Raw genomic sequence first — 1,063,498 nt, 5'->3', positions numbered from 1 at the left:
CAGCTTTCCCCAGGAATCTCCTACATCTTCCTTCTCTCTGGTCCTTTACAGACTCATGTGCTGTCCTGGCCAAATTGGGAGCACCTGTTCTGGAACAGGGGTTTTGGTCCAGATTCATTTAAAGGGGTCAGCCACCGTGTGACAGGTACTTAAATACAAAAACTAACATTAATCCAATATTACGATCGAGAAATCAAGCACACAGAGAAGGAAGTTTGAAAGCAAAGATATTCACCATGTTGTGCATGTGTAATACTTTCTCATCCTATTTTACTTTGTTGAGAGGCAATCTTAATCTCCACAAAGGATGCTGAAAAATTGCAGATGGTTCAGACAAGAAGCACCAGTTATGTGAGACCTTACAATGGGAGACTTAAGGAACTCAATTTATTTAGCATAATAAAGAGAAGGACAAGAGGGATCTTGATCATGGTTTAAGTATCTTTCTGGTGAGAAGATTCCTGACACTAGGGGGCCTTTTAATCTAGCAGACAAAGGCCTGAAAAGATCCAACGGCTGGAAGCTGAGGTTAGATAAATTCAAATTGAAATATTAGACATAGATTCTTAACTGTGAGTGTAATTAATCACTGGAACAGCTTATCAAGGAAATTGGTAAATTCATCATTGCTTGAAGCCTTTAAGTGGAGATTGGATATATTTCTAAAAAATATGTTCTAATTCATAGACAGGATATTGCACTTAAGTAGTAGGGAAGAATAATTTCTTCCAGTGCAGAAATTATTGGGTGAAATTTGATAGCCTGTGTTATGCAGGAGGTCAGACTAGATAATGGTCTCTCTGGCCTTAAGCTCTGATTCTCTGTTGATATTTTAAAATAAATTTAATGAAATATACAGGGTGTTTAACAAGGACAAGTTTTATGCTGCAGGATAAGTTTTAAACTGAATTTCTTTCCTGTGTCTACTCCCTTTCTCAGCCTCCACACTGTATTAATGAATATATACATTTTACTTATATAATACACACAAAAAGTAGGTTAAAAGAACAGGTTGCAAAGTCAAGCACTCAGAAGTTAGTCTGAATTCTGGCATTTCCTATCTGTACAACCTAAATTCATCCCCCTGATGCATATGCACTAGGGTACGATACAATCTTTAATTACATGATCACATACAATTCCCCCCCCCCCCCCGGGCTCCCATTCCCAGTCTCTTCCCCCCTCACCCCACATACACGTTCACATTCCCATGCTCCTTGCCCAGCCAGTACCACTTCCCCATCCTGGCTCCTCATCCAACCTGTCTCCCCTCCCCCTGGCATCCAGTCATTCTCCCCACATCCCCAGCTCCTAGTCTCCCTCTGTTAGGTACAAGAAATAAAAAAAAATGGAATGGCAGCAGGGAGCCCCCTAACAATATATGAGCTCACAGTCCTCTATTGCAACACCAGCATCTGTCAGCTGGTTGGCAGCCACCCTCTATTATGTAACCTCCCTTCCTACCTTATGATGGAATAATGCACATGGAAGCAGACGTATATAAACCAAACAAGGTGTGTTTATTTAGGGGAAACTGAGGTACATAAATGGGAATGGAAAGATGCATAAACATTAACTAAAACTTATTTGCTTTACAGGTACAGTAACTCAGTGAATGTGTGGCCTGAAGCCAAGGCCCAAACTAGTCCCACGTGGAGTATAAGGTAAGTATAACATAAAATATCACCCTTCTGATGGTTACTCAGGACCTCTATCCTTTGGCTTGTACAGAGCCTCAGGAGAGGAACACTGAGGTGATCCTTCGCTGACTTGTCCTCACCGGCTCCTGATGACACAGAGGCAGGTTCCCAAAATGGCAGCTGGGCGCTCACAGGCGGATAACAATGACGGATGGTGACTGTTGTAGATGGTAATGGCTGTGGATGAGCACTGTCCAGAGTCTCGACGCCCTGTGGAAGCAAAACCTGCACACCTGCCTCTCGGATGAGCAGCCCCTAACTGAGGTAACTGCCGGCCTTATATAGATTCTATGGCACCAAACCGCTTAGGGAAGCCCCGTAGAACCCCCGGTTAAATCCAGTCCAGACTGGTACTTGTTTACCGCTTGCGCCGCTACTGACCGTTAAAAAGGGCGGGAAACACTCCAACTGCCCTTCTAATCACATGACCAAATTCTCCATGTTGGGTCACAAAATGGATTTCATAATGGTATGAACAATACAAACACAAACTTTAGGAATTTGCCCCTAACACCTCCTCGGGCTGTTCATCCAATCTCATTCTCCTACCTCTACCCCTACACTGACCTTGGCGCCCATTCTCCTTGCTCAACCAGTCACTGTGTGTATAATGTATGTGCAGTCTGGTCAGCGGTAAGAGCTGTGAGGGGATGCAGCATGCTCAGTGAGGATGGAATCTTTGGAGATTTTTAACTGCTAAATTCTAAATTACTACTGAGCATGTGTGAGCTGAGATTTTTCAAAGGTTTATAGCTTGGCCAAGTTTGGGCAGATTTTCACAGGGGCAGCAAAAGGCACGTCCCTGAACAAACACCGTCCTTCTGCCAAATTCCAAGTCATGGATCCAAACATGAGTGTGCTACAGCTTTCCAAAGAAAAAGTTTCCAGAATTTTTTTAAATGGCAAAACAACATAAATTTCCCTAGTCTTGTTCTTGGAAATGGGTGAAACTTTCCAGAAACCTTCAGCTTGAGGCAAACAGCTGGCATAGAAAATTTCAACCCAAACTGTTAGCATTTCGCAAAGTTATAAGCAACTTACAACAGGGCCTTATAATGGAAAGTGTTGGGCAGTCTTAGCAATAGGCGGTGCTACCATCCCTGCCTATAATATATTTACCTCTCTATAGGGAAAAGGGTATATTCATGGGTGAACAGGATGCTTTGCAATTCATTGTCTAATGGCTAGTTTTTCAGGTCAGACCTGCAGGATTCCTGTGCAATATTCTTTTCAAACCATTCTGGGGACTCACTGTGTTTTAGTGCAGAGAGAAGGCAACTGTCGGAAAGAAACTTCCACCTCCTTTGTGCCTCTGCACAAGTGTCAGGGACAATCACAATTCCTGTGGTTGGGAAGCATGGGGACTGCGCACACACCATGCTTGCCCAGAGATACACATCACCCCAAAGTGGGAAGGACGGAGGCAAGGCCTTGGCCCTGTTGTCTCTACACCAACCCATGGTGTGCCAGGGGAATAGACTGAACCATCCAATATAATGGTGCAAAATGCACAAGTCATTTGCCCTAGGGAGCTTTAGGGATGGATTCCTGGCAGGGGATGATTCAGCAGAGCTCCTTGAGGAACAATCCTTCGCTGAGCCCCTCCGGGATGGCATGGTTGTGCATGGCTCCCTATTTAAGGCAGTGCTAAATGGCACAATCCTGTGTATTAATGTACTTCCTAACAAAGTATCTTTTCTTATGACTACAACACCAGCAAGAACAGTTTTGCACCTTTGTGCTTTGAAATGAAAGAAAGACTTTGTACCTTTTCATTCAGAGCAGCTAGTGGGAGTGCTGAGTAAAGACAGCTCCAGATTCATTTAAAAACCCCTAATGATCTCTAGCTTTTGGAGGTCTCCAAATGTAATATTACCTTCTTTTAGTGCAGCACAGGCACATACAAAAAGAAAGCATTGGCACAAAATGTAGATGTCAGAAGATCTCTGATGATTAATATTAAAATAGCACAACCAAAGTGAAGAGCTTCATTTTGTCTGCAAGATAGGAGCTTGTTAAGAGAGTGATTGATAATTAGAGCAAAATTGCTTTGTAACTTTTGACCAGTTGCTTATTTGTTATCTGTCTATATCTGTTTGTGTTGCCTTTCAAATTGTAAAGCTTCAGGGCAGGAAACTGTCTTCCACTCTGTACAGTGTCTAGCACAATGGGCCCTGATCTTGGTTGGAGTCCTGAGACACTACTGTGATAAACATAATATTAATATCATTTTATAAAAAGATGAGGGCAGAAAATGTCTTTAAGCTCTGGATCCATTTTCACTGACAGATGTGTAAATCTGGAGAAACTACTTTGAAGTCAATGGAGTTACAAAGGTTTGACCCAGAGAAGAATTTGGCTCTGCACCTTCACATGGGGAATGGTGAGCATTTAAGAAACATATAAGGTTAAGTGTCTACAGTCACCTTCTAAAATCAGAGCACATTCCACAAGACAGAGAGACCAGCTTCATGGACAGAGAATTGAAATAATTTACTACATCTTTGGAAGGCATTCTGGCAGATGACAGAGTGGGTAGAGCTAAGTCACATGAGCCAGTGATTGCTGATTCTTCCGATCTGCCTACTGCCTAATAGAGAAATAGAAGAGGCCATTTGAAGGTAGTTGGACTTAGTAAAATTCAAAGAAAATAAATGATCAGATAAGAAGATATTTTTATTTTTCTCACAAGGACGTGAATTGTAGCACAGATGTTTACAATGAGATTTCTGTTTGTCGGATCCTTAATATTACTTAAATAGCATTTTTATAAATTTCATTGTAGGAACTCCCTAAGCATGTCTTTACTTACCCAACAATCTGTAACAGCTTCTTAGGTAAATATGTAATTCAGAAATAAACAGTGACAACTGCTTCATGCAGGTTCTGTTAACACAATATTATTTCAAGCCCCACATGGAAAATTTTAATTTGCTGGTCATTGCTCCAGTAGCCTTGCGATGGTCTGTTGGGTCAGTGCTCCGCCAACTAGAATCATCTGTCCCTGGTGACATTTTGGATTAAATAATCATGCTAATAACTCATTCCCAAATGAAAATAGCTCCTGTTGCTTTATATACATACTCTTCATATGGCAAAGTTAATTTAATTTCTGAACTGACAATATGCCATTGTGGAAATTAAGTGAAAAGTGCCCAGTGCTGTTTGTTGTTTTAATTCCAGTGTTCCTTCCTCAAAAGGAACTCCTGCTGAAGTCAATGGGGATTTATGTGTGGCAGGACTGCAACAATGGGCCACGTTGATTCTTTTTCTGGTTTTCCAGTATGTGTGTTAAAAACAATTGTTTCTGAGCTAACAATTGTTTCTGTGTCAAGTTTCAGCCAAGAGCAAAGTTTTACTGCTGAGTTATAAGACCCAGTAAACAAGGCAATACCATGTGAAGTCAGAAAGACCCTTCATTTTTAAGGTTTAAATTGCCTTCCTATTCTGTATTTGTGTATACATACGAAGAAACAAAGAGGGTTTGCTTGGCCTCTAATGAAAGCCCTTTCCTGTAAAACAAAATTGATTGGTAATTGTGAGAAATAAAATAGATGTATATTGAAGGGCTCATGAAAGCTGCCAGATTGAAAACTGAGGTTCAAGTCTTCTTTCTACAGAACCAATGGTCATAGAAACTACCCCATATGCTGCCCAGACATTTCTGGCACTATATCTCAGACTTGCCCTGCGCAAGGATCCCGTATCACAGTAAGAAGTGTATTCAGTTTCCTTGCTCTTCAGAAGGACTCATTTCCCCATTTTCTTAGGGTAGATTGTGCTGTAGGCACTGTTGGGTGCATTGGAGGGGTACAGAGCAGCTGGAACCAGACAGAATTCCTCCTATAGATTCCCAGGCAGTACACAACCACTACACCACCCTTGGAGATGGTGTAGCATGCTCCCAATCCTTAGCATGCCCTTTGATTTCCCTTTTTAATCATTTAGCATGCCCAGGGACCTCCAGAGGGAGCATTCCTGTGCTCTCCAGTGGAATCTGACAAGACCGAATGCTCTTTTTGCTCTACCCCCAAGACTCTGGCCCTTCGTCATTTTGTTGTCATTTAAGAGTATCCAATTATAGTAGAATCACATCTTGGCAACTGGAAGGAAGCCAGTTCATGGGAGAGTGAAGGGAAGGGGGATGCTGGCATCAGGGGATGGGATGGAAGGAGGGATCTAGCCACTGGGAGGAGGAATCTGCCACCAGTAGGAGGGAAGGTGGCAGAGAAATGCACAGCGGGAAGGAGCTTCAAAAGGGACATAGCAAACCTAAACTGGTCAGCCCCCACCACAAATGGAACTGGCCACTGTGGGTTTTCCTAATTCGTACTGTTTGTTGCCAAACCAAAAACAAATGAAAGTAGCTCATTTCAACTCTGCTCTGGAGAGTCTTTGAGCTAAGTTAGTGTCCTGGCTTCAGAATGAGAGAACAGAAAGATTGGAGAGCTTGGGGAATTGGTAACAAGATCTGACGTCTTTTACCTTTATTTTAGGTTACTGGTTCAAATCTGGCTGCTGTCGCTAGAGAATCATGTATGTGGCTGTTGGCTGAACTGCTCACTGGTTTGTGAAGTGACTTGTAAGTTTCACGCTGGTACCTAGCTGTGCATATAAAAGAAAACAAAATCAGCAATATCAACATAGTGGCTTTCAGCACAGACCCCAAGTAGCCTGGAGAATTAATTATATTCATTCCCCAAGAGGTGATCCCTCCAGGGCAGTTCTGCAGTGCACTGGCAGACCTCTACAGAGTAGATTTCATTGCCAGCACTGTGCTGGACATGCTCTATAGTGAGGGGATTTGCACTTCAGTTTTATCAGTTTGGCACATTTCACAAGCACTTAAATTTACTTTAAATGAAAATATATAAAAATCCATTTTAAGTAAATCTTTAAAAAATAAAATAGTTGGCTTTTTCCTCATCTGATCAATGACACTGTGTCCTCAGTCAATTTCTTGCCATCTTTTCCCATCCCTTTTAATTCTATTCTTGCTGATTTCAAACATAGGTATCATAAAAATCTCGACCCAACTGTAGCCAAGAGAAGTTTCGCAACTGACTTCTATGGGACCAGAATTTTCCCTACTAAGCATTCTGTATTGTCTGAATTCCCTTTATGAGTTGTGCATTAATATCTATATGTCTAATCTATAACTTAATTGTATTTATTGTGTGACAAAGTTTTCTAACTGCCATTGCCAGTTCTTATCTTCATCAGATAAAGGTTACATCATTCAGACTTTGAACTGGAGGACTGATTGATGGATTTTGAATGGAAAGGTTTCCTAGAAGGCAATGTGGGTTTGTTTTCCCTGTGACAAGCATAATTTAACTAAAAGAATATATATCCCACTTAGCCTGTTCATGCCTGACCACTCTAAGTGCCATAATGTCATTTATTACAGGCTCATCCATTAAGAGAACATCTTAAAGAACTGATTTTGTCAAATAAAAACAGAAATGGGTCTTCTTTACCTCAACTGGAAATCACTTTAACGGGGCTCTCTCAAATATCCTAGACCTTACCCTTTCATGTAATTTATCATTGTTATAATCTGATGAGGAAAATTCTCCATGCTCTAAATATCTTCTTGTTTTAAAATCTATAAGCCCAAAAGTAGAAAAAGTCACACCACCTTCAGTAATGCTCGTTACTGTACAGGCAACAAATAAACCCAGTGTTTTCCCCTATAGAAAAAGCCAACAAATATTCTTAATGAGAGTTTTATTCACACAGGGTCAGTACCTCAGGGCTGCTCTAAATTGGGTGCAACTGCAGCAGCTCTCAAGTGATTGCTGGAGCACAGTAGTACTCTGCCTAAACTTCTCCTCAGCTAGGTTCCTAGCCATGGCTTCTGTGCTGGGGCCTGTGAGGTGGGTTGTATCGGGCTTTTGCCAGTTCTGGGGACACAAGTGCTGACTTTTATTTTTGCCAGTCAGTGCTCCACTGTCGCTCCATTCCAAGGCCAATCTAAATTTTCTTGCTCCTAATCACTATGACCACAATAATGAGCAATATTTTACTTATAAAAAAAAAGTACTTGTCCAAGGTGACTGGGAAAGTAGAACCATACAAGTCTGTCAACAAACAAGCACGTAAAAAATAGCAATCGCCTACAAAAATCCTAAATACAAGTTCTTGACAAGTTCTTGGGCTGGGGCCGGCTCTGGCCTCTGGAAGGGGCAGGGCCTCAGGCGGAAGGGGCGGGGCTGGGGGAGGTCAGAGCCAGCCCTGGCCCACCCTGTACCGGCAAGTGCCTCCTTCCCCCTCCCCGGGGTAACAGTGGCAGCCAGGGGCTCTGGCAGCGGTTTAAAGGGCCCTGGGCGGTAGCGGCGGCCGGAGCCCTGGGCCCTTTAAATCATCCCCGGAGCCCCGCCGCCGCTTCCCCAGAGCTCTGGCAGCAGGGCTCCGGGGATGGAGCTCTGGCCGTCACTACCACCCCGGGCCCTTTAAATCATCCCCGGAGCCTGCTGGAGCCCTGGGGAAGCGGCGGCGGGGCTCCAGGGACGATTTAAAGGGCCCAGGGCTCAGCCACCGCTACCGCCCCTGGCCCTTTAAATCGCCACCCCAGCCCCGCCGCTGCTACCCCAGGGCTCCGGCAGCAGGGCTCTGGCAGCAATTTAAAGGGCCGGGGGCTCCAGCCGCTGCTGGGAGCCGCAGACCCTTTAAATTGCGCCTGGGGAAGCCGATCCACCCCAGTACGGCGCACCGGCTCTTGCCAGTACTCCATACCGGCTTACTTTCACCTCTGACTAATAGCTACCCATATGCAGTACTAATAATGGGGGGAAGGCAATATGTATGGTCCTGAAAGAGCTCTTGTGATTGGAAGAGCTGGCAATTTTAACCAATCATTTTTTATTTATTTAAAGATCTTCTAAAAAATATGATTGCTCAACATTATGATACCAAGACATGAGTTTAGCAAGATGACCAACACGATTTGGAGTGCTAGCAGCATGGGAGTTTATTGTTGTAGTTAAGAGGCCATTGATAAACATTTAAAAGTTCTAGCTTTGGGGGCCAGGATAAGAGGGATTTCAGATTCCTGATCAGCTGTCTGAAATGTTCAGGTCCTTTTCAGAGAGACCCTAAGAGAATGCAAGGAGCTCATTTCCAAATACATCAAATGTGAGAGCTTTTATTAGGAGTTATAAGGAATACAGAGATGGCAGTGACCTTGAGGGAGTTTCGCCTTGCTCTGCAGCATGGAATGTGGGTCATTTGCTGGGATTGTCCATGTATGTCTCACTGAATTAGTTCCCTGTCATTGCCGGGCATTGGACATTGGTGCACCTTGGTCCCTTCCATTCTCTGCCTGTGACACACAATAGTTTAGTCTCCTGTGAGCTGTAATACTTTAGTCCAATGTGGGTTGCTGGGTTTAGTGTGCAGGTGGTGTTGGTGGTAGATTAGATGATCTGGTGGTCCCTTCTGGCCTTAAACTCTATGACTTTATAAAATTAAATCAGAGATAAATGCACTAATTAAGGCTGCAATCCTGCTTCAGGATCCACTGGCACAGACCCCCTGTAGCCATGTACAGAAACACCACACAGGCACAAAGGGTCTGTGGTAGTGGATTCTAGGGCAGAATTGGGTCTCATTGATGTGATGCTTTTGTGGTGTTGAGTGACACCTGAAAGCTGCTCAGAACTCCAAAGTCCCCCAGACATGAATGGGAATTTAAGGTATTCAGCACCTCCCTGGATGAGAGCCATAGCTATAAAATGAAAGATACATTGGCAGCTGGAATGTAATAACAAGCGCCTTCAGGCTGCACTGCTCCACTCACCTTTTCTCCCTTGTCCATGACAAGACCAGGGATAGGTAGTGGTGGCATGGGGCTCTGGAGTTTGTGTGTGCTGGGATCAACTAATTTCAGGTGCATCGATGATGTTGCTGTGGATTTGCGTTCAACTTGGGGAACTGACTGGTCTGCTTATTTTAGTATATTTGTAAAAAGTTGTCAAGGGTGCCCCCTTCTAAAAGTTGGTATAAATAAAAATAAATAAATGCAGGCCCTGCTTGACAGAATGGATATATTTTAGTAAATTTTACATATATTATATTACAAGATGGCAAATGGTCTTTCACTGGAAAATCAAATGGAAAAAGAAAAGGGAAACTAAATGAATTAGATGATGTTCAAGTCCCAGAGTGAGGTCTCAAATAAAAATTGAAAGCAGAAGTCTGAGAGAATTCCACAGGGATCCAGGCTATTGCAAATTTAGCTGAAAATAACTGTTGGTGACAGTTTTCTCTAATTTATATGTGGTGGGCAGCAGATTAATCCATTGATTAACAGATAATTGAGGGTTATCTCTCCAGCTTTGCATTAAAAGTTTCACAGAAATTGTGAGAAGTATGTCAATGAGTTTCTTAATACACTAATCAGTGGAATAATCAGACCTATATGAATTACTAAAGATAAATTTAATGTGTAATCATAGTAATCATTGTAACAGCCTGCCAATAACTGAGCTGAAAAGGTTAGACTTAAGGAGGCCAAAGGAGAATGACAGGCCTTCAAATGGTTGAGCTTCTTTTGCTAAAACTCATTTGGACTGTATGGAGGACAGCATATAGTGGAGCCCAGGCTGGAGACTGGAAAGGTTTTACCGTCTCACCACTTTCTGTTTGTATTTTAAGATGCAGCTTTAATTATTGCGAAGTGCTCAGGTGCTGCAGTGTTTGATCTCCAGGGACATCCTATACATGAATAAATACAATCTGCTTTCTAAATATGGAACAGAAAATCAGGCATCTGAGAGGGATATTGGTAAATAATTTGTCAGTTTGGGTTGCTGTATGGCTAGTACCAGCAAAGGAAATTATAATGTAGGAGCTATTTCCGTAGGAGTATCAGAGTCTTTCCAAGGAAGGAAAGTACGACATTCCCAAGCAGGAGGAGATCCCACACTGAAGTTCTATGTATGAAAAAATGTAGGTAGCTGGGTGATTTTTTTCTTAACTCTGTGACCATAATTACTATGTTTTGTGTATTATGTCATGTAAAGTATTGATTATAATGGGCTCACCAAGTATCCCAGGTCTATCATTTATTTTAATTGATTTTAAATTGTAGGTTCAATCCTGGAACTGTTGGAGAAGAGATTGTGGAGTCAACCTTGAGCTTCACTCCTCTCACTCTGCTCCACTCTTACAATGTGAAGGGAGCAGAAGCAGTCATATTTCTCTTACTGAGGATTTCTCCAGCCCTGGGGAGTCCCAGCCAGCAGAGAGACAGCATAGCCAGCTCCTGTGTCTTCTCCCATGCCTACCTCCAGTGAAGGGTGCCTCTTGGGATTAGGAAGGGATTTTCTGGAATGATGTGCTCCAGCAATCCCCAACTGGAAGATGGACTGGAAGATGGACCAGCCCCAGAACCAGCCCCACAATCAAGAAGCTGCAGCTAGTTCCCTTCTGGCTTCCCTTCCCAGCTTCACTCTTGGAAGTTGGCCACTGCTAAGAATTTGGGCTAGAGTCTGTTCAGCATCTAATAAGAGACCGAGGTAATTAGTACCCCAAGCTCAATATAGTTTCTTAAGCTGTTTCCCAACACCCCCATCCCCAAATAGCATCAGTGCTACAAATGGACACGCAACCAAATTCACAGCATGGACAAACAGCAAAAGGAAGCGGCCATTTCAGAGGCTGAAAGGGACAATATCCAGCTGGTTAAATGGAACAAAATATCCTTCCATTTTTGGAACTAAATTCATAACTACATTTCCAGCCATCATTGCCACAACCTTGATTATTATCATGAGTTGTGATGGTCACAGTGGCAAAGTGCAAAATAGTAGGAGGCCAGAAAAGCATTGTGATTGGGTAATCATGTAATCTCTTTATGTCTCCAATTACATTGGAAAATGCCAATTATCTTTGATTTCCTATCTTCTGTCAAATATGTATGCCCTAGCTGGTTGTTTAAAGGTTATGTTACTACGTGGAAGTGAGAGATGTTCCAAGTCTGAGACACTGTCATTATAGCAACCCTTTGTACGGTGGCTATGACTGCACACTCACATTAAAGTAGAACCAATAACTGGACTCTTGGGAAGTTCAGACTTAATAGGTGCAAAAAACACATAAAAATGCTTTCTCTTGTCTGGCTCAATCCAGCAATGTACCAACGAGTCTGGGCCCTATTCAGCAAAGCACTTAAGCACATGCTTAACTTTGACATCATTGGCATGTGTTTAAGTGCTTGTGGTTTGGGGTCAGAGTGCACAGCACTTCGCAGGACCAAAGCCCTAAGCATTTCTAATGCATACATCACCATAAAACCCAAGTATCTAGGTGTCTTCTTATAAGAAAAAAATACCATATCAATTTGATCCATGAAGGAGTCTGGCCTTTGAATCTCCTAGGTTCCACTGCAATTATGGGAGGTTTTATTTTCCTTTTGGGGGGGGAAAAAGCAAGTCTTTCAACAAGTACTCTTATTGCAAAGAGGTCAAACTATTGGCAAATATAGGACAAGGTGATAGCTTCATAGGGCTGAATGTTAAAAAGATAAGAGAAACACTGAAGGAAGAATAAAGCTCTTTGCTCTATCCCAGATCCAGTGACTCATTTCCCAACTCTCCTGGGACCCATAATGTCCTCTATAGATGTATTGTAGGGGTGTAAGAGTTCAAGGGAGGTTTCCTGTCAGAAAACAGTGGCCTTCAGGATATACCCCTTTTTTTGATACCTAAGAGCTTTAGTTTCCTTTCAGATTATATTTGTATATTGTATTTAGGAACATCAGAATTGCCAGACTGGAACAGACCTGTGCAGCGCATCTAGTCCAGTATCCTGTCTGCCAGTACATGATTGGCCAGTACATGATGCTTCAGAGGAAAATGCAAGAAACACTGCAGAAGGCAGTGCTTTAAAACGAAGATCACAGCCTTGGATTGTGGCCAGGTATGAAAGACAAGCCACTGGTGCTCAGTATAATATTTTTTATATCTATTATGCTTTTCTTTAGTGCTCAGCTCAAGTAGGTCTTTTGGCATTCCATTGATAAAGCTGGGTATTCCAGACTGCATTCTGCTCTGTTACACCAGTGATACTTTTTCCTCTAGAGATTTCTGCGTAAGCACCATATTTAAAGGTAGGTGTTTGTATTGGGAGAAGCTGAGAAGAAAGGCTGAAGCCACTTTAAATGATCTCTTGGGTAATTGAGCCACTCTCTGAATCAAGAAAAGGAGTACTTGTGGCACCTTAGAGACTAACAAATTTATTTGAGCATAAGCTTTCGTGAGCTTCAGCTCACTTCATCGGTTCCTTCCCCACTCTGAACTCTAGGGTACAGATGTGGGGACCTGCATGAAAACCTACTAAACTTACTTTTACCAGCTTAGGTTAAAACTTCCCCAAGGTACAAACTATTTTACCTTTTGCCCTTGGACTTTCGCTGCCACCACGAAACGTCTGACTAGTATTATTATTAGGAAAGAGTCCATTTGGAAACGTCTTTCCCCCCCCCCCCAAATCCTCCCAAACGTTACCCCCCCACCCCTTTCTGGGAAGGTTTGGTAAAAATCCTCACCAATTTGCACAGGTGACCACAGACCCAAACCCTTGGATCTTAAGAACAATGAAAAAACATTCAGTTTCTTAAAAGAAGAATTTTAATAGAAGAAAAAGTAAAAAGAATCACCTCTGTAAAATCAGGATGGTAAATACCTTACAGGGTAATTAGATTCAAAACATAGAGAATCCCTCTAGGCAAAACCTTAAGTTACAAAAAGACTCAAAAACAGGAATATCCATATCTCTGAATCAGAAGCATGAGACCTATTGACACGTGGCCTTTATTTTATTTATTTATTTATTTATTTTTTAAAAAACTTAAAAGTTTTTTGGAAGCTAATTGTCTTGATTTGGGAAGTATTCACATTTGCCCTTAATTGAGATGAGATTTAGAAATCTCTCCTCTAAATACAGGTCCCTTAAATCTTATTTTAGACTGATAATAAGTTGACCTGTGTTGTGTACTTACAATCATTCATTTGTGCATCAGAGGGATATTATAGGAAAATGCATGCCTGAGAAAACTGTTGGACACATAGAAAATACCTGAGGTAATACAGGTGAGCAATGTAAAGAGGAAGTAACAGAGATATTGGGCCCAGTGCCTTAAAGATGTTCGGATGTTGCTTCGGTCAGCATAGCAACACCTAACCCCAGGTGTTCTGCTGCCAACTAGAGAAATTTTGTGCCCTATGCTCGGCCCCCAGGCTTCCAGTACAATCAGTGCTTGGGGAGAGTTGAACACCTTAGAAAGGGATGTTCAGATGCCAGCCGGCTGAGCAGAGAGCCACCTAAACTAGCTAGGAGTGAAATGCTGAGGAGAGGGGATCAAGCATCTGGGGATATGTCTATACTGCAATTAAACACCTGCAGCTGGTCCGGACCAGCTGACTTGGACTCGGGCTGCAGGGCTGTTTAATTGCATCATAAACTTCTGGGCTTGGGCTGGACTCCAGGCTCTAGGAAGCTGTGAGGTGGGAGGGTCCCAGAGATCAGACTGCACTGCAGTCTGAGCCTAGAAGTCTACCCTTCCCTTAAACAGCAGCGCAGCCTGAACCCCACAAGCCCAACTCAGCTGGCAGTTTTTAAATGCAGTGTAGACATACCCTAAGTGACTGACCTAGTGTGCCTGGCTGACAGGCCAAAGAAAGGTGTCTTCCTTCGCTCCGCAGCCTCATCTACATACCCCCTCCTGGAGTTAGACACTTATGCCAGCCCTTGCCCTAGCTGCCAAAATCATCTCTCTTTCTTTCACTTGATCATGCCTGCTAGCGTTCTCGCTCTCACTCTCCATTCCCTTGTGTGTATTTTGCATGGGTGCTCTGCTGCACCTCCATCTGGCGATAGCCTGCCTCCAGCCCTCCAAGCAATTTGCTGGCTGTGGGGTGGCATCAGGGCTTAGGTAGCTTTGCAACTGCAGGCCAACTGGAACTTAGGTGCCTTGGGGATCAGGTAGCAGCTGTGAAAAGGTTAGTGATGGTGGATTTAGGTGCCAAGTGGGGTTTTCAAAAACACCTAAGCTGGACATGCACCTAACTCCCATTGGTTTCAATGAGAGTTAATGACCGAGGCATTGAAAAATCTTACTAGGCACCTATCTGCATCTTCAGGAACCTAAATAGCTTTGAAAAATCTGTGTGATTAAGCATCCAGTGCTACACTGAGCATGTGGTTTGGTGCAGTGTCAATTTGCAAATATGCAGCAGCCAGACACACACTGCAGTTGTGGTTAAAGTACTTTTCAGGTGATGTTGTAGTTGTGGGATGTTCTAGAAACGATGTGTTCAGTGACCTGTCTGCTCACAGCTCCTTCAGCAGTGATTTGAAAAGGGGAGGGCAGATTAATTAACAATAACAAGTGAGTTGGAGAAATTTGTGATTATTTTCCTTTGGAAACTTTAATGTATGGTGTGGAGCTGGTGAGCTGATCCATTCAGAACATATCCTAATATTGGACTATGGAACTTTGGCATTTTAGTTCCTGTTTGGGTCCATATTCTGTGTCTCATCTGTTTCTTCCCCATTTAGGACTGCAGAATGTCTGGCCTTTAGTTCTTGTTTATTTCAGTCTTCTTAATTTAGTCTCTAATCCTGACATCAGTAGGAGTGTATTTTCCCATCTGAAACTGGTGTGAAATGTCACAGCTGGAGAGTTTTATGAAAATCTAGCCTCTGGTTTGTAAATGTTGGGTGGTTTGTTCAAGTGATAGCAGGTCTCTGACTCACCCGGACCAATTTATTCAGATTAATCTATTCTGCTACCATCTGTTTGTGGCATCAGGAAAGCGCCTGGAAATTAAATCTGGGATAATGAACTGTATTTATTGGGATAAGGCAGTTGTGATGGCTGTTCTTTTAAAACCCATATAGTGTTTAGAAAGTGTATTTTCAGCTCTTTCATGTCTGTAACAGACATTGATTTCAGAGGTAGAGTGGAGAGCGCTGACTGCTTTCTTCACAACCACACAGTGTGTGTGGTATGAAAACTAGTCTTAGATCTTTTAGTTAGACAGCCTCCTACTATTTTTGTGAAGTTTGTGACTGCCAGTCTCTTGGCTGCTTTGCTAGGCTGCTGAAGATTCTATTGTATTCTGCAACATTTTCTTCCCCATATAAATCTGACAATGTGAGAGTCAAGAGTGAAACATGCTTCTGAACAGTAAAAAGATTTCACTGAAAGAGAACTGAAATGTGTTAATTTTTACTCATTCCCTTAGCATGCCACAGGTGAAAGCAAGTCCTGGAAAGAATAACAGCTGTGGCTAGTGATGAGTCATGTTGAACCTGATGAAATGTTAAGTATCAGTGGGCTGGCCTAATCTGTTGTATTTTTAAGTAATAACAAATGATAGCGGTGACTGCATGCGGTTATAAATGACTCTCCTCATTCAGCATGGAAAAGCAGTTGGGGGAGGGGTAACAATTCCAAACACCTGTAAGTAAGCTTTTCTAGAGTTAGGCTTAGCACTTCCTCTATTACAGCCTCCTTGTCACCTTTCCTCTCTGCATTCTCCTCCTGCTTCTCAGAACTAGTTTATTTAGTTAAAAGGAGAAAACAAAATAAGGGCTAAATTTTCAAACTCAGGCACTTTAAAACTGAGCCCACAAAACTGGTGAGTACACCCATTGCAGCTGCAGATTCTGCAACTGTGCACAGAGAGATCGTTTTATATGCACATTTACCCAATTTGCACAGCAAATGCTGCTTTTGGGGGGTGCACTATTTTTATGTGCATAGGCAATTGTAGAGTAGCTAACTGTTCACCCTTACCCATATCATTTCCCATTAATTAGTGGCACATTATATTTGAATACAGTGGCCTACATTAAAGAGGAATCATCGTTCTTATCACAGTATTGGTCTTTTTGTAATTAGTTGCAACACTGTTTTAATCCTGAGTCAGTGAACGCAATCAGACACGCTTTCTTTTTACTGTAAAAAAGTGTATATTCAATAGTTGTAGTCACAGCCTCCACCTGCCCCCCATCCCCTTCCCTTTGCAGGTTCCTAAACGATACATCCAGTGTATGAGGAGGAAGGCTGTGACTATGAATACTGAATTTACAGTAGTTTACATTAAAAAGGAAGTTTTTGTCATATTGTGCAAACCAATACAGCCTAAAAACAACATTGCAACTAATCACCACGAGATATTTCCTTTTAATGTCAGCCACTGTATTCAAATGCAATGCATAACTAATTAACAGATTCTGCAACACTTGCTCATGTTAAGTAGCATCTCACTCTTCAACTAATCCCATCAAAATCACTGCATTTCAGTAGCTCCAAGTGGATTAGGAAACCTCACATTCCAGGCTTTTTCAATTCCCAGTCTCCAAGAGGCTGACCAAGTCCTAGTTTTCCCTGCCCTTCCAGTGACTTATGTGCATGAGGCAATATAGAAGTTTATACCAGTGGTTCTCAACCAGGGGTCCGGGGCCCACTAGGGGTCTGTGAGCAGGCTTCAGAGGGTCTGCCAAGCAGGACTGGCATTTGACTTGCTATGGCCTGGGGTGCCAAGCCCTGCCGCCTGAGGCTGAAGCTGAAACCTGAGCAATTTAGCTTTGCTGGAACCGCTGTGGTGTGGGGTCCCAGGCAATTGCCCTGTTTGCTACCCCCTAATGCTGGCACAGTTTTTGTGGCACAGGTGGGCTGTGAAGTTTTTATAGTATGCGGGGGAGTGAGGGGGGAAGAAAAAGGTTGAGAACCCTGGTTTATACCACTCTGCCCTGGCTGTGCTTTGAAGTTTCCCAATGGCACTTCTAAGGGAAAATCACACACCCTGACTCACTACCTGTGATGAGCGAGCAGGAACCCAACCTATTACATTGATTTGTCTCTGGTCAGGGACAGTATTAACATAAGAACGGCCATGTTGGGTTAGAGCAATGGTGTACCTAGCCCAATATACTGTCTTCCCACAGTTGCTAATGCCAGATACTGCCAGATACTTCCAGATACTTGGAATACTGGAATACTTGGAATACTCTGGATACTTCCAGATGAGTATCTGTCATAATGACAGATTTCTCTAGACCCAAGATAGAACCAAGACTGGGTTTAATTTCTTGAAACAAGGACAAATTAAACATGCTTTACTCCTTCTATCCCTGCTGCTGTTTTAATACATCATCTATTCTTTCCCTGCAAAAATCTAATCCAGTGGTTAGAAGGAACGCATTGTGCAAAAATAAGGAAAGCTGGATGTATTGGTTAACCAGAGTTGGATGGTTGTGGAAGATCAAGGAAATAATCAGTGTCAAAGAGAAATCGCTGAGTAGCAAACTGCTGGGCAAGAATTTACCATGAAGGTCTTAAAATTAGCCGATAAGTAGCTTTAGGAGCAGTAGGGGAAGCTGGTATTGTTTGTCAAGTCATAGATAAAGATTTTGACTGCATAACATCCAAACCAACAAGGTATTTTACAGAGGAAGTTAAAATTCTGCTTTGATGCCTTGTTGTTAAGGTCTTAATAGGGATAAAAGCATAGCTAGCTCTGTATGCGTTGTTTGGAGGGCACTGCCCGGTAAGCAATGAATAAGTTGAATTTTCTGTGTCTCTTTCAAAGAAAAAGTGGTGTGGGAGTAAAGATAGCAGATGGAGATTGTAATGATGAGTAGTTGAGGTGATTTAAAGAAAATCTACTGAAAGGTAAAGATATTTGAAAAGTTTCCATAGGTTCTATAAAATGTCAAAGCATTTCTTGAGTCTGCCTTTTCTCTATAGTTGTAAACAGGTCACAGTACCCCAGTTTGATAACCCATTAGTTATTAACTACAGTACTAAATTTGCCTTTGTACCAAATGACCCCACAGAGAAAAGCTGTCTGTTTGATTACAATAATAACAAGTCTCTAACAATTGGATTTACTTAGCTAGATGTTAATTGATGCACTTAGAACTTTCCACAAAAGAGTCTGTGAATGTTGCATAAGATTGCAGGGAGCTGGCGGCAAAAATTAGAAGACATTTGCTGAATCAAGGGTTATGAACTGTCAAGCTCTATTGAAGGAAAACTAATTTTTTAAAAATATCTGAGTGGAGCAGAGCATTAAAAGGAATTATGCAAATTTTAATTAGAGATAGAGGCTTGTGAACCATTTTGTTATAGTGTAATCTTAATTTTCACTTGAGAGGAATAATAGTGATCCTTTAATGAATTGAGATTTGGGTTATAAATAAAAGGCAAGGAGATCCGTCATTATTGCTCACTGTATTACATTTCCCTTGGTCAGAGATGTCTGAAATTTTGCAGTGTAAAATCCATAGCCTGGATAGCTAAAAGGCAATTGTTAGCTCCTACACCAGTAACTCTTCCAAGAGAAGGAAACATCTGATGATTTGGATTATGAAGATTAGGGCTTCCGCCAATCCTGACCTGAGGTGATGTTGACCATTTTCTAATGGATAATTTTAAACAACTGAGCAAGGGCTCTCCTTTAACAGAACCAGATTCTGACCAGGAGATTAACCAGATTTTTGAGTTTCCCCTCTCCCATTTCATTATAGAATGCCTGTACTCCATTCACTTTCAGCCATCTTTGCGTTGTCCTACCTCCATTTTAGAGGAAAGACACAACATGTGGCACGACCATTCCATGTATCAGCTAGTAGGGATGCTAAAAGAATGACACAACTCTTTAGGGATTCAGATACTGCAGTGATGGCAAAATATAGAAACCAAAGGAGACAGACAATTAACACCCTCTCTACAGTGTGTGAACCCATTTTCTCTACATGTCTAAAGCCCACAAGCCCAGTGAGTAGGAGTCTAAATATCACTCCCAAAACCTAAGCACGTGCATTGCCATTAAATAACCACAGAGGACTAAAGTAGAAATATCACACTGAATTTGTAACTTTTCATACAGAGACCTAAATCACACACAAAAAAACCTCCATAAAAAGTTACATGCAAAGGGGGTATTTCATCATGCCCCTTTGTTAATTTCACAGATACATAGGACAACTTGAGTGGGTAGATTTTAATGTACAGTAGAATGACATGACCATGTCATGTACACATTACAACCTGTCTACTATTTAACTTCCATATCATGGCGCTATAGTTATGGCTAGAGAATTACATAAACAGTTGATTATCTGTGCTGCATTTCTATATTCATAGCTATTACAGGCCAGCAGTGATAAAATAAATTAAGAGGGGGAGCTCAGAAAGTGGGAATATAAACAGCCCATTTCAGTGCAAATATGCAAGATGTTTCACATCTATTATTTATCTCAGGTCTATCCTTGGTTGGTCCCGTGAAAACAGCTCATAACAGTGGTTTTTGTGTAAAGAACACTTAGTGCTATATATCAGGTACTACAGGTCTGATGCTTAATGTGCCGAGGGCCCTCAACTTTCACTGAATTAAATGGGAATTGATAATGCTTAGCACCTTGCCCACTTGGGTCTAATTTACTATAGCAGTGGTTCTCAAACTTTAGCAACCTGAGGACCCCCCTTTTGATTTAAAATTTTTTGCTGAGCCCCCCGCTCAGTCCCTGCCCCCATTCCATCCCTTCCCCCAAAGCTCCACCCCACCCTACCACCTTTTCCCACTCCCTCTTCACCCGTGGCCCTCCTCTTCCCTGCCTCTTTCCGCCCTCTCCCCCGAGCATGCCCCATCCCGCTCCTCTGAGCACCTCCTGCACGCGGCTGAACAGCTGTTTCCAGGCATGCAGGAGGCACTGGGAAGGAGTGGGAGGAGTTGAGGGACGGGGTGAGTAGTTGATCAGTAGGGCCAATGGACCCCCTCTTTGAGAAACGCTGTACTATAGCATTTCAGTACATTGATTGATGTTCCAACAATGAAACAAGTTTTCAATTACTTTAAATATGCTTATTTTTAAACAGATTTAATCACTGTCAGATTGACGCTGTGCTCTACTCCTACCTCAACACAAGAACATGAATATTCTGGTATGTCAATTAAAGTTACAAATACTACCTGTGCATTAAATCTTCTACACGGCAGGAGATTATTATGCACAATTTCTAGCAGCCACAGTAAAAACTTCCTTTTAGTTTTATCTACTTACCTGCTAGCCTCTTTGAAATAAGAAACAAAATCAATGTGCAAAGCCTTGGATAATACCCCTAAAAAGGGATTGGCCCTTGGTCACAAGCTTTAAATACTATTTTTGCTGACTCTTGGTCCACAACATTGCTTAACTTCAGAAATTACAATCTCTCTTCTATTACAACAGTTCAGGTGAAATCCTGCTCCACTGAAGACAATAGCAAAACTGCCATTGACTTCAGTGGAGTCAGGACTTCAATCTTTGGGTTTTTTTTAAAACAACAAAATACTTTGGATCTGATCCACATTTACACGAATGGCCCTTTACAATCTCCAGCACTGAAAAGGGAGCTGTCAAAGAGAGACTCCCCAGCTAGAGTGACCCTTTGTGGCAGGATGTGGTGTGGTAGGCACTTCTCCTGTGCCGTCCTCTGCCAGTTGTCCCTCTGCCCCTGCAGTGGTCTACATCTTCTCGTTACTCAGTCCTCTTGCCAGGTCACTTTAAAGTCTCACCCTTTCTCGGGTATGAATGTCCCACACAACTCTAATTATCAACATGGCGTCTTCCATCTGTCCTGGGCTCCTCTGTAGTCCCATTCTTTTTTTCCAGGGCTGGGGGTGGGGTTCCAGACTTCTTCCCAACAGAACTCAGGAAGCCCCAACCACTGCTAAAGCAACCTTCATCTATCTGGGTTTGAGCTTTCAATCTTTCCAGATTCTCTGCAGCTCCATTCCTGTTGTGGAAAACTGACCCCCACGGCTACTTCTCTAGAATGTAGACCCTTTCCCAGGGCCTACCCCTGAGGCTAGTTTCCCTGTGGTTTCTTCCCTCTGCCTTCCGGGCCTTTCTGTCCTGGGTCTCTCTCCTGGACCTTCTCCCCAGTAATTTTCACTTCCTTCCATCAGAAGACCACCCAGCTCCTCCCCAAGCCTGAGACACCCTCCAGTTACAGCCAGGTGGACTAATTTGAGGTCTGACTCTTGCTAACCCCTTTGTTTATCTATGTGGTTTACACCCCACCACAAGATCTTACAAAGAAAGTCCACCTTAAGGATGCTTCACATGACTACTGCAATGTAAAGTGGCATTAGTGTAAATGAGAAACAGCAATAACAATACTTTAAAACCCTCAAACTCACTTATATTAAACTACTTTAGACTTAGATCTACCATAAAGTAAGGCACACACAGTGATTTATGATTTTCAGTATCTTTAATTAGCATTTCTAAAAATGATTGTGTTTAGTTAGAATGATTTCTTTAAAAAAATCCTTTTTGCAAAGACAGCACTACACAGTTCTAATTTCATGTGCACAGATGTTCACGGGGGTCTGCTCGCTAGATGTTAAGGATATACTTGGGCACTAAGAGCAGGTGGCGCTTTGGTAGCAAGTCCATACATTCTATTCTGTTCTTCTTCATCTCTGTATCAGCAATGGGCAGGTTAGGTTCACTGTACCTTCTTAAAGACTTGTTTACATTTGACACCGCCTACTCTGATTTCCTGAAAGGAAAATATGAGTCATAAGTGTGACTTACACACATGGATGTACTGTGTAAATGTCAGTTTCTAAAACACCTACTTATATGGTTAAGTCAAATATTAGATGGACAATTACAGTGGATTCAAATTAAGGAACAAGTGTTAGAGTAATTCGATAATAGGAATGTATGATGATGCAGCAACAATAACTGAAATTGGATAGAACTGTGGAAAAAAGCTAATAATTAGTACAAGGGCCAAATATCCAGCCTAGGATTCCACTGTTGTAAGGATTCTCACTTTTGCACGTTACTTTTTGCACACATCAAAATGGACATTTATCCATTGTGGGCATACAAGCAGCATATCTGCATATGCAAATTGAATAGTACCCAAGCTACATGTGCAAAAATAAATTTTTGCATCTGCATAAGGACTGTGTCCTCACTGATGCATGGGTAACCAGTTGCAAGTGCCAAAAACAGAAGGCCGCTGAAAAATTGCCTCAGACTCAGACAAATTAGATGGAAGAAGTATATTGAACAGTGAATGGACCTGGTACTTTTCTGTTTCATTACACATTATGTAAAAGAGGGAACCAAGAAGGGTGCAATCCCTAATTTATGTTTGGATAGCTCCATGAAGATAATTGGTAATGGAGAACTGACAGGGCAGAGAAGAAGCAATTTAGAAGTGATCCAGTGCATTTTGCAGTGCTCTGTAGGACAGAGGATTTTACCCAAAGGCTGGATTTGAGTGGAGCATGCTTGGTTGGATATCCAGCACTTTTGTCTGGTGGCTGCCATGTTGCGTTTCATAATCTAAGACTTTTTAAAAAATAATTCAGTTGCTAGTAGAGGCTGCAGAGATAAACTTCACAGTGTGAACTGCAGCATGTAAACAGATGCAGTGATATCTACTTCAGGTTGTACCCATCTTGAGAGAACAGCTCTGAGAGAAGTATGGAACACTGTTTATCTTAACGAATGTTCATGCTGAAGCCAAATAAGATCACAACAACACTTTTGTTGCTCATCAAAGCACCCAAAAAAGAACAACCATTTTATGAAAATCTGCACAATATGCTGCAAGTAGCTCCTCATTTTGGGGTCACAAATGGGCAGAGATTAGGAAACAGCCACCACTTACTTTTTCAGATCTGCTCATTGATTTTACTTGAGCAAACTTAGAAAGAACGCAAGAAATTAAATCAATATGATAAAACAAAAGAAGAGGAAATGAAATGTGTTCAAAAATAAATTAATAAATGCCCATGATCTAGCAATGGATATTGCTGGAATACAAAAGACCAATGAGGGTGAAGGAAAGAGAGCAGAATATGATCAAGAAAGAAAGGCATGTACAAAATAGGACTGCAGTTAAAAGGAAGGTATATAGAAATCGTATAAAATGATTAGACAAACAAACGAAGGAAAAGGAAGCTTCTATCTAACTCAACAATTATTTAAATACTGTAGATAGAGGAAAAGAGAAACAGATAAAAAAGCCTTCAAGTACACAAGGAACATAAAGTAAAATAAAAGAGACACTGGTGCCTCTGAAAGATGGGGATGATAACTGGTTTGGCTCAAGTGTTCGCAAAGGAACATTGGTTAGGAAGGAAACCACTACTGAAGAAAATCAAGATAAAGTCTGAACAGATAATTAAGACATTAAACATCTGGAGCGAAATCCTGACTCCACTGAAGAGAATGGGAGTTTTGTTACTGACTTCAACAGGACCAGGATTTCACCCCAAAGACTAAGGTTCCAATCCTGCAAGCTGCTCTGCATAGGTAGACTCTTATTCCCGCACAGAGCTCTACCCAGGCACAACAGCTTGCAAGACTGGGACCTAAGACACAGAACAAGCAAAGAGGATCTGTTCCAGAATCATCAAGGATGTAGCAAGAGAGATGGAGAGGATATCATTAAAAACTGGACATCTCCCATAAGCAGTAGTTACATTTACTATGCTATTTGCAGTATTTTCCACATTAAATATAGGAAATACGGCAATAAAGATAAATACCACAAGGTGGTACATGGTCATTGAAAAATGAGAGCCACTGTAGGTGGTGTTCTGGAGAAGAAACAGCCAATTACAGCTTCACAAACATTACTTCAGCGGTGGAGACAGTATTGAGAAAACCTCCTGAGGGATAGGAAAGGGCTGAACTTAGACATTTCTGACTTGACTTAACTTAGAGACCTAACTTGGAGAAAATTTTTGAAAATGTCTTACTGAACGTTTTCAGGGCGTGAGACAAAACTGACAGGGAAGCCATGAACATAGTTTGCTAGGACTAAAGGAAAAATTTTGATATAGTATCACACAAAAGACTAATCTAGGACAGTAAGTATATTACTGGGCAGAGCTACTTGAATGGATGGCTGGATTTCAAAGGTACTAGTAAGAGGACACAGTTCAGGATGAATGGAAACAACTAGTAGAGTTCTACAAGGATTGGTATTAGAACCAATTTTGTTCACTCTGATATATCAATCTGGAAGAAGGAACATGCAGTAAAGTTATGAAACCTACTGATTAAAAAAACACCACAAATTGTGAGAGGCAGTCAATACAAAAGAAAAAGGCTATAAAATTCAGAAGGAACTGGAGAATGGCCAGATAAGTGCCTGTTTTAAGTCACTGTAGTGAAACAGAATTTGAGGAAGGAAGGGGGGAAAAAAAAAAGAAAAAGAAGACCATCATACTACAAAATTCAGACCAGGAGAACTAGCAGGGTGCAAGCATCTGGTGGGAAACTACTAAACTCCAAGGCATAACACTCAATATATTATAAAACTGTGCAAATGTTTAAATAAATATTTGGATCATTGTGTAAAGTTCAATAGGATCATAAAATAATTATTGAAGTATCATAAAATATGTTTATGGTAATTTGCCTTGGCACCAAAGGGCTCTCAGAATGACAGAGACCTGAAGATCTCAATTATTTAAAAGTTTCACAAGTTTTAAATAAGGTCAAAGGAGAGGAGACCACAATGAGGATTCCAATGGGACTGAAGATGCCTTTTTGAGTTAGTGAAACATACAAGAAGTGACAAAATGTACATCAGAAAAGGCTGGGCATTAAAGCAATTTAGAGACTTTCTCCATCCAGAGTATTTTATATACAGCAGTGTCAGTACTTGGCTGGTACAAAAGAGTGTGATTTGGTACATGTCATGCTGAGCTGGAAATGGCAATGTTGGTTATGTGTCTGCTTGAATAGGAACCCTCCCAGTGGCCCAGAGAGCCCTTGAAGCAGCAGGTCTGGATGCTGAAAAGTCAATGGCACTTAAGCACGTATGTAATTGCTTTGCTGAAAAGGGATGGAGAAATACATGTCCTTAAAGTTAAACATAGCGGGACTCCACATCTGTGCTGCCATTGTGACAAGGATTACTTTCTCCATGGCTCCTAGCAGACTTCCCCTGCCTGGAGCCTGAATATGCCAGACATATGTAGGAATGGGGACCGGGACAGCAACAACAACACATGTAAAGATATGTGTTACAGATAGACGTGAAAAATCGGGACGGGGTGGGGGGCAATATGAGCCTATATAAGAAAAAGACCCCAAAAGCGGGACTGTCCCTATAAATTGGGACATCTGGTCACCCTAGTTACAGAACAAACTAGCAAAGGCTACAGAGCAATTAGAAGAAATGGTTTTTAAAAAGAACTGGCTGCTTTTCCCTGTGATAAGTGCTCTGCAATGTCAGTGGGAGATCCAGCTTTGACTTTTGACCCCCCTCATTAACTTCTCTCCTCAGCAAGGTTTGGGAGCATTATTGAAACAGCACGCGTTCAGCTCCACAGAGGGAACGAATGAACGAAGGAGCTGTCACGCAGATTGATTCAGAAGCAGGATTAGCAGGCTCAAAGGGGATTCCTATCCATTATTTCTTGATGCAATGATGGTAGCTCAAGGCCAGTGTGCCAAGTGATTTAAAACTGGGGACAATGAGGCTATACTGACTGTGAAAAATACATGTGTGGGTGAAATCTTGACCCCACTGAAGTCAGTGGGAGTTTTACCATTGGCTTCAATGGGGCCATAGTATCATCCATGGAGGTCACACACAAAGGCATTAGGCAGTGTGTGGAAAAAAAAAATTGATTACATGGGACAGACCTAAAATGTGTTTCTGGGCCTCCTTCCCTCCTAACCTTTCGCAGACCCTTCTATGCAGTAAAGTGGCATTCACTTGGCTCTGGGTGCTGTTGCAGAGATCTCTGATGGCATTGTGCTACTGATCTGGAGACAGGGATTCAGCATTCTAAACAGAAAACTCCTAGGTGCTGCGTGAATTGAACAGTGAGTGGGACTAAAGATCTGATTTTCTTCCTTCAGTGGGAAAAGAACATTTTACCACATCAGGTAAGCCTCAAAGAGGATGTTATGAACCTCTATCTAGAAAAAAATGTTATAAACTTATGTTAATTGCTGTTAACTAGGAAATATAGAGACAACAGTCAGAAAGAGCATGGCGTTTTACAAACAAAACTGCTCTCTTTATTTTCTAAGCCAGAATTCATTCTGGCCCATATTTAAAAAGTATTTTTTTCTCCCTCTGGCTTATGCAGCTAGATACAGAATTTCTTCAGTCCCCATACTGTTTATATCACTGAGTGCATGAAGGATATTTCTATGACATGTCTTCCTCTGTGCACACAATTTAAATGGATAGATCTGGGAACAAACAGTTAACACAAAGATTGCGTGAATTTAGAACATTGCTCTTTGCAGAAGGGGCATGAGAGAATAATGGCCCGGCATGAAATTATTGCTTTACAAGCAAGTCAAATGCAACACCAATGTTTAATTACTCCACAGTAAGCCAAGATAATGTGCGGCAAGCTGTGTGCTGTTACTTTCACCATTTGAATAAATAAGAGAAAAAATTATGGCATCTAAAACATGTTACATGACCATACCAGGTGCATTTCATCTCCTTCGATCCACTGGGTCCAACCACGGCCTTCTTTTTCTCCTTTCTGTACGCAAAGAAGTTTATCTCCATCCCAACTCACGTTAGTCTAGCAAAATATATACATGTTATTCAGCATTATTATGGCATTCAGTTGCATCTATTACACTTAGGTGGAGTCAATTTCCTTAAAGGAAAGCTTCAGTGTAATACAATAGCTATTTTAAACACACTATCGCATTACTAAGAAGAGAAGAGTATATCTCACACACACTTTTTTTTAAACTTCTTGAAGTCATTAAAAAGAACAATTAAATGTAGTTTGATGGCAAAGTCTGAGCCGCAGGAAATGAAGCTGGGTGTCTCAATACACCAGAAAAGCAGGAGACTCTTAAAGCTGTTGTAAGAATCCATGTGGTATAGTCAGATCTATGATTTTTTGGTAATGATTTCTTCACAAATGCTGACCCTCAAGGTCAGGAGAAAAAGCTGCCTTAATTCACATGTATGACCGCTCTCCCTTTTTTATACACATATGCACTCTTTCCATTGTTGCTCAGACTAGTAGTATGTTTCCAAAAGGGCCTGAAATTTTGACCTTCTAAAAGTTACGTTTCCCATCATTAGGTAGCCTCCCCAATCCTTCCTTCAGATCCTACACATGCCTGGGGCCAACTACACCCTGCTTTAAAATAATAATTGGCTGTACCTCACAATAACTGTCTAGGCCTTTCCTGTGCATCCAAATGCTGAGCTGCAGTTCATGTCCCAGGCTGTCCGACATCATCAATCAGGACTTTCTGTGGAAGTAGCATCTCTGCCTGGGAGACCCTTCTTTAGTTATGGAGATGCTGAAACTATGACAGATTTCCTTCATTACGTTTTTGGTTTTATTAAATACCCTTTTAGGCCCTGGCTCAACAACCCTTTCTTATTTAGCAAAGCACTCAAACATGCCCTTAACTTTAAGAAAGGGTGTAAGTCCCAGTGGCTGTGCTGGGTTGGGCATAATTCTGTAAACATTTATACATGACTACCTGAGTAGTTCAATGGGACTTCTCCCATGAGTAAAACAACTCACACGTGTAAGCATTTGCAGGATCAGGCCCTAAGGCAGTACAGCTTATTTATCTTTAAAAGCAACGACTAGATTTTTTTCTTGTAACAATGTACGATGGATTGAAATGAAATATTGTTTTGTGATATAAAAACAAAAAGGTGATTTTTGGCTCCATTACACTAGTTTTACTCCAGTGTTACCCTGAGCACTGGTAGAATAATACTGGTTTTAAACCAGTGTAACAGAGTGGAGAACTGAGTCCAAGGAATAAAAAAAGTAAGGAATTACTGTGCAGATCTTGAAAGCCTTGAAGACATTGCCTCTGTGAGCAGTCAAAAATGGAGAAAAGGTTTAATTCTACAGACATTATGGAAATTCACTTGTCTCCACCTTGCTTTTTTTTAAAAAGAAGTCAGCCTACATTTGTCATGCTCAGGAGTTGAACACTGAATAGGGCTTAAGTACTACTCATCCCTATTCTTTTTTGAGGATGTGTATGTTACAAACAATTAATTCTCAAATGATAACCATGATAGCCACCATCTATAAATCCCAGGGGAAGCTTCCGACTAAACAAGCATAGAAAATGAATCATGAGAAAGATTGCCAGGGTAAATAATTGTAAGCGAGGCACTGTCAGTCATATGGAGTCTCTGAAGACAAACTATTCAACTGTCCTTGCTAAAAGTCTCTCCACTTTTTACAATGCATTCAGAAATGTTTTGGTCTTTCCCTCTAAAATAAACTCAGCAGCAAATCACGTTCATAAAGAACCACCTACATTTTACTGTCTTAATACCTTACTACATGAAGGACTACTGATTACGACATGTTCAGCATATTCATCTGACAGGAGAAGATATGCATAAAAATTATTGTGAAATAAGTCACAAAGGGTTAAAATGGCCAGTTAGAAAATTCGAACTTCTAAGATGTAGATGTTCTAGCCATTCATGAGATTCACAAGCGTAACACTAGTTTTCATTTGTCTCTTTTTGCAATGTCTATTTTAAAACCAATTTCCATTAAAGATTAAGTTGGCTTCCTTTACTGGTGGGTTCCTCATGGCCTGAACCCTTCCATTAAGAATTAATGATAGCTGCAGATATGCACAATGCTGCCATGGCAATCAGCAATATTGTTCTATCCACCCCCATACGCACTAGTAAATGAAGAGTAGGAAGGCTATGCGGGCTCATGAAATATACTAATGGAAATGATTAAAGCAAGATGTTTAAGAAATGTTGGTGAATATACAGGACATACTCAAGGGACACTTATTAAGGAAAAAGCATCAACAACCTCCCATTATTATTTTTAACTACGTACCTTGACTTTTGCAGATTTTCAGGAGTCTTTGTACCATAGAAGAAAGTAATCAAATTGTATTGGAACTAATCAAAAGCAGTTTGTGATAAACAAGATTAAGTGACAAAGGGGGAGGACAATGGGGCTGCATAAACTGAGGGCAAGATCTGCACCTTAATTATCTACATAAATATAAAGGCCATAAATATTCTATAAAAAAGAAAAATTAGAGAAGGTCAATATCAAGGCATTCAAAGAGTGTGTGTGGGGAGGAGAGGGGGGTAATTTCAAAACAGAAGAAATATTCATTCACATTACCGAGCTCGACTCTGAAGCTACACTGGTTTACACTGGCTGAGGATCTGGCCCACTCACCTTCCTAGAGAACTGAGCGAAATGCATTCTTCCCATTGCATAGTGGGTAGCGGGGAACGGAACTGACCCGATAACTGTGTTTTGCCAAGCACAGCCACAGTGAAACTTAAAGCCTGTTTGGCCTGTAATGCTGAATACAGCATAGAAAAATCACTTCAGTGAAAGAAACATTTACAAATAAAAGGCTCAGTCCTTCCCCAATGAAGTCAAGTGGAGCATTTTCTACTGACTGCAAGTGGAACGGGAGTGGTCCCAATGAAAGCTAATTGTAGAACAAGTACCTATGAATATTAGTTAAAACTGGACAAATATGGCAAAAAATAAGTTTCCAAATATTTGTTCTAATAAAGCCTGTAAATTCACTTTTGTGGCATTCACAATACTTTATTTCATTCCTATGAATATTGAACCATTGATTTGTTTTTGGTTTTTATTCACAAATTAGGTAAGTCTCAAACATACTTGTGAAAAATGCGTTTGGTGCCATGGTTTTTGCCAGGAGGGTGAATATATCCATCTTAAAATTTGATTCCTTTTTATCTGTTTATAAATTCTTCAGTCATCCAATCCCAGAGTGTAAACAACAGTTGGTGACTCAGGCAACCAATAGCAACTAATCAAAGTGAATAATGTATCAACAATTCATAGTCTGAAATAAATTCATATAAAGCTGTCAAACAATTCTGAATCATGAAAAAATCTGTAAAAATGGACCCCCCCCCCATGTGAAGATAACTTATGGACAGAAAAAAAAACTAAATGTATGTAGTAAATAATTCACCACATATAGTTTGCCCAGATAATGTAAATCATAAGACACAAAGCAGCAACACACTGGGCCTGATTCTATTCTGATCTTACACTGACGTTTACCAGGAATAACTCCATTTAAATCAGTTGCATTACGTAGGTGTAAAGCCAGTGTGAGATCAGAATCGGGTTATGTTCATCCAATGCTCATATCAACAATAATAAACTTTATGCATCTTTGTCTAACTTGTAAGAGGTCTGATAACTCCTCTCTAGTCTAGTTCAGCTGGGGAAAATAAAGAAATCTTTCTAGCAGCACAGGGAGACAACTTTATTCCCCCCCTCAGCTTTCTAAGGTGATTAAAATGCTGTCTGAGCACAGAAAAATGCAATGTTTTTATGTTCCTTTTTACCAATCAAGGTTAGACATTCCTTTAAGTGATTTAGCATGACCCCCCAGAGGCACAAGGCAAGAGATTGCATTAATTCTGCAGTTTTATTACCTAGAATTCCCAATAGTCTTTTTTGCCTTCTCTTTGGATGCATGGATATACATACACACTTGAATGGTGCAAGCAAATCAAATCTTTTCTGACCTTATGTTGTGCTCATTTTCCTACAGGATTCAAAGAGAACAGAACCTATTAGAGAAGAACACAGTGTTCTCCTCATCTTTGTTCCAGAGGTAGCAGAAATTGGTATGTCAGGAGAATTAATCTTAATCAGTAGTATTTTATCATTGGGGGTTTTCCCTTTAGCTGAAACTCTAATGGCTGATAAAAAAAAAAAGCAACTGAGAAAATACTACTGAGAGCTAGTGGAAATAGGGCAATATTTTTGGAACAGAAGAGATCTATTTCTATTTTCCATGAGATGTGACCAGCTTAGCTACAAAAACCATGAGGAGTCCAGTGGCACCTTAAAGACTAACATTTATTTGGGCATAAGCTGTTGTGGGTAAAAAACCCCACTTCTTCAGCTGCATGGAGTGAAAATTACAGATACGGGCATAAATATATATTGGCACATGAAGAGAAGTGAGTTACCTTACAGGTGGAGAACCAATGCTGAAGGCCAATTTAGTCAGGGTGGATGTGATCCGCTCCCAGTAATTGAGGGGGAGGTTTCAATACCAAGAGATGCACTTTAGAAATCTCTCTTCTATAGAGCACATTACCCACCATATGGACAAGCAGGAAGAAAGCTTGCAGCGCTGCTGCCTGTTGCATAATGCCATCTGCTGGACACCACATACATCTAACAGACAGCTAAGACTCAAGAGGAAATAGGTGAGAGAGATGTGGAGATAGAGTTTGGGTCTCTGAATGAAAAATTTTAATCCGGGTTCATCTCTTAAAATCTTGATGTCATAAATTAATAACAATTCACTGAAGCCTGGGATTCCTTGCTTCCTTGAAAATCTTACACTGCCTGGAGGATAAAGTGAATATTTCAGTTTCCATTTCTGCCAGTTTGACATCCTTCCCATGAATAGGGCATATTATAGGGAAATAATATAGGAGACATTAAAAAAAAACATCCAAAGGGTATAAACAGTTTTACTTCAGCACAAACACGGCACTTTAATCACCATAATATTACTATATTATTGGAGTGCATTACACAACTTCTAAAACATTTAAATCTTAGATTAAACATGCTGGGGAAAGGCTCTATGTCTATGATTCAGACATTCAGAAGGAAGCTATGGAAGTACCCTGCTGGGGTTTACATTGGAAGATAAAACAGTTCTTTTCCACTATAAACTAATTAGTTATACAAAGAAGAAGAGTATTTTAGAGAGACAAGGTGGGTGAGGTAATATCTTTTATTGGACCAACTTCTGTTGGTGAGAGAGACAAGCTTTTGAACCACACAGAGCTCTTCTTCAGGTCCGGGGAAGGAACTCCAAGCATCACAGCAATACTTAGAATATTTCAGTGACTCTTGGCTGGGAGACACCCAGTTATTTCAAAAATGTAATGTAGATTTTTGGATTCATAACTGCTTGTGCTGCTGCTTCTACTTCAAACAGTAAACGAACCCTTTAAACCTTCCTTAAACTTTTCATTCTCTTAAAAGAAAAGACCCCCTTAAATTATTGTAAACATTAACTAAGGCACAGAATACAGTGCTGAAGTGGAATATTTGTGTAGTCTGTAATGACTTTAGTTTGAGGCAGAAAACACATGACAGTGGCAGGCAGGCATTTGGCATGATGATTGTGTCTCACTGTGTGCCTGTTAGGATTACTTACTGGCTCGCTGTAACTCCTGTTCCCGACAAATACAAAACACACTGACATCTTTAAAAAAAAAAAAGGACAAGACCTATAGATCTATGCGCTGCAGACCTACAGAATTCCCTAGCAAGCAACATGTGCTTACCTGGGGGATACCACCGGTCCTGAAAATTGCACAACACTTCTGATTGTTAAACTTTAGTTAAACTCCATTTTTGCAGGTCACAAAAAAGGGTAGACTGGACAAAAGAGCTTGTTAAGGGGCTTAAAGTTATTTCAGTGTATCCATTAACAATCAGTTAGGATGCATGAAATTAAGTGGTATTGTGATGGGAGCTGGGCACTGAGCCAGGACTTCTTGCTTATATTTCTGACTCTGCCACTTAGCTGCAATGTGACCTTGGACTAGTCACTTAAACCTCTGTGGGTCAAATGCAGCTTAAAGCGGGTACAATATCCACAGAAATTTTAGAAGGAAACCAGTAGTGATGTCCTCCTGATAGTACTGTGTCTGTGCACAATCACATAGCTCCTTCTCCACACACAAGCCACAACCTTCAATAGCTGCTTGTATTTTAGGCCTCTATTTGACACTGGGATCTTTAAAGTCACCCCCAACAACTTATTCACCTGTAATAGTTCTGTTTTGCCCCCATTTCCTTTTACCTTTTTGTGCTAAAGCCTCTCTGGGTTTTCTATTTCCAAGTTACAAGAAGGTGGTTGTAAATACTATTAATTTACTTACAATGTTTTTAATTCTAACTGTACAGTACTTGAGTGCTTTAGTTAGCAGGTCTGAGGTGACTCTACAAAATAGATTGTACTGTATTCACTGCCCCAAATAGGTATCCTGGAGAAGTCTGAGAAAGCACAAGCTTTTAAACACTCAGACGGCAAATAAATCTTTCTTCTTCTATCTCTGAGGTTTGTTTTATCATTTTTTGCCTTATATTATACATATTCTTGATGAGCTGAGCTGTATGGTCTCAATTAAACTGCTTTTCTTCAGATGTCTTTATTTTGCTTGGGTGTTTAATTCACTAAAAAAAATTGATTGCCTCATCTGTTTGTGTGTTATGAACATTGTAATTTAAATATGCATCCAAAGCAGCAGCATCTTCCTGAAAAGGAAAGCCCAGAATACACATTACACATGCCCATTTCAGCAGTAACACTATTGTCTTCAAGTGTGGGCCAACGAAAATTTATGAATGGAACATTCAGTGAAACCAAACAAACCTATTGACTATCCTTTTGCATTTCCCCCAGTGGCAACCACACTAGTGTAGTCTTCATGGAAGTAAGGTCAGTCACAATTCCTACATTTAGTGATAAATCATATTGACACGGGGTCACAAATATCGACTTCTAAGATTTACTCCAGTATTCATCAGAACTGTTTTATCAGAAAACGGTATTTTTCCCTTTGTGGCCCAAATGCAAAAGCCTTTGATGCTGGCTTTCCAGAATGTTTCCTGCTGTACTATCCCTAATGTGCTCACATGCACAGTGCAGCATATAATCTAAACCTGCTGGCATATCTTATTGGTGAATAAAAGACAATAACATGAATTGTTCAAAGATTAAAGAACTATTTTTTTTACTGATCAAGAACAACAATGGACGTTTAAGAAGAATCCCACCTTGTAGCATCTAAAGATGTGAATTGTAGCTACTGCCTTTCATCAAAAATGTGTTATTGATTTCCCTTCCTTTAGGGGACTACAGCATAGGCATTTCTGTTTTTCTTCCTAATACCACTCAGAGAGGTGTCTTTATATTGCCATGCAGCAAATGGCTGCAGTGACCCAAGACTGTATGCCACATTCCCGAACATAGTCCTTCTCAATCCAGTGATTCTGTTGGTATCTTACTCAATGAAGCCAATAATAGTTGAGGGTGTTTAGTACTTTGCAGGATGAGCCCCTTTTGTGTCATTTAAAGCAAGCCAAGAACACTGCAAGGAAAAACTGCGCAAACTTCCAGGGCACTACAGAGAGATGCAGAGTTATTGTTGCTGACTCACCAGACCAGACCCCAAGAGTAGAAAAAGGGTATGTGTCTGAAGCTGAGAAAACTAGGGGCAAAGGCCCTGCAGTGACAAACACAGGTAATATGCCTTGATCAGGAAAAAAAACTTAGATTGAGGTTCTGTGTTTTGTTAGTTAAGGTAACAAAAGTTTGCAGCACCTCTGTCCTTTCACTCTTCTCTACAGAGCTTTAGAGCAGACCCAGTACCAGGAATCCCACAGTTTATTGCTGAAATGAACAAAATTATGGTCATCATCTGATGTGATCAAACATGGAGCAGAAAATTCATCTTTCCCTTTTGACCTATGTCAGAATTTGAATTTACGTCTCCAGCAACGACAGGTTAGCTGAAACAATCCATTAATCTACCTTCTTGTACAATATTTTAACAATATTTCAACTACTACGCAGAAATTGTGAACACAGTGGGACTGAAGCAGTCATTAAAATAGTCGTTCTTTACATCTACAAGTTGTTTGAGAAAAATGCAAGTTACAGGAGATGGAAGACTGACTCAGGTGAGGAGAAGAAATGGTAGGCCTCCTCTGAACCCATGACATGGCTCCTCTGCAAATAAAAGACAACATGGGTGATATAGTCATCACCGGACTAGCGACACAAAGACAAGCTAATAAAAACAGAGTACAATTAAAGTGACATAGTATGAGTTAGTGTCACATGGACATTCTTCTGACACTTCTCTAGTCATACAACAGGAATCATCGGATGAGATTTAGTTGATGGCAAAGTCTGATACAGTAATATCGAGTACAGGTGGACAATCAAAAATCCAGGAGATCCAGGATATCTCAATAAATATACAAAAGCTCACTGAACATCAAACTCATAATAAGTGTTGCCCAAACTGTGACTCAGAACCATAAGCAGGAATAGGACAATGTCAGCAAAAAGACAGCCTAGAGCTGAACAAGTGAACTAAGCTCAACAAGACATTCTATCTACTTTGTAACAAAGAGTTTCATCTGGTAGTGCATGAAGCAACCCGCTCTCCTGAAAATGCAGTTTCTTTCAGTGGACCTTCTGAATCAAAAATGTGTGCACTTTTTATCTTCCAGCTGCAGTTGGGATTTGCACATGAAATCCAGGAAGCTGAATCCGCTATGGAAATGCTGAGAAAACAAAGCTATTAGGTTCCCAAACTGTTGAAGTGCTACAGGCTCTGAAACGCAGCAAAAGAAGAAGATGACCTGAAGAACATGATGCCTGAACCATGTGTAAGGAAATCAGTTCCTTCATGTTTCCTATTTGCCTGTCTGTGTGTGTGGTTTTTTTGTTTGTTTGTTTTTACAATCATGAACCTTGACAAGCCAGAGACAAATAAAATTTCTTGAACAGCACCAGTGTTCTGCTGGAGAAAGTATGCAAAACTGGCTTCCAACAAGGTTCTCAAAATGCAAGTGATCTACAGTAGTAAGACAATGTTGTATCCTAAGAGATGCTCTTACTACATGTTCAATGAGTTTCATGACAGACTTGCCAGAAGTCCAAGAAAAATTGAAGTTTGATGCAGGGAAATACATTTCTTCCGCAAATGACTCATCCCAAGTATACAAAGCTTTTCAGCATCTACAAAGAATTTTAAAATGTTTGGTTTCTCCTTTCAGCTTGGAAATGATCCAGGTGGGCAGGAACTGTAGCTAAAGAAGTGGTGCCAAGAGCTTGGCTGTCTGTGAACAGAAGGACCACGCACAGCCTATAGAAACATTTGTGTCATTTAGTCTATGGATCTGAATGTATTGTGTTTTGACCTGACTATAGAAATTAAATGCACTTGAAAATTGTCTTCCACTCCACTGGAGACTCTTCCACTGGGTTTGGAAAAGTGGACCATTGCGCTGGAATGTGGCTTAGAGATGGAGCCTGTGCTGGAAGGGCTGCAAAGTTGCTTCCTACTGAAAGTGAATCCTCAGGATTCTTCAGACAGATTTCTTCCTGGGGTGTACGTGGCAGTCGCACCTCTGCCACCCTGTCAAAGGATGCAACAAATATTCCCAGGAGCGGAGGGGAGAATGGGGCCAGGATTAAGGTATCCCTCTAGTGGCATTATCGATGTGTTGAGCCTGTGCTTCCTAGCCACATTGGGTAGATCTACACAGCAGCTGGGAGGGGCTTCCCAGCATGGATAGACACACATGTTCGAGCTAGCATGCTCAATATAGGATGGTGGCTGTGGTGGCATGGGTGGCAGCTTGGGCTAGCCTCCCATGTGTATACGCAGGAGTTAGTCAGGACTGTACTCGTGAGGCTGCACTGCTATTTTTAGCACACTAGATAGAGCAGGGTGAGCATCTACATACATTGTGTATGTACACAATGGAGCTGTTTATTTCATCCTTTCCCCCACACTCACACTTGTACTCTCGCTACCATGATCCGGCCCCCGGTGTCCTGTCTTCTGCTTCACTTTGCAGCACCAAAAGTTAATTCAAAGCAAATAGGTTGGTAGGGTGTACCACAATGTCCCTCTCTTGCTGTGGGTGCTCCTCTGAGTTCTGGCACCTGGCAACAGAAATCTGCCACTATAGGACTCTGGAACATGTTTGTTCAACTAGGGTATGTTTGCACAGCAACTAGATGTCCACAGCTGGCCCATGCCAGCCAACTCGGGTGCTCAGGGCTCTGGCCGTGGGGCTGTTTCATTGCTGTGTAGACTTCAATGCTTAGGCTGGAGCCTGGGCTCTAGGACCCTCCGAGGAGGGAGGGTTCCAGAGTTGGGCTGCAGCCAGGGCCCAGAAGTCTATACAGGAATGAAACAGCCCTACAGCCCGAGCCTGAGTCAGCTGGCACGGGCCAGCCGTGGGTTTTTCTTTGCTGCATAGACATACCCTTATAGGCCTGCTCAAATCTGTACTGAAAGACAAACTCGCCAGAATTTGTGGGCTCCGCAGCAGAGGGCTGTAAATTCTAGCATGCACTAGCATGTCCCACACTAACTGGCCTGTATGGACACTGTGGGTATGCATCAAAAGTTCCTTAGTGTACCTCAATGTAGTACTGTTTGAAACAAGCCCAGAGGATAGAATGGTAGAGAGACGACAGGGACTGAGGGATGTTTTATCCTCAAGATGGGGGATGTAAGGGCATACTTGAAAGCACAGAGCTGTTAGAGGAAGTAGAACTGTTACAGGAGGACAGAATCAGAAAAGGAGGCAGGAACACAAGACACATGAATCAACCTGTGGGTCAAGTGGAAGGGCTGCGGATTTAGAGGCAGGTTGTTCAACACATCTCATTAAAATGGCACAATTGATAATGGGCCTCAGACTTGTGCTGAGTACTACTTTTCTCTCTGAGCGGTCCCATGGAAATCCCTGTGATTATAATTACAGGGTGCCTGCTCTTCTGGTAGACATGGTCTTAATTATGATTCCTGATATAAAATAGATTAGCAACAGTTCATTCCTCTCGTAGAATCCAGTAATACCGTGGACTAGACCCTCCCTAAATACTTGTTAATTAACTTCACATCTTATGTAATGTTATAATGGGCCCAATTCTGACCTCACACTTGTGTAAAGCAGAAGTGACTTGAAAGAAGCAGGTAGCCTTGTACCTGGTGGGAGAGAGATCAGAACCAGTCCTATCAAGTCTACTTATTCCATTATTGAATGTAATGGAATAAGGTTAAATTTATTTGTAACAGTCAAATAATTACTTTAAACTATTGTAATGTACATGCAGAATAGACACATCCTTTCACAAATTTAAGGCTCGGATAATTAGTAAAGGTAAAGAATTTTTCTATGGCTAATACAGTTAAAGTCAAATCCAAGTAATAAAACTCAACAGCAGAGGGAAAATACTGTGAAAATATACATTACTGCTGTGGACTGATATGAATGAAGGCATCCTGCTTGCATTTCTCAAAAAGATAAAATTACATGTTATAACACAGCTCTTTCTAAGCAAGCACTCTATTCTTAAGGTGAACGCATTGCAGAGAAAACCTATTAAAAACAATAAAAGAAACACTTTCTAAAAAGCTTACCAGAGATCAACCAACTCCAACAAGGACTCGGGCAGGTGTCAATCCTTCCAACCCTTTCTCAAGGATTGGGGCCCTTCTTTGAACAGAAGGTCCTGTCCATTTGCTGGATCAGTTTAAACTCAGACTATTTATCCCTGAGTCATTTATTTGGCTCTTGGTCCCTGGAGAATCAGTATATGTGAGCCTTTCCAGGAGGTGGTATCTTTGTGGTGGGGTTACAACTGGGCTGATTTGCCTTAATCTCCACATGCTGTTTTTAGTTCTTGGAGGAGGGGTAGTAGCCCTCCCCCGTGGTGGGAACACATCATACATAAACCATTCTCTTAAAACAATGGACCTGAAAGATACTTAAACTTAATTCAGCAAAGGTCCAACAAGCCCTGTCTGGCCTCTAGCAGTGATCAGTATTGATGCTTTAGCAGAGTATAAGGACAAAAACCCTGACAAAGCACCTAGCTCAATAATACCAACCCCACTCGTGACATTCTGTACCTTCTTTAAGCCACATCAAAGTCTTTGTTCTCTGATAAGAATCAGCTCAATTTCTTTAGTCTTTCCTCATCACAGGTGCTTTTGATATTTGGAATTATTCTAACTATCCCACAACCTGTCAAGGTTACATTTTCCCTATAGAAATATGACCAAAATGTAAACTAAGTGTACACAATGAAGAGTCACCAATTTTTTATCTTGTATCGATATAACTTACTGTTTGTATTATCTATTAATTCATCTGCTTTTTAAAAATAATCTACACACAGTGGACTAGTGGCATCACAGGGGATTCTGATATAAGCCTATGATTCCAGGAGCTGGTGCTTTAAAAAAACCACGAAATATTGTGAGGTAAAATTGCAAGAGTTGGCAACACTGCTGAGAAGTCAGGGAATGAGCAAGCAGATAGGATCTAGGAAAATAATAGTTGTTAGTTAAAAGGAGAGCTGCTGTACAGATGTTATTCACAACCTCTGCAACTACGTAGTTATTTATACCGGTATCATCAAAACATTGAGGTCTTACATTAGATGCTTACGTCCAACACAGTTATGTATATTGCCAACAAGAATTTTCTCAAAACTGAACTTCCTGATACCTCATAGGCAATATCTCTGTAGTATGCTTCTAGTACATCAACTCAGTGTAGGATTTACTTGAACCACTTTTCTATCAAAACAATATTTACTTCTACACTGTGACTCAGAGGATGGGCTTCGGCCTAGTTTCACAGATGTGAAAAGGCAGCACTTTCCTGATTTTACTTCATTTGGAAGCACTCATACAAGGCCAGGTTGTGCTTCTATTATCATTTACTAACAGTACTAACATAACGCCAAAAGGCCCCAGCAAATGTCTCATAGTAACAGTGTCTGCCCTGAAGAACTTCCACTCCTTGCCTTGTCTATTTAGATTGTGAGAAAAAGAGGTATTATCCCCAGCCTACAGATGGGAAACTGAGGCACAGAACGATTCAGTGACAAGCCCAAGGTCCTACATGAAGTCTGTTCTCTCAAGTCCCAGTTCAGTTTCATAACCACTGAACCATCCTTCCTCTCAGGATACTCAAATCACACTTCCGCCCACAGAGGGGAAGTGTGCAAGATGCAACATCTATTTGGAAGATGAAGCCATTCTCACCTTCCCAGCTCATGCCAGTGTGGAAGAGAGGAGGAATCAAGGCCAAATTCCACCTTCTCCCTGCTTCTTTCAGAGTGACTTGCCCCCAGGAACACTAGGCAAGAACAGTCCCTGTGCTTCTTGTGCCATCCCTTATTTGTGCCAGGGTCAGAAACTAGTGATTAGTCACTCAAAGGCTATGGGCACCTGTAGCGGGGTGGTCACCCTGCTCTGGCCCTGAATGGGTTAAAGCAGCCCTGGAGAGGGCTGTGGCGGGGAACAGCGAGGCTGATTGGGGGAAGCAGCCACAGCTGGGGCCATGCCCCAATCAGGCCACAGCTGGCCTTTATAAGAGGGTGGTGGGCCAGAAGGTGAAAGAGTCTCACTCTAGCCTGAGAGCTGGAAGGGTTAGTTGCCTGGGAGCAAGGTACCTGAAGCTGAGCAGCGCTGGGAAAGGGCAAAGGGAGCTTGGGGAGCTCCAGCCTGATTAAACCCCCAGGCTGCAGGCCTTGGTGAAGGCCTACACAGGTACTGGGGCTGCAGAGGGGCAGCCCAAGACTAGGCAAAGGCAGCAGGTCCAAACCCTTTGCCAATGATGAGTGGTCATTACAGACTGCAGTCTGCCCCAATGAGCAGGGGCTAGATGATGACTGGCAGTAGCCACTGGGGCAAGGTGGGTTTAGAGGGTTGGGGGTTCCCCTGGGAGGGGAGACCCAGAGCGTGGGGGTACTGCTGGGGCAGAACCCCAGGGTAAAGGGCACCGGGGTCCAGGAGGGACATGGGGCCAGCGGCAAGCGAGACATTGGCCTGCAGAGAGTGCTCCAAAGCTGGAAAAGAGCTAATTCCCAGGACAACCAGCAGGAGGTGCTGCGCCAGTAAGTCATCGCACTGGTACAGCACCACATTGCATATTGTTCCCAGGGTCTGGAGAGCAAAATAACCTGAGACAGTTCCAGTGTGCAACCCTCCTATGATGTAGGAGAGCTGGGATCTCATTCTTAAAAAAATAATCCATTTATAATTCCATAGGAAGCACTAAACTATAAATTACACTATTACCCAAGGCAATTCTGGTAGATATAATGAGGCTAACATTACTAATGTATTTATTTAGTTGCAGAGCTGCAGCTCTAGATTGTTTATAGCATTGGTGGCCAAGATGTCAGATCAGATTTGGTGAAAGTGTCATATCTCAGGTATATTCCCCCAGATTCCTGACTGGAATTTCAGAACAATTGCAGCAGATGATGCCACCCAGGTAATCCATCCTGGGTTTTACAGCAAGCCCAGTGAATTCTGGGACAAGTCTTTGAGAATTCAGTCAGTATTGTGACTCATGCAAACCACACAGGGTCAATAAAGCTTAAATAGTTGTATACCTCTCTATTGAGCCTCTATGCCCTGATTTAAGGAGCTGCCAGTAACTAGAAATGCTGTACTATACTATACCACCTTTTGGGGGGAAAGAGAAGAGGGAAGGAGGGGAAAAAATGCCTTTTTTTCCCCTCCTGGTGTCTGGGCTCTGAAGCAAAGAGTACTGAAGGTTTAGCCCATGCAGTGGCTTGACACGTATCTAGCCATTCCCTTTCACCGGATCTCATAAACCTTCCTTTTCCTGCCATTGCTAGATCAAAAGTAAACTTCTACATCCTGATGTCAGAGAAAAATATTGATCAGTCATAGAGATGGCCAGGTTTTTTTAAGAATGGGAGCCTATTATTTCATTTCTGCTTTGTTTCCCTGCTACAATGGCTGGTAAAATAATTTTCTTTAGCTCGTCAGCAATTCCTGCGCTTTAGGAGATTGCAGAGATGGCATGCCCTAGGACTAATGGGAGAGATAATATCCAGTCTCAGACTTATCTAAGTAGCTTGATAGTCTTGAGCCTTTTCTGCTAATTGGTATTATTGGTCATGAGATACCTCTTGCCAGAGACAATATTTTGTAAAAGCTCACAAGGGAGAGCACTTGGAGCCACTTACTTACTGTAAGATTTGCTCTGGTTTTGTCTTGTTAAATGGATGTGCTAAGCCTGCTGTCTGTAGTGTAGCAAAACTCTCCACTGTTGACCAGTATATACTGGCTACTTGCATATATATTATATTGATAACATGTATTATCCACACCATATATATTAAGCACAAATATTACTAAACATAAATATAGCAGTTAAATAGCCTAAATTGGCCTATATCTTTATTATACTCCTGTTCACTTATGCTCAGTATTCCATAACACTTTGCATACCTGAAGTAAGCTATGGCTTAAGTAGATAGGAAAGCTGTCAGGATCAGGACATGTGATTATTTTATTATAGCAACAGAACAGGAGTTCCCCTCACAAGCTATCTACCCTAGGACAAACCTAGGAGGTGTCTTCACGTTCTTTAATACCTCCAACACATGTGTTCAGAACAAAAATAAGGGGTACACCACGCTACCAGAAAAACAAGGTAGAAAGCTGATCAGTTAAATCTACAAAAAGAAAAGGAGTACTTGTGGCACCTTAGAGACTAACCAATTTATTTGAGCATAAGCTTTCGTGAGCTACAGCTCACTTCATCGGATACATTCAGTGGAAAATACAGTGGGGAGATTTATAGTGAAATCTAGTTTCACATGACATACACAGTACCTTTCGTTGGTAAACAGGTAGGGGATAAAAAGGGTGTAACTTTGGGAGCACGCCTTCTGCGCAAGGTGAATGTAACAATGCTGCATGAGACAGCTTCATGGAAAATGGTATCATCCATATAGATCCTTTTTCCTGTACTATATTATTATTGGCCTAGATCAATAAACCTGACTGGCATTGGTTATGGCCTCTTGTATATATTTCATAACAAACCAGAGTGTGGTCAAGCAATTGACTATACAACTTCTCAACACCACAGAAGTGAGGGAAGGTAGAGAGAGAGAGAAAGAGGAAAAGCACCAGTTCCTAAACATTAGGGGCCTCCGTCCTGTCACCCTTGCTCATATTAAGTAGTAAACTACCCCACCGAAATCAACAGGCTTGCTTCTGTGGTGAAGCACTACTCAATATAAGGGTGGCACAATTTGGCTGTAAATGACTTTTTGAATAGCAAATGTCACTCTACAATGACATTATACTGGAGACAATTTAAACCTAGTGCCTGTTCTTTAATAAAAGAAATAACTTCACATTCAAGTTTAACATTAACATTCCTTTATTGTAAAGACAAGCTAAAACCAGTTTGCAGCCCTGTCTAAATGAAGCTGTCAAATACAAAAATAAAAATTCTAAGAACAACCACATGAAAATGTCTTGCCTCCGCATCCTGCTGCAAGACCTAGGATTATTACTAATTATTTCTAATCTTTTTTTGTCATGCAATAGTAACAGTTCTAATTCTTACCATGCATTTGCGATCATCCACCCCTGCTAAATCCTCCTCAAACTCTTTTCCTACATCAAATTCCATGATGTAGTTTCTAAAAGTGCTTAGCGTTTTAATGATCATATGATCTCCATTCTGAATGATTTCTTTGTCAGGTTTTAGCAAGTTGGCAATTTTTCTCACAGCAATGTTTACATCTGAAAGCAAAACAGAAAAAAAGATTTGCAGTAAAGCCACAAATCTTCAACAATACAAGACTTGTACAACTTGAGAGGATTGGGATGGACCAAAACACAAGTAAATAGTTCCCTGGCTGTTTTACTAAAGTTAATTACAAGTGAATTAATTTGCTTACTTGGAAAAAACCTTGTACCCTTTACATTTATTACCACAACAAACGTGTTTCTAAACAAACAGATGAAAGGAAACATGACATTACTAATTCCTACTGAGATATTTGACACAAATTCATTCTGATTACTTAAAAATGCTACTTCTATAGAAATAAGCATTTTACATACCTCCCTGCCAACTGCATACACACAAACTTTTACATCAAGCACATTTTGTTTTCTTTCCACCTACATGTATGTTGAGAGAATAATTTTTGCTTGCCCTTTAAAGTTCTGTAGCTGAATCTCTGCATAGATTAGTGGTAGTAAGGTAAAAAGCAAACAGGTCGCTTAAAGCAAATCAAACAAAACTTTGCATAACACAGAGTAATCATATTTTTTGAAGAAAGCATTTTTTAAAGACTGCATTAAAATTGTGGTTGTGACTATCCCAGAAGAAATCAAATCCAACCTGACTAAGATAGGTGGCATTTTATTGATTATGTGCTAAAGAAACATGAAAGGAATCTTACCCAGTGCTTTCAGATACTCCTCAAAATTGTCATTGCTAAGCATTTTCCAGTAACCATTGAAATTTGCAGGCATTTCTGGGGTATATGATAGCCAAAACCAAAGCCTCAGAACAGCGAGTTGATTCTGCACCACACAGCTCAATGCCTGTCCTCTGTGGCGAGTTTGAACTCTGGTTTCTTTTATCTGTTCTTCAGACCATGCAGTTATATGAGCCCCTCTAATCCGATTACTGCTGAAGGGTTACCATTAAATCCTTCCACAAAGCTGAACCTTTTAGATTTATAATGACAGCAGGATGGCTTCATTTAAATGGAATGGAACATTCACCTTCAATACAATGGCTGTAAGGCCACTGATTATCCGGGTGTCCATTTTATCCACATTACTCCTCCCCTTCTATGCTGCTTAGAAAATAAGATGGCTGATTTAGGCATATGGATGGATATTACAATAGGTGGCTGGCTGTAGTGGACACATTGGGTGGCTTCTGCAGACAATTGAAATCCTGTTTGTTTGGAGTATTTGAGAATATTTTCAGTGGTTTTTTTTATCTCTTCCCCTCAGAAGAGGATCACACAAGCTCTACCAGTGAAGGTAATTGTGTGTTCTGTTTCAGAGTTTAGTAATAAGCCATGATTATACAGTCATCTTCAAGTGAGGGGTGATGCCAGCAGATATCGACTGGTTGGTGAATTGATGGCTCAGGAAAAGCCAGTCATTATTCAGCAGAGGTTATTATTAGGGAGTAATGGCCAATTCCAGTTATCTTATGTCTTCATCAGTGCTGCATGTCTTTATTAATCAGAGCGTGCTGTTAGTTAAGGGAATGCAAACCATGTTCAGACACTGGAACAAGAAGCATTTCAGGAGACATTAAATACTGCTGAAATGAGCAAGTGAAAAGTTGGTGCTACAGTACCAGATTATTCAAACAATAATATATCATTGCTTGAGGGAAGTAGCCTGAGATTGTAAAATCTTCCTACACTTAGGGATAGGTCATGGCTGTCAATTTAAAAGCAAATAAAACACTTCACACAAGCTGTAACCTGCCTGTGGCATCCACTAATGTAAGAGTTCATAAAGTTAAACTGCGTAGCTAGATTTGAAAAGGGGCTGGAGAATTTGATGACCAAGTATACCAGTGATAGTTGTGCAAGCTGAGATACAGATAATCAAATCTCATGCTTTTGGACAGAAGCTAAATCACCACAGGGCCAGTAAGAAATGTTTCCCCTACATATCCAGCATTGCATGATAAGCTCAGTGGGTTATGTACAGTGGGAGAAGGTGGAATGTCACCTGGAAAGCATCATGTAAAAGTAGCTACTTGACATTACAATGTACCAATGTGACATGACGCAGTATTGCAAATACTATATTCGTATGTTCCTAATGCAACAGTGGGCGGGGCAACCAGGTTGACATCATTCTTGATCCATCAGGCATTGGAAGTTCACTGATAACTGACGAATATCCTCTTGGATCTTCAGAAAAGATGTATGTGGAGTAAATAAAATGTAACTGTGCATGACATACTGATGCAACAGGAAAAGGAGTACTTGTGGCACCTTAGAGACTAACCAATTTAATTGAGCATAAGCTTTCGTGAGCTACAGCTCACTTCATCGGATGCACCAGGGTGACATGTGTGCTCCAGCTCCAATCTTCCAAGTCAGAGACAAAGGGTGTGTAGTCAATCTGATTTTGGAGTGGGAAAACGGCATCTGAAATCAGATGCAAGTAACACGACAAATGTCTTCCTTGACCCTTTATCTTGACTCGTTGCAAAGGGTATCCTGCTGCAAAGAGCTGAACTAATGAAGAGCTACATGACCTATCCAGACAGATCTCCATAGTACATACCAAGCTTTATTGTAAGTATAAAATGCATGTCAACACCCAAAGGTCATTTTAATTTATAACGTTGAAATTTCAGATTATGTAAATATGGAAATTAAACAGCTACACGTCTCTATCAGTGCTACATCATATAGTAGCGACCACTCCCTGAGCTTTGGGGCATATCCTGAGGTAACATATTGCTTCTGAAGGAAGTGCAGTGAAAATGTGCAGCCATGGACAACAATCAAGACATGATGATCCTCCAGTACCTTCCCATTAGCCTTGTGACTGGAAGTGGATTATCACTCTGCTCAGCTCCCGCTCAGTGTCCTACTTGCAGTTTGCCTTGCAGTTTCTCCATCTTCACATGTCTGGTGTCTGATATAGGAAAAAAATGCCTACTAACATGCCCATGTATCAGCATGCAGTCACCAGAGAGGGCAGACAAGTTGTCCCACAACACCTGCCAATGTGAGCATAGATTGGCACAGTAAATTGTGTATATGAATCTTGCAGTATGTGCCCAGATAGCTGTAATGCTTGTCACAGGATACAACACCAGTGCTGATATGGGATACGACAAAATAGAGATGTGGTTGCACTATTGCAGGTTAGGCTACCACAAGTTAAATTACCCCGTGACTACCTACCCCATGCTTAACATGCATTGAAACACAGCCAAAGCCACAGTGCTCCAGAGTCCACTCTTGAGGCAAAAAGAAAAGGAGTACTTGTGGCACCGTAGAGACTAACAAATTTATCTGAACATAAGCTTTCATGAGCTACAGCCCACTTCATCGGATGCATGCATCTTACACAATGCCTCCCTCCCTCCCTTTCTTTTGTGGAGTCTTCTACATCAAAATTGAATTTGACAGGATCCGTAAGATGTTAGCCCAGCATTTGAATGGTTTACCATGTCCGTTGTGACATGTAAGGAACAGCTACTCAGTAGGCATCTTAACTACTTTCACTGCATTATTCATTACAGAAACACTACAGTTCAAGTTGCACACAGGTATACTAGCAATAATCCACTGTCTTAGGTACAAATCATATCCCTTTCAAATTACATCAGACTTTCTTATTATTAGTAAACAGGATGCCCATTAACATAGTATCTAGCTCAGGGGTGGGCAAAATTTTTGGCTCTAGGGCTACATCTGGGTATAGAAATTGTATGGTGGGCCATGAATGCTCACAAAATTGGGATTGGGGTGCGGGACGGGGAGTGGCCTCTGGTTGGGGGTCCTGGGTGGGGCCAGAAATGAGGGGTACAGGAGGGGGCTCCAGGCTAGGGAGTAGGGTGTGGGGGGGGTGGGGGAGGGCTCCAGTTGAGGGTGCAGGCTCTGGGTGGGACTGGGAATGAAGGATTTGGTGTGCAGGAGGGTGCTCTGGGCTGGGATCAAGGGGTTCAGAGAGCAGAAGGGGGATCAGGGCTGGGGCAGGCAGTTGGTGCACGGGGAGAGGCTCGGGGTGCAGACTCCGGGCAGCTCTTACCTCAAGCGGCTCCCGGAAACAGCATGTCCCTTCTCCGGCTTCTACGCGGAAGCGCAGTCAGGCGGCTCTGCACGCTGCCCCATCCGCAGGCACCACCCCTGAAGCTCCCATTGGCTGCGGTTCCCAGCCAATGGGAGCTGCGGGGGCATTGCTTGGGGCGGGGGCAGCATGCAGAGAGAGAGCCCCTGGCTGCCCCTATGCATAGGAGCCGGAGAGGGCCATGCCGCTGCTTCCAGGAGCCGCGTGGAGTGGCCCCCGACCCTGCTCCCGGGCTGGAGCTCCGGAGCGGGGCAAGCCCCAGACCCCGCTCCCCAGCGGGGGCTCGAGGACCAGATTAAAATGGCTGGCGGGCCAGATTTGGCCCGCGGGCTGTAGTTTGCCCACCCTGATCTAGCTACTATATGAATTATATAATTGTGTCTGGAACCAAAATGTTGCTACCATTGAAAATATATATAGCCACCTGACTATCCAAACACGTTATAACCAACAATATCTGATCATATCACCAGTTAATGCTGCATTTGTTATTTCTTTTATTCTTTTTCCTTAAAAGTATTTTCTCAACTATCAGCTGTCCAGTAATCCAGAGGACACAGCTGAATTAGGCCTTCCCATATCAGGCCCAGAGGAAACAGGCTTTTGGAAAATATCCTCTTTTATTGCAACTTCTAAGCATTATACACAAAGTAGAATGCAGCATGTGTGTGCTATGAAAGCCAAAGCAAAACACAATCTCATTGTTGAAATGAATCCCATGACACCAAAAGAGCATATGGTGTGAACAATAATTGTATTGAATTTGTATGATTTTATACAGGACATCCACAGACTGCTGAGTTGGGAAAACTCAAAGATTACTTAAGGGAAAGCAGCAGATAAATTTCACCACTTCCCATAAATTATTAACAAAATCTTTCAAAACTTTGGCTGGCATTACTAGGCTTCAGAACTGCTGAGACATCTCTAGGGGCTATTCATGCAAGAAGGAAAGGGAACAAGAACAGTAGAATCAACTGAGTTGTTCAGATAATTCTCACCTGAATGCAAGGAAAGAGAGTGTAGAATCTCCAGTGCTGCTCACTCTTCTTGATGTTGACATAGGGGGCATGGCTGGGGCTCCCTTATAGCTGGGCTGCCATATCAACAGCTTCAAGGTTTTGACAGCTAGTTGCTCTAAACTACGCCAGGGGACTGGACTAGCATATAGGACTCAAGAGCAAAGCAAAGAACCCCCTTTAAAGGTCTCATTATGAGCTGGATTGAAAATAATGGGATTTAAGCACATGCCTAAGTGCTTTCCTGAATCAGGGCTTTATTTCTGATCTGCCAACATATATACGCACAAAACTGAACGGTATTAAGTAATACAGTGAAATAATTTTTTTCAGGATCCTATAAAGTAGAAATGTGGCAATAACTATGTACATTTTAGCAGTTTATTGAAAATATTCCTGAGAAGGAAAATGACAATAATTTTACTCTCACTATCTGCGAATGGCCAAGACCACTGAAACAGTTCCTGGTATTAGAAGATTATAATACAGGAAAGCACTAACTACAGCCCTTGAGGTCATTTAAGTCATCACAAGAATCCCTCAACAATTACTAAAGATTTTAATATTTGTGTTAAAAACAGAAGAAATGTAATGTAAATTAACTATTAATGGAGATCTTAAAACCGATAGCCCTTTGCACATAAAAGCTTAGGAAAGCATGACCTCAGTAGTAATATAATACAAAAACTTTTCTGAATTACTCTACAAATGTTCAGAAGTATAGCTAGTTGCAGCTCCCCACAACCTACTTCACTTTCCTCCATACACAAAGATTGTGCCTTTGCAGGGATTTTCCAAAAATAAATGCCATTGTGTTCTCCCCATTTGGTGGAATAAAGACGTCAATCATTTAGTGTGTTTATCATTGTGTTGTGTAGTTTAAGAGGCTGAAGTTAAATCCCCTTTATTTTTCCCTCTCACTCTCTTCTGTGTAGATATTATAGTGCTTAATATAGGAAATGACAGAATCTGGAATGAGGTACTTCACACTTAGTCCTTTGCATAAAGCATGTCGTATATGCGTGGCACTGATTTCATTCTGAATCCATTCTGTGACCAGGTGGATATTGTGCTGGAATCGAGTCAGAAGTTCTGATTCACTGATGTACTGAACAGGGTCAGAGCCAGCACGGCTAATACACACCAAACCAAACTTTTCTACTATTTCTTTAATATGCTCCTCCTTCCAGAGATTAGGTGTACTAAACGTCTTCAGAATGTCAGCTCCGCAAAGCAGCTTTAACTCTGGGGAAACTGGAAAAGCAAAAACAAATGGAAGTTTTATGAAGATCCTTATTAAACATGAAAAAAAGTTGATGAGATGACATTAAGTTTTTCACTTATTTCTGGTATTTTACCCAAATTTCTTTTGAAAAGTTACATGAAATATTCTGCTTGGAAAAAGAGTAAGGAATTTGAGACAGAGGTCCACTGTCTAATCACCAGTCAGATCCCAAAAGAACCCAAACTCCATTGGCCAACTATATCTTGGCCCATAGGATTTAAAAGGTGATCTGTATGATTGTAAAGGACAGTTACTGCAGTATTTTTTATAAGCAACAAAGATGAAATACAATCAAGGGGTATTTAAGGGCATGAATTTGGCTCATAGGGTATTAGGCTGGATAATAGGCCATACATTGAGAAACTAGTAGTCCACCCATTGAGGTTCTATTCACTACTCAATATAGGCTTGATCTTATATTCAAGTTAATGGAAAAACTCCCGTTGACTTCCACAATGAAGGATCAGGCAGCTGGGGTGCATACAGCTCCCACGAGCATTTTAGCCGTTTCATCTATGCACTGGGGAGTGATGATATCTCTCAGCTGTGAAGTCATTCTGTTTTTTCCAGAGTACTTCTGACCGAGCCGAGGCAGCTTCCAGCATTTTCCCAGAGCAACCAAACTTAATATTACTGTTGTGTACTGGTAAAGTAAGGCTATTAGAGACCTTTCTTCTATCTCAGCATCATCTCCTAAATATAGGTTAGGAGTAATAAAATCTAGTAATATTAAATCAACCTTTTTTAAAAAGTGAAAAATAATGGACAAAAACCCAGAGACCAGGAAATGCAGCATTAAGGCTGCTACTGCCCTTAATTCACCCTGTTCCATGGGAGTACATCAGTCCTCGCAGTAGGCAAGATCACATATTTTTCCAGTACCTAGTAACCATACAAGCAAGAGGTGGTGAATTCAGGACAAACCAGAATTACTGTAATGTGGATGTTCTTCTTTTAGTGGTTTATCTCAGAACCTCCTTACAATTATTCTCAAAGTAAGTGTTTATGGTTTACATTTCTGCTATGTTTTGTTAGGTTTAGATCACAATTACACACACAAGAACTATGTTAAAAGGACATTATTAAGGTTGCAAAGTCAAGCACTCAAAAATTAGGAAATGCCTGAATTAAGGTTGCCTGTGAACCTTAGTGTAGCCCCTCTGTGCACATGCTTTATGACACAGTCTTTAATTACATGTTCATACACACTTTTTTCCCACAGGACAGTCTCATTCAGTACACAGAGTGGACAGGGCTCATCTAATCATCAGCTTTTCATTCCCCCCCACCCAGTTGTTCAATGTGTGGCCCCATACTTTATTTACTGCACTCTATTCAAACCCTGCTCCAAAGACAGTGGTAAATTATGACAGTGATTTACCAACATTAATTTTTTTCACAATAAATTATTTCACAGTACCCCTGTAAGCTGAGGAGACATTATCCCCATTTTACAGTTGGAGAACTAAGGCACAGAGAGATTAAGTTAAAAAGTATCTACTAATTTTGGGTTTCCAATTTGAGATGCCTAGGACCATATGTAGCATTATATAGTGTTTCATATGTTCAAAGCATAGCTTCCATTGACTTCAGTTGCAACAGTGAGTGCTCAGCAATTCTGTAAACCTGACACCATTCCCTCAAATCAGGTACTCAGAAAATGAGGAACACACAATTAGTGATTACCTAGTTTCAGTGACTAGCCTACCATCACTTAGGAACTTTGTGGCAGAGGTAGGGATAGAATTTAATTCTCCAGAATAGCATTCAACTGCCTTAACCATGAGATCATCCTTTCTCTTCCTACAATCTTCTATCTCATTCACTACACACCTTCCAACTTTCGCAACAAATGAAGCAGGGGTCGGTAGTCTCCTTCACTACACAATTTTGACTTATTCCCAAAGCAAGCCCACTATATGCACAGAATGAGGCCATTGTCCTGTGGAAGAAGTATGATTGTCTAATTAAACACTGTATCAAATTTAGGTTGCACCAGGAACATTAACTATGGCATTTCTTAACTTCTAAATGATTGACTTTGCAAACTTAATAATGTTCTTTTAACTTGGTTTATTTTCTGCATAATTTTTTAGCTCTTTTTAAAAAAGCAAACTGAAAAACCAGAAATTCCATCATGTTGCATTATACTGACACCCAACTGGGTCATCAACGAGGTTGGAACCTTTAGATCCACCACACAGACTTCTGCCACTTAAGCCACCTGAGTAAATGATAGCAGTAGTAGGTTGCCATCTTCCATGTGAACCAGCACTACAGGGGGATGGCATGCTTTTTGCCTGTGGATTTCACAGACATTAGCTGACAGCAGAGGAATGGTGAGACTTAGAATTTTGGATTCCATTTCAAGCCCTTCAGAGGAGTATGCTCTAGGATGCCAAACACTGACCCCTGCAGCTCCATCTCCTCCAATCTGTCCGGGCCCAATCTTATCTTTCCTACCCCTCATCCCGGACCCAGTTTTCCCGTCTGGACTCCCTCTCCTGCTCTCAGTCCCAATCTCCTTGCTCAGCCATTCCCAGTTATCTTCCACCAGCACCTTGTCCCGATATCTCTTTGCCCAAGCAGTCTCTGCTCCCTGCTCCTCATCTGATTTGTCTCTCCCCTCCCCACCCCACTGGCATCCAGTGACCCCCAACCTCACATTTACCAAACCCACAGTCTTCCTCCATGGGCTCCTTGTCAAATATCAGTTTCAGCCTCTTACCTTCTCCACCCTCACCACCCATTTCCTTCTCTCTTTGCTCAGCAACTCCCAGTTCTTCTCCTGATTTCTGGCCCCTCATCAGATCTGTCTCTCTTCCCCTTGACCTACTGGTTCCCAGTCCCACTCTCTTTGTTCAACCAGTCCCCGCCACTTTGTTTCCCTCCCTGGCTCCCAGTCCTAGTCACTTTGAGCAACCAGTCCCAGTCTCCTACCCCATTCCCAGTTTTCCTCTTTCATCCCTTACCAACTTCCATGCCAGTTCCCTCACCCCAGACTTCTTGTCCCAGTCTACTCTCCCTGCCCCTCGTCCCCGCCCCTCGATGCTAGGTCTGGCTCTTGTCCCTCTGCATTTGAAACAGGCAATTTCCTCCTTGGGCACCCTGGGCAGGGCCGGATTAACTTTTTGTGGGACTGGCGCCAAACACATTTGTGGTCCCCCATGGGGCAAGGTGCAGGGGGGCAGGATGGTCAGTCCTCCCACCACAACTGCACAGCACCCTGCACACCACACTGCTCGCTCAGTGCCCCCCACCCATAGACCTCCCTACTGCCCACCACCTTCCTCACAGTCCCACCATCACAGCTGCACAGCACCCCATATTCCTGAGGGGGTTCTGCACCAAAAAATAAAAAATTCTGTGCACAATATTTTAAAGTTCTGCACATTTTATTTGTCAATAAATAAATGTGGAGGCGTCAATACGGCAGTGGGGAGCACAGACCACTGGTGGCATGGAGGTGGGAGATTACCCTGCGGGGTGGGGGTGGGGCTGGGGCGGAGCAGAGGCAGGGGCTTTGGAGAAGAAGAAGGGCGGGGGCGGAGCAGGGGCAGCTTTCCTGGCCAGCTCAGCCAGCCGGGGGATTGGGCTGGCTGGGGCCCCTTCTGATTGTGGGCTCGGCGCCATGGTAAACCTGGTACTGACCCCGGGGCACGCTGAGAGGACAGGAGAAACAGACTCCCTGCTCTCAATTCAGGTGCCCAACCTGGCGCTGTCTGCGATCATAGGGAGCAGCAATTACAGGGAAAGACCTGCTCATCTCTCAGCTGGATAAAATCTTTGGGAAACAGAACGGAAAAGCTCCAACAAGTCTCTACTGAGTACTTGTGAACTGCAATTTTTCAGAGCCTTATAACTTAGCCAAATTTAGGCAGATATCCATGGGGGTGGCAAAAGGAACATCCATGATATAAAGGTCACCTCCCTGCCAAATATCAAGTCACTGCTCCAAAGCATGGAGGCACTAGAGTGTCTCAAAGAAAAGGTCACCAGAATTTTTTAAAACTGGGTTAAATGCGGTTTGAAATGACTGGGTTCTTTTTTCCTGTAATTTTCCAGCAAAGTTCAGCCTGAAACAGGTACCTGGCATGGCAAATTTCATCCTGAAAGCTTAAAGCTTGGCAAAGTTAAAAGCAACCAAAAACTTTTAATGGGAAGTGTCAGACAACCTTAATAATATGAGGCAAGGTGGCACAAAGCCCAGATAGACTAAGCATAGGATTGGGAAACTGAAATTCATAAGTTCTAACCCAGACGCTCAGTGAGCGTTTGGGAAAGTCTCAACCTGTGTCTGTCTCAGACTTTGCCTGCAGTAGGGATTTGACCCAATTACAGCCATTGCTGGCCAGGCTCCATACACCCTATATAGGCAAGGCTGCTATTTGCATGGGTGAAATTTAACTTACTTTCAAAGAGAACTTTACACAGAGGTCTGCTGTATCACTCTTACATCGAGCTGATGCACATCATTCTTAAGATGAAAAAAGATATAAGTACTAATTAATAATACTTTTAGGGCCAGATCTGCCAATAGAGCAAAATATGTGGGCCCCTCACAGTGTTAAGTCCAAAAGGATCAGAGATTCACCAGCACAATCCCCCTGGAACACCTGCTCCTCCAAGGAACCTGGAGACAATAGATGCAGACCAAAAAGTGAGCATTGGCAGCATAGGAGGGAGCAGGGCCAGGCAAAGCAAGAGATAAGTTGATTCAGCACATCTCCAAGGAGCCTTCATTGATAGGCTTCTATGAAGCCCCAGACAGAACTTCAAGTGACTTTCCCCCTGGCAACACCCTTAGGAGAATGGGGGCAGTACCACTGCCAGCCCCCCTTGAGGATTTCGGGGTGTCAATGTCTCTATGTGCTACAGCTGGTCAAAAAAAGTCAGAAAATTCTTGCCATTTGTCAGTTAAATTTCTAAAATCAAAAATTCTTGACCAGCTTTATCACAGTAAGAGGGTGGGCTGGCAACTTTCAACCCCTGCACATTCGCCGGGTAAAATGGGCCCATTTAAAAGGGGCTCTGCAATATTACAAAGGAAAACAGCAGCAGCAGCAAAACTCCACACATGCATGGTGCAGGTATTGGACAGAATCGGAGCTAGAATCTGCCCACAAAGATAAAAGAGGGATGGGCAATCACGTTTAGCTCAATGCAACCAGTAGCCACGCTCATCTTTAATGTGGAAGTATGGCCTGCAGAGATTGCAATACCCAGCATGCAATGCACCATCTTGATTCTGGCAGCCAGGAAACTTGCTCCATTTTAGGTGATTTAGGTGCAGCCCTTAGAGTCTTGGCATGTTTTCCATGCAGTTAAGAAAAGTCTGAACATCTCTCAGCATTATAAGAAAGGATATTTTTTAATATGGTACTGTGCAGTTCTCAAAGGTAGTTAATACTCAAAGTATTTAATATTAAACAGGAATTGTGCCATACTAGAAAACTACAGTATCACCTTGTCTCCTTCTCCAGAACTGTTGTGATGTCACCAGCACTGTACACATGGAACAGAAAGCTGATGCTTGCTGAGAAGCTCCATTGCTTATTTAAAAAGACAACCAAAAGGTCATGTTATCGGTAGACCTACTGGGTCTCACAGCTGCCTTTCATTACAGGATAAATGTAAAAAGCAACTGAGGTCCTTTATGGAATAGATAGCTGAAACAACAGGGGCCTCAACCCAAAACAAAGCCACACACAAGTCTGGAGAAGGAGAGAGATTAATGTGGCACAAGAGGCGGTGGTATGACTATGATCATTCAGAGGCAAGGAACTGATTGGATTGGAGAGGTGTATCTGTGTGTGAGAGAGATGAATTGAAGAAACCCCTCAGAAGCACACAAAGAAAGGAGCAAAGTGCCAAGGAGATACCAGAACAAGCACTGGGAACACAGTCCTGAGTAAAAACCTAGAGAGTGTTTTTTGGGCTGAGTGCTGGTTGACAGAGGCTTGGAACTGTGAGCAATGAAACTATCTCCTGTTGTTTAATTCCTCTGTGTTCAAGGAAACAGGACTTTGTCATTTCTTCTTGTGATGTTGTCTAATTAAAATATGACCATGCAAATCATTGTTGCTCCCACTGTTATATAATTGCAACAAATCTTATACAAAGTGTGATGTATGGCCAGAAAGGGTTAAGCAGCTTGCAGGCTAATTGACCCAGAGTCAATCATTAGAGACAAGTTAGAAAAATATGTGAATGGTAATTAGGGCCACTCCATGCTAGATAGGCTAGAACTTTGAAATGCAAACCTGTATTGTTAGAAAATTGGAGGTGATACTAATTGTATGTGTATACTTACATCTTGTCAAACATTAGGAACTGACTGTTTACATGGCTATCTGTCACTATAGCTATTGATTCAGAGATAAAAATGGAATATTAACATTTAAATTAACTGTAAACAGGATATTGCTGTGTTCGTCTCTCTTTGAAATGTATAGCAAATCACCTGAGAATGATGGAAAATGGGCAATTGCCTTATGTTAACCTGTGTGGATAATTACCGGCAATGCTTAGGAAGTAGATCTACTTCAAAAGTACCCATAATTGCCTATTGTTTGCCGAAGGACTCTGAGCTGTCACAAGAAGGCCTGAAACTGTATAAAGATGCCATGGGTCCCAATCCTTTTAATCTCAGATCTGCTTGATGCTTCATGCAGGGGAAGCTTCAGCTACAAGGCTGGACCACCCTGAATATAAACATTTGGACTATAACCTATGAACTAATTCTGAAAGAACTCTTTGCAACTAGAAAGCTCACCATCTCTGCTATGAATCTGAATTTCAGAAATTGTAGTCATGTCTGTATGTATACTGATCTTTTAACCAATACACTCTCTCTCTCTTTTCTTTTTAAATAAATTTTAGTTTAGTTAATAAGAATTGGCTGTAAGCGTGTATTTGGCTAAGATCTGGAAGATTCATTAACCTGGGAGGTAATGTTTCTGATCCTTTGGGATTCGTAGAACTTTCTTATATGATGAATAAGATTTTCAGTAATCCTCATCATCTTTGACTTGGATGTCTGAGTGGAGGCCTGAGGCTGAGCTTCTTTTAGGGAACTGTGTTGTTGGCTTCTGGGTAACCAGTGAGGAGTTATAGATGCTGTTTAGTGCTGGCTTGGTAAATCTAAGTATTGGAATATCCACCAGCTTTGGGGATTGCCTGACCCATTCTTTGCAGTTCACCCTAATTGAGTGATCTCATTTGGCTCCCCTGGGACGCCAGTCACACTTGTAAATAAACAGGACTCATCAAAGAAATATCCAACTCCATCATCAATTTCTCCACCTGTCTGAAAGTCTCTGAATTTTGGCTAACAGCACAATTGAAAAAGGAATAACAGTGCAATGAGACAATAAAGCTTCCATGAAGAGTCTCTAGTTGGTGTGTGGCTCATTAGAAGGTAGCAACATTTTCTGTTTAAAATGAGGTAGATGGCTTTTTCATTATAAAAGGCCAAAATAAAATAGTTTTTTTAAAAAATCCTGAAGTAGACTCTGGCCTGTGTCCCAGATACTACATCACACTACATCACAAAATGCTTTATAGCTTTAGCTGGTTTGTGCATAGCATTCTCTCTCTGAAGGTACATGCACTGCCCTTTGATAGATTACTTTAAACAACCAAGCTTGCCATAAGTTCAAACTACAGACAACACACTATCCATCCTCACAGAAAATATCCAAACAGAATAAGAAATCCTTTGAAAGAGGAAGCAAATCTTGGACTATTGTCCAAATTTAACAAATGGCTAGTTTTACAAAAGGCTGCCAATATAACCAGCACATTTTTCCCCCTAAGGCAATACAGTGAGGAAAAAAATAATGTCCTTAGACTTTCAAGGACATCCTGCAAAATAATGATCTGCACCTTTCACAATTGATAATAGATCTAAAGCCCAAATGCCCACAGACCACTGCTCCAATTTTTGATGAGTACAACAGCCTTTATTTCAGGCCATGTCTCTATAAATCCAAAAAGAAGAAAGACTGGGAAAATTTTTGCAAGTTTTTGATTGGTGTGACTGAATCAATAATGGACAGAAATGAACTACCGTACTCTGCAATGTCATTCAGGGAACAAGGACAGGGTTAGCCAAAGGAGAAACAATCATTAACACAAAGAAAGGAGCTGGTTTAAGATCCAGCAAGCTTTAATTAAGAAAGACTGCTGTTGGACTAAGCCATGTAAAAGCATTTGAAAGGTGCCAAATTTATTCATGTAAGGCAACTTGGAGACTTGAAATGCAAGGAATTCAATTTCAAATAAAACGAAGATCAAGTGTCTCATAAGCAGAAAAAGAAATACTGTATGTGAAGCTTAATTCAGTGAATCTATCAAGAATGTGAAACCCTGCCAGAATATCATACAAGGGACTGAGGGAAGAATTAACGTGGAATCAGCCACCATAAATCATTTCTAAGTCCTTTCAAAGCAAATTATTAGCAAACAAATTACAAATTATTAGCAAACAATACTGTTATAGTATTTACTGTAGTTTTTGAAAAGAATACTATCATCATTAAATAAATAATTAAAGTACAGCAAAAAGTTCCAGTCCCATCAGGAAAAATAATTTGGAGATTCTCAACGAGTTAACTTTTCAGCAGCTATTATCTTCATTTTACATCATCACAACCCTGAGAAAAAGGGCTGGAGGTGAAATAAGTCTGAGGCATCCTATGAGGCTAGAGGGTTTTCCAGATCATCATAGGTTACATACCTTGAGAATAATGCAGGTTCTGATAAGGCCTTGTTTTCAGGTGGCTGTAAAGTCCTGTGATTGGGATGCTCAGGGGGAAGGCAGATGACATAAGGAACATCGATGGCCTTCCTCCTTTCCATTGCTGCCAGGATGGGTTGCACCGAGTAGCAATACCATTGTAGAATTAATAAAACTGCAGTCATTTGGTCTAAAATCCAGATGTCTGTATCTGTCCTCATTGGCCCCTTTTATTTACAATGTACATTAAGTACAGAAGAATTCAGTGAGGGACAAAATTATGACAACTAGGCTGTACAAAAAACCCTAGGTGTTATTTTGGGTACATTTTGCAAAAAAACAAAGTATTTGTTGGAATTTTGCTTCAACTTTTTTGTATGCAAAATTAAACTTAATTTCATCACGCTTCACAAACCTGCCATTAGATTCTGATGGGGTCCCTTCCAACCCTGATATTCTATGATTCTATGATTCTATGATTATTAAGCCTTTTTGCAAAGATGATGAAAAGCTCAAATTCACCCATTTCCACTTTTTCATACGGCTCTGAGAATTCTATAGTTGCACTGGCTTGCCACTAAAAAGTCAGCATTTACTAACCTCTCTCTCAGGAGTACTGAGACACTGCAGCGACTTCCTGGTCTAGGTTGTATAGCAAATCTTGGCAAATGCTGACAATGGCCCAGATTCTTTGTCATGTGGCACAAAAGGAGCAGAAACTTCCTGCATCTTCCTAGAGAGTGTAGAGACGACACAGGCAACAAATATGCCATCCTCCACAGCAGCCCAGTGTAGAGGGAAGGGAGGGTGAGTGACCAGATCACACTGTGCTCCCACTATCTCCAGATAGGTCCAGCTGGCATAGATTAGAGCAATCCTTAGCTACTCTAACTCGTGTCTGGGGATGGGCAGAGAATCGTGACGCTCCCTGACGGTATGTCTGCACTGCAGCTGGGAGCAAGCCTACCAACCTGAGTAGACAGATGCACACTACCCTGAGCCCAGCTAGTCTGAGTCTGTCTACCTAGGCTGGGAGGCTCATTTCTAGCTGTAATTTAGACATACCCTCACTGCCCCACTCAGTCTGTGCCGCATTGAGTGGATCTTGGTTGCAGGTGTAAATTTGGCCTGTCGACTGTAAATCACCTACAAACTGAGAAAGACTTTATGGGAAACTAAATAATCAGTTTGAAAATTAGTGTTTTCCTTTTACTGTTACATAAAGTGCTACCCAGATCATTATTCAATTCACAATGGCTACAGAGAATAGTCTTACAGTTGTCAAAAGACAGTTGCGTTCAGCAGTCTATTAACCCATTTACACCAGTGGCAGTTACCGATGTGAATCCGTCACACATCAGTGGTTAATTAAACCTTCTTAGACTATGTAAGGATGTTACAGTCAGTGGATGCAATAACCAGAAGTTTGCAGTCTCTCCTTGTAGGGTTCACGGCTGCCTTAGCAAGTGACAATGACAAGATTCAAGTGGAAAGTCAGATGCAGCACAAAAAACTGCTTTCCAGAGGTTTCTTGGCAGCAAGAAATATCATTTGGAAGTGCCAAGTTATAATATCTTCATAGTCATAGATACGAGTGATGAATTCATCCAACTACAGTGTATGGTTTGAGAGGGAAGCAACTTCTTCCTACTCTGTGCATAATCAAGATGAGGAAAAACAGATCCACTGTGACTCTCTTCTGGGCAATCTGTCAACATGTAACTTAACCTTCCTCTAGGCAGCGCTCATTGGAAGAGCGGGAGCTTTTAAAGTCCTTATGTCATCATGAGAAACTTTAATGTAAGAGAAGAGAGATTATCTATGCCTAAAAACGTTTCAAGTACTGTGGGGGCAAAAGTAAATGCCCTCAGAAATCTAGTAGTGTCTCAACAAACCACAGACCCAGGGAGTAGAATGATGAAATAGAAAATCCCCAAGTAGAGCATTTCTTTTGTTTTTAATTCAGTATTTTTAGAGTTTTCCTACCCAAAATTGTAGTAATAAAATAAATAAATAATAAATTAACATACTACTGGGGCACTATGTATGCACTTTTTGAACCATTCTTGCACATAGTCCAATGTTAGCATTACAATGAGAAGTAATTTTATATTTTTCAATATGTTTTTTGAACCTTTTCCTCATTTTTTGGCTCATTCCCTCTATGTAAGATCAGCATGATAGCAACTCATATTCTCACAGTTACAGCTTCAAGAGAAAATATTTCAGATTTTTAAAAGATTGATCAGGGATTAGAAACCCAAAACCTGAAAATACCAACCCAAAATGGAGTACAATTTTATCTCAATATGGCAATCACTACAATCAAAGGTGAAGCTGCAGTTCTGAAGGCATTTGGATTTGTTTATTTTTGGCATAAAGCTCCAACCATCAGAAGAATGAGCTACTATGTCCAACTTTCCCACCGCAGTTAGGTTAATCTGGTAAAGGTGAATAGGTTTCACTTCTAAAACAACGATCACTGTTTACCATAACAAACAAACCTGGGTCCAATGAAGAAAGGAAATCCTCAGTAGCTCTTTCTATAGGCCAATTGTTTCTCATGAGTTCCTTCCTGAACTGGAGCGATCTGAGCGACTCATTATAATGGTGCCTGTGTTAAAATAAAGGCTTTGGTGTGAGGTAATCCTCTCAGAGATACACAAAGCAATTACCTGGCACTTTCAGCTTCCAGAACACAGTCTGCTTCTATGCACTTTAGACTTTAATGAGATGTGTGAAGAATTCACCATATTCATTCTCTACGTCACAAGATTAGTATCAATGGTAGTTAACATTCATGCACAATACACAAAAGTTCCATGTACTGGTTACAGTCCCCAGTCCCTTTTAAAGCCCTCTACTTATTACGGCAGCTATGGTAGCAACTCCACATTTAAAGCATCATTGAGATTTTTGCTTAAAGCAGAATTAAAATCCCTCCATTTTTCATTTTAATTGTTACATTTAGTTTCCATATTAAACACAGACTTTCCATTATTATTATTTTATTAAAATATTCAATCTTGGAGAGGAGATTTTAAAAATGATACTTTTTTCCAAAGCTTATTCCCCAAGAGTCTACCTTTTTATTTATTTATTTTCCTCGTTCCTTTAGTTAAAGAGCCACAGTTCCCAGAAACTCCAAACACATAATTCTCATGAGATTCCAGATATGGCTACTTTTCAAATTTAAATGCAAAGGGAGTTATTGCCTTATGTGTCATAACTGAGTTTAACCCTACAAAGACAGGCTGACGTAGCTGCCCAGATCCACCAGCAACTTACATTTGCCCTCACTGCCTCGCCAGCCCTCCTGCTCTGTCTCCAGGCAATAGCCCTTACCACTCCTACTTGTCTCTGTGCTTCCTTGACACCAGTCTCCTTGCAACTTGACTATCTTCAGTAGTGAGAGTCCCAATCCAACAGACCAGCTATGGTCTGTTAGAATGGGACTCCCATCTATGGGAGGTATGCCAGACTGAGAGATTGCCTTTATAGAGCTGCAAACTCGACTCCTCAATATACTTGGCCTACAAGAATCCTCCTCCGACCATGTTCTAGTCCAGAGGTGGGCAAACTATGACCCGTGGGTCACATCCGGCCCACGGGACCGTCCTGCCTGGCCCTTGAGCTCCTGGCCGTAAGGTTAGTCCCCGGCCCCTTCCCCTGCTGTCCCCCCTCCCCTGCAGCCACACTGCTGCGCGGGCAGAACGGCTTGTGCCCACCCACCTCCCAGGCTTTCCAATAAGCCAGTCCTGCCGCTCTGAGCAGCATGGTAAGGGGGCAGGGAGTGGGAGGGATTAGATAAGGGGCAGGAGGTCCCGGGGGGCAGTCAGGGGACAGGGAGTAGGGGGTGGTTGGATAGGGCAGAGGTTCTGGGGGTTGGGGAGCAGGGGGCAGTTTGACAGGCATGGGAGTCCCGGGGGGCAGTCAGGAGACAGGGGGCAGTTGGATGGGGCAGAGGTTCTGGGGGGGGGCAGTTAACGGACAGGGAGCAGGGGGCGGGTTGGATGGGGTGGAGGTTCTTGGGGGTGGTCGGGGATGAGGGTTGGATAGGCGTGGGAGTCCCAAGGGGCCTGTCAGGGGGCGAGGGTGTGGATAGGGGGCGGGGCAGTCAGGGGACGGGGGGGGGGGTTGGATAAGGGGTGGGGTCTCAGGGGGTGGTTGGGGTGGGGGGGTCCTGGGAGGGGGCAGTCAGGGGACAAGGAGCAGGAGGGGTTGGATGGGTCAGGGGTTCTGAGGTGGGCAGTCAGGGGGCAGGATGTGGGAGGGGGTGGATAGGGGGCAGGGGCCAAGCTGTTTGGGGAGCTTACCCAGCCCTCTGTACAGTTTCGCAACCCTGATGTGGCCCTTGGGCCAAAAAGTTTGCCCACCCCAGTGTTAGTCCCCATTACCAACTGGTAGCACTGAGAGAGTAAGGAGAGGGTAAGAAATTTAGCCAAAGTTGCCTGAGAAGACAGATTCTCCACTGAATGAAATCTCTTAATGAACATTAGAGGTAAGACCCTTTTCGATGGACATTAGCAGGACTACTGGAATGGGATTCCTGATGCAGGGGTTTAAGATATTAGAGGGAAGATGAGGGCCTGGATAAATGGGTCATCAGTGGCTTTCTGCTGGCTCTGTAAATCCCAACGCACAGGGTTCCCAATCCCCAGCTTGCCAAGTCCAGTTCCCTGATGGCCAATAGAATTTTTTTTTCCAGTTCACAATATATTAGTGAGGCCACAAGTAAATATTTCTACATTCTTCTCCTTTACTACTTTGTTTTTGTCAGTCTTTTACTTCTTTGCATTCTCTTTTGGGTTTTGCTCCTTCTCACCTGTCCTGTTTCTCCCTTGCTTCACTCTCCACTCCTAATTCCTGGTTTTATCCAGCTCCAGCTCCCCACTCTGCCTCCAGCCCTACTACCCCACTCCATCTGTGAGCACAGAAGATCTAAAAGCACCACTGTGAGGCCAGAAAGACTAAAGGGTAACACTTCTTCCTTAACTCAGGCTATATGTTATGTATAAATTCACTGGTGATCCCCGACATCTCTCCTGGTGGTATTCCGAGAGGTGACTTAAGTTTCCCCCCTTCAAACAATATAAAACACAGTTGTAATGGTTTCTGCTGTTATTTTACAATGTAAATTTTTTTAAAAAATCAAACCCTTTTTTATAAACATATAAGAGTTGAAGAAATATATAATGCAAGGCATCAATCTACAGTATGAAACTCTTACTATAACACAATCTTCAATGCATTAATCAATGCAATGCAATCCAGAATCCTTCAATAACCCATTGCACAAAGTTAATTGCGGACCGGGGTTTTGTATAGGACAAAAACTGAACAGCGACTCTGTACAGTGTACATTGTAAAGGCTGTTAGCTTTTCATTTAAACAATGCCACAATGTACCTACTAATCTACAAATTCCCAGGCTTCTGAATTTATATATACAACTTTATTTAGATACATATGTATCATGTTTTATAGAGAAACACACAATATTATATTATAAACACTACAGTAAAACATGGGGGATAAAAGGCAGCAATTTTAAATTTATCTATTCTCTTTCTTCCAGAGAATGCTTCCTACATTACTGGTGGAATTAAAATATTGCTATGTCTGATCATTAATATCAATACAAACCTAATTTCTCTGTTCTAAATTAATCCCTGGTGTAAATACACTGCAATCAGGCCTCAGTCACAACAGGGGTACAACATTTAGTTCATTGTGTTTATTAACAATACTGTTTTATACTCAGAAATATACACAATATGCCGTAACTGACTGGAATTAGATCCAGAGAGTCCCTTCCTCCCCAGCTCATGGTGCATGAGGAACATATTGCACTGCCATGCAAAACCTGAAACTCACAAAGAACAATTCTCATTTCCCCTCTGCATTGCAGGACCTGCTACTCATGTTAGAATTTATTTCACAACCAGAGGAGATTTTAGCAATCCACCAAAAATGCCTTTACTGTGACCCACAGTGAGAAAAGCTCACAGAACGTAATTCAGGAGTCGGGTGAGGGGGATAAAATCTATTAATCTTTCTCCCTATATAAGGCAATGCAAAGCTGTGGAAGCCTTCGATTGGCACAGCAGCCAGGGTGAAATTTTGTCAAATCATACCCATAATGAGGAACGAAAATTCCTTAAACAGATACTTTTTATCTTCACTGTGCCTCTCGATCCCTCAACAAATTTCAGGGACACATTCCCCAAAACATCAGGCAAAATAATCTACATTGCCTGCATAAAATCAGCATATGTAAATCATGTTTATGCAAATTAGAATTTTGCTTTGCTACCACATTTTTAATCATAAAAAAAAACCCACCCAGAACTGTAAGTTATTCCCATGCCCCCTAACAGGACACAATATACCAACACAGTAAAGTGTGTGATTCAAATTGCTGATGAGAAGGGAGAGCTATGTACAATAATGCTTGATTTTTACCCCTTTTTTCTGGTATCAGAATATCTTTCAGCTTGCTACTAAAATTATAGAGAAACACACAGTGAGGAAAGCAATCAGTCCTTAATTTAGTAAGCAGGATAAGAGTATATTGTATGGACCTGATTCTCAACCAGTATAAATTGGCATAGCTCTACAATGAAGATATGCCAATTTATGCTAGCTGAGGCTCCATCCCTATTATTTCTTTAACAAAAATGGAAGTGACAATTAAGATTGCTTGGCACGCCATTTTACCAAAACACTGAATTTATATTTAAGGGACTGGATTAAGCACAAGGCATCAGGTATTAGTGCTTATTTCAGCTAGAAAGCAGAGAGCTCAGTCACTGCTTTGAGGCAAACTGTTACTCTTATTCTTGCTAAAATGCTTGTTTCACTTTTTCTTTTCTATTACCTGCTTTAATTTTAGCGTTTAGGTAACAATTGATTAATAAAAGAAAGCATGAGAAATTGTCACAATAAAACTTGGTTATTAGTGCGCTCTAAACTCTTTGATGGGTAAAAAGCTACAAAGAAATCAGAATTAACACAGTTTATCACATTAATAAGTGAACTCTCCACCTGAACTGTTAGTGCACAAATTCTTGGTGCCTCAAATCTCTTCATAGTTCTCTTCAGGTACCCTCTCTGTACAGATTGTGCACTTGGTTGCTCACATGAGACTGTGGTTATAATCACTGACAAAATACATACATATATAGTTTACATTTATACAGCACCTATTCTCCCAAAGGACTCCAAAGTATCTTACAAACCAAATGCTTACAAGCAGCATGTCTATTGACTTCAAAGGGAGCTGTGAGTACAGAAGGCTTGTAGGATCAAGGCCTGGATAACCACAGGGCTCACTTCACCTTGAAAAACTGCAGCTGCTTCTCTGGTGGAAAGCAGCAGTTGTTTAGGAATGATGCAACATGATTGTTTAGGAAAACAAGAGAAGAATAACATGCCTAATTGACACTACTTTCCGGACAATCCTGGAAGGTTTTTGTCTGAGCCTCTAAGCTTTGTGCAACAGGTCTAGAAACTGGCTCTAATCAGAGGGAGAAAAAGCACATCCCATAGTGAGGACAGATGGCTGTGGCTGAGAATGCTGAATCAACAACATAGCTATAGCACACTCATGTTCCTTGGAGGTCTCTCATAAAATACAGGCTAAACCTTCTATAATTTCTATGTTCTGAAATAGAAATAGGACAAGAAGTAAAACGTTGTGATACACCCACCATAATGTATTTATTTATATGTATGTGTGCGTGTGTATAGCTGAAGTTGTAAGGTTTCAGACAAAAGGACACAGCAAGTTCAGGTGGTTTTAAAAAAACGGCAGCTGCCATGGAGTTGGGTTTTACTAGTTGCAAGTTTCAGTAAGAAATCCTTCAAAGCACTGGTTTGAACGGATAAACATGCAGAAAAAATGGTACTGAGGGCAAAAATATCTCAACTAATTTAGTGGAAGTTCAAGAAAGTAGACCGGTTTGCAAGTTATATTAGCCTCCTGTTTCTTTGTACTAATCCATCCAGAAGGGCCTTGGCGAGGAGAGTTTTTGGTTCCTAACCTATTTAGACCATGTGACCTAAGAACAATGTCTGTTTAATATTACTTAATTTCTTAAACTTACCTGGTGAAATTAAGGACAATTTTCTAGAGTGACTAGTGATTTGGTGTGCCTCAATTTTGGGGTGCCCAATTTGAGTCCTGTGCACTTAATTGAAAACCAGTCCCCTTTAATGGGTCTCAAGTCAGACATCTAAAAAGTAGGGCATCCAAAATTACTGTTCGCTTTTGAAAATTTAAGACTAAGAGGCAGAATATGTGTAGGTCATTCAGAATCAACACTTTGGTTATCAGACCATTCAAGCTCTGGTTTTGGAGGGCTGATATTGGTTTCATCTTTAGGGGACACACACTGCATGTGAGAACAGTGACATCATAGGTAAAGGTGTGTTTCATTTATAGGTACTGTACGTAAATATTAGTAGTAGATGTTGGGCCTATAACACGATAGCATTCCTTTTTAAAAGTGATGATCAGGACCACAATCAAAAGGTTTTAGTGCTTTCATAGTCTTAATCTCTATCCTCCTGGGTGGATAAGATCTTTAAGTAATGAAAATTATAAATATTCTTAAACTCATGTAGGTATGTCATTACAGAAACATGTAGACTAAACATGTACAGGTACTTTAATTTTCAGACAACTCACTCAATTTTTCACCTGTGAACATATGCATACAAGACGCTTGCATACACATATTTTGCCCATGAAAATTCAGAGACCATGGCTGAAAACTTGTTCCTTAATCAGCTGTATGCACCAAAATCAACTGTTTAAAAATCCAATAAAAATCCTCTCAAAAGATATTTCTAGATTAACTGTTGGCTTCTTTCTTGTTTCTCTCCCTCCCCCCTACTAGAATCCAGAGATATGCATTTCCAGCATGCCAGGCAGACTTTAGAACTGTCATCAAGGCCAACATGGAAGAATTACTTACCTAGTAGTTTGGCTTCTCTGAAAGCATTATTCTGGTCAGAGTCTCACAGCTGGCTCTTGTGCTCCCTAATGTGAGAGGGGAAACTCCCCAAGATCTCAAGTTCTAAATCCCCAATGTCAGCAGAAGTACACTGAGGCACATGTCATATTACTACTGGTGGTCTCACACCACACACACTCCACCCACCCCCAGCTTCTCTTGGAACTGTCCAGTCAGTTCCTGGTTAAGTAGAAAACGATATCTCCCACCGCCACCCTGAAGAAATCCTGCCAAAAAGATATCTTTAGAGAAGCAAAATTACACAGTAATCTTCTCTTACTATAGCACCTGGAAAGAATTCTCCCTCTCAGAGATTGAAGAAAGATCAAAAGTGAAACCATAAATAACTGCAACAGGAAGCAAGAACAAGGCTGAGGCCAAGAAATGAGAAGAATATAAAAGAGAGGTAAGATACACACCAAAACCCGTCACCTTTTGACAGCTTTCAAGATGCATGCTAACAAAACTCTAGCAGGTGGGAGAGTTTGGGCTCCCCTACATCCCTGCAGTACTGAACGACCAGAGTAGGATTCTTCCCCACAGACTGAATTCAAGCAACAGTGCTTTGCAAGCTTATGAAGTGAGGACTACATAACTGCTTTGTGTAAGATGGAAACAGCCCTGAGGCAGATAGAGGAAACCACCCTACCTTGGATCAAATGAGCCTCGACATCATTCTTGAGTTCAGGCCAGCCACACCATAACAGCAAAAAGAACTGGACCTGACTGGAAGGCAGGGGAGGAACACAGCAGAAAAGGACCCCAAAGCAAGATCAGTGCTGAGTGTATTGAAGAACTGGAGCAATACGTGAAGAGACATGGACTTTGGCATGGAGCTTCTTCAGTGACTCTAATCAAGAAGGAACTCACTGAAAGGTTCCCATGGTGGCAGGTAATGTCCTGGATGGTTGTGACCACTAGCGTAAGGGTGTGCGTAGTGGAACCTGTGCTACAACCCAATACTACTACTCTTATAGACTAAAAAGCCTGAGAGTTTGGGGAGTTCCACCCACCTTGCACTAGGGAACACTAGACTCCAGAGTGAGAATCCTGCTCAGAGAAAAAAATTTAGTTCATGAGTGTTCGTAGCCCACAGACCTAGCATCCTTATCACAAAGCAGATGATTCATGAACAATCCGTAAGAGAAGTGAGCTGTAGCTCACGAAAGCTCATGCTCAAATAAACTGGTTAGTCTCTAAGGGGCCACAAGTACTCCTTTTCTTTTTTCTTTTTACGAATACAGACTAACACGGCTGTTACTCTGAAATCCGTAAGAGGCTTTTCATCTCTGGGCAAAGATGAATCACATCCCTTTGTTTCTGTTTAAGTGAATGGTCTAAAAGGCCTACCCAACTAGTACTTTGTCCTAGTGAGCATACTTTGCCCTTTCCATTGCATTGTAGCCCTGTTAAAATGCAGACATGACAAATGCTGCTCCTTGTGAGCTGTTGAGGCCTCTGGCAACTCCATGAATAAAAATAAACACAATTACCTCAGCACCTTTACAGTCTCAGTCCATTTCTCCTGTTCACTCTCCCATGGATCCACTCTAATCCAGTCCGATGTCTCCAGTGCAAGTTGAGCCATTGCTATCCGGTGCCTCGCTGAAACCAAGCCTCTCTTTCCATAGTTATCACTGACTGGAGAAATGATACCTTCAATCACCCGGTACCTTCCTTTGGAAGACAAGAAAGAAAATCAGCATTTTAGATCTTTTTTTAAAAATGGTGATAAAAAGGAATTTATGTAAACACTGAAAAGTAATGTTCCTGTTCTTCTGTGATCTAAGTTCTATTATTGATATGTTAACTCCATTGGACAATATTAAAAGGAAAGCTGGATGAGTATATAACTTCCTGCAAATAGAAATGTTTGTCAAGCTCACTGAAGAGAAGGTTAATGAATTTTTAGTTCAAGTAACTGTACCACTGCAGCTTTCAGACAGCCTAGATGATGAATGTTTTAATTGACCAAAGTTTGTTTCCAAGCATCTCACGCGTACCATTTAACAAAATTATCGTGCTTCCTCATCAGGCTAAAACAAGAATTACACTATGTAAAATCAGAGCAGTTTTCTGCTGTATTGTTTAATAGCACAAACCAGTCAAATCAGTAGATTCAAAAATTCTATTTTTTGTATAGCACAGGATGGGTGATGAAGGTGTTTTAAAACAAAACTAAAACACTGTGGAAAAACATCCTTGCCGAGTTTATCTGCCATGAAACCTGCTTTCCATCTGGTTGATCATGTTAATTAAATGTGAAAATATGGCCGTATTTTCCAACTACAGTAATGTAATGAAATCATTAATGCTATAAGCTGTCATAGTCAGATTCTGCAGCCCCAAATTCAAGTCAGGAAACAAAAGCAGATAAAATCTTCCCACAAAAGCTATAGCATTCATCCAAATAGAAACAGCAGAGAAAGGCAGCTCCAACATGAGCTTCACGTCCTTAGAATGGATAAGAACAGAGTGCAGAATAGAGATGTTTCAATAAATACAAATGATCACGCTAAGATCTTTATGAATCTAACAAAGGTATTCTAAGGTATATGGGGAAAAATAAAATAAAAACAGATCTCTTTATAACTTACTTATTACTGAATAAAGAAAAAAAATCAAATCACCCTGCTGCGGCCAATCTCTATTATTCTACAAAGAGGGCTATCCTGAGAGCCTCATAATTCATTTCTGATACTTGAACATGACACTGTAATCTAATAGCTTGCAATTTCATTTTATACATTGGGGTGAGATTTTCAAGGGAGTCTAAGGGAGTTAGGCACACAAATCCCATTACAATTCAACAGGATTTGCATGCCTGTTTGCTTTGAAAAACCCAGCTTAAAGTATCTTCTCTTTTAAACCATCCTCATATAAGCAATGCAGCCTGTGGAGCTGGAAAGTAAGTGTCATTAAATCCACCTCAGTCTGAAAGTGAAAACATTTTCACTTACATATGGTGAAGGTTCATCTAAAGTGTTGAACAATATATGACAGGTACATAAAATATTTTAATTGTTGTGTAAACTTACAGTGCTACCTATGAGATTTTTATTAATAACACTGATAAATAAATCAACTGCTTTGATAATATAGTGCTATAATAGATCCCCAGTTAGGGAGGGAGTTGCAATACAGTATGGATTCATATATTGTATTTACATTATATAAGGTACTTTGCTTATAACATACTATTCAACAATTTTCATTTTTGGGCTTCAGTTAATTAGTTTTCAATATTTCTATAAAAATAAGGCGGAATATATTTGTTCTTTTATAACTATATACCACAGCAAATATATTTAATAAAAGAACTAAAAGCTCAAGTTGGAGTGTGGTCACATTATCCAAGTAAGGGGAAATTACTTTTAATTGCAGTACCTTAAAGTACTGTGTCTTTGTTAGATGTACACACCTGGATCTTTAGTCTGAACTAGATTTGCATCTTTCCAGTGGGGTAAGCAATGATGAAAATCAGAATCTTCTGCTCTAAAAACCACAGAGGTAAAGAAGAATCTCCATTAGCTGTAACAGAATTAGGTCTTATGTCCTCTGAAGTAACTTACACATCTTAGCAGGTCTGACCTTCCACTGCATGATATACACACACATTGGTACTTTAAAAAGGGGAACAAAGAGGACCCAGGGAATTATAGACCAGTCAGATTAACTTTGATCCCGGGAAAGATACTGGAACAAATTATTAATCAATTTGTACCCTGGAGGATAATAAGGTTTACAGGAATAGCTAGCATGGATCTGTGAAGAACAAATCATGCCAAACCAACTTAATTTCATTTTTTGACAGTGTTACTGCCCTAGTGGATAGGGGAAGCAGCACATTTGATATATCTTGATTTTAGTAAGGCTTTTGACACAGTCCCACATGACAATCTCAAAAGCGAACTAAGGAAATGTGGTCTAGATGAAATTACTATAAAGTGGATGCAAGCCCATACTCAAAGAGAAGTTATCAATGGTTTAGTGTAAAACTGGGAGTATCTTGTCCCACAGGGGTCAAGTCTGAGGTCCGGTATTATGTTCAATATTTTCATTGATTACTTGGATAATGGAGTGGAGGATATGCTTATCAAATTTGCAGATAACACCAGCCTGGGAGAGGTTGCAAGGTCTTTGGAGGATGGGATTAGAATTCAAAACAACCTTGACAAATTGGAGAATTTGTCTGAATTCAACAAGATGAAATTCAATAAAGACAAGTGCAAAGGTACTTCACTTAGAAAGGAAAAAAAAATCAAATGTACATCTACAAAATGGGGAATAACTGGGTTGGCAGTTGTACTGCTGAAAAGGACCTGGGGCTATAGTGGATCATAAACTGAATATGAGTCAACAATGTGAGGCAACTGCAACGAAGTCTAATATCGCTCTGGGGTGTATTAACAGGACTGTCATATATAAGACATGGGAGGCAATTGGTGAGGCCCCAGCTGGAGTATTGTATCCAATTCTGGGCACCACACTTCAGGAAAGATGTGGACAAATTGGAAACAATCCAGAGGAGAGCAACAAAAATGATAACAGGCTTGGAAAACTTGACCTATGAAGGAAGGTTAAAAAAAACTGGGCATATTTAATCTTAAGAGAAGAAGTCTGAGGAGGGATGTGATAACAGTTTTCAAATATATTAAGGGCGATTTTAAAGGGGACAATGATCAATTGTTCTCCATGCCCACTGAAGACAGGACAAGAAATAATGTGCTTAATGTGCAGTAAGGGAGATATAGGTTAGATATTAGGTAAAACTTTCTAACTGTAAAGGTAATTAAGCTCTGGAATAGGTTCCCAAGGGAAATCATGGAGTCCCCATCCGTGGAGGTTTTTAAACAAACCTGACAAACACCTGTCACGGATGGTCTAGGTTTACTTGGTCCAGCTGCAGTGCTGGGGGTTGGACTTCATGACTTCTTGAGCCCTACATTTCTAAGATTTACAAGCATTTATTCAACATTGGCACTTATATTTTCTACTTGAATTCTTGTTTCTTTCCCAAACCTCCACCAGAAGACTTCAGTTCCATTTTAGTACATTGATGCCAAATATTCTTGACACTCCAACTATCACTTACAATTCTCCTGAAACTGAGCTTACAATAAGATACCTATCACCCATAATAATTATCCTTAAAATAACCAGAATTCAGTTTTCTCCAGGTTTTCCTCCCTCAAATGAGCACTCAAACTTTGTCTTTAGTAATCAATTTCTTTTGGGTGCCATCTGTGGTCACCCTAAATCTTTACAATTACTGTTTGTCGTGGTGTTTGTATTTAACATGGGCTTTTAAAAATCAATTTTTACTTTAAACTAACAAAGTTTAGTTGACTACAAAATAACAAAGACTTCTGAGGTGGGATTTTTTTTTCTTGAGCATGAGAATCCTACTTTTTCTAGTGCCAGTATCTTCATACTACTTTTTTTTTTTTTGGTAAAGTTTTTTTAAACAGAAATCTTCAAAGATTCCAGATATTTCTTTTGTTTGGTGTTGTAGACTCCCCTTCTGATCTCGGATATAAAGGATTTCTGCTCTCTTTCCACCCTCAGATATGAGTCATTCATTTGCTTTGTCTCCTTACCCACAGCAGTTTTGCTCTAGCCTATTAAAGTCTCTGGTTTTTTCAGACAGAATCGTGTCTAGCTGGCCTCTTAGGATTGCAGGTTTCCTCAGGATTTTTATTCGAATGTTCTCTTTTGTTCTCCTTAGTTCTTTTAGCTTCTCTGCCTTTTCCTCCACCCTTCCTGATATTATAACGTACAGTTTATCATTTCAGAGCCTGTGGCCCACTTGCATCATGATTTGAAAATATCTTCCTAACTTATCTGAGTTCAAAAACACATCATGTCTTAATCAGTGGTTGTTGATTGGGAGTTGTGCCCCTGAAGTCTGACCAATATTTATCTTTACTATTACTTGGGCATCACCTGGCCCTACAATCTGGTTCATCTCTGCCTACATTACGGAATGCATTGCAAGCAAGAATGCATACTATTATGTACTCTCAGATGTGGTATAGCTGATATGAATGAGGGAGTAAAGGTGTTCATGGTTGCTCTTAATTCCACCCAACTCTTTAATAATCTTACTGATTTTTTTTTGTCATTTTTTATTTGCATTAGGTATTATCCTGTCTTTTTATCCTCTCTCCAGCTGCAATCTGACCTGTCTAGTTTAGGATATATTGTAAAATTGAGATCTCCTGTTATAATGTACTGAGTTGTAAATTCTTCCAGTATATGGGAGATGGTCTCAAAGAAAGGCTGTTGTCCCCCTGTTGGGAATATGTACTAAGCCCAATGAGATTTCTTTCCTTTTAAAAATAATGTAACAGATCTCCCCAGCTGTCTTCATGCCAGCAGATTCAAACTGTGTGGCTTTCATGACTTAAAGGTACACTGTAAAAATGGCCATATTTATTTTCTGGTGATATTGCTCAGTTTACAAATACAAAGAGCTTTTCCTTACTGCCAGCCGTATAAACTCAACCTGGGATATGAAAGCTAAACTGGGTTATTTCCTTCCTTCCTTGGCTTTGTCACCAGTAAAACCTGACCAGTAATAAAGGTCCTGAAGGCAAATTTCTGCTTTCGCATTGAGTAGAAGTCTAGCTGCAGTAGCAAGGATTGCACAGCGAAGCCACGGCTGAGCTGTGGCAAGTACAAATCTGCCTGAAATTGGTGGGTAATACTTAACCTGACTCAGCTGTGTCTCCACTCGCCACTACGTGGGCTGCTATGGCCACACTGCAATTTATATTCATGCTAGCTCGATAAGAGGCGGTGTGAGTATGAGTACACGAGCAGGTGATCACACCCCTAGCTCAGAGTGTAGAGGTTGCCCTTAGCTATATTGGCGCTGCAGAGATAAGAGGTAGAACAAGTAGTTAAAAACTAATGTCAGGCAATAAAGTAAACATATGACTCTGAATACATACATTGAAATGGAGAAAGGATGGTCTTCTGGTTAAAGAGCTCAACTGAAACCCAAGCCACCTGGGTTCAATTCCTGGCTCTCCCATACAGTTCCTGTGTGACTGTAAGCAACTCACTTAATTTTTCTCTGCCTCAGCTACAGGTAAAATAAGGCTTCCTTTGTCTGTGTTGTCTACTTAAACTGCAACCTCTTTGGGAGAGCACCTAATACAATGGGCCCCAGATTTCAGTTGGGGCCTTTATGCACTACTATAATATAAATAAGAATTAGGTAAGAACATGCTAATTTTATGTTGTCACTTTTCAGAATGGAACGGTACCTTTGAGATTACTACTCTCTGTCTTCTGACTCCTGGCAAATAGAGAATTTCTGATTGAAAATACCCCTATGGCAATTTCCCTTTCTTGGCCTGCTCAGAAGTCTCTTTTGTATAAACAATCTACATGGGTAATCTCTGAAATTTAGTTACCACTTTTTTTGTCTCAGCTAGATGGGTTAATCCCTTTGCGTTAAATGGACATTGGCCAATGTTTTTGAAGTCGGGTGCCTAATGTTTTGCACCAAAACCTTTTTGACACCTAAATAAATGGCTTGATTTTCAAAGGTACCTTGAATGTGAAGTTCCTGCTGATCCAAAATGAAACTGTTGCTTGTTATTTACTTGTGTTCTCTAAGAGCTACTTATAATCAACAAATAGTTGTAATAATTACTTAGCATATTTTAATTATTTAAAGTAATTAAAAGCTAAAAGAACACCCAAACATCATAAAGAATATATATAATTTGGGAAATGGATAATGGTCATTAGAATCACAGGACTGGAAGGGATCTCGAGAGGTCATCAAGTCCAGTCCCCTGCACTCATGCCAGGACCAAGCACCATCTAGACCATCCCTGACAAGCGTTTATCTAACCTGCTCTTAAAAATCTCCAACGATGGAGATTCCACAACCTTCCTAGGCAATTTATTCCAGTGGTTAACCCCCCTGACAGTTAGGAAGATTTTCCTAATGTCCGACCTAAACCTCCCTTACTGCAATTTAAGCCCATTGCTTCTTTTTCTATCATCAGAGGTTAAGGATAATTTTTAAGAAAAAGAATAATTTTTCTCACTCCTCCTTGTTACAACCATTTAGGTACTTGAAAACTGTTATCATGTCCCCTCTCAGTCTTCTCTTTTCCAGACTAAACAAATCCAATTATTTCAATCTTCCCTCATAGGTCATGTTTTCTAGACCTTTAATCATTTTTGTTGCTCTTTTCTGGACTTCCTCCAATTTGTCCACATCTTTCCAGAAATGTGGCACCCAGAACTGGACACAATACTCCAGTTGAGGCCTAATCAGCGTGGCGTAGAGTGGAAGAATTACTTCTTGTGGTCTGCTTACAATACTCCTGCTAATACATCTCAGAATGATGTTTGCTTTTTTGCAAGTGTTACAGTGTTTGACTCATATTTAGATTGTGATCTACTATGACCCCTAGATCCCTTTCCGCAGTACTCCTTCCTAGACAGTCATTTCTGATTTTGTATGTGTGCAACTGATTGTTCCTTCTGAAGTGGAGTACTTTGCATTTGTCTTAACTGAATTTCATCCTATTTACCTCAGACCATTTATCCAGTTCTTCCAGATCATTCTGAATTTTAATCCTAACCTCCAAATCACTTGCAACCCCTCCGAGCGTGGTATCATCCACAAACTTTATAAGCGTACTCAGTATGCCATTATCTAAATCATTGATGAAGATACTGAAAAGAACCAGATCCAGAACTGATCCCTACGGAACCCCACTCATTATGCCCTTCCAGCATGACTGTGAAACATTAAGGACTGCTCTCTGGGAATGGTTTGCCAACCAGTTATGCACCCACCTTATAGTAGCTCCATCTAGGTTGTAGTTCCCTAGTTTCGAGTAGATCATGTGAGTTAATGAGTAGGTCATGCAAGACTGTATCAAAAGCCTTACTAAAGTCTAGATATACCACATTTACCACTTCTCTCCTATCCTCAAGGCTTGTTACCCTGTCAAAGAAAGCTATCAAGTTGGTTTGACATGATTTGTTCTTGACAAATCCATGCTGACTATTACTTATCACCTTATTATCTTCTAGATGTTTGCAATTTGATTCCTTAATTATTTGCTCCATTATCTCTCCGGGCACAGAAGTTAAGCTGACTGGTCTGTAATTCCCAGGGTTGTCCTTATTTCCCTTTTTATAGATGGGCACTATATTTGCCCTTTTTCCAGTCTTCTGGAATCTCTCCCATCTTCCATGACTTTTCAAAGATAATCACTAATGGCTCAGATATCTCCTCAGTCAGCTCCTTGAGTATTCTAGGACGCATTTCATCAAGCCCTGGTGATTTGAAGACATTTAACTTGTCTAAGTAATTTTTAACTTGTTCTTTCCCTATTTTAACTTCTGAACCTACCCCATTTTCACTGGCATTCACTATGTTAGGTGTCCAATCACCACCAACCTTTTTGGTGAAAACCGACACAAAGAAGTCATTATGCACCTCTGCCATTTCCACATTTTCTGTTATTGTTGTTCCCTCTTCATTGAGTAACGGGCCTGCTCTGTCCCTGGTCTTCCTCTTGCTTCTAATGTATCTGTAGAATGTTTTCTTGTTACCCTTTATGTCTCTAGCTAGTTTGATCTCATTTTTGCCTTGGCCTTTCTAATTTTGCCCCTACATACTTGTGTTATTTTTTTATATTCACCCTTTGTAATTTGACCTAGTTTCCACTTTTTCTAGGACTCTTTTTTGATTTTTAGATCATTCAAGATCTCCTGGTTAAGCCAGTGTGGTCTCTTGCCATTCCTCCTATCTTTCCTATGCAGTGGGATAGTTTGCTCTTGTGCCCTTAATAATGTCTCTTTGAAAAACTGCCAACTGTCTTCAATTGTTTTTCCTCTTAGACTTGCTTCCCATGGAATCTTACCTACCAACTCCCTGAGTTTGCTAAAGTCTGCCATCTTGAAATCCATTATCTTTATTTTGCTGTTCTCCCTCCTACCATTCCTTAGAATCCTGATCACTTTCACCCAAGCTGCCTTCCACTTTCAAATTCTCAACCAGTTCCTCCCTATTTGTCAAAATCAAATCTAGAACGGCCTCTCCCCTAGTAGCTTTCTCCACATTCTAGAATAAAAAATTGTCTCCAATACATTCCAAGAACTTGTTGGATAATCTGTGCCCTGCTATGTTATTTTCCCAGGAGATGTCTGGGTAGTTGAAGTCCCCCATCACCACCAAGTCCTGTGCTTTGGATGATTTGGTTGGTTGTTTAAAAAAAGCCTCATCCACCTCTTCTTCCTGGTTTGGTGGTCTGTAGTAGACCCCTACCATAACATCACCCTTGTTTTTTACCCCTTTTATCCTTACCTAGAGACTTTCAACTAGTCTGTCTCCTATTTCCATCTCAACCTCAGTCCAAGTGTATACATTTTTAATATATAAGGCAACACCTCCTCCCTTTTTCCCCTGCCTGTCCTTCCTGAGCAAGCTGTACCCTTCTATACCAATATTCCAGTCATACATATTATCCCACCAAGTCTCTGTGATACCAACTATGTCATAGTTGTGTTTATTTACTAGCATTACGAGTTCTTCCTTCTTATTTCCCATAGTTCTTGCATTAGTATACAGACATCTAAGATACTGATTTGAGCCCCCCGTTCTGTCTTGTTTTGTGCCTTGGCTTAGTATTCATTTATTATAAGTAGCTATAAATTATTGTCAATTAATAAACATTACTACAAATTACTTGTAAAATGTTCTAATGTAATTATTTCAAGTACCAATTTTATGGAAACTGTAAATATTTTTCCTTCTGGCACCATAATAAAGGCAATTTAAGGTTAGGTTCACAACTCTTTTGTTTAGTTTATGGATGTCAAGTCCCATTAATCACTTAGTATTCATTTGCAGCCTGGTTATTGCTTAAGTCAATAGCCAAGTCCCAAGGGGTCAGCGTAAGGGCCTTTGTCAGTGAATCTTTAGTCACATTTTACTGCTTACCCCAATTACTACCTCAGGGTGTGCATGTGTGTTTTAATAGCCCCTTTTTTTAACCTGTGACCTTGCCTTAGTTTGGCTAACTGCCACCATTCAGAGGTCATTTCTCCATGGCCTCTCTTGCGTCACCAAGCTGATACTTTCTCCCTCACAGTTTCTTATGGTAAATTTCTGGCTTTGGGGACAGGCTGAGAGCTACAAACGTAAGTGCACGATTCCACACTCTTAGGTTCCTTATTGTCAGAATGTACCTGTCATAAATATAAAGGGAAGGGCAAACACCTTTAAAATCCCTCCTGGCCAGAGGAAAAACCCTTTCACCTGTAAAGGGTTAAGAAGTTAGGATAACCTCGCTGGCACCTGACCAAAATGACCAATGAGGAGACAAGATACTTTCAAAGCTGGAAGGGGGGCGAAACAAAGGTTCGCTCTGTCTGTGTGATGCTTTTGCTGGGAACAGAAAAGGAATGGAGTCTTAGAACTTAGTAAGTAATCTAGCTAGATACGCGTTAGATTCTGTTTTGTTTAAATGGCTGATAAAATAAGCTGTGCTGAATGGAATGTAGATTCCTGTTTTTGTGTCTTTTTGTAACTTAAGGTTTTGCCTACAGGGATTCTCTATGTTTTGAATCTGATTACCCTGTAAGGTATTTACCATCCTGATTTTACAGAGGTGATTCTTTTACTTCAATTAAAATTCTTCCTTTAAGAACCTGATTGCTTTTTCCTTGTTCTTAAGATCCAAGGGTTTGGGTCTGTGTTCACCTATGCAAATTGGTGAGGAGTTTTATCAAGCTTTCCCCAGGAAAGGGGGTGTAGGGTTTGGGGAGGATTTTGGAGGGGGAAAGACGTTTCCAAGCGGGCTCTTTCCTTGTTATATATTTGTTAGACGCTTGGTGGTGGCAGCAATAAAGTCCAAGGGCAAAAGGTAAAATAGTTTGTACCTTGGGGAAGTTTTAACCTAAGCTGGTAAAAATAAGCTTAGGGGGGTTTCATGCAGATCCCCACATCTGTATCCTAGAGTTCAGAGTGGGGAAGGAACCTTGACATGGTGGCAGAGTGGTGGGATTAACTTGAAATCATTTTGAGATCAATTTGAGATTTTTTTGAACAAGACGCACAGATTTTAGAAAGGAATTTTTTTTTCCTTTGGGATGCTGGAAAGCAGGTTTTCAGCTGAAAGCAGTTAAAGTTTTTTTTGTCTCTGCTTGGGAGCCAGAGCAGAGACAAAAGGAAATTGTCTTTTGTGAGCTGGAGTTTTCTCTACCTAAAGGCAGGGTAGTTAACCTCCTGCAGGGAATTCACAAGTCTTCACAGACCTGAAGAAGTTTGTTTTTGTTTTTTTTTTTACCTATCTATTTGCCTGGAGACAAAGGTGTTAGGGTTTTTTTAAGGATTTTTCTGTAGGCTGACAATCACTATCAGAAAACATAGAGAATCCCTCTAGGCTAAACCTTAAGTTACAAAAAGACACAAAAACAAGAATATACATTCCATTCAGCACAACTTATTTTATCAGCCATTTAAACAAAACAGAATCTAACACATATCTAGCTAGATTACTTACTAAGTTCTAAGACTCCATTCCTTTTCTGTTCCAGGCAAAAGCATCACACAGACAGAGCGAACCTTTGTTTCTCCCCCCTCCAGCTTTGAAAGTATCTTGTCTCCTCATTGGTCATTTTGGTCACGTGCCAGTGAGGTTATCCTAACTTCTTAACCCTTTACAGGTGAAAGGGTTTTTCCTCTGGCTAGGAGGGATTTTAAAGGTGTTTACCCTTCCCTTTATATTTATGACAGTACCCACGACTGAATGACCCTCTTCTTCATCCCCCAAAGGGCCTCTGTGATGTCCATCTGTGAGCTTCCTCTTGCCTCACCCATATGAAAGCCCTGTTTCAAAGCCCACTGAGGCCAATAGGAATCTCTCTGACTTCAATTGTCTTTGGATTAAGTAACTAGAGCCTGGATTCTCAACCTGGGAGTTAGGACCCCCAGGGCATTTGAAAACAAGCATTACAGGGTCAAAATGATCCTGCCCTTCCCATTTCTAAATGGAAGTAGGGTTTGAGCTAGATGGAAGGGACCTGGGTGTCCAGGTAAGGTAAAGATCAAGAACCACTTTTCTAAAGAGCTCATGCTACTTTTTAGGCTGAGTTGTTGGGTCACTTTGAATCTTGACTGTCTGTGTGGCAGAAAGGGGTCAGCAGAGCTCCATCGGGTGAGATAATAGGCAGGTAGGAGTCAGGGAGCATGGGCTAGAATTCCGCCACTCTGCAAAATCTGCTGGCTGGTACTTGAGACACACAGTCTCAAGGGGAATTCCCATCATCTGAGATTGTTGCTTAACAGAGTGTTACAGTTATTCTCCACTCCTTTGTTTAACAGTTAGTAGGGTAAGTCTTTGAAAATTTGAAATTTGTGTGCCTTTGAGGGAGTTAACCTTTTCATTAGCTAGTCTTACTGTAATAGTGTAGGGCAGGGGTGTCAAATATACAGCTTATGGGCCAGATCCATCCCACAGGATGAATTATGTGGCCCATCTGACATGTTCAGATTTTATGAAATCTAAGATTTTGCACAAAAAATAAAAGAGATAAGAGGGAGTAAAGACTGCAAGCAGTGGGAATTGGGAGTCACTGCAGGGAAGGAAATGCAGACAGAAGGTCAAACGATACATGCGCACGCACACACACAGATGAAGAGGGACAGAAAGGAGGATGGGGAATGAAAAGAAACAAAGGACAGACATAGAAGGTGGCAAATTTGCTCACCAAATGGGACAATAAGGCAAACAACAACATGTAAGTACTTTGGGGTATCGCCAATCTTTATACGTTTGTACAGCACCTGGAACAACAGGGTTTTGGTCCTGGATTGGGGACCTGTAGGCAGTACTGAAACACAATTAACAACAAAAGTTTAGTTACTCCATAAATACGGCATTCTACTTTGATCTTTGTGCAATTTGGGCCATTTTTTCCTCCTTCCAGGATTTTGCTAACTCCCATGTGAATGTCATGTGATTCCCTTTCTTCCTTCTATCTGCTACTCCTGTTCTGCCTCTCTCTGTTCTCTAACTCATCAAATCTAAGATTCAATTATTTTCTTGCTTCAGTGTTTTTTCATTCTGTTGTGCATGTTTGTTACTTCTTCAGTCTTATTCCTCTGCCCTCCTTCTGTGTTTGTTCTGCTCAGTCTTCTAATTTGTTTAATTGCAACCAGCATTTTTGTTCCCACATATTTTAGTCCACTTCCTGCAGTATTTCTTTGAAAGCCAGGTGTTCCTTGCTCTCCTCTCTTCCCCCCCCCCTCGTGCTACATCACTTTAAGTTTACCGAGCACTTTGATCCTCACAACAGCCCTGCAAGGTAGGTAATTGTAAGTATTATTATCCTCACGTTACATAGGCCAAGGCAGAGAGAAAAGGTGATTTCCCCAAGGCTACACAGCAAGTCCATACCAGAGCCAGATTAGAACTCAGGAGTTTCTACTCCTGACTCCGCGCCTGGTGCTCAATCCTGCAGACCATGCATGCCTATTCCCCTGGCAATATTAGTGTCACTAATTCATATGGCGCTTGACACTTTATAAATACTCTGTAAGACAGCTCCCTGCCCAAAAGGATTTACAATCTAAGTAGACAGCTCATCAGGATTGGGGAGGCATTTTTGGAGGCTGGAAAGAGGGTATTTCCATCCACTCATACTTTCCTATTCTTAAAAAAAAAAAAAAAAAAAAACAACAACTAACTTTCATTTGCCTTGTTTGTTTCTTAACCCTAGACTATGAACATATTTATTGTTAATTATTTGGATTACAGTGCTGGTCATGTCCAATCTTCACGCTCAAAGCCAACTTAGAAACTCTTGCCTCTTCCTGTTGCTTTCAAAAGTGTTTCTGGTGTTTTTTTTCTTTATTATCATAGGTATGCTTATTTCTATGGTCCTTGGGATCATCTCCACTTCCCATAAGGATCAGAACGGTATTAGAAAGGCAGAGTGCCATGTTTAGAGAGGTGTGTTAGTTCATGATGTCACCAGGTCCATTCCAATTAGTCTGTTAAAAGTCACTTTAATGGTACAAGACTTCATTAGGATGGGCACAAAGGCAGGGAAAGCAATGGCACACTAGTCTAATTAACACTGAATTTAGACAGCAGCTCTGCAAGGAATTTTGTATGGGTCTGTAAAACTACCTTTTAGAGCCCTGTAGTGGGAATGGCGTCCCAGAGAGCCCGATAACATAATAGCAAGAGTAGATAAAATGTACTTTGTTGCAGGGAGGATTGCAGGCAAAACATACTGCAGTAATTTGCAGAAAAACAAAATGCAAGTTTAAGTACACTGGCTGTTTAAGTTGACCTTATTACTGATCACTTAGTTTGAGCCTCTTTTTAAAATTTATTTCTATCAAAAAACCTAGTGTTGTGAGCACTTTTTCCATTAAATGTTTTTCAAAAAGCAATAATAATCCTGACATATAAATAACTTGAATGGTATGTTTCAAAGTTCTACAACTATATTTCCATTTTTAAAAACAACTTACTTTTTATAATCATTAAAAAAAATCTGCACCTTTAAGGCAAAATTGTGGTGAAATTTGTTTTGACATTCTGTGATATACACGACAGTAGTTTGTCAAATAGAATTTCAGCAATATTGTTCTTTTTTATTAAAGGTTTCAGTACTTACATTTAAACGAGGGAAAGAAAGATTTGATGTCTATTAGAACAGGAGGCAAGTATTTTTACATGGTTTAAGCAAGATTTGTTTTATCCTTCTAGTGGTAAAAATTGTGTCTGAATTCCGTTTATATAATATTAATCAACCATGTTGTGAGTCTGTGTGGGTTTTTTATTATTTTTTTAAGTAGCAGGATGGAGAGAATCTGCCTCTCTTTCAGCATTTGTGGGATCTAAGGTTTCTGCAGGTGGGAGTGGGATAAAAATGCAAGAAACAATGCCAGAGTGGGAACTGCAGTGTGGGATGGAAGCGGGATTAAAAAAAAAAAAAAGTCCCACACAGGGCTCTACCACCTTTATCTCGATAAAAAACTTGTTTAATTAGATTAGAGTAAATCAGTTAATCTTTGTACAGTACTTTGAAAATATAAAAGTGCTAAATGCTGGTATTCATTTAGCATCATCTAGATTAGTCTCTAGGAATCAGATTCACTGCTGACAAAATTAATGAAATTCCTATTAATTTCATGCAGTTACACCTGCGTATGCCTGTAGAGGATTAGGCCTCACAGTTTAAATCTAACCAATTATTTTTCCACATTAATTGACAAAAATAGAACCTTCCCAATAACACAGGAGAGTTTAAATTAGCAGTATGTCAGGATAGATGCAAAATGGAAATGCATACTATATTAGCTATTACCAGTTCCAAGGGTTCTGTGTCCTACTTCTAGCTCACCATGTGGAAAATTTACTTCTCTCTACTGAAATGGTTTCATTTGATTAATAAATCTTCTAAATTAAACCAAGATTAAAAACATAACAAAGTTTATATATTTGTTTTATGTTGCTTGGCACCTCTCTAAACTCCAGAGTTTTGAAGATCGCACTGCTGCAGGCTTAAACAGAATTACTACAGATTACACTTCAACCTCACCTCTAGATTTGACTGAAATACTTTATCATGCAGTATTTAATTCTCCCAACTTAAATTTTGTAATGGAAAATCAAAGTTAAACTCATAGCAGTAACTGCTGTGACATTAATTAAACCTGACACTGACCCGACAGCTGGGAGCAGACATTTTCCTTTACTGCATTACGGCTGCTGGTTTAAATACATTACAACTCCCAGACAAAAAAACAAACCTTTCTCAGGCAACATGTACTCTTTCACCCTAGACCTGATGTGGGCGATTTCCACTAAATATCCAGAGTTGCTCAGTGTCAATTAAGGGAAATTCCTTGTGCACTGGGATACAGGTTTAGTACAGGAAAGGACCCGTAAATTTATTAGTAAGCAATGGACAGCTGGTGACTGATGTCCAGAGGCCTTTTGCAAGTGCAGCAGGCAGGACCTAACCTGAACGGGTGAAGGAACAGATTTAGTGAGTGCTCCTCATTCCCTTGGTCACTTGGTGGCAGAGCAGGCGGAAGAGAGACAGGACAAGTGAGATGCTGGAAAGTTGCATGCTGCCTAAACCACAAGGAGCTACACAGAAGAGCCTAGCACTCTAACATGTGACGGATCTAAGAGTGGTCCCTGAGGTGCATGCGTACGCACCCAGCCTACTGTTCTTTTCACTAGCTCGGCTAGCTGGCAACTCCTTGAGGTGGCCAGTCTGCTGGGGTTTACAGCATCAGGACAAAACAAGAATTCCTGTAAATCCCTCTAGGAGCAGCCCAAGGACATTCCTGGTTTTGGAGGGATGCCCTATTCATTTAAAATCCACCTGAGATTACTTTGTCCATTCACATTAATGCAGCATAGTGCATGATCATGGCAGACAGGAGCTGGGTTTGGGAGGATTTGGGTGATTTTGGGAAGAGGGAGAGCACAGAGTCAATTTTTTTTTTCTTCACTTCAATGAGGCTACTCACAGTGCGTAGAGTTAATCACATGTAAATCTTTGCACAAACAGCCTATATCAAAATTTTACAATTTTTTTTTTATTACACACAGACACACAAACACCCTTTGTTCACAACTGAAATGCAGGTTTCAGAGTAGCAGCCATGTTAGTCTGTCTCCGCAAAAAGAACAGGAGTACTTGTGGCACCTTAGAGACTAGCAATTTTATTAAAGCATAAGCTTTCGTGGGCTACAGCCCACTTCATCAGATACATAAATGGAAGATATAGGAATCATAACATCCAAAAACCGGTGAGAGAACACTTCAACCTCTCTGGCCACTCAGTAAAAGATTTAAGGGTGGCAATTTTGCAACAGAAAAGCTTCAAAAACAGACTCCAATGAGAAACTGCTGAGCTTGAATTAATATACAAACTAGATACCATTAACTTGGATTTGAATAGAGACTGGGAGTGGCTGGGTCATTACACATATTGAATCTATTTCCCTATATTAAGTATCCTCACACCTTCTTGTCAACTGTCTAAATAAGCCATCTTAATTATCACTAAAAAGTTTTTTTCTCCTGCTGATAATAGCGCAACTTAATTAATTAGCCTCTTACAGTTTGTATGGCAACTTCCACCTTCTCTCTGTGTGTGTGTGTGTGTGTGTGTATATGTGTGTGTGTGTGTGTGTGTGTGTGTGTGTGTGTGTGTGTGTGTGTGTTCTTACTATATGCTCCATTCTATGCCTCCGATGAAGTGGGCTATAGCCCATGAAAGCTCATGCTCTAATAAATTTGTTCGTCTCTAAGGTGCCACAAGTACTCCTGTTTTTTTAACTGAAATGCAATCACCTTCTGGGGGGCAGCTGCTCAACACCTCATAGTGAAGAATACTCATGTCCATTTGCAATAATAAAGAGGTAATCTTGTATTTTAATGATCAAAGTATAGATGCACAGCACACTTTAGTGAATATTTATAAAAATATTTTTATTTCTTCATTAAAAAAAAAACAACTATTAAGACACTTGCTTGGTTTTCAGAACCCAGTTACTTAATTGGATTATTTAATTTTTCTAACTATTCTTTGTCTGTGTATGACTATGCATACATTAAATCACAAAATAAAAGATTTACATTAAAGTAATGTTTATAGTTTGCTGCTCTTTTGTGGATTAAAGGCAATGTTCCTTGGAGACCTTTTAGCATATTAATGTCATTGAAATGAAAACAGTATTTTTTCAACATTCTATTTAAACCAAATTCTTTTCTTATGTAGAGATTATATTTAACTGCGTCAAGCAGTATTAGATGTCCAGTGTTTTGGCCCTACGGCCATTTGCAAAAGTTCAGATATTAGTCACCCAATACTCTTTACAAATTAAAAAGTGTTATAAAGGGATATCATTCCAGATTTATACTCATAAAACCAAAAAGGAAGAGATTGTCAAGCACAAAAAAAGACAGTGGGAGGAAGAAAAAAATTAACAGGCAAGACAACATTTTTCACTTTTGTTTCAGATAATCCTTTGGGAGGAAATAAGAAACAGCAATCCATGAGAAGAAAAACATTGAGATAGCTGTGTCATCTACACATTTAGAAAAGGAAGTAAACTACTGAGTCACTGATAAAAATGGTAGTGGAAGACCCTACACTGCAACCTTGCAAATCTCTTCACAGGTTGGGTGGGAACTCCTTAACTACCACAGATGGGTGTTAGAATAAATTCATTAACATACATGAGGTTTAAAGTTCTACATGGTGCCCATCACCATACTGAGTCTAGTCAGACATGAATCCTCCAGGCACTATATGGCTTAATCCATCTGGCTATTGTGGCCTTCAAAGCCTCTTTACCTTTAACTGGTTAGTAGCTGAGGATGAACAAGATCAAGATCTTCTTAAGGGGACAGTCCTTAGATAAACAGAGTGCTTTTCACACATCAAGTTTATAATAAAATAAAAATTATTTTCCATTCACATCGCAATTTTCACACCACATTTTCTCAAAACACCACCCCACTTATATAGGGTCTTTTGGATTTGGACAGAAGAAAGGAAAAGCAGCATCTTGTGATCTGTGAAAAATAGTGTTTTGTTTGGGAATGAAGCATGAAACCTCCATCCTAAAAATAACTGTGAATAATAAGGTATTGTGGTTCCATTTATGAACCACTGAATGCAGCCAGTGGCAGGAAAGCGACAGGCAGAAAAAGAAAAGAAAAATAAGGCCTACAGTAGGGTTGCAATAGAGAGGATGATAAAAGTTTTGGAGCGGCAAACCGACATGCTACAGTACCTCATAATGCTGCAGACTGAGCACATGTGTGCAAGCCCTCCCCTTCAACACATTCAGAACTCTTTCCCATGCCCTCCCCAAACTCTACCCGTGCATTCCTTTCTGTATTCTGGGACTTCTCACTTTCCCAGGCACTCCACCCCGCAGACATCTTCACAAACAATAGTTGGACTTATGCTCAGCTCTGAAAGTCGGCCCTCCCCTAGTACCTCCTCTCCCCTGAGAATGTGCATTTTTCTGTATGTGTGTGCTGTTGTGGTTTTTTTGTTTTGCAATAAACGCAAAGTTATTTGAAAGATAAGCACTCTTTATTTGTTTCCACGCAAGTTATGCTAGCAAAAGGCATCAGCAAATACACAAGCACTGTAATCTTTTGCTTACATTGAATCCTTGGCCTGAACAATTGCAAGTGCTTCTTGGCCTAGCAAAAAACTCAACTTCATTAAGCATTGCAGTCCCAAGCATAGCAAAAAATGTTACTGGTTCTCATCTTCCAAGTGTTGCCTCGAAGCCTCCCTGATTTGAACTGCCCCCTGTTGTGCCCCTCTAATAGCTCTGGTATCTGGCTGCTCAAAAGCAGCAGCCAAGCATTCTGCCTCAGCAGTCCATCCCTTAGCAAACTTTTCGCCCTTCCCCTCACAAATATTATGCAACATGCAGCAATGACGATGGGAATATTTTCCTCACTGAGGTCTAACCTCCCATAAAGGCATCACCTGCGGGCCTTTAATCTACCAAATGCACATTCCATGGTCATCCTGCACCTACTCAGCCTATTGTTAAATCGCTCCTTACTGCTATCTAGGTTTTCCCGTGTACGGCTTCATGAGCCATGGCATTAAGGGGTACGCCAGGTCTCCCAAGATCACTGTGGGCATTTTGACATCCCCTATGGTGATCTTCTGGTCTGGAAAGAAAGCCCCTGCTTTCTGTAAAGGCTGGTGTTCCTGAAGATACGTGCGTTATGCACCTTAACGGATCACCCCATATTGATGTCAGTGAAACGGCTGTGGTGATGGACAAGCACCTGCAACACCATGGAGAAGTACCCCTTCCTTTTGATGTATTCCATCGCAAGGTGATCCAGAGCCAAAATTGGAATATGCATGCCATCTATCACTCTTCTGCAGTTACGGAAACCCATTTCTGCAAAGCTCTCCACTATTTCATGCACGTTGCCAAGAGTCATGGTCTCTCGCTGCAGGATGCGATTAATGGCCCTGCACGCTTGCATTAACGCAGCCCCAACCGTTGACTTCCCCATTCCAAACTGATTCATGACCAAACGGTAGCAGTCTGGAGTAGCCAGCTTCCACACTGCAATCGCCATGCGCTTCTCCACCGTGAGGGCAACTCTCATTTGGGTGTCCCTGAACCGCAGGGCTGGGGCGAGCTCAGCACACAGTTCCAGGAAGGTGGCTTTCTGCATCCAAAAGTTCTGCAGCCACGGCTCATCATCCCAGACCTGCATAACTATGTGATTCCACCACTCAGTGCTAGTTTCCCGAGCCCGAAACTGACATTCCACCATGTTCACTTGTTGCATGAATGTCAAAAGCAATCTAATTTTGCTCCTATCCATGTCGGACAGCACCTCAGACAACCGTGATTCCTGTTGACTTTGCAGCTTCAACACTAACTCCATTACCATTCGCCACAGGCGCTGACTCCATGGGTGCTCTGGGGCTGGAGCACCCACGGGGAAAAACTGGTGGGTGCTTTGCACCCACTGGCAGCCAAGCTCCCTGCCCCACCCCAGCTCACCTCACCTCCGCCTCCTCCCGTGAGCGCGCCGCATCCCTGCTTCTCCTCCCAGCACTTGCTGCCGAAAACAGCTTTTTCGCGGTGTAACAAGCTGTGGGAGGGAGGGGGGAGAAGCAGGAACACGGCGCGCTCAGGGGAGGAGGCGGGGCCAGGGCGGGGATTTGGGAAAGGAGTCCAATAGGGGCAGGGAGGGGGCGGAGTTGGGGCAGGGAAGGGGTTGGAATGGGGATGGGGCAGGGGTGGAGTCGAGGCGGGGCCAGGGGTGGGGAGGGGAAGAACTGAAGACATGAACCGAAGACAGAAATTTATGGATTGCTGGGACAAAAAGCAATGCATCGTGGGACACTGAGCCCGGACCCATGATGCACTGCGATCCTCTCTGCCTTCCCACAACACCTACTGGCAGAAAGTGGAGAGATGAACTGTGGGATAGCTACCCACCGTGTATTGCTCTCACTATCGATGTGACTGCCCCAAGTGTGGATGTGCAATGCGGACAGCGTATGACAGTGTGAACATGCAACAATGATTTTCTTTACATGCTTTTGATCATTGACCAAACTCTCGGTGACAAAACTCTGCCAGTGTAGACATAACCTTAGAGAGCATTTCTCTTTTAAAACAGTCTCTGACGCCTTTCCTCTTCTTGTGCTTCCACTTGGAAATTTCTAGGCTCCAGTGCCCATCAGCTTCTGGGCAGAGTCATTCAAAGACACTGACCCTGCTAGCTGCAAACCCATTGTTCAGCTGGGGTAGAGCAATTCAGTGTTGATGGCCCTTAATGACTCTGTCACTGCTTCCTAGACACAGACTGTCCATTAGGTGTCAAGAATGAACACTGAAAGCCACAAAACAGGTTTCATTCAGACTGGAGACTGACATGTAACAAGACATTCACTAACCCAAAATAGAACTCATAAGATGACAGACATGTTCCACAATCTGTCATAGTTACTGTCTCATCACCCAACAGTAGGTAACAATAAAGTGGCACAAGGTAGATGAGGGAGTAATGAGAACAGAAGGGGCAGTGAGTTTGAAGTCTCCAAACTTTGAGTTCAGTGCGTGATGAGATGCTGTTTTTGGAACAGAGCTAGGAATGGAGAGAACTAGATGAGAGAAGGCGTCACATTCTGGGGTGCAATCCAGACCAGTGTGGGGCTGTGTCACCAGCTGCCCTGTAACTCTGGGCGCCACACAATGTTTTGCTTCTGTAGCTCCCGACCTGTGCTGCTCATAACCAGTCTATTAAGATGCAGGTCACACCCTGGGTGTCTGTGTATAGCTGCAGCCCTGATCCTGCAGTTTGCAAACAACACACCAGTCACACTCTAGCTTCCACAAGCCTTGGTTACCAGGGTAACCCCAACACACTCCCAGTCTTGGATTTTCCCCAAAACGTGTGTTCTGCAAAGCCGAGCCCTCTTCTGGACAATTCAGATATTACGAGTCATTGCCCCACGTAAAGAGTCAATATTCAACAGTTTGTTGCCTTAACTGAAGTTACCAAACAGTTTAGTTTATGCACAGCACTGGACTGGTTTGGATTAAAAAAAACAAACAATCAAGTTTATTATCAAAAGATGATATATTGAATGAACTTCAAAGCCTAAGAGATAAAGTTAGAAATGGTTACGAGCAACTAAAAGTGAAAATACATATAAGAGCCTAAAACTTAATCTATCAAGTTTTGGTTCAAGGCCTTGTTTATGATGGCCTTTTTCACTCCCAGTCTTCCAGCAAGATGGAGACTGACCCTTTTCTTTGCCAGGATCTCTTCCACAGACCCAAAGGCGCTGGTGCCTTTGTCTTCTTAGGTGAGAGAGATGACTTGGAGTTCTCCTCTTTCTTTTATAGTCCAGTGAATCTTTGAAGTGGATTTTTCTGAGGGTTTCCCTTGAAAGTAAAGTATATTTAAGCAGAGACTGCCCTCCTTTTCACCCCGTTGTGTTTGCTAAAATGAAAATTGTTCTGTTTCATGCGATCTCCTCCCCCTGCTATCTTGAAGATCCCATTTATTACTTATATGTAAGTTGAAGCAAGCAGACATTCCTTGGACCTGTCTAACAATATTTGCATAGGCAGGGCTGTCTGGTTTTGAACATTTGCTAATAATATCGTACAGGGGGAATTCATAACTTTACATATCACCATATCGACCACTGAATTATTAGTTCTCAAACGATACCCTCACAAGCCATATTTTGTACAAAGATTATTACAATGGTGTTGTGGCAGGACCAGCTCGCTCTTGCCTCTGCTCAAGCCCACAAACAGCGTAGAGCCCTTTTTGCTGGTAAAACACCCCATGCACTTTATTAACAATATTTGTTTCCACCACCCTTACACACCAAACAGCCTTAACCCCTACAGTCCTAGGGAGTCTAAGGCACCCTGGAGAGAGAGATCTCTCTCCCCTCCTTATCTTTTTGCAACACCCTTTCCCATATGGCCTTTTAGTTCTCAGCCCATCAATTAGGCACAGCTCTTCTTAATAAGGTCTGCTCTAGTAATCAGTTAAGAGTTGTTGTGGCTCAGCTGCTGTTGCCCAGCACTCTGTCACAGGTGTGTAGTGTGTGAATACAAGGGTGCTTTCGGTCACAGAAGGACAGAGCAACGTTATGATATTATAGTCCTCTATTGATGGATTATTAGCTACTAGTAATAAATGTAAGAAGGGCCTCTATAACCAACATATTGCACCAGAATATATCGAAGAAACCAGGATATATCGGAGACACAAAGAGGAAAAAAAAATCTCTAATATCATCTGATAAACATGAAGAGCTAGGAGACAGGTTGATTTGACTCCTGTGTGTCATGGACATGCTTTTTGTAAGTTTTTGAGGCATCATGCATGGAGTACATCTGAATATGGGGACAAGGCAGCAATCATACTTTGCCAAGAAGAAGCAGCAAGGTGTGAATAGTAAGTAATACTGGTTACAATAAAGCCTTTGCACACGTGTACAAGTTGGTAACTCTAGTGGTTCCCAACTGGTATTGCTGGCACTCTCTCTTGGGTGTCACCTCCCTCTTGAACAATGTCCTAACACAACAGCAACCATCTCATCTTCTTTCAGTCCATTTTCTCTCATTCCCCCCGGCCCCTTCTTTCTTTCCTTCCTTCCTCCTTATTTTTTTCTGCTGACTCTTCTCCTCTCAATACCTTCTCTGTTAACTCCAATCCTCCTCCTCAATCCTCCATTCTCCTGAAGACTATATGCTTCGGGGTGAGAGGGGAATCCACAGGAAAGTCACAGGTGAAGAAATGAGAGGCCATCAAAGCCTGCAGTCTTTTACATGCCAGCTACTCCTGCAGCCAGTTACCCTAGGGGCCACAATGGGAGCTTTACCATGCAACAACATGTTTACGGCATGTGCTGGGTGAATGGATCTGGGGTCCCTGCAGCTTCACTGATCTTCACTGTTCTTCTCTTTGGTCCTCCACTCCTCTTGAGCTTGTCTGGAGCACCCAGCTAGGAGACACCAACCAAGAGAAGATATACAAACCAGAATACTATCAAAAATATTTCAAAACACCAAATGTCAGGCAGCTTCTAGAATTGGCTTTTCTCACTGTCTACTGAAACCGCGTGAATTCATACAAACTATAAAGATGGCAGGGGAACATGAGCATCTGACAGAATTAGCATTAACAGATTGTGCCAAAACCCTTTTTCACAATCAGCACAAGTTCCAAAAAACACTTGCAGAACAAGGAGCTGTATCACATATGGAAAAAATCTATGTGTGAGGATTCATGACAAGTCAAATATGGTTTCACATGAGAAAAGATAAAATGCAGACTAAGAGATGCATTATTCTCATAGCTATTCAGTGGTGTATAGACACATCTACTGCATTTATGAAGTGATTTCATAAGACTTGTCTCCTGATATTAACGAAAGGATGAATCTCTTGACATCTGCTGATAAGAATGCAGTTATCACTGAAGATCTAAAGGAACTCAATAAAATGCCATTCCTAAAGTGGGAAAGTATACGAAATAGGAATATAGAGACTGCATTTGAAACTGAAGAGGTGTGCAAAAAGATGGGAAAAAATTACCAGAGATGATGTCAGTTATGTTACATAGTGATTACATAATTACACGGGTGATTCATGCCATTCATAACAGTGAAGCGGGACTGTGAAGAGAAACTGAACCATACTATTGCATAACTGCGATATAGCTCGTCTGACTCATCATTGAGCATACACAGCCAGGTAGCATCATTAACCAAAAATCTTTCTTCTACCTTCAGCTTGCTAACAACTTCACACCTTCTGAAGAAGGACCATGCTACAGAGTCCTTAACATTTGTTACTCAGAGAGAGCATTATTACAACTCCTGTATCCGTGTCTGAAGATGGAAGCAATGCAAAATACAGCAGACCATGGTCCCCCTTTAGTGAAACAGGCCTCTGTGGCACAGCATCACTGAGCTCCGACCCCGCCATAGGTTTCCAGTCTGGTTCTAGGTCATGGTCCTCATCTTCCAAGCCATCAATCGATCAGGACTCAGTTACCTCAGCAAGCACATCTCTATGCACATCCTGCCCAGATATCTTCACTCCTCTGGAACAATGCAGCAGACAAAGTGAAGGACAAAGCGTTTAAGCTTTCTGGGTAGAGGGATTCTACTGTGAAATGAGCTTCTGGAGGAAACTAACTCAGACTGTGACAAATGTCTAGGGCATGCTGCCAGACCCTTCTCTTAGAGAGTTCCCCACCACAGCCGGAATGATTTAAAAATGTCTATCTATCTGTCTGGTTACCTCAAGTAAAACTTGCCATAGCCCTGGGAGAAGATTCCACAAAGCTATTGGTATGCAGATCTAATTTACCTGGGAAGCACTTAGAAAGCACAGTCATGGTGCTACAGAAAACCATGACAGAGATAAAAATTACCCCCTTATTGCTTAGACTATTTATATTAGAAAATCTGTATGCATTAACAGGAGATACACTTAGATGGTCACCATCATAATAGTAAATTAAATAAGTGAACAACTGGTCTATTTGCTTTAACAGAAAGATGTACTATACAATGTGCATTACTCAATTACCTGTGCTGGCACTTGTCATAAATATAAAGGGAAGGCTAACCACCTTTAAATCCCTCCTGGCCAGAGGAAAAACCCTTTCACCTGTAAAGAGTTAAGAAGCTAAGATAACCTCGCTGGCACCTGACCAAAATGACCAATGAGGAGACAAGATACTTTCAAAGCTGGAGGGGGGGAAAAAACAAAGGGTCCTGTCTGTGTGTGTGATGCTTTTGCTGGGACCAGAGCAGGAATGCAGGTCAGAACTCCTGTAAAGAGTTAGTAAGCAATCTAGTTAGATATGTGTTAGATTCTGTTTTGTTTGAATGGCTGATAAAATAAGTTTTGCTGAATGGAATGTATATTCCTGTTTTTGTGTCTTTTTGTAACTTAAGGTTTTGCTTAGAGGGATTCTCTATGTTTTGAATCTGATTACCCTGTAAGGTATTTAAGGTATTTTACAGAGGTGATTCTTTTACTTTTTCTTTAATTAAAATTCTTCTTTTAAGAACCTGATTGCTTTTTCATTGTCTTAAGATCCAAGGATTTGGGTCTGTGTTCACCTATGCAAAAAGGTGAGGATTTTTATCAAGCCTTCCCCAGGAATGGAGGTGTAGGGTTTGGGGGGGATTTTGGGGGGAAAGACGTTTCCAAGTGGGCTCTTTCCCTTTTCTTTGTGTAACACTTTGGTGGTGGCAGCTTTTAACCTAAGCTGGCAAGAATAAGCTTAGGGGGTCTTTCATGAAGGTCCCCACATCTGTACCCTAGAATTCAGAGTGGGGAAGGAACCTTGACAGCACTGATTAAATGAAAAAGTAAAAAAAACCAAGTTACATCCCTCACAATACCAATCACCAAACATTAGCCCACTAACCCCACAACTTATCACACTGACACAACAACAGCCTAACTCATTCAATTTCAATTCAACAACACTATCACACATCAAAGAACTGAATGTCACACTGCAAAGCAAAACTTTCATTTCAATCTACCAAAGGTACATTTCTAATAAAATTTGGGCTAAACTGTGATTTAACAATCTGCCAGAGAAGACCAGGGAATGAACTGTGATTCAGACAGTCATAATTCATTTCCATGTTCAGTCCTAGCTTCAGGGAAAGCAATCAGCCACTGGCCTGTTCCAGTATCAGATTGTTTCCCACTTCACAGCACCTCAGCTGTGCTGCCTGCCATATTGGAGCAGATGACCCACTCCTACCCCTGCCCAACCTCTCTCTGTCCAACTGTACAGCAGGGGCAGCAGTAACCCAAAAGAAGGGAAGCCCACTTCAAACCTCCTTTAACTATTTAGTTCTGGTGCTCCTAGATGATTGAAACCCTTTAGTAAAACAAAGGCAGCTTAGCAATTCTCCATCCAGAAAACCACTCAGTTTCCTCTTAAAGCATGCTATTAGCATGCAATTGCTGCTCTCTAACCAATGCAGGTTAGCAGCATTTCTGGATCCCCATGTTTGACCAAACAATTCCTGCTACTGCTATTCTCCAACCACTTTCAAATGCGTTATCTCCCTACCCATTCTTCCCTCCCGCACACTTCTTTCCAATCAATTACTTATCCCCACTCCCTGACAATTTCTGGGAGAAAGCACTCAGGAATTAAGAATTAATCAATTTTAGGATTCTTTCCTTCCTAGCAGCACTGTGCTGCTTCAGATTCTTGCTTTCTTTTAGACTGCTGATTCTCTAGGCCACTATCCACTCCCGCTTAGCTGCTGAGACTTCCTAGCTTGCTGAAATTTTGACCTCCTGTCCCTCATGTAGACTGTTTTGCTAGAGGAGGAAAGTTCTACCCTTTAACGAATATGGGTAATGAGTAATTAAACTCACTTTTTTCCCCTTCCCACTTTTGCCTAGTAGTCAAAACTGCAAACTATACCATTTCTTCATATAAAATTACATCATCATAAAACTGCGAAATTTCAACATAAATGCTTCTTCTCCATTCCAAAGAAGGGTGCACTTTCACTGGAGCAAGCCTGCAGCAAATTTCCAAATTTCCAAATCTGCAAATGAGATCTTAAAACTGTTTACAAAACTATCTGCAGTTGTGCGAACACCTTGTTATGAAATCTCCACAGTGGGTAACTAGACTCAACAGGAGGAGGTAACAACATTAGGATTTCTTTATTTAACATTCCATCAAGTGTGTTATCAAAGACTCATGCTTAATTAGCAAAAAATAATACCATGAAAATGAGAAAATGTTAAAATGACAGCCAATCAGCCCTTAGTTCCGAGACTGGAAAATCCAACCTTCCTTTCATTTCAAATACTCCATGTTCCCCAAGAGGGCTGCACAAACTCCATCCTACTGACCTGTTTGATGAAGGTGATCTCTAGCCAGCTCAAATAAACGCATGTGCATGTTTGTGATGGGGTTAAAGGAGCCGCACGCAAGGAGAACAAGAGGTAGCCGGCTCTTCATCATGACCGATACTGCACACCGAGATCTTGACCGGCATTTCACCCTAAAGGAAAAATAACTATTAAAATAACTCTTGCCTCAGAGAGGTATTCCACAGCTGTTTCTCACAATAATAAATAATGAATTACCATTTTCAGAACTGTCCATCATTGGAACATTACTAAAATGTCAAGAGATCAGCAGACAGCACTATCAGAATATATGCCAGGTGAGTATTAAATCAAAAAACCCTATATTGGTACAGAAATTAAATCTATGGACACACCCCTAATAATGTTCTGGAAACAGAAAAGTTAGGAAAGTAATGCTACCAGAAAATAAAATGGTCTTCTGAACAAGATAATTGCTCTTGAGAGCTATCACCAAAACCTTCATGATCTTAATGTTTTTTACAAAACATACATTTTTGCATCATGACAGGTTTCAGAGTAGCAGCCGTGTTAGTCTGTATTCGCAAAAAGAACAGGAGTACTTGTGGCACCTTGGAGACTAACAAATGTATTTGAGCGTAAGCTTTCGTGAGCTCACACACACCCAGCCCTCTGACCTGACCCCTGCACTCCCCACACACCCCAGCCTCCTGCCCTGACCCCTGCACCCCCCACAACCCCAGCCCTGACTCCTGCACCCCCCACATACCCAGCCCCCTCACGCCCCATGTCCTAACTCTTGCACCCTCCACATTCCCATCCCCACCCCTTGCACCAAATGGGAGCTTCCCAGGTAAGCACTCCACACCCAAACCTCTTGCCCCAACCCTGAGCCCCCTCCCTCATTCTAGCTCCTGGCTAGACCTTGCACCCCAACCCCCAGCCCTGTGCTCAGTGCACTCCCACCCTCAGCTCAGTGCAGAGAGAGAGGAAGAGAATGGGCTAGAACCAGGGAAAAGATAGGTACCCACTCTATGTGGGTAGGGCCGGGATCCCAGACCGGCAGTGGGCTAAGCGGGGCTGGCAGCCAGAACCCTGGCTGGCAGGAGCCGGTGGACTGAACCCCAGACCAGCAGCGGGTTGAATGGCAGCAGGCTGAGCCGCTCAGCCCCTTGCCAGCCAGGGTCCCAGCCGCCGGCCCCTTGCCAGCCAGGGTCCCGGCCGCCGGCCCCGCTCAGCCTGCTGCCAGCCTAGGTGAACGGAACCCCAGGCTGGCAGCGGGCTGAGTGGGCCAGCAGCATAAGATCAGCATTTAAATTTAATTTTAAATGAAGCTTCTTAAATATTTTGAAACTCTTTTTTACTTTACATATGACAATAGTTTAGTTATAGAATATATAGACTTATAGAGAGACCTTCTAAAAACATTAAAATGTATTAATGGCACACGAAACCTTAAATTAAAGTGAATAAATGAAGACTCGGCACACCTCAAAGGTTGCCAACCCCTGATCTAGACCATCCCTGACAGGAATTTATCTACCCTGTTCTTAAAAATATCCAATGATGGAGATTTCACAACCTCCCTACACAATTTATTCCAGTGCTTAACCACTCTGACAGTTAGGAAGTTTTTTCTAATGTCCAACCTAAACAGCCCTTATTGCAATTTAAGGCTTCTTGTCCTATCCTCAGAGGTTAACACGAACAATTTACTCCCTCCTCCTTTTATGTACTTAAAAACTGTTATGTCCCCGTTCAGTCTTCTCTTCTCTAGACTAAACAAACCCGCAGACTAGAACGGGAGAATTACTTCCTGTGCCTTACTTACAAAACTCCTGCTAATACAAAAAAATCAATCATCATTCTGGGATATACGAATGTTACAGAGTTAAATATGAGTCAGCAGTGTAAGTGTACTCCCTATGCCATTATCTAAATCACTGATGAAGACACTGAACAGAATCGGATCCAGAACTGAGCCCTGAGGGACCCCACTTGATATGCCATTCCAGCTTGACTGTGAACCACTGACCACTACTCTCTGGGAAGAGTTTTCCAGCCAGTTATGCATGCACCTTATTGTAGCTTCATCTAGGTTGTATTTCCCTATTTCAGCGGTTCTCAAACTAGAGCCGCCGCTTGTTCAGGGAAAGCCCCTGGTGAGCTGGACAGGTTTGTTTACGTGCCACGTCCACAGGTTCGGCCGACTGCGGCTCCCACTGGCCGCGGTTTGCCGCTCCAGGCAAATGGGGGCTGCAGGAAGGGCAGCAGCACATCCCTTGGCCCATGCCACTTCCTGCAGCCCCCATTGGCCTGAAGCGACAAATCGTGGCCAGAGGGAGCCACGATTGGGCGAACCTGCATACACGGCAGGTAAAAAAAAAACGGCCCAGCCAGCAGGGGCTTTCCCCGAACAAGCGGCGGCCCTAGTTTGAGAACCACTGCCTTAGTTTGTTTATAAGAAGGTCATGTGAGACAGTATCAAAAGCCTTACTAAATTCAAGATATACCACATATACCGCTTCCCCCTATCCACAAGGCTTGTTACCCTGTCAAAGAAAGCTATTAGATTGGTTTGACGTGTTTGTCAACAAGGGTTGTAGCATGATTCAGGGATATGGTTACAGCACAGCTAGATCCATCTACACAGCAAGTCAAACCTGTGTTCAGGTTCTCCAACATGATTATTGTCGTAGTGTAGGTGACCCTTAATGATCCATAATGAGGAAGCCTCTTCTCCCCTTCACCGCCTGTTTTTACTCAGAACAGCTTAAATGTAATGATATGGCAATAAATATATTAAGCAGTACACATTTGCTGCCAATTTTTAAAGAAAGCCAAATTGCTGAAGTCACTGGCTAAGCACCTGGAACCAGAGTTTGTCGAAGTGCTAAACCACCTTCTGACAATAGTAGCCTCTTCTGCAGTGCAGAGAGGGAGTATTTTTTTTCATTTCAGTTTATTCAACTACTTCAGTCCAGTGACTAGTTCATTCAAAGTCAAGAAACTGAGTGGCAATTGAAAAAGCAGAAAAGCTTGTTTTCCTCTCCCAATCTATGAATAAAAACTAGGCGTGAGATGATGAGATTTACTAGTTCTAAAATCTTGAATGACATGGTGACCAAAAACAATCAGTTCAGTTCACAAACTACAGATAATACAGTACTTCCCTTGTTTAATGAATAGGTTAGTTTTAAATGCAAACCACGTTTTGATAAAATATTTTTCTTATGTATCCAGACCAATTAAGGTGGCTCTATTTACCTAATTAAAAAATCTGGTTTTGTGTATTTTTAATTGAATTTTAATTTCCATCCAAATAGAACTTGGAAAAAAATATTCATCTAGTAAATAAGATATAAGATTCACCATTTTCTAGCATAATAAAAAAGTAAAAATCTGAATACACATAAATCAAGCTATATATTTGCGTAAAAGAGTATAGACATAGCACAAAGAAGCACCATATTTAGTGTAAAGACTATATTTAGTTGCAAATCAACATGTCAGTGGTTCCTGACCAATAAGAATCAACCTTTCTTTAGGAAAATAACTAAAAAGTACAAATGCAAAACACATTTAAAATTCATGATTTAAATGATTAAAATCGTCGATCTCAATCAATCCACCCTATTGCCAGCCTGTCTAAGCATTCACCAAAGGCCCCAAATTTTTGCTGGATGAACTCTGCTGCCCTCCCTATATTGGCAGCAAATCAATCAACGCTTCTCCCCCCCACCCCCCGACCCCCGGCCAATAAATCAGTTCAAGCCAGGCCAAGTTGTCGTTACTGGGGATCACCTGGCCTCAATAACTCAATTTATGCTGTTCCTCCCCAGCCCAAGCCTCCACGGTGCCCTGTGCGCAGACGGCAGATGATGTAAGCACTACAAACACACAGAGCCCTCCTCTGGAGTGGTTGTGTCCCCCACTCCTCCTGGGGCTCCCTATTCCTAGGAACAACCGCGGCAGCCACACTCCCTTCTGCCAGCAGAGGCAGTGACACCAGAGCTGTTTCTTTGCAGACTTAGGAAGACATTACTGCATTGGTTATACTTGGTTTATGCTTCACAGCTTTCTTTTGCCCCCACGAAGGTTATAAATGGAATTTATTTTTAATGAAAGTGTATTTATATTCCACAGAAGTGGATGGTTCCTTCCCACCTGGGAAAGATTTCTACATTCCCTGGAAAGCTCAGTCCCTGGTTTTACATATTTATACTTCACGGACTCTAAAGGTGGACTCAAAAAGTACATTTTTATTGGTAATAACCAGACAGCACTGCTAGTACAAACCAAGTATTTATTTTCATTTTGACTTAAAAGTGCCACACAAAATAACACCCATGCAGAGCTCTAAGCTCCACTGACATCAATTTAAATGCACAATAATGAGGAGTTACAAAGCAACTCCTCCTACAACCCAACACATTGCATCCTTGCACAGCCATGAAGCTAAGGGTAGCCTAGAATTCCTCCTTACCTGTAAGGGGTTAAGAAGCTCAAATAACCTGGTTGGCACCTGACCAAAAGGACCAATGGGGAAAGAAGATACTTTCAAATCGGGGGAGGAGGGGAAGAGTGGGAAGGCTTTGTTGTGTGTATTCTCTTGGGAAGCAGAGAAGCATCAGGTCAGAAAACTCCTTTTCCTATAAACCATCCTAAAAGTCTCTCATATTACAAAAATTGTAAGTAAAAGCCAAGCAAGGCGTGTTAGATTATCTTTTGTTTTGCTTGTGAATTTTTCCTTTGCTGGAGGGAGGTTTATTCCTGTTTTTTGTAACTTTGAAACTAAGCCTAGAGGAAGTTCTGCTGTGGTTTTGAATCTTTTATTACCCTGTAAAGTTATTTTACATCCTGATTTTACAGAGATGATTTTTACCCTTTTTTTTTTTTTAAATAAAATCCTTCTTTTTAAGAACCTGACTGATTTCTCTATTGTCCTAAGACCCAGGGTTTTGGTCTGCGATCACTTTGTAACCAATTGGTTAGGATATTATTCTCAAGCCTGCCCAGGAAAGGGGGTGTAAGGGCTTGGGGGGGCATTTTGGGGAAATAGGAACTCCAAGTGGTCCATTCCCTGATTCTTTGTTAAATCACTTGGTGGTGGCAGCATACCCTCCAAGGGCAAAGAATTGGTGCCTTGGGGAAGTTTTAACCTAAGCTGGTAGAAATAAACTTAGGGGGTCTTTCATGCGGGTCCCCACATCTATACCCTAGAGTTCAGAGTGGGGAGAGAACCCTGACAATCCTAATCAACACTCAGCAGGCCCCACATGAATTAAACCTCCCAGCCCATCTTGTCCCCAAACAGAAAACCCACCCCCAAGGGCTTTAGCCCTTCTTGACAGCCCACTCAAATAGATGGGCTTTGCAGTGTGCTTGGAAGGCAAGCAGGCTTAGGTTATTTCAGACCAAGGGAGGGAAGGGAGATGCATTCCAAACGGGAGGTGCCCTCATGCTGTCAGCACCTTCTCTTTTAAACCAAGGGGGGGAGGGGGGACAGCACAAGAGTCCCTGCTGGTCTAATTGCACCAATATCATCTTCCCTTCATCTCTAATCTGGCAAATTTTGCTGGACATAAAGGTTCCAATCCCCTGAGCAGCTTTAGATAGCTGTCATTAAAAACAAAACAAAAAAAACTTCCCAAAATGAAGGACACCCCCCCTTTCCACTTATTGCACCCCAATTCAAGCAAAATTAAATCCTAGGGCACATAACAGTTTTCCTGCAATGTTAAATCATGACCACTTAAACCCCAATATTTTGTAGCACCACATGGCTAGGAGCTGAAGCTTTATGCCACTGGAAAGAGGAGATTTCTAGCTTCCTAGTGTGACATAGCGTTTGTATCTACCCCAGATTAAGTATCTAAAGAAGACGTGTGCCAGGAGAGGAAAACACTCAAAATGAACTTAAGACTCAGGCCTGGTCTACACTACAATGTAAGTCACCTTGTATAGAACTATTTGTGCTCATGTCTACATTCAACTTTTTCTTTGGCTGACACAAGCACCTCACTACAGCGATGCAATAAAACCCCTCCTCAAATTGCATAGAGCCATGGTTGACCTACCGAGGTCAACAGTGTAAGTGAGGATACTTACTGCTGGGGAAATTCTGCGCCACTGTGCATGCACAGAATTTATGTCCCTCACAGATTTCTTTGTTCCCCTGCAGAAAGATGACTTTCTGATGGGGAAGCCACAACAGTCATGCAACCCTCCCCAGCAGTATGATTTGGGTGCCCAGGGCAGCCAGCAGAGAGGTAAATCACTGTGAGGCAGTAGGCAGGACTGGGGAAGACCCAGCTGGTGGCTCCTACCTTGCACCGGGCTCAGCTGCTAGTCCTTCATGGGGGAGGATGGGACTTCCTCTTCCCCTGCATGGCATCCGGGTCCGGGTCAGACCAACCCCCAGATTTCTCCCCCAGCTGCAGGAAGCTCTTCAAACTCCCCCCACACCAGCTTCCAGCATCCATAGCTCCTCAGCTGCAGGGGAAGGGATCCCTCTATAACCCCGCCCAACTCCCATGCATCCAGAACCCCTCATACCCAGACCCTCCCACCAAGCCTCATGCCCCCACACTCAGAACCCCCCCCAAAAAGCCCCACTCCCTCTGCACCTGAACCACCCCCACAAGCCACCTGCACCTGGATCCCAACCCCACTGAGACCCACTCCGCCAGCATCAGGACCCCCAACTAGGCCCCCCACATCCAGACCCTCCCGCTGAGCCCCAATCACCTTCACCTGGACCCCGCTGCAGAATCCCATTACCATTGCACCCAGAAGCCCCCAACAAGCCCCTGTGGATCCAAATCCCCCCCTCCCCCCCAATCTGGATCCTCCACTGAGCTGCCCACACCCAGATAGCCTCCACATCTATTTGACAAATAAAATTTGTAGAATTTTAAAATATTCTGCGCATAATTTTTACTTTTTTTTTTTCCCACAGAATACCCTCAGGAGTAGATACTATATAACTTGTGTTGACCCTAAAGGTCCTCCAGCAGCTGTCCCACAATGCCCCATTCCTTGCGACAGCGATCGCTCTGGACTGGTCGCAAAACTTTAAACTTCACTGCCCTGAGGTCACAGAGGACAGATGTAATCCCTGCCCCCCATCCCCCCGCATGTTTTTGAAATGCCTTTTCCTAATCACTCCTCAGCGAGTACACCTAGCAGCTCGCCCTTGTTGCATGCAACTGCCTAACAGTGACAAGCGCCTACCTGGAGTAAACAGGAAGTACTGGATCTCCTGGGCCTGTGTAGAGAAAGGATTGTGCAAGCACAGCTACAGACCAGCCATAGAAACGTGAACATCTACAACTAGATTGCATGGGGGATGCAGGCAAAGGGGTACAACAGGGATCAGTAGCAGTGCCGCGTCACAGCAAAGAAACTTCGCCAGGCATACAACAAGGCCGAGGAGGCCAACAACAGATTTCATGCTATGAAGCAGACCTGCCGCTTCTACAAGGAACTGCATGCCATACAGAGGTAGAGCCGACATCTGCCTTTTAGTCCCCTATTGGATTAGGCAGGGGGGCAGGGGAAATAGAAGGAAGAGGACTAGGGAGGACATGTTCTGCAAGATTCTCAAGCCACTGCTGCACTGGACCGTGACCAAAGGGCTTGGAAGGCCAATGTGTCTGACAACATGGAAAAAGGGAGGACAAGAAAAAGACCCAGAAGTCTCAGCAGGACAAGAAGAGGGAAATGCATCAGGACATGGGTCTTCTGAGGCAGCAAATCCAAATGCTGTAGACCCAGGTTGACCTACAGGCTTAAAAAATCCGAGTTTTCACCCTTTGCAGGCTTTAGAGAACACCATGGTCGCTGCTCCCTACACTCCTCTAACATACCACGTGGTATCTCAGTGCACATCATTACCCCTCCACTCTATGCTAGGGAACAGCAAGAAAAAACACAGTTTACATACACTGACCTGTGAGAAGCACGGTTGGCGTATGCGTACAATGGACTATAAGCATGGTTGGCGTATGTATACTCAAATGTACTAATGTTTATTTCCTTTCTAATTTTATATTTTCACCCACTAAATTATGTTAAAAATTTGTATAACATTGCCTGGGGGTTTGCACACTGGTTTTCCATATTGTTTTTTCCCCACTCAATAAAGTTCTATTTTTGGAGAATCAAATTATCTTTATTACTTCACAACCAATACTGCAATAATGCATAGCGGTAGTCAAAGCAAACAGTACTTGTAAACATATAGCAAGCACCACATAATGCATAGCTTCAGGAAAACACCTAGTCACATTTACAAACCCGTACAACAAGCATTACACAGTTCTTAGCAGCACCCATAAAACACCAGCACAGAACACTATCGTAGCTGACCACTGAAGTGCTCTTTCCAACCTTCTTCAACCACACAACTCCAAGTTGGGCTCTTGTAATAGTCCTTGTGTCTCGCTGTTCAAAGTCAGGAATCAGCTGCTCTATCTCTACCCTGGTGGCAGCTTTCCCCCTCCATAATACCTATGAAGCAACAAGACACAAGAAGCAGTGTAACTGGTCTACAAACCCCACACTGAGCAGAGGCAGAAGGGAGAGGAGAGCCTCTTCTGCTTACAGGCAAGCACCCTGACCCCACCCTCATGCAGCTGCCACAACTGACTATCATGGAGGCTGGCACTCACAACTGCAACCAATATAGGTCTGCTAGAAAAGGAGGGAGCTCAAAGAAGGTAGGAAGGCATAAAGGCCTGGGATAGCAAAGGGAACCGCAGCCAACGGGAGCGGTGGGGGCAGTGCCTGCAGGTGGAAGCAGCGTGCAGAGCTGCCTGGCCACACCTCCGCCTAGCAGCTGAGCAAGGGGGATGTTGCTGCTTTGGGAAGCCCCCAGGTAAGCACTGCCCAGAGCCCGCCTCACTCTATCCCAACCCCCTCCCACACCCAAATTCTTCTGCTGGGGTGGGAGGAAGGTGCGTAGCCAGGTAGGGAAACTGCTGGCCTGCCAACCCCTCCCCCCAGCAGCTGCAGGGGTCCCGGGCTGCACGATGCCACTCCCCTGACCCCCAAGCACCCAGGCTTCCCTCCCCAGATACCCCCGTCCCCAAGTTTTAGTCAAGGGTAAACAGTAAAAGTCATGGACAGGTCACAGGCTGTGAATTTTTCTTTTCTGCCCATGACTTTTACTAAAAATACCAGTGACTAAAACGTAGCCTTAATTACTCAAAGTTTTATATTAATAAGCAATCTATTTGTCATAAAACATTTCCTGAATCTTTTTTGTTATCTGTATTGTTACAGACATACTTGCTGACAGATATTTGAAATAAATTACCAAAATAATTGAAACTGGCATGATTACATTGTGTTGTTTTGACAAATAAAATATGCAGAATTTTAAAATATTGTGCACAGCATTTTTAATTTTTTGGAACAGAATTCCTCAAGGAATAAAATGCCAATCCCTTCTCCACTGTCAGTGCAGCTCTCATTTTGGTGTCCCTGCCCTGGAGGGCTGGGGCAAGCCCGGCACACAGATCTAGGAATGTGGCTTTTTACATCTGAAAGTTCTGCAGCCATTGCTCGTTGACCCAAATCTACACTATGATACAATCCCACCAATCAGTGCTCATTTCTCAGGCCCAAAAGCAGCACTCCGCCATCTGCAGCTCCAAGACCACCACCAACAACCTTAAATTGTTTTTCGCTGTCCCTCAGTAAACTGACCCCCAAAGACATTCTAGGGGGGTTGTGAAATCCCCATCACTGGAGATTTTTAAGGGCAGGTTAAACACACGCCTGTCAGGAATAGTCTAGATAATACTTAGTTCTGCCATGAGTGCAGGGGACTGGAATAGATGACCTCTCAAGGTCCCTTCCAGCACAGGCGCCAGCTTCTAATTTTTCCCAGTGGTGCTCAACCCCCACTCAGCCCCAGGCCCGCTCCCACTCCACCCATTCCCCCAAGTCCCCACCCTGCCTCTTCCCACCCCTGCTCCACTCCCTCCCCCTAACACACCCTGTCCCCACTCCTCCCCCTTCCTCCCTCCCAGTGCCTCCCCCACACCACAGCGGCGGGAGGCACTGGGAGGGAGGAAGGGGGAGGAGTTGATTGGCAAGGCCATCAGCAGGCAGGAGTGGGGGGAGGGAGGGAGGAAGGGAAGGTTGGCTGCTGGTGGGTGCTAAGCACCACTTAATTTTTTTCCATGGGTGCTCCAGCCATGCACAAGCCCTCAGGATAAGCATGCACAGTGCCGGTGCAAGTAGTCAAGTATGCACATGCCCGAGTGACTTACAAACTTCAGCAGATGTATGCTGACATAATGTGAGCTGACCAAAGTTTGTAGTGTAGATATGGCCACAGGAATAGCCCTGATTCAGCAGTCAGGGTACCTGACCCAGTGCCAACCCCTAAACACAGAACAAGGCAGGTTAGGATTTGCACTAATTGAGATAGTGTTATCCTTTCTTGAAGCTGTCTACGCATAGAGATATGCACTAATACAGGGGGTCCCTTGTATACACTTGGGTTGCGCTCTTGGAAAGGGCGATGGATACTGAAACGACATATACCAGGGAATTTTTCCCCATAAGAAATAATGGAATAAGGGGGGGGATGCATTCACAACTTCACCACACCCACCTATGACAATGCTCTTTTCGCCTAAACAGTGTAGCATTTTACAATGACAGGTTCTACAGTACACATTTTACACATAAAACATTGAAGAAAATAATGTAGAACCCTACTAATGCCGTTCAAACACATAGAACATTTTATTATAGTAATACAATACAGTAATACAGTATAAAACAGTGTCAATTACACTAAACTTAGGTAGGGTAGCTAAGTTTTCTTGGGCTGGCTTTTCCGTGGCTGCCTTTTGGTTGCAGAAGTCTTAAAAAAGGATTTTATTGATATTTGCTCTCCTGCATGAATCTTTGAACGATAGATCTCCCTGTAGCAAGCCACTGCATCATTGAGAGCCCTTCAGACTTTGGCAGACCATTCACGGAAAGGATTTCCATCATCTCATCCAGCAATCCAAAGAAACGGGAGAATTTCTTTGTTGTCAGACTCCTGGCTTCCTGCCCTACGTCATCATCATTCTTGCTTTTTTCGGATATCCATTATTGGTCCAGCTCAATCAGTTCCTCATTTGCTCACCATGAGACTCCAACAACTCCTGTACACCCTCCTCCTCCACCTTCTCGAAGCCGACATTCTTCGCCAACTTGACAATTTCTTGCTCGAGAGCAGGAATGACATCAAATCCCACAAAGCTGCAGACAGCGTCTGGCCATGCACAGCGCCAAATGCCATATATACATTGGGAAGTGACCTCTTCCCATGACGCGGCAACGTTTTCCATGACATTCAAGATGTTGTAGGACTTCCAAAACTCCTTTACACTGGGCTTTCCTTCACCGGCTGTCTCCTTAATCAGCATGGAGAACGTTCTCCGTAGGTAATAAGCCTTGACCGTGGCCGGTGGATGCAAGTACAGTACTGTACTATACAAGAGGGGAACATGTTCTAATTTATATCAGTCCCGATCCGTGAAAACGACAGATATGCAAATCAGGACCAACATAAATCGGAACATGTTCCCCTATAGATGAGCGATGGATATCAGAAACAACGGATAAGTGAGAGATGTATACCAGGGACCCCCTGTATAGCTACACTGACTGCTGGATGAGGTTATTCTCAGGTGTAGACAAAGCACACATTTGCACAACTTTCTGTATGACATTAATTAACTAAAGGCTTAAAATCAAGCAGAGTTATAGCAAAGAGAACAGGATGAAGAGTGTTAACTGCCTTTTCATCTAAGCTCCTGAGAGAAATCAAATGCAAGGGAAATGTTAACTTTAACTACTATTATAAAAAGGAAGGATTTGACCTCCCAGATTCGAGGCAAGATTGGGCACTTTACCTTTTCCCCAACGGGGAGTATGTCAGCTGTACTGATGGAGCTAAAGAACTGAAAAACAAATGTGCTTGTTTTAGAAAACTACTGAGAAGGCTCTAGGCCTGAATGGAAATAGATCATAAGTTCTACAAAAGCTGTTCAAGCTAGAGTGCAACTGACTAGACACTCTTTCTCCTGAAAAAAACCCAAGCTCTCACTCTTTACATCAACAGAAAAAATCTTCCAGTACCAAGACGAGGAAAAAGAACTTTAAACACCACAAATTTCTCTTGAGCAATGAGCCTTATGTCTACCCCAATGTAGACACATGTTCTTTTAGAATTTACTGAGTTCTGTTGTTGATATGGCTTCAAATACCTTTAAACTTTCAATAAATATAAAACATCTCGTTTACTTACATGCATATACAGTAGAACTGCCTTAACCAGTCACACAGAGTAGAAATAAACTTGTCAATTAAATGACTATCTCAACTGTCAAATCCTTACACTTTGTGCCAGGAGGCTGATATTTATTTCATCTGTTACATAAAAATAAGCATTGTATAAACCATTAAAACAGTTCTGAATAGAACATTGTTTCACTTGTTTAATCGCAGGGATGTAGCATTTAGTAAAAGCCTGCACCAATTTAACTATATGTCAACAAACACCAATTTGCACCTGTTAGTTAATGTAAATAAGTGTGCAAACATCACCAGGTGCAACATCTATATAGTGCTTAGTCAGTGAAATCAACTATGCTGAATTTATTCCCCAGCAACTGCTCTGATTAAATGGGTGTGCCGTTAACGGTTTTCAGAAAAAGATACAATTTGCACCCCCTCTCCTACATACTCTATCTTAGAATTGAAAGAGAGAGAGGAATACGTCCTTTTGAGGGAAGTTGTGCACAAGTAATTCAACAATTTTAACTGCAGATACATGTTTGTTTTGTTTTGCAGGCATCTAAGAGGAGATACATACCAGCCAGTCACAAATACATTGCAGTCTGAGAGAGTTCTATAGGAAATAAAACAAATAGTTGGGGAGGATAACCTTGTGGCTAAAACTGAGTGCTGTCAGGAGTTCTGGGTTCTATCACTAGTTATGTTACAGAGTACCTATGCGACCATGATCCTTACAATAATTTATGGGCTTATTTTCAGAGGTTCTGAGGTTGCAATACTCCCACTGACTTTAATGGAAACATCAGTCATTCACCACTTCAGAAATTCACATCCTTATCCATCTCTTTATCTATAAAATGGGGATAATATTTAGCTACCGTCCAGAGGTGATGTTAGGCTTACGCAATACATAGCCTCAAAGCTGTCCAAGATGTGATTTCTAAGATAATGATTTTATTTCTTAAGTCCCATACTATACCCTTCTTCCAGATTTAAAACTACTACACTTATTTATGGTTTAAACTAAAGCTTTAATATGTAAGAATACAGTTCCTTTCATCCAGGGATCTCTAAACACATTCATTATCTATGTGCTCATCCAAACATCCCTGTAAGGGAACTTAGGAGAATGCTTTACTCCATACTTAAATGCAACCAGCTCTGCAGTAGCTACTTAATGTACAGTAGCCCTACACAGAAATTTAAGACAAGAAATGAAGAAAAATACTCTATTCAACTGAAACTGCAGGGGAGATGCACGTAGGTAGAATTAAATTACCTTGGAGAAATCTGAACTCAGGAAACACCCCTACTTTTACAAAAAGTAATATGTGAATTTTAATGGAAACAAAGGCTTAGAACTTGTGTTTTATGTCTCATACAACAGTCCAGTGCCCCTTAACAATATACCAGGGCACTGATTCAGTACTGACAGAGTGAAGAGTCCCACCTGCTGAACTGCCAAACAGTTTCCATGATACTTAGGGCATGGCTACACTTGCAGCTGTAGAGCACTGTGAGTTAAACCAGCCCCCGGAGAGCGCAGTAGGGAAAGTGCTGCAGCGTGTTCACACAGTCAGCTGCAAGCGCACTGGCGTGGCCACATTTGCAGCGGAACTGGGAGCTGTGTATTATGGGCAGCTATTCCACAGAGCACCTCTTCCCATTTTGGTGCTGTGGCTTGTGGGAAAGGGTCAGCGGGGTGTGAGGCATTCTGGGTCTCGTTCCAACCCCCCGTGATGCATCGCTTCGCATCGCAGCAATCCCTGTGCTTCTATCCACATTTGGCACCATCTTTCAATGTTTTTTGTACCGTGCGCTCTGTCTTCCCTTTAGGTCTGCGGGAATGGAGCCCGAAGTGCTGAGGAATATGCTGATGGGTCTCGCCAGCATGTCACGTTTGGCAGTTGAGTTACTCCTTAAGCTACAAACTGACAGTGAGGAGTCTGACGATGATGTCAACTCGCGTAATGCATCCGACACAAGATTGCTTGTGGCATTCACGGACATGCTCACCACCATGGAATGCCGCTTTTAGCTCGGGAAACAAGCACTGAGTGGTGGGATCACATTGTCATGTAAGTCTGGGATGATGAGCAGTGGCTGCAGAACTTTCAGATGAGAAAAGCCACTTTCATGGGACTAAAAAGAAAAGGAGTACTTGTGGCACCTTAGAGACTAACCAATTTATTTGAACATAAGCTTTCATGAGCTACAGCTCACTTCATCGGAGTCTCTAAGGTGCCACAAGTACTCCTTTTCTTTTTGCGAATACAGACTAACACGGCTGTTACTCTGAAACCTTTCATGGGACTGTGTGATGAGCTCACCCCAGCCCTGCAGGGCAAGGACATGAGATTGAGAGTTGCCCTGCCAGTGGAGAAGCAGGTGGCTATTGCAATCTGAAAGCTGGCTACTCAAGACAACTACTGATCAGTCGCTATCCAGTTTGGAGTGGGAAAGTCTACCGTTGGAATAGTGTTGATACAAGTTTCCAGGGCCATTAATTACATCCTGCTCAGAACCACCATGACTCTGGGCAACGTGCATGACATTGTGGCTGGCTTTGCACAAATGGGTTTCCCTAACTGTGGAGGGGCGACAGATGGGACGCATATTCTGGCACCAGCCCACCTAGCCTCCAAGCACGTTAATCGGAAGGGGTATTTCTCTATGGTTCTCCAGGCACTTGTGGATCACCGTGGGCATTTCACTGACATTAACGCAGGCTGGCCCGGAAAGGTGCATGATGCATGCACCTTTCGAACCACTGGTCTGTTCGGGAAACTGCAAGCTGGGACTTTCTTTCCAGACCAGAAGATCACCGTAGGGGAAGTTCAAATGACCATTGTGTTCCTTGGAGACCCTGCTTACCCATCCATGTCGTGGCTCATGAAACCCTGAACAGGGAGCCTTGACAGCAGCCAGGAGTGGTTCAACAACAGGCTGAGTCAGTGCAGAATGAGTGCTACAGTGGCACAACTGCATCCCTGCATCTGTGCTGCTGCAGGACTGTATGTGTAGCTTGTTATCTACCCATTTTCTATGTAGTGAGATTTCTGCTGTTATGAACTTATGACGATAGAAGTTTAAACGGCCGCTGGCACTGTCCGTATGGGAAGTTGGACCTGGCTGATGACAACATCCCCATGGTTATATCCGCGTGCTGTACACTCCATAACATTTGTGAAGGGAAGGGTGAAAGACTCATCCAGACATGGAACTCGGAAGTTCAACACCTGGAGGCTGAATTTGAACAGCCAGAGAGTAGGACTATTAGAAGGGCCCAGCACGGGACTGCAAGGATTAGGAATGCGTTTGATAGAACAATTTGAGGCTGAAAGCCACCAGTAATGTTTGGTGCCCTTCATGGGAGTGAGGAGCGGTGGTTCCAATGTTAGTAGGAATCTACTACACTTGCTACACTGACTTGCAGTGCCTGTTGCTTTCCTGGGCTATGGTATCTTTTACTTAATGCAATAATAAAGAATGTTTTCAAAGCCAAAAAATCCATTTATTGGAAAGAAACATAACTGCTTGGGAACAGAAAGGGCAAGGGGGTGGGGTGGGAGACGGTTCAATCACAGATTTGCACATGTCTTGTTCTCATACTCAGCCTTCCTGTCTGGAGTGCTGTGCAATGAGTGCTGCACTTCAGGCTGGCTAAAATGCATGGTGATAGGGGTTCAGTGCAGTGGGTAAGGGTCGTAGTTTGCAGGGCTGGGTGATGAAGCTACAGGTGTCGGAGGCAATAAGATCCTGGATGTGGGGGAAAGTGGGTTGGAGGTGACATGGGGGCACAAAGGAAAGAGTTTTGGGACAAGGGCTGCATGTGGGGGGGAGGGGGGAAGGACGCGGTAGTGCTCTGCCTGCATTGCTACGAGTGCCTGTATCGCTACGAGTGCCTGTATCGAGTCCGCTTGGCGCTCCATAATGCTTAGCAGCCGCTCCATGCTTTGGTGCCGGCAATCCGCATTCTGATGGCTGACCCTCCTTTCACTCTCCTGCCACTCCTGCACTTTTTGATTTTCATTAAGGGACTACTGCATTACTTCATGCAGCATGCCCTCTTTGCTTCTACGTGGCCTCTTCCTAATTCTTTGGAGTCTTTCAGCCGGTAATAACAAGGATGGCCGAGATCTAAAGGTTGCATCTGTAAACCCAAAATGCAACACTTAACAGACGCAGCATTGTTCACACCAAACAGAGCAATGATTCGCCCATACCCAAAGACAAGCACAGTCTACCCAAAAGCAGAATTTGTCTATCCCAAAGCGAGCCCACATAACCCACAGGAGCCCCAAATGGTGAGTAAGAACACAGGGTCAAGGGGGACTGATTGTTTCACTGCCATACTGTCCTCTGGGGCTCTGTGCCTTGGGGAGAGCTAACAGCTGCAGGGGTCCGCTGAACTGAACACTGTACCCACGTTTTCCACAGGAGTTCGTCCTGGAAGATATCTCGCTGCTGAGGGTGACCTGGGAAGCAAGGGAGGGTCTTCTACTACAATGCGGCTTCAGCCCTGGCCCATATGCAGCTTGCCTGTGTGCAGCAATGGTCCCCCCGCCCCACACGGCACAGTGGTGTGGACTGTTAAGCTTGACTGGGACAAGGAGCACAGTAGCACTCCCAAGGAACCTGCGCAAGTACATTGCCCAGCTTCTGCATGAGACCTTTGAAGAGATCACTGAGACCGATTACCGCGATGTGAGAGAGCACATCAACGCTCTATTCCACATCCAGCCCTAACCCTCCTCGCCCCAAGAGCCTGCACCGAACAACTTCCTTCCCAAAATAAAAGCCGCTTACCGGGCACCTCCTCTGGTGTTTATCCTTCCCCAGGCACCAGCTGCTGTGACTGGCTACCTTCCTTCTGGCTTGAGAACAGCTCCTGGCTGCATGCATCTAGGGATGCCGGGGTGTCTCCCCCCTCCTCAGCACCCTCACTCCCGCTTTCCTCCTCCTCCTCCTGCCTTGTTGAACTGGGCTCTGAAGTGTCCATGGTGGAGGTGGGGTCGCCCCCAAGTATTGCGTCCAGCTCTTTGCAGAAACAGCAGGTCACAGGGGCAGCACCGGAGCTGCGGTTTGCCTTGCGGGCTTTGTGGTAGACATTCCGCAGCTCCTTCACTTTAACCCTGCACTGTTGTGCATCCCGGTCATGGCCCCTTTCCATCTTGACCCTTGATATCTGCCCGAAGGTATCATAATTCCTACGGCTGAAGCGCAGCTGGGACTGGACAGCTTCCTCCCCCCAAACACTGATGAGGTCCAGCACCTTGCTATTGCTCCATACTGGGATTATCTGGCGCCTGGAGGCATGGTCACCTGGAAATATTTGCTGAGAATCTTGCTCAGCAAACAGGAAGGGGATTTTCAAAATTCCCAGAGAATTTAAAGGGCAGGTCTGATGGTTGGTCACCTGACGGCAGGGCAAAAGAGTTCAAAGTGATAACCAGAGTGGCTAGAACAGGCATTGTGGGACACTTCTGGAGGTCGATAAGAGTGCATTAACAGAGCAGGGTGTCCACACTGGTGCTGTGGCTCTCCAGCGGGGGTGCAGCAAGCATTATGCTTCTCATCGAGGTGGATTACCAGGAGCGCTCCAGCCGTGGAGACCGGGCGCTCTAGGTGCCTTGCCAGCGTGGACGCGTCATGAGTTAGGGTGCCCAGGGCTGCTTCAATGCACTCTAACTCACAAGTGTAGCCATGCCCTTAGTTTCCCATCCAAATACTCACCCAGGCATGGCCCTGATTAGTTGGTTAAAACATATAGGACCAGAGCACAGGGTGGTATGACTACAGAATTGCAATATATAGTGTCGATTCACTCTACTATTTTTCTACAGTAAATTTGGGAAACAGAACTATTCAAATGTGTCCTAAAAAAACTCTAGCTGTTATACTCTATTATGCATCCATCATTTTTTAAATTATGGCTTGTCACTGGAAAAACTTTTCTTTTAAACTGTTGGTGCTAAAAGGTGAGAGGCAACGCAAACAACAAAGCCTGGCATTTGCAGCTCAGCTAGCCAGACCATTTTATTCAGCAAGAAACAAAAATATTAAGTTGCATGGTAGCATTTTATGATTGTGCAATTACCGCACAGCAAACCAGATTCAATTCTGCTCTGCTGCATGACAAAAATGGCAATCATTTAAGATAAGGTTACATTCCCATGTAGTTCTTTTTCCAAATAACTGCTGGGCTTCAAAACCATCTTGATATGCTTAAAGTTATTTGCTGCTACATTGCTTAAAAACTGCAAGACAGCAGAGCACAAGCCCATTCAGCTGCTTACTGCCCAGGTATCATATATAGGAGATATGTGTGCCTCAAAGCACCACAAGGTCTAGGAGCCTGAAATCCCATTAGTAAAAAAATAAAATAAAAAAAAGTGCCTTGGGAATGCTAGAAAAAAATATTTCTACTGCATTTGTGAAATAAGGGTAATTAAAGCAACAGATCAGAGGAAGAGATATGCATGTCATGTTTGAGGTTTAAAAGGATTTTTTAAAGTACTTTATTGTCTATGATATTATAGCTTTGATAATTTGGCTCTGATGGCTCTGTAGTATGAAAACACCTTTATATTTTACTACTGAGAAAAATAAGGATGCAAGCTTGAGAGTAACAATATTGCTAAGAGATCATTATTATATACAGGCTCAAGTATCACCACAGTAAACGGTTTCGTATACTCATTCAAAAATGTGCTTTTCAGGGTATTCCAATTCAGATGTTCAAAAAATCACTTCACAAAAAGTTACGATTCGTTACAATTAACATTTATCGGTAACTCTTTTGGACTACTTTGCAGGTAAGGCAGCCTTGCAAAACCATCCTGAAAATTTACCAGCCCAGGCACAAAATCTACTTGCCCAATTAGACCATGATGGTGTGCATAAGAAAAAAAACTGAAATAAAAAATAGTTATTCAGCATGAGCAAGTCAAATTTTGTAAGGAGGAATGGAAAAAATTTTGGGGGTATAAACCACTTCAGAGATTAGCGCACACTCTCCACATTTTTAGCTGTTAATTTTTTCATTTTTTCACTTAGCTCTAGCTTGGTTTTAACAAAAAGAATGTAAAAATGTCTTTAGACATTTTATATTTAAAATTTCCCCATCAATTTAGGTGGGTGGGAGGGCACTGACTTTGGCTGTGGTTCTAATCAGATAAAGCCAACATATCTTTCCGGTTCTGTGTTATCGGTCTTCAAGGATCATGAATCGGAGTAAGTGCAGTGATCTGGTCAGAGATTTTGTTAGCTTGCTGCTGCAGAACAAACAGCTGAAGTTTAGGTGTTGTTTTTAATGACAGAGGAGATGACTTAGTGCTCTAAGGCCATGTCTACACTACGAAAGTACTCCGATTTTACAGAAGTCGATTTTTGGGAACAGACTGTATAAAGTCGAGTGCATGCGTCCACACTAAGCACATTAATTCGGCTGTGTGTATCCACAGTACCATGGCAAGCGTCGACATTCCGATCGGTGCACTGTGGGTAGCTATCCCACAGTTCCCGCAGTCCCCGCTGCCCATTGGAATTCTGGGCTGAGCTCCCAATGCCTGACGGGGCCAAAAAATCTGTCGCGAGTAGTTATAGGTAAATGTCCTCAGTCAACCCTCCCTCCCTCCGTGAAAGCAACAGCAGACAATAAATTCACGGCTTTTCCCTGGATTGCCCGAGCAGATGCCATAGCACAGCAAGCATGGAGCCCGTTTAGCTCACCGCAGCAGTTAACTTTCATGACGGAGGAGATAACTTAGTGCTCTAAGGCCATGTCTACACTACGAAAGTTAACTTTCATTGCAGTTTATGCAGAACCAGCACCTGAAAAACCAGGCGAGGAGGCGACGGAAGCGCGGTGATGAGGACATGAACACAGATTTCTCTAAAACCGCGGTCTCCAGCAATTTGGAGATCATGGTGTTACTGGGGCAGGCTCATGTCGTGGAACTGTGTTGCATCCCTGCTGTAGCCTCTGTCCCTCATGGCCTCAGGAGATTTTTTGAAATGTTTTGGCATAGCATATCTTCTTGATAGCACAGATTCCTCTCCCTATACAGCGATCAGATCCAGTACCTCCTGTTCAGTCCATGCTGGAACTCTTTTTCGATTCTAGGACTGCATGGTCACCTGTGTAGATGAGCTCGCCTGGCCAAACAGGAAATGAGATTCAAAAGTTCCCGGGGCTTTTCCTGTACACCTGGCCAGTGCATCAGAGTTCAGAGTGCTGTCCAGAGCGGTCACAATGGTGCACTGTGGGACAGCTCCCGGAGGCCAATACCTTTGAATTGCATCCACACTAACCCTAATTCAAAATGGCGACGTCCATTTCAGCGCTAATCCCCTCGTTGGGGAGGAGTACAGAAATCGGTTTTAAAAGCCCTTTATGTCGAAAAAAATGGCTTCGTTGTGTGGACGGGTGCAGGTTTAATTCGATTTAACGCTGCTAAATCCGACAAACTCGTAGTGTAGACCAGGCTTAAGAATCAAGCTTGAAATACCTAAACTGTCTTGAACAACAGGTTCACACCTTACTAGACTATAGCAGATAGATTAAGTTCCATCCCATAGTTCTTTAGAATGAGTCCTTGCCAATTAGGTCCTGTTTGCCAATAAAAATCCCATGGCACTTAACATAGGGGGTTTTCCCTGATGTTTTCTGCCAAAATTTCCTATTCTCTATCACTGTGTGCCAGTTGTCCCCAAATGCCACCTTACACTCAAAAAGTGGCTACACTATAGGCAAGGTTGTACGTTCATAAAGCACATCAGGATCCTTCAAGAGATGTGGTACAGCAGGTCAAATTTACGCATGAACAAGTTGAGAGGGTCACTTTGAGAAATCTGGTAAAGCATGTGGCTGCACAAACAAGATATGCTGACATCTTTAGAAATGTGGAGGACACACTTTCTCCATATCAAATAGCTTTTAAGATAAAACAACGATTATAACATTCATTAGGGAATCCATGTGAGTTCTTCTTGTATTGCTTATATTCCTGCAATACATCAATAATAGATGATGTTACAGATGATCACAGTAAATTCTGCTGAAACGATCAGTAACTCAACTCATTTCTTATTAATTATTGGAATGTACAATACAGTGCTGAGCAAGTGCAGTTTAATATATGAACCTTCAAGTATGCAGTAAAGTTAGTAAACTGAAGGACAAGACATTGATGCTTGCACAGTAAGGACCAGTTTGACCCTTACATTACATTAAATTTTCTGGACAAGCCAGAAAAAATTGAATTCTAGAAACATAGGACAGGATTCAGATCATATTGCACCGGGCGAATCTGGAGTAACTTCACTAAAATTAGATTTGTACAGGTGTGAGATCACAACCTACCTCATGAACTTAAAGGGCCAAATCTTTAGATGGTGTAGATCAGTGCAGCTTCACTGAAGCCAGCTCAGTTACACTGATTTACACCAGCAGGTAATATGTCCCCAAACTACATTTTTAGGCAATAAAGTTGGCTAAAGAATATAAAATCTCATTGATCCTCCCACAACCTCACAGGAAAATTTGGCTAAAAATCCTGATATACACAACCCCCTTAAAAATACTGCCAATTGGTGATCAACCCATCCTCATACCATAAAATTATGGGACAATCTCCACAACAAAAAATATTCAAGCTAATATATTCCTGCCAGCGTGTGCTTTTGTCCAAAGCAGTACTGCATAACTGTTATGAAAATTTACCAGTGCATCCACACCTAGATACCTTGGTGATTAGCATAATATAAATAATTATACAGATTAGGTATATTTGTTTATTTCAGTGGTACAGAATATTCTATTTGCCTATCAACAAAATACTGACCCTGGCCAAGCAGAATTTTGCAAGGCTGGTATAAATATTAGACACAGACACTCTCAAGATACCATACATATAACCACTTCAGGGCCACGTAACTGACCATGCTTCTGTGAAATGCCAGTGACTTAAGTGCACCTCATTTCATTTGCCAGTTTCATTTGCCCTCTATTTAAAAATGACACTGCAGGTGAGGATATAATAATCAATCATCAGTCCTAGCCTATTAAAATACAAAGCAGACCCCACCTCCTGCGCGTATAGTCAAGGCATATAACAGTCCATTTGTAGTTTTTATAAGTTGCAGATAAAACTCTGGTCCTCTTATTCTGACAGATCCTAGTCTTCTCCAAAGCAGTGACCATATAAGAACACAAGGGATCATCTGGGCTTTTTCACATTCAACTGTGGAGAGTTAACTCTGGCATTTAAATGCAGAGACTGACAGAGACAGGTATGCAGATTTTGTCATCTTGAAAATAAATCTGTTATGTAAATACGGTAGCTTTCTTGCTCAGCACACAAGATGGGGTGGAGCTTTATGGGGGGGGGAGGTCCCTCCATTTTTCTTGGCTTTAAGCTTTAAAATATCCTTTCTTGGTCTAAGCAGTAATTTTCTGAGCAAACGGAAGCTGGCAGCAGCATATCAATGGGTATGGTGCCTTACAGATAAACTGCAATAGGTCTCCCTACCATGAATTTCAAATGCCTGAGGTGTTAACAGAGGGAGCTAGCCACTTTGGAATTGCCTGCTCCTCCCTTCAAGCTGGCGCCCCTTCAAGTCACATTGTTATACTTTGCTCTTCAGCTGACTCCATTAGAAGCTATATCAAAGGCAGATTCCCTGCCACAGATGCATCAATGTGCCTTCTCTGCATCATTTCAATTCAGTTTGGCATCATTATTTTCTTTTAATTTAAAAATACCAGACTAGCTAAACTCTAAAACAAGGAAAAAATATATTAATTTCTTGAATTAAGTTTGAAAATTTAAATCTTGGAGAAGTGTTCATTGTTATTACATTTCTGAAATAAACATTTAAAAATGTCACTTACATTTGTTTTGTCCTTTTATCAAAAACTTTTCTCCTCTGAAATGCAAGCCACACCTGGATTTTTAATAAAATTAAGTTCTTTATCCTCTTTATGCCATTGCAAAGAACTGACATCAAAGTCACCAAACTGGCAACTTTTGATTGACATTACACAGCGACAAAGCAACTCATAACAGCCAATGTGGTTCGTAAAATCATTACATGTATGTACTAAAACTAATCCATGTTAGTTATATTGTATTCGCTCACAAAAATTCACATGTTAAATAATTCATCAAAAATTAACTAACTACCAAATCCACAGTGGGATATTCCAGCACAGACCCCTGCATCCCATTAATGGGACTGCACAGGTGCACTCAGTTGAGGGTGCTGCAGTTGCAAGTATCTGAATTTCCTGATTTCAGGCCTGATCCTGCAAAATCTTATGCCGGTGGGCAGCTTTATTTACAAGAGAAGCCCCACTGAATTCAAGGAACTTATGTGCATAGCACTAAATATGTTTCAAAGCGTATGCAATGTCAGGGCCTTTGTCAAGATCATATTTCCCTTATCTCAATTCATTTATATTATTTATGTTTTCAGTGTTAAAAAGGAACTCCTCAAGGTCTTTCTGCTTTTTCTTCAGTAAAGATATGGAACACTTCACACATTTGCTCTAATAAATTGTTACCTTTTAAAATTATGCCTTTTATTGTAATTATATACAATATAAAAAATGCAATATAATTTGAGTATGTCATGTATTACTGTATACTTACACAATTTCACTTCTTTATCTACTTAACAAAACTAGAGGAAATTCACTAACCCATAATTACCTACGAAAGGAGTCAAACGAGGCTAGCCACAAGGGCCTTTCCATGATCTACACATTTGGTGGCAACGTAAGCAGTTTGGTTACTCCTGGATCCCACTACGCATTGCCCATAGGCAGACCCTGTGCTGTTCTTGAAGCCTCACAAAAATCAAACAATCAAACAAACCGTGCTAGGAGTCTGTGCACAAGTTGCAGCTTACGCAACAATTCCTGATATTCCCACCCACTTAAACCAAAGCTGCTTCCATTCTTCTCACTTAGGTCCCTATCCTGCAGTATTAGAGTTTTGCCTGCACAAGGACTAGAGAACAAAGCCCACAGAGGGTACTGAATGAGAGATCTATCTTGACTCCTAAACATAAGTTTGTTCATTGCACACAACTGAACAGTGCCCTGCAATTAGCGATCATTAATGTTGAGGAAAAGGTTACATGCATGACTAATCTGCGATGCCAGTATTCCCAGGCCAAGTGATCAGCCAATTTAGCCAAAGTAGCATCTCCATTTTCAAACCACTAGAAGCTCAATTTTAAAAACCTCCACAATTCCACTAGAATGGTCAGTTCAGAAATAAAACAGTTCTATTACCTAACTTGTAATTCTTTTAGAGTTAGAAAAATTCATTTATTAGGGGTGAAAGCAGGAGCGGCGGAAACTCCCTAAAAGTGGGGGGAGTGCCAGCACCCAAACCATGCCCCCCCCGTGCGGCCCTTCTCCCCGCACCCGCTCTTCCGCTCAAGACCCTGCTCCCCATTCACTCCTCTACGCCCCCTTCTCCCATTGCTTGCCCTTATGGCCAGTAAAAACTGATGGGGCCATGTGCCCCCTCACCCCTTCCAGCACCCCTGGATGAAAGCCAGTACTTAAAGTGGTCTGAAAAAAGTGGAGGGGTTATCCCAATCTGGAAGCAGCATTTTTGTTAAAACAGAGAGTAAAGTGTATCTTTCAGTAACAGGCTTGAGTTTATTTATTCACTTTGCTAGATCTGTGATGCTTTGTGCCTCTTCCTTTCTCCCTGCCCCCATTTTAAGCACTAGTAAAGCCAAAATTAGTTATGAAAGCACAAACTACTTACAAATAATGCCTTAAAAAATGGTAAAGCAGCACAACAGCTAACCCAAACCAGCTTTGCCTGTGAATCTAGCTACAACATGGAGCAACCTAATGCAAGCAGCAAGAATTTCTACTGAAGAAACTCAACAAGGAAACCATATGCAAACGTTCCACATCCTATCAGCACACACACAAAAATCCCACAGTAACACACAGGATTTCCAACAGATTTTCGTAGGGGACGCTATACTCCAAAACTTTTTAAAAACCCAATGCTTTCTTCACTCACTTTCCAGTTTCAAAATGTGATAAGTGTTTGCTCACATTTTACATTTCAGGTTTTTTATTAGCATGATGTCATTTTAATTGCTAATTTCTTCCTTAGAAAGAACATAGGTAACTAGCTCTGCATTGCCAGTAGTAACCAAACACTTGTATAGGAAAAGAAAGCATTACATTAATATATTATGCAAAGTATTAGTAATATGAGGGGCACTGAAAAAACAGGCCAACTGCATTAGCGTCTGAATATTTTGTGGTAAATCAAGTCTTATACCTATTATTATTATTATTATTATTTATTGCTTCTATTACTGAAGTGTCTGGAAGCCCCTGTCATGGACCAGTACCTCTCTGTGCTATGTGCTGCCCCAAACAATTTACAATCTAAGAATACGACAAGAAACAACAACTGGATAAAAGAATAAGAATATAAGAATGGCCATACTGGGTCAGACCAAAGGTCCATCCAGCCCAGTATCCTGTCTACCAACAGTGGCCAATGCCAGGTGCCCCAGAGGAAGTGAACTTAACAGGTAATGCTCTCGTGAACTCTCTTCTGTCATCCATCTCCACCCTTTGACAAACACAGGCTAGGGACACCATTCCTTACCCAACCTGGCTAATAGCCATTCATGGACTTAACCTCCATGAATTTATCCAGTTCTCTTTTAGACCCTGTTATAGTCCTAGCCTTCACAACCTCCTCAGGCAAGGAGTTCCACAGGTTGACGTGCACTGAGTGAAGAACTTCCTTTTATTTGTTTTTAATGTGCTACCCATTAATTTAATTTGGTGGCCCCTAGTTCTTATATTATGGGAACAAGTAAATAACTTGTCCTTATTCACTTTCTCCACATCACTCATGATTTTATATACCTCTATCATATCCCCCCTTAAGTCTCCTCTTTTCCAAGATGAAAAGTCCTAGCTTCTTTAATCTCTCCTCATATGGGACCCATTCCAAACCCCAATCATTTAGTTGCTCTTTTTTGAACCTTTTCTAATGCCAATATATCTTTTTTGAGATGAGGAGACCACATCTCTATGCAGTATTCACGATGTGGGCATACCATGGATTTATATAAGGGCAATAAGATATTCTCTGTCTTATTCTCAATCCCTTTCTTAAGGGTTCCTAACACACCGTTTGCTTTTTTGACTGCCGCTGCGCACTGCGTGGACATCTTCAGAGAACTATCCACGATGACTCCAAGATCTTTCTCCTGATTAGTTGTAGCTAAATTAGCCCCCATCATATTGTATGTATAGTTGGGGTTATTTTTTCCAATGTGCATTACTTTACATTTATCCACATTAAATTTTACTTGTCATTTTGTTGCCCAATCACTTAGTTTTGTGAGATCTTTTTGAAGTTCTTCACAGTCTGCTTTGGTCTTAACTATCTTGAGCAGTTTAGTATCATCTGCAAACTTTGCCACCTCACTGTTTACCCCTTTCTCCAGATCATTTATGAATAAGTTGAATACGATGACCAAAAGGGGAATAAAAGGAAAAAAAGGGATGATAATAGATGCTAGGAACACAGTGGACCCACAGAAGAGAGATCAATTCATCTAACAACTCAGCCTTTAAAAATCAGATAATGCTCAGGCACCTGTTCTGCTGGGAGAAACTACGTCTTGCCAATTTACTGTATAGTCATTAAAAAAAAGTCTCCCAGTCAAATAATTGGTGTCTTCTACTGAAATAAAGAATTCAAACAGAATGGAAAAAAGATAATCTAAGAAAGGTTATCATTCTAGTGCTCCATGGTGTAAACTGACCACCACTAGCGACCAAGGAGGAATTATTCTCCCATATACAGAACTGTACAATTTGCTAAGTGCATTATGGGTTTTCTCATCACTCTCTAAAGTTTCAAGTATTGGCTGCTGCCAGAGGCAGGATACCAGACTTGAGAGTCTGAGCTAATATTGTACATATTATTGATGCTATTTTAAACAAAATTACAAAATTCAATAACACCTAGGTGACCCTGAAAGTAACATATCACAATTAATAGGAAATTTGTGATTAAGACTTTGGGTAATCAGAGCACCATGCAAAAACATAAAACACGCAAAAGTTTTCCCACTAGGGCTAGGTATTTTGTAAATCAAGCCTGCTGTTCAAATCAATAGTTTAAATTGTTTCCCCCACCTCATGCACACAAGTCTATATGTTTAGAATTTCAATTAGTAAATAATAATCAAAGTGATCAAAGATTTCAAAACAATTTGGGCATTAAAAAAAATTCCCTTTGGTGGCATATCTATGTTCTAACATATTTTGCTTGCCTGTCCGGTGTGCTCATTTGCACACAGACTGCTGATTAAGATAATTAAGGTTGGGATTTTCAAAAGAGCCTAAGGAATTTAGGTTCCCAACTCTCATTGTATTTTAAAATTCCCTTAGCTTCTTTTAAAATACCAGCCTAAATATTTAAAACTTTTTCAATTAATTGGGATACATATTAATAACTATAAAAATGCAATACTGTTTGAATATATCGTCTCATCTAGCACTTTTCATCAGTAGATCTCAAAGCATTTTACAAAGGAGTCCTTATCACCATTTTACAGATGGGGAAACTGAGCCGCGGAGTGGTCACCTAGCACTCCAGAGGCCAAGTCAGGAACAGAACCCAAGTTTTCCGAGTCCCAGTCCATTCTCTATCCACTGCGTGCTATGTAGTTATGTCATGCAACCTTCAATTCCCACCCCCCACTACTATTTTGACTGTTTCCTCAGCGAGACCAAGGTAGGTGAGGTGATGTCTTTTATTGGACCAACTTATATTGGTGGAATGGGCAACACTGCAAGTTACACAGAGCTCTTCCTTAGGTCTGGAAAAGGTAACCGAAGTGTCCAAACTAAATAGAAGGTGGGACAGATTCTTAAGCATAAGGGGATCTACACATGCTGTAGGTAGGAGACCACTTAAAATGAAGTGGACAATTAAGGGTTAGCAGGTGGTAGGGCGTGTTATACAGTGTTGTAATGAGCTATAAAACCCATCTCTGTCAAGTCCATGGTTTTTAATGTCCAGGAGCATAATGAATTTAAGTTCCAGGCTCATCATCTGAAGGCATTGTGCAGCTTTCCTTTGAAGGTGAGAACTGAGAGGTTAGATATGAAGTGATCACTTCATGAAAAGGATTTGCTCACAGGCGATAGGATGTATTTTTTTCCATGAGTTCATTTGAGAGCACAGTGATTGTCTAGCTTCACCCACAAAGTTGTTGTGGCTTTTGATGTTCTGGATGAGATATACCACATGTTCTGATAGACAAGTGTAGGACTCATGGATCTTGAAAGGTGTGTTGGGGAGAGTGGCGATGGTACTGATCGTCATAGCAGTATTGCTATGTCTGCATGTTTTGCATCTGTTGTTCTGGCACCACTTTGAGTCATGTGTCCTGATCTATGGAGAGCTTGCTTCTGATGATGACCTTGGCAAAGCTAGGGGAGGGAGGTTGTTTGAAGGCAGAAATGGGGGTAGGGGAAGAAGGCTGAGAAAGATTTCTTTCAGGATGTGGTCACCCTCAAGTATGGGTTGTTGTAATTGCATAATGATACCCTGAAAGCATTCTAGTATGAGGTGGAAGGAGACAACTAGGGGAGTGCGATCAATTGGGTTATTTTTTCTGTATGGAAGCCGGTTCTCGCAGGGGTGTTTGGGTGATCCATTCCATGATGAGATCTACTTCCCTAGTGGAATACCCTTGTTTAAAGAAAGAAGCTTTAAGACTTTCTCTTCACTTTCCCAGTTCTGATTCTTGGTTGTGTTTGCTTTCACTTACTGTTAGAAAAGTAAAGAAGAAAGAAAAAACAAAGATTGCAGGGAAAACAGTGCTTAGTAATCATTTACTTTCATTTTTCAAACTACCCTTGCTCCCCAAAAATAGGATCCAGAATGAGGTTCTACTATCTGTTCTACCTGCCACCTAGACAACTGTCTAACAAAAAGTTAAAAACACTCCTAACTATAGATAAGCAATAGTTACATTGCAAGCTCTTTGGGGCAGGAACTGTCTTTTTGTCCTGTGTCTGTACAGCATCTAGAACAACAAGGTCCTGGTCCAGTGAGGCTCCCAGCTGCTATCACAATACAAATAATAATAAAATAATTAGAAGTAAAAACTGCTAACAGGTTCATTTCTGAAGTAGTAACAATTATATTAACACCTTTCATCCTGAAGGATCCCAGAGCATTTTACAGTCTGTGTGTGTCAAGGTTCCTCCCCCACTCTGAACGCCAGGGTACAGATGTGGGGACCTGCATGAAAACCTCCTAAGCTTATCTTTACTAGCTCAGGTCAAAAAGTTCCCCAAGGTACAAAATATTCCATCCTTTGTCCTTGGATTGGCCGCTACCACCACCAAACAAATGCTGGTTACTGGGGAAGAGCTGTTTGGAAACGTCTTTCCCCCCAAATACTTCCCAAAACCTTGCACCCCACTTCCTGGACAAGGTTTGGTAAAAAGCCTCACCAATTTGCATAGGTGACCACAGACCCAAACCCTTGGATCTGAGAACAATGAAAAAGCATTCAGTTTTCTTACAAGAAGACTTTTAATAGAAATAGGAGTAAATAGAAGTAAAGAAATCCCCTCTGTAAAATCAGGATAGTAGATACCTTACAGGGTAATTAGATTCAAAACATAGAGATCCCCTCTAGGCAACAACTTAAGTTACAAAAAAGATACACAGACAGAAATAGTTATTCTATTCAGCACAATTCTTTTCTCAGCCATTTAAAGAAATCATAATCTAACACGTACTTAGCTAGATTACTTACTAAAAGTTCTAAGATTCCATTCCTGGTCTATCCCCGGCAAAGGCAGCATAAAGACAGACACACAGACCCTTTGTTTCTCTCCCTCCTCCCAGCTTTTGAAAGTATCTTGTCTCCTCATTGGTCATTTTGGTCAGGTGCCAGCGAGGTTACCTTTAGCTTCTTAACCCTTTACAGGTGAGAGGAGTTTTCCTCTGGCCAGGAGGGATTTTAAAGGGGTTTACCCTTCCCTTTACATTTATGACAATGTGTATAAGGCTCACTTTACTCACCCTTTGGGTTGAATGCAGTAGTCATTTACCAGCACATAGTAAAGACACAAAACCACATAGGACACTAAGCAAAAATTGATTATCCAGTGGTAACTACAGGGGAAATTTGAGTGTGAAGAACGTCATTACCCAAGTTGGAGTTCGGTCCAAACACTAAGGTCGTCATCTCTACTCTTATAAAAAGTTCCATGTGATCTGTAGGTTCCGATCCTGTAAACACTTGGGCATGTCAATAACTTTAATCATATGCATGTTTGGAGAATTGAGGACTTAGTGACCACAAGCAATCAGGGTCTCTGTTTTGTCTCTTATTGAATCACTAAAGGACAGAACCCCAAACAATTCAATGTTCTTCTACAATTGAGCACTGGATCAGTACTGGTGGTAAAAGTAGGCAGAAATCGTTGTACTTCACAGAACAGACATTCTTAAAGCTGAAGGCAAGGAGGCACAGCCAAACATTGCAAGAAAATGCTCAACTTTTCTGTTTTGAATCTGTTTTGGTTTTTTCCCCCCCTTTTCTTCACAGGCACTCTCTTGTGGACAGCTACCAAGCCCTACTTTTTTGACATTGTATCTAGCCATCCTCAGCTATCCAGGCCAGTCCATGATTTTAATTTTAGGTGCCTTTTTAAAGAAAATGTTTTGGCTGCATTTTGCAGCTCCATATAATATACTCTACACTCGTTTAATTTAAAGGCCTGTGTTCATTTATCTTGGTATGGAGATAAATTGATACTACAACCAAAAATGATAGTAAACGTTGCCTTTTACAGTGCCTAGAATTCAATTAATCTTCCTTCATTTAAAAATCCAAAACAGATTTAAACAGCAACACAGACCAAACACCTACTCCTTCATCAGACATACATCCTTACTTTCTCTTAGGTTTCAGAGTAACAGCCGTGTTAGTCTGTATTCACAAAAAGAAAAGGAGTATTTGTGGCACTTTAGAGACTAACCAATTTATTTGAGCATAAGCTTTCGCATCCGATGAAGTGAGCTGTAGCTCACGAAAGCTTATGCTCAAATAAATTGGTTAGTCTTTAAGGTGCCACAAGTACTCCTTTTCTTTTTACCTTCTCTTACACATACATCTCCCCCCCTCCCCCCCAAGAACTAGTCTCCTTTTCCTTCTCCTCTGGCTTAAGCACAGATCGGACAGGTAGAGAAAGATCAACTGACACCATCCATATCCAACAATGCTACATGTTATCCCTGCCTATTCTCTGTAAAAATAAAACACAGGCCCATACAGCACACAAAGACAGTTAAAGGAAGCATCTCTTATTTTTTCATATGGAAATTTGAAAAGCAACATTAAAGGTAGATAATCAGATTTGTCATCCACTCTTCTGGTGACAAGGAATGAATCAAAACACCAAAGAAGGATCTTACATAGACAGTGGATTCACTAGATGTTCTGTGATTTGGAGGTCAAACCCAGTCTTGCATGACTATGAAAGGTTTCAGAGTAGCAGCCGTGTTAGTCTGTATCCACAAAAAGAAAAGGAGTACTTGTAGCACCTTAGAGACTAACTAATTTATTTGAGCATAAGCTTTTGTGAGCTACAGTTCACTTGATCGGATGCATGTACTATGAAAGTCTCCAATTACCCCCTCTCCCACCGAGATGCCACCTTAATTTCAGGAATCCCATTTAGTTAGGGACCAAAGCTCTCAAAACCGTCACCAAAACACAAGTGGCAGAGACTGCAAGAAAAGCAGCAGGGTCAACAATCAAAACCTGATCACCAGGCAGCCCACCAGGCTTCGCCATGCCCGGTAACCTATGGATTACAGCCAACCGCATCATAGGCGCTGCAATTACCTACTTTACAAAGGACAACGGACAGCACAGACAGGCACTGTGGAGGAAGCATGTGAAGGGTGGGGATAACACCCATGAATAACCCCCCCCCCCCCCCAGCGTGGGGATGTTTCCAGTTTCCCAATTTGTGCGCACGCAGATTTCCAGGAAGATGCTGTGCCGGCCCGAGCAGCCTGGCGTTCACATGGCCGGGGCGGCGGAGTCCCGCTGGCCGGGAACGGAGCCTGGCCTGGGCGGGAAGTTACTTTGAACGGACGTTGACCAGCCCCCCGCCTAGGCAGGGCCTCGCTGAGGCCGCAGGCGCTCGGACCCTGTCAGCGCGGAGATAGGCCCATCCCCGCCGCCAGCACATACAGGGGCTGGGCGGGTGGGTGCAGCCCGCAGCAAGCGCGGGCAGGCGGGTCACCCGGGACCTGGCGCGCATGGGAGCCCGGCCTGGGCCTAGCAGGCCCCAGGGGCTGCCTCCATCCCTTTCCTCCCTTACCCGCTGCGGGGGGAATCGGGGTCAGCGTTAGCCGCGTTGGACGAGCCCGCCCCCAGCCACCGCCTCTTTCCTCCGGCCCAGCCGCTGAGAGGCGGGGCTCGGGGCGGGCCCGGAGCCGGGGAGGAGGGGGCAACGCTGAGAGCGGCGTAACCTCCCTCGGGGCGCTCTGCCCTCCTCAAAACCGCGTCGTGACCTGCCTCACACGCGTACACATCTCACCCCCCGGCGACCCCCCCTACCCCTAGGAGCCCTTCCTCCTGTACAACTCCCCCCGTGACCCCATTTCCCCCAGGAGCCCTCCCCTCCATACACATCCAGTGAACCCCCTCATACACTCAGCTATGGAGGGAGCCATCCCTACAGGGAACACCCACTGCTACAGCAAGATATGCAGCCAGAGGGGTTACCTGCCCCCCCACCCCCACCACATACCAAAAGAGCTCTCATGCCAGAGGATCACAGCCAAGCCCTGGGGAGATTCCCCCACATACAAGCCAAGGGAGACCCCCAACACCAGGGAATGCCCCACACCCTCATCAAGGAATGAGAGCTGACACTTTTACTTGGCTACTCTACTTATCCCATATATGACCTGAGCGATTTGACTCCTCTGAATGAGCTACCAGCCCTTTAAGTTCCCTCAAAAGGTCACCTTTGAAAGGGGCAGGACTCTTCCCTGAAGTTCTCTGCTCCTTGTAATTGAGCTGGCTATACGTTTGAAGTACTACAGGAAGGGAGCCACTTGCTACTAGTCTAGTTTAACCTCCCTCACCCTTCCACACCCTCTGCCTTTATATGGCGTAGATTGAATATGACATGGGTGGGGAGAAAAAGGCAATGCCTCCCATCTCTCCTGGGGTGCTCCAAAAGGCCAGAGAAGCCAATGTCTCAAAATGTAGCAAGAGTCAGTGGGGAAGATCAGAGTCCAGGTAGAGAGTTTGGTAGCAGCTCTGGCTGCTTCACAGATCCCACATCAGCAGCACTGTAGCATTTGCTGGGTGTGGAGAGTTTTTGCCCGAAGGCCCCCTAACAAAGCCGTACAGGTCTTTTTGCGTATGTGAATGTGGGGAAGGGGGGAATGGAGTCCTGGTTCCTCTTACGTTTCTCTCTGGGGGAAGGTGTTCACCTCCCTCCCTTCCTAGTCAGCAGGATCAGGGTTACAGCAACATTTACACTTCATAAATGTTCGTAAGGGTGGTCTAGTGCAGGCCTGCGCAACATGTGGCCCCAGGGCTGCATGCGGCCCCCGTGGGCTCACTGTGCGGCCCGCGGGGGATGTAGGCAAGCGGTGGGATGGGGCAAGCCAATGGCTGGCTGGTGGGTGGGCGGGGTGGTGAAGAGGCCAGTGGCTGGGGGTCAGGTGAGCTGACGGCGGGGGAGGGAGGCCGAGGAGGCGAGCCAGCAGTGGGAGGCGAGTAGGCGAGCTGAGGGGATGGCGAGCCAAGCAGGCGGGCGGGCAGTGGCAGCAATACCGGATTTACCATGGCGCCACTGGCGCCTGGTCCAAAGGGGCCCCGGCCTGGCCCGCTCTTCTCTGTCCCCCTGCTCTCTCCTGTGGGGGCAGAAGCTTGATGCTGCTGGCAGCTGGGGCTCCTCCCCCGCCTCTTCCCCCAGCATGCTACATTCCCTCCCCTCCCCCTCTCCCTGCTGCCTCTTGAGGGAGGGGGAAGAGCAGAGCCTCAGCATGCTCGCTGCTCCAGGGAGGAGGAGGAGAAGAGGAGGGAGCGTGGCCTTGGGGAAGGGGCTAGAATTAGGGCATACCCCTTCCAGCCTCTGCCATGAGCACCCCCATGACCCCAGCCCACACCCCCAGTCCTCTGTCCACCCTGACCCCTGCGCCCCCTGCCCTGCACCCCCTCACACCTCCCCAGCCCCCTGCCCTGACTCCTGAACCCCCCCAGCTCCTTGCACCCCCCACACCTCCCCAGCCCCCTGCCCTGACTCCTGCACCCCCCCACATCCCCACCCCAATCCTGAGCACCAAACATGAGCTTCCCCAGGTAAGCACTCCACACCCAGCCGGCGGGCGGGGTGGTGAAGAGGCCAGTGGCTGGGGGCAGGTGAGCTGGCGGCGGGGGAAGGGGGCTGAGGGGCAAGCGGCAACTTGGTGGCTGGAGGGGGGGCATCCATTTTCAGTATTTTAATTTTTGTTACCTTGTTGTACTTAAAGTACTGTACAGGATCTTTTCAGGGTTAATAAGGCAAAACGCCACATTTAGCAGTACTACATGTAATAATCAACCCTATCATATGCATATGATATGTATCACACTCATGCACTCACATACAAACACACTCCGTCTTGCTATTGTTACCAACGAGTTGCTTCCCTTAACTTCACTGGCCAGATGAGTTAGATGGGGGAGCGGTGGAGCCGGGCTTCTGTAGATCCGGATCAATGCTCCGATGTTGACAAGACAAAACCCAGGGTTCTCCGCAAGACACCTCACTTTTATAGCAGCTTCCCTCTTATGCAGATCTCCCAGATTCAAAATCTGGGACTGTGTCCGTTGGTCCTTTTTGCTGCTTTTCTCTGGACTGGGGGTTGTCCCAATGCTGCAAAGAGGGTGTTCCCAAAGGAAGGTGTTCTGCTCTTCTCTAGTCAGCCCACTTGACAAGTTTGATTGTCCTTGGTCTGGCTCACATCACCTCTCTAAGGGTTGCAGCTGTCTGGAGGTGCCTGCCTTCCACACCTTCCTCATTCACACCTCATTCATTCAACAGGGCAATTGATTACAAAGTGGGGGGAAGATCTTATTCTACTTCTAGCAAAAAGACATTTTACTTTTACCTTAATTATACTACCTTAGGGGCCTGGTATAACATATTACCAAGGTTCAATACAAAGTCATATAAAAGTTATACAAAAATGCATAATGCAGAGATTTATCTACAACTGCATTGATTGACTGCTGTGTGCAGTAATATAGTGACCCCTGGGTCTTTGAATGAGGCTCTATATTTGGGGGGGCGAGAGAGCAAGCAGCGAGTCGGGGGCGAGCGGGTGGGCAAGCGGCGGGTGGGCAAAGAGGTGAGCAGTGAGCCAGCAGGGGCTCTAGGGGCGGGCATGTGGGATTATGGCAGGGAAGGGAGGAGGTGAAAGGAGGTGAGTGGTGGGTGGGGGACTGACTAGGAGGGATGCAGGAAGCCAGCGGGGGGCTAGGGGGTGAAGAGGGATGTGATGGTGGGGTCGAATGGGGAGGGGGCGGGTCCTATTTTACTGCTGTGATCTGGTCACCGTATGCATGCCATTTCTTTCCCCCTCTACAGGCTTCCACACACCATCAGTGCCTTGTTAGTGTGCCATGCGCCGTGAGTTATCTCTTCTCTTTGTGTGTGTCTGTGAATGGACGAATAAATACTTATGTACTCACAAAAAGAAAAGGAGTACTTGTGGCACAAACCCACTCTTCTGCTGGTAATAGCTTATCTAAAGTGACCACTCTCCTTACAATGTGTATGATAATCAAGGTGGGCCATTTCCAGCACAAATCCAGGGTTTAACAAGAACGTCGGGGGGGGGGGGGGGCGTGCGTGCTGGAGATGGCCCAACTTTATTATCATACACATTGTAACCTGGATTTGTGCTGGAAATGGCCGAACTTGATTATCATACACATTGTACCTGGATTTGTGCTGGAAATGGCCCAACTTGATTATCATACACATTGTACACTTTAGATAAGCTCTTACCAGCAGGAGAGTGGGTTTGTGTGTTGGGGGGCGGGGGGGAGAAAACCTGGATTTGTGCTGGAAATGGCCCAACTTGATTATCATACACATTGTAAGGAGAGTGATCACTTTAGATAAGCTATTACCAGCAGGAGTGTGGGGTGGGGGGAGGTATTTTTTCATGCTTTGTGTGTATAAAAAGATCTTCTACACTTTCCACAGTATGCATCCGATGAAGTGAGCTGTAGCTCACAAAAGCTTATGCGCAAATAAATTGGTTAGTCTCTAAGGTGCCACATGTACTCCTTTTCTTTTTGCGAATACAGACTAACACGGCTGTTACTCTGAAACCTGTACTTATGTACTGTTTCCAAAGACAAAATACTGTGCCTCATGTGTCGCGAAATGTTAGCTGTTCCAAAAGAATACAACCTTCGGCAGCACTTTGAAACTAAATATCCCAATCTCGCCAAATTGAACCAAAATGAAAAAATAATTAAAGCAGCCAGTTTAGCAAACAACCTTAGTGGAGAACAGCAAATTTTCAAGAAAGTGAGTGCTGAGAACGATACGGTTACTAAAGTAAGCTTTCAAATTTCTAAGGAAATTGCTGCTGCTGGGAAATGCTTCACAGAAGGCGAGTTTTTAAAAAAGTGTATGTTGATTGCTGTATCTGAGTTATGTCCAGAAAAGAGGGGAATATCTGAGAATGTCAGTCTATCACGCATGACTGTACAGAGAAGAATAGCTGACTTTTCTACCAATCTAAGTGATCAGTTAAGCAGAGAATCAGTGAATTCTGCTTTTACTCCCTAGCTATGGATGAAAGCACCGATTTAAAAGACACCGCCCAACTTCTTATTTTTATTAGAGGTATTGATAAAAACTTGGAAATTACAAAAGAACATGTGCTCCATGACAGGTCGCACAACCTGAAAAGAAATCTCCAGTTAAGTGATAAAGTGCATGAATGATAAATCAGGATTAGATTTCACAAACTTGGTGGCCATTTGTACTGATGGTGCTTCAGCTATGTGCGGAAAAAATGTTGGAGCAGTTACTCTTCTTGAAGAATTTATCGGGAGACAAATAACCAAACATCACTGCAATATACATCAGCAGGTTATGTGTAGCAAAGTCTTAAAATTTGAGCATGTAATGTCAGTGGTAGTTTCCATTGTAAACTACATCTGTTCTAGAGGACTAAAACATAGGACATTTCGAGACTTTCTTGAAGGGGTAGACGCCGAGTGCAGCGACTTAATCTACCATACGGAAGTGAGGTGGTTGAGTCGAGGAAGAGTGCTCCAGTGTTTCATTGCTTTGAAAGAGGAGGTAGCAAAATTCCTAGAAAATGGGCCAATAAAATTCCCAGAGCTTGAAAATGAGTCCTGGAATCAAGATCTCTTTTTCTTTTGTGATATTACAGCACACCTGAATGATCTCAACATTCAACTTGAGGGAAAAAAATCAACTTATTTTTCAAATGTGTGCAGCAGTGAAAGCTTTCAAAATGAAATTGAAACTTTTCAGAAGTCAGCTGTCAAAAGGCGAAATGTGTCACTTTCCCACTTGTGCACAGCTTATCCCTCAGCACAAACACGCTGAGTTAGAAGAAAAATACGCAAAGCACATTAATCTTTTGATTGAAGAATTTGACAGAAGACTTACTTTGTCTAAGAAGAAGATGTACAGTTGAAGCTAATTGAAGATCCCTTTTCTGTGGATCCAGAGGAAGTGCCACTAGATTTGCAGTTGGAGGTTCAACTTCAGTGTTCAGCAGTTTACCAAAATAAGCACAGAGAAAGCAGCCTGCGGGACTTCTACAAAAGTCTGGACAATGAAAAATACAAGAATGTTATCGAAGTTGCACTGAAAATGTTCAGCATTTTTGGAAGCACTTACATATGTGAACAAACATTTTCCATCATGAACATGAATAAAAACAAGCAACGTTCTTCTCTGACTGACAACCATTTGGAAGACATTATGAAAATATCCACTTCAAATATGACCCCCGAATACAACAAGCTTGTTGCCAAAAAGAGATGTACTATCTCTCATTAAATTTGCAAGGTAATTATGAAAAGTACAAATGTTTTCTTTCAACGGAACAGGTGTTTTTCATTTTTCCATGATTCATAAAAAAAATTAAAATTAAAAAAATTGTTACTTTATTAAGAATTTTTCAATTAAAGCAATCACCCCCCCACACCTTCCTTTTCAAACTACAGCTGTTTCGGCTGGGTGGCGCTGGGGAAGGAGGGTTTGTTTCTGCGGGGTGGGCGGTGCTGGTGGGGGGTGTTGTTTCTGTGGGGCCTGGCGGCACTGGGCGGGGGGGGGGGCGCGTTGTCGGGGCCAGTGGGTTTCGGACCTCAGCTGTTTTCTTTGGAGTAATATGGCCCTCGCCACTTTACGAGTTGTGCAGGCCTGGTCTAGTGTCTTCCCAAAACAACAGCAACTTCCCTTTTGGGATCTAAATTCAACATCCCTTTTTGTATGAGGTCATTGTCATTGAATACATTTACCATTGAGATGGCCTTTCATCCCAGAATGTCTCTTGGTTTCCCTAGCTGAACGGTGATTTTTCAGAATAACTTATTGCACACACACAGTCACATTCCTTGTCATTTATCTATATCAAATATAATTCATCATGGGCAGCAACTCAGACAATAACACTTTTGAAGAATAGGAAAGAGCAAAAGTTTAACTTTTATACAGTACTTTGCTGTCCTTTGCACAAGTGCTAAGATTTCCAGTACAAAGCATATAGTCATGCAACCTGTAACATACAATGTGAACATTTCAGAATTGCATTGTCCTGTCTCCTGTTTAATACCTTTTATAAAAAAAGTGGATAATATGTACTTCTAGTGATCAGATCTCAATATTTATAAAAAATAACACATGAAAATAATAGCTATAGAAATTTGAGTTTTACGTGTACTAAAATTTAGTGTTTAGCATTTAAAACTATTTTCTTCTTTATTTCCTTTAGAATGTTTACTAACAGGGCAATTTATTTGGTTTAAATTTAAAAATAAAAAATATTTACCCATTCTGCCTTTCTATTTCATCCCACTCTACCTGTCAACTGCCTCTTACTCTACATTAAAATTTGCCTCTCTCCAATAACAATCTGGAGATATCTCTATTTCATTAATATAAATAACAATTTAGTCATGAAGCTGAAGTTATAAATATTATTTTGTAATTTATGCAAAGGGATTAATTTCACATTGTTTAAAGGAGACCTACATAGAAAAAATTGGGTTGTGCCTTTTTTTTTCACTTTTTTAGGATATATAAAATCTGAAAGGTTTTTTTGGATTTTATTTCTTTTTTAGGGTTTTTCCCCCACTTGTCTTTATACATTAGAAATATTAGCTCTTGACTTCCTGATTTTGATGGATAACATACCTTGAGGAGTGAATCATGCAGATAAGGGTAGATCATAATGCCCTGGGACCATAGGTGGGTCTCCACCACAGAGAGAACCTTGGAGAATACTCTGGGGACCAATGAGAGTCCAAAAGGGAGTGCCTGTACTGGTAGTGGTCCTGGCCTCATGTGAATCTGAGGTATCTTCTGTGACCCGGTATGATCGAAATGTGGAAGTAAGCATCTTGGAGTTCAAGGGCCGTGAACCAGTCTCCTTTTTCTAACTCTGGAATGATAATCACCAAAGTTACCATCTTGAAACTCTGAGCCTTGACAAATTTGTTGAACGCTCTGAGGTCTAGTATGGGTCTCCAACCTCCCTTTTTCTTGGGTATCAGGAATAGCGAGAGTAAAAGCCTTTGCCTCTTAGATGTGGGGGCACTGGTTCTATGGCTCCTACGTTGAGGAGACGGTCTATCCCTTGTCATAATAGAGTCTCATGAGACAAGTTCCTGGAGAGGGACAGTGAAGGGTGTTTGGTTGGGGGAGGGAGGTGAAATGGATGGAGCACATGTGATGGGTTCCCCCCAGGGAACTGGAACTGGAGTACCACTGAGCCCTCTGACTCACCAGCCTGGGCTCCCTTTCTCACTGTGCTGCTGTGACAAGCTGGAGACCACTCCTGGTCCTACACTCCCACCAGCATTCACATAGGCAGGAACATACCCAACTGCAATTACATGCAGGCTCTCTGACCAGCCACTGCATGAACCAACAATAGAGAGGCTACAGCCAAGATAACCCCTCGCTCCCCAGGCATGTACCCCCTGCCCCGCACTGGAGTTTAAACCCAAAATTGTACCGTCTTACACTGCACAGAGATCTGTACAAAGTAAGCTCATAAAGTTCACCCTCCTCTCAATGGGGGAAAGATATGCACATACACTTGTGTTAACCAAGCTGAGATTTGTCCCCAGGCACTTTGCTCAAAGGAACACTGGTTTAAATAAAGCAAAAACAAGTTTATTAAGTACAAAAGATAGATTTTAAGTGATTATAAGTGATAGCAAACAGATCAAAGCAGATTACCTAGCAAATAAACAAAATCTCAAACTAAGCCTAACATACTAGATAGATTGTTTATGAATTAGCAGTTTCTCACCCTGACTGATGATACAAGCAGGTTTGCAGAGTCTCAAGGCACAAGCTGCACTTCCTTTGCAGCTTGGGCTCCCCACCCCTGTTCCAAGTCCTTTTTCTTCCAGAGCTTCTCTTAGATATTCAGTTGTGGGGGCGTGAAGAACAGCAGATGATGTCACTCTCCATCTTATATAGCCTTTCCATGTGGTGGGAACCCTTTGTTTCAAATTTAGTTCCCACACCAATTTGTGGAAAAATACAGGTACCCAAAATGGAGTTCAGTGTCATATGGTCTGGTCATATGCTCTTGCATGGCTTGATGAGTCATAGCAGCCATTATCCATAGGCTGTCTGGAGCATTCTCAGGAAGGCTCACCAGGTGGGGGATAAGCTTCTCCTCAGGCCTATTGTTTTCCCTAATGGCCAATTACCTTGAATAGGCCCTTCATAACCAGCTATCTAGACTGGAAGCATCTTGCCTAGTGGGTGTCACTCAGGTGTAGCTACATTTGAAATACAGATACATAGTCAATATTCATAACTTTAGATGTAAAAATGATACATGCATACACATAGGATAATCATATTCAGTAAATCATAACTTTTCCAATGACACCCAACAAGACATATCTTGTACAAGATGCAGCATAATCATATCATAACCATACCACTCTGAAGAATACAGAGTGCAGTGTCACAGTACCCCTCTCAAATAATTTCCTGTACCCATTTGTTGGAAATCATCTGTTCCCACATGCTTGGCAATGGGATGAGAAGGCATCCATAGGGATGTTATGGGATTTTCAGCGTTTGATGGTATTGAAGAGAGTGGTCTGACAGCACCCCGACCAAGCCGTCAAAACTATTGTTTTGAGGTGGATGGCTGCGAAGAAGCAGGTTGAGGGCCCAAAGGTTTCCATTTGGAGAAACTGGACTTCTTTCTTTGGGGTTCATCTGAGCATTGGGATGACTATTGTGACAAGCCTGAATGAAGGCTCAGGACTATACTTTCTCTTCTGCCCAGGTGAATAGATTCTGAGCAATCAAAGAGTAGCCCTGGAATCTTTTAAAGTGTGGAGGGAAGCGTCCGTCTTTTCCACAAAGAGCTTTGTACCTTCAAAGGGAAGGTCCTCCATGATTGTTCACACCTGTTTGGGGAAACCAGATAAGTGCAGCCAAGAGGCTCATGTCATCACAACAACAGAGGAGATAGAACATGCTGCCATGTCAGCTGTGTTGAGTGCAGACTGGAGTGATGTTTTCCCCACTAGTTGGCCTTTGTTAATGATGGCTTTGAATTGGTCCTTGTGAGAATCTGTGAGCTGCTCAATAAAGGAATTCAATTTTGAGAAGTTGATGTAATCATATATTGCTATTAAGGCTTGATAGTTTGCAATATGTAACTGTAGAGTGGCTGATGAGTATATTTTTCTCTCAAAAGAAAAGATCAAGGCACTTCCAGTCCCAGTCTTAGGGGGTGGATTTCAGATGACGCTGATGGCCTCTTGAGTTCACTGCGTCCACAATGATCAAAATGGGCGGGGGGGGGGGGGGGGAGGGCGCCAGGTGGGAGATGAAAAATTCTGTGTCCTTTGCTGACGTGTAATATTTTTTATTGTCCCGCTTGCATGTTAGCAGGACCGATGCCGGGGTCTGCCATATGAGTTTGGCAGAATCCAAGAGGGCCTTATTCTGGATGATGCAGAGGCATGTAGAATGTCCAATAGTTTATGGTGTGACTCGGTCACCTCTTGTAATGGTAGTTGTATTGCATCTGCCACCCTCTGAACTAGCTCCTGGAGAAGCTTGAAGTGATCTGTCAATGACGGAGGAGGGGGCATCGCTGTCTCATCTGGTAATGAGGCCATTGAGAGGGTGGGAAGGGCCCTGGAGATGGGTTCCATGGCTGCCCATATCAAAGAGGCTGGGGATCAGAGGGGTGGTACGGTTGAGGTCATACTAGAAATGGGTACCGTAGGATAGATGACAGGAGCAGCGGGAGACTATGTCCTCTTGCTCACTGCCTGACTCAGCACTCGGAAATGGGGGTGCATGACATGATATCACCAGTGGAGGATTGCCAAACAGGGGAGGGAGGGGGGAGCAAAGAAAAACAAAATTAAAAGTAAAGTTGTTTGGGGTTTTTTTTTAAATAAATAAATAAAAGATAAAGGAGAGAAAAAAGAAAAGGGAGCTCTAAAAGATGAGAGAAACAATTAGCAATTCTATAAAAGGTAATGATCTGTTAACGGACAGCTAAAATTCCATCTCAAGCCAGGAAGGAGAAGGAATTGAGGAGGGTTCACCTGCTCAGTGCTGGTTAACCTTTGGCAGACCACAAGGAGGGGCAGGGCATGCGCAGGCCAAACAGACACTTCTACCAAAATTCTTGGATCAGCAGTGCTGGGATGCAGATATACCTAGAGTGGAGCATCCGTTGGGACACAACTTGAAGAAACAGCACTGTGCTTCACTTGCAAAAAATGATACAAACGTTAAATCTTTTGGACTAAGTTTAGACTGAGGGCCAGATCCTCACCTGACATAAATTAGTATAGCTCCACTGATGTCAAGGGACCTAGATTGATATACACCAGCTGAGGATCTGACCTTGATGGTTTTGTTCTCACTCTAAACAAAATGCTATTGCAGCACAGTAAACATTTCATAGTCATTGCCTTTAAACAGAAACATTCAATTTCCAATTAGAGTTTAGGTATCACTGGATAAAAAAATGCTTTCACAAATGAGCCACACACAATGTAATTTGATGATATCATAAGAAGATTGTGTGTACAGTATGTCTACTTCTGATTTCCCTTTCACCATTTTAACTCCTCTGAAATAAATGGAGCTACACCTGATTTACAATGGCATTAAAGAGATTAGAATCAAGTCCAGTGTACAAGGAATAGCATGGGGTCACCCAATGAAATTAATAGGCAGCATGTTTAAAACAAACAAAAGGAAGTATTTTTTACACAGCACGCAGTCAACCTGTGGAACTCTTTGCCAGAGGATGTTGTGAAGGCCAAGTCTATAACAGGGTTCAAAAAAGAACTAGATAAATTTGTGGAGAATAGGTCTATCAATGGCAATTAGCCAGGATGGGCAGGGATGGTGTCCCTAGCCTCTGTTTGCCGGATGCTGGGAATGGGTGACAGGGGATGGATCACTTGATGATTACCTGTTCTGTTCATTCCCTTTGTGGCACCTGGCATTGGCCACTGTTGGAAGACAGGATACTGGACTAGATGGGCCTTTGGTGTGACCCAGTATGGCCATTCTTATGTTCTTGTGAATACAGTAACATTAAGCATGCAGGTAGGGATGCAAAGGAGGAGTGGTAGTGCATTAAAAGTTTTCAGTTGACTAAGGGAGATGAACTAATAGATGCCAGCCTGTCTTTCTGTAAATAATTAAGATAAACAGTTGCTGCTACAAAATGATGGGATGTCTTGACAAACTGACCAGAGCTGTATCACTGAAGTCAAAGTGTACTTAATTACACCAGTGTAATTTAATTGGCTTCAGTGGAGTTATTCTGGATTTCTCTCCGTGTAACTAAGAGCAGGATTTGACCCATTGGGAGTTTTGACATTGACTTCAATGGAGGGCAGGAGAAGACCAGAGGATGCTGTTCATGTCCTAAGCTAAGTAATGTGTAATTTGGAGCATTCAGATATCTATGCCAAGGAAGTGAAAGTAAGAGTATGGAATTTTAAGCAAAAGTTGTTAGTTAAACATTCCCTGTGGATGGTATGATTGCCAGCTTTGTCCCAAACTTGGCATTACCTGCAGCCCTTCACATGCAACACTCTCATGAACTTCAGTGTCTGTGATGCATACATAAAAGCTGTAGAATTGGGCCTTGTAGTTGTAAGACCTGCCAAAACAGCAGCAGCACTAGTTAGTACAATCTTTCAGTTCCTGGCATCTGGCCCTTACCAATCTGTATTTCTGGTCTGAAAAAAAATATCTACAGGGAAGTGATGAGGGGGAAAATGAGATAAATGTTTATTAACCTCTACCCACCTTAGCAGTATTGGTGATAGTCAGGATTGTTAGCATGAACTATGTGGCTATCATTCTCTCTTCCTAACCTATAAATACAAATACACATGATTTTATTTTTAGATAATTTAAGTGTTATGGTTAGTGTTTGAAACATTACACAGAAATAGTGCTATAGAGATAAGCGGACAAGAAAATGTTAACTTTCAATTAATGAATATCATCCAGTTGCCTGATTGCCATTAAGATTAAAGAGAAACATTAACTAATCCATTGTTACTGATGCAGCCAAAAGTGGCAATCAGAGGACTAAAATGCTTCAGCAAAACAAAGCAAAACAAGCTACAGTGGACTGTATTTCTCTGAAGTTGCAAAGATTAATGAGCATAGGTAGAGACAGGGCAGGACACAAAGCTTTATCTGAAAGGTATGGGTGAAAAACTCTACTTAAAAGGGCTCAAATAACAACCACAAAACTTTTTAACTTGGCTGCGTGGAAGATTTATCTGGAAGATAAAATATAAAAACTGAAAGGCACATAAATAAAAATTTCTCACTTTTTTTTAAGCTTCATGAAGGATTAAAGCAGCTTTTTGTCAGAGAAGAACAGAATGGAGAGTTCTTGTTTGCTTCATTTCTTTCTATTCTCTATTATATTAAAGACCCTGTCAAACACTTTTACAATACTTTTTCTTTTCTAATCGTCCATTGTTCATAGTATCACCTTGAAAGGCTGGTAAGAATTGTCTTCCATTCTATTTTATCCTTTGTGTGTACTCATTGCTTTTTATTCCCCTTTGTTTTGAATGGAGCTGAAATTAACATACCTGGGTTTGTTTACACAGTGTATCATATATCATGGTGTCATTCCAAACTATTTTTTTGGTTTAACAGTATTATTGATTGATATAATCTCAGCTCTTGGAATTGTGTTTGTTAATTTAATATAATGCTACTTCAAATGGAACATAAAGGTCCTCACAAAAATTGTGTGTTTTTAAAACTGTCTTGTAAAAGAAGTTTAGATCTGAAAGAAAATGAAGTACTTAGAATCCAAAGGACTTGTATCAGGTCATGTAAAATAGCTCAGATTTTGGATCTAAAAAACTTGACAGTGTTTCTTTAAATTGGATTTTTATGACAGTACTGGAGAGGTTTTCTGTAAATTCTTAGCCAGTGTGGAAAACTTGTTAGTAGAGTGAAATGATGCCTTGTTATCAAGGCCCTGTCTACTTTGCAGCACAATGGACCCACATTTTGCAGCAGGTAGTCTTCAGAACTTGATTCTGCAGCAATGGTGATTAGGTTTAGCTGTTTTTTTTTTTATAATGTATTGCTGAGTTCAAGCATAAGACCCAGTTCCTGGAGTCATCTCATTACATCAGATTCTAAGCTTTAATTAAAAAAAAAAAAAAATACGAGCCCTCATTGTGGCGGAGTTTGGAAATGTAATGTGAGCATCACCAAAGTGGCGATATCAAGACAGCTTGAAGCAGTAACTCTGAGCGGGATGAACTGACCTATTCATCTCTCAGTGAGTTGTTAACTCCAAAACCCATTGCTCTGGGGATCTCCACCAACCCACCCCCTGCACGTAACATGAGGAGAAGAGTGCAACAGAGCATACCCGGCACACACACACACACAAATATACCCCACCTTCTGGTAAAGTACTGGAGGGAGCCCTGCTGCCTTCCCTGTCTTACTGGTAGGGAGAGAAAACCCCTATTGCCTTCCCTGCTGTTCCTGCCCCATTGCACTGTCTTTGCTTCTCTGGGTGGGTGGGGCTTTGGTGCTGGGACAGGGTCGTGGAAGCAGGTCTTCAGGGAGCCCTGTGCTGTTATGTGCCTAGGGTCCCAAATTATTTTAATCCAGGCCTGCACACCTCACAACCCAGGCAGATGGAGTTCTGCTCAGTGCTGGAAGCTCATTGGTTTGACCCCAGCTGCCACGTTTTTCCCCCAAGGCACTCCTCCCCCTGAGACAGGTGAGGCAGTCTGAGGGACCTGGGTGGGAAAGAGCTGAAGCCAAGTCAGCAGGGCAGGGAGAACAAAACATCTGGTACCTGGCTGCAGCGAACTGGCAGATTGTGTGGCCAAAACATGGGATTTCAAAGAAGCTTTACAAGATGCCAAATTCTACTGAAAATTCAAGGAATGTGGATTCACAGAATACACAAGACCCAGCATGTTATCAGTGTGACAGACTGGTCACATAGGATGCCTAGAGGCAGACAGAGAGGGACAGCAAAGGCCGAGATTAGCTTTACTAGGGCTATGTCTACACTACAGTCTATCTCAGCATAATTTGTCATTCAGGGGTGTGAAAAACCACCCTCCTGAGTGACATAAGTTACACCGACATAAGCGCTCATGGACAGTGCTATGTCAGCGGGAGAGCTCTCCCGTCAGCAAAAAGGGTCTTCACCAGACGTGCTGCAGCATGGCCTCTGTCTCACTCACACATCTATCTTTAAATTGTGGCTGCTGCTGACATGCACTTGAGTGCTTTCCTCTTCTAAACACGAGATGCGGTTCGATTATTCGGTTGCTAGATGACGCTATGCGGAATGTACATGGACTGTAGTAAAATGCACTATAAATCCTTCCATCCATTTTAAGAAGTGAGTTGTTTTTGAAATAAGGGCATGACTCAGAAATATCAGCAAGAAAGGATCGTATATTTCCAAGCCCAATCACTTAACATGGGCCTGAGCTTCAAATGTTTACACCCATGTCACATAGATATGGTACACAGACTCCAGCTGTTACTGTGGCATTGCTATTGGGATGAAATACACTCATGTCGTCATTGGGACCTCGAGTGTCCTGGATGGGGACTGAACTTTTAAGTGACCTGGCCAGAGGACGAGGCCACAGAAGATTCAGATGGTGGCAACCAACAGAGTCCAGCAACACCACACACAGTTATAAGTGGAGTGCCGGCCAGTGAGCTGCTTCTGTACATATGGTCCTGGCTCTGGGGTGGGGGACTTATACCACTGTGAAAACCTGATAAAGGTATTGCTCATGTTTGATGGTATCACTACTTTACTCCTCTTGAACTTCTTCCAGCAGTCCAACCATGAAGCAATTTAAGACAGCTGCCATTTAAAAAAAAAAAATCAAGCCACCAAAGTAGTACATTATCCTTTTCCCCATAAATACAGAATTGCCCTCCGCACCCAACCCCCAAAATTATACTAGCCCAATGCAGGCCAATTATCTTCTAGGACATTGACACCTTTTCTCTACCTAAAAATTGTTGCAATTTGTATTTTAAATTCTAATAAACCTGCAGGGCTAGAAAAGGGAGTGTTATATTGGAAAGAAGAGATTGCCAGCTTCCCAATGAGACTTCCATCTTGCCCTAGAAGGGCCTGAGATAAAGCACATTGCAACTGTTAACATTTTTATGTAGGGCAAAGTTATTTTAGTTCATCTTTGAAGCGTTTACTAGCTTAATTTTTCATTTCCTCTTTTTCCTGTGAAGTTGGACTCATGATACCTGGCTTTGAAGATAAAGGGATATTGAAAATAGCCCCAATATTTTTAGAAACATTATAAAACAAGGTGGCAGGGCTCTTCTGTTGACACACCCTGTTAGCATGTGTTGGAATCCTTCAAGGAGCTGTTGGCTTAATCCTGTTGACTCATTTTAACAGATGTGGCTCATTAATTCTACAGTGATATCAGGGAAGTAGGAGCAGCTCTATGGGCAGAGGAAAGGGGCGGGAGGGGTGTCTAAAAGAGGGAAGTGTATGTAACAAATTCCTCGGGGTAGCTTATCATGGAAAAATCTTTGGCTGAGGTTTATGGTTTTTGTTTTTAAACTGATGTTGCCAATAAAGCTAAGTCACAGGAAATGTATACATTTGCACTACACACCGAGGAGTACTCACACTTGAGTACATCTACCCCAAACCTTGTTGGCTTCAGTAGAGTTTCTTTGTCTTTGCACTGAGGAAAGTGAGAGAAGTAGAAAGCCCAGGGCGTTAAGATTCTGTTCAGAGCAGTAGGGAACTGTACCTGATTTCAATTTTTTGGTGCTGGTTGGAACACTTGACAAAATGAAATTGTCAAAATATGCCATTTAATTGAAGAACATCTTGATTTCAATTACATTTTTGTCAGGAAGGTTTTTTAGTCCAGCATTCTCTCTGGTCACATCTGACCAGGGAGAGGAGACAAGTCCTAAATCAAAGATATCGGGTTTTCAATCAAAAAATGGATGTTTTGACACATCCCTTTCACAGAAATATTCAAACGTGTTTTTTTAAGTGCAGAACAAGAAGAAATTTTGAAATCTCAAAAATTGCAATGAAACAATTATTGATAAGTTGTTTAAGTTAATTGCACAACCATACTTTGGTTTGTTAAAAAGTATATTCAACACACCAAATAGCCAATATCAGTCAGATTTATTGCTATAAGCCAATAATAATATAGTACAGGAAAAAGGTTTAACACAATTACAGTCTCTGGGAAGCAATCTCGTGCAGCATTGTTACATTCACTTTATGCAGAAGGTTTGCTTCCAAAGTTATACCCCTAAAGACATCTTTTTATACCCTACATATTTACTGTGTACATCATCTGAACCTAGATTTCACCAATCAGCTTTCTACCTTGTTTTTCTGGTACCATGGTGTATCCCTTATCTTTGTTCTGAACACATGCGTTTCAGGTACCAAGGGGCGTGAGGGCACTTCCTAGGTTTATATAAGGGTAGAACAATCATATGTCTTGTCCTCTTCCTTTGGGACATTCCAACACTGGCCTGTAAGAATAACTCCCTACTTGTTGCTATGGAAAAATAATTGTATATCCTGATCCTGTCAGCTTTCCTATCTACATAGGCCAAAGCTTGCATCAGCTAATGCAAGGTGTTATGAGCTACTTAGTATAATTTAACAGGATTATAGTAAAGGTGTTGGCCAATTTAGTCTATATAACTACTATACTATTTGTACTTAATGCATATATATGTGCGGATAATGCATATTTTTAATATTACATGTATATATATATGCTAGACAGCATATATTGGTCAACATGATTGTCATCCTTTGTACAGCTCTACACCTTATAGTTTCTCTATAATACAGGTGATATATACAGAATACATGGTGGGGTGTGGTACATGGGTTTCATCAGCATTTGTTTGAGAGGATTTTTATACGTCACCTCATTTCACTAGTTTAAGTGAACTTACGCTGCTGCAGACTTAATACACCACTCTGTCATATATTCTACACATCGTACCCAGATTGCTGCACTTTTGGATAGAAAACTAAAGCTGCAGCATTCTTTTTTGTGGCCTGCCTCTTCTTACACTCCCCTCCCCAACTAACATCAATGGAAAGCAGAGGGAGTCGTGCCTGTTCAGGATTAAGCTCCTGATTTACAGGACAATATTTTTAGGAGGAGGAACAAGGGAAGCACTGTGGTCTGCCAGTTGTGGGCACTGCAGCATGACATATTCACTAGTACATTTCCTCCAACAAATTCCGTCTGTGTAGGGAATCTGATAGCCTTGCACTCAGAAAGTCATTAACCGAGTCTCCCGCAAATTGCAATGCAGTAGCATCTTATTCTATCACTTTGTCAACTGCAGTGCTTTAATGTAAATCAGATGTCTGTCTTTCCAACATAGCAATACTTAGAATCTTCCTCCTGGATTACTGACCCACCACACAACTGTAATTAAATACCTGATTGAGTCTGAAATTTCATTCTGATGTGTCCACTACATTTGATTAAGTGTGCAAAATTGTTGGTGACAGAAACATTTCAAGATCATAAATGCTAAAGGCAATGGTAATATGACCTTTCTTTCTCTCATATCTTTACTTAATAAGAGAAACCTATAAAGTGAACTAAGTTATTTATGCTGTTCAGCTGGATTTTTGCCCCTGCCTTGGCTAGAGTATGTCTTAAACTGTTTTAGACAAACTTTAAAATGATGTGATGGAACACCTGTGCATAGAACCCTTGAATCGCTGGTTTTAACATCATTTAATACACAAGAACTTACACAAAGCATAAAGTCTTTCATCCATCTTTATTGTTTTGCATTTAGGCCCAGATCCATGCTTATATGCCAGATGGCAACTGCAGCAGAGTTTCAAGTTATAGCTGCAATAGATGAGAAGATAAGAGCCGCTTGAGAAAGGGAAGACCAGACTGCATATTCCCTGCAATTGTATCTGATGACTTATTGCCACTCATTAATTGACTTGTCCATACATAGGTAATTCAAAATCTGACATTTGTGACTAGCTTATCTGCAGCCTGTTCCTACTGCAGAGATCAACAGTGAAATAGAACCCTGGAAAGAAGAATATTTTATATGAATTGAAAAAAGCAGAATTAGGGCTTTTTCATGTCCTCATTGCAATATCAAGAATTTTTGTTTGAGAAGAGCCATAACATTTTGTGCAACTGTCATTGCTAGTTACCACTGCAAACCAGACTAACTGAATATGATTGAAACCTATGATATAACCTCATTTTTCTCTTTTAGCAGATAGACAGTTTTCCTCTTGGGATTCACAGTCTTTATGTCCAGTAGTGATCTTCCCTTCCCCCACAGTTTCAAAGTGCACTTTCACTTTGGCAATGGATGGTAAATAACAGTGCTTGCAGAAAAACAAAAGTCAATTACAGAGAGAATAAAATAACTCATGAGTGAGTAATTGTTGCTTTACTTTCACTACTTAAGAGCCATCAACAACTGCAATAGTTCTGCAGCTCTGACACAATTTTGTTGTTTGCCATTGTTAATGAAAAAATGAAAGTTTACCATACAGTACATTGGGTAGTCAACACTGTAATTAGCCCTTTGAAAGATGAAGTATCCACTTGAAAAAAGAAAAAAAGCTTCACTCACACAATGAAATGTCTAAAATTTTCTAGCTAATGCAGAACCTGCAATTTTCATTTAATTATCTCCCTAAAGTCTTAAATTCAGAGATTTCTCTTTTTTTGGTTTCCCCACAGATAAACTTCAAGTGCAGTGAAAGCTAAAACAGAATTATTTGAAAAGAGAAGAAAAACACATTGCTGCATTATAAATAAATATAGTTTACACTGAAGAGAAAGCAATCTGCATAATTAAGGTCTTAACATACAATATTTGAACCATCCATGTATAATAAGATCACAGTCAAAATGAAAACACTACCTACCAGAGTAGGTGTGAAAGTACAGCAGATCAGGAGTTGCAATGATATACACATAAATAAATGAAGTTTCCTGTTCAGCAACCATTAAGTCCAGTAAATCATCAGACCCACACTGTATTTCGCTAAGGCCTGGTGTATACCTAAAACTTAGGTCGACCTAGCTATGTTGCTAAGGGTTGTGAAAAATTCACACCCCTGAAACACACTGTTAGGCCGACCTAAACCCTGGTATAGGCACTGCTAGGTCAATGGAGGAATTCTTCCTGAGGAGCTGGATTTACTACAGTAATGGAGAAACCTCTTCCATCACTATAGCAAATGTTTGTGCTACAAGCAATCCAGTTGTGTGGCCACAGCTGTGCCGCTATAGTGTGGACATAGGCTATATCACCTCTCCAAGATGCAGTAGCTAGGTCGACTGGCGAATCCTTCTGTCCACCTAGCTGCCTTTCGACAGGGGAGGGTAGGTCAACCTAAGTATAGTGCTCAGGGTGTGCAATCTTTGTGAATGTGAAAGAGCAGAGATACCAAATGAAGAAGTATAGTAAGGGCCTGTCTGAAACCAATGGGAAACTTTCCATTGTCTTCCATGAATTGGGTTTTGGATTAGGTTCCACCTCTTTAAATTGAATCAGATGTCACTGAAGATTGGAAAATTGTTAATGTCCTGTCTTTTTTACTAAAGGAGTCCAGGAAGATCCCACAAATTATAGACCAGAAAACCTCACTGAGAATCCTTCAACAAAGAATAAAATAGTAGAACACTAGGATATGCATTGTGGAAGGCCAGCAGGGCTTTGGAAATGAAAGTCAGGCTTTTCTTATCTGTTGTAATTATTTTAAAAAATGTAATGAATTTCTATTTAAAATCTTGACTTTCCTCCAGAATTTCCCCAACAGATTTACAAAATAATGGAGGCTCTGATAGCAACTTTGTTCTTAAAGCTGAGCCAGTATTTTGCCTTTGACAAAACCTTAAATCCCTTCCAGAGCTGAAACATATGTATAGGAATTACTTTGCTGATTGGTGAACTGCAGCAGCCACAGTTGGGTGATATACAGCAGCTGCTTAACAGAACATAGCTGCTCTGCATGGTAGGTTGAGTATGAGAGCTGAAGAATCCCTCCTCCAACTGAAAGCACAGGGTGTCTTTAGATAAGCCCATGTTAGAATTTGGCAAAGACACCAAAGTTGTCATTACCATGGTTTTTCAAATGAGTTCCATTCATGGAACTCCCTTAACTGCATGCAGATACTTTCGAAAAACCTTTAAACCAGAAACCTGGTCAATTCTATATCAGCATTAAAAAGCACATGCTCAGAGATGGAGTTTGACATGCTTTCCTTTAATAGACATTTATGCAATCCAATGACTGGTGGGTGCTTCCGTCCACCCAAGTTGAGGCTACACTTACAGGTATTTGTAAAGTACTCTGCTCTGCTCTTTCAGGATAAGGAGTGCTATACACATGCAAAATATGAAACACTGAAGTAGAATAAATAATCAAATGGTAAGGAGGAAAGTCTTGCTGTGGATTAAAAACTGGTTAAAGGACAAGAAGCAAAGTGTCTTACTGAATTTCTGGAGAGAGACTAATATTAAGGCAAGTCTGCCAACGAGCGTTTGAATCAGGAGTGTCCTCTCCAGTCAACCTCTTCTGATTTCCCTATGCTCAGAGAACTCTCTACTTCTCTCACTTAGCCAGAGGTGGAGACGGGGAATGCTCCCTTGAGTAGAGCTTGGTTATATTCTAGCTACACGTTGTGGACTGAGCAGGGAGTAGTACAAAAGAAGGAAGATAGGGAGGTTTTAGGTATGCAGTAAACCCCACACTGCCAATAGGAATAAAGGACAAGGTGGGTGAAGTAAATTCTTTTATTGGATTAACTTCTGTTAATGAAAGAGAAAAGATTTTGAGTTTATACAGATAGAGTTCTTTAAGTCTGAGAAAGGTACTCAGTGTCACAGCTCAATACCAAGGTGGAACAGATAAGGAGTTAACAAGGCACAAAACAAGATTAAAGTAGCAAGAGACATAAAGGGTAACAAGAAAACGTTCTACATATACATAAGTAGCAAGAAGAAGATCAAGGACAGGGTAGGCCCATTACTCAACAAGGGGGAGGAAAAACATAAACAGAAAATGTGGAAATGGTAGAAGAGCTAAATGGTTCTTTTGTTTCAGTTTTCACCAAAAAGTTAAGTAGCGATTGGACATCTAATGTAGTGAATGCCAGTGAAAATGGGGAGGATCAGAGGCTAAAATAGGGAAATAACAAGTTAAAAATTACTTAGACAAATTAGATGTCTTCAAGACACCAGGGCGTGATTAAATACATCCTAGAATATTCAAGGAGCTGACTGATAACATATCTGAGCCATTAGCGATTATCTTCTAAAAGTCATGGAAGACAGGTATGAGTCCAGAGGACTGGAAAAGGGCAAATATAGTGCCAATCTATAAAAAGTGGAATAAGGACAAGCCGGGGAATTACAGACCAGTCATCTTAACTTCAGTACCCAGAAAGATAATGGAGCAAATAATTAAGCAATCAGTTTGCAACCACCTAAAAGATAATAAGGTGATAAGTAACAGTCAGCATGGATTTGTCAAGAACAAATTGTGTCAAACTAAGCTAATAGCTTTCTTTGACAGAGTAACAAGCCTTGTGAATGGGGGGAAGCAGTATATGTGGTATAACTTGACCTTATTAAAGCTTTTGATACTGTCTTGCATGACCTTCTCATAAACAAACTAGGGAAATACAACCTAGTGAAGCTACTTTAAGGTGAGTGCATAAGTGGTTGGAAAACTGTTCCCAGAGAGTAGTCATCAATGGTTCATAGTCATGCTGGAAGGGCATAACAAGTGGGGGTTCCACAGGGATCAGTTCTCGGTCCAGTTCTGCTCAATATCTTCATCAATGATTTAGATAATGGCATAGAGTACACTTACAAAGTTTGTAGATGATACCAAGATAGGAGGGATTGCAAGTGCTTTGGAGGATAGGATTATAATTCAAAATGACCTGGACAAACCGGATAAATGGTCTGAGGTAAATAGGATGAAATTCAATGAAGACAAATGCAAAGTACTCCACTGAGGAAGGAACAATCAGTTGCACACATACAAATGGGAAATGATTGCCTAGGAAGGAGCACTGCGGAAAGGGATCTAGGTGTCACAGTGGCTAAATATGAGTCAACAGTGTAACATGGTTGCAAAAAAAGCAAAATCATTCTGGGATGTATTAGCACATTGGTTCCCAAACTGGGGGGCACGCCCCTCGGGGGTGTGTGAAGAAATTCCAAGGGGGGTGCTAGGCTGCCTGGCCCTTGAGCTCCCAGCCGGGGAGGCTAGCCCCCAGCCCCTCCCCTCCTGTCCCACCCTCCCCTGCAGCCACGCCGCCGCACGGGCAGTGCGGCTTGCGCCCACTCACCTCCCAGGCTTTCCAATAAGCCAGTCCTGCTGCTCTGAGTGGCTTGGTAAGGGGGCAGGGAGCGTGGGGTAGAGGGGTTGGATAAGGGTCAGGAGGTCCCGTGGGGGGAGTCAGGAGACAGGGAGTGGTTGGATGGGACAGAGGTTCTGGGGTGGTGGTCAGGAGACAGGGAGAAGGGGGGATGGATAGGCGTGGGAGTGCCGGGGGGCTTGTCACAGGGTGGGGGTGTGAATAGGGGTCGGGGCAGTCAGGAGACAGGGAGCAGGGGGCGTTGGATAGGGGGTGGGGTCTCAGAGGGGCAGGGGGTCCCAGGAGGGGGCGGTTAGGGGACAAGGAGGTGGGGGGCATGAGGGTTTCTCAAAAATTAAAAAGGGGGCATGATGCCGAAAAGTTTGGGAACCACTGTATTAGCAGGAGTGTTGTAAGCAGAACACATGATGTAATTCTTCCACTCTATCCCACGCTGATTAGGCCTCAACTGGAGTATTGTGTCCAGTTCTGGGCGCCACATTTCAGGAAAGATGTGGACAAATTGGCAAAAGTCTTGAGAAGAGCAACAAAAATGATTTAAGGTCTAGAAAACATGACCTATGAGGGAAGATTGAAAACATTGGGTTTGTTTAGTCTGGAGAAAAGAAGACTGAGAGGGGACATGATAACAGTTTTCAAGCACATAAAAGGTTGTTACAAGGAGAAGGGAGAAAAATTGTTCTCCTTAACCTCTGAGGATAGGACAAGAAGCAATGGGCTTAAATTGCAGCAAGAACAGTTTAGGTTAAACATTAGGAAAAACTTCCTTACTGTCAGGGTAGTTAAGCACTGGAATAAATTGTGTAGCGAGGTTGTGGAATCTCTGTCATTGGAGATTTTTAAGGGCAGGTTAGACAAAGACCTGTCAGGGATGGTCTAGATAATACTTAGCCCTGTCTCGTGTGCCGGGGACTGGACTACTGGACTCTCAAGGTCCCTTCCAGTCCTATATGATTCTATATGTTGCAAAAGACTATTCAAGGTGAAGGGCAGTTAGCACCTCAAAAATCAGACGACAAAGCAAGGTTAGTGGGTTAGATTGTTGTAATGAGCTGACTCCGCCTCAAAGAATTCTTTCACAACAAAGATGACTCTATCCACACTACCACATCCCTACTGACAGTCATAAGAGAAAAAGAATCATCTGACTGGATACCCCATGGTGGACTAACCTACAAATTGATCATTACATTGATTGCTTCAGGATTTTTTAAAAAAGGCTGAAATCCTTACAGATATCACATCCACCAAAATTTTTCCACCGTCAAGAGGACAGCTATTCAGTCCCTGAACTTCATCCACCAGATAGTGATCAAACCAGCAAACAAAAAGTGCACTATTTTAGTCCTCAATCATGATGAATACATCAACAAGGACAATTGACAACTCTCTAACACAGGGGTGGGCAAACTTTTTGGCTCAAGGGCCACATCTGGATGGGGAAATTGCATGCAGGCTATGAATGTAGGGCTGGGGAAGGGGATTGGGGTGCAGGAGGGAGTGCAAGGTGTGGGAGGGGATGCAGTGTGCAGGAAGGGGCTCTGGACAGGGGTTAGGGTGCAGGAGGGAGCTCAGGGCGGGGGTGCAGGGAAGAGTGCGGGAGAGAGCTCAGGGCAGGGAGCTGGGGTGCAGGAGGGGTGCAGGAGGGGGCTCAGGGCAGGCGGTTGGGGTGCAAGGAGGGGTGCAGAGTGCAGGAGGGGGCTCAGGACAGGAGGTTAGGGCTCAGGGAAGGGGATTGCGCTGCAGGAGGGGGTGTGGAGTGCGGTAGGGGGCTCAGGGCAAGGGGTTGGGGTTCAGGAGGGGTGCAGGGTGTGGCAGGGGGTTGGGGTGTCGGAGGGGTGTGGCAGGGGGCTCAGGGCAGGGAGTTGGGGTGCAGGGTGCAGGAGGGGTTTGGGGTGTGAGCTCCGGCCCAGTGCCGCTTGCCTGAAGTGACTCCGGGGTGGCAGTGGCACGCACCGGGGCCAGAGCAGCCTCTCTGCCTGCCTGCCCTGGCCCCGCGATGTTCCTGGAAGTGGCCGGCACCATGTCCCTGCAGCCCCTGGGGGAGGAGGGGAAGAGGCCTCCGCGTGCTGCCCTCGCCTGCAGGCACAGCCCCCCGCAGCTCCCATTGGCCGGGAACAGGAAACCACAGCCAATGGGAGCTTCAGGGGAGGTACCCACAGGCGAGGGCAGCATGTGGAGCCCTCTGCCCCTCCTTCTCCAGGGACCACAGGGACGTGGTGCTGTTCGCTTCCGGGAACAGCACAGGGCCCGCGGCGCCACGGGCATAGCAATCCCACAGGCCGGATCCAAAGCCCTGACAGGCTGGATCTGGCCTGTGGGCCATAGTTTGCCCACTCCTGCTCTAACACCATCTACTATACAGAACCCCAAAAAAACCATACAACATAATTCACACAGGAATTTAAGGAAGTAGATAGCAGGTTGCTAGTGATTGGTGATGATGATGATAGGATGATATCAAATGGTTTGGGTTAGGAAAAACTATTGAGGAAAGTCTAGATGGATGTTTATGCAGGGAATAGTACTCTTAAGAATGACGGATTGGGGAAATAGGCAGAATGGACACATGGGAAAATTATCTTGGATGAGAGGTGAGGCATTCTGGCAAAAAGAATTTAAACTTCTTGCATACACTGATGGGCTCTCAATATGTAGGAATAACATGAGGAGAATGACAAGAAATCTTGACAGATGGCTTAGAGAAGACAGCTGATCGTTATACAATAGCAGCTAAAACCAAACAGGATACTTGTGTCCTCTCACCTTAAGACAGATATAGCTGAGAATGAATGGGTCCAAAGAATAATATACAATTTATAAATCTCAAAGTGCTCTACCAAGTTGGATAAGTATTATTCCTAACTTACAGATTGAGAATCTAAGGTACATGAAGCAACTTGCACAGGGTCACTTGGGTATGTCTACACTGTAATTAGCCACCCATGGCTGGCTCATGCCAGCTGACTCGAGCTCACGGAGCTCCTCCTGGGTAATATGAGAATGACAGGTGACAATGAAATTAGAGACTAGTTAACTTGCAATAAAAAAAATGACAAAAAGTACAACGTCCTACAGTTTATAGCGGGGTGGGCAAACATTTTGGCTTGAGAGCCAAATCGGGGTTGCAAAACTGTATGGAGGGCTGGGTAGGGAAGGCTGTGTGTGCCTCCCCAAACAGCCTGGCCTCTGCCCCTTATCTGCCCCCTCCCACTTCCTGCCCCATGACTGCCCCCCTCAGAACTCCCGCCCCATCCAACCTGCCCCTGCTCCTTGTCCTCTGACCGCCCTCTCCTGGAACCTCCCGCCCCTAACCGCCCCCCCCATGACCCCACCCCCTCTCCAACCCCCTCTGCTCCCTGTCCCCTGACTGTCCCGCCCCCTATCCACACTCCTGCCCCCTGACAGGCTCCCCGGGACTCCCATGCCTATCCACGCCCCCCGTTCCCTGTCCCCTGACTGCCCCCCCAGAACCTCTGCCCCATCCAACTGCCCCTACTCCCTGTCCCTTGACTGTCCCCTGGGAACCCCTGTCCCTTATCCAACCCCGCTGCTCTCCGCCCCCTTACCATGCTGCTCAGAGAAGCAGGAGCTCACAGCTGCGCAGCCTGGCCGGAACCAGTCGTGCTGCCCGTGCAGCGGCTTGGCTGGGGGGGAGGGGGGACAAGAGGGGAGGGGCCGGGGCCTAGCCTCCCCGGCTGGGAGCTCAAGGGCCAGGCAGGATGGTCCCGCGTGCTGGATGTGGCCCGTGGGCCGTAGTTTGCCCACCTCTGGTTTATAGGATTCAGTGCCCGAGGATGTTGTTAAGCCAAGTAGTGTGCATGGATTTATTTTTTAAGAGGGATGGATAATTTGTGGATATTTCTGGTGTTTTTAAGACAAGAGAAAGATAATCAGGGCATAAGTGATTGTCTGCAGGGGTCAGGAAAGAATTTCCTCTCATTATACAATGCACTATTTTACAGTTAACTCAGTTTTATGTGGGGATTTTGCTTCACTCAGCCGCATCAAATATTGGCCATCGCTGAAGGTAATACTGGTCTTTGATGGATCATTAGCCTAATCTAGTATGGCAAACACACATTAAACATTTTCAGTGAATTTTAGTGCTCATAAAAGGTATTGGGAAGGGAAATATGGTCTAGATGAAATTATATAAAATGGGTGCAAAACTGGTTGAAAGACCATACTCAGAGTAGTTATCAATGCGGGGGATGTATCTAGTGAGGTCCATCAGGGGTCTGTCCTGGGTCTGGGACAATTCCATATTTCATTATGGACTTGGGTAATAGAGTGCAGAGTATACTTATAAAATTTTCAGATGACACAAAGCTGGGTGGGATTGCTAGCACTTTGGACGAGATAATTAGAATTCAGAATCTCCTTGATAAATTGGAGAATTGATCTGAAATCAATGAACACAAATGCAAAATCTTTCACTTTAAAAAAATCAAATGCACAACTACAAAATGGGGAATAACTGGCTAGGCAATAATACTGCTGAAAAGGATCTGAGGGTTATAGTGAATCACAAATTCATATGAACCCACAATGTAATGCAGTTGCTAAAAAGGCTAATATTCTGTTGTGGATGAAGAGAAGTGTCATATGTAAGACATGGGAGATAGTTGTCCTGCTGTATTCAGCACTGGTGAGGTCTGAGCTGGAGTACTTTGTCCAATTCTGCGTGCCACACTTTAGGGATGATGTGGACAAATTGGAGAGAGTCCAGCGGAGAGCAACAAAAACAACAAAAGATTTAGAAAACCTGATCTATGAGGAAAGATTAAAAAAACAATGCTTGTTTAGTCTTGAGAAAAGATGACTGAGGGAAAGACCTGATAACACAACCTTCAAATATGTTAAGGGCTGTTATAAAGAGGATGATGATGAATTGTTTTCCATGTCTACTGAAGTAAGAAATAGTTGTCTTAAGCTGAAGCAAGGGAGTCTTAGATTAGATGTCAGGAAAAAAAACTTTTATTTAACTAAGGATAATTTAGCACTGCAATGGTCTTCCAGGGATGTTGTGGAATCCCCATCACTGGACGTTTTTAGGAATGGATTGGGCAAACACGTAGCGGGAATAGTCTAGGTATACTTGGTCCTACCTCAGCACAGAGGGCTGGACTAGATAACCTCTCAAGGTCCCCTCTAGCCCTGCATTTCTATGATTCTATAAGTCTTCTATTTAGCCACAGAACAGAGTATATGCCATGTTAGTGCAAACTTCCCACATTGTTCTGCAAGTGCACTTCAACTTTATGTTGGAGAAACAACCTCTAGGGTGAAAGATTAGTTTGATCTCCATGCCTAACTACAATTTAAGGACAAGTTTTCTTGAGGGAGGAATAGATCTTTTTGCCCCTTTGTCAGTAAAATTAATTGGGTGAAAAATCCATTAGATGTGCCTGTCATCCTACATTCCTTAATCCGACAACACTCCCATTAAATTGATTAAGACTGTGATCTAAACAAGTAAATAGTACTCATTTAGGGTGTAATCCAAAGCCTACTGAAGTCCTTCCATTGATTTCAGTGAGCTTTGGATCAGTGTATAAAAAGGTGGCAAACATGCTGTTCTGTTATGAGACAAATCATCATATACTTGTAAGTGACCTCTTTATTATGCACCATTTTTTGCTGAGTTTGCAGCACCTCCACAATTCATAAATTTTGATCAATAAAAGTGGGACAACAGGTCTACATAAGACAATGGAAACTTTCCTGTACTTTTCTGCTACAGAGAGATTAATATGTATGAACAACATAAAGTTTACTGCAAAGTTTGCTTCAGTTTACAGTTGCAAGTAGTTTATTTGTCATGTTAATCTGTGATGTATAGCCCTGGATAATTCACTAGCTGATTTGAAGAGCATAATGTGAGGTACAACTTTCTCAGTAAAGATTCGAGGTGTATTCTGATGAACCATCTACTTTAATAAATCATTGTTTCAGTATAGTAGTTTACGTGTGTTAGGATATTTTCCAAGCTGCGCCTGGCATGGATATAACTTTTAACAGACCTGGATTGAATAACAAATGTGGCCCTTGCAGCACTTGTGAGATCACATCTGTAATTGACTGTACATTCAGGCTGATGTAAAGGCGAATTAGTTCCAGACAAAAATGCATGAATGGTCTATGGAATAGTCAATTATTAAACACATAATGGGATCTATGGCTAGCAAGGCACGCTGAAGAGGTCTACAGTCTCTACAAATCATACCAGACAAGGATGGTATTGGAATAAAAAAACAGACAAAGTGATATTAACATGGATTTTAGAAATATGTTTCTGTTTATGGTGAACGTCTCTATTTCATTTCTTTGGGAGTGTAAGCATACAGCTAACCTGGGTATTTATTACATCCACAAACCCAGCAAAATTATGGTAGCAACATCATTTTTCTTCTGCTAAAGAAAATCTGTCCAATTTTCAACCTTCTGTTGTATGGGAAAACAGTTTCTTTGTGAGTCACAAAGTTGGTAAATTCAACAAGAAAAATAATCTGGCACCAGTTCAAAGACCTGTTTGAACAGCAGAAGTGTACAAATTATTTGCCAGTTCATGGGGAAAATCACAAATAATGTATTTGATGAATTTGAGCTATGTGGAGTTCTGAATATTGTTCAGCTGCATAAATCCATGATGGAATATTAAGAGAAACTTCATTCACTAATGTATCTGACAACAGATACGCAGAACCATGTCAAACTATTTGTGAATAGCATTCAACCAGTTCTACTGCTTATTTTATTCTGGTGATATCTTCATTAATGTGTGTGTTGAAACATTACCCCCGTGCATATTTCTGATTAAGATTATAAAACTTTCAGATCTATCACAGTGGGTTACTATATTAAGATAAAATGCTTCATTATATCAAAGGGATATTTTATTCTGCCTACATTCTTTTAAGATATGCTTGAATGGAATGCTATTATCAGATATAGTACATGCACTATATACAAAGGTATAGCTAAATATTATATAGTAGAACCTCAGAGTTACGAACACCTCGAGAATGGAGGTTGTTCATAACTCTGAAACGTTCGTAACTCTGAGCAAAATGTTATGGTTGTTCTTTCAAAAGTTTACAACTGAACATTGACATAATACAGCTTTGAAACTTTACTATGTAGAAGAAAAGTGCCGCTTTCCCTTTTTTTTAGTAGTTTACGCTTAACATAGTACTGTACTGTATTTGCTTTTTTTGGTCTCTGCTGCTGCCTGATTGTATACTTCCAGTTCCAAATGAGGTGTGTGGTTGACTGGTCAGTTCGTAACTCTGGTGTTCATGACTCTGAGGTTCTTTTGTATAGATATAGTTTTTTTCATGATTTGTAATGAATTTTAAAGTCTTACTGACATATCTGGCTTTCAAAATACTTTATGCTAGCATTTTCCTGCTGCATAAATAATTAGTTTATTTGCATTCTCAAGTGGAATATCTGCAACAACTCCTGTTTGCATGACTTAAAACTTCACTGTTCTATTTGTAATATTGAAAACTGGAGACGATATGAACCAATGTTGTCTATTCATAGGAGATGTGTATTCCTAATGGATGTACCTGTTGATACCGCATACTTCCATTACACAACTAGGATTTGTGTAACTGTTCAGGGGATGTCATATGTTTCTGCCCAGGCAAGACTGCAGTTGTAAATGGATTTGTCTAGCTGAAAATAAAGGGACTTACAGATGGAAGTTCAGAAGTGGGAATTAGAGGTTTTTACTTGATGTAGCCAACAGGTTGTATGCTAGAATGTTTAGCATAAAATTAGGCCCCAACCCTGCAACCTACAATGCATGGGCAGACTAGCACTGGGGTTCGCAGGACAATTTTTTTGGTGGCCTTAGAGTGAGGCCACCAACTCTTGCTGGTGGCCACTCTCACATTTTTTCCTAAAATACTTAATTAGCTTTAGGAAAACCAAATAAATATGGATATCTAAACGTCCAAATTATTGTAATTTATTTATAGCTAGCTAGTAAGTTTTTTGTGAAAAGTGATATTAACAAACATACAAGTATCACTTTTCATAGAAGACTTATTCAGCCCTGGCAAGCCTGGGGACAAATTAAGTCCTGGATGCATAGGTGCCAACTTTCCCCAGCTCCGGGAGGTGCTTGCGCCCTGCCACCTCTGGCCCCACCCTGACTCCACCCTTTCTCCACCCCTGTCCCACCCCCATTCAACCCCTTCCCCAAAGTCCCCGCCCCAACTCCGCCCCCTCCCTGCCCCTATTGGACCCCTTCCCCAAATCCCTGCCCCAGCCCTGCCTCTTCCCCCAGTGAGCAGTGTTCCCCCTCCTCCCCGCTGCGCGGAACAGCTGTTTTGCAGCACAAGTGCTGGGAGGGAGGGGCAAAAGCAGGCATGCAGCGTGCTCATGGAGGAGGCGGAGGCGGAGCAGAGGTGAGCTGGAACAGGGCGGCGGAGCAGGGTTGGGAACTGCCGGTGGCTGCAGAGCACCCACCAATTTTTATCCATGGGTGCTCCAGCCCCAGAGCACCCATGGAGTCAGTGTCTGGATGGAGTGTTGGGGGAGGCAGCAGGGGCCAGAGGCGATGGGAGTGGGTGGGGAAAACAGCGGGGGACTGGAGTCTGAAACCTCACGGTCAGAGCCCAAAGCCCTGCAGCCAGAGGATGGGGCCCAGGGACAGAGCCTGAAGCCATGTGGCTGGAGCCTTGGGCTGAAGCCCAAAGCCTGAGTCCCACCACCCCTGGGAAGGTGAGGAACTCACCAGCTGCCTGTTCCTCCAGTGTCGTGCCCCAGGTGTCTCCAGAAGGCAGCAGGGCTCAACCCCTGCTGGCAGCTCCAGCAACCAACACCAAGGTGGGGCACCCAGGAGCACCAGGGAGGGGGAGGGATGGATACTTTGCACACACACACCCCAATCACCACCCAGGAGGCTGTGGTCACAAGAAAAGCCCCTGGTGGCCGCTTGTGGCCATGGTGGCCATATTTGAGAAACACTGTCTGTAGAGAGTCCCAGTCTGCCCATGCCTTGTAAATGGCAGGGTTGGGTCTCTACATTGCACATGTAAGACCAAAATGGAAACAAGCTCATGTACAAATATGGTTTTAGTTTGGCTACTGGACATTGAAGCACATGCATCAGAAGGAAAGTCCACAAATATGATGCAACATTCTTTCACTCCTCCACAAATCTTTAAAAAGCTATTACCAGCTGTGAAGACTCAGTAAAAGCTGGCAATTTATCCTTATACAGAACTAGAGCACAAAAGAAACACGCAATAGTGGTATAAGCTAGCTGCTGATTTTCCTCATGATATCACACATGATATGAGATGTGACAAAGTCACTTCCCTGAGTAGACTGGAGCTACTCTGTGAAATGCCATGGTATCTTGTAATGTATCATAATCATATGGTAACTTCTGGGATTTAACTCATGTGGAGCCAACTTGATACAAAAAAAAATTGAAACATTTCCGTAGAAAATGAAAGAGACAAGGTAGATAATGTAAATCTTGTACTGGCTCAACTTCTGTTGGCAGAAGGGACAAGCTTTCAAGCTGCAGAGCTCTTCTTTAGATCTGGAGAAAGTAATCAGAGTGTCTGAGCTAAACACAAGGTGGGACAGATTGTCAAGCATAAGGATTTCACACATGCCATAGGAGACCATGAAAACAAATGTTAAAATTACGACTCCAAATCCTCAACATACAATAAACTATTACATCCTAACCCCCAAAACCTTGATGGAATGGTGCATTATATGGGGAAGATTTGGACTGCTAATTTTAACTACATTTGTTTTCATGGTCTCCTATGGCACGTGAGAAATCCTTATGCAAACCCCCCAAAACCAACAGTGCACTGGTAGGAAATATCCTTTTCACTATCCATAAATTGTATTGGGGATTCCTTAACTGAAACCTTGGAGCAGGGCCCTCCCACTATTATCAATAAGCTGTAGGCACTTGTAGCCACGGTATTTCCTATAATTGTCAGTTGGCCAGAGACTCTCCTGAGCTCATTTATCATTTGGGTGCATTCTTTGATCTAGCACCCTGTGATTTTTGTTTGAGGGCGTGGGGTATCTTGTTGATACTCTAGCCAGTCTTATTGCCTGCCATTTTAATTCATGCTGTTACTTCCATTGACCTTTCAGCATTGTTTTGCTCTTCCCCAAGGAGGATATTTTTGTTGACCATGGGACATTATAATTAATGATATGATAGCTGCATGGTGAGACCTGAATGGAATGTATAAACACCTTAAAATGAAGGGTAGACTCCCTTTTGTGGGAAAAATTTCTGCCCCTAGTTTTGCACTTCCAACTAAATTGCAGAAACAAACCTGAGTACGGTATTTTGTTGCACTTACCTAACAGATGAGATAATCAGCTTCAGTGTTAAAAGCCATGGAAGGGACTTTCAGGGAGGAAACCAGGGTTTCCTCAGGGAGATTCCTCCACATCATCTCCTGGGGGGAAGGTATAGGTTGTCTACAGAAAAGAGTTTGATTTCTGCCCACAAACCTAGCAGATCCTGGGGGATTCAGACATAGGTGCTGGAACAAAGGGTGCTGGGAGTGCTGCCACACCCCCTGACCTGAAATGGTTTCCATTATATACAGTGTCTACAGTTTGGTTCAATGGCTCTCAGCACCCCCACTATACAAATTGTCCCAGCACCCCTGGATTCAGGTGGGGCAAGAGCCATCTGCAGAGAGATCATGGCCCAGATCCTCAAAGTTATTTAGGTGCTCCAATACCTTTGAGGATCTGGGTCCGTGTGCCTCCACACCAGCTCTAGACGCTGGTAGCCCTCTCCTCATCCAACTCCCTGGCAGTGCAGCCACATTGGAGTTGCACTAACAGTGACACCCTGCTGGTCACAGCAGGCCTCAGAACTCCAGCGTGTGTGTGTAAAAGGTAATACATCTTAGTGCTCTACTGTATTACCTTTTACTGTTCATTCCCTCTGGGGCACCTGGCACTGGCCACTGTTGGAAGACAGGATACTGGGCTAGATGGACCTTTGGTCTGATCCAGTATGGCCATTCTTATGTACCTTTTTTCAAATAAATTCAGTGAGACTAGATAGGGGACAACGTCCACCCTCTCAAACATCACCTCAGCCTTCCCAGTCACTTCCCTTTCACCCAGCATGGACCCTGTATGTACTGAGAGGGCTCAGGTGGGTCTTGGGGGAAGAAAGGGATAGTACCTAGGAGCCAATACAACTGTGAACAATGTGTGTGTGTGTGGGTGGGTGCATATCAGAGTTGGAGACAAAGGTACTGAGAATGTACCCCAGTGTACCATTATCCCCCTATTAACAAGTTCAAATATTCCACAGTAGTGGCCCTAATCACTGAGTAACATTGTTTTTCCTGCTTACAATTCAGGTCTCATTTCTTCCAACCTGACCCCCCTCAGTGCCTTTGCTTAACCCATTTCTTATGCCTAGCCAATTCTCTCTCCTAGGCTGCCCCTCTCTTTCTCATCTGGTACAGTGAGCAACCATCCTTTTGCTAGTCAGAGCCTTTCTTAAAACATACATCTGAAGACTGTTTGTTAATCTGTGAAGCAAAGAAACATTTCTATTTGAAGGAAAAAGCTGCTCCTGCTGACAAATCCTGCTCCCAGCCAGCTGGTGCTTACTGGGCTTTTTGAGTGAGTATTTACTCTGCCACATATTGGAGGCTAAGAGCCCTGCAAACTGGTGGCTGTTTCACCAGCTAGGGAAGGGAATCCATGTCCATGCCAAAGTCCTTTTAAAGTCCCTTTCTTAGGGATTTGTTTACTGTTCACTGGGTCACACAATACAAACAACTCAGTTGAAAATGCTAGTTAGAAGTAATCCCCAGCAGCTTTCCCTGCTTCAACTACCCCAGGAAAGCAGATGCTGCTGGTTTCCTCTTTCTTATATGTGCTCCCTTGACACAGGCAGGGAGCTGTTTAACTCTTTACTGGCTGCAGCACCTTCACATTGTCACAGCCACAGTCTTGCACTTGGTTCCACCTGAGCAGGCCTTTGTGCCCACATGGAGTCCCACAGACTTCCATCACTCCCGAAGGTCTGCCTGTTTGCAGCCAATTGATTTTACGCTGTATATTGCAGTGTGGTGGAACATTACTATAGAATACTGTAGAGTTGTACAATTGACTTGTTACTTTGCTATTGGTGCCACAATAAAGGAGAAGAGGAGATTAGCTTGGCATTTTTCTTGTGTGTCTTTCACCCAATCCAGAGTTTTCTGCAAACAGCTTTTAGAAAACCTCAATTGTCTGGCACATACAAGTGTAACAAACAGATGTTGATTTTTGTTAAAGATGACAAAACATTTTGCTCCCCTCATTTTCTGCAGGGATTTTTATCCAATTCCTCCTTGCATTTAGCATCCCTATGCTCATCCCCATAGCAGTATGCGTTAAAGTGCACAGCTCCTTTGAAACCTGCAAAACAAATCTTTATTCCTATAACTTGTGGGCCACCTCGAGTGTGATTAGTCTTCTTGCATCTAATACTGCAAATCCCAGTGGAAACAATGACAGCTTTCTACTTAAGCTATAAGCTACAAAGCTCCAGGGTACTGCATGGCAGTGAATAAAAAACTGGTTAAAAAGATTATTTGTGATAGGAACAGTATCTAATTGGGTGTAGCATTACTTGCATATGCAACAGGGTTAGCACATTTGGATCTCGAGCATTCCTATTTATGTAGAGATGATAAAGACAGAAAGAACTGCAGAATGGTCAAGCCTTTTCAGAACGGAAAGGGAATCACAGGGCAAGATAGCAGTAACTAGGGAAAAGAAAAAAAGAACTTTGCTGTGTCTCCAGACTGAGAAGTGGTGAGTGAAATTGAATAATGCCATATTTAGAACAACTCCATTTGTTTGCAATTTGCAAGAAATGGCAGCATGAAGTGAAAAGGATTGAACAAGAGTAGCGAGAACTGCACCGTGTTCTTAGAACGATCATGGAAATCTAAAACAAGAGGCAGGCATTTTAAAAAATGAGAAGTATTGCTAGGGTGTATAATATCTAATCCAAATAACTCACCTCCAAAGAAGGCAACTTAACAGACGAATAGTTCAGCCACCCAGATATGCTGTCCATCAAAACAGCTGCAATAGAAAAGTGTCACGTTCAGAGACAACAGTCAGGAGTCACGTTACTCCCTTCGTAAGTTTGATGAATCCACACATAGGAACTCCAGCTGTGCGGCAAGGATTGGAGGACCAGTCCTGCAAGCAGGTGCTCATCGCCTCTGAAAAAAACTAGGTTATGCAACTGAGTTTGCTTCCCCCACCCCCAAATTCGGTTTATTTTAAATGTGAATAATTTGCATCAAAGTTAGTATGAGCAGTGCTCTTTTTTCTATCAAGACTCTCAATAGTCATAGAAGTTAATGGCAGTTCTGAATGTATATCAGGACAGAATTTGTCCCTATGACAGAAGAGGTATTTTTAGAAACCCTCAGAACCCACCCCCCCAAAAACAAACAAACAAACAAACTGTGCCTTTCCTCTATGTTTGTCACTTATTACTGTATCTGAACACCTCACAATCTTTAATATATTTATCTTCATAACACCTCTGTGAGGTTGGGAGGTGTTAATATCCTTATTTTACAGATGAGGAATTAAGGCATTGAGTGACTTAGGGTACATCTTACACTGTAGTCAGAGGTGTGACAGCAGCATGTATAGACATTTCCAAGCAAGCTTTAATCTAGCTAGCTCGAACAAGAAATGCAGGCCATACTTACAGGAAGTGCAATCTCTTTATTGTGAAAGTGTAACTTACAAATGTAGAATTTTTTTTATTACATAAATGCACTCAAAAACAAAACAATGTAAAACTTTAGAACCTACAAGTCCACTCAGTCCTACTTCAGCCAATCGCTCAAACAAGTTTGGTTACAATTTGCAGGAGATAATGCTGCCCATGTCTTGTTTACGTCACCTGAAAGTGAGAACAGGCATTCGCATGGCACTGTTTTAGCCGGCGATGCAAGATATTTATGTTCTAGATGTGCTAAAGATTCATATGTCCCTTTATGCTTCAACCACTACTCCAGAAGACATGTGTCCATGCTGATGACAGGTTCTGCTCGATAACAATTCAAAGCAGAGCAGACCAACGCATGTTCATTTTCATCATCTGAGTCAGATGCCACCAGCAGAAGGTTGATTTTCTTTTTTGGTGGTTCGGATTCTGTAGTTCCGTATCAGAGTGTTACTCTCTTAAGACATCTGAAAGCACACTCCACACCTCTTCCCTCTCAGATTTTGGAAGGCACTTCAGATTCCTAAACTGTGCTGTATCTATCCTTAGAAATCTCACATTCTTACTTTTTTTGCGTTTTGTCAGATCTGCTATGAAAGTGTTCTTCAAATGAATATGTGCTGGGTTATCATCAGAGACTGCTATAACATGAAATATATGGCAGAATGTGGGTAAAACAGAACAGGAGATATACAATTCTTCCCAAAGGTGTTCAGTCACAAATTTAATTAATGCATTATTTTTTTAATGAGCATCATCAGCATGGAAGCATGTCCTCTGGAATGGTGGCCAAAGCATGAAGGGGCATATGAATGTTTAGCATATCTGGCATGTAAATATCTTGCAACGCTGGCTATAAAAGTGCCATGCGAATGCCTGTTCTCACTTTCAGGTAACATTGTAAATAAGAAGCAGGCAGCAGTATCTCCCATAAATGTAAACAAACTTGTTTGTCTTAGCAATTGGCTGAACAAGAAGTAGGACTGAGTGGACTTGTAGGCTCTAAAGTTTTACATTGTTTTGTTTTTGAGTGCAGTTATGTAACAAAAAAAATCTACATTTGTAAGTTACACTTTCACAATAAAGCGATTGCACTACAGTACTTGTATGAGGTGAATTGAAAAATACTATTTCTTTGGTTATCATTTTTACAGTGCAAATATTTGTAACAACAATAATAATATAAAGTGAGCAGTGTACACTTCGTATTCTGTGTTGTAATAGAAATCAATATATTTGAAAATGTAGAAAAACATCCAAAAATATTTAATAAATTTCAATTGGTATTCTATTGTTTAACAGTGAGATTAATTGTAATTAAGTTTTTTAATCACAGTTAATTTTTTTGAGTTAATCAAGTGAGTTAACTGTGATTAATCGACAGCCCTAATATATATATAAACTTTGGACCAAAGGAATGACCATGATTCCTCCAGGTAAAGTTTTGGACACAACTTTAAGTACATCTGTAAACTGTAAATACTCTAAGAAACAGTGTTAGTATAGATCAGAAACAGCTCCAGCAAGAGAGGATCTAGCTACTCTGAACATAGCATTATCCTTGCTTTACCCAGGTTATGAGAAGAGCATTTTTGAATAGCAGTTACTGAGAGGTAAGTATGCAACAAAAGGCAAAAAAATTTAGTCATATAATTCCCTTTAAAACGAATGACTTATGCATTGAAGTCCCCGCTCATCTCACTTGAATACTCATCCTTTAGCTGTGCTCTCTGTGGCACTCAATACAATAAAAGAGTCTTAAAAGTAAACCAATTTATGTCACAGCTAGTATGTTACATTTGGAGGAAATAACATTTAAAACATGTGCCTCTCTGCACCTTTGTATACTGCCAACCAGACAGAATCGTCTGAGGAAACTTAATTCAGCTCACATATCTGCAAGCTGGACTGACTCAGAAACCACACACACAAGAGCACTGTGAATAAATCTTTGTAGCATCTATAATGGACTATGTGTCTAACTGCTTGTTAAAGTTTAAAAATAAAATAAAACTCTAGTTACCATTGAAATTGTGCCAGAAGTGCATCCCATACAGAAAAGGCTGAGTGATTATTTCCTCTTCAGATAATATCATTGGAGTAGCATAGGAGGGAACTACACAGTTTGATCTTGGTATGTTTAGAATAGAATTTAATGATACTTTAAATGAAACATCAGCACCACTAATAAGAAATCCTTACAATCATCATTAAAAAGTCCTGGCTTTAAAGAAAATATGAAGGGTGGGAAAAAGCCAAATTTCTCAAACTGTACAACAGAACAATAATAATTTGCTCTGGAGAGAAGCAAGAATGAATGAGAAACATAAGTCTGAAAAATGCATTTGCCCTTGTAACAGGGTGGTCTGCTCTAAGGGCCAGAATCCTGGCCAATCCAGCCTGTTCAATATCAGACCCTGCTGGGAAGGGGACAGACGATGCCTATAAAGGGCTGAGAGAACTTATTTGGAAGGAGAGCTGTTGGAAGGAGGTTGGCTCCTGTGACTGGAGAAAAGTGTACAGTGAAAGGCTTCTGGGCCCCTACAGCCTTGTGAGAGGAAATACTTCTGTGTTGTGATACTCTGCAAGTGTTTTATATGAATTAAAACCCTGCCCTGAGGGAAGGGCCTGACAGAGACTTTGGTGTGTATTAGCCCTTCCTGGACTTGGAGGATGGCCCAGCAAGCCTTCACCCCTATGAGCAGCTGATTCTTTCAGATTGTGCTTAGGCCCCAATTCTAACTTTCAGCATATGAATTGTTTCAATGGGAGTACTCACACATTTGGCCTTAGCCTATTGGTGTGACTTCAGGGAAAGATCATACACTACTCATTCATAAATCCCTGCCTTTGGGTGGGAGGGGAGGTGCATATTTAAAAGGGGTCAAAGAATTGAAGAAGGGGGATGCTGCTGTCTAAAGTGCAAGTCAATTGAAGAAGGGGGATACTGCTGTCCAAAGTACAAGTCAAACATATTGAGTCTGATTCTGTGGCTGGTTCAGCTATACATCTCTGGCAGACATGATTGTAGTTCTGGGAAAGCTACAGAGCTGAGCTATTCTCTACCACATATTATTTCTACTATTGTATAAAGCATGAGGGCTACTTAAATTTGCACTGTTGATAGCCCTGCAGCTAGTGATCTTGGCAAAATTGTCATTTTTAATTTGAATTGTTCTTTGCCATTTCCACCCCAACCCCAAGTCTAGTAGTCACAAGCAGGATTTTTTTCCAGCTATGAAATTATTCTCCACCCCCTTCAAACTTGAACAGGCAAATGTAATATTCCACTCCCAACAAAGAGTGTGGCCATTCTGCTTACAATTTCACTTAGTTAGTACCAGAATTTCCCCAATAGGTCCCTCTTTTAATATCTATATATGGTAGTGAGCATGCAGACTCCTGTTTTAGGGGGTCAGCTTTCAGTGTTCCAGAGCTGTCTGACACATCTTGCTCTCCTTCCTTTTTGAGAGGATTAATGTTAATTTTTCCATCTAGGAATGTGGAGAGCTGGAATATGCTTCTTGTGTTGTCTCCTTCCTAATACATTCACACTAATGTCACAGGTAGGTGTAGCCTCCAGGTTGCTGCACATCTGAAACAATAGCACCAGAATAGAACAAGTAGCAAGGGTAGATTGTGCTGAAGTAGTTCATCCTCCTTTTTCCCCCATACATCCAGTCATTTCAGCTTGGAAATATTCCTTTTCTCCTCCCCATATTAGATTATTACACATGCTCTACTTCTGGCTGACCACGAAAGCCATGTGAAAGTAACAGCTAGTACAACATGCTGTGATCAGCTGATGAATTAGGCTAATTGATCACAATAGAGTTCCCTGCACTAGGCTAGCATGCTGTCTGATCCTGGATCCATTTCAAGGTTCTGGAGTTCATTTTTAAAGCTAGGTAAGAGACAAGCTGTTTCACTGACTGACTCTCTGCAATCTGTTATGGCAGTTATGATAAACAGGGACAAGGAACTTTGGATGGAGACTAACTACTACAAGAGATTAGAAGGACACGGTCTTGTCACTATTAAAGTGCAGTGACAGATTCCTATCTTTAAACACATCTTTCCCCACAGAATAGTAGGATAGCAATTTTTTTCCATGAGAAATATTCTTTTCCACAACTAATCCAAACTGAGAAGGCAGTTTGAAGTCCATGTAGAAAGGAGATCTAGGGCCATATTCTGACATATGCCTTCTAATTTTGAATATGGCACTAAATTATTAGAAACACTAGAAAGGTTAGATACATACAATAAGCACATTGAAAAAGTTCACACTAGCTCTAGCAATACTACCAATTGCGTATGTGTTCCTGAATTTAAGCAGAGGGGATTGGTAGTACCACTTCTCATTCTAAAATGGGAATCTCCTTCCTCCACTACTCCAGGATCTTCTTCTCAGTTACAACAATGAGCACTGGTCCCTCAGAACCACTCTTACTGAAGTCTCTGCTCTCTTGTAGACTCTTGTTCAGGTCTTTCACAGGAGTTTGTCCTTCCAGACTGAATTCTCTCCCCCTTTTATGGGCACCAGGTGTCCATTACATTATCAGCTGATGTCTCCCAGTCCCACCCCTCTGGCTAAGAAGCAACTAATTAGGTCCGTCTATTACACCTGTGCCATAATTAATTGCCTATTAACTAGGGTGACCAGACAGCAAGTGTGAAAAATCAGGACAGGGGGTGGGGAGTAATAGGCACTTATATAAGACAAAGCCCCAAAAAATCAGAACTGTCCCTATAAAATTGGGACATCTGGTCACCCTACTATTAACTCCTTTCGAGCCCATGACATCACCACAACTATCCACTGACATGGCAGAGGGAAAGAACTTCCTTATTGTGGGGAAATGTTGTTCTGTGCCGTGCTGCTAAAAAGCGTATCACAGTTTATGGGGTCCTGTTAACAAATTCCCTGTGCCCGTATTTCGAAAATCTACATCTTTCTCAATCTCTCCCGCACATCATTATGCACACTGGTCTCTCCCTCACAGCTGTGTGCTGAGAATAAATCCCTCCTGCTATGGAAAGGATACACGGAAAGAAAACAGTATACAATCTCACAACCACAAAACTCAATAGAGAGCCCAAATAAGAAAATATAAGAAATGTTCCAGTTATAGATCCCAAATAATCAAACAAGAGAAAAGTTCTGGTTATGAAGGTCACAGCCCCCGCTCTGTGTGTTTTCAATTGTATTCTATAGCTGTGGGACTTTAGATTAGAGGCTAGATGCACCAGCATGCTCTATAGCTGCTTTGCAGTTTGCACCACTCCAGACACAAAGCAGCCATAAAGCTGGTTTAACTAGCCAGTTAACTGGGGTTTATGGCTGCTTTGCATTGCCAGAGTAGTACAAATTGTCAGTGTATCAGTGAAGCTGGTATTGTGAGTCCTGTGGGAGAAAGAACTTGGGGCCAAATTCTGATCTCATTTACACCAGTGTAAACCTGGTGTAATTCCACAAATGTCAATTTACACAGGTATGACTGAGATGAGTCTGTTATTTGGGTGGCACATTTTACCCATTGTATAAAGGCATGTGCATCTGCAGGTTTATTGAAAAATAAATTAATGACAGACAACGATGAGGTATGTAGTAATAGAAGAGTGTGATTTACATATCTCTTAGGGACTAAGATGCTGTTATAAACAAAACTGTATTGTCGAGTCAATTGAAAACCCAAGTAATGGGCTCTATGTGGGCACAAGGCGAGAAGGTGAAATTCACCCTCACTTCAGGGATCAGAGTGCAGCAGTGTGGCACAGAGCCCTCCTTGCAGCTACTACTTCAGCCGCTTGTGTGGTGTCATGGTCACTGGATCCTGGTGCATCCAAATCCTGTGCTCCCTATCCTAGCCTATCCCCTTCCCTCCCTCCTGTCTAGGGGTGGTGCGAAGACCACTTACCTAGGCCTGTACAGCTGCTCTGTCCGCAGTCCTGCACAGCACAAGCACAGGCCACCAGTGGCACTGAGGACCGTGTGCCGTTCTGCCATACCAGGGAGAACGTTCCCTTTACAGCACATTCTGAAAAACAAAACTGCGGTGGAAAACACTGTCCCAATTAATGTGAGATTCCCACATTAAATCAGTTATTTTTCCTGGATTGTATCACCATACTTTTAATTAAACAGATCCTGATGAATAAGATAGCGTCCACATTCAGGGACCAGTGAAATCCAACTCTGGACATATGCCGCTTAGTTGTGTAGCACTTCCTAAATACTACACTGAGTGGGGTGTGTTAGAAATAGATGAGATATATAAGAGGAGTGCCATCTGGGATGGAAGAGGGGGGACTTTGCTGTGGCAGATTACTGGTACATCAGTGTTTAAGACCTGACACTGAGATTATGTTAAGAAATTCCCTATGCCAACATTTTGAAATCCTGCATCGTTCTTAATCTCTCTTGCACATCAGTATGCACATTGGTAACTCCCTGACAATTGTGTTTTTTCTAAATTGTAACTGTACAGCTTCACTTTGTCTAATGTTATTCAATCTTTCCCATAAAGATGAGACGGGAAACATTTCTAAAAGGATAGCAGTGCTGTGCTATAACAGTGCTGCATATAATACAGCTCAGCTGGGGCTGAGAACAGGAGACGGAGGAACAGAACATGGCACAAACCAAAGAGACTGGGCCCAACCATGGGGGTCTTATACCTCCTGTCAGATTTGAGGAGCTCCCATTGATTTGATTGGGAGTTACTCATATAGTCAGGCAGGGAGACAGGATACCAGTTGTCACTCAGTCTTAACACAGCCAAACCACCCCCTCAACTCAATGGGAACTTTCCTTTGCACAAGATCAGAGGGAGAGAAAAATGTTAAGTCCTGAGACAAAACAAAAACAACCAACCCAAAAATTAGGTTGGACACAAACCATTGCACACAGTTAGAAATGGGGATGGAGCTTCCTAGCCTTGGAGTAATCTCTAGAGCTGTAACAAGAAATAGAGGCATTTATTTTTAAATAGTCAAGTAACTCACGCCTTACAGGCCATGTATTTCTCCTGATAATTGTCTGTGTTTTCCATAGCTCCTACCCTCTCCTGTCTGACAGGAAATGGTTTGAAGAGTGGGTCAGACTGTCTCCTACCTTCTTCCAAATCACACAGGATAATTTGGCAATGAGTGCTAAGAGATTATACCCTAGCCCAGGGGTGGCCAACGTGAGCCTGAGAAGGAGCCAGAATTTACCAATGTACATTGCCAGAGAGCCACAGTAATAAGTCAGCAGCCCCACATCAGCTCCCCCACCGCTCCCAGCACCTTCCACGCACCGGCAGCCCTGCCGATGAGCGCCTCCCACTCCCGCCCCGCACCTCCCAATCAGCTGTTTCATGGCATGCAGGAGGCTCAGGAGGGCACTATTCTAAATCATTTTGGCTAGAGTGATCCTAAAGGGATCTGGCCAGAGGATACTGGAACACCATACAGTTCATCTTCTCCACAGCCTGGCCACATTTAGAAACTCTCCCTATGCCTGCAGGGCAGCACATCTTTACCCTACCTGAGAGTGCCCCTTACATCAGTAGACTCCCCAGTTCTCATGGACTTTAAGGCCAGAAGGGACCATCAGGATTATGTAGTCTGATCTCCTGTACATCATAGGCCATAGAACCTAACCCACCCAATCCTGTAATGGGCCTTTTTCCTCTGGCTGAGCTACTTAAGTACTCAAATCTATTAGGGCAGCTCTTTAGAGCAGCACAAACAGAAAAAGGCTGGGGTCCAGGATCCAGCCCCTAATGTCTATCATAATTTAAGGTGCACAAAAAGAAAATAAAATCTTCTACAAATATTACCTTTAAAGGGATGGACTATCCATTGACCAGAAGAGGGAAGGTACTCCATGGATCTGGCTGCCTAAATTTACATAGCTGGAAATTCAGCCAGAAGTTCAGATTAGCCAAACAATTGAGACTGGTTAAAGCCTGGGAACTGTTTTGTTTGTATCGGCAGAGGGAGCCTTTTAAGTAGAGCCAATGGTAACCTGTAATCAGAGGACTATAACATTAGCAATTCTGATTTCCATCTGTTTCAGCAGCATTATGGCATGAACTAGATAACAAATTGTTCCTTTTTGCAGTTTTGTATGGATTTATGGTCGTATGCTGAGCTGAAGGTGATTTTTCTCCTTTTTGATGTTGACTTCCCACAGAGACCCAAGACAACAGTTCATAAAAAGACAATCTGTTTATCTGTTTTAATGCTGTGAAGCCTGTACAAGGAAAAGATTCTCCTCACATGAGATCTGGGACTCCCTCTGACATAACAATGTTGTGGTGTTTTGATCAAGCCAACATTGTGCACAGTACGTGTATGGCAGAATTTTAAATCTGAAAATAAGACAGGCAGTGACTGTCGCTGGTGTATTCATTGCTGTCACTTCCTTCTCATTACAGGGAAATACCAGTGTTCAAAACTCCTCATTATTTTACTGGAAAAGACAGCTTATTTTATCTCCTGTCACAGTTGCAATAGTTGGGTCTGCTTGGTAGTGAGCATACCAACTAATTCTTCTCTCTCTCATCAGAAGTGCAATCAATTAGGTGAGCTTTAATTTAGAAGCATTCTCAGTCGTTGCTTGTTTATTCAGCTAGGTACATGGAACAGTTCCTCCATAACAGCCTAGAAAACTTAGTACATTTTAAATATGGTCTAACTTGAGCAACCCTAATTTTACCATTGCTTAATAATTATTGTTACCATCTACATATTATTAATATGAAATACTGTATAGTAATTATTACATTTTATGGACTTTTAAAAAATCAGGCTATCAGTTGGATATCATATTAATCAGATTTGATATTCCTTCTCTCTCCTCAGCCCTAATAGTCACTAACTGTCCATAACTGTTCTCAGCATTCTGGGAATTGTAGTTCAGATGACCTCAGTTAAAACATGGGCAGCTAGAGTGACTAAATTCCCTTTGCTTTTCCTTTCATTGTAAGTGTTTTAAAGATGAGCTTTTACTGAACCAAACTGCACAAAGCATTTTAAATGCCATGGAAGCTTTTAATATTTTCACTTACTCAGTACAAGTTATCGGATTCAAATTAACAGTTGTAAAAACCGAATCCCCATAATGCACCTTCTCAGGAAACTGCTGAAGCAGGCCCATCAGCAATGGCTAGAGCAGTAAAGTAAGAAGAGATTTCAACTTTCATGCAAAAGCTTTCAGGTTCTAAAAATCTTTAGTTAATATTACTTCTCCATGGGTGGGGATCACAAAAGGATTTACATGCCTAACTCCCATTGATTTCAATGGGAGTTAGGTGACCAAATACCTTTGTGAATCCCACTCTGTGTGCTTTTGAGCTGCCTAGTTCCTTGATTGTTGGGTCCAGAAGCCAAACTTCACAACATTCACCAGCTGAAATAGATAATTATTAAGGGCTCAGCCTTGCCATTTAGGCATATGCATTGTGGCTGGTCCAGAGGGAGTGGGGTTGCTGCTATACATCTTTAGATGATGTAGAATACCTCACACCCAGACACCAGAGGGTTGATAAACGTTGATGATTGTCCATTCAAATGGAGCAGCCTTGGATAAAGAGATGTCTGCTGCCCGTGGAAAACCAGGTTTCAGAGTAACAGCCGTGTTAGTCTGTATTCGCAAAAAGAAAAGGAGTACCAGTTTTTCAAATCTGAACTCTAAGGGGGTGGTAACTAAGCCACAGATCACTTCGTAATCACCTGGGAGGGGATTTTGATCACCTACTGAGGCTAATCAGGGAGTCATCTGACAAAGGGGACAGACGGTTATAAAAGAAAGGAAATTTCCCTACCCCCTTTGAAGGGAAAGGGTAACAAAAAGAGTTAAACTGGTTGACTGTAAGGCCCTGGATGAGAAGCTCTGGGCAGGAGGGTAAGGAATAGAGAAAGGATCCTGAATACCCCAGAGGAGCCTGTCCTAAGCCCAAAGAACTCTCCTGAACAGTAAGGAAACTGAGGTAGGGTAATGCATATAGTTGTTTGTTTTTTTGTCTAGATCTGTGTATCTTTTGCGCTATCTAAGTAGAATAATTTGTTTTAGAATCTTCTGTGGGGTCTATCTGTGTGTCTGTTTGTTTCCCCATCTTGTGCCCCTAGAGGGCTGAATTGAAAACACAGAGTACTCCAACTCCTTGAGTTCTAGGGGAGGATGTGCTTAAGCTACAGGGCTTTCTCGGGTTCCTCTGTTGAAGCAGTTTCACTTTGTAGAAATATTCCTCAGAATAGGGACCAGAACCTGGGTGCCCCCCTTCCAGGGAAGTGCCTGAACCACCAGATTATAGAGTCACTCACTCTCTTGTCCAAGGAATATTTAATTATTGACACAAAGTGGAACTGATTCAATAGGAGAGATTATGATAGCTCCACCTCAGCGTAGCCTATTTCTGGGTGGTTAAGGCACTCATATGGGATGGGGGGAGTTGAGTTTCACACCTTGTTCCAGAGTGGGGATTCAAATCTGGGGCTCCCATATCCCAGATGGGTGCCCTAATCACCATGTTACTGGGTATAAGGGCACCATCTCCTCCTTCTCTATTTTGTGAATGGTGCCTAGGCCCCTTGTGAATATAACACTTTACTTCTATTGTTTGTACATCTCTGCCACAGATGAAACCTTTGAAGGGCCCTCTGTCATGGGGTGAATTTCACTCCTAAGGAATAGTCTTTTATTTTAGACTTCAGTCTCAGTCAATAATTTAAGTATAAGTGTTTAATATGAAATTTAAACAAAAGGTTTTGGGTTTTGGTTTTGCTATAACTGGCTGTTAATTTATTTTGTTTTTTTTACCTGTGTCACCAAGGGAAAAAAGTAATTTATATTACTTTGATCTCCACACAATATTTTAGGAGATTTTTTTTCTTAAAAGGAAGTTGCTAGTTATCTTGAAAGGGCATTGCTCATCTTCCTAGCACAATGTTAGAAATTCTTGATAGAAATGTGTCTTTTACAAATAAGATGCTGTAATCCGCACACAATCATCTGGATAAGGCATCTGTAGTTCTCTGTGGAAGGATTTGTGATTTCTGTTTTCTAAATGCAATTCTGAGACAAGTCATCTCACGTGTTCAAAAATGCCAAGTCAGGAAAAATAAGAGTAGCTATCTATATGAAGCCATGCTAGATGAGTGTTGTTGGAGGAACTAAGCAAAGCAGAATTAGGATTAACGTCTTCTTCTAGGGCCAGATTCTGCCTTTTACTGTATGAAATTGCAAAGCTATAATTGATAGCACAATCTAGCTCCTTGAACCACATCCAAAGCACATTAAAGCCAAAGGGAGTCTTTCCCTCAATGGGCTTTGAACCAGGACCCTAGAGAATATTACTCACACACAATAGCTCTGAACTGGTTATAGGGACCAGCATGGTCCTGTGTGTGTCATACTTAGCCTGGGCTTTTAAATGGTTAATCTTTTGCTAACGAGGGTCCTGCATCTGCTCCCACTGAAGTCAATGACCATGAAGTAGCTGTGTTTCCTTTCTGCAGCCTGCGACGGATTAATTTCCCTATCTCCCACAGAGCTTCCCCACCCATTGCCCATATGCCAAACTTAAATATTCATGCTGACCGTGTCAAGAGGCAGGAAGATTTTTGTCCCCATATGCAGAGTGAAGCTTCAGTCTAAGAGTGGTGAAAGTCTATGCAAACAGTTCAGGATCCCCCTTAACTGTATTTATCCAAACTTCATCTAAGATAGTCCCACTGTATATTAGTAATGTTAGTGTTCGTGGGGTTTTTTTGGTTTTTTTTTTTTTTACCTTGGTGTTGAAACATTAACAACACATCAAGCTCTTGGGCTAGGCTATGACAAGGTCAGTTATTCTTAGACAAATGCTGTCCTGATCTTATGGAAATTTTCAAGTTTTCAGAGGGCACGTGGTTTTTATACGGACTGTATTTCCCCATGTAGCACAGGACATTTCTATGCCTCTGCATGGAGAAAGTGAGTGTCATTTTACATTAGTGCAGAACTGCATGTAGTTTTTTTTCTTTTATGTCACTTTAGCACAGACCTTTTTCCGCTGCTGTGGAAGAAAAGCAAGGTCATAATTCCATTATTGAGAGCTTTGTAGAAGTTTCGTTTAGTGCTGACTGAAAATGCTGGGGGGGAAAAAGGCAGAAATATTAGAAACTAACGCTATTCAAGTTACATCAAGTAGGGCTATGAGAATGTTGCCATCAGGTGAGACAGAAAAGGGATTTTGGGAGTAAAACTTCATCTCAATAAGTGCAAATAGAGTTGATTTTTAGCAAATGAAATAAAACATGTCAGCTGATTTTAAAATCTTTCATGGACTTTCTGTAATTCCCATGTTACCAATAAGGTGATTCCTTATTCCTAATAAGGGGCAAATTTAGTGATGGTGAGTATAAATTGCAAGGCAGTTTTCATGAAAATATGGCACCTAATTCAACACTGAATTACCCCTACTGTAACTTCATTGATTTCATGGTATTGGAATACTTAATTTACTAAAAATGAGAGCCACTCAAGGCAAAATAACAAATTATTGTTCCACAATAGACTATAAAATTCAAAAACTTTAAACATTTTTGTCTGGGTAGGACAGTAATTGTAGACAGTTTGTCTAGAGAGTGCCTCTTTGAATACTTTAAGCCCAGCAGTTCACCCTTAACAGTTGCAATCTGATTTTAGAGTCTTGAATCTTAAGGGGGAAGAAACCCCATAAATGAGTTGCAGTGAGTTGTATGGAACTAGCTCAAACTCATAGTTCCTGTTATGTCATATGCTACTTGAAATTCTCCTTTCGTGACTTATGATATCACTGGTATCCCTCAACATCTATGCATCTTTTTACATATTGAGCCAGTAAATCATAGCCATTTCGTGACAGCGGTTACCTCCACAACTGTGAGGTCAACAGAAGATTTTACTGGGGTGGGGGGAACCAGAGGGGAAAATCCTTTTTCAAAAGTGAAACCTCTGCTTAGCAGCAGATTCCCATAGTGATTACCTATGGCAGGGCTGCCTATACCCTTTTTTTTTTTAAAGCTCAATCAGGATTTGTAATTGTTTTTGCAATCTTGCTCCACACAGACAAGGAAAAAGTCCTCTTTTTTTAAAAAGGTGAACTTTCCTCCAACCACAGTTTCATGGTGTTATCCATGGCTGTGTTGGCTTTGTCTTAAAGAAGCTGAATACAAAGATTGCTTGGCTCATCATTACACTTATTAATAAAAGCTACAGATTGCCAAGAGTGAGCACTAGCAAAATATGCATCTTGCCCCACATCCAGGTGCTCTGAAAAGAAATGCAATATAAAGTGATAGAATTGTGGTGAGATAAATATCAATAATGTGTATTCTAACTCTTTTAAAGCTTGTTTTAGTGAATTTCAGGGCTGAGTCAATGTCCACAGAAGTCAATGGAAACCTTTACTTCAGTGAGCTTTGGATCAAGCCCTTGATATTCATGAAAAGTCCTGGGTGGACCTCTTTATAGACTGACACCCTCTATTTATCAATGGAACTGGTAAAACACAAGCTGTCAGTTCAAGCTTCAAAGCCCTGAGACTAAGGGTATGTCTACAAGCAGAAGCTGTGTATGGCCTAGCCAACCTGAGCTAGCTTGAATCCAGCTTCTGAAGGGAACCACAGTAGTGAATACAGAGCAACGAGGGCTTCAGATCAGGCTAATGAGCCGAGTACATACCAAGGGCATGTGCTGGTCTTGCGCTACCTGTTTTGAAGCCCATGCCGCACTGTCTGTGCGGCCATTACCTGTGCTAGCTGGATTCAAGCTAGCTCTGGTGGGTCGGCCCATGCACCGCTTTTGGCTGTGAGACGCGCCCTGAGAGGAATCCCACCTATAGTGATGGGAGAGTAGTTCATTCTCTATGCTTATTCATTCCTTGGTCTCTGCGATGAGACTGCTAGCAAGGGAAACAGTAGAGCCAGCTGTGATGGTGAGTTTGTGGAGACATCCATGGGGAACTGAACCCATCAGCTCCCTCCTATCCCCTTTAATATAGGGCCTTAGAGCCGTCAGATGGTAATAGATTTTGATCACTCGCAACCTAATGTATTGGATTGTCTTAGACAACACACTACAGACATTTAAAGCATATTTGGATTCTAAAACCTTTGCTGTTAGGAAAATGTCAGTGCCTGTAATACAGTATATATGTTGTTTGCACCCTGAGCACTCTGTAAATGTCATACTAGTAAGAAAGAGAGATCAGCTGCTTATAAATGATAGAGGGAGCAGGAAGAAGGGGATTGGTTTTGTTTTAAGTACAGAATCAATAGCAGGCATGAAAATCTTCTCCAGAATATAGATAAAAAGAGAACCTGGGGTAAATGAGAAGTCTCCCTTCTTTCAGAATACACTGTGGCTAGGCAGTAGTGGGTTTATCATTGTGGAGTCCTCTGGATTATTCCATCAAAATGCTTCACAGGAGGTAAAGCTGCTACTGACTTGCACTTTCCAAGCTCTAATGAATGTGACCTTATGAAATCTCTGTAGGATAGTGCAACTTTCCCATTTTACAGATGGGGAGACTGGAGTGCACACACAGATGAAATAACTTGAAGTATTTGGCAGATCCTGGAATGGAAAACAGGTCTCTTGAGTCTCAAGCATGGGCCTCAGCCACAAGATGTCCCTTTCCTCTCACTAACTAGACCTCACTCTGTGAGTTCATCACACTGGCTAGGCCAAATAGGGAAGCATTCATTGTTTTGAAGCTAAAAATGCCAGCCTTATCTGGATGTGTTATTTCTATGTTGCAACACATCACATGTGATTATCAAAACCATTTTAAAAACTAGGGCTCATTGATCAAAATTCATCTCAGCCTTTGTGGTCAAAAACTTGATAAACTAAAATTTATCACTGTTGGAGACAGTGATCTTTTCTTCCAAAATCTAATTCAGGTAGTTCACTGAAGCTATAAAAACTATTGATCGGAGGGTGTGAATTTCTTGCACATCACCAATGATGTAGAATGAATTTATGAACTGAAGCACATGGTGAATCAATCACAAATTCATTGTTTCTCAGATCTTAATGTTCACAATATTGCTTTGAATAGCTTAGAAATTACTAATGTGAGGATGATTTGGTCTGTCTTTTATATTTTGAAAGATGTCTGGGAAGCCCATTAGCTATAACCTATTAAAAGTTTTCTGGTAATACTCACTGTTCAGTTTTGGTGTTACAAAGTTTGCTCTGTACTTAGAGGAAGCTCAGTTGTCTAATTTTCATTCTACCAGAGGCTGACCCATTCCAAGCTGAAGTCCAGGTGGCCAGTGGGTGTTCCATTACAAATATCTATAGATATAAGTGGATTGTTTCTGTAGGATCAAGACATGTATTTTGGAACACATTGATCCTCCACGCTTTCCTTATAAAAAGCCCACTGTATTCTGCAATGACATTTAAACTACATTAAAAGAACACAGTTGTGAAGTCGAGCATTCACAATTTCAGAAACACCACATTTAAGGTCACCAATGTCGAACAAGTCTCTATTGCCCATGTGTGAAGTGAGGTTTTTTTAAGGCTCATTACTTGACACTTTTACAGAAGGTTTATAGAGCTGAGGTTGAAGGAAGCAGAGCATGAGACTAGCCATGACTGAGGTTGGAAGATACAATTTTGAGGGATTTAAGGAGGCTAAATCCTCTCATCCTGACTGTTGACTAAGGAAACACAGTTGCAAAGGACCTTTCAAGATGGAAATCCATTGTGCATGCCACTATGACAACAACAAAGCCATATGAAGCTGCTGCTGCTGTTGCGTAACTTGACTGATTAAGGCAGTTTTTCATGGGAACAGTAAAAGGCACATCCTTGAGAGCACCCCTTTTCCAAATTTTAAGTCCTGGCTCTGAAGTATATAGGTGTAAGAGCTTCTTAAAACGAACAAAACCCCAAAGCTTTACAACCAATTTTACATAAGCCAAACATAATTTTCCTTAATCTTGTTTCCAGAAATGGCTGAACAATTTTTGCTGAAAATTTCCAAACATCAAACAACTGAGCATCTGGCAAACATCCAATTTGGAAAATTTCAGCCTGAATGGTTAGAATCTGACTTAGTTATAAGCAACTAAAAACTGGGTCTTACAATGGGAAGTGCCAGGCAACCTTAATTAAAGGTATCACTACCTGTCTTGCCAAAAATAGTGGTCCAATGCACTGTACTAACACTATTATAAGCAATGTGTTTTGAACCATTACAGTATATAATCTTTTATAAAGGGTCTGATCAGGCTCTGAATTACAACATTCTCTGTAATTAGTTGCCAAGAGATGGTGTTAGACAAAGGGGGTAATGTGTTCCCATATCATAAGTTAGCCATTTTTTTTCTCATGCAATGTGTTAACAAATCTAAATATTTTTGCAAGGATTTTTTCAGAAAATTTAGAGTCAGATTATACCCTCTTAGTCCCAGTGGGGAGCAATTATTCACATAAATAGTTCCATTGACTTGAATAGTGCTATGTAAGTGGGAAAGTGCTCAGCAGCATGAGTAAAGGGTTCACAATCTCTCCTATAGACTATAAGGAGTTTGAACAGCTAAGACAATTGAGAACAGTTAGTTAAGATTAAACATGCAAATTCTAACAGGCCATACTTGGACCTTGACAATTGTGGAGTAGATTCTGGGTTTTTCAATCCGTTTTATGTAGAAGCACAGATGTGGAATGACCATTCCATTTCACAGTGGTACCAACCAGTTCTTTACTCATGAGGCTAGCGCAGGATGCAAACTATTTCCGATGAAAACTGATGACCAGTCCGACAATTAAGGAAGCTTCTGAAACTCTGCAATTACGTAACAGCCCCAAATGTCCTATATCACAGCCTGACATTTTCCAGCCAGAGCTGGAAGGGTTCTCTAAACCTAAGCCTGCCTTTGGGATCTGGAAATATTTGTCAGTCCCTACCACATAAACGCTCCGAAGGATTTTCAGCACCGGGGATAGTTCCCCTGCTTAGTGACAGTGAAGCTTTCCCTTTGTGCAACTGCCAAACCACTAATCTTTCCCACATAGGTTAGGGAAGCAGTAACAGCAAACCTTGACAGCATATTTTGTAGCTTGTAGCTAGCAGAGGAAATTCACAACCCTTCTTCCAGTATTCAGCTACCTCTAACTGTTGAATTCCTAATGGACCATAGGATTTACAAAGTGGCACAATGTTAATATCTACACAATACAAATCCACTGTGTGTTTTTGTACACTATAAATTATTGGAAAGATTCTCTATTTGTAATTTCTATCCTCTATCCACCACACTCCTAGATTAAATTATCAAATTTAATTTGCTACATTTCTTCTTGAGTAAGTGCAAACCTGTAGGATCAACACTTTCAATACAGTTGCAATATGCTTCGCTTATGGGTGCATCCTGAGTTTGTTAAACTGAACATCTGGAATATGCACACAGATGCACGTTCTATAGCAGTGGTTCTCGGCCTTTTAACTAAAATCTTGGCAATAGCAACCTGTTCCCCCACCTCCACTAAATCCCTCATGCCTCTTCTCCTTTAGTCAGTGATCTCCTCGCAATGTTACTTTAATGATGAATTCAGTCCTACCTATGTTGATCTCCAGTGCTATTTGGTCACTTATCTATCCTGCAACTTATAACTGTAATATCCACATACCACTTCCTGTTTCAAATTCAAATGTGTGTGCTCCAATGTGCAACATAACTTATACAGTTTTATAACTTCAATTATCTGCCATGCTCAAAGATTCTCAGTGCTGAACTAGAATACATACAATTGAATGTCTTTTGGGTCTAAGTATCGCCAGTAAAGGGTTAATGATTTTGAAATTTAAGGAGTCATAATTAGCCTTCAGATTTGACTCTCCATTACAGTGATTAGCAGGGAGTTGACAAGTCCTATAAATCTAATGTTTCAGACTGCAGCATCACAAAGGCAACAGCTTTACCTTGTCAAGGCTATCTTCACAACTAAAGAGGTCTCAAACTTCATTTGTTTTAAGTGAAAGATTAGATTCTGGACAACACCGCAAAATCTGAAGGAAATCCCTAAATCTTCAGAATTTACAGTTGTAGGGGAAGAGGTGTGCGGTTTTTTCCAGGTTTCATGGGTTTCCATTAGGCTATGTCTACACTGGCACTTTGGTCAGTACAAAATATGTCCCTTAGGGGTGTGAAAAACACACTTACACCTACAGAAGCCATGGGGTGGACAGCACTATGTTGGTGGGAGACAGCTCTCTTGCTGACATAGCTACTGCTGCTATGGGGGTGGTTTAATTATGTTGATGGGAGAGCTCTCTCCCGTTGGCATAGAGCAGCTACATGAGAGATCTTACAGTTGCACAGCTGCATCAGTATAGCTATGCTGCTGTAAGCGCACTAGTGTAGCCATCTTAGAACATGACTCAGATAATGCATAAAAAATTAAAATAAGAGCCCTTTTTTTGTAATCTGATACCTGATGTCATATAGGGCAGTGACTCAAGTGCCCATTTCAAATTTTATTGCAGCTGGAAGATGCATTATAGGGCATTGCTTATATAATATATATATATCTGTGTATGAAGCTGCAAATAAACTTCCTTGCAAATCTCTAGATGATGCTACTTTATGACAGTTTGGAATACCTCATAAATGCTTTTTATTAAGTGTGCTTAATTTTAAAAAAAATCTCTAAATTGTAGAACATGTAAACATGTTTGAATATTTATACCTTCTGCTTTCTAAATACTGAACTGGAGGCAGAAATGGCCAAGAAAAGACATTCCCTGATGATATTCATGCTCAAAGAGGGGAGATATGACAGAGTGCTAGAAGCTAACAGGTGAGCCAGCACACTGATCACATGGGCACCAATCAGTTCCCCTGGAGAAGGCAGAGGGGATATGCAGCTAATTAGCTGATGAGGCTCAGAGGGCAAATGAACCAATTAGCCATCAACTGAGGGTTATAAAAGAAGACACAGGAAGGCTGTGAGTGAGGAGGATCTGGGCTAACTGAGTCTAGTGTGCTCTGAGATCTCTGGCCCTGTGCTAAAGGGTAAGAAACACTGTAAATACTTTGCACAAGACTGTTGGTGATGGGAATGTAAAAGTCAAATGACATTGCCACTTACTGGACAGAGACTGAAAGGTGTCTGGGGTAGCAAAGGATGAGGATGTAGTGCACCCCATTACAAGTGATTTTAAAGATCCCAAAAAACCTGGGGTGGACTGCTCCCTCTGGGAACAGGACAACTTTATGCAATGCACTATCTGTTTACTGATGTAATTTATGCAAAGATACAATTAGTGTGTGGGTAAGACTTGGTTCTGCAGTTATAACTCTCTTGACCCCTCTGGGCTACCTTCAGAAGAATGATGATTAAATTCATTCCTACTATCCTGCAGTTTTACAGGTACCATAGGCAGTTCTATAAAGAAGCAATAATACACAACAGTGTATTGTTATACCAGATATGTGCATGTAATGCCTGGTTCAACTCTTATTTAAATCAATGGGAGCCTTTCCACTGACTTCATTGGGATTAGAATCAAATCCAGACTGCACTGCATGATTAGATTATAGCTAGTTATATGGACCATAGCACCTTCCAAATATTTATGGATTTATCCTCACAACATTCCTGTGAGTTAGCTGGATTTAAATCTGACTTTACGGCAGACTCCTTGTGTAACACTGGTAAAGTCAGTTAATCTTTTTTATGATTTTATTTATTTGGATGCTGAGGCAAAGAGTAATTAACCAACTTGTTCCAGGACACACTGGAAACTTGTGGCGGAACTAGGAACGAAACCCACATATCCTGAGTCCTAGGCCAGCACCTTTGGACCACATGTTCATCCTTCCTCCCAAATAACTATGAATATAAGGCTTATTAAGCAATAACCATGAAGTGTGTGTATAATAACACCCATCATAAAGTGGGTTATTGCTTATAGTTAACCACTGTAACACTTAAAGGGCTTTTAATTTAAAAAAGAATAAAGTTTCCCCATTGAAAAACTACTAGTTGAAGCCTTATTAAAAATAAGGTGTTCCACATTGCTACATCAAAGCAATTAGATGAAAAAGATTTTCTAAAAATTGCTGATTTTTTTTTTAAATTGGCTCTTGTGGATCTCAGCATATGCTCAGCACTTACTTTTTCAAACAATGACCTCATTTTTACATCCACAGTTATTGACAGGTGCAATTTAGGTAACCTCAGATGGCTACAGTAGCAATCAGATACTTGGACATCAGCATATTGATTGTCTACCAAAATGGAGACCTGGTGAGGGTAGGGTTCAGAATTTAATCCTAAATCTAAACAAGTATCTGTTCTAGGATCCCTTCTATTATGTTCTACAGCCATGTTTTACCCCTCTCCCATCCAACTGGTCTTATAGATAGGTTTAAAATAGATATGTAGAGGAGGAAACAAACCCTTCTAGAACTCTCCTAGCAGCTACAAGCCACATTTATTCTTGGTGTAATTACATTGACTCAGTAGAATTGCAATGGGGGAAATTGGCCCAGTGTGTTTAAATACAGTGATATCTAGGAAACTATTATCCCAATGTGGCCTACTAGTATCTAGTAGCTCTTGGCTGCTACTTGGGGCCTTTCCAATCATGTTGCTGTGGATCTTATTTGGCAATGTAAAAAACCCTACAACAAAAATACCTATTTAAAAATTACAATATTTCTAGTAAGGAGAAGGTTATTGGTACTAATGGAATAAATGAAGAGGGCAAGAGAATACAGTACTATGATTATATGGAGATCAAAAGAAACAATGGATCTAGAAATTGTAAGTTCTGAAGAACATAACACTAGCAACAATAAGCATAACCCCAAAATTTGCAAGTGGATTAATGGCAACATAATAGTTATATTTTCATTTAAACTAATTGGATGGTATTTAAGATAAGCTGTGTGTGTGTTTGTGCATATACCCTCACCCCCAGCATATGTGGCAGTCGGTCACATATATACTAGTATTTGGCAGAATGAATGATAAATTCAGAATTTTTTTACTTCAGTGATAGTGAGGGAGGCAGATGTTTGGAGGCTGCATTGTAAGGTCTGAAAAATGCTGATTCTACTGTATCTGATTCCTGGAAATGGTCTTCTAATTGTTTTGTTATGCTAAAGAATAACTTTCCATCTCATGCTGGGTTATTTCTAATCCTGTAAGAATAATTTAAAAGTTTGCAAACTAACAGCAAACTTCTATAAAGGTTAGAAAAATTATACGTTTTGAAAGTTTGAAAAAGCTGATGTGCATACTCAATTGATATCTCTATCACATGTAATAATGCTTGAAATTCATCCTCTGAAGCTTGAATGTGTAGACATTGTTCATTACCCATGAACTATATATACTGGCTGTCTATGGTTCATTGAAAATCCTTTTCCACAGGCATTGGGGGGGGGGGAAAGAGGATATATCAGTCAATCAAAGGAAAAAAAAGAGAAGTTTTCTGTTGAATAATATGTAATTTCAACATATAGGTAAATAAGTATACTTGTGTGAGAAATAGATTTTTAGATAATGGGTTAGATCTTCAGCTGGTATAATTTGGTATAGCTCCAACAGATTCAACAAATTTATCAGGAAGAAATGAGAAGGAAATATGTCTCCGTGGATAAATGGACAGCTTTTTATTTTTGAAAAATCTCGGTTTGAAATTGGGCAATATTGCTTTGTTGGGGGTCTAAAACCTGATGTCCAGGGGATGTTTATCCTCATCACACAAATCAGCATAGCTGTTAACTTTTGATCGGGAGGAATGCTGAGCGTCAACAATGAGTTACATGTCATATACAGTGGTGCGTCCACAGTATCTGTATGTGCTATGACTTGCTCTGTGTTACTTGTCCCTGTTTTATGTGGTCAAAGATTCAAATAAACTGTATAGAAATCATTTTTGTCATTAAAAGGTGGAAAACTGAATCTCTCTTCCTTCCCCTCACCAAGCGTAACTCACTAACCATACAATTACATAAGTGTGTGGCCTATGAAGACTTCAATGTATTTTATACTATTGATTAAACACTCCCCATGATGTATGGTAGTCCTCATAATCGTGTTTAAAATGCAGTGGCGTGGCACGGCTTGTGCTAAGCCATCCACTGTGGATATGTACTGTAGCAGGCTTGCACCATAGACTGGAGATCTTGTTTCTAGTCCTACCTCTGCAACTGAGGTCTGGTGTAATATTGGGTGAGCCACTTGAGCCCTCATTAATAACATGTGGAATTAATACTTATCTATCTTTGTACAGGGCTTTAAGCTCCATTGATCAGCAGTGCTCTGTAATACAAAGTGTAAGTACTGGCATATTAAAGGTTTTACTTTGTCTATTTTTTACTTTAATGAAATCTATGGAGTAAATTCCAATCTTGATGTATGATTGCACATGTAAATCACTACCCAAGTTAAGCATACACATTTTAGGCCTATGTTTAGTTTTCTAGTTCATAGCTTGTGATAGATGCCGGATTAACACTGGAGACTGAAGTCTTATTTATGCTTCAAGCAAGAATAGTAATGGCAGTGGCAATATAAACAACCCCATACTGCCAATATGCCTCAATCCTGACTCTGAGGGACTATCTCTAATTCATTCTCAATGCCCAGTTAATGCTTGGCTTCCATAATGAGACTGACAACAAGGGTGCCCACTGTGATGATGATTTTTGTATTGCAGACACCTGTCTATGAACCGACCTAGACACCAACTCATTTCACATAGACAATCAAATGGCAATGAATGACTATCAGTCATTACTATCTTGGCCCCCTTTTGAATCAGTCACCTAGGTGCTTTCTTGTAATGAAGCAAACAGCCTTGCACACGCACTGTACATCATATTCCTTTCTGTCCCTGCTGTTAGTGATGCTGTTTAATTTATCCCAGCAATTTTTTAAGTTATGATTTAAAATAAATTGAGTTTCTCGCTTTTAAGGATTAAGCGTTTAACAGGACATTTTAAGTCAAACTGGGATCAGGCCAGGAGTGTCACTTCATGTAGATATGTAAAACCCAACCAGTCAGATATTGCAAAATCTGTTCAGTGAGAACTAAACATTTGTAAATCTGTCCCTCAAAATCTAAAAGCCTGTAATGTCCTATTTTATCCAGTAAGAACATGAAAGTCTACATACAATGGAAACCATCTTTTAGCACTCATAATATAATAAATTGGACAATGATCACACATGAAACAGAATAGATAGTACCCTGGGAGTATATCTAACAGATTGTAAAAGGTGATGCTGTTTACTGATTTTTCCAAAGAAATTCCATTTTGGAAGTGACAGATGCAGCCTCTGCAGGGGAGGGTGCTGGCTTCTCAGTCAAATGCTGGCTCTGGTTCCCGAAGAGGATTAGAATGAAACCACAACAATCCCACGTTTAAGTGCAAGATGCTAAGAAATATTAGACCTTGGATAGTATTCATCTTAGATCCTTTTGCAGTGTTTGTTAATTCTCTTTTAGTTCTCAGATATACTCAATCCACTTCATTATTTAAAATGATCTTTGGAATAATGCCCTACGTATTGTTACAGGCAAGTCTGCATGCATTTTATCTCTCATTTATCAAACTTTTATGAAATAGCAATTATGTATATGTTTCATGCAGAGGGAACACACTTAAATTGCTGGGTTATAAATTTTCCAAATATTTCACTTTCTCTCCGAATGACAGACTAGGAAACTGATAGTGTGGGCATAGCTAAACTTTGAAAGGAAATTAGAGAACAGCTTACTAAAGCTTTTTCCCCCCGGCAGATTAAATTTTCATTGAGGTTATTTTCTAGGTGAGGAGAACCTAAAAATGTAGAATTCATAAACCCTAAGGGATGACCTGCTTCATTTGTAAAGCCACTCCATTTAAAATGATTAAACGCCTACCAAAGTACTAGCGGCTTCAACATTACATTTCCCAGCTTGTACTTAGACTTTATATTTTTTTCTCCCCATCTTCTTTAATAATTAGCAAGAGATTTTATGGGTCTTTTCTTAAAAATATATTTGGGTTACTATGATGGGAATGTGACATTCCTGCTGCTGAAGAATACCAAATGTACTATGCCATATCAATAACACATTAATCCTCCTCCCTTATAAAAGTGGGTGCCTGACTGGAAAAGCAGGTTGGACTATAGAAGGATGCCGAGCCACTTGATAAAATGTGAGCTTAACTCTGACATACATTTGGATTTGGTTACAGAGAAAGGCAGTCATTTTTCATAAAATTAGTTCCCAATATGATTGCAACTTGTCAACGGTAATAATTGTTGGCTCGTACTAACAAGTTTTATTCCACTGTTTAAAAAAAAATATGCAATTATCTTGTATATTGTCGCATGTCGGCTCCATTACTACCACGTGATGAAGAGTCTATATGTCCAACAGGATATACAACAAGGTGAACTCCTGTATATTTTACTGTATTTAAAGGAAAAAAATATTATAGGAAATTGATAGATTATGGGGGAAAAAATGAAGATTCAGTAGGCTGACCTGAATGTCAAAACAGACATGGTGGGTGAGGTAATATCTTTTATTGGACCAACTTCTGTTGGTGGAAGAGACAAGCTTATGAGCTTCACAGAGCTCTTATTCAGGTCTGGACAGATTAAGCATGAGAGGCTAATACATGTTGCAGGAGACCACTTAAAATGAAGTGGGCAATTGACACCTCTGCTGTCATAGGACAAAGGAGGATTAGTAGGTTATAAAATGTTGTAATAAGACATAAAACTAGTGTCTCTGAGCCTGTGATTTTTAGTGTCTAGCAGAGTTATGAATTCAGTTTCCCAGGTTCATCTCTTGAAAATGTTGTGCATCAGTTTCCTTTGAGGCTGAAGACTGAGGTCCGATAAGGAGTGATTCCTTGAGGGAAGTGTTCATCCAGAGGTGATAGGTTTTTGTCTTTATTTTTGTGACTTCAGTCAAGAGTGTAGTGCTTGTCTGGCTTCACCATTTGTTGCACTGGATGCAGTACATGGTATTTTGTGATAGGCATGCATAGGCTCCATGAATCTTGGGAGGTATGTCTGTGGGTGTAGGGGCTAACTTCTCCTCCTTTCCCGTGGGTGCTCGACCCCCACCCCCCATCTGCTATTGGCCCTGCCCCCACTCCACCCTTTCTATGAGGCCCTGCCCCGCCTCTTCCCACCCCCATTCCAACCCCTTCCCCAAAGTCCCCACCCCAACTCCACCCCTCCCTTCCAATATTCCAGCTCCTTCCCCAAATCCCTGGCCCAGCCCTGCCTCTTCCGCACCTCCTCCCCGAGTGCACCATGTTCCCACTCCTCCCCCTCCCCCTGGAGCATGCAAACACTGTCAAACAGCTGTTTGGCAGCAGCTGGGCGGGAAACGCTGGGAGGTAGGCAGAGGAGCAGGGATGCAGTGCCCTCAGGGGAGGGGGAGGAGGAGGTGGTGGTGGGGTGGGGGGTGAGGCGAGCTTGGCTGCCAGTGGGTGCAGAGCACCCACTAATTTTTCCCTGTGGGTGCTCCAGCCCCGGAGCACCCATGGAGTCAGCACCTATGTCTGTGGGAGGAATATTGATCATTGTACTAGTGGATATACATATTCAGAGTCTCATGACTCTTTGAGCTGTTGTGTCCTGGTTTGTGTGGAGCTTGGTTCTGATGAGCTTAGCAAGGTCTGGGGGTTGTTGGTCCAAGAAAAAACATTGCCTCACTCAGCTTGTCTCTTATCCAGGGCCCAACACAGCTACAACAATACTGCAAAACAACTGCATGTCAAAGACCGCTTTAATCTGCGCCTGTTGACCTGACCTAGGTTGATGAGATGAAGGACACCACGTTCCAGTTATCAGTGCTTTGTAAATTTGCTTGTCTTGAGTCTGCTCCTAAAGAAACTACAAAACAGAGAGGTCTGATTTCCCTCCTGGAAGGCAGTTATTACTTGTATGACAGTAACACCTAGACAATGTACATACACACAGTCCTTGGCCTGAGGCACTTTCTGTCAAAAGACAATCCAGACTGTGTAAGAAACAGAGCATTCCTATGTAACAGATGGGGAACTGAGTGATTAAGGGCCAGATTTTTTTAAAGGTATTTAGGCATTGATTTCAATGGGCGTCAAGCACCCAAATACCTTTAAAAATCTCTCTCAATGTCTTGCTGTACATAATACAGGATGTTTGTGGTAGAGGCAGGAATTTAACCCACCTCTCTTGCTTGCCAATCTACTACTTCAACCACTCATCTCTCCCTCCCATTGTAGTAATCAGTTAGTTTTAAGCCACATCCACCTTGAAACTTTACAATGAACCAAATAAAAACTTGTCTATCACATGCTGAAAGATCTTTTAATGGATTATATTTGATGCTTTTATAATTTCTTCCACTTGATGCCCATTGGGGAGATGCAGCAAAAGATCAGTATTTTATTAGTGTTAATACTCACATTTTTCCTGTTACAACTGCTGTCAGCATTATAGGCTTCAGTTTGCAAGGGTTTATAACCTAGATATAAAAATTCAACTTCACTGAAACTTTGCACAGAAGCTTTCACACCAGGAATGAATTTTAGAAATCTGAATATTTCACTTTGTCAATTTACCCAAAAAAACCCTCAAACAAAAGAAGGGAGGAGTTTGAGTGTATTCTCCTGTTCCTCAAATGAGATAGACAGTCATTGTATAACCCTCTTTTTTTTGAGGGTTTTCATGCAATTATCTCAAGTCTGTGAATCTTCCTGAAACTGGTGCAATTTCACAACACTTCAAAAATTTTCATGGACAATTTTTGTGATTTTTTTTTCTCAATGATCTGCATGTGGGGGAGAAGAAAAATCAAAAAGCTACCTTCACTCAAAGTCCCACTCCAGATTTTGTAAAAAGCTCCCTAAATAGGAGTTGTTGTTGTCACCCAAAAACCTAGTCTAAGGGCTAGGAGGAGCCAGGAGATCCCCACTTCTATTCCTGTCTCAGCCAGGGATTGACCTTAAAACTGCTTTTCAGTTATGTAGTATTAAATATTTAGTAGTCAGGTAGGTCAATAATCATTTTGTAGCTGGAGAAATGGAGGGCTGGTGCTAAATTATTTGCCTAAGGGCAAACAACTGCTAGAGCCAAGGTTAGGAGGAACCATCTGTCCTATTGCTTGGCCTATACCTAATCCACTAGACCACAATGCCTCCTATGTAAGCCACTTAACCTTTCTGAGTATTAGGATTGTTATTTATCGATCTACTTCCAGTTGTGGACATCTTATATCCAGTATATTTTCACATTTTCTTTCGAATAACTATAATCACTCTCCTGTTACAACAAGGCAGAGAAATTGAGACAGAGAAAGGTTAATTGACTTGCCTAGAAAGCACTTCATTTTACAATCTGATAAATAGGATAATGATTTACCTTCTTAATATAACCAGATAAGGGCCCTGTGTGAAGGGGTTTCTATCCTGTTAAGGGACAGTCTGGACCTAACAGTCTGGGTGCAGTCAAAGATTCATGCTAAGCTCTGGGGCTGGACTATATAAACACAAAAAGGAAATTGAACAGAGGGAAAGATTAGAAGTCATACATGTAGGATTCAGGTCACTAGTCTGATCTGGATTCTAATATATATTTGTAGCTTAGGCCTCAGACCAAGAGCTACATAACCCAGTTCAACCAAACTCAGCATAAAAGCTTTATATAAAATTTTTAACTATAAATCAACAGGAATCAATGTAATGTTAAATAGTATTTGGGCAGGGCTAGGTGAAACTGCTGAGAAAAGATTGAGAATTTACTTAAATGTTTCCACTATTTGATTTAATGCAATTCCACACTTCCCCCTCCACTCCCCCATTATTTGTGTGTAGAATTTTACTATAAATTTGGTTGCTCTGACTCAAGGCTGAGGTAAGGGCCTTTTGAACTGTTAAATGGCTCTTGGCCTGATGCTTAAGGTAAAGGGAGAAAGCCAGCCATCCTGTAAATCTCCTCCTTCCTAGAATATTAAGGAAACTTGGAGTTCTGACTGGTGTTGGAGTCCTTAAAGGGGGATATGTGGTTGTGTGTTTTGGCCCTCCTCTTGGATTCTGTACGCCTTCCTTCTGGAACTGCATCTGCACACATGCACCTCTACTCCTGCATGGAGTTACACTGAAGCTATGGGATCAGAGCCAGTGTGTGTAGAAATGTGTATAAATAAAAAGTATTGTTGGAGACAACAGAAGGAGTAGAGCTTAGAACCTCTCTATCACAGTGTCTTTGCAGAGCACCTCTTCCAGAAGCTTTCATAATTCACAAGTGCAACTTTTCAAGAAAAGGTGGCTTTCCCAGATTGCCAGGAAAAGAATTGGGGGTTTGATCTCACAAGGTGTCGAGCACCACATTCCCAATCTGTCATAAACTGTGCTGGATCAGGGTGAGAATGCTCAACCCAATGTAGGACTGAGCTTGTAGCGTGTGGAAAACATAACTCTGAGTCCGAGCATCAAGTAGTAACATTTATCTGTGGCATCTAGAACTGATACCACTGGCCCTTTGCAGAGCCAGTTGGGATCCTCTGTAAGGGGCACTTGTGAATCAGTTTCTCTTTGTACTAAAAGGAAAGTTCCCAGATTTTCAGCTGTTCAACAAACATGTGATTTCCACTTTAGACACAAGGGCTTAGTCCTGCCTTTAGGTTCACAGATACTACTCCCATAGAATCAATGAGTTACAGCCATGTATCTTGAGGAGAAACTGGCTAGCATTCTACTATACACTGTGTATGTAAATTAAATAACTTCTCTATTTCATCTAACAGAGCAAAAAGGAACTAGTTTACATAGTAGATGAATGCACGATGGCTCTTGAAGTCCAAGATCAGATTTGGATTAGGCTACAAGTGAAATCTGGAAGATTAACAGCCTGGGGAGAAACTTTGCTGTTTTCTGGATGGGATGATGGACAACACCATGAGGGTGTTGCCATCTTTTTGAAGAAGGGAGTGGAGCATTCCCTGTTTGAACGGAAATCCAGCAGCAGCAGACTTGAGTGCCAGGCTGAAAGGGAAACATCATAATATCACCCTGATTCAGTGCTATGCTCTGACAAATGACAGTGATGAAGAAGTAAAGGACACATTCTACCTTACATTACAGGCGGAGTTAGAGTATCACGCCACAACCTAACTATCACCGTGGGACACCTGAATGCCAAGGTTGGTAAGGACAACACAAACAATGACAGAGCAATGGGAAGACATGGGTGTGGTACCATGAACGAAAACTGAGAGGCTTGTTGATTTCTGTAATTTGAATGACCTAGTCGTCAGCGGAACCCTATTTGAACATTGTAAAATTCACAAGCTCACATGGTGTTCTCCAAATGGCAGAGATAAGAACCAGATTGACCATATCATGATCAATTGCAAATGGCAACACTCTGACAGATGTGAAAGTGAGAAGGGGTGCAGATGTTGGCAGCGACCACCACCTTGTGACAGCATCCAGCAAGCTAAAACTGAGAAGTGTGGGCCCACCAAACAAGGGACATAGACGTTATGATATTGGCAAGCTAAATTCCCTTGAAATACAGAAACCCTTCGTTCTGCAGTTAAAGAACTGGTTTCAAGCACTTGCAGACCTTGATGAAGAGATGGGGAATGCAGATGAGATCAACAAGAAGTGGGACAAAGTAACAGCAATTTATAAACAGAGCAGTGAAGCTTGTCTAGGCTACAGGCAGAAGAGAAGGAAGGAGTGGATTACACCCAGCATCTGGAATGCCATAGAAACCAGATGAGCCTTGAAGAAAAAAGTTTTAGACCCTAAATCCCAGAAGCTAAAGGACAAATACCAGGAGCAGTACAGCAAGACACACCGGGAGGTCAAATGCCTTGTGAGAGCAGACAAATGGCATTACATTGATGATCTGGCAACACAAGCAGAGGATGCAGCTGCTCATGGAACAGTCTACAAAATGACACGGCAGATACCAACAAACACTCTCATCAGGAACAAACAAGAATACCTACTAACAACTGAAAAAGAACAAGGAATGCACTGGACAGAGTATTTCAAAGAATTGCTGAACAGGGAGCCACCTAAAGAGGAAGCAAACATCCAGGAGGCAGAAGACTATCTTGATATCAACACAGACACCTCAACTAAGGAAGAGATCATTCAAGCCATCAAATCCTTAAATGGGAAAGTTCCTGGCAAGGATAACTTGAATGTAGAATTGTTCAAGGTAAATCCAAAATTAGCAGCATCTATCCTGGCCCCTCTATTTATATCAGTCTGGGAAAGGAAAAAAGTGCCAGATAAGTGGATCAATGGGGTTATAGTGAAGATACCAAAGAAAGGAACTCTGCGATTGATTGTAATAACTGGTGTGGTATCACACTTTTATCTGCGCCAAGCAAAGCACTGTGTAAGATTTTTAGTCCAGCATATATCAGAGGCAGTTGATAGCATTCTTAGAAAAGAGCAAGCTGGTTTTCGGAAAGGGCATGGATGTACAGACCAGATCTTCATTCTATGAAACATAATAGAACAGTGCTTAGAATGGCAATGGCAAGTCTACATAAATTTCATAGACTTTGAGAAGGCTTTTGATAGCATTCACAGGATGGCACATTCTGGGCATATGGAATTCCTTTCCATATAAGCAAGGTCATCAAAAGCTTCTATTTCAACTTTACATGCAGTGTTGATCACAGTGAGCTCAGTTTCAACGTCCAAACAGGAGTACGTCAGGGGTATGTCATGTCTGCAGTCCTCTTCAACATTGCCATCAACTGGCTAATGTTGGCATGTCTTCTGTTGTATGCCAGACACATTAAATGGACACTCTTCTCATCCCTTGAAGACCTGGACTTCGCAGCTGATGTCGCTCTCCTATCACATACCCAACACCATAAACAACTCGACTCAAGGCATTCAGCCAGCAAATTGGACTGAAAATAAATCGCAATAAGACAGATATCATGACCTTTTTAATATTGCCTCACCATCACCGGTATGGACAGAAGATTGGTGAGAACATAATGTAGAAACATTCACATACTTGGGCAGCAACGGATGGTGGAACAAGCCAAGACATCCAGAACAAAATCAATAAAGCCAGGAACACCTTCAGGAGCTTAAATATAGTCTGGAAATCCTCAAAATACAACACCAAAGCCAAACTCAAGATTTATCAGAGCTGCATACTTTCAACACTACTTCAGCACAGAATGCTGGGGAATGAGAAAGTATGACATGGCCAAACTGTTTTCATTCCATAAAACCTGCCTCAGAAAAATCCTCCATATCTTTTGGCCCAGAACAATTTCAAACCAAGATCTATTGACACAGTGCAGTCAAGAGGATATGAGCACCATCATTGCCAGCAGGCATTGGAGATGGATTGGCCATGTGCTTCAGATAGAAACTGATTCCATCACCAGAGTAGCAATAAGATGGATACCTGAATGCTAGTGAAAACAAAGCTGTCCAAAGATAACATGGTGAAGAGCTGTGGAAGCAGAGCTGAAAAACCTGGGGCACAGCCGGAGAACCATTGAAAGACTTGCCAGAAACAGACAAGAGTGGAGGAGCTTCATTACTGCCCTAAATGCCAGAAGTGTAATAGGAACATGATGCTGCTAATTGCCAAATTTACTTCACTGATCATCTCACACAGCATCAGGTGGACATTATCCCTAAACAAGGCAGTGTTGTATCAGCAGAGACAATCCCAGGGTCCAATCATATCACTGTGATGCCCTCCACTCCCATGGGAGTGGAGGGGACCCCTGCATAAGACCACCTCAGGGAGCTCAGTCATCTCTGACATCATGTACAGACACTGCAGAGTGTCCCCCATAGGTCTGGAAATCTGTGCAGGGGAGGTGGTGGGAAATGGGCAGACCACAAGTGAGGCATTGGGATACAGTGTGTTGTTGTCCATGGCATCACCCTCCACTGTGGTCTTTTAAACAGGCCCCTTGGGCAGCTGCAGCCAGAGTTCCTGGTAGAAGAGCTGACAAGAATAAGTGCCAGAGCTACAGGGACCGAGCACTTCTGTATAGGCACTAAGCTTGTGCATAGGAATCCTTTGCCATGCATGGGAATCCTGGACTCTAGCCTGCAAATCCTATGGATCTTCTAGGAAAGTCCAGCAGCCTGTTCCATGGGGAGTTGGTAGGGAAGGTGTGTGACAACTGAACACTTTGAGAGCAATCTCTGGGAGGAGAACTGCAAGAGATCCCCTCCTTTATGCCCATAGATCCTTTGTTCCTGCAACAGGCTGACATTCTATCACAGAAATGACTTTCAGACTCCAAGGAAGCAGGAGTGAGGAATTATGCATCACTCTTTAGTACCAGCTAATGACCAGTTCAGTCATGGCACTGCAAACTCAGAAATGGTCTTGGCTATACCAGTGAGAAGAGAATCTTCAGCACTAGTGAAACTTGAAAAAAATTCCCCAAAGTAATTTTTCCACTTCAGCTTTTTTGCTAGTTTGAAGTGAAATGTCATATACCTAAGAAGAAAACTGCTGTTTAAGTGCAGAAAGTTTTTTTTCTAGGAAAAGGGCAAAATTATCTGTAAAAACGCAAAATTTTAACCTAGGGTAAAACTTTAAGAATGTCATATGCTTGTTCAAATCAAAACTTCACTCTTTGGTGACCTGCAATGGAAATGCCATGTTCTTTCCTACCTGAAAACACAAGGGATTTCCTGTGCATGAAGTGCAAGTTGGTAGTTGTGGCACAGGGGGAAAAAAAATTGGATTGGATGGGCAAAGAAAGAGAAGCTGAAGAGTTCCTAGAGAATAGGTTCAGGAAATGCCAGTACTCCCGGTTGAAGGAAAAATGGAGCTGCCCACAAAGGAATCAGTGAGACAGGAAATCAGAGAAGAGGCCTAGCAATTTGTAACCACCAGATGCAAGAGGTCATAGCAGCATTTTACATGGTTGGAGACAGAAGAGGATGAGCATACTGGCCATCAGAAAGAAGAGAAGCAGGAAGAATTCAACAGCCAGAAGTTTCAAATAGAAGTTTCAGGTACTCAGCATGGAAATTATAGAAGATACATATCAAGCTCCAACAGCCCCAGTGGAAAGGAGAGATGTATGGAACATGTGTGGATGGCAGCTTGGCCCAACATGTAGGAAAATCAAGCTTACCCAAGAGTTCTCCAACTGTCCAAGATACAGACTATCCTTGTTGAATGTTCAATACTCAGAAGAATCAAAAGAACATTCTGCAAGGGATGGGTGGACAACAGGTCAGTATGCTGCCTTTCCAGAGCCAAGACAAGAGACAGCCATCTAAGACTGGATAGGCTTCTGAAGCGTACAGGCAAGGATCCATTGGTGATGGTTCATATCGGCACTGACACTGCATCACAGCATCTCTCTGACAAATAGTAAATGACTTCTGGGAACTCAGAGTGCTGAAGAATATCCAAACAATCTTCTGAGATCCTTCCTATCCCATGAGCAAAAGCAGGCAGAAGATTCTGGAAGTAAATCACTGGCTAGGTAAGTGGTGTAGTGTAGAGGGCTTTGGTTTTGTGGAACATTGGTACACCTTCTATGGGGAGAAAAGGGTTCTATAGGTTGGGTGACCACCACCACAGTAGAAGATGGGTGGCAATCTCCATGGGGACAGGCTGGCTAGAGTAGTCAGAGGGTTAAACTAATAGGAAAAAAAAGGAGGGTAAAAAGAGGGAAGAGATGAATACTCAGTTAACACAAAATTGAGATGTTAAGAACAAAATTAATCAAGGAACCAAAGGCCATGGAGGAGAAATTTCTTGAGTTGCCTATACACTGTTAGGAGGCTGGGTAACAAACAAGAGATATTGGAATTGTTCATTTATAAGCATAAATTCAACCTCATTGGTATTACTGAAATCTGGTGGGATGATTCACACAACTGGAATGTTAAAAATCAATGGTTACAACCTATTTAGGAAGGATTGAGTGGGCAAAAAGGGAAATGGCACTGTCAAAAATGGCATTACCTGTTCCTGAATTGATAACTTGGAAGAAAACAGCAATCTCCTAGCAGATAAAGCACATGATGGGGTATTAGCTGGTGTCTGCTACAAACTACCAAATGGTACTAGGGAACAGAGTGACTGATTCCTTAGATATTACAATGTGTAAGGAAAAATATTCAGTGGTCATGGGGAGCTTCAATCTGAGTGACGCATGCTTGGCCGGTGAGCTGAATGATCTCACACTGCAGGGCTAAAACATCTTTGGAATTTTTAAATATTAGATGACAATTTTCTAACTCAAAGTTTTGTTGCTAACATAGGGCAATTCTATACTGGATTCTGTCCTAACTGACAGAGGAACTGATCACACAGCTAAGTTAATTGTAGCTTAGGTACAAGTGATCGTGACTTGATCACATTTATAATGTGCAATCAGAATGAAGTCCTGACCATTACTATATATACCTGGTGCTTTACTAGAGCCAATTTCACAAAACTGAAAACAGTTACATGGCAAATCAGCTGGGGGAAGAATTTAATCAGAAATTGTGTATGATAATTGGGAATAATTTAAGAACACCTTACTAGATGCTTCAAAAGTCACACTTGGGGAAGAAGGCTATGCTAGTTTAAAAAAACCATGTGATTTAGAGGGCAAATAAAGGTATCTGTCAATTTTCTACAATTCCTAATGATTTATGTCCATAGCTATCAACTTCCCCTTTCATTTATTTACAAAGGGACACCAGGAGAAATTTATGTCCAATAGAGTTAGGACTATAAGAAGGAGTTTTAAAAATATATTAGGAGCAAAAAGAATCCTGACAATGGTATTGGCCCATTACTAGATGGAAAGGGTAGAACTATCAATAATGCAGAAACGGCAGAGGTATTCAATAAATATTTCTATTCTGTATTTGGGGAAAATACTGATGAAGCCATCTCAACTCTTTCCATTCCACTAGTATCTCTGGAGGATGTTAAACAGAAGTTACTAAAATTAAACATTTATAAATCAGCAAGTCTTGCATCCAAGAGTTTTTAAAGAGCTGCCCGAGGAGCCTGCTGGGCCATTCATGTTGATTTTCAATGAGTCCGGTAGCATTGGGGAAAGTTTTTTGAAGACTGTAAAAAAGCTAATGTGCCACTTTTTTAAAAAGGGAAAACAGGATGATCCTGATAATTATAGAGCTGTCCGCCTGACATTGATCCTGGGCAAGATCATGGAGTGACTGATACAGAATTTGGTTATGTTACATTCCTCTAGTTCATGATTAATGCAAATCAGTGTGGGTTTATGGAAAATACATCCTGTCAAACTTACTTTTTAATGAGATTTCAAGCTTGGTTGATAAAGATAATAGTGTTGATGCAATATAAGGGCTTCTGTAAGGCATTTGACTTGATGCTGCGCCTCATTTTGATTAATTTTATATCATTCTAGGTTTTTTTAATGAGCACACTTTAAATACATTTTGAGACCTGTCAGTTTTTAATCTAACTGTCAATGCAGGATCATCAGTCTATAAGTATCTATACAAGGAAAACATATTTAATAATGAGCTCTTCAGCCTAATAAAGGTCTAACATGATCCTATGGCTGGAAATTGAAGCTAGACAAATTCAGACTGGAAATAAAGTATGCATTTTTAACTGAGAGTAGCTAACCATTGGAACAACTTACCAAGGTCATGGTGGATTCTTCATCAACTGACTATTTTAAAATCAAGATTAGTTCTTTTTTTTTAAAGATATGCTCTACAAATGATCCTGGCTAAGATCTATAGCACACATTTTACAGGAGGTCAAACTAGTTGATCAGAATGGTCTCTTCTGGCCTTAAAATCTGAGCTTTTGCTGACGACTAGTGAAACAGATGAAATTTCATCCTGGATTTGATTTGGGGGGAGAGGGGAATAGAAGTTCTGGATGTACATAAACAAAGTGAAACTTGGCATCTTTGCAGAGCCCTAAGCATTTATAATGTGAAGGAGAAAAGGGGACTACAAAGAATGATATTGATAATGCTGGATGGTGAGAGAAGTTTGGGGACAGCTAAACCTTGTGGCTTTGGCCTGTCAACACTACTTGGTGTGGTCTTTCTAGGGGTCCCTGCTTCTCCAAAGTGACCCTCTTCAGTTTTTCAATCAGATCAGTTCATGAACCCTCCCCTTAAATTGAGTCTATCTTCCCTTCAACTCCAAGGCTTGCAGCCTTTCTGTCTCCTGGTTGCTTTTCCAGAGGTAGTCTGGTGCAGAGCTATTATTCCTCTGCTGTCTCAGGCCATTCTGTCTCCTCCCTCTCTGTTCTCTCCCCTTGACAGCAGGTCTTGTTTTCTCTATTGACCACAGCTGTGGGTGCCTGTCTCTATGACTGGCAGTTCTGGCAACTGTGCAGGGGTGGGATCGCATTGCTTGCCTGTAACCAGGAAACATTCTTCTTCCCCTTCTGCCTATGCTCAGTATGGAGTTTGTTACATGGCTACGAGAGCAATTATTGCTGGACAGGATTTGGGGGGCAATACAAAGAACTATGGTGAAAATTTTCAAACTTGCGGGCTTAGAGTTAAGCATCTAAAGCCAGAATTTGGCATCTAAATATGTGGGGAGTTTCAAGGGTTTTGAGAACCTCTATCTCCTGGTGATGTCAGTTGGAACCAGGAGTGCTCAGCGTCTCTGAAAAAAATAAACCCACTTACTTATTTAGGTGTCTTGCTTTATTCACCTGTGTTTCAATGGAAAATAAATGTTAGCAGTGATTATCTACCTGCAAAATTAGAGTAACTGCTTATTTTCACATGTATCTCTTCCACTTTCCCCTTTCATAAATTCCCTGAGTGTTGTAGCAGGTACTTAATTCCAAACCAAGACGAAATATTCCCTCCCCATGAAACTGCTGCAGACTGATGGTGATTTACATACACTGAATCACTTCATGATGTGACACAAGACAGAACATGATATGCTGAGAAAATGACAGTTTTTTAAGTAGGGCACAGAGATGGGGGATGCATCTGATGAAGTGAGCTGTAGCTCACGAAAGCTTATGCTCAGATAAATTGGTTAGTCTCTAAGGTGCCACAAGTACTCCTTTTCTTTTTTCATTTACAGTGTGCATCTCCACTGTGCAACCAGCAGTGTTGCATGGGGGGAATCCAGGTTGAGCCCTAAGGTAGAAACAGAATTTCCAGACCCCCATCGTCAATACAGTGATTTGTTCAGCCACTGGGGGTAGGAGAAACTGGCCCTGCTATTAAGTAGTAATCCTGATTACTACTACTTAGCTCAAAGGAATTGGCTGTGGAGGAGCTGGTTCTTTCAAATGCAGAGCTACTACACGAGGCCGTTTGGCCTCCTCCCTGTGCTTGTGGAGTTGGAAGTACTGCATGTAGCCATTGAGCCATGTAACTCCATTAAAGTCAATCAGTGATGAGTCTAGCCCACAGTGATTAATATATCAGAGCCTGAAAAGGTCCATGGACTGGCAGAGAAAATTGTTTAAGGCATAGGCGGTCTCTCATATGAAGAGAGACTACAAGGACTGGGACTTTACTGAGGCATAACAAAGGGGATAATAAACCACTCACTGGAAATCCCCATTTCATGATCAAAAAGATGCTCAAACTTGCAAAGCTGTGAAAGGTAAAGGGATGAAAGGAACTGCTCTTTGTATACTCAATGTAGTCCATCAGTCTACATTACAACAATGTAGAGGACAGGTTCGCTGCATGGTGTGTAAAGAAGTGTTTCCTTTCCTGACAAATAACTTAGCTGGATGTTGGAAAGGATTTAAAAATCCCATGGACAGTAATAACATTTGCAGTCACGCAAGATTAAACAGTGAAAATCAAGCCCCACTCTTCAGGGCATAAACTGATCTCATGCTGCAGTCTGGGGAGAGAGTCTCCCCCTGAAGAGATGCAATTTAGTAGGTGGATTAAGGAGGAGGGGTATATCTCCCTCTGAAACACTTGGTGCTGCCTGCTGCTAGAGAAATTACCGGACTAGCTAGAATAATGGCTATAGCTCACTACCAGATAGGCTAATTTTACTGGGCTGGCTTTGAATGTATGGAGCAGTCTTGCCTTCTGGCTGGATGCCGGAATGTGAAACATTTGTTCTCCTATATCATCTGGCTTCAGATGGAAGACAATGAAGCAGAATTCATTTTTTGCAGCTGGAGAGGTGGAAAAATCCCTCCCATCCAACAAGAGCTCCTTCTTCCCTTTGGTGATGTTGTCTTTCAGGTAGACACTCCTACTGTACAATGCAAATATCTCCATGAGACACTCTCAAGTAATGACAGATACCTCGAGGCCTCCTAGGGAGAAGGCTTCATATGGCTTTGTGCTCATTTACCCTTTGTGCATGTTTTAGGGAGCCTGGAGGTAGCTAGTAATTGCTGTGCTGTACCTACTAGTAGAGAGAAAGCAAAGAATGGCTAAAGAATATCTATAACTAAAGAATACAACATGTAAACTATTATTTGTTCCCTATAAAACAGTATCAGTTTGAGGTATCTTTACAAAAAAGTATAGTTCATGCTTCTGTTGTATTTAGTGCTGAGGTTTTACTGGGTGAAATATGGAATTATTTTCTCAAGGCTACAGGGGTTGGGGAAGAAGAGTGATTGCTTCCTTTCTGAAGCAGTTCCTTGGTTGCAGAGACAGACTGACTGTAATAATACTGACTAGCTCTTATATAGTGTTTTTCATCTGTAGATTTCAAAGTCCTTTACAAAGGAAGTTAGCATCATTATCTCCAGTTTACAGACAGAACACAACCCATGTCTCCTGAGCCCCCTTCAGAACTACCAGGCCATGACTAGCCCCATCTTCACCTCTTGTGAGCTAATTATATCCTATTTAAAATAAGATGTAAAAGTGCAGCTGAATGGAAAAGTCCCCTCTGCTCCACAACAGTCCCATCTTGTCTGCCCATTTCTCAGCTTCTTGCACAGTCACCTCTCTGCATTTTTCCAAGCACCCATCCAGGTGCTGTATAAACTACCTGAGCTCATCTGAAAGATCACTACCCTGACCACACATAAATCCTTCACTGCCCCATTTCTGCCATGTTGCTTAGTGACTTGTATATAAATTGACTATTGTTTTCCTTTCCCTCTGACTCATGTCTGTGACCCCCTAGGAACAGGCATTATCTCTTGAAGTTTGGAAAGCACCCACCACATCATGAGCAGTACCATAAACAAACAAATACCTGACACACAGGTTGCTACATAATCTGAGCCAATAATGAACATCAAATTTATTGTGCAAATTTAGTCTCTTTCAACTCTCTCACGGAGTCCAAGAGCAGATTATGCTTACTTTAAACGTCTTAGATATTTGAATAATTTAACACTTTGGTTTCTTTGGGTTGTTTATTTCCTCTATGAATTGATCATGATCAGTTTTTTACAGTTTAAGTTTACTTATAAATTGTTGTCTACATTGGAGTATCTGTCTTGTCTTAGACTGTGAACTCTTTAGGGCAGAAACTGCCTTCGATCTTGTGGCTGTGCAATGCCTCATACACAAAGGACTCAGCCTTGGCTGGAGCTTGTAGGCACTACCAGAATACAGTACAAATAACAAAACTCTTCACAGAGTTCATATAAGCAGAGGAGAATCATTAAAGGAGGGGCAATCAAATGGCAGCAAATAAAATCTTGAAGAAAAGTAGGTGCAATAATTCGTACAGATAGCATCCATTTACACTCGACATTGACAATAATATCCTATGGCCAGCATGCACCCAAGCAAAATTACTTAAATTGCAACCTATTTAGGGCAGGGATGGACCATCTTTTTGTTCTGTGTTTGTAGAATACCTAGTATAATGTGGTCCTGGTCCATGACTGGGGCTCCTAGTTGCTACCACAATACAGATAAGTAAATATATAATAAGGCCCATTTTAGGGTGGGGTGAATTAGTGTAGCCAGCGACTGGGAAACCTATTTTTGGAAGTTGCAAGAAGAATGTTAAGGATGGGGAAAGTCAGAAGCTGACTGAATAGGATTTAATTACTTTTATCACATTTACTAGTGCTGTCACACTCCAGAAAAGCAATCTCTTCACCTCCCTCTGATGTCCCCTAGTTATGGAGAAGATTAAAATATGGTTATGGTTCAGTGGCAGAGGCAGAAAGAGGGAGAGGTGACTCTGGCTCCAGCAATGAGCCCGTGAAGGGGAAATATATCATTCATTATATCAGTGGCCTTTCTCTCTGTCTTTCTAAATATCAATAGTGGGCAATTCTCAACATGATGAATCCAGCTAGTTCTTAAGCAAAAAAATCAGATATTCTTCTGTTTGTTAGACAGAGAAAGAGGAGAAAGAGGCTGCATGTTGCTCCATCTACTGAACTGGCCACTTGCCAGGCCCTTTTCAAAGGGTGGGTAACAGAAAGACGGGAATTATTACAGAACAATTAAGTCCTTTTTCTTATTAATATTGTGCTGCTATCTTCTGTTCTTTCCATCCAGTAGCTGCTGCTGCAGAAGCAGATGCTGATCTAGTCTATTAATTCTGATTAGTATTCTTGTTAGTTGTGTGCAGATGGTGAGCTTGGTGTTTGAAAACGTAGTCCCTACCCTGAGAAATGTACAACTGAAACAACTTATGATGCTGGATAGCACACTTGGGGTGTGAGTACCATTATCCCCATTTTACAGAGGGGAAAACTGAGACACACAAGTGACATGACTTGCCCAACGTCACGCAGCAGACCCGAGGCAGATGAAAATAGAATATACATCTCCTGAATTCCCCTCCACTACTCTAGCCATGAGGCAACACTGCTTCCCATTGCCTGGAGAGCGGCAAAGGTGAAACACACTAAGACAGGAAGAGGCGCTTTTGAGCATGTTGGTCAGTAACTGTAAGTGACAATGCACAAGCAAGCTGCATCCTTTTTTTTTTTTTGTTCTGCTGTGAAAGTGGAGATAATGGACCTGTTTTCCTGTTTCTGTCTAGAATTCCCCATTGTGGGTTGGCATTCCCTTTCCTTGTTGTTATTCAGTGGCTGGCATGAAGCCTTACTGACTTCTAGACTGACCTAGTGGGTTTTATGTATTATTGATGCCCAATATTTTTCTTGACTTTAAAATCCTCTATTTAATTACTTGAACCTGGGTTCACAAGTGTGGTGACCTTTTAACTGGTTTAGCAAGCCTCCTGAGAGTGTCTCTGTGATCATCTGCAAAGCACAAAACATAGCCTAGGTGGAACACAGGGTTTTTTGTATAAGCCTTTCTGATCCTGAATATCTAATGAATGAAACCTTGGAAAAAAATTAGTTTCTCTCCTGAGTATCCCAACAATAAATCCAGGATGGGATTTTCATACGAGTGAATTATCCAATCATCCTGCTCTCTGTGGTGCTTGGAGATCACACTGCTTGGATTTTATATATTCATAGTCCTGTCTCTTCACAACCATGGCAGAGGGAAAATGTGGGGTGTGGACAAACCTGCTCACCAAAGGGTAGCTAGTACCACAGATTGTAGGCCTATCAGCCTTAGAGTTCTATTAATCGCCAGGTGGCGTTTTCCAAGTCTGAGCACTTTAAATGACACTGTACATGAAATTAACAGCCTATTTTCAAAAACAAAACAAAACCCCAAACACCCTAAACTGTGAGCCTTGCATTTTTGCCAATGATATGGAAAATATAGATTAATGCCCTGAGATCTCCTAGTAATTTAACACTTAAAATTGAGGTACAAATCTCTTGAGCCATTATGGAAATATGGTGTCTCAAACTAGACACAAATAAAAGCTTGTAATCAAAAGCTCAGAATAATTACTGATATGTAGAATTTAAAATATTAAAGATTTACTTAGTGAATATTTAAAGATATTGATGCCTTTGGTATAGAAGAGATGGCAAAAGTTATTCCAGCATTGGTATCTGAATTTCTGGTCATAGTCTGACTCAAGGCTAGGTTAATTTGTACTCTGGGCAATTGCTTCCGCTCCATTCCCTAGTGATAGCAATACTTCAGTGACCACCTGTGAGCTCCTTGATTCTGTTTGGTTAGCTCAGTTATGGATTTGTTCAGATCTTAACGATATAAAACAGCTATAATGAAAAAAGGCAGCTAATTACAAGCAAAAGGTCCAGCTGAGTGAGTGTAAGATGCAGAGAGATTCCCAGCTGAGACCAATTTAGCACAGCCCCTATTGACTAGGCTAGAGGGAGATGCCCTTCTGGCACACTTGGTAGAGGAGCTTCAAATGAGTCACCAGTGCACATCAGGTCTGATAATGTGAGTATCACAGCTAAGGCTCTCTAGTATTCTTTGATCCTGCAACAGTTCTCACCTGTCGGCCTGGTTTGTGTAAACCATGACAGTATGTTCGCACACAATATTCCCTCCAGCCTCTGTGGCACTTGGGCACTAAAGAACCTAACCCTTAGGCTACATCAATGCTACCAGCTAGGAGGGTGATTCACTGCTCACATGCACACTAGCTCTCATTGAGCTAGTGAGAGTATAAATATTGTAGCCTTGGTAGTGTGACAGTGACAGCACAGGTTAGCCACTCCAAGTACATACCCATGGGGCTCAGGCAGGTTTGTGCTCAGCTAATCTGTGCCCCTGCTACTGCTGCCCCTGCTACCAGGGCTACATTATTATTTGTACTGGTGCTAGCTCTCATTGAGTACGTACCAGTATGTGTGCTGGAAATCAAACCCTTTGCTTGCAGTATAGATGTAGCTTTACTTGGCTGCAGAGCTGCCCCAGAATCAGTGCATAGCATCAATGCGTGGATGTAATGCATATATCATGTCTGTATATATTTATCCAGTGTAATGCATTATATGTCAATTTTATGTTACTTCCACCCAGAAATCTCTGTTAACATTGCCAAACAGCCTAGCCCACAGGAGTCATTGAAGTTTGCTAGTGTAAATGGGACATGAGAATCCAGTTCACAGATCAGAGACAGGCAGTTCAGATCAATCTAATGTCCGGTTGTAAGACTGAGTAACTGGTACAATCACAGAGGTTGCAAGTTCCTAGCTATTTTTGTTTACTGTCTAAGATGCTGTTAGTCTTTTGACCTGAGCATTTAGCCAACATTCAGGGTTTTGAAGATTGTTTCCTTATGAGGAAAAATTGATATTGGAATTGGGTATTTCTTTGATGCAGTCCTATTTATTTACAAATAATGTACAAAGTTTTGTTTACCTGAATGCAGTAGGAATCAAACTGAAGGCAATTTCTTTGCTCGCAGGTCCAAGCCTCTCTCCAGCCAGTGCTCTGCCCAAGAAGCTCACATGCTTGGCTTTCTCCCAAAGTCATGCTGCAAGTGCTTCTCTGGCTATCTGCTTAGCTTTTTGACTGCTTCTCTCTCTGTTCTCTGCTGCTTCTGCTCACAGATATGCACAACACCCAGTGACGTTCCCTGCACACATAGCTCAGTTTCTAAATGACCTTACACATGGCCTGTTTTAGAAGGTGGCTCCTATTGTTTCAGCTGTCTTACTCCAACCTCCCCCCACCCACCTCCAAAAAAACCCTTAGCTGCTTCTGACATTTATCATGAAGGTAGTTGTTACACCCCCCCAGATTCTAACAGGTTTCACCCAGCCACCACCATAACAGGGGCAATAAATAGAAAGGACACGTCTTTGAGATATTTTCTTTAATTTAAGTTAAAGTGCTATAGTCCATAGAATCCTGAGCCTATGGACCATGTTTCGCCCTGAGTTACATCCCTGGTAACTTGTTTTTTAAGGTAATGGGTTTGCACAGGGCATAAGTCAGAGTGGGATATGGTCCAATGGGTGTTGTGTGTTAAATAGTATTTTCAGTTCTCAGCTTTTGTCCAGAGCTGAAATTAAACAGGGGATCTAACGTCCCTGCTCCTGCCTGGTGGATGTACTCCATGCCTGTTACCATGGCAACAGGTTCAGCCTGCTGAAAACAGAGCAAGTGAAAGTTGGGAAAGAATGATTATTTTAAAGCACTTAGTTTTTGTAACTCTGACAACTGATCCTGTATCTAGTGTTTGCAGCCATGTTGGCCCCAGGATATCAGAGAAACTAAGTGGAATGAGGAAATATCTTTTATTGAACTGACTTCTGTTGGTGAGAGAGACAAGTTTTTGAGTGGGGGAGTTCGAAATTCCCCTTGTTAGGCTCAGCACTGGCTATTAAGTGACAGCTGAAACGCCAATTTTTGCAAACAGCACCTCCATGCTTTAGGGTCTGAAACACTGAAAGTAAAAAGAAAGTTTAAATTGTAAACAAAAATGCAATGAAATTCCCATTTTTTCATATGAAATGGGAATGTTTTTGTTGTGTTCGGCATAGGGGAATGTTAAGTTGTCAATTTCAAACTTTCATTTTAACAAATTAAGGCAAAAGTTTTCACATCTTTGAAACCTGGGTCTGAAAATGAAGGGCTACGTAGCCCTTCTTGTTGCAAAGATAGATTCCAAATATGAACCAAATCTTTCTGTGTCTGCAGACAGACGCTTCCATTAGCTTGGTTATGCTCTGAGCAGCAAAGGAGGTAACAAGACTTGTCAGTTTCCCTTGCTTCTAATCAGAGCCTGGTGGGATAGTAGTGAAACTAAAAAGCATCATGTCAATTTCACTCTATTGCTGCTTGGCAAATTCTTGAGCAGCAGCAAGGGCTTCTTGCATTGAAGCTATGCAATGGGGAAGAGGACACAAAAACTAGAACTGGTAGAGCACTATTAGTGACCCCAACATACACACTCACAGCAGCTAGGAGGCTGAGGAAAGGCTACAGTAATAGATTTTCCCCGGCAGCCAGAAAGCTTCTTATAAGGGGAGCAGAGGAGGGGAGAAACTAGTAAAGCCGCTTCCCCTTTCCAGCAACCAGACAATGGGAAGGAGCAGATGGCTTCATATTTGAGACACCTACTACCTACAGACCAATAAAAAGATGGAAGAGCTGGATCCAAGGACTGCATCCTCCCGCTTCTAAGTAGCTATGGGTGCAAGATGGATCTGGCTGATCTCTCCCCACACAAATTTTGCATCCATGTCTGGCACAATAGGCTTGATCCTCTTGCTTATAGCTCTCTGCTAAATATTTCAAGCCCTAAACAAAATGACGGCAGAGGTTTAATATCCTTTTGCTGTGATTAATTTTCAATAAACATCAAATAAATAATGACTAGCCACTTCATATTTATATTAATGATGAAACGCCTCAAAACGAAATATATACAAATTGAAGCATTAATTCTAGAAATTAGAGCTTTCTAATTACATGCCTGAATGGTGCAAAAACAGATGTTGACATTTAGCAATTATAATATGCCTTTTAAAAAAAAGAAGGGGCTGGATTGCTTAAAAAATAGCACTGGGTTTATTTTAGTTTGGAACGTAAATTCCAGTGAAAGCCCATGGGAATTGGATTCCTAAGTCACTTACGTGCTATAGGATCAATGCTTCTATTTTTATTTTTATTTATTTTATGGCTAGCTCTCACCTTGCAAATCTACTTTCTAATCTTTGCACTTCAGTCACTCTTGCCATTTCTTTGGCCTCTTCTCTGATCTTTTCAACCTAGGAGGCTTGCATTCTGCTACATAATGTGCAGTGCAGCGTGCGCTCTTGGGAGATAAGCAGTGTTGTTTTTGTGGGTCCCAGCAGGCCTCAGTGGTATGCCTGCTGACTTCACTCGGGAAGCACCACGCCTTGGGTTTTTTGCAAGTCATCGGATTCCCCTTCATTTTAGGTTCCTCATCCCTCACACTCAGGGTGATAAAATCTATACAGATGGAAGTACAGTGGAGAAAATGAAAGTCAGTAAATTCCTATTCTCTCCACACACGGTGAGAAGCAACTGTAGTTCAATTAAGCTCCACAGCTCACAGAAGGGTACTTGCACTCAATCTACCCTAACAAATCCACTATCTTAAAGCTCTTAGGATTTAAACACAAAGGCACTCAAGTACTTCACACATTTGTTTAGAAGTTGTGTTTTTTAAAATAAGCTGTAGCTGTCTAGGTTATAACTAATAGCGATGGGCTAGCTTCAAAAGGCTGACATTCATTTGAGCAACATCCAATAAGTCTGGATGCATACCAGACACATTGCCAGATCTCAGGTCCCCAATCACAATAGGCCTGGCTCTTTCCCTCCCCACATAATCTACCAGAGACCATGGGAAATGTGGGTGAGTGCGTTTATGATCCAGCTTGCTCCATTGCATGTGGAAACTCAAGGGGTAGAGCTCTTCTTAAAGGATTAATTCAAAGATGTGTTAATGGCACTAAACCCCCTTACTGAGTTGTGTGGGAAGTGTTAGTGGGAAGACAAGGAAAGTGGAATCCAACTGCAGAATGCACACCTCAGAGCCGACTTCTTCCTTTGTTCAATTACCCTTATCTCAGAAGGGGGAGACTTGGACATTCAGACCTTTGGGAAATAGATTGTGGAAAAGCCACACAACTTGCTGGTTAAGGTCCATTTTAGATCATGGAATTGGGCTTGTAAGTGCTGCTGTTGATAATTTTGGTGTTAACCATCTCGTGTTAGGAATGCAGTATTAGCAGGCAGGCAGCACTTCAGCTTCCGACTGATGCCTGGGACATGGCTAAATATTAGCCAATTTGTTCTTCTGATTGTTGTCCATGGCTCCTTACTTCCTCCTAGCCATATCAAGAAAGGATGGAAACTCCTTTTAACAGTGGGGAGGGAGAAATACATACACACAAAATGGATTTGAAGGGTGGGGAATAAAACAGCATGATAGAGAGGGCTAATTGGATAAAGCCAATGAAGGGTGTAGCTAAGGGACTATAAAACTGGTCTCCAGCCCTAGCCTTCTCCCATTCCCATGATATTACCATATTTCATGGGAATGGGGAGGAAAGATCCCAACTAGGGCAGCAAACAGAGCTTGGGAATTTGTATTCCATACTAATGGAGACATTCAGGCTTCCTGAGCAGTGGCTGTAGGAGAGGAGAGATAGCAAGTACTGTATTGCACTTCCAACAAGCAAGGAGATCATGTGCAGAACTGCCTCTGGAGCTAGGGTGTGGCAGGAGTGGGTTTGAGGCAGCTGGCCCTGGGTCAGAACTATGGTGTGATGCTGCCTCCTCCCTCCCACCCACAAAGTTCTGGCATTAGGGATGACCTATTATCCATCTGAGTCCCATGAAGCCCATGGACATTAGGCTTTGGATTCACCTGGACTACCCCATCCCAACCTTCTGTCTCCCTGTTGACTAATATAGTCCAGGGGTATGGAGAACCTGCTTCAGGGCTCAGTAGTGTCTCGCTCCCATCTGCTTGGTAGAAAAATAGAAGCAAGCAAGGATGTGGTAGAGCAAGGAGAAGTTAGGCTCAAGAGAAAAATTAATGCAGTTTTTCCTGCCTCTAAATTAGAGGGGTACACTCTTATTTAAATCTGAACTAGCACTGTATCCTGGGTTAATTTTAGCTGCAGTTTGTTACATGCCACTTGGAAAGATGTAGTTAGTTTCCTCTGTTTGGGTGTAGGTTGCTCGTATTTCCAGGGAAGGAGAAATCATACAGCCCTACAGAAATTAAACTGACACTGTAGTATATTGCTGTGAGTCTGAGTTAGCATGTCAGTGATGTGATGTCACTGGCTCCCCCCCCCCAAGATATTTATTGCACCAGGACCAATAATCAGTTAATATTTGAATGTATTTAGAATACATCTATGCTTTATAACCTGCAGTGAGTAAATGAGGAAAGTACACAGAGAGCAGTTCTAATATGCAGCCTCACTTATGGAAAATGCTAATTTTTAAATGCTTATTTTAAATTGGTCTCAACTACTGAGCATAACATACCACACAGAGGCCACAAAATCCCACAGACTCAAAGCATTGAAGATAAGTTAGTGCTCCAGGGCCAAATATCCATGTGTGTGTAATTGCACAAGCAAAAGGGAACGCAACTTGTATACAATCTGCAAACTCATGATTCTCACATGCGCCTGTGTCTAGTCTGGCACAAAACTAGACATCTGCACACACAATTATTGTGACTATGTGTATATGTACAGTAAATGCATTCACAAAAATTAAATTTTGTCCTATAATAACCCTTTGTCAGAGTTGGGTCAACTGCACCTGTATTTCTCCTTAGTGGTTCAGCCAGGGCGCCTACTGCCAGGTTTCTGGCTCTCTAGCTGTTGCCTTTCTTGGGTGAAGACCTATATCTCTCTCACTCCTGACCGAGGTATTTCTAGGCTCAACAGTTCCATGGCCTTTACTGTGTCATTCACAGCCAAAGACAGTCTGCCTGAACAGCTCTGCTCCTCAGAGATGATAGTGTCAGTGCTACAGTTATAAATGACCACACAGCACTTATGCAAGCATATTGTATTCTTAATAGGACTGTCAATTAATCGCAGTTAACTCACGTGATTAACTAAAAAAAATTTAATCACGATTAATCGCACTGTTAAACAATAGAATACTGAACCAATTGAAATTTTATTAAATATTTTGGCTGTTTTCTACATTGTCATATATATTGTTGCGGAGATGAAGGAAGAAGGAGATTCACCCAGAGCTTAATTAGGGCCCTGATGTGTTCGCTACTTCCCACCACCCAACACAGATGTCATGAGGTTGAGTGGTGCCCATACAAGAGAAATTAAAACTACTAATTATTCCTCAACAAAAAGGTTTTTATTAATTTTCAGCTATAAAGGCAATATAGACAAAATAAGAAAAGAAAGATTAAAGACCAGCACTGAATAAGGATTAATATAAATAGCAAGTTATACTGAAGACAAGCACAAGTACATTCAAAGCTACTATTCATCAAGGAGCTAATGAATGACAACCTCACATGCACTCGCACAGGCAAATTAAGACAAGCATGTAAAGCTATCACACACCAGTCACTTACCACTGGTTTTATGCTACAATATCAATACAACTAAGATCAAATCAGCTCGAGCAACCAGACTTCTTTACTCCATAATCTTACCCTGCATTTGTCCAAAAATACGTTACCCTTCAGTCAGTCGTTTTTCTGCACTGGCCAGGTACAGACAGTCGAGAAGTGCACGTCCCTTCTGTTCAGGGGATGTGAGTTGGGTTTTTCCAATACCAACTCACACACACTAGTTCTGTGCCTTTGTATTTTTTATCCAATCTGTCAGCCATGTTTTAAAACAGACCAACCAATCAGGATGGACCACATTGTTAATGTGGTTAGTGTGGTTGCCCTAACCTTATAATTGATGCATACTTATCTCCTTGTAGCCAATTGTCAGTTAACCATATAAGTTAGGCTTATTTATCTCCTGTAGCCAATTGGGTCTTAAATGTGGTTAATGTGGGTTTGATAAGTACATAGGAGTCAACACAAAGTGTTATCTGGTTGCAGCGCATCCTGACCACAAGTTTCAGTTTAATTCTGCAAAGCTTGTTTTCTTGAAGCATCCAGAAGTTTGAGGCTTAACATTGCTTAAAACCTTGTACAATACTTGCTTGACAATACTCTTGTTCAAATTAATCACAATTGTATTCTGTGTTGCAACTTTGAAATCGAAATGTATATTTTTGATTACAAGTATTTGTGCTGTAAAAATGAAAAGGAAAAGAAATAGTATTTTTCAATTCACCTCATACAAGTACTTAGTGCAATCTCTTTATCGTGAAAGTGCAACTTACAAATGTATATTTTTTTTGTTACATAACTGCACTCAAAAACAAAACAATGTAATACTTCAGAGCCTACAAGTCCACTCAGTCCTACTTCTTGTTCAGCCAATCACTAAGACAAACAAGTTTGTTTACATTTACAGGAGATAATGCCACCCTCTTCTTATTTACAATGTTGCCAGAAAGTGAGAACAGGCATTTGCATGGCACTTGTGTAGTCGGCATTGCAAGGTATTTATGTGCCAGATATGCTAAACATTCGTATGCCCATTCATGCTTCGGCCACCATTCCAGAGGACATGCTTCCATACTGATGATTTTCATTTAAAAAAAAATGTTAGTTAATTTTGTGACTGAACTCCTTGGAGAATTGTATGTCCCTGGCTCTGTTTTACCCGCATTCTGCCATATATTTCATGTTATAGCAGTCTCTGATGATGATCTAGCACATGTTGTTCATTTTAAGAACACTTTCACTGCAGATTTGACAAAAAGCAGAGAAGGTACCAATGTGAGATTTCTAAAAATAGCTACAGCACTTGACCCAAGGTTTAAGAATCTGAAGTGCCTTCCAAAATCTGAGAGGGATGAGGTGTGGAGCATGCTTTCAGAAGTCTTAAAAGAGCAACACTCAGATGCAAAAACTACAGAACCTGAACAACTAGAAAAGAAAATCAGCCTTCTGCTGGTGGTATCTGACTCAGATAACAAAAATGAACATGAGTCGGTCCCCACTGCTTTGGATTGTTATTGAGTAGAACCCGTCATAAGCATGGACACATGTCCCCTGGAATGGTGGTTGAAGCATGAAGGGCATATGAATCTTTAGTGCATCTGGCACATAAATATCTTGCAATGCCAACTACAACAATGCCATTAGAATGCCTGTTGTCACTTTCCAGGTGACGTTGTAAGCAAGTAGAGGGCAGCATTAGCTCCTGCAAACGTAAACAAACTTGTTTGTCTCAGCAATTGGCTGAACAAGAAGTAGGACTGAGTGGACTTGTGGGCTCTAAAGTTTTACATTTTTATTTTTAAATGCAGTATGTAACAAAAAAAACCTACATTCGTAAATTCAACTTTCATGATAAAGAGATTGCACTACAGTAATTGTACTTGTAAAAAGTTACATTTTTTTCCACAGTGCAAATATTTGTAATAAAAAATAAATATAAAGTGAGCACTGTGCACTTTGTATTCTGTGTTGTAATTGAAATCAATATATCTGAAAATGTAGAAAACATCCAAAAAGATTTACATAAATGGTTTTCTATTATTGTTTAACAGTGTGATTAATCGCAATTAATTTTTTTAATCACTTGACAGCCCTAATTCTTAAGGTTTAAAAATAAGCATTACAAGGAAAACAATAACAATAAAAGAGTGAACATGCATTCTAATAAGCTTACTAGAGATCCCTCACCCTCCCCAGCTGTCTCCAATATCGATTCTGGCAAATGAGTCCTTCAACCCACCTGAAAGAATCTCTTTTGTGGTCACAAGTTCCTAATAGTCTCAGCTTAGAGCTAGCGCACATGAAAAGTTAGCCCCCCCCCCCCCCCCATACAGTATGGAGGTTTTGAATGGGTATTGTCAGGAGCAGGTAATCAGTGGAAAATTGGCTTCTTTCCCCAGGGTTTAGCTTCAAAATAATGGATTTGAAGTGGGTCATTTGCATTCCCCTTACCCCCATGTATTTCCTGGGAAATTCACTTCACATGTATTGTCTCAAAAAGTCCTTTGAAATATCTTCTAGAGATTGCATTGATGCTGTCATCGGGCTAAAGAAATTCCATAAAATCCCACAATAGTACATATCCATATGTATTTTTAATGCAATGGACTTCACAGATGTTAAGCTTAATTCAATAAAGTTCCATTTAATTCCGTAAGCCTTGCCCAGGGTATTGTTATCTGTCACACCCTCATCTAATATTTATTCTCCCAAATTATTTATTTATTCCTTATTTCAGCAGTGACTGGTACTGTTGGGTGTCTCATGTTTTTGATGCCCAATTTGAGATGACTTAAAGGGGCTAGATTTTCTGAATGGGCCAAGCACCTGCCCTGTTAAAATCAGCCCCCTTTAAAGTGTCACATTTGGCCTTCAAAATCAGTAGCCTCTTCTGCAAATCTTGACCATGGGCTCCACAGCAAAAAAGCACTAATTGTGGAAATTGAAGTGGAACCTATGGGCAAAATCCTGGGCTTTCCTACCCAGTTTTACACTGGGGTATAGAGGGAAGCTCTTATATCACCACACACAGTGCATGCATAAAGGAGCAGACCATGAGCTGGAACAGCAATGCTTCACAGTCCCAAAATGTTGTTGTCAGCCAGCATGGGGGCGTGACCCCACCTTTGGTGGAGATGGTGCTATTGCCAATAGGACCTGGAGGTAACAGAGACACAGCTCCATTCTGGAGTTGCATTGCTCCCCCAGCCCCTATTTCATCCTGCCCAGATGGGCTCAGAGACTTTCTAAGTACCCCAGAAGAATAAGTGGCAAGAATTGCTCTAACTTGTACAGTACACTTGACTGAGTTTTGTGGGTGTTTTGGGCACACCAGTAATCTGACAAGAGCCTGACAGACTCTGGCTAAGCAAAATTTATTGAATACATAAGCAAGCAAATATTAACTGTTAACAGTCTAGCTTTAGCTTAGACAGTCCTAGTACTGAAGTCCCATAACAGTGCTGGTCAGGCACCAGAACAAATCCTCTGGGTCTGCATTGAAAGATCTTGAAGGCTGCTTGGCACAGTCTCTGTGGTCCTGCAGAGTCCAAAACTTCTCAGTCTCTCCTATATACTCTTCTGTGCAGGCTGTGTTGTCTTGGCAACCACACTGTTATGCATGCTTTTCCCCACAGTTTCTGGAACCTTCTCTATCTTGTTTGTTACATTCTCCCCCTTTCCCCTCTGGCTGGCTTTAAACAGTCTCGGGCAGTTTTACCATGACCTTCTGTAACCTGGGAGGCCCTGGGTGATTTAGTCAGGCTAACTCCCTTTCAATCTACAACACAATGTACAGTGGCAGCTTTGTGCCTTGGTACAAAAGGAATGCAGGTTTGTGCCCTTTCTTGCAGAAAAGGAAGCAAAACCACAACAAATAAATACTTACTGAAGCTGGAGAGAACCCAATGGAAGAAATTCCCACGAACTAAGTAAAGATTGCAGGGTTTGGTGGATAGGTGTTATACCGCCACATGCTATTAACTATATGTTAAATAACCCAAGTTATGACTTGATACCAAGACCTCAAGCCCCAGTAAAGGCCTCAGAAGGTCCTGATCTCAGTGGAACAGCCATAGATTTGCCAGGTATGGATGGGAGAGGGAGTAGGTTGCAGACCTACTCCTCATGGAGCAGGTCCTCAAGGAATCAATTCTGAAGGACTTAGAGGAGAGGAAAGTGATCAGGAACAGTCAGCATGGATTCACCAAGGGCAAGTTATGCCTGACTAACCTAATTGCCTTCTATGACGAAATAACTGGCTCTGTGGATGAGGGGAAAGCAGTAGACGTGTTATTCCTTGACTTTAGCAAAGCTTTTGATATGGTCTCCCACAGTATTCTTGCCAACAAGTTAAAGAATTATAGGCTTGATGAATGGACTATAAGGTGGATAGAAAGATGGCTAGATTGTCAGGCTCAACAGATAGTGATCAATGGCTCCATGTCTAGTTGGCAATCGGTATCAAGCGGAGTGCCCCAAGGGTCAGTCCTGGGGCCAGATTTGTTCAGTATCTTCATTAATGATCTGGACTCCAGATTCTGGAGGATGTCATGGATTGTACCCTCAGCAAGTTTGCAGATGACACTAAACTGGGAGGAGTGGTAGAAATGCTGGAGGGTAGGGATAGGATACAGAAGATAGACAACTTAGAGGATTGGACCAAAAGAAATCTGTTGAGGTTCAACAAGGTCAAGTGGAGAGTTCCGCACTTAGGACGGAAGAATCCCATGCATAGCTACAGCCTAGGGACCAAGTGGCTAGGCAGCAGTTCTGCAGAGAAGGACCTAGGGGTTACAGTGGATGAGAAGCTGGATATGAGTCAACAGTGTGCCTTGTTGCCAAGAAGGCTAAAGGCATTTTGGGCTGTATAAGTAGGAGCATTGCCAGTAGATCAAGGGACATGATCATTCCCCTCTATTCGGCATTGGTGAGGCCTCATCTGGAGTACTGTGTCCAGTTTTGGGCCCCCCACTACAAGAAGGATGTGGAAAAATTGGAAAGCGTCCAGCGGAGGGCAACAAAAATGATTGGAACACATGACTTATGAGGAGAGGCTGAGGGATCTGGGATTATTTAGCCTGCAGAAGAGAAGAATGAGGGGGGATTTGATATCTGCTTTCAATTACCTGAAAGGGGGTTCCAAAGAGGATGGATCTAGACTGTTCTCAGGGGTAGCAGATGACAGAACGAGGAGTAATGGTCTCAAGTTGCAGTGGGGGAGGTTTAGGTTGGATATTAGGAAAAACTTTTTCACTATGAGGGTGGTGAAGCACTGGAATGGGTTACCTAGGGAGGTGGTGGAATCTCCTTCCTTAGAGGTTTTTAAGGTCAGGCTTTATAAAGCTCTGGCTGGGATGATTTAGTTGGGGATTGGTCCTGCATTGAGCAGGGGGTTGGACTAGATGACCTCCTGAGGTCCTTTCCAACCTGGAGATTCTATGATTCTATGACTTTTGGTATGCCACAGAACATGAGTTCCACCCATCTGTGGGTGGGTGGGTGGGTGCAGAAAAGGATTTGGAGTGGATCTGTGACTATGTGGAAGTATTGGCTGACACCTCCCCACATCTTGCTGTCCCAAAATCCTCCTCCCACCCCATGTATTGGAGCACAGCAACCATGTAAGAGTGCAATGGCTTCACAAGTGGGCTGAATGATTCCAGTGGCCATAGCTGCCATGGGGTGTCCCAGCACACAGTCCGTTTGGATACATTTTGCACAGGGAGAAGTTTTAACCCATTATGACAAAGGTACATGGTTCTGCGGTCTGTAGTAAATATCATAGTACTGTAGACCATGGGAAATGTTGCATTATATTTGTAAATACTGTAGTGAATTTGCACAGTGAATAGAGCACCACTACATTCTGTAAAAATAGAGATAATGCCACAAATTTTATATTTGTATTACAGCAAACTTACACTAAAATAAATAAAACTATAAAAACACTATAGCATGCTAGCCTTGTACTATAAATTTTGCTGTAGTAAATGTTTCCTGACTAGTTAAATGCTCATATTGGCAAACTGAAGTAGACTGGCTCATTCTACTGATAGTGTGCTGTTTCCATCCCAATTCGTTATTCCTTCTTGCTCCAGCCTCATTTCTTGTTCCCCAAGTATACCAGGCAATTTCTATAGAAAGCCCTGTGTGATGGATGCACTAGTCATTGCTAAATCCGTTTCTGTTGCATGTGTTCTAATGCCCCAGTAAATTCATGATGCAAATGTGTAGCCAATCAGGCTGTGGGCAGTCAGGCCTTGTGATGAAAGAGTTCAGCCTACCAGTTAGAGCTAGATCCCAAGGTATGCAGAGTCCAAGACATGAGCCAAGGGACAGTACCAGCAGGACAAATGCCAAATGCCACATCGGGAGGGTGATCATAAGAGTGGCCATACCGGGTCAAACCAATGGTCCATCTAGCTCAGTATCCTGTCTTCTGAGTGGTCAATGCCAGGAACTTCAGAGGGAATGAACAGAACAGGTAATCATCAAGTGATCCATCCCCTGTTGCCCATTCCCAGCTTCTGGCAAAACAAGGCCAGGGACACTTCAGAGCATGGTTTTGCACCCCTACCCAGCCTGGCAAATAGCCATTGATGGACCTATCTTCCAAAACTAGAACGTATCTAGTTTTTTTTTAACCCTGTTACAGTCTTGGCCTTCACAATATCCTCTGGCAAAGAGTTCCACAGGTTGACTATGCATTGCATGAAGAAATACTTCCTTTTGTTTGTTTTAAATCTGCTGGCTATTAATTTCATTTGGTTACCCCTAGTTCTTGTGTTATGAGAAGGAGTAAATAACACTTTCTTATTTACTTTCTCCTCGCCAGTCATGATTTTATAGATCTTGATCATATTCCCCTTAGTTGTCTTTTTTCCAAGCTGAAAATTCCCAGTCTTATTATCTCCTCAAATGGAAGCTGTTCCATACCCCTAATCATTTTTGTTGCCCTTTTCTGAACTTTTTCCAATTCTAGTATATCTTTTCTTAGATGGGGCGACCACATCTGCATGCAGTATTCAAGATGTGGGCATACCATGGATTTATATAGAGACAATATGATATTATCCTTTTCTAATGATTCCCAACATTCTGTTAGGGTTTTTTTGACTGCCACTGCACGAGTGGATGTTTGCAAAGAACTATCCACAATGGCTCCAAGATCTCTTTCTTGAGTGGTAATAGCTAACATCATTTTATATGTATAGTTAGGATTATGTTTTCTAATGTGCATTAATTTGCATTTATCAACATTGAATTTCATCTGCCATCTTGTTGTGCAGTCACCCAGTTTTGTGAGATCCCTTTGTAACTCTTCATAATCTGCTTTGGACTTAACTATCTTGAGTAGTTTTGTATCATCTGCAAATTTTGCCACCTCCCTTTTTACTCCTTTTTCCAGATCACTGATGAATATGTTGAACAGTACTGGTCCCACTACAGACCCTTGGGGGACACCACTATTTACCCCTGTCCATTCTGAAAACTGATCATTTATTCCTATGCTTTGTTTCCTATCTTTTAACCAGTTTTGATCCATGAGAGGACCGTCCCTCTTGTCCCTTGACAGCTGACTTTGCTTAAGAGCCTTTGGTAAGGGACTTTGCCAAAGGCTTTCTGAAAATCTAAGTACACTACATCCACTGGATCACCCTTGTCCACAAGCTTGTTGACCCCCTCAAAGAATGTTAGTAGATTGGTGAGGCATGATTTCTCTTTACAAAAACCATGTTGACTCTTCCCCAACAAATTGTGTTCATCTACGTGTCTTGTGACAAAGTTCCTCCTCTACCTTGGTGGGTCTTGCACTTATTGGTGGATTTGCTCGCCTTGGAGCTTCACAGCAGCCCTCAGTTTGGCCATTTTCATGAACCCACAGTCCAGGTCAACTCCTCCTGTGTCTGACCAGGAGTTGGGAGGTTTGGGGGGAACCCAGGCCCACCCTTTACTTCAGGTTCCAGCCCAGGGCCCTGTGGAATGCAGCTGTCTAAGTGCCTCCTGGAACAGCTGTGTGACAGCTACAACTCCCTGAGCTACTTCCTCATGGCCTCCTCCCAACCCCTTCTTTATTCTCACCATAGGACCTTCATTCTGGTATCTGATAATGCTTGTACTCCTCAGTCCTCCAACAGTACACGTTCTCACTCTCAGCTCCTAGTGCCTCTTGCGCCCAGCTCCTCACACACACACCACAAACTGAAGTGAGCTTTTTAAACCCAGGTGCCCTGATTAGCCTGCCTTAATTAATTCTAGCAGCTTCTTGATTGGCTGCAGGTGTTCTAATCAGCCTGTCTGTCTTAATGGTCTCCAGAAGGTTCCTCATTGTTCTGGAACCTTCCCTGTTACGGGAAACGGGACCTCCCTCGCTTGCTCCTCAGCTATCTGCTTTCTATTCTTTCCTAAAGCCCCCTGGCCTGGATTTTTCTTACTTTTGACCCTGCCTTAGTTCCCCTCCCCCCCGACCGGGCCAGACGCTTTTTTGTTTTGTTTTGATTTTTTGCCGTTTTTCTTTGCTGCCGTTTGAGTGCTGGTCGGCCTCCAGCTTGCCGCCAGCACCCCCCCACACACACGCCTGCTCTCAGGCGCAGCTATTTGCCTCAGCTGAAACCCCCCGGAGGAGGGGGGGAAGATTGCCGATTTTGCTACCCGGAGGGGGGAGTGGAAGCCCCCAGACCCAGCCATTTTGCTGTCTGTTTGGAATTTCTTTCTTATCTCTACAACATTCTCGGCGTGCCGGAAGCCTTGGTACACAGCCAACAAGCTGGAGAAGAAATCACCCAGGGAAACTACAAATCATCGTGGAGGGGGCCGTAAGACTGAGTAATTTTTTTGAATTATACTCTCTTGGGTGGGAGTTTGACTGTGGGGGGTTTAATTGCATTTGTGGCGGCACAGGGGGTGTGGCACGGAGCTGCCCCCTGATCCATCGGTGCCCCCCCCAACATTACTACAACTGTCACGCCCCCTCCCCCGCCGTCTGTCCCTGCTGGCAACCTGCATCTGCCTTCGGATCCAGCTGTTTGCTTTGAACTTTGCCTTTCGGTCCGGACATAACAGCCGACCAAACGAGACTCTTTGGACAAACGTGCGTGGGTCCACACCCCCCCCCCCGGACTGTTTATCCCACAGCTTGCCCCTATCACCGGACCCCGATTTTTGTCTTTCCCCCCTTCCAGTCCAACCCATTTGGCACCCCCCCTCGCCTGCAGCCCAGCAGGGAGGAGCGGTTAATCTGCTTCCCCCTCCCCCCTCCTCCTTCCAGTGTCTCCCGGTCTCTCCCTGCTCACAATGGCGGGGAATGAGAGGGGCGAGGCCCCTCTAACAATATCAGTTGTCCCTCCCCCACCTACCCCCCTGCCCAACCCCCAAGCCCCACCACCACCACTGTTAGAACACCTGCCACCGCCCCCGCTGGGGCACCGGCAGCAGGAGGCACCGGGGCAATTACTGCCGCTGCTACGTCCACCGCCCCCCCAGATTCTAGGAACCCACCCCCCCAGTTGGCCGGAAAGGCCAGGGCGGGAAGAAAGGAAAGGGCCCCGCTAAAACCACTAGGCCCTCCATGGCAGGGGCTGCCCCCACCCCTGTGGCCTCATCATCGACCATGGCGTCCCTCCCTGCTGGTCCCTCTACCAGCTCTGCGAACGTCCCTCCCCAGGCCCCCAGGACGTATGCCCGACCGGTGGCAGGCTCCCCCATGCCTGCCGCCTCGTCTTCTCGCCCACCCACTGCCTCCGCTACCATCACCAGCGGCCGGGGCCCCTTCCCCACCTTGACCAGGAGGCACGGTGTCTGTTGCCTCCTGGTGCCCGCCTCGCCCCACATGGAGACATACGTGCAGGCGTTGATGAAGGTGGTAGGACCCACGGCTATTGTGGCAGCCTCCAAAATGTATGGGAAGGTCGTTCTTTTCTTGGCTTCAGAGGCTGCTGCCCAGGAGGCGGTGGAGAGGGGCCTGGCGGTGGGGGGGGTGTTTGTCCCCCTAGAGACGCTAGAAGACCTGGGCATTCGCCTTGTCCTCACCTCCGTTCCTCTCTTTTTACCCAATGCTGCCCTGTTACCCGCTCTCTCCACCCTGGGGAAACTTGTCTCTGTCATCAGCCCTCTCCCGTTGGGCTGCAAGGACCCCACCCTCCGTCACGTCCTTTCGTTCCGCTGGCAAGTGCAGCTCTCCGCGTGACGGAGAGGCGCTCGAGGGGTCCTTCCTAGTCCCTTACCAAGGAGCCCGCTATCAGGTCTTCTACTCCACCTGAGAGGCCCGGTGCTACCTCTGCTGCTCAGAGGGGCATGTCCGCAGAGACTGCCCTTTGGCCCAGGGGGGAGGGGCACCTGAGACCCCCGAGACCCGGCAGGACATCGGCCCTGTCGTTGCCGATGCCCCTGGCCACCTGGCACCTGAAACCAACCCTCCTCCTACTCGACCCGCCGCTGCTCCCATCCGGGCCCAAGAAACACCTTCCCTACAACGCCCAGGCGAGCAAGGGAGTCCCACCCTTGCTATTACCAATCCAGCAGAGCCTATGGAGGAGGGTGTGGCAAAGATATTACCGGGTATAGGAGAGGGCCCACCCCAAGGAGAACCCCCCGCCCCTCATGCTGCCTCACCGTTACCCCCCCCCGAACCCCTGAACCATCACCTCCGCCCCCCGACACGACCCCTGCTAACCAACCCCCAGACGATGCTATGGAGGGCTGGACCCTAGTCCAGGGGAAGCGAGGCAAGCGGAAGGCTCGAGCTCCGCTGCACCCATCCGATGCGGAAGCCCCCCAGAAGACCAGGAAGGGAGGCACTGATATTGAGCCTTCCGCTACGGCCACGAGTGAGATCCACCTGCTGGTGTCGGGAGGGGAAGACAGACTGGCATTGGAGGGCAGAATCCCCCCTCCATGGGAGACCCTCCCCTCCGAGACCCCTGAGGAAGCTCCTCCTGCCCGGATACCACCCGAACCCCCCGCGAACCCCGAAGCGACCGTTGAGGCGGGCCCTAGAGGGGAGGCCCTCAGGGTAGCAGGAGTTGGCCTCTCCTCCGTGTATGCGGAGATTGAGGCCCTAGATTTGACCCCGGTCACCCAGGGAGAGGATGATCTACTGCCGGCTGGCCTCGATCTGGGCAACCTCACCCCAGCCCCCCTTTCCCCATGCTCCCTCCCCCTAATTGCCTTCCCGGGCGAGCACCCTGCAGAAGGTGGTCCACCACCTGATGCCATGGCCGCCAAGACCACGACGGAGCCAGCGCCTAGCACCACTGGGAGCCCCCTCCCTTACCCCTTAACCCTCGACCCTGCTCAGGAGGCACCTTCTTTTAGCTGCTCGTCTCCTGAAGCCCAGAGCCTTACCTCTGCCCCTGCCCCCACCCCTGTCCCTGCCCAATTTACCTCCTCCTGTAATGCTATTGCTGCCCCAGGGTTATTTCTTTCCCGCCTTTCTTAGATTCCCCCCAGGGAGCAGTCTTTGCACTTTCTAGTCACGCCCCGCCATCCCCTTCCACCCCAAGGCGTGAAATGGATTTAATAACCCCAGCCTGTCAGACGCCCCATCGGTGGTCCGCATCCTGCCTACCCGCCTTAGCGGACCACGAGGCTGCATTAAGAGCCCCACCAGGGAATACCCTGGAAATTGTAACCCCACCCCCCCATGAGCTGCGGCATGCACTACGGAAGTTCCTAGAACACACCCGTGGTGCCCGCAATAGGGTACAGCTGGCTTTTCAGCTATGGGAGGACTTTGATCAAATTCTTCAGGCCACAAGGGCCCTTATACAGGAGGGCAGGGGGCAAGGAAAGCGCGGTGCTGCGGCCTACGAGTGGGCCCGCAGCTTCCGAAAAGATCTACTCATCCACGGGATGGGTCACGGGTTGCGGCGCAACCTGCCGGGGGCCACGAACATCCCCACCAATAAGAAACCCCCAGCCCTCCGCATGACAACTCTCATTATTGCAACCTTGAACACCAGGGGCTGTAGGATGGCTCTCCGCAGGTCCCAGGTGCTCTCTTACCTTCGGGAAGGGGGGAACTCTGTAGCTTTCTTGCAGGAGACCCATACGGACCCGACCGTCAAGGACAGGTGGCGGCTGGAGTGGGGGGACGGGGTATACTTTAGCCACTTCACGACTTGGCAAGCTGGAGTGGCGACCCTGTTCTCCCCCACCCTATGGCCCGAGGTGCTAGGGGTCACTGAGGCCGTGCCGGGCCGCCTGCTGCACCTTCGAGTCCGTATGGAGGGGCTCGTGGTTAACCTTGTTAACATCTATGCCCCGCAAACGAGCCCAAAGCGGCCGCAATTCTATCAGCGGGTGTCCGACTTTCTCGGCACCCTGGATTCGCACGAGTGCCTGGTCCTGGGAGGGGACTTTAACACCACCCTCGAGGAACAGGACCGCTCAGGGGCCGAGCCGAGCCCAGCCGCCGTGAACATTCTCCAAGGAATAGTCGAACATCACTCCCTAGTGGACGTCTGGCGTGACTATCACCCAGATGACACTTCCACGTTCACTTTTGTCCGGGTGGAGGCCCATCGGTCACACCACTCTCGGTTGGACCGTATTTACTTATCCCGTTTCCATCTCTCACAGGCCCACTCCTCCACCATTCGGCCAGCCCCATTCTCCGACCGTCATTTAGTCACCATAACGGTCTCCCTCTATGCAGAGAGACCGGGGCCGGCCTATTGGCACTTTAACAACAGCCTGTTGGAGGACGAGAGCTTCGTGACGTCCTTCCGGGAGTTTTGGCTGGCCTGGCGAGAGCAGTGGCGTGCCTTTCCCTCGGTGCGGCGATGGTGGGATCTAGGGAAGGTGCGCGCCAAGCTCTTCTGCCGTGACTACACTCGGGGCACCAGCCGACGGAGAAATGAGGCGATAGAGCAGTTGGAACGGGAGGTCTTAGAGATGGAGAGGCGCCTGGCCGCCAACCCTGAGGACCCGTCCCTCTGCGGAGCGTGCCGGGAGAAGCGGGAGGAGCTCTGGGCCCTCCAGGACCACCGGGCCCGAGGTGCCTTCGTTCGGTCCCGCATCCGCCTCCTTCGGGAGATGGACCGCGGCTCCCGCTTCTTCTATGCCCTGGAGAAAATGAGGGGGGCCAAGAAACACGTCACCTGCCTTCTAGCGGAAGATGGCACCCCCCTCATGGATCCGGAGGAGATGTGTGGGAGGGCCCGTGACTTCTACACAAGCCTTTTCTCCCCGGATCCGACCGATCCTGGCGCTTGCGGGGTGCTCTGGGAGGAACTCCCAACAGTCAGCGTGGGCAACTGAGACCGGCTAGAGCTGCCTCTCACCCTGGCCGAGTTCTCGGAAGCCCTCCGTCGCATGCCCACCAATAAATCTCCGGTCATGGACGGGCTGACCGTGGAGTTTTACCACGCGTTCTGGGACATCCTCGGCCCAGACCTAGTCACTGTCTGGGCTGAGTCCTTGCAGAGCGGGGTCCCCCCTCTGTCGTGCAGGCGAGCGGTGCTCGCCTTGTTGCCGAAGAAGGGGGACCTCCGCGATTTACGAAACTGGCGTCCCGTCTCACTCCTTAGCACGGATTACAAAATCGTAGCGAAAGCAATCTCGCTGCGGCTAGGGTCCGTGATGGCGGACGTGATCCACCCAGACCAGACCTATACTGTCCCGGGTCATAGCATTTTTGACAACCTATTTCTAGTCCGAGACCTTTTGGAACTCGGGCGGAGAGATGGTCTGTTGTTCGCCCTCCTGTCTCTTGATCAGGAGAAGGCGTTCGATAGAGTAGACCATGGGTACCTCCTGAGCACTCTGCAGGCGTTTGGATTCGGACCTCAGTTTGTGAGCTTTCTCCGGGTGCTGTATGCCTCCGCGGAGTGTTTGGTTAGGCTCAACTGGACCCTGACCGAACCGGTCAGCTTCAGGCGAGGAGTGCTGCAGGAGTGCCCCCTCTCGGGCCAGCTGTACACTCTGGCAATCGAGCCTTTCCTCTGTCTCCTCCGCAGAAGGTTGACAGAGTTGGTGCTGCAGGAGCCGGAGCTGCGGCTGGTCCTGTCGGCGTACGCCGATGACATGCTCCTTGTGGTCCAGGACCCGGGCGACTTGGCGCGGGTGGAGGCTTGCCAGGCCATCTATTCGGCAGCCTCCTCCGCCCAAGTCAACTGGGTCAAGAGCTCTGGCTTGGCGGTGGGGGACTGGCGGCAGGTAAGCTCCCTCCCACCTGCACTTCAGACCATCCGGTGGAGTGCGGGTCCACTGCTCTATCTCGGCGTTTACTTTTCCGCCACGCACCCTTCCCCACCGGAGAACTGGCAAAATTTAGAGGGCGTGGTGATAGAGCGGCTCCGGAAATGGACGAGGCTACTCCAATGTCTCTCCCTCCAAGGGAGAGCCCTGGTGCTTAACCAACTAGTCCTGTCCACGCTCTGGTACCGGCTCAACACCCTGGCCCCGGCCCCGGGTTTCCTGACCCACCTCCAGAGATTGATTCTAGAGTTCTTTTGGTCAGGAATGCACTGGGCCCCTGTTGGAGTTCTTCATTTACCCCTGAAGGAAGGAGGGCAGGGCCTGAAGTGTCTGTACACTCAGGTCCGCATTTTCCGCCTCCAGGCCCTACAGAGGCTCTTTTATAGTGCAGGTAGTTCAACATGGAGCATATTGGCGCACGCCTTCCTGCGCCATTTCCAAGGCCTCCGATACGACCGGCAGCTCTTTTATCTTTGTTCGAGAGGTTTTCCGCGAGACCTCTCCAGGCTGCCGGTCTTCTACCAGGACCTCCTCCGGACCTGGAAACTGTTTCTTACGACCAGGTCCGTGGCAGCCACCGTGGGAGCAGATCTCCTCACGGAGCCCCTGCTACACAATCCCCAACTCTGTGTGCAGGTGGCGGAGTCCCGCTCGGTGCGCCAGAGGTTGGTCCTGGTGGAAGTCACGAGGGTCGGAGACCTCCTGGACTACGACTGGAGAGACTGGCTTGATCCCCTGACGCTCGCTCGGCGCATGGGGCTCTCCAGACCTCGTACCTCCCGGCGCGTACTTCAGGAGGTGAAGGCCGCCTTGACCCCTGCTGCTCGGGCTTATGTCAACCGAGCCTTGCGCGAGGGCGCACCCCGCCCATCCTCTACCCCAGGCCCGCCGGACCTTTCCATTGGGCCCCTACCCTACCAATCCCAACAAACCCCTCACCCTTTCACTGCAAGCTGGCTGCACGAACTGCAGCCGGTCAGTTTTCAAATCGCACCACGGAAATATTTATACACACTCACGCTTCACACCCTTCACGCCCACACCCTGGTGTCCCGCCCCGATACAAAGTGGCGGGACCTCCTGCCACCTTTGGAGGGTGAGCAACCTCGGTGGGCCAGCCTGTATTCCACCTTGGTCCCGAGGCCCGTCGGGGACATCAGTTGGCGGCTCCTTCATGGAGCTGTGAGCACGGGCGTGTTTCTGACACGGTTTACCCCCATCCCGGATACTTGCCTTTTTTGTAATGTGAAGGAAACCCTGGAGCACGTATATTTAGAGTGTGCCAGATTGCAGTCCCTTTTCCGGCTCCTCACAAATATTCTATTGCGCTTTTGGCTTCATTTCTCCCCTCACCTTTTTATTTATACACTCCCCATCCGTGGCCCCACAAAATTGCGGGATCTCCTGGTTAACCTCTTCCTAGCCTTGGCTAAAACAGCCATTTATAAAACCAGAGAGAGGAGGTTGGCCCATGAAGCGTCCTGCGATTGTAGGGCCTTTTTCCGATCCTCAGTACATTCACGTATCCGGGCGGAGTTCCTCTGGGCGGCGTCCACCGACTCCCTTGACGCCTTTGAGGAGCGGTGGGCGCTGTCCGCAATTCTCTGCTTGGTGACCCCGTCCGGTTCCCTCCGTCTGACCCTTTGATTGAGGGGAAGAGCAAGAGACACCAGCCCCGGCCGTTGCTGCTGTGGATACCATCATTACTGTCATCTAGGAGGGGTCCTATAATACATGGGTGTCTACTCCCCCCATCCCCAAACTGCCCACCCCGCAGCCGTGCCCATCTTGCCGGGCACTCTCAGGAGAGGGATAATCGGTGAGACTGGGCGCGGCACTAGGTAACTCGAGGGGGTGGAAGACCACGAGTGTCGAGGAAGCCCCCCCGCTCTAGGCCACCAGGTAACTCAGGAGGGTGGAAGACCACGAGTGTCGAGGAAGCCCCCCCGCTCTGGGCCCAGGCTAGCCTGAACACTTCTCCCTCCTGAAAGCTGCTGTGTTATACCTTCTGTTTGCGTAGTTTTGTTGCATAGTTTGTTTTGTTTTCTTGGTAACTCTTTGCAAGTGTTACACAATAAAATTCTTTTCTGTTTCAAAAAAAAAAAACCTTCCCTGTTACCTTACCCAGGGAAAAGGGACCTACTTAGCCTGCTCTGCTGCTGCTGCTGCCCTCTGGCCTGGGCTTTCCTTGCTTTTTGCCCCTGCTTTCGGCTTCTCCCCCGACCGGGCCAGACACTCTCCCCCCTTTCTTTTCTTTTTGTTGTTTTTTTTTATTTCTCTGCTGTTGCTAGAGTGCTGGCCGGCTGCCGGCCGGCTGTTATCCCCCTCCCCCCCGCCCACCCTCAGACGCTGCTGCTGCTCCAGCTGAAACCCCCTCCCCGAGAGGGGGGGCCTGCCAGCCCGCTTCCCCAGAGGGGGGGAGTGGAAGGACCCAGCCCCCGGACCCAGCCGCTTGCTGTTTGTCTGCGGACCCGTCTCCAGTCGAGAGGATTCTTATCACTTGCTCCGGCATTTCTGGAATGCAAAAAAGAAAGCCCGGAACAGACAGAGAAAAAGCCGTCCACCGGAGGAACACCGCCCGGGGAATCTACAAATCGCCGTGGAGGGGGCTTTAAGACTGAGTAACTTTCGAACTGTGCTCTCGGGTGGGGGGAGGCCTTGACTGTGTCTTGACTGTGTTTGTAGGGACACAGGGGGTGTGGCACGGAGCTGCCCCCAATCCATCTGTGTCCTCCCAACCCCCACACTACGATCTTCACCACTGGCCCCTCCACCGTCTTTGCTGGCTGTTTAACATCTGCCTCTGGACTCAGCTGCTCACCCTGATTTCACTGCGTGGGCCAGAAGCACCAGCCAACCAAACAGGACTCTCTGGACAAGCATACGGTGGTTCATGTGCCCCCCCCCCGAATTGTCCACCCCACAGCTTGTCCCTTTCTACCTGACCCCAACTCCTGTTAACCCCCTGCCACCGCCCCCGCTGGGGCATCGGCAATGGAAGGCACCGGGGTGACCTCCGCCGCTGCCATGCCCATTGCCTCCCCAGACTCTAGGGAAGCCCCCCCAGCCAGCGGGAAAGGCCAGGGCAAGAAGAAGGGGAAGGGCCCCGCTAAAACCACCAGGCCCTCCATGGCAGGGGCCACCCCGACTGCTGCAGCCCTGCCACCGACCACGGCGTGCTCCCCGGCTGTCCCCTCCACCAGCTCTGCGGATGTCCCTCCCTCAGCCCCCAGGATGTATGCCCGGGAGGCGACAGCCCCCCCATCTGCCGCCTCGTCATCTCTCCCGCCCACCGCCTCCGCCACCATCAATAGTGGCCGGGGCCCCTTTCCCACCACGACAAGGAAGCACGGTGTCCGATGCCTCCTGGTGCCCACCTCGCCCCACGTGGAGACCTACGTGCAGGCGTTGGCAAGGGTGGTGGGGCCCTCGCCCATTGTGGCGGCCTCCAAAATGTACGGGAAGGTCATTTTCTTCTTAGTATTGGAGGCTGCCACCCAGGAAGCGGTGGAGAGGGGCCTGGCAGTGGGGGGGTGTTTGTTCCCCTAGAGCAGCTAGAGGACCTGGGCGTCCGCCTGGTCCTGACCTCTGTCCTTCCTTTTCTCCCCAATGCTGCCCTGTTACCCACCCTGGGAAAACCTGTTTCTGTTATCAGCCCACTCCCATTGGGCTGCAAGGACCCCACCCTCCGTCACATTTTTTCCTTCCACCGGCAAGTGCAACTTTTACTGCTGTCGGCGGCGCATGACGGAGTGGCGCTCGAAGGGTCCTTCCTAGTCCCCCACCAGGGGGCCTGTTACCGGGTGTACTTTTCCACAGGGGAAGCCCAGTGCTACCTCTGCCGAGCGCCAGGGCATGTCCGGAGAGACTGCCCCTTAGCCCAGCAAGGAGGGGCACCTGGGATCCCCGAGACCCGGCAGGACTTCGGCCCCGTCATTGCCGATGCCCCGGCCACCCGGTACCCGAACCCGCCCACCCCTCCTCTTCAGACCACCGCTACTCCTGCTCAGGCCCAAGGGGCACCTCCCCTACAACGCCCAGATGAGCGGGAGAGCCCCGCCCTCGCTGCTGACAATCTAGCGGGGCCTATGGAGGAGGGTGTGGCAGAGATACCACTAGGCATAGGAGAGAGCCTGCTCCAGGGAGAATCCTCCCTCCCTTATGCCGCCCCACCGTTCCCGCCCCAAGTCCCTGAGCCATCGCCTTTACCCCCTGACACGACCCCTGCTAACCAGCCCCCAGATGATGCCATGGAGGGCTGGGCCCTAGTCCAGGGGAAGCGAGGCAAGTGGAAGGCTCGAGCTCCGCCTCATCTACCTGAGGCAGAGGCCCCCCGGAAGACCAGGAAAGGGGGCACCGATGCCGAATCTTCCGCTTTGCCCATGAGTGCGTCCCCTCCACCGGTGTCAGCCGGGAAAGACGTGGCAGCACCGGAGGGTAGTGTCTCCCGTCCATGGGAGACCCTCCCCTCTGAGACCCTCGAGGAAACCCCTTCTGTACTGACGCTACCCGAAACCCCCATGAACCCCGAGGCAACCGTCGTGGCGGGTGCCGGTGGGGAGAACCCCGGGGCGGCGGAAAGTGTCCTCTCCTCCATGTTCGAGGAGATCGAGGCCTTAGATCTGACCCCGGTTGCCCAGGGGGAGGACGACCTTTTGCCAGCAAATCTCGATCTGGGTGACCTCACTCCACCCCTCTTTTCCACATGCTCCCTCCCCTTAACTGCTGCTCCCGCTCCCACCTCCGAGGAGCCCCTGGACTCCTCCACCGACTGGGCTGCTGATGGCACCCCGCTGACGACCACCGAGCCTGCTCAGGTGACAGCCAGCGCCACGTGGCCGGGGCACGAGTCGCCAGGGGCACCCCCCGTTGGTGCGGAGCAATCAACTTCCTTCCCGGGCAGGGGCCCTACAGAAGATAATCCACCTCCTGATGCTGTGGCTGCTAAATCCACCACAGAGCGTGTGCCCAGTGTCACTGAGAGCTCCCTCCCCACCCCCTTAACCCTTGAGCCTGATCGGGAGGTGCCACCATCTAGCTGCTTGCCTCCCGAAACCCAGAACCTCACCTCTGCCCCTGCCCCTACCCCTATCCAATTTACCTCCTGCAATGTCATTGCCACCCCCGGGGCTGTCTCCTTCCCTTTCCCAATTGATGACCCCCAGGAAGCGGCCTTTGTGTTCTCCTGCCCCGACCCATTAGGAGCTGCTATTTTCCCTCCTCCACCCCCTATTGCCCCAGAGCTTGAGGCGGGCTGAGAAGCTCCAGCCCATCAGGCACCGCGTCGGGGGTCCGCACCGTGCTTGTCCGTTTTAGTGGACCACAGGGCTGCACCAAGGGCCCCGCCGGGGAACAACCGGGAAACCGTAACCCCACCCCCTCATGAGCTGCGAGTAGAGCTGGGGAAGTTTTCAGAGGATGTCTGTGGCTCCCGCAACAAGCTACAACTTGCTCTCCAGCGATGGGGGGACTTTTTTCAAATCCTCCGGGCCACAAGGGCCCTCATGGGGGAAGGTAAAGGGACGGGGAAGCAGGATGCCGCGGCCTACTGGTGGGTCCGCGTCTTCCGTGAACAATTACTCACCTACGGGATGGGTCACGGACTGCTGCGCGGCCCGATGGAAGATGCGAGCGTCCCTGCCAGTGAGGACCCCCCCGACCCTCCCCATGACACCTCTCACCATCGCAACGTTGAACACCCGGGGTTGTAGGATGGCTCTCCGCAGGTCCCAGGTGCTCTCCTTCCTTCGGGAGGGAGGGTACTCTGTGGTTTTCCTGCAGGAGACCAATACAGACCCGACCGCCAAAGACAGTTGACGGCTGGAGTGGGGGGACAGGGTCTACTTTAGCCATGCCACGGTTCGACAGGCTGGAGTGGCGACCCTGTTCTCCCCCGACCTACGGCCCGAGGCGCTAGGGGTCGCCGAGGCCGTGCCGGGTCACCTGCTGCATCTCCGGGTGCGTATGGAGGGGCTCGTGGTTAACCTCGTTAACATCTATGCCCCGACATCGGGCCCGGAGCGCCTGCAATTCTACCAGCGGGCATCTGCCTTCCTCGGCACCTTAGATTCTCACGAGTTCCTGGTTCTGGGAGGGGACTTTAATACCACCCTCGAGGAACAGGACCGCTCGGGGACCGAGCAGAGCCCGGCTGCCATGGACACCCTCCGGGAGACAGTTGAACATCACTCCCTAGTGGACATCTGGCGCGACCACCACCCAGATGACACTTCCACGTTCACCTTTGTCCGGGTGGAAGCCCATCGGTCGAGCCACTCCCGGTTGGACCGCATTTATTTATCACGCTTCCATCTCTCACGAGCCCACTCCTCCAGCAATCGGCTGGCCCCATTTCCTGACCATCATCTAGCCACCGTGACAGCCTCCCTCTGTGCGGAGAGGCCGGGGCCGGCCTACTGGCATTTTAACAACAGCTTGTTGGAGGATGAGGGCTTCGTGACGTCCTTCCAGGAATTCTGGCTGGCCTGGCAAGGGCAGCGGCATGCCTTTCCCTCGGCACGGCGATGGTGGGACCTGGGGAAGGTGCGCGCCCGGCTTTTCTGCCGCGACTACACCCAGGGCACCAGCCGACGGAGAAATGCGGCGATAGAGCAGTTGGAACGGGAGGTCTTAGAGCTGGAGAGGCATCTGGCCGCCAGCCCCGAGGACCCACTCCTCTGCGAAGCGTGCCAGGAGAAGCGGGAGGAGCTCTGGGCCCTCGAGGACCATCGGGCCCGGGGCGCCTTTGTTCAATCCCGCATCTGCCTCCTTTGGGAGATGGATCGCGGCTCCCGCTTTTTCTATGCCCTGGAGAAAATGAGGGGGCCAAGAAACACGTCACCTGCCTCCTGGCAGAAGACGGCATCCCCCTCACGGAACCAGTGGAGATGTGCGGGAGGGCCCGTGCCTTCTACGCAAGTCTTTTCTCCCCGGATCCGACCAACCCTGGTGCTTGCAGAATGCTCTGGGAGGAGCTCCCTATGGTCAGCGCAAGCAACCAAGACCGGCTAGAGTTGCCTCTCACTCTGGCCGAGTTCTCGGAAGCCCTCTGTCGTATGCCCACTAATAAGTCTCCAGGCATGGACGGGCTGACCGTGGAGTTCTACCGAGTGTTTTGGGACATCCTCCACCCAGACCTAGTCACCGTCTGGGCCGAGTCTCTGCAGAGCGGGGTCCTCCCTCTTTCGTGCAGGCGAGCTGTGTTCGCCTTACTGCCGAAGAAGGGGGACCTCCATGATTTACGAAATTGGCCTCCTGTCTCGCTCCTCAGCACGGACTACAAAATCGTAGCAAAAGCAATCTCGCTGCGGCTAGGTTCTGTGCTGGCGGACATGATCCACCCAGACCAGACCTACACCGTCCCGGATTGCAGTATCTTTGATAACCTATTTCTGGTTCGGGACCTTTTGGAACTCGGGTGTAGAGATGGTCTGTCATTCGCCCTCCTGTCCCTAGATCAGGAGAAGGCGTTCGATAGGGTGGACCACGGGTACCTCCTGAACACTCTGCGAGCGTTTGGCTTCGGACCCCAGTTTGTGGGTTTTCTCTGGGTGCTGTACGCCTCCGCAGAGTGTCTGGTTAAGCTCAACTGGACCCTGACTGAACTGGTCAGCTTCAGGCGAGGAGTACGGAAGGGGTGCCCCCTCTCGGGCCAGCTGTACACTCTGGCGATCGAGCCCTTCCTCTGCCTCCTCCGCAGGAGGTTGACAGGGTTGGTGCTGCAGGAGCCGGAGCTGCAGCTGGTCCTGTCGGCGTACGCTGATGACGTGCTCCTTGTGGTCCAGGACTCGGGCAACTTGGCGCGGGTGGAGGCTTGCCAGGCCATCTATTCGGCAGTCTCCTCTGCCCGAGTCAACTGGGTCAAGAGCTCTGGCTTGGCAGTAGGAGACTGGCAGCAGGCGAGCTCCCTCCCACCTGCGCTTCAGACCATCCGGTGGAGCGTGGGTCCGCTGCTCTACCTCAGCGTTTACCTTTCTGCCACGCATCCCTCTCCGCCGGAGAACTGGGAAAATTTAGAGGGTGGGGTGATAGAGCGGCTCCGGAAATGGACGGGACTACTCTGATGTCTCTCCCCCCGAGGGAGAGCGCTGGTGCTTAATCAACTAGTCCTTTCCAAGCTCTGGTACCAGCTCAACACCCTGGTCCCGGCCCCGGGTTTCCTGACCAACCTCCAGACATCGATTCTGGGGTTCTTTTGGTCAGGAATGCACTGGGCCCCTGTAGGGGTTCTTCATCTAACCCTGAAGGAAGGAGGACAGTGCCTGAAGTGTCTGCACACTCAGGTCTGCGTCTTCCGCCTCAAGGCCTACAGAGGCTCCTTTATAGTGCAGGCAGTTCGGCATGGAGCATACTGGCACACGCCATCCTGCGTCGTATCCGAGGGCTCCGATATGACCGGCAGATCTTTTATCTCTGTCCAGGAGGTCTTCCGCGAGACCTCTCTGGGCTGCCGGTCTTCTACCAGGACCTCCTCCGGACTTGGAAACTGTTTTTAACGACCAGGTCTGTGGCGGCCACCGAGGGGGCAGATCTCCTTGCGGAGCCCCTGCTACACAACCCGCAGCTCCGTGTGCAGGTGGCAGAGTCCCACTTAGTGCGCCAGAGCTTGATCCTGGCAGAAGTCACGAGAGTCGGAGATCTCCTGGACTACGACCGGGGAGACTGGCTGGATCTCCTGACGCTCGCTCGGCGCATGGGGCTCTCCAGACCTCGTACCCCCCGGCACGTACTCAGGAGGTGAAGGCCGCTTTGCCGCCCGCTGCTAGAGCTTACCTCGATTAGGTCCTGCTCGAGGAAACACTCTGCCCACCCTCTACCCCAGGCCCACCAGACCTTTTAATTGGACCCCTGCCCCGTAGACCCAATCGACCCACTCACCCCTTTACGGCGAGCCAGCTGCATGAACTGCAGCCAGTATGCTTCCGAACCACGCTAAGGAAACATCTATACACGCTCTTGCTCCACACCCTTCACGCCCTCACCCTAGTGTCCCGCCCCGACACAAAGTGGCGAGACCTTCTGCCACCTTTGGAGGGTGAGCAGCCCCGGTGGGCCAGCCTATATTCCACCTTGGTTCCGAGGCCCATCGGGGACATCAGTTGGCGGCTCCTTCACGGATTTGTGAACACGGGCACGTACTTGGCACGGTTCACCCCCATCCCAGATACTTGTCCCTTTTGCGGTGTGAGGGAAACCCTGGCGCACGTGTATTTGGAGTGCGCCAGGCTGCAGCCCCTGTTCCGGCTCCTCACAAATCTTTTATTACATTTTTGGTTGCATTTTTCCCCTCACCTTTTTATTTATGCACTCCCCATCCGTGGCCTCACAAAGTCGCGGGATCTCCTAGTTAACCTCCTCCTGGCCCTGGCTAAAACGGCCATCTATAAAACCAGAGAGAGGAGTTTGGCCGATGGCGTTTCCTGTGACTGTGGGGCCGTTTTCCGATCCTCGGTCCGTTCACGTATCCGGGCGGAGTTCCTCTGGGTGGCGTCCACCGACTCCCTTGATGCTTTTGAGGAGCGGTGGGCGCTGTCCAAGGCTCTCTGCTTGGTGTCCCCGTCTGGCTCCCTTTGTTTTGACCCTTTGATTTGGGGGAGAGATTAAGGGAGCCCAGCCCCAGCCATTGCTGCTGCGGACACCACCACCTTAGAGGGGTCCTTTCACACGTGGGTGCACGTGCCCCCCCCCCCGGGTTGTCCACCCCACAGCCTGCCCCTTTTGTTCGGTGCTTTCAGAGGAGGGAATTGTTGGTGACACTCGGGCATGGCGCCAGGTAACTCAAGGGGGTGGCAGACCTTGAGAGTCGATGAAGCCCCCTCGCTCTGGACCACCAGGTAACTTGGAAGGGTGGAAGACCACGAGAGTCGAGGAAGCCCCCCGCTCTGGGCCCAAGCAAGCTTGAACACTTTCCTCCCCTGAAGCTAATGAGAAAACAATTGTGATTGGTTGCTGTGTTACACATTGCATATGCTGTTGTTTTGTAAGTGTGTTATGCAAATAAAAAAAATACCTTTTTTTGCTTAAAAAAAAATTACTCTCCTATAGCCATCTGGCCCGACCCTGTCACAGTCTGATAATTCTGTTCTTTAGTATTGTTTCAACCAATTTGTCTGGTATTGAAAGTAGGCTTACTGGCCTATAATTGGCAGGATCACCTCTGGAGTCTTTCAAAAAAAATTGGCATTATATTAGCTATCCTCCAGTCATCTGGTACAAAAACTGATTTAAATGATACATTACATACCACAGTTAGTAATTCTGCAATTTCACATTTGAGTTCCTTCAGAACTCTTGAGTGAATACCATCTGGTCCTGGTGAATATTACTGTTTAATTTATCAATTTGTTCCAAAACCACCTTTAATGACACCTCTATTTTGGACAGTTCCTCAGATCTGTCACCTAAAAAGAATGGTTCGGGGTTGGGAATCTCCCTCATCCTGAGCCATGAAGACTGATGCAAAGAATTCATTTAGTTTCTCCACAATGGCCTTATCTTCCTTGAGTGCTCCTTTAGCATCTTGATTGTCCAGTGGCCCCACTGGTTGTTTAGCAGGCTTCCTGTTTCTGATGTACTTAAATGTTTTTGCTCTTACTTTTTGAGTCTTTGGGCTAGCTGTTCTTCAAATTCTTTTTTGGCCTTCCTAATTATATTTTTACAATTCACTTGCCAGAGTTTATGCTCCTTTCTATTTCCACAATAGGATTTAACTTTTACTTTTTAAAGGATGCCCTTTTGCCTCTAACTGCTTCTTTTACTTTGTTGTTCAGCCACGGTGACACTTTTTTGGTCCTTTTTCATTTGAGTCATAAGGCAGAGGCAGGAATCAAAGCCAGAAGTTTGAAGCTGAAGGGGATCAAGGACTGGAAGCAGGCTAGAGCAGAGCTGGGACAAGGGCAAAGGTAGCTACAGGCATGATACATATTGAGTGGGGCCATGCTTATAAGCAGGACTGCAAAATCAGCAGGTAGCCAGGGGCTATGGCCACTCTGTCAGTTCCAAGGTGGTACAGCTGGGCACATTGGTTGCCTAGCAGCGAAGTTAGTTAGGGAGCAAGCCAGTAGCTGGTCTGGTCTCCGACAGCACTGATATGTAATTGCATGCATAAGTCATCATGCAGAACAAGACTTTGTTCTGTTGGAGGCTGGGGTTCAGGTTTATTTTGAGGGGCAGTGTGTGTGTGTGGCGGGGGGGTGGCTGGTTATACCTTATCCCTAAATCAGTTTTATTTTGGAAAAAGTGGTTGTGTTATCCTGGTTTAATCCAGGACTTGATCACTGATTAACATTCAGTGACTTGAATTCATCTTGTGATAATAATCCACCTCCTGGAGTTGCCTTATTGCTTATATAAAGTAACTTTGTGCCATAAAAATGTATTTTTGTGCTGGAAGGAGATGAGTCTGGCAGTTTAGAATGTTGAACAGATGGCAGTTTAGAAACCTGGACTGCAAATTCAGCTGTGCTTTGGGGTTCACACAGATTAGGCGACCCCTTTGGAATGTTGAAGAGCCAATCAGGCTCCAATCAGGGCACTTTTACAATAGCTGGTGTTGCACCTTCATTGAACCACGAAAATAGCAGTTATTTTCATTTTCACATAATCAGTGCCATATAAACTGTTGGATCTACTTTCTCAATATGAACCTGGGTAATCAGATGCTATCTAGCAGCTGTGCTTCTGTGGGATGGTACTGTAAATATCTCCGATAATTAAGTATTCTTTTGGTCTTTAAAAAGTAGTGTTTGCAGGATAATGCTAAAAAAATACTATTGCCTCATGGCATTAAACTGGGAAAGAGCACTCTCATACTTTATTCATTAATTAAATGCAAAAAAAAATTATGTTCATGTTAATGCAGCATTATGGTTGGTATTAAATGAATTAATGTATTTAGCTTTTCTGCACCTAATGTAGGGGCTAATCATTTATGCAACTTAAAATCCATACAATCCGTAAAGTATAATAACAAACAGCAACCCATAACCAAGTTGGCTCATAGATTCATGTAGTTTTATAGCCAGAAGGGACCACCAGATCAGCCAGTCTCATCTCCTGCATATCACAGACCACCAAAACCACTCAGCACCCACACACTAAATCCAAAATTTAAACCCAAGTGTTACAGCTCATAGGAGTCTAGACTAGTACGTGCAGAGAATAGGAGGGATCAAGGTGCACCAATGCCCAAGCCCCTGTAATGGCAGGGAATTGATTAAGTGAGAGAGGCCCGGATAATCCAGGCAAGTGACCTATACCCTATGTTGCAGAGGAATGCGAAATCCCCACAAGGTCATTGCCAAACTGACCTAGGGGAAAATCCCTTCCCCACCCTACATATGGTGATTAGTTAGACCCTGACCTTACTGAAATAACCATTCAGCCAAGCACCTGAGAGACAGAATGTTCAATGGCACCTCGGAGCACACACGGGCTCATCCTGTCCAGTGTTCCACCTCCAACCATGGTCATCCCTGATGCTTCAGAGAACACCCCTCCCCACCAGCCACACATGCACACATAGAATACATCGTGTGGTGGAATCCCTTCCTGACCATTGCAGATGGCTGGATGAAGCCCTGAAACATGAGCTGTTAGGAACAAAACACAAATTGGAAGTGAGCCCCAGAGTTCCTGAGCCCCCTGCTCCCTACCACCACAAGTATCTGGTCATGCAATCACATTAATAAATTCATTCATCTCTTGTAAACCCAACTAAGTTGTTTGCTCCCATGAATTCTATGGGGAGTCTGTTCCAAAACCTCACCCCTCTGATGGTTAGAAAGCATCTTCTAATTTCCAGCCTGAATTTGTTCATGGCCACTTTATAGCCATTTGTTCTTATGCCAACATTGTCCTTAAGCTTAAAGAGCTCTTCATCTTCCCTGGTATTTAGCCCCCTAATGTATTTATAGAGAACAATCATATCCCTTCATAACCTTCTTTTTGCTAAACTAAACAAGCCAGACTCTTCGTAGGATAGGCCCTCCATTCCCTTGATTACCCTAGTTGCTCTTCTCTGTACTTGTTCCGGTGTGAATTAATCTTTCTTGAACATAGGTGATTAGAATTGTACACAGTATTCCAAATGAGGTCTTACCAGTGCCATTTACAATGGCAATAATACTTCTCTATCTCTACTGGAAATACCTAGCCTAATACATCCTAAGACTGCTGTCATAAATATAAAGGGAAAGGTAAACACCTTTAAATCCCTCCTGGCCAGAGGAAAAACCCTTTCACCTGTAAAGGGTTAAGAAGCTAAGACAACCTCGCTGGCACCTGACCAAAATGACCAATGAGGAGACAAGATACTTTCAAAGCTGGAGGGGGGGGGGAACAAAGGGTTCTCTCAGTCTGTGTGTGTTTTGTTTTGTTTTGTTTTTTTGCCGGGACCAGAGCAGGAATGCAGGTCAGAACTCCCTGTAAAAAGTCAGAAAGCAATCTAGTTAAATATGTGTTAGATTCTGTTTTGTTTAAATGGCTGATAAAATAAGTTGTGCTGAATGGAATGTATATTCCTGTTTTTGTGTCTTTTTGTAACTTAAGGTTTAGCCTAGAGGGATTCTCTATGTTTTGAATCTGATTACCCTGTAAGATATTTACCATCCTGATTTTACAAAGGTGATTCTTTTACTTTTTCTTTAATTAAAATTCTTCTTTTAAGAACCTGATTGCTTTTTCATTGTTCTTAAGATCCAAGGGTTTGGGTCTGTGTTCACCTATGCAAATTGGTGAGGATTTTTATCAAGCCTTCCCCAGGAAAGGTGGTGTAGTGCTTGGAGGGATTTTGAGGGGAAAGATGTTTCCAAGCGGGCTCTTTCCCTGTTATATTTGTTAGACGCTTGGTGGTGGCAGCAAAAAAGTCCAGGGACAAAAGGTAAAATAGTTTGTACCTTGGGGAAGTTTTAACCTAAGCTGGTAAAAATAAGCTTAGGGGGTTTTTCATGCAGGTCCCCACATCTGTACCCTAGAGTTCAGAGTGGGGAAGGAACCTTGACAACTGTATTTGCCATTTTCACAGCTGCATCACATTGATGGCTCATAGTCATCCTATGATCGACCCATACACCCAGGTGTTTCTCCCCCACCATCTCTTCTAACTGACGAGCCTCTAGTTTAAAGCATAAATTCTTATTAGATCCTAAGTGCATGGCCTTGTACTTTGTACAATTGAATTTCACCCCATTGCCGTCTATATATACCATTGAGGTTTAGATTGTATTCCCCCTCAGAATAAATCTTCCCCAAAAGCCTGTGTGTGTAAGTTATGGACTTTGCAGCATGTTTTGAACTTTAACAAATCTGGGTTATTTCAGACCAAGGATGGAACAAATTCCAGGCGAAGAGCCATCATGAAAAATGTCTTTCCAGCAGCTCACTCTCAGCTGAACTGAAAAGGCTTCAGCTCAGTTGCTCCTTCTGACTGGAAATGCAGTAAGACGGGGAGAAGGGCAGTCTCTGATATATCGAGGTTCCAAATCGCTTAAAGCTTGTTAGGTTAAAATGAGCATCTTCAAATTCCAGCTTTGATCTGAGAGGCAGATCACAGAGCTCCTGATGTCATGATATGAACCTTAATGAAAGGATTGTGCTTGTGTCTTTATTGCAAATCTCCGCTACAGAGATTCTCCTCAATAAATGGGCTGTCGCATTCTGTGCCACCTCCAATTTCTGACTGGCCCCTGTGGAATATAGGAAGTTTTAAAACACATGTCAGGAAATTCAAAGTTAGAGCTCTCCCAGCACTGGTGTCTCCATCCTCACTTCATGCCTTGTGAAGCACTTTGTACTGAAGCATAATACCTTTCAGGGACAGGCATTTCCTGGCAATTCCTCACTTGCTGGAGGAGTTGAGGACCTGTGGTTTTGCCTCAGGTGTTTAACCTAGCCAGTCATTAAATGACAGGAAATGTCTGACCTGGAAGTCATTATTGCTATTATAACCCTTTAAAGTATTTTAAAGGGAAAGAAAGAATATATGAATATTTGTGTGCGTGTAGAGAACTTCAAGGATGAATTACATGTTGCCATAGACATGGGTTTCTGTTTATATATTGGTCTTTCCCTAGCAGTTAGAGAGCAACACAGGAACTAACAGGAGTGGGAGTACCTGCTCTAGATTCAATTAAGTTTATAATACTGTATATGTTAACTTTTTAATAGCCTAAGGTATAGTTATAGTCAGAAAATGACTGTAAAAATGGGAACTACTTTCTCAACAGATCTGTTTGCTGTGAATATCATTACCAGAGTCACATCTTTTTAATGTAAGAATAGCCATACTGGGTCAGACTAATGATCCATCTAGCCAAGTATCCTGTCTTCCAACAGTGGCCAATGCCAGATGCTTCAGAGGGAATGAACAGGGGAATTATCAAGTGATCCATCCCCTGTCGTCCATTCCCAGCTTATGGCGGTTAGAGACTTAGGATGCCCAAAGCATGATGTTCCCTTGCCACCTTGGCTAATAGCGAATTTCCAGGAATTTATCTAATCCTTTTTTGAACCTAGTTATCGTTTTGGCCTTCACAATATCCCCTAACAATGAGTCCCACAGGTTGACTGTAATGACAAATATTTTCTTTTTTGTTCTTTTTATTCCTTTTTGATCTATAAGACCAAAACTGCTAAGGGAGAATGAAGTTAGTTCTGTTGTGGTTTAGGAATCATAAACAGAATTATTAACTGAGTTCTAGCTGCAGAATATTTATTACTAGTGGTGCAATGTTAGCCAAGAAAAAAGCATTCCTTGAGTTTTGAATCTCAGTTGGAGTTTACTGGGTCAGCAAGTAGGGAGAGTGGCAAAGAGTCCTGTGGCACCTTATAGACTAACAGACGTATTGGAGCATTAGCTTTCGTGGGTGAATACCCACTTCGTTGGATCATGCCTCCGACGAAGTGGGTATTCACCAACGAAAGCTTATGCTCCAATACGTCTGTTAGTCTATAAGGTGCCGCAGGTCTCTTTGCTGCTTTTACAGATCCAGACTAACATGGCTACCCCCCGATACAGGTAGGGAGAAAAGATCTTAATACTTGAAAAGAAAGCAAATTTGATCTGGAATTGTTGATACAATAAATATGGAACAGCACAATGGCATGATTAGAGTCATTTTTCCAAAGTGTAGCTGCACTTTTAATCTTAACTCTAATACAAAATAATCCAAAATCTCAGCCCTGAGCACCACTGAGTTTTGAGACAACAAGGGATCAGGATCCAAATCTTGCAGCTTGGATTTCTACTTCTATGTTTTTCCACTGACTGCCATGAGCTTTAGATCAGCGTCATGTCAGTAATGTAGCCAATTTACAGTTGGAATAATACATTCAAATTTCCTGTGTTTTGTGTTTCATATATTGGGGGGGGGGTGTAGCAGTTAACATGCAGCCTTGTATTTATTAGGATTTTACCTTGAGTTAGCTAACTCAAGCGAAGAAGTAGAACACACATCTTTTTTCCTAGTGAAGAGAAGGCCACCGATTAAAGGCCACGAGAGAGCTGTGATTGACCAGACATTCAAATAGATGCAGTGTGTGATTCCAATAAATACAAAAGGACACATTTCTATAAATGGAGGCTAAATATCCCTTGCAAAACCTGAGCATGTGCAAATTGCCTATATTCTAGATTGTAAACTCTTTGGTGCAGAGACTCTTTTTGTTCTGTTTGTTCAGCCTCTAGCACAGTGGGGTCCTCGTCCATGACTAAGTATTTATGGTAATTATAACTAATAACACAGGAGTAAAATGTGCATGCAAATTTGCAAATATTTGGTCCAGAGTTCTTTTATCTGAATAACTGCAATATCATATATTCATCACCTGTGTTCATGAGCTGAAACGTTTTTAAGAATAAGTAATCAGTGCGCTTGTATCTCAATATATCTGGGGCATCTCACACTGGTGTGAGGGGTTTTTGTTTTGTTTTGTTTTAATTATAGAGAGAGAGCTGGTCAGAACTCAGAATTTCCATTGTCAGGAAATTGACATTTTTAGTTTATTTTTTATTCTGAATTGGAATTAAAGTCAAAATTTCTCCCATGGAATGAAACTTTTGATAAAAAAATTTTGGGGGGTGAATCACACCTTTCCTTGTTCCAAAAATTGAAACCTTTAATTTTATATTTATTAAATTTTGATATCAAAATAATTTGATCTTTATTTTTTTTAAATGAAGTTTCTGCAAAATGAACACATTTCTGTAGAACATTTTGATTTTGATTTTGACTCAAGGGGAGTTGTGAGCACTTTGCTGGATTGAGCTCTATGTCCATGGCAGATTTGATACTGTAGGAAATTACAGAGTTACCGAAGTGCAAAAAAATACATTACAGCACTCATACAGTGAAAAGTACCATTTATTGTAGTTTCTGATGTCTCATTTCTCAGATTTTAAATAGATAAGCAATATAATATATCTATCAATTTAGATACCATGATGATGGGCAAAGTGCTCAGATACTAAAGTGATATACGTGATATAGGAACTTATATAAACTAAAATAGAATGTTAGATGAGTAAAATGGGCCAGATCTCAGTTGGCGTAAACTGTTACAACTTCAATGGAGCTTTGTTGATTTACACCAACTGAGGACCTGGCCCAATAGATTTTGATTTAAATTATTAATACTTTTCTATTATAGCAAATCTCTTGTTTTATAGTGCCATGATGATTTTTTTTTAAATATAATCATATTTGGTTCAAATTCTTTTACTATTGGTGGCCATATTACATCTGTCTGTACTGTGTTTGTACTGCATATTTAGAGGAGCATATAATCTGATTTAGAGCTAAACTTAGTTGCTTGTCAAATACAGTTAAAAAGAAACGTCATATGCAAATTTTACATCTCAATATGAAATATTTGCTGACATCTTTCCTTTGAGTTGATGGCAGTTGATGAAACTTGCAGCTTACCTCTTACAGAAGCTGATGTTCCTGCTTGCTATTAGCAGAAGTAAAAGGGCTACCAAAGGTGGTATCACGTTGTTCATTTCTGTAACCTGCGGATAGAACTCTCACTGTTGGAGTGAATTATAGATGGAGAAAACTGAACCCGTTCTAAAATTGCCTGCCTTAACATAAATTAATTTATCTCAGAAGACTACAGGGAGTTACATCACATTAAACACAGGAGAGAACGAAAAGGGATGATGCAAACATAGCTCAAGCATGCCACATTAATACAGGGGTCATTGGTAAGGAGTTATTTGTGTGGCCAGGGGCCAATTCAAGGATATTAAGAGATGAAGTGACAAGACTGACTCCAGAGTTTGGTGCTTTCATTGTAGGGGTAAGAAGGCTCTAAGATAAGTGGGCAAATTCAAAATCCTTGCTTTAAGCTTAATATGATTCTCCAGAACAGGATTTCATCACTTTTACTTTCCTAGTTACAATGCCTTACTGTTTTATTTTGTCCTCCAAATAGAACAGTTTTATTTCGTTTAGTATAAATGGAAAAAGCATTGGCCTTCTGCAACATTTCACAAATAAATCTAGTGTATCTGAATCTAAACAGAGGCTGTGGTATTCTGGACTTTTTCCAAAGCATTTTATAATAATCAAATTTGACAGGAATTACTTACAAGAGCAAGGTACTTATAAATAGGAAAGACCAAGAACAATTTTTCTTGTCTTAATTCATTCACAGAAATATATTTTGATGTTGTTATTATTATAATAACTAAGCAGGTGTTGATGTCACTCTGAAAGCAACACAATCTAATCTTTGTTTTCAATGGGAATTGTCCTGCTAAGTCACTGAGGCTGAGATCATTAAAGGCATTTAGGCTCCTAACATCTATGGAAATAAGTGAAAGTTAGGAGCCTAAATACCTTTAAGAAACTGGGCCTGGTATGCTTTTGAAAATTTCATCCTCAATTTCTGTCTGCTTGTTTTGAACAGGGGCTCATTTCCACCATCCTCATTCATGTCCAGGGGGTTACTCATAAGAGTGAGGAACTCGTGTGAGTTAACGATTAGAAAATCAGCCTCTAAGTTTATACTCATTTCTCGGGGCTAGATTCTTCCTGGCCCTTACACAGTATGGAGAAACGAGTATTAATGTCCCCCTTTCTGTGAGAGCTGCATAGGTCCTGACAGAATTGCAGACTTTGCAGTCTGCGGAATATGGGGTCTGCCCCATCCCTATTTCTCTGGTGGCTCATTCATTTTTTTGTGGCTGGCAGCTCCAGGAGGCATTTTGCCTCTCTCAGGGTTGCTGCTGCTCAGCACTGCCCCTGTGAAGAATGGTACAATTGAATCCCCATAGTACCTTCTTATCCTTAACACCAAGCGCACGCCCTTTTACTCTCCCTTCGTATACACCTCAAGATGTTTGTCTTTGGTGTGAAGCTGCGGTGGTATCATAACAAAATGGGTTAGAAAGAGCCATAAGTCTAAATTCCTGCAGCACATATTTCTCCTATCTATAGGTAACCATTAAAAATTAAGCTATATTAAGGAAGCAAAAAGTTTGGTTTGGATCTGAATGATTCTTATCTGCAAAGTAACTTGAAAACTCCTCAGCACAAGAAAAACAATACTGTAACCAGGTGGTGGCAGCCTGGGTTAACCAAGCTTTCAATCATCCACTAGAGATCTATTGTGCATAGCTTTCCCTACACTCTGCAATGCACCCTTTATTTGCCACATACACTGCTGAGGAATAAAACGGAGAATTCATTATGTTGTAATGGGTTGGATTCAGCACATGATGTGAGCGAGTAGCACTCTAGCCATCTTTATTCTTGCTTCATCTGTCGCAGGTCATCTGTAAACAACGGTGTCCTATAAAGGTGAAGTAGCAGACAGAATATCTATGGACCACTGTACTAAAGGGTGTGAACAAAAAATCATGAGGTATGGACAGAGATCTGTTGCTGTCACTTTATGTGCACTCGGAGCCACCTTAAGCCCACTCTACTCTCCTGAGGAGGATAATCTAAAACAGGTCCCTCACGCCAAAGGGATAAGAATGCTCCAACCTCAAATAGCAGTAGTCAGCCATGACAACAGTGTAAACATTACCTTTACCTTCATTCCATTCTAAATATTAGGTCCAGAGCACAATAAGCTCTATAGGTAGAACCAGAAAGCACCTGGGACAATCCCAAGATCGTCCAGGCAGCTACAAATTCCTGAGTCAATGGGGAAAATCATCATTTGCATTGACAGAGAAGGTAGTGAGCCCGACTAGCCTTGCTGTCTATGATGCTACTACAGACAGGAACCAGAGAAATGCAGTCAGGACCTGTGTAGTATAGTAGGGTAATCTGTACACTATTAGTAGACATACTCTACCCCCAGCCCAGGACTAACCTGTCTTCCTAGAAGACACACTCAAGTAGATCTAGTTTTGGAGCTGGTAGCCTTTGAGATTAGCTGCAAAAAGCACAGCCACTCCTGTTCCTGCTCGTGCCTCTCTTGGTGCCTGATGAATACAGTACTGTGATGGATCTGCAAATCACGGGACTATAGCGCCCATCTATGCCATCCCCTCCTCACTGCACTCAGGGCTGGATTAACCTTTTGTGGGCCTTGGTACCTGGACCATAGGCCAGCCCCTCACTCTGCCCATGCTCCACCCTGAGGCCCCACCCCTGCTTGGCCTCTTCACCTCGAGGCCCCACCTGCCACTTGCACTGGGGGGTGAGCGGGGGGGGGGGGTGGAGAGGAGCGAGTGGTGGAGTGAGGTGGGGAGGGGCAAAGAGGAATACATGATAGGCAGGGCCTTGGGTGGAAGAGGCTGAGAGGGGCAGGGCCTTGGGGTGGAGCAGAAGTGTAGGGCCATGGTCCAGGTGCCTGGACCTCTTCTGAGTGTGGGCTTGGTGCCATTGTAAATTCTGTACTGACTGTACTTCTCTTTCCCCTGGCCAGATAAGGAGAGAGGTCCTGAACCAGGAAGTAAATGAGCTCTGTTTGGGAGCCACAGGCTTCATGGGAGCCAGGAGCTGCAGGGAAATTGAAGCAGTGGCTGCATGGCCAGCAGGGAGCTGGAAGTAGGAGTGGGTAGAGAGCTTTGTTTGGGACAGGCTGTGGTGGCTGGACGTTACAGCTGGGTGCTGGGCTTTGTGGGACTTATGGTGGAGCAGGTGGGCAGGGAGCCAGTGCAGAGAGGCTTCAATGAGAGAGACTTACTGAGCCTAGCTTGGAAATCTGCGAGCTTCTATTTGCTTGAATAGAGACTGGACTGGAGAGGGCACCGCAGGCAATAGGCCTGACGAATCATGACTCTTGAGAGGACTGCCCCAGAGACCCAAACATTATATTACCGCTCTTGCTCACTTTGAAATGTAACTGTTTGAACCTCTGCCTAGGATATCTGCAACCTTTTCGTTTCCTGTCCGCCCTAGTAAAATACCCTTCCCCTTAGCCATTTGTCTGAGTGGTTATAGGGACTCACCAGGGCTAGCACCTACAAGGCCGCACTGCTAAGGCACCTACAGTGCTTGCCTCTGAATTGCAATACAGCTGGCATGCTACTGGCACCCAAGGTGTTTGGTGTACGCTAGCACTGAGCAGCAGCAATAATTGTAGTACCAGACCAGAACAAGGTGTGCCAACTGCACCTAGGAACATAGAAATGACATGCCAGATGATGCATCTAGTCTGATGACCTGCATGACAGCTGTAATCACTGGAAAGTACAGGAAACTCTAGTAGACAGTTATGGAATAACCCAATTTAACAAAATGTGCTGGCCCTTTAAGGCCAGCACAGTCATGTTACTGTTTTTAAACTCAGAATGGAGACATTCTGGAAGTTGTTGTCCTGAGGGATGCCAGGGTGTTGGAATCTAGGGTAGCAAGGGAGAAGGGGCAGGTACAGAAGTAGCTAGCTACCCTTTACATACAGCATGAGACCTTCAGAAGTGAGTCTTCCTATGGTGCTCTCTGATACAAAGAAGTGACTAAGGCTACCAATAGGTTTCTCTAGTAAGGAGATGAGAGGATGGGGAAGGTCAAAGATCTGTTGTGGAGCTCTCTACTGGGGATCGACCTGGAAATCAACAGGAGCTCTACATCTTTCTAATGCAAGGACCTGAGAAAGCTTGGGTGGGGGGTAGCTTTTGAAGAAGAAGCTGGTGGAAATAGTCCAGGAAAAGTCCGACAAAGACAGCCCGATGACTGAGTGAGATATACTGAGGGTTTGGAAAACCAGAAATAGCCAATACTTAGAGGGGAAATAAGTGACTGGTGGGAGGAAGAATAGCCATCAGCTGGCAAGCAGACCTGATGCCTGCTTCATTATTGCAGGTTCAAGGCTGGTGCTTATGATAGAGGGAGGGCATATATTACACTCAGAGGGCATGTCTACATTGCAATGTAAGCCCAGGTTTAGTGGGATTCAAGTCAGCTGATCCATGTTAGGGAACCCTGGTCTTGAGCATCTACATTGCATTTTAATGCTATATTAAGACTTTTCTGACCCATGCTCAGAACTAGGGCTCTGGCATCCACACTGCAATGCGCAGACCCAAGTCAAAGTAACCATATCAAGAGTCCCTAATGCCTCCCCCTACCGCTATATGTGGTCACTCTGGCCCTAGAACCATGCTGCATCATGGAAAACTTTACTATAGACCCTGCCTATTACCAGAAAGCAGCTTGCTTTGCAAAAGGCTTAATTAGTTTGCTCTCCATTGCAAACCCGGGAGGCTCTCTGACCGGGTGCTTGCAGATAGGTGATCAGAAAAGAATGGGTTAGCACTGACCTGAGCTGCTGCCATTTGCAAAGGGCTGTGGCTTCTTTTTTCAGTGGAGTGGATTGCAGATTGTTGGGATAAAGCAAACTAAGGAAGTTGTCCTATGGAACTGTGGGATACTTCTGGCCAACCCCTGGGACCTGAGTCAAGCAGGGCTGCATCTACACTGCAAAGCAATAGGGTTGGCTTAACCCGTTAACTGGGTCCTGACTTAACTCGAGCTTGGACCCTCCAGCCCTGCAGGGTCCTGGGACCCTGCATATGAGCCGTAAATTAGCACAACTGCAGTGTAGACACACAAGGGGTGTTAGGCTTGAGCCTGGGCTCAAGTGCAGGCTTATGTTGCAGTGCAGACATACCCTCATGGGCCATTATTATTCCTGGACAGGGGAGAAAAGTGAGAACTGATCGATCCCTGGGGAAGAGCTGTGATCTGGAGAAAGAGACTTGGTGAAGATTCTGGACTCTCACTTGGACTCTTGTTTGGATTACCATTACCTTAATAGGTGAAGTTTTCATTAAGCAAGATGACTAAGCTATCAACCAACAAGGAGAAGCTGAGACAGCAGCATATGTTACATAGATGTAAAACCCTTTGTTGTAGCTAACTGGGTGAAGTGTCTTTCTAATCCCACTAGTGAGTCACTAGCTGGTTGAGGCTCTGGAGTGTGAGCATTGATGGCCTTTCTACAGTTTTTTTTTAATTCTACTTGTTTCCGTTCTGAAGTTCTCATTACTCACATAAATGTCAAATCCTCTTGATTCCTACTAAGCTCTTGGCCCCATTTAGTTTTGAATGCCACAGATTAATTAGGTATTGTGTAATATATCAATTTTGCTTTGGTCAATCTTAAAATTTTGCCTCTTCCATTGTAACAGATAAATGGGAGAGCCTGATTTACCTTCTCTGTCATTCAGTACTTTACCATGTCCCATCTTGGCCATCTTCTTTGAAGTAATAGGCTTAATGTTTTCAGTCATTCATATGGAAGCATTCCTAAGTCTCTAGTTACACTTGGTGACACTGACTGGCATTGGGGAGGCATATCCCTTTGTTAGAGCCACAAAGAAAAGGGTCCAAGATGTGACTGATAGTCCTGCAGCCACTTTGGTCAACCTTGCTTTAGGAGCCATACAAAGGGGTTTTTTTTGTGGATTTTGTATCTTAAGACCATACCTTCTAAGAATTTGCCTGGTCACACTCCATCCCTGTTGAGCATTTTGAATTATCAACATTTCAGTAAGAGTCCGCATGAGTTGGAGCATACCACCAATCAAGGCAAATGAGTTCTAATATGTGAAATGCATGTATTTAACATTTGCAATACCAATAATGATACATATTTGAATAATAGGGGAATGTAAGGAGGAGGGTTGGAGGGCTAGCACAGACCTCAATTTTCATTTGATACACTGACTACTCTTTAATGTGAAAAATGTTAATCATATATAAAGAAACAAAATTACAATTTTAACTATTTTAACCAAATACTTCATTTTGGAATCATTATCAATGATTATTAGTGTTGTATCTCACTCAAACTACAGTCAAGTGTCCTAATATGAGTAACACAGGTCCTTACATGTCATTGCCATTTTCATCAGCAAATGTTAAAGCTGATGTCAGGTCATTAGAACAAAACACACCTCCTTGGCATGCATGGAATATGGCACATGGTAGTGTGACACTGTTACATCTATGTCTCAGATTTACAAAGGGCATCACAGGAGCACTTGATTATCTTCAGAATATCTGGAGGAGCAAGCACAACATTGTCTGGTACAGTTTTTAGAAATGGAGAGTTGGAACTGTCATCATTTACCCATTCATACTGCACTGGATCAAGTGGTGGTGCATCTGGATCCAATGTACTTTTTCTCACACACATGCCTGAAGTTGTGCTTGTTCTACATTTTCTATAAATGCTTCAGTTGGTGGTGGTAAGGAGCTGAGCTTTGGCATTCACATAGTATCTTTGCCAATTTTTGCTGCCCATGAGTTCTGCCGTCTTCTGACATGGTGGCACAATTTCATTGTCCATGGGATGCAGCCATGAATTCGGTTGCCAGTTCAATGATATCAGGCCCTGCTGCACTGATGTCACCCAGCAGACAGAGGGAGTATCCAGCTTTCAGAATATTCAAGGCAGTGCCTTTGCCGAGGCAAAAATAGGAAGCTACTGTATTACAGCCCTACAGAGCATGGGCAGCTGACAGTCCTAGTACAATGTTTCGGTGATGCTCAGCAGCAGCATGGATGTCACAGCTTTCTCTTGGACTGGAGATTCCATAACCACTAAAGATATTAGACTCTGTTTAAGGTAATGGTGCAAGAATAAGACAAATATATTGGTCATCTGATAATACTGATATTCCATCTGGTTTCTGGTTTGCAGCTGTCACCATTTGTTGTACAAGGATGTTATTGGCTTCCTCAAATGAGGTGGCCATATCTTGTCTGTTGATCACCATACCTCCTTGTTTTAATTCAACTGGGGTTTTGTCTCTGCCTGTGATGACTAGCTTGTGCTTTACTACATGTTAGTGAAACTTCTTGTCTTGAATGAATGCCGTACATGTGGTGTCAATCAACTGTTTCTTTGAGTAACTATCAAAACGACATTCTGTGGAGGTAGTTGTGTACTTGTTCTCAATGGATGCACTCTGCTTGCCTCCTTAGCCCTGCTAGATCTTCTGTCCCTGTTAGTGCTGAAGTCTCTTTGTATCTGTCAGAGAGGGTATACATTACCCACTGCTAGCTTATCATAGAATCATAGAATCATAGAATATCAGGGTTGGAAGGGACCTCAGGAGGTCATCTAGTCCAACCCCCTGCTCAAAGCAGGACCAATCCCAATCAAATCATCCCAGCCAAGGCTTTGTCAAGCCTGACCTTAAAAACTTCCAAGGAAGGAGATTCTACCACCTCCCTAGGTAACGCATTCCAGTGTTTCACCACCCTCTTAGTGAAAAAGTTTTTCCTAATATCCAACCTAAACCTCCCCCACTGCAATTTGAGACCATTACTCCTTGTCCTGTCCTCTTCTACCACTGAGAATAGCCTAGAACCATCCTCTCTGGAACCACCTCTCAGGTAGTTGAAAGCAGCTATCAAATCCCCCCTCATTCTTCTCTTCTGCAGACTAAACAATCCCAGTTCCCTCAGCCTCTCCTCATAAGTCATGTGTTCCAGACCCCTAACCATTTTTGTTGCCCTTCGCTGGACTCTCTCCAATTTATCCACATCCTTCTTGTAGTGTGGGGCCCAAAACTGGACACAGTACTCCAGATGAGGCCTCACCAATGTCGAATAGAGGGGAACGATCACGTCCCTCGATCTGCTTGCTATGCCCCTACTTATACATCCCAAAATGCCATTGGCCTTCTTGGCAACAAGGGCACACTGCTGACTCATATCCAGCTTCTCGTCCACTGTAACCCCTAGGTCCTTTTCCGCAGAACTGCTGCCGAGCCATTCGGTCCCTAGTCTGTAGCTGTGCATTGGGTTCTTCCGTCCTAAGTGCAGGACCCTGCACTTATCCTTATTGAACCTCATCAGGTTTCTTTTGGCTCAATCCTCCAATTTGTCTAGGTCCCTCTGTATCCTATCTCTGCCCTCCAGCATATCTACCACTCCTCCCAGTTTAGTATCATCCGCAAATTTGCTGAGAGTGCAATCCACACCATCCTCCAGATCATTTATGAAGATATTGAACAAAACCGGCCCCAGGACCGACCCCTGGGGCACTCCACTTGACACCGGCTGCCAACTAGACATGGAGCCATTGATCACTACCCGTTGAGCCCGACAATCTAGCCAACTTTCTACCCACCTTATAGTACATTCATCCAGCCCATACTTCTTTAACTTGCTGACAAGAATACTGTGGGAAACCATGTCAAAAGCTTTGCTAAAGTCAAGAAACAATACATCCACTGCTTTCCCTTCATCCACAGAATCAGTAATCTCATCATAGAAGGCGATTAGATTAGTCAGGCATGACCTTCCCTTGGTGAATCCATGCTGACTGTTCCTGATCACTTTCCTCTCGTGTAAGTGCTTCAGGATTGATTCCTTGAGGACCTGCTCCATGATTTTTCCGGGGACTGAGGTGAGGCTGACTGGCCTGTAGTTCCCAGGATCCTCCTTCTTCCCTTTTTTAAAGATTGGCACTACATTAGCCTTTTTCCAGTCATCTGGGACTTTATGTTTGGTATAGACTTTGAAACTGGTCACAAAGTCCTTCATGGTACCATTTGATGGATAGTGTACTATCCAAAGAACTGTAGAACCATCAATAACTGTGCAGGGACTTCTTGTGATGTATGTATAGTTGATACCTCTGTTTGCAGCTACTTCTTTAGGTCAGACTTAGCCTGGGCAATCCTCAGGTCACCAGAGTCAGTGAACAAAATATTCTTGACCTCAGCCTCTTGTGAACTTGCTTGTAGACCTATCACTCAGGAATAGACAAGGTTAGTGAAAAGTACCTTTGTGGGACCAACCTGTGCATGCTTTTTTGTCACTGTCCGTGTCTCTACTATCCTTGCTGTTGTCAGAGAACCCTGAGGGACAGCTACATTTTATATTGACTGCTGGGGGTACCACTCTACCCTTGACAGTATTTACTTTTGCCACTGGGGTGCTTAGTGGGGTATAAGGGGTTGATACACAGGTCTAGATTCTTATTAACAGCTTCTCTGCCCATTGCACCTGCCACAATTCTTGACTTCATTTCTTCTTTGTGGCTCTCTTGAATCTGTGCCTCATTAGTGTCATTTCTGTTTGCAATATCTTCTACCAGCTGCATATGTAGAGGCTAAGACCCCAAGTCTTGATAGTCTCTGGTGTCAAAGTGATCCCGAAGATGCCACCATGGTCATGGACATACCGTATGAAGGTGGTTTCTATGTATGTTTCACTCCATATATTATTCCATATTCCTGCAACATAGAGCATGATATGCTCGCCTTTCATGAATGGCTCTAAGATGTTACCTGAATAGATTCCAGGTAATACAATGATAAAACAGATTAAACGTGTCCATATTAGTCTAACCAAATTATTTTAAAAGATAAGACATACCCAGTGAAGAGTACTGTGAACAGACCTACTAGGTAGTGCAACTAGGTAGTGGTAGCTAGTATGGAAACTAAACAATGAGACGCATAAAAGAAAGCAAAAGGTGAATAAAGAAAACGGGTGATTGTGTGTTTGGTTTATAATCTGTTAGTGTCTGTAATTGTCCAGTATTTGAAAATTAATTCTCATGAGTGAATATGTAACAATTTAAGTGTGCCTGCTCTGAGAGTATAAAAATATGCCTTGTGTCTTGTTTCGGGGGCTGGGGCAGAAAAGGGCATAATAGCAAGGTATATGGCTAATGCAGACACTGATACAGACATAACATATGTACCTCCTATCTAATTATGTTCCATAACACAATATTAGTGGGAAGTTTTTATTTAAAAAAATGAATTTCAGTGAAAGTGGTTTCACTGTCACCTGGCTAGTGAATCAGGAGAGGGGTTGTAATAAGTGGTCATATTTCATAATGCTCAACAGTGACAAGATGTTATCATCCAGTTTGCTCCCTGTGGTACACTCAACCCAAACTGTAGATTTATATTGAGCTCTGGGCCACGGGCCTGTTGCCTTCTTGCTTTTTGTGGTGTCTTGGGCCTTTGGAGGATGCCTGAAGGACAAGGACTAACTATGGTTACCCTTACTCAGACTGCTACAGGGTAGGGAAAGTTCCAAACACCTGCATCAGGATAAGGCTAGCATGCTATTCAACCTAAATGCATTACAATAGGAGTAGGAGAGGGAACTGCACGGTCTATATGACTATACCTTGCTAAATTGCTGACCCAGAGCCTCTTTAAAGAACCTCCTAGGCACTCCATTTCTCATGTTCTGTTTACCTTTTCATAGGGATGGTTATTTAAGGCACATGGGGGAAATGGCTTGTTTCAGGCTGGCTTTTTCTGGGTGGTAATGTTGTGTGCCGTTGTACTGATAAAATCATGCCAACACGTGATTTTATTTTGATTCTTATGAGGTTTTTTTTTCCTTCCAGTCCTTCCGGGAGTTATGTGATTACTTGAGAATCTTGGCTTTCACTTTTAAAATAGTGAGCTTCTAGACCTCATGGTGGCAGAGAAAAGCCAGAAAACGTAAACCTCCTTTCCCCCCTTCCCCTCCACGCTTAGAAACCAGAAGCCAAATGAAAAAAAACCCTCTTTTTTCAAATGTTATGACTTTAGTGGGGGGAATGTGGCTGACTCTTTGTTTTGTTTTGTTTTTTTGGTGGTGTTTTTGAATGCTTGGAACTGGTAACATTGCATACTCTGGCATTTGCCATAATTACTCTTTTGATCAACCACATTGCTCTGCTGCCCATCCGTTCATTATGTTCTTACCCACACTTTGCTTTTTATTCAACACTTCACTGTATCCCTTTATTCTCCAGGAAAAGCCATTTCTCTCTTGTTGATCCCTTACTAGCCTTTACCATTGACAAAGGCATAGACTTGCATGTACTGTTGCCATCCTAAGCGATGAGTCAGAAAATGGGTCATCTATTTTTTATGAACCTGGGGATGTTTCCCTGGATATTTTCCCCACTTACTGGTCCTGCATTTAAAAACAAACAAAATGCTAGCTTTCTGGTAGGCATTTTCCACCTTTTCTCCTTCAAGCAGGCCTGCATTGCAATTTCACTCCTCAGCTGGGAGAACACAATATGGCTTTCCCTAGAAGCCTGTCAATGCAAATCATTTAATTAGGCCAGAGGGGGATCACTCTAGCGGAAGTGCAAAGCTCTTCCTCCTCTTGCAACTGGCAATGCTGCCTTCCCAGTGCTCAGTCTTGTAGCTCATGGAGTGAAAGTCTTGGAGATATGCATCCCCTCTTCTGGCTGTACATATACTCTTTTTTTCAGTTTTATATTTAAAATATTAATCTCTAATTTTTTGCTTTCTCACCACGAACAAAGAAGTTCAGTGTTTTCCTTCACTTAGTGATGGTACGAGAATGTTGCCATTATTCAGCGAGTTTCAATATTTATTCCCAAATAAAATTAGATTAATAGAGAGTTATGATCCAGTACATATCAGTAACTTAAGGCTAACATTACAGGGGTGTTGTAATTATCCTTAGACGAAGATTATAAACCTAGGAAATTTAGAGTTTACTACAAACTTCTTGAGGTTAGGAATACAAAGTTAGGGCACCATTCACTCTGCCCTGTAGTGACATCATGCAATAACCAAATGATCATGATGAAAGAATTTTAATATCTGTGGTCCCAGATTAGATTAAGTTAATTCTTAAGGACATTAGGTATTTTCTTATTCTTCCTGTTATCACTACATGGCAGAGTTAAGGTAGTTTGGGTGCCTAACCTGTGCATTTCTTACCTTCAACGCATCTGACACCAAGAAAACTGACACAAATCATGAATTTCTTAAAGGTAACAGGTTTCTAATAAATGTAAACTCATAAACTAACTGATTTATTTGTAAATTCCTAGAAAACTCATTCTGTATTCAATGAGTAAGTGCTGTAAGTTTCAGGAGGACACACTGTATTTTTTACAAAGCAGAAGTTTAATTTCTGCTGTACATACAAATGTAACTGAATCCTTCCTATGGAGGTCCTAGTTATGACTCCATAGCTTTTTATTTGCTGCCTTGAGAGTTAAACTTTCACATGCAAAGCTAATAGGCCAACCATGTCTCATTGTCAGCACAAGAGTCAGGCTAATGTCTTTCTTCTGCACACACCCTTCATGTGTCATAATCTGATTTTTTAAAGTAACTTTTAAGTCTTTGTGGAAACTGCCAGACTAACAGTGTGATAAACTGAGGGCTGATCCAGCCACCTGTGCAATTTCTGAATGCTAAGCAAGAGTGGTAGATTCAAGCTCTAGAATGGGTCCACTGCATCATGGGCAGTAGCAATGCATGCCTCTCCACTCTACTGCACTGATGTGCTGAAACCTTGACAAGGAATATTCACTCCTACTAGTGAGGTTCAGCGTCCATGCGCAAAGAGTCTCAGTTGATATTGTTAACAAGCACATGGATTAATACCATCTGTGATGTTGGGGCTGGTCATGTGGACACTAATCCTCTAAGGGCATAGACTGAGGCCATAAGTAAATCTGACCAAACTGCCCAAACTCCTGACATGAGTAGGATTCAGTTCAGTGACCTAGAGCTAAAAGGCTATGTACCATATCCCACTGCCAGTCCCCTGAGCTACCCAGTTCTTTGTAGTGGAAACTGATTCAGTTGCTTCCTGGGCAGCATTAACTTTGTCTTTTTTTAACCTTAGTTCAGGATCAAATGAAATTCAGTCACTCTCATTACAAAGCCTTAAGCATGCCAAAGGAGAACAGCCTCTGCATTTTCCAGATTGAATGCCATCATTTAATCCACTAAGATCATTTAGATGATTTTTTATATTTAACCACGCATTTTTTAAAATTCCACTTGCTGCTTTCTGGGTGTAACAGTGATAGCAAACAGAAGGAAAAGCTCACATTCATGGAGTAGGCTAGCTAGAGAGGAAGGATACTCTCATGGTTAGGGTCCTAACCTGGGACTCAAGAGGCCAGCGTTCATTTCCAGGGACTTCTGGTATGTTCATGGGCTAGTCACTTAATCTGTGCCTCAGTTTCACTGTCTGTAAAATGTTACATGTTTTGTAAAATGGTCAATAGCACTTCCCTACCTCTCAAGGGTGTGTGAAGATAAACAAAGATTGTGAGGTGCTCAAATACTACTACGATTGGGAGGGGGTTAGGGTGTATAAGTAGTTTTAAATAGAGATCTCTGTGCAAAATGTGGGACAAATTCTCCTTATTGGGACAAAACCTCATTATATGGTTGTACTCTCCTCTGTGATCTTGAGACTAACAGAAAGTCTGGCGTTCTGTTGCATGCCATTAGTGGCTATGTTGCTTTTTATTGTTTATTGGGCCAAATGATGTCAAACAATGCTCAAGAACACTTTCTACCTTCCCAGCGTGTGTTATCTTAGTATCCGTTTGTCTTAAACTTGTTCAACTCAATTGTAAGAGCTTCTTAGACCTTGCACAAAACCCATTTCATTCTGTGACAGGCACTTTAGTCTGGTCTCTGTAGACATCTAGCCAGAGAGGATGTAGTGTCCAGTTCTGTACCTTACTACCGAATCTTGGTGTACTGTTTACAGACTCTCAAATCTGATGGAAGAGGGCAGTTGGGAGCATAGCCCCCACATCTAGAAACAAAATGGCAAAGACTAAAGCTATTTGTTCTTAATCAGTCCTGACAAGAATTTACTGAATTTAGCTTCTTTCTCTGCTTGCAGAATGTCTGGGGAACAAGCTATAATTTCTGTTTAATTACTGAATAAATGTTACTTAACTCATTTCTGGAAGAATTCTAAGCCTTTAGATTAGTCTCATAGTTTCCTTGAAGTAGCTGATATGTGGTATTCACCTGAGCTATCTTAGTTCCAATTCATCACAAATCACATGGCATGGTTTCAGTTCCTTGATGGATGACAATGACTAATAGTCAGTCAGGGGAAGAGTTTGACTGAAAAACAATGGGGGCCTAGAACGTGTCAGGGAAAGAGCAGATAAAGCAGGATTAGGGAATGTTAGCACACTTTAAATCTTTTCTTTCTAGGCCATGCAGCCTTGCTGTAGGCGTAATTCTTACAAAAGTAGGCCAAATAAGATTAATACACAATTTTCTCTCCTTGCATTGACACGAGTCTTGAAGGATGCACTCAGATGGGCATCTCAAAGGACCTAACCCTGCATGGTACGATGTACTGCTTGCACAGGGATAAGCACCCACCTCTGACTGAAATCAGTGGGAATTATGTGTGTTCCCTCACCTATTAGCACCTCAAGAGCCTCAGCCAAAATGTCTCTAAAACAACTGTCTTAATGTACAGAAGAAAGTGACATAACCACTTCAGCACATAGTGAACATGGCAATGGAAAGGCACAACTTTTGTGGCAGGAAACATTAACAGCCATAAAGTGAGCTCTGGTACTTTGGCAGGTGGATCTAAGATGAGTCACTTCAGTGCTTTGAAGCATATCCATCTATGTAACTTACAGTGGAACATGTTCCATTGAACTCCAACTAACACTGTAGACAGCTTTCTTTACAAAGATTCTGCACCGTATAAAACCCCACAAAGTCTGGAAATGAACAGTTAAAGGATTCCCTCTGCCCTATAATCCCTCATGACTCTTTTACCCATCTGATTGATACTGTGTAGTACATAGGAAATGCATAGTAGTCTCTTAAATAACCTTAGGCCCTCTAGTGGGACCTCCCTGTGTTCTATTGCAGAAGACACTAAATCCTGACAGAGAAACAGCATACGTACATAGCTATGCCTTTTATGCTTGTATATAGTTAATAAACAGAGCTATTTGGAACTGTTGACTAATGTATACTGGCTACCTCATAAATATATATTCTACTAACAATTATGTATTATCTACTAATATATATATATAATTAGTGTGCATTAAGAACCACTAGCATTAGCACAAAAATTGTAACAGTGATATAGCCAAACTGACCATAATCCTGTTCACTTATGCTCAAAATCCCATAACTCCTTGCATTTGCTGAAGTAAGCATTGGCATAAGCAAATAAGAAACTTGTCAAAATCAAGATACATTTGCTCTATGTCGTAGTACAAGGTAGCGATACTAGCATTGCATGGACCAGTACCTGCAATGCTAGTATCTAAAACAAAGACAAGGAAGGAACAGAGCACTAGTTAACCAACTGGGACAAACTGATGGGTTGGATGTTAGTGACGTGTAAAGAGATGAGTAAATTCTAAAATCATCGTATACATAACGCCAGCTGAAATGTGTAGCTTGGGGGAGCACACATTCTGCGTACGGTGGATGTACCATTGCTGCATGGGATGGCTCCTTGGAGACTGTACCCTATTAATAAACCTAACTGTCATTGGTTATTTGGTCTCTTGAGTATATTGCATAACGAACCAAAGTGTGGTCAAACAATTAACTATAAAATTTATCGACAGAACCCCACCATATATATGATGTTTCCTCATGTTCTTAATGTTGTATAGAGAACAAAAACAAAATACACTGGCTATGCAAATTAACCTCCACCCACCTAAAATTTGCCAAGAATACATGCCAAGTGCCAAACCACAAATTACTAGGGGGTTCAAAAATCCCATTTGCTATTCAAAGAATCCTTTCCCAAAAGCCTTATATTGTTTTGATCTTAGAGAATATTTTTGTAGCTAAATTTGGACAGGCAGTATAAATCAGCTAGGTGATAGTGAGGGATGAAGGATAATAGGGCAATGGGGAAGATTTGCAGGCATTCTAATCTTCAGGTTATTTGAAAAGGTGCAGAATATTTGCAAAGGAAGTATCATGCTGGCTCTGTATGTGAGCCGGGCTCTCCTGAAACACACTTCCTACCTTAACCTTAATGAAGCTTTTTTGTGGGGAGCTGCAAATACAGCTCCAGTCGCTGTAGTACCTAGGTGCTGAAATCAGTTGCCTTTTAAAAAATAAAAATCCCAGGACTTCAGAATAATAGAACATGCACAGTTCTGCCACAGTTCTGTGATGGGAAATAGTAGGAGGCACAATACCTTTCAGAGCTACTTTGCACCCACCACTGCACTCCTTCATGGGATACAATTTGCTCCCCTGTGCCCAGTCTGGACTGCCTCTTGCCACTGCAGACTGGGGAGGAAGCAGTCACTGCATTTTTTGAGAGTACAGGGTTTGCAGATGTAGCTGGATCTTGCATGGACCTCACAAGCTGGGAAGGCTTCTTGCATGCTCCTCCTTCCCCATGCTTGCAAACCTCTAGAAAGTCCAAGAACAATCTGCCCCCCAAAAGAGACAGGAAACACCTATAGGCTCATCTTGCTTTTTCTTATACCAGCAAGGGATTATTCCCTAAAGCAGGTAAGAGCTAGTCCATTCAAACCCACCACAAAATTTAGCTCTTTCTTTTTTACATACAAGTACGAGGCGCAAACAGTTAATGCAGTGGAATTTTATCCAGCTACGAAGTAAAAGAAGATGTGGTGAATGTGATGAAGTGCTACCTTTCCAGGAACTGCAATCAGGTGTATCATCAAGGAGGCTCCCCGTTCTAGTGGAGGGCTTCCCTAATTAAAACTGCCAGAGGAAGTTGAGTGGGTGCGGACCAGAACAACTAGCAAGTGATGGTGGTTTCTGGCTCAGCCCCCTGAGGATTGGGGAGACACTTATGTTAATTAGAGGATCTGTCTTCTCCTTGCCTGGGCTGTTAAAGTGAACCCATTGCTGGCCCACTGAAGGAGGAAACTGAGGCAGGCCTTAGCAGAGCCATACTTGGCCAGAAGGTGGTGCAACAGGGCAGGCCCACCCTTTTACAGTGAGGACATAGGGATCTGTGACCTACTAGTTGAGGAGTTTTTCTTCTGCTGTGAGTGTGGTTACTGTGTGTGATCCCCAGATTTTAATGACTTTTATATGAAGCATGGGTCAGCTACACAGCTCTTACTTAAATTGCTTTAATTTGTTAAAATATATAAAATACCTACATTACTGGATCTGGACTGTAATATTGGACTCTATGCCTAATCTTTCATTAAATGGATTAGTTATTTAAGACGAGAGTTGAATAATATGAGTGCAGTAGAAATGCCAAGAGATGGATTCAATGTTCAATTTAAGAGAGAATCAGTTATTTCAATTTCCTGGAACATGTGTTGGTTCTGTTTGGAACAAATCCTTTCCAAGATGACTCTGGACTGCCCTACATAGAAAGAATTGAATTGCTTGGACAAAACACTTTTTTTGTTGTTGTTGGGTTTTTTTGGCTTGGTAATTGGACTTTGAGAAACTTGTTTTGAATTCAATATGTACAAAATTTGATTACAAAAGATGAACCAAGCATACACATACATAGTTGAGAATAACCTTGACTACCAATATTTAAAACAGGTAGATATGAATGCTTTGGGGCATTGTTCTGACTCTGTCATAGTGCCATAAGAATAATAAAATGCATTTAAGATTTTTGCCTAATGGCTTCCACAGTAAAATGAATTTAATAAAGACCATTGAGCATCATCTGTAAAACTTCAATGAACCTGCATTGCAAACTTCCATTTGCAAAAAATACAGAAAGCAAATAGGAAGAGAACCCAACATTTATTTTAAACAATTTCAATTTTGGGTGGGGAGGATGCTAACGCATGATTTCTGAATGGCTGGGGTTGTCAACATGATAAGGTTATGCGCTTTATGACACCTTCTGGACTAAATGCTTTGCAAAATTAATAAATGAATCCTGATCAAACAGCTTTGGTGTAGAGATATTATCCCTGTTTTATAGGCTGGGGAATTCATGCACAGCTGAGAGACAGTCACAAAGTCTGTCAGTTGGTAGCAGAGCCAGAAGCAGCAGCATCTTCTTCCCAGTCCTGAACTGTATCCTTAGAAAATGCTTTGTGTTTTTATCCATAGGGCCAAATCATACTCCCCTTGACTTCAATATCAAATGTTTCACTTATGTAGGGTGACCAGATGACAAGGACAAAATATCAGGACATATGGGGGGGGAGGGGGGGCAGCCACAGTCTCGCCCCCCCCCCCAAAGCCGGAGTGCCACCGGAGCAAGAAAAAAAAAAAAGCTGGAGTGGCGCTGAAGCAAAATATCAGGACAAATGGCATCCCGACCGTACATCAGTCGGGACGTGGGACAAACAACTAAATATCGGGACAGTCCCGATTTTATCGGGACATCTGGTCACCCTACACTTATGCCAAATCTAATAGACAGCATTATTTCAGAGACAGTTCAAAAAAATCATTGGCACACATTCTATTTTTCATGTTGTTTATAACGTGATTAATTCATACATTAAAAATATACTGTAATGCATGCACAAGCTACCCAGGGTCTGTCGATACTGCAGTAGCAGGGTGCATTCTCATTTTGATGTATTTGTTAGGGCTGACAATTCATCACAGTTAACTCACGCGATTAACTCAAAAAAATGAATCACGATTAAAAAAAATTAATCCCGATTAATCATACTTAAAACAATAGAATAGAAAAACATCCAAAATATTTAATAAATTTCAATTGGTATTCTATTGTTATAAGTGCGATTAATCACGATTAATTTTTTTTGAGTTAATCGCGTGAGTTAACTGCGATTAATTGGCAGCCTCGTTTTTATTTATTTGTATTACAATGGTGCCATGAGGTCCCAACAGAGATTGGAGCCCCATTGTGCTATGTATTGTACAGACACAGAGCACAGCCTTTGTCCATAAGAGCTTTCAAAAAGTAGGAGGAGAAACAGAGGCAAAGAGCTGAAGTGCCTTGCCCTAGGTCACACAACAGGGCTGGTCACCACTTTAGGACTAGAACACTGCTCTCCTGAGTCCTAGTGCAGTGCTCTATTCATTGGACCACACTGTTTCACTGTAAAGACTAGCAGATTTCAGCAGCAAGGATGAGGAGCAAGCACCTAACTTCATTAGGGGAGATGCAAGGATGGCAAGAGAAATAAACAAACATTAAGGACATTCCAGTGAGGTCCATGACTGTAGTGAAGATGCAGAACTCAAGGAGTCTGGGGGAAAGTGTCCAATGTGGAAGATAGAGATGCTAGAGACAGGCCTAAAAAGGAGTGAATTTTTAAAAGCTTTTTATTTATTGGTATATGTTGTTTTAACTCAGAAATTGTATTGAAAGAATAATGCGAGTAGAATGTATTCTGGCCATAATCAACTGCTTACTTGAGTGGCGTCGAACTTGGGATTTTAGTCTGTATGAGGGTGTCATGTGAACAGGAGGTGGGTATGAGCTACAAAACTTGTATCTGGTCTCTATTTCTGTGCTGCCAGGCCCAACACCCATTGAAGTTTGGTTGTCAGCCTCATCATATTAAAGCTCTTCACAGCCTTTTGCGCCTCATGCCTGCATATGCTGGGGCTCCTGTGAGAGTAGCATACTTGATCTGCAAGGCTGGTGAGTGGGCGGTAGCTGGTAGGCAATACTTATAGGTTTCAAAATGAATTCTAGATGGCTCTTAGCTATAAAGATAAGGAGAGGATTTAAAAAGGGGGAAGAAACGTACAATGAACTTACTATGACATGGAAGAGAACCAATGTTAAATTTTGCAGCCAAACACAGAATAAAGAGCTCTTTTTCCAATATCACGTTTCAGTATTTTTCTTTAGTAACTTAGTGTTTTGGGGTTTGTCTTAAATCTTTATTGCATTTTACTATATAAAGGTGCACTGCTGAATAGGCCTCTAAAAATACACTGGCAAATCGTCCTTGCGCACCTATTTGCATGAGCAGTGGGACACTTGCCCACACAATTCAGATAACTACATCTAGTTTGCATTTTCATATGCAATGTACCATTGTGTTAACAAATTGCAAATGGAAAATGCCTAGAAGAAGACCCATTTAAAGGCCCATTTAGAAAAAAAAATTGGGAAAAATTGGTCTAAGTCCTATGTGTGAATAACTGCCTTCCACAATGGTTGGAGATAGGATGAATGCCACATCCATGTTCTTCATGGTTTAACACATCTCTAAAATAATGAACATAAATTTGGAGCCGGTGTGAAGCTCACCTTTATTCTGCTCAGTGTCCACATACCTAGACCAGAACCATTCAAACACCACTGTAAATAGCTAAGTGACTGTAAATGGCAGTTCATTTGCCTATGGAGCTGTGAAATGATAGACACGGCACATGCAGGGGAAGCTGCCTGTGAAAACAGGAACAGATCCTAAAATTTTTATAAAAGATTTCACTTTTCATTAGTGACACTACTGTTGAGTTTTCTGTGTCTGAAATTTTTCTCTCTCTGTTACTTTTTCTGTAGTCTGTCTGTACCTCCTCATTCATCTAAGAAAAACATTTTCAAGGAGCAAAGCACTCTGGTCCTCTTTTACTCTGTTGCTAACATTCACTAGCCACAAGTAACAGCAGTTGACTATTCTGATGGTATTATGAGCAGAATTTCTTATGAGGGTGGGTAGACAGAACAAAATCTGGTCCCAAAATACTATGATAGATCTTCATTCCAAGAAGGGCCACTTATAGACAGACATACTTAGCATCTGGGCCAACAGGGAGAAGGTCACTGGTTTCTGGAATCAGACCTGTCCGCTGAAGAAGGAAGCTGGAGTAGAGATCAAGACAGAAATTGCATTCCTAGCTATCTTTTGATATATTGCAGGGTATCAGGATGTGCTTCACAGTAAGTCTGCTCAACACAGTACTGTGTAATATACATGTGAGGGAACTCCCAAGTCTGCTTGGATTGTATGCCTGGCATCTGACCAGTCTTGTTCCAAATACTAATTCAAATTAAATCAGATTCCAGAATACTTCTATCTCCCCTGAGCAAAACATTACTGACATGGGCAAAAATAGACTATAACATCCTGCAAGCAGGATAGGAACAGTTCCAGAAGGAAGGGAGTAGGGAGGGCTCTGGTTATGTGTAAATAAAATGCCTGAGCTGTAAATAACAGCAGAGATCAGAGCCTGAAGCTCACGCTTTCTGGATAGCATTTGACAAGACCTTAAAAACCCATTGAAACTAAGTTTTAAAAAATGGACTTCCTTATCTCCTCTTGCATGAAGGGAAACTGTCAAACAGGATGCTAAATCGAGATCAGCTAGCTGTTCAGTCCTATCTTTAATTGTGCGCTATCATTTGTAGATAGCTCTGGGATTTACTCACACCGAACTAGCTGTCCTTGGCTTTCTCCATGCTTTGCATTTCTGTATCACCAGGAAATTGAACCGACTCCAGACAGACCCACCTGGCCTCTGATTCATAACCACACATCAACTAAATGCTCTTCTTGCCAGGATTGCAAGATTTTAATGATAAAAATCTAGCAGTTGCCATCCACACCAGGCTTCAGAAAATGTTGTAACCTAGCTATGGTTTGAGGTTGTAGGAAACAATATCCTTTCTCAAGTTAAGTAATCATACTGGCCCAAGGAACAGTGATACAGGAGGGGCCGGGAGAAGAAGCCGGGGTGGACGGGGACTTTCAAATGTACAGAGGGCAGTTAGGAGCCCACCTCTCACCAAAAGGGAGTTAGCGCCTTGTGTGCTACTGAAAATCCTCTCTCCCTCACCAAAGGCAGGCTTGCTAAGATTTCCTAGAAAAGGATACAATGCTATTCAGAATGTGGACAGCGACTTTTGTAACTCATCTTATGAAAGCCTAACACATGAAATGTACAAGATTGGTTGTAAGAACTGGATTTATGCAAAACAATTAGAATGTCACTTGTCTCTCATAAGTGAGACTATGCACAAATTTAAGAAATTATGGTAACATTTCATTGACCTGGATTTGAAAGGAACTCAGTAGGTGGAAGAAATAATGGGGGTGGGGGTATTAGCATCTGCACTAATTGCATATGCTGTTAGATGTTATAATTATCTTAAAGGCCCTGAATTGTCTGTGCCCCTGCTGAAAGGCTACCTCTTGCCTTCTGCCTCATTCTTCTTGTTATTGTTCATCTTTCGTGTGGTGGTGCTAAGAGCATTGAGAGAATAACTGATTTTTCAGTTCACTGGCAAGTCTCAACATCAAACAAAAAAATCGGTTTGTGTCCAACCAAAACCAAATGTTCTGGAAAATTTGGGGGAAACAAAAAGTTGACAAATTTGTTTTGGATTAAATGAAGTGTTTTACTTGACCTGAAATGTTTTGTTTCTGGGAACTTTTAAAAATAAGAGCAAAGGAAATAAAGGCATAGATTTTCAGAAGGGCTGAAAGAGAGGTGCTGCCATCTCCCTTTATAATCTTTATCTCAGTGGTTAGGGCACTCACGCAGGATGTGGGAGACCCAGGTAAACTATTCGCCCAAAATCTCAGCTCTAGTTGCCAGTGCATATAGCACTCTTCAAAATGTAGCCTAAGAAATGTTCCCTGCCTGCTACAAGATTTTGCAGTCTCAGATGAGACTAGCCAAGATAGGACCCAGGACAATTAGGGAGAGGAGAGTGTAGGAATATTACCGGTGGGAAATACAGAACTGAGATGCTTGCTGGAAGAAATTGTTTCTAAGGTGGGATCCACAGAGTATTGTTTCGGTAGACAAAAACTGGGAAGCTGTTTTGAGTTGAGGGAGGATGTGACAGAATGTGGAGAATCATGAGTAAGATGTGGATGGGACAAGTAAGGAATAAATTTAACAGAGAAAAGGGAGTAAGAGGATGGGAATGAGAGCAGAGATATGTAAGAGATATGTTGAATATGAGGACAAGGAGCCTGAATTTGAGATAGCAAGACAAGAAGTCAGTGAAAGGATATAGGGAATGTGTGATCAAATGGCCAGTGGTTGCAGTAATCAACTCAGTGGTTGCAGTAATCAAGGACGGGTGACTAGGGGGTGGATGTGAAGATTTTTAGTAGTGGGTACAAAGAGGAAAGGGTAGATCTGGGTCTCTTCTTCAGGGAGAAACAATAGGATTTCATGAAGATCTGGAGAGTAAGGAGTTGAATGTGGCACTGAAGCTGAGACTGGAAGGAGAGTGGAAGGTATCTGTGGTTATACTGACAGGAGGGAGTACCGAGGAGTTAGAGGGAATCATGAATAGGACTGGTTTGAGATGGTGGCAGCAGGACGATATGGGAGATGTTAGAAACAGCTGCAGCTGTAAGACTGGACTGAGAGAGATTCCACCCCGGACTGAATCTGTTTAGAAAAATAGTGATTGAAATTATGGAATTACTCTCTTTGGATGACATGCTGTACAGAGGAGGAAACTCAGGGCAAAATCTTGAGGGATTCCAGCAATTAAGCCATAGGTGGAGTTAAATCAGTTAAGATCTTGTTGCTGGTTCCGGGAAGTGAACTTTGCAGAACAGGAGAAGAGCTGTCTCAAAGTAGAGCTTCAACCTTTGGAATTCATTCCCCCCTCAGAGTTTAGTGATCTTCAGAGAACGATGAAACAAGGCATATTTCTTTGGTTTAGTTCTTGTGTAGGTTTCCTTTTCCCCTGATGATTTCTGATACGCTTCTGGTGGCAGCTGGCAGTGACAGTTGTTTGATACAGCAGTAGCTCTTTAAACTACACACTGGGTAGCTTTGAATAATTTATATCTATAACTTTTGTAAACTGCTATGGTAATCACTTTTGTAAAGGAATCATTAAATAAACTTGTACAATTCCCTTCTACAGCGTATTCCAGCCTTCCTACTTTTGAACACTTGACCTGGGGCCATTGGAAGGCTAAAAATGTATCATTATAGATGACAGTGTGGAAAAAGCAACTGTGTTTGAATACTGAAGTGACTTGATATAGCACATGAAAACAATTTAAATAAAAATAAAACTTGGCAACATGAAACAAGCCAAGCCTGTAGATTGGGAGTTGATTCTAGACTCCCTGATACTGCAGAGGAAATCTACCAACATTCCAGCCAAGCAACATCATTCCCACTGCCTCCCATAATCGAACTGGGATGTCCTTTGTTACATAACTAGTTTGAAGGTATATACTCATTTTGACTAAATCTACTCTGCCTCTCAGACTTGGAGTAGATATCTTAGGCCTTCATTACCCTTCCTATGCGTAGAATATAGACCAATACAAGAAATCATAAAATTACTTGAAGGATAAATCATAGTGATTCTGGCACCTGAGCTGTTGTGAATTAACATACGGGGCAGGCTCTTCATTTAATTTTAAATAGCGTAGCAGGGGTCTGCTTGCAGGTAGTTGGTGCCAAAGTCATACCCCGGGCCTTGGGGTGAGAATCCTCTTACAGCTTCTTGTCACTGTGAGCAGAGGGGTGATTTCCAGTTCATGCAGACATACTTGTGCTCGCTCTTATCTGAGCTAGCACACGAAAAATAGTAGTGTAGCCGCGATAGCATGGGCAATGACAGCACCTTGCTAACAGCCCTGAGTACAAACCCACCTGAACCCCAGGGGTACATACTCAGGGCTACTAGCATGTGCTGTGCCATTGCTGCCCATGCTGCCATGGCTATGCTACTGTTTTTAGTGTGCTAGCTCACATGAGAGCTAGCCCAAGCATGTCTATGCAAGCTGGGAATCACACCCCTTGCTTGTAGTGTAGACATAGCCAAAGGAGACAGAGATTCATCCAGAAGTCACTCCTACACGTTTATCAGCAACGCTACAGTTTTTGGGGGCCCCAGCATCACTCCTCCTCGTCAGTCACTGATCCGAGGTCTCCTTCTCCGTGGATTCTTGCTGCCTAACACATGATGTGCAAGTTCACAATAGCCATACAGAGGGGCTCCTCCTTGACCTCAGACTCAGCCTGCTGTGTCCCAGAAGCAGCACGTGACATGCCTCTTTAACGGCTCATGTACATCTTTCTCAAATGGCGATCCAATCAGAAGAGAGCTAGCAACAGGAAGTTGGGGTGAGATTTCCTTCCAGCTCTCTAGTCAACCAGAGCTCTGGAAAGGGGTTGAGGAGAGATGAGCTTCTTGTGTTTCCCTTGCTCTGGCCAATCTGGGCTCCAGCTTCAGGGCCAGCCTTCACAGCACTGCTGCTGATGTGTGCACATGCTCCACAATAGTTTGGTCAGTTGAGAGTTCCAAGTTATGTCAGCACCACAGGGGCGTACCACTATGAAATGAAGACAACTTGTTCCTGGAGCAATTGTAATTAATATACCTTTCGTTTATGATAAATTAGGTTAATTCTGAGTGTTTTGGTATAGACTTAAATAGGAAATGATGAAAGTTCTTTGGCCTTAAAAATACACAGTGTAGCAGATGTAATCCATCAACAACTTTGTTTGTTTCCCACCTCCCATCCTCTGAAATACTGAAGCATTAAATAGCAATAGCATTGCAGCTAACTATGACCAGAGGCACAATGACCAATGTGAAGAGCAAGAGGGGGTAATAGGTTAGCAAGCAGAGGTGTCCTAGTGTTGCATAAAATCATGGTTGGTGATGACTGTATTTCTGGAGTAGAATAGAACTAGCTTTATTATTTAAAATCATCCCTCCCACTCAATTTCTCCCAGATTATGAACTCAAGGGCACAGACAATAAATTTCTAACCCACACTTTTGAATCATTTTTCTACATCCATTGAAATAAAGACAAGAGAAGTTCACAGTTTATGGGGAAGTTCATGAGGGTGACCAAATGTCCCGATTTTATATGGACAATCCCATATTTGGGGCTTTGTCTTACATATGCGCCTATTACCCCCCCACCCCGATTTTTCACACTTGCTGTCTGGTCACCCTACATGAGAGCAAGCAGATGTGTTGTTTTGTTATAGAAATTTCTACCCTTGGCAAGATTGGCTACTCCGTATGGATCAAGTGACAAATCACTTTTTACAGTCTATTTGCCAGTATTTTCACATCTATATTTAGTACAGAAATGAGCTGTAAGGTTTTATGTGTCAGTTTCATTCTACTTATAGTTAAAATAATTTTAGCAGCTAGTGAATACAATGGTGTTTAATCTGTAGTTTTCCAATCACAGAACAAATTCAGTATGTGAATTAAAACATGGGATGTAAATGAACAGAAACCTGATAAATGGATAGCTGTGCTACACCAAAAATATTTTAATATACAGTGCTGTTTGGGTCTCAAAGAGCTTTACAAACTGACAATGGAACTTACTGCCAGCAAAAATAAGACTAAGTACTCCCTGTATTCAGAACAAAATGTAAACCCCATCTCCCTGTCCTACCTTTCCTGGGAAAGCTCTCTTGAACACATCTTTGTACACTATGTATAAATATATAAATTCCAACAATAATTAAAAGTTTGCTCTGGCCAGGAAGGCTGGGAAAATAAATTTTTGCTTTTATTTCTCATGGAAAGCGCTCAGGTCACGGTGTACCTAGCTAGAGGAGTACAAAATCAGGGTAGATACTATCACCACTTCACAGATGGAGAAATTGAGGTGAGAGGTTTAACAATTTAATCAAAGCCATAGGGTATCTCAGTGTTTGAGTTGGCAGTAGAAGTCCCAGTCCTGTCCCCAGACTGCACCAATCTCTCTCTGAAGAAGTTTATTCTCTTTTAACTGTTATTCATGTAGGAGGACTCCTCCAGATTCCAAATTGGCTAGGGGTAGTATATACTGATCTCATTGTGCATCTGCACCTATTGCTCAACACTGTACATGATCACAGGATGTAAACCTATACATATTTATCAAGAAATATCAGTACACTAAAAAAGACCTCCTAGCTGAACATCCTCTACTGCAAATGACTTCAATGTTGCCTCAGCCTCAGAGGGGAGAGTATCCGTGCAGGAAAGTAGAGCCATTGCTCTTAGAATCAGAGAAATGTCAGGCTGGTAGGGAACTCAAGAGGTTAAGTCCAGCTACCTTTGTTGAGGTAGGAGAAGTGAACTAGATCATTCATAATGGGGAGTTTGTCCAATCCATTCTTAAAAGCCTCCAATAGTGCAGATTCCACAACCTCCTTTCCAGACCTTAACTACCCTTATAGTTAGAAAGTTTTTCCAAATATCTAACCTAAATCTCCCTTGCTGCAGATTAAGCCCATTACTTCAGTGGACAGGGAGAACATTGATCATGTCCTTTTTATAACAGCCCTTTACATATATATGAGGCCCCCCTTCAGTTGTCTTTCCTTAAGACTAAACATGCCCAGTTTTTTGAACCCTGCCTCACAGGTCAGGTTTTACTAAATCTTTTATCGATTTTGTTGCTCGACTCTGGAATCTCTCCAATTTGTCCATATCTTTCCTGACGTGTGGTGCCCAGAACTGGACACAGTACTTCAGATGAAGCCTCACCAGTGCCAAGTAGAGCTGGACAATTACCTCTTGTGTTTTATGTACGATGCTCTTGTTAATATCACCCAGAATGATATTGGTCTTTTTTTGCAGACTTTTCTGATTCATAGTCAACCTGTGATTCACTGTACCCCCAGATCCTTTTCAGCACTGCTACAACCTGGCCAGTTATTCTCTCCTTTGCAATTGTGCCATGACCCCAAGGGTCTCGACCCGGGTCCACAGAGCTTCCAGTTGACTGACGTTTCCCTGCTCACACCCAGTGGCTTGCGACTGACTGATCAAGCAGAGAGACCATGAAACCAGAAGCTACTTTATGGATGTCTCCCTCAGGCCATGACTGGAGGAACACCAGGACCACCGACTGGTCATGGCTTCCTAAGGACTGGAGGAAGATGGTGCCAGAAAAAGCACCCTAGTACAATAGGAGTCTGATCTGATTGGGGCTCTTGACATGACTGCAATATAAATATTTAATAATGTGAATTCCCTCTTGCCCTCCTCACATGCTCAGCTCCATCCTTGCCTAGAATGAACCAGGAACCGGAGGTTAACTTTAATCTTTGTCAAGTTATGTGTATAGTACAGAATTTGGTGGCCTGCAAATCCTAGGGATGCTCTGGCAGTTCTGGAATTTACAGAAAGTCCTTGTAAACTCTCCTTCAGGGCCAGAGGCATGAAGGATTCGTGGAACTCCAAGGATCTACTGTGGGGTTTAAGATGTTGCAGCTAGCCCTGAGGTCCAGCGGGCAGAAAGCATCTGACACAAATTAGAAATCTTATCCTCAGGGTGCAGGGGGAATCTGTTTTGCTGGATAAAGGTGATACATCTAACTGAGCATAATCCCTTGGTTTAGGGGAGGGCTGCCTACATGTTGATACACTGAGGGAGAGCCCTTGGTACAAATACCAACACAGCCATGATCACTACCATAAAAGATGCTCACATGCTACAACAGTGGGAGCTACGGAAGTGTATTTATGGAATATGCATTTTAAGCAGTACATGTATATTCCCTTCTAAGAGCAGTCAATGTGCAATATGTATGGGAATGTTTACATAGACCATGACCCTCTTGGCTAATGTAGGCAGAACCGTGGCTTATGCCTGCACCATCAGCTAAAGCTCCGTACTATGGGCCATGACATCATTTATAAACTACAATCTTTGCTGGAAGAAGAGAGCCCAGCTATTTAAAAAACAAATATTTGGCACCTCCAGTCTCAGTACTGCTCATCTACAACCATGCCAGATTTTAACCCTCTCTTTTTATTAAACTATCAAATTGGGAGCTTTTATTGCTCCCAATTTAGCATTTCTAATAAAAACTTGATGTTAAAAGCCTCTATGGGTATTGAAACTTGCAGCTGTGCTTGCTCTTGATTGAAGGGGGAGAAAACTCAGCTTTCAAAACCAGCATCTGCAATTTCAGATCAGTAGGAGATGAGAGGGGAAGAAGCTGGGAGAGAACTGCAACAGCAAACAGGGATAGTAAGAATGGGGAAGGAGTGGAAGAGAAATATTTGTGGAATAGTAATAGTTATAAGATGAAAACCCCTCAAGATTTGGAAGTTTTCACGAACCACACGAGCCTTAGCCTTGATGATCGATTTTAAAATTACTGCAATAATTAGAAGTGATGATTATGAGCCTCATAGCTACACTGGAGCTGTTTTTGTCTATTACTGTAAAATTCTGTAATGTATAATTCTCCAGGCCTCAAGGAGCTTCAGTTTTCCCATAATTAGTCTGGCTGGGAAATGATCTTTTGCCTATGAAAAATTCCTACAAAAACTTTTTTTCAAAAAGATTTCTTAGAAACCTTTCTTTCTTTTCAGGTTCTGTCAAAATTTATGTTTTTGTTTTCAGCAACACCAAACCATTGATTAGTATTGAAAGTTTTTGGATTTTTTATGAAAACTCACAAAAATTCTGTTTTCATCAAAAATTCTGTGTGAACAAAAAGGCCATTTTCTGTTAAATACTTTAATGGAAAATTCCTGACCAGCTCTATACCTAGTGCACATTATTCAATTAAAACTTTTTTATAGGTCCTTTTCATAAGTGTATATATTATATGTGTCAGGGTAAATAAGTCTAGACTTGTCCATGTATTGTTATAGCTTTACTTTATTTTTAAAAAGTAACATTAGCAGGCTAGGTTTCAGGAGTTTCCGGTGAGATGAAAGAGGTATGGCAAACATGAACCCTTCTTTCTGAAGAGCCATGGGAATCTACAGGATCTTGCTCTTCTCTTGCTAGCAGCTTCTGCAGCTGCCTGGGAAATAAAGGCTGCTGGCCCGATGAGAGATTGTACACCAATCTGCGTTTTGTTTAAAAAACAAACTGAAAACAGATATTTTTAATAAAAATGATGGTTAATAATTTAAGAGTACCTGATCTGTGATTGCGGATCTCATAGGCAATTCTGGGGAAGCAGAGCAGTCAAGCTGATGTCTCATAGAATCATAGAATATCAGGGTTGGAAGGGACCCCAGAAGGTCATCTAGTCCAACCCCCTGCTCGAAGCAGGACCAATTCCCAGTTAAATCATCCCAGCCAGGGCTTTGTCAAGCCTGACCTTAAAAACCTCTAAGGAAGGAGATTCTACCACCTCCCTAGGTAACGCATTCCAGTGTTTCACCACCCTCTTAGTGAAAAAGTTTTTCCTAATATCCAATCTAAACCTCCCCCATTGCAACTTGAGACCATTACTCCTCGTTCTGTCATCTGCTACCATTGAGAACAGTCTAGAGCCATCCTCTTTGGAACCCCCTTTCAGGTAGTTGAAAGCAGCTATCAAATCCCCCCTCATTCTTCTCTTCTGCAGACTAAACAATCCCAGCTCCCTCAGCCTCTCTTCATAAGTCATGTGCTCTAGACCCCTAATCATTTTTGTTGCCCTTCGCTGGACTCTCTCCAATTTATCCACATCCTTCTTGTAGTGTGGGGCCCAAAACTGGACACAGTACTCCAGATGAGGCCTCACCAGTGTCGAATAGAGGGGAACGATCACGTCCCTCGATCTGCTCGCTATGCCCCTACTTATACATCCCAAAATGCCATTGGCCTTCTTGGCAACAAGGGCACACTGTTGACTCATATCCAGCTTCTCGTCCACTGTCACCCCTAGGTCCTTTTCCGCAGAACTGCTGCCTAGCCGTTCGGTCCCTAGTCTGTAGCGGTGCATTGGATTCTTCCATCCTAAGTGCAGGACCCTGCACTTATCCTTATTGAACCTCATCAGATTTCTTTTGGCCCAATCCTCCAATTTGTCTAGGTCCTTCTGTATCCTATCCCTCCCCTCCAGCGTATCTACCACTCCTCCCAGTTTAGTATCATCTGCAAATTTGCTGAGAGTGCAATCCACACCATCCTCCAGATCATTTATGAAGATATTGAACAAAACCGGCCCCAGGACCGACCCCTGGGGCACTCCACTTGACACCGGCTGCCAACTAGACATGGAGCCATTGATCACTACCCGTTGAGCCCGACAATCTAGCCAGCTTTCTACCCACCTTATAGTGCATTCATCCAGCCCATACTTCCTTAACTTGCTGACAAGAATACTGTGGGAGACCGTGTCAAAAGCTTTGCTAAAGTCAAGAAACAATACATCCACTGCTTTCCCTTCATCCACAGAACCAGTAATCTCATCATAAAAGGCGATTAGATTAGTCAGGCATGACCTTCCCTTGGTGAATCCATGCTGACTGTTCCTGATCACTTTCCTCTCATGTAAGTGCTTCAGGATTGATTCTTTGAGGACCTGCTCCATGATTTTTCCAGGGACTGAGGTGAGGCTGACTGGCCTGTAGTTCCCAGGATCCTCCTTCTTCCCTTTTTTAAAGATTGGCACTACATTAGCCTTTTTCCAGTCATCCGGGACTTCCCCCGTTCGCCACGAGTTTTCAAAGATAATGGCCAAGGGCTCTGCAATCACAGCCGCCAATTCCTTCAGCACTCCCGGATGTAACTCGTCCGGCCCCATGGACTTGTGCACGTCCAGCTTTTCTAAATAGTCCCTAACCACCTCTATCTCCACAGAGGGCTGGCCATCTCTTCCCCATTCTGTGATGCCCAGCGCAGCAGTCTGGGAGCTGACCTTGTTCGTGAAGACAGAGGCAAAAAAAGCATTGAGTACATTAGCTTTTTCCACATCCTCTGTCACTAGGTTGCCTCCCTCACTCATAGATATTCACTCATAGATTACAAAAGCATTGCACAACGCTTAAGGTGAAATCTTACTTCCATTGACTTCCCTGACAGAACTCCCTTTGACTTCAATAGAGGCAAGACTTCATGCTTCAGTTCTGAGGACAAATTCAGATCTGTGTGGACAGAATTGTCAGCCTGTGCTGGATCTGTTTGAGGCATGAGGGCCTTAAATGGCAACACTTCAAATGTTGTGACTGGATGACATTTAGCCCTGGTTTAGTTCCATTAACTTCATTGGAATTTTGTCTGACTGTACCAGTTATGAAATTAGATGACAGACTGTAGGAGCTTTCTGGGAAATGGCTTGTTCTGGGGAATTTCTGTTCTAAAATTAATCATTTAAAAATCTCTAGACAGGGTTTTTTGTAAATAATGTAAAGTCTATTCATTTTTAAAATGTAGGAATTATTTTGAGGATCTTTGGCCTGTGCTGTACAGCAGATCAGACTAGATGATCACAATGGTCTCTTCTGGCCCTGGAATCTGTGAATCTATAAATTCAAGAATGTAGATTCTTCTGGATACCTGCAGTTTGTGATTAGCTGAATGAGTAGTTTGTGTTTGTGCCATGACAACACACACATCTGTATATGTTCAGTATAAATGCTTGTGAATGCCTACATGTGTCCTTATATAGAAATATTCAGGTTTCTCCATATATACTTACACTCTAAACTCTTTCATTTGCAATAAGCTAGTCTGTGATGCACTGTCCCACCCTTGATTGCAGTGGGACTACTACTTGTGTGAGTGTGGACTTCATCAGGTACTATTCAGTGTGAATTTCAACCTGGCCCTGTGTATTTTTACAGTGCCAGACAAATTGGGGTCCCAATTGCGGTTGGAACCTCTGGGTGCTACCACAAGACAAATAAAGTATCTTACATGTGGATGTAATAGTGATAAATTGCAGATCCATGTAATAAACATAACATCCACCTAACCTGCCCTCTGTCTACGAATCCATCTCCCTGGAACTTATTCTAACATTTCAAACCTTTGAGCAATTTGAAACAGATGCCTTTTCTAAAAGCTAACCTACCCAGGTTGGATTCTTTTTGATCAGCCATTTAACTTGTATTTAATGTTGTTTGTATTGAGATAGTGGCTAGAAAACCCAGTCTTTGATCAGGAACCATTGTGCTAGGGACTAGACATATGTAATTAAATGACTTGCCTTGTTCCAATCCCTAGTCAAGATCTATAAACATGATCACGTAAATTTAGTCATAAAGGTAATCTCAGTCCTTGCAGTGGAACCATTTTTTTTGTAGCTACTCCAAACTGGAGTCCACTGACTGTGCAAAAACCACAGCCAAAGCCATAATCAACCAGTAAATACACTAAATATATGGCTAAAGAGACTGTCAAGGGGACACAGCATTTTACCTTTAGTTGCTGGTTGAAGACTGACAGAGGCCAAAAGTCATAATTATCAGCTAATGGTTTGTTCAGTGATTTTATTTTTTGAAGTGTTGGTCTTGGTTTTGTTCCTAAAGAATTGATGTCCACACAGAACTCCCTCTACCCTTGCAGTGTCACAATTCAGTTCTAATTAGTGGTGTCCTTCTTGGCAACCTCTCTAAAAGAGTTCAAGTTATGAATGAGAATAGAGACCAGTTATTGACAAACATTGGAGGGAAAGCATGCACTGTTACTGCCCATGGTGTTCTTATCTCATGGGCTTAAGGGCTTGATTTTCCTCTCACTGATGTAAATCAAAAGAAACTTCATTGAAGTCAATGGTTTATTACCAGTGTACAAGTGGTGTATGGTTGACGAGAATCAGGCCCGTAGTCTACAGGCTGTCAATCTGGAACCCTTCAAATGTACTAAATTCATATAAGTATAATGTTTTGACACCATGCCATATTTTTGTTTCTTTTGAGTCTCTCAGGTGGTGAGCAGACTCTGTTGGTGAATGCACCATAATTATCAAACAGCACTTCTCAAGATCCAACTTTCTATGGATTCAGTTAAGCAGCACATGTACGTCTATCTGTAATAATGCCATTGATTGTCTACTATTAATACTATACTAAATCTTATAATATGTCAATGTATTGGGCGTTCATCTCTGGAGAACTGGTTTCAGATCCTTCTCTGGATACAAGTGAAAATAATACTACTTAAATTTTTTATAGTGCTTTTTGTAGTAGATCTCCAAGTGTTTTACAAAGAAAGTCAGTGTCACTATCCCCATTTTACAGATGGGAAAACTGAGGCACAGGGCGGTGAAATGACATGCTGAAATTTACTCAGTGGGCCAAACTGGGGAATAGACCCCTGGTCTCCTGAGTTCAGGCCAGTGCTCTTGCCAACATTACTTCCTGGAGTTTTGTATTCTCATTCTAGTCTCCTGAGGATGGCTGTACAAGTTGAAATAGTATTTGGAACACCCATCCATATCAGTTGGTGATTAGGGAGCACTTACCATACTTTGGTACTACTATTGACTGCTACAACCCACAACACAAAACAAACAACTTTTCAAAAAGCAGCAGAGTTTTCTTATATTGCCAGGGATAGTAGTTAGATCCTGAGACTATTACAGCTTGCACAGCTCACGAATGAAATGCTTAAAAAAACTCAACCTAGTGTAATAATGACCAAATATTTTGGTCTGACCCAGTGAAAAGTTAAACAAAATAATTCTGGTGCTAGTAGTGCGGGGAGAGGGGAATGCATGTACAATTACACTTAATCAACTTCATTGGCTGTTTCTTTATATTTCCCCAGAGTTAGAGTCATGGGCAAAAATTATCCTTGTGAAAATATATATATGAGGTTTAATTAACTCATGAATTAAGGAAAGTTGCACTGAACAGATAAGGTATTAGACTCTGGAGTGAAGACAAGCATTTAAATTCAGAAAACATCATGAATAGATTGCGCAACTGGAGTCCAAGAACCCTTGATCTAGAGATTTAATGAATGCAAGAGAAGACAAGAAGGAATACATAAAAAGATACCATTAGTGCCCTGGGGTTATAGGAAGGAAACAGTGTGAGAATTTCATTTGAAAATGTTTACATTTCCTGCAAAATATTCATGATGGAACGCTATGGCAAAATGCTGAAAGAATAGGACACTAAAAAGAAATTAGAGATACTTTTCCATGATTTTCTGCACAGCTCCATACAGTATAGCATCCTGCCTCTTGTAGGTGGAGATCAAAGCCACGGGAAAGCAAAATCTAATGAAAGGCATCTGGGCCTTAGGATAAAAGGAGGGAGTGTATGAAAGAGTATGACAAGTGTGTAACTATCCCTCCACATCAAATCTGACACAGAGACAGAGAAACAAGAACACAGCCTGTGACAATCCACCTATCTTGTGCCATCAAAAAGCGAGAAGCTGAAGGAGTACGAGCATGCCCACAAATATCTTGTTAACCTCGTAGGTAAATAAAAATAGTGCTGATGCTGCTGTGTTGATAGAAAACGGCCACAATTTTTAATGCATAGGCTATTGGAAAAATGAGAAGGATCGGATTTTTGACGACAGAGGAACTGAAAAGCAATCAGAGGCTATGTACGTGCTTCATGGAAGAAGCTTAACTTTTGTGCCTTATGTAACATAAATGTTGAGGATTAATATGGATTTCCAAGATTCTCTAATCAATCAGAACTTGAAGAATGTGCAGAGTTCACAGTCTACTGATCAGATAATGAAAGGCCATTTCCATAAACTCTGGGTTGTTTCTTCTGTACTGTATTTTAAAATAGACCCACTGATTTTAATGGGAATTGGCTACCAAATGTTGAGACTGTAGTAGCTACAGGAAACTTTAACATTAATTTTATTCTGCACCAGAAGGTCCACAAACACGGAATATAGGAATAACCAGATCAGATCAGATCACTGCTCCATCTGGTCCAATATTCTGCCTTTGACAGTGGCATGCACCAATTGTTTCAGAAGGTGCAAGTGCCGTTGTCAGGTCTGGGGAAGGTTCTTCCTAATGCCAAGCAGATTTGTTTGGGTCCTGAAGCATGAGAGTTCAATCCTTTACATTAGATGGGATAAACTCCTTCCTTCACTGTGACTGGTCTCATGACTCATATAAAAGTCTAACCATTTTTTAAAATCATAGTCTCAAAGATATCTTCTGGCAGTGAGTTCCACAGGTTAATTAGGTCCTGTAGGAAAATACTTCCCTGTGTCAATTTTACTCTTGTCACTTTTTGGTTTTATCGGATGGCTCCTTGTTTTATAACAAAAGGTAAATGGAAGAGCCTGTTTTACCTTTTCTAATCTATTCTTTATTATATATTCTGCTGTCCATGTACTCTTGTCTTTTCTCTATACCTGGCAGTCTTTTCAAGCTCTCTTTGTATGTTTGTCCTTCCATGACTAATAGCTTTTTCATCCATCTTTGAAACTTTTCTGTTCTTTTGTGTGGTAGGTAACCAAAACTGAACATAACACTCAAGGTAAGGGTGTACCAGTGGTTTGTAGAATTATATTTTTGCATTTCAGTACAACTTCCTAATATTATATTAATTTTAACCACTGCTGCACACTGAGTAGATTTTCTCACTGAGTTGTCTGCAGTGGCTGAATTTCCTGAGTGGTTACACTGTAACTTAGAACACATCAATGCGTATGAATAGCTTAAGGTATTCCTTGTGTTTTACCTTGTATTTGTTAACAAAGGATTTCATCTGGTATTATGTTGCCCCGTTTCCTGGCTCTAAGATGCTCTGGAGTTCCTTGCAACTTCACTAACCTAACCTACATTTGTGTTGTCTGTAATTTTTGCCACCTTACTGTTTACCCCCTTTGACAGTTCATTAAAAATATAGTCAATAGTTAATATGCTGAATAAATATATTAAAAATTTCATGATCCAGTCTTAACAGTTTGCAGTGTTAAAAATTGGTTCTATATTCCTTCTTTGTTTGCTGTCTCTTAAACTGGCCTTAAACCAGACAGAGATTCCCCTGCCATGGGGGAATTCCTAGCTGGTGCAGTGGTAGCACTGGCAGCCTCCTACACCAGCAGCTCCCTGGCATAAGGAGGAGAGGCAATGTTAAGTGTGAGTTGGGGGTATATTGGGAATGGGAGGGGATGTAACAGAGCTGAGCTTTGCTATGCTTATTCCTCTGCTAGTTTAAAGGACCTTGAATTGCTTGAATGTGCTCTTGAATCATTCAATAAATTCATGTTGACTGTGTCATGCTCCTTTTTATGTTTGCTTTCCACAAATATTCTAGGGAATGAGTTTAGCAGAAGGGATGTTTGCTGAAACTTTATGATAATATTTTCAGAAGCAAATATTCTGAATCCAAATTCATGCATATTCATACTGGAAAACTATTACTGAAAGATGAGCTAATCAGATCTTTAAAAGAAAACGGGCTGTGTTACCTGTTTGTCCAATCCAGTTTCAAATATTGAACACTCGCAACAAAATGCTACTAGTGAATGAACTACAGACCAAGAAATTACTTGGCAAATCATTATGAAAAACAAACACAGGTGAGGGGAAATTTTTTCATAGACCATTTGTAAACAGAATTTGATGGCATTCAGTGAATAATTTTTTATGAAATAATTGCACAAACATCTCCCTGAAAATCAGGTACTCATCGTGGCTGGGCAGACAGCACAAAGGCTTGCACCATTCTATTGCATGGATAGACTTGTACATGAAAGATCTGCAATGCATGAACTTGGATATCCTTAAGAAAATGCTTAACTTCCCTTAAGGAAAGATTGCCAGAGAGGTTAAAACAGCAATCTTATTACAATCAGCTTCCAGACTGGTCTCTGTTATCCTTGTGCAGCTCTCTCAAGACTACTTAGACACAATGGTGCAGTTAGACTTTAAGAGCTAAACTGCAGGGGCTTGTGCACTCGAGGCTATCTCTGTGGCAAGTACCATGTCCCCCAGTGCTGCTCCCCCTGCATATGGGGGTTGCACAGTTCTCTCCATTCATTAGGGAGAAGCAGATTGCTCCCCTTAGGGCACCGACCCTGATCTAGAGCGTGTGATGAGGTCAGCCGTTAGGTAAAAATGTTTTGTTTTGACTTAAGAATTTCAACTCTATTAAAACATTAACTTATAAATAATATTTGATATTGTTTCAGCATTATTGAAACAAACTGTTTCTGAATAAACATTCTTCAGAACTTCCATTCCATGAAAAATTGTGAAATTTTAATTTTTCAACATTTGTTTTGTTTTGGATTGGAAAGAAAAGCCGCAATTTCCCATGGAACAGAAATTCAATCTTCTGATCATCACTGTGCAGAGCAGTAGTAACAAGCTGTCACTGTACTACTCAGCACAGAGGAACTGCAGTAGTGAGAGGCTTTAGCACTACTGGGCAAGCAGGGGGAGACTTCTGGCTCATCTCTCTCCAGCCAGCCAAGGACCCCTAAAAGCCTGGCTCTAAAGACAAGCTTGCAACAATCTGTAGTCTATTCTCAAACCCTTTTGTACAGTAGAAACACACCAACTCACAGCTTAGCCCATACAATTTTATTTGGGCAGCATTTGCATAAAAGCATCTGTATTCATTGCAGAACATAATAGAGGCACCATGCCTGGATTAATCAGTTGAGCAATTGTCCAGTTATATCCCCAATGTAATAGAGATGCAAAGAGCTTTCCTCAGAAGTTTCTATAACAGATAATGTGTCCAAATGTTAAGAGTGTAATACTGTTTTTGCCATTGTGGACTAACTCTTTTGTTGTACAGCTCTATCATAATACTGTCCATTCACAATCACAAATCTATTACTGAACGATGTCCCTTTTCTATTGCACATTTATTTTGCTTTCTCATCTCCCCTTTGGTGTAATCTCTGTCTAACACCTGCTCTTTAGGAGTTGAAACCTTTATTCTTATTGCTTTCACATTTTTCTATTTGTCCTGTACTTCATGCCATTGCTTTGCTCATTGTGATTTTAAAAGAGAAGATTTGCTGCTAAGAGGCTGTTTCAAAAACAACGTGGCTGTTCGGGTCTGAAAGATAGCAGAGTAAGGCAACAGTGAAAGATCTGCTCCATGGTTCCTCTAGGATGTATTCCTTTCTCTCACACACCAGCACAAAGTCTATGTAAATAGGCTGTGTGCAAAGAACTTCTCAGTAGTTAGAGGGATTGCAGGGGCAGAATCTATAACCCAACTCAAGCCAGGCCTCCAGTACAGACTCTACAGCAGCACTGCTTTGGAGCTGCAGCTGTGCTGCTGAAGTGCTGTAGAGTAGATGTTTCCTACATCAACGGAAGGAGTTTTCCCATTGAAGTTGCTAATCCATCTCTCCAAGCAGTGGTAGCTAGGTCAATGGAAGAATTCTTCCCATCGATCTAAGCGTATCTACCCTGGGGGTTAGGTTGATCTAACTATGGCACTCGGTGGTAAATTTTTCAGAGCCCTGAGCAACATAACTAGGTCAATCTAATTTTAAGTGTAGACCAGGCTTCATAGGCAGGGCATTGGGCAGTCCCACAGGCCTTTTGTAGAATTGTGCTGGAATGTGAAGCAGAACCTGCACTGAAATAGCAGACCCTGCCCTTCTGTTTTGTAATGTGAGGAATCTTAATTGCTAAATACAGTAACTACTTCTTTAGTTCACCCTCTTGACCTCTCCCATGGCCCCCTTGCATAGTGACATTTTCAGAGAGGCTACTGAATCCACCTGCTCAGTGGATGCCACTGGTGGGGGCATCTCTGCATGGAGATTGCAGGGGCAACTTTCCAAAGAGAGGGATAGCGGGCAGTACAAAAGGCTTTGTGCAGTCCCTCAGCTGAGAGCGTAAATCTGGGAGACATTTTCATTTGAAACTTTTTCTCCCAATGGAAAATTTTTAACTTCTTTCTAAACTGAAAACTTCCATGGAAAAAACTTGGGTTTTGGGGGGTTTTTTTGTTTTGTGAAGAAGAAGAGTTTTTTCTTTTACTTTTTTCTCCACCTTTCTTTCCTTTTCCCCCATTGGATGCAACAGAAAAAAACAACTAGAGGTTTTCATTTTTCTTCTTTTTCCACTTACGGTAACTTTTTGAAACTTCAACTTTTTAAGAGTTAAAGTGTCAAAAGGAAAAGAAGAAAATTGGAAATGTGGGTGTGGGGAAACTCCTACTTATCATTAATTCTATTGTGTGCAGTAGGGAAAAAAGGGCGGAACCGTGGGAAAAAACCCATGAAGTTTTGAAATAGTGAAGAAATGCTGCATTTTGTTCCCTGCATAATGGAAACTTCAGAATTTTGAAATGTCTCATGAACTTTTTCCCCAGTTTTTTGACCAGCTCTGTCAGAGGAGAACTTGGCCCACTGACTTTCTTTCTTCCACCCACCTTGTGAGAGATGCTCAAGAGAGGAACTGGAAACACCATTTCTAGACTGAGTAAGATTATTTTGTCAAAAAGGGAAAATATAAATTATTCCTTTTGGGATATGTTGGGGCATATTCTCACCTGGGGTAAATTGTCCCGTAGATTCTGAGAAAATTCAATTAAGAAACACTGAGCTAGGACAATTTACACCAACCGAGAATCTGCTCCATACTGTATTGTCAGCCCCTGTAGTTTATGTATCCTTGGAGGCTGAAATAGGACACATGCTCATGGGGATAATGTCTACTTCCATTTATACATGAGCAAGTCTATAAAACTCAGTGGAATTATATTAATGTAAATGGGAGAAGAATGTGGCCCCCAGTCTAGAAAATAAATTCCTTGTTCTGCAGTAACATGTTTATGACTACTTCGCTAGGGAGAGGATATTTTGCATGTTAATGTTGCATTAGCCTTTTATGAATGAGCTTGTGAAGATAGTTTGAAGAAGAAAAGGAGGACTTGTGGCACCTTAGAGACTAACCAATTTATTTGAGCATAGTCTCTAAGGTGCCACAAGTACTCCTTTTCTTTTTGCGAATACAGACTAACACGGCTGTTACTCTGAAACCAGTTTTAAGAAGGAAGCTAGAGTCTGAGGTGCAAACTTTACCTGGATTTCTCCCTTCTTTTAACTGAGGTGACCCACTGTGTAAATTGGAGTAGAATATGCCTGTGGATGTTTATAGCTTATGGGTCAAAATTTAACCTAATTTATCCTGGCATAAAACTGGAAGAATGCAGTGGTGGATCAGGGCCTCTGAGAAATACTTTGTTAATAAAACAATAACTGTTGCTGGAATCCTCCTGTGCCTGTGTCTCTTGAGTCTGAATTCTTTCAACATGGGTCAGACTGAAGATTATCCTCAGATTCCAGTTTAGCTCTATAAAGGCTGCACTGGAATGTCCTGGTCATCTGGTTGAGATAAACGTTCTTTGACATAAGAGGAAAATGGCTGGTAGTGATGCAAAATGTCAGGGTGCTTCAACTGAAAAGGAAAACAATTTAGCATATTCAACTGACCAACTGATGCCATTTTATAATAAAATTCCATTTGATTTTACACTGCATCCTCCATACTAACAGAAACATCTAAAACAAGCCAGACATTAATAAAACAATTCAGGTTTAGCTCTCTACAGATATCACATGGGCTCTGCTCCTGACATACGCAGGGATTTCTTTGATTAGGAATGTTGACTCTAGTTTGTAGTGATGTTTGTCACATAGAGGTTATTGGTTAGTCTCAGATGCTGACACTGACCATTATACTCTCTCTGTGCTAAATCCACTCTGACAAGTCAAGTTGCCTCCCGGATATGGCATTGTTTCTCTGATTGATGTATGACCCCACTAGAAACAGCTAGGATGTTGCAGTACTGCCTACTTTGCTATATTACAGCATTGTTAAACTTTGTTTTATAATTTATTCTCAGTTGTACTCTAATCTTTATCTTGTTATCTTTATCTCATACTCCCATCAATGATCCCAAAGACTGATTGCTGTAAGAAGTCAGGGTGGGTTGATTAATTTAAATCACCCATTTTAGTTCTGATTTAAACTTGCAAGCAGGAAGCCTTGATTAAAACTTATTATTTAAATCTTGTTTTGCATTTGTACTTTTTAAGTATTTTCCTAAAGAAAAGTTGATTCTCATTGGCTAGAGACCATTAAAACATATTTAATTGCAACGAAATGTAGACTTTACACAAATTTTTGCTATTCAGGTGAGATACTAAAATATATACATATTTATTTAAGCAAATATATAGCTTAACATACATGTATTCAGATTCCTATTTTTTTACCTTTTTGTATTATGTTAGAAAATGGGGAATGACTCATTTCCTATTTACTAGATGATGATTAATTGTTTATTTGTGATTTGTGTCCAGTTGTATTTGGATGGAAATTGGAATCCAGTTAAAAATCCACACAAATAGTATTTCTTAAATGTGCTGGATACCTAAGAAAAAACAGTAAGTTTCTCAAAATGTGTTTTGCATTTAAAACTAATGGATTTATTTAAAAAGGAAATATCTGTAGTTAATGAATAAAACTTATTGTTTTTGGAAACTATATCCTTCAAGACTTAGAACTAGTAGATCACATTCTTGTTTTTATTCATTGATTGGGAGCGAAAAACAATCTTTACTGTTTGTTTCTTTTAATTTTCAATTGGTTTCTCAACTTTGAATGACTGGTCATTGAACTGAACTTGTTGAATAAACTGAGATGAACAAAATATTCTCTCTGCTGCTATCAAAAATTGGTTTTGCTCTTCAACAAACACTGATTCCAGGTGCTTAGCCAGTGACTTCCCCCAGTTCAGTGGTTTGACTCTCTTTACATTTTCAGCAGCAAACGTACTGATGGAATACTATTTTAAATTTAATAGCTTATACTAAATTTATGCCTTAACATAGGTAGCTCTAATTTTAAATAGGTTTATTTTTAAAAAGAAATGTATTAGATTTTTTTTAAAAAAAATTTAAATTAAACAAATAAAAAAATCTTCCATGACTTTTTAAAATTGCCAATTAAAAAATGTCTGAGAGAAGTGTCTTACACAGATATTATTAAAAACAATACACTGGCTCTTCTGGAAATGTATTGAAGCATGGGATTTAATTCACAGAGGGACAAAAATCTATCCTCAGTTGTGCAGATATTCATTGCAATCAGTGGAGCAGTGTGCCTGTATCTGATGACATATTGCTTTTAGAGCTCCAAAAAGATGGAGATGTCTTTTGCAGTATAAGGACTAGTCAAAAGCTACTGAAGTCAATGGAAAGACAACCATTGACTTCAATGGACTTTGGATTGGATTCATATTTTGCATCTTTGACTTTGCATCTGTTTCTCTGAATATTTAGTGCTTTATAAATCATTGTTACAAACATATGAGAGCTGTCTTTGAAGCAGCGCATGGAGTCTGTCCCTTGCTTGTGACCACTGTTCAGCCTTTCACTCTTTCCTACTGCTGCTTTCATCTTTGGCTGCTTGATCACTTTTCATTTAGCAGAACTCTGTCGGACCCTGCTTAAGTGATTTAAAATAACTGTTGCCCCTTTTCGAGCGGAGCGGGAATGTTCCAGTTGGGAGGAGAAATTGGTGATAGTCAGGTATTTGTTTGATGCAATCTTGTTTATTTCCAAGGAATGTATAAAGTCCTGCTTCTTCAACAGAGGAGGAACCGGAAAACAGGGGATATCATCTTTGCTTATAGCCCCAAGCCCCTTTAGCCAGTATCAGATCCAGAACCTTCCTCAAACCTTCTCCAGGGTCACATGGTGCTTACAGACTGCTGCTTGGCCATCTCCCACTCTTTCCCCCTCCACACCCCTGTCCCCCCACTCAATCTCTCCCAGGTGGTCAGTTCTGTCCTCTCCTCTGCCCCCCACCCCAGCCCCACCCTGCCCCGCCCATGTTTACCCAGACAATACTCAGCCAAGCCAAAACTCCTGAGCTGGTCCACAACCCTTTTTGTCATAGGTGAGGGACTTGTGATTGACTTATCCTGACAGTTACATTAATTGCAGGGTAGGTTTATATCCAGTCTCAAAGAGGTTTGTGATCAGTCACCAGCACTGTTCCCTCTAAGCTATGCGCGTGTGCACACACACACAGATCCTAAACCCTGTGCACACGGCAAAACACCGCGTACACAAAAATTTGCACAGAAGCACAACAATTTGCCCAGAAGAAATTTTTTGTGCACACGGCCTGTCAAAAATTAGAGGGAGCATTGGTCACCGGTACCTCTCAGTGTAGCCTAGCCCCAGAAAGAAAGTGTATTTTTTAATCTTTCAGTCTGATGTGCTGTTTGGCTCTCTCTCACTAGCTCTCTGATTTTTGTTTGTATAAATTTAGAAGCAGAACTTAAATGCTGAAAAGTTCGAGAAAAACTAAAAAAAGACAAAACCGGAACAAAAGCGGATTGTCATGCAGGGAAGGTATGATTTTATGCAACACTATTTAGCTAAGGCCCATTCAAGGAGAAACTCCAGCAGATTTTCAGGGGCAATCTCCATAATATGTGGTTGCTGCTGGAGCCTGCTGTAAATATTCTGCTGTTTTGCAACTGGCAATGGTTAAACTTGGCACAAATATATATAAAATACTTAGGTGTAAAATAAATATTTCTTTTCTTCCCCTTCAGAGATAACCACATTAATATAATAAATACCAGGGACAAATAACGAACTCAGTGGCAGGGATTCTTTAGTAAATATTGCTATCTTGTTCATTTCATTCATAAACCAGGCTTGAAAACTGGTAAGTGTACAGTTCTGAACAGCAATTCACTGTCCTAAACTACAATGGGCCATCTTTATGGCACACCTTTGTTTCCATCAGATGAAATAAAGAGGTTGTCTGGGTCATTTTGAGCAGAAGGTCTCGGTTCTCAAGCTCTGCCGAAGTACACTTGCAATTAATGCCCTGGATATAGAATTTGTGTAAGGTGAATTTGTAAATAAAATGTGTACTGAAGATTATCAAAGCTGGTGCCAGCCTTCTTGAACAATAACTGAAGGATTTTTACATCTTGAAATGATCGGCAAACATTTGCACATAGACATAAGATTCTGCTCTTACAAATATTTATGACTAATGAGTTTCTTACAACAATAAAATCTTTGGCAACATTGTTTGAATTCATTTTAAATGCATTTAAAAACCATTAAGTAGGAAGGTATCTGTTTAGAAAGGATCAGATGCTACCACCTTACTAAATAAAACTAGTCAAGGAATATGGTAGTGTACAATGAGATAAAATGGAGTAGAATCTGGTCCTTTCCTTTTGTCTTTACCTTTTGGCACCTCTTTGTGCTCATTACTGTAATTCTGATGCAGCAGTAGCAGCCCTGGCCCACTTCTTTACTTGTAGTAAAAATGGAATTGGTTCATTACTGCTAAAGAAGGGTGATCAAGGCCATCCATCCATCTAATTCTTAAAACTGTTTCTGTTCAACATAGTTTTCAGTGGCTGAAAGCTACAATCCACTCTGTTCTGTCTGGCACATGAATATTTGGATGTGAGTATCCTGACATAACATTGTAACATTCCAGCCCTTTGGCCCAATCTCTCCCTCTCCCTCTCTCTGCAGTCTCTGTTATGCCCCGTGAGTTTCAGAATGGAATAAGATATGATCTGTCTGGCTCCAGGGGGAGGCAGTATGGTCCTAGTGGGCATATCACTGGACTGCGACTCAGGACACCTGTATTCTACTCCTAACAGTGCCGTAAAGCTTCTGTGTAACCTAAGTCAAGTCAGTTCATTTCTCTGTGGCACTGGTTACCTTTCCACCCAATTTCTGTCTTGGTTGTGTAAATCATAGAACTGGAAGGGACCTCGAGAGGTCATCTAGTCCAGCCCCCTGCACTCAAGGCAGGACTAAGTATCTAGACCATTCCTGACAGGTACTTTGTCTAACCTGCTCTTAAAAATCTACAAAGATGGAAATTCCCTAAGCAATTTATTCCAGTGCTTAACCACCCTGACAATTAGGAATTTTTTCCTAATGTCCAGCCTAAACCGCCCTTGCTGCAATTTAAGTCCACTGCTTCTTATCCTATCCTCAGAGGTTAAGAGAAACAATGTTTCTTCTTCCTCCTTGTAACAACCTTTTACATAACAGTTTTCAAGTATCATGTCCCCTCTCAGTCTTCTCTTTTCCAGACTAAACAAACCCACTTTTTTAAATCTTCCCTCATAGGTTGTGTTTTCTAGACCTTTAATCACTTTTGTTGCTCTTGTCTGGACTCTCTCCAATTTGTCCACATCCTTCCTGAAATGTGGTGCCCAGAACTGGACACAATACTCCAGTTGAGGCCTAATCAGAGCAGAGTAGAGCAGAAGAATTACTTGTTATGTCTTGCTTACAACACTCTTGCTAACACATCCCAGAATGACGTTTGCTTTTTTTGCAATAGTGTTACACTGTTGACTCATATTTAGCTTGTGGTTGACTATGACCCCCAGATCCCTTTCCGCAGTACTCCTTCCTAGGCAGTCGTTTTGTATGTGTGCAACTGATTGTTCCTTCCTAAATGGAGTACTTTACATTTGTCCTTATTTTGAATTTCATCCTATTTACTTCAGACCATTTCTCCAGATCATTTTGAATTTTAATCCTAGTTTATTTATAAGACGGTCATGCAGGACAGTATCAAAAGCTTTATTAAAATCAAGATATCATATGAGATATTTGTGCATTTGTGCTAGTTTCTACAAAAGTAATGCTGTAAAATTACCATTTTACCATAATTAATTCTTAGTATGTCCAAGTTTTGTGCCATGGAACATTTAATTGAAAACTTGAACTTATGAAGAAGCACAAAATGGAATTTACAGAGATTGCTGAAACTACACATGACCTTACCCCATCCCCAGTTGTAAGTATGTGTGTACAATATGCTGATATAGTCATTTTATGTAGGAATAAACTGCTTTCCATTTTCAGCTTTTATGATTTTGCATTCAGTATCTCCAAACAATTCATAAGAAACACACTTGTAAGCATCATTACTATAAACATGGTTGAACTGGGTGTAAACATTTTACAAGCCACATGTTCAGATTTTTTTTTAAACTGAAACGTTATTTCACACCTGTCTGCTTACTGGGTCACCAGTTAATAATGTCTCTTCTTAGGAATGAAATTGGGCTGCTGATAGCTGTTTCATCATGAATTAGGCTACTGTGAATCTTCCATCTCTTATGGTTGCATCTGTAAATGCTGTGTCATCATGATGGTTATTTCTCTTTACCTTATCTTGTAGCATCTAGTATATTCAAAACACCAGCTGTCTCTGTTTTCTCAGGGAGATTCCAGATATAACAGTCTCATTTACAAATCTCTATTAAGTACACAGTAAATCTTGTAAAAACCTGAAACTTTCATGAAGAGTGACAGCATTCATAGGTATCAATTAAATATCATACTGTGCCTTGAAAGGGAGAGATTTTTCAAAAAGGAGGAACAAAATTCCTAAACTAATTTCTGTTCTGACTAGCGCTTCCCGGAATCCCATTAGCATCAATGGAAAACATTACATCATACGGTCTTGATAATGTTTTAAAGAAAGATGCGAGGGGATTATCACAGTGGTCTACAGGCTCTATGATTTCAGAGGCTTGTGGCTACAGTAAGAGAGATGTTTGGGTTCTATAGCTGCCTTTTGGATGCTGTGGAAATGGAGAACAAAACCCTGTATGCTTCCTCACTGCAAAGAAACCCAAGTGGGTGGGGCCAAGTGGAAGGTGGGCAAGGTTGAGATGCCTACTAGGAGCCACAGAGCTTTCCTGGAGAGAAGCATAGAAAGAAACAAGACTCAAGAGAATGCAGATGAGACAAGCATTTACTAGTTGGGCAAGGCCTCCAAATCCCTGCAAGCTCTCAGTGAGGAGGGTTGCTGGTAATTGTGCACAGATATTGGAGGGATCGGCACCATTCAGAAGTGTCCTCAGAAAGTCATGGCAGGTAAGTGATACACCCAGTGGTAGAGCTGGGTGAATTTTTTTTCAGTGAATCATTTTATTTGCCAAAAAATACAGTTTCAGTTGATCTGAAGCTAGTCACGTATTGTGTCAAGTTTGCCAAATAGTTTCAACTGAACCAAAAAATGGTTTGGAAATTAAATGTTTTGTTTTGACCTTTGTGATGGGGTGTTACTCTTTCTGAGCAAATGTAGAGTGACAAGGGGAATAATTAACTGACAGGCCACAGCTGAAGAGAATCAGGCGGCTAAGTAATCCCCTGAATGAGTGAGGGAGTCCAGCTGAGGACGAACCAGATGGGCTGGACTTATAAAGGCAGGAAATTGGCTGTAGAGGGGGCTGCTGGGAATGTCTGCAGTCATTCCCTGGGACAAGGGAAGAGTGCTTGGAGGTGAGCAAAAGAGGTAGCCTACATTTACTTCCTGGGAGGAGGGAGTTAGGAGGCAGGAGGCAGGCAAACCCAGAGAGGGGGGAGTGCTGGATAGTAAGGAAAGCAGTAACGTCTAGAAGGTAACAAACCTTGGCTGCTGACGAAAGGGTCCCTGAGCTGGAACCCAGAGTAGAGGGCAAAGCTGGGTTCCCCTGCTAGCCACTGATGAAGTGGCAATAGGGCAGCGAATGGGAAGCCTGCTTAAGATTCCTCAAGAAAGACTTTGATACCCTGGCAGGGGAAAATGTATATAGGGACATGGCCGGAGGGCTAAGTCACAAAGAGGCAGTAGGAGCTTTTGGAGCAGGAGTGGGGGAGCTCCAGACCCAGTGAGAGAGGCGGACAGATGGCACGTAACCATGGGAAGGGGCATCGACCTCCTGAAGCTAGTCCCCAGAGTGGCCAGGAGAAGGCCCTGTCCAGAGGTGAGTAGAGCAGCTCATCACAACCTTGCTTGTATTTTAGGCTTCTTGATTCCCTGATATTTTTAAAAAATGGTTTTAAGTTCAAACAAAATAAAACTTATTTGTTTTTTTATTTATTTATTTTGGAATTGCCAGTGAACCAAAAAACCTATTATTCACCCCACTCAACTCAGTGGCTTTGGCTTTCCTATAGTACCTCTCTGCATGGACTCCTAATTCTGTGGTAGCAGAGTCTGTTGTTTTACAGTGGGTGTCTATCAGATCTGACCTCTCATTGTGACACAGGCAGTAAATTATACCTGGCAATAGAATTGGCTGGAGGGTTGTTTCTTTAGTGCTAATAGTACTTGGCATTAAAAAGGCACTTCCCATCAGAGACTCTATCAAGGCATTTTACAAACAATAAGTTGAGCCTCACAATATCCCTGCGGAGCCGTGAGTGCAGTATTCCCATTATATAGACAGAGGTAAATTTTTAGTTAACCTCAGGGGATGCTAGATTTGATCATCATACGCTGCAGCTAAACTTGTAGCTGAGTGGGCCTCTTGTACCCTCTCACCAAGGATGGGATGAAATTCTAGTGTGATGTGTATTACTTGTGCTCCACTAGCATGAGGGTGTGAAACATGAGATGCTCTTTGCTGACTGGAAGCTCCATAGTGATCCCAGGGGCTTGAGACATCTTCCCTTTTGTCTGATCTCTGGCTGGGGCACATTGCAGGGTTTCCCATCCTCCTTTTTTTAACAAGACACCTCAGTTTACTATTCCCCTAACACCTTCCACAAATACACAGCAAATTGGGTCCCATTTTCCCTACCCATATTGGGGCTGAATTCCTTGATCCAAACTGGCCTGGCGTAAGAGGATGGAACAGACTGAAATTTGTTTTTTCCAGCGATGGGGGGAGGAGAGGTGGGTTATCTATATTTGAACCAATCCTGAGATGAGTCAAATAAATGTGGTGTTATCTCCTATATGATCTTAGGAAGCATATGGGGCAAGATATGAAACTGCACAGCATTTTGGACAAGGGACCTGTGATTGGATGTTTATCCCACACTCATCCCAAAAGAGTTAATGAAGGCCAACTAACTTATTAGGCTGCACATTGGGAGAATTAAGGCTGAGAGGAAAGCCCTAAATAGGGGAAGCTCACCTGTGAAGAAATGGGCAGGGCTTCTATAAAGCAGGGGAGGGTTTATTGGAAAAAGGTTGGGGAAGTGGAGGAGCTGCTCTATCTGGTTGTGTTGGGGACTGACCGGAGCCCCTTTCCAATAGTGAAACAAGGTGAGGTAAGAAATCCCAGGTTGGGGAAAAGGAAACCAGAGCGGGGAGAAAAGAATAAGCCCGTTGGTGCAGAAAGATTTTGAGACCCTGGAAGGGGGAAATGCATAGTAACCTGGCCAAAGGGCCAAGTCCTGAAGAGGAAGCGCAGAGAGTGGCAGCAGGGCATGCAGAGAGCAGCAGAAGGGGGCCTCAGACCTGGAAAGAGCTAATCCCCAGAGCAGCCAGGAGGAGGTGTCACCTGTGGTGAGTGGACCCCATGACCGGATTTTTGTAAAAATATCCTTAGTGTCTAATAATCACACTTGAGGTATCCAGCCACTTAATGTCCTGTGAAATTCCAGTGGGCCAGATCCTGAGCTGGCGTAAGATGGCACAGCAGCATTAATTTTGATGAAGCTATACTGATTTACATCTGGTGCTGGCACAATAGGTGGATCAAATCCTGTGGTTCTTTTCCAGATTTTGACTTAGGCAAACTCCCACTGAGGTCCATCAGGTTTTGGACCACAATCTTTTTTTTTTATATATATATAGCACTTATTGTAGACTTGAGATTGCAGAACGTTGCCTTGGTTTCCAACAGGGGCACTGAAATTACAGCTGTGTTTCAGGTTTCATTTTATCTAGTTGGAATGTTCCATTTCAGAGTTTTTTTTACTAGACTATTTGAGGGTATTGTAAATATCACAGAGAAGCAATTACCCTTAAACTCAATGTTCTTTTTGCTTAGCTGCCCCCTGTCTTAGTATATCACAGCTCTATGTCCAAACTATTTAAACAGCTAGTGTTGGTGGAAAGATAAATATAGCTGTTAAAGCCTGCAAGATATGCTTTTAATACTGATTGGCAAAAGAAGGGTTTCCGTAATTTGATAGTTATTCAAAAGTAAATGGTGGGCTTCTAATGGGAGCAATGGTCTATTATCTTGAAGAAAGAGCTAACGGCTAATTTTTCTTTCATTGCAAAAAAATAAAGCTCCTGATAATGAGGCTGACATTTGCCAGTTGTTAGCCTCTATTTTTTACGCAGAAAGAATTCAAACTAGCCTTATGGCTAAGGTCACTTCTATTTCGCTCTCTTTTGGTCTACAGTAACCATGCTGTCACTGACATGCCGTTTTATTTTAACAGTTGCTACTTGCTCTACATAAAGATGGCTATATCTTCCTGGAAAACAGAGAAGGGTTATATTTGACTTTAAGCAAACAAAGCTGTATGTCTTTGGAAGGATAGGAGTGGGAAGGTGAGAAAAATGAGACTGTTTATATGGGATGAGTTATGCTTATATAGGGCCAGATTACTCACATTGAATAGTAACTTACTCCACCAGTAGTCACATACTATTCAGAGTGAGTATGGGTGTCACAATATGGCCCATAATTTGGTTACCAATGTATATATGCCAATATATAGTCTAATTTTGCAAGATGCTGATCCTGAAGTGTATAGGGGTAGAGGCTTCTCAGCACCACACAGAGGAGAACCCCAAGATCCTCCAGTATTTTTGAATGCAGAACTTTCATTGACCTGGATGACAATGCTACAGTGTGTGCGCAACTTAATCTGTGGCACTATATGATAAATAATAACTGGGATCAGGACGAGTATATCAGAGCCTACACTGAACATTGGGCTTTCTCCTGTCTCTGGCCTGGACACTTGCAGGATACCTCTGCTCAACACCTCCAGCAGCCATTGGATATCTCGCCTTCCTGAGGCTCTGACCCCCTTTTGTGGCTAGATCCTCAAAGGGAATGGGAGCTAATTGTCTGAGGGGAGTTGCAATGAGGATTCGTGAAGCAAAGCTCAGGATTACTGTGGTTTAAAAGCAATGAGAAAACAGGAAATGGAGTGAGGAGGAAGGTTTTGCATTGGGTGAGAACATGTTAGTTGAAAACTGGGTACAGCTATGGGTGTCACAGTTAAAAGGACATTTTAATGACATGCCTGACTCCAGTGGGAGCTGGAATAAGCCCCCACTTTTCTCTATTTTTAATTTTTATAAAATATCCCAGATAACATGGCTTCTAGATACATATGCAAATTTTAAAAGCACTTCACAAATTGTATTGGCAAAAAAAGACTCAGTGCACTATAGTAAGCACCAAATTTGGATTGTCCCAGCCCGCATTTAGCTGAGGAAGTGGGCAAAGCTAGTGGCTTTACCCCAGGGCTGACAGGATAACAGACCTGTGCTCTGTCAGGTCAACGAGGATGTGAATTCCAGGATGAAAGGCCCTGCAGAGAGAACCTTTCCTCTACCATCAGATGTTCAAATCCAGGGACTATTAGCACAAGGGCCTCAACTATCACTTGCAGCAATTCTCAGAGAAAGAAGCAGCATTGCATAGTCTTTCTAATCAATGTAACTGCACCCAGAGCAAACAGAAAGCCAACGCAGTTTTCAGAGAATTAGTTTATGCTCCTTGTAGCTAACATAGCTAAGTAGCTGAGTAAGTGATTCTTTATTGGTTGATGCTTCTGAGAGCAATGGAAAAGGCTGAAGATGTTTACATGACACTTGGAGTTAATTGGAAATTTCCCTCTAGTTCTACCACTTCCCAAAGTTTTTAATGTAATGTGTACCGGCACTGAGCAATAGAGGGTTTGGTAATTGGTTGTGTGTGAATAAAATCTGATTGGAAGTGTTTAATTATAAATGTGATCATGTGTATGAGAGAGAACAGAAGACATCTTCTAAAGGAAGCATGATACACACACAGGGGATATGAAATAAAAAGACGGTGCTTAGAGAGAAAAGCCATCAACTGTTGGAGGCATTTTTGTGATTTGTCACTTCTGCATTAACCACTGACTCCAAGTATTAATGATGAAAGCAGATAATTATAATGGCATCCTCTAACAAAGGAGCCATTATAATTTGGGTAAATAATAGACTTTATAACGTTTTTTAAACTTGTATTTTCACAGCAGATAGAATTTGATCTCATGTAAACTCCACACATTTATGAAAGGGAATTTTTTCCATCTGTTTATATTTTATTCTATCATAACACAGAAACAAAGGATAACTCATGGGATTGATGCAGATCTCCTCCACCCCTAGGTCACTGGTTCAGATCCAGACTAGTCTAGCCAAAAGTGAAGATGTGATGCTTTTTGGCAGCCTGGATCATATTATTAGTATTCATTGTTGGTGATAAACAATGTACTGATCTCAACACAACACACAAAGACAAGGCCTGCTATGGGAGAACTTCCTTGTGAATAAGCATCTGTGTCATCAGACCATCACACCTAGCCTATCCTGCCAAGGGATGAATAGGAGACTTACTGACTGATTTCTCCCTCTAAAAGTTGTACCAGTGGGAAAGGATTGGTGCATATTGGTGAGGAAGCTTATGCTATTGCTGACCTGCTGCATTCCTGAGTTCAGGCTCTGAGTTCAGGCTCTTACGCATCTTCCACTAGTATGATATTATTATTAAAACAAAACCACAGATGGGTAGACTTTACACAGAGCCCTGGGCAAGGGTTGCCATAGATGCTGCATCAGCCCCAAATTAACTGGTGCTTTAGAGACACATCCACAATTTTTCTCCACGTACTCCTTGTATTGGAGGGGAAATAACTGGCTGCTACCATATTATCTGACACCCCTCTGCCAGCTCAGCGTTTACGCTCATGTACAGGTGTGCAGGACCAGTCATAATTTTGGCTTCTGAGTTCTTACAGAGGAAACTGTGCTTTGCTCACCCCGTTGTGCCTGGCGGGGGGAGAGGTGGATTAAATAGTGAGCTGATCTTCTTTACTGCATGTGCTGCTGCTTTCCCTCGGCACTGTGAGGTAAGTTTTATATGGAGAGAAATCCAGCCTGGACTCTGAGTTACTGACTTGTCTGCATGGTAGTTACCCCTTAACTTTATCTGAACATAGTTTTTATGTGCATTTTTTAAAGGATAGTGCCACCTCTAAAATAGATCTGAAAGAAACTGCCTGTGATGAATGGACAGCAAAGAGAAGATGAAACCTATATCCAGTGTCTCTCTGCTTTCTTCTATTCCTAATTAACACTTCTGACTGGAAAAAGAAATGGTGAGTGTAAAATACAGTTGAAAGGGAAAAAATGCCAGGACAATGGAAGTCATCAGTTCAAATAATAAAAAGGCACTTATAGGTAAGAAACCAGAATCAGGAATGATGGTTATTTAATGGTGCTTTTTCCTAGTGAAATATTTAACATTTGCTGCTTTATTGGTGTGTAGGTATAATAAATATGAAGTGTTATCAGCTGAGCAGAACTAGCTGCCGCTAAAAGCTTCTGTCCCCTTCAGCCAAGTCTGAATATGTTAGTAAAAAGTGATGCACTTGCTAAGAATCCAACACAATTTGGAGAAAAGAGTAGAAATAAAATTGCTCTTAGCCTTGATTAATGTTGAAAAATATTGATTACATTGCTTATCTTCCAAGCATGAAAGGCTTGAGAATGTTCTTTGAAGATGGGGCATCAATGTACTAGTAAGACTTTTAATGTGTGTTCCAAGCCCACTGAAATCAATGGGAATCATTTTATTGATCCCAAATGGATCAGACCCCTATTGAACAAGGAAAAAGCTGTGTTTTCAAAAATCTGTTTTTCTCATGGTCTAGGTTTTTCTAGGTTCTCAGCTGTGCCCTATATGTCCTGGGCAGAGCTGTTGCAGTGAGGTTAATAAGGAGTCCCAAGAAGCCTTTTGTGGTTCCCCAATGCTGCCGTTTTTTGTATATTGAGCCAGTCTTTGAAATAATGTAAAGCGGCCTCAGGGCTGATATCGTGTATGCTAGATAGTCCTCAGAGGGCTGTTGCATCAATTAAGGATCGCTGGAGTGCAGCAGTGCTCTAGCCACACCCCATATCAAGGACCAGGAATGAGCTTGATATGCAGAGACTATGCCATGCAGGACTGCCCAATTAGCTGAATCCACCAGCTTTACACCCCTTTTGCACAACTACAAAAGCACCGTATTATGGTAGAGAATCTGGTATACACAGCGAGTGTGTGTGTGCACATGCATACATAAAGGTCCTGATTCGCGACTGCTCTACCCCAATTTTATACCCCTTTTTTACACTAATATACAACTGGAGTAACATAAGGGACAGTCAGGCTGCGTACATTTGTGACAGAGAAAATATATGATCTTCTTAGTGTATGTGCAATGTGCCTCAGGTGGCACGTGACCAGGATTCATCACTGAATTTGATCTGTTGGTTGGATCATGAGCTACCCCAGCCCCAGCCAGGTACTGATGGGGAGTATGATGTGAACATGGATCCATGCCCCTCAACGTATGATAAGACCTAACTCTTATATTGCACTTTTCAAGCCTTTACTCAACCGACCTTTAATATTTTATAAACTTAATATTTAAATGCCTTCTAGAAATGAGCTCCAGAAACATCTTCTTTTCTCTTGTCTTCTTAACTTGAATGATTGCTCCTTTCTTCTCTACTCATCTTATTTCTGACCTCCCTTTGTCCACACTGTTTACCCTTCCCTTCTCTGCTACCATCTCTCCAACCCTCTCCACTTTCTCCTGGTGATATTACTGTGTATCTCCTTTTCCGCTGTGCTGATTCCATTTACTCTCCTTGTGCTTACTGGCCTTTCCTGCATTAACCACAACACATGTAATTTCTTTGTTGACATATGTGGGATGAGATATAGCAATACATTATTTTACTGAAAACTTTCCTCCAGGGATTTATCTTTCCTGGGTGAAATGATTGCTTTCCCCCTGTTTCAGATTAAGCACCCCAGGAAGGAAATATTTAATGTTTCATTATTACCATTAATCTTCCAAGGCACTCCTTAGAATGAAAATCCATTGTTTAGCTTAACAGATAGGGACACCAATTCATATGTCTATCTAATTATTCTCCTAACAGAAGTATATGTCATGTTGTTTAGTGTTACTTTGGTAGCAGAACATCCCTGAAAGTTGCATAATATTATAGAATATATTTTCAACATAGTATGCGGACATGCACCTTTCCTATTAACTCTGACAAAACGTAACAGTATTTATTCAGCTGTTGTGCACAAGAAGGCATATTTATCTTTGTAAATCAGAGAAGACATCATACTATGTGCTAATGCAGCAAAACTTAATGTGGACGAGGAGTGAGTGACAAAAAGAGGGTGCAATACTGTATACATTGAAATCAAAAGTGAAACTCCCATTTGACTTCAGTGGATGTAGACATGTTGTGAGTGGTGATGATCAGAATGCGTCAAAACACTGAGGTGCCTTTCCATATGGGGGTAGCCTAGGAGACAACATCCTGCATGTTCTGTATGTTGCACTGCCATTTCTGGAATCATCACCTCTGGAAAGCAGCACGTTTGGTTATACAGAGGAGCAAAGGACATTCATTTTCAAGGGCTGCAAGTTCATTTCTTCAGGTACCACCTTTTGTAAGTAGCTCCCTAAGATCTTTGTGTGAATCAACATGTAAGATGTCATAGAACTCTCCATCTATGACCTGTAGCCTCAGCTTTCTTTTTTTCAATCAAAAATAGTCAGGTGAAAAGGAAGATGTACAACACAGCAGAATAGAGAAGCTCGGGAGGCAAGCAGCCAGGACATTTGTGCTTATAAAGGTGTAGGTGTGAGGAGTGTTCAGTCAAATGTTCAGGGCCTTTAGTTTGGTAGACATGGCTCTAACCCTTTGCTGTTTTATTGTAATACGGGATTAATGTATAGGCATGTACAAATTATTCACTGATATAATTACAACAGCGTGCATGAAATTAGGAGAGAGGCACTGTGGATAAGTGGAAAGAGCACTGCATGAGGATTCCGGAGAAGTGGATTCTGTTCCCAGCTCTGCCACTGAGATCTTGTGTGGCCTTCCCCTCTTTGTGCCTCTGTTTCCCATGTCCCTTTAGATGATAAGGTTTTGTGGACAGGGACCATTTCTCCTTACATGTTTCTGTAGTGCTTAGTACAATGGAGCTCCAATAATTAATGTTTGGCAAAGTTATAAGCAACTGAAACCAGGGTCTTATGGCAGATAGTCTCAGGCAACCTTATCTGAAAGAGTCACTACTTGCACCACCTATAATGAGAAAGAAGGAAGGTTTGGATTCATATTCACTGCTATGCTTAATATTTGCAAAAATCTTTGTTTGTTTTTACTCTTTCAGGGATCTGCAATTTACATGTTTGTAGTTTTGTCCAAATGTCTGCACTCAGCTATGATGACTATAAATAATGAAAAAAAATTAAGACTCTAAAATTAGTCCTATTGATAGTGAAATTGACTGGATTCCTAGTGTTCAGGAATGCTTGCTTTTACAAATTTTTGTGACAGAGAACTTATGAATCCCTAGATTCATATGGAAGCACTTTTTAATATTAAATCTCCACTGGTGTCTGAAAAGCACATTAGTCATTTCCATGAGTCAGGAATTGAAGAAGACCCATCAAAAAGATCTTTATTCTCATAGACAGGTCTGTTTCCTTTCCCTTATTTTAAAATCTATTCCTCTTTCCAAATCTTCCCAGACAGGCTGGCATTAGTTATTGTGAGAAGCCAAAAAGGTCTGATGACTTAATTTTATTTTTCAATATATTTAACTCTTACTCCCAAGCAGGGTTTCATATTGGTAAAGGAAGTCTTAAGTGTTTTGAATGGAGAAGACGATTTCTAATAATAACCACAAGAGTGATGGTCTCAGCTGGGGTTTTAACAGAGGCTAATGCAGTTAAAAGAGAGGAGGCAAATTAAGGTGAGAGATGAAGTAAATCTATATGTTTATAGGATGACATTAGGGGAAATGGTGAATTCTGTAATATCAGCTTAACATCTAGCAATTGGCAACCCAGGTTAAGGTTATACCATCTTAGTGTCTTGGGGCCTGATTCCTTGCCCCTTTTGTAAGCAAAGAATGGAACTATGGACTATTGCACAAGAGATTCTTTGGATGTGAAGAGTTTAGATGTGGAGGTCCCAGGACGCAGTGGAAAGAGAAGGCTTTAAATGGGTCAGGCATCTACAGTGACGGAAAGGAGTGTGGTTGTATGGGTTATTGTCAAACCTACCCTGGGCTCACTAAGAGGCACAGCACTTCACTGGGGAAAATGGATAGCACTAGGAGACATTTTGCCTGGTGGAGGCAGATCGTGAATCACCTGGGAGGTGTAGAAGTAGTTTACCAGCTGTTACAACCTTTATTCCACCCCATGCCAACCAGCTCTGCAGACATGTGGATGGGGTGGTGAAGCCATGGACTTGCCTCCTTCCCATGTCTCCTAGGGGAGGACATAGAGGTAGGTCCTTGCACTCCTATGAGCAAAGGAACTCTAATTGTGGCTGGCCTTCTTACATGCTGCTTGTTTGCTTTTCCTCCTGTGTAAAGGCTGGGTACAGTATGGTCTGGATGATAAAATCACTTGGGCAAGATCCATGTCTTCTGTGCTTGTGCTTAACAAACAATAAATGAAGGTAATTCACACACACTGATGAGGCTATTTTTGGCCTCATCTAGTGCCTCCTAATAATATTTTCAGAATACAGATGCACACTATGTTGGTGTTTCAAAAATAGGTAAGCGCAACATTGTGTCCTGGCCTGAAGCAGAAGCCAAAACAACTATTGGGTTTTTATTATTTATTCATAGTACCCACACTTGTGCTAGGTACCCACAGAATATGTACCAATAGACATGTTCTGTACCCTGTAAAGCTCCCAATCTAATGGAAACTGAGTTGCTCTTGCATTGACCACCCAAACTGAAGTGCACTTTGTTGTTTGAAAGAGCTGTGGAAGGGAATAGGTAAGGAACTAAAAGAATTAAAACCTCAGCTTTGTTACTCCAAAAAACAGTCTTCAGATCTTGTCCCAATTACAGAAAACATTGCCTGGAGATGTATATAAAGAGGAAAGTCCCAGCACTCTTGCAAAGACTAATATAAGTCATTGCCTTTGGTGCAGAACACTGCTGTGTATGACAGAAATACTTCAAACATTTCCCTTTTGTTTTCAGTTATTTATTTCAGATTAATGTCCTTCTTAATGAAAAATTAGGGACTGGGAATACCAGAAAATAAAGTCCTCTGAGTTTCTAGACACTCTGGTTTACATTTTTGTGGAGTGGCCTCTTTTGTGATTCTTCTCCTTCCCGCCATTTGAGCAACACACTCAGTTTATCTTTGAATGCTGAGCAGTGGGTGCTGACACATCACATAGCAAGCACATGGTGGACACTCAGTTCTTAAGTAATTTGGGATGAAATTCTCTCCTGCGCACAGGTGCAGCCCAAGACCTGAGCACCACTTAAACCCTGTGTTGAGGGCTTTGCATAGGCTTTGTTCTGGCCCCCTGAGCAATGGTGAATTTCACCCGTAGAGAACTGCTTATCTTATAAAACCTGAAAGTGTTTTGGCCTTTACCTTCACAAATAAACGCAACATATGGTTTATATATAAAGAGAGCATATATGACATCTGTATTTATGCCAGTTTATATGATGGCATTATGGCAATATATTGCTTCAATTTGGCTGCTTCATTTTTCCTTTTTAATTGCTGAAAAATGGGTGACTGAGCTCCCTCCCTCCCTGCTGGCACTTCAGCCATATGGGGGAAGAGAGAGCTGCCAGAAGATGCTGGCAGTGACTGTAGATGGCAGAGACTGGCCATGTGTGCCTTCTGCCTCCTCCCACAAGAGACCTCACTGACACCTGCCACTCTTTCTTCCCCCACAACAAAGGGTGGGTGGAGAGAGCAGCTTCCTTTTATTTTTAATTTTCAAACACTGAAGAACAGCTTTTCTTCATTTTTTGAGGGGTTTATTGAGGAATGATAGGCTGGCATGAGGCCATTTAAATGTTCCTTCCATCCAGTAGGCAAGGATTCTCCTTTGACTGGGGAATGGACTCAGTACAATTTTCAAAAACATCTAAATGAGCTAGGAGCCTAAGGTCTTTTACAAAAGTGACTCAGGACCAGATTTCTAACTGTATGAGGCATCTGCCTGTATCTTTAGGTGCCTAGATATATTTGTAAAACTTGCCCTGGGCTCCTATGTCACTTAGGTGCTTTTGAAAATTTTACTCTAGGCCTTTTCATCTCTCTTTTTCTGAAAGAAACCCAATAATTTGCTTAACTCTTGCATCTACCCAGAAGCCACTTCTGCATTTGGCAACTTTGTTGCTGTTGCCATACCCTGAATAGAGCTTCTGCCAATTTAAGTGCAGAAAAACAAAACAATCCTGCTAATTGTCCTCTAAAGGACAGTGGTGTTTGTATCATGAACACAAGTTCATAAAGACTCAAGGTGAAACCTTACATTACAATTGGGAGCTGTAAAGTCCTCAACACTTCATTTTCTGGGCAGTGTCACCTGTACACTGTCTATTTGTCCTGAATACAAAAGAATTGGAATAATGACAACTATTCCTGCTTCCCAAGAACATTTCTAAATAGATTAGTTCAGCAATAGGGAACAGGAAAAGAGCTGTGTCAATTATTTTACATAGCAGTGAGTGATTTGGGATTTCTTCTAGTAATCATGTTAAATTTGTAACATCTATATTTTATTATAAAGAAAATTGACTTGTGGATTATGTTAACTAAAATAAAAGAGCTGCAAGTAAAAATGAGTAAATTACTATTGCGTATGCATGAGAACCCTGCAGTATGAAAGTCTGATATTGTCACAAGAACAAGATAATGTTAAATTGGAATCTGAATGCAGCTTTTCATCATAGCCCAGCATAGAGTGACTCTTTAATTATCAACACTTCAGGCATAGCAGATTTAGAGAGCCCAAAATAGCACAAACTTAAAACTAGTTTTGTTAAATAATCTCTATGCTATTTTTATCTTTTTGTGGGTCAGATCTTTTAGTAAGGGAGACTGTGATTTCATAAAAAATACTGCAGTGTGTTACTCACCGTGTCTCTCTCTATCTGTCCCACTCTTTATTTTCTGCTTTCTATTACATTTCTTGGTGAGTACAGTCCTTGTGGGGGCCACTCAGTACTTGACTGGGTACCCAGGAGAGTTCTTGGTATGGGCAAGACCATAGGTTTCACTTTCTATAGACTGTTGGAGACTACCATAAATATAACATTTAGACTTATAGGAGAATTTTTGCTAGAAATGAACGTAAATATAGAGACTTGCTGTTGGGTTTCATTTCTGTTTTATTGTCTAAAAACCTTATCCATCTTCCACTGATGTCAATGGCAAGACTTCTGTTGGGTTCAGTGGGAGCTGGATCAGGCTCCACAGAAGGAAAATGGACCAAACTTTGCTGTAAATTTAAAGAAAGAAGCAACAGTAATAAAAATCTGAGTGAGAGAATCCTTCTATCAGTCGACTTCTCAGTGCAAAATTATTTAGTGTTGTACATGGTGTAGTTATAAAACAGCAACCTCAATCCCCACATCAAATAGTGACCCTTCCCCATATGCTATGGGTTAGAGCAGGGGTCGGCAACCTGCCACACACGTGCCAAAGGTGGCACGCGAGCCGATTTTTACTGGCATGCTGCTGCCAGCCGGGGTTCCGGTCACTGGCCCCACTCAGCCCACTGCCTGCCTGGGTGAACAGAACCCCAGGCCGCCAACGGGCTGAGCAGGGCCGGCGGCCGGGACCCCGGCTGGCAGGAGCCAGCAAATAGAACTCCAGATCGGCGGCAGGCTGAGTGGCTCAGTTAGGGTGACCAGATGTCCCGATTTTATAGGGACAGTCCTGATTTTTGGGTCTTTTTTTCTTATATAGGCTCCTATTACCTCCCCTCTCCTGTCCCGATTTTTCACATTTGCTGTCTGGTTGCCCTAGACTCAGCCCGCTGCCGGTCTGGGGTTCCGTCCGCCGGCTCCTGCCAGCCAGAGTCCTGACCATCGGCCCTGCTCAGCCTGCTGGTGGCCTGGGGTTCTGTTCACCTCGCTGCTGGTCTGGGGTTCCAGCCGTCTGGCATCCTGCCAGCCAGGGTCCTGGCCACCGGCCCCACTCAGCCCGCTGCCAGTCTGGGGTTCCGTTGGGGGCCCCTGTAAATGTAAAATTTATTACTGACACACGAACCTTAAATTAATGAAGTCTTGGCACGCCACTTCTCAAAGGTTGCCGACCCCTGGGTTAGAATATGAACCCCTTTGCTTGGTAAGTAGTTACACACCCAAGAAATTCTGCTCACTCCAGTGGGAATTACTCATATGAATAATGGCTCACTAGTGAGACTAAGGGATTCACAATCTCACCCTGAGTGTGCAAGGAATTTGGAACCCTATGAGGAGAGAAACATGTCAAGAAACTCCATGTGGAGTTTCTGAGTAGGAATGGACTGAATTTTGAAAAAGCAGGCGACCCCCAAGGAACCATGGACCACTGAGATCTATGTGGGTTGGAGCCATCCATACAGATGCTATGTACTCCATTCTAGGTCATAGATTTTTTTTTTTTTTAAAAGTCCAGAAGGGACCACTGTTATCATCTAGTCTGTTCTCCTGTATAGCATAGGCCATAGAATTTCACCCAGTGATTTCTGCATCTAGCTAATAACTTGTGGTTGCACTAGAACACCTCTTTATGAAACATAGCCAGTCTTGATTTAAAGACTTTAAGTGATGAGGAATTTGTCACTTCCCTTGGTAATCTGTGCCACTCACTCAATTAACAGCATTTTAAAAATTGTCTTATTTCAAATTCAAATATTTCTAGCTTAAGTTTCCAGCTTTTGGATCTTATTATTGATTAAAGAGCTTTAGATATCTTCTCCCTTCATAAGTGCTTTCAGACCTACCACTTAGCCTTCTGCTTGAGTAAATAAATAAACTCAGCTCCTTAAGTCTCTCATTGTAAGGCATATTTTTCAGACCCCTAATAATTCTTGTAACTCTTCTCTGAATCCTTCCAATTTTCAACGTCCTTTTTTATATTGTGAACACCAGAACAGGACATGGTATTCCAGGGGTGGTCTCACTAATGCCATACACAGAGGTAATATTTCCTTCACTCCAATTTGACTTTCATATGTTTATACAGCCACAAATCGTGTTAGCCCTTTCGCCCACAGCATCACACTAGGAGCTCATGTTTAGATGATTACAGTATACTTCTTGTAAGCCAGTCCCCTATTCTTTCTTTCTAGATGTATGACCTTGTATAGTATATCGGCCAAATTGTGCTCTAACAGGGTACATCCATGGTAATTGCCTACTGATTCAGGGACAATGGTTGGTAGGAGAGACATGGTCTCCTGTTTTTCCTGCCAGTCACTCTTCTGGGTCCCATGGGAATTTGATGACTTATTGTGTGATCTTGCATAGGCCATTTAATCTTTTAGTGCCTTAAGAATCATCTGTACAATGAGGCTAATGATACCTATGGTTGTTCTGAGACTTAATCTTTACAAAATGCTTTGAGATCTTTCAATGAAAGATGCTATAGAAGAGCAAAGAATTATTGAACAGTGATATCCCCTGATAACCTCCTTCCATCAACTTTCAGTGGAGGGAAAATCGGTAAGATTCTCTTAATAAAATGTCCCCAGTTTCATCTCATGGGAATGGGACGGGGTGTGTGTCACATGGTACACTGTACTACTCATATCAAAATTCTGTGGCTGGGCCCGTGGAGTACAGTTCCACCAGGCCCTCCCTTCATGCAGCTGCCCTGGGCTTCCCCATTAAAGGAGGATCCACAGGAATGCAGGGGCTGTGTTAACATGTGTAACCTCTGCTGGACACAGTGGGAATGATGCATATCTCCTCTGAGCCCCACCCTCACTTATTATCATCCCTCCACATCCTTCCACACCAAGCCTGGAACAGCAGAGAGACCTCCACAAGGTACAAGTGGGAAGAGCACCATGGAAGCATTGGAGCCGCCTCTTCCATACAGGATCCGGGGGGGGATCTGTATAGGAGGGTTCATGTATCTGAGAAAACAGTTTGTCCCAAAATTAATTCTCTGCAGAGGTTGTGGGGAGGAAGGAGAGAGAAGTTAAGGGTAGTAGCTGCTATGCCATATATTTCCCTTTTTATGTAATAAAATCACTCCTACTCTGACATCTCTGCCTTGCAACAATTATTAGGAGAAACAGAAAACCAGATAAAAAGAAACATCTACACGATCACCTTATCACCCTGACATTTAAAACAAAATAATTATCCTTCCCCCTCACCTACCTCTTCTAGTTTTCTCCTCGTGCTCTCTTTTTTAAGAGGCATTTTTTAAATGGGAAGTCTGGGAAGCCACCTTGGATGCCACATCAAAGAGGGTACTCAGCAGGAGCTGGCTTCAGAAAGAAACTAGCATCCCAGTCAGTCAGTTCTGCATCCTTAGGCATAGTGTGTGTAAAGGTAGAAAGAAACTAGAAGCTTAGACAATTCTGAATCCCTCCTCAGAGCATCACTGCAACTGCAACTGTAACTGCATAGGGCAATATTAAAAGAAGGAAAATTGCGCAACAAAGCACTCCATCCTGGATGCTGCTGAGAACTTTCTCTGAAGCCCAGTGCTGCAAGGCACTGATTACCTCTTGGGAGGTGCTGAGTTCCCTCCTCCCCATCCAGGTCTTTGGAGGCCTGGCACTTTGCATGGTTGGCTCTGGAGGAAAAGTGGGCTGATTTTAGGACTCTTGGCACTTCGTGAAGTGCTCAGAACCTTGCTGGCTTGTGCCCAAAATGAGCAAACAAAAGAAATTTACAGAAAAAAATGAGAGGAAGGAGGCACAGAAACAAAGAGAAGGAAGAGCGAGACAATATCTAGAAAAATCAAGGGCCAGAGAAAGATACTCCTTGCACCAGAGAAAGCTGATGTCACTTTTTGCAGCAACTGTACTGCCACTGGAGAAGATTTGAGGGGGTGGTTGGGAAGGACTAATGGCAGTGGAATTCCAAACTTTGTCTGCCCTTGGCTGACACTCTGAGCTTTTTTTTCATCTGGTTTTACCTTAAAAGACATTCTTTACAGTCTCCACTTGCCAAAGTGACTTATTTGTCCTATAGCCAATTTCTAGCCTTTCTCTCCCCACTTCCCCAGCCCAGCTACCTAATATTATAATTAATTCCTAGCAGAGTTTGAAATCTTACCTTTTGTTCCACTAAATGGCATTAAAAAGTAGTCTTTTATTGAAGAAATAAAATATGGATCAATTTTTCTGCTGCTTTCAGTGGGTACAGCTCCACTGAATTCAATGATGTTTCATCGTCTGCGGGTGCAGACAATGTGGCACCACAAACTGATCTGTAACCATCACCACCCTAAATTTCCCCAGTTCAACTTTTCCTCTTCACTCTTCCCTTCCCAATTTCCCTTTTTTCTATTTTTCTATGAACTAAGGGTCAAATTTTGGTCTTATTTACACCAGTGAAATCAGGAGTAACTCCACTGGATCAGTGGAGTTACTCCCCGGTTAAGAACATAAGCACGGCCATACTGGCTCAGACCATGGTCCATCTAGCCCAATAGGCTGTCTCTGACAGTGGCTAGTACCACGGCTTCAGGGGAGAGTGTGGAACAGGGTAGTTGGAATGATCCACTCCTACCTTCCTTTCTTGGCTTCTGGTTGCACCAATGTAACAATCAGAATCTGGCCTAAAGAAATCCTCACGTCTGTAAGATTTGGCTTGATTTTCCTCTCACACTGGAGTAAAGTAGCAGTATCTTCACTCGCAAAAAGAAAAGGAGTACTTGTGGCACCTTAAATTGGTTAGTCTCTAAGGTGCCACAAGTACTCCTTTTCTTTTTGCGAGTATCTTCACTGACTCAGCTGGGTGATATTGATAAGGTTTGTGTAGCTCCCAGATCCTAGAGCCAGCCAGAGGATGATTCAGTGTCTGGCATAGATCAGCGCAGCCCTGGGATTTCTCTGTAATATGCATGGCTGACTGTAACCCCGAAAGGGATGTCTGCCATCTACAGCTTGCTGCAGCACCAAGCACTCCTAACTGACCCTTTCCCTACCCCCAAGAATGCCCCCTAGCACAGATAGGTGTTGGTGTAGGAATTGGTAACCCTAGTTCTACACCAGCTGGAAAATCTCTCATGCAAGGGGAATTCCCAGATGCAGAGATCTAGCTGCTCAAAGGTCCCTTTGCGTCATGGGATTGATGTGGGGCTCAGGATGGAGCTCAATGGATTTATACCTGTGTAAAAATTATACAGATGAGGAGAGGCCCATTGATTCCAATATGACATTCCACTATATTTTTTTTTTTTTATTATTCAGCAGCTTACATGCTGGTACATTGACTGTTTTGCCTCAAAAGAATGAAATAGCACATGTAAGTTTTCCTATATTTTCTTTCTATCTTACTTTCTCCATTCCCATTATGTAGTGTGAAATAATTAACTTATTCTGTATACAGTAATTAGCCTTCCAAACACTGATATTCAGTGACTGATCATTGGTGAATTGCATTTTTTTAAAAAGAAAATATAATTTTACAAATTACAGTATAAGCTTCCTTACACGGAAAAAGAGGATTCCAAACAACTGTTGAAAGGAAAACAGAGAGAGACTGCTTTGTTCTAGCTGTAACAGAAGTAGCTGCCATGCAGTAATCTAGGTGATCTTGATTTCTTCAAACCCAGAGGTGCTCACAGCTAAGATAGAACTTCTATGAGGCTCCAAACCTGATCTATGCAGCCAGGGCAAGAAATAATGAATATACTATCTCTCGTTATATGAAAGCATCCAACCAAGAAATTCAGTGATGGGAGAAGACATAATTATTACTGAAATATCTACGTAGCTTCCTTAGTGAGTTTCATTTTTTGATAGCACAGAGCATATACTGGGCCATACTTTACATCATGAAATGTTATGAGGAATGGGCAAATAGCATTTGCTGTGATAAATGATACATGTTGTAGAATTAACTATAATATGATTAGTATAATATGTGTTCACACATGCATATACTATATGTATTTATAATAGACTGTGTATGTGCGTGTACATGCAACTATGTGCTCGAGCATTTTTATTCATTGGAAATAAATAAGCAGAAACACATTAAAGACAGAATTACACACAAGTAGAATCTTGAGTTATACCTCTTTTCTTGTGGTACATATTTCTTTGAGAGTGATTCCCTGAAAGCTGTCATGTAAGTATTAGGTAAACCAATCATTTGTTTTATTGCTTGAACCATTCAAAGCTAGCTTTCCATCTGTCAGCTGTTCTTACCTCTGTTGAGATCTCCCTAATCAATTTTTTTTAAAACTCAAAATGTGCTTGGTTTCATTAGATATGATTTGTATAGATATTTCTTTGGAGTTACCTTATTAATTTTAGATCTGCAGCAAACTAGACAGTAATATTATTTCCAAACAAAAAATTATTAAAAGAGAGCTAAGAGGAGAAGTGAAATTTAATGGAGTCTAGCTAACCCCACACTCCCTTTTTGACACCCTCTTTACAAAAATAGGTACCTTTTGCAAAGAGCCAACTGTTAAAAGGCTTGAAAATGATCAATTAAGAGATCCAGAAAGTTCACTCTGTCATGTAATCCTTCCTCCTATACTTTAAAACCCCAGACATGCCCTTGCCTTAGGCATCATCACTAGAAAAAAAATTGCAACATTCACTGGATGGATTCAGATATTACATTTATTTTTCTCTCATCACATACATGCAAAATAAGTGTGTGTTTATTCATGGTCATAGCTGTAACTGGTACAGTCCAATCTTTGTCTGGTTTGGGTAACTGCCTCTGTGCCAGATCTGTCCCTTGCAGAGGGGTTTGATAGTCTTGTCCCCTTGCTGTGTGAAGCATTATCACATCCATTCCATACAAAATACACCCCTAATACTTACCTGCGTGTGTAAGTTTAAAGCTCACATTCTGTGAGCTTTTGCGTGAGCAAAACTCAGTCACCAGAATGTTCACATAAATTAAAAATGCAAGGGGCACACACTAAGCCCAAGTGAATTGACTTTTCAATTCAAGGGAAGAATGGTGGGAATATTTTTGAGGTAGGAGTCCAGCTCTCCCCATTATGCCTCTGTGAGACATAAACAGAGCAACATCTGAACAAGTTATACTGTTGCCAATTCATTTTGTTTTGTGTATTCACTATTCTAGATTAATGCAGATGGAGGGATTTGTATTGTGTGTCTGTAAGAACACTTGCTGAAGAGATGAATCCATAGAGAGGGGCTAAAAGCTCCTGTATTTATTATCTAGGAATAAAAGATTCCCTATGTATAAAACAAGGAGAGTGTGATCGGGTGTATCAACCCTGCACTGGGCAAGTGGAGTCTCACCAATCATTGTGAACCCAAATGACCACACCCCCCTCGCCCCTGCTGTGCATGCTCCATAGGGAGTGAACAGAAAAAAGGAGGCAGCTCAGCTCAGTTGGGGCTGGCTGAGGAAAATGAAGGATGTGTGCTGCAGGCTCCTCCAGAAGAACTGTCGATGCTCCAGACTGCTGAGGCTGTGGACCCTGACTAAGCTGCAGAAGACTGGCTGGCCTCGGAGACTGAGGGGGATGCCTGAGATGGGCTTTATGGTAGGAAGTGACCAAGGGAACATGCTAGGAGCCGATGCTTGAACCCTTAATAGGGAGTTAACCAGCTTCATAGGGCCATGGTTCTGAACCCAGTGGAGTAGGGTTGGTCTGGGTTCCCCTACCCCCGCCTTGCACTTTCCACTAGGTGTGGCTTCTGGGGATTCTTGATATAGACTGCTTGTCTCACGCAGGAGAGTTCAGTGCCCCCAGATGGCTATTGTTTGCCCCAGCCAGGAGGCTGAGGGGCTATAGATTGATTGTTTGCTCTGCCCCGCCCGGGGTCCAGAGTTCCTGATTGTGATCGCTTGACTCAGCAGGTAATCTCGACAACTGTGCGATGGGGTGTATCAACCCCGCACTGAGCAAATGGGGGTGTCCCCCGCTGGCCATGCCGAGCTCCGTGACAGAGGGTTACTATATTTTGAGCAGTACAGGGGCTTGGTTTGGGAATTATATGCAAGACACTGTGTTGCTTATACCAGTAAATTGCACAAATTAGCTCTGTACCATGTAGCAGATAAATCACAAAAAATGCTTATATAGAATTACTACTTCTGCTTCATTAATCTGAAATATCAGTATATTTCTGTGAGAAGGGAAGCAGTTTAGTGGGATCCATCAGCTGATAGGATCTGTTCTATAGGCCCTATATAGGTTATTGTGTAGTTTTGTAACTACAATGAAAAAAACAAGGCTATGGGCCAGATGGTGACTTTTCAGTCACTGGCCATGCTAGTAGCAGAACTGCACTGCTTCAGTGGGACCCCCTATGGGCAAAATGCCTCCTACAGCACAGGAAGAGCATGATTGCTGCAACATACTTTGAACGGGTACAGCAGGTGTGCGCTCTCATGTGGGTCCCATGCAGTGAAGAAAGCAAGGCAATACCTTGCCTACTCCCTGTTCCTTTCCAGTCTTCTAGGCGTGCTGGGCTTGCAAGTATCGTGCTTGTGCCCAGTTCCTAGGTAAGGAAGACTAATTTACGCTTTCCCCCCTTGCACATGATGGGCGAAATCTAGCCATTAGAGATAGCTGGGTTTCTGATACCCAGTATCTTCAGATTATTCCTTAAACAAGTAGAGTATTTAGATAGTGGAATTATGTATAAACCCTCATTCACAATTAGGTCTAAAAGTCAGGTAATTACAGACTTGGAAAATACTGCTGACACAGCATCCTAGAGATGTACCATATGGCATAGAGTACACCTTAAAAGCTTTGATAAACCAATTCAATTTCTGTGTTAATTCATCAGCTTGGGAATGACAAAATGCATAAAGATTCAGGAGAAAAAAAAAGAGGGAAAAACAAGAAACTAAATGAGGAAATTGCAGAGGTAAAGAGCAGGGGTGGCGAGTTGTATGGGCCTGTGGTGCCCGGGCTCCAGCAAATTCAGGGCCGGGGCGGGGCCTAGCTCCACCAATGTTCGGGGCCGGGTCTCTCCCCCGGCCCCACGTGCCACTCCCGCGCACCTCCCCCGGAGCGTCCCCCGGCCCCACTTGCCACCCCCGCGTGCCTTCCCCGAGTGTCCCGTCCCCCTCCCCCGCAGCTCCGCGCTGCGCTCCCTCGCTGGCCGCTGCCGGCTACAAGGGAGTGGCGCTGGGGGCAGGCTGAGGCGGCTACTACACCTGCGGAGGAAGGAGGAGGAGCATGGCAGCTCGTCCGTCCCCTCCCGCAGGTGATTCCGAGTCGACGTGGGGGTTGGGGGCTTATCCTGGCTGGACCTCCTGAGCAGCAGCCTAGGGCGTCTTGGGTGAGTGTCGTGCCGGGGTGGGGGAGGGACCCCCTTCCCCCAGAGCTCGCTGCTGCTGGTGGGGAGAGGGCTGGGGGAGTCCTCCTCTCTGGCCCCCGCTCCAGGGCAGCCTGCCTGCTGTGCCCCAAACGCTTCATCCCCAGCCCAACCCCATGCCGCACACCCCCTCCAGCACCCCGTCCCAGCCCAGAGCCTGCACCCCTCTCACACCCAAACTCTCTCCCAGAGCCTGTACCCCAAACCCCCTCCTATGCCCAAACTCCCTCCCAGAGCCCACACACCCTTCTGCACCCCAACCCTCTGCCCCAGCCCCACCCAGCACCCAAACTCTGTCCCAGAGGCCACACCCCTCCTGCACCCAAACTTCCTCACAGAGCTTGCACCCGAAACCCCCTCTTGCACCCAGACTTCCTCCCAGAGCCTTAGGCAGGTGTGTGTGGGGGCGGGGGAGACTTGGACCACCAAAAATTATACAAACCTGCTGCCCCGGTCAAGAGATTTTCAGATTTTCTGCAATTCTCGTAGATCAAAGGGAGTTCTGAGAGAGATCTGGCCTTGAGGAGGTAAATTTATAGATTAGGTAGAAAAGAAAAGACCAAGATGTAATGCTGAATGTGGCCAAGTCTTCAAACAGTATTTCATCTTTTTATGCCAAAGGAGTTGTGTTTCTTTTGTTCAACTGAGCTCCAAAGCCAGTAGCTCTTTTGTGATGATAGCCCTGGGCACGAGTCAACAGGAAAACTACTTGAAAATGCTCAGATTCTGATGCAAAATGATCAATTATAGACTCATGGTTATTCTCATTAGACCATAATAATTAGAGTTTTATGGGGAACCTAATACTAAAGAGGTCTGGGCTATTCTCAGAATGATGAGGACTTACTGCTAAAAGCACATGCAAATTTCAGCCTCTGTGAAATGCTTGCACTTGTCCATGGTATTGTTGGAAGACTCAATTTCACAAAGCATTACAGCATGTGTAATAATTAAACTCAGAGGTGGCTGAGAAAAGGAAGAAGTGGAATGAAGTGGTAGGGGCATAGTACTGAGAGATGAAAGCAAAGATAGATAAATATGTATAATCGGTTTTGTGTTTATATAAGATATAGTATGTATAATTAAATATTGATTATTTAAGGTTTCTGAGAGGAAACTATTACCCAGATTGTTTTTGCTGAGAGAATTACATTAACATTTTAGATTTTGCTTTCCCATGATGCCTTTATAATAACAGGAACAAAAGAAGAGAAAAGTTAAATAGTGCAATCCCCCAGAAAAGACCTGTTCCAATTAAAATTCTGCTTTTGTCATCCAGCAGTTAATATAACTGGGAACTTCGACATTTAATCCTAGATTGTGAGCTAATTTGCTGTCCTGATCAAATGCATTTTTTGCTATAATGGTTTTATTTAATCTGAAGAAAAAATTACTATGGGGCTGTGAAGAGTAAGTAACAAGAGAGGATCCAAAACCCAGTGAAGTCCAGGAAAAGACCCACTCATTGACCTAAGTAGAATTTGCTTTGGGTCTTTTAGTGCGCTAGCCTTTCACATTTAGAATCCTGGGCTGAAATCCCAACCTCATTGAAGTCAGTGGCAAAATTCCCATTTTCAGGGAGGCCAGGATTTCACTTCTGGACTCTAATCTATTTTGGGTTTCATATGAAATAAAGGAGATTTCAACCCAATCCCCTGTTTTCCACATAACCAAACCTTCTGACCTTTTTTTTGCGTGTTTCAACTAACAGTCAGGATATGGTCCAGTGCTTAGATTGCTAACCTGAAGGTACATCTACACTGCACACCCTTTTTGTAGGCATGTGGAGTAGGTACACTACATGTCCTCCCCTAACCCCCAAGCATGGGTCTAAAAAGCAGTGTAGACGGTGAGGCACTGCTTAGGTGAGTAAAGGCAGTCCTGAACCTTGTGAGTATGTATCTGGGAATGTGCCCTACAGGGCTCTGTACTTGCCCAAGAAGTGACTTCGCCATCTATGCTGCTATTTTTAGCAGTGGAGTGTTCTGGTGCAGGAGTCTTTCTGCGCAGCGGAAAAGCTACAGCAGCAGGGAGCTGCCGGATCATTTCCCCGTTGCCTCCCTACTCCCCCCATTCCCAGCCATGAGTAGCTATACACTGCAGTGTGGACACAGCTTGTTTTTCACTGTGTAGCTATACATACCCTACACACTGCTGCAAGACATGTGCAGTGTGGATGTAGTCTTAGAAAACCTGGGTACAATTCTCTGGTCTGCAACAGACTCCTCTGTGACCATGCACGAGTCACTTGGACCCAGATTTTTAAAGATATTAGACTGAGTGGAGCAGCACCTCGTGCTTAAGGCTACATCTATACTGTAACTGGAGTTTGTATAGAGAGTAACTGTACTCTCTCTAATCAAGTTACTACTAAAATAGCCATGAGAATGGATTAGCATGGGCTGTACAAGTGTGCCCACGCTCCTGTGCCCACACTCACAGCCTAGCCTAAGTTGCTCCCTCTGCTGTGGTAGAACTGCATTAGAGCTGCAGGATTTGATCTTTTGCGGCTTAGTTGGAAGCATTGCCATTGCCATTATAAACCTCCATCTAAAGTTAAGAAGAATAATGATGTACTTATTAAAAAACAATTTTGAAAAATCAATCATTTTCAGAGATTAACCAGCAATTTTCACCCAGTCAAGGTACAGGATTCTCGCTCATTGACTTATGAACATCTGAAATAACTTCAAACCGCTTCAGTGCTTTAGTCTTTTAATTGTGTCTTTTGCTTTATCTGGGTTTGACTGAAATCTAGAAGCTTACGGATGGTAAGACTTTTTTTGAATGATCAAAGCCAAATAGCTGCCTTTTAAAACTTTAAATTGACTAAAACATACAAGCCATATAATGATTGATATTGACAGATGAAATGTGTGTGTCAATCGTGGTGTTGGACTACCGTGCTAAGCAGCGCTTGCCCATTGTTTACTGGCGGTGAGAAACCACACTGAAAAATTGAGAGCCCCCAAATAAAGAAACTCTAACAAGGGAGGTAGAAAATGCAGCTCTCTGAACAACACCCTGCTTCTTTGTCCTTTTTATTTAGCTGGTCCATTGACTCTAGCACTTCAGTCACTGGCAGGCTAATGCACTCATTCTGCATTCAGCATACATCATGAGTTCAGTAGAAGTTAAAAATCCTCAAAATAGGAAATGTTCAATAACCCACAAGACCAACCAATGCTCAAAAAAACTTTAGCAAAATATAATTTTCTAATCCAGAGCTCTTTCACTAGTGATATGCTACTGGGAAAATGAAAAGTATAGAGTCCAATACCCTACCCTGTGCTGCCAAGGTGTGTGAGGAAGAAAAGGACACAGTGAGCTATTTAATCTTGTTCAAGCAGCAAGACATAATCTTTCCTTAGAATGCTAGGAAATGGGACTGATGAGCTCTGCAGAACACTACATCCCAGAATCGCATGGTCTACAGTAAAGGACTGTTATGAGCCTCGTAGCAGTTAGCACATATCAACAGCACAAAGTGGCCTGTGATGAACTCTACTAGTCTCAAAGTACACCTGGCAGAATCCCTCTTGCCGTGTGACTGCAGGATGTCTCATGTTGAAGCATCGTTTCTCTCCAACGCCTTCCTTTGGGCAGATAGGAATAGGCTAAGACAAGACTGGGCTTCAGGATAAAGTTAGGATTTTTCCTCTAACACTTCATTTCTACATTAGTACCTATAATCTTGGGGGGATGTTATAATAATTACAGTAATTGTGTCTTTAAAGGATTAGGGCAAATTGTAAGCTTTGGTCAAAGCCCAGGGATGATACCAGGAAGTGGAATGTGAGAACAGTGTCCGTGATCAAGCAAAAATATAAGCAATGTGTGTTTGAGGTTACCCTCTGACTAAATTATGAGCAAGTTTGTCTTTGTGCTGTCTCAGTTGAGAGTGACTAGATTACCACTTCAGCTAAATCTATGCAGCAGGGTATAATATCATATTGAAATGTCCACTGTATGGTGGTTTTATTTTCTTTAGTGCAGAAAACCAGATGAAGAAGAGTATTTTATTGAGACCTCATCTTGCCACCCTAAGTGTGGAATCCACCACCTCTGCCTTATTTGTGATGCCTCTCTGACGTATTTCACTCTGGACCTATCAAACATTTCTTCTAGGAACCTGATTTGTTCAATTTTATTTGATTTTTATTAGAGGTGACAGTTCACAGATGCATCTACATAGCTGAGCACCTGCAGTCCAGAAGTCCATTTATCTGTGATGCAATTTTTCTAGTATTTCTAATCTTTCAAAATGCATGTGTTTTGGTATGAGCTTTCCTTGCTATGCATTGCTATCTGTCCTCTTGCTAACTCATGCAATGTAGCTGCAGTATCTATAGCTACAAAAATTACCATAATTTCTAATGTATACACAAAGGTGTAACTACCGCTAAGGCAATCAGTGCAATTGGAACAGTGGAACTTATGAAGTACACAATTCCAGTTACTGTTGGAAAACAAAACCACACAAAAATAAAGTATTTTGATCCCCAGTGATTCAGACACACTACCTTTTTAAAACACATACATCTCCCAAGTTGCACCACATCCATCCTCAAAGGTTTACCATGTTGCAGAAAAATCCACAATTGCTATTAGTCACAACACCAGTGGTCTTCTCCACTCTTACTATGCCTGGAACTCCTTATGTCTCTGGATGGAACTTTTTACCTAGGTGCTTACTCAACTGATTATCAGCTAGTGCAACTTTCAGGAGTTGCTAGCTAATCAACCAGAGTAAAATCTTAGAAGCTTAACATCAAGAAACTTGCATGAATAAAAAACGAAATAACAAAAGTATAAAGTAAAATATGCCGGAGAAATCCAGCACAGAGGAAAAAAGAGAGTTATGAAAAATGAAATTCAAAACAGGAATAATGGAGAACCAGTTGGTTTAGAGGATTGATAATATGATATAATTTACAATCTGTCATATTCAAGTCTCTGGTTCAAATCTGGATCAAATACCATACTTATGTTGCTAGTGATCAGAAGTCATTGTACCTGTGATAGTTGTTTGATGGTCTCAGTACATTTCCAATTGAACTGTTATCTGTTATAGAAATGTTGCAATTACAACTCTTGTTGGCAGTGACTATACAGATGCCAAGATTTGATTATACATGTGGACTAAACTATTCTCTTCCTCAAAAGGTGTCCCCTTCAACTCAGAGTTGAGTTGTACTTGTGAAGAGATGAGGAGAAGTGTCACTTCCGTGTACAGGTTTAGTGAATAAGTGGATGACTTATGTTTGCACAGGTGTGAGTCTAGCAACTTCTACGAATGCTATAAATTCAGCGCCAGATTCTCAGCTGGTATAAATCTGTATACCTCCATTTATTTCAATGGTATAATGCTGGTTTGTACCAGCTGAAAATCTGGCACTTTATTTTAAAAGTGCAGTGAGTATCACTGGGAAAAGACACTGAATTGAGAAAAGAAGAGGGTAAATATAATGAGTATTGAGGATGGAAAGTTTTGAGGTTCAAAGATAAAATAGAAAACTAAATCTCAAACACAGCATTTAAAAGTAGAATTATTGGAAGAGGTAAAAGAAACCATGAACCAGGAGGGGCCCGGGACAAAGACAACATAGATCCCAAGGGAACCATGCTATGAAATGTGAGCGAGGCCTGGAGTATAGCACACAATGGCCAGCTTCATGGATGGTGTGCTCCTCTGCAAATTCCCCAAGCCTGACAGAATTTCTCTGCAAATATTACTCCTGTCCTTTTAAGGATCTGGCAAGCTACATTCCTTTCTAACATGCACCAAAGGACCATGGTGGACAACTATTTCTTCACCCCTAAAGATCTAACATCCATATTCCCAAAAGGAATACTGCTCTTGTTTAACATCCATGTACAATTATTAGGGGAACATCACAAGCTTACGTGGGCCTGAGGTCAGCAACCCGGTGGCAATATTTTTCCATGCGATGAAGAAAGTGAGGCCTCCTGGCAAATGGAACTTGGCTAATGAGTTGATTCAAACTGAACCCAGCAAAGTCCGATCTGACATTACTTGGACGAGGGAAATACTTTGAGGAACTGGAGAACTCCACCACCTTGCCCTCAGACAATGACCTCTGCCTTCCAGTAGCTAAGACAGTTTGCAACCTTAGGTGTCATGCTGGAATTACTAATCTCCCTAGACACTCAAGCAGTGGCAGTCACCAAAAGTGTCACCTTCTAATTTCAGCTGGCAAGAAGCTTCTGCTTATCCTTTAAAGTGATGACATGGCCAGAGAAGTCCATGTATCTGTCACCTTCTGGCCAACCGTTGTAACTAATTCTACCAAAGTCTAGACAAAATGTTAACAAAGATGCTACTGGTATCGCACAGCTAAAAGTAAAAGAGTGGTCCATCTCATAATTGGATGAGCAGAAGAGAGCGTAATATACTGGTACTCAGTAACCTACACTGGCGTTTCATTCCCTGTCTGATCCAATTCAAGGTTCTGGTGCTGATCTACACACTTTTTAAAGATGTAGGACCACAATATCTCAAGGATTGACTCATGCCTGAGGATGCACTATCACAGCTCTACAGGCATCCAACACCCTACAATTAACCTAAGTGTAAAGAGAGATACTGCTATTGAGGCCAAGTTGTAAACACAAGGGAGTTGGAAGAAGAGCCTTATTCCAGAGCTGTGCCTTCTGTGAACACACTCAGTCAGGAAGAATCTCACCCTTGACATCTTTGCATTATGCTGAAAAACTCATATCTTCAGTGAAGCATTCCCCAAAGGAAAAAAAAAACAGAAGAAAATTCAGCAATGTGCTCCAAAACAGAAGCCAACTATTAAACCAAAGAGCAAGGTAGAGAATTGCTGGTTCCTTCCAGATAGCTGCTAATGTTTTTTTTTAACAACCTATACACAGTTCCTCGATGTCATAACAGGCATTTTGGAAATTTCAAATTTTTGAAAATGGAAACATTGGGTCACAGGCAGAAAAGATTAGTCAGTGCCCCATGTATTTATTCCTATTCTTTTATATCATGCCCATGAAATTTAGATCCAGTGTTAAAATGAAAATTCTTTGCTTCATTCATTAAAATTTAGTGATTCATTTGCTAGTTTCCTTGTGCTAGACTGACAATCTCATCATTGTCATGAAAAAAAAGATTTCCAATTAAATTATGTGCAAATGATGACTTAATGAAAGACCCAACACAGATGACATCTTCAAATGTAAGGGGACTGTTGCCCCCTTACTAACATTCAGTGGGGGTGTTTTAGTTGCTAGCTCCCAGTACTCAAAGGGAGAAGGGTCGATGGGTAATCAGGACCCTGAGACTGACAGTCCCCAGGAACAATGGGGAGAGGCCAATGCTCCAGGTCAGCCTGAATGACAGGGCGAGCAGGCTAATCAGGGAGTCAGGAGGCCAAGGAGGTCCCGTCCTCTGTGTGAGCTGGAATTGCCTGGGTCAGACAGAGTGGGGCTGAGCTAAGGAGAAAGCAGGGGCCCAAGCTAAGCTGGGGAGCAGAGTTGTGCCAGATCCAGAGGGACCAGAAAAGTAGGCCAGAGAGAGCAGACCCTGTCCTGGGAGCAGAGCTGCAGCCCCAAAGCCAGAGGCACAGCCCAGAGAGAGCAGACTTGCCCTGGGAGCAGAGCTGCAGCAACCAGAGCCAGAGGGTCCAGAAAAGCAGCCCAGGAAGCAGGTCAGTGCTGGGAGCAGAGTCACGGGAGCAGCCTGCAGAGCAGACCTGTCCTGGGAGCAGAGCTGTAGCAACCAGAGCCAGAGGGGCCAAAGAAGCAGCCCAGGGAGCTGGAGGCAGAGCAGCAGCAGTGCTGAGACAGAGTGGTGGAGGTGGGGCCGGAGCAGTCCGGCGCTGGGTGCGGTGAGCAGCTGGAGAGAGCGGGGGGGGGGCCCTGGGCAGCGGGCCCAGCAAAGGGAGACGCCTCAGCTAAGAGGCTCTGCAGGCCAGGCTTGGATCGTAACCCAGACAGGGCGGGGGTGACACTGGGAAGAAGGGTCCTACCACTTAGAGCCTGAGAGCGTGTGACCACCACCAGAGCAAGTGTCCAACCACCAGCATCTCTGCAGCACAGCCAGGGCCTGAGAAGGTGGCCTGGGACTTAAAAGGAACAGACTGTGAACTGCCCTGACATTCCAGAGACACTGTTTGTGATGTTCCCTGCCACAGAGCGGGTTGATGTGTTTCCTTTAACCTTTCCCATTTTCCCTTATTCTTTTTAAAAAGAATTGTTGATTGATTAACTTGCATTTGCTTTAACTTGTATGTAATGGTCAGTGGGTCAGAGAAGTGCCCAGGGCAGAGAGAGTACCCCGGAGTGGGGAAACCCTAGCCCCCCGTCCTAGGTGACCACAGCAGTGTTGGGGGTTGAGTCCCCCAGGAATCCTGGGCCCAGCCTTGTTGGGGTTACGAGGACTCTGCCAGACAGGAGAGTGGAAGGGGAGTCCTCAAGGGCAGGGAGGCCACTGGGTAAAGGAAGTGGGAGTGAGGACTCAGATCCTTTCCTGACTTCTGCACTACCCCGGTGAAGTGGGCTAGCGAAAGTTCCCCACAATAGCAGGACTATTCCCCGCTTACACAAAGATAATCAGCTCTTTGTCATTTTCAAGGCATCTCACCACTGAAAATGAAAAGGCAAGTAATGTAACAAGTGATACCTCATTAGTGAACATTGAAATCCATACTGAGAATGTTTTTATTTTATTCATAATTAAAAAATAAAAATCACTGAATAGTGTTCAGTAGACCATTTGGAAATGCTTTCACTGCGTTTTTGGGTGAAACAAATGAACTCTTCGGCGATTAATGGCACCACTACATAACTCCACAGGGAAGAGTACTTTCCACAGCTAAATTTTCAGGGGAATTTAGGTAGGTAGAATGTAATTATGCAAACAGATATTTGGCCAGAACATTGCTATTCTTGTAGAACATGCCATAGGATCTTTAATTAACACTAGTTGTCAGGACTTCAGTGTCATTATTCATACAAAAGAGGCACTTCTAGCCTCGCAACTATAGTGGGTCATTAGTGACTCATACCTTCTACTGAATCACCATCTCCACTTCCTGCAGTGCACACAGGTCTTCCTTGAAGGGCTCCATCAAAGGAGAACAGACCTGACTCTCTTTTTATGTGATTAAGTGAGATTAAAATACAGCTGGGATCATTTTATTCAGTGATCTCATTTCTAGAAAACAAGGATCATAATGAATAAAGACCCACACTTCTCTTGAAATAAAAAATATAGCTACTTTAGGGGCACCCTTTGAAATTTCTTCTGCTCCGGCATCTGATGTCCTTGGCACAAGATGTCACCTCTACCTAGCAAAGAGAGAAGGTATCAGCTTTGACCTGGAAGATCTGCTGACCTGGGAAAAATAGTTGAAGCTGCTCACTGATAAACCACGTATGTGGGACTCAGTGCAAAGCACCTCGGTCTCCTGTGTTAAGATCCTGCAACTGGGGAAATAAGGACAAGCACCCCATCCCCACTCTCAAGACATGACCCAACTTGGAGGTTGATAGAAACAAGTGCCTGTCTCCTCAGGAAATCCCACAACTTGGGGTTTTGGGCAGAAGTTCCTTCAACAACCTAAACTAGGAGTTGGAGTGGTAGCCGTGTTAGTCTGTATCAGCAAAAAGAATGAGGAGTACTCTCACCTTCTTGTCAACTGTTGGAAATGGGCCATCCTGATTATCACTACAAAAGGTTTTTTTTCTCCTGCTGATAATAGCTCACCTTAATTGATCACTGTCATTATACTGTGTATGGCAACACCCATTTTTTCATGTTCTCTGTGGGTATCTCTCTCTCTCTTTCCACTGTATTTTCCACTGCATTCATCCGATGAAGTGGGTTTTAGCCCACGAAAGCTTATGCTCAAATAAATGTGTTAGTCTCTAAGGTGCCACAAGTACTCCTCATTCTTTAAACTAGGAGTACATGTCAGGTAGAAGCCCCCTCAAATACCCTCTCCCTCTCATCCTAACCATCCCCGCAAAATGTTCCCAGTCTGGTGGACAGAGGAGAAATAACCCTGTTTGCGCACATGCACGTATATGTGCGCACACACTCACATTCCTCGCACTTGATGAATAGGGGGAAAGCACTAGTGGCCTTCTAAAGAGATACACTGATGAGGAACCAGGGAGGAAAATCACAGAAAAAAATCACTGCCCAATCGTCTTCAAGAGGCCTGGAAATGTGGGCTGGCTTCAAGAAGGAATAAACAGCAGATTTCAGTTTAAAAGCTCCCAAACCTCCTCTCTTTCCCATCAAGTGCCCCTGCTGCTATGGGAGTAGAGAGGAAACAGTGCTAGGTCTGACCCTCAGGATCTGGGATCTCGTTCCGAGCAGGGTACCTCTTCCAGCAAACAGGAAATTTGGAGTGGGTGGGGGAGCTTATACCTGGATATCCCAAGCAGGAAACCTCTACAGGTGTTACCCTCTGCCCTCCCACCCCCACACACCTTCCCCACTGGCACTGTTTAAAGCTCAGATTTAGGAAAGTACATAAGATAATGCTTACACCTATCCCTAGTTAAGAAAACACCTAAGCATATGCTTAATTTTAAGCACATGCTTAAATATAAAGATGTGCTTTTCTGAATAGGGATGTTTCCTGAGCTAGGGCCTAAAGCAGCAGCAGTCTGTTTTCTGTTTTCATCAACAAGTTGCCTAGGTGCTTTTTGTTTGGAAATTGATATAATTAATTAATTGGTGCTGCCTCCTCCTGCTGATGATATCAGAAGCAAGAACAGTAATGGAAGAGGGTCTTCTTTCTAGATCCAGGAAGAAAAAAATGGATTGGGGAGGAAACAAAATGAGAGCACAAAAGATAAAATTAATAACCAAAATAATGGCTGTTCTTCATCCCCAAGATTAATCTTGAAGTGGATCACAAGATGTGATCAACAATACCTGTTAAAATGAATGAGACCGTCAAAAGCAAAGAAACTCAACGTTAAAGCTATGTTTGAAAATTTCAAAGTCAGGGACTTAGCCATCTTTCATTAATTTTAATAGAAGAGGTGTGATTAAATCCCCTGGTACATCTTCAGAAATTTCCTTAACTTAGAAGGTCCTTAACTCACACCATAAAATAAAGAACAAGTCCATGAAATATTGGCAGCCTTAACTTCAAATGTTTCAGCTATTTTGGTGTAAATTAGAGGCTTAATGCTCTTTAAGCAGATACAGATTCTCCCTATCCCCAGTAGAGGTTCGTCTTTTGTTTTAAAAATGTTTCCGGAAGATTATAAAATGTGTGTATATTCAGGTAGTTCATTAAATAATTGATCTTAAATAAAATAAGTTTTTTTTCTTGTATTTAATAACACGTTAGGAATTGCAAAATATATAGGAAGAAAAGTTTATATTTATGCTCATTGCTCAAGCCAGTGTCTGTCAGATTCCTATTCGATAGCCACGTTATTTATTTATTAAAATCTATTGACCTGGATAAATCTCTTGAGTCATTTATGCTCTACTACATGTAGCTGTGTTCCTGGTGGTACACTGGCAGAGCACTACATCATTCTGTTCAGTTCCTCTAATATCCATTGCATATTTAAAAAGCATAGAGTGAAAGAGAAAATAATTTGTAAGATATTGGGCCTAATGCAGCCTGGTTGGAAGTAAGTATAAATGAAGTCAATGCCATTGCATCTGCTTATAGCAGAGGTGAATTGGGCTCACAGATAAAAAGCAAATGACTACATATGACTGGCAGGTACACTTTCTACCATATTGCTTGGGGGGAGGAGGGAAAGAGAGAAAATGACATTTCAATTTCTTCTAGAGGTGGATAATGATTGGTGCTATAATATGATTATTATAATAGATGTCAAATATTAAAATGAATACATCATAATGCTATATTTTTAAGCCTGTTTTCTTCCTTATAGGAACAGCTACACTATCCAAAATCTATTCTACTTTCTTTAGCAGTGGTGGGCAACCTGCGGCCCGTTGTCTGGGAACGGCGAACCATGGCCACTGGAAGCTGCGGGCGGCCATGCCTGTGGACGGTCAATGTAAACAAAGTGTCTCATGGCCTGCCAGTGGATTACCCTGATGGGCCGCAGGTTGCCCACCACTGTTTTATAGGCTCTTATACTGCCCTCTTCACTGGAGAATCTGAGCACCTTCCCATAGCGCATTAAGCAATGTTGTCTAACATCTGTCATGTGTGGATCATTCTGTCTCTTGTCTTCTCCCCAGGGGAAACATTTTGCCATATGCTTTGATAATAAATGAACAATAAACATGGCATTCAAACTTCTCATAAAGATGGTCACATTTAGCTTGCTATGTTGCTTTTTTATTTTAAATTACATGCTGTTATTATTTAGTATTTATGTGTATTGTGCCTAAAAGCACCAGTCAGATCATGGTCCCCTTGAGCTACATCCTGTATAAACACACAGCAATAGCCAGTCCACCCAAGTAGTCAAAGACCCAGATTCTGCCATGAGCACTACTTGGGTGCATCTCGATGGATCTCGCACCTGAGACAAAGGATCAAGCTCGCACCTGAGACAAAGGCATACAAGTTTATTTATTGAAATATTGTATATTAAGGATGAAGTGGTTTTTTAAAATGTTGAGTTAGGGTTCTTTCTCACCGTTCCTTGTATTTTTAATGTTCACATCCTTAACTCCGTGCTGACAATATTTTGTGCTTGAATATATATATACTATATATAAAGCCTGTTTAAATTTGTCACTTATGGAAGTCTGTTGTTGACTTTATTTAGGAAAAATGATAATCATAACATCTCAAACCTATAAATATATAAGAGGATGGTAATAAAGTAGAGTTGATCTTGACCTTGGAGCCACCTAAATCTATATAGCAGACTCTCTATACCTAAGGGCAAATCCCTTCCTCCAACATCTATCCTGAATCCACTACTGGGGAAATTATGATAAAAATAAGCTTTAGATCTCCTGGCACAAATGGAGCTTTGCGACTGTCTGTCACTGATGTCAGACCTGTGTCAGTAATTCCCAGTAAATGCAAGACTATGACCTTTTCCCCCTTATTTTATAATTTCCATTTCACCAGAGCAATACTATATGTTAGGCCAAAGTTTTGGCGGTTTTTTTTTAGTTCTCTGTGTGGGGGCTATTGCTCTTCTCAGGTGGTAGAAGGTATGTTGACTGCAGGAGCCTCAAATGGGAAATAATCCCTAAGAAATGACCTGCCTGGGAGCAAATACATTTACATAATATGATGGTTGTGACACAAACCAATAAAAGGAAAAAAAATTCAGAGTGCCAGTGGACAATCCCTAAATCATGCCATTATTAGATATAAGCATGCAGGTGTGAGTAAAAGACTTGTGGCACAATTCTTTGCTGACTTACACCCTAGGAGAGCCTGTGGAAATTAATGAGGATGCTGTGCTGCTGATCAGCACAAAATCTGGCTCCTAATGACAGTTTTAACTTTCAATTTCCATATTGGTGCCACCTCATTAACATTATTTAAATATATTTTTTTCATCAGGAAACACCTTGGCTTGCTATGCATGGAAGTAACGTATATGAGAGCTGTCACAACAGATCATTAGCATCAGGGAAATGGGAAGGACAGTCTTGGGGCTAAGGCACCAGATGTGGGTTCAGTTCCTAGGGCTGCCACAGACTTCTTTATGTAGTCTTGGACAAGTTACTTAATCTGTACTTCAGATCCCCATCTGTAGAAAGGGGATAATAGCACTTCCTTTCTCCTATCTTTTGTCTGCCTTGTCTATTTAAATGTTAAGTTTGTTTGAATAGGGGCTGTGTCCTACCGTGCATTTGTGTAGGGCTTACTATAATGAGGCCCAACTCTTGGTTAGGGTCTCTATATACTACTATAACATAAACAACAACCAAGGTAAATACACATTAAGGCTCTTGTTTAAAATAGGATTTTTTCAATGATGCTTTCCTCACAGTCTATCTGATTCATCAGGTGAAACAAAACAAAGGGTATTTAGATATATATTCATTTTGTGTGTTGGTTATTGTGATACAGCGAGGGCAGCAGGAGGGTGTTTTTTTTTTATTTTGAAGCAAAAAAGGTGTTTTTATTTGCATAACACACTTACAAAACAACAGCATATGCAATGTGTAACACAGCAACCAATCACAATTGTTTTCTCATTAGTTTCAGGGGAGGGAAGTGTTCAAGTTTGCCTGGGACCAGGGCAGGGGGCTTCCTCGATTCACGTGGTCTTCCACCCTTCCGAGTTACCTGGTGGCCCAGAGCAAGGTGGCTTCATCGACTCTCAAGGTCTGCCACCCCCTCGAGTTACCTGGCGCCACATCCAGTGTCGCCAACAATTCCCTCCTTTGAAAGCACCCAACAAGAGGGGCAGGCTGTGGGGTGGACATCCCGGGGGGTGGCAAGTGCACTTAGGACCCCTCTAAGGTGGTGGTGTCTGCAGCAGCAATGGCTGGGGCTGGGGTCCCTTACTCTCTCCCCCAAATCAAAGGGTCAAAACAAAGGGAACCGGATGGGGACACCGAGCAGAGAACCTCGGACAGCGCCCACCGCTCCTCAAAAACATCAAGGGAGTCGGTGGACGCCACCCAGAGGAACTCCGCCTGGATACGTGAACAGACCGAGGATCGGAAAACAGCCCCACAGTCACAGGAAACTCCATCGGCCAACCTCCTCTCTCTGGTTTTATAGATGGCCATTTTAGCCAGGGCCAGGAGGAGGTTAACGAGGAAATCCCGTGACTTTGTGAGGCCACGGATGGGGAGTGCATAAATAAAAAGGTGAGGAGAAAAATGCAACCAAAAACGTAATAGAAGATTTATGAGGAGCCGGAACAGGGGCTGCAGCCTGGCGCACTCCAAATATACGTGCGCCAGGGTTTCCCTCACATCGCAAAAGGGACAAGTATCTGGGATGGGGGTGAACCGCACCAAGTACGTGCCCGTGTTCACAGCTCCGTGAAGGAGCCGCCAACTGATGTCCCCAACAGGCCTCGGAACCAAGGTGGAATATAGGCTGGCCCACCGGGGCTGCTCACCCTCCAAAGGTGGCAGAAGGTCTCGCCACTTTGTGTCGGGGTGGGACACCAGGGTGAGGGCATGAAGGGTGTGGAGCACGAGTGTGTATAGATGTTTCCTTGGTGCAGTTTGGAAGCATACCGACTGCAGTTCATGTAGCCGGCTCGCAGTAAAGGGGTGTGGGGGTTGATTGGGTCTATGGGGCAGGGGTCCAATTAATAGGTCTGGCGGGCCTGGGGTAGAGGGTGGGCGGGGCGTGCTCTCGAGCAGGACCCGGTCGAGGTAAGCTCGGGCAGCGGGTGGCAAAGCGGCCTTCACCTTCTGAAGTATGCGCCGGAGGGTACGAGGTTTGGAGAGCCCCATGCGCCGAGCGAGCGTCAGGAGATCCAGCCAGTCTCCCCGGTCGTAGTCCAGGAGGTCTCCGACTCTCGTGACTTCTGCCAGGATCAAGCTCTGGCGCACCAAGCGGGACTCTGCCACCTGCACACGGAGCTGGGGGTTGTGTAGCAGGGGCTCTGCGAGGAGATCTGCCCCCTCGGTGGCCGCCACAGACCTGGTCGTTAAAAACAGTTTCCAAGTCCGGAGGAGGTCCTCGTAGAAGACCGGCAGCCCGGAGAGGTCTCACGGAAGACCTCCCGGATGGAGATAAAAGAGCTGCTGGTCATGTCGGAGCCCTCGGATGCGGCCCAGGATGGCATGCGCCAGTATGCTTCACGCCAAACTGCCTGTACCATAGAGGAGCCTCTGTAGGGCCTAGAGGCAGAAGACGCGGACCTGAGTGTGCAGACACTTCAGGCCCTGTCCTCCTTCCTTCAGGGGTAGATGAAGAACCCCTACAGGGGCCCAGTGCATTCCTGACCAAAAGAACCCCAGAATCGATGTCCAGAGGTTGGTCAGGAAACCCGGGGCCGGGACCAGGGTGTTGAGCCGGTACCAGAGCATGGGCAGGACTAGTTGATTAAGCACCCGCGCTCTCCCTCGGAGGGAGAGACATCGGAGTAGTCCCATCCATTTCTGGAACCGCTCTATCACCCCGCCCTCTGAATTTTCCCAGTTCTCTGGCAGAGAGGGATGCGTGGCAGAAAGATAAACGCCGAGGTAGAGCAGCGGACCTGCGCTCTACTGGATGGTCTGAAGCGCCAGTGGGAGGGAGCTCGCCTGCTGCCAGTCTCCTACTGCCAAGCCAGAGCTCTTGACCCAGTTGACCCGGGCGGAGGAGGCTGCTGAATAGATGGCCTGGCAAGCCTCCACCCGCGCCAAGTCGCCCGGGTCCTGGACCACGAGGAGCACGTCATCAGCGTACACCGACAGGACCAGCTGCAGCTCCGGCTCCCGCAGCACCAACCCCGTCAACCTCCTGCGGAGGAGAGAGAGGAAGGGCTCGATTGCCAGAGCGTACAGCTGGCCCGAGAGGGGGCACCCCTGCCGTACTCCTCGCCCGAAGCTGACCGGTTCGGTCAGGGTCTAGTTGAGCTTAACCAGACACTCCGCAGAAGCGTACAGCACCCGGAGAAAACCCACAAACTGGGGTCTGAAGCCAAACGCCTGCAGAGTGCTCAGGAGGTACATGTGGTCCACCCTATCGAACACCTTCTCCTGATCTAGGAACAGGAGGGCGAATGACAGACCATCTCTACACCCGAGTTCCAAAAGGTCCCGAACCAGAAATAGGTTATTAAAGATACTGCGGTCCAGGACGGTGTAGGTCGGGTCTGGGTGGATCACGTCCACCATCACGGACCCTAGCCACAGCGAGATTGCTTTCGCTACGATTTTGTAGTCCGTGCTGAGGAGCGAGACGGGACGCCAATTTCGTAAATCGCGGAGGTCCCCCTTCTTCGGCAATAAGGCGAGCACAGCTCGCCTGCACGAAAGAGGGAGGACCCCGCTCTGCAGAGACTCGGCCCAGACGGTGACTAGGTCTGGGCAGAGGACGTCCCAAAACACGAGGTAGAACTCCACGGTCAGCCTGTCCATGCCTGGAGACTTATTAGTGGGCATACGACAGAGGGCTTCCGAGAACTCGGCCAGAGTGAGAGGCAGCTCTAGCCGGTCTCGGTCGCTCGTGCTGACCGTAGGGAGCTCCTCCCAGAGCACTTTGCAAGCGCTAGGGTCGGTCAGATCCGGGGAGAAAAGACTTGCATAGAAGGCTTGGGCCCTCCCGCACATCTCCACCGGTTCCGTGAGGGGGGTGCCGTCTTCTGTTAGGAGGCAGGTGACGTGTTTCTTGGCCCCCCTCGTTTTCTCCAGGGCATAGAAGTGGGAGCCGCGATCCATCTCCTGAAGGAGGCAGATGCGGGATCGAACAAAGGTGCCCCGGGCCTGATGATCCAGGAGGGCCCGGAGCTCCTCCCGTTTCTCCCGGCACGTTCCGCAGAGGAGCGGGTCCTCGGGGCTGGCGGCCAGACACCTCTCCAGTCTAAGACCTCCCGTTCCAACTGCTCTATCACTGCCTTTCTCCGTTGGCTGGTGCCCCGGGTGTAGTCGCGGCAGAAAAGCCGGGCGCGCACCTTCCCCAGGTCCGACCATCGTCGGGCCGAGGGAAAGGCACGCCGCTGCCCTCGCCAGGGCAGCCAGAATTCCCGGAGGGACGTCACGAAGCCCTCATCCTCCAACAGGCTGTTGTTAAAATGCCAGTAGGCCGGCCCCGGCCTTTCCGCACAGAGGGAGGCTGTCACGGTGGCTAGGTGATGGTCAGAAAATGGGGCTAGGCGAATGCTGGAGGAGTGGGCTCGTGAGAGATGGAAGCGTGATAAATAAATGCGTTCCAACCGGGAGTTGCGCGACCGATGGGCCTCCACCCGGACAAAGGTGAATGTGGAAGTGTCATCCGGGTGGTGGTCATGCCAGATGTCCACTAGGGAGTGATGTTCGACTATCTCCCGGAGGGTGTTTGCGGCGGCCGGGCTCTGCTCGGTCCCCGAGTGGTCCCGCTCCTCGAGGGTGGTATTAAAATCCCCTCCCAGGACCAGGCACTCCTGAGAATCTAAGGTGCCGAGGAAGGCGGACGCCTGCTGATAGAATTGCAGCTGCTCCGGGCCCGATGTTGGGGCATAGACGTTAACGAGGTTAACCACGAGCCCCTCCATACGGACCCAGAGATGCAGCAGGTGACCCGGCACGGCCTTGGCGACCCCTAACACCTCGGGCCGTAGGTCGGGGGAGAACAGGGTCTCCACTCCAGCCTGTCGAACCATGGAATGGCTAAAGTAGACCCTGTCCCCCCACTCCAGCCGCCAACTGTCTTCAGCGGTCGGATTCATATGGGTCTCCTGTAGGACAACCACAGAGTACCCTCCCTCCCGAAGGAAGGAGAGCACCTGGGACCTGCGGAGAGCCATCCTATAACCCTGGGTGTTCAATGTTGCGATGGTGAGAGGTGTCATGGGTGGGGCCGGTGGAGATCCTCACTGGCAGGGATGCTCGCATCCCCCAGCGGGCCACGCAACAGTCCTTGACCCATCCCGTAGGTGAGTAATTGTTCACGGAAGACGCGGATCCGCCAGTAGGCCGCGACATCCCACTTCCCCATCCCTTTACCTTCCCCCATGAGGGTCCTTGTGGCCCGAAGGATTTGAGAAAAGTCCCCCCCATCGCTGGAGAGCAAGCTGTACCTTGTTGTGGGAGACACGGGCATCTTCTAAAAACTTCCGCAGCGCTCCTCGTAGCTCATGGAGGGGTGGGGTTACGGTTTCCCGATTGTTCCCCGGCGGGGCCCTTGGTGCAGCCCTGTGGCCCACTAAAATGGGCAAGCAGGGTGCGGACCCCCGACAGGGTGCCTGATGGGCGGGAGCTTCTAGGCCCGCCTCAAGCCCTGGGGCAATAGGGGGTGGTGGAGGGAAAATAGCCCCTAATGGGGCGGGGCAGGAGAACACAAAGGCCACTCCCTGGGGGTCATCAGTTGGAAAAGGGAAGGAGACAGCCCCGGGGGCAGCGATAACATTGCAGGAGGTAAACTGGGTAGGGGAAGGGGCAGAGGCGAGGTTCTGGGTTTCGGGAGGCAAGCAGCTGGATGGTGGCGCCTCCCGATCAGGCTCGAGGGTTAAGGGGGTGGGGAGGGGAGTCTCACTGATACCAGGCGCGGGCTCTATGGTGGATTTAGCGGCCACAGCATCCGGAGGTGGATTATCTTCTGGAGGGCCCCCGCCCGGGAAGGAAGTCGATTGCTCTGCACCAACGGGGGCTGCCCCTGGCGACTCGTGTCCCGGCCGCGTGGCGCCGGCTGTCACCTGAGCAGGCTCGGTGGTTGTCAGCGGGGTGCCATCAGCGGCCGGGTCGATGGAGGAGTCCAGGGGCTCCTCGGAGGTGGGAGCAGAAGCAGCAGTTAGGGGGAGGGAGCATGGGGAAAAGAGGGGTGGAGTGAGGTCGCCCAGATTGAGGTTTGCTGGCAAAAGGTCGTCCTCCCCCTGGGCGACCGGGGTCAGATCTAGGGTCTCGATCTGCTCGAACATGGAGGAGAGGACACTTTCCGCCACCCCGGGGTTCTTCCCGCTGGCACCTGTCACGACGGTTGCCTCGGGGTTCCCGGGGGCTTCGGGTAATGTCAGGACAGAAGGGGCTTTCTCGAGGGTCTCAGAGGGGAAGGTCTCCCATGGAGGAGAGACACTACCTTCCGGTCCTGCCACGTCTTTCCTGGCTGACACTGGTGGATGGGACGCAGTCATGGGCAAAGCGGAAGGCTTGGCATCGGTGCCCCCCTTCCTGGTCTTCCAGGGGGCCTCCGCTTCGGGTGGATGAGGCGGAGCTCGAGCCTTCCGCTTGCCTCGCTTCCCCTGGACTAGGGCCCGGCCCTCCATGGCATCATCTGGGGGCTGGTTAGCAGGGGTCGTGTCAGGGGGTAGAGGTGATGGCTCAGGGACTTGGGGGGGGGGAACGGTGGGGCAGCATAAGGGAGGGAGGATTCTCCCTGGGGCAGGCTCTCTCCCATGCCTGGTGGTATCTCTGCCACACCCTCCTCCATAGACCCCGCCAGATTGTCAGCAGCGAGGGTGGGGCTTTCTCGCTTGTCTGGGTGTTGTAGGGGAGGTGCCCCTTGGGCCTGAGCGGGAGTATTGGTGGTCCGAAGGGGGGGGGCAGGTTTGGGTACCGGGCGGCCAGGGGCATCGGCACTGATGGGGTCGATGTCCTGCCGGGTCTTGGGGATCCCAGGTACCCCTCCTTGCTGGGCTAAGGGGCAGTCCCTCCGGACATGCCCCGACGCCCAGCAGAGGTAGCACCCGGCTTCCCCGGTGGAGAAGTACACCTGGTAACGGGCCCCCCCCGGGGGACTAGGACAGACCCCTCGAGCGCCTCTCCGTGACACGCCGCCGACGGCAGTAGAAGCTGCACTTGCCGGCGGAAGGGAAAGATGTCTCGGAGGGTGGGGTCCTTGCAGCCCAACGGGAGAGGGCTGATAACAGAAACAGGTTTCCCCAGGGTGGAAAGGGCGGGTAACAGGGCAGCATTGGGGAGAAAAGGAGGGACAGAGGTCAGGACCAGGTCCTCTAGCGGCTCTAGAGGGAGAAACGCCCCACCGCCAGGCCCCTCTCCACTGCTTCCTGGGCGGCAGCCTCCGATGCTAAGAAGAAGACGACCTTCCCGTACATTTTGGAGGCCGCCACAATGGCCGCGGGCCCCACCACCCTTGCCAATGCTCGCACGTAGGTCTCTACGTGGGGCGAGGCGGGCACCAGGAGGCATCTGACACCGTGCTTCCTTGTCATGGTGGGAAAGGGGCCCCGGCCGCTATCGATGGTGGCGGAGGCGGTGGGCGGGAGAAATGACGAGGCGGCAGACCGGGGGGCTGCCGCCGCCCAGGCATACGTCCTGGGGGCTGAGGAAGGGAGACCCGCAGAGCTGGTGGAGGAGGCAGCGGGGAAGGACGCTGTGGTCGGTGGCGGGGCCGCAGCAGTGGGGGTGGCCCCTGCCATGGAGGGCCTGGTGGTTTTAGCGGGCCCCTTCCCCTTCTTCTTGCCCTGGCCTTTCCCGCCGGCTGGGGGGGCTCCCCTGGAGTTGGGGGAGGCGGTGGGCACGGCAGCGGCGGAGGTCACCCCGGTGCCCTCCATTGCCGATGCCCCAGCAGGGGTGGTGGCAGGTGGTTAATAGGAGTTGGGGGTCAGGTAAAAAGGGAAGAGCTGTGGGGTGGACAATTTGGGGGTGGGGGAGGCACATGAACCACCGTACGCTTGTACAGAGAGTCTTGTTTGGTTGGCTGGTGCTTCTGGCCCACACGGTGGAATCAGGGCGAGCAGCTGAGTCCAGAGGCAGATGTTAAACAGCCAGAAAAGATGGTGGAGGGGGGCAGTGGTGAAGATAGTAGTGTGGGGGTTGGGAGGACACAGATGGATTGGGGGGCAGCTCCGTGCCACACCCCCTGTGTCCCTACAAACACAGTCAAGACACAGTCAAGGCCTTCCCCCACACGAGAGCACAGTTCGAAATTTACTCAGTCTTAAGGCCCCCTCCATGGCGATTTGTAGATTCCCCGGGCGGTGTTCCTCCAGTAGATGGCTTTTTCCCTTTCTTTTCTGGGCTTTCTTTGCAGCTGTAGCATTCCAGGGATGCCGGAACAGATGATAAGAGTCTCTCTCGGCCGGATACGGGTCCACAAACAAACAGCAAGCGGCTGGGTCTGGGAGCTGGGTCCCTCCACTCCCCGCCTCTGAGGAGCAGGTCATCAGCTCCCCCCACCCCGGGGGTTTCACCTGGAGCGGTAGCAGCGTCCGAGGGCGGGGGGCTGACAGCCGGCAGCTGACCAGCGCTCAAGCAGCAGCAGAAAAACAAAAAAAAGGGGGGGGATAAGGTGGGAGAGCGTCTGGCCCGGTCGGGGGAAAGCTGAAAGCAGGGGCAAAAAGTAAGGAAAGCCCAGGCCAGAGGGCCGCAGGAGAGTGTGAGAAGGGAGCCTTATTCCTTGTAGAGGGAAGACAGTTTGCTATAGATTAATTAAAGTGTGAGAAGGGAGCCTTATTCCTTGTAGAGGGAAGACAGTTTGCTATAGATTAATTAAAGCACCTGAAGCCAGTCACCTGATAAAACCCCCATGCTTCAATCAGAGAAGGGAAGGAGTTGAAGCAGAGAGGAGAGTTCGGAGAAGTGCTGTGGTGGGCTAAGAAGACCAAGACCCTAGGTAAAGGGACATCTGTTTTGTGCAGAGGGAGGGCAGGAGAGGGAAGTAGCCCAGAGGAAGGAACTGCTAGTTCAAGTGGTTTATGGCTATCCCTCGGGCCCCTGGGCTTGGACCCACAGTAGAGGGTGGGCCTGGGTCTCTCCCTCTCCACTCCCCTCCTCTAGGACACTAGTGGGGCAGTTAATACCCCAGTTCAGGGGTTCAAAACAGCCCTCCCCAAGAAGAGAGAGTGCGAGACCCATCAAAGTACTGCTGGCAATTTGCCACATTATCCAAAAATCATCTTAATATTTTCTGGAAAAAAGTGGAATGTTTACATTACAGACTTCTTGTGATGCTCCTTGTAGCATAAATCTTTTTTTTTTTTTATTTTGTAGGTCATTGACCCTGTATATTTTATCTGTTCCTTCTGTGCCTTTGTAGTCTGAGTCAGTTTGACTACTGAAAATGCACATATGTGGGGACATTTTCAGGAAGATACAGAGATTTGCCATGTGATTCCCATTAATATTAACAGGTATCATGCAGGCAAACCTCTCTGCACCACACTTACATTTACTTCTAAGGGATGGCTGGATGGGTGATAAGCATTACAGTGCATCTTTTAAAAATCAGCTGTAGTGTATTTGGCTGATTTTACAAGATAGGGATTGATGTGCTCCCAGTTGGATATCAGAAAGCATTATCAAGTCTTATAGCATGTACTAAAAGCCCTTATGACATGTTTGCAGGAAAATCTTACTGTGCATACAGAACAGTCTATTTTGAAACAGTTAACAATTCAGGGACTAAGGGGTTTCCTCCAACCTAATAGTAGTAGAGTTGCTTACCACAGCCTAATTCCCTGTCATAGTTCATTTTTTCAATAAAAGATGAGAGACAAATATTGGTAAAAATGAATTTTCCCTAGATCCAGGTCTTTCCTGTCAAATGACTTTACTGCTGGGTTTTTTTCTTACACCATCTCTCTCCTTTTTCTACCCCCACGATGGAGATTAGAAGGGAATAGCTGCCCTAACTTTCACTAGCTATAGTAGCCAAAGCAGCAGTAGAATAACCGTTCATCCCAGCTCTGTAGTGGAAGGTTTCAACCAAGGATGCGGAACCCTGCTGTACTGTGTTTCATCTGTCTTCTTGGGTGTGCAGGAAGGGGAGGAGGAAGGGGAAAAGGGTTTGGAATCCTGTCTTCTACCTAGTGAAGGAATCAAGTTGTCATAGAGGATTGGTGGGGTTTTTTGGAGGGGTGAAAGAAGGGACAAAGAACCTCCCCCTGTAGCATGAGAACCCTCCACCTACTATCTAGCTCCCCTCTCTCCTCTCCTCTTTCCCCCCAAACACTCCTCTTTCTGACCAGGCCCATTCCCATTTTATCTCATTCTTCCCTCCTCTGTAACTCCATTCTCCCTCTCTTCCCTGAAAGCAGCCCAGAGGCTGATTCTACAGCCCAGTTGTGGTGGAGCTGTTGGGAGTCTTAGGTTCAAGTATCAGAGTAACAGCCGTGTTGGTCTGTATTCGCAAGAAGAAAAGGAGGACTTGTGGCACCTTAGAGACAAACCAATTTATTTGAGCATGAGCTTTCGTGAGCTGCATCCGATGAAGTGAGCTGTAGCTCACGAAAGCTTATGCTCAAATAAATTGGTTAGGTTCAAGTAGCTTCCCAGCTATTCTCCCCCCTTCCAACCGTGTACCTTGGCTATCCTAGAGCACGTCTCATTCCCTGAAAGCAGCCCAGTTATCCCACCCCAAAATCTGTTTTATTTACTGTCTCTCTTATATGGCGCTAGCCCCAAGGTCTCAGAAACCTTCATCCATTGTTCTGTGCCATGAAATCCCTTTTATGTTTCTCAATCCCCTACCAGATACTCTCTGGGTCCTGCTCTTCCCTGAGGGGAGTAGGGGTAGGAAGGGAAGGGCTGGGAATGCTTCTATAGCCTTTGTTGGGAGGGAGGAGAGTGGGACAGGTTTGGAATCCTCCCACGCTCCAGTCTATCCTCCATCCCATCTTTGTACCGGTGTCTGGGGGTAGGAGAGGGGCTTGGACTGGAGCCCTGGTCTATCCGTTTTACCCCCTACTCTGCTTCTCCTGCGTGCGTGGAGGTGGGTGTGTGTGGGAAGGGCACAGGTGCGAAGGGCTCTGTCTCTGCTGCACCCTCTATTCCATTCCCCAGGTGTGTCTGCTCTGCCTTTGGAACCCTACTGCTCTCTCTGCTCCAGCCCCAAGCTGCTTAAGGTGGGGGCTGGTGGTGGAAGTGGCAGGGGGAGTTTGGGGAACCCTACTGCTGCTCTCTCTGCTTCAGCCCCAGGCCCGTTCTCCTGGCGGCTGGTGGTGGAAATGGCAGGGGGGAGCCTGGAACCCTGCCTCTCTCTCTGCTCCAGCTCCCGGGGTGGGTGAGCGCGCGGAAGGGTGGACCCCGGCTGTCTCGGCGCTTCAGCTCCCACTCGCCCCTCCTCTCTGTCTGTGTGTGGGGGGGGGAGGGGGCTCCGGGCTGGAACGTGGCCCCCTCACCCCGTGCTGTTCTCGCTCGCTCTGCTCATGAATATTCATGAATCTCCTCCCTGTGACGTCGCAGCAGTCCCGGGGTGAAAGCTGGCGCTGCTCTGGTCCTGCCAGTGAGGCTGTGAATGACTGAGCAGCAAGCGAGGAAGCCGCCGCCGCCACAGCAGCAGCCCAGCACCGCTCGCACCTGCAGGCTGTCCGCGGGAGAGGCGGGCGGAGGGAGCCGAGCGGCGCGCCCAGCAGCCCGCCCAGCAGCCCCCTGCGGGCCAGCGTTTGGTGGCGCTCACGTCTTGGCAGGAGCCGAGAGTCCCCACCTGCCTGGAGCAGCCCGGAGATGCTGAGGCTGCGCTGGGAGTCGATGGTGCTCCTGCTGGGGGTCGGGACCCTCCTGGCCGCTAAAGGTAGGTGGCGCGGCGAAGTTTCCCGGCAGCCTGCCGGGCCTGGGGGGAGCCCTGCCGGCCGCGCGGGGGGACGGTGACACTTGGCTGCCCTGAGCTCCGAGCCTGCGGCGTGGGGAGCGCCCAGGCTCCGGCAAAGAGCGGACACAAGTTTGGGGGCTCGCGGCGGCAGCCAGGCGTGCCGGGAGAGAGAGCCCGGTGCAGCTGGGCGGGTCCCGCTCCTGCTCGAAGGAGCTCGGGTCGCTGGGGTGGCTCGGAGGGAGCCAGCCGGGCTAATCATGCCGCGCACATGGCTTCCCCCGCCAACTCCTCACGTTGCTTGTGCATGGTGTGAAGTCAGTGCCGGCGTGGGGAGCAGCCCATCGCCAAGGGGACGCTGCGGAAAGTTGGAGGCACAAGGAGCCGGTGGGGCGCTGGGCTTGGCTTGGGGGGGGGGGGGGTGTCACCAGCATGTGGGGTTGAGGGGCTCTGGCTCTCCAGGAAGAGTCTGCCGGCTTCGGGTCGTTTACTCCAAGGGGAGAGGTCGGAGACCAAGCCGTTAGCTCGGGAGCCAGACCGGATCAAAAAGCTTACTCGTGTGACTGAGACACCCACCGCCTGCCTTACAGTGAATCCCAAGGGAGTGAGTGGGCAATAGCCGCCTCGTGGGGCTGGTGTTGCACGGCACTGGGGGAGGACAGCTTGCTGGGTACTCGGGAGAGCTGGGACAACGTTTGAATAACTTGTTGACTCCAACTTTCTTTTTTGTTGTTGTTGTTTTTGGACAAGATAAACATCCATGGGCGGCGGGGGAGGGTGTGTGTGTGGAGGAGGTGTAAAATGAAAGGATGTAAGGCTGATTTCTGCTGAGATTTACCGCGACTTTCCGATTACCGTTCCGGTTTGGAGATCACGATTGCATCTATTAGCTAAAAAGACACAGTCGTATTTAGGCATCTCAAATAGGTTGGGATGTCTCCTGGTTCAAAGTAAACAAATTGTCAGGGCTGACTGGGACACTGAAAGGAAAGTGTGTGTTTTGGGGTGTGTGTGGAGAAGGTAGTAACAATTACTTCTTCTGGGAGGCTGTCTAGCATCAAACCGCTGGGACCATCCCAAATTAACTGGGTCTGCTCCCTCTTTTTATCCTGTTGTTGTAATTAAATATAGATTGTTGGAGGCTTATTTAGATTTATCCTTCAATAACCTCTGCTTTTATGTAGGTCTGGCAACCCTTTGCTGCTGCTCATGTTGACACTTATGGATTGTTTTGGCCCATTAAAAAATAATCTGATTTTCCTTCTGACATTGTTCTCTTGCAGTTCTGCTTCTTTTCACTCTTACAAAGAGATTCAGAACAGAAGTTTTGAGGTCTTTAGCTTTAGTTTATTTTCAGATCAATTTAAAGTGATCTAATTACTGTGTTCATGTAAGAAATCCTGTCATTTGTATTATTTTTGTGGGGGGCTCTTTGGTGGCTAAATTACAACTGGACTCATGTAAAATCCAAGGAACATTGTATTCAATATGGAACCAATTTTTCTGGAAAAAGATTCCGATTACTTGAAAAAAAATGTAAACGATTCTCTCAATAGACAGAAATAGAGGAGCCTGAAGGAACTTAGTTCATATAAAGGGACTTGCTTTTTCTGTTTCATATTCAGTATATGTATTTGGAGCACTATAATATGCAATATTTGCAGGACAAATGTACTGTAAAGTTTGATAACCAATAAGGGGATGTATTTTAATGCAAGGATATATCTCCCTTCTTCTCTTTACCTACTTAGCATAAACTTTAAGATAACCACCTCTTGTTTTAGATATTTTCTTCTAGCAAATATGCTATCTTTTGTTTCTTCTTAGGCATCTTTTACAATGTTGTAGCCAGTTCAACAGACGGGCACATCTGAATTCTATATTTTTGTCAAGAGTTCTACTTTCCACTTAACCACTGGAGGGCTGCAAAGAGCACTTTTGGACTGCAATAATTTAAAAAATAAATGATTAATGCTTGATTAAAAATACTAATGACACTTTTGTTGTTTTACATGGCCTGCATTGTCCTCTACTACTTTGAATCCATATTTGTATTTAAAATGTGGTCTAATCTGTGGGTAAAATATCACAGTAAAGTGTCATATAATCACATGTAATGTATCTAGTATCTAATATACTTCTCTCTTTAGACTCTGGTTTTCATTTCCATCAATAAAGAGGGGAAAGATAAAGGTTGTGTAGATTTAAAAAAAAATTCATGGTGCTTTCTTCTTTCTCAATATATTTCTATATATGAGGAGGATTTGGAGTCAAAAGGCAGTTATGTACACATAGTTGAAAGGCTTGTTAGTGCTTCAAACTTAAAGCTATTTGGTAGCTTGAAGCTGAATGCTTTCTTGTTTGAGGCACTAGTAAGATGTCATGTACTTTGTACACAGCTTGTATGCCTTTTGTGATTGTGCATCTTGCTGTAGGGGGTAGCACAGACAATCCAGGACAATTATTCAGAGTTTCTCCATCACTCAACTATTCTAGTGGCACATTTTTAGATTAAAACACAGAAGGTTTTGGAGTGAGAGAGGAGATCATTGAAATCAGCAGTCCCTCTCCTGTTCATTCAGTAAGACTAATAGATGCCACTTTTAGGATTATTTGGAGTTACATGCATACAGTTGAGTTGTTGCTAAGTTCCCTGCAGGGTCTGTTTCCTAATCTGTGCAGCCTTCAAATGTTATCACTGAGCGCCTAGGAAGGGTTTTTCAGTACATTTTAACACACATGGCCACAAGTAGGAACAAATAAAAATGTAATGCCATTTCACTTCCTCCCTGTGGCCCCCACAAATCTGTGCATAAGGCAGATCATTAAAATTATTTCTCATTTTAATATTTGGTTGTTTAAATGTTCAGTTAAGCTTAATAAAAGATCCAGAACATCTTGTGGGATCTCACTCGTTGCACTGTTGAAATTCAACTCTTATTTGGAATCTGTGAGTAACATAAACACCACTTTAATCCTAATTTTAAGTACAGCAGGAAGCATCTCAATGATCTAAATAAGTAGGGGAACATTTTATACAAAATTAAATCATTTATATGTGCAAAACTTGTAGCCTTAGTCATTCAGAACACTTCCAAATCAATGGAACATTGAGTCCCACTTGGCAAATGCATTATGTGGCATCAGATATGACTGCCAGCAACATGAAAACAGCAAACCCAAAGGGACAGATACTTCATATTTTGCTTCCAACAAACGTATAAGCCTGAACTCTTCCCCCTGCATCTCCCCTAGCAAAAATGTTTGAGAATTTCATAGGAAGATATCTTAAATACTAAGATGAATGAACTTGAGTTCCTGGTATTAAATGAGGATATTCATATAATAGGCACCACAGAAACTTGGTGAAATGATGATGATAAATGGGACATGGTACACAATATAGAAATGCCAGAGTACGCTCATGCTGGGGGCGGGCGTAGCACTAAATGTGAAAGAAAGCACAGGGTCAAATATCATAAAAATCTTAAATGAATCAGATTGTACTCTAGAATCTCTATGGGTAGACATTCCATGCTTGAATATTAAGAATATAAGAGTAGGAATATACTACCGACCACCTGATCAAGATAGTGATTGTGTAATGCTCAGGGATATTAGCAAGGTTACCAAAACAGACAACCTAATAATGGGGATTTCAACTATCTCCCTATTAACTGGGAACGTCACCTCAAGATGGGATGCAGAGATAAAATATATAGACACCATAAATGACTTCATCTTGGATCAGCTAGTGCTGGAACTCACGAGGGGAGAGGCAATTCTTGATTTAATCCTAAGTGGCGCACAGGATCTGGTCCAAGAGCTGAATATAGTTGAACTGCTCAGTAATAGTGACCATAACATAATTAAATTTAACATCCTCATAGAGAGGAAAATACCAAAGAAATCCACCACAGGAGCATTAACTTCAAAAAGGAGGACTACACAAAAATGAAGAAGCTAGTTATACAGAAATTAAAAGGAACAGTCCCAGGAGTGAAATGCCTGCAAGCTGTATGGAAACTATTTAAAAACACAGTAATAGAGGCTCAAACTAAATGTATACCTCAATTAAAAAAACAGTAAGAGGACCAAAAAACCACCACTATGGCTAAACAACAGAGTAGAAGAAGCGGTTAGAGGCAAAATGACATCCTTTAAAAATTGGAAGTCCAATCCTACAGAGGAAAATAGAAAGGCACATAAACTCTGGCAAGTAAAGTGTAAAGGCAGGCCAAAATAGAATTTGAAGAGCAACTAGAAACTAACAGCAAAAATAATTTTAAGTACATCAGAAGCAGGAAGCCTGCCAAACAATCATTGAAACCACTGGATAATCGAGGTACTAATGGAGCACTCGAGGAAGACAAGGCTGTTTCAGAGAAGCTAAATGAATTCTTTGCATCAGTCTTCACTGCAGAGGATGTGAGGGAGTTTCCCACACCTGAGCCATTCTTTTTAGCTGACAAATATGAGTAACTGTCCCAGGTTGAGGGGTCAGTGGAGGAGGTTTTGGAACAAATTGATAAATTAAGCAGTAATAAGTCACCAGGACCAGATGGTATTCACCCAAGAGTTCTGAAGGAATTCAAATATGAAATTGAAGAACAAGTAACTGTGGTGTGTAACCTATTGCTTAAATCAGCCTCTGTAGCAGATGACTGGAGGATAGCAAATGTGATGCTGATTTTTAAAAATGGGCTCTGAGGCGATCTTGGCAATTACAGGCTGGTAAGCCTAACTTCAGTACCAGACAAATTAGTTGAAATGACAGTAAAGAGTAGAATTATCAGACCCATATAGATGAACATGATATTTTGGGGAAGAGTCCACATGGGAAAGGGAAATTATGCTTCACCAATCTACTAGAATCCTTTTGAGGTGGGTCAACAAGCATGTGGACAAAAGTGAGCCAGTGGATATAAGGTGCTGGACTTTTTGAAAGCCTTTGACCAGGTCCTACTCCAAAGGCTCTTAAGCAAAGTAAGCTGTCATGGGATAGGAGGGAAGATCCTCTCATGGATCAGTAACTGGTTAAATTATAGGAAACAAAGGGTAGGAATAAGTTGTCTGTTTTCCTAGTCAAGAGAGGTAAACAGCAGTGTCCTCCAGAGGTCTGTACTGGGACCTGTCTTGTTCAATGTATTCATAAATGATCTGGAAAAGGGGGCAAATAGTGAGGTGGTGAAGTTTGCAGATGATACGAAACTACTCAAGATAGGTAAGTTCAAAGCAGACTTTGAAGAGTTACAAAGGGATCTCACGAAATTGGGTCAATGGGCAACAGAATGGTAGATGAAATTCCAAGTTGATAAGTGCAAAGTAATGCACATAGCAAAATATAATCCCAGCTATACATATTAAGTATTGGTGTCTAAAGTAACTGTTTCCACTCAAAAAAGAATTTTGGAGTCATTGTGGATAGTTCTCTGAAAACAATTGCTCAATGTGCAGCAGCAGTCAAGGATGCAACTTCATGCTCTGGGTGTCCCATGACTTCTGACTGCCAGAAACTGAGACTGGATGACAGGGGTTGGATCACTTGATAATTTTCATGTTCTCTTTGAAGTATCTGGCACTGGCCACTGCTGGTAGATAGGATACTGGGCTCGATGGACCGTTGGTCTGACCCGATATGGCTGTTCTTGTGTTCTTATCCTAATTTCTGAATGAGTCAATATTTGTACAGTGCTATGAATATGTTGAAGTGATTATTCAGAAACTGTGGGTTTTACACAACTCTAGATGTTATTGTACTAGGTCATGGTGAAACTTTCTCTTATCATACAAATTCAAAGTACAAATGCATATGCAAAACAGAAACATCCTTTCTTTTCCTCCATCCAGAATACATTAGAAGCAGCAGTGGTACAGCGATTAACTCTGAGGCCTAGGAGCCAACCAAGATTGGTTCTATTCCTGATGCTGCCAGCTTATGACTTGGGGCAAGTAATGTAAAGGCTCCTTGCCTCAGTTTCCCCATCAGTAAAATGGGGATAAGAATATTTTATAAAGCACACTGAGATCTCTGGAGGAAAAGGTGGCTATAAAAGCAAATTTATTTGTCAAAGGTTAAAAGATTTGTATAATGACATACCGTGTATGTTAGGATATTGAAATGATTGAGAATTCTCAGAAAACAAATCAGAGTATTTGATGCTACTTCCATTGTTTAGGTATTTCAATAGAAGTGACTCTTATGACAGCATTTAATTCCATATGATATAGAGGGAGTTAATTTCTCTGAGTCTGACTCGATTTGATGCTGCTTAGCCTGTTTCAGTTTACATGATACCCATTTCATACGTATATCATCCCTATTGCATACACTGGAAGATAATCACAGCCAAGAACCAGTACTTTCAAAGCACTTTACAATCATATACTAGGAATGAACTATTGCTGTACTTGGTCAAGTGTGCTCTCCTTCCTGTCATCAGCCATTGTTGGTTGGTGTTGAATGCAGTGTGGGATCACAGCCTTGCCTTTCTTGTAATGGCATTACTCATGGGAGTACAAGGAAAATATTTATAGCCTGGAGGACAGCTCCTTGTCACCTATCTCTAAATTACACACTTGAACCTTGGTAAACTGGTTTCAGTCTTGCTTTCATCACTTTTTAAAGATCAGCTACTTGCCCCTTTGCAGAAAAGCATGGAAGTTGCATAGCAGTTGTCAGAGACAATGTCCGCTTGTTTTGGCTGTTTACTGTCAGAGAAACACTTAGCTGGAAAAAATGTATCAATGGTTACATCCTCCCTCACAACCATTAGACGCTGGAATCAAAGCAGAGTGGGGAAACTAGCTCTATGCACGTATAGTTGGTGAAGAGTAAAAACACTTCACCCTATGTTAGGAATACATCTAATTGCCTGCTTCGTAGTTTCTGCAAAAAAATAAGATTCATAGTTGGTGTTACTGAACACCAGAGAAAATATCTGATAAGAAATATTAGAGAAATCTATCCTTTAATTTGTCAACTGCATTATCTTGTAGACTTTTTCTGTATCATAGGGTGAAGACATTTTTGGAATGATGCTTAAAAAAGCCTGGTTCTAGCTTTCAAAAGCCTTTCCCTTGCCCTTTTCATTATGCTGTGTATTCTTTGTTTCCTGGATTCTAACCTCCAACTCACCTTATTTTCCTCAAAGTGGTTCTTTACTGCTTTAACTATATCCAAGAGGGTTATACTGAGAAAATGGCAAAGTATAGCTTGCCCAGCACATGCAGAGTGGCTCCGTGGAATGGCTAACACTTAATTAAATGGAAAAACTTCCCCACTGTGGTATAAAAATGGAGACTAAAACGTGTTTCTATATTAAACTATTTCCCCCTCTCCTCCCTCCCTGGCAAGTATAGCTAATAATTGACTACTAACCTCCAAAATATGTTTAATGCAATTTTAAAGCTGCACAATTACAATTTAAAATAGAAAAGGAGTACTTGTGGCACCTCGGAGACTAACAAATTTGTTAGTCTCTAAGGCGCCACAAGTACTCCTTTTCTTTTTGCGAATACAGACTAACACAGCTGCTACTCTGAAACCAATTTAAAATAGACTAATTCTAAAGTCTCAATTACAGTGAGATTTGGCTTGAGTCAAATTCACCACTGTTGTCTGTCTCTGGAGGATTGTGAATTATGTTTAGTTTTTAAAAATGAGACGTTTACAATTTCCTTCATGCAAATTGTCCAACAGCAGCCTGAGCACAGCAGCCCTTGGGTCACGCCAAACAGAGAGACTGTGAATTGTGATGTGACAAATAGGGATGAGCTTTATGTGGCATTGCTAAAAATGTCAGTGGATGTTACTGAGTATGCTCAGAAGTGACACTTCAGTCACTTAACTGAGTTACCCTTTTCATACAATGATGTTTAAGAGTTTTGTTTGTTTTTGTTTTGAAATAAAACAAACTCAAACACAAAACAGCAACTCCAACAGAATACTTTGGGGACAGGTAACAGTAAGTAAGAAGCTGCATCTGGAAGATATGATAAAGTTTCCCAGCGTTCCTGCTCAGACTAAATATCTGACAGCTGTAAAAAGGGATCTAGGTAGCACATATGGCGTGGGAGAGAGGTCAGCAATAACTATGGTTGCAGATTATCAGTATGTGACTGTGGCAGTGTTGGAAATGAAGTAGCCTCTTCTCTTCTTCTGTATACTGGAGCAGTTTACTGAAGATTGTAAACATTGCCTAATAGTGGATACAACAACAAATTGAACAGATCGGTGATCTTTGACACTAGCCAAGCATCCTTGTTCCGTTAATTGGAAAGCCTCTTGCAGTGTGGGAGTTGTGGCCTATGAGAGCAAAGGCAGTTCGTTTGTTGAATGCAAATTGGAGGGTCCCTAGCAAAGATTTTAATTCCACTCTGAGTTTAAAGAAGTCCAGCTCATTTGAGAGCTTGCAGAATGCTTCCTTTCCACACACCCGAAGCTCATGTGGCATATTGGCAAGACTGTAATAAGTACTATACGGATCCATTGACAATCTAATGATGAATGTGATCTTGGAGAAGACGACGATCTTTCTAGTTACTTTAAGAATCTGTGAATTATGAATCAACCCTTCAGGAGAAATCTGAGCCAGAGGATGTGGAAAGTGCAAGTCAAGTAAGACAAAAATAATAAACACAAAAGGGTTGAACTCCCCCCATCACCCCACCCCAAACCAAACCCACAGACCTAGGGAGAGAAAGACCAAGACTAACATCAAATAGGAAAAAGCTGTTCCTGCGACCAAAAGGAAAGGAAATGTTTTTCCGTAGACGTTTATGGTTGGATCTCATTGGGCTTTTCTATTTCAATATGTTAGCTGTGATTCTTTAAAAATAAAAAAATATGTAAGTGGTTGTGATTTGAGGGGGAGGGGAGTGTCTCTAAAGTTAATAGAGGGGAGCTGTGTTGGAAGACATTTAATGCCTGATTCAAAATCCATTGAAGTAAATGAGAATCAAGCTGTTAATTTGTATAGGCAGCCCTACTTCTGGGTAGAGTGACATATCTGTCACTTGTACGATGTTGTTACAAATAAACCACTTACTTCTGTAACCACATATGCAACTCTGTGCTTCTTGCACCACAATACTATATGTATACATATAGTGTACGCACACACAAATAACGTATAGGTGTATAAGAAATGGCCCAAATCCAAAAGAAGAGTTCAATATCTGTGGTGCATTCAAACGTTTCATTGATTTAAGTGCTAGTCTTGGCTGTTCAAAGAATATTTGATTGGGAACATATCAGGGGACTTATTGCTTAGATGTGTGATATTTCTTCAGAATAGTCTCTCCTACTGAAGGTATGATGCTCTATGCCTGCTTTTCAGTATTCTTTGTAAATTCTAGTTAGGTAATCCAGTTTCCTCTGAATCACTATGAAATTGCAATCTGAGGACTCGTGCTTTATATTCAGTTTTATGTTGTGGATTTTCTTTAAATATGCTAATAGTTATGCTGGACAGATAGTAGCACAGTTCATTGCTTGGCATCAAGCTTTGTTTGTGTAGAGGTCTAACACTTGAAAGAATTGATTTTTTTTTCTTTCTTTGAATTGTGCATTTGCTAGATAGAAGTTGAATTAAGGAATAATAAGGGAGTGGGAGATAGCTACTTGATTTTAAATATTTAAAAGGTGTATGTAAAAATGAATTCCTTATACTTAGTTCAGGGGGAATTTGCTTTAAGTAGTTTATTTGTTGCATCACAAGTATGCCACGTGTGGTTACATGTTGACTGCAGTAGTTGGTTTGGGGGAAAGTTGCAGAAAATGTATAAACCATTAAAACATTATTGCTAGAATAGAATCAAAACTATGGACAATCTCATAGTGAGGTTAAAATCAATAAGAAATCAATAAAATGTAAAAACAACTAACCTCCCCCCCCCCCCCCCCGAAAATAACTGTTAATCTCCTGTAATTCTCAATAGCTGAGGTTTTCAAAAGAGCCAAAGGGAGTTGGATCCCAAATCTCATTGATCTTTAATGGGAATTGGGATCCTCGCTAACATCAGCTTCCTTGAAAATCCGACCCAGTGTGACTGAGATATGATAAAGTCTGTCTTTGTGTGTTTATATTTGTGTATTTAATAATATTTCTTTTAGTTCACCCCTTTTGTATGGCCAGATCTCAAACCCTGTAGCTTCTGGGGAGGAGAAACCTGCAGGACTAGGTGACATGCCCAAGTTCTGTAGCCATGGAAGCAATTATGGCTTCTAAGGGAGGATGATTAACTCCCCACCTGGGGTGGCTTCTTTCTGGTTGCAGATGTTGTGAATCAGCCCCTGACTGCCATATATGCCATTGCGGGTGCTGACGGGTGTTGCTGAAGAGACACCACATTTCTCATTCCAGACTTGGGAGCAGAGTCAAACTCCTTTCCAGTTTAATGACAGCCAGACTTTGAATGATTTGCTGATGGACACAAGAGCAGTCTGGCTACCCCACTTTGGTCTCAGTGCAGGAAAACAGAAGCTTGGGATCAGTGGAGGACTGTAATTGCATGGAGTGGGGAGAATATTTGCATTGGTTCTCTCCCTAAACACCTACATCTAACTTGCCTGCAGAATGGGTTCAGATTCCCTCTGTCCTTCTCATGCTTTGGGCCTGAACATCCTCAGCATCATTCAGACTGGTGAACAGCTGGCATACATGGCCTGTTGGGCTAGTACATCCTCAGTATCTATAGAGCCCTGGATCAGGAGCCAGCCTGTAATTCTGTGGGAGTAAACTCTAAGGCACTTTTATGAGTTGGGTATAATACAAGATGTTTTGAATTTCAACTCATTTTAATGGCTATAATGACTGCCAAGGATGGCCAGGCAGAATGGCAGGAATTAATTCTATTATTTATATCGGTTCTTGATGTTTGGCATTCATGGACAAAATCCTGGCCCCATTGAAATTAATGGGCATTTTGCCAGATTTCAAGGGGGCCAGGATTTCACCCTAGATGTGTAGTTTATGCTTCTCTGTGTAAACATGAACAGTTCTTCCTTCATTGCAAAGCTTTCCATGCTATCCAAGTAGCTTCAGTAATGCCAACAAGTAGAGAACCTGCCCTTTGCAACTGATCTCCCTGTGCCTCTAGCTGGTGTAACTGCTTTCAGTAAGCCAGTGGGAGAAGTTCTTGTTTTACTCTTTTCTTCCAAAAGTAGTTTTAATCCAATTTGAGAACATTAAATGAAGTGTTGACCTAGGTAGCTCGACTTACAGAATAAAGTATAGTTGTCATTAGAAGCATGTTTACAAGTTAACACAGCCTTCCTGCTGTTGCTACTTTTGCACCTGTTGTTTCCCCCAGTTCCTTTCTGTTGCTAACTGAATATTCTAAGAATGGTTATAAAAAAAGCAACAGTGTCATTTAATGACATCTCATTTGTAAGTACCTGTATATTGTCCATCTGACTTTTTTTTTTAAAACAGACTACTGACCTGAGGTCATGAATTTTTAGAATGTTTGTCTCTACAACACACTGTTAGTGGATTTTGATTTTTAAGTAATCAGTATGAATGACATTTCATATGTGTAAATGTTGGTATTGTAGAGTTATCTTTGTATACAGTATGGTTTTAGGATAATTAAATAAAAGTGGGACACCTCTATCAAGAATGAAAGAGCCTCATTCTTTTGCCAGCATCCCACCCCGCAACAATACCTTAATTTACAAAATTAAGTTCTCCTCAGTTTGGGCTTGATCTGGAGTCAATAAGACTCTTTCCACTGATTCAGTGGCCTTTCAAACTGACCCATATGTGGCAAATGTACTTTCCAATGACCAAATTCTTAAGTTTTGCATATGGCTATGCAAGGGCCATAATCAACTTAAAAGGGACTGCAAGATGGTTAGCGGAAAAAGGTGCTATCATCTTCTGTTGAGCTTTATTTGTCCCAGGATACTGCCAGAGTTAAATGTAGGACAGAATGCACCAGAGCCACAGGCAGTGATATTTATGTGGCAGCTGCCTGGCAATCTTATTTAGAATAGTTTTTTAAAGGACGGAGTTAAAATATCCCAACAACTGAAGTTGAATAGCAACATACTCACTACTGTTAGCCAATCTCAGGAAGAAGAAATAAACTTTTAAGATCGTGGTTAATACAACCTAGATCTCTTTTATTGTGAACTGAAGTACAGAGACTCTAAAACTAGCCTGATTTATGCTGAGCTGTTTTAGGAAGTCTGCATTATCCAAGTGGAGCATAAATCCTAGCTAAGATAGGAGACCCTCACATTGTACATTTGGTGTCAGAAATAGAAAAGAGCACATGGTAATGTAGTTAGGCTTTTTCAGTGATTTTCTTCTTTAAAATCAATTTAAACAGAACAGCTGTGTATATAAAAATGCAAAGGTCACAGTGTAACTGTTTCATTGTTTTACTGCTTTTAAAGGCATAGGCAGTTGTAGGCAGACAAATTGTTTCTGGGACTGTAAATAGTCTGAGGGGTAACAGTTCAAGGCTTATTCTGGACAACATCACAGTTGTGAAAAGTTCTTCTCTCTAGTTTAACAGGCTGATATCTTTTGGGGGTGAGACTGTTTGTTTCTGCTGAAAGATTTCAGATATTGCTGACTTTTTTTACCAACTGAATATTTACTGCTTCAGATATTAAAAGAAGTTATGTCCTGGCACAGAGCAGTTCTATTGTGTCAAAATTTAAAAATAACCTTTAGCTTTGGATATAAGGAGTTCTTAGTGTATGTAACTGGACACTCAGTGAATACTAATACAGTTATACCAATATCGTGTACTAGTTTGGAATTCCAAGATTAGTTGTGACCCTTTTTATAGAGGTTTGTAAATGCTTCTTTTCAGTTCTGTTTTCTGAGGTTTATTTTAAATCAAGAAGTTAGTATTTTATCAATAATCAGATATGAAAATGTGCATTTTAAACAATGGGTTAGATCATCAGTTGGCATAAATTGGCTTTGCCCCATGGACTTCAATGGAGCCATGCCAGTTTATTATACCAGCTGAAGCTCTGGCCCTGTATTCAGGGCTCTGCTGATCAGAAAGATAAAGTACTCTTGTAAGAAGCTTCCAAGAATGGTTCCTCCTGCTTTCACCCTTTTCAGCAGAAATGTAACAATCTCACAGAACGGCTCCTTAGGTAATTCCATGGTGTGTGTTTGTTTGTGTGATAAGCCTAAAGAAGGGGAGACTTACTTTAATATCAGTCTTTATTCCTTTCTTTAGAGACTGACCTTGATTCAAAAGATACAACAACTCACCTTAAACTGTCCAATTGTGGGCTAAACTAGTGGTGGCATGTCCCCTTAAGCAATAGGCACAGGAAGCACTGCTGCCATTTCCAGATTGTAAATCCTACCCTTAACGCACATGATTGATGCACAGACTTGGCTGGTTACATTTGTGCCTGCTCATAAGGTGGCATGTAAGATTCATTAGGACACAGGTGACGACAAAATATGGCTTTAGATGGTCAGTCTTCATAACATTGCAATGCCAAGGACAACTTCCCTCTTTTGCCCCAGTGCACGCTCCTGGCAACAGTGTCACATTGATGCCACTTTCCCTTTCACAGTGGAGCATATCTGTTGACCCCAAAATACTGCGCTTGAATAGGCAAGCAGCAAGATATGGGGGTCCACATGTGTCTGGAGAACTTTTTTAACAATTCATGGGGTGTCAAAACATGTATAGTATGCCCACAAGCACTCTGTGAGAATGAATTTGTGTGATGGACATAGTCAGGGGACAGTCTCAAGGAAAAAGTGAGTCAGAGAAAATGCACAACTTGTGCTTTGGGCTATCCTGAGAAATGAACTAACAGCTTAAGAACACACAACTAGGATCTGGTCTGTTCAAAACGCTTTTGCATGGGATGAAAGGCACTTGGACACAACTCTTACCTTTTTCAATGCCAAGATTGTCTAAATATACAAAGTAAAAGGTGGGATCAGTTATTTCTTAGTCTGTCAGAAAATGCATATTAGATGGGTATCTATATTAGGGAGATAAAATGGTATGGCACATCACTCACGATCCCATATTTCTATAATATCTCAGAATAGCAGGATAGCTCTGCTACAATGATCAGGTGGGAAATAGTTATCAATTTTTACATTTAAATCCTAATCACTGGGCTTCAGAGTCAGTACTCTTTTGTTTATAAAGGGCGTAAGTTCTCACCTTTCTCAGAGCTAATAATCCTGACTCTGATCTCATTTGCAAATACTGAGTAAGTCTAGCAAAGCCAATGGAGTCACCACAATGTGAAGCTGGTGAGAATGAGATCAGAATCAGGTCTTATTTGTACTTGCTGATTCACAGTTGTCGCTATATTGATTCACATTCAGAAAATTTTCTGTACAGTATGGAATTCACCTTTGTTTTTAAATGCATTTGGCCACCAGAGAAATGATGATATCATGTATTGTCAGTCCAACCTTTGTACTGAAGTAGTTTTGTGATGATGGAAGATGTATTATGATTGATGGCCTAGAAAAGTCTTGACTCCAATCAGGTATTTACAAACACAATAGATTATATTCCTTTAACAACAATCAACTAGTCACTGCTCTCTGAGTTGATGCTTACTATTTTGCTGTTCATCCACGAGTACCTCTTTATATATATCATTATGAGATAATAGGTGTATTACCCACAATATTCCATACAGTGAATCCAAAGACAGAAATCTGAGCCCTCTGAGCAAGAAAATAAAACAGCTGAGTTTCAGAATTAGGATTACCAGAGCCACAGAACTCCTTGACTTTGTTTAGTATTACCCAGTATAGTTAGTCATTCCTTGAACATAAGAACATAACATAAGAATGGCCATACTGGGTCAGATCAAAGGTCCACCAGCCCAGTGTCCTGTGTACCGACAGTGGCCAATGCCAACTGCCCCAGAGGGAATGAACCTAACAGGTAATGATCAAGTGATCTCTCTCCTGCCATCCATCTGCACCCTCTGACAAACAGAGGCTAGGGACACCATCTCTCCTCATATGGGACCTGTTCCAAATCCCTAATCATTTTAGTTGCCCTTTTTTGAACCTTTTCTAATGCCAGTATATCTTTTTTGAGATGAGGAGACCACATCTGTACGCAGTATTCAAGATGTGGGCATACCATGGATTTATATAAGGGCAATAAAGTATTCTCCGTTTTATTCTCTATCCCTTTTTTAATGATTCCTAACATCCTGTTTGCTTGTTTGACTGCTGCTGCACACTGCGTGGACGTCTTCAGAGGACTATCCACGATGACTCCAAGATCTTTCTCCTGATTAGTTGTAGCTAAATTAGCCCCCCATCATATTGTATGTATAGTTGAGATTATTTTTTTCCAACATGCACTACTTTACATTTATCCACATGAAATTTCATTTGCCATTTTGTTGCCCAATCACTTAGTTTTGTGAGATCTTTTTGTGAGATCTTTTTGATCTTCACAGTCTGCTTTGGTCTTAACTATCTTGAGCAGTTTAGTATCATCTGCAAACTTTGCCACCTCACTGTTTACCTTTTTCTCCAGATCATTTATGAATAAGTTGAATAGGATTGGTCCTAGGACTGACCTTTGGGGAACACCACTTGAAACTACACTAAAACACATTGAATGTCCCAAATTACCACAGCATGTATCAGGCCAAAGCCGTTTTAACATGTAATTCATGGTGTTATGACTATAGGGCTACGTATTGTGTTTCTCTCCTCACTTGGTTATAGGAAGGAGTGATGGTCTTAAAAGCTATGCCTTGAAATAGAATCCTAGCTGCAGGGTGGATTTGGTTTAAATCAAATTGATTTAAATCCATGATATAAATCACTAGTCAGGAAGACTCTATTTAATCATGGATTTCTACATAAAAGTGCATTCTTGTTGGTTGTTATAACCGTAATACATATTCTTCACAACTCAGAGATATATGTAGGTTTCATTTTTAGAAGGTACACACTATACATTTTTAAATTGATTTGTTTTGAAAACTTTTCAGATTAGTTTTACAGTTATATCAGAAAATGAATGATTGTTTGGTTATTTCATTTACCAAAGGTAATTGAAGCAGATATTTATAAAGTCACTGCTGGTGGACTATCTCCAATTCAGCAGGTTAATCATTAATATTTGGAGGATTTTCTTCCCATGCTGTATTAGGAGGAGAACATCACCAGACAGACATTTAACTTGTTTTAGTTAAATAAAACAACAATGTTATGTATTCAACAGCAAACATATAATATTTTAACAAAACAAGCATATGGATTTTTAAATTTAAACATTCAAGTTTTTTAAAATTAGGTTTGTTTTTGTTAAAATTGTTTTTAACTAAAATAGTTAAATGAAATATCAAAAAAACAAAAATTAAATCGACTTTGTCAGCCAGGTCAACATGAGAACTTAAAATATTGGCTTCTGCAGCTAACTCTGTCATCTTCACCTTCATTTTCCTGTTTGTTCATAATCTGGAAAAGAAAAACAAGCTTTCCTGCTTTTTCAGGTCCCAAACCATTTCTCAATTTGGAATGAATTAGTCCAAAGGAAGAAAATATTCTTTCTACACTGGCAGAAGAAGCTACTGCTCTTAAAAGTGAGATTATCACTTCAACAGTGTCTGAATCCAAGTGCTTAAGTGACTTCCACCAGTTCACTGGTGTGACTTTCTTTAAAACATCAACCGCAAACCTATATTTCTTGAATGGTTCATCCTTAGCTCTGAAGTTTATTATAGTTGGCATTATGGATGGATGATTGTTGGATGGCCATGTCATAGCCAACTCCTCTTCTCCAACAGTTAAGGTTTGACCCTGGTACTGAGTATTGAGAATATTTGCATGAAAATGAGCTGGAGATAGTGCTTGCCCCAATTGTTTTTTTTAATGCTTGTAATTTAACTCTGTCATTGCATATTTCTCTTTTTAAGCTCTCACTCAGTTCCTTCCAAATTTCAACAGCATCAGCAATAAAACAGCAATTCCCTGCATTTTGTTCAAGGCTACAGAAATAGGCTTCAGGGTACTCGGCATGTGTTCAACATGTCTCGTAAGCCCAATGCTGAGAACTTTGGCTGTGACAGTGCCATCTGTTTTTTCACTGTTTTGTTCACAAAGGTCCATCAGATTAGGCCAGTTCTTGATCTAGTGCTCAGAACAGTCCACCACTGAGTTCCATCGCACGTCTTGTGGGAGAGTTAGCTTGATTACTCCCACTTTTTTCAGAGGAGCTCCAGCAAAGTAGTTGTTATGGAAATATTTTGCAATTTCAATCACATTAGCCTATATTTCTGGAACACTGAAGTCTTTGGCTAGGAGATGCATCAAATGAGCACTGCAACCGTATGTTCTTAGCTTGGGACTGTCTTCACTCTCTTCTAAATAATTTCTTCTCATCTTGGATACATTTGCAGCATCGTCTGTGACCAAAAATTTGATTTTTTTTTTCACGGTTTGTTATAGCTTTTACTGCTGCTACTTGTAAATATTCTGCTGTGTGTGCATTTCCTGATGTATCAATAGTTTCTGTAAGGAAGACATTCCAACTTCTGTTGTCGCACAAGTACATACAACAGGATCATCTTGGACATTGCTCTACCCATCAAGACTCAGGTTAACAATTTCACCCTCTAGACCTTTTGTACACTGCTCAATTTCTTTTTCATACACTTTATCCAGCAATTTGCCTGAGACATCTGCTCTGTTGGGTGGACTGTATCCTGGTCTTCATGACTGAACCATGTTAATGAAGTGTGGGTTCTCAGTCATACGGAAAGGAGAGTTTGTTGTGTAAATAATCCGGGCAACTTTTTCATCAATTACCTCTTTTTGTAATCTGCTGAATCTTATCACAGACTTATCTATGTTTTGTTTCTGGATGAAGGAGATTTTTTTTTTCTTTTTGCTACAGGTGATATACTGTGGCTATGTGACACATTATGTGACTGAAACACTATCATTGGCAGATAACTCTGAAACTACAGAAAATGATGGTGATCTTGAAGGTGGATAGTCTTCAGAATCCTGTATGTTGAGGATGAATTCTCCTAAACAAAATAAGTCAGTGCAGTTATTTAATTATTATTACCATGCTGCTCATTTAGTATTACTCATTGCATTCATTGACACTCAGTACTACTTTAAAGGTGAAATTGTAAAAGGAAGATCTGTCTATTTCAGCTATTTATTTTTTATCACAACTGCATCTAAAATGATAGTACCATAGAGTAACAACTATATTTTTTGCTCAAACATGAGAATTCAAGAATAGTCCAGAAGGAAGACAGGCAGTCCTGAAGAAAGAAGTGTGAAATAAAAAAAAAAAGAAAAGGAGTACTTGTGGCACCTTAGAGACTAACCAGTTTATTTGAGCATGAGCTTTCGTGAGCTACAGCTCACTTCATCGGATGCATAGCATATCGTGGAAACTGCAGAAGACATTATATACACACAGAGACCATGAAACAAAACTTCCTCCCACCCCACTGTCCTGCTGGTAACAGCTTATCTAAAGTGATCATCAAGTAGGGCCATTTCCAGCACAAATCCAGGTTTTCTCACCCTTCCCCCCCCCCCCCCCAGACACACATACAAACTCACTCTCCTGCTGGTAATAGCCCATCCCTCTTTGAAACCTCTCTTTATAATGCGCATGATAATCAAGGTGGGTCATTTCCAGCACTAATCCAGGTTTTCTCACCACCCCCCCCCCACACACCCCCCTCCAAAAACACTTCAATCTCTCTGGTCACGCAATCACAGACATGAGGGTCGCTATCTTAAAGCAAAAAAACTTCAAATCCAGACTCCAGCGAGAAACTGCTGAATTGGAATTCATTTGCAAATTGGATACTATTAATTTGGGCTTGAATAGAGACTGGGAGTGGCTAAGTCATTATGCAAGGTAGCCTATCTCCCCTTGTTTTTTTCCTACAAACCCCCCCGCAAGACGTTCTGGTTAAACTTGGATTATTGCTGTGCACATTGTAAGATGAGCTATTGCCAGCAGGAGAGTGAGTTTGTGTGTGTGGTTTTTGGAGGGGGGTGTGTGTGTGGGGGGGTGGTGGTGGTGGTGAGAAAACCTGGATTAGTGCTGGAAATGACCCACCTTGATTATCATGCGCATTATAAAGAGAGGTTTCAAAGAGGGATGGGCTATTACCAGCAGGAGAGTGAGTTTGTATGTGTGTCTGTGGGGGGGGGGGGGGAAGGGTGAGAAAACCTGGATTTGTGCTGGAAATGGCCCTCCTTGATGATCACTTTAGATAAGCTGTTACCAGCAGGACAGTGGGGTGGGAGGAAGTTTTGTTTCATGGTCTCTGTGTGTATATAATGTCTTCTGCAGTTTCCACGATATGCTATGCATCCGATGAAGTGAGCTGTAGCTCACGAAAGCTCATGCTCAAATAAACTGGTTAGTCTCTAAGGTGCCACAAGTACTCCTTTTCTTTTTTCTTTTTACGAATACAGACTAACACGGCTGTTACTCTGAAACCTGAAATAAAAAAGTTTACCAACCTGAAGGTCTTGCATGTTCAGACATGTTCCTTTCATCATTTTCAATGCAGCTTCCTCCTGAGAAGGAACACTTCTCATGATGTTTCAATCGGGCAACCAGGCCTTGCATTTAGTTGTTGCACTATTTGCATTTTGCAATCGTGCCTGTCTTACCCACAGGTAGAGGAACTTCATTAAAATATTCCCAAACTGGGTCTCTTTGATGGCCTGCTGCCATTATAGGTTTTCCCTTCTAGTGAGAGAATGGTATGGTAGATCTCAAATCAATGAAGGCTACACTCAGAAAGACATCAAGACTTCTGGAATATGCTGCTCAAACAGTTTCACTTTTGTTTCTACTGCCTGTCCTTCCCTTCTCACATTTATCTCCAGACTTCTTCTTCTCCTTGTCCAGATCTATTCTGCCCCCAACAATCTTGTATTTATTGAACTTTTTGAAACTTTGCACTTTTAGAGAGAGGTAAGGGATTGACTCCGTGTACTCAAATTTGCAGAGGGACAATAGGGTTGAGGTCTGTTATTTCTCACCTCTATGTATTATATTTATATTTTCTATTATTATTTATTTTAAAACCATTTTTGCTGTTAACAGTTATGTTATTTCTGGAGACACAAATCCACAGTTTGAGAACAGCAAAACTAAGCATCTCTGATGGTATCTTCTAGACTGAGCCCTGAGTCCCATTGGGTAGATATAGATTATTTAGGTTAATCTTTCTATAGAAGCCCCTGGAATCCGAAAAGATTGGGTCCCTAATCCATGAACTAGTGGAACTCCTTTACAAAACTTTTCTTAAACATTACATGAATATATTGTCTCATACTATAGAATTCAAATTTATAATCCCTATTCCATGATGAGATATCTTTGAGCTATAATGTATCTTAATAGTTTTTTCCTCAAAAAGTATTTTATCAAAAAAATCTGATTTAAATTAATAATGTGATTTTTATTTTATTTTTTTAAAATCATTGATTTTTTAACCATTCTGCCTAGCTGTAAACATGCCCAAATTTTAGAAAACTTTAAATCTGAGTCTGAACTTTCAATGTGGCCACTCTAAAATGGATTAAATGGAGAAAAAAAACTTGGTCTCTGAGCACCCCTTACTTTGGTTCCAAACTTTGAAGCTGTTGCTCATCTCTAATTTTCAGCAATGTAAAATGGATTTGTCTCCCACTGCCGGTTTTGCTTGTACTTCTACAAAACCACAGGGTGAATTTCAGCCTATATGTTTAAAGTCAATTTGTCAGTTCACTTATTTCTGTTCTAAGGTACTCTCTGTGGGGTACTGACTGTAGCATCATTGTGGATGGCTTTTTGAGACTCAGTGTATTTGTTCCTTTTCAGAAGTTTTTGAGACTTTCTTTCCAAGATCTTGTTTAATCTGATTCCTATAGCCTCCCTCCAGATTAATCAATTTTCACTCATGCCCCCGTACAAAGATTAGCCTGGCTGCAAATGCTAGCCATCACAGAATATATTTTTTGACTTTCTATTTTCATATGTTTGTTTATGCTCAGCAAAGGAGGAGATTGAACCCCAAATGTTGCCTGGTACCAAGGGAAGCCAAATTTAGGGGGATTCACAGAAAGTAGGTTAGGAGCTAGATGAAGAAGAGTTGGGGGGGATGTGCGGTATATTCTCTTCCTCTTAATGCGTAGCTGCCTTTATTCATGGATAGCTACTCATGTAACAGGAGGATGTGGCCACATGAAAGGGAGATGAGTCAAGGAAACAGCTACTTAGTTTGCATGCCCTCTCAGCGCAATGTAATTTACAATGCACTATACATCATATGTTGTGTGCCGGTCTGATGAGCAATAATTACTTCTCTCAGAATTTACCCACAATAGAGGGAATATGAGAATTCAGTAAGTGGAGGCCTAGCCAATGGCAGCAAAGCACTACCTGTACTAGCCATGTTGCCATAGCTAGGATGCAGCTCAGGAAAAAACTGAGGACTCCATCTGGATCTGTAGACTGTGCAAATATTTCCAGCAGTCTCCAGCTTACAAGAGAAATTGTTGGCTCTACTGCCTTCTCTGCTTCTAGTCCTAAGACTGTTATCAGTCTTCTTTTCTCAAGACTAAACCTACGCAGTTTTTAACCTTTTCTTCATAGGTCAGGTTTTCTAAACTTTTGTGTGTGTGTGTGCACGTGTGTGTGTGTGTGTGTGCACACGCTCTCCTCTGGACTTTCCATTTTATTCACGTTTCCTAATGTGTGGTACCCAGAACTGGACACAGTACTCCTGCTGAGGTCTTGCTAGTGCTGAGGAGAGCAGGACGATTACCTCTTGTGCCTTACATACAACACTCCTGTCGGTATACCCAAAATGATATTAGGCATTTTTTGCAACAGCATCATATTGTTGACTCTAATTCAGTGGGAAGAATTACCACACAGTCCTTGTAAAATGAGTTGGCACAATTCCATTAGAGCTCTAAGATGAGACATTCAAATAGTATTTTCTCCTAAAAATGTGTGTGTTATAGAGTGAACGTGATCGCTGAATTATAGAAAGGGAGCAGAGATGTCAATGTCAGCCTACATATCCAAATGATCTCTAGGAAAATAGTGACCCTGAAAATTTGCTGCTCTGTTGATTGCTGTTATTTAACATAAGACATGTTCCCTTCAGGGAAATTTCAAGGCAGTATTTATTTTAAACATTAATGGAAAAAATAGGTTTTTTGATTGATTTTATTTTTGCTAGAAGGGTGAAATATTACATGAATGGTACATTGAGCGTGATCCAAGTCCCACTGAGCTCAACTTTCCATTGACTTTGGTAGAGCTAGATCAGGCCCTAATTACAAAAATCTATGAATCTCAAAAGTGCACAGTAAAACCATAATGAAAATTCAGTTTTTGTTTTAATTGACAACAGTGAAATTAACTTTGCTCTGTTTAGACTTAAACAATGGTTTATGTTTTTACAACACAAAACAGTAATACGTTTCATTATGCATTCAACCAGAAAAAACAGAAATGGGGAATGCTGCATATGTTCAACATGGTTGCATTAATGGACACTTTTTTACAACCTTAACCTGATCAGGTACTAACCAGGTAGCCTCTATAATACTCAATTAGGCAAACAGTGGACCAAATTTTCACCTATACAAGCAATTTCCATAGAAAACTGAGAACTTGCAGAGTTTCTTTGTAGTCTTTGACTGGGTTGGGGTGGGGTGGGGGGACGACAACAGAAGAATAGGGAATGTGTCTCTGGGTCTTCTGGGTTCTACTAGGCAGGGGCTCTTTACTGCTTCCCAACTGTGCTGGCTTCCTGTTGCCTCTGTACACCCTGCTCTTGCAACCTCTTCTGGGGAAAACAGAGATTCCACACTGAAGCTGGCACTTCCCCAGTCAGGATCTGCGGGCTCAGAGTGTTTGGACCGATGATACTGCACTTGCAACATTATACTTTTAGTTTTGTATGTAACAAAGTTAAAACATTTTATGCAACCATTAAAACAGCTGACCTCTGGGCCAGCCCACAACATTTTGACACCTCAGGCGGGGAGCTCAGATGACGCCCCCATGCCACCTCACTTGGGCCAAAACTTTGAAAGGTCTCAATTCTGCCTTCTTCCTGTTCCACTCCTCTCATTGTACTGCTCTGTTACCTACCCCAGTAAAGGAGAACTAACAACTTTAAAATGCCTTGTTCAAAAATTTTAAGTAACACTTACATTTGCTGTTCAGGCGTTTGAAAGTTAACTTTTCTTGTCTTCATTGTAAACACTGGCATTTTTATCTGTTTGAATAATCAAAGTGGTGCTTTCTGTGCCTTCTTGGTTGCAGAGATTTGAACTGTTTCCTGAAAGTCCACAGTCTGAGCCAGCTAATGCTCTATTGAGATGGTTGCAAGGCCGACCAGCCTCTCCTGTGTCATTGTGGAGTGTAGATGTGTTTTTATTAACTTCAGCTTGGAGAAGCTGCAACTGTTACAGAAAGTGTTAGAAGTATGCACAGAGCAACAAAAGCATTTGGAAAGAGGGTGGTCATCTTATTTGTGCACATATATTCCAGAACAGCCTTTGGAGTTGATCCAACTGAAATGTATCTTGAAAGGGCTTTCAGTTCATCACCTAAATCACTCGCATCAATATTGCGCATGTCATCATGTGTCAACGCTGTCTCTAGTGCCCTGCATTGCTGGTGTAGGCCTTCTTCAGGTATAGTGAGGAGTTTTGGAATATGATGAACATCCCAAATATACTGCTGTGTTCCTTGAGCTGCATGAAACGTTCTTCAGCTGACTGTATTGCACAATCTAGCACCTGGTTAAAGAATTCAACTTTGAATTGTTGTTTGGGGTCTCTCATGGGATTATCCCATGCCTCATAATCAAAATGTCGTCTTCTTCGGTGACTCTTGTATTCTTGAATGGGTGGGAAAATAGCTTCAGTGTGAAGTTCCTCTGCCAACTTCTGTGCACTCTTCAGAACGTTTTGAAATCGCTCATCTGACCGGTAAGACTGTAGGTATGACTTTGCTTTGTCCAGTTGTTCCCTTGCTCCAGATATATCAAGGTCAACACCTTGGAGTCTCTTGCTTACAACATTTATTTCAAACAGTGTGTCATGCCACAACACTAAGCCACACAGAAATTTGAAGTTATGTATGTTTCTGGTGATTCCATTTCCCTCTGCCACTGTTCTCCCACAAACAGTTCCTGTCATAGCATTATCCTCCATAAGGGCAACTGTGGCATCATCTATCTTCCCAATTTGGTGTTGGATAGGCTTTATGGCCTCCACTCGACTTTCCCACTCAGTGATTTCAGTGTCAGAGAGGATGTTCCCAGATGTTGCTTCAAAATTTGCCATTAATGAGTTGATGCAGAGAAAAAAACATAGATGCTTTGCATTATATTAAAAAATTCAGCAGCCTCACTAGAAACTGATGCTGCATCACTGACTACCAAGTTCAATGAATGAGAACTGCATGGGACAAAAAAAATCGAGGGTTTAGCTCTCGGATCCGTGTCTGCACTCCTCTGTTCTTTCCTCTCATGTCAGCACCATTATCGTAGCTGACATGAGAGGTCAGGGCTATCTCAATTCCCATATCTTCCAGCTTTTTAAGAAGCACATTTGTCATACCAGCTCCTGTAGTATCATCAATGTCAATAAATTCTAGAAAATGCTCTCTGACAGTCACCATTGCAGGGAGATTTTCACTAGATTCTGTTGTTACAAAATGCACCATTAAAGTAATTTGTTCCTTATGGCTGATGTCAGGTGTGCAGTCCAGAATAACAGAGTAATATCTTGCTGACTTCAAATCTGCCACAATCTTCTGTTTGACTTTTGTTGCCAGTAATTGTATGATCTCATTTTGAATTGTTTTTCCAAGGTAGTGGTGTGTGTCCATTTCTTGGGTGGTGGCTCTTCTTAGATGCTCCTGGAATACAGCATCAAACTCAGCCATCAGCTCCACAATTTTAAGGAAGTTTCCATTGTTTGGCAGATACAACTGATCTGAAGTGCCACGCTGTCAAGGTTCCTTCCCCACTCTGAAGTCTAGGGTACAGATGTGGGGACCTGCATGAAAGACCCCCTAAGCTTATTCTTACCAGCTTAGGTTAAAAACTTCCCCAAGGTATAAACTTTGCCTTTTCCTTGAACCCTATGCTGCCACCACCAAGCGTGTTAAACAAAACAGGGAAAGAGACCACTTGGAGACGTCTTCCCCGAAAATATCCCCTCAAGCCCTACACCCCCTTTCCTGGGGAAGGCTTGATAAGAATATCCTCACCAATTGGTACAGGTGAACACAGACCCAAACCCTTGGATCTTAAGAACAATGAAAAACCAATCAGATTCTTAAAAGAAGAATTTTATTTAAAGAAAAGGTAAAAGAATCACCTCTGTAAAATCAGGATGGTAAATACTTTACAGGGTAATCAGATTCAAAACGTAGAGAATCCCTCTAGGTAAAACCTTAAGTTACAAAAAGACACAAAAACAGGAATACACATTCCCTCCAGCACAGCGAATTTTATAAGCCAAAAAACAAAAGAAAATCTAACGCATTTTCTAGCTAGGTTACTTACTAACTTTACAGGAGTTGGAAGGCTTGCATCCTTGATCTGTTCCCGGCAAAGGTATCACACAGACAGACAAAACCCTTTGTTCCCTGCTCCAGATTTGAAAGTATCTTGTCCCCTTATTGATCATTTTGGGTCAGGTGCCAGTGAGGTTACCTTATCTTCTTAACCCTTTACAGGTGAAAGGATTTTGCCTCTGGCCAGGAAGGATTTTATAGCACTGTATACAGAAAGGTGGTTACCCTTCCCTTTATATTTCTGACACACACAGTGCTAGGTGTTGGGTAGGAAGCATTCTCACAATGGCAATGAGCCTTTTCAGAACACTTTGCCAGTAAAGAGACTCTGATGCAATCTTCTCTTGATGCTGATCATCTATGGTGGCCTTTAACCTTAGTCTCATCTCAAGCTCTTTCTGCCTATGGAATGCTCTCTGGTGATTTGCTGCCTTCTCATGGCATGCCAGATTTCTAGCCTTTGTTCCTGTAGAACCCAATGTGGCTGGAACATTAGTCTGGAAGAGTTTGCAAGAAAAACAGTTTGCAGCATTCTGGGTTTTTGAGTACATAAGCCATGGCCTCTCCACTTTGTCACCATTGGGGATTTCACGCCAGTAATGTGTTGGATGGAAACTTCTATTTTCATTGTCTTTGGGGAACATGAAGTTTTTCACTTGCTGTGGCCCATGCAGTACAAGGAAGTCCCTCAGGCTACTGCTCAAGTGGGTCCACAGTCCTGGATCATCTAGACTTAAGGAGCTAAACTCAGCAGCAGCTGTTCCTTGCGCCTCCACCACACTCTTCTCTGAGCTACACTTTTCTTCAGGAATGTGCATGGTTACAGCCATTTCAGATGGAGATATGAATGCTGCAGTAGCTGCCAGGTCACCTGCACTCTGGCTAACTGGACGATCAGGCATCTGCTAACCACTCACATCTTCGCTGGGGCCGGAAGGCTCACCGTGAACATTTGTGTCTGTGCATCTCAGGAGCGCTCCTTCCTGCTTAGATAGAAAAGCTTCCTTTGCTTGCTTTGTTTTTCTGAATGCTGTCCCATGTTTTCTTCTTTCACTCATGACTGCTGTTCTGTGCCAGCTATAGTGGCTCTCAACACTAAATTGAAGGGGACAAATAAGCAGGCTGGTAGCAGGGCCTGAGTGAGGGAAGCTATCTGCGTCTTAAGGGCCTAACTGGCTCCTAGTACTTCAGTTGACTGCCAGTTCCCCTCAAGTGGGTTCAGGGAAGCAGCTGGAAACAGGAAGCTCCCTGAGAAGCTGGTGTTAATCAGTCCAGGCTCCTGGGGGTGCTAGAGAGGTACATAAGAGGCTCCTCCTCCTCTCTCTCCCTGCAGCTCCTGCTGCTTTCTGTTATTCCCTCTCACCTTTTCGCCTGCCTGCCTGTTATGTCTCTTGTGCCGTCCTTCCTTCACCACAGCACTCCACCATCTCTGTGCATCTAGAGCAGAGAGAATACATATGCACCAGCCGCGGACACAATTTTCTACACTCTGGGTCCTAGTGATGCCCCGCCCCCCCCACCCCCCCAGTCTGGCACCTGAGGCGGCCGCCTCAGTTCACCTCACAGTAAGGCCAGCCCTGGCTGACCTGTACTGTCACTTCTCTTTTGCCACTGAACGTGAATGCATTTAACACCATTAACTTCAGTCCAGCAGCAACAACAACAAAATTGTGTTGGCATTACATTAGTTTAAAATGAAGATGTATTTATACATGAAGCTAAAATTAAGCTGTTACTGAGATTATGTTGTCAGTATTGTCTATGAACTGACAGATGAATTTAGTAAATCTATATATAACTGAGTAATGTCTTCATGAGTCACTGGGAATTGCAGGCACATATTCAAAGGTCCAATTTGGCTCTTTTACACATACATCTGCATGTTTAGGGTGGGATTTAAACCAATGCTGAGTCCTGCTGCGAATCCGACCCTAACTGCTCATGGAAGGTTCAGGCTGACAGCACTGAAAATGAATTTTCTCTATGCATAGAACAAGTTTGAAACGGCTATAGGGCCAAGTTTCCCAAATTATCTTACCATAGGTATTGGCAGGAATAGAGGAGAACTGTCCATTCTGCCTTTGACTTCTGCATTCAGATTGGTCTCCAATAAATGTCAGTTATATTTGGGGTTTTAAAATGTTGACACCTTTATCCTTGGAACTGTACAGAGACAACCAACTCGTTTCACATAAGCTACCAAACAGACTGATGTTTGCTGTAATTCTGAGACAGATTAATACCAGTAACCTGTAAATTAAAGGTTCTATAGCAAATTAGCATATCCCTGGGATACCCTGGTCCCCAAATTTGCATTTTTAAAGAGCTAGGAAACATGCTTGCATTTTGTGAATGAAGTCACAAGGTTGGATAATAGAGGTATATTGTATTAAGTGTATTTCTGTTCCCCATACCTGCCCTTTCTTTGGTAATGACAAACTGATGTGTTTTAAACCTCAGAAGAATATTAAATTTTGTTTGGATGGGATAAAATTGCTGAAGAAATGTTTTATTTGCATAGCATATAACTTGAGCACAATATTCATTGTTGTTCATGAGTGATAATATTCACTGAAAAGATGGGAATGCTAATTTTAAAAAAATACATAATTGATTTTCCCTGGTTAATGTTTCCTTTCCCTGCCAAATTCCAAAATTAGATCTTGTTTTGAGGTTTTAAAACAACAAGCCTTGTGTGCTTTCAGCAAAACCCTGCAAGCTGTACTTGCTTAACTGGAGACTCAGGACAGGTGAACTAGGAAACCCACAGGGCTTTTGTTCAAATGCTCCTTGTAATTCAGGTAGGCAGAGAGGAAGATCATTTGAGTATGTTTCTGAGGCCCCTCAAGATTACAGAATAAAATTTGGTTTGATAATATAAAAAGAATTAAATTGGATTTAAATACTGAAAATGCAGGTTGATATAGACGAACCAACGTCTCAGTCCTGTAGGAACTCATAAAGGCATCATGGGTCATTGATATCAGAGAAGCTATGCCCAGTATTGAGCACTACTCCTAGTAGTAAGTGCTTGCATGATATGGGCCCCATGAAACTATCTAATTTGTAGCTTGTGTCCAGGTTGAGGGCCATATTTTCATTTCTGTAAGTAAGAAAACTAGATGGGAGGCTGTGATGATTAGAATAGTCACCTCAACAAGACAAAAGGAATGATGTGGAGAAACTGCACAGCACCCTATCCCCCCTTGCCCTCCCTAGTCAGTCTAATATCATCCTTGATTCTTCATTGATTGTGTTAAATGAAACCAGGCATTATGGCATGTTGCACAGCTCCATAGGCCATTACCACCACTGCTTGAAATGCTTGGGGTTTGCCTGATGGTCAAGGTAAGTTTTTGGCACACAAAAAGAGCCCAAACAAATATTTCCTAGCTATTATTTGTATTCAATATGTTGCACACAGATGGTGTATATATTCAACAATGTGCAGATGGAGCTTCATGAAATATTACAAATTTGTGCAAATAGACTATGTATTATGTATAACATGCAGTAGTATGAAACCAAATGTATTTAAGATATGTACACTCTGCTTTTATGAGGTAATATATGTGCATATATTACATCTATTTGTTTTCATCTGATAATATGAAAGTACATGAGTATTAATATAGACCTGGGTTGGCCAAACCCCCGCTCATGAGCTGCATGTGGCTCTTTTATAACTAAAGTGAAGCTCGTGAAGCTCCTCATGCCCCCTCCTGTTCTCCATCTACCAGGCTGAGGAGGGGGAGCATCCCGGGGCTCCTGCCAGAGACAACTGGTGCCTTCTCAGAGAGGGCGGCATAATTTAAAGGTTCGTCCCCTCCCCCCAACAGCTTGAGTCATGCCCCCCCAGGTATGCCCCCCCTTTTACCCTCAGTGGCCCCTCCCTGCAGCTTCTGGGTGTTAGTTCCACCTGGAGAGGCAGCAGCAAAAGCAGCGGCTCTCCCTGCACCTCCCAGCTGTTTGCCACTGTCTTTCCCCGACAGCCACAGCTCCCAGCTTGCTGGCTCCAGCAGCTGCCATGCAGGGAGGGGGTCCAACGGCACCATGTGACTGAGCAGGGCCAGCAAACCCTGGCAAAAATCTGGGGGGGCACGTGACCCCCCCATGCATCACCTCTGGCTTCTGCCCAGTGGGGAGCGGGGTCTCAGGGCTTCAGTTCTGCAGGGCATGCCTGCCAGATGGGGCCGATGCCCTGAGACCTCCCCACTCTTCAGGGCAGGAGCCCCGGCGGGCACACCCGGCTCTTAAGTGTCTCAAAATTGTATTATGTGGCTTGGAGGCTCAGTAAGTTTGGCTACCCCGATATAGTCAAAGAATTAATTTGATATAGAAACCTGAAGAAAAGTTAATTATGTATAGATAGATTTGTTGTCAATACTTGTGATTTTATTGCATGTGTCGTGATATTTTGTGTGTTTTTTTTTTCTTAAAGCTTCTGCTTCTGGAATCATTTTATTTTGTGAGAATGTAAGCTTTCATTATTTGGGGCTGTGGGGAGGAAAGGAGGAGAAGGAATTTTCTAGTCTCATAGTTTCAGATTAAATTATGAAAATATGAATTCTAAATGTTAATAAATCCAAAAGCAAATAAAAAGAATCCAACACTTAGGCTTAAAAATAATGAGATTTTTAAAAATATTTCATGATTATTTGGGGGTCTGACTCATAATTTTTGAAAACTATGGGTTGGCAATACTGATTCTTAACACAAAATTGTGGTTACCTTTTGTTGTCTGAGGTTTACTTCCTGCATGGAACAAGTGGCACATTTTAGTATACTTTTTAGCAAGCATAGAAAAGAGTGCGTGTGTTCGTGCTAGTAATGGAAAGCCATCAAGTGGCTCCCAAATCTTTCCCTGAGGCAGGAGAATTATAGAAATGTTACTCTGATGGTTATGTATGTCTGGATATATGAGTTATCATTATGTGTGTTGCCAGCTTCTGATTTGTTTGTGAGTCTTCTGATGTTATGCATTTTTTTCCCTTAAAGTCCTAATTCTTAGAGACATGGGATTATTTGAGAATCTGTTACATTTTTTAAAAAATAGGTTTTTGGCCTCCATAGTTGAAAATGCAACTCAGGTGAACGGTAAAGGCTCAGAAGCCAGAAGGCATATAAAAGGAACCTACCATTTATTTTTAAAATAATTTTTAACCCAATCTCATGATTGTTCAGGCTTGGTTTTTTTTTGTGTGTGTGTGTGTGTGTGTGTGTGTGTGTGTGTGTGTGAATACTTGGGGTTGGACATACTGTGGTATTTGTGATGAATGATATTTGCTTATAAGGTGACTTTAAGGAGAAACTGCAACTATTCTGTACAGAAAGACTCCCAAAGGTTGAAGAGCACAAAGAAGCCCAAACATGCTCTGTGCGGTGCCTAGGCAATCCTCCTATTACAGTTATTGAAATTGGACTTGGAAACTAGCTAGTGAGAAAAATGCGTGACTCAGAAGATCAAAGGACAGAGCACTTTGCTAAGATGTCAAGAGAAGCAGCCCAGGATCTAAAGGAACAACTGTGGACTTATTGGAGAGAAGATGACTTTTCATTCTAGCCCACACTCTTTCTAATTGTCCTAGTTTCTTCTGAAAACCAAGTGTGGCCTTTGGCAGACTATGTCCAAATGTGTGGGAGCTCAGAGGCATTAGTGAGCAAACAAAACTGAAGGTCTACCAAGTCATTGTGTTGCCAACTTTGATGCGTTCATGTGAAACCTAGACAGTGCCATGTCATGAAGCTGAATCACTTTCACATGGGCTGCCTGAGGAAATGGCTGAGGATAAGATGGCAAGACAGGGTTCCAGATACTGAGATTTTCATATGGGCAGGTATTCTAAGCATCCATACTCTGATGAAATCACAGATGGAGATGGGCTGGACTGGGCAGGCCATGCCACCAGCACGTCAGATGAGTGACTGCCAAAGAAGATCTTTTAAGGTGAGCTAAAGGAGGGAAAGCGCTCTCAGGGAGGCCAGAAGAAACATTTCAAAGACTCCCTCAAGATATCCTTGAGGTATTTCAACATTGACCCAGAGTTTTGGGAAGATCTCACTCCTAATCATTCTACTTGATGAAGTCTCAGCCATACTGGAGCTACAGTCTATGAGCAGAGGAGAACTGCTGAGGCAGAGCAGAAGCGGCAGAGGCATAAATTTCACAACAGCAGGGTATTCTCTGTTTATCAAGTAACCCATAGCAACATCTCTCGTTCAGTGTGCCACAGACAGTTCAAAGCTCAAATTGACCTGATCAGCCACTCATGTTTTCACAGAAACCAAAGCAATCAGTGATGTCATGGTCATCTTTGAACTCGAAGGACAAACAACAACACAGTTTCTTCTGAACACAGCCATGCTAGTCTGCTTTCTTTTTTCAAATCAATAACAGTATGTTGTTCAAATAGTTAAATGCAGCCAAAATGTGCAGTTGATTGTTACCTGTAGGGAAGAAGTGGTGTTATGCATCCTGGGAAATCTTTACTCTCAAAAGAGGAAGAGCAAAGGTGAAAAAAGTACCACTACACCAAGCCCTGGTCTACACTAGGAGTTGAGGTCGAATTTAGCAGTGTTAAATCGATTTTAACCTTGCACCTGTCCACATGACGAAGCCCTTTTTTCTGACTTAAAGGGCTCTTAAAATCGATTTCTTTACTCCACCCCCGACAAGGGGATTAGCGCTGAAATCGGCCTTGCTGGGTCGAATTTGGGGTACTGTGGACACAATTAGATGGTATTGGCCTTCGGGAGCTATCCCAGAGTGCTCCATTGTGACCGCTCTGGACAGCACTCTCAACTCAGATGCACTGGCCAGGTAGACAAGAAAAGGCCCACGAACTTTTGAATTTCAGTTTCCTGTTTGGCCAGCGTGGCAAGCTGCAGGTGACCATGCAGAGCTCATCAGCAGAGGTGACCATGATGGGAGTCCCAGAATCGCAAAAGAGCTCCAGCATGGACCGAACGGGAGGTACGGGATCTGATTGCTATATGGGGAGAGGAATCCGTGCTATCAGAACTCCGTTCCAGTTTTCGAAATGCCAAAACATTTGTCAAAATCTCCCAGGGCATGAAGGACAGAGGCCATAACAGGGACCCGAAGCAGTGCCACGAGAAACTTAAGGAGCTGAGGCAAGCCTACCAGAAAACCAGAGAGGCGAACTGCCGCTCCGGGTCAGAGCCCCAAACATGCCGCTTCTGTGATGAGCTGCATGCCATTTTAAGGGGTTCAGCCACCACTACCCCAGTCGTGTTGTTTGACTCCTTCAATGGAGATGGAGGCAACACGGAAGCAGGTTTTGGGGACGAGGAAGATAGCTCACAGCAAGCAAGCGGAGAAACCGGTTTTCCCGACAGCCAGGAACTGTTTCTCACCCTGGACCTGGAGCCAGTACCCCCCAAACCCACCCAAGGGTGCCTTCCGGATCCACCAGGCGGAGAAGGGACCTCTGGTGAGTGTACCTTTTAAAATAGTATACATGGTTTAAAAGCAAGCATGTTTAATGATTAATTTGCCCTATCATTTGTGGCTCTCCTGGATGTACTCCCAAAGCCTTTTCAAAAGGTTTCTGGGGAGGGGAGCCTTATTCCACCCACCATGGTAGGACACTTTACCACACCAGGCCAGTAGCACGTACTCAGGAATCACTGTAGAACAAAACATTGCAGTGTATGTTTGCTGGCATTCAAACAACATCCGTTCTTTATCTCTCTGTGTTATCCTCAGGAGAGTGATATCATTCATGGTCACCTGGTTGAAATAGGGTGCTTTTCTTCAGGGGACATTCAGAGGTGCCCGTTCCTGCTGGGCTGTTTGCCTGTGGCTGAACAGAAATGTTCCCCGCTGTTAGCCACGCGGAGGGGTGAGGGGCTAGCCACGCGGTGGGGGGAGGCAAAATGTGACCTTGTAACGAAAGCACATGTGCTATGTATGTAATGTTAACAGCAAGGTTTACCATGAAAGAGTGTACCCATTGTTCTATAAAATGTGTCTTTTTAAACACCGCTGTCCCTTTTTTTTTTCTCCACCAGCTGCATGTGTTTCAAGGATCACAGGATCTTATCCTTCCCAGAGGCTAGTGAAGATTAGAAGGCAAAAAAAACGCACTCGCGATGAAATGTTCTCTGAGCTCATGCTGTCCTCCCACACTGACAGAGCACAGACGAATGCGTGGAGGCAGATTATGTCAGAGTGCAGGAAAGCACAAAATGATCGGGAGGAGAGGTGGCGGGCTGAAGAGAGGGCTGAAGCTGAAAGGTGGTGGCAGCGTGATGAGAGGAGGCAGGATTCAATGCTGAGGCTGCTGGAGGATCAAACCAGTGTGCTCCAGTGTATGGTTGAGCTGCAGGAAAGGCAGCTGGAGCACAGACCACCGCTACAGCCCCTGTGTAACCAACTGCCCTCATTCCCAAGTTCCATAGCCTCCTCACCGAGATGCCCAAGAACGTGGTGGTGGGGCCTCAAGCCACTCCACCCCAGAGGATTGCCCAAGCAGCAGAAGGCTGGCATTCAATAATTTTTAAAGCTTTAAACTTCTAAAGTGCTGTGTGGCCTTGTCCTTCCCTCCTCCACCACCGCTCCCGGTGCTTCTCTCCGCCACCACCCCTCCCGGGCTACCTTGGCAGTTATCCCCCTATTTGTGTGATGAATGAATAAAGAATGCATGACTGTGAAGCAACAATGACTTTATTGCCTCTGCAATTAGTGATCAAAGGGAGGAGGGGAGGGTGGTTAGCTTACAGGGAAGTAGAGTGAACCAAGGGGCGGGGGGTTTCATCAAGGAGAAACAAACAGAACTTTCACACCGTAGCCTGTCCAGTCATGAAACTGGTTTTCAAAGCTTCTCTGATGCTCACCGCGCCCTCCTGTGCTCTTCTAACCACCCTGGTGTCCGGCTGCGCGTAACCAGCGGCCAGGCGATTTGCCTCAACCTCCCACCCCGCCATAAACGTCTCCCCCTTACTCTCACAGATATTGTGGAGTGCACAGCAAGCAGTAATAACAGTGGGAATATTGGTTTCGCTGAGGCCTAACCGAGTCAGTAAACTGTGCCAGCGCACTTTTAAATGTCCAAATGCACATTCTACCACCATTCTGCACTTGCTCAGCCTGTAGTTGAACAGCTCCTGACTACTGTCCAGGCTGCTTGTGTATGGCTTCATGAGCCATGGCATTAAGGGGTAGGCTGGGTCCCCAAGGATAAGTATAGGCATTTCAGCTTCCCCAGTGGTTATTTTCTGGTCTGGGAATAAAGTCCCTTCCTGCAGCTTTTGAAACAGACCAGAGTTCCTGAAGATGCAAGCGTCATGTACCTTTCCCGGCCATCCCATGTTGATGTTGGTGAAACGTCCCTTGTGATCCACCAGAGCTTGCATTGAAAAGTACCCCTTGCGGTTTATGTACTTGCCAGCTTGGTGCTCTGGTGCCAAGATAGGGATATGGGTTCCGTCTATGGCCCCACCACAGTTAGGGAATCCCACGTTAGCAAAGCCATCCACTATGACCGGCACATTTCCCAGGGTCACTACCCTTGATATCAGCAGATCTTTGATTGCGTAGGCTACTTGCATCACAGCAGCCCCCACAGTAGATTTGCCCACTCCAAATTGATTCCTGACTGACCGGTAGCTGTCTGGCATTGCAAGCTTCCACAGGGCTATTGCCACTCGCTTCTCAACTGTGAGGGCTGCTCTCATCTTGGTATTCATGTGCTTCAGGGCAGGGGAAAGCAAATCACAAAGTTCCATGAAAGTGCCCTTATGCATGCGAAAGTTTTGCAGCCACTGGGAATTGTCCCAGACCTGCAACACTATGCAGTCCCACCAGTCTGTGCTTGTTTCCCAGGCCCAGAATTGGCATTCCACTGCATGAACCTGCCCATTAGCACCATGATGATCACATTGCCAGGGCCCATGCTTTGAGAGAAGTCTGCATCCATGTCCTCATCACTGTCATCACTGCGCTAACATCGCGTACTCGCCTGGTTTCGCTTTGCCAGGTTCTGGTGCTGCAAATACTGCTGGATAATGCTTGTGGTGTTTAATGTGCTCCTAATTGCCAAAATGATCTGAGCGGGCTCCATGCTTGCCGTGGTATGGCGTCTGCGCAGAAAAAAGGCACGGAATGATTGTCTGCCGTTGCTCTGATGGAGGGAAGGGCGACTGACGACATGGCTTACAGGGAATTAAAATCAAGGAGAAACAAAAACAACTGTCAAACATAATGGCCCCCTCTAGGATTGAACTCAAAACCCTGGGTTTAGCAGGCCAATGCTCAACCCACTAAGCTATCCCTCCCTTTGGTATTTCAGGCAGGACTGAATCTCCATTAAAGTTTTCAAGGTGCCCCTGACAGACCTCACCAAAACGATTGTCGACCGTTGATTTCACGGAGGGATGGGGGAGCAAATGAATACAAAACAAATCTGATCTATTTCTTGTTTTGATCCACTCCATCTGTCTTTTACATCTTTGGCTGGCAGTAGACGGTGCAGTTGGACTGCAAGCCATCCACATCTCCTGGCTGCTTGGCAGAAGATGGTGCCGTAAGACTGCTAACCATCCTCATCTCCTGCCTGCTTACCATAAGATGGTATAATAGGACTGCCTGCAGAACTAAAGAGAATGACGTGGTCGAGTCACTCCTAATTTAGTCCCTGCGCCCATGTCTGCCCAGGTGCTCCTGACCAACCTTACCGAGGCGGCCAGGAGCACCTCAGACATGATGACGATGATTTTCAGGCCTATTGCACCGTCTGCAGCCACAAGGCAACGGGTTGCTGCTGCTGTGTAGCAATGCAGTACCGCGTCTGCCAGCACCCAGGAGACATACGGTGACAGTGAGCTGAGCGGGCTCCATGCCTGCTGTGGTATGGCGTCTGCACAGGTAACTCAGGAAAAAAGGCACAAAACGATTGTCTGCCGTTGCTTTCATGGAGGGAGGGAGGGCCTGACGACATGTACCCGGAACCAACCGCGACAATGTCTTTTGCCCCATCAGGCATTGGGATCTCAACCCAGAATTCCAATGGGCGGCGGCAACTGTGGGAACTGTGGGATAGCTACCCACAGTGCAACACTCCGGAAGTCAAAACTAGCCTCGGTACTGTGGAAGCACTCTGCCAAGTTAATGCACTTAGAGCATTTTGTGTGGGGACACACACAATCGACTATATAAAAACGATTTCTAAAAAACTGACTTCTATAAATTTGACCTAATTTCATAGTGTAGACGTACCCCAAGAGACACAAAAATGGAGTTCACAAGGTGTGTGTGTGTGTTGGGGGAAGTTCATGATCCTTATCCTAAGAACTGCCAGGGACAGCAGATAGGCATCAATGGTGGCATAAAATAAACTCTCAGCCCTTAGGGGTTCCAAACATAGTCACCGCCTGTTACACTTGCACATAGTTTAATTTGAGTTTGGTATTATCTTAGACTCTGTGAGGTCCCATGTCAGCTATCACAGTTACCATGTTTAACTTGTCTCTGAGCTAAAGCATGTTTTTAAACATGTTCACAAGATGATTTGGTTCTGTCCATTCTGGCTGACCAAATCACATGATATCTTGTGTCAGCCACGGCTGTCTTTAAACCACTCTAAAGGAAGATTGTCAAATAGAATTGCTTTGATGGTGAAAAAAGACTATGTTAAAGGAATGGCTGTGTTTGGGAAAAGTTTTCAGGGAAGGAATGTATGGAGGGAAGTAGAGATTAAAAACATTTTAAAAAGCCATTCTTCCAACCTTTTTTGCGGGGTGGGGGGGAGAAGGGGAGAGGAAACACTTCTTTTTTTGTACATTCTTGTTGTCTTCAAGTTTACTAAATACGCCACACTTCTTGTAAAGGTCTTGCTCATCACAGCATGTACTCTAGCTTCTTCCTTATTGCTCATTTACATACAGTATGTGGCATATAGAAGTTAAGGTAGGCTCTCTAGTGTATGGTAAATATGAAAAAAATAGATACAAGCATTACTCATGAAAAATAATTAAAATTTGTCCAGAATTGTACTAATTCACTTCTAGGAAGCTACATAATTAAAACTGTGTGCTCTTTGAACTCCAATTCAAAGTCGGTATTACTTGGGACATTTAAAACTAGGCTAGACAAAGCAATAGAATCTCTAGTGTAAGGAGCAATCTTGCACAAACAGGGCAGGAGCTAGAGATAACCTAATAGTCTTTTCTAACTTCTGTGGCCATTAGTGATGAAACCATGATGTTTGAAAATGAAAATTCTTGATGGATTGAGTACAGTAGAGTCTCATTTACAAGTCAATATTATTTCATGTTATGGTAAGAAATCCCCAAAATTTTGAAATCTAAAATATAATGTGGCTAAGTGAGGCTTTTTTTATTTCTTAGGGCCAGATTCTGACATCTTTACTCCAGTATGTAGCACCTTATTCAAAAAGTAGTCCTGTTGATTTCAGAATTACCATTTGGGGGGCATCAGAATCTGGCCTATAGTAATTTCCCCCTTAAAACTGAGTGCTTTGTTTTTGTTTTGGAAAGTGTGAGCCTTTCATGTCTTTTTTGCCTTTTTAGTCTACTTCTAATCAATAGGAAAGTGCTTTGAGCTTTAAAAAAATGACGTACAATGCCAAGAAATAGATCTCCCTGTTGAGAGCCCTGAAGGGAAAATGTGTTTAAAAAAATATGAATAGTCTCCTTTTATCAGCAACAAATCTGAGTGCAGATGATATATTTGGACAGGGCTAAACGCAGTTCATGTGTATCCAGCTATTTTTGTGACAGAAGTCATGACAACATTTCCAAGCATCTCTTATGGACACACAACATATACCTATGTGTTGTAGGAAATTTCTAGTGACGGCGCCAGTTCTGGGTTTACTTATGTGCATGCATGTTTGAAAGAATGGGCTCAAACTTGTGCATTCAGATTTCTATAGGGGGGGAGGTTTTCATAATTAATGTTTTAAAAACAACTTTGTGAAATAGTCTGTGTGGAAATATTCTGATGTTTGAGCTAACTTAAAGTAAAGGGGTGTTTGTTTTGGGTAACTGAACAAGAATTTTATTTTTAGATGGAAAATATTGCAGGCTATCATTCCATAGTATGTGTGGATTATTTACTTCGTGTATTTTTGGGAAAATGCAAGACACTAGATTTGAAATCGGTTACCCTTAATACACAGTAAGCAATGTTTCAAACAGGCAGACTTGCTGTACTTATATAGCACCAGACTGATATGCCTGACTGGCACATCTCCCAGACCTCATTTGTTAAACAGAAATGTGTGGACTTTCACAGGCTGTAACAATTTTGAATGTGAAAATCTTATCAGCAAAAAGTGTGTGAATATGCATACATTTAAATAGTGTTTGTTCCAAATGTCAGATATGAAACTCTCACAATTTAGTCAGAAATTGGCTCTTCAAACACACATAATATGCATCTATTTTATTTAAAGTTCTTTTTTTAATCCGCTGGGCTTTGTAATTTAATATGTGCCAGGTTCTGATCACCTTAGTCATGTTGACTAGTACCTTTCTCCATAACTGGTCTAATTGAAACCAGTAGGATCTTTTGTGCAGTCAGGTGTTACTAAAGCGGATTAAAGGTATCAAAATCTAGCCTAGAGGTGTTAAGCAGCAACACTGTGTGTGTATTGTACAAGACACAGGTCTAAGTTTCTACAAGACAGTATGTTTCAGTTTGGGGATGACTCCTGTGTAGGAGGAAATAAGGCCTATGTAAGCCCCATGCTACCATGTAAACTAACTGCACTAAGGTCAACTGATCCTCAGCAGGTCAGTTCTGGTAAAAAAAAAAAAAAGGGACCCAAAGCAGCTTTATCTCTCTGTGGGTGATAGCTGAGGAAATGTTCATGAGGGAGAGAGATTATCCCCACCCCCCACATCCAAGTGGGTCTCGGCACTTCCTGCTCTTCATTCTTACCCTTCCCAACATGCAGTAACTCCTGCAAAGTGTCATAAGTAAAAGAGAAGAGCAGGAGACAAGACCAGTATTGATTCTAGCCAAATTCAAACTTGGGCAATTATGTTGCAGTGACCTAAATTTCTCTGTGTAGTTTAAATTGGTGACATTATTTTCTGCTTCCATTACTAGCTGGCCTGCACCTGGTGGTTCTGATCCGTTTGCTCTACCTGTCGCTCACACTTTCTCTTCCTGCCTCTCACTATAGAATCATAGAATATCAGGGTTGGCAGGGACCTCAGGAGGTCATCTAGTCCAACCCCCTGCTCAAGGCAACTATTCCCAACTAAATCATCCCAGCCAGGGCTTTGTCAAGCCTGACCGTAAAAACTTCTAAGGAAGGAGATTCCACTACCTCCCTAGGTAACACATTCCAGTGTTTCACCACCCTCCTAGTGAAAAAGTTTTTCCTAATATCCAACCTAAACCTCTCCCACTGCAACTTGAGACCATTACTCCTTGTTCTGTCATCTGCTACCCCTGAGAACAGTCTAGATCCATCCTCTTTGGAACCCCCTTTCAGGTAGTTGGAAGCAGCTATCAAATCCCCCCTCATTCTTCTCTTCTGCAGACTAAACAATCCCAGTTCCCTCAGCCTCTCCTCATAAGTCATGTGTTCCAGTCCCCTAATCATTTTTGTTGCCCTCCGCTGCACGTTTTCCAATTTTTCCACACCCTCCTTGTAGTGTGGGGGCCCAAAACTGGACATAGGACTCCAGATGAGGCCTCACCAATGTCGAATAGAGGGGAACGATCAATCTGCTGGCAATGCCCCTACTTATACATCCGAAAATGCCATTGGCCTTCTTGGCAACAAGGGCAAACTGTTGACTCATATCCAGCTTCTCATCCACTGTAACCCCTAGGTCCTTCTCTGCAGAACTGCTGCCTAGCCACTAGGTTCCTAGTCTGTAGCAGTGCATGGGATTCTTCCGTCCTAAGTGCAGGACTCTGCACTTGTCCTTGTTGAACCTCATCAGATTTCTTTTGGCCCAACCCTCTAATTTGTCCAGGGCCCTCTGTATCCTATCCCTACCCTCCAGCGTATCTACCTCTCCTCCCAGTTTAGTGTCATCTGCAAACTTGCTGAGGGTCCAATCCACACCATCCTCCAGATCATTAATGAAGATATTGAACAAAACCGGCCCGAGGACAAACCCCTGGGGCAATCCGCTTGATACCAGCTGCCAACTAGACATGGAGCCATTGATCACTACCCGTTGAGCCTGACAATCTAGCCAGCTTTCTATCCACCTTATAGTCCATTCATCCAGCTCATACTTCTTTAACTTGCTGACAAGAATACTGTGGGAGACTGTGTCAAAAGCTTTGCTAAAGTCAACGAATAACACGTCCACTGCTTTCCCCTCATCCACAGAGCCAGTTATCTTGTCATAGAAGGCAGTTAGATTAGTCAGGCATGACTTGCCCTTGGTGAATCCATGCTGACTGTTCCTGATCACTTTCCTCTCGTCTAAGTGCTTCAGAATTGATTCCTTGAGGACCTGCTCCATGATTTTTCCAGGGACCGAGGTGAGGCTGACTGGCCTGTAGTTCCCAGGATACTCCTTCTTCCCTTTTTTAAAGATGGGCACTACATTAGCCTTTTTCCAGTCATCTGGGACCTCCCTCGATTTGCCATGAGTTTTCAAAGATAATGGCCAATGGCTCTGCAATCACATCCGCCAACTCCTTTAGCACTCTCAGATGCAGCGCATCCGGCCCCATGGACTTGTGCTCGTCCAGCTTTTCTAAATAGTCCCAAACCACTTCTTTCTCCACCGAGGGCTGGTCACCTCCTCCCCATGCTGTGCTGCCCAGTGTAGTAGTCTGGGAGATGACCTAGTTCGTGAAGACAGAGGCAAAAAAAGCATTGAGTACATTAGCTTTTTCCACATCCTCTGTCACTAGGTTGCCTCCCTCATTCAGTAAGGGGCCCACACTTTCCTTGACTTTCTTCTTGTTGCTAACATAGCTGAAGAAACCCTTCTTGTTACTCTTAACATCTCTTGCTAGCTGCAACTCCAGGTGTGATTTGGCCTTCCTGATTTCACTCCTGCATGCCCGAGCAATATCTTTATACTCTTCCCTGGTCATTTGTCCAATCTTCCACTTCTTGTAAGCTTCTTTTTTGTGTTTAAGATCAGCAAGGATTTCACTGTTAAGCCAAGCTGGTCGCCTGCCATATTTACTATTCTTTCTACACATTGGGATGGTTTGTCCCTGTAACCTCAATAAGGATTCTTTAAAACACAGCCAGCTCTCCTGGACTCCTTTCCCCCTCATGTTATTCTCCCGGGGATCCTGCCCATCAGTTCCCTGAGGTTGTCAAAGTCTGCTTTTCTGAAGTCCAGGGTCCATATTCTGCTGCTCTCCTTTCTTCCTTGTGTCAGGATCCTGAACTATGTTCCACAGTAGCAGGAAAACCAATCAAACTCTTCTGTAGTTTAGTTTGCTCCCAGGCCCTCTTTCTGAAAGATGTGCCACTATTTTAATCTGCTCAGAAATCCCTTCACTTCATAAAGAGGGAAACCACATTCTTTGAATATTTACTTGTGAGATATTTTATGCTACCAGGCCATTTATATGGATGCTTTTACTTTGTGCATCCTGTTTGAAAACCAACCAGGTAGCACACACTTGCTGATATTGAACCAGAGCATGTGATTAATCTAACTGCTTTCTCAGGGGTATGTTGGTGGGGGAAAAACTTAAACATAATTTAATTAGCTGTATTGATACATTAATCTAACTGCCTTAGCTCTTGTGAATGGCCAGAGTAATGTTTAAATCCTCCTGCACCACCACGTGACTGGCAAGATTCAAGTGAATACATTTATATTAACTGTTCATGATCCTGGTGCTTTATTAAAGCAAACATGATGGAGGTGTCTTGATGTATCGACTAGTGTGAGGCACATTTGTTTATCTTGTACTATATCCTGTAAGGGAAGTAGCTTCCACAACCTAACAGCTTGTCCCAAAGGGTTTAGTTATGGTTTTCAGGGACTCCAGCTGGTAGATACTTCTCTGTTTTGTTTTTATTTCTCCCCTCATGCTCTCTTATTATCTGGAGGATTCTTCCTTAAAGTCATACCTTGGAGAGTTTCACTGTCACAGAAACGAAATCAAATAGCTTTTTCTGAACAGTGATGTGGATACTGTAATGTGGCTGCTGGCACTGCAGTTTCATTGTAGTTTTCTTGCAGCCTGTGGACGGCTACAGATGTTTTTCTCCCCCCCGCCCCCCCGACTATTTTTCATTGAAATTGGATGCTTGACTACAACTGTTGGATATCCTGGAAATGCTCATTTTCTGGAAATGTAACAGAAACACAAATGCTTTCTTTCCACCCTACTTGAGAAATATGAGGGTGGAAGAACCTGTTAGACAAAAAATGCTTTCTGACTGGCATGTGGGTTCATACCCTGGGTTATAGATTACGGCCAGACTTGTATACTTTCTGCAAGAGGAGAAGAGTGCATAAATAGCCTTCTCCTAGCACTTGTGCCTCTGAAGAGGGGGCAGACACCATTCTAGTCCTTGCAATCATGATGTGCTCGAGGCTATTAATGGTAGTTCTAGCCTGTCCAAAAGGGGCTTCATCTTGTCCTCTCCTCCGCAGCATCTAGCAAAACTGGCTCATTTCAATGTGGAGGTGCACATGCTGCACCTGTAAAAGGGTTTAACAGGAGTAGCACTAGCTTGTGCTCTTTCAGAGCCCCTGAGGAATTGTCTGTCTCAGGCTGTGACTTGTGGGGACGTACATTTCTGTGCCTGCTCTAGGGCTGTAGCCTAAAGGGACAGTCTAGCTCCATGTTCAGCAAAGGAGAGCTGTGTGGACTTGCTTATATGGCATCATAACAATCCACTGATGATGCAACTCCTTACAAATTATGGCCCTGTAATGTGAGCTGAGGAAGTGGGTGCAGGAGGAGTGGTAATTAAACTGCTACATTTGTTTCTTTCCCTAACTTGTGTATGAAGTTCCCTGTAGTGTATTCAACCCAAGATTTCCCCGCGGACTTTCATTTTTTCCCTGTGTCCAAATTGCATTGTTCTGGGAGTTTTATTTGTTTGCTCCCTATTACAAACATTCTAACATCATCAAAGAAATGTGTTCATTTATTCTCTTAGCTCTGATGCAATATTTGACTAAATTTCATTATCAGTGCACATTGCAAGTGTCACTTAAAAACGAACTCTATGATACAAATTAAGTACTCGTGCCTTGTTCATATATATTGACACAATCTTTCGTTTCTGTTTTATAGTATGTCTCTACAATTTGGTACAGTACAGTAGGCTACAGAGTCTAGTACAACTGGGCCCTAATCAGTAATTGGTGCCTTTTAGGCATTGCTGTAATTCAAATAATGACATAAAATTGCAAATATGATTTTTGATAGTATCCTAGAATCCTTGAATTCAACTAAAAAACCCTGGACTTCCCTCTATTCAGCAGTGACTTCTGAGGAGGGAGAGAACCCAGTCTTTAGACCAGTCCTAGTTAATTGCATCATTCGTCTTATTTTTTCAGTGGAACAAAATAAGTTTAGTATGTATTGTATGTTATGCTTAATGGAACAGGTTTCTTAGGGCTGAAAGCTTTTATGGTTACCAGGGCCGGCTCTAGGCACCAGCAAAACAAGCAGGTGCTTGGGGCGGCACATTTCTAGGGGCAGCGTTCCGGCGCCGGCCATGCCGCCCCAAGAAATGTGCCCCCGCTGCCCCAGCTCGCCTCCGTTCCGCCTCCTCCTGCTCCCCTGAGTGTGCCGCTCCGCTTCTCCCCCATCCCTCCCAGGCTTGCTGTGGGGCGAAACAGCTGTTTTGTGCAGCAAGCCTGGGAGGGAGGGAGGAGAAGCCGAGCGGTGGTGCGCAGGGGAGGCGGCGGTGGTGGAGCGGAGGTGAGCTGGGGCGGGGAGAGGTTCCTCTACCCCACCCTGTTACTTCCTGCGCTCCCCCGCACCCTCACTCACCTCTGCTCCGCCTGCTCCCCTGAACGCGCTGCTTCTCCCTCGCCTGAGAGGGAGGGGGGAGAAGCGGAGCGGCGGCATGTTCAGGGGAGCAGGTGGAGTGGAGTTGAGATAGGTCGGAGGGTTGCAAGGGGGGGGGGGGGGGCGAACCGCAGGAAGCAATAGGGGGGGAATGCGGCACGCCCGGGGGAGGAGGCGCGGCCAGGGATTTGGGGACGGGGCAGAGTTGGGGCGGAGCTGACGGGGAGACCCGAAAAAAAAAAAAGCGGGGGCGGCCAAAAAGTTTTTTGCTTGGGGCGGCAAAAATCCTAGAGCCGGCCCTGATGATTACATTAATTCTCTCTGAAGAATTTCAGCTTTTCAGGGGCATTTTCTTAAAGGGACACTGTCAACTGGAAAATCACATTTGTCTGACATTTTTGCACCATGTATTTTTACAAGTAGTAGTTAAAATAGCTGAAAGAAATTAATGAGGAATTCTTTTCTCTATTCTTCCAGGTTGTTTATTGTGTATATTCAATAACTATTTGTGCATAGCCAATTACACTAGCTGGTTAATTGTCACTTTCACTTCCTGTCTCATCTACTAGCATGATTATATTGCAATGTAGGCTGCTCAGAGAGGTGTTTGCATGCAGGCTCTTCCTAGGCCCTGTAAGATGTAACAAAGTGGCAGACCAGCTGTCATTTTACTGAATTTGGAAAGATTGCCAACCATGACCTCCCTTGCTTGGAACTGAAAAGCAACAAGAGCCAAGGCAAGGGGGAATCTTTAAGCTGATTAGTGCTAGGGGGTCGGGAGAATTTTGGGGGTGATCATGGCCCAGAAATGGGCCAGAGCAACACTCTTCCCTACCCACCCAATCCAACCACTGACATCCAGTCTTTTAATAAATGCTTTTATTCACATAGGGCAGACTGGGAAAGAGTACATAGCTTTAAGCCCATGACAAAGTGCAGAAGCACTGTGGAGCTGGGGGATGAAATATTCAGTTACACCATGCGGTTGTCACTCTGCAGTTAGAAAATGGGGTAGGGAGCTTTACAAAAATTGTAGCTGTAGTTTTTTTGATCAGTTGTCCTACCATTTCCAGTGTGTGGCTGAGATGCATCTGGGTAAAGGATGTGCAGTGGATGGATGCCGCTCATTGCTTCCCTTCTCCCACTGGATCTGCGTCGTGCAGATATTTGCTACCCAGAGATGGCCTACCCACATTTCTTCTGCATTCTTCTTGCAATCTCAGTGTAGAGGGAACAGTTTTAGATCATAAGCTCTGGGGGGCATTACATGTTTGTACAGTGCCTTGTGCAGTGGGCCTCAACGTAGGTCCTTTAGGTGATATTGCAATAAAAATGTTAAATAATAATAAATTATTTCCCATGCATGGATTTTCTGTTGCCTAGCTCTTCCATACAGCAGAAGTGCAGCATGTAACTGCAGTTTAGGTGCTGTGTGATTATGGAAGCCATTCAGAGATTTTCCCCATAACACTCATCCCACTATATGGGTGCTATACAGAAGGCCCAGACACAGCCACTCTTACAACAGAAGCAAATGGGTAAAAGAAAACAGAGCGGAAAAGTGAACAAGAAATTTTAAAAAAAATTCAGTATAGACTGATTGGCTCTTGTCCCCTCTTTTTCTGTTTGCTTAGCTTTCCTGAGCTTAGCCTTTCTGATTAATCTAGGTAAAATAGAGTATATTATGCCTAATACCCACGAGCTTAGTCATAAAGGTTTAAAACCAAAACCACGCCACATGGTATTTTTATGTATATTTCATGTGTTCATGCATAGGAAGCATATAAAGTAATTCATGTAGAATTTGGTCCTGATTGCAAATGGAATGTAAGAACTGACATTAAGAGAAATTTTATATTATTTTAAGGTTTAGAAAGGGGTTTGTTTGTTTGTTTTGGTTTTGGTCTATTCCTTTCATTTTGGATTAAGACTGTCTGTTTTATAAAAAAGAAATTCTCAGCTTTTATCTGTTATTGATTTTTCTCACTAATGGAATGGATATTTCTCTCTCTGTCTCTTCTCAGCTGTTCTCTTGAGATTCCCCTGGTCACATGGGTAACTTAATAAAATCAAACAAACATACAGGTTATTTGTTAAATTACACACCATGAATAGAGAATAAGGCTAGAAATGACTCTTAGGCTTTTTTTTTTTCCCAAAAACAAATACTGCTGACTGTGTTCTTGTTTTTGATGTTTAAACATAATAAAATTGTGATGTGGAAAAAGCAATAAGCAAGCAGAAGCTGTGGCTAATATGAAATGACCACACTGCTTTCTCAGGGCTACGTTGGTGGGGGAAAAACTTAAACATAATTTAATTAGCTGTACTGATACATTAATGTAAGTGCCAAAATTTCCCTATCTTTTTTATCTCTCTGATTATGTCCCTTTGTGAAAGGAAGCATTGTAGGTAATATCCCAGCGAGAAAGAAAGGAGCCTATAGCTGGTATGTGAACTGTTCTAAAAATAATGTATTTCAATTAAAAAAACTCATAAAAAGAGAGTGGGAGCAATACAGCCATGAGGCAAAGGATAGGGTTCCTTAGTTATAAGAGCTGTCATGCAGCATAAGAAAAAGCTTTGCTTTTATTTTATTTTATTTTATTTTATTTTATTTTTTAAAATCTTAATAGGTGCAGAATTGTCAATCTTAGTCAATTTTAATAATGTAATGCACTTTTTTATTCTGATTTTTCTTTGAAAATATGCCTTATATAACACACACATTTTACTTGAAAAAGAATAATATTTTTTAATGTGGTATTATCTATCCTACCAGGGTTCAACCAATGAAATAGAGAGCAGGTTTCAAACAAAAGGTAGTATTTCTTCACACAACACACAGTCAGCCTGTGGAACTTGTTGCCAGGAGAAGTTGTGAAGGTCAAAAGTGTAACCTCTCTTAAAAGAGAATTAGATAAGTCCATGGAGGATAGATCCATCAATGGGTATTAGCCAAGATGGTCAGATTGCAACCTAACAGTCTGGGTGTCCCTAAATCTCTGACTGCTAGAAGCTAGGACTGGAGGACAGGGGATGGAACAGTTGATAAATTGCCCTGTTTTATTCATTCCCTCTGAAGCATCTGACATTGGCCAATGTCGGAAGACAGGATCCTGGGCTAGATGAACCATTGGTCTGACCTTGTGTGGCCGTTCTTATGTTCTTATCTTTTTAGTGCCACAAATGATGGGTTTTTTTCCCCCTGAAAGATTCCATTTTAAAAGGACTTTCAGTGTAATTCAACATGAACAGGATGTTTCAGTCTTAAATTATAACCCGTTACCTGTCTCTTACCCTGTTCTTGTCAGCCCTGTCCTCCTCTACCCTCCTTCCTTTTCTTTTCTGTTTTCTTTTCTCTTCTTTTCCTATTTACCTTCCTTCCGTCCCTGTCCCGCCCCAGGTTTGGAACTAACCATGGTGTTTGCTGGCATCATATAGTTTGCTCTGCTTGTGTGTTTTATCCCTTCCCCTCACCCTGTGTCTGTCTAGACTGTAATGTCTTCAGGGCAGGGACTGTCTGTTACTTTCTTTGTATAGCTCTTAGCACAATGAGGCTCATTCTTGGTTGATTCCTAGGAACTATTGTAATAAACATGATTAACAATAATATTCCCTGTTTGTTCTCTTCACAGTTCATTTCTTAGGTGTGTACAGAAGCAGTGTAGTAAGTTATGCACAACATGGAAATGTAGAATGCAATCAATAAATTAATGTCCTTATTCTGCAAAGACTTAAGCCTTGTCTAGTTGGGAAAGTGTTTTTTCTCCCCCTCCCCCCCCGCCCCCCCGGCATATCCAAAGGTGTGAATTTAAACTGATGTAATTATATGGGTACTAACCTCCCCCTCTTTCCAAATGAGGACACTCTTATTCCAGTAGAAGAGTGGCTTTTTTTGGTTTAATTTATGTGCATTGGGAAGAGGTTGAAGCTAAACCAAAAAGAGCCATTCTTATAATGGAATAAAAGTGCTCACATTGAGGAGGTAATGCTGGTATAACTATACCTGTATAATTATGGCCTGGTTTACACTTAAAGGTTTAAAACAACATGGTTATGGTGCTCAGGGATGAGAAAAATTCACATAGAACGTAGCTATGCAGACCTAACCCCTGGTGCAGACATGGCTGGGCTGATGGAAAAAGCTATGGTGGGGAGGTGCATTAATTACAGTGATTGGAAGAAAACCCTTCCAGAGCTGCAAGAAGCATTTATGCTATGGCGTAACAGCAATGTAGCTATGGCGTCTTATAAAAACATTTTTCTAGGAAATAAGAAAACGCTAAAGCAGTGGTCCCCCAAAGTTTTTAGGGTCGTGCCTCTTACCCCAGCCCCCCCCGGCCCGGGGCTCAGAGTGGGGCTGTGGCTCTGGAGGTGGGGGACAGGAGAAAGGGGGCAAAGGCTGGGGCCACAGCTCGGGGCAGAGGCACGGCTGGAAGTGGAGCCCTGGCTGGGGGTCGAGGCCAGGGACCACTGCAGTTTGGGGACCTCTGCAGTAAAATAATCAAAACTAAACACTGAAAATGAATAAAAATAGGAAAATAGCATCTCTAATTATAATAACCTGCCTGTAACCTTTTCTTCTCATCAGAAGTCCTGCCAGATATGGCCTTTTGAATAATTATGTTTAAGTCCGACGTTTTAAAGACGTTTTTACCATTGGATAGCTTACAGTATTAGTTGCATGTGAGTGAAAATAGAACATTCAGTCAGTGAAGATCTTCAGATTGAATATTTGACTGGAATTGATTCATTCTCTGACCTTGTCTGCACTACAATTTACTTCAGTATAACTTATGTCACTCAGGGTTGTGAATAATCCACACCCTTGAGTGTTGTAAGTTATACCAACCTAACCCCCTGTGTAGACAGCACTACGTTGATGGAAGAATTGTTCCATTCACCTAGCTACCACCTCTCTGGGAGGTGGGTTACCTGCGCCAGAGGGATAATCCCAGCCATCAATGTAGGTAGTTTTCAGAGTAACAGCCGTGTTAGTCTGTATTCGTAAAAAGAAAAAAGAAAAGGAGTACTTGTGGCACCTTAGAGACTAACCAGTTTATTTGAGCATGAGCTTTCGTGAGCTACAGCTCACTTCATCGGATGCATAGCATATCGTGGAAACTGCAGAAGACATTATATACACACAGAGACCATGAAACAAAACTTCCTCCCACCCCACTGTCCTGCTGCTAACAGCTTATCTAAAGTGATCATCAAGTGATCATCAAGGAAGGCCATTTCCAGCACAAATCAAGGTTTTCTCACTCTTCCCCCCCCCCCCCCCCACACACACAGACACACATACAAACTCACTCTCCTGCTGGTAATAGCCCATCCCTCTTTGAAACCTCTCTTTATAATGCGCATGATAATCAAGGTGGGTCATTTCCAGCACTAATCCAGGTTTTCTCACCACCCCCCCCCCCCCACACACACACCCCCTCCAAAAACCACACACACAAACTCACTCTCCTGCTGGCAATAGCTCATCTTACAATGTGCACAGCAATAATCCAAGTTTAACCAGAACGTCTTGGGGGGGGGGGGGGTTTGTAGGAAAAAAACAAGGGGAGATAGGCTACCTTGCATAATGACTTAGCCACTCCCAGTCTCTATTCAAGCCCAAATTAATAGTATCCAATTTGCAAATGAATTCCAATTCAGCAGTTTCTCGCTGGAGTCTGGATTTGAAGTTTTTTTGCTTTAAGATAGCGACCCTCATGTCTGTGATTGCGTGACCAGAGAGATTGAAGTGTTCTCCGACTGGTTTATGAATGTTATAATTCTTAACATCTGATTTGTGTCCATTTATTCTTTTACGTAGAGACTGTCCAGTTTGACCAATGTACATGGCAGAGGGGCATTGCTGGCACATGATGGCATATATCACATTGGTGGATGTGCAGGTGAACGAGCCTCTGATAGTGTAGGTAGTGTCTACTGAAGTGCTACAGCTGCAGCCTTTCAAGTGCAGAAAAGCCATTATTTTAAGTGCCTAGTTTCTGTGCCGTATATTAAGTATATATGCCAGCCATACTTATGTAAAAGATCATATACGGGATATACAAATATGTCTCTACTGTGTAGGATTTGGAGATATGAATGAAATACTGTGGGGTGTTGTCTCTTAAAAACATTCTCAATCCATGTTCAGACTTTTAAATTCCATTTTTAATAATACAAAAAAATCCTGCTGCTCATCATCAAAATCCCTGTGTAAATGGTTCAGATACCTTTTCAATATGAAGCTGTGTATTTTATATGTTCCTTTTTGATTAACAGAATGCAGACAACAAACCCATTATTCCTGTAGCAGAGAACTTCTTTGAGAAAACAAAATAGATATGCAGTTCAGTTTCCCGAAATAGAACCTTTAGGGCTAAATATTCAGTGCAGTGCACAGAGATTTAGCTGTACAGCTCCCACAAGGCGCTCTGCTAACTTCTTTTGCTGAATATTTACTCTTCAATTGTAAAATGAAGATCAGTGTTAATAGTATTAAACTTTTAGCATCTCTGTTCATTTGACGAGATAATGTACATGCCCAGCTGTTGGTGGTGGTTCTACATCAAAGTGAAAAAAATTATTCTTCTTTGAGTTCTGCGTTGCAATGATCAAGGAGGTATTATGTGTGTTGCAATATGTTATTTAATATAAGAGGTTGCTTTCAGTTGTTTTCAGGCAAAACTTCCCTTGCCTTGCGTGAGAGTTTAGCTCAGGGGTGGGCAAACTTTTTGGCCCGCGGGCCACTTCAGGGTTGCGAAACTTTATGGAGGGCTGGGTAGGGAAGGCTGTGATTATCACTTCAACAATGTCTGAATCCAAGTGCTTAAGTGACTTCCACCAGTTCACTGGTGTGACTTTCTTTAAAACATCATCAGCAAACATCTATTTCTTGAATGGTTCTTATTCCCAAACTGGGTCTCTTTTACAGCCTGCTGCCAGTACAGGTTTTCCCTTCAAGTGAGAGAATGGTATGGTAGATCTAAAATCAATGAAGGCTACACTCAGAAAGACCTCAGGACTCCTGGAATATGCTGCTCAAACAATTTCACTTTTGTTTCTACTGCCTGTCCCTCCCTTCTCACATTTATCTCCAGACTTCTTCTCCTTGTCCAGATCTATTCCGCCCCCAACAATCTTGTATTCATTGGACTTTTTGAAACTTTGCACTTTTAGAGAGAGGTAAGAGATTGACTCTGTGTACTCAAATTTGCAGAGGGACAATAGGGTAGAGGTCTGTTATTTCTCACCTCTATATATTTATTTATTTATTTTAAAACGTGATTTTTGCTGTTAACAAGCATGTTATCTCTGGAGAGACAAATCCACAGTTTGAGAACTGCAAAACTAAGCATCTCTGATGGTATCTTCTAGACTGAGTCCTGAGTCCCATTGGGTAGATAAGAAAGATTAACCTAAATAATCTATATAGAAGCCCCTGGAACTCCATAAGATTGGGTCCCTAATCAATAAACTATTGGAACTCATTTACAAAACTTTTCTTAAACATGACATGACATGAATATATTGTCTCATACTATAGAATTAGAATTTATAATCCCTATTCCATGGTCTTTGAGCTATAATGTATCTTAATTAAAACTATCTTTAGATAGGTTTTTTCCTCAAAAAGCATTTTATCAAAATAATTTGATTTTTTTAAATTTTTTAAAAAAATCATTGATTTTTATCCACCCTGATTATCCCATCCCCCAGGTTTATGTGGTTTATCTTTTGTTCACATGGTCAAAGAGTCTGCTGTTCTTCTGTAAGGCTAGAAGAGAAAAGGACTGGAAATCTTCAGAAAAGTTTTCAGAGGAGTTACAGTGAAAGCTCTGTCTATGTAGTTGTCCTCTGCTTGTCAGTGTAGCATCTGACTGATTATCTATGTGGAGATACTGTCAAAGTAGTTTAGATTCAAAATATATCATCTCTTCAAAATGATGGAAGCTGGTGGGAAATGTCCTTAGGATTCTAAAGAGCTTTTTTTTAAATCCTCTAACTTGTTCAAAGCATTCTTAGGACTCAATCTTTAAAGGCATGGAGCACTTTAGCTCAATCCTGCAAACCAATTAAGCATGTTCTTAACTTTAAGTAGTATCATTGACTGTAATTGGACTACATATACTTAGGCCTGGTCTACACTGGGGGTGGGGATCGATCTAAGATACTCAACTTCAGCTACGAGAATAGCATAGCTGAAGTCGACGTATCTTAGATCGACTTAGAATCACTTACTTCATGTCCTCGTGGCGCAGGATCGGTGGCCACTGCTCCCCCGTTGACTCCGCTTCCGCCTCTTGCAGTGGTGGAGTGCCGGAGACGACGACGGAGCGATCGGGGATCGATTTATCGCTTCTACACTAGACGAGATAAATTGATCCCCAATAGATCGACCACTACCCGCCGATCCGGTGGGTAGTGTAGATGTGGCCTACATGTGCTTAAGTGCTTCACTGGACTGGTCCAGAGTGCATAGCACCTTGTATGATTGAGCCCTTACTCCCCATCCCACTGTCCAGAAGATATTTTTGTGTGGAAGTTACATTAAAAGAATATTTTGAGCTCACACTTCTGGCTCTGCATCTATCTGGCAATCAATATTCCAAAACACCGCCAATGCCAGTGATGGTGCTGGTAGAAGTGAACAGCCATAGATCATGCTAATTTCAGCTCACTAGAAACATGGTTGTGGTGGTGGAGAAATGTTCTTAAATGGAAAACAGCAAAATGGTTAAGAAAGAATTGGCATCGCTGGTTGAATTATTAAGGACCCAATTTTGCTTCCATTGAAGTCAAAATTCCTGTTGGGAGAATATAAATCAAAATTTTACGACATTGACATGGCTTGATCTGTGGTGCACAGGTGATCTAAAACTTATTACCATAATCTCCACTGAAATGTAAATGTAAATAAAGCTAAAGAAATAAATGACTCTCTCTCTCATAAACATCAAGGAATACCAACAGGAACTAAAACCTAACAGTTGATGTTTTTGTGTTTTTAATTGAGATTTGTTTCAGGTCAGGTTTGCTCATCTGATCTAGACAATCTTACATTAGGTAATTTAGTGCTTGTCCTGTTGTTTTTTCAAAAATAACAAACTTTTCAATGCACAAATGATTAATTCCTATGTTGAAATGGAGAGCCTGGAGAAATTCATTTTGTTAGTTGGAAAAAATGTAATATAATTTTTTTTTATAGCTCTTGAAAGTAATGACCGAATTAAGCTTCTGGGGATGTATTATAGGATGCTGTCTTACACCTGCAATTTTTGACAAAATCAAAAGCCTTGCTTAATATCATGGTGCTTCACTGACATTTTAAAAAACTTGGATAACAACTGCTGTCTTAAATAGCATTGGTTATAGACATAACAAAAGCTTGTAAAAGTTAAGACTCCAATTTGGATTTTTCAGGATTTCTCATTCTAATTCATTTTTCTCCTCTTCTTTTCACTGAGCTGATGGAGCTCACTCACTTCCTCCTCCCCACTTACTCCCGCCCTGCAATACAGTCATTTGCAAGTGTGGCTATTAGCATTCCTCCCTGAAACAAGATCATGAGGCGACCATGAAAGACTAAATTTTATCACTGCTGAATGAAATGCTCATAAAAATAAATAGTATTTCAAATCATGTGAAATAGTGTAGATTGTCAGTGCTCAACTGTGGTAGGAGAAAAATAATTGGTAGGCAGCATAAAGGAACAATTAATTATATTAAGGACGAATTGATACATTTTAATTTTGACCTGGATAATGCAATATTATCTCTGCTGTGCCAGTAGCACAGCAGGCTTCTCTTATTGCTCCCAAAGGGTGGTTAATACAATCTGATATGCCTAAATAACCCTGTGCTTTGAGTTCTTTTGACCTCTTGGATCATGTATTGATCAAAGAATGACTTTTCATGACATGATCAAAGGAAGTGGAAGAACAGAACACAAGAAGTGAAAAATCCCCCAGCGTATCTGTATTGCTTGTAAAGACAGCAAAACTTCAATCAGTTTTTAAGACACACACAAAGAAAAATATTTTTCCTACCAGGATTGAAAGGATTGCCAAGTTTAGACTAACACGAAGATTTTAGATAATATTCATGTACAAGAAGTTCACTTTAATAACACCATGATAACTCAGAAAAGCAAGGAAAGACACAGTTTGGAAACAACAACATATCTTCAGCAAAATATCATAAAACAAGATTTTAAAGTGGAGATCTGTTATGGTCAAATTTTCATTGGGTCTGTGGTGTGTGCATGCATCTATATGTGCATTGAACGTGAGTAGCTGCTCAAACACAACCAATGCAGAGCTACTAATTCTGGTAGTAGTGCTAGCTGTCTCCTTCCCCAGATTCTATCTAGTCCTGTAGTTTAATTATAGCTGTCCTTAAGTGGGTGCATTGAAGGAGGGATGGGATGAAGTGCTCTGTGCCCTTCCCTTTCCTAGCATAGCTGTGCTGCCATAATTTGGCCCTAAGTGTCAACTGCTCAGTCAATCACTTTAAAATATCAAAAGCAGTCCAAAATACTGACAAACTTACTGGCAAATTTGGAGGATGTTTTGTAGAAGATCTGTATTTTAATTTTTCCTGAGAAGTGAGGGGGGAAAATCATCTGAACCTACTAAATGCCTTCATCCTCTCATCTAAGTATGTAGCCCTTTGTAATTTAGGAACCTAAATCTATTGACTTTCACTGAGACTTAGAGTCCTAAGACACTTGGGTGTTTTTGAAACTGCTACTCAATATCTTTAATCAGTGCTGACACAAAAGCCTAGTGCAGTTTCAACCTGGAACAGTTTTCTTTCTGGAGGTAAAAACATCTGAATGTATGCTACATAATGGTTGCACTGGGACAACTTACCGTATAATGTTATAAACACAATGTGTCAATCAAAGTTGTGAAGTTGAATCTTCTCAAACACAACTCAGTCTTATTTATCCTGCCTGTTCTGGGATCACACAATTGAACATAGATGGGCACAGCAGAAGTATCAGATAGATGCCTCCAAGCAAATAAGTCTTTTCCCTGCAGAAGCTAAATATAAATTATTGCTGTTTTATAGTGTGTGTAACATTAAGTAAATTGAAATTGGACAGAAAGCTTTTTAACCAATTCGTCAGTGGAAGTAACTTATTTTTAAGAGCTAGAAACGAGGTTCTTGCAGTGATAATAGCTATAGTAGGAGAAAAGTTCAATAATAATCTTCTGCTTCCAAATGTAAAATCAGTTACTGACTTGCCTCTATTAAATCTAATGTATTCTGCTATAATTTATGCTACATGGTCAAGTCAGTATTGTTATTGGCAGTCTTTTTTTCTCCTCAACACAGTCTATTATGTATCTGTCCCAGGAAAGAGGGTTAGAATGTTAGTTTAAATCATGCTTTTTTTTTTTTTTTTTTTTTTTAAAGAACATAGTGTCTTGTGTACAAAACTCGAGTCTACATTGTCTGGCCCTGATGCTGCAATCTGATTCTCATGGGCAGACCCCTGCATCTGTGTGAAGCCACACACAGTTCAGTGGAGTTCAGTGGGCATAAGGTCCTGTCTGTGCTGATCGGATTGTAGAATAAGGGCCTGTATATATACCAGACTAGAGTCTATATTTTCAGAACTAGCATTTAGTATCTATTTCCTTGAACTCAGAACTGGGGAGACCACCTTGTGAAAAGCAAGGATCATCTGTTTCCAGTGCTCATTCATTTTAAAGGTTCTTAAAAGGATGGTCTATCAAGTGTGTCAAATGTTGGTAGTTTGTAATAGATTGGAACCTAGCCAACATCAACAAATCTGGGTAATTTTAGACCTTGTAAAGTAATTCAGCTTGAACTTAAAACATAAGAATAACAGCTGGGTGATGAATCCACTGATATTCCAAGCCCTTAAACCAAACCTTTAGTTCTCTCTTCCAAAAGATTGTGATGATTATTGTTCAGCTGTTGCTAGGATAGTTCCTTGGTTTGCTTATGGAATATACTTATACAGTTTGTGGAATACGTTTGCCTTGTTGAACACTGTAGTGCAGTGGTTCTCAAACTTTTGTATTGGTGTCCCTTTTCACACAGCAAGCCTCTGAGTGCGAACCCCCCCCCCCTTATAAATTAAAAAAATGTCTTTATCTATTTAACACCATTATAAATGCTGGATGAAAAGCGGGGTTTGGGGTAGAGGCTGACAGCTTGTGACCCCCAATGTAATAAACTCGCAACCCCCTAAGGGGTCCCTACCCCCAGTTTGAGAACCCCTGCTGTAGTGCTTCATCATGGTGTTATCTACAGCCTTTGTTAGCTAACTTGAACTAACCATGCATTTCAGTTTTGGACCTGTAGACCATATAGTAAAATTTTCCTCTTCTCCTCCTGAGTTTTCCTTTTGGGTGTAATTTTGCAAATTTATTTTATGTAAGCAATAATACATGAAATGGTTTGTGGTAACTAAGTTTAGACTATCCTGTCACTCACAGAACTGTGAGTCTGAGAAACCTGGAGCTTTCTTATTGTATTATAATTAAAGAAGCCTGTAATAAGTTTAACATAACTGATCAGCATAATTTATGATTAACTCATTAGCCCTTCAAGATTCTAATATATTCTCTTTTATGGGTGGGACTAATCATTTCATTTTACATTATGGAGACTGCTCTTAAATATTTTTATACTGTTCACTGTAAATTTATAAAATCTTGGAATTGTTTTCAGTCCTTCCCCCCCCCCCCTTCTAAAACTATAAGTTCTGTTCATTTAAGTGTGAAGAAACAAATTTTAGATGCGATTGATAGAAGAGCAAATAGAAAGCCTTATAGAGATGATGCACAACTCAAAGAATTTCACATACAAAATCAAAAACTAGCTTTGAACATTGGAGCCAACTGTATATCCTTATCCTGGCCCTTTTTTATATCCCCCCAGCTGGTGCAATACATTTGTTTGATTTGTCCAATAACTTGAACATAGCATTGCACTTCATTGCACAGGGGCAATGAATAAAGCAAGTAGAGTATGTTATTTTAGATATTAGAATTCCTGAATTACTGTTTTAGCATGTCGTTAGAATATTTCTGTGCAATGAAATGGACAGTGAAGAGGGACTTATTAAAGTGAGGAACTTTATAGGCTTATAAATGACTAGGGCCCTCTTTTGAAAGTTATCAATTCATTCAGTTTCTTATATTCCCATTAAAATAATAGCCTGTTGCTTTTGAATGTAGTTTGTGTATATATAAGCAATTGGATCATGCCTTTCCATAGAAAAAGTCCAAAGTGGACATAGGAGGGAGAGAAAGGCAGTTTCCTCAGAATTCCAGATCACACTGCTTCTCAACTAATATCTGTGTGAATGCTTTGAATTTTATTTTTTTATGAAGTGAGAGTGTATAAGGCAGACATAGTTAATGCTTTGATAAGCTCTGCTAGCACATCCGTCTCCTGTCTTGCAAGACTGCTGTTTTTTCAGCCCTGGACCTTTCTAGAGAATAGCCTGTTTGTGTTACTGATTTCTGGTTTTGTTGTGATATCCTATTCTCCATTGGAGTAGGCTTAGAATTGCGCAATCCTTTCACTTGTGTCCAGTGCAAGCCTATTGTCTTATGCACCATTTATGAAGATATTAGTTTTCATTCAGTGTGCTGATGTACACTTAATTCAACTTTTGCTGTGTGCTTAAAATGGGCTTTGTGGGCATGAGGCTGGTAAACAGGGCCTCAGGTAGAGTGTGGAGGTCATTATGATTCAGGGAAGTGAGTTAGGCAAGAGCAGTGCCGGGGCAACAACACAATAATAGCCTGATAAGAGACCTTGGGGTGGGTATCCCAGCTGGTGATAGAGAAATCAGTGGTTATAGTGCTGATGTCCAGAGTCTCACCTGAGCTGTCTAAAAAGTCCAGTAGAGCTGAAAGGAAATGGAAAACAGCTATACCAGTAATGTCGCCTCTTTCTAATGTGTATAAAAGGAGAACAGCTTGTGTGTCTAAATGAGCTGCCCTTCAGTACCACAGCCTGTCATACTGACCAATATTGTCTCATTATTTCCTTATGCTCCCCTATCAGTCTGTATCCATCTCTTCTCTCTTGTTTTGTACCCGTAAACTCTTAGGACGGTGACTGTCTTTTTTGTTCTGTGTTTGAATGGTGCTTAGCACAATGGGCTCCTGGTCCATGATTAATGCTCCTAGGTTACGGTGATACAAATAATAATAATAATACAGGTGTTCTTTAAACTTTAGCCTATTATGTACGATACCATATGTTAGATTTTGATAATCTAAAATACTTGTTTCTCACGTCTCTGTTTAAATGTCTGCTACAGAAGTATATGAAGAGTCTCTACTATTTGCCTATTTAATTTAAACAAATTTAAGAACACTGCTGTGCACGCTCACAAAGGGTATTAATGTCTTATTGCTTGGTTTTTAATGTGTTATAAACACTTTGGTTATTCATTCTATTTTCTGTTGCCAAAGGTAAAATGTGCATCTTCTGCTTAAAAAAATAAGCATTAAAATACTTTGCATATGACAGGGATAAAAGATGTTTCCTTTTTTGTAAGTAAGTAAAATATCTACGTCTGTTTGAACATGCAGTGGCACCAGCATGGAGAGATTTGTCATGAGAAATGAGTGTAGTAATAGAATAAATTGACATTTTCCTAGGTTTTCTTTGTCATGCTTAGCAGTAGAAAGGGGTTAGTGATTTCTGGATATTAAGGTTGAATGACAAAGGTGGTTGTCTTGCTGCAAAGGAATGTTAAATATGGCATACTGTACCCTATTTTGCTAACTTTAGCATGTGTGTTATTTCTGTTAGTTGTGAAGTTAACTCTTTCCTGTTTTCTCTCGAAGAGGAAATGAAGTATACTGACCCAGACTTACATGCACAAAATAAACAGGATGCCTGCAGCAGGAGAGGCAAGGTTTTTGACCTCTAAAGCTATCTGAAGAGACTTGTCAGAACTATGGCTTCACTAGCTGAGCAGCATGAACCTCACTTCAGACAGAAAGGCTACAACTAGTTCTGTGATCCCCAGAGAGGAAGGGCAGGGAGAACATGTAGAAACAGTAGGATGTAGATAACTCTGATCACTCTATCAAAAAGTTAAAGTTCAACTTTCCTTTGGGCAAGGCTTAAAGAGCTTTGCAACCCAGATAACCCATTCTGAAATTTTGCACAGACGTGCTTATTTTTCAAGAAGTAGTTAGTGAATAACGTTGCTTAATTAAGCAAGCTCAATATTCTTTAGCATAGTAAGAATCCTACATTGTGTCTTCAGTGTGTTCACAGTCTTGGTAGCAAAACTGTCAATCATTGGCCAGGATATACCCTTCCTGCTGCAGAGCCTGCTGACTGAAATGACTTCCAGGGCTCTCATGAACACTATATCTCCCTAAACAAATAATTTCTTATGATTACATTGTTAACTTAAACTATGAAAATACCTGCTAGAATGGACTGAGTACAGGAGAAGCCCAACTCTTTACCTTATACTGCATCTCTCTCTCTCTCTCTCTCTCCACACACACCCCCTCTGATCAATCTAAATATCAAAGGATTTTTAGACTTTTTATCCCTTACATAGAGAACAAATAATGAGCTTGATCTCCTGAATTCTTTTATATTTGGCTAGACATAGTTGACATTTGGACAGACAGACAAGGTGCGCCATAGCTTTTGTGTGGGGCTTGATGGTTTGGGACAGAAGGAGCATATGACCCTTTTTTATGATTTAGTGGATATGAGAGCAACTTCACGGATGACTCCTGAATTGGTCATGGAAGCTACTTTGTCAGCATAAAAAACATTGTACTGAGCTCAATGGACAGAGCTCCTAATTGCATTATTCACCATTATACTGAATCTAATTATCAGGACATAATTAGCTACAATATAGTTTTATAGAGTTTATGCATGTCCCTTTCACCTTACTGATGACACAAAAGCAAGACCCCAATTAGTTTCTTTGATACTATGAACTAAGTGCAGCTACTTAGTGTCTTATAGTTAGTGATCACTTACTTAAATTCTTTAATTTTTAAAAAAATAGTCGTTATGAACCATTTAAGTGTTACCTACTTGATATAATTTTCAGTGGCAGTGGTAATACCAAAAAAAAAACAACTGAATTCCCAACTCATTATATATAGGACAACAGATATCCTAAATGAGTGCAAGTTGGTAATTCATATTAGTGGCTTTTCCATGTTCTTGCATTTCATATACAGCAGCACAGCCTAGCCAGGGAAATCATCCTTGTATTCACTCAAGGGGCCATATATTTTCACAGGACATATTTTTAACTTGAATGTTTCAGCTTTTTAAAATTGAAAACTGTTTCCATGGAATGGAAACTTTAAAACTGTAACTTTTAAACCATTAGTAATTTAAGTCTTTTCTGTCGAAAATGTCAAGACAAGGATATGTTGCCCCTCAAAGTGAAGTCAGTGAAAGAACATCACCAATTCCTTGTCTGCAGCAGTAACCTAAAGAGAAATAAAACCAAAAGCAATTTTTTTCATGGTGAATTTAATTCTCGGGAAAGGTGGTAGATTAACAGCGCTAGACATTGAACTCTGTTTAGCCATATAAAAAAATGCAGTGGCAGCAGTGCAGACTCTCTCCTTTCACTGTCACTATGTTTCATGCTTCTTCAGGAGAGTCCATCTGCAGATGCTGATTCAGTTCTTAGCCTTTCTGCCAAAACTGCTAACTAGGTAACAAACGAATAAATGGTGACCTGTCACTGGCAAGATTATTAACTCATTTCACGGAGGCTGCTGAACAGCCATCAGCTGATAATGACTTTCTGCCACTACTGAGCTGTGTCAGATTTGAATCAGTTACCTAGAGGTCAAGGTCTTTTATCCTATTACCTGCCTCTTGAGCCTTTCTCCTAAAAGCATTTCAGTAATATTTTTTATGTACAATTACCAAGTTATTATGAGAGTTCACCTTGATTTTTGTCTGTGCTAGCATCTAGTGTTTATATTTCTCATTCAAGACGTCTAATAGGGTTGTGGTACATATTGCAGTGCTGTCTAAGAAACATGAAGTGGGTTACACCACAGCCATTTGGCATACAAAAGAAAGGGGATAGGATTCTTCCTGTCTCAGTAAAGGATTAGAGAACATGCCTTATAGTGATAAACTCAAGAAGCTCAATCTATTTAGTTTAACAAAGAGAAGGTTAAGGGCCGGGGTGCTAGAACAGTTTGTATAGTGGGGGTGCTGAGAGCCATTGAACCAAACTGTAAACCCTGTATATGATAGAAGCCACTTCAAGACAGGGGGTGCAGCAGCACCCCTAGTTCCAGCACCTATGATTAAGGGGTGACTTGATTACAGTGTAAAGTGCCTACATGGGGAAATGTTTGTTAATGGGCTTTTCAATCTAGCAGAGAAAGGTATAATGCAATCCAATGGCTGGAAGCTGAAGCTAGACAATTCAGACTGGAAATAAGGCAGAAATTTTTAAGTGAGGGTAATTAACCATTGGAACAAGTTACCCAGGGTGTGGTGGATTCTTAATCACTGGGGATTTTTAAATCAAAACTGGATGTTTTTTTTTCCCTAAAAGATCTGCTCTAGGAGTTTTTTCAGGGAAGTTTTATGGCCTGTGTTGTACTGGAGGTCAGACCAGATGATCACAGTGGTCCCTTCTGGCCTTGGAATTGAGGAACACCTCATGCCTGGTGATCCGTTAGATAGTATAGGAAGTAACAGCTTGCCTGAATAATTAAGGGGCATATACTTCTCTCCCTGTCTTCATCTCACTCTATGTCTGCAGCTCTTATTGACCTCCTTAGGAGATGCATATGTAGATCGAGGACTGTACAAGGACTGTACCGCATGTTAATAGTGCTTTGGGGGAAGGATACAAAATATTGGGTATATGAAGGGAATACTCTTGGCATGGCTGCCTGATCAATACTGTGCATACTGCAAGGAACTACCGGTACAACAAAAGAAAAGTAGTTACTTCAAAAGGAGGAAAAATGGTTTTGTTTTTATAAGCACATTTTTTGTTTTTGTATTAGTTCTGCCACTGGGATTTCAGACAGAAGCATCCACCTCAAGAAAAATGTTGCTTTAGTTTATAATGTTTTGCCATCCTATAACACTTTGCATCTGAGAATCTTAAAGCTCTTTTCAAATGTCGGCGAACTATGCTTTGCGGTATCTGTGGAAAGAAATTGCTTTTAACTTTTTACAGCAGGGGAAACGGAGACACAAAGAATTCAGTTAGGGTCTGGTTTTTACAAGTATTTAGCACCCAGATCTCTAGGGCCTTGTCTTGAGTAGAATTTAAAGCTGTAATATTAGCTGGTTGAATTCATACCTGGGCTTTAACCTGACTATGTTTAGCACATGTTAAAAGCAGTGGGCCTTATCTGTACTAGACTATCACAATGTCTTAGCCAGCATGTGATGACATTACACCTTTAAATGCTACACTAGACCAGGCCCAACTGAAGTCAGTGGCAGCTCTGGGGGCTCAGTACTTTTGAAAATTAGGCCCATAGTAACACCCTCAAGATTCCACAGAGGGTTTGTCTCAATTAGGGAAAGAGTTGACTAACCCTGCCCTAGCTGTTATCTATTTTCCTAATTTAGACAGGTTAATACCTTTTGCTTCAATTTAGCTAATTGAGGTAGAACCTAATGGGAGACCAGGGTCAAGCTTGACTAGCTAAATTGAAGTACAGCGTGTTCACCTGCATCTACATTAGGGAAATGATTGTGATGTGGTTAGAGTTAGTTAATCCAAACTCTTTTCCTGGTGTAGGCAAACCCAGAATGCACTCTCTTCACCTCCTTTGCAACAGGCAGAGCAAACTACATTCCCTTGCACCACCAGGATATAATGAGGCACACCTAGGGGTAGGGGTTGGCCAGGAAGTTTTTGCACTGCTGCCCTTTCCTAGGGGTTTCACTGTACATTGCCACAGAAACCTTGCCAGCAAACGCTCCCCCTGGGAATGTGCTATAAGAAAACTTGTATCCCAATGTGGGAATCCCAGATAGCAAATTGCCTCTTTTTAAAATGTCAGATGAGTGATATTTAACACTGTTATAAGAGTGTGTGACTATAGAGCCTCAGTTAAGCCTAAAATTAAAGAAAAAATGATCTCTTAAATTTAACTGATGATTTTGATGCTTCATTAATCAGCTCAGCCTACCTACCTATCTAAATGATTTTTAAAAAAAAAAAAAAATTCTATGCATTTTGCTTCAGTACATCAAGGTTTTTAACTTCTAGGACGTATTACTTCTACATAATCAAAGACTTAACAGAGGCAAAAAGATTAATGTTCTCTGCAAAAAATTTTTTTTAACAATCGTATGATGGAAAAAATTGTCTCTTCATTATGTTATCCATGCCTAAGGAGTTTAGTTAATGTTGAGTGTCCACTCATTAGGAATTTTTTTTTAAATTGTTGTGAAAGTGGGTATTAAATATAATCATTTGATATTCCTGTGAGTGTGCTGTGAAGAAGCATAGCACTTCCATCGTAATTCACCATTAAACATGCATTAGCTAATGGACACTGAGACCCCTATTTGTGAAGGACTTACTACATGCCCTGTGTGTCCTGCAAAAGGTCATTTTTCCTGCATTCAAATAATTCATCAGCCTTCCTGTAAAACTCTTGCCAGCCTGGGATTCTTTCCAATCATGAGGAAAATGGTTGGAAGGCAGGAGAAATATGGAAACTAGAAAGTAGGGTGAAGAACGGGTCATAGTACAACAATAAAAATCTTAGCGTCAAACCCAGATGTCTGAGAAGCTTCCCTACTCTGTCCTGGTAAAAGAAGCTTCACACCAACCTGCCCAATCCTGAATATGGTGGCATGTATGTTGCAAAGGTCTCTGTGGGTGTTCGGTTGCCCTATGGTCAGGTCCTACAGAGACCTAGAGGAGGATAGCTCATCTCTTTTCCCCACTGAGGGAACTAATCCCTGAAGAAAAACCCACATGGGGCAGAGAAATGGGACATTGTGATACAGGGGACTCATGGTTAGGGTGTTAAGAGTGTGACAATATGTTCCAAACTCAGATTCCACATTGACATTTGCCAGCATGGCTCCTGTGCTCCACAGATCACTTTGGCACATATCCAGGATTACCTTCACCATTTTTTAAAATGCTAATACTGTTTTTTGTGTACAGACCTAGAGTGTATCCTGTATTACTTTGCCAGATTTTGATAGCCTTACGCACATGGAATAGCATCTTGCGTAGTGAATAGCCTCACTGAAATTATTAGGAGTAAAGGCACTTCACATTGTGAGCAAGGGTATCAGAATCAGACCCTAAATAATCAGAGTATGTGCAGTGATACCAACAGCAATGGTTATGAGAACAACTTCTAAAGATGCCTTCAAAACCATGGGGAGCCGGTGCTGAATGAATAGACTATTCAGGTCCCATGGCCAATGAGCCAATCCTATTGCCATAGAAATCAATGGGAATCTTTCCATTGACTTCAGTAGGAGTTGCATGCTGAACTGCATGCTGATGGATGGTATTTTGGTACTGATGTGCTATCTCAACTGTTTCCAATCTTTGTTTGAGATTTGTTCAGTTAAAAAACTCAGAAGATAAGGGAACAATTGTGGACACAGGATCTTTCAAATCTCTACAAAAGTAAATTAAACAATTCCGTAGGCAATATGTTGCTATATACTTGGGATGAGTTCATTGATTATAAACAGTCAACACATCAATTCCGCAATATGGAAAACTGCACTGATTTAATAAATGCAAGTAGCTAAATGAAACATTTGTGAATAGAGCAGATTCACATTGTTGTTTTTTTTATTTTATCCATAGAATTGCCCTCTTTTGAGAAGTCTTTTAAACTTTTTTAATGGTTAGTTTTAAATGCTAAAGGAATGTATAGCCTAGGTTCCTATTACTTTGGCTTTCTTTTTCTGCTAATGGAACACCAGACATTAATGAAATGTCAATGACTGTTCCTGCCAGTTCAATTCTCTGGCTCTATCTAATTAGAATTAAATGGTTAGAGTGGTTAGAGAGACTAAATAAAAGGAACGAAAATAGTTCATTCTTCCAAACTGTGTTCTTGCATTTGCCAAATCAATTTTAATTAGCTTCATAAAGATGTCCTGAGTCTTCTCTGAAGTACAGTTTTGAGTCTTTTGCAGCACAGCAAGAAGCTATGCAATTCTGCTAGACTTTATTTCAGCACTATTCAGGAATAGCCAAATGATACCTACTTCTGTAATTAACTACTTCAGACTTTTTCAAATACAAAAATAGCCTTTGTATGGATAATTCAATGGACAGAAATATGCAGATTTGTTGTTGTGCTGTAAAATGTTCAGACTTTTTTGGTAGTCCCCTAGATTGTAATTAACTAGATTGCTTTCAGATTGTTCAGTTTTTTTTTCTGGATCTGGTTAATTGTTATGTAGAATAATTAGCTAGTTCTAAAATATTAAAGTTTAAAATATTTGGATTTTTAAGTTACTAAAGGTTAAAATTATTGCTGGCTGCTAACCTTAATTAAAAACCCTGCTATTAAAAAGCTGTTTCTTGTTGTCAGTGAACTGGATCCATGAAGTGATTAATAGAAAAAGTCAGGAAGGCTTAAAGGAGTAGGTTTGTAGTGAGCCTGTGATGGAGTTTGTGTGCAGCCATAGAATTTTCTAACCTATGTGTTGTTCCAAAAAGCTGCAACATCAGGATGTTGTTTGAATCGTTTGGAGTCAGTTTGGGAAATATTTGGCTAATTTATAGTTCAAGAGATCAACGTGAAATTGCCTTTTTGGATCTGGAGCTCAATGGGTCTGTCTTATGTCTGACCTATTGGTACATATAGGCGAAACAGCAGCTACATAGAGCCCTTCAGAGAACGTCTCCACAATAGGAAGCCTTCTGTGGGATCTGAAGAACCGGCTTCGCTAGCTCTTTGCCCCCACTTCATGCAAGAGCCCCTGGTGCAGGGGGAAATACAGAGTGGGCCTTGAGCATATTGGCGGCACGCAGGGCTGGCAGGAGATTTGGTCACAGCATCTCTGTTCCTGATGTTGCAAGGCCCACGGGGGCCATGGTCAAGTTAAGACAGCATTCTGATTTGTCCTAATCTGCCACATGATTGAGGGTGAGGAATGCAAACTTGTCATTCTCCCACATCCTTGAGCTGGTATTGAGGTCAGTGCAGGAATGAATTTGTTCCAGAGGGCGCCTCTTGGAAAGAGCGGAGTTCTAAAAACACGATGAAGACCCAGAGATAGTAGAATTGGGAAATTCTCTTCAAAACAAAGACTGGAAGGGAAGGCCTGAGTGAATGATCAGGGCTCAAAGAACCAGGCTTCACTGAGACAGTGTTTTGTAAGCATTGAGGAAATGAAGGGAATGAGTTCACTTCCTCCTTGAGTTGTTAGATAGGGTTAGGGGTCTGTGTGTTTGCATGGCTGTTGCTGATTTTCATGATTCTCCTTTATATATGTTCTTTGTTTTGTCACGTGAATAGTGTTTGCTTTCTTTTAACATCTTTCCTCTCACTCGGTCGACATTGTTAGTGTGTATATACTGTAAATATCCATCTGTGCAATAGACATTATTACAATTGCCTTCAAAAGGTCTGCCTGGTTTATGGGCAATTCAGTTACTGAGCAGAATGTACTCACGCACAACGTCAGACATTTATCCCTTCATCATTTCAAAATATAGCATTACATTCACCCCTATTGTAAGATATTCCTCCTTCCCCCTTTTTTTTTCTTTGGATGGGCCCTGTCATGGTTCCCTCCCCACTCTGAACTCTGGGGTACAGTTGTGGGGACCCACATTAAAGACCCCCTAAGCTTACAGTCCACCAGCTTAGGTTTAAAAACTTCCCCATGGCACAGATTCCTTTCTTTGTCCTTTGGATGGTATTGCTGCCACCAGCAAGTGATTTAACAAACATTCAGGGAGGGACCACTTGGAGCTCTGTCCTCTTTCCCCCTCCCCCCCAAAAAAAAATATCCCCCCAAGTCCCTTCACCCCCTTTTCTGGGGAGGCTTGAGAATAATATACCAACCAATAGGTTAACAAGGTGAGCACAGACCAGACCTTTGGGTTTTTAGGACACTAAAAACCAATCAGGTTCTTAAAAGAAGAACTTTATTTTTTATATATATATATATATATATAAATATAATATTTAAAACATAGAGGATTCTCCTCTAGGCTCAACTTCAAAGTTACAAAACAGGAATAAACCTCCCCTTTAGCATAGGGAAAATTCACAAGCTCAAACAAAAGATACTCTAACGCATTTCCTTGCTATTACTTACAATTTCTGTAATTTAAGATGTATCAGTTCAGGATCTTTTTAGGAGATGTTTTTTCCTGCCCTGGTCCCTCTCTCTGTACAAGAAGGTGCACACACAAAAAGCATGAACAAAACCTTCCCTCTCCTTCCCCCCCAGATTTGAAAGTATCTTCTTTCCTCATTGGTCCTTCTGGTCAGGTGCCAAATAGGTTAGTGGAACTGATTAACCCCTTACAGGTAAGTGATTCTGTACCTCTGGCCAGGAGGGATTTGATGTTACTGCATACATAAAGGTTGTTACCCATCCCTTTATATTTATGACAGGTCCAAACAGTACTAGCCAAAAATGTGCCATAAGTCTTATATTTCCAGCCAACTGCTTCTGTGGCTCTCAAAGGTGTCTTGTTATATAGACCCTATAAAAGCTGACACTTTTTTGATTACCATGTTTCCATGACCTCCAAGGTTCACTGTCTGTTTCCAACTGTAGGACATAAAACTTCATGAACTGAAAAAAAGACCTCATCAATATCATTAGGTTTTCCTCAGGACATGTTTCACCCTGACATGTGGTTGGGTCTCAATCAAAAAAAGATTGGGGGTAATGCACTAGCTTCATTACTTCATTTGGATTTAGCAGTCTGCTTGTTGGCTCCCCGCTGTTTTGTTACCTGAACGAATAAAGGCATTTCTTTATGCTTTCACAGATTCCACAGATTTCAAGGCCAAAAGAGACCATTGTGTTCATCTTGTTTGACTTCCCATATCACACAGGCCATAGAACTCCCCTCCACCCCCAAAATTCCTAGGGTAAACTTGTTCGAAAAACCTCTCATCTTGATTGTAAATGTGTAAGTGATGGAGAATCCATGATGACCCTTGGTAAATTGTTCCAATGGCTAATATTCTTACCATAAAAAATTTACGCCTTCTTCACCGAGCCTGTCTTTCAATATAGTCCAGTGGTGCCATCAAGTAGGGAAAATCTGTCTGTTTTGTCCCTAACTCATCCTACCTGAACCCCAGTAAGAGGCTATGTTTGGCATTCTGATGGTTCTTTGAAAACGCACTCCTTTTTCTCAAGTCCCCTGCTGTTTTAGAAAACAGCTCAGAAGTGGGCATCTAGACCCTTGTTAAATGCTTCATTGGAATTCTATTATGATTTAAGAGGCCTCAAATCCTGTTTCATTTCACTCGTGACCATAATATAATGATGTGGTTGTTTTAGTCCAGCTGTGGTTCTTGCCAATCTCTTACTGAATATGATGTCTAGGGACGCTCAAAAAATCAAATTTGATTATTTCTATAGTGGCATCAGCTTCTGTATTATTTGTCCTAGTAGTTTAACTACACAGCAACTAGATTAAAGGTAACCCAACTGAATATCTAATTTTTTGTCCTCTCTCAATACTTCACTGAATACCTTAAAATATACAATAATCTTCTCATGCGATCACACTCACAAACAATTTCCCATCTGATTAATAAATTGAGGGAGTGACTCCCATATTCCCCTGTATTGCCTGTTGAGTCAAAGTGCAAAAAACTTTCAACTGGTATTCCTGTTAGAGAACAATCTAAATTAAAAACTGTTAACCCTTCCATCCCAAATACAAAAGGGTTGCTTGCCTATTGATTTATAAATCATTGGAGTGGAAAAATGAAAAATGAATATCTTGCCCTCATGAGCTCATCTAGTTGTGGAAGGGATAAAGAACCCATGCGAGGCACGCTGGTTAATTTGTACTCACCCAATGAGGCTGTTACATATTTTTATGCTGGCCTTCTTCATAAAATTGTCACCCAAAACAGGATGATGTGTACCAGTGATCTGAGTTGCTATGTCAATGGAATAAATGCTTATTAGCCATCCAAAGAACCATGCTTTGCCACCCCCTGTCCCTCCCTTTCTGTGCTAGGAAGCTCTGTTATAACACAGAAAAAGGCAATACAAACACCACAGTAGTATCTTGGCCTGGCTGTAGAGAGAAAACAAGGGAGTGAAAGTTAATAGAAAGTCACTTAGGAAAACCCCACCTGTCTCCTGTGTGCTCACCAAATTACCATCCAAAATAATACCTTGGTACTGTGAGAATCGTTCAAGTCAATGATGAGGAGCTAAATAGTATTCTACACTACTACTCACAAAGGAAAAGAGGCTATAGTAAAAAAACAAAACAAAAACCCAGAGGAACTAGTGAAAGAAAACTGCATTATTGAGAAGGAATTAATTAATACTAGTAGTAAAAAAAAAAAATTCAAGGCATTCCTAAAGGCTACGGCATCTTAAAAATCCTCCTCATGGGCAGGTCTTTATTAACTCTCCTATGTACAAGCTGTCAAGTTGCTAACTCAGTTAAGACTTGAATGCCAATTGCCCACGTATCAAGCATCGCAAGGGAATCTGCTCACCAAGGAAAGGAAGGTGCTGGAGAGAATGAGAGATCACATGTTCTTTGGTAAGGTGTATAGGAGTCATGCCTTACTGAGCAAGCACTGTTAAACCCATTCATATAATCTAATGGGCTATATAAATGAATATCTTCTAAAAACAAAAATATCCACATTCTGGGTAAAATCATCCCGCACACGATGGTGATTATAATTATATTGCAACCCCCACTAGCTGGATTAGTCATGGAATAAAGACCATCAGGAAATCTCTTTTAAAAACCACTTAACATAACCAACACATTATACACATTTATAATGGGCAATTACCCTTGGCAAACAAATTCCCTTTCTTATACAGTGGGGGCTTTATTTTTCTACAGTTTCATTACTTTATGGCATTAAACCAAATATATGTGAAGGACATCACGTCTTGAAAGCATACCATTCTGGAATATGTGTAGTCTGTCCTGATTGGGATTTGGATTGAAGACTTTTAAGGAAAACGCAAGATGCCATAGGAAGTAGTATTGGTGATTCAGTAGATGTACTCTAATGTCTGAGTCTGTACAGTGCTGTGGAAAATGCTGTCCTTTACATGAGACCAAAAATTAGTATCTCATTACAGAATTCACAGCCCCTTTAACAAGAGTAGAGAAGTTAATCTGATGGGAAAAATTCAAATGAAGTGTGCCTTCCTGGAAAATCCCCCTCTAAGCTTAAGTAGTGAAGTTATTCTTCATTTCTCAAAAACTGTTTGATACTGTTGTTAATGTGGAACGGTTATAATCACCTGTAGGGTAGAACATAGCATTGCTATGAGAGATTGCTATACTAGTAATAAGCTTTTATATCTTTTCCAAGCACAAAATGGCTTAGGAGCTACCTACCTTAGGGGTTGCTTCTCTCCCTGTGCCATACTGCCAAAGGTGAGATCAGCAGTGGCACTCCAACTGGAGTCCTGTTGGTACATACAAGAGAGGGGCTGCCAGCTGAGTACTTTTTGTGAGTGAGGGGCCCCATGGCATGAATCTGATGACCTTCAGGCTCCCTGCCCCTCCCCCCCCCGCGCCCCCAGTCATTTCCAAATGTAGGATAGGGTGAGGAATTATTCAAGTGGAAGGGGGACTTGTGGTAGAATATTTTAAATTGTTGCACCAAGGTGTATTTGTTATATCGCCTGAAACATGTGAATAATTGCCCTTTTTAGCATTTTTTATAACTCCAAATCGCCAATCACAGCACTACATAAACATATACAATTGATTACTATACCCCAAACCATTTCTTGGGGGTGGCTGTAGGGGCAAAGGAGGAATGGAAAAAACCAAGACTGGATTTTAACTCCTTAAGCAAGAATAAAACAAACAGCTTCCTACCTCACCCTGTTTTGAATTATGAAGCTGTGCCCTCTAAGAGTCTGTGTAACTTAAAAAGGAATTTGTATGTTTGCTTCGATTAGAGATGGATCCACTCTAGACTAGTTCTCAGTTTCAGTGTTATAGAAATGTCTCAAATGGTAGAAATCTTATGATAACAGTTCTACTCACAAGATTTTCACTTTCTTGTGCCAATATTTCATGAGAACACCTGTTTTCGCAAGATTGAACTCTTTTGTAACTGGAAAATAGGCCTTTTCCAGTTTTGAATATGATTCAGACCCCAAACTGTATGGCCTAGGTCAGACTCAGTGATGAGGAGGCAACAGACATAAATGCTTAACTTCTGAAAGGCATTTGAACTTGAGGATCTAGTTTAAGTCCAGTTCCAGTTTCAGTATGCCAGTCAAAGGGCTTGTCTTCACAGAGACACCCTGAGATTTACTGCACAGCAAGATGAGGTCAGTCTACAGCCCAGTACCCTGCCATGTACTAACTGGTCATGTGTGTTTCATCCACAAAGTGTGAAGCTGAATGCAATTTAACTTACAACTGGTGTCAACCATCAACAATGTTATCTCCCCTGACTCCAGTTCTACTGATCGTAATGCATTGTGGACCCTGCTGTTGTTCACTACAAGCTTGGTAGTGTGCTTTGATGAGCTGTTGTTTGGAACACTGGAATTTTTAATGTGTGGTATCAAGGTAGATTTACACCCCAGTACACTAAGTCAGTGTAGACAAGCCTTAATTTATACCAGTACATTAAAAAGAAACTTTTAAAAAAGGAACCAAACACAAACACCTTCACCTCTTTAACCTCCCCATTGAAAAAAATTTAAACAAGATCAATGCAGTGCTATTGTAATTGAATCTCAAAGATTAGAATTTATATTTCCTCAGGGCACAGGACAAAGCCCCTATTCTCCCTATCCAATACCTCCAGAATTGAGGAAACTTGCTTAGATATTTCATTTGAGATTTCCTTAGGTGACTATCAGTACCAGAAACTGAATTGCCATCTTTGAAAGCAATAGGTAGTATATTCTAACCTCCTAGAAAGTTCAATCACTGAGCTAGCTTTAGCTGAAATAATATAATTTTGGCTGCTTTTGATGTGTCCCTGTAAAGTTAACACCATCTTTACCACATTTGCAGTGTTTTCCATTAAAGTGTTCCGGCTATACACATGACAAGAAGATTGTCACACAGAATGAGAGATGTTAATCTGGATTTCCAGAGACAATATACCAGTAAAAGCCCTTTATTTAATGTGTGCTACGTCCCTCTTTTTTCTGCTTAATTAACTTTGTTAATATTAAAGGCAGACTACAAAACTGGCACTTCCTTAATTCAGGGGATCTTAACTCTAACACTTCTCTTGGGACCCAGAGGAAATGTACGTTATCGTGAATGTTCTGGCCTAAGTGAGGCAAGGGAGCTGATGTACTATATTTTTCTCCTCCAAAGTAACTCTTAAGAAAAACAAAACAAACTGATCTAAACCACAAACCAGACACAAAAGGAAAATCTGACCTTAGATCTGTTTCTTGTGAAATGGAAATGACTAGATGAGAGGGAAAAGAGCTGTATTTAGCTCTGTCTACTTTTTCTGGCTGAGCAAGGCAGCTGCACTCTTTCCCAAAGGCTCTGCTGACCCCCTCTCTGATCTTACAGGTGGGGCCCAAGGAGAAGCTGATGCCAATTTGCCAACTTGTGGAAGATATTCTTCTTTACAGGAGCATCTGGCTCACTCCATGGGCAGGTGTGTTGCCTCTGGGTTTAGACTCAATGTCTTGTGTAGCAGAGTACCATTTTTGTGTAAATCTCTCTTTAAATAAGTGAGAATTCACACAGTAAGCAAGGTCTGGTACTTTTACCAGGCATTTCTGGGGAGCCATGGTTTCACTGCTATTAGAACCCTGGCTAACTAGATTGACACTAGCTTAGGAATGCCTTCATCTTTGACAGTCACATCCCGTGACTGTGGTATAGACACTCTCAGATTCTTCATATTGTTTTAAATCAATTTCCATAACAAGATCAAATAAAGATCTTATAGATAGATATGTTACTATATATCAGTCCTCCATGGAATCTAATAGAATTTTTGACCATATTGAACCCAAATTCCGTGTGTACCCATTGTTTTTCTGTCACTGAAAAATGTGTACCCAATATTTCACACCCAGTTGGAGTAACTCTGTACACTAATGCAATTCTAAAACTTTTAGTTACTTCCTTACAGGAATTTTGGGAGTTAGCAAAGATCAAAATAATAGAGCATAGACTCTGGTTTCACTTGATTATGTGCTGCGCCTATTCCTTTAACATTTTTATTGCAATGGATTATTTGGGTGAATGGTTCCATGTCCAATGCAAAAAGCTTCAGGGACAGAGGACATCCCTGTCATATGCCTCTAGAGAGAGTGAAAACAGAGTGTATCCTTTAAACCTGATCTCCTGTTATGAAAGTGCTTTTATCCATCTAAGACTGTTACACCCCTCTTCTGTATTGTTCTAAGACTTCCATGAAATAATTCTACTCTACTTGATCAAAGGTTTTCTCTGTATCTAATGGTAATAACATACATGGGTCTTCCTCTGATCAGGCAGAATGAATAATCCCCCAACACTCGTCATGTTTTCACTGTCTGTCATGAAAGAAACCTGTATCATCTTAAGAGGGCAGTATTTTTTTTTTATCTGTTAGCCAAAACCTTTGCCAATATTTGTACATTGTGGTTTCATAAGCAAAATGGGTTGGTAGGAGGAGCATATTAGAAAACTTTCTTTTACTCTGATTTAGAAAACCTCATAAGTGTAACATTGAACATTTTTCTCAGTGGGCACATCCTTGAGATGCTTCATGAAATTTTGCAGGAAGCCTGTCTAAACTGAGGCCTTCACCTGACTATTTAAATCTGCAATAGCCTCTACCTTTTCTTCCATGATGGCTTCTTCAAGGTTTTCTAATCTGAGTCTATATTGAAAGATGAACAGTCTGTATAGTTATAGATTTTTTGGTGGGATTTTCAAAAGTGCTCAGTAATCATCAAACTGTGCTCCTATTGCAGCCAACTGCCACTGACGCCAATGGGAGCAGAGTCTAGTCAATGCTAACACTTTTGAAAATTCCACTTTTTGGCTACTTATGGATAAGGCTATGTATAGTAATGGGTATTTTTAGTAAAAGTCATGGACGGTTCGCGGGCAATAAACAAAAATTCAGAGCTCTGTGACCAGTCCATGACTTGTACTAAATACCCCGACTAAATCTTGGGTGGGGCATCGTGTGTGCACGGAGCCGTCTGGCCGCACCTCTGCCTAGGGTGGAGCCAGGTAGAGAGCCTGCCAGCCCTGCCAACCCCTCCCCCCAGAGCACCCACGGCACCCCCGGGCCTCGCCCCCCCGAGCACACACGATGCCCCACCCAAGATTTAGTCGGGGTATTTAGTACAAGTCATGGACTGGTCAACTAGGCAGAGGTGCGGCCAGACGGCTCCGTGCGCTGCATCTGCCCTAAGCGCCAGCTCCGCAGCTCCCATTAGGCAGGAACCCATGGCCAATGGGAGCTGTGGGGCAGTGCATGGAGCCATCTACTAGGAGCTGAGGGAGGGACATGTCGCTGCTTCCAGGGAGCCGACAAAGGTAAGCGCCCCAACCCCCAGCCCTGAGCTTCCTCCCACACCCAAACTCCTGCTGCTGCTGAGGGGAGGGGTGGGCGGTGGCCCGAGACTGCCCCAGCAGCGGCTGGTGTGGCTGGCCCCGAGGCCAGCTGCATCGGCCACTGCAGAAGTCCCAGAGGTCCCAGAAAGTCACAGAATCCGTTACATCTATGACCTCCGTGACAAACTCGTAGCCTTACTTATGGCTGGTCAGACTTGTACACATTGTGATAGTACTACAAATATATAGTACTTGCTTCTTTTGGGTGCATGATATCTGATGCTAGTCACTTGCTATGTGGGAAGAGTATTTTTTTTCCTCAGGAAACATTTAATTTCTGGGCCAGATGTTTGTCCCATTTATTTCCTTTCTCATATCATTTCTGCTCCCTATATCTAAGTAGTTTTCCAGTTTGATTTTTTTGAGCTATTTAATTTTCCTCTTGCATTTTGCAATTGTTGAAAAATATTCTTTGATACTATTTTATAACCGTTTTAGCCTATTTGTTTCCTCCTTAAGAACTATTCTGTTTTCCTTCTCTCTCTCTCTCTTTTTTTGAATTGGAAAGCTCTGCTAATTTTTAACTGATCTTTTATTACAATTTTGCCTGCATTCCACAGTAGGCCTCATTCAATGTTAGCTTGATTGTTATGTTTAAAGTACTTAAGGTTGTCTCTTTATTGACTAACGTCTTCTTTTAGGAGATTCTGTAAAAGGGCAAAGTGTGATTGCCATGAATAAATGGTGAGTGGTTGAAGCCAGTTTGTTAGGTAAGATGGGAACGGTATGAGATCTGACAATTTTTTGTTTCCAGAGGTGCTACTCTCAACTAACTGTAAGAGAATATGTGATGAAAACATGTCATTGCACATTTATTTATTTGCAGGCAGGAGAAAAGTGTATTTTTTTTTTTATCATTAGGACTCTAGCCATCTTTCTAAGACTGTTGATTAATATATTTGACTGAAATAGCACTTATTCCTTTGCCCTCAGAAATGTTGTCATCAAACCTATGACATTTTTGTTTCAGTGTAGGAGTATAACAAGTTCATCTCATCGAGAAGAAGCTGTAGGAGAATTTTTTTCTACACTGGGTTATGAACATGTATGGATAATATGGCAAACATTTTTGCCACTAAGGTTCTTTTTAAAAGCATTCAGGAGCCTTCCTTGTGTTTTCATTGCTCTTTTATTTAAACTCCTATCTGTGACGGGGAAAAGTGTCCCAACACCTCTTTTCTTTTTTGACATTTTTTGCAAGAGGATAATATGTCATTGCATTTTCTTAATTGTATGTAAGGCCTTCTGTCATTGTACATTATTAACTATAATTGAATTTAACAATTCAGTTTTTATATTGCTACTATTTTGGTTAAACAATCAAGACATTTGCCATATAATATCCATGAATGGGAGACACTGTTGTATTTTGTTCGTGAGTGTTACTGAACATAAGAAATCTTACAGACTATGATTTGTTTTCTTGACACAACTAGTTTTTATATTACTTGCTGTTTTCAATTCTGGTGTATTCCTCAATACCAAGCTTGTTTTAAATTCTGATTCATCTTGATCCAATACAACAAGACGAAAAAAGAAACACCCCTTCTTCACCTCCCAGCTTCCCACCCAGGATTTTTATGAGGGGGTATGCTCACCCAAATCCATTGAATCTGTCATAGTGCCACAGGTCATGGAAGGCATTAACCACTACTAGGGACACTGAACCCACAGCCATTAAAAGCAGGTCTGTTATCTTTCTGTGGACCAGAGGTGAGGGATTTTACAGTTCCCCATAGCTACCCTATCCAACTAAACTGGTTAACTGCCCCTCGCCCCCCCACCTTTTAGGAGGGTGCTCTCCTATATGCTTTCCTACCTGCCCCGCCCCCCCCAACTTTACTGTTTAACATTTAATTGATTCATGGTTGTTTACAATAGATAATCTAGTATCCTTTACATTAATATTTTAATTTTCTCTTGATTTGAACAATTAAGGTTCATGTGATTCATATGCCCAGTGATTACAGCCAACCCATTCCTAATCCTCATTCCTTTCAGCGTTCTAAAGTGACACTAAAGTTCTTTGTTCTTCCTTTTCTTGGCAGCCTTCCATGTATTTTTCTTTTGCTTCTCCTCTGTATTGTCCCACTGACACTCAATTTGTCTTTCCAGAAACAGCCCCAGGGATTTTAAGAACTTTTTTCCTTTATTTCAGACCCTTAGTAACAAAAACTTTATTGAGATAGAAGTATATAAATTTAAATGGGAAGCCAAATCTGTATCATTTTGCTTTTTCTTAGGTTACCTCTCCCATTTTTCTGCACAACCTCAGGGTTGTAGCTTATAAACCTTGAAATATCTGGGTTTCGTAGCTTGGCAGCAGATCTTTTGCTCTCTCGGTTTTTTTATCAGGTGATAATGTTGGTGATAATGATGTGATTTTAGTTATACCCCTGGAGTGATTTTCGTGTGTGTGTGTGTGTGTGTGTGTGTGTGTGAGAGAGAGAGAGAATAAGGGCTCTGACATGCCTATCTATAACTACCTTATCTGCTCTCTTCAGATTTAAAATCGCCTTAATGATATTCTGCTCTAATAGTCAAATTATCTTTCTCCAAGTTCTCAGAGTGTCATGTTATTCTCACCTTTATTCCTGCTTATTTCCTGTTCTCCATATCAACTTTAAAGATCCTATCTTGCTTCTGTTTCTTCAAACTTGATTCTGGCCTGCAGATTTAATACCCCATCTGCATTCTGTCCTATTCCAGTTCCAGTGGTGCTGACCCTCTCATCTAGGTTAGCCATGTCTGTTTGTTATAGTTAGTAGCCTGGAATGGCGATCTATCCTGAGTGCCTTAGAGCTCTTTTTTGTATCAGCTTTGGATCAAGAAGAAGGAAACCTATTCCCTTTCTCTGCTTTAGATGCTTGGCTCCGATCTTGTCTACTTCAAGGAGGTGACACGAATCCCTGTGAGCTGTCAGAATGCCATTTTTCTTTATTTCCTTTTGGAAATAGGTCCTGGCTATGGCTCTTTTTTAAATTTTAAATTTCAAGTTTTAACATATCCATCCATACATATTCAAATAAAATAACAAAGAAAACACAGCAGAAACACAGTTTAACAATAACGTTGTATGATATATTCGTAGTTAAATACTCCTATGTGTTCTAAGATAGATAATTCCCTAACAATCCTCTCTCGCATTCTTTAAAAAAAAAAAAAAGAGGAGGAAGGAGAGAGAAGCATCAGAAGCCCAGTCTACCTGGAGTTGGTCTTTCCTGAGGGCATTGGAAACTAAGTGTCTTCAAATAGGAACTTGTGGATAGATTAATGTCCGTTTTTTCATGAAGGTGATGTTGGTTAGTTCAGTTAGCCAGTCAAGGAAGGGGGGTGAGGAGGAATAGCAGATTTCCATTTTCGTAAAGTGACTCTTCTGGCATCCGTTTCTTGGCATTACTTGAACAGGGTAGATCTTGTAGAACTCTATTTATACTTCTGAAAGTTGAAGGAGGAAATTTAAGTGGAATAAAGCTAAACATATACAGTAATCTTGGTCCAACATTCATTTTAATAGCTTTTACCTTTCCAAAATAAGATGTTGGTAGGGACCGCCCTTTCTCCATGTCTTTTGTCACTTCTCTGAGTATGACCTCCATGTTTACAGATACTATCTTTAATAAATCGGAGCATATCCGGATGCCTAAATAAATTATCTCTTTGATTGAATGATTGTATTTATGATGGATTTGGTCTGTAAGAAACAACCATCTCTTGAGACTTTGACAGAACATACCCCTGTATTCACACCCTATGCATTATTGTAATAATCTTTGTTCAAATTATGCCATGTAAGGTGTCATTTGAAAAGTCCTAATTTGCTGATCAGTGTCGTCCTGATAAAATATGTGTGGAGACGTATGTGAAGTTACAAGATTCCACTTCATGGTGGTGGTAACACATATTCCAAACTGAAGTTGGCAAACAGGTCTGTCTTAAACAAAGGAACGTATGCTGTGCTTAAATTATATTTAAATAGTAAACAGAGTCATCAAGCAGGAAGGGAAACAAAGGAAGCTCAAACAGATAAGGAAAAAGCAGCAGGGAACATCCTTTCACCTAGACTTTTTGTCTCCTGGTACCCAGATGGAAATGTTTTTCAAGAAGGGGACTGAGACTATAAAAAGGGACAAATTAGGCCTGAATAAAGACTGGGGGTGGTTGGGTCATTACAAAACCTAAACCTAATTTGCCCCTACTGTTACTCACACCTTCTTGTCAACTGTTTGAAATGGGCCACTCTCATTACCACTACAAAAGTGATTTTTCCTCCCTTGGTATCCTACTGTTAATTGAATTGTCTCATTAGACTGACCTCCCACTTGGTAAGGCAACTCCCATCCTTTCATGTGCTGGGTATTTATACCTGCTACTGTATTTTCTACTCCATGCATCTGATGAAGTGGGTTCTAGCCCACGAAAGCTTATGCCCAAATAAATTTGTTAGTCTCTAACGTGCCACAAGGACTCCTCGTTGTTTTTGCTGATACAGGCTAACACGGCTACCACTCTGAAACCTATAAAAAGGGACAAACACCTCAAGGCAGCCTTCTCTCTCTGCCCATCAATTCACTGCATCTGAAGGAAGCAGCCATTGGACTGGGGGAGAGGTCCTGACCTAAGAAGTTTACTCACTTGGACTGCTTTGCTTTGAATTTAACATAAATTTGTAAAGTTAGGCACCAGTCGCGTTTTATCATTATTTTTCTTGTAACCATTTCTGACTTTTATGACTCATTACTTGTACTCACTTGAAATGTATCCCTTTGTAGTTAATAAATTTATTTAATTGTTTACCTAAAACAGCGTGTTTAAATTGATGTGAAACTCCATTTGGGGTGGCAAGTTGTATGCATACTGTTCCTTTTAAAGAAAAAAACTGACCTAATATAGCTTGTATTGTCCAGGAGTGGGCTGGGCAGTACAGGACATACATTCTGGGGGGAAATCTAGGACTGGAGGTGTTTTGGGGTCACCCTGCAATATAACCAAGTCTGGTGAGAGCCAGAGTATAACCCAAGTGGGGCTGGCAGGTTGCAGTTACACCCAAACACCTCAGGGTGTGGCTTGCATGTTGGAAGACTCTTTGTGAGTGGCCTAGGTGGGAACTCCTTCAGCAAAGCATTGCATGGCACCCAAGATTGCAGGGCAGGGTAGACGCAGTCTGGATTGTACGCTAGTGTGTCACAGAGACTTGTTCCAATTTATCCAAAATCCTGTTATCTCACTGGGAATGTTGGGAATGGGTGACAGGGGATGGATGACAGGGGATGGATCACTTGTTGATAATCTGTTCTGTTCATTCCCTCTGAAGCATCTGGCATTGGCCACTGTCGGAAGACCTTATACTGGGCTAGATGGACCTTTGGTGTGACCCAGTATGGCTGTTCTTACGTAAGTGGTTTACTGCAGTGAGTGGTGGTGTAATCAAAAAGAAGGGATTTTTTTAGAGTGAACAGAATATTATTTGCATATGTCAAGGTTCCTCCCCCACTCTGAACTCTAGGGTACAGATGTGGGGACCTGCATGAAAAACCTGCTAAGCTTATCTTTACCAGCTTAGGTCAAAACTTCCCCAAGGTACAAAATATTCCACCCTTTGTCCTTGGATTGGCCGCTACCACCACCAAACAAATACTGGTTACTGGGGAAGAGCTGTTTGGACACGTCTTTCCCCCCAAAATACTTCCCAAAACCTTGCACCCCACTTTCTGGACAAGGTTTGGTAAAAAGCCTCACCAATTTGCCTAGGTGACTACAGACCCAGACCCTTGGATCTTAAGAACAATGAACAATCCTCCCAACACTTGCACCCCCCCCCCTTTCCTGGGAAATGTTGGATAAAAAGCCTCACCAATTTGCATAGGTGACCACAGACCCAAACCCTAGCGGATCTTAAACATAAAAAAGAAGCTTACAAGAAGCGGAAGGTTGGACATATGACCAGGGAAGAGTATAAAAATATTGCTCGGGCATGTAGGAAAGATATCAGGAGGGCCAAATCGCACCTGGAGCTGCAGCTAGCAAGAGATGTCAAGAGTAACAAGAAGGGTTTCTTCAGGTATGTTGGCAACAAGAAGAAAGCCAAGGAAAGTGTGGGCCCCTTACTGAATGAGGGAGGCAACCTAGTGACAGAGGATGTGGAAAAAGCTAATGTACTCAATGCTTTTTTTGCCTCTGTTTTCACTAACAAGGTCAGCTCCCAGACTGCTGCGCTGGGCATCACAAAATGGGGAAGAGATGGCCAGTCCTCTGTGGAGATAGAGGTGGTTAGGGACTATTTAGAAAAGCTGGACGTGCACAAGTCCATGGGGCCGGACGAGTTGCATCCGAGAGTGCTGAAGGAATTGGCGGCTGTGATTGCAGAGCCCTTGGCCATTATCTTTGAAAACTCGTGGCGAACGGGGGAAGTCCCGGATGACTGGAAAAAGGCTAATGTAGTGCCAATCTTTTAAAAAAGGGAAGAAGGAGGATCCTGGGAACTACAGGCCAGTCAGCCTCACCTCAGTCCCTGGAAAAATCATGGAGCAGGTCCTCAAAGAATCAATCCTGAAGCACTTACATGAGAGGAAAGTGATCAGGAACAGTCAGCATGGATTCACCAAGGGCAAGTCATGCCTGACTAATCTAATCGCCTTTTATGATGAGATTACTGGTTCTGTGGATGAAGGGAAAGCAGTGGATGTATTGTTTCTTGACTTTAGCAAAGCTTTTGACACGGTCTCGCACAGTATTCTTGTCAGCAAGTTAAGGAAGTATGGGCTGGATGAATGCACTATAAGGTGGGTAGAAAGCTGGCTAGATTGTCGGGCTCAACGGGTAGTGATCAATGGATCCATGTCTAGTTGGCAGCCGGTGTCAAGTGGAGTGCCCCAGGGGTCGGTCCTGGGGCCGGTTTTGTTCAATATCTTCATAAATGATCTGGAGGATGGTGTGGATTGCACTCTCAGCAAATTTGCGGATGATACTAAACTGGGAGGAGTGGTAGATACGCTGGAGGGGAGGGATAGGATACAGAAGGACCTAGACAAATTGGAGGATTGGGCCAAAAGAAATCTGATGAGGTTCAATAAGGATAAGTGCAGGGTCCTACACTTAGGACAGAAGAATCCAATGCACCGCTACAGACTAGGGACCGAATGGCTAGGCAGCAGTTCTGCGGAAAAAGACCTAGGGGTGACAGTGGACGAGAAGCTGGATATGAGTCAGCAGTGTGCCCTTGTTGCCAAGAAGGCCAATGGCATTTTGGGATGTATAACTAGGGGCATAGCGAGCAGATCGAGGGACGTGATCGTTCCCCTCTATTCGACACTGGTGAGGCCTCATCTGGAGTACTGTGTCCAGTTTTGGGCCCCACACTACAAGAAGGATGTGGATAAATTTGGAGAGAGTTCAGCGAAGGGCAACAAAAATGATTAGGGGTCTAGAGCACATGACTTATGAGGAGAGGCTGAGGGAGCTGGGATTGTTTAGTCTGCAGAAGAGAAGAATGAGGGGGGATTTGATAGCTGCTTCCAACTACCTGAAAGGGGGTTCCAAAGAGGATGGATCTAGACTGTTCTCAGGGGTAGCAGATGACAGAACAAGGAGTAATGGTCTCAAGTTGCAGTGGGAGAGGTTTAGGTTGGATATTAGGAAAAACTTTTTCACTAAGAGGGTGGTGAAACACTGGAATGCGTTACCTAGGGAGGTAGTGGAATCTCCTTCCTTAGAAGTTTTTACGGTCAGGCTTGACAAAGCCCTGGCTGGGATGATTTAGTTGGGAATAGTTGCCTTGAGCAGGGGGTTGGACTAGATGACCTCCTGAGGTCCCTGCCAACCCTGATATTCTATGATTCTATAGTGAGAGGCAGGAAGAGAAAGTGTGAGCGACAGGTAGAGCAAACGGATCAGAACCACCAGGTGCAGGCCATCCTCTTTGGAACCCCCTTTCAGGTAGTTGAAAGCAGCTATCAAATCCCCCCTCATTCTTCTCTTCTGCAGACTAAACAATCCCAGCTCCCTCAGCCTCTCTTCATAAGTCATGTGCTCTAGACCCCTAATCATTTTTGTTGCCCTTCGCTGGACTCTCTCCAATTTATCCACATCCTTCTTGTAGTGTGGGGCCCAAAACTGGACACAGTACTCCAGATGAGGCCTCACCAGTGTCGAATAGAGGGGAACAATCACGTCCCTCGATCTGCTCGCTATGCCCCTGCTTATACACAGTACTCCAGATGAGGCCTCACCAGTGTCGAATAGGGCCTCACCAGTGTCGAATAGGTTCCAAAGAGGATGGCTCTAGACTGTTCTCAATGGTAGCAGATGACAGAACGAGGAGTAATGGTCTCAAGTTGCAATGGGGGAGGTTTAGATTGGATATTAGGAAAAACTTTTTCACTAAGAGGGTGGTGAAACACTGGAATGCGTTACCTAGGGAGGTGGTAGAATCTCCTTCCTTAGAGGTTTTTAAGGTCAGGCTTGACAAAGCCCTGGCTGGGATGATTTAACTGGGAATTGGTCCTGCTTCGAGCAGGGGGTTGGACTAGATGACCTTCTGGGGTCCCTTCCAACCCTGATATTCTATGATTCTATGATCTGAGAACAATGAAAAAGCATTCAGTTTTCTTACAAGAAGACTTTTAATAAAAATAGAAGTAAATAGAGATAAAGAAATCCCTCCTGTAAAATCAGGATGGTAGATACCTTACAGGGTAATTAGATTCAAAACATAGAGAACCCCTCTAGGCAAAACCTTAAGTTACAAAAAAGATACACAGACAGAAATAGTTATTCTATTCAGCACAATTCTTTTCTCAGCCATTTAAAGAAATCATAATCTAACACGTACCTAGCTAGATTACTTACTAAAAGTTCTAAGATTCCATTCCTGGCCTATCCCTGGCAAAGACAGAATATAGACAGACACGCAGACCCTTTGTTTCTCTCCCTCCTCCCAGCTTTTGAAAGTATCTTGTCTCCTCATTGGTCATTTTGGTCAGGTGCCAGCGAGGTTACCTTTAGCTTCTTAACCCTTTACAGGTAAGAGGAGATTTCCTCTGGCCAGGAGGGATTTTAAAGGGGTTTACCCTTCCCTTTATATTTATGACAGCATATAAACTAATCTTGTGCACATCATTCCGGATAATAATTCCTTCAATGGAGGATGTCTGTCTGCTATATGCTGCTAGCAGTTCCATGTCTGTATCAAATAGTAGAAGGGATAGAAGGTACCCTAATGCATTCCTTGATTTAAGAGAAAAGTAGGGGAGAAAATACCATTAGTCAGAACAGAGGTAAGAGGTGATATGTAAATAATATAAATTGAAGTCAGAAATTTAGGTCCAAATCCTAATTTTCCCAGGATCGCTTGAAGGCATTCCACTCAACTGAAGGCCTTTTTAGCATCTAATGATAGGATAACAGCTGGAACATAAGTTGTTTGTGCCTGATGGCTTAGTAGGGCCCTATCAAATTCACGGTCCATTTTGGTCAATTTCATGGTCAAATGATTTAAAAAATCCTAAATGTCGTGATTTCAGATATTTAAATCTACAATTTCACAGTGTTGTAACTGAGGGGTCCTGACCCCAAAAGGAGTTGTGGGGGGGGTCACAAGATTATTGTAGGGGGGTGATGCGGTATTGCTAACCTTATTTCTGCGCTGCTGCTGGTGGCGGCGCTGCCTTCAGAGCTGGGCAGCTGGAGAGCAGCAACTGCTGGCTGGGAGCCCAGCTCTGAAGGCGGAGTCGCTGCCAGCAGCAGCAGAGAAGTAAGGATGGCCTGGTATGGTATTGCCACCCTTACTTCTGCGCTGCTGCCCTCCACAGCTGGGCCCTCAGTCAGCAGCCGCCACCCTCCAACCACCCAGCTGTGAAGGCAGCAGCAGAGAAGTAAGGGTGGCATGGTATGGTATTGCCACCCTTACTTCTGCGCTGCTGCTGGTGGGGCGCTGCCTTCAGAGCTGGGTGCTTGGCCACCAGCTGCTGCTCTCTGGCCACCCAGCTCTGAAGGCAGCGCAGCGGTAAGGTGACAATACTGCAGCCCCCTAAAATAACCTTGCAATCCCCCCCCCGCAACTCCCTTTTGGATCAGGACCTCCAATTTGAGAAACGCTGGTCCCCCCTGAGAAATCTGCATACCATAGGGCAGTGGTAGGTAACCTGCGGCCCACAGGCAGTTTGTGGCCCATTAAGGTAATCTGATTGCGGGCTGCAAGACATTTTGCTGACGTTGACCGTCTGCAGGCACGGCTCCTGCAGCTCCCAGTGGCTGGGGTTCACCATTCCCAGCCAATGGGAGCTGCAGGAAGTGGCAGCCAGCACGTCCCTGCGGCCCACTGCTTCCCGCAGCTCCTGTTTGCCAGGAATGGTGAATAGTGGCCACTGGGAGCTGTAGGGGGCCATGCCAACAGACGGTCAACATCAGCAAAATGTCTCGTGGCCCGCAGTCAGATTACCCTGATGGACTGCATGAAGCCTGTGGGCTGCAAGTTGCCCACTACTGGTACAGGGTAAAAGCACACAAAAGATCAGATTTCATGGTGGGAGGCCAGATTTCACAGTCCGTGATGTTTTTCACGGCCATGAATTGGTAGGGCCCTAAGGATTCGGTAGAATGTCTTCTGAGTATTGTCTGCTGCTAATCTGCTTCAAATAAAATTTACCTGGTTTGTGGGAATTATTGGTGGATCAATGTTGTTTAACCATGAACTGAGAACCTTTGTCAGAATTCTGTCATCTGTATTGAAAAGAAATATGGAGCAGTAATCCCTACAATGAAGAATGTTCTTGCCTTTTTGAAGAATGCGGATAATCATCACTATCTTCATGTCCCATGAGATTATTTCCTTTGTAAATATTTCATAGACTTCAGACAGTATCCGTGCTAGAGGGACAGCTTAGTGGTTTGAGCATTGGCCTGCTAAACCCAGGGTTGTGAGTTCAATCCTTGAGGGGGCCATTTAGGGATCAGGGGCAAAAATTGGGGATTGGTCCTGCTTTGAGCAGGGGGTGGGACTAGATGACCTCCTGAGGTCCCTTCCAACCCTGATATTCTGTGATTGATAAATGTCTTATAAAATTCTGCTGGAAAGCCATCACATCCAAGTGCTTTGCCAGAATTGAGCAAGCCAATTTCCTGCTTAATTTATAGAGATATATCTTCCTTCATATATTCAGTTGGCGTTATCAACAATATAATTAGGGTAGTCCTTCCCCAAATTGGTCCAATAGACTGAAATTGAACTCACAATGTGATGTGTAAAGGGATTCATAGAAGTCTTTAAATTGCCTCTTAATTTTATCAGGTTCTTGTACAAAATGACCATTGTCCTGCAGTAAAGAGGATAGTGTTATTGGATGAAGCCATTTTAATTCTCCTCACTAGGAGTTTGCCCACTTATCCCTCCATTCATAATGCCTTTGTTAAGTTATGTATGTATTAATTAAATCTGGGTGGACATACATTCATTGTATATGTATTTTGTGGTAATGAGAGAGTGCAACAGCTCATTATTGTGAGGGTCTTTATGTCCTCCCCCCCCAATTTAGCAGCTGCTTCTGCCAAAGAATTATGTAATTTGTTCCTTTCTTCTTTTCAGATGCAATTTTTATACATTCTCCCCTTAGGGCAGCCTTCAGTGTGTCCCATATAGTTATATTAGAGGAGACAGTATTTGTATTTTCCTTCAAGAAGTTGGTAATGGATGTTTCAGCCATCTGAAGAAATTTAGAGTCTCTAAGTAGAAGTGTATTTAACTTCTATTTCGAGGATCTTGTAGCACTATGACCATGATGAGAAATGATGATATTACTCCAAGTGCCTCTCCATACCAGTGGTGCAAGTAGAAATCATTTCTTGCTGGTATGCTACACTCATGTGAGGGACACAAAGGGGGGGCACGTGACCCCCCCATGTGACTCCTCCTACCCTGCCCCCAGCCCGGGGCCCCCACACTCTCCCCATCCCCTCCCCATGATCCACATCCATTCCACGTTACCTGGCGGGGAGGGGAGACACTGTCCTCTTTCCGCTGCGCTGGAGACTTCTGATGTACAGACCCCAGGCAGGAGGACTCAGGAGATGCAGCTGTGTGGAAGGGCTGGGGGCCAGGCTGGGGGGCAGTACAGCAGTGCTGGAGGAGATGCCAGTGTGGGGCCACCAGGTGGCCACACATTCTGCTCCTTTCACTGCTGTGGTTCCCAGGAGATCAGGGCCTCCCCGAGCCCTTCCACACAGCCCCGTTTCCTGAGTCTTTCTGCCTGGACTCTGTACAGGAGCCCCACCGGAGGACACCGGAGGCTGGGGGGTGGTACAGAAGCCGTGCTGGAGGAGCTGTCAGCGTTCTGCTCCTTTACCCGCTGCCGTTCCCACCGGCAGCTCCTCTGACAGCTGTACCACCCACAACCCTGCCCCCCCACCCCCAGCCCTATCCTCCAGTGGGGTTGCTGTACAGACAGAGGAGAGACAGCTCCATGGAAGGTCAGGGGACGGGGCTGGGGGCAGGCTCCTCGGTCTTTCCGGTATGCCGTACCAGCTATAAATAGCTTACTGGTACAGCATACCGTACCAGCGTACTTGCACCATTGCTCCATAGAAAATAAAACAACCTGCTGCCCATTAAACAAAGAAACAACCTCCCACTGCCCCCATACATCACCCACCTTACCCTTCATTTCCTAAACTTTCAGTTTGGGCATATTCCAATCCTGAATGGTGTATGCCTTCATCCTCCTCCTTCCCACGCACAATATGAATTAATTAGGAATTTGCCGGAAATATACCTATATTTACCAAAATACCTACATGTGCCAAGGTATATAAATGAATTAAATCTATTGCTTCAGAGATCTGAATGCAAAAGTATATGGTGGTATATAAACACTAATATTGTATATACATATCCATACTCACAGACTAATAAAGAAAGGTAAACATGAAGTGACACAAATGACGTGTCCAAATAAATGAATATGAATATATTACCATATGCTTATTATAAATAGATAAGGTTTAAGTATGGGTAGAAATGTAAAAATAAATATACAAGTTCACACATATAGTTTATATAGGGAGTCACAAATAACATGCAAGAAAATATTTATGAATATATAAGCATCATGAATATAATATATACATATAAATATAGGTAAAAATAAGGAGAGAAGAGTAATATAGTTGTGTTGAATATATATATATACTCATGCTGGCTATCAATATATTGAAAATATTGATTATCAAACTATATTAAATATCTTGTCTAACAGTACTAATTATATCCTCTAACTATTAAATATATCCTATATTTCAAATATATGTATGTGAGTTGCCTGGTTTTTCCAATCATAATTGCTTTTCTTCAGGGGTTATAATCTTCATTCCTGTAGTGTATGCCAAGCATTTGATGGGGTATTGTAGTATTTCAGAGTCTGTAAGCTTCATTATGAAGATCACAGGATATATGAAGCTATATTTAATGTCTAATCCCCTGAGAGTTTGTTTGATGCCATTAAATGCTGTTCTCTTCTTGCTTAAATTTACAGAGAAGTCTGGATACAAAGAGAGTTTAAAATCCATATACTTAAGAGTTCCTTTTTGCCTAGCAGCACACATCAGCTTAACTTTGTCATTAAATCCTGGCAATTGAAATTTAGAGTTGTTGTTCTCTCTCCTTTTGGCCCCTGCTACTTGATGAGCCCTTTCAGTTTCCGGGGAGGCAAACCAGACCCAATCCCGGGACCTCAGAGAATATGTTCTGGAGAAGGCTAATCATGTTTTTTTCCTTCCAGTACTTCAGGGACCCCCAGTAGCTACAAATTATTCCTGTGTGATCTGTTCTGAAGATCTTTTTGTTTCTCCTCAAGAGTAAGTTAGTCTTTGCCTTAAGGACTGTAGTTGTAGCCCTGCCAGTCACAGGATATTAGAGACACAAGGTGGGTGAGGTAATCTCGTTTATTTAAGGAGCATTCTCCATTTTAATCACCTTCAGTTAGAAAGTCCTTGGTAGTTAGAAAGTCCTTCATAGCTGTGAAGTCCTGTGTGAGAGACTTCTGGGTTTCCTCAGCCTCGTTTTTCTTTGGAAAGTTGAGCTTGGGTCATTTGGCATTTCTATTTTTCCCAGCAGGATCCACAGGAAAAAAAAAAGTCTCCCTTGTCTAATTAATACATTTTTGACAGAAGGTCATGGTTTAATTATATGGGAGCCCTTAATTGATGAGGACTAGTGTGTGGGCATTGAAGAAATTAGAAGTTAGTTTGCCATCTTCTGTACAGGTTGTGTGACACCTCCAGGTGACTCTTCAACTTAGATAGCAAGATAGGGGTTCTGATGGAAGTAGATATTTCAGCTGCCAACTCAGATATGAGAGATAAAGTTGCCATCTCAAGCAAGTGCCCTCCTAATCAAGTTTTTCTTTTGTATTTTGAACCTATACATCCCAGATGCACATGAAAGCCGTGAACATTTTTCACAGAGGTGCATGAAACTTCTTCTCAAAGGGAGAAGAGAGCCACAAATCCTTGTAATATAAGGAACAGCAACCCCCCCCCCCCAAAAAAAAACTAAAAAAAAAAAAACACCTTTGTGTGTTGTGTGTGAGGGAAAGAGAGAGAGAAAGAAAGGGACCCTGCCAGCTTCTTCAGGAGTCTAAATAAAATAATGGATTTCATATTGAACAATAATCTCAGATTTCATCAAAAACATTAATGAGAGGTTGGCTTTCTGGAGGGCTAGGACTCTTGTATATGCTTCTCTATTGTCAAGCTCTTTTCCTTCTATACATAATGACCTGGTTCTTGCCTTTGGAGAATAATTACACTTCTTCATGGCTCTTGATACTTATGGACCCGTTTTGGTATCCTGATGGTCTGTCCTGCTTGAATCAGATGCCTTTTATCTGCAAGAAAAATTTCAGCTCTGTTGGCTCACACTTCTTCTCACTCTTATTCACATATTCAATCAGATTTTTCAAAATCATTTTTAACATTCTTTGGAATAAACTGGCATTTTAGAGTGACAGAATGCTTGAAGTCAGCACCATGAGAATAAAAACATCAGCAGATTTAGAGTGCCACTCTTGAAATGACTCTGAAATGGGATACATTGTGTATTGTTCTCAGTGATTTCCAGAACAAATTTTCTCAACTTACAAGTAAAAAGATTGTGTTTTTTCTGTCAACCTGACAAACTCAACCTGAGATATATAGACATGACACTGCATTCTTCCTAGCTTGCTCATCATCATTACTCTAATGACAGATAGTAAAGACTTTGCAAGTCATACTCTGACCTGTTCTGTTCTATTACCTTCAAATATTCTGCCTTCAATTTGTACCTTTGCAACTGCATATTCAGTAGATTTGAATAGGTATAAAATAAGAACAGAATTTGGCCCTGTAATTGGAACTTGGCTAACAACTCTGTCTGCACATGAGGCAGAATGGAATCCAGGTCATTTTCCCAGAGTGAAGTTGATACTACAAAACTGATAAAAGGCGTGAAAAATAGTAAGTAAACTATCTTTGTCACTATATCATATCAGATAAGACTTTAAATAAGCACAGGGAGTAGGAAGGTGCAATGTAAACAGTAACTGTTCAGAGTAGAAGTGCATTTTAAAGATTTGTTTGGTTAATAATCAGGCTGTGGACTTCCTTCATCTAGTCCAATGGTTCTCAAAGCCAGTCCGCTGCTTGTTCAGGGAAAGCCCCTGGCGGGCTGGGCCGCTTTGTTTACCTGCCGCGTCCGCAGGTTTGGCCAAACGCGGCTCCCACTGGCTGTGGTTCGCCGCTCCAGGCCAATGTGGACTGCGGGAAGGGCGGCCAGCACATCCCTCAGCCCGTGCCACTTCCCCGCAGCCCCCATTGGCCTGGAGCAGCAAACTGCAGCTGTATAATATAAAAACTAAAAATGCTCTGTAAAAAATGCAAATGCCGCATTTTTCTGTGGCAAATGTATTTCTAGGATCTTTGGTGATCACCCCTAGGTAATGAATTGTTAGAAGAGTCAAAGAAAATGGTGCTAAAGCAGAAATTCCTTCTGATTGTTAGAAACAGAAGCAAGAAATAAAACAGTATTAGTAATGGAAAAGTTCCATTGACTGAGACACCCTTACAGTGTATGGCAGAGCTTGTCTACTTCTGTATTTTTATTAAGATTTATGAGACCAGGCCCAAATTTTCAAATTCAGGCACCTAAACCAGATACCTAAAGCAATTTAGATTGCTACAAGCTCTTTGGAGCAGGAGACTGTCTTTTTTTGTTCTGTGTTTGAATGATGCCTAGCACAATGGGGTAATATGACTAACACAGGGGTGTGCAAACTTTTTGGCCCGAGGACCACATTGGGGTGCGAAACTGTATGGAGGGCTGGGTAGGGAAGTCTGTGCCTCACCAAACAGCCTGGCTCCCACCCCCTATCCAATCCCTCCCACTTCCCAACCCTTGACTGCCCCCCTCAGAACTCCCCACCCATCCAACCCACCCCTGCTCCTTGTCCCCTGACCGCCCCCTCCCAGGACCCCGCCCCTGTCTAAACCCCCTCTGCTCCCTGTTCCCTGACTGCCCCGCCCCCTATCCACACCTCCACCCCCAACTGCCCCCGGGACCCCACCCCCTATCCAGCCACCCCCTGTTTCCCGTCCCCTGACTGCCCCTCCCCAAACCTCTGTCCCATCTAACCGCCCCCTGTCCCCTGACTGCCCCCTGGAACTCCTTGCCCCTTATCCAACCCCCTGGCCCCAGCCCTCTTACCATGCTGCTCAGAGCAGCATGTCTGGCAGCTGTGCTGCCTGGCCAGAGCCAGACATGCTGCCCTGCATGAGCGTGCAGCCCTGACGCCAAGAACGCTGCCCACGAGGCGGCATGGCTATGGGGGGGCTAGCCTCCTGGGCCAGGAGCTCAGGGGCTGGGCAGGACGGTCCCGCGGGCTGGATGTGGCCCACGGGCCGTAGTTTGCCCACCTCTGGACTAACACATAGTATATAGGCATCTGGATAAGTGTCTGGATTTCCAGAGGTGCTCACCACCTGTATCTTCTATTGACCTGCTGTTGATGTGTAGCCCTACTTACCTCCAGAGTAATTTTGACTGAATTAGTATATGCCTCATTGTATCAGTAATTCAGTCCTTGTGGCTTTTCTTATTTTTTCCTTTGCTGTATGTTGAATTTATTGTAGTCAAAGAACACTGAAAAGGCCATTTATGCTACAAGGACGATGGAAACATATGACGTTTGGTTCCTTTTCCTCTGTTGGAATAAATGCCAATAAGATTTTAAGGATAAAAGCAGATATTTTTGAACTGTGCTTTACAAATAAGAAAACAACATATTCTAACGGTTGCAGATATTATTTCATAAACTATTTATACAGCCCACATTTGAAATGAGAAAAGGATTTATTAGCCCAAACAAGGGTTTAGAAAGCACTAATACTCGTTAAAGATAACGTTCTTCATTTTTTTGTTTTTTGTGCCCCAGTGACCACAACATTCAACCTTCATCCAGATGGAGATTTTACAACTCAGTATTGCAGCCTGATGAGAGCCAGACCTTAAATGCACAGGCAACCTGCTTCTTTAGTATGAAATATGGATTTATTGAGGAGAAGCCCAATTTTGAGTTGTTGCATTAAAGGTTTGAGCTTTTACTACTAATAAAAATGGCTCTGGTAGCTGCATGAGAAACATGTATATATTTCTGTTTTTGCCTCAATTCACGGTATGCTGAAATGTAGTAAAATAATAGTATTTATAATCTTTACTACTGCTTGAAAAACCAAGCAGTAGTTTAAAAATTGCAGGCAACACACTCAAGACATATCATATTTCTTCATACGTAAAACAAACAAACACAAAATTGGAAAGAGTAATATAACCTACTGATTGTTGTTTTATTTTGTTAGTATATTTAGGCCTTGAAAAATATGGCTGGTTGATGGCTTTAGAGACAGAATCGTCTATTTCCCCAGGTGCATCATGGACAGGGGCTATGCAACCTTTCCAAAATTCTCCCATGAAAGGGGTTTGAGAGGTCAAGGAAACCAGATCTTACTTGGGTAGGACACACAAGAGTGAAGCATGCCTGTGACTTGGATAAAGGGAGAGGAAAGGAAGTATTTGTGGGGGGAAAAGTTTTCCAGATTTTCAGTGTGGAAAAAACAAGCACAGTGGAGGGGTTCATACAGGATGATGGGCAAGGAAGTATGTATGGGAGGGTTTTGGCAGTTGTTGGAGAACAGCAAAAAGGGTTTCCACTCCTCCCTTTAACTCAGTTCCTCATATAGTCATTCTTTCTCCATCATATCTGCTGTCAGTTTCTGGTCTGAATTTATATTCTGCACTCAGCAGCATGGCTTCTAAGTTTTTGCTCCCTTTTGTTTACCCCAGTCCCATGCCTTGCCAGAATCCAGTGCTTGCTTGTGGTACAGGAGAGATTGAGCACAGATAAAGGCACATGCTGGGTCAGGTCAGTAGCTGCTTGCATATGGTGGTAGTGTAGCTGACCTCTCTATAGCACATCACTTGAAGCAATGCTATGTATGGGGCAAGGTTGCTCTGTTTCTATGTTCCATAGAAGACATATAAATTTCAAACCTATACTGTCCATGGAAAACATCAACAAAACTGGTTTGTTTGTTTTTTACATTGTTAATGAAATCTTCTACAGAAAAAAATACATTTTCCAACCAGATCTATTTCAAACCCGTTTCCACAGCCCTGGCCTCCCACCCCCTATCCGACCCTTTCCATAGAAGGCAAGGTGTAACAGGTGACAGACCTGATGGTGGGAAGTAGTCCTTGTTGAATTGGAGATAGTTCACCTCCCAATGACTTCATAAATATCTGCTTCAATTACCTTTGGTAAATGAAATAACCAAACAATCATTCATTTTCTGATGTAGCTGTAAAACGAATCTGAAAAGTTTTCAGAATAAATCACTTAAAAATGTATAGTGTGTGCCTTCTAAAAATAAAACCTACATCTATCTCTGAGTTATGAAGAATATGTATTAAGGTTATAACAACCAACAAAAAGGCACTTGTATGTAGAAATCCATGATTAAATCGAGTCTTCCTGACTAGTGATTTAAATCAAATCCACCCTGCAGTCCAGTAATATAAAAGTGAGAATGACGATACGTGAATATCTCTGTGAGATAAAGAAAGCATGACGGTAACAAGATGGTATTAAAATAGTTAATTTTTAAAAGTTATGTTAAAATACATCTACATTTTAAAATAGTTGTATACAAATATAGAAACCACGAATGCTTCTCACCTAATTAAATCCAATAAAGTAGCATTGTTTAATGTTCTTTTAAGAACAGAAAAATACTTTCTGGTTTTCATGAACACAATGCAAAACTCACTCTGCCTCAGCAATTAGCAGATGATTGTATTATGTCTCCTGTTGTTTATTGGGGAGAAAATGACAACATGAGTAAACACAACTTCACCATACGTTTATCATAATGTGAACAAAAGATACAGAAAAGTAGCTAAAAGACACCTGTAAGGCCAGAAACGTGGTGTTTTTCCAACAAGCCATTATTTTATGAGAAGCAACATAAGTACAAAGTCAAGAAACTTCGGCAGAATAATGCCGCCTCCCCTCCCCCCCCCCCCGTTAAAAAACAAACAAACCCCCAATGCATTTATTTTCTAGAGTTCTAAATTTCAGTAAGGAAAATACTATATATAAAGAGGGGAACATTACTTTTCTTTTATTCGGCTTGTCTGAAGATATCTTGCAGGATTCTCACTTTTGGCTCCAAGCCGTTTAGCTTAAAACTGTGTAATAAGGTATTTTGATCTTTGATGACCGTGGCAATGGGTTTGTGGGTGAGTAAGGCTGTCTGCTGACTAGCAGGAGGGCTCCTCGTCTGTATATATGTAAATTTTTGAGGAACCAGTAGATGGCATTCAAGAATATCTCACATAATTCTTGGGTTTTGTCAGATCAATAAAATGTGTTGTTGCGCACTGCTGATGACTTCCTGTGTGCACTTCTTCAGATGGATCTTCTTCTGTTGTCCACTGCCTCCGACTGCAGTCTCAGCATCCCACTCAGTAACTGCGCTGGATGCAAATCTCCCAGAAGTAAAAGCCAATTCTAGGTGATCAACATATGACTTTTTTTTTAAAAAGTGCCTCAGTTAAAAAAAAATGGAAAACGAAGTGCAGGAGAGACAGCTAAGAAAAGGTAGCCTGCAGACTTTGAGAGGAGTTGAGTGAGTGGCAGTTGTGCAAAATGATATCTTCAGTAATGAAGAATTGCAAGTAATTCCTCCCCTTTCCTAAAAATATCACTTGTGCAGCATTCTCACTCTCCGAGAGTCAGACTCTCAAGGGATTTCCCCAAAATAAAACTACCATCAAGTTGCAATGAGAATCAACAAACTTAATGCCAAGTGTGAACAGTGAGGTGCGAAGATCAAACAAAGACTCTAACAAACGTTGGTGCCAGACCATCTAGATTGTCCTCAGCACACCAGTACACAAATGTTGTAAGAATGCTGAAGTGTTCGCCAAAAGAGAAATGGGGGTAGGAGTGCCAAAATCAAGCCAAAGACTACTGGTGCCTGAGCACTGAGGAGTATGTCAAAAAACTAGGAAGAAACAGGTGTGAAAACACTGCAACAGTGTGCCAAAGTGACTGAGGCAAAGGTTTCAATTATTTAAGATAACTGACTGGAAGACAGGCACCCAGCAAGGCACTGATGGGATCCAGGGAAAACTCCAGGTCTGCAGCAATAGTCAATGAAAGTGTGATCCACAGGCAAGAAGAAACTGATTGATTGGAATGTTCAAACAGCAGCATTTATGTTTGGCAGGGAGTAGCAGAGAGTGACAAATGGTAGACCTGGCTCATGCGCTTCCCCTAGTCTGGAAACCTACAGAGCTAGAGGTGTGCACAAGTGTTAAGACCCAAAAGAGTGAGTATTCTGCACAGGCAGTATTTTTGGAGAAAAATATTTTATAATCCTTGGATAAATACAGTACAATACAAGATATGATGGGATATAAAATATTTACTAATATGCTTTGACGCAAACTAGATGGAGTCTGTCACTGATGCAAACATGACATTCAAAGAAATGTAGTTACCTCTAACTTGGGGTTCAATCATTTGATTTTTATGTGCCGTTTTTTCATGGAGATCAATCATACTTTCCTTTTGTTATCCTTCAGTATTTGCTGCTAGTTTCATTAATGGTACAGGCAGAGCAGTGACATCTTATGTTTCACAGCAGCACCAGGCTTATGCTTGTGATGACTTGCAAGTCCAGAATCAGTCTGATGATACTGAGATGATGTAAAGTGAACTTTTATTAAACTTGCACACTAGTTTCATAAACTATCACACGAGCTCTCATAACTCTAAACTTCATTTAGTAGACTGACTTCCTTGCTCTGACATTCATGGCTCTCCTAGCTGTGAACAAATATATCAACTTCCACTATCGAGTTTAAGTCTTGTACAAAAAATGTAGACCTGTTTTACAAGTTGCTGCTATTTCACTCAGAGGACATTGACATAACCCACTGGGGTTGCATATTACATTTCTGATGTATCCAATAAATATTTCTGGAAATGCAGTTCTTGATCAAATCGTCAGATGGCAAATGCAGCTTTCTCAAAGCTTCATTGTATAAATGATATATCAAATAAAAAGACATTTAAGAAAAAAACTTTTTAATACATTAATTAAATTAATTTAATCAATTAATTTTTGTTCAGAATACAAACTTGAGGATAAACTTGAGCAAACAGCAAATCTGTCATTTTTCATTGTGTGTATATATAGAATAGATGGAGAATGATAAAGAATAACTTGGGGTGAAATTTATATCACCTACCTGGTATTGGTGGGGGTGGAAATTTAGACCAACATGGCAGAGCTCAAACCCGGTCAGAGTAGCAGGCAGCAGATGTTTGACTCTTGGAAGCAGCATTTGGAGCCAGTGGATGTACATTGTGGGAGGATTCTTGCCACTTGCTCAACTCTATGACATGTAGAGGATTGCAGAAAATCCTTCATGGAACTTCCAGGGTCTAGTACAGAGAGGCTATTCATTGTGGTTCAGACCCTGCATGTCCATGGATGGAGGTGGAAAGTTTTCATCCTTAGAGGTCAATAGATCAAGGTCACTATGTTCAGTTTTCAAATCCTGTATTTAAAAATTCCTTGAAAATTTTGAGCAGGAAGCTACATAGCATTTTATTTCTGGTCAGCATTTTGTACATGAAATATACGACACCGACTAGAATGCTACGATTCCAGGCCAAATTCATCCTTGGGGAAATCTTTGGAGTTACACCAGGAAGATTGTGGTTCAGTTTGTCCACCACTTAGCTTTGTGATTTGCAAGAAAGTAAACCTCATAGTGTTTTCCCAAAGGTTATTAATGGGTTGACAAAACTGTAGCCTGTCTGTATGTGTAGTAGGTAGCACTGTATGTGTCCAAAAGCAGCAAAGCAGTTCTCTTTGTATCTGATATGAAATAGTACACCTGACACCAATTAGAGTAATTGAACATGTACCTTAATTAACTCCTGATCCTCCTGTTTATTCACAGAAAAAGGTCATTAATCAGCAGGAATTTGGATCTCCTAATTTAAACAGATGTCTGATAAGACCCTTGGTGTCAACGTATGACAGTTCCCATCCAAGAAACGTACTGCTGTTAACAGTACAGACAGTGATTGGAATGGGCTGTGCTTATTGAGAATGTCATTGAATCATAACAAATTGGTCCCTCTAACCATCTGGACCCTGACAGAAAAATGGGAAGAAATCAGACGCAGAAATCAAGGACAGCAGATAAAGCTAGCTTGACAGAACCGTTGCTGCAAAGAAGTTCTGAAAGTCCTTCATTAATGATAACTTTATTGCACAAGAAAAGACTAATTATTTAGCAGTGACAGACGAAAATTATAGGTAATTATTTCTTGACAGACTATTTTTAACTGTTGTTTATGTTCTATTTTTTTCTGGAATAGAATTCGAATGCTTTTGTTCTACGCCGGTCTCTTCAGCTCCAAATTAAAATGACTATTCTGATGGTGCTAATAGAAGAAGCCTTGTGGAACTATTTTAAAAATTGAATTTGCAGATGTGCAGTATAGGTTTGAAATTCATATGAACTGTGATCCTGGCAGAATCCTTATCAAAATGCTGTCTACATGCCATTTTACTTATTTCACATTATCCTGTCGTCTTTTCCCTCTCTGAATAAAATACAACTTCATTTTCCTTCCTGTGGTCCAGCTTTTGTGTGTGTATGTGTGTGAGAGAGAGAGAGAGAAATCATGTTAAAGGTGCTGTGCTGTAATTATTATTCAGCATCATTTTCCAAGTCACAATAATTAGCTTTTCTTCAGATTACTTCTCCTTCTGTGGCACACACACACCGCTTAATTATGGGCAAATTTGATCATTTTGTTCATGCACACTAGAAGTACTAATAGGTGGAACAGTTGTTTTCTTCAGAATTCTATTTGGAACAGGGAATTCAGACTTGCTGGTTACCTTGATACTGCAATATTCACTATGGGCTACATTGTGACTTGGACTACATACCCATGCAAAGAAGCAAGGGGAGTAAGAATTCCCCTTTGCAGCCTTATGTGGATACCCAGATCTTGGGTCTAGACATGCAGGAATAAGTTGGGCTACTTGTCTGGTTATACCCTCCCTGGAGTGAGTGAACAAGAAGGAATGGGTGGAGCCTTGTCTCTATCCCTATTTTTCATTGGCCAGACCCACTACGCCACTGTGGGACTGGCAGCTCTGTTAATACAGAGCAGCGATAACTCACTACCTCCCACGAGCCAGGAGGAAGTGGGAGGAATTGTAACCCTGAGGTGTGTCTGATTCCCAGTGCCTCTGTACTCAACTCCTGTGATGGTGCAATCAGGGATCTAAGGTCACACTGCAGCCTCATTAACATACCCTATGGGAAGATGCAGAAGCACTAATTTGTGCCTGGCAAATGGTGGACTGGGGTAATAACAATCCAGGAAGACATGAATTGTAAAAGCAGCTGCTGAAGGAAAAGGTGGGACTTTGTAATCAGGGCTGTGGAAGCGGGTTTGAAATATGGAAATGTATTTTTTTTCCATAGAAAATTTCATTAACAATGTAAAAAACAAACAAACCAGTTTTGTTGATGTTTTCCATGAACAATTTAGACAACTTTGTGCAAAACTAAAAAGTCTTCAGCTAAAATCCAAAACTTTTTTGGTTTTGGCTTTTTCAATTAAAAAGTACGTTTTCTGTGCAAAGCAACTAATTTCTGTGAAATTTTTCATTTAATCAAAAACCCAATTCTCCATCCAAAAAACAATGTTGATGAAAAATTTTCAAGCAGTCCTGGTTAAAAACTGGGGAAGATAGTTTGTCATATTTCTGAGATTTTGCAAACTGTTGTGCTTTGCCTAATGTACCTAAATGTTTCTTTGAGAGAATAGCAGTTGAACCATTCGGGCCTCTATAAAGACATGTAGGGTGAAATCTCGTCACCTGCATAAAGAATTATTATTATTTATTATTAAGCTGCTATTTGGGTGAAGCTCTCGGGTTTTGGGGAGACACAATTCACCTTCAGATATGCATTTCAATAAGCATGGAGTTTCACTGCAAGCCCTCCCACTCCTCTTTCTCTGCCTGAGACGAATTGCCTCTTAGCCCCAGTGCATCGTGGCTAAGGCATTGACTGCCTCCATTGCCACCCTCTGTGCTGGTCTGTGCAGGACCACTACAATGTGGGAACCATGTCAGTGTCTCCACTGCACCACACACATTCATGGCACTTAGAGCCCTGATACTGCAGACACCCACACTGCAGCACATGCTTAGTTTTATAGAGATGAAAAGTCTGATTGAAGTCAATGGGAATACTTGCATGCATAAAGTAGAAGACATTCAGATGTGTGTGCAGGATTGGGGCCTTAGCTGGGCCCTGCACTAAAGTTTCAATCATTTTATTTCAATCACTCTATCATAAGTTTCAATCATTATGTGTAATAAACAGAATTACTCATCAAAATACTTTCCTGTTTTTTTTTAATGGCCCATCATTTGTCCAATCTTGCCTCCATTGTCTACCATGGGACTTCTGAGTGTCTGGGAAATACAGCCATCGAACCTGTGAGAAGAAATTTGAGATTCCAGTCTTTATATCTTGGAATTCCTGGAGTTCATACATCGGTGACAATATAACAGCTACTTTGTATGTCACTAATGTCAATGTAGGCATAAAGCATCTTCGAAAAAATATGCTACTCCAGTATTTTCAGCAAAATGTGAAACACCTTTCCAAGTATTCTCATACTTTTCATTTATTGTTTACAGCTTAACAAGTAAAGTTAAAGGAGCATCATACTATAGAAACAATTCTAAACAAAACCCAGTCTTTGAACTGAGACAAAGCAAAAACTTAAATCAATTAAAAAAAATCTGTGCTGTGATAATGTATAGCTATTAAAAATTAGAAGAAAACTAAGAATAATGCATTTCTAAACCACATAAAATGTTTACACAGTTTAAAAAGCCTTTTAAATCGTGATTCCAACCCCAGACTTATTTGGGACTTATTTGCGGTGCACGCTGTTTCCTGCAGCTCCCATTGGCCGGGAATGGCGAACCGAGGCCACTGGGAGCTGCGGGTGGCCGTGCCAATGTAAACAAACTGTCTGGCGGGCCACCAATGGATTACCCTGTCTGCCCACGTGTGGGCCTCAGGTTGCACACCTCTGGTCTATGATGTGCTTAAGTGTTGCATTATTAGACTTATGGGGCAGGCTGCATATGCTAGGCCCAGAGGTGTCTGATAAATTTATTTTGGGGAAATATCACCAGAGAGAAGTCTTACCTTGTGGAAGTTGGACACGTTTGGAGGCAAATGAGAATTTTTGTTTGGTGTCAGAGGGACTGAATGAAAGGAACTACAGTAAAGTCTACTGGGAGCACACTTATATCACTTACTTCAGTATCTTTTTCAGGAACTATTTCTAAACCCTCTAAATGTCTACTAGTGTCAGAAGAAGATATTTTTAAAGCTTTACCTAAAATTCTTATTTGGGAGAATCTGTGGCATCCCTCTCTCTCTCTCTTTTTCTGAACTGGAGTCAGTTCTCCCCCACCATCTCTTCAGCTGACTGATGGATTTGGAGGATTTGTGGAATTAATCACAGTGTGGGGTTTTTTTTTCTTTATCACAGAGAATTAATTATCCTCCTGAGCTCATTTGTCTGGGGCTGAAAAAAAGTAAAGTTTCCTTAGCGCGCTTTAACAAAACATTATTTCAAACAGCGCTATGTGCACCTGAAGTGCACCAGCCCAGTCTACACAGACTAATTAATAGGCAACATGTTAGTGCACTTTAGAAATCACACTCTAGAATGCATTAGACATGCCCTAAATCTCACTGGGGATTTGGGCTCTTTAGTCATTTTGAAAATAGAACTTAGGTTCCTAAGTCACTGAGGCACTTTGGTCAATTTCACCCAGAACTTAAAAAACCCCCAGAGCTCTTGTCTGCTCTGTGGGAAACTAAGGATTCTATATGCTTATGTAAGAGTGGGAGTTGCCCAGATGACCTTAGGCAAAATTACTTCTTGCTCCCAAATATTGTGCTATGTACCACGTATAATTGGTGGTTGTCCTCCAGAAATAACTGTATTTCAGTAGCGTTGTATGTGTGTATTGTTTATAAAGCACCTTAGGGTCCTTTTGGGATGAAAAGGTATTATCTGTGATTTGTTGATATAATTCTTATATGTATATATTCTGATTTATTCTCTATATATTGTACTATTTCAGCGTATTTGTATTTTTAGGATATTGCTTCCTAGCAAACAGCTTATGTGAAACCAGGAATATGAATACAGAAATATTGCGAAAAGGGTATAGTTTCCTGTCTGAAATTTGGCTGCTGAAAATACTTTCTATAAATCTGATGATCCAATTTCCCTACCACCATCATTGTATATAAATTGGCAATTAATAAATTTAGACTTGAAATTAGATAATAGTTTCTACCATCAGAGGAGTGAAGTTCTGGGCCAGCTTTCCTAGACGAGTAGTGGGAGGCAAAAACCAGAACTTGTTTTAAGACTGAGCTCAGTATGTTTATGGAGGGGATGGTATGATGAGATTGCCTACAATGGCATGGGGACCATCTGAGACTCCTTTCAGCAAATCTGCAATGGCTAGAGATGGGACCCTAGAGGAGGAAAGGTCTACATTACTACAGAGAATTCTTTCCCGGGTCCCTGTCTGGTGGGTCTTTCCCCATGCTCAGAGTTTAACTGATTGCCATATTTGGGTTGGGAAGACATTTTCTCCCAGGTCCAATTGGGGTTTTAAGACTTTGGGGTTTTTTGTGTTCCTCTGCAATGTGGGATATTGGTCACTTGCTGGTTTGAACTAGAGTAAACGGTGGATTTTCTATAACTCAAAGTCTTTTTAAATCAAGATTTGTGGACTTCGGTAACTCAGCCAGAAGTTAGGGGTCTATTTCAGGAGTGGGTGGATGAAGTTCTGTGGCCTGCAATTTGCAGGAGGTCAGACTAGATAATCATGATGGTCTCTTTTGGCGTTAAAGTCTGAGTCTGAGTAATAAAAATCCTCAGATGAATTTATAATGGAGGAAACAGCACTGTAAAGTGTATGTCATGTACTGATGTTTCTGACAATGACATCACTGCTTGCAGTGAGAAGACTGGAAAAATGTTCCAAGCTTAGGTGGATTGTTGTAGAAAATATTTCTAGAAACAAAATTTCAGGTAAGAAATTACCCCTTTTCATGATTCTGTCAGTTATTTAAAAAAAATGTTTTTCAAGCAATTGCCTTTATTTGTTCTCTCTCACTTTCTCTGCCATTCAAGCGAACATTTCCCTGGTTCCTAAAATGGCACTTTAGAGAGATGTCAGCCTCTTGACTGAGAGCTGTTATTCATCTGGATCATTATTTGAAAGTAGTTTTGCCGCAGTGTGGCTATCGGAATGATTCCTCCTATATAACTGCAGGGTCATTAGTGTGAAACGTGAGAAAAGTCCAGTTATACATCAGCCATGAAGATTTAAAACTTGGTTGAAAGTGCTAATTTCATTTAAAAAAAAAAAAAAAAAAAAAAAAAAAAGTGGAAAGCGGCCAGGAAATGGTATAAAAATATGACTTGACTTTAAAAATTGGAGATGAACCAAAACTAAATATGAGATCCAGATATGATCTAGGAAAATGATCTTTGCAGCAGCATTGTGAATGTATATGAGCGGGGAAAGATTGCATTTATCAAGGCCATAGAAAAGGATGTTGCAGTATTAATTGAGATGTACGAAGATGAGAGCCTGGATGAGAGTTTTAGCTGTGTGGATAGGTAGGAAAGGGTACTGTATCTTAGAGATGTTATGCAGAAAGAATTTGCAAGACTTAGAAACAATGAGTAAATTTTAATATGGTGCAAAACAAAGTTATCTTACTCTTTTGTACACTTCCAGTCCACTTGAGATGGTACCATGTAATCGAAAAAGTCTAAGAACTGTTTATATCTACAATAGCATTCACCTAGAGTTATAACAAGATTGTGATCCTTTAAGTCCTTAGTGTGCAGACCTCCTATTGATTTATATGCGAGCCACAATACATAGAGAGCTTGCAGGATTAGGCTCCTGTTCTATAATTATTTGTAGAGATGCCTGGGTAACTACAATCAAGATTTGTCAGACTGTGCAATTATTTCTTATGCTGAAGTGTATGCATGTGCTCATTACTGCATACTTTTATGTTAAAAAAAAAAAAAAAAGTCTTGTTCCCAGAGCCAGCAGGGGGCTGGGAGCATGGCAGAGGTTTCAGAGAATAAGGTATGAACGTTCCTTAATGGAGGAATTTATTGATTTATATGGTATGAAAGTGTTGAAGGTGAGAGCATGTGCAAATTTTCTCCTAGAAGAGATGCCCAAACATTGTTCCTTCTACTTAACTGAAAATAAAAACGGTCTAATATGCATTTTGGTGAAGAGGTTGTAACTTGGTATTTTAGTCCAGCATTACATTTTGCACAGTGTAAAATGTAATATTGGACCACACTCATCTTCTCTCCAGAACTAGAACATTTTGAAAGACAACGAACATCCCAATTCTAACATGGCCAGCCTTGGCCCAGAATATGTTGAAAATGTGCATGAAACCTAAAGAAAACCTGCAAACTGCTCTATGTGCATAGATGCCTGTTGGCACTCCTTCTTAGTGTATGCACAATGTACCTCAGGTGGCACATGACCAGGATTCATCACCGGATTTGGTCTGCTAGTTGGATCATTAGCTTCCACAGTGCAGGCCGGGTACTGATGAGGAGCATGACATGAACGCTGATCCGTGCCCCCCTGTAGGCACTGTATCCACACAGAGCTTCACATTGACTTCATTGTCTACACTGAAGTCAGTGAAGCTCTTTGTGGATACAGGAGTCCACTCATGTGGATTCATTTGCAGGATTAGAGTCCTAATCTAGTTAACTTTCACTGTTTCTGGTAGACAGAAGGTCAAAATGTAGTATCATGCTGCTTCTGTTTAGGACTACTAGAGAGGGAAAGAAAAATATTTGGAGCAAGCTCTCATTCATTCCATGACAATACATAGAAGAGATCTTGATTTTTAATGAAGAAAATAAATAAGACTGAAACAATAACTCAGAGTATCTCATACTAACTTATCCATTCTTCAAGAAAGACCTTTTTGGTTAATCTTTTTCTTTTTTGTGTCTGTTCAGCACAAGTTCCAAATCCCCACCACTAATTCAACCCCTGCCTCTGATGTTGCATAGAGAATTTAAAGACAAATAGACCTATGCATGTGCATTTTGGAGTACTTTGAAAAATCAGCTCTTAAACAGTAAGTTCTGCTGAACCTTAATCAAGGAAGTTGCTGTTCCTCCTCCATAATATGGGCCAGACCCTCAGCTGGTGTAAATCAGTGTAAATATAGCAGTTTACACTCAACTGATGGTCTGGCCCACCGTTGTCAGCTAGCTAAACTTGTTCATAATATCACAGGCACGGAGGGCTTCTTCAGCTACCCAGTGAGTAGCACAGCCTAGCCTGGTTTTGTGGTCTTTCAGTCACAAACACAAATTTTTCGAACAGGACAGGACATAATGTAGGAACACAGCACCTCTCCTACACCCCGCTCACCTTCTAAGCTTTTCCCTGGTTCCTGTTCCTTCAAAATATGGATCTTCCCAGTTACTGAGCCAATGACCTCATTAGCCCAACAATTACCATGAAGTGTCCTCAATTCCCATGACAAAGAGGTTAACTGGCTACAGGTAACCCTGCAGCCTTCTCTGGGTGCTACAGCTCACACTCTGTCACATACTTCTGTCCTCACCCCCTTATTTCAACTGAGGTCTTCTCTGGCCTCCTGGGGAAGCCTTCTTCCCAGTCCGAGCCCTGCCTTTTTAATAGGGTTGGGGTTCTATTGGGGTTTCCTGGGCTCTTTCAGACTGGCCTGGCCTGACATGGGCCACCGATGAGGGTCTCCTGCCTTCTAGTGACAAAAAGTACACTCAGAGTGTGGAGGTTTTCCTACAATTTCATCTTGGCCCATACATCATCACATCTTATCCCCTGGACTTTTTCTCTTTTGTCCCTGGCTTGTATCTACTTGAGTAAGTTGTCCCTCCAAAGCTTCAATATCTGGATCCCTTTCTTGCCCTGGGCTTAGGACTATCTGGGTAACTTCCCCTGCCCTAGTCTCATTATCGGGAACATTCTCTCCCTCCTCGGTATGTCTTTCATCTTGGACTTTGCCCAGGGTTTGCTCTTCCTGGGAGTTGATGGAGCCTCTGTCCCTCTTCTCTGATAGGTGTCTCTGATCTATCACTCCCAGATCCATTGCCCCCTTCTTGAATTTTACTTTCCTTCCCAAGTCCTTTAGCATGTCAGTTCTTTCCAAGCTTGTTATTAAACACTGCAGCCAGAGGGCTACCTGGAGGGCCTACCCCTGAGATTTCTTTACGCGGACCCAACTGTTGTGGTCTCTCTCTCTGTCTTCTGCACTTTTAATGTAAGGGTAATGGAGTCCAGTCAGCTTCCGTCATCACTACATGGGGCAATGACTTCATCACACCCACCCTCTATCACTTAAATTTTCTTCCTGCGTCCGATGGGACAACAGCCACGTGGTAAGTGTTTTTTTTCCCCACGTACACAGTCAGTTGTTATCATCACCCCTTTCTGTTCTCACTGCAGTCTAACCAAAGTGCTCCATGCAAGGACATACATGGCTGCTGAATCTACCATACCCCTGGTGGTTCTCCAGCCTACTTTGACAGGAACAGTCTTTATCCCATTCCCTCCTTTATGCCGGCCACTCACAGAACTCTACAAGCCCATAGTCTGTGCATGGGCTGTCTTTTTTTTATATGTCCTTTGCTACCGCATTGGTAACTAACCACCAAACAGGTCCTGAGGCACCCTTGTGTGCCTCTTGCATCCCCTTCCAGGGATTTGATAAAATCTGTTCCTTAATCTTCCTTCCCTCTGCCCTCATTGTAGAGCGATGGAAGTCCTTCTGTGGCATGTCCGCTTCCACATACTCCTCTGGTTTTACAATGGCCTCCAGTGATTCTGGCCAATGCTTCTGGACCCAGACTCTCGCAGCCTCAAGGAGGCTCAGCGAAAACTCCTGTAGAATAATTGAGTCCATAATAGCCTCTCTCTCCTGTCTGTCTGGTCTCAAGAACTGAGTGGCACAGTCTGACAGTTTCTGTGCAAATGCCCTAGGACGTATCCCAACATTTCATCTGGTTGTTCTAAATTTTTGATGGTATTTCTCTGTTGACAGGCTCCAATTAGCAGCCTTCAGGGTATCTTAGTCTTGGTGCTTGCTCAAGACCATATAAACCACCTGAGCTGTGCCTGTTAGGTGAGGGGCTAGCTCTCATCTGGCACGATAACCATCCACTCAAAAATCAGCAAAAAAGGCATCAGGGTTATCTTTTGGGGTCATCTTACAAACACCCAGACCCACTGCCAGATTTCAGTTCCCAAGCTGGAACTCACCAACCTCTGCAGGATTGTTGCTGTACCTGAGACTGTTCCTTAATAAACTCCTGCAATGCCTGCTGGTACTCCTCCTGCCATCCCAGAAATGCTTATCTTTCCACCTGCTGCATCTTCTGCATGTTTGTCTGTTGCTTGATGGTCCTGCGCAGCATCTCATCCATTGCATTTGGATACTCTGGCCTCATGCAGGTCACCTCTCTAGTCACCTTCTCACAACCAAGAGGGTTAAAATCCCAGAAAAGCCTCCACATGTCACAGGACACTTCTTCAGCTACCTGATGAGCAGTGCTGCCTAGCCCGTTTTTGTGGTTTCTCAGTCCACAAACACACACCGTTTCTTTTCTACCACCTGCACCTTTAATCCTCTGTTTCCAAACAGGACAGGATATGACACAGGTATAGAGCAGGAAGTTCCTCTCAAGTATGTAGCCTCCCAGTTACTGAGCCAATGATGTCATTTTTCAGAGTAACAGCCGTGTTAGTCTGTATTCGCAAAAAGAAAAGGAGTACTTGTGGCACCTTAGAGACTAACCAATTTATTTGAGCATGAGCTTTCGTGAGCTACAGCTCACTTCATCGGATGCATACTGTGGAAACTGCAGAAGACATTATATACACAGACCATGAAACAATACCTCCTCCCACCCCACTCTCCTGCTGGTAATAGCTTATCTAAAGTGATCATCAAGTTGGGCCATTTCCAGCACAAATCCAGGTTTTCTCACGCTCCGCCCCCCTCCCCCCACAAACTCACTCTCCTGCTGGTAATAGCCCATCCAAAGTGACCACTCTCTTCACAATGTGTATGATAATCAAGGTGGGCCATTTCCTGCACAAATCCAGGTTCTCTCACCCCCCTCCAAAAACCACACACACAAGCTCACTCTCCTGCTGGTAATAGCCTATCCAAAGTGACCACTCTCCTTACAACGTGCATGAAAATCAAGGGGGCCATTTCCAGCACAAATACAGGTTTTCTCACCCCCCCGCCCTTTTTTTTCCCCCAAAAAACACACACACACACAAACTCACTCTCCTGCTGGTAATAGCTTATCCAAAGTGACCACTCTCCCTACAATGTCCATGATAATCAAGGTGGGCTATTTCCAGCACAAATCCAGGTTTTCTCACCCCCCGCCCCTTTTTTTTTTTCCCAAAAAACACACACACACAAACTCACTCTCCTGCTGGTAATAGCTTATCCAAAGTGACCACTCTCCCTACAATGTCCATGATAACCAAGGTGGGCTATTTCCAGCACAAATCCAGGTTTTCTCACCCCCCCACCCCCATACACACACAAACTCACTCATTAGCCCATGATGTCATTAGCACAACAATTACTACAAAGTGTCAGCAATCTCCACTAGAAACAGGTTAATGGGCTCCATTTAAGCCTGCAACTTTCTCTGTGCTGCAGCAACCTCAGTGACCAGGGTGCTACAGCTAGCCCTCTGTCACAATCGAATTCTAAAGCTTAGGAAAGATGCATCACTGGTTTTGAATGCAGTTAGAGATTTTTGTTAATTCTACCAGTGAGAAAGAGGTGAATTAGTTTCTGGATCTTCATAGCCTTAAGAGAACAGAAATAATACATGTCCTTCATAAAGCATGCAATAGCAAGCAGATATTTTATAACAGAAAATTTATATCTTCCCTATTAGTCAATGCTTCCCATAAGATTGTACTGGTTCTTCAATAACATATATGCTTGCAAGAGTAATGAGACTATAAAATTACTTCTAAACCTGTGCTATCATCCTTAAAAATGACAAGCTTTTAGCTTATTCAACTCTACTGGCCTCCATGTTCATATGAATTTCTTATTATAATTAAACAAACACACTTGAAAACTGAGAGCACTCTCTCTGTTATGATTGCAGTAAAAACTGCTATTCCCTGGATTTGTAAAACTGAAATACCTAGCTGTACAAGTGACAAGCACAGCTATGGTACTGAGAGAGCCTTTTCAATTGATTAGATAAATATAAAAAATAATTGACTAGATTAAATGCTCTCTTTTGAATGCTTGTTTGGAAAGGATGTATCAATCACCTGAAATTGGAAATTCTAACTTTTTTTATACTTTCAGCCAAAAAAAGAGAGTGCCCAAAAGACAAAAATTATGGATTCAAATCTGTCCGCTTCAAAAGAGCAAACATACTGTACAGGTGTTTAGAAAGACAAGGTGGATGAGGTAATATCTTTTATTGGACCAACCTCTGCTGGTGAGAGATACAAGCTTTCGAGCCACAACTTACACTGCATATAAATGGTTGCCACAGAAGTATAAAAATATTCACGCTGACTTTCCTGCAGCGATACGGCAATAATCATCTTCATATGTTGCATTAACATATTAGACAAATGATAGTATAATAGTCTATAGCAGTATAAATAATCAGTGATCTGACGATAATGTTATTTTCCTTGCATCCTGACATATCTCCATATTGGCAGATAGTTTTTCATATCGTATAAGCTGTAAACTTACTTGGGGGTTTACAGGACTGTGAGTCATCATGTCCCCGTCCCCCCCATCTCAGTCAGAGAGAGAGACTTACTGGTGCTTAACTGGGTGTCAGCTCCCTGACACCCACCCCAAATAATATCCTCAAGACTGCCAGCCCTTTCTTTGCCTTACATGTTGTACCCCAATCCCTGAGCTCCTCTGAAATGTCTCCCTGTAGTATCTAGCCTCTGTCACTGGACTCTCACAGTAACTACCAGATTCACTATTATCAAGGGAACAGTATGCACACAGCTTGATTGCTGCAACTCAGGATCAAGTCCTTCATAACACCACAGCACGGAGATATGGTTATAGTGAAACAATCATAAGTTTATTATCAAAAATTAAGATTTAAGAGATGCTGAGTAAATATGATGGAAGCAGAAATGGATACAAATAAAACAAAAGGTATAACATGCTTCTTAGAATTTAAACTTAACTTTAACAGGCTAAAATCCTTGTCTAAAGTAGTGTCTCCCCTACAGCTTTCTTCCAATGTCAGCAACCAACATGGGTAGGATCCACTGTTCACAGATGTAAAAAATGCTGTCAAATTTTCCCCCTTTGGGATGGACACCAGGGTTCTGTCTCTGTCCCCTAGTTATGGTCCAATAAACCTTTGCAGTGCATCCCCAAACAAGGCTCTTTCCCCCCTCCTGTTCTTCTCTGCCTGTTAAATCTTACAGTTCTCCATCCACATTTAGCTCAGACTGATGATTGCGAATGAGACAATACTCAACTTACATTTCAACAGATAAACATCTCTACTCTGGCAGGAAGCTGGTTTTTCACCTCTGCTGGTGTACAAACTATACAAACACCGTGATACTACCTATACAAACTTATTTTCAATATATAGACATAACTTTTAAAATAACATCAGTATGTACGTTTCATAGCAATATTAATGACCAGCATGATTCTGGCTTTCATTTAAGAGCTCACACAACATTCTTTATAGATAAATACTATGACATCAGTGTGCTGGGTGTAATGCGTTTGTCAGGCCTGCTAGGAGTTGCTGATGCAGAGTAGTGAGCCTTTTGCCAGCTGGCACCAATGGGCCTCTGTGTCACATAAACATAAAAAGTGAAAGCATCTGTCATATTAATAACAAGTACTTCAATAGTAGCTTAAGAAAAAAGAAAGAAAAAATTGGTTTTCCAGTATTTCCTTAGTGCCAGAGCTGGCTTATATGGTTACCTTTCTAATCAACTGCTGGAGGGAAGAGTAAAAGTGTGGGGTGCGAGCCAAAGCCCAGTGAAGTCAATGGAAGTTCCTTTGATTTGCCAGATGTACAAAGGTATTTAGGCACCTAAAGCTGCAGATGGCACTTAGTGGGATTTTCAAACCTGCCTATGCAGTTAGGTGCCTAACTCCCATTGAAATCAATGGGCAATAGGCACTTAATTCACTTAAGACTTTTGAAAATCCCATTAGGCATCTATCTGCATCTTTGTACATCTGGCACTCAGAACCTGAGCGTAGATTGATTTCTGACACCCTTCCTTTGGTCTGAAAGCTTTTCTGGAGGTAAGATGGATTTAAATGTTAGGCAGAATATTAACATTCCCTATGACTAATCATCCATCATCATCTATCATTTATATTGCCATAGTACATAAAGACCTCCGTCAGATTAGGTCCTATTGTGCTAAGCACTGTACAAACAAAATAAATTATAATCAGTGCCCCAAAGAGCTTACAATCAGAAATGGACTGTGTAGGGAAACCATCTACTAAAAATAAAAATACTTAGGTCAGAAAATCCCCCTATTTCTTTTGGTAGAGTCCTGTGCACTTGAAGTAACTAAAGGTAGTTCAGGAATGGGCTGGAGCCTGAACTCTGGGACCCCACAAGTCAGCCAAGTCAGCAGACATGGGCCAGCTGGGGGTTTAATTCCTGTGTAGACATATCCACAAGGCCTCAGTTTGTTTAATACCCTGGATAACACCATTACATTTTTAAAAAATCTTTTATTAAAGATACAGAAAGGAAGAGTAAAAACAATTAAAGTATCTGAAATGTAAAGTATTAAATAAGACTTTCATTTTAACAGCATCCCTTGTTTCCTTTCCCTTCAGCTGGGGAGAGTCTTTAGAAGGAAAATCCCATTGTCTGACAGTCTCCTGGATGGTATCAAAGATGGTAATAACTGTCTTTTTGGAGAAAAGAGAATAAGTTAGTAGAGATGGGCTGGAGCTGTCATTGTTGCTCTTGTTGTTAAAGTCCGATCCTGTTTCCTAAGAAGAAAAAAAAAAAAGACAAACACCCAATAGGGGAGAGAAAAGAACTGGAAGGATAGAAAATGCAGCTTGTCTCGGGTGTTGACTCCAACTTGCAACCTCACTGCTGAAGACACACAGGCACTACAGGGTCCTAATGACCACTTCACCACCTGGCAAACTCATACCAGCAAAAGGTTGTTTAGGACATTGCTTTTATATGCCCCCCTCTTATCCCAGGCTTACAGCAATGTTGCAAAACATGCAGCCTGGCTGGCCAAGCCTGAGTCTTTTAGTAAACAGAAGGTAAAAGGAGAGAGAGAGGAAAGGAAAGAAACAAAGTGGGGGGAAAAAAGGACACATTGGGGCAGAGAGGGAAGAAGATGAAGTCTTACATCCCAAGTGCTGTTTAGGATTTAGCTGGAGGTGGTGATGTCATCTGGGTCCCACTCTGTGGCCCAGTCTGTTCAGGACATCTTTCAGGATTAGGACAAAGAAGGACCCAGGGTCCCAGGAAAAGTGGGTGGCAGCCATGATGGTGAAGCTTGCTCTAGTGGCCAATTTTTCTCCCAGAGTCTCTTTCTTTAAGGACCCCAAAATAGAGAGATAAGTGGAATAGCCTATCCCTTCATTATTTTGTCCACCAATTAGGCATAATATCTGATACGTCAATTTTGGTTCATTTATTTCTGGTCCCACATTTTCTTGTTTACCAAGTATGATCTTAACACAGTCTTGGAGGTACATAAGTCAGCCTTTTTGCTTCAACTAATTCAGTCTATCTTGCTTGCTTTTGCACCTTTTCCCATAAACATTTATTGTTATAGGTTATCGTGACACTTTATAAACTTTTATCCACTTTCACACACTTTGCTCACAATTACGGTAAATTTGTAGGCCCATTTATCATAACAGAGCTTTAACTACACTCCTCCTGCCTCCTCTTAAATGCCGGTTAGTAAAGCTGAGCCAGCATGATGGGAGAAGTAAATTGCACTTGTAAGGGGCTGCAGTTACTTTTCCCTTTACTCTCGCAACCCAACCCTGGAGCAAGAGGATAGTAGAGAAGGAACTGTGGTAACATCTGATAACCTAAATGATTATGCCTAACTGTGTTACTATCATAGTTTGGTAACCTATTTCATATTAAGGTTCAGCTTGTAAACAGCTTAACAGATGTTTAATTGAATAATTAATCTATTGTTATAGAATCCAACAGGCCAAATAGATCCTTTACACTGTCCACTGATGTACATATAACCACCTACAGTATGTACTATTCAGATCTGTAAAATGTTTATAACATCTATTAATAATGTATTAACCACGTATTAATTGTACCTTAATATAAAGTGTGTCCATATTTTCCAGTGGAAATCCCAAGTTTAAAGGTCTGGTATCCCCAAGTATCTCCTTCTTATGGCAAAGTGTCACATAATATATTCTCACACACACAGAATCTGGAACCTAGCAGCTGGGTTCACCACACTCAGAAATGACAGAGAAGCAGGGCCAATCAGGTGAGGGGTGGAGGGGCAGGAGAGCCATTTGGCCTGGGCCTCAAGCTCAAAGGGGGCATCAAATTTACAGGTGTTAAGGCCTTTGAAGTTTTGTCTCTGCTCAAGGTGGGACAGGGCTGGGACCTTTCAGGTGGAAAACCTTAAACAAAGAACTTGGAAACTATTAAGTGTTTAGAGTTTCATGTACCCACCCTACAAACTTCTACATCATATATAATTTTAAAGCTTCTTTTTTTATGTACATTTAGATTAGGAATGATGTGGAGCTGTCAAGACACACCATAAGCTTGTAGGCAAGGTGAAACAATGGTACAATGGATTTTTCATTTTTTGCACAGTTCCAGGAACACTGCAACAGTTTTTAAAAATTTCAGCACCTTAATTTGGTGTTTACTGGTCAAAGCTACCAAACCACAATGTATTAAACAATTTATATTGGTTTTGCATGGAAGGATTAACAAAAATAAATCTGCAACTAGGGTTTTTGATTTCAAAAGGGCTGACTTTCAAAAATTAAGGAAATTAGTTAGGGAAGTGGATTGGACTGAAGAACTTATGAATCTAAAGGCAGAGGAGGCCTGGGATTACTTTAAATCAAAGTTGCAGAAGCTATCGGAAGCCTGCATCCCAAGAAAGGGGAAAAAATTCATAGGCAGGAGTTGTAGACCAAGCTAGATGAGCAAGCATCTCAGAGAGGTGATTAAGAAAAAGCAGAAAGCATACAGGGAGTGGAAGATGGGAGGGATCAGCAAGGAAAGCTACCTTATTGAGGTCAGAACATGTAGGGATAAAGTGAGACAGACTAAAAGTCAAGTAGAGTTGGACCTTGCAAAGGGAATTAAAACCAATAGTAAAAGGTTTTATAGCCATATAAATAAGAAGAAAACAAAGAAAGAAGAAGTGGGACCGCTAAACACTGAGGATGGAGCGGAGGTCAAGGATAATCTAGGCATGGTCCAATATCTAAACAAATACTTTGCCTCAGTCTTTAATAAGGCTAAAGAGGATCTTAGGGATAATGGTAGCATGACAAATGGGAATGAGGATATGGAGGTAGATATTACCATATTTGAGGTAGAAGCGAAACTCGAACAGCTTAATGGGACTAAATCGGGGGGCCCAGATAAGCTTCATCCAAGAATATTAAACGAATTGGCACATGAAATTGCAAGCCCATTAGCAAGAATTTTTAATGAATCTGTAAACTCAGGGTTTGTACCTTATGATTGGAGAATTGCTAACATAGTTCCTATTTTTAAGAAAGGAAAAAAAAGTGATCCGGGTAACTACAGGCCTGTTAGTTTGACATCTATAGTATGCAAGGTCTTGGAAAAAATTTTGAAGGAGAAAGTAGTTAAGGACATTGAGCTCAATGGTAATTGGGACAAAATACAACATGGTTTTACAAAAGGTAGATCGTGCCAAACCAACCTGATCTCCTTCTTTGAGAAAGTAACAGATTTTTTAGACAAAGGAAACGCAGTAGATCTAATTTACCTAGATTTCAGTAAGGCGTTTGATACCGTGCCACATGGGGAATTATTAGTTAAATTGGAAAAGATGGGGATCAATATGAAAATTGAAAGGTGGATAAGGAATTGGTTAACAGGGAGACTACAGCGGGTCCTACTGAAAGGTGAACTGTCAGGCTGGAGGGAGGTTACCAGTGGAGTTCCTCAAGGATCAGTTTTGGGACCAATCTTATTTAATCTTTTTTATTACTGACCTCGGCACAAAAAGTGGGAGTGTGCTAATAAAGTTTGCGGATGATACAAAGCTGGGAGGTATTGCCAATTTACAGAAGGACCGGGATAGCATACAGGAGGATCTGGATGACCTTATAAACTGGAGTAATAGTAATAGGATGAAATTTAATAGTGAGAAGTGTAAGTTATGCATTTAGGGATTAATAACAAGAATTTTAGTTATAAGCTGGGGACGCATCAATTAGAAGTAATGGAGGAGGAGAAGGACCTTGGAGTATTGGTTGATCATAGGATGACTATGAGCTGCCAATGTGATATGGCCGTGAAAAAAGCTAATGCGGTCTTGGGATGCATCAGGCGAGGTATTTCCAGTAGAGATAAGGAGGTTTTAGTACCGTTGTACAAGGCACTGGTGAGACCTCACCTGGAATATTGTGCGCAGTTCTGGTCTCCCATGTTTAGGAAGGATGAATTCAAACTGGAACAGGTACAGAGAAGGGCTACTAGGATTATCGGAGGAATGGAAAACTTGTCTTATGAAAGGAGACTCAAGGAGCTTGGCTTGTTTAGCCTAACTAAAAGAAGGTTGAGGGGAGATATGATTGCTCTCTATAAATATATCAGAGGGAGATAAATACCGGAGAGGGAGAGGAATTATTTAAGCTCAGCACCAATGTGGACACAAGAACAAATGGATATAAACTGGTCATTGGGAAGTTTAGACTTGAAATTAGATGAAGGTTTCTAACCATCAGAGGAGTGAAGTTTTGGAATAGCCTTCCAAGGGAAGCAGTGGGGGCAAAAGATCTATCTGGCTTTAAGATTGAACTCGACAAGTTTATGGAGAAGATGGGATGATGGGATAACATGATTTTGGTAATTAATTGATCTTTAAATATTCATGGTAAATAGGCCTAATGGCCTGTGATGGGATGTTAGATGGGGTGGGATCTGAGTTACTACAGAAAATTCTTTCCTGGGTATCTGGCTGGTGAATCTTGCCCATATGCTCAGGGTTTAGCTGATCGCCGTATTTGGGGTCGGGAAGGAATTTTCCTCCAGGGCAGATTGGAAGAAGCCCTGGAGGTTTTTCGCCTTCCTCTGTAGCATGGGGCATGGGTATTTTGCTGGAGGATTCTCTGCTCCTTGAAGTCTTTAAACCACGATTTGAGGACTTCAGTAGCTCAGACATAGGTGAGAGGTTTTTCACAGGAGTGGGTGGGTGAGATTCTGTGGCCTGTGTTGTGCATGAGGTCGGACTAGATGATTATAATGGTCCCTTCTGACCTTAGTATCTATGAATCTATAAGTATCCTTTTTTTTTAGAAATAATGACGTTGATTAGTGTGTTGCCAAAATGGTGAGTATCAAGCTTTTGCAACATACTAACAAGAAATGTTTTTATATCAGATATTCTTAATTGTCAAAGTATCTCACAAGTGATTAAAATAATTTTCTATATTTTCTGCTGGCCAGATCAGCTTCACAGTGAAGGTTGTATACCAGTAGCAAGTAGATTGCATGCCCATAATTCATGCTGCATAGTGGGTAGCAATAAATGTGCATGAATTCCTAATATAATGCTTCTCCATTTGTAAATTTTTGAACATACAAGGTAGCATCTAGTTTGCCCGGTAGAAGGTTTTAATTTGTAATTGCATTACTAGCCTTAGAAATATTCTAGAAACTAGCTTTTTAATTCAGTGACACTTATGCATGGGTCATTATTAGTGTTTGAGATGACAATATACAGTTTAGTATTATGAATATGCAAAAGTTATGAGAGGAAGAAGTGCCTGCCAAGTAGTAGTGAAGAAAAAGTCCACAAACAAATCCTTGCAGCTAACTCTGAACCCCAGCTGGATTGACCCACAGTTGATAAATATTGAGTGCTGCCCACATTACCATCAGTAACACTGGAATCCTCTGAGCAACAGACAAATCGAACAGCAGGCTTGTAAATTGCAAAGAACGTTCTTCATATTCTAAGAAGAGCATCCATTAAACCAGCACAAGGACATGGAGAGGATTACCTCATTTAAATAAGCAGATGCCAGGACTTCCCAGCCTGAACAAGCCTCTTGACTTCAAAGCTACAAATTACGATATAATCTGGTTGCTTATCTGAACCATTGTCACTTATTTTTTGACAATAATGTGCCCATTTTGTCTAAATAATATATATAAAACCTCAGGTAAGAATTGCTTGAAGGTTGTCACTCTGTCCCAACCACAGCTAAAGCAATAAAACGTATTGTGGCCTGACTCTTGAGATTAGCATTAGTGTATGAGTCTCAAAGGAAAGATAACCTGAGTGTGTGAAGGGAGTTAGGGCAGGTAGACGAGGCCAATTTTATTCAGCCTAAATGTTTCAAAAAAGACAAAGTAAGTGTATTTTGAAAATGAAAGCCCCTGTCTCACATTGAGTAATGTCCCTCAGTATTACTGACTGAATGATGGAAGTCAGTCAGGATAGCCAGCCTTGAGTTTATTCCGGGGAATAAAAATCAAAGCTTAACTCAGTCAGGGTATCACGAGGACCATGGCCCTTGATGTAAACAAAGTCAACAGACAGTTTTTGCACTGCCACATAAACAAGGGAGCAAGAGAGTGTCATCTGCTTAAACTGCTGAATCGAATGAAATGGTAGAAACGGGTAAGTATATATGCTACTGCTCAGATATATTAAACAGAGCCTTAGATTCAAGACTGAAAACAGTAATAGGGAAAATGGAATACAAAGTGGTAAGAACCCACTGCTGTGCCAAGCCCTATTTTAAAGATTACGTATTGCTCAGCACAGGAGAAATGGGAAGAGAAGGAAAAAATGGTGAGTATCAAGTTTTTGCAACATACTAACAAGAAATGTTTTTATATCAGATATTCTTAATTGTCAAAGTATCTCACAAGTGATTAAAATAATTTTCTGTATTTTCTGCTGGCCAGATCAGCTTCGCAGTGAAGGTTGTATACCAGTAGCAAGTAGATTGCATGCCCATAATTCATGCTGCATAGTGGGTAGCAATAAATGTGCTTGAATTCCTAATATAATGCTTCTCCATTTGTAAATTTTTGAACATACAAGGTAGCATCTGCCAGTCCTGCCAACCTCCCCCTAGCACCAGCAGGGGTCCCTGAGTGGGTTGCTGCCCTCCCCAGTACCCCTGGCGCCCGCAGACCGCCCTCCAGAGGATCTGCAGCCCCCTGCCCAAGTTTTAATTAGGGATATATAGTAAAAGTCATGGACAGGCCATGGGCTGTGAATTTTTGTTTAATGCCCGTGACCTGTCCATGACTTTTACTAAAATCTAGCCTTAATTATGTTCTCTAAGGGACTGTGCAGTAGCTGTGACATTCCAAGGCAGTGTGGAGCTGTGCCCTGCTCTTCCCACCGCAGCATGCTTCCTGCACTGTGGGAATTCTCATCTTGGCAGTGGTGTCTGAAGTCCATTGTCTTTGCACTATTCAGGAAACATAAAGGAGCCAGAACATATGTGAGGATCCAGCCCAGTATGTGGGTCATACTGTGGCTTTAAAGTATGGCCTGCTTTGGAAATGCGGTGGAGGAGGGGCTGCATTGTGAAAGGAATTCCTCATGCTCCTCTAGGGGATCACAGGTTGGGCCTCGCCCTTTGAGATAGTGCCACGTGTGCTTGCTGTATGGCACTGCCATTTAAGTTGAGACGGCACAATTTAAATTTTCTGTCAGAAAGGGAGCAGAAGCTGCATTGCAACTCAAAGCATTTCCTTTCCATCCTGCTTTCAGCTACAGTAGACTTATAGTCTAGAAAGTTGTTTGCAACCAAAACAAGCCATTGCAACGTTGACAATAGTCAGAGTTAGCTCAGTTCTAAATTGCGACTGTCTATGTGGGAGACCTGTACTTGAGAATACAAACAACCACAGAAATCTGTAAACAGTAACATGGAAATTAATGAGTATTTCTGCTGGTGAAACAGATATAATAGTAAGGAAGAGCCATGTATTTATGCCTAATGGGCCTATGTTTTTATCCCAGTCTTTACTTGTTGGCAGAAAGTTAATTACACAGCCTTGGCATAATGCAGGTGACACTGAAGAAATATTTGTAAACTAATAGAAAAGACTTACAAACATATCTTAGATTTACGTGACTAACAAGAACTTACCTGGCTTTAAAAAAAGATTGTGGCATTAAGAATATGAAGTCAGATTCTCAACCCTCTATTGAAAAATTCTGAGATTGAATCAGCTAATGGAAGCCTCATTAAAACAGCTGAGGAAAAAATAAAGGCCCTTTTTTATAAATTAAAACTACAGTATAACTTATGAAAAACAATTTTCTTCTTTGTACAAGCAATGAACAAATATCTTCTTTCTGGCCAGAGCTATTAATGAGATTATTAGACTAGGAACCAATATTTCCCACTAATTATTCAGTGGCTTTGACAAAGGTCACTAGAGTGTTGAAAATGCAAAACATGTCCTGGTAAAACACCGGTAAATAAAACTACTGCCTAATTTACATGCCTTGATGCTGAAAGTTCAGTCTTTCAGCTACCGCAGAAGCTGCAAAAATACATGGAAACTTTGGGGACTTTGTTTTTTTCTTTTGATGTGGGTAATTTATTTTTAAATACCTATCAGTGTTCACATTGTCCATGTAAATCTTCCATGCAACAAGAGAAGAATGGGCCATCGCCACTTAAAAATGAAATGTTAAGATACATTAAAAAATCGTGCCTCCAGGATGAGGGCTACAATTCATAATCTGTGCCCCAGTGATAAACCAAGAATCCTCAACCCACACATTGTTCCTTCAGCTACCTCGTGTTGTGAGCAGGAAGAATTTTAAAGAGTTTACCTACTTGCTAGAAAAGCACACACAGTAGGTAGGCAGTATGATGTACTTTGTCCTTCTGGATTTGTTGCAAATTGGTTATACAAGTGAGGAACTGGGATGTTTTTGTGTTGGGGACCTTGTTTCTGAGGGCTAAAATCTTGGCTTGGCCATATACATACTGTCGTTTTGTGGCTGTGTAAATTGCAGAATAAATATGGATTATTTTTAAATTCCCACATAATTGTGCTTCAGAATGTAATACTTCATTAAAAAAAAGACTCTTTATAACTCTGTGTGTGCTAGAGAAATTTGGTGAGCTACCACTAAGTGGCAAATCTGGAACACACTTTTTGTCCACACATAACAGTGCTTCCAGAATTGGATTGGTATTTCAGCCATCATTTGGATTAGAATTGCTTTAAGCAAATGCACAATCTGGGGGTTCTTTTGGATCATCTGCTACTCCTATGTTCATTAGTAGTAACCAGGAATGCTTACTTTTCTATCGGCATTTAGCTAGGAGGTGACCTCTCCTCTCAAATGCAGACTACACCACATTTATCTATGTCCTCCTATCATCCAGACTGGTCTACAGTGGTAGACTCCAGTTGAAGCTATCCTTGAAGGCTACTCTGAAATTTCAACTAGTGCAGAATGTGCTGACCCACTTACTTACTTGTTCCATATAAAGACCACTTTTAACACCTGTGTTCCATACATTGCACTAGCTACCTGTTTTTGGTTTTAGGTGCAATTCAATTAGTTGCTTTTAATATATAAACCCCTATATGTTTTGGATCCTGGTTACTATAAAGACTTCCTGTTCCTCTGTGCATCCTGGCATTTGAGATCTGCTAGGACATTCATTATCATTCACCAGACTTGAAATGTAAAGGGAGGGAGTGGTAGGTAGTGTGTCTCAATGTGAGTAAGAGGTAGGCCTTGGCTCTGAAATCACTTTCCCCTTGATGCTACAAAGTTAGATATTACTGAGTATCAGCACAAGCAGCAAGATATTTATTTACTTTGGCATTTCCTGAGTAAATAGTGAGGGGAGTGAATTTCTCTTGTATGGTGGGGCAGGTCTACTTTAGAGGTCAACGTTTGTCAACTTTCATTATTTAATTCTATGCTTTAAAATGACTGTAAATGGCCCAGAGTGTATTGATGGACATATATTTTGCACCTTGTTAAAATCAAGGAAGCATTTTAATAGATTAGCTTAGTTAATAATACAGCTTTTCAATACTGACAGCTTTGTGTGGCTCTAGGATCCCCAGTCATTTTACTTGTCTTTCATGAGATCGAAGGGAAGGTAACATACAGACACAGTAATAATCCTACTACTAGTGAAAAACAATTCAGCTATATCTCAAATAGTGATTTCTGGCAATAGACATAAAATATGTCTATTTCCAGATGAGGAAAGCCTGCAGAAAAGAGTGATCAAAAGTTCATGATGAAGTTAAAAAAAAAATGAATCAGAGTTTTTTCCATTGTCACCTAGAATCCATCAAAAGAAGGTCAGTAGTGAAACTACATCTAGGACCAAAATAGATACAGACATGTTATATAAAGCTACCAGTTAACAAAAGGTGACTTTTTGGCAGACTCATTGAAATGACAAAGTGCAAATATCCTTTCTACAAGCTCAACTTCTGTGTAAATAGGAAGTAATGTAAACTGAAGAGCATGGCGTTTACAGGGATAGCTTTGAAAAAAGTTCTCAAAACAAAACCAGTTTAAATCTTTACAGATTTTGGGACCCCCGTGGCACTAGAGGAATAATGGGACAGAGGAGCCGTAGTACAGCTATGAATTTGACACTTGTCCCAAGGGAGGTATTCAAAGCTATTATGGAGGCCTTTCAAATTTATAGTTCACTCAAATCCTGTAGTTTGCCAGTAGAAACTGCATTGATCGGGTTCTCAGCAAGTATTTGCATATGTGCTTCTATGTCTGTGTAATTCAGTTCCATGCTATTCAGCTTCTTGCAAATGTGGCCTAGATACCGCATGTGCTACAGTTAAGGTCTCACCTGTCACATGCTTGAGGCTATGCTGGTGCCTCTGTAATATCTTCAACAATCTCTGGGCCCGATTGTGCCACCTTCAGTCATGTTGATTGGTATCTTACTTCATAATTAGCCCCAGTGTCAGTAAAGATGACAGAATGTGTCTTGTATTCTCTGGGTGGTTTAACAAAATACTGTTTAACAATGGAAACATGTTGGTGAAGGTTGTCATATCCAAAGACTGCAGCAAGTGCCTCTTTTTCTGTTTCGGGCTTAGTACTTTCCATTGTGAGTGATGTCTCTGCAATCAAAGGTAATTGGAGAACCATCCTGTAATAAAACAGTACCCAATCCCCTTTGTGAGGCATTCTGCTTAACCAGTGTTAGGCAAAAAGATTCTTTTCCCCAAGAATCAGGAAAGCACAGACAATACTGAACGGGGTTTATTGACGGTACCAGGAAGACTGACAAGCAGTTTCAAAAATATGGTGCCATAGTTGCCAATTATATACATTCTTTTATTTACTTATTTGCATTTATTTGTACATACAAAACCAAACATTGTTACAAATTTAAAAAAAACCCTCCAAATAAAAATAGGAACAGTACATACGTATAGAGGTCATTCTATTGCATTAAGCATTTATGGCTACCTTGCTGGGGAAGGAGGCGGGGTGGGGGGAGGTAGGGATAAGTGCTTACAGATATCTGGTGGGCTGTGAAGGGAGGGTTTATTTTGTTTTAAAAACCAAGTTACTAGGCGGGCATTGACCATATAAGCTTATTAATTGTTTATAGTTGTTAGTGTCCTTGATTTTCAGCAGTTTCTGTCTTTTCTGCTGGCTAAATTTTAACTCCTTCCTAACACCAGCATGTTACGATCAAAATAATACAAAAAAGAGTTCCTTGAGTTCTGTAATGTTTTAGTGTGTTTCACTTCCCACAATTTATCAGTCTTTTGCAGTAACTTTCTCAAGTGGCAGAATTATAGTGGACCTGATGTCAGGGATTTTTTAAAAAGTACTGTATGTTACAATGCCTTGGGATCTCTGTAATTCCTGTTTGTTTTGAGGTGGTAGCACTTTCAGGATAAAATCTATTCCAATATTAGCTGGTCGACTGCCTTTTTCACACAATGTACTTTCTGAAACTGTTAGCACAAGGGTTGCTATTCTGCGTTTGTAATTGTTAGATTTCAAGCCCTCTCGCCAAGCCACACTCACAACTGTTCTTAGTCTAATATCCCATTGCTCTCTGGTTATGCTCCAGACCAGGACTTAATCAGTGTAAGTGGTAGTGATATCTGTTCCTCTAATATCTCTGCTACTTTCTCACACATGCTCTCACTTTATGGCTTTAAGTTCCCTGAAATTTGGGGACAAATTAGTTGTGCTACTGTCCAGGTATGATTCCTCCAATGCCACAGGAGGAGAACTAGCTCTGTCAGCTTTGTGGCATTTCTGCAGCAGCCCCAGGTGTTATGGACATAGGTGGGAGAGTGGGAGTGGGAGAAGATGTAGCTGGGACTGATTTGTGCCGCAACCATTCTGCACCTTTGCAGGGGCCAACGGAGACCACTGAAGTAGGGTTGCTAATTAAGGTGGCCCTGAGTGTACTCTTCCCTGCATAGAAGAGAAGGCTCAAGCTACCTTTCCCTTGTCCCTACACCAATGCATGTGTCATCATGGGGATATTATTTGACTTTTGTATTATTACAATTGGATAAACCCACACATTTGATTTTAAGATCCTATTTTGAAAGGTATTTAGACCCATATGTATATGGTGTATATGTGTTTTCTATATGCATGTGTGTATATCTATTAGGGCTGTCAATTAATCACAGTTAACTCATGTGAGTAACTAAAAAAAAAAATGAATCACAATTAAGTTTTAATCGTACTGTTAAACAACAGAATACCAATTGAAATTTATTAAATATTTTGGATGTTTTTCTACATTTTCATATATACTATATTCTGTGTTGTAATTGAAATCAAAGTATACATTATTTTTTATTAAAAATATTTGCACTGTAAAAATGATAAACAAGAAATAGTATTTTTCAATTCACCTCATACAAGTTCTGTAATGCAATCTCTTCGTCATTAAAGTGCAACTTACAAGTGTAGATATTTTTGTTACATAGCTGCACTCAAAACCAAAACAAAGTGAGCACTGTACACTTTGTATTGTGTGTTGCAACAGAAATCAATATATTTGAAAATGTAAAAAACATCCAAAAATATTTAAATAAATGGTATTCTATTGTTTAACAGTGCAGTTAATTGTGATTAATTTTTTTAATCGCTTGACAGCCCTAATATATATATGTGTGTGTGTGTGTGTGTGTGTGTATTTACACACACACATACAAACACACACGTACATCAGTACTGACATCCAATTGCTGGTAATTTCTTTCCACTGTATGCAGCTAATTCTATGTAGGGTTTTTTTTTCCTGTTCCAGTTTTATTCTTGATTTTCTGGTACACTATTTCTGGCCATGGATGGGCTTGGGCTGTGTTACCAAGTTTTAACTTTTGAACTTGGTTCCAAAGTTAATTTTTGTGCCCCTATTTTTCCTAACATTGACATGATACTGTGATACAACTCCTCCCCACACCCAGTTCATATAGTGCTGCATTTGCATCATTAGTTTCTGTAAAAGCATGCATGTTACTTGCTATGCATAGTTTATTCAGTTTCCCAAATATCATACCCTTTATTTCCAAGGTGTTCAGTACCTCATCTCTTGCTGCCTACCTTCCCAGTTAGCTCATTTGTTTCTGCTAATATTTAATGAATGTTGGGTCTTTTGGGAGCTTTTTTCCCCCTATCGTCCACAGATGTTGCTCAGTTTTGTTTCTATATTGTCAGGGATTTTATTTATGATTTAATAATTTCAATGGCTAACTGTAGGTAGAGTAGGTAAGTCTGGTGCTCTAAACTATTGCCAAACCATCAAACTGAAAACTTTTAAATGAACAACAAAAGCATCGTTTCTGTCCTCTATTCTGCAAACTAATATTTTATATTATAAACTCTGTTACTTCTGATTTATTATCTTATCTTGTTGCTGGACACAACTCAGGAACTGATGCCTTCCATATTTGATGATTATTTTTATTTCAATACTCTCTAGAGCAGGGGTTCTCAAACTGTGGGTTGGGACCCCTCAGGGGGTCGTGAGGTTATTACATGGGGGGGCCACGAGCTGTCAGCCTCCACACCAAACCCCACTTTGCCTCCAGCATTTATAATGGTGTTAAATATATAAAAAAAGTGTTTTTAATGTATAAGGGGGGGTTGCACTCAGAGGCTTCCTGTGTGAAAGGGGTCACCAATACAAAAGTCTGAGAACCCCTGGTCTAGAGGGACCCATCTGACATCAGGGTGTCATTGTGTTAGATGCTGTATATATAGATATTAAGAGTCAGTTGCTACCCTGAAGAGCTTAGCCTAAGGTGACAAGACAGACAAAGGGAGTATTATTATCATTCCATTTTACAGAAGGGGGACTGAGGCACAGAAAGATTACATGACTAGCCCTAGGTCACACAAATCAGCTGACTTGTCCTCTGACTCTGTAGCTATTAAATAAATCAGAAATCATTGTATGAACCTTCTGCAATGTTGAACAACATATCACAAGAGGTTTAATATCAAAGGGATGCACAGATTTTCCATTTTGTTTCAGTTTTAATGCCAGGATGAAATCTCTCATTTGTTCCACAGTTAAGGGTCAAGGAAATTACCATTATGAACCCAATTTTTAATGGCCCTTCTTCCCCACACACAACTGCCCCCCAAAGGAGCCAATTTCACAAAAACTTTTCATAAAGCATCTTATTTCAGGTTAGAGGTTTTCTGAGAAGTGCTGAAACAATCAGAAGAGGAGTTTTATAGTTATGATTTGTTGAAAAATTTCCTGTTCACTTTTTAAAATATTCCTAGCTTGTTTTTAGCTCATATTTGCAAAATTCCAGAAACTCCAAATTTAGGCCATGATCCTGCAACAGCTGAAGTCAGTACTACAGAGAATTCTTTCCCCGGCTTCTGACTATTTAAGGTTAGGATCTCTTCCAAACTCAGGTGGCTGCTTCTTTTATTGTCTTAAGTGAAAGAGAAAGAGAGATAAACAGGGAGAGATACCTTGGAGTGGTTTTGCTCCTCACTTAGTCCAGTCACCCAATGAAATGGATTTTCCCTTGGGTTACCCCTAAATAAAGTGCATTCCTGCTGTGAGGTTGGAGTCATGGAGTCTTGCAGTGAAAGAGGATTCATGCTGATGTTTCCTAAAATGTAGATCGATCTGTTTCTGCCCCCTACCCAGTCTTTGCCAGAGAGTGGCCACTTGACAGGTGGTTGCCCATCAGCTTTGATGACACCTGGCTAGAGGTGTCAGCTTGTCTTTTGTCTTGGAGGAACAGGTTTATCCCACTCCCTAAACTTATCTGATGGTAGAGCTGCCAATTTTGGTTGGACGTATTCCTGGAGGCTTCATCATATGACAATATTTAATTAAAGATTAATCTTAAATTCCTGGAGACTCCAGGACAATCCTGGAGGCTTGGCAATCGTATCCAGTGGCCACATTTCAGTCATAATTTCAGTTTACGTTCATAAAGGGGATTGCTTTCCAGAGAGCAGGTGGCAAGCACTTTCTGAAAATCACACTTCTATAAGGTTTCTCAAGTTGGGCTCCCAAAATCACTAATCCTCTGGAAATTTAGGCCAAGTTTAATATTCTAATCAAACTTTATCCTAAGATAGAGTTCAACACTTGCATTTCAATTTTCCAAAGGCAACACGTGTACAAAATTGAATTGCCAACATGCCAGCTGGTAGTGTCATTCTGAAGGCATTTCAACATGCAGACAAGATTTGAAAGAAAATGGATAGGCCATTTTAAATTACCACATTCATATAGAAATTGCATCAAATGCTCCAACACCAGATTTACAGCCATTATTTTGTTTTTTACCATGCAGAAATAAACATGCAGACATGCTTTAGCAGTGCTACATTTACGTGAGGCACTAAATCTGTACTGTAAAGGGCAGTGTGAATGAAATGAGTTTACTTAAAGCACATTCCAAACCATAGCTTAGTATGTTCATTGTGTTGATCAGCATTCATGTCGCACTCCCTGTCCGTACCTGGCCCAGGGAAACTAATGATCCAACCAGCGGACCAAATTCGATGATGAATCATGGTCACATGCCACTTGAGGCATGTTGTGCGTATGGTAAGGAGAAGATTGTGTTGTTTAAACAATAACAAAAATGATTAGATTAGAAGGTAGGCTTGTCACTCTACTTTGTAAAAGTCTGTTTGGGCTAAAAAGAAATTGTAAATGAACCAAGTGTAGTGCTTTTTGTATTTAACAGTGTTGCCTTTTAACTAGGAATAATTTTATCATTTGAAACTAATGATTTTTAAAAAAAGCAACTCTGTCTTCTCACATATGATGCTAAATAATAAGTGAAGAAGGACATGAACAGATGATGAGTCTGCCCCATCTGATATAGTAGTGTTAAACAATCTCAGTCGGTTAGGACATCCTAACTTATATTTATTGGTCAGGTAAGTTGGCACAGGGAATGGTCTTTTATTGGCCTGTCATATATTATATAGAAGGAACTTGAAAGCAACATTAGAATTATGTAGAAGCGACTGAAACTTTGGTGCCATCCTTTGATCCTTTGTATTTTAATATCTTGACTCATTCTGTTTATCTTGTATCTGCCTCGGAAGGGGCATGTTTCTTAAATAAAATGAACTTAGTGGTAAAGGAAAGGCCCCACAATGACAGTATTGAAAAATAAAGCCCTTTATTTATCCACAGAACAGGTACAGCATCACTGCAGGTTTCCAGAGACTTCCACAAATCTGACTTGTTTTGTAGGGACCACATCTAGGACTATCTTTTTGTTTTGTTTTTGTACGGGTCCTTGAACAGAGGGGTCTTGGTCCATAACTGGGCTTCTAGGTACTATGCAATACTACTAATAATAATAATAATAAGGATGTGAGGTTGGTTGGTTCTCTAGACTAATTCAGTCTCAAGGCCTATTCAGTCCTGGGCTTCTCTTCTGAGACTGCCAAGATGTTGGCAACTGGTGCAGTTGTGAAGGTCTTTTTTATGATGTGGACTGGAATGAGATTGCTAAGTGGCTTCATCCAAGTCATCAAACAATTGACAAGAAACAAAGTGTAATTAGTGCTAACTGGACTTTAATTTGAACCAGTGACCTTAAGCTTGAATGGTTTAGTTCGTAGGTGCTTCAGAGACAGCTTTTTCTCCCCTTCATGTAATACAGCAATACTTGAGATCAGCAGAGGTGCTCACGAGAGCAGCCTTCTACTTAAATTGTAAGGAGGCTGAATGTTTTCAGGAATGGTTTGTGACTCAGCAACTCACTTGGTGTACTGGAACCCAAATTTGTTGAATTTCAGATCATGCTACAGAACTCACCTTTTCGGTGGCTTTTGCTGGGAAAGTAGCCTGAGAGGGTTATAGTGGGTGGTAGGAAAATCCTAGTTTGGTAGGGCTGGGTATATATGTCTTACTGGTGGTGGTGGTGGAGGTGGACTGCTAAACAGAATGTGCGCAGGCTTTGCATGAGTTCATTTATTAAAATAATCTGCACTTACTAAATGCTCAAGTCTCTTTAATAGCAAAAAACTATATGGTTTAATATGGGTATGAAAGCAATATGTTCAGATTGTACCACTACATATTATTCATTAGAAATGAAAGTAAAAATATAAAATGTGTTAAACTACAACACATAATTCAGCAAGCATGTGCCACTTAAGCACACACCTAACTTGAAGCACATAAATACTTCCACTGAAGGCAATGCAGCTATTTAAGTGCTTAAGTACATTACCGAATGGGGCAATAAACTGTAACAATGGAGATTTCGTTTCCAAGTTATACTGCTTTTTCTAATATCTGTCATGGTTTAATTTGAATAAATCTACAAAATCCCTGCTAGAGCTTCACTTTCCAGATAGTCCAATGTGACCAGGTATGTAACATTTATGTATTTTAGCCTATTTTTGATGTATTGCTTATTCCATCATTGTTGCCTCCATTAAGTCTTTTATCTGTAGCTTGAATTTCAAAACAGATTTTCTCTTATGCTTCATTGTGATTCTTCATCTTGCCTGTGATAATGTTGATGATGCAGAACAGTTTATATCATGATTGTCAGTAAGTAAATTCAGAATATTTATTGCACAGGTAAAGAGTAGTTCAGCATTTACAATATCTAGCAATACTTTTATGATGGTTTGCCAATCTTCTTGTATTTCAGGGACTCCCATATTGTAGGCATAATTCAAAGCCATTAGTAGTCTTTCCATTGACTTCAGTGGCGTTTTAACCAGTTCTGAAATGCATAAGTGACCCTACTTAACTGTTGTACCTAAGGTACATTTTTTATGTAACTGACTTCAACTTAAACAGTTTCATGTACACTTACTGTAATAGCTTATATGATAAGCTATTTAGTATTACTGAGCTGGTTTTAAACTCAGAGCATATTGGCTCTGATGTTCACTGTCAGTTTCAATATGTGGATCCTGTTCCTATTTGTTTTTATTGGATAAGTACATTTAGGTTTATCTAAAGTAGGTAAATATTTGAAGTCATGTATTCTTTATTTTGCTTTGTGTTTTGATATATTTGTTAGTGCAATTCTTTAATCAAAATAGATGCTTTTTTTTAAAATAAATCTCATTTATCCAGACCTTTTGACAGTAAAGGCATAACTTTCATGGCATAGTCCTTTTCTGAAAGTTAATATGTATGGAATGTTGGGCATATGTTAAACAGAGATACATTTAAAAAACAATTTCTGTATGTTGTCATGGGGAAACCAATTCTGCACATATTAATTAGGGGCAAGTTAAATTCCTCATGGCATGTTTACAAAAAAGGATTCTGAAAAACAGTGAGACACTGAGGTACAGACCCTGTTAAACAGAAAATTCTGACAGAACTGTGGTCTCACTGGCGTGAGAAATAATGTATTTATAAGGTGTCATGATATCAAATCTGGTTTGTCTTACTTTATATGAGTAGTCCCACTGACTCCATGATAGCTGTACTGTGCGTTCGATTCCTGGGAACCTACAAACAGTTACCATAGAGTTATGAATAGATAATGTTGACAGATGAGTTGGTTTAAGGATAGGGAAAGAGGAACTCCATTTTCAGTGGAAAAAGTAAAAACAATATAACCCAGTATAATAGGCTTATCTTCAATATAAGCAGTGCACCAAATCCAAGCTGACCTTTCTGACATAAAATAGCATTGCTTCCAAACCATTCATTTATTTTCTGCTTGAAGAAGGTACAAAATAGGTAGGCAGGTGTAGCAAGACTGAGCACTCACTGCACAGTGATAACAGAGCTTGGTGCTCTTATTGTAGTATTATCGCAGTATGGAAAGTGCTTATTCTTTTTAGCTGGCTACAGTACATTGTTTTCACTAGGGTTTATACCTACAGATATTTAGAGTACAAGGTGGCACCCAGAATTAATATCTTTTCAAATACCTCTTTCATCTGTTGTCAGCACTAGTTGGTGCTAGTTAAATCTTGTATATTTACATATCTTTAAAGAAAAACCATATTTAAATGTTCTCCAAACACCTCTTCCTATCTGTTCACATTTGTAGCTTTACAAACTCTGCCTTTTATTTTTTTTTCCATGTCAATCTCTCTCTCACATTTGATTTTTTTCTATACATAAGGCCAGATTTTGAAAACTGGTTAATTAATGGAACCTACCAAATTTACATGAGCAACTCTGGCATACACACATTTTCTCAAACTGTATTTAATAAAATTCCTGGTGGCCCATCTCACCAGGTCATTAAAGATATGGGAAACGTGATATGTCTATCTAAGGTACTTTTATGGCCCTATTACCATAGTATCTGAGAACCTCACAGTCTTTAATATATTTAGACTCGCAACACTCTGGGAGATAAAGAAGTGCTGTTATTCCTGTTTTACAGATGGGGAACTAAGGCATAGAGACGCTAAATGACTTGCCCAAGGTCACCCGGCAAGTCTGTAGTGGAGCAGGGAATTGCACCTTGGGCAATGGCTACACTAGAGGGCTTGCAGAGGCACAGCTGCATTGCTGTGGCTGCACTGCTGTAAGCTCTCTGTGTAGCCGCTCTACGCTACTGGGAGAGAGCTCTTCCCTTGGCTTAATTATTCCAGCCCTGGCAGGCGGTGGTAGCTATGTTGGCAGGAGAAACTCTCCCACTGACACTGCGCTGTCCATACCGGCGTTTAAGTCGGCATAAGTTATGTCACTCACGGGGTGGCTAACTCACACCCTTGAGTGACATAACTTATGTTGACTTAAGCTGTAGCGTAGCCATAGCCTGTCTCCAAAGTCCTAGACTAGTGCCCTCACCGTAGAACCAGCTTTCCTCTCCAGGGGGTCACTACACAGCCCTCTCTCTGCATCTCATCCCTCACACTGCAGAACTAGGCAAAGGCTGCTGCTGATGGTGGTGGTGGTGATGGTTGTGATCCATTGGGAGCACAGAGGACAGTGGGAAGCCCTCACCAGCCAGGCTCTTGCTTTTAGTCCCCAGTGATGGAATGTCTGTCCTAGACCTTGGAGTACTGGCTGAATCTGTACACTCACCTTGAGTATCTAAAACCTAGCCAAAATGGGATATTGCCAGCTCTGCATGGAGTTCCAGTTCTTTAACCACTTGCAATAAGTATAGCGTGCATTGCTCCCACACCATTCATTTATTTTCTGTTTCAACAAACTGCATAATGTGTAGATAGCAAGAAAAAAAACACCTCTTGTTGCACCTGGATAATAGTGTCTGGCACTCTGATCACAGTATCATTACAGTGCAGTGAGTGCTCGTCCTTGTTAGCTGTCTCCATATTTTGCAGTTTGCTCAAACAGAAAATAAATGAACGGTCTTGAAACAATGCAAAACACACTTCCTTCGAAAGGTTAAGGGACTGTAGCTCCCACGGAAAACATGCTGATTTTCAAACTCTCCTAAAATGCAGACCATTCAGCACTGTCTCAATATATCTCCTTTAACATTCTGAAGCAATCTTGTCTTGCATTTTTAACAGATACACAAATCAAACTTTAAAATAAAATTCCTTAGCTTCAGTATTTCACTCCAGAGCTCAAGCAGCTGTAGTCAAATTAAAACTAAAAGATGACTCTAAACTTTGGTTTACACCTCCAAATTACTAAATCTTCAGTGCAGCCATGGGCTGGCTCAGCAAAACTTAGACTCTTCAGCTTCAACCCCTGTGATAGGCTAAAATATCATTTAGTCAGGGACCATTTGTTACACAACATTTCAAAATGTCCTGGAGACAAAGCTGTAAATTTAGAAGAGCAAGGTAAAGGATATCTTTGCATACCATTGCTGTCTAGTGTATTTCACTGGGAAATCCTATAACTTTTAAAAAAGTATGTTCCAAAGAAAATTGGGCTTTTAAAAATATATCTGTTTTGTCTTTTTTTTTTTTTAAATGGCTTGGTAGCAATGTTAGGAGTATAGCCATATATTGAGAGGGAGTGCATTATAGGGTTGCCAAGTGTCTAGTTTTTGACTGGAAGGTCTGGTTGAAAATGAGACCTGAGATCTACTGACCGGACACCTAAAGTCAGGTTACTGAAGGTGGGAGAGGTGCTGAGTCATCACCCATGAAAGCCCCTACTCAGCCAGGGCCACTTCTTACCTGCAGCGGGAGGCTGCAGCTCCCAGCCCTGGCTCTGCAGTCCCTCCTGAGCAATGCAAGGATGGTGGGAGAGGGGAAAAGCAGTAAGTGATGTATAGACAGGGAAAGAGGAGCAAATGGGGGGTGGGGCCTTAGGGGGAAGAGGCAGGGCAGGGGCAGAGCCTCAGGAGAAGGGGCGGGGGATGAGATCCGGGGGAAGGGGCGGGGCTAGGGCAGGTCCTTGGGGAGGATAGGGGCAGGGAAGGGAAGGTTCCGACACTTCTGTTGGAGTGTCCGGTTTTTAAATATTACGAAGTTGGCAACCCTAAGTGCATAAAGTTGGATCTCAAAGTGCTGCTTCAAGTTGGCATGACTAGATTAGCTATTTCTAGACTATGTGCAGAAATAACCTGAAACAAGAAGGTGACTTCCTTGTACTCCGATATAAATGGCAATTGTTAAGTTATCTCAGTCAGGCTGACTGTGGAGAAAACACAAATGAAGTCATTATTGGTACTGCTCTGTGTGTGTATGGTTGGTGGTTCCCCTGAACAGGCTCTCAAAAGGCAAAATATTCTGAATTCATGGCATTTGTTGCAGCTTCTAGTAAATGACTTATTAAAGGCTAAATCCCACAAGTGCCATCAGTTGCCATTGAAGTAATTGTGCTCATGCCCGGTATTGCTAGCTCTCAGCTGAGGTGGAGGATGGGAGAGAATTCCAGAGGTCCCTTGCACAAAGCTCATTACTCAGGCTATGTACAAAAGATGTGATTTTTCACCCTAATGGAATTGCTGAAAAATGTAACTGGAAAAACTCTTCCGCTGTAGCTGATTAAAAAATTATTTGTGCCCCATGAGACAAGAAAAATATAGTTTTAAACAGACAAGAATAATTGACAAAATGTGGTAGGCAATGTTTGATGATGGCATATTAACTAGTGCATAGCTTCATTAGAAAATGCCAATTATTTATCATGATGTTAATTCTGCTCTTTTTAATGTAGGGCAAAAGCGCAGTGATTTTTAGTGCTTATCTGCTCAAAATACCAAGGGATCGAGGTATAGAATTAATACAAATGCTACTAAGGCTGTGCCTACCACACAAATTAGGTCTAGGAGCTGTGGTAATGAGCAGGAAATTTTCTGAATTCCAGTACAAGCAGCCACAGGTGGGTTTGGGGAGGTATTTTGGGGAAAATGGAAATATCAGAAAGCAAAGTATTTAAACTCCCCTGTTTTACTGAGCCAGCAAGCTGAGTCATATGCATTTCAGGATGCTTGCTGGGGAGAGAAAATAAAACAAAAAATAACCCTCTGTGGGTATCAGAGATCACCAATACTATTTGGTACCACCAGACACAGATACTGGCTAGTTGACAAAGGAAAGAAAGCTCGAGGAAATTACATGATGAAGGAAGGGGAATGGATTTTAAGCAACAAAATGCAAAATCACATTTCATCTTTAATGGGTAATACATTTCTGAATTGCTTTGTGAATAAATCTTGCTTCAGCAATATATTACATTTGACTTTTTTAACATTTTTGCAAAGAGTGACTGATAAAATAACCATGATAAGTTTTCCCTTTGGCCCAATATCAAGCTTTGATTTTATTTTGTTATCCCTGAGAGACTGTATTTTAGCTATGAAAAATTTCTACCAGCAGTTATAGTCTTGCTTGATAGGTACATTTATACATTACTGTAATATAAAGCTATGGTAAATTAGTCACTACAGACAATTAAAACTATAAAATTGGTTCTTACAGTGATTTGCCATTTAGAAAGGAAGACAGATTACTGTAATTTCCTGTGCGACCTGGATACAGAGCAAGCACAGGAATCCAAGACAAGTTTAAGATATATGATATGAAACATGCTTCCAAATGAAAACTTTCTTTCTGAATCTTTGGTCTTCACTTTGCATTTTAAGATTTATTTAATATAAAATGTTACTGATGGGAATATAAAATTGACAAATGGGGAAAATCATGAGTGCCAGAATGTTCATTCAGAGTTTTAAGTGTAAATTCTTTGGGGCTTCATAATGCTGTGAACCAACATCTGCTTACTGAAGCTGATTTACTCAAAATAATTACTGGAGAATAAAATCTATGGGAATTACTTACACCTTAGTTCGATGTAAATGTTATGATAACCTTTATCGCTATGTGTCTCAAACCCTAGTCTTGCTCCAACATATGAATCAGCTTTTGCTGTTATTCGAAAATAATTATGTTATGTGTATTTTGCGTGTATTGCCCTGAGACATGCAAGAGAAAAATAACCATTAATCCTATTGTTCTGTCTATGTTAAAGTGCCACTTAACAAGATCAAGTAGAAACACAAGAGCACTGCTCTACCTGCCAAAGCCTGGCCCCAGGTGAGCCTGATTAACCGAATCAGTCACGTTTATTTAGGTGGAAAGACTGCCTCAGATGAAAGAGCCGCCCTAGTGTTTCCCAAGTGATATGGTCTAAAGTATCGTTTACCTCATGCTGTGGCACTCTCCATGCATACTCTGTGGCTTTAGTTCTTAAAATAATTTACCTAATGTGATTGTGGGCATCTTTATACCACATTATAATGGCCTTTGTTTCTCTCCCTCTAACATTTATATTCTTTTCCTTCTTTCTGTAACACCTGCTTGTAACATAATTATAAGCTTCTGAACCACAGAACACAGTAATCAAATATGGAGCTTAGTATATGAGTACAGCTCTGTCGTTGTCACTGACTGAGGATCTGTCCCATAGGGTCTAGTTTTTACGCTTGAAATTAGCAAATGGAGTTGGGGGGTAGGATCTATATAAAATACCCTCACATAAAAAACTTTGCTGGGGTGAAGTTAAGGTTGCTAGTATACATCAGCGGTTTGAGTGTTTATTACCTTTCAAGAACACTGCAAAAGTTAAAAGGAAAATAAAATAGAAACCCAGAAATTCAGACTTCAGGTTCCATTTACAAGAAATCTAAACATTTGAAAGTATGGACATGAGCAGTTAAGTTGCCCAAACTCTCCTAGCAGGAGGACAGGAGCAATGTGGGGAAGGAGTCAGTCTCCAGGAAGCCTTTCACAAACCTATTGGGCAATGAAGTATCCACTAAGGCTCATGGGGGCAGAAAGTGACCGGCACAGACTAAATAATTCAAACATCTCTGTTGCCTCACTGTGACATGAGGGTCATTGGACCATATTCTATGGAATGGCTATAATTTTCCATAATGCAGAATTCTGGTCCCCTTCGATCCTATCTGTTGAAAGGAAAATAATTGTCATTGTCGTAAATAAGGTTTATGGAAGTATATGGAACGGATCTTAAGAAACAATGACTGTATCTGGTGGATTAAGTAGATTAGTTATGAGAGCTACAATATATTTTGATCTGAAAGAGTCACTGGGGAAGGGGAGAGAAATGGAGGGAATGCACTGACAAGATATTTATTCAGAACCTAAGCAGAGGAATGCACAATAGTAGTCAGTTAGAATTAGAAGTGTTAACTCTAATTTCTTATGTACAAGAAAATAAAAGGCCCATTCACACACGTGAATTATTTTCTTCCATTAGTATTTGGCTGATGCCTAAACTAAATTAGTTTTCCGGTCAAAGACTCTATACTGATGAGTTGAGGGCTCACATCTTTGGTATTTGTGACATTAGAATGTGTTGCTGTAAAAATACTGATATTATGAAGTACGGTAATACAATGTTTTCAAAAGTCAGGCAGTGGAACACAGAGTTATAGGAAAGGGTTTTGTTGGGCAAAAGTGCTGAAGGTATAAAAGCAAACCATATTCAATATCTTTTCCAGATTGAAATATTTCACTAGTTAAAAGAAATAGTATACAAAAGAGTGTGATAATGTACCATCAGGTCTTTTATGACTTGTCCAGTGTATTACAAGTTTATGCATATCTCAAAAGGTATGGAAAGAAAAATAAAGTAAGTTGACCTGAAGCACGGCATCTTCTTTCCATAATGATAGCTTTGGGAATCTAGCATATCAGAAGTTAAATTTTCATATCTTTCAAAAATGTAAATGTGTCTGGTCTACACTTAAAAGTTTTGCCAGCATAGTTTTGTCAGTTAAGAGTGTGGGAAAAAAATCACACCCCTAACCAATATAGCTGTGCTGGCAAACGTATTAATGTAGATTACTTATACCAGAAAAATAATTCTTTGGCCGGTATAGTCAGAAAACTAGTGTAATTTATTTTGCCAAAATAACTTATTTGCCAGTATAACCTGTGTCTGCCCTCAGAAGGTTTACCAACATAGTTATATTTACAAACCCTCCTAATGTAGACAAGGCCTAAGGTATGCCCCAAGCCTTCAACGAAGTACTACTACATATTGTTCTTATTACTGCAAATAGAAGAAAAAGGGATTAAAATCATGGCAGTAAGCAATATCACACTCAATAGTGAGTCCAAATTTAGGAAAGTACTTAAGCACGTGGCTAACTTTAAGCAAGTGTAGTATCTCAAAAAGAATGGGACTACACTGATGGTTAAAAGTCGGTATGTGCTTTAATACCTTGGTGAACTGGGGCCTTAGTGATTGCAGAATTGGGCCCTTGGTGTGTTTTAAGAATACCAGTGAGCTTTATAACAGATTTACTCTACTTTTTTTTTAGTAATGTGCATTATTTCAACAATTGTAAATATTTTTATAATGATCAAAACACGTGCTTTCCATCTTCTTAGAAGCATTTGTCTCCATAGCCATCCCAGTAGAGACATGGGTTCAAATCCTACCACTGACGCCATGTTCAATGTTCAATCATAAAAATGCAACATTCAGGCTTTATACCTTCTACATATACTGTTCTCTCTCTCCTTAAGCACTTCCTGAAAATAGAATTCGTAGATATAATCATGATATAGTGCTCCCTATCTGAAGCTTTTTATCGAAACACATTTTCTTTAGGACAAATTCTGAACTAAAATCTGCAAGCAGATTTCCTGTTTACCGTCATGGAAGCCCTTCATGCAAATCTGAGGGAAGAATTTGGCCTTTTTTTAATTTTAAAAAAGTTATTTTTAATATCAAATAAATGGGAAATTCCCTTATTGGTTTTTTAGATGTATTTTAACAAAATTATATAAGGCAACACACATACAAACAGAAAAAGAAAGAAAGAAAAAGAATAAATAGAATAATGTACCTGATTATTGCTATACTCATGTGGTAAGATACCAGTAGGGTTTGATGGCTTATGTTTAAAAAGTATACAAAGTAGTTAGACTTTTACTTAACGACATCATATAGTATATTTATTTACAGGTTTCAGAGTAACAGCCGTGTTAGTCTGTATTCGTAAAAAGAAAAAAGAAAAGGAGTACTTGTGGCACCTTAGAGACTAACCAGTTTATTTGAGCATGAGCTTTCGTGAGCTACAGCTCACTTCATCGGATGCATAGCATATCGTGGAAACTGCAGAAGACATTATATACACACAGAGACCATGAAACAAAACTTCCTCCCACCCCACTGTCCTGCTGCTAACAGCTTATCTAAAGTGATCATCAAGTGATCATCAAGGAAGGCCATTTCCAGCACAAATCAAGGTTTTCTCACTCTTCCCCAGAGTGAGAAAACCTTGATTTGTGCTGGAAATGGCCTTCCTTGATGATCACTTTAGATAAGCTGTTAGCAGCAGGACAGTGGGGTGGGAGGAAGTTTTGTTTCATGGTCTCTGTGTGTATATAATGTCTTCTGCAGTTTCCACGATATGCTATGCATCCGATGAAGTGAGCTGTAGCTCACGAAAGCTCATGCTCAAATAAACTGGTTAGTCTCTAAGGTGCCACAAGTACTCCTTTTCTTTTTTCTTTTTATATTTATTTAACTCATCTTTCAGAGGAAGGAGAGAGTTACCGGGAAAACAGAAAGAAGAAGTCATTTAGAGAAGTATAGAAAGATGGTCTCATGGTTAGGGTGCTAGCCTGGGATTTAGGAGACCCATATTCAATTGCTCACTCTAGAACAGACTTTCTGTGTGATCTTGGGCAGATCCCCTAGTCTCTCTGTGCTCCAGTTCCCTGTTTGGAAAATGGGGTGTTGTGAGGATAAATACATAAAGGATGGTGAGGTGCTCAGAGACTATGATTGCAAAGGCTCTGGGAGTACTTTATCTAGATATATAAAAACATTTTAGGGTGCAGATGGAGTTTTGCTGTTCTTAAACAGTACAAAGCAAGTCTACCTCTTAGTTATTTTTTTTGAGTCAAAAATATATGTAAGTGCATAGCATGATATTTATATTAAAATACCATGTATAGGAAAGAAGAATGCTCTTCTAGTCAAAGCACAGAATTGGGAGTCAGGAGAGATCTGGGTTCTGCTCCCAGGTCTGCACAGACATCTCATGTGGCCTGAGGACCTCTGTGCTGGTGCCCAAGGTGGGGTAAGTGTTCTATAAAGAGCCTTCTTCCCCTTCCACGTCCACACAGAGGATAGATACCAAGACAGTCTTTGCAATCAGGGTCTGCTCCAAAGTAGTAGAGCTGGGCCTGCTTTCTAGGGAATGGCTCATCAAAATTCATAGTGGTATTGTGCCTCAGGCAAACAATAGCCCCATACTGACACTCCCCTTCCTACTAGAGGGACCAGATGTCCCAGTTTTATAGGGACAGTCCTGATTTTTGGGTCTTTTTCTTATATAGGCTCCTATCACCCCTCACCCCTGTCCCGATTTTTCACATTTGCTGTCTGGTCACCCTACTTCCTACAGTGGGATGTGGCATAACCAAGTCTTTTGTGTCTCTCTGTAAAAGATGAATAATATCCAGGAGGTCCCTCTCAGTGGGTTAGTGAGGCTTAGTTCATTAATGCCTGGAAAGTGCATTGAGAGTCTCTGATGAGAAGGGCTACCGAAGTGCAAAGTACATCATTATTATTCCAAATAAAGGAGTTAAAATCAAATCTACCAAACAGAGTAATAACAGTGAGAGACAGTTATTTTTTTTTTTGTAGGCACAGGTAATTTGATCTGTTAATAGAGAGGAAGTCAGGAAAAAATGATAGGCCAAGGGCTTTGTTGTAGAAAATCCAATCTATTTCACGTATTTACCTGAAGCCTAATGCAACTCCTCTGTGAGGCTTTTTGAACCACATTTAAAAAGCTGGTGCATCTTTTGAATTGATTTTGAATGATTGATAGATCATTTGAGTGCTGCAGTGTTATATATTTGATGATTGCTAGAGATTCCCCTGTTAGACTGTTTTGATGCTTTCAATTCAAGTATACATAGAAGAATAATAGCTATTGCCCTTTTGATGCAAAAGATTACAAGGAGCAGCTTATTTGGATGTACAGCATGTCTGGATGGAAGGAAACAGTATTGGTCACTAAAAAACCCTTGTTGAGAGATGTCAACAATTATTAAAACAAGTGGGATCTTGCACGTCACTTCTAGGGTATTGTGGATGCTATTAGTCCTAGTGGTTTGTCAGCCAGGGTATTGTTGACAGCTTTCTGTAAACAGCTTGCAGATGGTACTTGTTGAGCTGAGAGCACTTGTTGTATGAAGATATTTTTTCAAGAAGGCCTACAAAATAAAATATATTAAATGGATTGAAGAGGATAAGGATGGTGTTTACACTGGGTTGTGTTTTTGTAGAACCTGAGACTTCAGTCATACTGGAACACAAACCAATGCCTTTTCAGAAAATGATTAATTATTTTCAAAAACTGGATTTTATCTGCCACTGTTAAACTACTGTTTGGAAGCAACGTATCTGAGCCTTGCAAATTGGATAATAAATCTCTTGCATTGCATTTCAAAATGCTCCATTGATTTATGTGGTTTAAAGCGTAAGACCTTGGTTCCCTACCAGCCAGAATGTTAGAATTGCACCTTTGTGCATTGCTGCATAATTCAAGAATGCCGTTTCTTTGGGTCAGTGAGTGACCTCCAGGGAGTTGTGACAGGCAGTGGTGACCAAAATCATCCTGACGATTTAAATGATAATGAATGGCACCACTACCAGAGGTTATGCGACTGTGAAAAAGTGAATATAGAAGGCCTGAAATAAATTGGAAGGCTTTTAAAATTTAGAAATACAGTTACATAATTCACTACACAGCTGAGCTCCATGCCAAATGCTAGTATCCAAGACATTTGTATCTTGGTAGATATATGCATGATTATTGTAGTTTAGAGTCTGGCAAGTTGACATAGTATAATAATAACTATAACTAGAGCTCTGTTTTTTGTTCCAAAAAATGTTGTACAAAATCATAGCTTCCTTGGATGATGGAGGTTAGGGAATAGATGGGACAACCTTATGAGGTATTTTAGGATGTGGGGGCAATTTTAGAAGCATGGGTTGACTGATGTAGCTCCTGAAATGTTCACCAGTTGCTTAATACTGTTTGTGTCTGATGCCTGTTGAATCATTTTGGGACAACTGCTTGGTGCAGGACTCCCCAAGTGCTTGTTATGGTTTCAATACCACATTCCCATCATGTTTAAGGAGGATACCTCATGTACCTCATATACCTCTAGTACATGTTGCTGTGTCAGGGAAAAAAATGGAGTTGCTCTGCCTTACCTTAAAAATCAAAGCCCACAAGAAGAGAATCTTAGTGGTGTCAGGCTTTAGGCCTTTCTATACTTAAATGAATGAGATTTATTTAAAAAAAAAAACCCAAACAGCATAATGGTGAAGCTTTACATGTCTCATTAAACCAGCAAAACCCATAATTAGAGAGAGAAGCTTTGAAAATACTGCAGGACTCAGTGCATGTGTTTTGAAAATGTAGAACCTGCAGGTCTGTCCACAGATATTGGAAATGAAGTATAATCTTCTGGTTCTTTGGAAGGATGCAAGCCCTTGCCTAATGTAAGCACCAGGTGCTGGGGTGTGCTGGTACTTTAGAGCACTGTGAGTCACTGCAGTAATTTGTAAAAACCTGCCCCAGTGCAGCCCCTGACCAAAGCCCTGTTAAATGAGACAATGCCAGAGGGATTTGGGATTAAACCCCAGCTGTGATCTGAACTAGGATTTTAGAGTTCCATATGGGAGTGTCTCTTGTAGCTGTGAGTAATGAGGGGGAAATTATGCATTGTACTTGCCCCTGAGTAACTGGATGCAGCTGAGCCTAAGTAAGATGAGAGCCTTAGCAAATAAACTGGGTGCTGTCTAGGTAACCTCTGAATATGAATTGTTTTTCTGATAGAAATCATGATAAGGAGCTCTGGTGATAATGCTTTTTGTAGCGATCTTAGGGTGACCAGATTTTATAGGGATAGTCCTGATTTTTGGGTCTTTCTCTTATATGAGCTCCTACTACCCTCCATCCCCTGTCCCGATTTTTCACATTTGCTGTCTGGTCACCTTAAGAAATCTTCATAGGTAAGGTTTCCATTTTATCCTGTGTTTTCACTTGCGTCTGTACCTCAGACTGGAAATTGTTCATGTTTGCTTGGTTTCTAGTTATAGGTAACTTTTGTTTTTAAGTTCTGAGCAAAAAACAATAACTAAGACTTCTGGTGTATTATCCAACCCTTATAGCTAGACTTTAGGAAAATATGTTTTGGTAATTTACTTCATTTTGCGTGCCCTCACACACAAAATAAGTAAATCCTCTCCGAGTGCAGTGCCTAAGAAAGATTATTTGGGACTCCTCTTGACACACTTGGCTTACACCTTCTCTGTTTGCTTCTTGTTAGCTGGAACAAACCAGCAGGATGTTTAAATGGTTGCTGTGGCAGGTAAGGGATTCCACTTGTTTTTAAGTCTCTGACAAGCCAGGGAACTTGTGCTGCTGTGATGTAATGTTAGACAACGCTGAAAGGCTTTTACTTCTGTCACCATAGCAAATATGGAATGGATTTGGAATTGGGGACAACTTAGAAACCCGTGGTAAATGATAAAATGAGTGTTCAACCCCTTTGTGTACTCTGTTTACTCTTGATGTGTTTTATGATATATGCTGTTTATCACATGGGCTATGAACTTAAAAAATGTTTTTCTCGTTAAAATCAACAGATACAAACTTCTCTAGAGAGTAGTTTCTCAGTCTAGGGGACAATTTGGTCATAGTTTCCTATGTCTCTCAGCTGCATTTATTCTCTATTTAAATGGATCTGTTATCTCTATGATGATGTTTGCTCAGTCATCTCCAAACTTTAAACAACAAAGGGAGGGCCACTGTCTGAATGGTTAGCCTCACTCATTTTAAAGTCCTGGGTAAAGCTGGGTGGGAAATGGTTTTTCACTCCTGTGAAAACTTTTAAAAATGTTCCTATTTTATAATGTGACACGTCTGAAATCTCCCTTGTCTCCCCCCCTGGCCCCCCAAATCAAGAGACTTCCCCCAGATTAACCATAGCCCAGTGGTTAGGGCACTCACCAGGAATGTGGGAGACCTGGGTTAGAGTCCCTGTGCTAGATCAGGCATATGAAGGACTCAAACACTGGTCTCCCACAGCCTGGGTAAGCATCCTAATTGCTGGGCTATTGGCTATTCTGGGGTCAGTGTCTCTAGTTTTGAACAGAAATTCCATCCTGGACCTGAGAACCCTTCCAGAAGAAAGTCTTGTTGAAACTGATCCTTTTGTGCAAAAACACTGTGTTGATGTATTGGCATTTTTTGAGGAGCATGGGCCGGGGGGCAAAGGGGGAATCCCTACCAGCTCTCCACATGCATACATTACCTTTCTTCCTCTTCTCTCTTCAGACTTAGTGATTTGTCTCCTCTACTATCCCCAATATTAAAGATTACTAAAACCAATACAACCCGGAGGGATATTATGATGAATTGGGATTTTTCTGTAACATGTTTATGAATCCTATGTATGCCTCAGTTTCCACTATATATTTTTTTGGCTAGCCAGTGTGGGAGGGGAAAAGGACTATGGCCTGGTCTACACTTTAAAAGTTATGTTAACATAGCTATGTCTCTCAGGGATATGAAAAATCCAACTCCCTGAGTGATGTAGTTAAGCCCACCTAATTCCAGGTGTAGACAGCTCTAGGTTGATGGAAGAATTCTTCCATTGGCAGAGCAACCACCTCTTAGGAAGGTGGATGATCTATGCTGACGGGAGAGCCGCTCCTGTCAGTGTAGGTAGTGTCTACACGGAAGTGCTACGGTAACGCACAGCTGCACCACTGTAGCGTTTCAAATATAGACAAGCCTTAAATTTGCTCTCAGAGCAGGCTAAGAGACATCGCCATTGTGTGTGTGAGAGAGAGAACCCTAGCTCGCTGAGCCCCAATGGGTCATTAAAAGGACTGGTCAAGGCCAACTTCATATTGATAGAAAATCTGAGGAGACAATGGAAAACCGAATCAACAGACACTGACACCTAGCAACCAACTACCCAGAGAGAGACAGACGCAGGGAAATCTAAGCACAGAAGCTGAGCAGAAACTTGAGAGCAAAGGACTAGTAAGGTGGGGGATAAAGTGTTGGCTTCTAGAGGAAGCCACAGGCTCTCTCACCTGGGAACTGACTAAGGAGGTGAGGCTGAGGGAGACCGAGACTTCTAACCTAAGGATTATAAGAGTCTGTGTGGCAGGTGATTAATAAATGGTTACCTTGTTTTGAAAAGGTTGCCTGTTTCACTGTAAATACTCCCTGAGAGCATTGTGCCCTGAAGGGGCACAGAAAAGCCTCCCACAGGAGTCTGCATGCAGGCATGGAGAGGCATTGCTGTTGCCAAAGGCCCAGTCTGGAGGCCACAGGCCTGCCCCTGTGGTTCTTGGCGGGCCCAGAACAGTAAAGGGATCACTCCCAGGAGACTGGTTACAGGCTGGGGCATAGACCTGCCCCTGGGACTCGCATGTAGGTACATTGCATGTAGTGATGTGAAGACTAGACTACTGAACACTCGCACCTTCTAATGCCATTGGAGACTGCTTCTCTTTATACTCTTTCTATAATGATCACCCATGAACAGAGATGAGCATGGATGAAAGGAATTTTAGAAGCAGCACAGAGTAACTCTTCTCCCCGCCACACCAGCCACCGCCCTCCCCCCCCCCCCCAAAATGCTTGCTATGAGGCATGTCACTTTTTGAAGATGCTGTCATTAGCTGGAGATTCACAGGTGTACTCTGATGTTTTAAAAGTGGTGTAACTGATCGAAATGAAGGGAAGCACATTTCATCACACAAACTTTCCAAATGCTGTGCTGAGCTAAATGGAGGCCACTTTCTATTAAGCAAATGATTTCTGGCATCTAATATGGCAGAAGAGCAATGTAATCAAAACACACTTTCAATTATTACAATTGGATTTATCAAGCATGGAGATCTAATGCCTCAAACCACAATAAAAACTTTCCCCTTTTTTAATATATTGTGTCTTGAAGCACAGAAAACAAACAAGCTGAGGGGTGGATTCAATTTTCCTGGTTAATTATCTTTTACTGAAAAGAAGCCTTTTTTTATTATTATTATTCCCGTTGAGCATCTTCTAAAATTAAAAAATGATTCCTCAGCCTCTCCTGTTTCCAAATTCCACAATGTGCATTATTCAGCTCTCCAATTTTATTTTTGCTTGTCGTGTCTTTTGTCTCTAACTGCCACTAATCAGTTTGTCCTTCTGACACTGTTCAGGTCACAGAACCTTCTTAATAGCAACGGCCGTGTTGCCGTTTAGCTAGCTGATAGGAAGAGCTCATGAAGTAGCCAGCTCCTTCTACTCCATATCTATCTTGACGCATCCAAGCCATGTTACCCTATAGCTTGAAATCTCTACTCTATTTCCTCATCCAGTATGAGAGTTAAGAACCTTTTTAAACTGAATTTTTGGGGTTCAAGCTCTACCTCTATCTTGTCCACAGCGTCCAATAAATCATAGCAAACTAAGATCACAACTGACAACATGGGTGGTCACAATTTGTCTTCTATAATAAAGACCACTGTAAAATGTTGTGTGTGTATAGCTTTATGGAGCTTCTCAACCCTTTCTCAATTACTTTGAAAATGTTTACAAATTTAAATGCAATAGGTGAATCTAGGAGTTACTGCATGAAGGAAATTGGCGTGATTTGTTTAACTAGCACAGAAAGTGTAGCATACAATTGTGGGATTCTAAACTGGCAGATGTAAATTCCTTCTTTGAGTTTAGTCTTTTATTCCTTCTTCCCAGACATGGAATAACCTTCCTACTTCATCAGGCTCTTACTCTCGTTATTTTAAAATACTTCTTGAAACCTCAATTTTTCCTATGAGGATTTCACATGCAGCCTTCCTCTGATGTACTGTGATCACCCCTACCATGTCCTATAATAAGGGGTAATAGCTAATAGGTTTTCCATTCATGATCTAATTTTTAAAATGATGATATCCCTGCCATGTTTAAACAACAACTCAGTTTCTAAGTTTCTAATTTCTCCCCTTAATTTTTAAGAAGCCTTGAATAGTGGATATACCTATCTGTTAAGATCTGAATCTTGTTGAATTACCAAAAGCGCTGGGGAATTATATTGCTCATAAGAAGCTTCCTGCATATTGTTGCCAACCTTACTATCAGTTCTGACTAGATCAGAATAAGATAAAGCAAGCTATTGGCGCTAAGTAAAGACTGGAGGAAAAAAAAAGGTTTAGCTGTACCACCCTTGTAGCAACAGGAGTGGTAATGGAATTTGAGAATTTATTTTTGCTACAGAAAAAATACAAAAAATAACTCCACACATCTAATTTGGGTAGTAAAAGGAATACAATTACTTTTTTTTGTATACCTCTGTTTTATGTAAATAATTTACAATGGAGTGTGTGTGTGTGTGTGTGTGTGTGTGTGTGTGTGTGTGTGTATATCCTTCTTTGGATATCCCTTTTGTCCTGGGCCAACCAAAAATATGTTTTGTGGGCTGTGCAAGCTGCGCAATGGACGTATTGTAACTATGTTATAGATGGGAATAAAGACAATTGCCACTTACACTGCCCTCATGTATGAGGTAGCCATGGAACCTACATTTTGAGAACACAAGCCTCTGCTACCTGAAGTTAAAGAAAAATTGCCATGAGCTACCAGTGCTAGTGATGATAATATCGAGCTCCTATGTATCACTCTGCATCAGTAGTTTTCAAAGTGCTCTACAAAGGAGGCATAATTGTCCCCATTTTACAGCTAGGAAAACTGAGGTCATGTGAGAATGCCTAGCGGAAGGCAACAAAAATGATTAGGGGACTGGAACATATGAGTTATGAGGAGAGGCTGAGGGAACTGGGGATGTTTAGTCTACGGAAGAGAAGAATGAGGGGGGATTTGATAGCTGCTTTCAACTACCTGAAAGGGGGTTCCAAAGAGGATGGCTCTAGACTGTTCTCAGTGGTAGCAGATGACAGAACAAGGTAATGGTGTCAAGTTGCAGTGGGGGAGATTTAGGTTGGATATTAGGAAAAACTTTTTCACTAGGAGGGTGGTGAAACACTGGAATACCTAGGGAGGTGGTGGAATCTCTTTCCTTAGAAGTTTTTAAGGTCGGGCTTGACAAAGCCCTGGCTGGGATGATTTAATTGGGGATCGGTCCTGCTTTGAGCAGGGGGTTGGACTAGATGACCTCCTGAGGTCCCTTCCAACCCTGATATTCTATGATTCTAAGAGCTCTTTAAGTTAAAGGACAATTTTGGCCCAAGAGAACAAACTGGTATAAAGACCATGAATAAATTTAGGCTGGAAATTAGAAGTTTTATAACCATCAGAGAGGAATTCTGGAACAGCCTGGAGTAAAGTTCTGGAACAGCCTTCTAATGGGAGTAGTGTGGGCAAACAATCTAACTAGTCTTAAAATGGAGCTTAATAAATTTAAGAAAAAGATTATATAAAGGGGGTTGCTTGTGATAGCAGGTGACTGGATTCTGTGCTCCAGGAGATGCCTTCCAGCATTTATAAGTTTATGATGAGAAGATGCATTTTTTTAATCTCATTAAAACAAAGCCAAAAATGGAGACGCAGCTGCAGATGAAAGAACAGAGCTACAAGATTCTACAATAGGACGATGTTGGGGGGAGGTGGAGACGTGAGGGTTATAAAACACTATAATTACTGCCTACGTGTGTGTTTCAGTTTTTAGGCTGACTCCTCCTTTCATGTTCGGCTGTTTAGAATATGCTTTTGATTGAATTGTCTTCACTTTGTTTAGCTGTGTGCACAGCTGTACTTCTACAGCTCGACAGTTGTAAGATCTCCCGTGTAACTGCTCTGTGCCAATGAGAGAGAGTTCTCCCATCGACATAATTATACCACCTTCAATGGGCAGCAGTAGATATGTTGGCAGGAGAGCGTCTCCCGCCAACATAGCGCTGTCCACACTGATGCTTCTGTCAGTGTAGCTTATGTCAGTCTGGGGTGTGTTTTCACACCCTTCAGCGATGTAAGTTTTACCAACAAAAGCGCTGGTGTAGACATTGCCTTAGTTATAGTATGAAACTACACACTGAAGCAATATTCAACAGCTACTTTATTGCTAACTGTAGCCTCTCCTCCCCCAAATTAAAAAATTGTCTATGTACTTGGAAGATGTCTGTTCTTTTCTGCTGTAAGCCCCACCGGACACACCAAAACTGGAACCACCTGTCTGCGTTAATGAGGAATGTTAGGCAGTGTCTCCACTAGAATGTGTGTGTTTTTAGCATATGTTGGCTGAGGGGTTAAAATCCTAGTGTTCACAAAGGAAGCTGAAGTTCTACGATGTTAGCAGGTCAAGGAAAACCTTTTTTCCTAGAGAAGACGAGGACATAGTGTTTGAGCTGCTCTCTTCCTACTCCTTTCTGACACTATGGAAAGTTCTTTGAACAGTGCGCTGGAGAGGTGGCTTTCCACAGTGCATTGGCAGAGGAAGCCCCACTAAGAGCGTTAGGTATTCAGAGGAAAGGGGTACAATCCGGGAATAAAGAGAATAAGGTTGACTGGAGGTGCAGGAGAAGAAAGGAAGAATTCAGGACTTAAATGAGAGGCAAATGGAGATTAGGGAGGAAAAAAATAGAAAAGGGGTAAAATGGGCAGTGCGCAAAGTCAAAGTGAAGATACTAAAAGGAGAAATGGAGAGGGGAAACCATGTGAAGGGAAGCCAGAAGACAATAAGGGCAGGGATGGGAATCTATAAAGTGGGAAGGCTGGAGTAAAAAACAAATTTAAAAATTCTGAAGAGAAAATGAGGGAAGAAACAGGTTGTGTTTTTTTAACTATTGAAACTAATTGATAAAGATGGGTAGTGACTATAAAAGCATGGTATTAAATACGTAGGCACTTGTGTCTGTTGTTTAAATGGACTAAAATTCTGTCAAATACAAGAAACTTAACCGGGCATTCCATATCTTTCCCAGGGGAAGATGCCTCCAGCCCCTCCACTTTGTATTACTTTTCTCCCTCCTCTACACCCATCTCGTTTTCCTTCTGAATAGTTGTACCTATGCACCAGTTACATTCTTGGGTAACAGTTTTGGTATATTTTGCAGAATTCTATCTATACGGGTTCTTTTATTACTTCAAAGAAATTGTCCTCCTCTAATTACTTATTCATGGCATTATTCATCTTTATTCTTTTTTTAACTTCAGTATTGAATTGTTCAAACCTAGAAGTATGCTTAAAAGCACACAGTGTCTGAAAGAGCAAGAGAGATGATTGTTCTTTCGTGGTTTAAACAAATATGTAAGATACTCATACATTTTATTTAATGGAATGGCTGCTTAAAGAATCTAATTGTTATTAAATACATTGGGAGAGTGCACTCTGTTGTACTTCATCTTTTATACATGATTGTTCTACTTTGGCAAAAAAAAGACTTCCAGATTATTGAATTGGAAAAAAAAAGTCAGATTTTAGTTTTATTGTAAACTTTGAATCTAAATCTTGAGGCTTTTTCTAGGCCAGATTTCTCCCTCCCTGTCCTAGCTTGCAATGGCTGAGGTGCCTAGCTGAGAAACCTGCACCTTGTTATGTAGCAGTCCATCCTTCTGAAGAGCAATGTTGTGGTGCCATTGTTGATATTATGCAGCTGCCCAGTCTGAGGCCTTTACAAATACAAAGTTACATACTTTGCTCACCTTGATTTATTTTCTGTGGGTCCTGGGAATGACGTTGAAGAGTCTCAGTATGCCCCAAATTCTATCACACTGAAATAGTTCCATCTTGATGGATAAAAATCTTTCAGCAAAGAAACGTTAAAGGGCCACTTGGTTCAAAAATTGCTCCTAGGCTTCAGTCTGATGAATCCTCTCTTCTCCCAGTCTGTATTTCATTCTCTGAGATGCTGCCTCCTCCTTAATAGAATAGGTGAAGGCAAGGGCATAAAGGCTCTCATTCCTGACTGGTAATAGGAATGCAAGATTTGCTTTTCTGTAGGTCCAGGTGTGGTGAGAGGTGTTCCCAAAACATACAGGTAACTTTTTTTTTTAATTAGTCATTACCACTCCCTCTCTCACTATTGCAGTCATGGAAGGGGTAAGAACAGGCCTGAGGCAGGAATAGCTTCAGCAGCCTCCATGGGCCCAGCAGAGGAATGTAGGAATTGCCAGACTGGATCAGACCAGTGGTTCATCTAGTCCAATATCCAGACCATAGTCTCTGAAAGTACTAGATGCTTCAGACTATGATACAAGAACACCGCAGTAGGCATATGTGGAATAAACTGTCTTCCTCCCAGGCTTGATGATCAGAATGGTCCCTCATGATTTTATAATCTATTAATCTCTTCATCTTGTTAGGGGGCTTATTCCTTCACCCACCTACTTCCCTGGTCCTTCTTGCATGAACAGAGAGCAACAATACCCGAAGTCCAAAGGTGTAAACAATTCAATGTTTATTGGGGTGAACTTCCAGCAAGCATGGTTCCAGTTTCCTTCCTTAGTGTCCTCCTTCGCAGCTCTGACACCACAGAGCCTTACCTATGTCCCTATTCCCATTTCCCCCCCCTTAGCAAAACATGATTCCAGTTTCCCCACCCCCATTCTCTGTTCCCATTCCCCCCCTTACTTCCTGATTGACTGCAGACTATATAGTAAAACTTGCGTTCTGCTTAGCTATACCTTAACCAATCATTTTACTGAAATTTAACTAACCAATCCTAACATATTGTAACATGATTATGTAACCAATTATATCCCACCACCTTAATTAGTTTACACCCAGCAAAATTAATTATACAGCAGACAGAAACAATCACAGAACCAGACAGAGACCATGCAAATAAACAATAGCAAAGTGGGAACTATAATGACAAAACAATACAGAAGTGAGGATTTCACAACTACATCTATTGATAAGTGAGTTCTTGCCAGACAGGATGCTATCAAACTAAGTTTCCTTTTACATCTTCTAGGCACTTCCCTTTCTCTGGAGGCGATAGGCATTATCAGGACAGGACTGTATTCCTAACAGCCCACTAGCACCTTCTTTCAATGTGACCAGTTTGGAATGTGAGGATGTGACCGCTCGCTTCCCAGCTTATGGCTGCCTCTGCTGCTTAGCCAAAGGCCTTAACCTAAGAACAGGGCCTCAGGCTGTCACAGTAAGAGAAGGTCCTTACACCAGCAGACAGTGATTTTGATTCTTTCTTTTATCCCTCTATAACTAGCTAAGTGATAAGAATACACCTAAATTCTTAGAGGATAGGCCTTTACAGACAGGCCTGAATATCTATATCCTAACACATCTGTTTTTCCAAAGCTTTGATTATTCTTGTCGTTCTTGTCCAAACCCCTTCTAGTTCTGCAATATTCTTTTTTGAGATTGGGCGACCAGTACTGCACACAGTATCCGGGTGAGACTGCCCCACTGATTTATATAAAGCCATTAGAATGTTTTCAGTGGTGTTCCAAATCCCATTACTTATGCATCCTAACATCTTGTTGGATTTTTTTTTTAAACCAGAGCTGTGCATTGTCCCGGGGGTTTTAATTGAGCTGTCTACAGTACCACCCAGGTCCCTTTCTTGGTTTGATTCAGTTCATTTAGAACCCTGTAAGGTGTACGGATACTTTAAATCTCTTCTCCAATATGCATTACTTTCATTTCTATTGACACTGAATTTCATTTCATTGTGATACCCATGGAACCTATCTTGTTTAGGTTTCTCTGAAGTTTCTCAGTCCCCTTTTGGTCCTGACAAACCAAAATAACCTTATCTGTGAATCTTGCTCCCTTGATCACTCCCATTTTCCAGATAATTAATAAATATATTAACACAGGACCTAGTACTGTATCTTGGGGCAATCTGCTGCTAACATTTTCCCATGATCAAAATTGACCATTTAATCATGCCCTCTGTTTCCTGACTCCTAGCCAGTTTTTGATCCAAGAAAATGGACCATGACTCTTTCTGTTGGATCTATTTGACCTCTCAGCCCCTCCATTTTACAGCTTTCTGTTTTACTGAGTTCTGTTTGCAAAAGTGAAAACTGCATGCATCAGTCTGTCCTAAATGGAGCTGGCAAAATTTTTCCAAGATTCTGATTTTTTTCAGTTGCACTCTTCATGAAAACTTTGAATCTTTACACACACTCACACACAAAAATGAGAAGTCAACATTTTGGAGAAATTGTTCATGGTTTTTCAACCAGCTTTGACTCTGAACAAAGTGACGTCCTTTGCAGAACCGTAAAGAATATTTCAAAAATGAAGAACAATCTTAAAGGAAAAGCAAAGTTAGGTTCTCTAAGTGTCAACTGTTGATTGCATACCTCATCACTTACAAAACTCCTGAACTTCAAAGCTGGGAAATTAAGAGGTAAGGACATCATAAATCTTAACATGTATCTCCAGGCTGTTTCAACAAACCTGCTTCCATGTAGCATTGGTCAGACTGAATGTATACTTAGGCTATGTAGTGTGGACATAGCCTATGTTGGCATAGTCCCTAGTATAGATGCAGTGTATGCCATGATTAAGGAATTTTTCTGTTGGTGCAGGAACACCATTTCCCTGAACAATGTTAGCTATGCCAACAGAAGCACTCTTTATTTGATACATTTTTGTGTCAGCATAGCTGTGTCTACACAGGAGGTTTGTTCGCAGAGATACATCACTAGATTTGTCACATTTCTGACTGACCTAGCTATGCTGATATAAGTTTTAAGTGTAGACCAAGCTTTAGTTAGGAAATAGGAAGCATCGCAACTATTTCAGTTCCATCTAACCACAAATAACTTTGTTTTAACCAACTTGTTCTCTTTGTATTTTAATGCTTTTGTCGTGTATACATCACTCCTGAGAGATGGTGCTGATGTTGGATTACATGGGGTTTAGGGAAGAAGACTACAAATGTCTAGTAAACAGATTTGAAAAGTTGAACAAATTTATAATTAATAATTAGTCAACAGTGAAGCATTTTAACTAGCTGGAGATATTGTTCTCAGGCTTTTCACTCAGATATAATTATGGACTTCAGAGCAGAATATGCAAGAAACTGAATAATTTGACTCGAGATTGTTTACTTTGAACAAATATGGTAATGTTCTTTTGGGTCTGAAACTAAACCAGGTGTTATGCTCCAAATAACATTTTTGATGGATTTAAAACAAATATTTTCAATCCTAATATTCTTGACCTTTGTAGCAACCCTACTGAGACCATAGAGGCTGACATCCCCTGGCAAGGCTGTAGATTTGGAAACATCAAAAATACCGGTAAAAGGGATGTGACCAATAGGTCCTCAAAAGCACATTCCTCCTCTTATTTCAGATTCACACGGGGGCTGGAAGGAGTAAATTATATTGGTTTATACTCTTACCCTCAACTTTGCCTTCATCATATAATCCAATAATGTGCCATTTTAGGAGATGAGAGAGGATCTAGTCTGATTCTTTTGCGTCTAGCTTTATTGTCTCTAGCATCTTGTGGGTGAACCAAAGAAGGCAGGTTATTTGGGCTTTGATCTCTTGTCAGAATAAATCACTTCATGAAATCTGTGCCCAAGCAAATTCACCTAGCATCAATGCTTTTGGGAAAGCCCACATTTATCCTCACTAATCAAAAGTTCACTTGGTTATTTCATGAACAAAAGAGCTCTGAAGAAATAAATGTCTGTAACAGTAAAAGAACATTGGTCTGGGTTCTCAGCAGATTAATGTAATATCTCATTGTCCCGGACAGAATCCACCTTTTAGAATGCTGCTATCTGGCCACAGCACAAGTACACCCCCACCAAGGATGTGGGTATTCACATTTTACCCCATCTCTTTCACTAGTTATTGGACAGTTAAACACCCAAAGTGTGTGAACTATTTCTGACATACAGGAAGATGGATCCCTTGCTTAGATTACTTATTTGTATTGCAAGTAAAGGTTTTTAGGGTGGGCTATGTTCTTGCTTAATTAAAAAAAAAAAAGAACAAAAGTAAACATGTTCAAGTATGCTTGGTTCATGAAACTGCTGAGCATAATATCTGGTATTGAAATTCCATTAATATGGGCTTTGTTTTACAGTAGTGATAACATTCAAATATTATAAGATTGTTTTACGTACTTCTGACATAAGAAGGGTTCCTTATCACCCTTTGGGGTGTCACATGATCAAGGAGGAATATGAAAGATGGGGTGCAGTGTGAATATCCATGTCCTGGGGTGGGGGTGGGGCAGCGGTGTCTGGGAACTGGTAAAAATGCAAGGTCTGGGCTTTGGCCCAGGTTAAAGGCCATACTGCTGCTGAAAGGTGAGGGGGAGAAGGGAGAGGTGTTTTATAAATTAATTAAAAAAAAACCCCTTATCTTCCACTTCAAAAAGCCTCACTTTCTTTGCTTACCTGTATCATAATGCAGTGTACTTATTACTATGGTGGTGACAAAATTCAAGTGTTACATAGCTTTGAAGACACTTTAAAGAAAAGTGTACTTTTATTTTTATCATGGTGATAAAGAAGTATACTGCATTATCATGCAGAAAATGAGGGTTTTTGACATCAGATCCTTCTGAAGGATAAGGTAAGATAGTTCATAAACGAACTTAAAACAAAAAAACCCACCCACAATACAAGCGCCAAATGTACATGCTTTCAGCAACAGCGTGGCCTTTAACAAAGTTATCTTTTTCTATAGCTCCTAAAGCCCTCTTGTTGCAATGTATTACTATATTATAACAGAGTAGTGGGGCAGAGAGAATTTTACATTTCCAGTATTGGCTTTCTGTACAGGCTATGATTTGTTTTAATAACAGATTTAATTTTATTTATGTATCACAAGGAAATTAAGTGGCATCCTTTCCAGGACTTCTGGTAACCATCTTAATGTTACCATGTAAAATAACAATCAAAGTACTGTGAATGCTGGTGGGTTTTTTTTTTTAATTATGTAAACTAATCAGTAACTTTCAGCTGTTTAAATAAATGCATAGTCTGGAATTAATATTGAAATGTTTGTTCTAATTTGTCCTTCGACCTAATCCTGTGCTGGTTGTTTGGAAAACGTAAATGAAGTCATCAGGAGTTATGTGCATGTAGGTCCTGATTAAAAATCCATTGAAGTAAATGGAAAGCCTGTCACTGACTTCATTGTGCTTTGGCCCAAACCTTAGGATGTGTCAACATTGCAGCTGGGAGATGTAACTATCAGCTCAGGTAGATGTACATGCACTAGCTTTGCTCAAGCTAGCTCCTAAAGGTATGTCTACACTGCAACTAAAAACCGGCAACCGTCCCATGGCTGCTGACTCAGGCTCATAGGGCTAGGGCTGAGGGGCTGTTTGTTTGTGGTGTAGATGTTCAGGCTCAGGCTGGAGCCTAGATTTTGGGACCCTTTCACCTCACAGGGTTGGGGTCACAGATCCTGGGTTCCAGCTTGAGCCCGATTGTCTATCCCACCATTACACAGCCCTGTGAGCCTGAGTCAGCTGGCACAAGCCAGCTGCAAGTGTCTAACTGCAGTGTAGACATACCCTAAGAATAGCAGTGTGACACCCCGGGCTAGCCAGGGACAGGGTCAGGGGTGACTGTATACTCAAACAGCTAGCCTGAGCTGCCAGCCACTGCCACTGCGGCTCAGTGCTTTTTTTAGGCACTAGCTTGAGAGCTAGTGCATGTACGCTGACCTGATCTGGGAATTACATCTCTCAGGTGCAATGTAGATGTACCCTTAGAGATGGGAAGAGTAGTTTCCCTAAGTAACTCTATCAGAATCAAGTACACATTTATGGGCTGCCATCCTGCAAATGCTTATGCAGGTGAGTAATCCCATTAAGTTAACTCATCTCCTCACAAAGTTCAGAAATTCAGTTCAGTCCTTGCCAGTTCCCTCTGCTTTTACTGAGTTTCTAGCTGCACAGGTCTCAAATTCCTTCCTTCCCTATATTTTGCTTTTGGGGAGACACATCCCTATTAAAGGTTGCTATTACCGTGGGCACATGCACTCTTGTAAAGGTTCCTTCCCCACTCTGAACTCTAGGGTACAGATGTGGGGACCTGCATGAAAAACCTCCAAAGCTTATTTTTACCAGCTTAGGTTAAAACTTCCCCAAGGTACAAACTATTTTACCTTTTGCCCTTGGACTTTATTGCTGCTACCACCAAGCGTCTAACAAATATGTAACTGGGAAAGAGCCCGCTTGGAAACGTCTTTCCCCCTCCAAAATTCTCCCAGACCCTACACCCCCTTTCCTGGGGAAGGCTTGATAAAAATCCTCACCAATTTGCATAGGTGAACACAGACCCAAACCCTTGGATCTTAAGAACAAGGAAAAAGCAATCAGGTTCTTAAAAGAAGAATTTTAATTAAAGAAAAAGTAAAAGAATCACCTCTGTAAAATCAGGATGGTAAATACCTTACAGGGTAATTAGATTAAAAACATAGAGAATCCCTCTAGGCAAAACCTTAAGTTACCAAAAAGACACAAAAACAGGAATATACATTCCATTCAGCACAACTTATTTTATCAGCCATTTAAACAAAACAGAATCTAATGCATATCTAGCTAGATTACTTACTAAGTTCTAAGACTCCATACCTTTTCTGTTCCCGGCAAAAGCATCACACAGACAGAGAGAACATTTGTTTCCCCCGCCCCCCTCCAGCTGTGAAAGTATCTTGTCTCCTCATTGGTCATTTTAGTCAGGTGCCAGCGAGGTTATCCTAGCTTCTTAACCCTTTACAGGTGAAAGGGTTTTTCCTCTGGCCAGGAGGGATTTAAAGGTGTTTACCCTTCCCTTTATATTTATGACAACTCTGTATCTCTTGCCAGTGCACTTTTGATTTATAATACCTCTGCTGTTCCTTTTGGGGTCATTTCTGAAGATGAAGTGGACAAAAGCAATTTCCATCCCTCATGGAGAGAATGAGACTGCAGATCTAAATTTTGACAAACTTCCAAACACAACAAGAGAAACCTGTTTAGATGAGGCTTTTAATTAAATGTAATTTCAGCTCTACAGACTGCCTCAAAATAATTATATTTTTGTTTGGCTGACACTGAAAGTAAAAGTCCAATGTTTGATCCCTGATGATCTGCTGGTCTCAAATTCTACCCAAGATAAAGTACAAGATTCAGCCCACACCTCTTATTGCACACAACTTTCTAAACACTCTTCCCCCCCCCCCGCCCTGTAAATAGCATAGATTCAAGGACAGTTCTTTGTAGTTGACACAAAGTAGTCTTCTTTAGAAGGGTTGTCAAACTTAACCAGTGAAAAGGGACAAATTATACTTTTAACCATAGCAAAGCTAGGGATACGCGCGTGCGCACACACCCCCCTTGGTTCACAGTGGATCTCCTCCTGATGGCAATGACTGTGGTTCAAATATGGTCTCTGTGAAGCAATAAAATCTTACTTTAGCAAATATTTCATTCAGCTTCATTCTACTGGGGGCAGGGGAATGAATCAAGGAGCTTAAAACTCAACCACAGATATTTCTGTCCTTCATTTATTGGCATGGACAAATGGAAAATGGCCTGATTTGCATGCCAAAACTATTTTGTGCAGTTGCGTACCTATGTTTTGAAACGGTCATCTGTCAACCCGGTGTCCAGTAACACCCAATTAAGATGACACACCCACTTTAGAGGTGATTCAGGTTGTTTAAGACCATGTCAGTGACTCACATTTGGAAGGTTATTTTCACAGCTACAAGTGTGAGAAACCTAAGAATTATTAAATGAAAGCTTGCATTCTGCAGTATTGGAATGTTATGGGCTGGTTATATATCCTTTGACCAGGCCACATCGAACCCAAATGCAATGAGTTTTAGAATCAGTTTGTCTTGATTTGAGCTTTGTGGAAAGTTCTCTAAAATGAAAGAACCCAGTTTGAAATCGTGATGGATTTGGTTGCAACTTTAAATTTCATGGAAGTCTGTGTCATTTATAATGATCATAGATAGCTGCCCCTCTCCCTTGTTCCATGGGGTCCAGTTGTCACTCATCCCAGGGTCTTCAGTGGATGTTTGAGTAGAGTTATATTCGATGACACGATGCTGACTAATGAATGTAGACCAAGCCTAATGATTAACCGCTAGTCAGTTGACATGATGGAGAGCATAGGTTGTCCTGTCTTCCCTGGCTGGCCACTCACAGTTAGCATCATGTTGAACTCTACTCCTCTCAATGGTGCTTAAATGCTGTTTACACTCAGATTAGCTGAAGAAAGTTAGGAAGGGAGAGTAGGCTGAGGGAAAACTAATATAGGAAAGGGAGGTTATTAGGTTATTTATTATAGTTATTAGATTTTTTGTGATATACTAGTTTAACTTGGTCAGCATTGACTAGCTCCATTCACAGAATGAGCGTCTGTAACATAGCAAAGCGGACTGTATTCACAAGCTTTATTTCAGTAAATGCTACTCAACACCTAGTTTGAAAGATCAGTTTTATTGTCTGGTTAGCCTTCGAGAGTGAGACTAATTTTTACTAACGTCACCATTGATTCTCACTTGAACAATCAACACTTGTCATTGATCAGAGTAAACGTATTTTACAGAAAAGCAAAGGAAGTCTAAAGAGTAACCAGGCCCCTCTAGTGGATATAAGTATGGGACAATTGCACCTCAGGGAACAGGAAGCTCTCAACTTTGCCTTGTGTAGTCTAAAGCTTCAGGGATGTGATTATTTCACACAGTACCCAACTGAATTTTTGATTGAATTATTGGATAATTTTTGTTTGGTGAACCACTGCACATGCTTACATGAAAAGAATTACTGTGGCAATCAATCTTGCAAAAGTATGACAGTATAAAGTGCTAGGGTTGAAATATACTTTCTGTCTAAGATGACATAATTAAGAGACCATTGGCATTTAGCTGCTAGTCACTGAAATATGTTCCACCACTCCCCCACAATGGACTAGGGAAAGGGTGAATTGCAAACAGCATGCTTTCATTTCAACTTTAACTCTAAAATGGACTAATTTTACTTTTGACAAATACCATCATCCAGTCTGGGGGATGAGGATGTTACTGATGCAAAAACAAACAAACACCTGCACACGCCTGCTGATTCTATTAACCCTTGGCTAAATGTGCCTACCGAGAGATTTTACGTCTGCTTTTACTTAGAGGGTCAGATTTTCTCCCCTCAGGAGGAGACAAACTTACAGTAGAAGGAAGGCAATCCCAGAGATCTTCCCCAGGTCATTGTGATGGTGTGGTGTGGCCCACCCATGAAACTGGTGGAAAGATTTTGACCTCCTTCCAGACACTAGGGCTATTTAAGCAAAAGCCTTCTGCGTCCATGCTAACTTCAAAACCCCTGACCCCTACTCTGGCTCCTGAATGGGTGGTTCTGTTGGAGCTATGCTACCAGGGATGACTTCATATTCTTTTGGTTCCTGGAATCATCTCAGAGAGAGGTTCTACCATGTACTAATTCTTCAGCAGATTCCCTGCTGATCAGGAGTGGGGTGTATGTTGCATGTTGTAACAGGGAGATGGCGCCATGAAGACACCTGACAGACCCATTCAAACTGCCTAAGTAGAAAGCCTCCTGGCTCTGGATACGTACTTGGGTGGCTAACCTGTGCCACTACCCCTAGCTACACTGCTATATTTAACATGCTAGCTCCAGCAGAGCTAGTGTGTGTCTCAGTGAGCGTGAAACCATGATCCAGGCTCCAGTGTAGACATATCACACAAATCTACCCTTTCTCATGTGGGGTGAGAGCCCCATCTTGTTTTTCCCTGAAGGATGATGTGGTCCAGAATGAATCACTGCAGAATCTGTATGTCTGTGGTGAAAGGAAGGAAGGGTCTAAATGACTTTATCATGACTTTGTGTGTGTTGTGGGTTTTTTTGTTTTTTTTTTTTAACATGCTCTGCCAGTTGGCTGAGAATTGTAACCTATGCAATGTAAAGATATTAACATAAAAACATTGACATCCCTGTGAGTACCTCTGAAAGGCAGTACTTCTCAGCATGATGAAACAGTCACTAGGTTGTTGGGCACTATGCAGTAACCGTTCCTAGAAGCACTGTAGTAATGTATCTTTCTGGAGATGGTACTTCTGGACTCACTTGAAACTGTTGTGTGTTACTGTTCTGACTTCTAAGAAATAAAGTAGTGTCATTGCAAGCTTCTAGTAAGAGTATTTTCTGTTTTTATTTAACTTCTCTGTATGCCATGAACAGATCATTCTAGTGTAAAAAGACCGCAAAAAGTTGGCTGTCAATCAAAAATGAAAGGCCAAAAATATATAGCCAGGGGTCCAAAATCAATTGCTTGCAGGGGGCATGTATAATAGGAGGAGAAGGAAATATGTGAGCTGAAAAACAAGTTTCTTAATGCAGCGAAAATAACAACTAGTGACCATTTGTGTTATGCAACGTAAATGGCACATTTCAAAAGATTTGTACCTCTTCAGTGATTATCATCAGGCTTATTTATTATTTCTAAGAATCAGTTTATCACATTGTAATTCATGGCTGAAAAATGTCAAATGCATCAGTGTGTTCTTTGAATGATGGCTCTTTTCTTTACTACAATACAATTTCAGTGATGTAATTGAATTTATATACTTCATAAATTTTATTATGCAGAATATAACGTACGCTTCTTTTGGTAGCTCCTTTTTTTAAGTGCATTGTAAATCAAGAAAAGTAGCTTTGAGGGTGCAGCCATTTGGTGAGGGTGTTTTCCCTCTCCCAGTTGCCAGGCTTACAATGAGTGCTATAAAATACGTAGTGCATGCACACACCCCCTCCCCCTTCTGGTAACTCCTTTTTGAGCTAGATTGTGGACTGGGGAATGCAAGGCAGAGCAATGCACTGTGCACTAGTCAGGGCTAATGGCAAAGCCAGAATGTAACCCTTAAGTGCACAGTTCAGGAAGTAATGGATTTGTTTTTCACTGTTATAGTGGGTGCAAATATTTGGGTACAGCTCAGTGGTGGACTCTAATTTTTATATTACAGTAATAGCTAGAAACCCAACTGTGTGAGGTGCTCTACATACTCGTAGATCTAATTTATATGTTGCTTTTTACTAGAGTTTTTCACAAAGTCCCACATGACATTCTTGTATGCAAACTGAGGAAGTGTGGTTTAGATGAATCTACTACTATTTGGGTGCACAACTGGTTGAAAGGAGGTACTCCAAAAGTAGTTATCAGTGGTTTGCTGTCCAACTGGCAAGATGTGTCTAGAGTGAACCTACAGGAGTCTGTCCATAGTCTGGTCCTAGTCAATATTTTCGTTAATGATTTTAATAATGGAGTGGAGAATACACTTATAAAATTTGCGGATGATACTAAAATAGGAGGGATTGAAAGTATTTTGGAGGACAAGATTAGAGTTCAAAATGACCTTTGATAAATGCAAATGCAAAATACTGCAGTAAGGCGGGGAAAAAATCAGCTGCACAAGCACAAAATAGGAAATAATTACCTAAGCAGTAGTAGACAAATTGGCAAGAGGAGGAGAAAAACAAAAATGATTCAAAGTTCTGAAAATTTGACCTATGAGTGGGAGTTTTTAAAAACTGGGCATGTTTAGTCTTTTTAGAAAAGACGATGGAGGGGGAAGTTGATAAGTCTTCAAATATATTAAGGACTATTATAAAGAGGACCGTGATTAACTGTTCTCCATGTCCGCTGAAGGTAGGGCAAGAAATAATTGGCTTGTAGCAAAGAAGACTTAGGAAAAACTTTCTAATAATTATGAGGGCAGCTACCTGTTGAAGTAAGTTACCAAGGGAGGTTGTGGAATCCCCATCATTGGAGGCTTTTAATAACGGGGTAGAAAACCAGGTTTTGTCTAGGTATACTTGGTCCTGCCTCAGCTCAGGGGAATGGACTAGATGACTTCTTGAGATCCCTTCTAGCTACATTTCTATGATTCTGTGATTGTCATAGTAAGAACCGGCCCTGGGGCCCTGTCCCAAAGAGGTTTGTCTGTTTAGACTCAGGGGAGGAGTGGAACAGAGGTACAGAAAGGTGAAAAGAGGAGTTGCCCAAGGCAAGCCAATGACAAGAGTTAGAACCCAGTCTCTTAATCCCTTGTCTGGTCTACTCAACCAAACTGCCTCAACTTTCAATCTGCTTGTCTCATCAAAATGAATAAACCCAATCCCATCAGAATACGAAGTAATGGACTACAAAAACTGAGCTATTGGTTTCAGTCAGAGATGGGGGGGGTGGCCTGAACCGCATTGCTTTTACAATAATTCTTTATTGAAATTAGTGTATAAAGGGAATTATTTACAAAGTGTCTGCAGATTCTTGCTACATGTCACTGTTTGTACTGGTTGATATCTCCCAAATAGCCTAGGGGAACACTTTCGAACACAAAAGAGAGCTAAGGAGCAAGTTTTAACATTGTGTATGCATATATATTAAAAAATAAATAATGTTAAGCACACTGATAGGAAAAATGCTGGGTATTTTTCTAAGAAAATTCAGACTCCATAGAGCCTGTTCTGAAAGTAGAACAATTTGTAGGCCCTAATTCTGTAAATTAGGCAGAGTAATCTTTAGGAGCACAAATAATCTCATTTTATTCAATGGTGGATGAGTCAGGGTAGTAGGATCAGACCTCTAACTTTTTTTTTTTTTTTTTTTTTTTTTAACTTTTAAATTGGATTTATACTCCAGATATGTGTTGGGCTAGCTGCCAGAAGCTGTGATAGGACAGACCAGTAAGTAGTGAGTGACAGCCTCTTTTATTTTACTTAGGCCTGGACTACATTTAAAATTTTAGATCCTAGCTACAGTGCTCAGGTTGTGAAAAACTTACACCCCTGAGTGCCATAGTTAAGCTGTCCTAGCCGCTGGTGTAGATGTGGCTCAGTCGACAGAAGAATTCTCCCTTTCATCTAGCTATTGCTGCTCGGAGAAATGGATTAGCTACAATGATTATGTGGGGTGGAGGAACCCTTCCGTTGCTGTCGGAAACATCTACACTATGGTGCTACAGCAGCACAGCTGCAATGCTACAGCTGTGTTGCCGTAGCACTCATAGTGTAGACATGGCCTCATTTCATTAGAGGGGGGTGTGTGTGTGTGCGCGTGCGTACATATGGTCCTCTGCCTTGCTAAACAGCAGGCTTCTCTCTCTTTTTTTTTTTTAAATGTCATTTGTTTATTCGTGTGGGTGTGTGTCTAGGGAACCAGGGTTGTTGCTTTTCCCTTACATCTCTGAATGGCTATATTTCAACCTGACTAGGTGCTGGATCATGATGTTCCTAAACTGGGCAGTTGTTTGACATATTGTAAGTGCCATGAGTGTAAGAGAACACTTAGAAGAGCAGAAGTTCTTGCTGAATTATAAATCAGTAGATGACGTTGACGAATAGATAATAGCTCCTTGCTTTCTTAACAGTTGGGGTTTCTGTGGGAAAAAGTTGATTTCCTGTCATCTGGTTGATGGAATACAATTAATGGTTTCCTTTAGAGAAGACATTCTTGACGTAATTACTTGAGAAACCTGCTAATTTTTTCTGACAGCATATTTAACTCCTGAGTAGTTGGTACCCTGATTTACAGTGACCAGCCAGACCCAGAAAGCAATTCTGAAACATATTTTGAGACCCATTTAATGGAAAAAGAAACACTATTTAAACAAAAACTCTAGTTCAGAGGCTGAACTTCCAAAAAATGTGTAGGACCTACTGTAATTCATCTCTTCTCTTTCTCTCCTTCCAGTCACACATACAAACTAAGCTGGGTATCCTTTCATGGCCACTCTCACTTTGGTTAAGAGGAGTGTGCCTTCACTAATGTGATTAGAAACACTGTATTGTTTATCTAACCAGTGCCATACTACCACTGTGTGTCAGAACAGAACAGTCATAGCAATATTTCATTGCTTTGCCCCAAACTCTTCTGCAGCAGATCATAAACTAAACAGGAAAAAATGAAGGACTATTTCACCAGTAATCCTGTTCCAACTACTTTCTTCGTTGCATTGTATCAGAAGTTGTTTCAATCCAAATTTATTAAAAACAAGAAGATCTAAAGAGTGTCTGAAGTGCCCCATAGTCCTGATTCTGGTCTCTGAAAAGTGCTAATGGAAAACCTGAGGCAAATTCTACAGCCTTTATCTGCTATAAACAAATCTAACACTTGTAAAACAACCCTTGTTCTTCTGAGGCTGCTGCTTTAAAGAATTAAGGCTTGTGCACATATATGAGCAGTAGCATCTCGTCACAAGGATGGTAACTTGAGTTTAGGAATATCTTAAATTTGTCTCCATCTTTCAAGATTAGAATAAAAAAATCACTGTATAACAAAATTGGCGATTTAAATTGCTGTTGTTGTGTACTGCTTTGACTTTGAAGCATTAGGGTAAATTCAATTAGGCTAGTTTCTAACCGAACAATTTTAGGAAAAAACCTCCATTAATTATTTTCTAACTCTCTCTCTCCTCCCCCTCCCCCCATTTATTGGATAGTGTTTTGTTGTCACCCACTTACTCTACTCTGACGATGCTAGCCTTGATGCCCCGTGTCATAAATATAAAGGGAAGGGTAAACCCCTTTGAAATCCCTCCTGGCCAGGGGAAAGCTCCTCTCACCTGTAAAGGGTTAAGAAGCTAAAGGTAACCTCGCTGGCACCTGACCAAAATGACCAATGAGGAGACAAGATACTTTCAAAAGCTGGGAGGAGGGAGAGAAACAAAGGGTCTGTGTGTCTGTCTATATTCTGTCTTTGCCGGGGATAGACCAGGAATGGAGTCTTAAAACTTTTAGTAAGTAATCTAGCTAGGTACGTGTTAGATTATGATTTCTTTAAATGGCTGAGAAAAGAACTGTGTTGAATAGAATAACTATTTCTGTCTGTGTATCTTTTTTGTAACTTAAGGTTTTGCCTAGAGGGGTTCTCTATGTTTTGAATCTAATTACCCTGTAAGGTATCTACCATCCTGATTTTACAGGGGGGATTTCTTTATTTCTATTTACTTCTATTTCTATTAAAAGTCTTCTTGTAAGAAAACTGAATGCTTTTTCATTGTTCTCAGATCCAAGGGTTTGGGTCTGTGGTCACCTATGCAAATTGGTGAGGCTTTTTATCCAACATTTCCCAGGAAAGAGGGGGTGCAAGTGTTGGGAGGATTGATCATTGTTCTTAAGATCCAAGGGTCTGGGTCTGTAGTCACCTAGGCAAATTGGTGAGGCTTTTTACCAAACCTTGTCCAGGAAGTGGGGTGCAAGGTTTTGGGAAGTATTTTGGGCGGAAAGACGTGTCCAAACAACTCTTCCCCAGTAACCAGTATTAGTTTGGTGGTGGTAGCGGCCAATCCAAGGACAAAGGGTGGAATATTTTGTACCTTGGGGAAGTTTTGACCTAAGCTGGTAAAGATAAGCTTAGGAGGTTTTTCATGCAGGTCCCCACATCTGTACCCTAGAGTTCAGAGTGGGGGAGGAACCTTGACACCCCGTTTGTCCATTTCTTCCATAACTATCTTCATGCTTTCTTCTATGCCTAGAGCACCCTTCCTAAACTGATCTGCCCTAAAGATCCACTTCTGTCACAGCGCCAAGACTTATTCATTCTATTCAACATGTGTTCTGAGCCTGTTTGTGTTGTGAACTAGTCTTAAACATATTGGCGATGCCTCTGTCTTTCCTTCTCCTCTGTTGTGTTGGTACCATCTGTGATGCTGGTAGACCAGGTGCCAGCTTGTGCCAAGGCCCAGTGCCTCTCTGAGCACTGACAAATGCATTGCTGGAAACAGGTCTGGCTTACTTGTGGGATAGTATAGTTAAAATGCATGTTAGTGTTTATAAGAATGTTTTAGTGTTTAGGCTTCATGGAATGCTTGTAGGATGCTGCCTGTATAATCCTATTTATACTATCTGTATCCCATGATATAAACTTATTTGAAGTGATGGCATTGTAAGCCTCTGTAATTTTGTAACTCCCCAAACAGGAGAAAAAAAGCATTAATTAAGGTAAAGAGCTTGGCCTGTGCACCAGATGGCCCACTGAAGGCAAATGAGACGTGTACCGCCAAAAGACAAAGTCTGTTGATTGCATTCCTTACTCTCTCCAGGAAGGGGGAGGCCTGTGCTTGAACTCATCCCATCAGCTTGGATTCTGGGTTGGGGGCAGGGGAATAAAAATACCAGCTCTATATCTCCTTTAAGGCTGACCCATGCGAAGTAGCTTATGTTTAGGAATCTTTGCCCCTCAACAGTCCAAACCGCATAAAGAGACCCAGTGTCTCCTTGTCAGGAATTTTTATCCTTTTTCTCCCTGGAAACCAAGCTGAAGGGATGAGTTCATGCACTGGCCTCCCCTTCCAAGAAGGAGTGAGGAATGCAATCAACAAGGTCTCTGTCCTTTTAATGCTACACAGTACTTATTTTGCCTTCAGTGAGCCACCTTCTATGCAGGCTGAGTACTTTACCTTAATTAATGCTACTTTTGCTGTTTGGTGAGTTCCACAAATTGGAGAGATGTATACTGCAAACACTCAATATAACTTTCATACCATGGGATATACGTTATACATTCAGACTGGGGTTTCTGCCTTGCTTTTTGACAGTCTGCCCTGAGGTTTGCGCTCACAGTCGTGAGCCACTCCAGACAGCATGACACCACCATTGTCATGTTTTGAAATTAGTTGGTCAGCTTCTTAAGGCAGGGATCATATCTTGCATCTGCACTGGGAATTGCCTAGTGCATTACAGGACACTTAAAGTAACATTTTTTGTATTAATGATTAAACTGATTTCAACACTATGTATCTTAATCATATTCCCTATGTATTTCAGGGCCAAATTCCGCCGAGACATGAGATGTTGCCACTCCTTTTAGTCAGTGGGAGTTACTTGACTTATAACTCAGCTGTATTTGGCCCAGAGTGTTGTAAAATATGGGAAGATTCTAAAAATCTGAGAAGAAATGGAAGTATAGTGCTAATAGACTATTTAGTACAACAATACATGACTGAAACAACCTGCATTCTAAAAGCAACATCTCAAATTCAAATATTTATCAATTGTGGGATGGCTAATGTTGGCTAGAAAGTCTTCAAGGTTTTTCCTATGTCTATCGGGATTCTTGATAGTTTGTTCTGAATTTCATGGATTGTGCAGCTGCTTATGTCTCTGATGCCCAGTCCTCTGTTTGCTGAAGGCAGAGGTAATAGGTGTTGAACAGATCGATAAACATGCAGGAATTATCTCCAGAGCTTTGCCAGTCTTTGTTTTCAAAGGTAAACTCTTGTGTCAATCTTATGTCAGGTGTACCTATTTTAAAACCCAGACTGCTGTTACAAGACAGAAAAAAGATTGTTTTTAATTGTTTAAATTATTGTGATCACTCAGATAATCTTCACTAGCAATGGTGTTTAAAATGTAATTTAGTGCATGGGATTTTCTGTGTTTCCACAAACTCTCCCTGTTGGTGCTACTGTATTATCTTCAAAGCCTGCACTCAATTTTAGCCTTCTAGTCAATTGGGGGCCAAGTTGTTACTTAGACAAACACTTATTTTAAATATTTTTTTTTCTTAGGGACCAAAATGGACTCTAATAGTGAAAACAATTGGATAGAAAAATAGAAGACTAAAGGGGGTGATTTGAGACCGCATCACTGGTAATACTAAAGAACTGTAGTGAGAAGGAGATAAGAAGTAGTGTCACAAAATGTGGGTGATCAGACGCGGTAATAATAGAATCATAGAATATCAGGGTTGGAAGGGACCTCAGGAGGTCATCTAGTCCAACTCCCTGCTCAAAGCAGGACCGATCCCCAACTAAATCAATGTATATGGTTGGTTGTTTGATCCTATTTCAAACTGCTTAATACTTAAATGTCTATAAAATCTGTAAGTTGTAGAACTAGAAAATAACTCTGTCCTTTGGCATCTCATCTGGGCTCTGGCCAGCAGCTAATTAAGTACCATGCTTAATTCTTAGTCGTTTTAATATTTTTTCAGAAATAAACAAAGTAACCTTCTAAGTAGAGAAATCCAGAAAATAGGTTCATTAAAAATGACCCCCCCACATGCACACTTTTTTTTTTTTAAACTGATTTTTTTTTTAGTGGAAAACTTCTTCAGCTTTTAATCAAAATCACTCAAACTTTTTAGGCTTTTCTGATGGGGGGAAAAATGGCACTTTCTGCAATGTTTGCATTTAGCTGAAAACCAATTTTCTATTAATAAAAAAAATATAGAAAATTTGACTAGTCCTACCTATGAGCAAGAAATGTTCATTATGGGGCTGGAACCAGGAGTCCTTGCTCACTGAAATAGTCCCAGTTTATTTTAATTATATTCTAAAAGACAGTAGCACATGAAGAAAAGATGCTGCAAAGAGGTAGGTGCATAAACTGCTTGCTCTCCTCATCTACCCCTCCTTCTCCCCCGGCTGTCCCCACACACTCTGTGACCATTATTTATTTAGCGTGTGCATAGTCATCTAGCCAAGCAATGGCATCTTCGGTGCTGTGATGCAGTTCTTCTAGGCCACCGGTGAACGTAGTCAGCAGGTGTTTGTCGACTATGTGCGTCATCGTCTGTGTTGTGCCGCAGCTGCACAAAGGGAGGTCACGAAGGCCCCAGAGATACTGGTTGGCTGCACAGAGACTGTGTCTGGTCCGGAACCTGTTCAACAGGGACCATTGGTGATGGGTCAGGTCAAAACCAGGCCGGCAGATTGTGGGGTCAGCGACGAGGGACTGGTTGGGGATTATGACAGATATCCATTCCTCTTGCCAGAGGGTTTCTGCCCTAACATCCTGGCGTGGCATATGAGAGCATAATGGGCAACGTGACTGCAAACGTGCAGCTGGTGGCTTAAAAAGGTCATTGTGCAGCGGCAGGCTTGAGTTGTCACTTACTTTCTCCAGTAACTTGCCAGGGTCAGCCTTTCGTCTGATATGAGGAGGAGCAATATTGCTCAGAACTGGAAGCCATGGGAGTGGAGTTGGATGCAGGATGCCAGAGATGATGTGCACGGTGGCATGTAACTGCATATCCACCAGTTTGGTGAGCACTTAAAGGCTCCTTTGCCATGGAAGGAAACAAGTAGGAGGTCATGGGGTGGAGGAGGCATGGTATATGTCCTGTTCCCAACTACCTGAGAGTATAGTGTTTCTGAGGAGGTCATCATGACAGATGCTAAACCTTGTCCTAAGCCCCTTGAATTGCCAAGGGGAGAGAAAATGGAGGCCCACTTCTCCCTATTTCCAGGTGAGACGCAGCCAATCTGCTTCATGCCAGGACTTGGAACAGAAGAGACAAACAGTCCATGTTTTGATTTCTCCTCTCACTCCTGAAAACAGAGCAAAGGGAAATGGCCTAAAGGAAAACTTAGTGTTGTCGGTTGCAGCACGTATGCTCAAGGCTGGCTTAGTGCATGCTGTGAGGAGTGCTTCCGATTCCTAGCTAGTGTGTGCGTGCTCTCCTTCTTAATCCCATCCCCTCTTGCCAATCCACTTCTCTCCTGCTCTCCCGTATCATTTCATAGGGAGTTCTCTCCTGCCCTCCCAGGTTGTTAGATTCTTTGTAGGTGAGGGTTAGGGTTCCCCTTCTCCTCCAACATGGCTCTGTTTGTGAAGGGGTAGCCAGCAGCCACTTGCTGAATTCTATCTGCCAAACAGTCTTTGTCCTCTGGCACTGCTGTTGGTGCATATGCTCTTTCCAATGACAAGGCAACACTCAGCAGGGGGTGGAGAATGCAGGGCTTGAAAAATCTTAAAAATAAATAAAGAGCAAGATAGATAATTCATCTACCCAAAATGGTCAGTGGTTTCATCTCCCCTCTAACTTGTCAGAGAGAAGATACAAGTTGTATCCCACTCTCCACAGAGCTTTGTGTGTGAGGAGGCCAATCCGTACAAAGTATGGGGGAAGGTAAGACCACTAAACTCTTGTTAAAAAACAGCTTTTTTGAGATGGAGGTAACAAAGGACACTTTTTTTTTTCCTGAGGAAAATGGGCACGAATATAGACTATTTGAAGACTTATCTTTTAGGGCAAAGGAAGAGTGATGTGGGCAATGGGGTGAGTGCTGACTGAGGGGAAAGTGCCCTCTAGTGAGTGAATGTAGAAATTGAATTTGGCAATGGGGTGAGATCTTGTTATTAAATGACAATTCAGGAAGGATGAGTCAATCATACCACAGTGATGGATGCAATTTAAAAATCAAGAAAATATTCCAGAATATGGGGGAAGACTAAGAGAAATCACTTATAAAAATATACAATACTGACTTTTTTCACATAGGAGCATGAATATGTATGTAACTTATTAGCATATAATCATCAATGTTACATTAACTCAATACTCCTTTTGGATTCTAATGGCAGAGTGGGGTTTGTCTGTACCCCACACTTCTATCAGTATACATTAAACATACAACTCACTTCCATCTGCTAGAAATCTCTCAAAACACCATCCTCCACCCTAACTTATTTTAGTTGACCAGATACCACCACAGTGTGTGTAATACGAATACCAAGATCGGGGGTCCCAAAACTTTATTCCAAGGTATTGGAAGACTCTTGAAGATAATCTCAACTCCCATCTGCATCACATATACTTCTTTCCTTTCTCCCCACAATCATGTAATAATCCTCTGTCCTCTCGGTATGACTGACTGCGCCAAAGTCACTGTGGATATAAACTGGCACAACTTGACTTTAGTAGGTCCCCGAGACTCCTATAGATCTGCTATCTTATATTTGTTCATGCAACAGCGGGGCTTCAGATAATCGCTTTATGTAGCACAGTGGCTTGAAACCTTTGCAGACTACTGTATCCCTTTCAAAAGTCGGATTTGTCTTGTGACCCCCAAGTTTCACCTCACTTAACTTACAAAATCAGACATAAAAACACAAAACTGTCACAGCACACTGTCTCTGAAAAATTGCATACTTTCTTATTTTTACCATATAGTAAAATAAATCAATTGGAATATAAATATTGTACTTACATATCGGTGTATAGTATACAAAGCAGTATAAAAAATCCTTGTCTATGAAATTTTAGTTTTGTACTGACTTTCCTAGTGCTTTTTGTGTAGCCTGTTGTAAAGCTAGGCAAATATCTAGATGAGTTGATGTACCCCTAGAAGACCTCTGAGTAACCCCGGGGGCACACATACCCCTGGCTGAGAACCACTGGTGTAGCATATGTGTCTATGACACTGAGTGCCTCTTTGGTTTAATTTCTGAATACTCTGCCTGTGTGCATGGAGGGTAGCAGACTTGTGCTCTCAGCTGCTGTAGGCTGTGCATGGGAGACAAGCAATGGTCTTTCATAATGGCTTTCTTTTTTAAATAAGGGTATGGCTCTTTGTGTTCAGAAAATCATAAAACTTTGCATATAAAGGAGGCAGTTTAATTTAGTGGCTAGGGCACTGGGCTGGGAGTCAGGAAACCTGGGCTCTAGTCCTAGCCTGCCACTGATCTGCTATAATATTGGGTAAATCACTTCATCTCTGTACCTTTACTTCCCCTCTATCATTCATCTGTTCAACTGTGAGCTCTTCAGAGTTTCTAACCATGGTTATATAGGGTGCTTAGCACAGTCAGGCCCTAATCACAAATGGGACCTCCTAGGTGCTAATGCAGTGAAAATAATAATAAAAAAGTACAAAGAGCTGGACTAAAATTAGGAACACTTCATGACATTTCTGTTAACTTTTAACACGTTTTCTGTGTTGAACTTAAAAATAAATAAATTGAAGTCTCGAAAAATTTTAGCCAAATATACAAATAGAGGAAAGTGAGAGTGTTTAAATATGAATCTTTTTGATAAGTTTATTACTTAAATTGGAAATTATACCGCAGATCAGCTGTTAATCTGACATCCAATGCTTTATAATAATTATATAATCTAATTAATATAATAATGCTTTATTCCCTCAGCACTTACACAGAATAGAACTGTTTGCCCTACAGCATTTGTTTGAACTGTTCTGCTGTTATGTAAAAATGTCACAATGTGGTGCTAATAAAATAATGAGGTTGTTGCTTTTCAAGGGTAACTGGCTGTGCTCCGCGTGACAGAGATCACTTAAGAAAAGATTAATTATAGTGAGATGGAGGCTTTTGCTTACTAGAGGACCTATTGCCTTCTGTTTAGACTAAACAGATTAGCAAATGATGCCTTTTACTTAAATTCCTTTTGTATCCAAAGCCCATGGTACAAAGTTCCCTAACATAAAAAGTATACATTTTAATGATATATTTCCCACATAACGTTTCTACAAATGTAAATGGCCATATTAATCATATTTGCACATCTTTTTAATTGGCTCTGTGGAGGAAAATTTATTGGTTATTCCTCCTGTTACAGTTCTCACTTTAAACAACCTAATATAACAAGTACAGTCTTGATCAGAACATGTTGAAGGTAACCTGCTTTCTTAAAAATATGCTGTGTTGCTATAATGAAGTGCTTAATTATCACTGCAGTTACAAGCTAATTATTACATACAAAATTATAGATTACATATAATTACTGGGATCAAACTGTATTTTTAAATCCTGAATCCCCTTGAACTATAATGTCTTGTAACTATTTCAGCAATGAAGGGATTAAAGCCACATTTTCTTGGCTTTAATACAATTTATTAATCCTTTTGTAAATTGGTTAAGATTATTAACTTGCCTGAAAATCTAGCTTCTGTAGCTCTGTCTTTGTAGTTGAGCTGTGTGTGAGTTTTAGAGGCGCCCCTCGTCCCCATGGGGAAAACCAACAGGAACAAGTTAAATGGGAGGAACACACCACAAAGATCTCTTCCCAAGTTTTCTTCCTTACATTTCCATTGGGTCGAGGATTTGCCCTTGTCTCCCTCCCCCTGCAGAAGGAGCCAAGGCTCTACCTTGAAGCTTGGCTAGGCAGCTGGCCACTAGGAATTATGTCTAGCTATAATATCTTTTCTTTAATTACATGTTAAATGAAAATGTGGACTAGAAACCTGTTAATTATACCCATTTCAGAGATTATAGGGCCAGAAGGGACTATTGTGATCAACTGTTCAGACCTCCTGTGTAAAACAAAGCATAGGACTTCCTTGGAGTAATTCCTGTTGGAACCAGGGTATATCTTTTTGTTAAATCAAGATTTGATGTTTTTCTGTTTCCAGTGATGGGGAATTCACCACAATGGTAGTAAGAAGATGTTCCAAAGATTGGGTTTAAAAAGTTCCTCACTGTTTGCGTTTAAAAAATAAAAATTGTGACTTGTTTCCAATCTGAATTTGTCTAGCTTCAATTTCCAGCTATTGGCTCTTGTTATACCTTTTTTGTCTGCTAGATTGAAGAGCCCATAATCAAATATTTGTTTCCCATGTAGGGACTTGTAGGCTGTGATCAAGTCACCCCTTAGCCTTCTATTTGTTAAACTAAACAGACTTCGTTCCTGGAGTCTCTCATTATAAGGCATGTTTTCTAATCCTTTACTCTTTCTCATGGCTCTTTTCTGAATCCTCTCCAGTTTTTATTTACATTCTTTTTGCTTCCCTATTACTTAGCTTGGCCCTACTTCCCTCGTCCCACCAACTTTTAGAACCTCTTGTTGCAGCTTGTTTTAAATTAGACAGTGATCTCTTTGGGTCAGGGCCTGTCTATTTCCTGCATATGAGGTGCCAAGCACAATGGATTTCTAGGGAGTTAAACAATTACTCCCACAAATTCCCTCATATTATTAGGAGTATCTTCCTGGTGGCCTGGTTCCTCAGGAGCCTTGGTGTCCCATGTATCCTTTCTTATCCATCCTCTAAAGAAAGTTCCTCATTGTGGCGGAAGTTCCATAGCATGGATACTACAGCTTGGAGTTGTACTAATTTTCCTAAATCTCTGGTGCGGGTACCTAGCCAATGCTGATCCACCCATCCAGTTCGTGACCATACTGCCACCCCAAACACACCCACATGAATCACTTGGACTGCCCTATCTGAGAGGGACAGGGAATGTTGTTGTACAGATGGCTGACCCCATCTCTACATTAAATAAAAAGATTTCTGGTCAGAAGGTCCCATCCACATGCATATTATGGAAGCACAATCTTTCCCCTGAGGATGGTATGTGGGTGAGATTGTCTCTCTGACACACACACAATCTACTGCCCATCTAATTTGCTAACATTTTCAATGATCACCTGTTTGTGTATGGTGTCTGAGAGAAATTAATTACTTTCTCATTCGCTAGCCTGTGGTATGTCATGTAAATGTAATAATGTCAACTCAATGTTTCATGGCCTTCATAGTTAAGTGTTATGTACCCATTAAATCTATAATGTCCTGATTTGAATGAAATAGCTCAGAGCCTCTAGTGTCATGGAATTGTTCTGAACCTGCTGAAGATACTGATCTGGCTTCCAAGCTCAGGGAATCTGTGCTGAAAGCTTGACTGAGCCATGTGACTATTTTTCTTAAATTCAGAGACTGCTTCCCATGGCATTTTGTCCTGTCTGAATCTGGATTCAATATGACTACCAGTTTGAATGCCTCTGCTTATGCCACCTGAGTTAGCAATTATACTGACTAAGATTTTAGCCTTAGTGTCCTATCTCAATACACAGCCTGAGCTCTTGGAATTGCATGCTGGTAATTTCTTCTGAAGCCTTGGGGAAAGGGTCCTCTCTTATGATACTCCACAGCTGCTACTTAAGCTTAAGAGCTGGAGTTTAGCTGATGCTGGCTCTTTTGCACTGCTGCCCCATGTAGAGGGGAAAGGCTATTTTATTCATGCAGCAGCAGATCCATTAGTCCTTTCTCCTCTAACACCCCAGTGCCACTGTTCCCTCTAAGCTGTGTGCGTGTGCGTGCGCACACAGATCCGAAACCCCGCGCACACGGCAAAACACCGTGCACACACAAATTTGCACAGAAGCACAAAAATTTGCACAGAAGAAATTTTTTGCACACATGGCCTGTCAAAAATTAGCGGGAACATTGTGCATAGCAGTTGTGTCCCCCAAATAAAAAAAATCTGCTTACAGTCTAAAGATACACTTTCTTGTAGAAAGGTGGGTTTTATAGTGTTCTGTTATAATTTGTTAGGTCCGTTCTTTCTTAGGTAAGAGTTGCTAGCACAGGAAACCCATTGGAAAGGCAAAATTAGTGTGTCTTAATTTAACCTTGCTACACACATTTGAGCAATGATTCTTTTTATATTACAGAGCTATGAACTTTCATATAATGATGTTTTACTATGAACATTCCTTTGAACAGAAAAACTAGCCTGATGAAAATACTTTGTGAAACCCTCCAAAACTCTGTGTGACTTTTGTTTAGCATTTTTTTGGTGTTGGACTTTTACTGTGTATCTTAAATATATTTATGGCCCCCATTATCAGAGTGTGAGCGCTTCACTGTGTCATGTATTTTTGTCCCAATACCCCTGTGACTTTAGAGACATGCAATTATCTCCATCGTGTATCATGGAGCTCTGAGGTGTGAAGACTAAGGGCTAGATTTTGAATGGTATTTAGGCACCTAAAGATGCAGATTGGAAAATCCCACTAGGTTCTTAAATGCCTTTAAACATCGGGCCCTAAATGACATGCCCAGTGTAACACTGGGCATCTGTGGTGGAGCAGATAATTGAACCTAAGTGTTTCAGCTCCCAGGCTAGAGCACTAACCACTAGTGATCTTTTTTTTGCTGCTAATCATATATATTGCCGTATGCTGGCCTGAGAAACCACTGATTTGTGGTTTGTAGCATATTGACTTCCCTTTATGTGTATAGATATCGTAGTGTGTAAGTACTCAGTTCATAAGTGGTTCCAGAACTTCCTAGCTGTCTGGTATATATTTCCCCTAAGGCTTAAAAATGATGTAATCCTTAAGGGGAAAACGTCTCTGCCTGTTTGATCTGTCTCAAAATAACCATTATTAAAAACATGCAGAAGTCATGTGAAATTGCAGTTATAAATTCCGGAGAGCTGTGATTGTGTATTCTGCTTTATTTTTATGAAGTTTACAATAGTTATGTTTTTAATAGAAAATATTTTATGAAATATGCATTATATGAGAAACAAAAAGAGAGCAAAATGTTCTCAGATATAAAAGTACTCTTATTAGTCTATAGAGAATCCAGTTAATTTTTTATTCTAGTGAAATTTCAACTACTGCGATAACTTTAAAATGCAGAAAATCAAAGATTGGCATATGGGAGGCAGGAGGATGAAGTTCCCTGTCCATAGTAGTATTTTCATGGTAATAATTGAAATAATAAGACAGTAAAGTTCCTTGACATTTAAAAAGACAGTGTCAACTTGGAAGCTAGTCGGTTTAAAATAAATAAAGTGTAGTGCCCTGTCCCTGAGTTGCTATGCCAGTTCTTGTGATGTTTTTATAAATTGAGTTAAGCCCATTTGGTTGCTAGGACTGACAACAGTGTCAATAGTTTACCTCAAAAATCTGGGGGAACCTGCAGTCTAGTCCTTCTCCAAGACCCCATCAGCACATTCTCCTCACTGATACCCATGTTGGCCTCATTTAAAGGGAACAGCCAATATAAAAACAGATTGGCTTGGGGGAAAAAGGTTGAACCCTGAGGAGCAGTCAGTAAATCGCAACATCTACCTGAGAATGCTGATAGGATTTGGATGTCCCCTACTAGATCTGTCAGACGATGCAGAAAATCACAGTGTAAGGACATTTTTCAAGAAGTCCAAGTTCAGGTGCTAACCAATTGAGAACTGCCCATAGTCCTTCCCAGGGGCGTGCACAAGGAGGGACAAGCAGGGGCACAGGACCCCTATAATGGTTGAGAGTACAGAACTCCTCCAGCCCCAGGTAGTGGGGGCAGGAGAAGGAAAAGCGAGCTCTGGCCGGGCTGGGGGAAGGGAAGAGTGAGCTTCTCCTGGGACTGGGGTGGGAGGTGCACAGAATGTGTGTCCCCCGGTCCCCCAAAAAGAGGTAAAAGTTAAATTTCTGTGCATGCCCCTGGTCCTTCCCATTGCCAAGCTGGCCACCTGAATAAAAACAGGACAAGTCTTTGTGTATCTACAAATGTCCTGAAAATATAGTACAGCCAGAAATATGGACTTCTCCATTTACCTTGACTGAAAAGCATTTATATATTAAATAACTAGCTTAAAACACCTGTTTGATTTTTTTTTTTTTGGGAGGGGGGGAGGGTGGCAAGGAAAGAAGGGCGATTTTTTAACTGTAATTGCAACCCATCCTTTCCCTCCCCCACCTTGCCTTCCCTCAAAAGTAATTTCCAGCTCAGTAGACTTAAACACACTTATAATGTATTTTTTTTCTGTCACTTTTCTCTCATTTTAGAAGGTGTTCTACTTCAATTGACCTGAAATCTGACATCCAGTGATTCCTTCAACTAGGAAAAACTGTTCTTTGCTTTCAGTGAGAAATCTCTCTCTAAGTCTCTTACACTATTACAATTATAGTAATTTATTGTTCTAGTGCCTAAAGGCCCCTGTGTTGTTGTGATAGGCACTGTCAAATACATCACCAAGTTCTTTGGAGCAGGTACCATCTCTTACAACCTTAAGTATAAGATGTGGAAATGGTTGGATTTAACAGACTGGGGAGGGGGAAGGAAGGAACAAGGTAACAAAGTGGTGATCATGATAAACAGCACCCCAGCTGCCTAACCATGATTTGTTTGTTGTGACCTGTCAACTCTCTTTTTATCATCGCAGAGGTTACAGTCAGGATGCCATTTAGTGCAGCTAGGTTGGGTGGCTTCTGGATGCAGCTCTTGCATATGGGGCTGTCCTGTAATTTTATGAGTAGTTGTATGTTGGTCTGATTATTGGGATGGTGTTTACTCTGTGAATATACTGGTTTAACTTGATGTGGGTCTGTCTGGAATACATGTGTAAATGGAGTTAGCTCACCAAACTGTACAGTTTTCGTTAAATGTCTTTCATGCTGTTTATAGCAGTTTATACAAGGGATAATTTGGAAGACCCTTTCTTGCCTCATATGGAAAATTACTATTTTCCAAACTTCACTGTACAATGTAAGTGAATCTTTCCTCTGTATGCTTGAACCTTAACAAAGTAAGAGATGAGGAAGAAAGGTTGCCTAGTAGTTGTTTACCCTTGAGCTTTGTTCGAGGACAGGAGCAAATATTTTGTAAAATTGTGTCACTGTGGAACTAAATGACTCCACAGACTGAGCCAGAGGTGCTTTTCAGGCCTTCCTCTCACATGAGTGGATGGAATTATAGGCCTCCTTCATGAGTTTATTTAGTTCCCCTTCTGCTAACGGTACTTGACTCCCACATACTGTTTACTACCTATATTTATTTTGAATGTAATAATATTGTGATTTGGGTGTTTAGCCTTTCAAGATGGCTTCAGAAAACCTGCATGCCAACAAAATGCAGACTTTAAAAAAGTAATCTTTATCTAATTTAGACCAGTGTAAGGCTGTGAGTCTGATTTTTATTTAATTTTTGCAACATCTCCCCAGTGTTGTTGATGTGTATAATATTTTGTTTAACCCTCATAAAGGGCTGTGAAAGCACCCTATTAGACGCTGCTCTGATAAAGGCAAGCTGAAACACATTGACATTTCATAGCTGAAACTACATCTAGTAGATAAGGGGAATCAGAAAAAAAATGTTGAAGAAAAATGCTGACTGTTTAAGTAAGCAAAATGCTATAATCCAGTGTTTCCGGTAGTGGAGACTGCTCCCCCACAGGAGGTGAAGGACCTGAATTATTAGCTAGAGATTGACCTCTTACTTCATTATTTTTAATTGAAAACTGAGACTCTGGAAGTTATAGTTGTGAAGAAATGCTGGGTTGGAGGGGCATGGGGAGGGGGTGTGACCAAAACAGTGATGTCATCTGAGTTTGCACTGAACCTGAAAAATAGTTCTGAGGTGTTAATTGCCCTTTCTTTTCAAAGGCTGCTAATTTGGGTGTCAGTTATTCAAATATTTGCATGGTGAATGATTTCATTGCTCACTCAAGTATGTAGGGGTTCAGCATTCAAACGGTGGAGAAATGGTGGTACGGACCTTCCAGAAACTTCTGGTCGCACCACAAGGGAATAAAAATATTGGAACTGCAAAATAAAATAGAGCTTTCATTTTGCAAGTATATCAATTTCTTAATAATGCAATTGAATCCATTAGGGACTGTAAGATTAGCACTCTGTATCTTCTCTGTGAATGTAACTGTGTCTGCTTTCTGCTTCAGGTGAACAGACGCTTCCTTTGCCTGTATCATGTCCCTTCTGTCTTCTCTTCTCCAGACTAAACAAACCCAATTTTTTCAATCTTCCTTCATAAGTCATGCTTTCTAGACCTTTAATAATTTTTGTTGCTCTTCTATGGACTTTTTCCAGTTTGTCCACATCTTTCCTGAGATGTGGTGCCCAGAACTGAACACAATACTCTAGTTGAGGCCTAATCAGCGTGGAGTAGAGCAGAAGAATTACTTCTTGTGTCTTGCTTACAGCACTTCTGCTAATACATCCCAGAATGATGTTTGGTTTTTTTTTGTAACAGTGTTCCATGTTGACTCATATTTACCTTGTGATCCATTGCAATGATGACAAGGAGTCAAGTGGCACCTTAAAGACTAACAGATTTATTTGGGCATAAGTTTTCGTGGGTAAAAAACCCACTTCTTCAGATGCTTCAGGTAGTACATCCAGTTAATGCAGAAATATTTCAATAGCTTTCTGTGATCACTGTCATTATCAGGTCGCAGCCAGAACCAGGAAGTGCCATAATATGTGAAGATAGAAAAACAAGATATCCAAATTCTTCTTCGATTAAGAGGCCAGTTGGTTTCTATTTGAGTTTTAGGTAAAGATTCAGGGACAAAGTTCACTCTTCAATTCTGCCAAAGTAGGTTTGCCATCAGTAAAGATTGCTAAACTATTGTGTAATGCCGACAGACGCCGGTCGTTAGCAGGCGGGATTGAACCTGGAACTTCTTGAGCTTAGTGCATGAGCCTCTACTACATGAGCTAAAAGCCAACTGCCTGTTAGCTGTAGAGCAGAGTGTCTCATCTCCTCTCTCTCCTTTTCCCCCCCACCCCCCCGCCACTAGATGGGATAGAACACCACACCCAGAAGGTCTGTAGGTTACAATTACATGTACTGTCAGCCCTGTGGGCACTGGGTTAGTGTTTGGAAAAAATTATATAAATCAAGCAAATATATTGGATGTAGTTACAAAATAAAAATTGGAAACAGTTAAAACTAATATACGCCTTGTGTGAACATCATGGTTTTGTCAATGTATTGTAACTGTACTGCTACAATTTGCTGAAACATTTGCTAAAAGTAGCAATTGCACAGGAAAGCATAATTATGTAATGGGGTGCTGATTGTGCAGATTGCTCTGAAGCCATTGTAAATTCTACAGCGCCATGTGTGCACATTTGGCACACTACGGATGGTGTTCTTTAAAAGCTGGAAGTAACAAAGTGCTTGCAAGTCACTGTATAAAGCAGCAGTGACTGTAGGGCTGTGTGTTTAGGAGGGAGTATTGTCTTGTGGTCAAAACACATGCCAGAGATCTGGACTCTGTTTCAGGCTCGGGCACAGATAGCTGTGCAACTTTTGGCAAGTCACCTGAATGGTCCTGAGTTTTTTCAGAGTTGCTGAGCTCCCGCAGCTTCTCTTGATTTCAGCTGTCTGAAGATCAAGCTTGAGATGCAAGTGTTCAGCGCTTCCAAAAATCAGACCCTTAACTCCTCTCTATGGTTTTCTAGGGCCAGATCCTCAGCTCACTTAAATCAATGCAGCTTGAGTGAAGTCAGTGGAGCTATTGCTGATTAACCTTCCTCATCTGTAAAAGAGGGATTAATAACAAACTATCTCACAGGGGTGGTAGGAACTGTTAATTGTTCTGAAAGTGCTTGGAGAGGAGTTGGAAACATCTACAGACGTACTAAATATTAATTTTAGGGGAGGGATTAAATTCCCCATAGACCTGGGTTGCGGAAGGGACTCTCTCTGTGCGGATCCCAGCCATCCTATCTTGGTGTGTGGAATCGGCCACCTCAAGAGCACTCACCCTTTCCCCTCATTGGTCTAAGACTCATGATATGGGGAGAGGTGAGCTGGGGCAAATGTGCATTGTCCCTCCGGTACCCATTGGTAACCCTTCCTTTTCTGGGGCTCCATTGTGCACAGTGGAATTCCTGGAGGGTGCTGCAGTAGTAGCTACTATTGCAGAAAGTCGTGGCAGCCAGGATACAATAGAGCCACCTGGCCTGGGAACAGGGGAACAATATTGGGGAATCATCGTGCGATGGCCGTGGCCTTTGGCACATACCCTGACTTCCCCTGTTCTTCAGAGGAGTCAGACCATCCTCCCACTATTTGTTTGCACAATTGGAAGGAACTTTGTAAAATTATCCTCCACATGAGACCATTCTGACCTTTCATTGCTCCGTTATTCTAGATTACTAGTTATACGATACTCTTATCACCTCCTTTTTTGCAGAAGACTTAAAATGCTGTTGAAATTTTGTTCCCTTTTTAATATTTAAAATATTTTACCACACAGTTTTGGAGAACATAGACATAGGACCTCCTAATTCATCTTTTCCATAACTCTGCCAACACAGGATTTTCCCCAAGAATTGTTGTGTGGTTAAAGCACTGGAGTTTGTGTCAGGAGGTCAGGGTGGAATTAGCAGCTGTGCGTCACATTTCCTGTGGGACCTTGGGCAAGTCACTTCACTTCACTTCTCTCTCTCCCTCCCTCTAGGCTTCTGTTCACTGTCTTTAAAATGAGGCTGTAATACTTTCTCTTTTCCCATCCTTTGTCTTGTCTCTTTTGGATTGTAAACTCTCCAGGGCAGGGACTCTTCCTCACTATATGTTTGCACAGCACCTAGCTCTGTTGGGGCCTTAAGCACTATCATATTACAAATAAACAATGTTCTCTAGTACTTCGTCTAGTCTAATTTTGAAATATCTCAAAGAGTGGGCCCTCAACAGCTTACATGGGGAGACAAAACTGCAATCTACTGGACTTTGTTGCTACAAAGAGTTGCATGTTAGTCTACCTACATTTTTGTTTTAATGTAGTTTTTATCCTACCCACTTTTCTTTCTTTGTCTGTAACTTGGAGCGAGTTTTCTAAAGGAACCCTATCCAGTAGATTTTCACCAGAGAGTTGCACTTACTGTGGAAAGGCAGCTGCTAGCCTTAATTGCCTGCAGGAACTGCAGTTTAAAAAAGTGTATCTACAACCAAAAGGGGATAATCAACACAAACTTAGATGGTGTTAGCCTTACTTCCTTTTGCCTGCCAGCAACAGAGTGGCTCCAGAAATGGACAGGACTACTCTGGTGCCTCTCCCTTCGAGGGAGGGCTCTGGTGCTCAATCAATTTAGTTCTGTCCATGCGCTGGTACTGGCTCAACACCCTGGTCCCGGCCCCGGGCTTCCGGGCCAACCTCTGGACAGCGATTCTGGAGTTCTTTTGGCCAGGAGTGCACTGGCTCTCTGCAGGGGTCCTCCACTTGCCCCTGGAGGAGGAAGGTCAGGGCCTGATGTGCCTACACACTCAGGTCCATGTCTTCCGCCTCCAGGCCCTGCAGAGGCTCCTCTATAGTGCAGGTAGTCCGGCGTGGAGAGTATGGGCGCACGCCTTCCTGCGCCACTTCCGAGGGCTCCAATAGGACCGGCAGCTCCTTTATCTCCATCTTTATCTTCTGCGAGACCTCTCCAGGCAGCCAGTCTTCTACTACGACCTCCTCCGGACCTGGAAACTGTTCTCAGCGACCAGGTCCACGGCAGCCCCTGAGGGGGTCAGATCTCTTCGTGGAGCCCCTGCTACACAACTCCCAGCTCCGTGTGCAGGTGGCGGAGTCCTCCTCCGTGTGCCAGAGATTGGTCCTGGCAGAAGTCATCAGAGTCGGAGACCTCCTGGACTATGTCTGGGGAGACTAGCTGGATCCCCTGACGCTTGCTCAGAGCATGGGGCTCTCCAGGCACGTACTTCAGGACGTGAGGGCCGCTTTACTGCCCGCTGCTCAGGCCTACCTCGACCGGGTCCTGCAAGAGGGCACGTCCCGCCCACCCTCCACCCCAGGCCCTCCAGACCTTTTCATTGGAGCCCTGCCCTGTGGATCCAACCGGCCCCCCTGCCCCTTGCAGCCGGTTCGTTTCCAGACCACACCAAGAAAACATCTATACGTGCTCGTACTCCAAACCCTTTACTTCCTCACCCTCGCGTCCTGCCCCGACACAAAGTGGCAGGACCTCCTGCCACCTCTAGAGGGTGAGGAGCCCTGGTGGGCCAGTCTATATTCCACCTTAGTTCCGAGGCCCGCCGGGGATATCAGTTGGCAGCTCCTTCAAGGGGCCATGAGCACGGGAGTGTACTTGGCATGGTTTACCCCCATCCCGGACACCTGCCCCTTCTGCGGCATGAGGGAGACCCTGGCGCAAGTTTACTTGGAGTGCGCCAGGCTGCAGCCCCTATTCCGGCTCCTCACAGATATCCTGTTACATTTCTGGCTGCACTTTTCCCCTCACCTCCTTATCTACGCACTCCCTATCGTGGCCCCACAAAGACACGGGACGTCCTGGTCGACCTCCTCCTGGCCCTGCCTAAAATGACCATCTATAAAACAAGGGAGAGAAGGTTGGCCGACGGAGTCTCCTGTGGCTGTGGGGCCTATTTCTGATCCTCCGTCCATTCACGCATCTTGGCAGAGTTACTCTGGGCGGCGTCCACTGACTCCCTGGACACCTTCGAGGACCAGTGGGCACTGTCCGGGGTTCTCTGCTTGGTGTCCTGTCAAGTTCCCTTCGTTTGACCCTTTGACCGCACTCCTGTCCCTGTTATTTCATTAGTTGTTCCCCGAAATCACTTGGTTTCCAGGTCCTGTGGATCCTCCCCTTAGGCTGAGGGGGGGTCCTTTAGCAGTGGGTGGGCTTCTGCCCGCCCACTTCCTGGATCCCAAGAGCTACAATTTTTCTCATCAGCAACAAATTAAACCATGGTTCACAAACTCAAATATGAACCAGAGTTTATTGCTTCTAACAGTTTGAGGGGATCCATAATCCTTTGTGTACCAAGAGCATGGCTATGAAGTGCAGAGAAATTCCTTTAGGCCTTTGAACTTAAGGGCAGTTTGTTTTGTCCAGTTGCCATCCTATGCTTCTTATAGTCAGTAATAAACTTTGTGTACCGACTGCTTAGCTACATTAAACGTGCTATGGTAGTGCCTGACTTGACAGTCAGACTTGGTATGTTGATTTGGTGATAGCTCAGAGGGAAGGCTACTACCTACTGATCCGCCGAAATCTTTCTGTGGCAGATAGGTGCAACATGAAGACCTCGCACCTACAGGCATGATCCTGCAAATTTGTCCATCTGTGTGGGCCTTTACACCCCACACAGAGCCTCCTTGAAACATAATTGATTTTGGCGCTCCATTGGGAATGTAGCAGAGGGCTGTGCCTACATGGGATGATAGATATTAGTCCAGATGGCTTAATTCATTATTATACTTATTAAAATGATGATGGGACAGATGTCAATCCTAGTTAAATTATACATTTCTTCCCAGTGAAAAGGATACTGACGTTTTTGAGTTTTTTAAACACAGGCAATGATGAAATAATTACAATAAGAAAAGATTATATTAGCTATGTGCCTTCCGATAGGCTGCATATCTTGTAGCTGGAATATGGAGTTCTGATAACATGTTTCTGTCCCTGAGATAGATAAGTTAGAGAATCCAGAGAAGAGCAAATAATATTTCCTCAATTACTCATCCATTTAATCATGATACCAAGTAAATTCATATAATTTTACCAACCATTGACTAATGGTGGATGGGGTGCGTAGGAGGGATATAGCCATCTACAAGTATTTCAAGGAGATAAGTACTAGGAAAAAAAGGAGATTATTTAGATTGGCTTGTCATTATATAACTAGAACTAATGGAATGAACTAAGCAAATGGCATTTTGGTTAAATACCAGGGCAACCTTCACTAACAAAACAAGTAGACTGCAGTCTATTAGACTGTAGGATACCTGTTTAAGAACACCAGTGGCAGTAACACTTCTTGAATAAGTTCAGACTAGGGTGGATAGGGTTTTGGAATATATGAAATCCTTTGCAATAAGGCACATATCTGCATTGCAAGAGGAAGAGCAAGATGACCAAATGCCAGAAATTGGGGAAGCAGTGGGCAAAGGGCGGGGGGTGGGGAGATAACCTATTTAGAAACCATATTCAAACTGATGGCAATATCCCTTCTCCTGCTCCACAGTACACAGTTTACAACCCACATATTTAGCAGCATGATAGAAGATCTCGGAGAGTGAGGGAGAGAAGGGTTTGTGAATATTGTCACTTACAGGAAACACCAAACACATCATAGGGTTATTAAAGTACACACTCTCTTGCTAGATTTCCATAATTGAAAAAGCTGTTTTAATATGAATCAAATATTAAAAATACTGTTCCAGCTGTGAATGAGTTATTTAATACTCTGCCAAATCCAAAAAAGGAACACATGGCAGATTCCTTAAGCTAAATGTCACTTTTTGTCCCCATGTGGAAAGACACTGCAGAGACTAGAGCTTGAGAACTGATATGGAGAACTGTAACTGTAGATTAAACTTGTTCCTTTTCAATAAATACTTTCCCTGGAGAATTTTATTCTTCTCTCATGTTTCTCTTTGCTGATATTTTGCATGGTGTGAATTAGTACTATATGTTTACATTCATAGTCCGAGTCCTCTTGGACAATGACACATTATTTGTAAGAGATAAAACTAGCATCTATTTAGCGATAGGATTGGAACAGAAGTGGGTCTTGGGGGAGGAAGAGGTGGTGGCGGCAGGCACTTATTGTTTCGAGTATGTGACTGGAATGGTAAATACACCACCAGGATAGTTGGAAATTGGAGGTGACTTTTAATCAGTGAGTGCATTACCACAATCCTATGTATCAGTAACTCAGTATAATGAGTATATTCTCAATTAGGGGGCCTAAGGACTGATAGATAATCTTAGCTGCTTGCCTGGCTTTACTATCAAGCCCAGAAACAATTTAGATTTTTAAAAGGCAGATGGCTGACAATGATGATCTTTTATTAGTGCTGTCCATCATGGTTAATTGATTAGGTTTTAGGCAGCTGCTGCACTATGAAAGTTTACATTTTTTTTCAAAAAAGCGAGAAAAATCAATGTTATAAATCAAGTCTGCATAATAGAGGCAATCAGAAGTTGTTTGTCACCTGAGGTCACTGTATGAGCTAATTATAACATGTGCCGTTTAGCATTCAAAATGTATAACACGGCCTTTATCCTATAAACACTCTTTGCTAGGCATGTTGCTTGCTATTGTGAGCAGGTCCAATGAACTAGGAAGATGTATGAATCTCCTTTGAAACAGCAGCCCCAGTGAGCTTATGTGCCTAAAATTGGGCACATAAATACATTGTTTGAATTTCAGTGCTCCTATAGCGCCTATTGAAAAAAAATTCTGTTATTGGACACATACACAGTACTAAAATGGGCTCCAGTATCACCTATGAAAGGGGACAAAGTAAGTAAGGTCATATCTTCTATTCGACCAACTTCTGTTTGGTGACGGAGACAAGCTTTTGGGCTACACAGAGCTCTTCTTCAACTCCGTAACTCGAAAGCTTGTCTCTGTCACCACAGAAGTTAGTCTAAAAGATGTTATCTCGCTCACCTTGTCTCTCTCATATCCTGTGATCACCATGGCTACAGCAACACTGCAAACAACTTCTGAGAATGACAATCCTAATCTTTTTAGGGTTGCAGTTGTCCATATTAGAATAGAGAGTGTTGACATTAAATATTGGCTGTCCGTTTCCCTCCCACATATCAGTTCTATGGAATGCCAAATGGGTCATCTTCTCTGTCCTATGTCTCCAATTGCATTCCATATTAATATTGAATTGATGTGGTCAAAACAACTTTTAATGTCAATTAGCCTCTTAAACATTTTTCTCAGCTTTAGCAGTTTAATTTAACTGAATGTATGATCTGTTGCCTGCCAATAGCAGGCTTGGTTAATGCAAGATGACTTCATTTGCTCTCTGTGGACGATGGGCTGTGTGCTAGGTGGTGCAAGTCTAATTAGCACTTATTACACTATGTTGTCCCTAATGGTTTGGATACTTCTGTAGCCTATTATTCTTTTCCCCTGAAGAAAACCAGACACAAATACAATTGCTTTGTTAAAATAAGAATGAGAAGAGTTTTATCTCTGAAGAAATGGTGTTATCATAAAAGTGTGTGTCCCAGAGGCAGCATTTTCCATTAAGAGTGGAAGATTTAACAGATGTCCATTGCAAAAGAATGGGATTTGTTCTGATAATAGCTAGACAATGAGTTCCAGACACTTTTTATAATCGACAGTCTTCTGTAGCACAGATATATCAAGGTTGACTTTTATGTGACACCTGTACAAGCTCTAATATGTCCTCTATGGCATTTCTCTAAGAAACTTGTACTTCTAATCTAGAATCTATTTTAATTCACCCCCATCTTTCTTTATAGTTCAAGAGAGATTTTTAGCGTACCATATCTCAGGAGATCATGTTTGGTTGTTCTTCATAACTGTCCCAAACCCAGCATATTTTCAGAAATAAATGGTAAATGTCAAAGTGCAAAATGCTATTATGGTCTGTATTATTGCTGGAGAAGTGTGCTGTGCTATAGGTTTAAGTTTTGTAAATTGAAGTCATTTGAGAAATGGATAGGGAAAATATGGGCTAACAAACTCTTTTAGGTTGATGGACTTTAACCTCAGCTTTCTGCTTTTATATCTCATTGCTCTATCCCTTCCTCCAATAATGCATTCAGTTGTTTCTCACATGTATATTGGAATCATTGTCTGATGCAGTTGTTACATGAATTTAAAAAATACTGTAAATAATGGAATTTAAATGACTATATTGAAAGGTTTCAGAGGGATAGCCATGTTCGTCTGTTTCAGCAAAAACAATGAGGAGTCCTTGTGGCACATTAGAGACAAATACATTTATTTGGGCATAAGCTTTCATGGGCTATAACCCACTTCATCAGATGCACGGAGTGGAAAATAGTAGGTAGGTATAAATACACAGCACATGAAAAGATGTGAGTTGCCTTACTGAGTGGGGGTCAGTGCTAACAAGGCCAATTCAATTAGGGTAGATGTGGTCCATTCTCAACAGTTGACAAGACGGTGTGAGTATCAACAGAGGGAAAATTTATTTTTTGTAGTGACCCAGCCACTCCCAGTCTTTATTCAGGCCTAATTTGATGATGTCAAGTTTACAAATTAATTCCAGTTCTGCAGTTTGTCGTTGAAGTCTGTTTTGAAGTATTTTTTATTGAAGAATTGCCACTTTTTAAGTCTGTTATTGAATGTCAAGGGAGATTGAAGTGCTCTTTTACTGGTTTTTGAAAGTTACAATTCTTGATGTCTGATTTGTGTCCATTTATTCATTAGCACAGAGACTGTCCGGTTTGTCCAATGTACATGGCAGAGGGGCATTGCTGGTGTTAGGATATAGATATTCAGGCATGTCTGTAAAGGCCTATCCTCTAAGAATTTAGGTGTATTCTTATCACTTAGCTAGTTATAGAGGGATAAAAGAAAGAATCAAAATCACTGTCTGCTGGTGTAAGGACCTTCTCTTACTGTGACAGCCTGAGGCCCTGTTCTTAGGTTAAGGCCTTTGGCTAAGCAGCAGAGGCAGCCATAAGCTGGGAAGCGAGCGGTCACATCCTCACATTCCAAACTGGTCACATTGAAAGAAGTTGCTAGTGGGCTGTTAGGAATACAGTCCTGTCCTGATAATGCCTATCGCCTCCAGAGAAAGGGAAGTGCCTAGAAGATGTAAAAGGAAACTTAGTTTGATAGCATCCTGTCTGGCAAGAACTCACTTATCAATAGATGTAGTTGTGAAATCCTCACTTCTGTATTGTTTTGTCATTATAGTTCCCACTTTGCTATTGTTTGTTTGCATGGTCTCTGTCTGGTTCTGTGATTGTTTCTGTCTGCTGTATAATTAATTTTGCTGGGTGTAAACTAATTAAGGTGGTGGGATATAATTGGTTACATAATCATGTTACAATATGTTAGGATTGGTTAGTTAAATTTCAGTAAAATGATTGGTTAAGGTATAGCTAAGCAGAACGCAAGTTTTACTATATAGTCTGCAGTCAATCAGGAAGTAAGGGGGGGAATGGGAACAGAGAATGGGGGTGGGGAAATTGGAATCATGTTTTGCTAAGGGGGGCGGAAATGGGAATAGAGCACAGGTAAGGCTCTGTGGTGTCAGAGCTGGGAAGGGGGACACTAAGGAAGGAAACTGGAACCATGCTTGCTGGAAGTTCACCCCAATAAACATCAAATTGTTTGCACCTTTGGACTTCGGGTATTGTTGCTCTCTGTTCATGTGAGAAGGACCAGGGAAGTAAGTGGGTGAAGGAATAAGCCCCTAACAGCTGGCACATTGGTAGATGTGCAGGTGAATAAGCCCCTGATGGTGTTGCTGATGTGGTTAGGTCCTATGGTGGTGTTCCTTGAATAGATATGCAGACAGAGTTGGCAACACGGTTTGTTGCAGGGATTGGTTCCTGGGTTAGTGTTTCTGTTGTGTGGTTGCTGGTGAGTATTTGCTTCATGTTGGGAGGCTGTCTGTAAGCGAAGACTGGCCTGTTTCCCAAGGTCTGTGAGAGTGAGGAATCATCTTTCAGAATAGGTTGTAGATCCTTGATGATGTGCTGGAAAGGTTTTAGTTGAGGGCCATGGGTGATGGCTAGTGGCATTCTGTTACTTTGTTTGTTGGGCCTGTCCTGTAGTAGGTGACTTCTGAGTACCCTTCTGGCTCTGTCAATCTGTTTCTTCACTTCACCAGGTGGGTATTGTAGTTTTAAGACTGCTTGATAGAGATCCTGTAGGTGTTTGTCTCTGTCTGAGGGATTGGAGCAAATGCGGTTGTATCTGAGGGCTTGGCTGTATACAATGGATTGTGTGATGTGGTCTGGATGAAAGCTGGAGGCATGTTGATAAGTATAGTGGTGACTAGGTTTCCAGTATAGGGTGGTGTTTATGTGACCATCGCTTAGTTGTACTGTAGTGTCCAGGAAGTGGATCTCTTGTGTGGACTGGTTGAGGCTGAGGTTGATGGTGGGATGGAAATTGTTGAAATTCAGGTGGAATTCCTCGAGGGACTCCTTCCCATGGGTCCAGATGATGAAGATGTCATCAATGTAGCACAAGTAGAGTAGGGGCATTAGGGGACGAGAGCTAAGGAAGCGTTGTTCTAAGTTGGCCATAAAAATGTTGGCATACTGTTCAGCCATGCGGGTACCCATAGCAGTGCTGCTGACTTGAGGGCATAAATTGTCCCCAAATCTGAAATAGTTGTGGGTGAGGACAAAGTCACAAAGCTCAGCCACCAGGTTTGCCGTGACATTATCGGGGATACTGTTCCGGCAGCTTGTAGTCCATCTTTGTGTGGAATGTTGGTGTAGAGAGCTTCCACATCCACAGTGGCTAGCATGGTGTTTTCTGGAAGATCACCAATGGATTGTAGTTTCCTCAGAAAGGTGTCTCAAAGATAGCTGGGAGTGCTGGTAGCTTAAGAGAGAGTCCACATAAGCAGACAATCCTGCTGTCAGGGTGCCAATGCCTGAGATGATGGGGCGTCCAGGATTCCCAGGGTTATGGATCTTGGGTAGCAGATAGAATACTCCTGGTCGGGGCTCTAGGGGTGTGTCTGTGTAGATTTGTTCCTGTGCTGCTTCAGGGAGTTTCTTGAGCAGATGATACAGTTTCTTTTGGTACCCTTCAGTGGGATCAGGGGGTAATGGCCTGTAGAATGTGGTGTCAGAGAGTTGCCTAACAGCCTCTCATTCATACTCTGATCTATTCATGATGACTCCAGCACCTGCCTTGTCAGCCTTTTTGATCATAATGACAGAGTTGTTTCTGAGCCTGTGGATCACATTGTGTTCTGCATGGCTGAGGTTATAGGGCAAGTGATGCTGCTTTTCAGCTTGTGCACATTGGCAGAAGCACTCTATGTAGAAGTCCAGTTTGTTGTTTCGACCATCACTGGACACTCAATAACAGACTTAGAAGTGGCAATTCTTCAACAAAAAACTTAAACAGACTACAGCGAGAAACTGCAGAACTGGAATTAATTTGCAAATTTGACACCATCAAATTAGGCCTGAATAAAGACTGGGAGTGGATGGGTCATTACAAAAAGCTATTTTCCCTCCGTTGATATTCACCCCTTTTTGTTAACTATTGCAAACGGGCCACATCCACCCTAGTTGAATTGGCCTCATTAGCACTGATTCCCAAGACACACTTGGTAAGGGAACTTCCATCTTTTCATGTGCTTTGTATTCATACCTGCTACTGTATTTTCCATTCTATGCATCTGGTGAAGTGGGTTGTAGCCCACGAAAGCTTATGCCCAGATAAATTTGTTAGTTTCTAAGGTGCCACAAGGACTCCTTGTTGTTTTTATATTAAAAGGTGCCAAATTGTTGATTTCAAAGACCAAATTCCTCCTCCTCTTTTTTTTTTTTTAAACCCACAATCTTTCCCATGCAACCCAGCCAATGTGTGATGGTGTTTCTGGGAGTGAAAGGGTAATTCATGCTTTCCATGCCTATAAAGTCATTAAAATCTCTATTGAGTTTACAAATTGGTACCACTTAAGGCATCAGTTTTAGTAGTTGAAAGACTCAAGCCCAATTGATAAACTGAAACCATCATGGTCACAAACAGAATTGATCTAGTAATGATTGTGGCTATTAGTTGTAGGGGCATTGTAGACAGGTCTGTCAGCACTGTCTAAATTAAGGTTGCCTGACACTTCCCATTGCAAGACCCCTTTTTCAGTTGCTTGTAACTTTTTTGCCAAAGTTTAACTGTTTTGAACTAAAATTTTCCATGCTGAGTGTTTGGCTCAGGATGAAGTTCTTAAACTAGATATAGATATATAGATTCAGCTGAAATGGTTCTGCCATTTTTTAGAATGAAACTTGGGAAGAAACACATTATGGGGAAAACAATCAACATTGATCCCCCTTTTCTTTGAGAAGCTCTAGTGCCCTTGTGCTTCGTAGCAGAGACTTGAATTTTGGCAGCAGGTCTCTTTGTGGCAGGGATGTGCCTTTTGCTGCCCCATGAAAGTCCCAAATTTGGGTATGTTATAAGCCTTGGGAAAAAATCTCAGTTCACACGAGCTCACTAGAGACTTCTGAGAGATTTGCAGGCTAAATTCCCTGAAGATTCTGTCTACATTAAAAATGTTCAGCCTGGGCTGCAGGTGATTAAGCAAGATTTCCCTTGCAGTTGCTGTTCCTGGTTGTTTGGGGCCATGTCCACCCTGGGCTCAGGCCCCGGGACTGACGGCAGGAATCGTCTCTCTCCTGTGATTTCAGCACCAGCCCAGGCCCTCTGCTGGGCCCAGGCATTATAGAGGAAGATGGCACCTAAATGAAATGCAGAAAGGATAAAAGCTGGGCCTGAGGCAGAGGTGGGGGACAGAGGAAGAGATTGGGACAAGGAGCCTCGAGAGTAAGATAGAGATGGGAGGCTGATAGAGGATGGGAGAGGGCAAGGGGGACTGGGAGCTGGGGAGTAATGGGTGTGGAGAAAGGGACTGAGACTGGACAAGAAAACTGGAGGGATGGGGATGACTGATATCAGGTGGGGGAAGAACCGGGACTTGCTTGTATTGACCATAGATTCCACATAGCAACCCCTCAGTTGCCAGCAAAAATTGCTATTATCTGGCAGTTCCTAATAAGCAGAAGACAGGTAGTTGTAGTGTGTGTAAAAAATATGGAGGACCTATGTAAAATGTCCTTGTGCATGAGTGTATGATCTTCAGTCCCAAATGAATGAGGAGGTTGCCCTGTTAACCTGCTTCCTCACTTGGTCAGTTGGCCATGGTTCAGGAACACCCCCCACCCACACACACACGCAAGCCCTGCACTGCAGCAACCCTAGCCTCTCCAACAAGGTTGAGGGAAACTGCTGCTTCACATCTATCCAATTCCACTTTGCCCCACCCCCAAGCAATGTCCTTGTCCTTGACCAGATCCTGGCACTCAAGATTGGTGAGGAGGATAACTGGGGCAGGGAGCTTCTTCCACAGCTCATGGATCCAAGACATCAGCTAGTCCCACTACACACCTGGCCAAATGAACCACAGAAACTACACTCTGGCTGAGAAGCCCATCTGCACTCTATGTGGACATATTGCTTCCCCTTCGTATGCATGTTGTTGTGGCCCATGATCCATATGGTGAGGAGAACCTGCTGTAGTTAAAGCCTGGCATCTGAAGCAAGTAGGCATGGAGGAAAAAAAGAGAAGGGAGAGTGAAGTCAGGGTCAGTTGTGCTAGTGTTCAGGTTCCTTGGTCAATTGATGAAAGCGGGCAGATCTTCACCTGATTAATCTCAAGTTCCAGTCACAAGCATGTAAGCAAAACTTGCTATATGCTATTGCCCAAACTGGCAGAAAGTAGCAGATGTAAAATCCATCCAAAAGAATGGAAAAAGCAGATAATGTCTCCATGCTGCCTTGTGCATTTGACTTCCCGCTCACTGAATTGTGTGATATACAACTGGTTCACACAAGATTGGTTTACACCAGTGGCCATGTCTGCAGTGGCTGTGAAATGATTGTAAATTACCTTCTTGATTCAGCTTGGATAAACAGTTGACTTTTTTCTCCTTTGCCCCTTTTAAAAGACATTCAACTTTACATTTTCTTTAGTGCCAGCTGGTGTGTTAACTGTCTCAAGTATTTCAATTAGCACTAATACCTTAAATTCAAGTAAATGAATTGCCATATAACAAAAGGAGAAAAACCCATTCTGAAGGAGGAAGCTAGCTAAATGTTACATGGAAAATCGGTGTGGGAGCACACAATCCTGATTAGAATTAGCAATGTCAAAATATGATATCCAACATCAAGTACCTTAATGGAGATAGAAGTGAAATATTAATAACTATATTGTAGGAATTTCTAGATTGTCCTAGAGATGTACTCATACATGAAGCAACAATCAATTTTTAGTTGTGGGTTGAATCATAGGACTGAAATGCTGCCTCTCATTTTAGAGGTTTGGTGTAGGATTTTGATCTGTCTTTTTTTTTTTTATTGAGGAGGGTTTTTCCTCTTGCCTATCTGGCTAGGTAGCAAGCTCATTGTAGATTGACATCTCAATCAAAAGTCATCCATGCTGATAAACCAAACAGTCTACTACATTTTAAAACAAAAAGTTTGTGTTGCTTTATCTAGCAGACTATGGTGAACTTGAGCGAGAATGTCTTCAGAATGCTAAATGCTGTTTCATTAAAACCTGATTTATTAGGATTTAGTGTACATGGACAAATGCATGGGATGCCTGGAATATGGCACCAATCAGTAACAAACATCTGTGACTCTTTAAAGCTGTTTCAGAATAAATAAAAACATTCTAGACAGTATAAATTAGGTTTAGAAACAGAGAGAGTAATGGGTTTTCAGATTGGCAGCTAAACTGTTTTTTTTTTTCATTTTTTAATTTTTATTATAGCTGACTATGTTCTGTTATACAGTGTGACAAGATGGTATTTTAATAGACTGAATATAACAGATGGCCATTGGTTTCAAATAATGGAAGAACAATTGTTTAGTGTCAGTTCCTCAAAACATGTCCCTATTTCTTGTCTGAAAACACTTTCAGACAACATTTAAGTTAAATATTTAATTTTTTAAAGCTGTTAGGAAGCAGTTGGAACTAATAACCCCAGTCAAGTCTGTTTAGATGAGAATTGCTGAATCAGAGGTTCAAACTAGGAATTAGTAGGATCTGTTCTTAGTTCGTCATTAAAATATCTTTTGTCTATTGGATGTCATCCAAATAAATGGTTTTGTCTATTGGTATATGGCCAATCAGCCACTGAACAATCTCTTTACAAATTGAGGCTTTGCCTTTTCAAGCAGTTATTAGGATATCTTTGCTTGGAAATAACTGCACTAAGAAGAATCAGCACAAAAGAGTGAGATGATTGAGTGATTTCAAAAACGCTCCATGGAAATTGTTTACTTGATACTTATTGAAGTATTTTATAGAAAAAAAAAAACCTGAGCGCATAATTAGGGCTGGATCATGCCCATAGCTCAGTTTTGAAGTTCAAATTCCAGGAATTCTATGATTTTTTGCTGAATTATGTGTAGCACACTTACAGCAAGGTTCTTTTCTGGATGTTTGCCCTTTTATCATTTGCAAGTTAGATTACTGTCCTCCTTGTGGTCCTGGAGCTCTTGAGCCTGTTTATTTTCAGCTTCCTGTTGCTGCTACATCTCAGAAAGCTGTTACGTCTGTACTCACTAAGACAAACTCTGCCCTAAGATACTAACATTGACTTCAGTGGGAACTGAATGAGCACTGCTGAGGAGACCATTTGGCTTACTGTGATTGACAGGAGCAAATTCTTCTAGGGTACACCAGTGCTGCTTCAAGTCGGTAGAGAGCAGAAAATAAATAGAACTGAGCAACAGGAAGAAGGTATTGGTGTAAACTCCATTCTGGGGCAGACTGGCCTTTCCTGAGTCCCGGGGAATGATGCAGTGATGATGCACAGTATTGACAATCGGGCTCACTCTGCCTACAGCTAATAGATATACTAGAAAGGCAAAAGTTGTCCTTCATGTTCTCATAAGCACTGTTGGCACTTACCAAATAATAAGCAGGAAGGAAGAGCAGGAATGTTATGTGCTGCAAGTATTTGTAGATTTTAATAATGCAAAACTGTACTTTAAAAAAGCCTAAAATAACTAGGGGATAGTGTCCCTGGCTTTGCATGGGTGTGTGTGTGTGTTGATTGGTTAGGGTACAAGGAGACACTCTATATCTCCCTTTTACACTGTCTTTGGCCTTTGCATAGCTTTTGGACTCAGAGATGTGAAGGAACATATTTCTCCCCAAAGGGAGTGGGAGGAAGCAGGGCTGTGGTTCCAACTCCATGCAGAGAGGATCAGATGCAGCAGCAGCATGATCCCTCATATATTGTAGTCTGCATGCCCTTGTTTGCACTGTTTGCACCTCAAGGAGGCATGATCCCCCAGTGATGGTGCAGCCTGGAACTACCCCAAACACAGGCTGTCCTTGTAGCACAATGAAGACTGTAACTATCTATGTGGAAAGGAAAATATTGGCTCATATTGAACTTGCAGCTATGCAAATTTACACCAGCAGAGAATTAGGTCCACTGCATTGAGGGTAATATAGGGGACAAATATATTTATTATTATTATATTATATGCACAATCTTGCAAAGTCAATACCACTGGCATTGATTTAGCAATGCCAGGATTGTGTATACATTTAAACATGTGCATAAGTCTGCACAGAATTGGATCCTTCGAATATAATAACCTCTAATTTTGTACAATATTTTTCAAACAGAGTCCCCAAACAGTGTTAGTACAAAAACAGGCATTGTATCAACTACATAAGCAGTGTATGAACAGTAAATTGAGTAGACTTGGCACAATTTGATTTTATTTGATCATTTTGATGATAACATCACTGTTTGTTTCTAAGATTTTTTTCCCAATATTTATCAACTTAAAATTTGACAGTTGCAAGAAATTATGGGGGAAACAATTATTGAATGACAGACTCTGAAGTTCAAAAAGTTTAACCTTTAAGTGATCAAAATCTAGTAAGTTCTCAAGCAGCATTTTTCTGTAAATCAGTTTTTTGTAAATTTCAATTATTATTGATGGAAATATTTTGTCAGTTTGTGTGTGCAGTGAAATTGACATTTACTGCTACATACTGATAATCTAATCCTTCAAAGCCTAATTTAGAGTCAAAATTCTAATACAAGAGATTGTAGGAAATTAGGAGAACTAGGAAAGAGACAAGTACTATTTTGCAGCGGGAAGGCCAATTTTTACATAACTTCAAAGCTGCCTAGTAAACCCCTTTAAATCACTCTGCCTAACTTTATTTTTTCCCTCATTAACACTTTGTAATACTCTAACTAGTGCCCAATTGGTGTTTTTCACAAACTTTGGCAAAGATGTTAAAATTTGCAAAGTTAGAATAAGTCTTTTCCACATCATTAAATTTTAACATTTCACATTTTCAAGTATTTGGCTACTAACACAGCATTACTTTTAATGAGAAAACTCAAAGCTGATTTCTTGCCAGCTGTCACAGTTAAATAGCTTGACATTAAAAGCTATCAGAGGAAGAGGAAAGCTGTAAAGTGACAGTAACGGCTAAATAAAATACGTTTGTTAGAAAATATATAGATATTACATGTTTATGGTTTCAAAGCCAATATATTAGATCTGAGGGTTTTTTCTTTTTAGCGTTAAATATTTCAAAATACTTGACATAATCATAATAAAGAGATTATATTTCTATATTTGTAATTTTTTTAACTCCTATTCCTGGTTTTCTTCCCTCTTGTTGCAAACCTCCTAACTATATTGTGCTTTAGTTACCAACTTCTTGGTTTTTTAGGAAGGGTAGAAATGAAAAATAAGGGAATTTCAAGATGAGCATGCCATGCTGTTTTATTATCAGTGTAACTTTCAGTGCTAAAAATGCTATTTCTAAAGAACTCTGACAGTTTAATAAAACACCTAACCAAGCACATTTTAAAAAGAATCAAAAGAACATTTTCCCCCCTTCCTCTGTTGAGGTATTGGGGAAAAAAAACCCCGCTACCCTGCCTTTCTCCCTAATTTTCTAGTGAGATCAGGTTGCAGGCATGCATAGGGATCAGGGTCTAATCTTCCAGCCAGGTGTCCTAGGAGCTATCTCCATTACACACCTAACCTTGTAGTGTGAGAATCTCAATGTTGCTTCCAAATCTTCTTGTTTTATTATTAGAAAAACACCGCTGGCTCTGACTCAGCAGTGTAATTAAGCATCTGCTTAAATCCCATTAAAATCCATGTGACTTAAGCATGTACTTAAGTGCTCTGCTGAATCAAAGCCTTATTGTTGAACACTAGCAGTACTGAATGAGATCTTTTATGTGACACGTTTCAGATTGCATAAGGAATACTTACTTTTTGTTGCATGTTATCTTAATATCTGGTGTAATCTGTCATTTATTTTATCAAAGAAAAAATGTTATTACTGCAAACAGATAAGCACCCTAAGGCATCACATTGTTATATCTGACATATACATTTAGCTACAATTCATTGTTCAATACGAATAAAAAGACAGAGTTCTAACAGGTTTCACTGTTTCTGGACAGTCTGATGTTACAATGTAGCTTTTTTTTTCTGTGTAATTTAGCTTGGAGCATGGTTTGCCCTCTATTAGGACTTCTATAGCAATCTTCATTTATCTTGGGCTTTAAGTTGCTGTTCTGTGCCGCACAATATTTCAATTCTGTGCTTTTAGTTATAGCTGATGATGAACATCCTTTGTTCATCCTTAGGTGAAAATGTACTTTGTTCTGAAGTCGAAATCTGAGTAAAGGCTTTGTAGTCCCTCTCTCCTCCCCATACACTTCTTTTAATAGCGTATCCAGGCTTATGTAGAACTATAACTCATTCCCATTGCTGTAGCAATGTTTCCCTTTATTTGTTATAAATCTAAAGAGTGGTGAACAAGCACTGCCAGCCTACCCTCTTCAGGCCCTTTTTGTCCCTGTCTGCCCAATGAGAAACACTTGCCACCCACAACAACTTTTAATCAGCTGTGCTTAAGGCATTTAATTACTAGTGCAATGCTTCCGATGGAGGAAGTCTGGACAGGGCTCCCTTTTGGAGCCACAAGCGTAAAAAACATTCTCTATCCTGTCAGCATGGATTTACAATTGAAAGGAAACATCATATTAGACTGTAAGTTCTTTGGGATGGGGAATGTGTTTGTACAATGGCCAGCACAATGAATTCTGACTGTTACCTTTTGGGTGGGTCACATTATTAAAAATAACCAGCATAATAAATTCTGAAACATGCACCAGTGTTTTGTTGTCTGTCAGCTGATCCAGACTGTTCTAACTGCATTGATGGGGGAATTTTCTTCTCCTCTCCCTCGCTGCCACCGTTTGTCAGACCAAAATTGACCACTAATTCCTACTTCAAATGAAGGTCTGCAGGTAAGTAAACTAGGAGCATGGCACTCTGATCTGTTTCAGGAAATTTTGAAGATCTCTCACTATCTGCATGCTAACATGATGCTTCAGTGGAGGAAGGAACAAAATTTTTAGTGAAGTACTAAAAGTAATGCAGGTGGGCAGTGACTTTCTCATTAAGGAAGCTATTGCTAATGACCAGAAAAAGAAACTGTCAACCCCTATACTTTGTCTTTTTTTACTTTTAATTTTAAAGATATAACAGGATTAAACGTAATTATGATCTAGATCTGTGGTTCTCAGCAAGGGGTCTGGGGTTCCCTGGGGATCCGCAAGCAGACTTCAGGGAGTCCGCTAAGCAGGGCCAGTGTTAGACTCACTGGGGCCCGGGGCAGAAAGCCAAAGCCCCACCACATGGGTCTGAAGCTCAAGATCCTGAACGCCATCATTTGAGGTTGAATCCAAAGCCTGAGCAATGTAGCTTTGTGGGGGCCCCCTGTGGTGTGGGGCCCCAAGTGACTGCCCTGTTTGCTACCTTCTAACACTGGCCCTGGCTTTTATATGCAGAAAAATAGTTGTTGCGGCACAGGCGGGCTGTGGAGTTTTTACAGCATGTTGAGGGGGCCTCAGAAAGAAAAAGTTTGAGAACCCCCTGAGCTAGACGGAGCTTTTAGGCACAGCACTGAGAATCTGCAGCACCTCATCAGTAGCTCCCCTTTTCCACTGGAGTGCTATGCTGTGTCACTGAATTAGGACAACTCTGCAGGCTGGCACGTAAAGGAATGGAACCCTGGCTCCACCTATGCACTCTCCCTCCCCACTTACATTCCCTCCCATATGGATCAGGAGCATATCCCATTCTTTCCTCCTTTGCCCAAGCCTGAGTTCTCGGTGAGTTCTGAACCTTCACGTAGGAGGGAAGGTGAGAATTACTCTCCCTTCCTAGAGCTGGGCAGGAAATGATTTTTCATCATGGGAACATTTTCAGGATTTCAAACTAGTGTTGTTCTGCATCAGTATAAAACCAAGAACTTTTTGGGGAAAAAAATTGAGTAATCAGAGAGGGAGAGAGACCCACTACAGAGTAGCCACGAGGCTTGTGATTAGGGGACGTACCTGGGTTGTGAGACACCTAGATTCAGTCTCCAGCCACCTTTACCCCTTACAACTCTGCAGCTGCTTCAGACCAGGGCACTACCTAACCCATCAATAACCCAAACTTTTGTTTGGGTTTCTTATGGTCTCATGCAGTCTTACCTCACCTAGATGTCAATTCTGTGTTTTGGAAATTTACTGCCACAAAATTATTTAAAGCATCTTTCTCAATCCTTTTCTCTATTTTTTCAAGCACCTTTATTCTGTCACATCTGTAGCAAAAAAGTCTCTTTTCCCACTAATTTCAGAAAAGCTAGAATTGCAACTGGAACTGTTCAGTGGCTATCTAGGAGTTATTTTCTTAGCAGGAATGTTTTCACAGGCCATTACTGAGTAGCTGTTGAATTATAGTCCAGGAGGAGGAGGTCTACAAAGAAAAACTTGGAGGTTGAAATGCTGAACAGCCACACTGACATCAGTGGAATTATTCTGTATTTAATCCAGTGTAACTGAAAACAGAATTAAGCCCCTTGCATTCTGAAAGTTTCATGTTCATAGTCTCAGTTTGAGAAATAAAAATTTGCCCAGCAAAATATTGGGCAGTAGGGAATTCCCAGCTACAAATGATGAAGCAAATGTTCTGTGTGAAAAATGAGTGTCTTAAATAATTCTTCTCCAATTGGAGATAGAGCACTTCTTTATGCTCCATTTGTGCTTTGATATTTTTATATGCCTCTACACCACTAGACTGCAGTATTTCTTTGAAATCTTCTGATTATGTTTCTTATTGATCAGTGTGCTCAAGACAGGTCTAGGTACAATGAATGATCTATGAACCCTGGGGAGATCTCTAGTGTGCTAATTCAAAGCTCTTGGATAGTTCAAGAACAATAGCTAATGCTTGGGTAGATTTAGAATGTTTGCGATAGAATTAGTGAACTTGACAGTTCAAATATAAGGTTTTGAAAGCCTAATGTCAGTTTAGTTTTTTGTTAGTTTTTTCTTCAATATGCCACCAGAAGGCTGTGACATTACAACTGCAATCTGTATGTCAAATTCCCAAATAAAAAACTTTTAGTTATCTATTAGTATAGACAATGCCCTAGAGCAGAGCTGTTTTCCAAGTTTGTAAATAATTGGAATAAAGGCTAAGAACTCCAATGGCTGGTCTACTGGTATTGATCTTAATGTAGTGAAATATAATCTATCTATTGCAAGGTATTGTGGTATTTTTTTTCTTTGCAACTTTTTTCCTTGTTGTTTTTAATTTTTTGCTTATAAGAACTAAATAGTATGGAATCTGAGTCTGCGAGAGAAATTCTGGAGCTTCAGTTGTTCCAGAGGCCAAAAAAAAAAAAAAAACCCACACACTGAGAAGGAGGGGGGGAACTGTGACTAAAATATGGTAGGATATGCTAAAATGAAGACGGGACAAATTCTTTATTGGTATCAATAGGGGCAGATAGGAACTATCACCCATCCTGCCAGCATTGGTGTTGGCCTGTCTGTGTGTAGGTGACGTGACCTACTAACATTCTCCTGAGCAGCTGGGTCTGTTTCCTAGCAGCCCCTGGGGGGAAGATGTAGGAAGATTAGGTGGTTTAGGAGTGCTGTAGGAATAAATACAAATGAGTTTGCTGTGGCTCTATGCAGGTTTGGGGTTTGTGGAGTCTTTTTGTGTACTAGTGCCTGTCAGGATGTTCTTTTTGGCTTCCTTCTGCTAAGGAGCCAATCAAATGGTGTGTTATAGCTTTAAGTCCAATATGAGCTAGTCCCAGATGTCCCAGTGATTCCCAAAATAAGCTCATGTCCAGAGCTACCTCACCCCCATCACAAAAATTAACACTTTTTTTGTGCCTTGTAAAATTTTGTTGTAATTTAGTTGGTATATTTTTTTTAGCATTTTAAGTGATTGATGAGAGCATCTGTCAACATTTTTCAGAAATATTGTAGTCAAAAATAAAATGTCTGACGGGTTGCCCCCCTTTAAGATGCCACCTGATGTGCTGAGATACCACTGAGCCCGCCTGTTCTGCCAGCATGGGCCCCCTTTTTACCTGTCTTGCTGAGCCTCCTCCAGCACACACACACAGGTAGGGCCACACCCAACTGCAGAATGACAGACACTGAGATCAGCTCTGGGAAGACTCAGCTTGAGGGACTTGTCCCAGCACTCAGGTGCCCACCTCCCTTGGAGTGCAGATGAAAGGTATATTATGAAATCCGTCTCCTCCCTCAATGTGGAGGAAGGTATGCACAAACTGGGTTATATTATACACAAGAGATAAGTTTATTAACTATAAAAGATAAATTTTAAGTCGTTAAAGAGATAGCAAACAGAACAATGCAGATTACTAAGCAAATAAAACAAAACATGCAAAATAAGCTTGTTTCACTATAGAAATTGGTTACAAATAGTAATTTTCCACCCTAGATATTGTTACAGGCAGATTACAGAAAGTCTTGAAAGGCAGCTGCACTGGCCTGCAGCTTGAGACCTCAGGTATTATTACTCACAAGCTAGACGCCCTTCCAGCTTGGGCTCAACTCTTCTCCCCCAGTTCAGTTCTTGCTTCTGGGTGTTTTGGGTGGGGAGACAGAAGAGAACCACAATGATGTCACTCCCCTGCCTTATCTAGCTCTTGTGTATGGTGGGAACCCTTTGTCTCAGAGTGGGAGAACATGGGCATTCCAAGGGGTGGGTCTAGTGCCAGGTGACTCAGATCCATGTCTCTGCAGGGCTGTGGCAGCCATTACTTGCAGGCTCTCTGGAGTGTCCACAGGAAGATTAAGCTCTTTTACAGTTCATTGTCTTTGCTAATGGGCCATCAGCCCTGTCTGGCTTTTTCAGTTGTTGTACCTGAAAGGCTAGTTGGGGGTGACACTGAAAGTAAGACATTTGAAATACAGATACATAGTCAATATTCCTAACTTCAGATACAGAAATGATACATACATACAAATTGGATAATCACATTCAGTAAATCATAACCTTTCCAATGATATCTTACATGAGCCATCTTGCATAAAGTAGATCTGTTATGCCATATTCATATCAGAAGCATATTTCCATAAAGCATATGGAATGTAATGTCACAGTATGCATGTATCATTCTGGTTTCTGAAGTTAGGAATATTGACTTGCCAGAAACTGACAGGAGTAGAGGAGCTTCATTTCTGCCCTAAATGCCAGGGGAATGATGGGAACATGATGATGATCTATTACAAATGTGTTTATACCGGGGGTATGCCCACTGGGTAGAATGCAATCAGTCTAGATGGCTGGCTGGGAAGGGCCATTAGAGAAAACAATAGGCCTTAGAAGCAGTTTATCTCGCACTGGGGAGCCTTTCTGAGAACACTGTAAACAGCTTCTGAGTCATAGCTACTATGACATGACAGGGGCATTTGACCAGATCACCTGGTACTGGACTCCATCTTGGAATACCAGTGTTTTTTCCACTGAAAGGCATGGGAACCAAGCTTGGAGACAAAGGGTTCCAGTCATATGAAAAAGCTATTTAAGTCAGGGGACTGACATTATCGTGGTTCTTCACTGACTTCCCTGCCCAAAGAGACTCCTGGAAACAACTGAGGAACAGAGAGACTGAACTGGTGGGAAGGGCTGGACCCAAGCTAGAGGGCTTTCTAGCCTTTGAAGGGAATACTTGGGGTTTTAAACTGCAAGCAAGTGCAGCTTGCCCTTTAAGAGCCTGCAGCTGGCTTAAATCATCATTTAGGGTGAGAATTGAATCTCTTTAGTATATTAAGCTTAAACTGCATTTTGTTAATTTGCTAGGTAATCTGCTTTGATCTGTTTGCTATCCCTTATAATCACTTAAAATTTATCTTTTGTAGCTAATAAATTTGTTTTTTCTTGATCACAAACCAGTGTGTGGGAGTTATAACTTGGGGCAAAAAGCTGTTATATTTTCCCTTTGCACATGAGAGAGGGGGTGAATTTCATTAGCTCATGCGGTACAGATTTCTGTAGAGTTTGGGGTTTACACTCCGGGGGCGGGGGGGCATGCCTTTGGAACTGGGAGGTGCCTTAGCCAAAGCCTTCCCATGCAGAGCTGATCTCAGCATCTGTGTGTAGCTGCAGCTGGGTGTGTCCCTACCTGTATGTGTGTTTGGAGGGGGCTTGAGGGCCTGTCAGAGCAGTACAGTGTAAAGAGAGGCCAGGCTGGTGGGTCAGGCAGGCTCAGTGGTACTCCAGTTCCAGGTGGCACCCTGGGGAGAACCCATCACACCCAGTTTCTTTAGATGTTTTTGTTTTGATTTCTAGCTGTTCTAGGTCAAACCCTAGATTCCCTTAAAGTTGCAGCCCCAAAATGGCTCCTTCCCCCTATTCTGAGTAGACTCCCATTTACCACTGTACGCCATCGTGTAGCATGTTGAAATCAGTTTGACTAGTGGTTTATCATGTCCCAAAGTCAGTCTACTACCTCTTTGCTTCCTCAGAGAGAATATCTGAGTTGCTTAAAAGGATGGATAAAAGCAGAACTCCATTTTGGAGTTTTGGCTCTCTCAAACCCCTCGACTGTGACACCTCCAATACTGGTACAGCTTTTTTTTTATTCTAAGAGATGTGTTTCCGTTCACTTCCAAATTCAGGCTATGTCTACGCTTGCACTTATGTCGGCAAAATTTATGTAACTCGGGTGTGGTTTTTTCACACCCCTAACACACTCCCGAGCTACATTAATTTTGTCGGCATAAGCGCTCATGTGCACAGTGATATGTTGGGAGGAGACACTTTCCTGCCAAGAGAGCTACTGCCACTCGGTTAGGTGGCTTTATTGTGTTGATGGGCAAGCTCTATCCTGTCGACATAGAGCAGCTTTATGAACGATTGTACAGCAGCACAGCTGTAAACTTGCTAATGTAGACGTGGCCTCAATGATCATCCTTAGTTACCACACCATAGTACTTGTGATATTGCAGTGCTTCACTTTACTATAATGCACAGCAACTACGATAAGTGAGATACAATGGAATGGGTATCAATCTGTAAATGTTTATACTTCAAAAACATTCAGCATCGACCTATTTAGCAGAGCTAAATACACAAGGCCTATGACCAGTGGTGCAGGTATGTACATATGCTAGCTGACCACCATCTTTTAGGGATTTTTATAATCTTAGTTTATTGAATCTCTCACTTCAGCTAACTAATCTCTCAGACCACGATTGAATGAGATAGGAAATTTATGAAGAGCAGAAAGAGTTTCCACTGAACTACATGCTCCTGGATGAAGTAAAACATTGTACAAGGCACACCCTCCCCTTCTAACCTAATGCTTGCAGTTGGATGAAGTGTCCTTGGTCAAACATTGTGCAAACTGTAGAATGATGTATATCTAGCTGTTGAAGTGATGCATCCTCTGCAGCTTTGTAGTGCATGGGATGGAGGAAGACAAGATGCTTAACAAGGAAGAATTATTTACTAATGAATAAAGTTGTCAAGGTCTCTTTTTCTATCCTCCCCTTCCACCTTCCTCCCTTTTGTGGTTAAGTTGATTTGTTGTTTAATTAGTTAGCTAGGAAGTTTCATGATGAAAGAGGAAGTAAGTGGGCTGAAATATATAACTGTCTTGATACAGTGCTTCTGCATCCTTGCTTGCTGGTTGGTGGAGTTTCTATGTCCTGTGTGGAAGAATGGGTGAGGATACTATCTTATCATTAGGTAACTTTTTTGTAAAGTAAATTTTTAAACTATATTTCCCTCACTTTACTAGGCCTTTTATTGTCCCTATAACTGACTGTATTACATTTTCTGAACCCTTCTGAGTTCTCCTCATAGTACTCAAACATGCCCTATGTATTTCTAGGAAATACAAGTAATATTTTATGAAGCTATTTATTTAATTTCACTTTGGAGAACCATGGCTAATACAGAGAGCACACTATAGCTGTAAAGTGGCATTGCTGGAAATATATACTTTCTTTTTTTTTTCATTTTACAAATTCATGACTGCCAAGTCATCAGCAAAATTGTCATGACTCAGAACAGATAAATCTTGTTCGTTATTATCTGTGTAGGTCCCTCAGGTCCCTACATGGCATACTAGATTTTTATTTCATTGAAATCTCCTTTACTGTGTTCACTTGTTTTTCAATTTCTGCTGTTGTTATTCCCCTTTCTCCCCCTTCCCATGGAAATCTGGCCTTTCCCAATTTAAATGCAAAGGAGTATAACTTCTGTATTTCTAACACTTCAGAAACTACCCAAGTAATCAGTCTCTATTTCAGAATCTAGTGTATTATTCTTAGTGCCATATTGAATCACTGATATACTGACCATTTTCCTGATAGAATGTTTGTATCTTGTGAAGTTTTGGTTTTGACACTTTCTTCACCAACACTTCTCCTCACCCCCTTCCCTCTTAGTACTACCTTTGGGTTCACACCCGGCCCTCCTTTGCCTTTTCCATATCTCACAATTCCATTCCATATCTCACAATTCATATAATCTTCTAATCTTAGTTCTGATCCTGCAATGTGGAATTATTTAAAATGCTACAGTTTCATAAGGATATCATACTTCAGTTCTTACTATTGAACGTATAAGTTTAACCCTCCCACCCCCCAGACAAAATCCTCTGAGATTTAAATCCTTAAATATCTTTTTAAAAGATCATGTATCCATTTCAAAAGCTACCAGAAAAAGAAAGATTCAATAAGGTCACCTGGGCAGGTGAAGTCTAATTTCACATGCTGCAAGCCCACTAGCTCAGTAGAGTATTTAGCAAAAAGAAATCCACACACCTTCCCAAAAACCAAATGCATGCCCAACAACAAAAACCCCACTATCACAACAAAGGCTTTTATAGTAATTTGTTGAAACTAACATAAAATCTAGAAACATCAATGTTTTCATGGAATACCTACTTATTTGTACAAATCTTGCTTTCCACAAAACTCAAGGTTTGGGAAATAGCTCTGTGGAGCCAATATACCAAAGATGGAGAAAGGGAAAATATGTAATACAAAAATCCTTTTTCTATGTTTTGTAATCAAGTAAACCGCTCCCCTGTCAACAGACTAGCTGCTCTGGTTTTATCAGCAAGATTCCTACAAAAATGACTCGCAAGAATGCATTTATTTCTAAGATGTATGACAGGAGTTACGGTGCATAAAATAATTTTCACTTTTGTATCTTTGTCTGCTTGTAGGTACATTTCCAGATCCTCAGCTGGTATAAATTAGCATAGCTTCATTGCCTTTAATAGAGCCAAGTAGATTTTAAACCAGCTGTGGTTCTTGCCCATAAATATTATGCATTATAGAAAGAGAGTAGAAACATATGGTGGCTAGTGGATCTTTGGTGAAGTTAATATCAGTATTGACCTGAGAAGTGCATTTTGATTAAAAGATATCATTAGTCTTAACTATCTTGATATTGACCCAAACATGAAGTCAGTGGATGTTTCTTGCTGCTTTGTATCCATGCATTGCCTTGCTGGCTGGAAATCACACACCTGATGGCAGCTGGAGAATGATGGCATTGAACGTGAGAAATGTTTGGCACTCAGAGTTGAATCAGTGAAGCTAATTTAACTACCAATTTTTCTAAAATTACTGTCGTGTTTTTCATATTTGGTGGGCTAGCATATTCTTGATGCATGAACAGTATGTCTTAGATATTTTAAGACATATGTGCTTTTTAGGTCACTGATGTTGACAAAAAACTCCTAAAATTTTATACTGCGGTATTGTGTATCCCAGCACTTGTTAGAGGTGGAAAGATATAGTTAAACGAAATTGGCTGTAGGCTAACAGATAACTTAAGTAAGTGCCTCCCTTGGCACCCTCTGTATACTGCATTGGAAGGTTGGGTAGTCTGAGCTTCTAGTCTGACTTGGCCATGGAGCCTTTCTTGCTGTGTAACTTGAGGATAGATCCTTCAAGATGACAAGCACCTCCTGCAGGATAGGTGGGCAATGGAATTGCTCAGCTACCAGCCAGAATGAATGAGAGTTATGTCCATTCAGCACCTCATAGAAGATACTTAGCATCTTGCTCTTGCCGATGAACAGCATCAATTCTATTGCATTCATTGAAAGAAATCAAACAAGCTTATAGGTAGAAAAGCTTGTTTGTTCATTATTAATCTTTTTAAATTGACACATGGAAAACTAGATAAAAATTATTTTTGATTAAAAATGGATGCTAGGAAGGGAGGAAAAACAAGTAGTGGTGTCTCATTGGAGGAAGGAGGAGTGTGCACAATTGAGAATTATCTAGCTATGGCGTTTTTATGGAAAAGTGGTACCCATATCCAAATACTGTCATTTAGTAAGGAAAGTCTGGAAAATTTGTGGTTTTTGTAAGAGACAAAAAGATCAATCTACTGAGTTTATCCAAGAGAAGGTTAAGAGGTGACTTGACTACTGTCTACAACTACCAACATCAGGGGAAAGATTTGTGCTGATAGCTCTTTAATCTAGAAGAAAAGGTACAATGGGATCCAGTGGTTAGAAGCTGAAACTAGACAAAATCAGATTGGAAAGAAGGCATGGTTTTAACAGAGAGGGTAGTTAGTAAAATCTCTGACAATGTTTTACTGTTGGAAAATGCTGATTTTGTTAAAATTGGAACATTCCATGTATCCATGGGATATATTGATTTAGACTAATTTTGACCAAAACTAGGGTGGCTTCCTCCTAACATGCTTGCTTCTCTGTCAGCCCACCTAATGGACTACTTGGCTTCCAGCCTCCTAGGTCCTGTTTAGTCCATCTTATGGGCTGGTCGGGGGGAGGGAGCCTGAGAGTGCTGGCTCCCAAGCTCTGATGTTCTGACTAAGGTGATGCTTCCTGGCTCCCCGTTAGCCTGCCAAGCAGAATTTTATTTTGAAACTATTTTAAATGAACCATTTCAATTTGTTAAACAACTTTTTTTGGTGCTGTTCCAAATCAGAATGAAAACAAACCTCAAAATCTTTAGAAACAGAATTCATATTTTCCATGCAGTTTTAGTGATTCCACACTAAGATTTGCTGGATTCACCATTACTTCAAGTCTCTAAACCTAGAATGGATCTCTTTATGAAAGTAGGTATAGCACAAACATAAGTTTCCAGGCTTGATACAAAAATTATTGGGTGGGGTTGTCTGGGCTGTGTTGTGCAGGAAATTGGACTAGATGATTGTAGTCCCTTCTGGTCCTAACATTTATGAATTTGTGGATGTTAGAGGGCCTTATCCTGGGAATACTTATGCGTGAGAAGAAAAAAGAAAAGGAGTACTTGTGGCACCTTAGAGACTAACCAGTTTATTTGAGCATGAGCTTTCGTGAGCTACAGCTCACTTCATTGGATGCATAGCATATCGTGGAAACTGCAGAAGACATTATATACACACAGAGACCATGAAACAAAACTTCCTCCCACCCCACTCTCCTGCTGGTAAAGTGATCTTCAAGTAGGGCCATTTCCAGCACAAATCCAGGTTTTCTCACCCTTCCCCCCCCCCCCACATACACACATACAAACTCACTCTCCTGCTGGTAATAGCCCATCCCTCTTTGAAACCTCTCTTTATAATGCGCATGATAATCAAGGTGGGTCATTTCCAGCACTAATCCAGGTTTTCTCACCCCCCCCCACACACCCCCCTCCAAAAACCACACACACAAACTCACTCTCCTGCTGGCAATAGCTCATCTTACAATGTGCACAGCAATAATCCAAGTTTAACCAGAACGTCTTGGGGGGGGGTTTGTAGGAAAAAAACAAGGGGAGATAGGCTACCTTGCATAATGACTTAGCCACTCCCAGTCTCTATTCAAGCCCAAATTAATAGTATCCAATTTGCAAATGAATTCCAATTCAGCAGTTTCTCGCTGGAGTCTGGATTTGAAGTTTTTTTGCTTTAAGATAGCGACCCTCATGTCTGTGATTGCGTGACCAGAGAGATTGAAGTGTTCTCCGACTGGTTTATGAATGTTATAATTCTTAACATCTGATTTGTGTCCATTTATTCTTTTACGTAGAGACTGTCCAGTTTGACCAATGTACATGGCAGAGGGGCATTGCTGGCACATGATGGCATATATCACATTGGTGGATGTGCAGGTGAACGAGCCTCTGATAGTGTGGCTGATGTTGTTAGGCCCTGTGATGGTGTCCCCTGAATAGATATGTGGGCACAGTTGGCAACGGGCTTTGTTGCAACTATACTTCTATGAGTAGTTCTATTGGAATTAAGACTTCAATAAAACTACTCCATATGCATAAGTATATGCAGGACTGGGACCTTAATTTGCTTTAAGTACTGATACTAAATACATTAATATTTGCAAGGGTAAATTTTTCTGTTTGTTTCCACAATGTGATTTTTGGCTGCATGTATTGTAGAACAAAGCACTATCTGTAATCTCTTCCTAAGAGACTTGACTGCATATCAGTGGTTTGTTAAAGGCAGGTTAATGCATACTGAAGGTAAAAATATAAGCTATTTATACATTGTTTTGCTCTGAAATTAGGTGCTTTTGAAAACTTTATCTATTTTGTTGTTATATTGAGCTCATCTAGAATGTAATATCCAGTTCTGGTTGCTATTCTAAAGATGGATAGGAGATTTACCAGACCCAGACAAGAGCAACAAAGATAATGAGAGAGTTGTGGTATGTCATCAACATGAGGATTGCACAGACTGGGAATCTCTATTCTGGAAGGAAAAGTAAAAAAGGCAAAATTAAATCTGATCAGTCCCTTCTTTTTTTTCTTTTTCTTTTTCTTTTTTTTTTTAAATTTTGTTCCATAATAAAACATGGGAATCCTAAGATAAAAGGGGAGCACACTTAGAACCAACAAAAGAAAATGTTTATTCATCAAACTGTGTAATGAAGTGTTGTCTCTAAAGGTCATTGGGTCAAACCCTGCAGCTGGATTTTACAAAAGGCTGAAAAATGTTCAACCATTAATTTACATCTGTAGTTATGCAAACTGAGAATGTGGTAAGGGAATAAAAATCTTATGTTTCCACCTATGAGATGGCTCCCTTCAAGAAACTTTTTTTTTTTTTTGTATTCCCTTGGTAAGGCATATCGGTACATAAATGGCTAGAAGTATTTTTTGGGGTTTTTTTGCATAAAGCTGTTACTAGTGTACATATGTACATTTTATTCCATTATTATGGCAGAGTCTTTTCCTTGGGAATCATTGTAACTTTCTTTCATGGTGTTGTCCTTCACCACTGAAGTAAATGTGAGTGTTGCCATGGGAGTAGGATTGGGTTTCAGGTGAGCTGGGATTTTCTTAAACCATGCTTCAAAATGAAGATTCCTTGCCTCTAGATATTAGGATGGTTAATCCTGAAGAACTGGAGTGACACTTGTTCTGAAGTTATAACTCCACAGGCATTACTGTAAGATTCTGGTTTTAAACATAAACATACCACAGTTATTTCCAAGCATGCTCTTCCTGTGAGGCATTAATGTAGTCTGTTTTTATAATCATGACCATTAATGTAAAAGAACTAATTTTAATAGTTTTGTATGTACAAGTTTAAAATTCAAAAGTCTGAGTAATAAGTAGTATAGGGTATAGTTGGTATAAATATTCTGATTCATCAATACATTTTTAATAATATTTTATGTATGTATTTAATGTAAAAGATCTTCATTACAAATATCAAAACATCCTAATCTCTGGGAAGTCTTTTCTTCTCCTTCTTGAGCTGCTACAACACGTTTAAATAGAAAATCAACAACCACACACAGGAAAATAGCACATGCTAAGTGTTTTTCTGTGTTTAGTATCAGTGAATTTTCTACACTCTACTGCAAGCAGCATTTATCTATACCTGACACTAATGTCGAAAGGTCTGCACATCTCTTGTTGCCATTAAGGTAACATAATGTAGAACAAATAACTTTCCAGATTCCTTGCTTCCAAGTTTGTGGACTGATTTTTGAATTTCACTTTTAACATGCCCTTATTTTGTTGGTGTTAATGGAATCCTGGCTTTAGTGTAACAAGGTGTGGTGGTCGTTTAAAGAACAGGAGGCCATACGTTTGTGTGTGAAGACGAAAAAAATATTTAATCCAGCCAAAGTTATAAAACTTCTGTTGGACATTAGTTCTGAAGACAAAGTTTCTTTTATTGAGCACTACGCTTTGTCCTATGAACTAGTAGTCAAATGGGAATCTGGTCCATGCTTTAAGATTTTTATTTAAGATAAAGTCAAAGGCTTAGAAATATCAAGAAATTGAAAGATGTTTTCCTAACATTAGAAGCTAGAACTTCCCAGGAATAAATAAAATGTGAATAGTTTGACAGAGACAGGTACACCAACTGTTTTTCTTTGTTTTTAATAAATGTTGCACTTTTAATTTTGGGTAACAAAGATATTAAAAGTTTTCTTTCCTTTATGGTCGCTAAGACCAAAAGATAAATGTTTTATGTATAAACTGATCCTTCATCTTCCTATGGGTTAGTGAAAAACATTTCTGTAAGGGTTACTTTAAAAACATTCCTTTCTCAAATAAAATATGAACTTGAGCGTGTTGGTAATAACTATTCCTTGGTTGTGTAAACTCAGAGACCAACATCTGAGCCATTCATTGTTCAAGGAAATAACACCAAGATCTGGAGTTCCAGTGTGTGTATTTAATGTAAAAGATCTTCCCCGCAACTTTGCATCCCGTGGGAAAACATAAAGAAAGCTCAAACTCTCTGCTTCAGGGTTCTAGTCTACAGAGCACCGCTAGTGGCACTATTCATGTACTTAATGTTAAGCATATTCTTCAGTATATCACTGAATCGAGCCTTAAGGAGTTAGAGATCCTAGCTCTTCGTGCAACCCTGGCCAAAGGGCTTTCTTATGCTTATTCCTCTTCTGATTCAGATAATAAGGGTTTAGTTTAGAAAGGGCAGCACTCTGTCATCCTCATAGCTATACTTAAGCTATGAAGACTGTGGTTCTTTGATTGTATCTGGACATAGCCCGTCTCCCAAATTCTCTTCCACGGTACAAGGACTGTCCTGAGTCAAGGTCCAATCTTATCTTAAAAATGGAACAGTTTTGCTTTTACTTCTTGGCTATTGAAAGGGATAGCTAGCAAACGGAATCTATCCCTTGGAATTGTTCAGAACCTGTTTTCCTCTGGAGGAAAAAAACTCAACCAACACCTTGCATAATGACAGGTTTTAGAGTAGCAGCCGTGTTAGTCTGTATTCTCAAAAAGAAAAGGAGTACTTGTGGCAGCTAAGAGACTAACAAATTTATCTGAGCATAAGCTTTCGTGAGCTACAGCTCACTTCATCGGATGCATCCAATGAAGTGAGCTGTAGCTCACGAAAGCTTATGCTCAGATAAATTTGTTAGTCTCTTAGCTGCCACAAGTACTCCTTTTCTTTCAACCAACACTGTGGCTGTTAAGTTCAACCAGTCCTACACTTCGATGATGATGTGGGGGGGAAAAAAGTAGAAAACGCAATTTTGCATCAAAAACAGTTCCTATTGGAAGACTTTCAACCAATGCTATTTTTAATATGCTGGAAATAGGTTTTTCATAGCACGGCATTTTGACAGCATTAATAGGACATTTTTCAAGGGTTACAGTAAATTTCTGATTTGAGGGTGTGTATTTCATCTTCATGTTTATCATGCTTTGTAGTTTTTATATCGCTATGAACAGGAAGGGTTGTGAAATGTACAAAAAAAAATCTTTCAGAATACTTCAGATTGTAGGAATCTTGAATATTTTAATATCCACCTGTTCAGAGCGGAGGTATGGGATTGTACCTGAAATGGCAAAGAAAATAACTGAAGGCAGTTGATATTTGATTTTTTTATTAGTGTGGGAGCTTTAATTTTGAGGATCAACTCCTTTTCAAGTTAAATGTTTGTCATGTCAGCCATGATTATGTCCCTCTAATAGTGCTGATATTAAATGCTTACATGCTTTGCATGCATCCAGTTTATATACAGTGAATATAAGGTATTTTTAGAGATTGAGTATGTTCGGTAATATTAAATATAACAGCATCTGAATAGATTTTGGCTGACTCTGTGCTTGAATGCAGGTTTTAAATAAGGACCAAATACATCGCTTCCTTTTGACCAGGTAGTATTTTTTTATCCATGCAAGTCTTAATACAGATAGAAGTACTGTATATATTATTCATCATCATTCAAAGAGCAGCTTCTCTCACTGTGAAATAAGCAGGAAGAGGTTGGTTTCATATCCCGGTGGCGGAGACTTGCCTGATTCCACTCAGCTTCTTGAAGCAAAGTTTACCTGCTGAATAAATATTAATTGAATTTGTTTTGTATGTGTGCCTCTTAAACATGCTTCACCCATCTTCAGCTTTGCTGAAGTAAAGTGTCAATATGCCGTCTGTAAAATAAGGAAAGTCATACTTCCCTACTCTAATAAGGTGCATTGACACCTATGGGTGAAAAGCTCTGTGACTAATTACATTACTAGTTTCAGAGTAGCAGCCGTGTTAGTCTGTATTTGCAAAAAGAAAAGGAGTACTTGTGGCACCTTAGAGACTAACCAATTTATTTGAGCATAAGCTTTCGTGAGCTACAGCTCACTTCATCGGATGCATTCAGTGGAAATACACAGAGAACATGAAACAATGGGTGTTACCATACGCACTGAAAGGAGAGTGATCAGGTAAGGTGAGCTATTACCAGCAGGAGAACGGGGAGGAAAAAACCTTTTGTAGCGATAATCAAGGTGGGCCATTTCCAGCAGTTGACAAGAACGTGTGAGGAACAGTGGGGGATGTGTGGGGGGAATAAACATGGGGAAATAGTTTACTTTGTGTAATGACCCATCCACTCCCAGTCTTTATTCAAGCCTAAGTTAATTGTATCCAGCTTGCAAATTAATTCCAATTCAGCAGTCTCTCAGTGGAGTCTGTTTTTGAAGTTTTTTCGTTGAAGAATTGCAACTTTTAGGTCTGTAATCGAGTGACCAAAGAGATTGAAGTGTTCTCCGACTGGTTTTTGAATGTTATAATTCTTGACATTTGATTTGTGTCCATTTATTCTTTTACGTGGAGACTGTCTAGTTTGACCAATGTACATGGCAGAGGGGCATTGCTGGCACATGACGGCATATATCACATTGGGAGATGTGCAGGTGAACAAGCCTCTGATAGTGTGGCTGATGTGATTAGGCCCTATGGTGGTGTCCCCTGAATAGATATGTGGACACAGTTGGCAATGGGCTTTGTTGCAAGGATAGGTTCCTGGGTTAGTGGTTCTGTTGTGTGGCTGCTCGTGAATATTTGCTTCAGGTTGGGGGGCTGTCTGTAAGCAAGGACTGGCCTGTCTCCCAAGATCTGTGAGAGTGATGGGTCGCCCTTCAGGATAGGTTGTAGATCCTTGATGATGCGTTGGAGAGGTTTTAGTTGGGGGCTGAAGGTGATGGCTAGTGGCGTTCTGTTATTTTCTTTGTTGGGCCTGTCCTATAGTAGGTGACTTCTGGGAACTCTTCCGTTCTGTCAATCTGTTTCTTCACTTCAGCAGGTGGGTATTGTAGTTGTAAGAATGCTTGATAGAGACCTTGTAGGTGTTTGTCTCTGTCTGAGGGGTTGGAGCAAATGCGGTTGTATCGTAGAGCTTGGCTGTAGACAGTGGATTATGTGGTGTGGTCTGGATGAAAGCTGGAGGCATGTAGGTAGGAATAGCGGTCAGTAGGTTTCCGGTATAGGGTGGTGTTTATGTGACCATCGCTTATTAGCACTGTAGTGTCCAGGAAGTGGATCTCTTGTGTGGACTGGTTCAGGCTGAGGTTGATGGTGGGATGGAAATTGTTGAAATCATGGTGGAATTCCTCAAGGGCTTCTTTTCCATGGGTCCAGATGATGATGTCATCAATGTAGCGCAAGCAGAGTAGGGGCATTAGGGGACGAGAGCTGAGGAAGCATTGTTCTAAGTCAGCCATAAAAATGTTGGCATACTGTGGAGCCTAATCATATCAGCCACACTATCAGAGGCTTGTTCACCTGCACATCTCCCAATGTGATATATGCCATCATGTGCCAGCAATGCCCCTCTGCCATGTACATTGGTCAAACTAGACAGTCTCCACATAAAAGAATAAATGGACACAAAAATCAGATGTCAAGAATTATAACATTCAAAAACCAGTCAGAGAATGCTTCAATCTTTGTTCACTAGATTACAGACCTAAAGTTGCAATTCTTCAACAAAAAAACTTCAAAAACAGACTCCACTGAGACACTGCTGAATCGGAATTAATTTGCAAACTGGATACAATTAACTTAGGCTTGAATAAAGACTGGGAGTGGATGGGTCATTACACAAAGTAAAACTATTTCCCCATGTTTATTCCTCTCCCCCCCCCCCATCCCTCACTGTTCCTCAGACATTCTTGTCAATTGCTGGAAATGGCCCACCCTGATCATCACTACAAAAGGTTTTTCCCCCTCTTCCCCCACCCCCTGCTCTCCTGCTGGTAATAGCTCATCTTAAGTGATCACTCTCCTTACAGTGTGTATGGTAACACCCGTTGTTTCATGTTCTCTATGTATATAAATCTCCTCACTGTGTTTTCCACTGAATGCATTCGATGAAGTGAGCTGTTGTTCACGAAAGCTTATGCTCAAATAAATTTGTTAGTCTCTAAGGTGCCACAAGTACTCCTTTTCTTTTTACATTGTCTGTTTTAGAAGAATTAACAATGCAAATGGCTATGGATGCTAATGGATACAAGACTTTAGGAGAGGCTGGTGAACGAGGAGATGGGTATTCCCAGAGAATATTGCTTAACATCTATGAATATTTGGGACAGGAAGAAGTAGCAGGTAGCAGAAAAATTATACCCAGAAGACTGGCAGCCAGATTCATTCCTGGTACAACTTCACTGAATATAATGGAGTGAGGCAAGAAGTGGTTTGGAACCAGTTGCAAGCAGTTTAGGATATGGCTTATGTCTTCCTCTGTGTGACCAGTATGTAGCATATCGGGGTGCTACTGTATTAAAACAGTAATAGCTGTGTTCTGTTTCACTGTTAGAGGCCATCACTTTGCGGAATCTTGTGTAAAGGCAGATACTTTCTCCCTTCCTATGGAGAAGGCCTTTAATTGAATGGAAAGGGCTTTACCAGCTCCCACTCAGCCTCATAACAGGCAGAACTATCTTTTCCAACAGGACCAGAAAGGTGACAATTTTCTACCATGCTGCAATTCTCACTAACTTTCCAATATTGTGCAGAACTAGTGATGCCTTGAGTTGTGTGTTTAACTACCCCCCTTTTTTTTTCCTTCCTGTTGTTCAGACAAAATGGCCTGTAAGGGTTATGTTAAAACTAAGTTAAAGTGGGTACCTGAATATTATGTAAGTCTAGCCGGTGAACATAAAATTGAACTCTGACCTGAACTCTGCCCATACATACAGGCAATTGGCATGATGAAGGCTGAAGTCTTCCTCTGATCCAGTACCATAGCTCACTGTACTATTCAGATGTTCTAAAAGTTGCTTCTGTCCCATCCTGTGTTCCTGGGTCACTATAGAGTACCGGGCAAGGGACACATAGGATTCTTTTTGTTTTATACTGTAAATTGGAGAATATATATTTCCAGCTCTGGCAACAGAACTGCTGTACTCATGCAGATGTCCATTAAACACTAGCACCTGGAATACAGTATGTTCTCTTGACCCTTTAATATTACATGGCAATTCCTGGTGCTGAATTAAAACCGGGTATAACCTGGCAAACTGCAGAAATGATGCAAGAAGCAGGTACTTTGAAATTACAGAAGTAATATTTTTAAAGGGTCAGTTTCTGCTTATTGTCCCTTCTTCAGAGGTTAGACTTGCCTGCATTTAATGTAACCTGTGCAGTAAATTTTCAGAAAATTATTCTATGTTGCTTCCATAATTCTGCTTGTGCTTATTCCACTCTGTTTTCCTGAACTACTTAACAATGCTTTCCTCAGCCATGTCCCAGAACAATATGTAGTTGCACACAAAGAAGGCAGAGCTGATGAACTGCCATCACTGTGTACTTATGTACATGCAAATTATGCATCTGCATAGGACGTTGTGCTTCTAGGGCCCAGCCCCGCATCCAGCAAAGCGCTAGGAGGGATTCCTTGTCTATGGTCTAGTCTGGTCCTAACAAACAGATTGGTGAAGAGGGAGATTGTTACACCCCAAGAAGATCACAGGCAGTCAGGAGGTAGCTAGAAATGATGGTGGTGTGTAATGAAGAAGATTAGGAGGAATCAGGGAGATGGATGGGCCCCTGAACATATTATTTTGCATTGTGCCCTATGAAGACTAGGGTCAGCCCTGACTCCAAGGGTGTTTGCTGTGTGAGAGCATGCCTCTTAATTGGCCTTCTATGAGGCGGTGTGACTCATCACTCCAGCACCTCCTGCCAGCTGTCACAGGGATTAGCTCTTCTCACCAGTGCACCCTCTTCTGGTGGTGCCTCACCGCCATCACTTCTGCTCTGGGATCCACATCAGTCCCAGGACAATGGTGTCCTCTTCAGTGACACAGCCCTCCAGCCATGTTATGCTCTGGGTTTCTCCCCTTCCGGGAGCTCTGCAATATTTGTCCAGCCACTTCCCTCTGTGGCAAGTGCAGTCCAGAGTTCTGCCACTTCCCCAGTGTTGACTGGGGGAACCAGACCCGCCCACTACTCTGGGTCCCGGTCCAGGGACCCTCTAGATGGCCACTTACTGCATCCCCTCTGACTCCTCTGTAGATCTCCTTGGGCCACTTCCCTGTGTTCCCAGCACCCTCTATGCCCTTGCCTCAGGGCCTTAGCCTGCAGATCCTTGCAGCCTTCCGGGAGCTGCCTTCAGTCTGCAGCATTGCTTTGTCCAGGGTGCTTGTTGCCTTCAACCTGCAAGGCGGCTAATTCTCCTGCCTCCTCAAGCTCCAGGGAGTGACTGAAGCTGCTCTGCTCTACAGCCCTTCTTATATGGGCCAGCCCAGCCCTGATTGGCTGGTCCTCACAGCCCCTCTCTGATTGGCTGCCTCCTGCACAGCCTCCCAAGGGCTCTATTAACCCCTTAGAGCCCAGGGTGGGACAGGTACCCCATCATACCTCCATCTTCCCACAAACCTTGTGTTATCTCACTAGTATTGTTGGAAATCGCTTATATCAGAAATGCCAAATTATGAAACTGAAGTTTATAGAACTTATTGATTGTTAACCCAGTCCCTGTAGCTTCCCCTTATGGATTATTTGCAGTGGTGGAACACATTAGTGTCCTTTGAAAAGCACCAACACTTAAAGATGCATTACCAGCTGTATTTTGTCTCCCATGCCTGGTGTATTCTTTACTATTGAGGTGGGTAGAGAAATTCAACACTGCATGAGTTCGTTTCCTGCACTGCTATTTTTCCTTGTGTCCCTCATTTTGGATCTTTGTCTCATATTCTGCATATGACAGGTTGAGAGAGATACTCAGGAAGAAATAGCCTGGGGAATTTTTCTGTGCAACTTCAATCTGTGAAATTCGTGGACACTTACTGCTCAGATAAATGAACAGGTCACCAGGTTTTAGCAGTATGTGTTGACACTACTCTCTCCTTTCAGCAGGAATACACAGTGGACCAAATTCTGCACAGCTTTAGGCCATGTGCAAAACGTAAGTTGGGTTGCTTGTGGTTTAAATTCAGTGCTGAGGTTGGCCTCTTGTTTTATAGCAGAGGGATGCTTTTAGTTGGAAAGGCTTGAATAAAATCACCTGCTGACTAATTTGGCTAATCTGTGGTATGATGGTATAAAGAAGTGGAAGTTGAAAGCTGTATATTTAATGCAGAGTGTGACTGTGACATAGGTGGCCAACCTTCTGCTTCTTTGTATCTTTCTCTGCTTGTGTTAGTGCTTATGGGTATGTGCCCTGAACCAGACAGGGTTCAACACCCAGTCCAAGATATATTCTCAAACAATCAGTCTTAGGAAGATCCTGATCCTCTGTGCACATGTCAGAACTGGCATCTGCTGTCACAGCTTTAGAGTGCATGATCTTCTTTTTGGTGACTTGAAATAGACTGGCATTTTGTCCAAGGTCAATCAGAAGACTCTCTATGGAGGAGAACAGCCCAGGATGTGCTGGGTATTTTGTCTCCCCTCCCCCCCCCCGCACCCCATGCTGAGGGTTTAATCTAATTTTTAGGACTCCCTTCTGTACTGTGCAATACAGCAGGGAGTGAAGGAGTTGGGGTGGGGGAGGGAGAGCGAGGAAGGGGAAATGTCAGAGTTGGGGAGTAGAGCTAAAACAGAATGCTTCCCTTTCCCATGTGCTCATGCATATCTTCCCCTATGAACAGTGTTTGGTTGGGGCTCTGTGGGAGTAGTCTGGGATGGAGCAATTCAGATATTTCCAACTAAAAATATATGTGTTGGGTTAATGTTTCTCAATGTGACATTAATGCCACCGCCTTACACTTTACCCATTATGAAGGCACAAGTGAGGAAGCCAGTCCTAGCACACCTCTGTGTGAATCAGCCCACTGGTGGAAAGGTTATGCTGGCAAGGAACAAAGAGGAGCTGGTCTGCGTGGAGGTTTCAAGGTTGGAGAGAATAGATTCTGATCTTTAAGGCCAATCCTACTGACACCTCCATGAAGATTTTCAACTTGCTGAGTTGTCAGAAGTTGTCTCTCCACCCACAGAAAAAACCTATAGGAAAGAAATATAGCCCTAACTCAAGTAGTCCTCTGGAATGTGTGCAAATTCCCCTTCAAAGAGTAAAGTAAAACATGTCTTGAGTTGATTTACAAGTTCCATTGCCTTGAGGCCCTTATTTCTCCATGGTTTGCCCTGTAGAAATAACCTACAAAGCATTATTAAAAGTAAGCATACCTTAGAAAAGATGTGAGCAGCACTGCAACTAAATTAAATATTGTGCTAGACAGAGAATCGTGTAATTAAGGAGATGTGTTCTGGGTTTAGATACCATAGTGATTAGGCACTTTGTGTATCTACAATGCAATTAAATATACATGGCTGGCCTGTGTCAGTGAGCTTGGGCTAAGGGGCTGTTTAATTGTGAAGTAGACACTTGGGCTCTGGGATCCTTCCCCGTCGTGGGGTCCCAATGCCCAGGCTCCAGCCCCAGCCCAAACACCTTCACCACAGTTAAACAGCCTTTCACCTCAGCCTTGTCAGCCCAAGTCCACTGATGTGGGCCAGCCACAGGTTTTCAGTTGCAGTGTAGATGTACCCTTTGTGAACAGCTAGATAGATACAAAATCCAATTGCTGAAGTCTGTTGGGGGGAAAAATATTTCCTTATATTTCTAGCCACAAATTTGAATGAGGAACATCTGACTGTACATTAAAGAATTAGCAATAAACATCTTGTGAATCATGGGAGAACAGCTTCATGCGTGAATCTAAATTATTGTGTGGTGGAGATGAAAATTGCTATATTTCACTGTCTATTTAAAAAGCTCCAATAATTTTATTTGCAAACTCAGCAAATATATAAACACTATTTATGCTGGCATCACATTTGGATGGAACAATAGTATGACTGTCTTAGATACCCCCTTTTTTATCCATTTGGTTGGCTTTTCACAAGATGTATTGTCAATATTTCTGCAACAAAGCTACACACAAATTCTCCCCTGTTATTGCGTGCCTGATATTACCCAGATGGCTTTAGTCTGAGGGTTGCATATCTCCATAAAAGGGTGGGATATTGTGGAAAGAATATTAAGAGCATCCTAATTAGTGTATTATCAAAGGACATTTGCTTGACACTATACAAAGATGAATTAAGCAGCTTACTTGGTTTCCAGAAAACCCTCTGCTAAACAAAGACAAAATTGGTGATGAACAAAATTGGCTTCCATTTGTAGCTGATTTTTTTTCCCCTTCCAGCTGGTCCTAACTAAAATCTTTATAAAAGAAAACAGCCCAATGGTATCTTCTTGATAACCTCTTAATCTCCCTGAGATTCTGGGAGGAGCTACATTAAAGGAGTCTGTCGGTAACAGGGCTTTCATCTTCATACCCCAGAGGTAAATTTCATGTGGTCCCCTCAAGGAAATGAGCCTTTCACAAGGATACATTTTCCTTATGTAAACCTTAAAACACAATGTAAATTGGAATCTTAATTGCCCATCTGCCTGTATCACTTACAGTATATTGTTTAAAGATATTGACAGTAGCAAATTAGAAATGCTTGTAAACTAGACTGCCAGCCTATAATCAAACTTTTTGAAGTTTTGACTAATCTGTAAAGATAGTGAGCATCACAACCAGATTAGCTCATACACTGTATTTTCCATAAGGAAAACTGCCAAGATTTTCAGAAATGACTTGTGATTAGGGGTGCCTCAGTTTCACAGGGCCCAACTTGACTCCTTTAAAAGGAGCCTGATTTTCGGGAGATGCTGAATACTTTTCATAGAAATGGGGCTCCTTTTTCAAAAGGTGTTTGAAGTTGGGCTCCCAACAATGTACATATTCAAAATCACTGGTCACTCTTAATTCTTGCCCTACGTATGTGAACATGGTGATATAGTTTGAGAAAAATCTATGGAATCTTAAGTCCATGATGCACTCTGAACCCATCTGATCATATCACCAATTGTGGATGGAGGCCTCATTGCAGTACATCAGAGAGTTCTCTTAAAAATGTTATGATTTTTCTACTTGAGAAGATGCTGCTCTTAACATTCGTTCTAAGGCTAGGTAGACTTGTTTGCTGGTGTATTTATCATATAGTGTTGTAGATGTGCATTGTGCTTTACAAGACCAATAAAGATGGAGTCTTTCCCTTGACACTTCTGCAATCTAGGTTAGACCAATACTACCAGAGGAGACAAAAGTACACAGAGGATTTGAGGAAGGACAAGGGTTTGTTCAGTCAGGTAAATAAGGCTGTCTGCACTACAGACCTTACAGCAGCAGCTGCACGGCTGTAAGGTCTCCTGTGTAGCCGCTCTATGCCAACAGGCGAGAGCTGTCCTGCCGGCATAACTAAAACCATCCCCAATTAGTGGCTCTCCTGCTGACATTTCACTGTCCACACTGGCGCTTTTGTTGGTTGTGGTGTGTTTTTTGCTGACAAAAGTGCTAGTATGGAGGAAGTTTACTTTCTGACAGTGTGTATGGGTGTTGGGGAGAAACTGGGTGGGAGGACAATGTTTTCTGCCTGCAGCAGTTAGAGTTGGGGCGGGGCGGTAGGAGAGTATTATGTAGTCGTTATTTTAATTGGTCAGTAATAGCAGCAATCTTTCCAATTTACCGTTTTTCTGCTCCAGGAATCTACTCTCCACATTTGACTTTTTCTGTAGAATAATTATAGAACTACTATAAATAAGTCATCCAGATGGCATTTTGTCATTGGTGGCGGTTTTAGTATAATCGCAAACTGCATTCCAGACAAAAAAGTGACTATTTAAAGTAGGTTTTTAGTATCTATTATTCATTTTTATTAAAATGCTCCTCACACAAATGTTTTATTACTGATTAATTTACGACACTTCCCCCCCAAAACATTATAATCTCAGACAATTTTGTATTTTATGCTTCAGTAACTGAGTTCAGTAAACCCAATTATATGACTTTGCCAGAAAAGAAGGAAGTACTAGAAATAAAGCATACAAGAGACATTGTTACATTTTGTAATTTTACATTAATCTATTTAAACTAATTAATTAAACTAAATTACTTAAATTAATTAAACTACAGTATCTAGCTATATACTGTGTCTGTCTGTCCTGTGTACAAAATACTGGAACTTGCACTGTATTTGCGTCACCCACAGGAAATAATTCAAACAAAATCTGGGATGGAGTGGGAATTAACATCACATACCACTGAATCTACATAAAAAGTCTGTTTGGAATTTTGTAAACACTTAAGCACATTCTTAACTTTAGGCATGCAAGTAATTTCATAAATCCAATGAGACAGGCTGTATGAGTAAATTAAACACATGTAAATGTCTAATGAATTTGGGCCTTAGACTTTTTCAAAAATAAGAACACACTAGCCTGCAGAACAGCAAACACTTAGGTTTGTTTTTGTTTTTACAGAGCACAGGATCTGGCTGCTATACTGACATCCCATAGTTTAAAGGTAGATACTGATATACAGAATGCCAAGATCTCAGTAGATATGTTACTTGCATATTTATTGCAGACTTATAGTGGAAGTGACCTGAAATTTCAGTTAAACATTTTTAGCAGGTTTCAGCTGAGCCAGTCGGTGTTTGAACAGAGCAATGGATCTCTTGTTGCTCTACTGCTTCCTTTGGCTACTGGTCCTTCAATAGACAGCAGGATAGGAACTCAAATGTGTCCTCTTCTTGGCTGCAGAATGCTGTCTGGGTTTCTACTCCACCACGTCACAGACTTTGTCTTTGTCTACACTACAGACCTTTCAGCAGCACAGCTGTATCGCTGCAGCTGAGCCACTGTAAGGTCTCCTGTGTAGCTGCTTTATGCTGAGCAGGAGAGCATGTCCCACTGACATAGCACTGTCCACACTGGCACTTCTGTCAGTGAAACTTATGTCATCAGGGGTGGTTTTTTTCACACCCCTGACTGACAAAAGTGCTAGTGTGGACAAAGCCTAAAATGTATCTGGAGACAAGGACTAGTGAGCATGGCCCCAATTCTGCAAACACTTTGCAGGTGTATAACTTTACTCACATGCATAAAGTGACATATCCACATAAATGTCCACAGCATCAGGGCCTATATGAGTGGAATAGATTGTTTGGATGGTGATTAACATCTGCTCCCCAGTATAACTTCCCTGGCTGTGAAGAGTCAATTGTTTTAAATAAGCCAACAAGTTCCACCAAAGGGGTGGGGCTAAGGACTTTGGATCAAATTTGAAAGCATGACACCTGTTTTTTCACATTATGTTCTTGTTTCATTTTAAGCAGGTGTGGAGAACAGCCTTGCTTCACTGGCTGTGATGGTACTTTAATTCTTCTAACTGTGGCAAGGATAAAGATTATCCCATCAGTAAGCTCTGATTGTCCACCAAGGTCACTTGTGGGATCTTTTCCATTAGAGTGGATTTAATAGAGGGTGTACCTTGACAGTCTTTCCTATGAAATCACATAGCACTTAGTGGGTGTGAATTGTTTTTAATCACTTTAATTGCTGGGGTAATTTAGGCTAAGACTCCTACTTTAATAGAAGATTCAAGCACTGAGTATATATGGAAGCTTACCAGCTATTGTAGCAAACAGTCATGCAGTGTTGCAGAATAAGGTAAGGAAATAATACAGTCATTTGTTTTTTCCTCATTTAAAAATCATAAGATCTACCTGTGTGTCCAATGTGTTTGAATACCTTCCCAAAGTAAATGGAAGGTTAACTTTACAAATTAAATTTAACAAGTCTATTTAAAAAACTGTTTATAGTTGTGCAAAAAATCATTTGTGTATGAAATTGGAATCCATAAGAAACACAATATTGCAAAATGCAATAGGCAGATTTGCTGAAAAATACATTACTAGAGTGACTATAACTTTATTCAAATTCTGCTTGTAGAGAATGAGGAGAAACTAGGATCATAACGATAAAGGGGGAAAAGGTCAATCTAAATTGGTAGATGCCATTCTCCATTTACCTAGCAGAAAAGCATAATTTCCCAACAATTCAAAATAATCTCGGAAAGGAAGAGTAGCAATTTTAAAATGAAAATGTACATTAAAACCCAGCCTCCATCATTTTCAGGGCTTAAAGGAGAGGAAATTAACATCTGATGCAACAAATTTAGGAGTAATAACCATCTGATTGTCCTTGGTTCTTTTTTTCTTTTGTCTGCATCAATTGTTTCTTCCTTCTTCTTAATTTACTTACTTTCTATCCAAAAATTCCCTCCTATTTGGTGTACTTCAGAGGTACCAGTCCATACTGATGGCCTGACAGCTTGCCAATGGTCAGCCTATAGTCACAAATAATTTCCACTGCATTTGGAGTCCTTAGAATTTCTCCTTTACTAAGCTCCCAGCATTCTGCCTCCATCATTTTCTGTTCAGTAACTGGAAGCTTCAGTTCTCTGAAAACTAGCTGAAAGAGCACAGAGTCAGAGAAAGAGGCTGTTGATCAAGGAAGGATGAGATGCTACAGGGATCTATTAGGTTTTGTTGGGTTTTGTCCTCTTTAATACCCTTGTTAGTTCTCTCCAAGCAGGAGTAAACATCACACTAGTCAAATTTACTGGTGAATGTAAACTGGGAGCTGTTGTATTGTGGTTAGACAAATGACAATAGTGACTGCAAGTGGCTAGAAATATGGCAGAGGAGGAAACCAAAATAAGTAAATACTAGATGGTAGATATGCGCTTGGGGAGGGAGAAGAAATAATCCAAAATACTCAAGTGAGAAAGAGAGACCAAGAAAATGGCATATGGGATAGACAACAGACATGCGAACCTCAGTGAAGTATGGCAGCAAAAAGACCAATGTAATTTTCAATGGAATATGGAGAATAGGCAGTGAAGCAATCCATAATGAAATTGTAGGGCAAGGAGATAATCGACCCATTCTATACAGATCTGAGTCCAAACCTGGAATCCTATATTCAGTTCTGGAGTCTTCAAGACCAGAAAGATATTAACAAATATTTTGAGAAGGAAAATAACAAAATGACTTCATTGGCTAGAAGGACTGACTAATGAGACATAAGAGCTAAATATGCATAGTTTGAGTTTACATAACAGTACAAATAGTTGAGTGTAAACAAAGAAGCAGATAAATTACTTAGAGGGGCCCAAAGGGGAAAGTGTTGATCAATTTCCCCCCACAACACACCTTTCAAGATCCATGGATCCTATGCAGGCCTATCACAATGTGTGGTATACCTCATCCAGTGCACTAAATGCCCCAATAACAGTTATGTAGGTGAAATGAGACAATCACTCTGCTCTTGAAGAAACTCTCGCAGAAAAACGATAAAAGACAAAAACACCCTATAACCTCTGGGTGAACACTTTTTTCACAAAGTGATCATTCTATATCTGACCTAGCTTCATCCTCTTTGGAACCTCCCTTCATGTAGTTGAAGGCTGCTATCAAATCCCCCCTCACTCTTTTTTTTCTGCAGACTAAATAAGCCCGGTTCCCTCAGCCTCTCCTCATAAGTCATGTGCCCCAGCCCCCTAATCATTTTCATTGCCCTCCACTGGACTCTTTCCAATTTGTCCACATCCTTTCTGTAGTGTGGGGACCCAAAACTGGACACTCCAGATGTGGCCTCAGCAGTGCCGAATAGACCGGAATAATCACTTCCCTTGATCTGCTGGCAATGCTCCTACTAATGCGGCCCAATATGCCATTAGCATCCTTGGCAACAAGGAACACTGTTGACTCATATCCAAATTTTCATCCACTGTAATCTCCGTGTTCTTTTCTGCAGAACTGCCGCTTAGCCAGTCGGTCCCAGCTTGTAGCAGTACATGGGATTCTTCCGTCCTAAGTGCGGGACTCTGCACTTGTCCTTGTTGAACCTCATAGATATCTTTTGGCCCAATCCTCCAATTTGTCTAGGTCACTCTGGACTCTATCCCTATCCTCCAGCATATCTACCTTTCCCCCTAGCTTAGTGTCATCCGCGAACTTGCTGAGGGTGCAATCCATCCCATCATCCAGCTCATTAATGAAGAGATTGAACAAAACTGGCCTCAGGACCAACCCCTGGGGCACTCCACTTGATGCTGGCTGCCAATTAGACATCGAGCCATTGATCACTGCCCATTGAGCCTGTTGATCTAGCCAGCTTTCTATCCATCTTTATAGGCCTTTTTTTTTTTCTTTTAACTTGCTGGCAAGAATACTGGTAGACAGTATTAAAATCTTTGCTAAAGTCAAGGTATATCACATCCACTGCTTTCCTTATATACACAGAGCCAGTTATCTCATCATAGAAGGCAATCAGGTTGGTCAGGCATTACTTGCCATTGGTGAATCCTGATCACCTTCCTCTCCTCCAAGTGCTTCAAAATGGATTCCTTGAGGACCTGCTCCATGATTTTTCCAGGGACTGAGGTGACTCTGTAGTTCCTTGGATTCTCCTTCTTCCTTTTAAAGATGGGCACTATATTTGCTTTTTTCCAATCATCTGGGACCTTCCCCAGTCGCCACGAGTTTTTAAAGATAATGGCCAATGGCTCTGCAATCACATCAGCCAACTCCCTTTGCACCCTCGGATGCATTGCATCCGGCCCCATGGACTTGTGCATGTCCACCTTTTCTAAATAGTCCTTAACCTATTCTTTCACTACTGAGGGCTGCTCACCTCCTCTCCATGCTGTGCTGCCCAGTGCAGCAGTCTGGGAGCTAACCTTGTCTGTGAAGACCAAGGCATCAAACGCACAGAGTACTTCAGCTTTTTCCACATCATCTGTGACTAGGTTGCCTCCCCCATTCAGTAAGGGCCCCACACTTTCCCTGACCTTCTTGTTGCTAACGTACCTGTAGAAACCCTTCTTGTTAGCCTTCACATCCCTTGCTAGCTGCATCTCCAATTGTGCTTTGGCCTTCCTGATTATACCCCGGCATGCTCGAGCAATATTTTTATACTCTTCCCTAGTCATCTGTCCAAGTTTCCACTTCTGGAAATCTTCCTTTTTCTGTTTAAGCTCACCGAAGATTTCTCTGTTAAGCCAAGCTGGTCACCTGCCATATTTGCTATTCTTTCTGCACGTTGGGATGGTTTATTCCTACATCCTCAATAAGGCTTCTTTAAAATACAGTCAGCTTTCCTGGACTCTTTCTCCCTCATATTAGCCTCCCAGGGGATCCTGCCCATCAGTTCCAGGAGGGAGTCAGTCTGCTTTTCTGAAGTCCAGGGTCCATATTTTGCTGCTCTTCTTTCTTCCTTTTATCAGGATCCTGAACTCGACCATCTCATGGTCACTGCTTCCCAGGTTGCCACCCACTTCTACTTCCCCTACCAATTCTTCCCTGTTTGTGAGCAGCAGGTCAAGAGGAGTACGGCCCCTACTTGGTTCCTCCAGCACTTGCACCAGGAAGTTGTCCCCAACACTCTCCAAAAACTTCCTGGATTGTGTGTGAACTGCTGTATTGCTCTCCTGCAACATCACCCTTAACCCAAAGACTCTCAACAGCTTTTCTCCAGTTTCATACTGGAACTCTGAGCAATCATACGGCTCTCTTACATACAGTGGAATTCCTCTACCTTTTCTCCCCCGCCTGTCATTCCTGAACAGTTTATACCCATCCATGGCAGTGCTCCAGTCATGTGAGTTACCCCACCACGTCTGTTGTTCCAATCACATCATAGTTCCTTGACTGTGCCAGGATTTCCAATTCTTCCTGCTTGTTTCCCAGGCTTCTTGTGTTCGTGTAGAGGCACCTAAGATAACTAGCCGATTGCCCTGCTTTCTCAGTATGAATCAGAAGTTCTCCTCTGTTGCACCCTATTTAGTTCTGACACTTTGGGTATATTTCTCAGACCTAAAGAAGAGCCCTGTGTAAGCTTGAAAGCTTGTCTCTGTCACCAAACCAAGTTGATCCAAGTAAAAGATATTGCCTTCCCCACCTTGTCTCTGTGGAAAATGAAAGTATTCTTAGGCAGTAGAGAGTCAAAGCCCCCAGGACCACTCTGGGATTCTCCTGCCTTCACTCATACTGGGAAAGCTCCAACTTTCACCCTTTGTCAGTGCTGCTGCCAGTGAAAGAATGGTTTGGTGCCAAAATAGTTAATCAGGTGGCTCTAGGAAGGCTAATCAGACTGGAGAGTGCTCATGGTGTACTCAGATTGTGGACATTTTCTCAGGAATTTTTGGTAGTTTTGGAGGCCAAGAGGAGGGATTTCTCCCCTCTCATCAGATTTCTTAGTACAATGCTTTTTTTTTTCAGAGCAGTGCCAGAAGGACTTATTGGCTAGAGCTGGTCAGAACTAGGGATTTCCAGATCAGGGAAATTTGTGATATATTGAAACTTGGTTTCATTCTGATTTGAAATGAAACCAAATTTGTGTTAATTTCCCATGAATTGGAAATCTCAACATCCTGCCCCCCCAAAGAAAAACAAAAAATGATCCCCCCAAAAAAGCAACAAACCCACCACACACTCATCTTTGTTTCACAAACACTGACACATGGTGTTTCTGAAACAAAATATGCATCTGGGGACCCCAGCAGTTGCAGACTGAAATTGACATTCTTGGCAGGTTCCCTGATGCTATTCAGAGAACAGCGGTGAAACTGACAAGAATGTAAATTTCCATCAGACCTGCCAAGACTTCCAGGATCTGCCACTTAGGGGCAGCCCTACAGTATGCACTGCCCTCGGGCCAGAGACCCCAATGCTTCCAGACTCTGAGCCAGGTGGCACCCAGAGTTGCCCACAAGTTAGCCATCATGAATAGCCAGCTGGCCTGGCTGCCTGACAGCGCTGGGGTTCCAAGCCCTGGGGCAATCTACATGGCAGGGCTGCCCTGTAGTCACAGACCCTGGAAGCCTGGGCTGCCCAGTAGCCTGCCAGGGAACCAGTCATATTCCTGATGGAATCCTGCTTGGCAATTCATCAGATCCTGCCTGCAATTCACCCAAAATTCATCAACCCACACAATTTTTGCAAAATATCTTGGGTTTGATGACTTTGCATTTTCTGATGATACTCTGTTTTGTTGAAAAATTTCTGGCCAGCCCCAATCTTGGCATCCGCTTATGCCACCTTCAAACAGAGGCATATGGCTCAGAATTAGTGGATTCTCTGTTGTTATCTTTGCAACGTTTCAAACAGTTCCAGAGCATTAAAGAAACTAAACACATTGTACCTTTCTGATAGATGTAGTCGGTATTTGTAGTTGTGTGTTGATCATGGTGAGATGGGATTGGCTGAGATGGGATTGGCTGTGTTGTTGGATTACTTGAAATTTTTGGATAGCATTTCAAGTAGTAGATGGGGTCATGCACGTAAATAGTAAATTCTTGACAAATTTAAATGTTTGTCCTTTTTTTATTTGTAGGATCAAAACCCAATGAACATTACATACAACAGCTTACACTTTTTAGAAAAGCTTGTTAGGAAACTGGGTAAGCACCATTGAGTTGATGTAGTTAGTGGAATGGTGAAATGGTTCTGATAGATGTCTTAAAGAATATTTGAGATTCGAGCAGAAACACTGGTGTGTCTCTTCGAACCATACCAAAATAATGGATTTTGGTGAAAGTAGCATGCAATAGAACTAACTGTAAAATCCATTAACATCAGTGGGTCCAGGATTTCACCCTAAATTTGGAAGTGATGAGTTTCATATTGGATAATTCATTAGGCAAGAAAACAGTCATGTAAACCGACCTGTCTGGCTATTAGAGTGCCCAAGAGGGAAACTAAAACATCCTGAACAAAAAGAAACCAGCCCCTGTAAATAACTTCTAAACAAAAGTGAATAAGAAAGCTGATGAGTCAACACTCTTACCTGATGTACAGAAACCCGATGAACAGCTGAAGTGGGAATAAAACAAAAGAGTAAAGGGGAGGGCACTTGTTTGTTTTTTCCCCAGGATTCCTTTGAAGGAGCAGTAGAAAAATTGGCATAGAACCCCAAACAAACCTGATGAAGTAATATGATGGGTAAGCAGTGTGAAGGGATGGGAGGGAAAGGCTGCAGCAGTTTCAGCACTGGTAATACTCTTAGACAGGAAGACGGATCATTTGTCTACAGGGATAACACTGGAGTGATTGTTAACAAAGCCATATCCACTGAAATGAGACATTAGAGAAGCTGGCTTCAGTAACACCATTAATCTGTTAGGACTGCTGGAGTAGGCAGTTGTAGGGATATTCAAGCCTTCTTGGAGACATGAATCCCATGGGCTGTCAATCTGGATGCAGCTAGAGAGCCACTATGGACAGAAGAGGGTCTATCATACCATGAGCATGTCCACGTCAAAACTAATGATCCTGGACCTTTCAGGGCTATTATTTTTACTATTATAGACTTATGGTTAAGGAGCTCACAGTTTAATAGTAACCAGGTCACTGGAGGGCATTCTCTATGAGAAAGTACTAGATTTTCTTCTTTTCATGGGCACCCTGTTGAAGTATTATTCATTAGTACGAATAAAGAAAGCCTTTATCAAGGAGGGAGTTGAGGCCACCATCCTTTTTCCAGCCAAGCTCAGGCTGTAATGTGAAAGCATTTGGGTCTCTTTACAGCTAGGCTCTTGGCAGAACTCCAATGTGCATCAGACCTGGAGGTTAACTTTGAGCACTAGGATACATTACACTATCCTATTTACTATGATTTCCCAGATAATAAACACTAATTATCCCCCAGAATGGAAGCTCTGACAGTCGTACATTCTTTGTTTTTTCACCTCTCTGTTTGGCAAATGTTGAATTTTAGCCCACTGCCTCCAAACTCTCTTGAATTTTAAACTGTTTCCAAACTGTGAAATATATAGAACTGAGATATTTTAGGCTCTTATTACATTGCTAATATAAATTAAATTAAATATGTTAATGCAATGCTAAGGCTCCACAGTTAGTATCACAAAATTCCAGGAAATAAAAATGTTCTAACTGCAAAAATAACTTGCCTTGCATTACGTATCTTATATAACTTGATGCACATTTGAAGAGCTAACTACTATTGTAGCATTTATCTTTCGTGTTTGCTTAGGGAAACATTTAATCCTTACTCTCGGGGAAAAAATTCCAAAAGGACAGGCTCTCTTCAGTGGGTGCAAGCTGCTCCTGCAAGACTTGTGCCCACAAAATGCATTGCAGGTGCAAATCTTTTTGGAGAACTCAGTTCCTGGTTTGCACCCACAATCAACTCATGAAGGCAAAGGTACTCAATTGTGTAATTGGTCCAATTGTGTAACTGGAGAGCAATACAGCGGTGCATAGACAATCCAGGAAGTTTTTGGAAAGCGTAGGGGACAATTTTCTGGAGCAAGTGCTAGGGGAGCCAACTAGGGGGGGCGCTTTTCTTGACCTGCTGCTCACAAACCGGGTAGAATTAGTGGGGGAAGCAAAAGTGGATGGGAATCTGGGAGGCAGTGACCATGAGTTGGTTGAGTTCAGGATCCTGACGCAGGGAAGAAAGGTAAGCAGCAGGATACGGACCCTGGACTTCAGGAAAGCAGACTTCGACTCCCTCAGGGAACGGATGGGTAGGATCCCCTGGGGGACTATCATGAAGGGGAAGGGAGTCCAGGAGAGCTGGCTGTATTTCAAGGAATCCCTGTTGAGGTTACAGGGACAAACCATCCCGATGAGTCGAAAGAATAGTAAACATGGCAAGCGACCAGCTTGGCTTAATGGTGAAATCCTAGCGGATCTTAAACATAAAAAAGAAGCTTACAAGAAGTGGAAGGTTGGACATATGACCAGGGAAGAGTATAAAAATATTGCTCGGGCATGTGGGAAAGATATAAGGAGGGCCAAATCGCACCTGGAGCTGCAGCTAGCAAGAGATGTCAAGAGTAACAAGAAGGGTTTCTTCAGGTATGTTGGCAACAAGAAGAAAGCCAAGGAAAGTGTGGGCCCCTTACTGAATGAGGGAGGCAACCTAGTGACAGAGGATGTGGAAAAAGCTAATGTACTCAATGCTTTTTTTGCCTCTGTTTTCACTAACAAGGTCAGCTCCCAGACTGCTGCGCTGGGCATCACAGAATGGGGAAGAGATGGCCAGCCCTCTGTGGAGATAGAGGTGGTTAGGGACTATTTAGAAAAGCTGGACGTACACAAGTCCATGGGGCCGGACGAGTTACATCCGAGAGTGCTGAAGGAATTGGCGGCTGTGATTGCAGAGCCCTTGGCCATTATCTTTGAAAACTCGTGGCGAACGGGGGAAGTCCCGGATGACTGGAAAAAGGCTAATGTAGTGCCAATCTTTAAAAAAGGGAAGAAGGAGGATCCTGGGAACTACAGGCCAGTCAGCCTCACCTCAGTCCCTGGAAAAATCATGGAGCAGGTCCTCAAAGAATCAATCCTGAAGCACTTACATGAGAGGAAAGTGATCAGGAACAGTCAGCATGGATTCACCAAGGGAAGGTCATGCCTGACTAATCTAATCGCCTTTTATGATGAGATTACTGGTTCTGTGGATGAAGGGAAAGCAGTGGATGTATTGTTTCTTGACTTTAGCAAAGCTTTTGACACGGTCTCCCACAGTATTCTTGTCAGCAAGTTAAAGAAGTATGGGCTGGATGAATGCACTATAAGGTGGGTAGAAAGCTGGCTAGATTGTCGGGCTCAACGGGTAGTGATAAATGGCTCCATGTCTAGTTGGCAGCCGGTGTCAAGTGGAGTGCCCCAGGGGTCGGTCCTGGGGCCGGTTTTGTTCAATATCTTCATAAATGATCTGGAGGATGGTGTGGATTGCACTCTCAGCAAATTTGCAGATGATACTAAACTGGGAGGAGTGGTAGATGCGCTGGAGGGGAGGGATAGGATACAGAAGGACCTAGACAAATTGGAGGATTGGGCCAAAAGAAATCTGATGAGGTTCAATAAGGATAAGTGCAGGGTCCTGCACTTAGGATGGAAGAATCCAATGCACCGCTACAGACTAGGGACCGAATGGCTAGGCAGCAGTTCTGCGGAAAAGGACCTAGGGGTGACAGTGGACGAGAAGCTGGATATGAGTCAACAGTGTGCCCTTGTTGCCAAGAAGGCCAATGGCATTTTGGGATGTATAAGTAGGGGCATAGCCAGCAGATCGAGGGATGTGATCGTTCCCCTCTATTCGACACTGGTGAGGCCTCATCTGGAGTACTGTGTCCAGTTTTGGGCCCCACACTACAAGAAGGATGTAGATAAATTGGAGAGAGTCCAGCGAAGGGCAACAAAAATGATTAGGGGTCTAGAGCACATGACTTATGAGGAGAGGCTGAGGGAGCTGGGATTGTTTAGTCTGCAGAAGAGAAGAATGAGGGGGGATTTGATAGCTGCTTTCAACTACCTGAAAGGGGGTTCCAAAGAGGATGGCTCTAGACTGTTCTCAATGGTAGCAGATGACAGAACGAGGAGTAATGGTCTCAAGTTGCAATGGGGGAGGTTTAGATTGGATATTAGGAAAAACTTTTTCACTAAGAGGGTGGTGAAACACTGGAATGCGTTACCTAGGGAGGTGGTAGAATCTCCTTCCTTAGAGGTTTTTAAGGTCAGGCTTGACAAAGCCCTGGCTGGGATGATTTAACTGGGAATTGGTCCTGCTTCGAGCAGGGGGTTGGACTAGATGACCTTCTGGGGTCCCTTCCAACCCTGATATTCTATGATTCTATGATTCTATGGTCCAGTGAGAAGGATGGTTTGAGTGCTAGCCTGAACTTAAGACTTGGCTTCAATTCCTGCTCCTTCAAACTTCCAGTGTGACCTTGGGCAAGTCATTTAGTGAGACGAAGTGAAATTTTCTGTCACATTTTTATGATTCCTATGCATGCCTCAGTTTCCCTCTGTACTTTGCATTATTACCCACTGGTTGCAGAAGGATTAAAAACTGCTCTTGGGTCACAGCAGGAAACAGGATATGCCATGTCACGTTACCATCTGGGATGGGATGAATGGATTGTTAAATAAGCTGAGCTAATTTTCTATTGTAGGCCAGGCCTTTCTCTCTTTCTGCTTCATCTGTAAAATGGGAAATACTATTATCCCACCTCACTGGGGTGTTGTGTGAATAAATTTATCAAAAACATTTTCAGTGCTCAGATACAGCAGAACCTCAGAGTTATGAACTGATCAGTCAACCACATGCCTCATTTGAAACCAGAAGTACGCAATCAGGCAGTAGCAGACTCTTTTTTAAAAAAAAAAAAAAAGGAAAGTTTTACAGAAGAGATTTGACAAGGTAAAGAAACTGCTTCTGTGCTAGTTTCATTTAAATTAAGATGGTTGAAAGTTGCATTTTTCTTCTGCATACTAAACTTTCAAAGCTGTATTAAGTCAATGTTCAGTTGTAAACTTTTGAAACGTTATGTTCAGAGTTACGAACAACCTCCATTCCTGAGAGGTTTGTAACTCTGAGGTTCTACTTTTCTACAGTGTTGGGGGCCACAGAAGTACCATGGATAAATAACTGAATGGTGATGTGCTCACACAAAGACTAGCTCTAAGCCCAGCTGTAAATATACCCCTGTAAGTGCAATGCAGTAAATTAAAGGGACCCAATCAACTTTAAAATATCACTTCTGTTGGATCATTTTTTTTTCTACTATTGTCAAGAATAACTGAAGAGATAAGAGGAAACCAAATAACCCTCTCTTCTTTCAGCTTGTTTACTTTGTGCATTTGATAGCACTTGCTCTTCAGAAGAGACAGTGCTATATCTCCTGTTTGTTTGGGTCTTTGACAGGGCAATAGAGATAAGAGAACCATTTTATAAGGAAATTATGAAACCACAAAAATTGGCTGATCAATTCAGGAGCAAGTGTAGTACCAGAAACACTCTTGAATCATTATTTTAAATTGGCTAGATCCTAGAATGGCAATGTTCGTTGACATTCAGTGGATTCTCTAGCTTGTGTTGCAGCCTGTCTTTTTGGTTACTCAATACGCTAGTGTTAGAAAATCTGAAACAAAATGTATTTATAAAAGGGGCTGGAAAAATTATCCATTTGACCTTGCTTTTAATTAACAGGAGCTTGTTTTGACATGCTGTCTGATGCCCTGGGATACTTTTATAAAGGACACTATGTACGAACTGCTTATATTGCATTGCATTGCATTGCAGATTTTGGAGCCAATCAGATATTTTTCCGTAAGGCAACATTGATCTGATCTGTACAAATGTTATTCAGTATAGCTTAGCTTGCCTATGTCATAAGGTATCTGTAAAAGCCAGTTAAAGACAATGCAACAGATTTAAAATAGATTTTTCAAGGCATAAATTTTCTATGCCTTGCCTGAATAATGTATGTCCTGAGAAATGTTTCAGAAATGTAATAAGGAAAACAGAAAGGACTAACTATCCCAAACACCAGGCCCCCGCACTGAGAGAGGGGGATTCTTTTCTGACCCTAGGAACCAACTTGTTTGGAACAGATTCTGACACCTTACTCCATTAGAATCTGTCTCTTAGTAATTAATCTTTACAGATGCTCCCCAGTGCAAGGTCAGTCTCTTTTAGAAACCTTTCCAAACATGTACCTGCCCCTTCAAAGAGGGCCTAGGCCAATGTGTAGTTAGTTAAGTTGCTCCATCTCTTTCTGTTAGTTGGTAAGTCTTAAGCTGTCTAGAATTGCTCATGACTGTGAGTGCCAACCTCAGAGCAGACTGTTACAAATCAGGGCACAAACCCCAAACTAGTTGTGTGTTCTATGTTTAGATTTCACCAACCAAGTATCAAGTGTGAACTCCTTAAGAACTATCACAGCCTGAACACGCAGTCACAGTCAGCCTCTTGGGTACTCTGATCTATATTGCCACCCAGGTAAGCTATGTGATAGATGCTCCCTTACAACCAAACAGCACAACAGTATTCAGATTATTCCCAGTCCCAAAGGATCAGTCACTTACCCCAGGTCAGGTGCACCTAGATTTCTCACCAAAGACAATGCTTGTAGCTAATCCAATAATAATAATAATAATAATTAATAAAAAACCCGAAAGATTTATAAACTAAGAAAAGAAATACAAGAGTTATTTATAAGGTTAAAGCAGGTAAACAGAAATGCACAAATGAGTTACAGGCTTGGGTTTCAGAAAGTAATATAAGCTGCTGTAATGTGCAAGCTCTATATGTCCTTTAGGGCTAACTCATGCAAAGCAGCTGAGGATCCTTTGCTTGTGCTTAGAAATATTGCCCTTTCCCTGAAGCTCAAGTAGCATAGGGATAACCATTCCTTCTTGACAGGGATTTTTATTCCCTTCCCCCAGAGCTCTAACTTGTGGGGTGAGTGTTTGCACATGTCTCCTCTTCATGGGTGGGTGGGTGGGTGTGTGTGTGTGTGTGTGGGGTGGAGCAATCAACAAAGTTTTTTGTCCATTTATGTTCCACAATGGTTTGGGTCATAAATATAAAGGGAAGGGTAAACACCTTTAAATCCCTCCTGGCCAGAGGAAAAACCCTTTCACCTGTAAAGGGTTAAGAAGCTAAGATAACTGGCACCTGACCAAAATGACCAGTGAGGAGACAAGATACTTTCAAAGCTGCGGGGGGGGAGAAACAAAGGTTCTCTCTGTCTGTATGATGTTTTTGCTGGGACCAGAGCAGGAATGCAGGTCAGAACTCCTGTAAAGAGTTAGTAAGCAATCTAGTTAGATATGCGTTAGATTCTGTTTTGTTTAAATGGCTGATAAAATAAGTTGTGCTGAATGAAATGTATATTCCTGTTTTTGTGTCTTTTTGTAACTTAAGGTTTTGCCTAGAGGGATTCTCTGTGTTTTGAATCTGATTACCCTGTAAGGTATTTACCATCCTGATTTTACAGGGGTGATTTTTTTACTTTAATTAAAATTCTTCTTTTAAGAACCTGATTGCTTTTTCCTTGTTCTTAAGATCCAAGGGTTTGGGTCTGTGTTCACCTATGCAAATTGGTGAGGATTTTTATCAAGCCTTCCCCAGGAAAGGGGGTGTAGGGTTTGGGAGGATTTTGGAGGGGGAAAGACGTTTCCAAGCGGGCTCTTCCCCAGTTATATATTTGTTAGACGTTTGGTGGTGGCAGCAATAAAGTCCAAGGGCAAAAGGTGCAGGGCGGCAGCTGCACCTAGCTACCCGAGATGAAGGAAGTCGCTGAGAGAGACTCAACAGCTCGGATCGCATAGCGTGAAGCCAGTACTGGTAGACCAGGAAAAGAGTTGTGTTACTGCGCCTCCGTCTCATCCCAGTGGGACGAGGTATTTCCCTGGATAATTGCTTGCTTTTGGGTTGTTGGGTTTTTTTGATGATGAATAACCTAGTACTCAGCACCAGGGTTAAAGCCCCTGCATTACTTTCAGCTGTAGATGCCTTGTCAGTGCTGTCTCCCCTCGGTGCAAACATGACGGCTTTGTGCCAAAGCTCCCCCCGGGAAGGCACATCTTGATGTCAGCAGGCACGTCTGCAATACATTGTGACAATGCATTCAATTGTATCTGGGATCTCCAACAGTCCACCAAAATTGCAACTTGGAATGTTTTAACTCTTCACAGGCATGGTCATCAGGTCACTGTTTCATGCAAAATGGATCGTCCTGGTATATCAATCGCAGGACTAATAGAAGCAAGGCTGATAGATCATGGACGTCACGAGGTAGAAGATTCTTTACTTCTGTATTCTGGCAGCCCCAACCATTTTTATGGGGTAGCAATACTACTGCGAGGCGAGGCCAAGTCCTCCCTGACAACCTGGATGCCCGTGTCTCCTCGTTTACTTTATTGCACATCTTAAACATCGGCACGGTTACCTCACTGTCATAGTGGTCTATGCGCTGACACAGGAATATGTTGATTCAGTTAAAGATCGTTTCTACGATCAATTGGAACATCTAGTATGCACAGTCCCTCCGCATGATGATCTCGTGATCCTGGGTGACCTAAATGCAGTTACTGACTCCCTGAAAACTGGGTTTGAACAAGTCATGGATCATTATGGTTCAGGCATACCCAATAATAACTCTCACCACTTGCTTACATTCTGTGCCTCCCAGAATCTTTCCATTCTTGGGTCATGGTATCATATAACAGATGATATGGATCTCTCATGATGGCATCACTCAGAAGGAGTTGGAACACATCATTACATGTGATAGGTATCTCTTTGCCTCCTATAGAGTATATCATGGTGCAGAATGTGAGGCAAACACAGATCATCATCTAGTGGTCACCCTTATGGTGTTGATGCTCCAATGAGCAGGAGAGCACTCTGCGATGATGAAGAAGTTTGACATTGAGGCACTCCATGTGCCAGGTTTAGCCAATGGGTTTTGTATTCATGTCTGCAACAGATTCTTGGCTCTACCTAAACTTCCAGACGACATGGAGGTTGCCTGGTCCCTGTTCACTTCTACCCTCAACCAATCAGCTGAGCAGATGATTGGCTATAGGCATCCAGAACACTAACCATGGCTATCAGAGGAGGCTTTCCAGATAGTTAAATTGAAGGCCGCAGCCCACCAGCGTGGTGATCAGCGCACTCGTAATCAGCTCAAACGAAAATTTAACACCCCAGTAGTCCACAATCGTGAGGCATATTATAACCAAGTGGCGGATGATGTCGAATTTGGCTTAGCCAGGGCCCACTTGAAGCCAGCATTCCGCACCATTCGCAACCTCAGTGGTCAAGAGGTAGTCACAACAAATGGCATCCTGAACAACAGCCAAGACCATCAATGTAAGTCAGATGATTACATTCTCTCACACTGGGTGGAACATTATCACAGTGTCCTGAATCATCGTCCAGCTGCTGCTTGTTCAGAGCTGGATGATTTGGCAGTCACTGCGGTTCCAGATCCAGACATTTGTATGGATGCACCAACATTGGATGAAGTGTGCCATCTCTAAACTGAAAAATGGACAGGCAGGTGGTGCTGATGGCATCCCCTCAGAGCTGCTAAAATGTGCTATTGATCCTGTAGCAAAATCATTTCTGGCCATCTTTCATCTGGTGTGGAGAACTGGAATGCTGCCAACCACCTGGAAGGACAGTATTGTGATCTCACCCTATAAGGGCAAGGGACCGCTCAGTGAATGTCCCCTTGCTCTCCGTTCCAGGGAAGGTGTTTGTGCATGTTTCGCTGGCCTGTCTGGTGCCTTTGCTACATTGGAAGCATTGTCGCCAGCAGTCAGGCTTTAGGAGGAACAGGTCCACATTAGACACCATTTTGGCCCTTTCACTTGTTGTCTGAGATACATCGTGAGTTCAGGAAGCCCCTGCACGTAGCGTGTGTTGATCTTAAAGCTGCATTTGATTCAGTAGGCCATGTCTTGTTATGGAAGGCCTTAAAGGGCATAGGTGTCTCTACCACTCAGCTGGACTTGATTAGAGAGCTACATAATGGAACCACAGCCTGTGTTCGTCTGGGGAACTGGATGTCAGTGCCTTTTAAATCAGTATCTGGTGTTAGGCAGGGTTGCTTTTTGGCCCCTGCACTCCTTTGTCAGGCAATGGATTTCATAATGCAGCATTCCATCAGGTCCATAGGCATTGTGATCAGTGATCTCTTGCTCACAGACCTTGACTACGCTGATGACACTGTTCGTTTAGTACAGAGCCCTGACAGATTTCATGAAGCACTCCAGCATAGATTGGTCTCCATGTTTTGTGGTCAAAGACAAAACTGCAAAATCTAGGACCAGGTTCACCTGTGACTCAAATCTCTTTGAACAATGAAACGGTCAAATCAGTTTCCAGCTTTTGCTATCTGGGCTCTATTACTTACCAGCTCCTCCAATTCTCACACAGAGGTTCTCCACTGGATTGGCATCACAGCATCTGCCATGGGCCATTTACAGCGGATACGGAATAAACATCATCTTAGTATGACAACCAAGTTCAGGATTTATTCGAGCTGGACAAAGCTGGAGGCTTTCCACACAAAATGTCAACGTCATGTATTGGGCATAAAGTGGAATGACTTCATCCGTAATGCAGATGTTTATGGTTGTTTGGGTCAACTGACTACTGGGACCATTGTCCGCAGGTGGTACCTTATGCTTTTTGGACATGTCGCAAGGATGCCACAGGACGTTCCAGTGAATGCCATGCTCCGGGTGACTTGTAACATTTGGGATAAAATTCCACCAACCAAGGGGTGGAGGCGGCCCAGAGGCAGACCCCTCCATTACATGGATTCATCAAGTCTGTTCTGATTTGGGACTCTCAGGCTGTCAAGCCTTTGCGGTTGCACGGGAACGGACCAAATGGTGAATGATCGCTATGGCCAACTGTCTGGCTAAGTGTTGAAGAAGAGAACATTTTCAAAAGTGCTCAGCCGATTTTTCAGCACTCACATGTGAAGCCAGATTTTCAAAACCGCTTAACTCCCAGAAGCTTTCATGGGCAACTATTGAGTGCTGGATGCACAGGAAAATCAGGTCATTTGTTAGGTGCATAAATAGGAACCGAGCTCCTTTTGAAAGCCTGATCCTAGTTGTGTGTGTGTGTGTGTAAGCCATCTGAAAACTCTGAACAAGACATCTATGACTTACAAATTCAGGTAGTCAGTAAAAATGATCCTCAGTAGATTTCCATTGCTATCAGAATTAAAGAAAAAAATGTCTTAGCAGAATCTTCAGGTTCAGTACTATTGTCATTTGTCATTACTTTCCCCTGATCCAACAGGAAAAGTTCCGTATGTGGTAAATGCAAGTGGGGTCAGAGTACCTCTGCACTCCAGCTCTTCTCACTTTTCTCGCATGCTCTCCCTCCTCCCCCACATAGTGTGCATCTCAGCCAGACTAGAGAATCTGGCCTTCTGTCTCCACATGCCAGAAAATGAGAATCAACGAGACTTCAAAGGTATATAAGGAGTTGTTCCAGCCCCATGGATGGCTTTAAACCTAGAGGACTTCTGTGCTCCATTACTGCATCAGCACTTAGTGTCCTTCCGTCTCCCAGCAAGCCCAAAGGGATCCATTGCATGCCTCTGTGGGTTGGGAACTGCTGGTGTCATTGAGTCCCAAGGGCCTTGCGCACTTCAGGTTCTGCTACTGAGATTTCTCGATTACCTTTCAGAAACAAATCATTACTTCTCAGGATTGTACCTTTTCTAGTAGGTGCAATGTTTCGGAATGCTCTTGTGCCCATTGAAGTTGGTGGGGGTTTTGTCCTGGACTAAATGGGAGCAGAATTGGGCCCTATGTTTATTTTTCTAAGGGGAACTCCAAATAAACCACAGTGCAGTCATCCGAGCCTCAGGGTATCAAAGATCATCATGTTCCAGTGTGGTGATGTCTGGGTCCCGATGAAAGGAGAAAAAATGACAGAATAAGTGAGGGAAAAGAGAGAATGGGAAAGATCAGATATGGGACAGGCTCCCTAATTCCTTTTCCCAGGAATTAGGCACCAAGGGCTTGATTCTGCCTGGGGTGGACAACCACTACATAAAATGGTTTAGCAGGCAAGAGCTTGGAGTAGGGGAATGTTATCTAAACCCTCCTGACTTGGTTGTATGGGTGCCATCCATCATCTCGTTTATAACCAGGAGGTCAGCCAAACCTAACTGGTTTTGCTGGTAGAAGTTACCTCTTTCTCTCATGTGGATAGCTAGGGCTTTACATATGTCGTCCTCTGCCTTTGATACCAACGATCCTCTAGGAAGTCAGAGTGGCTTGAGTGGAGGTACCAATAAGTGATTTTGTTTTTATTTGCCATAGTCCTCTCCTCCCGTCCTATATCACTTCATCCTGCTGTTCTAATCTATACTATTTATTTAGGGATTACTACTTGGGGTGTTTGGATTGATAGGAAAGGGTGGAGCAGTTCTTTTATGAAACAGGGATATCTGACAGGCTTAACCTCTTGTTCCCTGGTATGCTGAGGAGTTTGGGGAAAAGATGACACTTACAAACAGAACTGCTAGTGAGTAACTACTGTGTGCTTGTGTTTACCTTTGTGCTCTTTCACTTAAAAACATTTCAAATTTTATCCTAAACCCATTTTAATTATGTGCCTGACTATTATGTTGCAATATTACCCTGTAAGTGGACCGTGCAGTTCGGAAATGTTCTGGAGAGTTACCATCTGGCTGCTTGCCTGAAGGATACCTTGATGCTGGTCTTTTGATTAATATGATGTTCCTATACTGATTAGTGGAGTGACAGCTCATGGATCTTATGTGCTGTGTAAATGTTGCTCATCCGACCCCTGCTTGTGAGCAGTAGGATGTGATCTGTGCAATTTATTGCCTGATATAGGCTGTGCTGAGTCTGGAGAAATCTATAATGAAGCTGCTCAGCAAGTGTCATGTTACCTGTTGCATTAGTTGATGCTAAGTGGTAACTATCTGCACCGAAAAAGAACTGATTAAAAACTCTGACTTTCTCTGTTTGTGTGCAGGCCATGTTTCTATGGAAACTCTGATTTTAAGGGAAACACTTTAACTCGGATGTTTGGACTATTCCATTTTTTTTAATACTGTGGGTTATTTTAAATCAGGTGAAGGTTTCTAACCATCAGAGGAGTGAAGTTCTTGGACAGCCTTCCAAGGGGAGCAGTGGGGGCAACAAACCTAACTGGCTTCAAGACTGAGCTTGATAAGTTTATGGAGGGGATGGTATGATGAGACTGCCTACAATGGCATGTAGCCGATCTCTGACTGCCAGCAGCAAATATCCTCAACAGATGGTGTTGGGACATTGAGATGGGGACGGCTCTGAATTACCTCAGAAAAATCTTTCCTAGATGTCTGGCTGCTGGGTCTTGCCCACATGCTCAGGTTCTAGATGATCATCATATTTGGGGTTGGGAAGGAATTTTCCACTGGGTCAGATTGACAGAGACTGGGGAGAGGGAGGGCAGTTTGCCTTCCTCTGCAGCATAGGTCACTTGCAAGTTTAAAGTAGTGTAAATGGTGGATTCTCTGTAACTTGAAGTCTTTAAACCATGATCTGAGGACTTCAGTAACTCAGCCAGAAGTTAGGGGTCTATTACAGGAGTGTATAGGTGAAGGTCTGTGGCCTGCAATGTGCAGGAAGTGAGACTAGATTATCACAATGGTCTCTTCTGACCTTCAAGTCTGTGAGTCTGTTTGTTTTTTATCAGGATCTTGATATGATCTTGGTAAACAAACTTCTGCTGAATTCAGAATAAAGTGGCTCTTGAGTTTGAAAGAAACTTTGTATAGCAGCCTAATAGGATTTATATTACATATAGTTAGTTGCAAGAGAAGTGACTTTGCATGGAACAACTTAGTTATAGTGTAAAAGCTATTACTAAAGTCAGACCACTTTCTAGTTTTAACTTCGTTTTGAATTTGCTACCTCTGTTGACAATACAGAAAAGCACAAAAAAGTGAGGCAAAACATTAAGTAAATTTGGATCTTGATTCTTTTCCTTTCATTCAGATTTTGAAGTTTTGCAGGAGTCTTGAATTTGGACATTTGTTTTTACATTGTGTAACTTGTAAAGAGAGAAATGAGGAGTACTGGTATGAAGCTAATTTCTCTTTAGAGCAAACCACTTTATGAAATGTGAAGAAACACAATGTGTTCTTTTTATTGTGCTGGAAATGGAAGAAATATTCCTTGTCTTTGTTACAGCATGTCAGTTTACTTTATAATCTTTTTTCCAGACAATCTCTTAAAGAAACAAAGGAAATTCAGACATTTAGTGATTGAGAGTCAAAATAACAATGTTGCATATCGTCTGCATATGTTGGTATTGCACAAGTTGGAATGAAAATCCACCCTGCTAAATCTTTAACGTGCTTTTACACTCCCTGTCTTGCTGGGTTTCTTTCTTTTTTTCTTTTTTCTTTTTTTTTGTGGGGGAGGGGAAGAGGGACAGACGGGAGAAGGAATGTGAGTGTTGTGTTCTTTTATTTTTTTATTTTTCTCCGCCTCCCCACCCATGAAAACAGGAATAGTTTAAGACCAGAGACCATAACATGAAGTGGCCACTGATCTTTGAGAAACTATCTATGCGAAGTCTGTTTTCTCAAGCCAGTTCGAAATATGTTGCTTGAATAAAAACAAGTGGAAAGGAGACTTGAAATGAGTAGTAAAGAAAAAAGATAAATATATGTTTATAGTGAGTATAATTCAGGTGGATTGATATTTCATTACATTTTGCATATCTCTCAGGTTTTGTTTCACATGTCAACGTTGTCTGGTCTGTAAACTGTCCTCCTACATTGCAGTTAAAGAAATTTTAGACTTAATTTTTTGTATTCCTCTATAATTTCACTTTTTCCAAGCTATAATAGAACATTCTTTAGAGATGTGATTTAACATACTAAATAATACCTGCATTTCTTTCTTTTTTTCAATTATTAATCATTTATGTATCTTTAAAAGTGACAGGATTGTCCTTGGGTTTTAGTCATAGGGTCATTATGATTTGCAGTCCTGTATAGATTTTGTTATGGTTAGATACAGGACAAAAGAGAGCCTGAGCTATTAATAAGTCATTCAGTCCACTGTGGTTGTGCATAGCAATTTGTATCACCATGGTGCTAAAAGGCTGCTAGGCAGACTTTTTCCATTAGCAAAAGTTTTTTAAGATCCTACAATCTCTTTGATCAGTGTGCTGGATTTCAGCTTTGAATATCTAGAAGATGAAGATTAAAGTCAATGTTTTGATATGTTTTGTTTTTGGAGATAATATGAAATCCAAAGTTCCCATAGGCAACCCTTCAAAAGACTTTTTGCACTTGATGATAACAGGAGTATGAATCAGCTCACATACTGTATCATTACAAATCTCCTAGCAAAATCAGGGCTGTGCTAATCAATGGCAAAACATTACTTTTGGAACCCCTGAAAAATACTTCTATATTTTTCATATCAACTTGGCAAAGGCTACATCTACAGTGTAATTTTTGGTATCGATGGTATAAACACTGTATATTTTTTTATAGAGAGAAACAAGTGGAAAGTTGTGTTTTTAAAAAAACTTGTATCAACATTAGAGAGCATACAGAAAATTATGAAAGCATTATGTCTCTATGGCAGCATTACTGATAGAACTGACACTGAGCTGCTTGCACAGTAGGGCTCATTGAATTTTCCACTGAAACTGTTTCCCCACAGAATATTGGTCTTTGACTAAATAAAATTTCTCCCAAAATATCTGATTTCCATGGAAAGTTTTTTTTTCTTTTATAATTTTTATTTTTAAATTACAAATTGAACACCCACAAAGTAGAGTATTTTGATTTGGAAATGATGCCTCATGGGAGTTGTAGTTTGGTTGCCTCGTGTCCTGATTCTTCTCTATGGGCTAGGCTTCCTGTATAGACTACCATCCCTCATGATCTCTCATCTCTCCTTTCCAAGAGGGTAGACTGAGGTGCTTCACAGGAGATGTAATGTGACCAGGTAGCTTGGCCTTTAGAGGAGAATAGACCATAAGGCACCTGAACTAAAATTCCCATGAGGCAGTGTTCAAAGTTCTGAAAAATCAAAATTCCCCACCAAGGTGATGGAGGACACTTTTTAAAAAACCAGCTCTATTAGACAAATAATACACCAGTGGGTAGAAATGTTCAAAAAGTGATTTAGGCACTTAAGGCCAAGTATTTAAAATCAGTGGGCGTTAGCCACCTAGGCATTCTTGAAAATCCCACTAGGCACCTATGAGCATTTTTAGATCCCTAAACGGGTGCTTTTAAAAATCTAGCCTGTATAGAGTTGCCAATTTTGGTTGGATGTATTTCTGGAGCTTTCATCACGGGACATAATCTTTAAACATTAATCTTTAATTCCTGGAGGTGCCAGGATTATGTCCTAGAGGGTTAGCAACCCTAAACCCATAGGAGCCTAAGTCTCATCAGAAGTCACTGATTTTGACATGGGACTTGGACTGGTACATTCCTTAGGGAATTTTTTCAAAAAGTGCTGCCTCATTAAACATAGCCTGGGATTTGTGCCGTCACACACACATATAACGTGGGTATACACACCACCATATCAGAGCAGCAGCATTTCATAGTCACATTGCATCTTGCCTTATATCTGTACCAGATAAGGGACAATCAGTCTCCTAGCATTTTATACCCTCTCCAAAACACCATTGTTGATCTTGATGCATGGAAAGTTCATTGGAAATATTCGTTTTAGTCCAAATGCTGAAAAGTAGGTCACAATCAAGCTGTGAATGTGAGTAGAAGCATTTTAATACAATTCTGTTTTGTTCCAGGGAAGTAAAAACATATCCTAAGTGACTCCAAGAAAGCAAATACTGAATATGGAATAGATATGTATTCAGACAAGATGCACTGACATCGTTTTAATATTGTGCCATTCAAATATAATGTAAAAGTGTTTTTATCCGCTTCTTAAGACCATTGAATATTACCTTCTTTGCTTCAAAAAGACCTTACCTTGTAGATTGGAATCCTGTTCTACAAACTTTGAAATTAGATTTGATATTTTTAAAAGTAGAAAAAATGATTATTTCAGTCCTATATCATTTTTGTTCACATTCATCTCTCGATCTATATCTCATCCACACAAATGTACAGAAAAAAACTATGCAAAATTCTCTATCGAGCTGATAATGGCTTTGTAACGTTAAATGGTTTTATCTTCTTAGTGTCAGAAGTAAACATTTTCTCCATTGGGGTATCAAGTCTTTTAGAAAGTGCTGTCTTAAAGTTATTCAGTATTCTATGGAGAGAGCTGATATTCGCTGTACATTAGGCAGTTTAGTTTAGCAGAAGAGGACCGTGCTACTTCTTGATAAATGAGGCTCAGAATACATTTACATGAGGGACTGAAACTGTGGGTTTCAAAGTATGCTAAAGGAAATAGTTATATATCACTCTGTGTACACCAGTCATGACTGATAGATTTTGTGTTCTGTTGAAATGGTCTGTGGACCTCTCTACAGTGTGTGAACTGAGGGCTCAGCTTATCAATAACTTTATTATTACCATAAAAGTAAGTATCAAGCAAAAATTAAATAACAGCTAGAAAGTCAGTTTGCACCACTTTTACATAAATTCTTAAATATCTGTGGTGTCTTTTCCCCTTCTCTGCTCAGGCACTGTCTACACTACGCAGCTTTTAGCGACGCGGCTGTGCCGCTACAGCTGTGCTGCTAAAAGGCACGCAGTGTAGCCGCTGTTTGTCAGCAGGAGAGAGCTCTGCACTGTTCACACTGTCACACTGTTCACCCCAGTGCTTGTCCACAAAACTTTTGTCTTTTGCGGGGGGGAGGAGGGATGTTTTTTTAACACTTCTGAATGCCAAAAGTTTTGTCTTCTACTTTCCAGTGTAGACAAAGCCTTACCATCTGTGCAGATGTAGTGTTTTTTTGAGAGGCTAGTGTTCTTGATAGATATTCTGGTCCAGCAGATAGGTATGCGATGGGAATCAGAAGGCTTAAGACTTGACCTTCAGCTTATGTAGGTTTGTCATAGCTCCATCAAAGTCAATGGAGCTATGAGAGTTTATACCTCTTGAGAATCTGGCTCTCAGCTCAGGTGGATGTAGATTCTATTCTTGGTTATGCCATTGACAAACTCTGGGATCTTGGGCAACTTACTTTACTTCTTTGCACCCCATTTGCAAAATGGGGTAAGAATGCTTATGCACCTTTGCAAAGTGTTTTGAGTTCTGCAGATTAAAAATGCTAGACTTCATGGTTATGACTATAATTCCATGTGGCACTAGCATTTTTCACTAGAGGTACCAAGCATGTGAGTCTGTACTGAATTTCTATTCTTTATCCTGCCTCTAGTGCAGCAGTGACCTGAATACTGGGCAGCCCTCTACTGCTGCTGCAGCACATGGACAATGAATCCTAGGGCTTGTCTCCACTTACCAGGGAATCGACGCACGGCGGTCGATCCACCGGGGGTTGATATAGCGGGTGGTCTTAACCACCGATTGCTCTCCCGTCGACTCCGGTACTCCACCGGAATGAGAAGCTTAAGGTAAGTCGACGGGGGAGTTTCTCTCTTCGACCCTGTGCGGTGTAGATACCGCAATAAGTCGACCTAAGGTACATTGACTCCAGCTGTGTTATTTACATAGCTGGAGTTGCGTAACATAGGTTGATTTAGCCCCGTAGTGTAGATTAGCCCATATAATCGAACTGTGTTTCATAGCTTTACAGAAAGACATACTTCATGATATGGTTCCTTGAGTTTAAACCAATGAATTTACAAAAATGGTATTTTGAAATCGCAAGGAATTTATTTGCTGCATAGCTCAATTGATTCACTTTTCTGAGTGAGAAATGATCTCCTATCTGCAAAACAACTCTAGAGGTGATGATTTCAAACATCAGAGTGGGTTTTCTACATCTGAACGGTTTTGGAGAGCATGTAACCTGAGCATAAGGATCGAAGGGTTTAGGGGGAGATTTTCAGAAAGTGTAATGGGTTAGGAGCACATTGACTTTCAGTCATGTATCCTTTAGGCACTTTTGTAAATTTTCCCCTTGAAGGTTTGGAATGTGATTTCAGAAACAGGTATTTTGCTGTATTCCATCAGACAGACAAGCACAGGGCCTCAGAATGGAAAGTCCACCAGTATGAAACTACAGTGATGTAATAACCCCCTTGTAACGATGCTGCCTTTGGCGGGACACAACTGAGTATCAATTCAGGACAAATTACTTAGAGTAGGGCAGTTACAGCCCGAGGCTGGGTTTCCTTTATCATTAAGGCACACCAAACCAACCAAACAGAGAGAACTTTGGTTTTACCCCACTGGCTAACCAGAAGTCACATAAGCAATTCCCTTGACACTCCAATTTCCCAGTATCACCACCAGTGCCACTCATTATGGGGACGAATGGTTATGAAAACCAATACCCCAGTAAAAGAAAAAAAGATTCTCTCGGTCCCAAAGGACCCAAGCCCCAGACCCAGGTCAATATGCAAGTCAGATCTTACCCACAAATCACGCTGTTGCCAATCCTTTAGAATCTAAAATCTAAAGGTTTATTCATAAAAGAAAGAAATATAGATGAGAGTTAAAATTGGTTAAATGGAATCAATTACATACAGTAATGGCCAAGTTCTTGGTTTAGACTTGTAGCAGTGATGGAATAAACTGCAGGTTCAAATCAAGTCTCTGGAGTACATCCACAGCTGGGATGGGTCAATCAGTCCTTTGTTCAGAGCTTCAGTTTGTAGCAAGGTTCCTCCAGAAGTAAGAAACAGGGTTGAAGACAAATGGAGGGGTTTCCAGGGCCTTTTATATTCTCTCTTGTGAGCGGAAACCCCTTGGTTCTCCTGTGCAAAATCTCAGCAACAAGATGGAGTTTGGAGTCACATGGGCAAGTCACATGTCCATGCATGACTCAGTTCTTTACAGGTCGACACCATTGTTTACCTGTTAGTTTGAGCTTTCCCAGGAAAGCTCAGATGTGGATTGGCTTCTCCCAAAGTTCATGGTCAGTTAAGAGTTTCTTGATTGGGCACTTACTGAAAATAGTCCTTTCTCACGAAGCTGACCAAATGCTTCACTGAGGCTGCTTAGAATCAAAACACATTGAGATACAAGTACAGAGCCAATATTCATAACTTCAACTACAAAAATGATACACACATATAGATCATAACCAGCAAATCATAACCTTTCCATAGACACCTTGCTGGACCTCCTTTGTACAAGATTTGGTGCAACTATAGGACCTTGGTTGCAACAATGATCTATATGGTCAGAGTTCATGTCAATAATGTCACACCCCTCTAGTATGAAGCCTTTAGAAGGCTAGAAAAATCAGTGTCCATAGTGAGTGTCCTACGTGGGAAATCACCTGCTTTCCCTCAGTTTCCCTCGCTGTGAATCCCCCTCACAGTGCAAGACAATTAGCTGGTTTAGCAAAGTATCCTACCTGTGCTAGATGTAGTGAATATGTCCCATGGAGTTTAAGAAATTACAATCTTTAAAAAATGACTTTTGTGAGGAAAAGGAAGGGCTCCTTAGCTCTGCTGAGAGAAGGAAATGGAGAATTGGGCAAGGAGACTGGATGAGAGTTCTGGTGCTTTTTGCTGTTGAAAACCTTTGTGGTCAGAGTCTAACAATCCTGGCTCTGGTATCTGCTTAGTTTCTCCTGTAACAGAAATAAATCTCTTCTGAGGTCTAAAGGACACCAAATACTGGGTGTGGTTTTAAACAATGCATCCTGCAATGTGTCATTTGATACCCTTTAGAAAAGTAAGGAGAGATTTTCAAAGGCACACAGAACAGTTAGGCTCCTAATTTCCAATTTCAAGTCAATAGGAGTGTGATGCCTTGGTGCTACTTGTGCCTTTGAAAATCTCCCTTAAAAATAACTGCTGAGCACCATGTCTGTGACCTTTAGGCTAAGTAATACTATAACGGTGGTGGCAGTTTTAAAAGTACCTAAGCTTCTCTACACTCACTTCTCGCCCACTCCAAAATGCACTGCCACAGTTATCAAAAGTAAGGGCTTCTTTACACTACCTGCCGGATCAGCGGGCAGCGATCGATCGAGCGGGGGTCGATTTATCACGTCTAGTATAGATGCTGAGCGCTGTCCCGTCGACTCTGGTACTCCCCCAGAACAAGGAGCGCAAGCGAGTTGACAAGAAAGCGTCAGCTGTCGACTTACCGCAGTGAAGACATCGACTTCAGCTACGCTATTCACATAGCTGAAGTTCCATATCTTAGATCGACCCCGCGTGGTAGTGTAGACAAGCCCTAGCTGTAAAAAGACTCTGCCTATGTCTACGCTGCAGCTATACTGCTGTAACACTGCAGTGTAGACACTTCCATCAGTGGAAGGTGTTTCTTCATCAATTTTGTTAATCCATCTCTCCAAGAGGTGGTAAAGGGTTGATGGAAGGGCTCTTCAATCACTCTTACCTGTGTCTAGACCAGGAATTAGATTGACCTAACTACATTGCTCAGCACACAATTTTTCACAGCCCTGAGCTACATAGATAGGTTGACCCAAGATTTTTAGGTGTAGGTCAGGCCTCAGTTAAAGTATTCTTGCAGAAGGGTTCTTTGTTCTGTGTGTGTTGTATCATGATGGGACAAGAGATAAGGGCTCACTGAAGTCAATGGAAGGACTAACATTGACTTCAATGGGTTTTAGATCAGCCTCTAAGAGGAGGAAACAATTATACATAAAATTTTACTGCCTTGGGCTAGCAGCAAATTTTTTAATGAAATAGTATACTTAATTGAGTAGTCTAAAGTGTTGCCCATTGCTTGCAAATGACTGATAAATTTGGAGAATAATATTAGGTCCTACCTTCTACAGCAGATCGATAAGAACCACATTCCTTTGCACCAGTGGATATCACAAAGACTTGTTCTTAAATTATTAAACCCTTGCTATTTACTTGCCAGTGTGAGTTTCAATAATAGCAGATGACTTGTTCTGACTCAAATACACAATACTTGGAAGTCTGCGGAATGGTTTGCAAACATACAACTGTTTCAGCAACAGCATTACCTTAATTCTGTAGGATGACTCTGAGAACTACTTAGAATTCCAAGCTGTTCCAGTTCTTTTTTCTATTAACTCCTTGAGAAGGTACTTTACACCTGAAATTGATATGACACAAAGGGGTAGTGAATGATTTTTTTGTATGATTAATGTATTTTGTCCTTAGGATCTGCAGTAGTTAGTAACATTTACCAAATCCTGTACTGCAGCTAGAATTGATTTGACAGCAAAGAGGATGAGGACATGGAAACAACCTTTGAGTAGTTTTAGTTAACTACTATAGCATATAATACAAATAGCATCCTGGTGGAGCACTCTGTCTTATGAGAAATAATTGAGAGCGAGAGAAGCATAAACTGTATGTAAAACTCCCTAAACAGTTAACAAATATATATTGTTGAGAATTGTTGTTACCACTGTACATATCTAAATTCATACATGGTGGAGCAGACAATTAGCTATCGCTCTATATGTGTTCTTTAGAACTCTAATAACTATATTTTGTAAAGTGATTCATCTTACTCTGTTCTAAAATTAATTTGTCACTGTTCATCTCTCACTGTATAATCATCAGTGGTCACCATACATACACTGAAGGGTGAACGATTTTAATTTATTAGTGTAATTTTTGCTTTTAAAAAATAACACTAGCTAGAGCCATTCCTAGTGCAGATGGATGCTGTGCAAGGGTTTCCATGTAGCTGTGTCCATGTCCTTTGATCCTAACCTGAAACTTCTTTGCTTTACCAGTCATGAGCTGGCTTGTCTATTTAACATTTATAAAGAGATTATCACAGGTGGGAGGGAGGCTGCCCATCAAAGAATGGTTTTGTGTTATGGACAAATGAAGAAAAAGGGGAGATTGCTAAATTTTCCAGCTCTGAAAAGTGAGTAGGAACCAATTGTGCCACCCTCACTCCTGAAATTGATGTATCAGATCATAGTGGTACAATAAACTCCTTGCTCACTATCAAATATAATTTGAGATGCAAACCCCTACATTAAAAGAAGGTTGCAGAGTGAAGTAATTGAAAGTCAGGAAATGACTAAATTAAGTATGCCTGCATGTATTACGAAGCAGCCTTGTATTAAACAATGAACTTTTTTTTAACAGGACCCCAACTCACTCGGTGTGTGGGTGTGGCAGCGTTCAACAAATGAGGCAGCTGTTCAGTATTTCACTTGAACATTATCATTCAGTGTGTGGCCTGTGCGTCATTTACTGCTCCCTCCACAAACCCTGCAATGAACACAGAATGTTTCATATAAACCTTTCTGTGGCCTTAGTATCTAAGGCCCTCACAAACCTTGGGTTCACTCAGACTTTATCCTCTGAACAGCTTTGTGAATGTAGCAAATATTAAAAGCCCAATCTGCAGATGCTGATCCAAGGCACAGAACGATTAGGTGAGGTGTCCAAGGTGACATAGGAAGGTTGTGGCGGAGACAGAACCCAGATCACTTGCGTCCCATGGCAACATTTAACTACTAAACCAGGGGTTTTCAACCTTTTTCTTTCTGAGGCCCCCCATGTTATAAAAACTCCACGGACCACCTGTGCCACAATAACTGGTTTTCTGCATATAAAAGCCAGGACCGGCATCAGGGGGTTGCAAGCAGGGCAACTGCAAGGGGCCCCATTCCGCAGTGCCCCCCACAAAGCTACATTGCTCAGGCTTCGGCTTTAGCCCTGGGTAGCGGGACTCAGGACGCTGGGCTTCAGCCCCATGCCGTGGGGCTTCAACTTTCTGCTCTGGGCCCCAGTGAGTCTAATGCTGGCCCTGCTTGGTGGCCCCCCTGCAACATCTGGTTGAGAACCACTGTTCTAGACCATTCTTCCTTGTCCGCTTCATTCACTATAGACTATAAAACTTGTTCAGTGAGAGAGGTGGGGTGCTTTGAATCCCTAGACTACACAATCTTCTATACAATCCTGCTTCATTCTCTGCCAGCATGCACAATTTCTCTGATTGCTTCCCTTTAGATACTACTTATTATTCTTGTGGAGGGCGGGGTTTGCTTGGACTGAATTTTCTATGATTTTTTTAAATGCTTTTTGTTGGCATCCTTTCATCTGTGAGAGACGGTGGGAACTGCAGCCTATGATGTAGGTGGTTTGCAATGTCTCCCGTAACTGAATAGGCCAATCTGAGATTTTCATGATTTTTGGCAGTTATTGCAAATGTATGTATTTTGGTTGGGAGCTGTTTGCTTCCTATAGGCTCTTTTATCTTCAAGCTGTAGGAGCCAGCTCCTGTCATGGACTTTGATACCCTGATGGAGACGATGGTGTCACTTGTTATGATCACTTGCCAAGATTTCCCATTAGTCAGGATCAATTCCAAATTCCTTCATATCTCTCTTGCATGTGTCTTTATAGTGAAGTTTGGGATGTCCTGTTATTCTTGTTCCCTCTGATAGCTCCCCATAAAGCATGTCCTTGGGTATGCATCCATCTTCCAACCTACTCAGATGGCCCAGCCAGCACAGTCATCTTTGCTTGAGCAGAGCAGTTGCAGTTGGTAAATATGCCCTTTGAAGAACCACTGCGTTGGTGACTTTATCTTGCCATTTGCTGTTGAATATGTGGCGTAAACAACATAGGTGGAAACTGTTCAACCTTTTCACCTGATGAGCATAAATTGTCCGTGTTTCCCCACCATATGTGAGATTGCTGAGGACGCAAACTTGGTACACTAGCATTTTGGTCTTGATGGTAAGCTTTGAGTTGTTCAGTGCTCTTTTAGTTAGTCTGCTAAAGATGGTGGCAGCCTTTCCGATGCAAACATTTAGTTCTTCATCCAATGAGAGGTTGGTGGTCACTGTAGATCCTAAATAGCTGAACTTTTGGACTATGTCTAGCTGGTTTGTTTTTAAGGTAATTGAAGTATCTTTTGGAAGCCCCTGCCCTAATACAACCATTTTCTTGATGCTGATGGTGAAAGCAAATGTCTGACAGGGACTTGAAAGGCAATCCATGAGTTCTTGTAATAGATCTTCATTGTGGGCTATGAGGGCAGCATCATCAGCAAATAGAAGTTCCCTGATTAGCACCTTTTTTACTTTGGTCTTTGACTTAAGTTGGGACACGTTGAAGAGTTTCCCATTTGATCTTGTGTGATACACTCCATCTTTCATGTCCTTAAGCACACAGTTCAAGAGTACTGAGAAGAAGATGATGCATGTCCAACTATTCACCAGGCAAAAGTAGAATGATTGATTTCTAATGTGCTGTATGTATAATCAACAACACAGGAGTTGTTGCCTCATTCCATGTGTACTTTTCTGTATCTTGTGAAAGAAAGCAGGACACCGAAGGGCTGTTCACTGCCTATAAACAACTACAGTGAAATTCCACCTCACTTCATGCAGTGGCACACTGAGCAGAATATTGAGACATTGCCTATTCCATAGAAACCTCCACACAATTTATATAGAAATGTTTGTTGCCAGTGAATTTGTCTCAATTGATCTCCATGAAACTTTCAGAAAAAAATACGCTCCCTGACTCAAAGCTAGCATGTGAAATTTCAGAAAAAAAGTTAGAATGGGTGAGTAAGATATAAGCAACAAATGACCCTTGATAAAGATATAGGAGCCTATACTCCAAGCATTGCTGTGCTTGTCACCTGTAGTATTAATCTATTATTACTGGACATTCAACTGAAAATTCAGTGTGTGACTCCATATTGTATCTCAAATCATTGTTAATTTTAACACTGTCAGATACTTTGCAAATAGTTTACTTCTGTTCCCGCAGATACAGTAATTATGGGTGCTAGTAGTCTGAACCTGGCTATCAATCAGTCAAATCTAACCAGATCTCTTTTCACCCCCCATGACTGGTAGGTAACCAGCAGGAGCTTTCATCATCAGTGATCTATCGTAGCCTCTGCCACAAGAGAATACTTGCGAGAACCACTGCATTTTTTTGGACCTGCTTTCGGATTCAAAGGGGCCTAATGGCGGACAGATGGCCAAACATTGGAAAGAAAATTGCAGAAAAGAAAGAAATGGCTCCCTCTGTCCAATACATCTGCAGCCCAGCAGGGGAAAGTCATTTTATCCCTATCCCTCACATCTGAAAGGAACTGGGCCAGACTCTGTGTTTTTGGATACATTCCTTGAGCAGTGAAAGATTTGGGATATTCTCCCCTTTAGCTCATTCATTTTTTTGAATTGTTTAACAAGGAGCTTTGACAAAGGCTTGTCCTGGATCTCCTTTGGGTTCAAGTTACAGCCATATGATTAAGAGTAATAACACATGGATGAGGTCCATTTGCCTGTGATTACATTCCTAAAAGCAATGTTCATAGACACATGGGGTAAGATTTTCAGAAGCATCTAAGGATGTAGTTCCATGGTGACTTGTGTTGCTAAGTAGGGCTGTGTGAATAACACGTTTTTGGTTGGTTGGTTTACTGGCCGCTTTGAAAAATTAAAAAACAAAAAACAAAAAAACAGCAAACCAAAAAGTGGGGGGAGGGGAAATCATTTTGGGTCAAACCAAATGTTTGGTTTTTGTTTTTTTTATTTCAATTGTCTTTTAATGTTTGTTTTTAAAAATAAAATTGAAGGATATTTAGAAACAAATGGTCATTGCAAATAGAAAAATCAAAATGTTTCATTTTGAAAATGTCAAGACAAAACACATTTTGACTTTTGCACACAAAATATCTCCCCCCACCCTCCCCCCCCAAAAATGGTGAAACCAACATGGATTCATGAAATATTTTGGTGTTGCTAAGTCTTTTTTTGCCCCCCATTTGCCCCCTCAAAGTTTCAGCTGAAAAATTTCACCTAGCTCTACTTCTAACTCGATTATATACTTCTGAAAATCTCACTCATTTTTCCCTGTAGATCCTGAATTTGGTTTTTTTCCCCCTTCTCATTTCTATTTTATATTTTTGAAAGCAACTTAACTAGTGGCAGGTTGTTTAGCTAGGACAATGGAAGAGCTGTTGATAATTCTATGGATAACACTTTGGTTCAGTATGAAATATATTCAAGAGACCAAATAACCAATGTCAGGTTTATTGCTAAAAGTCAATAATAGTATCATACAAAAAGAAAAGTTCATTACGATACCAGTTTCCAGGAAGCTGTTTCATGCTGTGTTGTTAAATTCACCTTACACAGGAGGTGTGCTCCCAAAGCTACACCGCTAAAGCTATTGTTTTTACCCATCCTGTTTATAAACAAAACGTTATTGTATGGGTCATCTGAAATTCAATTTAATCAATCAGCTTTCTATCTTGTTTTTCTGTTACTATGGCATAGTCCTGATCTCTTTGCAAGGTGCTATGAGATACTTGACATGAGTGAACAGAATTGTGGGGAGAGTATAATACATGCAGTTAACAAAACTTTCTAAAGCTTAGCCAGTACACATGTTATGTACTATTAATACTAACATAGCTCATGTCCCTACTGTACAGTGACATCCCCCCTTTGCAGTCTGTTGCCAGGGAAAATGATGAGGAAGAGTGTGGCAGAGTATTTCTAAGGTACTGTCTCTTGCAACCAGGAGTTTTTCCTATGGATTTCCTATCCTAATTTGCTACTTTTTGTCTTTAAAGCACAAGCTTTCATTGAGGGTGGTGTGAAGCTGCACTGCCCCAAGGGAGAAGATTTGAGGAGCCCCATGCTTCCTGAAGCTCTCTGGAATACATGCTACCACCTCTATAGGCTATAAGATGCTCTTTCCTCCAGGACCATGGCACTGCTACTTCTTCCCCCTAGTGGATGGAGGGGTGGGGAAGGAGTCTACGGTCTTTGTGCTAGCCAATGTGCAGGGAGGGAAGAAATGGGGGAAACATTTCTTTCACGCACACAGTGATCTGTCCTTGCATGCCTGTGCAAGGACCAGGCATAATTTGCCCCTTAGTGTGACAAGAGAGACAATGGTATCCGCTCATGCCCCTCATGTTTATTGACCTAAACTAAGCATATTTCGTGACCAAGTCTTGACTTCAAATCTACACGCGAAGCTGACAGGTTTTCTAAAGGTGCTGCAGCAGAATAGACAGTCACAAATTCAAGACGTCAGTTCACCAGCAAGGGCCTGATGTCCTTTAATCACGGCTTATTGGGGGATGAAGTTTCATTTGAAGAAATCTGTTATGCAGCTACCTCAGAAAGATCTAAAAAAACAAGGAGATACAAGAGGGGAAATAGTCTGCTGGAATCTCACCAAGGTTCATTGTGCAGTTAGCGTTATATTATAACTGGGGGGGGGGGGGGTTGGTTTCTGAGATCACATGGAATGGGGAAGCCTGACCTGAAAACCCTGCAAAGTCTAAGGCTTTCTGGGGGAAACAAAGCTACATCCTGAGAGATCACAGGACAGAAGTGTGAAGAGCCAGACCTTCCACAATGGTACTCTGGGCCATCCCCGCTCCAGCCGCCTAGCTCCCTTAGCAGAAATAGCGTCATTGGCACCATCTTCACACCTATGTCTTATCATAGCATCCTCTGTAGCATTACTAACTTCTGTATGGATTTCCCATTGGAAATCTGTCAGGCTGGGTGGAAGGTCTGCTGCAGAGAGAAACTGCTCAATGGTACCTTCAACCACTGAACCCCACACGCATATAACCCCTGCAGAGGAGCTCATATTGGCTCTGGAGAAATGTAGTAATGTTGCTGGTCCGTCTTCCTTATCCCTTGCCTGGTTTTGCTTCTGTCTCCATGTGCAATCTCCAGACCTTAATAATTATAAACTTGATGTGCCATTTTTTCATATCTGTTCAGAGATTTCTTTTGAATAAGATTTAAATGGTTTTGCACCCTGCAGTTTATAATGTTACTAGTTTGGTCCCAGCTGGTGGGTACCTAAGAACAGAAGGGCTCATTTCTCACCTGGAAATTCCATCTCTCTGACTCAAATGAACCTTCTTGGTATCCCCGCTGCTCCGCTTAATCTTAAATTTGATCGTTTATGTTTACAGATGAAATTGACAGACAATAAATCACTAATCTGTGAATTGTAGTAAGAATAAAGCTGAGAACTTACTGGACTGAGGGTCATTCATGAGCCACAGCTGTATAAGCAGCAACCACTGTGATGGAGTAGAGTCAAGGAAACCCAAATTCCAGGGAAGAAATCCTCCTCAAGGTCTTCATTGTTCAATTTAACCTTAAATATGATGACTGAGTTGGCATCATGCTCCACCTGTAATTAGTCATGGCTCGTTATATATATTTCAGTTGGCTTTTTAAGAAGTACCTAACATTTTAAAGTATTTCTTCAGGAGGATTAGGGAGTTACTAGATATAGATTTCAGAGTAACAGCCGTGTTAGTCTGTATTCGTAAAAAGAAAAAAGAAAAGGAGTACTTGTGGCACCTTAGAGACTAACCAGTTTATTTGAGCATGAGCTTTCGTGAGCTACAGCTCACTTCATCGGATGCATAGCATATCGTGGAAACTGCAGAAGACATTATATACACACAGAGACCATGAAACAAAACGTCCTCCCACCCCACTCTCCTGCTGGTAACAGCTTATCTAAAGTGATCATCAAGTAGGGCCATTTCCAGCACAAATCCAGGTTTTCTCACCCTTCCCCCCCCCCACACACATACAAACTTACTCTCCTGCTGGTAATAGCCCATCCCTCTTTGAAACCTCTCTTTATAATGCGCATGATAATCAAGGTGGGTCATTTCCAGCACTAATCCAGGTTTTCTCACCCCCCCACACACACACCCCCCTCCAAAAACCACACACACAAACTCACTCTCCTGCTGGCAATAGCTCATCTTACAATGTGCACAGCAATAATCCAAGTTTAACCAGAACGTCTTGGGGGGGGGGGGGGGGAGTTTGTAGGAAAAAAACAAGGGGAGATAGGCTACCTTGCATAATGACTTAGCCACTCCCAGTCTCTATTCAAGCCCAAATTAATAGTATCCAATTTGCAAATGAATTCCAATTCAGCAGTTTCTCGCTGGAGTCTGGATTTGAAGTTTTTTTGCTTTAAGATAGCGACCCTCATGTCTGTGATTGCGTGACCAGAGAGATTGAAGTGTTCTCCGACTGGTTTATGAATGTTATAATTCTTAACATCTGATTTGTGTCCATTTATTCTTTTACGTAGAGACTGTCCAGTTTGACCAATGTACATGGCAGAGGGGCATTGCTGGCACATGATGGCATATATCACATTGGTGGATGTGCAGATGAACGAGCCTCTGATAGTGTGGCTGATGTTGTTAGGCCCTGTGATGGTGTCCCCTGAATAGATATGTGGGCACAGTTGGCAACGGGCTTTGTTGCAAGGATAGGTTCCTGGGTTAGTGGTTCTGTTGTGTGGTATGTGGTTGTTGGTGAGTATTCGCTTCAGGTTGGGGGGCTGTCTGTAGGCAAGGACTGGCCTTTCTCCCAAGATTTGTGAGAGTGTTGGGTCATCCTTCAGGATAGGTTGTAGATCCTTAATAATGCGTTGGAGGGGTTTTAGTTGGGGGCTGAAGGTGAGGGCTAGTGGCGTTCTGTTATTTTCTTTGTTAGGCCTGTCCTGTAGTAGGTGACTTCTGGGAACTCTTCTGGCTCTATCAATCTGTTTCTTCACTTCCGCAGGTGGGTATTGTAGTTGTAAGAATGCTTGATAGAGATCTTGTAGGTGTTTGTCTCTGTCTGAGGGGTTGGAGCAAATGCGGTTGTATCGCAGAGCTTGGCTGTAGACGATGGATCGTGTGGTGTGGTCAGGGTGAAAGCTGGAGGCATGTAGGTAGGAATAGCGGTCAGTAGGTTTCCGGTATAGGGTGGTGGTGATGTGACCATCGTTTATTAGCACTGTAGTGTCCAGGAAGTGGATCTCTTGTGTGGACTGGACCAGGCTGAGGTTCCCACCATCAACCTGGATTAGTGCTGGAAATGACCCACCTTGATTATCGTGCGCATTATAAAGAGAGGTTTCAAAGAGGGATGGGCTATTACCAGCAGGAGAGTAAGTTTGTATGTGTGTGGGGGGGGGGAAGGGTGAGAAAACCTGGATTTGTGCTGGAAATGGCCCTACTTGATGATCACTTTAGATAAGCTGTTACCAGCAGGAGAGTGGGGTGGGAGGAAGTTTTGTTTCATGGTCTCTGTGTGTATATAATGTCTTCTGCAGTTTCCACGATATGCTATGCATCCGATGAAGTGAGCTGTAGCTCACGAAATCTCATGCTCAAATAAACTGGTTAGTCTCTAAGGTGCCACAAGTACTCCTTTTCTTTTTTCTTTTTACTAGATATAGAATTTTCATATATTGATGTAGTCTTCATATTCCTCTTTGCTCCTCCAACATTTATTGAAGTGTTTGGAGTAATCAGCTTCCCAGTGGACTGTCGCATGAAAACAAACCTCACTTTAACAAACTTAGGTTTACAAGGCAGTGTGAGGAAATTCAATTACCTGTTTGCAAACACAGCCTCCTCTTCTAGGAACATTTTTAATATCATTCTCAATTTTAATATAACTCTTTCCATTGTCAGTTTTTAACCATTGTGGTTGGGCCATTAATCAAGAGCACAGGCAGGTGGGCAATAACTCAGGCTTTTGTCAGTGATAGGATTTACTGCTTAGGATTTTGAGCAAATAGTGTTCTTGTGGAGGCTTCTCTAGACTGGGAGGTCAGTGGGGTTTGATGCTGAACTGCAGCTCACTCATCCATGAGGTAAATCTAATTGAGTGCAGTAGTTAGAGTGGGGGAAATATCAAGCTTCATTTATTCTTTCAGTTGTAGGGCGGAAAAAATATGCTATCTATATATCTGGCTTTGACATGTCCCAGGGCGACTTCTGAACCCATGAGCCATGTGCCCTCCTGTGTTTGTTTTAGGCCTGTGCTACAATTGGGTTACTGGCAGCCCCCATAGAAAACCAGCTTTCTTCTAAATTACACATTGTTCTCACAGCAGACTCGCCTCTGTAACACCAGTTGCTACTCTTCTTAGGAGGAAGCAATAAAATAGCCTGCTCTGCTTAGCACAGCCCTTTTTATTGCTTCTGTAGCCCTAGATTGCCCTTGGCCCTTATGCAGCTTTGCAGGGGAATAAAGTCTTCTCTTGCTCACCTGCCTAGCACAGTAAGGGCTGCTCACATTGAAGTTCTGGTGCAGGGGAGGAAGGGGTTGCTCATTTGGGACTCCTCACTGTTTGCTAATAGGAGAGGAGGGGAGGAGCCAGAGTAGGTGTCTAGGCACATACGGGTGGGTAAACTGCACCTTGAAATAGGGGTGAAGTAATTTATTCCCCCAGAGTAAATGCCTAGGGTGACCAGATGTCCCAATTTTATAGGGACAGTCCTGATTTTTGTTTTTTTTTTTCATATATAGGCTTCTATTACTCCCCACCCCGTCCCATTTGCTGTCTGGTCACCCTATAAATGCCCCTCTGAATTCCAGTTCCTTCCTGGATCTCCTCTTGGGGTGGTGCAATTGCACAGCACCCCTTACGAGTGCCCATAGCACTCAGTTTAGCCCATAGCACTTAGTATCTTCAAATCACAATTGCCAACGTTAATCAGTTCTCGGAAGGGTACTTGTGAGGGGGGATGTGCAGACACTTTGGGATCCCAAAGGGAGCTCTCAAGGTCTTGATTCACACCATTCCTAACAAAGGGAAGTGACATCAGCCTATATTTAGGAAAAGAGTTCTGGTGGAAGCAAGGACCCAGGGGAGTAGAGAGAATGCTTGAACACTTTGAGCATGGTTCACTAAAGGCAGCTGTAATGGGTTCTTAATCAGGGAACTTACAAAGAGAGTGTAGCTTGTAGTAGATGGGCAGCTCGCAGGAACCTACCCTATGATTGGTATCGGATGCATCCGATGAAGTGAGCTGTAGCTCACAAAAGCTTATGCTCAAATAAATTTGTTAGTCTCTAAGGTGCCACAAGTGCTCCTTTTCTTTTTGCGAATACAGACTAACACGACTGCTACTCTGAAAGCTGTCATTATAAAAGAAATAGTATTTTTCAATTCACCTAATACAAGTTCTGTAGTGCAATTTCTTTATCATGAAAGTTGAACTTACAAATGTAGAATTATGTACAAAAAACTGTATTAAAATAAAACAATGTAAAATTTTAGAGCCTGCAAGTCCACTTAGTCCTACTTCTTGTTTAGCCAATCGCTCAGACAAACAAGTTTGTTTAGATTTTCAGGAGATAATGCTGCCCGCTTCTTGTTTATGATGTCACCTGAAAGTGAGAACAGGCGTCTCATAAACACTGTTTCTGCAGCTAGTGTTGCCTATGGCAACTTTATCTTCTGCAGTTGTCAATTTAGCATTACATGGCAGATAATCCATGTCGATACCGATCCAACAAATTCATCTGTCTTAATGCGTGTGGATGATCTGTGTGAAAAAATACTTGTCTGTGAGTCAATTAGCTGATATGAAAGCCTTAAGATTGGCAGAATCAAAAAACGGAGCCTATTCTACCCTCTTTTTTTGGCCATCTGTGATGTTTCAAAGCACATCTATTCAACTTAATACATTCAGTCATCTCTTGTAAATCCCATATCAGATTGAGTATTTCCACCCTGTGACCCAAAAACTACTATAGTGTTGTCAGCCCGGTTTCTAATGCATGATAGAGATAGAAATTACATAACAGTTTTATTGTCATAGTTCTTCAGTTTAGTGTGAATCATATTTGCTAAATATTAATTTTCAGCTCAAAAACTATAAATGTCATGTGTTTTGTATCCTTGTGTGCATTTGTAGTTTATTATTTTCTCATTTACAAAATAATTAAAAATGACTGGGATCATTAAATTAGGTTCAGTAGAAAGCAAACAATGTGGTCATCTTTTCCTCTCAGCTCAATCCTTTCCTCATTTGAAAAAGCATGTCAGCTCTTTTAGTCATCTTAGCATTTCATTCTACATCAGTTACATTTTAGAAAAGAAGACCTGGGATAAAGGTTGATAAAACAGGTCACAGGCAACCTATCTCTCACAACTTTGATAAAAAATACTGCCTCAAGGAAAGTTAGTAGCTTTAATTTCAACTGAATTCACTAGTTTTAAATTGTTGTTATAATAATAAGCCTATAACGTGAGGGTTTTTTATACCCCAAATTGACCTTGAGGGCAAAATTCTTCCATCCAAGAATAAATCTATAACGTAGAACATACCAGTCTGCCCAGAATTTCTAGCACTCTGTTATATGCATATGAATCTCATCTTGACCAGGATCTCCTGCACCTTGTAAGAAGAAACGATACAGTTTTGTCATATCAAAGCCCGGTTTGGAGCTGAGAGGAACCTATGTACAGAATCTGGGAGAAAGGAGTGGAGAATATGTCCAAAACTACTAATAGCTCTCTCTTAAATACACAGCACTAGATCCTAATCTTGCACTGTCTGGCAGAAGGGCACATAACTGAGATTCCCAAAGGAGCAGAGAAGGGACCAAATTCTGAGTTGGAGTTGCATTTTGGCTCCTGCTTCCCGCTTGCAGCATAGGGGAGGTAATCTACACCAGACCTTTCTGGCTGGTGAGTTGGAGGGGGTAAAGCCAAGGCCATGCCCAGGACCCACTCTCCACCCCTGCCCCCACCCCAGAGTGTGTGTACTGGGGGGGAATGATTATGTAAGAATAGCAACTGTACTACCCCCTGTGGTGTTGTGATCACTCAGTGCTTAAGGTGCTTGTAAGAGCTTGGGTTCCAATTTAGCTATGCCTAACAGGACCTTCATAATGCCCATTCACACACTGTATGGGAAGCTCAGCCCTTAAAGGCACAGTCCCCAGTGCCACAGCTCCTGCGTAGCTTCTCATGAGAAGGAGACTCCTTACATTCCCTGTCCCCTCTGCACAAATGCACAACCAAGGTCATGATTTGTCTCACACTGCTTTTTAGTATCAATTACTTATATGGATAGCTGTTTCTCTCTCCTTATTCCAGTGCCTCATCAGATTCCTTCATGCCATGCTAATTGCTGTTCTGTTTTTCACTTCTGAAATGCTTTTGTGTTGTCTGTCAGTTTTGAGCTAGCAATTACTACACACTGTTGAGGCAAATGATATCATGACTGACAACTTAATAGATGTTTTCCTCAGAAATGACATAGCTCTTCCTTTTCCATTGTGGTAAAATTAAAATAAGTGGACTTGAATGTTCTCCTAATTTGGAATCTTATACAGCTGAAAAGTCACCACTGCTTTGTCAAATAAGGATGGAAGCTGTTTATCTCCAAATTAGCTGACTTTACATTAGACCTCAAGCTACCATAACTACTATGGCAAAACTAACACTTCACTTTAATGGATGACTTGCTCTTTTAAAACAATTTTTCTCTGTGCTCTCATTTTTCTTCCTCTCAGGATAATTTCACAGAAGCTTAAAACTAGAGCTGAGTGAAAATTTTCTTGTGGTACCTTTTCTTGCTGAAAAATGAAGATCTGGGTTGACTTCAAATTGTATGAGTTGGGGGAAAAAAAAGAGAAACAATGCTGGAAATGTCAGAACAGTTGATTTTGGGATTTCAAAAAAAAAAGTTTTGACTTCTTGTTTTGGAAAGAGATTTTGTTTCAGAATTTCCCTCAATTTTATTTTAGAAACAATTTAAAAACTTTTAAAACCCCCAGATTTATTTATTTTTCCCTTCAGTGACTGAACCAAAAAAAAAAAAAAAAGTTGTTCACTCAGCTCTATTAATAACACTACTGGATGATCACCCAAGAATAGTTTAGATGAATGAGGTCATTCTGAATCATATAGTCTGTTTTTCTCAGGTTAAACATCCCTTCCCCAGGAGGCAGCCCTGTGGGAGGGGAAGCATAGGAAGCTCCACTGCTGGGGTGGAATGGAGTTTGTCTTCCTTTCAGAGGCCCAGATTCAGGAAAGCATCCCAATTCAGGAAAGCAGACCAGCATCTGCGTAAATCCTATTAAAGTCATTCATTTCTGGTTTATATCTTATGTTCCTAAAGCCATTGCTTCAGGGTTCCAACCAGCCACCAGCAGGGGTCAGGAAGGAATCCCCCCCCCCCCGTCACCCATTATATTCTCGGAAGATTTTTTTAATCTTTCCTCTGAAGTATCAGGAACAGCTACAGCAGGTGATGGGACATTGGATGGGGAGCACCAGAGCTATGAGGTGACACCAAGCACTCATTCTCTGTCAGGTGCTTGACTTCCTGGTTCTTGTTCACATGCTCAGGGTCTAACTGGTTGCCCTATGTGAAGTTGGGAAGGAATTTTCCCCCAGGTCAGATTGGCAGAAACCTCAAGGGTTGTTTGCCTTCCTCTCCAGTGTGGGGGTTCAGGTCGCTTGCCAGGATTGTCTGGGCATATCTCACTTAATCATTTCCCCACCATTGCGGGGTCCTCCAGCACAAGTGCACCTCAGTCCTGCCCGCCCCCCATTCTTTGCCTGTGACATGTAAAAGTCTAGTCTCCTGAAGGCTGCAGTAATTTGGTCTAATTTTAGTTGTTGGGGTTAGAGTGTGGGTGCTGAATAGGGTTGGTGGCCTGTGATATACGGGAGGTCAGACTAGATGTTCTGGTGGTCCCCTCTGGCTTTAAATGCTATGACTTTCTGACCTGGGGTCAGAGCAAACAAGAGATTCTGTCTCCAGGACGCAGAACATCCCTGATTGTTTATCCTGTGGGAAAAATCATGGAGCAGGTCCTCAAGGAATCAATTCTGAAGCACTTAGAGGAGAGGAAAGTGATCAGGAACAGTCAGCATGGATTCACCAAGGGAAAGTCATGCCTGACTAATCTAATTGCCTTCTATGACGAGATAACTGACTCTTTGGATGAAGGGAAAGCAGTGGATGTGTTGTTCCTTGACTTTAGCAAAGCTTTTGACACGGTCTCCCACAGTATTCTTGCCAGCAAGTTAAAGAAGTATGGGCTGGATGAATGGACTATAAGGTGGATAGAAAGCTAGCTAGATTGTTGGGCTCAACGGGTAGTGATCAATGGCTCCATGTCTAGTTGGCAGCTGGTATCAAGTAGAGTGCCCCAAGGGTCGGTCCTGGGGCCGGTTTTGTTCAATATCTTCATAAATGATCTGGAGGATGGTGTGGATTGCACCCTCAGCAAGTTTGCAGATGACACTAAATTGGGAGGAGAGGTAAATACGCTCGAGGGTAGGGATAGGATACAGAGGGCCCTAGACAAATTGGAGGATTGGGCCAAAAGAAATCTGATGAAGTTCAACAAGGACAAGTGCAGAGTCCTGCACTTAGGACGGAAGAATCCGATGCACCGCTACAGACTAGGGACCGAAGGCTCTGCAGCAGTTCTGCAGAAAAGGACCTAGGGGTTACAGTGGACGAGAAGCTGGATATGAGTCAACAGTGTGCCCTTGTTGTCAAGAAGGCCAATGGCATTTTGTGATGTATAAGTAGGGGCACTGCCAGCAGATCGAGGGACGTGATCGTTCCCCTCTCTTCGACACTGGTGAGCCCTCATCTGGAGTACTGTGTCCAGTTTTGGGTCCCACACTACAAGAAGGATGTGGAAAAATTGGAAAGAGTCCAGCGGAGGGCAACAAAAATGATTAGGGGACTGGAACACATGAGTTATGAGGAGAGGCTGAGGGAACTGGGGATGTTTAGTCTACGGAAGAGAAGAATGAGGGGGGATTTGATAGCTGCTTTCAACTACCTGAAAGGGGGTTCCAAAGAGGATGGCTCTAGACTGTTCTCAGTGGTAGCAGATAACAGAACAAGGAGTAATGGTCTCAAGTTGCAGTGGGAGAGATTTAGGTTGGATATTAGGAAAAACTTTTTCACTAAGAGAGTGGTGAAACACTGGAATGCGTTACCTAGGGAGGTGGTGGAATCTCCTTCCTTAGAAGTTTTTAAGGTCAGGCTTGACAAAGCCCTGACTGGGATGATTTAATTGGGGATCGGTCCAGCTTTGAGCAGGGGGTTGGACTAGATGACCTCCTGAGGTCCCTTCCTACCCTGATATTCTATGATTCTATGATATGTCTAAGGGGCATGGTCATCTGTGTGAGGCCATTCACCTCATATTGCCCCTAATTCTATCTCCCTTGGCTCCTTGGCAACGTAGCTCCAAATCAGCCCCACTGCCATGCTGACTTTTATCTACAGCTGTTCTTGAAACCCCCTTAATGGGTATCCTCTGCCTGGAAGAAGCTCTGCAAAATTTTCCTGGGTTGAACTGCCTTTCTGAGTAACTTATACAGGCTGGCTGCAGTACGTTTGTCCATTTGATTCTGCTCCCTCCTGTCTCAGACACATTCATTCTCCAGTTTTCCCTGTAAATCTTGGAATTGAGTGTGCCCAGGAGAGTGCGGGGACAGTACCATTGCGGCAACTGACTCCAACCGTTTTCCCGTTTTCCAAACAGGAAGTGTGTGGATCCTGGGGGCACTTTCTGGATCAGTGTTTGCATCAAGCGAAGCAAACGCTTTTTCTCAATGCTGTGCTTCCTTAGAAAGATTCCATCATGAAGCCCTGTTGTTTGTCAGCTTCTAGCATCTTGAAAACTAGAAATTAATGTCTGGGGGCGTTTCATACAAGGCTGGCCAATATCAGATAAAAATGTCTGAGGATGTCATTAGAATTGTAATGTGGTAAGGAGAGGGTTTTTAAATCCTATTTCCTCTAACCTGTCATTTGTCCAGGAAAGTGAGAAGATTCAGTTACCAGTTATCAAGAGCTTATACAAGTGTCATTTGGGGATTTCTGGCTATAGTTTTTCAGCAGGTCCTGCAGTGTTGTAATTTCATAGACATTTAACTACAGGTTGTTTCTGGGGGCTACTGTTTTGAATGCGTTGAAAACACACCATTGGAAACTTGGCAGTGAAGACTTTCTGCTGCTGCTCAACTTTGCAAGTGAAAGAAAAGAAAATTAACTACGAGGAAAGGTCACTTGGGAATCACTAGAACCAACACTGGGTGCCTACAGGGTCCTAATTTTAAGAAGACTGCTATAGAGGTTTGTCATATAGTAATTTAAAATTTTAAAATCCTCTTCAGCTGCTACAAAGCTTATGCTCTTTGTAATTTCATATCACAAGCTTCTGAAAAAAAAAATCAAAATTCTGACCAGTCCTCTAGAAACAAAAAAATCCTCTAAAGTTAAAAAAACCAAAACAAAACCCCCCAAAACCTGCAGTTTTTTCTTACCAATTATTGGCTGCTTGTGATCTTCAGAAATACGTAAAATATTCAGCCTGAAATTTTATAATTAGGTAAAAGTGTCAAGACCTCAAGTAAGTGTCAGGTAACAACTGCAAGTCTAGTGATATTCTTACATTCTGCTTTGTGAAATATAATAATGGGGGTGTTTTTTTGTTCTTCAAATTACTGTTCAGAAGGAGCCTTTTGAAGTCAGGCAGCTTCTGTTAAGAGCGTGAAGGGAGAAAGAAACTTGTTCTGGAGGAATTATCAATAGCCTGGGATATACTGAACCTGCAAATAGAGGCAACAGCAGCAAATTGGGCACCTATTACATTGGCTATCCAAATCTGGAACTCTTTCTAGAGCCAGCATCAAGTGCTTTCTTTTTACTTCCAGTGTAGAGGGTTTTTTTTTTTCTGGGTAGGACTATACAACAGCACATATTTTTATAGAACTAGGGTTTATACACTTCTTCAGTAAGCTTGGTGGGGAAGTAAGAACCTGATGCTTGTGGTTGCCTCTAGTTTTCTTGGACAAGATGAGACTGTGAACGTCTTACATTGGTAAGCATTTATTCCCACAGTTCACTCCATTGATATTATGTTGACTACGCCATGTGAATAACTGCTCACAAGTGTGAATAAGGTGTTTACAATCTGGTGCATAAAATCAGTAAATATTGGCCAGTGTAAGAAGTATTCTTGCTGAAGGAGCAGTGAGAAGTTTAGAGGACAATAGCGGAGATCAAAATTTTCAAAAACAGGAGCGTAAGTCCCCATGTAGGTGGTTGAGAGTGGGATTTTGAAAAGCACCTGAATAATTTAAGGAAAAAGGTCCCATTGAATTAAGTCACTTAGATATTAGTTATTTAAATATAGACTTTAGGAGGCTAACTTTAGGGTTCTAGTTTTGAAAAGTTGACCACAGTGCGTTGGACCCTGGTAAAAGATGGCACCTTTTCTGGGAACTTGTGACCGGAGCCTCAAAGCCTTAGTTGCGATGGGTAGTATCACTTGAGGAGTATCATATGGCCCATAGGATTTGCCAAAACAGATATAAACCACTGATTGATCAAATGCAGAAATCTCACTTTCAATAACAGCTTGTATATGGTGCTTCAATAGAATGTAAATCAAAATCTCATCTTTATAATGCCCTTAGTCTATATGCCGAATTGTCCTTTTCCCACTGGCATGAGACTTGATCACTTATTCTTCCACTGTTCTGGTTTTCTGTATTTTCTGCTTGTGTTGCACAATATTGGTGCAAGCCTTATGGTTGGGCTCCAACCAAGATTCCAGACCCTGAATAATCCCCTCTTGAATTTTGGGGGTATTTGGATCTGGATCTATTACTACTACTACTTTTTTATTTGTGTGATGGTTACACCTATGAACACATAATAAAAGATCAGGGCCCCTTTGTGCTAGCTTTCATACATCTGTGTAAGATGGAGCTGACCCAAAATGCCCGATACAAACCTCTCTGAACTTCAGAAATGAATTCAGATGCAAGATTCATGGCTTTGTTCCATCTTTAGTAGTTGAATAGAATTCAGAATAGGAAAGCAAGAGAACAAATAAACATTAAAAACAAGGTTTTAGTTGTTTCAGAAGCTGGCCTGATTCTAATGAGGGACTATTATTTCAATATGTTAGAATCAGACCATGAGTTAGTAGATTGCATGAGCCTGATTCCTTCTTTCTTCAAATTTATATTTATATTGTCTTTACTTCAAATTTGTAACTATGGGGAAGTGAAAGGAATTACACTGGTATAAAACCCATGTGGGAGCAGAACTGGGCCCACCATATTTACTGTCACAAATAAAAGTTGCTGAGTATATTGTGTGTTCTACAATAGCACATGGGAGAACTGATACAACATTTCTGGCTGTATTAGTCTAAAAAGGAAGAGGTGCAAAGGACAATAAGCATAATACAGGGAGATATTCCAAAAGGGTTAAAGAAAGATGTTATGTATTCTTGTGGGGAGGAGGTGGAGAGAGAAATTAAGGTAGTTCTGAGTGAGGTCTACAAAATACTGAGGGAATAGTGAAAACTGTTGCTACAAAGCTATTTGAGCTGTTGTCAAACAGAGCATGGAAACATATGGTTGAGTTCAGATAGGGCTGTGCAGCAGAAGAATTTAAGTGAAATTCTTTTACATCTAGAATAAAGTTTATTTGCTCATTTCAAAGGGCAGCAATAGCACAACCTAGTGAAAAATAAGTCATGTGAACACTGAGGGATCCTTTTTGGTCCCCCTCCCCCGCTTTTCTCCAGGCATTGTACAAGTGCCACTATAACTCACCAGTAATAATTGATCTAGAATAACGTTTTGGACTACCACCAATGTCTCCTTCCTACTTTAGATACCAAGGACCAGGGCTCCCCAGCAGAACTAACCAAATGCCAACTTTTAGGGCCTCTCCTCTTCTTGCATACATTTCCTATTGTTTTCTACTTTAAACATTTGGCCCTTATTATTTATTAATGTAACAATAATGTGGGGGCAGTACGTGTACCAGAAAAATACATTTGAACCCACGAAAACCTGCATTAAGAGGGAGAGAAGTGGATAACTATATAACATTCCATTTTGAACCTGCAAATATGAGTTTTTTGTGGCTCCATCTATCCCTGGGTATTTCTACAGGTGACTGTTTTGTGTCTTGTCTTGTTTGAATTTGAAAGGAAAACTCTGTGGCAGTGAAATATATAGTGTGGTTATTTTTATGAACTTTCTTCCATAAATGAATCTTATTAATCCTAAATGTATTTCTTTAGGGATTAAAAATTAGTTTGAGGGCACAGATTTGCATGTGGGGTGATCTTAAAGATACAGCTTTGAATATACCATATTCATTATCAGAAAATCTAATAATTTTTGGTGTGTGTGTGGGGGGGAGGGCTTTTACTAGGTAGTGCATGGAGCCTACGTACAACCAGTTGCTTTGCTGCTTGCTACCTGAATGTGAAGCACTGAAAGTGTTGCTTTTTAGTGAACATAGGATCAAGGACTAGAAGGCAGTTGGGGACGGATTTTTCATAGTATTTAATCACTTATCTGCATCTTTACATTTATCTTGTATTTTGGGAATCTGCATCTAAATGCCTTTAAAAATCTGGCCCTTGGTGACTCATGCAGGCTGCTGTAGAAACTGTACACATATACAGCAAAGGTCTTCTAGGTCTCTAGGCCTGTTTCTTCTAGCTGTTGCACTACTGGATGTATGACTTCCACCTACTAGGTACAGACGGAAACCACTGAAGCCTGAAAAATGGTTTGGCCCTTATATAGGAGGATATGGCATCAAAAAGCATAGTGTACTGTCTCCACACGCTTTTTAGGAGGAACTATACTCCAGGCATCCAGACTGGTATGGTAGTGTAATGAGAGCCTAAAATTACAATGAATGTCATCCCCTATAATTCTATTTGTAGTATGTCCTTAATACATTTCTAGCCAACTCCCTTTGAATGTGCAACATCCACAGTGGATGAGAAACCCATGTTATATATAGTGGCTGTTATATGATATTAATATAACACTGTACCATCCCTGATATAAAAATTAATGGAAATATTGATCTAAAAGAATAATAAAAAAGGAAAAGGTAAGTACACAGTTTCACAGTGATGGATCAGTATTATATGAAGATTAGTCCAAAATAAATATATGTGTGTGTAATATATAAAACTGCCATATTCACACAGAAGAGTTACACAGCTCCACCATAAACTTATATGCACACAAAAAATGCCAAACCTTGCTAGGTTTTAACCTGCTGAATTACTACTACATATAAATGTTGATTTATGGTTAAATGCAGTGTAGGCACATGCAGTGTCCTGTGAGAGCCATCGCAGGGAAGTGATATTTCAGATGCAGTGACATCTTGAGCTGATGGCAGGGTTATTCCATTTATGTGGGGAGATAAGATTTCAGCTGAATAGAAATTTTCTACTCTTGTAGACTTGTCTCTCTGTACAATCCAGATGTTCCACTGAATGACATTGATGGTCCTTTTGAGGTCCCCTGGATACAATCCCATCCACGTGCAATCATCCATAATCTCAGTTCTCATAATGAATCTTTTTTTAACCTTGTTTGGTTCAAAATCTATTATTCATTCTGGTTAGTTTAGTGTTTTGGATATTCTAGTGGTTTGATACCACTGTACTTTATAAATGTTCATGATGATTAGAACTTTTATTTTTCATAATGATACAGTAATGTAATGATAATGCAACTAATAGCCCATACCTAATGATTTCTTGTCCAAGGACTAAAAGAATTAGTGTAATATATTTAGTGCGAAGCTCTGAGAGAATTGTTAAGCTACCACATTTACTTGTGCATTTTTATTACCCACATGATAATAAAAGCAAACTGCTTCTGTCCATCTGTCAAAGAAAAGCTCTGTTTTAAAAAAAAAAAAAAAAAAAAAAAAGGTGGTGGGGGGGTCGGGGGCAAGCATGCAAGACACCTGATTCCTAATTCAGTTCTTTGTCATATTATGCTCTGCAAAGAGAACTTCTGAAGCAATATTCTCATTACACTCAGGGAATATACTGGTGCAGGGGTAAGGTGACAAAAACCCTACAACGTATCTCAAAAACACACAGCAGAGCTTGGATCTTATAGGTAAAGAATCATCCGTATTGTCTTTCCCACAGATGTGTCTTTTGCAGGCAGACAGGAATGTAGGATAAAACTACAGACAACTCTCTGGGGTTGGAAAAATGTAGGAATCAACGTGCCAGTTAACTTAGAAATACAACACTGGAATCTTATCATGATTGATGCAACAAAGACATTATAGTAACACTGCTAATTCTCAAAAAGAAAAGGAGTACTTGTGGCATCTTCAAGACTAACAAATTTATTTGAGCATAAGCTTTCGTGAGCTACAGCTCACTTCATCGGATGCATTAATTCTCTCTCAGACCTCATACTCCACAAAACTATATGAACCAAGGTCAAAACATCATGGTGCAAAATTTGCTCTCACTTGCAGGTCTAAATCTAGAGTAACTTCACAGAACTCAGTGAAGTTACTGTGGGTTTAGGCTGATGTAACTGAGAGGCAGGTTTTGACATTGCTTCTGTGGCACAAAAGTTTGCTGGTCCCTCCAGAATTCTCCAGATATCTTGCATCTTGTATAGAAATACAACCTCATTATGGAGTCTATAGTTCTACCACGTGGGGTTTCAGGGTTTGGGCTTCAACTTTCTTTTGGAGCTTGACTTCCCTGCTCCCTGCCTAACAGCGGCACCAATTAGCAGGGATTTGGATGCGGGGGGAGATGAATGACCATGGCTTAAAAGTGGTAATGCCAAGCCCAACCACTTTTAAGCAAAGGTCCTGTACTAAATCAGTATCACTCCAGCTTGCATACTCACAACATCATTCAAATGTGAGCTGGATGCCTCTATGTACAGAAGAAGAGACGGCCAGGCCAAACTTCAGTGAATGGTATTGTGACCTGGCGCATGTGTTTCCAGTGCCTCTCAAATTTGGTTCAGCCATTCCTTTGACCTGATGGAAGGGTGGTCGGGCCAAATAGCATTGGAACCTGGTGTACAGGGAGTCTGTTCCTGTACGGTAGAGTGCAGGCGCGTCTGCCAAGAAATCGACTCCTGGCAGCACTGGCTCATGCATTGAATGGGTAAGAAACTGTGGAGTTTTTCCCAGCTGAAGGAAAACCATGGTCTGGCAGGGGCACGGGGGCATGCACGAGAATTTCTCCCCCCACCCCACAAGAAATATCTAAATTGGTACCACTGCTGCCTAACCATGAAAATTTAGGCCTCTCTTGTTGCCCTGGCTCTCCACAAATATCTCTGCTCTCCCTGCTTTTGAGGAAAGGAGGGTTGGCACTTGAGCTGATGAAAAATTTTAGAGCGAATGGTTTTCTGACAGAAAATGCTGCTTCATTTGTTATACCAATAAAATAAAAACCAGCAGGATCTTATTAAAGGGGAAAAGGCAAAATACCACATTTATTGTGAATACAGAAAGAATCATAGTAAGCAGTTAGTTATAGCTATAACATTCCATTCAATTTCATATTTATTCACACATTCATTCATACACACACACACACACACACACGTTCTGCAAGGTTGTTATCATAGTTACCAGCCTTAAAGTTGCTCATGCCAAGCCACTGGCCAGGTGGCCTGGACATGAGGAGGGAGCAGGGCCTCGTCAGATGCACATCTGATGCTCCTGGAAGTTGGTTTGCAGAATCAGACCCCAAAGTTCTCACTTTCTAGAGTCCATTTTTATAGGAATTTCTTCCTATGCCAGTCTATGGGAATTGCTTCATCATGCTGTTGCTGAATCAATCAGCAGATAGCACATTCCTGACAGCTCCGTGCTGCTAGATGTTATCTTGTTCTTTGGTTCTCCATTCTTGAGGCTGTTGGGTGGATTCCAGTCTGCCCTCCGGGGGTCCTCTGGTTATTTCTACTTGACGCCTTCTTCAGCCGATGGACACTGGATTCTTAGGCTGGCACCTCCCTGATCATCCAGTTATTATCCACACCAGGCATCCATCCACCCACATACATCCTCTATCTCTATTTTAATCACAATTGTTAACAAAGCGAGATGAATATAACAAAAGGGCGGTGAGTCTCTGGGTGCTGTTTCTGTTGTTACAGAGTATTGCTTTCATAGAATATCAGGGCTGGAAGGGACCTCAGGAGGTCATCTAGTCCAACTCCCTGCTCAAAGCAGGACCAATCTGCAATTTTTGCCCCAGATCCCTAAATGGCCCCCTCAAGGATTGAACTTGCGTCTCTCTCTGTGTGAGTGGTGGTTGTTACAAAGAATTGCTTTGAGAACAGACTCTGTCTTAGAATGTACTAACACATTTAGCAGCTTGCAATTTTCACACATAGAAGGAGAGAAACAGTACTAAAAACCAAGAGACCTCTTAATTAGTAATACCCTGGAATTTAAACTATGGGGAATCAAACTCATTTGTGATTTTAATACAGAACTTCTTTAATATGATCCAGCACATTGAAGCCAAAATGTTTCATGGAAAGGTGTCATTTTTCACTGAAAAGATTTTGAAATGAATCAGAATCAAAATGGAGTCTTTCATTTTGCCTTTTTGGTTTTACTTTTTAAAACTTTTAAAAATATATGACCTATATTAAACATAACTATAAATGCTTAATATTCTATAATTATATGCAATATTTTGTATTCTAATGTCTTGATGTTACCCAAATTTAACATTTCAATTAGGTCATTTCATTATTTCCAATTTGAAATATTTCAGATCTTCCATTCCATGAAATACTTTGAGACTTTTGGACTGATGGTAAAGAATCCCCACCCTGACCCCGTGCCCAAATATCAGATTTTCCTGCAGTACTGAAACTGCATTTTCCACCCAGCTCTACTTAGCTCCTTATAAAAAACATATTAAAACAAAAGTAAAAAAAAGATAACCTGCCCTATTATAGTCTCTGAAAAAAAACCAGAAGAATTGCATTTGCAAATCTTTAAAACCTACAATTGATAAAGCATTAAAAACAAATCAAAAAAGGACATAGGACTGAGTCCAGCATCATTAGGAAAACCATCTTTGCTCTGGCATCATTAGTGCATTCTGAACCTGTGCCCAAGGAACAGAGGGAGAATTGCACTTAGTCTGAAGCACACCGAAGAAACTACATATCCTAGAGCAGAGGGGTCAGCTAAAAAACAGGAAGACTCTCAAGTTGTGACCTCCATTAAATGATGCATACGTCTTGTGCTGGCCCTCTGCACAGGAGTGATCTCTCCATAATAAGAAGAGCCTATATTATAATCATAGAATCATGGAACTGGAAGGGACCTTGAGAGGTCATCTAATCCAGTCCCCTGCACTCGTGGCAGGACTAAGTATTATCCAGACTATTCCTGACAGGTGTTTGTCTAGCCTGCTCTTAAAAATCTCCAATGACGGAGATTCAACAACCTCCCTAGGCAAATTATTCGAGTGCTTAACCACCCTGGCAGGAAGTTTTTCCTGATGTCCAACCTAAACCTCCCTTGCTGCAATTTAAGCCCATTGCTTCTTGTCCTATCCTCAGAGGTTAAGAAAAAAAAATTCTCCCTCCTCCTTGTAACAACCTTTTACATATTTGAAAACTTTTATCATGTCCCCTCTCAGTCTTCTCTTTTCCAAACTAAACAAACCCAATTTTTTCAATCTTCCCTCATAGGTCATGTTTTCTAGTTCTTTAATCACTTTTGTTGCTCTTCTCTGGACTCTCTCCAATTTGTCCACATCTTCCTTGAAATGTGGCACCCAGAACTGGACACAATAATCCAGTTGAGGCCTAATCAGCACAGAGTAGAGCGGAAGAATTACTTCTCATGTCTTGCTTACAACACTCCTGCTAATACATCCCAGAAGGATGTTCACTTTTTTTGCAACAGGGTTACACTGTTGACTCATATTTAGCTTGTGGTCCACTATGACCCCCAGATTCCTTTCCACAATACTCCTTCCTAGGCAGTCATTTCCTGTGTTGTATGTGTGTAACTGATTGTTCCTTCTTCAATGGAGTACTTTGTATTTGTCCTTATTGAATTTCATCCTATTTACTGCAGCCTATTTCTCCAGTTTGTCTAGATCATTTTGAATTTTAATCCTATCCTCCAAAGCACTTTTGACCCCTCCCAACTTCGTATTGTCTGGAAACTTTATAAGTGTACTCCGTATGCCATTATCAAAATCATTGATGGAGATATTGAACAGAATGGGATCCAGAACTGATCCCTGTGGGACCCCACTTGTTGCCAGCACAGGGTGCCCGAGGCAAGCAACAGCTGGGTTCGTTGCCCGGTGTGCGTCGCACCAATGACCACAACGGGGTGGAGAAGCAGAGAGATTTATTTGAAGCTTCAAATAGGGCGCAGGGAGACTGAGCTGTCTCAAATCCTGCAGCAGTGCAGCAGATTTCAGTATACATTTTATACCTTTGCCTACTTCACTACACAAGCTTATGCAACCAATTACCTGTTGCCCCGTACAATACCGTAGCCAATCAGCTAAAGCAGCCAGTTGTGTTTTTCCTCAGTAGCATTGCCCGAGCCTTGCCTTATTTAGTCCTATTTGTTACTGGTTTTTGCTAAACATTTCTGCCTTATCTGTCTGTTTCCCAGGCCGAAGCTGGCCTTGGCTGGCGAGCCGTGTGCAAACCTGTCTGTTTGTGTGCTAGCTTCCTCAGAGTTATGCAGGATCACAGAAAGTTCAAGGAGCAGAGGGGCCTCAGTTTATCCGGGCCTAGAGCAAGAGGGCTTCATCAACACTCATGGTCTTCCACCCTCCTGAGTTACCTAGTGTAGTGCCCAGTGTCACCAACACACTCATTATTACCTTCCAGCATGACTGTGAACCATTGATAACTACTCTCTGGGAACAGTTTTCCAACCAGTTTTGCACCCACCTAATAGTAGTTCCATATAGGTTGCATTTCCCCTGTGATAGCAGCCAATGAAATCCCTGTGCTATGCCCTAAGGAGATTAATATTGTTTATAACAATTTTTAATATTTTAGAGGTTAAATTGGTAAATCTTTGCATTTAAAAAAAATTGCCAGCACCCCTGTCAGGGGAATGAGCCTCACAACCATCCTTGCCTACCTCTTTCTAAGTCTAGGTTTAAGAGCATTGACAGGGTGTTGGCAGAGAAAGCTTGCAGGGCTGTTGCCCCCCATGCTGTCTATTATAAGGATGGATCGAGGACTTTATATTTTCTATTCTGCGCCTTTTTATATAAGCACTGAATTCTCTTGGCAAAAGAATAAATGTGTGTTATATAATTGTAATTGCAAAACAACCTAAATGAAGCCAGTTCTACAAATAGTTTCTCCCCGCCCGCCCCCCCCCGCCCTCATAAAAACCCAGTGGTCTTGACTGATTTGATGTGACATGCATTTTGTTCCTTTTAACCTATCTGCCTATGATGATGTTCCTTAGTCAGAGACACACAAGGCTAGAAGCTGCACTTTCAGTTTTGGGAAAATGACACTAGAATCACTAGCACTGCCTTTTCCTACCCCTGTCCTGAATTTAGGATTTTGAGGGCACCTAGTGAATTTAGTTTGGGGGTTTCCAGGTCCGTTCCACTAAGTAGTATTTGTATTACCCTTACATTGTCTTCTGCATCACTGCATGCCAGTGGAACACCACAATGTAGTGGAAAAGGAAGCAGAGGGCTTCCTTCTGAAGGCCTGAGGACAGCACTTTCACATCACCAGCTCACCTTGATTACTGGGGCTCCCTGTGGCCAGAAGGACTGAGGTTGCTGAAAGCTATTTTGACTTGTAAATCGCCAAATTAAGATATCTTAAGAGACTGTTACTGTGAATGGTGCTTTACAGACAAGAACGGTTGTTTGCCCCAAGGAAATAAAATGTAAATGGCCATACTATGAAATGATGACACCCCCCAAGTATTGGTGGTAGAGAGAAGAGGAGGTGAAAGTCAAGAAAAACAGCTTGGGAGAGCAATTCATGGGTGACTATTTACAAAGCATTCAGGTCATCTATGTTTTGGGGTTTATATTTTTCCTAGGCTTTTGTCACCTTTTTGGGCCACATGCTTAGGTGTATCATGTACTGTCATGTAAACCTGCTCACAGCACTGGTGGTGTGAAACTGCTGAAAAAGAGTCACTAGTTAAAGTTGATGTCGATTGCCATTGTTTTGCTCTAAGGTCCATGCAAACACTTATGCACATTCTTAACTTCATGCATTTGAGTAGTCTACTTTCAATGGAGCAACTTGTGTTTATAAAGTTAAGGATGGGTTTAAGTGTTTTTAGGATCAGGGCTTATGTATGCAGCTCTTGTTTTCCATCATCCAGTAAGAATGTCCCCTTTTTCTGTGCTCATTTACAGTGTGTCCGCATTGAATTTACATTTCTGCCAGAAGGCAGCATTCATTTGCAAATGATGCTGGTAACACAGGGATATGCTTGATAATGTACTGTGGATTGTATGCTTTTCAGAGTAGAGATTGTGTTTCAGAGTAGCGGCCGTGTTAGTCTGTATCTGTAAAACGAAAAGGAGTACTTGTGGCACCTTAGAGACTAACCAGTTTATTTGAGCATAAGCTTTCGTGAGCTACAGCTCAAATAGATTGTGTTTGGAAAGCAACTTGCACATCTGAAAACTAACACAATACAAATAACAATCCTTTCTGTATGCTGTGGCCATCACTAGCTGCTCATATGAGTGCACTGGCTATATTACATCACTGCAACCTTTTGACCTTCAGGGCAAAGACTGTGTGGCAGGGAGTTTTAGATTCTATGTTCCACTAGCGTCTACTGGTCAAAACCTGTGAAGGAATATATCCTGTAGATTTTTAACTGATACAAGCTCCAGTAAACACACCTGAATCATTAAATCATAGAATCAGAGCACTGGAGGGGATCTCAAAAGGTCATCTAGATCAGTCCCCTGCACTGAGGCAGGACTAAGCATTATCTAGATTGTCCTTGGCGGGTGTTTAACTAACCTGTTCTTGAAAACCTCCAATCATTCCTGGTCACTTCACGTAGGGTCATGAATTGAACTGACTGAGAAACTTTTTTCCTGTCCCTCTGATATTTTTGAGCTTTTGAATTTTTTTTCTCAAATCAGGATAAGAAGTCAAAATCTTTGTGAATCCCCCTGACCCCCCGTCACCAATCAGTTTGGATGATTCAAAACACTTTGATAATTTCATAACTTGTTTCCCACATTTTTTTTTTGAGTTGGGAAATTTAACATATCTGAACCTCTTTTGCAAACAATTTTGGTTTTAATGAATAAGCATTTTTTGACCAAAAAAATGCCTGGCCAGCTCTACTCATGAAGAAATGGAGTTAAAATTTCTCATTCTATTTGGATTATGGAATACTGACTATTTGAAATTGTTGCTATAACACTAAAAGTTGACGAACAGTAGTGACGATGCACTACTTTAAACCTTGTACAGACAGTTGCCAAATCACTTCATCAGTCTTTCAGTCTTGTTATATCCCTGTTTACATAATGATGTCATGTAATTTCTGCATTTGTATAGTTGCAACAGTTTCCTGGGTTCTCAAGCTTGATACAAACATTCTCTGTTTAGGCCTGCTATTTCTAGTTGCACCTTTACAAGTAGGAAGCTTGTTGTTTTAGAAGTGGTGTTGTCAGATTAATGCACATGGATCTTAAATAAATGGTTTCTAGCCATAAAACCCCCCGAGATCAATGGTTTTGGCTGCAATAGGAAGTGTGATTCAGATTCACATCTGTGGAACTTGTACTTTTTTAGACTTTAGAAACACTGTTAGATTATTTAGAGCAGGGATTGTCTCTCTTTTATGTTTGCACAGCAATCTGTGCAATCGGGATTGGGGCATTTGGGTGCTATGTAATGTAAATATTTAATAATAGTAATTGTAAATGTAACACGGGACATAGAGTCACTCCATCCCCAGTCCCATATCCTTATAAAGAAACTGGCCCATGCACAATGTGCAAAAAGAAATTGGTAATGTTGGACACATGGGGCAAAAATATTTGAACCATCTATTTCGCGAATATCCTGGGACCAACCTGGCTACAGCAAAGTTGCAAATCTCTTTCAGGGGAATGTGTGCCTCTTGCTTATACCAATAGAAATGATAATAGGAGTTACAACTTTGGTGATCTGTGGGCTACCTGCCATTTTATCCTTACCACAGACCCTACCAAGTGAATAAGCAGAGGTGCTTCTCTGAGGAACTTGCATGTTAACAGTTTGTCTTTATTATCATTACTATTTGAGTTCTCCCATTATGTAATCCCTCCTGCAGTGTTCACTTGTTGATACTGTTCATCTCTGACTGGCAGATAGTGGTTCTTGGCTCAGGTGTATCTTGGACACTAATGATTCATACTTATTTTCTTTTACCATTTCCTACCATTATCTTGCCTTTGAACAGTGAACTTGTGGACTGTGTGCTCTCATACTGCACATTCTTTGGCACTGTAAATAGTCCTATTTTATCCTGTATTTGGCCAACTCGGGGCCTGATCCTGTTCTTTTTGGGAAAACTGCCACTGTCTCCAAAGGGAACAGAATCAAGATTTTTTTCTTCCATTAACAGCCCAATTTTTTGTGAGAGCAGTGTCCTTTGAATACATTAACAAGAGTCTTGGCTAGTGACAGACTGTGATAATCAGATATGATTACAGAGGGCAACAGACCCAGAATAGAATAGCCAAATTTCTTTGAACTTATCCATCTGTAGTTAGAGATGTTGTTCTTAGAAGACCAATATACACTTGATTCCCTTAATGCTTACCTATCTTTTAGCGCAATCATTGGATATGCAATAGTGTGATCTCTTGAAATACCAGAAATAATTATTTCTGTGTTGTGACTCCTACAAGATCAGAAATACTGTGGAAAAAAAATAGTTAAAGTTGATTTCTATAAAATACATCAAGGTGGTTTTAACCTTTCCTGACTTCGGTAGGAGTGATTTATATAGTGTCTCTCTCTTATGACTGCATTTCTGAGCCACGTTATAAGAGATATGAGAAGTTTGATTTTAGTCAATTATTCTTTTGACAGTAGCCACTAAAGTTAATATAACATGATACGCTGACATTTTTCTTCATCTTTTTTTCTTTTAAAAAAGGAAATTTAGTAGAAATATTGTTTCAAAGTTCAACAACTCACTCAAAGTAAAAATCTGAATAAATACCGATAATATGCATAAATGAGAGGACAGGGCGTGCTTTTACTGGAGTAATGAGAACCAAATGGTTAGTTTGCAGTAAATGAACTATAAAATATATAATTACCATTCATTGTTCCAAACATTTTGCAATAAAAAGCATGAAATGAAATTTGCCATAAAATGTATCCCATTTGCAACACTATAGGACAAAAGCTGATATGCTGTGGGTCAAAATTAATCTCATTTATTAGCTGTTCATGGAGTAGTTGATAATTGAGGGAGAACTTAGTGATGTAGTCTGGAAAAAAATATTATCTGATAGACATCAAACCTAACAAATTCGCTAAAATAATTAGAAATGTATAACTAATAGATCCAATTTCATTCTTCCTTAATCACTTTGTCACACGTCGGGCACGGGCAAGAACTTGGCCATACATTGGCCAAAAAGCTGGGTTCTTATCCCTTACTCCTGTGGCTAATTAATAGGTGAATACTGTGCTTATGCAGGAATCATAGTAAAGAGAGTTGAGAAGCACTGAAGTTCCAGATTCACAAAGAATGGAGTACAAGAAAAATGGCAAAAAGGAAATGCACTCCAAACCCATAAAAACTAATAAAATTCCTGTGGAAATACTGATATCAATCAACTCTGATCTCATTTTATTCAGCTGTTATAGAATGTGCTATTATTCCTAGAAAAATATTGCTTCCCATGACTGAATGTTTCTTTGAGACACGTTCTATCTTTGAAGGGCTATGTAGCTGTGTCTTCAGCTCCCACATATAATGCATATGCTAGACTTTCCAGTCCCTAATCGCTGGGATCTTCAGGGTGTCTAAATGCCATCATGTTAGTTCATGCTTGTTACTCAGCTGTTTGGATATCCTCTGGTATCAGGCTGGTAAAACTTTTCTAACATGGAATAAAACAACGATTGAAAAGTGAATTAGTTTTGCAGTGTTGGACTGCAGTGCTGTTGTCACTTTAGTCCTGTCAATTAGACCCTATAGCATATTTTTGACACGAGCTCTATTGTGCAGTGCACAAAATGTTCAAAAGCATCTGTGTTCTGTGTGTAAAATGTAATCGCCTATCTGAGTGACACTGCATTTGCACATGGTTCAATATTTTTGAAAGGTGGTACTTGAGATTCAAGAAACTAGTGTGCATCTAAGCGAGAGCACCAAAGCAACTGTGTCAATCTGGAACATGGTCACTTGTTTACTGTAGGTGTGTAATTGCATTTTCAACATAATTAAGCATCCTGTTTCATTTGCAAAGTGAGCTGAATGCAGGTAAAGATGAACTTCATTAACCCCGAGCAGTGCTCTGTCCATATGGCTGAGTTGCTTTCAACTTAACTCCATGCATTCCCTGATTTTCCAGAGACCAATCAACAACATTTTCTCCAGGGAACATGGGTCCTCTGACTCCAGTTCCCCTGATCATCTTCCCTATTGTAGAAACCCTTCAATATAAATGTTAAAAAACATAATTGACATCCAGATCCCCACCCTCTGCCCCCTTTGCCAGAGATTGCTAGCACATAGCCAAAATGGAGTCTTGTGTTTACCACAGACTTGGCTGGTTACGTAGTCTTTGCGATAGTTTTGTCTCCTCAACAGGTGACCATACTGGGAGTGACCACTTTCTGTCTCCCTTCACCTGCCTCGAGTGTAGCAAACTGTGTCTGGGGGATTGGCCTCTGGATGGTTTTCTCTCTGATCTGTGATGATCTCTGAAGGCTTTCTCTGGGTATTGTGTCTGCTGGCTAGTAAATTTTTCCTGTTCCTTCAGATCACTTGTCCCTCGGTGTAGTCACCTCTTATGACCTGGATGCCATTGCACCCTTCACAACTCCTTTGATCCACTCCTTTTGGTGTCTCTCTAATGGGTGGATCCTCACAGGAATGCCTGTCTCAGGCTGGTTGGTCCTTGGCTGACCTGTCATACTCCAGTGCGTGCTTTCTCTGATGGTTCCCCATCTCCTCTCAGCAGTATTTCTATCCTTCTGGCTGCGACAGATCTCCCCTCACTGGTAGCAGGGTTTTGGTCCTTCATCCTATCAGTGCCTGTGTTGGACTGTTTTGCCACCCCTATATTGGGGTATTCCGATGTGCCAAAAATACTAACAAGGGGTCTGAGCTGAATGAAACAGCCATGTATATCAGTCTTTTAGCTGTGTTCACAGCTGATTCCATCTTACCATTACTCTGTAAATATGCTGGGAAGGAGGCATATTCACAATATTCAGCATATTGTGGTGGTCAAACTCCTGTTTGTGAGCAAATTCCTTGAATGCTTCCGAAGAAAATTGGGGTCTGTTTTCAGTGAATACAGTGGATGGAATGCCATATCTCACAAAATGGGCCAAACACTGACTTGCTTCTTGTATCAGGCAGGGCATCGACCTCCCAGAAGCAGTTGTATGGGCCTGTGGTGCCCAAGCTCCGGGAAATTCAGGACCCAGGGGGCCCAGCTCCACCAATGTTCGGGGATGGGTCTTTCCCCCGGCCCCACCTGCCGCCCCCATGTGCCTCCCCTGCCGTGTCCCCTCGCCCTGCCTGCCGCCCCCACACACCTCCCCTGAGCATCCCTGCCTGCCCTGGGCAGCGGGCGGCTGCCCTCTGCAGCTCTACCCTGTGCTTCCTCACCGGCTGCTGCCAGCTACAAGGGAGCGGCTCCAGGGACAGGCTGAGGCAGCTGCTGCGCTTGCGGAGGAAGGAGGCGCATGGCAGCCACTCCCCCACCGGGGTGTGTGGGGGGGTTTATACTGGTTGGACCTCTTCAGCAGCAGCCTGGGGGGGCTTGAGTGAGTGTCGGGCCAGGGAGAGTGTCCCCCTCCCTCTTCCCTGGAGCTCGCTGCTGCCAGTAGGGAGAGGGCTGAGGGGAGTCCTCCTCTCTGACCCCTCCGTCCCAGCCCCGGGGTAGCCTGCCTGCTGCACCCCAAACTCCTTATCCCCGGCCCACACCCCGCACCCCAACCCTCTGTCCCAGCCCAGAGCCTGCACCCAGCACTGAAACCCCCTCCTGCACCCAGCACCCCAAACCGCATCCCACATTCCCTCCTGCAGCCCAACCCCCTGCCCCAGTCCAGAGCCAGCACCCAAACTCCCTCCCAGAGCCCGCACCCCTCTTGCACCCAAACTTCCTCCCAGAGCCTGCACCCCAAACCCCCTCCTGTACCCAAACTCCCGCCCAGAACCTTAGGCAGGTGGGGGGCTGAGGGGGCAGGCGGGGCGGGACTTGGACCCATTCTGAGCACCACCAAAAATTATACAAACCTGCTGCCCCTGCCCAGAAGAATGAGTAGTAGTCCATTGTAATCAAATACCACTTCTCCTTGAATGTAAATAAGTCCATTCCTGTCAAGGACAGGCCAGCTAGGAGCTGCGACTGGCCTGCTCCCCGACTAACTTCACTGCTAGGCTAGCAATGAGCTCAGCTGCACTGTCTCGGACACAGCCCCTGATGGGCTGCTGGTTTAGCAGCCTTGCTTATAAACCTGGCCCCAACTGTGTTGAGCAGCCGCTGAACTGCTCACCACACCCTCATCTGGGTTTGCCCTTGTTCCAGTCCCTGCTCCCCTTCTGGCTTCAGCCTTCTGGCTTCAACCCCCAACTCTGCCTCTGGCTAATGACTCTGGTTGACCCTCAGCTCTGGCATTCGGCTTCTGTCTCTCCAGTACCGATACCTGGCTCCGCCTCCGACTTAAGAGTCTGGTTTACCCCCACTTTGGCTCTGGCATTTGGCTGCTGCCCCTCTGGTACTGACCCTCTGCTCATTTCCTGGACTCCTCTTACTCTGGACCACACTCTAACTGGGAGGCTGAACTCTTGCCTTTACCATTAGGCCTGACCACCCACGGCCTAGCTAGCAACGGCTCTCACCTTTTCCCATGGTCTCATGAGCAGCTCCCGTGGTAATGACTGGCAGGTGTTACACCCTTCCATCCAGGAGCAGAGTTTTGCATTCATTCCCAGACAGTAAACATAAACTCAAGCCCATCTAAGACAGCAGTCCATCCCAGGTATGAGGCACAAGTTTTTTGCATGACATCCTTTCATACTGAGGGGGGGCAATCACTCTCTGTCCTGAAGATACGATTCCATCCTGCACATTCAGCTCATCTTTAATTTGAAAATCTAGTTCTGCTCCTACTGGATTTGGCTTTTGTTTTCTGGCCACCCTGCTAGTATTGCTGTCCTGACTGCCTGTCACTGGCTGCCCTTTTCTTTAGCCAATTTTGATTTCTGTCAACTTCATTGTTGAAACTGGGTGACTGAATCCACTGTGTCCTGGTCCCCTCTCCCCAGTTTGACATATGCCTTGCTCAGGGTGTCAGCTAACACCAATAATCATCCTAGACAATAGCTGATCTCTGCCTGGTAGCACTAGAGGTGCATGAATATGCACTGCAATCTCTTTGGAGCAGAAAAAAGGGGCTGTGCCATTATTTTCTCCAGCAGTATGTTGTCTGATTGCTCTATTACTTGGTAGCCATACGCGTACCAAAGGAATCACTCCACTCTCGATACCATAACCAGAATCTCCTTTTCTCTTTGGGCATACGCCTGTTCGGTCTCTGACAGGGCTCTGTTGGCATAAGTAACCAGCTGCTCCTTTCTCTGATACATGATGCTGGAGTGGCAGTGGCTTGCCTGGTCGGTAGTACTTCAGAACAGGGCCGTCTGTTACCATTTGTTTCGGGGTGTCAAACATTAGCTGTTGGAGACCTGCCCAGTCCCACTCGACATCATGGCTTGTGAGCTGGCATATGGCTTCCTCTACTGTATCCAGGAGTGGACAAAACTTGGACGGAACATTTTATCATTCCTATGAAGCGCTGTACCCCTTTCACGTCCACTCGAGCTGGCAGTCTCTGACTTCCTTGAGTTTGTTGGGAACTGCTTTCAATCCTTCTGCTGTGAGCAGATGTCCAATGTATGTCATCTCATTCTGAGTCATGCTTTTTGAGGTTGAGTTTTATGTTCTTGTACTATTCATTGATGTATAAAAGCTTGTAGTTTTCTGTCATGGTCTCATTCAGCTTCTGTATCACTGCTCCCTTTACCTAGAGTGAGGATATCTGCAATTATTTTCACCCCAGGCAGTGCTTCCAGTGCATGGGTGAGTCTTCTCTGGAACACCTCTGGTGCTGGATGAATGCCCATGGGCATGCCCAGCCATCTGCAGCAACCAAATGGTGTTGCAAAGGTTGCAACATGCTGGTCTCTCTTTATCCAGCCTTATATGCCAAAAGCCATTTCTCATATCGCAGACCATGATGATTCTGGCTTTGAAAAGTTCTGGGAACATATCATCAATTGTGGGCAGTGGATAGTGGTATCTTTTCAATGCTTGGTTCAATGGCTTTAATTCAATGCAGATGCATAATTTTCATGATGGCTTCTTTACCACCACATGCTGCTTGCACAGGCTGTCCTGGCCTCTACAGTTGCTATGATACCCCTGCTCTGCAGACTTTCAAGTTCCTTGCAAACTGGATTATGTAGTGCGACTGGCATTTTTCTTCATGGTAAACCTATAGCTTCCACTGTGGAGTTTGATTCCATCTCTTTCTTTTAAGGCACCTGTTGCTTTTGAAAACAACCCTTTAAAAATGGTCTCCATTGTCCATGGGACTCCTCCTTTTGTAACTTGTACTGCAGCTATAAAATTCTGGTGCTGCACCCTGATTAAATCCTTGGCTTGTATGGCTGTATTTCCCAAGAGGGGTCTATGGTCCACCACCACAAACTTCAGTTGGTACCATTCAGGTTAGTTACTATGAGGTCACATTTTCCTACAGACTGCATTAATCTCTTTTTGTACATTATTAGATGGTGCCTGCCTCATGTAATGGATGTGCTCAAGTCCAAATCACCCCGAGGAATCACACTGCAGGAGGCCTTGCTATCCAGCTGAATTTGCACAGAGCGTTTCCTATGAACAGTGTTGCATGAACCGAGGTTGACATTGTCCCTTGTTGCTCTCCTGTCATGACAGCCTAAATCTGATATGCACTTAGACTCAAGAAGGGTGTCATGATATCACCACTGCTATCTGACGTGCCATCCCCCTCTTTTACAAGTCTGAGTCTTTCTGAGGGCTTTCTCTGCTTTTGCACACACTGCTAAAATGGCTCAACTTGCCACATTCCTTGCAGTGCTGTCCTACTTCAGGGCACTTCTCCTTTACCCACTCATGCTGTCTTCCACAGTAATGCATCTCACTATGGGTATGGAAGCTTGGCTACCTGGCTGTCCTTGGCTGTTTTCTCACTACATGTACTTCTGGCAGCATTGTGTCTCTTAGGACTTTCATCCTTTCTCTCGAGGCTTTCATGGGTGGTTATCCCAAGTGCTGCAGACTATCCTTCCTGAATTACGGGGTCTGTCAAGTCCCCACAATTGCATGTAGCACCCAGTGTGCATATGGCAGTAACATAGGGGTTCATACCTTCCCCTTTGGATTGGTCTCTAGTGAAAACTGTGTATCCCCTCACAGTTTTGTTGTGCTTTGGAGGAGCAATAGTTCCCCAGAGCTCCTAGGATTGCTGTGAGGCTTGAGGCAATGGTGAGCTTCAGAGTGGTGCATATGTCACTGCTGTGTTCCCCAATAAGGTAAAATAATAGTTTTACTTTCCAGCTGCTGCTGTTCTCCTGTATGGCCAAGTGTACGTACTGCTTGAACACCAGCGTCCACTGGGTGCATCACTGGACTAGGTTTGTGTCTGCAAAATCCAAAGGGGCTTCAGACTGAATTCCATGGCTCATGCTGACATCTGCTGCACTTCAGACAACTCACAGCTCAGACCCTTCCACCAGATTTTATTTGCAAAGACTGAAGTTGGAAGCACATTAAGTTGAACAAGTGGAACTTGATTAAACTCTGTGCATGTGACTGAGTTGATTTCAGCCTAACTCCCCATTTTCCTGGTGTCCCATCAATAACAATTCTTCCAGGGAACGTGGACCCCCTGTCTCTGATACATGCCCAGTTGTGTGCCTAACCATAGATGAGATATGTGTGCGCTAGTAATTGGACCTGGCCCTGCGCCACTACGGGAAGTGTCCAGCACCACGTCCCTGGGGGAGGGGAGGCAGAGGGCTGAGTGCTCTGCTCTTGCCTGTGGGTACCTCCCCCGAAGTTCCCATTGGCTGGGAATGGGGAACCGTGGCCAATGGGAGCTTCAGGGGAGGTACCCACAGGACAGGGCCGTGTGCGGAGCCCTCTGTCCTCCCTCCCCCAGGGGCTGCAGGGATGTGTTGCCGGCTGCATCCCAGAGCGGCGCGGGGCCAGGGCCAGGGCAGGCAGCCAGGCAGGGAGCCTGCCCTTGCCCCGGTGCACGCTGCTGCCACCCTGGAGCCACTCCAGGTAAGTGGCTCTGGGCTGGAGCCCGTACCCCGAACCCCTCCTGCACCCTGCACCCCAACTCCCTGCCCTGAGCCCCCTGCCTGCACCCCAACTCACTGCTGCACCCTGCATCCCTCCTGAACCCCAACCCCCTGCCCTTAGCGCACCCCGCACCCCTCCCTGCACCATGCCCTGAGCCCCCTCCCTCACCCCAACCCCTTGCCCCAAGCCCCTTCCTGCACACCGCACCCCCTCCCACACCCCCGACTCCCTCCCGCATCCCAACCTGCTGCCCCAGCCCTACATTCATGGTCCTGCATGCAATTTCCCCACCCAGATGTGGCCCTTAGGCCAAAAAGTTTGCCCACCCCTGCTTTATACCCGTTAATGACTAGTCATCTGCATTGATCAGGGTAGTTTACATCTCCAGTAATGCCATACTACTGAGTTACCTCATGCTATATCTAAAGATATCACACTACATCACACAATACCTCTGTTTTTATAAGAGCTACTCTGTGATCTCAGGAATGCAGATGAAAGCTTGTGTCTTTGCTATACATGCTTTCTTAAATAGCCTAAGCTTTGTAATGTTAGAAGAAAAGGGATTTACAGAGGTGTCACAAGCTAATTCCATAGTCACTGTGAAATAATGCATGATATGGCATAGTACCAATTCAGTAATAATGAAATAACACCATTGGAAATAATTATAATTGCATCATAATATGTGATCTGATAACTGTTCAAGTAACTCCAGCCATAAGTATGCGGGTAATATTATTGTCTATCATCCACACACCCCTGAGCTCACTTCTCCTTGGAATTTCAGTCTCTCCCCTGTGTCCCACTGCTGCAGCCCTTGGTGAGATACCTTAAGGGAGAAGACTCCTCTGCCATACTGTGAGTGAGAACCTACTCTGTTTAACCAAGATCATGGACGAAGGGTTTGGCTTCAGAAACACCTTTTACCTTTTCTACCTCTCCTTAGAATCTGAAGGTCGTTGCTTTCTTTCAGGGCTATCTGCAGGAAGTTACCTTGCCAACATGCAAGTCATATAATTGTATTTTAAAATTGTGGTTTATTAAAAATAGAGAGAAAATTAAATTAAACTGTTTTTCTAACATCTCTGTTTGCATTTGAATACTTTGCAAAGCCCAGTGTGCTGGACACCTCTTAATTTAGTAACAAAGGAAAAAGGAAAACCTTGCTTTCTAGCCGTGTAAGTCTCTTCTCTTGCCTCCACTGATTGGACAAAAAAGAGGAGGTTGTATGAGATCTTCTCGGGCCATCATCCAACCTGTGTTATAGTTCATTATTCTATTGGTGTCAGGTGAACAGTGCTGCAAGAAGTGTTTTATTGGGAGTACCCCCTGGAGACAATGAAGTCTGTTTGTCACATGATTTTGGAGGGGTGCAGTTTGACATAATTCAGAGAGGCTGGTTGGGGAAGGGAACCTAGGATTGGAATTATGTGAGGGCAAGAGGATGTTAGATAACGATTAAAATTTCATTGCCATAACTCTGAGGAAGATTGTTTAGTGTGTGCTCATTCCATTTCACATTGTAATCAAATATTGTTAATCCCTCATTTTCACGAGCATCACATTCACTCAAAATTTAAAAACAAAATTACAGAAAGGAGTACAGCATATTTGCTAATCTGTGCATTACATTTCCAAACAAGTCTGGTGGCACCCTGATTTCTATGTAAATAGACTAGTATGTTTTAAATTACATAGAAGTTGAGAGGAGCTCAGTGTGAGCTAAAAAAAGGAGATAAGAGACCAGACTGAAATGCAGAGGAAATGGGTGAAATAGTACTGAAGAAAGACTAAACCGTTTAAGGTGCATGAAATGACAGTTTTAGTTTTGAAATCATGGGCAATATACTGTGGGAGACAAGAATTTGCCTAAAAAAAATAAAAAAGCTGTACTGACGATAAAGAGCAGCATAAAAGGAAAAAAAAACCCTATATTAAACAGCACATTAAAAAGTCAGAGCTTATTATAGTCAGAAACACTCTTAAAGCTGAGGGAAAATATTTATCTTGAGTGGTTTCTATGTCTGAACCATGATTTAATCTGAAATAAATGAACAGAAAAATTAAAGCTTAGATGGAATGCGGTTGAAAAGAATGCAGCATTGTTATGAAAAACAGGATATCTTTATGACTCAGAATGAAACTATTCACTGGATAGATATACAGCTTATACATTCTTCTAGCCAATGTCTTAGGCAATAGAAAGCTGAGATACCTAGGACCTAGTTTTTAGAGGGACTGAACACCTCACATTGACTTTGATTGGCAGAATTATTTGTGTTGTGGTAGCAAGTAAGACTCCACTGTACAAACCCCTAACAAAATGACAGGCCTTGTCCCAAAGAACTTACACTCTAAAAACAAAAAAATTAGGAACTTATAATAAGATGCACCCTCTGAAAATAGTGGTTTAAGTTACTTATCCATCACGTATGAAGTCTGTAACAGAGCCATGGATACAATCCAGTTCTCCTGGATCCTAATGGAATGGTTTACCACAGGACAATCCCTTCTCTTCTTGTCTCCCCTTGCTTTATTCACTATGTGTATTGCAACTTCTCCTGTGACTAAAGTGGACAGCAACCTCATTCACTATCTATCCGGTGCTCTCAATGCAGCAGGGAGCCTGTGTGTGTGTGTATAAAGTATGGGATAATATAATAAAATACAGTATTGTAATATATACTCCAAGGGAGGGAGAAATTGCATTAAAACGGAATTAAGGTGGAAAATACATATCAATGATTTAGGATAAAATACGTTATATAGGTGTTGTAATTATCCCAAAAGCAAACATAAATTTAACTTTAAATCTGAATTTCCTACATTTAAGATAAATCCAAACATATTAAGGTATGGAAATAAACAGTGAAGGCACCAAAATAATCTTAATTCTGCCCTTTCCTGTGATGCATTTGTCCCTAAGTTCTTGACATGTGCGCTCAATTTAAAACTCAATCTTAACATAATTTTTTGTCTTGGACTTTCCTTGAGTTGTGTGGGCTTATTTTATTATTACTAAAAATTGTATACATGAACACGAACCAAAAAACTCTAGGATAATGTCACCACGTATCTCTCGGGATTTGAAGATATGTAATAAATGTCACATTGAATCTGGCCCTAACAATAATAATAAAAAGAATAAAATCACTGTTATGCTTTACCTGTTTTACCCTGTTCTGAAGCAGCACAAAACAGCCAGAGTGTACTGGCAAGTTGCCCCCAACTGCCAACTCCGTGTTTCCTTGTGTGCGCATGTCCACACACCCCAGTTTCCTCCCCCTTCTGCCCCCACACACCCCTGCTCTTACACACCTTAGTTATTTCCTCATACTACCCCCAAGCTTTCTCTTCTTGCCTTGCCTGTTGAGTAGGTCTGATGTAATGTTTAATTTGGGGGAAAAATTAATACCAAACATTTAAACTTTTTGCTATTATTCTTAAAATGAAAACTTACTCTTTAGCCTGTGTTGTAGAACAGTGTTCTTCTACGGAGACATCTATGAAGAATTGTCCTTTATCTAAATGGTAAACATCTCTTAGTTCTCTTAACAGGATTGAGGCAGCAGTCTGTCTTCAGGGAAGATGGAGGCCCCTTTTTCAAAAAGGCTACCACCACTTCGAGGGCAGCTTGGCTTCACTTCCACTAGGAACATTGAGAGGTGATGGCCATTTTGAAAGAGAGGACCTGCAAGTAGTCTGGCGCATCAGTCCCTTTGGGAACAATAGATGGCAGCCACTTTGAAAAGTTCTCCCACAGAAGAACATTATTCTTTAGCCCCTGTGAAGAAGAAACTCTCAAAAAGAGACGTGCTAGAAAATGAACATTTTAAAATAAATTTTTAAAAAAGGTCAAATCCCAGCCCCTGACTCCAATTGTCAGAGAATGAAGTGAGTTTTCAGTGAGTTTAAATTATATTGGAAGTCAAAGTTTGAAGAAGCTGTGTTATTAAGTGCATCTGAGTTAAAAATATAAATTACCTCCCTCCCCTGCCCCCAAAACCCATCTATTTTTAGGTGTAATTTTAACTCACAAATGGATGAATTTACTTGTAAATTTTCAAAAACTCATTCTGAACACTGAGTAGCTATTATAGCTTTGGGGACAAACTGTACTTTATGCAAAATTTTTGAATCCCTGCTTTAAGTGCACAACTCAATTCAACCTTAACTAAGGGACTACAAATAGTGTTTGCATGATGCATATGGTGTAGAATTGAAGTTTCATGAACAACAATTTGATTTAACAACCTGTTTCTTTATCTTTAGAGAGTTTGCCATTTGTTGGACAGAGTGTAGTGTTCTGGAATACTTACTTTGTTTATTCTGTAACAGTCTCCTTGATACAAGCTCTACAAGAAGCAATACCAGCAATCAAAATTCCCTAGGATGGTTTTAATATTTAAAGCAATAAGAGGCATCATGTATATGAATGTTTTTAGTTAGCTCTCACTGAAGACTTATAGATCTCTAACTTTGGTACTGTTAGGGGTCTGTACATGCTTCCATACAAAATTAATGTTATTCTACTTCCTCTGGCAACACACTGTGTCTGTTTGGAGATATGTCTGTTCTCTACATGCTCCTCATCATTTCAGTAGGGATGACTGTTATTTATAATGCATTAATGTGTGATCTATGACATAGACTATTTTGTGGCCCTGTCTAGTTAACCTGTGGTAGAAACATTAGATTGTATCCTCTCCAGGTCAGAAACTGCTATTAAATAATGTTTATTACAATAGCCTCTAGAGGCACCAGTCATAGTCAGGGGCTTATTGAGTAAGGCACTGTGTATGCACATAGTGAGGGATATTCTTTTCCCTGTAGAGCTTATAATCTAAATGGAAAGACGGACAAAGGGTGGGAGAAAAGGAGACGGTATCCCCATTTTATACATGGGGAATTGAAACAGAGAGATGAAGCAACTTTCTCAAAGTAACACCAAAAGTCTAGAGCAGAGCCAGGAAACGAATCCAGATCTCTGGAGTTCCATTCCAGTGCTTTAATATCACCACCATCCTTCAGACCTATTCTGCACTGACAAGAGTACCGATGGACAAAATGATCACAGAAATCTCATTTCTATTCTGTTTGAATAGTACTTACCATAATTGAGTCCTGATCCTGATTTGGGGCCTCTAGGCAGTAATGTTAAATAAATAAGTGGCCATATATGGTGGTATAACGGATTATTTATGGTGTCCTATCTTTGCAATTTGTTTTAAAGTACTTATGCAGATACAATACTGACACTTAGGAGCTTACAGTCTACATCTGACAAGTATACTAAATAAGGTAATAAAGAGAGGAGGAGCAGATTTCACTGGACAAAAGGTCAGCAGTAGAAAGAAAGGTAGCTGAAATCGATTTTGAGTAGAGCTGAATTAATTGGTTAGGAAGGATAACCTTATCTGATTACCACCCTTTTCTGTTCAAGGGATAACTGTGGGTAAGTCATGACTTCTTCATAGTTACTCATAATTAAAGAAAAGGAGTTCTTGTGGCACCTTAGAGACTAACAAATTTATTTGAGCATAAGCTTTCGTGAGCTACAGCTCACTTCATCGGATGCATACAGTGGAAAATACAGTGGGGAGATTTTATATACACAGAGAACATGAAACAATGGGTGTTACGATACACACTGTAAGGAGAGTGATCAGGTAAGGTGAGCTATTACCAGCAGGAGAACGGGGGAAGCCTTTTGTAGTAATAATCAAGGTGGGCCATTTCCAGCAGTTGACAAGAACGTCTGAGGAAGAGTGGGGGATGTGGGGGGGGGGATAAACATGGGGAAATAGTTTTACTTTGTGTAATGACCCATCCACTCCCAGTCTCTATTCAAGCCTAAGTTAATTGTATCCAGTTTGCAAATTAATTCCAATTCAGCAGTCTCTTGTTGGAGTCTGTTTTTGAAGTTTTTTTGTTGAAGAATTGCAACTTTTAGGTCTGTAATCGAGTGACCAAAGAGATTGAAGTGTTCTCCGACTGGTTTTTGAATGTTATAATTCTTGACGTCTGATTTGTGTCCATTTATTCTTTTACGTAGAGACTGTCCAGTTTGGCCAATGTACATGGCAGAGGGGCATTGCTGACACATGATGGCATATATCACATTGGTAGATGTGCAGGTGAACGAGCCTCTGATAAAAGGAAAGGAGGACTTGTGGCACCTTAGAGACTAACAAATTTATTTGAGTATAAGCTTTTGTGAGTTACATGAGCTACATTGCTACACTCCCTTTTGAGGTTTCAATGTGACAACTCACTGGCGTGGCGCCTCCTGCTGGTCATCTTGGGAATTAGCTCTTCCAGCCCAGCGCGCCCTCTGCAGGCCAGTGGCTCGCCTGCCGCTAGCCTCCATGTCTCTCCCGGACCCCAGCGCCCCTTTACCTTGGGGTCCTGCCCCCTGGCAGTGCTCCCACACTCTGGATCTCGCCTCCCAGGGGAACCCCCAACCCTCTAAACCCACCTTGCGTCAGTGGCTACTGCCAGTCATCATCTGGCCCCCCGCTCACTGGGGCAGACTGCAATCTGTAATGGCCACTCATCATTGTAAGGGGTTAGGACCTGCTGCCTTTGCCTATCCCTGGGCTGCACCTGTGTAGCCCCAGTACCTTCATAGGCCTTCCACAAGGCCTGCAGCCTGTGGTTTTACAAGGCTGGAGCCGCAGCTCCCTTTGTCCTTCCCCAGCACTGCTCTACTTCAGGTACCTTGCTCCCAGGCAGCTAGCCCTTCCCGCTCCCAGGCTAGAGCAAGACTCCTACAGCTTCTGGCCCACAGCCCTCTTATAAGGGCCAGCTGGGCCCTAATTAAGCCAGCCACACTTGTGGTCAGCTACATTGTCAGCTTCCCCTAGCTGTTCTCACTCCTCTTCCCCCAGCCACGGCCCTTTCCAGGGCTGCTTTTACTTTTGGCTCCCCCAGGGCAGCCCTCTCCCAGGGCTGTTTTAACCCCTTCAGGGACAGAACGGGGTGACCACCCCGCTGCAAGGAGAGTTTCTAAAAGTTTTATGAATAAACATAACTTTTATCATGTCTGCAATCTTCACAGAGCCAGGAGGAAACACTATCTTAGAAGTCGATGAATGGGGACCCAAGGGATTGGGATCCACAAGAAAAGTTTGGCAGGGGGAGAGAAGCCCCATTTTGAGAACCTCACTCCTGGAGCAGATGTGGGTCTCTAGCCACCTTTCTCTATACGTGGCCTAATTATTTTGTAGATCAGCTATCTTGGTGCCTTATAAAGATCACAACTTTCAGTGGATTATTCTGTACTGGATATATGGACACATATATAATTCCCATTGATTTCACTGGGGCCTGGATTTCACCCTATAATTGTATGTAAAATGTACAAAATAAGTTACTATTAATGTATCATATTAGAAGTAAAACATGGGATCACTGACAGCAACAAAAAGTACCTACTTGGGTATCAGTACTTCATAGTTCAGTGAACTGTATAACACGTGAAAGCAAGTATGCTGTGAGAGACTGTGACCAGCAGAATGAAATTGTTTCTGTTCACTTTGTCAGTACGTATAAAAAGTGTATGTATGATAAGCCTCTCTCTAGAATTCAGGAACTTGCACCATTCTGTCTTGATGTTAATTTAGTCACAGATTATTGTTTTCCTCATACTGAAAGAGGCATACATTTTTGAAATACCAATAATGTAATCTAATTTTCTCTCAATCTAAAATCCATAAAGGGTTAGTGGACTAATTTGACAATGGATGAAATACTGAGTTATGCCAATTTTCAGATGTTATTTTCTTCTCCTTTTATGTTTTTGTATTTGGGTTGACTTGCCTTGTTTCTAATTTAAATGTAATTTTAGTGTATTTGAAAACAGAGTACCCCATTATATTCCAGTCTTCTACTGGACTCCTGTCCTTTCTGTGTCACAGATATATTTATATTGCTTTGTTTGAGGCTCTCCCTTATTCCCCCTGAAGAAACACTTAACACTGGTTATGTTTACTTCTCTCACTTGGAATGTGCATTCATCTCGCTTGGAATGTGCAATTGCAAGTTCAAACTAATTGTCTGTTTCAAAGTTGATTTCTGAAATTTGCCAAGCCAGCCTTTTATATATAGCTCTGCAACGTAAAAAGTATCCTAACGCACATGTATTGCAGCCTCCAGTACACTATCAGCTTGCTGGGGGATCTATAACTTATTGCTTATTCAGTAGCCTAATGAGGCATTAGAAAGACCCTCTTTCTTTCTTGTACTTTGTAAAGTAGCAAGATAAAGAACCAGTTTGATAGAGTGCAGAGCCTCTAAGACCCAGATTCAGAAAAACATCCATCCTCAGGAAACCTTCTAAACACGAGCTTCAGTTTCATTGAGGTCAACGGGACTTCAAGAACAGGCTTAAAGTGCTTTCTTGAATTGGGGCCTAGAGGCCCAGTGCTGAAAGGTTCTGAACATCCTCAATTTCTGTTGAGTTGGGAGTTGAGGGCCAAATTAGCATTGGGTTCTAAGGGCCTAATCTGAAGCTCCTTGAAGTCAGTGCACTAATAGCCTTAAGGCAGATGAATTGATAACTGGGGTTAGACAGTCTCAGATTAAAAACAACCCTTTGATTGGGAGAACATACTGGATCAGTAATTTTAAAGAAAAAATATATGCCCTGTTGCAGCTAATTTTTTTTTTAAAAAGTAGAAAACTCAGAAAACTTGAAGTACATCTAAACTTTTCACAGGTATGGAAATTAAGAGTTAAGTCACCTAGACAATATTAACTCTGCCCCTGTATCAGTGTGTTGTAGTAGCCAGGCAAGGTACTAACAAACTTCAACAGGACTTTATTTTTTAAAGTGGAAACCTCTTTTCCAAGCTGTTACTGCACCCTCAGTAGCTCTCCCTCAGCCTCTTCAACTCCTCCCCCCTCCTTCCTGTTTCCTGTCCTTTCAGACTCCCAACAGCCTGTGCTCCCAATTCTAATAATTACAAGCAACATCTAAACACCACACAGTGCCAGCCTTTAATCCTCACTTCAGTGTTCCTTTTATGCCTGGCTTGTAGGGTGCTATTTTAGATCAAGCATACTTTCCAAGGGCTTTATGAAATCTGCAGTCATCTTACATTTGAAAGTACCATTATACTGAACTGTTGCCCTTCACCCATCTTCCTTTGGTTGCCATTTCTCCCCCTCCCCTGATTAAGGGCTTTCAGAATGTCTACATCCATTTTCAGTTTAGAGGAGATACTGTATGTGTATAGTTTGCATGTGGAATGTTGAAAGTGATCACTAGAGGACTGTTTTATACATATGTTTCCAGTGTTTGATATGATGCTTTGTGGCCACAATAGCTTTTGCTCAACATGTTCAAAACTGGGGGCCACATTTTCAAAGGCCTACCACTACAGCTGGTCAGATATTATGCTAAAATAAAGAGAGGGGGCAGTGAAAGAGATGTTTACTGTCCAGCCAGGTTGTTATGGCGGTAATTTGGGAAATCCAGGTTCAAGACATTCCTCTGCCCATTTCAGAATTATGCGAGTTGGAAAACCCTGCACTTGAGTTGGCAGAGTTGGGAACTTGCATCTGGGTCTCCCTTATCCCAGAGCAGTCACATTCTGACTTTCTGAATCAAAAAGCTCATGTGTTGATCTGAAAAACGGACACATTGAAACCACTCTGTTTTTGTGACAACTTCTGAAGGGTTTTGTTTTCATTCCAGTTGGAATGAAAACAAATGATCAAACCTTGAAAGTTTCCACAAAAAGGAATTGTGATCCTCTGGTCAGTTCTATTCAGCACCACAACTAGATGCATGTTGTTAGAAGAACCCAGCAGTTCCTATTTTAATATTTATTAATGGCTAGCCATGACAACTCAGCACCCAACTTCTTGAGCTTTTTTGCAAATCTGAACCTGTGTGCCTAAGGTTGTGCTCTTAATTCTATGTTTAAACACCCAGATAAAACTGGCCTCATTTTCAAAGTGCATTACCACCTATAATTTCCTTGGACTTCAGTGGGACATGTGCATCCTCAGTACCTCTGAAAATTAGGTAATTTTAATATGGGTTGAGGAGCCAAACTTTAGATGCTGAGGTTTGAAAGCTTTTATCATTTGCTCTTTTCATGTGTATAGTATCATTATCTGCAGCAAGGAGGCATCTAGATATAGAAACTCTAGCTTTCATGATAATTGTTGGAAGTAGGAAATTTTAGTGAAGATGGGGACAGTGTAGCCATAGGGAGGATGGAGTCTGCATGATCTCTGCATGATTTAAGGCATTCTAACTGTTGGGATTAAATAATTACAGATGGGTAAGGTTGTCTCAAAACTTTGTTTTTCAGGTCAGAGTTAAGGTGGTCTATGTTAATCTGTTTTTCATAGTTTAAAATGTTTACTTCTTTTAAGTTTTTAACCTCAACTCTTAATTTCCCAGGGTTTTAATAGTTTTATTTCTTTTCTTTTTAATGGCAATGTTCTTCTTAGATTTTTTTTTTTTTAATTCTTAGCTGACTGATCTATAATTAACTCCATTTAGCAAAGGGTTTTTTTGTCTGGGAATTTCCCACCTTCTGACATGTATTAGGAGGTAGATAGCAAGATACCATGTGAAGCTGCTAAGCACCATGTGGCACAAAGGAAATGGAGGATAGGAAGCTCTGCAGCAGACAGGCTCATGGGACCCTGTAGCACAGTGGTTCTCACCAAGGGGCCCTCTAGGGGGCTGCGAGCAGGCTTCAGGGCATCCACCGAGCAGGGCCAGCATTAGACTCACTGGGGCCCTCAGCAGAAAGCCGAAGCCCTGCTGCATGGGGTGAACCCCTGGGCTCTGGCCCCACCATCCAGGGTTGAAACCGAAGCCTGAACAACTTAGTTTTGAGGGGACCACTGGGGCATGGGGCCCCAGGCAATTGCCCTGCTTCCTATCATCTAATGCCAGCCCTGGCTTTTATATGCAAAAAACCAGTTATTGTGGCACAGTTGGGCCATGGAGTTTTTATAGCATGTTGCGGGGGGTGGGCTCAGAAAGAAAAACATTGAGAACCCCTGCTGTAGGATCTCTGCATGATTTCTGGCTTCCAAGATATCTCCCAACCCCATCTCCCAGTCTTCCTCTGTTTCCCTGATTCCATGAATTCATTCCTGATCCAAACCTGACCTTAAAGTCCATGGATCTCTTTGTGGTCCTTAATAGGACAGCATAAAGTATGGGCCTGCTGAATATGCTACTGTTGCTCACAGCAGTTCTTGCAGACTTCATGAAGAGTGGATGCTCTTGCTTTTACTCTGGGGTTTTGCATGTTGAATGCACTTTCAGTGGACAACAGAGGGTGAAACATTTTTGGAAGAGGGTTTCATGGAATTCAGAGGCTTGTAATCACGAACATTGCAGGTACAGAGTGTGAGAATGCAGTGTTAATGGTGCATACAATTAATGAATCAGCCCCTAAGTATAATTAACGAAAAAGATTAATGGTCTTATCCTAGGTGCTGCAAATTATTTGCATTGCATTTTTATGTTGACGATTAATAAAGTAATAGAAGGGAGGGCAAGAAAAACATTGAGTGTGGCTATAATTCTTCTGTGGCTTAATTGAATACAGGTATGAATTCAGAAATTCTGCAATGGATTTCACTGCTGCCCAGTCATTCCTTTAGTAGGAAAATCTAATCTTCATGGCTATGCATGTAATTTTATTAGAAATGTTTTCATAGGAGGCCTTCTGTAAAGAAAGGATTGAAAATATAAACTGCCTTATTTTTTAGGCTTTTAAAAATTATTATAATTAGTGCATGGTAGAACCTAGTATATTAAAGGTTGGAAAATGGTTGTCTTTCTGACCTTTTGTTTTTACCTGTTGATAAATTTCCATCTAGTCACACTATTTTGCTGGAATTCTTCATGCACTGAACATTCTTTTCTTTGAAAGTTTGAACAAAATTCCATCCGCTACTTTTGGAGACTGGGGGGGCTAAAAATATTTTTTTTCTCCTCATCCTTCACTGCAGCATTAATTTTAAACACTCATTGAGGACATTGAAATGTGAATATTACTGAATACAGGCACTTGCTCCTTTTTTCCTCTTTAATTAAAAACACACTATCAATGTTAAAATCACAGGGACTCTGAAAATTCAGAAGTTAAGATTCTAACAGCAACACAAGCTCAGAATGATTGCAGATTTCTATTATTAATTTCCAATGTTTCTCTGTTTTAAATGTATATGTCAGTGTATTACTGTACGTCATAAAGTATATAGCATAAAGTATAAAAGTATAATGCGGCTACATTAAAACTGTCTTTGGAAACTTTTTTTAGTTTGACTTTATGATTTCAGCGGTACAGCCCTAATGACCTCACCACATCTTTGGGGGAGAGGTGGGAGGCAGGATTTGGCTGGCTGTCTGAATAAAGGAAATAGTGCTTTATGGTTGGGGAGGGGAGAGAAAGAGGCAAAGTGCTGCAAAAGGGGATAAGGGGCGACACTGACTTATCCCCTGGAATCCAGGTGGGTGGAAGGGTTTAAAAGGGGCAGCCTGTGCAGTGAAGCCTCCTTTCACACAGAGCAGGCTGAGGCAGCACCCACTGTCCCCGCTTTTATGTGGTGAAATACCAGGTTTGGTCAAGACCTGCTGTTGGTATTACACTAGCTGCCTCTTTTTAGGTGGGCTGGGAAGGAATTTTTTCCTTCCGACCAGTTGGCCTAAGTGAAGTTGCGGGTTTTCACCTTCCCTACAGCAGGTTGAGGGAGGGCTTTGTTCGTGCGTGGCATGAAGGGAGGTAGGCTGTATGTCACAACTCATTATATAAGTGGGGTGGATGTCCAGTGCAGGTACTCCATAGGGAAGGGACACAGTGACTGGATAAATGACTTGGTAAAGAACTTAAAAAGGAGATATTGATTAAAGGAATGGAACAGGGGAGTGTGGGGGAGGGGAGGAAACAGGACAGGACTCCTATGACTGGCATGGCAGGAAACCAACCCCCATTTCTTATTGCCCACCTTAACCCTCCTATGAGGGAGGGCAGATGGTACGGTCCCAGGAATGAGTTGTCTGGAGGACCTGGATGGAAAAAGATGGCGGGGGGCTGGCAGAAGCACCCTGAGAAGTTATTGAATTAACATGGGGTTTACTTTTTCTGCCGGGTAGTCCCAGACATCTAATAATAAAGTTGTGGCCTGATTAAAACCGTATGTAATGTCTCCTGTCCTTGTTTCGGTATAGCCAGACAATGTTACAACAACATAGTCAGTGCATTCATAACCAGACATGGGTCAAAACCAAAATCTCAGGTCTGAGAGTTTATATTCAAACCTCTGGCTCTGAACTCTCCTGTACAATTTAGGGCCTGGATTGGATTCAAGATACTGAAGGGGCCTGCTTTTAGCATGTGTTTTGTATGTGTGCCAGGATGGTAGGACTCCCAAGGAACATCAACTGATCCCACAGGATTTCTGTCATTTTCTGCCAAAATCTCCTGGCACCAGCTCATGAAACTTCAATGGAGTCAAACCTGCTTAGCTTAAAACATAATCTCTGCACCCAAAGCCTAAACATAATCTGGTTCTGAAACACCTTGTGCTTAGAGTATCTCCAGAAAGTTTACACAGTTAATTGTAGTATCTATAGTTATAAATGAATATTTTAATAATGCAGTACTCTTCCCCTTCCCCCCCTTTAGTTTTATCCCTTTTTGCTCTCTATTTGTAGCACACCCTACCTTGCATTAATGTTTACAACCCCAGGTAATACTGCCTACGATAGTAGGGACATAACCACAATACCAGTAATTATTTGTGCGCATCTATAATGTAGAGAATTGCATTTCCCTCAGACATCTGGAGTCCTGGATGGAGCACAATAAGGAAATGACTCTTCCTCAAATTTGACTGCTGTCTGTGGAACAGTGCAGTGCTGGAGTTTTGATTCCTTATTATAGTTATCTGAATAATTTGTTTTTAGTCTTCTTAAGATGATGCCTTTGATGGAAGTCATTCACTTCCAAATGTGTTTTTTAGGCAGGCTGTGGAAAGAATTCTGTTAAAAAGCCTCTTTCTGAATCTTACTAGTAGTTTAACTTCATTTTAGAGGAAGCAGTTTCCATGTATCTTTCATACTAAGAGGCAATACTGTCAGAACATAAGAACAGCCATACTGAGTCATACATAGATTCTCTTAGTAGACTACTTAAAGGCCCCTTACCAGTGAGATACTATCTGCTTGACTAATCACCCATTCATATTTATGTATAGTTTATAATCTCCTTGATTAATCGGTTAGCCAGATAGCACAAGGCTACAGAAACTCATAAAAAGTCTGGAGGAAAATATGATTTAATTGCTTGTCAGAGTAGATACAATAAAAATCGACTATATATTCAATACTATAATGTACACTAAACTTGAAATTTGCAGATGCCATCTTGAAAGCACACTATCCACTCAACTCAAAGGCAGATAAGATATGGTAGCTGTATTTTTGAAAGTGCTGCTTGTGTTTGTTTTTTCATTTTATTCCAGTGGTGCTGTAATTAACTTTATCAATAAATATGTCGGAAGGATTACTAAGGCACATTACAGTTTTGACATGGATGAACTTGAAAGGTTGGTTCAGGCTATTTTATACATAAAGGTTCCCAATCTCATAACATAAAAAAGATGTATTTAAATTAATTGTTGGATTATATACTGCATCTCATTAATTTTTTAATCAGTGGACTGATTACATTTTTTTTCTTGTAATACTAGTGGGCTCTTTCAGGCATATGTTTTTCTCTGAAAATTAAGTAGTAGCATTAACTATGATTACTACATATTCCTGTACCATATTGGATTCTTCTGCTGTTTCAGATGGTAAGACTTTTTAATAGAATTTCATTTAATAAAAGAAACTTGCACTATTGGGAAGACTCTTAAAGCCCTGTTCTGTTTGCTGTCGCAGCACTCTGGGTACTCTGGTAAATCTGTAAATGGGATGAGACTTACATTGGAAAAAAATTCTTCTTTTGTTTGTAGTTTAAATTCATATTATTTTTCCAATATTGGTCAGAAGGATCCAATCTAGAAAATATGACACAGGGAAACTAGAGGCTAAAAGGAAATATTGTTTAAATAATACGTAAAAATCATGATTTAGAATACATGCGAGAATCGCTGAGAGGGAGTAGTAGACAGATGACTTATTTTGGAGATTTTTGTTTCAAATATATTAATATTATTAAAGTAAAAGAAAATGTAGTATGAAATGAAGGTGAGAAACATTGTGTACCTGGAAGATAAGGGAAATTGGAAGAAAATAAAATATATAATTAAACATATGCATTTCTCAAGGCTTTAAATGAAAATCTGTTCATTGTTTAAAAAAAAAATCCCATTTCCACAAGGATGCTGTATATGAATGGGAGACTCTCAAATATGTCTGAAATGCGTACATTACGTTGGGGCTGGTATTATTCTGATGTTCTGAAACTGAGTTTTGCATATTGGAGAAATAAATCTATTCACTGATCACAAATTAAGAAAAATGACATTCTTTAAATACCACATATTATGAAGGTGTATCAGAGTACATGTTCACTACTGAATGAGACATCTTTGCCTAGAAAAGAGAAAAAAGCTACACTCAGATAGCAACTGGTAATTCCAATATTATGTATTCCATACTCTAGAACTAGAATTGCACAAATAGTAGAAAAGGCTTGCTTGTTTTTAGTTACAGGGAACTGTTTTAGAAGTATAGGTCTTCTGCTACTGAAGAATAATTTTGCTCTAAAGTAGCTAGATGAAATAATTTATTTTCAGATTCATAAAAGGTATATTATCTGAAGTTCTTAGAATGCTTTTAAAAAGATGCACATTGTAAACTGCCTGCAAATAATTTTGAAGTAGTGTTTTTGTTTTAAGAACAGGAGTACTTGTGGCACCTTAGAGACTAACAAATTTATTTGAGCATAATCTTTCGTGAGCTACAGCTCACTTCATCAGATGCATTCAGTGGAAAATACAGTGGGGAGATTTATATACACAGAGAACATGAAACAATGGGTGTTACCATACACACTGTAAAGAGAGTGATCACTTAAGATGAGCTAATACCAGCAGGAGAGCCGGGGGGGGTGGGGTGGGGGTGGCGGAGGGAGGAGAGAAAACTTTTTGTAGTGATAATCAAGGTGGGCCATTTCCAGCAGTTGACAAGAACATCTGAGGAACGGTGGGGGAGCGTGGGGGAAATAGGCATGGGGAAATAGTTTGACTTTGTGTAATGACCCATCCACTCCCAGTCTCTATTCAAGCCTAAATTAATTGTATCCTGTTTGCAAATTAATTCCAATTCAGCAGTCTCTCGTTGGAGTCTGTTTTTGAAGTTTTTTTGTTCCCTTAACCCACCCAGCAATATTGTTAATCTATCCAGCTATACTCTTAGCCCAGCAGAAGAATCTGTCCTACCTTGGGGCCTCTCCTTCTGTCCCTCCACCCCCACAAACATGATACAGTTCTGTGGTGACCTAGAATCCTATTTTTGACATCTCCAACTCAAAGAATATTTCCAACACACCTCTGAACAACATACTAATCCACAGAGACCTTCCTACCAACACTACAAAAAGAAGGATTCTAGGTGGACTCCTCCTGAAGGTCGAAACAACAGACTGGACTTCTACATAGAGTGCTTCCGCCGATGTGCACGGGCTGAAATTGTGGAAAAGCAGCATCACTTGCCCCATAACCTCAGCCGTGCGGAACACAATGCCATCCACAGCCTCAGAAACAACTCTGACATCATAATGAAAAAGGCTGACAAAGGAGGTGCTGTCGTCATCATGAATAGGTCGGAATATGAACAAGAGGCTGCTAGGCATCTCTCCAACACCACTTTCTACAAGCCATTACCCTCTGATCCCACTGAGGGTTACCAAAAGAAACTACAGCATTTGCTCGAGTAACTCCCTGAAAAAGCACAAGAACAAATCCGCACAGACACACCCCTGGAACCCCGACCTGGGGTATTCTATCTGCTACCCAAGATCCATAAACATGGAAATCCTGGACACCCCATCATCTCAGGCATTGGCACCCTGACAGCAGGATTGTCTGGCTATGTAGACTCCCTCCTCAGGCCCTACGCTACCAGCACTCCCAGCTGTCTTTGAGACACCACTGACTTCCTGAGGAAACTACAGTCCATCGGTGATCTTCCTGAAAACACCGTCCTGGCCACTATGGATGTAGAATCCCTCTACACCAACATTCCACACAAAGATGGACTACAAGCCATCAGGAACAGTATCCCCGATAATGTCATGGCAAACCTGGTGGCTGAACTTTGTGACTTTGTCCTCACCCACAACTATTTCACATTTGGGGACAATGTATACCTTTAAATCAGCGGCACTGCTATGGGTACCCGCATGGCCCCACAGTATGCCAACATTTTTATGGCTGACTAAGAACAATGCTTCCTCAGCTCTCATCCCCTAATGCCCCTACTCTACTTGCGCTACATTGATGACATCTTCATCATCTGGACCCATGGAAAAGAAGCCCTTGAGGAATTCCACCATGATTTCAACAATTTCCATCCCACCATCAACCTCAGCCTGGACCAGTTCACACAAGAGATCTACTTCCTGGACAATATGGTGCTAATAAGCGATGGTCACATAAACACCACCCTATACCGGAAACCTACTGACCGCTATTCCTACCTACATGCCTCCAGCTTTCACCCAGATCACACCACACGATCCATTGTCTACAGCCAAGCTCTACAATACAACTGCATTTGCTCCAACCCCTCAGACAGAGACAAACACCTACAAAATCTCTATCAAGCATTCTTACAACTATAATACCCACCTGCTGAAGTGAAGAAACAGACTGACAGAGCCAGAAGAGTACACAGAAGTCACCTACTACAGGACAGGCCCAACAAAGAAAATAACAGAACGCCACTAGCCATCACCTTCAGCCCCCAACTAAAACCTCTCCAACGCATCATCAAGGAGCTACAACCTATCCTGAAGGACGACCCATCACTCTCGCAGATCTTGGGAGACAGGCCAGTCCTTGCTTACAGACAGCCCCTCAACCTGAAGCAAATACTCACCAGCAACCACAGACCACACAACAGAACCACTAACCCAGGAACCTATCCTTGCAACAAAGCCCGTTGCCAACTGTGTCCACATATCTATTCAGGGGACACCATCATAGGGCCTAATCACATCAGCCACACTATCAGCGGCTTGTTCACCTGCACATCTATCAATGTGATATATGCCGTCATGTGCCCTCTGCCATGTACATTGGTCAAACTGGACAGTCTCTACGTAAAAGAATAAATGGACACAAATCAGACGTCAAGAATTATAACATTCAAAAACCAGTCGGAGAACACTTCAATCTCTCTGGTCACTCGATTAGAGACCTAAAGGTGACAATTCTTCAATAAAAAAACTTCAAAAACAGACTCCAACGAGAGACTGCTGAATTGGAATAAATTTGTAGACTGGATACAATTAACTTAGGCTTGAATAGAGACGGGGAGTGGATGTGTCATTACACAAAGTAAAACTATTTCCCCATGTTTATTCCCCCACCCCCCAACCCCCACTGTTCCTCAGACGTTCTTGTCAACTGCCCACCTTGAAGGGAAATGGTGGGCAGTTGACAAGAACGTACATGGAATGTACATGGAAATGGCCCACCTTGATTATCACTACAAAAGGTTTTCTCCCCACCCCCCTCCCGGCTCTCCTGCTGGTATTAGCTCATCTTAAGTGATCGCTCTCCTTACAGTGTGTATGGTAACACCCATTGTTTCATGTTCTCTGTGTATATAAATCTCCCCACTCTATTTTCCACTGAATGCATCCGATGAAGTGAGCTGTAGCTCACGAAAGCTTATGCTCAAATAAATTAGTCTCTAAGGTGCCACAAGTACTCCTTTTCTTTTTGTGAATACAGACTAACACGGCTGCTACTCTGAAACTTGTCAATACTGGCAGATACAAAGGGGAAAGTGAAAGGCTATAGATTTCTAATCACTTGAGTAATGCAACTGATTATAGGACAATGTGTTAAATACTCCATCAAAAATATGTGCCCAAACCTGTGGATAGAAGAGCTGAAAGAGGAAGATTTATTTTACAGGAACTCAGACAGCAATTTAACAACAACAAAATTATCCAGACTGGGTGGTTTTCTACGTAAGGCTTTGGTACACACATTCTCAGAAAAGTGAACAGAGACTTCATTTTTCATGTGAACTCCCACTCTAGTGGTTGGTTATTGATATATTTTATCTGGTGTCAATCAAGAAGCATCTCCTTTTTTTGTATAGTGCCTACAGAGAGGGGCCCCCAAGGCCTGTCAAGGCCTTTGGATGCTATCATAATAATAATTAATATTTATGGCTGTATGTGTTCAGGATTTTCACAAATTCAGATAAAAATACAGTATAATTCCAATATCATACATTTTGGAGTCCAAATGGGTGGTACACATATAATAAAACTCTCACCTCTCACATTGTAACCCCTACTGGCCTGTTGGCCTTCATCCCATTTTTGGTCAAGTCAACTAACCAGTCTAATTCTAAGGAGCCAGGCTACCCACACAATTAATTTTGCATTTTATGAGTTTTGTCTGGGTTGCAGACATTGAGGTAGAAAGGGATCTGAATCAATTGGTCCTTCAGTTTCAAACTGTGTAATCAAACATTGTTAAGAAAAACATACTACTCTACAAATTGGCACATTGTGAATGATTATGGTTTTGAACCTGCAAGGCTATTTGCAGTCTTGCACCCAACCAAGATGGAAAGTAGAGATGGGCAAAAAACTTTTTGGTGAAAAAAATTTTTGAATCTGCTTTTTTCATCAATGACACCAGAACATTTTGTGAATTAAAATTAATTTAACCAAATTGTTTAAGTAAAAAAAAAATTCTCAAAAAATATTTTTTTTTGTTTTAGCATTTTCAAAAGTTTTTTGATTCTTTGATTGACTTTGTTTTAAAGCTACCTTAATTCTATATATAAAACTCAGTTAAAATGTTTTGTCTTGGGTTGAACTAAATGTTTTGACCTGAAGGTTTTTGTTTTGTTTTTGTTTTGGTTTTTTTGACTCTTCCAAATTGTTAGTGATAAAAAAATTCCATTATTTTCACAGTTCTAGTGGAAAGGCTTATGGTGGTGATGTGCCTCAGGCCTTCTTTATTGTACTGATAGTGCAAATATTTTTAAAACATTGATGATACATTAACTAAGAAGCAGTGCTCACAAACTCATTCCATTTTGTGTGACATTGTTGACTTTAAAGTAGTAAGGCATATTATTTTTCTAATGGAACAAAACAAAATTTTAAGTTAATACATCAAAAACAATGAAAAATGAGGTTGTAACCATGAAGACTTTCTAATGAATATGTCAGCGGGAACAATCTTTAGCAGACCATAATGTTTTCAAGAAGTGGACTGTTGACAGCTTATTTTTAATAGTCTAAGGATTGCTAACCTGCTCATATCATCCTTAGAGCTTGAATATATCCTTGCTTGGAAGAGGCATGGGGATGGGGGTCAACTGCCTCTTTGGCTCTGTTTCTGGCACCCCTGGAGTTATCTGTCAGAATGTGGATCCATGTGGAGGGAGGTGACAAGTGGTGGGTGAAAAGTAGACTAGTCCAGGGGGTTAGGTGATCATAATCTAATTGCATATCATAGTGTTTCCCATCGCACCTCCCCTCCCCTTTCACATTTTGAGATAATCTTTTATGGGGATGTGAGGAAGCCCTGGAAATGGTTCATTGTGCCAGCCAGACCCCAAAGCTGGTGTGGAGGCATGGGTGCCCCAGGCCTCTTCTGTACCCTATACGTTTTGTGGACCAGCACCTGTTCTATGTAACAGTGAGTACAGGTGTCTAAAACTCACTCTCTTGATTTGAAGGAAATGTATTAGGGCAACCTCCCCAGGCACTTCTTCCTTCCTGTGTGTTTTACCATAGGACAAGGCATTTAGGACCTTTTATTTGTAAAATTAGGGATTTTTTTTTTTTGGCGGTAGATTTATTGTAAATGATCCCATTTGGTCCTATTTGCATTTGCTTTACAAGTCAACCCTAGATTTTGGTTGAAGGCAATTCTGTTAGCCCACCAGATGTCCTCACTAATATCTGGTGCACAAATAATATGTGTGAAAAGTAACTGGTATCAGAACTTGCAAAGTCCAAAGATGAAATATGTTGTTACTTGTTGCTTGGGAAGTATCTTCTAATAGTTATTAATTTAGTTGAGTTCCACTGGAATTCTTCTGTAGAAGCTCCCAAAACAGAACATTCAGATTTTGGTTTAGGAAGCTAAATACTGTTTGTAGACAAACGTTATTAGTAACATTTCTTTTATATATTAAAAAGCAAAAGTGAATGATCATTATTTTCTTTATACCAAATAGTGGAGAAGAAAGTGTGTGGTGGATGAATGTTCAGTTAGGTAAACCTCCTGACTCCCAAGTCAGGTACTTCATGTTGTCTTCCCACTTAGTCATAAGCTTCCAGTGGGATCGGAATGTGAAATGCTTAATAATAGTTGGGGCCCAGATGTTCAGAAAGACCTCTGCACCCACAGAGCCATCTAAATGAGGGGCAGATTTTCAAAAGTGCTAGAGCTGGTTGAAAGAAGAAAATTTGTTGTAATAAAAACTTCAATATTTGTGTTTTGGTCTGAGTGTGAGTGAAGTCTGAAAAATCTTTAAAATTGCCCACAAAAAGGAATTTTCAAATAAATCTAGGCACCGAGGCTAGTTGTGGGTTGCTGCCTTCCTAGTTTCCATTGGAAGGTTTAACAGAATTGACACGTTCCCATGGAACGTTTTAGATTCTATCAAATCAGCATTTTCCAACCGGAAAAACTGTTCCATCAGAAAATCTTTGAGTGGATGTACTTAGCATCCAGGAGTTCTCATTGTGTCAGGTACAGCCAGGGTTTCAACAGGACTCAGCACCCAATGTGCTGTATAGAAAATCTGGCTATTTTTCTTCATACCTAAATTGGAGCTGTGCTCAACTGAAAATCTGGACTATTGTGTTCCTAGTTGTTTTATTTCCTCACTGGTAAACTGGATATGATATCTACAGTGCATGGGTTGTATGACATAAAGTGGTCATGTATTAATAGTGTTAATATTATAATGAGTGACATACTACGGTACTGTTTCCTTTTAAAAATATATTAAGTGAGCTGGCTGAGGATAAGAAATGTATCAAATGAGTTAAATGCAGTCTTTATTTTGTTTTCTAGTGAACAAACACAAGCCATGGATAGAAACTTCCTATCACGGAGTCATTACTGAAAACAACGATACTGTCATTTTGGATCCTCCTCTTGTTGCTTTGGATAAGGATGCTCCTGTTCCCTTTGCAGGTAGGAAGATACACAAACAATATAACTTGTGTTTGCTTAAGGCATGATAACTTACTAGAGAACAGCTGCAAGCAGATTGTGTGCAGCACAATGATAGTATTATCTAAGTGATACTAATACCATCAAAGGTTCTATTGTCTGTCTATTGGATTTGGATATTGGGCCCATAAACCTTGAAATGAGATGTTTCAGAATGAATGTGTCTGCTGATTTGTTGTGGAGGCAGGAGAGACTATACATGTGCATTGTAGTAAGCCTATGCTGCTAACATTGGGCTTTTTTAATAAAAACGGGTGATATGTGAGGAAACTTGATTTGACAATATTAATTACCATTCTGTTTGCCTAAACAAATTCTATATAACTAAGCTATTTTACTGGTAGGTAGTTAAAAACCAGCTGTGGAGTAAACTATGTAAGTAGTATTCAAAGACACTTCCATATTATGTAATGATGCTAGTACTTCATAACAGTCAGAACCAAGACAGGAAATTTAATGAAGATTTCTGATAAGATTGCTTTATGATAGATTATGCAATATTGAGGATTTTTCCCATATAAAGTCTTTTTCCCCGTACACTTAGTCTGTCACATTATGAGCTACTGGAGCAGAAAAATAACAGATAAGCTCCTTGAAGTGCAAAAGAGCTAAAGTGGTTGTTGCATTAAAAAAAATAAAAAAACTTGCAAAAAGATGGAAGAATAATAAGAAATAATGGTGGTATAGAGATCATTAAAAGATGCGCTTATTAAAAATGCATGCACTGTACATGAGATTGAGCTGTTTTCCAGTGTTTTAGCCTGGGTGCACATGGGCAAGCATTATCCTGAAGTATAGGTCCATGTTCAGTTAAATAACAACTCTCAATCCTTGACCTCCGATGTGACAGTACTTCAGTCACAATAAACCATTTCCCCCCCATGAGTGTGCTGTTATGCTACTTTACACTCTGCTCCTGCAAAATGGGGATTCTCAAATATTTTCACAGTGTGAACCCCATTTTAATAGAGAGGTTGTCTTGTGGACCAGCACCCCTCTCATCCACAATTGCACATATTCTCTCCTGTCCCTTAAGCAACCATATAGCAATTGGCAATTATAGGAAATGAAGTATAAAAATGTAATCCATCTCAGTTGTCTTTATTTTCAGCTGCTACATGATATTAGAGAGATCCAGTACCACCTGACCAGCCAGACCTCCATAGACTGCTAGCATATGGTCCCTAGGACACAGATTGGGAACCAGTGCTTGCAAAGTGATTCATGTGGATGGACTCTTATGCTAAGATGATGCTAGGATCTCTTTGTAGAATTAGGAAATTAGTTTGCTTCTTTGAGGCTGCCTCTCCTTAGGAGATACTCGCTGTAATAAGACTCAGGGAATTTGTCCTACAAAGATGCTTTTAGGACTAATTAGCTGTGATTGAAGTGCCAATTTTTTGATCACAAGAATGTTTTGTTCTAAACAAGCAACTTGTATTTTTACAAAAAGAAAAGGAGTACTTGTGGCACCTTAGAGACCAACCAGTTTATTTGAGCATAAGCTGCTCACGAAAGCTTATGCTCAAATAAATTGGTTAGTCTCTAAGGTGCCACAAGTACTCCTTTTCTTTTTGCGAATACAGACTAACACGGCTGCTACTCTGAAACTTGTATTTTTACAGGTTTCAGAGTAACAGCCGTGTTAGTCTGTATTCGTAAAAAGAAAAAAGAAAAGGAGTACTTGTGGCACCTTAGAGACTAACCAGTTTATTTGAGCATGAGCTTTTGTGAGCTACAGCTCACTTCATCGGATGCATAGCAACCGTTGCTATGCATCCGATGAAGTGAGCTGTAGCTCACGAAAGCTCATGCTCAAATAAACTGGTTAGTCTCTAAGGTGCCACAAGTACTCCTTTTCTTTTTTCTTTTTGTATTTTTACGTATTTGTCAACGACTGCTTAAAAACCAGGAAAATATACCCTACATGATTAACAGTTACTTGTGTGTGGTATGTTTGAGCATCACTCATTTTGTGTGGTATTACCTTCCTCTGCAAAATTAGATATCTTTTCACAGATGTGCAATTAATTCTTCTAGTCATACATTTAAAAGTGATAATACAGTCCAATGTGCAATTGCATTAATTGAAAAACACATCTTTCACCATCTACTTGTAAAGTTATTTAGGAATAGAAGGTGTTTTAGAATGGTTTACCTGCTTTATATTTTCTTCACTTACCTAACTCCTCTTTGAAATAAGGTAGAAATATTAGTCACACGTACTCTTCTCATTTATATGTTATTAACTCCTTGATGACTGATATTTAGTTTAATTCCTTAATGCTTATGGTTTGTTTGGTTTTATGCCATTTATGACTGTCCTCTGGAAGATTGGATTTGAAATCTTTCTCTATCACACAGACAGACTTATTTGTTTTGATAAAGTTGCTCACGAGTACTGGGTGTTTGTGTTGATTTTTAAAAATGGCTTTAATGTATTCATTCATTTAACTTGTTTGTCTTCTTTCATTTTGTATCTATTGCATGTAATATATTTGATGTGTTATATAAGAGGTGAACATGAGGAAAACAATATGCAGGTTTTTGTGCCAATACCTTGCCAGTTTCACTTTTAAGTTCATGCCCAGTTAATATTGTATAATATTTGGCACTAGCTCAAATAGCCTTGTAACAGATCTGCTTTCTAGTCTGTCCAAAACGCTACATTTCTTATTGAGCTGTACTCTTAATTTTTCTTTTACTTTCAAAGAATAAGAGCCTAGATTCCGTAGAAGTTTGAATAACCAAAATATTTAATTCCCTGTATTGGTTGCCTAGCATTCACTTTGTCTCCAATTCCATAACAAAAAGCAAACCCAAACAACTAACCTTATGTGGTATTCTGAATCCAGTTTCACTGGTTCTGTATATCATGACAGAGAAATTTCCTTACGCTTATCTAGAAAATTTCTGCTTTAATATCCCAGAAGTTTGTTTGGTTTGTTTGCCCGTCTTGTGAGACTGTAGGATGGTGGCAGGGCATTTCCAATAGTTAATGGAATTGACTCTAGAGTTCCCTTCATCCAAAACGTTTTCCTCAAAACATTGGCTAAACAGAGTTTAAATCATCTGATCTTCATAGCGTGTTACACAGCCTGTTGGCTCATCTGTGAGTATAATGAGAGGAAGATGAATGGGGAGTTTGACATTGTGTCATTTTGAATTTTATTTTATAATTTGCATTTTGTACAAGAGCCTAGAGTGAATTTTGAAAGGTGCAAATTGAAAGTATACAGTAAGCAAATACTACTGAGCACTGTACTGAAGTTTTTAGCGTATTATCCATCACTATCCCTATATGCTTCTCCTATCCAGTGTTTTGCACTGTACAAATATTAATACTAAGTTTTAATTTAATATATTTGTTCATTTGCCCTTGCCTTTTTCTACAATTATTTGCAGAAACCACTTACCTACAGTTGTTACACCTCAAATCTATTTTCAATTACATCACATTCCTCCTTTTTTATTGATTTAGTTGTGAACCAACTGTGTGCTAATCTGAGTGTAAAATACTTCTAACTTCTCCACTGATGTAAATAAATGAGTTAGATCTATCCTGGTATTGATCCTTGTGGCAGTCCACTGCTCACTTACGAACAAACTGTTGCCATTCACAAATCAGGCCTGTATCCGCCTAAATAGCTTGCCTCATTTCTTACAATTACCTTTATAGATTTATTGTATTTTTGTGGGCATATCAAAAGATTTCCTGAAGTCCAGTTAAATTATGTTTATGGCTTTTTAAAAAGATGTGTTAGGTATGGAATTTCCCATTTGTGAATTTATCCTTCTGGCTTCAATCAGATTAGAGATTTTGAGGTCCGACATTCCATTTGATTCCATTCCAGTATCTTTCCCTATTGCTGTAGCCCACTTGTAAATTTTGTAGTTTTCTGGGATATTTTCTTCAAAAGCTCTAAGATCATATAGTCCAGATTCAGGAAAGCATCCCTATTCAGGAGATTGACTCTGTGCTGCACTTGGGTATCCTAGAAGCATTGCTAAAATTAAACATGTGCTTAAATGCTTTCCTGAATCCGGGCCATAGCTGTTGCACTAGCTTTCACGTAGTTCATTCTAATGCATCAGTTTTCAAATAGCTTTTAAGAGCTAAGCATTTATTCTTTTAAAAGTGTGTGTGCAGATATGTATTTATATACGAATATGTGTGTGTGTATATATAGGGTGCATGTATGGATGCTAGTTACGGGTACATCTTTCTTGCTTTTCGGAATTCTGGCTGGCATAAATCCCATACATCTCTAGTTACTTTTATATTTACAAAACAAAACACCACCCCCCAACATTGTGTTTCATGGGTATGTAAGTGTTATGGTGCCCTTCACTACTCACTTTCTTGCTTTTAAGCAGTTGGGTTTCCTCAGAGGGTTTCATACCTATCCCATCAAACTGGTTTAGGAAGCAAAGCCCTTTTTCCTTTTGGAATTTTTCCATTTTTGCTTTCTACAATTTTCAGAGTTTCTTCTATGTATGTAAATGGGCCAGATTCTCACTCTTTTTTCTCCAACCCATTTGCACTGCCCACCTGAGAATTCCCCTGGTGGGGGAGGAGGTCTCAGTGGGCATCAGGTTGGTGAAGCCAACCCCTATGCCAGTCCCCCACTTCTGACACACTCCATTGGACAAGGGGGTAGATCATGGTAAGGCGGGGTGGGCACAGATCTGCTTTACCAGTTTTCACTAGGGTCTGATTCTTTGGGAAACATATGCAGGCAGTGTAAGTTAGAGCAGCCTTTAGGAGCTCACTTACACTGGAGCCTGTGTGAGAGCAGGTTCAGAGATCAGAGCAAGTCCAGTGGTGCTTAATGGCTGTAAATATGCCAGATTCAGCTAGGGCAGAAAACTTCAATGCAGGTGCAGTGTAGGGCTGTCGTACAGCCCCTGGAATGGGGGATGGGGTGGAGGAAGGGGTTCTATCATACTGAGCACTATGGGATTATTGGTTTACTTGAGGATGCAGAGGAGCATGGATCAGGCTGCTGTAAATTAGATCAGCTCTGACTTCTACAGGGACACATTGGTCCCTGCTAGCCAAAAGCTGAGTGGCACAAAGGTGGCTTTAAGCACTGCTGTTCCTCCATCCGCTCTGGGCTATGCTTTCTGAGGGGCACAGCAAAGAACTTGTCTCCTCCTTCTCTGCAGGAAAGCACACAACTGTAGAGCTAAGCTATTATTAACACATTGGCTATTTAATTTGGGATTAGTGCTATGAAGAACAACTTTCTATTCATTGGTCATAAATATCTGGCTATGGAGTTCTGTCCATATTCAGACTTTCTAGCTTTGTAAACATCAGCAGTGGCACAGTCTTTACTTCCGTTGGGATTTCTGCCTCCTTTCTTGGGAACTTTAATGTTGTTCCTGGCATCTGTTTCTTTTTCTCTTTTGAGAACAATAAGGCGAAAGTTTTATTCGTGACATTAACTCCTTCTATTAATACATAGACTCTGAAATGCATGTGATTTTTCTTATGGTGTGGTCACAGGTAAATATGTTTGCAGTATTTTGAAAATCTCTCCTTTCTTTCAGCATTGGGTGGTGGTAAAAGCTGGTGCCTAGAAGTGATGTTACTTACATGGGCCTCTGTGATGGGATGGGGATAGATCATGGATACTATTCAGAGTTGCCAATTCTCATGATTTTATCACAAGCCTTGCAATATTTGGGGATTTTCTTAAAGCCCCAATTCCCATGTGAGAATATTGGCTTTTTATTTTCACAGAAAGAATATTTGTGGCCCTCATGACTGTGGGGGAAAAAAGCTTGAAAATGTGACTACTAAAGGCTCAGGTGCGAGAAGGAAAATCAAAAGATCCCAAATGTATTGTTTTAAAAAAAATCTCAGGATGATTTTAAGTCAAATCATATAATTTTTGGAGTCCAACTCATGTTTTTTGCATGCTTGTGGCTGGTGATACTGTACCCTAACAAACATACACTGAGAATGCTCCTAATGCATACCTGTGCCTGGAAGCTTCAAGAATAACTGTGTGTCTCAGGCACAACCAAGCTCTTAAACATTAACTTCTGTGGCTCTCTGGTTACAGCCTGCTGTGATTTCTTTCTCTCCACAGCATGCATTGTGCTAATGTTATCACACCATCTTTGAATCTATATGGAGACATGAACTGTCATCTCAGGGTAGGTTATTGTCCACCCCCCCCCCCCCACCTTGGTTAATTTTTTCTTTTTAAAATTTTTTTAACACCCCCCTTCCCACCCGTCCCAAAAAATACTATAATGACATGCCTTCAGGGAAAACCTTTGAGTTCTTCCCAAAAAAAAAACACAGTTCCAAATTAGAGTTGCATTGGCCTGAGGATTGGCAGTAGAACACAATCAGCTGCTGCACACAAGACACCTGATCTGGGATGACCTCAGGGATCAGGTTTTCTAGCAGTAAGGTTAGTCATAGCACAGAGTCACTCTAGCTGCCGATATGGAGAGCTCAACTGAATCAATATGACAGTAACTTATCTAGATAATTTTTTAAAAAAAACTTACAAAACTGTGCAACATTTTTGAGGGGGTGTTGTTTGTTTTGTTTGTTTTTGAAAGGATGGGAAGTAAGGGGAGGAAGCCTTTTTTAATCCTTATAGTTTGGCTGCATTTTCCAGCAGAATTTACTGCTGAGTATCATGTCCCCACCGAAGAGAATGCTGGAGTGTTGTACTGAGTAGGAGCTTGGCTGTCTGTTGTGTTTCTAGCTATTGCAGAACTGAAGAAGAAAAAGATAACATTTAGAACAGGATAGTGGGGAATGTTCTTCTTTTCCTTGAAGCATTCAGAACGTAGAGTCTGATTTATTACTACGTTTTTCTGCTGGTGGGCTTCCACTGAACTTGATGTTACACTGAGGTAAAATTGGAGGAATGCTGTAGTGAATAAGGGCCATTAACTCTGAAATTTCTCTGGCTTTATCAATAGGTTTTCAGGTCACCTGTTTAAAAATGGTCATTTTGATTCTCAGATGCTTGCCCTCTTGGCACCACACACACATGTGATCCATGTGTGCACGTCTTCACCTAAGTAGTGCTATATAGTTCACGGCTTGCAAATCAGACTTCCTTTGCAAATGAAATCCTAATCTCTGATTGACTTTACCATCTGACCCGGACCACTAAAAAGGAAAGGTAGACAATGAAATAAAAATGTACGGTTGTTTGATCATTCACGTACACTTTCACCCTCTTAAGCAAATCATTGACATTTTCACAGTTAATAGGAGAATTCTTATGCCCAAGTGTACCCTGACAAATCCAGCTGTAGTAGCCCACTTGATCCAGAGCTTGAACACAAAACTCCATTTTTCTGTAGGACCCTCCTAAGATGTTTACAGACTTTCAAAAAGTGTACCATTCCTGGTAGTGGTGGTTTATCAACTGGTAAACAGAGCTCAGCAGTAACAGAGCACAATTTTTTTTTTTTAATTCTTAACCTGAAAAATGTGGGATGTTAAATGTGGATGTCTTCAAATTGAGATTCTGAATAATCTCTTTTTACCTTTCACTGGCAGTAAGGCGTAAAACATGCTGTCAGATTTATGGGGCTCAGAATATATTGGTTTTAAATATTTTAACCTTATAGTAAAGCATGACCAAAAGTTTGAACCTTAAATTAAGTCTTGGAGGTGTTTGTAACAAATCACCTGCTGAATAGCTTTTATTTTAGAAGTTTTTAGTATAGCATAATTGGTACAGCATAATTTAGGGCATGTCTACACTTGCCATTTAAAGGGCAAAAAGTCCCTTTTCAAGCAAAAACTACGGGAGCATTTACACTTGCCAGTGACTTTTTGCAGTGAAACTCAGAAGTTTCACCACAAACAGAAACCCACCTCCATGAGAGGCATACAGTTCTTATCGGTGATACTTTTGCGGTGATGTGCAAGTTAAGACACGTTCTTCCTGTTTACACAGCTTTTAGCCTCTGGAGGATATCTCACGGTGCCTAGGTGACCACTCTGGCCAGCTGCACTGATGCCAGGTAAACAGACATCCACCCCTCCCCCTGTAAAGCCCTGGGAACTTTGAAACTCCCCTTCATGTTTTCTTGGCAAGTGCTCACTTATCTGACCAGGTGACAATGGCTGCTCCATGGAGCAAACAATCCCCTGCTTGGAGCAATACTGAGCTACTGGAGCTGATCAGTGTTTGGGGAGAGGAGGCTGTGCAGGGACCCAGGATGCCCCGTGATCACCCCCTCCCCCACTCCAAGACCTATCCTCAAAATGGAGAGAGCTGCACTGTGGGATAGCTGCCCTCAGTGTGCTGCTCTCATCAGTGATGGAAGTGCTGCAAATGTGAACGTGATGTGACGCCTGTGGAAGTAAGTGAGAACACAAACCAGCGCTTTTCTTTCACCAATTCCCTATCACCGGTGAAACTGACACCGCAAAAACTCTGCAAGTATAGACATAGTCTCAGTGTAGCCCTTAAAATCCAAAATATGATGCTCTTGACGGGGAACACAGCCCACGGAGAATAAAAGTGCCCTGAAGATTTGGCAGTAGCACAATCAGCTGCAGAAGATACACGATTAGGAATGACCTCAAGGCTACTGTTTTCCATGCAGTAAGGTTAGGCGTGACAGGAGATGCTTAGGCTCCAGAAACAGAGAAATCTAGCAATCTCTCTCTTATAGTGACCTCTGTTGGCTAGCTCGTGAATCTCAGACAAGTGTCTCCTTGCCTGCTGAGTTTAACTGTCTTTTTAGTTGCCATGGCAGTAGTCAAAAATAGGGTATTTTAATTACTTTGCTTTAAGTCTAAAAGGATCAACCCACTCAGATTGTTCTCACAAGGCTTTTAGTTGTTGCCCAGTGGTCTGTGTCTAGTGTAGAACTTGAGTGGTCATGAAGGAATTTAGACTTACATTTCTAGATCCTGTGCTGTGAAAATAAGTGTGAGATGCTTCTTGTATTCTAAAGGATAACACTAAGTAATGATAATAGTGGAGTACAGTGTATTTTACCTTAAAATGTCAAATTATTTGAAGAAGTAAGGAAGTTAATAGATAAAAGTATACAGTGCAGGTAACCCCATGTTTACCATAATTACCCAGGACTCTTACCAGCTCCCACTCTTCTTTCATCCAGGTCTCTCCAGCAAATTTATTGCCAGGACCTTTCCATCCACCCCCTCACAGGAGGGTTAAGGTGAGCTTAAAGAATGGGGGGTTGGCTCCCTGCCATATCAATCATAGAAGTCCACAACCACCCCCGATTCGTTCCTTTAACAAACACCTCTTTTTAAGTCCTTTTCCAAGCCATTTATCCGGTCACTGTATACCTTTCCTATGGAGTACCTGCACTGAACATCCACCTTACACTTAAATAATGAATTGCGACATATGGCCTACCGCCCATCATGCCATGCATGAACAAAGTCCTTCCTGAACCTGCTGTGGGAAAGGTGAAAAAACCCCAAGTGCATCCAAGCCAATATGGTGGTTAGGGAAAACTTATTTCCCAGTCTCCCTAAAAAGGGGCGGCTAGCATAATGCTCACAGCAGGTCTTGACCAAACCTGGTATTGTACCACATAAAGGTGAGGGAGGGTGGGTCCTGCTTCAGACTGTTCTGTGTAAAAGGGAGGCTTCAGGCCCAGGGCTTCCCCTTTTAAACCCTGCATTCCTAGGGGATGAGTCAGTGACCATGCTGACCCTTTTGCAGCAGTTTTCATTTCTCACCCCTGCCCCACATCACCCCTACCCCCAAGCCATAAAGCACTTTCATCCTTTCATTCGGGCAGCCAGCCAGCCAACACCTCCCCCCCTCCCCCCTGCTTAAAGGTGCAGGGTGGTCAGCCTTGCGCCATGTGGATGCTACTGAATTTGCTCAATAATCTAAATTTCTTCAGCAAGGGTAAATGGAAAAATGGAAGGCTGGGAATCAACAATGGTGTAGTATAGTGATTAGAACAGAAGAATCTTATAGCAATCATACATTTGTACAACCAAGACTCCCATAACTGGAGATAGATATGAACCTAAAAAAACAAGAGTCATTACTTGTTCTTTTTTTTCTTTAAGACTCTATGCTTGCTCACACAGAAGAAGGTTAACATTTTTAATTTACTGTGTTTTTGGTTTTTTAGAGATTTCATATTAGGTTTGATATCCACGCGGTTCGCTTTAGTGCTCAGTGAGAGTGAAGGTGCATTTGATTTTGACATGTAAAGCTGGGAATCAGTCCAGTAACAAGCTATTCCTGCTAAATGAGTCAACACTTAAGCTACAGACTTTCCAAGGTCAGGTTGGAAGCACAACTATTTGTTCTCAGTTTATAAGTATTTATGGAATTTTTTGAAAATAAAGTGAAAACCATCAATAAATGGATATTTTCAGATAATACTAATCTTGTACAGTAAATTCCAGAAAACTTGTTAAAATAATTTAGGCTTGGACATGGCCCTACTAACCAAAATGCAAGACCTATTTAGGGGCAGTAGGCAATTAGGCAATTTTAAAAGATTTTAAATCTTCAATCAAATGTGTTAAATGCTCAGAGATAATGGAATTGTAGTAATTTCCATACACTGTGCATGTTATGTCCTTTTCAAAGGACATAGATGCAAAAAATGACACAACACAACAGGATTAGCCAATTATGATATCCTGTTCATGTTGGAAAAATAATTTTCTCATTATGAACAAAGTAACTGTATCTGAATTTGTACTTGAAATATCAAACTATTAATTTCAGTGAATTGCCCGTATTACAATATTTCTTTGCAGTAAAACACCTTAAATGTCCTCCACGTGTACACAAAAATAATTTACCTAATTGAGGTGTATGTCAAAGGCAGAACAAAATTGCCCTGGAAAGCAAGGAGACATTTTAAAGTGATTGTTTAACATAGGAAGTGTTGGAAGGCATTCTTAGTACAAGGTTCAGATACTGATTCTACAAGGAGAAATGGGCAAAAATAGAAATGATAATTGATAGGAACACTTGGCTTCTTGGCTCATTTTATCCCAACCCTCCAAAATTTGAGTGGGTTGTAGTTTGAATAAATGAGAAGAACTCTCATTGATGTCAAAGGGGCCAGCATATCACCCACAGTTCTGATTATAATCTATTGTTAAGAGAATTTAAATTGTAAAAGTTTGAGAGGGGAATGTCAGAAGCTCACATTATGATTTTTTGTGTGTGTACTTTTAAACACATGATTAGAAGCATTATATAATGGTATTTTCTAAAGCACTATTAAACTTTACTCTCAAGTCCTACTGTTAATGTACAAAATTGCATGCTCAAATAAGGTGTTTATGCACAAATCAGGTCTGCGAACTCAAGGTCTAGATAAGATTCGAGCTACTATTGGATGGTAGTAATCATGTCTTGATTTTAGAGCGTGACTCAAACTAATAATAATAAATAGCTTCCTGAGTAAGCCCCTATGCTTTGTGATGGAAAAGTATGGGGACCAGTTTTGTGTGTGGAACTCCCTTTGAAATCAGTATGAATTTTGCGCATGGAGGGAATTCAGATGTGCTTAAAATAGAATCATAGCATCTCAGGGTTGGAAGGGACCTCAGGAGGTCATCTAGTCCAACCCCCTGCTCAAAGCAGGACCAATCCCCAATTAAATCATCCCAGCCAGGGCTTTGTCAAGCCTGACCTTAAAAACCTCTAAGGAAGGAGATTCCACCATCTCCCTAGGTAACGCATTCCAGTGCTTCACCACCCTTCTAGTGAAAATTTTTTTCCTAATATACAACCTAATCCTTCCCCACTGCAACTTGAGACTATTACTCCTTGTTCTGTCATCTGCTATGACTGAGAACAGTCTAGATCCATCCTCTTTGGAACCTCCTTTCAGGTAGTTGAAGACAGCTATCAAATCCCCCCTCATTCTTCTCTTCCTCAGACTAAACAATCCCAGTTCCCTCAGCCTCTCCTCATAACTCATGTGTTCCAGTCCCCTAATCATTTTTGTTGCCCTCCACTGGACTCTTTCCAATTTTTCCACATCCTTCTTGTAGTGTGGGGCCCAAAACTGGACACAGTACTCCAGATGAGGCCTCACCAGTGTCGAATAGAGGGGAACGATCACGTCCCTCAATCTGCTGGCAATGCCCCGACTTATACATCCCAAAATGCCATTGGCCTTCTTGGCAACAAGGGCACACTGTTGACTCATATCCAGCTTCTCGTCCACTGTAACCCCTAGGTCTTTTTCTGCAGAACTGCTGCCTAGCCATTCGGTCCCTAGTCTGTAGTGGTGCATGGGACTCTGCACTTGTCCTTGTTGAACCTCATCAGATTTCTTTTGGCCCAATCCTCTAATTTGTCTAGATCCCTCTGTATCCTATCCCTACCCTCCAGCATATCTACCACTCCTCCCAGTTTAGTGTCATCTGCAAATTTGCTGAGCGTGCAGTCCACGCCATCCTCCAGATCATTAATGAAGATATTGAACAAAACTGGCCCCAGGACCGACCCTTGGAGCACTCCGCTTGATACCGGCTGCCAACTAGACATGGAGCCATTGATCACTACCCGCTGATCCCGACAATCTAGCCAGCTTTCTATCCACCTTATAGTCCATTCATCCAGCCCATACTTCTTTAACTTGCTGGCAAAAATACTGTGGGAGACTGTATCACAAGCTTTGCTAAAGTCGAGGAATAACACATCCACTGCTCTCCCCTCATCCACAGAGCCAGTTATCTCATCATAGAAGGCAATTAGATTAGTCAGGCATGACTTGCCCTTGGTGAATCCATGCTGACTGTTCCTGATCACTTTCTTCTCCTCTAAGTGCTTGCCAAAAGCGTGTGAGCCTGTGAAAATAATTAATAAAAGAATAATAAAAAGTAATAAAAAGAACTCTGCAGTCAGATTTCTTGGTGATCATTGAAAAGCACAATATCAGTTGGGGCTTGATTCCTTCAGAGCATAGCAGGTACACCTAAGCAGAATGAAATGTAGCTCTGTGCTGGTCGATGATCTAGGTGCGTTCTGATATTTCATTGATTTCAAGTGAATAATAAAAAGTTGGTAGAGGACGGCAAGTCCAAAGGAGGGCCAGCAGAAAAATTTATGAGAAATGAACAGGGTGATATCATTGCATGCGCTCTAGCTTGCTGCATGGGGCAATGGGGAAGGTGGTTTGGTTCTCTCTAGCATGTGGTGATCAAGAATCACCCATCAACCTGACTCATCCTTTTTGCAGTGAAGATGCAAGCTAAATCACTCAAGTACTTGCAGTTCAACACTGCATTCCTACAGTTCCCCCCTGCCCCCGAAGGGCAGACATGTTCTGCCACAATTGACACTATTGACTGGAAAAGAATCCTAGAGCATCTTAGCACAAAGAACCATGGAATATGCTAGGCTAAGCAGGTGCTCAGACCCAGATGCCAGTGTAGACATGGTTTTACTCTCAACACTTGAACAATATAGTGGGAAAGCTGACTAAAATGGAGTGGGTTCTCAGAGACGGGTGTATAGGTGGTGAACTTCAGGATCAGACCAATCCATGCAAAACTCCAACCATCTCTTTGTATTTTCACCTGTATGTCTGAAAGATTTATAACTTGATCATTTCCTCATCACACAGACTTCTTTATGTGTCTGTGCTCCTTTTTAGCTGTGTTCTTAAGTGAGGAACAATGACTTTGAAAAATCATTTGTAATAACATGCAGTATTAGTAACAGCACATGATCTGAAATTTTCACTACTTATGAGTTTATTGCAACAAAATTGACACTTCTCAGAGAGTCCTGTTCAGTTTGCTTTAAAAAATAAAATTAATAAGACAATTATGATAGGAAAATGTCAGTAGAATACATTAAAAATGACAAGAGGAGTATTCAGGTTAACACAAATCAGCTTAGATAAATGTAATTTGTCTCAAATGGTTTCTGAGCATGAAAGCCATTTTTCACATAAAGCATTAATGGGTCACTGAGTTATGTTTTCTTGATAATCTTTGGCAAGAGGTATAGTCTGTACCTGTTAATGAGCAAACATTTTATTTGTTAGTCAGGAACCTCAGCCTCTCCTCCCATCCTACCCTCTTCCCTGTATTCATCCCCCACCCCTGACTCATATCTTCAGAGGCATTATTCTCCTGGGCTGGAATATGTTCTCTCAATAACCTGTTTAAGCCATCACCCCCTTTGCTACAGACTAACAAATGATGCTTAAAAATACGCAAACTCCTATATCTCCCATAAATATACTATCTGTGGGAGGGGCTGGGGTAAGGAAGAAAGCCTGGTTGAATAGCTAGGACACTGGACAGGTAGTCAAGAAACCTGGGTTCTCTTTCAGTTCCGCCACTAACTTGTGTGATCTTGTTAAGCCATTTTGTCTCTGTCCCTCTGTTTTGATTCCCATCCTTTGTCTGTCTTGTCTGTTTATATTGTAAGCTCTTTGGGACAGGAGTTGTGTGGGAATCTGGTTGCAGTTAACATAATACACATAAGAAATAATGTCATGACCATTTTTGGCTTCCTTAATCTTTTGATTGTGCTGATTCTTTGTCTTTACAATTCAAGAAGTAAGTGTGGTCTTGGCATTCAATCACAAGTACAGAGAAACAGACATGCTTTGCTTTTCTTGCTAGAAATATGGCACAGAGGCATAGGTAACATCGTCATTGATTTAAGGCTGTAATGGTTCATGGTAATTGTGGATTTAATCTAAGAAGGTAAATTTACTGTTTGCAGGGAAAACATAATACTCCTTTGGGAGAAAAAAGTTCAAACTTTTCACCAGTTTTTTCCATTCCTTGCACATTTTGCACAGAAAGATGTCTGAGTGATGTGGATGTTATTGATGTCACTGAGGTACAGGTGAGAGTACAAAGAGTTGTCTGGAAGTGGAGTTTTACAGCAGTAGGTCTGACTCTGACGCCCATACTACTGAGAAAAGCAGGGGGAAAAGAGAAGAGAAAACAGGCATTTACAACAATAAGTTGCTATTTGCTCAGGGGAAACTGGGAAGGTAGATTCCTCTTCTAAATTCTTGTGTTCTTTTTCCTTCTCTGTTTGATGAAGCTAGGTCTTAGTTTTCATGGTAGGATCCTTGTTTTAGCTGCTTGAGGGGGAACTGAACCTTTCAGATACAGCAGAGGACAAAAAAACCCTCAAGGTCTTGGAAGAAAGGGGAAAGGCAGAATCCTTTTTTCCCTAAATTATTGAGTTCTAGTTTTCTACTGCCTGGCATTTTTGCACTTCACTGCCTAGTGAATGCACAAGTGGGTGTAAAATGCTACCTTTCCGTAATGTTTTATACTCACTTTACAATCATTTTGTAGAATTGTAAATGTACAAGGTACAAAGCCATGGAAAACTAGGCTGTTGAATTGTATTCACCTCTCCCTTTTTGAATGACTTTGCCCCCACAGTGCAGACAGTTCTGGCTACTCTGCTTGCCCCGGACTCAATGTGCTTTTGTGATCAAGCCTGACAGAATTATTTAATACGTTGAGGAATATATCAAAGCACACAAAAGCAGAATCTCTGGGTCAAAATGGGAGTTTAACTCAATGGGGCTACTTGGATAAGTAAGGAGATCACAGATTGTCCCTAAATTGGATATTATTTCCCCCAAATGTTGGGGTTTTCCCCACATAGAAATTAATAGCACTTCTTGTGTATAGAATGATGCCTTTAGATGCTAATTTCAGCACTGAATTTTGGAACTTGCCAACTAAGCTACTGAAGGAAAAGTGAGCTGTGGTGATTTACGTGATTTATCTGAAAATGCAACTGGCTTGGGATATATGGACCTGGACAGGAGGCTGTGAAAATAACACAGTCACATGGAAATAGAAGAAAACACAAGTAGGGAAGGGCGCAGGAATGTTTCTTGGGGAATGATCAGGGGATGGATGATTAGCAAATAGGGCAACTTTTATTTTTTTTAAAAAGTCTAAAATGTATTTATTTATTATTACACAAAACAAAGAAATGGGGGGAAATAGAATAAGTCTAATATCCAAAAAGTATATTGCTTTTTTAACTGATTTAGGCAAATAATATTCTCTCAAGATTAATGCTATTTAAAAAAAAACTTAATTTTTTTATGCAAACCATTCTTTTCTGTTTTCCAACAGTATCCATATTTAATATACATAGAAATAGAGATTTACCACAGATATTAAGTATGAATATCAGTTCCTAAGGTCAATTATTTTACTTTTATGTGGCTGCAGAGACTTTAAATGAGGGAGTGCAATCTGGACAGTTAAGAGCAAACTGGTTCTTTTAGTTAACTCTTCTTGGCAAGATGTCCAAATTTGTGTTGAGTGAACACCTTGGCAGTAGTTCAGAGGCAGATTTTATTATCTTGTATAGCTACTCTGTGGTGACTGTAATCACATAATAGTCATGAAAGGCCAGATGTCCCTTGTGAACCTTGACAGCATATATACATTTATTTGCTGTTCTTTCAGTATTTTTGAACTTATTTAAGTCTCAGAACTTATTTTCCTGTTTAATTTTGCTGTGGAAACTGTTGGAAGAAAGACTTTTGAAGGAAATTGATTTGGATTTCAAACAGAGCGCACGTGTGTATTTCAGGTTAATTGCTATTTGTCCACATTTACCTTTAAATCTGAGTGATCTCTTTAAGGCTTAAAGAATTTACTGAAAAATAAAATGGGATTGGTGCTTTGATCTCTGTACTGCAATATGCTGTCTCTAGGTTTTCTTCATTTATTTCATCTGCAGAGATGACAGGGAAAATAGAGACAGGAGGACAAATGTAAAAAACACCTTGTCAGCCTCCTTTCTAGAGCTCTGACTATGGATTTGCTGCTTTTCCCCCTCTTATAATTAAATAAAATAAGCTCTTCAATTTCAGTCAGAAGAGCCCAGTGTTGTTTATATCAGCTGTATTACTGCTCTTTTTTAAAAGAAAATACATTGATGAGCTAACTATTTGCTCCTTATATTTCATCAGCTTTTTTTAAAAAAATTATTCTTATTTTATACAGCTTATCTAAAAAGAAAATAACAATTCAACCCAGAACACTGATTTGGAAAAGTTAAAGCCTGTGAATTAGAAAACAGTGCTACTACAACTTGCATTCAACAGTGTTTAAGTCTGAAATTGCTTGCCAATGTTAGAATGAAAATTAACTGAGGGTTTGTCGGCCGGAAACTGGATCACTGTCTCTCTCCTCGTCCACATATTTTTATATTCATGGTTTGGCCAGTTCTCTTAAAGATTTGCTAACCAATGCCCACTCCCCTCATCTGCTGTCATGAAGCCAATACATTGTCATATCATATTGTGTGGTCTATAAGAGTATTTTCTATCACTTTGTATAAATAAATTAACATTCAAAATGAGGACTTGCATATAGTTGTGCATCATTTGTTTGACTGCTGCCATTAATACTCTGAAACCTATTTTTGTTGTTACCATTCATTTGCCATAACCCTTAATATGTGAAGACTTAATTTTCTGAATGAGTTCTAATAATAAATGTGATTAGATTAGCTGAGATTGAATTTTACTGTACTATTATTATAGATAGTGCCTGAAAATAAAAGAATGTTGGCGATTGTGACAGGTTTCCACCGGGGTGCCACTTGGAACTGGGGTACCTCTGAGCCTGCCTGACCCTTTAAACTGTATTGCTGAGGCAAGCCAGCCAAGCCCTCCCTCAGGTTTCAGGCTGCACACTTAACCAGCACACATACAGGCAGGGACACACCCAGATGCAGCTTCACACACACATGCTGAGATCAGCTCTGCATGGGAAGGCTCAGCTAAGGTACCTCCCAGTTGCTAAGGCATGCATCCCCCTCTGGAGTGTAAAGCCAAAATTATACCGTCTTGCGCTGCACAGGGAATTGTACAGCACAAGTTCATAAAATTCGCCCTATCCCTCCATGTGAAGAGAGATTTGCAACAGCTTCCCCCTCCAGTTATGACTTCCAGAGACACTTGTTTTAGACAGAACAAAAATAAGTTTATTAACTACAAAAGGATAGCTCTTAAGTGATTATAAGAGATAGCAAACAGATCAAAGCAGACTACCTTGGTAAATAAACAAAACTGCAAACTGAGCTTAACACACTAGATAGGATATAAATTAGCAAATTCTCACCCTGAGTGATAAACAGGCTGGCAGATTCTTAAGGCACAAGTTGCCTTGGCTTTCCCAGGTTTTCATACACAGGCTTAAAATCCCTCTAGCCTGGAACCGTCACTTCCCACAGTTTTGTCCTTGCCCCTCAGGTGTTTCCAGGTATGTTGTTGTAGGGAGAGTGATGTCATTGTCCCCCTTTTATATCTTCTTCCCACTTGCTGGAAAGCTCTTTTGCTGTGATCTCGGTCAAACAGTTCCCATTGTGTAGTGCTATCTCTAAGAGGTTTCTATTGTACACAGTTCTTGGGGTAATCCTTGTGCTTGTGTGCATTTCCTCAACAAGCCATTAACATTGTTTGGCCTTTTTACTGCTGTATCTGAAAGGCTGCTTGTGAGTGTTTTCAACCTCACAACATATTTCAGTAACACATACATAGCCAAACCTCATGACTTCACATACGACAATAGTACATAAAATGCAACAAGATAGTACTGTCTAGCAGATCAAGAGTTTTAGAATGATACCTCACAAGGCATACTTTGTACAAAATGTATCCTAATTACATGATAGTGGTAAATATTCGGGCGCCAGAGTGTCACAGCGATTATAGCAAAAATTTTAAACTTTGTTTTCCTGACTAGTAATGACAACTTCACTTCATTTGAAGACTGCTGAAATATTCCCCTTTTTCTTGCTTTTATGACAAAATAATACTCTGTGGGCTTTTAGAAGAGAATTATATCAACTATCATTTTAATAATAATAATATTATATTGCAATAGCACCCAAACACCTCAGTCAGGACAAGGACCTTGTTGGCTGCTATGGGCTATCAATTCAGAAAAGCCATCTAAAATTTCACTTGCAACGTTACACTAACATTCATTTTGCATTCTCAGTGATTTCTGTGGGTATATCATGTATATAAGCTTTGCAAACAGATATCAGGAATGAAGCATTGCAAATAGATATGTAGAAAGGACAGTCTGAGTTGTACATCTTTAAGAGTGAAATGTGATGTTTGGTAGGTTTCCATATTGACACTCACGTTAGCAGGTGTGTGGGCACTGCAGAGAGCTAACTCATTGGAGCTCATTAGACTGCATCCTGATCATACAGAAAATTTAAAGGGAGGCTTCTAGTAGAGAGGGCTAATGTCTGCAAATTAGAGGCCCTGAGGAAAAAGAGTCCAATGAGCAGCCAAGCCTTGGCAGAAGGTTAGGCTGGGTTTGACTGAGTCTAGCTTCTTAATGCTGGTTTATCTGGTTAATAAAACCAGACTGCAGAAATAGCATTTTTTTGGATATTACAATGTACGTAGCTCTTGTATAGCTGAGTAAGGATTCCACCAACTAATATTTTTGTATTGTTGATGTTATGTTTATATGTAGTACCCTTTATCGTGAAAGACTCCAAAGAGCTTTGCATATAAAGAACAAATAAAAAAAAAGTATTTTAATAATTTTACCCTTACTATACTGCTATCACTTCCAGCCCACAACAGCACTGCATAGCAGTTGAACTTTGGATCAGGCCATAGGACAGGAAATTAAGAGTACGTGAACAAATTGAAACCAAAAGGAAAAGTTTTAGATATTTGGAATTTGGTCAGGATTTTGTCATAGAATCATTAATTGCAACAAATTGTCAGAAACTTGGTTTCCCATCTCATTTGAAAAAAATCCTGAATCTTCTCAAAAGCTGCAATGTGATCTATCTAATGATAATGACCATGTGCTTCTGTTCTTCAGCCATCATCTTGGAGGAACATGCCTTTCCTAAAGATTTATTGAATAGGAAAGTTGTAAGAATTCTTTCGTAAATTGGCAATGTTTCATCCTGGTGTAACCAAGTATAGTACCTTTTTCTCCTGCTTATGAAGCAGTACTGGAAGAGATAATTGACCATTATACTGGCTATCAATTTGATACTAAACTCAAAAAGAATATTCTCTATTTTAAAAAAAAATTCCAAGATATCTGCAGATGCTCTAGGTAGCTTCATTGAGAGATAGCTCTTCTTCTGTTATACTAGGAAGGTGCACAGGGCCTTATTGCATCACAGTTTGGAAATAGCCTCCCCATGTAAGCTAAGCCTGATATCTCTGTGCTTTAATAGATCAAATCTTGGTGCTACTTTAAACATAAAACTGGTTATCTAGATGATCCTTAACACTCAGACTTAGAGGCCAAAGCAAAATGATCCTTCCTCCTTCACAGGATTATCATTCTAGTCTTGTCAGGAAAGGCTTCTTTCCTTGGAACTGTTCCCAAGAAAATGAAATGGAAACAAAGTTTTAATGCTCCCCCTCTGGTAAGGTAAGCCATACATATGAGCTATTTCATGTAACTAAGCCAGGGAAAGAGTTTTTGACTTTCTCCCTGTTCTCCTTTAGCAGACTTGATTAGCAAACAGATTGTCTGTCTGTTTCTCTTGGGTCAAACCAAGTATGTCCTTTTTAACTCACTTTCTATGGGCATTTACGTAGATTTCTTATACTACCAGAATAATGGGTATCCTTTCTCACTCCAGCACATGTGTACATGAAAACATTGCAGCAGCTTTTTGGTTGGTGAGTCAACTAAACTAGTCCAGGAAGAGGAACAGACGAAGGGTTACCCTGTTTTGTAGTATTAAATGTCTGATGTCTGTTGGTACTGAATTGTTTCATAACAAAAATTTTACATTTTATTTCTGTTGACACTGATGTGGGAAACTTTTTGGAATCAATGGTCCTCAAAGAAGAATTCTTGTTCCAATATCAATGAATGACTAAATTCATTAGCTGTTACTTTCCTATGTGGAGGGATTTATTAAATCAAGAGGTGCATCAAAGGCTAAATCCTTGGAAGAAATATCTCTGCTAGAGATATGGGTGATTTGTTGAAAGTCTTTAATTGCATCTATGTGCAATAACTTCAGAACAGTCCTGTAGCAGGTATGTAGATATAGATCTTGTTTCTTGGAGAAGCAGAAGGTATAGTCAGAAATAATTGAGGAGTTTGGCTACTTTAGATTAAGCAATTTATCATCCTAGTGTCCCTTGCTGAAATCTAGTTTAACAGTACTGGCATTGATGTCCCAACTACTTCATTTTTTTCTGTGAGTAGTTCCCATCATCTCTGCTTTGTGAGATCCATATTTGGCTTTTCAGGAAGCCAGATGGAAATTCCCCCCGCCTTCTCTGTTCACTTACTTTCCTTGCCAAAAGAAAAAAAGGCATGTATCACCTGGAGCTAGAGAAGCAAAACCAATGAGCACGAAGAGTGCACAGAATCTTATTGCCAGCAATTGTCTTCCTGAAACATGTAACTTCCCTGTTGTCTTTAACTAGCAACCCCAGAAATTTACAATATGGTAACTATTATTCGGTCAGCATCTCAGATGTTTCTGCATTGTATTCTACACTGAACAAGAAAAACATGTTGTTATTTAGAAATAATTGTATGGCAGTAGGTTAAATCAGTTATCTGTTTACACCATCAGAAAGATCTGTGTCACTCCAGACTCTTTGAGAATAAAATAGATTATTCCTAATAACAGTGCTTCAATATTAAATAGATCTTCTATAGTTAGCATTCATGGCACATTTAATTAGACTTTAAGGAGATTTTTATAAAAGTCAAATGGAGTTTTAGAAATTGCACTAGTCTTTTTAATGAAGTGGTGATAGACACAAATATTAAGCTCTGTTTCTTCCTATATTTCAAAAAAAAAAAATTTGATTTGAGCATCTATTCATGTTCAAAAGCATTCTTTTTGTTTAGTTGAAGGTTCTTGATGCAGAAAAGTCAGGTCAAAAATGTCTTGCGGGGTAAGCATAAAAGTTATGAGACTATTCCCAAGAAGTTTTCCATAAGTCTAGCATTCTTACTCAAAACCATCATATCTAAAGATGACTTACATTCACAGAGGTTAATGTATTGTAATGTAAATTTAACATTTCACAATTATCGCCTAAGCATACTCTATTAAAATAATAGGACATATCCTAAAATGTACAGATGAGGCTGAACGTAGAAGCAGTAATTGTGTTAATCTAGTAGACATGTCTTGCAGATAACACATTGCCAAATAGGTATGCACTAGTGGTGAGCTTTTCAAATACACTCATTGTAGGCCTGACTCTCCTCCTGTAGAAGGTAGTGAGGGCAGTGGTGAGCTGGAGCCGGTTCGCACCAGTTCGCTAGAACCGGTTGTTAAATTTAGAAGCCGGGACAACAGGTTCTAAAAGGGCTTCTAAATTTAACAACTGGCCAAAAGTAGCGCCTTAGGCGCCGACTCCGTGGGTGCTCCGGGGCTGGAACACCCACAGAGAAAATTTGGTGGGTGCAGAGCACCCACCGGCAGCTCCGTGCCCGGCCCCAGCTCACCTCCGCTCCGCCTCCGCCTCCTCCCCTGAACGCGCCGCCCCGCTCTGCTTCTCCGTCCCCCCAGCTTCCCGTGAATCAGCTGTTCGCGCAGGAAGCCTGGGAGGGCTGAGAAGCAGGTGGCGGCTTCGCACTCAGGCCCGGGGAAGCAGAGCGGAGGTGAGCTGGGGTCGGGCGCGGGGCAGGGAGCTGCCGGTGGCTGCTCTGCACCCACCAAATTTTCCCCGTGGGTGCTCCAGCCCCAGAGCACCCACGGAGCCGGTGCCTAAGGTGCCACTTTTGATGTGATCAGTGCGGGGAGCGGCCGCTCCCTCTGCTCCCCCCGTAGCTATGCTACCCCGCCCCTAGGAGCCAGAGGGACCTGCCGGATGCTTCCTGGGAGCTGCCCCAGGTAAGCAACGCCAGGACTCCCCACCTTGCCCCCCGGCAGGTCCTTCTGGCTCTTAGGGGCGGGGTGGGCTCCCACTAAGGTGGCCCATGAGACCCTACTGCCCGGTTCTAGGGGCAGTCAGGGAACAGGGTAGGGGTCCCGGGGGGGGAGGGGGGGTGGCGTCAAGGAAAGCAGGGGGTTGGATTGGGCAGGAGTCTTGGGGGTGGGGGTGGGCTACGACCCCCTTGTGGGGTGAGGAAGAACCGGTTGTTAAGATGTTGGCCACTCATCACTGAGTGAGGGTATCACCACTGTCCGAACTGGGCTCAAACTTAGGGCAGTTATGAGAACCTGAATATCTCATCGTCAGGTATCTTTTCTTCTAGTGTTCTCCCTCTCCTCCCACCCAGTGGTGGGTGAGTGGTTAATTAGGCTCGTTGTTTGTGAACTGCAACATAAATAGCTGCAGGCCCATCCACAGCTGCCCTATAATCAAGAAATGTGATTGTAGGGGTTTGTGCTGTTAAAGCTGCCACCCAGAGTAAGGCCATTGCAAGTTCCCTCACAGACAGCTGCCTCCAGTTTAAGCAGTCTAATTTAGTCATGAGGCTAAAATTAAGGTATTCCTATATTCTCATCCTGTCTTGGATTCCGACATGGGTGATATGGCTGAAATCACATTTTTCAGAAGAGATCTCTGATTTTTGGTGCCTCAGTTTTTTAGAGCTCATCTGTAGACACTCAGGGGTACTCAGCTTGCATAACTCCAGTTGAAATAAATAAAAATAACTCTACTTTGTTATAAGACTATATAGCTAGTCTTCCATCTGTAAAATTGGAGATGATGATATTTGTTTCACAAGGGTGTTGTGACCATTATTAAATGTTGGTTATCTCTCTAAGTGCTACAATTCACCAGAATGGACACTGTACTGTAGTAGCTGACCTCCAGCTTATTTGGGCTTCTCTTCATTGCAAAACATTTTTAAAAAATGTTGACTACTGCACATGTGCCCCATCTCATACAGTTTAACACCATTTCTCCTGCTAAGGCTGAACGAAGTGCTGAATCCTCAGCTCCCTACGCCCCAACCCCATATGCATGTTTTAATAGGAAATGCATGAGTTTAGGGATGTCCCAAAGAATTGTCCCCTTGCTGTCCCCCCAGATTTTAAGGGCAGCCTTCCTTCTTCATAGAAGTGTGATCACAGTAGATGTGAGTTGGTTATCAGTAAGGGTGGGAAAATGCTAAGGTTAGCTCTGAGGTAATGTTCACTTTCAAGATCTTTCCCATCTCTACCATCCCATACTTGTATCACTTGCTGTCCTTTGCATTGCCCCACTAAGCTCTACCATTTCAAGGTGGCACTTCAAATCCCTCCTCAACATCCACTTCTCCTGTGATGCTGACTAGAAACCATCCAACTAAGGATGACTAGGTTGAACAGGTATCTATGTATTTATGAAAGGCAAGATTTTTCGGAATGATTTGAAACCTTCAGATTGTGCAATCCACGTAACCATGATCATGTTATTGCTACCCTCATTCTCCCTGCCCCATTTCCTATTGTTTTCTATTGTTGTGTCTTGTTTCAAATTAGATTGTAAGACAGGGACTGTCTTCCCATGCATTTGTACAAAACCCAGAGTGATGCAGTCTTTATCCATTGGGACTTTGGGATGCTATCACAGTGTAATTTCCCTGCAAACTATAGGTAGTTATAAACTGATTTATGGTAGTATGTGTGCTATGCCGAGATGATGTGCATGGTATAAGCAACTGAAAGAAATTTAAAAAAATTCTCTATATGCTAAAACAATAATGAAGAAATAAATCTGCATATATTTAAAATAATAAACAAACATCTTTGACATTAGAAACGATTTTGTCCACATTATCGTGAAATACAAGGGGAGATGGAGATTATAAATTAGTGCTAATACTGAGGAAAATTATTTCCTATTCTAAGTATAAAAAGAATGCAAATGCTGAGATAGTGTGAGTCTAGTCATACATGGCAGTTTGGAAGACTTCAATAGCTCAGACATAGATGAGAGGTTTTTCGCAGGAGTGGGTGGGGGAGATTCTGTCGCCTGCATTGTGCATGATCATAATGGTCCCTTCTGACCTTAGTATCTATGAAAAGCAGAGTGAGCTGAAGACTTAATTTCAGTTTTAACTCATTGATTTTTGTCAATTTAAAACAGTTGCTTTTTAATTTACTTCCTTTACTTTTAAAACAAGAGAAAAGTCTTGAGAAAATATGAATGATTATCAGTGTATTACGGAAATACATATTAATAAAAATTAATGTGTGTAGTGCAGTGGTTCTCAAACCTAATTGCACCGGAACCCCCCTTCTGACACGACCCCAGGATGGGCTGAAGCCCAAGGGAAAGGACTTATAACCTGAGTCTCACCGCCCAGGGCTAAGGTCCTCAGGCTTTGGCTTTGGCACTTGGCAGTGGGGCTATGGCCCCGGATGATGGGGCTCTGGCTTTAGCCCTGTGTCCCAGCAAGTCTAAGCCAGCCCTGGCGACCCTGTTTGGGGTCACGAGTCACAGTCTGAGAACCACTGGTAGAGTATACCTACCAGACTAAAAAGAAATTCAAATGATTGATGACTTTGCTACAATGTTTATAAGTAAATAGACTTAATATTTCAAACATAGATGTTTGTTTTGTAGTAAATTCACAATGGATTTTTTTTTAACCAAGCACTAATCAAACGTTTGAAAGACCCCCAGGTACATGATTGATTTGTTAGTAAGCTCAACAGATCTAATGGACTTTTCTGACAAGATTTCAGCTCCTTACTAAGATTCTTGCCTTGGAGAGGTTCCAGGTGTGCTAATGAAGAAAGCTATGAACAAAAACAGAAAAGGCTAATGTTTTATTTGATGTGGATCTGGGGTATAGAAATTAAATGAAATGTAACATTGTGTTTAATTGTCAAACTAGACTAGAAAAGATGACAGTAAATTAACACTAGACTACTGGAGGCTTTGGGGACTGAGCATTCTATAGGACAATGAAGGATTGACTCTCCAGGTCACAGCTCTACTTATGCTCTGAGAACGCTCCTCTGGATCTGCTCTTGCAGGTTCTTTAATTGATGCTCTGTTACTCTCTTTTCCTGGACACAGCAGCCTATTTGTCGTATATAGGCCACAAAGTCAAATTCATTGCTGCTTCATTGACTAAAGCATTGCTCTCAGTGGAGCTTTGCCCACTTATGTCGGTGCAGAATTGGCCGAGTGTATTTAAAGCTGAATATTTTATAGAAATTCTTTTAAATGTCATGGACCTCGTTCTCTTCTCTCACTTTTGCTGGTGTAAATCAGGAGTAATTCCACTAATGTCAATGTAAATTTAGTGTAAGGGAGAGAGAACCCGATCTCGTAACTTTTATATAAAACCTTTGATATAAAAGGGAGTGTTTTTCAAATCTAGCCCTATTGTTGCCATCTGTCAGCTGTTCTGTGGCCATTGTGAAATGAGTTGGTGCTCTTGGTCCAATTCCTTTAGGATCTATAGCCACACCGCATGCCACAGCAACTGGCATCTTAGTGTCAGCAGAGAAGCCAAAGATTAAATGGGCATGGAGACTGAACTATAAACTTATCTTTGCAGATGATTCCCTGCAGATGATTACTTCTGCATCAGGATTGAGGCACTTAGCTGGCACATACTGTGGACATCTACACTTTTGCTACCTCTGCTATATGTTCCTTGTGGGCAAAGAGAGAGTCCAAAGATGACAAAATGGCAGTTTACTTAAATATCATGGCTTGCATTTTCAAAGGGGCAGAAGGGAGGTAGGAAGGAAAGTCAATAGGAATGGAACATCTAATTCCCTTAAGCTCCTGTAAAAACCTCACCCTAAATTCACTTAGCATCTGCTCCTGAAATCCCTATTCAGTCCTTACACAGGAAAAAGAATAATGATAAAATTGTCAAATGTACCTACACCTATTTTCAAAAGGGACAGCACTTGAAGGATGCATGGGGGACCCTTTTGAATCTAAGCATGGCCACATCATTGGCATCACTCTGGACCAAAGGCAAAAGAAACATGGAATTTATAGTTGAAGAAGACCTTTCAGGTTCTCAACTGAAGTCCACCAGGACTTCCTGCTAGTACAGGATTATTCCTGTGACGCTCCACACCCCAAAGTACCCCATATTTACATGGTGATGTAATTATGATATGTTTTGTATAAAGTATGCCTTGTGAGGTATCATTCTAAAAGTCTCAATCTGCTAAACATTAGTATATCATTGGATTGCATGTACTATTATTGTATGTGAAGTTATGAAATCTTACTATGTGTGAGTTACTAAAGTATGATGTGATGCTGGAAACACCCAAAACTAGCCTTGCAGGCACAACAATGGAGTAACCAGACAGTGTTAGTTGCTGTCAACACCCATCAGGAAAAGAATCCCCTAACACAGGAACTCTGTATAAAAGAATCCCCTAACACAGGAAGCCTTCTTGGAGGGAGTCCAGAGACAATGGAGAATGCTTGGCCAATGGGGGTCGACCCCCACTTCACATCTATAGACTTTATTGGGGTTTTCATTTGTGCAGCTCAATGAAGAATGGTGCTTAACACATGTTAATTTTTTATTGTTTTGAGTCTGTTAATTTCTGATGTGCCTTTATTAATAAGAAAATAAGTAATGTTCTGTACAGTAAATGATCATGGCTATTGCAAAACCTGGTTTGTTAATGTCTAGGGCATGCTGCAAAAACTGTTTCTCAGGTTTCTGGGGAGCAGCGTTGTTTGCAGGATATGAGTTGATCAAAGGTATTGCTTTATTATCCTTTCTGGGGAGGTGGTTGTGTGTATATATATCCTCCCCCACTGGCTCCCCTCTCACTGAGTGCCTGTCTCAGGGCTAAAGTAAATTAGAAGTATGTGTGGGAGGTCACACTGCTATCAGGAAAATAAGCTGGGGGGAGGAAGTAGCTCCTGGCTGTAGTCCCAGGCAAGTAGGGTGACCAGATGTCCCGATTTTATAGGGACAGTCCCGATATTTGGGGCTTTGTCTTATATAGGCTCCTATTACCATCCACCCCCCGTCCCGATTTTTCATACTTGCTGTCTGGTCACCCTACAGGCAAGGGATGCTCCAGAATAAAGGCTGGAGAAGCAGCTGCCCAGCCATCTATTCGCTGCCTCTCCCTGATTGTTTTGCTCACTCTGCTGATCCTTTTGTCCTTCCTCACTGCTCCCTACTTTGCCTTGTGTCCCACAACCCTCCAGTACTCACCTACTGCTCAGTCCTCACTACACCTTAACAGAAGTAGGGGGTAGGCCACAAGATGCAGAGAGGGGGGCCACTTCTCCCCCCACTTATCAGTGTCCCCTCCCAGTCTAGGCTGGACATTACGTGTCTGCCCTTGAGTGTTGCTTTGCTCCACATAGCAACCAGAGCCCCTGCCTTCCATCTGGAAGTGTTAGCAAAAAATACAACAGAAAAATATACTCTGAATGCACAATTTTATTATCGGCCTGGATTGTGATTTTACTTACAGCATTAAGGGTTCTACTGTTATGAGGAATTATTGTTAATGGGTATAGTCAATGTATGAGAGAGCAGAATAATATGGAATGCATCGTGGGGTAACTGATAACTCTGGGCCAGATTCTGTTACCCTTTCTCAGAAAGAGGCATTACCTTACTCCTCGAGCAGGCACATTAAAATGCTGGGTCTATTCAAGGAGTAAAGCCGTACTCCGCATGAGTAATGGTGAGAAGATCTGGTCCTATAGTCAAAATTAAATGCTAAGAATTAAGTAGGAGAACATTACCTATTGATTATGGGAAAATGTGCTTTGATGTTTCGTGTAAAAAACCAGAACAGGACAAAACAAAAAATAAATCAAACTGACATTTTCTTGGTCAGTGTGTGATCTCTGGTGATTTCTATGGCCTGGTCTACAGTTAAAAATGTTACCAGTATAAATTGTTGGCTGGAGTGGGGTTGAGGGAGGTAAATGAAATGATTATACTAATAAAAGCCCTAGTTCTAGGGTGACCAGATGTTGTGATTTTATAGGGACAGTCCCGATATTCAGGGTTTTTCTTATATAGGAGCCTATTACCCCACACGCACTCAGTCCTGATTTTTCATACTTGCTATCTGGTCACCCTGCCTAGTGTGGAAGCAGTTATATAGTATAAAGGTCACTTATACCAGTATAGCTGTTTCCCTTCATGGATGGGTTGTACAGGTGTAAACACTTCTATACTGATGACTCTGTCTACACCAGTGGTTCTCAAAGCCAGTCCGCTGCTTGTTCAGGGAAAGCCCCTAGTGGGCTGGGCCAGTTTGTTTACCTGCCGCATCCACAGGTTCAGCCGATCGTGGCTCCCACTGGCCGCGGTTCACTGCTCCAGGCTAATGGGGGCTGCGGGAAGCAGCGCGGGCTGAGGGATATGCTGGCCGCCCTTCCCGCAGCCTACACTGGCCTGGAGCAGCAAACCACGGCCAATGAGAGCCACGATCGGTCGAACCTCTAGACACAGCAGGTAAACAAACCGGCCCGGCCCGCCAGGGGTTTTCCCTGAACAAGTGGCGGACCGGCTTTGAGAACCACTTGTCTACACTATGGGGTTGTAACACTTTAACTATAGTGGTATTGTTAAAATGGCACAACTCTTATGTTTACACAAGCCCTTAGAACTTTTAAGCAAAACTACCCGGATTTCCCAAACTAGTTAGAGGACATTTTGGAACAACAAAATTAAGCAATAACTTTGAACCCTCTTTTTCTGGACAGTAGTCTTTTTATGTACTTTAAACAGACTCACACTGTGCAAGTTCCGTAGCCCGTGAAATAATGCTTAGTGAACCTGGAATCAAATAACTAGCTGAAAGTTTTAAAACCTCTGAAGCCACAGAGTAGGCACATTTTAGAGTTTTTAACAATAGCCTAACAGGTGGCAAGGACAGTGAATGGCATGGTGAAAGGGAAAGGTAAGAAGACTTAAACAGTTAATCTTTCAACATCATCTAATTTCCTATGAATTTTCTCGAATATTTTACCCATGTTGCCATTACTGCAAGTATTAGTCTGACTGATCCAAAATTTAAGAACTGTATTTTGACCTGTTTTATTTTGCTTAAATAGCAGTTATCATTTCAGCAACCATTCCTTGAATCTGTTACATTGAAGATAAGGCTGAGCATAAGAATCAACGTTGAGACTGACTCTTAGTCATAGAAGATCTGGTTGCCCACATTCCCTTTCAGTGATAAACAAAGCTAAATGAGAGTGAAATAAAATAGAAAATATGACAAAGGTCTTATCAAACTGTTGTCAGGATCATTTCTCTTTAATACAAGAATGTGATGTGAGATTGTGAAGTCTGTCTCTATTGTGAATAAAGATGCAAAAAATCCAAACATCACAAGTAAAATAAAAGCATATTTTAGGGTGCTGGTTAAACTGTGAATGTGAAATGAAGGCCAGCTAAAAATACTGGGAAGTAATTTAAAATGCCAGGTTAAGCTTTATTGATTTTAACTTTCTAATTAATTTTTTGACGTTCATAATTCAGTGGGCAAACTTCATAAAACAGAAGCTTGAACAGACAAAAGGAAATGTTACATGTTTCAGATAATATCAGAGAATAGCAAATGCACTGACAAGCTATAATATTTATTCTGAGTTAGTCCTCACTTGGTGTGCCATTGTCAAAATTTATAATGCTTTATATTTAAAAAAATGGACTGGTAACAGTATAATTTAATGAATACTATATTTCTTTTGCTCTATCGCACTTAATAGTGTGCTTGTTCTTTTTGTACATAAAAAGGCTGTGATTTTTTTGTCTTTTTAAGTTCTTACACTTTAGTAAAAATAGGCTTTTTAAAAAGTTAGCGGTGATCAGAATTGATCAATTTTTTAATAAGCAACCAAAATAAGTAACTACTCACACTTATGGGTAGTGCACAAGAATGTGAAACTAGGGCACAGGAATTAATATTTTAGTATTCTGCACTTAAGCTATTACATGTTGCTTTGCCAGTGACAATGAAAACACAGCTCTGAATGGGAAAAAAGGGGACAGATTTTTGTTTCTTCCATTACTCAAACTTACAACAATTTGATCTGACTAAAGAAGTAGATGCTCTGATAACTATTCTTTCCACTTCCCGTTAGCCAGTTTTATGTAACGCTCATTTTATTTTATGTAGTAGACTCCCCTATCTTAGAATGGTTAGTGTTAAAATTCACTCTCTGTTGTCATAGAAGGTGTCCTTTATGCATGTGTGTCCAGTTTTCTAAATGTACTGGAAAGGAAGAATATTCCAGTGGTTAGGGCAAGAGCTTAGGACTCAGGGAAACCCCAGTTCAAATCACTGCTCTACCACGCATTTCCAGGGTGACTTCCAGCAATCACTTGGGGATAATAGCACTTACCTACCTCACGGAGGTGTTGTGGTGATCAATACATTAGATTGTGAGGTGCTCAGATAGATAGGTAGAGGTAATGAGTCTGTTGGGAGCAGATGAATATTATTATTCGTATCACTGTCTTCTCTCACCGTGTTTACTGCCTATGGCCAGGGCTGAATTAACCTTTTGTGGGCTCCAGCGCCAAACATATTTGTGGGCCCCTATGTAGTCACTGTGGGCTCCAAGTGTGAGCCTGGTGTGGGGTTGCCATAGTATACCCGGTATTGAATCTGAGACATTTTTCATTTTGATCACACACCTCTACATGACTATATGCATTGCCATACACAGCTGCCACAGCCCCCAGTTTTTCCCATTGAGCTGTACATCCCTGTCAGTTTACCAATGTCCACAGTGAGTAGAACTTCCATAGTGATCAGGGGAAACTCCCCACAGATTTATCTCCTTCCTCATTCAGACATCCTATAGCCATGTCTCCAGTATCACCCTATTTCACCAGTCATAGTATGTGGTCCTAGTCTCAGCTCAAAGTTCCAAAGCCAGCAGGTAACCTATCAATTCTGACAAATCCCTCCCTCAGCACCCATCCTGCCATTTGAGCAAGCCACTTGCAAACACCATTTCCCCAAAGTGGGGACTTAGCCCTTGGGAATCTGAAGACACCAGCCTTTCTCCCTGTGCTGCCATCTACATGCTAGTCTACTACCTCATCACCACCACCTCTCTCCATGCTTGTGTAATCCCCAAGGAGATTACGTAGATTACATGGGACTCTGTCTGCTGGCAGCTCAGGGAGAGGCAGCCAAGGCAGACTCAGAGTCCGCCCAGCAACCAATAGGGAGTGAGAGGCCCTCCCAGGGAGAAGCCATTTTGTAGTCAGTCTGGAGCCAGTCAGGAAAAGGGCAGGACTGGCTGTGAAGGGGTCTGGTGAGTTGCCCTGAGAACAGGCCTTTAGGGACCTGTCAGCAGATCCCTCAGCTGGGTTTTTCCTTCCCCACTGATGATTCCCAATTTGTAGTGTTTGCTGGGAAACTTCCCAGCCAGGCTGAGTTTGCTCTCCAGCTCCCTAGGTGAGACCAGTCACCACATGGTCAGCTCTGCTCTGTCTGCTAGTGCAGGGAAGCTGCTTGCTGAGTGTGTGCCTGGAGGCTGGGCTAGGAGGCTACCGTTTGGATGTTAGTGTAGTTGTGTAACCTACACCTTGAGCCCTGCACCCCTTTGTGGTGAGGGGAAATCCTGGGACCGACGCAGCCTGATTCCTGCCTGAGGAGGATCCCTGCCAGCAGAGATCAGCCCCTCTGCAGTGACTGAGGAGTCCAGAGTCATCTTTGAACCTGAGAATCATGGACTTTGTGAGTGCACCATCTTTTAGTTAGTTAGTTAGGGAATTTGTTTTGGGGACCCCCTACTCCCTGAACTGTGTCCTCAAGCCAGGGAGTAAGGGTTTGAGGATTTTATAACCTGCTGCATATTACATCTGTGAAGGGATTTACCACCTTCTCCCACTTGAGTCCTTTGGGCTGTACTGAACCCAGTCAGCCATGCAGCTAAACCACTGCAGAAAAGAATTTTGTGGTTATAGGTCATCAATGGCCCCAGCAAAGTACACGTACCAACGGGACACTAATTTTACATTTGCTACATCAAGTCACGGGTATTTGCAGTGTGGGCACCGGTGACCCTAAAAATAGTGTTTTACCCTGTTATGTTGTATTTGTCTCCTGTTTAATATAATTATTGTGTTGAATATATTTTTATGTGTTTGTGTTATTTCTTGGAAGTCTCCAATTATCTGGCAAGTAAGTGGGGATTACTCTGTAGTTAGAATTTTCCGCCCAAGCTGCCCTGGTGACTCTGCCAGGAAGGAGCGAGGGGGGTGGAGGCACCGCCAAATAATTTCATAGGAAAAAAAGAATGAAGATACACGCCGCTGAGTGGGTGGCGGGATCCAAAAGAACCCAGACTTGTCCATCAAAACCTTTAAGCAGACTGGCATTAAAGGAGGTAACCAGGTGAAAAGGGGGTGCTACACTTGTTTCCTTTCTACTTTGGACATGTTCCCCAACCAGCTGGGGCTGTTCTCCTGCTGCAGGCCTGACTTGCTTCCTCTTTTCCTACTTCCCTTGACATTCCTTTCCTACTGGTGAACTCTGTTCCTTGAGGTTAATTTCAGTTCCTTTATCTGCTCTAGCTTAATGGCCCCCAGAAGTCACAGAGCCACCTGCAGCTTCTCTGGCTATAGAAATGGGGACAATTGCCAGAGGCCAGGATGTCTGCACTACGAAATTAGGTCCATTTTATAGAAGTTGATTTTTAGAAATCGATTTTATACAGTCGATTGCATATGTCCACACTAAGTGCATTAAGTTGGTGGAGTGCATCCTCACTACCGTGGCTAGCATCGACTTATGGAGCGGTGCATTGTGGGTAGCTATCCCACAGTTCCTGCAGTCTCCGCCACCCACTGGAATTCTGGGTTAAGCTCCCAATGCCTGTTGGGGCAAAAACGTTGTCGTGGGTGGTTTTGGGTACATGTCGTCAGTCGCCCCTCACCCTGTGAGCAACGGCAGACAATCGTTTTGCACCTTTTTTCCGTGCAGACACCATACCACGGCAAGCATGGAACCCGCTCAGCTCACCATCACCGCTGCTGTTGTGTCCTGGGTGCTGCTGTCAGTAGACGATGCAGTATGACTTAGTCGCTAACTGTCATCATCCACCGCTTCCGCTGCAACTCTGCTCTCCTGCTCTTGTTAATGAGCTCAGTCTCAATAGCAAATTTCTCCATGTTGTCGTCATCCACTGCTTCTGCTGCAACTCTGCTCTCCTGGTGTCATGAATCCACCTCGCAGATCCTCTTGTCGTTCTGTATAAGTATCTATTCTCGTGGCATCCGTCGGCATCCACCGCTTCCGCTGCAACTCTGCTCTCGTGCAGATGGCATACCATGGCAAGCATGTGGCCCGCTCAGCTCACCATCACCGCTGCTGTTGTGAGCATTGTAAACACCTCGCGCATTATCCTGGAGTATATGCAGAACCAGACTAAGAGATGCCAGCACAAGGATGATTTTGATGAGGACATGGACACAGACGTTCCTGAAAGCACGGGCTGTGGCAATTGGGACATCATGGTGGCAGTGGGGATGGTTGATACAGTGGATTGCTGCTTCTAGGCCTGGCAAACAAGCACGGACTGGTAGGACTGCAGAGTGTTGCAGGAGTGGGATGATTCACAGTGGCTGCGAAACTTTCGCATGTGTAAGGCCACTTTCCTGGAACTCTGTGAGTTGCTTTCCCCAACCCTGAAGCACAGGAATACCAAGATGGGAGCTGCCCTGACAGTTGAGAAGCGAGTGGCAATAACCCTGTGGAAGCTTGCAACACCTGACTTCTACCAGTCAGTTGGGAATCAATTTGGAGTGGGCAAGTCTACTGCGGGGGCTGCTGTGATCCAAGTAGCCAGTGCAATCATTGACGTTCTGTTATCAAGGGTAGTGACTCTGGGAAATGTGCAGGTCATAGTGGATGGCTTTGCTGCAATGGGGTTCCCTAACTGGTGGGAATAGATGGAATGCATATCCCCATCTTGGCACCGGACCACCTTGCCAACCAGTACATAAACTGCAAGGGGTACTTCTCAATGGTGCTGCAAGCACTGGTGGATCACAAGGGACGTTTCACCGACATCAGCGTGGGATGGCTGGGAAAGGTGCATGACTCTCGTATATTTAGGAACTCCGGGCTGTTTGAGCAGTTGCAAGCAGGGACTTACTTCCCAGACCACAAAATTACCATTGGGAATGTTGAAATACCAATAGTTATCCTTGGGGACCCAGCCTATCCCTTGCTCCCATAGCTCATGAAGCCTCACACAGGCAGCCTGGACAGTAGTAAGGATTAGGTCAACTATAGAATGAGCAAGTGCAGAATGGTGGTAGAATGTGCCTTTGGATGTTTAAAAGCTTGCTGGCGCTGTTTGCTGACTAGGTCAGACCTCAGCACAAGCAACATTCCCATTGTTATTGCTGCTTGCTGTGTGCTCCGTAATGTCTGTGAGAGTAAGGGGGAGACGTTTATGGCGGAGTGGGAGGTTGATGCAAATCGCCTGGCGTCCGATTTTGAGCAGCTAGACACCAGGGTGATTAGAAGAGCACAGCTAGGCGTGCTGCGCATCAGAGAGGCTTTGAAAACCAGTTTCACGACTGGCCAGGCTACGGTGTGACCGTTGTGTGTGTTTCTCCTTGATGCAAACCCACCCCCCTTGGTTGATTCTAATTCCCTGTAACCAAACCACACTCCTTCCTTCGAAATAAAGTAACTATTGTTTTGAAACCATGCATTCTTTCTTTATTAATTTTTTAAAAAAGTGAGATAACTGACAAGGTAGCCCGGGTGGGGTGGGGGAGGAGGGAAGGACAAGGCCACATTGCTTTTTGTAGCCACACTGCTAATCAAAGCTGTTTGAATGACAGCCTTCTCTTGTTTGGGCCATGCTCTGGAGTGCAGTGGCTGGGTGCCCGGAGACACCGCGTTCTTGGGTGTCTGAGTGAGGAGAATAGGGAACTTGGGGAGGAGTCAGGCAGTTATACAATGGATGCGGTGGGGGTCTGTGCTCCTGTTGGCTTTCCTGCAGCTCCACCAGATGCTTCATCATGTCCGTTTGCTCCCCCATTAGCCTCAGCATCGCCTCCTGCGTCCGCTCTTCATGCTCCTGCCTCTGCTCTTTGTGCTCACTTAATGCTTTCCTGGCCTCTCACATTGAATGCCTCCATGGATTAAGCTGTGCCCTATCAGTGCGGGAGGACTGCATGAGCTCGGAAAACGTGTCATCGTGAGTGCATTTTTTTCGCCTTCTAATCTGCGATAACCTCAGGGACAGAGATGATAGGGGGAGCGTAGAAACATTTGCACATGGGGGGGAGATAAAAAGGGAGAATAAAATTTAAGATACATTTCTGAGAACAAAAGGGATACTCTTTCACAGTGAGTCAAGCAATTCACAGCAGATAGCACATGTGCTTTAGGTACAAGGTCGCATTTTGCCATTTATATTGAGCACCTGCCAGTATGGTGACATATCACACATGGCTGAGCAACAGAATTCGGTTTCCAGGCAGCCATGGTAAGACACAGGGTACGCGGGGTTGGCTTCTTATGCATAACATGTGGGAATGGTTTCAAACTGCAGCACCATCCTTTCCCATAGCAAGCAATGGGTTGGGTTTCACATTTAAAAGGAGGGTCTGCAGTTTTTGGGTGGATGTGCAACACACGCCTCCCTCCACCCCACACATGTCTATTCTCTAGGATGATCCCTTCACCCCTCCCCCTGCCGCGTGGCTATTCTTCGGGATAATCCCTTTTAGCCAAGTGCAAACAGCCCAGCCTGAACGGGATCCTTTTACTGTCCCCTTTCAAAAATTTCCCTATTTTAACCAGGTGACCGTGAATGATATCAGTCTCCTGAGGCTAACACAGAAAGAGAGAGACCGAATGTTCCTTGAATGCGACCAAAACCCAGGAACATTCGCTGCCATGCTTTGTGCTGCAATGATTCCAGAATACTTGCGACTGGCTTGCCATGGTAAAGTGTCCTACTGTGGAGAACGAAATAAGACAGCCCTCCCCAGAAACCTTCTGCAAAGGCTTTCAGAGTACCTCCAGGAGAGCTTCATGGAGATGTCCCTGGAGGATTCCCGCTCCATCCCCAGACATGTGAACAGACTTTTCCAGTAGCTGTACTGGCCATGAATGCATCCCAATTCTTCAGGGCAAATCAAACATTAAACACTATTGCTTTTGAACCCTGTACTGTAGTTACAAATGTGCACTCACCAGAGGTGCCTTCTCTGGTTTCAGCGTCAGGGATTGGCTCCAGGGTGATGAAAAGGTCCTGGCTGCTGGGGAGAACGGATTCACCGCTTGCCTGCTGCACATTCTCCTCCTCCTCTTCCTCATCCACAAAATCCTCCTCCCTGTTGCGTGAGACTCTTCCTCCTCCCCCCGCCCCCCGCAGGTGTCCATGGACAGTGGTGGGGTAGTGGTAAGGTCCCCCCCAGAATGCCATGCAGCTGATCATAGAAGCGGCATGTATTGGGGGGGTCTGACCCGGAGTGCCCGTTTGCCTCCTTTGTCTTTTGGTAGGCTTGCCTGAGCTCCTTAACTTTCACATGGCACTGCTGTGTGTCCCTGGTGTAGCCTCTCTCCACCATGCCCTGTGCGATTTTGGCATATATATATATATTGGCATTTCTTCTTTTTGCTCTGAGTTCTGCCTGCACAGATGCTTCTCCCCATACAGCAGTCAGATCCAGTGTCTCCCTTTCGGTCCATGCTGGAGCTCGTTTACGATTCTGGGGGGACTGCATGGTCACCTGTGCCACTGAGCTTGCCATGCTGACCAAACAGGAAATGAAATTCAAAAGTTCCTGGGGCTTTTCCTGTGCACCTGGCTAATGCATCAGCGTTCAAAGTGCTGTCCAGAGTGGTCACGTTGGAGCACTCTGGGATAGCTCCCGGAGGCCAATACCATCGATTTGCGTCCGCACTACCCTAAATTTGACCCAGCAAAGTCGATTTTAGCACTAGTCCCCTCGCTGGGGAGGAGTACAGAAGTTGATTTTAAGAGCCCTTTAATTCGACAGAACGTGGTTGGTTGTGTGGAAGCATCCATTTTAAAATCGACCTAACACGGCTAAATGTGACCTAACCCCATAATGTAGACCAGGGATTAGATAGCTGCAGCTACGAGTCAAGGGAGGGGTGGCAATTCCAAGGCTGAACATGCTTGAACCTTGCAATGGCGGCACTAGGGACTCTAAAATCTTAACACTGGCACTAAGCAGCTGCAGACTCTGCAGTTAAGCACTTCCCTCCTCTAGGCCATGGCTTTAAGTACCTGAGATGCCCATTACCTGCAGCAGAGGCCACCAATTCCCACGCACCCCTCAGCTAGCACATAGTTGTGAGGAAAGTGCAGCCTGAATGATTTTGGAGGCTGGGGTGCCAGGAGGTTCCCATCCCTGAGCAGCAGCTCTGCAACAACCTCACATGGCCGCCCTCCACCGTGGGACCAGGACCCTGTGAAGACAGTGGAGTTACCCTGTGTATAACCAGTTCTGTCCAAAACCTGTTGAAGTGCGTGGGAGTCTTTTCATTATCTTTAATGGGCTGTGTATAGAAGCAAAGGACCCTATTCTAGTCTCTAGGAGCAAAGTGCATTCTATGCTGCACTGGTTTACTATTGTAACAGGAAGGTCTCACGTTACCTAGTGAATAAGCAACACCTCCTACAGCACCTAACTTTTTCTGAGAAGCCTCCTGCCCAATTACTAAATGTAAACCTGCTTAGCTTACCAGGCTGAAATAATCAGGTAGTATGGTCACAAAAACAAGGCACTTCTGAATTCACCAGGAATTTTGGATGTGCACAAACACAGACACGACTGGTTCCCGCATGGTTACAGAACTGCAGTACAGGGGAACAATTTTCAGCTTGTGTGATTAGAGGATATCTGGATCCATATTATAAGACTGTCCTACATAAATGAGGAAAAGTTGAGGTGCCTTTGTTGTTCTTTTGTCCCACGCTTCGTTTCTATGGAGAATTAGATGCAATATGCAATATTACTGTCTTCCTTTTAAACAAACAAAACTAAAACAAAAATGGTAATGGCTGTTGAAAATAGCAATTCCAGTTCTAGTTAGCCAGCATTTGTTGCTCAATTTTATCCTACCTTTTCTACAGCAAGTTACAGTGGATCAGCATATTTGATTTGGGAGAAATGAAGTAACAGCTGCCTAAATTGAGCTTGAGCACTTCTGAAGTTTCAGAGTGTTCAAATCTGGAAGGCAGGTGCTAGATTCCCTTTCTGAATATTTAATAAATCGGGAAAGGAAAAGCCAATTTCTGCTTCCATGGCTCAGACGTGGAAATCCTCCTACGCCTGGTACTGCCCAGGTCCTCTAATAGAGCGTTCCCTCCCTTACTTATCATTTTAACTTTTGGGGGGTCCTTGCTAGGCTTCAGATAAAGAGGTGCACTGTCCATTTAGTCCACCCAATTCCTTCTTTGGGGGCTGCCAGGCGAGGTCACACCAGCATCCCTAAGTCAGTCTGGGGAAGTCTTCGGAGGGTGATATCTGGGCCAAAGCCTTCTACTCCTTGGGCATATTTGTTCCCCATTCACAGTGCCACCCCCTTCTAGCAGCCAGCTCTCCATTCACAGCAAGCTGCAGAACATGGGGTCTCAGATTCCCCACTCCTTCCCACTCCCTTTTCTGTTGATAGCTGCCAAGGGAATGCTGGGAAATGTAGTTCCTTCCCCGTTCCAGGGCCAGCTCTATGGGCAGGGAACTGGCCAAGGAACTACAGCTCCCAGGGCCCCTTTGGTTCTCAGCTCCCATGCTGGAACCCTGCTGCTTCGAGGCTCGCTCTCAGGGCCTCTGCTTCTGCAATGCTGCGAGAGGGGAGGAAGTGAGTGTTATGGACCCCTTCTGAGCTTGGGCCCAGCGCTATGGAGCCATTGGTGCCATGGTAAATCCAGTACTGCCTATGGCAATTCATTTTACAATAGGATCCTTCATCTTTCATAATCCCTTCCTCCATTTGCAATTTGTTATATTTCCCCGATGTGCTTATGATTTCTGCAAGGCCATTTCCAACTCATTCCGAGCAAACGCATCACCATCACTTCACTCTTGGAACATGTCTGAAATGGTCATCTTGGTGCTGTGAGAGATTAGCTACGAATTCTTGCCTAGGAAGCCACAAATGTCTGTCTAGCAGCTTCTGTGATGAATTTATCACAAGGCACTTTACACAAAACAAATCAATGTAGAAGTGCAATTGCAATGGTGCAGTTGTTCTTTCCATAATGTCCCTAGACAAAACACACAAAACCTGTTTAAACTTCTTAATATTTTATCATTTTACAGCTATTATGTCTTCAGTCACAGATTACAGGTTGGGTAAGAGGAGGGCTGCCCAGTCTCTAATGGGAAAAATTTCTGGAATAAAAAGGCCAAATTCTTAGCTAATATAACATTAATGTCAATGTGACTTTGCCTCTTTACATTCTTGAGAATCTGACCTAATGTTCATAGACATACAATAGTTTTTGTTTTTTCTTTCTCTCTCTATTTCTCCATTCAAGCGGAACTGTAATTGCTACAAACTTGGTCTTGACTTTCCCCCTCTTCTCTTTCACCACTTGCCTGATTTTCAGAAGTGCTCAGCACCCACTTGATAACAGCTGGTTGGTGAGCACTTAATTTAGATACCTACATAGGTGCTAAACAGTCGTGGAAATTTGGCCCTGCCTGCATACCTTCTTCATCATAATTGAAAGCATCCAGTTGAATAGGACTGGTAAAATTCCATTGAGCCATTATTATTGAATCATGAGCAAAAAAAAGATGGAAATTCTATCGACATGATAGTATCATGGCAGAGACACTAAAGTTATAGTCTGAAAATCCAGAACATCAATTGATATTATACCATTTACCCCTGAGGAGAGTATGAAAACTGAAGTTAGCTCTCCTGACCCAACGTCTGGTCACTCCATTTTGTGACCTTTTTCTTCTCCAGAAGGCTCTACTGTGGTTTTCTTCTCAATCCCTTTCACAATTAACAGATCTTTTCTTCTTTTGTTCCACTTATGCACTTTGTTCTGACCTCTTTGAATTTCTACTATTAAAAAGATATGATGAAAGTTTTTATTTGCCTCTTTTTGATTGGGAATTCATTAATTTTGTGTCTATCTAAATAGAGTGAAAATCTGTATAATAGTCAACCCTTATCAAGTGACCTGCTGCCTTGAAGGATCACCCCAAGCATACTGATTATAAATGTGTTAGAAAATCACCTTTATTCAAACACCAGATGTTCAGTGGTCACATAGGTAGGTTTCAGGATAACCTCTAATGTTTAAATCTTCCTCTTGGATCATGCATCACCATCAAATTATTATTTTGTTTTTGTTTTGTCTGCAAGATGCAGTATAGGAAAGCTAGCAGTTCTTGATTTTGTCCTCCAAACAGAGAACAGCTTTGCAATTAAATGAAGGTGTTTACAAAGTCCTGATTGTCCCTAACTATCTTACAACATTGCAATGCTCTGGAAGCTCCACAAAGGCATTGTAAACCTTAAGTTAGTAAGTTTTACTTTTGGGAGCACTTACCACAGCTGTCTCAATTCTTCAATCTTAGGGGAGCATTTTTTTTAGCATTCTTTTGTTATGTTTTATTAATGTTATTAAGCATGAAAAAAATTTGCAACAGTTCTTGTACTTTGCTGGCTTTCCCAGTCATCATTCTGGATCAGTCTCTCAGCTCCAGAATGAAGCGTGACCCCTTCAGCTGCTTCACAGACCCTGATCATAATTCCACCCAATATTTAAGTTGTTAGCGATTTGTCTGCACACTGCACCTCTAAGGGGGCAAAAGGCTGAAGTCTCTGGTGCTGTGATGCTCCATTCTAAATTCAGGAAGACATTATAAAAAAAAAAAATAAAAAACCGCAGGAAACTGACGACAAAAGGTCTCCAACAGACAGGCAGCTAGCACAATGGGATCCTGCTCCATGACTAGGGCTTCTAGATGCTATGAGAATGCAAATAAATAATAAGTTTGTGGGGAAACTAATATTTCCTCTTGAGTGGAATAGTGTGAATTATGATTTTGATTTTCAAACCGAAATTTTTCTGGGCATTCAAAAAAAATGGTGGAAAAAATGGTTCAAGTTGAACCAACACTGAAATATTTCAGAATTTTTGGTAAAATGAAAAAGTCAGAAACATTTCAATTTGGATCAAACAAAACATTTTGTTTAGGGTATTGCTAATAAAAGCAAAGAAAATGGGCTAGATTCCCCAAAACAGAGGAGGAGGTGGATGCCCTCCCCCCCAACCCAATAGCCTAGTGGTAAGAGCACTCATAGAATCCTAGAATATCAGGGTTGGAAGGGACCTCAGGAGGTCATCTAGTCCAACCCCCTGCTCCAAAGCAGGACCAATCCCCAACTAAATCATCCAAGGATGTGGAAGACCAAGGTTCAAAGGGATTGCCTGTATGGTAAGATAGTTTTTTTTTTTTTTAACTACTTTCTCACTGTTCTTAGAAGTTTGGTACCTATTGGGGGGCAGAGGTAAGGTGTTGAAGAGACTTAAAAGGAAGTGCTCGGGAATAGAATGGGGTGAAGATTTGTTTTTTTGGGAAAAACAAAAACAAAAAAATGCAGATTTGAGTTGACTGAAACATTTCACAAACTGTGTCAATTTCAGCTGAAACACAAAAAGAAAAAAATGTGGAATTGTCAAAATGAACTGTTTTGACATTATGAAAACATTCTGACTTTCTGCATAGATTCACAAGAGGATTTTTACACGATTCACAGAAATGCTCTCTGCAAATTCAGCTGGATAGCAAGGCCTCCTGCAGTGTGATTCCTCGGGGTGATTTGGACTTGAGCACATCCATTACATGAGGCAGGCATCATCTAATAATGTACAAAAAGAGCATAATGCAGTCTGTAAGAAAATGTGACCTCATAGTAACTAACCTGAATGGTACCAACTGAAGTTTATGGTGGTGGACCATAGACCCCTCTTGGGAAATACAGCCATACAAGCCAAGGATTTAATCAGGGTGCAGCACCAGAATTTTATAGCTGCAGTACAAGATACAAAAGGAAGAGTCCCATGGACGATGGAGACCATTTTTAAAGGGTTGTTTTCAAAAGCAACAGGTGCCTTAAAGGAAAGAGATGGAATCAAACTCCACAGTGGAAGCTATAGGTTTACCATGAAGAAGAATGCCAGTCGCACTACATAATCCAGTTTGCAAGGAACTTGAAAGTCTGCAGAGCGGGGGTATCATAGCAACTGTAGAGGCCAGGACAGCCTGTGCAAGCAGCATGTGGTGGTAAAGAAGACATCATGAAAATTATGCATCTGCATTGAATTAAAGCCATTGAACCAAGCATTGAAAAGATACCACTATCCACTGCTCACAATTGATGATATGTTCCCAGAACTTTTCAAAGCCAGAATCATCATGGTCTGCGATATGAGAAATGGCTTTTGGCATATAAGGCTGGATAAAGAGAGACCAGCATGTTGCAACCTTTGCAACACCATTTGGTTGCTGCAGATGGCTGGGCATGCCCATGGGCATTCATCCAGCACCAGAGGTGTTCCAGAGAAGACTCACCCATGCACTGGAAGCACTGCCTGGGGTGAAAATAATTGCGATATCCTCACTCTAGGTAAAGGGAGCAGTGATACAGAAGCTGAACGAGACCATGACAGAAAACTACAAGCTTTTATACATCAATGAATAGTACAAGAACATAAAACTCAACCTCAAAAAGCATGACTCAGAATGAGATGACATACATTGGACATCTGCTCACAGCAGAAGGATTGAAAGCAGTTCCCAACAAACTCAAGGAAGTCAGAGACTGCCAGCTCGAGTGGACGTGAAAGGGGTACAGCGCTTCATAGGAATGATAAAATGTTCTGTCCAAGTTTTGTCCACTCCTGGATACAGTAGAGGAACCCATATGTCAACTCACAAGCCATGATGTCGAGTGGGACTGGGCAGGTCTCCAACAGCTAGTGTTTGACACCCCGAAACAAATGGTAACAGACGGCCCTGTTCTGAAGTACTACCGACCAGGCGAGCCACTGCCACTCCAGCATCATGTATCAGAGAAAGGAGCAGCTGGTTACTTATGCCAACAGAGCCCTGTCAGAGACCGAACAGGCGTATGCCCAAAGAGAAAAGGAGATTCTGGTTATGGTATCGAGAGTGGAGTGATTCCTTTGGTACGCGTATGGCTACCAAGTAATAGAGCAATCAGACAACATACTGCTGGAGAAAATAATGGCACAGCCCCTTTTTTCTGCTCCAAAGAGATTGCAGCGCATATTCATGCACCTCTAGTGCTACCAGGCAGAGATCAGCTATTGTCTAGGATGATTATTGGTGTTAGCTGACACCCTGAGCAAGGCATATGTCAAACTGGGGAGAGGGGACCAGGACACAGTGGATTCAGTCACCCAGTTTCAACAATGAAGTTGACAGAAATCAAAATTGGCTAAAGAAAAGGGCAGCCAGTGACAGGCAGTCAGGACAGCAATACTAGCAGGGTGGCCAGAAAACAAAAGCCAAATCCAGTAGGAGCAGAACTAGATTTTCAAATTAAAGATGAGCTGAATGTGCAGGATGGAATCGTATCTTCAGGACAGAGAGTGATTGCCCCCCCTCAGTATGAAAGGATGTCATGCAAAAAACTTGTGCCTCATACCTGGGATGGACTGCTGTCTTAGATGGGCTTGAGTTTATGTTTACTGTCTGGGAATGAATGCAAAACTCTGCTCCTGGATGGAAGGGTGTAACACCTGCCAGTCATTACCAGGAGAGCTGCTCATGAGACCATGGGAAAAGGTAGGAGCTGTTGCCAGCTAGGCCGTGGGTGGTCAGGCCTAATGGTAAAGGCAAGAGTTCAGCCTCCCACTTAGAGTGTGGTCCAGAGTAGGAGGAGTCCAGGAAATGAGCAGAGGGTCAGTACCTGAGGGGCAGCAGCCAAATGCCAGAGCCAAAATGGGGGTAAACCAGACTCTTAAGTCAGAGGCGGAGCCAGGTATCAGTACTGGAGAGACAGAAGCCGAATGCCAGAGCTGAGGGTCAACGAGAGTCATAAGCCAGAGGCAGAGTTGGGGGTTGAAGCCATCTCCACTAGGAGATGACCTGGCCCTGGGTTCAAATCCTTGCTCCAGAGCAGGGATTTGAACCTTGGTCTTGCACATTCTGGTGAGTGCTCTTACCACTAGGCTATGTGGGCGGGGCGGGGGAACAGCCACCTCCTCCTCTATTTTGGGGAATCCAGCCCATTTTCTTTGCTTTTATTAACATTACCCTAAACAAAATGTTCAGTACTTCACAGGACTGGGCCTTGAGTCTTCAGGGCTCAATTTCACAGACTGTGCTAAAAGAGGCAGCATTTTCAATTAAGATACCAAACTAATTTTGTGCTCAGTGCCAATATAATACTGATAGAACCACCAAGTAAAGAAAGCCCCTTTGTATCAACTCCCTCCTCCAAGCTTTTTCAATTAGATTTGAAGTTTTAGGAGGCTTATAAGCTTTGAAAATACCCAGAGACTGAGGTCTGGTCTACACTACAGAGTAAGGTCGACCTAAGGTAGCTTATGTTGACATAATTCTGGTAGTGTCTTCAGTACAATGGTGCTCCCGCCGACTTAAATCACCAACTACATCGAGTTAATATCTCCACCACAACGAGAGGTGTAGTGCTTAGGTGGATATAGTTAGGGCAACGCAGTGTCCATGTAGACACTGCTTTACTTACATTGCCTGTTGGCTGTCAGCCCTGCGCGGGACAGGCAGCTGCAGCCCGCTCCCATGCTGACACCCTGACCTGTCAGTCTGGCGTGGGGCTCACAGCGGGAACCTGCCCTCCTGCCCCCTCCCCCCACCCCAGGGCTGACAGCTCAAGTTGTCAGCCTTGAGCTGGGCTCAATTTCACAGTAGGGAGCTTACCAGCAGTGAAATTGGTTTTTTTGTCAGTTTCACAGCTTCTATTTTTTCACATTTCATCTCGGCTGGAGCTGTCGGTTCCCCGGGGCAGGGGGCTCCAATTGTGAGCCCTGCATGGGGCTGATAGCTGGAGCCAGAGAGGAAATGTGAAATAACAGCAGCCATGAAACTGACAAGAATGTCAACTTTCAATGTTGGTAGGCTCTCTGCTGTGAAATTGAGCCCTGCAGTGAAATTGAGCCCTGCATAGGGCTGACAACTTGGGCTGTCAACCCTGGGGAGGGGTGGTTCCAGCTGTGAGCCCCTCATGGTTGCCAGTGCCCCACAATGCCCCACTTCCATCAGTGCAAGTGCTCCTGGTGAGGACATGCACCACCGGCAGAAGGAGAATAGTGTGAACACCAACAGCCGATTTAATTGCTGCAGTGGCTGTAGGTCAACCTAACTTAAATCAACCTAAGTTTGTAGTGTAGTTTCTTTTTCCACTTTTGATCATACACTCCTGGAAACATATTGTACTAAAAACTTGTGAAAAGCCTTGAGTTCTTAGTTCTCTTGGTGAAGGAGGGTCAGATCCAGCAAAGTACTGAACACTTCCTGTGAAATGCTGGGTTCTCAGCTCCCACTGATTTGTTGTTAGTTTCATTTGCTCAGTACCTCACAGGACTGGGCCTTGGATCTGTCAGTGTCTTGAGTTATCAGTGACAAAATGCTTCACAAGACTGGTAGGAATGGTAAAAGATCTTCTGAAGTGGTCAACATTTAAGGGTACATGGGAATATTTGGGCCTGTTTTTATATTACATGGAGATTTTTAGGTTAATGAAAATTTACCATACAAGAGCATTTTAGATTATTTAAATCCTGTTTGTTGTTGTTCTTGTAACCTAAGCACATACTGTTAGAACAACAAATAGAGGAGGGAAGCAGTGCTGGACACAAGCTATGGGAATGAACTTTCCTGTGGATTCTACTCTTCCTTCACTATTGGGACTTACTCAAATAAGGGGCTAAGTGGTCTTTTGATTAGTATCAAGTGATTAGGAAACCATTGTAATGAAATAATAATAATTCTATACCCAGAAAATAATATTCAACACAATCACTAAGTAGTCTACAAGCAGTAAAACCACAGCAAGACAAGTATTCTCTGAGGGGCTCATTCTTACCTTCATACCCATGTTGAGTAGTATCTTACTCTATAATTAGTGTTCTCAAGGAAAAAATGTTTTCCAGTGTTTCTTGCTACCAAAACTCCAATCCACAAAGAATCCTTCAAATAATAAAAATCTTCAAAACTCAAACTGTTTGTGCAAGTGAACGTAATCCTTATAATCTCTTTATTTACAAACAGATCTATTTTTACTTTCACTGCTATTATACTCATTGACATCTCAGTTTAGACAACTGCATTTCATTATGCCATCAAAACAGTTTTGCCCTAACTGTACTCACTAAATGTAATCTTGCCAATCAAAGCAAACTATTTTCAATACATCAGACACATTTCATTTTATAATAACCTTATGCCACATACAACTGAAATGAAACACAACTCCTGCCCTATATAACTGTAACACAGAGATTATTCCCCCCTTCCAATTACACCAAGCTGCTTGTATTTCTGATTAGATTTACAATAATTCATTTACAGCATACTCTGATACAGTTCTGTTTTTCCGCAGAGCTAAAGTTTTAATTAAGAATATATGGGTACATGTTCAAACTTAGCAGAGAAATTCCTTCAAGCAATACATCGGGAGAATTATCAAAACTAGAGAGGACTTTCTGCGCTATACTAATGATTGAAAACTAGATCCTCATTCCCAAAGGACTCAAGGCACTTTCACAAAATTAACTAAAATATGATTATAACAAACAAGGCGGCACATTTATTAAATCTCAGAATGGAAAAATCCTAATCCAGCAGAATGGAAAATCGTGCAGAATGGAAAAATCCTAATCCTGCATAATCAGAATGTTCTAAGGAAACAATTAAGAATCTGAGCCAGCAAAGCACTTCAGCATGTGCTTAACTTTAAGCACATGAGCATTCCCTTTGAATTCAGTGGAACTGCTCATGGGCTTAAAATTAACCATGTGCTTTCATGGTGATTTAACAAGCGAAAGTCCATCCAAATGAAGACACATTTAACTATATGCTTATGTCCCATAAATTTAAAGTTAAGCATGTGCTTAAGTGTTTTGATGACTCAAGGCCCTAGCTTTGTTACTTTGTTTAATGTTTTTAAAGCAGTCTGCTCTTTGCAATTTTTTTTTATTTAGGTTTTTCATTTAATGACCCCCCCCCAACAAACAAAAGATGCAAAAATACCTATGAGGTGGGTCTTTTCTCAGGTCAGCAATTTTTTAATTTTATTTTATGAAGAATCTGATTCTTCTTACTTGCCAGGCAGGATGGGCCAGATTCTACAGGCCCTTTACCTGTGAGGAAGGTGGAGCTGGGGAAGATGCAAGGGGCCTTGTCGCTCTTGAGTGCCCTATGCAAGAGCCAGGCAGAATTACAGTCCCTGCATCCAGGGAAATACTGGGTTTGCACTGTTCCTACTCTCCACAGAGTACACTGTGTACCCCAAAGGGGGAAGAGAAAAGCCAGGGCCATAGCCCCATCTTTCTCTGCATTGGCCCAAGGATCAGGATTCGCATACAGAAGAAGGCGGCTGAAAACCACAAAGGGATTCAGTAATAGGTGTGCTCCTAGTTCACACCAGGGAGCGCCATTTGTCTTCTGGTGCTCCCCTGAAAGAGTGCAGCTCCATGCTGGCCTTTTATATGGGCATTGCATGGCTTGTGTTTTCTCTTCTTGGCTGCAGAAACAATTGAGTTTTTGAAAGGTTGCATGTTTCTTAGTTGTTTTGATTGTTGTGCTAAATGATCCCATTGTCTCCTTCACTATCAATGGCTAACTAGTCTGTATTTGCCAATAATTCAGGTTTTATTGCTCTTTAAGCAGAATTTAGGGTCAACTATCCAGAAGAGGGTGCCTAATGTGTGTCTGGTGACATAATGTCTGTGTGTAATTCCCTGTTTTGTGCATGAAAATGGGGTTTTGGACATGCAGCACTGTGTGCACATTTTTGCAGTTGCAACTTAAGGGTAGGATTGCCACTCGTCTGGGTTTTACCCGGACAGTCCAGTTTTTGGCTTGTGTGTGCAGGTGCCATTTAGGCTTACCAGGTGCCCAGTTTTTGACCAGAAAGTGTGGTCAAAAAGGGGACATGGCAACCCTAAATGGCTCCTGAACCAAAAGTCCAGTTACCACAGGACGGGAGGAGGCGCTGGGTCATTACCTACGCTAGTCCCTGGTCAGCCAGGGCCACTTCCTACCTGCAGGCAGTCTCCTTGAGACAATCCAGTGAGTGACAGGGAGAAGAGTGAGTGATAGGGTGTGGCGTTGGAGGGGGTGCGGGAGGCAAGGGCGGGGCCCTAGGCATCCAGTTACTAGCAACTAGAAAGGTGGCAACCCTAAGTTAGGGGACCACTCTGAAAACTTGGCCTATAATATATTTAAATTACTTTTAACTAATGATTGAAATGCAAATATTGCAGTCATTAGACAGTGTTAGAATAATGAAAAGAGCTCTGTTTGCTCAATTGTCTGCTGTTTGTTCTCTAGCAGAAAGCAGTTATTTCACCTAATATTTTTTAATATTCTTTTATAATTTGTTATCCTGCTATATGTTTAATGCATGTACCAGATTCAAGTTTAATTCAATGGCCTGTGCTGTACAAGTCAAATTAGATCAAAATGGTCCCTTCTGGTCTTAAAATATATGCATCAATCTATGTATGGGTTTAGACCTTACTTTCTCTAAGCACTTAAGCACGCACTTAACTTTAAGCACATTTTAAATCCACATTCAAGAAAGCATTGATGTCAATGGAATTTAAGCATATGTTTAAGTGCTGTGATGATGGGGCCTTTAATGAACTAGTCAGAATTTGGACTGTTTATGCTTCCCCAATGGATATCAGCTCCTATATATTAGACCAAGGTGAAGTTCCATCACAGACAGAAACTTCTAACTTCACCAGGTTAATTACAAGAGTAATGTACTATTTTCTTTCATATATCAAAACAAGCTATCTCATACTTAATGAGACTAAATTGCAGACAACATATCTAAATGCTATTGTAATTCAATGCACTATTGCATCTATTGACATTGTATTACAAGAGATCTTTTTGAATTTGAATAACCATCATCATTGTAATCATAATACTATCCTGTCTCCATTATAATATAATGCTTACCAATAGCATTTTAATTATGCATTGCTATTTTAGCATAGCAGCTTCTACTTCCTCAACTAGGCAATGTAAATTAACTTGTACTGATTATATGCCATTATCGGTGTCCTTTCTCACAAATACAGTAACACGGTGTTCATAGAATTTCTGTCCTTTCTCTGATGATGGAATGAAACTGATGACAGTATTGGAAGACCCATTGATTTCTACAGCCATATATCTGAAGCATGCTCACTCATATCAAAGCAGTGACTATTGACTGCTACTGACATCCTAATACACTGTACAGTAACGGCTGGTGCTGTGAGAAAAATAGAAGTAAAAAGAAACATTCTGAAGATGGAGCAGTCTCAGACTCACCTTGCGGCACAGGTAGGCAAGAACACTCTCCATAGTCAGTCCTAAAATTCTCTCTCTTCTCTGAAAGCTAGATACTGCGTTTTGTATAAAACTCAGCTTCCTAAAAGGGGCACAGATAGTAAGTAGGAAAAAATGGACCAGATCTCCAGCTTGTGTAAATCAGCATAGCTCCATGGATGTAACTGAGGCTGACTAGCACCAACTAAGGATCTGGAATAATGACTTCTATATTGAGTTTCCCCTCTCATCAGGAAAGTTGCTTGATTTCAGAAAGTCCCACAGAAGAAATTTCTAATGACAAAAGTTGCGTTTATTTAACAAAGTTACATTTGCCATATAATTTGATGATAAAGAATAACCTGGTCACCTCTGATTTCAGTGAACCTCTTCCTCAGACAAGATTGTCGGGGAGTTTGTGGATTTTCTTTTTAGTCCATTTGGTTCTTTGAAACGCCAGACAGCTTCTCTTGCCTGTTTAAATGACCTACCTCCAGTTTTCCTGAGAGAATTAATTGTCTCAGTAGTACATAAAGAAGACTCGAATGTTTTATTGCAAAAATAAATATGAATGTTTACTGCAGGCACTTCTAGAAAATATGACATGAGCTAAAATGATGTACAGTTCTCTCAAGTCCATAGGCTTTCTGAGAAGAGGCCCTAAATGTTGGAGTCCAAGGGAAAAAAAAACTGAAAACTTAGTCTTATTCTAGGGTCACTGTAACTCTCACTATGATGAGAACAGTATTTTGGCAGCATATAAATAACTGTTAGTGCTGTAGATAGAGAAAATTTAATTTCTGTAAAAATACACACGGAACATTAGATGTTACATCTGTCTTATTTTATCTAATCTAATCTATCTAGAGAAAGAGACAGCCTCAAGCCTTGCACTGACATATCTGGTAAGCAATAGATCAGGTTGCACCCCACTTCACACTCCCCTTATCCCATCCCCAGATGTATCTTGCTGCTAATGGAAAGTCCTGTCTGTATGCACAAAAGAAGGAGATCCATCCTCCCACTCCCTCTGCTGACCCAGGGTGAGAGGTACTACTCTAACCTGTCCCCCTTGGAGATGCTGGTGGCACTGGTCAGCGTTAATATATGTATGTATTAATATATATGTCAATGGCCTACAGAGCAGACTGACTCAATAGCTGCTGCTGCAGAAAGGCTAATCTTTATCACCAGTAGCACAGCAGTATCTCTCTACTGCTGCAACCAAGAACAATCTAATGGAGAGGTCAAGGGGAGGCAACGGTGCTCTTGGCCAACTATTGTGATACTAACTTCTGTGTTAATATCATGACAGCTGCTTCTGGGTTTGCAGGGTTGCACTGAAACCAGCGGTCAGCCCTAGTGTAACAAGAACTCCCGCAAGGAGAGTTTTTTCTGAACAAATGTTCTCCCACGTTCTTGTATAAAACATGAATTCCAGAAGAGACATATTTATTCTACACATGGAAACAATCTGTAATAGACCAACTCTCCATTTTCCAAAGAAATTTGAAACAGGTTCTAATCTGTCCCTTCTTAGGCTAGGAAATTCCCTCCCTTCGGCAGGTAGAGGGAAGATGGAAGTTGACTTTTTGCCTCAGGGACCTATGTGAAAATCCAAGTTAATTCACATGACTGAATGTGCTTAAAGTAACAACAGTGAGTAGAGCTCTGCAAACTGTTCAGCAGTTCCAGGTAAGCCTGGGTTTGGGGATATGTTCATGGCATGCACACAGAGAAGTTAGATAAAAAACATAATGTTCTCTTGCTGGAAAATTCCATTGTAACACTACTTTATTTCTTACAAGTCAGAACAATAACACCCAAGAACCCCAAAGCAGACAGACAAAGCAGACTACTCCCTAAATCGAGAGAGACACTACTTGCCCCACCTTGTTCTAGGCTGGCATTTTCCAGACTGACTTCTGCTCCCAGATGGCACACTTCCCTACAGAGCCCCCTAGCCACAAAGCAAGACCAGGAAATGCTCCCACTCTTAAAGTAAATAACTTGTACATTCCAATACAGTTCTCAGTACACCACAGAGATTTGTGACATTTTGTCAATCAGGAGGGATGACATTCACATAACAGGGAAACCGTGGAGACTTCTTATCTTAAATAGATAGTCCATCATCCTCTGTAGCTGCATCCCCTTCATCCTCAGCAACAACTACCAGCCCAGAACCCTCCTCCTTAGCATTGTGGTCTTCAGGCTAGGGATTAGTTGAAGCCATGGCTCTTACTAGCAGATCCCGCTCCAAAGAGAGAAGGTGGAGGAGCAACCAGCTAGCACATCAAAGAACCCATGGAGGGAACAATTTAGGATGCAGAGGAAGGGAGGAGGAGACGCTAAGCCCCTTGAATGACTCCATTGGTACTAAGGGGGTATCATAATATGTTGGGAGCGACTATGGGTAGGGGGCCTTTGTATCAGGAGTTCCCTTGGATGACTGAAGTGTCCAGGGTTCAGATTTCACATATCCTAAGACTGACTTGGGAAAAGCCAGTTGTTTTTAAATAAAAACAGCACATTATAACACAGTTGTTATGAAAGTTATTTATCTCTTAAAAGCATGCTAGATATCCATCCTGTAAACCCAGTAATGTGCTGCATATACCAACATCCTCTTGCAGTGACATAGCCCATTGTAGGACATGGGCTTTTAAGGGAGCTGAGTTTCAGATTTCTTCTACTAGCATTACAGCCCAATGTTAGTATTTGTGACCCACCCAACCACCTCATTCATTCTCTGTAGAGTTTGTGTTTGTGTGATTGAGACAGAAGCTTCCCTCTGCTTCTGAAGTGTGTGGGTGCTCCTCTAGGCACCGAGATGCTTGCACCTAACCTTCCTAACCAGGGAAATGATGACCAGAAACATCAGGCAAGCCTGTGCATCTGGTGCACAAAATGACATGGACATTTGAGAAATTGTTGCATCACTATGTTATAGGGAGACTTATGCCCCAGCTGCCCTAAAGTGTAGTGGACTTGGTATCCTTTTTAGCTGAAGGGACATGAGGAATTTATGAGGACACTCTGGTAAGATGCTCTGCGCCATCCTTGACACACAGTTCCGTACACCAGCAGTACAGGAGTAAAGAAGTCTGCTGGAGGTGGGTCAGATTCTAATACAATTATTCACACTGAGCAGTACCTTAGTCCACAAGATTAATATGGGGTCAAGGAGCCATTCATGTATGAGTAAGGGTATTCTAAATTGGCATAGTGTTTTTAGGCACCTTTATAGTACTTTAGAATTAAAAAAAAAGGTATGGAAAGGAAACTCTATCACAGCTCTAAAGAGATGCGCACTGTTTCCACAGTGCATGTGAGCTGTCAATAATAATTACTTTGATGGATTGGTTTCTTTTCCTGGATGCTGACATTGACTGTGATGTTGATTTTTATCGTTATTATTTTTATTTTATTATTTTTGACTCTTCTACCTATGCTGCAGGCAACATATTCAGATTTATTCTTCTTTTTTGTGGCTTTCAGGTTCAAGCTATCTTTGTTATCAGGAAAAAAGTGAGGGGAAAATAAGTGTTTCATAGATTGCATGGGACACTGGTGACAACTGAAAGTGTGGAGCTGAAATTGACCTCTTAAAGGAGCATTCAGAACTAACTTGCAATAGCAAGTAAAGATCCTAATGTGTTTGATTCTAAGAACGAGGTAGGAAAAACTCAGAAGCCTTTACCAGTTGGTCTGTATTCTAATAGCTCTTCCTCCTCAGAAATTCTTAGAGATTCTCCAGTCCCTTTTATGATGAGACAAATTTAATGAGTACTCACCACAAGCATTTCCATTAAGGCTTTTTCTGTCCATCTTTAAATATGATGTCTTCCCTTCTGGAACTGTACTGTAGACTTGACTGATGCTCTACAATATTTGATCTCTACTTGCCTACTTCTGATTCACTTATTATACTGCACGTGTCTGAGAATCAAAGCATCAGTTCTGTTTCTAATGCTCCATGGAAACTCCCTTAGCTTTCACAAACATAAAACATTTTCCCAAACAGTATAAAAAAGATGAAATTTCAATCTGAATCCTAAATTATGTATAACTTTCTCTTTGGTAATACTCTATTTGCTTCTCTTACATACTTGCTAGTGGCAGGAGAAAATATCTATGCTGTCAAAGAAATTCTCCATAGATTCTCCATCTTTCCTTGTATTAGATAAAACAGCTTACAGCTAATCAGTTTTACTAAGAAGGTATCCAAATATCTTATTTACTATTCCTACTTTCCAATTTTTTCTATAACTGGAAAGTTTCCTTTTATAGCCAAGGCTTTCAGGTGAAAACATATAAACATAATTACTCCAGAAGTGAGCAAAATGCATTTAATTATTTTCTTTAAAAATATAAATTGTTGGGCTGTGCAAAGCATCAAAATATGAAAATAATAATCAGCAGGCTCAAAAATGTTAATCACATTTCAGGATGATTTAGAATTCTTCCTTTAAATTAAAAATATAATTTGAATTCCTTTAAGCTATTTGGTGTGGCTGAAAATAAGTTGAGATGTAAAAACAATGAAAGCATAAGTCAAGGCAGTAGATTTTGAAATTTGGAGTTTTGTTTCAGCATTTCTTCTGCTCGTAATAGCTGAAAGTACAACCTCTTTCTCCCTCTAAAATTAAATGTAAAGACAGAATTGAATCCATTTACTGGGGGAAGTGAGGGAGGGAAGAAAAACTAAGTTGGAACAAAAAGTTCCTCCATTTCCTAATTAAATGTTGTTTTCTTTATTCTTCTTTCCCCCCACTGTAAATCCTCTACACTATTTGATCTTTAGAGGATTCTGATAACTCTGGCTTAGTGACCACATATAACATGCTGCAGAAAAGACAACTGTTGAAAATGCAAGTACTATTTTTAAATAGGAAAGCAACATTCAGACAACAAACATTGTACCTGTGAATGATTTTGCTTTGGCCTTTTCAGGCCTATAGCATTAATTCAATTCCAAATACTTACATAACCATGGTGCAGTAAAGCATGTTCAGTGTTGGAATTCCATACATCCATTTGTTCAGGAAAACATTTTCACAATGTGTTATTGCTTAAATGTGTATATTCGTTTTTATTATAAACTTGACGCTGTAGTATTAATGGCCTGATTGGTTCATCTTTTTGGCACTATTTGTTGAGTATACAAAGCACTTCAAACAAATGGATATAAGAATAAACCCATCCACTCTCCAGGGCCTTAGTTCTTCACTTGGTTCTGGTAGCTAGTGAAAACTCTCAGAAAGGTTTTAATTAAATAATCAAACTCAGTTGCCTATTTGTTCAAAATGTATATGGCTTATGTATTGTCTCATTGCTAGTCACAAGAGTAAATACTTCTCCATTTGAATTAAGATCCAGTTCAGCAGCCTTAAGCTAAGACAACCCGTAACATTGAATAAATGCAAAATGACTTCTTCTCAGTATAAATGTTATGTGCTTGTAATCGGAAAATTAAACCATTGGTCCAAACTCTGCAATGACCGCATGTAAACTCTCCATGCTAAATTCTGTTCTCAGTAACAGCTTTATAAATTAGGAATAATTCAGTGGAATTAAATCTGGACTAAAGCCACTGAAATCAGTGGAATTACTCCTGAGTTATGCAGATTTAACTGAAAACAGAATTTGGAGCCATTACTCTGAGGAACACCAGTGAAGTTCCTGAGTCAGTACAAAATGTGGCCAATTATATTTTAACTCTGTATTGAACTATCTGCTTTCTTCCCCCAAACTTTTCCTTCTTTCCTGAATTGATGTGCTTGGAGAAATTCTGTCAAAAACTTTAGTGATTATTGCTATAGATTATAGAACACTTACATGGATGAGTACCCCTCTCTTTGATTTCAACAGGACTGCTCATATGTATAAATGCTCACTAGGATCAGTGAAGTCTCCCTTATGACATTGCATCTCTTCATAACTACATCCCCCAAAGCACCAGGATGCATCCCAAAATCAAATACAATTTCACTACCTAGCTCAAACTAATTCAGGTTAATTAGTTTTTCTTTTTATATATATATTTGCCATTTAAATGCAGCCAACCACAATATGTTACTCGATTCTACCAACCTTCATTTCATTACATACTTTCATTAAGTGAAAAAAATATAGGCCCTGCATCCTGTGCCATGTGTACAAAGGCTTTCAAATGAAAAAAAAGCAGTCCAATGTTTTATATCACAGTCTGTTGAAATCCGCTTTAGAAGCGGATCATGAAGATATTGCGGCTGATATCCGTCATACCAATATTATCCAACCTGTATATATGACTGAGCAATCAAATCCAATTTCAAGATGATAAATTACCTAACCTCTATTTTCTGTCTCATATAAGCCCACAATTCTTCCAGTATTAGGTCTTCTTGATTGTTTGAACTTCGGTTGCACCCAGCCATACCCATTGTTAGAAGATCTTTGGCAAAAATCAATTTGCTACCTTTAAAAGTATTAAATGTCATTTAGCTTGTATAATCAAATGGTCACACTTTTGACCTTCACCCATTAATTTTTCCAAGGAAGATAAAGTGTAAAAAAGGTTAAATCTGGCTTATAGAGCTATTATACCCTACCTCATGTGCGTAAATACCTGGGTACCTGGTATAGTAATATAAACTAAAGGCTGTTGAATTATGTGACATGTGATTTGTCATATAGTTGCAGATAAAACATTATAATCCTCAAAAGGCATGTTGTATCAATTTTAGCTATTTAGGACTCTATTATAAAGAGTTATAAGTGATTAGAAACCAATTTTAAAACAAGCGCATTTGAGGATTTTAACCCCTATGTTTTAAAAAAATCACTTAGTAAAAGGTGTTTGAAATTATAGTTAAAATAAGTTTAATAATATAGTTTTCTCCCTAGGGGAAATTTTCTGTGTTTGCATTTTCTAAACTGCATTTTAAATATTTGTTTTTAAAGGGTGATTTTCCTCTTAGCTTATTTTGCAGGATGGGGAAAAAAATAAGCACCCAAGTATAAAATAATCATTGCTGCTTGACCTTTGAGCATGTTCTAATGTTTAGAGTGGACAAATAATCAGGACCCCAACTTTCTAGATAGGGATCTATGGGCCTAATTTTAGGTGCACAGATATGAAAATTTGGACCTTATATAAATTAGGCAAATACACCGAAGATGATATATAGCAGCAGGAGATAATGTGGGAGATTGAAATTGTGAAAATTGCTTTCCTATTGTGACTTTTTTCCACTGGTGATGTGCTGCTTTTCTGGAGATGCAGTGTAGTTATAGCCATGTTGGTCCCAAGATATTAGACACACAAGATGGGTGAGGTAATATCTTTCATTAGACGAATTTCTGTTGGTCAGAGAGAGAAGCTTTAAGCCACACAGAGCTCTTCTGCAGGTATGGGAAAAGTACTCCAAGTGTCACAGCTAAATGCAAGATGGAAAAGATTTTTTAAACTACTTATGCTAAGCAATCTGTTCCATTTAGCTGTGATGCTCAGAGTACCTTTTTCCAGACCTGAAGAAGAGCTCTGTGTGGCTCAGAAGCTTGTCTCTCTCACCAACAGAAGTTGGTTCAGTAGAAGTTATTTCACACACCTTGGCTCTTCTGGAGAAACATTATTGTAGAACTGTAACACCAACAGACCCCGGTCGTCAGTGGGCGGGATTGAACCTGGGGCCTCTGGAGCTTGGTACGTGAGCCTCTACCACATGCGATAAAAGCCAACTTGCTGTTAGCTGAGGCTGTAGAGCAGACTCGTTTTGTCTCTAAGTGGTCTCGGTACCACTAGATGGGACAGAACACCACACCCAGGAGGTTTGTGGGTTACAGAAACACTATAGAAATATCTCTTTAAGGGTGCCCATTGAAGTCAATGAGTTAGCATTAGCCTAACTCTGTTCTCAGTGAAGTCAATGGGAGTTTTACCATTGACTTTAATGAAAGCAGAATAAGACCAGCGATAAATGCTTTTGAAAATCCTGCCTACCATTGACTTCAGTGGGAACATAGACCAGTGCTGAGTGCTTTTGAAAACTCAACACTCTATGTTTTGGCTAAATGACTTTTCTCTGTTTCTCAGTGGACACCAAAGAAGCCAGGATGTTTGGGTATGGACTGTAGATTACCTTGATTTATTTAAAATGTATTAGTTCAAATGTACCAGAGGACTAAAGTGCAAGAATTCAACTGAGAATGGAGGTCAGAGAAGATGTGAATGTGGCTACACTAAATGACTTTTATATACAAAGTCTTGGCCACAAGCTACTACAGAGTTAGGAGGAATGATCAGGAACCATGAAAAATATTATTCAGATTCCTTATACAGGAGAGGAAAATATTTTATCAAAATGTCAGAAGACAATTAAACACAAACTTGTTGTTAGGTCTAGTTTAAAAAGCAAGTCTCTGACACAGTCTATCTTCGGATACATCTACTAGTGTCACAAGCCCTGTGAAGAGACGATTAACATTTTCACTGTTGCAATACACTGTAGTTGGTAGTTTGTCAGCTGCAGGGTGAGGGGGGAGTGGAAGGATCACAGCACCTTGAGGATTTCGCCCTTTAATCTTCACATAGAAATAAAATGTGCTGTGTAACTGCAACAGTGAAGACAAATGACCCAGGGGTAATGGTCTGTTGGTGATGAACAGAGAAACCCTTCCCTCCCCCTGGGTTTTCTTTGGTATTCTAATAAGTCTATAATTTGGATTCTTTTCCTGCTCCCCATACTATCTAACACATGCATCAACTATTAATCTAAAAGAGAAACCTACGCTACAATAGATCTGTTTGTTGTTGTGTGTGCTGTTTTTTGTAAGTAGAAGAGTAATTCTTGAGTGGACAGATAATTTCTTCCAGTATTTTCAGATATGAAAATGCACTAGTCTTGATTAGGTGCTTCAGTAAAACACTCCACATGATGTAGTATTCTGGTGTTGGAAACATATTGTGCACTTTTTGCTTTTAAGAAGTTTCCAGTGGTAAGACACGTTTCGGTGGAGACTATACAAGTGCTACATTCCACTTTGCAAGGCAAATTTTCAGTATACAGGCTGATATATGTCACAGGTTATCAAATCTAAGGAAACATTGCATTCAAATGCCCCAGTCTTTGGAAATAGACTGCAGAGCTGATGATTAAACCAGCACCAAAATTATCTTCTTTCAGTAAAAAGACAACTGATGCGTCTTAAAGTTGTGGCCATGATTACCAAACAAACACATCCAAAATTTACCCCCCAAACGCAAGTCTCAGGGTAAGTGGGTGTCCTCCTACTTTTTTTTTTAACGTCAAACTTATTTTTTTATAATTACTTTTTTTTAAAGGCATTGCTTTATTGAAATGATTCTCTACATGGAGCAGTACTGCAATTTTACAAAAAGCCCCAATTCTGCATCAGAATCTTCTTGCACGGCATATTTCAATAGTTTGGAATTGCATCATCTGTATGTTTCTGCTATGTTCCCCCCTCCGCACACACACAACCACACACTCACACTCTGTTATGTTCCCTCCCCCCCCCACACTCAGTCTATGTTCCACATGCCCCACCCCACCCCACCCCAGGAGGGCCAATTTACAACCATAATATATGCAAATGATTCAGCAATGCATAACCATTATAATTTCAAATGAGTGTTAAATCTACATGTATAGACTCATTTTAAAATGTTGGTTTAAAGGTTAGAACAACAAATAAGTACTATTAGTTATAACTTATTAATGTAATGAAAGAATACTATTGCATAAGAGGCCATCTTTATTTGTATTACAACAGGCAAATTTCCATTTTAAGAGAACACCCCCAAGGATATGAGTATAATTCTGCTAGACCTGTATGAAACCACATTCATTAAGCAACAGCTCTGGATTGATTGAGTGTCAGTTCAGGTTTCACTGCTTTTGAAAGAACGTATTTGACCTTGTATTGAAAAATTTGAAGAAGATCATGCTACTAGCATCAAACATTATGGCAGAGCAACTCTTGTGTGGCATTCAGCATCTTGTAAAAAGAAACCCCAAAATCAGCAGTTTGGAGTGTGACTCGTCATTTTGTGTGTGTGCACTAGATGTTATTGTCAATACAGCATGAGAAACACACATAACCTCTTTTTTTAAAATAACTCCCTCTGAGTTTTGTGACCTGCTTCCCACATACACACAGTATTGAAAATGTAATTTATTAATAAGAGACTGTTCGAATGTTTCAGCATCTAATTGATAACAGTTAAGTAAAATACCATTCGTAGGTTTTTTTTCTCCGTAAGTTAATGTTTCATAAAGTTTGCATATCAAGGGGAAAAAGAAGAGAAATAGATTTCATTTACTTCCTGGAATTCCAATGTACATAATAATTTGATGTGGTGTTCCTTGTCCCAGGAATAATTTTAAAGCTTCAGTTCCCATAGCTGTATAATACAGTTCTCTTATGTAGTTGCTAATTTGGGTAGCCTATTCTCCGTTGAGACAAGCTGTTTTCCTTTTCTTCAAAAAGAGATTATGATTGATGTGCAAACTGCCTGGAACAGTTAAACCAAATGGATATTTAAACTCAAACAGAAAAAAAACCTGCATCACTAATTAATCTCTTTTCTTTATAACTTGAAAGTTTAAAATCTTGGTTATAAACAGTATAATCTTCAGCAACAGGAAAAAAAAACTTCAAGTTTGGACTCAGTTTTACAGTTCTAAACTTGCTTTTCATATGTACTTAAAACAATTTTTTGAAATTAGAATTTTGCTTTTACATGATTTGAGAGAAGCTAGGGAATGAAATAATCTAATCATTATATATAAATATATTTAAATGGTGTCCATCATTGTGGTATCAGAGTGGTTTCCAAAATTTGAAGGGTCCACACAAGATCTATTTTTCTCCCCTTTCTCTCTGTCTTCACCATTCACCAGGGCTTTTTCCTAAAGGTGGTGGTGTGAGATGGCTATGTCAAAGAAACAGGTTTTTCATTTTTCTGTGGAGGCCATGGGGTTCATTCTGATCTTTTCCAGGAGTGAGATCCAGGTTTCTAGGTCATTCACTAATAAAGATCTGTCTCCTGTACACATGAATCACGTTCTTGTGGTTGATGGGTCTATTGTTTCAGTGCAATATAATTGTCTTGGGATACCTTGATCATGAAAGGGGAGCTGGTCCCTCAGGAATATTGGGCCAGTCCAATGGAGGTCTTTAAAGACAAAAACTAAAACTCTTGAATTTGTCAGTTTTCAGCAGGAAGCTTGTGAGGGTACTCTATCAGAGTACTGGTGTGATGTGCTCTGAGCTCCCGGTGTTACTGAGCACATCAGCTGCACCAGAGCTGGTTGAAAATGCAGGAAAAAAATAACATTTTCAATTTTTTTTTTACCAAAAATGTTATGTCAAAATTTAGAATATTCAAAACATGTTGGCCTCTCTCTATACATCGGGTGAACAATGGCAACAGTTTTGTTGTTGCTGAAATGTCAAAACTGTTCAAGCATCTCTATTCCTAGGTCTTTCTGAGTTGTCTGAGTGATCTGGAATCTGACATGGAAGGTGTTGTTGTGTTAGCAGACCTAGTCCTTCTTATGGATCCTTAAGCTGTTTAGTATGGGCGTGACTTTTCTCTGAGAAGTAGGCTGATATTTCTTTAGAGTAGAAGGTGATGGGTTCTGGAACTGACTGGAGTCATTGCAGGTTACTAAGGCAATTCATGGTCAGGAATAGTTCCATGAGGTATGATTGAGCTGCTATTATGATTCAGGAGAGGTTTTTCCTCTGCTTCCTGCATACCAGAGCATAATCCTGCAAAAATTCTTTGTGCTAGACCCTGTCTTTTTCAGGCCTTTTTGCACCACTGATGGTCATGTTGTCTTCCTTCCAGCTATCTCTTTTGCCAGTTTTCATCAAACTATAGAGCTCTGTAGAAGAGAGTGGACACTTTCATTCAGCATTAATAGTTGGAGTTGGAGTGGTCATGTGACTCATTAGATCTATTCCATGCCTTTGTGGTTTGATGGAATTGCTTGCAACCACCTTTTGAAATTTGACTAGGTCCGTTGTCTTCCAGGAGTGGACCAGTATGTTTTCAGCTTCTGTCTTGGAGACTGGGATGATTCTGATTTTGGGATTGTAGTTAGTTCAGCACAGGAGAGTGTTTGTGATCCCTAAATTCATGTCCAGTCTGAAGGTCTGGAAATTATTATTTCAGACAATAAGGGTGGAAGGCATGGAGAGGAAGCTTTGGATCATTGCATCAGATGTGTTATCAATATGGATGTCAACATCTTCTTCCAGGACAAAATGCCTTAGATTAATCAGCATCTCAGCTCCTTTAGGAAACCTTTACTTTGGGGAATACTATAGTTTAGTAGGATGCACATGCTGTGATTCTCTGAGGATTTACAGAGAAACTGGATGCCCTGGAGGATTTTGCCTCAGAGTGGTCTCTGTTGTTTGAAGCTGGACTGAAATAGGATGGCTGTTTCCTCTCTATCCTTGTCTTCTATCAGTCTAGGTGTGTGGTGAGATGTAGAGAACAAAATGTACTAGCATTGGGCCTGCTGATCATCCACCCAGGTTTTTAAGATACAGGCTAGACTAAGGACCTTTTTTGAGATGATGTCGATGATGATGTTTTCTGATCACTCGCTTAAATTGATCAGTGGAAGCTTAAATTACTGGTATTTGTCTTCACCTGTTGTATGATTGTGGGAAGTCGCTGTTGTATGATTGCATTTGATTGGCCATAGTGAACAGCTTCCTAGACTACCATCATGGCTTACGTTTATCGTGGGTATTTCATCTAGGTAAATCTTGGATTAGGGAGGAGAAATGTGTGAGAGTTGGGTGATGGTTGGGGGAGATCTGGGGATGCACCTGATGGTCAGGGCATGATAGCTAGGCTCAGCTCTGCACTATGCAAGTGTAAGGTACAAAACTGGTGAAGCACCACTCCGGCATGGTAGAAAGTTTGCTCGCATTTCAAAAACTGGGTCTGTTACAATGCAACTGGGAAGCTCTGGAAAACATACTCTAAGGTAAAATCCTTTCTCATACTCTCTCGGGGGTGCTGTTGCTCTGCACCATCCTTTGTTATGGAAACCACAGTCTAGCCCTTTTGTTGCACAGGCTTATTCCGTTCACAATTAAAATTTCTTGTTTGTTGCAACTATCTGACTGAATTTCTTATGAATTAACTATTAAGTAATACAGAGTTCTATCACTATTAGTGTTCTTCTGAACTCCTATTCTTTCCATACTTTTAGCAACCAGTGTCAGAGATTGTAGCTCTTCCCTTCCTGCTATTAACTGATATAAGTTGGAGAGTTGATTAGATTTTTCTTGCTGTTACAGCACAGTCAAACTGCTGCTAGCTGCCAGCTGGCCCAATTGCTCATAGATTATAAAACATTAGAAACACCTGACTTGGAAGCCACTGACTATTTAAGGGAAAAGGGAACCCATTTCTTCAATATATCATAAATGCTGTGGGTATGTTTCCCACAAGGCTTGCACTTATGTGATAGTGGTTCACTAAATGTTTGTATCTGACTTAGTAAATTGTTGGATAATAACAATCAGGAGTCCGACTGGTTGAATAATGAGTTTCTGATGACGACTAGCCTCCTGATAAGTGCTTCCAAGGCATTAAAAGCTGGAAGATTCACAACATGTTAAGAAAAAGCTTGAATGAAGAACCCCTTGGTGCTTAAAAATGGAAGTGATTGTGGTTTATAGCTGTTCATACCATGAGGTGAGCCTTTGAGTCTGTCTTTTAGACTGTAAGCTCCTGAGAACAGGGATTGTGTTTTTATTTGTGTCCTTATTGCTGATGATTAACAAATAAATAATAATGACAGGAGTGGAGCCTAAGGCATAATGATGTTCCGTCCTGGCAAGACATTGCTACAGAGGAAAATACATTCAGCCTTAGTTATACAACCAACCCAGATACCATTATTGGGACAGTCTCCTGCATATTGGTTGCTCCAAGATTTTACTGATGTCCTGCAAGCCCTCTGTAGCCAATAGATATTTTAATACAAATGTTTCCTTTTTGGCATGCGCTTATTAGTGTACCACACCATTCGTTTGATTAGAATAACATTTGAACTCTGTTTAAAAACCTTATTTTAAATTAGATTAACATTACATATCAACCCCTCAGCTTCAGTTCAGCCACTCTCCTTTTTTCGAACTGAATGAACCACTAATACATTATACAAATTGTACTCTTTATTTTATTCTTCAGACTACGATATCCATTCTGGTTTTATATCCCCAGTTTCAATAATTTGCCTTGTCACTAAACTTCCAGATTGTGATGAGGCTATTAAGAGCTAATTTCCTGTGCAATAATCTTCTTGAAAGACAACAGCCTTTATATGAATTTTTTAATGCTTCTGTCTTCATTCATTTCTAAGCTGTACATCTTCATATTGCACATCTCATTTAAGCACCACACTGCACTGTGATTAAACAAACAGGAAATGGGAACTGAGACACAAAGTAGACTAGAGGGATCGCTGATGGGAAAAGCTAGTGTAATAATTGTGCTCAAACTTTAACCTTTGTCATTAAAGTGATTTCAGGCTTCCTAATTCAGTGGGAGGGAAAGCTTAATGCAGTCCGATTATGAACAGCCATTGTTTACAAGGAACTCTGTGTCAGCTGCTTTATGAACTCTGGAAGCCTTGCTGATGTGGCAGCAGTTGAGTTTAGTAGAGTTTAATTAACTTGAAAAAAATTACATTCTATTTTATGAGATTATTAAATTAATATAATTACTATTTAACTCACTTTAAATTCAAAAACTAAGAAAAATAAAAGCAAGCAGACTGATGTCTACTGCCTTATCCATTGAATTAATTATGTTATGTTAAGCACCTTGGTGAATATTGGATGAAGGAATATCAGCAATAGGATGTATTGTTGCAAAAAAGGGATCTATGGTATGAGCTAATGAGCCATATCAATTTCTTTGTTCAATAGAGGCATTTTAAAATTTCAGAAATAAATTGTATAACTTCTGTTTGTAGGTACATATTTTTAAATTTTGTTCGGTCACATTGTTTCTGTTGTTGCTGTTTAGAATCATGGAATATCATATGAACTATCAAATGAGCCTCCCCTCTCCATTCTGACTTCCCATCTCCATTTATCACAGTATTCTTATTTTAAAAAACACCACCACAGTTTAGGTATAGGATTATTTTTTTAAAAGTGACTTAATCACAGAGACCAGATTTTTAAGGATATTCAGGCATTTCTGCACTCAGTGTTGCAATGCCTAACTGATTTAGGAGCCTACATCTCATTTCCAAAAGTGATTTAGGCACGTAGGTGCAAAAATGCATTGACAGTTGATGAGATTAAGGCTCCTACATAGCTAAATCCCTTTTGATAATGAGATTTAAGCTTTTAAATCAGTTAAGTGTTGCAGCACTAAATACCACAATGGCTAAATACCTTTGAAAACACGGGATTTAGGAGCTTAAGTCTCATTGAAATCAACAGGACCTAGGCCTCTAAGTGCCTGTGTCACATTTCAAAATGGGACCTAGACACCTGTATTTTGCTTCCCGTCTTCTGTGTTGAAAAGAGAGGAAGGGGATAACCGTTTAGTAATAATAAACAAACAGCTAAGATTCAAAGACCAAGGAGACAGGCTACTTTTTCAGGAGACATGGGATATGGGCTCTTGTTTGGTCAGAAAGGACCAAGCATTCTACAATAGTAACTCACAGCTAAATCTGAACATCTTTCTATTGTTTGTGAGTGTGAGCCAAGTCCTGGTCCAGGGCAAAGCCTGTTAGCTGTTAACGTGGTACCTGCCTCTCTACTGGATATGAAATATAGGGGCCTACATCCTCTTCTTCAGTCACAGCAGGGCAAGTCTTCCCTTTATCATGTTAACAAAAGATGGATTTTGGCTATGTGTTCATGAACGTCCTGCAGATTCCTCAGGTACATGGAAACCTGAGTGTTTCTCCAGATGGGTTCCTAGCTGGCAGCTCTTCATATTAAGGACATAACTTTCAAAAAAGTATCAGCATTTGCTTAATTCTGCTCCTGTTGAAGTCAAAGGATGTTTCATCATTGACATAACTTGGAGCAGAGTTAGGCAAATGTGAGCACTTCTGAAAATCCCACCTTTAAAGTTTAAATGTACTAGTCAAATACACTGAAAATTAGTTGCTTCTCTCCCCTGCAACCTGCCCCTGCTCTGTTTCCTCAAGGTATTTTTTAAATACTTACTTTACAGGATTTCAATATTTTCGTTCATTAAACTATGCCTTAGTCATGGCATAATCTTTCATAATTGTTCTGATGCTACATCTGGAGTCCACCAGAAGCTTAATACACAGATCACAACTAATATTTTTTACTAATGTTGACTTGGTCTATCAGCCTATAATCTTCAGACTATATCATCTGCCTAGCACTGTAATTATGTTTCTACCCATTTTCCTGTGACTACTAATACTAGACCTGCCAAAAGAGAACCCAGATATACAAAATTACTGCTATTGGAATCAAAGAATGTAAATTATAGATTTATAGAAAGATAAAACAGATAAAAGAAACTTAAGCAGGGAAAAAAATCAAGCAGAAAATAGAAAGACACAAGACAATAGCAAAGTGAAAATTATAGAGGAAAAAGATAAAACATAGATACCATTTCAATTAAAGTTGTGAAAGGCAGCAAGATGCATTTTTTTAATGTCACAGAAACTGGATATTTCCTCTTTTAAACTCATCCAGATAGATGTTCATGCCGATCAAATTGGCACATTCATGAGAAGGAAGTTATTCAAAGGAAAGAGGAATAGGGAAAATGTTTTATAAACTGTGATACTGAGGTCATTTCACAGGTATTCATCCTGTCTGTCTCTCTCTCTCTCTGTATATTAATTTATATTTGTAGGACTGTAGAATCTCTTCAAGAGGGGCTATATATTAGAAAATGTAGGAACTCTAATCTTCGCTTTGTTTTTATGTATTGTCAGAGCTCACACTGACAATAGTTGCTGGAGAAGTTAGTTCATTTTGCGTTCACTAAACAATCATTCTTGAAGCTAAGTCATTTAATCACCTATTTGCAACAGATTTGCAGTATGATTTACTCACTGCTTATTAGCAGGTGCTACAACCCATTGAACAAATATTATGGAGTTGCATTTGGTGGTTACAACTGGTTTGAGACATTCTGTAAAAATATGGTACTGGTGAAGCACCTGAAAGCTTTAAAATGCTTGATTATTAAACTGCATAAGACAGAAGTAGTGGTAATTTGAGGTAGGAGAAGAAACAATATTATATTAACCTTCTTATTCAGCCAGCACAGGCGTCTCAACAGGAAGGTGGCACAATCAATAGGTTCACAAGGTTTGATAAGCACTGTGGCCCTGCATGTGTATGCATACAGAGCATAATAATTAAAGTGTGGATGGAATGTAGGGCCTACTTTAAGCCCTATGTCACAATTACAAGGGGATCCCCTCATAATCCTTCTGCGTGCACCCCTCAGGTGACACGTAGAGCCCTGCGTGGTTACAAAATTTATATCCACGGATATAAAGCAGATATCCATGGAACTGGAGGACTCTGCCGGGAACCTCAGCAGCGAAAGCTGCAGCATGTTGGGCTGCCACTCACAGGAGCCAGTGCCCCATGCGGGCAGCTCCTCTGGCATGGCTGTACCAACCCAAGCCCTGCCCAACAGGCTGGGCACCAGGCTTCCCGGCAGCTGTCCCTGGTTGCGCTAGGCTGTGCAAGCATCTTGCACGCTCCCAGACAGGGGTACCTTCCACGCAGCGGTTGTGTCTCCTGTCTACCAGTATTTCCTGTAGTAGGGGTAACAGAGATGGGAATAAACCAATGACAAAGCTGCTAAATATGTCAGGCCAAGATCTATAGGTCTGGTCAAGTCTTATCTGAAAATCCCTAGTCTATAGATGCCTTCCAGGTCACGCCCCGTCTCACTCTGAAATAAACAGGATGAAATTCAATAAGGACAAATGCAAAGTACTACACTGAGGAAGGAACAATCAATTGCTCAAGTACAAAATGGGAACTGACTGCCTAGGAGGGAGTACTTCAGGAAAGGATCAGAGGGTTAAAGTGGATTACAAATGAAATATGAGTCAACAGTGTAATACTGTTGCAAAAAAAAAAAGAAAATCATTCTGGGATGTATTGTCAGGAGTGTTGTAATCAAGACATGAGAAGTACTTCTTCCACTCTACGCAGCACTGATAAGGCTTCAATTAGAGTAGTGTGTCAATTATTTAGTTCACCCAAGAATTGGAGCACATTAAATTTTGTGACTCCTAAAATGTCCTGAAATAATGGCTTTAGACAAAGGACTATATCATTCTAAATGGTAGATGGTATGACAGAGTGCTGGGAGCTAGCAGGTGACTCAGCACTCTGATCACATAGGCATCAATCAGCTCCCCTGGAGAAGGCTGACTGGGGATGTGCAAGCTAATTGGCTGATCAGGCTGGGAGGATGGATGGACCAATTAGTTCTTCAGCTGAGGGGCATAAGAAAGACACAGGAAGGAAGTACTGGGGAGAGGGAGTGGGAGTAAGAGTAACCAGGGCTAGCTGAGCCTAGTACATGAAGAGATCACAAGGAAGGGGTCAGGGCCATCGCTAGCCATTTTGGTGCCCTAAGCAGCACCCCAGGCCTCCGGGGGGGGCAGGCCCCAGGCCTCTGCAGAAGGGGGGCTCAGGGGCAGGGGGGAAACCGCCCCCCAGCCCACTCCACTCTGCTCCCCTGGCTCCCAGCCTTGGAGGGCAGGGGAGAACCACATCCCAGCACTCGCCAGCGGTGCAGCTGGGAGCCAGGGGAGCAGAGCAGGCTGGGGCCGGGTTGCTCCACTTACCAAGCGGTGAGTGCAGGCCTGACCCCTGCAGCAGTCCTCAGGGGAGTGGGGATGGGGATGGGGCGGAGCAGGGGTGGGAAGAGGTGGGGCGGGGCAGAGCAGGGGAGGGAAGAGGTGGGACAGGGGTGGGGGCTTGGGGAAGGGATGGAGTAGGGGCGGGGCTGGAGTGGGGGCGGGAAGAGGAGGGATGGGGGCAGGGGCCATGGGGAAGAGGCGGGGCAGGGTCTGGAGCAGCACGCAGGGCACCAGGAAATGTGGTGCCCCAAATTTCCTGGTTCCTTACGCAGCTGCGTACTTTGCGTATGGGTAGGGACAGCCCTGGAAGGGGTACATCTGTTCCTCCTCAGCCCTATGGCAAAGGGCTAAAGGTAGAAAAGCACTATATATTATAGCGCCTCATGGGACTGTATTGGTGTTGGTGATAGAAATGTAAATAAATCACATGAAATTACCACTCAACGGACAGAGTCTAAGGATGGGGATGGAGCATCTAAGGACTGGGATGGGGCATCTGCAGCATCTAAGGATGGGGATGGAGCATGCCCTGTTACAGATGGCAAGGTGAAATAGCAAAAGATAATTGAATTTTATGAGTTAGTTTTGAGTGTGCTTCTGATAGAAAATGTGTTTTTGGGAATTAGTTATTTCTGAGTGCTCTTGTTCTTGAAAATAAACAAATTCCACCACACAATTTTCCACACAGTTACAAGCTTGCTAACTTTTAACCTTGTACTTTACTGCTGTAAACAGCCACCTCCACCCGCTGGCTGAGCACTAACAGCAGCAAAAACTTCATATACTCCCTACAACTCTGAGTGTCTTGTTTGCCTGACATATTATATGGTGAATAATATTTTTACTCCAGTCATATTAACAGTCACTCCCACGTTTGAATGAAAACATTTGCAAAGAGTAGGATCTTAATCAACTTGATCATCCTTAAGACCGTGTTTGATAGTTTTCACAGAGGAACCCTGTGGAATATTGCAGAAGCTGTGGGACGCCAGACAAGCTGATCAACATATTGAGGAGTTTATATAATGGAAGTAGATGCTCAGTAAAATTGGATACAGGTTTTGGTCAGTGGTTTGATATTGTGACTGGATTTAGACAAGGGTGTGTGTTATCATCAATCCTCTTTTTGCATTAGCAATAGACTGGATGATGAAGCAGGCAACAAAAGGCATTATGGACATTGCAAAATAGGCTAGCTGGAGATGAGTTACATTACCTTGACTTTGCTGATGACATTGCATTACTAAATATGACATGGAATGGAATGATTGTCCTTGCTAGGGGTAGATCAGGAAACAACAAAAATTGGTGTGAGAGTAAATGCACAGAAAACCAAGATTATGAAGGCAGGAAACAGGAGAACCAATACAAAGATGTATGTGGTTAGAAAAGAAATGGAATAGGAAGAAGAGTTCTCCTATCTGGGGAGTGTGATGGCATTTGAAGGTGGCGGCAATAAAAATATTCGTACAAGATTAGGAAAAGCCAACACCACTTTTGGAAGGATGTACAATGTCTGGTCAAACAGAGGTCTCTGCACCAAACAAAGCTCAGATTGTACCCTGTGACTGCACTGAGCATATTACTATGTGGAGCAGAGACTTGCCAATGACCGTGGTTAACAAAAAGAGATTGGAGGCTTTCTGTCACAGGTAGCTGAGGAAGATACTACAGATTTCATGGAAAAAAGGAAATAAGAGTAAGGGACCTGACAGATCAGAAAATGTTAGAAATATCATAAAAAAAAAAGAGAGGTCAAGTGGTTAGGACTTGCATGCTCTATGGAAGATGGGAGAGGAGCTAAGCATGCACTGAGTTGAGTACCCAACTGAAGAAAAAGAAAAGTAGGAAGGCCAAGGAAGAACTGGCAGAAGACAGCGATGGAGGATTATTAAATGCACTGGCATCAGGCGGGAAGTATCACAACTAGCGAGTGACCATAGTCAATAAAAGAAGTCGACTATCTGATTTGTCAGTGGCACAGGATGAACTATGATCTAGGGTAAGCAGCAGAAAGATATCAAGCCTTTGCAGTGGGGTTGGTCTGGAGGAGGGAAGGTGTGTCCTAAGCTATCAGGTATCTTCTCATAGGGATATTTTAAAAAAATGCATGCAGTTATGTGCATCCCAAAGGCACACTTGCTGCTCACTAGAAAACTTTTGAACACTGTCAGATCAGCTTAGTCATGCACAGAAAGAAGGGCGAACTCCGTCAGAAGCAGGGATATGCTCCCTCACATCCTCTTCTATGCTAATACTGGCCACTCTGTGAGCTCTTGACTGAATGTGTCTCCTTCACTGTGTTGCTTGGCCCAGTCTCTGAAGGACACAATTATCTCCGTATTTGAGAGTTCTGTTCTGCGCTCCTTTACTCAGGCTCAATTCCCATTAAGTTTAGCACAAGTACAAAGTAGCTCTAAATTCCCAGCTCTCTGACAAAGGCAATGGATGGCATGCTGTAGTGAGGAGCAGACATCCACGGGGTTGTTGGGCATATGTGAAACCCCACAGTACATCAGTAGCAAAAGCGGTCAAGGATGTGAGTCACAAAAAAGACAAAAGGAACAGGAAACAAACCAAAAAAAGACCCTCCAAGACTCAATGATTTTTATCCTTGGCTAAACTGGAAATAAAAATAATCCTGGAAAGCGAGAGAACAGTTTCTGACAAATGCAGAGGTCAAACAGTTCCCTGGCAGAGGGTCCCTATTGAAAAAAGATGAGCTAGCAAAGTTTAGTAGGGTAATATTTTCAGCCTCTTCTTGGGGACTGTGTTATCAACCCTGTTTCAAATAGTGTGAGCTGGCAAATGGTCTAAGATATATTTTTTGTGGAAGTTAGTTATTGCAGAATGAATATTGTGCCATAAATATAGGTAACAAAACAGCACTTTGGGTACACTAAAAGGGCAGCGGCATTCTATACAAATAAAATAACAAAGAACCACTTTACTACCCCAATGATCATTTAGATAGCCAACCATCCAACCCACTTTATAAATCCCAAATTATACACCTGCTTCAATTAGATATAGTAAAATGCTGCATTCTGGCTGCGATCATGGTGCTTGCCTGTGTTCACCCAGCAAGTGCCACTGGTTAGAGAACCTTAAAGACTAACAGATTTATCTGGGCGTAAGCTTTCGTGGGTAAAAAAACCCACTTCTTCAGATGCATGGGGTGAAAAAGTGGCGTTTTTTACCCACGAAAGTTTATGCCCAAATAAATCTGTTTAAGGTACCAAACTCCTCGTTGTTGTTTTTGTGGATACAGACTGACATGGCTACCCCTCTGGTACGGTTAGAGAAGATAAAACATATACACAGAAATCTAAGGCTGAGATTTTCCAAGGAGATTAAGGGAGTTAGATGGCCCACTGCCAAGGAATGAGAAGTGAGTGTCCAAATCCCTTAATCCCAGTCTAAATCATTTCGTGGAAGCTGTTAAATATCTTTGGCTCTTTTCAGATTATGCCTATGATATGTTGTTCAGCATGGGTATCTCAGCACTAAAAGCTGGAGTTGCTTAATGTTAGGCTTGAACCTGCAAGATGCTGAGCACCTGTTGCAGTGTGCAGGTGACTCCCATTGATTTAAATGAAGATTCAAGGAAGCTGAGCGCTTGCACGGAGTGCTGGGCTCCAAGCAGCAGCATTGGCTAAGTAAGACATACTGGCTGAGATTTTGTGCTCCTGGAGGTGTAGCTCAAGAGCAGGAAGGAAGCAACTGTTCTTGAAAATACTGTTTTTGAGAAAAATATTTTATCTTCTCACCCAAAGAATTCTGGGGTTCTTGAGGAGCTGCATCATGCCCCCTCCCCGTCCGGCATAAATAAGAGCAGCCTCAGGAGAACTCTAGTTTATGGCAGCCTCCCAAAGCCTATATATGGGCTGCTCTGCAGTTCAGTGCAGGCCAGAATCTCCATAGCAGCGTGTCCTGTAGAGACTTCCCTGCGTCCCCCTATGATAGGAGTTACATTGAGACACTTGGGGTGGACTTATGCGGGGGAAGTTCTCACCTGATCCGTTGAGGCACAGCTGCAACTCCATATGACAGCAGAATGGCACATGGGATCAGAATATAAAACAGAATGTATCCCACTCTATTCATGAATTCTGGATTACACGTTTACAAAACGATGCCTGAATCTGCGACCTGGTGACATTTCCAAGGGGGGCAAGAGCAGATAATCACTGTTCTTCATTATCCTCTCCATTAGTTTATTTGTGGTATAACACCTGAATTCCAAAGCAGGGAGGAATTAGGTTCCAAAATCTGAGCTGAGCAAACTGCTTTAAGTTCAAATCACCTTCCATCAGAAGAGGCACCACTTAAAAGCAGATTGCTTTATTGCCTTTGGTCTCCTCCCTACTCTGCCCTTCCCCCAGCAAACAATAAAGAAGTGTTTGTCACTGGCAGCTTTATTGCAAAGTAGTATTGGACCAAATGAACCAAGCAGAGCATTTATGTTAATTAAATTGACCGTAAATTAGGGGCTTCTCAAATGTTTCAGTTCACCTTTCCTCTGGGGCTGACTAATATTAAGTATTTTGGCATTGAAACATACTTAAGCTGAAATGAGTAGGTACCACAGAAAATTAACGTTTGTTGTTGAAAAAAACATTTAGAACTCTATTAATTAGAGGACATTAAGGTAAAACTACATATGGGAAAATGTTTGCTCTTATTTGCATTTCAGAGTAGATGAAGTGGGCAGTATAAATGGTTGGATAGCTTTTGGTTGTAGCATCCACTTTTTCTGTGTCTTTGGCCTTTGGGTCCATGTTCTGTCATTGCTTTTAACAGAAAAGACATTCCAATGTCTTGCACTTTTCACATTCAGAAGGATGTAATAGATGCCAATCATGCTCCTGTTAGTGTCAGTAGGAGCAAAATCAAGCCCTATAGTGTGGTCACTTTTATTCAAGACTGAGATGAGAAGAGGTGGAGGAGATTAATAGTGCTGTTGGTTCACAACAACAGTGTTGTTGCTTCAACATGGTAGCCTTGTCCTTCCTCTTCCAGTTAATGGTATCCACTGTCAATCAGAAACTTGATGGTTTAAATGAAGAATGAAGACACTGGAAACAATTCTGGACTCTTCTTCATCCTGTTAACAGTCGCTCAGCTGCCATACAGGTGCCACAGAAGTGGTTCAGCTGGCCCTTGGAGAATACCTCGCAAACAGGAATTCCATAAATCCAGTGTAGGCAGCCATGCACTTTCCCTCTTTTCCCTCAGTAGCCCACATTAGTGTAGGTGCATAGTGGGGAGCATTGAATGTGTGAGGGAGAATGGCCAGAATGCTCTGCACTCCAGAACAGCCCATTGTCAGCTGTAGGTCGCCTCTGCATGATAGAGCAGCCCTGTTTTTTTTCTAACTTTAGAGACTGCCTTTTCCCCAAACCAGAACTGCCTTCTCCCCAGTTATGTCACCTTTGTACCCCATCCAGGCCTGCTCTTTCTACAAGGTGCAGCACAGAAGCAGGCCCGCTATATTATGGAAGCAATTCTAGCAATGAATGGGGAAAGTGGTCCATGCATTCAGGGGTGCTGAAACAATTTTTATAGTGGGAGTGCTGAGAGCCGTTGAACCCAACTGTAAACCCTGTATGTAATGGAAACCACTTCAAGCCAGGGGGTGCAGTAGCACCCCTAGTTCTATCACCTATGTCTGCCTTTCAGTGTTGGTTGTTTTTGTTTTTTGGTTGGCTGTTTTTTAAATTTAAAAAAATAGATTTGAAAACATGAGCAGGTCAATCTCTTCACTGCGTGAGAAGGAAGGGTGACAGGTAATATGCTAAATAGAAATCAAATGAAAGGGTAAAATAGAGCTACAGAGGAATTCAAAGGATTTCTCATTAATTTCATGTATGTGTCCGTTTTTTAAAAATAATCCCCATAGTTTGCTTATTCAGATTAGTAAGAAATGGCAACTATTGTGGCAGAATTTTTAAGTTATAAAGAAATTTAATTTAAAAAGTCTTGCTTGTTTTGTGAGTCACTTTCCCTCCAGTTTCCTAAAGCTGTTATTAAAGTGCATGAAGAACTGCATCTGAAATTTTGAATTGCTTTAAAAATAAATGGGTCATCGCTTTGCACTTTCTGCAAGCTTCTCTACATCTTGGAAACCCTAGTTTACAGTGGAACACACTTTAAGGAGAAGAGTTGGTGTGTTGGAGTTTAAATGCTTTTATGTCTAATCTGAGGAGGAGGGAGAACAGTTTAAAATGGTCTTACATTTTCTTTTTAATTTAATTTGCAGCAGATTTAGCATTTTGGTTTGAGCAACTACAAAAGTGTAGATTCAGCTATGTATGGCGCTAAGTGACTAAACTTTGCACATGGGCATTTTAAGCAGAAATCAGTTACCGAGGCTGTAATATTTGACTTTGACTATGTAGGAACACTCCCTTTGTGTTTGTACAGGGCCCCAATCCTGACTGGGACTTCTGAGTGCTCCTGTAATACAAATAATAATAATAGCAGTGAAATAATCATCTTGCAATAGACCAAAAGATTCTCTAGAACTTGTCATCATGGTAACACCATTGAATATAGTGGGGCATCTGTGTATGCTGTCCCTTTATGCTGAAATGATTTATTTTGAAAGAACTCTGAAGTTTAATTCACAATATCATTTGAATATTGTATCGTGTATATTCTCCATTCATGGGATGCCACCCTCAAAAGTTATAGTGGTGGCATATTACCCTCTTATAACTGTAATTAAAGACGGGTGAATAGTTGTAGGTAAAAAAGAAACCTCACCAACCCTTGCCCAAAACTCAACCAAAATCCAGACTGAATATGTTTGTGTCTGAAGGTCTGGTGCATAATTCTCCCTCCTGCCCCACAGGTTTCCTTTGTGCACACCTGGTACTGCTGGGTTCTGGCCAAAACCAGCATTAGAAGCTCCCAAAACCCAGGGAGGAGGCTGCTTTTCCAGTATTTTCTGCCCAGTTTTGCAGACTGAAGAGGTATAGAAAGACATCTAGATTTTTGGAGTGTTTATCCCAATGTAACTGAACTGCTGTGTTCAAACTTAATTGAACTGATAAAACTTTTGAGGTTTTCCAGTTGCTAACTAATAAATACTGTATTCCGCACTATTGTTTGAAGTCCTTTATGACTTAGCTTATATGACTGCATCTGGTGCTTACTCAATAGACGTCTCAATATTGCACTTTGATAATGGTGATCTTTGAAATATTGGGAGACTATCAATGATATTATGCAGCTTTCCTTTCCTTCAGAACATTAGCTTCAGACTAGTTTATACTGGAATGATTTATTTAATTTTATTTATTTATTTATTTTTGCTGAACTATGTAAGCAGGTATTTATAAACTGGGGTTTGTGGAAAGTAAGTAGAAAACTTCTGAGGAGAGTATATATTATGTCTACAGAATCCAAGGACCACAATCTTTGCTGATGTAAATTGGCATAATCTAGTAGTAAAATATAATTTTCCTTAGATTAAATGTATAGCCTTTATATTTGAGCAGATAATCTCCAAATTGTGAAATCTTGAGCCTGCAGAGAGTCAGCCCCCCGGCATCTCTTGCTGCTCATAGCCTTGCCAAGGTGCAGCAAAGTTAAAAAATCATTGTAGTTTTGTCAGTTTTAATTGCTGCTCTTCAGAAGCTTGTGGACAGAAGTGAACCTGACAAGAATTAGGTTAGTTTTACTCTGCTATTGCTTGGAAAATCCATGAGCAGCAGCAGTGCCAAACACTAGTGCTATTTACTGAGGAGAAGGACGCAAATATTGATCCTGAAGGGACAGTAATGGAGACTCCTCTCATAGCAGCCAGGAGGTTCTGGGGGTGGACAGAGAAAGAAAATATTTTTGGTCCCTTCCAACAACAAAAGGGAACTGAGCTTCAGATTTATCATGCACGTCTAGTACTACGCAGTCACTGTATGAATGCTGGAGCTCTCAAGCAGGGACTGGAACAAGCCCCCTGAGAAAATATCCATGTATGGGGTTGGTGGAGAGGCTACCTTCTCAAGTAGCTGTTACCCTGGAGTGGGAGAGCCACATTCATATTTGGCTAGTGGTTAAGTCATCTGAATATGTATCTGGTAAAATTTCCAAGCCCTATTTGTGGGTGGATGCATTTGAGAGGCACCTCTCTCCTAGTGCCCTATCTGTGGATGGTGCATTTGGGTGAGCGAGAGAGATGAAAGAGATAAGTTAGAAGAGAAAGAGAAATGTTCAGAAGTAGGAGAAAATAGGAGAAAATATAGAGGAAGAGCACAATGTAGTGAAAGAGACAGCTAGACTGCATAAGTGTGTGGGCAAGAGTGAAAAAGGAGATGAAATGAACATTGAAGACAATACAATAAAATATGCACCACACTCTATGAGTATAGGGCAAAGAACAGAGAAGGTGGTGTGAAGCCAGGCAGACAGAAAAAAATGAAAAGAGGGTAGAATAAAAGCAAGAGAGATGTAGAGTATTACAGAGTTTATAAAAAGCTTCTCAAACAACTTTCTGTTGAATAATATGTAACCCTTCAGCCAGGTGGAGCTAGCAGCAACAAGGGCTGGATTCAATATCTAGGGGTTCCTCTTAATAGTACAATCAAACTGGCTCAAGCCCCTACCCAATAATGTGGGAGTATGTAACGCCACCACTGGGTGCCTCTAAGAGACCGTACTTCCCCAGTCACAAGCACTGAGTCTGTGCATAATAAAAGAGAACTTTTAATAAAAGGGAAAGGGAACCAAGCATTAATTTGGGAAAACCCCACAACCACATCCAAAAGCACATGACCATAAACAAACCTGACCCCACAGTGCATCGTGCAGTGTCCTTTGCCTCAGTTTCCCACCATGTGGTGGGAAAGTGTGACAAACAAATGTCTCTTTTCAGAGTAACAGCCATGTTAGTCTGTATTCGCAAAAAGAAAAGGAGTACTTGTGGCACCTTAGAGACTAACCAATTTATTTGAGCATAAGCTTTCGTGAGCTACAGCATCCGATGAAGTGAGCTGTAGCTCACGAAAGCTTATGCTCAAATAAATTGGTTAGTCTCTAAGGTGCCACAAAAGTCTCTTTAACACATCACTCCCCTCTCCCTCCGTTGCACCCTGCTCAGGGTTGGCTGGTCTTGGTTAGCGAAGACCCAGAGTTCAGAGGTATTTTCATAGGAGTTCACCTCCCACCTGGCTCTGCAACCGGCTCACAGCTGCTGCTGCTTCTCTGCCACTCCCAGCAGCTGCTCTCTGGTGCTGCTATTTCTCTGCTGCCACAAGCCACCACTGCTTTTTGCTCCTGTGACAGCACGTTCTGAGATTCCACCACTTAACCCAGCTCTTAGTGAGTTCAGCAGGTTGTGAGGAACCTCACAGCCAGTGCAGTTTCTGTGTTGCCTTTCACTGTCCCGTCCCCCCCCCCCCCCCCCCACGGCTTTGCCCCAGACCTGCTCAGCAGTAATGTGATCTCTGGGAAGTACCAACCACAAACAAGGATTATAAATTGAATCTAATCAGTTCTGTCATTAAACACTGGAAAGGAATAGATCAAATGGGGTCTAGCACTCTTTGGGCAAAGTCCACACCACCAGGTAGGAACATCTGTCTCTACCTACTCTTATCTTCAGTGGGATTTGGTATCCCTATCCCCTGCTTAGCAAGTGAGATTCAGTTTATGGTGACCTCCCCCCACCCCCAATCAGGGCATACTAAGCAAAATCCTGGTGCCCTTTACTTGTACATAAAGGTGACCTTTCATTAACCCTGCATTCAAATACTAGAGTGATCTGTAACCCAAAACCAGCCAAAATTGATAATTTTAGTAAAGCAGTTTCACCTGCTAGGCATGTAGGCAAAGTAGGCGTATCTATGAAAACATGGTCTTCTCCTGAAATCTTTTCCCCCAGGTCATCACTAAATGTCAGGGGTGAGCTCATTCAGAGCCTGATTACAAATATAATCAAAGCATATAATAAACCTCAATCATTGTTTTATCCCCTTAAATTGCAAGGGGATGGGCAGTGCACATACTTCTCACTTAGACTTCTTGTTGTTGGGTAAATTTTCCAAACCCCGCTACAAGTATACGAAGGGTTACCCTGAAACTTGTTTAACTCCAGATCACCTTGACGAACAGGAAGGTTAAGACCGAAGAGAGCATTCTTTTTAGTTCCTTTGTAATTAATAGAATTTTACAAAGTCCTAATGGAATATATAATTGAATTACATTGATGATTCATTTTAATTTAATTTTGTTTGCAACACATTGTTTTTTTAATTATACACGTCTCTACTTTATTAAGTGGAATGGCAATAGCAGCAGCCAATGTAAGAAATATTATTTATCTAGAGGGGCTTCATCCATTGATTTTGATTTTAATGACTTATTATTCACCTTGCAGATACTGAGTAAATAATGGGAGTTAAAAAATTAAGGCACTTCTACAGTACATTAGGAAATGCTTCATTAAATGGAAAATAAATATACGTGGACAAGTTATAATTCTTAGTCAGATATCTTTAGCTTATTTCCCAAAGAATGATTAATCTGCATTTTCAAACAGGCAACCCATACTTAATTGTCCAGTTCTGAGCACCAGTAAAGTAGAAATTATATATCATAATATGTAACAAAAAAATCTTGCAATTCAGTAGTTTGCCAATTGTATATTTAAATTCAGTTCAAAAAGCAGATTCTTAACAGTCAAAACAGACAGCCTGAAGGCTCTGTATGTTGCTAAGGCCAAATTATTATTCAAGCCTTATTGATCTGAATTGAGTTATACAAACATATTGTATATACTCCTGGAGGTATTGTACAGAATTACTAGTGTAATTCACAGTACAGTTACCCAGTGCTTTAAAATTAGGGGAGAAATCATTTACAAACTGTTGTAGGAACAATTTGCATTTATAGAATTACCACCATACACTGGAATGCGTTACCTAGGGAGTTGGTAGAATCTCCTTCCTTAGAAGTTTTTAAGGTCAGGCTTGACAAAGCCCTGGCTGGGATGATTTAATTGGGGATTGGTCCTGCTTTGAGCAGGGGGTTGGACTAGATGACCTCCTGAGGTCCCTTCCAACCCTGATATTCTATGATTCTATGATAATTATTAATGACAGTATCACATTATAATGATGAGTTTTCATGAAGATTGGCTGCTTTCTGGCGTAACTGAAAAGACACACTCATCCAAAGCCAGGTCCAAAGCTCACTGATCTCAATGGAAGGACAATAGAAAGGGAAGGCCTGGGAACTAGACATTTCCTGCCCTGGGCCATTCTTCAGATGTCTCAAATATGAGTTTGGCAAAACAGTGATTGCGTGTTAACTGATGCTGGAGGGTCAGAATTCTAGTCCCTAAGCACAGCTTTACAGGGAAAACTATGCAGATATTGGGGATATAATCAACCCCCCAAATTGCATGTAGGACATGGACCATCTGTGTAGCTTGCATATTGCTGATTCTGTGGGCCACATAACGTAGGACTGGCCGTGTCCAGCTGGTTACTTTAAGCTCTGGTCCTCTGGAGCTACATCATTTATGTAATATCCCTACTACTCCAACAGTAAATCCACAGCCTTCCCTTCTCTCTCACATGCACTCTTTACTTTTGCAAAGTGAGTGTCAGCTCTGTTATCTCGTGTGTAAAGGTCTGTGGAGGCCTGTCAAGGTTCCTTCCCCACTCTGAACTCTAGGGTACAGATGCGGGGACCTGCATGAAAGACCCCCAAGCTTATTCTTACCAGCTTAGGTTAAAAACTTCCTCAAGGTACAAACTTGGCCTTGTCCTTGAACCCTATGCTGCCACCACCAAGCATGTTAAACAAAGAACAGGGAAAGAGCCCACTTGGAGACGTTCTCCCCCCCCCCCCCAATATCCTCCCAAGTCCTACACCCCCTTTCCTGGGGAAGGCTTGATAAAAATCCTCACCAATTTGCATAGGTGAACACAGACCCAAACCCTTGGATCTTAAGAACAATGAAAAAAAAAATCAGATTCTTAAAAGGAGAATTTTAATTAAAGAAAAAGTAAAAGAATCACCTCTGTAAAATCAGGATGGTAAATACCTTACAGGGTAATCAGATTCAAAACATAGAGAATCCCTCTAGGCAAAACCTTAAGTTACAAAAAGACATAAAAACAGAAATATACATTCCATTCAGCACTGCTATTTTACCAGCCATTTAAACAAAACAGAAATCTAATGCATTTCTAGCTAGATTACTTACTAAGTTCTAAGACTCCCTTTTCTGTTCCCAGCAAAAGCACCACACAGACAGACAGACTCTTTGTTCCCCACACCACCCCAGCTTTGCAAGTAACTTGTCTCCTCATTGGTCATTTTGGTCAGGTGCCAGCGAGGTTATCCTAGCTTCTTAACCGTTTACAGGTGAAAGGGTTTTGCCTCTGGCCAGGAGGGATTTTATAGTTCTGTATACAGAAAGGTGGTTACCCTTCCCTTTATATTTATGACAAGGCCCCCTGGACTCTATGCTTTCTAGACCCCTTGCACATGACAAAAGTGATGTCTCCACTACACTTTGGCCTTTCATAGTCATGCAGAGAACCACAATACTTGTGCCTCAGATGTTATCAAAAACAGTTATTTCTTTTTGATACCAACGTAGCAGACATAAATTCTAAAACATTGCACAAATGTCAGTCTTGGCTTTTAATTCTTCTAAAGCAGTGGTTCTCAAAGCCGGTCCGCCGCTTCTTCAGGGAAAGCCCCTGGCGCACTGGACCAGTTTGTTTACCTGCCGTGTCCGCTGGTTCGGCCGATCGTGGCTCCCACTGGCCGCAGTTCACCGCTCCAAGCCAATGCGGGCTGCGGGAAGTGGCGCGGGCTAAGGGACGTGCTGGCCGCCCTTCCCTCAGCCCGCATTGGCTTGGAGCGGTGAACTGCGGCCAGTGGGAGCCGCGATCGGCCAAACCAGCGGACACGACAGGTAAACAAATGGTCCAGTGCGCCAGGGGCTTTCCCTGAACAAGCAGCGGACCGGCTTTGAGAACCGCTCTTCTAAGGGGGGGGGGGAAGGATAGCTCAGTGGTTTAAGCATTGGCCTGCTAAACCCAGGGTTGTGAGTTCAATCCTTGAGGGGGCCATTTAGGGATCTGGGGCAAAAATTGGGGATTGGTCCTGGTTTGAGCAGGGGGTTGGACTCGATGACCTCCTGAGGTCCCTTCCAACCCTGATATTATATGATTCTATGAAAGCATGCACTTTGGATCTGAAGGAGCAGGGTTCTGTCCCCGATTACGATAAGTAGTGGCCCGTACAGGAATCCGAATTCCTGCATATCTAAAACTCTTGAGATGACAATGGGAATGTGTATCATAGTGGCTGAGTGCTTTGTGCCCTCCCACAAGGGACTAGTCCATTAAGGGTACGTCTACATTGCAGTCATACCTCCTGAATGAAGTAACATGATTCCAGTCCCACAGCTGCATAGCTTTGATGAAACTAACTCACTAAAATAGCAAAAAGAAAAGGAGTACTTGTGGCACCTTAGACACTAATGTATTTATTTGAGCTACAGCTCACTTCATCGGATGCATGCAGTGGAAAATACAGTGGGGAGATTTCATATACACAGAGAACATGAAACAATGGGTGTTACCATACACACTGTAATGAGAGTGATCAGGTAGGGTGAGCTATTACCAGCAGGAGAAAGAAAAAACTTTTGTAGTGATAATCAAGGTGGGCCATTTCCAGCAGTTGACAAGTATGTGTGAGGAACAGTGTGTGTGTGGGGGGGAATAGTTTTACTTTGTGTAACGACACATCCACTCCCAGTCTTTATTCAAGCCTAATGTAATGGTGTCCAGTTTGCAAATTAATTCCAATTCAGCAGTCTCTCGTTGGAGTCTGTTTTTGAAGTTTTTTTGTTGAAGAATTGCGACTTTTAGGTCTGTAATCGAGTGACCAGAGAGATTGAAGTGTTCTCCGACTGGTTTTTGAATGTTATAATTCTTGACGTCTGATTTGTGTCCATTTTTTCTTTTACGTAGAGACTGTCCGGTTTGGCCAATGTACATGGCAGAGGGGCATTGCTGGCACATGACGGAATATATCACATTGGTAGATGTGCAGGTGAACGAGCCGCTGATAGTGTGGCTGATGTGATTAGGCCCTATGATGGTGTCCCCTGAATAGATATGTGGACACAGTTGGCAACGGGCTTTGTTGCAAGGATAGGTTCCTGGATTAGTGGTTTTGTTGTGTGGTGTGTGGTTGTTGGTGAGTATTTGCTTCAGGTTCGGGGGGGCTGTCTGTAAGCAAGGACTGGCTTGTCACCCAAGATCTGTGAGAGTGATGGGTCGTCCTTCAGGATAGGTTGTAGATCCTTGATGATGCGCTGGAGAGGTTTTAGTTGGGGGCTGACGGTGATGGCTAGTGGCGTTCTGTTATTTTCTTTGTTGGGCCTGTCCTGTAGTAGGTAACTTCTGGGTACTCTTCTGGCTCTGTCAATCTGTTTCTTCACTTCAGCAGGTGGGTACTGTAGTTGTAAGAACGCTTGATAGAGATCTTGTAGGTGTTTGTCTTTGTCTGAGGGGTTGGAGCAAATGCGGTTGTATCGTAGAGCTTGGCTGTAGACAATGGATCATGTGGTGTGGTCTGGATGAAAGCTGGAGGCATGTAGGTAAGTATAGTGGTCAGTAGTTTTCTGGTATAGGGTGGTGTTTATGTGACCATTGCTTATAGCAGTGTCCCTTCAGAGGCAGCGTGGGCTAGCTGTGTAATCATAGCACTGCCGTGGACCCTAGAAATGTCCCCAAGTGGCTAGCCCATGTCATTGCCTGTGCTGCCATGGCTACACTGCTATTTTTAGCAAGCTAGGTTGATCAATGCTCACTTGGGTATGCCTATATGCGCTGCAGTCACACCTCCCAATTGCAATTTAGGTATATTCATAGAGGATAAGAACCTACTGTTGTGGCCGTAGAATATTAGTCTGAGAGAAGGCAATTATGAAAAAGATTGTATGAATTGCATCAAAATATAGAAAGAAAAGTGAAGTATAGCAAGAGAAGGGAAAGAATGAAGCAAAAATCTGCCTTGTTATGTAATAGAAAGTTTGCTTTAAAGAAGTATTCTGAATCCACAATTTAATAATTGTTGGGCGGTTTCTTATAAGAAATAAAACTAGAAATTGTCTGTGCTCCACAACCAGGGCCAAATTCTATTCTCTGAGTGTTAAATCTGTAGCAACTCCATTTTCTTCAGCAAAGCTACATTTATACTTGCATAACTGAGAGTAGAATTTGATCCCTGTTTTCTCTGGATTTTATCTATCCCTCCTATTTTCTTTCTGAAAAGCCAACAGGTATGGAAAAGCAAATCTATTTCTTGAAGTGAGAGTTTGGTGCATGATTTCTTTAGTTTCTCTATTACAGTAACAGAGCAACTGAAATCATTTTCATCAGCATTCTCAGCAAGTTAAAGACAATATGACCTTGATATGTTACTTTTTTAGTCATTTTTTTCTTATTGTTCCATTGATTATGAAAGGAGCATGTGTATGCTTATTCAGCACTCCTCACCTGAGGTAACTTCAGTATAACTGTATCCAAGCATTGTAACAATGGCACTATTATTGTTAACCACTAGATATAGGCCAGTCTATTGTATGCTTTCAGAGGTGAATGAAGTTTTCTGCTGGATACATCTCAGTCTTAGAACTGACAATGCTGGAGAAATAAAGCCTCCTTTATATATCGGTTTAGACTGACAAACATATGAAGTAATCTTTCACATGAATGCAAAATGGTGTCTCATTTATATATTTATAAATATACAATAAAAATATATATTATAAATATATAACAATAATAATATTAATATATTATATATATATAATATATAATAATAATTAATAATATTATAATATATAGGTCTAGACTGAGAAACATATGAAGTAATCTTTCACATGAATGCAAAATGGTGTCTCATTTTGAAGAATACAGGTGCAGGCCCAAATTCTGGTTAGTTTGCCTAACCCATTTCCCTCTAGCATTTCAAATATTAACTGTTGTGCTGTGTGTCTATGTTCTGTTAAATAGCTGCCACTTTCCACTCCTGAGGTGACTGCATTTCAGTGGCAAAATGATCCCCATTTAGTCCTTAACTGTGTCTTAGAAATATTGTGAGACTTAATCACTTGTTTAAGGCTCTTTGAGAGTCTATTGTTAAAGATACTCTGAAAGTGCAAAGTATTATTATTGTTTACTGCTATTGCCCATATCTATCTTGTACATACAATTTTAAATTCTAAATTTTGAGGGTCATAATTAAACCTAAAAAATGCAATAAGTCAATATAGTATTGTTCAGTTGTAAAATATCTATATCTATATATAAGAGGGGTTATAATCTTACATGTTTGTGTTCCTTCTATAAGTATTGTAGTGCACTCCTTGAATGTGCATTATTAATGTACATATTTTACACTATGGAGCCATAATGCTTTAAATTGCTTTGTGTAATATATTTAATTCATAGTATAATTATGTTGGAATAGCTAATAAGATGTACTCTAAGAATAAGTTTGAGTAGGATAAAGCTGGTTTATAAATGGTACGCTTTTGTTCTCATTCTTAAGGGTGCACAGGCACCTCCAAGCATAAGAGTGTAATTTATACCAGCAAGATTTTTATGACTTTGCTTTATAGTACCACTTGTAGAACTTGCTGCATAATCGTACTTGACTGCCAAGTTCTAGTGTGCTATGCTGAATTGAACATTAGCTCTGTAAAGTGTTGCAGTCTATACGTAAAACTTAATATAATGATCAGAAAAAAATCAGTAGTATATGACTGCAAGCATTGTAAAACTTTCCACACCGCTCTAGCTAATACCCTTACTCTTATGAAAAGTGACCTGGGGTCTTTATTGACTGCAAGGGATTGGTTCATCCCAGTGGAAAGATGTTATCCCCAGCAGTAGCACAGTGATCCCTAGCAATGTGCTAGAGAAAAGTTCCATATATTCACTTTCCAAACCTCGTTCCTGTAGAAATGAGTAGTTCCTTTCACAAAATGGAATACATACATTTCAAATCTGAAGACATATGCGTAGGACTTGACCTTGCACCACTGAAGTTAATGGGGATTTTGACATTGACTAGAATAGCAGCAGGATCAGGCTCTTAGCATGTATCTTCCAGTGGGACTCTGGAGTTTTCATTTTTTGTTTTTGTTTTTAACTGATAATAAAAATTAATTCCAGGCTGAGAGTAAAATTTTATGATCACATTTTAACTTCAGTTTTGTATGAAACTGCTGTGAATACTAATTCAACCTTAATTTTAGCAGTACGAGTGGGGACATAGTTATAGTACACAGCACTTTAATGCCGTGATTTTGCCCAAAACCAAAGTTTAAACAGTAAATGAGGAGTATCAATCAAAGCATGAACAGATGGGAGAATGTCACCCATTGCAAGTATTCAATATGTCAGTCCTGGAAAGGTGAGGCATGTGTATGTACTAATAACGATGACGATGATTATAGATTCATAGAAATGAAAGATGGAGAATGCTTCTGGCGTCCATCCTATCCTCTCACTCCTTGACGTTTATACCCTTCATCTATTTGTAAACAGTTATATCATCTCCTGGCTCTGACCAACACAATACATATTTACCATTTTTACTATATTGACCCTAATGATTTTATTTATATATATATTATAGTGTCATGGGAGTGTAACTCTCACACCTTGTGAGTGTGGTGTTCTGTCCCATCTAGTGGCACCGAGACCACTTAGAGAAAGCTAAAATGAGTCTGCTCTACAGCTTTAGCTAACAGCCAGTTGGCTTTTAGCTAATGCGGTAGTGATCTCATGCACTTAGGTCCCAGGTTCGATCCTGCCCGCTGACGACCGGGATCTGTCGGCATTACAGAAGCCACCACTATAATTAAGATTGCATTATGACCTGTGTTTAAATATTGACCTTGCTAAGTCCTCTAAAATTGACATGCTTAGTCAGATTACTTTTAAATTTGGTGTGCCTCAGGAGGTTCAGTCAGTGGCCCAAATTTGGAGTCATTTGAGCATGAAGTTCTGTAGATATAAGCCCCTCAAAAAGTGTCATTAAAAAAATTGAGGTCTTCACCACCACCATCTTGCCCTGTCTGAGCTGGAGATCAAACTATTGATGTGATGCGTTGTGATGCAGGTCAAATGATCTCAGATCTATGAAGTTTTATCCTAGGTAGTGTATGGTACTCAGTAAATCTTTAGGGTACTCACAGAAAGAAAATTTTAAGAAAATGTAAATTTTTTTCACTGTACATGTACCAATGCAGTAAAATGGCCATTTCCTGGTTTTCAGAAGGTTTTTGTTTTTTTTCTCAACTCAGCATCTTCAAAGGGATGACATACCACCAAGCAAATTTAACTCTGCATTAATGTAGTGTTTTGCCACTGGGAGAGGGGGAATCTCCCAAAGCTATACATCTATATCGTGGATATCCCTATATGGTCCTCAACTCCTTAGTATCTGACAGATGTCATTTATTCTTAATTATGTGTTTGTAATTGTCATTTGGTATTAAGCCCCAAAACACAGACCTGACACACTTTCTTTTATAGACAGAATAATGAACATGGAAAAGAAGCTAAAATATAGCATCGTTTTAATAAGCCTTCCCTGTGACCAGACAGCTATCCCCCAGATGGGTGTGATGGAGACTTAATGATCATGACTGATCCCTGCTGTGCGGGATCAGAGCAAGGACTGCTTAAACAGAACTGTGAACTCCGTGAGGGAGAAGACCAGGAGAGAGAGGACCAAGGGGAGTTCCCTCTCTAGGAAGGGCCTAAAGAAGTCAGGCTGGAAGAGACCTACTAAGAACAGGTTAGGCTCCTGTGGGGGATGGGCTGCTGAGATAGAACCTGTAAGGAGCAGGAAGGTCTCTGAGGCAAGTTGCTAGAATCCTCAGAGATGGTACTTAATGGAGCGGGGAAGGGGAGGAACCTGCTAGGAGGAAGCAGCTTAGGAGAAACTGTAGGGCCCAGGAGTAGGGGCCAAGAAACAGAGAACTTAATGCATCCGATGAAGTGAGCTGTAGCTCACGAAAGCTTATGCTCAAATAAACTGGTTAGTCTCTAAGATGCCGCAAGTACTCCTTTTTTAGAGAACTTAAGTGTAACCCTAGTGTGGCAGAAGAATTATTAGTTTAGATATTTATCTGGACTTACAACTGGACATTATCCTGGGCGGGGATTGCACTTTTAGGTGACCTGGCAGGAGGGAAGACCCAGGTAGAAACAGGCCATCACGGGGCCACCAGAAGCCATTACAAATGAGGCCCACTGCAATGCCATGACCTGATGCCAGGGGGCACTGCTGAAGCAAGAGCAGCAGCATGTATGGTCTCTTTGCTGCAGAAGGCTGCTGTGCTGTTGGGTTTTTTTACATTTTAGGATAAATGTATATATTTCATTTTGTGGCTTTATGCCTCACCTTAGGGTTTTCACCCGTACCCAGTCAGGGACAGGCTATGTTCTCAAAAGCTGGCTGGTATGAAAAGAATAGTCACTGGCTGTTTCCCACATGAAAATGGATTGATGATGTTACTTTAAATGTTGAGGATGCTTCCAACGTTCTGCCAGGTAGGCACATTGCATGCAATAGGACAGAACTAAGCTAAATGCTGGCTCCTGGCTGAACCATTGTAGTCATAAAATGGCTTTCTGAGCCGAAATAAGACAGTGAACCAATACAGAACTGAAATAAATACTGTACTTGTCTTTGAAGTTCGTGAGCTTAAAAACTGAACAGGCTTGGCAGTATTCAAAATGCAAATTCACCAAATAGCCCAACATACTGATTATTAAGCAAGCGTTTGATCCAAAGCCCATTGAAGTCAGTGGGAATCTTTCCACGATATAAGTGGGCTTTGGATCAGGCCCCCAGACCCTAAGAAGGCATCTTTATTTAAGATAAAGTTTTCCTGATTCAACACCTAAGGAGCCCAGTCCTGTTAGTTGCTAAGTTCCTTCTGGGGAGGCGCTCAGCATTTTCTATTCCCAGGCGTTTCAGTGGGATGTGGAGATGCTTGGCACCTTGCAGGATGAGGCCCTTTGTTTTGTCATGTGTCTCTTTCCTAGTTCAGTGTAGAAGGTACAGCATTTCTGATCTCATCATGAACTCTTTCCCCATTTCCTTAACTGACAATGTTACGTCAGTGAAAGGTCCTTTTAAACTGTGGGTGCAAGAAAGCAATAAATTACATCAGGAGATGTTGATAATAGGCTTTGGATGATTTAAGAGATAATGTCAGTGGAATAGAATGTTGCAACAAGATAATGGTCTCCCTCTATGAGATAAATGCCAAGGAGATGCTCAGACATTTATTGGAAATAAACGTTGAGATGAAGCTGAGATGTTTATTTTTGAAATGGGAGTCATTTATCCTGCAACAGTGCTGTATTCAACTGACTTCATTTCCATTATACCAAATGATTCATGAGGGAAGATGCTGTCATTTGATTTGATGGATATTGGTGCAGTGGAGTGACAATTGCTCTTCATATAGTCTGTGTGCAAAATATGTATATATATATGGTTAAAATAATAGAAATGTTGTGTTTTGATTGTCTTAGATATCACATTTATTCTGTCCTTTAGCCAATCAGAGATGAGCTAATCTGTAATAGTACAGTACATTTAAAAACCTTTGACTTAATGTCAGATTTGCTGAAGGTATTTTTCTTTTTTAATTGAAACTCTTGTTGCTTAACAAGGCTAACAAAACAATTAAAATATTATTTGGCATAATTATAGTGTTTGCCCTAGCAAATGCTGTTGTCAAACTGGCAATAAACCACTGGTGTCAGTTGCTTATAGCTTGCTCCAAAACTATTCTGGGTGAAATCCTGGCCTCACTGAAGTTGATGGGAATGTTGACACTGACTTCAAGGGGGCCAGATGCTTAATCTCCATCTAAATTTGACTTTTTTGAAGAACTAAATTGTATAGCAGTTTTAGATTTACTTGTTGTGGGGATATAATTTTTATTCATTTTGAATGGGGAGAAAACTTTTTCTTTACCAATAAGCAAAAATAGCTGAACAAATAGTCTTTAATACTTTCAGTGTGGTTAATAGTCAGCACTAGTTACTGGTTATTCTTGGGGGCAAAATATTGAATGAGGGTATGCTATTGAAATCACTTTTGATCATGTGCATTAGGAAATCCTACTAAGTTTTATGTTGCACATCAGCATTGGCTGGCCATGGTATAGCTACTAGGTTCTTATGGCAGTTGTTTCCTAACAGACTGAGGCTACTACTGAAGGCCTTTCTCTAGTAATAAGTGCCTTGTTATCACATTACACAGATTAATGCTCCAATCTTAGCTCATAGGACAAGTATTATTCTATTGGTTTATCACTAGTAGTAAATTAAAATAGCACTGATTTTTAAAAAAATATAATTACATATATTTTAATCAGATGTCATGTATGACTGGGTTCTACAATTGCAAACCAACTTCAATAAAGAGTTGTCATCTATCATACTACACAAGTTGAATTGTTGCAGTGTTTGACACCACAAGAAATGGGCCCCAATCTATCAACTGAATGCAGGTGGGCAGATAGATATTTCAGTGTACAAGCAACTGCAGGATCAGGGCTATACTTAAAACTTTTTCCAAAGGCTTATTCTTTCAGTCATATTATTTTATTCTGTCTAATTCCATTTGAGACCTCTGTTTTCTAGAGTTTTTCCCTGACAAAGTGGGATGGGGGCAGAGGTGTGTATTTTTTTTATATTAATGTCACCAGTGATTGTCATATTAATGTCATTATTGTCTTAATTATATTAATGTCACTCAGTGTTCATCCATGATGTTTCCCATACATCCATCGGACTGCAATGACATTGATATGACAATCACTGGTGACATTAATATATAAAATACACGTCTCTGCCCCCATCCCACTTTGTTAGGGAAAATCATTTCTAGAACACAGAAGTCTCAAATGGAATTAGACAGAATAAAATATGTCCGAAAGTAGAAGACTGCCAAAGGCAGGAAGCCTGGCAGTGAGCTAGAGCAGTGGTTCTCTACCAAGGGTCCAGGGCCCCCTGGGGAGCTGCGAACAGGTTTTAGAGGGTCCGCCAAGCAAAGCCAGTGTTAGGCTCACTGTGGCCCAGGGCAGAAAGCTGAAGCCCTGCCATGCGGGGCTGAAGCTTGGGGCCGTGAATCCTGCCACCTGGGGCTGAAGTCAAAGCCTGAGCAACTTAGCTTTGTGGGGGCCCCTGTGGTGTGGGGTCCTGGCCAATAGCCCAGCTTGCTACTCCCTAATGCCGGCTCTGGCTTTTATATGCAGAAAAAAGTTGTTGTGGCACAGGTGGGCCGTGGAGTTTTTATAACATATTGCGGGGGCCTCAGAAAGAAAAGGTTGAGAACCCCTGAGCTAAGGAACCCCAGGAAATAGGAGATTGTGAACTGGAACTGTTGAAAGACTTTGTGTTTGCTTCTGAGTTTTGTTTTTGACAGTTTACTCTGTTGCCAGTCTGGTGCAGAGTGAATTAAAGAATGTTGGACTGAGATGGCCACTGGAAACTGAGTTTTTAAAGGGAACTTGATGAAGGGGAAATAGAAGCTGGTGGTGGCCATGGTACTTCAGGAGAATATTCTTTAGTCCATTCCCATTTGACCAGGAATCCCAAGCTGAATAGGCTTCAGACAGCCTTGCATCTTCCTGATGGTTCTCACACCTCTCCAAGACAGACGGTGGGAAATTCCCAACCAATATGAGATCCAAGCAGCCAGTTTAATAACCAGATTTATTATCAGATAGAGAAGATCTGATTAAAAACAAAAGACATCATATACATATAGTACGACACTCTGCAAAAGGTCATCTAGAGAGGTTCACCTTGAGTTCCGTTACAGTTAATAATAAAAATAGCTTACAATTCCAAGTCATTTCCTTCTCCTATTTTCTGTCTGAGCTTTCTGACCCCCTACACTGACTTTCTTGGTGAGGCAGCATCTCTAGCTTCAGGTTATTCAGTTCCCATTCCTCATTGGATCCTCCAGTCCTTCATAGTCCTTTTAGTTTAAAGCATACTTTATATTAAGCATACTGGTCAAGTTTACATCAGCATTTCCACAATGTTGTGTTTGATCATTGTTAGGGAAGTGTAATAGTTTCTGTTCTCCATGTAATGGTGATTTGTCCCCTGTATTTTTAAACATTCTCAGCTGTGTAGATTTGGCAGTATTACTACAATTTCCTCTCTCAAAATCTAGCATTTAAAATGCCTATTTTGATCATTCCTACTCTTCAGGGACTGGATGCTACTTTCCACATCAATTGTCCCTACCTAAAAGTGTTAGACTGAGTCACATTTGGCTTATCCTTAAAGCTACAGTATTTGCATTTTTTGTAGAGTTGTCTCTTATAAATACCTCTACTCCAAACATGAATTACTTAGTAATTAAAAGCCATCTGTCACAATAGCACAAAGATGTATTTTCCAGCAATAAAAGGGGAATCTTAGGGAATGCCTCCTCTCAATGCTTTTCTAATATTTGTGTCATATATAAAAAACAAATTACAAATATGAATGTATAGATATAACAAAAACACAGGTAATTCTGTATTTTATCACACATTTAACAGCATTGCAGACCTGTACTAGGCAGTTACCCTGTATCTGGATAGTATAATGCAAAATAAGTATTGATATGTGTGGATTATAAGGATTCATTTGTATATACGTTTTAAAATGTACTATCTGAAATTCTAAAATGATATAACATTATATTATTTGGATATTTATTTAGTACTGTCTGTACTCTATAGCAACCACTTTATATCATCCCCAAGAATTCCAGTATAGTTTGTTTGACTTTTACACATTGCCCAACCTCTAGTAGGTTACTGAGTTTTGCCGGTCTCAAGGGCAGCACTTAAAACAGTTTCATTGCATTTAACTTCTATCTTACCACATTACAATTGCTCAGGTTCAGCTTTAACTTATGCACTGACCTATAGTCACATTCACTTCTCATTACCAGGTAGTAAAGTATTCAAACTAATCTAAAAATAGTTAGACCAATAAGTAAATTAATGAATAGTGCTGTATGAAATATTGACAATGAAATTTGAAGATATGTGAAACTTCCCTGGTTTTGAATTTACTTCAAATCTCAGTGTATGTTCTTTTTTCAAAAGGTTACCGTAAGACAAACAATTTAACTGAACCAGTTGCAAGTGAACCTTAGCTAGTTAAAGTGTTTTGTTCTCATGATTTTGATTAGAAACTAAGTGACATTCAGTGCTGTTGACTTTCAAGTTTGAGATGTTAGGTTTAATTGAACTTGGAATTCAAAGAAACATAGAAAAAGGGGAAAGTGATGAAGATCAAAATGAAAGGCAGTATGCATGAACACTTGAACAAAGAATCTTCTAGTTATTGGCTCAAGTTTGAAAGCTTTTTGCTGACCCTGCAACTAAATCATAGGAAATGAGCCCACGAACAAGGACTGGCCCAAAATGTCTGAGATGCTGAAAGCATTCTTACCTGTCTGGTAAATGAGCTGTAAGTTGCTTAACTGCACACAGTCCAGAATTAGACTCAGCCAGGGGGAAAAAATACTAACCATGTACCAGACAGATCTCTTCAGATTCCTAAAAGAGGAAGTGTCCCCGTAACAGCTACAAAGAAATACAAAGAAATAACAGCTACAAAGAAATACTTTCAGTTTAAGGATTAGATACAGCAGGGTGAAATTTTTTCAGCAAATAGTAAATTTGCAAAAAATATTCCGCAAATTTGGGTCAAAGTTGGCAAATAGTTTCAGCTGAAAAAAAAATTAGAAATGTCAAAGTGGAAATCAATGAGGGTGGGGTGTCTGCCTGCATGGGTGAGGTGAGTAGTTAGACACTAAAGGTGGAATGAATTTGCACTAGGGAAATTGGGAAGTGCATAGCTTGGAAAAAGCTCACTTTGGAGCAGGCACGCTCACTACAGCCTTGGCCTGTGTCACAACATCTTAGCTTGTTGTGATCCTGGCAGTGCATCCTCTTCACATCTGCATGTCAACATGGTTGCATGTAGTTTTAGACGTGGATGACATATTTAAAAGAGATCTAAAATTGCCCATGCATTTCTGCTTTGTGAGTTGGGAGTTATGGGGGGTGGAGAAAGTGGCCCTCTAAAATAGTTGCACATTTGCATTTTTCAGCTAAGGACTATGTAAACTGTGCATACAGGTCTATTGTGCCACTTAATGATACAGCAAAGAAATAAGTTTATAGAAATTACTGTGGTGTCCTGTAGTAAAACATCCATTTTTAAAAATAACTGTGCTAAAGAGTGCTCTATTCAACATCTCACAAAGAAGTCTTTGTAATTTGTAACTGGGTTGGTAGGCAATTTTTTTGAAGAAGCTATTTCTGTACATTCCATGTAATGTACTGAAGGCAACACACCTTTATTGATTAAAGTGATTGTTCAGTGAAGGCATATGTTCTTCTTCCCTTCTTTTCCTTCTAATTAATGTATCTGTAAAAGGAAGACAATCTTAGCTAGTAATCGTAATTGTTAAAATCCTAATTAGAGCAGTGTTAACAACTGCAGTGAGGATAATGCTCTTTTATTATTAGTTCCACATTTTAGGATCAATTCATCAACTTTCAAGGCATTTACACAGTAATTTCCATGCAATGTGTTTGGAAGTGGATGGGTATAATGACTGATGAACCAACTGCAAGCAGTTATACCAAATCATTGTGACAGAGTTCCCATCTCCAAAATGGAGAATAAAAGGAGTTTGAGGAAATTAAATCAAATGAGCTAGTTTTCCAGTTCATACACTCCAAACTTGGGGAAAAAGTCATCCTGTGCACAAGGGAGGTCTACATTACTGTGATAACATTATTTTGAAGGAGACCCTAATTTTATGGGGTTTGTTTTGTTTTAGTCTCGTGAGGATGGTGGGGTATAATAATTCTAAGGAAGAATTTTGCTGTTTTCTTCCCTTTCAACTCAAAGTTTATTTGGTCAAATTCTGCCCAGGCTTAAATACCACTGAAATCAACAGAGTAGTGCCTGCTCACTCAAGGAATAAATTATGTGCATTGTGGTTAACATGAGAATGTTGTTGTCTGTTAAGATTTGTGAACCTTCCTCTTATTCTTCTGTGATAATACCTGTATGTCAGTAGAGAACACAGGGTTCCCCCCACAGACTGTCATTTTTTAAGATCCATTATCCTAGACTCCAGAGCCACAGAGAAGCAGACAGTATTTTAATAACCTTCTGCATCAGCAGTTTAATCTCTTGGGTGAATAAAATTGATTTGTTTTCTCTTTGATAGTGAAAATCCAGAGTGCACCTTTTCTCCCTGAGATGTGCAATGGTGGCACCTACAGTTATGGGAAAATGTCAAGGATGCCGCTCTTAAGGACAGATATATCACAGCATCAGAGATGATTAAAGTGACCAGGTTTTGTTGAGTCAATTGTCTCAGGTAACAACAAGATGAAGCCAGGCTGATTTTAGCTAACATATATCAACAGAAGCTACTGGCTAAGTTGTAGAGTATAAAGTAGGCTTTAGAGTTAATGCTATTACATAACATGGTCAAAAATGTCTCAAGGCTCATTTTGATATTCATCTTCAAATTCATAATCACAAAATGGCTTCTGAGAGATGATTTTGACAACTCTGTTATAAGGGCAAGGGGCTGGAGGGGAGGGAGTGGCTGAAGAATCACGTAAAAGCACACCATTCATAGGAAAAAAGCAACCCCGTCAGAAAGATTATTTGTCTGGATCGGGCTAACATGGATTATTACGATCCTTCATTTGGAAATCCAGATATTATTTAGACTTTATGTGCTGTTCTAAGTTTTACCCAGCACTTGGAATTTGTTGATACTACAGGCACCTAACAGCTGAATGACTGCAGGTCTTATTCTTAGTATTATTCAGTGCTGTTGCTTTTGCGTGACGTTTTGCTCAAGTCACTCTTGCAAAAACAATTCCACCAGAAAGGTGCTCAGGGTTGATAAAGGCAATAACATAGCAGCATTCTTCTGAGTAAAACAGAAGGGAATGTGGTGAATAGGAACGCCCCACTACTTGCTTTAATGGGTAAATTCTTTATTCTACTTGTTAACAAATCTTTTTATATAAAATCCTGTCTCCTGTGCATACATCTTCTCTTTGAAACCTGTGACATTAGCCTATAGGTATGAGAGAGATTAAGTTCACCTCTAGGCGATGAATATTTAACCTCAACCACCTGGCTGTTTTCTGTAATAGACTGCTGCGGTCAGTTTATTGTTTTAACAGATCAATACGTGCGTTAATTCTCACAGAAAACCCAGACTCTGCCTGAAGTTAAATGTGCCAACTTTTTTTTTTTAATTAGTTGGGTCTCCTATAAGGTTAGAATTTCTATAGGACAATCAAAGACGGGAAAGTAATTCACTAGAGAAATAGCAAATCGTGCAGAAAATGCCAATATCAATTTCCTAAACAAGTCATAACTTGAATGCCAAGAATGCTGTTTCTGTCACTAAACTTTAACTAATGCAAAGGCACTGATCAGGAGGGGGCTTTTACATATTGATGAATTAATTTTAAAAAATGACAGAGATAGATTAAAAATGTTGAGATGCATGTAATGATATCTTCAGGTAACCAGGCTGCTACTTAGATGCAAGAAATGGTAACAGTAGTTGATATGTAGTATTTTGGGTTTTAAGATTGCATCAGCAATATGTACTGCAACATACTTGAAGTGCTAACAACAAGAATTTGTGAAGGCTTCCAGTTTTAGGCTCAAAATAGGGCCAGAGAAATATTGCCCTCTTCTACGAGTATGGAATGCAACAACTGTGCTGTTTGGACCCTGGGGAGTGACATTGGGAGAATTCACTCAACATAACTGTATGGTCTTCCAGTGCACCAACTTGGGGACCGGTTTCTCCATACAAAAATGAACATGTCCTCATTTGGAGGTCAGCATCGGAATGCAAGGTGGGATCCCGGTGACCTGAATGTTTTTGTGTTTAAAAATAAATGGCGTTCAGGGAGGTTATCAATGGGAAAATCAAGGGACACCGGTATAATTCATGAAGAAAAGAACACCACTCCCTCAAAAGACAATAGCAGTTAAGGAGAGGAGGTCCTCTTATTCCAGGGTCAATTTAAAGAAGCCATTTAAAAGAAGTCACACTGAGCCCATCAATTTCTCCACCAACACCCAGGCAAAAAAATTGCCCCAGGCATATACTGCATGTATTTTCATTTGTTTTCAGCCATAAGCCAGAGAACTAAAAGTCCCAAAAAGAGGAATAGTGCACTGAAGGGCGTAGAACACTTACATTGAGGTTAGTTACTTTGGGCCAGATATTTAAAGATACTTAGGCACCTAATTCCCATTGGTTTCAATGGGAGTTTGGCACGTAAATATTTTTTAAAATCTGGCCCTTCAGCAGCTTCCACGTAGCTCAGTTTTCCTTCCCTGTGGCCAGACCACCTTTTTGTGTTTCGATGAGCTCTCAGAATCTAAAGAAGATTGAATCAGGTGAGTACCTGGATGAGGGACTTCCAAGAAAAGAATAGATGCTGCAAGAAGTGATGATGGTGATTCAGTAAGTGGTTCTGACCCAATGCCCCAGAATGGTGTTAGTACCTCTAGCAGTGGAGAGCCTCCTATCTTTCACACATGACACCTAAAACTAAGAGTCCTGACCACTCTAGGTTATAAAAAACCCCATGCCACTTTTTGCAAGAATAGTGAGATACAACCCTGAAGTACTGGCCAAGTACTTACTCAGATAATTGCATTCTGCTGCCTAAATTATTTCTATAATTTCAGTCAGATCAGGGGTGTGCACAAGAGAGGGCAAGCAGGGGCACCAGCCTGGGAAGGGAGGAAGTAATAGGGCATCTGGCTGCTCAGCTCCTCCTTCCCCTACAGCTGCAGCCTGCTGCTTCTCCTTCCCTGCTGTTGGAGTCCCACATGTTGCCTCTGCTGCCAGCCCCTAACTCACCTCAGCGGGCATCTGCAAAGCAGGCAGCAGCGCTGGGACTCCAGCAGCAGGGAAGGAGAAGCAGCAGATAAGGTACACCGGCAGTACACCACCCTGCTGCTTCCTCTCTCTCCAGGTTGCAGGGACACGGAGAGTGCCGCAGCAAGGGGAGCTGCTGCCTCCTTGAGGCTGCTGGGCATCCTTGCCAGAGTCGTCTGGAAAAATGGGTGGTAGAGTTACATGAACCTTTCATTTATGCCTCTCCAAAAGTCTTCAAATTTAAATGTTTAAATTTAAATTCCTGTGCATGCCCCTGAGTCAGGTAAAGTATCTCGTCCCCTTCCAGTCCTACCCTGTTTTGCATTGTGTAGTGGCACATGTTCCACTCTAGAGGTGACTGCATTTTTGTGGGAAGTGAAAGGATCCCTTTATTTTCTACCTTACATGGATATGGTGAGGCATAAATAGTTAACGTTTGCAGAGCACAAAGTATTGTTATTTTGATGGGCATCAGTCAGACCTCTTATCTAATCAGGGCAGTCTAGTTTGGAATTGTCATCTGCAGCTTTCAAAAGGCCCCTGATGTTGGTAGGACATTTGTTTGTTATCCAGTAGTTCCCTGGAACCCCAGTCAGGGTTCAGGGCTCCATGACAGTCACAGTCCCAGAGAGCGTACAATCTTGGAGTTTGTCTACACAGCAAGTTACTGCATGGTAAGCCACGTGAATCATGGCAGGCCTTTGAATCTACAGCACACCTGCTTGCTGTGCAGTAACATCCCATTTGGACAATGCTATAGTGAAGTGAAACTCCTCAGTGCGCTGTAGCCATGTCTACATGTGATATTACCGCACAGAAATGTGGTATGCTGTAGATTCATACCCTGGCTTGCCACAAAGTAATTCATCGTGCCAGCCTATGACCCTCTGTTCTGAATTCTTAGTGGCCTTTTCCTTTGCTTTTCCTTATGCACACGAGACTAAGGTATTCTGATTTTAGAAAGATATTTTCTTATTTGTATTCAGAGGACTTTGATCCTCTGATACAGAAGATGTATTCTCTTATTCCAGTTAATATTAATATCCTATACCAAGCACACAGCAATATATATATATTTTACAAAGTTTCATTGACTTTTCCTCTAGACTCCATTTCTTCCTTATTTTTAGATTCAATATGTCTTTTCCAATTTGTCTTATCAGTAAGATTCAAATGATAGATTCCCCCCCCTACTGTTATAGAATATTTCTAATGTCATAGAATTATAGAGGTTAGAGGTGGGAAAGTAATGGATTCAGGAATATTCACCAGAGTATTATAGGTGTTCCCCTATCACTGAAGTATCTGAGAACCTCCCAGTCCTTATTACAACCCTCCTACGAAGTAGGGAGGCATTATTATCCCCATTTTATGGAGGGGGGAAGGTGACTTAAAGTGGCTTTCCCCAAGTCACATGGGACCAGGGAATTGAACCTAGGGCTGCTGAGTCTCAAGCTAAAACCTTAATCACTGGCCCATCTTTCCTCCCTAGGGTATGTCATGTAGCATTTCATCCATTTTTGTTTTAAATGCTTCAGTCTACAAGGCTCCTACCACATCTCATGGGAGACTATTCCAGATCACATATATATCATAACAGGGATATGCATCCCTTAACTCCTACTTTTCTTCCTATGATCTTCAGACTGCCCCATTTTAGCCCATCTATTGCTTTTTAAAATTTTTCTCATACATCGCACCCTCAAACCTCTTGGTCTTTATGCATGTACAGCAGTTTTCTGACCTCCTTCCAGTTCGTCAGGTTCAATATGATTCATTTTGGGCAACACCGTAGATTCTGCTTAGTAACAATCCTGATACTAGCAACTTCAGGTTAATGGAAACTTATTGCTGGGAACTTATCCAGTATTAACATCAGTGTTAATGGGATTCAGATATTAGCAACAACATGCCACTTATTAGCAACTTTTTTAAAGAAAGGCCCCTCCTATGTTGTCCTGTGCAGGGAGGTTTGCCAGGCTAGCACCCAAGATGGAAGATGTGGGACAGACTGAGCACTAGCCTCAGGCAGGTTTGCAGGGATGCAACCAGTGAAAGCACATCCCAGCACTTCCTTCCTTGACTGCTGCCTTGCAAACATGCCTTCCGCATATTCGCAACTGCCAAATAATAGCAACTTTTTGCTGGCAACAAAGTGATTCCTAATAGGTGGAATCTGTGTATTTTTGTATTTGCACACTAGAACACAGTAATCAGTTCCTTTTATTTTTTGCCTGAGTCTGGTCTCATTCTGCCTGCTTTACTTCGCCACATAGAATGCTGTTATAATCTCAAATATGTGGACACTTTTTTGCAGTGTATCCATATAGTAGAAGATTTTACAAAAGTTACAAGTCCAATGTTTGCTTCACATCTGAGATCACAGTAGGGTCACTCTTGGTCCAACATTAAAAGGGTAATGCCCAGCAAGGCAATCTGGAAAACTTGTTCTCCACTCTCATGTAAAGTTTTGTACCCTCACTGCACAATACTCAGCTGTAAGCCTTCAGTTTAGTGTAAGTTAAATTCCTCCTCCACAAGCATGGAGAACTTCCCTGAATATTTACACTGTCTGCCCTGAAGGCATGAATATGATCTTCTCTGAATTATTTGGTTCATGATTTAAGATAGTATTTTTTGTGTGTGTGTGAACAGTGAATCACAATCTTTTGCAATAATTGTTCCATCAAGCAATGGTAACTCTTCTCCCCCATCTCAATATGAAAACCCCAAACTAAGGTCACTAAAGCCTGTATTCACAAGATGAATGTTGCAATACAGTGACAGTAAGAATTGAAAATGTGCTAAAAGGTACAATAGGTTTCCATATGTGTAGGTTTAATATATTAGTTTAGGCTTATGAGTTTGCAAAATAAAATCAGAAATGGTAATCTGCTAATTTCCTATATAAATATATTAAAATAGAATATTAGCATACTGAGGGAAAAAATCTGAATCTTAAATCTTTTTTAAAATTGCAGACTGTTTGTATTTCCTTCAGAATGCCAGGTGTCTGATTCATAAGTTCAACACCACCCTACTGTACTTGACATGCTTGTCATAACTTCTTGATGTATATTTTTTTAATCTGATTTCATTTTTGCCTCCGTTATTTTGGAATGGGACTGTATCAGTTTGAAGATGATGATGCTATGATAAGACTGCAGGTTTAAAATATATTCAGTTCACATTTTATTCATGAGGAGGCTACATATTGATCCTGGCTTCTGTTGAAGATAAAGTAGCTGGTAAACAAAACATCAAAAATGTTATGGAAACTATGATGCAAAACATATGTTTTTTATTCTTAATTATATTATAATAGCATTTATAGTTTAGTTTCTAATTAGTTCAAATTAAATGATTACACTATAAAACTCAGAATTTATTCTAAGATGGAAATTATTTTACATTGCAGGAGCAACCATGCTGATTAAAACATATTAGATTATATTAATTATTTCATGATTTACAAAAGGAAAGTAACATATGCTTGCAGGAGGCAAGACAACCTAGTTCAGGCCCAGCAGCTGTTATGATGCCCTCTAACAGTATAGGCCCTCTCCCATAAGCCTCTTCTCCAGTTTGTTTCCTGCCTTTGAGTGAAGGTGCAAAGAACATCTCCAGTGCAGTGGCTGTTGCTTTGTTTTCTGTGGTCCTCAGATACACTAGGAATAAGTGTTTTTTGTATTTTGTTTTTTTGCTGCAGTTTTTAATGTTATCGCCTTCTCCCCGTCTCCCCACCTGGAGTTCACCATGAAGAAGTAGGGAGCATGTCCCAGCTCCCAATTCTTGCACAAAGAGCCATGGGATCTTTAATGACCACTTACTACCATGGCCCGGCTTTTACATCTCATCTAAATGACATCCTCTCAAACAGTCCAGTGTCCGATAGGCTATCTAGGGGTGCCAATCCTCCAGGATTGTCCTGGAGTCTCCAGCAATTAAAGATTAATCTTTAATTAAAGATTATATCATTTAATGTAACCCCCAGAAATATGTCCAACCAAAATTGGCAACCCTACCTACAGCAATGTGTACCATGAAAAGTGTTCTGCTGTCTTTGGGCCTGAAAACATGGCACATGAATAACTTTGTGCGCATGCGTAGTCCCACTGAAATCAGTGGAACCATTCTTGTGTATATAGGGCCTGATCTAAAGCCAACTGAAGTCCATTGACTTTAAGCTTCAGATCAGCCCTATTCTTCTGCGCTTAAACGTTTGCAGGATCTGAGCATTATGTATATGATGGACGAGTGCATAACAGCATTCTACAAAGGCCTATGCTATGACAAATTTTACTATTAATTTAATATAGGGGTGATATATCAGACTTTCATCTACAAGTACTACAATGAATGAGAGTGGGGCAGGTGATTATTAATAAGCACTGGGTGTATTTTTCATAACTATTGCACCAAGAGTTGGAGACTATGTTGACCAATCTCCAGTGGGGAGTAACAGAACTTCCGTTTGATTCCATAGGACATCACAGGAATAAGCAAAATTGTATGTCTTGCCAAAAGCAATATTTTCACTTTATTAATATGGTTCTCATATTACATCAGCTTTGACACAATTGGGTTATAACAGCAATTTTAATAGTATTGTACTGTTTCCTTGTTTGCATACTGTATACATATATGCTCTTGAGCATGGGATTGCAGCTCTGCAGTGTTGCAATGGGTGGCTTTCTGGCTCACAATTAAGGATGTGTGTGATAGGTCACTGGGAGTCTAGTGGGTAGTGTACCTGACTTCTGGCACCTTGCCTCTGGTAGAGGTGCCTGTTCCTGACCCTAAGCTGTGAATCGTTGGCTCTCCACCCACATCTGTGGTGTGGCCCTTAAGGAGGTGTGGTAGAGAGAAACCAGGGCCCTCCCTCTCCACCGTGTCCCAGCCTAGGGCCCTCTGGGAAGCAATGTCAGGGTCCTCCCTTTAGCAAGTCTAAGTCTGCTCCCTGTGCTACTTCCTACCCAGATGTCCCTTCAGTTTGGTACGTGGCCCCTATAGCCAGTTGATCACTTAACAAAATGAGTCCAAAGGAGAAGGGTACTGCTATTGCTCAAAGGGGGTAGTGCCTATGGACCCCATCCCCCAAGCTAAACCTTCTGAGAAGGATTCCTTTCTCCTGCAACCTGTCCACCACCCTTTGCTGGGGCTTCTGAGCTGTTTTTAACCTGCTCCTCCATTTGGAGCATGATTAACAGGCCCAGAGGGGCAGGGCTACCTGGGCCCAGTATTGCTTTTTAACCCCTTTGGGCTTAGTGTGGGGTTTGTGTACCCATCACAATGCCCAACGCTTGATTTTCTGAGTCGATATTTATATTTTTTCCAGTTCGATCAAAGCAGAGGATCTCTAGGAGTTGTGCTCTTTGTGCAGTTCCACTTTTTGCTTCTTGACCTGTCTGGTATGTGCTGTCTCCCCAGTGCTTCATATAACTTGTGAGATATTGATGTAAACAGTGGTTTTGAATTCACTTCTACATTGGGCTGCACCACGCTGACTGTAGACCCCTTGTGAGTGTAAAGTTTCCTGGATTGAGTGCACAGAGGCCTTTACTCTGTTAGTGGGTGGCAAGCCAACTAGCACAACACCCAGATCACTCACAAGACATCCTGCTTCAGACAATCTCCTCCAGTTACTGCTTCTGAATGAGTGTTGCTGAATGTAAAGGTGTCCTTGCCTGGTGGAATCTCTAGAGTGGCCAATAGCCATACCCCAGGGTGAATCTCAACGTGGGTACAATTGCTTCTGTGGGCACTGGGTCCATGCAAACGACATTTCCTTGCGCTGCAGGGGTGGATCTAGCTGCAGCTTGAATAGCAGAATGTCTGTTATAAGTTCATTTATCACACCTGACTGATGTAAGTGATGTGAAATGCAGTGCACAAATGACCAGAGAATATTGTTTTTAAAAAGTAAATTGAGCACAAATCAAAATCTGGTCAAATCAATAACAGTACTCTATTAAACAAACTACATTACTCAAGTGTATACAATTAACAAGTCTGGTATCTATGTCCCTTATGACATCAGAGAAAAAAACTAACAAAGAAACACAAATGAAATCTTTTTTTTTCTTGGATATCTGTTCAGTGAAACGCCTCCATTTTAAAAATCCCACAAACAAATAAAAACAATAGTGTGACATATAAAGGCTCGACATTTCATAAGATTCCCTTTAACTGTATGTAATAGTGTGGCTTGCCCTTAGCAACCCTGGCCACCCTGATTACAGGCTGCACCCTACCTGAGAGGGATGAAGTAATTTTCCCCTATAACGACCAGCTGGAAGCTCCAGTGAGGGGGTAAATGCTCAGGGAGAACAGAGACTGCTAGGAACGGGCAGGTTCTAGCAGAGTTCTGGGATTTGGGATTTAGGATTTGTTCACACAGCAATAAAAGACCCATGGCACAGTTGTGGCTGGCCTGAGTCAGATGACCCTGGCTTTTGGGGCGTGGGCAGCGTAGCTAAAAACTGCAACGTAGACACTCGGGCTGGAGTGGCACCCATGGGAAGAGAGGGTCTCAAAGCCCAGACTCCAGCCCAAGCCTGAAGTCTCCACTGCAAGCTTGAGTCAATTGACCTGGGCTCTGGGACTTGATGCTGTGGGTTTTTTATTGCAGTGTAGATGTATCCTAAGGAAGGGCTGGGAGTAGCCTGCTAATGAGCAGCCAAGGGAAAGAGTTCAAAACTCTGCAGGCAGGGAAGCCTGGGAGCAGGAAGAGAAACATTTGTTTGTGGGACTTTAAGTCAGGGCTTTGAATTTTATTTTGAGTTATTTTCCATGAATAACTCAGACCCCAAGGAGGGATATTTTGACCTCAGAAAAAGAGTGTGGAATCTGTGTAAGGAGCCCTTTGAGGCACTACAGGATCCTGGCCGTGAGGATTTGCATGGGAAGCAGCCTATGCTCTACACAAAATATTGGCGAGGTAACACATTTGTGCGCACAAAAGATAAAATAAAATTGACACTTGAAATCCTCCACTTCCATGCACAGCTTGTGTAACTACTCTTAAGTACTGGTTTTCTTGTGCAATTGCCTGATTTTTAAGAACAAATATGGGTTTTTGCTGTACAAATGAATCCATTTGTAAATATTGTTGATTTTAATTGAAGCATCCCTTTTGAAAATGTGGGCCCCTATCTATGTGGTAACTCAGTTTACATGGGGCTTTATGTAACTTTCTATAAAAGTGCAAGAGAAAAGGGGATTAACTATGCTATCTCTTGTGCATGATTAAACTGATTGTCAGATTACAGCCAAGAAGGATTTCTTCCCCTCTAGAATAATGTAGTCAGGACCTTCTTATTTTTAATTTTCCTTTCTCTTAAGCATTGATCAGTGAACATCTGTTAGGATCAGGTGGGAGTGTCCCACACAATCAGTTTCTTGTGACTTTCGAACCTCATACTTTCTACTGTCTATATTTCTATTCACTTTCTTAAGTGCAGTTTTGCTTTTGTAACCAGTAGATTTCTCCGAAGCTTTTCTTTAAAAAGAAATCTCAACGCATAATGGACTACAATGTGCATGGCAAGCTGACTGCAAGCCAAGCATTCAGGCTGAAGAGCTCAAGGGTAACAGATAATTGCACTCCCTAAATAGCTCAATCAAAAAGCTAGAAACTAAATTTGTGGCTATTGAATCCACTACTATCATCATAATAACAGAAATAAAATTGTTCCTTAATTTTATAGAAGACCATGATAATCAAGTTCAGATTCGTAATAGGATTTTATTCATGTCATAGAGAGAAGGTGGCATGTCTTAAAATTTGTCAGTGGGATGCTGAAGTCTTGCTGTTGGATGTGGCCAGTGGTCCAATATGAGTTTGTGTTCATTTTAAAATTTTTAGGGTTATGCGCAAAATGATGGGGAAACCCTGGCACCAGCAGAACAGTGATAATACAAGAATCTGAACTAAGACCCCAGCATAGGAACCTGGAAGCAAGATAAAAATACTGCTTCATTATAATCTTTGTACTTTCACTTCCTATAGCTGACAATTCGCAAGCAAAAATGTTTGAGAAGAGACAGGCTCATTTCCTTAATGCACATTCCTGGAAAATGACCTCAATGTAGCAATTCTCTTCTGCAGCAAAACTGAAAATACATTGCAAAGACAAATCATTCTGGCTTTGAGATGCATAGAAGGTTTGTAAGTACTGTACATTGACAATTCGGCCAACAAGACACCAATAGCCTGATATAATGAAACAATAATTTAGAAATTGTTGTGTTTTCTCAAACATTAGGCCATATGCCACCCACCACTGCAGGCTACGGAAGAGAGGAGAGGAAAGTGTTTCAGAAAAGCTCCCAAAAGAGGTGCTTGTATTAATGGTAGAATATTGACAATTTCTCTACATCAGCAGAGCATATAGGCTCCAAAAACCCATAGTTATCTGAATCTTATCTGAAATATTATAAATAACCACTTAGATGTGCAAAACTTGGTTGAGAGGTCCCTGAGCAGAGCTGATTGGACATTCCATTTCTTGTTACGCAGGAAATTCTGATTTATTTATTTTTTGAATTTTGTTTCCCTCCTGATTAGGATCAGAAATTCAAAATAGCAAAGCTTTTGATTGAGAAAGGTTGAAACATTTCATTTTGACATTTTCAGTTAAAACCAAATGTTTCGGCATTCCCATATTTCAGAACATTTTGTTTCAGTTTGTTGTCCCACAGTGAAACATTTAATTTCAGGTCAAGTCAACATTAATTACTGCATCTACATTAGCTACTACAGTTCCCCATAGGCGTTCTGAGTCTCTCGTGCCCCTATTTGCCCCTCTGGACCCTGCTCATGAGGCACAATAGGAAACTCATCCACAGGGAGAGATCACAGTGTCTCATAGGAAAAGTAGTTCAGCCGGGGAGCTTTGTACATAGGGGAGAATGGGGTCATACGTGTCCTGGAACTACAACTCTGATGAGGCACAATGGCAGCTCAGGCAGGAGCAAAGATTAATGCTGAGCAAAACAAAAATGTTAAGTTTTTATTTTCCACTGTGGAAAACTTTTGCCAAAATCTGCCCCTTGCTGTGGAAACTTTCAATTTTGACAAAACCCCATTTTCTGAAAAGGAAAACGTTTTGGTAAAATTTATCAACCAGCCCTGCTCATGAAGCACTATAGAAAGCTCAAGTTTTTTGGTACTTCCTGCTTTGCATGTAGTAGAAATGTAACAAGCCCAGACTTCCTCCCAATGTTTTACATGTCTGGAACCAAGGTGAGTTGGCAGAGGTGAGCAGAAATGAAAGAGAGGAGAGGTGGGAATGTCATCTGAATTTCCTGGGGAAAAAAAGGTTTGGTTTGAGTTCTTAAGGAGGTTGTCAGTTCTCACTATATCCAAACTAATTTACTATTTCCTAATAACATGGAGGGCTCCTGTTAACTTAGTGTAAAATGTCACAAAACTACTGGTGCCTGATTCTCCACTGCCTTGTATGGTCACTTATGCCTGTGCAGAACTCTGCCTAGTCAGAATTCTGAATGCACAAGTGGTAGAACTTACTTTTTACAGGGCTTAAGGCAGTGGAGAACCAAGCCTTTTGATCTATAACTGCTTTAGATGGTAAACTGGGAGAAGGAAGAATTTCGGCCCACCCCATGTCCAATATTTCCAAACACCTGTGTGTTCATTCTTGTAGTTGTATTATGCGAAAGTATATCTAGTGGAATGTCATTTCCTTTCCTTTTCTTTCCCCCCATAGACTCCTTGGACTGCTACCTTTGCTCACCTGTGAATGTTAGAGAAATTGAAAAACGTGTGAACTAATCATTGTTTATTAAATCCACACTTGAGCATTTGATTCTAGATAGAATTTAAAATACATACATATTGTTTGCAGGCAACGAACAGTTGTGCAGACTCATAGGGACTTTTATGGTTCCATGTTGTTTTGTGTTGATCAGAGTCTGGAGCTGTTAGATAATAGCTTCCCATTTGCTTAATTTTTGGAAAAACACAGCCTAGTTTAAGCATTAATCAATATCCCCTTGTTTAAACACAGTGGGCAAAAGTTAGAGGTGACAGAAGTATCCTAAGGTGGTTGTTAGATATTTGGCTGCGTGTATGTGTTCTCCCTGGGTGCTGTCCCAGCTCTGCGCAGACACAGCAGATCTCAACCGAACTGCCCAATGACCACAGGATCTGTTAAGGTACGAAGGCACCCAGACAGGTTTATTGTCGACGAAGCATGGTACTAGTATCCAGCAGACTCTACCGGATCACTAATACATATATGCCCGTAACAATGGACGCAGCTGAGTCAGGGCTTTCAGCTGCCCCCTAGACTGGCCAAAGACACTCCCTCTGAGACTCCATTTTATACATCAGTACAAACAAGTTACGTATTGCCCCTCTGATGTAGTTAGTTACTACCCATCACATTGTACATCTCTATCCATCTTGCTGTCATCCTGACCTTACCTTTAGGAGGGGTCAGTATATTCCTGTATATTTGGGAAATGTGTGTGTGCCATTCTTGGTATGGGATGTTCTGGCACCACCCTTCTGGAATGTGTTTGCTTGTGTGTTTTGTGCCTAGCACTTCTTAGGAATGTGTGTTTCTGCAATATCAGCCCTGTTCTTGCCAGACTCTGTGAGCAGGGCCTGCCTTTTGCTCACAACTTAACTTTGCTTTATAGCAGCAAAGTTTTGACTGCTACTTTAGCCCAAGCCTCAGACCTCATACCAGGCCTCTGATACAAGGTCTTATGTTTCAGGCCCTCTTCCTACTACAGAGGTGTCAAAGAAATACCTTAATAAGGGAGCTCATAATGCAATTAACATAGCTGGGAACCAAAACATGAAAGCCGCTTTACCCTTTATCAAAGGAGGATTGTTTCTGAGACCCTAGTAAATGTAAATAGTTTTGATATATATTACATGGCATATTGTTTGTCATACATATCTTGATATAAGCTTATGTTTGATACATATCAGTCCTATAATAATATTTTAGAGACATATTATCAAAAGATTGGTATGCCAAACACATACTGTAGCTTTCAAAATTAAAATAAAATGCAAAAATATGTAAACTTGCAATGGAAAAAGTGAAAAGACATCTCCAATTTTACTGTACTTGGTGCAAGACTTTTTTTGTTCCAGCCAAACTTACTTAACTTAGAAAATAAACACTTTAAAGACAACATTCTCAGGGAGCTGCTACCTGAACCTTGAATTAATGAGCATCTAAATTACATATCTTGCCATGTAGAACAAATTGGATTTCTTTTCATTAATATTAAGGAAGCAGAAAACAAGCTGAATCTCAAGTGAATTAAATGAACGTGGTTATTCTCCATTTCTTTTGCTCCTATAAACCAGTCTTTATTTAATTAAATAGCTCATAAACATGTACCAATGAAGCTATCGGAACCAGCAACAGCTGGCATCAAAAAGAAGCAGTTTTCATATTGATCACATACTGTAGTTTCAAACTTTCTATTACATTAGTCATGGCCACTGTTCTTTTTTAAAACTAATGAAACCAACCAAGTGCTAGTAATGTTTGTTCTTCTTGGTAGGGTTTTAAAACATTTTTATGCAGTCTTTAAAACATAAAACATAATGTTTCTTCTTTGTTAAGTCAATTTTGATTCCAGCTTATTCCACTAAGAAAATACTGTAAAATATTAATCACGGAGTGGAATTTGGAGAAAAACTAAATTTAATTTTTCTTTTTCCCCCGTCATTAAAATTTTATTTCATTTCGCCCTTCTACCTACTCCCAAGGATGTTGGTCAAAATGATGACGATAAAAATGGGTCACAAACATAAGAAACAAAGTTTTCTTTTTCAAAGTTTTTCTTGAGAGAGTAGTTTGAATGGGACTAAAAAAAAAAATCTCATAATCCTAAATTACCAGCATTAGTCTGTCTGTTTACAGATTTATCTTAATGTGTATTATTGTAGTATCTGAGCAATTAGAATTACTTTCCAACTCTAATCTCGGCTGAAATGCCCAAATGTATCAAGATAGGAATCACTGTAGGGTCATCATCAGAGGTTACTTTTTCTTTCTCCATTGACATGTATCAGCTGGGAGTGAGCTTCCATTCTACAGGAGAGAGGGAGCAACCTCTCATTATAGGTTCTCATGCCAACATGGCAGACTTGTTGGAGAGTGAACCTTCTTTTCACAGGCATCCAATTTCTTTTCCCTTTTACTCCAGCTTCTTAATGCTTCTGATTTGTTTAGCGAGACTGCTGATTCCTCTCAGAATCACTAGAAAGACCTGCTGGTGGATTCCAGGTTCAATCTAAAGTATTAATGCACTAAAAAAAATCCCATAAGGTATAGTAGAAAAAGTTTTCCAAGGGAAAGAAAATAGCTTTCCCTTATTCTTAATATGTGCTGAGGGTATCATCTATTTATCTTGCACTTTGATCATTTTAAAAGGGCAAGACCACTACTACACAAAATTTTTATTATGTTTCACCCAAAAGACATAAAAGATATGAAAAATCTATCTATCTATAACCAGGAACCATATTGGAACACTGGAACCAGAGCAAGGCAGGGCTTAATTTGTGCCAGGGCTGAGCCCCAGCACCTCTAGGCTTGGCAGTTCATAGCCCTGGCACCTCTGGGCTTGCTGCATCTGTTATGAAAGTAAAAAAATATTGCTTGAGCCCTGGCACCTCTTTCATTACAAATTAAGCACTGGAGCAAGGCAATAATCCATCATGTTGTCTATCAGTGGCCAGATGCCAGCTGCCTCATAGGCAACAATTCCCTCCTCATAATGCACTTAAGACAAATCGAAGACTTAGCTCATATACTGAATGCTTCACTCTAGAATGAGAATCAAATCGTAAAGAGGGTATGTGTGTGTTTTCTGATTGAAGCTTCCTCCCAGGGAGATGTGTGTCATCAGCCAAAGTAATCCTTTTACTGCTTACCCCCCCAAAAAAACCCCAAATCCACTAACAGTCCTAACCCCACAATAGGGAAGAAATGTGACAGTTCTCTGTGGATAAACTGCAAACTGAAGAAAATAGTGATTGCAGCAACACTTCCGCTGAAAGGTGTGAGAGAGATCAGAGAGAAGTTAACAGGAAGCAGAAAAGTGTATGATAAGGATAGTGTGAAGGGAAAGCAAAGTTAGCTGAAGAAGGGTTGAGGGGAGGAGAGGAGAGTGCTCAAAGATATATAATGTAAAGTTGCTGCAGGAAGGAGAGACAAGGTGGCTAATAGAGGAGTGTGGTGCTCACATATAAAGCAATTGATATTAGCTAGCAACTAGGGGCAGGGAAACACCTGTTATAAAACTTATCATTCCTTTGAAATTGTTTCCTTTCTTAGAAGGTAGCTGATGGAAGGAAGTATATTGAACAGCTCTTCAGTATGGCCTTGGATTGAGAACTTCTTACACGTGTATAATAAAATAGTCAATCCTACTGAGTATTGTCATTGTAAAAAGAAAAGGAGTACTTGTGGCACCTTAGAGACTAACCAATTTACAGACTAACACTGACTACTCTGAATATTGTCATTGTATTTCCCTTGCTGAATAGATTGGAAAAGAAGCCATGGTTGCATGTCTATACCTGTGCCACTCCACAAACTCTGAGGTTGAACATGCTATTCTTGATCCCATTGAAAAGCTGTGTTTTCTTAGGGCTGTTTGGATAAACCAGAAACTAACCTAAACCTTTTTATCATGCTCAAAAAGTTCATCAGTTTAGTTTTTACTCTTACCTCTCTCTCCAAATTTATTTTTTTTTTAATTCTTACATTTCCTACTTTCAGCTAGAATTGGTAACTAAACTACACCTTTTAATATGTGCTCATGCTAGACTGTGAGTCACCCTTCAGAATGAATTATTATTGTACTTTCTTTTGAGATTTAAAAATCAGAAAGTAGTTAAAATTATGGAACAGACTTTTTACTTTAAGGGGTTATTTTATCTGCTGTCTTTGTTTGAGTCAGTCAGGCTATTTTCTGTTTTATTGTTCTGCTCTCTTTCTGTGCTGGTTTAATTTTGAAAGCCTATATGATTAATCACTGCAATGTAGAAGAATGATTTCTTATATGAAATATAATCTTTTGTTATTGAATATACTTAAGATATTCTGGAAATTGACTCAAGAACATCATGGGGTTCCATGTTTCTGTCCGTCCAGGGCTTCTAAAATATATTTGCTTAGTATACAAAAAAAAAGAGTACACAATTTTTTCCCCAAGGGGAGGGAGTTGTAACTGCCAGTGCTACCGAGTCAGCTTGGGATGTGAGATGAGCTGTATTCATTCTGATTCATGCATCATCACCACTAAAAGCGATTCTGCAAGTGGAACTTAACTGACAGTTCCGTTGGTTATTCATGAATGGAATCCAGCTCATTCAGCCATAATGGAATTGGCTCTGCAGAGCTAGCAGAGTAAACAGTAGTACAGATGGATTTTTGTAGCTGTAGCAAACAGATACAACTTTAAAACCATGGAGGAGACCACACCCTGGTGGCCTCCCTCATTTCCCATTGAAGTCAGTGGAAATTGTGAGGGCTCACGTCCCCTAGCTGTCACAACTTAACCTAGGGAGATTTGTTTAGTAAGAAGAGGAACATTTTTTTTATAGTTGCTTTGACGACATCTGCTTGTTAGTATAATACTTTGATGTGGTAACCTGTCTTCAGGTTTTACTTTCAATGGTTTACCTTAATAAAAATTTTAGTTATCAAACCTTTTATTACTAGAATATTTAGGAGACTGATCAGGGTTCATGGTTTAAAAATGCTTGTAGGACCTGATCAAATGCTTAAATTATAATGCATGAAAAGACTGTCATTAACTTCAGTGGATTTTGGTTCCCGGCCTTAATGTAGTTGTATACAGCAAATTTATTAAATAATTTAACCAATGATCTTTCTAACTTAAAAGAACAAGCTAGCTTTTAGTCTTATTGAACTTGTATGAGGGTTACAATCAGCATGGTATGTATTTTAGTGGTTTTTTTTTTCCTTTAACCATCATTTGGCTTCTGCTATTTGAAATGTCTCACAACCATACACTTTTATATGGCTTGTAAATTCAAAATTGCATTTTTAAGCAATCTGTTACATATTTGAGTACATGTAGAGAACAAGTTTCTTGTGAGCTGGTGTTGGAATAGTGTGAATGAATACTATACTCTAATTTTTTTGGCATTCACAGTAATTTTCTAGTATCTAATTTTCCTCCACTTGTAATGCAGAACTTGCTTTGTTGTGTGAAATTAAAATGCAGCTCATAATTACTCCTTCATTGACTACATTTTTATTGTGTGCTGCTATAAATCAACATCAACATATTATAGCATCATGTAAATGGAACCATAGTTAGCTGTAGGCAGTTAATCAAACAATATGTAGTAGCTGGTTGGAAATGTTCAGATGAAAACCTGCAAGGGTTTTGGTTCCCTGGTTTTTAATCTTTTTCAAAACAAAGATCAAAATCAATGACTGAAATCTTTAAATAATGCTATGAAATTTACTGAGCCAATTTCTGCTATTTGTTACTCAGGCCCTGATCCTGCAAAAGATTATACATCTGCAGAAAGACGAGCACTTGAGTAGGGAGTTGTGTGAACCTCTAATTTTTTCGTTTGGTGGCAGAATGAAAAAAAAATTAAAATAAAAAAAAAGTGGCAAGATGTAGGAGACCCAGGTTCATTTTCACCATCTGCCAGATGAGGAGAAGCGATCTGAACATAAGTCTCCCACTTCTCAGGAGAGTGCTCGAACCACTGAGCTATAGAATCATTTTCACTCTCTTTGGGCCAGTGGCTATTTATTTTATGTATATAAAGTGGATCAGCTTCAGCAGGAGAGTTTGAGTGACTCAAATCAGAATATCCCACAGCCCAGGAGTGAGGGCACTGCTGCAATATGAGAGACCCACGTTCAAATCGCTTGTCTACATTAGGGACGGGGGAACTTGAACTGGTGACTTCCACATCTCAAGGGAGTTCCCTAAATTCTGAGCTAAAGGTTATATGGGAGGAACCCTGCTTCTCTCCTTCCACCCAACCATTTGGGAGTATAGGTGGGGGAACATCTACCTTCTCCTGCTTTGAGGATCCTGTTGAGGCACAGGTATAAAATAGTACCTGGGTTCCCACAGGTCTTTTAGAGCAAAAATGTAAATGCCGAGGGATTTTCAGGCACCTCCAGAGTTAGATGGAAGCTGAGCAAGGGTTTTCAGTGGCCCCTAAATTTTGACCTTAGGTACCTAAAGTGGTAGTTAAGCACTTAAGTCGCCTTGTGGATCTGGGCCTTAGAGCCTGATGCAAAAGTCATTGAATTCCATGGGAGTCTCTGTTGATTTCAGTGTGATGTTTGGCTCAGGCCTTTAGGGTCCTAAAAAGTATTGGATTGATGGTCTTTGAGAATCACATCCTCTTTTTTTATGTATAGAGCCAGACCTAAGAAAGGTAGTGGCATTGCAGGTTTTCAACAATGCTCTCCCTGTATGCCTCATTCTTAAGCTGGAGGGACAGAATACCAGTATCAATGAGGGAGAAGACCATTCTTTGTGGCAAGGCAGTCCTTGGCCTCTTTCTGTAGGCTGCATATGAGTTCCAGTTGTGGGTGGTAATTTTTTTTTTTTAATCTGGACATTATCTACTTGGAACTGGACAGATGAAATAAGGGCAGTAATTGGAATCACTTAAAATATCCCTAAACAAATAACTATGTTAATGTGGAGTTAAGGCTGAGTACCTATGAGATTAAAAACATGTTAGGGATGTTGTAATCATCCCCAAACCAAGTATTATAAACCCAGGAAATTCAGAGTTATCACTCCACTTGAGAGAAATACAAACATGCTAAGGTAAGAAATGCACTGTTAGGCACCCCAACACCCTTAACTCTGCCCAGTAGTGATGCTATGTAATAAACAGATGATTGTGATCAAGGCATTTGAGCGTTTGTGCTCCCAGGTTAGATTTTTTTCATACTTTTCCCTTTCATGGGAAGTGCAATTTTTCATCTTTAATTAGTCCTCTTTAACATGAAGGTGTGCCTGACCTCTGTATTGACATGTAGTTTAGAAAGAAATTACAAAAATATTCTAGAGCAGCAGAAGTCAAATAATGATTCACTGCTCATAATACATTCACTCTTCACTTGCTCTTTATCTCTATATTCTGGGGAATTTACTTTTCAGTATACTAATATCGTCTTAAGTGACATAGCTTTACCCATGAGGTTCGTGTGTGTGTGTGTAAGATTTGTGTGAAAGAACATCCTCTTGACTCATGCTACCTACACTAGCAGTCATAAGGACTCCTGATACCACCCACAGTGGACAATAAATAAAATGCTTTTAGGTGATCTAAGTAGAAAGTGTGAGAAAGATAACTATGCGGGGTGGGAGATAATTACAAATACAGTGAGCTCTTAATTTGAGACATTATCTGACAAATATAAATTCCTTCAGTGCAGAGCAAGAAATTTACATTTTTGCATTCAAAACACTCATCTAGCATGAGTTACTGCATACATTCTGCCTCTTTACTCTTAAAGGATCTTGGAAGAATCATGTGTTATGACCTACTAAAATACAGCACTGGAATATAGTTCATCAGGACTTGGTTTCGAATCGGAACTCTTTTCAATCACACTTATTTCCACTTATCCTTCCACTTGTCCTCTGGTTCTAGACTCCAGGTGGAGTTGAGGTGTAGTCCACTTCCAAGTAAAGTACTAAGATATATTCTGCCTCCAAAGCAGTTATGGAACATTTCCAGACATCTTGTTTCTATAGCAATGTTGTATAAGATTATCCAGTACATCCTCCAATTAATGCAAGATTTTTCCCTGCATTATATTGTCAACTTTGTGCAGTCTAGTACTGGATGATGCTGAAGCCACTACTTGGCTTTGCACATACTCCATTGTCTAAAAAACTTTACTGATTAAAAAAAAATTCTGATTTGTAGCCTAATTCCATTTGTTAATTTCATCCCATTGCTTTTGACCTCTGTCAGTTTTTATGTCCTTTAAGTGAGGTCTAACCAAAAAAAAAAAAAAGACAGATGGCTGGAATCACAAAATATCCAGTTCAATCTTTCTCAGAGTCAGAGCTGCTAAGATGGTAGCCACGTCTGATAACCATACACATGCAGGTCATTGTGCATAAATATATTGGTTTGCATACAGGAGGAACCTAGCAGATAACGAAGATATCAGTTATTCCCACCAAAACATTTTCTGTCTGTTTAAATGTCTGTTAAAAAGGCAGAAAAGGAGTAGGTAATGGCCGCAGTAATGGGGTTTACTGTGGCAAATACAAACAGCAAAAAAGGTGGTAAAAATTATCCAAGAAAAAATGACTTTACTGGGCATCTTAATGTTAGTGATCTAGAAACAGTAGCCAGATCTTAAAATGTTTTGCCATTCCCTTTGATTAAAATATGAATTTGTTCAGGCAATTTAGTTCACTCATAATGCTACTCAGTTTTCAACCGGCTTGTCAATTTCCAGTTTCGTAGACTGAAGCTCTCCTGAAAACTATTCATGAGGATTACTCAGGCTCTTGTTAAGTTTCAAAGCATTCAGCACAAAGTTCCTTGAGTCAACAGCAAACTCCTTGCTTAGAAACACAGCTTCTTATTACCCCCTCCTTTAGTACAATGCCACAACAACATGCAAAAGATTTGCATTCCTACATTTCCAGCAAATATTACTGTTACAGATTTCTTCTGCATTGCATCTGGTATAGTCTGCAGGGAATTTGTTGAAAGATGTTGAATAAATATTAATATTAATAGTGACGTAAATTCACCCAATTTAATTAATTTAAGTCTAATTAAAGCCTTACTCCAAGTTAAACCATCTTTTTTTCCCTGTGGGTTTTTTTTGGAACATTTCAAAGCATAATTGTATGTTTTGGAACACTGATAGTTTATATACAAAAAATAGGAGAACCCAAAAATCAAACACACCACTGATTTGGGTTCTCGTTGTTTACATTTGGCATCTTTTTTATCAAATTTTTATTCTGCAATATTGTAAACACTGATTTGTACATTAACTGAGAGGTGAGAATAAGAGCTGGAAACCATCTTTAAATTAACCTACTCTAGATGAAATGTACTCTGGGCCATCTTGTTAGTTCAGAAAAATATAGCCTCCAAAGTTTATAGCTGGAATGCCCTATAGTGTAGATTGTTCATCGAGGAAGATTTAAGCAATGTTTCAATCAAACATTCATTCCGTTTCAATGAAGGACCACTTTTATTATAATTTTGACAAGCTAAGAGCTGCCAAAAGGAGGTTAAGGGAAACACATTCCTCCTTCAGTAATACCCATCCTGGCATCTCAGTGGTTTTGTTTTTCATATAATATAGTTCAATTTCTTAATAGCTACAAGATAATGAAATTAGGAAATTTACATCCCAGGTTTTCTGTATTTCTTCAGATAGGACCAACCATTTCTGAAGATGAATGGGCTCGTTACTGAGCCTTGACAATGAAGGCCATTTCTAAAAAAAAAACCCCCACATTAAAAAGCTTGCATGCTGTTTTATACACAATTTACTGTTAGATCATTAAGGTGCATCCTCTATAAACATTGCCTTCCACATGACTGTATCGTGGCTTTCAGTTCAATTGAAGTGTACTCCAGCCAACCCCCTGTGTGCAACATGACCATCTGTAAAATACAAAGTTCCTTATGTCAGCCATTAGACACTGTAGGCATCAGAGCTGCTTCCTTATGCTTGACTTGTAGAATTACTTTCATCAAACCACCAGCTGTAGTTTGACCTCAGATTCCTTCTCTGTTTCCTCTATTTTTGCAGACTTTCTACTAAGCAACTACATTATTAATGGTCCATCCCTCTTGATAATCTTATTGTTTTCCTGGGACATGATCACATCATTTTAAATACAGATTAGATTACTGTATTTACAGTAGCTGACCAGGGTAGTAAATCTGAGGTTTAACATATAATAAGATGTCCTTCTCCTAATCTTGAAAACTGGCATGAAAAAAGCATTGGAAGGAGAAGTGTCTTATGTGAGGCCCCAGAATCCAGAGTTTTCTGGCCTATTCTTTAGCTTTTGACATTTATGCTATTAACTCCCAACAATTGGAAAAATACTTAGCAGATTGCTAAGACTTATTCTGATTTGATATAAAGGTTAATCTAGAGTTTAAAGCACTGGTCTGGGCCCCCAAGAGAACTGGGATCAATTCCTGGTTTTGCTACAAACTTCCAGTGTGATCTTGCATAAATTACATAATCTGTGCCTTGGTTTCCCAGATAAAATAGAAGTAATATTTCTCCCACTCTTTGTCTTAATTGTTGAGACTGTAAATTCTTTAAGGCCATGACTATGTTGTCCCAGTCTGTACGTACTGCCCCCTACCACGATGGGGCCCTGAGCATGGCAGGGGCTGCTATTGCAGTTTAAATAGTAATAGTATTCTGTATATAATTTTCACAAAATAAAAATATGAAAATATATTTTCCTCTAAAATCTCTTTTAAAACATTTTTTTTTTTGTTTCTTGATGTTCAGGGATTTACATGGCTAATTCTTGGTGCACCAAAATGAAATTTTACCCCTTACTCTGTGAGGAATAGTCCTAATAGCTCCTGGGAATTTCTTAGCAAAGAGTGAGTAAAAATGCCTTGATGGAATTGGCAAATCAAAAAATACATCAAATAAATCTCCTGCTTGCAAATGAGCAGTTATGATGAGCTGCAGAGAATTCACTGGCTACGATATTTCTCACAATACAGTCTTCTTCATTGATACAAAATAATATTCTTACTCCTAGAAAAAAAAAATATATATAGGCTGAACCACAAATTGAAAATAAAAACAAAACCACCACTAGCTTACTGTTTTTATTTTCTTTATTTAATGGTCTCGGCCAATCTTCTGTATTCTGAGTGATGTTATTACAGCCATAAATAATAGTAATGTTTTTCTCAATCTATTGTATTTGTAGAAAGTCTCAGCACAGGGGCATTTTGGGATGGAGGGAAAAGACAATGTAGAAATCAGCAAAAAAGACAAAGAAAAAAGCAGAAATTGAATTAAGTTATTTTCAGTTGCTGCAGGAGTCTGACAGGTGGTCTTAATAAAAGTAAATTTGTTGTCTACCACATTGAAGTTCTGCTATAGTTGCCCTTGATCTTTCCAACCTCACCTGTTTTATTGCACTCCCTTCACTGACTAAATAACTACCAGGTCTTTTCCACTCAGAACTGGTCACCTTTAACTTTTCATATTTTTCAAAAGGATTTTCCTTTTCCTTTCATTGCTTGCAGCAAATGTAGAAGTTGGATAAGTGGAAACTGGAGTACAGTTTTGAAATAACTTGGGCCTGGATAACTTTAGAAAGTCAGATACATATGAGAACTGAGGACTCCTGCTTGTTCTCCTCTGTTTCAGATTTCTGGATAAATTTCTACTAATCACCTTCTCATCTACATCTTCATATGAGTCTATTATAGAATGAAGGAAACTGGAGTATAGGAGGAACCAGGAATACTCTTCCATTGTCTGTGTCCTATAAATAGAACAGCTCTCATTTACACCTGTCAAGGGTTCAGCATAGAAAACAGAGATGTTCTCACCATGTTCACATAGCAAGCACGAGCTCCCAATTAATTTACATGACATTCCTTCTTGAGATTTACTGATTTACCTTCAGATTTCACAGCTGATGCAGATGTTAATGTCTGTATGATGCAGCTGTTCATTTCCAATTATATTGCTTACAAACATTACGCTAGAAAGAAAAAAGTGCTCATTTTAAATTGAACAAACACTGGCTCTTGATACCTTTAGGCCCAGTTTAGTTCACACTTGGAGATGGTTTCAAGAACACATAGAGGCAGTGGGTTTGAAGGAAGGGTACATGTTAAGGATATATCATAGTTGCGAAGCCTGACCACTACATCCCTATGTGCAGGGGTGCTGGAACAATTTTTATAGTGGGGGTGGCTAAGAGCCGTTGAACCAAACTGTAAACCCTGTATATAATGGAAACCACTTCAAGCTAGGGGGTGCTGCAGCATGTCCCCCTCTGCCCCCCACACTCCTAGTTCCAGCACCTATGCCTATGTGGTAGTTAATAGGGCATTGGATAGTACTAAGCCACTGGGCAATCGCCATACTTCTTCCCCTTGCTGGGTCACTTAAGAAGAGGGGAAGTTCTGTTGGTTTTTTTCACCACCTTTATTACTGTTCCTAAAATGTCTATCTCCTGGATAGTGATATGTTAACAATGCCTCTAGCGGCAGCCTCCTCTCTCCTGCCTACTTCCCTGGGCCATTTCCCCTTTGGCCCTATGCACCTTCTCGACCCCTCTTAGCAAGGGCCACAGTCTGGCAGGTATCTGGGCCAGAGTCCTGCTCTGCTTCCCCAAGCCTGCCCCACACTGCTCTATCCAAGACGCTGCTCCTTAGCTCAGGAGCCAGTCCTTCTCCCTCATTAGTCAGGGAGTGACTGCCTTCTTCTCTGCTAAGCAGCCTTTATATAAGATCTAGCCCAGCCCTGATTGGCTGCCTCTTTCCCTGCTCTGATTGGCTGTCCCCAGGCCTTCTCTGATTGGCTGCTGGTCTGTGCCGCCTCTCAGACCTGGCTCAGGCTTTTTTCTCAGGGGGTTGGGCACCGCCCCACCACACATAGAAATTATTTTTTTCTGGTGGAACTGTGAAGTACATACCATTACCACTTTTTAATTTTTATTTTCTTGTGATTTTTTAATTTAATCCTTATGTCATCCATCCTCATTCTTCCCTCTCCAAGAGTAGATTGTTACCAGCTCTGGTTAGATTGTTAGCATGTTCTGTCACATAAGATCAGATGGGAAATACTGAATTGAATTCTGAACCATCATGCAAGGGCCAGTGCTTTGGATGAAGGGGCTATTTTAAAGTGATCTAGAGTAGAGTAAATTTAGGGGCCAAGTGTTAATGCAAACCTGCAGCATACTAATAGAATAACCTTAATAATCAGAAAAGTAAGTCTTCTGTTTTTCAGTGAGGTTGTAGTCAGAAAAATACTATATTAAAATAACATCTTATTTTCCTGCAGATCCATTCCTATCTATTTATTTTACTGGCAAATCAAATCTCTGATACTACTTGAGCAGTCTCAGTTAGATCAAGGAAGCTCATGTGTCCGAGCTTCAAGACTGAGTTCCAGGTATTAACAACTGAAAGAACCACATAGCTAAAACAACCACAGGGCATAAGCTGGCTTCTGTTTCCCTTTATGTATCTCCATCAGAACCAATTGTTAGTTTCCAACTGAACTGGAGATCATGTTAGAAACAGAAATGAACACAGACTGATTTTCAGGTCACAGGTTGAGTTCCTGGTATTGTCAGTTTCAAAATTATTGTTGAGTTTTAAATGAAGTTATTTTAACACTGTTGTTGTAGCCATATTTGTCCCAGGATATTAGAAAGACAAGGTCAGTGAAGTAATATCTTTTATTGAACCAACTTCTGCTGGTAAGAGAGACAAGCTTTTGAGCTTACACAGAGCTCTTCCTCAGATCTGGGCTCACTCACCTTGTCTCTATTTTAGCATGTAAGTTAGTGTTGGGAAGTCATAGTGGGGATAGCAGAAGCTATCACAGTTAAGGTTACATATAATATTGGTTTCCATTTGAACTCCCTATTTTCAGTTGCTTATAACTTTTAAAACCTTTACTTTTAAACTTTTAAAACCTTTTCAGCTGCTTGTTACTTGAGCATGTAAGACCCTTTTTCATGTGTGTACTCAAGATAAAGTAGGCTTCATTTAGCAGTATATAGCACTCTTTGCCTGAAAGGGCTCCTATACCTGCAGATGCTGTCTGCCAGTTGTGTTAATCATAAGCAGGTTCTCTGTGTTTTCTGTAGGTTAATCAATTCCTCAGTCAAAAACAGTTCTTCAAAAAATCATATTCCTATATCTCTGGTAAGCACTGAAGTGGAGTAGGTCAAGTTAAAGAAAAATCTGTATACATAGTCTAGGACTGAGTTTCTACTAAACTTGATCACTAACAGCAGAGCAAAAGAAATATTTGTATAATAAAGGGAATCATCACAGTGTTATGTGGCATTCACTCTTGCAGTTGCACTACATTATGATTTCTTTTATTACACAATATGAACTTTCTTTGGTGCAAGCACATTTGGAACAAGATATGTTAGCACTAAGTCTGGCATTCTTTACTCAGGCAAACTCCCATTGATTTCAATTGGTTACAATGTAATAGGGACCAAAATCAGTTAAAACAAAAAAACAACCCCCACCCCCAAAACAGGCAATACAAAAATATGAAGAACAACTGTCCCTCCTGCATGAGGGAGATAAATGGCAGGAAATCTCCTCCTGCCTCTCATTGCAGAGTTTTCTTCCTAGTTGTTATGTTGAATGGAGGGCTGATTTAAGGCAATCTGAGTATGCATAGTAGTGTTCAATTTGTTCCATGATTGCTTATTCCAGGCAGTGTGTACCACAAGCTGTGATTCTCAGTCAGTAAGCCAGGGATTTGTGCCCAGCCTCCCAAATAAAGAATCCTCTTGTATCTACTGCACTTGAGTCCTGCCTCCAGTGTTGTCAAACCCACTGGTTCAACTTCATGAGACAGATGAGCCGTTATGAAATTGGCTTTAAAAATGGTGATATTTAATTTTTTCAAATCTTTTTTTTTTTTTTTGCAAGGGAGGGCTGGTTTGATTTTTGAACTCTCAGGGAGAAAGACACATGCATTTCAGAAAACTCCATCTGTAATGTTAGAAACACATGTGTACACTTTAACTTCTGACTGATCAGAAGGATCCTTCCCCAACACCTTTTTACATCCTGATTGGTTGAATGGACTATAAGGTGGATAGAAAGCTGGCTAGATCAACAGGCTCAATGGGTAGTGATCAACGGCTCGATGTCTAGTTGGCAGCCAGTATCAAGCGGAGTGCCTCAGAGGTCTGTCCTGGGGCTCGTTTTGTTCAACATCTTCATTAATGAGCTGGATGATGGATTGCATCCTCAGCAAGTTCGTGGATGACACTATGCTGGGGGGAGAGGTAGATAGGGTCCAGAGTGACCTAGACAAATTGGAGGATCGGTCTAAAAGAAATCTGATGAGGTTCAACAAGGACAAGTGCAGAGTCCTGCACTTAGGACAGAAGAATCCCATGCACTGCTACAGGCTGGGGACCAACTGGCTAAGTGGCAATTCTGCAGAAAAGGACCTGGGATTACAGTGGACGAGAAGCTGGATATGAGTCAACAGTGTTGCCAAGAAGGCTAACAGCATATTGGACTGCATTAGTAGGAGCATTGCCAGCAGATCGAGAGAACTGATTATTCCCGTCTATTCGGCACTGGTGAGGCCACATCTGGAGTATTGCGTGCCCCCACTACAGAAAGGATGTGGACAAATTGGAGAGAATCCAGCAGAGGGCAACGAAAATGATTAGGGGGCTGGGGCACAAGACTTATGAGGAGAGGCTGAGGAAAGTGGGCTTATTTAGTCTGCAGAAGAGAAGAGTGAGGGGGGATTTGATAGCAGCCTTCAACTACCTGAAGGGGGTTTCCAGAGAGGATGGAGTTAGGCTGTTCTCAGTGGTGGCAGATGACAGAATGAGGAGTAATGGTCTCAAGTTGCAGTGGGAGAGGTCTAGGTTGGATACTAGGAAAAACTGTTTTGGTAAAGCACTGGAATGGGTTACCTAGGAAAGTGGTGGAATCTCCATCCTTAGAGGTTTTTAAGGCCCAGATTGACAAAGCCCAGGCTGGGATGATATAGTTGGGGTTGGTCCTGCTTTGAGCAGGGGGTTGGACTAGATGACCTCCTGAGGTCTCTTTTAACCCTAATCTTCTATGATTCTAATGAACAGCCTCCCCCAAAGCCTCCCATTTCTGTCCTGGGAACTTTCAGGTGCTCTTTCTACTGGACACTGCTGCCTGCCCTACTCACTCCCTCCAGATGTTGTCTTCAGACCAACTTCCTCCCCATCAGGATGTTGCCCCTTCCCCATTCTCTACCCTGGGCCTTGCCTTCTACTTACCCCCCTTTCTGAAGGGCTCAGTCCCTTGCCATCTCTCCTCCTTCACTGCACAAAATTCCTGCCCAACTTCCTCCCCACCAGACATGTAACAGAGTGGCTTGGCCTGTTGCCTGCAGGGCCTGGGCCTCCGCCAACCTGATTACAGAATGAGCCTTATCTGAGGAGAATCAGGCAACTGCCCATAAAGCTGCAGTAATGAGCCAGGTTTAAGTGATGATAAAGCCCGGCTGGAGAGAGAGTGCCAGGTGGAAGCTGTGAGGGAGCTCTAAGCAGGGATAGAGTACAGAAAGCTCTCTGGGGTGGGAAGCCTGGGAGAGAGCCTGACTGACCAGGAAAGAGACTGGGAGACTAACAGGGGAACTTGAGAAGAGAGGGAGGAAGTGGCCCAGGGAAAACCACAGTAAAGGAGCAAACCTAGCTATTTGGTACAGGGCCCTGGGCTTGAACCCAGAGTCGAGGGTGGAACTGGATTACCCTCTTGGCCCCACAGAAGGAGGCATACAAGCCTATAGAGAGAGTTACTGAACACAACAAAGGGGCTTCAGCCTGAGCCAGTGAAAGTACCTCTACGGGTGCTCCACATGGTGTACTGCCTCCACACTCAGCACCTGCAGTCTGGACGCCAGGAGCAGACTGCAGGAGCTGGCAGCCAGAATTGCAGTCCAATGTCAGAAGTTCAGACTGTCAGCAGCAGCATCTAATGGCCGAAGCCAGAACTGCTGTATCAGGACTAATTCAGGCAGAAAACCTGAGCTGCCAGGTCAGGAGCTTCTCATGAATTTATGAGATGCAATAATAATAATAATTATTATTATTATTAATGCTGCAAAATTACAGGACCCACAAAAATATTGTGTTAGTTGGAAACACTGTCTCTCCTCTTGTGCAAGGATCACACCAGTGAGTATATTCACCCCTTCTGTCCATCTCTCTCTTATTTTCCCCTATATTTATGAATATCCATCCAGTGCAAAAGCTGAGGCCCTGGTTCAGCAAAGCACGTAAGCACATACTTTGAAATCATGCTTATGTGCTTTGCTGAATCAGGGCCTGATTGACATCACCGTCAGGTTTCCTTGAGTAAAGAATGCAGCTCAAATTATTTTATCTATTTTTTTTTTAGTTTTCCTTTCTATCAAAATATTTATACTCCCCTCAAATGGTTGATAATATTTAAATTACACCACTGTATTTCAGTTGCTTTTGGGGGCTAGACAAAACAAAGTAGGGCAAATTGTGTCACTGCCCATGTGTTTTAATAATCTCTGAATTAGGTTTTTTCCCCATGGATTTTACTGGCACAGAAGTGCCAAAAAGAATCTTGATATTGATTGTGCATACGTTTCTTTTCTGTGTGTTTTCTGAGACATTGGGGGGGGGGTGTTTCCCTGTTTCCATTCCATGAAAGGTATAGCATGCCTGGAGGGAAAATCTATGATGTGTAACCTACTACTATGCTTGTTTATAAGAACTGTAAACCCTTGGTAACAAACTGTCTCATTGTAATTAACATGTTTTAGGATTAGTGGCTAAATCATCTGCCATTCAGCTGAAACTATCTTTCCTTTGCACTAGTCTGATTTTAAGAAATGGCATGAATTAGTAGCAGTACCAGGGTTATTTTGCAGGGATATTCCTAGTCAGTTCCCTTTATTTTTAATAAATAAATTAAATAAAATTACAAAAAGTAGGTTGTAATGAAAATAAGTAATGGCTTTAAATAGAAGATCCTTCTTGAAATGACCGTTTTGTTTCTTATCCTTTGAGATTACAGAGTAAAAAGGGGGTCAGCTGAGCTGTTACTGTTCTGTAACTTGGTTGGAAATAGTAGTAGTTCAGGACCCTCTGCCACAAAGCAGAGGGGATGGAATAAATAGAGGGTCTGTTTCTAGAAACAGGATTGCCCTATATAGCTTGGGGTTTTATGTAGCTGTAAGCAAAGCAGAACAATGAGAGAATTAGAGTGGGACAAGTACACAGGGAGAGCAGTGAGTAATTTATGATGGACCATATTGAATTGCACAGAACTTGGTTTTTATACAGATCCTTGCACTCTCAAGGTTTCCTGACACAATTTACAGTAATGGGTTACATAGTGTGTACTGCAGTGTCAGTCTTAAGAAAATGGGGCAGTTCAACAATATGAATATGCCTTATGCACATCCTTGGACATTTGAAACTAGTTTCTATTGAGAGAAGGGAATTTTGGCAGGGGCACCAGCCTAATCCTCTCCACTTTATAAAAATATTAGACAGTTGGTTAACTTCTTCCTGCCCATGTCTGATGGATAGTCAGGAAGGAGTTTGGCTTCACAGCTAGTTGAATGGATGCTACTTTATATAGTGTAGAAGCACTTGTTGGTATTAAAATGTGGTGATGGTACTGGGTATGAACCCATATCCTGGTGAGAGGCTTCAAATTCCAACCTCCAGGTCAGAGGTGGGAAATGGTGATGATGAAATGTTTGAAATACTGCCATCGCCCTTTGTTTTGAAGTAACTGTGTTTATATATTGGTTTTTGTCTTTTATTTTGTTTTCCAGGACACACATTCTATTCAAGGTCCTTCTCCGATGTTCAGAATAGCATGACTGATACTTAGGACATTAGGGCTTGATCTTGCCAAGTGCTATCCACCCTCAATTTCCCATTGAATTCTATGGAAGATGAAGGTGCTCAGCACCTCAGAGGATAAAACCCTTTCTGCTCTGGTATTCAATGCCAATTGTATTTCTGAACTTAATAGTAGAAACCAAAGTTACTTGAATATATTAGGGCCTTTTTTTGCCAGAATGATGTGTAGAACAGATCAAGAAATGTCAAAATTTTCTGAGAAACTGGTATACATTTTTCACTAGAGGTTTTTTTTTAACCAGCTCAAACTATATGAAACAAGCATTAATGCTGTTAAAATACTCTCTTATACGTTCACTGTATTGGAAAAGAGCAATAAAATACAGTGTGCTCCTTTCCCTAGCTAGTGGTGTATTTTTAATGGAACAATGCCCAGGACAGTATTATTGCTAAAGTACTCCTCCTCTTCTCCTGGTCTTCCCCATTACTGGGTTTAAAACAAAAAGAAAAGAAAATCAATCAGAATGTAAAATATTGTGTTTCATAAAGGACATTTTTATGACCAATAATGGAACTTTCTCCATTTTTTGTTAAAATGGTTTAAATACCATTATATTACATACTAATCAATAGTGTCCAAAATTACATGGCTTCCAAGTATGGTGAAACTTGACAAGGATACATTTCTAATGAAAACAAGCAATTAAGGTGCAGAAACCTCACATTACAGCCTTTGGAGTGAGACTTCTCTGTATAGAGAAAACACAGTTTCCTTTTGGTCTGAGGGCAAAAATAGATACATTAAAATAACCTGTGTACAAATCATGTTATAAACTTCTAGTGACATTGTGACCTCAACATGTGCTGTACTGGCAGCCTCATGACTCAATATAGTAAGTGTGGAGTGTGCTATTAAAAATATAGAGAGCCTTGTAAGTAAAATTACAGTAAGATTGTTTAATTTCCACTCAACACTCCTTGAGATAGCTCAGACCATGATATAAAAGCTGTAGAGGTGGAATTAAAGCTGACTATATATGTCATTTGATGTATTTAATTATTTATAATATGCATTGTGGTAGCAAAAACGTATTTTGGGCAAACCTCAGAATACTGAGATTCTTTCCGCGAGTACCCAAAAGTTTGGATTTTGAGCTATCTGCAAAACAGGGCTGGAAATGCAGTGAAACAGTTTGTGGCACGTTGGTGCTCCCAGTTCTAGGCAGTAAGGCAGTCTGGAGCCCTGTGACAAATGGTCTTCCATGACTGTCCTAATTTCTCCCACTGATTTGGAGTAGCATTGGAAGGGGAACCCCCACCCATCCCTTGTGGCAGGGAAGTAGTATGGTGCCCTGTTCTCCAGAAATATCAGCAGTGGCCTCTTCCACCTGGAGCAGTCAGTGTGGCAGCAGTGAGCCTCTCAGTAGTTACTTCAGGAGCCAGGGTATATCATCTTAGATGAGCAGACTGGCCTTTTGCACATTACACACCTAATCCTCTGCTGGAGTTATATTGGTGGTACCCCCCGAGCAGTTCTACACTGCGATGACTGAGGCAGTTCATAACTCCCAAGCATTTGTTTTGGGTTGTTTGCAGACTCAGGCAGTCAGGCTCAGATGTTACTGGGTCAGTAAAACTTCAACCATATTTTCAAGTTTTTCTCTGCAGCCATGAAGGATACACTTTAATTTTAAATGAAAGCTGAGATTCTAAAATAATCACATGACTCCAGGAGCTGTGGTCCTGGGCACATGCCTTTAGTGCCTCTGCCTTTTTTTTTATTATCCTGGCTAGAGAATTACATTAGTGAAACATACAGTTATGCATATTTCCTCAGATGAACTATTTGAAACAAATAACTGAAAGATCAACAAAATACTTAAACTATATAAATCATGCATAGCAAGAAAGTTGTATTGAACATATGAGATAAATAATTTCCCACATGTCAAGTCATTGAAAAAAGGCATAGAGTTACAGTATTAGAAGGCATGAGAGCAGGACAATTGAGTAGACCTAGCAAGTATGAGAGCAATAGTAACATAACTTGCACCAGTATTTATGGAAAAAAGTAAGTCCAAATGTCAGAAATGCTATATTTTGTATGCAGTGTTGTTGTAGCCATGTTGGTCCCAGGATATTAGAGAGACAAGGTGGGTGAGGTAATACCTTTCCTTGGATCAACTTCTGTTGGTGAGACAGGCAACACCTTTAAAACACAACCCTGGGAGCTTAAATGTATAACTTTGCTGGATACTAAAAAACATGGATTTAATAAAGACACTGGATTTATGGTTTATTACAACAATCTGTAACACACTAATACCCCGCCCCGCCCTTTTCTTTTCTTTTCTTTTCTTTTCTTTTCTTTTCTTTTCTTTTTGTCCTATGACTGCAGAGGAGTAGGTCACTTCACTTGTATGTTCTCTTTACAATATATGTTAACTACTTATGCTAAGCAATCTGTTCCATCTTGTATTTAGCTGTGACCCTCTGGTTACCTTTCCCAGACCCGAGGAAGAGCTTGACAAAAAAATAATTGACTGAGAGCTCTGTGCTGACATAGTCAATTAATTTTTTTGTCAAGGGCCAAATTTCTTGGTCAAGGTATAGTCAAGGTCCAGACTCCAGAGGAACATTTTTTGCACCACACTAGCAATATGATGATAATAAGGGCAAGTCTACATTACAAAATTAAGTCAACATAAGTTAGATCAATGTTCAGCCACTGCAGTAATTACCACAGTTTTTCTTGTCCACACTATGCCCCCTCTGTTGGTGGTGCGTGTCCTCACCAGGAGCGCTTCCACCACTGACAGCATGGGGCATTGTGGGGCACTGCACCCCAAAGCCCCGTCAGCCCCATGGCAGTGGGGCTCTGGCGGTCAGTCCCGCACGTATATCACCTGTTGCTGCCTTTGATAGCCCAAGCCATCAGCCCCGGGTTGTCAAAGGCAGCAACAGGCTGTGGTTAGATGTTCGGCTGTGTGTGTGTGTTCTCCCTGTGTGCTGCCCCAGCTCTGCGCAGACACTTGGCACAGCAGACCTTCAATGAACAGCCCAATGACCACAAGAGCTGTTAAGGTATGAAGGCACAAAGCCAGGTTTATTGTTGACAAAGCAGGGTAATAGCACCTGGCAGACTCTTCGAGGATACTAAGACATGCATGCTCGTGATAATGGATGCAGCTCAGTGAATGGGGGGACTTTCATTCCCCCTTCAGCTGGACAAAGATACTCCCTCTGAGATACGTCTTTATTCCCTGATACAAACAAGCCTCTGACATAGTTACTGCCCCCTGACATGGTTAGTTATCACCCATCACCTTGTACATATTGGTTCGATTAAAACATCTTTATTGTGTAGTGTTATCCTGACCTTATCTTTTAGGAGGGGTCAGTGTGTTCATGTTATACTTGGGGAATGTTTTTGTACCATCTTTGATATTGGGATGTGTTTACATGAGTACTCTGTGCTTAGCACTTCTTAGGAATGTGTATTTTTGCAATATCAGCCCGGTTCTTGCCAGATTCTGCCTCATACCAGGCCTCTGATACAAGGGCTTATGTCTCAGGCTCTCTTTGTACTACACGGGCAATGTAAATATAAGTAAATAAAAAGATTCAAAAGTGTCTGGCAGTCCAGATTTGGCCTGCAGTCTGCCTATTGACTACCCCTGGATCCGTGTAAGCTTGAAGGCTTGTCTCTTTCACCAACAGAAGTTGGTCCAGTAAAAGACATTGCTTCCCACCTCTTTTCTTTAGCAAGGCTATAGGCTTACTAACTCAGTAGGTTCTTTTGCTTCAAGAATATTATAGAAACTACTACCAGGTGCTCCCTCATAGAGTAAAACAAGGTTGGCAAAATGCTACCTGATGAATTTGCTTGCTTGCTTATTTATTTTTATATATATATAATTTCAGGTGAGTAAAATATCATTACTCTTTTCATAAGCCTCATCATGGTGTGGGTGTCTGCACTAATAAAAATTTTGTTAGGCTGGGGTAAATACAAAGTGTATCAAATGTTCCCAGATATAAATCATTAAGAACGTTAAGGTTGAAAATATGTCTTTAAATGGCTAATATGCTGTTGCGGTGTCTTTGCATGTGTATTTATAAACTACAACACTGTGCACTATAGAGTAGAAACTTAGAAAATTAGCAGTTCAATTTTGAACACCATCCTTAACGCTGTCCACATTTCCACCTCTTTCCCACCTGCAGGTCCAAGGCAGTGTCTCATTGCCACACAAAAAATAGTTCTTTAGTATTGGGTATTTTGTGCTCAGTTAAATTCTCATGAGAGGACATCTCTGGTGAATCTGCACCTCTGAGACTTCCTTTGCTGGTGGCTAGAGCTGAGCAGGTATTTTTTTCAGAATGGTGGCGCAACCAAAGAATTGAAAAAGAATTAGTTTTAGGTCAAATTAAAACTGAAATTTTTGGAGGTTTTCTCACCAAAACAAAACAAAAATGAATCCGTTTGGGTCATTTGAACTGAACTGATTTTTTTTTCCAGTTTCAGTTTTTTAATCCTTTAAAAAAATCAAGTTTATCTTCGACATGAAACATCATGTCAAAAAAAGCAGTCAAAATCTCTCCTTTAGAACATGTTGAAACAAAGTTTTGACTTCTTCCAATTCTCCTATCCCCTTTTTTTCCCCACTGAAACTATTTGCCAAACTTTACCTGAATTCACAAATAATTTTGGTCATCCCCCAAACTGTGTTTTTCAATTAATAAACTATTTAAAATGTTCTCTTCCCCCCGCCAAATCTACAGGTGATAGCTCATGAAAGGGCTTTGAAAGAATGTGAGGAAGGTTATATTAATCTTTACCTGCGAATTCTGAGGAGGAGTGGTAGGGGACAATGAATGCTTTCCTGTGGCCACTTTTGAGAAGCCATGAGCACGTCAGGCATCACTTAAATTTCAATTCCGTAATTTTCTGTGAACTGAAAGAGGCACACCTGTTCTATGTGCATGCTATTAGTGTGGCATGCATACTATGCGTTAACACATTAGCTCACTACAGATTAAACCCCCATGTAGTCAAGCCCTATAGACTATGGAGCTAATGGCTATGACAAACTCCACTGGCATGCAACTCATGGGGCTCATAACTTCTTGACAGGAATTAAAAGATTGCACATAATTCAGAACCTCTGGCACTCAGGATATAAGCCTGTAAAGGTAACATTTGGTTTTTGATTGCTTAAAGGATTTCATTTTAAATCTGTTTTTAAATCCAAGTACATCCTACATGGTATATAAGTTTGCATCTGATAGGGTAGACCTTGCACCAAGGCCAAAAATCCATCAAATATTCCACTCTTTTTCTTAAAGGATATTGGAGCCTAATAACGTGAGGGGTGGGCTGTGCAAAGAAATGGCACTGATTTAATTAAGTCGCTTTCTAAATCTTTTTGGAGCTAAGCATGTGCTTCAGCGCTTTGCTGGATCTGGGTCAGCATACTCAGCACCTAGTATGATCAAACCCTTAGACTTAAGGTAAAGATTCTGAAAATGGTCTAGGAGATTCAGAGACATATATCCCTTCCATTGCAACTAATGGAATATAGGTGTCTGCATCCCCCTAATTGCTTTGAAAATCTCATCCTAAGTGTATGGTTGCTTTTTTTTGTATACAGAAAAAAATTGTAACATTACCAAGCATGTGTAAAGTGCAAATACACAGTGTTGGTTCTTAAGCCAGTAATCACCAGTGAGAATGCATGTAAGCAGGAAATCCCAATTTGTAAAACTGTCACAACAAAGCAAAGGTCTCTTTCATGAGAGAGGAAGCATGGCAAACCACAGCACTTGTAAGAAACAGTTGGACTTGTCTCACTTTGCAGAACTGTCATGCCAGTGGCCTAGTTTTTAAAAAAAATCTCTCTTCTCAAATGGCACAGAAATGCCAAGCCCTCAAGATAGAAAATGTTACAGTTTTAAATTCAAATCTTCCTTTTGAAATATTAAATACCATTGTAACTAGTACATAATGTATGGGAAGGATTAAGAATTGTTAAATATTATACTTTCCTAACATCAGAGCACCATGAATCATTCCTTTTCCACAGCAAACTGATTTTTTTATTATTTGTAATGTTATTTCTCATTCTTCAGTACTAACCAATAAGACTGCAAGCTTCATTAATTTGCTCAAGCTTTACCAGTCCATCTTACATTACAGTCTAGACTGTGCTTAGTCCTGCCCTGGTGAACAAGGAGGGAGTAGAAGGGGCAAGGAACCATTCCCCAACCCTGCGCAAGGTCCAAAGATTATCTCTCTCCTTTCATTTTCATGCAGGAAGAAAGACAAGATGCAAAGGATGTGGTTTAATTAGGCTTCAACATTATTCATTTATCAGCTCTGGGAATACTTTGCAATAAATCACACAGTACAGGTCATTTATTCTTCCTCAATAGTTTCTTCCAACGTGGGTGGGAAGCCATGGGTCCGTCCCAATCTGCTCGGACCTCCCCTCTCCCCCCTCCCTCCTTGTATCAGGGCTAAGGGGGACTGGGAAAGAAGGGAGGTTGTTTACCTGCTGTACCAGGTGTAGGGAGCCTCAACTGCCCTTCTTCGTTGGGTGGATGCCTCCCCCTAAATCCAGTTCTAACTCCTGTTTATCAGGGATCCATATCCTTTCCCTAATGCGTATCTGGACCATATTTTGTGACACCTGTTACTTACTAAATTTCAGCTGTCACATTTTGGGGTGCAGTCCAGTTGCCCTGTAACCCTGAGTACCTTAAAATATTCTGCTGCTGTAGTTTTCTGTTTGGAAGCTCCCACCCAGCTTGCAAGCATGCACTGAGTGTCTATGATAAGCAGCCCTGGGTTAGCAAATCTGACCCCAACAGTCTGCTTGTTATATCGCAGCCACACTCTGGTCTCCACCAATCTTAGTTACTGCTGCCCAAGTGACCCTAACACACCCCCAGTCCCAAATTTCCCCAGAACTGTCTGCCCTGAAATGTCCAGCCATCTTCTAGGCCATTCAAAGAATTAATTTGGTTTGTTTGCTCCTTTAAAGAGAGAAAAGCACAATACAGCTTATTAATTTAACTGGGGTAAATACAGCCTTCCCTTCAAGCACTGGGTTGGTTTATTGTAAAAAGAAATCATGTTTATTAACAAAAAGATATGAGTTAAGTGATACCAAGTAAACGGAATACAGTTAGAAAGGGTTACAAATAAACAAAGTAAAAATACACTTTCTAATTTCAAAGACCTTCAGCAACTTACAATCTTTGTTCATTTTTCTCACCAATCTTCTGTTCCTAGAGACTTCAACTGCCTTGGTTGAAGGATCATCTTTCTCAGCTTCCAAGAGCTCTGGTCCCGTGTGTCTCTCCAGTGATGGTTTCCAAAATGGTTTCTTCCCTTTCCTTACCTCCCCAATTTACTGTTTTGTCCCCAGAGTCAGTCAGGGTGACCATGTACTGTTCTTCCCTTCCTGTGGACTTCCCATCACCCTGCAGATCCCTGCATAAGTAGGGCTTCTATTGTTTTTGGTCATACCTTGCTTAATTTTACTGGAGATAGGTACAAAGCTGGGAGAGAACTTGTTTTATCAACTCCCCCTGACCTGCCTGGTTTAAACACCTTTTTAGTCATAGGCGTTAAAACATAATTTTAGTGAGTATTCAGAATTCCTCTTATAGTGTTAATATATTCATTTCACAATGATATTAATCACCAGTGTGGTGTTAGTTTTCATAAAACACCTTACTTGATACACTTTTATTATATAAAAAAAGAACAGGAGTACTTGTGGCACCTTAGAGACTAACAAATTTATTAGCGCATAAGCTTTCATGGGCTACAGCCCACTTCATCGGATGCATAGAATGGAACACATAGTAATATATAAACACACATACAGATAAATTGGAAGTTACCATACAAACTGTGAGAGGCTAATTAGTTAAGATGAGCTATTATCAGCAGGAGAAAAAAACTTTTGTAGTGATAATCAAGATGGCCCATTTAGACAGTTGACAAGACAGTTCTTGACAGCTGTCTAAATTTGCCATCTTGATTATCACTACAAAAGTTTTTTTCTCCTGCTGATAATAACTCATCTTAACTAATTAGCCTGTCACAGTTTGTATAGTAACTTCCAACTTAACTGTGTGTGTGTGTGTGTGTATGTGTGTGTGTCTATATATATTTTATTATATGTTCCATTCTATGCATCCGATGAAGTGGGCTGTAGTCCACGAAAGCTTATGCTCTAATAAATTTGTTAGTCTCTAAGGTGCCACAAGTATTCCTGTTCTTTTGCGGCTACAGACTAACATGGCTTCTACTCTGAAACCTTTTATTATACAGTAATATTGTCTATAAACAGCTGATTCAGTTGCTTATCATTTGAGGTTCAAACCCCTTTTATAACCCTTTATAACCCAGATAGTTTCTTTCTACTGCTGGGGTGTAGACACTATGCTGACTTCTCCCCTGTTTGTTAGCTTGATAGCTTGGTTTTCCTTATTTGTAAATGGACCTTCATTGTCTTTGCCTGATGACCAGGTGGGGCAGATGGACAAATACATATTCATTTCTCTAGGGCAGGCTGTGCTTATGCATTGCTTGCCAAACAAATTTTAAGAACGGCATTCTAGCCCATATCCATAACTCTTTGTATATACCACCTGTACACATCACTCAAGAACATTAATGATCAAGGACTTATTAGTTTTCCAGTGATGTAATACATGCCATCTTCAGGTATATCATGACAACCGTGTGTGAGGTATAGTGAATATGTCAGGCCCTAATGAGTTGTGAACAAATGATGAGCCTCTCTCTCACAGCGACATCTTGACCTAACCTTCTTGCCTACTTTACCAGCTCCCTGACCTGCTGTGGGGAAGATGGAAAAACGCACCTGCTATCAGCCAACCTGGTGGTAAAGGAAAAATTCTTTCCTGGCTGCAAAAGAAAAAATGGTGACTAGCAGAAGCTCACAGTGGATCATAAAACCTGGTTCTACCTGATACCATGGGTGGGAAGGTGTGTGGTGCTGGTGGGTGACTGAGAGAGAGAGTTCCAGAATGCATGGGGTATCAATGCCCTTCCCTTCCAGTAGTGCACATAGTCAGTGGTTAGTGCTGCTGTTTCTGGAGGTCCGGTGTTAGCTGCACCAGCAGAGAGTGCAGCTTGTTGATTCAGCAGACCTTGATGTTAATCAGAAAGAAAGAAATGATTATTGCACGTCATAACTTTAGCTGCTGTCTTCTTCAGGTGGGCATGGTAACTCAGTGTGCAGTCTGAGGTCACACCTAGATAGATCGGTTCTACTTCATGCTTCATCTTCTGACCATTCAGATAAACATTCACTTCTTGGGTTGTGCTTGCGTGATGAAGATGGAACAAACTGGAGACTGTTTTTATGATGCTTGGCTGGAGGGGCCAAGTCTTACAGTAGTCAGCTAACTTTATCATGTCCTGGGTTAAGGTGGTATCAAGCTTGTGAAACATCCGGGCCTGGGTACTGCAACAGATGTCATCTGCATAAATGAACTTTCGTGACTCCGTTGTTGGCAGGTCATTGATGTAAAGATTGAACATGGCTGAAGAAAGCACAGAGCCCTGGGGTAACCCATTGCTCTGTCATCTCCAAGCACTCATCTTCTCCCCCATATGGACTCTGAACTGCCTATTGTGGAGGAACAGTTCAACGATGCCTGTGACCCAAGGTAGCAGGACCCGTGATACCTTCACGAGCAGGCCAATGTGCCATACCATATCGTACGCCGCTGTTAGATCAATGAAAACAGCGCCTGTTTTCAAGTTTCTCTGGAAGCCATTTTCAACAAATGTGGTCAGCGCAAGTACTTGGTCACATGTGCTGTGGCCTTGGTGAAAGCCAGCTTGGTCAGGGCTCAAAATTCTTTCCACGTTGGGTAATATGCGCTGTAGGACCAAGCGCTCCAGTGCCTTGAAGCACACTGACAATAATGATATGGGATGATAGCTTGATGCTTGGCGTGGGTCCTTTCCAGGATTTAGGAGGCCAATGACTTGCAGTGGGCCATATCTTCGGTAGCCTACCTTCACTGATGACCCTGGTGAAGAATTTCACAAGCCAAAGATGTGCACGGGGCCAAGGTTTTTCAGGAATTCTGGAAATATGTTGTCATAGCCTGCAGCTGGCAGGTTCGTCATGGGGTGCTCGTGCTCTTTGTGGATGTCAGCTCTTGCCACCTCATATTTGGTGGTGGAGTACTGCACACCAGTTTGGAGTGGATGGTCACACACCAAACTGGTGGATATGCAGTATACCTGCCACTATTCACATCATCTCTGGCACCCTGTGTCCGACTCCACTCCCATGGCTTCCACTTCCGAGCAATATTGCTCCTCCTTATATCAGACGAGAGGTTGTCACTGGCAAGTTACTGGAGAAAGTACGCGCCAACTCAAGCCTGCCGCTGCACAATGACCTTTTTAAACCACCAGCTGCATGTTTGCTGTCATATCGCCCATTATGGTCTCATCCACCACACCAGGATGTTAGGGCGGAAACCCTCTGGCAAGAGGAATGGATATCTGTTATAATCTCCAACCAGTCCCTTGTTGCTGACCCCACAATTTGCCCGCCTGCTTTTGACCTGCCCCATAGCCAATGGTCCCTGTTGAACAGGTTCTGGACCGGCACGGTCTCTGTGCAGCCAACCAGTATCTCTGGGGCCTTCGTGACCTCCCTTTGTGCAACTGTGGCACAACACAGAGAACAACGCACGTTGTCAATGAATGCCTGCTGACTAGGTTCAGCAGTGGCCTAGAGGAACCGCCATCATCGCTTGGCTAGACGACTATGCACCCGCTAAATAATATCAGAAATTAAGACCATAGTCTCGGTTTGGTGGCGAAGGCCCTTGGCCAGGTTTGTCAACAGGGCAAGGTCCTAGTGGCTGGGCTCAACAATTACAGGTACACGACACATGTATGCCTACGACAAGGTAACGGCTCAATCAATATAGTTCTGTCCCCTAGGCCACTACAAAGTTACCCTTCCTATGACTTCTCCTTTTATACATTGATACCAATAAGTTATGTGTTACACTCCAGATATTGTTAGTTACCACCCTTATACCTCGTAGTTCGAACAAAACATCCTCATCCCTTATCCTGTCATCCCATCCTTATCTTTACGAGGAGTCAGTGTGTTCTTGTACCATCCTCTCCAGTCAGGAATGTGCGTTCTTGGTTAGCTGATACCTAGATGTTACTCTTCTGACAAGGCCTACTTTGGCTCATACTCCTTGCTGGGGTTCCAGCAAGGCCAGTGTAAGTCAGTGCCCCTACCTGGTCAAGTCACTTTGTGTTCCCCCGCTTGACTCTGCTTGGGTAAATCCCATCCCTCTTTTCCCTCCTTCAGAATCCAAATGCTGAAGGGACGCTTAAAGGAGCCAGTCCTCTTTTTCCTATTATCCAGACGAAGAGTCCCCACGTTCAGTTGTGCTGAGCACATTCCTGGCATGTAATGTGCGACAGACTTGCGCACTGGCAGCAATGCAAAAAACCCTGTAGGGACAGGACCACTGTGTTTGTTGGAGCTGGACTGTTGCAGGGCCAGGAGAACTGATGGGGAGGGAATATGCTGTAAAAGGAATCTGACCAGTTCCATCTCTGTTCTCTCCCTGAGGAACAGAGCCTGCTACTTCTGAATTTTGTAAAAGCCATGGGTGCTTTATCAATACCTAAAATAAGATAAATGTGCCTGTGTAAGCACTATGCTTCTGGGAGTTGCCTTGGGGGAGGGTCATCCCCTCCTTAGCCTTACTCCCACTTCATGCGGTGTCCTGAAGCCATGGTTTAGTCCTTTAGTATTTTATAATCTATTACTAAATAATAATATTTAAACACTATGCAGGATAGTAATTGAATCACATCAATATAACTCGTAAAAGCACTTGTAGACTTTATTTACTTTTGTTTTGGCAAAGGGCAGAACCACTGAAGTACTGCTTAGAAGAGTCACATCATAAAGCACACTTCAGCTATGCAAATAAATACCTGTGCAACAGCACTTTGGCCTGGGCCTGGGGAGGCTCAAGCTGCCAGCAATTCAACAGTTTTAAGGCTGGCTTTAGTCTGGGTGGGGCTCGGGCGGCCAGCAAAGCAACAGTCTATAAGGGAGCTGGTAAGGGAGGCTACTTCTTCAGAGCAGGAGTTTCCCTGCACAGTGTAGGGCGAAGGTCACCCCGGGGTGGGATTGCAGGGGGATGCAGGCCCACCCCACTCCACCACGTCCCAGCCCAGGGCCTTGGCAGAGGCAGGATTGGCTGCCCCTGCGTTGGTGGGGATCCAGCCGCAACACACCGACTGAGCCACACCTGGGTCTGCAGCTGGCTGCTCCGTGGCTGCACCTGGGCCACTTCCTGCCTCCTCTGAGTTTGGTACCTCTCACTTCCACGGCGCCTCAGGCTCCTCGGGGTATACTGCAGTCGGTAGTTCGGGCCACTCCTCGTCCGGGTCTCCTACTTCCGTGGCTATGGGACAGCACGTGTGTAGGTTCTCCTCCTGAGCACGGCAGTACAGCAGGAGTGTCCTTCTCCTCCAGAGATTCCACCCCAACTGGGTTGCAGGGCCTGCCTCTTATGCTTCCGGTCCCGCCCCGGCACTTCTGGTGATGGGGGCAGGGCAGTCGAGGCTCTGCCCACCAAAGGGAGTGTAGTGGTTCCTTGCTCACCTGCTTGGAGGGAGGCCACCTGGCCTCTCTACAGAGCCCCAGTTCTAAGTAAATAATTCCATTGACTGCTGGATCAGGTCCTAGATGTGATCTATAGCTATTGATACTTGCGGATGTAATAGTGCTATTACATATACAACTGAGTTTGACATCTGTGTGGGTCTTTCTCCTATAATACACTTACGGATGCTTTTGGAGGAAATAAATATTTGCCTATTATAAGCATTTAATTGCATGGGAAGATACTGATTACACTGGACTTCATCTTGCATCCATATCATGTAAGTAGCCTCACTGACTTCAATGAATCAACTCAGAGGAGTAAAGTTTGTGCAGGATTAGGTCCTGGCCCAGTAGATTTTGGAATCAGTCTGTGAAAGACATTGAGGAGCTCTAAGTTAAGGGTTTTGCTTGGCTGGGTTTTATTTATAGATATATATTTTAAGCAATACAGGCCAAATTTCACATCATCTGAAATGTACAAAACAACATGTATAATCTTAAGCAGGTTGTATCTACTCCCCACTGTGGGAAACAGGCACATTCTTCAAGCGCAAATATTAATCAGGCATATCTTATTGGATCTGCAAATGATAGTTATAGTCGGTCACTAAAGGTTTCCAGAGTGAAGTGTATCTCTTCAGGTTTAGATAAAGATACCTGTTCTCATCCATAATTACTATTACTGGGAGACATAAGACCCAATTTTGTATAACACTGAGTGCCCTCTTCAAGAGATGACACCCACAAGTCCATGAAAGCAATGGGAAGTAAAATGCTCAGTCGGTTGTTATATCCTAATATTTGCTAGTTGCTTTATTGCTGATATTTTTTGAGGTGCAAGTTACATGTGTTACAAAGGAGGTTCCATTACACTCAATACTTCCATGATTCTGTAAACTACCCCATTCCTTTTGCTGCTCTGTACAGGGGCATGGAAAAATTGCAGTGATTAATTCCAGTACATAAATTGATGGCACCCCTTACCTGGAGTATTGTGTTCAGTTCTGGTCATCTCATCTCAAAAATGCTATGGTAATAGAAGTCATTCCAGGGACGGGCAACAAATGTGATTTTCTTTTTGTGTGTGTTCTTATGCTCTGCCTTATAATCTGTGAGTCATGACAGTGCTCTTCCTCCTCCTCCTCCTCCCCCACCCCACCCACACCAGTTTGCAGATGAGAAATAAGTGTTTATATTGTGTGCTTAGTAAATATGCCCAGTTTCCTATTTATACAAAACTGTTCAATGCCAGCCTTTGCTGCAGTTTTTTCCAAAAAGATAAGTAAGATGTTTAATATTCATGCAGAAGTGTGTGGAGAATGTTGATTCATGTATAGCTCTTTTGAGCTAAGGATGCTGGAGTTAACCAGATGCATGAACAGAGATAATGGATGCCTGGTATCTCTAAAATTTATTTTTAACCGTGACATGTTCCAACCCCTTGCCTTAGTCTTCATTGATTTAGTGCCACACCAAAAAATTGAAAATAAAAAAAGCTTCAGTTTTCTTTGTACAACAGCAAGCTTTAATCACAAACGTAGCAAGTCAGCATGTGCAAAATGTGAATGCCAGGAGCATCTCACCACTGTAAAACTCCATCTTCTCCTTGTGTTTTTGCTTTATCCCTTTTTTTAAGCTGCTATTGCATCAACTCCCCTAATGGGAATGGTGGTGCATCCAATCTATTTCCTTCAACAGCAGCTGCATTGTATGTTATGAGCTTCATTTGATAGTTCAAGATGTATTGGTACTCCTGAGAGGACTTCTCTTCCTGCATTACACACTTTTCTTCTTCCCTGAATTCTGAAATGCCCTTCAACTTGATGCTAGCCATCCTATCCCTTTGCTCAGCCATTTATTCCAGCTCCCCCCACAAAGCTTCCACTGAACCTCTAGATCCCACAATTCTGTAAACAGAGCAGTCATGACCATAGTGCAAGCTGCTGTCAATGCTTGTATTTTGTCTTCAGGTTGTTTTTTCCTTCCTATCCAAAAATGTTTAGAAAACAAATTAAGATGTTAGTTTTTCCCATGTGAAATATAGAATATAGCATCTCATTTAAAAAATTCCTTTTGATACTGACTTTCTCTGCCCATTCCCATTATCTTTCTCCCATGCTGCTCTCCACAAGCTCTGGCTGCTGCCTCCTGACTGCTGGCCATGCTGAGTAAACAGAGGAATGATGGGAGTTACAATTCTTCCCCCTCCTCATGATCACCCCGGGGGGAGAAGGGAGTGATGCAGAGATCCTGCACATTGGATTCAAGACTCTCCTACTTCACTGAAGCTGAATCGAATTGATTGCAAGCTTTGATCTGGATTAATGTCTTTTTTTGCCTTTTCTTCATGCCATGAAGTATAGGCACCACAGATGTTAATGATTGGTTTAACTAACAAAATGTAATATATTGCTATGTCAGGGGAAAATATAAAGTATACAAAGTTTAAGTTCTTTCTTTCTTTTCTTTTTCTGCAGTGTAGTTATTTCATTCTTTAATTAGTCAGGTATGAAGAGTGCCTAGGACAAGGGAGTTAATATGAAAATGCTTGAGTTCAGGTTGGATTCAGTTCAGATTGAATCTGAACTTCTGAACCCAAGTAAAGGTTATTTTCCTGTGACCTTCACTGCAGTAAAGCAATGGTCCTTTCACAGTTTGACTGTGACAGTATAATGATGTTGGTTGAGGGGTGAGTCTGTATAACAGAACGTGTGTGTGAGAGAAGTGCCTCACATTTATGTAATGCACGCTTTTTATTCTTCCCTGGGTGATCTTGATCACCTTTTGATTATGCACATTCTGACAAATACAAGCTGAGTCTTCAGAACTGGGCAATTCCCTGCAAAAGCAGGTTGGTGTGGTGGTAACATTTGAAAGAAAGAGACAGCATCTGTACTTTTTTTTTTAAATTAATTTGGACACAATGCAGGAAAAAATATGAAAGTGGTGAATAAATGCTCAGATATGCTCATGGGCATATTACCTTTAAATGCAGCTTTTGGGATTCCTGTCCTTGAACATAAATGTAGGCCACAAGAAAATAGAGCAAACACGACAGCTTTACAGCAGCACAAGGAATAGGTGGCTTCAAAAGGACACCCCAAGAAAAAGGTTTGTCTGTTGTAGCTATAAGATTACACTAAGAAGTACTGTTTTGTTGAAGCTGAAACTCTTTGCCAGGCTGTTTCAGAGAGAAAATACTTATGCCTGCATATGAGGTGTATATACCAATGCAGGTAAAAATTCCACAATTTGACCCATATGCTGTAATGGTTCTATCTATGGTGGCCACCATTAATAAGTGAACATTTGCCAATGACTATCACATTTACCACAGTTATTTCTAAGAACCAGGTCCAGTGTTTGGCTATGGCTAAATTTGGGCCATTGAGCAAAACTAGCAGTCAACACGCTGATGTGCCTAAGTATCATCTACTGTGATCATGTTGTCCGTTTTCTTGAACAATATATTAATATGGAATTCCAGCTCAACCCTGAGACCAGGGAAAATAGAGAGGGACATGAATCTGTCTACGTGACATTTTCATTCTCTGTTGTTGTTTTTTTTAAGTCCTCCTTGGTCTCTTCTTTTGATATTTTTGACAGAAGTTTATGCGATCCTGTTTCAGAAAACATAGGTCTGACCCACAGAGGAACTCAAGAGAGTTCTTTTTAACTTAGTACCTTTATTTCATTCAGGAAAAAGCCTGCCTACAGGACTTCTTCCTAGTACCTAAAGTATTCTACCTTTTTTGAGTGGTTGGTAAAGTAAAATAGCATAGTCCCTCTCGATTTATTACTCAGGTATGACCTCTTTATAGAAATTCTGTGGCATATTTCAGTGTTATATAGAAGGTTCTTTACAGTCCAGTGATACTCTTAGATAAGAACTTCTTCATAAACAAGATGTCACCAGGACTTTCCCCAAACAGCAGAATGAGAAAGATATTTGTTTCTGGAGTAAGCTTCAATTTTTTCAGCAGTTTTAAATATTTCATATAATATCAATGCACTTTTAAATTAGACTTTAATTACCTTTACGTTATTTATGATGCATTATATTCTTTCCTAGAAAGTCTGACTTGGTCTAGTGCAAAATCCATTAATTTTCCTTCTACCACTTCTTTCATATTGTTCACACTAGCTGGAAGCTTTTCCTTTCTGGCTGCATACACTGTAAACCTATTGGATAATTTGTCAATTTTATTCAACAGAGATTCCATGAGCTCTCTTAACTCCCTTAAGCCGTCTCATCTCAGACTATCAAGAAGACTCGACACTTCAGGATCATGACTGAGTAATGTTTATAAGTTATTCTGTACACCTGAGCCATGCAGCGTAAGGGAGTCTTTTTATTTTTTCAAATCTATTTTTGCTCTTGGGCATATGGGGAGTAAAAATCTATTCATAGCATATTTTTTTCTGCATGTCAGACAGAGTCCCAATTGATGTTTCTGGCACAAAAGAAAGTGAATAAAAAGTTTAACATCAATGGCCAAATAGAAAGCTTTTGCAGCTTTCAGCTGCTATCATTGGAAATGGATGGCTCTGCCCAATTAATTTATCTTAATGGCTACCTGCTTGATAGGTATTTGAAATTCAGCCATCCTACTTCAGAGCCATGCAAAACAGCTGCAGAGTTACGTATCTTTGTGTGTTGACTTTTTTTACATTTGGACACCCTTTGGAACCTTAGGCTTTCTGGCGGAAAAGTTGAAGTCTCTCTCTCTGTCTCTCGCTCTCTCACACACTTCATTAACTGCAGATCTGGTGGCAGGATAAGGGTCTATGTACATATTTAGTTCTGTATTATCAACATCAAGTTGTTCTTGTGGGTTTTTTTAAATACTTTTTCTCATGGTTTTTTTTTGTTTGTTTAATTAGTAGCTCTTAATTTAGTAAGTTATATTTTGTATTGGTGCTAAGAGAATAAGATGTTTTGAAGGGAGAGAGCCATTCTATACAGTGTTTTTAAGGGGTCCTATTTAGGAGTAAATTAATTATGAAAATAGTTTCAGGGCATTTTAGATTCCTTTTTTTTCCAGCCTTTTCACACAATTACACAGTTTCCCAGCATACCAGTCTGGGGTTTTGTGATTTATATAAATGCTTTTGGCTTCATATCGCTTATTTTAGGGAGACTAACTGGAAGTTGGGTAGAATCAAGAAGGAACTAAGAATGCTAAGTGTGGCATTGGACAAATGATAGCTTACAACTACTTTTAAATGAATCAGTCTAGTAAACTAGAGCACACTGATAGTTGTGTGTTGTCTTCAGTTCTGGCCAGTTTTTATGCATGCTGTCTTCTACCTCATAATTCAGATATGATGCCCAAGCTCCTGGCTTCTCAACAGTTATTGGAAAGCATCAGCACCATCACACAACATTCATTCGTTCTGAAATGATACTGCAGTCACTTCCACCTGTGGTTGTAATACCTGCCTTACAGTTAGTATCCCCTTACTCTATGAGTAATGCCACTGACTGCAATAGCAGTGTGAATGAAGGACTATTCAACAGGAGATTCATAATCTGGCTCTAATTGAGGGCCTGATTCTTCCACCCTTGCTCAAATTGTAAATAGAACCTTCTTCCACAAGTAGTCTCAGTTAAATCAGATGGGATGCTGCTGGAGTTAAATACTACATGAAGTAAGGGTAGAAGAATCTGGCCCATAATTAATATGTCTATAATCATTGTAGTCATAGTCTTTTATTTGCTATATAAACGGAGAAGTATTGACCTATCTATAGATGACAATGATTAGCTAGGCATATCCAGGATATAAACTTTTGCTTTGTACAAAAAGGAGAAGGGGAAAATAAAACTTTATAGTGAGCTCTCTATGTAGAGTGATTGCAGGAGCTGCCACAAAATGAGAGAAGAGTTTGAAAAAGCAAATCCTAGTTGCCTCTTCCTCCAGATGAATGCATTTTTTTCTTCTTTTCCATGTAGTATTCCAAATTGTCTACAAAGTTATTTCCTAGATGCATCCTCATAGTTACTAAGGGCTAGATTTCCAGAAAAGCTCAGCTTCCACTTAGGTACCAAAATACATGGCCAGATTTTCAAAACAGGTCAGCCATAAGTGTCCCAATGAGAACTGCTAGGTACTGAGGCACTTTTGAAAAGCAGATCTTCAGTCCAGATGCTTAAATTTGGAAATCAAACCATCCCTCCTGTAGCATCAGCAAAAAGATTACTACTTTTAACTGCAGCAGCACCAACAAAGTGCTAGGTGCTTCTGAGACATAAAAGGAAAACAGTCTCTGTCCTGAAATGCTTACAATCCAAGTCCCCGATCCTGTAGTAAGCTCTGAATGAGTGAACCCTTGCACATCCCACACAGCTCCATGAAGGATTAGGTCATACAAGTATTAAGCAGTAAGTATTAATCATTTACTGAATGCTTTGTTGGTGTGAAAGCAATCTTTCCTCAGCATCTGATTCTCAGGTTACACACATACATTTTTGCCGTTAACACCTAGAGTCATGTGCCCTAGTTCTCATTACTTCCATTTACCAGTTCCGCCTTTCCCTTTTGGCCTTGAAGTATGATTGCTTTATTGCAGATGCCTCCATTTTAAATAGGTGTTCCTGCTGCCTAGACTACGAATATCTCTGGAATGGTGGACATCAATATTTTTATTACCACAGTGTTAGCATGTCACTAATTATAACTCACTGTACTTAATGTATCCAGTGGCAAAAGCTTCCTACAAAACTGGTAATTAAGGTGTCATGAAAAGCTTGTGTATTTTTTATTTTAGTTAAAGCTCTAGATACTTGTACAATAATTTAAAATATACCAAAAACCAGAAGCAGGGAAATATAACCACCGTGCATCACATATGCAGGAATGTAGGATTATATATTGCAGTACTTGCATTGTTAACCCACCGATTTCTTATCCCCTCTCCCCAATATAAAACATAACCAAAAAAAACACCACCTACAAACCATCAAATCCAGGCTCTATTGGATTAAGGAAGGGAACAAGTTTCAGAGTTGAGGACCAGTCACAGAAAATTGTCTCTCAGTTCCTCCCTTGCAATCCAGGATGCTGATAACTTGAGTGATTGCTGCTGCTGTAGAAGACAGATGGTCTCTCAGGTCCCAGATCTAAACAGCATCTTAAGCTCTACCTTGAAGCTAATCGGAAGCCAATGCAGATGATGCTCTGAGAAGCGCTGCTCAGTAAATGAGCAGCTGCAGCCTGCATTAACCTCCTCTCTCAAACGATTTTAAAGTGTAGCCCCATATAGATCATAAACAGTAGTCTAGTATCCAGGAAACCCATACATGGCCAACTGAAAGAAAAGTCTGCATTCTTCTCACCAGACACAGATTAAACTAAACATAGTGCTCTTAACTATGGCTCCTACCTGAGAATCCAGGAGCAGCACAGAGGCTACTAAGGACTTCTGTACCTCCATAAAAGTAATGGTGGGTCCCTCAGGTGTGCTGATTATATGCTCTATCAGTTATCCTTAAACATAAGCAGCCAACTTGAAGCGCTCAACAGTCATGAGATAGGCCTCAAAATCATGAGATTTTAAAAATAATACAATCTGGGATCTTATTGCCTTCTGGTTTCTGGGAACACTCAGGTCATGTTTTCAAGCTTTTCACTGAAACCACTGGGGTGAGAAATTTACTTTTTCTTAATGAAAGCTGAGATTTTCATGTCATTACTTGCCTCCAGAAGCAGGGGATTTGAAAAGACATTGAATGTTGTGAGACTCTTGATAAAACCCTGAGAATTGGCAACACTTTATAAGGCTGTAGATAGTAATCAATTCACAAAAATCTCTAAACCTGACATGATAATGTAGCATCAGTCTACAGCACTGCTTGTATTATGGTAGAAATTCTGGAGGTGGTAGGATTGGGGGCTGGGAAAGATTTGCTGTGGCATAAGCTGCTTGTAATCTGTTTCTTTATGGCAGAGGGCAGAAACAGGTTCACAAACTGCCAGCACCAAAAGGTCAAATGTAATATCAAGTCAATATCTGACATGTCCATTAGCTGGATGCAAACGGATTAAAATCTTTATTTCAGTATTCTGGAAAACAAGTCAATCAATAAGTTTCCTGTACCTAGAGATAGCTTGGACTTGATGCGCTTAACAGATCTTTTCTGTCTCTAACTTCTGATTCTGTACGACTTTAAATATCATAGAATTGTAGGACTGGAAAGGACCTTGAGAGGTCTTGTAGTCCAGTCCCCGATACTCAAAGCAGAACTATTTCCTCTGGGTGTCTTTTTCGGAAAAGGACCCAGAATATCCACAGCTGCTCGCTGAAATGGAACTTCAATGATGGGGAGTGGCTGGAGAGGGGCTTTGACCTGGTCTTGGGGTTTTCCTACTCTTTGGCATACTTCACAAGACCGGACATAAGTAGAAACATCCTTGCCCATTCCCTTCCAGTGGAACGACCCCCCTAAACGGTCTTTGGTCCTGTTCACCCCAGCATGGCCACTAGGATGATCGTGGGCTAAGCTCAAGAGCTTGGCCCGGTATTTAGTTGGAACTACCAACTGTCTCTGAGGATGCCAGTCTTCCTGGTGTCCACCAGAAAGAGTTTCCTTGTATAAAAGTCCTTTTTCTACAACAGAACTGGATTGATTAGAAGAGCTGAGAGGTGGTGGGTTGCTCCGTGCCGCCGTCCAAGCTCTCTGGAGGCTTTCGTCTGCTTCCTGTTCGATCTGGAACTGTTCCGTTGATGCTGAAGACATCAGTTCCTCATTGGATTGTGGACCTATGCTTGGTCCCTCTGGAAGTGATGTAGGGGATGGGGCTGTTTCCATTGACTGTGAACCGCTCTCTGCTGGGACACTATGGTGGGGTTCAGGGTCCGGCTGAGCCTCTTGTGTAGGGTTATGGGCTGCTGCCGGTTCAGGTTCGGTGGGGCTATCTGGGGTTGAGGTTGCAAGTACTGGATTCAATGCTGGCAATGGGTCTCGTGCTGGTTGTTCCGCTGGTTCCGGTTCTGGGACTGGTTCCGTCTGGGTCTCTGGGACTGGATCCACTACTGCTGTTGCAGACATTGGCCTGGGGTCCGGGTCCATCACCTCTGACTGGGTCCTGATAGAAGTTTCCGGAACAGAGCTAGGCATCACAGCTTGTTTAGCCTGGCTAAACAACCCACCACTAGATAATGCATCCGATGAAGTGAGCTGTAGCTCACGAAAGCTTATGCTCAAATAAATTGGTTAGTCTCTAAGGTGCCACAAGTACTCCTTTTCTTTTTGCAAATACAGACTAACACGGCTGCTACTCTGAAACCTATCTAGATCAATGGTTCTCAAAGCTGGTCCACCACTTGTTCAGGGAAAGCCCCTGACGCGCTGGACCGGTTTGTTTACCTGCCGCATCCGCAGGTTCGGCCGATCGCGGTTCCCACTGGCCGCGGTTCGCCGCTCCAAACTAATGGGGGCTGTGGGCCAAGGGAGGTGCTGGCTGCCCTTCCCGGAGCCCCCATTGGCCTGGAGCGGCGAACCGCGGCCAGTGGGAGCCGTGATCGGCCGAACCTGCGGACGCGGCAGGTAAACAAAATGATCCGGCGCGCCAAGGGCTTTCCCTGAACAAGCGGCGGACCAGCTTTAAGAACCACTGATCTAGACCATCCCTGACAGGTGTTTGTCTAACCTCTTAAAAATCTCCAATGATGGAGATTCCACAGCCTCCGTAGGAAATTTATTCCAGTGCTTAACTATCCTGACAGTTAGGAAGTTTTTCCTAATGTCAACCTAAACCTCGCTTGCTAAGCCTGTTGCTTCTTGTCCTGTCCTTCGAGATTAGAGAGATCAATTTTTCTCAACTCCTCCTTATAACAACATTTTACATACTTGAAAACTGTTTCATGTCTCCCCTCAGTGTTCTCTTCTCCAGACTAAACAAACCCAATTTTTTCTATCTTCCCTCATAGGTCATGTTTTCTAGACCTTTAATCATTTTTGTTGCTTTTCTCTGGACTTTCTCCAATTTGCCACATCTTTCCTAAAATGTGACGCCCAGAACTGGACGCAATACTTCAGCTGAGGCCTAATCAGCGTGGACTAGAGCGGAAGAATTACTTCTCATGTCTTGCTTGCAACACTCCTGCTAATACATCGCAGAATGACGTTTCCTATTTTTACAACAGTGTTACACTGTTGATTCATATTTAGCTTGTGATCCACTATATCCTTTCAGTTGGACAATACTAGGATGTGCAAAATCACTGACAATAGTTAACTGAATGGTACTAATCAAGGGTAGAACCACCAGGATACATAGAACTAAAGCCTGAGAGTTTATACTTGGCAGGAAAAGTGACTTGGGTCACCATTGGTATACCCTCAAAAATAAAATTTGCTCAAGAGCCTGTATTTTCCCACCTGAAATCATGTTGTTGGGGAGGATTAAGAAGGGATAGAAAACCACATCATCTACTCAATTGGGGAAGAGAGATTTTCATGGTCTAGTCCTAGCTTAGCTCTGCTTTGGGAATATTCTATTTCATGTTTGTGAGGACAATAGACTTCCTGTCTGTCCATTAACTCAGTGCATTTGCCGTGAACGTACATTAGAATGATAGGTAATATTCTTGTGATATTTTTAGTTGTATGGAAAATGACCTATTATAAACATTTAAAAATGATTGTTTTTAAATATCAAAGAAACAAAGTGCCAAATTTCATCTGAGACTAACTTCTTACAGACAACTCAGTGTAAAAGCCAATGAAGATGGAGGGATTTATGATAGACACACTGGAAGACAACAGCAGTACAAATTGTGTTGCAGGGATACAAAAGTGAGCACTAGCTCAAAACTTGGTTGCTAGCAGTCATGGAAACAAAGCAGTAAGGGTGGGTGATATATTTTGTGTATTCATAAGATGCAGCTCAGCTGTCTTTGAACTAACTCTGAAAACAGCTTCATTAATGAGACTAGTGCAAGAAACTCAAAAGAAGACACATGGCTAAGGAGAGAATACATAGCAGCTCTAAATCAATAGCAATCAGATGTATTATGGAGGTGTTGTCTGATCTGCTATTGTTCAAGGTCTGCCTTGCCAGTGTTTCCTTTGCAAACCTCTATTTTTGGGGTTTAAAACTGAGTGGCATATATAGATATTTTAGACCCTTAATTTGAATCTTAAGGTTTTAACACAGAATTATAAATATATATATAATTGGTTTGGGGAAATGTGTATACATTCAGAGAAGCATGCGTTTGTTGGATATTTAACATCAGTCCAAAACAACTCAAGTTATTTCTGACCTTGAGTTGTTTGGGAATGTCACTCCAGTATACACTTTCCCTTGGAGTGATACTTTTGAGAGTGAAGTTAGTCAGAGCATCAGACATTGCTAATTGGCAAACAAGACATTCTAGGCAGCTTTGCTAACTCCACTGGTATTACTTGAGGTGTGATTTCAGCAGGTCAAATGGATTGAGGAACTTCATGCTGACTAATCCCTTTCTAAGTGAGAATATGTATTTAATTCTGATTTTATTTATAAAGTATGATAAATTAAATGGCAGTGAGAGTGGTGCAAACAGCAAAAAACATTTTATGCTGCCAGTAGCTTATTATATACTTCCGCAACTTGCAAGTGATTTTGTGTTTCGAGTTTTACAAGAACATTTGCAGGCTATTTCATAATAAGGACATGAACCTTTGGTGTTAGAGCCGAATGAAAAAATGCTGTTCTCTGTGAAATTTCAAATGAAATTAAAATTTTCCATTTCTTTCTAAGTTTTTTAGAGATGTCTTTTGGTTTTTCAGGAGGAAAAAAAAATAAAAAATCCTGCCCCTGCTTCACACCCCTTCCCATACTTTTTTCATTTGCAAATGTGAAGAAGAGCCAAGGGAGACCTCACTCCAAAATCCCCTTCCTTTTTATTTTTCATAAAAATAAAACAGAAAATGTTGACTAAAATGAAAATATTCTCTACAAATGGTTTTGAAAAGCCATTGCACAAAAATGTACATATTAATGAATTTTTTGACTAGCAGTAATTGGTGTTAATATTTGTTATTGTTAATATGGTTACTTGGTCCTATAGAGAGCATAAAATATCATGAAAGGTTAATCATTAAATACAGTAAAACATGATCCCATTAGGGCTATAAGTGCACTATGGGTTGACCTGCAACCACAATCAGTCTGTGTGTATGTATATATAATGCCAGACTACAGAATATTGATACAAAAAGCAATGAGATAATTCATCAGGCAACAAAAGCCTAATACTTCCAAGGTGAATGTCTCTCTTCTCCCACTAACTGCAGAGACAGGTTCTGCAAGATATTTCTTTTGATAGAACAACTGGTGTGCCACTTCTCATTAGAAATGTTCCCATTGACTTCATTGGTCTTTGGAATAAGCCATGTAGTGGGAATGGCTGAACTGAACTGCTGTTTGGAATTCAAACACTGTTTTTGCAGTATTTGGCCAGCTCTGATAATGATGATATATAGACCTGTAGACTTCTTTTTAAATCTATCTATTTAGATTTTTGCCCTTTCACCCTACCTCCACCCCGAAAATAAAACTACCTGACTTACTATGCATGTGCAGTACTTTAATTTACTTATGTACCTCTTTCACTAGGAAAACTCTAATGTGTTTAATTTTCTGTTGGATGTCATTAGTGGATTAAAGGCATCTCAACTATGGAATTTATATGATACATCACACTAACTCCCAAATAACCAATGTGTACAGAATCAGAACTAGTGCACTAAGGATCTGTAAGTATATGCTAATATGATACATTGTAATGGTTTAGGAGAGGCTATCGCATTGCATTATCATTGATATATAGGTTAAGTTTGCCATAAATAGGATAGCTGAAATACAGCATTTAAACTTTCACCTTTATATTGAAGGTGCAAAGATGAACAGAGTGTCTCATGTAAATAAATATTATGGAAGATCTAAGATGATTCAATTTGGGATATGACCTGCCCAAAATCAGTGTCACTGCTCCTGAACATGTGACGTCCTATGTTGCCCCTGCCCTAAGGCATGGCTTAAGCATCCTCACCGGTGCTAGCTACTTGGAGTGACTTCCCCCTCCTCCTTGCATAAGTTGGCTCCTGGGTTGTTTGTTGCCATGCCTGGTGCCTCCACCCAAGATGACTCCTCTCTGTGCCGGGGACACAAAAGATGCTGCCCCATGGGAAAATGACTAGTACTACTACTCTTAACAAGAAGTAGGACCCAGTATACAAGAAACAAAATGTACTAATATAAACCCCAACAAATGAAATGTCACACCCAAAAATTACAAAAGTAGACTTGAAAGGATTAGGTTTTTTTCTCAGTAAATGTCTATTTCATCATACACACACACACACACCATCAGAAAAATATTTCCCTTGATAATAATCAATTTATAAATAGGCAAAATAAGAAAAATACTACTTGAGAAGTAATTGGAGTTTGATTTAAACATATTTATTTTGTCTATTTTGATAGGTGATATTCACAACTTGTTAGAATGGGTACAGAGTTTGCAATTATTGAGTCTCAATACCTAGTGTCATTAAATAATTATCATCTGCCCCCTCAATTTCCCATAACTGTGACAATTTAAATAAATAGAAAATAAAAAAGTTTGATCACCATAACTTTGCAGAACTACGAGCAGTTAAATCAGTAAAATATGCTTTAAAATAAACATTGATATTATCGATCAAAATTATAAAAAAGTGAAAATCAAATTCTGCCAAGACTGAACAAAAGGGGACTTTATTGGGGACAGGAAACTGAGGCTCTAGGGAAGAAAAGTGTTAAGGTTAAGTAGATACTAAAATATTAATACAACAAATTCTCCCTCTCCCAACATTCACAACTGTACCACAACTCTCCCTGGCACCTTCCTGCCAGATGGAATGTAAAGGATGAGTCCAGAGATGGAGGTAGCAGTGCTGCAAACATTGGCTGCCTGAAGGAAAGCAAAGGGTTTTCATCGTGGTTGGGACAGGGTCTTCTCCTGGCTTCCTGATTCAGAGTGCTGTGGAGGTCTTCGCAGGCTCTGAATAGCTAGTTCCAGATTGATTCTCTGCCTCTGTGGACACTGGTCTCTGCAGGACTTGAACTGTCCAGCCACACGCGAGATCCTGCAACAATTCAAAGTCTCCCTTTGTCAGGGTTGGGAGCTAAGCAGAGACTCTGTAGGTGTGCTTCTTTCTCAGCTCCAAACTCAACAGATCCAAGTAAAATTAAGACTAGTCCCTTTGTCTCTGAGTCAGGCTGCTCTTCTCCCTGGCCCCCACTGCCCTGCCAGCCTCAGGGACAGAGCAGCCCTGGCTCCTTGTTGGCCCAGCAAACTCTGTATAAATTACCCCATCAGAAGCTTCCCTATTGGCTTTTGTAGGTATTTTCAGTCTATTTTGTCCCTGCCCCAGACTCTAAGCATGCTAGGAAATGGCATCGAGAGGCTCTGGAGTCCTTGTTTTAGCCATAGTGTAGGTCCCCTAGAGGCTCAGCCCAGCATTCCACGAACTGACAAACTCCAACAGGGATTACGTCTATTTTTCTTTTTCTTACACTAATATTGGGGGCCTGGGGAAAGATAGACTGGATATTAAAGCTCCTCTTCTTCCCAAACCAGTAGGAGGAAATACCATTAAAATACCATTAGGCCCTCCTAACCCACAGTGATGAGCAAGGTATAAGAACAGAAGAAAATATATTGTAAACTCACAAGTCACTGAGTATAGGTTTTTTTGCAGAAGTCCATGGTCTAGGAGAAAGAGAACTGGGGAAAAAAAACAACCACCTGTGGTCTCCAGACATATCCACACAAAGGCTTTGTTCCTGTGAATCTCTGTGTGACATGCAACACAGATCACAGGTTGTTGCTCTTGGAAGCAAGCATGAATAGACTCTGTGCTTGAAAATGGACAATACTGCAGTTCTCTGCACTGAATGGAAAGAAGTGTTATGCCATCTGTGTGCCTTCTCCTCAAGTATAATGCCTCATCAGGCAAATGACGTGCTCCCATCTTTGGCCTTATTTCTGGTGGTAGATAGTGGTAACTTCATTAATACAGAATCAGGTTTTCTTGTGTTGCTCTTTTTACCTTGAGTTTTTATATATAACACTCCACACCTGTGCTGTGAGGAGCAAGCCCACAGTGTGCTGGCTGCTTGTTTTCACTCAATTTTAGGTTGCTCCTAAAATACTGATAATTTTCACATATCGTCATGAACCTAGTATGTGTGTGATTTGGGCAATTCTCCTCATACTGTTAGCCTCTGCACTTGGACTTCTGCTGAGTGTGTGTGATTATCATCTCTAGTTCAAACAGGAATTAATTCAGGGAAGCCTGTGTTATGCAGGACGACAGACTAAATGATCACAATGGTCCCTTCTGGCCTTATCTATGAATCAGTCATAAAACTGTTTTTTGAGCAAGACTTTCTTAAACATTCAATGTCAATGGGTAAAATGCCCAGTGACTTCAGTGAGACCAAAGTTAGGCCAATGACGAGCTTTTTTGAAAATTCCACCGTTTCTATTTTATGGCAGTGCCAGAAAGATCCCTTCAGATAGGCGTCTCCTGAGGTCTCCACACAGAAACTTGTGAGCCAAAATAATTAAAGTCAAATTAGAGAACACGTGCACACACTTATCTACCTTGCTCCAAGAAACCCTACTTTTAATAAAGACAATTGATTTGTCAGGTTACTTTTTAACTAAATATCACACGTAGAGAAATGAAGAAGAGTGGATGGAAGGGGCTCATCTGATTGAAATTCAGATGCTGATGGAGCTACAGAGTGATGGACAGCTAAAGGAAAGTGCAGTTCTAACATTAAGGGTCAGGTTCCGTTATCCATTGGGTCGTATCTTACTCTGCAAATAGCCCTCTGACTGAAATGCAGACTATTCATGGAGTAAAGTACTACTCAGAAAGGATAAGGGTGGCAGAACTGTGCCCTAAGTTAAAAAAAAATAAGTATAGCATACGAGATCTGAAGTAGAAAGAGTGAGATAATGCAGTTTTTCTTGATGGGGAGTCAAAGTAATTGGACTTAGCTCCATATCTTGATGTTTGATATATAAAGGAGGCTACATTTTAAATCATACAAACCAACCACAGAGGCAATGGGGCAAAGTATCCTTTTTCCTAAAGAACTGAGACAGTTTCCTTCTTAAGTTGTGAGAAGAACCCCTCATTTCCTTAGTGCCTTCCCTATGTTATTCCCAGACCTGATCTCTATTCAGGGGACACCATCATAGGGCCTAATCACATCAGCCACACTATCAGAGGCTCGTTCACCTGCACATCTACCAATGTGATATATGCCGTCATGTGCCAGCAATGCCCCTCTGCCGTGTACATTGGGCAAACTGGACAGTCTCTACGTAAAAGAATAAATGGATACAAACCAGATGTCAAGAATTATAACAATCATAAACCAGTCGGAGAACACTTCAATCTCTCTGGACACTCGATTTCTGATCTCAAAGTGATTATCCTTCAACAACAAAACTTCGAAAACAGACTCCAGGGAGAGACTGCTGAATTAGAATTAATTTGCAAATTGGATACAATTAACTTAGGCTTGAATAGAGACTGGGAGTGGTTGAGTCATTATACTAAGTGAAACTATTCCCCCTTGTTTATTCCTCTCCCCCCCCCCCCCCCCCCCCGTTCCTCAGACGTTCTTGTTAACTCCTGGAAATGTGCTGGAAATGGCCCACCTTGATTATCACTTCAAAAGGTTTTCTCTCCCCCCACCCCACTCTCCTGCTGGTAATAGCTCATCTTAAGTGATCACTCTCCTTACAATGTATATTTTTTCATGGTCTGTGTGTATATATAAAATCTCCTCACTGTACTTTCCACTTTATGCATCCAATGAAGTGAGCTGTAGCTCACGAAAGCTTATGCTCAAATAAATTGGTTAGTCTCTATGGTGCCACAAGTACTCCTTTTCTTTTCTCTTTAGAGTGTCATCCACAGCACTTCAGAAATGTACTGGAATTTTTTTTTTAACTTTATTATAGCAACTGAACTCAAAAAGAGGAGAGAGTGATCTCACTCGAGATCTTCACCCAGATTGCTGTGCTGTGCTGCTGTAATGCCGACAGACCCCGGTCATCGGCGGGCAGGATTGAACCGAGGATCTCTGGAGCTTAGTTCATGAGCGTCTACAGCATGAGCTAAAAACAAACTGGCTGTTAGCTAAGGCTGTATAACAGACCCATTTAACTCTCTCTCTAAGTGGTTTCAGTGCCACTAGATGGGCCAGAACGCCACACCCAGGAGGTGTGTGGGTTACACTGCATGCAAAACCAGCGGGCATGGAGGAACAAAGCTGACTTTATCTTTATTCTCCCCTGATACTTAGGGCTGGGCTGGTCCCCAGAATAATTTAAAGCTGCCTGATTTACCTTATTCCTAGCTGTCCATGGTCTCCGGGGGCTGTTTTGGTAGCCGGAGATCATCTGGGTGCAAAGGCATTCCAGCCAAGCCCCCGTTTAGCCTTGTCACCAGAGGATTCGAGTGGAGTAGCACAGGTGCCACTATTAGGCCAACAGAGGACTTCCCTATACAGGGTGAAATCTTGCAGGGTGGACAGTGAAGATGGGTTTATGGCTGTTTTGCGCTCCTGGGTTGTTATAGTGAATCAGGGCCTTTGTTTCCAGACTACTGTCCCAATGCTTCTGCTGAAAGAGGGCGATTCTATAGACATGTTTTCATTTGTGTGATTGCCACTTTTTCCTTCCTTTCTGAACTAGCCTCAAGCATCTAGAGTATGCCCCTTCTGTTTTGTTTTGTTTTGTTTTTGGAAGCAAATGTCATAAGGACACTGCTTGCATTTCACCTTGGTGATGAGGTTGACTTCTGGGCATCAGAAGTCAGTTCTTATAGATGGATTAACATGGCATCAAGTTTTTGATGCAGTTGAAATGGATTTTAGTATTCCACCGTTCTCTGTGTCTTGAGATTGTTGGCTGGGCATTTGTATATCTACTTGTGTGATCTCAGTGGCTGCTGGACACAGGTTCTGTGATGTTCTGTCCCTTTAAATGTTTGAGCATTTCCCCCTTCCCAGTGAAAAGCCTCATTTTCCTATTTGTTTCAGTTTTGCAACCAGAACAATAAAATCAACACAGCAGACAGCTGTGTGTCTATCAGCTACCTCTGCATCTGACTTTCCATCTCCGTCTCTGCTGGCTCCAGAAATATAACAACTTCTAATTTCCTGAGACTTGGATTTTGTCCTTGAAATTGCTTCTAGCGTACTCTAAGTAGACAATTCATTATTTGTTACTCTTCTAACTTTAGACTCAGGTCTAATTATAACATTCTTTTGAATATTCCTGCAAACTTGAAAGACTGCTGGCAATTCTGCATTCTCTTGAATTGATTGGTAAATCTGCTTGTTGATAATCATGATAGTTATGATTTAATTTGTACATGCCTTGTTTACGATGCCACTTGCTGGAACTGCCCCTGGAGCTACTCGGGTTTGAAATAAATGTGAGCTGAAGTTTCTGAACTGTTAAAGGTACATATAGTATGAGGGGTTTTTTGAGGGAAATGATTTAAGGACTGGCCCTGCTACAGTGACAGTGATTGGCAAGACTTCCATTGCAATCTTATTGGATTATGGGACTACAGGCTATGGAGAGTACAGGGTCTCTGTACAACGTGATGGACTGCTCAGTGTTTAATGAGCTACTACTATACTGGATAATACCTTAGGCAGGAGCAAGGATCTGTACAGTTTAATTTTCAGTAAGGGAGAGTTAGGTTAGATGTTATGAAAATCTTTAACTATAAGGATAGTTAAGCACTGGAACAGGTTACCTTGGAAGGTTGTGGAATCACTGTTATTGGAGGAACTGAAGAACGAGTTAGACAAATAACTGTCATGGATGATATAGGTATATATGGTCCTGCCTCTACATGAGGAGATAGAGTAGATGACCTTTTGAAGTCCCTTCCAGCCCCACATTTCTATTATTCAAATTTACAGACCCTGGATTATTGTCCTATAGGCCTTGCCTTTAACTTGGTCTTGTTGCAAGCCATTTTTAAGTACGGTACTTAAATGTTCTGTATTAATTAAGCAAAAAGACATGGCAAGCTGTATATTTTTTGTTTGTTTTTTAAATCTTTCTAGTTTGAAATTTTAAATCAGCATCTCATTGATATAATATGTAGGAGTAGCAGCATGTCAGACAGTCTTTGCTAATAGACAATGGCCCATATGCTCCTGATTACTAAATAACAAAGAGGTAAACAATCTGTAGTAACTTATTACGAGATAATACAGAATCCTTCAGCATGAGGAAAATCCAGTGACATGGCATACTTGCAGATTGCGAGATGCATCAGTGAAGCATCAGCATGCAAATTCCATTGGAGTGCACACAGTGGGTAAACTGGGGTGCCAAATGTGTTAAAGCCGGCAGCAAATGCACCAAATTATACACTCCCAAATCAGAGTAAATTTTGAAAACAAAGTTAATGCTTTTGCAAGCACCATTAACTCCCATGCAGGAGGACTCAAATGCAGTGGAAGCTGTTGAGTAGAGATCTTCTGTTTCATGGAAGAACTGCTGTTTCACTGCATATGTAAGGTCTGTAGATATTGTTTCCCATACTTATGCTGCCTTTCTCATGTAAATCCTCATTTCACTGCTTTTAAAAAAGTACATCCCTCTCCTCCCTCTAATAACGTATGAAGCACACACTTCAGAGGGAATGATGTTTTCCCTTGTGTGAATCTTTTCTTGCACCTCATCAAAGATTAACACCGATGGCTTGACTGCACTGCCAAGTTTTGTCGCCAAAAAATGCCTTTTGGCGACAAAACAGCGATAGCGTACTGTAAAGGGGTGGTTACCCGCTCCTGCTCTGTGGGGCTTAAAAGCCAGCCCTGGGAGAGAGCCAGGACTGAGGGCAAGAGAAGCTAGCCTGATTCGGGAAATGGCCACAGCTGGGCCTATAAAGGGGCTGCTAGGCTGAAGCTTAGCCAGAGTCTCTCTCTGTGTTCAGAGAGGGAAGGGCCTGGCTGCAGGGACCTGAGAGAATACCTAGATTGGAGAAGGGCTGAGGGGGAAAGGCCAGGGGAGCAGGGGAGCTCCGGCCTGGAAACCTCCAGGCTGTGAGGCCTAGATTAGGGCCTATTAGGTACTGGGGTTGCAAGGGGGCAGCCCATGGGTAGCCAGAGGCAGCAGATCCAAACCCCCTTGCCTGTGATGAGTGGCTGATGCACTGCAGTCTGCCCTGGGGAGTGGGGCTAAGCGATGATGGACTGCCCCGGGGAGTGGGGCTAAGCCAAGACTGAGGCAAAGTGGGGATAGTGTGTGGAGGGTTCTCCTGGGTGGGGAGATCCCGAGACTGAGGGGTTGCTGCCAGAGGGGCAGCACCCCAGACAAAAGGGCACCAGGTCCGGGAGGGACACGGGGGCCAGTGACAAGTGGATCACCAGATGGCAGAGGGCGCTCCGGAGGCTGGTGAGCTAATTCCCAAGGACGACCAGCAGGAAGCGCCACTGGGTGAGTCTGGCTCTATTACACATACTGCAATGTGACTTTTTTTGCCTAGTTTTGGTAACAAAAAACTTCCACCCCTGCAAGAGACTTTTGTCTTTTCCCCTCCCTTTATTGTCAACAAACAGCCAGTGTAGACACCACAGCTTTTTTTTTTTTTCCCCAATTTTATTGGCCTCCAGAAAGTGTCCCACAATTCCCATGCTGCCACTCTGGTCAGAGGTTTGAACTCTGCTGCCCTGCAGCCAACCCACCCCTCCCCCTTGCAAGCCCGGGAATTTTAAATCTCATTTCCTGCTTGGTGGCTTCCCAGAGGAGCTTCCTAGGTGGCTTCCCAGGTGAGCATGGCTGGCTATCGCACCAAACGTGCTCCCGCTTGGACCACCACTGAGTTGTTGGATCTGATCAGTATATGGGCAGAGGAGTCTGTTCAGTTGCAGCTGCGAGTGACCTGTAGGAATCAGGACACATATGGGCAGATTTCTCGAGGCTTGCATGAAAAGGGCTATGATCAGGACACGCAGCAGTGCAGAGAGAAGATAAAGGAGCTGAGGCAGGCGTAACATAAGGTGCAGGAGGTGAACCATCACTCCAATGGTGCACCTAAGACCTGCCGCTTCTATAAGGAGCTGAATGCTATCCTCGGTGGTGACCCCACCTCTATTGCCAAAAGCCCCGTGGATACTTCGCAGGCAGCAGAAAGAGGGGGTAACCCGGATGAAGAAGTCGAGCTAGAAGAGGATGTGGTGCTCCCAGCAGGGTTGCCCGGTGGGGCAGGCAGCCAGGAACTTTTCTCCACTCCAGAAGTGCTCAACGGGGAGCAGGAAGCAGATGAGATGCTGGGTAAGTTGCTGTGGCCTGTATAGGGAATCGAAAAGGGGGAGGCAGGTACTGTTTTCTGTGAGCTGGACATTGCCCTGTGTAGTTAATCTGCATGGCCAAGCAGGGTGTCGATGGACATCAAGACCTGCAGGGAATCCTCCAAAGAGAGGCTCTGGAAAGTTTCCAAGAGGTACTTGTTAATCCTCTGCTGCAGATTCCAAGGGATTGCAGCCTTGTTAGTTTCCCCCATTGTGGGAAACTGTATCATGCTGTGTAGCAATCACTGGAGCTGGCACCAAAGCGGCACATACTTAAGCTGCATATAGACAGGGGTGAAAGCCGCAAGCATTCAGCAGTTGTGCCCTGGTTTAACTGGTAACCCACAGCAGTGAGAGGTCAGCCAGCAGGTTGGCTGCCTGTGAAAAAGTGTGTGATAATTTTAGAATGAGTTCCCTGCAAAGCTGCCCTTCAAGCCATGAACATTTTGTCCATACACACAACCGCCTTCTCCCCACTCCCAACACTCACCACGATTGGGGTGCTTGTGGAGCTATGCGCCTGCCTAGAGCCTCAGAGAGAAAGTGATTTCTACTAGCAAAAGGCCCTTATTACGAAAATGTTTCAATCATTTGCTGGAACGTAACAATCCCTCTTCTGTTCAGCACACACTTGGAGTAACACACCACGCAGACCGACTTCGCCAGATAAGGAGAAACCCTACGCGCAGCAAAGAAGACATGTTCCGGGAGGTGCTGCAGCTTGATGAGAGACAGACCAGGGAACACAAAGAGTGCTGGGAAGTTGAAAGGCAGGATAGAAAAGAGAATGCTGCATTTGCTAGGCAAGTGACAGAATGGATGATAAAAGTTATGGAGGATCAGTCAGAGATGCTCAGGTCTTTGATACAGCTGCAGACTGAGCATATCCGTGGTCGACCTCCGCTGCAGAACATGCACATGCACAATTCTTTGCCAACCCCACCCCCCTCTATGCCCACACATTCCTTTTCACTTCACAGCCCTCCTGAGTTTCCCCATCACTCCAACCCCCTCTCACAGCTTGCACAATGATAGCTGGAGCTGCAAACAGTTGTGAGGTTTTACTCTTTTTAACAATAAATAAATGCAAAGGTATTTAATGGTTCAGTGTTTTTATTCTGTGTTCTACAAAAGTGTATAGCAATCAATTCACTCCGGGACCAGGCTTCCAAGACATTTTGTTGCATGGATCTTGGGCCCCAAAATTGTACATGGATGCACCAGGGAAGCAGCTCCAAAGCAGACATGTGTTACTGCCCCTCATTGTCAAAGTGGTTCCTCAAAGCCTCTCTGATTTAATAGCAGCCCTCTGGGCTCCTCTGACAGCCCTAGCATCTGGCTGTTCAAACTGTGCAGCCAAGCGCCCTGCCTCAGTGCTCCACACCTGAGCAAACATTTCACCCTTAGATTCACACAGATTATGCAAAGTGCAGCACGCAGCTATGACCACGGGAATATTATCCTCAGTAAGGTCTATCCTGCTATTGAAACACCTCCAGTGAGCTTTCAAATGGCCAAAGGCACATTTGACTACCATGCGGCACCTGCTCATCCTGTTGTTAAAAACGCTCCTTCCTGCTGTCCAGGTGCCCTGTGTAAGATTTCATCAGCCAGGGCTGTAAGGGGTAAGCTGGGTCTCCCAGGATTACTTGGGCATTTCCCCATTCCCCTCTGTGATCTTGTGGTCTGGAAAGAAAGTCCCCGCCTGGAGCTTTCTGTACAGGCCACTGTTCCTGAAGATGCTTGTGTCGTGCACCTTTTCAGACCAGCCTGTAATGATGTCTGTGAAATGTCCCCGGTGATCCACAAGCACCTGCAACACCATGAAGAAGTATCCCTTCCTATTGATGTATTCAGAGGCAAGGTGGTCTGGCGCTAAATTTGGAATGTGTATGCCATCAATCACCCCGCCAGAGTTAGGGAAACCCATCTCTGCAAAACCATCCACTATTTCATGCACATTTCCCAGAGTCATGGTCCTCCGAGGCAGGATGCGATTTATTGCCCTGCACACTAGGAGTAATACAGCCCCAACAGTGGACTTTCCTACTCCAAATTGATTTGCAGCTGACCGGTAGCAATCTGGATTCGTCAGCTTCCACACAACGACTGTAACACGCTTCTCTATTGAAAGGGCAGCTCTCAATCTCGTGTCCTTGCGCCACAGGTTGGGGGACAGCTCAGCACACAGCTCCATGAAGGTTGCTTTATGCATCCTAAAGTTCTGTACCCACTGGTCGTCATCCCACACCTGTATGACAATGCGATCCCACCAATCAGTGCTTGTTTTGCTAGCCCAAAAGCGACGGTCTACCATATGCAGCTGCTCTGTGAATGCACAAAGCACTGATACATTGCTGCTGTCCATATCACACTTGGATGCTTGCGATTCATCCTCTGTTAACTTTGTGAGTAACTCTGCGAGTAACTGTGCTGCCATGCGCGATGTCCTCATGACAGCTAACAGCTCATAGGAGAGAAGTGTGGGATCCATCCTCTCTCACTGCAGATGTGGCGCGCACTGCAAAAGAATGACAGTTGGGAAAACGGTGTGAAAGGAAGCCAGAAAGCATTGGAGAGGTGGGACACAAAGCTGTGCATGATGGTACATTTTGCACATCCCAGGATGCGCTGCACTCCGTTTCCACATTCCCACAACACCTAGCGACGGATAGTGTCGCCAGGCACTGTGGGATACATCCCCACAGTCCATTGCTCTCGCTGTCGACAAAGGTGCCCCGGATGTGGACATGAACTGTCGACAGAGGGAGCAAATGTAGACACACTTTGGCGACTTTGCTTTTGTTGATTTTTCCTTGTCAGCATTAGTTTCATCGATAAAACTTGCCAGTGTAGACAAGCCCTGAGTGTAGAATATCACAAATTCTCCTCCTCTTCCTCCCTCCCCCCAAAAATCTTATTTTTCCCCTTACATTTAAAATATGAAGACCACGAAATAATAGAGGTATCGATATAATTGTAAGACTATGTAAAAGGTTGTATACGCTATATTATGGCATGTAATACCCAATGTATAAAAGCAGTAATTGTTAACAATGTCTAGAATTGAGTAATAGCCATGTATACAACATATGCTTTTCTGCTAATTTCTAGTAGACCTCATCAGTATAGAAATATAGAATAATATGTACAAATTCTCTAATTGAGCGTGGGTAAGATATGCTCTCTGACTGCTTTCGTTTCATAGGAACAGGTAGATGATCTAGTCTGTTTCTCAAATCAGGAAACAAAATAAGGCATTATTATAATTATCAGCAAATTCCCTTTGACTTGCCTACACTCCTGTTTCAAATACAATCTCTGCATATGATCTTTTCTAAAAAATAAGAGGGGGGTGTGGGGAAGAAGAGGAAAACTATGTTCTTGTTGGGAGCTGGGGTGAATGTAGCCAAAGTCACGTTTGTTTCTGAAATCATAGCCACTTGTTGTATTTAAATACTTGTCAAGTATTTAAACAGTGAAATAACAAAACAATCAAAGTAACTCTGTCAGTGTTGATGTTTTGATAAAGTTTGTCTCTCCCCCCCTCAAATTAATGTGGTGGGTTGGGCTGCCTTTGAAAAAGCTCCCACCATTTTACAGCAATGGGTGTGCCTCACCAGCTGTCCCTTCTGGGAAAAACCCCAGATGAGTGAGCAAAGACTTCTGCCGTCTGTTATTTCTTTTACTGAAATCAAAACCCTCCACTGTTTATCACAATGTAACTCAACATTAAATGCTGGTGAATCCCAGTTTGACGCCCCAGGAAAGTTGTTATTTTAGTTTGCCCTTTTCTTTACACACAAGAATCTCAAATCCACAGTTTGAAGGACAAACGTTTCAGAAATCAGTGGTGGTTACCTTTGCCTATAGGAAAGGAGTGGCAGCAGATAACATAACATGGTGGATAGGGAATTGCAAGTCTGACTGTATCTTCAGTCACCAAGTGTGGCACAGAGTGCTAAGAAAGCTGTAGAGGAAATAAAGCCTTCTCATCCCAAAGGATTTGCTTAGGACATCACTGCTCCTTTCCAGTTAGTATACAAAAGACTTCTTTATTTTTAAAATGAAATGAATTGGGGCAAATCCTGCCCCCTCTTCTGTGGTCACAGAAAGCATAGAGGCAGTGGAACTGGTGTGTAGGGAGGGGTTGGCAGCGAAGGGGCTGTATATCTCCAGAGATCCAGATTTAGTGGAAGGCAGTGTTGGTAGATCCACTGTTATAATGACCCTCTAACCCTTGAATCATGCACAGGATCAGTAGGAGCTATTGCTGTTTCCGGATTGCAGTAGCAGTTACAGAGCCACTCCATGGACACCTGGTGTTATAAATGTGAAAGTTGATACACAGAAGTGCTGGAAAGAGACTCCTCTTTATTTCTTGGCCCCAGTCACCTGAGAAGAAGATTGTAAAGGATTAATATCCCTTTCTCACGGCAGAGAGCATTATTCACTAACTCTTGTGATTACTGTTAAATGTTAGGGAGGATTCCTTTCCCACCATTTTCTCTTCAGAGATAAGATCAGCTGTTTGGGCTTGGAAGAGGGGTGAGGGTTTAGTTTACTGTTAAAATGCAGGCTAGTTTTTGTCAGCTCTAAAGTAGCCTATATTACTGGACAAATTATGAGACTGTTTTGCCATATTGTAGTAGATCAGAATCTCTGATTAGCAGAGCAGAAATAAAAATTGACCTGAGAATAATTTGCTTGTTGTCTCTGTAAAAATGTTCTGTCTTTTCTGGGCCCAATATATGTGGCTTATTAAATACTTCTAGCTGGAATAATTGTAATATTGCTCTGAAATAATAAAATATAGATATTCCTTGAGTCATCTCATTACTGATAAACAAACAACAAAAATTAGTCTAGAACAATGCATGGTCTGTCTTGATCTCCTCCCATCACCAGAGCTTATGGCAATTTACAACTTTGCAACTTATCAAATGGATGTTATAGTACAGATTGGAAGAGGGCACATCTGCTATACAACTTGTTTACAAAGGTGAAATGTAAATGGGTGCCTGAAAATGAGTTTATCTGACACTGAGTAGAAAATATTTGTCCTTGCAGTAAGAGCATATCTAACTCATTGTTCTTCATATTCTTGCCCTCAAGGTTCAGTAAAATTAGTTATGTCTCCACTGCTGCTGAGAGTGAATCTTCCAGACCAAGTAGACAGACTCACACTAGCAAGCAGGCTTGGGTTAGCACACTAAAAAATAATACGGATGTTGTGGCTCTGGCAGAGATTGGGCTAGCCACCCAAGCTCAGAGCCGGGATGTCAGGTGGAGTTTCTTCCCAAGCTGCAACATCCACACTCCTATTTTTAGTGAGCTAGCTTGAGCCCCACTAGCATGAGTTTATCTCCCCAGCCTGGGAATCTTGCAAGTTTCTAGTTTCTCTCTAGAAGGAAAGGTTGGTGTTGTCAATCCAAAACACAGCCTGTGAAGACATCACACATTCAGTTCTTATGCCTGCAGGTAAAGAAGTGCTAGCCTGATATTTGCAAAGATATTGCTACATTTCTTGGTATTTCTCTTTTTGCTCTTATGGCTACATTTTGGCCTTCTTGGCCTAGTGAAGAATAATTTACATACCACCTCTTCTGTCTCTATGGCCTGAGCTGTGACCAAAGGGGTTTAAAAAAATAAGCTTGTTCTCCCAACCCATAAGTCTAAAGTAGTTAATATCAGTTTGATGGAGAAACTCTCATTATCTGGAGGGTTAAAAGAATGTACAATAAAATCTGGTGTCATTTGTGATAAGTTAGCTGAGGCTGTTACATTAGCCTTTCCTTGCTATTTCTCTGTTGCCATAGATCAATGACCCCGAAAGCTGTTTTCATTGTTTTTTCTTCTCAGTTTAATCAAATAGTGAAATATATGTTTAATTGTCTTTTCCATACATTCAGACTCTTCTGTCTTCTGCAGGATTCATGTATGTACTTTATTTTTCTTCTGGTCATTGTTGTGTAAATGAAAAATTACTTCAATAAAAATTAGTGAAAAGTTAAAGGAAAAAAACACAACCAACAATCAAAATCCACTAAGTAGTTCAGGCTTCGGGGCTCCTCTAAGTTTCATCCAACTGCAACTACTGCAAAAGGGACATTCCAGCAGATGAAGATAAATGGAGGACCACAGCAGCACTCCAGCCATACCTCTGCTTACTTAGATACACCTTCAACATGTCCGCTATCCCAGATCAGGATGGCACAGGACAGCACCACCTATGGATTCACCTTCCACTAGGTGAATCTCTGAGTAGCCAATGAAGCTAGAGATGTGACTGCTTTGCACCACTGGATCAGTTCAAAAAACTCCGGTGTAGAATACTTCAGTTTTCAGCAGGGCCCGTCACTAGGGGGGATGTGGGGCCTGGGACAAACCCCCCTTCACCCTAGGCCCTGCCCCCACTCCACCCCTTCCCCAAGCCCTCACTCCGCCTCTTCCGCCCCCCACTCTGCCCCTGCCCCACCTCTTTCCGGCTTCCGCCCCCTCCCTCGAGCGATGCCAGGAGCCTGACTCCCACTGCCGCCATCAGGCCCCCCGCTAAGTCCCTGGGCCAGCCTAGCCTCTCACACCCTAACCCCACCCACCCTGGGCCGACCTAGAGCCCCCAGTATGGCATGCACACAGAGCCATCCTTAGCGTACGGTGATTCTGGGCAGTCACCGCAGGGCCCCCCAAAGTGTGGGACCCTGGACAGCCATCCCGATTTGCCGTACCCTAGGAATGGCTCTGGTTGTGCAAAATATGCGTGCAAACATGAGCACCCATGTTTTGACTTGCTTTGACGTTTCATGCACAATGCACTAAAGCCACTGTAACTGGATGCTTATGCATGTCTACATTACTTGCACAGTGTCAGCAACCTCCACGTTTTGTGTATTTGACCTTTAGAGTCAGATCCTGTGGAAGGAGCATCAGACAGAAATGTATGGTAGGATGAGGACTGAATCCTTAGCCCAGCCAGACAAGCTGCCTACGCTGCCAGGCTTGAGCATGCTAAGAGAAGTAATGAATGCAGATTGCTCTTCCTACCTATGCAACGTTTGGCCCAATCAGTCCGTGTAATGGAGGGTACCATTGGTCATGTTCCAGCCTCCCCACATTACCCATTTGTAGGGAAGCTATGAAGGTTAACCTTCAGGATCATCTTCATGGCACATGGGAGGATACACAGTCTTATTTTTTGGGATCTCTGCTCCTGCTATGCCTCAGCACAACCAGTACATATCTATTATGCTACTTGGGGGCCTGCTCAGTCATGTAGGGTCCCCAGGAGTTAGTTGAAACTGAAGAGTCTGACTAGGATACACAATACAAAAAGTCATAAAACAAATTCACAACTCTAATTACTGAAAATCTTCCCTCTTGTCGGACCCTACTAGCAAAAGATACAAGAGGGAGAGAGAGCACTGTTACAGGGCTCCAGAAAATTTATAATCTGCAATATATATGTGCAATAAGTTCAAGGAGCATTGCTTGCAGTACAGTACACTGTGCTAAATATTTTTATGGAGATTTTTATAGGATTTTATAGAAACATCTGACCCTATAGTTGATTTATTAGAGCAGTTAAAACTCAAAGGAATTGCTCAGATTAGCTTTTCAGGCCATCTAAAAAGTTTATGTATTCTAGGCTCCCCAAGAAGCTCATCCTTTGATAACTTTTGGCAGCAGCTAAAAATTGCCTTACATTACCTCATGAAGAGTGTCATAACTTTTGCTCCAACTTCAAGTCCCAAAAGGGAAAGATACTGTACATCTGAAAATCTAGACTGATACCTATATTTTATCTTTTGTGCCCCCCCTCGCACCCCAAAAAAGAGAGAGAGAAATCTGAAAGGCAATGTTATGTCTTAGTATTGGAGTTCCAGCCAGAATTTTCAGCCTTCACGGTGAATTTCCTTGCATTTGGGGATTTCAATCAGAGCCTTAATGTTACTAAAACGGAGTACGTTGTTTGGTTGGTGGACTCTTTTTGTACTTGACTTCCCTGAATTGTTGAGCATGCACTGACTTTCACACATCGTGAAGCTTAAAATGCCAAAGTATTTCAGAGTGGGAACACAATTTAAGGTCTTTCCTTTGACTTTGTAAATAATTTAACAGTTTCAGGGTGTCTGTGAATTAGTCTGTAAAACGCATTGTCTCTTAAGAATAATTATAGTGAAGTATAGTGTAACAGTAACATGGAGAGGGTAGAGAGGTAGAAAATACCAGGGTACATTTTTTTTTATCTTACTCTGCAGATATAAATATGTAATGAGAAAGGAGAGAACATTCAGAGAGGATTTACCAAATGACATAACAAACCTGCAATGTATTTTGCTCTATTAATATACTAGGTCTGTGTTCAGAACATTTGTGCTTTCACAAGCATGCCTGTTTATTCCAAGGATCTTCTGTTTGTTCTGAGATGTGCACATTATTCCCGATAAACTTGGCTATCATTCATCTAGCATGCATAGACATGTACAGCTATATTTTCATATAATTACAGACACTATGTGTAATTTGTGTGTGTCCAAAAGAGAGATAATTACTTATCTGTAACTGTTGTTCTTTGAAGATATATAGCAGTAGTAGAGCTTTAGTATGAGAACTGCCTCCAAAGTGGAACTCCCATAGTCCTAAATTGATCTGTATTAATTATGGTGTTAGTTTTGCAATGTACATACTTGTCCCTTACAAAACAGACATTTCTTGTAGGCTACCAAATAGCCACCAGATGGTAACAAGTTTCAATTATTACCATTTGAACAATATTAATATTTACAACAACATTAATAGAGGTATAATTAAATTAGAAGATCTGGCTGCCATTGGGAATTGTGACCCCAAAACCTCTTGATGCAAATTGGCAGTGGGCACTGGGGTACAGGGATCCCTTAGGTTCACCGAAAGAATGTTGTGTAAAGTCTCTAATGAAAACCTGTGGAACACTGATCATCATAACCATTGCAAGATATCTGTATGGAGAAAAATTGTGTAGAGTTATGTATATGTACTAAATATCTAGGTGTTGTCCAGGTGTGTCTTTTAAAAACCAGTCACTCAAAGGCAGTGTATCTTGAAACAGTCTCCTCCAAAAAGGGAGGACTTATCTCCATGGAGGACTATTGTGTATTGTATGTCGTACAATAAGAATCTATTAGCATTCTAAGTCAGATGCTAATGAAATGCTGGGAAACATCATGGGAATTGAACTGCGGGTCTCAAGAGTTAAAAGCATGAATCTTTCTAGCTTGAGCTAAAGAGTCAGGCTCCATAGCTAGAGAAGTAACTTCCGTGGTTCAGGCAGAGAGGGGGATGTATAACACACACTAACCAGTGGATTACACTTGCACGTGTTTGCATTCAACTCTGTGCTTCATTTGCAGTTTTTCTTATAACTTTTCCCCCAGGGTTAGCCTGCCGTTTTAGTAGCATATTCTTGGAACTATTAATTGTACATTGCCTAAATGTACATTATCACAGTGGGTATTTTTACATAGTTGAGATTTGCTTCTATTCCCTAACCATATCCATAGTAATCTGGTGGCCATACACAAGAGTGATTTCTTCACTGGCATGCACATGGCAGGCTACTTATACAGAATAGCATGTTTTTATGTGGTCCCAGAGATTGACAGAAGAAACTGAGGAGCTCAGTTATTGATGAACTACAGCCCTAAATGAATTTGTTGATATTAATTGACATTTCCAGCCTCTGCCTTTACAAGAACCAAACCCCTCTTTATGTATGTTAAACTGCTGTAAACATTTTACTTGCTCAGCTTATTTATGTTTCGAAAGCAAAAAAAGTGGAAGACGTAGTTGGCACAATTCATCTCTCATTCTCCAGTAGTTTGCTAGTGCACAAATATACATTATATATCAATGTAAATTATCTGCTGTTAGCAATGGAGGAGGATAAAGTATCTGTGCAGATTTTTAGATCTCTCACATGCTTTTGATACCATGGAGCCTGAGGTTTTATTGGGATGTGTGAGAGGTCAATAGTAGCAGGGGATGGATTTACTTTTTTGGTTGTTCTATTCATTTCTAGCTGGGATGTCCCAAATATTGGAATTGTGCAACTGCTATTTTACTCAGAGATCTCTTGTGGGGGGTAGGGTCAGTTCTTTTTCATTCCTTTTCAGGGTGTATTTGAGACCATTAGGAGAAATCAGACCTGATCCAAAACAACTGAAATCAATTGAAAGAGTCCGAGTAACTTCAGTGGGCTTTATGTCAGACCCTGAGTGAGGAAATATAGGCTCCAGCATATTCGGTGTGCTGTTAATGTTTGTTCCTGTCATAAATATAAAGGGAAGGGTAAACCCCTTTAAAATCCCTCCTGGCCAGAGGAAATCTCCTCTCACCTGTAAGGGGTTAAGAAGCTAAAGGTAACCTCTCTGGCACCTGACCAAAATGACCAATGAGGAGACAAGATACTTTCAAAAGCTGGGAGGGGGGAGAGAAACAAAGGGTATGTGTGTCTGTCTATATTCTGTCTTTGCCGGGGATAGACCAGGAATGAAGCCTTAGAACTTTTAGTAAGTAATCTAGCTAGGTACGTGTTAGATTATGATTTCTTTAAATGGCTGAGAAAAGAATTGTGCTGAATAGAATAACTATTTCTGTCTGTGTATCTTTTTTGTAACTTAAGGTTTTTGCCTAGAGGGGTTCTCTGTGTTTTGAATCTAATTACCCTGTAAGGTATTTACCATCCTGATTTTACAGGGGGGATTTTTTTTTATTTCTATTTACTTCTATTTCTATTAAAAGTCTTTTTGTAAGAAAACTGAATGCTTTTTCATTGTTCTCAGATCCAAGGGTTTGGGTCTGTGGTCACCTATGCAAATTGGTGAGGCTTTTTATCCAACATTTCCCTGGAAAGGGGGGGGTGCAAGTGTTGGGAGGATTGTTCATCGTTCTTAAGATCCAAGGGTCTGGGTCTGTAGTCACCTAGGCAAATTGGTGAGGCTTTTTACCAAACCTTGTCCAGGAAGTGGAGTGCAAGGTTTTGGGAAGTATTTTGGGGGGAAAGACGTGTCCAAACAGCTCTTCCCCAGTAACCAGTATTTGTTTGGTGGTGGTAGCAGCCAATCCAAGGACAAAAAGGGGTGGAATATTTTGTACCTTGGGGAAGTTTTGACCTAAGCTGGTAAAGATAAGCTTAGGAGGTTTTTCATGCAGGTCCCCACATCTGTACCCTAGAGTTCAGAGTGGGGGAGGAACCTTGACAGTTCCACATTCTCATCACATCCTATCCAGTTGGTGCAGTAACACAAATAGCCGACTGTGTTTGCAAATTTGGAGAATAGATGAGGGTGATTTGGCTGAGTCTTAATTGAGGCAAGACTGAAGTGATATTTATTTGAAAAACTACCAGGGGAGGGGGTGAAGATAGTACCAGCATTCCTGGCTGGCAGAGCACCTTCCATTTGTGGCCCAAGTTCGCAGACTTAGGGATTTATTAAACCCAGGGCTACTTTCATAAAATCATATAGCAGCCGTAGGCAAAAGAAAGTGACCTTTCCTTTCAGATGTGGATCTCGCTACTATCATTCATGCCATTCTCGATTCGAGAGTAGATTGTGGTGATTCAGGGGGCTGTACATTGGGACTGCTCAGAAGTTTAAATGAGTGCAGAATGTAGCACCTGTTCCTTGAGTGGTGTAATGTACAGGGTATACACAACAGCAATACTCCAAGATTTGCATTGGTTTCAAATTAGTTTCTGGGTGATATGGAAGGTGCTCCGTATACCCTGTAAAGCACTGAATGATTTGGGACTCAGTGGGACTGCATCTCTCCTCTGCCCACACTGCCATAACTGAGATTAGTAGAGGCAGTAGAACTGGAAGTCCTTCAACAGGAACAAAGGGGAGCTGGTGAGAGAGCTTTCTTCTTGGAGGGGTCTCCAGCTCTGCGTTCAGAATACTTTCCTCTTGGTCCTCTAGAGCTTGGATTTATCAGCCTTTCAGGAGCATGCAAGGCCCATCTTTTTCCTAACAGACATTTGGGCAGGTGAGAAGGTGATGGCAGGATGACTGAATTTGGTTAGAGTATCTTGAATTTTCTTTGGGGAGAGTTTTTAAATTGGACTTTTGCCATTAGGAATTTAGAGAACCAAAATACATAGCTCTGGATCTGGGGAGGTGTCAAGAGTTCTGAATATGGTGGGAGACAGAGAAATAAAAATAAGTGACTACTTTTATTCATTGACAGTCACAGTGCCCTGACTAGCTTGATTTCTCCTCCTGGTTTAAAGAAAGAGAAGTATATACAGTGCAGGTGAACATAAACAGAGTAGTGGCTCTTGTATTAGCAGGTGTCCTCTTCAAACCATAATTTTATTCTTAGCCCATTCTGAGTTTGAAATATTGATGCTGCTTTTAGGCCTATGATTACTATATAGTTTCTAGGGTCCAGTCAAATCCATAACTGTTCAATAGGTTGGATTATGTACCTTAGAATTTAACGGATTGATATCAGATACCACACTGGGCACATTAGGAGAACCCATTGTAAACTATAAAACCATGATTATTTTGTGTGGAGGAATACGATGATATTCCCTGCAGTTAAAGAGTCAAATGACTACAGCAAGTTCATTTTTTTAATATTCTGGTGTAGTTTCAAGGGAAGGAAAACCTGTTCCTGTATACTATATCTTTTGAAAATAAATATCTTAAATGGGATTATTCACATATGCAAATGTAGGAACATGCTTAAACATCTTGTTGGTTAAGGGTCTAAAACTGTAGCTCTTAGCAGGCCCACTGACAGCAATTCTGGGACCCAGGGCAGAACAGTCAATGGGCCCCCTAGAAAGGGATGGCTGAGGTTTTTGGGCAGTACTGCACCTGCGCTGGCTGGTGCCTAAGGATCTCCTGCTGGTTCCGCTGCTGGGCGTGCACTTCTCGCATGGCCAGGGCTTCCACATATCTGCCCAGCTGCTGCCGCCACTGCCAGTACCACCCCAAGCGCACCTAGGAGCCCTGCGGCCCACCTGGGCAATTTAAAAGGGCCCGGGGGCTCCTGGCCCTCGCCACCGCTACCGCAGCAGTGGTGGTGGCTGGGGACCCCCAGGCACTTTTAAATTGCTGGGCCCCTGGGCAATTGCCTCTTTTGCCCCCCTCTCGTCGGCAGGCCTGGCTTTTAGACATGAAACTATAGAACTACACGATAAATTTTATGGCAGAGGTTCTCAAACTGTGGTCCGTGGACCACCAGTGGTCCGTGAGCTCCATTCAGGAGGTCCGTGATAGTTCCCTCAAAGGTGCGGGCTTGGGTGGCTGCACATGAGAGAATGAAGGGCAACCCCCCTAATTAGTGGAGCCGCTCAGGCCTGGTTTCACTAATTAGGTGCCTGGATCCTGGAGAAGACCCACATGTAAGGTGAGGTGGTGGCCTTGGGGGAAATACAGGGTAGGTGGGAGGGGGCAGTGGGGTGAGAAGAGGAGGTGGGGCAAATTTGAGACATGCAGGGCTGAGGGGGCCAGAAAAAGAGGCGACTTTCCCCAGCTCCAGGGCTGTGGCTGTCGGGGAGAGACCCCCCTCTCCTTCCCAGCCCCAGCTCGGGGGCTGCCACGGCGGTGGAGAGAGGGCACATCCACCACATTAGAAAGATAAGACTACTGATATTAAAATATGAGTTGTGTGCTTTTATTTGGAGAACAAAAAATATTAATTATTATTAAGGGTTTCTTTTATATAGCACTTTTATCTAAAGCGCTTTACAATAGTTAGCTAACAGTACAGACAACATCTGGAAAGATCATTAAGTGGTCCGCTGAGACCCTCGGCAATTTTCAAGTGATTTGTGGAAAAAAAAGTTTGAGAACCACTGTTTTATGGCATAATATGCTCTAAATCCTCTAAATTTTCTCAGCAGTCAGCATTCACAACAAAACTTACTCTACAGGTAACGTAATCATTTCAGACTTTCTGGCCTTAAATGTATCCAGTGCTGCCACTCCAACATGAAAAATTACTTTGATTATATTTCTAACCTTAATTTATCACCAGCAGACCAAGACTGAGTACAGCTCACTTGTTCAGATTTAGAAAATAAATGCTATGCTGCAATTGTATACAGCGTTTTTACTTTGCTAGAACTTCCAGTGTCATGGCAACTCTTAAAGCATGAAAAGAATGATTTCTTCTTCTTTTTTTTTTTGTGTTGAAATAGTTTTTGATGTGCTTTTTGTCTGTATAATTTGTCTTACTTGGGCTATATTTTATGTATGGTGCCTGTCTTCTCCTTTTTAACCATCAAAATATTAATTGTAAAAGCTTTCCTCTCTGTTAGACTGTTTTTACCAGAAGAAGACAAATGCTGTCCCCACTCAATTTCTCAGGTTATTAATTGGGTCTGTCTGTCTGTCTGTCTATCATGTGCATCACTACAGTATCTGAACTCTGATGATAGTAATCAAGTTCCATGTAATATTATCTATGCAGGACTACATAGTGAATTCTGCATTTAACTTTCCAAGATACTTTCAAGATTTCCCTCCCTTTTGGCTTAATCCTGCTCCAATTTACTTCACTGGGAGCAGGTTTGGACTCAGTAGAGTTATTTTAATCTGAACTGGCATCTTAAAATATCAGCGAAGGGGGGGTTGGAGTAGAAGAAGTGAAAAGTGTAGAAATGGTGTGTTATTATTATCTAAGGCTCTGATCCAGCAAATGACTCAGGTCAGGTGGGCCCCCTGTGCCACCATGGAGCCTTATTGAAGTCAAGGGACCAACGTGTTGATGGTATTCTAATTCAGTAAAATACTGTACAAAGGGGGGAAAGTGGTTAAAATTGTGGGATGGGTCCCAAAGCGAAGGCAGATGGTAAAGGAACTGCTTTTACCCGAAAACTACTGGTTTTTAACCAGCTACAGTTCTCATAATTAATTTCTGATCAGAGAAGAGTTCAAAGTAGGGGCTGATTCCCCATTCTGTTACATCAGTTTTAGGCCAATGTAATTCCATTGTTACAGCTGCATATAACTGATGCAAAAATGTGGAGAACTGTGACCATAACATACAAGAATGAGAACACATGCTGTGTAATAAAGATTTTATTGTCATGAGTTGGAAATACTGTATTACTCCCACAGAGCAAGAATTATTGTCTAGCCCCAAAAAGGCAGAATTTTTCAATTTATTTGAAGACAATTGGAAACTCTTATAAAATACTCTACTCCATTGCTATCTGATTCGTTCAGGAAGTAACACATGATGTCAGGAGCATTCAAACTGGAGAAGTCTCAAATAATGAACAAAATTTAGTTAGTGCCATAGTGACAGCCCTTCATAGCATCTACTGCTTTGCTAATATAGTTTATCTTGTCTCTTTTGGTTAAATTTTTGATTCCTAACAAGGCCAATCTTATTTTAATTCAAAATTGTTCACATGAAAAAGTTCCATAAATCCCAGCTTTAACAAGATTAAGCAAATAGATGCAGAGAAATGTCTTAGAAACATGGTCCTTTTTAGTTAAAGATTAGATTTGCAAAATAAATCTTGCTTTCAATATGTTCAATATGGGTGTTTAAAAATGTAAAGATGGAGTCTAAAAGTTCAAAGAAATATTTTAGTAAGTGAAAAGAGATCTTATTCCTGAAACATTTAAGATATACTTTGATGAAGTGATAGTGGGAAAGTTGCCACCCAAGTTTATGAGATCTGCCTCTATAACATTTGCTGGGGTTAGTAAAAATCTAACAATGTTTTCCCCAAGCCATTATGATTGTGAAGAGAAGATGGAATTCAGCCACATTAATCTTTATGGACAAGGGACCTAAAAACTTGAAACTGCCTTATATTGCTGAAAGAAATCCCAGTAGTAAGAAAATACATCCTGCTTTTTGCTCATTGCTTCATATCTGGAATTTATTGTTCCCTCTAGATTTTTTTTTTCTAAATTAAATCAGGGAGTTGTTTGCTTTATGTACTCACTGGTAAACCACGACCTTCACATTTTTTTATTGATGTCATTTATTGTGGATAATACTCTAACACTAAATGAAGTCAGAGTGTAATATGTCTTCACAAAACCTGATTTCTTTATGTACAAAGCGGTTTTAGTTTTGCTTTTTGACACAATTAACTCCCCCGCAAAAAACAAAAGAGCTATAGATGAAAAGTGAATTCAAATTAAACTGTACATATACATGCAGAATATTATAGGGTTGACTTTTGATGAAATGGGCAGTGTGAGACAGGCTGGAAAAAATATATTGCAGGGCAGGACGAAAAACTTTCTGTTCTTGTGTAAGGGTGTGTCTACATGCATCAATGTGCACCATGGGGGTGTGATTTCTAATGTTGCCCATTAATTGGTTCCTGTAGACCCTGCTGATGAGCATTAAAAGTTCCCTAATGCACTTTAACATAGTAAATGAATATGAAAAGTCAAAGTGCCAGATTGTGAACCCTTAGAGTGATGAGCAGTTATTTGCAAGTCCAACTGACTGGAAAAGATTAATCCTCTGCTCACTAAGATGAAAAAACAGTTCGCAGTCTGGTGCAATGTTTTTACCTGTAATTCCTGTATGGTGCTCAGAATCTGCAAAGCAGGACAGTGCTCAGTTGCCCTCTGTTACTCTACTGGATACTCCTTTCTCAGTAGTGACAACTTGAAGCATAACTTCTTCGGTTGATGGCCCCTATCTATATTTCACTGGGGGCTCATACCACACATCCAGAGTTGGAGATTTTTCAAGTTGGACTGCACATGTGTCCTTGGCTTGCCTCATGGTTTCATCTGAGGTAGTAAAGGTCGGGGCAGGCCAACCACATCTCCAGTTTCTTCTCATCTCCGCACGGTCCAGGTCAGAACTATTAGCGTCCTCTTGCATGTGACGCACTTTAAAAAATATACATTTGCACATCATTATTTTTACTGTTTTATTGTTTTTATAGTAGTTTTTAGTAGTTTGCTAGTTTTAGGAGTAGGATTGGGCTTCCCTTTTGTGCAGTTTTGTTCCCTGTGAACACACCGCCTCCGTACTTACATGCAGGTACTGGGCTCTGCCAAAAACCCCAGGCTTCAAAATCTGTGCCTTCTGTCCACATTGCTTCTTGTTCCATCATTGCCTCTATTGCTTGCGAGAAGCGCACATTTCAGCCAGGTACAGTGTCTGCCAGTCCTTCCCAAGCCTGGGAAGGCCAGGCTCTCCACCTCCAGAAGCACCTTATGGAAGTCTCAATGAGACCTCATTCAGACACTGGCCGGGCAAACCCCTGTGTGCATTGGCCTGAGGCTGCCAGGAGTGTGTCTCCAACTATGGAGTCCGAGGCCAGCACTGGTGGTACCACCACTATGGACCCCATACCAGGGCCTAGTCAGGAGGTAAGGAAGCACTCACATAAGCATCGCAGTAAGTCTTCCTGTAAGCCTAAGAAGGGAGAGACTCCTTCCATGCTTTCCAGTCATGGGGACGGAATGCACCCTAAAGCGCGCAGACATGAAAAGAAGCTGCACAAATCGACGGATCCGCTGATACCGAATGCAGACCTGCATGCACAGTCAACATCGGCATCCCTCAGAGCCAGAAAGCCATCCATTCCAGGGTAGACCATCGCTCCAGTTCCGGGGACTGAGAAAGTGCCTTCTCTCCAGGGAAGTTGGGAAAAGCACCAGAGCCCCAGGAAGTGTTTGCCCTGGGAGAGTCAAAGTCCCCATGCCTTCTGGGGTCCTCTATTTCCAGGGAGACATCATCACCAGCACCAGACATGCGACATCTGAGGCACTCCTCACCCCATTCTGGCAGTGTACATGCTTCTGCCAGCTCCGAAGGTACTGCTGATGGAACCAGTCTCCAAGGATTCATCTTTGGAGGGCTTGGTTGAGGGTCAGGGACCATGCATCCCTTCCCACTACCACAAATACCAATGGAGGCCTTCTACATCTTGGCAGTATCCTCCACTCGAGCTGCTGCACAGCCACTAGTATCTTGCACCATGGGGCCCTCCTCAGCACCCTCTGGATCCGTCCTACTGGCCCTGTTGGGAATCCTGGCCCCAGTACCCTCCCTCAGAACCTGTCTATTCTGTCAGGGAGGCTTCACCTTTTTTACTCTCTTGGGCTCCTTCAAGTAGACACTCGGAACCGGTAATGGAAGATGAGCCATTTAGTCCAGCTCTGACAGTACTGCCAGAACAGGAGAGATTCCCGTCCTCCTCTCCTGATGTAGCTGTGACTTCGACAGCCCCCTCCCCATCTCCTGATGACTAGTACCAATTCCATGGTCTCCTGCATAGAATGTCAGGTGAACTTCACATTCCCCTGGAGCAGATCCAAGGCACTCAGCATAAGCTGCTAGATATGCTTCACTCATTGGGGCCAAGCAGAGTCACTCTACCAATCAGTGATGCCATCCTTGAGCCAGCTTGCACAGTTTGGCATACGCTGGCCACATGTAAGCCTACCCCAAAGGGGGCAGAAAAGAGAGACTATGTACCAGCCACGGGGTCCGCCCCACCGTTTATCACCTCGGATGAAACCACAGGGCAAGACAAGGGCACATGCACGGACCAATGGACACTACTACTTGAAAAATCTCTGACTCTCAATGCATGATGTGCATGAATAACCCCTCAGTGGAATATAGATAGGGATCACACATCTCAAAGAACCCTCAGTTACAGGTAAGTAACCCCCTCATTCTGGGAGAGACTGGTAAATTAAGTCTGTGTGTGTGTACGTGAGAAAGACAGAGAGAGAGGGGAAAAAAGCTGACTGGCAGTTGCAAAAGCGCAGTACGTGAGCAGCCTCACAGCATAACAGATTGATGGGTACGTAGATTAAAGGGGAATACATGAAAGTAGGATGTTGGGGTCGTGTCCCATGCAAATCTCAACTAACAAACAGATTGTTGACATAAACAGACCTGAATTGCACCCATCAAAACCAGGTGCTGGTTTGAAAATCAAAAGCAGACAGATGGCAACAAACCGACACAGTAAGGGCCCCAGCTATGCCTGACAGCTTGATATTTAGCACTGTGACTCTCCAGGGGTCTGTATATATAAAAATGGGGCAAGAAAGAATGTCTATTTATGTAAATATGAATCTGCTCGCTACAGGGTGCCCTGCTTCTCTAAGATTGTAGGCATGAAGCACAAAAGTACAGCATGTACCATGGAAATAACTGTCATCTTTTTCCTGTGGGGAAAAGCATCCTTTTCTTATTATTTTCCATTAGAACCAGTCTTACAAGCAAGTAAATCCTCTTCACAAAATAGCTGCAACCCACCAAAGTAAAGAAGTCTACCCTTTCATATTATGTACTGCGTGTTTTCAGCATTCAGCATCTGGAGAAGAGAACAACAATGCTGTCGCACCTTAGTGAGGTTTTTTTTTCTCATCATTCAACCTGGATACAACACTCTGAGGTTTCAGAGAACAGTCAAATTAATCTTTGTCCTCTGCTGCTAAGAACAAATGTTGCCTAGCTATGCTGCTCCTTCAAAATCTGATCACAAACATCTTCTTTGAATAAGCATAGGCAACGTGTTCATGACCAGTTTGGTATTATAGTCAAAGGGGATGTTAAGACACAGGACAGGTTTCTAAGACAAGTAGGAGCCAAACTATTGAAGCCTGTATTGTGCTTCTTAAGAGATGTCGATGCCACCCACCACTGTTGCATAGAAAGGATGATCAGTGGCACTGGTTATTTTATGATGTAAGGACACAGGCTTTATTTGTTCATTGGATGCAGCACTTGTTCAAACACACACTCCTCACAGCCACTGACACTGGTTGCTGTCTCTATCTGTCTCTGCATCTCCATGTCACCAGGCACCCCACTGACACCCCTAAAAATAAGAAATGATCTGAAGATTAATGCAACAGAATGCTTCACTATCATGGGAGACAAAAGGCCAGCTTGAGCTATGACCTTGTTCTTTTTTCTGAGGTTTCAGTGCAGGCAGAAACTGCCTCGATTCAAAAGATTTATTGATCCCTTAAAGGACAATAAACTGTTGGATTACACTGTAAAAGTGTTCAATATCCTGTGGATTTTGATAGCCCATTAACAAAGGAGTGCAAATGTATAGCCCGCTCTTTGTATTTATGTCTAAATACAAATGTGGACCTTTTAATAAATATGCGTAGAAACAAATACTGGGTTGATTTTGAATTCAGTTTCAAACATAAGCCCAGACAGGGATTTGTGTTGACAGTCTTTTGGGATGTAGGGTAATCCAGATTAATTGACCCCTTTACTCCTACCAGATCAACCATGGTTTGGGAAGATTTTGAATGGATTTTATTACTGTCAGATCATTCTGGCAAGGCTCTTTCTGATTTATCTGCTGTATGGTTTTAGCATGTAAAGAGTTAAAGGAAGATATTTCATGATCCTTTGATCACAGGTCAGTTTAACTATGCATAATCTTCCTTTTTGGGCACATTGGCTGAGAGTGTTGTAACAAGACCGGTCTGACTATCTGGAGTCCTTAGCTTTCCTTGGTTTCAGGTCTAAATAGGGGCACGCTGCAGTGATATTTGGTCCATTGTCACCTTCCGTCCATGGTTGAAGAGAAAATGTTGATGCTGATTTTATTAGACTGATACACATCCGATAGTAGAGGGATAATCAATAGGCAGATCACAGGCCAAATTTGGACCCACAGATACTTTTGAGCAGACCCCAAAACCTTTTTATTTACTTATGATTATCATTATTGTTATTTATTATATTATTATTATTATTATTTTATTGTATTATTATTTTCTTTGGAGTCTGGACCTTGACTATATCTTGACCAACAAATTTGGAACTTAATAAAAATAGATTACCCCTGCTATAGCGTCTTAGGCTTTGGATACATAGCAGAGTTTTACTTACTGGTGAAGAAGATAATCATTTACATCAAGTACCTATCTTCATTTGGGCCCCAAATTCACCAAAGCATTTAAACATGCACTTCCGTCCATCCTTATTCAGCCAGGCACTTAGGTGTCTATTAACAACAGCACTTAAACACAATGGACCATTTAGCTCCATCAGTTATTAGGACTTTAGCACATGCTGAAAGTTAAACATATGCCTAAGTGCTTTGCTGAATAGGAATGGATTTATAAACCAGGATATTGGAGTTCTGTGGCAGGGTCCAGGGCCCACAAAAGCAGGGAACAGAAAGATCTATAGACCTGCCATATTTATGTTGAATCATTCAGCAGGGTGCAGAAGATAAAAATAGCAGAAAAAATATATACCACAAAAGTGAACGAAACTTTTTCTATCTTTTATAAACTTCCGTCATTTTGTACTCCTTTCATGTTGCTAACTCAATCCGATCCGTCACATCTCCTCAATAGCACAATTGTCAGCTCTCCCTTTGGGGTGGGAGAGTGAAGGGGTGAGTAGAATAAGTAAAGAGGAGCTAACAATAGAAAATCATCAGAAAAGTGGCTCCCTGGTCAATTGATAAAACTTGATGGTCCTCCTGAAAACACAAAGATGAATATACCATGAGCAGACTCAGACAAGAGGAGGAGGGCAAAACAATGTGAAGTAGTTCACAGCACATAAAGCAAAAGATGTTACTCCATCAATGTTGACTCTATGCCCTGTGGCATATAAGAATAAAACCACTCCAGATTCTTTGTTGTACTGCAGTTCACGGTGAAAGCAGATGTAGAATAAGAAAACAGCATCTTCCAGGTGCCAGTTTATTTCCATGTATCCTGCAACTTCAGATATTGTGAATACAAAACATAAGATTCTGTAATTAGCCATTCAGGACAGGAGAATTATTAAAGTATATGTAAGTCAGTGGAACAGGTATGAGTTGTGTGCTCATTATGTAATAACATGAACTTAGGGAACTGGTCTTGGGTTAAAGAAATGCCAAAGATCTAAAAATCCCAAGACTAAAGCCAGAAATATACAAAATCACTAGCGTTTGCCAGAAGCTGGGAATGGGCGACAGGGAATGGATCACTTGATGATTACCTGTTCCGTTCATTCCCTCTGGGGCACCGTGCATTGGCCACTGTTGGAAGACAGGATACTGGGCTAGATGGAACTTTGGTCTGACCCAGTATGGCCATTCTTATGTCCTTACGTTCTAAAATATACAATTAATATTTTAAAATTATATATAAAATGACATAACCCTACATATAGAGGCAGGAATATGTGTTCAATACAGTATTATGGATGCTGCTTGATTTTTTCCAAGAATTATTCAAAATAAAACTAAACAGTTGTTTTTAACCGTACTACAGTTTTGACTGTATAGGTCAGAATGCTTTAATGTTATCCAGTAATTTCACCAAGAAGACACTGTCAAAAAATATCTCACGAGCCTATCGGACATAGAGATTTGCTGGAAAAGCAATGGTTGTTCCAAGTTCTTCTCTCCGGGAAGGCATGTTTGAGCACATATAAAGTCTGCCTTTAGGCCTTCATGCTAAAATCCAGAAAAGATAATGTGAAAACTTTTGTGGGATTTTTTTTTTCTTGCAGGCAGTTCTTCAGTCCCACTAAATCAGTACTTTGTAATGCCTCATGCCGCAGCTCCTGTGCTGTGTTTTGATTTGATCTCATTTCTGGAATGTATCTGCTCTGTGTGGATCAGGTTGTGGATTTTTATTTTTTTTTTTTGACAAAACATTTTTTCATTTGTAAATGCCAGTTTGTCAGAACCAAGACTTTTTGCCAGAAAGGGCCAGTTTCAACAAAACTCTTGTTGGGAAGGGTTCTCAGATCCAGGATGGAATTTCTGGACAGAGACACCCACTCCACAATAGCCTGATAGCTAGGCATTCACATGGGATCCCAGAGACCCAGGTTCAAATCTCTAGCCTGAATCAAACAGAGATGGGATTTGAATCTGGGGCTTTCATATCCCTAGTGAGTACCCTAACCACAAGGCTATAGAGTGAGTCTCTATCTCAGTTTATCCTGTTTGAGCTTGTCCACGTTGTATAAATAGTTAAATGTTCACTGGGCCAAAGAGAGAGTTCAAGTCCCTGCTATGCATGATTTGGAGCAGGAACGTAAACCTGGTCTCCAATATACCAGATGAATGCCTAACCACTGGACTGTGCATGTGGGCACACACACACCTTTTATTTTTAGTCTCAAAAATGTGTACCGGATGGGAAAACCATTTCCGGCACATCTCTTATTGGGTCATCTTTTGACCAGTATGAGTTTCCTTTCTCAGCTAGAAGGTAAAAAAAAAGATTTATGTTTCTACTTGTTTTTTGATCAATTGAGTCTGTACTGCAGAGCTTCATTTTCTTTCATTATGCTATTCAGAAGAGCTGTGTAAAACAGCTGAAAATGTTTTTTTCTAAAGTTTTTCACAAAAAAAGTGTATTTCATGCAATTTTACAGCCTTCAGACTCCATTTTTCTGTGTAATTCTACAAAATTGCTTTTTTTAAAAAAATTTACATCAAAAACATTAAAATTGCAAAATTCAAATTTTGTATTTTGGCTTGGAAGGAACAGTTTTTTCACAAAATCAATTTTGTATCTTATAATTCTGATGGAGAAAATAAAAAAGCAAGGTCAGGAAGAGAGGGTCCTGGATTGTACTTCTTTTGGGAAGGTATGGGCTGGTAACCAGAAAAGAGTGCTTGGTGTAGGTGGTTACCCTGTGACAGACATGCACAGCCTGCCAGCCCCAAACATGCTAATTTTTATTGCTAACATTCTTTGTACAATTGCATTCTTGACATGTGATATTGAACATAGGTTTTTCACAGCATGGGTGATCATAAAAACCCATTTATCTCATATGTTGCAGTACAATATCACATAACGGAAACCTTTTGTTTAAAATCCCCCAGGGGTTTTCTAACATTCAATGAAAGAAAAACTTGTATTCTTTCCTCCAATATTTTTATTTTTGAATGGGAACATTTAGCTTGAATTTCTGTCTTCTCTCCTTTCCCCCCATTGTGTATTTTCTATCCATCCAGATGGCTAGGTGAACAATGAAAGATCTCTGAGATCTTTCCAAAAGTTTCATCAACAGCTCTATAATAAGTGAAGTAGCATGCACCCTTTTTCCAATACTGAGCTGCTTCTTTCTGTAATGTAGTAAATCAATCACAAATGTATGTGGAGATGAATCTCAGATCTAGAGTAATCACCTTAATTACTTTATTTATCACATACTAAAACCAAATCTGTACAGGGGAGACAGGAGATCGGATTAGTTTCAAGGGAACAGATTGATCAATTACACTATCTAACTTTATTACAGTGTTGTACTAACGGACCTCAAACATTAAATCCAAAGTTGCGAATGGTGTGGGGAAAGTGAATAAGGAAATGTTATTGGGTTAGATGCACCATTGGTCTGTCCCAGTAGGGCTGTTCTTTTATTCTAACACTTTAAATAGAAGCTTATGTTTTCTATTAAGGATAGAAAAACCCTGGAAAGGCAGTCCAGCAGAAGTGGGTGTCCTCTATGCCTGTGGCTATCAACCTTTCCAGACTACTGTATCCCTTTCAGGAGTCTGACTTGTCTTGCATACCCGCAAATTACACCTCACTTAAAAAACTACTTGTTTACAAAATCAGACCTAAAAATACAAAAGTGTCATAACCATACTATTACTGAAAAATTGCTTACTTTCTCATTTTTACCATATACTTATAAAATATATCTATTGGAATATAAATATTGTACTTACATTTCAGTGTACAGAACAGTATAAACAAGTCATTGTCTATGAAATTATAGTTTGTACTGACTTTGCTATGTAGCCTGTAGTAAAACTAGGCAAATATCTAGATTAGTTAATGTACCCCCAGCAAGACCTCTGAGTATCCCCAGGGGTATGTGTATCCCTGGTTGAGAACCACTGCTCTGTGCAGTATAGTATCATAATGTACTGCCTTTGCTTTTACATTCAAATTTTTCTGTCTTGTCTTTTTGCTCCTTTTTCTGTCTTAAATGCTTTTCACTCTGCTCCATTTTAACAGTTTCTCCAGTGCAGAATCTGAATACACCATACATTTTGGTCAAATTTTTGAGCTCTGATTGTTTGTGGCTATGAAATTAGTCAGAACAAGTTTGCTCCTCCCTATTTTATAATGTACTGTCATTTTAAATGTCACCACTTTCTGGGGGTGTCGTTCAGGTGGGAGCATTACAGATTCCTCTGTGTACAAAGGCTGGGGTCTTCCAACTAACCTAAGAATTCACCTGTCCCATTGAACTAGGGATCTATCTCACTTAGGCTCGTTTTTAAAAATCCCAACCTAATTTATCAACACACCATTTTAGGTTTTTAATCTAAATATTTTACCATAAAGATTTTGCTGTGACCAGCCACAATGTCAATGATGAAAATACTTTCTTTAAGAGGCATGGGTGCCTTTGGTGATGTTAGGCCTTATGGCACTAGCCAAAACCCAGCATAGTGTGGGCAGACCGTCTGCAAGTATTTCTCTCTCCCAGCACGCCTAACAAAGCACTTCAGTCCTTAAATACAGTGCTCTTGCCATTTTAACCTGTGTCTGTCCTGAAGAGAGACCAACGCGGTGTGACGAAATGCCCACCATGAAATGTGCTGAGACCAACAAACTCATTTTCATTTTTGGCTTACATCTGATAAGAATTAGGTCTGCCCATGTAAAAGTAACTTATTCAGCTACTTAGCTCCCTTTGTGGCATTGCATGCGTTATGGCTAACATTACTGGATATTTTAATAATGGTTAATACAAAACCAGTTACATCTGAAGTTGGATCCAAATGATCCAAGATAAATGTCCTGTCAAAATGAAACATTAAAGAGAAGCATTGTACTGTATATGTCACTTTTAATTAAATAAATAAACTGGATCTCTCTGTAGGTATAAACTCTGCCCAAGCAGTTAAAAAAATTTTTAAAAAACCCTCTACAACCACAATGACATATTATTTCTCCAGAAGGGGTTCGGGGGGGCGGGCTCCGGCCCGGCGCCGCTTACCTAGAGTGGCTCCGGGGTGGCAGTGGCGTGCACCGAGGCCAGGGCAGGCTCGCTGCCTGCCTGCCCTGACCCCGTGCCACCCTGCTCTGCTCCAGGAAGCAGCTGGAACCACGTCCCTGGGGGGGGGGGGGCACACGGCTCCATGTGCTGCTCTTGCTGCTCCTCTAGGCACCTCCCCTGAAGCTCCCATTGGTTGCGGTTCCCCGTTCCTGGCCAATGGGAGCTGTGGGGGGCGGTGCCTGGAAGCGAGAGGAACTCATGGAGCCCTCTGCCCCCCCCCACACCCTCCCTGCTCGGGCCGCAGAGGCATGGTTCCGGCCGCTTCAGGTAGAGGCGCGGGGCTCACGGCGCCACGGGGTAGGCAGAGGGGCGTGCAGGAGGGGGGTGCAGGGAGCTTGGCGGGCCACACAAAAAAACCCCACAAGCCACATGGGCCGTGTGTTTGAGACCCCTGATCTAGCTCCTTATTTTCTGGGAGGAGGGTTTGGTTTGGGTTGGGTTTTTTAGGGTATAATGTCTGAAATTTCAGTTTCTCTGTCATCCTATAAGAAAGTTGCTTGTGGAATCTCAACATTTTTTGTATGAGTCTGAAGCAACTCATCGGTGGGAGCAGTTGATGTGAAGTGGATGAAAAGACTATTTATGCCATCATTACAGCTTTATAAAGCTTCTTAATATCACGCTTATAAGAAACCATGCGAACTTCCTTTGTGAATCAAATACATGTGTGGCCCTTAGAAAAGCCCCTGGTCACTGTTGATTACAGAATCACTGTTAAATGTTGCATCTTCACGTAACACACTTTATTTATGTTTTTGCATTCACTTGTATGGTTTCTCTGATGAATCTCTTACTGGTTAAATTATGCTACAGACTGGCTCTATCAGTATAACCTTGAAAAAGCTTAGGAGTGAAGAGGGGAAAGACCAGAAATAATGTCTCACATTGATTTGCAGTTTTCAGAGCTGAAGGAAACTATTGTGTAGCTAACATAAGCTGTCTAAATAACAGGTTCTCTGGAGCCAAACAGCTGAAGATGAACAAATACCGATCTGATTTGACTTAACCATTCTTTTTAGTGCAGGCTGCCTTCCAGCGATGTTCCATTACTATTTACATGTGGCTCATTTCCATTATTCCTGCTCAAATATTTATTGAATTAGAATTTAAAGCTGTTTTATAAATCTTTCAGAGAAGAGTCAGGAAATAGAAACCCTTGCTTTATTAGGGCAGTTACTTTTATGTGCTTTTAAAATCAAATGTGTATTTTTTAAATGTACTACACAGCCTGCATGCAAAACAAGCACATCTAGTAGATAATAATCCTGTATAAGTGAAAGGTTTCCACTAAGAAGGACAGAGCATCACCTAGTTAATTTGGCACAGCTTCATTGACTTAATTGAGAGCGATGCTGATTTACACCTAGCTCAGGACCTGTCTCTGAATTTTTTATAAGTGCTGTATTTTAGTTTTTGGGGGGGGGAGGGGGAAGTAGGGAAACAATTCTGGCAATTGTTTTCATTGTGTTTCTGTATTTAGTATGCCTGAAGCCTTTTTTTGTTTTACCCTGTTTTCTGCCTTACTTTTTCAATATTTGACATGTAAAGCAACTTTGTCAAAGCTTTCTAAGTACCAGAAAATTAAAGATCAATGTATTCATATTTCTTTTTCTGTTTCCACAGTATTTCTTTAGTGATTCAGAGCCTTTCCAAATCACAAGAATTAGAAAAAAGTTTCTCCTTAGGTGGCGTTTTTCCTGCACTATTTATCCCTGTCACATATGTAGTTTAAACTGGTTAATTAACGTCTCGCGTTGGGGCTTTCTTTTAACTCTAACATTTAAAATGCACATGAGAACTATTAAGTAACTTTTTTGATTTGGAAGCAAATCTTCCAAGGGCATTTCCTCACTTACCATGCTAGTGATCTCCAAACTCTGGGGTGTGGTCCCCTGGGGGGGCATGGAGGAACATTTGGGGAGGGGGTGCACATCAGGGCCCAGGCCAACCCCTATGGGGGTAGTGGGGAGGGAGTGCCACACAGCCCCCCACCCCACCCCCAAACCCAGCTCTGGCCCCAGCCACAGCTCCACTCTGCCCCCAGCCCAGCTCTGCCTCTAGCCCCAACTCCTCTCCCAGCTCCACCTTCAGCTCAAGCTCCTCTGCTGAGCCACCTGTGCAGTAATGGCAAGGGGGTGCATACAGATTCCATTACTGGCCTGGGTTGGGCTCAACAGGAAAAATATGGGCACCACTGTATTATGCTCTTAAGTGCACATTACACCAGAACCGCTGTGACTTCCTAAGTTGGGCTGATACACAAACTGCGTGGGTTTATATCCCCAATATCAGAGCGTGCCATATAGTCACAACACAAGTGTCATTCTTTTTAGTAAATAGTACTATGGCATTTGTGGTGGGTTGCTCTCATGTAAGTGCTGTCCCTTTTCCTGTCTCTGCGAAAATATATCCAAAATTGACCAAGTTATAAGCCTTTTATAAGCCGAATTTGCACATGCTCAAGAGTCTTGATAGAGTTTGGCAGCTAAATTCTCTGAATACTCCATTTTTAATGACCATGTTCTTATCCCACAGCTGCAAGGAGACTTCCTGTGCGATTGCTATTCCTGGCTTCCAGGGGCCAGAACTGAGAGCAGGGAAACAGGCTCCCCTGTGTTCTCAATGCTTCCTTCATGAGCAACCTTAATATTGGCATTTCCTACCTTTTGCATGCTTGACCTGTAACCTTAATGTTCAAGGCATTTTGTGTGTGTAATATATAGACAGCACTGCTGCTGAATTTTGCAACACATGTGCTCAGTCCTATCTTTACTAAAGAAAAGAGATGTTTTGTCATTGTGTCACGGTAGCTGTCAAATCTTTCCCTAGGATCGGAGATTAAAAGACTAGAACTAATCCCAAAATCTATATGCATGGGTGTTGGTTGATGCTCTGCCAGACAAGGATATGCTGTCACCTGGGGAACTGAATCTAGGAACGTGTAAGGAACTCTCTCTCTCTCTTTCCCATTGAGAAGGAGCATTTCAATAGCATAGACATAATATTCTCTGTTCTGGGTGAGAGGACAATCACACTGACCTACCCTGTCTCACTTCCTGTTGGTAAGTGACTCTTTCAGAAGTGAGGCATATCTTTTTAAATTCTGGTTCAAAATAGGGAAAAGAGCCAGCAAAATAAGTTAGTAACTGGAAAAAGAAGGTAGCAAAAAAAATCCCGCTAGACTTGCTGACTCTCACAGATTCTGTTTGATAGATTGCACAGTCACACCTGTATGCTGGGTTGGTTTGGGTTTTGTTTTGTTTTTTTCCACATGATGTCTGACTTGTTAGCTCATTCTTCTCTCCTGCCAATACATACTTTTCCAGATCTGCCACTCCTTTGTCTGGAGTCAGACAAAGGATCAAACTAATGACTGTGAGGAAAAGAATTGAATTGGAGTGGGTGATCATAAGCAATGCATGAAATAACTGGATGAAATGCAACTTGTATACACTATTTAGGTGTCTATTGTACTTTTTATAACCTTATGAAGCTTTTTCCCAAAACAATTTTAGTGCTAGAAAATTTCAAAACAGTAAATACAATTAATGGGCTGGGTAGTTGAAATGAAGATTTGGTTCTTTCTTCTAGGAGCCTGACTTCTTACAGTATTTCATATTTATGCCACTGTGTTCTCACTCGCGCTGAATAGGAACAATGTGTCTCTTTCCAAGCGCATTGAATCAGATTACAGAGAAATGTACTTGACTACTCTGAAATGATTTTGTTCACTGCCAGCATTAATTTAGTAGTTGGACCTCACCATTAGTTTTCAATCTGATCTGGCTGATGGGAATGAGAGGTTCTAATAAAGAAGCATTTTTTTAAACGTGCACACACACACGTACACACACACACACACACACAGACTATAAAGCAGTCACAGCCGAGTGACACAGATTACTCATTTTCTCCTTCATCGAGTCTACGCTGACTAGAATGAGAACTCATGCATTAAAGTTTAGATTTATTTTTTTTAAAAAAAAAGGTATTTCCCCCCAATTAATAATCCTGTGAGTGCAGTGGGGGGAGGGGGGAAGAGAGGGAGAGGTTTGGGGGAACGACAGCAACATGCATCTCGCTTATAAGCAAACATGTTTCCCGGGATAGGAAATTGGCAACCATGATAAGTGATAGAAACCTTTCAGTGTGAGAGTTGGTTGGTGTTTTTTGCTTGGGGGAGAAAACACCTGCCTTAGAATGGCTGTGACATAGTGCATCTTTTGTCTGATATCCCACTGTTGGGATTCATAAAATGTGCCCAAACACATCTGCTTCATGCTGTTTCTCTATCTCTTTGTCTTATAATATATTTAAATATGGCTGGGAGGATACTGTTATTCCTCACCCCCACCCTCTTTATTTTCCAGATGATATTTACCATGGTGCTTTTTCAGCACTCAGGTACATTGTTTTATGGGAATTAGTGTTAGCCTAACAGTGTATTTCACATATCTAAAAAATAAAAAGTCCCTAAAATAGGGCCTAACAGTAACTGAAGTTGTGTGCATGTATTTCTTCTGCTTATCGTGCTTCATCCACCTTGTGACTCACCTAGTTGATCCGAGGCACCATAAACTTCTCTCAAGCAATTGTTTACTAATTTGTAGCCCTCTTGCACTGTGGATTTAATGTTCCCTTCATTAGAATCCAAGAGGAGATCAAATACATTAAGAATCTTACCTTAGAGCTGGGAAATCTTATGTCATAATGTCTTGATAATTTGCTATGTATATGGATTTAGACAGCCTCTCTTGAGTAGATCCCTTTCTATCTAAGCTATTTGTATGATCCCTATTAGCATTGTAACTAAGCACATCACACTTTTTAATGCAGGGGTAGCCAATAGGCGGATCACGGGCCAGATCTGGACCGTCAGATGCTTTTGAATGGACCCCAAAATCTATTTATTATCATTATTATTACTTTTTCTGGAGTCTAGACCTTGACTATATCTTGACCAAGAAATTTGGACCTTGACAAAAATAATTGACTTCCCCTTGCTTTAATGTATTCATCCTCATAACATCCCTATCAGATAGCGATGTGCTATCATCCGCATTTTACAGACGGGGAACTGAAACACAGAGAGACTAACTCATTTACCCCAGACCACAGAGGGAGTCTGTTGTGGCACAGGCAATTGCACTTGAGGCTCCCAAGACCCAGATTATCACTCTTCTCTCAAAGACCTGCCCCAGTAGGGTGTGCTGGAGGCATTGGACACCACTAAGGATCCTGGTAATAGAAAAATAAGCTGGAATAATGCTGGGGCACTTTGTACAGTTTTCTCACCATGATGGTACTAGAAGCAGATTGTAAGTACAGTTTCTTGGACAAGTCTAAAAACTCTTTGACTTTGGGAAAATTCAACACGATGAAGGGTATATGGGTCTTTTTTTGAATGGACAAGACAGAGTTGTCAAGAATCTGGACCCAAACATGCTACCATCTCCTGAAATGTCTTCAAATCGTCAGAAGAAGAGAAAGAGAGGCTCTGAGTGTCATCTGGCAGTGAAGAAATAGAGGTAGATATAAACCTTTGATATCATCAGACTCAGGAGTGACTTGAATATTCCCTAAAGACAATGTTAATCACCATTCTTCAAACATCATCATTTGAGGATCCAAACTTGTTTAGTCAAGATTCTGACCATATTCTTTTTAGGATGTTGAATGAGGAGATGTCCATAAGGTAATTTGTCATAAGAAAGCACTTGTTCACAAATTGTCTATTATCTATTAACAACTTTCACTAGCACATGAGGTATTTTACGACTGCAGAAAGCTGAGGGAAGAGTTGGTCCAAAGAAAGAAGTGTGTTTGAATAGGAAGGAAAACCCCAACTCATTACAGAACAAATAAAGCAATCAAATATGAACAACTGGTATAAACAATATAGAAAACTATAAATCAATCCTAACAAACATAGTTATGATAGAAACACTTCAACTGGTTTGGACCAGCTAACACTGTACTTATTCAAGTAAATAATTTATTCTTGAAGAGTGAGCCTGAAACTTGATTCATGGCTCAAGAAAATATGAAAAGACTGCTGAACCTGTCTATAAATCACAATGGATTCATGTATTTTCATCATATACTATACAGTGGAAAAATGAGAAAGTGCTTTTACTTTTCTAACAGGGCTTATGAGCAGAAAGTTCAATTTTGAACTCTTTGGTGGAGCAAACATCCAATGGGAACATATGACAAAGAGCGACTAAGATCTATAAGGGATGAAAGAAGACGTTGGAGAAATGTATATGTTCAATTAATTTGGTCTCAGCTAGTACGTTTTCAATTGCTGCTCTTTTTTTTTTCTTGGTTTGTAAAAGCTGGGGATTTTTTGTCTGCACAGAATAGCTCTTAGAACATGGTCCAAAGAGCAAGTTATGAAAATGCATAATATGGTACGAAATGGAGTGTATTTCCTCATTAGCATGGTCCGATTTTCATTAAAAATTCAAGTACCTACTTCATAAAGAACCTTGAGATGAAATATGCAGTGCAATAAAGAAACATAATGTGACTGGGCAACAAAATGGCAGATGAAATTTAATATTGATAAATGCAAAGGAGTGCACATTGGAAAACATAATCCCAACTATACGTATACAATGATGGGGTCTGAATTAGCTGTTACCACTAAAGAAAGAGATCTTGGAGTCACTGTGGATAGTTCTCTGAAAACATTCACTCAACGTGCAACAGCAGTCAAAAAAGCAAACAGAATGCTGGGCATAATTAAGAAGGGGATAGAAAATAGGACAGAAAATATCATGTTGCCGCTATATAAATCCATGGTACGTCCACATCTTGAATACTGTGTGCAGATGTGGTCACCCCATCTCAAAAAAGATATATTGGAATTGGAAAAGTTTCAGAAAAGGGCAACAAAAATTATTAGGGGTATTGAATAGCTTCCATCTGAGGAGAGATTAATAAGGCTGGAACTTTTCAGCTTGGAAAAGAGATGGCTAAGGGGAGATATGATTGGGATCTATAAAATCATGAGTGGTGTAGAGAAAGTAGATAAGGAAGTGTTGTTTACTACTTCTCATAACACAAGAACTAGGTGTCACCAAATGAAATGAATAGGCAGCAGGTTTAAAACAGACAAAAGGAAGTATTTCTTCACACAACGCACGGTCAACCTGTGGAACTCTTTGCTAGAGGAGGTTGTGAAGGCCAACATTATAACAGAGTTCAAAAAACAACTAGATAAATTCATGGAGGATAGGTCCATCAATGGGTATTAGCCAGGATGGGCAGGAATGGTGTCCTGTTTGCCAGAAGCTGGGAATGAGCGACAGGGGATGGATCACTTGATGATTACCTGTTCTGTTCATTCCCTCTGGGGCACCTGGCACTAGCTCCTGTCGGAAGACAGGATACTGGGCTAGATGGATCTTTGGTCTGACCCAGTAGGGCCATTCTTATGGTCACAATATCCAGAGTTCAAAAATAGCATTTTTTAAAATATTTGCTTTCTCCATTTCTGAACATTACAGGCTGCACAATGATATATATTTTTAGTGTGCATTGTTACTGTCAAAGGATACTGTTTTGAAACAGACTAGCAGGCTATTTTGAAACAGATCAGCAGTAGATGGAATGGAAACATACTTGGAAGGCCTGCCATCGTCCATCCGTATCTCGCATCTATCTACCTCAGCTGTGTGCGCTAATCGAACAAACACACACAGACACACACACACACAATTAGCACAAATGGCTGAGATCTCAAGTGAAATTAATGAATCACATTGTCCAACATGACTTTAAAGTAAGATTTAATCAATGTAGTTATTAACGGAATAATTAATTTTCACAGTAATTGGCAGGCCCTGCTTCAGCTGCCATTAATTTGTTCATTTACATGATGGACTGTTCTTTAGGGTGTGGAGAATGATTTTGATATATGTTTTTCAATAAGGTGGGCAAAGTTAAACCACAGACCTTCAAGGATATTTCAAACCAAGTTATGTTGCATGAAGTTTAGTCAATATTTGTTGACTACTGCTTTTGTCAATACTGTACCATCCAGCTTACTAGAGTTATGCTTTTGTGGAGTAAATACAGAAAGGATGCTACTCTTGAAAAGAAATAATATTAAAGATGCTGTCTTAGAATGTACATATTATAAGAGGCTCTGAACGTTAATTGGATTGTAAAGTACTGTATGTGGCTGTAGTCCATCTATTGGTCTATGTTGTGCCCTTAAGGCACAGCCACAGTTTTAGGTAAGGGTAGTAGAGAGAAGTACCACCGAAGTGCTACCTTCCCCCAGAGCACAGAGGAAGAATGGCCATCCCGTGGAAGGCTGCAAAGTGCAATTTCCCTCAGGGGAGGCTAGCTTCACTGGCCAGCATGAGGTTTGCAGGGTAGGGGGAGAATAGAATTATTTGTCATCATGTCATAGACGCCTGGCATCCTATGTTTTTGAGTGCAAACAAAGAGTAAGGCCCAATCCATCTATTTAAGAGCTATTTCATCTGCTACCTGGGCAGATGAAGGGAATATGAAATTCAATAAATTTCCACTCATAGAGTTTCCTTTGCATTTGAGGGTGAGTTTTGTTTCCCAACCTGAGGAAGAAACGAGGGGTTAGGGCTCCATTAACGGTGACGCTCTCAAGGCTGCCTGGCTCACAGGGGCTCTGCAGAGTTCTAGAAACCCTTTGTCTCTGCACTGGCTCCTGGCTCCTTCCACACATCTGGACCTTTGGCAGAATAACACCTGAAGGATCTGTGCTTTAGGGGGGCTACCTCTTACTACTTGTGGAACCTTCTATTAGAGGGTGGGGTGGATTTCACATCAAGGATTAATGCCAACACTTGGCATATACTTACTGTTTGTGGGTGGACAATGCTAGGAAGAACAGACACACACACACAATTCTGCCCCTTTCTAGGACATCCTTCCAGTAGTACGGAACCCAATCCTTATAGAGTTTTAATGAAGAGGCTTCCAAAAGGGAGTGGGAGATGACACCGCAGAACAACACTCCAGCCCTTTATGCCTAATTTGTATCAGAGAGAAGGAATGATATGGCCCTGCTTTATTAGGATACATAATACAAACAGTACAGCTGTTCCTTATAGGGTATGAGGAAATGAAATTCAAATGACAGAAGGATCAAATATTTCCTTTTAATTTAATTTAATATTTAAAAGGATAGGAATAAAAATACTCTTGGGAATTATACTCCCAAACTATTCTATGCTGTTTCATAGATGATCAATAATTTATTTCCTTATATTAGTATCTGCTTTTGTCTTTAAATTTTTCAGATATGGAAACTTAGCTGAAATTACCACCATCTCCAAAAGTGCCTTGGCACCGTCTGATGTTTGCCCATATAAGACCAAGAGAGGGTAAAGTGCATCCAGCCCATTGGCTTGGTTCATGGACTTTTTCAAGCAACCTATTCTGCCTTCATTTTCCGTACGGATATACAGCCTGCAAAGACTACAGATCACAGCCTGTGATGATTTATCCTGATCTTGGCAGCAAGCTTAATGGATCATGTCAGAGCACTCCCTGTTACATGTATTCTTTGTGGGCTGCGTCTTGGTACTAAAAATAAAGGAGAGTGCAGTTCAGTGTTATGCAAAGTATGTTCAAACTGGCAAGTTGGCAGTGAGCCCTTATTGGGGAAAAGTTTTGGTGAGCATCACTGGTTAAGGGTTTCCTTTTTCTAAGAAATGAAAACTAGTTTGGTGGGCTTTACATTTGATATACATGTTGCCTTAGGGCAACAAGCTGGCACTTGTACCCAAACCCACCCCATGTTAGCTGGTGTCAGAAACTGTAAAGGAAGCAGCATTCATTTGTCTGGTCAGATTTTATTCTGCTTGACATGAGTTGGTATAAAAAGTGACTAGTGTGTGAAATGGGCCAAAGTTTGGAACATGTTATATACTAAGACAGGATATAATGGCGCTTTGGCATACAAAGGATGGTTGGGTTCCTGCCTATCACATGGCTGATCTGGGTGGGATTATGAAATGGAAGGGGAAGCTGGTACCAAAGGAGGTTGCAACAGAGGAAGAATGTGTCTGTGCTTCTCTTAGCTGGCTGAATTTGGAAAGGCTTCTCATGGCTGCTACCTAGTAGTCTGAGCTGATTTCAGGTAAGCCCTGAGAAAGAGATGAGAAGATACCTGTAGTTAAGATGTTATTTTTAGCCTTCCTCTGAATAACAGCTTATTTGCCCCTTTGGCCCCCTCCCCCATCAGAAAACAGGGAAGGTCCCAATCTGGTTCAATATGGCACTGTGACAGGTTTCAGTCAGTCCTCCGAGCCCCTAGGGGCGATGGAGAGCTATGATCCCACTGGCAGGCCTCAGTCACACCTTTCGGGCGCTGGGGAATTAGCAGGGAAGGTGTGCCAGCCCGAGTCTGCAGCGCGCCCCTCAGGCAGGGAGGCGCCGGCCCGAGTCTGCAGCGCGCCCCTCAGGCAGGGAGGCGCCGGCCCGAGTCTGCAGCGCACGGTTCTGCTACCCAAGGCAGGCTGGCCGGGGTAGGGGAACTCAGGCCCACCCGACTCCACCGCGTTCCAGCCGCTGGGCCCGGTCAGCGGCGGGAGGCGAAGGTCCTGCCGCTGGGTCAGCGGGGCTGTCCGCGCCCGCTGACCAAACACATCCACCCCATGGTGCAGTTCTGCCCCTGGGCTACTTCCTACCGGGTCTCTCCGGTCCCTCCAGCTCGTCCGGGTATTCCGCTGCTGGCAGCTCCAGCTCCCCCTCTGTGTCGGACTCACGCCGGCCCGGGCTGCAGTCGGGCCCCTCCAGGTCCTCCGGGTATTCAGTGGCTGGCAGTCCTGGTTGCCACAGGCCTTCCTCCCGGTCCGGTTCCTCCTTGCCCAGGGCCTCACCTGGGACAGCAGCAGGATCACGAGGGAGCAGCCTGCGTCTGTCTCCCTCCCTGGTGCTCTCCTCACTGGGCAAAGGGCCCCGCCCTTTGTACTTCCTGCCCCACCCCTCCCCTTCCGGGGACTGGCGGAAGCTTGGCCTGGCCCCGCACACTCAGGCTGAGAGGGTGGCTCTTTACCCTCTGGTTCGGAGGGGAGCCACCCTGGCTCCCTACAGGCACAGTTAAGTCCACAAATGTTGCATGGTAATTATCCAGTGTAGTGTCACTTAGGGGAAAGAGTGTAGTTCTGCTCCCATTTAAATCAAAGGGAGCTTTGCCAGTGACTTCAATGGGGACTGAGGTTAAAATTGGGCCCCACATATTTAACCGGCTTGGGTGGTATAATCATGCTTCTGTTAACTCTGTTGGGAATCTCATATCTAAATTCCCTATCACACAGAACATCTGTCCCTAAAAATGGAAATGCTATATTCCTCCAAGCAGGTTTATATCATGAATCATATTGAAATATAATTTATTTCTAAAGGATGAAGTATCGGATATATTTACTCTATGCTGAAATGCATCATTAACAGATAATTTATCTTGCATAATACTGTGTGGGAAATGAGGTTTTATCCTAATACTGCTGGGCTGTTTTAATAACAATAGACAAATTACAGATCATTCAGTGCCCTGATCATAAAAATATATGTGATAGTTGAAACAAAAATGTCAACGTACAGTTCTGTGTGAGTGGAAACATTTTTGCATTTAAAAGTCATTAGCTCCTGATATGAAATGAGGCAATAATAATTTATATCTCTCCCAAGTTATTTACAGTAACCTTCAAAGAACTAAACCATGTATATTTTCATTGCTTTTGTGTTGCCAGATGAAATTGGACATGAAAAGTAAATTGAAAAGTTATTTAGTGCCAATTGGCTGACTATTTTGGCACAACAGGGTGTGTGTGTCAGCAAATGCCTTTTTAAATAGCTGAAACAGAACACAAAATAATTGTTTGAAATGTATGGTTCATAGATTGCACAATAATCCGCTGAAGTACTAATCTGTTTTTGGTACAAAAACTGATAATATAGCAGCTGAATCTGTAAATTACTACCCTTAATGATCTTTTGCTTTTCTTCTGCTGCTAGAAGATGATACTGAAATTTTGGTTCTATGTTTGAGTTAATATTTAAATCCACATTTTCTGTTTGATATTTTTTTAAAGAGAGGCTCATAAAGAGGGAAATAAAATATATATCCATTTTCACACCAGTAATAATATGTGCTTTCTCCTTCTAATATATGAAGCCAGTTGTGTCAGGAAGGCAGAGCCCTGCAATGGGGGTGGTCTGCTCCCCTCCCAACAAAGTACCAGAAGCAGAATGCATGCCAGATCTTTCAGATCTTTTAAATGCTAATGGTGGGTTAAATGGAATTTTTCCACTGTTTAAGCACAGCAGAGAACTTGTCAGGATTTCTTTTTACTTAATCCTCTGAACCAATGTATGGTGGCTGTAAAGTGATTCCATGAAATAGCAAATTACTATATAAGAACAGTAAAAGAGTCCATATACAACTGTATTATTGATTGAATTAACTTCACTTGCTTTTGTACAGAAAATGGATTTGGTCTTCCTTTCCTGAATTTGAATTAATATGTAAATATGCCAGCATTTCTTAAAGTGACCAGATTTGCAGTTTAAATGCCTGGGATATAAGGCAAGGTCAATCATTCATCTCACCCTCTTCCTTGCTACAAAAGGATTTTTTAGCATCAGGCTGAAAGCAAAAGGTGTATGAGTGACACATTTATATCACAGGAACAAACTGGTGGGAACCACAGGTTCTCTTTTGGTGACAACCCTTTACTTTGTGTTTCTTGTACATATTCAGTCATCTGCTTATTTTAGAGTAAGAAATAGTTGTGTTGTTTGTTTGTTTTTACTGCTGTTGACCCCTGTTAGCACATACACAGCCAGTATAACCTATGGGAAGGTTTGGCTTTGGCCTTGACAACAGCTAATTTCCAGTTTCACAGACACATTCTGTTTCCAGTTATACCTATATCTATCCTCACTATTGACAATGGAGTTGTGCTTGTTAACTACAGGCAGAATCTGGCCAGCAGAGTCTTGCATATGACTCCAACTCATCTTTCAGATCCCAGGCGGAGTGTTACCAGATTTTCCCGTTACTTTGGGGTACGCGCATTTATTAGGGTTACTCTTCTGGGGAGGGGGTTCTGTAATTCTATTAATGTACTGCTTGTGTCATTTGTGTTTTCATATGGAGCTCCCCTCCTCCCTTCTGCAAGTCCCCTCCCACTGGAGCTATCCTGCAGGACCTAGGTTCCCCAGGGCTGGGTTCCTCCAGCCCCATAACCAGATGAACACACACACACATATTAACAGAGCAAGGCTGAGTGGACCGGGTCAAGCAGCACTTTCAAGCTGACCCCTTATATGTCCCTAGACTCCGTGGGCTGGGTCAAGCAGCACTTTCAACCTGCCACCCTCCTATGCCACGGGCACCGCACTGGAATAGAGTAAGCCTGAGCAGGCTGGGTTGAACAGCACTTTCAGGCTGCCACCCTTCTATGCCCCTGGACTCAGCGGACGGGGTCAAGCAGCACTTTCAAGCTGCCACCCTCGTACGTCACAGGTTCAGCATGTCCCTATCCCCACTTTCACGTTACAACTGTACTAGTAGTAACCCACTGGATGAGCAAACCCCACTGTATTTTTGGGCGCTACAGGAATCTGTAGCTTAGGTAAGAGAAGTGTTGCTGCAGAGCAAATGGGGAAGCTAAAAACACAAAAGAATAAAGTTCAGAGAAAGAGAGAAGCAACCAGCTTAACCATAAAAGTTATTTATTGAATAATAGTGATAACTACACAAGGAGAGCCTAAACAAACATAACAGTTACATTATTAAAGGTTACAAAAGTCATATATAGAAAACTATACCTGATCAAACAAGTCAGGGTTAGAAGGTTATACCTGAGGTAGAAAAGAAAAGAGAGAGAGAGAGGGATCTCATCACTCCATGAGGCTTGAACTGGTCCGGGTTCCCAGGTGAGGGTGGTAGCTCAGGGTCCTGAGTGCTGGAGACAGGTAGAGTCCCCAGCATGATCAGTCAGGAGAAGATGAAATCCCACTGGAACGGGTACAGAGTATGGATCCATGCATCAGAACACTTACTTGAACATAGGTAGAGGTTTTTGTAGAGAAACAACAATGGTTCAAGGGAGAACACTAGATTTGTTTATGGGTAAACTGATGACTCAAGGGTTTTCTTTGGGCTAGACAATAGGGGCTGATCACTCCTAGCTATGGGTGGTGTTCCTTCCAGGGAGCTCACAATGCAATTAGACTGCTTCAGTATTTTGGATATCAATCAAAGATTTATTACTAGAATTGGTCTGATAACTGCTGAGCTAGGTGTGTGCAGGCATAGGTTCATTAACATCTGGAGCAGAGATCCCCCAGGATGCAGTGCTTCCCTGCTTTTCTGGTCACAGAGTTCAGTGCCGTTCTTGCCTTGGAATCTCCGTTTTCCATTCTGTATGCTAATGGAGATGCCTCCCTGTCCCATCTTTGATGCAAATGAGGCTAGGGGAGTTGCCTTAATCCTATCACCCTTGTCAGGAAGGGTCTAGGTGTGTCTCCCACTGCCCTTCACTGCTCTTTGCAAGTCTTTTCTCTGATTGGTTTTGGTTCAAGCAGAGGCTGGGGTTGGGGGTGTCCTTCATGAGTCAGGCAGGCTTGATACTGCATCCTGGTTCTCCAAGAACACAGAGCTGGCTGGTATCATGAGTTTGCAGGGCTGGCAGAAAGAAAAGATGTTTTCATATAGATTGAGCAGATTTGTTGTTGGTATAATTATCACACAGTCATTTTTTCCAGAATAGAACCACATTTTCAAGATATGAATTGTGGGAGGGAATGAAGTCTGTTCACCTAAAAATTATATAATTCTGTGACCAGACAAAATTTTACTTCTCTTTCTCCCACCCCTTCACCTTGAAAGGGTGTTGAGATTTTTTGAGTCCCCAAACTAGCACCTCTCTTAAAATTGTGATTGAATGGCAGTGGGAAAGTGGTAAATGAGATGGGGTCTTTTGGGTAGGATGTGGGTGTGTTGGGGCTCATAGCATAATGGCTGTGGAAGATGGTTGTGTTGGGACAATGAGGCATATGGCAGTGGAGAAGGAACAAGAGTTGTTTCCAGGGGTGAGTTGGAATAGTACAGGAGATGGACACATGTCACAAGGATAGTGGGCAGAAGGATGGCTTAAGGGATATGTAACCTGTCATGCAGTGAACATGTAACTTAGGACAATAGGTAGAAGGTCCTCCTCTCACCAATTTTCTGTCTGCCCTCACTGACATGTAACTGGAGGAGGGTGGGATAAAGGGAAAGAGAAGGGTCCTGCAGACAGAGGTGGGTAGTATTAGTGAGTGCACCTGGCACTATACTGACATAGGTAGGGTGGCTGAGCAGTGGCAGCCAAAAAAGGGGCAAAGATTGCTTTGACAGTGAAAAAGAGGCAGATGAGAGAGTGTGCAGAGGCAGAAGGAAAGACAATTAGGAATACACTGGTAGAAGTGGCTGGCTGTTAACTCCATTTATTCCACAAAAAATAGGGTAACCCCTCAAGGCTGGAGTGCTGATTGTATAGCTTTAACATTCCTCTCTGGCAGGAGAGCTCATTGTGTTTTGTGCACATTATCCAGTGTTAATTATTGTACAAGCATTTCCATATAAATTAAACCTGTAGGAAAATGAAAGGGAAAGAATCAGACCCTAGCTTGAGTTAATAGGTACTGCAGTACACAATGGAAGCCGCCTTCTTCTATTCTTACCTATATCAGTATCTTTCTGTATAGTCTTGATCCTGCCTTTGTATTATGTATAATGTACAATCTTTCTTTCTTTAGTGGATAATCGTTGTTATGATTTCAGAGACTTCACTGCATATGGACTCTAATATGTTCTTTAAAGAACAGCATGCTATTGATGGTATACATCTGCCTGAATAGTGTTTACCCTTGCAACATTTTTCTTTCAGTGCAGAAATGACATCTTCATAAAGATTTTCACATTCCTAAACTCCTTTCATTTTAGAGCATAATTTCCCTTCACTGAGGTTTTCCCCTGAAGACTCTTATTTCTTTGGCACATCTCTAGATTTGCACATTGTACTTTGTAAGCTCAAAACCTTTGAAAAAATGTCATTATTATTTTATTATTCTTTTGTTGCCAAATATAGCTCTGTGTTTCGAAGGAACTTGAAAGTAGAACTGGCATTTATATGGTGCAGTATGTAACCATTCTGCGGCTTTGGACTATCTATCATTGTGACCTGAAGATTTGAGATTTAAATTTATTTTATAAAATGAATCTCTCCATTGCTCTAATTGTGTTCACCCTAAAACAAAAACCCCTCAGCCCCAAATCAGCAACATTTACTTAAACTGCTACTTATCCAATTAGCTATTCAGAAAATTAACCAAAAGAAAAAAAATTACCCCTCACCCCTTCCTTGAAGATCTAACCCGGGGGAGGGAAGAGAAAAAGGCACTGCTATGTTTCTGGAAGGCCAAAATACTCTGCCACTTTTTAAACAAGGTGAGAAAGGTGCTAGAGAATTGAGGTCCCCTCACTGACCATACCTCATCAGCGGTATAAAATTATCTGAGATTAATTTACCTGCCACAGGATCACAGAAAAGGATATCGATCAGCATGGAATAATGTACAGACAGAATCAGTCATTGATATCAAGATCTGAATGGATTTCCTAGGCTCTCGAGGTCTAAATATCATAATATCAAAGTTTTGCTGGAACTCTCCTGGATTTAGCAGAATACCAAGCAAAGCTGATGCAATAACAACCAAGAGACTATTTTTTTATTCATCTCAGGAGATTTTTAAATTTGTTTTGAGTGGCATAACCCTTCCTGAATATATTTCAACCAAAGGCCAGTCTTTCTGTATAATACCATTCAATAGATTTCCAGTGGGGCATAATTAAAGGTTGCATCACTGCCCCTAAAGTTCAGATGTAGTGTCCTAGTTCAAAACCGTGCATATATGCACTCGTTTCTCTAATGTATAGAGCATAAATCTATTAATTTATTCCAAAAATTTATATTGTTGAGTTTTTTCATACACTCTGTAGATAAAACCTTACAGTGAGAACTGTGAATGAGGGTCATAGAATCATAGAATCATAGAATATCAGGGTTGGAAGGGACCTCAGGAGGTCATCTAGTCCAACCCCCTGCTCAAAGCAGGACCAATCCCCAATTAAATCATCCCAGCCAGGGCTTTGTCAAGCCTGACCTTAAAAACTTCTAAGGAAGGAGATTCTACCACCTCCCTAGGTAACGCATTCCAGTGTTTCACCACCCTCCTAGTGAAAAAGTTTTTCCTAATATCCAACCTAAACCTCCCCCACTGCAACTTGAGACCATTACTCCTTGTCCTGTCACCTTCTACCACTGAGAATAGTCTAGAACCATCCTCTTTGGAACCACCTCTCAGGTAGTTGAAAGCAGCTATCAAATCCCCCCTCATTCTTCTCTTCTGCAGACTAAACAATCCCAGTTCCCTCAGCCTCTCCTCATAAGTCATGTGTTCCAGACCCCTAATCATTTTTGTTGCCCTTCGCTGGACTCTCTCCAATTTATCCACATCCTTCTTGTAGTGTGGGGCCCAAAACTGGACACAGTACTCCAGATGAGGCCTCACCAATGTCGAATAGAGGGGAACGATCACGTCCCTCGATCTGCTCGCTATGCCCCTACTTATACATCCCAAAATGCCATTAGCCTTCTTGGCAACAAGGGCACACTGCTGACTCATATCCAGCTTCTCGTCCACTGTAACCCCTAGGTCCTTTTCCGCAGAACTGCTGCCTAGCCATTCGGTCCCTAGTCTGTAGCTGTGCATTGGGTTCTTCTGTCCTAAGTGCAGGACCCTGCACTTATCCTTATTGAACCTCATCAGGTTTCTTTTGGCCCAATCCTCCAATTTGTCTAGGTCCCTCTGTATCCTATCTCTGCCCTCCAACGTATCTACCACTCCTCCCAGTTTAGTATCATCCGCAAATTTGCTAAGAGTGCAATCCACACCATCCTCCAGATCATTTATGAAGATATTGAACAAAACCGGCCCCAGGACCGACCCCTGGGGGACTCCACTTGACACCGGCTGCCAACTAGACATGGAGCCATTGATCACTACCCGTTGAGCCCGACAATCTAGCCAACTTTCTACCCACCTTATAGTACATTCATCCGCCCATACTTCTTTAACTTGCTGACAAGAATACTGTGGGAGACCGTGTCAAAAGCTTTGCTAAAGTCAAGAAACAATACATCCACTGCTTTCCCTTCATCCACAGAATCAGTAATCTCAGCATAGAAGGCGATTAGATTAGTCAGGCATGACCTTCCCTTGGTGAATCCATGCTGACTGTTCCTGATCACTTTCCTCTCGTGTAAGTGCTTCAGGATTGATTCCTTGAGGACCTGCTCCATGATTTTTCCGGGGACTGAGGTGAGGCTGACTGGCCTGTAGTTCCCAGGATCCTCCTTCTTCCCTTTTTTAAAGATTGGCACTACATTAGCCTTTTTCCAGTCATCCGGGACTTCCCCCGTTCACCACGAGTTTTCAAAGATAATGGCCAATGCTTCTGCAATCACATCCGCCAATTCCTTTAGCACTCTCGGATGCAACTTGTCCGGCCCCATGGACTTGTGCACGTCCAGCTTTTCTAAATAGTCCCTAACCACCTCTTTCTCCACAGAGGGCTGGCCATCTACTCCCCATGTTGCGATGCCCAGCGCAGCAGTCTGGGAGCTGTCCTTGTTAGTGAAGACAGAGGCAAAAAAAGCATTGAGTACATTAGCTTTTTCCACATCCTCTGTCACTAGGTTGCCTCCCTCATTCAGTAAGGGGCCCACACTTTCCTTGGCTTTCTTCTTGTTGCCAACATACCTGAAGAAACCCTTCTTGTTACTCTTGACATCTCTTGCTAGCTGCAGCTCCAGGTGCGATTTGGCCCTCCTGATTTCATTCCTACATGCCCGAGCAATATTTTTATACTCTTCCCTGGTCATATGTCCAACCTTCCACTTCTTGTAAGCTTCTTTTTTATGTTTAAGATCCGCTAGGATTTCACCATTAAGCCAAGCTGGTCTCCTGCCATATTTACTATTCTTTCAACTCATCGGGATGGTTTGTCCCTGTAACCTCAACAGGGATTCCTTGAAATACAGCCAACTCTCCTGGACTCCTTTCCCCTTCATGTTAGTCCCCCAGGGGATCCTACCCATCCGCTCCCTGAGGGAGTCAAAGTCTGCTTTTCTGAAGTCCAGGGTCCGTATCCTGCTGCTTACCTTTCTTCCCTGTGTCAGGATCCTGAACTCAACCAACTCATGGTCACTGCCTCCCAGATTCCCATCCACTTTTGCTTCCCCCACTAATTCTTCCCTGTTTGTGAGCAGTAGGTCAAGAAAAGCTCCCCCCCAGTTGGCTTGTCTAGCACTTGCACCAGGAAATTGTCCCCTACGCTTTCCAAAAACTTCCTGGATTGTCTATGCACCGCTGTATTGCTCTCCCAGCAAATATCAGGAAAATTAAAGTCACCCATGAGAACCAGGGCGTGCGATCTAGTAGCTTCTGCGAGTTGCCGGAAGAAAGCCTCATCCACCTCATCCCCCTGATCCGGTGGTCTATAGCAGACTCCCACCACTACATCACTCTTATTACTCACACTTCTAAACTTAATCCAGAGACACTCAGGTTTTTCTGCAGTTTCGTACCGGAGCTCTGAGCAGTCATATTGCTCCCTTACATACAGTGCTACTCCCTCACCTTTTCTGCCCTGCCTGTCCTTCCTAAACAGTTTATAACCATCCATGACAGTACTCCAGTCATGTGAGTTATCCCACCAAGTCTCTGTTATTCCAATCACGTCATAATTCCCTGACATCACCAGGACCTCCAGTTCTCCCTGCTTGTTTCCAAGGCTTTGTGCATTCGTATATAAGCACTTGAGAGAACCTGCTGATCGCCCCTCATTCTCAGTATGAGGCAGGAGCCCTCCCATCACAGACGTTCCTGCCTGTGCTTCCTCCCGGTATCCTGTTTTCCCACTTACCTCAGGGCTTTGGTCTCCTTAACCCGGTGAACCTAGTTTAAAGCCCTCCTTACTAGGTTAGCCAGCCTGCTCGCAAAGATGCTCTTCCCTCTCTTCGTAAGATGGAGCCTGTCTCTGCCCAGCACTCCTCCTTCATGGAACACCATCCCATGGTCAAAGAATCCAAAGCCTTCTCTCCGACACCACCTGCGTAGCCATTCATTGACTTCCACGATTCGACGGTCCCTGCCCTGGCCTTTTCCTTCCACGGGGAGGATGGACGAGAACACCACTTGCGCCTCAAACTCCTTTATCCTTCTTCCCAGAGCCACGTAGTCCGCAGTGATCCGCTCAAGGTCATTCTTGGCAGTATCATTGGTGCCCATGTGGAGAAGCAGGAAGGGGTAGCGATCCGAGGGCTTGATGAGTCTCGGCAGTCTCTCCGTCACATCGCGAATCTTAGCCCCTGGCAAGCAGCAGACTTCTCGGTTTTCCCGGTCAGGGCGGCAGATAGATGACTCAGTCCCCCGGAGGAGAGAGTCCCCGACCACCACCACCTGCCTCCTTCTCTTGGGAGTGGTGGTCGTGGAACCCCCAACCTCAGGACATCGCATCTCATGCCTTCCAACCAGCAGAGTCTCCTTCTGCTTTCTCCCCCCAGACGTATCGTCTGGTCCACTCTCCACAATGGTACCTGTGGAGAGAACATGAAAGCGGTTAGTTACCTGTGTCTGCGTTGCTGGAACCCGGACATTCCCCCTTCTTCTTCTGGAGGTCATGTTGGTCTAACCTGACCATTTGATTTAGTGTTTTACTATTTTTGCTTTCTATAGAATTGGTTCATGGCACTCTGAGGAGGATTCCCTAGCATGAATAGGTTATGGAACTTAATTGCATCTCACTCAGAACCAGATTCTGCAACTCTTACTCACATAGAGTAGTCCTGAGTCAATGGGACTATTCACATGGCTGAATACTACTGAACATGATCAAGGGCCACAGAAAATGCTTTGAGAAAATGGGCTCTTCAAAGAATGTAATAGTTATCATCTACAAAGGGCAAAAAGAGAAATTACATAGTAGAGAAATTACTTATTAGTTAAGGAAACAGCATTATGAGCTTTTGAGGATTGCATCATATTTAATAATAAATCTTACATTTGCAGACCAGAATAGATGTGCTCATGTTGGATCACTAAAACCAACACACTCATTCTGATCCCTCAAATCTCTTCTCTTCAATTAAAAAAAATAAAGAGAGTAAAAAATGGGAGATGTGACCTGTTACTTCAATGAGTTTTCTGCTCATGATCGAGTGATACTGCAGGGATGAGCTGCCCCTCTGAGATCTCCAGTTTCTCTGGGCTTTTTCCCAGTGACAGGCCTCTACCTACGCTAGTTCTAGAGTGGAACTCTGCAGTTCACCCTGCTTAGACTGGATTACCAGGCTACTGCACCCCCTATCCCTACTGTACTGTTATGGTTACAGGGTGAGGGGTGGCTTATGTCCCTTTGTAATATCTCATCAGTTCACTCTCTGAGGTGACAGGTTTCACTACCTTCATCTGTCTTTCTGGAACCCTTAGTTATGCCATTCTGAGACTGGAGGTGGTAGCCCCTGTTTCCAACCATGTTAACATAATGGGCCCAATTGTAATTGGTACCTGCAAGTATAGCTGTGTGAATAATGGATATTTCAGTTCATTGGCAATCCCCTATATTCACACCCCCCCCCACACACACACACCCAAAAAAAGTATTGGATTGAACCAAAAACTTTTAGTTTTCAGCAAATCAAAAGGTTGAAAAAATGTGTTTTGTTTTGACAGTTGAAAGTTTTGTTTTGGATTTAGACCATTTTTAAACGTTTGATTGTTTTTAATACAATTAAAGAAAGTTTTGAAATGAAAAGTCATTTCAAATGGAAAAATCAAAATATTCTATATTTTTTAAATAATGAAACAATTCATTTGGGGAGGGGATTTTTTAAGAAAGTTTTTTAATGAAACAATTCACTGAAATGGACACAAATTCATGAAATATTTCAGTGTCACCGAATCTACAATGTCACACACAACTCTGATCTCCCATGATTTCATGGAAACAGCATTCCGTAAAAGGAATTTCTAGACCTACTTTAGGAATGGCGGTGTTTTTTAGATCTGTCTCAATTTTTCCCTTGTGTGCAAAGGGATTTTCTTTTAATTTTCAGATTGATGGAATAGAATCCTATCAGAAAAGTATGGAACTTTATTTATAAAGAGATTTATTCCTAGATCATGCCTAGTGGAATCATTTACTTTTGAATGTGTGTTTTCACTTCTAGTTATCACTTACTTTATGCTATAACATTGGTTCTACATAGTGAAATACTAGTGATTAATGATCAATTTATACTCTTAACTCATTTTTATATGCAACATGCACTCTTGCATTAAGCCCCCTTTTAAAAATTCTTCTATAACAGCTAAAAACGTATATTCTTGAATAAAAGCAGGGTTTTCTTGTCTGAAACTTTCATTTCTATCAAAATTAAAGCATAAATCAGTTTCACTCAAAGTTTGTATCCTTTTTCTTCCCTACATTATTTCTTCTTTTTCTTATCTCCTTTTTCTTCTGTCCAATAAGAGTCTGGCTTAGCCAGCCAGGATTGTCTATTTTGCAACACCAATGTAAGCCTGTGACCTGAAAGGCAATGCATTAATCAGTGCCACAAGTTTGCCATGTCTCAAGAGTGGCTAATAAAACCATGCGCTGTGCCTGAGTTTTTCCAGCAGTGTGATTGCAAGTGCAATTCAACACCAGAGATAGAAGCTTCATTTTCCATCTTTGCTATTCTTTTCTCTCTCTCCTTTTGTGTGTGTGTATCTAATTTTGTCATCTTAAAAAAAGGTGGGGGGGGGGATCAGACTTCAAGCAATGACAGCAATAACAACGGCTCCAACGCATTTCAACTAAGTTCTTTCCCACCCAGAAAGTACAGTTATTACCATCTTTAATACCATCTAAAAGACTGTCAAACTTGGGGGGTTTGTTCCTTTAAAGCTAAAGGGAACAAGGGATGTTGTTAAATTAAAAGAGCCTTATTTAATACTTCACATTTCAAATGCTTTAACTATTTTTCCTTTTTCATGGCATTTACCACGGTACTAAGCATGCTGAGGTCTCTGTGTGCCAAACCTTGTTTAGAATTCTTTAATGCTGAACACTTGCAGGGTCATTTTAACACCTTTAACTCATTGGGCCCATGTTATTCTGTATAAATTAATACAACGGTATCTCCTTCCAGTTCCCAGAACAGCTTATATCCCATTGAAAGCTACACTGAAGCTCACAGTCTTCTATCGGGCAGGTACCTGATGGCAGGTGGATAGCTTTGAAGACTATAAGAAAAGGAGTACTTGTGGCACCTTAGAGACTAACCAATTTATTTGAGCATAAGCTGTCGTGAGCTACAGCTCACTTCATCGGATGCATACTGTGGAAAGTGTAGAAGATCTTTTCATACACACAAAGCATGAAAAAATACCTCCCCCCACCCCACTCTCCTGCTGGTAATAGCTTATCTAAAGTGATCACTCTCCTTACAATGTGTATGATAATCAAGTTGGGCCATTTCCAGCACAAATCCAGGTTTTCTCACACCCCCCCCCACACACAAACCCACTCTCCTGTTGGTAATAGCTTATCTAAAGTGACCACTCTCCTTACAATGTGCATGATAATCAAGATGGGCCATTTCCAGCACAAATCCAGGGTTTAACAAGAACGTCCGAGGAGGGGGGTGGATAGGAAAAAACAAGGGGAAATAGGTTACCTTACATAATGACTTAGCCACTCCCAGTCTCTATTCTAGCCTAAGTTAATTGTATCCAATTTGCAAATGAATTCCAATTCAACAGTTTCTCGCTGGAGTCTGTATTTGAAGTTTTTTTGTTGTAATATTGCAACTTTCATGTCTTTAATCACGTGACCAGAGAGATTGAAGTGTTCTCTGACTGGTTTATAAATGTTATAATTCTTGTTATAATCCATTACAATCTACATACCACACAGACTATGCTGACAGCTTGTGCCACACGCTCTCAAAGAAACTGCGGAACCACCTGATCAACATCCTCTACAGCAAACAGGGAAAGATTAAGAACTAGCTCTCAAAAATGGATACTCTCATAAAAAACCAACCTTCCACACAAACTTCCTCGTGGCTGGACTTTACTAAAACTAGACAAGCCATTTACAACACACACTTTGCTTCTCTACAAAAGAAAAAGGACACTAAACTTTCTAAACTACTACATGCCACAAGGGGCCACAGCAATGGTTCCCTCAACCCACCCAGCAATATTGTTAACCTATCCAACTATACTCTCAGCCCAGCAGAAGCAGCTGTCCTGTCTCGGGGCCTCTCCTTCTGCCCCTCCACCCCCACGAACATGATACAGTTCTGTGGTGACCTAGAATCCTATTTTCGACGTCTCCGACTCAAGGAATATTTCCAACATACCTCTGAACAACATACTAATCCACAGAGACTTCCCTACCAACACTACAAAAAGAAGGATTCTAGGTGGACTCCTCCTGAAGGTCAAAACAGCAGACTGGACTTCTACACAGAGTGCTTCCGCAGACGTGCACGGGCTGAAATTGTGGAAAAGCAGCATCGCTTGCCCCATAACCTCAGCCGTGCGGAACACAATGCCATCCACAGCCTCAGAAACAACTCTGACATCATAATCAAAAAGGCTGACAAAGGAGGTGCTGTTGTCATCATGAATAGGTCGGATATGAACAAGAGGCTGCTCGGCAGCTCTCCAACACCACTTTCTACAAGCCATTACCCTATGATCCCACTGAGAGTTACCAAAAGCAACTACAGCATTTGCTCAAGAAACTTCCTGAAAAAGCACAAGATCAAATCCGCACAGACACACGCCTGGAACCCCGACCTGGGATATTCTATCTACTACCCAAGATCCATAAACCTGGAAATCCTGGGCGCCCCATCATCTCAGGCATTGGCACCCTGACAGCAGGATTGTCTGGCTATGTAGACTCCCTCCTCAGGCCCTACGCTACCAGCACTCCCAGCTACCTTCGAGACACCACTCACTTCCTGAGGAAACTACAGTCCATCGGTGATCTTCCTGATAACACCATCCTGACCACTATGGATGTAGAAGCCCTCTACACCAACATTCCACACAAAGATGGACTACAAGCCGTCAAGAACACTATCCCCGATAATGTCACAGCTAACCTGGTGGCTGAACTTTGTGACTTTGTCCTTACCCATAACTATTTTACCAGGCTGAGGTTGATGGTGGGATGGAAATTGTTGAAATCATGGTGGAATTCCTCAAGGGCTTCTTTTCCATGGGTCCAGATGATGAAGATGTCATCAATATAGCGCAAGTAGAGTAGGGGCGTTAGGGGACGAGAGCTGAGGAAGCGTTGTTCTAAGTCAGCCATAAAAATGTTGGCATACTGTGGGGCCATGCGGATACACATTGTAAGGAGAGTGATCACTTTAGATAAGCTATTACCAGCAGGAGAGTGGGGTGGGGGGAGGTATTTTTTCATGCTTTGTGTGTATGAAAAGATCTTCTACACTTTCCACAGTATGCATCCGATGAAGTGAGCTGTAGCTCACGACAGCTTATGCTCAAATAAATTGGTTAGTCTCTAAGGTGCCACAAGTACTCCTTTTCTTTTTGCGAATACAGACTAACACGGCTGTTACTTTGAAGACTATGTTTAGTTTTATTTTCACGTTTCTTTTTGCCTTTTCTTATACTCTCTTTCTTTACCCCTCCCCCCAGCTTCTGTCTACTTGCATAGACAAAACTTAATTTACATCAGTATTAAACATCTCAGATGGAAAGGGCCCATCTATGTTTTCCTTCTATGTCTCTTTATACATTCTAAACATCCTTTACAGGACTCCCACTGACTTCAGTGGAGACCAGTGGATTTCACTCCATAGGAGGGAGGGGCAAAGAGGATGAGTGCTACTACTTGCTGAAGTTATGTGGATCTTGAGGGTTTACCTGCTTTGGGGTTTTGATCTGTTTAATTGTTATCTTTGTTGTCACCAGTAGTACCATTTGACTTCTTCTGTGCTTTTTTCAACCTTCTTTCACCCACTAAAACATGGGTACGCTCTCCCCCCTCCCCCACATGCTCACATACACTTTTAAGAGTTCCCAGGAATTCTGACTAAGATGTGAGCACCTTTGATAGGCTAAATAGTAATCTGAGGCATACATTAAGGTGCTATGGGTGATTCAGAACACGGACAGACAGGAGAATTTGAAGGAGACCTATGCCACACCCACCTTTTGGGGGTTTTTCTATCTAAGCCCTTCACAGGAAATAAAATTTAAATATAAATATTGATACATCTTTGACCATATTTTTTCTTTCATGAATCCTTCAGCATAGTTCCCTTTGACTGACTGACTTAATTATCACATCTATAATGTTTTAATACATTGTGAGTAACACATGTCTGGGTTCTTCCTTACTGTTTCATGGATATAATCCTATCAGAGGAACTGTCATGGTTTAAGCCTACTAGTCCAGATAATATGACGGACTAGGTGTTATAGAACAGCAGTGAAGGTGCTTTCATCTCTTTGCCGTGGTGTATGATGTTACACAGATTGCTGATACTGCATTTTGAAATATTAAAGTGCAGTTCTATACTGAAAAGAGATTTTCGAATAAAGGCACGGTGGGGCTCCCTGTTATAGTCTCTGTCACCGGGTGGCAGTGTCTAGGATCCTGCAGAGGAGGAATGCATGCAGAGCCACTCTGAGGTGCTAGATCTCTGCATAAAGATATAATCAGTGGCTCATGCTGGCATGTAGATCAAGGAGTCTCTCTCAAGGGACAGAGGAAACTAGGTTTTGAGACAGAGGAGGCACTACAGGGAAACCCTTAGAACAGCCTCACTGGAACAATACAGACTGAAGTTTATATTTTGCTAATGATGGTGTTTGCATTGCAAATAAAGCCAAACACTAGGAAAGGGGCAAGTTTGAATGGTGTTTTTAATGTGCATGTGTTCTGTTGCAGTACTGTGGGAACTTCACCTGCATATGGTTTCTCAATTCATTGATGTGCTCAGTTTACAAGTAAAAATATTTTTTTCTAACTGCTAAATCTGCAAACTCAGCCTAGTCTCTGAGAGATGCTGAGTATTCCCTCACCACAGTGCAGGCATTTTTGTACAGTGATGAGTACTAATGTGTCATCTCGGAGCATACTGATGCTGAAAGTGATGATAAACTCATCACTTGACTGATTTAACCTTCCGTATGCTGATGCAACCATCTCCCCACGTTCTTACAGCTTCTCCTGCCCACCTTCTTCTACTAATTCTAATAATTTCCCAATGTACTGTGACACTAGATATTTGCTAAGAATTAGTTTGATTCTGGCCATTGATTGACCACAGAGAGAAACAAGACACACCCCTCCCACTTCTGCAGCCCTGTACGAGCTGCTCACAGTTGCTACCCTTGCTCTTCCACTGCTCGGAGAAGTGCAAGGACTGATTCCTAAAGCACCCCAATGGGAGAGAGACTGGCATGCTAGAGGAAGCGTTCTATGCTACCCTAATGGCTGAGCTATCTCTTGTGCTCTGCTAGGGTTGGGGCGCACTCTTCCTCATCCCCCTACACAGGACTTGTGGCTAAATGCCACAGTAAATTCCAACAGCCTTGTTGTACAACTGCCGCTCCAATGGTGGTTGAGCATGTAATGAAGTAGCTATTTTTGAAAAATGTCATGGTGTCAAATATTTTTTTCCCAAAGTTCAAACCTTGAAAGATTCCCAAGTATCTGTTCTCTTTAAAGTTAGCTCACAGCTGCCTGCGCTATTTAAACATTAACAAAACAGTATTGCCCAGTAATGCAAATGCTTTTTGTCCAGTCTTGAGGATATAAATGCAAAGAGCACCCAATGGCTTTGAATTAATTGTACATCTTGATAAAATGCTTTATTTAAATTTCCTACCAGAAATATTCAAGTTACAGTTGTAATTTACTTCAGAAGCTGCAAATGTAATTTGTTTTTTTTACATTATTGAGGAGTGGTTAATTAAAATTATATAGATATTTATTTTCTCTTTCTAAATTGCCTGAAACGATTTATTATTATGGTATGTTTTTACAGCACTATGTTTTTATTGCTTTATGCTGCACATGTTGAGTTTTAATAGTTGCATCCTTCATTCCATTAATTTCAAATTAAATATTAAATTGCAATGAAAGTTCAATCATAGCTTCTAAAGCGTAAAAAATAAGCCTTCATCTTCACTTTCTAAAATGAAGGTGATGATGGAATACAGACTAGAGAGGGGAAAAAATCTGTTCTGTCTTTAAAATCCTTGCTATTATGCATAAGATTATCTGGTAATTGTGTTCTCTGTGTACATTTCCTGTGTTAAAGGAGTTAGTTTTAATATGGTTACTTATTAAGAATAATATAGCCATTAGTGATCTGTAATGCTGCATCTTAAGTGGTCTGTAATGCTGTATTTTACTAACACTCAGCAAAGTCCTGATCCTTTTGCCAGTGATGTCAATGGGAGTTTTGCTCTTAACTTTAGTGGGAATAGGACCAGCCCTAATCCATTTATTGTTTTTGTTAAAAATCCCTATTTTCAGTGGTTATTTTTTTTAAGTTGCTGCAGCATCTCCTTTCTCAAGGTTTGTTTATAGGAATCTTACAATATGTGTTTCCCTGTTAACTTTTAAGGGCTTGATCATCCAAATACTTGAGCACATTAGTACACTTACTTATCTGAGCACTCAAAGTTCTACATCCTGGAATCATAAAACACAAAGGGTGTCAAAGAATCAAAGGTTGTAAAAGTTATAAAAGAAGAGATGATATATCCAAGAGTCTTTCAACATGAAGACAAAAACCTTAGCCTAATTCATAGCCCATTTAAGTCAATGGGAGTCTTTCCATTGAGTTCAATGAGGTTTGGATCACACCCTTAATCTCTGCACAGGTCACTCACTGAAGCTTTATATGCCACAGAAAGCAAGTGGCTTATTCTCATGTTGAATGTCAGCATGCAGGAAAAGAAGTCCAAGCATATCCCAGATATTTACACCATTCAACCTGATCCTTATATGTGTTTTGATGCCTTAAGCAGCCTAGTGAGTAATATGCAATGATAGGAAGTATTAAAATCCAAGGGTGAAATTCTGGATCCATTGAAGTCAGTGACAGCTCTCCCATTGACGTCAGTAGGGCCAGTGTAGAAGGAGCTAGGAAATGTATAGAAAACAGGAGAGACAACAATCAACAATTCTTCTAAAAGGCGGAAAGCGAGGAACAAGAAGCAGCTAATGTACCATAGCATTGAAAGGGATTGACTACTTAAAGATCTCAGGCTCAACATATGACCCAAATTGTACTAGCACTAAAGAAGAGGAGAGGGAATCGAATAAGAGATCACAAGGTTGTTAACAGTTTGCAGTAGAGCTGGTCGCATATACAAATATATCAGTTGATAAAGAAGCACTGCAGTAGGATGTTAGATAACTCATTTTATGTTTGTCTTCACTGCTTAAAACAAGTGTGTTTTTTAGCACAGGATTACTAATGTGTTAGCTGTCCAGATGTAACAGCCTAGTGGAGACAAGACATCTGTAGTTTTACCACGTGATAAACCAGTTGAGGATGGCCAGGATGTTGACCTCGCCTAGCTACCTCAAGATATAAACTACCAGTGTTTTGTCTCTACTAGGATTTTATAGTGAGATAACTGTGTGTTGTTTATGTTGCTCTGACTCCTCCCATCTTCCCTTTTTTTTGCAGTGAAGACACACCCTTTATGGTGAGAGCTGAATTCTGTTTTTAATTATGGTCCCTGGGCTCAGGGAAACATTTTGGACTCCGTGCTCCCCTGAATATATAGCAGCTCTCCCACTGATCACAATGGGAGATTTTAATCAAGATCAAATATGGCTTTTATCGAGTAATTAATCTTCTAGTTATTTATTTGCTTGATACCTTAGGCCTAGGATGCGCAGTTTGTTGTACTTGTTTAATTATTTCAGTTAGGGATGTAATTGTTTTAAGGAAAATAGTAATACAAGAATAACCTCTGGTCTAGATGCATTTCTACTGTATCAAAAAGCTAAACTCATATAAGAAGATTCCCCTTCCTATATGGGAATACCTATGGTGGTATAAAGCATCTATATATTAGTATAGCTGTGTTCACTCTCAGAGGTTGTATTGCTTTAACCATTCTCGTATAGTTATATTGGTACAACTTTTCTAGGCCTTATTTTATACGTATTCAGTATCTCTTAATAAAAATGATATGTTTCTCTCTAGGACCAGCATTATTTCTGCCATACATTTCTATTCCTTCCCCATTCTCTGTTCTCTGCTTCCCTGTCTTTTCTATCTTCCTTCTGTATTTCCTATCCTGCAGCAAGTTTCAGTTCCCACAATCCAGAGGTTTCAATCACAATCCTTCCCCGAACCCGTCCACTAAAAGGATCAGCAATTAAATAGATTGAGTCATCATTGACTATAGAATTAGTATCCCAGTGAGATTAATGGGGGGCAGTGGGTTTCACATCTTTGAGTCATTTTTTAAGGCTTTCTGAAGATTCAGTCAGAACACTGCATTTGTTCTCTCTATCTACATTCAATTTTTTTTCATCACTACGAATGCTACAAATTTAGGGGGTTTTTTGTTTGTTTTTTAATGGAAGCTTAGATTCTTAGATTCTGCATTGGGATTTCAGCCAACAGTATAGCCTATTGTCAACACTGTCTATACCACTGCAGCATAATTTTGTAACCAGGCTAAGTTACACTGGTACAAGTCATTCCATGACAGTGTAGATAGTATCTACACCAGCAGGTTACACTTGTGCAGTTATTGAATTGAACACAAATCCTAAATATGCTATCCAAATGATAAAAACCCATCAAATGGCCCTGGTATTTGACATTCCTGCAGTGGGGAACAATGGGCTCAATAATAAATGATGAAAATTAAATTAGTGATGATTCAAATGACTGAGATATTGAACTCTTTAAAAATTTGTCTGCACAAAGACAAACAAACAAGCAAAAAGCCCATAACACAAGACAAAACTAGGAAGTAAGGAAGACATAGAAAACATTGCTACTTATTTAAGAATAGGCTCAGAAACATAGAAATTGGCTGTTCTGGCCGAGGTTCTCACATCAATAATGAATAAAGCACTAAGCGTGGTTTGGTTGTAAAAAAGCTCTCATTGAAAATATGGCGGGCAGCTCTTAAATAACTGTGTTGAAAAAAAAGTGTAATCTAATGAACTATGGCTGCATGGACACGGACATCACAGTCATGAGTGAGGATTATAGCTGGGGTATTCAGCGTCAAAAATACATGCCTTTACCATTCGATCTAAAGAAGAAAGAGGCAGATTGTATATGTGGTCGGTTGGGCAAGCCAATAGAGGGTGTATAAATGGTGCTTTTATTGGTCTTTTCCAGAGGCTTTGTAGAAAAAAGCAGTCAGGAAATAAAAATAAATGCATAAATAAACTAATAAGGGGAATGAATGAAAGACTCAGAAGCATAAGTTAATTTGAATTTACAAAAAAATCAGCAATAGCTCAAGCATAAATCAGATTGCAGATAATAATTTAGTGTCTGAGTTTGGGAGATCCATATTTTCTTTCCCTTTGATATATGTATTTATTATCTTGACTGTGTGATATTCTTTTTCATGCAGAGCCAGCCGCTATCATTTTACCTTAGTTATTTTAAATTGGTGGTGATGCTTTAGACTCAAAGAGTCTCTAGTGCAAAGTAACTCATCATGTCTATCAATCCAGTTTGAAACGTGAATCTATACCTGGAAATGAACATTTTCAAATTCTCTAAAAAACCCAAACAAGTTAAAGCAAATTAAGGGGAAAAAAAACATGATCAGGAGGGTCCATATGGTGCTCGTAACAGTTAAAATCAATGTTCTGCTTTACTGTACTGTATGTCTGCTAGATGTAGGTATTAAGTCCACAGGCTCAGGCTCCATGCCAAATTCAAATAATGTTCCTAAGCGTTTTATTTTAAGCTGCTTCTCTTGGAAATGACAAATCGGTCGATTACAATCTTGGTGAGCCATTTATTTTTGTATCTGTATTTGTATCTTCCCTCTTGTTTGTTTGCCTCTCTTACATTTTTATGAACATGAGTTAAGAGAACCCCCAATACACCTACTGAGAGAACCCCCGATAAACCTACGTACAGTAGAACCTCCGAGTTACGAACACCTTGGGGATGGAGGTTATTCTTAACTCTGAAATGTTCATAACTCTGAACAAAATGTTATGGTTGTTCTTTCAAAAGTTTACAAGTGAACATACACTTAACACAGGTTTGAAACTTTACTATGCAGAAGAAAAGTGCTACTTTTCCTTTATTTTTCTAGTAGTTTATGTTTAACACATTACTGTACTGTATTTGCTTCTTCTTTTTTTTTTTTTTTTTCTTTTTTTGGTCTCTGGTGCTGCCTGTTTGCATACTTCTGGTTCCAAATGACGTGTGTGGTTGACTGGTCAGTTCATAACTTTGGTGTTCGTAAGTTTGAGGTTCTACTGTATCGTATACCTTCAAGCTGATTAAATATGCAAAGGAAGATATGATAACAAGGAATTTAGTTAGAATAATTGGTGAAGAAGTTCAAAAGCTCATGCAGATGTTTCTGGAAGGATAGTCACTTATCATAGCAATGCTGTTTAACCTGCAGGATATGGTTGAAATGGAGACTCATTGAGCAGAAACTTGCTATCTGTCCCAGAAGTGTTTTCCCCCTATTTATAATGTTTCAGTCATTCAGTCAAGAAGTAGAAACTACACCATATGATTTAGTTGATGATTCATAAACTTGTAGACTTTAAGGTCAGAAGGGTCTATTGTGATCATCTAGTCCAGGAGTGGGCAAACTTTTTGGCCCTAGGGCCACATCGGGTACAGAAATTGTATGGAGGGCCAGGTAGGGAAGGCTGGGGGAGGCTATGCCTCCCAAAACAGTAAGGCGTGGCCTGGCCCCTGCCCCCATCCAGCCCCCCGGAAACCCCACCCCCATCCAACCCCCCCCCCCCCGACTGCCCCCCAGGACTCCTGCATCCTATCCAAAAACCCCTGCTCTCTGCCCCGTGACCATCCCCATGGGACACTCGTCCCCTATCCAACCCTCCCTGCTCTCCCCACCCCACGTTACCTATGGGGTGGGGAAAAGGGGGGCTCAGTCCTTTCCCTGTGTGTTTCCCCTGCTCATTTGGCTGCTCTCCCTGGCAGTCAGGCAGGGCTCGCTCCCTGGCTGGGCTTGGCTGCTGGGGACAGGGGCCAAGCATGCTGCGGGTGGAGGGGGGCCCTGGCTTGCTCTGCCCCTGCCCCCGGCAGCAGGGCCCAGGCCCCTTAACCATCGCCCTGCAACACCCCCTGCTCCTCGCCCCCACGCCCTGGAACTCCCCTGCTCCCCGTCCCCTGACCGCACCGCCTTGGAGCTCCATGGTGGCGCTATAGCCGTGCCGCCTGGCCGGAGCTGCAGCCACACTGCCCAGGCACTGGGGGAACTGTGACTGCGAGGGAGGGAGGGGAACAGAAGGGGAGGGGCCGGGGTTAGCCTCCACCCCGCTCACCGCGCTGCCGGGGAGTTGTGCTGGCTCCTCCGCAAGCCTGTCCTGACACCACTCTCTGGCAGGAGCTCAGGGGCCAGAGGGAAGGGTCCTGCAGGCCGGATGTGGCCTGTGGGCCATAGTTTGCCCCCCTCTGATCTAGTCAGACCTCCTGCACATTGGACAATGGGTTTTTGGCTTCTGGGAAGCATGGTTGACTCAGGGCTCCAGGGCAAGTTGAAGCTTGCTCACTCTGTTTCTCCCCTCTGAAAGTAATCTGGCTCTCGGTTCCTCATCTGTCCCTCAGGCACAGAACCTGGAGAGAGAAATCATAGAATTATAGAAATGTAGGGTTGGTAGTTTCCCATCCAAATACTCACCTGTGCTGAGTCTGCTAGTGTGTGAGATCCCATATGATCACACCAAAAGGTTGTATCTCAGTAAATGGAGACATTCCATTTTCGAAATGAGCCCATGTAGCCTCACAATGTTCCCTCCCAAGCAACTCCCATGCACCAGGCCCATATTTCTATACACACCTAATGAGTTTGTTTGGGGTTAGCAATAAATCTGTCCTCTTTATCTGACTTCTGTAGCATGAATCAGGTTGCCAGAGCTCAGAATGTGAATCAATTCCATTCCATTCAGGATCACCACCTAGAATGTTCTCAGTTTTGCACATTAACAATATCACTTTTGATTGTGGAGAGGAAGTGTGGGATATACATTCAAAATTAATTATCAAAAAAATTGAAGCATTTTCAGAATTTTTAAAGATAAAATAAGAAAGACTATAGATTATCCAGAATATCCCTATGTTTGCACAAGCAACAATACAAAACTAAATTGGTTGTCTATACAGACCACAATCTGCCATGTACAATATACAGTATAAGTGAATTACCACAGAATGATTCATGATAAAATGCTTTGATTCTCTGATAGTCAGTTTTGCATGTACAGTCCACATACCATTAGAAAATTAGTAACCTCTGCTTTTGTCTTTGCACCATTTGCAGTGGGGGATAGATACAGTTAATCAGGGGATTCAAATATTTGTGAACCCCCTTGCACAGAGGTTTTTGACCAGGAGTTATGACCACAGTGTCCTTCCCATATGGTTTTATGGGAGAGGGGCTTTGAGGTGTTGCCAGTATAGAAAAAGTTGAAACCCATTATACTAACCCTTTGTGCTAGGATGGAGGGAGCCCCAGTGAATCACAGCCTCATGGTCTGCCAGAAGTTCTCTGTAACACTTCCCAGACTCATTCTCCTCCACACACAGAGGAATCCTGCTGCTTCTGCAAATTCAGGGCCTTTTGTGTCTACCAGGAGTGGGGGGAGAGGGAAAGAAAGGGGAGCTGGGGCAGGATTTGGCTCTATGTGTTAGTTTCAATGCTTTTCATGCACTTCAGTCAGCAAGGGTGGGGGGGAGTTCCTTTTAAATATATGCTTAAACAAGGCACACACCATTTACAATATTTTGGTCCGGAGGCAAGAGGTGCCTGTGATACATGGAGTGACATAATCTGGTTTCAGAGGAAACCTTACATACTGTAATGCTCGCCAACCAGGAGAGTTCTGTGGAGGCAGGTGGTAGTTACAAGGGCTTAGGATAACTGGGAAGCATACGTGCCTTTCTCAGACAAGAAAATATAGAAGAAGCCTGATTCTTATAAATGGCAATAGGCATATATAGTCTTCATTTTCATAGCATGGCTATCCAGTATTAGGGCTTGATGCTGCAACATGTTGAGCATGTTGACCCTGAGCCAGCAAAGCATTTAAATACCTGCTTACCTTGAAGCATGTGGCTGGTTCCGCTCAAGTCAACAAAGAGCTGTTGAGGTCAATGGGACTATTCCCGTGTTGAAAGTTAAACGCAGGCTAAAGTGCTTTGCTGGATTGGAGCCAGAGTGCTCAGCTCCTTGCGGGATTGAGCCTGAAATGAAACACTCAGCACCTTTTGAATTAAAGTGATTGATTTTAATGTAAGTCATGTTTTAATAAAAAGAGCAAATAGGCATTAACTCTCCAAATACTAAAAGAAGGGGGGGGGAGCCCTGATCCTGGAATTGGATCCTCTAGCCTCCACCACTCTGCGTGTGCAGAAGTCTAGAACCCTACACAGGTGCAGAAGTCCATTCCTCCAGCTCTGATTGCCCAATCTGAGCCATGGTGAATCTCACAAATAGGGGGTCAAATTCAGTCTTGCTGCAAGCAGATGCCTCTCCGTTGACTTAAATGGAGTGTTCACCTGCTTACATCAGGTCCGAATCTGGCCCAGAATGCCTTATATGGAATTGTGGTATTAAAGTTGTATGGCTCCTCTGAACTCTAAGTAATAATAGACTAGAAAACAAAACTTGGCCACCTGCCATGTTTACCTCACTGAATAAGCTAATAGTACCCTAAAATAATGCATTTTAAAAAAACTCAGAAGAATAATTTAAATAAATGCAGTGTCACAAGCTTCCTGCTTCAGGAAATTCTTCTGTCTTGGTGCTGGGCCCTGGAGAAAGTAGTTTAATTAAAAAGTAATTTTTTCTGTCAGTCTTCTGAGTCCTCAAAAGATAAACAGCTGCTAGTTTTCTATTCCAAACATGAAATGTTACTGTTAGTTTCTTATTTGTCTCTGTGCCCTACAGGAGTGATTTGTACATCTCACAAGGAATCTGAGTGGAACAGATCTGTTGGTGTAATCCTGCTGCTTTGTAGTTTTTGTCGCGTTTAATTGACTATTGTGGAGTAACGATTCAGTAAGCACTAGGTGTTTGCCAGCAAATGTTCATAATTCTTGATCTTTGCTTAATTTGAAATTCCAGTCACATTATACATCATTAGCTTCTTAATATGATAAGCTACTTTTATATATTTTATTAGCATTTGTCCTTTAACAGCTCAGCAATACTTAAAGTGACTACAAATTACTGCAGCCATATACGCTTTTTAATCTTACACATAAAGTCCTCTAGGTCTCTATTATAATAACTGTTTCACCTTTTTCAAAGGATATACACACTAAAATGGGTCAGTGCCTTGTAGAGCAAATTATCGCCTATTTTCATCAATGTGGACCTCACTAATCTAGAGGAGAAATCATTCCATGATCCATCTTTCAGACACACATGGAATTAGGGCATTTGCAGCATCTGGGTGCCAGTGTTTACTAAAAGATGACTGGCTGAAATGAATTGATGTGTCATCTACTACAGATTTCTGATATGTAAATAAAAATATGCAATCATTGATCATGAGTGTAGAGGCTGCAGTATGTGCTTAGACTAAACAATAGGCATCCAGTGAAGGTAGGCTGTGTATAAAAGCCGAAAGGATTTGTACATCCAATTATGACTTTTATTGACACTCATTAAAAAATGAATCAGAAAGAGATGCCATTGGAACCAGAATAATTATGTCCTAGTTAGTCCCCAGAGAATAACGGTTTCTTGTTAATGTTACTATCTGCACTTTTTAACTATACAGTTTTCAATATTTTCTGAATATTACATTATATCTTCAAAACCTGCAGAATGTGACAATACCAGTATATTTCCTTAATGATTTATATAGCTGTTATAGAGTCTATGCTATTTCTTCTTCCCTAAGCATTATGACTTAATTAAGATATTGTTTGTGTGTCCTTTATATAGTCAGAGCATAAAAACAACCCTTCTGTTAATGAGAGGTTTCAGAGTAGCAGCCGTGTTAGTCTGTATTCGCAAAAAGAAAAGGAGTACTTGTGGCACCTCAGAGACTAACAAATTTATTTGAGCATAAGCTTTCGTCCGATGAAGTGAGCTGTAGCTCATGAAAGCTTATGCTCAAATAAATTTGTTAGTCTCTAAGGTGCCACAAGTACTCCTTTTCCTTCTGTTAATGTAATGTTAAGGTCACACAGTTAAAATCAGGGAATGCAGAAGTGCAACCACTAGGGGTAGAAACACTTTTTCTTAAACAAAAGCTGAGAATTACACATAATCATGAACCTAGGAGGTTGTGGTTTAAGGCAGACAGCAAATATCATGAGATTAAATGATAAAATCACAAGAGCTGGCAATGCGGGAACAGTTAGAGCAGAGGTAGAGGGATATCAATCCAAGGTCTCCACATGCCACATCACCAATGTGCCCCTCATCCCTGTCTCTGTGTCATTGCAATACTCATATGCACTGTTACAGCTATGTAACTATTGTAAACATGAAACTAACAAAGGTTAGGAAGTCAATATACTGTGGTTGGAGCAAGCTTAATGTGGTTAGGAATACGTTTTCAGCACCCATAGGTTTTTCTGGCACTCCTTTTATTGATTGTGCTCTGGAACTCCTTGGCATTGTTCTCAAAATTTACACCTTTCTTGCTTTATTCTGCTGAATCATGAAGATCTGAGGATGAGGGAAAGTTTGTTGGTTAAGATACATTGAGGGCTACTTAAGGTTTATCCATAATAAACTAACAGAAAATTGAATTTGGTAAGTATTGATTGCTGAGAAAAATGAACTGCAATATTTTCTATTTCTATACTGCTTTACACCCCAGGATCTCAGTGTGACATTACCTAGGGTACAATCTGCACTGATGAACAGCTGTATCCCCTCAGGTCTCCTACCTGGGGTGCCTTTTACACTGCTTTGCTGTAAGAGCCGCCACTCCTGGCCATGTCTACACTACACAGTTAGGTTGACTTAAGTTACATTGACAATCATAAACTGCTGTAATTACATTGCTTGTGCGTGTTCACGCAACACTCCTTGTGTCAGCGGAGCGTGTCCACAGTTGGTGCTCTAGCCCTGACAAAGAGAGCAGTGCATCATGGGTAGCTATTCCATTGTGCGAATCGCCACCTTCTCCCACTAGGAGTTCTAGGAATGGATCGCAGTGGATCATGGGGGGAGGGGACAGTTTTCTCTGTCCCATAATGCCAAGGGCTTCTGACTGCATTTCACATGGTTTTTCAACTTCCCCTATAAACTTCGCGACTGCCATCTCTCCATAAAAGCATGGATCCTGTACTGTTCACCAGTCTTCTGATGAGTGTTAATGCAACTGAACCTGTAGTATTTCATGAGCTTCGAATCTGAACAGGAATCTGTGCTGCCTTCCCTGTTGTGTGCCATGGAAAGAAACCATTCAAGGTGGATGTTGGCATTCCTGGAGCAGCTGCACACAGTGGACACTCATTACTGGGCTCGGGAAACAAGCACCGAGTGGTGGGATTGGTGGGCCCTCTCAGAGGTCCAGAGAGGCCCGGGCCACTTCCAGCTTTTGAGGCCCCTAGCCATAAGAAAAATAAAAAATGATGACACATGGAAACAAAAGAAGGCACCAAAAAAAGCATGAGACATAATTTGAATATTTTTTTTTATTTAACAAATGCTTTTCTAGCCTTTTTATGTGCAAATGCACTAATTATTGAGGAAAAATCTAGCTTTCATGCAATGTCACAGTTAATATTAAGCATGGCGAGCCCATTCAAATGCACTTGTCTCATAGTTGAACGGTGATAGTTCTTTACTTGCTTCAACACATTGAAGGTGCGTTCACCTGAAGCCACTGATGCAGGCAAACTGACAAAAATACGCAGTGCAATTGTGATATTTGGAAACACCCCAGAGAGTCCAAGTTGGAGTATTTCTGCAAGCAATTCTTTTTGCTTGCAATCCAATTTAAAGTTCGTGGAATATATTCATTTGAGGAAGATGACCTTGTCACTGAGATCTTTTGAGATTTCTTTGTTGTACTGTTGCTGAAATTGTTCAGCTGCAGAAAGTAGATCTTCATTATCAGTCTGTTGAACTGCCAAAGAAACCCCAAAAGGGTACAAATTAGTTGCAGTGACACAAATCGACGTGTAAGACCTGATTGAATAAAGTCAATGATGACAAGGAAGACATTTACCCTATAATGCTGCTCGGCATCGGATTCAGTAGGTAAGTTGCGATTGGTGGAGAACTCAGATGAAATGCCAATATTCTGTGCTACTAATTTGGACTCACTCAGGATCGCATCCCATTGTTCACGAATCTGTTGAATGTCATTGATAAGACTTTCAAAGTTATTCCTCTCAACATCAACTGTAGCATTGTGTGCTTCAATTACCAGATTAGTTTGGTGGATCATTGTAAATAGCTTCAGCTACAAAGATGACATCAGAATTCATTCAAATTTGGACATGTGCTTCTGAATAAACTGAAGTTCAGTTCAAGCCTGTGCAGTGAGATTGAGCGATCCAAGCTCATTTAAAGCTTTTCTCCCTGAATTCAAATGCTGCATAACTGGTTGAACACCATCAATCATAGAACCATAGAATCATAGAATATCAGGGTTGGAAGGGACCTCAGGAAGTCATCTAGTCCAACCCCCTGCTCAAAGCAGGACCGATCCCCAATTAAATCATCCCAGCCAGGGCTTTGTCAAGCCTGACCTTAAAAACCTTAAAAACTTAAAAACAATCCATGCAGACCTTCTAGTTTTGGACATCCCATGCAGTGAAACAGGAAGATATTGCTTCAGAATTCCCCACCTTTGTGGACTGCTATTGGAGAGATTGTACATTTGCTGAGCAGTGCCAAAGTAAGTAACTGCCTCCTTGCATGATTCAGCACAGTCAACACCTACAAGGTTTAGTGTGTGGTTTCCACAGTTGGAGAAAATACAGTTTGAATTATACTCAAGCAGAATTGCTTGTACGCCTTTGTACTTCCCAGCCGTACTAGATTCATTGTCATAGGCTTGACCAATGCAGACTTGAAAATCTAACTTAAAACCTTGTAGACTTGCTAGTACTCAAGCAGCAATTTCTTTTCCAGTTTTTCTCATGAAATTATCAAACAAAATAAACCTTTCTTCAATTGAAAATTTTGAGCTGTCTACAATCTTAACATATCAAATAACCATAGTAGTTTGTTACTTGTGAGAACAATCTGGAGTGGCATCAACAATGATTGAAAAATACTTGGCATTTCAAATCTCATGAAGAATTGGTATTTGAACGAATGACCCACATAGCTCAATAAACTTGTTTTGTATGTGTGTGGAGAGATAATGGACTTGCTTGCGCTTTTTATTCTCTTGCGATTCTCAAACACGTTTAACATGCTCTATTAAAAGTAGGTCATATTTGCTGAGGAGCTCAACTATTCCTAGGAAGTTTCCATTTGCACGATCACCAATACATTGACTGGAACCAAAGAAAGCCAATCCCCGCTCAGAAAGAAAAAGGATGACATTCAGGATGCACTCAAGAAGTTTTTTCCAGTTATTAGTTTCTGTAGAGAGTTCAATCAAGAGCAAATTCTTAACGGAACTTTCAGCTGATGCTGCCCCACTGGCTGATTTCCATGCAACATAGTTTTCTTTGTGTGACGTTGAACTGTCATGTGATGGTATTCGGTCTTTCAATTTCCTCCAACCTCAGTTGATGCTCCATCCTGATTGATCAGAGAGAACTGATGCATTTGCACCACCTTTGTTCAAAATGAAGCAGGGTGCACAGTACAGAGATTGTTTTTCCGTACTCCAGCATAACCAGTCCCTTTTGCAGGTGTCACCATTTGGAAGAGTTTTTATCAGCAGACAAGTAGGGAACACATGATTATCAGCATCTCGTAGAATGTTACTTGGAATTTCAAAACAACCAATTTGAAGAAAAGGTTGCATTTGGGCAGCATTGCTCTTGTCAATAATTCCAGTGTCAGTCACAGTCAAACCTGTAGTACTCCTGAATTGCTCTTGCTACATAAGATCTACATTTCCTGTTGCTGTTGAGTTTCTTGATCGTACGCATCTGCTGCATCTGTTACTGTTGGCACATCTCCTTCTTGACTACTGCCCTCATGTTTGGGTATTGGCACTGAAATATCACCTGTTGCAGTTGCGGAGTTTTCATTATCTGTAGCATTGTTTGTTGGGTAAGGTGTGTTTTCCAGTGGTTTGAGAAATGAAGTTATTGGCTTTGAGCTCTTAGCTGCTGCTTCAATCAGTTGTTTTTGCCGTCTCTTGCTTGCACCACTTTCAAATCTCCTCTTCATAGTGATCTATCTGGTCAATATGTAGCCTATCCACACTTGAAATATTCTGCTGTTAATAAGTAGCTTATCTACACTTGAAATCTTCTACTGTAAACATGTACAAGAATGCTGAATGGTACACAAATGCTGAAAAGACTTAAAATGAAGGAATACTAATTAAGAACACAAAATGAAACAGTCAGACAGGTTATTATCCTTATCACTGAATCAAAACTCAAGCGCTCAAGGTATAATATAACAGGCTGAGCTGAAGACAAAGGGATCACATGTATATAGTAAACACAGACACAGATACAGACAGAGGGATAATGTCCACAAATTTCAAACGTGCGTCCTCGTGAAACTCACTGTACAAGATTGTCCTCACAAATTTTCATCTTGAATTTGGGCCTATAGCCTACAAAAGCCTATGATGATGGCCAAGCTACCAAGCTGGGGCTCAACCAACCAAACAGTCACCTCTTTTAGCTACCATATGAAGATAATAATGAGGAATTCTCACACATAAATAATTCCTTAGTCAACTAGATGTAAAACTATAAAGACACTAAAATGTAACAATTCTCTACCTTTCTACACAGTTGATCCAGCACCAGACACTAGTAGTGGTTTGTTTATATAATCAGCTGATCTGAAAGGACACGTTCATCATGATCTAATCTTGTGCCATCAGAACCGATATATTTTTCTTAAAATTTATGAACATTTTTAACACTTTAATATGACAAAACCTATATCAGTTAACCAAAAAATTATGTCTTTTACCAAATCACATCTCTTATTTTCTTAAATTTTCAGCTCTAGGCTGAGTGTGTGTGTCACATTTTGGTCCGATAGGGATGCGCATAAAAACAAGTTGCGAAACTTATCAAATGCCAAAAAATTGACAAGTGTCTAAATCTGAGGTCCCCTTTGAGCTTGAGGCCCAGGCCAACTGGCCCTCCTGGCCCCCCTTCTGATTGGCTCTGGGGATTGGATTGTGATTAAAATATGAAATGACAAGCAGTGGCTGCAGAACTTTCATATGAGCAAAGCCATATTCCTAGAACTGTGTGCAGAGCTTGCCTCTGCCCCGGTGGCACAAGGACACCAAAATGAGAGCTGCCATAATGGTAGGTAAGTGAGTGGTGATTGCTTTGTGGAAACTGGAAACTCTTGACTGTTACAGATCAGCTGCGAATCAGTTTGGAGTTGGGAAGTCCACTGTGGGAGTTGTAGTGATGCAAGTGTGCAGGGTCATTAATTGCCTCCTCCTACGAAGGACTGTGGCTCTGGACAATGTGCGGGAAATGGTGGGTGGCTTTGCGGCAATGAGATTCCCTAACTGCGTTAGGGAGATAGATGGCACGCATATCCCAATTTTGGCACTAGACCATCTTGCAATGGAGTACATCAAAGCAAAGGGCTACTTCTCTACGTTATTGCACCTGAATGACTTTCTCAAATTTTCACCTTTTGAAGAGTAAGTGAATACAGCAGTGCGCATAGCAGTAGTTTTGAATTCCAGTTGGCTGAGTTTCTTGCTCATAAAATTAAACATAATCAGCATATTTTATTAAGCTATCCGCTTCTTCCTTTATGATTTCAGTATAGCTTGCTAAGTTGCAGTAGTTCGCCAAGCTTCAATAATGTTGAGTTCACTGAGCTAGAAAGGCATACACAGTAAAAGTACTACTGCTCGCAACAACATTTTCTTCAGTAATACAAATTATTACTTTTGCTTTAAAAAAATAGCTTGTAATTGTTTAAGCGCTAGCACAGCAGAAAAACATGTCATGGCAATAAGCCTTTCCACTGCCACTGAGAAACTCCCAAGAACACAGAACTGTGCACTGCAGGAGATGTTTGCAGAATCCAAGCTCTCACACTTTCCTGCAGTTTATTACACTGGAAGGTTTCAATTTTTAAAAACTTTTAAAACCAACAAAATCTATTTACAGTGGCTCCATGCTGGATTACTGAGAAAGTGGGTACTGAGTTAATCATACAATACTAACGGTGTTGTTTGCTTGCATACGTCTTGTGTGTGTGTGTGTGCGCGCGCGCGCGCGCAATGTATCTAAATCAATGTGTATAGACAGAGTGTGTGCAATAAGTTAAAAAGGGATCTAGAACCTGATTCTGATTTATCCCCTTTTTACACTGGTATACTTTTAATTAACTTCGGGGGAGTCATTCCTGATTTATGCTGAGAGCAGAATCATATCTACTAGCCAATTTAGAATGAACCTTTCTAAAACTCTTGGAGGACTAAATGGCTCAGGTGACGGGTAAAGGGATAAAAAATAACAAACTTTTTTTGCTTCATGGACCCTTTTTTGAGTTCAGTCCAGGATGGTAATAACTAAAAGTAGATGCTGAAGGCTTTCAAATACCCTGTGTGACATGATTAATCTTAATCCATCTGCTCAATCTAGTTCTTAAAAGGTCCATGTAAGCAAAAATTATTGTTGGAGCCCATATATAAGCCTTAGCAGGCGCTAACAGATGAATGGGCATGCAGACTGAACTACCTTTTTATATCACTCCTTTTGAGTGAGGCTAGAGACACATCATCTTTGGTGTTATACCTGTCAATTGACGAAAAAGTAAACAGAGCATTAGGGGTCATCTGTAAGCAGGGGGGAAAAGGGCATAACACATTTTCATCTGTTGGCTCCTTCTGAAATTAATTAAATAAACTGTTTTCCTTTGTATTTATAAACTAAAGTAGCTTCCTCTCTGTAGCTGTCAATTCAAGTCCAACAATTGATTTTGTAGCAGAGGTGAAAGTAAGCCGGTCTGGTCCGGTCCGGCATACCGGCAAGAGCCAGTACACCGTGCAGGACTGGACTGGCTTCCCCAGGCTGGCAATTTAAAGGTCCCGGGGCTCCCTGCAGTGGCTGAGCCCTGGGCCCTTTAAATCACCTCCTGAGCCCTGCTGCCGGAGCCCCGGGGTAGCAGCAGCAGGGCTCTGGCAGTGATTTAAAGGGCCCGGGGCTCCCCACAGTGGCCGGAGCCCCTGGCCCTTTAAATTACCTCCAGAGCCCCACTGCTGGAGCCCTGGGGTAGCAGTGGCATGGCTCTGGTGGTGATTTAAAGGGCCCAGAGCTCCGCTGTGGTAGCGGCGGCCGGAGCCCTGGGCCCTTTAAATCGTCCCTGAGGGGCTCCCAGCCGCCTCTGCAGCTGGTAGCTCCGGGGGTGATTTAAAGGACCTGGGGCTCCCAGCCGCAGCTGGAGCCCTGGGGCCTTTAAATCTTGATTTACAGGGCCCGGGTATTTAAAGGCCCCACCTCTTCCAGTTGAGGCCATGCCTCTTCCGGTTGAGGCCACGCCCCCCTGCTCAGGACTCTGGAATACTGGTAAATCCTTTAAGTTACTTTCACCCCTGGTTTGTAGATTAAATAAGGTAGGGGTGTGATCCTCTGCCACTAAAATCAGTGCCAATTCACTGAAATGGGAGTCACTTTTAGCACAGTCTGGTTGATTTTGAGCAATAATTGATATCCTAAGCCTTGCATGTAGAGGTTGCTGAATATCAGATTTTGTTTTAATAAGAATTTCAAAGTGTTGAGGAGATTTGTTAATTATACGCCAAGAATGGCGAGTTACCAGTACTGTTTTTCAGTTCAGCATAACTCCTAAATGGGAAATGATATGATTGATTGCCCTACAGTAGTAATCCACGGATCTCTACCAAAGTTCACACTTCAGGTAACGTAGGTCTCAAATTTAGTAAGTGTATATTGCTGAAGCCAATCTGGATGATGTGCAGAGAGAACACAACACTCATAAATAGGTTAATGTCAATGGCCACAACTTTTATTGAATTACTGGAATGCAGACTGAGATGTAACCATGTAGTCAATAGCTAATGTTGTAGCAAGTACTCAGAAACCCAAGGGGGTCCCCAAGAGGCAATTCCCAACCCATATCAATATTGTGGAAGAATGTTTTTTTCCCAAGGGGGTCTCTGTACCTCTGTATAGACCCTCCTCCATGCCCTATTTCCACCACCACTCCTTCCACACAGCATCCTCAGGATACCTGTTCTCATGCCTGTTTTATGGGCATTCATTACAACCAACTTCTACTGCAAGAGACTTCCACCTATCCACAAATGCCCAAGCTTTGGAGCCAAAAGGCACCATAAAAAGGAACTTATCCTAAATGGGGCAAATGCTTTATTTTTTGGTAGCTCCGCCTTCATCCCCTCTCTTTGAAGACTTTGGAAAGCAGCCCTTCACCCTTCTGGTCCCTTCAGATCATACTGCAGTATGTTTTGAAGGGAGGCAAAAAACCCCAACCAAAACTAAAGTTAATTACCTTGACTAATATTTCTTGTAGGGGTGGGATGAGGGAATCATATCCTCAGCACCTTTTCTGGTGATCAGTTTCAGCTTAAGCCTTAAGCAGGCATTTTAGATATCATATGGAGGCGTAATCATAATGATTATTATTGTGTTCAAGTGAATGGGAGTCAATTGGCACAGTAATCTTTTCTCAGAGAGAGTGCTAGAACAGGAGATTTTATACAGCGAGATAGGCATGTGCATGAGTGAGGATAAGTCTGAATGATGCCAGAGTTGTGAAAGCAGTTGTCCCACAAAATTTAAAGCATATCTTTACTTACAGGTCCAGGACAAAGGTCCCTTTCTGAGGCATGCCTAGAGAAGGGTGGGGAGGGAGAACTTCAAATTGCTGGCATGGAAGAAAGAGTAACACCTGCTCCCACTAGGAGCTCTTCCTAAGCCTACACTAGCATGTGCCATGTGGATGCCCTGTGTGAATCTCTGTACAAGGATTTGTTCCTGTCTTTCCAACCTTCCCATGGGTCTCTGTAAGGCCAACCCAGGAACTAAAGTCAACCTCTCCCTTTGTAGAGAATTGCTTGTACAACGCAATGAGGAAATGAAAGAAAAACAGGATAATCACAAACAGGGCCAGATTAACCCATCCCTGGACCCTAGGCAAATATATGCTCTGGTACTTGGGGATGCAGTGCTGCTCAGGTTTGGCCTGACTGCCCTTCCGTTATGGTGAAGGGGCTGCTGGTCCAAATTTGAGCAAGTAGCATTGCACCCTGGTGCAAGTGGTCACAGCATCACTCAGGTTTGACCCTGACAAACGTGTGTGTGTGTGTGTGTGTGAGATTCAGCTAATTTTCTTCTTTACTGCAGTAAACTATTTTTATTTTATTTTTTAAAATGCCAGAATCGGGTGACTAAAAATGTTGTATTATTCATAATCAGATGAGATCAATATAGTAATAACCACAAAAACCTAAAGTTATGGTTTGTATTGATGGATTGTACATCTGTGGGGAAACTTTATTATTAAGAACTGTGGGAAGGCCATTGTTACAGAATGCCGTGAATAATATTTCTCCATTAAACTTCCAGTTATTATATAACAATATCACTTAGATGCATCAGAAAAGGCATTAAATTAAAATCAAAGTCCACAGTATTATTTCAGAATTTTTTGTTGCAGGAAAATAAGGATAACACTCTGCTCAGAGATCAGAGGGGTAGCCGTGTTAATCTGTATCCTCAAAAACAAAAAGAAGTCTGGTGGCACCTTAAAGACTAACAGATTTATTTGGGCATAAGCTTTCATGTGTAAAAACCCCCAATTCTTCAGATGCATGGAGTGAAAATTATCTGCTCAGAGATGAACATGGCATTCAGTTGATGTATAGTATATATTCACAATGATCAACACCCATGATCAGCACTCAGCAAGCTTCATCATCCTTGGCATCTTATTAATTTCACCCCTTTATTTATACCATTACAGTTCATACATAGCAATGGGCCTGATCCTGGGTATTGCTGAGCACCCACAGCTCCCACAGTAATACACCGAAATGCAGATACTTAGCCCCTTTTGGGATTTGACCATTTGGTGAAATCCACTTTCATAAAGCCCTAACATTCAGGTTTTTTGCAGGCGGAGCAAGCAGAGTCTGGGAAGGTGAAATCTTATGTTCAGCCCAGGGCCATGAGAGCTGTGCAGGCTACCTGCAGCCACCATTCCAGCCTATGTACTAGCATAGAAGTTGCATCCCTTCCATGCTATTGTGTAAGGTGGTGGGGCCACTGACCCCAACTAAACATGTATTGTATGTATTCTCCTGCTGTGCCATAAGTATGGATAAACACAAAAGCTAAATAACTGGTGCTGATCCTGTAGAGAAATCCACAGTACCAGACTTTAATACACGCTCCCCTACAATGTTCAATAGCCTCCACATTTTCTTATTTCCTACCTACAGAGGTGAAGCGTAATGATTACACTCTAAAGCTGCAGCATGTTTGTCAAGACAGAGGTTGCAGCTATAGACGATCTGTGAAATGGGCAAAGAGCCATAGTGTAGCCTACTTGCCATTAATTAAAAGTGTGTTTAAAAATGTTATAGGAAGAGTCACCAGATGGTGCTCTTACATATATTCTTGCAATTTTTTGTTAGTAAGCAAGCAAGTTTTTAGTCTATGCTGTTTTGTCAGTTTTGTTATATGGTAGTCCTTTGAGAGAAGCTGTGGCAAATAGCACAGAGTTGGTTCTCTTCTTATTCTCTATATTTGGATGTAATTCTTGGGACAGTATAGTTTCCTGGGAATAAGATATTTGGGTGAGTGCTGAGATTTTGAAAAGAGGTGACTGCCTCTGTTCCAGAACTGGTATATATGTGTAAATAGAACAAGTTACACTTACAATGTACCGAGAGTAGAGCAGTGCACATTTTTCAGTTCACTGGCAGGTTAAAAAAAAATCACTTTGCGTCAAGCAACACATTTTGTTTGACCTGAAACAAAACATTTCATGTCAATTTTGAACTTTTTTAACCTTTTAAATTTTGAAATAAAATTGGAAAAAATTTCAAAATGAAACGTTTGGGTTTTGTTTTCCCTGATTTTTTTTTTCCCCAACCAAAACAATTTGGTGAAATCGACATGCTGCCACTTGGCACAGAGGCAATGCAGGTGTCAGAAGAAAGAATAGCAACGAAAGAAGATGAGACCTAGTATAAAGACTTTCTCTGTTTTTCCTTCTGCCTGTCCCTTTACCTCTCACTCATTTACATGAGGTTCTGTTTATTTCAGCTGGTAGTTTGTGTTGGTATGCTGTTCAGCGAATAGTCCACATCACTTATCTGTCACAGGTTGTGAAATACAGGTGGTTGCCTGCACATCAGATGTCACTCAAACATGTCTGAATCGGTTCTAACCAACAATAATATTCCCCATGTTTTATTTTTTACAGGCGAAATCTGTGCTTTTAAAATCCATGGACAGGAAATGCCCTTTGAAGCTGTTGTGCTAAACAAGACATCTGGAGAAGGTCGTCTCCGAGCAAAAAGTCCAATTGACTGTGAACTGCAGAAGGAGTACACATTTATCATCCAGGCATACGACTGTGGAGCGGGACCTAGTGGAACAAACTGGAAGAAATCTCACAAGTGAGTGACAATAAGGGAAAAAAATGCATTGGCTGTGGCATGTATTTACTCAAAGATGTAGTTCAGGTGGAAGAGCTTCTTTTTATGCTATAGGCTGTGGGAAGCAAATGGAAACAGAATGCTTTATCACTGGAATTGATTGTTCATTGTTGGTGTCTTTTTTTTTTTTTGGTTTAAAAAACATTTCACTCAAATTGACCTGATTTTCAGTAATTTCAATTGAACTGTTTTAATAGAACTACTGATCTAATGGACTACAATAAAATAATGGTTTTAAATTATTTTTTCCATACTAAATATTTTCCCACATTAAACAGATCAGCTAAATCAAATAATCAGAGCCTTGGAAACTAGAATTAACTGATATCTATGTAACCAAACTATGCTGAATTTATTTTTTCTCTAACTTTATTCAGCCAATTTCAAATGGTAGAGAAGAGCTACTAGGAGGGGGGGAAATCACCTTTTTTAATTTTCATTTATATGCTGCAGCTTTATTGCCTTTCCACTGAGATTTTATTAGCCCCTAGAAGCTCAGCAGACCTGGCTGGCTCAGCATTTGGTGGGAATCTTCCAAAGATTCAGAGGCTGCAAGAAGTGTTGTTGGTGGGTCAGTAGGTGGCACTCTTTACTGAGACAATATAGAACCAATGCCCCAGATATGGTGCTGCCTTTTGTCTGATACATGAAACCAATTGTCAGTAAAGATGAAATCTGCCCTGATACAGACAATGAAATTGCCATATAAACTGCCCAATTTACTGTATGAGCCATTTAAACAATGCACCGTTTTGTTTATATCGGATATACAGGAATTTAAGAATTTATTTTACTATATAATGTGAGCTGCATCATGATCTGGTTTTTGGGGGGTGGGGTTGTTATTTTTTTTTAATCATGTTTTTCTTAAGGCACGTCCTGAAAAATAGAACAAGTTTCAGGTCACAGCTAGTTTTTCCACTGTAACAATTTTGGGAGTTTCATATGAAATGCTATGGTCTCTCTCTTTCAAACTTCAGTAGCAGTCTAGCAGTTATTAGACTTTGGGACTTTGTGGTCTGGCTATGATCAAAACCAAGTCTGGTTAGTTGTGACTAGAAGTTGTTATTATTTAATGCAGGGCAGTGTGGGGTACTGGATTGGGCACCAAACTGAAGCTGGGGTTCTGTTCTTGCCTCTGCCACGGACCTACTGTATAACAGTCACTTCACCTCTCTATCCCTCTTTTGCCCTTTCCATCGCTGTCTATTCAGATTGTATGCTCTTTCGGCAGGAACTGTCTCATATGTGTCAAGTGCTTGTCACAAAGGGGGCGTGCTCTTGGCTGGGCCTGGTAGGGTCTACTCTAATTTAAATAATAATCATGAAGATGGTTGATTAGTGGCTAGCTATCTGTGAAATGAGTTGGTACTCCTAGTTCAGGTCCTATTAACAGATATCCACATCACACAACAATCCAGCTTCACACTTGTTGCCAGAGGGCTGTATAATCGTCAGTCACCGGAGCAGCTAAGCGCTGAATCAACGTGGAGCTTGAACTACTCTTCCAATCTCTAGAGCTGAGCCCTTCTGAGGAGGGTTGCAGCACACTGCCTTCCAGAACAAAGCTCAGGTGCTGTCACGTGGTATGAAGAGAAAGATGTCCCTACCAGTGCCCATGTACGACTTGTTTTTAAATACTGTCGATGAATTCAGCCCTTATTGCTCTTAATGCAGCATCTTTCACAAGCTCTAAATGTCATGCAAGAAACTGGGGAAATGAACCTGGAATCTGCAGTATTTTAGGAACTTAGGGAGTGGGTAAACAATTAACTTTTGCCCTGGAAAGAAGGGAAGGTAACTGGGATTTTTCAAGATATCTATATTTTCAGTGTCTAAGCAATTGGTGTCTAAGGGAGCATTTTAAGCCTGATTCTCCTCTTATGCCTTTTTTCTTTTTTTTTTTTACAAAGGGTTCACTCCACTGACTGACTCTCGATTTACACTGGTGTTAAGCAAGAGGAGAATTAGGCTTTCTCCATGATAACTTTGTTGCACATTTTCTTAACAGAAATGTCATATTAAAGTATTAAGTAGTGCAGATTAAAAATGGAAATGAAACACGAAGTAAAATGATACAAGAGCACTTTACTCACAGTGCATAGGTTTTTATTTTCCAAGCCCTCTTTGGTGTTAATCTGTCATGTGTTTGGATAATGAACAGAGATTGACATCTCAGTTTGAAGTCAAGATGAATGGATATCTCTCTCCAAATTCTTTGTTTCTATATTTTTAGGGCAGTGGTCCATATCCAGGTGAAGGATGTTAATGAGTTTGCACCTACCTTCAAAGAGACCTCGTATAAGACCACAGTGACAGAGGGAAAGATCTATGACAGTATACTGCAGGTGGAAGCCGTGGATGAGGACTGTTCTCCACAGTACAGCCAGATATGCAATTATGAAATTGTCACCCCGGATGTTCCTTTTGCCATTGACAGAAACGGTGAGTCCTGGGCAAGATGCAATTAGGAATTCTGGGCCACGCCTTCAACTGGTGTATGTCAGCGTAGCTGCAGTGATTTCTGCTAAATAGTGGGTCCTGTGGACAATGGAGCTACCCTGATTTACATCAGCTGAGGATTTGAATTTAAATTGAAATAATATTTATTACTTGTGTGCCTGAGTCTTTGCATTAAATACTTCCACACCCGTAGGCTCAGTGCGCTACCAGTTGGTAACTCATTGTACAACATTGTGGGATGCTGGAAATGCTGCTACACCAGACTATGTGCTCTGCTTTTTTAAGACCAGATTTGGCCTCTCTGCTTTACTTTCCCATTCTATAAAACTGAGCTAATAATACTTACTTAACTCACTCGGGTAGTGGGAATTCTTTAGTTAATGCTGAAAAGGCACTTTGAAGATTAAAAGTGATATTTCCAGTCAGTGCTATGTATTGTTACTACTTTGTGTTCTGTAAGTAAGTTTTAAAATCTCTCTACAATATAGACATGAAGGGCCAGATCCAGCCTGCAAATCCATGAAAGTACAGGGCCAAAATACAGTGGAACAGCACTGGTTCTGCTGCACAAGTGGGAGAAGGATCTTGGGGGAAAGTGTAAGGGTTGTTTACCAGGGGCCTGAAATTCTAGTTTTAGATTTAATCAGTTTTTTTAAAGATAGCTTTGTTGAGGCTTGCATTGTAGCAGTGATAGATTGAGCCTACTATGTGCCATTTTTTTTCTGAGTTTTTCTGTGGCGATATTCATGGTAAAACCAATTTGGACCCCATGCAATTTTGCCTCCTTGAGATATATTCTCTCCCATGAGCAGTCTAGCTGCAATAAATAAAAATCTGTATTCTGTATATATAATTATGCTGCTTTATTCATCCTGTCATTTGAGGTTTATTATTATATGGTTTTTTAATGTAGGGCTAGATTGTAACTAGCAGTGCACAAGGGGAAGAGAGGACACAAGGACTGTGTGAAGCTAGTGCCACTACTGGTGCTGGCCTCCCTAAAAAGCGTGGAAAAACAAAATTGGGGGTATGGCCATTGCTCTTCTCTGCACCAGCCAGCAGACATGACCTCATGTGCAGGGAAGAGAGGGGAGGACACTGTGCATCCTTTGGAAGAGTGTAGCAGGCAGGCACAATGCCTCCATGATCTCCAGCGAGGGTGGTGCATCCCTGCTTTGAGCAGTGGTTTGTCTACCATAATCTTGTCCTGCACATTACTAAAGTCCTAATAGAATGTTTCAGGAAGGAGGAACAATTTATCAAATAACTCAATTCTGTTCCCCTAAACGTGGATTCTAATCCAAGATGTTTACAAAGACTAATATGTTTTTAATGTGCCTAAGTACTTTAGGGTCCGAAATCCCATTTTCAAAAACACCTAAGTGGCTTAGGTACCTTTGAAAATATTACCCACAGTGCCTATCAACTTGTTGTCTAAGGTCCTGCTTCAGTAAATTACTTAACTACATGCCTAACTTTAAGCATGGGAGTAATACACTGAGGTCAAGGGGACTACTCACTTGCTTAAAGTTAGTCCCATGCTTAAGAACCTTGATGAATCAAGGTCTAAATGCTGACTGGAGCACCTGCTCCCAGTGTTTCTGATAGCCCAGATTTTCCTGGCATGGATCAGCAGGAAGAATGACTAATTCTCCTCTCTACTGGTGGTCCCTGGTGAGTGGAACTGAAGCGCACTTCCTTGCGGAGTAACAAGGAATAAAGACTGCTCTGGGCAAACACTAATTCGCCCTCTAGTCCTAGGTTTAAATTGGTTTCCTGGTACATATTTGCTGATATAAAAACAAAATGAAAAGGTATTTTATGAAAAAATACCTTAGTTTACGCTGGAAAAAACACCTTATGTTTTCCATATGCCGCAGCCCTACCCTTGGCTGCCCTACTTGCCTGTCAGCTTCTTGCAACTTCCAGTCCACTTCACACTGGGGAGCAACACAGCACTTGTCACCAGAGTTGCGGGTGGCAGGGTCACATTAAAACACTTTGAAGACTTCCCCTGCTGCACATATAATACAAACCAGCAGCTCTCTGAGTAGGGTATTTCAGCAGATCCTCTCTGGCATCGCCTTGTGGATCAAATGTGCTACCTCTTGCATTCTTGAGGGAAGAGAACTATGATGGAAAACTGAGCAGTTGTGTTACCCTAAGGTCATGAGAGACATCATGCTGAGATCTTTCAAGAAACATCCAGGCCTGGCCATTGACATTTTATCAACTTTTTGCTATTGATCTTGACAAAAAATACTTTTTTTGCATGAAGTAATTTAAAAAAAAGGTTAATGTCTGTGCTCAGAAGAAACTCTACAAAGAAATGTGTCATATGTGAGCTCCAACTTATCTTGCCCCACGGAATCAGTTAATCCATGTTGTGTTTAGGAGGAGAGCACTTTTTTTCTGAAGTTTAATCTGATTTTTGGCAAAATTACAAATGGAAAGCTGCTGTCTTCTCCTAGTAGTCATTTTCATGCTGGGATGCTTTAGAGAAAACCTTTCCCCTGTTCAAAACTGATTTGTCTTTATTTGTGCTGCTTTCACATAATGCATAGCTGTGCATCAAAAGATAATAACCAGTTAGCATCAATAAAAATGTAAATGGCATGCGGGGAGGGGGGGAATCCTCCCCATTATAATATCATCATAGCACGCATTTTAGATATCATATGGAGGCGTAATCATAATGGTTATGATTGTGTTCAAGTAAATGGGAGTCAATTGGCGCAGTAATCTTTTCTCAGAGAGAGTGCTAGAACAGGAGATTTTATACAGCGAGATAGGCATGTGCATGCAATTCCCTCCAACTCTGCCAGATTTACTGATTTCTATTTCCCGAGTTTGAGATATTAGGAAATACTATAGGTTTCAGTTTTTATGCATTATCTTTCAAAAGTGATTTAACAAGTAGCTGTGTAGTGCTTGGATGGTTGGTGTGAATAAGGAGAAATGTCAGGATTGTTGGGTAATGTGACAGGGTCTACAGGCCCCACACTGAACAAGGTGGAATAAGGGGCTGGGGGCCCCTCTCCTCAACAGGCGCATGGTATGCTCCCAGTGGAGGAACAGTTTAAAGGACCCTGGTAGGCAAAGAGAAAGGGGAAATGAACTGCATGTGGCACCAGGAAGCAAGGTGAGAGCTGTGCCAGGACTGGCAATGGCTTTGTGAAGGCTGCTCTAGCAGCAGGGACTGGGATCTCCCCTTCCCCTCTTCTTTGGGAGTTGAAAGCCCTAAGGGAGTTTGACTTACTGAACAGGACATGAAGGGTATGTTTAAACTGCAGTAAAAGACCAGCGGCATGGCCACAGCTGGCCCAGGTCAGCTGACTCAGGATCACGGGGCTTGAGCTGCAGGGCTAAAAATTGCTGTGTAGGCATTAGGGCTCAGGGTAGAGTCCACGTTCTGGGGTGCTGGAACAATTTTTATAGTGGGGGTGCTAGAGAGCCATTGAACCAAACTGTAAACCCTGTATATGATGCAAACCACTTCAAACCAAGGGATGCGTCATCACCACCAGAACCCCTAGTTCTAGCATCTGTGCCCCACTATTTATTTAGCTGTGGGGTGCTTTAAATAAGATCTAGGAGATATCTGCAACTGTGCCTATTAAGGTGTGTTGTGCTAATTAAGAGTTCACATATAGGTTTGCTTAATGTACAAACCGTGTCCAGAGGTTTTAGTTCTAATGGATAAACCTGTTGTCATGCTTTACAAAAGGGATGAGTATTTCACATATTTAATGGTAAGCAGGGGGGAATTTTTTTTTTAGAAGCTATTCTTTTTGGACGGGATCCAAAGCTCAATGTTGCCAATGGAAATTTTTTCATTGACTACAATGAGCTTTGGATCAGACCCTAAGAAACAAAACCTAAATATTGTACTCAGCCCAAATATATGAGTTCTGTGCAGAGAAGAGGCTGTTTTACAATCTAGGACGTGCAACCCCCCATCTTCACAAAAATATGAAAAGAATCCCATAGCACTTGCATCTGTAACAATGTATAGCAGGGGTAGGCAACCTATGGCATGCGTGCCAAAGGCTGCATGCAAGCTGATTTTCAATGGCACTCACACTGCCAGGGTCCTGGCCACCAATCCAGGGGGCTCTGCATTGTAATTTAATTTTAAATGAAGCTTCTTAAACATTTTAAAAACCATATATACTTTACATACAACAATAGTTTACTTATATATTAAAGACTTATAGAAAGAGTCCTTCTAAAAATGTTAAAATGTATTAGTGGCACGGAAAATCTTAAATTAGAGTGAATAAATGAAGACTCGGCCCACCACTTCTAAAAGGTTGCCCGCCCCCGATGTATGGCTTTGCCAGACAATACATAGCAGCTTACGTGCTTACTGCAGAGGCTTCATTTTTTTTACACAGGCCTAGTATCATGTACCTGACTAATTCAAGAAACATCTGAATATTTTGTTCCCATGAAAAATCATTGCTTTGCTTTCAAAATGGAGAACACCTCTGTTCTATGCAGCCAACAGGGAGAAATTGGGGCACGACACCACCACCAACAACAAAAACATGTATCTCAGCTTTAAATCTGTTCTGCATTGCCAGAAAGAAGTTTTAACAGTGGACAGGATGTGACCGTCTGTGGGGCAGGGCATAGGAAAAGCCTTCACTCCAGCCTCCCAAAACACAGACAGCAGAAATGTGCCAGTGCAGAGACTTGTAACCTGCCATCAGCATAAACAAGTAGCAGATTACAACTCTCTGCGCTGACACACGTCACACAGTCACTCTAGTCACACTTTCCTTCATAGGCTGAGCTATGGTGGTTGTATGTTATTGCTCCATGCTCAGCAAAAAAGAAACCCAAGCCAAACAGTACTTGGGTAGTGTAAATTTCCCAGAGTGGGATACAGGAGAAGCAAGAAACCCAGGTAAATATGTAACAACAAAGCAAGCCGCTAGAGTGGTGTAGTTAAAAATTACATGAGCTTGTTGCTCACGGCTTGCTACCCCCATTAGTTTTTCTTACTAGCCAAGTAATGGGTTATTTTAGGGCACTTAAATCATAGGTAATTTTACTCATTACTGCCAGCCAAAAGCATTCAAAAGTGAGGCTGCAAAAAATTATGACTTTTAAAAATCATAATTTGGGGGGGAGGTATTTGATTTTTGGTTTTTAAGCTTTTAGGCCTCATGTTTTCAAGTTTTTCTCCACAGCAAGAGGGCTAGAAAGTAAACAATGAAACATTCTCAAATAATCACATGACTCCAGGAGTTGCAGCTTAACGGTAAACACCAAATACCATGACAGTCATGATTAAATTGCAAGAGTTGGCAACAGTGTTTATTGGTAGAAAAGGAGAGAGAGAGAGTTCACTCTAGTCATTGAATTATCTTTAGAATGTTCACCCAGTCTATCCAGAGATGCCCATTGTATCTACTCTTTTTTTGTAGCAGGGATGAAATTCGTGGTAAAAAGATCCAAGATGCCATCTGGTATTTGAAAAATGCAAAGGGGAAGTATGAAGGAGTGTCACAGACACTACATCTGTGAGATAGATTGGGAAAATATCCAATAGAGCAGAATTTGTTTTGGATCCTGATTTGGATCATAAGCTAGGTATCACAGACCTAACTTCAGGAGAGGTGCATTGAGTCTATTAACTGTATTGTGATGAATCTCAGCATTATGGAATGTGTATTCAGTGCTTATGAGATGCTGTGTGATACCTTTCCTTTCTCAGATGAAAGAGGTGTGTGTGTGTGAGATGCAGGGTTGTTAGGAACCACTAATCATTAAAAAAGGAGTACTTGTGGCACCTTAGAGACTAACAAATTTATTTGTTAATCTAATCATTAGACTCTCTTTTAAACCACCTTTGAAATTACCAGTTCAATCAAACCTTGGGAAGAACAAGGTGCCATTTGCCATGTGAGATCCAAGTCCCGCAAGGGACGGAATACCACACACTGAATTTTCAACTGGTGTAAACCATCAGAGCTCCATCGAAGTCAGTGAAGCTATGGTGAAGCCAGTTCACACCAGCTGAGAGCCTGATTCTGTATACCTTACATACAATGGCTTGGGTGTGTGTCTGTAATTTTCTGCTGAATAAAATTCCATCCATGTGAGGAGACCATAATGCTAATAAAATGGACTTTTTTGTATGTAATGAGCTTAACTTTGTCGGTAATGAACTACTGGCCATAAAATAAAATCACGTAACAGGAAGGGGCAAATTCATGCGTGTCCACATGAAGAACTGGGAATGAAGGCACAAGATCTGACTTTTTTTTAAAACTGATTGTGGCATGCAGCCTAGTAGAGTTTTCCTCCTAGCAGAGACCTTCAATGACCAATTCAATAGTTATTTATTTAAAATAAAATTAGACAATATTAGTAACAATTATGTTGTAATGCAGAGTTCTGTCACAAAATAAGGTTTTATCAGAACTTTATGTTTACTGCATTTTCTACCTCATTTGGCAGGTGACATGGTTTGGTGAACAGAGCACAGGCTGTGAGCAGACAAGGGTTCTATTCCAGCATTGCCACTGACCTACTGGGTAAACTTCTGTGGCTACATCTGCGTTACGAGCAAGGGGTGTGATTCCCAGCTCATGTAGACATACTTGTGCTAGCGCTCATCAGGCTAGTGCACTAAAAATAGTAATTTAGCTGCAGTAGCATGGGGAGCAGCAGCAGCAACATGAGCTAGTTGCCCTGAGTACAAACCTGCCTGAATCCTGGGATACGTACTTGAAGTGGTTAGCCCATGCCACTGCTGCTACACTACTATTATTTGTGCACTACCTTGTTGAGACATAGCACACGTATGTCTACATGAGCCTGGAATCCCACCCCCAAGCTCATAGTGTAGAAATAGTCTCTGCTTTTGTGAGGCATTTTCAGATCTTTATATGAAAAGTACTGTAAGATATGATTTAGAAAGCTGTGCAGCTTGTAGCTGCCTGTTGGCTTATTTGTTAACTTGACTCTCCACAATGTAGTCTCCACCAGCTCGCATGTCCTTGAAGAGAACATAGAATATGGGCTGTCAGAAGAAGATGAGAATTTAGTGTTAAGACATCATGAATTCTCTGTGTGTGTGTTTTAAATCACCCCGTGTTCACTGCCATTAAAGAGTTCTGCTTCCTCACAAGGCATTATTCTAATACTTAGGGTGACCAGATAGGAAGTGAGAAAAATCAGGACAGGGGGTGGGGGGGTCTTAGGCACCTATATAAAAAAGCCCCAAATATTGGGACTGTCCCTATAAAATTGGGACATCTGGGAATCCTATTAATACCCCAACAGGTAGCCAGATGCAGCCTCCCATAGCCCTCTACTGTAGAGAGGATGGAAAGAGACTTCAATTTCAAAGTTCAGCCCCTGTGCCCCAGGACAGATAGTAGAGGTGAGAGGCCACTGATGCAGCAAAAAGAACCTTTCACCCTCCATAGGAGTCATGAATTGCTTTTTTTATAATACAGTCACTCCCTGCTATCACAGGAGGCATGGATAAAACTTAAGGGGCAATTCTGGTTCATCTGGTGTGATAACACAGGAATTGCCCTCGTGTGACACATTTATGTTACCAATCTGCCTGGGGCTTCAGGTGATCAGGCTGAGGCTGCAGGATCTTTAGGGGAGGAGATGAAGGAGCACACCAAGTGACTAAGTTTAAAGCTTTATTAACCAAATAACAGTGGTGAGTGCTGGACGCACCCCACGTCACTCAGAGGGAGGAAGAAAGTGTTAGTGCCTGAGCCCTAACCCACTTTTATACTTACACATGCACAACACAAGGCTGGCCAACCCTGGGTAAGAAGAAGAGGGGAGGAAGGGTAGATGAGAGTTCTGCCCTGTGCACAGGTCATCTAGGGTCCGCTGTAAATCTCCGACTTGCTTCAGCTCTCGGGAGGGTTTTAAGCCCTGGGTTCTTCCGGGGGCATTTTCATCCAGGGACCCTCGTCCCCCATGCTCTCGGTACCAGTCCAAACCAGCCTTCCGCAGCTCCCTTAGTTTCCCCAAAACACACTGGTTTCAGGGTCGCACGACTGTTGTTTTTCCACTCACTGACCTTCGCAATCTTACTAGTTTTGCAACCCCTTCAGTTCTGTCTGGCTCAGTTCTTCTTTCTCACAGCTGGCCGGGGTTGAGATACAGGCTTCTGGCTGTTTGGCAGCAGAGAGCTTGTTTGTGTCTGCTGGCCTTGGGCTGTAGTTTCGTTCCTTATCTTTGGGCCTAGCTGGATCGTCGAGTTAACCTGTTCCTTTTTCCCTTCCTCCCTCTTCAGCCTCTCATAACCTGCAAAGGAATCTTCCACTCCCCACTTACACCTTCAACCCTTCCCAAGATACTTTCCACTGCATATAAAGGCGTTAGCAATATACAACACTGGTGCTTACCCAGGGGACCCCATGGGGGGGCATTTTATTGTGACACTATTTGATTAAATCAGTGGTCCAGTTCATTCAGTATCCTGTCATCAGCAGTGGATTGCATCAGTTATTGCAAAGGAAGGTGCAAGAAACCGTACAACAGGCAGTTATGGGTTAGCCTGTCCCAATAAATAGTTTCTAATATTTGACCCTTAATAGTTAGAGGTTGGTTTATGCCCTGAAGCAGGAGGGTTTATATCCTTATTATTTTTAATATGTATTATTATAACTCTGGGTATTCTTATTACCTGTATAAATGTTGAATTCCTTTTCTGAATCCTGCTTGGTGCTTGGCTTCAATGGTATATTGTTACAATGAGTTCCATGAGCTCTCTGTGAAGCATGTGGAAAAGTATTTACTTCTATTAGGTTTAACTTTCCTTCCTTTCAGTTTCATTGACTATCCCTTTGTTTGTGTAGGATGAGACAGAGAACAGAAATTCCCACTATATCACCTGTAAGCTGTTCATTATTTTGTCTATTTATAATGTTTCCCCTTTGCTTATTAAAAAAGTCTCATTGATTAAATTGTAAAATAACAAAGTAACATAAAGCTACAAACAGCAGATGTAACAGAAACACACAGAATAATTAGATCAGTAAACTACACAGTAATATGTAGAAGACATTCAAATGACCTCTAAAATTAAAAAATACCCTAAATATTCAGAATCTTAGGAGTACAAATCTTAGAAGATAACTGTGTTCTGAGATTTATAAATCATTATAATGTATTTGTATTTCATTATAGCTATCATCCCAAGCAAATTCCTGTAGGCTGCTAATGTTGATTTAGCCAACTTCAGTGTCTTGAGAATTATCTCCACATATCATGGAGTAAAGCAATGGTACAGAGAACAAAAGAAGCATACACAAAGGAATATGCAGGAAAGAAATAATAAAAAGCAGACAGTAAGTAAAGTATGAACAGATAATAAATGCACAAGTAAGTATATAGTGGCAACATTGCACTTCTTAGGGATGTAATGGTGGGAAACTGATTTACGAGTCCACCCAATTTTAGGCTTAATCAATTTTTGGTTTTATTTATACAATTCAAGACAGAATTACCACTTATAGTGTCTGAACACATGTTTATGCCAGACAATAAATAGATTATATAGAGGACCCAAGTTGCTGCATTCCAGGGCACAGGGAAGTTCTCCTGTACTCTATGATGGCCGTCGTCGCCTCCTTTGATCCCTTGGTCTTGTCCTTCAGTCCCATTCCTTCAGCTTCCGATCCAGAGTTTCACCAATTTGGGCCGTGTTCATTGAGTCTTTTTATACATTTCCTGCAATTTACACAATTTTTGCTGTTTAAACCATTTCTATCTTTCTATTCCTTGTCATCCTGCCCCTAGTTTTTCCAAGTAAAAGGACTTCTTGTCATTACAGGTTTGTGTAGGTTTTTTTAATCTCAAAATTTCCAGCACAAAGTTACATTTATCCTATCAGCAATAATGTCATTTTAAGCAAATCAGTAATTTTTATGTAAAAGGAGAAGAAATGGCAAAACAGTCCTACCAGGTAAAGCTTTAGCCTAGCCATTACCTCATCTAAATTATCCATAATTACAAATTATTAAAATAAACTAACAACGCTCATCCTAATCTTACCATTTAACAATTCATCATCTTTATATTTCAGTATTATAAGTCAGAATATTTAGTGTGTCCAATTCTGTCCCTTAATCTGTTTGGGTTTGGAGAGCACACTATGACCCTTGAATGTCAACATTTGTGTATCTGCTGCAAACGTGGGGTTTCCAGGGGACTTTTGTCACTCCAAGTCCAAAGCCTTGTGTTTGTGAATACTTCATTAGTAATTTTCCCTGTTACCATTCGGAGGGGCTTGTTTTTTAGGGCCTTGATATTTAGTTGTTTTAATGGCACCCCGACACACTGAACTTCTACCAAGGAAGCACTAAGCAATGTGAGTTATAAACAAATTCCCAACAGTGAATTCCTGATACTCATTGTAATGCCAAAAAATAACTGAGAAGTATATGTTTGAGTTTTCATTCTTATCGGATAGAAGAATCTAGTGTTCTGAATATCAGAATACATTTCAACGTGGGCCAATGGTCTAGAATAAAGGAATTCTAATCCTGTCCGTGCCTTGCTGCATGACCTTCAAGTCACTGCACTGCTCTGTTCCCCTTTCTGTGAAGTGTGTACACCCTCACCCTCAATTGGAATGGAAGGGGTTAAGGAAGGACAAAAGCAAAACAGGAAATAAGTCACACTTATTGCTGCAAGTATTCAACAAGCTGTTGTGTTCTTTTGTGTCTAATCATAAGAAAGGGGTTTAATAATGGGTGGGGTATCTCACTGGGAGCTTGAGCAGCAAGATTCAATTTAGCACAAACTGAAGGAACCCACAAAGATGTGGACCAGAAGATGGTGTTAGATCCAGCAGAGAGTAGGAGATGTCAGTGGGCTTTAGACGAGGTTCGTAAAGCTGTGTTTACAGTGAAGGGTGGCTAGAGTATACCTTTCCTGAGTGTTATTGGTTGGTTGATCTAGAAGGAAACAGGTATTTTACATATGGACAAAACCTGTGAAAAAAATGTACCAATAACATAGTTTTAGTATAAGTTGCGATAAGGGTGGGAAAGTAAAATAGCAAGCTATTTTTAGGTCAGAGAGTGGTCAGAAAAAGCTCAGTGTGACCTTTTACACGGGTTACTAACCAAGTGAGGGACAATGAAGCAGAGAGGGCTATTGACTGGATAATGATCTTGCCTACTTTGTAGGAGTTTTATGAGGGTTTAATTAAGATGCATCATTTGGAAAATATATAGTCCTAGCTAAATACTAAGGATCGGTATAGTGCAATGCTTACTGCACTGCCTCAGGAGCAGGAACCAGAATGTGACGTGGTCACAATCATCTTCCCTGTTTCCCCCTGCTATGAGGGGAGAAGAAGGGACAGCACGATGCACCCGGATAGGGTACTTCCCCCAGAGTGCAAGAGCTCTAATTCTGTGTGTGGGAATGCCCATTCTGTACGTGCTATTGTTTGTGCTCAGAAATGATCGACTCTGACCAAACTGACCAAATGACCTATATGGCACTTGCATATAGTTTCCCTGAAAACACTATCTGTGGGTTCAAGGTCTGTCTCCTGCACAGTTGTGAACTAAAGACCGGATTTGGAAATTGGCCATGTATGTATAGCAGTTTGGGGGTTGTTTTTTTCTCAAGTTTAAACTTGATGAAAAGAATTAGCAAAGGCCAGCATGTTTAAAGGAGGCAGCTCTGCCTTCTCTGTACCTTTTGATAATAAGCCACTTTTTATGTGCATAAATAACGTATGTATTTTGGTGCCCAAGTTTGCAAATTTTGGTCAAACTACTTGATTGTCAGATCAAGATTGTCATTTGGTATGATATGATGACTTGAGACAGGAGTTGCCATCTAGAATGAATATAACTTTAGGATGTGTGTATGATTAGATATATTCCTGGCTAAAGAATGCGTTAATATGTTGGAGCAAAGGGTATATTAAACATTTCTGAGGTGCAGGTTGAGCGACAACTGTATTTCTGCAGAAATGGACTGAATTAAAATGCTGAACTCATTCATTATGACAGCAATCCTAAAACACTACAGAATATGGTGACTGAGAGAGATCTTTCCATTTTCTTGTGAAATGTGCAATTTTTTTTATAACTAGAATAGGTAATTTGTCACCTTTATGTATCTGTCAGGTTTGGCAGATGAGTTTTGTTGTTGAATTTTATTTTCCATCTGGTAGCACAGAGGTGTCATATAAAATGCTGGTGAGCTTTGTTATGTAGATTATGATGATCCTTGCCCCAATCCTCCCTTCCTGTGGCTAAAGCCCGAGGGAGGGGACTAAAAGGAAGAAGGTATTCACCATTTAGATAGGAACTAACTGCAGAGGGAATGAGTGACAAGATTGTACAGCCAAAGCTAAACTATCTTCCCTCCATGATCTCCACAGGACTAGAGGGCAAACAGTGTGATTTTTTTCCTAGCCCTGACCTGACCCATAGTCTACCCTCCTCCTACTCCTTTTCCAAACATGGGCCAACGGTTTTCAGTCTGCGAGGTCTAAAGGAAAGGAGAGATGATGTGGATGCTGTATGTGAGGAGTGTATGCAGATGAGGATAGCGTTGCCTGTAATTACATGTTCAATATTACTTAAAAAGATACTTTTGCATGTAATCAAGTCTGTGCAAATACATAGCTGTAAAATGAAATCTTATATGACATTGATGGGTTCCTTTCATTTGGGCCCTGTCCCACAATCTTCTGCTTGTAGAACTCCTGAATGGGAATTCTGCCCACTGAGGGCTTGCTTTATCTGGCCCTCGCTATTGTGGGCTGGTACCTGGATGCAATACATAATTGTCAAAGAAATAAGCTTGACCAATAAATAATTCCTGGATGTTATATTAAATCTGCAGGTAATATTAGAAACACCGAGAAGCTGAACTACGATAAACAGCATGAGTATGAGATAATGGTAACTGCTTTTGACTGTGGACAAAAACGTGCAACAGAAGATGTCTTAGTACGAGTTGATGTCAAACCAGTGTGCAAACCAGGCTGGCAAGGTAGGGTTTAATATTTGATATCATTTGTTTTTTTTTCTTTCTTTCACAATATATAATGTCTGGTATTCTTTACAGTTATGTGTAAAATGATTACTATTTTTTACTGGTATTTTTTACTTGTGGCAAAGCTCAGAATGAAGGACTGATCAAATCAACGCAGAATAAAAGCATCATTTAAAAACCTTTCCAAAACTTAGTCAAACATTCTATGGAGTTCAAAAATGGTGGTGGTTTGGGTTTTGGTTTTTTTTAAATACTTTTTAGTAAACTGTTCAGAGCCAATAGAGCTAGGATAAAGCAGCGGTTCTCAAACTTCATTGCACCATGACCCCCTTCTGACAACAAAAATTACTTCATGACCCCAGGCAGGTGGCAGGGCAGGGGCAGAGCCCGAGCCCTGCTGCCCCAGACTGGAGCCCTTGGGTTTTGGCTTCAGCCCCAGACCCCAGCAAGTCTAATACTGGCTTTGATGACCCCATTAAAATGGGGTCGCAACCCACTTTGGGGTCCCGACCCACAGTTTGAGAACCGCTGGGATAGATCAAGCAGGATTCTTTTTCAAGAGTCATCAACAGAGTTGTTTACTAAGTTCTACCTACATGGACAGTCTGTTAGTGCTATTAGTGTATTTGCACAGTACCAAGGAGGGCACAATCTGCAGGCAGCAATCTGCCACAGTTCCTCGTCCCTAAAATGGGGTTAACACCTAATTGTTAGTGTGGATGCTTATGGAGGAAAAATCTTGCCTTCATTGTCATCACCTAGATTGTGGAGCTGGCTGACAGAAGAAACTACTTGTAAACTGAGCACAATGGTTCTGGAAGTCAGTGAGATGCAATAAACGTGGAGCACCAGGATTCCATTTTTATACTCACCATTCAGAGGAGAAAACCACATGTTAGTTGTCAGAGGCCATACATAGTTTTCATTGTGCATGTGTCCAGAATATTTGAGGGACAGATTTTATAAAAATAAGTGTATGAAAGAAACAAATTTGAAATAGTTCTACATTTTCTTAGCTATGTTTGTTGGTCTAAAAAACTTACTATTCTTGTTATAAGATTAAAGAGAATTCTTTAGAGAGATTTTACTTGTGCAAATACTCTATTTTGTGAGATCATTTGCTGGAAGATTAAATGAATCAAAATGTAAGCTCAGGAACTAGTATTAAAATGATGCAATCCCTGGTTGTTAACTATTTCATTATTTCCGTAAAGGTATTCTATTGACTGGGTAATCTTTGTGAAGAAATCATGCTCAAAGCACAATTATACTCAATTATGCTCAAAGCACAATAACAACATACTTACAGCAATTTTATTTGACAGTTCAGACATCAATTACAATACAGTTGCTCATTGGAACATATTTCAGGTAATTAAAAAAACTGATAGGTGATAAAAGATGCAAACAACCCTTCTTGCCTACATTCTCCTTCTTTAATATTACGTAAAATGGATATAATCTATTTATGATCTTGGCAAAAGGCTGGACATGAGTTCTGATTCTTCCCACATGCAGAATTTATTCTCCTCCTAGAAATCAGAGTTGTGTGTGACTGATGCTTTGTTTAACTCTTGATGTATAGTAGGGATCAGTCCCTGGATTGTTATTTTAATGTAGTAACATTGAGAGAATTTAGAGGCCCATATGTTTGGAATAGAAAATAAAATGGGGTGGATGGTGGGAACTGCATTAAACTGAGGCAGAACTTATCTAAAGTATGTAGACAAAAATCACATTTTAAAAAATTTGTACACTATGTGGTATAAGAAGAGAATAGCTCATCTAAGACATCTATGAGCAGTTGGAAATTATGTGGCCTGATAGCATTTATTAAGCCTGTACGTAATATTTATTTTAACCCTGAATTTTGTTTTTGTAGGCTATGCTGCACAATTGTGTTCTTTGTTGTTTATGATCTGAGATTGTTCAAGAGTCTATTATGAGTCTTTGGCATAGGCCATGGAGAAAATCTGTATTAGTAAACTGCACTAGATTCTGCTCTCAGTTATACCAAGGTACTTCCAAATTAGTTCATTTGATGGAGTTAGTCTGGTTTTTACATCAGAGAAATGGATAACAGAATCTCTTTAATTGTATCTACGTTTCTTCAGATCACTTGAAATGGTATGTGATTGCATTGTATATTGTAAGATCCTTGGGATCTTGGATTACATGAGTATAGTGCATCTTTGGCACTCAAATAATAAGCATAGAATCATAGTTTCTTTGAAGAAAGCACTAGCTGAGTTTCAAACAGACAGCACATTTTTCTAATCAAGTTGAGTTTCTCCTATATTTTATATAGACCAATAATCCACTCACCTGTGGTACCATGGATTTTTAATGTAAAATGATAGAAGCTTATCTCGAATTTTGTATATTTGCTTCAGGTAGTTGGTTCTCAGAATCTCCACTCAGTTGAATGAGATTGCTTTGGTTGTTTGTTCAATTACCCATGTCCTTTTTACATATAGCAGAGGATTATAAAACATCATTACAGATTTCTTAGAAATTGTGGAATGTCATTACAAATTACTGTCCTCCCTTTGATACTGAAGAGATTGTGCCTGACCAGGTTTCACACTGGAATAAATCACCACAATGGACTTGTGTTAAGGTTAGAATCACTGCCTTTAAAAAAGGAACTGATGAGCCAAACCTTCACTCCTTACTCAAACAAAACTCCATCAGCTTTTTGATCAGGCTCCTAGTCTTTGTGACACTAAGGCAACATGACCACCTTTTTAAATGAATGTGCAAAAATCTAAATATCAGAGTGCATCTCTGTTCCCTTCTTTGTGTTTTTCTATCAGTGTTTTGAATTGCTGTTTCATTTTCTGCTGTAAATTGCTTTCTCTTTGAAATCGACTACCATTTAAAGTTTTAAAAATTATAATTTATTTTTTTACAGATAATGGTTAGAAACTTGTTTGATTATATATGGTATTTTAAATACATCTGATAAGTAGTAAATTTCAAAGGTCACATTTAAAAAAAGAACTAAAATAGGAGTATGTATTGTATTATTAATAATGCTTATTGCAATGAAGACATGAAAGGTGTTATTTTCAAAAACTGATAAAAGTAACTAATTTCTACTTGTCAGACCCAGTAGTATAATGAGAAAAGATGCAACATAGGCAACAGTGAGGTGGGGGGAGAAAAAAAAATCATTACTAGCATGTTGAGGCCTGTGGCGAATTATGTTCCATTATAAATTATGCTGGCGGGAAAAAAGGAAAGGGGAATTTAGTATTCTTGAGTAGAGAGTGTGCCAAAAAGAAAGAAAGAAAAACACAGGTACAAAGACCTCCTAAATCTCACCTTCAGGTTGACAAAGATCTGATCAGTTATTGACCAATTAAACCACAAATCAGGTTTTTATTTTACTTCACAAGAACAGAATGATTCCAAAGGGATAACAATCACTAAGGCTACCAGGCTACTGAGCTGCTGTAAACAAACCAGTCTGCTCAGAATTCAGGGAACTCATCTGAATAGTCTGTCTCTTCCCAAAATACATAGTTAAAAATGAATTAAGGTTGCAAGTAAGAACATAAGAATGGCCATACTGGGTCAGACCAAAGGTTCATCTAGCCCAGTATCCTGTCTACCGACAGTGGCCAATGCCAGGTGCTTCAGAGGGAATGTAATCATCAAATGATCCATCCCATGTTGCCCATTCCCAGCTTCTGGCAAACAGAGGCTAGGGACAATTCAGAGCACAATTTTGCATCCCTGCCCATCCTGGCCAATAGCCATTGAGGGCCCTATCCTCCATGAACTTATTTAGTTCTTTTTTGAACCCTGTTATAGTCTTGGTCTTCACAACATCCTCTGGCAAAGAGTTCCACAGCTTGACTGCGTGCTGTGTCAAGAAATCCTTCCTTTTGTTTGTTTTAAACCTGCTGCCTATTCAATTAATTTGGTGACCCCTAATTCTTGTATTATTAGGAGGAGTAAATAACACTTTCTTATTTACTTTCTCCACACCAGTCATGATTTTATACACCTTGATCATATTCCCCCGTTATTCGTCTTTTTTCCAAGATGAAAAGTCCCAGTCTTATTGATCTGCCCTCAGATGGAAGCTGTTCCATGCCCCTAATAATTTTTGTTGCCCTTTTCTATACCTTTTCCAATTGCAATATATCTTTTTTTGAGATGGGGCAACCACATCTGCACGCAGTATTCAAAATGTGGGTGTACCATAGATTTATATAGAGGCAATACGATATTTTCTGTCTAATTATCTATCCCTTTCTTAATGATTCCCAACATTCTGTTAGCTTTTTGGACTGCTGCTGCACATTGAGAAGATGTTTTCAGAGAACTATCCACAAGGACTCCAAGATCTTTTTCTTGGATGGTAACAGCTAATATCATTTTATATGTATGGTTGGGATTATGTTTTCCCATGTGCATTACTTTGCATTTATCAACATTGAATTTCATCTGCCATTTTATCACCCAGTCATCCAGTTTTGTGAGATCCCTTTGTAACTCTTCAGAGTCTGCTTTGGACTGAACTATCTTGAGTAGTTTTGTATCATTTGCAAATTTTGCCACCTCAGTCTTTACCCTTTTTTCCAGATCATTTATGAATATGTTGAACAGTACTGGTCCCAGTACAGACCCCTGGAGGACACCACTATTTATCTCTCTCCATTCTGAAAACTGACCATTTATTCCTACCCTTGCTTTCCTATCTTTAACCAAGAGAGGACCTTCCCTCTAATCCCATGACAGATTACTTTGCTTAAGAGCCTTTGGTGAGCCTTGCCAAAGGCTTTCTGAAAATCTAAGTACAGTATATGCACTGGATCACCCTTGTTCACATGCTTGTTAGCCCCGCTCAAAGAATTCTTGTAGATTGGTGAGACATGATTTCCCTTTACAAAAGCTGTGTTGGTTCTTCCCCAACATATTGGGTTCATCTATGTGTCTGATAATTCTATTCTTTACTATTGTTTCAACCAATTTGCCTAATACTTAAATTAGACTTACCAGCCTGTGTCATAAATATAAAGGGAAGGGTAACCACCTTTCTGTATACAGTGCTATAAAAGCCCTCCTGGCCAGAGGCAAAGTCCTTTTACCTGTAAAGGGTTAAGAAGCTCGGGTAACCTGGCTGGCACCTGACCCAAAATGACCAATGAGGGGACAAGATACTTTCAAATCTGGAGGGAGGAAAAGGCTTTTGTCTGTCTGTGTGATACCTTTGTCAGGAACAGATCAAGGATGCAAGCCCTCCAACTCCTGTGAAGTTAGTAAGTAATCTAGTAAGTAAAGAAAATGTGTTAGGTTTTCTTTGTTTTGGCTTGGAAATTCACTGAGCTGGAGGAAATGTGTATTCCTGTTTTTGTGTCTTTTTGTAACTTAAGGTTTTGCCTAGAGGGATTCTTTATGTCTTGAATCTGACTGCCTGTAAGATTATCTTTCATTCTGATCTTACAAAGTTGTTCTCTTATCTTTTTTTGTTCTTTTAATAAAATTCTGTTTTTTAAGAATCTGATTGGGTTTTTTGGGTCTTAAAAAACAAACAAAGGCTGGTTTGTGCTCATCTTGTTTATTCTCAAGCCTCCCCAGGAAAGGTGGTGTAAGGGCATGGGGGGATATTTTGGGGAAATAGGAACTCCAAGTGGTCCTTTCCCTGTTCTTTGTCTAAATCACTTGGTGGTGGCAGCATACTGTTCAAAGATAAGGCAAAATTTGTGCCTTGGGAAAGTTTTAACCTAAGCTGGTAAAAATTATCTTAGGGGTTTTTTTGATGCGGGTCCCCACATCTGTACCCTAGAGTTCAGAGTGGGGAGGGTACCCTGACAGCCTGTGATTGGCAGGATCGCCTCTGGAGCCTTTTTCAAAAATTGGCATCACGTTAGCTATTCTCCACTCATCTGGTACAGAAGCTGATTTAAATGATAGGTTACATACCACAGTTGTTAGTTCTGCAATTTCACAGTTGGTTCCTTCAGAACTCTTGAGTGAATACCATCTGGTCCTGGTGATTGATTACTGTTTAATTTATCAATTTATTTCAAAACCTCCTCTAATGGCACCTCAATCTGAGACAGTTCCTCAGATTTTGATAAGTTTAGTTTCTCGGCAATGGCCTTATTTTCCTTGAGTGCTCCTTTAGCATCTTGATCATCCAGTGGTCCCACTGGTTGTTTAGCAGGTTTCCTGCTTCTGATGTACTTAAAAAAAATTTTTGCTGTTACTTTTTTTGTCTTTGACTAGCCATTCCTCAAATTCTTTTTTTGCCTTCCTAATTATATTTTTACACTTCACTTGCCAGAGTTTATGCTCCTTTCTATTTTCCTTAATATGTTCTAACTTCCACTTTTTAAAGGATGCCTTTTTGCCTCTAACTGCTTCTTTTACTTTGTTATTTAGCCATGGTGGCACTTTTTTGGTCCTTTTTCCTCCTAGGCCAGTGGTTTTCAAACTGCGGGTCTCGACCCACTACTGGGTTGCAGAATATAAGGCACTGGGTCATGGCGGCTCTGGTCAGCACTGCCAACCAGGCCATTAAAAGTCCCGCCAGTGATGCTGCCTTGCTAAGTCAGGCTACTAGTCCCTACCTCTTCTGACACCGCGCTGCGCCCTGGAAGCAGCCAGCAGCAGGTCCAGCTTCTAGGCGGGGTGGATAATGGGGCTGTGCATGCTACCCCCGCACCGAGCACCAGTTCCGCACATGAGCTGGGAGGGGATGGTGCCTGCAGGCGAGAGCCACGTGGAGCTGCTTGCGTGCCTCTGCCTAGCAGCCAGACCTGCTGCTGGCCACTTCTGGGGCGCAGCGCCGCCCACGGTTCCAGGACAGGCAGGAAGCCTGCCTTAACACCCCCGCTGGGCTACTGACTGGGAGCCACCTGAGGTAAGTCCATGCTCCAACCCCACGCCACAAGCCCCAGCCCTGAGCCTCCCCCAAACCCAGAGCCCTTCCTGTACCACAAACCTCTCATCCCTGGCCCCACTCCAGAGCCCGCACCCCAACCCTCTGCCCAAGCCCTGAGCCCCCCCCAAAACCCAGAGCCCCCTCCTGCACCCCAAACCCCTCATCCCCAGCCCCACCCCAGAGCCAGTACCCACAGCCCAGATCACTGACCCCCTCCCACACCTCAACCCCCTGCCCCAGCCCAGAACCCCCTCCCACACCCTGAACCCCTCATTCATGGCCCCATCCCACAACCCTCACCCCCGCACCCAAATTCTCTGACCCAGCCCTGAACCCCTCTCACACCCCAAACCCCTCATCCCCAGCTCCACTGGGTCTCGGGCCCTTTCCTGTTGGGGGCAACCACCAGTGGCAGGGTTCCTGTGGAGGCCCAACTGCAACTTAAATTTTGCTTCATTTTGGCATAATCCCTGCTATCCATCAGATGCTGGAAGTTGAAGTTGCTGGGAGTCCTTGGCAGGCAGCACACTCAGGTCCTTAGGAAGGAGAAGGTTCTCTCAACCACTGTCAGGGGCTTATATCTGTTTAAAGCATGATCTCAAAAAATGAAACTCTGGCAAAGGTACAGTGATGCTGTTGATGGATCCTGTAAGAAGTTCTATCCAGAGTTCCCCAGAAAGGCCACTTCGTATGCATGGCCTTTGAAAGTGGTAAAAGAGAAAAGTTCTCCCCTTCAAAAGTTTTTTGCATTTATGCCAAGGGGAGGTGGAACAGATGAGATGATCAGGTGGGATGGCTCATATTTTCATATATCTGTTTCCAAAATGGAGCTGAAAATGCTTTGGAAATAACTCTCTCTGAGCTGCACTTTTCTCTACGTTTGTTTGCAACCCCATGCAGAGAATGCTGGCGAAGGCAGAATGGCATGGGCCATCATACAGAGTTGTGCCATTAAAATAACTTTTCATTCTCCCTGTATGTGCTTTTGAGGTGAGGAGGGGACAAATACACCCACTGCTGGAGAAGGCAAACCCACAAAAATGGAAATGGCCATACGCAAACCTACGTCTATATATACACAACTCTAGAGGGAACTCTACAATATTTCTGTGGAAATAAACAAGGCAGTACAGCAGCTGGCTAAATACCATGTACTCAGACAAAAAAAAGGGGTGCAGAATGACTACCTGATGTGTATGATATGACTAATGTACAAAACCACTTTGAAAATACCATTTCAGGTGAAAGACAAAGAAGTTAGTGTGATCTATTGGAATAATTACAGTGTCTAACTTGTTAGAATATCTTGGCTGTTTGGCATCTTGACTGTGGGAGTTGTGAGCAGCTGCTGTGAACTTATGTGTATCTGAAGCACCCTGCTGCTCGGGGCTAACGTGTGTGATGGAGCAGTTGGATTCAGATTTTCAGGCAGTGGCCAGGTGCATGTATGCTGTGTGGCTGAGTTGTGTGCTATCACCATGATGCTTTCTATAAGAATACTGAGCATCCTTTACAGGGCATGTTGAGGTTTAGAAGCCCCTTAATCTGGTTCCATACATGGCCAACATCCAAACTGTAGGTACTTGTGTACTATAAAAGGTATGTAATAGAGGATAAGAACTATTCAGTGTGTTTTTACTTCCCTGGGTAGCACAACCAATGCTGAATGAGTCAGGTCACTGAATGTGTGAATAGCACACTATTTAGGCTGAGGTGGTGTTTTCAATGCGGTGCTAGTCCGTCCTTTCTTTCACAGATTATAAGAAACTGACTTTACCCAGTTTTGACAATCCGTTGGGATCAGTGCAGGTGTGAAATAAGAGCATCTGAGTCAACCTGTTTAGATTGCAATGTAGTATGTCTTCTGCCAATGCTTTTGTGCTCAAGCTGGCAGAATGCATTGGCCTCACTTGGTCACTAAAAGGGAAATACAGTCAGTCTAAAAAGGCATCTTTTTAACTCTTCCACACTGATTCTACCTCCTCAAAATGTGTGACCACAATCTCCATCCTTAGGTGGATTAACTGGTTCTCAGAAGTCTCTGCAGATTCAAAAATGTGAGTCATATATCCACAGTTCTGGTAGCATTAACATCACAAAGCCAACATTAGCAGTCAAAAATACTAAGCCAGTTGTTGACACTCCGTGGAAATGAAGTCCTTCAGGACCCTGTGAAATTGGATTGGCATTTTGGAAAAGATGTGATCATACGTTTCTAAGGATATGTTTGTAAGGCTATATCTACGCTACAAACTCTATGGTGGCACAGCTGCAGCACTGCAGGTATGCCGCTGTAGTGTAAATACTTGGTACAGTGATGGAAGTGTTTTTTCTTTGCTGTAATAAATCCACCCCCTTGAGAGGCCATGGCGAGGTTGACAGAAGAATTTTTCTGGTGACTAGAGCTGTCTATACCAGGGCTTAGGTTGGTTTAACTAAATCTCTAAAAGATGTGAATTTTTCACACCCCTGAGCCATGTAGCTAGGTCAACACAAGTTTTAGGTGTAGACAAGGCCTAAACTATAACCAATCACTGTTCTTCAAACCAGCTTCCAGTGATATTCAAAGATTTACCTGGCAGCATAAAATACAGATGAGAGAAGCCCTTTTTTAAATATTAAACTAATTTTGTGAGTATAAAACAAAAAGCAAGCTAAATTATTTGTTACGGGGAGGAGGAGGATGGAGGAATAGACAAAGAAAACATGAAAGGGAAGACGGGAACAGTGACCTCACTAACCACTCTTTCTTGCTGATGTGTGAGTGCAACAGAATGCTAGTTCTTAAATGTTCTATGAAATGAGGCCATGGCAAAAGTGAAATTTACTATGGCCAAATCTGACGTTTTAACTCCTATGAAGAAAAGGAGTACTTGTGGCACCTTAGAGACTAACTCACTTCATCAGAGCTGTACCTCACGAAAGCTTATGCTCAAATAAATTGGTTAGTCTCTAAGGTGCCACAAGTACTCCTTTTCTTTTTGCGAATACAGACTAACACGGCTGTTACTCTGAAACTTAACTCCTATGCTTGCACTAGTCTGAACTCTGGCAACTCAGGCCCTGATCCTGCAGTTGGATCTGCCTGGTGAAATCCTGAAGAATGCTATTGAAATCGATGGGGCTCTGCTGGGATCCACCTATACAGATCAGATTTCAGGAGCAGAGTCATAAAGATATATGTGTACAAATTCTTTAAGTAAATTGCAGTTTATTTATTCCAATCATTATGATGTGGAAGTTCAAAATCTCTCTCAAAATTAACTTTTGACTATAAAGAACAACTGAATTACATTACCAAATGATTATAAAATGAATGGAAAACTGTGGAAGGGGAAGTTATTCTGTGTGTGTGTGTGTGTGTGTGTGTGTGTGTGTGTGTGTACGTGCACAACATATATACAAAGGAATTATTGTCACACAAATGCATGTGTAACCTGAAGACAGAATATTAATGGAAAAGTATAATTCACTAATAGAACTAGGAAAGACCTTGAATGCTAATATAAGTGAGGCTTTCGAGCATTCAGAGACTATTTCGGATATTGAGAATTCAGAGCAGGTTAACAGTAACAAAACAAATTACTGCAGAGAAAAAGAAGCCATTTTCCTCTCTTAATCCTTTGAATGGCTTGGTGCATTCACTTCAGTGTTTGAAAAACAAAGGAAGGGACCTTGTATCTTATTTGTGTAAACTGGGATGTTATAATTTTGACAATATATGTTATGCCTTTAAAATGACATTCCATGGAGCACAGTATTCAAAGGCTAAAGGGCAACACAGGTATCAAAAGTAGGACCGCCTCAGAAATGTTGCATCTTTATTGAACATTAAGCTTTTAAGCATTCCCTGAGTGTACAAGTTAAGCAAAGCAGCACCAGCTTGTGACGTGGTAGTATGTCTCTACGTTCCATTGAAATAAATGGTGTTGTAACAAAATCATGCCTTGCCTGACTGTACTGTATTGTACGTCCCAGATTCCATATGGTAAGTGTCCAGAGATGTCATTTATTTAGCCCTTGGGCTTCTTTTCATCTAAGTATTGCTCCATACATCAGTCATGAGCTTTCTAGGCCACTTAGTAGGATACTGAGCTGTTCACAGTTGTTCGGTTTGTAACTCTATTTGGGTGTGCTGGCTTTTTTTATTTGTTCTCACATGGTATTGGTTTTCAGTGCATAAACAGTAAAATATTTAAATACAGATGATACTTGTCAAACAAATCAGTTAGGGGCCAGTAGCTGAGAAGGGTGCTGGGGTGGTGCACAGAGAGAATCAAACATCCCCTTCTACTCTGCCAAATGCAGCTCCAAACCCTTGAGGCTGCAATAGGCCCCGCTTGCCTGCAGGGACAGCCCTTCCACAGGGGAGATTGGGGAGATTCACCAGGTAGCTGTACCCCACCCCACCTTTGCACATAGCTCCCACTGCCCTCTTCCACATAGGCACAGAAACAATTTCAGTGGGAGCTGAGTTCTGTGCATCTTCCCTGGCACAGGGGGAACTGTACTGGTTAGTGTGCCAGGGCTCCCTCTCTAGCCACAAAGGTAGAGGCAGAATTTGCCTTTTTTGGCAGATAGAGTAAATAGAAATTAGAAATATATTGTATTACAGTATATACCAAAAGGAAAGAAAAACCAGATAATACCCATATAAAGGTCAAGATAAGCACCCCATATTTTATTTAAAACATTTACGTTACCTATCGTTTAAAAGGAAAAATCATTCCATCATTGTGCATGGGGATCATTATTATTTATTTTTAAAGATTGGCTTGTCATTGAAATTTGATCTGAACAGGATCACACTGGGTTAGTTTGAGGTACTCAGAGTTTGGATCTAGGCTCAAATTTTAGTTGCATAGTCCATGGAACCTCACACCCAAATATATGACATGGTGATGTTTAGGTGTGAGGCCTGCCCAGGACTACCTGCCAGTGCTTTATAGCACAGATGGCAGGATAGGGCCAGGTGAATGAGGAAGTGCAGACAGTGTCCTCATTCTCTGGAACTGGGCAAACTTATTCTCGTCCAGACTCTTTACCATGGCTGGTATGGGTTTGCAGAGTGTTACCTTGGAAATACGTTGTCACAGATCAGAGTTTACCAAAGGAGAACCCAGGAGATTTGGATTTGGCTTATTGGATACCAACCCATCCATTTCAGATGGGTTCAGATATCTTAATTTGTCTAATTGTTTATTCAGCCTCAGAAATTAGTTGCATTTTGTCTATCCCAATTTAAAATGTCTGTCCTGCTATTCAAAAGCTTCCCTGGCCTGGGTTCAAGTTATGTAAGTGATCCCCTCTTCCCCCATGACTTCCTGCAGTAACTTTTCCATGCCAACCAGGCGTATTGAGGACAAGGGATGGGATTTTTACAGGACCTGGGACCTAATCAATGGAGCTTTCTTCTGCAAGAGATCAGAACAAGCATAGATCTTGCCCCATTCAGAATGAAATGCAACACTCATCTCTTTGACTTAGCTTTCTCGCAATCACCTCTTCACACAGATACTTCACTCATTCTCTCACATTCACAACTTCTATGTACTTTTCAAGTTGCCTCTTACTGGGAGGTGGGGTAAGAGTGTTAACTTCCATTTTAACACCCCCGGGGTATGGAAATACCATAGGAATGAGGACTATGTAAACAACCCAATCTATTTTTAACATAGCCATCACCTTAGAGCCTGGGTGCTCAGGATTACATTGCACTCCAGCGCTGCCCCTTTCCTGTCTCAGAATGCCACCTACACTGAGGGCAAATTCTATGCTGACCTTAATAACGTCGGCATTAAATCCCTTTTGTGTCTGCGCAGCCAGTGCAGCTTGGACTTAGGCAGGGCTGAGGCCCCAGTGTCAAACGCGGATGAAAATCCTAGCAGCAACACATACTGTGATGCAAATGTACATACAGCATGAAAAAGCAGTGGCTGAATTCTAGTTGGGATTTTACAGTGGAGCTTGGACAAATGTGAATACCTAAGACTATGAGGTTGGTATAGTTCTAGTCATAAGTGATCTCGTTTGCCAAGTGGAAAAGTAACAGGAATAAATGAAGCTGCACCTCTTTAAATCCCAAGAGACATTGAGATGACAATTAAAAACAAAACAAAACAGAAGAACAGAAGCCCTCCATTATTCTACAATATGAGTATTGACATTTTAATGGCCTATTTTATAAGCAACACCTCACACAAGTTTAAAGATTGTGGATTTGTAGACAGATGTGTCAACCTTAATTGTTCAGTCATTTTTCACACATCCAGTGATGAATATTTTGCATGAGTGCCAATTCATCTAAGATAGCTAAGAAACCAAAAAGTGGCCAAAATCAGAGAAGTGCAGAACTAGTCTGAAAGGTTTTAAATAGTTTGAAACTCACACTGTTTGATGATTTGTGGGTGTGGGAATAGTCTGTAAGTAACTAGAGAATGTGAGAATAGAAGGAGCCATGATTCGTCTGTTCTCATGGCACATATATAACAGCAAATGCTCATATTTTTGAAGTGAAATGTTAGGAAGTAAATTACATTATTTTCTAAGCAGTCTGAGAGTGTAAACCTGAAGTATTTTGGAAAGGGTGGAGAATGCAAATCTGTTGATATACTGTTATACAATTGACAACGTCTTAAGACATTCTAGGGAATTAGTTATCTGTTAGAGGAAGGAGTTTCAGGCAAATGTAGTTATTTTAAACATCCTATAGAATAGCTATAATGAGCAAGTCATGATTGCCTTCTAATAATTTTGAATAGTGACCAACACATCCTAAAAGCTTTTGTTACAGTAAGTATGGAACATCATGTGCAACCTTCATTTTCCCACAGTCACAGCTTCAGACAATTAATAACAAAGTATTAAATGATTAATCTCTGTCTCTGGCAAGAAAACAGGTATTTGACAGATAATTGGATAGACTAAGCCAAATTTTTGAAAGTGACCAGTGATTTTTGGGTGCCCAATTTGAGACACCTTGAAAGGGTTAGCTTTTCAGAGGGTGAATGCTCAGAACTTTCTGAAAGTTCTTTTAAGGTGTCTCAAATTGGGCATCCCAAATCAGCAGTAGCAAGAGGCTCTCTGGAGAGTATGTAGTGAAGAGCAGTTCTAGGCTCAGTTCTTCTTTACTCACCCTCTGGAAACAATTGCAGTGAGATCTGGTGCCAAGGAGTTGTCTTGGTACAACCTATTTACAGTGGAGTAAAACCTCAGCATGAGCAGGGTGAAGATTCACTATAAAGCAAGTGAAAGTCTATTTAATTACTGAATTGGAGACTTTTGTTTCTACCACCCGATCAAGAGAACTTCCTTGGATGTTACGTTCCCTTTAATCGGGTTTGATTGAATGTTCAGACTTATTTAGTTTATTCTACTAGCAAAGACCCACTTTGGCTAAAAATACTCCAGAGAAGCTGGAGCTCTGCACATTACAAGATTGCTCTGTCTGAAAAATCTTCCAAATACCCAGATGTGCAGATTAGGCAGACACAGATTAAGTGGGCCCATGACTTTAAAAGAATTAATGGTTTAATCTCAATATTAATGTGGCACCTTTGCTTTGTTTTGTAATAAATTATGTACCTAAAAAAAGTGTATTTGCTGAAATGTAAATTGGAAATATAGCTGAAACACACTCATTTTTCTTAATTTTAATACAGCATTCCTTTGGTGGGATCAGTAAATCAGAACTACCTAATCCCTAAAACAGCTTGAAAACACCATATTTATTCAGATTTAGAAACTAAACATTCCAGTTGAAAAGGTCAGTGGCACAGACAGCATGTGCTATAAGATTGGTAACTTCTCAAATCTTCTCAGTTGTGAGACAGCTGGATAAACAAAGCATGGATCAGCTAGGTCTGGCTGTAAGCCTGCAGAGCGCCTTCATCTGTAGCTTTCTGTCATTAGTAGTTCACAGAACTAAGACAACATTTGGAGAGAGAAAGGTGGTGCTGTGGATGGGTACACTGGCCTTTCACATCTCCAGACTAGAGTTGAAAAGCTTTTAATCATGAGTCAAATGAAGCTGGTGGTCATATCCTAGTCCTTGCTCATATCACAGAACTTCATAATCTGTCATAATTTGGCATGATTGACAATATCATTCCCAGGAATATGATATAAGCAATGCCATTGCAGATCAGGAATGAGATGTATTAACAATTCTTGTCAGGAAACTTACATAGTGCTTGCCTAGCACTAGCCAGTGATGTTATTACTTCACTTCACTGAGCACAAAATACTTTTACAAATAGAGTAACATCTTTAAAAAAAAAAATAGAGCAATTAACTCATTGATGCTTGGGTCCAAACTTTATGGTCTCTGTCCCAGCAATGAACTTATTGAATTGGCGGAGCAAAGCAGTGGCATTTTACAAATCAATAAGAATTCAGTCTTCGAAGCCCATCAAGCTTACCTGGTCAATACTAGAAAATGTGGCTTATTTTAAATGTGCATGTCACATTATTCATTCGTTGTCCATTCGGGTCTCCAGTTAGGTGCCTGTGACATGTGGTTCAGTATAACTCAACTAAAACACAACTCTGGGTTAAGCAAACAAATCTGAAGTTCTTTTCTCCTGAGCTGACAACCCTGCCATGAAACAGCTCTTCCTGGATCTCCACAGCACAACCTGGTGCATTTATTTTCTGTTAAACCAAGTATCTTAGGCACAATATGTCTCCATAGCACCAGAGCTCAGTGTCTCCAACACTGTTTTCCAACTGCCTCCTCTCTATTCTCTCTGCTCTTATCCAGTGCAACTCAGGAAATTCTTCTAATGTTAATCACCATACTCCTCTTTTTTTAATTACTTTGTACTGTGTATTTATTTTTATCTTGCAGACTGGAACAAGCGTATTGAGTATAAGCCTGGCTCTGGCAGCATACCTTTGTTTCCCAGCATTCATCTGGAAACCTGTGATGGACCTGTTTCCTCAATCCAGACCACTATTGAATTGCAAACCAATTACATTGGCAAGGGCTGTGACCGAGAGACATACTCTGAGAAATCACTGCAAAAATTATGTGGTATGTGCTTGGTTTTCAGTTTACTTATTAATTCCTTTTGTCCAGATAAAGCACTTTTCCCATAAACACAGAGACCAAATAGCTACTGTATATGTGGTTTTACAGATGCACAATGCCCATTATAGCTAACTGGCTGGTACCCATCGGAATTAACAAGATGGCATGATGTGACATCAGAGGTAGTTCCTGCTTCTCTCTTCCACTCTCTCTTCATTACGTATTCCTATCTTATTTTCAGTTCTCCTCTCCTTCCTCTCTTCCCCTCTTTATCTTCTTTTCTTCTTCTCATCCTTCTCCCTGCCCTTCATTCATGATGTGGATGATTTATTATTTCTATTTTGGCGGCACCTAGGGCTCTGATCCGTGTTTATCAGACCAGGAGCTGTACAAACAAATAACAGATTATTATGAAGACCTTAGCACTTCACCCACATGAAACTGTAGCTCCTATTCCAATGACACTTTCTAATTTCATTGCACCAAACAAATCCACCTAAGAAATGTCATGCAGTCCTTTGCCAGAGTTGAAAAAAAAATTGGAAAGTTTGGGAGACTATGGACAAAAGGAAAGGAGTACTTGTGGCACCTTAGCGACTAACCAATTTACTTGAGCATAAGCTTTCGTGAGCTACAGCTCACTTCATCGGATGCATACTGTGGAAAGTGTAGAAGATGTTTTTATATACACAGACCATGAAAAAATGGGTGTTTATCACTACAAAAGGTTTTCTCTCCCCCCACCCCACTCTCTTCCTGGGGCGGGGGAGAGAAAACCTGGATTTGTGCTGGAAATGGCCCACCTTGATTATCATACACATTGTAAGGAGAGTGATCACTTTAGATAAGCTATTACCAGCAGGAGAGTGGGGTGAGGGGAGAGAAAACCTTTTGTAGTGATAAACACCCATTTTTTCATGGTCTGTGTGTATAAAAACATCTTCTGTATTTTCCACAGTATGCATCCGATGAAGTGAGCTCTAGCTCACGAAAGCTTATGCTCAAGTAAATTGGTTAGTCTCTAAGGTGCCACAAGTACTCCTTTTCTTTTTGTGAATACAGACTAACACGGCTGCTACTCTGAAATATGGACAAAAGGTATTTCAGAGATGGATAGTTTCTACAAAACATATTCTGACTCAGTGAAGAGTTTCTAAATGTGTTTTGCCCCTTTATTCAGTAACTCAATATAGGCTTGAACTAGATGCTCCAAATTTGTTTTGCTGTGCAGGTATCACCAACAGGAAAAGTGTCCTGCTATTCTTGGAAGGCAAGAGGACTATTTAGTTAGTTATTAGTTAGTTAAGAAAAAAAGTACTTTGATACACCTATGACCTGAAATTTTTATTTCTATGTGTGGACTCTGGTATAGTTCCTGAGCATTGGAGTGGCCAGCACTCCAGCTAAAGGCTTGTGTAAGATTTTCACTTCAGGATGTCAACAGACTGTCAAGCCACACTGTAGAGCCATGTACACTTTACCTTCTGACGTCTGCAACCCCAGGGTGTGTCATTCCTAAGACTTGTATCTGAACTGCCATCAGTGTGCGGTTAGGCAGTCTACAGCTCCAGAGTGCATCTTTCCTAAGACCCATGTCTAAGCTTCCATGACATGTGTTCTAGGATACCTACAATCAATACAACTTTTCCATTTGAATTCATAACTTTTCTGTTGTGCTCTATTAATTGGCTTAAATTTGCTTTGATAACACCACTGCAATGCTGCACAGATGTACAGATCAATAAACTAACCCTTTAGAAAATAATTTTGGGCCTGAAAATGTCTCAGGCAACTTTACCAAACATTTTTTAAAAATCTAAAACATTTCCCAGGCCAAAAAACTTTAATTTGGGATTAAGATTATAAATATCTATCAGTTACTTGGAGCGTAAACAAGAAGTAAAAGAATATTATTGTCCTCATAAAATCTACAGATATTAGCCTGGAAATTGCACAGGTAAGGTAACACAAACAACCATAATTTTACTCCTGTATCATAATCCAACGAACAGAGATACCACAAAGCATGAGAAAATCTGTCTACAAGCAGCACTCATCTTCATCATATTAGTGATATTAAAACTGAGACATTGATCTATCTGGGCAACCTGTTCATAGATCAGTGGTTTTCAACCTGTGGTCCACAGACCCCTGAGGGTCTGCAGATTATGTCTCAGGGGTCTGTGGAAGGTTGTCATTAACATAGAACAGTAGTTTTCAACCTGTGGTCTGTGGACACCATGTCTGAGATTTCCAAAGGAGTCCGCCATTCAAAATTTGTTAGTGTTTTTGCAAAAGAAAAAGTTTGAAAACCATATTGATAGACGATTGTGTACCACTTTAGCTTTTAAATAAAACTAAACATGTCTTCACATTGCAGTAAAATACTCTTGCCTTTTTCAAGACCCATTGCAGGCATCAGAAAAACATAGGTTTGTATGTCTCTTCAACAAAAATTGACTTCATTTGGGTAATCATTCAGGACAATTTCACCAAAATACATATGGTTTCAGATGAAGAAGGGTTACTCTGTAAGATTTAGAAAAGATATGTAGCAACCATATCTGGGGATATGAATCTTTTAAGGGCAGGACCCAAACTAAGTAAGTTATATGCCAGGAATGTGGGATGACAGGGATTATACATACATGCAGTATCACTGATACATGTATACAAAAGCAGAGATTCTCAGCTCAACACTCTGAGGAAACTACTTCAGCAAGCAAGACTTTAGACTTAAACTAGGTTTTGATAAGAACTTTACTCAAGGTGGAAGGTTGGTAGATTTAAGGGGCAGAGTTAAGGTTAGATGTGAGTTTCTAGGCTTTCTCGTTCAGGTGACACTTGAAAAAAAATTCCAATCTTTCTAATGTTTGCTTTTTGAGTAAACTACGTTTTTAAAGGGCTACTTTTTCCTCTTGAGTAACTGAGAAGTATTTACAGTCTTAATTCTGGGTTAACTTTTTTCCTAGGAAGAATATCTGCAGGCTAAAACTGATAGAGACAGGCACGATCATAAATACTTCAGCAGGTCTTATGGTGTTAGTGTATCCAGTAGAGGAAAGTGTTTTGGAAGACGGACAGACACAATGACTAACAATACTGTATTATTGCTTAGGTGAGAGCTGTTCTCAGCGCATCTATAGAGGAATAGAAACTTTAAATCCAGAAGAGAAAATAGATGGAATGCAAAATATCATTGTAAAATGGGAAAAGTTCAAATGGACTCAAGGATATTCTCCTGTGTCTGGATTTCCTGTGTTCATAGAGAAGAGTAGATGTGAGAGACAGACAGACAGATACTGATGACAGGAGTTTGCTTGAAAGGGTTATAAAAGAAAATGAGTTTTGCATCAGAATTGCATCTGGAGTGGTTTAAATGCCTGTATTTAGTATTTACTGCCAGTCCCTACTTCAGAGATGGCTCATAGGAAAGCAGGTTAATTATGTTTAGAAAACTGTTTTCTCCCAGAAATGATCTGATCGTGGATAATAGTTTGAGGAACAAATTCTTTGAAAGGAACAACCTGCATATCTTGATGTCAGTGAAGTACCATGCAATTGCAGGGAGAGTGCAATGTTGAGTGATTACAGAGAAATGATCACTTGTGCCACATAGAGCACAAGACTCTCTCAAGCCTTTGTAATTAAGGCCCCAATTGATAAATCATGTGTTCACTGCTTAGCTTATCTGGTGGACATCCAGTGAATTCAACTGCTGAAGAAGGACAAGACATTAAAATGCAGTCATTTATCTTTCTGTTCATTTATACCTGCCATTCAATGTGCCAGTGATTCACTCCCACTTTGACAATCAAGGTATGCAATGTAATTTCCAGAAAAGATCGGTGTAACAGGAGCTTTAAAAAAAAAAAAGCAAATCCTCAGCTCAGATGATGAAATTATGCTTCTTGACTCATTTTAAAATATAGGGAATTTGGAAAAAAAACATCTATAGTCTTCTGCAAAAGTACAGTACTCCTTCCCACCCCACCTGCCACTAAAATAACGTTTAGACTAAACAAATCAGTTAAGGCTGGACAACAGGGGATGAATGATCATGCTGCTGTTTCCCTTCTCCCAATATATTTGTATAAAAATAAAATCATAGGGAACTGCTAACATCCCTATTTGACAGATCGGGAGCTGAAGCACAGAGATATTAAGTGATTTGCCTAAGACCACCCAAGAAGTCTGTGGCAGAGCAGGGAGTTGTACCCAGGCTTCTCAAGTCCCAGTTAGTGCCCTAACCACTAGGGCATCCTTTATATGCTAAAGGTCAGCGTTGGCACAAGAACAAATTGATATAAACTGGTCGTGAACAAAGTCAGGCTGGAAACTAGAAGAAGGTTTCTAACCATCAAAGGGGTGAGGTACTGGAACAACCCCCCTGTAGGAGTTGTGAGGGGAAACAACTTAATTAGTTTTAAGAAAAAGCTGGAGAAATCTGTGAGTACAACGAAGTTGCTTGTGATGGAAAGAGGCAAGGCCCAGCAGTCCTGCGGCTCACTTCTGGTTTATATCGTAAGTCCCTAAAAGCCCATGCTTCAGGATTTCAGCTGATCACTTGCAGGGGTCAGGAAGGGACTCCCCACTGCCACACACATACCCCAAATGTATTCTGGTTTTGTTTGTTTTAATCTCCTTCCTCTGAAGCATAAGGGATGGCCATGGCTGAAGATAGGACATTGAACAAGGCACTGAGCGTTCTCTGTCTCAAAGGCCTGGCTGGTTGGTTTTTGCACATGTACTCAGGGTCTAACTGGTCACCATATGTGAAGTCAGAAAGGAGTTTGTCCCCAGGTCAGATTGGCATTTTTCACCATCCTCTGCCACGTGTGAGTGTGAGTGACTTGCCAGGATTAGCTGGGTGTTTCTCACTTAATCATTTCGGCGCCAGGCACTGGTGCACATTGGTCCCTCCTATTCTCTGCCTGTGGCACATAATAGTCTAATCTCCTGTGGGCCGTAACACTATGGTTTAATTTTGGTTATTGGGCTTAGTGTGTGGGTGCTGTGGGTGGCGTGTGATATGCAAGAGGTCAGACTCGATGATCTGCTGGTCCTTTCTGATCTTAAACTCTGTGGCTCTTGTGCAGCACCCACTAAAGTCAACGAGATCTATGGACACCAGAGGAGGGAATTAGGCCTTTAAGACAGCATTAATAAAGGGAGGAATGACATCTCTTGACATTTGCACAGCATGAAACCATTTACATCTATTTTAATCAATAAAATGAAATACCCCTCCCTCGCCCCCCAGAAAAACAGCAAAAAGTATTTAAAAGGTTCATATTAAATATTGCCAAACCCTAGGCAGCAGTGCATTGTGGGCTCTCTGTGAGGTAAATCTGCTACAAAAGATTCCCTGAGCAGAATATTGAGGTGCTTCAATGAGCAGCTGTCTGCTGCTGTTGCCTTGTGAAACAAAGTGCTTTGTGATTTTCAGAAGCTGCTAGCTGTTGCAATAGATGATAACATACTTTATGCTGTTTTGGGGAAGACACACCCCTTTTTTTATTCCACCGCACACACTGTAGTTATGGTGAGCATCATGTTGCTGTAGGAGAGAGCAGTTGCTAATGCTCTCAAAAACAATGTAACAGGATTGCATCTGTGTCCCTTCAACCCATATATTCTTGCCTGCATGTTGACTTTGCGCTCCTTATTTGATTCGCTCTTCCTGACATGGTTGCATAAGCACAGACAGGATTTACTCCCAAATGGTTAAAGTTTTATAACTTTAGTTTGTTTTCTCTAATACAGAAACAAAAATTAATTTGAAAAAGGGAGTGCTTCAAATGGTAATTACATATGAATTTGCATATAAGTCATATTACCAGTCATTTTTTATATTCTCTAGGGTTAAATTAAAATCAGGTGATTCCAGGCTACTGACAAAGTCATTGTTGAGAATTAAATATCTCATACTGAAGAAGGGAACATCTCAGGAATGTGGGTCCAACAGTTACTTAGCAGGGACCCTGTATAAACTGTGCCAAAACTCAGTAAAGCTCCATGAGATGCCACGTATTGAACATCCAAATCCAACATTGTTTTTGGAGTAAATCTCCGCACAATTATGTAAAAAGAAAAGGAGTACTTGTGGCACCTTAGAGACTAACAAATTTATTTAAGCTTGTTAGTCTCTAAGGTGCCACAAGTACTCATTTTCTTTTTGAGGATATAGACTAACACGGCTGCTACTCTGGAACACAATTATGTGGGGATTGAGTAGGAACCTCCCAGCTTGGGGCCTGATTCTCCAAGGTACTTAAGCAGGAGTCTGACTTTAAGCATTGGAGAAGCCAAACAGTGCTATCAGACACTTAAAGTCAGGCTCCTGCTTAAGTACCTTGCTGAACTCGAGCCTTAGTAAGCTATTTAGGAAGCTTATTTGTTCACTTGGGAACTTTCTCACAGTTTCACTCTAACTGAAAAATTAGATCTTAGCATGATTACCCTACTAAATGTTTATTGCTGCCTCTGACCATGGTGCAGGATTAATAAACAGACAGAAATGTTTCTCCATGATCCCATAAATTATTTAGTACAAATCTGTTTTAGTTTAAAAACATATTTTTTCTTTAATACACAGTTCTTTGCAAATTACTTCTGTGCCCTTTTTTAAGTTTAAAAAGAAACAAAGGCTGATTCCTTTAGAAAAAGATAGTGTTATTTGTGCTGTGTGCAAGTAAAATATTTTTTAAGTGGCTTGAGCAATAAAAAAACAAATTTACAAAGTTTATTATAGATTGTGCCATCTGGATAAATTGAGTTTGATGTTTTCCAATAGATAACATCTGTGTATTAGGCAATGCAACCTGGTGTGTTATCCACAATTACTGCTTATAAAACAAACACAGTTTGTCCTTGTGCACAGCTTCCAAATATATATTTTTAGGTTTGATGATGCTGCCACTTGGAAATGACTTTTAAATGAGATTTGTTTTAAAAAAGAAAACCTGTTAGAAATAACGTAAGGGTGGGGAAAATATCCAAGAACTTCAGAGTTATTAAATGCGACAGATTCCACCACAAAGTTGCATGTTGATTATTACAGTATGGTAATTAGATTAAAAAAAATTGTCTAGGATACAGTCCCCACATACAGCTAAACACCGAATGCAACACTAGAGGTTAGGGTGTTTCTCTGCTAGTTGGTGGTATCTCATTAGTTTGAGTTGTTTTGGTTCATTTTGGGATTTCTTCTGGACACTTTTTCTTGACCAAGGCACCATCAGGAATGTACAAATTCTTCTGGGGTGCCTAACCCATGCTAAATACTAATCTTGCTAACCTTACCAAGTAAAGGCTCCACCACAACAGACCATTAGTTATCTCAAAAAGCTGCCTGATAATGGTAAACCTTAAGAAGGGTGCTATGTTTCCATGACCACCCAACTCTAAAGAATTTTGCTAACTTATTAAGGTCTTCTACACTGTAGCATTTTCCATGTTTGTTTTTCAAATTGTGTCTCCAAAAAATGCTGGTAGCTTATAGCCACTTCATTAAACATTCACTTTTTAGAAAGCGACTGATTGATCTCCGTCATGAGCATCCCTTCACTCTCTCTGCAATCATTAGGGTACTTATGGTAACAGCTATCAAAGATGTATTGTATTGAGGGTAAGTCTATGCTAGAAGTGATATAGCTACAGCACTGCAGCTATGCCACTGTAGTACAGATACTTCATACAGCGATGAAAGGGGGCGTTCTGTTGGTATATCCACTTGGTAGCTATGTCAGTGGAAAAATTCGTCCATCAATCTACTTACAGCTATTGTGGGGGTCAGCTCCACTTAATTACATGACAACAGACACAACATTTTTCTTATTTACTTTAGGTGTAGATGGGGCCCAAGGGTTTTACAATGGGACTACAACAGTCTATTACAGTGATATAGGGTGACCATGTTTCCCTATGCTGAATACGGGACACCTGGTAAAATTACTCGTATTCAAGCGAGTCCAATGGCAATCAGTCATAGAAACGTTCAAATTAACATCAAGTTGACTGAGCCTCTGTTAAAAACAAATACTGTGTAGTTGGATTCTTTTATTTACCTTCTTATCTTTAGGGCTTTAGGGTTCACGTAGGGAGGGGTAACACACACACCCCTACCCCTCACACACACACATGGGGAGGGGTGACACACACACACTCCCGTACACCTCTCACACACCTCCCTGCCCGATGCTCTCTGAGACAACACGGGGCGGGGGACACATGCAGTCACATGCCCTCCCCTCCAGATTTCTGCCAGGGTTCACACCAGAATGTGGCCAGCAGCAGCTTTTTCTCACTGTGAGGGAGGGAAAGGATGGGAGCTGCTTCCAGCTGCAGGGAAGGAGGATGTGGGGAGGGGAAGGGATGACCTGGCCTGTGTCCTTACAGAGCTCATCTCTTCCCCACCTCCCCCCACCACTCCCATGTGGCTGGAAGCAGTTTGTCCCTTCCTGCGCACATAGTGTCAAAAGGCAGCTAACCCCTCCAGGCTGCTGCTGGCCACCGACATAACCTAGCCGCCTCTGGCTACAGCACGGGCAGGAAGGGGTTAAGCCCTAAGGATGCATTATGCATAGGGGCCCAGGGAACCTGACTTCAGGGGCTTTGGCAAACCCGGCCAGAAAGGTGGCTCAGCAGGGGATGGAGCAGCCCTTTGCCCCTTGGGGGCAGGACTCAGGGCAGGGGAAGGGGTGAGGAGGGTGCTAAGCCCTGGCCCAGGGGCTGCTGTGGATCCTGCAGGTTATGGGCATGAACAGGCTGGAAATCGCTTCTCTTCCCCCCATCCCCTGCCTCCACTCCAGAGCTTAACTGAGGGGCAGAGAGGTTTCCCCTTGCCAGCGCTGTGTGGGCTTTGGCACATGCATGGCTCCGCTCCTCTTGCTCAGTGCCCTGGCCCAGAGGGCTTTCCCAGGGCACCGGCCCAGCCAGAGGCAGTGGGGGAAGGAAGGAGCCTGCTGGCCAGGCTGTTGGTGAGCTCAGCGCTTCAACCAGGGGCTGCTTCTCCGCACAGTGCTGGGAGCGGGATGCACGCCGCTGGGGGGTGGGATATGGAGGACTGGTGGGGCTGAGTGGAAGGGGTGGGGGCAAAGAGGCAAAGTAAAGAAAGGACAGTGAGAGGGGAAGCACGTAAAGGGCCAATGGGTGGGCAGCAGAGGCAACATGTAACCGGCCACCGCCTAGCGCCTGCCTGCATTCACCAACCACCACAGCTCGCAGCCAGTGCCAGCCAGAAAGGGGATGGGGGGGCGGGGCCCTGCAGGCCAAGAGCTGGCACGCAGTGGGGGGAGTGGCTGGCCCCGTGCACTGCATCTTCACCCCGCTACCAGCCTTACATCCCCACCCCCATCATTGGCCACGGGACCCCCCAACTCACCACTGGTGGCTGGTGAGCAGGGATCTGGCCAGCAGTAGGACCCACCAGTACTGATGCGGGGGAGACAGAAAATACAGGGCAATTTGCCCGTTTTTAAGAAAAAGTCAGGACACCTGCAGGAGGGCTTAAACATGGGACTGTCCCTTTAAAAATGGGACATCTCGTCATCCTGCAGGAAGGGGAGATTTTGAGCTTTTCATTGGGACAGAGTATTTGCTTCTTGTAGTTTCTGAAATGCCAGATGTGAAACATAAGATAATGTTAAAACTATTTAAGATAACGAGACCATTCTAAGACATTCATCTCCCTCCAGTACTTGTAAAGTTGTACTCAGTGTGACCAATATATCGGGGGCGGGGGGAGGAGGGAAGAGATTTCATTAATAGAACCAATTTAAAAAAACCACAACATCAAAAACAAAACCTCTAAAACATAATACACCTTTCTGTACACTGTGTGTTGATACTGTATAAAGGTATTCTGACTGTGAAGTCAATGGGACCATTTGTGGAGTAAGATGTTGCTGAACAGGAGCAAGGGTGTCAGAATCTGGCCTATAATGAATTTAACGGAATAGCTTTCTCATCACTACCTCATCATTATATGTTATCTGCAGGAGCATCCTCAGGTGCCATTGACTTATTACCCACTCCTAGTGCAGCAACTAACTGGACAGCTGGGCTTCTGATAGACAACAATGACATGATTTTTAAATTTGATGGAAAACAAGGAGCCAAAATTCCTGATGGAATAGTACCAAAGAATTTAACTGATCAATTCACTATCACTATGTGGATGAAACATGGACCTAGTCCAGGACTGAGAGCTGAAAAAGAAACCATTCTTTGCAACTCTGACAAGACAGGTGAGTCTATTTATCTTAAATCTTTTTGGCAGAGATCATGGTGGCATGAGTGGAGTTTTTCTTCCCATCAGTTAATATATTTTAAAAGGAAGTCATAAATCTTGAGTATTGTGTCTCTGAAAGTTTTACACATTCCTTAGTTGGGTGGTAACTGAGCTCAGTGAAAGTTTCCGCAATACTTTTGCATTTCTCAAAATTCATCTGAGGATTTTGTGGAGAGTGGTTGACAAAATGGGGAAAATTAGTTTTTAATTTTTCATGATTTAGATTTGGGAAATTAGTTTTAAGTGTTAATTGAAATCAGATTAAATATTAATTGGAAAACTGCTGACCTAATTAATCCATAAACTAAATGGATAGGACCTAATCCTCGATGGTGGTAAGCACCTGCAGCTTTCACTAAACTCATGAGGAGGTACAATTCTGAAATAAAGTAGAATGTTATGTTTGTTGGTTTGTTTGAAGTGTATATTGCTTATACAGGCAGAATTTTTATTTGAGGCAAATTCAGCTAGACAAAGCAATTATGACACTTCAGTGGTCTAAGCCTCTTTATTTGTTATATATTTTCAGAAATGAATCGGCACCATTATGCACTTTATGTGCACAACTGTCGTCTTGTGTTTCTGCTGCGTAAAGATTTTGACCAGGCTGATACATTTCGCCCAGCAGAGTTCCACTGGAAGCTGGATCAGGTACTTGGGCTCCTTTTGTTATCTGTATATAACCTATACTTACGAGGGATGACTCTCTGTTCCCCTCATCAATGTTGAAGAGTTTGCTGCAGGCTTTGAGCTAACTGTTTTTATCTCGTTGTGATAGAGGCTTGTAATTTTAGATCCAGAGCTCCTGGGTTTGATTCCCATTGCTGACAACCACGCAGGGGCATCACATTACATGTAGTTCCTAAAAAGTCCTCCATTCACCATCAGAAGCCTGTTTTATTTGCACAATAGAGCTGATTTAGACCTTTCCAATAAGGACTTTGCTGATGTGGAGACAAGTACTTGATGGTGTGTGTTGACTTGTCCTTCCTAGTCTGTAGACTCCTACATTCAGTTGCTGTTGTATTTAATTTTGCTTGATTATGAAGAACACTTTATGGAGAAAATATTAAGTAACCGAAGGTTGCTTTCCAGAGAATTATTAATTCTAGTCACGATAAGGATGGTGCAAAGACACATTTTTACAGACTAATATTTGCTTAAACCAAGTTTTTGGGACATATTTTTGAGCACAAAATGTAAAGTTCACATACAGGTACAGCATTATGCTAATTGTTTAATCCCTTACTTTCCTGTTAAAATGGACCAGAAGGTTGCCTTGAATCCTGATTGTCAAATATATGTAACAGGAACCCATTTAATGGACACAGCACTTGTTTTTCACTTCTGGTATCCAGATGAGGGTTAGTTCCGGTATACTTGAAATGAAGAAGCCTTAAAATGCCTCAAAGGATGAATTTACACTAATGAATGGTGAACCTTAAAGGTCTTGTAAAAATGATTTAGTTTGATACTATTGTGTTGAGTGCTATAGAAATATTTATAAATCAATGCCAGGAAACTGAATTGCTACAGTAAAAGATAAGTTTTGATAAGCATTCAACATTTTAGAGATATTTATTCAAAACTTATGTGTACCATTTTGAGCTGGAAAGCTGAATTAAAATCACCTTGTGATTTTGAAGCAGGTTTTTTTTTTTCTTTTGAAGAGGGAGGAACAGTGTCTTTGAATAAGTAAACTAGCATGAAATTCCAGTAACTTAGCCATGACAAAGCACTGGAAAATGTGAAGTAGGGGACAATACTCCATTGATAGGGAGATGTCTAATAGTCTGACAGAACTTTTTCATCTCTACCACAGTCTGTGATTTTTTTCCTTCACATGCTTTCTCTCTGTCATTTCCACACTTTTTCAGATATGAGGCTAAAAATTAGACACACTTGGAAACATAGAAATGGCAACAGCTTTAAAATTATCTTTTCCCTCTTACATTCAAAAACAATGTATATCTTTAACTGGACTCTGGATTCTTTTCTTTTTTTCGTATCAAGTCATATTTTTGCTTGTGATTAATATAGATGATGATTAGCAGGCAACATACATTCTCCGGGTTTGTATTTTGATACTAACATTTCCTCCCTCTACCTCGTGCAGAGTGCTGCTCACCTCCCAGTTGCTTTGGTACACCTTTCCTTTTGGATTTTAGGGTATGATATGCTACTGTTTCAGAACAATACATAGAGCCAAATCAGAGTGTCTGTGTCAAAACTTGATAAATACAACTGCTATCCAGTGTCCAATAAGGGGTGAATGAGGGCCTGAGGCTGTGAGCCAAATTCTCTGTGAAGTCAATGGAGCTATGACAGTCTACACGAGCAGACTGGCCTCACATCTTTAACTGAAGTTTAAACATCATCCCAGCTATTTAGCTATAGTTCTTTGGTGTGTATCTTGAAGATTCCTGAAGATTTCATCTAGAGACAATTGAATGAGCCCTTAGGGACAGTTTGAGATTAACATGGCCATGCTCTGAGTTATATCTCTGGTGAGAGATGAAGAGCTTCACTCAGTTGAAGGAGTCTCTGCAGGAGTAGATACCATTAGAAGGGAATCCAAACCAGTAATTGGCATATTATATTTCCATATTTAGTGAAATAATATTGGCCTGATTGTCACTAGAGAACCACTTTTATACTTAAAATATGCCCTCCATATTATCATATAGTATCAGGCACTGACCAACATTGAAGATGGACTGAAAATTTTTATGTAGGGGACGGGGACCCGATTACTTAAAAACCATTCAATGATAGAAAAGACTTATTAGATCAACTAGTTCATTTTTCTTTTCTCTGCTAGTGTAGGATAATACCCACAATATATTTTCTAGTGCTCTTCCATGCTGAAACAACAGGCTAAGTGTGAAGTATACATAAAGTTTGTTATGGTTAGAGCGACTAGGTTTTTGTGATCCTTAGTTACTGTTGCCCCAGTCATACTGCAGGAGGCTTTGGCAACTAGGAAAGGTCACTTCTCATGTAAATGCACTCTCTGTTGCTATTCCCTCTGGCCTTCCAGCACCATCTGCAAATTCTTCCTGAACCCAACCAGACTGAAACTCTGGGAAAGCTTTTCAAAGATAATTCCAATGGAATGTAAGTGCCTAATCTACTAAGGTGAAAATCCCAGTAGGTGCCTTTCTGCTTTTTTAAGGCATCTGAATATCTTTGAAAATCTGGCCCTCTGAGTTTAGTTAGGCCAGGATCTAGTACATGACCTCTCAGTCTTTGAAATCAATAGTTTAAGTGCTAGCGTGATGGAACCTGGCTGTTTCGGATTATTAACCAGATTCTCACAACCTGGAGCATGCTGTAATGTGGAAATCTGCAGACTTCATGGCATGTACACGGTTCAGGAAGAAAAACCAGAGGTTGATGCAGTGGGCCCAGCACAGAGCATCTGTTAATTGAAAGTAAACAGTGGGTGGATACTTTATTGGGCATAAATTACTGCGTGACTCTGACAACGATTTGGTGCTTGTTTGAGCTGAGAGGAGTCCAGTGACCTCAGGAGCAAGAGGCGCATGGATTATTTTTCATGAGTACTGTGGAGCAATAGAATTCATGATACCAGATTCTTAGGGTTCCCTATTTAGCCCACAAGATGTTTGATGTTCTGAGGCAAAGATCACAGAAGGCAGCTCATTTTCATCTTGAATATAATTTCTTATACTTCATTTATATCTATAGCAGGAAGACATAACTGAGTCCCAAATTCCATCCTCGGGTAAAGGCACAGCACAGGTTGCCACGTCAGATATTATATGGCTACTCTTCTTGTAGTGTTTCCTCCTTTTGGAATATGATGCAGCCTGCAGTTATAATACACGGGGAGACCTCCACACAGTAGGAGCTGCAAAGTTAGCTGTGAGCAGCTGTGGGCAGGCTGCTAAATCTATTCATAGGTTGATGGGGTTCTTTTCAGTATGGTATGTATTTACCCTATACCTTCCATTAAAGTTAATGGAAGAGTCACAAAGCTAAATTTTTGCACATGGTGCTAAACATTCACCCTATAGTCCTCCACTGACCTGAAAGTGTCATAACGTTGGGCCTGTACCTGCAGAGCACATTTAACCTCTTAGCTGTATATGTGCCAAAACATTAATAGTTAAGACTGTAGGACTTTAAACTGAAGGGACCTTGTTATTCATAAGAAACATTAAAAAAATGAATACAGACTACCACTGATTCTTTTTAATCCCCACTTTAATCATCTCTGAAATTGATTGCAGCTGCCAGTATAGTTTCCAAGTGAGCCCCTTAGTAATGACCCAGAAGATAAGGTTCAGATAACTTTCAAGAAAAACAGTGTGTATCTCATATGCACACACTGTTAGCATAGCTGCAACATTTCCTAAGCAACTGAGCGACAGATGCCCCATAGGTAGCAGCTTCCCTATCTTCTGGCAACTATAGTTTATTGTGAAGCTTAGGTGTTTCCTTCATTTCAATGTGCAAAATCAAACCATTTATTTTTTTGTTTTTGTAAATTTCCTGTACAGAAGTTTAAAAGGACATTTGTGAGGCATTTGCCAGAGCTTTTTAAATCATTTCTTTTCTCATAGTTAATTATAGAGCCCAATTTTCAAACTTTAGTATATATTAGGAGCTGATTTATCACCATAGTCCATATAATGGTGTCAGGGTTCCTTCCCCACTCTGAACTCTGGGGTACCGATGTGGGGACCCACCTGAAAGACCCCCTAAGCTTATTTCTACCAGCTTAGGTTAAAACTTCCCCAAGACACAAAATTCCTCGTATCTGGGATTCAGTATGCTGCGACCACCAAGTGATTTAACAAAGAATCAGGGAAGAGACCACTTGGAGATGTCTTCCCCCAAAATATCCCCCCAAGCCTTACACCCCCTTTCCTGGGGAGGCTTGAGAATAAACAAGATGAGCACAGACCAGACTTGGGTTTTTAGGACCCTAAAAACCCCATCAGATTCTTAAAAAACAGAACTTTATTAAAAGAACAAAAGAAGATAAAAGAAACACTCTGTAAGATTAGAATGGAAGATAATCTCACAGGCAGTCAGATTCAAAACATAGAGATCCCTCTAGGCAAAACCTTAAGTTACAAAAAGATACACAAAAGGAAGGATATACATTCCCTCCAGCACAGCGAATTTCACAAGCCAAAAACAAAAGAAAATCTAACGCATTTTCTAGCTAGATTACTTTTACTAACTCCATAGGAGTTGGATTGCTTGCTTTCTTGATCTGTCCCTGGCAGAGGCATCACACAGACAGACAGACAAAGCCTTCCCCCACCCCCAGATTTGAAAGTATCTTGTCCCCTTATTGGTCATTTTGGTCAGGTGCCAGCCAGGTTACTTGAGCTTCTTAACCCTTTACAGGTAAGAAGATTTTATAGTACTGTATCAGAGCTTCTTAACCCCTTCCCTTTATATTTATGACAAATGGCATCTAAATTGGCACTTAGTTGCCTAAAATGGCTATATGGAAGTTTAAATCCATATTTAAGATCCTAACTTTAGGCACCCAAATATAAAAATTGGGCTCTATAAATAATGATCTCTTGGAAAGGAATCTGAAAAGTGTTTCCTTAATATTTTTCCTCTTCAACTTGTGAGGTTATTGGTGAATGAGTGTAGAGTTGTTCTTTAGTTGAGTTATTTGGGAATAATTGGTGAGGCTGGTTATTGTAGAATTTGAACTTTTTAAATTCCCTTTGGGTATAGCTGAGCCAGTGGAGTATCCCCCAGAGTATTTGTAACCAGTGATCTGCTGTTAATGAAGTTCTAGTAGATATCCCTCAAGTTCCCAGGGGCCACTGGTGCTGCCTACAGTCTCAGTAAACTTTCTCTACACAAGGTTTTTTAACCAAGTGCCCTTCAAAGGGCCAACTTGTCATAGTTGGAATAGATATTTGGGGTGAAATCCTGATCTCTTTAAATCAATGGGAAAACTCTCATTGACTTCAGTGAAACCAGAATTTCACCCTAGAAATGTAAAACCAGTTAAATCTTCTAGTCTCTCTTCCTGCCAATGTAAGATTGTTTCTTAAAGCACAGTAGGCGACTGTGTTTACAGCTCTACTGTAGAGTTTGCAAGTGGCTTTCTTCCTTCTCCTCAGAAAAACTCCTTTCCACCTGATATTTCTGAAGCTTAGTCTCCTGCCAAGAGATAAATATTTCTCTGAAACATTGAAGTTAATCAGAGATGGGTTTTTGGAGATCCAAAAGTTTGAAATGAATCCTTTTCTCATTTGAAAAAGGTCTATAAGAGGTTTTATTTATCTATCACATCCATATGTGTCTAATGTGTGTCATGCAGTTGCAGTTATTTTGGGGAGGTTAGGTGCTTAATATTAGAGTTATAGGCTACAGTTTTTAAGCTTTTGAAAGTTCCCTCCCCAAAGGTCTTATAATTTCTGCTTCCTTATGGCTGTGTCATATATATTTCCATCAACAGAACTACTGCCATTATCGGTTGTCAAAATGGCTCATGTTCAAGGAGGTTACAAACTCTGTCAGTATAGCCTTTGTTAGTGGCTGGATTGCATCCCTGCAGTGGGGTTTAAGGAGATTAGAAGGCAGTTCTACTACCCAGTCATCTAAAGGCCCAAAATTTAGCTATATCCCTTGATCTCAGTAGGTAAATGGATTCCTTTCAAACATGGATACAGCACATTGTGGTGTTTAGATGTTGCTTGTAATTATTAGAATTGGGAGCACTGGTTGTTGGAATTCTGAAAGGACAGGAAACAGGAAGGGGAAAGAGTTGAGAGGCTGGGAGAGAGCTACAGAGGGTGCAGCAGCAGTTTGGTAAAGAGGTTCATACTTTGAAAATATAGTCCTGTTGAAGCTTGTTAGTACCTTGCCTGGTTGATACAACCTTTTGGCGACGAGGATGGATCTTCTGCCTCTGAACCCACCTGCACCCTTTCCGCAAAACCCAGGTGAGCCTCCAATTGCTTTTACAACTTGGATCTATATGTTTGAGACTTATCTGCTTGCAATCAGTGCTACAGAGATTTCTGAAGTAAGAAAGCATGCTCTGCTAATCCACTGCCTTGGAGCAGAAGGGCAGCGTATATTTTACACTTTTCCCCTTCCAAATGATAAATATGAGACTGCACTCACTGCGTTAAAGAATTTTTTTGTGCCAAAAGTGAACGTAGTAGCTAATCACTACAGATTTCACCAGCGTGAGCAGAAACCAGGGGAAACTATAATGCAGTATATTGCTTCCCTGAGGAGTCTGAATGTAATTTGTGACTTTGGGAATATGGCAGATGAGATGATTAGAGACGAGCTCATTGAGAAAACAACCATGCTCCATGTAAGAGAACGCTTACTTCTAGAACCACAACTTACACCTATCGACTTTCTAATGGGCGGGTATGGAATGCTTCTTACCTTGCACCTGCCTATGCACAAGAGGAGATTATGCCAACACCCAGTCTGCATTGGATGACTTCACCATAGTACCAACACAACAAGACATTGCACTGGAACCGGGGCTTGAGAGACGGCCTGTCAGACCCAGACGACCACCTGTCTGGACCAGAGACTGTTATGTAGTACCTACAGTATTTTCAGTGTAATATTTCTGCCAACAGTATAGTGCCTTGTTTCATATTTGTTTCTGTGGTTAGAACAATAATGTTTATTTTAATTGGGAGAGTTTCTTAAGAGAGGCGGGAATGTGGTGTTTAGATGTTGCTTGTAATTATTAGAATTGGGGCACTGGCTGTTGGGAGTCTGAAAGGACAGGAAACAGGAAGGAGGGGGGAGGAGTTGAGAGGCTGGGAGAGAGCTACAGAGGGTGCAGCAGCAGCTTGGTAAAGAGGTTTACACTTTGAAAATAAAGTCCTGTTGAAGCTTGTTAGTACCTTGCCTGGTTGATACAACACACATGAGATAGCACACCCAGAGTCTCTAAATCCCAAAAGTCTGCAGACACTTATATTGCTTAGATTGTCACAACAACTAGCACAGGAAACAATCTGATGATGAAATCAACATCAGGAGTCCAAAGGGAAAGAAATCGTATTGAATGTGTGGCATAGCTGAGGAGGACATCATTGGGCCTCCTCCACCACACAAATACCTACATTCATATCAAGGTACGTGTTTCATGAATGCTTAACCAATATTCCTTTCAAAGCTGTGTTTATAACAACCCCTTTCTCTGCAGTTCAGCATTAACCTGTCAGTAAGTGTGTTGTAAGTGGTTATTGCAGGTGTTAGGATACGTTGTTAATCCGCATTGTTGAGACTATATTGGTGGAGAAGGAATGTAGGAAAATGAGGGGTGAGTGCAAGGGAACTGGGGTTTGGAAAGGGCTAAATCTCTCTTACTCACACACTCATCCCTCTTCTTATGTAAAATAATTTAACTAAGCTTGACGTATACCCTCAAAAGATCAGCTCTCTAACCCTCCTCAAAAACTTTGGGCTGGCCCTGATATAGTGGTGAGTCGATGGTGAACAAGAGTCAGTTAATTTAGAGAAGGGGTGGCAAAAAATTGTTTCCCAAAACTGCTAATACCAACTCCGTCTCCAACATCACAGTTGGCCATGGAGATCTGCAAGGAGATAAATGCTCCTCTCACCCATATAGTACCTCCCCTGTGGTGGGTCAGCATTAAGGGGGAGCAAGGTTACAGCTCCCCCTCCTCAGCTATATGAAGAGATAGGGATCCCCATCCTCCTTGGCTGGTGTGGGAAGAGTTCCCTTCTATCTCAATCTACTTTATACTACTGCTCCTGCCTGACTTCCTTTGACCCATACAGCATTGAGTCCAAATAATGATTTGTATAATAAGCCATAGTTTCAAAGCCTTTTGGTAATAGTGGAGGACAAGGCATTAAACAGGCCAATGCACAATATATTTCACGCTCTGTGCACCATGGATATTACATTTTTCATACTAGTATGCAAGACTTAATCAAAGCCAAGACATTTTCCCCCTCAATCAACATCTAAAGCTGTAATCTTATTTTGACCCTTTCAGCCAGGGACACAAGAATTTTTAATTCAAACTCTAATTATTTTCTGTCTCTTGCTATTTTGCTCATATTGAATCTGGTCCTGTAGCCCCCTGGCAAAATCTTCATTGAGTCCCTGCAAAAATGGCTGCGCTGCAGGATCTAGGAGCATGATGCAGTCATGCTAAATTGGCAAAAATGGATAAAGATGCAGAAAATAGTTTCTTTTCAAAGTTAAGATAAGCTGCTCTGAATAATCCAAACTGAGTGTAAAGCAAAAATTGTACTAAAACAGCCTCAAGGTTAGTTTTATCATATAGAAAACAGTGATTGCTCATAGTAAGAGAGTAGGTTATTCAAATGAATCCCAATATAATGTCTTCTATCTGTCTGCCTCTACACACGTGCACATGGTGTTGAGTAGCCCTCCATTTACATGCAACTGACTCATTGACGATATAGAATAGGAGCTTACAGTTGATAGTGCTTGTCCTTTAATACACTGCATTTCTATTTACTTTGGAAAGTAAGCAACTGTGCATGTGTATGATAGTGCTTTAGCTGATTTTCCAAGATATGCAGCTATGCATGCTGTGTTATCATAGGGCAAAATTAAGGGGTTAGAATTGGATATATAGCCTTTCATATCCAGGGTAATAGTTTGAATTTGTTTTGTCAGTAGTAGCTGAAAGTTGTTATTATATGATGGCTGTTCTATATGAAATTAGGAAATAGACTGAGACTACTTCCTAGAGGACAAGTGACCATAACATGAAAATCATAAAAGGGATCTTTATTGACAGAGTCACCAGAGAGGACTATGACTGAACTATACTCTGAACCCTAGAATGCTGGGGTGTATTGATGGGATAGTGTGGCATAAACTTGCACTGCCCATTACATGAGTGTCTGTGTGTTTGAGTGAGTGTCTGTGTGTGTGTGTGTGTGTGTGTGTGTGTGTAAATCTGGCACCTTTCATTGCCAGTTTAAAAAAAAAAAGTTAGTGACTTTAATTAATCATGCACAAAAGAGTTTCAATTCGTAAGCACATAACTACTTCTTCACCAATTGGTATGCAGGCCTGTAGAGCACTGTGCATACATCCTTAATAAGCCTCCCACAGACAGAAAATTAGAAAACACCTAACTTGCATCCTACACAGCCAGCAGGAGAAAAATGATAGATGAATCATGCTAATCCTGTGACTAAGAAGAAATCATCCCAGGCCTCAAACAGCCTCTGCGGCATCCAAAGCACCCCTAGTCTACTACATTCTAACCCTCTAATGTCTTATCTGACGCAGTTTATTTACCATTTTTCTTTCTCACTCTGAATGTTATTTTGATCCATTATATGTAGCATCTTGCTTCAAAGCAGCCTTTGCCAGCACAAAAATGTTCTTTGAAATCCCAATTTAAGGTATTTTTAATGTAATTGTACTATCGCAGTTAACAGCCAGTCTTGACAAATGGATTAAATTTTGTGCTGTGCAAGACCAATTGTGCTACATGAGCCTGAAAACTCTTTTTATGCCAACTGATTTCTATAATATTGCATTGTGCCTTTGTAAACCTGCTATGACCCTTGAAGAGGCATTGAGCTGCATTCAGAAATACCCCTCTTTGCATTTAATTTCAGTGATCAGGAGATATTTCTATGGATGTTTGTGTGCTGCCTTTTGAGACTGCCCCCCGCCCCCCGCTTTTTTTTTTCAGGGATATAAATATTCGTGTAATTTTATTACAGGGCACGATTTTCAAAAGCAACAAGTGTTAGTTTAACTTTGGTCCCATTGACGTCAGTGGTAAAACTCCCATGGAAATTAAATGGGAAACAATGGAGGAAAAACACAGTATGGATCAGCTCCTGCAAACTCTCCAAATAGCTCTATGGAAGTCAATGGGTGTTCCATACATGGAGAATGTGCACAAGCAGACCCTATATGTTGGGACCTGTATATACTGCAGCAAGCTGGACCTACCACATCAAGTTTCCTTGTTTTTTTCTGAAGTATTCATGTAGAAATTCTCCTGGAGCTTCAGAAATTGTTTTTTAAAGATTTTTGTTTAATTAAATATGAATGTGAAAAATAGACTCAGTCCATTCTTCTTATTTGCATTTATTTTGTGATGTCCCTTGATTTCCAGTTATGCCACTGAAGTTTTTATAGAATGTGCATGACTATATTACGGAAGTAATCGGGCAAAGTTGGAGAGCTGGGCAGGGAACATCTGTGACTTTTGGCTCACAGAAAGTCAGTTTAGCTTTTGGAGATTCAAGAGGCATTTTTATTTTTATTTATTTTTTTTTTTGCAAGGGGGAAATGATAGATTTTTTCCCCCTCCCATTTGTGATTAATAACAGAAGTGATGTTAAATTCTAGTTTGGGCATAAGGTTTGAAAATGTGTATTTTTCTTTAAAACTCTGGCAGGATATTAGAAAGGAACAGAATGGGGAAAGTTTTAGGTAGAAAATCTACCATGAATCAGACACAGAGAAGTTTCAGGAAGAATACTGACAGGTTTCAGAGTAGCAGCCGTGTTAGTCTGTATTCGCAAAAAGAAAAGGAGTACTTGTGGCACCTTAGAGACTAACCAATTTATTTGAGCATAAGCTTTCATGAGCTACATCTGATGAAGTGAGCTGTAGCTCACGAAAGCTTATGCTCAAATAAATTTGTTAATCTCTAAGGTGTCACAAGTAGTCCTTTTCTTTTTAGGAAGAATACTGTTATCCAAATTCTACTAAGTAAAGTTCCTTTGTTCAGTGTTAGATGAAAGCACTTGTGTGGTTCTTTACCATAGTCACTAATCAGACAACTATCTGCCATTTTATATAGATATAATGGTTAGATATCTTACTGGAGCTGGATTTTTTTGTAACGTTGAAACAATGAACAATGTTGGTATTTAAACTGTAATCAATAAGTGTGTTTTAACCCATTTACATGATAACCTAAGAACGGCCATACTGGGTTAGACCAGTGGTCCATCCAGCCCAGTATCCTGTCCTCTGACAGTGGCCAGTGCCACATGATCCAGAAGGAAGGAACAGAACATGTAATCATAAAGTGATCCATCCTCTGTCACCTATTCCCAACTTCTGGTAAACAGAGACTGGGGACACTTCAGAGTACGGTTTTGCATTTAGATGAAGGGGAGCAGTTTACACCTGTCTTAGAGCTATTGTTTTTTAATGTCTCCAGGCTCAGAAAGAAAATTCTATATCGGTTTTCCACTTATTCCATGTCTGGAAGATTTTCTTGGCAACAATAAGGCCTAGCAATGTAAATTTGTAGCTCCCTCGTGCAAATTCTGTGTCAAGGGTGTATTTCTTGGTTATCTTTGTAGCTACAGAATTGCAAAATACACAGGGCCCTACCTATATGAATTAATCAAATGTTAATGGCCTTTTTGCAATTTAGTGACAAGAAAAGTGGATTATAACATTATTTCATCGTGTGTGAACTATGGACCTAATTTAGTAGGACATATTGAAGTTACAGTGTGACAGCATATAGACATGCTGCAGTTATAGTACATAATAATCTGGGCTTTCAGGCGCTTTGACTGTCAATATGATAAAGCAGTTTAATTATTTAAAGCTGTAATTAAACCATCCATATTTTTTTAAAGGGAATGTGAACTTACTGTGCTATCTGCATATTACAATTCTTAAGTCTTACAAAAATGATTCACAATTCACCTGGAAACAAGTTTACAAACTCTTGTATTTGACAGTTGCACTAACGTATACCAGTGAATATATATATTATATATATATAATAAGCTTATAATAACTTATAATTGCTGTGAAGTAGCACTATATATATATAAGTTATTATAAGCTTTGCATTTATTTGCTTGTCACCGTTGACTCTTTGTCTCATGTCAAGGCTTCCTCACTGTGCTGAGGGAGTGCTAGATAAGAGCCATAGCTATGAATATCATGAAGTTTGTCCAATTATTGAAATCCATTCAGCCTCAGGACATGGAAAGTAACATTGTCATGTAGGTGCTTTCATTTAAGAGTGCTTGTATTCCTCTCAAGTTAGTAAAGTCTCAACTCATGGCAGAGAGAGACTGGTGGTCGGTAAGAAGATGATTTATGACCTTGTAGTATAATTCCTGCTCACCAATTTCAAAAGCAGAATTAATGGCATCAGAAGGCCACTTTGGGTACAATGTCTACACTGCAGTTAGACACCCCCGGGTGAGACCTGTGCCCACTGACTCGGGCTCGCAGGGCTTGGGCTGTGGGTCTATTTAATTGTGGTGCAGATGTTCTGGCTTGGGCTGTACCCTGAGCTTTGGGACCCTCCAACCTTCGTAGGCACTGGCCAGCCACAGGGTTTTCATTGCAGGGGGTAGACATACTCTTTCACAGCAAGAGGACAGGTGTGACAATGCTGGGTGCTATGAGGGAAGAGAGCATAGTACTAATAATAATGAAATTCTTGTAAATGAAGAGGGAAGTGACAGACCATGTTAAGGGTCTGGTCCAAATTCCAATGAACTCAGTGGAACAGCTCAGTTGGAACGGCTTGTTCAAGGGATATGTAACACAGAAAGCTTACTAGTCTGCTTCGAATTTTCCCTCTGCCACTTTATTATATATGACCACCATCCCCATTTCACAGCTTGAAAAACTGAAGCATAGAGAAGTTAAATGACTTGCCAAAGGTCACCCTGTGCATAGGAGCAGGGTGCAGAACTTGGGTCTTCTAACTCCCCGTTTCTGTGTTCAAACCACTAAAACATGTTGCCTCTGTATACTATATTAATGGATAATATTTTGAAATATGTTATTGTAACTGTTAATGGTTTCATGAAATCTAGGTCACTGGTTTTATAATATTATGAAACTGTATGGAGCCCGGGCCTTTGGGGTTTCTGGATCTCTGGCACTCCCTTGTCACCACCAAGGGAGATGGGTGAAGAAGCATCTCACTGTACCTGGAAGGTCAGGCACCACAGGCAGTTCTACTGTAGCACTCCAGGCCTGCAACCATGTTATTGGCTCACACTCACTACTTAAGCCAGGAAGTGACCTGTGTCAGCCATTTGAGCAACTGTGCAGACCTCTGCTACTGCCACATTGGACCCTGCACTTGCCTGCCTCCTCCAGTCCTGATCCAGCCCTATTCCTGATTCCTGCTCTGCTCCTGACCTGCTCCTCAGTTCTAGCTCCCACCTTGCTCTTGCTCAATGCCTGATCCTTGCCTCTCTCTGGTTCCTGCCCTTTTCCCTTGCTCTGACCATCAGCTCCCAGTCCTGGCTCTGACATCCAGCCCTGACTTTTACTCTGGCTCAACCCTTTGGTCTTGGCATTAGGTATCTGAGCCAGCTGCAATCCTCAGCTTTGATTGCTAGTCCTGACTCTGGCTCAACCTCCTGGCTCTGATACTTGGCTGTTGACTCCGGCTCTGACCCCTGCTTCCGTTCCCCAGTGTGGATGCCTGCTCTGATTACTAGACCTGTTTCCTGCTCTCACCAGTTGGCCAGACTTCCTACATCCCAGTTGCTAACACATACTAGAGGCATTTGAATTCTCATGAAAACACATGGTTTCCAAGTCACAATGGGCCGATCACAGCCACTTTTTCTTATCAACATTTTGAATGTCTGATCCCTATTGATCCCAATTGATTGAAAAATGTAGTTCTTGACTTTGTACCTTGGTAAATCCTACCTATCAACTTCCAGTGTCAAGGTACATTGGTCAACAGCAAAATTATTTAAATAATTATTGTTTAGGGCATCTTACAAAATTAATTTAAAATGAAATAATAGTCAAATAAATCACATATATGTATGACCAATGTGGCAATTTACTGCAATATACTTATTGAATTAAATTTAAGTATCTTTGGAGTCAATTGTATTAAAGTTAAAGGTTATGTATTATTGTGGGCCTGGTTGATCAGAGGACTATATTGAAATGTGACAGACAAGAAGCATCTTTTGGGACAATGCCTATAAAGTGGATTCCTAGGAAATAGCTGGGGAGAGATGCAATGCAAATCCCTTCTGCTCCCCTCAGTTTTTCAAAAACTCTACCTTTTGACACCCTGAGAAGAGAACCATTGCCTGCTGATTACCTGTTCCCAAAATTGAGCTATCAAAAGCCCAAGCTGTATAAAGAAACAGTCAGCATGCTTACTCTGAGCTGAGGCTATTATGAACTTATTACTACAAGAAAACTTTTTGCTGGGGTTTGAAGGACTGACTCCTACCTGAGCCCCTGCTGGAGTTGGGGATGATCTCTGGCAAGCTTATTAGCATGCGTGTAGGTTCTTTTATTGTTTTTAATATGTTTTGTATGGAGTGCTTTCACCTTAAGAATAAATGTGCTTGCTTAGAAAGAACTGTATGGTAACTTATAACTGCTGACAATTAGGTTGTTCATAGCCTTTGAAGAGTAAGCAAAGTGCAGATGCTGGCCTGTTTAGGTAGTCTGGCTTGCTGAGAATATCACAGTGTAGGCAGGGAACTGTGCAAACTCGAAACTTGGTCAAGAGGGAGAGAGAAACGTGTCTTTGCCCAAGAGAGGTGATGGCTAAGGAACCGGAAGCAGTGGGCCCTTGCTGGACCAAGGAGGGGGAATACAAATGCAGTTGCTATGAACTGTGAACATAGGATGCATAAGGATTAAATTTGGGAACTGTATATTCAGATTGAACCTTGTAGAATATTTTCCACAAGCCTATTTTATATAAAATATAACAGATCAGTTATAGTATGAAGAATTTTTACTTTATTGCCAATCGTTTGCTGTTGTAGTGTATCTGATTATCAATTTAGAAAACTTAATGTAAGCTTTATCACTGCATTACCCAATCTGTCTTTTAATGTATGAAATGGATTCATACACACTGAAAATGCAGATTATCTTGAGAGTAGCCTAGCATTTCAAATCTGCTCACGTAATAACATATTAGTGCTATCTTAACCCCTAGTCAGTTATTTGAAATTCCTAATTCACTAAAAAATTTTATCAGCAAGATAGCACAAGTGATATTTTTTTTAAATGTTAGGGTGCGCAGTGTAGACTAAATTCAAAATAAATTGTTAATTCACTTTGCCAGTTTTGGCATTCTCTTAATGTAACCTAAATGAAGATGGAAATGTTACATGAAAGTGAACAATTCCTATGTGCTAATGAATGGGTTTATGTCTGCTGTGCACTTGAGGGAATAGAAGAGTCCAACTCTATTTGATGCTGTTGTAGATTCACTTTGATAGTTGTCTGCCCTGGAGAATTGCCTTTTCTCAGATAATAAATTAGCTATGTCCTCAACTGTGATTTTTGTATGAGAGATGTAGCGTAAATGTGATTTCTCACACTGTGTGCATCCTGTCTTCACACCCTACAGACACTTTTAGTCACCATTGTGAAAAGTGTCTGAGAAAACACTTGATACGCTAACCCATTCAGGGACTTCAGATTTTTTTTCTATAAACCCAGAATGTATCTGCTTTTTGTATGAGGAAAAAAGTATAAAATAAAAATATTAATATAATGTCATAGTTCATAATATACCCTGTCATGTTTCAAGAGTAATTACATGGAAAAATAAATATCAATATGAGATCCATAAACCAAAAGCCAGTTATATAATTGTAGTTTGGTGGCAGAAAACTATACAATATGTGTCTCTTTAAAGTACATTATTGTATAGACTCTACCAGTCTAAATATGTACTGGCAGTTTAAATCATTATAGTTTTTACCATGTTTCTTAAATGGCAGGACTATGAAAACTTCAAGAAGAAGAGAGCAAAGTTCTATTTGTCGCTGAGGAAGTTTTGTTTTTTCATCAATATGCATTTATCTGTAATATCTCAGCTACATTTTGTGTGCATGCTGATGTGTGCGCATACACATGAGTGAGTTTGTGTACAGATAGGGAGTATATGTTTTTATATATGAAAATAATTTGTGTAATATTTCCAAAATATTTGATAAGCTTAACTTTGTGTAGTTAAGTTAACACATTCTATTATTTATTTTTAAAAATCTTTTCTACATCATTATCAAAGACCTCAGCAATATTACATTACTTCTGTTCATAAAATAAAAGCTAGGGCTGAGTAAAGAGCATGAGGCCCTAGCTAGATTTAAGAAATATTTATTTCCTGTGAGATGGTGGAAAGATCTTGAGGCCATTGATCAGAACTACTCCTTGGAATGTTTATCTAAAGCTTGGTTCTTCTGCTGTGGACATTAATAATAAACCTGAAGAGCACTGATAACACTATGGCAATTACAGAAGATTCCAGGATGGTTCTTTAAACACAGGTATTTTAAATATATGTCAGTTGTAGCATGTGCTCTACATTTACATAATATTCTAAATTCTTAAATCTGATTCTAATCTCAGTTGCATAGAGGAAGAAGGTCATCTAACTAAAAACTTTATCTCATGCACGTGTGGTACCTGATTTTATGAGGTAGGGTATATGGGGTATGCTTGCAAATCCCATATCTAAGATTAGAATTGGAACCCAAGGGCCCAAAATTATCCTTTGGACTAGTACACATCATGCTTTATGGGATGCCTGTTCTTGATGACTAGGGAAATGCTCAATTGGCATGTAATTTGCCCCCTTTGATATGTAAGATGGGTACATGCTTAATGGTGTGTGGGGAAGTTACCGGTCAGGATTAATTTTGACCTATAAACATATGATCATCATTACTTTTTATTACCTAATGGGATGAATGCTCCGTTGTGTGATACACATGCAGTTTCATAACCTCTTATTCTTCTTATCCCTGTGTGCACTTGATAGGTGTTGATAAATGTATTATCAGGCTCAGCTAGCTGTACACGAAGAATGAGACATTATAGCAAAAACTAAAATATTATCAAAGCTGCTGAACAAGGAGGGCTCTTTCACTAAGATCTCGTCCTTTATGAAAGGAGATGCTGTTGTGTCAGGGATCCTCATCTCTGGTGCTGCCTGAATTCCTATCATAACAAACAGCTCACTCAAGTGTCTTGATGGAGTATGTTGAGGGGGTGGGACTGAGTGGGCGAGAAAGAGGTAGGGAAAGGGGCAGAACATAAAATAGATATGGGGGGCCTTTTATGTTCCTTGTATGTGGCAGCTAGAGAGGGAGAGGAGCTGTTGGAGGTTGAAGGACAGGGCTGAGGGCACAGAAGGAAGAAGGTGGGGTAGGGCTGGGGACTGCTGGTAGAACAGACTGGAGGGGAGATGCTGACTATCAGAAAGTGGGGATGGTGCCAGTGAACAGAGCTGAAGGCTGCCAATGGCAGATTATCAGCTAGAGGTATCAGGGCAGCCCTATTGTAATATGGAGAAAAGCATTGCCCTGAGCTCTTGCAGGGTCAGTTCACTGACTAGGAGGCTGTTGAGGAGCAAGCACCTCCTGCCTCTCTGTAGCAATAGGTTTACTATCACTGCATACCCTCACAAGGTGAGCGGCTGAAAACTCTGCCATTAGAGATGGGCATCAGCTTCTCATGGGACCCTGTTGAGACAAGGATGTAGATGAGAAGAGGTTAGGAGTGTTTTTTCAGACCAAGGAGCATGTTGCAATTCCAGTGTGCTTTTGATCAGTGAACAGGCAACAAGCAATCAGCCAAAGAAAATTCTTCGTGCATTTGTAGTGTTTCCCTCATTGCACGGACTCATTTCAACCAAGAAAACTACAGCATGCAAATATAACTGTAGGGGTCTGGTGATGATTGATTGATTGATTGATTGATTACCTCTAATGTAACAGCAGCACTGCTCAAGGCTGACCTGATCTGTTGAACTGTCCTTGACTGTGAGTGTAACAATTATAGACAACAACAGTTAATAACACGGTTTAATTACAATATCTTCAAATGTGTCCATTTCCAGCCTTTTCAATTAGATGTAATTTATTTGGGAAATTTAAAGTGTCATTAATGAGCCCTTTGTTTGTTAGAAGGACTATAAGAATGTGGCACTCAAAGGGATTTCTTAAAGATATCTTAGGGCCAACTTTAACTATTAAACTAAGTAACAGCTGAAAATCCTCCAAAAAGTAAGTTTTTACTCACAAATTTGGCATTGTAAATTTGGGGACGACACAGTTTATTATTCATACAGAATGAAGTGGTTGAATCACTCAACGGAAAAAAGAGAACCTGACCATAACTAGGCAGTTGTGACCAGGAGCAGCATAATAAATTAAGAAGAAAAAAACGTTTTTGATGTTGGAGAAATCAAGAAAATGTTCTGGAAGGGTAGTTTTAGTGTTTGAACTTCATCTCTGTACTTCTATTGCAAAAAAGATTGCTTTCACACCAATAAAACTTCTGATCAAGCCATAGGTTCTAGAAATTTTGAGAGAATTTTCACTTTGCAAGATTTCCAGACCAAAAAGTTTGAGATACATTTGTATATGCTTTAGTAGAGTTGGTTGGGAGATGGTTTTTCATCCATGAAAAATGTGGATGAATGTTTTCTTTCAATCTCATTAAAAATTTTATTTTGATTTTTAAAAAAATTTGTAGTGAAACCCCCCAAACTATTGTTTTGTTGTTGTTTTTTCAGAAGACCCCCCAAGATGTTTGACAAAAATAGAATTTTTTTCACAAAAATGTCTATGTGATTAAAGAAGCCAGTATCTGTTGAATAACATTTCAGTAGCAAAACTTCAGCCAGCTCAACTCTGTGGATAAGCATTAGAACTTTTGGATATTTAACCTAACCAAATCTATAAACCTTCTAAAGTTTGCCTATCCGATGAAGTGAGCTGTAGCTCACGAAAGCTTATGCTCTAATAAATTTGTTAGTCTCTAAGGTGCCACAAGTACTCCTTTTCTTTAAACTAATCTAGATGCTCGAGACAAATTCTACCTTCAATTACACTGATACAAATCCAGAGTAGCTCTGAGGAGGACAGAATGTGACCCTTAGTGCTAACTCAGTTTCTCACAAAAGCAAAGCTATCATGACAGGTTTCAGAGTAACAGCCGTGTTAGTCTGTATTCGCAAAAAGAAAAGGAGTACTTGTGGCACCTTAGAGACTAACCAATTTATTTGAGCATAAGCTTTCGTGAGCTACAGCTCACTTCATCGGATGCATACTGTGGAAAGTATAGAAGATCTTATTATATACACACAAAAAGCATGAAAAAATACCTCCTCCCACCCCACTCTCCTGCTGGTAATAGCTTATCTAAAGTGATCACTCTCCTTACAATGTGTATGATAATCAAGGTGGGCCATTTCCAGCACAAATCCAGGTTTTCTCACCACCCCCCCCCCCACACACACAGACTCACTCTCCTGCTGGTAATAGCTTATCCAAAGTGACCACTCTCCTTACATTGTGTATGATAATCAAGGTGGTTATAGTTAGCACTATCATGGTTATAGTTAGCACTGAAAGAATGCCATCTGCTGACTAAACAACACTATTCTCTGACTATATCTCAGGCATAACAGGTACTTAATTAACTTGTCTCTGTATGTTACCTAACATATAATCTGTCTCTACATAATGCCAGCTGTGTAATTAAATGGCCAGCAGTTCCCATTTAAGTTGAGAGACAATGCATAATATTTGGGTTGGGTAACTTACACATTTATCTTTTATTATAAACACAGAAAGATGAAAATACGATCATTTTTCATTTTACAGAAACTAAAAAGGTGGCAAAATATGAATCTTTGCCACCTCCCGTCACTAAAGATCAAAGTCTGCTCAAAACAAAATAGCATTCACTGTCTCTTTGCAAATATGGAACTCTAGGGCCCAATCTTCAGAGGAACGTATAACACTAATTTGGGAGGGTAGGTGTACATATCATGTACATGTCTCTCTCTGCATATCTTCATCTCATCTAGACAAAAGTATCATTTAGAATTAGAATAAGGCTTCCCACATGAAGGACTATTTGGTTTCTCAGGGGACTTTCTCTCAATATAACATTAAAGTTTTAAAGGAGCAGGGAAGCCTTTATCACTGATATGCACTTCCTTCAAGTAAATCACCTTCCCAATCATGTGAAAATTGTAAAAGGGTGTGTGTTCATTGCCTGTCCGAACTCCACATTCCTTCTGTGAGGTATTCAAAGGAACCCTCTCAGGCAAAGTCAGTGTCACCTTAAGAGATAGCAAGTCTTTGCAGAAGGCCCTGACAAATGAAGTAAAGTCATCAAAGAAGCAGCAAATATAATTTACAGTGAGAGAGGTCATCATCCCCACCGGCTATTACTGAAGCTCTTTTTTTCTGTGTACCTGTTACTAAAGTGGGAATCTAAATATTTTCAGATTACCAGGTGAGAACTGAGACATAAAGACTAGATACTTATCAAAGGGATGAAAAGGAGCATGCTGTACTTCCAATAGGGTTTTAACAAATATAAGGCAAGTCTGTGCCCCAGATTGACACAGCTGCACCCTGAAGTGGTGGGGGTGGGAGAGTGTAAAATCTTACAGTACTGCACAGTCATGGTAATGCTGCCTGGATCATAGCTCTGGGAGGTGTGGGGAGAGCAGAAGATATGTCCCAGGTCTTCCCGCTCATAAAGAAGCCATGGATTTTCCATCTTTCACCTATGTACGACCATCAGGGGCAGAACAGACTGAACTCTCACTAGGGTTACAGCAACTTACTTCCCTTGTGGTGAAGCTTCCCTTCAGTAGCGCTACTGCTGTGCTCAGGGAGAGAAGCATTTGCTTAAGTGCTTTGCAGGATTGGGGCCAGAGTTCTTAGCAATTTAAGGATTAAGCCCTGAGAGCACCGGAGATCAAGGCATTCTGGTTTTAAGCTTAATCCTTTGATATTTGATAGCCAGCACTGAGATCAGAATTTTTTTTGGCAGATATCTGCTCCCTCTGCACCAGTTTATGCAAAAGGGGAGCTTATAACCCATAATGTCTGCCTTGCTATATCCAGTCTTTTATTTAAAGATTTTGTTCTCAAAGCCCCTAAATGGGAAGCTGCATGTATATTCTGTTTCAGAAGAGGAGTAGCTAAATCTCAGGACAAAATTCTGATTTTACTCCCCAGAATATTCTCCAGAAAGTGAGCAAGTAAACACATGCATTAGCCAAGTATCGGAAATGTCTCTGCTAACCCTGCTTGTGTGGATTTGCATAACTAATACCTGAAGAAATAATAGCAAGGTTTCAAATTTATAGCATTATTTCCAAGCACATGTTTCTGGAAATGAAAACATTTAACAAATCCAGTGGAATGAGTTCTATTTTCTAAAGAGGCAGAATTTATTATTTAAATTATTCATGGGAGGCTTATATACAAGTACAAAGATCTGTGATATGCCAACTAATTTATTATTATATTACTCAGAATATATTTAATTGGAACGCTTTGCTTTTGTAAGGAAGAGTAAGACAATTCATGTAATATTGTTTCTAAAATTATATTTATGTATAGCTAGGCTCCATAACGTGGGAGGTTAAATAGAAAATTTCCTAGAATACATCTACAAAATATATAATGTTATCTGAGTAATCTCTTTGTTTAACATATGGCTAATAACCTACACAGACTCCTTAAATAAATCATAGCATTAGTATTCTTTCTTTAGGAGTGACCATGTTGTACAGATAAGACTTTGGTTATCTGTAGAACAGAGTAGGATGAGGCGCAGATAAGATATTCTGTTGATAAGCATATTCTCTGTGAAGTCAGGAGAATTTGGAGAACGTAGCATCATTTGTCTGTCTTGCCTACAAACTCTCAGCAACTAAAAGGATGTGTTATTAATAAAAAGGAAATTAGTGCTTATTTAACAAACAAACAAACAAAACCTCTCCCCAAAACAAAGTACTGGTCACTATGGCCTGTTTATTGGTTTCTTATGGCCTGGCATCAGGATTTAAAAGTTGTATCATTAGCCCAGATCATCCCATAGACATCTGCCTGCAAAACTCACCACTTGCATAATATGCGAGGGGCTAGTTTGCATGAGGGCAATCTACAGTTTTAATATTCACATTATATATTCTAAGTAACTACTATATAGTAGACTTGAAAGAGTCTCTCCCAGCCTATTGGGTGAATAATACATGTTTCTGAAAGCTACTTAAATATGTATTTATTTAGTTTACCACCAAAAACCAATTTGTAGACTATACATTTTACTGAAGCCTCTAAAGAGTGAAAAATAATGTTATCATAAATCCCTTAATAATGGTATCTACAGGAAGACTCCCTAGAGATATCAGCTGAGTAGAAGACAGATCCCATGCATCATGGAAAGTGTTTTAAATGCCAGCTAGTTTCAAAGATGAATTATATAGCCTATGAATGAAATAAAGTGGAATTCCATATTTGCTCACTATTAAATGAGAATAAATATGTAGATAAAGGCTCATTCCAGTTACCTTCAGAGATGTTTTACTCAAAGCCCAAACTGCTGTTCCATTTTGCTTGTACATCAAGTTTAGTATATGCATTAATAATAAGAGAATATAAGAGCCTCGTACATTTTTCAGTACAGTTTACATGAATAAATTATTCTCAGCATTCCTTTTCAACATATTTCTGACCATAAAATGTTTTTTTTTTTAAGAGATGATAAAATAAAATATCCAGGGGAAAATGGCATGTTTCAGTAATATTGGTTAAATGTAAAGTCTTGTGTGATCTAAGCCAAATACTTTTTAGATTAGAGTTAGACAGGAGGACTAGGGACTATTTAGAGGCTCTAATTCTGGAGTTGTTTTCTTTACTCTACATTACTATTATTTAAGTGCCAATAATCTGTTCAGATGTTATGTTTCAGAAAAGCTTTCGCTGTGAGTCTTAAGATCTTGTGTCTCATACAGATCACACATAAGCAATAGGATAATACCATATACCATAGTGCTCTCCAGAATTTAAACCTTAAGGCATTTGACGGGAAAGTTGTTTTAACAAATAAATCATGATGTAGTCCATCATCTGGAATATAATTTTTAAAATGCTGAAAGGCTAAACAGCCTTTTAAAACAGAGACAGAAAATCAAAACCTGCAGCGTTTACTAAGGGTCATTTCTCCCCCCTCCCAAATGCAGTGGGAGACGTGGTTCAGTTGGATTTAAAAAATAATGTTATCAAGATTAATTAATAAGCAGAGCACACCTTCATTTCACAATATTGAGCACTCTTTTCATTCAGAGAGTAACAGAGTAACATCGAGGAGGGACCATGGAGATATTCTGTTGTGCTTAGCAAACTGTGCAAGTATATATGAATGACAGGTAGAATTCTTCTTCTCCCCCACCCAGAAAGAAATAGATTTTTAAAGGAGAATCCACATTAAAGACTGCCATGCTACATTTCAAAGGGAGGGTGATTGAATTATCTTTTTTAGCTTTGTACTGAGAGATAATTTTGCCACATACATCAATAATTCATTTGCAGGCTGTTGAAATGCTCTGCAATTCAAATCGAGAGACTGTATTTGATAGGATAACAATTTTAGTAAAAAGAAAAGGAGTACTTGTGGCACCTTAGAGACTAACCAATTTATTTGAGCATAAGTTTTCGTGAGCTACAGCTCACTTCATTGGATGTATACTGTGGAAAGTTTAGAAGATCTTATTATATACACACAAAGCATGAAAAAATACCTCCTCCCACCCCACTCTCCTGCTGGTAATAGCTTATCTAAAGTGATCACTCTCCTTACAATGTGTATGGTAATCAAGTTGGGCCATTTCCAGCACAAATCCAGGTTTTCTCACCCCCCCCCACACACACACAAACTCACTCTCCTGCTGGTAATAGCTTATCCAAAGTGACCACTCTCCTTACATTGTGTATGATAATCAAGGTGGGCCATTTCCAGCACAAATCCAGGGTTTAACAAGAACGTCTGAGGGGAGTGACGGCTAGTGGCGTTCTGTTACCTTCAGCCCCCAACTAAAACCCCTCCAACGCATTATTAAGGATCTACAACCTATCCTGAAGGATGACCTAACACTCTCACAAATCTGGGGAGACAGGCCAGTCCTTGCCTACAGACAGCCCCCCAACCTGAAGCAAATACTCACCAGCAACCACATACCACACAACAGAACCACTAACCCAGGAATCTATCCTTGCAACAAAGCCCGTTGCCAACTGTGCCCACATATCTATTCAGGGGACACCATCACAGGGCCTAATAACATCAGCCACACTATCAGAGGCTCGTTCACCTGCACATCCACCTATGTGATATATGCCATCATGTGCCAGCAATGCCCCTCTGCCATGTACATTGGTCAAACTGGACAGTCTCTACGTAAAAGAGTAAATGGACACAAATCAGATGTCAAGAATTATAACATTCATAAACCAGTCGGAGAACACTTCAATCTCTCTGGTCACGCGATTACAGACATGAAAGTCGCTATTTTACAAAAAAAAAACTTCAAATCCAGACTCCAGCGAGAAACTGCTGAATTGGAATTCATTTGCAAATTGGATACAATTAACTTAGGCTTGAATAGAGACTGGGAGTGGCTTAGTCATTATGCAAGGTAGCCTATTTCCCCTTGTTTTTTCCTACCCCCCCCCAGACGTTCTTGTTAAACCCTGGATTTGTGCTGGAAATGGCCCACCTTGATTATCATACACATTGTAAGGAGAGTGATCACTTTAGATAAGCTATTACCAGCAGGAGAGTGGGGGGGGGGGGGGGAAGGAGGTATTTTTTCATGCTTTGTGTGTATATAATAAGATCTTCTAAACTTTCCACAGTATGCATCCGATGAAGTGAGCTGTAGCTCACGAAAGCTTATGCTCAAATAAATTGGTTAGTCTCTAAAGGTGCCACAAGTACTCCTTTTCTTTTTGCGAATACAGACTAACACGGCTGTTACTCTGAAACAATTTTAGTACATCTCTTGACAATGTGTGAATAAATAGGACCACAGTTTTGTTTTTGTTTTTTTTAACTGTATAACTGACCAGGCTATAATTTAACATCCAAAAGTAATCAAACTAAGTTATTTTAACCCATAAATACTATTCAACAAATGAACTGACAATTCTGACAAATGCTATTGTCTGCACCATGGGAGAAACATACAGATTGGTATTTTAATCCAAGTACTAGTATTAGTGACAGCAATAATTAGTATTGGTCAACTACTTCTTTGGCCAGTGGTAAATCCTTCTCCGGTCAAGACCCGTTTTACTGAATGTGTTCCACATTAGAAAATATTCCCAGAATAGTAAAATCAAACAAGAGGAAAAATACTGGGTTATTGGAAAAGCAGGCGGACTTCACCCTCATGTGTGATTTGAAATTTATAGTCCAGCTCCCATGGACCAAGATCATTCCCTCCCATAGAAAAATCCAGTGGAAACATTCAAAGGAAAGAAGTCTGTTTTAAGATTCCCACTTGCACTAGTGTGAATAATTGCACAGGCTTCAATGAAATGTGGTGAATCAGGCCCAGGGTCAGTATATAAAATATAGGATACCTGATACAGGAAAGAACTTAAGTGCCTGCTATTCAGGACACAACTTAAGTATGTGTTTATTTGAAACTTAAAGTTAAATACATACTTAAGTTGTGTCCTGAATAGTGCTTCCAAATCATGGATATATAAACTAAGGTTAGGAATGCGTGTGTGTGTGTCTTTGAAGCACTGAAGAGAATTGGTGTTCTAAAATGCATATTCATTTTGCATGATACTTTTGCCTTCTTAGCTCCACAAATAAATCAACAACAAGTTATTTGAGTTTAATCAAAAATTTGCTATTCATTAACCATAAAAAGTGTTCTTTTCTTTCAGATTTTACCAATTCTAGTAATAACCTTATATACTGTGTAGCATCAATTGTTTTTTTTCCCTAAACATCATAAATCCAGTGTAGTCACAAATTGGCTTTTTTTTCCCTTTTCCTGAAATATACTGATGTTGATTGTCTCTAAAACATTTAGCCAGAATTGCATTTAAGTGACTGGGTAAGATGAAATTTCAGAGCCTCACATCATTATAATGATTTCTGTTAAAGTGTGTCACACTTCAGGGCACTTGTATTCCCCTCCATGGTCCACAATGAGCACCCACTTTTAGAATCCCCGTTGTCACCTCTCTTGGGTGGAGACATGTCTCTCTCCCTCCTTACTGACTTCTTTCCAGACTGCACAGGTCCCTGCCTACATTGTGATATTCCCAACAGGCCAGCATCTGTACTTTTGCTTAATCTTTGAAGCTATGAACAACTGCTAGCAGTTACTACACAGCACTTTCTAAGCAAGCACATTTATTCTGAAGGTGAAAGTGTTCCAGAAAAAAAATATTGAAAACAATGAAGGAATGTAAACACATGCTAATAAGCTTACCAGAGATCACCTCAACTCCAATAAAGGCTCTGGCAGGAGTCAGTCCTTTAAACCCCACTGAGGGGATTTTCTGCAGTTACAAGTTAATAAGCTCTAGCTCAGAATAAGCACCCCCATGAATACATCTTGGGCCTTTGATCTTCAGAATCCAGGAAGAAGCCAATCAGCAGACAATGGTCCCCTCCTCAGGATGTAGCTTCCAAGGCTGGGTCTCGCATAACTGGAGGTGGGAATTTGCATTCACCTCTGCCTGGAGATTCCTCAAACAAATCACTTGAGAATGTCCCAAAGTCCCTTCTTGTTTGACCCATTGTTCAATATAGTCCTCTGAAATTTATAACACTTCTTGGGGCTTTCAGTGTTACATAACCTTTGCATTTAATAAATGGACTCCAAAGATTCTTATCCTTGAAAAATCTCATTGAATTAAGTTTATTGCAGGAAATTTCCATATCAGTACTAATGATATCATTTATAAGGTAGGTAGAAGTAATGGAGCAGACATTACCAGGATAATCAGGACAACACTAAGGACAGAAAAGGACCATGCATTGCTAGGATTTTGTTAATTGGTGAAAACTTTGAGGTGGTTCAGGATATGAAGCATCCCATGTGGGGATCTGAAGCCCTATATCTTTTCCTAACCTAAAAATCATCATGCCACTCAGTTGGCATTTAAAAGAAAAGAATCTAGTTTGAAAACTTGAGCTACATTGTATTTCTGTGACCTGTTAAGGCCATGTTGTTGTTAGGACTGCACATGTTATATTTAACCAGGTAATAATTAATTTTTCCATTCTGTTCAAATATGCCGATATGAAAGTGAAAAAGGCTCCTTCTGTTTGTTTTGCAGATAGTGGCATATTCGTAATTCACAAGCATGCCTTAATTCTAAAACTGAATAGCAAGAAGCTTCCTCATTGTGTAATGAATGTAAACAGACTATTTAATTTCTTCATTCTACAGTCTACTTGTTCAAGAGGAAAGGGAAAAAATTTGTGACCTCTGATTCATTTTTATACTCCAAGAGAAGGAAGTATGCAATATACAAATTGTGGTTCAAACATTTTTATCCTTAACATAATAGACAGAAATATACAGTGTAAATGACTGAATCTCCAACTGTTCAAGAACATTATTCTGAGTAATCCTAGACTGAAAAATTCAGGCTTATTAAGGATAAAATTGTAGGAGGTGGGGATTGTTATCCAATGCTCAACTGGCTAATTTTAGCTTTTAGTTTGTCTTGTTTTATTTATCTAAATGTCTAACAAGGCATAGGCCTTTGGGGGAGTGGTTTGAGGGGTACAGCACTTACGTTTTCTGGGCATTCATAGTTATGGTGAAACAGATACTTTGAACTGCTTTCCGCATGGGTGACAGGGAAATCTGCACAGTATGGAAAAGTTGAATTTGAATTGCTGGATGGGTTTAGTGTCTTTATGAAATACTAAAGGGAGCATTACATAATATAAGACAGACAGTCCAATGTGGGAATTCTCCACGTGACAGCAGATTTTTTTTTTTAAATATTCAGTGGGCATTTTGCTGTGACAATGAAAAGTTATCAGCAGTATCAAACACTCTGCCTGTTTGAGATTGCTTGACCACACTGCCAGCTAACTTCAGGATGCTATGTTAATGTAAGAATTTGTGTCACTACCTGCCCTCTAACTCTGGATGCCTTAAATGCTCTGCATCATAACCCAGACACCAACAGCTAGCAAACGTTCAGTTCCTTTGTGTCAGAGCGCTGAAGCAAGGTTGCACAGCACAGATCCCAGAAGCCTGCCTATACCAGCCGTGGTTACTACTTGAAGATTGACCCCAACAAACTCCCAGGCCTGACTTGCCCCAAAACAATGTACCTTGAAGTGTCCAACCCTCTGCTGGAATACTCAGAGAAGTAACAAGGTTTACTGCCCTTTTTAAGAGACAAGGGCACAGCTTAGTCCATTACCTGGAGTCGTCAATCACTTCAGTTCAAACACAGCACAGGGTTGGTTTAGATTAAAAGTAAAACAAGCATATCAATCAAAAATAGATGTTTTAAGCGAATTCAAGTTCAAGGGAGAAAGAATTACAAACATATGAACGTAAAATAGTGGCTAGAATTTAACTGAACAGGCTACAGTCTTGGTTCAAGATAGATTTCTTCTTTCCTGCTATGGCTGACTTTTGCCTAGTCAGGAGTTGCCACCGAACTCTGAAGTGCTGATTTCCCTTGTCTTCCTAGGTGAAAGACACCAAAATGGCTCTCTGTTTCCCCTTATATCTCTCTGAAGGAACAGAAGTTCGACACTGTGGAGAGTCAAGCACGCGGGTTTATTATGCGCAGTGCTGGTGGAGTGTCACTTCACTTATTAGGCTTAGTGAGACACTGCTAAACAATGGATTACAATAGATTATATAGGCTGCCAATGGGCAGAGAGAAGTGATGGGGTGGGAGTTCCCGAGCCCCTGGATAGTTTTGAGCAGCAAGACTAAATTAGCACAATAAGCCAATAGTCTAAAAGATTACATCATAGCTCCACCTATAGCTCAGGTTAACATGTTTGCTAATGCAAGAGGAGAATTTTAAGGGATAATACCTGTGTAACGTGCAAGTTAAATCCTGATTTCAGGTCCATAGAAATGATGGTAGCCCTTTCCAGACAGGTTTGCCCACAGGTACATTCCTGGAGGGTTTAAAGCAAAAAGAACAGTACACAGCACATAGCAATGACAACCGTGTCTAACTAGCCCCTGCATTTCTGCGAATGGGGGGTTGGCATCTGTGAGGGAGGATGCCATAACTCATGCTATCATCTTAGGTCTCTCCCTGACCTCAGGTTGGCTCTAGAGGAGTATGTACTGTTATCTTTTCCAGAACCAGGGAGTAGACTTCAAGATTCCTCTCAGTCAGTTATGTGCCTATGACTCCCGATAAGCCTCCCAATTACTGCTCTCCACCTGGAGTTATGCTGTCTCAGCTTATTTTATGTATAGTTGAAACAAACAAGGCTGGCTCCTGCTTATCCCAGCTTTCTTTAGCCATATATTGTCCACTGTTAACTAGGCCTCAGGCCCAAATTCCACAGCTTGGTCTGAGGCATATGTAAAAGATTCTTAACAGACACAGTGGTCAAGATCTTACATACATATTAATGGGAGTTTGGCCCTTCACGCTCCAGTATTCATTGGCCCTGTTTTAAGAGGCAGGATGACCTCATGCTGTTCTCCCCTTCCTGTGGGCATCCCATTCCCCTGCTGATACGTATGTAAATGAGGCTGCTGTTGTTTATTCAGTAATGCTACCTTCACTCCTGCCTGGGGAGAAAAATCTGTTTGGTTACAGACAAAGCATATCACTGGTTATTCATAATTTCTCATATAATGTTAATGTATAGATTTAACAATGATTACCAGTGTATCATTAGTTTTCATAAAACAACTTACTTAATAAACTTTAATATGATAATATTGTCTACAATTGGTTTTAAATTACTTAGCATTTGAGGTTCCGACCTTCTCAAGATGCTATTTCCCCCACTCACTAGGTTGATGGCTTTATTCACCTTTTATGTAAATGTACCCTCATTGTCTTTGATAGCTAGGCTGGTCAGAAACAAATACACATTCCTTTCTCTCAGGCAGATTGGATTTATGTGTTGCTTGCCAAGCACTTTTTTGGTAGATAATTCTAACACATCCATAACTTTGTACACACACACACACCCCACACATGACTATTAATGATCAGTTAGTTTAGTTTTCCTGTGATCTCTTACATGACACATTTTAGATACAGATTAACAGTAGTCTGTGAGGTGTAATGAATACATCGGGCCTCACAAGAGCTGAGGACACAGTAGTAAACCTCCAGTAGGCCTCAGTGTCAGTTACCTTTTGCTGACAGACTGAGCTTATGGATCAGACTGTGTGCTAACAAAAAGACACACACAACCACAATCTAAGTCAACATCCTCTAGTGCTCCTAGTTAAAGCTAGAGTATTATGGATAACAAAACCAACACAGACTTCAGCCAAAAATCTCACCCTTTTTGTTGGAAAACCTGTGGCTGAATACCGACTTTATCCTCACACCTTCCAACTTTTGCTGAAATCAGTCCTGTGTTCTCAGCAGGGCTGACGCTCTTTGAGTGGAGAATGAACATCTCAATGTGAAAGCATCCGGGATGTATCTTTTATTCAAAAGGCATAGCATGGAGATTAGGGGTCTCTTGCTTTAGAGATCATTTGCATAGAGCATTGGAGTGCCTCAGCTCTTGCGTCCAAATGCAGTTCAAAGGGTATTTAATAGAAATCGATTAGATTTACTATTTTACCCTTGAGTATAATTTAAAAAAAAAAAAAAACCAAGAAGCAGTCAACCAAAGTCATTTTTTTCATATTAATTACCAGTTCATGGGAATCATTTAACCTTCTATCAATTACCTAATCTGTGTTATGACAGCAGAAGTAACTTCAATAACTACTTTTATTAACTACCAGTAAACATGACTACTTGTCCAGTATATTTCAGTTTAATTTCAATATTAAACACTTCAGTTGCTCAATATTTAGCTTGAGTAACACTTGTTTGTATGTTCTGGAATACCACATTCTCCATCTTAAACCTGTGTGACATGAAATTTGAATCACTTATGCTTGGTGTAATGGATTCAGCATTTTTCATGGGTGGGAACCTAAAAAAAAAAAAACAACCAGTTTACAAAGGGCTAATGAAGGAGATCATCAAGTATCAAGGGACTTAAATTGCTATCAGACCTCTTTGTGGAAATGATGTTTGTTGAAAAGAAGTGACCATTTAATGGTCCAGATCCTTATTTGATCCAAATCCTGACCTTTTTATGTTCTTATCACTATTCTTATTCTTCCTCTAGCTGGAAGAAAGTGGTCTGAAAAAGGCAGCATTTTGACAGTAATTTTAATTCATTTTATCGGGGGGGGGGGGGGGGGAGGGGAGAGAAAAGAAATTATTCTGTTGGAATTTTTAGGGTGTGAAAAAAGGCAGGAATGTATTGCAAATCCAGAACTGCTGTACAACCCGATTTTAAATCCATTTACATTATATTACAATAAAAATGACTCTGAAAAATATATTTAAATAAATAATCAGGCATACGTTCTCTTGTCAGTGGTGTAGATACTATTAAAAGAAGTCCTTGGGTCTCCTGTATTTGTAGGGTGTGATAGTCTATTCCCTTATGAGCAGGGCAAGCTGGGGATCCTCTCCAAAATATGGATTACCAGTTATATGTCAATCTGGAACAGTCCCTGATGGAAGAAAGGCTGCCTGGCATTGAAGTAATGGGACCTAGGGCATAATAAGGAGGACCCATTTTGGAGGTATGAGTTGTGCTTGATTTTCTTTTCTTCTATTGTTGAGAATGAATAAATGAGATTTATCTTTGAATTCCTTGAAGTTCTTAAGTTCTGACCTCCATGTTCCAGATGATCTAGGGTTGGAGTAGAATGTTCTTTATTAAATTGGCAGAGTAAGAGCAAATATATATATATATATATATATATATATATATATATACACACACACACATACATACACACACACACACTTCTTCTGAGGGGTAGAGTGATTAACAAAGGGGGGCACAGAGCCCTATGTTGGAAGACAGTTATCAAATCAGTCTGGCTGAATGTCATCAGTCTCTTAATCTTCATTCTCCTATCTAGCAAAGAGGTCAATACTACAATTAACCTTCTCTCCTATAGAATGTAAGGCAGGCAGTTTAGACAAAGCAAGAAACTAAATCTATTTTTGGTACTTGTAAATTGAGAACAGTGCACAGATCAGATTAAACCTTAATCTCAGTAATAAAATATTTGCCCCAATTGACAGCAGGTGACTGCAATATTTTTATTTATCGCCTTCTCTAGAAAAGATTTGCTATGTCACTCATCATTGAAAATATATTAGACAGAAAGTTGTTGGATTCAATCATGTCTTTATCACAAAAAATCATAGAACGTCTTTTTTGTACGAGTCTGATATCAAAGTTGAGCCAACTTACTTGGGTATTTACTAGAGCTGGTAAAAAAATATGATGACACTTTCTTCCATCAGTAAATGCAGTTTCACTGAAACTTAAATTAGCAAAAATGTGATTAAATCTCTGTGGACAGGTTGCTTGGATGTGTGGTGGGGACAGAGAATGACTTCTCTGGTAGATCACTAAATGATTAAAAAAATATTAACCATGTATTGCATGCAAAAAAATCAGGTAGATATGGGGAGAAATATCCAGTGTAATCAACAGATGTGTGTAGAATAAATATGGTTTAAATGAGCAATTATGGACCAATGGCAACATTTACAGTAAATTTCTCAGTGCTATATCATCGTATAATCTTTACTTATTTAACAAGTGGAACATCCATGGATGGTAGTGCATCAGAGTATTTTCAAAACATGCAACGGACATCCACACTGTGGCAAAGAAATATGTAGTGCTGTTAGGAGAGGAGAATTCAGTTTTGAAAGATGCAGTTTCTGGGTTGGTAAGGTAAATCATTACTACATAAAGACAAACATACATCAGCTAGAGCCATCTCAATTTTTTCTAATCATTCCTTCCAAAATGATAAGGAACAAGCCTTAGGGTTGTCTTCTAAATACCTCATAAACACGTTAGATGGGTATTCCAGATAACACTAGGGAATATACTTGAAAAATGAGAGCAAGGATGCATATTAGTTTTAAATTAAACTAAATGCCTAAATAGTATACATATGAAACAGTAAGGAAAGAGCATACTCTAATCCTGTATTGAGTAAGGTAACTAATTTAAAAATGATAAACTTCAAGAGGACAGATATTCCTTGAGAGAAAGCAGAAATACAGTCTGCATACAAAACTTACCTGAGCAACGTATACAATAAAATCCTTGTAATGGTGCGGGACTCACCCTTACAGCGCCTCCTGCTGGTCTCAGGGAATTAGCTCTTCCAGCCTCCGGAGTGCCCTCTGTAGGTCAGTGTCCTGCTTGCCCCCCCGTGTCCCTCCTGGACCCCAGTGCCCCTTTCCCTGGGGTACTGCCCCCTGGCAGTACCCCCCCTCCCTATCTCTGGGTCTCCCCTCCCCAGGGAACCCCCACCCGCTATCCCCACCTCTTCAGTCTTTGGCTACTTCCCATCACCATTGAGCCCCCACTCACTGGGGCAGACTGCAGTGTATAAGCCAATCATCACAGGCAAGGGGGGTTTGGACCTGCTGCCTCTGCCTACCCATGGGCTGCCCTCTGCAACCCTAGTACAGTTTTTGGCCTTTCCCTAGGCCTGCAGCCTGGGGAGTTTCCAGGCTGGAGTTCCCCAGCTCCTCGGACCTTCCCCCAGTCCTGCTCCACCTTACCTACTCTGGTACGCTCCCCAGCAGCCAGGCCCATCTCCCTCCACAGATGGAGGAGACGCTCTGCTCCTGGCCCACTGCCCTCTTGTAAGGGCCAGCTGAGCCCTGATTGGGGCATGGCTACAGCTGAGCCTGCCTCCCCCAATTACCTGGGAACTGCTTGCTCCCAGCCAGAGCCCTCTCCTAGGACCAATTTCAAGCCCTTCAGGGCAGGAGCAGATGACTACCCTGCTACAATCCTGCACATTTTTTATAATGTGCATGGAATAACTAATAATTATTCAAATTCCTGTTCAGAAATGTAAAGTTGCACTACCCTTTTCAGTTAGTGAGATCAAGATGGTGACACAGGCCTACCCTGCCCCACATCTTCAGTTTCTCCTCTTCAGAATGTGAGGCTGTTCTAGATGCTGTTTGATTTACATAACTTCCAAATCAGTCAGCTTATTTCTGTACTGTGGCAAGGAATTGTAATACTATATAAGGTGAGGAACTTGACATACTGTGGTATTAGTTCTGTTACACTAAGTGCTGTGTAGTGGCAGTGGTCCTTGGAGAGTGGTAGAAAGAATGAGTTTGCTCTCTGACTAGAGTTGCTCTTTGGGAACTGTGCATTGGTGTTGGGCTGAGATTCCTAAAAAGAAAGATTGCCCTGCATGCTGTGTGATTGCCTCTGTTCCAGGATTGGAGGGGGACACTGCAGAAGAGCAACACTAGTATCACACTAAAACAGGTTGTCAGAAGAAAGGGCAACAGTAATCATGCTACCTGCAATTTAAGAGCTGGATTTCGAAATTTTTGAAACAGTCCATGAACCCAGAAATAAGTTTATTTCCCACATTGACTACATTTATGTGAAGCTTGTACAACATCAGCTTATTGTGCTGCTTCAGTATTGTTGAAATCTAGGTTGTGTTATGGCCCCAAGATACCAGTTATGGGCAAAGCAAAAATGAAACACCTCCTAAGAGGGAGGTACAAACTGCACCACCTAATAACCCCCTCTGCTGCTAACATTTGGAACAGAATTGGTATTGCAGTCTCATAAGCACTGGTCCAGAGCAAAGCAATCTGGCTTTTCCTTTCACTGCCTGCCACCAGCTGTCAGGATTCAGAAACTTGCTCAAAGAGATTGTATGAATCCAAGCAGCTAAGATTCTAATTGAAGTTTGATGTGGAGGATAAGTACATGACAGTATCTTTTATTATGGAAAACCATTGAACTTGCCAAATACGATGCCACTTTTCAGTCCACAGTCCATTAACTTAACAGGTTTGGGTATATGGATTCTCTTTTCCATCTAGAGATATTTTTCTTCCAGCCTCCCTTAACAATTACCTTCATATGTTATCTGTTGTCAGTGGAGGGGCAGGTATATTCATTTCACAGTTCTAGAAGCAAAGTGGCATGTTAGGTAAGTGCAAAATGTAAGTTTAGTGAAGGGAAAACCAAAGGGAAATTATTTAAAAAGCAACAAAAAAAATCAATTTTACAATTATTATAAATGTTATGAAGAGGCTGTAGAGCTATTAGTTGTTGGGTTTTTTGCAGTCATGAATAGTGGGCTGATGCTTTGCCTCAAAAGTCAGTTAAAATTCTTTTCAGGGCAGTAATGTTTGGATTAAATAAGGCTGGCACATGCAGCCAATAACTGGATGTTAAATGTGAAGGCAGAAAGGGAATAGACACAGAACAGTTACTGAAACAAAGAAACAACACTTCTGCAATGATTAATATTGTTAGATGGATTTGATTAGACTGTTTGCACCCTTCTTGTGTTTACTTTCAATGACTCCTCCAGAAAATGAATATGCTTGCCAGCCAATTGTGTATTGAGTAATGCTCTGAAAAATGAATTTGGTATATATAAATCTGTCTATTCATCCCTGGAACATGATTTTAATAGCTATGCTCCTCCTATTAGAGGATAGAAATATACCATGTGACCTGTTTGTCAGCTTGACTACGGAATACATGCAGTGAGTTACTCACAGAAATCTACAGACTGAGAAGTATTTGCCAGAAATATTCAGCAAATATTTCTGAAACAAATCAGAGGAAATCATAAGCTGCTCACTGACCATACAGGGAAGGAAATAGAGGTGAAATTTGAACAACTTATTTGCTCCCATTAATCAGTCAGCATTACCCATGAGCCTCTCTGCTAAGGAGATTTTACAGAAGAGGATTTATGTAAAGAAAGAGTAGCACAACAAAAGGATTGCAACAAACCAAAGACCTGTAGATATTTATATAATTAGCCCCTTGTGATTATCAGCTAGGGACAGTTGGATATTCATCAGCTCATTTTACATTAACATGCTTCAACAGTAACAGGTTTCTAATAGATGAGATTCAACAATAAGAAAAGAATTAAGAAAATAAATTATTTTCAAAAATAAAATCTAAAAGCTCATTTGATTTCTTTGAAAGTGTTTTCTATTCATAAGGAACAATAGATTTAATCCACAGCAGGATGGAGGGAAAGCCTTTTGTATGCTCACCTTGTGGGTCACATTCATGCAGAATTCATCAATCTCATGCACAATGAATTGTTTCCCAAATAGAATACCTACAGTTCTTCTCACATTTGACTTAGGTGGCATATGTAGAAAAAATATTTTCAGTCTGGAAAATTCAATTTAAATCCAGAGACACAGGAATTTCTGAACTAACAAGTATTTCCTCCTTTGAATTACTTTTCAAATACTGGTTCTGTGCTTTAGGCATAAAGTACTGTGGCAAAGTACCTTGTTCACCTCATCAGGCTCAGTTCTTTTTAGCCTTGGAGACACAGGTTTGGGCAAGGCAGTCCTTCTAGGTGGCACAAGGTCAGGCCATACCTTTCCTCTGTCAGTCCCTTGTGCCTGTTTTCCTTTCCCTTCTGGGGAAGGAATGCAGCCTCCCTTCCTGGAAAGGTTCAGTATTTTGCTGCACCCAGCCTACTGGCAACTTCCCTACTTCTCTCATGCCCCTGCTGGCCTAACAGGGGAGGGTTTAAAAAGGTCTCAAGCAGTTGGAGTCAGCTGAACCTAATTGGTTCTCTAGCAACCCCTTTTCAGCTGAACCTTATTAATCTGTGGTTACCTCTCCTCAGTGAATAGGGAGGGGCCTTTTAACCTTCTGGGATTGATTACTGCCCCCGCCCCCTTTTGTAGCTGTTTGTCCTGGGTTTACCACACTACCCACCGAAGATACAGATGAAGCTGTCTTTTGGAACCTTCAGACTCTATTACCTTGGGAGCCATAGTTTGTATACAGTACAGTGATGACACATAGTATGTACTTGGTGCTGAGTGTTCTAACAATGAGATCTTTCTTCATTAAAATAGATTGGATCCATTTAACTATACATCTTCTGTCATCTGCATAAAAGGATGGTGTGGGAATATGTACATTTTAACAAAGCTCTTTCAAAAAGGATTGTTTTATAAGTTGAAAAAAGTGATATTTCCTTTTAAGCCCAGATTAATATCTCTTCCCCCCACCCACCCAACATCTATGGTCCATATTCTGTAGAATGGTAATGGGTGAAAAACTGTGAAGTAGATTTACAAAGCATGTCACCTCTTCCATAGCAGGGCGAAATGTTTGATCTGGGTGCTGTGGCTGAGCGGATAATGCTAATGCCCATAAGCAAAAGATCAAAGGGAAATTCTACTAGCTGCATTTGTTATCCTCTCTAGTAAAGTCAAATAAAAATGCAGAGCCTGAACCATCCCTGCATGTTTACCAACTTTTCACAATAGTGACCTCTATAAACTCTATAGAGACATGCTTACAAAGTGGAAAACTGTACAACAGTGGAAATTTATGTATAAGCCATGTACATGTACCGTATAGTGAAATCTAGCAGGATTCAGGTAAATATATTATTCACTGTATGACCCGCTGCATAATAAATACAGTAAATGTATGGAGTTAAGAGAACGTGTTAACATTATTAAGATCAATATTTATCCTATTGATGAGGAAAAGGCTTGATACCTCTAACTCTTTAGTAACAAAGCCATTAAAGACTTTCCTCCCTTTCAATACAGTTTACAAGCTCTTCTAGAGATGTGCAAAAATATTGAAAGGGCCTATGATGCTGATCCAGGGAGAATAGCATTTTCAGGGTTATAAGGCAACGTTACTCCCAGCACTTCCCCTTTTCTAATGTGTTACTGTCGGAAATGATGTAATTCATGATCATAGTCCCAAGCGTACCTGTTTTACTGAGAAGTAGAGATATCTATCATTATTCAAGCAGTTTAGGCATCCCAATGCCTATCTGTTTCTGGTTGCTCCTTTATTAATGATCTTGATTTGTTGTAACTTGACAATAATAACCTTCTCCATTATAGCCTTGATAGTAAACAGTGGCCTAAAATACAAAAGTTTGCAATACTGCTGAGCAGTAGAAAATCAGCAGCTTGAAAGGTCACCAAAAAGAATGTGACAATGATGGAAGAAAAGTGCTAGTGACATACTGCATGATCTTGTAAACAGACAGGCTGCTGTAAGGCTAATAAATCTTGGAGTGACATTCCAGGTGGTGATATACATCAGTTGGGAGATATGACCTACATTCTGTAGGGTTAGGTGGGACTACCCTGTTAAAAGTACTGAAACTTTCCTGAACTAGACAGGCCCATCTGTGTTGATGTCAATGAGGTTGTAAAAATAAACTATTTCAATAAAGAATGGTCATGTTTAATAATGATTAGGGCTCCGTGTCTGTCACGGAGTTTGCGGAAGGCACAGATTACGTGACTTCCTGCGACCTCTGTGACTTCTGCAGCTGCCAGTGTGGCTGATGCAACGGCCACCCAAGCAGCTGTCCCCGGGACCAGCTGCCCAGGAGGCCCTGGGGACAGCCACATGGACCACTGCTGGAGCAGCTCTGCAGCCAGCCCCACAGCCAGCCGTACTAGCTGCTGCTGGAGTGGCCCTGGCCCTGGGGCCAACTGCATTGGCCGCTGCTGTGGTGGCCAATGTGGCTGGCCCCAGAGACCACCTGAGCAGCTGCTGATGCAGCTGGCCCCGGAGACCGCCTGAGCAGCGGTCCTGGGGATGGCAGGAGGAGCCGCGGCTCCTGGCAGCAGTCCTGGAGCAGTGGCAGGCCCCAGGGCTCCCTTGCTCCCTGAGAGGCGGCCAGAGTGGCAGAGGGCCCCTCAGGGTTCCCCAACCCTGGCGGTGGCTGGAGCAGTAGTGGGCCACCCGGAACTCCCCCACCACGGCGGGGACCAGAGAGGCAGCGGGCTTCCCCTCTGGTGATGGCTGGAGTGGCAGTGGGCCCCCCTACAGCCCCCAGATTCAGTCAGGGGTATCTATGGTATAAATCATGGACAGGTCAGGGGCTGTCATTTTTTTTTTTGTTTTCTGCCCATGACTTACTCATGATTAATTCATAGCCTTAATAATGATAATTCTTGTATATAGCATTTTCACCCAGTTATCTTAAAGGAACTGCTTTTGGAACATTAGTTAAACTTCATAACTTCTCCCATGGGAATAGGTATTATTCCTATATTCATTTTACAGATGGCTAAATTAAAGCACATAAGACCAGGTCCACAAAGGGACTTAGTTACCTAAACCCCAAAATTAGACTCATAGACATTAAGACCAGAAGGGACCATCTCGTGTGACCTGCTGCAAATCTCAGGCCACAGAACCTCACCCACCAACTCCCATAATAGACCTATAGATTTAGATACTACTGTAATCCATAAAACCCCTGTTCAACTGCTGCCTAACCCTGTAGGTGCTTAAAATCACTATGCACCTAATTTTTTATTGTAAATGTTCCATAGGCACCTAAATTTCTGCCTGTGGGCATGTGCACTGCTGCCTCAAGCAGGCACCCAGATATCTATCTCATGCCTAAGCCCCCGCATGATCTTCAAACCAGGTGAAGAATAAGCAGGGAAATGCTTGTCTTGCCTGTGGATCCCTGATCTGGTAGGTATGCTCTGATCACACTGAACACTGTACAAAACAGCTTGGGTGGGGGAGGGTGGTGGCAGAGGAGGAAGTGGAAGTGATGCTGGCAAACCAGGTGCCAGATCATGCCAAAGCCCTGATGTCTCAACTGAACACCAATAAATACATAGCTGGAATTAGTCTGGCTCACCTGTGTGTTAGTATTGCTAAAATAGGTATCAGAGTTATAAAAATGTGCTTAGTGCTTAGACTTTATGAATGCTTGTAAGTTGGTGCGTATTAATCTCACTTATAACATATCTATCCCATATGGTAAGGTAATACTTGAGCATTTGCATTGTAAACCTCTGTAGCTCACCAGACAGGAAGGAGACATGAATTAGTGTGAAATGCTGGCTTCCAAAAGGTTTTGGGTCCTGCCCAGCAGAGAAGGCCCATGGACACTATTGTAGAACATCAGGACAAAAGACTTTGTTGAGTGCTCTCTCACGGGCCCATGAATTCACATGTAAGCGAATTTCTCCCGTCAGCTAAGATTGCAACTTGAAAGCAGGAATAAAAAGCCTTAACAAGGAGGAACTGTATCTCTGTGCTGCTTGGAATCTCAAGGGCAAGGTTTTCTAGGCATAAGCAAGAGATCCTGTAATTAGCCTGGGTTTGCGCTGAGGAATATATAGAACTTGCTTATTAGAGAAGCTTCTATTACCTTTTGAAACTTAAGACTGTAACTCATTTGTTTGTGTATGTTTACCTGCATTAACTTTGTAAATTACTCTTATTTCCTTTTCCTAATTAATAAATCTTTAGATAGTTTATTGTAGGATTGGCTTTGAGCGTTGTCTTTGGTGTGAGATCTAAGGTGCAATTGATCTGGGGTAAGTGATTGGTTCTTTGGCACTGGGAATAACCTGAATATTGTTGTGATTTTTGATGTAAGGGACCATCTATCTCAAAGGCAAGTTTGCCTTGGTGACAAGGTAGATTGAAGTACCCAAGGAGGACAGTCTGTGACTCCAGGGCTAGGCTGTTGTAGCGCCTGAGGAGTTTATGCTTGGTACTTGGTTGGTGAAATCTAAATATAGAACTCATAGTCAATTTGGGGTTTGTGCCCTGTTTCTTAACAGCCTGCCCTGAGGTTGGTACTCACATTCTTGAGCCTCTGCAGGACAGCATGACACTGGAGGTGACCTCCTTTATTACCTTTAGTCCTGTGGTTAGGGTTCTGATTGAGGATGTGGGAGACCCCAGTTCAGTTCCCTGCCTGATGTGGAGAAGGGATTTAAACAGGGATTTCCCATCTCTCGGGTGAGTGCCTTAGCCACTGGACTAAGGGATATTATTGTGTGGGTCTTTATCTACCCCTCCCGTTGAAGCTGGTGCACTTCGTATGTATATGCACTGGGCTAGACACAGCTTGAGAATGTTTCTATATTCCAGTGGCTGAGCATTGTAATGCCTAAATCCCTTTGTGGATGTAGGTCAGAGAGGTTAAATGACTTGCTCAGGATCACAGAGCAAGTCAATGGCAGAGGTGAAACTAGAACCCAAATGTTCTGACCTCCCTAGTCCTTTGCTTTAATGGCTAGGCTAGCCCTGAATAACCACATTATTTTTAAAATTGTAACTCAGTTTAATATTTACATGCAGCATGTGTGGATGATGATTGACCAATATTTTTGGATGAAGTAGAGATTATTATAATCCACCTCTTATAAATAAGGTTAAAATTTTGTCACAGTTATTTTTAGTAAAAGTCACGGACAGGTCACAGGCAATAAAAATGCATGGAAGCCTGTGACCTTTTCCTGACTTTTATCAAAAATAACTGTGACAAAATGGGTATGGGGGGATCCAGCACCCATCGCTGCTGCAGTTCCGGAGTCCCCCTGGCACCCTGTGGTGGCTGAGAATGCTGGGGTCCCTTGCCGCCCACAGCAGCTCGGAGCTGTGTGGAGCCCCTCATTGTTGCTCAGAGCTCCAGGGTACGGCAGCTGGGAGTTGCAGGGACTCTGCGGCCCATGGTAGGTGAGAGCTTCAGGGCCCATGCTGGGTGACAGCTCTAGCCCCACCATCCCCGGGCTAAAGCGGAAAAGGTCTCTGGAAGTCACAGATTCCATGACTTCCATGACCTCTGTGACATAATCTTAGCCTTACTTATAAGTCCGTTTCCTAGGCACCCTCCCCTACTGAGACACCTCTCTGGCCAGGTTCATTGAAGCCTCTGCAGTCAGGTTCCCTGGGCTCTTGTGCACAATGCAGCCTTAGGGTTTAACCCCTTTCTGCCTGTGCTAGAGGCAGCTGGGTTATGTCTGCGGCCAGGTTATGTCAGTGGCCAGCAGCAGACTGGAGGTGTTAGCTGCCTTTCAACACTGTGCGGACAGGAAGGGAAAAGCTGCTTCCAGCCACAGGACATGGCGGGGAGGGGTGTGTGTGAGGGGGAAGAGATGAGCTCTGCAAAGACACATTCCCCCCATGGCTGCTGCTGGCCACATTCTGGTGTGAACCCTGGAAGAAATCTGGGGGGGGAGGGGCATGTGACCCTGTGTGCCCCCCCCCCCGTGTTGCCCTGGGAAGACGCAGCACCAAGTACCAGGAGAGGCGGGTCCATCCTGGGGGCCCAGCCAGGCATGAAGGTCAGAGAGTGTCAGGGTGGGTCAGACGGTCAGTCACCCCACCTTTGTGAGAGAGGTGTATGGGAGTGTGTGTATGTGGAGGGTAGGGGTGTGTGTGTCACCCCTCCTCATGTGAACCTGAAAGCTTTAAAGATAAGAAGGTAAATAAAAAGAATCCAACTACGCAGAATTTCTTTTTAACAGGGGCTTAGTCAACTTGATGTTAATTTGAACATTTGTACTGCATAGTTCTGATTGATTCCCATTGAACTTGTTTGAATGCAAGTAATTTTACCAAGTCCCGTATACAGCATAGGGAAATATAGTCACCCTATTCAGAGAGAAAGTTCCAACAATGCTGAAATGCCCCTTTTTAATATTTTTGGAATGAAATATTTTGATTTTTCTTTTGAAAATGATTTCATTGGGAATTTTTTTCATTTTATATTTTATTTTATAACATTTTAAAAATTCAAAATGGAACCATTTTGATTTTGTCAAAGAAACCCAATTTAACTCCAAATGATTTTTTCAAGAACTTTCTTTCACAGAAAATTTCAAATTTTGGGGGGTTTTGTTCCCATTTGGGATGAAAACAAATTTCAAAATCTTGACATCCTCCGTAAAATGGAATTTCCATTCCCTGCACAGCTCTAGCTTTCATATCAATAGTCAGAAGATAATGAAAAAGGACTGTAAGGAAGCTGGCACTAGATAAAGCAGAGAGATGAAAAAGCAGAGAGGGGAGGAGAAAAAAAACAAGCCTGGAGGTGGAGATAAGCAAGTCAGAGACCAGATTCACCCAGAACTTGTTCTACTTCCACCAGTGCATAGCCTGGCCAGTGTCAGAAAACTTGTTTCTGGGAGACCTTGCATTAGTACAAGGTGTTCACAAACCCATCTGTGTCAGAGAATAGCTAGTGCAGTCCCTAAAGTGGTCAGTGGTGGCACATCCCAGGAGGTAAGAGAACAATTGATCCAGAGGGTTTGTGGAATTAAGTCCCTCTGAAATTAATGTGTAACATATTTAATCTCTTCTTGGACTTAACTACTTATCTGACCAAGTAGCAGCACAAAGGAATCACAAGTACTCAGAAGAGAATAGCTGGACCTGAGGACTTCAAGCAAGTCATCCTCTGGACAAGCCAAAAAAGCTGTTGATGGACAACAAGTAGGGGAAAAGGAAAGTTTCTTTGAAAAATTCTTTTTATGATATTAAATATTTTTAAAGTTGAGTGTTCTAGTGATTTATTTTAAAATATTTACACATTGAAAAGTAGTTTTCACAAATCTTTGAGATAAAGTTAATCGTGCTAGAGTGTTTTCAATCATTTGTCCTACTCTGCTACCCAGCTCCCCCGCCCCATCCCTAAATGATGCTGTCCATGGAGGTAAACCTGAGGAAGTATCCAGAGGAGAAAGTTTGAAAGGAAGCCTGCTTTCCATGGATTTGGAGAGACAGCAAAGTCCTGTGCTGTAGGGGAAGGAGAGGAGAAGCAACAGGCTGATGGGCACTAGCGAGATGAAGGCATCAGGCAGAGGAGTCAAGCACAAACCAGAAGGTTTAACGGAGGAGGCCCCACTTCCCTTCGTTTTTCAATATTGTTCCCTCCCCTAATACAGGGAGTCCTTGGACGTACAACACTTTTCATTTGACTGCCCATTTCGCCCCTATGATGCTTGTTTCACCCTTAGGAGGAAAGCCAGCAGGGAGGACAGCACACAACACATGCTGAGCCTCAGCCAATCACTGATTTCACTGTTCAAGCTTTCTGATTGGCTGAGCCTGGGGTTGGGAGCCAATCAAAAACAAGCAGCAAGGCTACCTGGCAACAAGCTACTCTGGCCCTGGAAGCCAATCAGACAAGCGACTTCAAGGGACCCCGTTCCAGCTCCATTCATTATAACATGACCACAAAGTTATGTACAAGCAACTCTGTAAAAAGCAAACCCAATTCATCTGTACAAAGTTCCTTGGACACATTCTTTAAGATTGCAGAGAAGAGTCCAGAGAAGACTGCAGCCCAGATTTCAGAGAAACCCCCAGCCAAGAGCCCTTCAAAAAGTTCTGGAAACTCAAAGCATATGTGATTTTATACGTTTATTTGAATGATGTTTACCAAATAAATACACTGATGTTGCTACATTAGTCATCTATAATTCATTTAGTACAAAAATCTGGGTTATTGTGGTGAAAATTGTGTATCAACCAGTCCCCCCTTTATACCATTGATTCCTACGGGAAAAGCAGTTTCGACATGCACCGTTTCGATTTACAATGCAATTCTGAGGAACGAATTGTGGTTTAAGTCCCAGGACTCCCTGTACTGGAAATTCCCATACAAATAAAGTGTGGGGGGAGGCATGAGTGACTGACCATATAAGGGAACAGAGATACTAACCAAACACAAAGTGCTGTCAAATGCACAAAGTAAACATCTTTCAAAAAGGGATTATTTTCTATTTCTACCTCACTTCCTTGGCAGTAATTTTAGTTGGACTAGGAATAGTAGGGTTAAAAAAAAAAAAAAAGCAAAGTGGGTGTCCCTTAAACATTACTGATTTTCCACAAGGATGCTGCATTGTATGCATGTGTTTGGAGAAGTGGGTTACATCTCAAGGACAAAGAATGCAGCAGTTACTATGGAAGCGGAGGTAAATGTCTTTTATTGACTGAAAGAGTAAAACATCAGTTTAAAGTGACTGGGCTGAATTCTGTTCAGTTACACTGCTGTGAATCTGGGGTCTCTCCACTGATCTCAGTGGGTATACTGTAGAGTTACACAGGAATAGCTGATGGTGGAATCTGCCCTCTATGTGTAAATCAGTGCTGATAACATTGGTTGTACCTTGTGCAACTTCAAAAATATGTGCAATTTAAACATAAATGATGCAGCATTTTTCTTCATCCACCTCTGTTTGCAGAGTATCTGCACGTAGAAAACAGGGCAGCAGCACAGTCCCACGTCCCCACCATTTTGCCCACAGAGTATCAAAAAATCAGTGAAAAGATATTTGTGACTTCTTTATATAGTACCTCAGAGCTCAGAATATTGTGTGCAATCACAGGATGTGCTGAAGTCATTGTCACAAAATGGAGGATTATGATGTGCATTATGAGATGAAAAAAAGCAAGAGAAGGAAGCTGGTATAAAGTTCATAAAATATCTACTAACCACTGTATGATGGAAATTTTCTTAAAAGAAAACAGACTGCATTTTTCATAACCTCCATAGGGGCCTGATTCTGCCGAACGCACACAACTTATTTAAGGAATTATTTAAGGGAATTATTTAAGGGAGATGAATTATTTAAGCTCAGTACCAATGTGGACACAAGAACAAATGGATATAAACTGGCCACCAGGAAGTTTAGACTTGAAATTAGATGAAGGTTTCTAACCATCAGAGGAGTGGAGTTTTGGAATAGCCTTCCAAGGGAAGCAGTGGGGCAAAAGATCTAACTGGCTTTAAGATTAAACTTGATAAGTTTATGGAGGAGATGGTATGATGGGATAACATGGTTTTGGTAATTAAATATTCATGGTGAATAGGCCCAATGGCCTGTGATGGGATATTAAATGGGGTGGGATCTGAGTTACCCAGGAAAGAATTTTCTGTAGTATCTGGCTGGTGAACCTTGCCCATATCGTCAGGGTTTAGCTGGTCGCCATATTTGGGGTCAGGAAGGAATTTTCCTCCAGGGCAGATTGGAAGAGACCCTGGAGGTTTTTCGCCTTCCTCTGTAGCATGGGGCACGGGTCACTTGCTGGAGGATTCTCTGCTCCTTGAAATCTTTAAACCACGATTTGAGGACTTCAATAGCTCAGACAAAGGTGAGAGGTTTTTCGCAGGAGTGGGTGGGTGAAATTCTGTGGCCTGCGTTCTGCAGGAGGTCAGACTAGATGATCATAATAGTCCCTTCTGACCTTAGTATCTATGAAACTCCCAATGGGCCTGATTCTGAAGCCAATGAAGTTACACTAGCATAAGAGGAATATTATGCTAATTTTTCCTCTTGTTTTGCCACCAATTGTAAATGTTAAATCCAGTTCTGCAAACCATTATACAGAGCATGTGAACACTCCTTACTCATGTGAGTAGCCCCATTGACGTAAACAAGGCTGGATCCTGCAACTCTTACTCCTTGATAATGCACGCAGTCCAACTGCACGGAAGTCTACTTTTGTATGTGTTTAAGAACTATCTGCATGTAATGGGCAAGAAAGTACCTGGATATTTTGCAGACTGCAAAGGGCAAGGTAAAAGTACTTTGGTTTTGGTCCAGATCACACCAATATCAGTTAGCAAAATCTTTGGCATTCAATAACTCCATCAGAAGAAGGTGGGTATTTTATAGCTTGAAAAGTTGTGTATGAATGTACAGATTATTCCATTAAAGTATATCATATTATTTGCATCTATTATATAAAATGCATCCTGATGGCTGTAAATACCACTGAGCCTCCAAGCTGATTATTTAGTTGTCATTTGATTAATGCACTGGAGAGGCAGACTGACATGATAAAGTGATTAGACCACCCTGGCCACCCAGCAGTCTTTTAAGGTCAAGTTTGCTCATCTGTAACATCTCACTAGGATAGCTTTATACATTAGGGTATTTAAAAATTTCTTACCAGATCTGATTAAAAAAATCTTGATTTGCCAATATATTTTGTCATTTTACTTTAACAGCTTCACTGTAGTGGTTGCATTATGTTCTGCCGCCACAGTAGATGCATATGGGAAAACATATTGGCTTCCTGTGGTCAACAGGTTCAAAAAAGGTGTCTGAAATGGCTACACAACAAATTACATGCTGCCATTATTTATTTCATCATTTTATTTCTTGAGACATGGCCAGGCATGAAATACCCACTGCGGCTGCTCTCTGAGTGATTGGAATTAAGTCCTGTTGTCTTGGACAATTCCATTAGCTTTTTCAAGTGTATCCACTTCTATAAAGGACCCAGAGCAAGTTTTCAGAGGTTATTAGGGGTCTGAAGATGCAAATAAGTGCCTAGTAGGATTTTCAAAAGCACCTAGGCACCTAACTCCCATTGAAATAATACAGGAGTTAGGCACCTAACCTGCTCAGATGTTTTTGAAAATTTCACTAAGCACCAACCTGCATTTTTAGGTGTCTAAATACCTGTGAAAATCTGGCCCTAGGCCCTTAAATTTGTTAGTGCAATGAAATGGGTGCATCTGATGATGCTGGGATTTGTCCAGGCTATATAAAATATGCCATCTAATGTTCTGTAGTGTAGGTAGGTGGTTGTGACATTCCTCAGGGCACAATCTGTACCACTGAACAGTGGTATTCCCTTAACTCTCTAGCCTGGGGTGCCTTTTACACTGCTTTGCTATCAGAACATCCACTGCTGGTCTGCTCACACAACCTTCAGCATTCAAATTCACTCCCAGCTAAACCCACAAGCACTCTGACCAGCACTCTCTGAATTACATACAGGAAGACACCTGCAAATTCTTATTCCCAGCCTTGTTCCCCAAACATGTGTGTCTTGTATTGTCCAGCACACTACAGAACAATGCAAGCACATAGAAAGTCCATCATTTCATCAAAGGAAAATGATGTATGCTCCAGCCTTGTAATCCCAAATAGAGTTTCCCACACACTTCATTCCAAACACACTAGTTAAGATAAAACAATAAGAAAAGTGTATTAACTACAGAAAGATAGATTTTAAGTAATTATAAATGATGATACATAAAAGTCAGGTTGGCTACAAAAGAAAATAAGAGTGATGTGCAAACTAATACCTAACTTAAGCTAAGTGAATTTAAAAGCAAAGGTATTGTCTCACCATACACTGCTGTAAATTTCACAGGCTGGGTCTCTTCCCAGTCTGGGATCACTCCCCCTTAATTCAGCTGTTTGAGAGATGAGCAGAGAGTTGGGAGGAGGAGAGGTGAAATGGAGGGCACTGGCTCTCTCTCTCTCAGACCACCATCCTCTCTTTGAGGATTACCCCAAACTGGGGTGCAGGCGACAAGTAGTCTCTTGTGGATGTGAGGGTTGAACTTTCTCTGTGATGAAATATAAATTTCTTGTTTAAACCTTCTTGTTGCTGACGAAGGGCTACTTAAGCCAATGATAGCTCTTTAACACCTGGCAGGGTGCTAGTGTGTCTTTGTCTCTGACAAAAATGACCATAATAGTGGTGCTTGCCAAAGTAGTAGCATTTAAATGGCCCTCAGAAAGGGTGGGTGGGTGTTCCTTAAGTTCTGCACAGCCAGTGTGGCACATGTCAGTTCTAGGCTCACAACAGAATGCAGCAGAAATAAAATTAGCCATAAGAATCAGTGACTGATATAGTCCAGAGACTAAAAAGTGTTAATATATATATATATATATATATATATATATATATATATATATATATATATATATATATATATATCCAAAATGTGGTGTCTTTGTTTTGTTTGGAAATGTAAGAAACTTTCATATTGTGCTAAACTGCTATAAAGTTCTTTTGACCAAATTCTATGGAAGCTCATTTACTTCTGCGAGCCCATTTGACCTTTCTGCCTCGTCCACCCCTGTCTAGCACATTGTCAAGTCTGTAGTCCTAGGAGGCCTTCTCCACTGTGATTTCCCACTGCAGTGAGAATGACACAATTCTAAGTTGAGAGCATGAGTGTGAGGCATGCTGGGCACCATTGTCATTTCACGGCTGTTTTATACGGTCATAACTTCGTGAGATCGGAATCAGGGACACAAAATACATAGACTACCAAAGTGTATACTTTGTGTTCCAGTGCAAATTTAGGATCAGAGCTGGTTCCACTCCTGTTAGCATAGTGAAGAAGCAGATGCTGTTACTTAGGCCATGGTTTCTTTTAACTATTATTTTTAATACCTTAGGGGTAAAGGACTAACACATCATACGGTCTATAAATTTCCCTATAGAAATGTTAATTTGTACATGACGGACACCTACATATTTCTCTGAAGAATCCGATAGCACTAGACTAAGTGGAATCATCTCCTGGTTCAGTGCAGTGATTTAATCTTGTGTTCCGGTATAATTATCAGATTGTTCAGTCAATTGAGCAATCCAGCTAGCTGCCCATTCACAGGTTGTTATAATATACACACAAGAGTTCCCCCCCAGAGTTTGTCTTTTTAAAATGTCCTTGTTCTTTGTTTGGATGTAGCAAGGATTGCTCATCTGCAGTGGTACTTGGTATCTCCCAAAGAGTGTTATTTATAACAGCAAAAAGAGGCACCCATGGGGAGCCCTCAGAAATGTATAGACTATAACCTCTGAGGCTTGTGTCATGTGCTGACAGTATCCCATATTCAGCCACATCAGTCATTTTCTTTTATGTAACAAGATAGACATGTGCAGGTATGATGCATCATAATTAGTTCAGGAATCTTGAAACGCTGCTTTTCCCTGAAGGGGCAGACTGAATAATCCTATTTGTTGTTGCTGTTTGTTCAAAAGAGTTTTCAGTTTTCCAATTTATTTACTTTCAGTTTTGCTTTTAGTTCATTTAACCTTCAGAAAACATTTGTGCTCTATATTGCTTGGGAAAAGGAAGGCTTCAGCAGCATGTTGTTGCGTTTATCTCTTGCTGTTTGGCTACAATGTCTGCAATAATAAATGTATCCATTTGAAATGGAAGTGATTAAGCTCTTGTTGAAATGTCTTCTGGAACAAAACATTAGCTTTTCTCTCAAAGGGCAGATATTGCTACAGATAACATTTAACCCAACTGAGGACAAAGTTGTTACCCTTTAACATCGCTTACCTTTCTGCTCGCCTTAGAGAAACAGGGACAATATCTGCATTCAAGTGTGTCACTGTCTTAAAACATGAAAACAATTATCTGTACAGACTTCAAAGTTGCAAGTGATGATTGAAACTGTTTCATCTTTAAAAACACATTTTTGCATTCTCACTTTATTGTGAGTTACGCCTTTGAACTTGAAAATCTGCAAGATTTCATGAAGGGATCAGGGAGCTAGGAATGCAATGGGGTTTGCATAGTCTTTCATATCTGAAGACCTGTTTCAAATCTGTATTTGTGTTACAAGTGAAAATGGGTGTGGTGGTCTCATTTTAATCCCTGTCCATCTCACAAATGATCACACAAGATTTGGCATGGCTGGTATGGAATTAGCTGTGGACACTGGTGTTCAAGACAGAGGTACATTGGCATAACAGAATAGGATCTCACATTTGAAATAGCAGCAAAAATGTTGGCCAGCGCTGAGTTTCATTGATAGATTTGCATGAGGAAACTTTCATGTTACCTGCCCAAACCATGATTGAAAGCTCATTGAGGCAGGGCCCATCCTTTTGTTCCATTTGTACAGTGCCTAGGGCAATGAACTCCTGGACTGAGGACCTTAGGCACCGAGGCAATACAATTTATAATAATCCATAATAATGTTTGGGTCAAACAAGTGCTAATAATTCATCAATGCCCTGAGCAATAAAATCTTTCCTAATTTAGGGGAAAAAGGGATATCTAGAACAGGGATTGGCAACCTTTGGCATGCAGCCCGCCAGGGTAAGCCCCCTGGCAGGCCGGGCTGGTTTGTTTATCTACCACGTCTGCAGGTTCAGCTGATCGCAGCTCCCACTGGCCGTGGTTCGTGTCCCAAGCCAATGGGGGGTGCGGGAAGCGGTGCAGGCTGAGGGATGTGCTGGCTGCTGCTTCCCGCACCCCACATTGGTCTGGAGCGATGAACTGCGGCCAGTGGGAGCTGCAATCAGCCGAACCTGCAGACACAGCAGGTAAACAAACCAGCCCGGCCCGCAAGGGGGCTTACCCTGGTGGGCCGCATGCCAAAGGTTGCTGATTCGTGGTCTAGAATAATCATGGTCAGATACAAAAACCACTATTGAGCACTTCTATAGAGCTTTGTATTCTTGAAAGGCTGTACAAACATTAACTATTCTGATGTATTAACTAGTTAATCTGACTTAAGTAATGTAAGGATGCACAACAAGTGCAAAATCCATTGAATTTTCACTCTGCTCCATCCCTTTAAAGAATGTGTTTTAAGAGGAATTTGTTTAAAATGTGTTACACATGTGTGCCAGTTGTGATATTTGTCAACATTGGTTTGACTTTTGTTAATTTCAATGAGATGCCTCCTTTTTGACAAGCGTGTGTAGAGATGTAACCACAGAGTTACAGGCTAAATACCATAGCATTGTGTCAAAAATTTATCCATGAAAATGTTAATATTGTTCTTTTTCAGCCTAAAGTGCAGTAATTGTTATCTGCTTCTACCAGTAGAATTCCACGTCTTGGAAATAACATGATCAAAAGAATTTATTCTGCATGAAAATAGGAGCAGAACAAAGGGGTCTAAAGATCTTCTTTCATTTCTTTTATTATTCAGATTTGTGATAAAGAATGGCACTACTACGTCGTCAATGTTGAGTTTCCTGTGGTTACCTTATATATGGACGGCACGACGTATGAGCCTTACCTTGTGACAAATGATTGGCCTATTCATCCATCACACATAGCCATGCAGCTAACTGTTGGTGCTTGCTGGCAAGGTAACACGATCAAGGGTACATAAACTGAGAGAAAGTATTTAAATCCCATTTAAAGAGTGTTTTTTCCCCTGTCTGCCTCTCTCATGTGAAGTGCACTAAGAATAATTTTTTTAAGGAATTATGGGACTGACAGAAAGCTGATTCTGCTTTCACTTTCACTGGTATAAAACAGAAGAAGCCCCACTGAAATCAATGAAGTTCCACAGTGGTAAAAGTAGTGGAATTGAGAGCAGAAGCAGGCCCTATATTTCCATTATGCAATAATGTACTTGGCTTGCATTGTGCATGTACTGAGATGAGGCTAATCTTCATTACCTTTTGTCTTGACTTCTCTAACCTCCTTCTTTTTGGTCTCCAGCTTCAAGCCCATCCAAATATTGTTCATGTCCTCAAAACCCTACACAGCTTGCCCTGCTTATATATTAGCCTTACTTGCCTCTTGCTCCCCTTCTTATGCCGTGAATTCTTCCCAGTCCTCCTTCATGTCCTTATGCCACTTGTACTTCTGTCTCTTATTTCACATTTTTTTCATGCACTGGGAACTTCCTCCATCCGATTTCCTCTAAAGTTCACTTCTTTCAGTTAGATTTCCATTGTTAATCTTCCCTCTGTTGCCATCTACTCATGCACAGGAACGTAACTTTAAAAAAACCATAAAAACAAAAACAACTTCCTAATATGAAATAGAACAATGTGTACAATGTGCTCAAAATAGGGAAAAATACTTTCCCAGGGGATGTATTCCCTTTCTGTTGTTAAATGTTTTCTCTCTCCTGTTATCCAGGGTTTTTTGAACCCAAAGCAATGGTAACGTAACTGGTTTGTTATTTTAAGGTGGCATTAGGAATAAATCAATGGGGACACAACTTCTTTGTTTAATAATAATACTATTTTATTAGGCTTTAAGCACACCTGCATATATGCAATAGCAATAGTTTAGAGCACCACAAACATTATAGTTACCCAAAGTTTAAGATGGTCTTGAGTAATTACCAGCCGGTCTTCCAGGGGCCCACCCTCCTGTCCAGCTGATGGGGAGTTTAGGTATTAGCTCCCTGCCCTAAGAAAAGCTTTTTTGGACTGCTCCAAAGTGTATTTTTTTGCTGATTTTTTAATATAGCTAGTTTAAATAAAGCACATCATTTATAATAATTTCAGTGGGTTATTATAGCCACCCCTAGTGGGTTACCAGTTTTTTTTAATGTAGGAAATTACATGTTATTTTTTATTATTAAAACATTTTTAGTATTTATAGTTATAACCATAATAAAATGAATATGACAAGGGTACTTAAAACCAAGATTGTCTGTTTAAACATTTTCTTTTATTTTTATGGCATATTAATTTTTTTGGTTTTTATTTATTTATTTATTTATTTCAATTAGAAAAACTGCATTTATGTAGTTGTTTGGCCTTGCCTTTTAGAGCCTTAAAATTATTTCTAGCTATCTGGTATTTGCTTTTTAGCTAGTAGTGGTTAAACACACAAAATGGCTGACTGCAGTAATGTCAAGTTATGGGGCAAAACTCCCACCTCCTCCCACATCTATCTTACCAGCTTGGTCTGTTGTCGTTTACTGTATGTTTTCAGTAAAGTTTGCAACTGCTCAGAGGCGTTGGAGCTATTCAATGTGTAAGGGTTATCAAATCCAGCCTTTAGATTTGCAGTTCTTCAACAAAAAAACTTCAAAAACAGACTCCAACGAGAGACTGCTGAATTGGAATTAATTTGCAAACTGGATACAATTAATTTAGGCTTGAATAGAGACTGGGAGTGGATGGGTCATTGCACAAAGTAAAACTATTTCCCCATGTTTATACCCCCCCCTCTATCCCCCACTGTTCCTCAGACGTTCTTTTCAACTGCTGGAAATGGCCCACCTTGATTATCACTACAAAAGGTTCCCCCCCCACCCCACCCCCCTGCTCTCCTGCTGGTAATAGCTCACCTTAAGTGATCACTCTCCTTACAGTGTGTATGGTAACACCCATTGTTTCATGTTCTCTATGTATATAAATCTCCCCACTGTATTTTCCACTGAATGCATCCGATGAAGTGAGCTGTAGCTCACGAAAGCTTATGCTCAAATAAATTTGTTAGTCTGTAAGGTGCCAGAAGTACTCCTTTTCTTTTTGCGAATACAGACTAACACAGCTGCTACTCTGAAACCAGCCTTTAGATTGTAAACTCCTTGAGGCACGGATCCTATCTTTATATTTATGTGTATAGTACCATACACAACAAGATCATAATGATAGTCAAGATTTTGTGTGCTGCATATTGATCAGATAAATATTATGATAATCAACTCATTATTACAGGGCCCAATCCTGTGCACCTGATCCTTTGCAGAGCTCCTTTAGAACTGGGGTCAGGAGTACAGGATTGAGTCTTATGTGTATCTGCCTGGTATTTGAGAATGCGATTCTTTCTTCCCACTCACACCCATGCAATTTATATATTTTTTTATTTCATTAGCATTAATTAACATAACTAAATTATTACACTTTTATTCTATCTTATTTTTTTTCTAGTTAGGAATATGTGGTGAAAAATCTATCAAGGTTTTCAGAAATTAGATCCTCAATTCAACTGGTTGTTTGGAGGGGTAATGGCTTAGCTTAAGTGAGGGGTTTTTGGTTAGGTCTGATTTCTGTTTCTTCTGTAGTCTTTGTACAATATCTATGAAGCAAAATGGAAGAGTCAACAGTTTGTTAGATTCACATACAATTCTATTGTGAACTAGCTCAACTCAACTTCCTTCCATTCTTTCCTTGGGTGTATGGAATCCACAAAGATCCAGTGAATTTAGGGTTTTTAAATAGGTATCAGTATTAAAGAATGATGTTGCATTTCCAAATACTTCCAGTATCCTTGATGAAGAAACTTTTTTTGGATGTTTGCATTCATGAGATTTTTCACCACATATTCCTAGCTAGGATCCTTCTTAGCAGGACTATTTAATATGTTTTTGTGCATCCCCTTAATTGCTTTTATCCTTTTTCAGTTATCGCTTCATTAGTTTCTACTACTACTTTGTCTCTTTCCCTAAAATTCCATCCTTTGTGCTCATCAAGAAAATTAAATGTTAATAGTTCTGGAAAATGAAATCCTATGTTTGTCCACAGAAGAGATACTGCATGAGTAGCAGGCATGCAGGGATCTTCACACTCCTATATCCACTGGTCCTGGGGGGAATTCTGTGCCCAAACCCCCAAAATTCTGCACCAAAAATGCAAAATTCTGCAAAATCCTGCATATTTAATTTGTCGAAATACTGCAATATAATCACACCAGTTTCACTTATTTTGGTAATGTATTTAAACTGATATACAGAAAAAAATCACAATAACTGTTCAGCATTTCCTAAATACATGAAAGTTAAATTACAAATACTTGGTAACCAATATCCTGCATTCCAGTTATAATCGTGGATTTTCATTTAAATTACATTACTTTTATTTTGGTGTTTGGTGTTCTGTAACGTACAATGTCGCTTTAAATTGCGCAGATTTTCACACATGAAAGTCATACAGTTTTGCTAATCATTGTCCTGCTTTTTTTTTTTAATGGATAAGTAAAATAGATCCTGAGCTGTAATCTAACCTCATTGTGACTCTCTGGCACAGGAAAAAAAGACAGAAAGCACGTAAACCAGTAGTGCTCAAATTTTTGTACTGGCGACCCCTTTCACATAGCAAGCCTCTGAATGCAACCCCCTTATGAATTAAAAACACTTTTTTATATATTTAACACCATTATAAATGCTGGGTGCAAAGTGGAGCTTGGGGTGGAGGCTGGCAGCTTGCGACCCCCCATATAATAACCTCATGACCCCCTCAGGGGTCCCGATCCCCAGTTTGAGATCCCTTGACATAGATCTTCCTAGCTTAGGATTTCGTTACTGGTTTCAGAGTAACAGCCGTGTTAGTCTGTATTCGCAAGAAGAAAAGGAGTACCTGTGGCACCTTAGAGACTAACCAATTTATTTGAGCATAAGCTTTCGTGAGCTACAGCTCGGATGCATTCATCGGATGCATACTGTGGAAAGTGTAGAAGATATATTTCGTTACTGTCATTTACAGTAAGCCTCCTTTACCCCTCTCTGGCAAGGTAAAGGAGCCTTAATCAACTAAGAATGGGAACAATTAACTAACAATGGGAACATTAGCAGCCTGCCTGCTTAGTTGTTACATTTCTGCTCTGCCTTAGGGACAGAGCCTGCTTCACACAGCCCTATGCCTCCAAGCTGGGATCCAGGAACAGCAAGCAAGAGGGACAGAGTGTGTGTCTCTCATTCATTCGCACGCAGGCACGGGCCCAGCTCCATCCCCTTAACATCTCTCCACGGATGCACGCAAGCATGCCCAGCCTCCCTCCTCCCCCCCGGCTGTGAGCTGCTCTCTGCTGCCAGCTGCTCCCAGCAGACGTGCCCAGGCTGCCGGGGAAGAGGCGTGTGTTCCCCACAGATTTCTTTGCTCCCCCATTTTTCTGCGGGGGAGCCAAGAAATCTGCAGAAGATATGAATTCTGTGCCCTCGCAGGAACGTAGAATTTCTCCAGAAGTAATTCATGTGCCTCAGCCTAGTTCCAGTCTGGCCACCTGTAGCAATGAGAATAGGTCAGTCTCCTGACCATCTTGACCCTTGTCTGAGATTGCTGGTAAGGGTGAAAATTAACGTGCAATGTCATTCTGGATTTTTGATGGAGGCATTTGTCCAACCTCCCAACAGCTCTGTTGAGACCACAAAGTTATTTCACATACATTAGACCACCACACAAACAGCAAGTGGAAACAGTTTTCAGTTATTTCTGGCTTGGACTGGATTTTATCCAGTGACTTGTGAAACTTGATGGCTCAGTGGATTGTAAGTGGAATAAAGAAGCACTCCATTTCTGACTGCCAATGTTCATCCTTTTGTTCAGTGAAGCACCTGCTAATATTATAAAGTCAACTGCTGCTTCTACCACACTTGTTAATGTTCACTTCAAGACCACAGTATTTCTACTGTGAATGAGCTAAAAATAATCCATTTATACAGGGGGGAAAGTAACTGAGGCCACTTACTGGTACGGGGCGGGGCGGTGCCTCAGGTGGAAGGAGCGGGGCTGGTGGGTCAGTGTCCCCCAGCCAGCCCTTCCAGAACCGCTGGCCCATGCTGCCTAGGGCTCCCATGTTGATTTAAAGGGCCTGGGGCTCTGGACGCCGCTGTTGCCGTAGCCGCAGCAGCGTCCGGAGCTCCAGGCCCTTTTAAATTGCCGGCCCCAGGGCAGCTGCTCCCTTTGCCTCCCCCGGCCTGTACAGACCCTACCAGCAGGGCCGCCGACAGGGGAGGCAAAAGGGGCAGGCTGGGAATGGGCCGGTGCGGGTTCTTACCAGTATGCAGTACTGGCCCCTACCGGCTCACTTTCACCCCTGCATTTATACCAATAACAAAAATTGCTTGACCTTAGAACAGAATCATAGAATCATAGACTATCAGGGTTGGAAGGGACCTCAGGAGGTCATCTAGTCCAACCCCCTGTTTAGAGCAGGACCGATCCCCAATTAAATCATCCCAGCCAGGGCTTTGTCAAGCCTGACCTTAAATGTAGTGCTTTTCATTTTCAAAGCATTTGCAAGACATAGTCTCATAGCACTGCGTGATGTACTTAAGAACAGATGGGAAAAGGCAGAGAGGTTGGTGCCTTGCTAAAGGCCACACAAGAGAACCTGTTGCAAGGTGAGGAATCGGAATCAGAAATTCCTGAAATGGGAGCTGTTCTTCTGAGCTTGTTCCAGGTTATAAGAGAGGGGAATCTCTTTCAGCCACAGTTTTTTTCATCATCTGCTTTGGAATCCATGTTGAGCTTGCTTAAAATTGAACCACTCACTTGCTTGTTAGTCTTGTCTTCCCTTGAGGAACATCATGTAGGACAGTGGTTCTCAACCAGGGGTACGTATACCCCTAGGGGTACGCAGAGGTCTTCCAGAGGGTACGTCAATTCATGCAGATATTTGCCTAGTTTTACAACAAGCACTAGCAAACTCAGTACAAACTAAAATTTCATACAGACAATGACTTGTTTATACTGCTCTATATACATACACTGAAATGTAAGCACAGTATTTATATTCCAGTTGATTTATTTTATAATTATATGTTTAAAATAAGAAAGTAAGCAATTTTTCAGTAATAGTGTGCTGTGACACTTTTGTATTTTTATGTCTGATTTTGTAAGCAAGTAGATTTTCGGTGAGGTGAAATGTGAGATATGCAAGACAAATCAGATTCCTGAAAGGTGTACAGTAGGATCTGATGTAGGAGACTCAGACAGAGAGAATTTTGCTTTTTGTCGTAAATATTTCCTGCTAATAACATTTCAGTTTCACAATAATTCTTTCCCCCTGCTTTTATGGCATTGTTTATCACATCCATTCTGAGGAGTTGGGGGAGTTATTTGTCCTTACAGACACTCACAGAATCTTCTTTCTCCCTTCAGCTGTTCAGATGGAATACAGGAAATGCCAAAGTTCCATTCTGGATTCCTCTTGAGTCTTCCTTCAAAAGCAGCTGTGCATCTTCTAAATTTATGCTCTCTTGGACTTAACTATATGATAAAGTTAAGCTTGAGACTTGGACACGTCAAGTGTCCTATCTGCACCAACTAGGTTACTTTAGATCAAATTTCCAGAATTTGTATTCCTTTAGGCCTTCATGGGGATGGAAGACCATCATGGGCCTGACTGGGATTCTCATCTTACACCAGGTTGACTCTAACAAAACTCCAGTGACATCAGAGAAATTACTCCCGCTTTACTAGAGTGTAAGTGAGAACTGTGTCCAAAGCATCCTCATAGTCTAAATGAATACTACTGTATTCCCTGCTTTTGTCAGTCTTCAGGAATTTCATTTAATTTTGCATTCCAGTGAGAAAATCATGGGAGAATTATGAGTAATTTTAATAGTGCTTTAAGAACTAGCACCTAAGTAGGGGCTTTTATTTTCAGTAGAAGAATATTATCCTGCTCCCAAATAAAAACGCTTGTTCTTATTACCATTACTGTCCATAGTCACATACTGATACTATACTGCTATTTGAAATTCCATTTGCAACAAGTTTTTATATGTTACTATTTCACAATATTTTATAGAAATGTAGGACACTTTTTATTCTTCACTGAGTGGGGATCTCTTAGTACCAAAGTAGGAGCTTTTATTCTCAGCAGTTCACTTCCATTTTTGCTTTTCACTTTCTTCATCAAATACACTAATCTTTTGCAATGTACACCATCCAAATTTTGTTTTTATTATTGCCAAAGTGCACAGAGAAATTAAGTAAACTTCCATGATATTTTTATGCTAGTCTGTTTGTGTCCATATGCTTTTTCCAGGATTCTTTTAGTGGGTGCAATCATATCAACAGCTAAAAAAAGGTGGAATTCTGAAGTTCTCTGTATGAAGTCCTGACAAGTGTGATTGGATTTCTAACAAGATTTGATCCAGTTTCTACTGAGAATTGTTGCTGAATCCTTCTGAGCGTTTGCAGTGAGGATTCATGCAAAATGATGAGTTCACTACATTTTCCAAATGATGATGCTGTAGACCAGTGGTTCTCAAACTGTGGTCCGTGGATGGTTCTCTCTAAGGTGTGTGTCTGGGTGGCCACACACAAGAGAATGAAGGGCCACCCACCTAATTAGTGGAGCCGTTCAGGTGTGGCTCCACTAATTAGGTGCCTGGACCCTGGAGAAGACGTACATGTAAGGTGAGGTGGTGGTCTTAGGAGGAATAGGGGGTAGGTGGGAGGGGATGAGAAGAGGGGTTGGGGAGAATTTGGGACTTGCAGGGCTGTGGTGGCCAGAGAAAGAGGTGACTTTCCCCAGCTCCAGGGCTATGGTTGCCTGGGAGAGACCCCTCTCTTTCCCAGTCCCAGCTCGGGGCTGCCGTGTTGGGAGAGAGAATCATAGAATCATAGAATCATAGAATATCAGGGTTGGAAGGGACCCCAGAAGGTCATCTAGTCCAACCCCCTGCTCGAAGCAGGACCAATTCCCAGTTAAATCATCCCAGCCAGGGCTTTGTCAAGCCTGACCTTAAAAACCTCTAAGGAAGGAGACTCCACCACCTCCCTAGGTAACGCATTCCAGTGTTTCACCACCCTCTTAGTGAAAAAGTTTTTCCTAATATCCAATCTAAACCTCCCCCATTGCAACTTGAGACCATTACTCCTCGTTCTGTCATCTGCTACCATTGAGAACAGTCTAGAGCCATCCTCTTTGGAACCCCCTTTCAGGTAGTTGAAAGCAGCTATCAAATCCCCCCTCATTCTTCTCTTCTGCAGACTAAACAATCCCAGCTCCCTCAGCCTCTCTTCATAAGTCATGTGCTCTAGACCCCTAATCATTTTTGTTGCCCTTCGCTGGACTCTCTCCAATTTATCCACATCCTTCTTGTAGTGTGGGGCCCAAAACTGGACACAGTACTCCAGATGAGGCCTCACCAGTGTCGAATAGAGGGGAACGATCACATCCCTCGATCTGCTCGCTATGCCCCTACTTATACATCCCAAAATGCCATTGGCCTTCTTGGCAACAAGGGCACACTGTTGACTCATATCCAGCTTCTCGTCCACTGTCACCCCTAGGTCCTTTTCCGCAGAACTGCTGCCTAGCCATTCGGTCCCTAGTCTGTAGCGGTGCATTGGATTCTTCCGTCCTAAGTGCAGGACCCTGCACTTATCCTTATTGAACCTCATCAGATTTCTTTTGGCCCAATCCTCCAATTTGTCTAGGTCCTTCTGTATCCTATCCCTCCCCTCCAGCGTATCTACCACTCCTCCCAGTTTAGTATCATCTGCAAATTTGCTGAGAGTGCAATCCACACCATCCTCCAGATCATTTATGAAGATATTGAACAAAACCGGCCCCAGGACCGACCCCTGGGGCACTCCACTTGACACCGGCTGCCAACTAGACATGGAGCCATTGATCACTACCCGTTGAGCCCGACAATCTAGCCAGATTTCTACCCACCTTATAGTGCATTCATCTAGCCCATACTTCCTTAACTTGCTGACAAGAATACTGTGGGAGACCGTGTCAAAAGCTTTGCTAAAGTCAAGAAACAATACATCCACTGCTTTCCCTTCATCCACAGAACCAGTAATCTCATCATAAAAGGCGATTAGATTAGTCAGGCATGACCTTCCCTTGGTGAATCCATGCTGACTGTTCCTGATCACTTTCCTCTCATGTAAGTGCTTCAGGATTGATTCTTTGAGGACCTGCTCCATGATTTTTCCAGGGACTGAGGTGAGGCTGACTGGCCTGTAGTTCCCAGGATCCTCCTTCTTCCCTTTTTTAAAGATTGGCACTACATTAGCCTTTTTCCAGTCATCCGGGACTTCCCCCGTTCGCCACGAGTTTTCAAAGATAATGGCCAAGGGCTCTGCAATCACAGCCGCCAATTCCTTCAGCACTCTCGGATGTAACTCGTCCGGCCCCATGGACTTGTGCACGTCCAGCTTTTCTAAATAGTCCCTAACCACCTCTATCTCCACAGAGGGCTGGCCATCTCTTCCCCATTCTGTGATGCCCAGCGCAGCAGTCTGGGAGCTGACCTTGTTAGTGAAAACAGAGGCAAAAAAAGCACACAAAAAAAAAAAAGAGAGGGCACATCCATTGCATTAGAAGGGTAAGACTACTGATATTAAAATATGAGTTGTACTTTTATTTGTAGATAAAAAAATAAGTTAATTATTATTAAGGTTTTTTTTATATAGCGCTTTTATCCAAAGCGCTTTACAATTGTTAGCTAATGGTACAAACAACATTTGGAAAGATCATTAAGTGATCCGCTGAGATCCTGAGCAATTTTTAAGTGGTCTGAGGAAAAAAAAGTTTGAGAACCACTGCTGCAGACCATTAGTGTAGTGGCAAATACATCTTTCCCATATCTTAAAGAGAATTACAAAGCAAAAACTAACCAGTCCTTTCTGTCCCTCATGCTGCTGTATGTTGTATTGATGGTGGTCAGATATTATGGCAATGAGGACATTATAAGAACATATATAGAGTAGAACATATAAAGATTCCTTTTATACTTTTATTTCCGCTTGTCCAAAATATAGTCAGAATTATCTGCAAATAAGTAACTTCTTAGCAGCTATTTTTATTGTTTTGCAGTTGAAAAGAGGCCACTCCTAACTCCCTTATTGATGATGAGTAGGGCCCTACTAAATTCGTGGCCATGAAAAACGCATCACGGACCATGAAATCTGGTCTCAGCAGCAGCAGCAGTGCAGAAGTAAAGGTGGCAATACCATATCATGCCATCCTTCCTTCTTCACTGCTATTGGTGGTGGCTCTGCCTTCAGAGCTGGGCTCCCGGCCAGCAGCTGCCCTGTCCAGCTGCTCAGCTTTGAAGGCAGTGCCGCTGCCAGCAGCAGTACCGCAATCCCCCCCCCCGCCCCCCGCCCTCCCAAAAAATCCTTTTGGGGTCAGGACCCCGACAATTACAACACCATGACATTTCAGATTTAAATAGCCGAAATCATGAAATTGATGATTTTTAAAATCCTATGTCTGTGAAATCGACCAAAATGGGCTGTGTAGGTAGGGCCCTAGTGATGAATAGTACCTTCCTTCTTAGGTAGGATCATTGATTTCAGTGAGAATATGCATGAAGTAAAGTACTACTCCATATAAGGGTGACTAAATTGGACCCTAATGATAAATTGTGAATATGAAGGTGAATATGTTTCAATAATAATATACCTGTTCCTTAAATGATACATTTGTGTACTTGTAGTAGCTTTCCCTCTCAACATTTAGGGAAGGGGATTTAACTCAATTGCAACTCTTCAAAAGGCTATTCCTGTATGAAGCTGTGGTCTGATGCATTTTTGTCAAAGCTGTGACTTTGATGTAAGTGGTGGTGTTATCATTTTAAGTCTAAAGTGCTGTTATGCCTTTAATGTTAAAGGAAATCCATTTCACTTTTCCTCACTGAGGGCAAGATTGACATCTCACAGGCTTTTAGGGGCACAAGGGAGACCTCAGTGGGGACCACTGCTTCAACCAGGAAGGAGATGTGGCTATGGCTCGGCTCCCAACACACCACCAGCCACTCTGTAGGGGTGTAGCAGTAGGCGTGTTTTCCTTGCATAACGGAGAGCACCCCTTCAGCTCCACATTGCAGACTGGCACCACAAAGCAACGCTAGAGCCCTCAGGGAATTACACCATGGAAGTTTCGGGGCACAGTGCTAGTTTTGGAATTTAGCCATATTTAAATCAGACTGGATTGAAAATATCTTTCAACTAACAGACATACAAAAAAAAACATTTTAAAACATCTGAAATACTATGCATCTGAAAAATTGTTTGACTAATTATAATAATTATTAGGCTAAAATATGCAAGCCAAACTTAACTGCATGCAAGTAAAAACTGATGCCCTCTCAAACTCAAAATAAATCCTAGAAGCAATGGAGGGTGCAGTGACTGGAGAAAGAGTCATTTTAAAAAAACAGTTCATGATATTAATATGGCTTGATTTCCTAGGACTGGGGGTGTAATTTCTTGTGTGGTGCAGGTTCTTGAGGACCTGAAGTGTCTGGGGTTTTCTAAATTGGAAATTTAGTCTTACTTCTGTTGATGTGTTACTTTATAAGGAAAGAAGGTGGGTTTTATGGCTGATGAGCCATCCCACCAATCACTTACTGCTCATGAGCTTGCAGTGTCAGTGCCAGTCTCCTCTCCTATAATAATAATAAATGCTTTGTACTTATATAGCCTTGTCATAAATATAAAGGGAAGGGTAAACACCTTTAAAATCCCTCCTGGCCAGAGGAAAAACCCTTTCACCTGTAAAGGGTTAAGAAGCTAGGATAACCTCGCTGGCACCTGACCAAAATGACCAATGAGGAGACAAGATACTTTCAAAGCTGGAGGTGGGGAGAAACAAAGGTTCTCTCTGTCTGTGTGTTGTTTTTGCCAGGAACAGAAAAGGAATGGAGTCTTAGAACTTAGTAAGTAATCTAGCTAGATATGCATTAGATTCTGTTTTGTTTAAATGGGTGATAAAATAAGCTGTTTAATGGAATGTATATTCCTGTTTGTGTCTTTTTGTAACTTAAGGTTTTGTCTAGATGGATTCTCTATGTTTTGAATCTGATTACCCTGTAAGGTATTTACCATCCTGATTTTACAGAGGTGATTCTTTTACTTTTTCTTCAATTAAAATTCTTCTTTTAAGAACCTGATTGCTTTTTCGTTGTTCTTAAGATCCAAGGGTTTGGGTCTGTGTTCACCTATGCAAATTGGTGAGGATTTTTAATCAAGCCTTCCCCAGGAAAGGGGATGTAGGGTTTGGGAGGATTTTGGGGGGAAAGACTTTTCCAAGCGCGCTCTTTCCCTGTTATATATGTGTTAGACGCTTTGGGGTGGCAGCAATAAAGCCCAAGGGCAAAAGGTAAAATAGTTTGTACCTTGGGGAAGTTTTAATCTAAGCTGGTAAAAATAAGCTTAGGGGTTTTTTCATGCAGGTCCCCACATCTGTACCCTAGAGTTCAGAGTGGGGAAGGAACCTTGACACTCATCCACCCAAAGCTCTCCAAGCACTTTACAAACACCAGTGAATTAAGCCTCATGACATCCTTCCATGGCAGAGAATTATAATTTGCCCCACTTTATAGAGGGGAGAGTTGAGGCACAGAGAAAAAAGGTGATTTGCCCTAGGTCACAAAGCAAATCTTCGTCACAACAGAGAATAGAACCAGATTGCCTGACTCCCAGTCCTGGTCTTTAACAACAAGATAATTCTTCTTCCCCCTTTCAGGTTCTACAATTGCTGTTTCTTGCTCCTAAGCAGTCCAAACAAATGAGGTTAGATTGTTCTGTAGTTACAGTTTCTAGCATTCTGCCCTGGTAAGAAGTTTCTTCTGAATGAGCCCATTATATTGTGATTCAATTTATCTGAGGATACTGCAAATGGACCCTTTTACAGGGTGAGAAATTACTTCCATTAAACAAAGGTTTATAGGTTCTCACTTTGATCCCCTCTTTGCTAGCAATCATTCTGTGGCAAAGCCAGTGAGAAAAGTGAGCAAGTTATAAAACTTGGTAATCTAATCAGCCATTGTACCACAGACTGTGAACTTCAGCCAGGTTTCTTTGAAAAGATAAGGTCCCAATTTTCATACTCTTCTCAGGAATTGATTGTTTCTTTATGTATCATTCCATACCTCTTGTCACTAAAGTGGTGACACAAGTTAATTACTGCCACAAGGTTATACTGTAGTTTGTCATAGCTGAAAGTCATTATTTTCAATATTACAACCTATTCTTGTTGTGGTGTCTTGGAATCCATGGTGAGAGATGAGGTAATTAACTCGGGTTGACTGTATTGTACATTTTAAGAAGGGCAAATTCTTTAGGACAAGCCTGTCACCAAGCAAACTATGTAAGCATAAATACAATAGAAAGCCAGGACTGAAGTAATTTTGGTTCTTTTGTTTTGTGTTCTCTTATTTTTCTTCCTTTTCCCATAGTTCAGATGAATACCTGAATTGTTGTTATAGAATCCTTTTGTGGAATAATCTCACCTTCCAAGGAATCCAACTGGCAAAACAATCACCAAAATGTATATGCAGTATGAGAACTGATTTCTAAGTACACAAGTCAGTGAAAGTATGTTAGGAGCAGTGCAATAGAAGGCGGACTAAGAATACTGAGAGAAGGGAGAAGAAACTGCCTGCATCTCTCAGGATTTCCTAAGTGTTTAGGGAGATCCCAATGGGTGTAGAGCCAGCTTCTAGCCCCCTCTCTGTAGCCCCGGCATACAGCATGTGTTGGAGAATGGTGCATTCCTTCTATTTCCATCTTGATGGACAATGACTTGAGGGTCATTGCCAGCTGATGTATGTTAGAACAGATATTAGGTTGCTCCAAACTGGGGCTGAGGTGAAGCTGGAAAAGAATCAAAGTCATAAACCCTTCTTTTTTTCCTTTTGTGTCAAACAGATTTCAGATGCAGCAGAGAGTCGGACCCTGCATATATGTACACAGGTGCATTTGCTACAATAGTAGGGGAGTCTCTACACTCTCCTTTTGTGTTGCTCAACTTTCATCACATTAGGACTAGACAAGATGCAGAAAAATGCAGCCTCTCTTCACAAATCTTTGTTAGCATTATATACACAGCAAAAATAGAATAGAGGGTGGGTATTTTCTGTCAGCTGAATTCATGTTCAATGGTTAATTCGGCGTGGATACTTGCCTCTTATTTAATTGTATTTTCTCTCCTGGGGATGTGTATCAGGCTCTGGGATGTTATTCCAGCAGTAGGCTTATAGTACAATGGTTCTGTGTACAGCATTAATTAATTTAGCATGAATTGTGATTTACTTTGAGAAACAGAATACACAAATTAGAAATTGTGAGGGGGTTTTTTGTTTGTTCCCCCAGCCTCCCCAGTAATTAAAAAAGTTAAGTTACAGCGTGAGGTTACAACTCCATAGCAAGTTGCCCAGTATCTTATTTGGAAGAACATTGTTCTGTGGACCTAGGGCTAGTTCGGATATTGCTTTCAGACTTCAAGCCATGAAGGCCCCGACACCACACCAAAGACAGGTTGAAATGGTAGCATAATGTTCATGAAATTAGCTCTTGCGCTGAGTACTATGGCACACACTCTACTTTGTGCTGACTGAGAGATCTGGGGTGATAAATTAAACTGCTGGGGAATTATATTCCCTTATTGGGACCCTTCTTGGGATACACTGTAGGTTCCTCCTCTTCTTGTTTAGTTGAAGCCTCTATCTATTAGTCCTCTAAATCCCTTCACAAATACACCATTGTTGACACAATAGTCAACAGCTAGTTCTCTCACTATGGAATTAAACGTCAAACTCCAATCCACAATCAGAAAGCTTTGCAGCAGGCCCCATATTTGCTAGAATCATCCCTGTCAGGGCCACAAATAGCTGCTCCTTATTTCTTTTCTCTTCATGGACAAAATTGGATACTCCTCTCAGCTAATACTGTTGTTCGGTTTTCCCCGTCAGGTGTTTCAGCATCCCAGACCATCAGCTAGCTGCTGAAGTTGTCTTATTTGTTTTTTCTTGACTTCCTTTTTGTTTAAAAGCCCCCTTTAAAGTATTACCAAGTTTGCCTGGGCTCTGCTGGTGCATCAATTCTTTGACTCACCATTTTCTTTTTATGAGGCAAGTTGTTTTGTCTTGTCTGTTGACCCATAAATAAGTTTCAATTCAAGTTCCTTTTCTATTTACATTTGCTGTCTGGTTGTAGCTCTCCTCCCTCTGTTTCCCCCGCCCCTGCCCCCCATGAACCTGGAAGATGCCTGACACTGACAGCACGACCAGTCATTATAATACCTCAAAAGAATCACAACTCAGCTGGATGTTGTCTTGAGCCATCAACTCAGGCAATAACCTATCATTGTGTCTGGCCTTCCCTGATGCTTTCAGCACATCTGGCAGCCCCAAAGAGAAGGTCCTTGAGATTAGATGAATCAAATATTTTGGTTGAGGGCTGAGGCTAGGCATTGGAAGCTGGCACTTTAGTGCAAATTTGGCATTTTAGAAAAAAGTGGCACTTTGACAGTCTTGAAGTAACTGCCTGGACACATCAGTGCTCTTACCTTCACAGTGTGTCACTTGATTCTAATTCAAAAGGTAAAGCAATTGAACCTTCCTTGAAATATGTGTAGAGACCTACCCGTATTGATGATGAGCCTCATTTTAACCACTTATATGTCTTGATGTCTGCACTTGAGACTTCAAGGACCTTCAGTTCTCTCCAGACCCTCTGATTCTATTTTCAGTAGAACCTACTGGTGGGTCCACATTACCAAAATGCTTGTTATACGAAGGTCCTCCACCACATTGTGTTGTGCTCTTGAAACATCAGACATCATTTGTGTCAGTGGTTTTGGCCTCATTCGAGACACACACCAGTAATGCACCAACTGTTTTGATGGCATAGATTCTTGCAGTGCACTGGTCTAGCTTGAGGCAGTAAAGGCATAGATGATTGTGGCAAGATCTGGACCAGAGCAAAGAAAGTAAGATTTTTTTGCATGTCCCAATATAGAAAAAAGTGCTTCTGGCTATCTGGGAATCCAGGAGTTGAGAGGTGTCTGGCATACTTGCGATTGCAACACACTCTGACATGCTCAATACAGGGAGCAATAATAGACTTTGGCAGTTTCTTCAGATGCCTCCAATAGCCAATTGTCATCTCCTCCATTTTATATGAGTTGAGTTTATGCCAGATAGCCTTCATCCATCTATCTGTTTCTGCCAGACGTTGGGAAAGCAAGTAATTGCCTCCATCTGGGTCTGATAAAAAAGCGATGCACAGTTGTATTATCAGCATATTAAAGATACTGTGATCCCTGCTGCCTCACTGAACTGAACATACACATTAAAGAAGAGGAGTGACATTCTGAAACTAAAAGCACTTGGAGAGTTGCCCATCAGCATTCTCTGGGGAATAAGCAGAGGCACTCTCAGGTTATTCCACTCCTCCATGGATTGCAGATATATCAACAGCACTCTATGGCTGACAGCATGGAAGCTAATTGCAAGAGTTCCCCTCATCATTCGCTCTCATGCAACCCAGCATACAGCACCCAACCGTAACTATTTCCCTAGGTGAATTAGTGCATTGAGGCATGAATCTGATTCATCATCTCCCTCTGTAGAGTTTCCAGCTGGGACACTAAATGAAACTCTATCAGAGAAGATAGTGTCCTTATTCTCTCAGTCCTTGATACTATTACAGACTCTTAGAAAAGCATATCAATATCTGATTGAGTTTAACTGTGAAGTGGCTGACTATGAGGAACAGCTGACACTGAAATTGGTTGAGATAATCTAGATCAGAGGTTCTCAAACTGTGGTCCAGTGGTCTGCGAGCTCCATTCATAGTGATGAATAGTTCCCGCTGATAGTTCCCGCTAAGGTGCATGCCTGGGTGACCGCACAGAAGAGAATGAAGGGCCACCCACCTAATCAGTAGAGCTGCACTGGCGTGGTTCCACTAATTAGGTGCCTGGACCCTGGAGAAGACACAAATGTAAGGTGAGGTGGTGGCCTTGGGGGGAATAGAGGGGTAGGTGGGAGGGGGAAGTGGGGTGAAAAGAGGGGTTGCGGGGAATTTGGGCCATGCAGGGCTGAGGTGGCAAGAGAAAGAGGCAACTTTTCTCAGCTAAGGAGCTGCCAGGGCAGGGGAGAACCCCCCCCCCAGCCCCAGCTCGGGGGCTGCCGCGGCAGGGGAGAGAGGGAGAGACCCCCCCCCTCCTTCCAAGAACCAGCTCGGGGGCTGCCGCAGTGGGGGAGAGAGGGCACATCCATCGCATTAGAAAGGTAAGACTACTGATATTAAAATATGAGTTGTGCTTTTATTTGTAGAACAAAAAAGTTAATTATTAAGGGTTTTTTTAAAATATAGCACTTTTATCCAAAGCACTTTACAATAGTTAGATAACGGTACAAACAACATTTGGAAATATCATTAAGTGGTCCGCCAAGACCCGCAGCAATGTTCAAATGGCCCGCAAAAAAAAAAGTTTGAGAATCACTGATTTCTAGATCAATTAGATGGCTTGCTTTGAAGGACAGCTCTGAAGGACAGGAATTTGCACATGCTATGCCAGAGAAGAAGAATGTTTTAGTTTCTGCCACACAATGGCATATGAGTTTAAAAATTCCTTATAGTGAAGGTGAGCTGGTTCATCACCAGACCTCTATCACCAAAGCTTTTGCCTTTCTTCCTGGTTACTGCTAGCCCTATATATATATCTATATATCTATATATCTATATATATAAACATTCAGGAGATTTCCAGCTAAATGCATCTGAGTACCCTACATACAAATGCAAAAGATTATTGCTTGGACTCAGCACTGTAACAGAAATTCAAATTTTGGTTAAAAGTGTCACAGACAGAGAACTTTCTTGGAAGCAACTCACCCTTCTACCCCTTAAATTTTATTTTGAGGGGATGTTTCTTAGTATGTGTTTATTTTAGGTATTATGGGTCAAATTCAGTCATCAGGTAACTGGATACAACTCTGTTGAAGTAAATAGGTCTGATTCTGATCTAAGTTGTACCGGTATAATCAAGAGCAAAAGCACCAAAGTTAAATGGAGTTACACAAGGATAAAACTAGATCAGAATGAGCCCCAGAGGAGTTAGAGGTGTCTTTAGAAGAAGAATATCCTGCTCCCAAATAAAAACACTTGTTCTTATTAACATTACTGTCCATAATCACATACTGATTCTATACTGCTATTGGAAATTCCATTTGCAACAAGTTTTTTATGTGTTATCAGTTAGCAATATTTTATAGAAACGCGGGACACTTTTTATTCTTCACAGAGTGGGGATCTCTTATTTTGTACCTTTGGAAAACAGAAAATTACTGAGTTATAACAGATCAGCACTCATCTATCCTGTCAATTTTGTCTTCAAAATTGGGGAAAGCTTTGGTTTTCGGTTCTTGTTTTACTGTATATTTTGTTCATTTTGCATGGTGGTGGCAGTTACTGGCTGTTGAAGTGCACAATAAATTGATATAGGCTCATTGGTCTGAGAAGATATCCGAGTTATAAACATTACAAAATGTCCATGTGCTATGAGACCCATGATGGTGGTCAGTTAAAATTACTGGTATTTACCATAAAAGGACAAGAATGACAGGTACATCGTTTTCTCTTTATCTCTGCTAAATAGTGCTATATGGAAGGCTTATTCATTGGCCTATTTCAGCAAACTATGAGATGCATTCTTCTTTCTAAGCATGCGTGTACAATCATTCCTGTTTATTCTAGTGGAAGTTACCCCACCCTATGAAGAAAACAGCATACCTCTGTAAAGTTTAGAAATGATCTATCTGAAATAGCTATATACTTGCATAGACACCAACTATACAATACTATATACTTGTATAGACACCGACATCATTGTGTGTAAGCACCAGAGTAGTAACTGAGCATGTTGTTTCAGATATTTTTGGTGTCTCTGGTTATTTCTGCATCCACCAAGCATTCTAGTAGACCATTTCTAGGAAATGGTCATGGCTTCTTACATGAAAACCAGCTTCCTGGTTTTATGCCTTTATAAATCGAGTGGGGGGTGGCGGGGAATGGGAGGAGAGGGAGTTGTGCAGACTCTCAACCCATCCTGAAACTCCCCAGCATTCAGGGTAGAGCATTGCTACATCCCACAGGGAAAACACAAGCTTCCTTTCACAGCTGGCCAGTTCATAGTGGGAGCAACATGACCCCCTCTTTTGCTGGGCCTTCCCTGTCCCCCTTTTGGGGTGGTTAGCTCCATTAATAATCATAGCCCCATGCAATCAAGTGAATGCAATCACTGCCATTGCAAGCAGCTCCTGCATGGAGGAAAAGGAGAAGTTAAAGGGGGAAATGCTCCTCTCACCCCTATTGCCCCTTCTGCACCTCTAGAAGCCAATCACTGGCTGGCTGTCAGATTCGTGCACTTACTGACTATAGAGTTGCAGTACAATAATTATTTTAATAGTGATGGGCAAATCATATAAGGTTTGTGGAAGTTCATTGATTCCCAGCATGACAGATAATTTTTAAAACAAGAATTTTATACCTCAGAGATTGTAACAGCTCCAGATGGTCATTCTGCTTTCTTGTAAACCAGTTTAAATGGATTTTACAAGTGGGTTTTTGGCACAATAATAATCTCTTTATGTGTATTCAGTATGGTCCATGGTCAATTATGTCATTTTAAATGACACAATAAAGACTTCTTCAAATGATATGTTGTAATCAACCACAATATGTAGCTTCAGTTGTATTGTAGATGTTACTACTGTATTTCCTTATCTATACTTAGGGAATATCACGGAAGGACCTCAGTAAGACATTCCAGCTAATCTAACAGGAAAAGATTATGGGAAATATGATTCTATCATGCCTTCTTCATCCTCTTCTGTATCCCCCCCACTTGGTCCTGCAGGTTCATTATTGTTTCCCTTCAGTGTCTACATTTCAGTGTGGGCCAGGATGATGAAGCTGTATGATGAATCCCCAGGAAACTGGCAAACCAGTTAAGTGACCAACTACAAAGTGAAAGGCCTGAACCCAGACTAATAAGAAGCAAAAAATATCTGTGCATCACTCTATTCTCTACAGCCTGGCCAAGATGCTTGAATCATCCCTCTATAACACTGACCACACAATGATCATCTTTAGTGTTGTCACCTTCAGACAAGACTACGGTGGTTCACCCTAATTAGTTGTCATGGCTTTCCTTGAAATCTCCCCAGAAACGCCATATAGTGTAGAATGAATGCCTACTGACTGAGGCCCTGTGAGTGGAGACCACCTACACTGAAACCATTGCCCTAACTTCGTGTTCGTTTCCTGATACAATTTAAGGAGTAGGCTGTAATCTTTAAATCCTTGAATTGTGTACTTCTCATCCTGCATCACGTTACAATTCAGATCAGTTGGCAAGCTCTTGCTATTGGTTTCTGAAGTTTAAAACTCCAGGATCAGTGTCAGGGGTTTAGCCAGAGGCCCTCATTTGTAGAGCTTGGTCTCTTAGGGAGTCTGCTAAAGCCTGAACATGCACAACTTCAAAGCACAATTAGAGGCCCCCCCCCCTTTTTTTTTTGAGCTCTTGTCTGATTTTGGGGGAAGGGTGTGAAGGGTATTTTGTTTGATTTTATATTCTGTTTGAGGATATTCCTGACAAAAGGAAAATGAATGTTAATTCAATTCAATGTGTTCTTATGTACTGTAATTTATATTTTAAAAATATCTACTGTACATAAATACTTAGCTGCTAATTTTAAAGAACACCTACTATTACTTTATGTCGCTATTACTAGGTTTTTTGGGGGGGGGAAATTGAATGTGGTTTTGGTACACTAACCATTTTCCAAATGGTGTTATGAACTCGGTAAATACCGAAAGGCCTAATGTACAATAGAAACTAATCCTGAATTAGAGATGTTGAAAAAATGAAGGTTTTCTTGTTCTCTGCAAAAATCCACCCAGAGAAACTTTTCTACATGATGGACAGCTTGGAGAAAAAAAGACTGATTTTTTTTCTCACTGTGGGCAGTTTTCTTTGAGATAAATAGTGATGCTATATGTGATGCCATCAGAGAAGACAAAAGGGGATGCTCTTTGGCGGAGGAACGCATCTAAGAGTACATGGTAACATGTCTGCTTCCATGACTGGGGAATGAAGCAATCCCAAACCTATGTCTACAAAACCTTCCCGCAACCCCATTACTCCAGTGTGTATTGTCATATATGAAATAACTGTTTTTTTCTGTAGTGAGTACAGTGTTGAGAGAGAGTGGGGAGGGGAGTTCTCAGGGGTTTACTCATCAATGTCTAGAAGTGTACCCAGAAGAGAATAAGGAGATTTATACAAAGTGCTTGCGGGCAGTAGCTCAGTAACTCCAATTGCTTGCAAGTGGTGGATGTTAACATTTATTATTGACCACTAAAAATGATGCTATACTTGAATACCATTCAGATGCTGCATTTGAATAAAGTGGCCCGTTTGCCTCATGAGTTGGCTGTAGTATGCCAATGCATCTATCACTTCCTATTCACTTCTGGTGGCAATTCATGATGTTTGAAACCCTGTAGGATTTGAATTTGGAGAAGCTGCCTCTTTTTGCTCTGTTCATTTCCTCACGTTCATGGCAGTTGGTTAGCCAACTCAATGAAATCCAGTGATAGTTAGAATGTTTGGAGGCTAGAGGCGGGGTGTACACAGAAGAAGGACCTCAACTCTGGAATTCACTTCTCATGTTAGTTCCCAAGAGGCCAAGTCTTGTTGACTTCCAGGATACAGTGATAGCCCTATCTTTTCTTTAGGATTTGCCTGAGGGGATGAGGTCAGGCAATGCTTATGTTAATCTATAGCTAAGCTAAATTTCTGGATGGAGTCTACTTTTACTTAACATTGTATAAAGTTGCATTGTTTTTTTAAAGAAATGCACATGATGCCAGAGATTGTTGTGATGGACAAGTGTTTAGAAAAAGGACAAATAAATATATGTACAAACAAATACATTGAAACCTGTGTTTAGTCTGTGCAAGCATCAAATGGTGTACAAAATCTCATAAAAATGTTATATTTAATTTAGGTTGTTTGCATCCTGTTTAAATTAAAAAATGGTCAAATACCTTTTTATTCACATATTCTGAAATAACAATACATTCCTGGGCAGGGATTTTGTGTGCTATGTTTCAACAACAAGTACATGTTTGAAACCCTTGAAAATAGCAGTTTACAATAATGGAAATGCTGACAAAACCTTAAATATAGTGGTGTTCCTGGATGCCATCACAACAATGCCTAAAGCGTATCCTAGTTGAGATTCTGTTCACTTGATCATGGTAAGTGGGATTGCAGGAGTTTAACAGTGTTTGACTAAATTGGATATCAAACCTATATTTGTATGTTACAATATTGTAAGATGAGTTATTAGAATATCTGTATTTGGGTATTATCAACAGAATAATTTTGCATTCTGTTTCTTCTAGGAGGGGAAGTCGCTAAGCCCAGATTTGCTCAGTATTTCCATGGCAGCCTTGCCAGTCTCACTATCCGTCCAGGCAAAATTGAAAGTCAGAAAGTGATTTCCTGTTTGCAGGCCTGCAAGGAAGGTCTGGATATTAATTCTCTTGAAAGTCTTGGCCAAGGAATAAAGGTGAGGGATGAACTGACATCATCTTTGATAAAATTTAGACCTGATTTATGAAGTGGAGAGCCAGAGGTAAAGTACACACAGTACAAATGTACTCCTAGAAGCAATATAATTTCCCATAAAGTCATGCAAAGAAAAAGCATACCAGGAGAGAAGCTGTGATAATGCAAAGAAAAATATTTCCATTATTTCAACAATACACACTTAGAAAGTAAGGTGCCACAGGTATTTCACAGTCCCTAAGGATTTCCAGGTCATGTTGTCAAAGCCCTGTTTTGGTACTCTTTACAAAAAGAAAAGGAGTACTTGTGGCACCTTAGAGACTAACAAATTTATCTGAGCATAAGCTTTTGTGAGCTACAGCTCACTTCATCGTGAAGTGAGCTGTAGCTCACAAAAGCTTATGCTCAGATAAATTTGTTAGTCTCTAAGGTGCCACAAGTACTCCTTTTCTTTTTGTGAATACAGACTAACATGGCTGCTACTCTGAAACTTTTACAAAAATAGGCATGCTTCTACAGACTGCTGTATTTTATTGAATTTTGATCTGAAATAGCTTTAAAGCAACAGGAAACATAAGTGAAATATCATTTCATCTGGTGGCAACTCTGCAAACTGGGTTGTGTGTTAGATTTAACATATATTTCACAAGGCAAACTACATTAATAGGACATTAAGATGGGACCATTAAGTATGCAAAAGTCAGGAAATGCAAAGATTAAATTTGCATGTGCAACTTTAACTGTGTTTGTATATATCCATTATCTTATGGTCTTTAATGACATAATCACGTTATAAAGTAATACAATATAGGGCAAACTCCTGGCCCCATAGAAGTCAATGGCAAAATTGCTAGGACTTCAGTGGGGCCAGGACTTCACTCATAGTTTTCTCTACTTTCTTGGATATGCATACGTAGCCTCTTGAATGTTGCTGACACAAATTTGTCAGAATATTCCAGAACAGCTCTAGTTACTAAGAGACTTGTTAGGTAACAAATACTCCTCTCTAAACTGCATATTTTAACAAATTTGTCAGTTCCCAAGTATTATACATTTTCTTTTTAATCAGCAGCACAATCTTGCTTTGGCATATTTTGGGGAGTCAGCCAGTTCACTAATATTGAGTTATTTTAGCAGTATAGATCATCACAGTACAACCTTCCTTTGGAACAGAACAGAGAATTAAACAATTAACTAGGGAGGTAATTTAACTGCAAATTTATGTGGCCTCCACCTGGCACCAAATTGTCATTGTTACTTTGTGTTGTTATATTTTAATCTAGAGAATGTTGTGAAGGTACTATTTATGTGTATTTTTCAGGGAAATTATTTGAGTGGGTTTTGACATATGCCAAATGTGGCATATACTAAGTAATACACAGAGCTGCAAGAAGATACACATGTGAATCTAGACAAGAGGTTATGTTGTACTCTTGATTTATGGTATCTGCAGACAAGAGGGCAAAATTTAAGTTGCATGTGCAAGCTTAGGACCAGATTCTTCAACCTTTACTTGTGAGAATAGGTAATACTCAACATGAGTAACAGCTGCAGGAGTTAGCTTTATGTGGTAAAGGTAAGATTGTTTCACTGTCTTTAAACTTGAGTTTGATTAAAGTTTTTGGACAAATAATTTATTTGCTGAAAAATGAAGTTTCAGGTTGGCTGAAGCTATTAACAAATTTGATATAAATTTGCTGAATAGTTTCCAACAAAACACATTTTTTTGGAAGGGGACCCTAGATTGACAAGGGAATTTAGATGCCAATAACACAAGTACCAGAGGAGGAGGTAGTCATAGCCCCTTATACTCAGTAACCTTGAACGCTGGCCTCCCATTTCCTAGGTGAGTGCCCCTAACCACTAGGCTACTGGCTATTCTGGGGTGGCGCTCTCTGTCTTTCCTGTTGCATACATAATTAAGTAGGCATAGAATCAGGGACTTGAGTTTGGGTCTCCCACATTCCAGATGAGTGTCCTCATTCTCACTTTCTTTGGACCAAAAACTATTCAAGCATTTTATATAAAGTGGAACACCCCTACTTCCACCACTACTACCACTTCCTCCAGTAGTTTTTTAAAATCTAGCCCTTCATTTTCCTTTGCTTTTACTAAAAATACCCAGAAATGAAATATTTTGTTTCATTTAACCCAAAATGAAATTTGTCAACTTTTCTGATTAGCTGAAAATACTGAAAAAAATCTGTTTCAGTTTGGGTCAAACGAATGTTTTTTGTGGAACTTCTGGAGACCTAAAAAAACCCCAGTTATTCACCTTGTTCTACTTTAACCCTCATGTCAGTATTGAATGGCTCTATTTCACCACCTCATTCTTTCCTGGGTAAAACATATTGCATGAAACCTTCTTTTTTTGTGGTACTACCTTTATATACTGAACAAAGAGCCCCAAAAGTACTCTATTTTCATGTTTTATTTATTATAGTGAGAACGTAAATGATTTCATAGGACTTCCACCCCAGCAATTCAGTAAATTATGATGACATGCTTCTTAGCAATGTCCTTTACAAATTAAGATTATGAATGTAACATAAGGCTGTTTACTAGAAAATCCTGTTTCCTCACAAATATATACCAATACATGTATGTTGGAATTTGTATGTCATAAGTCAGCTTATACTTGGCTCATGCTTATTAAAAACATACTTAGTCGTTGCACCCCTGTTGTCATTTTGAAATTGACATTATTATAGTAGCCTGTGGTTTCAGGTGTGGGTGGAAAAACCTCTCTTCAGTTTTGCCTCCCACTGCTGCTCCCGCATGGATGAATGGTTCTCTCTATGAACCAGCAGTGGGTGGAAGAAAAATGAAGTCCAGGGAATTTTTTTTTCCTTCCTACACTGAACTTCAAAACATTTTCAATTTCAGAATTACAATAGTGGCATGGTGTTTATTTAAAGGTGCTTCTTTCATTTTTACCTCCCCAGCCAGTCTGACAGTCAGAGTTGACAGCAGGAGGCAAAAATGGAAAAAAGCAGTCGGCGATACACCAGGCAGGGTTTTCTGGTTGTGCCAAGAGGGAGAGGAACAGATAAAAGAGGCACAGTTGGTGCCTGACCTTGGGTTGAAAATTAATAGAGGAAGATAGTGTCCATTGTCCCAAAATAAACACACCTGATGACATCAGATATTGTATGTGACTGCCATGCATATGTACAATATGGATATTTGAATGGTACCACCGCCGGAAGGAAAATGACTAGCGAATGTTAAAAGTTAGTAGGATTGTCAGTTGGTCCCTTTGGTCTCTTTATATTTATCTAGAAAAGAACAATTTAATACTGTCACAAGATTTCTTATGTTGCAATTTTTATCTTCTTGCTTCTTCCATGGTCTAATTTTCATATATACACAACAAATCTTGCAGACACTGTCTATGCTATTTTTAACTTATCTCTCCCCTCTCCACACCCTCCAAGAGCGAGATGTAAACAGCCTAGGGCTTGTCTACACTACAAAGTTAAGTCTACTTAAGTTATATCAATGTAATTAAACCACTGTTGCATGTCCACACTACCTTCTTGTGTTGGTGGAGTGCATCCACAGTAGCAGCTCTTGCATTGACTCAGAGAGCAGTGCACAGAGAGCAGTGCACCTTGGGTAGCTATCCCACTGTGCAACTCACCACAATCTACCACAGGGTGTTTTGGGAAGGGTTTGTAATGCCTCATGGGGGCAGGTTCAGCATCTCCTGATTAGGTTTTCTCCATTCCATGGGCATTCTAGTACATTTTGTGCCACTTTTCAACAGCTGTGGTAACCTGAGTGCCCACCATCTCTGTTAGAAAGCATGGATCCTGCACTGCTCTTCAGTATTGTGCTGAGCAGCACAAACACAACGTGCCTGATCCAGCAGTATTTACTGAGCTGTGAGTCTGATGATGGTGCCTTGGTTTCTGCCTTGCTATGCGCCAGGAAAATAAACAATTCAAGATTGCTGTTGCCATTCACGGAGCAGCTGCACATGGTGGACCGTCTGTTCTGGGCCCGAGAAACAAGTGGTGGGATTGCATCGTTATGCAGGTCTGGGATGAAAAGCAGTGGCTGCAGAACTTTTGGATGTGCCAGGCCACCTTCCTGGAACTGTGTGCGGAGCTCGCCCGAGCCCTCTGGTGCAGCGACACTAAAATGGGAGCTGAACTCACAGTGGAGAAGTGAGTGGCGATTGTTTTGTGGAAGTTTGCAATGTCAGACTGCTACAGGTCAGTGGGGAATCAGTTTGGTGTTGGGAAATCCACCATTTGTGGATGCAAGTATGTAGGGCCATTAATCATGTCCTGCTACAAAGGACTGTGACTCAGGGCAATGTACAGGAAATAGTGGATGGTTTTGCAGAAATGGAGTTGCTGAACTGCAGTGGGGCAATCAATGGCACGCACATCCCTATTTTGACACCAGACCACCTTGCGACGGAATACATCAACAGAAAGGGCTACTTTTCTACAGTATTGCAAGCGCTGGTGGATCACCGGGTTTGTTTCACTGACATAATATGAACTGGTCAGGGAAAGTGCATGAAGCATGCATCTTTAAGAACACAGGCCTGTACAGAAAGCTGCAAGCTGTCCTACTCCAGGGGAAGACAGAAGGCAGCCCTCCCAAGAAATCTTTGGCAGAGGATTGCAGACTACCTCCAGAAAGTTTCCGAAAGATCTCTACGGAGGATTCATGGGACATCCAGTGCACATACACAAACTGTTCGGCAGGGCCCCCTCTGCCCAGCTGTACAGGGGAATGAGAAGCAAATAGTGACTCTACCTCTATTGGTTATTTCACAGATGTGGCCCTGCAATATTGAAGCAAACTGAATACTTACCAGAGGTTCCTTCCCTTGCATCAGGCTCTCCAGTGCTGGACTGCTGGGAGTGGCTTAACTGCTCAGGAGTCAAAATGAGATCTTGGCTTGCCACTCCACCAGATGCCCGTATTGCCCGTCCTCCATCCTCCTCCTCCTCCTCCTTGTCCAGCACCTCATCTTCAGGGTTCACTCTGGTGGCCTGTGACTCCAGGTCCCCCCAAAGTATCTACTGGCACTTGGTGGTGGAGGTGGGGTAGGCACCGAGGATGGCATGCAGCTACCTGTAGAATTGGCATGTCTGCGGCTCCACACCAAGTGACTATTTGCCTCTTTTGCCTTCTGGTATGCCCGGAGCAAGTCCTTGATTTTTACATGGCACTGCTGCGTATCCCTATTGTAGCCCTTCTCCTCCATGCCCCGAGCAATCTGGCCATAGATGTCAATGTTCCTATGACTGGATCAGAGCTATGCCTGCACCCAGGAGATCCAGCACCTGCAGTGCTGCATGGAGCCAGCATGGTCAGCTGGGCAGTTATGTTCGCTCTCCACACCAAGTAAATAGAAAGAGCAATTTCAAAAATTCCCTGGACCTTAAAAGGGGAGGGGCGTGCACCCGTGTATCTGGCCACAGGGCAGTGGAGTTCAAATGGTGACTAGAGCAATCATGGTAGGGCATTGTGGGCCTTAGGTTAACGCGTATTTATTAGATTGGCATTGCGGGCGGGAGTTAAAGTGGCGGGAGGAACACTGTAGTGTAAACAACTCCATAGTCAACGCTGCCTTATGTTGACCTAACTCTGTAGTGTAGACTAGGGCTAGGATTTTCTTCCACTCCCTTTGGCAGCATTCCAGAGCTCTTACACCTGAGCCATTAAGTTAACTAGCTAGCTTGAGTCACCCCTTGCTAATGTCATTCTTTGCTGTTGCTAGTCTACAGGTAAAAAGAGTGATATGCATGATCATGTGTAGTGTTAGTACATTCTTCTGCAGAAAATCTCTTAAATTTTTCATGATGTGTATTCACAAGGCTTGAACCTACATCTCCCTGTCCTACTCAGCTCGAAGCTTGCCCTGCCTCTCTCATGTGCACATTCTATTTAATCTTCATCTTTTAAACCTTTTTCTTTTAAAATGTAGACGTTTGTGTGACATGAACTATAAAATATGTTCCCATAATCAACAGTCAGCCTCAGGAAATGACTGCATGGAATGAAAGTGCATTTGGTATTAGTTTCCTTACATTTTATGGAGCCTAAGTGGGAGGATGTAAACTCAGAAGGTTGATCTGGTTTTCTGTGCAGCACAGATGGCTCACTGACCTGATTAACAGACATCTTTCAGAAGGAAATTAACAACAAACTCTCACTCTCTCACACACATACACCAAACTAACAAAAAAGGTAGAAAACAAACTTATTTGTCTGTAAATGAAGCTCAGAATTAGGGCTTGTCTACATAGTGGGGTAGTGCACGCTCCAGGGGTGTGATTTCCACAGTGCACTGATGTGTTACACATTAATTGGTCCGTGTAGACCCTGCCGCTGCACATAACAGGTTGCCTAGTGTGCTTTACCATCGTGCTGTTTCACACAGCATGACATTAAAGCACAGTCAGGAAGATTTAGTGAACGTGAGTGGGAGCTACATGTGTAATGCATTAGTGTGCTTTAGAAATCACACCCCTGCAGTGTGCACTACCCCATCCTGTAGAAAAGCCTCACGGTCTTGGTGGTGATAAAACCAATCAGCATTTACAATTCACATAGATAGGCTGGCCTCTGTCAGCAGGCTGCTACATTTTTGTTTTCAGTCTTATGAGCTTTGGAAAGGTTAGCACAGCTACAAAGACAACCGATGATTCTCTAATAAGACTTATCTGTTCAGATGAGCAGCTGGTTTTATGCAGGAGGAAGCCCCAGTTTACATAGTGATCCCTCCAGTGATCATGAGATAGAGGGAGGAGAATACCCTTGGTTGTGACTGTCATTCCTGGGGTTGTGGTAAGGAAAGTTTAATTGCTTTGTTCACTCATGTGGAAAAATATCTCAAAGATGGACTGGCATAAAAATACACAGAGGCAGTAAAAACAAGGCAGGACAAATTTTCTTCATGTATAACTCTTATTAAAGTCAATGATTTTCTACCAGCAATAATTTTTCCCTAGCATATCCTGTAATAATAAATAATAATAATAATAAAATGATGCATTTATGAAAAGTTACATTTCAAAAATATGAGCAGCTGAGTAAATAGTGTAGATTCACAGTAGTTCGACTAGCTCCTCATTTACTATACGGTTAACTATAGCAATAACAATTTCTAAAATGTGTGATAGATGAGCATCTGGTGGGTGCTTGTTCCTAAAAGCTATATATGTACTTAACTAATATTGACTACTCACAGCATTTGTTTCTTAAATTATTAGATTTTAGCCAGTCTCTCTAAATAATTCCTTAGAAGTGTGTTATCCATCTGTTACCCTAAATACTAATTATATGCATTTTCCCCAGTATCACTTCAACCCTTCCCAGTCAGTCCTTGTCATAGAAGGAGATGATATTGAGAATATAAATCAAGCTCTCCAAAAGGTCTCATATATCAACTCTAGACAGTTTCCTACCATGGGCATACGGCGTCTTAAAGTCTCGTCTAAAGTCCAGTAAGTTACATTCAGTTAAACTGATTAGATCAGTTATATTTTTAAATACATTAATTATTTTTTCTTTGGAAATGTAAAAATAGAATTTGATTTAAAATATATGATAAACTATACCTTTACACTATCGAGCATAAGGCATGAGCTGCATTTGCTTTTATACTGAATTACTTTGTGGGTTTCTTATGTTTTGCTTTTATGGTGTCTTTCTTGTAAATGTAATTTGGTTGTGTACCATTTGTGAAGCATTTGGTCTATATTGAAGTGTCTGTGTGTATGTTATATATCAGTAGAAGGTCAGTATTATTCCCATTTGTCCAATTGCTTAAGGTTTCTTCTGACATACTTAGAGCCATAACTTTTAAATCAGGCCTTTTATAATGAACAGAGGGTACATCTACAGGAGCAATGCCTCTCTGCTAGAAATAGCCTTTGCCTATATTGTGATAGGGCCACAATCACTGCAAAATTGTGGCATCTTGGACAAAGTAGAAATTACTGTGTCCTACTATTATCATACAACTATCACAGAATAGTGTAAGCAACAATGATAACATTTCTCCATGGTAAAGGAACAGTCTTCCATTCCTTGTACACACAGACTTCAGTTGGAGTTGTTGGTGTTCAGGAAGAGCAGCACTGAGCCCATGATGCATTCCATTTAAGTGGATGGTTAGGTTCTTGATTCATATTTAACAAGATAACTATGTGTGGTAAACCCAGGACAAAGCTACAAAAGGGGGTAGTAATTAGTCCCAGGGGATTAAAAGGCCCCTCCCTATCCACTGAGGAGAGAGAACCACTGGGCAATAGGGTTCAGCTGGAAAAGGGGTTGCTAGGGAACCAATTTGCTTCAGCTGACTCCAACTACTTGGGACCTTTTTAAACCCTCTGCTGGGTGGCAGGTGGAGGAGACTGAGGGAGTAGGGAAGCTGTTAGTAGGCTGTTTGCAGCAAGACACCAGACCTTCCCAGTAGGGAGGCTGCACTTGCTCCCCAGAAGGGAAGGAAAACAAGCACAAGGGACTGACTGAGGAGAGGAGTAGCAGGACCCTATGCCACCTATAAGGATTTGTCTTGCCCTAAACTTGAGTCTCCAAGGCTAAAAAGGACTGAGGCAAACAAGGTATTTTGCCACATATGTTATCAATTTGGTCCTGTCAGGGTTCCCTCCCCACTCTGAACTCTAGGGTACAGATGTGGGGACCTGCATGAAAGACCCCCTAAGCTTATTTCTACTATCTTAGGTTAAAACTTCCCCAAGGCACAAATTCTTTACCCTTAGAGGGTACACTGCCACCACCAAGTGATGATCAGGGAAAGGACCACTTGGAGTTACTATTCCCCCAAGCACTTACACCCCCTTTCCTGGGGAGGCTTGAGAATAATATCCTAACCAATTGGTTACAAAGTGATCACAGATCCAAACGTCTGGGTCTTAAGACAATAGAGAAATCAGTCAGGTTCTTAAAAGAAAGGTAAAAATCACCTCTATAAAATCAGGATGGAAAATAACTTTACAGAGTAACAAAAGATTCAAACACACAGCAGAACTTCCTCTAGGCTTAGTTTCAAAGTTACAAAAAAACAGGAATAAACCTCCCTCAAGTAAAGGAAAAATTCACAAGCAAAACAAAAGAATCTAATATGCCTTGCCTGGCTTTTACTCTCAATTTTTGTAGTATGAGAGACTTTTAGGATGGTTTATAGGAGAAGGAGTTTTCTGACCTGATGCTTCTCTGCTTCCCAAGAGAACACACACAACAAAGCGTTCTGCGCGCGCCACCCCCCAGATTTGAAAGTATCTTCTTTCCCCATTGGTCCTTTTGGTCAGGTGCCAACCAGGTTATTTGAGCTTCTTAACCCCTTACAGGTAAGGAGGAATTCTAGGCTACCCTTAGCTGTATGGTTATTACAGGTCCCTAATGTTAAGCTTACAATGATTAGTTGCTATCTAATTAACTTTATTTTTTAACCATTGACTCTTTTGTTAAATGTTAATTAAGTGTCTAAATGTTTCTTGCCTACTGACCTTACTAATGATTGCACTTGCCACTGAAGTGTTAAACTACTCAAAGGTAATTCCAGTAATTGTGAACATTTGTATATAGGCCCACGTGAACTTTGCAACCCAGAACTGTTAGTACCATTGCTAACTTTTACACATGGCAGAGTACAGAAAGATGTGCATATGTACTGGTGGATCACAGTATGAAATGGACTTATCTGGGGGCAAAGGCAGCTTAAATAACATGGAGAAATAAGCACAAAAATTAACTAGTTGGGCATTGGGCAAAAGAAAGCAAAGACAGAAACATGCATAGAAAGAGTGGGTGAGGTAGCCATGCTAGCTTGCTTTATACTGCATGCCTCTAGCAAGGGAGGAATTTCACCTGACAACTATTCCATGCAATTAAAGAAATATATTTTTCAGGTGTTTTGGTGAAGATGTCTGCATTAACATCCCAGATATAGAAGCCTATGTAATGGTGTTTCAGGCCAATGAGCCCAAGATCACAATAAGTGGAATGGACCACTTTGCTAGACCAGCTACGCAATTTGAAAGTGAAAGAGGAGTGACTCTGTTACCAGATATCAGAATTGTCAGCACAGTCACCAAAGTGGAACATTCTGTGGACTTTAAAGAAAATGATGGAGGTTTGTGTATTTGTTTTCCACATTTGCCTCAAGCTGGAGTTAAGGCCTTATTGTACAAGATACAGTACACAGAAATAACACAGACAATCTCTGCCCCAGAGAGCTCACAATCTCGGATTTAGACTATTTTACTGTGTATTTCAAACAATTTTTGAAACAAACGGGCAGATCCTCAGGCACAAGTTTACAGGCCTACTGTGTGTATGTTCATTAAGTACAGTTTCTCTAAACCATTTAATTTTTTTTTTTACATTGTGCTTTTGAAGAGCCTACTTCTTATTAGAAGTGCTCAACAGAGTTAACATGAAATATCCCGACTCTTTCAGTGGTAGGCAAACACTAGGAAATATCAATAAGGCATCACCAAAAATTTCTTAAAAAAAGAGTCTTCCTTTTGGCTGCTGTTATGAAGTTTAATTAAAAAGCCATTAACCAGCTGTCTTAGGAATCCTCCTCAGCTACATTTCTCAGACCAGAATAATAGGCAACTATTTCTACATCTCTCAGAAAAGCTGAAACTGCTAATGATATATAGGGGCCCTGGTTCTCTAAAGCTTCTTTTCTGTAACAATCCTAATTATCGGTTGCCTTAAACTATATCTGCCCTCCAAAGGCCAGAAAGTATTCTAGATCATAGTGAAAAGAAAAGGAGTACTTGTGGAACCTTAGAGACTAACCAATTTATTTGAGCATGAGCTTTCGTGAGCTACAATCACTGCATGCAATGTAATATGTAAAAGGATACCTGTTCAGAAGAGGTGATCAGTCACTTTGCATGTTAGGGACTCTGAGATTTCATTCCGATCCCTGTGCATTATGAGTAAAAATGCCTAAGTGCCAAATTTTTAAATGTATTTAGGTGATCAGAGGGATTTTCAAAAGTACTTCAGTGCCTAACTCCCATTGGGAGTTAAGTGCCTAGATGCTTTTGAAAATCCCACTAGGCATGTATTTGCATCTTTAGGCACCAAAATACCATTAAAAATCTAGTCCTAAACAGGACAGATCGATTTAAATCAGGGGTCTCAAACACGCGGCCTGCGGAACTATTTCCTGCAGCCCGCCCCCAGCCTACCTCCAGGCCAGGGGTGGGCAAATTACAGCCTGCAGGCCGGATCCGGCCCACGGGATTGACCCGCGAGCCCCGCACCGCTCCCTGAAGCGGCCAGCACAATATCCCTGTGGCCCGGGGGGGAAGAGGTAGAGGGCTCTGTGCGTTGCCATGGCTGCCAGGCACCGCCCCCCCCCATCTCCCGTTGGCTGGGAACGGGGAGGTTCAGGGGAGGTACCTGGGGGAGCGGCAAGGCAGCTCACAGAGCCCTGTGCCCTCGCCCCCCTCCCGGGGCCACAGGGACATGGTTCCGGCCGCTTCCTGGAGCAGAGCGGCGCAAGGGCCAGGGTAGGCAGGCAGGGAGCCTGCCCTGGCCCCGGTGCGCACTGCTGTCACCCCAGACCCTGCACCCCGAACCCCTCCTGCACCCCAACTCCTTGCCCTGAGCCCCCTGCCACACCCTGCACCTCTTCTGCACCCCAACCCCATGCTCTGAGCTTCCTGCTGCACCTCAAACCTGTCCTGCACCTCAACCCCCTGCCCTGAGCCCCCTGCCACACCCCGCACCCCTCCTGCACCCCCGGGGGCAGGGAGGGGGCGGAGTTGGGGTGGGGACTTTGGGGAAGGGGTTGGAATGGGGGCAGGGAAGAGGTGGGGCCTCATGGAAGAGGCGGGGTGGGGGGCAGCGAGAGTGGGGTGTCAGTGATGCGGCCCTTGGGCCAATGCACTAGTCCTCCTGTGGCCCTCGTGGTCATTTGAGTTTGAGACCCCTGATTTAAATCAAAGCAATTTAAATCACCAGTTTTAATTGTAATTTAAATCAACAAGCAGAAAACCTTGTTTTAAGTAATTGATTTTAATTGTGTTTTGCATTTGTACTTTTTAGTTATTTTGCTAAGGGAAGATTGATCCACACTGATGGGTAACCAATAGAATTTTTGATTTGCAACATTAATGAAATATTGTGCTTCTTAATAATCAGGAGGATGCACTATATTGATACACATTTATTTGAGTAATATATTTTACATTTTTACTAGATTAGATGCTTCATTTTAACTTGTAATTTCTGCCCATCTCTATATGGATGGAAATTCAAATCCAATTAAATGGTTTTAAAAAATATTGTTCTTATACTATCTTGACTGTGCTAGATAAGTAAGGAAAAATTATTTATCAAAAGACATTTTGCATTTAAAACTGATGTGTTAAACAAATGAAGTATTATCTGTCATTAGTAAATGGATTACCATGTCCTTCAATATTTTAGAACTAGCAGATCTCATTCTCTCCCACTAAGTTGCTCTTCATAGATTGGAAGAGGAAAACAAGCTTCCCTGTTTTTTCAGCTTCCCGTGGGTTTCTTAACTTTGAATGAACTAGTCATTGCATGGAACTAGTTGAATAAACTAAAATGAAGAAAATATTCTCTCTGCACATGCAGAAGAGGCTACTGCTGTCAAAAGCTTGTTTAATATTTCAGCAAACTCTGGTTTCAGGTGTTCAGTCAGTGGCTTTGATCAGTTCAGTGGTTTGACTTTCTTTGGAACTTGTGAGCAAACATTTACTGCTTATTATTTTTTGTATTTAATTTAAATTTTAATATATTAAATGTAGGGATTAATATAGGTTGTCAACTTCAAATTTAATTTTTAAATATTTTTAAAATAATCCTGCTTTTAATTTAAATAAAAAAATCAGATTTAATTTTTTAAAAACTCATCAGTTTTAATGCACCTTGTCCATAAGTGACTCAGGAATCTAGGTCCAATTGATTTAGGTCCCCAAATCACTTAGGCATTTTTGAAAATGTTACCTCATACCATTATCTATTAACAGTAGTAAAAAAAAAATGGCTGGATAAAGTATCTGTTAAATTGTTGCAACTCTTATTGGAAAAGATTCTGGTTTTGCAAACAATATTGAATTATAATTATAAGTACCATGTTTTGTGGCTTGAATCATTCTTGCATTTGGACACTTTCATCCATGGATCAAAGAGCAAAGGTAACTGAATTCTTGAAAAAACAACGAGGAGTCCTTGTGGCACCTTAGAGATTAGCAAATTTATTTGGGCATAAGCTTTCTGCGTTCTAGCCCACAAAAGCTTATGCCCAAATAAATTTGTTAGTCTCTAAGGTGCCACAAGGCCTCCTCGTTGTTTCTGCTGATACAGATTAACATGGCTACCACTATGAAACCTGTGAATTCTTGCTAACTTAAGGAAGTTTTTCACTGATTTTAGAAAAGTTGCCTAACAGACTCTGTAAAGCTAGATCCCCAGCTGCAGCAGAGATACACTTGGCACAGCTGAGGGAGTTGGGGCAAAGGTAACTCTGCTATCTGTCTTTCTGCCCCACCCCCCAGTTCTGCAGCTGACTGGGGGCTGGATGCATCTCAGGCACAACAGTTAAGGCTGTGCCCAGCAATCCACAGCCCTCATGGGCTATTCCAGCAGCTGAAGATTGCCAGGGAATAGGGTGGTTCTGACTTTAATCCCTTCCTCCTGGGAGTGGCCTCTAAATTGGGACCTAAAGGAGAGGTGACAGTTGCTGTGATTCCAGAGATTTATATTATGCAAAGGGTATCCGCAGGGAGCCAGTTAAGCCAGTGTTCCAGCCACTTTGTGCCAAGTAGACCAGAGAATTAAAATATAAATATGCATCTGACTCTCTTCTGAGACAGGATAGATTTTATACTACTCACTGAAGGACAGTCAGTTTACAACTCAATTACTTTGAGCTTGGAAAACGCGTGATCATTTGATATTCCAGTTTATGACTGCTAGTTCTTGGATAGATTAGTATAGCATCCTCTCTAATACAAAATTCTTTATGGGCCATAGAAGAATTGAGAGAATCGTGCAATCACAGAAAGAAAGACTTATGTTCTCAGCTCCTTGGCACATGTAGTAATGTACTGAATGAAGTAGTACCAGGCTGATGTCAATACAGTATTGAAAAGCGAAATTGTTAAGCTGTGAATTTACTTCCAAAATCATGTTTCAATGTTATATTTCTGACATATTCTTGAGTACTTTTTATTATGGTTTGCTATATTTTGGATTCATCTAAGTACTGATATGCCTCCCTCATAGTCACATCTGAGTACTGGAGATTTCTTGCTTTTGACTTGCATGCTATAGTCAATGTTTAGTACATGCTTAGAACTATTCAGCCATTCCCTTTGGAAGCTGACAGCACTGTGCAAACCATGTTAGAGTATAAATCTGTTTTGTGACTGTTCTTTCTCTGATTTTGTTTCTTATTTCTGTATGGTCTATTCCCTGTGTTTACAGTCCATAAGCCAGTTGTGTTAGAGGAAATGGTTCACAACCTGGATTTCTGTGACATTTTGGTCATTGGTGTGGAACTAGATCCCAGACAGGAGTGTTTAGAACTGGATCGTAAGGAGCACCAAGGAAAACATCTAGATGCCACCAACTCCACAGCAGGGTATTCTATCTATGGTATGCTAATGAGTCATTTACATTTTAATTACATTCTTAAAAGGAAAGGGCCAGGTTTTTGCCTTTAAGGTACCACTCTGTGTTAGGGACAGAGCAGACCTGAATCACACTATCCAGAGGAAGCTGAATAAGGGATTGTGCCTCAAAAAAGCACAATTCCACCTCAGCTCCCAGATGAAAGCCTGCTCCACCAGGTAACTGGTTCATCCTGTAGGACTCAGCATGTCCATAGCCCCACCTTTTATACCCCCATGTGGTGAAGTGAACCCCCAGGAGCATATGGGGACACAGAACATATTCTCCCTTTGACAAGCCCTTATGGCATAGGTCAGTGAGAGGATTCCTTGGTGCTCTCACACAAGTGCTGATCAGTTCCTGACCCACTGAAGGCCACACTGTAATTTTTGAAGTTACTAAATTATTAGTGCCACATCTGTATATTTTTTTCTCTAGTATGAAAATAAGGGTTTTTTTTTGTTACAGTTCCTGAAGTCCTAACATTGCTCACTTAACTTGATATGAACTGGAATCTTTGACAAATTCAGATTGTTCTATCTACTTTATTTTATTATTTAGAACATGTGATTTCCCTGTTCAGTACTCTTGTAGTAAACACAAAGGTTCCTACAATGCTTGCCTCTTACACATCTTTTGGTATTTATTCATGTTGTGTTACTGATTCAGGTGTGGACACAATGAGAAACTATGAACTGGTGCTTCGACAGGTTCGATATCGCAATTGGCACACTTTCAACATCTTTGATAGAAAGTTCAGGATCAAGTGCTCAGAGCTGAATGGCCGATACACCAGTAATGACTTTAACTTGGAGGTGAGTAATGAAAAGATGCATTGTTACCAAAACTTTCCCTCTGTTATTGATGAACTACATTTCTTCCCTCATCCTTCAGGGCAGGGATTGAGTGTTCCTGTGTTTGTACAGTACCTACCACATTTTGGGTTCTATAATGAAAGAGTAGTAATAACTTACGAGAGGAAAACTTCTACATATGTCATAGGTCACTTTCATTTTGCATGGCATCCCTAGCTGGGAATACTGAATGGATTTTGCTCTGCCTAGCCTACTCAGTGGTATGTAATGACAAGATGAACTCTCACTTGATACTAATTGTGGCAAATTGCCAGTACAATTATGATGGGTCCCACACTTCCTCTGCTTGGGGAGTGGGGGAGTGGTTCAGGGCACAGTTTCCTGCCCCTGAACTAGGGTATCTACTGTCCCACTAGAAACCCAGAGAAGGGTAGTGGAGAGGGAGGGACCCGGGCCCGCTCTCTACTCCGGGTCCCAGCCCAGGGGCCCTAGGGATAGTGGTAAACCACTTGAATGAATGCTTCCTTCCCCTGGGCTACTTCCTTCTCCTGCTCTTCAGCTTGTGGGGCTTCCTGCTCCCAACCCCTCTCTCCTCTCCTCTCCTCTCCCCCCACAAACCAGGTGTCTCTTTACCTAGGGTCTTGGTCTTCTAGCCAGCCATGGCACTTCTCCAAACTGCTCTCTGCTCTAACTCCTCCTGGTCTGATTGAAGCAGGGGTTTTTTATCATGCGACTGGCTTCAGGTGCTTTAATTAGTCTCTTGCAAACTTTCTTCCCTCTACAGGGAATAAGGCTCCCTTTTAGTACTCTCCTGTTGCCCTCTGGCCATGCTGTATCACATAATATACAAAACCACATTCTTCCCATGCATAGTAGAGGTGTAGGTCATCCTTACTTTTTCATAGATATTAAGGTCAGAAGGGACCATTATGATCATCTAGACTGACCTCCTGCACCATGCAGGCCACAGAATCTCACCCACCCACTCCTGCAATAAACTTCTCACCTATGTCTGAGCTTATTGAAGTCCTCAAAACATGGTTTTAAAGACTTCAAAGTGCAGAGAATCCTCCAGCAAGTGACCTGTGACCCATGCTACAGAGGAAGGCGAAAAAACCTCAGGGCCTCTTCCAATCTGCCCTGGAGGAAAATTCCTTCCTGACGCCAAATATGGCAATCAGCTGAACCCTGAGCATACGGGCAAGATTCACCAGCCAGATACCCAGGAAAGAATTCTCTGTAGTAACTCAGATCCACCCCATCTAACATTGGGCCTATTTACCATGAATATTTTTCCATGAACTGCCTCCCACATTCAAGCTCCAACCTATGTCCCAACTATTATACTGCAGCTTGAAAGCACCATGCTGCAAGCTCATTGCTTTCCAACTTCACATATGGTTTCTTTTTTGTCAGTGCTGCTTTTTTGTGTGCCACAAAGTGTTACCGACTTGCGGTAAGTGAAATGATGTATTCTTCATCAGTAGGAAATCATTCCAGATTAAGTCCTAAGTCAGTATGAGGATAGGGTTCAATTCAGTTTTTTATAGAGGATCTTCACTTTCATAGTCTAACGCATCAGATGTACTGCATCTTTCAACCTCAGGATCAACACTCTGTTCTACAGCATTTGGTGCTCACACATAGTCAGTCACAATTAAATAATTGCATATAAAGCAGAGAGTCCACATATTTTTGTCTCCAGCAAATGAGGCAGAACACTATTGCTTCCTATGCACAGCAATGTGAGATACTGCAGGTGTCTCCACAAATCACAGGCAAGCGAGCTCTGCCTAGTAACCAGCATGCTGTTCCGGCACGAAAGAGCCCTTTAAATTCTTGTATGCGGCATTACTTCAAAGACCTCACTCAACACCACTAGCACCTGTTCTAGTTAACAATTTTTTTCTTTAAAGTGAACTGCATGCTGGTATAATATGCCAGATTGATATCCCAGGGCTTAAGCTCTCTGTGGAGGCACAAAACAAGCGCAGTGGTGTAAGCCTCCTTACTCTATCCCAGTAATGGGGCTCAAGTCAAACTTTCACAAGAGAGAGGGGCAGTTTTGCTCAATTTCCATGCTGATGTAATCCTCTTTAGTCTGAACCCAGGTGCCAATTGTGGTGGTGCTTTTTTACATGGTCTAATCCGGTATTAGAGATTGCTAGAGTCAGAATATAAAACCTGGTGCACTTCAGGTCCAATCTGATATGGCAACGTATAACGTATATGGCTACCTGTTCATTAAGAACTGGAATTGGGTTAATAGGATTGTAGAAAAGGTTCTGCTTACATGTATATCCAGGTTTATCTACTACAAATGGAGGTGGCAGTCCTCGGTATGAAATTTCACAGAAAAAGTCCAATCCTGCCAACAAAAATATTGCATTTTAATAACTATCTGTTTTAATAGAGATAATATGAATTACACTAGCAGCTGCATTGGGCCAGGTCACTCTATTTGATCCTTTTCCCTTCTAAAATGCATATTTTTTGAACCTTTGGGTTTTGACTTCATGCACTTTGAAAGATACACCTTTATTTGACAGTTATAGATGTAATTCACAGCTATTTCAGGGCTGGGTATTTCCATTTTTGTTTTCCCACATTAGGATCTCAAATTACACTTATAAAATAGGTTAAATAGTCAGTACTATGGGAAAGGTCAATACTTTAAAAAATAATCCACTCCACTTTTGAGTACATATTTTTTCACCTACGAACAGTTGCTCCTGCTTTTGCACCCATAAATCTGTTAAATGTAGAAATGGAACAAATTGTGCCTCCAACTGAAATGGATTCAAAATGGCTAGCAAAAATTTCAGCTACGGAGTTGGAGGCTGCATACTAAAACCAGACCTAGAGGCACTACATTCACACAAGTGAACTGTTCAGCTGGTGACGGATTCTCTGCTCCACAGTCAACCAAACTGACGGGGGCAACAGCTCCTGGGAGTAATTCCACAAGTGCTGTATACTTGAAATCATTTCTGCTCACCACTTATCTCCCATTTCCTGGGATGACTGTCCCATTCTCTTCCTTATGTCTTTGGAATGGGTCCTCTCTATTGGAATTCTGAATGCCTGTTTAGCCTCTCATTTTTGGGCAAGGAGGAAGAACACAAGCATCATGCACACCTGCTACATTGCATAGTCAGGACTGCCATGAATACTTACTTTTGTGAAACACTTTCTTGAGCACCATGTTGATGATTCTTTGGGTTTTCATCTGGACATTTTTCAAATGCTGTTGCACTGTGCAAATTGACATTAAATCTGTCATTGGAGAGTTCTGTGTTGGGGTCTCAATGATTTTCAGAACAGTTTGTGTTGGTTTACAAGAAAAAAGGTTGAGTTTAGTTGCTGGTCCTGTAAATGTAATCTGGGTTCTGAAAATCCAGCTTTGTTCCTTCTGGCTCATTGATCATCTCCATAAAGATTTTCTAGGCCAGATTCTCTAGAGTTTCTTGTGTGCCTAACTCCATTACCTTTAGTGTTGTGGCACAGGTGTAAATGAAGACTGAATTTGACCATGCCTTTGCAACTTAATTAACAATTATGATAATGCATGAGCCAAAATAGAATTCAGCCCACTCTCCCACAGCTGACATGGCTCTATATTGCTAACAGAAGCAAGAGTAATAAAATGTATCAGTCACTAATGTCAGCAGTTATACATACAGGGAGCAGACTGGATGACTCCCCACACTGCAAGACTCCCAACTTGCCATAGCGTTCCCCATAGAAGCAGAATAGAAAAGAGCTCAGTGAGCCCCAAAGAAACATTCCACATTTGTTACTTAACCTGGAGTAGAACAGAGATAGCATCACATTCAAACAAGAGGCTGTGCTTGCACTTAGAGTAGGACAGAGAACAGAGTGCCCTCAAGACAGTTCTCTAGAGTACTTTAGAAAATTCCATCAAATTAATAAGGGCTCTACAAATGCCCAAACCTGCTCCTGTTAAATACAATGATAAAACTCTTATTGACTTCAATAGTGCATCTAACTTATGATAGAAAGATGAAAAAAGAGAGCTGGTTCACACAGGTGAGAGAGAGAGAGAGAGAGCTTCTTTATTCTTTGAGTCTGTTCAAGAGCTACCAATAACAAAGTGGCCCAGCTAAACCATAAAATAACGCAGGATAGGTTAACTGACTTGGGAAACATTTGATCTTGTCTCCAGTGCCTACAAAATGAACATGAATCTTCTACCAAGATCAATATACTATAATCTTTGCTGTGAAGTTCATCATCAGACCAGTTTCAGACACCAGAAGGCATGGTATTGGAATTTACAGCACTTTGTAGTATCATGCTGCTTGTTCTTTTGTTCCAGGTTAATATCCTACACAACTCGAACTCTAATTTTATGGAGCATGTAAATCACATGGTAATACAGCCACCGTTTCTCCAGTCTATCCATCACCCAGAAGAAAACATAAACAGCATTCCTGGCTCAGGTATTAACTATACAGAAATTGCTCATAATACTTAAGTTGTTGTCAGTGTTTCTGTTGTGATTCAGTTCAGTCAACCAATGAAGACATAGAATCCCCACTTATACCCTGGGCAACCCAAAAGAAGTCATTGCATAGGTGTAAAAGAAAGTAACATTTGTCCCCCTCTGTCTTCCTGAGGAGTTGTGCTTTAGTTAAAAAATACACTATTGGAAATTGTGTGGCCAGGTTTTTTTTTTTTTTTTAAATAGAGACCAGAAAGTTGAAAAATTTAAAACTGGCAAATGGCAGAATTCCAGACATCAGTGATTTTCACAAATAAAGTTAATTCTCTAATTGTAATCCTGGGAATATCTGGGAATATTTGTCCCTTAGCACAGTAGTTCTCAAAGCCGGTCCGCCACTTGTTCAGGGAAAGCCCCTGGCGGGCCGAACAGGTTTGTTTACCTGCCACATCCGCAGGTTCGGTCGATCGCAGCTCCCACTAGCCATGGTTCACCGCACCAAGCCAATGGGGGCTGCGGGAAGCGGCGCGGGCCAAGGGACGTGCTGGCTGCCCTTAGCAGAAAGGGACAATATGGATGAAGGACAGTTTAACCTTCTGGCAGCAACAGACAACTGTCTAACATTGAGTTGTTCTGCATTGTTCTTACCATTTGTGATCACTGAATGTAATTATTGGAAATATTACCAGTGATGTGCAGGTTGCAGAATCTTAGCATAAGAAAAGAAAAAAATAGAAGGAAAGAATGTATTTAGTGGTGTGTAGGCAAATCTGTAGAGAAATTATTCCATTATTTTTTTCAGTTGTTCCAAGCGTGGCTACTATTGTTATAATAATCTGTGTCAGCATACTAGTCTTCATCATAGCCTTGGGCATCTACAGAATTCGGACTTCTCATCAGCCCAGCTCTACAGAAAATGAAGGAAGTAAAGAAAATGAAATGGATTGGGATGATTCTGCTCTAACCATTACTGTCAACCCCATGGAGGTATGCAAAAAAGTTGGATTGCCATGGCACTTCCAGGAGTTAGCATTTTGGGTGGTAGCTTGTTTAGTTACTGTTTTTTAAAAACACTTTAAAGATGGACTTATTTAGATTGCTACTTTGTTTGTGTGATCACTCTTCAAGGCAGGGTCTGTCTTTTACTATGTGTATGTACAGCATCTAGCACAATTGGTCCCTGATCTAAGGTGAGGCCTGTAGGCATGGCTATAATACAGATGATGATTATGCTTCTGATTATTTATTATTTTATTTGTCCTCCTACATCTGATTGTTGTTTGATGGGATGGTGAAGAATTGGCTTAAGAGGGAGAGGAGCATTGCCCTATCACTTCCTGCCCAGCATAGACTCTTGCAATTTGAAGCACCCACAACAATGCAATTTGTCCATTTTAAAATGTGCTGGTACCAAATATTGACAAACTGAAGGCAAGGGGAAGTCCAGGGCAGAGGTTCAGAAAAGAGCAACAAAATTGAACACCTGTCTAGAGAAACTGACACATGAGCAAAAGTTAAAAGAGCTAACTATGGGTAGCTTTGCTAAACAAGGACAATCATTTACCAGTATTCCATTTTTGTTACAATAGCTTCAAGCTTTAGAATTTACTTGCTACTTTATTCTACTCTATCTATATATATCTCTAGTAACCAGGTAGCCACGTAAATCACGCTTTCCCAATATATTAGCAATTAGTTTCTGGAGCAAGCCATTATATAGCTACGTTACCTATTTTCATGGGTGTTACAGGAGGTATTAAACTATTGGTTCAACTGCTTTATGTTCCCCTAGCTAGGTTAATGAACAAGTCCCTTTCCTTCTGTGTTTTCTAACATAATGTAGAAATATGAAGAGCCTCACCATGTAGAAGAGGAGAGTGAGGAGGAGGTAGAAGAGGAGGAAGATACAACCAGTGATGAATCAGGTGAAAGTGAAGAAGAGGAGGAGGAAGAAGAAATTGGAAATGCGGGAGACAAACAGAATGCCACCAGGCAAGAGCAGTTGGAGTGGGATGATTCAACACTCCCTTACTAGAACCTGCCAGTCCTATTGCTCCTTTTGTAAACAGCAATACAATTTATTTCTGAGTCAAGTTAATTTCTGTCTATGAATTAACTGACAGGATTTGAATTTATTGCCTAAAATAGATATAGTTCTATTGCCCAAATTGATATCGTTGTATCAGTTGCTATTGATAGAATTGTCCCTTTCCTTACAATGCCTTGTGAAATACAGGGTACCAACTTTAATGTCCTCTATGGTAACGACACTAGTCTGGAGCTTGGTCCGTCAATTTAGTCCCTCAATTTCCAGTTTCTGTTCCAAATAATCCAATAAAAGTCCTGTCACTCAATCCATAGAGGTTTTGCCTTTGCTATTTTTTCATATAGGAGAGATTTCAGCTTGTTATGACGATTATTTCTGTGGGTCCAAATAATGCTGTTGCCATTTGGCTTCACTTTCTTGTGTCTAAAAAAAAATCTGCCTTCAGATTGACCTGGTATTGCAGTGTCTCCAGGAATGGGGTGGGGGGAAGCAGAGGTTTAGTGCTACAGGTGTCAAGGCTGAATGCCATTTACCACCTCCCCTTTTTTTTTTTTTTTTTTTTTGCCTTCTTGGATGTTAATTGCATTCTGCAGAGGGATATTTAAGACTTCACATGTAGGGTGTATGTGAGAATAGGAATGGGTAATACATTTATCTGCTAATGTGTCATGACCTTGAAGATAAAATCTTTATCCAGTCCACCTATTGAAATCTGACTACTATCATGTAAAACCACCAGAAAAAACTTTTTTTTTCTTTTGTTAAGTCTCAGAGATCTTCTGCCCACAGATTAAGCAACGTTTTCTTATGTGAAACATAAATTCTAATTCAACTTGGCTTCAGCTGAAACCTGTGGGGCTGATCATTAGCCACGGATTCAGTAATTTGCTGCAAATCAGTGTTTTGTAATCTGCATTGTAAATCATTATCTTGATGCAGTATCTTACTGCAGTAACAGGAAATCAATGAACCCCAGTATACTCAAGTTGCCTCTGGTTGGGACTTAGACAGGTACTTACACGTATGCATGAAAATGAAATACAGTCTTGGGGAAATGTTCCCTTCTGCCTGTAGAAAGACTGATTAAATGATGCCAGCTGGAATTTGTCTGGCTTTATTCTGTAAAATATCGTCCCACATTTTTGCTATGCTTTTACCAACCAAACAGTGGCACAGGAAAAAACTGACATAACCTAGACTCTCCAACTCTCCTTTGCACTTACAACTGTCCTTTTTCTCCTCTTCCTGAACCCTTTATTCTTTGAGAAAAGGGGTCTATAAAATAAAATAGGAACAAGGAAAGAGAATCCACCTGGAACCAAAAGAAGTAAAAGTACAATGAGAGCTTGAGCAAGTATTAGTTTAATGCAGCATGTTTTTTTCCTAAACACTGTTCAAAGAAAAAAATACACAAAATATGCTGGTAAGTCTGTTTCTGTTTTTTTTTCCTCCTCCCTTTAATATCCTCTGCATCTTCAAAATGACATGAACAACAAATGAGGCAGCACTTCCTAGGGTAACTATTTTAATGTATAACAGACAAACCAACTGGCATGACCGTGAATGCTGCCCTGTGGCTTTTCGCCTGTTTCTAACCCTCTTCTTTCCTTTAGATTTTGTTTGTTGGATTTTGCTTTGTAATTTGCTGTTTGGAGTGAGCCATTCCTCCTATCTTTCCTGTGTGCCCCCAAGAAGCTCAGTAGCAGTACAGTGTTGAGTGTAACAGAACAAAAAAGTACATGTGTCAATCTTTTTTCTTTGCTAGGGTGCCATGGCTCCATGCACAGTCATGGAACTTAATCCTGCAGGGGGCAACCCTTACTCACTCTGGGTTCATATGGATAACTTTCAGGGTTGCCAGCTCTCTTGCTACTTGGTATATTTCTTAAAGCCTCAGCTCTTACAGTAATGTGAATACAGAAAATCTCAGCTTTCATTTTTTTAAATCAAGTTTCTAGCTCTTATGGGTGCAAAAAAAGGTTGAAAATGTGACCCGAGTCGGCCCTACAAGCTTAAATTGGAAGGTAAATGAAGACAGTCCGAAATTTATTCCTTTTTTAAAAAAAAATCATGGTTTTTAGACTGACCTCATGATTTTGGGGTGCCTGACTCATGATTTTTGAATGCTTGGTGTTGGCAATATGGAACTTTTATCATGTGTTACAGTCCCATTTACTTGAGGGTGTAAGAACAGCAGGATTGGTCCCCTAATTTATTTTTATACTCACTAATTATTTTGAATAGCAAGATATTCTTTAGGCCACTTACTGTTTTGCATTTTAGATGGTGTATGTACAAACAACTCATTATTAAAGTGTATATATATTGTGTTTTCTTCTTCCAGAGTATGATGAAAGGAAATCTGGTGAAAAGGCATAATTCTTTCTTTCTTTTTTTTTCAATAATAATATGAAGCAGGCCTTTCATTTGTGGTTTTATTTTCAGCACACAACTAAACAAAGCTTTCTGCTCAGACAGAAAGTAAAAATCAGATTTAAAAATCAATCTCAAAATTAAAATTGTATTGAAAAATTCAACTTTTGTCAAATGATTTTCACTTTTTTTTTTTTTTTTTTGAAAACAGCAACTTACAACATTATTAATGGTCTAATTTTTTTATAACTTATTCATGGCTTGATAAATATATGAACATTCATTAAATATTTACATTTTGGTTATTGGATGCAAATCTATTCAGATCATGCTGGTACATTACAGAAGGAGGAAACATGAATAATTTTATATTTGTAAATGTCTAATTTATAGAAGTAAGATGAGTAAAAGCAGAGCCTGTGTTATTGGTTTTACAAGATTGTAGTCTATACACTAAAATGTACTTATTTTAGGTTAATCATCTAAGCAGGTTATGAAGCATTTTTCATTCAAATAATCAGGAGGGTCATTTTTACAAAATTTCAGTGAGAAGTGGATATTCCTTTTATAAAATGTACACACATATGAAACATCACTACAGTTTTCTGTAGCAATGGCCCAAAACACTGGAACACTGTCATTTTACAATCTATTTCTGAAGGAATTGTTTTTCATTATTTCATTTTTTTCCAAACATTTCTACAATTTTTTTCAGTTTCTTTTAATGAATAAAAACCAAACACATTTGGTTTTCAAAAAGCATTTTTAGTAAAAATGTTTCACTTTTGCTGAAACCAAAACTAGATTTTTTTTCCCTAAAGGTAAAAAATCTTTATGAAAGCCAGAACATTTTTACTGAATTGTTTTTTTTCTTCAGTTGCCATTTTTTTTCCACCCAAAATGGGGGGGGGAATCACTTTGCTTGAAAAAGTATTTGTCAAAAATATGCTTACATTAAAAACTTTCAACCAGTTCTACAACACACTACAATTTATATGACTGTACTGGTTGAATAATGAAAAATACTATGTAATATTTCTAATAGGGGCTCTCTGTTTCACTTCCTTAGAGATTTCTAAGTGTATTTCCCTTGACCCTCAATCTTATCACTTTGATCATGTGGCTAGACTAGAGACTATATTTCATTCAAGGCCAGATTGCACCCAGCCCTGAACAGGTTCATGACAAGGGAGGAGAATGTATACAAGGAACATCCATGTATCTCCTATTAGAAAACAGGTAAACTGCAGTCTTTACACTCAAGAAGCTATGTGGTGCCCACTCCCCACCCCCTGCTGTAGGAACTGTTGTACAACCTCTTAAAAGGGCAGTATAATATCCTTACTCTTTTGCACTCCCCTGAATAATCTGGCTACCTGAGGCATATCCCCTTGCTCCAAATACAGATCTGGGTCATCAAGCCCCATAAAAGTCCTCATTTTCCAGTAGCAAGTGTCAAAATGGACCCAGTCTTGTGACCCTTACTCAGCCAAACTCACACTGATGTCATTAAGATGAGAGCTCTACCTTATTAAAAGCAGCAGGATTAGGCCCCAAAAGTCCCTGAGAAACCACAAAAGTGAGACCTCCTCATATGGCATCTGGCTGTTGTGGGGATGGGGTGTTAACAATGCCCCAAGATAGATACTTACGTTTTCTCTTCTGACATTTTGAGGATAGAGGCAGATTGGAAAAAGCTGCAAAATTTACTAATGCAAATTCAGTCCAGTTGCACAATGTGTTATCTGCACTAATATTGGTGCTTACGTTGCTTTTCATGGTCAATAGCTCAGATTTCTTTTTCACTTCCACCCATACCACACGTATTATATCTATACAAATGATTCTAAAGACATATGGCTGCTAAGATCAATATCAAGATGTACTGCACCAGCTGACACCAGTTCAAATAAGGGTTCATTAAATCTTAGTATTAACTCAAATAAAATGTTAGTGTTTGTTCTGAATATCCATTTATTCAAACATGATGATATCTGGAAAATGTACCATAAATCACAGAAATTAAAAACATCTAGAAAGCATTTGATTGTTTATAGAGAGGAGAAATACAGGTCTTGATGATCTATAAGCCAGTAGAAATCCCATCTTCCCTACTACAATACATAATTACTGATTAGATTAAGCATATCTGTGCCAGTTGTATGTTTATTGAAAATGACAATATAAACCTTGTAGCACAATTTAATTTTCATGTACCCAATTTGTAGGAATCTAGCTTGAGGGAAAGAAACAGAGTGCTGTAAATCTTGATGTCCAACACATGATTAACATCTTAGTTTCTCCAACTATAATTGTTTCACCTTTATGGGTCATGTTTTTCCTCTGTTTTCTGTATAGTGGTTTTCCACTCCCCTTCCAAAACAAGCCAATAATGGCAGAAGCAACAACAAGAGAATTAAACTTTGGATAGGAAATAAAGGTGTCATAGTGTGTACTTTACCACTTTAAATATAGTTAGGTATTTGTCCTCTGCCAGTTATACAGCAGATGAAATCCTGGTGATTTCTCATTTTAGCTTTCTCAGCGGAGGCATTTCATAATTGGATATTTGCAACTGATAAGTACACCACCGTGACTCATGTAAGCCTTTTGTTATCTGAGTTTTTGGAATTATAGTACTCGCTCTGTCTGTTACTAATGGTGGCAGATTCATATGCATTTTAAAACATATTGAACCATCTCTGTGATGGTTCATTTCTTACTGCTGTGCACTTCAGTGTAGGAGATTCAGGCTGATAACAAACTTTGGCATTGATGCATCTTTGGCCAGTCGGTGTAACTGTTGATTATTCCCTAGTATGTGTTTGAAGGCTCTGTGGTCCTACTACACCCCACCCCAGAAAGGAGCAGTGGAGGTGAGTCTTCTAGGCCTGCCTGGAGACCCTCATGGAAGCAGCCAATCAGATCTCAGCAGGCTCAGATAAAAGGAGCTGCAGGGGTTAGCAGCTCAGTTCCAGGCTGGAGACAGAGGGAATGAAGGAGAGTGCTCCCCTCTGACCAAAGGATCTTGATGGGATGCATTTACTAGACTTGGGACTAGGAGAGACAGAGGACCTGAGAACTTTAAACCTCAGGTAAAGGGACCAGGTCCAAGGAATTCAACAGCAACTAATTCAAGGAAGCAGTATGTGGCTGCTGTTTGTAGGGTCCCTGGGTTAGAACCCAGAGTAGTGGACAAGTCTGGGTTCCCGTCATCACTGGCTAGGTGGCCTAAGTCAAGAGAATGGGACAAGGCCCTTTTAGAGAACTGAGCAAAGGACTGGATTTAAAGGGCTCACAGATGAGGCTGAAGACCCTGGTGAGGGTAGACAGTTTGGTGAACTCTTTATATCCTGAAAGGGGTCCATTTTGACTGTGACTTGGTCAAAGGGTTCAGCGCTGGCCAGTGTCTTACTGCTCTATGCTAATTAAAGATAGTGTACCTCACCTTTTGACCACTTTAAACATTTTTACTCATCCCTAAACTATGTAGGACCATCACAGTCATGCTGCCTTCATAGGATAAGGCCAAGGGAAAGATATGAACTGTACACCAAAGCCTGAATGTCCACCAGAGACTCTGGCTCTGCACACCAGACATCATAAAAATTCCCAATCCAACTGCTTTCCACTGAGGACCCCTTCAACCACTAGCCCTCAGAAATCCATGTCTAAGGACTGACAACAAAAGAATCCCCAGCTAACCTTGACTTCTATGCCTATGCCCAACCTCCATAGATATTCACAAATCAGCATCAGCGCCTTGAATTGCACTCAAAACAAATAGGGAGCCAGGGTGTTCTTTAAGAATTGCTATGTTTCCTGCAGTTTACAGTGTAAACACAGCAGGAAAACAGTTGTAAGCCAGAGTGGGCTAGGACCATTGCTGTAGAATATTATAATATTTTTAGTAAAGGAAATGCCATCCTGGAATGAATGCAAGTTTGTGACCATGCTGTAATGGTTTAACTCTTCTTTTAGACCATGCCAGCTGGAGGTGCGATCCTTTTTGATTGGGGAGTGGCGGAAAGACATCCAGTTGGACTGTGTTGTCCAAGAGACAACCGCTATTGTTACAGCACATTCCATCAGACCTGAGAAATATTTTTGCTAAAATAACATTGATGTAGCAGCAAAACTTCACCAGTGATGTCTAGCAAGTCAGCTAAGCTTCCTTGTTTCTGAATGACTAGCAAGCTCCTGTGTTTTATTATTCTGGAAAAGAGCCATGATGATTAAACAGAAATTAATAGAGCCTGAATTGCATAAAGACAGTTCATGTTCATTCCACAAAGTTCTTGACTGTAATTAAGGGTGAAAGATACCACAGAAAATACTTTAAAAAACCCGCCACCATCTTGTGTGAAGCTTCTGTTATATAACAAGTAGAAAAATGACACAAGGCTTTGTCAACATTCTCACACGGGGATTACAAGAGTTTGCAAGAGTCCTGGTGATTGAAAAAGTGGGTTGTGCATGGACCTGATATGCAGTATCTATTGGGAGTCTTTCTGTTGACTTCAACAGGTGTTGGAACAGGCCACATGAGAACTTAGTTGTTATAATTTATTATTTAATACCTGTGTTCCAGAAGCACTTAGAAGCCTCAGTCAGGGATGGCGTCTGATTGTGCTAGGCACTGCTGTATGCGCACACAGTGAAAGAAAGCCCCTGCCCCTGCTAGCACTGTTGCTTCTTTAATTATTACTGTAGGGGAAAATAATAATTGTTTTGAAGTAATTTTATGCTCTCTGAAAAGAAACCAAAAGCCGGACAAACTTGGGCTATTGAAACCTTGGTAGCAAATGCACATTTACAACAAAGTTAACTAAAAACCATTTTTTTTAACTTTCCTAATTTCTTTAGAGGTTTTACATTTACCAGCTGCAGATATAAGGTCTCTGTTTACTGCATACATGTTGGAGTGTGTCTGTCTGCTAAGTGTGGGAGGAGAGACAGAGGAATGAATTTGCAATTATGTATGTTGTGTGATGAAAAAAACTTTTTTCTGGGCACAGTAGGCACAAATCCTGCCAAAAACAAGGGGGGGGGGGAGAGAGAGAGAGAGAGTGTGTGTGTGTATATATATGTCCTTGGTCTATTCTCTTGTCCATTTTAATTGGATTTTCTGAAGAGGATATTTAATAAAATGAAATACATTTAAAATACTAATAAAAACAGAGAGAAAGTATGTAATGCTAAAAGCTTATACTGATCCTGTAGAAAAAGGTAAACACTGGGGGGGGGGGGAAGGGGGGTTGTTTTAAAAGGAATGTCTCATGGATTTTTTTCCTTTTGTGGAAAATAAAGATTTATGGGCACCACTGAAAATCTAGCCACCTATGAAGCTCTGAATACAGGGTGCTGGTCCCAGGGGAGTTCCAGAAGGTTCTATGAGTCAGCGGGCCTGATTCTCTTAGTCCTGTGCCTGCTGCAGTCATTTCCACTGTTACAAAATGAATGCAAAACAGTACAGTTCTGACTTGGTAGTGCTTTATACCCACACTGTGTTCATTTTGCACTGGTATAAATGGCTGCATGAGGTAGTGGACAATCAGCCCTGCAGAGTCACTTTTCCTCCTAGGACACTGGAATGGATGCAGTTTGCACCCATTTGCACCCATGGATGCAGTTTGCACCCCCCCACCCCCAACACAGATCCAGCCAGCTCCAGAAGACAGATGACTCCATTCATATTCCGCTTGTGAGGGAGAGCAATGACTGTGTTACACTGTGCACAGGACCCCAGCCCAAGATCTGGGTAGCCTAATGGAGAAGGACAGGGAGCCTCGCACTCCTGAATTCCTTTGTGCAGCTCCCTGAAGGCAAGCAGCAATCTAGCCCTTTGGTGCCTAAATATAGATTTAGACAATAAACTTTAGGCACCTGAGCTAGAAAATATTGGTCCCAATATGGGCCCAAAACTTCCATCCGGGCCAATAGGTACAGCTGTATTTGTATGGTAAGAATTTTTAGGGACAAAGCATAAGTTTTACATGTTTCTTTCATAGAAGTGTGACTTTAATTTTGTCAGCTAAATATCTGATTTCATTTTAGGTGGCAAATTCGGTGACCGTTTTCATGTAGCAGAACCTGTCAGGCTGTGCAGTGTGTTATATGTCTGTAAAATGACAGGGTGCATTTTTAGAAATGTGTCTGAATATAGAGCAAATTTCTGACCCACTGGTTTTGGATGGGATTTTCAAAAGAATTTAACCTTTCTATGGGAGTTGGGCACCTAGCTTCTTTAGGCTCCTTTGACTATCTTATCCTTTATCAGACCTTTTGCTAAGTTTTCCAGGGCTTGATTAGTTTTTTTCCCCAGTGTCTTTCCCCTTCCATTCCTTCCAAAGTATTAAACACATCTCAGTTGAATAAAAGTCTTACTCAGATGATTTTGACCATGTTAGTCACTAGAGTGAAGTTTCACATTGGAAACTGGCGATACATCATTTTCAGTAGGCTGCAAAGAGTGAGGCCCTGTGGTGCTGGGAAAGATTTATATGGATGTTTTTGGCTGTATGATCTTTTGGAATGTGAAAAGAATATAGGCTAATGTTAGGTGAGCAATGTAGGAAACAGAGGATTAATATTTAAGAAATGAATGGTGACACAGCAGAGATGAAAGTAAATAGTGGACACGGAGGTAAAGCGGGTTATCAGGTTGGTGTGAAAGAGACAAGCATTGGAGGCTCAAATCCTCAGAGTATCAAATGGTGAGAGAATAGAAACATCTACTATAATCCTTTCTGGATTGACCGTTATCTGCATTTAGCAGTTTTAGGAAGGACGCTGAATGTCAAATTGACAGGTGTTCTAAGATGACAATACATATATTTCTGCTATATATTGAATCATTCACGGCATGGAGGCTATTGTGGTAATGAACTAAAACTGTGAGTGATTTAAGTTGGTTGCTGCTGCCTGTGGCTTGTTTGGTACATTAGTTACAACACCTCCAGCAGAGACAGGAAGGCAAAAGAACCATGACAAATGTCACTGTGCTACGCCTGCATTGTGTGGGGAATGCTTTATGGTCAAAGGAGGTCTTCTCTGATTTGTGAGAATGCAAATTCTGTAGGTATTCACAGATAATTAAAATTTCCAGTGATTGTGTTATTAAAATTAAGGGAAGATTCAGAGACATTTCAGCACTCCGATTTGTGTTAAGATATTTCAGAGAGCTGTGGAAAAAAATCATGTTACATAAAGAACAGGGGGCACTGTATAAAGATTGCATTCAATAATACAAAGGTCTTAACTACTACATTAAACCGTTCTAGAGTTGCTACAAATGTCCAAGTATCCACTCATTTTGGGTGCTACAATTTTGAAAACCTTAGGTGTAATATTTTTTCCCAGGGATATTGATTACCCACAATTCCAGGGGAAACTGAAGATAGTTTGCACCTCACAAAATAAGGCCCCTAAATGTCTTGCACCCAAAAATTGAGGCATCAAAAATAAGTGGTCACTTCTGAAAATGTTTGAAATGGCCATGCTACGATGTATATAGTGCACCACCACAATCTGAGTAATATCAGTTTGTACCTAATTGGGAATTCAGTAGTTCAGAAAATAAGAACAGTGTTGACAAAAGAGCATGGATTTGAAGTGGATCATTGCTTTAGAGAGTAACAGACATTCAAGTTATTCCTGTTGATATACGTGGCCCTGTACAAAGATACCAAACTGTAGGAAAGAAAGAAAAATACCACAATGTTTAAAGGTTACTTTTAGAACATATATTAGCTCATCAAATCTTAGTCATAGAAATCAGAAGATGAGGAAAACAAATAGTCTAGCTAGTCTATTATCCTAGCAGTGCAGGATTATTCCTTATAATATATTTCTAATGCTTCCCCCTCCCCCAAGTTTAGTTTTTTTAATGATTCTAAGGCTGGGGCTTCCACTGCTTCCCCGGGAGACTGTTTCAGAGTCTAATAGAATTCATCATTAGGAAGCTTTTCCTGGTATTCAGTTTAAATTCTCCTTTTCTTAATTTCCCCCCATTACTCTTAGTTACACCCTCTTACCCTAAGCTAAATCAATCTTCTCCCTAACTATGATTTATACCCTCCACATATTTGTAGATGGTTATCACTTTTCCTCCATTGGTCATTTATGAGACAAGTCATTCACAGTTCTTTTAATTATGTCTCTTTATTCATGGTCTTCAATCCCTAGATCATTTTTGTTGCCTTTTTTATGAATTTCTATTTACCACAAAATCTTTAAAAAAAATATTTCCCTTTGTTACTTATGGTCAGTTCACTCTCTCAGTGCTGTGTACTTCTGTGTAGTATCTCAGAGATTAAACAAATACAAAACCTATAATGAAACTCTCTTTTAACAAGCTAGACAGTAACAGACTGATGATCTCTGATACTGCTTATATATATATATATATATATATATGGCCAGATATGAACTTGACAGTCTCTCTTCATATCAATGTGTATTTGACACAAGACTGAAAGAGTCAGGAGGCAAGCTTAAGCAGTTGTAGCTTGTCACAGCTTAGACTGTGAAATACAAAGAGGCATCATTGGTGCACATGACTATGTTATTAAACACTCTAATTTGTAAAAGGGATGAAAGAAATACCCTGCCCTCTGAACAATAACCGTCAAGAGTTGTCATTACTGGTGCATGGTTTTTATTTCTTTGAGACACTAGAACTTTCATCCATTCATGTGATTTGATTGGCTGAATGTGCTTGGTTATGTAGATAAGTACTTGAGGTTGCTCCGTAAAATGGAATTGTGTCAACCTGTTGGAGCTCTGGGACACTACAACAGGCCCAAATCTATACACATGGCATCATAATTGTATGGTTATTTTTCAACCATGGAATGTGCAACTCCCTGTTCTCTAGTTTGGAGTTATTAGCCAATCAGATTCAAGTATTGTGCATAATCATCATGGGCCAAATTGTGCCTGGCTTTTATTTGAGTCTACAGGGGAGAAGGCAGGGCGCAAGGAGCGTTTCCTCCCACTCCAACCTTGTGTGACCCAATTCTGCGGTCTGTGTTCAGGGGAGAGTAGAGATTGCCATATCCCCACTTCTCCAGGTGCAGATAGAGCTCCAAAAGGGGCAGAAAGGAGGAGGTAGAACCATGCTACCCCCATTATGATCTGTGGTGTGAAATGGGGAAGTAGAGAGCACCTCATGAAGGCTACAATAGTGGATGCACACCCCATTGGTTGCTTGGGAGGTCAGGGTGGCTTTGTGCCTCAGTGAAGCAGAAGGCCTTCCACTGCTCATCTGGGTGTGAAGTGGCTCTATTCTTCCCCTAGTGCAGGTCTGTACCTAACAGGCAAGATCTAGCCATGGGTGGTCCTTTTGCAGTGAAAGTGCAAATCACCTCTGGCTATTATATTTCCCACAGTTGCTATTGGCTTCCAAATTCCCAAGTTACAACAAACGTGGCCACTTTTTGAGCTGGCTGGAAAATGGTAAGCAAATTCTCAACAGTGTTTGTTTTCATTTTCCAGCTTCTTATGGCTCTTCACCCCCATCTGACCCCACACATTAAATACAATTTAAAAAGGATTAATCTTATTTGATGAGGGGTTGTAAGTGGACAAGGGGGAGGAACAGCAAAGAATGGGGTTAACTGGGATGAATGGATAGGTCGAGAGGCAAAAGTTCAGGCATCTGTGCTTGTTGTGGGCATTTTTTATTCAGATATAACAATATAGTTATGCAAATCATACCTATAAGCCAATCAGAGTTCAGGATTTTGCACAACCAGGAAATAACCACACCGTTTTGAGTTCAATATCCCTTTTCTCTAATTGGCTGACTGGGTCAGTTCATTTCACTATATTTCATATTCTCTATAGTCACTATATTTTATAATAACTGAATAGTGGAAAAGATACCTTTCCTTGTTGGAAAATGCACTTTTAATTTGCAAGATTTGCTTCCATATTGGTGCATTAGTTCTTGCTTGTAAGCAATAATTCTAGCCAGTAGCAATTTTTTTCCAGTTTCGGGAGGTTTCCTAGCAATTAGACAATTTAATCTCTGTGTAACTGTGACCATATTTATAGGCAATACGGAATATACCAGATGGGATACAAATGAATCAGACACATATTGTATGATTGTTCTAAGCCTTTTATTGTGTCTCAAACAATCTCTTCAGCATAGGAGAGATGCTCATTATATTATATATATTATTGTACTAATGAAGTGATCAAAGCCACACCTAGAAATGTCTTGTTGCAAGTGCTAAATGTGTATGGAAGAGAGGATCTATACAATTTTTGCAGGATGTTGAAATTAATATGCAATTAAAAAGGTGAATATGAACTGACATTGATTTTTTGTATCAGAGGGGTAGCCATGTTAGTCTGTATCCACAAAAACAATGCGGAGGCTGGTGGCACCTTAAAGACTAACAGATTTATTTGGGCATAAGCTTTTATCAGTAAAAAACCCACTTCTTCCATGCATCTGAAGAAGCGGGGTTTTTTACCCATGAAAGCTTATGCCCAAATAAAGCTGTTAGTCTTTAAGGTGCTCCTCCTTTAAGGACTCCTCATTTTTGTTTTTATTGATTTTTTGAACATTTACTACAAATCTGATTACTGATTATTTTTCCATTTTTTCTTTAATAAATTGTTCAGTAAAAATTGATACACAGAAAAGTGCATTGAAAATGAACTTTATATGTAGTGGGAATAAGTTGTGTTCCCTCCCCGCATCAACATTGTGGTGTAATCCATGGAAACCATGTCACTTTGAACAATCATTTCTGATTTTGAGATTGCTAAAATCCTGGCATTTTCCACATGATTTGTTAAATGCATATTGAAAATAGACCTGTTATTTTAAAACTTGGCCTGTACATGTATTAAAAACAGATTCATTTTTGTGGTCACTATGGCACTTTCTGTGAATTGGCCAATAAATATGATTTTAGAATTTCACATAAAAGGTAATGTTCTGTAGTCTTTATTTCACCAAATAAAGATTTGGATTGTCTCACTGCATGAGCAGTAACCCCCATTCAAGAGGAAAATGAGAGACCTTTATGGCACGAAGAAAGAATAGGTTTGTATCTCTACGGTCCTTAACCATATTGTTATATGTTAGCCATATATATTGTATGCCTATATATTAGGCATAGTAAACGCCACACTGATAGTTGTTATGTGTATGTGTGTGTGTGTGTATGTATGTTGTGTGTGTGTGTATATATATGTGTGTGTGTGTGTGTGTGTGTGTTGGGAAGTTATGCTAACTGAATGTATTATGCTCTTCCCACAATTCTGTTCATCTATGTCAAACATCCCACAATACGTTGAAAAGCTGAAGTCTGTTTTGCCGTTAGAAAATAGGAAACTTGTCAAAACAAAGATGCATGAATATTTGATATCAAGTAGAGTTAGGGAACACTTTCATGACTCGTCAACGCTTTGAATGTAATATTCAAAATGAGAGATGGGAAAAATAGAGGAGGAGATATCAAGGACAAAACTGGCACAATTAGTGGGTTAAACTTTCAGTGATGTGTAAAGTTTTATAACTTGTAACCTCTTACTATAAATACTACTAACTCAAATGCATATCTTTGAAGCACATCTTCTGCATAAGGTGAGCATGCTGTGAATAAAAATTTCTTCTCAGAAGAAGGGGTATACATGTCTCATTTTCATATTGTACAGTTTTGTCTTTAGCCAAATTTATTGTCTGAGTTTGGGTATTTGTTCTCTTGAACACTTTTAAGAAGAACCACGAATGTAGCTAGTCAAACAATTGGCTATACCTTTTAGTCTATATTATGGAGTAATGTGGCCTTTATGAAAAGACTCATGGTTATAAAATACTTCAACACTTTTTTGTGAATTTGGGGAGGATATGAGGTGGTAATGTGGAGGGTCTGTTGAAGGGTTGGTGCTATGGTGGGATGGAACCCGAAAAAAAATCCAAATGAAACATTGACATTTTCCATTGAATGGGAATTCCAAAATTTCATTTAGAAATAATCTGTTGTTTTGACTTTTCAAAATGAAATTGATGAGGCTCTCCAAGCAGCCTGGAGATCTGGTAGCTCTGCTTCTAGGATCCCTGCAGCGCAGCTCAGAACCAGAAACCCAGGCTTGAGACAGGACTTTCACAGTTTTGGGAGCTCTCAGGCTCCCTCCCACAGAGTGAGGAACCTAGAAGCCCTGAGAGCTGGCAAAACCTACTGTTGGAAAATTAGAGACTAACAAATTTATTTAGAGTATAATCTATACAAACTATTTTCAACAGGGTCCTGTTATGTATCCCATTTTACTTGAGTGATGAAAAGTAAAGGATTAGAGATTAAAGACAACTGTTTTGATGAACATTTTGGATCCATTGCTCTTTCTTTCTTTCTTTCTTTCTTTTTCTTTTTTTTTGAAAGATGGGACAACACAACAGATATCTGACTGACAAAGGGACCAAGGCTGTAAAAGATGGACTGATAACCCCAGATAAATAAATAAAAATAGTAACACCAGGTGATTCCTGTAGTGAGAGAACCATTTGATTAAAATATAAAATTCCATTTGCTTACACCGTTATGGTACACAAAGAAGATTAAAATTACCAACTATAGTTACGTGTGTAACTCTCATAAGCCACCACTTAAGAATAAACAAACATCTACAACAACCCCAGAACACACCACTCTCCACTTATCCACCCCCTCCCCATACTTCAAGCTCCCACAGTAAACAGTGAAAATAGTTAATGGTTCATTTGGAGCAAACACGCTTATATAATCAATTCAGGGATACTAGTTCCATTGTTATATTGATTTGCTGTTATTTAGGCTGCATAATAAAGCCTATTTTGTAGGTAAAAGGAAGAGAAAAATATATCTGAGCAATTGCTTCCAATTTTGAAGAGACCTTAAAGGACCTGTAAAACTCCAATTGTTTTACTTTTTAAAGCTCTTCAGTTTTCACAATATCCACATTTTTCATGTTTTAAACAAAATGATACTAGCAGCAGCATCAACTGTGGGCTATGTTGTTCGTGGGATGACCCAGGTTCCTGCTTTTTCTAGGGTTTTATACATTAACACCTGGTTTGTCAGCCACAATGTCTCCAATTATGTTGTAGTTTTTTTCTCTGGGTTGTTCTCTCAATTGGTTATTTTCTAATCCTGTCTTCTAAATCCTAGTTGATATTCCGGCTGCTGCCTTCAACCACCAGTGTTTCCTGCAGAGGCTATCGAGCCTCACATAAAAGTGAGTGGGGGAGTGGCTCATCACATCTTCGGGTTTGTGATAGGCAAGCAATAGATTAATGAAGGCTGCTATGGGCTGTACCCCACACCCTCTCCAGACGGGCCACACAGAGGTCAACAGGCCAGCTACAGCTGTGGATAACACAGTGAGTCTTTTAGCTCAGGTAGTAAAGACTCATGCTTTAAGATCCAGAAGTCCAAGCTTCAATCCCTGCTGCTGATAACCTACATAGGGCCTGGTGTTACAGTAGCCAGAGCTAGATGGGTTCCTTCATATTCTAATTCACGTAACCTAGGCTTGGCCAAGCTTACTGGTTTAAGATTCCATTTTCTCGTTAGTTATGAAGGTGTGGCATATGTAGCTCTTTTCTGCATTCTGCAAAGCTTATTCCCTTCAGGACACTGCATGATTAAAATAAATCATTATAATTTTTAATGATAAAACATCATGAGGGCCTGGAATATTAGTTAGCAGTCGCTGTACTGGCTGGCTATAATATCGCCTGAACAAAGCCTTGTAAGCTGGCATAAGGACATAGCTCCAAAGTGTGTTTTTCTAACAGAAAAAGCCCCTTTTAAAAATGAATGAGCCTCCCCTCCTTATAAAGCAGTTCCTTCCTCCTTTTCCCTCCTCAATCCCTTGAAAGCAATTGGGTTTTATTCCTTTTTTCATTAGTTTTTTTAAAAAATACAGAATTGCATCCCAACCCACCCCAGAATAACCTTTAACTCTTTCTGTTCCTGCTTAATAAAACATATTTAGCCCATTGAGCAAGGAACTCAGAGAAAATATGAACCTAACTCAAACCCTGAACCCATTTTATTGGCAACACTTTAAATTTTTTGGTAACATATATGAGTTCTTCAGAGTGATATGATCAAAAGCCCTCAGCCTAACTGCTCCCATTGAAATGTGTGTGAAATTCTCATCCTAATTGATGGTTTAGAAGTGATTACCAGAACTAATTTTGTTTCCTAATAAAAGGTAAGAGGTGATGTCATAGCATGTTGCATGAAGATGTATTAATTCTATTCTGTGCAAAATTTGAGTGAATCTGAACCAACAGCTGTAATATGATCTAGTAAGTATTTTTTTAATATACAGCTATAGATATCTGTGCAGGAGGCAACATATATCCTCAATCAGAAACCTATTTCTGTTAATTATTATCAACACTTTTATGATGGCTGTATGAACCACGTTAACATAATCAGTGTTCACCCTTCCTGGCTCTGGGCAATTCTCACCAGATTCAGAAGTTTGGTTCAGTTTAAAAATGAGCCTTAGTTATTCAGATGCTAAGATGTTGAACTCTGATAGTTTAGCAGGTGGAAAGTTCCTGAGACAGACTCACAATGTTTCCAGAGTGTGCTTCCCAGCCCCCTCTACAAACTCGAGCCATGGTAGCAAGGGAAGGAGAAATATCACTGAAAAAAGGGTGGCATTTTTGAAAGTTTTTACGTATTTATTTATACACAGAGCCAGCAGACTAAGCAATTGTTTAGGACTCCAAGTAGCTCAAGGGGCCCCCCTATTAATTATTAGTACTGATTGGGGGTGGGGATCAAAATATTCCTGTTTGGGCCCCCCGCAGTGGGCTAGCACTGGCACTGTTTTGTATAACAGTAGTGCCTAGAGGCCAGAGCCCCAAAAGGCACTGTGAAAACATATCACAAAGGGCCATTCCCAAAAGAGTTTATAATCTAAGTTTAAGACAAGATAAGAGATCGATATGGCAGAGAGTGAGAGAGCTCAAGACTGGAGCTTGTTTCACCCATACTAGTTAGCTGACTCCATCCCAAATGTGTCATTGTAATGGGGCAAGCTCTATCCTCGTCCTTGGGATGCCCCAGAATTGTCCTTTATATCCCTCAGCTGATGGCTAATTGATTCATCAGCCTACCCTGCCTGATCAGCTAATTAGCTGCATACCCTCACTCTGCCTTCTCCAGGGGAACTGATTGGTGCCTAAGGTCTGGCCTACACTACAGCACTGTCTTGGTATAACTACATCACTCAGGTGTGAAAAATCCACTCCCCTGAGCGAGATAGTTATTCTGACCTAACGCCTGAGGAGACAGCACTATGTTGGCAAGAGAGCTTCTCCTGCCAACATAGCTACCGCCTCTTTGGGCGGTGGATTAACTATGCTGATGGGAGAGCTCTGTCCCACTGGCTTAGAGCATCTTCATTAAAGCACTGTAGCAGCAAAGATGCAACAGTGCAGTTGCACTGAGGCAGCATTTTAAGTGTAGACTCACCCAAAGTAATCAAAGCGCTGCCTCACCTGTAAACATCCAGCGCTGCCTCACCTGTAAACATCCAGCGCTCTATCACGGTCATAAAAATCATGGACTGAACAGACACTGGATTTATGGGTTACTACAATCATGTATAACTCAACTGTAATCTCCCCTCCCAGCTGGTCCCTGCTCCCCTCTCTTCTTTTCTCCCCATGACTGGAGGGGTGTTCACTGGCCACTTCCCCTTGAATGGTCCTTTGAAATATGTGTTTACTTGTACTAAACAAACTGTTCCACTTTGTATTTAGCTGTGACACTCTGAGTAAGTTTCCCAGACCTGAATCATAGAAGTGTAGGATCAAAAGGAACCTCAGTGGGTCATCTAGTCCAGCCACCTGCACTCAAGGCAGGATTACATAATAACTACACCATTCCTGACAGGTGTTTGTCTAACCTGTCCTTAAAAACCTCCAATGATGGAGAATCTACAACCTTCCTAGGCAATGTGTGCCAGTGCTTAACTGCCCTGACGGTTAGGAAGCTATTTCTAATGTCCTGCCTAAACCTGTCTTGCTGCAATTTAAGCCCATTGCTTCTTGTCCTATCCTCAGAGGTTAAGGAGAACAATTTATCACCCTCCTCCTTGTGACAACCTTTTATGTACTTGAGAAGTGTTATCATGTCCCCAATGGGTCTTCTCTTCTCCAGATTAAACAACCCATTTTTTCCCAATCTTTCCTCATAGGCTATGTTTTCTAGACTTTTAATCATTTTTGTTGCTCGTCTCTGGACTTTCTCCAATTTGTCCACATCTTTCCTGAAATGTGGCACTCAGAACTGGACGCAGTACTCCAGCTGAGGCCTTATCAGCATAGAGTAGGATGGAAGAATTACTTCATGTGTCTTGCTTACTACACTCCTGGTAATACATCCCAGAATGATGTTAGCTTTTTTTGCAACGATGTTTTATTGTTGACTCATATTCAGCTTGTGGTCCACTGTGACCCTCAGATCCCTCTCTGCAGTACTCCTTCCTAGGCAGTCATTTCCCACTTTGTATGCATGCAATTGATTGTCCCCCCCTAAGTAAAGTACTTTGCATTTGTCCTTATTGAATTACATCCTATTTACTTCAGATCATTTTTCCAGTTTGTCCAGATCATTCTGAATTATAACCCTGTTCTCCAAAGCACTTGCAACCCTTCCCAGCTTGGTATCATCCACAAACTTCATAAGTGTACTCTCTATGCCATTAGCTAAATAATTCATGAAGCTATTGAACAGAACCAGACCCAGAACCAATACCTGCAGGACCCCACTCAATATGGCTTTCCAGCTTGACTGTGAACCACTCATGATTACTCTCTGGGAATGGTTTTCTAACCAGTTATGCCCCCAACTTACAGTAGCTCCACTAGGTTGTATTCCTCTAGTTTGTTTATGAGATGGCTATGCAAGATAGTATCAAAAGCCTTACTAAAATCAAGATATACCACATCTACCGCTTTCCCCATCCACAAGGCTTGTTTCTCTGTCAAAGAGCTCTGTGTTAGCTCAAAAATTTGTCTCTCTCTCTCTCACCAACAAAAGTTGGTCAAATAAAAGAGATCCCCTCACCCACCTTGTCTCTCTAATATCCTGGGACTGACACAGCTACAGCCACACTGCATATTCAGATCTGCCAGGACTAGCTGGAACATTGTAAGCCACATAGTGCACTGTCACACTGTGGAATTACACCACTGTAAGAGGGAGAAGGTTTTGAACCATTTCAACCTGAAACAAATTTTTTCAACTTTCTATTTGCCAAAACATTTTTAAAAATGGTTCAACCCACAATATTTTGGGTTGAATATTGTGTAGGATATATGGGTGACTGCCTAGGGTGCACCTAACAAGGAATAATACTACTGGAATAGTATTAGGACTGGGAGGTTTCTTACCTTCTGGCAAGCTGGATCAACAAGAAATCAAAAGAACATGATCTCAAGAGGGGAAAGATGACAGTCTGCTGGTATGCAAAAATTCAGCAGAGACGCAAATGATGAGCTATAGGCAGAACAGCAGGGGGACAGGGACAGATCTGGATACTTCTCATGAACTTGCTCTTTACTGGCCTCTCATAACAAAAATTAAAAGCAAAGTTTAAATATCAACTGATTCTTTATATCTGAGAGTGAGATTCCCCACTGCAGACAGGGCTCATTATTCTGGGGAGCAATAGGACATGGAAAATTCATGCCTTTGACTAGGACACAGTACACCTAGAGCCAATCCTGGGTGGGCTGTGGGGAGGAGGCGGAAGGGATATGCTTGGCACACCAGTATAGTGAGTTTGCTGAAATGTTAGCAGCAGAATTCACTTTTAAAAGTAACATTTTTTTTTGTCCACTAGCCAAATGCATTTCCAGCTTAGGGGACACTAATAACCTCATGGCTGCCAAAAGAATTATAGTTGGTAAAGTGCTCTGAAGATGAGACGTGTTATAGAAATGCTTTTATTACTATTAGGAAAAGCTATCAGATATCTGAGGCTATATCCTAGAGATTGCCCCTGTTTAATGGTATCAGTGTGGTTTTGGGTTTCTTTCCGCAATAAATAAAGGTCAGTCATCCTCTAGCTCCCTGATTAGCTGGTCTCAGTTCCATTTGGAATAATAATTAAGAGTTAGTCAGTGGAACAGAACAGTGACATAGAATATTGCTCCTCCGCTGCTTCGGTAAAATGCCAAGGCGAAGCTGAGGCATTTAGCCAAAATAAATGTTGAGGCAAAGCCTTTTCAAGTGAGAAACATCAACTTCATTTCTGTTATATCAAAAGTCTAATGTTATGTTGTCTGTTGGGCTTTAGTGAAGTGAAAGACAGATGTTCATTGTACCATTTAGTAAAGATCTCTGCTGTGAATAGCATCTTTGTGTTCGGGCAATCCATTCTAAGCACAGCTTTTCTTAAAAGGTAGCTAATAATGGTATGGGAGGGGTGGCTAAGATTTTCAGAAGTGACTAGTGATTTAGGGTGTAATGATTTTTAGGTGCCCAAAGTGAGACACCTTAAAGGGGCTGATGTTCAGAAAATGCTGAGTGCACACCCTCTGGAAATCAGGTCCCTTTTAGGTGTCTCAAGTTGAGCACCCAAAATCATTACTCCCCTCCCAAAATCTTTATCTTATAACTATAAAATATGGAAGATAGTAACAGTCTGTGCTTTGGGCAGCTCTGACCACTAGGTAGATGCAGATATAGGCATCTGTACTTGCAGTGCATTCACTATCCCTTAGTGAGCTCCAGCTCTAGGAGAGGGCCATAGGCTAGGTCAGCACTGAGACACACATCTGATGCTTGCCTCCTAACCACCTTATCTCATCACCTCTCACCAGCATCCAGAGACAGTCGGCACCAGCACTTAGGAAGAAATAAAGGTAGATGCCTGGCTTTACTGGGGAGCTGGATGTTTGGGGGTTTAAAGGAGGAAAGAATGTGCCTCTTTAGATGCAAAGAATCTGCACAAGGGAGATAAGCTGGAGATCTGGGGAGGGGAAAGTGGGGCTAGCACTAGGGAGCAGACTTACTGACATAACATAGTGGCCCATGTGGCTATGCTAATGTAACTCTGTGTTAGGGAAGACTCTCCTTTACTTTCTTAAGCTTCTTTAGCAACATACATAGCACAGCTTGGCTTTAAATAAATGGACTGATATTACAGCTTATATTCATTGTTATTAGAGCAGGGCTTATATAGCAAAGAATTTTCCATGACAATTCAATCTGATTAAAAAGTGAATTTTGCTCAGATCTCATTCACATCCCTTTTGTGCAACATTCAAGCAAATAAGTTTTGCTTACATGAAAGCAGTGTTAAGCTTAAACTGGAAATATTTGCACTTGGAGTGATGTACTCTATACGGGGTGTGATGCTGCTTGACACAGGAGGGGGACAGGGTTCCCAAAAGCCAACTCCAGAATGCAGAAATGAGATGGGACCCCCACATGCATCTGACTGGCCCCTTAGCAACTATGATCACATGCAGTTACTTCTTCTAAATGGCTAAATTTATGCTCTGCCAAGAAACCCTGTGGAAGGAGTTATACCCAGGACAAAGGCCCAGAAAGGAAAATTGTTTATATTTCTAAAATTCCTTTATCATGCTTATTTTCTTCCTGTCCCAGTGGCCTCTCCAAACGTGATATGTATCCAATTAGGAAGCAGAAACAATCACAACTTGACTTTATAGCTCAAATTTGAAACAAGGAAGCACAGTAACTTCGATCGATCTGCAGAGTAAAAAACTTTAATGAAAAAATGTGAATAATGGTAAAATTCACTAAGAATAATTTTTCCTGAGCAGAAAAAATGTCTAAATTTGTTAGGTGAATTAGTCATTGTGGATTTTCCATTCTAATTATTTTTATTCATATCAATTTGTTATGGGCTAAATCTCAGAGCTGTTTAAGGTGGCTCCTCAGAGCTGTAATGCAATCTGAAAGAGAGACAAAAGTCTGATCAAACCACACTGGGAAACAAAGAGGACAGTTAAAAGGTTTTAAGAAAATAATAATTGTCTTGCTTCAGGGCTTAGCTAGCTTTGTCAAGAGAGAATATGCACCACAGCTACTATTGTTCAACGTTTATTGTACACCACTGAACAATTGGTCAGAAGCATGATGGAGTGTTGTTAATCCTATAATCATTCATTATACTTAGAATTTAGTAGCGTATGTAGTTTTTGTGTAATTCCCAATCATTTTCCCTTTGCTTCTCTGAGGTAAATAGGGGTTATTAAAGATGAGGAAATGAAGCCGAGATGTTTAATGACTCATGCAATCTCACAGAGGGAGTCAGTCTCAGAGCAGGGATTAAAGTTTGGGATGAAATTCTGGCTTCAGTGACGTCAATGGCAAAACTCTCACCAATGCAATAGGGCCAAGATTTCACCCAGTAAAGTCCTTGTTCCCAGGCCTATGCTCAGATCACTGTATTATTTTCTTCCTCTGAAGCAGCAGGCATATGTGACTCTGAGAGGCAGCATATTGGACTTGGTGGATCTAGGAGATGTTAACCTTAGCAATGTGGAAACAATATCTGTTGGGGAAATGACATTCTGCCTACCTAAAATCCCCTGGTAGGTTCAGCTGTTTTATATGCTATTCTTCTTGCCATCCAGTCAAATAATATAGTTAGGGCCTTACCAAATTAACGGCCATGAAAAACACATCACGGACCATGAAATCTGGTCTTCCCCATGAAATCAGGGTCTTTGGTGTGTTTTAACCCTATACTATACAGATTTCAGGGGGGAGACCAGCATTTCTCAAATTGGGGGTCCTGACCCAAAAGGGAGTTGCGGGGAGGGGTGTCACAAGGTTATTTTAGGGGGGGTTGTGGTATTGCCACCCTTAGCTCTGTGCTGCCTTTAGAGCTGGGCAGCTGGAGAGTGGTGGCTGCTGACTGAGGGCCCAGTTCTGCAGTCAGCAGCGCAGAAGTGAGGGTGGCAATACCATAAATATGCCACCCTTACTTCTGCGCTGCTGCTGGCAGCAGCTCTGCCTTCAGAGCTGGGATCCCGGCCAGCAGCCGCCACTCTCCAGCTGCCCAGCTCTGAGGCAGAGCTGCCGCCAGCAGCAGCGCAGAAGTAAGGGTAGCAGTACTGCAACCCCCCCCCAATAACCTTGCGACCCACCTCTCCCCCCCCACACCAAAACTCCTTTTTGGGTCAGGACCCCTACAATTACAACACTGTGAAATTTCAGATTTAAATAGCTGAAATCATGAAATTTATGAATTTTAAAATCTGATGACCATGAAACTGAACAAAATGGCCCATGAATTTGTTAGGCTCCTAAGTATAGTGTAGCGTTCAGTATGTTTCATGCAGGTATGTTTCATACCACTAAGTATAGTGTAGCATTAGGTATGTTCCATACCACTTCAGTAGTGGAGGAAGTGAGTTTTGCATATAGATTGTATAATGCCGTTTATATATTTTTTGTTAATGCTGTCCAACATTTCTGGACCATTTGAGTAGAAGGCACAATGTGAATGTGCCATGGCAGTTGTTATATTATTTGGATAGTTTAAAATATCCTACCTTTTCTTAGCTGGCAAGATATTATAATATTTATGACAGGTTTGGTCACAGAGACCCCCTTGGGACTGTCACCTGATGTGCTGAAATTACCTCTGAGCCCATTTTCCCTGCCAGCTTGGGACTCCAGAACCCTGTTTTGTTGAGCCAGACATGCTAGCCTGCTGCAACACAGACCCAGGGTCTGATCCACTCCCCCAAAGCTGCAGACTTAACTGAAAACAGCTCAGCAGATTACCTGTCTCCAGCACCCAGCTCCCCATGGCATCCAAACCCCAAATAAATCCATTTTACTCTGTATAAAGCCTATACTGGGTAAACTCATAAATTGTCCACCCTCTATAACACTGATATAGAGATATGCACAGCTGTTTGCTCCCCCGTGTATTAATCAAATGAAATTAATGGGTAACAGGTTTCAAACAAATAAAAGGAAGTTCTTCTTCACTCAGCGCATAGTCAACCTGTGGAACTCCTTGCCTGTGAAGGCTAGGACTATAACAGGGTTTAAAAGAGAACTGGATAAATTCATGGAGGTTAAGTCCATTAATGGCTATTAGCCAGGATGGGTTAGGAATGGTGTTCATAGCCTCTATTTGTCAGAGGGTGGAGATGGATGGCAGGAGAGAGATCACTAGATCATTATCTGTTATGTTCACTCCCTCTGGGGCACCTGGCATTGGCCACTGTCAGTAGACAGGATACTGGGCTGGATGGACCTTTGGTCTGACCCAGTATGGCCATTTTTATGTTCTTATGTTCTTATTAATCACTTACTCTGGGTTCAATAATAAACAAAAGTATTTTTATTGAGAATAAAAAGTAGGATTTAAGTTGTTCCAAGTAATAACAGACAGAACAAAGTAAGTCACCAAGTAAAATAAAGCAAAAACACGCAAGTCTAAGCCTAATACATTATGAACCTGATACAGGTAATATCTCACCCTAAGGGATGTTCCAATAAGCTTCTTTCACAGACTAGACTCCTTCCTAGTCTGGGCCCAATCCTTTCCTCGGCACAGTCCTTGTGAGTTCCAGCAGGCATATTAGGTGGAAACTAGACGTGTTCTTATGACTAGCAGTCTCCTTTGTTTTCTTCCACCCCCTTTTATAGCTTTGGCACAAGGCGGGAATCTTTGTCTCATTGGATCCCCACCCCTCCTTCTAAATGGAAAAGCACCAGGTTTAAGATGGATTCCACCATGCTTCTTGGGCTGGCTTACATGAACACAGGAAGGCTTGAAAGTCAACAGAGCCATTTATAACCAATTGTCCTAGTCAATGGGAGCCATCAAGATTCTAAACGACCATCAATGGCCCACACTTTGCATAATTATGATAGGACCTGAGTTGTACTTTATATTTCTAGCTTCAGATACAAGAATGATACATTCATACAAATAGGATAAACACACTCAGTAGAATATTTGTAATGATACCTTACAAGAGACCTTTTGCATAAAGCATATTCCAGTTACATTATATTCACACTCATAAGCATATTTTCATAAAAAATTATGTAGTGCAACATCACAATATTTGTTTGAGTTTTTCCTTCCTATTTTCCATCCTGCTTCTTCTAGCAGCTGTGGGCTTCATCATACACTGATAACTGTTGCTAAGAGCATCCTTTCTTCCCTGTAAAGGAGACTACTTCTACAGAATGAGGCTTCTGTGGTGGACTATGATTCATAGCCAGGAGCATTAGGCATTGAAATGAAATTTCTGGAGTGCATCACAAACTGGACGTGGCCACTCTTAGCATTGTCTGACTCAGTGTGTTAAGTCCAAATAACCTATTGAGCTATCTAGATTTAATAGCTGCTATTAATACAACTTATGCTTCATTAAGCATGAATTCAAAGTGAACCATACTCTGAAGGCCTGGTTCAATAAAGAGCTGAAGGACAAATAGAACGACTATTTTTATTCCTCGAGGTGTAAGCAGGCTGGGAAAGGACATTGGTTTCCACAGTGCATCCACCTGAGCCCGAAGAGGCCTTTTTAGAATGATAATATCCTCATGGATTGATTTTTTTTTTAAATAAACTTATCTTCTTTCAGGCTCAGTCAAAGGGCAATGAAAATGGCATTGAGATACAAACCTATTTTCTCACTTATGATTCCTTGCCAGTCCCGATCATAGAAAGTCCTTCCTTCCAATCTTGTTTTGCACTTCAGCTATCACTTGCTCACACAGAAAGGTCATAACCCTCCTTATGTGAAATCATACAGTAGCTATTTTTGCAGTAGCATATTAAGATTTTTCTGAGTGCACACAGATGCGGTCAGACACTTTAAGGCACCTGAACAAGAGTTAGCCCTTGCTCACCACCCTGACTAAAAGCATATTGTGGTGTATTGAAAGCTGTGTGAAAATTACAAGTGATCACTTTAATTTGTAAGGTGTAGCCTGGTCCTGTTTGTAGAATTGCATGGTCTGAGGGACACCCTGTGCTCTGAGTCTTCAGTGGGACTGCGGCAAGGTAGGCTGCAGCAAGGTAGGCTTACAGTTCTGGATTCTAAGAAATAAAGCAATATTACTTTGCAACCTTCCAGGAAGAGTATAGTTGTGTTTGTTTTTGAACTCCTCTGTGTATATGCCATGAACATAATACGTATGCCTAGGGTGCTCTGAGTGGGTTCATAAGTTTTTTACTCACCATAAGCTTTGCACCAGGTCTCATGTACTTAAGACTGAAGTTTTTTTTCTCCTCCATGCTGCTATGAATGACAAAGCCTGAGATTTTCCAAAGCACCCAAAGGAGATAGGCACCCAATGCCCTTCAAAAGTCAGTGGGAGTTAGATGCCTAAATCCCTTGGGCACCTTTGAAAATTTCACCCAGAAGGGAAGTAAATAGAAATCTTCTACAACTCCCTAGCTACTCCTTAGATCAATTGGTAGGGAATAATTGCTGGTGTAGTGTCACAGGGTACATGGTCCCTTTAAGAGGGATCAAGACCAGTATCTGTGACTAGGTAACTGCCTCTTGGGGGGGCCGATTTGGCCTGTTTGACTCTCCCAATATTCAGTTCAAAATACAGGTGTTCTTCCCGACAATGGATTTGCTTCTAGCAGAGCTAGGAAGTCTTGGTGAAAGAATGGCTGAAGTCTCAAATTTATTTTCAACCATTTTGTGTCCACCAGATAAAGAGGATGAATCTTCTATAGAAAATTTTGTTGACACTTTGGCCACAGCATATCCAAAAGACCTCCACACAGAAGATTGTAAAGAGGAACTTAGAATCTTTTACAAAATAAAAGAAGATTCCAACTTAAGAGTTGATATACATATAACCTCTGCACTTACACTTCTTAATGCTCTCTTCAAAAAAGGGTTGGAAAATGTTTCCTCAGATTTGTATTTGTTTACGCCTACTAACAGTGTTGTCAGTGTCGGTAGCATCGGGCGAGCGTGCATTTAGTAAGCTAACGTTGATTAAAAATCGTTTGCGTTCAGCCACTGGGGAAGAAAGGCTGAACCATTTGCTCACTTTGAGCATAGAATGTGAAATAGCCAAAGACGCAGGTTTTGATGACATTATTAATGAGATCGCCAAAATGAAAGCGAGGGAAAAAATTGCAGCTCTATAATTAATGTTCAGAACAATTTGTAAAAAAAAGATTTCATAAGATGCATTACATAATTGCAAATGTATACATACCATTAAAGCATTTAATGTTTTAAATAATGTATTTTGTGTACTTTCAAATTATTAAAAATTAATTTTTGAATGTATTTCACTGGTTATTTTTTACATTTCCAAATACATGTTACTATAGTATTGCACCTTTTTTTTAATGGAAGGGGCCCCCAAAATTTCTTTGCCCCAGACCCCCTGAATCCTCTGGGCAGCCCTGCATTTGAGTACACCAGGGGCTAATTCAATTGGAGCTATCAGTCCCAGTTGGGGGAGACCTAGGAACCCCGCAAATAAAGAACAGTCCAGGAGGAGACAGGAGGCTCAGGCACAGGCAGACACAAAGGGTTGCCAAAATCTTCCATACAGCTATAGAAGCCCAGGCAGGGTAGGTTTATAATGATTTGGAACTCTGGTTTAACGTAGGGATGAGAAGGACTATGTAACTTTGTGACTGGGGTCCTAGTGGGGAGCCAGCTGTGGTCATTCAATTAGGGTGAACTGCAAAGAATGGGGCAGATAATACCCAAAAAGCTGGTGGATATTCCAATACTTATATTTAACAAACCAGCACAAAACTGCTTCTTTATTACCTTACTGGTTACTCAGAAGTTCAAACAACATAGTTCCGTTAAAGTGATCCAGCCTCAGGTCCCCATTCAGGTACCCATGTCAAATCTGATGAAAATTTCTGTAAATCATATTTCAGCATATAAAAGAAAAGGTTCTACCAATCCCAAAGGATTGGACACATTACCTCCCAGATTAATGAATGTTTCAGATCTTACCCAAATACACACTACAGCCAATTCTTATTAACTAAACTAAAATTTATTAAAAAGTAAAAGAGAGAGAGTATGGTTAAAAGATTAATATACATACAGACATGAGTTCAATTCATTGAGGTGCAGATTCATAGCAGAGATGGTGAGCTTTCTAGTTGCAGAGAGTTCTTTCAGAAATAGTTCATAGGTTATAGTCCAATATCCAAATATCATATTCAGGGCATCAGCATAACTGGGAACCCCAGTCATGCAACTCAAATGTCCCCTATGAAGCCTAAGCAGATCTGAGATGAATGGGATCAGGACTCAAGGGTCTTTTTCTACAGTGTCTTAGCATCCACTTGACCACACAGTCCTGGTTAAACAATAGGTTTTTGATGTGACCTTTTGCTTTCTAAACACCACCAGTAATTAGTTACACAAATTAACATAGGTCAATTTATCCATTAGGCAGTCTATTACAAACTTCAAAGAGACTTACAGACAATGACATTATTTTACCCAAGATTCATTCAAATGTTAATATTTCCTTTTGATCTCTGAATCAATAGTTATATTGACGGACAGGAACTGTCTGTTTATGAGTAGCATCTTAGATACACACAATCAGTATTACTTCCTCCCAGAGACTGCACTCCTCACCCACTCCCACACGCCAACCCTCTGCCCCAGCTTAGAGCCCTCATCCGGCACCCAAACTTCCTCCCAGAGCCCACCCCCTCCTGTACCCCAACCCCCTGCCCCAATCAAGGTACCTCACTTTATTTTCATTTACTTGTAATATAGGAGGAGGATGAAGAAAAAAAGAATGAAAAACTGGGGGGAGAATGTTCTTTTTCTTGGCTAGGTCCCGAGGGGAGCCCCCCGAAAATGAAGCTGTGCACAGGGCCCCACTAACTCTAAATCCGCCATTGCTGTTGTGGACTTTTCATTAAAACTGTGGTTTGGGGTTGGACTGGAACACTCTTAGCTAATGAAGGAGTTCCAGCATGGCTTGCTCTTTGAAAGAATGGCTTCAGTGGTGATTTGTGAGACCTGCAGGCGGCATACATGCTACAAGGGACATCATGAGGCCTCAATCGTTACATTCAGTAACCTGCAGCCTTGTTCTCACATGTATATGTGTGAACACCTACAGTCCAAGACAGTCTTCATCCTAATGCTGCAGCCTCTGGTGGCCTGTGGCGCAGATAAACTCAAGACAATCTTTATCTCAGCTTTTTTCTTTGTGTTCCATAACATATACAGTAAGAATGGTGTCAACCTGAGAAAGTCCTCACAACAAATTTTGCTATTATGATCGGTGAGTGCTGCTAGCCTATGGATATGAATAGACGGAAGATCACTGATATAAAAACACCTTTCTTTAATAAAACTAGAGGAGAGGGAGATAGATATTCAAGGTGTAAATGAGGTGAATTTGTTTCTAAAATTCTGAATGTCAAACAGTTCTCTAGAGATGTCACAGGAAAAAAGGTAGGATTTAAAGGACTGGAAAATCAACTCCACTCTAACTACATGCTGATTGCATTGAGGTATAGAAGTTAGGAATAATTTACTGTGTCTCTTAAAGATGTACCTTCATGATTAGGCTGGAGTTCATGTATCTAGAACTGATTAATCAAATCATGAAGTTTTCTTTTTAAGAATGAATGCACTCCTGCTTTGATTTTGTGTACAAAGAGTGGCCCTGAGTTTTCAAGGAGTCACGTGACAAAACCTAGGCATAGAGAGGTTAAGTGATTTGCCCAAGGACACACATGAAATCTGTTGCAGAAGTGGGAACACAAACTAGCTCTCTGGGTTCCCAGAACTGTGCCTTAAGCAAAAGAAAGCCCTTCCTTCCCATACAGCTTCATTTCACATCTCTATTTATCTGGTTTGTCAAGATGTGTTTGCTGGGATAAACTTATCAGTTTATCACATGAAGGCTAGAGACAAGAGGCAATGTCAGTGGGTTCTGCCTTGCTTATTTACAGGGCACTTTCTGCAGAAAGCTTTTATAAGTATCAGAATATTTTCTACTTTGCCCCTCTCCTGCCTAGTCATTAAAGTGCCAAATCCACATCAAGTTCACCAGATCCCATTTATGTGGGATGACACTTCCTTCAGCTGTGTCTAACTTTCTCTCTTGTGAGCTGAGGAAGATTTATGATCTATTTTAATGGAACACTTGACTCAAATCACTCATTTTATTATAGCTGTAAGAGAATTTTTTACACTTAAATGGGCCAAATACCAATATCTTCTGATGTGCATCTTTTCAGATACTGCATCTCTCTGTTTCATTGTACTAATACCTACAAGCTGTCCCATAAAAGTGCTGTCTCTCTTTTTCTAGTTTAATACTACCTTGTATTATAAAGTAACCTCACTCATCACACACTAAATTCAAGCACTTCAAACCAATTTGGACTTTCTTATAGCATACATTTGTCATAATGCCTATTCTCTCATTCTAATACCTCATCTATAGTGTTATACAAATGTCACCTTGCATGTCCTGGTCATACTCCCTTGCCTATGGAAATGAACTAATAATACTCAGATCTCCACATCACCCATCATACCATAGCAAGGCAGGTAGTTCAATATGATTAATTTTTTTATACTTTATTTTTTATTACCCTGAAGGCCATCGCTTTATTAAGAGCCTCATACAACATATCCTCTATGAGAACTGTGTGGTATTAACTCCACAATTATCACAACTTTCCAAATGAGTAATCTGTAATACAAGCTGATTAAGTGACTTGCCATATAGGTGTATATATATATAGGTAATATAGGTAATCCTGTTGCCGAATTAGACAGAGAGCTCAAATTCTTAGGCCCCAAGGGCCCCCGAATATGGTACTTTACCTACAAGCTATGTCATTAGGCTGCGAAGTTATCCATAACAGCATCAGTGGTCAGCAGA

The 1,063,498-nt window shown here is 41.7% G+C and overlaps 3 protein-coding genes and 1 long non-coding RNA gene across 5 annotated transcripts; 2 read left to right on the top strand and 2 right to left on the bottom strand.

The window, feature by feature from the left end:
- Positions 1 to 21,993: 21,993 nt before the first annotated feature.
- On the bottom strand, positions 21,994 to 45,291 carry RBP1 (retinol binding protein 1). Its single transcript, XM_074963965.1, has 4 exons — positions 44,802 to 45,291; positions 43,955 to 44,133; positions 27,194 to 27,295; positions 21,994 to 22,266 (listed from the first exon to the last, which is right to left on the bottom strand). Exons 1-4 carry the CDS (start codon positions 44,872 to 44,874, stop codon positions 22,213 to 22,215), a joined length of 408 nt encoding a protein of 135 aa, XP_074820066.1. The 5' UTR covers positions 44,875 to 45,291; the 3' UTR covers positions 21,994 to 22,212.
- Positions 45,292 to 48,545: 3,254 nt separating this feature from the next.
- On the bottom strand, positions 48,546 to 130,056 carry NMNAT3 (nicotinamide nucleotide adenylyltransferase 3). Of its 2 annotated transcripts, none has more exons than XM_074963963.1 (5): positions 129,037 to 129,059; positions 97,226 to 97,377; positions 69,743 to 69,926; positions 61,735 to 61,844; positions 48,546 to 50,459 (listed from the first exon to the last, which is right to left on the bottom strand). In XM_074963963.1, coding segments are annotated over exons 1-5 (798 nt in total). In that variant the 5' UTR covers positions 129,039 to 129,059; the 3' UTR covers positions 48,546 to 50,109. The 2 variants fall into 2 exon arrangements, with proteins under 2 accessions (XP_074820064.1, XP_074820065.1); XM_074963964.1 differs by lacking the exon at positions 129,037 to 129,059 and adding an exon at positions 129,954 to 130,056 and having other exon boundaries at positions 48,990 to 50,459.
- A 212,368-nt stretch (positions 130,057 to 342,424) lies between these two features.
- CLSTN2 (calsyntenin 2) lies at positions 342,425 to 1,039,717 on the top strand. Its single transcript, XM_074963962.1, has 17 exons — positions 342,425 to 342,724; positions 656,572 to 656,694; positions 892,808 to 893,003; positions 895,279 to 895,487; positions 908,370 to 908,519; positions 924,272 to 924,457; positions 934,456 to 934,704; positions 935,278 to 935,399; positions 987,336 to 987,498; positions 1,010,059 to 1,010,225; positions 1,017,551 to 1,017,699; positions 1,020,130 to 1,020,353; positions 1,024,703 to 1,024,873; positions 1,025,558 to 1,025,703; positions 1,030,043 to 1,030,166; positions 1,030,971 to 1,031,155; positions 1,032,012 to 1,039,717. The coding sequence occupies exons 1-17, from the start codon at positions 342,658 to 342,660 to the stop codon at positions 1,032,201 to 1,032,203; spliced, it is 2,823 nt and encodes a 940-aa protein (XP_074820063.1). The 5' UTR covers positions 342,425 to 342,657; the 3' UTR covers positions 1,032,204 to 1,039,717.
- Positions 816,816 to 818,852, top strand: LOC141993438 (uncharacterized). The gene is made up of 3 exons (XR_012640863.1): positions 816,816 to 816,992; positions 817,660 to 817,829; positions 818,471 to 818,852. It is a non-coding gene; the product is annotated as an uncharacterized LOC141993438 (long non-coding RNA).
- Positions 1,039,718 to 1,063,498: the final 23,781 nt, after the last annotated feature.

This window comes from Natator depressus, chromosome 9, assembly GCF_965152275.1.
Source record: "Natator depressus isolate rNatDep1 chromosome 9, rNatDep2.hap1, whole genome shotgun sequence".
Taxonomy (NCBI): Eukaryota; Metazoa; Chordata; order Testudines; family Cheloniidae; genus Natator; species Natator depressus.
This window is presented reverse-complemented; position numbering and strand designations above follow the sequence as displayed.

Coding starts and splice junctions, on each gene's coding strand:
- RBP1 (XM_074963965.1), bottom strand. CDS start 44,874: ATGCCTGCAAATTTCAATGGTTACTGGAAAATGCTTAGCAATGACAAT. Junction 44,134..44,801: donor GGAGTATCTGAAAGCACTGG/GTAAGATTCCTT, acceptor TTTTGCTTTCAG/ATGTAAACATTGCTGTGAGA. Junction 27,296..43,954: donor TGGATGATCGCAAATGCATG/GTAAGAATTAGA, acceptor ATATTTTGCTAG/ACTAACGTGAGTTGGGATGG.
- CLSTN2 (XM_074963962.1), top strand. CDS start 342,658: ATGCTGAGGCTGCGCTGGGAGTCGATGGTGCTCCTGCTGGGGGTCGGG. Junction 1,024,874..1,025,557: donor AGCAGGGTATTCTATCTATG/GTATGCTAATGA, acceptor TTACTGATTCAG/GTGTGGACACAATGAGAAAC. Junction 1,025,704..1,030,042: donor GTAATGACTTTAACTTGGAG/GTGAGTAATGAA, acceptor CTTTTGTTCCAG/GTTAATATCCTACACAACTC.
- NMNAT3 (XM_074963963.1), bottom strand. Junction 69,927..97,225: donor AGATCACCTTCATCAAACAG/GTCAGTAGGATG, acceptor TGTCTTCCAAAG/GAAGGTACCGGGTGATTGAA. Junction 61,845..69,742: donor GAGACTGTAAAGGTGCTGAG/GTAATTGTGTTT, acceptor ATTTTAACACAG/GCACCATTATAATGAGTCGC.